This window comes from Triturus cristatus, chromosome 11, assembly GCF_964204655.1.
Source record: "Triturus cristatus chromosome 11, aTriCri1.1, whole genome shotgun sequence".
Lineage (NCBI taxonomy): Eukaryota > Metazoa > Chordata > Amphibia > Caudata > Salamandridae > Triturus > Triturus cristatus.
Window position 1 is genome coordinate 853,882,187 of NC_140594.1, and position 1,153,433 is coordinate 855,035,619.

A 1,153,433-nucleotide genomic window follows, 5' to 3' on the forward strand; every position below is an offset into this window, starting at 1 on the left:
ACAAAACGAAATTTCATTTGCAATTTGAAAGCACACTTACTACTGTGGTAGAGCAAGTGATAATTACTCTAACAGTCTGACACATTTTCATTATATTTTTCAGAAACAGAAAACAGCACATGCCCAAACTGCTTTTTCAGACCATGAACATGTGCAACCTGAATGACATACTACACTCTAGCAAAGGAAATGAGCCTTGGTGATGTTCAATGTATTAGCGTTACTCAGTGCTATTTGAAACACCACACAGCGCTGAATAGTAAGCTTCACTGTACATGAGAAACAGCTTGCTCTCTGCTAAGAGTGTGCTTCTGCACACTGTCTACTGTCAAGTGCAAAAGAGATGTGCATTGATCCTTGCGCAACTGCATAAACATTGGAGACATGTATGTAACACTACATGTGTGGTAAGGGTTAATTTGACTTCTGAACATGTACAAACTACATGACCCATTGCAGGAGTGTAAGGAAAATCTACCATGTTGATGTCAAATGTGTTTGCATTCCCCTCTCATTTGTGACATATTAATTTGGGCTCAATGCTAGCCATCACAATTCAATAAAACAAGCTGCCCCTTTCCCACGAATGCAATTCTGAAAGAACCAGAGTAACACAAATTGAATCTCTGACAACAATTCCAGTGTGCGCACAGACTCATGGTGTGATTCTAGGCAGAAAACGAAATGTAATTTCCAATTTGAAAGCACACTTACTACTGTGGTAGAGCAAGTGGTAATTACTGTAACAGTCTCACACATTTTCATTTGATTTTTCAGAAACAGAAAATAGCACATGCCCAAACAGCTTTTTTATGCTGAATACAAACCATCACAGTTCCAAAAAACAAGCTACCCCTTGCCTGCGAGTGCAAGGCTAACAGAGCAAGAGCAACACAAATTAAATCTCTGATAACAATTCCTCTGTGCACACACACTCATGGTGTAATTCTAGGCAGAAAACATTATTCCTGGGTGATACCAGTACACCTTAACTTATGGTGAAGACATACTCAATAATATCTGACAAGTTCAAGACAGTTAAATATCTCCCAAAACACAAAATGTGAAAAACAACTTTAAAAGAAGAATCACATTTCTATTATTTATATCAAAATGCTCCACATACATTCCCTCTCAAATTCATAACTCACCTTTAAAAGTGGTTAGTTCAGAAATAAATGTGGCACTCAAACATCAGATTATAAGAGCCAGAATCTCTGAGCTGTACACCTCTCTCCTCTCACCAGAACCAGTTAATGGCAAGGTTTCCCTCTCTTTTTCCACACATATACATGTTAACTCCAAATCACAGTCCTTCCCACAATTTTTTCAAATGGAAACACACATTTCTATTGGTTGCAAATTTCATCCCTTTCCAAATGATCCCTTCCCCCAACATGACTTCTGACTGCTACCATAGCAACAGATCATGGAACACAGGTGTGAGCAGAGAGGTCAGAAGTTCAGCACACAATGTTTCTAATCCAAAGAGCAAGAGTGCTTGACTTTTCAAACCTAACAGCAAATCCAAAGTAATGTTCTGTGTGAACACATTTTTCTGAACCAATACAAAACATGCTTTTAAAAATCTAAACATACAGCCTAGTTTTAACTGTAAAATGGTTTGAATCAGCCAATCAGTTATTTTTAAAGAAAAAAAAAAGTATGTTACCCTCCATTTTACATCTATCCTTCTTTTCATATTGCCATTCTACTGAAAGACACCTTCTGAGTGCATCCAGATCTCCTTGAAAGATGTTCACAGTGTGGATTATAGGTCACAGCTATGTCTTCTGGAGTGAAAAGTTTGCAGAAAAAAGAGGTATTGTGAAAGACCTTGCTTTGCCAAATGTAGACATTAAATGGATTGGTCAGAGAGGGTTAAAGTGGCACCATTTAATGCCTTTGGTGAAAACCTTTCTACATCTCCCACAGCCTAACCGTATTATTGTGCACTGTGGTGGAAATTACCTAGGCACTTTAACTGGGGTAGGTCTGGAAATGCTTATTAAGGACACCTTTGTGCAATTGATGTCACTCTTTCCACAAACTGCCTTTGTATATTCTAATATATGCCAAAGGCAAAAGTGGAACTGGTCCAACCAATTTTGTCCGCAGATTGACAAAGCAAGAAAGCACGTCAATAAGTCTGTTTCTGCTTTCCTCAGAGACTATGGTATGGGTTCTATATACCACAACAACTTGCGTTACAACATGCAAGATATTTATAGAGGAGACGGTGTACATTTCAATGATGAAGGGAACAGAGTCTTCCTCTTGAACTTTAGACTCTGCATCGGTACTTACTTATAGGTACAAAAAACACTCCATGAACACAACGGCTCTTTTTAGAGCCAACCAACATCCGAACATTTCATTTTGATTTTTAATTCTATTTTTTTTTTCGCCGTACGCTTACCGTACGCACACGTTACGCGTACCCCGCGATTTAAAAAAAAAAAAAAAAGGTATTTTTCACCCTTCGGGGTCCTTCAGGGACCCCCTGACAAAGGCTAGGGGGTCTGCAACTCTCTACCTTGCCCCCTTTTCACGTTCTCCACCTTTGTTTTTTAGTGTGAGACACACAAAATGGCGGCCGACACTTCCTGATTTCGACCGACTGGAATGTTTACTGTCATGTAACCACCAATCAGAATTACGCTCGCGCACGGCAGCGTGCGCGTACGGTATGCTTACAGTACGCGCACGGTGCGCGCTTATAGATATACATGTACTTTTAACTGAAATATTCTCATGAACTACAGAACAGATTTACTTCAGATATTCAAAAGGCACATCCCTGACCTGAGGACTACCTCTCTGCCAAATTTCAAATAATTCTGTTCAGCCGTTCGGGCTGTACCTTGGACTAAATGTCCCTATGGAAAAATGCATGGGGGAAACATGTTTTGGGACCCCCCTTTTTTCTCAGCCCCCGCTTGACTAATCACCCCGAGACTTTCAGGGTAGGAGCGGAGCGGAACGCCCCACCTATTTTGAAAAATTCGCGAGGATTCGTCAACCGGTGCCAAAGTTATTCAAAATAGAATTTTCAGATTTCCTATGGAAACACGGTCCTAACTATAACTATCTACTGGCGACTGCCAGTAGATAATATATATATTTATATATATATATATATATATATATATATATATCTCTTTATAGGTAGTTCCTGTCCAGTTTTATCTGTGGCCCAAAGTGTGCCCTCATTCGAGTTCAATTTTTAGACACAAATGCCTATTCTTCTGTCAGCATCGAGCGAGTCTTAAACATGTTCAGAACTCTCAAAGGGGAAAAGAACTCTTAGTTACATGTCGTTCCCACACCAACATTTGGACCTGCAGGTTAGTGGTGACTTGAGTCTGATATGAAAGTTCTACCCGGGTCCTGTCTCCAGGTATATTTGTGCACCACAGTGACTTAACTCTTGTGGCTGTACGTTCTGGCAACAACCTTGTATGGACTGACGCTCCAGCACCATCCATTTTCAAGGCTGTTTTTTTAAAGTTTTATATAGGCAAATTAGGCCCAAAGGTATTGGAGCACTTTTTAGCACCAGTTGCGTTACATTCGGACACATTCATTTTTTGTTAGGGACAGGGAGATTGAGTGATTTGCCCAGAATCACAGGGTGTTGAGAGTCCCTGCCAAGATTCGAACCTGGTTTACCAGCTCTGAGGTCATCTGCCCCAGCTGTTAGGCCACATCCTCTCCCCAAGCTAGCTGATTCTAGCTTTGCCCTGCCTGGGCATAGGTCCTCATCTTTTGGATGCATCATACACACTCCTGCTCCACTTATCTGACAGAGTGGGCAAAATGTGGCAAAATGTGCCGGTGGTGCCCCCACTGTGAGACTGCAGGAGGATTTCACCTCAGAAAACACACACCAGCCAACTTCTTCAATGCACCACGTGATTTTACTCATCCCTCCAACTTGTGCACATTAGACTTGTTAGTCTGTGTTTCAAGATAGATCAGGTGGACAACTGACATCTCTGCAGACCCCTGGCACACTGTGTGGACTTTTCAGCCTCACATTGTGATGTAGTCTTGGCACAGTACATCTTAGTAGACAGTGCACCCAGAGCAGGAGGCTCTGTCCCTGCCCCAACAGCTCCCAGAAGGTGGGGTGGTTGCTGCAGAAGGACATGGAGGCAATCTCCCTCAGCGATGTTGACAAGAAGAAACCTCTCCAGGGGGCTCAAGGGTTCCACCTGCCACCCTGAAGCCTTCCCAGTGGAACTAGAACCAGTGGCTCACAGCAAGAAAGGAATGGTGCCCTATGGTGCATGGATGTGCCCAGGCAGCAGTTTAAAAAAGGGGATCTGCCCTTTCTGTTTAACTGACCTTTCCATTGTGTTGAATCTTCTGGGTTAACTGCACGGACCCCGCTGTCCTATCCTTATTCACACAATAACAGAAAAAGACAGAGAGCCAAGTATGTGTACTACACTTATTTTCTGTTAATTAGATTTCCTTTTCAATCTTTCTTCTTCTAGGGGAGCTTGTCTTCACCCGTGTTGTCCATCATCTACTGTCCAAAGGAATTCCCTTGTTCCCCTTGCTTCCTTTCTTCCAGTTTCTATTACAATACTCCTGAACTTCTGAACCTAATTTTCACCAAATTATATTGTAAATCCTCGCAGTAGTAGTATTTTGAAACATAATAATTTGCTCATGAGTTTACTTTTAAATTCAGTTGCAAACATATTGTGTCCCTTAACCTCCAGTCTCTGTGTAAATGCACCTACTAAGGGCTTGCTAATCAATGTATGTTCAGTAGTAAACTGTGTTTGTATTTGGGACACAATCCTTGAATACAATCCTGACATTGTATTTCTCAGTGAGGCCTGTTTGAAAGATAACTGTGCCCCAATTCCATGTGACTTACTCTCTGACAATTATATCTGTTTCATGTCCAGTCGTACAAACAAATGGGCAGAGGCTTAGCATTGCTTCTTAACAATGCCCTTTGTGGTCACTCTAATGATTCTACTCAATCTGATGCTCTCCCAAGCCAAGACGTGAAATATCTTGCTTATCTTCCGCCCACCTTCGACTCTAAATGCTTCATTAGTTCCAGTAAGGAATCTTTCACCATCTTAAACAAACTCCTCAAAATCCCGGACCCGAGACCGAGAGACCCCCCAGACCCCAAAGGTGATGAGGAAAAGTGCTACAAGTTAGCGAATTTCTTCAAGGAGAAAATCCAAGAAATCCTCGACTCTATTCCATCCACAAGCTTGAGCGAGGAAAAAGAAGCTAACAACTCTCCTACCCCCCCATGTCTCACTTCCTGGGGACAAGTGACGGCAGAAGAGGTTGAAGATACGCTGAATATCATTAAAAGCGGGTCTCTCAGGGATCCTGCTCCCTTACGTATTCTCAAAAAGGTAGCACCCACGATCGTTCCCCCCCTCACCCACCTTATTAACGCCTCCCTTTAACAGGGAGTCGTCCCCCCTCGCTGGAAGGCGGCAGTCGTCAAGGCACTTTTAAAAAAACCCTCCCTTGACCCTGCCGACCTAGCAAACTATAGACCAATTTCCCTTCTCCCGGGAACTAGCAAGATCGCGGAAAAGCTCGTGAACAGAAAACTCTCACAATTTCTGGAGAATAACAACCGTCTAAAAAGTTCGCAGACGGGATTCCGCCCCGGGCAGGGCACCGACATTGCCCTCCTCATGGCGGTGGAGGAGGCCAGAGCACTCTTAGACGAAGGAGGATCAGTGGCAGTGATCCTCCTCGACCTGAGTGCGGCCTTCGACACCGTCAATCACCAGCTCCTTATCCAACGACTCAGGAGTGTCGGTGTTGAAGGAACTGCTCTGTCCTGGCTATCGTCCTTTCTGAGTCAACGCTCCTTTCAAATCTGGGAGAATAACACCCGCTCCTCCGATACTCCCCTCCAATGTGGCGTGCCTCAGGGCTCCTCCCTTAGCCCCACATTATTTAACATCTACATGTCCCCATTGGAGGAGGTTGTTACTCCGTTCGGAGTGAGCATCGTCAGTTATGCTGACGATACACAGTTAGTGGTGTCCCTCTCACATCCCAGACAACAACCTGCGGACCTTTACAACTGTCTGACACAGATACAAGGATGGATGAACAGATCGTCTCTGAAACTTAACGGTTCAAAGACTGACATTCTCCTCCTTGGTCAGAAGGGACCTTCTCCACTACAAAACATCTGGCCACCCTGTCTAGGCCCGCTCCCAGACCCCAAACCAGAGGTAAAAAGCCTGGGTGTTTGGCTTGATAAGGACCTCTCATTCGTAACACAAGCAAAAAAGGTAGCCGGGACGTGCTTTGGGCTGCTCAGGTCAATTCGAAAGATTCTGCCCCTGCTCCCCCACAAGTCCCAGAAACTGTTGATTCAAGGCCTGATACTCTCCAGGCTCGACTTTAGTAATTCCATCTACTTAGGGGCCCCAGAGACAACCCTGAACAAATTACAAAGGGTCCAAAATGCAGCTGCCCGGATCCTCACTAACACCCCTGCCAGAGCTTCAGCCAAACCAGCTCTGAAGCGTCTCCATTGGCTTCCGGTGAGAGAACGGGTGATGTTCAAGGCCCTCTGCCTGGCACATAGACTGCTTCAAAACAATGGCCCCCCAAGCCTGGAAAAATTTATCAAACCTTACAAAGCCGCTAGATCCCTCCGCTCCGACCAGGAACATCTTATCGTCACTCCCAGAGTAAAGAAGGCCCGAACAGGAGGAAGACGCTTCTCGGTCCACACCGCACGCCTCTGGAACGCCCTACCTCATCTCCTGAGAACTGAACCCAACCACCTACGGTTCAGGAAGCAATTGAAAACCCACCTCTTCCCCTAACCAGTCTCCCTCCCTGCCTCCGCTGACCCCCCAGTTGTACTGATTTTAGCGCTTTGATACTTACGGGTGACTACGCGCTCTATAAAAATAAATAATAATAATTTAAATTACTTTGAAATGTTCTTTCCAGTATCATAGATGAGATTTCTCCCACTCTTCTGGCTGGCAGCTTTAATGTGCATTTTGATCTACGCTCATCTCTACAAACCCCATTGTAACTAGGGCTGTCTACAGTTTTCATTCAGGCCTTGGATAAAAGTGTACTTTTCAACACTATAGGCCAAATTCTATATATTACTTGCTTGCCTGTTTTGTATGACATGGTGAAACTGACAGTAGGTACCATTGGATACACTAATTTCTGCCACTACCTTTCTAATTTGGAGAAAGCAACGTTGCTCCTATCCCACTATAATCACACCATTACTGAAATCTTTACATTGAGCAGCTTCTTTTGTTCAGGTTCGGAAGAAGAAACAAAGACATAATCAACCTTGGTGCTACTGAACTTCAGAAAATAAAGAAAGAACTGCAGGTCATAGTAGTAGTGGTGATGATTTCTATGATCGCGATCTTAAAATCTATCGGCTCTAGTATAGCCAAACTTATAATTATGCCATTAAGAGCTGCAGCGACTCTTACTACACTGAGAAAATATTCAAAGCTATTAGCAAATCTGCTACGATTTTTGCTATTAAAGAAATTAGTGATACTCACTGGCACTCTGAGCACCAAGACCACGTGAAAAACGTGAACAACCTGCACATTATTTTACTATAAAGAATGATGTTATCCAAATCATTAAACACCAGCGAATCAGCTACTTCTTTATAGAGGAGAACCCCTGTGGGGGAAACGACCCTAACAACGCGGGCATCACATTGCGATGCCATTACAACGCGGTTGTTACAACGACCGCGTTGTATCCACGCAATGCCATTACTATGCAACTCGTTACATCGACTTGCGGTAGATGGCGTGCTAACATTAGAAATAGTATAGTTTACTATTACAACACCTTCCCTACTGTTATGTAGGCTGGAGTTGGAATAGTAAATTATACATTTCTAATGTTAGCACGCCATCTACCGCAAGTCGATGTAACGACTTGCGTAGTAATGGCTTTGTGTGGTAACAACGTGGTCGTTGTAACAACCGCGTTGCAACAGCATGCCTAGTAATGGCTCGCGATGTAATGAGTCCTATTCCCCTGTAGTGAATCTTAAGCGGTTGCTGTAATGTTGTCTTTCCAGTGCTCAACAAAAAAAGAGTTTGTCCATCTAGTGTCAAGTTGTCCCCCTCTATGTGTAGACATTCTTCTTACCCATAGTCTTAAGAATGTTTTTAGGTAAAGGTTGTGCTGTGATGATGACTAGTAACTCTTACTTAAATACTGGCTTCATTCCAGCTGAATGGAAGTCTACAATTGTTGCCCTTATATTTAAGAAATCAGTGTTTACCATCCAATCTTGCAACTTCCGTATTAGTCAAACCTCGAAAAAGCTGTTTACAACCAGCTTCTGAGTTGTGTTTAGACTAATAATATATTGCATACTATTAAAGCGGATTTTTGTTCTGAAAACTGTGGCATTAGCTGTATTTGAACTGAAGACGTACCGCTCATATGGCCCGACCAGCTGTCATTTTCCTGTTGGCAGTGTTTGATAAAGTAAAAAATCATTAAATCCTTTTGGCCAAATGGTCTTATGTACATGGCACAGCACTTCTGTAGTTTTGGGACAACCAAACCCAAAATGTAGGTCATTCCTCACTCATAGCTATAGAATTGGAGCTTAGATAGGGAGCACCTTAACGATCTACTCTCTGTCTCTGCTATTTTTGAATGTATATGTCCTTCCTTTGGGTAACTTACTTCAGCATTTGGTCATACTTTCTTTTTGTATGCAGAAGACACTTGAGACAGTTTAAGGATCTCCGACTTGAGTTATAATCAATTAAAACTGAAAGGAGATACAACAGATATTACGTACATTTTATAGGAAATTTGCCTTTTCTGTGTGGTCACCCCGGATTTTTCACTTTTTGCTGGACACTATATTTTTGCAGGCTTTAGACGTCAGTACACTTTACCCCAGTTAACAAGTAGTAAAGTCCTAATTGGCATATTTAACTTGCCTATAAGTCCATAGTATGTGATACAAATTGTACCCAGGGCCTGAAAGTTAAATTCCTCTAATGGGCTACAGTACCTATTGTGCCATCCATAACAGTGACAGTGCAAACATGGTTACAGGCCTGCAACAGTAATCTAACTTCAGCAGTATAAAACGGTGGTTTGAATCGTCAGAATAAAGCCATTTGACAGGTAAAAACCTACCTTTCAAATATTAATAAGTCACCCTTATGTAGGCTTTGTAGCCCACAAGGCAGCATGCATCATATTTAAAAGTAGGACATGTAGAAATGTAATTTTAACATATCCTTACTGTGATTAGTACCCAAAAGCTATTTCACTCTGACAGGTTTAACTGTCCTATGTAGAAAACCAAAAATATAGAATAAAATACTAATACTGTATATCAGGTAAGGGAACAGCTAAAGAAATAATGAAAACTATTTTATTATTAAAAATCTATTCAATAAAGAAGTTTGATTTTTGATTAAATATTAAGGAAAAGTAACTTTTAAAAAGTTACTGTTTACCTTCCTGAGCTGTCAAATGGTTACTTAGCATAATCCTCTGCCAGCTTCCATCCAGTCATAAGCCTTTGAATAGGTGTGAACAGGTGTGTTATTCTTCCCAGGAGCAAACAACAGGCTGACCTGTATGGCCAGAGACGAATCCTTAGAATCTCACAGAATATGCAGAGTAGGGGCTGTGGGCCTTCATTTGATGTCACTGTCAACTCCTGTTGAACTCCGGTTAAGTTATGAGTTTGATTGGCTGGCACATAGGTCGGTTCTGCTGGCACATTTTGGTGAAATTCCCTAGCCTTTTTTCACCCCAGACTTCTTGAGGCCCTCGCAGTAGAAGGGAAAACATTTCCAGAACCGGATGTGGGGAATGGTCATGGTGTTCCTCCACTTCAAAGACTGGCACCAGGTATAAATATTGGACCCTCAGAACACCTCCTCAGTATACTCCTGGACCTGTGGAAGACTTCAGAAGGACTGCCTGGTACCACAGAGGACTACATTGCTGCTACCAGAAGACTGCTATGCTGCTTGTTGCATGCTTTGCTGCTTAAGGGAGAACGGGACCATCTCCTTGAATCCAGGACCACCAGAAGTGACTCCAAGGACTAGTTGGCTGCCTTCCTGTGTGAGATACATGGGAATAACAAGCTCCAGAGACCTTGTGCCCTGCACCTGGCCTTGCAGTTGTGAAAAACAAATTTAGTTATCCTTCACTACCAAGACATGTAAAACTTAAAAATACATGTCCTACTTTTTAAATACAATCCACCCTGAACTATGGGGATTTAAGGTGTACTTATATGTAGTAAAAAGGAAGGTTTAGGCCTAGCAAAAGGTATATTTAGCCAGGTCAAATAGGCAATTTAAATCTGCACTACAGGTTGCAATGGCAGACCTGAGACAGTTTTTAAAGGACTGCTTTTGTGGGTGGCACAATGAGTGCTGCAAGTCCACTAGTAGCATTTAATTTATAGGCCTTGGGTACAAGTGGTACCAAATACCAGGATCTTATAAGTAAATTAAATGTGCCAATCAAGTGTAGGCCAATGTTACCATGTTGTAGGGAGAGAGCACAAGCACATTAGCACTGGTTAGCATTGGTAAAGTGCATAGAGTCCTAATGCCAAAAAAGACAGGAGGGGTGAAGGAAAAACGTTTAGGGTAAGACCACACCAAGGATGTCAGGTCTAACAACTATAACTTCGACATGCCATAGAACTTCAAGCGGGAAGTGACGCACTCGCAGGAGCAGCCCCAGGAAAAAGACCAGGCCTGCAACTTAGAGCAGATTGTACGCAAAGGCTATGTCTTCTTCTTGAGTTCAGCAACTTACAACTTCGCCTTCTGATCTCAAAGGCACGAGGGCACACTTGCCATACAATTTCAAGTTCTGAGTCCATGCACCAAAGGCACACCTTGTGCTGGGCCATGACTGACATATGCTTTTTGCAGTCACAGCCCAGCTTGAATCTTTTGGTTTTCAATGGGGACCTCATTCCCTAGCACACAGTAAAAAAAGTTTGAACCAACAAGTCAGGACCGGGTTTCCAGATCCATGTTGAAAGTTGCAGAAAGAAAGGATGATGCCAGTGCACAGGGGTGGCGCTTACATGCAGCTCTGCGCTGACACTTCCAGGGTGGTGTGAGTGACACCACCTAGCCACTCAAAGGAGCACTTCTATGAAAAATATCCAGATCTAGGATAGCGCCTGGGGGATATTCTAAGGTGGGGTATCTGTGTTAGAAATATCCATCAAAAGAGATATATATTTTCAGAGGACGTGTACAGCTGTGGTATGATGTAATGCATATAGTTTAAGATTGAAATATCCAGTGCTTTAAATGGGGGCAAAATAGTGCAGGCACTCATTTAAATGTGGCGAGTGGGCGGAGCTTGGGGGCGGGGCTTAGGGCAAGACATGCTGATACTTATTGACTTCGATACTACTTGCAGCACATACCAAAACACATGGGAAATGTCTTTCAATGAACAAAGCAGGTTTGTTTACTTATAACAAAAAACACGAAACCCAAAGGCGGCGATATTTCCACTTTTTGTTGCTTTGTAAAATGTGCAACATACATTTTTGCTGTTCTCTAGTGACACAGAAAGAAACAAGCAGACATGCACCGACAAACATTCCACACATTTCCGCTAATATAACTTCCAAGAGTGTCTCTATTGTCTCCCCCCCTCCCCCCTTTTCTCTCATTTTTCTCAACAATCTCAGGCAAGCAAACATAAGCAGACACTTAACAAAAGAATCGGTACGCTTTACAGCCATTTGAACCTGGTTACCTCCCATGGCTTTCTTAATTACGCTATCACTGGGCTGCCTCGATGTCTGTGAACACCGATATGGTATGCAAATGAGCCCACGCTGAATTGTTCAGCTGGGCTCGGCGCAGGTCTATATAAGTGCCTTAATAATAAAAAAAAGGCCGCCAGCGTTTCATGAGTACCGGTACTCTTCTCGGCAGTAGAGAAGTGCCGGTACTCCGAGTGATAAATCTAAGAAGTGCTGGTACTCAGTACCGGTGACTACCGGCCCATTTAAAGCACTGGAAATATCTAATTTTGCTGGTAGACACTGCTCAGTTGAGATGAAAGCCCTCTCTGCTTCTTTAAAAGACTTGTGCATATACAGAAAACATGTTCAGTCAGAAAAATTCGTGCATATTTATTTATTAATAGAAAATGTGTGTACATAAGAACATTTGTTGTCAATTATTGCTGAGAGAAACACTTAAGATTAAGCGTGCTACCATGAATATGGAAGCAAAATTATTTTCCTTAGTTCATGTAATTCAATTGCTCTGAATCACCAGGCACTTGTGAAAATGTTTTCTTTAATTGGCAAGCTTCAGGGAGTTTTGAGGCAAAGTTTTCCTACCTCCTCTCAGCATTTAGTGGGTGCATCTAACCCACAACACCTTTGACTATGTCCATTAGAGGTTTGAAGGCATACAAAACACCTGCTGTCACTCTTCGGAAACTGACTTCCCATAGCTCAGTCTGTTCAGATGCTGTGGGGAAAGCTGCCCCATAACATGCATGATTTTCCTTGACAGTGTGCGTCTTTTATTCTGGTTCAGTAGATGGCGTCCCTTGCCCTGTCTTAAAGGTGCTTCACTATAGAAGAGTTCTTACCTTTAGATTTTTAAATAACTGATTGATACAAGTTCTTAAATCCATCCCTGACAATGGAGAGAGTTTCCACGATGGACTGCCATAGACGGCGGTGGGATATTTACTGCTTTAGATTCATCTGTTTTCCCAAGTGAAGAACACCTCCTACACACTTTTTTAAAAAACATTTTATGACACTCAAGAAAGCCTCTTCAGCTGCTAGTTCTATTTTTCAGTCATCAACAGTTATCCTGATTGTGCCAGAGATATTTTCCAGCGATAGACATCAAACCATTGGATGCTGTCTGGGTCACTTCACTCTGTTGACAGACTGAACACAACATGGCTTTGTAGCGACAAATGAATTTTAAGTTCAACAGTCCTCGTTGGTCACCATAGTTGTGGCATTCTTCTCAGTCACATTCTGAAGTGCAGCTGGTCACCCAAAGTTCCAGATGACAATACTGGAATGGATGCAGGCTTACAGAGAAGGCTCTCGCATAAGGGTCAGGGTTGGCACCACCGTTAGAGAGAGAATCAAATGATCAGGCGAGCAGCTCCGAATTCCTCTGCTTCCTCACAGCATCCAAGAGCCGACTAACATAAGAAGTTATCAGGTCATCCATCTTATAGCCCTGCAATTAAACAAAAATACAAATGATATTCCATATATTCTCTTAGGTGATTAGTGTTGTAAAACATTTGTGCCTGTGCATCACATTTTAGTCTGGATAGAGCATGTTCTGGACCAGAGGCGGCTGCTGCCAAAACAAACTGGAGGGGCAGTGTGGGGGGGGGGGGGGGGCAAATAGTAATTTAAAAAAACACTTGCCTCATGCTGAGTTGGAGAAACCAAAGTGTGAAGGATGGTTTGGTCAGCCAAGGCTGCCGGCAAAACCGTCATGCGCACTTCCAATGCCCAACAACTCCTCCTACCCCAGCTGACTGTCACTCAGGATGCCTGGCTTGCTCCGCCCTTGACTCAGCAACCTCAGTAGTCAGAAAAAAATAATTATTTTATCATCGTTTTATTTTTCTTCTGCAGTGAGTGGGGCGACGCTCCTCTGCCATTGCGGAGGAACCGCGGCTGTTCTGGATTACATACGCCAATCCATTGCTGTGTGTCCTAGTATGAACATTATATTATGGACCTCTTTCTTAAAGATGGCTGGCTGCTTCTGTGACACAACACAATTTAGTACTGCAGAAGCGGGCCTTTAAAATGGTACGTAAACAGCCGCTATCTCTTGCATCATTATGAGTTGGGCGAGCGCCTAAGCAAAGCCTTAGTGAAGGACGACCTATGTCTCTTTTCAGACGCACCAAAATGCTAAAGCCGCACAAATGGCTCCTGTTTTCCTCCACTATTTGACCAGTCTCACTGAATAAACACTGATAAAAGAATGAGAATACCCGCATGATCATATTAAAAATATTTCCCTTTGAAAAACTAATCTATATTAACTTTAGCCGTGCCATTTGCCTACAGAGTTTTAAATGGAGTACAAATGTAAATCCTCCCCAGTTGTTATAAAACAGCTAAGAAGCAACAGACCTCTTGATTTTTCTTCTGTGCTGGATATTTCTACTCTTTCATGTGCAAAGGTCCCATGTATCTTTTTCTTTAAATAGTCCTTGGTTGTTAATATCTTTGTTTAAATGTATTTTACATTTTTATTTTACAATAAATTAATTTGATTTTAAACATAGTAATAATAAGCTTTACTACATCTCCATATAGTTTTCTATAGTGAGATCTTTGTGGAGATCTCCGCCACTAGGGCAAACAGGTGGAAAGTTATTAACATTAACTTTACACTTATGAATTCAGTCGTAGCAGTCTCCACCACCTCCTCATTTGAGTGGATAAATCTATATGTCAGAAATGGTGAATTGCAAAAAAAGTGAGGAAGATTTAAACCTAGGTGTTAGAGAAGATCTACACGTGAGTAGATTGATAGATACAAACTTGCCCTGGTAAATCCATCCCAAAATGTCAAGTCTCAGGATCTAGAATCGAAAGGTGACCAGGCAATTAAGGCTTAAGCAACACATATTGTTGTCTACTAAGCACCACGGACCCTTCCCAGAAACAGAACGATTCTAGAACCCTGCACATATGACACACGTTTTTTCCCTTTGTGATGTAATGGTCTAAATTCATATGTTCCAATTCCCCAACCCAGGAGATAAATCTCAATGTTGGTGCATGGTAATCACAAGGTTGGGTCCAAAAAAATAGCACAACTGAACAAGCCAGGCTACCAGAGAACGGAACATGTATTTATGTACACTTTCAACAAATGAAACTTCACACTAGACTTAGATGCCACAAGAGTAAAACTGGTATCTAGAAAAAAAAGGCACATCGACAAACACTGAAAGGCACAATGTTGATGGTACATTTGTCTGACAAACAGGTCCGGCATTAGGGTAGTGCAGCCGGAGCAGTCGCACCTGGTGCTGACCTTGGGAGTGGGTAGCGCTGTGTGTATAAATAACTTTTGCGTTTAAAAGCACTTGCTGCAGAGTTCCTTGTGTGTCCAGCAGTTTTCAGGCAACAGTAAAAATGTCAGGATAACTCCGGTTATTCATATACCCCACCTAAAGTGTACTCAGGGTCACAGTTGCCCCAGCCTTCTTTATGCACTTCGTCCATTTGTTTTTGTTTTGTTTTTAACACTCTTTTTTTGGCATTTTTCAAATGGTAGCAGTAACAATTCACATTTGAATTATAGTCTTCAAAAATGATCTATTGTGACAGGAATTGTAACAATATTGCAATATTGACAATATCATTTTCTTACAAACTTAATTCCCCCTTCCCACCTGCTCTTCGTGTCTAAGTGTCCAATAACTGTGTTCACGTCTACAATTCCCTAACCATCTATCCGTAGTGCTGCACTATGTTCCACTTATCCCATTTCCAGTTTCGGGGTTTGTTGTGAATCCCTCACCTCCTCTACCTAATCCTTTATGGGTTCCGGAGTAGCGTGCTACTCACCAAAAAAAGCACTTCAACACCCCATCAGGAGTAACAATCGCTAAAAAAATGCAAACCTTTTTCCCTCTTCTATCCCTCCGCTATTCTTCTGAATCCAAAATAACTGAGTAACCTATCCACCACTCAAATTACTTTCATACGTCACTATACTAATCCAACACTAATCCTTCTTGGGTTCCGGAGTAGCGTTTCGACACCTCGTCAGAGGTAGTAAGCGCTATATAAATGCAATTACAATACAATATTCCTACTGAAGAGATTAGAGTTTTGTCTAAAGGCTCATCATAAGGTAGCACAGTGTTAATATGTCTGCTGAAAAGCACGTGTACCATGCAGATCCCAGAACTGTATTTTATCTGGATAGCACAGTGGGTTACTGCGTTTGCCACAGACATCCTTTTGTTACTTGCAGTTCATAAATTCCAGTACTATGGTACAGTGACCTATGAACTGCCAATAAAGAGCTGCATGCAAACTGCATGGTATAGGTTAGAACATTGTTTTTCTCCACAGTCTTACATTGCCCTAATGCTGCTAAAAAGAGTTTGTTATGGTCAAATGCATTCTTAACAGTAAAACCAACCCCAACCTCTGTAATATGTTTCAAATCCTGAGTTTTTGCTCCTCAAGACCAAACATTCTTAAAATACACTGCCAACTAGTCTGGATGACGTGATTCCGACACCTTGTAACCCTCATTTTCTAAGGTAACATTTTCTATAGATTGATTTACGCATGTACGATTCTTTGTCTCCGTATGTTTGTGTGATGTAAAGTGCTCCAACACCCTACCTTGGTATGAGCAGCACTATAAAACAAATGAAATGTGGACGGTTGTAGTGAGGGAATCCATGCAGAGTGTGGTCCTCGAGGGGCCCCAGCGCTAAAGCGGCTCTGCTGACAAACAAGTCATTCTAGTATGCTTCATACATCAACCGGTTTTTCTACTGATAGGAGTTCAAAATGGCTTTCATCAGGACATGCAGCACTGTGCACAAGAAGTAAGCAGAGGCAGGATTATGTAAATCGATTTGTGGCTGGATTCTTTCTCCTCACAGAAACTTGATACTGGAAGAGGTGCTGCTCTCAAGTTACCTTGGATTTTTGCAGTGAGTTGCTATCTAGAACTTAGGCAAAAATATTAGTATGTACAAGAATGATTTTACTAAAGTGACAGTCCATTTGCATCTTTCTACGCAAAGAGTAGTGACTTTTAAATCAGAGAGTGAGTCTGTCAAGGGGGGGCTTCAGTACAGAGTAAGACATTTGCTCTTGCAACCTTCATATCTAGTGTGAACTTTATTTGCTGAAACCTAGGAGAACCACTTGTATTTTTCTACTGTAATGAATGATTCAATGAAGCGAGGTGTATTTTCTCATCCTGTTGTCGTACTCCACAGGTACTAACCAATGACACTTCTGCTGTGTTTTTTGTCTTTGTTATCATTTACCTAGCATAGTACTAGGTAAGTTCCTGTTATTAGAGTTTTCTTGGATTTCTACACGTGTTCTGCTGGGCAGCAGGAGGAGTGGTATTCTCACCAGTGAAGTCTCGCAGAGAAGCCTGTTGCCCCGGACTAGATTGCCCATCGTCATGTGAAAGTAGGTGTTGCCGCTGTTCCAGCTGGAAATCTTGGTGAATGGGTGGGTAACCAGGAGCTCCTGCATCAGGAGAGGAAAGACAAGCCATGAGCACAGACCATGGTACATCATCTCTTCACAGATTACAATTGATGATCCCCAGGCAGAAAAAGGGACTTCCGGGAACAGAATTTATTCTCCTACATTTCTCTTTCTCTTCACTATTGATGCTTTAAAATAGTTTACCATCTCCACCTTTCTTCAAATCATGCCTTATGCGTTTACCACACTTTTTGAGAATATTTTATTCAGTCTTCCCAGTGACGGCTGCTGCAAATCTAAAGTCGGGTGGGGGAGCGGGGGAGGATCAGGGAAATACATTTGTTTTTTTTAACTTACCTGTCCTGCCCCCTACGCTGCCGGCCACCTCGGTGCTGCCGACCACCTCGGTGCTTCTCTCCTCTCGGCAGTCACTTGGGCACAAAGCACAGGATACCACCCAATCCAGACACTGCTCTCATGCTATACCAAGCATGAGAACAGCATGGGGATTGCACAGGGAGCCTGCAGCTTTTATCCAACCCGGCTGTCAACACAGTCTGTTTGGCCAGCCAAACCAAAATGTACACTTTATAATGCCCATCACTCCTCCGGCCTGCTGAAGACGCTCTGGCTGTGTCAGTCAGCGGGAAATAAATGATAATATTGTTTTATTATCATTTTATTTTTCACTGACTGACTCTGACCAGTGGGGCGACGCTCTATCGCCATTACGGAGGAGATGGCCCTGAGTCTTTCCTGTTGAACACCTGCTCTCCATTCAGTTCTTAATTTCGGTTTGTTTGTGAAAAAAATAAAAAAATAAACGTTCCTTCTTCCCCACCACCGTACGTCTTTCCTCTGTCCTCACTCTGCTGCACAGCACAAGCACCCAGGTCCTGGACTCTCCCAGCCAATATCGACGCTGCATGAGCAGCGTCGTGATTGGTCTGAGCAGCCTGTTTGGCCACTCAGGCTGTACCTGGGCATGTTCTACATTGGGCTGTGCAACACAGCCCGGTGGAGAACATGCTAAGTGTGCATGACTGTTTGGCCGACCCCAGAGGGCCGGCTGGCCAAGCCGTCATGCACACTTAGAAAGTTCAAACCACTCATGCTCCCTCTGAGGGTCGGGAGCCCTGCCCTGCACCCAACATGGGTTTGACTGGCATAGAGAAATAAAATGATAATAACTTCTTGTTATTGTCATTTTATTTTTCTTTTGCACTGCTTAATGAGCAGTGGGGTGGCGCTCCTCCACCTTAGCGGAGGAGCCGCCACTGACGGGCAGTGCACATGAAAGGACCGCAACTTTTACAACACCTGATATGTCCCTACTCTCCTAGAAGACCACTACGATCCAGGAATGTAGGACTACTAGCAGTACCTCAGAGAAAGAGAGCCGGGAGCAGAGGGCCCTCGTTCGCCTACCTATCACCCAAATAATGGAATACTCTACTTGATGTACTTAGGAAGAACAGGGACAAACTCAATTCCAGGAAACAGCTTCGGACATACCTTTTCACCTACAACACACCTTTCAGCACTGGGAGGCCCGTCGGGTAGCCGAGTTCTCTAGAAGTGCCCAGAATAGAATCCATGCGCTTGTTATTTGAATCATGAAAGGTCTTGCTTACTGTGACTCAAAGGCTCGTTCTCATTGAGGTCAGGCACAATGTGTCCCAGTGGTCTGTTGTTTCTAATCCTTTACAGTGAACGGTCCTTGCTTGTGAATTAGTGGTGAAGAAGAAAGGGCTAAGAGGGGTTAGAGGAGTGGCGTGACTTGCAGCGACACAAATCAGCTGTCCTAAATCCCTCAGAAACGATGGTGCACACCCTCGAAATTAAAAGAATCTGGCTTCATCTCCAATGTTATATTGGATGAAATGACTCAAGAAAACTCTGACCTTCTTTGTTCTGTGTTTGATTTTTCTGTTGCCAAAAAAGCGGACTACCCCAGAGCTCAAAGTGCAGAGAACAGATCCACATTCATGTCCTGGGATATAAAGGGTGCAACAAGTCCTCCTTGATCTGACATGAATGGTGTCCTGGGACCAAGGAAGTCGGCAGCACTGCCTTAAGGCATGATTGTTTCCCATAGGTGGTGGCACTGTAAGGAGAAAATGCACTTGAATACATAACCTGCTTCGTATAAAGCAAAGGTATGTTCAATTTACATTTTTACACAGCCTGTAAGTTCTCTCTCGGTGCAGTGAATGGTGTGTAACCAGGAATTCACAGGTTTAAATCATGGGAGACTGGGCAATAGTAACACTGTTATTAATCTTCAAGTGTTGTAGCAAGACCTATATCATTACCCTACATCAGTGGTTCTTAACCTTTTCACTTTTGAGGAACCCTACTAAATCATTACCGAAAGCCAGGGACCCCCAAGCTTTCTTCTCCGCACATCATTCTGAAAACCTCCGTTTCCATGTTTCACACATGATTGCTTTCTTCTCTGCACCCTTTTTCCTCTCTCTCCTCCATGCACTTCCTTGCATCTCACTCTATCCTCTCTTTGATTCAACAACAAAATCGGAGAAAAAAGCGATGCAAACCGCAACCTTAACCACACAGGGGGATGAGCAAATGGTAGCACAGCCCCATCTAGACCTGAACCACCCAGGGCCCTGCAAACAGTCCGCTGAATCCAGCCAAACTTCAACAATGGCGAGAACACAGGAGAAACCTCGAGAACTACCACAGGCATCAAATATCATCTCTAAGACGTCTATGACAGCCCAAACGGTGGTCCCAGAGGACCTCATTGCATCATCTTCAACGACTGGGGTCTCAAATCATAATCTGGCAAATAGAAACAGTATAGGAAAACAGTTACTTACTACGAGAACAGGAAATAACACTTCAACACAGATAAATAGTATAACTCAAATTGATAAATTCCTATCTACAAATCTATCTGTGGGCTCAGTTTTGACATCTTCTATCAGCATCCAACCTAATGCACTTCCCGGTGGCCCTGAGGAAATTATTGTGTCACTACGACCTCTCAAGAAGGCACCCTAAATTCCCTAGTACACGACACAGCTAGATCTAATCTAGAAAACCTCCAGATCACTGCAGAGGGTGACCTGGACAACACCCCGGTTCTAATCCTGATCCCAGAGTATGCCTCCAGAAGTAGACACGATGTTCAAAACTGGGGAAACATCCTTAGACTACTGGCAGCCACGCCACGACTGAGCGGCCTAACATCAAAAGATCTTGTGGTAATACAGTTTGAAAGTTCAGATGTAGAGCCTTGGAGGGGAAGTAACTAAGACCACGTGGTTCACAACTGACATTACAAAAATAATTCTTTGAGAAGGTCCAGTTCTCAAAAAATGGGGAATAAAGGTTATCTATCCCTTGTCAAACGACTGGATACACCTTGCTCCTTCTACCCCAAGGACAAAAAGTGAGATCAGACATACAGCAAGAGGAAAACACCTCGTTGCCTAAGGGTGCTAAAGGCTCCACAATTGTTTTGACCTGTTATATAAATCTCATGGGGAGACAGAGCAAGCCGTCTGGGAAAAATCACAAGGATGCACACGAGACGTAGTCAGAACAGTAAGGTTTTCTCAAACGCCACCATGACCATACAAAGCTCAGAACAATCAAGCTGAACCTAATCCCAGACCACTTCGCATGTGCTCTAGGAATATAAACGGCCTGAACACAAAACTAACCGATCCAGAGCAGTATAACTACCTGCTGTCCTTTGATATTATTTTTCTCCAGGAAACCTGGCTGGTTGAGCCTGTCTATATCCAAGGCAATATTAGCTTTTTTACTCCAGCAGTAAAACAGGCAAAACACGGGCATACTCAGGAGAGCTGACAAATTATATTTCAATAGCCAGCGTAGCCTCGGCTACAGCCCTAGACATTAAGGCCATTAAAGGCGTCGCTACTGATGTAATTTTTATTAATATCTATATTCATCCTAACGACAAATTCAATGACAGTGAAAAGGTAGAGCAAGAATTAACGAGATTGCTGGAGGAGGAAAATTCGACCCACTTTGTTATATCCAGGCACTTTAATCTATATTTAATCAGAACTTCGGCAGGTGACTTAACAATATCCCAAACAGCACTTTGGGAAATACCCGACCAGGGCAGCAGTACATCTGGGCATCAAAGGAACATTTTGGGTCGATTACTGTACGACCGCAAACACTTGAGCCTTAGAGCCCTGAACGGCAAGTTTCAAACAGATAATCTGCCGAATGCCACATTTCACTCCAACAAAACCAGTACTTGCTTGGACTACACCTTTGTATCCCTGTCCACATTTCAATCCGTTTGCTCATTTTAAATCATAGACAGATCCAGCAGTGACCATCTTCCGCAAGAAGTCACATTTTTACCATACATCACTACCCAAATCATGCAAGAAAGACAACTGAGAAAATCGACCTCACAAATTGCAGACGCATTAAGAGCACACCAGTCGGTCTTACTCAACTGCATGTAACCGTAAGGGACACATTTCAAGACATCTTAGGTAATGCAACTACGGCGGTAAATACATGGGAAACTCTCTTTGGAACACTACAGGAAAAACATACCAGAGCAAACAAACTCAAACGTGATAATAAAGTATATAAAGAGGTCACCAGTGCAACACATGACTCTAGATTCATGGAATAAAAAACTAATAAAGAAGTTAAGATGGAAAATACAAAGAGACATGGACAAAGAATGATGGGCTAAATTACATACTGATATGAAATATAACAGCAGCACAAGATTATGGACTACAGATGATCAAATTCTTTAACCAGAAAAATAGAGGTATGAATTCATATATTAAAATCATATATTACTGAGGTTTCATGGGTTCACTATTTAAAAAAACACTTCAATGACGAATTTACAGATTACCTCCAGACAGGAATCTGGGATCCTCTAACAAATATACAACATGAGGGACTGCCAGAGGTGAATGCAGATAGCATTAAAAAACAAATAATGAAAGGGCGAAAAGAAGGAGTCCCAGGCCCAAACAGCATACCTCCAGCGGTATTTATATATGACCCAGATCTCTGAGTAGGAATCATAGCCCCAGTATTTTCGGAGGTAAGAAGCACACAAATTGTCCCTATGTCTTGGATTAAATCTCCCATTTTTAAAGGAGGGGACAGATCTGTTCCAGCAAACTATCGTCTTATAACTCTGATGGAAGTTGAGGCTAAATACTTTTGCCGGAATTGTGCTTGATGAGCTAACATCATGGTCTTCTAGCAACACAATCATACCATATAATGAGGCCGTTTTTTTAAAGTCATCTGGCACGATCACAAACATCTTAGCAATCTCTTCACTTATGGATGTTGCCTGTGCCTGCAAAACACCAGTATACTTGAGTTATATTGATTTTAAAGCAGTATTCAACTGTGTGGATCAAGGGAAGTTATGGCGGAAGTTTGCAAACTGGATTATACCACAATACCTTTTAAAGAACAAGTTACTTACAATAGAATACATACATATACATTTATAAATCACATCAGCTACCTCAAACAGAGGTGTCCCGGTGCTAGCACAGTCAAGCAAGTCATGAGAGGGTGGGGGTTGAATATGGCAGAGGACAAGGCAAGGTACTTTCCTGACTAGCCTAGGCTAAAGAGCCATGTCTTTAAAACTTTCCTGAACTCCCCTTCAAACGGAACTAGTGAAAGTCTATCAGGAAGGGAGTTCCATAATCTGGTTGATACAACTGAAAAGGCCCTGCCCCTCATGTGAGATTTTGGAAATTGAGGAATGCACAGCAGATTCTGTGAATTAGATCTTAAAGAGCGCGTTTGCTGATATGGGCGGATGCGTTTTTTAATATAGTTGGGGCAGCTGCCTCTCTGGGCCCTGAACGCAACTATCAAGGCCTTGAATGCTGTCCTGTTCACAACCGGCAACCAATGGAGCTGTTTGATATACGGAGAGATATTTTGTCTAAAAGGCGCTCTTCTGATCAACCTCGCAGCCGCATTCTGCACCATATGCAGTCTCTATCAGATATGCCGGAAGACCAAGATACAGACTATTAGCATAGTCTAGCCTTGAGGTCAAGGTAGCATGAACAACTGATTTTCGACAGTTCTCGGGGAGTTAATACAAGAATTTTCTCAGCCCTTTCAGAATGCCAAAGCAGGAAGATGTAATAGACCGTATTTGGGTTGCAAAGGTGAGGTCAGTATCCCATTTTACGCCCAGATTTTCCACCTTAGAAGATGGGCAGGATGGGGAGCCCATTTCCTCCGGCCACAACAGACCAGGCAATGTTGGAGAGTTCTTGCCAAAGAACAAGACCTCGGTTTTCTCTGCGTTCAATTTTAGCTTATTATTATTCATCCAGCTGGAGACGTCACACAGGCAGCCCCTAAACCTCGCAAAGGAGTTTGACGACTGGTCCTTAAAAGAAAACACAGCTGTGTGTCATCTGCATAGGAGATGGTTTTGATTCCCCATTTCGAAATCAACGCACATAGTGGAGCCAGATAGATATTAAAAAGTAGGGGGCTCTGTGCCGAGCCCTGCGGTTTCCCACACCATAGGGGTTTAGCTTCTGATTTAAAAGGGTGCAAAATGACTCTTTGCGTGCATTCGCTGAGATAGGACTTTATCCAGGCGAGTGCTGTCCCCTTCACTCCCGCCCACTTCAGTCTAGCGAGCAATATTGGGTGATCCACCGTATCAAAAGCGGCGGACAAGTCCAACAGTACTAGCATAGCTAAGGCTCCTCCATCCACCTCCATTCTTATAGATTCAACCACCTCCAGCGAAGCAGTCTCAGTGCTAAAGCCCGCCCGGAAGCCAGACTGTGTTTCATGCAGAAAATCACTGCTGGCGATAAAGTTACTAAGTTGATGTTGGACCAGTTATTCCAACATCTTCGCCAGTGCCGGGAGAAGAGAAATTGGGCGATAACTGTTTAAATCCACCTGGTCAGCATTAGTCTTTTTTAGAAGGAGCATAGCATGTTTCCATGACTCTGGGAAGATACCGGTGGTAAGTGAATTGTTCCATATATACTTGAGGGAAGGATTGAGAGTACAGGCAAGAACTTCCCACAACTTGGGGGGGGGGGGAGGCATGGGTCTTCTGGGGACCCTGACTTACATTTCAGAATTCCACCCAAGGATTCCTGAAGTGAAATGGGAAGAAATACAGACAAGGATGCTTCCCCAGCATGGCTATCCTCAACTACAGACTCAATGGTATCCCGCTTAGACGAGAAGGCATTGTATACCTTATGTATTTTATCCTCGAAGAAATCAGAAAATTTTGCACATAGTGAAGGTGATGAAGGTATCTCACTTTCTAGCACTGTGGGTTTTGTGAAGGATTCGACTATCTTAAATATTTCTTTGCTAGAATTATCTGCCATATTGATACGCTTCACAAAGTGGTCCCTTTCCCGCGACTTTCATGGCCTTGTGAAGGTCTTTTAAGGCTTCCCTATAGGTTATTTTGGCCATTGGACAGTAAGTTTTCCTCCAAAGACTCCCTTTACATTTACAGTTGCTCTTGACCATTTTCAGCTCCTCCGTGAACCATGGCGCCGATGGGGTGCTTCTGGGAGAGCTGACTGGTCTAGCTGGAGCTAGGTTGTCCAAAGCCCTAGAGATCCACGCACCCAAAGCCATAGCATCCTTATTAGGGTCGTTGGACCATTGGGGTTGGCTGTCCAGCAATACCGGGCCTAAGGAGACCGGAGTCAGTTTCTTCCAGTTTCTTTAGAGTGTTTTTAGAGTTTTTTCTTTACATTGAGGTATTGCTCTGCTACATGAAAATGGGATCAGGAAGTGATCTGTCCAGATCTGTTGTTGTGGGGGCTCGACAACCGAGAAAGAAATGTTGGAAAATACCAGGTCAAGTGTATTACCAGCGCAATTGGTGGGGGACCTTACGTGCTGCGTAAGATTGTCTACCTCCAGTGACATCGATAACTGTGATGCTTGAATACACTTCGAATCAGAAATGTGGAGATTAAAATCTCCTAAGGCCAAGTAGTTTGTGTATTGTAACGACTTCTGTGCAATAAAGTTGCAAAGGTCTGATGTGAGACGGGCGGGCAGCTAAGGGGTCTGTAGATAAGTAGTCTGGCAGGAGATGACATAGGACCAGTTTTAATACAAAAATGTAGTCCTTCGATCTCGCCAAGGTTAAAAAGCTCAGTGGTTGTAATCTCACAGGAGTCTCTCACGATAATAGCAACCCGCCGCCCCTTTTAGCGCCTTGCCTATTTGCACAACAAATTTTGAAGCCTGGCGGGATGGCTAGTGGTAGAACAGGTTAGACTCCTCCTTTAACCAGGTTTTGGTAAGGAACATCATGTCCCAGCCATTATTAGACAGGGACAGCCATACGTCCTCGGAGTGTTCAGTGAGAGACCTACAGTTAATAAGGCAGGCTCTCAGCCTGTCTTCTGAATGCTTTAGCTCTAAATGAGTAGGCATGGCTCGTGTATTAACAAGAGTTCCCTCAGAAGGCCCAATAGCAAAGTCACAGTGAGCGCAATCAGATGGCAAAGCTGCATTCGCTAAATAAGTAGCCAGACAGTCAGGATGTATCACATTCCTCAGATTCATTAGGAATTCCTGAGTCAGTTAAGAAGGCTTACTATTTATATAACAGGCAGCATGGCTAGCGCTGGCAGCGATCCAGACGCGGACGGGCGCAGACGGGCTTGCCTTTGGCGTGCCCGCTGCGCGCGTCCGCTGCGCGCGTCCGCTGAGCGTCCCTGCAGTGTGTTTATCGCCGGAAATTAGTTGGAAAAGAAAGCCCACTGGGCGGAGCCACGTCCTTCCGATCAAACGACTACACAGTTGCGTTCGGAATGGGGAACGGGGACCGGCTAAGTGCTCAAGGTAGGTAATACAGTACAAGTAAAAACGATGATGACAAGTTTTAAAATTATAGTATACTAATCCTCAGTCCTACGCATAAAAAAAGTTCTTTTAAAATGCCCACCACGCACGCTGCTAACAACCGCTGCGCGTCCGTGCAGTCATTGCTTTAATGTGTTTATCGCCTGGAATGAGCCGGACGAGAAAGCCCACTGGGTGGAGCCACGTCCCTCCAATCAAACGACTCCACAGTTGCGTCGGAACGGGGACCGGCAAAGTGCTAAGTGCTCAAGGTAGGTAATACAGTACAAGTAAAAACAATGGTGACAACTTTTAAAATTAAAGTATACTAAGCCTCAGATCTATGCATAAAATAGTTCTTTTAAAATGCCCACCACGCACGCTGCTAACAACCGCTGCGCGTCCGTGCAGTCATTGCTTAAATTTGTTTATCGCCGGAAATGAGCCGGAAGAGAAAGCCCACTTGGCGGAGAAACATCCCTCTGATCAAACGACTACACAGTCGCGTCAGAATGGGGACCGGCAAAGTGCTAAGTGCTCAAGGTAGGTAATAAAGTACAAGTAAAAACAATGGTGACAAGTTTTAAAATTAAAGTATACTAAGCCTCAGTCCTACACACGAAAGGTTACCCTTGTAGAGACGCCACACAATGGTAAGTAACTCCATAGCTTTATTCCTGGTTGCAGGCACATTGCTCATTTTCCCCTAGCGCTGCCATATGCATTTCGGGCTTCCTGCCCTTGATCACTGGCGTTTTTCACAACATTCACAGCAGCCGCGTGGACTATACACCATAAGCCCCGCCCCTCTGAGACTTCGTTTCATTCATTGGTTTCTAGGTATGGAAGTCCATTTATACATCATAGTGATTGCTGCTCGCTATGAGTGAAACATTAAAACTGTACTCCCCAAGTGGGTTACGGGGAGAATTGTTCCAAATACCTGCTATTTTTCACCAGAAATGCCAGATTTACCACTCCCTTTGCAAGCACCCAGAATTCCGAGTGCCGAGGTCCGCTTTGTTCCAGCAGTGGGGCGTCTCCGTGACGAGGCGCGCCGCAATTTAGTTCCACACACAAAAGGTTACCCTTGTAGAGACCCCACACAATGGTAAGTAACTCCATAGCTTTATTCCTGGTTGCAGGCACATTGCTCATTTTCCCCTAGCGCTGCCATATGCATTGCGGGCTTCCTGCCCTTGATCACTGGCATTTTTCACAACATTCACAGCAGCCGCGTGGACTATACACCATAAGCCCCGCCCCTCTGGGACTTCGTTTCATTCAGTGGTTTCTGGGTATGGAAGTCCATTTATTCATCATAGTGATTGCTGCTCGGTGAGAGTGAAAAATTAAAACTGTACTCCCCAGATGGGTTACGGGGAGAATTGTCCCAAATACCTGCTATTTTTCACCATAAATGCCGGATTTACCACTCCCTTTGCAAGCGCCCAGAATGCCGAGTGCCGAGGTCCACTTTGTTCCAGCAGGGGGGCGCCTCCGCAACGAGGCGCGCCGCAATTTAGTTCCACACACAAAAGGTTACCCTTGTAGAGACGCCACACAATGGTAAGTAACTCCATCCGTAGCTTTATTCCTGGTTGCAGGCACATTGCTCATTTTCCCCTAGCGCTGCCATAATCATTTCGGGCTTCCTGCCCTTGATCACTGGCATTTTTCACAACGTTCACAGCAGCCGCGTGGACTATACACCATAAGCCCCGCCCTCTGGGACTTCGCTTCATTCATTGGTTTCTAGGTATGGAAGTCCATTTATTCATCATAGTGATTGCTGCTCGGTATGAGTGAAAAATTAAAACTGTACTCCCCAAGTGGGTTACAGGGAGAATTGTCCCAAATACCTGCTATTTTTCACCAGAAATGCCGGATTTACCACTCCCTTTGCAAGAACCCAGAATGCCGAGTGCCGAGGTCCACTTTTGTTCCAGCAGGGGGGCGCCTCCGCGACGAGGCACTCCGCAATTTAGTTCCACACACGAAAGGTTACCCTTGTAGAGACGCCACACAATGGTAAGTAACTCCATAGCTTTATTCCTGGTTGCAGGCACATTGCTCATTTTCCCCTAGCGCTGCCATATGCATTTCGGCTTCCTGCCCTTGATCACTGGCGTTTTTCACAACGTTCACAGCAGCCGCATGGACTATACACCATAAGCCCCGCCCCTCTGGGACTTCGCTTCATTCATTGGTTTCTAGGTATGGAAGTCCATTTATTCATCATAGTGATTGCAGCTCGGTATGAGTGAAAAATTAAAACTGTACTCCCCAAGTGGGTTACAGGGAGAATTGTCCCAATTTCCTGCTATTTTTCACCAGAAATGCCAGATTTACCACTCCCTTTGCAAGCAGCCACAATTCCGAGTGCCGAGGTCCGCTTTGTTCCAGCAGTGGGTCGTCTCCGTGACGAGGCGCACCGCAATTTAGTTCCACACACAAAAGGTTACCCTTGTAGAGACGCCACACAATGGTAAGTTAGTCCATAGCTTTATTCCTGTTTGCAGGCACATTGCTCATTTTCCCCTAGCGCTGCCATATGCATTTCGGGCTTCCTGCCCTTGATCACTGGCGTTTTTCACAACATTCACAGCAGCCGCGTGGACTAGACACCATAAGCCCCGCCCCTCTGGGACTTCGTTTCATTCATTGGTTTCTAGGTATGGAAGTCCATTTATTCATCATAGTGATTGCTGCTCGGTATGAGTGAAAAATTAAAACTGTACTCCCCAAGTGGGTTACGGGGAGAATTGTCCAAAATACCTGCTATTTTTCACCAGAAATGCCGGATTTACCACTCCCTTTGCAAGCACCCAGAATGCAGAGTGCCGAGGTCCACTTTTGTTCCAGCAGGGGGGCGCCTCCGCGACGAGGCATGCCGCAATTTAGTTCCACACACAAAAGGTTACCCTTGTAGAGACGCCACACAATGGTAAGTAACTCCATAGCTTTATTCCTGGTTGCAGGCACATTGCTAATTTTCCCCTAGCGCTGCCATATGCATTTCGGGCTTCCTGCCCTTGATCACTGGCGTTTTTCACAACGTTCACAGCAGCCGCGTGGACTATACACCATAAGCCCCGCCCCTCTGGGACTTCGCTTCATTCATTGGTTTCTAGGTATGGAAGTCCATTTATTCATCATAGTGATTGCTGCTCGGTATGAGTGAAAAATTAAAACTGTACTCCCCAAGTGGGTTACAGGGAGAATTGTCCCAAATACCTGCTATTTTTTTACCAGAAATGCCGGATTTACCACTCCCTTTGCAAGCACCCAGAATGCAGAGTGCCGAGGTCCGCTTTGTTCCAGCAGTGGGGCGTCTCCGTGAAGTGGCGCACCACAATTTAGTTCCACACACGAAAGGTTACCCTTGTAGAGACGCCACACAATGGTAAGTAACTCCATAGCTTTATTCCTGGTTGCTGGCACATTGCTCATTTTCCCCTGGCGCCGCCATATACATTTTGGGCTTCCTGCCCTTGATCACTAAGCCTCAGTCCTACGCATAAAAATGTTCTTTTAAAATGCCCACCATGCACACTGCTAACAAACACTTACCTTCAGTAACGATATATCTGTAAGAAACATAGCTTATTTATAGATTCCTTACCTTAGAATTACCCCCAGGCATCAGACTGCATCTGAAAAGTTTTTCGTCATCAGTACCCCAGCGCGTCTGAAGGTGGCGTCGGTCAACTCCACGTTCGTCGTGGGCGTTGTAGTCACCGGGATGACGTCGCGGTAGCTACATAGACGCCACCCTTGCACGCTGACGTCAGTTCTGTACACGACTTTCCACGCCAGAAGCAAAGAACCATGCAAGACACTGACCACTGGTGCACAAAACTAAGGCCCTGAAAGGAAGACCTTAACCCTAGAAGTCAATTCGCAGAAGGGGGAGGATGGGTGAGGCGGTCAGGAATCTATAACTAACCTATGTTTCTTATAGGTATATATCGTTACTGAAAGTAAGTAACTTGTTCATCTAAAAGAAACAGTTTTTTATAGATTCCTTACCGTAGAATAGATACCCCAGCAATACCAACCCCAGAGGTGGGTCTGTGAACTAAGTTCACACCAGAAAGTCCTTGAGAACAGAACGGCCAAAGAAGCTGTCTCTCTGGACTTGGCTGTCCAGGCAGTAGGGTTTGGTGAACGTGTGCAGCGATGCCCATGTAGCTGCCTGACGGATGTCATTAAGGGGGACTCCCCGTTCCAAAGCAGTGGTGGCTGCCGTTGTCCTGGTGGAATGGGTGCGCAGTCCCACTGAAGGCTCCTTCTTTGCCAAAGAATAGCAAGTTTTGATGCACAGAACAACCCACCTGGAGATGGTCTGTTTGTGCATGGCCTGACCTTTCTTAGCACCCAAGTAACCAAAAAAAAGCTGGTTGTCTCCCCGGAATTGTTTGGTGCGATCCAAGTAGAAGGAAAGCGCATGTTTTGGATCCAGATGGTGGAGCCTCTCTTCCTCTTTTGAAGGATGCGGAGGCGGAAAGCAAGTGGGCAAAGTAATGGTTTTACCAATGTGGAAAGAAGTAACCACCTTGGGAAGAAAGGAAGGTCTAGTTCTAAGGATGACCTTGTCTGGATGGACTGCCAGAAAAGGAGGCTTGGAAGAAAGAGCTTGTAGCTCACTCACCCTGCGTGCAGAGGTGATGGCCACCAGAAAGGCAGTTTTCAAAGTGAGAAGTCTGAGAGGACAGTTATGTAGCAGCTCAAAGGGAGCGCACATGAGGTAGGTGAGAACCAAGTTCAAGTCCCACTGAGGCATTACGAAGAGAACAGGAGGAAAATGATGAGTAATGCCCTTAGGGAATCTATTTACAACTTGGGACTTGAACAGAGAAGGCTGATCAGGAAGGGTGAAATTGTCGAGTGGTAGTCCTTTATAGTGCCCAGAGAAGAGCCCTGCTGGGCCAAAGAAAGGAGGAACAAGAGAACCTTAGAAAGAGGGGCGGAACGGGGATCCACAGTCTTTGCTGTGCACCATGCAAAAATGTGTTTTATCTGCAGACGTATACCGTCTTAGTGGAGGGACACGGCTGCCAAGATAACGTCACAGTCTTCGGGTGGCAGGTCAAACGACGTCAACTGCCACCACTCAATCTCCACGCAAGGAGGTGGAGGCTGGACAGGTTCGGGTGGAGGACCATCCCCTGCTGCTGTGACAGAAGATCCTCCCGAAGAGGCAGTCTGATCGGAGGATCGATGGCCATGTTGAGTAGCTCGGAATACCAGACTCTTCGTGCCCAATCTGGAGCCACAAGAATGACTTGGGCCCGGTTGCTCTTGATCTTCTTCAGCACTCTGTGCAGAAGTGGTATAGGCGGAAAGGCATATAGAAGACCGTAACTCTACTCGCGCCGAAAAGCGTCGCCTAGTGAGTGCCGCCTTGGAAATTCCAATGCGCAGAACTGCTGACATTATGTGTTCTCTTCGGTGGCGAATAGATCTAACCAAGGCTCTCCCCACTGCTGAAAGAGACCTTGCACTACCTCTGAGTGAAGACGACATTCGTGATCCATCAAGCACCTGCGGCTGAGTTTGTCTGCCATGGCGTTCAGGGAACCTGCCAGGTAATGAACTACCAGGGATATGCCCTGATGTTCCAGCCATGTCCAGAAGCGGAGGGTCTCCTGAGATAGGGCCCACGACCCCACCTCACCTTGTTTGTTGCAGTACAACATGGCAGCGGTGCTGTCCGTGAACACCTGCACCACTCTTCCCCGGACTGAGGGAAGGAATGTTTTGAGTGCAAGACAAATCGCCCGAAGCTCCAGAAGGTTAATGTGGAGGCCGGACTCCGCCGGAGACCAGAGGCATCTGATCTCCGCCTAACCCATGTGGCCGCCCTATCCCAGAAGTGATGCATCGGTCACCACTGTGAACTCTGGTTGGGGAAGGGAGAGGGATCTGCCGCTGACCCAATCCTGGTTCGTGAGCCACCAGTGCGATTGGTGTGCAGTGCCCTCTGAGATCTGGACGCAATCGGACAGATTCCCCTGATGTTGTGCCCACTGGAACTTCAGGTCCCACTGCAGAGCCCGCATATGCTATCTGGCATGGTCCCCCAGCAGGATGCAGGAGGCCATTAGACCCAGCAGCCGGAGGGTCATCCTGACCGGAACCCGGGATAGAGGCTGAAAGATAGAAATCATAGCCTGAATATCCCGGACTCGCTGTTCGGGAGGATAAACCCGAAACTGCGTTGTGTCCAGAACCGCTCTGATGAAGAGGAGCTTCGGAGAGGGGGTCAGGTGTGACTTCGGCACATTGATGGAGAACCTCAGCGAATGCAGGAGGTCGGCCATAGTCTGGAGGTGGGAGACGACAGCCTGGGGCGAGCCTGCCTTCAACAGCCTGTTGTAGAGATAGGGGAAGACTGGAACCCTGAGCTGCGCAGATGAGCTGCGACCACCACCATCACTTTCGTGAACACCCGAGGGGCACTGGTAAGGCCAAAGGGGAGCACGGTAAACTGAAAGTGCTTGTGGCCTACCGTGAACCGCAGGTAACGCCGGTGGGCCGGCAGGACAGGGATGTGAAAATAAGCATCTTGCAAGTCCAACACTACCATATAGTCTCCATAGTCGAGGGCAGACAAGACCTGAGCGAGCGTCAACATTTTGAACTTCTCCTTCTGGAGGAAGAGGTGACGTTCCTGAGTTTCAAGATAGGACGCAGGTCTTTGTCTTTCTTGGGCACCAGAAAGTAGTAGGAATAGCAACCATGACCTACTTCTGGGACAGGAACACGCTCGATGGCTCCCTTGGCCAAGAGTGCCGAAACTTCCTGACTATTTGCAAAACCCACCTGTCTGATGTGATGGTGCGCCAGTGGGGGAGGGGATGGTGAATCCTACCATCCACTGGCGTTTGGTGACCCTGAAAGGTCGGACTAGGAGGGTTTGGAGGCTGCTGCAGAGGGGGCTGTGGTGGACTGGCCCACCTGCTGGCCCCCAAAAACACAGCACTGGTTCCCACGTCCCCAAGGCTGAACAGCTTGCGCCGACCTGTGGCTCTGGGCGGGACATTGCGGGCACCCTTTCCGTAACCACGAAAGGGGCGAAAGGTAGACTGCGCAGGTCGGGTGGTGAATCGGCCCAAGGACCTGGCCATAGCCCGAGAGTCCTTAAAGTGCTCCAGCACGTTGTCTGCTGTGTTGCCGAAAAGGCGACGGCCATCAAAGGACATGTCCATAAGAGTGGATTGAACATCCCCGGAAAAAACAGTCGACCACAACCAGGCGTAGCGTCGAAGGGCTACTGACGTGGAAATCGTACTGCCTAGTGAGTCAGCGGTATCCAGCCCATAGTGGATGGTAAACTTCGCTGCGTCTCTCCCCTCGGCAACTGCATGGGAGAGCACGGCCTGGGCCTCCTCCGGGCACTGGGGCAGCACCTGCGCTACCGTATCCCACACAGAGTGGGTTTAATGGCCCAACAGACATACGGTGTTTACCAACTGTAGTCCTAAGCTGGAGGAAGAAAACATTTTCTTCCCATGGTGGTCCAGCTTTTTGGATTCCCTATCGGGGGTTGCGTTAGGGAATGTGCCTTTGGAGGTGGAGGCTTGGACCACCAAGCTCTCAGGGGTGGGGTGTTGGGAGAGGAAAGTAGGGTTGCCCGAGGCCGGGTAGCGGCATCAGGCAATCATCCAGTCCACAGGAGCCCCTGTGTTGGGCCTGGACCAGGTGCCCAAAAGGATGTCCGTTTGGGCTTCATTAAACAGCAGCAAAGGCTCCGAAGAGCTCGCTGCCAGTTGAAGCACCTCTGTCAGGAGGTTAGTTCTGACTGCAACTGTAGGTAGCTCGAGGTGGAGAGCCTCGGCTGCCGTACGCAACACTACTGCGTATGACCCTCCTTCCTCCATAACCACAGTAGGAGGAGACAACCTGCGAAGGTCTGGTGAGGTATCCAGGCCACTGGCTTCCCGCAGTTCCTCTCTCCAGTCCTGTTCATAAACCAACTGGTTGGTTAAAGGGTTCCCAGACCCCTCCCAGTCCTCCTCACCTTCGTCTGGCTGCCAATCTGGTCTCAAAGTGCCAGAGTAGAACAGGGGCGCAAAAGTAACCGTCGACGCCGGATCCGGCATTGGTCCACGCCGGTCCGACTCCCTGTACACCTTGAGGTGGAGGCTGGGATCGACATCGGCTGGGGACCCAGCCGAAGCCGGTTGTGGATGTGGTGCTGGTGGAATCGGCGCCGGCGGAGGCGTAACAAGGTCAACTGGTGCTGGTCTGGATCCAGGCCTGAATCCAAGGGGACCCTGCGGCGCCTAGGCCGAAGCCGCCGGTGCCAAAGGCCCAGGGCCCCGAGGCCATGGGGCCCGAAGGCATGCCGGTGGAGTCGGGCTGCCCATAGATGGTGTGCATCGCTTCGTAAAACTGACGAAGCTGTGCAGGGGTCGCTCCCGGTCCCGGGAAGTGGGGGAAACCCGGAGCTGACCCTATGAGCTCCGCACGCGGAGCTGTGGGAAGGGCACCACCCGCATCCCTCGTCGCATCGGATGGGGAGAAGTCGAAGAGCGACGATGCTTCTTTGACTGCTTCTTGTGCTTCGACTTACCTGACCCGAGTGCGAAGATGTAGATGAAGAATGGCGTTGGCTCCGCGACCGGTCCCTTTACCTCCTACGCGACTGGGACCTCAAGCGACGCGGTGCCGACTGCCGGGCCTCAAGTAGCTTTCGGGACCACTCCCGCAAAGACTTCAGGGCCATGGTCTGGCAGTCGGAGCACGACTTGGGGTTGTGGTCGCCCTCCAGGCAGTAGAGGCACATGCGATGCGAATCAGTCGGTTACAGGAACTGCAAGCCGTGAAGCTGGGCATCCCTCATGCACCAGGAGTCGTTGGACTCAAAAAACGAAGTCGACAAAAGTAGAGAAAAAGTCAGTCAAAAATTGACTGGCGGTACCGCTCTCTCCGGATCTGCGCTTGCTGGCGCGAAAAAAGAAAGAACTTACGTCAGCGCATGTGGGCGGCATCTATGTAGCTACCATGACTTCATCCCACGACCACGATGCCGACGACAAACGCGGAGTTGACCTACACCACCTTCCGACGCACAGGGCTACTGCTGACGAAAAACTTTCTGGATCCAGTCTGACACCTGGGGGTAATTCTAAGGTAAGGAATCTATAACTGTTTCTTTCAGATTATGTTGATAAAACAAGGATGCGTTCTGGCACCAACTTTATTCAAACTCTTTCTGGCTGATTTGACGGAACCACTACAATCATGTAATCCTCACATTCCTAAACTAGTCGGAAAAACAATATCATGTTTTTTATACGCTGATGATGTGGTACTGGTTAGCCGCACTCGAGTGGGACTTCAACGACTGCTCAACACAACGATGGTGTACTCACTAGCTAACGGCCTGTCGATCAACTTAAGCAAAACGAAAACCATGAGTTATAGCATCAAAAGCGCCCGAACGCAGGCCTGGTTTTTGGGTGAAACGCGGCTGGAATGCGTGGATGAGTACTAGTATCTTGGGGTTACTATTGATAACAAAGGTAGCTTTTTAACACAGAAGGCTGTGATACAAAAGAAAGGCCTTGTTCTGGCCATAGCATTTAAAAACTTGAAGCAAAAGCTTGCTGGTCCCTCTCTGAAGCCAATCCTGGAAGTCGTAAGAGCAAAGCTTCTTCCAACAATCTCAAATGGAAGTGAAGCATTAAGAGGGCAGGATGCCAGCACCCTAGACTCCGCAATCACTTGTGGTAACAGAACTATATACTCCTTACCAAGTTATACCTCACCCACGCAGATAAGATTAGAATTCGGGTTGCTAACACAGTCACTAGCCAGACGTAGTGCATACATAATATGCTGGAACAAGATTAGGAAAGCCAAACCCAACACACTGAATCATATGTTATAGGACGAGCTACAACACCGCAACACATCACCGGCAACAGTGTACCTGCAAGAGTCACTCATCCTTACAGGCCTCGCACAACTTTGGGAAACGCCAAGCAATGTACAGACCTTCAAGCGTCTGGTCAAGAAGTCACTTAAAACTCAATCTGTTATAGAGGATAAAGCCACACTAGCAAAAAGAGCACATGGGTGGATGGCAATAAATAACTATAAGTCTACTGCCCTTCAAGATTACTTTTTGCCACTGGTTACCCAGCTTTTATCAAGCTGCAGTTTCTAAAATACCGGCTGGGGTAGTAACAGTTAAAGAACATATGGCACCCTGGCTGCGTGGAAATCTCCCTGTTACCTGCTGACTCTGTGGGACCAATAACGAAGACCTGTTGCACTTAGTTTGTTCATGCAACATTGTTCAGACAGAAAGGAAACAACTATTAATGAGGGCATTTAACCAAAGGGGAATTAGAACAAGAAGGCAGGCAATTCTAGTCTGCTTAGATCTAGGGGACCCCCAGTTAAACTGAAGCTTTGTCATAATTTTTTTTAAAGTGGAGCAAAAATTACAGCAAACGTCATTTGTTCAGTGCTGCGGACATAAACTGCTGCCTAAACTGTTATATCGCTCTTAAGGAACAATATGACCCTCTACCAAGGCAATACTGGGGCTGTCTTGTTTTATTCTTGAACCAAATCTCCTGCATAACAATCCAAGCTCTGTAAATACGCCTGAAACTAAATTATTAAAAAGTATAAACAGTTTTCCCTTTTACGTGACATTGACCTATGTGATAATATCTAATCTGCTAAAATAACATTTCCTGTTTACTAAAGCACTGATTTCCACCTTCTTTCTCACTACTTGATAATTTTAAATTCGAATGTAATAATTTAATTTAAGAATAACTAATTTTATGCACATCATGTATTCGTGTATTTACATCATGTATAACTTTATTGTAATGGTTTTAAGTAACTTAGCAATAATTTAAATAAACTAAAACTAAAAAACTAAAACATAGGTGGCCCTGTAAGGAGAAAATGAACTTGAATACATAACCTGCTAAGTATAAAGCAAAGGTAAGTTCAATTTACATTTTTACAAAGCCTGTAAGTTCTCTCTCGGTGCAGTGAATGGTATATAACTAGGAATTCACAGGTTTAAATTATGTTAGGCTGGGCAATAGTAACACTGTTATTAATCTTCAAGTCTTGTAGCAAGACCTATATCATTACCCTAGATCAGTGGTTCTTAACCGTTTTACCTATGAGGACCCCTACTAAATCACTACTGGAAGCAAATGACCCCCATGCCCTTCTTCTACGCACATCATTATGAAACCCTCAGGGCCTAATTTATGAGGTTTTGCCGTAGGGCAGCGCAGCACTCCTTCCTGTTGCGCTGCCCTATGGCAAAAGAAAAGGGCAGGAATGCGCTGTATCTATAAGATACGGCACATTCCTGTCCTTTTCCCCTGCGCTGGCGCACAATGGGCTGCCAAGCGCTAATGCAGGCACCTTTGCACAATGGTGCAAGGGTGCCTGCGTTGCAGGATGATTATTTTTATACAGGAACGGAAACCTTTCTGTACAAAAATAATCACAAGATGTTTTTTCCTCTTTCTAGAAGAAGGAAAAACGAGGAGAAAAGATATTTCTCCTTGTTGTGCCTCCCCTACACCTCCCCTGGGGAGGCGTAAGCTTTTCGCACTGCCTCAGAATTTCGATTTCTCGTAAATAAATCTGGGGCAGTGTCAAAGGGCCAGGGATGTTGCTGGGAACGCCCCCAGCAACACCTATTGCAAGTCCCTTTAACGCAGAACATTGTGTTAAAGGGACTGTTATTTATCAGGCAGCATTAAGCCAAAAAAAGTGGCTTAGTGCTGCCTGATAAATATCACGCAGGCTTCTGCGCCACAGAACGTCTGGTGGGAGTGTGGAAGGAGAGACGGTGGTTGAGGTATGCAGGTCCGGCATTGTGGAGGGCTTTGTAGGCGTGTGTGAGGAGATTGAAGGTAATTCTTTTTTTGAAAGGTAGTCAAGGTCTCTCAGGTGGCTAGTGATGTGGCTGTGGCTGTGGCGTGGGACGTTCAGGATGAGTCTGACGGAGGCGTTCTGGATGTTCTGCAGTTTCTTTTGGAGTTTCTGTGTGGTGCCGGCATAGAGTGCGCTGCAGTTGTCAACTCTGCTGCTGACGAGCGTACGGGTGACCATTATCCTGGACTTGGTGGGGATCCACTTGAAGATCTTCCAAGGCAGGTGGAGCGTGTGGAAGCAGAAGGACAAAACAGCGTTTATTTGATGGTACATTGACAGCAAGGAGTCCAGGATGATGCTGAGGTTTCATGCGTGGTCCGTGGGGTGGGGGCGTTCTGAGCACTGTGGGCCACCAGGAGTCATACTAGGCAGATGAGGTGGAGCCCAGGATGAGGACTTTGGTCTTGTCTGAGTTGAGCTTAAGGCAACTGTCCTTCATCCAGGTGGCGACTGCCTTCATCCCGTTTTGGAATTTGTTCTTGGCGGCTGCAGGTTTGTCTGTGAGGGAGAGGATCAATTGGGTGTTGTCGGCATAGGAAACAATGTTTAGTTTGTGTCTTCTGATGGTGGCTGCAAGCGGGCCATGTAAATGTTGAAGAGGGTGGGGCTCAGGGAGGATCCATGAGGCACTCCGCAGCTGATTTCTGTGGGTTCGGAGTTGAACTGTGGAAGTCTGATTCTCTGTGTTCAATTGGTGAGGAAGGAGCAGACCCATTCTAGGACCTTGTCGTGAACGCCAGCATCGTGGAGTCTTGGGCAGAGTGTGTGGTGGGAGATGTTGTCAAAGGTGGCTGAGAGATCCAGGAGGATGAGGGCAGCAGTTTCGCCCTGGTCAAGGTGGGTGCAGATGTCACCTGTAGCGGGGAAGAGAGAGGTCTAAGTGCTGTGGTTGCTTCTGAAGCCCGATTGGCAGAGGTCCAGAATGTGGTTCATTTCGATGAACTTGGAGAGATGTGCATTGATGGATTTCTCAATGATTTTGGCCGGAAAGGGGAGTAGAGAGATGAGTCTGTAGTTCTTGAGGTTCTTTTGGTCGGCAGAGGGTTTCTTCAGCAGGGGGTTGATCTCTGCGTGCTTCCAGTCTTCCGGGAAGGTGGTGGACTTGATGGAGCAGTTGATGGTGTGGCAGAGTTTGGGTACGATGGAAGTGACAGCTCTGTTGAAGATGTGGTGAGGGCAGGGGTCCGAGGGGGCTCGGGAGGGGATGCTCTTCACGATTTAGAGGGTGTCGTCAGAGGGGAGGGTGGCACATCATTGATTTTCTCGGCTGCTCCCCCACACGTGTACATTCTGTGCTTAAAAGTATTAATTCACCAACAACGTGAGCAAGCCACAATCATATGCTACTGCCTAAGTTTAAAACTTATAACTCAAAGTTTTCCATTTATGTTTTTCAAAAATATAGAATCATTCTGATCAATTATTTGACGTTTGGTATATCATTCTCTGTGATTAATTTGTGAAGCATTTTCCACACGTAGATAACTGAGGATCATCTCACTATAGTCTGTTATCTTTCTCCTTATTAACTTGCCCAATGTCCCAGATCATTTCAATTCCATTCTGTATTTTTCAATGTCATAGACTTCCTTTCAACACCTCCATACTTTTCAGAGTTTTAGGGGCCGCCTCTAGTGTCATCTGTCAGATTTCTTATTGTTAGATATATGTCCACTGGCTTCAACCACATTCCTTTTGTTTTTTAGCACGGGGTCCATCTATGTTGTAGCTAAGTCTAGTTTTGCTATCACCAAAGCTAGAGTATTACATTTTTACCCATGTCAGCAAAAGCAATTTAGGCAAAATGCCTACATCTGTGCAACGTAGTTAACCATATCTGGCAGGCCAGATTCCACAGGGTTGGTGGGGCCTCCGTCGCACCACAGCTTGCTGGCTGGCCTGCCAGGGGATAAATTAGCCTAATGTTTGCACAGATGGTATAGTGAGTGCCTCTCTCATCTCTCTCATCTACTTCCACAGATCCGCTAACTACTTCTCTGTCACAATCCCATAAATATGTGTTGGCGTTCCCAAGCAACCACCCGTGGATTTTGGGGCAATCCCAGATTTAAAAAGACTTTACACCAAAACGCTATGCCTTCCTAAGTGAGGTGTAACAAGGAGAAATATCTTTATTTCTCCTCATTATTTCCTCTTTCCATGGGGCTGCTTTCTGCAGCACACAGAAGGAGGAAAATGCCTCTAAGGATTGTTTTTGTGCAGGAAGGTGTACCTTGTTGCACAAAAACAATCCGGTGAGTAACACATGCACCCTTGCACTATAGTGCAGGGGTGTCTGCCTTGACACTAGGATGTACACAGTGAGCCAGCACAAGGAGAGAGCAAAAAATGCCAATATCTTTGTAAATATGGAGCATTTCTGCTCTCGCCTTTTCACGTAACACTGCGCAGCAACTTTGCTTGCTGCCCTGCGTTACATGAAAGTTTAGTAAATGTACCCCCTTGTGTATACCAAATGCTAAATGCATGACCACTGAGTGAGATTGTGACAGTCTTCTTCTTACTAATCTTATGTTTCTGAGGTCCCTAGTTACTGTTCCTCTTAAATGTTTAGTTTCTTTTTATTCAGCAAATATCACACATTGATTTTTTGGGCTGAAGGCATCAGAACAATCTCTGAATCTATTTTATTTTATGGCTACATCACCCAAAACTGTTGGACATATAACTACATTTTAGAGTTGTGTTTAAAATTTTATGAGTGTAAATGAACTTGAATAATATTAACTCATCGGATTTATAAGGCATGAGAACCTTTCTATGTGACTTATGTTTTAGTACTTCCTTCTCTGTTTATTGTATATCGTTGTAAAGAAAACTTAAAAATAAAATTTGCTTACTTAGTTTTTTCTCTTCTGGTGAAACCCTCACTAGGCCCATCTTCTCCTTAAGCAAAGAGCATTCCTATTTTGTCTTACATTCTTCTCCACAAAGCTCTCGCTCTCACATGTTCCTTCCTTTATTCTTACCCTTTCCTGCCAGAATGCTCCAAACCTTCCCCTTGGCTGCTTTCTGTAGATTTATCATTTCTCTAATTTCAGGAACCCCTCTAGGCTCCAGCCTGATTATTTCCTTGACTGTTGTTCCCTTATTTGTTGCCTTGCAGTGGACCATTTTACAGAGGCGGCACCTCCATTGGAGCAAAGGAGCGTCGCCCCACTTAAATGCCCCCGAGATGAAAAATAAAATTGTAATTCATTGCCATTTTATTTTTCAATAACCCTGTCCTGAGCCGAGCGTCAGGACGGGGCAGGGCCTGCTGGGTAGCACCAGCAGCAGGGAGGAGGGTGAGCTGCCTTTGCACTGTTTAAAGGGCGCATGTCTATTTGGCCGGCCAATATGCGACGGCCAGCCAGACATGGTCATTTTAAACCTCTCAACCCAGCTGTCTTAAGACAGCTGGGTTGAGAGTAAGTGCAGGCCTCCAGAGCGCTGTGGAGCACCGAGACAGGCCGCTTCCTCAAATCAGGGTGCTGCTCTTATGCTGTGGACGGAGCCATTATTGGTCAAGGGAGTTTGCTGGGGTCCTGCTTTGCAGTCATGATGAGGCCAGGAGCGAGGAGGTCCTGTCGTTTGGTAAGTGTTATTTTTATACGTTTTTTATTTTAGTTTCATGCGCTCCCGCACCCTTCCTCCCTCCACTTTCCCCGTAGATGCCAGTCACCACTGTAATTTTAGTACTCACCTTTGTTTTGGGGTGGGACAGCGATACACCATGCTTGTTTATTACTATTACCACAATCTCTGGAAAGCTTGCATCTGAGGTTTGCTAGAAACAAAAAAAGTTGCATTACGTGAGTTAGCATTCTTGACTAACATAAAATAATATCCAATAAGATAGAGTGTAACTGCAATGAAAAGCCAATCAACTTGAAACCCATTACATTAATTGTCAACACTCAACGTGTAGCATCAAAGCAACACAGCAAAGGGTAAGCAGTTAGCCAAACACAAGATACAACAGAGATGCTCAGCACAACATGTTGAGTCAACACAACCAACTTAAAGTATGTAATGAGGAGTGGTACACAGGGGGTAAACAAATAGGCAGAATTCAAGTATGATATACCTTCACTTCGAAGAAGGCGGAGCCAAAGGTTGGCCAACGGTTAATGATTTTCAGAAAGTCCACCTTCGCTGTGTCCACAGATTTGTCTGCATGCTTAGCATATGCTGCAATTATAACCTAGGAACAAAGAAAAGATGGTTTTTGAGCTGGGCATTTTGAAAGGTCTAAGCTTGGGAAAGTAGAACCAGCATGATCTTCATGAACATTATTAAATGTGGAATGGATCGATATACCAGAATAAAATCAATCCCAACATCAATAAAGGATAGAACAGCAAACAGTGGAAAACACAATCAGCACTTCTCTCTAAATCAGCATTAGAGGAGATGGGGAGTAGTTACCTCAAGAAATGACAATATGCCAAATGAAAAACAACTTCCCATTGAAAAACTGTGGTAGAACTGAATCCATGCCTTGGAGTCAGGCATGAGTAATGCAAGCATTACGTTTTTGAGGTAGTGGCTCATTCAGGACATCGATCTTCTTGTCACAGTTCACAAGTCAACTTGCATAGGGCTTAGCTTTGTGGCTAGCAAGCATGGACTACCAGACAGGGCAAATTTAGAGATTTTCGAAAACCTCCTCTTATGAAACATTCGCCTGACAGGGACAGAGCTAGTCATATCGTTCAGTAGCACAGTCTATAGCCTATACATACATGGCAAGCAAACAAGCATCTCTTTCACCGGTTCACTGAGAAATGGAAACCACTTATTGAGACTTAGAAGGTGTTTCTTAGCCCCAATCCCACAATCTCAAAATTACCCTCATGTGCTAGGTACACAACTTCTTTCAGTAACAATTTGAGGACATACTAGGCTCCTGCCTCTTAGTCCTTTCTTGTGACAGATCAGTTCATCCAAGGCTTTAAGTTGTTTAAATGGCAAGCTCAATAAGTCTTCTTGGATGTGCTCAAATCGATTGCATCTATAATCGTGCCAGACGTCCTCAACCAAATTGAAAAATATATTTCTGTAAAATCTCTTGATGTATGTCTTGTTTGTTGAGAACATTCACATGTTAGTGTGTGTGAAAATCTTGGCACAAAAAATTGTATCACAGTGGATGATAAAAAATGCTAATGGCGTACATGCGACACTTGACAATGTAGAGGAACCAGAAAGAAAGTAACGTATCTGGTTCTACACAGAATCTACCTATATGTCAATAATGCCACTTTCTTGCAATTCAGCTTTTTACAGGATGAAACACAAGAGGTATTGTCTTCACAACTCCTTGGGTTTTAAGTATAAACCACACACTGTTTTTTGCATGCCATAGTGCGCATGCAATTTCTCTGATTTTGGTCCTGACGAAAGCCACCCTGACCCTGAGAGGCAAAAAAAGATGGCTGAAACATGTAGACCACACCTAGGATAAGTGGGACCAACTAATATCCCACACCGATCCCCCATTGCTTTTAACATTGACCGAGACTTCCGCTAATAAATTCACGAATTGTGATAGAAAATCTCGAGCCAATTTTAAACATCACCCTTCACAGACACACAGTCGCATATCATTCCTCAAAAAAACCTGCTCTGCTCTAATTAGGCCTTGCAGCACACCCTGGAAGCATTCGGCAACCAGGGTGGGAACCCAATGATGAAGCATGTCACCTACCATGTAAGTGAGTGAGGGTTCTTTTAAAACACCCTGTGGGTTCCAAGGCACTGCAACCTTAAAGACTATGAGAAAGTTGTAGTTAGAACAATAGGTAAATAGGTAGGACACTCGTTCTGATTTTGTTAATGTATTGATTGGTTGAGAAGGTGAACAGGTTACACTCACGCTTCTCTCTCTCTCTTACTTTGGTAATATTTACATAGATTATGTGCATTAAGGTATGCGTCCTAGATGTATCCTTGTGAACATACATGGTAAAAAGACGTCAATTCAGACTACAATATTTGGATATATGTCTGTATGTGTTCTTAATTATCCTTGACATGTTAGAAAGTAGACATTTGGCCCAGACAAACGTTGCATTGATGGTCGTATCTGTCATTTATCGAATGGCTTGACGCTTTCATAGTTCTTAGACAGATCAGATCAGGCAATACCTGCACTGAATGGCAGACTTGACAATATTCTGCATAAATCGGAAAAGATGGCAACTCCCATAGTGTTAGAGAGGGAAGATGGCGATCTCCTCTAATCAAGATGGAGTCAGGCCTACATAAGATGGAGTCGGACCTTAGGGACTTTACATCATTCTCATGCGACTATATCTGTCCCCCCATCCCTTCCACCGCTTCATGGCTCTCTGGTTCCTCACCCAGCATAGACTTTTCTTGTCTGGTGCCGTAGTAAAGCGTCCCTTGTGTACGCAGATCTCATGCTGATTTCCTCCATCTCCCCTAACAGTCTTGAATTACCTCCTGGGATTGCTATGAGTGCATCAAGATAAACTCTCACTTTTTTTTAGACATGCCGCCCACCACTGCCCGCCTTCCCTGTAACAATTTGTTGTGTGTGAGGGAATCCTGCTTTGCTACTCTATTGGCTCTTGCATCATGTGTGAGAAGCTTAAACTTCTGTTGTCTGATCTATATCTGTTCTATATGTACAGGAATAGGGGACAGCTTGCACTGCTGCTGTTTTGTTAGAAAGAGAGAGGGCCTTATTTACAAGATATTGCCAAAGGGCAGCGCCGCAGGCCTTCCTGCTGCGATCCCCTGCATCAATGGCAAAAGTGCAGGAATGCACTATATCTATCAGATACCGCACATTCGTGCCCTTTTCCCGTGCGCTGGTGCACAATGAGCTCCCATGCGCCAATGGAGGCACCTTTGCGCCAAGGTGCAAGGGTGCCTGCGTTGCAGGGATGAATGTTTATGAGTAGGAAGGGAAACCTTCCTGCACAAAAGAAATCACGGGAGGCTTTTTCCTCTTTCTATGTGTGCTGCACTCTGTAGCACACATAGCATTTTTTTTAAAAGGAGGAGAAATAAAGATATTTCTCCTCGTTGCACTTCCCTTACGCCTTCACTGGGGAAGTGTAAGTTTTCGGCACTGCCTCAGTGTTACAATTTCTCCTAAATTTGGGGCAGTGTCAAAAAGCCAAGGGTGTTGCTAGGAACGCCCACTGCAAGACCCATTGCAAGCCCCTTCAACGCAGAAAACCGAGTTAAAGAGAACAATATTTACAAGGCCGCATTAAGCCATGCAAAGTGGCTTAGTGCTGCCTGGTAAATATGAAGCCGACCCCCGTGGCACCTGAGCGTCGCAAAAAGTGACGCTTTGGTCGTGCAGCCTCTAAATGAGGCCCAAAGTGTGTTTGTTTAATACACAGAGGACCAGACCATTCGTCACAGTGTTGAAACACAGTGATAAAACTAGACAAACACCCTCTCTGCAGGACCACCATGCTACGGGGACAGAACCTCCATAGTCTCTCAAGTACCATTGAGCGAGTGCATCAAAATACTATGGGCATATTATCAAAGGTTTCATGCAATGTACTGCAGCAAGTTAAGTTGCTGTGTTGTGTGAATGGGAGAGTGCAGAACTGTGCCAAATCTTCAAATAAATAGCGCAGTTATGCTTTCTCAATGTGCTGGCACACTTATGGATGCCTAGCGCTAATGCAGGCACCCTTGCACCATTGTGAAATGGTGCCTCTGTTAAGGTCAGGACAGTTTTTGTGGAGGACAGAGTGTACCTTCCTGCCAAAAAGTGTCCTTTAAGGCTATTTCCGCTTTACAAGTGCTCTGAAGAACATAGCACACATGCAAACGAAATAACAAGGAGAAACAAATATTTCTTCCCGTTACACAAGCCTCAGGCATGTACACCATTTTGGCATAAACCCATGTCCACTAGTCTTTGTAGATCTTTGTGGGATTGAGTCAAAATCCATGGGTGGATGCATGAGAATGTTCATGGAACACCTACCTGACACAAAGCAACACAAGGCAGTGCAATATACTGCGTTGAGGTACTTTCTTTTTTTGTTTTTAACAAAGCAATGCAAATGCTTATTTAAATCCCACAAAGGAGTTTGAGCCGGGTCTGCATCAGAAATGAGACACGACCAGACACTAAATCTGAAAATATGACCCTAAAAGTGCAGTTATATTTGCTTAGTTCACTATACGACCCACCCTTGAATCAAAGTGTGTGTAGAGTTAGAATAGAAAATACACACTCCATTAGGATCAATGATCTGTCCCGGTGTGTATATATAGGCATGTCATTGTGTGTGTCTGTGTGGACCCAACTGTGTCAGATGTTATTGCCCACCCCTATGTTGCACCTGTTCTCCCTGTGCAAAGGGATTATCGTACACTACTGATGCCAGCATTAAAGTTGTACTCTTTGTCTTGCTGAAGCGTGAGAAAATATTTTCACTCCAGGATACCCAATACTATTGGTGCTGCCAGTGCTTTTCCTTTACTAACCCATGCTTGTTAAGTTTGTTCGTTTACGTCCATTTTCAGATTTACAAAGATGCCTATGCCTTGTAGTTGATTGATCTGGCCCCATCCAATGACCCCATAACAAACTTGTGCTGCGGCCCATGAGTCTGAAAATTCCTGCATTAGAGGATATTGAAGTGACAAGTGTGAAACAAGTATTTGCAAGCCAGTAAATCTGGGTTTAATATGCTAATACATGCAGCATTAGCACTTAAGAGAAAAATACACAGGAGGGGGCTAGCAGGAGGGGACAGAAAGGGCTATAGGTGGAAAGCAACTCTTCATGCAATTCAGTGCATGCACTCAAGTAGAGGATACACTCAATCAGCCAGTAGCATGAGCCAATAGATTAATACTCCACTTGTGTCAAGTGTATGGATGAAAGAGGCTGATTAAGACCATTGTTTTAAAGGAGCAGACCCACAGCCCACACTATCTATATTGTTAGCACCACATCGGCCTGACAGCTGCATTGTTAAAACCTGGACCTGTAAAGGGCGCCGCAAAAGGAAACTGTACCAATAAGTCGCTCAAGTGAGTATCAGTGAGTATGGATCTCACCCATACGACTGTACTCTGCGTTCAGGAAATGTGACCCAGAAATCTGGTAGTAAAACAGATTTTATTAACTGCCCTTCGATTTGCAGTCACATGTGTCTTAAAACAATGTTCTTTCATGATTTTATTTTTCATTTGCCAGCTTAGCTAGAACATCGTTTTATTTTTCACCTGCTGGCCCTGAGCCAGTGGGGCAATGCTCCTCTGCCATTGCAGAGGAGCCGCCCCTGCATCGGTCACCAGCCAATTAAGAAATTTGCTGGACTTATCTCTAGCACTGTAGGGAGGGGCGGACAGGGCCATGGGAGGGGGAAAAATGAGTGCTATGTGCCCTTCTAAGGGTGCATGTGTGTTTGGTCTGCTGTCTCAGGCCGGCCAAACACACATGCGCACTTAAGTTTCTCCAACCTGGCTGTATTGAACAGCCAGGCTGGAGAAAAAGCACAGACTCCCTGTCCTGAGCAGATCGTCTTTTCAGCCTGCTCAGGCCGATCCCTATGTTGCTCTCAGTGTCTGTTGGGAGGAAGAACGTGGAGGCGCGACGCAGGAGATGGCCGGCAGCGTGAGGTAAGTTCCTTTAAAAATATATATATATATATATATTAACCACCTGTGCTACAACCCCCATGCTCCCACTCCCACCCCACTACCCTTTGTTTGTGATGGCCGCCCCTGCATCCATGGTGTCTCCACCAGGATAGTGCCGGCCATACGAGACACCTCTGGAACCCACTGTGAGGTTTTGTCTGCTATTACACAGGTCTTTTCGGCCCTCTACCAAAATCTATATGCAGCGTTTCACGTGCCTCCTCAAGAGGAAAAATCTCAACTAATTTGGGATTGTCCATTGACTTTAATTCCCAATTCTTTGGCTCTGGAACTTGGCCAGCTTTTAACAGCAGAAGAGATAGACATGGCTCTCTCTGGCCTCCAGCCAGCCAAGACCTCTGGCCCTGACGGGTTCCCCATCGAGTTCTTCAAGGGCTATCATACTCATCTGATACCCCACCTGTTAGCCCTCTATTTCGAAGTGTCAGAATGCAGGTGCTTGCCCCCTGATTTGGATAATGCCACCACCGCAGTTATTCTGAAAGCGGACCAACCTATGGACTGCTCTGCTTCATACAGACAGATTTCCCTCATCAATGTTGGCATAAAGATTTTAGCGAAGGCCTTTGTGACTAGGCTGGGTTGGGTTCTAAGTTATCTAATCCACCCGGACCAATGTTAGTTCATGTCTGGCAGAAGCACCCGGCACTGCATATGAAGGGTGCAGCTGGCCCTCTCACAATCGAACCATTTCAAGAGCTAGTTGGCCCTTTTCCTTATTGACTTTCCAAAGGTGTTCAACACGGTTTTGTGGACATTTCTGGAGGCTGTACTGCAACGGGCTGGCTTTGGGTTCTCCTCCTGTAGGTTTGTGGGTCTCCTTACAGTGTTCCTGCCACCCAGGTTCATGAAAATGGAGTCCTCTCCCGGCCTTTTCTGATTTTCAGGGGTACTTGTCAGAGGTGCCCTCTGTCCCCCTTGTTATTTGCCTTTGCCATCGAGTCCCTGGCGTGCCTGATTAGATGTGATGCTTGGGTTCGGGGATGGCAGTGGGAGGAAGGTGTTGAGGATAGCATCACCCTCTAAGCAGAGGATGTTCTGCTCTCTTCCTCAGTGAACCTCAGTCATCGGGCCCCAGGTTCCTTGAGTTCTTTCGTCTATATGAGGAAACATCCGGTTTGTGGATTAATCTATCCAAATCGCTTCTGGTGCAAGTTGCGGTAGATACTGGTGCCCAAACCTGGTGCCCTATGATATCGGTGCGGCAACATTACTTTAAATATCTTGGAATTTACATGTCTTATCTCCCAGACCTCACCTGGTCTCTCAATTTTTGGCCCCTTACATCGGCCTTGGACAGGGATTTGTGGAAGAGGTGCTGCCTACCACAAATATGATGGGGCACATTGCCCTATTTAAAATTATGTGAATCCCACACTATCTATACGCTGTGGTGAATACCCCCCATTTGATCCCTCAGAAGAGGTTTCAATCCCTTACCTCAAGGATGACGGCCTTCTTTTGTGCGGGGGATAACACAGAGTTGTCTTCTCCTCTGTGAGAAAGTCCCCATATTATAGGGCAGTTTAAGGTATTACCTTGCTGCTCATCTGGTCCCGATTAATTAATGACTCTCAGGGGGTTGGAATGACCCAGCATACCATCTTGAACTACATCTCATGGGTTTAGATGGTCTGCTTGGTCTGCTCTATGGCCGCCCGATATCTCCTGCTAGTCCTTCCTGTACCCGGGTAACACTGCTTTGCTGGAGAGCAGCCTTGCATTACATCTACTGGGATCGTTGTTTTACTGGGATGATGCCACTGTGGCAGGGTACTTGGCTCCGGCAGGTGTCAAGTCTTCGTGGGCCCACCCGGTGGGACAGGATAGGGATTACCTGCCTGGAGGATGATCGCTCAGTGGGGACACTGATGTCATTTCAGGAACTGCAGGGCCAGTATTGCCTCTCCCACAGGCAATTTTTTCGCTACCTTCAGCTCCATCATGACCTGCTTGTCTACATCTCAGGGTATACCCAGATCCCCGAATATAATCCTCTGGAGGCTAAAATGCTGATGGAGGGGCAGGGGAGCAATTTCCATGCTTTACCGCTCCCTTATGATTAATGCACTGATAACTTCCTCCCTCTCAGACACAGGTGGGAGAGCTGAGTGGGTGAGTTGGATGTTGATGATTGGAGGAAGGTGTGCTTAGCCCCAAGAGAACTGCTGATTTCATCCCACATTCGGATGGTTCAAATCAACTATCTTCATGCGACGTATCTGACTGCCCAGTGGCTGCTACAAATAGGCTTTGTTCCAGAGGCCACCTGCGTGTGATGCACCCTCCCCACCGCTGACTTTTTCCATATGGTCTGGTCTTGCCCGGCTTTGTCCAATGTCTGGAGAGCGGTGGAGTGGAGGATCTCAGGGTGCTGGGCCGCCATATTGCCCTGGGTCCTCAGATAACCATACTGGGTCTCCTAAAGGAAGCTGGGGGACCGAGATCTGAAAGGACATTTAGAGGCAAGGCCTCCTTGGTGGCCAAACGGGATATCACCAGTGCCTAAAGGCTGCAAGAACCTCCTTCGGGGGAAAGGGAGTAGACTGGTGATGGATCACCAATGTAATGCTGCTGTTGTTTAGAGCTGTTGATACTTTTCCATGATCCAACATGGCTGTGATATTGGTAAATGATTGCTGGTGCATGCTGCAACTACCTATAAAAACTAATACAATTTGATTATTAAAAGAAATGTGTGATCATCAGGTTAGCCTACAATGTTACCATTATCACAGAGTTGTGAAAGTGGAGGTATTTATCTGGAACTGTACACTCTTTCAGACCCTGTTTATTGTCAGCAAATGACTAGGAATAAATGAGCGTTGATAGGCTATTTCTTTTTCCACCAGGGGATTTAAACTAGTGGTGACAGCATGGGGTAACTAAATAACTGCTGCTGGTGTTTTCCACTAGATTTTGTGCCTAGCTCTAAGAAGGACTCTTATTTATTCCATGTGAATATGCTGAAGCAGCATTCCTTGCATATTTCCAACACAATAGATAAAGATATGCCTAAGCCCCACTACTCTTAACTTTACTTTTAAATATTTCCACATCTTTAGCCACCCTTCTGTAAGAAGGAGCAGAAGAGAGATGACTTGTTTCAAAATCAGATAAAAAATTACAACATAGGGATACGTTGGATATGCCAGATACATTGCTGTAGAGTGTTCAGGTGAGCCGTTCTTGTGTCTGCCCACAGCTTGCCACAATGGACCTCGCAATGTTCAGCGTCTGCAGTATGCCTTCAACACTCCTGAATCAGAAGACATCTGCCAGGATTGATTATACCTGGTTGGACTGCCCAGCCTAAGACAGGGTATTTATTTACAAATCTACTGCCTACCAACTCAAAACCAGTGGAGTCGCTGGAGACAATGGAGGCTAGAGAGAAAGACAAGAAAAGGTCTAAAAATAATATGGAGTGCTGGGGGATTGGTATAGGAAAATAAAATGGTATAGAATATTAGCACTCTGTTGGCACAAGGAAACAGCCCCAGCTTAAATCTGGAGAAGCCAGTTATAAAGAAAAAGCACAACCTACCATTCTGTACTGGAATACAACCCAGTGAGGAAAGGCTATAATTAAAGAATTTGAACTGAATAAAAAACTGTGAACACACCCTAAGATCCCTAAAACATGGGCAGCTACCACTGAGTCCCCTCAATACTGGGGAGCCAGGAGAAGCAGGATGTGAGGCAGGGTGCACGGTGGTCACCCTGGACCCTTGGGGAGGAACAGGGAGTGAATTATGTACATTATTGCAATAAGAGTTGTCTAAGATGATCTATAACCACGCATGATTACAAGATGTGCTACATACACATCGAGCTGGAGTCAGTAACTAAGCTGACAGAAAGTCTAAACTACATCCTTGGTGGTAAACCCAGCTAATGAACACAACAACAAACTGCTATTCCTAAAGCAGAATCAGTAGAAATTAGATGAGTTTGTGGATTAAGCTAGAATGAGTCGCACCTCTCAGCATTTAGCGGTATCGCCTATTAGAGACATTTTGAAGCTCTGAAATTCAAGTGACTTTGAGAAACGCTGTGGGTGGAGAAGGTGGCAGATAACTTTGGCAGACATTAGTGAGTGCCAGCAAGGTTGAGTTAAGTGCTAATAGGAAGTCTTGTTGTTTATTTAGAACCTATTAAGATAAGTAAGTTCAAGCAAGACATAAGGTCAGATGCTGTGACTATACCAGTCAATCTTGTGTTTCTGTTGAATGCCTAGGTACGGAGTAAAATCAGCATCTAATAGATAAAAAACCTACAAGTATCCTAAATCTCAGAAGCCAGATTCACCGAAGTTATGGAGGAGAGGTGGGCAGAGAGATCTGCAGTCACTGCCACAAGGAACACAAAAGTTACAACAGATTAGTTTATTAAATTAAAAAGTCAGAACTCAAAGTGATAACAAAATATGCTCTACCAAGAGCAATAGAGCAACCACTAGATCTAAAAAGAATGCATCATTGATATCGCATTCATCGTCTCCGGTAAAATCAATAAAAGACTTTGTGGGAAAACACTTTAAGCGTAAAAGGAGCCAGTCATAAAACAAAGCATCTCCAACGAATGGAAACAACATAAGTGAAGACTAAGACAGGATCCATATACCTTCTATACTAAGATTAAATATGGCACAATCGCCACACGATGCAATAGATATGGCATTTTTTTAGGCAGTTATCCGAGAACCTAGACTCTCCTCATCACCAAGATTAATGACCACCCAAATACTTGATTTTGTAAGAGGAGGAGAGTTAAGTGAGTTACAAGAGAAAATATGTGTTATAAACAAGAATGCACAACAATCTATTAACTGCCAATTTTCAAACAATGATGTCTCTATGTATTCTATCCCGTTGATGGACAAGTATGTTTCAGAAGCTGAAAATCTCCATTCGTGCCTAAACCTGGAGACATCAGATTCTCTATCATCTTCCATGTTGAATATTATCCTACTAATGAAACAAGGGATGTTTTAAGTGATAGTGTTGAATAATCTGATCCACTGAAATAGCAAAAAGCTCACTTGATGGCAACTGCATCAGAACTAAAACCAATAAATACTTGCATGCCTCCCCTGGTAAGACCAATAGAAAGAAACAGTGAAAGTATAGCACAGGAAGGAGATGTTATGAAGGCAGGGCGTTCCTTAGCATGGGAGATAAGGACTCAACAGTATACGTCTTAAAAAGGCCTATGCAGATTAAAAAATGGGGGTCTTGTCAGTATTTTGAAAGTTAGATCCTACGTGGAAAGAGAGTCTGTAAGAGAGTGGTCCAGGGACAGAAGAAGCATAACAGATGTAAGGGAATTGCACATACAGAGGAACACCAAGATATAAATAATCTCAACTTAAAAACAAAAAAGAAAATCGTAATAAAAACATCACCACAAGTACAATTGGAATCCCCAAACAGTAGATTGAATATTCCACCCAGTGGCTTCCTGAGAAGAACTCAGTGTTACGGGAAATGAAGCCTGCTTTAAAAAACACTCCTTTAAAAATGAGGAATATATGTAGGGCAGTAAGGTTACAATATCCAAACCAGTATGACCTATGTACCAATGAAAAGTGGGAGTGTAGCAGGGTTCAAAGGACAAATTCTCTTAATCCTTAATTTAAAAAAAAAAAATGATCTCAAGACCCGCACTTGTACCCAACTCTAACCCTAGGTGGTTTAACAACACTTGCTCGTGGGCAAACAGAGAGCTTAGAGCTGCCCTCTCAGCTGCCCCAAGGGATTCTAACCTCATTAGATCACTGAGGGATGAATACAAAAGAGTTACTAAGCTGAGGAAAGACGAGATCCTAAAAGAATATTGGAACATCTTGGCTTGTGCTGCAAGATTTAACAACTCAAATGGCTTTTGGACAGCGGTCAAGTCACTAAGATCATTGGGCAATACACTCACCCCTCTAAGTTGCAATATAACGAGTGAAGCCTGGGTTGCCCACTTTTCCAATATATATGCTGCTACGCCCCAGTGCGAGGATACTGTTGATAATCTCGCTGCCTCCCGAATTCAAATATCATTGTGCGAGGATGCTATTGACCAAAGTCTGGGTAATAAGGCCCCTGGCCCAGACAGCCTTCCTATTTACCTCATAAAATTTAGGTCAGAGTTTTGGGCCCCTCTTTTACTTAACGTTTTTAATAATTTGACAATACCTAAAATTCCCAATACATGGTCTACATCTGTTATTGTTCCAATTTTTAAAAAGGGTGACAGATCCAACACGATTTGTTATAGACCAATTTCTTTAATCGACCATACACTTAAGATTTTGGGGAGGGTATTATTTAACAAAATCAGAACCTGTGCTGAGGAGGAAAATATTTTAAACAGATGTCAGCTAGGTTTCAGAAGCAATCTTGGAACGGTGGAGCAGTGTCTTAACCTTAATTTGATCATAGGTAAATATAACATAGCTCGACACGGCCCCATCTACCTAGCATTCATGGACCTCACCTCGGCCTTTGATTTTGTTAATAGACCACGGCTCTAGACATGACTTTTAAACTACGGGTTGGATGAGGACACAGTGCACTTTTTAGCATATTTACACAGGGACCTAAGGGAACGGGTGAGAATTAGCATGGATGGGGAAGTTTCAGGGAACATAGTGGTTGGAAGAGGGGTAAGACAAGGGTGCGTCTTAGCACCACTTTTGTTTATTTTATATATTAATGAGTTACATAATGTGTTGTCTGACCTTACCACAGATGTCCCAATGATTAATGGTAATAAACTGCCCGCCCTTTTATATGCGGACAACGCGGTTTTAATGGGCTGTACACCTAATGTACTGCGTATATTATTTAGGGGTTTTGTTGATTTTATGAATGGCCTAAACCTCTGTATGAATTTTAAGAAATCTTTTTTAATGTGTTGTGGTCCGAAAAAATGTCTTATTAATGCTATTACTTCTGGTTCTGAAACTTTGCTACACACGCACTTTCCCATATTTGGCCTACAATTTTCAGACAATAGATCCTGGGCACCCCACTTGGCATACGGGCGAAGTAAATTTTTAAAGGCAGTTAATTCGATCTTAAATCTCCCCCAACCGAAAAGAATTGAGGTAGTGTTGCCCCTACTCAAAATCTATAGAACACAGCGTGTACCCACTATAACATACGGGGCCGAAATCTGGGGCTTTATAAAGTCTAAAAGCATCCAGGTCAAAGAAAATAGATTTTGTAGGAGAATTTTGGGGATACCTATCTCCTCTTCATCCTTTGTCTGTCATAACGAGTTAAAATTATCTTATGTAGAAGATTATATTAGGTCCCGCCCTGCCCTGCCCTGTTTTGGTTGAAGATTTGGCAAAATCCGGCAGCCTTGCTAACCAGGGAAATTATAGTCGACTGTTTAAAATGTGACAAAGGCGGAGCTATACCGTGGTTTGCAGAAGTAAGGGCAAGGTTAACTAGAGTAAATCTTGGTCACATTTTTCATAACACAGACCAGTTAGAGGGTATTAACAAAAAGACTATCCGAGAAGCTATATATAAATACTATGGGGACATAAAACTCGCACAAGAGCTCTCCAAAGTATCCGTCGCACATTATATATCAATGGTGGACGACGGAGGCTCCCCTCCTATTTACCAGTTAGTTATCTTTTAAGAGATATTACCCGCTGGGATCGAAGCCTGCTCTCTCGCCTTAGATTGGGCACATTAAAATATTTGTTGTGCTTCCCCTTAGGCTTCCAGACCAATATTGAGGAATTGCCTTGCGGCAACTTAGGTAAGCAATCTATGTTCCATTTCCTGTTCTTCTGTAATTTCTATCAAAGGTACAGCAAACAAGTTTTGATTCCCTTCTTTAGGGCCAGTGGAATAGAAGACTTCAAGGTTGCTTACGGGACTATCCTTCAGCTTAATGGGGAAAACGTAACATTCCGTGTCTGTACCTTTTTGAAAATGGCTATTCGTTCACGTGCCTCTATGAACCCCTGATAAGTGGATTTGATTGTATCATATGCACCTCTTGGTTTTACGCTGATAAAGAATATTTTTTTTATTTCTTGACCTATGTCCAACATTTCATTTAAGCGAAAAAAGAAGGGTTTGGGGCAAAGCACAATTGCACCTATCCCTAGTGGAGTTTTATATAAACAAGGTGCTAGTGACCGGAGATCCAAAACCCCTAAATCTCCTGAAGCTAAATGCTTCAAATAACCATAAACACAATCCAATGGTCCAGCACCCAAAATGCAATTCAAGTATTAAACATTGTTATGACACAAGTAAATGTCAACGGATTATCTTCCATAAGAAAACATGGACTTTCAGCAGAGTTGTTTTTTTCTTCGATTAGATGCTTCCTATTCTTGATTTTCACAATTCGTTAGATTATTCAGTATCAGCCATCCCTCAATCAGTAGTCATTTGTCAATTTCAATTTGCCGGCATGGTCGCGTGGCATCTAATCGCCATAACTCCCCCTCAGATATCGTAAGAGTACACAAAAAGACCATAAAGAAAGAATTCTGCAATTTTAATCGGTAGAGCACAGACCACAGAAAAATAAAGTCACTAACTAATGCCCTGAAGAAGTCCGCGAGGATGAAACGCGTTGGCTATGGTCTGTTTTAACATGTTTGAAAGAAATTTCTGAATAAAGGATCGAAGAAAAAAACAACTCTGCTGAAAGTCCATGTTTTCTTATGGAAGATAATCCGTTGACATTTACTTGTGTCATAACAATGTTTAATACTTGAATTGCATTTTGGGTGCTGGACCATTGGATTGTGTCTATGTCCAACATTTGTGGAGTTTTATGTATGGGGTTTAATAGCTTATTTTCCCCTGCTGCTACTCCCCCCCTCAAAACCATTTGCACTTTGCACTTTGTACTTTATTATATGACGCTGCTATATAACCTGATACATTTTTTGGCCTCTGTGTCAACTTTATGACGATTCATCGCCCTGTTCTTATATATGTTATAAACTTAGATGATGTTTTTATGTATATGTTCAAGTGATTAACTTTGTGAGAATTGTTTGTGCTTTTATGGACATTTTTTATCCGAATAAAGATTGTTGAATATTGAATTGAATAATCCTTAATTAGCATTATTAGCCCAAAAAAATATAGATTTCTTTGGATCCTATAAAAAGTGGGAAAAGAACGAGCCAACTAAACAGTCTCAATGATTGTATACCCTCATAAAATGCACAACCTTGAAAACTCTCTCCACAAGAGATAAAACAAATGTAGGATTTGCCCAAAGTAGATCCAGGCTGAGATGTTAATAGTTGTTTTTACGGTTTTCTATATAGTAAGGGACACCCTTTTTAAATGGAAAAGGAAGAGATACAAGAACAAGGTATCACATTAATACCTGAGAATGAAATTGTTAATTTAAATCCGAGGAGTAACAATTTTCTGCAAAATCAGACAGGGTTAGGTACCAACCAAAAGCAAATATTTATTTATGGCTTTGAAAAACTATTGGGAATAGAACAATTTAACTCTATTACATGGAAGTATGAAAAGGGTATCTTCCAATAGACTTGGCTGCATGAAGAGATTCTATTGATAGATGGGTTCCTACATGGAAATCATTAGGCCTCACCTATTATTTGAGGTCGATCATCAGGGAGTATGATGATACTGATTTAAATTAAGGTCGCGGGCCAGGTAACCAAGTTGTATTCCACCTGTAAATGGATCGCGGCGTGATTGTTACACTTTTTCAAAAATGCAGCTAATATTGATTTTCTTATTGTGATAAATGTTTATAAATATATGTAGTACATGTGAATATAAAGTCCAACAGTCTCTCTTCTATGAAGACCGCATAAGGATTTGGTCAACTATCCATTGAGTATTGTGATATTGCTAGGAGATTTCAATCATTGATCAGATCTGCAATGGAGTGACCCCACCTATAAGGATATATTAACCACTTAAAATATCAAACAGGCACATTCTTCAGATAGTGTATTCTCAACCCGGGACATTGACCTGCTACATTTTTTATCGTCTAGTGGAATGTTTTCTGTCAATGGTTGAATCTTGTCAGATTGCCTAGCCAAACAAACATTTATCAACAGAAACCAACACTGTTATTACGCATACACAGTGAAATTTGAAACATTTCAAATGGGAGAAAATGATCATTGTCCATTACATTTATCAATAAAACTAAGAATTTCATATGCAAAAGAAAAGGTGCTTCCCATAAACATAGAATTCCCAAAATGACTGTCTACAAGGATTAAAGAAAAGAAACTTACTACTGATGTCAAATTTCCAGTAAACCCACATTTAATGCATGAAAATAAAGTAACAAATAATGTTGTATGCTGGTATGATTAGGCAGGTAGTACAATGTTTAGAAGTATAGCTCAAGATAGAATGCATAGCCTCAGAACAATGTAATGAGTGACAAAGTAAGTAAGAGGAGAACTTGGTTCGATGGAGAATGCAGGTGCCTAAAAAGCCCAATAAGGAAACAATTAAGACTAACCAATAAAGAATGATAAAGGCATAAACCCTCCTTAAAACCCCAAAAATAGAATTTAAAAAGATATTAAATAAAAAGAAGAAATTATACTATTATCATTGCAAGAAAAACATGATTGAAGTGATAGAAACATAAAATGTAAAAGAAATGGTGGAAGCTAGTGCATTAAGGCAACGGTATCGGATTATGAATGATGCAGTGTATGGTAAAGAAAGAAACAACTAACATATCTCAAGGAGTTCTAATTATATGAATATTCTGATACTGTGCAGAAAAAAATTTAGTAATCGACAAGGGGATAGTATGCCAGTTCTTAATGACAACCATAAAGGAAACTATTATGGCGCTGAAAAGTACAAGAGTGGTCAGTCCACATAATATGCCAGCAATTATAATTAAGACTAATAAGGACTGATGGGCCAGTTTGTATTTTTTGTAGTTTCAAAGAATTCGAAATACTGATATATATCCAGAAAGTTGGAAATGGGTGATTATAAAGCCCATATTTAAAAAAGATGATGTGTCTGCCCCTCAGAATTATAGATTGATAAATCTGTTAGATGTGGAAGGAAAATATTTTGGCAAAATAATTCTGGCTTCACTAAAGGAGTGGACAGAGTCCAGGGACATAATCCGGGTTGAATGGGGAAGATTTAAAAAGAGGGGAACTTTACCCTAGATCATTGCTTTAGTTTGTGATTATAAGCATGCAAGTCCATTGAGCAAAGGGGAACTTATTCTGCAGCTTTTTTGGCTTTCATGCAGCATTTGATCTCATGGACCGAGACCTAACATGCAAAATGTTAATAAAACTAGAAATCCCAAAACGTTTACTATTTATTCTCCAAGAGTTACACTGAGGGAAATGGGTGCAAATAGAAATAGGTATGGGTATGGAGGAGGGAGGCGGAGCTTGCCGGGTTTAGAGATGACTGCTTAAAGGGTGGCTCTTCCGGCAGCATGCATAACTCTTTAGAAATTGCGGCATAGGGCAACTCAGCTTGGGGGTAAATTAAGTTGGATGAGATGGTGTAACAGCACACAGCAGAACACCACGAGCCCAGCGCCCAAACACATTGATAACCTGTTAAAAGAGGCCAGTAGGCACATACAATGGCAGCAGGTAGAGGCTTGTCACAAAGCATGCACCCAACTTTGTGCACTGCTGTAGACATCCAGCGCAGGGGCTGAATGATATTGAAGCTCTGTGCAACCATACCAGTATATAGCGTGTAGCGGGCCTCTCCTGCTGCTGGTGTATAGCGGGGCTGCAGTGCTGCAGTGCAGGATGCAGAGACCCAGGACCCCAGCAGCTGCAACTGAGAAGGGTATTCACTGGGAGCCAAAAATGCTATTGTTACTTAGGAGAATGCTGTTTACTGCGGCGTTGTGAGTGCTGACCGCCCAATGGACATAAAAGGCCTGAATTGGAGTGAAGGTGAGTGCCCTGAATTTCATCTCATTCGATTGATCCCCTATATAACAAGACACCACACAGCGAGCCGCAATTAGATTTCAAGAGGTAACTGTAAAAACAAGTGGGCAACTGAGCATACCATAAACCACCTCATTAATGTGGGTTTAAGCACATTTACTGGTTAATTAATCAAACAGTGCAGGTACAGAGTCTGGATGGACATGCTAAAACCGGAAATCTGCAATAGCCTGCAGTAGTTTGTGTGGAGACACAAAATTTCTATCCCCTGTGGCAACAGGCCTTACAATAGTTCTCCTACGATTCATTTACAAACATCAGGTGCTGACTGTTGCAATTCGAAGAAGTTGGATGGCTCACCAGATACAACTGAAGGTTTGGGATGGACAGGATGTCGAAGAGGCTGCAAAAACACTAGACCACACTTGATATGGCAGAGCGCAGAAGCTCAGAAGCAGAAGATATGACTGCAGCAGTGAAGACATGTCAGACTATAATAGAAGAAATGCTGGCTGCAGTCCAGGCAAAGAACTTAAACCTTGAGACAGGCTCATGGTTCAACAAAGTTCAAATTATAGGTATCCCTGAAACAACAAATATAGGAAACATGGAGCAATTTGCAGAAAAACTGCTACTTGAACTGCTAGGCTGACACCTTCTCTAGTGTCTTCATAGTGGAAAGTATCCATTGGTCACTGGCACTAAGGCCAGTTCTAGTAGCAAGCCCATACTCTCCAATAGCTAGTATATTGAATTACAAAGAATGTGATGCAGCACTGAGGAAAATAAGAGAACTGAATTCTTTGCAATATGCATGCGCAAAGATATCATGGATTTCAAACTATAAGTACCGGAGACGCGGGGAGCTTTATTACCAGCTAAAAGGAAACTGCAGGACAAGAATATTGAATAGAACATGTTGTATCCTGCTCATCTTAGACTAATTCTTGATGGCAAACCCCGTATTTATACTGACCCACAGGAGGTGCTTAAAGAACGTAAAAATTGACACGTGACTCGGGATAAAACTGCCGTCTCGAGGAAAATGACTAGTTTGTATAAAAAAATATTTACGCATTTGGGGAGACTTGCTAGCATGTCAATGTAAAACAAATTGGATTACTAAGTCTACCTACGAACATGTCAGATGTTTGCATAACCCAGTATATATCATGGTAAGAGTCTGTAACATAAAACACAATGCATGGAATTCACCAACAATCTCAGAGCCACTCACATTCAGTTCCCTTACAAATAAAATACAAACTGTTAGCCCTAAAAGTACCATCTCTTGGCTGTACCCACTTATCAGGTGCACCAGATACCCCAAGCTTCGCAAAGTCGATGGGAGTGGACAGCAGACCTGGAGCAGGAAATCAGAGACGAGTAATGGCTCTACTGCTGCTCGTCGATCAAACGTATTTTATTAAACAACAGAATGATTCATTTCAAATATGTGCAGGTATATTATTTTACTCCTGCTAGGCTATATAAGTATGGTCTCAGGGAGAACTCTGACTGTATAACTGCCAAACTGGTGGTTCAGACGGTATGCACGTAGCTTGGGAATACTTAGGGGTTAAGGCGTATTGGAAACTTTATTTGCTGAATATAAGTACGATAATCGAAATAAAAATGACACCTGGCCTATTAATTTCTTCGCTGGTATATGTTCGGGGATATACCAGCCTCAGTTACATAGTTTGTTGCACTTGTGTTGCTATTTGCTTTGAGACAGACAGCAATGAGATGGGGCAGAGGTCCACTGCTAGAATGGCACAGGGGTTTAGCTTATTATAATGACACAACAGAGAATTATGCCTGCGGATACCACCACAATGTACACTGCTAAATATCTGGGGGCCCTATTAGACATACCTGCTCTGCGATCCACACAAGCGACCAACAGTGTGGAAACAACAAATAATATATAAGGTGGAACCTAGGATCTTGTGACTTGGGCCTTTCAAGCTATTTTGAGCCAGATTTTAGAAAAGGCTTTAGACATGGACTGGTTAAAGACCTAACAGTTCTTGACAGTTGAATTTCCACGAAGACCAAAAATATACATGTTACCAAAGGTCCATAAACACTCTACAGACCCTCTGTTGAGAATCATAGAGTAAGCCTATGGTTCTTCACATGAACCTTTGGGTCAATATCTGGACACTTTTTTTACAACCTACTGTGCAAGAATGGAAATCGTATACTCAAGACACAACTAATTTTCTCAGTAGGTTGTCCCTGGTATCTGCAGACCAAATTCGCAATTGGTGGCTTTGTACAATTGACGTCACATGCTGAAGGAATAGAGGCTGTGGAATGGGCTTTATTACAGAAGGATGAAATTTGAGCTGACACATTTGTTGGGATGGAATTGCTACATTTTGCTTTGCATCATAGTTATTTTCAATGAAAGTACAGATTCTTCTTACACGTCTATGGGTTTTTCTGAAACCCCAAGCTATGCTAATATTTTCATGTAAAAATGTTGAATTCAGTTCACCTTGGAAAACATAACATAGAAAGTCCATTTGCTGATTTATCTCAGATTGTATTGATGACATTTTTCTAATTTGTAATGGGCCTAGAGAAGCATTGGAGAGTAACATCACTTTTCTAAATACTAGGAATCCGAACATTCAGTTAATTCATCAAAAGATAAAGTGGAGATGTCACTTTTTGATGTTTCAGAGATTCTATCATCTTTAAGATTTAAAACCAGGGTATACAGAAAACAAACTGATAGAAATAACTGTTTACACTTCCAGAGTTTGCACCCTGAATCGATTAAGCATCTCTTGCCTTTTTCCCAGTTCATGTGTTTACAACATATTACTCCAGACTCAGAAGATCTGGCTAGTATTTTAGAGGTATACAAGGGAAGATTTCAGATTAGAGGATCTCCTGAATCTGTTTTGGTAAATTTCATTCAGCAAGTCAGCTGAATGGATAGAAAAACGTTGTTGCAAAAGTTTCAAAAAGAAAAAACGGCTAGGATGATTTTTGTTTCAAACTTTGTCACCAAGTCCCTGCTATTAAAAAATCATTAACAAAGGTTGGGAACTGCTACAGACTGAATCTGCTTTCCATGGATTATTAACTGAGAAGCAATTATTTGCTTATAATCATTCCAAGAATATCAAGAAGAATCTCACACTCAATAAGAATGAGCCTCTTGAGAAATATTCAGGTACTAAGAAGTGTCATATCTGCATTCCATGCAATAATGTTATATTGGGAAACACAGTTACTCATCATCAGAAAGGATACAAGATTCCTCTTCGACATTCTGGAGATTCCAACACAAAAAAAATTCATTTACAAACTGAAGTGCCTGTGTGGCATTTTATATGTTGAGAAAACAGAAAGGAAAATTAAAACCAGATTCACGGAACACAAAAGTAATATTCGAAACCAAAATAAAAAAAAACCTAGTGGCTACACACTGGATGGAACAAGGCCATAACATTAGTCAAGTTTGATTTCAAATTTTAGAAATTGTCAAACATCAGTTGGATACAGACAATAACAAAAAACTTCTACAAAGAGAGATATCCTTGATAAAGTGGTTGGGCACCTTACAACCTAATGGCATGAATGAGAAAATTGAATTGTCCTGTTTTCTTTAAAACATGGCGATCTGCCTTTTGTTCTGAGATGTATCATGAACTTTATTATTGATTTTATCAAATATGCTTTGGGTCAGCTTTAACTTATTGTTTTCTGTGTTTGTTTTCATTTTGGTTGGATGTTATCTGTTGCAATGTTCATTTGAGATAAACTTTATGTATTTACCTCTACTTATTTTTTCATCTCTAGGATCGCATCTTTCAAGAGAGCACCTGTTTTGTTTTAAAGCTTCCTCTTTTTATCTGTCTCTTTTTAATATTTTTGGATACAACGATTAGGGTTGGGTATTCTATTTGTATTTATGTGTCCTGTTATTAGAATTTCTTTACACTCACAATAACCACCTTTGATTGTTTTGGGGTATTTCATTATTGCCTGCTTCAGGGTGTACGGCAGGCGTGTCACTTCCAGATACAGAGTACATGCGCACTTATAACATCTACAACGCACGTGCGTCAGGCACTCACATGGAGTTCCACTTGGCTTATAGACATAAGGATTCCAGGTAACTCTTACTACCTTCCTAGAAGCACTGTCTCATATTCGATGTATGTGGCAATTGATAATTACTCATTGAGGTAGGATGACTGACACTTAGTGATGTTGACTATTCATGACATTTCATATGGAGACATATCATGTGACACAATCAATATATTGCCACACACATTGCCAGTTCTTTGATGTCTGAATTATTCTCTTGTGACTCGCAGTATTTCGAGTGGAGGCTTGTCAACATGTGATAATGGTTGATAATATCAGCAGTTAGCTCACGCAGTACAGCAATGACACCATGACATGCGTCAAGGGGTTCTATGATTTAAATTAGAGCATGCAGCAAGATACTCTGCTAGAGAATGTTGCCACACAGTGGCGTAGCTAGACCTGTTGCTGCCCGTGACGGTCCCCGCGTTTGCCACCCACGGCAGCCGCATATAACAGCAGGGTGTGCCGGCGATTTCTGCGGGTGGCTGCCACCCCCAATACTTGTGCTGCCCAGCGTGGACCTCCCCCCCCTTGCTATGCCACTGTTGCCACAGGGTTGGTTAGCTTGCTACTTTTACACAGGTTTCAAGAACTGCAATGCACAGTTTCCCATTGCTGTGCATTGCTTTGCGGGTAAAGTTTCATTTTTTGTCCCTTATCTCCTCTGATAAAGGACCACTCGGACCAGAAATGTTTTGAGATTTGGATCTTGGAACAGTGTGATATATCTGAGTCACGGATGTATTGAAGGACACATGTTCCACAATGAATTATGTTTTGTTAGGAAGAGATTATATCGCATAATGGCAATTTATTCATCAAGTGTTAAAGAATTTATGTTTGGAATTTGGCAGTTATGTTTTGGCAGTTATCATGTTTAATTGGGATTAAATTGATCCAGTGTTCGAGCTCATCTGATACTGTTTGTCCTGGGACTGGTCAGCAGATTTCTGCTACTTGTATCATTTCAGTACAATTGGATGCTCATATGGACAGAGAACACAACAAGACAGTATGTTTTATTTTGTGTACATTTTTAACGATATTTGAATCATCACATTGAGTGCATTCATTGGACTTCTTTTTGATGTTGGGTCAGACTATGGTCAGACTTGTCTGACTAGGCACTCAGTTTACTATCTCACCATGATAATAATTAATTAGACTGTGGATACTATACAAGTAGTGCAGTGGACTAATCTCTTGCACGCATCTTTACTATTACATGTGATTGTGAATTACCTAATGCTATGTTACATAAAATGGCCTGATTCACAAACAGCCTCCGCAGTCATGGCGGAGGCTCTGCAGTTGTGGCAGAGTCTCCACACTCACGGTGGGATCTCTGCAATGAGAAACTGCAGTGCAGAGATTCTGCCACGAGTGTGGAGCCTTCGTCACGACTATGGAGGCTGTTGGTGAATCGGGTCATAAATGTAAAATAACAACAATGCACCTGTATCTCACACATGCTGTTCCAGGATTATTTGATATTTTAGTTAGATTAAAAAATAACTAAAAGTTAAATAAAGAAATGGATATGGAGGGTACACTCTTTTGTAAAAATACCAATTAAAAACAGTCTAAGACAGAGATGTGTGTTGGCCCTGTTATTGTTCTCAATATTTTTATCAGGCCTTCCCTCATAGCTAACAGTAGTGATGAGTTATAGTCCAAAAATGGGTGACTTGCATACCCTGTGTCTCCTCTACGCAGACAATCTTGTCAGCATGGATCTCACAGAAACAGGTCTGCGGAGGAAATTAGTAGATTTCCATAACTATTGTACTAGGAAACAATTAATAGTAAATATGGATAAAACTAAAGTTATGGTATTTGGGAAGGGAAGGACAAACTACACATAGCGCCCAGAGAAACAAATAGAAGTAGTTACCAGTTATAAATATCTAGGGATGTGATTTTGTAAGAATCTTCAGTGGAATGACCACCTAGAATATTTAAAAGCAAGCGCACTTACTTCTGTGTGTGGGCTCAAAACGTTTGGTTTTATCGGGTTACTCAACTATGATACATCCACAATTTCAATACGGAGCTGAGTTCTTATGCTTGAGCAGTAAATATGAATGGGATTATTTGGAAGGAAAGTGCTTAAGGAAATTGATGGCCCTATCACAATACTCAATGATTCAAGCTTTAAGAATGGAAACTGATCTAACTGCATGGTCTTACTCTAACGTGATCAATTTTTGATCAAGGATGGTAAACTTTGCAAATCAAAAAATTGTCACTTTCTATAAACAAGAAATTGTAAATAGAGAGTTAAAATGGGTTCAAGAAGTGAGAAAAATATTATATGGTATATGTAGGACGCCGTTTACAAAGTCTATTTATACAAATCTGCAATTGATGAAATCAAAATCTGAGCTGAGATTATTAACTAACACTTGCTCTGGGGAAAACGATATGGAGTATCCAAGTATCAAAAATCCCATCCCGCTTTATGAGCGATTCTAGGCAGAATAGCAAAGCATATTCCCATGAAGATGTTTTACCCAATGCAGCATTGAGGCAAGCAGTGCTAAAATTTAGAATAGGGTGGAATCCATTCTGCTTGTGCTCTAAGGTAAAACAATGGTAATTGTACTTGTGGCTTTTATCTATGATAAAAAGAATTACATATCTTGTTAAACAGCACTTGGATACTGTATGAGGAGAAAACATGTTTTAAGCCCTGTTTAAAGAAGTACAGTGTACTAGATTGGAGACATGGCGTTAACATTTTATAGATAGGAACTATCTTGATGTCACTAGCGCAAAAGGACAGTTTTTATTAACACTTTCATAATGACATTTTAAGTGTGTATTTATGTGTTTTAGGGTATTTTAATAACATTATTCCTAAAAATTCTGCTGTTTGAAAGATGACAGTCTAATTTAACATATTTTTGGGACTGACTGAGTAGCAATATGTAAGGATATATGTATATTATCATTCATTAAAGGAGGAGAGCTGGTTCGGGGTACAAACTGAGCAATACTCCATCAATTTCATGCTTCTTGCATACTATTCGTGAGTTGATTATTCATCCAAACATGACAAGGAAATCAAAAGTAAAGCAAGAGCCAGTTAAACTTATATGATAACTGCAAGGGAGAAGGCATATTGTTGGAAACAAATCGAGATGTATTGTATTGTATTGTACTGTATTGTATCAATAGAATAGTGCTTTATACCCTGCACGTGCCTTATGAGAAGCAGTTCAGAGAGAAAAAGAAAGAAATGCCTCCAAGATCATATCAAACCTATTTTGTTTACTGAAAGAAGAGAATTTCCTCCCTGAAAAAGAAAATATTGGTTTAGATCTATCACACATTTAGAGGTGTGGGTCCTTCAGTCTACCATGATTGAGCAACTATTAGCCTTGCTGCAGCACCTAGTAGGTGCAAACATAACCCATCAGTGACTTCAGGAGAACGTTTGCTCTACATCCATATCAGACAGTGGTCTCATACAACAGCACAGTGTTATTCTAAAATGAATAAGGGAGATTAATCTTTCCAAACAATTTGGATAGTTCTCAGTGCCATTATGTAAAACATAGTACTCAATTGGCCACAGTTCTTCCAGCATAATTTATGATCCTGGGGTACGTGCTTGATAAGTGATGTAGATTATATTACCTCCCATAAAAAACATTATAGCAGAACATCCAGTGAGGAATTCTATAACCAATGTAAACAAATGAAGCATCTAATAAATCTCTGTATATATTTTTCTTACTATCTCAAGCACCTGAACCCAATCTTTCAAAGATCTGTAAAGCAGGGAGACTATACAGAGTAATAAGCCCTGTGATAACAGTAACTTAATTAATGATAGTAGCCTACTACCTGATTTGTTAATGACTGTGCAAGTTATCCTAAAATTGACCAACCAACAGTGGATCAATTTTATATTGCTCAAGAGGAATGCTTCCCTATGTTACAGATTTATACTTTCAATCCAGGGGTTGTGTGTTATGACCTTTCCCCTTTGTCTATAGTGGAATGACATAATATGGGTTTTATTGAATCATTTCTTATATTGTCAAAACATATAGGTTTCTGGTATTTTTACTATGCTTGATTAGTTGTTATGTTTGGTTATTGATGCTTTGTTTAGCAATACTGTGTATAAGCCATCAGGGAAACTGAATTCTTATTGTTAGTACTGTGCCTCAGACATCTACAGTTCCCACACTTTACTCACATGAACACCATAGGAAGTAGGGTTTGTCTGTTCATGAGTTTATGACTTTTACTGGTTGTTCACACATTTTTGATCCAGTGTAACACTGTAAAAGATTGCATTTTAGTTTGTCTCGAGAGAGGAGAATCCTTATGCTGCTTGACATACTGAAGGACGAGCACTAGACAGGATTCCTCTTTTAAGTCACTCGCAACTAAGTACATTTTCATGTTTCTGCTATCCTGATTTTATAAGATGGTAAGTGTTGTTTCTGAATCCTCTTCTTTATTATTCCGCTCTGCTAATGCTGTAAATATCATTTCAATAAGTAAATGTCTTTTTTGATACCTAGAGTAGTCAGTATTAAAGATTTGCAGATACACTATCATTGTGCTCCCTGACTTCTCACAAATGAATGAGGTGGGAGGTCCACCCAATATTACCCTGTTATGGTCTTTGATAGATCTGTGCAATCTCTATACTGAAGTGATTCTGTCCTATCAAAAAAGTGTAAAAAAGTGATACTAAATAGTTAATTAATTACTTGATTTTATATATTTTTTGATTTTTACAATAATTAGTACAGTGAAATTGAAGTGATCCGTGGAGTGCCACGGAAAGCACTAAGTGTTTTTAAAATACCCCTCACACACTATGAGTCCCATAGTGTCATGCTTCATCATGGGGGTCTTCCCGTCCCTCTACGGGGCGGGGCGTGCTACTACCAACGGCTACGCGGGAGCACTGTTGTTGTGATAGTAAGGCTTATGTGTAGTGCAAGGGATGTGAGTGATTAGGGATACGTGAAAATAAAAGTAAAATTAAAAAGACCCTGGCTAGTAGAAAAAACAATTTTATTCTGTTCTCTAGCTGGGACCATTAAAAATGGGGAAAAGGAGTAGGAAATCTCAATTTAGTGGTTACCTACTGGGTCGACATGTTTCGTGAGCAGTCCCCACTGCTATACTCATCAGGACCAGAAAATAATAATCCCTTAAACACCAGAGAAAATTTCTAGAGTCATATGCCTATTCGTCTCTATTGGCAGACTTAAATGAAAGCTGCGCCCTAGGGTACACTGACCCCAATCGTAAAATAGGACCAAATTGGTATCTGAAAAAAAGGAAAGAGGATGAAGAGAACACCAGAAATACATGGCTTTTTCATCATTGTCGGGTATGAACACATCACCGTACTTATAGTATATCTTGCTGCAAATACAGTTGATATTGATCTGTGATATATTTTTCTAGATATATATATTTTTCATTCTATATCTAAGCGGGTATGGTAAATTACACTCAGTACCCGATTTTTAGAAAGGCTAGAAGAGAAAGTTGGACATAGAAAACAGACTATACGAAACGTTACTACACAAAGGCACACAATGGTATATATATATATACTGAATACATAAAATAGACATGATGGTACACAGTCATACACTACATACAAAAAGACGTAATGTACATACTTTGGTTAGTTGTACTGTTCAGGCTTCATGAGCACGCACTGGAGGGGAGGACGCCTGGTAATAGTCACTACAGAATAGTAAGTATCGTAGTAGTTAGTGAAACGGTAGCTGTTGGTGATAGGCGAGCTTACCAAACTCCTGACCTGTTTTTAAGGACCTGGCCCGGTCACAACTTACAGTTTTCAGGATCATGCCTCGCTTCCGTATGCCTCCGTGCCGCTCCGTGGATGTAAACACTGAAGTGCACAGCAGTGTTTTTATTGGCCGGGAGCACGTAGGAAGCAAGCGCGCTACTAGAGCGTGAAAGGATTAAAATGGCCGCCCAGCATGGACTTTGTGAAACACCAAACCCTCACTTCCTGGTTGCTGTAATAGAGTAGCGACTTTATGCAGGACCTAGGAAGCAAGCGCGCTACTAGTGCGTGAAAAGCTTAAGATGGCCGCCCCACATGGACTTTTGTGAAACACCAATCCCTCACTTCCTGATTGCGGCAATAGAGTGGCGACTTTCTGCAGGACACCAAATTAAGTCACCAACCGATCGCGTAGTTCATTGATGAATCGTTAGTTTAATGAAACATCTATTAATTGTCTGTGTTCATCAGATGTCTCCCCGTCATTATTGTGGAATAAAAAACGAAAGACACAAAAAGCACACTGTTCCTGGGCGCGAGCTCATAGAAAGGAAAAAGAATGGTCGTTTCATTCATTATTCCTCATAGGTGGCGCTGCGTGCTGTAAAGATGAATTAACAGGACCATCTACTACAGTATATTTAACCAAATGGGAAGCGCTCCTCAAGATATGTCGATAGTTTCACAGTGTGCCAGAAGGTGGATCAGATAGATTGAATGCAGCAGGTGTTTGAGGAGTAAAGTTATGTTCATAAAGGAATTACTCTTAGTGGAATTATAACTGACTCCAAGGAATATCATCGTTAAGACCTTTGATGTTGGTCTTAATGCGATGTACCCATCTTTGTTCTTTTTCAAACAGGTTTTTGTCATTAGGTACATGTTCTATGACTGTCCATGATATTTCTTCTGGTGAGTGTGCGAAGTCTATGAAATGTGCTGCCATTTTCGTAGCTCCTTTTTTGCACTTGATGTTGCTTTTGTGCTCGCCGATTCTCACTTTTACGCATCTCGTGGTCATCCCTATATATTCCAATTGGCAGGGGCATCTGATCAAGTACACAACGTTGTGGCTGTTGCAGGTGGTGAATCTTCTCTGTTCCCATTCAGTGCCATCAGAAAAAGTGATACTTGTAGTTTTTTTGGTTAGACTGCAGACTTTGCATCTTCCACATGGATGGTGTCCTTGGATTTTGGCCATGGCGGTTGATAAACCTGTGGGATCCTTGTTGCTGGGTCTAGTATGGACCAACATATCACGTATGCTTTTGCCTCTTCTGTGTGCGAAGATGGGTTTTGGGAGGTTGAGTCCACCACTGTTCAAAATGCGCCAATGTTTATTTACGATTTTCGTAATTTTATTGGAGTTGGTGTTATAAGTGGTAATGCAAAAAGGACGTTCTTCCTTTGCTTTTGGTGTGGTTGGTTCAAGAAGGCTTTCTCTGCAATTGTTGCGTGCTCTTTTGTATGCTTTCTCAATAATACGTTTAGGGTATTGTCTTTTTGCTAATTTCACTTTTAGTTCTTCTGATTGGTTTTGGAAATCTTCAACCTCAGTACAATTGCGTCGTAGGCGCAAAAATTGTCCATAGGGAAGGTTATCCCGTAAGTGTTTTGGGTGGAAACTTTGATACAATAAAAGGCAATTTTTCGCTGTGGTTTTGAAGTGAGTGGTAGTCACAAGTCTTCCATCTTTAGGTGATATGTTTAAGTCAAGAAAGGTCAGCTCCTTATTGGATATTGTGCTGGTGAACTTCAGAAACTCATCTTGATAGTTTAGCCAGGTCATAAAGTGATTGGCAGTGGTTTCATCGCCATTCCATATGATCAAAATGTCATCAATGTATCTTTTCCAGATACCAATATGGCCCTGGAAAGGATTATTCGGATGTAATATCCTCGTAGTCTCTAGATGGTGCACGTAGAGACCAGCTACACTAGGAGCGAAGGTGCTCCCCATGCTGGTCCCGTGCTTCTGAAGGTAGATGGTATCTTCGTATTTAAAGAAATTTTCCCTCAATGCTAAGCTGCAGCATTCCATGATGACGTTTCTGGGGGTTTGGTACACCCAGTCAATGTTGAATAGAACCTCCTCAATTATGTTGAGAGTCTCTGTATGTGGTAAGCTGGTATAAAGGCTCTCAACATCACAGCTAATGAGCAGTTGATGTCTAGGGTCGAAAGGAAGGTCTTCTAGTAGTACGAGGACATCTTTGGTGTCTCGCAAGTACGTAGATGTTTTTTGAACCATGGGTTTTAAAAAGGCGTCTGCAAATTTAGAGATTGGTTCTAAAATCGAGCCTATGCCAGACACAATAGGGCGACCTGGAGGATCTTTTAGTTTTTTATGTATTTTAGGGAGTGTGTATAGATACGGTGTTCTCGGTGAGTCTTGGATAAGAAAGTCTCCTTCTTTCTTTGTTATCCATCCATGTGTGAGGGCCTCTTCCACCATGCTCATAATCTTGATCATTACCCTTTCAGTTGGGTCATTCTCCAGAATTTCGTAGTTTCTAGGGTCTTGGAGTAGGCGCTTACATTCCTTGTCATACTGTTCTTTCGATTGTATGACTATGGCCCCTCCTTTATCGGCTGGTTTTATTACCAAGTTTTGATTGCTATTCAGTTCTTGTATTGCTTGTTTTTCGCTTCTCGTTAGATTTTGAAAGACATGGTTAGTAGTAGGATGGAGATTCTCCAGATCCTTCATCACAGCCTTCTCAAAGGTAAGTAGCTCTATGGGAAGGGTGATATCAGATGGAATAAAAGTGGATTTGGGTTTCAGACCGGAGTCTCCCTCTTGTATTTCTCCAGGTTCTTTGTCTCTAAAAAAGACTTGCAGCTTCAGTCTCCTCATGAAGTCTTGAATTTCTTTGCATAACAGGAAACTACTTACCTTTGAGAAGGCTGTGATGAAGGATTTGGAGAATCTCCATCCTACTACTAACCATGTCTTTCAAAATCTAACGAGAAGCGAAAAACAAGCAATACAAGAACTGAATAGCAATCAAAACTTGGTAATAAAACCAGCCGATAAAGGAGGGGCCATAGTCATACAATCGAAAGAACAGTATGACAAGGAATGTAAGCGCCTACTCCAAGACCCTAGAAACTACGAAATTCTGGAGAATGACCCAACTGAAAGGGTAATGATCAAGATTATGAGCATGGTGGAAGAGGCCCTCACACATGGATGGATAACAAAGAAAGAAGGAGACTTTCTTATCCAAGACTCACCGAGAACACCGTATCTATACACACTCCCTAAAATACATAAAAAACTAAAAGATCCTCCAGGTCGCCCTATTGTGTCTGGCATAGGCTCGATTTTAGAACCAATCTCTAAATTTGCAGACGCCTTTTTAAAACCCATGGTTCAAAAAACATCTACGTACTTGCGAGACACCAAAGATGTCCTCGTACTACTAGAAGACCTTCCTTTCGACCCTAGACATCAACTGCTCATTAGCTGTGATGTTGAGAGCCTTTATACCAGCTTACCACATACAGAGACTCTCAACATAATTGAGGAGGTTCTATTCAACATTGACTGGGTGTACCAAACCCCCAGAAACGTCATCATGGAATGCTGCAGCTTAGCATTGAGGGAAAATTTCTTTAAATACGAAGATACCATCTACCTTCAGAAGCACGGGACCAGCATGGGGAGCACCTTCGCTCCTAGTGTAGCTGGTCTCTACGTGCACCATCTAGAGACTACGAGGATATTACATCCGAATAATCCTTTCCAGGGCCATATTGGTATCTGGAAAAGATACATTGATGACATTTTGATCATATGGAATGGCGATGAAACCACTGCCAATCACTTTATGACCTGGCTAAACTATCAAGATGAGTTTCTGAAGTTCACCAGCACAATATCCAATAAGGAGCTGACCTTTCTTGACTTAAACATATCACCTAAAGATGGAAGACTTGTGACTACCACTCACTTCAAAACCACAGCGAAAAATTGCCTTTTATTGTATCAAAGTTTCCACCCAAAACACTTACGGGATAACCTTCCCTATGGACAATTTTTGCGCCTACGACGCAATTGTACTGAGGTTGAAGATTTCAAAAACCAATCAGAAGAACTAAAAGTGAAATTAGCAAAAAGACAATACCCTAAACGTATTATTGAGAAAGCATACAAAAGAGCACGCAACAATTGCAGAGAAAGCCTTCTTGAACCAACCACACCAAAAGCAAAGGAAGAACGTCCTTTTTGCATTACCACTTATAACACCAACTCCAATAAAATTACGAAAATCGTAAATAAACATTGGCGCATTTTGAACAGTGGTGGACTCAACCTCCCAAAACCCATCTTCGCACACAGAAGAGGCAAAAGCATACGTGATATGTTGGTCCATACTAGACCCAGCAACAAGGATCCCACAGGTTTATCAACCGCCATGGCCAAAATCCAAGGACACCATCCATGTGGAAGATGCAAAGTCTGCAGTCTAACCAAAAAAAAACTACAAGTATCACTTTTTCTGATGGCACTGAATGGGAACAGAGAAGATTCACCACCTGCAACAGCCACAACGTTGTGTACTTGATCAGATGCCCCTGCCAATTGGAATATATAGGGATGACCACGAGATGCGTAAAAGTGAGAATCGGCGAGCACAAAAGCAACATCAAGTGCAAAAAAGGAGCTACGAAAATGGCAGCACATTTCATAGACTTCGCACACTCACCAGAAGAAATATCATGGACAGTCATAGAACATGTACCTAATGACAAAAACCTGTTTGAAAAAGAACAAAGATGGGTACATCGCATTAAGACCAACATCAAAGGTCTTAACGATGATATTCCTTGGAGTCAGTTATAATTCCACTAAGAGTAATTCCTTTATGAACATAACTTTACTCCTCAAACACCTGCTGCATTCAATCTATCTGATCCACCTTCTGGCACACTGTGAAACTATCGACATATCTTGAGGAGCGCTTCCCATTTGGTTAAATATACTGTAGTAGATGGTCCTGTTAATTCATCTTTACAGCACGCAGCGCCACCTATGAGGAATAATGAATGAAACGACCATTCTTTTTCCTTTCTATGAGCTCGCGCCCAGGAACAGTGTGCTTTTTGTGTCTTTCGTTTTTTATTCCACAATAATGACGGGGAGACATCTGATGAACACAGACAATTAATAGATGTTTAATTAAACTAACGATTCATCAATGAACTACGCGATCGGTTGGTGACTTAATTTGGTGTCCTGCAGAAAGTCGCCACTCTATTGCCGCAATCAGGAAGTGAGGGATTGGTGTTTCACAAAAGTCCATGTGGGGCGGCCATCTTAAGCTTTTCACGCACTAGTAGCGCGCTTGCTTCCTAGGTCCTGCATAAAGTCGCTACTCTATTACAGCAACCAGGAAGTGAGGGTTTGGTGTTTCACAAAGTCCATGCTGGGCGGCCATTTTAATCCTTTCACGCTCTAGTAGCGCGCTTGCTTCCTACGTGCTCCCGGCCAATAAAAACACTGCTGTGCACTTCAGTGTTTACATCCACGGAGCGGCACGGAGGCATACGGAAGCGAGGCATGATCCTGAAAACTGTAAGTTGTGACCGGGCCAGGTCCTTAAAAACAGGTCAGGAGTTTGGTAAGCTCGCCTATCACCAACAGCTACCGTTTCACTAACTACTACGATACTTACTATTCTGTAGTGACTATTACCAGGCGTCCTCCCCTCCAGTGCGTGCTCATGAAGCCTGAACAGTACAACTAACCAAAGTATGTACATTACGTCTTTTTGTATGTAGTGTATGACTGTGTACCATCATGTCTATTTTATGTATTCAGTATATATATATACCATTGTGTGCCTTTGTGTAGTAACGTTTCGTATAGTCTGTTTTCTATGTCCAACTTTCTCTTCTAGCCTTTCTAAAAATCGGGTACTGAGTGTAATTTACCATACCCGCTTAGATATAGAATGAAAAATATATATATCTAGAAAAATATATCACAGATCAATATCAACTGTATTTGCAGCAAGATATACTATAAGTACGGTGATGTGTTCATACCCGACAATGATGAAAAAGCCATGTATTTCTGGTGTTCTCTTCATCCTCTTTCCTTTTTTTCAGATACCAATTTGGTCCTATTTTACGATTGGGGTCAGTGTACCCTAGGGCGCAGCTTTCATTTAAGTCTGCCAATAGAGACGAATAGGCATATGACTCTAGAAATTTTCTCTGGTGTTTAAGGGATTATTATTTTCTGGTCCTGATGAGTATAGCAGTGGGGACTGCTCACGAAACATGTCGACCCAGTAGGTAACCACTAAATTGAGATTTCCTACTCCTTTTCCCCATTTTTAATGGTCCCAGCTAGAGAACAGAATAAAATTGTTTTTTCTACTAGCCAAGGTCTTTTTAATTTTACTTTTATTTTCACGTATCCCTAATCACTCACATCCCTTGCACTACACATAAGCCTTACTATCACAACAACAGTGCTCCCGCGCAGCCGTTGGTAGTAGCACGCCCCGCCCCGTAGAGGGACGGGAAGACCCCCATGATGAAGCATGACACTATGGGACTCATAGTGTGTGAGGGGTATTTTAAAAACACTTAGTGCTTTCCGTGGCACTCCACGGATCACTTCAATTTCACTGTACTAATTATTGTAAAAATCAAAAAATATATAAAATCAAGTAATTAATTAACTATTTAGTATCACTTTTTTACACTTTTTTGATAGGACAGAATCACTTTTGTTTATTAAATATCAGATAGGAGGTAGGTTCTATCCTTATACCTCTTCACTCCCTCTCTTTGATTATCTCTTTCAATCTCTATACTGGCCCGTCATGTGTCATAGCCCATAGGTCGATTAGTGACAACCATGGCTCACCTCTTCTCTCCACAGACTCACAGGCTATTTCTAGGAGTCTAGGGCCAAAAGAGATCTACTGGGAGGGCTGGATCGCTGGCACACATCCCCTGCAGCTTGACAATCCCTTTGTCAGAGCTATCTTTAGGCATAGGTGACATATATAATTGTCTGTGGCTCTAATTAAATGGGTGTCAGTCCAGCACATAGTATAGGAGACTGATTATGTATCCTATTGTGCATCACGGTGAACAGACAGTGCAAATCGATACTGCTGTGGCCCACAGCCTCCCCAGGCAGCAACATCAGTAACATGAGATGAAGAGTCTATTCAGCAAATAATATTAAGAACCAGTCGGTCCCGGGCTGCCAAACTCCAGTGATTATCGCCACCTCATTCAAGAAGAGGTGGCGTAAGAGACAATCTTAGAGGCAGGGGCTGCTGCCTACACTGGTTTAGTGTGCTAGAGAGTGACATGAATTGAGAAATGTCCCTTGTCATTGGATTCCTCACTTCCAGCCAGCCCAGTCTGCCCAACCCTGCGGTTCCATGCAGAGGGTTAGGCAACCATGGTTCTACAACATGAAACAAGCTGATGTAGAGAGGTCAAAGAGGTGTGTTGTGATTTGAGACTGGATGCATAGCATAATTTCAGAAATCCAGAGTTATTTGGTCACTGTAGTCTGTAGTTCTTTAATTCTATCTCAGCAGTGTGTCTGTAATGGTAAAGAGATCAGACTTGCATGCCTATACTTCATATTTATATTAAAAAATAGTTGAATATCACTTTCAGTAACCGGGATGTATCTTATGCTTCCCTTCTCTTTCCAAGATAGCTCTGTAGGTTTGCTATTCCTCCCACTAGTTTTTCATCAAGGGTTCCTGAGATTTGAATATGTATTTTATGTTTTCTATCTTCACAGTTCCGTTCCCTTCACTTCAATTCTTGAGAGGCCTTATTTAAGGAAAGTTGCAGCAGGCAGGCACATCACTGTTTCAGAAATCAATACACATATGGACATGATATTGCACCAGGCAATAGACAGTGTCTTTGCAACAACCAATCTCAAGGTCTGTGTCACTTTATGTTCACTGTGAAGTAAATATGCACAGCCCCCACAGGCCTTATGAAATGGGATCATAGAAAGCACTACACCTCTTAAAGCCTAATAAATTGACAAAGTAATCACAAGCAGATAGATTGGTGCTGTGAGTCAGTGGACCATGTAATCCTAATATTAAGCTTTCAACACAACCCCAGTTTACTGCGAGGGCTCCACCATCAGAAGCAGTGCACACTTTAGAGCCTCTGGTCCTGCAATAAGTACACTGTAGATATGTGGCCTTCTAATGAAGCATCAGCACCTAATGAAAAAGTTGGCGGTTCAACCAATCCTGGGGGAAAAGAATTGGTCATCCCTCATGTAGTCGCCTTGGTATATTTTATCTTGGAGAGTTTGCTGTCCAATAAATTTAAGAACAACAGGCACATCTAGCTGTAGCATAAGTTAATTACATCTTGCACTCACAGACATGTATATTTTAGCTCTATTCAGCCAGTCTCTGTGCCATGTCAACTACTGGGTAGAATTAATTCCTCAATAATTTTCTGGAAATTACATCTCTTAACAATGCCGCCATGATTTTCCTCACAACGTGGCAAAAGCTTGCTGGGTGTTCAGGGAAGAGGCTGCTTTTGGGCTGATGCCTACAGGCAGCATTTGCTGTCTCACCGGTCTGATGTAAACAAAAACATTTATAAATAAATATAAATAGATGCATATATATGAGAATATTTAAGGACTTTGATCTAGTCCCCTTTATCCACTTACCTGTTCATTTGTCATTGAATGTTTCTTCCGCCCCTTGCAGTTCATACCATGTTCAATCGGTCAGACCACTTCAGACATTGGTTGTCTTGCACTGTCACTGATTGCATTTTTTCCCAGATCACATGTGAACATCCACATATAAACAAGTGCACTTCATTGGCATGGGTGATGGCTAATGCTTTCATCTGGAAAAGGCTTTTATTTTTCATTCTTTACCCATTTTAGGTATTGTCCACAAGACAATGCAAGTTCTCTGGTTGTAAAAGACCTGTTGTGAAAAGTGGGATTACAGCCCGCCCATTGCTTACAATTTGTTGGCTTTAATGTCACTCTCATTTGCTTTCTTCTTACTTGCTGGTTTGCCTTTCTCTTTACATTTGTCCCTCATCTGGAGAATAGCATCTTTAGCATCTTTTTGATTGGCTGAATTGTATCCTTCCACTGCTCACTTTAGGAAAACTATTTTCCCGTTTTGAAGAAGTACTCCACGAGAGAGTATTTGTTTTCCAGCTCTCTCCCTTGTGTGCCTCTCCACCCACCAAATACCAGTTCCTCCACCCATGCTGCTGTCTATGTTGTGTGCTGCCCACTCACTCTCTTGGGTGCTTCTCCTCCCAAACTCTCCCAAGCTCCATGTTGCTCTCTCTCTCAGAAGCTTCCCCTGCCTTCTTTTGATACTCCTTTGTGTGCTGCTCACTCTCTCTCTCGTATCTGCTTCCCTAACCATGTGTCTCCATCATATGCTTCTCCATTCGAACCTGTATTGCTCTCTCCCTCGTGTGTTGCTTTTTCCCTCCTTCCCACTCCCTTTTGCCCCACACCCTGCAGTCCATTTTATTTTTGTTTTGCCATTTCTCGCTAAATACATGTATTTTGGTTTTAATATACTGATCCAAGTGGCTTCTGCAATCTTGGATCTGTAAATTAAAAAAAAGAAATTGCATCAGCACCATTCTTTAGGTGCACGCATGGTGATGCATGCACTGGGCTACAGAATGATACAAACAGCAACAGAGGTACTGTCAAGGGCCCTTTTTTCCTTCTTTTTTTGCACAGTATCGGCACGGCAACCTCTGTACTCAAAACACGGTAGCATTGGCTTTTCTACAATTGCCATATTTCATTTACTTCTAAGTACCTAGCAAAGGGCTGTAATTAAAATGCTACTTAGTGGTGGACCTGCAGCACTGATTGTGCCACCCACTTCAGTTGCTCTTTAAACATGTTTCAGGCAGGCCACTTCGGAGCTTGAGTGTGCAGTTTTAAACTGCCATTTCAACCTACTTGCCAGGCCCAAACCTTCCCTTTATTACATATAAGCCACCCCTAAGGTAGGCCCCAGTCATGCCTATGGGCAGGGTACAGTGCATTTCAAAGGTAGGACATGTACTTTTGAGTTTTACATGTCCTGGTAGTGAAAAACTGCTAAATTCGGTTTTCATACTGCTAGGCCTATCTCTCCCATAGCTTAAAATTGGGATTGCCTTAAAACATCTTTTAACTGTAATTTCCAATTGGGAAAAGATAGAAATTTGGAGTTTGGCGTCTCTGGACTCACAATTTAAAATCACAACTTATGGTGAAGTTCGATTTTAAATTGTAAGTCTGAAAATGGCACTTTTAGAAAGTTGCCATTTTCTTACTTTAACCATTCTGTGCTTCTACCTGTCCCTGAATACACGTCTGTGTTGGGGGACAGCTGGCCTTTGCACATTTCCTCTAGACAGTCACACAAAGGGGGCAAGGGCATGACATTTGCATCCTGGAGGGAGGGGCTGGCACTTGCACCTAAATAGGGCTGTGCCTGTCCCCACACAAAGAGCTGCATACCCCCCTGTAGTGAGACTGGAGCCCGGACAGCAAAGGCAGAGACCTTGTAATCTTCAAAGGCCTCTTTGAAGTCCCCCCCCACCTCAAAGGCACAACTGGGTATAAGTACTGGACCCTGACTCCATCAAATCAATATTTTGCTAGAACCAAGGACATTCTGCCTGGAAGAAGAGCTGCTCGATGACAACGCGGATCCCGACTGCGAGGTTCGACGCCGAGGCATCGACCTAAATGTATGAATCAGGACCGGCGCATCGAGTCTGCTACGCCGATGCTTACTCACTCCAAGGTACTTTTTAAGTGGGCCCTGCGTGGGTCCTGTAGCTGGTCTGCCATCCATTGTTGTTGGCCTGAAACTTTGGATTTTCCCCAGTCTAGTGCAAGCTCAAGTAACCTTTTAGCGCTCTTGACTTTTAAGTACTATATTGCAGTTTATTATTTAGAAATTTATATCTCAAGTTTTACTATTTGGATTTTTGTTGTTTTGGTCTTGCTTTACTCACATAAATATTCTCTATTTTTCTAAACTGGTGTAGCGTCTTTTTATGGTGTTTTCACTGTGTTACTATAATTTAACCCCTTTGCCGCGGCGCGAATTCCGCCGCGGCGCTGGGGGTTTTTTCGGTGAGCGCGGCGCCGCCATGCTCATGACGGAACCACGCCGTCATGAGTCACGGGCGAGCTGTGCTCATGACGGAGTGGTTCCGTCACGGCGCCGCCCACTTACGTTACACGCCCGCACAGGCGGGGAAAAGGCGCCGCGTGGGCGGAGCGGCAGCCAACGGCCGCGGCATGACGGAACCACTCCGTCATGAGCACAGCGCGACCGTGGCTCATGACGGAGTGGTTCCGTCATGAGCAGGGAAGGGGTTAAGAGTTGCACAAATACTTTACACATTGCCTCTTAAGTTAAGCCGACTGCTCAGTGTCAAGCTTGCAGAGGGTGAGCACAGGTTAATTTAGGTTGTGTATCTGGCTTACCCTGACTAGGATTGTGGTCCCTACTTGGACAGGGTGCAAACCTCTGCCATCTAGTGACTCAATTTCTAACATGCCTCTTCTTCGAGCTAACAAGGATTTCTTGAGATGTACATTAAAACTAAAATTGGTTTTGATACATGTTCTAAGCATACTTGCCTTTGAGAAAGCACCCATACTGTTCTATTACAGTTATATGTGATGGTTCATTTTTTTAAATGTAAAATTGCTATTGCACGCATATGGCAGGACATATAGGTTGAAGCATGATTTTTTTATTTTTTTTGTGGCGTAAGCTTGCATTAGAAAAGTAACCTTCACACTAGTTTGTAATGGCCAGACCAATTGACTTTGCCAATGCATGTTTAATCAGAGATGTTTGAAGCCTGTAAGTACGACCCCTTTTACAAGAGTCCATTTATACTTAAGTAATATAATTCAAGGTAAGTTTAAAGCAGGCATTTTGTACAGATGGTGCATATCAGGATCAAACACGAACAAATGTGAGCTGGTTTTAACAATATTGCCTTAAACTCTGTGAATGTTTAGAAAGAGTTCTAAATAAAAATTAAATAATCACTTGGAGCTCTGATCAATAGTTGTACTTACCCTCCGCCACTCCTCAGGAGACATGAGTTTTAGCATGTTCTCTGGAATGAGATCTTTAAGGAACTTAGGGATAAGCACCAGTTGTGATCTGTCATTGTCATGTTTGATCTTATAGATGAGGCCAGCCAGAGTCCCCGCATCCTCAGGTGAACACTTGTGATACCCTTTCAGGTATTTGGGAAGTTCCTGCAAGATAAACCTTTATCATGAAGTACTGGCCACACAGCGGAACCTCATCACTAGTCAAAATAATCACTCATTTACTTCCCTTCTGTCTTTCAAGAAACATCAGCTACCCTACTCTAGATGTCTAACATGTAAGCTTCAAAATAGCACCGTCCCATAGTTTCATGCAACTCCAGCAGCGTGCGACCGGCTCCCTCTACAAGTGCCCTCTCAGTGCCCTAGGACTCGAGGTAAGTGAGATTTCGTCAGTGTTGTGGGACAATGACAGTTTAAACTGTGTTTCAGTAAGGTCCTGTCCTTGCTGTAAGACAAGGGTAGTGTTAATTCTCATCTCGCGGTACCTATCAGTACATTGTAAATAGGGCTCCCTGTTTTCCGTTTTTACTGAATTTTACAGATAAATACAGACAGAAAACTATTTATTGTCCTGTCTGTATTTACTTTTAAATACATAAAAATACGGAAAATAGCTCTTCTTTGGATGATTTTTTCTATAGTCTATTATGAGTGACAGGTCAGTAGGCGTACAGATTGAGGGGTAGGGGAGATGAAAAAAGACTATTGATTTCCTAATTAAGTGCAGATCTACAGTTATTGATGCTATTTTACAATGCAAGTGTTTTCAAATAACACTATTGCACTGCATACTGCTGAAACCTTTTGGACATTCAATTGCGAGTATACGTTTATCAGTCAAATAAATGTGGAAAAATACCCATTGCTGCTTCATTTATATAGAAAACATAAAATAAAAATGGATAAATACAGAAAAAATGAGCAAAAAATAAATATGGATAAATACAGACGGAAATGCCCAAAAAAATAAATACCATAAAACCGGGAGCCCTAATTGTAAACCATCAAAGTAGGCTTCCTCCTTCAATGCCATGCTTCTCATTTAAGAACTGAGAATTGTGCCACTTCCTGTCAGATCTTCCCTCTCATTGAAATACAACGTCAGCTCCCACCAGAAGTCAACTGGCCCTTGTGAAGGCCGGCTGCAAGATGGTGCTTCCTCATGCAGTGCGATATCAGGATTATAGGATGGAAACAATATGATAGTCATTCAGCACTGACAGGGCACCTGAAGTGTGAGCTTCCACAGAAGGTGCCAGTAGAATGATTATCGTTGTGATATATCGTCAATAATATCTCATTAACACCATAAAACTTTCTTCTTCCTTTGAGCAGTTATGCGCATGTAAGTAGTTCTTACTAACCTGATGATAGTGAAAGATGGAGTCAGCCATTCGATCTTTCCCAGGAATAACATTCAACCAGAGCTTCCTCATGAAGATCAACTGGTAGTCTGCAACCTTCAACATTCCTGTAACAACAATTCGATTATCAAACTACTCAGGTTTTATAAAGACTTTTGTATTAAACATATTTTTGTTATGTATGACCTTTATAGAGAACCTCTACATTTTATATATTACTTTGTGAATCTGATAACACACTGCTGTAAGCAGCAACAGTGGATAACAAACTCGTTACCTATTGTTGTTATATCATAAAGGCCTTCCAGGCCAGGCTAACATTGCTCTTTGCTTTCCTGGAAGTAAAAAGCACAGCTGCAGGAGGCAGAAGGAAGGCCGACAAGGTGGTAGGGGCTGGTTAAGGATGTCAGGTAAGGTATTTATTTTTCACATTTGAGCCAGGGAGGGGAGGCAATGTTATGCATGGCTCATGCAGTACTCCTCAGCCCCTTTACAGCAGCTGCCAATCTTTTGTCTTTGTCGGTGCTTATTTTGTTTTGTCATGGTTTTAACAAAACGTTTTTTAGAGCTACTGCACTAATAAAATAACATTCACATATCTATTGCTACAGTGCAAAGGTGAAATTCTTTTTAAAACTTTTATTTTCAAATTTTTGAACATTACAGGTAACAAACAAATCAGTACCAGGGCACATTTTCAGCTGTAAATATGTAATCAATGGAACCAGGTACACAGCATTGTGTACCACAATCCAAGAGTGGTATGGCAGATCCTAAACATCAGAAATACCTACACAGTGCTATATCGAGATGGAGAGAGAGAACAAAAGCACAGATCCATTACAATAATTAGTTATCCTGAGATGTTATTGTTTATCAGTTCTTGCCAGGTAGGTACGCACGGGGGCACAAATGTCTCTAGGTCGTGATTTCGCCGGCAGCAGACTTCCAAGAGTGTCAGCATTGATGATGCAAGTTGTCAAAACACGTAACCAATTAGCTAGTGGCGGCTTCTCCGGTATGGCGGAGGAGCATCGCCCCCCCGCTGGTAGTAACCAAAAACATTAAAAATAAAACGATAATAAACGCTTGTTTATTATCGTTTTATATTGGCTGTCAGAGCCGAGGTGAAAGGCTGGTGGAGGACTGTATTGCACTGTTATCAAGGCGCATGATGGTTTGGCCGGCCATCTCAGGACAGCCAAACTGTCATGCGCACTGAAGCTCTCTCCAACCCCAGCTGCGTTGCTGGGTTGGAAAGAGCAGGCAAAGGTTCCTACTTTACCTGGGAGAGCAAATACACCTCGCTCAGGCCAATCATAATGCTGCTTTCATGCAGAGCCACAAGTGTCCGCAAGGGATTCTGGGAGCCTGTGCCTGCAGTGCACAGATCCAAATCGATGCTTCGGAGCCAGATCGGAAAGTGGATGCAGGTAAGATATTTTTGTATTGTTATTTTTATTTTGCAGTCCTTCACTGGTTCCTCCCTCCCCTCCACTTTGCCCAGATACCGGACGCTACTGCAATCAGCAGAACTCGAGGGGGAGAGCTAGCTTGGCCACTCTACGTTTGGCTAATGACAATGCTACAGAAACTATTTTACGATAGGACTTAGGAACTTTCTTACCATATCCTAATATTGCAATCAAGGGGGTGACATCCATGGCCAGCATGGTAATTTATAATACATCTTTTAGAATCTCCTGACAGAACTCATATATCGTCAAACAGGATCACGCCATAGGTAGGAAGTCTACGTCTGGAGCAGCGCACCTCCAACCGGTGGAGCTGGTGGACATGCCAAAGTGCAACATGGTAGTGGGGGAATAGTATGGCGACAACAAAACAGCGATTGCACGTCTATGATGTCATGATGCAAGCTGCACTTTCACTTGTCCCTCACAGTCAACCCATCAGCATTCCTAGTATATATGACACAATTATACATTCATGTGACTAGCTTATGTGGGCTGGGCTCACTATAACCATAGTAAGTGCGACCCATTTGGGAGGCTCATCAGGTATTGTGGGGCAGAGCTCTTTCACAGAATGTTGTGTTCATACAATTATAGGATTAGGGGCTGATTAACTCTGGAATTCCTCTTGCAACAAGAAGTGATTTTCAGTATATAGGCCTCCCAGTGTGAACAAACGTAGGTTGCACAGCAGTCTGATTACAGCACCTTCAGAGGTCAATTCGAGGCATGGGTTTTCAAGAAATAACAGGTAAGGTGAGTACAACTCTGTCAACCTAGTCATCACAGCCAGCCTAGACCAAGTCCATCCACTACACTTTATCATATAGACCTCACAATTGAGTTGTCCTAGTTGCAACAAAGTGCCAGTGCATGGTGGTGTAGGGCCAGTCAATCCGGCTTCAAGGTCCCTGGGGGGGCAGTCTCCTATTGTAAAGACAGTGATCGTTGGGTGAATGCAGCTTCTGCCAGGCTATTCTTGCATGGCCACTGGCACAAACCAATCTAATCAGCAGTGAATTAATTTTCGCAAACAATGCTTTGGTGAGTGGTATTGGAATATTTTGGAAACAATACAATAGCTTAGAGAGTGCTACCATTTTGTGAGGGCTATTCTACCTGCATCTATAAAAGGTAGCCATGCAATTTCCATAATTTTCCCTCATACGCCTATCTCTAAGCATTACCAGATGCCTAGGTTAAGGGTAGGTTCCAATTGCCATGTAAAGGGATACTGGAGCACTGTGGGGGGAGATGGGAGCGAGTTTCATAATAAGAGGTATCATCACTGAGTTTGACTGGTTAATGTTGAGCCCAGATTTGCCACCATCTGCCACAATTTCATCAATAATAGGAGTTGGATTATGGGTAGGATCTTTAATCAAGAGCAGTATGTCACCTGCATACTTTGAAAGTATTATTTTCCTCTAGTTAAATGTAATATCCAGTTGGTGGTGGTATTCCCTGAGGATACTGGCGAGGGGTTTGACCGCCAACATTAGAAGCATTGGCAAACCAATCAGTCTGGCCCGGGCCACCAACCTTCTGGCAAATCTAGTTTTGTTTTTTCATGTTTTTGCAAAACGCTATTGTTTGGGAATATGCTTGGCCCTCATCTGTCTAAAAAAAATCTTTTACTACAGGCAAAAAATTCTTGGGGGGTCTAAAAAAAAACAACAAATTATCATAGTACTCCCTGGCACCTATTTTCTGTGTGGATGTTCATGCTGTAATGGATAGTGAATTTGGTCAATGGCTGAAATAGGCTGGTACATTGCCCCTTAATGCAGGCTGGAGTTGGTGAAAGAAAAATGTGAAGGACACAACCACAGACTATTGGATATCGTCTCGCTGAAACACCTATAAGTAACTATGTCACATACATAGTTTTAGCAAAAATCAAAAGGTCTTGGTTAATACAGACCAAAAATAGTTAATAAGTCTGGCATTGGATGCAAGCCTCTTGTCTTTTTGGGAAAGAAACAAACAAACAAAGAAAAGAAAAAAGAAGGAAAGCAAAAAGGAAAGAAAGCAGGCAAGAAAGAAGGAAAGAGAAAAATGTAGAAACAAGGAAAGCAAAAGACAAAAAGGAAAAGAAAGAAGCTGAGAAACAAGGAAGAATGAATGGAGGAAAGGAGGAAGCGTTCAATTCACTGGCTTGGAATTACCTGTTTTAAGTTCTCACACAGATGGGTATAGGTGAACGCCTTCTGGCCTATACATGACTGCTATATACAAAGCCTCTATCACGGGTCTGGCTGGGTCGTTATATCTCCGCCACTTTCTCGGTCGAGCATGGCACCCAGCAGGGGTGCCCTCTCATACCCCTTTATTCACTATGGCAATGGAGCCAGTTGCCATCTGGCTCGAATTAGATGGTCACTACTGGGGCATTCCCCTTGCTGATTGTACACACGCTGTGTTGCTATAGGCCAATGATCTCTTATTGTATATCCATGATGCTCGTGCAGATCTCACCCCTATCCAAGATGCATTCCAGATGTTCATCAGACACACAGGCCTAGCGGTCAACAGGGACAAAAGCTCTGTTTACCTGCTTCATACTGAACTGGCCCTGCAGGAGATCTATCTCGGTAGATCTGGCGTACTTCTGCGGTTCAAGGTTTAGGGAATTGCCTGTCCCATTCTCCAATTGACCTTCTCAATTGCAATTTGCGATACGCACTAACAGCATTGAAGTACCTTGTACTCTTCTGGCAGAAATTACCCCTTGCTACGACAGGGAAGGATGCTTTATTGCAGATGGTGAATTTACTTCACCTTCTGTATTATTTTACCAATCTCCCTGTGGTACCCCCATGTGGTTTCTTTTGGGAACTTGATTCACAGTTAACAGAACTTATATGGGGTTATGGCTGCCATCGGATAGCCCTGAAAAAATTAAATTGCCCTCCAGAGAGGGCAGTTTAGGTGCCCTATCATTTGAAGTCAACTTCCTGGCAGAACAATTGTAATTGGTTGCTAGGTAGTAGGCAAACCACAATCTATAGGAAACATGTCATGGCTCGCAGCCCCTCACTGCTTGTCACCATTCATGGCTTTCTTCTCCCGTGACTTACAACAGACACCACTGCTCCTTACAAGTGCACCTTGCCAACAAATGCATCACCAGAATGCATTGTCTTAAACACCATGTCTATCCTTATGCTCCGGGGTTCCCACTACAAGGATTTCCACATTACCCAGGCACATATTCAGCTGCAGACCGGCATAGCTGGCATGATAGGTCCCTGACCACAGCCAGAGACCTTTTCTCGGATGGCCATCTCCTTTCCTTTGTGCAGCCCCAGACAGATCATAACCTTCTACCTGGACAATTTCTTACCTCCCATCAGCTACACACCATTTACCAAATCTTATGGTCCACAAGGGACGAGGAGCCTTCTGCACATGCTGTCGTTCAAGCACATCTTAACCCTAAAAAGGGTGGTCATTTGATCACATGGCTCTACAAAGCAATTCGTGGCCATACACGAACCTCCTTGGAGCCCCTATGCAGTAAGTGGGAAGAAGATATGGGGAGGGCACTGAACAACGCTGAGTGGATCCTGACCTTTCCTCACAGTGTCTCAAAAAATGCCAGGTTCAAAAGCATCAAGTTCCTTATCCTTCACTGTGGATACTTGACTCCCACTCAACTCCACAGCTATTTTCCCACTGCAGATTTACTATGCCCCCATTGTAACTCCAGGGAAGCGGATCTCCATCATATGTTATGGTCCTGCTTGCCCTCCTCACTTACTGGCAAGGGATACACACTACGTTCTGTGAGGTCACCTAACTCACAAACATATCCACTTGGGAAGCCTGTGCCTTTGGTATTCTTAAATGTAAGAAGAAGCACTTCATACCCACATGTTTTACTGGGATGGCACTTTTACTGGCCAAAAGAACACTTGCACCACAATGGAGAGCTACCACCACTCCACCACTATCTGTGTGGCAGGGTGCAGTACGTAAATGGGGGGCAGCAGTAGCCACATACACACCTTATCCCAAGAATGGGACACACTTTTAACACAATTCCTACACCTCATGTCACAGAATTATATTCCTCCATAAACTTGACGACACAACACACAAACTTTGGGAGCCCCTTATGAGCAACCTTACCACGGTTCACTGTCACTCATATCCACCACTCGGCCCTTCATCTCCCTTCCCCTTAAAGGTTCACGTTGCGTGGACACATGGCGAGCCAATCTCACTGCTTTGCCTTCACTGTTATTCTTATCTTATTCAAGCCTCCTCTCTCTCCCTTTCTTTTTCCTTTCTTTTTTTCACAGCCTTCTGATACACCATGAATCTAGTCTGCCTCCATGCTCACCCTATCCCAAAACCTAGTTATGCAATTTCCACTGCAGTTGCAATGTTTTCATTAGTTGTTTATTGTTTACAAGGTAACACACTGTAGTACACTGTGTATACACCACATTATGGAGTTGCACACTTTATGCCTCCTTGTGTAATTCCCTACTTTGGTGTTTACTCTGCATTACAGTGTATCTGTACATTGAAATGAAGAAATAAATAAAGAAAGCAAGAAAGAAAGAAAGAAAGGGGGGCGTGGCCAAGCAGGGACTGGAGATGGCCGCGTAGCGCGCAAGCTCCGTAGCCCAACTCAGCCCCTAACTATCCTGATTGCATATCCGAAACACCTGGAAACGATCCCGTGTGTCGGATCGCTGGCGGAGCCTCCCTGCTGTGACCCGGTGTGTGGAGGAGTGACGGCGAGGCGGTGGAGGCTTCCGCGAGACCGCGGCCCGCTCGTGCCCTGGAAGCTGGGTCCTGTGGTTGCGGCTGTGGTCGCTGCGGGGACCCGTACTAGCCCTCCCTCCCTGCCGCTGGAGCCGCGGCCTGTGCAGAGACGCGGGGGCTCTCTCCCCCTCCCCCAACGACTACGGACGGTGCCACTGAGTCCTGAGTCGACCCGGAGGGACTGTGGTGCCCCCGATCCTGCAGGGAGCCTGGGAGAACTGGGAACACTTCCCGACGCGGACAGCAAAAACGGTCCAAACGAATAAGCTCGACAAATACACGGTCTCTCGGGACCCGCAGCGAGGACACCAGCAGGAGGACGGCAAGCGGGTTGGACCTGGACCGGAGGAACAGGAACTCTCTCTTAAAGACGTCATGGAGGCAATAACGGGGGTTAAGACCTCTTTGGACTCGGTGGCTGTTGACGTCAACCTTATCAGGGCCGACCTGGGTAAACTTAATGAGAAGGTGAAGCAGGTAGAGGTCACGACCGCGGGCCTGGTGAGTGACGTAGCCCAACGGCAGAGGGATGTTCGAGACCTGCAAGATTCCCGGAATGTCGCAGACCTTAAACTGGACGATTACGAGGGCCGTCTTCGTCGCAATAACCTCCGCATCATAGGTTTCCCAGAGAAGGCGGAGGGACAGGCCCCTGACCTATTTATCGAGGACCTCATCCTCAAGCACCTGCGACCCAAGGGACTCAGTAAATTCTTTGTGATTGAGCGGGCCCACAGGATCCCGGGCGGCCGACCCAAGCCGCACGCTCCCCCGTGGCCCATGTTGGCCCGCGTCCTAAACTATCGAGACCGCGATGTGATTCTCCAAAATTCCAGGGCCGGCGCCCCCCTCCGTTATGAAAACGCAGACATTTCTTTCTTCCTGGACTTCACGCAAAGAGTACAGAAACAGCTAAGACTTTTCATCTCTATCAAGCGAGTCCTCAGAGAGAAAGGCCTAAAGTACTCGATGCTGTTCCCGGCCCGCCTCCGTGTCGAGGTGGAAGGGCGAACTTGGTTTTTTGATCGGCCTGAGGACATGGCTGACTGGATCGAGCATCGGGACTCCAAGAACTCTGGGACGGGGAGAGCTGGCGGCCCTGATGACAACGCGTCGACCTGAGGGAGTGCTTCGATGAGGACAGGTTACTTTGCGGCTTTGGGGGGTGGGGGGGGGTGGGGGGGATGGGATCCATGGTTTCCAACCTAAAACGGGACTATTGACATAATGTTGGACATACGTTAAAGTAACACTTATGGTGTGATATAGATGTAGACTAAGGGCGTGGGCACGGAGCTCCCTGCTTCCCCCCCCTAGATTGTTTTTTCCTTCTTTCTTTGAACTTTCTAGGGCGACAGGCACTCTGCAAGTTGTTAATGGGCAGTTTTGAAGCCGAAGGGCAGGGGAGCAGGGTGGGGGGTTGTTGGGCAGGGGTTTTTTTGTTTGTTCGGTTTCTGTTTGTTGAATTTGTTGCAATGACGATGGTACAGTTCTTTTTCCTAAAGGGTCTCAATCCTACTCTCCGCAAAAGCATAGATGGGGATACGGCGTAACAAGGAAGTCAGAATCCTAAGCTGGAATGTGAATGGGTTGGGGGACAAAATTAAACGTAGTATAGTATTGCAACAGATTCGGAGGTTGTCGCCGGATATTGTTCTACTCCAGGAAACCCACCTCATCGGTCACACGTGTAAAGCCATGCACAGATGGGGCTATTCCATGCATACCCATTCGGGGTTTGCGTCTAATTCTAGAGGGGTGGGCATCATGCAAAAGAAATCATTCCCCTTTTTGCCTGCTTCCACTCATATTGACGACCGAGGTAGATACGTGGGTGTCACGGGCACATGGGAGGGAACAACCATCACCTTCATGTCGGTCTATGCCCCCCCCCGGACTGCAGGCCACCACATACTCCGACCTCAGCGCTGTGCTGTTGACGTTGCCAGAGGGACATCTAGTGATCGGGGGAGACTTCAACTCAGTGATATCAGGTACACTGGACAGACACCCCCCACGTACGTTGCCGCCCAGCGCTCACTCTTTCTCTAGTTTTCTGGAGGCGATGGGACTTGAGGACTGCTGGAGGGCTTACCACCCTGACAAGATCCAACACACCTTCCACTCAGGTGCCCATAACAGCCTTTCGCGGCTAGACTATATCATTGTCCCCGCCCCGCAGGTGACGAACATACATGAGATACGGTACTTGGCTAGAGGCATATCCGACCACTCTCCTCTTTGGGCCCAAATTGTCCTTGACGACTCCCCGGTGGGGCGTATCGCCCCAATCAATCCCTGGCACCTTAAGTGCCCTAAAATACGGGCCGGTCTTATTAAATCCATTGATAACTATTTCCTGGACAATGAGCATTCGGTTGACTCCCCGCAGACATTATGGGAAGCCTTCAAAGTAGTGGTACGGTGCGAAGCCCTCTCCTTAATAGCGGGGTTCAAAAAAGACAGGCTAGCGGCGGTCTCCGATATAGAACAAGACATTTATCGCCTGGAAAATTATCTTGGCCCCGACCCCTCGCCGGAGGCCCTCCATGCTCTGCAACTCCGGCAGGAGGAATACCGAGCTCTGGTGACCGACCGCGCTAAGATCTTAGGACAGTGCAAACTGGGACGGGTGTATGATTGGGGTGACAAATCCGGGAAATTAATTGCCTGGCTAGACAAAAAGGAGCAAGCTAGCCGACTGGTCCCTGAGCTGGGGAATCCCGCAGGGTCCGCCATAGTGGATCTCCAAGAAATAGTTGACCGCTTCGCCGCCCACTATCGTGCAGTCTACCGCTCTGCAGCGCCACACGCAGAAGCGGAATCCTCTGAACTTCTACGAGACATCTCTTTACCGATACTGTCTGACAGTGACCGCACATTCACATTATAGCGGACGAGATTGCAACCGCAATCAGAACACTCCACCCGGGCAAGGCCCTTGGCCCCAATGGCATCCCGATCGACCTCTACAAACTCCGCCCGGACAGACTTGCCCCACATCTGAAAGCAATGTTTGAAACTAGTCTCGAGCAGGGATTGCTTCCCCTGGACCAGCGAATCGTGACTATCGTCACGATCCATAAAGAAGGGAAACCCAAAACTGATTGTGCCTCTTATAGACCTATTTCATTGTTGAATGCTGAGCCCAAAATATTGGCTAAGGTGCTCGCCAATAGACTGATCAAAGTAATAGGGGGCCTGGTGCACCCTGACCAATCGGGGTTTATGCCACAGCGAAATACTGCCCTTAACCTTCGCAGACTGCATGGGGTCTTGGGCAGGGCGTCGACTTTGCATTGTGGTCTCCTTAGACGCCACGATGGCCTTTGACACGCTTGAATGGCCCTATCTCTTCGCAGTGCTCACAAAATTAGGATTTGGACCGGGCTTTAGTCAATGGGTACGATTGCTATACAGCGCCCCAATGGCTCAGGTAGTTGTAAGCAATAGGAAATCCGGCCCCTTTCTACTTAGCCGAGGGACCCGCCAGGGATGCCCCCTATCTCCAATATTATTTGCCCTAGCCCTCGAGTCCCTCGCGGCCTGGATCCGCAGGGATGTAATGATTTGTGGGTTGCGGTGGTCGACCGATTGGGAAGACCGAATATCTCTGTACGCAGACGATATTCTGTTATACCTCGCATCCCCTAAAAGATCTCTTATTGCGTTATTTGACATCCTTTCCGTTTTTGGTAGATATTCCGAATTTGGCATTAATAGGCAGAAATCTCTCCTTTACGTCTTAAGCGGGAAGGCCCCCCCCAATACCCCGAAATTGTCCCATACCAATAGTCTCAGATGGTTTCAAATATCTGTGCATTTTTATTTCACTAGACAAATTCCTTCGTTTCGCCCGAAATCTGGCTCCCCCGATACAACGCCTAAAGCAGGACATCGCAAACTGGAAATCGTTTCCCCTTTCCTTACTAGGCAAAGCGGCCCTCTTTAAAATGATGTCTCTACCCCGCTTCCTCTATGTCCTACAAAATTCAGCAGACCCAGTACCAAATTCTTACTTCCAACAAATAGAGGGCCTTCAACGAGACCTCCTTTGGAATGGGAAACCCTGTATCACTCTAAAAAAACTCACCCTCAGCTGGTTCGATGGGGGGACTGGACTACCCGACATAAAGAAATATTATTGGGCCTCACACCTAACGGCAATAAACCACGTCACGTATGGGAGGCCTGATGATCCTGGGTTTGGTAAGGACAAACTGCTCCTTCCCAACGGTTCCTTTGCCAGGGCCCTTTACTCTAAGCCAAATAGATACCCCCTCACTGGCCACACCAAGCACTCCATCCATATTTGGCACACGGCGACTGCCTCGCTGGGTTGGACCAACAAATTGACCCTGTCCGCGCCTCTGTGGGACTCCCAGAGACTCGGAGACTTGGGCGATTCACGGGGTTTTGACAAGTGGGACCTAATTGGTATCTCACACATTAGAGATTTATGGGACAAAAATGGTATCAAGTCTTTTGACTCTCTCCAACTTCAATATTCCATGGCGGAATCAGAGCGTTTTCGCTACTTGCAAATCCGTCATGCATTGCAGGCAGCACTGCCTCGTGACACCTCCCCACCTGACTACTCACCACTGGAGGACAGACTGCTTGACGGGTATCTGCCCGAGAGAGCCATCTCCCTAACATACAGGAAACTCATCAATAATATGGATGACCTACTGGCGCTTCTGCGAGAGAAATGGGTGAGGGACGGTATTGAACTGGACGACGAAAATTGGCAGACTGCAGTCTCCTCCCCCAAAACTGTCGCCATCCCGGCACGCCTCCGACTCGTGCAACTAAAAATATTACACAGAATCTACATCACGGGCCCCAATTGATACACATGGGTGGCTCAACCGATGGGTACTGTAGAAGGGGGTGCACCCAGATGGGTACGTTTATCCACATAATATGGAACTGCGACCTAATACAGCCTTACTGGCAAGACATCCATAACATTATGAGCCAGGCACTGGAGCTCACTATAAGACCTGAAGCTTCCAGATGCCTCCTTAATATCTGGGAACCCACTGACCTGAACACACACGCCATACAATGGGTTACACTGGGCTGCATGATTGCCAAAAGGAACATCGCTCAACACTGGGGGGGAACGCAGCCCCCGAGGGTCGTGGATTGGGAGACGGACCTCGACTGGTGCATGCTGAGGGAGAAGACAGTTTATGCAGGAGATGGGATCTGATAAAGATGGAATTTGCCCTGTGTTCACATCAGACGTGCCCTGTTATCACAAAGGCTACTCTAAAGTAATTATAAAGTAAAAACAAAAACACTGCCACTGAAGCGAACTAGCGTGTGTGCGGATATGCTCTTTCTGAAAGACCAAAATGCAGTCACTTAAAGTTAACCAGTGGCTTAAGTAGGCTGACCCACTGCCCCATGCTATAAGTTGTAGCGGGTGGAAGCAAAATTTTAATGACACAACAACAAACCAATGGATGAAAAGAGGTGGCTGGAAGCACCTGTATGTAGGCATATTATACATATTTTAGTAAAATAAAATTTTTAAAAAAGGTGTTGGCAATCGCCAGACCAAACAATTGTCAGTGATAATGGACAGACCTGTCTTGTGCCCCTACTGATCTTAACTGGGTGGGGCCAGCAAGTTGTTTCCTCAAATATTGATAATAGGTTTAGTATTAAGGAAGTTTTAGGAAAACCTAATTGTTGTGGAAGCTGCTGGTATGTAAAATACATAATTGGCTAAAAGCAGAAATCTTTTTTGGTCTCAAAAAGTATACATTGCCATTGTAGTCCTTAGCCCTAAAGGAAATTACTTTGTGTGTGGTTGTGCTCCATGTATAAGGGCAGATTGTCATCACTCATAGAGAAGTTAGCCAATTGATGAAGTGGGGTTGATTCACTGCCTCATGCTGTATGGTGCAGTAGGCAAATGAAAATGTGAATGACCAATGGATGTAGGGGGCTGGCTGAAAGCCTCTTTAAGTATACCATACATTTAATTTTAGTAAAATCAAAAGGTATTGGCTAACGTCAGACCTAAAAAGAGTGCACACCGTCACTCACACTAATTGACATGCTTAATCATAGACTCGCTCTTCAATAAAGACATCAGTCCTAGAAGGAGCTGTTTTAGGCTCTTTCTCTATTTCCCTAACTAGGTTTGTTTGAGTAGTTTTTTAATCGCTCTTTTGTATGTACAGGTATCTTTTTGAAAATTAAAAATGTGCAGTGGTTGGACTTAATTTGTCCCACTCTAAAGCAATATTAATCCTATTTGTTCCGTTTTAAAAAAAATCTTAACATCTCTCTAGAGGCTTGAGGCACCCACTGTCCTTGGTTCTGGTGCTATGGAGTAGTGTATTCACCTATGGCACAAAACTGTGTGCAGTTAAAATCCAACAACTTGCAAGTCCACCCTGGTCTCTTCCCTTCTCCTGAATATGACACATTTTAATTCATTTTTAATGGGGGGGGGGAGTGTGATAATACTATATTTTAAGCTTCTCGTTAAACAGCCCACATCACTAGTTAATGAAGTAAAATTGCTATTGAGAGTAAAGAGTCCTGTTATGCTACAAGAGCAACCTACAAACTCATTAGACCTGAGTATCACTCTATTATCATAAAACAGCGGCTCTTGTCACTGGGGACACTGTGCACTGTATTACACCTTTAGAATGGGATTAACAGAAGTGATAAAAAAATTCAAATGCACTATAAATAAGTGTGGTGGCATGCATGTTATGACTGAAGCAGGTTTTTAACTATGGTATTAAATGTGCAAGACTTTTCTGCCTTTTGAATTTGTATCTTCATAAAAAATACCAATGAGTATCATTGTTTTATGATGATTGGTTGAGAGTGAACGGACCATGATGATGACCCATGAGTATGTGAACTCCAGCCCCTCGTCGGACTTCTCACTGGCAGTTTACCTTGTTTCCACAGTAAATTGTGAAGTTGGAGGTGCCTAGTGGTAGTGTAGGTGTTTTTCCTGTCTCTCGAGTCTGTAGCTCAATAGAAGTGAGTACTAAGCGCAATGGAGCGTGGTTCAGGGTATCCCTTCTCTGACTCAAAACTAAACATGAAAACATTTTTGAGATGGACACCGCAACAACCTATGCTTAGCTGAAAATGTTGGGCCAGATTCTCGGCTTCTATGTGCTCTCTGAGTGAAATCTCAGCAGTGGCTGGAAGAGTCCCTTGAAGGGATCACAGCACTGGAAAATTTGCAGAGGTGAGGTCCAGTAGAGGGAGGCAACTCAGACAAAGGGGGGGAGCTGAATTGGGATGTAGTGTTGCACCAAGGAATTTACCTTGAGGAGCATCGAGCTGACAAGAGAAGTGAAAAGATAAGGACGATGCTGAGACACTGGACCAGTCTGAGCTTCACTGGGCATGTGTGCAGTTGATATTGAGTGCTGTGTGGCCTATAATTAGTTAGTTAACAAAATGCCTACAGGCTGCTTAGACCTAGTGAGAAGGTGACTTATGTGAACTCTGCTAACTCGCCAATTGGAAAGTGTTTTTAAAGAACTCAAGAAAGACAAGACAACAAATGATACAATTGACACCTACCAAAAACAACTGCCTGCTCTCACACTTCTATCAAACAACATGACTCTAAGAACTGGACCTTACACCCCAACAAGTGAAAATGCAAGGTAATTAACAAGACAGTACAACAGTGGTGGGGGCCCACCTGTGTGATGAGTTGGAAGCAAGAGTGGAGGAACTAGAACTTTAGCACCATGAACTATTCAACAAAATCGATGATGGTGAAAATCGATCGAGATGCGAGACATTCACTTTTTGGCAGATTTCCTCCACCTGACAAACTCTAAATAAGGCTCTTTCTTTGACAGCTTGGTATGAGTATGGGGCAAAAACCACCAGTCTATATGACAGGATTTCTCTGCAGACAGGATCGGGGTCCCACACTAGTAGAGACCAAGTAAGATATTTGAGCTCCAAGGTTGGGGTCACTGACTGTCAACTTCCCTTGGTCAGGTCGAGGAACAGGAAGCTGAAAATTCTGCATCCTATCAGGAAAGCTGCCTTGAACAACCTTGAAGAAAGGAGCCCTCTGACTGCTGCAAGGGGAAACGGGAGTTGTCGCCACACAAAGGAAAGGCTATCAGAAAGAGTTAGAACTTGAGGGGCGCTGCAGGAGGCACTGGCCTGTTGTCAAGCAAGGAAGTATCTGCATGAAGGTACTGCTGTGTGCCCAGGAAAAAATCAACTCGCTCCCTGAATCTATAGTTGCGTGAGGGCACTCACTCCAGCCTGATCTACCCACAGAGGGCAAACAAAGGTGTTCAGAGTGTGAGGGAAGTGACGATGAAGGCTTCACACTAGACAAATTTGCAACTGCGATTGGCAGTTTTCATCATTAAAAGTAGAGCTCATAATGACTTGACACTGAAACAGATCACACTCAAGCTCAGAATATTTGCCTCAACCAAGAATACCACTGTGACAATGGTTGAGGTTTTTCATTAGTATAGGTGGCATGATGGAGCTTACAAACAAGGAAGACTCAGCGAAGGAGACTTCCACTCTTCCAACTAACATGTTTGAGTGAGATTACTTTCCAATCGGAGTCTTACCACCTTAATGCTAGGGAGTCACTGCAGGATTTGGAGAGGCTGTAAATGCATCATGCGATGCTCTTCTTTGCAAAGTGAGTGCAAATGTGTCCTTCTGCAGAAGCCAAGTCCCATTCCAAGCGGCTGAACATCGCTAAGAAAATGCAGTGACTTAACTTTTAAAGGGACAGTGTGTGACTAAGGTTGCAGGATTGAAAACAACAGTAACAAACAACAGGGCAGACCAAACAATAACTCTTGGACAAACCAGCTATTGCCATTCATATATTGTTGTTTTGATAGCTCTGGCGGTGAAGTGAAAGAAACTGCCTCGCCATATTTTGAGGACAGTTGGATGCCTTTTACCCTTTGAAGTTTTTGTGTTCCATGTAAGATCCCGGGGTACTACATGATTGTACCAACTTCCCTTTTTCCTTGTGATTATTCTTTCTGCTCTCTAAATTTCATGTGTACTATTTAGTAGTGACCTGTGATTAAAGTCGTTTTTATCCTTGACATTGACATTGATTTATTGGCTGTTGTTCTATGTCACATTGATTTCTGTGTTTCTGTTCCACAGCATCCAGCATCCCTGACACGGTCGATCAGGAGATTGTGATCGACCGTGTCAAAAGCGGCGGAAAGATCCGGAAGGATGAGGGCCTGAGAGAAGTTATTGTTTTTTTAGGATGGGGACGACCTCGGAAGCTTTAAAGGAGTCAGGAACTAGGCCTAATTTCAGGGAGTTTTTGAAGAGTGCTAAAGGGGGATCCGGGCATGTACAGAAAGCTTCTTGGAGAAAGTGAGGAGGGCATGGATCGGTAGGGGAACCCGAGCCAACCTTCTTTACAAGTATGAGAAATTCCTCTTTCGCGATCAGAGGTATCTGATCCAATACTTGTAAGTTCTTAAACGAGGTCACAGAGGTTGTAGAAGTTACTGGCGGAGGGATGCTACTCTTGATGGTGATGATTTTCTGCAAAAAATAATCATTGAGCGCATCGCATAACAGTTGAGTTGGAAGAGGTTTAACAGTTACTCTGTCAGGCAGAGATAGTTCGTCCACGATAGCAAATATATCTTTAGTTTTTGATGCACAGTTGGTAATTTTTAGAGAGAAGTACGTGGATTTAGCCTGAATTATAGATATTTTAAAGTCATTTAGGAGCCCGATAAATGTAGCTTTCTTTTCCAAAGAGTAATTGCGTCTCCAACAACGTTCCGCCTGTCTGAGCGCTAGTTTCTCTGATTTTCTTTCATCACTTAAGACCTGATTTATAGTTTAGCGGAGAGAGTACTTTGTCACAACAGTGAGGGTACGCTTTCCACCAAACTGAAGGTCCACGACGGAGACTACTCTGTTTCCATCTTCCAATATAACCGTCCAACGGCTCGACACAGTAAGGGCCATATGACGTTTGGCCGTGTATCCGCCCACTCGATTTAAAATAGGAGAACACGTGGCCAGTTTTCACTGTCCATCACTGCCAGGTAAAACCTGGCTGTAAGGGGTAGTGAAAACGGCAAACTACCCCCTCTCCATGGGAGACTACTCCCATGGCGAGAGGGGCACTGCTTTTTTATTTTCCTAATCATAATACTACATTGGGTTTTTGTTTTGGAAAATAAAAAAAAATTGCAGGTCTGCCATGCAGTTCCATCATGTTGACAGAGCCGTCAGTCAAACTTTACAATGCACTGAAAAGGACCGCTGTGATGGCGGTTCCTGCCAATGCTACAGATGTCGCTGGGCCGGCAGACATCTAAAAGTTTTGCAGGCAGGGACTCTGTCATGGCGACAGAGTACTTTATTCCATTGCGCTGACAGAGCAAAACCCCGTCAGCCAAAATCAAAATAGGGCCCTACTGCAGAAGGTTTATCTCCCCCACAAAAAGGACCATATTTTGCAGACCAAGGGGCAGACTCCTTATGATATCCTGAAGGCGCACACATATCATTTTATATCATTATATAAAATATGTTTTTGGACAAATATCTGCATTTGGCTGCTTAACCACACAATTCCTACCCACTGCACCATAGGTCTTTTTTGGATGAAACTCTGACACCTAGGTGGGCTTAGTCTCCCGACATTCTTTTCTCTCACTATAAACAGACTTCTCCAATTTCTGCCCTGACTTGTAATTGTACTGTAGTTCCAGTTAATATACCACTTAATGTTGTCGAATCAAACTATGCATAGATTTAAAAAGAGCAGACCTGCTACATCTATGTAGGCTTTATGTCATTAAAATATTTTCTTGGCTTCATCCAAATTATGTTGCTCAATCCAGCGTCAATACTCTTTCTCAGTAGCTGCAAGATGCATCCTATTAAGCTACTCAGGTGACGGTCAAAGTGTTAATCTCAATCCCATACATTCCAGCAAAAAGCTTCATAAAGTTGCTGCAGATAATCCAATATATGAGTGGCCTAGGAATAGATGTATGGATGATTGACCTTGCTCCCATCTCACAGTGCAACATAGTTAACGCAGTAGCTTCACAGAAGTCGACAAAATTCCTATAAAATTGTTGTATATTATTCCTTGATTTACACAGTTAGCTGCCTCAACTCTCTGATGTATCTGGTGGACATACTCTGAAGAACAGGTTACTTACCTTTGGTAACGCCTTATCTGGTAGAGACTCTATCTAGATGCACATTCCTTACCTTATAATTTTCCCCAGGCATCAGACTGGATCCAGAGATTTTTCGTGAGCAGTACCCCTGCTCGCCGGTAGGTGGGGTCATTCGGCTCCCCATTATGTTGTCTATGCCTGAAGTGACATGCGCAGTGCCTCTATAGGCACCACCCCAGTGCTCTGATGTAAGTTTCTTTTTGCAACTTCTCACGCCAGGAACGCAAAACCACGAAGAACACTGACCACTGGTGTGGAAGACTAGGGCCCTCAAAGGGGAACAGCCTTGCCATAGAAATCCGTTAACAAAGCGGGGAAGATGGGTGGGTAGGTAAGGAATATGAGGTTAAATAGAGTGTCCACCAGATATGGAGTTACAAAAGGTAAGCAACTTGTTCATCTGATAGAGACTTCTAGCTGCAGATTCCTTTCCTTAGAATAGATACCCAAGCAATACTTCCCTGAAGGTGGGCCTAAGGAACAAACTCACATTAGAAGGCCCTGTAGGACCGAACAGACAAAGTGCCCATCCCACCATCCCGACAGACCTGACTGTCCAGGCAGTACTGCTTGGTGAACGTGTGCAGAGAAGCCCATGTTGCTACCTGATCAATGTCCGGGAGCAGGACTTCAGGTGCTAACGCAGAGGTTGCAGCCTTTGCTCTGGTGGAATGAGCATGCAAAACCCTCAGATGGTTGCCTGTTGGCCAGTGCATAGCAAATTTTAATGCAGAGGACGATCTGTTGAGAGATGGCCCATTTCTGCACAGCCTGCCCTTTCTTGGCTTTGACATACCCCACAAAGAGTTGGTCATCCACCAGAAACTCTTTCATGTGATCAAGGTAGAACGACAGTGCTCTTTTTGGGTCAAGTCAATGGAGTCGCTCCTCTTCCTTAGAGGGATGTGGCGAAGTATAAAAGGTAGGCAGAGTAATGGACTGGACTATATGAAAGGGAGTGACAACTTTCAGCAGAAAGGAAGCTCTAGTGCAGAGAAACAGCTTGTCTGGAAAAATGATTAGGGATGGAGGATTAGATGACAAAGGCTGAAGCTCACTGACCCTCTTGGCAGATGTTCTCACCACTCTAGGAAGGGCATCTCGATGGTAAAGAGCCTAAGAGGACAGGTATGTAGCAGTTTAAAGGAAGCACACATCAGAAATGTAAGTACGAGATTGAGGCATGATAAAGGGTGGAGGTGGAAACATATATTGGAGACCTTTCAAAAATGTATTTACAACAAGGGATTGAACATGGATGGCTGATCTGGCAACAGCAGAAAGGCTGAGACGGCAGAAAGATAGCCCTTTAAGTTGCCCAAAGCAAAGTCCTGCTGGGCAAGAGAAAGAATAAACAGAAGGACCTGAGGAAGGTGAGCAGAAAGAGGGTCAATGTGCTTTTCTGCACACCATGCCACAAACTTACCCCAGAGGCAGGCGTATACCGTCTTTGTGGAGGGAGGCCTGGCTCCCAAGATAACATTGCAGACTTCAGACGGAAGGTCAAAAGCTGTCAACTGTCACTGCTCAATCTCCATGCATGAAGGCGGATCATTGACAGGTTTGAGTGGCGAACACTGCCCTGCTGCTGCAACAGAGGATCCTTCAAAGAGACAGCCTGATCGAAGGACCATTAGCCTTGCTCAACAGCTCAGGATACCAAACTCTTCGAGCCCAGTCCAGAGCCACAAGGATAACTTGGGCCCGGTCATTCCTAATCTTCTTGAGAACTCTGGTGAGGAGTAGTATGGGCAGAACAGTGTACAGGAGGTCTGAGCTACACTCAAGACAAAAGGTTTCTGCGAGCGAGAGCCACATTGGAAACTACAGCTTGCAGAAGTTCTGACATTCCACATTCTCGGCGGTGACAAACAGATCTAACCAAGGTTTTCCCCGCTGCTGAAAGAGACCTTGCACCACCTCCAGATGGAGATGCCATTCTTGATCCACTAGGCATTTTCGACTGAGTTTGTCCGCCCTGACGTTCAGACAGCCTGACAGGTGTTGAACCACCAGGGATATGTCCTGATATTCCAGCCGTGTCCAGAGACGCAGGGTCTCTTGACAAAGAGTCCACAACCCCACCCTGCCCTGTTTGTTGCAGAACTACATGGCGGTGGTGTTGTTCATGAACACCTACACTAGCCTTCCTTTGATGGAGGGTAGAAAGGCTTTCAATGCCCTCCAGATCACCCGAAGCTCCAGTAGGTTGATGCGGAGTCCAGATTCTGCCAGAGACCAGAGGCCTCTGATCTCCACCTCTACCAGATAGCTGCCCCATCCCAGGAGTGATGCCTCTGTCACCACTGTGAGATCTGGTTGAAGAAGGAAGAGGGGCCTGCCGCTGACCCCATTGCAATTGGTTAACCACCACTTCAGATCTTTTGCAGTTCCCTCTGATATCTGGACCATGTCGCAGAGATTCCCCTGATGCTGCGCCCACTAGAACTTCTGGTCCCACTGCAGAGCCCACATATGCTAGCGGGACGTATCACAAGCAGGATGCAGGAGGCCATGAGTCCCAGCAGCCTCAGAGTCAGTCTCACCGAAAACCAAGATAGAGGTTGAAACATTGCTACCATACCCTGAATATCCTGGACTCGCTGTTTAGGAGGATAAACTTGATACTGCACTGTGTCCAGAACAGCTCAGATGAAAGGGAGTATCTGAGAGGGAGTCAGATGTGAGTTTGCCATGTTTATAGTGAATCCCAGTGAGTACAGGAGGTCTGCTGTAGTCTGGAAGTGGGAGACGACCACCTCGGGGGAGCCCGCCTTCAAAAGCTAGTCATCTTGATAGACTGATATCCTTGATCTCCGCAGATGAACTGCAACCACCACCATCACCTTGGTGAACACCTGATGGGTACTGGTAAGGCCAAAAGGGGGTACGGAGAACTGAAAATGCTTGTGGCCCACCGTAAATCGCAGGCAACATCTGTGTGCAGGCAGGACGAAGATGTGGAAATATGCGTCCTGCAAGTCCAGTGCTACCATCCAGACTCCCAGGTCCGGTCAGACAAGACGTGAGCAAGCATGAACATTTTGAATTTCTCCTTTTTGAGGAAGAAATTGAGAGGGTGCGGGTCTAAGTTAGGACAAAGGCCTCTATCCTTCTTAGGCACCAGAAAGTAGCGGGAATAACTACCACAACCTACGTTTCGTGTCGGCACCATCTCTATGGCTTCCTTGGCCAAGAGAGCTGCCACTTCCTGGCAGAGTAAGGAGAGATGGTTCCCCATGAGCCTGTTGCATGTGGGTGGCATGGGTGGAGGGGTAGTCACGAAGGAGAAGGAGTAGCCCCGCCGGCAATCTGGAGGACCCAGCGTTCTGAAGTTATTGACCTCCAGTGGTGCAGGTGATGGTGTATCTGGCCTCCTACTGGTTTCCCATGAAAGTTAAAGGGGGAACTAAAGAAGTTTGGAGGCTGCCACGGGGTGGTGAACTGGCCTGAGCCATGGGGTCTATGGGTACCGCATCCTAGCCCGCACAGAGGCTGGGAAGCTTGCGTACCGTGGTGCCTGAGCAGGTAAAGATATGGCTGGAAACCCTTACCATGGCCAAGAAAGGAACAAAAGGCAGACTGCAGTTGGCAGCGGGGCATGGAATGGCCCAAGGACCTGTTGGTAGATCTGCTATCCTTGAAGCACTCCAGCACTGAGTCTGACTTGCCTCCAAAGAGCCGGGAGCCATCACAGGCCCTGTCCATAAGCGAGGCTAGGGACATCCTTCGAAAAGCCAGTCATTCTCAGCCAGGTGTGGTGCCGTAAGGCCACCGATGATAAAACCGCTGTACATAGCATGTTGGTCATGTCCAGTCCACATCTGATCAGGAACTGGCTGTGTCTCTCACAGCTGCCACAACCTGGGAGGATATAGCCCAGGCCTCCTCCAGGACCATGGGCCACACCTGCACAACCAAATCCCGCAGTTCAGGGGAGTAATGGCCCAAAAGACACACTGTGTTTATCGACCACAGTGTCCAGGCTGTTAGAAGAAAACATTTTCTCGCCTAATGAGTCCAGCCTCTTGAATTCCCTATCCAGTGGGATGGTAGTGAATGCACTAGGGTTTACACATGAAGTGGAGGGTTGGACTATGAAGCTCTCTGGGGTAGGGTTTTGTGTGGGGAAATTGGGGTCCCCTGGGGCGGGAGATGGCAGCAGGAAATTGACCTGTTCGCAGGAGCCCCTGTGCAGGGCTTGAACCAGGTCCCAAACAGGACGTTTGTAAGGGCTTTATTAAATGGGATAAGTAGTTCTGAGGGGGCCACTCCCGACTGAAGCAGCTATGTCAAGACATTAGTCTGGACTGCCACTGAGGTATGGCAAAGGTCCAGGGCCTCGCCTGCCCTTCTCACCACCATGGCAAAAGAAGCTCCATCCTCCATAGCTACAGTAGGAGGAGAGACCAGCCAGTATCGCGGGAGGTGTCCAGTTCACTGGCGTCTGCCAAGTCCTCACCCCAGTCCATGTTGAGGTCTAGGGGCTGGTTTGCCTCAGGGTCCACTTGTCCCTCCCAATCCTACCCAGGTCCCAGCCCATAGAATTTGGGCACAGGCTGTGACCTGGAGAGCAAGGCTCCACTTGGCACTGTATCAGATTTGAGGATGGGAATGGGGATGGCGGCTGGAGCTTTGACAACGGGGCCAGCGTCGGGGAAGGTGGAGGTTTGTACGACATCAAATGTTAAAAGATGAGTTGGGCAGAGTAGCAAAACCAAAGACTCTGTAACAGCTTATGGACATAGCTTCACAAACTGAGAATCATTTAGAAGGAGGAAGAGCTGGGAAGAAAAAAGGATAGTCTTTATGACTTTCGGTAGTAAGGCCTCTGTTTCCTTATGACTTCTGAAGCCATTACTGAATCTACAGAAGAGCCAATGCAACCAGGAGTTATACCAGTTCCTTAGCGTTGCTTATTTCCAAGACTTTGGCCTTAAACAATAATATACTAGCAGTATCACAAGAACATGCTGATATTGTCTGTGTGTTGATGGATTTTTTTTGAGGCAGCAGGATACCCTCCTGGGTGATATGCGTTGCATACAAATATGCATAACATGGAGCTCTTAAGTTTAGGGCTTCTTAATGAAATACCAGATTCGCTGCAAGTATCTATTGAAAGACATGTTGAAATTTGTTCTTTTTACCTAATTGCTTCACCTCATTATCCAGTGATCTGTGGTTGTGCAGCCACAATCAGTATAGCAACTGTAGCACAAAAGCCTTAGTTTTGTCTTAAGAATTCTATGCTTTGCACTGTGTGCGATTTATATAATTTAATATAATTCATACAATGTCTAAGCTTGTACCTCATAGGCACTCATTCCTATCAGATATCACTAGCTTTTTGATTTTTTTTAAAACCTGTTGTATGCTCTTTACCTTCCCCTCCTGAGTATGATTATGATATTGACATTATTCCTGAAAAGAAAGTATATTTTGGAAGGCTATACTCATTGTCTGAACCTGAAAAAAGGTTTTGAAAGAATATCTTGGAGAGAATTAGCAAAATCTTCTCATCACTAGGTGTCTCTCCCCAGCCCAAAAAAAGACTTCAGAGCTAAGAGCTCATATTAATTACTGAGGATGAGATGGCATCACAATCAAGAATTGTTATGCTTTACCCTTAAGTAGGTATATTTTGCAGTCAGTACAAAGAGCTAAAATCTTTACGAAACTTCATGGGACCTATCAATTATTAAGAATAAGAAATGGGGAGGGTTGGATGACTGCTTTCTGTACACCTTATGGACATTATGAATATAGAAATGCCCTTTGCAATGCCCATCTATTATTCATAAGTTTATGGTTGCAGTTTTTTTCTGATATGCTTAATCAGTCAATCACTGTCTATTGATGACATCTCAAAGTTATTGTCAACCTTAGATCACCGTATTCAACATGTTACCAGGGGGCATATGTATCAACATCACCATTTGCGATTCTCAAATAGCAATTTTTAAAGAATCGCTATTTGAGAATTGCAAAACGGGATGTATTTAAAAAATTGCAAACTTTTTGCGATTTCTTAAAATTCCTTAATTGAGATTAGCAAATTGCGAAATCGCAATTAAGGAATACCTGCCCATTCATTTCTATGTGCCAGGAGACCCATAGGAATGAATGGGAAGTAATTCTCAAATACCGAATCGCAATTTGCTAATCGCAATTTGAGAATAATTTCAAAGGTGCAAGGGTGTCGTGATGACACCCTGATGCATCCCTGAAATGAGCATGTGTGTGCATATGGCGCACATACATGCTCTAAGGGCATGTATGAGCGCCACGTGGCACTTTGTAAAATTCAAAAAAGTGCATTTTGAAAGGAAATCGCAAATTACCACCAACTGGAAGTTGGTGGTAATTTGCGATTTCTTAAGGATAATTCGCACAACTTGGGTGCTTTTTACATATCATTTAAGAAATCGCAATTTGCGATTTCTTAAATGCTTACGCAAAATTAAGAAATCGCTAAATTAGCAATTCCTTAATTTTGCGATGGGATTTGGCTCATACATCCCGATTACCGATTTTTTAATCGCAAATGCTGTTATTTTGCGAATCGCAGCGTTTGCGATTAAAAAATCGTTTGATACATATGCCCCCAAGGTCTTAGAAAGATTAAGAACCCACAAGCCTGCAGGTAAGCCAGAGCAATGTGTCTGAGGTAACTAAGGGTGGATATTGTGGTTACATTCTTTCTGAGGAAGGTCTTTCATTGGATCTGTGTAAGTTTTCAGCTGTAACAAATTGGCTTGTTCTCATTAGTTTTAAGAAAGTCCAATGTTTTTTTTGGTTTTGCCAAATCAGGCCTTGAAAAATCTACTCGCCCACTTGCTACGGCAAATCAGATTTCATAAACTGGAAAGGAACAGGTGTTCTGTTCATTCAGAAAATGAATGAACAATAAAGACACCTTTAAATCTTGTTTTTATCTTGACACATTTGCTGTCTGTTCAAGGACAGAGGACACTTGTTAGTTTGTCTTTTTACTAATTGCTGCTTATCTTATCCTGGAAAATAGCGTTTTACTTTTTCTTTCTCTTATTGCAGTTAGAGGCTTTTATCAAGTGAACTGTCTGATAGTCAACATTCAAACAGCTTGTAAATGAACAGTATAAAGATTTCAAAAATATCTTGAATTATTAAAGCAAATGTTTTTGGTAATTCAGAAGTATGATGCAAATAAACATTTAAATATGAGCAAAACAAATCAGAACACTTTACTTGGTGATGTGCAAATGACAAATATTTCCAAATAAGCAATTTCTAAACATTGTTTGAACACTGTTTAGTTTGTTTTGTCAGTAGGTAGTATGTCAGTGGGAATTTCTGTGGCCATTTCAATGGAAAATCTGCTGATTGCAAATGAGTGTGCTACCACTTCATGCTTTAGGTATGTATCTATTAAAAGTGATAGTTTAAAAAAATGATTTGTGAAATATTCCTCCCCCGTCCTGATGCCAATGCTGGTAATGAATTAAGTCAATGGTCATGAGGATCCTATATATGGATACATTTGTATTATATATTGAGCAAAGGTTTAGTCTATTAAATCAAACAAAGGTGTTTTTTGTATAGCAGACATGCTGAACTTGCTTATTTGAAGGTGCTCTCATATGTGATAAAGAAAATGGCGGCCCAGTGAATTAAAACACTTGCCTAGGATCACATAATTTGAAACCAGTTTAAGGATCAAGAGCATTATAATTAGATTATTTAAGTCACTAGACCTGCAGATCTAGTAACATTTTTATAATTTTTCGAGGCCTGCTATTTTTCGAGGCAAATTATTAAGAATGTTTCACTGTGTACTGTGTCTATTAATATATTGTTAAAGAAGGGGAATGTATTTCATTGGAATTCAAATTCCAATGAAGCTTTCTGTAGGCTAAAGGAAGCTTTTGTTACAACCCAGTTTTGCATTCAAGTGTAAATTAATATTCTGCCTGGTGTTAATAATGCATGTTCTTAATTAACGAGGACAATCATCAGTAGGTTTTCTGAGAGCTTTAAAAGCTCTTCAAAACCTTGGTCAGGTTTTTCCACTGATTTTATTGTGTATCTTCCAGGTTCTGGAGGCCATTTAGTCATTATAGTAAAAATTGACCCTTATTGTATGACGGATCATTTCAGTCCATTCCTAAGTTTCCTTCTGTCTCTGAAATGGCTCATGTATTTAGACAACGTATTTTTGTCTCAATGGGTTACGCTAGAGTTTCGGATTGAGGATCCTAGTATATCTCCTTATTTTAGTGAACTCTATGTAGAGGGTTAGGAATCTAACAAGCAATGTCATGAGGATAGGCTAGTCTGTCCCACAGACTAGGGGATAGAGAGCTTACAGAGCATGTTTTGAAGCACTATCTGCAATATTTTTCCAATATCATTCAAGATAACTCAAAATGTTTACTCCCATCTTCAGAGTTTGCTAATAATGATGCTGTGCATTCTGCCAGAGGATTTTTCCTCCTCTTTGCTATGTATGGTATACATTTTTGGGTCTTGCCCTTGAAATTAAGGCTGACAAGCACAGTTCCTGCATCTTCTGCACCCTTTGATATTTTCCAAATGGACATGTCGAACAGATGAGAGTTCAAGTCTTTGGTTTAGCTATGAGGACATTTAGTGGTTGGAGGTCTGTATGCCAAGGAATATCTTACTAGAGGAAGTAACATTTATTTGCATGGGGTATGCCAATACAAGAAGATGTAATGGGTTTACAGGCAATGCATGGATTTGTCAGCACTAGTTACTATGTAAAGGGATGTTTTGAATGCTTCAATAGGATTCGGCCTTCATCTTGCCTTATGCCCTTGCATTCCAGCCCCTTATTTCTTCTTTTCAAGGTACATTGGTCTTGTGTTTGTGCTTCTTTTTTCCTTGTTTTGAATTGTTTATTTGCTCTTGTATTGTTTGCTATTGTTCACAGGTTTTAATTCCTTGTCCTTTTTTACTCCCTTAGGTACGGCCTTCACATCTTGGCTCCTTTTCTTTGGAGTTTCTATTGAGTACCATTGCCTAGTACCTCTTTACTGTCCTTTAGTCAATCTCAAGGACAGTGTTGAGGTTGTTGCAGAAGGTTGTCCCTATTATTTTTGCTCCAGAATGTAGAAAAGGGTAAGAGTGTTCCAAAATGCCATTAACATATACAAAATACACTTCTCTTGTCTCTAAGGTCAAGCATTAACCTCTTAACTGCTGTGCTTCTCACTACACAGTTCTGAGCCGTTTTTTGGCTATTTGGGGTAGTTTGTGCTTGGGGCTCTATACATTGTTTGCCCACATAAGGTATCCCCGCCGAATTTGTGGCCTTTTTTCAGATTTCCTGGGGATTCTGAAAGTAACCAGGGTTTGTGGATTCCCCTGGAGGGAACCGAGAAAATAGCCAAAATAGAGCAAAATGTTGAGTTTTGGTGGAAAAGTAGAAATAAAAGTGCAGGTTTTTTCCCTAAAAACGGCACCAACAAACGGTTTGCTGTGCTAAAGTCAGCATCTTTCTAGTTTTCAGGAACTTGTAAAGCTGAATCAAAAATCCACATTGTTTACCACAGTTTTGGTATTTTTAAAAGAGTTAGCCCATTTTTCCTATTTTTTGTGCTTTTAACCTACTTCCAGTTTGTGATGGAAGTGTCGTGAGGGACCCTGTGTCTTCTCCTCGGGATGACGCTGATGCTATAGAGGGGCCCCCCTCCCATCCGTCCCCTGCCCGGATTCGTATAAAGACCCTCGGGTGCAGGAGACAGGTGGGCGAGGGAAGGAAAGGACGGAGGCAGCCGGGAGGGATACCTGAAACGAGACAAGGAGAGAGGGGTTAGAGGCGACGTTAGTCTTTCCCTCTCTGTGATGAGAGCATTCTCCGTATGCACCCTGCTGTACCTGTCTCTTTCGTTGTCCCTTGATGGGTTGATCAGAGGTCGGTATTCATATGGTGAGTCGGGTCCAGTTAACTGCACTGGCCCTAGGCCTCACGTTTAGAAGCGGGGTTCTGCGACGGTCTCCGGGTTTGGTTCTAGGATTCAATGGTTCTGTGACAGGATTAGCTCAAGGCTCTTGAGCTTCGCAGGAGCCACCTGTTGCGCTACTACTTCCAGCCCAGGTATCCTTGGGGCCGAGGAGCGCTGTGCAAGATGGTTCCGCTAGGAAGTATGGGTGTTTGGTGAAACTCTTACACCGTCGAGGGCGCTGCTACTTCCAGCCCAGGTATCCGTGGGGCCGAGGAGCGCTGTGCATGATGGTTCCTCTAGGAAGTATGGGTGTTTGGTGTATCACCTACACCATCAAGGGCGCTACTACTCTTAAGCCCAGGTATCCGTGGGGCTGAGGAGCGCCGTGACCGTAGGTTCCGTAGAGACGACTAAAGAAACACACCAAGCTGAAATAACGGGAGGTACTTGGGAACCTTCCTGCGGAGCCTCCCAATGTTCAGAGGACCCGGTAGGAATTCTGCTTGCGATTCACGCGGCGACTCTTCCGAAACTCGGAGGAAGAGCGGAGGAGTGCACAGTCAAGCTGGAGAGATAGCGCGAGGACTTCTTGCTCGCAGCTGAGAAGAACGCGCACCCTGGAGGCGTTGTCTCGGACAATCCAGGGGCGTTACGGGGTCGTTGGCAGGAGGGGGAGTCTCTCACCTCTTTCTCGGTAGATCGTAGCGTTGGCAGACAGAAGGCTTCAGGATACGAGAGTTTCTGGAGCGAACTGCAGACTGACGGCGTCCTTCGCTTCGGCAGGAGCGGACGATGCTGGATAACGAGCCGTTGATAGGGATCAGGTCGAGCGGGAATCATTGGCACCGCCCCCTTGCATCGAGTCGGCTTTATGGGCGGCCATGCTTGCGGTCAGGTGGAGCGCATGGCTGCGGTGACTCTTGGGGGTTGTAGTTCCGCGGTGATTCCTACCTCCGGCGTGAGCATGACAGCACATCCCCCTTCAAACTGCCTCCAGTGGCGAGAGAGGGACCAGGTTTTGCCGGGTTGCTGCGGTGGAAGGCTGCCACCAGGCGATCCGCATGGACCGCAGAGGCAGGTTCCCAGGAGTTCTCTTCCGGGCCGTAACCCTTCCACGCAAGAAGGTACCACAACTTCCCTCTCATCAGCTTGGAATCCAGCACCCGTCTCACCACGTATTCCTGCTCGTGGTGTACCCAGACCGGATCCGGGACTTTGCGGACGGGACAGAAGGAGGGCTTCAGTAGGGAGACATGGAACACGGGATGGATGCGCAGATGCTGGGGTAGTCGCAGCTGCACCGCCACAGGGTTCACGTGGCGCACCACAGGATATGGTCCGATGAATTTCGGATTGAACGCGCTAGGTTTTCTGAATCGGATGTGTTTTGTGGACAACCACACTCTGTCTCCCTTGCGATACTTCGGAGGGGCTCGCCGATGTTTATCGGCTTGAGCCTTATAGCGTGTTTTGGCTAAGTGCAGTTTCTCTCTGGCGTGTTTGAGTGCTGTGTGAATGGCTTTGATTCTGTTCTGTACCTCGGGAAGTTTGCTGTGGGCGCCAGGGAGGAGAAACGGGAGGAAACGAGGGTGATGACCAGATGCAAGGAAGAAGGGAGAGAACTGCGTGGAGGAGTGCCTGGAGTTATTATAGGCTATTTCTGCTACCCAGAGCCATTCCACCCAGGAGTCTGCAGCGTGGTCCACATAACAGCGCAGATACTGTTTGAGGGTCTGGTTCAGTCTTTCGGTCTGGCCGTCCGTTTGGGGATGGAAGCTGGTAGATAGGGAGGATTGAATGCCAAGTTCTTCACACCAGACTTTCCAAAAACGTGCTGTAAATTGCGAGCCCCTGTCTGATACAATCCCCAGTGGAAGGCCGTGAAGTCGTACGATGTGTATTAACAGGAGTTTAGCCAACGCCCCTGCCGTGGGCACCTGTTTGCACGCGATAAAGTGTCCCATTTTGGTAAGGAAGTCAATGACGACAATTATTGCTGTGCAGCCTTGGTCTTTGGACAGACCGACGATGAAGTCGACGGAGATCCTTTCCCAAGGATGCAGAGGGGTTGGGAGCGGCATCAGGAGACCTTGGCTTTTCAGCCGATCAGTTTTCATTTGGGCGCAGACGGAACAGTTCTTAACCCAGCGTAGGACGTCTGGCCTAACAGAAGGCCACCAGCATTGTCTCAGCACTAGCTCCAGGGTCTTTGTTCCTCCCATATGACCTGCGCACGGTACGTCGTGATACCATGAGAAAACGAGCCTGCGAAGCTGGAGGGTAGGTATCAGCACTCGAGAACCGCACATGGGAAGGCCGCTGTGCAGTCGCCATTCCTTATGTCGCTTCAACCATGCCACCCAGGTGAATGTCTGTATCCCGTTCTTCACTTTCTGTAAAAAGGACTCCGTCCGTAGACTGCCCACCACTTGCTCTGATGATAGGATGGGTTGGTCGGGGGTTTCCGCCGGGCGGCATGGCAGACCTTGTCTGGATAATGCGTCTGCTTTCTTGTTTTGTGTGCCTGGCCGGAAGGTAACGAGAAAGTTGTACTCCGCAAAAAAGAGCATCCATCTTTTTTGGCGGGGGAGAGGTGTCGTGCTGAGCGGAGGAACTGAAGGTTGCGGTGGTCGGTGAACACCATCCCCTGGTGTTGTGCGCCCATCAACCAGTGCCGCCACTCCAGGAATGCTTCTCGTATGGCGAGCAGCTCTTTCTCCAAGATAGTGTAGTTCAGTTCGGCCTGGCTTAGCTTTCGGGACATGAAGGCAACCGGATGGAGCTGTCCAGTATCAGGTTGACGTTGCGAGAGGATTGCTCCGACCGCCACTTCAGAGGCATCCGCCTCCACGACGAAAGGAAGGTCAGGTTTAGCGTGGCGTAGGACGGGAGCGGATGTAAACGCCGTCTTGAGTTGGTTGAAAGCTGTTTGGACGTCAGGAGGCCAGACGAACGGAACCCCTTTCCGAGTCAATCTGGTGAGGGGGGTCACCAACTGGGAGAAATGGTGGATGAACCTCCTATAAAAGTTCACGAAGCCAAGAAAGCTCTGAACCTCTTTCATGGTCCGGGGTTGGGGCCACTCGACGACTGCTTGTACCTTGCGATCGGTCATGACTTGCCCTGCGGGGGTCAACAGGACTCCAAGGAATTCCACCGTCGTTACGTGGAACTCACATTTCGTGAGTTTGCAAAACAGACGATGATCTTTCAGGGCTTGTAGCACTGTCTTCACGTGGTGTATATGGTCTTGTAGATTAGACGAAAAGATCAGAATATCGTCTATATACACCACGACGTACTTGTCCAAGAAGTCCCTCAACACTTCGTTGAGGAAGAATTGGAAGGCTGCCGGGACATTACAGAGACCGAAGGGCATGACCAGATACTCAAACAGGCCGAATCTGGCCTTGAAGGCAGTCTTCCATTCGTCCCCGCTTCGGATGCGTACCAAGTGGTATGCCCCTCGGAGATCTAGTTTGGTATATATGTTGGCTTCCCTCACTTGTTCCAGGAGCACCGGAATCAGGGGCAGTGGATACTGGTTTTTGATGGTCAGTGCATTTAGAGCGCGGTAGTCTATACAGCAGCGGAGAATGAAGAAAAGGGGTGACGCTGCTGGAGACCTAGAAGGGTGGATGAAGCCCAATTTCAAGAATTCGTCCAGGTACTCACGGAGGTGCTGGGTTTCGGGACCCGTGAGGGAGTATATTCACTACACGGTACTGTAGCGCCAGGCATTAAGTCTATGCGGCAGTCGTATTGCCGGTGCGGGGGTAGCTCCTCGGCTTTTCGTTTGTCGAAGACTTCTCTGTAGGGGGTATACCAGTTTGGGAGTGTGACGTCCTTCTCAGCCGCTGTGGCAACTTACTGGTTGGATGTGTTTCCCACATCAGGAGGACGTCTCGGCATCTTGCACTGATGTTGACAGAAGCTGGAGTTAAATGTTATTGAGTTGGTTGCCCATGTGATGTGCGGCTCGTGCACTCTCAGCCATGGTAACCCCAAGATGAGATTGCAGCGTGGAGCCTGGATGATGTTAAAGGTGAGCCACTCGCCGTGGTCTTCCCCTATGGTAACCCACAGGGACGGGGTTTGAAAGATGATAGGGCCAGAGTCCAGCTCCTTGCCGTCTACCGCAAAGACAAGTTCTGGATGGTCTTTGTGCAGTAGAGGGATTCCAAGCCGTTCAGCTTCAGCCTTATCTAAAAAGCACCCGGTGGCTCCGGAGTCTATCATGGCTCGAACCTGTCGGGGACAGTGGTCCACTACCACTTGTAACGAGACAAAAAAGTGGTTGGGTTCCTTGGTCATATCGGCTTCCGTAGAAGGGATGGAATGGTAGCTTGAGGGAGTCCCTTCCTGAACCTTCAAGCTCTCGGGTTTCCCGCCGATTTGTCTTGGCTGATGGCTGCTGCTAGGCTACTGCGGTTGCGGCCGGTCTTGGGACGCACCAGGCATTCTCGCAGGAAGTGTCCTTTCTTGCCACAATATAGGCAGAGACCCTGCTTCCGACGATGGTCTCGTTCGCTGAGGGTTAGAGACGCTCTCACTGTCCCTATTTCCATAGGGTCGGTGCGATTTGGCCCGTGTTCCGAAGAACGGAGGTGTTCGTAGGACACTAGAGGTTTTTCTTTGCGTTTATGGTCTCCTTTTCTCTCCCTCAGACAATATTCTAGGCGAGAAGCTAGTTCGATCATAGCAGCACAAGTGCGGGGTTGCGGGTCTATTTGTGCAATCACGTCTTTCAAGTCTTCCGTTAGCCCTCTGTAGAAGATCGCTGCTTGCTTAGACTCGGGCCAGTCGGTTTCGGCCACCAACCGCCGAAAACTGTTGATGTAACCAAGGAAATCGTTGGTGCTCTGACGAAGGTCAAGGAGGTCGCGGTCGGCGGAGAAGGTGTCTGCCCGCCGATCAAAGGTCTTTTCAAATTCCAACTTAAATGTGTCCCAATCATATAAGAGGGCATCGTCTCTTCGGACTATCGGGACGGCCCATTGTGCTGCGTCTCTCGCCAGGTAGGAGATGAGGAACGCTACCCTGGCTTGATTGGTCTGAAAAAGCTTAGGCTTGCAATGAAAGTGCAACAATATTTGGGTCAGGAACACTTGCACCTTATGAATCTCCCCGTGGTATCTTTCCGGAGGAGCTAGTGGTACGTGCGCAGGCATCTCCACTACCACTTGGGGAGTGGGTGTAGGGAACATGGTTCCTGCATCAAAGGGATTCCTCTGGAGACGGTCTAAGCAGGTATGTAATGCGGCTGTTTCCGCTCTGGACGTGGCCAGGTCTACCTGTACCTGCGCCAACGCGGCTAATACGTCGTCTAACGTGGCCATCTTTATATCAGCGTGATCAAGAGGAGGGGAATTCGTGGGCCAATGATTCTGTCGTGAGGGACCCTGTGTCTTCTCCTCGGGATGACGCTGATGCTATAGAGGGGTCCCCCTCCCATCCGTCCCCTGCCCGGATTCGTATAAAGACCCTCGGGTGCAGGAGACAGGTGGGCGAGGGAAGGAAAGGACGGAGGCAGCCGGGAGGGATACCTGAAACGAGACAAGGAGAGAGGGGTTAGAGGCGACGTTAGTCTTTCCCTCTCTGTGATGAGAGCATTCTCCGTATGCACCCTGCTGTACCTGTCTCTTTCGTTGTCCCTTGATGGGTTGATCAGAGGTCGGTATTCATATGGTGAGTCGGGTCCAGTTAACTGCACTGGCTCTAGGCCTCACATTTAGAAGCGGGGTTCTGCGACGGTCTCCGGGTTTGGTTCTAGGATTCAATGGTTCTGTGACAGGATTAGCTCAAGGCTCTTGAGCTTCGCAGGAGCCACCTGTTGCGCTACTACTTCCAGCCCAGGTATCCTTGGGGCCGAGGAGCGCTGTGCAAGATGGTTCCGCTAGGAAGAATGGGTGTTTGGTGAAACTCTTACACCGTCGAGGGCGCTGCTACTTCCAGCCCAGGTATCCGTGGGGCCGAGGAGCGCTGTGCATGATGGTTCCGCTAGGAAGTATGGGTGTTTGGTGTATCACCTACACCATCAAGGGCGCTACTACTCTTAAGCCCAGGTATCCGAGGAGCGCCGTGACCGTAGGTTCCGTAGAGACGACTAAGGGAACACACCAAGCGGAAATAACGGGAGGTACTTGGGAACCTTCCCGCGGAGCCTCCCAATGTTTAGAGGACCCGGTAGGAATTCTGCTTGCGGTTCACGCGGCGACTCTTCCGAAACTCGGAGGAAGAGCAGAGGAGTGCACAGTCAAGCTGGAGAGATAGCGCAAGGACTTCTTGCTCGCAGCTGAGAAGAACGCGCACCCTGGAGGCGTTGTCTCGGACAATCCAGGGGTGTTACGGGGTCGTTGGCAGGAGGGGGAGTCTCACACCTCTTTCTCGGTAGATCGTAGCGTTGGCAGACAGAAGGCTTCAGGATACGAGAGTTTCTGGAGCGAACCGCAGACTGACGGCGTCCTTCGCTTCGGCAGGAGCGGACGATGCTGGATAACGGGCCGTTGATAGGGATCAGGTCGAGCGGGAATCATTGGCACCGCCCCCTTGCGTCGAGTCGGCTTTATGGGCGGCCGTGCTTGCGGTCAGGTGGAGCGCGTGGCTGCAGTGACTCTTGGGGGTTGTAGTTCCGCGGTGATTCCTACCTCCGGCGTGAGCATGACAGCAAGCCAGTATAAAACCCATGGGTGAATCAGGAAAGCTATATATTTGCAAATTCAGCAAGGGGTCATATGTGTAGCTCCCTCAAGGTTTTCTCAAAAAAACTAACTGTTGAAGTTAAAGAAATAATGAAAATGAATGGGGGAAAAACAGCCATTTGTGCCAATGTTTTCATTTGTAACTTTTTGTCATGATGGCCAATTTACAAAAAACAATGTACCATTACATTCAGTAGACCCTTTTGGTTGCAGGGATATGAAGAGTTTGTAGGTTCTCCAAGAACCCGAGGCACCCGGAGCCAACAACTGAGCAGTACCGTACAATGGTTTTTCATTGTGCACTGAGTATAGACCAACTCATATGGTTAAATAAGCAGAGTGAAAAATTGTTAACAAGTAAACCTATGTGTTTCTGAAATGGGTCCAAGATATGGAGTTTAGGCACAGTGGTTGTTTGTACATCTCTGAATTTGTGGGTACCCGTAAGAGCATATGATTCAGAGGGTAATTTTCAAAATATCTTCTTTCCTACAACCTAGATAACATTTGAAAAGCACAAATGCAGCAAAACTCAACTGGTAGTTAGTCTATGCTCCCACATGTCTTCCAATAAAAATATCTCCTAACTTGTGTGGGTAGGCCTAGTGCCTGTGACAGGAAGTGGCACAAAACGCAACATGGACTCATCACATTTCTCCTCTGAAATATGGCCCTTTTTTGCAAAGTGGGTAGCTGTGGATTTTGGGCCCTAGCTCAGCGCATCACCTAGGAAAAGCTAGCATACCTGTAAAAACAAATTAAACTAGACACCTGTGGGAATCCAGGGTGGGTGATTTGTGTAGCTCTCATCAGGTTGTTCTACTCAGAATCCCTTGCAAACCACAAACTTTGACGAACAAAACACATTTTCCTCACATTTCTGTGATGGAAAGTTCTGGGATCTGTGGGGAACCGCAAACTTACTTACAACCCTGCATTCCTGCAATTCTTCTGATAAAAATGGTACTTCACATGTGTGGGTAGGCCTAGAGCCCACAACAGGAAACGGCCCAAAACGCAATATGGATACATCACATTTTTCCACTCAGAACTGACCTGTTTTTGCAAAGTGGGTAGCTGTGGAGTTTGGACCCTACCTTAAGCGGCACCTAGGGAAACCTAGCAAACCTGCACATTTTTTAAAACTAGACACCTGGGGGAAATCCAAGGTGGGGTGACTTGTTGGCTCTAACCAGGTTGTTTTAGCCAGAATACCTTGCAAACCTCAAACTTTTACTAAAAACACACATTTTCCTCACATTTCTGTGATAGGTAGTTCTGGGACTGACGGAGCCACAAACTTCCTTCCACCCAGCAATCCCTTAAATCTTCTGACAAAAGTGGTACCTCACTTGTGTGGGTAGACCTAGTGCCAGCGACAGGGAATTGCCCAAAAGGCACTATGGATACATCACATTTCTTGACTCAAAGTTGACCCTTTACTTCCAATGTGGGTGGCTGTACATTTTGGACCATAGCTAAGGTGGCACCTAGGAAAACCTAGCAAACCTGCACATTTTGAAAACTAGACAACTAGGGGAGACAAGGGTGGTGTGCCTTACATTGATCACATGAGGTTTTCTTACCCACAATGCCCTGTAATCCTCAAAGTTTGCCTGAAATCACGCATTTTCCTTACATTGCTGTGAAGGAAACTTCCAGAATCCCAGGGAATCCACAAAATTCCTAGCACCCAGCGTTAGACCAGTTGTGTCAATAAATATGCTGCACCACTAGTGTGGCTGGGCCAAGTGCCCGTGACAGGAACGGATCAAACCAAGATCAATGGGAGGGGACTCCCATTGACTCGTTTTGATCTGATTCAGTGAAAGTAAAACAAGCCCATTGGCTTGCTTTACTTTCACTTTTAATGCAATGATGTCAGCGCGCCGATCAGCCCCACAGTAAATTGAAAATAAAAACAATAAGGCTGCTCAGGAAGCTGTTCTGGAGCAGCCTGATAAAAAAAGGACTCCCTCTGGTGCAGAGCACCATGTGGGCCTTTATTACCCTCCCCACTGGGAGGCAGTGCGGCCTGCGGCCATTGCCTGATGGCGCACTTAAGAGGGTATAACAATTAACACATTTGGTTTGCTGTAGATTCTTTGTTAGACACTCATTGTAAATACATAAGCATCGTCTTTGGGATGTTTCTCTTGGCTATGCCCAGGTTCACTGGGTGTTGCTTTCTATTTCATAAAAAACTCAAAGCAACATACTCCAGAAAATCAAGGCTACAAACATGAAAAGATATCAATACCTGAAAGTGATCTTTGACCATGACAACAGTTTTCAGCAAAACGGGGGAAGACACACCATTACGAAGAACAGTCCTTCGCTGTGTCCTATCTATAGCCACCTTCATGGGCAAAACTGAGAAAGACATGTTCATATGTTTAAGATGAACACTCACCATCTTTTCCTGGTTTACTCTTTCTGATGAAATCATTCAAATATCTCAAGGAATCGAAAAAGTAATCTGCTTCATTCTGACCTAAAATCTAGAAAGAGGAAGACAAAATTACTTTTGAGATCTACACAAAGTTCATCAAATAAAATGATCCTTCTTAAAGGCGAAATTCTGAATAGGAGCATTAAGTAGGCGAGCAAAAGACTACTGTAAGGACTAGAAAGGTGCAAAACTGCATTTATGTAAACATTTTGAAAGCTGATTTATGATTAACTATGTGGCATGTAAATTCCACACAGGTATATATATTGAATCACCTCAAACGCTACAGCTCTTAGATTTAACAGTTTATCACCAATTGGTAACAAAAGTTAGCCTACCAACTTACCCAATGGCACTGGCAGGGAAACCTCTAAACAAATCCAGAAATCTTTTTTATAGTCATCCCCCCAAATTACAGACTTTCCTAAAACCCTAGTTCTCCAAATCCTCAAAGAGTCTTTGTGTCTGGCAAGGGGAGAGAGAGGGAGCATAAGGGCCCTGTGGACTACAGAAAGAACCTCCAAGGGCAAATTTACAACTCAGGAATGCATAAGCTGTCCCCCTTTAGCTACCACTAAGGATGAACAAACAACTAACAAAAATATAAATGTTAACATTTGTACTATAGCATAGAACAGAGACAGTTCATAGGATCCTCACTCACTTTAGTATTTTTCTGGCTGCATGATCCCAGGTAATTGTGAGCTGCATCAATCTCAGAACAAGTACAAACTATCTCCTCATGATTCACTGTGCTTATTACAGGGAATCATGTTTATGCTTCATAACCTTAGAAAATGGACGCCTTTTTAAAGATTGTAGAGCTATCTCCTTTACAGAGTTGCTTTACTAAAATCTGGGAAAACATGTGGAAGCTTGATTTATAAGCAGTAGATCTGGCTAAGGTCCTCTTTGTTTGGTATCTGCCAGTTCTGTGACAACTCTACCAGCACCTGAACGTTTACCAGTTGGGCTGTTTGAGGAGAGCTTGATAGCAGCTTCGACTGTGGCTCAACAGAGTGACTCTTCTTAAAAGTGTCTAGACCACCTCTGGAAGCACTTTGCCTTCTGCTACAGGGGGTGCCTCTAGTATTATGAGGAAACTACCTCTCTGTGTTGGGAAACAACCATTGCAACGCAGTCATTACAATGCATTACCTTTACAACACAGTCATTACAACGCAACATCCTTTACCTCGCTTGCCAATACAACGCATGTCACTACAACTCATGTCACTAGAATGCATGCCACTACAATGCATGCCACTACAACGCATGCCATTACAACGCATTATAAGTTAAGTAATGGGAAATAGCAATTTTTACCCCAACGCTATCCAACACTTACCCTACTTTTGCACTCACTGGAGTGGGAATAGTAATTTTTACCCCTACACTATCCAACACTTACCCTACTGTTTCCCTCGCTGGAGTGGGAATAGTAATTTTTACCCCTACACTATCCAACACTTACACTACTGTTGCCCTAAAAGTATTATGCGTTGTAAGTGTTGGAATGCGTTGTAAGTGTAGTTTCTAAAAATGCATTGTGATGGCATGTGTTGTAAAATCATGCATTGTAATGGATGTTGCGATGTAAAAACTGCATTGTAAAGGCATGCGCTGTAAAAGTTTGCGTCGGAACATGTCCTATTCCTCTGCGTTTTCCAGTAACGCAAAGGAAAGAACACAGAACACTGTTCAAATAGTCGCAAAATACATCTCTCTCACTCATTTCCATTATAACGCATTCACCCCACGAAAGGGCGGTTATTTGTCCACCGGTGTTCTGGTAGGGTTACTGCTCATGGTTCAAAGAAGTCTCATTTCTTCAGCAAAACTATTTATTTAGAGTAGCATCTTACTTGTGCAAGCAAAGTTTTCCCCGTCGAAAAGATATGCATTTAACTACGGGCAGGATCAAGGTCTCAGTGTCTCTATAGGCGACCTTTCTATGTGTAGTGTCTTGTGAGTTAGAAAAGATGGAATCCTTTTGGCTCCTAAGGGACTAGAACTGTGATGGAAGTGTTAGACCAGAATGCATTGAAGGCTGGTTTAAAATGTTGAGTTCGCAATTACACACAGACGAATAAAGACGTGAAAAACTAAGCTCTGTGTGTGGCACAGTCATTGGCAGGCAGGCAGGCTGCCTGGGGAGGAAGCTACAATTGGTGACGAATTAGGGAATAAGTAACCCGAAGATTGACAGTGGTCTCCCAGAGTTTGTCATGCTCCAACCCAACTGCTTGTGCATGCCACATGTTTTGCAGTCGAAGTACAGAATCAACGCTAAACCCATGTGGAATCAAAGTGCAAATTCAGTTGCTATAAAGAAGTTGAAAACAATTAAAGACGTGCAAAGAAATCTACATATCAGTGACCGAGAACCTGCTGGTCAGACCGTACATCAAGGTACTGTGCTGCTACACAATATATAGTCATACATAATCCGGAGCATTAATGGTAAAGAGAGTTACAACCAGGTTTTCGATGGCCAGCTATGAATAATCACAAGCTGCAAGATAACGTTACAATTTGAAGGTGGTAAAGACAAAGTGCACTCAAAGAGATGTCAAAGAATAAAACAGTTATTTACCCACCAGACCCTGAGTAAAGTGAGACGGGTCTTCAGCGGCAGATGCCACAACCCAGGTAGCACAGGGTTTGTGCTTACAAAGCTGGTTACAATCTGAAATGGCCGAAGATAGCTTTGGCGCTGTGGAAGGCTGAGAGAATGGAGGCAAAGACTGATGCTGTCATTTAAAAAATCATCAAGGATGATCCAGAGGCCAGCACATCTAACGGCCTTAGAGGTGGCTCACACAAATTGATTCAAGATGAGCCACCTAGGGAGCTGGAGAGACTCCACCCTCAATGTCAGCCACTCACAGAAATGCTTATAACGCTGCCGCTTTCCTGAAACCAGCACCACCATTTGATACCAACAAAAAGCTAAATATTGGCGACAGATGGACTGCTTAGATAGAGACATTTGTTGATTTCATCAATGCACTTGAAGAGACTGATAACAAATAGATTATCAAATTTCTTAAAAATCTTGCTGGTGGTGGTGTAAAAAAAAGCAAAAACCAAAGGAAATGATGGACGGAGTGTTGAACATTGCAAGCACTCACCCCCAGTCAACGGATCTGGGTTTAATCCATCACCGTTCTTTAGCCCACTCTGCCACCCCAGTTCAGACATGGCCATATGCAAATCAGTCTGACCCTGTGCCTCATGGGAACAGTCCAGCCCGAACTGCCAAGCCATGTCTTCCCTGGACCGGAAACAAGCTTCCTAGGACCGGTTTCTGGCATTTCAGCCGTCTTCAGCCAGGCTTGCTTGAATCCAGTGGCAAAGTGAGCAAGGGACTCACGTCTGAGCATACCCTGCCAACTTATGGCGAACAAAGCAAAAACCAAAGGAAATGATGGACGGAGTGTTGAACATTGCAAGCACTCACCCCCAGTCAACTGATCTGGGTTTAATCCATCACCGCTCTTTAGCCCACTCTGCCACCCCAGTTCAGACATGGCCATATGCAAATCAGTCTGACCCTGTGCCTCATGGGAACAGTCCAGCCCGAACTGCCAAGCCATGTCTTCCCTGGACCGGAAACAAGCTTCCTAGGAAGGGTTTCTGGCATTTCAGCCGTCTTCAGCCAGGCTTGCTTGAATCCAGTGGCAAAGTGAGCAAGGGACTCACGTCTGAGCATACCCTGCCAACTTATGGCGAACAAAGCAAAAACCAAAGGAAATGATGGATGGAGTGTTGAACATTGCAAGCACTCACCCCCAGTCAACTGATCTGGGTTTAATCCATCACCGTTCTTTAGCCCACTCTGCCACTCCAGTTCAGACATGGCCATATGCAAATCAGTCTGACCCTGTGCCTCATGGGAACAGTCCAGCCTGAACTGCCGAGCCATGTCTTCCCTGGACCGGAAACAAGCTTCCTAGGACCGGTTTCTGGCATTTCAGCCGTCTTCAGCCATGCTTGCTTGAATCCAGTGGCAAAGTGAGCAAGGGACTCACGTCTGAGCATACCCTGCCAACTTATGGCGAACAAAGCAAAAACCAAAGGAAATGATGGACGGAGTGTTGAACATTGCAAGCACTCACCCCCAGTCAACTGATCTGGGTTTAATCCATCACCGTTCTTTAGCCCACTCTGCCACCCCAGTTCAGACATGGCCATATGCAAATCAATCTGACCCTGTGCCTCATGGTAACAGTCCAGCCCGAACTGCCAAGCCATGTCTTCCCTGGACCAGGATGGTGTAAAAGAAGTCATTAAGAAAATGCCACGAATGGATGAAGATGTCACATATCGTCAATTTAAAGGACTGTTTAATCTCAAATGTAATCCAATGCCAAATTTTCAATGGATTTAATGATGAAGAAGCTCTCCATCTGATAGATCTTGACGGATGCTAGTCAGATTAATTCAGATGACGAATACTGAGAGAAACTCTTAGTCTGGAGTGAGTGTTAATGGCTGCCAGAGCTGAAGGTGCCCCAAATGAATCCGTCATGAGTGCAAAAAGTAAACCAAAACAATATACTGAAGGACACAAAGTTATGTCTAAAAGTAAAAAGAAGTTGTGTTTTAGATGTGAATTTTCATTTCCACGCGAAGGTAAAAGTCCCATCTCTGGGACAGATTTGCAAAGGCTGTAGGAAGGGAAACCATTCTGCGATGATTTGCAAAGTGAAGGAAAAGGTATGTGCGTCATGGCGCAAAGACAAAATGGCCACCAGAACAGTCCAGAAGCCACATTCCAAGCACATCCACAAGGCCAAGCGGCGACATCAGTAGATACAAATCAACACTGAACGAAGTTGATCGCCATCTAAATCATCGTCAAACAGTTCTTCTGTATCAGTATTAGGTGAAAGTGATGAAAATGATTGCGCCATGTCGATGTTTACCTCAGAAAAGCATGCGCATGTTGGTTTGGCTGCTTGTGAAGAGAAATGTCAGTCAAGAAAAGTTTGACATGCTAAAACACCAAAGTCATTCAAACATTGGCCGATTAGTACTCTGAAAGTAAATGGTTGTTCAATACCTTTTATCATCAACAGTGGTGCATCAATGAACATTTTTAGCCTGAGGGAAAATACAATAAACTATCTCCATTGCTGCAACTTACACCATCGAAAACAAAAGTATACACTTGGGCTGCATCTACGCCCTAAAAAAAGTCAAGGTTCATTTGTAGCAACAATGAAACACAAGAAAATGAAGGAGCAAGCACTCATCCATATGCTTCAGGGCATCACCACTGATATGGGAGAGATTTCCATGAATTTCGCAATGAACGCTCAACACGAAATAGTAAGTCAGTTATTTCATGGTTTGGGAAAACTTAAGACTATGAAAATAAAGTTCCATATTAATGAGGACATTCGTCCTGTTGCTCAGAGAAATAGACAAATTGCTTTTCATTTGCAAGAAGCTGTTGAAAAAGAACTTTAAGCTTTACTTAAGCATGACAATATTGAGTGTTCAATTAGTCCAACCCCACAAGTTTCTCCAATAGTCTTAAGTGCCTAAAGAGGACAGTGAAGGAGCTGTACGCATATCTATTGACATGCTTCAGGAAAACAAGGCAATTGAACTTGAATGACATCCAGGTCCACATATTGCTGACATAATAACGCAATTAAATGGTGCAAAGGTCTTTTCTCGCCTTGATTTAAATAAAGGTTATTATCAGTTAGAACTTGAAGAAGTTGGCAGGTACGTTACAACCTTTTCCACACATGTTGGTCGGTTTAAATACAAAAGAGTTAGGGTCTGATTTAGATCTCGACGGACAGGTTACTCCGTCACAATGGTAACGGATATCCCGTCTGCCGAAATTAAAATCCCTTAGTATATAATGGAATTTATATTTCTGCGGACAGGATATCTGTCACTTTTGTGATGGAGTAACCTGACTTCTGAGAGCTAAATCAGGCCCTAAGTTCTGGTTTATCATCCACAGCTGAACTGTTTCAAGACGTAATTCAATGTATCATACAGCTAGTCATGAATGTGTTCAATTACAGCAATGACATATTGGTTTTCGGAGCTACACAAAAAAAGCATGATAAAGATCTTACACAAGTATGTTGTTTGCTTTCTGAAGCAGGTTTGACTTTGAATGCAGACAAGTGAATGTTCCAAAAGAAAAAGTAAAAATTCTTTGGCCATATCTTTTCTGATGGGGGTATGACACCAGATCCTGTTAAAGTACAAGCGCTGTCAAATGTTGATCCCCCACAAGATGTTTTTATGGTGCGTCCATTTCTTGGCATGGTCAGTTACTGTTCCAGATACCTACAAGAAGTGCTCCGTTGAGAGAATGGACGAAAAAGAAGGATTCATTTCATTGGTCACATGAATGTGAGGAAAGTTTTAAAAGACTTAAACAAACCATTGCTAATGCTTACTTCAATCTGAAGCTTCATACAGAGGTTGTTGTTAATGCTAGCCCCGTCTATTTAGGTGCTATCCTTGCTCAGTAGACACTTGAATGCTCAAAGGCATATTGTGGCATAAGCAAGTAGTAGTTTATCTCAAACATAATGTGCTGACTTAGAACTTGAAAAAGAAAGCTTAGCTGTGGTATGGGCTTGTGAACATTACCATGTTTTCCTGTATGGAAAGCCTTGTATGTTAGTAACAGATCTACAAGCTTTACTTACTATATCTTGGCAATCCAAAGGCCAAAATGCCTCCTCGTATTGAACGATGGGGACTACGGTTACAAGAGCATAATTAAACCAGTGTGAATCATCCAGGGAAAGATCAGAACTCTGCTGTCTACTTTTCCAGCCTCTATTTCATAAACCGTCATGCGCCCTGATAGTGACATGTTAAAGCTGAAGGATATAATTACACATCAGTTGTGGAACCAACACTCTTGACCGCTCACCAGTGATTGTGAATATCAAAAATGCAAATATTTCAAGGATGAGCTGTCTATAAATCAATAAGGAGTTATTCTACAAGGATCGAGAATCCTGATTCCGGAGAGTCTGAGACAGTGGCCCGTGAAGGACATCGTGGAATTGTTGCCACAAAATGAGCTCTTCGAGACCGTGTCTGGTTTCCTTATCTTGATGACCCGGGTTGAAAAGGATTACAGGCCTGTCATCTATGCAACTGCCTTTCTATAAAAACTACTCATCACACCTTGAGCATGTCAGAACTCCCAAAGCATGCTTGGGAGATAACAGCCATTGACTTTTAGGGTCCACTCGACAATGGATATTACCTACTGGTGATGATGAATGTGTATTCACAATTTCCATTAACTGAAGATGTTTCCTCTACTACACAAGAATGAGCCATTGAAAGACTAGATGGCATCTTTGCGACATGGGATGTTCCAGCCACAGTGAATTCTGACAATAGCCCGCCTTTCAATAGTCAAGAGTTTAAAGATTTCTTATAGCATTTGAATATAAAGCATTGGAAGAGCATACCTTTGTGACTGCAGGCCAACAAACTTGTTGAGCGGTTTGAGTACACTAAAGAATGTAGTGCAGCATGCTAATTTGAGAAGCTCGATTTGAGAACTGTGTTAAATTCTATCTTGAGAGCTCATCGTTCAACACCCCGCTCAACCACAGGGGAGAGTCCTGCAACATTGATGTCCGGGAGAGCAATGAACACCAAGTTGCCTCAATGGACCAATCAAAGAGAGATGAGAAAGCAAGTCATGAGAAAGTCTTGGTGAACAAACAAAAGATGAAAACATATGCTGACCAAAGATGACATGCAAGGAACATTATCTATAGGAAAGGAGATTGAGTGCTCGCACAATAGATGCGGAAAAGAAAATTAAATGGTCCGTTCGATTCAGAAACTTTTTTAATTGTGTCAACCAAGGGACACATGGGAACTGCCCAGTGCCCTGGGAAGTCTATTACCACAGACTATTCTCACTTTAGGCCTTTAAATAATCATTCATCAGATGTAACAGTTGACGGAGACGCTGGGTCTGAGCCATCAGTGACTGATGTATATATCAATCTATATAATTTTCTAAAAATGTTTACATTTTGTATTTAACAGTGGGAGGGATGTAGTGTCTTGCGAGTTAGAAATGATCAAACCCTGTGAGCTCCTGAGGGACTCCGTAGAGCTGTGATGTAAGTGTTACAGCAGTATGCATTGAATGCTTGTTTAAAATGTTGAATTTGCAGTTACACGCAGATGAATAAAGAAGAATAAGATGAATAAAGATGTGCAAAACTAAGCTCTGTGTGTGGCATAGTTATTTGCGGGTGCCCGGGCTGTGGAAAACACAACACAATGCATATTGCAAAGTTAGGTCTTCCATCATTCTGCTGGGGACATCGTGCTACTGTGCTTCAATATTTCCTCCCACTCCCCACCCAATAGTCACCACTCCAGCCCTTAGTGCTGCCACACCAAGCAGGTTGCATGAGAAATCCTCTCAATGCTGGATTTCTGGGCTCCACTGTATGACAGGTAACAGGGTTTACCATTCACACTCAAGCTAGTGCTATTTTGTGAGTCCTGAGTGTTGCAGGAAAAGAGATGCTGCACGCTGGTCTATCAGTGATAGTACTGCAATCCAACCTCCAGGAACTGATTAGCTTATGAACCACACCTCTGCTGCTTGCAACCCCAGATCGCCAAGCACTCAAGGGATCCAGATGCCTCATGACACCACAGGAAGGAAACAGTGGTGGTACTACTGAACGCATTGGCAGTCTGGGTACATTATTGCCTCCTCTCCTCAGTCCTACATTTTGAAATCCTCCTGGCACAAGTCCTTTCTTTATGACACTCTGAGTCCATTAGCTCCACACACAAGTCTTCACTTCGCTTACTGCTGCATTTAAGCCTAACATTTGGTTTAAAATAGACTTCAATACATGGTGTGAGCTAGTTTCCCTACCAAGCCCAATTCTCATATTGTTACTATACCATCATGAATGGTCCTTCCAGAATCCCATCCAGTTCATTTAATCTGCCCCTTGTAGTCAGGACTACTGCAAACAATTTCATCTTCTCAATAAACAAACCACACACTCCATCCTAAGTGATCTTTCCAAGGCAGATGACAATTCTGAACTTATACTATTTCCAGAGTTGTCTGAATACTGTTGGCTGCAAGATGTTCTCATTCAATATTAACTTCAACATGGGAAGTGGTGTGATCTCTATGTCCAGGAGCTCCACTTCATAAGTGAATACATAATTCCATCACTATCTGCCGAACTAAAATTGTGAAAATATATAGTATACTTAGTATACTTCATAGTCTGGAAGATTGAGCCAGTCCTTCTCATATTTGTGTTTCAGCATAGAGGCCAACATCCTAACTCTTTAAATATTTCAGACAAGTCTAGCCTTTATCTTGACCACTTTACAGAATCTGGGGTCTATTCAGTTTATACATATGGATTTTGACGATTACACAGGCCCTACCAGCTGACATAGTAACAAGTTAAAGCACCCTGCTGCATCATTATTGATACGAGTACCTCAGACCTATTTTAATCTCATGTTGTAAATAGAAACATGAAAGGGGATATTATAGGCAACACAGTTTGCCGACTCACATGAAAAATAAACCTTATTGAGATGATGTTACTACCACATAACTCACATCTGGGATTCCTATAGAACTGAAAGCACAAATATCAGAATTCAACATTTTCTAGTTTTGTGCATTAACAAGGAATTTTTTCACATCCCTATTATATGTTTTCATGGATTATGGCTGGTCAGCTTCATTATTTCTGTAAAAAACAATACAGACTTAGCCCCCTCTACAATTAACCCCATAGATCTTTCAGCTACTGACACAAACTTTGACTTAAAAAAAGTTCCATGTTTTCATCAGTCTGTGGATGGCAAGTTTTCCTCAGATATCATAACTACGCTGGTTGATGGTGAAAGGCCATTTCCAATAGAGATCTTAGCTACCCCAGAGCTATGTTTGCTATCTTCTTTACCTGGAAAATACTCAACTAAAGTGAAATGCATTATGTAGGTATATATGTAAATGTATGTCTATCATAGACATATATTTACATATATACTACATAATGCTAAAGCAGATGACTATAAACAATTTAAAATAAGTTGCAAAGTAAAATACTGATAGCATACCTGCTATGTAAAGACTCCTTTGTACTTACCTGTGATGTAACAACTCATATAATTTGTGAAGAACTGGTGCACACCATACTATACATGTTTGTCCACTGGTACCTATTATTGATTTGTAGGGATAATGGGCTTCTTGTCGTCTTGGGAGGCACATTCGATTCTCAAAGTATATCTGAGCTATTAGTGACTTTCCTACCAAACCCAATAAGCAAGTACGTTCTGTCTTATATACATATATTACCTATTGGCTGTCACCAGTAGGTAGTTCTAGTTAGGACCTTGTTTCTATTCAAAAAGTGTTTTTCTTTTGCCAATATCTTTGGGGAAGTTTGACGAATCTTCGCGAAAGTTTCAAAACTAATGGGGCGCTCCGTTAAGCACCTGTCTTGAAAGTTGCAGGGTGATTCGTCAAGTGGGGGCCAAGAAAAAAGGGGGGGTCCCAAAACATGTTTTCTCCATGTTAATTTCCATAGGAAAAGTTTGTCGCGGCTACAGCCTGAACTGCTGAACGGGAATACACCAAATTTGGCAGAAAAGTAGCTCTTGGTCCAGAGTGCACTCTTTGCTTTAAATGGTGCAAATCTGTTCAGTAGTTTTTTAAATATTTAAGGAAAAAGAAATGCATATATCTGGGCGGAGCCTAACCATACATCTCATCGTGAGATCTGATTGGCTATTAGCACTTCATCCAAGAAGTGTTAGCAAGCAACCTTGGGACCAATATACATGATAGCACCCCATTAAAAGGCATTGTAGTGAATGGAAGGTTTTGAGGGTCACCAAAAGGAGAACGTATAAAGGGTGATAACAGACTTTAATTACATTATAAATCATTTGTTGATGCTACCATACTAATTTTAGGAATTGTGGTGTGTTCCAAGGTGATTCTACCCTGTGAAAAAGCCTTCTGCTGGGATATCATGAATCATGTTTGAGAGAAAACTATTTCTCATGCATTTCCCATGGAAGGTGCTCCAGAAGCTAAAATGAGAGCATATTTTCTGTAAATTCACATTATCTTTCTCATTCATGTGAGAATGAAGTCTGACATTCTCAGTAGAAAAGGTACATCAAACAAGGGCACAGACTGTCCGTTGATTCCTTTGTGTTTCACTGCAGCTTCCCAGCATGTTCTAAAGAACAACTAGAGCGCTAACAGTTTTACTTATGACAAAAGTATGTCACACCTGAAGCCATCTTGTTTGGAATAAACTGGTAACACTTAAAATATTTAATTTAAAAAGAAACAAAATGAGGGGTTCATTTTGCCATACAAATTATGATTAGTGCTGCAAAAAGAAAAAGTAGAGCACATTTTGAGTGACTTCTCAAATCCTCTTCTATTTCATTAAGAATTTCTGACATTCAGAAGGAAACATGCACTTTCAATACCAACAGCAGACTTCCAGTTAACTCCGTGGTGAGCAGTAGCTTTACTACAGTGATCTAGTGAGCAACTAGAGTGCTAACATTCTGAATTTATGGCAAATGTGTGACACATCTGAATGTCTTCTTGATGGAATAAAAGTAAAAAACTGAAAGCATTTCCTACTGAGGAGACTGCAGTAAATGAGTAAATTAGGAAACTTCATAACAAATAAGTCTCCCAAGATGGCCACCAGAGAAAAAAGAGCCCAAATGTAGCACAAATATCACCCAGATGTAGCCCACATATAGCCCAATGACAGAAGTGTGCAAAACACTTTTTATTTTAGTTTTTTTTGCAGTTTTTTATAGTGTAGACTGGTCATGTATTGGAGCGTTGCATCTTACTTGGACCCCTTATTGCGTATTTTGCACGAAGTACTTGAGATTGATCTTGCGAAACATTGAACTTTACTACTCTGTTAAACTGAAGTTGCTCTGAGCCGGGCTTCGTAACACCCCTTTTAACCTACTGGTTTTAATTAATTCTCATTGTATTGTATTAAGAAAAAGGATTTACTGTTTTTATGTACACTTTTATGATCTATGTTTCTAAATCAGATCGAATCAAGTTTATTGAATTGAATTGAAGTCTCCCAAGTTAGCCAAAAGAGAAGAAGGAGCCTAAATGTATAACAAATATCACCCAGATGTAGCTCACGTATAGCCCATTGACAGAAGTGTGGAAAACACTTTTTATTTTTTGTTTTTTTTCAGTTTTATATAGTGCAGACTGATCAGGTATTGGAGTACTTTACATGAGCATTGGTTACATCACACGGGGACAAATTCATTTTGGTTCTGGCATGGGGAGATTAAGTGATTTGAACAGAATGTCAAGCTGAAGCAGAACCTCCAAACCGGTTCCCCAGTTGCAAAGTCTGCAGCTCTGGGAATAACACCACATCCTCTCCCCTAAGTGCAACATTTAATCAAGTCGGCCGCTGGATAAAGAAACATAAAGATAACAAATAATTTAAAAGTGCTTTGTTGCTATTTGAGAACTCAGAAAATATGTCCTCATTTTAGTTTTTTAGAGCCCTACCATAATTTCGATGCAAATAAGACCCTCTCATTTCTATAATTTCTAAAGAAAATACGCTAGGTATTACAGTTTTGATTACATCAATATGACCTCAGGTGTGCCACACGTTTGTAATAAATATAGAATGTTAGCAATCTAGTTGTTCATTAGGATACTGTTGAAAGGCAGAGGTTAGGGGCACGGACTCAAAAACTTTAAGGCAGGTAGGAGGGTGCAGAGGCAACAATTTGACCACACTGGGCAGGCAGGAAGGGCAGTGGAAGCACAACAGACTATGGAGAGCAGTGGAAAGGGGAGCAGGGGCAACAAACCAACAATGCAGGACAAGCAAAAGAGGCTCTGGCAATATAATAGACCATTGGGGGCAGAAGGAAGAGGCAGTGGCAGTCCAACCATACATGCCAACAGACTCGATTCAGCCAGGAAACGCCCAATGTTTTTAAGCCCAAATGGGCTTTATTGTATCTGTCTCCTGTCTACAATCTCCTCTTTTTCAATGTAAGTCAATGGGGAAAATCAATTCCCCAGTTTTTTTTTCAAAATCTCCCTCTTACCAAGTTAAAAAATATTAGCAAGTATGGTACATTGGATCATGGAAGGCAGGATGAATTGGGGTAGGGACATGGACTTGGATAACAGAAGATAGGAGGGACATGGACAAGTGCACCAAACTGACCTTCCAGAGCAGGCGTCAGGGTTTGCAGCAGGACAATACACCACACAGGGCATGTGGGATGGCAGTGCAGCACAACAATCCATGGAAAGCAATAGGGAGGGGACAGGACTATGCACACGGACAATAGAGAACAGAGGGGAAAGAGACAATGGCAGCAAGCTGACCATAATGGACAGACAGGAGAGAAAGCTGCAGCATAACGGACCATAAAGGGCAGGGGAAATACAATGAAACAGATAAGCCAGGAGGGAGGCAATAGGGGTCTGCACATGGAAAACAGAGGACAGGGGACAATGGGGCAGGGCAGGAGCAGCAAGCTGATCATGGAGGACAGGCAGGGTGGGCACTAGAAGCACAACACACCATGGAGGGCAACAGTGAGACTATAATGGCATACACACAGACCATGGAGGGAAGGTGGGAGAAGGTCAGGAGCAGCTAGCTGACCACACAGGGAAGGTGGGAGGGGCCGTGGCAGGACAGAAGACCATGCATGGCAAGTGGGAGGGTATTTGGCAGCACAATGGCCGTGATGGGCAAGAAGGAGGGGACAGGGGCATGCACAAAGGACCATGGAGGATAAAAGGGAGGGGTAGGAGCTGGGCACAGACAGGGAGTTCAGGGGAAGGGGCCTCACAACAGACCACGCGGGGCAGGCAGGAGGAGCAGTTGCAGTACAACAGACCAGCGAGGGCAGAAGGGTGTGGCAGTAAAATGGACCATGGAGGACAGGAGAGAGGGTATAGGGGCATGGAACGTGGACAGGCAGGGAGGAGGTGGCAGGGACAGGTATACAGTCATCTGATAATGCTAGGCAGGTGGGAGGGGAGTAGCAGCTCAACAGAACACTCAGAGTTGATAGGAGGGGGAAGGTCCGTGGAACATGGTGAGCAAAAAGGATGGAGCAGGGCATGCACACAGGCCTCAGAGGGCAGGGGCAAGGAGAGTAGGGGCAGCAAGCTAAGCACTGAGGCTAAGCAGAAGGTCACTGATGGGGCATAGAATTAGGCAATGGAGGGCAGGAGGAGTGGACTGGGACATCTTGCTAAATGGAGGGTAGTGGCAGCACATCAGACAATGCATGGCAGGAGGGAGGAGGCTAGTGCATGGATTCAGACAAAAGAGGATAGGGAGGAAGTGAATGGGGCAGCAAGCTAACTGTTCAGGGAAGGCAGGATGGCCAGTGGCAGAACAACGGCCACACAGGGCTGTAGTGAGGGAGCAGGGGCATGGACTTGGATAATGAATGGCAAGGAGGAGGGGAGGCAGGAGCAGCAAGCTTGGGTGGGGGCAGCATAATGCCAGGCCCTGCTTCCAACCCCCCACCTTCCATTGTGATAGGCATCTTACTTAATGTTAAAAAAAACTAGAAATTCGCAGAAAAAAACAAAGATTACAGAGACGTTATAGTTAGGCTCAGATTTAATTTGAACAAAACAAGTGAAATTCAGCAGTTATAGTTACCAGAGCTATCTATAACGTACGCCCCCGCAATGCACTGCTTATGACTTCAGACATTACATCATTCATGACATGGTCAGTGACATCACTCATGACATCACTCATGACATTTCAAATGAGCTATAAATGGAATGGAACTATAATCGCTAGAACTTTATTTAGGGATAGTGTGTGTGTATTAACACCCCTTTTTTTTCTTTTCTGTCGTGTAAGAACCATTATAATACACAAAGTGTCCAGTTCAATATGGCCGCAAGGGGCAGCTTGTTTTCTTGAACTGTGATGGTTAGCATTCAGCACAAATCACTATCTCACAGATGAGAGGCAAATGCTAACACATTTGAAAACAACAGGGTAGATTTTCCTTCCACTCCTGCAATGGGTGAGGTAGATCCTACATGTTCAAAACTCCAATTAACCCTTACCACAGGTGATCTTACATACATCTCTGCAGTCTTCATGCAGTTGTGCAAGCGTTCATGCAGATCTCTCTTGCACCTGACAATACACAGTCTCCAGAAACACACTGTTAGCACACAGGCAGCTGTTTCTCCTGCACTCCCATGCTTACTATTCAGCACTGTGTGGTATTTCAGATAGCAGTGTGTAACGCTAACACATTCAACATCACCAAGGCTCATTTCCTTTGCTCTAGTCTAATCACTCACCCAGGTTCCACATGCTCATGGTCTCAAGTAGCTGTTAGGACATGTGCTCTTTTCTGCCTCTCTAAACTATAAGGAAAATGTGTCAGGCTGTTACATTAATTATCACTTGCTCTACCACAGTAGTAAATGTGCTTTGAAATTGCCAATCAAATATCGTTTTCTGCCTAGAATCACACCATGAGTCTGTGTGCACACAGGAATTGTTGTCAGAGATTTAATTTGTGTTGCTCTTGTTCTGTAAGACTTGCACTCGTAGGAAAGGGGCAGCTCATATGATAGGATTTGAAAAGCTCAAAAAAATATAGTAATAAATTTAAATTACATAAAGGTATTTTTTTTTTTAGTTTCCTTTAGGTGTTGCTGAACAACACTGAAATAAATTAAACATGCCTATAAAATCAAGAAAGAGAAAAGAACAGCAAAAACATCTATATTTGAAGAGAACTGGACAACAGAAATTAGTTGAAGAACCTCATGTTGGAAAAAAGAAAAAGTCTTCTGGTAAGCAGACTAAGGATTTTTTTTTAAATATCCTCAAACATAGAAAAAATTTACAAAGTATATCCACTGCAAATAGTGTTTCAAGAAGAAAACAACAAGACAATAGAAAGAAATTACTAAATGCTAATGTACAATCAGTAGCAAGAAAGAATGACTTAAAAAGAAAAACAGAATTTCAAAACATTCGAAAAAAATGCTTCAGAGAAGAGTGGTGTTCAATTTGCTAAAGGATGTGAAAGAATATAGGGAGAAAGCAATATTTTATAAGAAAAAGAAACATATTGAATCAATTGTTGCAAAGGCTTTGGAATTAAAAAGAAAACTATTCATTTTAATTTTGAACAGGATCGGTACATTAGATACAATAGTCAATGTAATGAAGTCAAAAAGCAAAAGGAGAAGAGTAGTGAAAAAAAATAACTTTTGTAATGTGTTCTTAGGAGAATGGAAGTATAGTTCAAGTACTGAACCATTTTTTAATGAAGAGTTATCTTCAAAGTAATAGTTTGCTGCATGCAGTTGACACAAGTGGTTGAAGTTATGAAGTTAAAGATGGTTGTGTAATGGAAAAGGAGAAAATGGTTCCAAGAAATGAGGAAGAAGTGTTAGCTGATGAGGTTATGGGGAAACGTCCTAAAGCCCCAGTGTACACTTGGAATTGTAGTAGTATTTGTACTGTACGACAAGAATCTATTGATAAATTACGTGACTTTCTAAGAGACTATAGTAAAAAAAAGTGTTAAACAGAAGATTAAGGTGCTTCAAAGACTAGATCCATGCAGAGTGAGAAAGAATACTGGTTTGCAAGGATATTCTCTGGCTTGTCTTTCTAGGAAAGTTTGTCAAAGTGTTTTTCACCATTTTAGGATCCTGGCAGTACATCATACTGAAATGAGAAAGTTTGTGAGAAGATTGTATTTTGCTAAAAGTCCAGCACTAAAGTTAAATGAGTTGAATAGTGCTCTGTTGCGTGGATCTGTATCAGATGTAGAGAAGGTTACTGATTATATTCAGTTTTGTTATTTTGGTCCAGAACAAGAAAGTGCAGGAAATGACACAGTTATTGAAGAAAATGTGGAAGAGAATGTAGAACCCACTGTTAGTAAAAATGATGAAGATCAAATGACAAAATTTACTATCATCTCTAATGAAAGACCAAATATTCCTTGTATTTGTTGCCAGAGAAGCCATTATAAAACTCAAACAAGGAATGTTGATCTCTATAAACAAAAGTGAAAAAGAAAATAATTATGAGTGGAAGGATTTTGCTACATATTTGTTTCTGGAAAATTGTATTGATTTGGGTGAAGATCAGCGTATTTGTAAATACTGTTATAACAAGTTAGAAGAAAATAAAATGCCAGCTAGAGCTGTACATAATAATTTAGAATTGGTTGATATTCCTGCAGAACTTAGTGTTTTAAATACGTATGAGTCTATACTCATCCAATGTGTCCATCCGTTTCAGACTATAGTTCGTATGGAGCCCAAAACAGGTAAATTACCTCCTTCAGATTTACAAAGAGGTTTAAAAGGAAGAGTTGTCAATTTGCCATTAGATTTGAAAAACAATATTGAAACAATTGATGCAGATAGTTTGGAAACTGAACCATTAGTTATTCTGGTTAATGGTGTACCTACAAAGAATAAGAAAATTTGGCAGGAACTAGTAGATGTACGAAAAGTACAAAGAGCAAATTTATATTTGAAAAGAAATAATAAGTATTATGAATCAATTTATATGGATGAAGATGAAGAAGTTTTACTAGCAGACACAGGAATACCAACTGGGCAAATTGAGAGAGTGGATAAGTCAAAAGAAGAAGAAATTTATGAACATTTCAGCATACATTCTCTACATTCTAAAGAAGTTATGGGAAACACTATTGATCTGTTTTAGATGAAAAAAGCAAAAGGAACTCCCGTGAGTGTATGGGAGGAGAGCTTGGAAGCTCGTTGTTTTTCCCAGCTGTTTCCTACAGGAAAAGGTGGACGATATGATGAACGTCCAGTACAGATTCCTGTTTCTGAGTATCGGACTACAAGATTATATGCAGAAGATCCAAGATTTCGTCAAAGTATTCCTTATTTGTTCCATCTTTTATTTGAAAGTGACTTGTCTGCACTATCTTATGCAGTAAATCACATTTTAAAAACTTGAGTACATCTACATAATGTGTCTGCAAAGGATTTTATGAACAAAGTGCAACAGCGAGATGATCATTTGGAATCTCAATTGAATAATCTGATGGCTTGTCAGCGTGGAACTAATGAATATTGGTACCGACGCCATGGAGAATTGAAATGTATGTTACGGAATTTAGGAACTCCTACATGGTTCCTTACCCTAAGCTGTGCTGAGTACGCTTGGGATGATTTACTGGATTTTCTTCGAGAGGCAAATTCAAATATTGAAACATCCAATACAAGACAGCAGGAGAATTGTGCTCATTGGATCCGGTTAATGTTTGCAGATATTTCAATCATAGATTTGAGGCTATGATGTCCTTCATCTGCAATAAAAAAATCCACCTCTTGGAGAAGTTGTGGATTTCTTTTGGAGAAAAGAGTACCAAGCAAGAGGTGCTCCTCATATTCATATGCTGTTGTGGATCAAGGATGCCCCAAAATTTGGAACAGATTCTGATGATGCAGTTTTATCTTTCATTGAAGAATATGCAACATGTGCTATACCTAAAAGCACAGAAGAAAAAAACTTAAAAGAGCAAGTTTTACGTTTCCAAAGCCATCGGTGTGGAAAATACTGTCGACGAAAGTACAAGAGTAAAGATAAATTCTACACAAAATGTCGATTTGGATTTCCACGACCTGTTCTTTCAAAAGGAAGAGTAAACAGTTTTATGTCAGCTGTGCGACATACCATTACAAGAAAATCTCCGAAAAATACCTACAACCTAAGAAGAAAAGAAGAGTCAAAATATATAAATGACTACAACCCAGTCATTTTATCCATGTGGAATGCTAACATGGATATTCAGTATGTAGCTGACAATTCTATTGCTGTTGCTCGGTATGTCACATCTTACATCACTAAATCTGAGAAAACGGAATTGAAAGAAATGTGGGAAGAGATTTCTCACGAGAAGACTGTCAGTAAAAAGCTATACAGTTTCAGTTTAAAGATGTTATCGCATCGAGAAATTGGGTCATACGAATGCTCAGATAGGTTATCATCTGCAAGTCTGTACTCCAAATCCAGAAGAATAATTTGGGTAAGTTTAGGCCTTGCAGGAATGCGAAATCGGGTACTGAAATCTATTCGAGAAATTAAATATTTAGCAGAGAACAAACCAGAAAGTACAGTACAGACATTTTGAAAACAAATATGTTGGACACATATTACCCAAACAAAAGTCATCATCTTGAGAACATGTGTCTCTATGAAGTGCTGCAGAACTACATTTTTACACGGAATGCCACAGAAGACATCAACAATGGAAAATATAAAGTCATTGGTGAGGAAGGATGTTTGGTGAAACAAACAAAAGGAAGTTTGATTAATCACAGGATGCTGAGTTGCGACACTACTGACAAAAAGGAATTTTACTACTTAGCACCTTTACAGCTGTTTAAACCATGGCGTTCAGAGGATGAATTACTTGGAGATTTTCAGAGCTATGAAGATTCCTTTAATGCATGTAAAGATAGCATAGAATGCAGTACTTTCACAAATTATGTACAAATGTTAAATGAAAAAATTGAACAAGAAGCTACAATTGCAGCTGAAGTAGCTAGAGACAGTTCTCAAGACAGTCAAAGTTCTGGTACGCTCAGTCAAGATCCCCTAGGACAACCAATCGTAGAAAATGAAGCTGCAATAGCCATGACTGAAGTGGAAACAGCTATGAATCAAGCTCAGGAAGATTTAATAGACTTACCAAATTTGGAACAACAACTGAATGATGAACAACAACAAATTTATGAAGAAGTCACAAAACAAATTGATCATGGATTACTACATGAAAATAAAGAGTGCTCATGCACATCATTTGAACCAATCAGAATGTATGTGAGTGGACAAGCTGGAACTGGAAAAAGTTTCTTAATTAAAGTAATTAGAAGCTACCTACAGAAAAAAACTGATTCAACTTTGTCTTGTGTTGTTACTGCTCCAACTGGGTTAGCAGCATATAACATAAAAGGAATTACCTTACATCGTTTGCTAATGTTACCAGTAGAGCATGAGAACAAAATAGAATACCACAAGCTAACAGGAGAAGCATGTTTTGAAGTTTCAAGAGTGTTGAAGAAAATGAAAGTTCTCATTATTGATGAGGTAAGCATGGTATCAAACTTAATGCTTGCCTTTGTGCATTTAAGAATGCAGCAAATTCTAAAGACAGACTATGACGTGTTATTTGGAGGAAAACATGTTATAGTTTTTGGGGATCTACTGCAGCTCACTCCAGTTAAAGGACAACCAGTATTTAATACTCTTGCACATGAAGACACGAAAAAGTCATTAGGAAGTATAGGTAATGTGAATATTTGGTCATACTTTGAGTACAAAGAACTCATTACCAATATGCAGCAAGCAAATGATGATGATTATGCAAGTATTCTCAAAGATATCAAAATTGGACTACTCACAGAACATGGCAGAAAAGCTTTACAGAGTCGATTGTTATGTAATTTGTTTCCAACAGAACAAATAGTTCCAGAGAAAATATACAAGAAAATTGCAGAAAAAAATACTGTAATCTGCTTAATGCCAACACTACATGAATGCTCTATATTCAATGAAGAACTTTTGAAATTGGAAAATGAAGAGATTATGAAAATGGAAGCCGTGGATAAAATATAGCATGAAGGAATAACTATTATATTGACAGGCAAATTGAAAACTAAATTGGATTCTCTAGAGAAAAACATATCGAAAACAGCTGGTTTAGAAAAGAATCTTTATGTATGTTTGAACTGTCGAGTAATTTTAAGACGTAATTTGAATGTAGAAAAAGGTTTAGTGAATGGAGCTATGGGTAAAGTTGTGGGTTTTGTTAATTACCAGAAAAAAGATGGAATTGAATTTTTAAAAATAAAATGTGATCAGATTGAAGAGGTTAAAGACATTAGTCGTTGTTCAGTTCGTTTTTTGCTTGTGAAAGACTTATATGTACGTAGGAAGCAGTTTCCGTTTTCTCTAGCATATGCTGTAACTATTCAGAAATTTCAAGGATTAACTGTAGATAGTGCTTTTGTAAACATTGGATCTAGTGTGTTTAAAGAAGGTATGGCATATGTTGCTTTGTCACGAGTGAAAAAATGATCTGGTTTATTCATGCTAGACTTTGATGACTCAAAAGTTAGTGCTGATGCAAATTGTGTAAAGGAGTATAATAGATTAAGAAGAAGCTATGCTCCTCATTTAGGTCAGTATCCTGTGTTTGAAAAATGTGTTGTTTGTCGGAAAAGGAGAAGCGAGAATATCTGTAATGAGGATGTACAGAAGAGAAAACGAAAGGAGAGTGATGTGATTGCAAGCAAAAAGAAAAAGGACAATGTTGAAGAGGTTGTTGGTTGTCATTTTGAAAATAGCTCTGGTGTCAACTGCTACGCTAATGTAGTGCTGAATGTTGTATTTTATCTTGAAAGTTTGCAAGAGCAGATAATACTAAATCATGAAAAAAGATTTTGTTCTCTGCTGAGTTTCCTTTATGAGAAGTTGAGTAATGATAAAACTAAAATAGAAAGTGCTTCTGATGTTAGAAATCTTGTAGATGTATGTTCTGGATGTACACAGTTTACACAAAATGTCCAGCAAGATGCACAGGAATTCTTAATGTATATGCTTATGGTACTGGAAGATGAAGGGGTAGAAATAGAAAATATGTTTGGTCTCTCTTATAAATGGGAACATTGTTGTGAAAACTGTATGAACACATGCAGCACTAATGTTGATTCTGAAAGGCTCATACATTTAACATTACCAGAGAGTAAATCAGTGACTTTTAGTAAATTAGTTAAAGATGCAAATCACAACATGGAATGTTCTCAATGTAAATCAGAAATGTTATCAACGTTATTTTTAAAGAAATATGGACAGTATATAATTTTAATGATGCAACGTTGTAGAGCTGATGGAACAAAATTGGACACTTTAATAAAGAAGTTTGTAGGAAATCAATTATCAATATCAGGAAAGACTTTTGTTGCAGTTGCAATAATTTTCCATGATGGACCTTCTATAACTTCTGGTCATTACACAGTTTATCTAAAATGTGAAAAAGGCTGGACACTGTGTAATGATTCTCAATTGATTTTCAAGCAACGTTTGCCTGCAGAATTACCAAATTCCTACTTAATTTTTCTTAAACCAAAATTTTAGATACAAATTGCAGCATCTGAAGAAACCATTATTTTGATTTTATAGGATTACCATTGGATATTTCACCTAAAAAGGATTTAAAAATTACATTTGGCCTCATGGAAAGGTAAATGTTTCTATTGTGGACTTCTTTGACAGATATTATTTTGGTGTATGTGCTTAAGCAACAAGATTTACAGACGTTATTTATTGCAAATAGTTATTGTTCTTAGAAGATATTTTTAATATATATGTTACATTTCTATCAAGGTATGTTTTACTGAGGATAGATTCAGGGCTTTTTTAAACAATCTTTCAGATTGTTTATTTTTTTGCCCGCTGTTAAGTGATGAATACAATTGATATCACTATTTTCAGTGAAATTCAATATATTCTGAAAACAGTAAAAAAAGGGCAAAAAATTACTTTGTTAAATATGAAAATATGTGTACTGTATTCTAAAATGTATTGCTAAATATTACTACTTTTTTTCTTTTTTTTCAGATCTAGAAAGAAAATTTAGGAAATTGAATCAATTTTTCTTGTAATTAAAAAAACCCATTTATTTCTAATTAAGTTATTTTGTTGGTCAGATAAGTTTAAAATATCTGTATTTCTCACACCTTCACTTTCATGCTCCCTTTTCTTCACTTCTCCTCCCTCTGCTTTTCTCATTCCCCTTCCCTCTCTCTTCTTCCTTTACTGCTCTTTCGTAACTCCCTCACTCCTTCTCTACTACTCCCCTAGGTTTACTGCCTCCATCACTATTTTTTTCAACCATGTTTCTCTCCCTGTCTCCATATGTCCCAGTCATTCTAACTGCCTTACTCTCTGTCTCTGTCTCTGTTTCTGTCTCTCTCCCTTTGTCTGTCTTACCCTTAATTTCCTTAACATCTCTGTTTCTACCACTCCTCCTCTCTCCATCACTCATTTTCCATCTATGTTAATTTTTTAACCTTCTCCATCATTCTCCTTCCCTCACCTTCCCTAACTGTCACTATCCTTTACTCATAGTCACTCCTATTCTCCTACTTCACTTCCTCCTGTCTGTATATCACACCCCTTCATCTTTTCGCATTCTTTCCTTCACTCTCCCTCACTCTCCTTTGCTCATTGAAATCCTGACTCCCTTTCTCTCACTCCAGTTTCCTAAATCCCTCCATCCCCTCACTCCCCATCTCCCACTTTCCCTTATCCCCTTTTCTAATCCTCATACCCCTTATCTCACCATCACTCCACTTCTCTTACTTTCAATCCCTTTACCCTGCTGTACTTCATCCGCTTCATCTGTTACTCCCTTTTCCTATCTCCGTCCCTTACTCCCCTTTTCTCACTCGCCCTCCATCACTCTCCATTACTCACTGCCATTCCCTTACTCATTCACTCTTCTTACCTGTATCCTCTACCCTTAGTCCTTTTGTTGCAGTCAGTCTTTCACTTCCCTTTCATGACTGATCATACTTTCTTTTTCTCACTCATTCTGTCTGTCCTTTCCTCCTCTTCGCTCAGTCATTTAAATCATTTCAATCATTCATGTATACACTACACATTTATTCAATAAAATTACAACACAGTATATTAGGAATATAGCTCTTCTTGGAGAAGTGAAGCGAGTTCTGAAAAGAACTGTTTTTTTTTTGTTTTTTTTTAACAATTTTGTATTTTTTAAAAAATTTTTAGAGCACCAAAAAAAACTGGTAATGAAAAATTGTTCATTACCAGTTTTTTTTGGTGCTCTAAAAAAAAAAAAAAAAAAATACAAAATTGTTAAAAAACTAAAATAATGGGGATCTTACGGTATTTTTACGTTGGGGGATTTGCTTTATGAGGGTAAGATGGCCTCTTTCGCATTCTTAAAAGATAAATATGCTTTGGCTTCATATGATTTTTTTAAGTGCCCTTTATCAAACCCTATCAAAAGGACTTCCTGATGATCTTAATGTTCAGAAAGCAAAATTAGAAGGTAAATTTGGCAAGGCAGATATAGACATTACATATACACTGGACTTGTCTAATTCTGTATTGATCAATGGGAGCTTACGCTCACAAAGCTATTATGTTTGATTTATATTTTACCCCAGCCAAAATTTCAAAATGGGGAGGGAGTGGTGCGCAGGGGTGTCCTAGATGCGGGTTGGCGGCAGCCAATGATGTGCATATGTTTTTCACATGTGTTAAATTACATACATTTCTCCATGATATTCAATTGTTTATTAACAATGCACTCAACATCCAGATAGAACTCTCTTCCGAACTAGTAATTATAGGGTGTGTGACGGATCCTTGTTTGGATATACCATTTTTTGAATCAGCTTTTCTTTGTATTGTAATGTCTTTAATTCGATTATGTATAACCTCCGAATGGATTAACCCCTCACCTCTGACTTTTTTGAATTGGAGGGTAAGAATTCTCGCCCTTTATAATTTGGAATCAGCTGTGTTCTTAAAAAGCGGGAAAAGGAGGCGGGAGAAGGGTTTAAGGATCTGGGCGCCTCTTCTGGCTTGGTATAATAAGTAATATCTTTTGGGCTTTGTGTCACCGTTGTTGAGACTATTCGTATGTTTTCCTCTCTTTTTTCTTTTTTTCTTCTTTAATTTGCATCTTTATATTATGTCCTGATTGCCAAGATTGTCGATGTTATGTGTTTATTTTGAGGTTTTTCTTATGTCAAGCAGAAATAAAAAAAAAAATTAAAAAAAAAAGAAAAATTGTTCAACAGGAACAAAAACAATACATGAAAAAAATTATGGGCTGGAGCATGTGTGCTGCTGTATTTTGTTTTCAATCAAGTTAATACTGCTCTCACCGTAGCAAAGAACAGCATTGCACACATTACAATGTATGTGCACCTTCTGGAAAAGTGGGCGGATGTCCAGTGGCCTGGTGCACGGAGAATCTGCGGCCGCAGATGATGTGCTCGGCTGAGCAGGTGGAGGGTTGTCCCTTTGTTTCGTAATCACATGACTTGCCGTGTGCGCACGGTGCTCGCACGAATGCGCGCACTGTGCACGCACGGATCAGAAATGAATTACTTTTAACCCGATTTCTAAAACATGAAAAGGAGGCAGGGAAGACACTCCCTGACCCCCTAGACCTTCTCAGGGGGTCCCTAAAGGACCTCGCAAATAAAAAAAAACCATTTCCTTTAATTAAAAAAAATTGCCGGTGCAAACTGTTTATAAGTTTAAAGAAGATATTAACTATGCTGTTCAACTTTATCCAAATTCAGAAAAAAAGAGCTGAGCCATTCCATATTACAGGATACAATCAATCTTTAACTATATACATAGGTAGTTTATTGTAAAATAAATATATAAAAAATATAATAATACATAGATAAATTAGCATTTAAAAAACCTTACAAATTCACTAAAAAAACCATAGGTTTCACACACGTTATAGTTGGAAATTAGCATTTAAAAAACTTTGCAAATTCAATTAAAAAACCATAGGTTTCACACACGTTATAGTTAGGAATTAGCATTTAAAAAATCTTGCAAATTCACTGAAAAAACCATAGGTTTCACACACGTTAAAGTTAGGAATTAGCATTTAAAAAACCGTGCAAATTCACTGAAAAAACCATAGGTTTCACACACGTTATAGTTAGGAATTAGCATTTAAAAAACCTTGCAAATTCACTGAAAAAACCATAAGTTTCACACATGTTATAGTTAGCTGGACATTTCACTCGTACAAAACCATTGAAATTCCCCCGTTATAGTTAGTTCAGGTAACTATAACACGCGCGACTGCAATCCACTGCTGATGACGTCACATATTACATCACTCATGACATGGTCAGTGACATCACTCATGACATCACTGATGACATCTCAAATGACATCACTGATGACATCACTGATGACATCATCCAGTGAATGTGTGTCTTTCTGAAAAATAAATATTTTTTATATATATATATCTAAAGGTTAATGGAAGAATAAATGGGTAAATAAGTGTCTAAATGGATGTGGTTTTTTTTGGTAAAATTAATTGTATAACTGACTTATTAACAGTATCTTAGTGAATACAAGTATTAGTGAGTAATGTTTAAATATTTAAATATCTGTATCAGTGTCTCACTTTGTGTATAAGTGGCTGCATGGGTTGGTGAGTAGCTACATTAGTGTGTATATGGGTTATTAGTTCGTTTTTAGAGTATCAGTATGAGTGTCTGTATGGTTCAGTGGGGGATGTTACTTAGCGTATAGATGCATGAATGAGTGACTCACTGTTTGTATGTGTTTTGAAGACAGTATGTGAGTATGGGTGGATGAGTGTGTGTATGGGTGAGTAAGAGAGTGAATGACTGTCTCAATAGTGTCTTTATGAGTAAGTCCATATGTTTTAAACTAGTATATGTGAGTATTGATGTATATAAGTGAGGATATATGAGAGTGAGAGATTGGAAGCGTTCCTGTATAAATAAGTATGTGTTTCTATAAGTGATTGTTTAAGAGAGTAAGTATGTGTACGTTTCTGTAGAAGTAAGTGTAGTGGTGTGTGTATAGCTGTATATGCAAGTAAATGGATGTTTATTTGCATGTGTGAGTATTCGTGTGAGTAACTCTATGTATGAGTGTAGGTGTGCAACAGGATGTATAGGTGTATGAGTACATATGATGACTGAGTACATGTATGAGTGACTATATAGAAGTGTTGATGAATGAGTGGATGTGTATGTAGATTTTGGAATTACTGAATAAGTTGTTCTAACTGGTATTGGTATCTCTATAGTTTTCAAAACTTTAGTTTGTATTTTTCAATGTGTGTATCAAAGTTTATATTAGGATAAGAGGAGGTCTGCCACTCTTACACAAGGATGATGTCATAAGTGATGTCATCAGTGATGTCATTTGAGATGTCATGAGTGATGTCATGAGTGATGTCACTGACCATGTCATGAGTGATGTAATATGTGACGTCATCAGCAGTGGATTGTGGTCGCGCGAGTTATAGTTAGCTGAACTAACTATAACGGGGGAATTTCAATGGTTTTGTACGAGTGAAATGTCCAGCTAACTATAACATGTGTGAAACCTATGGTTTTTTCAGTGAATATATATATATGTATATAATATACTATATATTGCTGTGTCGCATGATTAAATAGGGGAGAAAAAGACCACAATGCAGCCAGTGTCTCATTATGCAGGTGCATGCATCAGGCATGCGCATCCATACAAAAAGACACAGGTGCTTTTTTTCCCCATGTATTTACTAATCCAATTTGGATCAATAAATTAAAAAAAGTTGCATAAAATCTTTTTTTTAAGCGGGTAGGTGGAAGCAACACAACGAAGGAAGGTTCACTTAAGGGAGACTAGTCGGAGGGCAGCGGAGCAAAGCAACTCAGGGTGTGGGTGGCGTAAGCAACACAGATTGTGATGAGTGGAAGCAACAGCGAGGGCACGGTTGGGTAGAAGCAACCTGGAGGGAGAGGTAGAAGCAAAATGGAGAAGGGGTGTCAGAAGCAACATGCAGGGGGTGGGTGGGGAAGCAATGCAGAGAGTGCTGGTAGGGGGAAACATGACGGTGGATGGGGGTGGAGACAACAAATTGGACAGAGGAGAAGTCACCATATGGTTGAGAGAGAGCTGGGTGGGGAAGAAGCTCACAGGCAGAAAAGAAAAGCAGGAGGAGAAGCATACCAGGGAGTAGCACACAGGTGAGAGAGAGCAAAACAGAGTACAGAGGGCAGAAGAGAAGGACATGAGGGAGATAGGTGGAAAACACAAGCACTTGCATGGAGTGCCTTACCAAAAAGAAAAATGTAGAGAATGAAAACTAAGCAGTGGCAAGACACAAGTAATGAGGTCATGCTAAGGGGAGGACAAAAGACAAGAAGAGGAAAAAAAGCTTGCATAAGCTAACAAATATAAAGTAAGCAAATGCGAGTGACAATAAAGCTAACCAGTGGTAGCAATGAATGGGCTCTAAGCCACTGGAGGCTGATCATAGATTTTCCCAAACAGACAGCTTGCTCTGTATGATATGCAAGACCTAAAAACATGTAACACAAAAGCAGTGACAAAGAAAAGTGACTCTGAATATGTTTCAACATGTATAAGATAAATGTATTTAATTTAATTAAATTGAAGTAATGCATTTAAAATATATATTCAACTGAAAAAAATGACAGTAATAGCAGTATTAATTCACATTATTACAAACATAAATATAAGGTAATAAAAAATGGAAATATAAAAATGGAGCAAGAATGCATACTAATATTTTAAACATGTTTAATTTGATATATAGGTATGCTTTTTTTTTAATTAAATGTTTCTTATTTTAAGATTTGGGTTTTAATGGCGGCAAGAGGATTTTAAGGTTTATGTTTGGGTAATTTTTAGGGCAGATAAGGAGTTTTTAGGGTTAAGGGATGGGTGGTGTTTAGGGTTAGTAAGGAGATTTTACGGTTCAGGGATTGATAGTGCTCAGGTTTAGTAAGTGGTTTTAAGGGTTCAGTGATGAATAATGTTTAGGGGTGGTAAGGTTTTCTAGGGTTCAGGGACAGGTAGCGTTTAGGGGTAGTTTAGACTGTTTTGGGCCCTGGGACGTGTCGAGCTTAGGGGTAGTTAGGGTTTTTTAGGATTCACAGGTGAATAGTTTTTAGGGGTAGTAAGGGATTTTGAAGGTGCTAGGGTGGGTAATATGAAATCTAATTAAATTATATATATATAATACAAGCCATTTGGCATATAAGGGGTAAATATGTGTATTCGGATTCTTAAGCCTGGCATACATTAATTTCAGACATATGTCATGTGGCCGAGCAATCAGCATTTACAGATACCAGTGCAAATTATAACTTATATCAGCACAAGCTTGTAAATACAAAGCAGTTATGTACATGCATTGTGATAGAAATCTGGATGCGATGAAATAGGGTTTGTGATATTCATCTGCGGTTTTAATAAGGTTTTATAGACAATAAAATAATCCAATGGTGATTATCACTGATGATACACTATTTATATATGATCCAGGTTTACAAAAAAGCAACACCATGTGAAGAAGTAGTCTTTTTTCCATGGTTTTTTAAGTGGATCTCACATGGGGGTGTTTGGGATTGTTTAAAATGAAGTAATGTGACGCAGTGCAGTCATGTGATCAAGACCATGTTTCTGCGGTCGAAACCCATCATGGACGAAAGGCATTAGCCTGATATATTGGAGCTGAATCAAATTGGAATAAAGCACTAATTTTTTGCACTTGAAGTGGTGTCCGTTCCCTGCTTTGGATGTCGAAGTTAACCTACAAGCAAGGACTTATATATATATAATTATTTACTAATCACCTGAGAAGCACCACTGATATAAAAACCAGCAGTGTAAATGCGCTCCTGCTGTACTGACAGTCATGTAATGACTTCTGATAAAGTGACCAGCGAATTAACGACCCATATCGTTCAGTCCACATATCTGTCAGTTCTGGGATAAGAATAACATCCTCCAGTGCTTAACTAATCTAATATGCTTACATCTTTCTCCTTTGTTTCAGTTTCTGATCAACCAGCTACCACCCATTAACAAGGATATTACACCATGAGTACAGTGGGCCAAAATCCGATGGTTTCAATTCTGGAGGCAGCTATACCCAGATGCATCAAGGTAGCCAATATTAGTCACTTAAACAGCATGATGGGATCCTTGACAGACAACAGAAGCTAGCAAGAACTCTTGATGCTGTCAAATCCCTGTATGAGAGAATGCAGAAAACAACACAGTGCCAGGTTAAGAGAATAGGCTAGGGGCAAGGCTGAACTACAAAAAGTCTTAGATTGCCTAGATAAAAGCTAAAATGCCCTTTGTAGAGGAAACACCTCCCAAAAAAGCCAGTCCAGAGCCATATGGTAGACACTCAGATTTAGGATGTAAGAGAGAGAAGCATGGATAGCTTTGAAGTTAATTATCTTGGATCCAGTAACTTTCCAGTTTCCGGAAGCTGATTTTCTGGCAAACTCGTCAAAAGGGAAAGGACAAAACTACTTATGTAATCAAAGCAAACTTGGGGAAAAACAGGCTGATGAACTATGACTGTCAATAACCTTTCCTGGATAAAATTTAACTTGACAGTAGCAACTTGATAAAAATATCAAGAAGATGTTAATTTTTTTTTTTTAAACAAACAAAAAACTGGTCTCAGTACTAAATACCTCTTCGAGCTGATAAGACAAAGGTATAAAAAAAAAAGTCACAAGCGTAATGAATCCCTAAATCAATAGAAAATGTGAAAACCAATACAAAAAATTAAAGGAAAGAATGAGAACTGGCCCTGTTGAATAAAGAACATTACAGGTCCTGGCAGTCTTTCTTGTACCTCTATCAGTTTGATGAGCATTGGCTAAAAAGAACAGGAGGAGGACATAGGGGAAAAAAGTAAGGAGCAGAGGCATCGGGAAAGGCTAGGGGGCAACAGAGGGAAGGCTAAAAAACAATTAGAGAAAATATTTTTCAAAATAAATCAGCACCGCAGAAGGAAAAATAGGAGAAAAAGAGAGAGGAAAGAAGGATAACGCATAGAAGAGGGAATCTAAAGGGAAGAAAAATGGGAAAGCCAATAACAACTAAAACGCAACAAGTCCTAAGATTGAGATAGAGGCAGTGTGGAAGATGATAATATATTGAATTAGATGAGAGAAAAGCAAAAATACAAAAAAGGAAGGGCGATTCACAGGTTGGCCCAGTAAAAAAGTAAGGGGGCATTGTTAAAGAAATGTAATGCTAGGAAAATCAACAATAAGAAAATCATGTTCAACATTCTCCATATTAGTTTTGTTACCCTAGTAGCTAGTGACACTTTGTCAACCTAATGAATCACAATGAAATTCAACAGTGATTATTCCATTAGCGTGTGACTTTTAGAAGAAGGTTTAAGAACAAGCAGTCAAACATATTTATCTAAAACACAAGACACCACAAACAAACACAGGACGCATATGTAATAAGTGAAGCAAAAGTAAATGTTCAAAGTTAGCAGTAAATATAACAAAGAAGCCCACCCATAAACATAAAAGGGTCACTGTGTTACCTTATCAGCAATTTTCACAAAGAGGCTAAACCCTTCCCATGAGTTGATCTGCAGTTTGGATGCTATGTTCTGGCACAGGTCACGCACCTTTGTGTTGGTTCCTACCTCAAATACCTGAAATGAGAAATAAACAGGAAGTGAACATGAAGAGTCCTAGAGTCACACTGCTTAGATGTGGAACTCTCTTATGATCACATATAATATGCCAAGCCTTCCTGTGATACCAAAGGCACACTGCATGAGCTATGCCTCTATGCTCACTTTCAATAGAGACATATTTTTTCTTGAATTACAAGGTGGGGATCACAGGGCATATATGAGATCGGTCATTTGATGAGGGCAACCAAATGTTGACACTAGGTAGACCAAGGACTGTAGGTTTGAACACTATATTGATTTGATGGCAGCACGTATACACAGTTGTTCTCTATATTTTTCAAAAATGTACATGATTATCGTGATACTAGTTTTACTGATAATAATCAACTGCTTTTCAGCCTTCCATCTATTTGTGGCTGATCCAGGCAACACTGGTAATACATATTTTCTGTCAACAAGAACCATCTTAGTGGCATGTGGGGCTGATGAGACGGTTCACAAATAGTGGTTGCAACTTGCACACTGACTATCTGCGACCCAGCTCTGATTTTGCAATGCAACCTATGTACGGTCATGTCACAAAATTTCCAGTCGCTGGCACACAGCATGATTTCCATAATAAATATTTATTAGGCAAGCCACTATTGCAGAACCCTGTTACTGGATATAAACACAGGGATGGTGGTCTGCATGGAACACAACAGACAGCCATCCCTTTATTTGCATTGCCAAACAGGAAAACTTTATTTTAAGCCACTTCTGTGTTCCTTAAAGGAACTCTTGCTGCTTAAAAAAAAAAATGCTGTTTTATAAAAACATTTAGGGGAGTAAGCAGAGGTTCTCTGAACTGCTGTCTTCTCCTGCGAGGCTGCTGAAACAATTCACAAATGAAAAGGTATCCCAAGGAAAGACCTTACCTTTGGTGAATCAGTTACCAGCTCAGTTTAGGGTTAGTAACTCATCAATGGTTTGAGACCACAAATGCGATTACAAATCATTGATACATTCCTCTCCGAATCAAATATAGGAGGGGGCACCATTTTCAAACACCTCCTATTTGCAATTTTTTATCACAGGGCTTATGACCTCAAAAGGATTATTAACATCAGGCCCTAAATTCCCAAAATGCATATCACTGCATCCGATCCTGTTGTCTTAGAGATGTCCTTCGCTAACTAGCAACAATAAACTAATTAGTGGTAAAATGGTCAGAGGAAGTTGTCCAAAGTGTGTAATAAGAATACCTAATACACAAAATAAATGACAAAGAATAGACAATCAAACCAATATGGGCCACACATACAAAGAGTGGAGAAGGGACCATTGGGCATATGTATGAAGCCTTCTCAGAATCAGCCCGTTTGCGAACGGGAAAAAGCCTTTTGGGATGTATCATCCCAAAAGGCCCTTGCACAATAGGGAATCGCATAATTTGTGATTCCCTATTCTGCGAATGCATTTAAGGAATTGCAAACTGCAATTCCTTAAATGCAATTCTGGAAGTGCGATTTTGCCTTCAGAAATTGCAAATTACCACCAACTTCAAGTTGGTGGTAATTTGCGATTTCTTTGAAAAATGCACTTTTTTGCATTTTTCAAAGTGCCATGTGGCGCACCTACATGCCCTTAGGGCATGTATTAGCGCCACATGTGCACACATGCTTATTTCAGGGGTGCAACAGGGTGTTCTTTTGACACTCTTGCACCCTTGAAATTGCATTTGCAATTTGCGAGTACCTAATGGGTACTCACAAATTGCAAAATTCTTCCCATTCATTCCTATGGGCCTTTAGGCCCATAGGAATGAGTGGAAAGCTATTCCTTAATTGCGAATCACAATTTGCAATTCGCAATTAAGGACTACGTAGGAATCGCAATTAATATTGCAAATCACACATACACTGCCTTTTGCGAGTCCTTAATAGCGAATCGCTAAAATTCGCTATTAAGGACTTTCAAAACGCTTTCCTGATACATATGCCCCTATATGAGCAAGAAGAGGTAGAGGAGAGACAGCAGGGATAAGCCACTGTCATGAATTAAGACAAAGGACCAGCATATAGTAGACAAGGAAGAACTACTGAGGACTCAAGTAAAAAAGGGGAAGAGGGTTGTATAGCAGCACGCAACCTCTAAATATGTGACAAAGTGCCAAGGCAATAAATCCAACTACCTTACAATATCATATTGGGATGACAAGTATATGTGTGAATGAAAAGTAAGATGCGACTGAGTAATATAAAGAAGAAAAAGACACATATAACACAAACGAAGGAAAAGTGTAAGAAAAAAGTCTAAGAACTTGAACAAGGGAGACTTGCAATGAAGTTTAACTTAAACAAATGTTAATTTATCTGTCATACTGTGAATAATCCTTTGTTTTGTGCACTGTTAGAAAATCAATACAAAATATAATTCCAGACAGAAGCCAGTGGGAACCAACATATTCTGGAATAAAGTAAACAAGCTAAAGGAAAGCATGAAAAATCTTGGAATTATGAGTAGAGCCTAGAACAGAATACTGGTTAAAATGAACAGAGAAGAGACCTGTGGAAAGTGAGAAGAACCAGAGAAAGATGAGCCAAGCCTAGGAAAGAAGAGAAAGGAATCTTAAGTAGAAGAAGCTGAGGGTACGTAAGAAGAATTTGCGGGAAAAAAACTACTTTGAGTAAGCAAGAAGAATCTCGGAAGGGGTAAGAACAATCAGGAGGGAGATGTGACAAACAAAGGGTAAATTAGGAGAAAGTGAGGATAGATGTCAATGGCATGTGTAAAGTTAAAGCAGACTAAGTGGGTAAGAAAAACATGATGAAAGTAGAGAAGCCCCTGATTCATTTGCAAAAGTAAAGGATGGAAAAAGAGCACTTACCTCATCAGTGTTGTTAGGGAAGCTGACTTTGTGGAATATCTTGGTACTCATCTGTTGAATTGCCTCCACTTCTACATAATGGGGTGGCTCCTTCCGGGGACCTCTCCTACAGACAGATGAGTCAGCAATTTTAATAAGACATTCAGCTTTGCCTTTGAAACCCTCAATTGATTCAACTCAAAACATCCTGGAGCCGGAAATGCACTCTGATTTTCAGTCAGTAAAATGTATTTAATTTTTGTTTTGACATATCATCACTATCTGATAGAATAGCCTGTGTTTGCAAAGAAATAAAAACTCTTAGCGTATTTATGAGATGCTTGTTGCAACCAAGGCAAACAATGGAAAATAAGCTCAAAGTCTAACCTCCTAAACATGCCTTTGTAAGATCTGACCCACTTCCATCCCATGCAACAATAAGACTTAAAGATACACTCAAGTTGAATTGGAAACTGACACCAATGATCAAATCACTTCATACACTCAAACAAAAGTCCTGACTAGTACTAAAGCCTGTTTTGTAATTCCTATTATCAAGAAGAAGAATCAAAAGTGTTTTTGATAGATCAGGAGCAGAGTGAACCCAAGCACTTTCTGATTATCCCTGCCTCCATAACTAACTGGTTAACTTCAATCTCAATGACATGCTACACAATTCCATAAAGCGAAACACACACAATTGATAGCAAATTTGATATGTTCTAATAATCTAGGCATAATGTTCCCAACAGAAAACTCGCTAAAAGACCCCCTGCATCTTGCTGTTGACCTCCTGAAATCCTCCATCTATGCTATCATCAGCCCAGACCGGGTCGCACTACTAGGTGGAGAACTCCTTATCATTTATTGATTGTCAAATACATGCAAAACCTGAAAAATAACACATTTTCCTCCTTCCAATATCTGTCATTCAAAATAAAAACATCAAATGCCAAACCCAGTACTTTCCACATTTTCTATCATCCACTGCAAGAATATGTTCTATTTGTAGAACAGATCATTGAATACACATCTTAGAAAACATTTAAATCACTATCAATATCATCCAAGGCAACTCTACCTTGCCCTGTTGGACTGAAGCAGCAAATCAGCTACACTGTTGGCCCTCTTTCTACAGAACACTGACCTAGAGCAACTTTGCACCTCAACCACACATAAAAAGGGAGCTACTCTAGACCTCATAATGTTGAGAAAGGGCTGTGTGGAGAAGTAATCTCCTATACAAGTAGACTGTGGGACCACTAGCTTATAGCATTCAATATCCAGTGTACCAAAATATCATCTTTAGTCAAATCAATAAAACAAAGATCTGGGTAAGAGACTTTAGGAACATCAACCAGGCTGTCCTGGAAACACAGAAGTATTCCTAGCACAGGAGCCTTCGAGCTATGTCTGATGCAAATTCCATCCTAGAAAATAACAACTCAGTCATGTCAAAGGTCACTGATGGGCCCTGTTAAAACTCAACGGACTCAACAACAAATCATCTCAGTGGTTTTCTAATGAGATACTTCAGGACAGAAAACACTCAGAGTGCCCGAAAGAATCTGGTACCAAAATCTCTTTTGGAAGAACTTGGAAAATCTTTATGCGAGACCTACAAATAAACATAACATGAATGCCAAAGCATCCTTTTTCACTACAGAAATTAACTGGTCAAAAAAGTGCCCAAAAAGCTCTTTGATGTTGTGAAAAAATCCTCATCTTCTCCTTTGATGCTAACTATATCAGAGACTCACCCGAGAACTGTGGAAAGTTCTTAAATTTCTTCAACGTAAAAGTAAAAAAGATTGAACTATTATTTACCATCACGGATATGAGCTCACTCAAGATCTCCTAACCTGCAACCCCAATACTAAATGGTCCTCTTTGAAAGAGGTTACACAGACTGAACCGTAAAACACAATACCGGAGATCAATTCCCCATCTCACTCCACAGGCCCTTTTACAGCACAAATAGTGAATAATATAACTGCATAGTTTGCTAAATTAGCACCTTACCATACTATTGCTATAAGTTTTTAGATCCCAAGGGTGAGTACTAGTTTAAAAGTCGGCCAGATCACAAACAAACATTTACACTAACAATATTAAGATTTCCCGCACAATACTGAATCTCTTCATAGCAAAAGTTATGGAAAGCTGCTTAGCAAGACAGATAAAAACACAAGGAAGAAGCTGTGCTTCTCCAAAATCTACAATTGGGTTTCAGATTAGGGTACAGCATTGAAATGGTGATGCTTTAGATGGTGGAAGATGCCCCTGAATACTGGACAACAGAGTTCATGCTTCCTCATTCATCTGCACCTACCAGCAGCACTCGCCACGGTTGATCATACTACCCTCCATTAGGATCTGTGTCACAGTTCTGAATAGGTTTGAATCCTACCTGGGCAATCAATTTCAACGAATAAAAGAGTCAAACTTCCTCTTTTGCTCCAAACTGCTTCCACAAGGAGCTCTACAAGGGTTACAGCCTCTCCCCAACTGTCTTCAATCCGTACATGGAACCCCTAAACTCTTTCCTAAGACAACATAAAATATAATTTCATCTAAAAACACTCGGATGTACTTGAAAGTATCCTCCTCAGAGGATATTGAGAGGCTAGCTATTGCTCTTGACCTGAAATTCTGACTGAATCAACTTCTCCTCAAACTCAACACCCAGAAAACAAAGTTTCTCCCAATTTCTCCTCTCAGAAACACTTCAGTTCACACCTGAATAAATGCTATAAAACTACTGCATTGCAAGATCTTTATTGTGGAGATCTCAAAATCTTTAAGGTTCTTCGGAAACAAATATGTGCATATGAAAGCCACATTAATGATTTAACAAAGGTAGACTTCACCCATTCAGACTCCTACGCGGAATCAAGTCCTTCGTCCCTTTGGAAGATTTAAAAACTGTAGTCCAATAAACAGTGCTTTTGTGCCTAGGTTATGGCATCTTATTTCTGACTGGCATTCCCAAAATCCTCCTGGCCTGCTAAGAGGTGTGCCCAATACAGCCACTAGTATAGTCTCGGACACCAATAGATGAGGGCCAATAACTCCAATATTGATCACTGTTAATAGGCTCCCTGTAGTGGCTAGATGTCTGTTGGGATCAACCTGCGTAATTCATAAAGTCATTCACAGAAAGGCAGCAAAAAGTCTTCTAAAGAAACTAACCATATGAGGCAGTTCCAGAATACTCTGAAGCACAGATTCCCTCTGCCTGGAAAACGCTCTCTTCGATAAAGCCACCACCCTAAATCAAGCCATCTCAGGAAATGCACCAAAAATCTAAAATTACATCCACCCATAAGAAAGCCTCAACCTCTCATACAACATTTTAGGGAAGAAGTGAAAATATTACTGTTTGAATTACATTTCCAAATATAATTGAATACTGAAAGTCCATCAAAACTGATAATGAAACTTTGTATTCAGGAAAAACACAAGAACTGATAACAGCGTAAAACCAGTAGTTAGCACATATTCTAAACCAGTTGGAAACGGTAATCTGCAAAGTCCTCTACTATGTTATGCAATTATGCTACTATGTAAAATGCCTTGATACACTGCAGGTCCTGTTTGTGCTATGCAAAACGGCAAATAAATAAATAAAAGTATATTTATTCCAGCCTTCTAACCTTTAAGTGAACTGATTGTACAAAAAGCACAAAGAAAATGTAAAGAGTATGGCTCGAGTAAAGTCTTGAGGGAAGATAAAAAACACAATTACTCATACCGAATGACATTCTTTATCCTCTTTAGACAGTCCTGGGCCAGGGGCTCTTTCCGGCGACTCTCAATAAATTTCTGTGCATGGTTTAACAGTGACTTACTAGGAGGGAAAAGACCAGTGCATAGCCAGAGTAACTGCCATCCACTGCTCACACTGTACCTGAAAAAGAGAATGAGAGGAACAGCAATCAGCTTCTATACTGAATCACACACTGACATAGAGCGTGCACTCATGCTGCACCACACAAACACTACTGAGCATGTGCTGACCTTGACTCACAATGCGCTTACTTCAGAGATGGAGTAGCTGCCACAGATCTAGTGTAAACAGCCTCCCATTAACACACTTAATATCCAGATTGGTGTAGGTGCCGTACAGTTATCACACACTGCTCTTAACAAAGCAAAGTTTGAACTGGCCCAGCTGGAAATTGCACGCTCAAAACTGAGAGACAGCAGAATGTTTCTGCCTCTTAATAGCTCCTGCAGCAGCATACTTATGTACATCAAAAGACAACTTCTTTGACAGTGTCTAGCCTCTGAGAATCCTGTCCCTTTGTATGTCTAAATTTATTTTAGTGAGTGGATTTATTTAGCACTTTATGCCACAGTGGTTCTGTCAATACTTTTCAAAATGGGAAACAGTAGGTAATCATCAGAGGTACATGAGAAGACCATGATGGGTATCAGCGAGAGCCATAGTATGAGTATCTGTGAGGAGGGTATGGGTTTCTGAGGATACCCAGCATACTGTTTGTTTGGGAGCAGTGGAAGTTCTGAGATTGAGGATATTCGTTAAGAGGGAGTAGGTGGTTCTGGCTTTATTGATAACGTTTACTAATTGTGTTATTTTGTGTGGGACTGGGTTGTGTGGGGCAGTAGGAAAATGAACAGACCTGGAAGGTTTGGCCTATGTGGGAGATGTAGTTGAAGGTGTGCCTCTGATCGAAAGACACACACACGCTTTCTCTCTTTCGCTGCGTCTGTAATAAGAGTCTACTCATCCCATTGTGTCACAATTGCTCCTGACTGGGCCTACAGCGTACCATTCCCGGAGCCCCATCATGGCAGCAGTCTCCCTCCCAGGCATTCAGCATCATAGTTACATGGAATCAATTCTCCAGAGAAGGCACTAGTAGAAATGTTCCTTGGCAGCAACTCTCTTCTCCTTTTTGTACACCTACATATTGGCGCCATCTTGGCATCATCTCTCCTGCTTGAGTCTATGTTGAGGTTGGGTTATTTCTCATACTCGCCAGCTCACCTGCGACTGGCCCCCTGCTCAGGTAGTACCTGCTTTCATATTTGACTATTTGCCACTTACCTATTGCTATTTTCCGTCAATTGCTTCATGATCTGACAGTAGATTTCATCCTGCAGGGTCTCTTCTTGGATTGCACCCATGAAAATCTGGTCTGTGAGCTCCACCGGGGATCTTGCCTGCTTGGCTGGATAGTCACCCATGTATCTCATAATGGGTGGAAGCAGAGTTAAGGACATGTGAACTGCTCACCTTGTGATCACACTTCATTTGAAACTAATCTCAGTCAACCTCTAAAGATTATCACACTGCCCTATATAGATGCAGCACTCCATGATAGTGTGGGTGGCGCATGGGAGTGATGGCTTCTAAACTACAAGTGGCCTCTCTATTTCACTTAATGTAGTTTGCCATATCACATTAAAAACACAGTCATCATTTGCAAGGCCTCACAAAGTACTATTCATAGCCAACTCAAGAAATAGATTGAACTAAATTATGCTAAAAACACACTGGGGTACTGATCATTACCTAAATCTTAATGTTTTAGGGGATTATGGTGGTTCCACACTAAGGTGTGTCACCCAGGTTGTATGGGACTCTGCACTGCAAGGACAGGTTTTTCTCTTAAAAGGAATGGCTGCAGAATCATTATGAGACAATGCCGAAAAGGACACTCTGGTCTCACACTAAGGTATTTCACCATCTTTAAGAGGACATTCTTGGGAGGCACAAACTTAGCACACACTACACTGGCTGCACCAGTATGGATCATGCCGGGGAGGGATCATGCTAGTCACATGCAAAAGTATGTCACTGTATTTATATGGCAGCATACCTCAGAACAGACCAGTAGTTCACACTGTAGTGTGGGTCACTATATAAGTAATGCAAAGAGTATGGCCGGGGTACACTGGGGTAATACTGCACTTAAGTAGGTCAAGAAGGAGAAATCTGGATTGAATAGTAAGCCCATTATTTTACTTTATGGACATTATGCATTTTTTGTCTGCTTTAACAAAACTCCCTCTATTTCATTTCCTTTATGCAGAGGTAGTTTTCTTAAATGAGGTCATAGATGTGAGCAAGACATTCAGTAGCAACAGACTGAACTGCAGGTCTACTCTCTATGTGGCAAAAAGCAAACACAAGGAGATGATGGACGGAGCGCTGAAACTTTTCAGACACTCACCCCCAGCCACAGATCTGGGTTGAATCCATCATCATTCTGTAGCTCACTTCCCCACCTCAGTTCAGACCCAGCTATATGCAAATCAGTCTTGACCCTGAGGCACAGGAAGCTTATTTGGGTGTCCTCCATGGACATCGGAGAATGTTTGATCAATCACATATGTAATAGGGCTTTCCTAAGAATGGAATCATAAGGGTAAGAAAAGATCCACCTGGTAATCTCTAAAGGTTTCACAGATGTTTCTTCGCAATGTTGTAGTGTAAAGAGCACTCACTGAGGAGGCCTGTAGGCACAGTTTCTTCATCTGGGCCCTGACATCATTTTCTGGCAACATATACTGTGGCTTATGCCTATAAGATGAGGATGCAGAGGATCTATCTTAAATCAGCCATGCATCTTAAAGGTCCATGCATCTTACCCATATTTACACCTTAAATGAGATACTTCTGTTTCTGTGAAACATGATACAGTACAAAAGATCTGCATTTAACATGGTGAGGGTAGCGCAGACTTAAAAGTACCATGAATCCTCCTTGCAAACGAAAGAAAAACAATTTCGGCACTACGCTTTAATGGATTTTTACATTACACTATAGGCCTCATTATGAGTGCCCTCGATTTTTGGTCAGTATTTCCCCTTCAAAATTATGTATAAATTCAGAGGGAGGAATACTGTAGGTGTACATGATATATCTTGAGGGAAATGAGAAATTACCAAGGAAAATTGAATTTTCTAACTAGGGATTTTGCCTGTTTTCAGCAGTTGATGTACGTGGGTGAAACTCTCTGGTTCCACAAAAAAATCTGTGGTTCTGATTATCCCATTATCAGGCCTTAAAAATGTTGAGGATTGCTGGAAGCAGGAAGATTTAATATGCTGTGTTCAAATGGGAACCTGAGTTGCTCTGAGACTGCTCTGATCAGCCTTTTTCCACGAATTCCACTACTAATCCAGTCATGAACTTCTCATGGGGGCAGATGTAGTCTTGTGTACCCATCTAAAAGCAGGAATGTTCTTCCCAATGCTACTCAAAAGAGAAACATCTTCATAATTTCATAAGAAACATGTGCTTTCTGAATTTCTTACCTTGCAGCATCTCAGCTTACATGTGTCTGGATGCCCCAGTGACTTAGGGCTACATGAATCCACCATGCTCAGGACACTGCTTTGACTGACAATATGTCGATTTTGCCTTTTTGGTATTCAAACTACACATTTGACAACTGACCAAGAGGCCATGAGTCACTCCTATCTCTTACTGATATCACACAGATGAGAGGAAAATGTTCTACCCTCATTTAACAGGACACACTGCAGTCAAATATTAGGAGTAAGGAGAACCTTTATTAAAGAGACAGCAGTTCATGTGAACAATGTACAAGATATTTAATATTGTTGGTGAACAATGGCAGTTACCCTTGGTATATGGATGTCGGAGAAGAAGACCAATCACACAGAATGCAATACACAGGCCAATAATGTTAGAGCGAGTAGTATATTTGAATTGTAGTACTGTAGAAACAAAAGTGTTCGGTGGCCCAAGTGAACTAGAACCTATATAACCAGAGTGACAATTTATAACATATATTGAGGTTTCACAATCAACAAAAAGGACCATTTGTTCACTATATAGTCATTGTTCCTAGCCTTCTACCACATTTGTGAGGGCTGTCAATTGGTTCATTCAAATATGTGTCTATGGCGTTTCGACCCCACCTCCAGTAAGGGGTCTCATCAGGACTTAACAATAAGATACACCTGAAATTATGTGAATAATAAATTGTCAGAAAATTGTGCACACCAGGCATGTGAGTGAAAACAAATGAGGTGGTTACTCACATGAGGCTCAGCCAGGCGCCCAGTGAGGGGAAGCCTCACAATTTCTATGGCGTGTTGTACAATAGTACACTGCCAAAAAGTTGATAATTGTAAGAGCACTAATGAAGGCTCCTCTTCACGTCACGACAGATTGAATCAATAACGAGTCATCTTTGGAATCCAAGGAAAAGAGATGCAATTAGTCAGCTACTTGCCGTGGGAGTATGAGTCATCTACTATCCACGTTGCCGACAGGGCCTCAGACGTCAGCCTCTTACATCTGGCTGTCGAACCTTTAGCATGATATTACATAAAAAAGCAGGGCCGGAATTGCGATGGTTCACTTCCTTCCTCCATAATCGATCACAAAAAGTCAAGATAAAGCAATCCCTATCCCAGCCCTCCTCAGCCTCGATGGGGGTTCCACAGGGGCCGGCACTATCACTGTTACTCTTCAATTTATTTCTAGAGCCCTTGGCAAATGCTCTGAATGCCGCAAACATCCTCTTCCATATGCATGCGGATGACACTCAACTCTATCTGAAAATCACCTCCCCTGAAGACTTTGTCTTACTCAACTCTACCCTTTTGGATACTCAAAACTGGCTAATTGACAACCACCTCATGCTCAACACCTCCAAAATGGAATTCCTCATCATTGCACCGCCTAATCACACCCCAAAGATCGACCACTGACTGAAACATCTTATGGCCTTCAACTGCGCTCCCCACATTATCGACTGTGCGAAATCCCTCAGAATCACACTGGATAAGCACCTTAGTATGCAGATTCATAGTGGCAATTTAAGCATGGGGGCTAAACACCCTAAGGAATCTAAAACCTTTCCTTCCACAAGAGGACTTCAAGATGGCGGTGCAAGCTCTGGTGCTGCCTAGGCTAGACTATGGTAGTTCCACGCTTTGTGGACTCCCCAAATACAATTTTGCACCACTAAAAGCATTCATCAATGCAGCAGCTAGACTACTAACTGGTTCAAAAACAAACAAGCACATCTCTCCAGCCCTCAAATCCCTAAACTGCCATATAAGGCCAGAATACAGCCAAAGATAGCCGGCATGACGCACAAAGCCCTACATCTCAAGACTCCCATGTATCTGGCTCAAAAACTAGAACTGTCTGGAGGTTGCAGACAGTCAAGAAGTGCAAGTTCATGGCTCTTAAAACCACAGATCTTTCACAAAATGAGAACGAATCACAGAGCCTTCTCAGGCGCAGCCCCAAAGATCTGGAACTCTCTTCCTCTGGAAGTGCGACGAATTTCCTCCATAACTACCTTCAAAAAGGAAGTAAAAAAAACTAACGGCCAAGTTCCTACCATAAACAGCTCTGGCCCACTGTTCATTGATTACCCACCTGATTTACAATGAGATTGCTGGACACCTTTGAATCCCAGTACTAGCCTGCCTTGCTCATTTTTTCTTTTTTTTTTTAGCAAAGCCTATCGAATTTTCTTCTCCATGGTCTGTATCCCATATACCTTAACTTTGTTGCACAACTATTTTGTTGTGTGATGTATACTCTTGTAATACCCACCCAAAATTGTAAAGCGCTCTGATACCCACCTGGGTCAAGTCTGCGCTATATACAACTTTCAAATAAACAAATAAATAAACAAAGATTTGGTTAAGTGTTTTTTTTTTGTACTATGTACTTATATAAAATAAATAATATGTATTCAGTGGCTCAGGTGGTTGAGAACATGAATTACAGGAAAATATGGATAAGACAAGACAAGGCACATGGCAAGCTATTGAAGACAGGAGGGCAGCAAAAATGGAGGCCAAATCTGAGAGGATGCAGGAGAGCTGCAACTACCAGTACACAGTAAATAGAAGCAAACAGAGCAGCCAATAAAATGACAAGAGAAGACAAGCTGGCATACATCGATAACCCTGCCAGCCAAGCTGCAGAGGCAGTGGAGATTTGGAGAAGATCTTCAAGATCATGAGGTTAATCAGTGGTAAATCTCATGCAACATACAAGATCCTTACTAAGGACAAGCAGGGTAGACTCGTCACAACAGAGGAAGGGCGGGAAATACACTTGGCCAAGCACTGCAAAGAATAAACAAGTACCAACAAGTGAAGTGGACACGAAAGAAGCAGAGACAGGGTCATATGTGAACAGCACCCCACCACAGAAAGAAGAAATTGTCAAGGTCATCCGTTCTCTCAAGAACACAAAAGCTCCTGTCCAAGAAAAAATCAGTGCAGAAATGTTCAAGGCAGACCACGAAACATCCAACAAGATCCTTCAACCACTATTTAAATCAATTTGGGACAGAAAGAAATTCCCATGTGACTAGAACCAATGCATCATCGTCAAGATTTCAAAGAAAGGAGCATTAACAAAATGTAACAACTGGTCAACCCTGAGTAAAATCTTGACACAAATCATATAGGGCATCTCTGATGCCATGGACAAGCAGCTGATAAAAGAAAAGGCTGGGTTCTTTAAGGGTGGAGGATGTGTTGATCTGAACAGAAATGAGGACCGTGAACCACAGCTGGGGCACCATACTAAGACTTGCCCAATACAACCAGAAACAACAACGGGCAGAAGTAGTAGTAGCAGCAATAGTAGTCATGGTGGCAGCAGTAGTACAGTTCTTAAGGCTGAAGAACAAAACTCTGTATCATAAGTCATTTCATTTTTCTGCTTCAAATCTGGATTGGACATGGTGCACCTTGAGCACCACTTACATCTATGTTACAACATGTTTTGTTACAAAAACCTTCATAGACCAGCTACCTAGTGAAATTGCATGGTGTTCCCCTTTGCTCTGGAAAGGGCACATTTTATGTGCTATACCTACAAAATTCTTTCTTACAGCTTAAAGTTTCATGCATGTAATTGCTCAAAAGACCCTTGGTTTCATTTCATACAATGATGTGAGAGGTGCTGCGATTGGTTCAAAACAAGTTGCACTCGTCTCTATGATCATGTGTTGCACCAGCTGACGAACAAATAATGCCTGGAGTTTGATACACATTTAGGTCAATGTAACCTAGAGCTAGCATTCAGCTGGGAGTGGGACTGGAGCTGAAAGCTGAAATAAGGATATCGATAAATGCCTGACAGGCATGATCCCTTAGGTCGGCATCTGCACACACTCTCTTGAGCAGCGGCTGTTTCAGGGGTTCTTTGGAGACAGACCACAAGTGCCCCTTTTCCCGAGGCCTCTGCAACACTGCCCTGGTCACTGACCCTGCTTCGGGAGGCCTGCAAAAAAATGAAAGGCTTACCATTTGTGCTGAAATACATTCAATAGAATCATCGTGGAATCTTTATCTCTGATTAGATGCATAGGATCATCAGATCTATGCACACTAGGAAAGAGTGGCTGAGAGGAATAGCAAATACATATTTACACATGTTTACGTACAGGACCATAAACTAGATGGTTTAAGACGGTATGACACACGCTGCAAAATTATTCTCTACTGTTGTTTGATTGGCCTATTTTCTACATTGGTAAGAAGCCATCTGCTTCCAGAATGCACAATTTTATGACTGTTGCATAGATACAAAGGTCCAGGTTTTGAAAGGTTTAGTGTCGGGTTAGCATTACTTTTTTTAACGCCAATCCGACGCTAAACCCGTTTTGGGATACACTAACCAATGCAAATAAATATTTGCGGTGGTTTGTACAGAAGCGAAATGAAAAGCAGCGTGAAACACTGCTCTGCATTACTTTGCGTTAAGGGGGTGTTACATGGGGGTTCCCATGCAACCACCCATGCTTTGAGACGCTAAATCCGATTCACTAACATTAGTAGAAAGGGTTTAGTGCCAAAAATTAACACTGATGAAAAGCATGCGTTAAACAGAGAAATGTTTACATTTCTCCATGCCTTTTTGACTTTGCATGCATGTTGCACTGTGCAGCACACATACAAAGTAGGAAATGCTTTTGGACCTGTCTAGGCATAGGATTTTGTAAATGAAGGGTACCCTTCCTGTACAAAAGAAATCTGTGTTGCGTGACAGTGTTCAGAATCTGGGCCATAGGCTTGAAATTCGAGCAGTAGACTTGACCTCGGCTAATCAATATCTGTTTGATTTTTAATACTCAATGATATGACTGTTTGTGATTAGCGGAAGCTTGCTGTTGTCGGAATGCAATGACCTGAATAAATCAAAAGTGAAAGAAATGGCATCTGGAAGGGCACTCTGTGTGGTCTGTTTTTAGCATGTACCACTTCTGGCACCAGCAGAAACTGAAGAACTTCTTGTTCCAATATTGTCTTCTAAGATGTCAATAATCTGATTAAAAAGGCCCTACACAGAGTCTAGCATTAGAAAATACTGGCTTGGAGTCCATATGAGAAGAGATTGGTCTGAAAGCAGGATGTGAGGTTTTCTGGACTTGTTCCAACACTGGGACCATGGCTGCTCCTAAGTACTGAATGATTTTTAGCGGTGTTAGTGTAATTGTTTGACTTTACTGCACCTAAGCCAGGATGAGTATCTATCATACATTTTAAATTTCATTACAAGGCTGCCATTATGCATTATTCCTTAAATGCAAACTCCACACAGCCACTTTGAAGTATTACATCACAAACAAAATTGTTCTAGAACAGAATACAGCTAGACATTAACAGGCAAGCCCACAGTACACTCTGCCTCTTTTAAATGTGGCTCCACACAGATAAGTGTCATCCAATGTTGTGTCAGTAATATCTATATATTGTTGTCTTTCTTTCAGTTATTGTATACAGGTTTCCAATTTACAGAAACCTTCTCCCTTATTCATGGCCATAGTGTCCTTAATTTCCTATTATTCATTATAAAAGCTTAGCGCTAGGTTATTTTAATATTGGACAAAGCTTACACGGTTTTTATCCCTGTCAAGGGGCTAATTAATCCTTTAGACTTTTTTTCTGGTTTGCTTAAGTGCTTTTACCCCAAAAATATATATATATATTTTCTGCTATTGTTTAGCTTAAAAGAACCAGTACATTATCTCTGATTCTGAAACTGATGGCCCTAATATTAATGAAGAATTACTTAAAACAATTATAAAACAGGAGATGCGCACTTGTGTGCGCAAAGCCTTGCAACAAGTCATGTCCAATAAGAGGTTCATAATCTTTGATGAGGCTTGTGACTTGGAAACTGCCTCAGGGGGAGGGTTCGATTGCGGTAAGAAAGGAGGCAAAAGCCCCCAAAAAAGTTAATAACATTGGAGAGGCAAATTTCATGAGCATATTCAGAGGTCCAAGCACCTCAATTCATACTGGAGGTCTAAGCACCTCAACGCATAATGGAGAACTAAACACCTCAATTCAAACTGGGAGATCCAAGCACCTCAACTCATACTGGAGGTTTAAACACCTCAAACAGATCAGGTCAAAGCACCTCGAAAGTCTCAAGTGTCCTACGCGGCAAAACTCATAAAGGTATCAAAGCGGCACACATATCTTGAGGGCTCAGAGTACAGCAGAAGATGCTGTCATGGAAGATCAAGGCCATCAGAGTGAAGAATTACTTGATGAATACATGCCTGACCTGGATCAGGATGATATGGACATTGAAGGGCTCTTCACAGAGGAGGAATGTCCGTCATCCTCTAAGGGGATAATAATGAATCCCCTTGGTCAGGAGATGTTTTCCCCACATAACATCAGGCATCCTAGAAGTGCCTAATGGTGGCCTCAAGATCATGTGGGGAAATTTATTAGAAGGTGGATTATCCCCTAGAAAAATAGGCATGTAACATCTTGAGAGCCGAGAGCTCTGGACCAGTGATCCAAGAGAAAGTTTGCCTAACATCTAACCTGGATCCTGAACTTACCTTTTTATTCAAGCTGGGGAGAGACTTCAGAAAAGGCATGGAAAGATCCCTTAAGGCCTGTCAAGATTGCCTTCTCGACATCATAGGCCCACTAGCTAGAATAATCGGCATGGCAGAGGAGAAGTATATAATTGAGACCCCAGTAGATCTGCTTAGGAGCTGGAGCCAGAGAGCTTTGATCCTCCTAGGAAAAGCCAATGCAGGACTGAAGGCTGAATGGAGACATGGCAAATAAAGAATCCTCCGTAAACCCCAAAGACCTCCTGTGCGGAGAGGATATGATTAAAACAATAGGAAAATATGTGGCTATGTCCACAGTCTTGGACAAAGCATAGACAAATATGAGAAGCGTTTTAACCCTAGTGTTTTTGGACAAGCTGGGTAAAGGGGCCTTTCTACCAGCCGAGGTAGTCAAACGCCCAACTTCAGACAAAGAGGTTTCGGTAGAGGTTATCAGCCAGGTACCTCACAGTCCTTCTACCCCCCCAATGAGGATGAACCACTTGTACCGGAGGCTTCAGATCCTGTGGACAAGGATCCAATTTTCAGAGTGGGTACAAACACTCCATATATTTATTTTTCCCCGGTAAAAGTGCGGGGTCGACAAGTTCTTTTCCATGCTTGAAAATGAATTACACAAGACCTTTGGGTTCGCAGAGGTCCCTGTCCAACCCTCTCTTCCAAGAGTATTGAAGCTTATCTTAGAGACACAAAAGGTGGTAGAAGAAGAGATGGTCTCTATGATACAAAAAGGTGCAATTGTAGAGGTTCCTTTGGAATGCCAAGTTTTTGTAAGTACACTCTTCCTTGTTGAGAAAAAAGACAAAGGATGGAGACCAGTTATAAACTTCTGGGACCTGAACAGATTTCTAGTCAACAGACATTTCAAGATGGAAGGAATCCATCTCTTGAGAGACATTCTACTAGAAAAAAACTCAGGAAGTTGGACCCGAAGGATGATTACTTCACCATTTCCATGGCCATGGAGTCTCAAGGTTACCTCCAGTTCATATGGAATCACTGTCTTTTTCTATTTCAGGCATTTCCGTTCAGGTTATCCTCGGCTCCTTTGTGTTTCACAAAGGTAGTGTCCCAATATCATTCTCAGATTTTAAAGGATCTGGATTTGGTGGTAAATTTTCTAGAGAGTTTGGGTTTCATAATAAACAAGGAGAAGTCCATTCTGGTACCTTCCAGATCCCTAGAATGTTGGAGTTTTACGACAGACACAATAAAGGCCCTTCTTCTGTTGCCAGAGAAAAAAATTACCAAAATTCAAAAGGAAATAAAATTTGCATTGAGACAGGACTCTATAACCTTGAGAGAGCTAGCCAGGCACCTAGGTCTCCTTTCCTCTTCTATTCAAGCCATATTTCCGGGACCATTACATGTTTGAGATCTACAGAGGGTGAAAGCGAGAGCTCTAAGAGAAGGATCATGGTATGGGGGCATGGTGATCCTAGATCAAGGTGACAGATTAGAATTGGACTGGTGGTTGGAGAACATGGACGCCTGGAATGGCAGGGCAATCTTTGCGAGTTCCCCGGAATATATACTAGAATCGGATGCAAGCTTTTATGGCTGGGGTGTATGCCTGGGAAACCAGAACACAGGAGGTTTATGGTCTTATATGGAGAGGTCCCACCACATAAATTGTCTGGAGTTGACAGCAGGTCTCTATGCTCTAATGAGCTTCCAACACTCTCTGCAGTGCAGAACTGTCATGTTAAAAATTGACAATGTGTCTGCAGTGGCATACATAAATTGGTTAGGGAGTACAAAATCCTCAGTCTTGTCGGATTTGGTCAAAATAATTTGGATGTTCTGTCTAGAAAACAAGATCAGCTGGAGAACAGAATATTTACCAGGGAAAAACGTTGTGCAGCACGCATAGAAACAGCAAAATGCCATAGATTGTTGATGTGCAGGAAAGGACACCTTCCTGAACATAAACAATCATTAAAAAAAAGATGTTTAGCAACTTCTATGTGAGCTGCACGAAGCACCATAAATAGAAGTTACAAAACGCCATTTGAGATTGTTTATGTGCAGGAAGGAACACCTTCCTGAACATAAACAATCATTCCACACAATGCAGGCAACCTTTCACTTTGGTGCAAGGGTGCCTGCGTTGGTGCTAGGTGGCTAAATTTAGCACCAGCGCAGGGGGAAACACAGGGCTGAACCATATTGTTGTAAATACAGTGTAGCTCTGAATTTCAGAAGTGGTGGAGCTCTGCATTAAGCCAAGAAGGCTAGCGCCACACTTTGTCACTTCTATGGTAAATATGCCCCTGAGTGCCTTCTTTCCTTTGTTCTGCAATGCAAGTTCTTCATTGTGTGAGGAGTTTCTTCATTTCCTGTTGTTCCATTTCGTTTTTGGACTTTTTGTATTAGATGTTGGAGAATTTTGGACTGCATTTCAAATAGACAGATTGTACTGTGGGCATGCCAATTAGGGTCTAGCTGTATTCTGTTCTAGAACAATTTAGTTTGTGATGTAATACTTCCAAGTGGCTGTGTGGAGTTTGCATTACAGGAATAATGCATAATGTTAGCCTCCATGTCTTTAATAAAATCCAGATTCTCTTGGCATTTAATTAGGAGAATTGCTATTCATCACCACCTTTTGATGTACGTAGGCCTTGACCAACCAGCTTTGCAAGTATCGCTAGACAATGATACCTTAACAGTACAGCCTGCCACTGCCAACATGCACTATCCAAAAGTTTGACTTGTATTAGGTCGAAGAAGAGGACTGTACTGGTAATGCTGCCTACAGATGTAAATGTGTAGAAGCGCTCCTAATTTCTTGACAATATGTGTATGAAAGTATGTGTTCTGTAACTATAATGCATAGTGAATACTTCAAGTTTAAATAGGGGTAAGTATGGTGCAGCAAAAACATTTTTGTAATCTAATCAAATTGTTTGTGGCTCTCAAATCTTGCATGGACTGGAACATCGATCCCTTATTTCTGATCACAAAATGCATGGAGTAAATCACTTGTTTCTCTGATGTTTCAGATTTTTCTCAAACATCTTCTTTGGCATAAAGGTTTGCACCTCCTACACCAGCAGGTTCAGTAAGAAAGATCTTGGTGCCCTTGATATAATACTGATCTTGTAGCCATTATAAACTATATATATCACCAATGTATCTCCTGTTAAAATCAGCTTTGACGTAAACTAGTTGAAAATGCTTCCTTCTGCCAGGGCATTGAGAGGTAAGGACAGAGCATAATGCTTTGTCTGGTGGCAGGAAGGGCTTTGATAAGCACTACTGATAGATGCTGATTTTCATTCCCACTGGTGGCCAGCTTCAGTTTCTGGCACAAGGGTTACTCTGTAGCTGCTTCTGACAACACTGATGCTCCTGCCTTTAATCATCTACTGGTGCTATACTCTACCATAGGATTTGAGCTGAGGATTCATGAACCTATTTGTTTTTAGGTCAAATGATTTAGGAGTTTCAGCCACTGTCTTCACATTCTGTATCTCCTGGTTTGCCTGGGATCTGAAAAGCTAGGTACTAATAAAAGAAAATTAATATTTTTATTACTAGGCATTAAAGGGAATTAAGCATGAGCCACAACAAATAACTAGTGGCCACTATGCAAAAGAAGCCATGTATTGAAAGCACTGATGGATTTTTGGCTGAGCTGTTCTGAGATGTGAAAATACTATCTTTGAGGATGTTCTCGACGTCTTCTCAGGGTTCACATGGCATGAAATACGACAGATCAAATTACAGCAGTCCTATGAGCTGAGAAGGACTGTAGAACTTGTTGCAAGAAAGATGATGCTGACTTTGGCATACTTTTTTGCTCACTGGGTTTGGACGTCTCTCGTGCTCTCCTCTTGTTCTCCCATAACAATTATAGGTCTTGATCCAGTGTTTTCCATTTCTTGTTTGGCCTCTATTTGATAGCCTTTGTAAAGACCACTACATGGAAAGATTCCATTGAGGCCTCCCAGAAGGCGAGGAATACACAAAGTGTTGAATGAGCCATTATTTCAAAAGAGTGGATTTGGACTCATGCTTGTACTGGTGACATTTACGTGTCAATATTTAACTTCCTAGTTACTCTATTGGTAACCTCATGGAAATGGAGTATGCCATATACTAGAGGGACTCTCGATGGGACGACTGACACTGGTGTTTGTGGGGATTATGTTATCCATTTAGAGATGTAGGTGTGTGAAATTTGGGTGCGATGTCTACTGCCTCTCCTTTAAATCAATCTAGTGCATGATTTTGCCAGTGGGTAGATTTTGTCGTAGAGTGACAGCAAAGCCTTAGATGTTTGTGTTGCAGCCGGTGCTGTGGCACTGGGCCAGAGGCTTGAGAGGCCCCAATGAGAATTGCACTGGCTACAGGATACCCAACAGACCTCTTTAGTTTCTTATCTAGGAGTGCTCACCTGGGTTGCCTAGGACCTGGGTTTCTGTTTACCTTTTTCCAAGGAGTTTAAGGGTGTGATGCCCACTCTACCCTCCACTAAGTGGGAGGCCCTTGATTAACTCCTGACCATGGAGGAACTTGATGAGGCCCTCTCGGAGCTCTGCCAGGGTAGAACTCCTGGCCCGATGCCTTTCCCACACAATACTACTTCAAATTGAGATATTTGCTCCTGCCTCCTATCCTGAGAATGCTCCTTGAGGCGACTGACCGAGGCCATTTCCCACCAGAGATAGATCTGATCACCATAGTGGTACTGTTGAAGCCTAACAAGCCTCCTGAACAATGCGCCTCATATCAGCCCATCTCACTCATTAACATCAAGGTCAAACTCTACACTAAATTACTGGCTCTGCACCTGCTTCACATCCTTGACTGCCTGGTCCACCCTGACCAGTGTGGCTTTATACACTACTGTTGTACCAGACACTGCATCAGCAGAGTCCGCTTGGCCCTGGCCCGTTTTAAAGAGTAACAATGCGCTACTGCATTGATGCTTCTCAACTTTGGGAAGGCTTTTGATTCCCCAGAAAGGAATTTCCTATGGGGGGTGTTGATCAAACTGAGCTTGGGGCATAAGGACTGTGCCTATGCTCAAGCACTATATGCAGAGTCTCAGGCGCAGGTACAGGTGAACGGTGTGGAATGCCCCAGATTTCCCATTTGTTGGGACACCAGGTAGGGATGTCCCCTCTCCCCTTTCCTTTTGCCCTGGCTGTGGAACTGCTGGTATCATGGATACACTGTGATGCCCAGGTGTGGGAGTTCGCCTGGGGATATTTAGGAGTGATAATAAGATCTGTTTTCGTTTTTTAAATAACCTTAGAAATCCACTGAAAAAGCCAAAGGTTAAATTGATGTTATAGTTAGGAGAATTTCTGAGTGACTACATTAAAGTTTCAAACTCCCAAAAATGTAGAAATTCACCAATTATAGCTAACAGAGCTAACTAGATCTTGCACCCCCACCATGTACTGCTTATGACCTTACATATCACATCACTGATGTGTTCTGAAATTATTTATGACATCTCAAATGACATCATTGATGACATCATCCAAGCTTCTTTTTCACACATTGCTCTATAAACATGCATGGCATTAGAGGTTTGAAAGGAAGCACGATATAGATCATAACAATATGGAGCATCATTAATGCCAACATATATACACAACACCCCTTGGTAAACCAAGCTTGAGTTATGTGCATCATTAACCCTAACCTACACACTTCGTGGGTAGCTGAGTTCATGTTGACTATCAACCACAGATAGAAGGGTAACTCCTACTGCACATGGTGTTCAATCTGTATGCAACTGTTCAGAGAAATACATGCTTCACCAGATACTCAACTTCTGTTAGATAACTAATGCCCTACTATGGATAGCATTTATCTGTTTCAAACCCCTCATAGTCACCAAACTTTCATTGAGAAATGAAGTAGATATGACTAGAAAAGTGGGTAGTGTAAACAGTGTTTACTCTATGGAGAGAGTTTTCTCTGTACCACACTGTATGCAGACAGTGAAACTCTCATGAGAAATACTCCACAGATTATTAAAAAGTATCTACTAAGAACAGTGTGCACTTAATGCAAAATGTGTCCAAAGAGAGACTATTCACTTAAAATAACCAAGGTCTTAATGTGCTCAAGATCTTACTACCTTCATACCATGGTGAAAACTTTACAGATAGCCCATCTTCCGAAGCAAATCAAGCACATGTACCTAGATTAGTACCAGGAGCACACAGTCTTCTATGGTATTTATAAATTGTCATGCAGAGACGATTCTTTCTAATAACTCTAGGCTGTTTACAATTCTCAACATGCAACACATAGACTCTTTGCCCTGTTAGGAACCTTTTCTGCAGAGCCGCTGTGAGTGGTTGTATGAGTGAGTGAGTGGCTGTGTGAGTGGGTGGCTGTGCCAGTACCTGTATGGAAGAGTGAGTGGATGTGTAAGTAGCTGTATGAGTGTGTGAGTGCTTGTATGGGTGAGTGACTGGATGTGTTAATGACTGTATCAGTGAGTGAGCTAGTGAGTCAGTGACTATTGGTGAGTGAGAGAATATGAGTGGATGTATGCATAAGTGAGTGGCTGTGTCAGTGACTGTATGAGAGAGTGAATGGATGTGTGATTATCTGTATCAGTGAGTGAGTGGGTGTGTGAGTGGCTGCATGGGTGAGTGTATGAGTATGTGAGTGGCTGTATGCATAAGTGAGTGTCTGTATCAGTGACTGTATGGGTGAGTGAGTGGTTGTATGGGTGTGTGAGTGGCAGCATGTATGGCTGCCTGGGTGAGTGAGTAGGTGTGTCAGTAGTTGCATAAGTGTCTGAGTTATTTGTCAGTGACAGTATGGTTGAGTGAGTGTCTGACTGTATGGCTGAGTGGGCGGGTGTGTGAGTGGTTGCATGAGTGAGTGTATGTATGAGTGGCTGTATTTCTGAGTGAGTGACTGACTATGCCACTGACTGGTTGGGTGTGTCAGTGACTATATGGGTGAGTGAGCAGGAGTGTGAGTGGTTGTATGGATCTGTGAGTGGATGTATGGGTCTGTGAATGGGTATGTGAGTGGCTGCATGGGTTTGCAAATAGCTACATGAGTGTCTATAGATTAGTTGCCTGAGTATCTGTATGGGTACCTGAGTGTTTGTGTGGGTGGTGTGTGTGTGACTGTGCATAGATGTGTGACTGGGTGATTCACTGGGTGCATGGTTTCAAGAGTGCATCTGTGATGGACTGTATGGGTGGGTGAGTGTGTGTATGGTTGTGTTAGTGAGTGAATGTATATTTCAATGGTACATGTGTGAGTAGCTACATATGTGAAAGGCAGTATATATGTGTGTTGGAGTACATAAATGGCTATAAGTGAGAGTGTGTGATTGTGAGAGTGTCTGTATGGATGAGTGTGTGCTTGTATCATTGATTGTATAAGAGCTTAAGAATGTGCTAGTATTTGTATGAGTAATTGAGCTGGTGTGTGTATAACTGTACAGGTGAGTAAATGGCAGTGTGATTAATTATTTGCATGACTGAGTAGGTGTGTGAGTACCTCTGTGGATGAGTGACAGTGTGTGAGTGTCTATATAGATGTATGAGTGCATATGATAGTCCTGTACTGAGTGACCATAAGTATGAGTGACTGTACGGGTGAGTGAGTGGATGGGTGTGTAGACCTAAGAATCAGTAAGTGGGTATGTAGTTATTGGTGTTGGAGTGTGTATGGTTTTGAGAATGGCAGTCTGTAATTTAGAGTGGGTGTATCAAAGGTTATATTAGGGTGTGAGAAGATGCATCAAATTATCACATGGATGATGTCATCAGTGATGTCATTTGAGATGTCATTAGTGATATCATCAGTGATGTCACTGACCATGTCATGAGTGATGTAATATGTGACGTCATCAGCAGTGCATTGCGGGCTCGCGAGTTATAGTTAGCTGAACTAACTATAACGGGGGAATTTCAATGGTTTTGGACGAGTGAAAAGTCCAGCTAACTATAACGCCCCTGAAACCTATGGTTTTTTCATTGAATTTCTAAGGTTTTTTAAATGCTAATTCCTAACTATAACGTGCCTGAAACCTATGGTTTTTTCAGTGAATTTCAAAGATTTTTTAAATGCTAATTTCTAACTATGCCTACAGAGATAGGACATGTGAAGAAAGAAGAAAAAACGCAAAGAAAGAAAAAAAAGAAATGCAGAAAGAAGAAACAGAAGTCCTCAAAGACGACGAAAAGTGCAGGAAGAAGGATAATGTGCAGAAAGAACAAACAGAAGAGCAGAAAGAAGCCTTGTTGCCAAATCATCTTATACCCTCTACTTTTTCAGATTGGTACTGATGGTAACTGACTCTGACTAACCAGTCCTAGACCAGTCTTTAGTGCTATGCTAAAAGACACTTAGAATACAGTTAAAACACCTACATACACTAGGGAACACTATGCGTTGGGGTACCCCTGTTATTAGCATGACCTCCTCTGTAAGCCCCTAGTATATAATAGGGCAGGGGGATTAAAAGTACCTCTTAAAACGCGCCACAGGGCGCGCTTGCACACTGGTGAAGGGAGGGGGGGGCTGAGCTGACGTGTGCAAACACGCCCTATGGCTGTTTTAATTTGGGGGATAAGGTCCCCTTGAATCCTGAGTGTCCCTTGGGTACAACTAGCTCATCAGGTATCTCTAGTTAGCACCACCGAGCTGTCTTGCAGAGAAAATGGGCACGGCCTGGACCACCTCTCTGCAACACAGCACAGTGCTGCTTACTGGAAGCACCTGGTGGACTAGTTGGCCCCCATGGGCCCTCAGGATTGAAGGGGAATTATTTCCCCAACTTAAAATGCGCCACAAGGCGTGTTTACACACGTTACCTCAGGCCCCGTCCCCTCCCTTCACCATTGTGTAAACCCGCCCTGTGGCCGTTCTAAGTTGAGAGATTAAGTCCCCTTGAATCCTAAGTGTCCCTAGGGTCAAACTACCCCACTAGGTACCTCCAGTAAGCGCCACAGACCTGCGTTCCAGAGAGGTGTAAAAAGGGGCGTGGCCCTGACCACCTGTCTGCAACGCAGCTCCCTGGCACACACTGGAGATACCTGTTGGGCTAGTTGGCCCTTAGGGACCCTCAGTATTAAAAGAGAGTTAATCCCCAACTTAAAACGCGCCACGGGGCGCGTTTGCACAGTGGTGAAGGAAGGAGGCGTGCCCTGCAGTGACATGTCTGCAAACACACCCTGTAGCGTGGTTTAAGTTGGGGAATTAATTCCGCCTCAATCCTGAGGGTCCCTGGGGGCCAACTAGCCCACCAGGTACCTCCAGTATGCACCAGAGAGCTGCCTTGCAGAGAGGTGTTCAGAGGCCACGCCCCTTTTTACAACACTCTGCAACGCAGCTCCGTGGCGCTTACTGGAGGTACCTGATGGGCTAGTTGGCCCCTAGGGACCCTCCGGATTGAAGAGGAATTAATTCCTGAACTTAAAACGAGCCACAAGGTGTGTTTGCACACATATCACCTCGGGCCCCGCCCCCTCCCTTCACCACTGTGCAAACGCGCCCCGTGGAGTGTTTTAAGTTGGGGGTTACCCCCTTGATTCCTGAGGGTCCCTGGGGTGCAACTACCCCACCAGCTACCTCCATTAAGCGCCACAGAGCTGCGTTGCAGAGAGGTGTAAAAAGAGGCGTGGCCTCAGAACACCTCTCTGCAACGCAGCCCCCTGGCGCATACTGAAGGTTCCTGTTGGGCTATTTGGCCCCCAGGGACCTCCAGTATTCAAGGGGAATTCGTTTCCCATCCGCAAACGCGCCAGGGGGCACGTTTGCAGAGTGCTGAAAAGAGGGGGCGTGGCTTCCGGCACGATGCCGGTATTTCTTTTTTTTTTTTTTAAGGGGGGCTGCATAGACCCCCTTCTTTTTCTTATTTTTTGGCCCTGGGGACCCCATCCCCCAGGGCCTGCCTCCTAATTTTTTTTTTTTAATTAAATTTTGGGAAGGGGGCCGCGTGGCCCCCCTCCCGAGGACCCCATCCCCTGGGACATGGCCAGAGGAGGGGGCTACATTGCCCCCCTCCTCTGGCCACTAAAGGCCCCGGGATCCCATCCCCCGGGGCACACCTTTTTAATTAATTTATTTTTTTGAAATTTTGGGGGGGGGAGGGGGCTACGTGGCCCCCCTCCGAGGCCACTAATAGCCCCGGGGACCCCATCCCCCAGGTCTGGCCCTCTCCATTGGGGGTCGTGGGGGTATCCCCAATCCCGCCGGCTCCCCGCCTCCTGCGGGAGCCAGCATTGCTTTTCCACATGGGGAGCTGCTAGCAGCTCCCCGTGTGGAAAAGCAAATTGGTTTGAATTTAAAATTCAAACCAAGTTTGCTATGGCAGGGCGGGAGCCGCGAGGCTCCCGCCCTGCCATAGCAAACTACAGTGTCCCGGGGGTGGGCACCCCGGGACACTGCAGGAGCCGGCACTGGGGGGTGGCGGTCCCCAGGGTCATCATTGGCTCTGGGGGGGCGGGCGGCCCCCCTCCCACCAATTTTGAAAGCCCTGGGGGGTAGTGGTCCCCGGGGCTGGGGGGTCCATCACGGACCCCCCAATTCACATATTTAGAGCCCTGGGGAGGTGGCAGTCCCCTGGGTGTGTGGGGGGCTTGAGCCCCCCCACACAGGGTATTTATTTATTAGAAAAATACACAAGCCCCGGGGGTGGCAGTCCCCAGGGCTGCGGGGGGCTGTGAGCCGCCCCGCAAATATTTTCACAAAGCCCCAGGGGTGGCGGTCCCCAGGGCTTGGGGGGTCCTTTGGCCCCCCCAGCCATTAATTTTTGAAGCCCCGGGGGGTGGTGGTCCCCGGGGCTGGGGAGGCAGAGAGCCCCCCACATATTTACATAAAGCCCCGGGGAGTGGTGGTCCCCGGGGATGGGGGGCCCTTTGGGCCCCCCAACCCAATACATACATAGCCCCTGGGATTTGACCCCCGGGGGCAAATTAGCAACGAAGCGCAGGAGCCCGCGCTTCGTTTTTGTTTTGGCCCTGGGGGTCCTTGTGGCACCCTCTGAGCAGGCCTAGGGGGTCAGGGTGTTTCTACCCTGCCCCCTTTTTGCATTCTGCGTGTTTTTTTCGTAGGTTTCTTGTGCCTCGGTTCTACAGAGGCACGAGATGACTGCCAATACTTCCTGGTTTGGAGTGTTGACAGCCAATTAGCATACAGCTCGTGGTCGGCAGGGTGCGCAGATCCACCGCGCCCATAGATATATCTATGATTTTACTTTTTACTTTTGATTTTCTCAGGAACTACTGAACGGATTTACACCATTTAAGCAAAAGGCTCGAGTGTGAACCAAGGTCTACATTTCTGCCAAATCTGGTGTAATTCTGTTCAGCAGTTCGGGCTGTAGCTGCGACTAACGGTCCCTATGGAAAATTGCATGGGGAAAACACGTTTTGGGACCCCCCTTTTTTCTCGGTCCATGCTTGACGAATCACCCCGAGACTTTCAGGATAGGAGTGGACTGAAGCGGGCCACGAGTTTTGAAAATTTCGCGAAGATTCGTCAACCGGCGCCAAAGTTATTCCAAATAGAATGTTGCGGATTTCCTATGGATAATAGGTCCTAACTATAACTACCTTCTGGCGACCGCCAGTAGGTAATATATATATATACATTCACTGAAAAAACCATAGGTTTCACACATGTTATAGTTAGCGGAAATTTTACTGATAAAAAACCAATGAAATTGCCCCGTTATAGTTAGTGCTGGCAACTATAACTCACGCGACCGCAATCCTCTGCTGATGCTAATACTGTATTTAGACACTTATTTGCCCATGTCTTCTTCCATACATTTTTAGCTATACATATATTACAAATATTTTTTTTTATAAAGACACATATGTCATCAGCAGAAGATTGCGGTCGCGTGAGTTATAGTTGCCAGCACTAACTATAACGGGGCAATTTCATTGGTTTTTTATCAGTAAAATTTCCGCTAACTATAACATGTGTGAAACCTATGGTTTTTTCAGTGAATTTGCAAGGTTTTTTAAATGCTAATTCCTAACTATAACGTGTGTGAAACCTATGGTTTTTTCAGTGAATTTGTACGGTTTTTTAAATGCTAAGTTACTTTACGCCATTCGAGGCGTGCGCGCCCACTTAACGCAGTGCGTTCCGTGCACGGTTTTTATCAACTTTAATAAGCCCTGTACATTTGGTGGCCTTCGGCCACCAAAAGCACAGGGGGTGGGGTCAATGTGGATAGTGTTTTTTTTATTTCGATTTTATAATTTCATGTTGCCAAAATATAGTTCTTTTACTGATTTCATAAGCCCTGTACATTTGGTGGCCTACGGCCACCAAAAGCACAGGGGGTGGGGTAAGTGTGGATAGTGTTTTTTTTATTTCTATTTTTTACCGTACGCTTACCGTAAGCGTACGGTAAGCGTACTCGGCGAAATTGCCGAAAAAAAAATAAAACCGTTTTTGCTCTTGGGGGATGTTTGGGGACTCCCTCAACATGACTATGTGGGAGGGAGTTGTCAAAACAGCCCCGTAACATGTTTTTTGGCATCATGTTTGATAAATAACACTCAGTGCGAGAGACAAAATGGCGGACGCCGCTTCCTGGTTTCGGCCGATTCGAATGTTTACTAAGATCTAAGAGCCAATCAGATTCACGCTCGCGCACGCCACCGTACGCGTACCGTAGGCTTACCGTAAGCGTACGGTAAGCGTACCGTAAGCGGGCTCAGATATATATATTGATTTAAAGGCTATTTTCTCAGAATCTACTGAACAGATTTACACCAAACCTACAAAAGGCACTTCCTTGACATAGGGACTACCTCTCTGCCAAATTTCTAGTAATTCTGTTCAGCCGTTCGGGCTGTAGCTCGTTCTAAAGGTCCTATGGAAAAATGCATGGGAAAAACGCGTTTTGGGACCCCCTTTTATCTCAGCCCCCGCTTGACGTATCCCCCCGAGACTTTCAGGGTAGGAGCGGAGCGTAGCGCCCCACCTATTTTGAGAAATTCGCGAGGATTCGTCGACCGGCGCCAAAGTTATTCAAAATAGAATGTTGCGGATTTCCTATGGAAAAGGGGTCCTAACTATAACTACCTACTGGCGACCGCCAGTAGGTAATATATATATGTTACCTACTGGCGGTCGCCAGTAGGTAGTTATAGTTAGGACCCCTTTTCCATAGGAAAACCTCAACATTCTATTTTGAATAACTTTGGCGCCGGTCGATGAATCCTCGCGAATTTCTCAAAATAGGTGGGGCGCTACGCTCCGCTCCTACCCTGAAAGTCTCGGGGGGATCCGTCAAGCGGGGGCTGGGATAAAAGGGGGGTCCCAAAACGCGTTTTCCCCATGCATTTTTCCATAGGACCTTTAGAACGAGCTACAGCCCGAACGGCTGAACAGAATTACTCGAAATTTGGCAGAGAGGTAGTCCCTAGGTCAAGGAAGTGCCTTTTGTAGGTTTGGTGTAAATCTGTTCAGTAGATTCTGAGAAAATAGCCTTTAAATCAATATATATATCTGAGCCCGCTTACCGTACGCTTACCGTACGCTTACCGTAAGCGTACGGTGGCGTGCGCGAGCGCGATTCTGATTGGCTCTTAGATCTTAGTAAACATTCGAATCGGCCGAAACCAGGAAGCGGCGGCTGCCATTTTGTGTATTTCACTCAGAAAAAAAAGAGTGAAAACAAGAAAAGGGGGCAATGAGGAGAGTTACAGACCCCCTTACATTTGTGAGGGGGTCAAAGAAGGACTGTAAAGTACAAAGAAAACATTTATTGATTTTAAAAAAAATCACGGGGTACGCGTACGGTAAGCTTACGGTAAGCGTACGGTAGAAAAAAAAAAAAAAAAAAAAAGTGGTACCTACAAGTAAGTACCGATGCAGAGTCTAAGGTTCAAGAGGAAGACTCTGTTCCCTTCATCATCGAAGTGCACACCATCTCCTCTATAAATGTCTTGCATGTCATAACGCAAGTTGTTGTGGTAAATGGCACCCATACCATAGTCACGGAGGAAAGCAGAAACAGATTTGTTGACGTGCTTTCTTGCTTTGTCATCACACCGCGTGCCCACCGTGCGTGCACGGCACTAACTGCGTAAAGTGGGCGCGCGGTGCGCGAAGCGCACCGCGTGCTCACCGTGCGCGCACGGAACGAACTGCGTTAAGTGGGCGCGCACGCCACGAATGGCGTAAAGTAACTTAGCATTTAAAAAACCGTACAAATTCACTGAAAAAACCATAGGTTTCACACACGTTATAGTTAGGAATTAGCATTTAAAAAACCTTGCAAATTCACTGAAAAAACCATAGGTTTCACACATGTTATAGTTAGCGGAAATTTTACTGATAAAAAACCAATGAAATTCCCCCGTTATAGTTAGTGCAGGCAACTATAACTCACGCGACCGCAATCTTCTGCTGATGACATATGTGTCTTTATGAAAAAAAAATATTTGTAATATATGTATAGCTAAAAATGTATGGAAGAAGACATGGGCAAATAAGTGTCTAAATACAGTATTAGCATCAGCAGAGGATTGCGGTCGCGTGAGTTATAGTTGCCTGCACTAACTATAACGGGGGAATTTCATTGGTTTTTTATCAGTAAAATTTCCGCTAACTATAACATGTGTGAAACCTATGGTTTTTTCAGTGAATATATATATATATATATATATATATATATATATATATATATATATATATATATATATATATATATATATATATATATATATATATATATATATATATATATATTACCTACTGGCGGTCGCCAGTAGGTAGTTATAGTTAGGACCACGTTTCCATAGGAAATCCGCAACATTCTATTTTGAATAACTTTGGCGCCGGTCGACGAATCCTCGCGAATTTTTCAAAATAGGTGGGGCGCTACGCTCCGCTCCTACCCTGAAAGTCTCGGGGGGATTCGTCAAGCGGGGGCTGAGATAAAAGGGGGGTCCCAAAACGCGTTTTTCCCATGCATTTTTCCATAGGACCTTTAGACACAGCTACAGCCCGAACGGCTGAACAGAATTACTTGAAATTTGGCAGAGAGGTAGTCCTCAGGTCAAGGAAGTGCCTTTTGTAGGTTTGGTGTAAATCTGTTCAGTAGATTCTGAGAAAATAGCCTTTAAATCAATATATATATCTGAGCCAGCTTACGGTGCGCTTACGGTGCGCTTACCGTACGCGTACGGTGGCGTGCGCGAGCGCGATTCTGATTGGCTCTTAGATCTTAGTAAACATTCGAATCGGTCGAAACCAGGAAGCGGCGGCCGCCATTTCGTGTGTTTCACTCAGAAAAAAAAGGGTGATATCTTGAAAAGGGGGCAAGGGAGAGAGTTACAGACCCCCTAACATTTGTAAGGGGGTCAAAGAAGGACAGAAAAGTACAAAGAAAACATTTATTGATTTTAAAAAAAATCACGGGGTACGCGTACGGTAAGCTCAACGTACGCGTACGGTAGAAAAAAAAGAAAAAAAAAGAAATGAAATGCAGATTTAAGAGTTTAGATATTAGGGGGCTCTAAAAAGAGCCGTTGTGTTTATGAAGTGATTTTTTAGTGGTACCTACAAGTAAGTACCGATGCAGAGTCTAAGGTTCAAGAGGAAGACTCTGTTCCCTTCATCATTGAAGTGCACACCATCTCCTCTATAAATGTCTTGCATGTCGTAACGCAAGTTGTTGTGGTAAATGGAACCCATACCATAGTCACGGAGGAAAGCAGAAACAGATTTGTTGACGTGCTTTCTTGCTTTGTCAATCTGCGGACAGAAATGATTGGACCAGTTCCATTTTTGCCTTTGGCATATGTTAGAAAACACAAAGGCAGTTTTAGGGAAAAGTGAAAACAGTTGTGCAAAGGTGTCCTTCATAAGCATTTCCAGACCTACCCCAGTCAAAGTGCCTAGGTCATTGCCACCACAGTGCACTATTCTGAGGTCAGGGTGTTGGATTTGCATGAAGGATTTCACCAATGGCATCAATTGGTGCCACTTTAACCCTCTCTGACCAATCCATTTAATGTCTACATTTGGCAAAGCAAGGTCTCTCACCATATCTGTTTTCTCTGCATACTTTTCACTCCAGAAGACATAGCTGTGCCCTACAATCCACACTGTGAACATCTTCAAAGGAGAACTGGATGCACTCAGGAGGTGTAATTCAGTAGAATGGTAAAAAGAAATGAAAGACAGTTTGGAAATGGAGGCATACATATTTTTTTTATAAAAAAAAGAACTGATTGGCTGTTTCATACCATTCTAGAATAAAAACTAGGCTGTATGTGTAAATTAATAGAAGCATGTTTTGTATTGGTACAGAAAAATGTGTTACCAAAGAACAGTACTATGGATTTGCTGTTAGGTTTGAAAAGTCAAGCACTCTTGCTCTGTGGAATTGAAACATTGTTTGGTGAACTTCTGACCTAACTCCACACAGCAGTGTTCCATGAGCTGTTGCTATGGTAGCAGGCAGAAGTCAAGTTGGGGGAAGGGTACTAGGCAGAAGTCAAGTTGGGGGAAGGGTACTTTTGGAAAAGGGTTGGTTTTCAACCAATAGAAATGTGTGATTACATTTGAAAAAAAGGGGGAAGCACTGAGATTTGAAATTAACATGTATATGTGTGGAAAAAGAGAGGGAAAGTTTGCCATTATCTGGTTCTGCTGAGAGGAGAGAGGTGTAAAGAACAGAGATCCTGGCTCTGATAATCTGCTGTTTGAGTGCCACATTTCTTTCACAACTAACTAATTTTAAAGGTGAGTTTAGAGTTTGAGAGGGGATGTATATGGTAAATTAAGAAATGAATAATAGAAATGGAATTCCTTTTGTTGAAGTTGTGTTTATCATTTTCTGTTTTGGGAGAAATTTAAATGTGAGGAACATGTAAAATAATATGGACTATGTTTTCACGATAAATTAAGGTGTACTGGTAAAAATAAGGAATACTTTAAGGGTTTGAGGTTGCACTCAGTAATGCAAATACATACAGCATCAGTAAGGCTGGTTGCCCTTGCTGGAGTGTAGGCAGTCACCCAGGTTACAAATGGTGCTGGTCTCAAAAAGCTGTTTGGACATGTGCTGTTTTCAGAATCTGAAAAGTGGATTCAAGATGTGTCAGTCTGTAAAAGAGTTTATCACTTGCCAAAAAAAAGAAAAGTAAGTGTGCTTTCAAATTGGCAAAGAAATTTTGTTTTGTGACTAATGTGAAAACATGACTCTGTGTGCAAATAGGAATTACAGGCAGAGATTTATTGCGTATTGCTCTGGAGATTTCACATTTGCATTAGATGGAAAGGGGGAGCCATTTTTTTTGTGTAGAAGCAGACTCTTAGCACACACCCAGCTGCTTATCCTGTGGAATCATGCACAGTATTCACAACCGAGTGGGGTTTGAGGTTTCAGTCAGTAATGCAAATACATACAGCATCAGTAAGGCTGGTTGCCCTTGCTGGAGTGTAGGCAGTCACCCAGGTTACAAATGGTGCTGGTCTCAAAAAGCTGTTTGGACATGTGCTGTTTTCAGAATCTGAAAAGTGGATTCAAGATGTGTCAGTCTGTAAAAGAGTTTATCACTTGCCAAAAAAAAGAAAAGTAAGTGTGCTTTCAAATTGGCAAAGAAATTTCGTTTTGTGACTAATATGAAAACATGACTCTGTGTGCAAAGAGGAATTACAGGCAGAGATTTATTGCGTATTGCTCTGGTGATTTCACAGTTGCATTAGATGGAAAGGGGGAGCCATTTTTTTGTGCAGAAGCAGACTCTTAGCACACACCCAGCTGCTTATCCTGTGGAATCATGCACAGTATTCACAACCGAGTGGGGTTTGAAGTTTCAGTCAGTAATGCAAATACATTCAGCATCACTAAGGCTGGTTGCCCTTGCTGGAGTGTAGTCAGTCACCCAGGTTACACATGGTGCTGGTCTGAAAAAGCAGTTTGGACATGTGCTTTTTTAAGAATCTGAAAAGTGGATTCTAAATGTGTCAGTCTGTAAAAGTACTTATCACTTGCCTAAAAAGTAGTAGAAAGTATGCTTTGCAATTGGCAAAGAAATTTCGTTTTCTCCCTAATTTCAAAGCATGACTTTGTGTGCACACAGGAATTATTTTTAGATATTTAATTTGTGAAGGTGTTATTGTGATTTTCATTTATAGGAAAGGGGTTTATAGTATTTTAAGATTTCTAAAGAACATAAAAAATGTAGTAATATATTTAAATAAAATAAAGGAATTTTTTTTTAGTTTTTTTCAGGTATTGCTGAAGAGCAGTGAACAAAATTTAACTTGCCTACAAAATCCAGACTAAAGAAAGACCACAAAAAAAACCTATATTTGAAGACAACTGGAGGACCTAAGTTAGTTGGAGATGCTCATGTTGGGAAAAAGAAAAAATCTTCTGGTAAGCAGACAAAAGATTTTTTAAAGAACATATTCAAAAAAAGGAAAAATGTACAAAATGTCTGTACTGGAAAGAATGTTTTCAATAGAAAAGGACAGGAAAAAATTGAGAATTTAGTTAATGCAAATATACCTTCTGCAACTATAAAGATTAACTTAAACAGAAAAACAGCGTTTAAAGACATACGTAGAAAAATGTTTCAGAGAAGAGTTATGTCCAATTTGATAAAGGATGTGAAGAAATATAAGCAAAAGGCAAAATTTTACAAGAGAAAAAAAGAAATTGAAGCCATTGCAGCAAAGGCATTAGAATTAAAAAGGAAACTATTCATTTTAATTTTGAATAGGATGCGTACATTAGATAAAATGGTTAATGTACTGAAATCACAAAGCAAAAGGAAAAGAGTAGTGAACAGAACAAACTTTTGTAAAGTGTTTTTAGGAAAGTGGATGCATAGTTCAAGTAGTGAACCTTTTTTTAATGAAGAGAGCTATTTTCAAAGTAATAGTTTGCTGCATGCAGTTGACACCAGAGGTCGTGCTTATGAAGTGAAAAATGGTTGCATAATGGAGAAGGAGATAATGGTTCCAAGAGATGAGGTACAAGTGATGGCGGATGAGGCTATGGGGAGACGTCCTAAAGCCCCAGTGTACACTTGGAATTGTAGTAGTATTTGCACTGTGCGTCAGGAATCTATTGATAAATTTCGTGAGTTTCTAAGAGAATATAGTAAAAAAAAGTGTAAAACAGAAGATTAAGGTGCTTCAAAGTCTAGATCCATGCAGAGTGAGAGAGAATACTGGTTTGCAGGGTCATTCTCTGGCTTGTCTATCTAGAAAAGTGTGTAATAGTGTTTTCCATCATTTTAGGATGCTGGCTGTTCATCATACTGAAATGAGAAAGTTTGTGAGACGGTTGTATTTTGCTAAAAGTCCAGCAATAAAGTTAGATGAATTGAATAGGGCTCTGTTCCGTGGATCGGTATCAGATGTAGAGAAGGTTGTTGATGAAATTCAGTTTTGTTACTTTGGTCCTGAACAAAACAGTGCAGAAAAGGACACAGTAAATGAGGAAGAAGTGGAAGAGAATGTAGAACCCTCTGTAAGTAAGACATTTAATGATCACATAACAAAATTTGCAATAATCTCTAATGAAAGACCAAATATTACTTGTATTTGTTGCCGCAGAACTCATTATAGAAAACAAACTAGGAATGTTGATATCTACAGAAAGAGTGAAAATGAAGATAATTATAAGTGGAAGGATTTTGCCACATATATATTTCTTGAAAATTGTTTTGAATTGGGTGAAGATCAGCGTATTTGTAAATACTGTTACAACAAGTTAGAGGAAAATAGAATGCCGACCAGAGCTGTACATAATAATTTAGAATTGGATGCTATTCCTGCTGAACTTTCTGAATTAAATACATATGAGTCTATACTCATTCAATGTGTTCATCCGTTCCAGACCATAGTACGTATGGAGCCCAAAACTGGTAAATTACCTCCTTCAGATTTACTGAGAGGTTTAAAAGGTAGAGTGGTGTATTTGCCCTTGGATTTGAAAAAAAATATGGAAACTATTGATGCGGATACTTTGGAAACTGAACCATTAATTATTCTGGTTAATGGTGTACCTACAAAGAATAAGAAGATTTGGCAGGAGCTGGTAGATGTACGGAAAGTACAAAGAGCAAATTTGTATTTGAAAAGGAATAACAAATGGTATGAATCAATTTATATAGAAGAAGAAGAAGAAGAAGAAGATTTACAAGAAGACACAGAAACACCAACTGGACAAATTGAAAAAGTGGACAAGTCAAAGGAAGAAGAAATTTATGAACATTTTAGCATACATCCTCTTCATTCAAAAGAAGTTATGGGAGACAATATTGATCTGTTTCAGATGAAGAAAGCAAAAGGAACTCCCGTGAGTGCATGGGAGGAGAGCTTGGAAGCTCGATGTTTTCCCCAGCTGTTTCCTAAAGGAAAAGGAGGACGATACGATGAACGTCCAGAACAGATTCCAGCTTCTGAGTATCGGACTACAAGACTATATGCTGAAGATCCCAGATTTCGACAAAGTATTCCTTATTTGTTCCATCTTTTATTTGAAAGCGACTTGTCTGCACTGTCTTATGCAGTAAATCACATTTTAAAAAGTGGAGTACATTTACAAAATGTGTCTGCTAAGGATTTTATGGAGAAAGTGCAGCACCGAGATGATCATTTGGAAACACAACTGATCAATCTGATGGCTTGTCAGCGTGGGACAAATGAATATTGGTACCGACGCCATGGTGAATTAAAATGCATGTTACGGAATTTAGGAACACCAACATGGTTCCTTACCCTAAGCTGTGCTGAGTACGCTTGGGATGATTTACTGGATTTTCTACGAGAGGCAAATTCAAACATTAAAAACTTCGAATACAAGACAGCAGGAGAACTGTGCTCATTGGATCCGGTTAATGTTTGCAGATATTTCAATCATAGATTTGAGGCTATGATGTCCTTCATCTGCAATAAAAAAAATCCACCTCTAGGAGAAGTAGTGGATTTCTTTTGGAGAAAAGAGTACCAGGCAAGAGGTGCTCCTCATATTCATATGCTGTTGTGGATCAAGGATGCCCCAAAGTTTGGAACAGATGCTGATGAAGCAGTGTTATCTTACATTGAAGAATATGCAACATGTGCTATACCAAAAAGCACAGAAGAGAAAAAGTTAAAGGAGCAAGTTTTACGTTTCCAAAGTCATCGGTGTGGAAAATACTGTCGACGGAAATACAAGAGCAAAGATAAATACTACACTAAATGTCGATTTGGATTTCCTAGACCTGTTCTTTCAAATGGAAGAGTAAACAGTTTTATGTCATCTGTGAGACATACTATCACAAGAAAATCACCTAAGAATACCTACAACCTTAAAAGAAAAGAAGAATCAAAAAATATAAATGACTACAACCCAGTCATTTTATCCATGTGGAATGCTAACATGGATATACAGTATGTAGCTGACAATTCCATTGCTGTTGCTCGATATGTAACGTCTTACATTACTAAATCAGAAAAAACTGAATTGAAAGAAATGTGGGAAGAGATTTCTCACGAGAAGACTGTCAGTAAGAAGCTGTACAGTTTCAGTTTAAAGATGTTATCGCATCGAGAAATTGGATCCTACGAATGTTCAGATAGGTTATCTTCTGCAAGTCTCTACTCGAAATCAAGAAGAATAATTTGGCCAAGTTTAGGCCTTGCAGCAATGAGAAATCGGGTACTGAAATCTGTTGGAGAAATTGAATATTTGGCCGAGAATGACCCAGAAAGTACAGATATTTTGAAATCAAACATATTGGACACATATTATCCCAAGAGAAGTCATCATCTGGAGAACATGTGTCTCTATGAAGTGCTGCAGAACTACATTTATTCACGGAAAGCCGCAGAAGACATCAACAATGGAAAATATAAAGTCATTGGTGAGGAAGGATGTTTGGTGAAGCAAACAAAAGGAAGTTTGATAAATCACAGGAAGCTGAGTTGCGACACTACTGACAAAAAGGAATTTTACTACTTGGCTCTTTTACAGCTGTTTAAACCATGGCGTACAGAGGATGAACTACTGGGAGAATTTCAAAGCTATGAAGATTCTTTTAATGCTTGCAAAGACAGCATACAATGCAGTAAATTCTCAACTTATCTGCAAATGTTAAATGAAGAAATTGAACAGGAAACTACAATTGCAGCAGAAGTAGCTAGAGACAGTTCTCAGGACAGCCAAAGTTCAGGAACACTCAGTCAAGATCCCCTAGGACAACCAATCGTTGAAAATGAAGCATCAATAGCCATGAATGAAGTGGAAACGGCTATGAATCAAGCTCAAGAAGAATTTATAGACTTACAAAATTTGGAAAGACAACTGAATGAAGAGCAGCAACAAATTTATGAAGAGATCAGAAGCAAAATTGATCACGGATTTCAACATGAAAAAAAAGAGTGCTCATGCACATCATTTCATCCAATCAGGATGTATGTAAGTGGACAAGCTGGAACTGGAAAAGGTTTCTTAATAAAAATCATCAGAAGCTACCTACAGCAAAAAACGGATTCTACTTTGTCTTGTGTGGTTACTGCTCCAACTGGGTTAGCAGCCTATAACATAAAAGGAATCACCTTACATCGTTTGCTAATGTTACCAGTGGAGCATGAGAACAAAATACAATACAACAAGCTAATTGGAGAAGCATGCTTGGAAGTTTCAAGAGTATTGAAGAAGATGCAAGTTCTCATTATTGATGAGGTGAGCATGGTATCAAACTTAATGCTTGCCTTTGTGCATTTAAGAATGCAGCAAATTCTAAGGACAGACTATGACGTGTTATTTGGTGGAAAACATGTCATAGTTTTTGGGGATCTTCTACAGCTTACTCCAGTTAAAGGACAACCAGTGTTTAATACTGTGACACATGAAGACACAAAGAAGTCATTGGGAAGCATTGGTAATGCAAATATTTGGTCCTTCTTTGAGTACAAGGAACTTACTACTAATATGAGGCAAGCAAACGATGAAGAATATGGAAGTATTCTGAAAGATATCAGGATTGGACTACTCACTGAAGCAGGCACAAAAGCATTACAGAGTCGGTTGCTACATAATTTATTTCTAAAGGAAGAAATAGTTGCAGAGAAGATATACAAGAACATTGCAGAAAAGAAAAGTGTCATCTGCTTAATGCCAACTCTACGTGAATGCTCAATATTCAATGAGGAGCTTTTGAAATTGGAAAAGGAAGATATCAGGAAATTGGAAGCAGTGGACAAAATTGAGGATGGAAGAATTACTATCACATTAACAGGCACACTGAAAAATAAATTGGATTCACTAGAGAAGAACATTTCCAAAACAGCTGGATTAGAAAAAAATCTATATGTTTGCATGAACTGTAGAGTATTTTTAAGGAGAAATTTGGATGTTGAAAAAGGTTTAGTTAATGGAGCTATGGGAAGAGTTGTGGGTTTTATTAATTATCAGAAAAAAGATGGAATTGAATGTTTAAAAATAAAATTTGATCAGATAGAAGAAGTTAAAGACATTTGTCGTTGTTCAGTTCGTTTCATGCTTGTGAAAGACTTATATGTACGTAGGAAGCAGTTTCCGTTTTCTCTAGCATATGCTGTAACTATTCACAAGTCTCAAGGATTGACTGTAGATTGTGCATTTGTGAACATTGGTTCAACTGTGTTCAAAGAAGGTATGGCATATGTTGCTTTGTCACGAGTGAAAACATTATCAGGTTTATTCATGATAGACTTTGATGACTCAAAAGTTAGTGCTGATACAAATTGTGTAAAGGAGTATAATAGATTAAGAAGAAGCTATGCTCCTCATTTAGGTCAGTATCCTGTGTTGGAGAAACGTGTAGTTTCTCGTAAAAGGAGAAATGAGAATATCTGTAATGAAGATGTAGAGAGGAGGAAAAAGAAGAGGAGTGATGTAATTGCAAGCAAAAAGAAAAAGGAAAATGAAGAACAGGTTGTAGGATGTCATTTTGAAAATAGCTCTGGTGTCAACTGCTACGCTAATGTAGTGCTGAATGTTGCATTTTATCTGGAAAGTGTGCAAGAGCAGATAATAGTAAATCAGGGAAAAAGATTCTGTTCTGAGTTGAGTCTCCTTTTTCAAAAGCTGAGTAATGATAAAACTCAAATGGAAAGTGCTACTGAAATTAGAAAACTTTTAAATGTATGTTCAGGACGAACAGTTTTCTCAAAATGTACAGCAAGACGCACAGGAATTCTTGATGTTTTTTCTTCAGGTACTGGAAGAAGAAGGGGTTCCCATTGAAAATTTGTTTGGTCTCTCTTATAAATGGGAACATAGTTGTGAAAACTGTTACAATATATGTGGCTCTAATGTTGATTCTGAAAGGTTTATTTATTTAACATTGCCAGAAAGTAAAACAGTCACTTTTGCTAAATTAGTTAAAGATGCTAATCATAGCATGGAATGCAGTGAGTGTAAATCTGACATGTTTTCAACGTTAATTTTAAAGGAATACGGACAATATGTAATTTTAATGATGCAACGCTGTAAAGCTGATGGTTCAAAATTAGATACTTTAATAAAGAAGTTTACAGGACAGCAATTATCAATTTCAGGAAAAACTTTTGTAACAGTTGCAATAATTTTCCATGAAGGACCTACTGTAACTTCTGGACATTACACAGTTTATCTTAAATGTGAAAAAGGCTGGACTCATTCCCAATTGATTTTTAAGCAACGTTTGCCTTTTGATTTAGCAAATTCCTATCTAATCTTCCTGAAACCTAAATTTTAGAGAGATTTGGCAACATCTGTACAAAACAATTTTACCATTTTATTGGATTAACATTGGAATTTTCAAAAAAAATGATTTTACAAATTATCATTTGGCCTAATGGAAAGGTAACCAATGGTAATGTGGACTTTTTCAATTTTTAATGAAACTTTGGAAAACCAAAAATTTAGACAAAATCGGTAACATCTGCACAATTTAAATTTTGGAATGTTATTGGATTGCCATTGGAAATTTATTCAAAAATGATTTTTAAAATTACTATTTGGCCATGCGGAAAGGTAAACAATTCTATTGTGGACTTATTTAATTATTAATTAATCTTTCGGAAACCAAAATGTTACAGACAATCGGTGAGATCTGTACAATTTAAACTTTAGATTTTTATTGGATTACCATTGGAAATTTAATCAAAAAAGAATTTTAAAATTACTATTTGGCCTAAAGGAAATGGAACCAGATGTATTGTGGAGTTATTTGAGATATATTTTTGTGATTATACTTCTGAAACAAAAATGTCAGACGGTATTTTAAAGAAATAAGTATTGATATTAGATGATATTTTTTAAGAATATTATGCATTTCTATAAAGTTATGTTTATGCAAAAAGAGATTGTGGGCTTTTTTAAAACAATCTTTGAGATTGTTAATTTTTTTTTTGCCCGCTGTTAAATGATGAATGCAATTGCTTTCACAATTTATAGTGAAATGCAATATATTCTGAAAACAGCAAAAAAAAGGCAAATTTTTTTTTGAAAAATATGTAAATATGTGTACTGTATTATAAAATGTTTTATTAAATATTAATACTTTTTTCTTTTTTTTCAGATTGAGATAGAACATTTTCGAAAACTAGAACCATTTTTAAAGCAATTAAAATTAAATTTAAATTAATAAATATTTTTTTGAGTGGGTATGGTAAGTCAAAAATTACATGGTCCCTTTTTTCCACTGCTCCACAATCACATTTTCAGTTTTTCATTGTAGTCTCTCAAGGACCTTGTAATGTGATAATTGATTTTTCGTGTTTTTTAAAAAAAAAAAAAAAAATTACGCGTACGGTAAAAAAAAAATTTAAAAAAGTTTTAAAAAACATATCAAAAAAAGTTAAAAGGTAAGGTTGGCTCTTAAAAGAGCCGTTGTGTTCATGCAGGGACAGAGGAAAGAAAGAGTGGGAATATTAGTCTCTACGACAAATGTGCTGATCTATTAAATTGTTCACTAGGGCAACACTGGTCTCCCTATGAGCAATTAGATCATGACAAGTGGCGCACCGAACTAAATCCCTCGAAAACCGATGGTTGATTTCCAGAGGACGAGAAAAAGGAGATGCTCCTCCCACAGATGAAGGGCTCAGCTGACCTGCCGAAGATGGACTTGGCACTGCAGATGATGGACCAGGCTGAGCTGCTGTGGATGTGCTTGGTTGACTTACTGAAGGGTTACCTTCAGTATGTCGAGCATATGTCCTACCATGTACATCATGAAGGTGTCTCAACATGGTGTGATTCCCGAAGGAATACTTCTTGTTGGGATTCCCTCTTGAAAGTACACGGCCACAAAGCTTACAAGTCACTAAGGGTGCATTTACCTTTTGCTGGCCCTCTGGAAAAGAAAAATACTCCCATATGAAAGAGCTCTTTTGTTTCCTCCTTCTCTGCCTCAAGGTAGTGCTGCTAGCCTCACTCTCAGAAGAGTTCTGCTGTTCTGCCATCGTATCACAAAGACAACTCAGCTCCTTCTCCTAAGGGATCACAAGCAGAAATGAGGGGGATGGGTGTGGTGTAGGAGAGTTCTAGAACTGAAAGTAGTTTCAACCAATCAAAAGTTGTGTTTCATGATCACATGACCCACCGTGCGCGTACGTTACGCTTACGTTACGCTTACGGTGCGCTTACGGTAAAAGTACGCATGCGCGTAAAAAAGACACGCGCTCGCGCGCATGCGCAAAACAGTCACTCCACAACACTTCCGCGTAACGTGCGCGTGCAGCGTACGCGTTACGCGCTGTGCGCGCGTGACGTACGTCTACGCAAATTGCGTAAATGAACGCAAACAGCGTAGAAATCTAACGTAATGAAAGCAAGACGTGCGCTTACCGTACGCGCACGTTAAAAAAAAATAAAAAAAATAAAAAAGGAAAAAAAAACCAATATGTTATGCTAATAAATCTTACCTGTTTATTTTATAAAAATGGTAAAAAAAAACATATTGTAGAATTTTTAAAATGTAACCATAGTCTTTAAAAAAGGATAGAAAATTAAAATAAAAATATGTAAAAAAAAAAGAAAAAAAAAAAAATTAGCATTTAAAAAACATTGCAAATTCACTGAAAAAACCATGGGTTTCACACACGTTATAGTTAGGAATTAGCATTTAAAAAACCTTGCAAATTCACTGAAAAAACCATGGGTTTCACACACGTTATAGTTAGGAATTAGCATTTAAAAAACCTTGCAAATTCAATGAAAAAACCAAAGGTTTCACACATGTTATAGTTAGCTGGACATTTCACTCGTAAAAAACCAATGAAATTTCCCCGTCATAGTTAGTTCAGCTAACTATAACTCGCGCGCCCGCAATGCACTACTGATGACGTCACATATTACATCACTCATGACATGGTCACTGACATCACTCATGACATCACTGATGACATCTCAAATGACATCACTGATGACATCATCCTTGTGATAGAGTGGCAGATCTCCTCTTTCCCTAATATAACCTTTGATACACACATACAAAAATAGAAACTAAAATGTTCAAAACAATGGACATACCAATATCAGTTACAACAACCTATTCAGTAATTCTAAGAACCACATACACATCCACTCATTCACCAACAGTCCTATACAGTCACTCATACATGCACTCACTCATCATATGTACTCATACACCTATACATCCTGTTACACAATGCCACTCATCCATAGAGTTACTCACACATAGTCACTCATGCTAATAAAGAAACAAACATACATTTATTAGCTTATACAGTTATACACACACCACCACACTTACTTCTACGGAAACTTACACATAGTTAGTCTAAAAAACAATCACTTATAGAAACACATACTTATTCATACAGGAACTCTTTCAATCTCTCACTCTCACATATACTCACGTATATACACCAATAGTCACATATACTAGTTTAATAGATATGTAGTTACTCATAAAGACACTATTGAGACAGTCATTCACTCACTAACACACCCATACACACACTCATCCACCCATACAGTCCTGCACACATGTTGTCTTCAACACATACAAAGAGTGAATCACTCATTCATGCACCAATGCACTACATAATACCCCCCACCGAACCATACAGACACTCAGACTGATACTTAAAAAAAGAACTATTAACCTATATAGATACCCATGAAGCTACTCACCAACCCATGCAGCAACTTATACACAAAGTGAGAGACTGATACAGATATTTTCATATTTAAACATTACTCAGTAAGCCATGTATTCACTATGATACACTTAATCAGTCAGTTACACAAAACATTTTTTTTAAAAAAAGCATCCATTTAGACACTTATATACCCATTTATTCTTCCATTGACCTTGAGATATACATAAATATAAAACATATTTAATTTTCAGAAAAACACACATTCACTGGATGATGTCATCAGTGATGTCATCAGTGATGTCATTTGAGATGTCATCAGTGATGTCATGAGTGATGTCAGTGACCATGTCATGAGTGATGTAATATGTGACGTCATCAGTAGTGCATTGCGGGCGCGCGAGTTATAGTTAGCTGAACTAACTATAACGGGGAAATTTCATTGGTTTTTTACGAGTGAAATGTCCAGCTAACTGTAACATGTGTGAAACCTTTGGTTTTTTCATTGAATATATATATATATATATATATATATATGTATATATATATATATATATATATATATATATATATATATATATACATAGGGGATAAAGTACCCCCTGCCGTATATTATAAGTATACTGCAATATCCTGTATGCCAGGGAGTACTTTATTCCATATAGAACACAGTCACAACCTCACCTTTCTCACAAACCACTTAAAACCGTGGTGCGTAGCTCTTTCATATGAAAGAGTGAGCATGTTTGCAAACACAAAGAATAAAAATAAAACTGTTAGAGCAAAATTAAACACATCAAAAACCTGCTAGGTATTTGTTGCACACAGATTTTAGAAACAGTTCAATACAAGTCAGTTTAAAAAAAAAAAACGCTGCAGTAGCTCCGGACGTGTAGAAACGAGAAGAAAGATTCCAGCTTTTCTCTATCTAAGGAGTGCAAAAAATAAACATGTTCTCTATGCTTGTTATTCTAAGCTATTAAAATAAAGCAGAAGAAAGAAAAGACATGTTTCGTTTGTTGCTTTATACAGCTGCTTCAATTATCACAGTGCCATTCTCGTTGAGCTGTAAAGTGACAAAAGCATTTTACCTCTCCACTGAGTGCCACTCTCCACCCTAACTTGGGAACTACCCAGACTTCTCTGCTTCTTTTTTGCATAACTTATGCGGCACTCTAAGCCTGAAAGAGTATTGTTTTGACTTATACTGGGTGTTCCGTTGTGTTTGGACAAAGCTAAACCTCTCTTAAGAGCTAGAATGATAGCCAAACATGTCAAGGGTTGCTTTTATTCATTGCAGGTTGGCTTGGATGGTATTATACTACTCCAAAGAAGATGTAATGCTGTGCCTGAAGTGGTAAATGGCGTTTGTCATGTTAAAGTTAGGCGTGGATGGCACTGTGCTAATCCTATGCTTAAAGACTTTGCTGTAGAAATGGAAAAATACGTTGTCCCTTTGTAGCTCGGTGTAGATGGCACTGTGCTAATCCTATGCTTAAAAACTTTGTTCGAAAAACAGACACTTGAGTTGAGCAGATTCAGAGTGTCGCTGGTGTTGTGGGGTGCTCTATACAGGAGCTGCTCTCCACCTAAACTTTGGAACCATTAGAGTTCTCTGCTTCTTTTTTGCATAATTTATGCAGTACTCCAAGCCTGAAAGGTTATTGTTTTGACATACACACACAAACACACTAATATATATATATCTAATCTCTAAGTGGAAACTAGTTTGTGTATATGTCGTACACCATAGGGGCTTGGTAGTGATGTCTTTATGCCACACAATGCTCAATATGTTCTCTGATTTTTTTGCCTTTGATTTTGCTTTTATTTTAGTTTTTTCTGGAATGGGGTATACAGCTACATTTAAACCGTCTTTAGACAAGTCCGCTGCCTTCACCCATGGGAATCATATATTTTTTCTTTAAGTTTATATTTTGACAACACTATTTTTAATGCACTTCGAGCACTTTATGGTGACTATATATACTCTATAGCCTATGGACTGCGGGATTAGTTTTCAATAGATCAAGCATATGTTATATGATATAGTGTGTTTGGTCCAGTAAGTTGTCAGGGGTCAATTATTTTCAAGTCCTAGTATTTGTACTACCAAGCAAACACCATACGTAAAAGGATCTGTTAAAAGGCATTGAATGTTGATTATAACGCGTAAAGTATTTATGTTTTTCAATTCAAACCATGGGGTAACAGGATGCATTTGTGCATAGGTAGATGACAATGATTGACCTATTTCAAATAGATGACGACAATGTCAAGGTTTGGATGAATAGAGAACTAGGATAATTTTTAAGCTACTTTCGGGGTCCCGTTTTGACCGACAATAATGAATTTCGGAGATTAAATGGTATAGCCCCAGTGCTTGTTTTCCTTCCCCTGCTATTTACCTGTATGGTGTAATTTGTTGTTTGTATATACTTGACCTTTTTGACGGAACTAATGAGATGTTCTTATTATGATGCTAGATTGTATAGTATTTTTTTTATGTCTATATCTATGTCACTAACGAACAACCAATCATGAGGCTGTTTAGTCACCAAATGTATATAAATATGTCACTTTCTTGTGACGAGCTCATGTGAGCAAGGCCACCGGGTTGGCCGAAACGCGTCTTTTCGAATTTTGCACCAGACTGATGATCTAATAAATCGGTACTGCGGCTGGCAGTATCAGCACAAGAAGAAGTTGTCCGTCTCTCCTTTCGGTGCCGTAATGCACCTTTGAGTGGTAATCGGATATATATATATATATATATATTCACTGAAAAAACCATAGGTTTCAGGGGCGTTATAGTTAGCTGGACATTTCCCGCGTACAAAACCCTAGAAATTACCCTGTTATAGTTAGTTCAGCTAACTATAACTCGCGCCCCCGCAATGCACTGCTGATGACGTCACATATTACATCACTCATTACATGGTCAGTGACATCACTGATGACATCACTGATGACATCTCAAATGACATCACTGATGACATCACTGATGACGTCATCCATTGAGTATGTGTTTCTGAACAGTTTTAATACGTTTAATATATATAGGGAAAGGCCTGTTGAAGAATAAGTGGGTGTACAAGTGTGTGAATGGGTGATTTTCTAGGTGCGTAACTAACTCTATAAGTGAGTCATCAAATGTATCTTACTGCAGACTAGTGACTAAACTGTGTGAATGTCTGTATCTGTCTATCTGTTGGTGTATAAACGGCTGCATGGTTTTGTGAATAGCAATATGAGTGTCTCTATGGGTTATTGATTGGTTGTCTGAGTACCTGTATGGGTGCCTGAGTGTATGTGTGGGTGGGGTGTGTGTGACTCTTTGCATAGATGTGTGAGTGGGTGATTCTATGGGTGCATGGTTTTAAGAGTGCAACTGTGATGGACTGTATGGTTGGGTGAGTGTATGTAAGGGTGTGTTAGTGATTGAATGTATATCTCAGTTGTACATGTGACAGTAACTACATATGTGAAACACAGTGTATATGTGTATAAGAGTAAATAACTATCTATATGTGAGAGTGTGTGATTGCGGGACTGGCTGTATGGATGAGTGTGTGCTTGTACTAGTAATTGAATAAGAGTGTCAACATTATTTAGTATTTTTATGAGTAAGTGGACTTGAGTGTGTTTAACTGTATAGGTGAGTCAATTGGACTGTGTTTAATTATTTGCACAACTGACTAGGTGTGTCAGTACCTCAATAGATGATTGGCAGTGTGTGAGTGTCTATATATCTGTATAAATGCATATGATAGTCTTGTACGGAGTGACTGTAAGTATGAGTGACTGTACAGGTGAGTGAGTGGAGGTGCATGTAGACCTAAGAGTCAATGAGTGGGTATGTAGTTATTGGTATTGGAGTATCTATGGTCTTCAAAATGGCTGTCTGAAATTTTGAGTCGGTGTATCAAAAGTTATATTAGGGTGTGAGAAGGTGTACTAATTTATCACATGGATGACGTCATCAGTGATGTCATTTGAGATGTCATCAGTGATGTCATCAGTGATGTTACTGACCATGTCATGAGTGATGTAATATGTGACGTCATCAGCAGTGCATTGCGGGGGCGCGAGTTATAGTTAGCTGAACTAACTATAACAGGGGAATTTCTAGGGTTTTGTATGAGGGAAATGTCCAGCTAACTATAACATGTGTGAAACGCCCCTGAAACCTATGGTTTTTTCAGTGAATTTCAAAGGTTTTTTAAATGCCAATTCCTAACTATAACGTGCATGAAACCTATGGTGTTTTCAGTGAATTTCAAAGGTTTTTTAAATGCTAATTCCTATCTATAACTTATCTCTGAAGATATCATAAAAAGCATTATTTTTTAAAAGTAGGGTGCACATTAGTTTTGTGGAAAAGCATATTTGTGATTGGTTAAGAAAAAGCAGTTTCAACATGGAGTACATATCAAAGGATAACATTTGCTCAGATCAACCACACCTGCTACTTGCATTTGGAAGGCACTGTTCGAACTTAAAACAATCATCAACTTTTAACCTGCATGTGTCGTTAAATATTCAAGAAAATGTTACAAAAAAATATCGTTAAGTTTTAAAAAATTGATGAACTTTTAACCTGCACGTGTTGTAGAATGTTCTAGAAAGTGTGTTGATAGAATATGTTGCACTTCTGACTTCTATGTGTTGTTGAATATTAAAAAAACGGTTCATATGGAAAATTAAAAAGAAACCAATAGAGAAGTTTTGAAACCTAAAAGAATCAAAGAACTATTCAAATTTATTCTTTACATGTATTTATGTGTGCAGCAACAACATTATAGACACAACAGCACTAGGAAGAGGAAGAAGCAGGGAGTGGGGGAGGGGGGAGATGGGCAGAATGGCACACATGCACAATTAAGTACAACACACATATAGACTAACAATGGCCAAAATGAAACACACCAACAAGCAGGACAAGTCACACAACCTGCCAACATCACACCACTGAACGAGCATAGAAGTGAAAACCACGCTGCATTCATACAGGATGTGTACAAAGGCCAGTCGTTGGTGTTGTGGGATGTCTGCGACTGTGGTCATCATGGATGAGATGCCCAGCATGTGGCACATGGTCGAGTTCACTGTGTGTTATGTTGCCAAACGGCTGCACCTCCCTCCCACAAGCCCCCACACTTTTGTACGGTGCGCTGTTGTATCTCGTGCACTCGTACGGCACTCCATTGTAATGCCTATTTGCGCATGTCCTGCTACATTCCAACTACAACATCACAGTGCCGTTTGGAGGTGGTGCATGCCAGTTTAGAACATCAACTGCTGCGGCTCTTGTAGCAGGCCACAACAGAACACAGAGACACACTTACCGCACTTCCTGTACACAGACATGTCCGAGACACCCCGTTCCCCTTGCCAGATAGGCACACCCCTGCATTGACCTGTGAACCCCAGACCAGCACATGCCAGTTGTGCATGCAGGAGGATGCGTGCGTAGCTACACATCCAGGCTCACTGCCAACGCTGAGGTGACAGCACACTGTGATGTTGCAGGGCTCGTGCCTATCATGCTGAGACAATGACCACAGGGACACACTTACTAAGATGTGGGTTTGGGGGGCATTGGCGGTCCTGGAGTTGTTGAGATGAGTCTTCTGGCCCTCATGGGTATCCCTGTATCATGCTCATTGACTCTATGGTACCTGTGGGTGTTCTGGTGTGGCTCTTGGCTGTGTTCCCTTTCATGGTGCAGGTAGTTGTCCTGCTCAACACCAGCAGAAAGCAGGTGTAAAATCCCTGGTGCTAACGTGTCTTATCGCCGGAATTTGTTTCGCATTGCAATTGGTGTGAAAGTTGTGATGTGATTTTTTTCGTGTGCAGAACAATATACGAACTGAGCAGTGTATCTCATCAAGATCCAGCACCAGACGCACTATTCCCAATCAATATAAATACAATGAGATTTCTTAATAGATTTTGTGTGTAAACTGTAAGTGCAGCCAATACCTCAGTGCAATTCAATACAGGATTTTAGTATTTAGAATAAATCGGAAAGGTGCACCTCGTGTCTTTTTGCACAGGAACGACTCCTCTCCATTTCATTATCAGCACTTTAACGGAAGTAAATTTGAGATAAATCTAACACACTATTCAGAAGTTGGTGCAAACTGCAGATATCACCAGTATTCCAGCGATAAGTGCCCCAAAATTTAACACCATGGTGGACTCCATGAAATAACAGTAATAAGAACAAGAAAGAGTCACACAGCAGTAAAGAGAACAACCAAAACCGTTATAATTTTTTTTTTCAAACTTTATTTTTTATAATAATAAATATATAAACGAAAAACTATTTTCAAACTTTATTTTTTTATTAACATATATATGAACAATAAACTAATAAACAAAATGTAACAACAATAATAAAAAACAACAAGGCGGAACACTACTGTGGGGACAATGGATGTCGACGACAGACCTGGAAAATAAGAAAGATTGTTAAAAAAAAACAACATGGTATTCTCAACAAAATACCACAAGAAACAAATCACAGATATATAAAATGCATACAGCTAACAAAATTTTATAAGTTTAACTTACAAAAACTGCAAATGTTGCCGCTTTAAAATATTTACCGAATCTGAAGAAAATGTTTTGCAGAAGGCACCACACCAACAACGTTTTTCTTCAGTGGTGAGGACATTTTTTACTTTTTCCAAGGAGCAAACAAAGACCAATGCCACCTTCGTCACTCGCAAGATTTGCCAAAGAGTTCTGTTACGAGGAGATCCTAACAAAAAATACTCGTGCGGCACAGCAAGTATGATGAAACACCTAAGGACCCTTCATCCAAACAATCTTGCACGAGAAGAGTGCAAACAGATGAGAAACACTCCTGTTCTGTATCTGTAAAAAAGAATCACAAATATATTCCATTACTGTACAAACACATTTTATATAAAAACTGACTATGAAACTATAGCCCTGAACCACAAGTGTGACGATCATTAAAACGCTACATGCATAGTGCATACTACTTTGAAGCAGTTCATGCCCTAAAGCCTACCTCACTAAAAGACTACATGCTAACTGACTAAATGATTACAGTACTATAAGGAGACACACTGGGTGACTCACAGGGTGTTTGCTAGAAGAGTATGAATACTAACAAGGGAATAGAAGGTGTGAAACACAACTGTGTAGGTGATTAGAGGACTGCATCCATACTGCATAGGCATTTAAAGCAGTCCATGTGCTAAGGCCTGGCTCACTGCATGACTACTTGGGTACTGACTGAATGATTATCGTACAGCAAGGAGAGTGCCTTGGTGAATTTATAAGTGCTAGGCTTTTTGCACAGGGAATAGATTAGTACTTGGTACTGAATGGGTCACTAGAGGAGTGCAAAGGCAGTGACAAGTGCTGGACTGTATGGATACTGACTAGGAAATTGAAAGTGTGAAAGACAAGTGTCTAGGTGGTTAGAAGACTGCATGCATAGTGCATAGGGGTTTGAAGCAGTCCATGTGCTAAGGCCTGGCTCGGTGTATGAATACTTAGGCACTGACTGAATGATTAGAGTACTGCAAAGATAGTATATTGGTGAATTTATAAGTGTTTGGGTTTTAGCACAGTGAATGGATTAGTACATGGTGCTGAATGGGTCACTAGAGGACTGCAAAGAGAGTGACAGGGTATTTCCTGGAAGTGTATGGATACTGACTAGGGAATTGAAGGTGTGAAAGACAATTGTGTAGGTGGTTAGAGGACTGCATACATAGAGGATAAGGGTTTGAAGCAGTCCATATACTAAGGCCTTGGTAACTGGATGAGTACTTGGGTACTGACTGAATGATTAGAGTACTGCAAGGAGAGTGCCTGGGTGAATTTATTAGGGTTTGGCGCTGTGAATAGATTAGTACATGATGCTGAATGGGTCACTAGAGGAGTGCAACGGCAGTGACAGGGTGTTTGCTGGAAGTGAACGGATACTGACTGGGGAATTGAAGGTGTGAAAGACAAGTGTGTAGGTGGTTAGAGGACTGCATGCATAGTGGATATGGGTTTTACGTAGTCCATGTGCTAAGACCTGGCTCAGTGCATGAATACTTAGGCAGTGACTGAATCATTAGAGTACTGGAAAGAGAGTGTCTAGGTGAATTTATAAGTGTTTGAGTTTTGGCACAGTCAATGGATTAGTACATGCTGTTGAATGGGTCTCTAGAGGACTGCAAAGGAAGTGACAGGATGTTTCCTGGAAGTGTATGGATACTGACTAGGGAATTGAAGGTGTAAAAGACAAGTGTATAGTATGTCAGAACACTTTTATTTGAAGCAATCTATTTGGTACTTAGAAACTGACTAAATAATCAGACTACTTCTAGGACAGTGCTTAGGTAAAACTGTTAAATTTTCAGTTCTGCCACAGTGAACAGAATAGTACATGGTACTGCACCTTAGTGTCAAACCCGGACTCATTTTATCAATGCATAAGCAAAGACTAGCTTCTAATGCTACTAAAACTTGACAACATGAGAGGTTTTAAATTAGTTATCTGTCAGCAAATACACAATGTTACCAAATGCTTCTCTCACAGTGGTTCTCAAATGCACACAAACTCACAGTGTAATTCTAGACAACAACCACTATACCTAGGAGTTTACCAAAAATCATTCACTACTGTGGAGGTGGTAAGCGAACTGCACACAATCTTCATATTTCAGGACTGCACTTTTGTGTCAAAGCCTGACTCATTTAATCAAAGCATAAGCAAAGACTGGCTTCTAATGCTACTAAAACTTCACAACATGACCGGTTTTAAAACAGGTATATGTCAGCAAATACACGATGTTACCAAATGCTTCTCTCACAATCCTTTCCCAAATGCACACAGACTCACAGTGTGATTTTAGACAAGCAACACTATCCTAGGAGTTTACCAAAACTCATTCACTACTCTGGAAGAGTTAATGGTACTGCACACAATCTACATATTTAAGTACACCACATCAGTGTCAAAGCATGACTCATTTAATCAACGCATAAGCAAAGACTGGATTCTAATCCTACTAAAACTTCACAACATGACAGGTTTTAATACAGTTATCTGTCAGCAAATGCATGATGTTACCAAATGCTTCTCTCACAGTGATCCCAAATACACACTAACTCACAGTGTGATTCTAGACAAGCACCACTATCCCTATGAGTTTACAAAAACTCATTCACTACAGTGTAAGTGGTAAGGGAACTGCACACAATCTACATATTTCACAACTGCAATTTACTGTCAATGCCTGGCTCATATAATGAAAGCATAAGCCATAACTGTCTTCTAATGCTACTAAAACTTGACAACATGACATGTTTTACAACACTTATCTGTCAGCAAATACACGATGTTACCAAACACTTCTCTCACAGTGGTTCCCAAATGCACACAGACTCACACTGTGATTCTAGACAAGCACCAGTATTCCTAGGAGTTTACCAAAACTCATTCACTACACTGGAAGTGATAAGGGAACTGCACACAATCTACATATTTCACGACTGCAATTTACTGTCAATGCCTGACTCATATAATGAAAGCATAAGCCATAACTGTCTTCTAATGCTACTAAAACTTGACAACATGACAGGTTTTAAAACAATTATCTGTCAGCAAATACACGATGTTACCAAATGCTTCTCTCACAATCATTACCCAAATGCACACAGACTCACAGTGTGATTTTAGACAAGCAACACTATCCTAGGAGTTTACCAAAACTCATTCACTAGTCTGGAAGAGTTAATGGTACTGCACACAATCTACATATTTAAGTACAGCACATCAGTGTCAAAGCATGACTCATTTAATCAACATATAAGCAAAGACTGGATTCTAATGCTACTAAAACTTCACAACATGACAGATTTTAAAAGTTATCTGTCAGCAAATACATGATGTTACCAAATGATTCTCTCACACTGATCCCAAATGCACACTAACTCACAGTGTGATTCTAGACAAGCACCACTATCCCTATGAGCTTACCAAAACTCATTCACTACAGTGCAAGTGGTAAGGGAACTGCACACAATCTACATATTTCACGACTGCAATTTACTGTCAATGTCTCACTCATTTAATGAAAGAATAAGCCATAACTGTCTTCTAATGCTACTAAAACTTGACAACTTGACTGGCTTTAAAACAGTTATCTGTCAGCAAATACACGATATTACCAAATGCTTCTCTCACAGTGGTTCCCAAATGCACAAAGACTCACTGTGTGATTCTAGACATACAACACTATCCCTTGCACTATATCAAAACACATCTAGAAGTAGTACTACATTTTAGTATAGAAACAAAACATAACTCATTTAACGAATTCATAAACAATGACTGGTTTCTAATTCTACCAAAATATAAAAACTGCACAGTTATCTGTCTACAAACACATGAAAAACACAAATGCCTATCACAGAATGGTTTCTACATGCACACACATTGTAGAGAAAAAAAGTACTCCCTACACTTTAGCAGGAAAAATACATTAGTCTGATTAAAATCAAAATAGTCTACATGCATCCCCTCACAATTAAATAACTCATCTTTCAAGTTCTTTTGTAGATTAAGGAGTATATAAATCAGTCACCATATTTTCTTTTACAGAATCTCTGCACTGTGCACCTCTCAGCAAAAGCAAAGAATGGAAAAGTTTCCCTTTCATTTTCCACACATTTACATGTAAACATCAAATCACAATCCTTCGCACATAAACTCAAAAGCAAACACACATTTCTATTGGTTAAACATTTCAACCCTTTCCAACTGAAATACATTTCAACCCTTTCCCCAATGTGCCTTCTGCCTGTTACCATAGAAAGAGGTCATGGAACACTGCACTGAGCTCACAGGTCACAAGTTCAGTACAAAATGTTCCTACACAAGACAGGAAGTCTGCTTGACTTTTCAACATATCAGCTTATCATATATAATTTTCCTTACAATCTGTTTTTGTTAACCAATAACAATCATACCTTTAAAAAACAAAAATATACACCCTAGCTTTCAGTGTAGAAAGTTGTTATACAACCAATGATTTCTTGTCGTTTTTCAAAAAACGTTGCCGTGGATCCGCGCACCCACCGCGAGAGCATCCGTGCATCCAACGCGATAGGATGCGCGCACCGTGCGCGCATTTCGCCGCTTTTAAAAAAAAAAAGGGGGGCCACAGGGGGTCCTTCTGGGACCCCCTAAGCAGATCTAGAGGGTCAGAGTATTTCCACTCTGCCCCCTTTATATCTTTTACACACTTAGTCCCCTTCCATCTTCAGCCTCGCTTCTACCGAGGCAGAAAATGGCCGCAAACAGTTCCTGGTTTTGAATGTAGAGAGACGCTCGACAGCCAATTAGCATTCAGCGCGCGATCGGGAGGGTGCGCGCTCCGTTCGGGGAGGGTGCGCTTACGGTGCGGGTACGGTCCGCGGATCCTCCGCGGCCATAGATATTAGTAACTTTTTTCCCTAATTTTCTCAGGAACTACTGAACAGATTCACACCAAATATGCAAAAGGCACGAGTCCGAACTGAGGACTACCTCTTTGCCAAATTTGGTGTCATTCCGTTCAGCGGTTCGGGCTGCAGCTGCGACAACAGATCCTATGGGAAATTGCATGGAGAAAATGCGTTTTGGGACCCCCCTTTTTTCTCGGCCCCTGCTTCACGGATCACCGCAAAACTTTCAGGGTAGGAGCGGAGCGGAGCTGGCCAAAAGTTTGGAGAATTCCGCGAAGATTCGTCAATCGGCGCCAAAGATATTCCCAATAGAATGTTGCGGATTTCCTATGGAAAATAGGTCCTAACTATAACTATCTACTGGCTACCGCCAGTAGATAAAATCTATCTATATATATATATATATATATCTAAGTTCCAACAGCTCCTACTGGACAGCTAGCCCCTTGGAAAGTGGCGTACACGCCAGCGAAGCGACTGGCAATCAAATTTCCAATATACCAAAGTTATGTGCGCTCTCAGGCAAGTAAACGACAGATCCAACAGGTGAAGGTGACCAGGTTTATTTCATAACGCGTTTCGACTGTGTCCGCAGCCTTGCTCACATGAAACCCAGGTTTCATGTGAGCAAGGCTGCGGACGCAGTCGAAACGCGTTATGAAATAAACCTGGTCACCTTCACCTGTTGGATCTGTCATTTACTTGCCTGAGAGCGCACATAACTTTGGTATATTGGAAATATATATATATATATATCTATATACATTATCTACTGGCGGTCGCCAGTAGATAGTTATAGTTAGGACCGTGTTTCCATAGGAAATCTGAAAATTCTATTTTGAATAACTTTGGCACCGGTTGACGGATCCTCGCGAAATTTTCAAAACTAATGGGGCGCTCCGCTCAGCTCCTACCCTGGAAGTCTCGGGGTGATTCGTCAAGCGGGGGCTGAGAAAAAAGGGGGGGCCCAAAACACATTTTCCCCATGCATTTTCCCATAGGACCTTTAGTCGAAGGTACAGGTCGAACGGCTGAACAGAATTACTTGCAATTTGGCAAAGAGGTAGTCCTCAGGTCAGGCATGTGCCTTTTGCATATATGGTGTCAATCTGTTCAGTAGTTCCTGAGAACATTGCAGCTAAAAGTACATCAATATCTATATGCGCGCGCCTTAACGTGCGCGAGTGTAATTGTGATTGGTGGTTACAGTCAACATTCGAATCGGTTGAAATCAGGAAGTGTTGTCCGCCATTTTGTGTGTGACAGTGAAAAAGAAAGGTGGAGAACGTGAAAAGGGGGCAGGGTACAGAGTTCCTGACCCCCTAGCTTTTGTCAGGGGGTCCCTGAAGGACCCTGAAGGGTAAAAAAAACATTTTATTTTTTGTTAAAAAATCGCGGGGTGCGCGCACCATGCGCAAACCGTCGCAAGGTGCGTGCACGGCGGAAAAAAAATCATAAAAAAAATAGAATTAAAAATCAAATTTAAGTGTTTAGATGTTAGGTGGCTCTAAAAAGAGCCGTTGTGTTAATTGCAGAACAGAGGAACAAAAAAATGAATACAATTATAGGGTGCCGCATGTGTGCTGCTGTATCTTGCTCTCTATTAGGGGAATGCTGGTGTCCCCATAAGAGAGAAGTGCATTGCACGCATTGCACCGTATATGCACCCTCTTGAACAGAGGGTGTATATCCAGAGGAACAGAAGCAGGTGAAGCTGCCACCGCAGATGAAGTGCTCGGCTGAGCTGCTGCAGATGTGCTCGGCTGAGCTGCTGGAGGGTTGTCTCTAGCAGCTCGAGCAAAAGCCACAGGATGTACTCCTTTAACGTGCCTGATCATAGTGAAAATACTAAAAGAGTATTTCTTTTTAGGATCTCCTCTTGATAAGACAACACCACAAATAGTGCAGGTGACTTTTGGAGCATTCACCTTCTTCTGCCCCTCTGGAAATCTAAAAAATTGCCAGATAAAAGAGTCTTTCTGTTTCCTCTGTCTCACAAGGGTCTCCTGCTCACTCCCAGAAGATGACTGCTGCTCTGCCATTCTCAAGTACTGGAGTACTGGAAAAGCTGCTCAGCTCCTTCTCCCAGGGAATCAGAAGAAATAATGAGGGGAGTAGGTGTGGTGTTGGAAGTTTCTGGAACTGAAACTACTATAAACCAATGAAAAGTGTTGTTTCTTAATCACATGACCTGAAACTACTATAAACCAATGAAAAGTGTTGTTTCTAAATCACATGACTTGCGCGTACGGAGCACGCGCGCACGCGCATACGGAGCACGCGCGCATGCACGTACGGAGCACGCGCGTACGGAGCACGCATGATGTACGCATGCGCACACGGAGCACGTACGCATGCGCACACGGAGCACATACGCATGCGTGCACAGTGCGCGCACAGTGCGTGCACGGTCAAAAACCCTTAAAAAAAAAAAAAAACAATGTTAAAGTGTTTATAACTTTATAGAAGATATTAACTATGCTGTTCAACTTTACCCAAATTAAAAAAAAAAAAGAGCTGAGCCATTCCATATTACAGGATAAAGTCAATCTATAACTATATACATAGGTAGCTTATTGTAAAATATATATTTTAAAAATATAATAATACATTCATAAATTAGCATTTAAAAAACCTTGCAAATTCACTGAAAAAACCATAGGTTTCACACACGTTATAGTTAGGAATTAGCATTTAAAAAACCTTGCAAATTCACTGAAAAAAACATAGGTTTCACACACGTTATAGTTAGGAAATAGCATTTAAAAAACCTTGCAAATTCACTGAAAAAACCATAGGTTTCACACACGTTATAGTTAGGAATTAGCATTTAAAAAACCTTGCAAATTCACTGAAAAAACCATAGGTTTCACACATGTTATAGTTAGCTGGATATTTCACTCGTACAAAACCAATGAAATTCCCCTGTTATAGTTAGTTCAGCTAACTATAACTCGTGCGCCCGCAATCCACTGCTGATGACGTCACATATTACATCACTCATGACATGGTCAGTGACATCACTCATGACATCACTGATGACATCTCAAATGACATCACTGATGACATCACTGATGACGTCATCCATGTGATAAATTACCACATCTTCTCACACCCTAATATAACCTTTGATACACCGACTCAAAATTTCAGAGTTCCATTCTCAAAACCATACATACTGCAATACCAATAACTACATACCCACTTATTAACTCTTAGGTCTACATACACCTCCACTCATTCACCTGTACAGTCACTCATACTTACAGTCATTCCATACAAGACTATCATATCCATTTATACACCTATATAGACACTCACACACCACCAATCATCCATAGAGGTACTCTCACACCTAGTCAGTCATCATGCAAATAATCACACTCCCATTTACTCACCTATGCGGTTATACACACTCAAGTTCACTTAGTCATAAAAATAGTACCACATTCTTACGCTCTTATAGAATCATTGATACAAGCACACACTCATCCATACAGTCACTCTCACAATCACACACTCTCACATCTACCCACTTATATACTCTTACACGCATATATACTGCCTTTCACATATGTAGTTAGTCACAAATGTACCACTGAGATATACATTCAATCCCTAACACACCCATACATACACTCACTCAACCATACAGTTCATCACAGATGCACTCTTAAAACCATGAACCCATAGAATCACCCACTCACACATCTATGCACAGAGTCACACACACCCCACCCACACATACACTCAGGAACCCATACAGATACTGAGACAAGCAATCAATAACTCATAGACACTCATATAGCTATTCACAAAACCATGCAGCCACTTATACACCAACATACAGACACATACAAACATTTACACAGTTTAGTCACTAGTCTGCAGTAAGATACATTTAATGACTCACTTATAGAGTCAGTTACGCACCACAGAAAATCAGCCATTTACACACTTGTACACCCACTTATTCTTCAACAGGCCTTTCCCTATATATATTAAACATATTAAAATTGTTCAGAAACACATACTCAATGGATGATGTAATCAGTGATGTCATCAGTGATGTCATTTGAGATGTCATCAGTGATATCATGAGTGATGTCACTGACCATGTCATGAGTGATGTAATATGTGACGTCATCAGCAGTGGATTGCGGGCGCACGAGTTATAGTTAGCTGAACTAACTATAACGGGGGAATTTCAATGGTTTTGTACGAGTGAAATGTCCAGCTATAACATGTGTGAAACCTATGTTTTTTTCAGTGAATTTACCATAGGTTTCACACATGTTATAGATAGCTGGACATTTCACTCGTACAAAACCATTGAAATTCCCCCGTTATAGTTAGTTCAGCTAACTATAACTCGCGCGACCGCAATCCACTGCTGATGACGTCACATATTACATCACTCATGACCTGGTCAGTGACATCACTCATGACATCACTGATGACATCTCAAATGACATCACTGATGACATCATCCTTGTGTAAGAGTAGCAGACCTCCTCTTATCCTAATATAAACTTTGATACACACATTGAAAAATACAAACTAAAGTTTTGAAAACTATAGAGATACCAATACCAGTTAGAACAAACTATTCAGTAATTCCAAAATCTACATACGCATCCATTCATTCATCAACACTTCTATATAGTCACTCATACATGTACTCAGTCATCATATGTACTCATACACCTATACATCCTGTTACACACCTACACTCATACATAGAGTTACTCACACACATACTCACACATGCAAATAAACATCCATTTACTTGCATATACAGCTATACACACTTACTTCTACAGAAACGTACACATACTTACTCTCTTAAACAATCACTTATAGAAACACATACTTATTTATACAGGAACTCTTCCAATCTCTCACTCTCATATATCCTCACTAATATACATCAATACTCACATATACTAGTTTAAAACTTATGGACTTACTCATAAAGACACTATTGAGACAGTCATTCACTCTCTTACTCACCTCTACACACACTCATCCACCCATACTGTCCTGCTCACATACTGTCTTCAAAACACATACAAACAGTGAGTCACTCATTCATGCATCTATACGCTAAGTAACATCCCCCACTGAACCATACAGACACTCATACTGATACTCTAAAAACGAACTAATAACCCATATACACACTCATGTAGCTACTCACCAACCCATGCAGCCACTTATACACAAAGTGAGACACTGATACAGATATTTAAATATTTAAAAATTACTCTCTAATACTTGTATTCACTGAGATACTGTTAATAAGTCAGTTATACAATTAATTTTACAAAAAAAACATCCATTTAGACACTTATTTACCCATTTATTCTTCCATTAACCTTTAGATATACATATATAAAAAATATTTATTTTTCAGAAAGACACATATTCACTGGATGATGTCATCAAAGATGTCACGAGTGATGTCATTTGAGATGTCATCAGTGATGTCACTGACCATGTCATGAGTGATGTAATATGTGACGTCATCAGCAGTAGATTGCGGTCACGCGAGTTATAGTTAGCTGAACTAACTATAACGGGGGAATGTCCAGCTAACTATAACATGTGTGAAACCTATGGTTTTTTCAGTGAATTTGCAAGGTTTTTTAAATGCTAATTCCTAACTATAACGTGTGTGAAACCTATGGTTTTTTCAGTGAATTTGCAAGGTTTTTTAAATGCTAATTCCTAACTATAACGTGTGTGAAACCTATGGTTTTTCAGTGAATTTGCAAGGTTTTTTAAATGCTAATTCCTAACTATAACGTGTGTGAAACCTATGGTTTTATCAGTGAATTTGCAAGGTTTTTTAAATGCTACTTCCTGACTATAACGTGTGTGAAACCTATGTTTTTTTTAGTGAATTTGCAAGGTTTTTTAAATGCTAATTTCTAACTATAACGTGTGTGAAACCTATGGTTTTTTTAGTGAATTTGTAAGGTTTTTTAAATGCTAATTTATGTATGTATTATTATATTTTTTATATATTTATTTTACAATAAACTACTTATGTATATAGTTATAGATTGACTGTATCCTGTAATATGGAATGGCTCAGCTCTTTTTTTTTTTATTTGGATAAAGTTGAACAGCATAGTTAATATCTACTATAAACTTATAAACAGTTTAAAATGTTTTTTGTTTTTTAAGGGTTTTTCACGGTGCGCGCACCGTGCGCACACCGCGCAATATTTATACAATTTTTTTTTTGTTTTTTGAGACCTTAGGGGTCTTTCATGGTCCCCCTGAGAAGGCCTAGGGGGTCAGGGACTCTTTACCCTGCCCCCTTTTCACGTTCTCCACTTGTGTTTTTAGCTCTCTTCTGCCTCTAAAACTCAAAATTGCAGCTGGGGGGTGCGCGCACCGTGCGCGCATCCCGCGATTTTTTGAAAAAAAAATAAAATGTTTTTTTCACCCTTCGGGGTCCTTCAGGGACCCCCTGACAAAGGCTAGGGGGTCAGGAACTCTCTACCCTGCCCCCTTTTCACGTTCTCCACCTTTCTTTTTCACTGTCACACACAAAATGGCGTCCGACACTTCCTGATTTCGACCGATTGGAATGTTGATTGACATCTAACCACCAATCAGAATTACGCTCGCGGACATTTGGTGCGCGCCCCGTGCGAGCACCGTGCGCGCACGGTGCGCGCATATAGATATTTATGTACTTTTAACTGCAATTTTCTCAGGAACTACTGAACAGATTGACACCATATATGCAAAAGGCACATGCCTGACCTGAGGACTACCTCTTTGCCAAATTTCAAGTAATTCTGTTCAGCCGTTCGGGCTCTACCTTCGACTAAAGATCCTATGGGAAAATGCATGGGGAAAATGTGTTTTGGGACCCCCCTTTTTGCTCAGCCCCCGCTTGACGAATCACCCCGAGACTTTCAGGGTAGGAGCTGAGTGGAGCGCCCCATTAGTTTTGAAAATTTCACGAAGATAAGTCAACCGGCGCCAAAGTTATTGAAAATAGAATTTTCAGATTTCCTATGGGAACTCGGTCCTAACTATAACTATCTACTGGCGACCGCCAGTAGATAATATATACACACATATATATATATATATATTTTTTTTTTCAAAAGTCTCAGTTGACAGCGATGTCATTCACCAGCGTGCGGGTGCACCACGACTGGAACGGCACCAGTCTACATCTTTTTCAAACAACTCCCACAAGAAGAGCACAGTGGGTACTCCCGGTAAACAGAATTCTTTTATTATTTTTTCACAGCGTGCTGTCTGTCCTGACACATTTTGGCTGATCCCAGCCTTTCTCAAAGTCATGTTGCCATTAAATCATTTCACATTTAAAGGTACAATGCATATAGACATAGAAGAAACAACATCCGTTGTGCCTGTGTCCCCATCATTATGCATGATTAAACTGGTTATAATATTGACATAATTTTTTTAATTTAACAAGAAAATATTTTTTACTCTTTTTTTGTCTTACTTTTTTACAAAGATATCTTTTTTTATAAAAACAAACCAACTCAACGTTGTATCAACCCATAATTCATGATAAAGGCTGTGAAGCAGTTTTGGAGGTAAACTCTTGGGCCAGTGCCCGAACCTAATTGGAAGCACCATGCTTAGTTCTTCAGCTCTGGGCCAATGTCCAAGTCCACTTAAAAAGAACAATTGATGGACAGAATGCAGAACAATGTCATACATGCACCCCAGTACAAAGATCTGGGCCTAAATCCATCGTTTTTTTGCTCACCATGCCTTTCCAGTTTGAACCCAGTCACATGCAAATCAGTCTTGACCCTGTGCCTAATGGGAACAGTTCAGCCCGAACTGCCAGGCCAGGTCCTCCCTGGACTGGAAACAAGAATCCTAGGACCGGTTTTGGGGTTTCACCGCTCATCAGCCAGGATAGCTTGACTTCAGTGGCATGGAGAGCACGGGACCCACGTCTGGGCATATCCGTCCCACTCGGGGTGACAGATGCAAAAAGAACAATTGATGGACAGAATGCAGAACAATGTCATACATTCACCCCAGTACAAAGATCTGGGCCTAAATCCATTGTTTTTTTTGCCCACCATGCCTTTCCAGTTTTAACCCAGCCATATGCAAATCAGTATTGACCCTGTGCCCAATGGGAACAGTCCAGCCCGAACTGCCAGACCAGGTCCTCCCTGGACTGGAACCAAGCATCCTAGTACCAGTTTCGGGGTTTCACCCCTCATCAGCCAGGATAGCTTGACTCCAGTGGCATGGAGAGCACGGGACCCACGTCTGGGCATGCCCGTCCCGGGTATGCCCAGTGACCAAGACCTGGACAGGTCAAAACGCGTCGTTTGTTTGCCGGATTAAATCGTAAATGTTTGCATCTATAATCGGAGTGGCTCGTTTCTTACTGGAAGTCGGTAAGAGTGTTTATATACACACACGCACCCACAGGACACTGTGAGTCTCGCATCATGATTCCACCTTTCAACCTGGCTTTCTCAGTATCAAACTCTGGGTACATCCCATGAGGAATTATAGCCCACTGCCCTGAGGCATCCTGCAAGGAATTATGCCAGGACCATTAAATATGCCTATGTCTGCAAGATGGTATTAACTGAATATACATAAAGACCCTTATGAACATACGAATGTCAGGCAACTGACTGGGTGGTTCTGAATGGAATGGTCACATAATTTGTAAGTAGTCCAGAATTAAATCCCATCTCTCGGACACTTCAGCTTTGAAAATCAAGATCATTTTGGGTAAGCAGTTTGGTTTCACTGTCTTATAGTTTACTGAATTATAATTCATGGTTAACTGTGATATGTACACCATTTTATTACCACTATTTCTCTGTTTCTCTTTCTATTTCTTACCTACTGGCAGTCTCCCTATGAATAACCCTCTCTAAATACCTTCTCCAGTTGTTTCATTCTGCTGCCTGTCTGCATAGCCCTTCTCATAACCAGGAAAGTGGGTATGTACCTGAAATGAACTTGAGCAAATTCTTCCATTGTGTAGAGCTTCACATCCGTCTGCTGCTCTTCTGGCTCATCTGTCTGGGATCTTTGCAAAACTGATCTTCTTTGGTCCGGTGACAATACCAACAAACTCTATAAAATTAAAAAAGAGATCAGATAAGCCTCAAACTATCCAACAGAGTAAAGGGATATAACAAACAAGATACTCTCCCAAGGTACATAGCAGAAGAACCTTTTACTCATGGAGAATGGCAAACCTCACCTTTTGTAACATAGAGAATCACTGAAATACTTTAAACATGTTTCTAGAATCTAGACAAGATTTATTCATAGACAAATCCAAAATGTCACAACCCTCCAGGCTAAAAGTATAGCTAAATACAAAACCATCATGTATGCTTCAAGCAATGACTTTGGGTCTGAGGAGGCTCTCAGGCTTTCTTTTGGTATTAACCTGTTTCAAGGTAACACTTTGTCCCAGTCCCCTTTATTTAAATTGAATGTGTGCTTGTTTCAGATAGAATCTTGTCTATGGTTTCTTACTGTATATTTCCATTTGACTGCACCAACATTAAGAAGTGACACCAAAATAGTTGTGAAATGCATTGTAACCACTAGATGCCTGTACTCTTAAAATGAGTAAGATGCAGCTGATGTGGAGATAGCCCAATTGTGTATGTTTATATACATATATGTGTATATATGCATTACACACACACACACACACATATAGAGGTATTGCATGATTCATAATGCTAGCTCCCAAGCCACTCTGCAAAACTTTAACATTGTTAGGGCTACTTGAGTTATGTTGCACTGAGGACTAAATCATCCAGCAAGGGTATGTAAATAATGTGGCATAAAATGCAAATTATATAGCACATTCTCTGTCTGTACTATTTTTATCAGTTTTAGATAGCAGCACCATTTGGTGAAATCTGAAACTTTAGCAAATTGTGTGGCAAATGCATAAAAACCATAATTATGCAGTAAACACCACTGCCACAGAATTGCCTAACTCTGCCGACCCTCACCATTTACCATTATTTTATTAACAATTTATTCAAGGAAAGTAAACAAAGCCTAAACATTCTAATTCCAATCAGTGTCCATTGTTAGCTCTGTTCTGAACAAAACAGCTTTTTTAAGCTAAATATCCAAAAATAAACATGTAATAAAAAAATACATAACCGGTACCATGTATAATATGGTTCTAAATTGCTATCATGGGCTTCTTTTACCACTTACAAACTATTTGGTCTTCTGTCTTGTTGTTTATAATGTCACCTGAACCCCTTAACATCAATTCTGGACCACATTACGATCTAAAATCCGTAGTGAATCCCGCATTCGATCGACAGAGGACAATGTGTGGAAGACAACATCCTAACTAATTCTTGACTCAAAAACACTATCTATAACGTCGACTGCATTGTAATCTGGGCTACTTTTATCAGTGTTTTCCCTTGATACAGAGGACGTTTGTATGTACAAGGGAACTTCTTTAAGGATCCATTGGCAGTTGGTGATTCCTGACTCCCGTTGGATTTGGGATGTTCACCACGCCGCGACAGATACTTCAATGTTCATGAGGTATTGGGGTGGGAGGGATCTAGCTGTAACCAAAATGTCATGGGTATCAATTTTGAGCTGGTGTACTTTACAGTTTAATGAAGCTCGAATCCAAATAACCAAACCCGCAGTAGCCCAGCCCCTTGGGCTGGGAAATACAGAAACAAAGAAATTAAGATATCCTGGCCTGTGGATAGAGTCCAGAGGCCAGGTTTCTTGGAGGAGACAAATGACATTTTTCCATTAGGTTATTCCACTCTGGAATGGATATTTTGGATCTGAGACCAGCTATATTCCATGAAATAAGACACAATTCAGTTAGATCGGAAGATACATGACCCTGTAAAGGAGATGTAGACTTCAGAGGGACAGGGAGGGCACTACTGGATGCCACAGAAATTTAAGTGATGCCTACATTAGAGATGGAGTCATTAATATGCAAAAGGTCAGAGCCAGAAACACGCAAAAGCGACATCACAGAGGACCCTGGATGGGTTGAATGGTAAGACCCCCTCCAGCCAGTGAAGGGCCTGGTGAGATGGAATTAGTTGGCCGCAAAGGAGATGGATCACAAGATAGAACAGTCACCCCTTTAAGTCAGTCTATAACACTAAGTCTTGTTGTAGAAACATCAGGTGTCATACTGATGGCCTTAGTTGTGTGCTGGTGTAACCGGGGGTATTTGAATTGAATGCATGAGTGACCAGGGAGACTAGTCCTAACTTCTATGGCCACCATGTTGTAAACTAGGGCCTTGGACATAAGAGTTAACTCTAATATATTAGAATTGGAAGAGATGGACCTTTAATCACTAACAATATAATCACGAAAAAAGAGCGAGACCCCCTAATGTGGCGTATCCAGTGGGTCACTTTATTCTTCACTAAATCTTTCCCTTCATACCTCCCTGTCATGGTCAGATTGGGAACATTTGTCATCAAAATACGATGAATATGCCTCGTTGTCCCACAGACTTTTTCCCCGCAGGGAATTACCACGCGGTCGTTACAACGACCGCATTGTAATTCTGCATACCATTACCCTGCAAGTCGGAACAACGACTTGTGGAGGGGGGGGTCTGGATGTTGGAATAGTCTAATTTACTATTCCAACTCCAGTCTGCACGGACATTAGGGAAGGTGTTGGATTTTAAATCCAACACCTTCTCCCCCCTCCGCAAGTCGTTGTTCCGACTTGCGGAGTAATGGTATGCGGAATAAAAATGCGTTGTTGTAACGACCGCGTTGTAATTCCCTACGGGAAAACAAGTTTTGTGGTAAACGTTGTTTACCAAATACGATTGGCACTACAAATACCAATTTGTGAGTCATGTAAGTTGGTGTTAAAAATAGAACCATGATTATCTCTGTTGAGAAGGGGAAGAAAATAACTAGTCAAAGCAGTATGTTTTTCCTAGCCCCCAAAAGACTGGCTTTCCAGATAAGAAGATGTTACCTGGTCTAAGCAAGGAGCTTTACCAGCTGCATGCTTAGAGAAACACTGCTATTGATTAGTGACTACAATTCTACATGGGGATTTGATAGGGTCTTTTTTACCGGTCACAATACCTTAAGACTTGGACTAGACGTAGTGGAAGTAGGCTGCCTGTGTAGCACTTGCTGTTTGCTAAAGGCTATATGCTGACTCAGAGTCCATCAAAAATAAAACCATGGATTTAAGCGCCCCAGCTTCAGCTTTCAGATCGCGAAGAAGAGTAGCATGCTGAGCCTGTTCTGTTTGTGTGCTAGAGGAAACTACCTGTCTTGTGGAAATGCACAGGGAATCATTGATGGTGTTGTGCTGGCCGATACTTATTTCTGCCAAAGAAGCATAACGATTACTACACAATAAAACACCCTCTAGTGAAGACTATGAGTCTTGTGCAGAGTCAAAGGGTACTAAACCACTGGTCGGTAGAGAATGGACTGTAACCTCATTGAGTTGCACCTGGGCTCGCTAACTATAATCCTTAAGCAGACCAGGTATACTCTTTTATTTCAAAGAATGATCTGAGGCTATGGAGGCTGTGGTGCTAACAAAAAGAGGGGACTGAGCATGGGTCATTAGGTCATCAATTCGGTCTAATAAACCATTCTTAGCTGCGTCTTATGTTTTTTTTTTTAGTTTTCTTTTTTACCAGACCCGCCCCCCTTCCATGGCCTTCCTTTTCCCCAGTTAAACAAATGGTGCGCTATTAATGAGTTTCACGAAAAAATAAAATTCAACTGTAAATGCAAAACAAAACACAAAAACCTCCCAGGCGTACAATAAAGAAACTAGTCACATTAAGAAAAAAACAGTCATAGATTGGGCATAAAACAGTAACTTTTGGGGTGGGAAGCAATCTGTTCAAGGGGTGGCGCAGACCAGCCCCCTCTGGGCTCTGAGGGGCGTGGACAGGCCCGGGTTGTGCCCGTGCACGTCCAGCGCAGCGGGGCCGCGATGCAGCTTTATTGTTGATTCCCCTCGTAATCAGAGGGACAGGTTTGTGGATGCAGGGATTCTGGGAGCTGAAGTCCCCTAGCGGCTGCAGTCAGCAGGTGCTCTTCCTGTGATGCCGGTAACTGTGGTAGTTAGTTCTGAAGTGATGTTAGCAGCTACTGTGCTGAGACTCCCTACAGCATGCCCCAAAATCAGGTGAAAAAGAGTAGCTGTCCAGCTTGCAACTTTTTGTGAAGATCCGTGAAGTTGGGTTTTCCCATTGCAGCTCACATAATAAATTTGGTTACCAGGATCACCCTCTCCAAATGACACAACTGGCCTTATAATGAAAGCAGCTTTTACTGCTATTCACCTGGACAAATTTCAGGTGGGATAGTAGAACATTTAACTGATATGTGATTGGAGTTTGGTCCCACCCTTTGGTGGCTCTGAGGCCTCAGTACAATATATTATGTCTTTTTCCTGTGACCCTCTCGGGATTGGTTGCCCACAGTTCCCTGTGAGCACATTGGTCCTGGTTTCATGAGACCCTCTCTGTCATTTAGTGCCACTTCCACATCTCCCAACCCAATTTCTGAAAACAAAGGTTTGGTTTTGCATTGTAGTATTCTGTATTGCTATCACAATTTACTTGAGGGGTAGATGGTGATGTCCTTTTGTAAACACTATATTCTTAACAGTGGGTTTGTGAGAGCAGATAAGCAGTAATTAGAAACTAAAAAGTGAACAACCCTTCAACTCGTCACTAAACAGCAAATCTCCCAAAACAGCTGCATCTAACACTTAAGAAAATGAAATATGTACACTTCATAGAAGCTCTAGAAAAATGTAAAAGAAGTAATTGAATGAAGTCCCGCAATAATCATGATCTGAATGATATTTCAGCACATTGAACATATACTAAAGTCAAATAACAAAAAGCATGGCACTTGTAAATCTTGTCAAAGTAAGCCTGTGCAAACCAAACCCAGAAAGTACATTGTAAACCTACAAATTCCATATTGCATCAGACCTGTACATAAAAATAGTTACTTTATGGAATATGCACATTTCTTGAATGCGTTATTGGATCAGGAACTTCAAGATCACTCCTACTTCCAATTAACTAGAGACATATTCTCATCAGAGAGATGCAAATGTTTTACAGAGAACAGTGTGAGGTGCTCTGGGTAGACCCCTTGTCACACACACATGGCATAATTTCATGGAATTAAGAGCAAATGGTTCTTCATCTGTCATCTTCAAATGCCCTTGTGAACCCATTTTTTTCCATTTCTCCTTTAGTTTCCCCCAAAAGGTCTGCAACACTTCAGACTGGTCGCTTGTTACAGTGTACTTGAGAGACACTCAATGATCAAATGTGTGAGACTTAGGGCCCGATGTAGGTAAATATGAAATACCGATTCCTAAATACCGAATTTTACCGATTCGGTATTTAGGAATCGGTATTTCATATGTAGCTAATAATTCGGTAAAAAATACTGAATCGGTAATATTCGTTATTACCGAATCGGTAATACCGATTCGGTAATAAGGAATCACCTTCCCATTCATTCCTATGGGTCTGGAGGCCCATAGGAATGAATGGGAAGCCATTCACTATTACCGATTAGGTTAATACCGAATCAGCAATAGGGGTTGCATATTCAAGGGTGGCAGGGTGTCACATTGACACCCTGTTGCACCCCTGAATCGTGCATGTGTGCACATGTGGCGCACATACATGCCCTAAGGGCATGTATGTCTGCCACATTGCAACTTGAGAAAAGCAAATTATTGCATTCTTAAAGGTATTCGGTATTTACCATCAACTTGTAGTTGGTGGTAAATAACGAATCCTGAATGCAAAAATGCACTCACTTAAGTGCCTCCTACATAGCTTTTAAGGATTTGGTATTTTACCGATTCCTTAAAATAAGGAATCGGTAAATTACCGAATCCTTAAAACATGCCTCCTACATGAGAAAGGGCTAAATACCAGTCGGTAACGGGAAAATTACAGATTTTCGCCCGTTACCGGCCGGTATTTAGCTACCTACATATGGCCCTTAGTGCGATACTTTCTCGCAATCAAATGGAAAGAGATACATTTCAGAAACTACACCCTTCTGAGCAGTGAGAAGTTTTAAACAAATCTTGAAACTGGTGCAAAACACCTGATATGGAAGGCCACTAACCTACTGCCCCTTTCTAAGATCATTATCACGACCACCATAATAACAAGCTCCAGGGCTGGACTACCCACTTACCAATATCGACTAGCCTCTAAAGTGTTACAGCACTGTTCTGCACTTATCACAATCGCTTGCAGCATCATTTTAAGTGCTTACTACTTCAGAGAAGAGTGAGATGGTGTGTTTGCTTCATGTGGCAAGTCTGCACTTGTGCACTATAAGCCGCCCGTTCCCCACACCTGCTGCACACCGTGTAGCTCCGCCATAGGTACCACGACTCCAGCTGTGCCAGCTTCTACAATTACACTATCCCCCTTAATCTGCCTCCAGGTAACAAACTGACACCGCCTTTCGTCGTGACTTCTGGCACGAAAAGTGGCCAGCAATAAAATTAGTCCCTCCTTCCTTTGTGATTTAACCCTTCCCAATCCCAAATGCAACTCTGCTGGATTCACATGCAGTGACCAGCCAATTGCAGCCTGCCTAAGCCATCTTCAAATTAGGTGTGCAGTGCTACTCTTGGACTTCAACCAGAATGGCCTTGCAGCGCTACAGTGACTGATCTAGTCCAGAAAGGTAAGATCTGCTCTGCCCTACAACTGGCTGTATGTTTGCTTCTGTAAGTTACGCCGCAGGTAAGCAGACAGGCTCTGTGTTTGTCTCTTAGGCTTTCTTCTTATCTCAGGGAGACAGAAATTCCACTGGCAGCTGAACCGACTCCATCGACAGAGGCTGGCTGGTGGAGTAGACCAATTTAGAATCCATCCTTTATAAGTTATCATTTTGCAATTTCACAATTATTTTGACATTATATTTATTGTGTGCCTTTAATAATGTGTGTGAACATTTGCATTTATTAAGGAAATGTAACTATTGAGAAAGTGAAGCTTTATAAACGTGTGTACTAATGTTCAATTTAAACATGAAGATGTATTCTGTATTTGCACTTATACTTTAAGTCACATTTGCATATATTCTGAAATTCATATTTGAAAGTGTATTCATGTATTCTTTTACTCACACTTGCCTGTGTTCTTAAGGTACATGTAGACCAGTATAACCGTGTATTTGAAGTGCATGTTTACATTTTTAGTTAAAATTAGCCTGCCTAAAGGCCTTAATTTTGAAATGTTTTTGCTTGGTTACCGCTTTCTTTCTTTTGCAGACGCGTTCTTATGATTTCATGAGCAAGGGAAAAGGAGCATTGTTGTATGTTTTAGTTTATTGATAGTAAGGCCAGGGAAGAGAAATCTTGTCAAGAAACTTGAAGAAAAGAAGAGCAAATAAAGCCTCCTATTTGTCATGCATGAGGAACAGTACATAATCAAAGTTGCAGTAACTGTCCAAGTTCTGTGGAATGGAAAATCCAAGTGATGTTGCAAATGCATACCACAAGAAGTGAAATGATGGGTTTCTGGTGGGGTCAGAAGAGATCTGATTGTTGTTGAAGTTTATTGGTTTTAATTAGTGTTCAATCCGTTGGAAGTTAGGGCAGATTCCCTCAGACTGGGAGGGATACAGACCTCTCTGCTTCCTTTATTCTTGCAAGTGTGAAGCTTCAGTAAAACATTCATTCCATTTCTGAAAAACATCTACCGGGGTCTTTACTATGCTGACACCTTTCACATTTCTAAATTTCCTTGAGGCCCCATTCTATAATCCATTATAATTCTAGACTTAGAATCTTGATTAGATTACTTTAGAATTTATTCATGTTTAGGAGAGAGAATCCAAGTTTCTTCAAGGAACACTTAACTCTAATTCTTAGTTTCTGTATTGCTTGTGGCTGTGATTATTTTTTATCTTATCCTACTGAGACTTAATTAATTGCAATATTATAGCTTGCCAACTGTAATACTGTATATTTTTTATATTTATTGTAAAGGAGGATGAGTCGCTTTAAGGAGTGAGAAGGAAATCACATTGTGCTGCGCTGAGGTGGACGGTTGACGTAAGCTGCCGCCTAGGCCCGCACAGTTTGAAGCAGTTAATGCTTGGAAGCACACAGCTCATGTTAGGTAAAAGGAAAAATGTCAGGGAAGAGTCCGAAAGGCAGTGCGTAGATATGCCAATGATAGATGGGATGCAGAACAACCGCGGTGGAGAACTGATATAGTAGCGGGAACTAGACTGTACCCTGCATTGACGAGAGAAGAACTTGAGAGAAAGAAAGAAGGGGAAGGGAAGAAGAAGGAGGAAAAGATAGGAAACCCCAGAGAGTACAGGCAAAGACAGTGATAGTGATTCTAGCAATGATTTCCTAGATGAGTTCTTATCAATACATCCACCTCCATATAATGTGGCCAACCTGAGGAAACAAATGGTGCAGTTCCCAGTGGAAACTCTGGAACAGCCACTGCACCAGTAAACATGAGTTAGAACCTTTTGGGAGAGAGCTCAGAGATTAGTACCCCTGTTAACTCTACTGTTCTCACTGCCCCAGTTGCAATCGCTGCTCATTTCACTATTGGTCCTGCAGTTCCTCTGTATAAACCAGAGTCGTCAGGAACCATGACACATACTTTGACAGGCCCTATTGGAGTAGCTATATCAGCTAATGTGGTCCCAGGAATGAGAGGAACGCCGATAGTCCCGACTCAGGAGAATACCCCTTATGTTGCTGCTACAAAATCAACCATGAATAAGGCAGGATTTACTCCGGTAGGAGAGTCCGTTCAAAAATCGTAACATTCTGACATTTCTATTTGGGATTCACCACAGAGTGTTAACCATGGTAGTCCCAGGGAAAGGATAGTGTCTAATACCTCTATAGTACAGAATGGTATTCATTCTCAGAACTAGATGATTTTATGAGATTTTTCAATGGGTCCCCAAGAGAAAGTGAATGTGCAGGATTAGGCAGGGAAATAATTAAGTCCCAGATGAGGGAAAATACAGCGGATGTGGTCCGACTCAAGTTAGAACTAAATGAGAAAATATGAGGAAATCTTGATTTTTCCCAATTAGATACCAACCAAGAGAACAAACTTGTATTCATGTATTAAGACATTACTAAACATGCAGGACACGCTCATGATAAGTTGTCTGAATTGGCCCGAAATTATGAGGTAGATTTAAGCCAAATCAAGTAATTGCAGAAAAGTTATTGTTTATGTTTTGATGAGAAGGACATTTGCAGTTTAAGAACATCAGAAATGAAAATTCAAATGATGGAATTAATTAGTAGCATCCAAAAATGGAGCGAGCTGGATAACTGGAAAGGCAGCCGGGCGAAAAAGAGAGATAAAAATAAAACGAAGGGAGAGCTGCGTCCGTCTTTAATGGATGAAGAGGAAGTGTCAAATTTTCCACAGAGGTAAGTTCCTGGTGGAGGTTATGTCCATGTGCCTTGGAGTAGGGGTGATCTTGCGTCATTCACCAATGATTTCCCAGAGTTGAGAGAAAAGCCAGTGGTTGAGCAATTTGTGAAGATTTCACAGGTCTTGTGGGTGGATTTGAATACCTTCTTCGACACTGTGGTGCTGAGTGAATGGTGCGCAGAATGTAAAGTGGCTGTAGAGCAGCTGGAGAATGAATCTCAGAGAAATCCAATAGCATATGCACCATCACCATTAGTGATGAAAAAGTATCAAAAGGTGATAACCTTTTTGAAAGGGAAGATACCAGCAAAAGGCATCGATTGGGTTAAGATTGAGAGGAAGATCCTAGAGCCGAAAGAGTCAGTGTATGCCTTTTATGAGAGATTGTTGCAGGTTTTTAAAAAGCATAGTGGAATAGAGACTCTTGAAGCTAAAAACATGAGAAACTTTGTGTCCCGATTTGGGAAGGGATTGACACCTGAGATTAGCTGATTAAACATTTGATCTGTTGGCAGAATACATCGGTTGATGCCATTTTAAGATATACAAAATATTGCTAATAGCAGCTTAAAAGAGGAATAAAGGTGAATGCAGGAGGATTATATAGACTATTGTCACTATTTATATGGAATTCTTCTTCTTTATGATGGTTTAAGGTTCTTAAAAGGTGCTGCAGTTAGTGTGGCACTAAAAGAAGATGCATAATGCTAGCCAATGCTTCCTTAATGACATCTTGATTCTCTCTTCATAACAATTGGCGAAACACAATTTTCCTCTTGCCAGAGACATTTTCAAAGTTCATCTTCCACCCATTCGAAGAAGTGGACCGAACTACAAAGAGTATAGTGTGTAAAATACACGAGTTGGGGAAATATGGTCATTTTATATTGTGAAACTCAACCTCTTAGGATCAGGGGAAGGTTCATATTGCAGGAAATATCAGAAGCATCATCTTATGATCACAAGGTATAAATATTTTCTCACTAAATCATCTCCAGATCTGGTGATGTCTACTCTATGTATTTAAATGAACAAACTTTACTTTGAGGTGTATCTGGGAAAGGACAACCTGCAGCAAGAAGATAATAAATGTCCATCCTCTCTTCTCACAGACATACAAATCCTGCATCCCAAGGCCATTTTAATCACACAAATACAAGTCCAATTGACAAAGCAGAAAGCAATAGAGGAAAGGGGTTCTCCTGCGGAGTTTACTGGGTGCCTCTGCTCATTGGGAATACCCTTGAAGGAGGTAGTTTATCTGTACAGCAGCAATTACCCTTTTATATAATAATTTGCACTAGACTGTTTAGTTTTGATGAATCTCCTTTTTTTTGTTTCATACCCTGCAAACTGAGTCACATGTTGTATTCTCAATATGAGAGACAGGCGGATGCTGTTCTCCTGATTATTTATGGGATGGGAGGAGAGGGTTTTTAGGATATGTGTGTTTGTTTGCTTCCAGTATTTTGAGTTATTTAGGGTGCACTATTCTAAACTGCTTCTCATGTCAAAATGTTTATGTTTGAAACAGGTTGTTTTTTACAAAAAAGATACCCTATTTATTTTTACCTCTTTCATTTTCGCCTGATTTAAATCTCTGACCTGGTTACATGAGCGTACCGCTTGAACATATAAGGATTCTTGCAGGCGTACATGAGTGAGGCTGCTAGAGTGCTGTCAGAGTTCTACAATCTTTACAGGAAGTCTTGAGCTCTTGTTACAACTGCAAAAGCTACCCTTTAATTTACCAAAATAAGTTAGCTAATGTGGTTTAATGTAAAAGTTGACCATACAAACAGCTCTTAAATGGGTTATCCTAGAATGGTTATCCTCAGATGCTGCATTTTTCTCACTGATTAAGAAATAGACTTAAGGTTCCTTTTTCTGTGTATATAAATAAAGCACAGTACCCACAAACATACTAGCACTCAAGAATAAGAATGCCATTTCTATTCCCTCTATGTCTTGAGAATTGCAAGACTCTGGAAATGCAAACAATCAGTGTCCAACTTGGAACAAAAAGCAGCCCAGGAAAAAATGTTTAAACCTGCCCTGTCCCGCTCCCTTCCTCCTCTCGGATTTCTCTTTCTTTTCTTCACTCCCTTTCCTCTCTCCTTCTCTTGTGCCTGCTGAATTATGTGGGGGAGTTGGGGAAAGTTACAAACGCACCAGCAGAGGTCCTCTGCGTCCAAAGATTGCCCTCCGATGGCTCCATCGCAACAGGGAAATGCCCGATGGAATAAATAGGAAACATTCATTACAACGCAGGCATTACAATGCAATGCCTTTACAATGTAGTCAATACAAGGCAAGTCCCATTGCAACACATGACATTACAACACATGTCATTACAACGCATATCCCTCACTGACCAGCCTCTTCCCTGAGGTAAGCACCCAACGGTGTTAGAATAGTCATTTTTGTTGTAATGGAACATGCGTTGTAATGGATTGCATTGTAATGGCATGTGGTGTAATGGAAGATGTGTTGTAAAAACCGCGTTGTAAAAGTATGCATTGTAATAGTTTGCATTGTAACATCATACATCCGGAATAAATGGTCACTCCGGCCCTGAAAGCTACTCATATACCATTTAGTCCTCTGAACAGACTGAGAGTTGAGGAGAAGAAACCCATATATTTCTGAGTGTAGAGGAGGGGAGAAGGGCTGCACTGAACACTCCAAATATCCCGAGATGAAAAAGCACAAGAGAATTTCAATATTCAACCCGAGAAAGTATGGTGGGTGGGAGTGCAGCGGATTGGAGTGTGTACCTTTACTCAAATTTTTCTAGAGCATGGTTTAAGGAAAGCAAAATCCTTGGGAAAATTATTTCAGGACCATATCATCAGGCAGATGTTTAATTCTGCTGCCAGTTTAATTAGGTTATGTTAGACCTGGCATCCTTGGCGTGGGTTTCTCCTAACTTTTTTGCCTTCAACAGTCCTTTGCTGACTTGATTTTTTGCTGGCTTTAAGACTCTGCGCATTTTAACACTGCCACCAGTGCTAAAGTGCTTGTGCTTCCTCCTTTCAACATGATAGAATTAGCTTATACCCAATTAGCATTTCGAATTTTCTTGTAGGTCCCTAGTAAAGTGGCACGATCTGTGCCTAGGGCCTCTAAATTAAATGCTACTAGTGGGCCTGCAGCACTGATTGTGCCACCTACTTAAGTAGTACTTTAAACAAGTCTCGGGTAACCTCCATTTTTAAACTGCCATGTCGACCTAGCAAAATAAACCTTTTGCCAGGCCCAAACCTTCCTTTTAATACATGTAAGCTGCCCCTAGGGAAGGCCCGGGATAGCCCAGAGGGCAGGGTGCCGAGTATTTGAAAAGCGTGACATGCACTTTTTAATTTTACATGTCCAGGTAGTGGAAAACTCTTAAATTCGTTTTTCACTACTGCAAGGCCTGCCTCTCCCATAGGACAACATTGGAGTTACTTTACAGCATTTAAAAAGTGATAATTTCGAAATAGGAGAAGGAAACCAGTTCATGTTTGGTGTCTTTGGAATTGTAATGAAAAATCTTCTTGCATGCTGGTCAGGTTTTAAATTACAATTCTGAAAATACCACTTTCAGAAAGTGAAATTTTTCTGCCTTAGCCGTTTAGTTCCTTGCAGACTGTCTCTGGGTCGCATGACTGGGTGTAGCTGACAGTTGTGCTTTGTGTTGTTTTCCTAGACAGCCATATGCAATAGAGAGCTTAGGTGTGCCTGAACCGACCATCACTGGCAGGATGGGAGAGTGGGGCTGGGCCAGCTCTACTTACAGTTGACTAGGCTGTGTCCTGCCTACACACAAGGGGCTTCTTACCCCCTGTAGTTAATCTGAAGCCAAGACAGGGAAGGCAGGGTGCCTGGGACCTCTAAAAAGGAAACCTCTAGACGTTTCTCCCACTTCAAAGGAAGGCCCAGGTATAAATATTGGACCTCAGACACCAGCTCCTCAGTACACTTCTGGACCTGTGAATACTCTGCCAGGGAGAAGGACTGTTGTGCTGCTGAGAGGACTGCCACTCTGTTGGACTGCTGCTCTGTATGAACTGCTGCCCTGCTGTACTAACCCGGTGCCTGCTGCCCTTTTGCCTGGATGAGAAGAACTGGATCAGCATCTGTTGAAACCTAGGACCCAAAAGTGACTCAAGGAGCTAGTTGACCGACTTCCTGACTGGAGCCTCAGGGACCGAAGGCTCCAAAATCTGTGAACCAAGCACCTGGACTCTGTCATCTTTGAGTCCTACTCTGCCAAGCGGTGCAACCCCAGTCCTGAATTCTCTGAAGTGGGTCTGAAGGTGCTCAGCCAGCCCATCTGTTGAACCAGCAGTACCAACGCATCCCCGCTGCTGAGAGGTGCAATCCTGAGCAGAGCCTACTCATTGCCGTTGCTGCATAGGTTCACCCCATGTAAGGACTCTGCATTGACCCCAGAAACCTCATCATAACCGCCGTCGGTGCAAATCTTTCCCTGACGCAGGCCCTCATATAGCAGCCTCACAGCTCCTTGGAACCAACGCAGGTTTGCCTTGACTGCGTGGGGTATCCTCAATGCCGCACTTTACATAGCAAGCCCTCATCATCGTGATCCTCGCCGACGACACAGGACCTCGCATCACAGCTTCGCAGCACTTTGGAACCGACGTATCTCCTCGGCTGTGCAACGCATCCTTGGAGTGGGACCTTGAAACGCTGCGCAACCAGGATTTGAGGTACTTTTGTTCAGCGGGCCGTAATGGGTCCCTGTAGCTGTTCTGCCGTCCATCATGGTAGGCCTGAACTTGTGACTTCGTCTAGGTCCAGCATGACCAAATATCTACAGCTTAGGACTTTGTGCTTTTTGGCGCTATATTTCCTGAAATCTTCAAACCTGCATATCTCCAGTTTTACAGATTGGATTTTTGTTGTGATGGTTTGGTTTATTTAGTAAAATTTACACTATTTTTCTAAATTGGTGTGTGAATGATTCTTGTGTTTTCACTTTATTATTGTTTGAAGTGCAGCATCGACACCTTACACATTGCCTCTATGTTAAGCCTGACTGCTCTGTGCCAAGCTAGCAGAGGGTTGAGCACAACGTAATCTGGTGTTTTCTTATGCATCACCCTGACATGGACTGTGGTTGCTGCTTGAGCAGGTTTCACCCCCCCCCCCCCAACCAGTAACCCAATTTCCCATAGTTAAAGAAAAACAATCTTTCTTTTTATATCTAAGTTTTTATTAAGCAGTTCAACATCGCTGAAGGCTACAAAGAAATACAGTGCCCATCAAACGGACAAACCTTTTCAAAGTGCACAAATGAATGTACGAATGATATAGAAAATACACAATCTCGAAATACCCTAGTGGTCAATTACCTTACATTAAAATAAAAACCATACAAAGCATGGTTTTAAAAAAAAAGAACTAATGCATAAGAAAGGCACTTGACCTGTATAAAAAGCATATAGAAAATCCAACATTTAATTGAATATTGTTGCAAGTAATGAATCCCACATTCATGACAGTCCAATTGAAAGAGAACTATGTACCTTTTAAACATATGAATTTCTTAGATTAGATAAACACATAATGGAAGTCAACAGTTATATATATTCTCTCCCAAAAATAGTTAAGACAAGGAAGTCCAATGTTAGCACATCGTACCCTTTTAGTCGCACCTCTATTGAGCTCTCAAAAAATATACAATACGAGGTTTGCAACATCAGAGTACTTCCCGTTGTGGCATCAGCCACATTGGAAGGGAAGTTAGTGATAGGAAGATTTTTTTAAACTCATGTGTTCTAGTGTGCCTATTTAATGGTATTTCTATGAACTTTTAACCTAGGGCAGTTGTAGGTACAAACATCTACCACGTGGGGTGGAAATGTTGAACCACCTTGCCTGTTAAGTTTTCTGAACTGCTTAATGTTTTCAAACCAGGGGAGTTGACAATCTAAGATCCCTGTGGAGGTGTTCCACCTTTGTGTATGGTGGCTGAAAAGCTAAGGATAGCTCTCCTGAAAGGTGGATCACCCAAAGTGTACCTCCAACTACTGTTAGGATGACTACTGCCACCTTATATTAGCCTATGATGTGATTGCGGTGTTTGCAAAATACCATTCAGGGATACAGAACTATGAGTAAAGTTTTGATGGGAAATATAATCTCTTCACAAGCACTTGATTGTAAATCTGTACAGCTATAATATCTGCTGAGAAATTAAATGTTCAAATTCTTCAGTAACATGGTGATGCAAATGATAGATTTATTTATGTTACGTTTAAAATTCAGAAAAGATCTATTTTATTTTGGAACTTTTCAGTCAGTTCAGTCCATCAAACAAGCAGCTAGAAATGTATTCAAAGTCATATCCCAACCTCTTTTAGTATTATGTGTATCTCAAAGTTTTAATGGTTGTATTTTACCTAGCAATAAAGTGCAAATATTGAATGCTCCTTACTCTGAAATTCTGTATTTGGATTTCTAACCCATACCACATTCTTGGGTAGGAGTTTCGATTTCAATCCCTGGAGAGTTTAGCACTCAAGGGGAATAACCTCGATATCTATGTGGAATGTAATAATAATCAATGCTCTGGAATACCAATGGTACACAAAAGTACTCACTGAGAAAACTGCTGTGTAACCTTTGATTGCCATAGAACACCAAGAAAAGATATCACAAGATCTCAACAAGAGGACCCCTTACAGCAGGGACAGGCACGTTTTCCAGCTGGACATCTCCAGCAAAAACACTTTGGAATGTGAACATGTATGTGTAAGAAAGTACATTTAGACCCACACAGGTAACGAAACAAGGATAAATCTTAAATATAGCTTTAGTGGCTAGCTATCATTTGAAAAGCTTTATAAAATCTGGACTACGATAGAAGAGTAAGCAAATCTATGAATAGTGGAGTCCCATTCATCATCAGAGAATCTCCTATTTTTCCCCAGTCCTATTAAGACTAGGCAAAGAAAAGGAAAGCAATGATCCAAACTGCTGCAAACTCCTGACCTTAACCTGTCTAATCAACAAAGCTATGCTCCCCAAGATCCGACTTCTTAATGTGGTGTTTATTGACTTTACAAATGCCTTTGATAATATCCCAGCAGGCTGGCTCTGGGCAAAGTTAAGGAAGTGGGAGATACCACCAGGCCTCTTGAAAGCCATAGAATCACTATACAGTAACACGTGGGTGCAGGGCCGGCTTTAGCATCAATGGAGCCCGATGCGACAATCATTTTTTGCGACCCCCCATGACCCCCTGCTCGGATTTTCTCACTACCACCAGGCAAAAGTGTCCCTCATCTCTCCAATCTTAAGTTATTGGTAAATACCATGAACTCCCTGAAGGTCAGTGCCCCCTCCACAGGGGCAGAGCCCAGTGCGGCAGAACTGGTCGCAATGCCCTTACGCTGGCCTTGCGTGGGAGAAAGTTAAACTATCAACTAACTGGGCAACCTCAGGGAAACTCTATACAAACAAAGGATTGAAACAGAACTGCATCCTTGCCCCCTTAATTTTTAATTTGTATATGACAGACATGGAAAGTCATCTAGCAGTCCCAAGGATCTGCCAACTCCATTTTATGAAGCACAAAATACAAATCTTACAATATGCAAATGTCATGATGGTACCTGATAACGCTCAAATTGGCCTGCAGAGGTCGCTTGAAGCACTTGAACTATACTACACAGTAAATTATGTCACCATCAATCTAAAGATGCCGAAAACAGTTATTCTTTGGGTGAAACCTGATAAAAAAAGGTGCTTGGCTCATTGGAGGTTTAAGATTAGAAAGAGTACTAGCTTTATCTTGGCGTTATGCTCAATGAAAGTGGGGGCAGAGAAGCTCAGATAGGCTCCTCGAAATCGATGGCAACACATCTTATATGCAGGATGAGCCAACTCAAGAGAGGTCTTACATGCCAAAACACCAATGCACTACTGACAATAGTGGCAACTAAGCTGATGCCAGAAAACCGTATGGTGCAATAGTGTTTAAGATCAACTCTATGAGTGGCTAGATAAACAACAATGTACCTGCTATAGCCATCTATTTGCACTTTCAGCCTGCACCAGCAAACCTCAAATAAGACTGGAATTTAAATGAACAAAGCAGGATCTGGTGATGCAGCCCAAATTTGTCTCACACTGTCAAAATTTGAAAATGGACCCAACTGGCTCAATGAAATACCTTCTCTGGGAGAAATTCCCAGAGCCCGGCTCTATATTGGGTCAACTCTTGGCAACCTCTATTAAGGCCCTGAGTGCAGATGATCTAATAAATAACACCTTACCGTGGAGAACGGCAGCAAAGCTATTGAAATCAGCAAAGATAATTTCATGGGATCAGGACCTCAGGAATCAAACAGTTACATTTCAAAGCAGCTGAACTGTGAAATGCTACACCCCAGACACCTTACCTGAATATCTGAATCTTCCCCCCCAAAACCATGTAAAATATACACTTATGAGAATGCATTTTGACCTTATTCCTTTAAGGTGCTATTGGTATGGTTGCAAGGATAGTGAAGATGATATGCGATGCAGAGTCTATAATGATCTACATCTGTGAAGCTCAATAACCTCTGAGGTGCATTGGCTTCCGCCAATATTTCAAACTCTAAATGTGAGGAAAGGTTGGGCAGCTTGCTTAAAAGGAGAATTATGCCAGCTTTCCAGGTGCTTTCTAAAATGTATGAAAGCTGCAATTGGTTATTTAAAATGTTTATGATTGCTTTTACATTGGTAGCCTTTCCTGAAGGAGCACTTTGACCTCTTGAGCTACAATTGATAATTTTAAAATGGTTATGATTGTTTTTTTGCTGGTCGCCATTTATTTCCACAGATCACTTTGATTCTTGGCACAGAGCACTTTTAATCAGTGTAGGCCATACTGAAGAATTTGAATAAGGATAATGCCCAGGAGGAGGACTGGCCATGATGGGCCCTGTTAGCCCGTGGAGTAAAGGTTGAAAGAGGCCACGGTTGGCCGACACCATCTGCCCCTACAGGAATGATGGAATACAGTAGCAGCTGGTAGGGAATGGTGGTTGCTGCGGGAGGGGTGAGCGGGGTGGCTTGGGGAAAAAAAGAAAGATACAAGAGAAGAAAACGTACCTGGTGGTTGGTGTCGCCAGCCACTGCCTCTCCTCCAGCAGGAGCGGGAAGCATACAGCCTCTCGGAATCCCCTGACCAATCACAATGCTGCCTTACAGCAGAGCTGTGATTGGTCTGTGCGCTGTGGTTCGGTGCTCAGAGAGGGTCTGGAAGGCTGAGCAGGTTCTCCACCTAGGCTGTACAATACAGCCTGTGGAGAACATGCAAAGTGCACATGACGGTTTGGCCGGCCCGAGACGGACGACCAAACCATCATGCGCACTTAAGGTGCAGCCACTACTCCTCCACCCTCGACGTCGGGTATCGCGGCCCACCCCAATAACCTGACTGCAGTGCAACTACAATACTCAAAATAAAATGACAATAACTTTCCGTTATTATCATTTTATTACTCCTTTGCACAGCTTTAAAGCAGTGGGGCGACGCTCCTCTGCCTTAGCTGAGGAGCCGCCCCTGATGAAATAGGAAGTGCTTTTAGCATGGTCATTTTAGAATAGGGGGCGGCCCCAGGAATCCATGACTAATGTTCTGCGTGAGGAGTATGTAAAAGGGTCACAATGGACAATGGGGTATAGGACGTTTGAGGCTCCAAAAGGAGACTGCAAACAATGCTTTTTCCCTTTTTAAACACTGCTTTAATTATGTTTTATACTATGTGTTTAGATCTGATGATTTTACTTAATTGAACATCAATAAACATTCATTCATGCTGAAAATTATAAAAAAGGTTGTCCAGAGCTGATCATTTTTATCTCAGGTGCATATCACTCATTTTTATTGTTAATAATTCTAAAATATAAATGTTCCTAGTGGGAGACTTTTAAAATAAAAGTTTATAAAACTTTATAGGTGAACTAATTTTGTGGTGTCTGCCTCTCTGATCCAACCTGCCAATCAGCCAGTATGGGTTAAATTTTCAATTCTGTGTTATAAGGGAACTGCTTGTTATTCAATTGTTACAGTCATGATTTTCATAAAGATTACTTGAGGGAAAAGAATAAGGGCCTGATTTACAGTTTGCAGTATGGGTTACTCTGTCACATTAGAAGTGATAACGGATGTAATGCACTTATAACAAGGACAGGATATCCATCATCTTTGCTGATTGAGTAACCTAGGGTTGGTAATTATAATTGCAGTTTTCTACTGTGGTATCTTCATCAATTCTGCGTTGGCTGGATCTCTGGTATCTCTATTCGAGCTTCAAACAGAACTAAAAAACTGAGTTGGAACAGGACACTGCGGGTGCTGAAGGCTTAGTGGGCAGCTCAGCTACTGTGCAGCCTCTGGCTATATGCTTTTGTTAAAAGAAATATTGAGACATGTTTTTTTAGCACATTTAATTATTCAATACTATATCAAGTGTTCCCGGATGCTACTTTGACCCAAAGGCAAGGCACTTCGTGTTAACATTTGTGCTATTTCTAACTTCTGTAAATAATGAGTTTCACAATTACCCATTTTCAAGGTACTCAATTTTCTAACCTCAGCAGGATGAAAGGCTGTCCTGAACTGAAACTCGTGATCTGCAAGTGTCACCAGAGGGGCTGGGAGAGAGCCTAAACTTACTGAGCCATCTTAACAACCTAAAGGTTGTAACTGACCTAGAAACTTATTAAGGAGAATAATAAAAATACAGTGACCGGTATGCCTTGTACAACTACAGTCTGCTTTTGGAACCACTTCTCATTCTCCTACAGGTTGACCCTTTTATTGGTGTCTATGAGGCACTGAATTATCTTCCTCATTATCAGTCAGCAGCTCAGTGGCATCAAGGAGCAATGGTTACTAAGGCTTCGTATGGAACTTCAAGTAGTTATAGTGGGTTCCTGTGATAGGGCAGTGTGTGTTATAATTTCCAGTGCTTCATGGGCCAAAGTATTACTTTGATTTAAAATTCATTACATACTGTCAGGACGAAGAGCCATCTTTGCCGCTTCTTGACACTGACAGTATCGTATGCAGGCATTCAAGCACAGATTCAAGGGTACTGATGGACTCAGTATATATTTCTCATTGCATTGGGACTTAGAAAATAATTTATTTCCCTCTAAACCTCAAATGTACAACTTTCCACAACACCAGAATTTAATGTATATTCTACTGTAGCATGTGTCTGTCTTGATGTTCACTTTATATTAACTTGCACTGTATGTAAATACACGTTTTCATACAAAGTTTCACCTAGCATGCTAGCTCCATCCCATTGTTCAAGTCAATGGTATTGTAAGTCTTTTAGCAGCTTCAAACAGTTAAAAATGGTAGCACGCTATAGTTAAAGGCCATGAAGACAATTAATGCATTGGTTATGTTGTTTGTTTCTTACCAGTAGTTGACTTGTTGGCTTGACCAATGTGGGGATGATGTAGATGGCTTGAAGAGAAACCAAGCCTTTTTTACCACTTTTTTCATTCTCAGCTTGTATCCAGCCATGGTCGCTCTTCAGCTCCTCGTCCTGGGTTATGATCAGAAGGTCACCCTTTGAGAAGGTCAAGATGGCTGGGTCGTCTAACATAGGGCAAAACAAAGCAGGGATTACTCTGCTGGCACCACTTCTGCAATTGATCTGCAAATCTAATAGTTCACACAATGGTTTCATATACTGAAAATCTGGGATAATTCCAGTGTGTTGCATCTTAGTGTATTAGTACTTATACTTTGTGTGTAGACTTTCCCACCTTAATGGTATCAGCACTGTGCAATACCAACCGACATAATACAGCAAAACGAGCTAGAGATGAGGGAAAAAATGAATGCAGATATGGAAAAATAGGGAATCAAATGCTTCAGCAGATTCCATTTTTTATTTTACAATTTCAAAACAAATTTGTGATTTTACGAATGCTGTTGATTTACTTGAACTGTGCACAAGCTTCCAGACGGAGAAACTGAATGAGAGAGAAGCGCAGAGTTAAAACATCACAGGTCTGTTCACTAGGATTTTACGCCGTGTTTGCATCACAAAAGTGACACAAAACGATACTAAATAAGTTTTACTTATTTACTTTCTACCGTAAAACCTGTTTTACGCTGGAAAATCACTTGAAAGTAAAGCAAAGCAGCACATAGCGCTGCTTTGCATTACTTAGGGCCAAGGGAGCGTACTATGGGTGGTGCATGGGCGTTTCCATGCAACCACCCATGGTTTCTGACGCTAAGCCTTATTTACTTAAAAAAGTAGACGAGATCTAGCATCAGAAAATAGCACCAATTTCAGAAAGGCGCTATGAAGGATACATGCTTTTATTTCTCCTTTCTTTTCTGACTTAGCAACATACAAAGTGGGAAAAGGTTTAAAGTTAGTCTAAGCATAGTTTTTTGTACTGGAAGGGTGTCCTTCCAGTACAAAACCTATGCTAGACTCACTGAGACACCCTTGAACTATGGTGCATAGGTGTGTTCGTGGGGCACAGCCACACATTTCTGCGCTGGAGTTAGAGAGAGGGAGGAAGAGTGCCATATTTCTTTAAATATGACGCTCGCAGGGTTCTCTCCTTCTCACGCAGCACAGCATTTGCGACTGCTGCACTGCACTGTGTGACAAACTACTAAATCTTGCCCCACATTTACAGAAGCCTGCAATTTGACTTACTGCAGTGCAGCGTACCCCAAATCAGTCTTGGTCCTGCCCCAATAGGAACAGTCCACACTGAATGCCGGACCATTGGTGCAGTGGACAAATAAAATGATGGACAGGAATGTGGCCCCAAGTGATTGCAGTGGCTAAAACTTTGCTTGGAATGCACTCTAAATTCTGTCCCATTTCATCAGTTCCCAAATTGCTTGTTCAAAGATGTCAGTAGGGGCAGGGATAGCACACTTGTCAATTTATTTATAAGCAATGGATGACTATTAAAAACTTCAATGACCACATTTTTATCTGGTATTTTAATAATTCGTGTAGCGATTTATGTCACACTAAAGTTATCTCAAAGTCCTTAGGGGGACAGCACATATAGAATAGAAACAGAGGAAAAGAGAGTGAAATAAAAAAAAAAAGTAGATGGAATAATAGTAATAACCTTTTTTTAAGCAATACGTCTGGAAAGCACTTAGTGTTTGGAACGGTCATACTCAAGTTGGAAAACTAGTGTGAAATATTTTCCATCCAATAAAAGAGTATACACCTCCCTGCCTCCACACCTGGAAGGAGCAGCCTCAAAACCCCTGAAGGCGTAGGTATTGATGGACATTTAAAATTGTGTGGCGGTGAAAGCACAAGCCTGTTTAACCACTTTATATAGCTCAAATCCTTTCAATAGCTTAATTGTTCATCAATTCTGACCCTAGCAAAGGTTTTGGGAAGGGGAATGTATAAAATATCTTTTCAATTCAACATTAAGGTTAGCATCTACTAATCACATGAATAACTTTGCCTTGTTCATTTGTTCAGAAGCTGACTTTGGTTTTAAAAATACAGGAGACAATGAACATTTCAGCGGTATGGTGTCAATAAACAGAGGTCCAGTCCCTCCGGGGAGTTGCTATCACTCTCTACATCCTGCCTGCCACTTGTTAGAAAGTTGATATTTCTAGGGATACCTCAATTATTCCTTGATCAAGCTAGCAAAAATGATTCCAACCGTGAAATACACCAGAACGTTTGTAGCGGGGATTTACCTTGATTCTAGTGAATTGGACCAACCACCGACCCCACTGAAGATGAGGAACCTGTGTGGTAGATAGAAATGTGCTGGCCAGTCCTGCGATACATGGCGCCCCAGTGTTTTTTCCAAATTCAGTTTACTGATGACCTACACTACTGGTCCAATGTGATTTATAATTCATCTGTAAACTCGTTGAAATCCACAACCAAACACCATACAAACACCCACTGAAACCTCCATACCTATGCACAACCCCAAGCAGTGAAAGACAACACTTTCACTTTTAACTGAAAAATGCCAGACCTATTGTCTTTGTCCATGCTCATTTCCATGTGCTTTCATTAGAAATGCAAACTGTCTCCCACCAAATATTTGGCTGTGGGTTTCATGTGAATGACAGGCCACCGTTCAACTACAGCACCGCCCTATTTCCCCAACTAATGTAATCTAATAAGGTAAAAACAAGCAGCATTCTCTTAAATAATGAATACCTACAGGAAGGCAGGCACCTGCTGGCACCTGCAGGTATCTTCAGGTAGCAGGAATGTTATTCTCCTTCTACACAAATTTAAATTTCAAATAAATGCAGAAAGAGAAAGTAATTATGTGTCTACTGGCTGCAGCCAGCTGACAAGGGCATGTAAACGTAGAAGCAGAATCCATCTTTATGTGACCTTGTGTAAGCTAACTGTCGTTGTAATCTACTTTCTGGCCCCTTTTGATGTGTAGAACGTTTTCTGAAATAGTCTTGCTTGTTTAGGCAAGATAGGCACTGGCTTACCTGGTGCCTGCTTTCCTTAGGTTTCACATTGTTCAGAGGAGAGCAGCAAATATGTATTTATTATCCCATGTTCTTAGGTAGTTTGTTGAATATTAACTTTGCACATAATCATTCAGTTTTGTGTTTTCCATAAAACCTGAGACAGGAGGAGATGCCACCAGTGGCTCCCCTGCGGACTGCTGGACCTGGAAACCTAGGCTCAAAGCCCAACTTCTATATTTGGCTCAGTCGTGTGATTCTGGACAAACCACTTTGCCTGACTCTGTCTCATTTTGCTTAGATGTAAAATTTGAAAGACATTAGAAGTAAATCAGTTCTGAGTGTGTGTTAGGGGGAAAAAGCAATGCATTCATGGTTGAATAAACTAAAATGTTGGTTTATATATAATATTGTCCACCAATCATAAGGTCAACAGCATCACACTCCCTCAAGGCATTCTTTCCTCAATATTTTTATTGGTATATTACAAATTTGTGAATTGTAGGAAATGTCTCTCAAAGCAATAATGTAATTTAATGTGCTAATGATTCAAATGTCAAAAATAGTGAATTATTTATTAATCTGAAACAGTATTTTTTTTTTTACATATTATATTTCACCAATTCATGTGACAGTTCTGTCAATGGCTCGACTTGTAGTCTGACTCTTAAAACCAAGACAAAACTATGACCCGGCTCTGGAATGGTTCTCCTTATCATTTTTGCCCACCTTGTGTTTGCCTGCTCTCTCAGTTTATCCAACCTTTCCCTTTATTACATACCTTTCCTCATAATATTTCATGTTACATCACTATATCTTCAGTAGTTACCTTGCTTTCCGCTGTCCTGCATCGCAACAGCGTACTGTGACCTCTGCTTGAGTCCAGTCAGAAACAAGAGCAGCAGCTCGGAGATGTCCACACTGTGTGGAGATGTCAGCACATACTCCTCTCCCTGCAGGGTGGTGAGTGTGAAGGTCTGCCCGAATGCCTTTGCAGCCCTAGCAAGCAGAAACAACATGAGTATGAGGCCACGTGCACCTACTTACTTTCTCTTTTAGAAGGCCCTTGGAGCCATGAAAAACGTAACGTGCCCCCAGCGGTGCTATTTAGCACTCCATTGAGTGGACAAGCATTGGCAATGTCTATTGGTCTGGCTTTAAAGGAATGTTGCATGGTACTATGACTCATTACAAGTAAGCAGAATGGGAATAGGTGTGTATTTGTGTGGAAGCAAAGAACTGTAGAATAATATTAGTGTAGGTTAAAAGGTCCAGTGTCAGTTGCACTGTCAAACCAGACCTAAAAATCAATGAGTGTCCTCCTCCCATCTGTGCCGCTGTCAAAGAAAAACAACATAAATTATCTACGATACTTTCAAGCAATCCAGTGTCAAGTGTGTGACCCTGAAAGCCCAAGCATAGGCAGCTGGATAAATAAACAAACTGATCACAGTGTCTGGAGGGCAAACGCTTTTTTTGTGGAAGCACACAACTTCTGCTCAATCAAAACATGTACTCCTGGCTCCCAACATGTAGGAGGAGCCAAAGCCCTTCTCTAGTGATGATCTCATCATTGTCTGCTGCCTGCTGTGCTGTCATGTCACACCATAACAATGGCTTTGCCACGTACTCCATTTAATTTTGTGTCTGTAGTATTCTTTTTTTTAAAAACTTTATTGCAGTTTTAGTACGACATGACAGTAAGCACAACAATGACTAATGCGAGATGGGACGTGCCTAAATAAGTCACGCTCTCTAGAGCTCCTGTCAAGGCCTCCCGAACAAATTCTGTTGCATCGATATCCCTCTACCATCCACATCATAAGACAGGGTCGTTCCTTAAACCCCCCATGCTGAGATCTCATCCTGCACATGCAATATCAAAGGCACCTGGAAGGAGCATCACTCCCCCTACCCCTATTCCCCCTCTTGGTCCTGCAAACCCGCACATCGTCAGCAGTGTCCGGTTAGGCATGGCCTATAGTCCCATCCGGAGGATCCAGTTCAAAAGTGTCCTACGAGGCCTCGCTGCAAGCCTCCGCAATAGATAACAAGTTAACAATACACCCTCTGTCCACCCCCAGTCCCTCCAACTCCCGCCCCCCACTGTCAGACATGTCGCTCCATCCGCTATCTTTCAGTATTAATGAGCCCCGCTGATTGGACCACTGGTATTGTGTCTGTAGTATTGCTGTGTGATAGGAAAAATCACTGTTCACATTTTGCCCATGTAGGCAAAATATGACTTCTGATTTTTACTGTCTCAAAATAGCAGTCTCCGCTGCTGAAACAAATTGAGTAATTTACACTGAGGTGCTGTGTTTTAGCACCATATTGCACACTGCGCGGCTGTGTTTAGGTTCTGTGCGCTTCCTGCCATGCTCTGGGGACATGGACTTACCTTAAAGCGTACCGATCTTAGGACTAACCTTTTGGTGTGAACTCCCACAATTTCTGGAAAGGACAAATTTAGGAGTTTCTTCTCAGAGTCGTCAAGGAAACTGACACCTTTCCAGTTGATGGCCACAATGAGCTGGTTTTTGGGTAGGCTGGGACCTGCAACGAGAGAAAAAGAGACAGCGGATTCCATTTCTAATTCAGATGCCTGAAACTTTTACTGTACAAACAATCACATTAACCAGACTTTACAGTTAAATAGGAAAAGTGATGATAATACGACTGTGAATGAGTGAAAGAATGGTCTGCCAGGATGCCGCTCTGTGAACCAAAACGTCTCTACGCAGTTAATGGATTCACCTTTAAATCGGTTCTGGCTTGAAGCCGTGGGTGCACAGAACATTTAGAAGTGGCTTCAGGTTCTCTATAGAGGACAGGTTAGCGTGGCTACATATTTGCACAGGGTAGCTTTGCAGTTTTCAAGGCTACTGTCTCAGCTGACACACATATACCTTCTCTAGAGCTGCTAATCAATTTAATGTTTTAATTAAAAAATTGTATTCGATCAGTTAAAAAATGCTCATAAAATTACAGAATAAATACTTGATAAATATTCATAAGCAATAAAAACAATGGATAGTTCATGTTTTATCTAAAAGAAAATCTAAATAAACAGCCCCATTTAAAGTGCAAGCAATTTAGCAAGCGACCAGCCTAAGGGTTCTAGCAGCCCCCCTCTTCCTTTTTCTCATGCAGGCCCATAGAAACTTAGCTACCGAAAAACATACCAAGGGATCAGATGACATTTACAAAAAATAAAGTGCAACTCGGCATTGATTAAAATTCCCTTCCTTTAAAATTGGCTTGAGGTAGAAGTTCCTTTCTTTCTCATAGAGCCTGCAGAATAAAACTAAATGCAGTTCCGTTTGATGTGAGAGGTTGTCACATGGGCACAAGCTTAAATTTGCATGATTATAGGTTTTCCCCGGATATCCTAACATCAATGGAATCAAGTTCATGCAAAACCTCAATAATATAAATCTGTGCTGTGGGCTAGTGACATTTGCTAAAAGTACCCTCTCTCTGTCAGTTGAGGGTTCAGTAGATAGGTAGCAACTGCATATTTCTCTTTGTGGTGTTCCTTTTGTTTATAGTCTGCCATTGACAAAAACATGTTCAAAACCTTTTGCTTCGAAACCCCTCTGCAGGTCAGGGGGTTCTTGAATAGTTCGGGAAGGCCTATTTCCTTTAGGACTGTTTCTACGTAACCAAGCCACCTTGACATTCTGCTATTATCCATGTTCAGACAATTCCTTATTATCATTTGTGTGAGTGGCACTGTGTCCCTCCACCGAATTGAGTGCCACAAAAGAATAGGAGCTAGATGAATTGCATCTGTGATATATGGCAGGCCCAATTCCATATGTAAAATATAATTTGATGAAGAGGAAGGGAGACCTACTAAAGACTTTAAAAAGTTATTTTCAGTGGTTTGGAGTATCTGTGTTGCTACCGAGCCCCATACACCCACCCCATATGTAACTGCCGCCTTGACTTTGGCCTGATAGATGTTTTTTATAGGTATCAGGGGTCTAGCGCCCAGTTTTTGGGTGAAAGATTTTTATGGCAGAGAGGCTTCTCTCCATTACTAACTTTTTTCCTTCCACCAATTTTGACCAGGATAGATCTTTATCAAAAAGAACCCCAAGATATGGGAAAGTATCGACTACCTCAGTTCTCTTGCTATCCACATGTAAATAGGAGGTTTTATCTCTTTTTCTAGCCCCGGCTATGATTGCAAAGGACTTCGTATGATTTACCTTCAGGTCTAGAGAGTCCATGAAGGCTACATAGGTGGTTATTAGGCACTGAAGACCTCGCCTAGTTCGAGCAATCAGTACAGTGTCATTCGCGTATGCCAAGATGGGTAGTAATTGAGAATCAAAAACAGGGACATCAGGGGTAGCCTTGGTAAGTGTGTTTTCAATTTCGTTTGTATAAACAGAAAAGAGAAATGGGGCCAGGAAACATCCCTGCCTTACTCCTCTGGCGATTTTAAATGGTTGTGTACAGTCACCATATTTGGTATAGCGAACCGATGCCGTGACGTTTGAGTACAGCTGTCTTATAAAGTTTATAATAGAAGGGTCAACCCCCATCTCCACCAGTATTTTCCATAGCTGTACATGGACCACGCAGTTGAACGCTGCCGAGAGGTCCATGAAAGCCATGTAGATTTTGCCTTCCTTTAATCTGGTATATTTTTCTGTGATCAGAGCTAAATTCAAGCTCTGGTCCACAGTGCCCCTTCCCTGCTGGGACCCATACTGGGCCTGGATTAAGATGTTATTCTCCTTGGCCCACCCCTCTAACTAAGAGAGGAGCAGCCAGCCATTGAGTTTTGATGTAGTATCCAGCAGAGAAATAGGTCTATAGGTTTTGGGTTTGCCCTGTCCCCTTTTTTGTAAATTGGGACAATGACGCCCGTGGACCATGAAGGGGGGGGTCCTACCATAGCTATGCTGTTCAGGATATTCGTTAATAAGGGAGCCCATAGGTCCGGTATTTCTTGAAAAAAATCAATGGGTACGCCATTCGGTCCTGAGGCCTTCACAGTGCTGTACGCGATCAGACCTTTCTTCACTTCAATAAGTGAGAAAGAGAGGGGTGTATGGGGGCGTGATGCTGTAGCCAAAGATGGTGTTCGTGGAAGTGTACTGGGGCAAAGATGTTTTCAAAATAAGTTACCCATGCGTCCTCATCTATGTTATTATCTAGTGTAGGATCTTTAGGGTTTTTAAAATGTGGTGCATTCACTATCCTCCAAAACTCGCTACTATTACCCATTCTGGCTGCCTGGTCAAGGTCCACCCAGATTTCCTCCTTAATGGTCTTTCTCTCTCTCATCGAGCAAGCTTGTACACAGCCCGCGCTGCCTTTATTTGGTCTGAGTTTCTAGGTCTAATTTTTAGGGTGTGCATCAAAGCCTTTCTTGCTTTGGTGCATGGAGAGTTAAACCACCCCCTACAGGTTTCTGATTTTACCACTTTTGAGCGTGTGAGTGCCAGTTTTACCTTCTCTAGAAGACCACCGAAGGCCGTCACAATTTCCCCTGCATCGGCATCTGGTGCTAAACATAATGATATATTGCTGCTTGTACTAAGTATCACTTTAATTGTATTCCGTTTCTTCTTGCCACGATTGGGGGTGGCGACATTCTGGGTGCAGGGGGAATCCTCTATAGATACCTTCATCTGGAGGGATAGAATGGCGTGGTCGCTCAAAATTGTAAATTTATTTCCCAACCTGGTTGCCCTTGAACTGATTGGGGTGGTATGTGATATATAAGCAATTGTTGACTCTAATCCATTTCTCTGAAAGTTTCCCACCGGATTTCCTGTTGGGGGTTCTGGATCATAAGTCATCACCATATTTCGAGATGATAGTATCCTGTTTAGGGAGTTACCATAATCATTATGGGTAAAATGATATATAAGATTCCCCCCAAATCCTCTAGGCCACATACCGGGGCTACATTATGCTTGCAGGGGTGCAATCAAGAAATACAATCTGAGAGGTTTCCAAAAACCAGCGCCTCCGATTCGAAATAATTAAAAGTAAGTAAACTGGTATTCATTCATTCAGCAATCTTGGTCGTACAATGTTTGAATCTGAATTTAACAGAAGAAAAGTTTCCCTCCTGCCTAATAAGCTGAGTGTCACCTGAGTATGAGAAAGAGGTGAAACCAAAGGGGCAGATGAATTCTGCACGAGATGTAACATATATATTTGGGCTTAAGGATGTGTCTTGAAATGTGTAAGAAACAGATAAGGAGAGCTGTCTAGCTGTAAGATACACATGCTGACAAAGGTGGCTAGGAGACATCCCCTCCCATCTCCACTCTGTCTACCTCCATACCCGAAATGCCCAATCCACTCCTCTACTCTCATGCACTGATTTTGGAAAAATACATACTGGCCCTCTCAGGTTGGGTGACTATATGTTTGCGGAACATGTTTGACCCACCCCACATGACAGATGCTTCTAACAGATCGCATTCATTATATAGGACCATGGGAAGATGACAAAGCTCCATGAAGTCTGTTAAGCTGCTAACTATTTGAACAAAGCGTAGACGTGTGAAGCGCATTGAATGATTGAGGCAGAGACACTTTGATAGTGGTGCATACGTTGGAAGTGCCTTAGCAGGAGCTGACCACCTTTATTTATACTTATGCCCATGTCATGGGCTGAACCATTGGTGCACTGGCAGAGTTGGACTGGCCTACAGGGCAATCAGCAAGTGCCCAATGCCTTGGACTCGCAGGTCAGTGTGTAGGCCAATTTCTTGCCGGCTTGTCAGCCTGTTGTATGGTCTGCTGGACCTTTTTTTTTACTGTCGATTTCCCTGATATTAAAACAAACATTGCCTGTATGTAGCAAGTTCAAATCCATGCAGTATTCCAACCCTGCACATCACTTCTGCAGCGTCTTTACAAGTTCAAATCTGCCTCATTTTGCAAACATGGGCCACTTTTATAGATCTCTAATTCATTATAGGGACATAATCCTATTGGTTTTCGGCTCTTTTTCTGCTCTAGTCTGAATCTGTGCACTGAACAGCAGAGATGTTTTAAGGCATGGGTAGAGTGGGCTCTGGCCCAGGGTCCCAATCATTCAGGGGGCCCCTGATAGAGCCAGCTCTATTCTACAGAGAGTCTTGCCCTGATGACCATGAATAATTCTTAGACAGATTGTTTTAAATACTGTTTTCCTTTCATTTACTTAACATATAAGTGATGTGTGAGACTCCTAAAGACATTTTGCAGAGAAATGGTGTATTTATGTTTCATGCAGCATCCACATAAAAGTTTCTTTTAGATCAAAACAGGACCTCACAAATGAGAAATGGGAGAGTGTCACAGAGATTATTTCCAGTAATATTAGTGAACTACTGCTGTGTTACTGTTACAACATTGAAAACACATCACTTTCCCTGAATATTAGGTGTAAACACATTTAGAATTTGGAGGAGTGTGTCTGTGCGCTTTCAGTAACATGGCCAAAGAAGGCAAGAAAAAACTGAAACTGGATCAAACATTCAAAATTGTCCCGAACAGGGGCCCCAAAACACGTTTGGCCCAGGGCACCCAAAATCCTTAAGAGGTCCCTGCTGAACAGGAGGGCACACATACAGGACAACATTTGAGGATCTGCAAAGGCATAATCATTACATCGAGAGTATAATGGACGGAGGTTATTTACTTTTAACGTTTAAGTGCATTTTGCCTTTAGGCAGAGCACTGAAAAACACCTCTGCAACGTAATGCCCTCTCAAAGTATTTTTTGTCTAGTTTCTTCAAATGTTTACTACCTTCCAATTGCTGAGGTAGTAGTGCCTTATTTGAATATTTTCTGCAACAGTGAACTGAATGTTAGTGTCAAGATTGCCTGGTTTTCGTAGTGGTTTCTCATTGCTTCTTTCCCATGTTCAGGACAAATGGAAAGAAAAATCAGGGGCGGCTCCTCCACTAAGGCGGAGGAGTGTCGCCCGACTGATCCCAGAGCAGTGAAGCAAGAAAAAAATAAAATGATAATAACTTAGTTATTGTCATTTTATTTTTTGTAGCTGCTACTGCAGCTTCCCAGCCCCTGACTGAGCACTGAACCACAGCGCTCAGACCAATCACAATGCTCAATTGTAGCGTTTTGATTGGCTAAGGGTATTCTGGGAGGCTGTGTGCTTCCTCCTTCTGGGACTTGCCAGGAAGAGAAGCGACGGAGGTGAGACGGCGGCCATCAAAAGGTAAGAGTTTTAAAAAATATTTTTCTTTTACCCAACTTCTCCTCCCTCCATACTCTCTTCCCGCCTCGCCACCCCATTCCCTGCCAGCTGCCACTAGATTAACTTGAAGAGCCATGACTTCCTGAACAAGAAGGGTAGACACCGTCATATTACTGGATAAGAGCCAGCAATTCCTAAGTGTGAAGTGCTTTGAGGTACCTCATCTGCAGTGCCAACCACCAACATTTAGCTGCAAATATTTAGTTTAAAACCAACGCACAAAGCCATCTTGCTAACAGAAGAATACCACCCTATGGTTTTACCCTATAAACGCTTCATGGGAGCCTCGACAACAACAGGCCAGGCACCCCATTTTCCATTACAAGGCTTTTATTTCACATATCTCTAGTCTAGTGCAACTGATGTAATTCTGTAAGATGTTTGACAAGCATTGGCAAAGCCAATAGGTTGTGCTAGTTAGGAAACCAATGGAATTCACATTTTCATGCTCTTTAAAAGCTGACATTAGCACTTTTCCAATGGAGGCAGCAGTACATCAAGCCATTGCTGGAGGTCCCCTGAGTTAGACACAAGTGCTCTGTGTAGCAGGCTGAACTACCTCAAGCCTATTCTACAACTCAGATAGGTGTAACCAGCCCCCTTTTCAGGTCAAATATATGCCCTCACAGGGGCGGAAGTAGGTTAAGTAAGGTACGTTAAGTAAGGTAGTATCATAGGTTGGTTGGTTAGGTATGGAAGGTTAAGTTAGGTATGGCAGGTAGTCTAGGCAAGCATTGTAGTTACTGGTATATATACAGATATGATAAGTGAGTTTGGTTGGTATGCTAGGTTAGGTATTTTAGGTAGGTTAGGTCTGATAGTTTAGGTTTAGTAGGTAGGTATGGTAGATATGGAAAAGTTTGTGGGCTAGCTGTGGTAATGTATGCTAGGTTAGGAAAGGGACGGTAAGAATGGAGGTATGGTAGGTTTGTATGGTAAATAGAAATAGTTGGTAGTTTTGATAAGTGTTTGTTGAGTAGGTGAGATACAATAGGTAAGTTAGAAACTATAGGATAGGTATGGTTGGTAGGTATGGTAGGGTAGTTAGAGTGGAATGGTAGATGGGGTACAGTTGGTTAGGGTCCAATAGGTTAGGTATGCATGGTAGGTATGATAGGCTACTTACAGTAGGTATGGTAAATGAAAGCAGGTTAAGTATAGTGGGTAGGTATTGAGGATAAGTAGGGTGGGTTTGATAGATTCAATATAGTAATTAGGAACTGCAGGGTGGTATAGTACTTCAGGAATGGTAGATAGGCAGTCATGTTAGGTAGTATGTTACATATGGTAGGTAGGTATCAAGAGTAGACATACTAGGTTAGGTATGGTAGGTTAGCCTGGTAGATACAGTAGGGAAGTGTGATACATTGGCTATGGTAGGACATATCATTTTAGCTGATATTTAAACGGTTGAACTATTAAAGCACTTTCTTGCTTATAAATACCAGCTGTGTTAATGAGAAGCACAAATACTTACTTTCATTAATAAAGCATACATTTCTGCTTATATATCAGTGATTTGTTACATTTGATGCTGCATTGTTTATGCTTGTTGCTTTCAATTTACAGCATGAAACATAAAAAATGTAGGAAAAGAAAAACAATGGTTTATTAACTCAATCACTTTTCCTCCTGCTCCTACAACTACTACTACCAATAATAATAACAACAATAATTAGAATAATAAAGTTTGAACTTGATGACTTTTAAAATACATTTACTGAATAATACTGCCTATCGCATAGTAGATACATTTGACAAAGGGTCAGTAATTTTGCTGCTCTTTAGAAAGTCTGTTTCCTCGCACTTATTCACAAACAAAAAAGATGCAAATCCAACAATTGTTTTCATGATAGAAAAAAACGACAAATAAATTTCCAAGGATGATTAGTGCATTGTACAGGCCCTATTATTTAATAACAGTCTCGGGCCGACATTAAGCCAGTAAATAAGTGTGGTGCCAGCAAAGTATTCAAACTGGGCCTCAGTTTTAAACTACAGGTCATGCTGTTTCTGCAGTTGAACAGAAGGACAACTTGATGACATCACTTAAACTTAATGGGAACAAAAGTGGAATAACTATTCTTAAAAGGCCATGGTCTTGAGGGACAGCCCATCCAAGCGACGGCAAACCATGAAAAATACATGAAAGCCAATCGCAGAAGTGAGCTGGCTGAAAGTCCACTCTATATTTACTTCCTTATGCTTCTTTTTGATGTATTGATTGCTAGAGCTCTCGCTAAAGAGAGCTAAATCTATCTACAATGTAACCTAAAAAATGCTACGAATAGTATGATTATAATATTTTGCTAGATCATTACAACATGGATTATCAGCCACTTTCATGAAAATGAAAGTCAATTTATATTTTGTTTACGATCAATCAAAAGATGTCCTTGTGAAGAAAGCAGATTAGTTAGATAGTCTAGGGCAAAACAAGACACATATTTTAGATTAAGAGAAAATCCAGGATATTTTGACTATGACCAATAAGTCCTTACCATGGAGTCTGCTGATTGGTAACTACTTACCTGAAAATCTGGAAGCCTCAAAATATCTCGAGAAGAGGACAGGCCACTGATGTCGGGCATAATCCACCAACTCCTCCTTTACTACCTCAGGAGGGATTTTTTGCTGCAGATATGAAGCCTACAAGAACAAGGAAGAGGATCACATACACAATGCACAAAACACTTCAATATGTACACAACCCACAAGACCAACAAAAAAGCTTGAATGTTGAATGCATTAGATAGCCTTACAACAGCAAGTAGAAATCTGCGCAGGCCTAACCTTAAAGGGAGAGTCCACCCTGAACTATTAGCCATCTCAGGGTGGAATGGAATGCTACTCAGAGAAAGGCCATTCATTTAAGCATTCTGTCCTTCACATATTGGGTTATTCTCAACAAGTCACTCTAAGAAACATGGGTATGCATAGATGTGGGTTTGTACCTCGCTATATCATAGGGACGCAAGCTGGTGGGGGAGTGGGAGATGTGTTTTTTCTAATGTTTTATTATTGAGAAATATGACACTTCATTAACAATTCATTTAATCTCTAATTTCCTTGAAGTACGAGGTGTCAAATACCATTTAGTCCAAAGTAACATGATGTAGCAGTTTCAAATCCACTTCAATATCAGCAAATAGTGAACCTAATAAATCAGTATAGTTAATTTAAGAAATCAGGTTATTGGCTGAGGGGGGTGGAAGCCCCACTCAGACAACAATCACAAGCCTGGCTGATGAGGGGGTGATGCCCCGAAACTGGTCCCAGGATATTTGTTTCCGGTCCAGCGAGGACCTGGCTTGGCAGTTCGGGCTGGACTGTTCCCATGAGGAACAGGGTCAAGATTGGTTGAAGAATAAAGATACATTTGCAGATGTCATGAGTCAGCACAATCCTGATATCTGCTTTCTTACGGAGACCTGGGCCAATGAGGGGTCTGACCCAGATATCAAGACTGCAATCCCAGAGGGCTTTAACATCCAAAGGTTGGACAGAACGGGGCAGAGAGGAGGGGGGCCGGCCATTGTATATCGCAACACGCTTGAGGCGAGTTTTACCCCAATGTTCCAGCTTGACTGTGAAGCACTTATGTTTGGTATCAATCTAAACAAATCATACACGTTTCATGAAATGCTAGTATACTGAACCCCAGGCCCAGATACGAGTTTCACTGATAAAATCCAGTTGTTTATGGAATCTTGCGTGATTCATGCCAGCTTTACGCTAGTAGGGGACTTCAACTATCTTCTTGAACTGTCCTCCAACAAGAACTCAGGGCAGTTGGTTGACCTGCTGAACAGCTTCAATTTCCACAAACTAATAGATGCTCCCACTCATACGGCAAGCCATACGCTAGATGGAATCTTCACCAATAATGCAGACCTAGTCATTGACAAGCTTCTGCCACTCCCATGGTTGTATCACAAGGCCATTTTCTTCTCAGTTACAACCGCAGGCAACAAAACAGATAGCACAAGCGTTAATAGAACAATCAAATACAGGCCCTGGAAGTATACTAAAGTGGCAGCACTGTGTGAGGCTCTATCTCAATCAGATTGCGCCACTATTAGCTTCACACACTGGCTTGATGCGGCTTGTTCTAAAGTGGTGCCCGAAAAAATGCTAAAGAGTTATAGGAAAAATCATTCGGCTCCTTGGTTCTCACCAGCACTAAAAGCAGAACATTTTAAATGCAGGCTGCAGGAGCGTACATGGAGGAGAGACTAGGGGTCGGAGGACAAAAACAAATACAAGAAATGTCTCCTGGAGTATAAACAGCTAACTAAAACAAAAAAGATTAAAGACTTCTCAGAAAAGATCAGGCTTGCTGCAAACTCCACCAGGGAACTCTTCAAAACGGTAAAAAACCTGTCTAATTGGAACAATAGCAACGTTATTGTACCGGATGTACCTTTCTGCAACAAACTGGCGGAGTTCTTTCAACATAAGGTCAACACTATCTTTCAAGTGTACTCCTTAAACTCATGTAGATCCGATCTCTCCCCTCATCAGACTGAGGCTATTACCTCAGTGACATCCTTGGTGAAGGAGCTCCTCCGCTTTTTGCGGAGTTCTCTCCTCTCACACGGGAGAGAATTATCAGCCTTACGAGCCCCATCAAATCTGGTGCCCCTTTGGACCCTTGTCCCCCCTGATTTTCAACAAAGTGGCCAGCACGGTGGTTGGACCACTTAAAGCCCAATTGAATGAGGTGTTCAGCTCTGGGCACTACCCAAGCTGTTGGAAAGAAGCTTCTATTCTTCCCCTGGTGAAGAAACCCTCCCTGGACCCAAAGCTTGTGGAAAGCTACAGGCCTATCTCTTGACTTCCCTTCCCGGCTAAACTGCTAGAAAAGGCTATGAACGAAGAAATTCTAGCATTTCTGGACATGCATCAGCTGTTAGATGCGGCCCAATATGGGTTTAGAGCTAACCATTGCACAGAATCAGCTCTGGTGGCTGCAGCAGAGGAGATAAGAATAAGAGTGGACAAATGCGGCAGAGCGGCTCTAATCCTCCTGGACCTCTCTGCCGCCTTTGACACGGTCCATCATGCTTTACTCATAAAGCGCCTGTCTGCTTTGGGTTTCAGGAAATCTGCACTAGCGCTGGTGAGGTCCTTTCTGGCAGATAGAACTCAGTGGGTGGAGATGGGAGATGCAAAATCAAATACTTTCTCACTCCCCTGTGGGGTACCGCAGGGCTCGGCACTTAGTCCCACTCTTTTTAATGTGTATGTGACCCCCCTGGTACAGTTGATCCTCAGTTTAGGTCTGACGGTACTGTCATATGCCGATGATACACAGATAGTGGTATCCATCTCATCTCAGGTTGAGAAAGACGCTGACATTTTTTGCAGCTGTATGATGGCTGTGGCGAGTTGGATGCGGACCAACTGCCTTAAATTAAACTCGGACAAAACGGAGGTACTACTGTTTGGGAGAGAGACCTCCTTCTGGAATGCGTCCTGGTGGCCGGCAGAGTTGGGCAACCTTCCAAAGCCCGTGCAGAAGGCAAAAAACCTGGGAGTCTTCTTTGACACGAAACTGTGTTTTTCTGCTCAAATTAATGCAGTAATGTCGGTAGGTTTTTTCATGCTGCGTGTACTCCAAACAGTCCTCTCGTACATTCCCTCTGACCTGCAAAAAATGGTGGTGATGGCCCTCATCACATCCAAAATAGACTATTGCAACTCCCTTTATCTAGGGGCTTCCAAATATCTGCTAAAAAAATTGCACTCTCTTCAGAATGCTGTAGCAAGGACACTTCTGAAAATTCCTAAAGTCAAACCTGTATTCCATTTATTGCATGATCTACACTGGCTGCTTGTGGAGAAGAGGGTGTCTTTCCAGGAACTGTGCCTTATGCACAAGGCGCTTTACAAGACTGGCCCTTCGTATTTTCAAGAACGGTTCACATGGTACGTGCTCAGCAGGAGACTTAGATCTAGCTCTTCTTTTATGGTTACGGTCCCAAGAGTCAAACGAGCCAACTGGGGTGGCAGAATGCTAGCCTATCAGGGGGGGAAACTATGGAACTCTCTCACCATGGCTCTCCGCGCACAGCCGGTGCTGCAGGTTTTTAGGATGCAGCTGAAGACTTGGCTGTTTCAACAGTAAATCAGGGAGGTCACCTGGTTCTTTCTTCTCCCCCCCCACACCTATGACTCCCTCTTTCCGGCATGAAACTTTTTTGCGCTAAGACACCTCCAGGTAATGCGTGCTTTATAAAATCATCTCATTCATTCATACGGCAGGGTCCAAACTGGGGTGGCGTGGTGAGCAAAGGAATGTTGTATCAAACCCAGATCTTTGTGACTGGGGGTGAATGTTTGCATTGTTCAGCATTCTGTCCATCACTTGTTCGTTTTGCTTTTGCCTCCGTAAGTGGGAAGGGTATGCCCAGACACGGGCCCTGTGCTCACTGCGTCACTGGATCTAAGCTAGCCTGGCTGATGAGGGGTGGTGCCCCGAATCCTATCCCAGGATACTTGTTACTGGTCGAGGGAGGGCCTGGCTTGGCAGTTCGGGCTGGACTGTTCCCACGGGGAACAGGGTCAAGACTGATTTGCATATGGGTGAGTCTAAACTGGGGTGGCGTGGTGAGCAAAGGAACAATGGATTAAACCCAGATATTTGTGACTCTGGGTGAATGTTTGCATTCTTAAGCATTCCGTCCATCAATTGTTCCTTTTGCTTTTGTAGACCTACTAGTAGCATTTCCTTTACAGGGCCCTTGTACATGTAGAACCATATACTAGGGACTTATAAGTTAATTAAATGTGCCAAACAGGTGCAGACCAATTGTACCATGTTCTAGGGAAAGAGCACAAGCCCTTTAGCACTGTTTAGCAGTGGTAAACCGCACAAACTCCTACTAGCAACAAAAACTAATTGAGACGACAGGATGGTGAAGGCAAAACATGTTTGGGGGTGACCCTGAAGAGAGAACCAAGTCTAACAGATAATTATTATCAAATTGCAAAAACCAATATTGAGCAACCCCCTTATAGATTTAAACAGTTGATTACTTGTTTAACCACCTTTAGTTTTGTAGATAGCTTTTTTCCAGTTCATATATTTTCATAAAGGCAAACCATCACTGTTCCATGTTAGTTGGAATGCAATCTATCCAAAGTTTGGCTATACATATACGTACCACAGTGACAGCAATTAAGCAGATGCTCTGTAAATCGTCGGGGAATCGATAACAACACAAAACATAATAGATTTGTAATTTCAACTCTACCGGTAATTTGATTTAATATGTGCCAAAATGTAATTAGCGATTGTCAATTTGAGAACACATTTATATTGTTATTCATTTTCATTCTGCATCTGGGACAGCAAGAAGAATTTCGATGTTTTAAGTGATACAATTTTAGAGGCGTATAATACAATTTTTGTGTTAATTTACAATTGTGGATTCTCTAGTTGGTTGTCTGGAATACTTGGATAGTCCATTTAGCTGCAAATTGTTATAATCCATCTTTGCAAGTTTCAAAAAAGCATTATAAATTGCACTAATAATAACTAGTTTAGGTTATCTTTCTTCTGAGAATATGAAGAACCACATTTTCATTGAGATCAACAACCTGAAGAGCGATAGTCATTAAAAAGACTGAATTTGCAGAAAGTAGAAAAAACATGGCAAACCAAATTCAATCTGTAGAGTTATGATGATTTCAAAGTTTCTTCATTGTATAGTGTTCCAGTGGTACATATCTCCTGACTTACCCAGATTTAATAGGGCTGATCTTGAAATACAACTTAGAAGAGAAGTTTGGTGCTATAAATATGTATTGCGGGGGTGTAAGTTATGGTTAGCTCAGGTAACTATAACTGCTGAATTTCTATGCTTTTGAATGTGTAAAATCTGAAGCTAACTATAACGTCCCCCTAACCTTTGGCTTTTTCAGCTAATTTCTAAGGTTTTTAAATTCTATATCCTAATAATACTGTCCCTGTCACCTTTATTTTTTTCAGTGAACGTCTACGATTTTTTAATGCTATTTCCTAATGATAACGTCCCTGTAACCTTTGTTTTCTTTAATGAATTTCACTGCTTTTTTTAATTTCAATTGTATTACAATTTGACCCATGGGTTCAGTTTACTAATTTACATTTTCACAAGTTTATAAATACATTTTATTCACACATTCATACTTAATATAGGTTTTTAAACTAAAATTAGAAAAATTAAGATAAGGTAACTTATGTAGTCTTTATATTAATGCAATGCACCAAGTCTTTCTTTTTTTTAAAATTCATTTTATGAACTTGCGGATCTTTTCCCAACCAAAAGCACACATTCAATACTAAACACCAACACATTTAATACACACATATCCTAGCACAATTTAAATAGTTATCTTACTGCCTGTGGATGTGAGTGGCTGTGTGGGTCTGTGAGTGACTGTGTTGATCTGTGAGTGAGTGTGTGAGTGGCTGTACAGGTGTGTGAATGTGTGTGTGAGTGGTTGTCTGGATGTGTAAGTGGATGTGTGAGTGGCAGTATGGGTGTGTGAGTGGTTGTGTTGGACTGTAAGTGGGTGTGAGTGTGTGTGTGAGTGGTTTTATGGGTCTGTGAGAGGGTGTGTGAGTGGCTGTATGATGTGTGAGTGGGTGTGTGAGTGGGTCTGTGGGTGGGTGGGTGGGTGTGTGAGTGGCTGTGTGGGTCTGTGAGTGGGTGTGTGAGCAGCTGTATGGGTGTGTAAGCGGTTGTAGGGGTGTGTAAGTTGGGGTGTGATTATGTGTGTGGGTCTGTGAGTGGGCGTATGTGTTTGTTTATTTGGGGTCTGGATCTGTGGACCACCAGGCAGCATACAGGGGGTCCCATAGAGCACCACGGGGGATTTGCAGACCCCCATGCACTCAAAACAAACCATTTTTAGACACTTTCTTGCTTGTCCCTCACAGACCCCTCCATCCGTCCCAGGGGGTCAGGGTTACTCTACTCTGTCCCCTTCTATCACTTTTAAATGGTATTTTTCCCCTGGAAACAGTGTCCCAATGCACAGAACAGCGGCTACAACTTTCCTCTCTGGTTGCGACTAGCCAATCACAGCACTGCTGCTGGCGCTTGGATCTGTAGATCCACCGCTGTGGATTCAAGGTTGATCTGTGTCTCTAGATATACATAATTCTTTTTACTCTAATAACTAGGCCTGGGCGAAAATTTCGTTCTGTTCGCGGAAATTGCGATAATTTGACATTTTCGCGTTCCGCGGAGAGCGCGAAAATGTCAAAAATTCCGGTTTCCGCAGCTTGGCGATAATTTGTTGCTTGCTCGCGCTGTAAAATAATACATTCTCGCGCGCGCGCGATCGCCTTACCTGAATCCCTGCGTTCGCCGACAAGTTTTCTTGATCCGGTCGCGTTCTCCATGAGATGTTGTATTGTTTTTAGCCATTTGCGCTGTCTCGCGACAGTTCGCGCCCGCAGTGACGTCATGCGTCGCGCGATCACGTCTTTCTTCTCGCGATCATGCACCGCGAGAAAACTCAAAACAAGATGGCCGCGCCCGCAAGCAACCACATGGGTAAATTGGCGACCCGCAACCATGCAGAAAATCTCGCGAACATGCCGGAAAAAAACTTCCGCATCTTCGCGATATTTCCGCTTGTTTGCGATAATTTTAAACATTTTCGCGATAATTTGCGAAAGTTAATTTCGCAAATTCCGCCCACCCCTACTAATAACTCCAAAACTACTGAACAGATTTACACCAAATTACAAAAAGCACTCTTTCTGGATCAAGATCAAGTTTTTTTGCCAAATTTTGTGTATTTCCGTTCAGCGGTTCGGGCTATAGTCGTGTATAAAATCCCAATGGGAAATTCCATGGGGAAAATGCATTTTTGGAGTCCCCTTTTTCTCGGCCCCCACTTGACCACCCAAAAACATTACCAGAAAGCAGTTGAAGTGACTGGCAAACTAGTTTTGAAAATGTAGTGAAGATTCTTCAAACTGCCAGTGACCGTCAGTAGGCAATATATTTATATTTTTCAATATTCAGAACTACCATCAATCATAACCTTAGCCCTGAGATTAACTTCAAATGCTTGAATCCATTTTATGAATTGTCCACCAATGCCAATAAAATACCATAGATACTGCCACAAAACCCTATCAAGTGCTTTTTCAGCATCAAGTAAAGTTTTTCCTAAATGTTTATGTTGATTCCTTGTGGCATCGAACAGAGGGCGGTTAAAAGGTTTCTGTACTTGCAGAGGGACTGAAGTGGTCTCTGTATTTTAGGATGCTTCAGAGGTCACATAAATCTTTGAAAAGATGGCCTTTCAAAAAGAAGGAGGAAGCTCAGCAGGGAATTCATAGGATGATGCGGAGTACATTAGATCAGATACTATAACATGAATGCTATTGACACCTTTTCCTTGTCCCATTCAGGGTGTTTGGCTAGGGTGCTTCAGCAAATATCCAACCAACCAAAGGAAAAGCCCATTGTAAGTGAAAACAAAAGAACCTCCACTGACAACCAGTCTACTTACCTTTTATGATTTTCTTTGGGTATTTTAGACTTGGATTAAAATCTTGCCAGTTCATCAGTCTTCCAGAGACTTTCCTGATATCTTATGTGTTTCTATTCCCTTTGTAAGAAACCTTTACTAACCATCTGCATGGACTCTGATAACAAATAAATTGTTATAATGAAGCTACTTATATTTCATTTTTTTTTCTATTACTTCCATGTACACCTATCCTCTGAAGTAGGTTCCATGGGGGGCGTTGCTTGCAGCCGCGGAAGATGGGTGCTTACTGACCGCGCTGCGTTAGTGGTCGGCGTTTAAGCCCATAAATCCGTCATCATCCGTTACCTGGCAGGTCATCCAGAGACACTGGCGTGGACCGGAATGCAGTGGCGACCGAGCGTCATGTGAATTGCCCGTGCTGCAGTGCTGTATGCGGCGCAACGGAGTGGAGAAGTCGGCGGCCACGAGGAGACAAAATGGGGACCGTCCGAGACCTGTGAGTGGAGGCCCTTGATCTCCCCGGAGCCCTTTGCAATCTACAGGCGGAAGCCGGCTGACCCCCGAGAAGGTGCTGGTGCTGCAGCCTAGAGGTTGCGAGCTCCGGTGGTGTGCACTGGAGTGAGTTGGGTCCGGCTGTCGCGCTGCTCCAGAGTCTGTGGCAGTTCGGAGGGGAAGCGGCCGGGAGAGACGGCGTGTCCCTCACCCCCCAGCTGGGATAGCTGCTGGCATAGTTATTGCGATCGGATACGCTCCGAAAGCTGAATCCGGCCAGCATTGGGCCCTCGCAGCCCCTGGGAGCCTACGTGAGATTGAAACTGAGTGAATCTCCCCCCTGCTCAGCTGAGGACAGGACAGGGTGGCAAACGAAGTTTCGGCAGTGCCAGGGGGCCACCTGGGTCATTGGTTCTCTGGCGTCCTACTGAGGTCGGTTGCACAAGCCTCCCTGTGCGTGCGTGGAGCAGCGTGTTATTGACTGAGGGGCTGCAGTGGACTAGTGAGGCTGAGGCCTGTGAGGTTTGGACAGCGTCTCCGGCCCCCTGCTTCCCTGCTGTTTGGCCAACTCAGCGGGGCCACAGAGGAGTGGCCGACCCATTAACCAGCACTACTGGGAGCTTCCGTGGAGCCAGTATGACAAGGCCTGCTTGTGGGAACCCCGCTCCTTCACTGTCCTTGCGTGGGGGCTGGTGCTTGGCACCTCGAACTAGGTGTGAGGGATGGAACGCCATGTCTCACAGTGTGATCTTGTTCCCGTAGCTCCTGGTGTTGGCAGGGGCTTGGAAGTACCCGGGACAGCCGTGCTGAAAGGCTTAACTGCGCTGTGAGTGTCTGGACCGCCTCCGTGGTCTTCTCGGTTACTAGAGTGTAGCCGTAAGAAGATCTGGATGACAGCGGCCCAGACCCCTCACTGAAGGACATTATGAGGGCCATCAGAGACTTTCGGGGCACTCTGGAGCCCAAACTTGACTCTGTCACTGAAGAAGTGAACCTTCTGCGCGCAGACTTCTGGAAAATGTCTGAGAAGGTTTCCACAGCAGAGGCAGGTATTGGGAGCCTACAATCCAAAACCAAACGCTTGGAAGAACAAGTCGCTACCCTCACGAAAAATCAGGCAGACATTTATGCCCGGCTGGAGAACCAGGAAGGAAGATACCAGCGTAACAACATCCGCTTGGTTGGAGTACCTGATGGGATGGAAGGACCATCTATGGACTGCTTCATCGAGGACTTGATTCTCAACCATCTGAAGCCCAAACGCCTATCCAAATTCTTCTCTGTCGAATGGGCTCATAGGGCTCTGGGGGGCAAGCCCAAACCTGATGCTCCCCCCCTACAATCATTGCCTGTATCCTGAACTTTAGAGATGGGGATGCGATCCGGCAGGCGGCACAAACAAATGGTGATCTTCAGATGGACAATGCAACCGTCTGTTTTTTTCCCGACTTTACGCTCCATGTTCAGCGGCAGCGCCGTTCTTTCGATGGAGTGAAGAGGGCCCTCAGAGATCAAGGTATCTAGTACATGATGCTCTTCCCGGCCAGACTCAAGATCTTGGATGACAGGAAGGCCTACTTCTTCGACACGCCAACGGATGCAAGTGATTGGCTGGAGGGATGATGTACCGTCAGTCCTAGTGGAAGACAGCAGCGCCCCAGATCAAGTCAGAACAGTGAGGGGATCGAGCTTGAGGATGGGCGGTCACCTGGCAGCCAGCGGCTACTTAAGTGATTCTGGGACTATACATACATTGTTGAGCTGATGGCCCTCCGGTGAACACCTTTGGGGGTTCTGGCGCTCAGGGTGTGGGACAGGATAAAGTGCCACTTTCCAGCTGGGGGGGCCTGAACCCCTCATCTGACTTGGCCGTAACACAGCTTATACATTTTGGTTGTTATTGAATTTAAATGTGTAGCTGAATTGGCCGTATGGCCTTCCTGTGGGAATGTCATTTAAATGTCCATTGTGTTGGCGTGCAACTTCGTCAGCAGCTATATACTTCTTTGCGCTGGCTGTGAGACCACGGCTCCTCATAAATGTTTTTTCTAGAACTGTTGGGGCGACAGGCACTCTGCACGTTTGGGCGGTGGGAGGTTGGGAACTCACCTACCAGGGCTGCAGGGAGGGGGGTGCTGGGTCTATTGCTTTTTGGGTTTAGGAGGGAGGGGATGTTTGCTCAAGACCTTGTTATCCATCAATTGTTGGAGATTTTCCCTGAAGATCCAGTAGGGGCGAGGGACTCCTTGACGACTTGGGACCTATTTGTGGCAATGGGTGATTCAGCTAGACTACAGGTTTGGACCTGGAATGTGAATGGACTTGGCAATAAAATTAAACGCACACTAGTTTTACAGCATCTAAAGAGGCACTCCCCTGATGTAGTTATGATCCAGGAATCGCACCTATGGGAAAATAAATGTAAGGCCCTAGGTCGCCTTGGTTATAAAATGGTGGCCCATTCGGGGTTCTCATCCGGGGCAGGGGGGTGGGGATCCTGGTGCGCAACACCCTACCCCTGGTCATTACAGGCACATGGTTGGACGATGCAGGTTGTTTCTCAGCAGCAGTAGGCCGCTGGGATGGCCGTTTGTTGGTATTCTGTTCTTGCTATATACCCCCTGGACTCCACTCCATATTCCTTCCGCAGCTAAGTTCCTTCTTGATGGACCTCTCCTCAGGTGTTCTCCTTATTGGTGGAGACAGGAACGCAGTCATGAACCCGGAACTAGACCGGTCCAATTCTCCGGCGGGCCGGCAGGGCGAGCGCGGCCTGGTGGACTTCTTCACTGCCCTGGGTCTGTGTGACCTATGGCGGGCACACAACCCCTCCCTCAGGCACTACACGTTCTATTCGGCACAACATGGGTCCTTCTCTAGGATGGACAATTTCCTTACCCGGGGGATCTCCGACCATTCCCCCATCTGTGTTACTATCAGAGGCCCGGTGGTTAACAGAGCAACATTTCCGAGGATAGATCCTTGGCGCCTCTGAGACCCAGCCATCGGAGACAAGCTTTTGCGAGGGTTCTAGGCTCTATTTCAAAGAAAATCAAGGTTCTGTGGAGTCTCAAATTACAATGTGGGAGACCTACAAGACAGTGTTAAGGGGCCTGGCGCAGGCACTAATTGGTGCGCAGAAAAAAAAGGAATCCCTGCAGATCCCGCAGCTAGAACGTGAGGTTGGCACAGCTCAAGGGGGAGAGTGCAATGGCCTCATCTGTGGATTTACGCCATAGACTGACGCTGAAGCAGAAAGACCTTAGGGCCCTGGCAGAGGACGAGGTGCGGGTGAATGCTTTGGCCATGCAGCACTGTAATTATGATGTGGGCAACAAGGCCTTGAAACTACTGGCATGGCTGGAACGTCGTGACAGAGATCGATCGTGGGTGTCTGAAGTGAGGGACAAATCTGGGTCTCTTCATTTGACTCGAACAGAAATTGCAGAGACCTTCGCGGCACATTTTGAGAGGGTGTACTCTCCAGTGTGCACTAGGACGGAGTCTGATTGCACGGATTTCTTGCTCTACCCATATTATCCTCAGAGGCGTATAAATGGCACGAACTAGATCTCACGGAGGAGGAGCTTGGTGAGGTTCTCGGCTCTCTCCAATCAGGGAAAGCAGCAGGGCCCAATGAACTCCCAATAGAGATTTATCAAAGACAGGCCTCAATTGTAATAGCTCCGCTCCTTCGGATGTTGACCGAGGCACTCAAAACCAGGAGGTTCCCCCCTGACCAGAGGGAGGCAATGATTGTGGTGAATCACAAGGCGGGAAAGCCGCCTAACCAGTGCAGCTCGTACCACCCAATTTCTCTCATCAACGAAGAAGCCAAGGTCCTTGCAAAATTCCTGGCGGATAGACTGGTTTCCGTCATAGCGGAGCTTGTCCACGTTGACAAGTCCGAGTTTATGCTCCGCAGAAGCACCCGTCATAACCTAAGATGAATATATGGTGTGCTATACATGACCGAGGACATTGGGAGCTCGCAGACAGCATTAATGGCGCTGGACGCCTCAACGGCCTTCGACAGCATTGAATGGCCCTATTTGTTTATGGTCCTCCCGAATCTGGGCTTTCATCCGACCTTCTGTAGCTGGGTTCGCTTACTGTATGATCTGCCCTGAGCTTTTCCATTGCGTAGAGGTACCAGACAGGACTGCCCCCTGTCCCTTCTCCTTTTCGCCCTCGCGTTGGAACCGCTGGTACACTGGATTCGGAGAGATCCCATGATCTGGGGCATAGCGGCGACAGGGAGTGGGAGGAGCATATCTCCCTCTACACCAACGATATTGTGCTGTACCTAGCGAGGCCTTACCACTCGATCGCCCGTGTGTTACATATCTTTGAATTGTTCGGGAGCTACTTCGGCTATACTATCAATTGGTCCAAGTCGGTGATTTTTCTACTGTCGGGTCCCGCCCCCAGGGTTCCATCTTCATGTTCGGCTCCGGTGGTGGTCGGCAGCTTTAAATACCTGGGCGTCTACATCACAAGGGACAAGCAGGCGTTTCTGGATAGAAATCTCGTGCCCCAGCTGAATCGTATGGGGGCTGACATGGGTCATTGGTGCACTCTTCCTCTATCCCTCATGGGACGGGCAGCATTATTCAAAATGCGGACTCTGCCGCGGCTCCTGTACATTTTACAAAACACACCATACCCTGTTCCTCTGGGCGTGTTTAAACGCATAGCACAGGCAGTTAGAACCTTGTTGTGGGAGGGCGGGTCTCCAAGAATTGCTCTACACAAGCTGCAAAAGGGTGTACATGATGGTGGTTTGGCATTCCCGGATGTCAAGTTATACTACTGGGCCTCACAGCTTCAGGTGGTGAATGACTGGGTGTACGTAGATACGATGAATCAGCCTACAGGGTAGACGGGATGGTTATGCCGAATGGGAGCTGCAAACCTCTCCTATATGCATGGAAGTCCTGGGTGGAGTGGCCCGACCACACCAAGGTGGTGCTGCAATGCTGTAGGTAGGCTAATAAGCTCCTCGGATGGGCACTGAAACTAACCGGCAGGACCCCATTGTGGTTGGGGGATCAACTGCGAGATGTGGCAGCTTTAACCGGCTTCAAGGGGTGGAAACTGATCGGGATTGATTATTTGGGGGATGTCTGGAAAGGAGATTCCCCCGATCTTTTGAGTATCTACAGAAGGAATATGACCTCCACCAGTCGCAGCAGTACCACTAACTTCGCCTCTTGCATACCCTATGTGCGCATATACATAGTGGCACGTCTATCCCTGAATACTCCCCCCTGGAGGACAGGTTGTTGCTGGACCCCATTATAGAGAAACCAACCTCTACTATCTATTGCAAACTTATCAATAATGTACCTGACCCAATAATCGCTCACAGAGAAGCTTGGGCCAAGGACCTTGGTAGTATAGATGGTGAGGATTGGCTGGATGCGTTGCAGAGCCCTAGGGAAATCGCAATCCATTCCCGATTCAGACTAGTCCAGTTAAAGATCCTACACCGCACCCACTATCCCCGCACACACCTCTATACCTGGGGCAAGGTTCAGTCAGCGCTATGTGTCAGGGGATGCCAACAGGAGGGCACCTTCTTCCACGCCCTATGGGAATGTCCAGAGATCAGTCAGTACTGGAGGAGGGTCACTGATACTATGTCGTAGGTGGTGGGAGAGGCGGTCCCGATGGATCTGAGGTGGCTCCTACTGATGATAAAAGGCGACACTGCTTGGACTATGTATACGGAAATGTGGCTGGTCCTGGCTGTGGGAAATGTGAAATGCAATATTGCTAGGGGATGGTGGACTGGAAGCGAGATCTCGACTGGTGCCAAAGGACCAAAGAAAGTGTGTACAAAAGCAGGGGGTGTGCTAAAAAATGGAAGAAAGTGTGGGTGCCCTGGCAGAAGTACAGAGAATCTGTGGAAGGCGTGTAGAAGCTGGGGGTGGGGGGGGGGGTTCTGATTGTCTATCTTGTTCCCTCATGATTGATTTGCTGCTGATTTATATGATATCTCCAATGATGGCCGTCTGGCATTACTGTGTACTGTATGATCTGATGAGCACTATTAATAAAAAAAGATTTAAAAAAACAAAGAAGTAGGTTCCATGTAACACACCAAATTATGAGAACCATGTCTTATCAGCTCAGTCCACCAACTGAGAAAATCCACTTGTCACTGCAGAGATACTTCTAAGGAGGGAACACTGACATTACATGTGTTCAATGCATTCCACAAAAAGGGTTATGCATCGTTACACAACTGAGAAACAAAGCACCAAGAGCACACTAAGACGCAACACATCACTCTTTCCTCAAAAACTGTGGCCATCAATCAGCCATACATTCAAAACTTAAGACACAACACACCTTTCTACATCAGCAAAATGAACCATGGAATTGAACCTCAAAAAACAATTAATGGTCATTGCCTCAAACGTGTATTTGTTCCGCAGCTTCCTCTCTCCATTTCAGAAGTTTTACTTAGGTTGTTCTCCTTCTCGTATATATATGAGGATGTGATAAAAGAATCATTACTTATTTCATCTTGCTGCATCTGCTTAAAATACCTTTTAGGGGCTTACAGACTCTATTGAGAGTGACAAACTGTATGGTGATGTCGGGTGCTTAATTCATAGAATGTCCTAACTAGAACCGTGCATCAAAACTATCACCATCACTCCTGTGTGTTTTTAAGATACTTTAATTCCTCTGGATTCTTGGTGGGAGAAATTCAACACAACCTTTGATTTAACTAATTTGGGGACATCACAGTAATTAGTGGGTTGTGTCCATGAAGGTTGGTCACACATACTAAAGTAGATTTATATTCAGTCCCGCTATGTGGCAGGTAAACACATCATTGGTTGAACAAAATCAATAGTTTATAGCACTTCAGGCCAATGTGGATGGTGTGGGTGATGATGTTTCTCAAGCCCAGATGGGGTTCATGTTGGTTGGTAACCAGCTTTGAGGCTGTTCTTTGTGTATTGTCTAGCAATATTACATTTGGCAACTATGTCATACGTTGTCAGGGCTGTATTTGCCTCCTGATGACCTATTCTGCACAGTGCATGCTTAGCCAAAATAACATTTTATTTGGCCTCTTGAGCTTTTGGATTGTCACAGATGAGAATATTGCAGAACGTAACCTTTCATCAATAGCCATAAATTCTGCACATGCTTTGTCATGAGAATGTACTGACTTGGTGGAGGAGGGCTGAATCTGAATCTGAATGGTGTAATAAGAAGGGGGTCTAAATTAGTTAGGTTTCAATTGACATGAAGCTACATTCTGCAACTATTTATTTAGCTGTACCGCTATTGAATGTGTTTGCTTTTCAAAACCATAGGGATTGTATTTATTATGATACTTAAGAAATGGATGGTTCTTTTATTTGGGAACTATGGGTGACCTTTATCATTTTGTTAATTATGTAATCTTTATTGATTAAAAAAAACATGTGTGGCAAAATCCTGTCACAAGTATTCAGCACTAATGTAGTCCTTCAATGACAGTGTGGAGAGTGGCAAGACATTCATAGCACTGTAAAAAGGGGCACAACAGAGATATGAGTAGACGAAGAAAGGGAACATCCTTTAGGAAAGAGTCCTCTGTTCAGCTATACCATGAATTGACCTCTCAACACACAAATAAAAACCTTCCCAAAGCTGTAAGAAAAAATCTAAACGTTATTTCAAGAAGCTCCATAATGTCCCTACTTCGGAAACACAAATATACTTATATGTACTCCATGCTAGTTAAGCTTTCCTCTATGACTACACAGGCATACTGTTCATCGTAATCCATTGATCTCATCTCTAATGATGAGTCATCCTCATGAAGCCAATGGCTTCCTACCCTGAGTGACTCCCCCCCGTAACCCCTCAGTCACAGATTTGTTCCACAACTCAAGTAAGACTCAAACATATGGTTATCAACACCACAGGTTTTGTTGTAGCTAGAGACAACATATCAGTTATATCGCTTTTCATTTTAGGCATATTTTTGGATTTCAACATTTTGATGATATTGTTAAAGATTGACTTACCAATTAACTTTTTCCTTACTTAGCAACCCTTGCTCTTCAAATTCAACTGATAAAAGCAAGATGGATATTGTTCTAAACATACCACTATTCAGATTGGCACAATTGATCAAGTGTATACAATCAAACTGCCTAGGGCCAGATAATCTGCCCAAAAATCCACCCCACAACATATACGCTGAGGTAGTGTTCCTGGGTATAGAGCCTGTCACAACAAGTTGGGAATATGTTTGCTCCTAGTTATACATTCTTGCACAATAAGGTGGGGCTCCTGGGTCTAGCTTCTATCACAACAAGATGATAATAGTTGCTCCCGAGTATAGTTGCTCCTCTCACAACAATGTCGAGATAGTCAACCCTAGGGAAAAACCTAATCTCCTTTCCAGTCATGTAGATACTAAACATTTTCACTAACAGACTACAACAGTCGACTCCTTATTTCTATTCATGCCAATTGAAACAAACTTGCATCCACACTCACATTCTACCTTTCTCCCTATCATTCTCCCTACTCTTTTATGCACCCCCACACACCCATATTCATTCTCTTCTCACCCTCTTATCCAAGTTAACTACTCTAATCTCTAATCTTTCTCCCATTTACTCATTACAACGCTGCCACTTACTCCCTCCTTTTCCATTCTACCTCCATTCTTTACCACACCCTAATCGACCTGCTATGCTTTCCCACCCTCTTTCCTCATCAATTTGTTCCCAACTATAGCAAACTAAACAATTTTTTTATTATTAATTTTATTGGATTTTCTCTGGGAGAGTCAGAGCAAGTGTTTACATTAAATCTTCATTGTTGCCATACGTTTAACATCATCGCACAAATAAACCATATAGGATGCGAAAACATATGGTAATCCACAATTATAGTAGATGAATGAGCACAATTAAAAAAAAATAGCATTTTTTAGTTGGAAATTGAGTTAGGTCTGTAAACTTCCAGTTATAATAACGACAGGCCATGATAACCCCCTAAAGCAAATGTAAATGAGACAAGATCCTTTCCGCCTTTTTAACTGACCAGGATCCCCTGGCCTTAGCGACTACCATTTCGCCTTCATAAATTTGACAAAGCAGGGCCCAAACTTCCAGGGTCAATCCATGCCCGGATGATACATAAGCGTGCACAAACCATTATGATTGAAAACAGAAGGCTGAGGCTGAAGTCCAACCCTGTCTTATGACCCAATAATATTTATTTACTATTCAAGCATATTTCGAACCCAAGCTGTGCCAATACAAGTCGGAGCATGCTGTCCCAGAATTCTTTAAGCTCGGGCCCTCAACGAACATATGGACTAAATCTGCCGCCAAAAGGCGGCACTCAGGGCAATATGACCACTCCGAGATTCCAGGCAGTGCCCATTTAGAAATGCACCCCGGCGTATAACAAAGCATACAGACTGTCCTAAACTGCTGTAGCTTAAGGCTGACAGAGATTGATGACTGATATAATGTTGCGAGAGCGTCCTGTATTTCAGTAGCCATGACTACCGTTGCGAGACGCTGGCTCCACCTTAATGCCAGCTGCGCACTATCATCTGGGGCATAACACATAAGCCCATGGTACATGGTGCTCATCTTTGTGTAGCCTGTCTCCCTTGATGGTTGATAAAAATATGTAAGAATCTCAGGTATTTCATGATCGTAATTGTATTCACATCTATGTAAGAGATAATCCCTAATCGACAGGTACTTGAAAAAGTAATTCTGCGGAAGCCCATATGTCTCCTGGAGGGAAGCGAAATTCTGAACCCCCTGTGTGCCATACAGTTGCCCTAAATTATGTACACCCAATTGTTTCTAGGACTGCTCTATGCTATCATGAAATATGCCTGGGAGTGATGGGTTGCCCCTTAACGGAGTATAGAAGTAAACTGGTGGTATAGAGTATTTGGTACACATTTCACGCCATATCCGTCTCTGATTACCTGAAATCTAACCCTCTTGAAATAGTTTGGGTCCAATATTTTATGTATCGAGAACCTAATATCAAAGCTGAGTGCAAGTTGATAGCTAAATGCAATCAGTACGGGCTTATTCCTAATCAATAAGCTTTGAATCCTCCCAGTGAACTCACCCTAAAAGTATAGCTTAAAATCAGGTAGCTTGAATCCTCCCTGTGTGTAAGGCAGTTTCATAAAGAAAGCTCGTCTAGCCTTCTTATAGACCCATATGAAACTACTGATAGCCTCTTCAAGCCGTTTGAAAAAATAGTCAGGGACCTGAAGTGGTATGGATCGAAATAAGTAAAGAAACTTTGGTAATATGTTCATTTTAATAATGTTACATAGTCCCAAGATGCTTAGTGGGAGCCGATGCTATTGCCACAGTTTAGCTATAACTGTTTTTAAGAGGGGCTCATAATTAAGCCTAATTATCTTTTCCACGTGACTGCTCAACCGTATGCCAAGGTGTGGAGCCGTGTCAGTAACTCCTTTTGTCGGGGTAAGTGAATTAAAATTAAGGATTATCGGAGTTTTTGATGAATTCAATTTATAGCCAGAAATTACATCGAATCACACGGCCTCCTTAGATATAAAATTAACAGAATCACTCGGGTTAGAAACGAAGACTGCAATATCGTTTGCATATGCTGTTATTTTAAGTTCAATGCTGCCCTGACGTGTACCCCTATAGATTGAAAGTGGAGCGGAGAACTTACCCCGTCAGAACTTTTGCCATCGCATTTTTATATAGTACCTGCACCATTGCTATAAATCTGTCCTTTATCCCAAACACATTCATAGCTAGCCATAATGATTCCCCAGTGACCCTATGGAAGGCCTTCTCCGCGTCCAGCATTATCATACTGATCCAAACATTTGTTTTCTTAGCGATATCAAATGTTGCAATTGTAGTTTTGTTATGGGCCATAGTATCGCTGCCGGGGACAAAGCCATGCTGTTGCTCTGAGACCAAGTTGTGCATGAGAGGGGCAAGACATAGCTATTTTTTTGGAAAAAAACTTAGCGTCTGCACTTATCAGGGATATAGGTCGGCAAGAGCCCCTCTCCTCCGGTGGCTTATCATTCTTAAGACAGACCACTACATTGGTGCCCCCCCATGAAGCTGGGACGTCTCCTCCCTTACTAATATATGTCATCAAGTCTTTAAATTCTGGTGCTAAGATTCCCATAAACACTTTATAAAATTCCAGGGGGATTGTATCCTCTCAAGCAGCTTTCCCAGATGGTAGAGCACTAATAGCTGCTTCGATCTCTCCCAACCCAATACTCCCTTGCAGTCCAAGACTCTGTTGGGGGTCAAGTCAAGGCATCCCAATGTCCCGGAGGTAAACAGCGAATGACTGTCGATCAATGTTGTCCGGCTTGTTATATACCCTTTGATAAAAGGAGGCAAATTGCTCAGCTATCTGTTGCGGGTGAGTGTATTCACCCCCATCATCCCCCAAAACACGCTTTATAGCACCGCTGGCCCTCTTATTGGATATCTGGTGTGCAAGAAGGAGGCCAACTCCTTAGCCATACTCATACTGAAATGCTTTGTGTTTCTGATAGCTGGCAGCCACCTTCTCGGTTACCCCCCTATTGAGCAATTGCCGCGTCTCATTTAACCTCAGGTGTATGGACTGTTCCAGATAATCTCCAGAAAGAATAGCCTGCACATGCTGCACTTCTAAATTCATACAGTCCTGCCGATATTTAAACAATTTGAGTTGCCTATGTTTGCTTTATTTAAGGATAAATTGGAGTGTCACCCCCCCATACTGTATGCCTTCATGCAGTCCCAGACAATGGCAGCAGTAGAGGTGCCCTTATTAATTTGTAAGAATTCTATCAATAAACTTTTTAAGTACCCCAGGTATTCCATATGCAAGAGAAGGTGGCGAGGAAATGTAAACGGGCACTACCTCACCCCCCCCCCCCCCTCCCCTTCTTACAAAGTCTGTATAGTTAGGATGATAGCATTATGGCCAGAGGTAAACTTAGGATATATCTTCATTTTAGCCCCTTCTAGCATCTGCCTTTTTACAAATATCATATCAATTCGCGAATACTGCCTATGGGGACAGGAATAATAAGTGTACCCTGGTGTTACAGATAAGTGTTTTCCATGCATCCACTCGCCCATGCAGCCTCATTAGTTCCATAATTGAAGCTCGAGTTCTAACGTACCGAGTAGTTGCCCGGTGATTAGTAGAGTCGAAATTATACTCCATTACACAGTTAAAATCACCCATGACAATCAGGTCTCCGGGCCAGTCCAGCAATTTCATACTTAAGTAATCAAAGACCACCGGGTCGCCAAGATTAGGGCAGTAAACCACACAAATAGTATATTTCTGACCGTTTATTTCTAACTGGGCTATAGCCCACCTTCCCCTGCTATATGTCTTAATGTTTTTAACTACCAAGCTTCTGGCCTTCATTATAGCCACCCCAGTATGGAGATTGTTTGTGATTAACAAACAATGCTATCATACCCTATCTGTTTTAAGTCTAGCCTATCCTTATATGCCAGATGGGTTTCAGTTATTCCCAATATGAGTGGTTTATAAACAATGAGCTACTCCCGCAGTAGACGTCGCTCTCTAACTTGGTTTAACCCAGCAACATTCCAATACATAATTCTCAAGCTAACCATTGTGCTATTCTAAAATTAAAAGCCCCTTTACCTTCAATATCAAAATGTTTCCCTTGCTCTAAAATTGGTGCTATATGCTGCAATCCGTTTCCACCCGTTCTGACTCTTATGGCCCCCCCAAACCCAGCCCCACATAAAATGTAGCAGTCCAACCTGCAAAACTTTGAACCCTCCCCATACCTAGAAAAGGAATCACCCAGCTCCTTCGCTGTCAGCTCATTTAACAGCACTATAGGAGCACACTGCACGACTGCCTACACCCTGTCACCCACCTCACTGTAAATTATTAAACAGTCCCACACATTCTGCCATGCAGGAACCTTAGGGATTAATGTCCAAAATATTTTCCAACCCAATGTCCATCTTTGACAGAAGCTAAATGACAACGATCATTATCTGAAGCTATACCCGGAGGGTGAAGCGGACAGGGTCACTGTCGCCACTGATTCAGGGCTTGGGAAGCCTTCACCTCAGAGTGAAATACTTGTGGCCGTCCATCCTTGATGACCTTGATTTGTGCCGGTTCTTGAAGAAACACCTGGGCCCGACTGCCTTTAGCAGATCTATTAGCTGGCGCAACTTCCAGCGTTTGTCCATTGTAGCCTTGCATAAGTCTGATCGCACAGAGATGGACATAGAATCTGCTGTTAAAGGTGCTGCAGGATGGGCTTTTAGATAGATGGCTTGCCTTAGCAAATCATTACCCACAAAGATAAGAATTGGACGATGGTGCTGGTATTTTGCCTGAGCTGGTTTCTTTGTAACTGTAGGTAGTCTATGGGCCCGCTGAATCTTGGAGTCCATGTCCCAGTCTGATAGCTCTGGAAATAGTTTCTGAAACAGGTTAACCACAAAAGCTCTAGGGTCACTTCCTTCTTTCCCCTCTGGTATGCCAAAGAGCCTTAGGTTGTTTTGCCGCTGTCTATTCTCCAAGTCTTCGATTTTACTATGGACAAAGGCCAGACAGCTCTCCTGCTCCTTGATTGTTTTAACCGTTGCTAACCCAACTTCTTCTGTCCCTGCCAGTCATTGCTGGAGCTCAGCGACCTCGGATGTTAGTGTGGCAACCTTGCTAGTAACTACCGTTAGGTCTTTTTCATTATAGCAGCACACATTATTAATACAGTGCAGACAACATTGGCAATAGTTCTATAAATTATCTGTAATAAGCTATGTCCATCCCTTATATTGTTAATATGTTGTTATGAAGCATTAACTGCAAAGATGTCCTGGTATGTTCTTCAGATCTTTGTCGGCAAGGGGCCTGAGAGGGCGGAGTACAAAGTCCACCCCTGTATGTAAACTTCTGTTAGGTCTTGATGCATAGCTTGATTGTCGGCCTTGACTTGCACATAATGATCCAGTGCCTCTGTCCGTTGGATGTGCAGGAACTGAAGGATTGTAGAGTGTGAGGGCTCTTTAGCGCCTGATACATCGGCATGATGAATCTGGTTCGGGCCTTAGTATCAGCTATAGCATCTGGGGTCACCCAGGAAGAGAAATTGTTGGGTGAAGCCATGTCTCCGCCCGAGCCATTACCTGGCTATGAGCTCAAGAAAGCATTCTCATTAGGGCTGCCTCCGTTTAAGAGATAAGTATCCTCCCCTGTAGCTGAAGAGTGGGATTGCAAGGCAGGGCCTCTATTTGATAGCTGTAAGACCAGAGCCTTGACCTCTCCCTTGGAAGTGACCAACTTACGCAGAGGGCTATCCTTAGGCTCTCTCTTGGGATGTATTGGAGCCGTGATATTCAAATGGTCGCTGGGATAGCAGCTGTGAGCTTTTTTAGATCAACCGCATCCCTTTGTAGTTTTAGATTGTTTCTCCACCGGAGCATCCCCTTTCCTGGTAGCACTATCTACAAGACACAAAATAGCCAGAGGTATCCCATTTATTAGCCCTTGTTCTGTTGCCAATGTGCAGTTGGGTGCGAAATCAAAACCTCCAGGATGAGTCTGCATTATATCTACTCCTTCATCCGGGGAGGTAAGTAAGATAGTATCCCCCAGCTCTTCTGTGCTTCCTTTCTCCCGCTAAATTGGTTCTGTTCCACTTGGACCCTTTTGTTCAGAGTTTTCACCTTTTTCCAGCGGGCCATATCCTGGGCTGAGAATAGAGGCCCCCCGGTTGGGGGTGTTACAGGGATTTGTCAGGTGAGGTGACTGTCCCTGGGAACATACTGGGACATTATCAAGAAGCCCTGTGTTAGTTATTATTTTTAATAAGTCAAACTGGTTATGACAGTTGCCTTTTGCGTGGTCCAGACCCTCTGCGGGGTGCATTGCCGTAGATGATTCTGGGCCTAGGGCTCCACTAGCAATTTGCACCGCACTCAGCAGGACATCAACCATTGTAGAATCAGCTATGTCCTCACTACAGGCGTGTATCAGCCAAGTTGAATTGCCAGATTTTAGACGCTCGAGTATGGGTTGTCCAAACCAACAGTAAGTTGTTTTCTCTTTAATGGGCTGGCAGCCATCAGCTCCTGCAACATTCACCCACGGTGGTGCCATTCCTGACTTTCGATGCTGCCGGTAGACGAGCGATCGGCTCTGCCACAGAACCGCTTGTGCTAGCAGTGTGCAATCACATAGAGACCTGCAGGGCAGCCGCTGCATCGGGGGCACGAGTAGCGGAAAGCCTGACCTCCTGGAGGCTCCGTCATCAATACAGCACATCCCCATTAGGAACATGAGCGAGGCTGTGCCAGTTTCATGCTGCACGAGTAGTAAGTGAGCCGCTGAGGCAGGAGGAGTCGTGAGTGTGTCCTGACTGCGGCAGGATCAACCCGTCATCTTCCTTTTTCCAACAAGCTAAAGCTATATCCAAAATATTACCCTCCCTTCAAAACCTTCTTATCTACCATCATCTACCACAATGTATGATGTCAGTTCATAACACTTCTAAATTCACCCCACATACTATGGAATATTATCTCACCTCCTTGTAATCTTTCACCCCTCAATCATGTAACTTCTCACTTTCTTACATACTCTCCACATATTATCAGTCACTTACAATCTCCTTCCTTTATCTAACACTGTAACCATTCAGCACACCATAAAAGATCACAAACCCTCTCATCCACACCTCTTACAATCTCTTTCATCTAACAACGTAACATTTCAACACACCGCAACAGATAACAAACTCTCTCAACCATTGATCTATTCAACTGCTGCATTTAAGGTGCTAAACTTAGACCCTTACTGTCCTCCAAGAGCACTTACTCACATCTCATCCACTTTCAACACCACTCCTACAATTCTGCATCACCCTAGCTACAACGTAAAAGCATTGAACTTAATTTCATAACAACAAAACACAGTTGTATACTAACACCAATTTTACAAACACATCTTTAGCCATATTCACCCTCTCACACTGACCCACCACATCTCTAATAAACTTGTTGGAGCAGTGCACTGATTCTGAGGAAAGCAACAATGCTAACACCATCAGTTCATCCACTCTATCTAGTTCCCCACTTTCTCATACACATAATGAATGGGTACAACACTAGGGACAGATCAACAAAGAGCTCCATGGATGACACCAACAGCAATCCGAACATTAGCTCTTCCTTTCACATCACAAGAGCAAGTTACTCTACCTAACTCTTTTGCTGGTGAATGCTCATTCAAAGAGTAAAACAAATACAATATATTTGATCTAGAGAAAGAATAAGACATATTCATCACAGAAATGTGGTTGGCTAAAGATGTTGCTCTAGTACTTCATGAAGCTATCCCATCTACTTATAAAGCCATTACTAACAACCGGGAAGGAAAGAAAGGAAGTGGGCTGGCTACTGTCTTTAAGGATACCATAACAGTCACCAAGATGGAAGATGTTACAATACAAGATTTTGAAACCCTTCAAACTAAATGCTATCCAAGCCCCACAGGCATCTGCATGTTTATTTTACTCTACAGACCCCGAACCAACAATGGAGCATTTATTGAAGCATTACTTGACGACCTAAACGTTTGATTCTACAAACCAAATATGACTTAGCCAAAAGCTATTTAAAGGGCTGAAAACACACAACTCACAACAGATTGTCTTTGGACCAACCCACATAGAAAGTCATAGTTTGAATCTTATTTTTTCCAACCAGGCAAGCGCTATTCAACGAAATTCACTAGTCACTTGAGCCAATCACTACATCATCACCTTCTCACTCGAGATCGAGATCATGAATAAAATATAAATAGACTTCAACTATAGACCAATCTCCAGTGAATCTTTCCTTGGCAAACATATGGAAATAGCATGGAATTGAAGACGGCAATCTTCACTCAGACTGCTGAAGAGAATTCTGCCAAGGAAAAGGGACTGAATCAACCCAAATCATGATTTGGGATGCCCTAAAAAACATAGTCGATAAAAATGGTGTAGCTGCATTACTACTTCTGGAACTCTTAGCAGCTTATGACAAAAAACACTACTATATCCTAAGTCTTACACTCATAGAATTGGTATAGACATCATCAGTCTTGCATTGCCTCTTACATGCACAACATAACTTACCTAATTCATATACACTCTTTTTCATCAAATCCATACAACATGAAAACAGGAGTTCCACAAGGAACTATTATCTCACCTCAACTTTTCAACATATACATGAAATCGCTACCAGAACTAATCAACAATTTCAAACTTACCTGCTACAACAATGCAGATAACACACAGATAGTTTCCTAAGTCAAAAATCAAATGCTAACACAAAGCCATAAATTGATGGATAACATGGAACCACCTAATATTAAATGCATCAAAAAATGAAAATACTGACCTGAATGAATTATTTTATTTGCACAATTACTTAAAATCATTGCAAAGTTGCAGTACGATATCAAAGTTATTGTATAAATACGTATCTCACACCATTATAATACATATATCAAATCGTATATAAACATAAAAAATACCATTTGAACACCGGTCTCATCGCATTTGTAAAAAGTGTCTTTTACCCTAAAATACATTGGTTTAAAATTACATTCAGAAAGGTCCCTGCTCCTTATATGTTCTTGAAAAAAAGTCGCTTAATGAGTTGCGGGTCTTGTGGGGACCATGCAATACTTTTCCGGAGGGGATCCTCACAGTTCGTTTCCTTCTGTTACTACAGGAGTCTCAACAATTGCAACCGCACAATTTTCTTCTGTGCTGTTTTCAAATAAGATCCTTCGTGTCAAATTCATGAATATGCCAAATTTGGCCAGATCCAAGTGCTCTGTGCAGGACTCGAGCAGGGCCACTGCGTCATTGCATTTTCTGAGCCCCTGCCTTAAAAACATTGGTTTTAACAATTTGCGTCAGTGTTGCAGGGCAGCAACATATTAGGTGTACCAATGATTCTGCACTATAGTTACACAACCTGCATCTGGTTTATATTGCTCAGTGATTTCCAGCCTGGGTTCAGTTCCTTTATTGGCAAGGGGACTAGGCACGCCCATTGAATTTCTTTCAAGCACTTCCTTCCTAGGGGATTGTTCCTATATGGCTGAATTTTATGCGACTTATATGTTTAGTTAGGCCGACCAACCCTCTGATGTCCTTGAGTCTAGCTATATCTTCATTCCTTGATATCTGGGCGGTTTGAATATTTAGCGCCCTCTTTGGATCAGGACGCTGTGGTTAAGCCCAACTAAGCCACTATCTTCAGACAGTACTTCTGCCATGGGTTCGGTGCCCCCTCAAATATGGTTCTTAATACCTCCTTAAGGGATCCATTCTGGCCTTTTACTGTCTTAAACCAGAATTTTACCAATGTGCTCCTGCATTCATATTTTTGTTATACCAGGCCAAACTCAAGCCGAATCAGGGCATTTTGTGTGTGCTTAGGGAGCCTGAAAAGCCTTTTATAACACCGGCACTGGGTTTTTTCCATCATCTTTTCCATCTTTCCTGGGAATGCATGAGATGCGTACCCAGCAACAGTGAGCAGTTGTCACGAACCGAGACCCGGTGAAGCGCTGCTCGCAGTATCACAAACTCCCGTTGCGCGATACGAACGCAACACGAACTACACTCCCCAGAAGGCTCCGCGGAGCCTGTCTCACGTGATCCAGGTTACGCAAGGCAAAGCGGATATAACCCAGCGCGCGCAGAGAGTGTTGCCGATGATTCCTGGAAGTTCGTCTATCTTGGCTCCCCGGTCCTGTCTTCGACCCGCCTTGCAAGAAGTAGCTGTTGCCGCCTTGGCAAGCCCGTTTCTGGTGTACCGACCTCAGAATCACGGCACTAGAGAATCTCCACCAACAAACGCTCGAGCTCCTGGAAACCGCTCAAGCGCTCCTCTGCCCACGGAGTTCCGGGTACAGAGTAGCAGCGCGAGCGGTGCGCTCCTCTGCCCACGGAGTTCCGGGTTCAGAGTGGCAGCGCGAACGGAGCGCTCCTCTGCCCACGGATTTCCGGGTACAGAGTGGAAGCGCTCTGCACCGTTTGTCTCATTCTCAACCGTTAGTACTGATCAGACCAGCTACTGCTCCGTGTGTTCGGGAAAACACCTCCTTTTTGTTTCCTATTGTTAACCTTGAGATACAGTGCGCTCTGGAGTATTAAGCACTGTCTCTAAGTGCTGCCCTTTACTCCTAGAGGAACTGTGTACGCCTGCCTGCGAGATCCCCAGCGGGCCCCGTTCCAGACTATCACCCGTTGGCCAGTGACTCCCTTTAACCGGATAGCGGGTAGAGCCCTGGGTCTCGCGCCTTCCTTCCGAGTGGTTAGAGGAGGTGCAGGTAAGAGGAGGGTGAGAGGGGATTGAGTAGCAAAACAAATACGGGGATAAAGATACAGTCGTGCTCATTGTGTGTTTGTGTCTTTTCAGGTTCCTTTCCCTGCTGTTCCTCCCTTTCCTTCCCTCGCTCACCTGTCTTCAGAGTCCGTGTGTATAACACGTAGTCCGGACTGGGGACAGATGAGAGGTGGACCCCTATAGAGCATCAGCGCCATCCTGAGGAGAGGACCCCCGGCCACCGTGATAGAATCATCGGCCCACGGATTATCACTCCTCCTGATTGCACTGACATAGGGGATGGCCACTTTAGAAGACGTAGTGGCGGCCTAAACCCAGGAACAGGTAGAGCTAGCCGCGTCTCGACAGGAAACGGCCGCATTACACTCCCGGATAGATCGCTTACAACGTAATCCCTTCGATGCAGGGAGCATAGGTCCTCCTCCTCCACCCCAGGTCATGGTTGAGATACCCATGCACGTCCCCTTGGCCCCTCCAGAAAGTTTTCACGGGGACATGCAGAAAGTACAGGTGTTCATGACACAGATTATGTTACACTTCCATTGTAAACCTAAACTGTTTGCCACCAATCAATCACGGGTGGCATTCCTCATCTCTTACCTCACCGGAGAAGCGGCTCAATGGGCGGTCCCACTTGTCCGAAAAGACGACGCTCTGCTTTATGATAAGGACGCATTTCGGGCAGAGTTCGAGAGAACCTTCGATCGACGCGCCGATACATTCTCCGCGGACCGTGATCTTCTAGACCTCAAACAAAGTAGCAACGACTTTATCGGATACCTCAACAGTTTCCGCAGACTGGTAGCAGAAACGGATTGGCCAGAATCGAAACAGTCCGCCATCTTCTACCGAGGGTTGACGGAGGAGCTGAAAGACGTTATAGCCCAGATTGACCCGCAACCCCGTACTTGTGCAGCGATGGTGGAAGACCCCTTCTTCGTATGAGCAGACACGTGCTCCAGATCCTGGGTCAACCAAACCCGAACCTTACTGCCGAAAAAAGGGGCACTATCTCCGAGAATGCCCCGTACGACCTAAGTATGGACGGACTCGTGCTGGTCAAGCCGCCGCAGTGACAGGTGACGGAGGGGCGGGAAACTCTCGGGCTTGAAGGAACAGGAAGGGAAGCCTTCAAGCTATCACTCTATCCCTTCTATGGAGTCCGACACCGCCAAAGAACCTGACCATTTCTTCCTCACGCTCGAGATAGTCATCAACAATACAACTCAGAGGATTCGGGCCATGATCGACTCCGGGGCAACTGGCTGCTTTCTGGATAAAGCCGAAGCCCAGAGACTGGGAGTGCAACTCTTGCCTAAACAAACACCCAAACTCGTCTACGCTGTGGACGGGAAGGAGTTGGAATCCGGACCCATACGGTACGTCACACCTGCCCTCTGGGTGACTATAGGGAGGACTCATGGGGAATGGCTGGCCCTGAACATCATCCAAGCTCCCCGGTGTAAGCTCATCTTGGGGTTACCATGGTTACGACAACATGAGCCTACCATAGAGTGGTCTATGAACACGATATCCTTTTGTTCCGCAGAGTACCAACAACACTGCACAGTTCCTGCTTCCTCTCCGGCCATGCTCCTGGCGTCTCCTCAATACATCGCCACGGCGGAAGAAAAAGAAGTGGTACTACCTGAAAGGTACTACTCCTACCAAGACGTATTTGAAAAAAAAAAGCAGAGGTACTCCCTCCACATAGGGACTACGATTGTCGTATCGACCTGGAATCCAATGCCGTCATACCGTGTTGTAGAATCTACGCGCTCACGGGTCCTGAAACCCGCCATCTCCGTGAGTACTTAGACACATACCTCGCATTGGGATTCATACGTCCCTCCCGGTCACCCGCAGCGTCCCCGCTCTTTTTCATCCCAAAGGCCAATGGCGAATTACGCTGCTGCATAGACTATAGCGCTCTCAATTCCGTGACGATAAAGAATCAATATCCATTGCCATTGATACCGGTGTGGCTAGACCAGGTGCGGGGGGCCGCACTATATACCAAACTGGATCTCCGTGGGGCGTACCACTTAGTAAGGATGAGAGAGGGGGATGAATGGAAGACGGCCTTTAAGACGCGGTATGGGTTGTTCGAATATTTGGTGATGCCCTTCGGGCTCTGCAACGCCCCTGCAGCGTTCCAATTCTTCCTTAACGAGGTGTTGCAGGACTTTTTGGATAAGTTCGTTGTCGTATACATCGACGACATCCTGATCTTTTCAGCCAACCCGGAAGAACACGTCGTCCACGTGAGACAAGTCCTACAAGCACTAAGAGAACATCACTTGTACTGCAAGCTCACTAATTGCGAGTTTCACGTGACTACAGTGGAGTTCCTGGGCGTCCTGCTAACTCCCGCTGGACAGATCATGGCGGACCGCAAGATACAAGCCGTTACCAACTGGCCGCCGCCACAAACCGTCAAAGACGTGCAAAGTTTTCTGGGCTTCTCAAACTTCTACAGGCGCTTTATCCACCATTTCTCGCAGTTAGTAGCTCCGCTCACAAGACTGACACGTAAGGGAGTACCGTTTTCCTGGCACCCTGAGGCGCAGACGGCGTTCGAACAGCTCAAAACGGCCTTCACCTCTGCTCCCGTCTTGATGCACGCCGAACCCGAACTTCCTTTTATTGTGGAGGCAGACGCTTCTGACATCGCCGTGGGTGCTGTCCTGTCTCAGAGACATCCCGAGACCGTGCAACTCCATCCCGTGGCATACCTTTCCAGGAAACTGAACCCTGCAGAAAGAAATTACACGATCGCCGAGAAGGAGTTGCTAGCCATCCGAGAAGCCTTCCTGGAATGGAGACACTGGCTGATGGGCGCTCAACATCAGGTGACGGTCTACACAGACCATCGCAACCGCCAGTTCCTGCGGTTGGCACGACATCTCACTCCCCGTCAACAGCGGTGGATGCTCTTCTTCGCGGAATACCGCTTCCTCGTTACCTTTCGACCAGGGACACTGAATAGGAAGGCCGACGCCTTATCTCGCCAGGACACGTCCTGTCTCCCTTCGGTGGATCCCGAACAACCCATCATATCCCCCGATAAGGTGGTGGGTAGAGCGGAAACGGAGTCATTCATACACGGAGTGAAACAAGGTATACAGACATTTGCCTGGACATCCTGGCTTCGGAGTTACAAGGAATGGCGAATGCATCAGGGCATCCCCATGCGTGGCTCAAGGGTGTTGGTCCCAACTCTTCGTCTCCGGAAAATCGTGTTCTGCTGGTGTCACGAAGTCCCAAGTGCAGGTCACATGGGGGGAACCAAAACCCTTGAAAAGGTTCTGAGGCAGTTCTGGTGGCCGTCGGTTCGACCGGATGTTCTGCAATGGGTGAAAACCTGCGCCATATGTGCCCAAATGAAGGCCGACCATGGCAAAAAACAAGGTCTCCTACTTCCGCTGTCGACCCCTATGAATCCATGGGAGAAAACATCGGTCGATTTCATTGTGGGTCTGCCGAAGGATCAAAACTGTACTGCAATAGTGGTGGTCATCGACTACCTCAAAAAGATGGGGCATTTCATCGCCTGCAAACAGGTGCCCACCGCGGGTACATTGGCAAAACTCCTGCTAAAGAACATAGTGCGTCTACATGGACTTCCCCTTGAAATCATGTCCGACCGAGGTTCCCAATTCACCGCCCGTTTTTGGAAAGTCTGGTGTACGGAGCTGGGCATTCAATCTTCCCTCTCCACGAGTTTCCACCCCCAATCCGACGGACAAACCGAGCGCCTCAACCAGACCCTGAAACAGTACCTCCGCTGCTACGTGGACAAAGCAACCGAAGCATGGGTGGACTGGTTGTGGGTGGCCGAAATCGCTTATAATAGCACGACACACGCATCCACACAACCCACACCCTTCTTCCTTTCCTCAGGGTTTCGTCCTCGTTTCACCCCTTTTTTGCTCCCTCGAAAACGCCTCGCTCTTCTCTATCTACAACGCAGGCTCACACAGATACACACAACCCTCACCGCAGCCCGCGCAAACCTACGCTTAGCAAAGGAGAGATATAAGACGCAGGCCGATAGACACCGCAGGCCCAATCCCATGTACCACAAGGGGGATAGGGTGTGGTTATCCACGAAGAACATCACATTCAAGAAACCCAGTATGTTCAATCCGAAGTACATAGGCCCCTACCCGGTGGTGCGGCACGTCAACCCCGTGGCCGTACAACTACGACTCCCGACGCACATGCGCATTCATCCCGTGTTCCACGTATCGTTGCTCAAACCCTCGCTTTGTCCCATCAGGAAGGTCCCTCCTCCCGTGTGGGTGCAACATGAACGCGAGTACGTGGTGCAAAGAGTGCTTGATTCCAAACTGAGGAAAATTCTTGGGGAGCCTGCGGCGGCAATTCACGCTTCACGCCTGGTGGCTGCTTTTCACCGCCGTTGTCCGGGTAAACCCGGGGCTGCTCCCAGCGCCTGAGAGGGGGATGTACTGTCACGAACCGAGACCCGGTGAAGTGCTGCTCGCAGTATCACAAACTCCCGTTGCGCGATACGAACGCAACACGAACTACACTCCCCAGAAGGCTCCGCGGAGCCTGTCTCACGTGATCCAGGTTACGCAAGGCAAAGCGGATATAACCCAGCGCGCGCAGAGAGCGTTGCCGATGATTCCTGGAAGTTCGTCTATCTTGGCTCCCCGGTCCTGTCTTCGACCCGCCTTGCAAGAAGTAGCTGTTCCCGCCTTGGCAAGCCCGTTTCTGGTGTACCGACCTCAGAATCACGGCACTAGAGAATCTCTGCCCACAAACGCTCAAGCTCCTGGAAACCGCTCCAGCGCTCCTCTGCCCACGGAGTTCCGGGTACAGAGTAGCAGCGCGAGCGGAGCGCTCCTCTGCCCACGGAGTTCCAGGTTCAGAGTGGCAGCGCGAACGGAGCGCTCCTCTGCCCATGGATTTCCGGGTACAGAGTGGAAGCGCTCTGCACCGTTTGTCTCATTCTCAACCGTGAGTACTGATCAGACCAGCTACCGTTCCGTGTGTTCGGAAAAACACCTCCTTTTTGTTTCCTATTGTTAACCTTGAGATACAGTGCGCTCTGGAGTATTAAGCACTGTCTCTAAGTGCTGCCCTTTACTCCTAGAGGAACTGTGTACGCCTGCCTGCGAGATCCCCAGCGGGCCCCGTTCCAGACTATCACCCGTTGGCCAGTGACTCCCTTTAACCGGATAGCGGGTAGAGCCCTGGGTCTCGCGCCTTCCTTCCGAGTGGTTAGAGGAGGTGCAGGTAAGAGGAGGATGAGAGGGGATTGAGTAGCAAAACAAATACGGGGATAAAGATACAGTCGTGCTCATTGTGTGTTTGTGTCTTTTCAGGTTCCTTTCCCTAATGTTCCTCCCATTCCTTCCCTCGCTCACCTGTCTTCCGAGTCCGTGTGTATAACACGTAGTCCGGACTGGGGAAGGATTGAGGGGTGGACCCCTATAGAGCATCAGCGCCATCCTGAGGCGAGGACCCTCGGCCACCGTGACAGCAGTTTAGATTTTGTTACTCTCATAATAGGTTTCGTGGTAGGGCTGTGCAATTTACCTTGTAGTTTTGCACAGTGCGTAGATGGTGGCTTGTATTTTGGCTTGTGTCTTAGCCTGGTGCAAGGTTGCCTTGCCTTTATCGTTCAACCACACTCCTAGGTAGTGGTATGCTCTTTCCGTGGCTATGTTGTTACTGCCCAGTCTACACTTTAAGCATGTTTTCCTCAAATATTTACCAAACGCCACAACTTTTGTTTTCCCGGGGATAGTCACAGGCTTGTTTTCCTGGTTGTAGATGTTTAATACATTCAAAACTCTTTGCAAACCAACTCTGGTGTGATCGAGAATCACCAGATCATTGGCATACTGGAGCACGTGTAGTCGTTGCTGTCCGATTTTCAGGTTTGCCAAGCTTGCTCCTTGGAGGGCTTTCCCCAAGTCTGCCGTGTAAAGGTTGAAGAGTGTTGGTGCTAAATACTGACCTGCTGTGAATGGAAAAATCACGATCCACTATCCTTCTGCCGGATGAATTGGAACCACCACCAAAATAGCCACAGAAGTACTAAATCTTGAAGTTATTATGGACCATGCACTTTTCAAAAATACTCAAGTAGACAAGCTGTTTAAATCAACTTTCTACACAATGAAAATGCTTTGACACATTTATCCACATCTTGGATTTCGCCAAAAAATACATAGAAGGAATAACATCACTCATCCTTTACAGGGGGAAAACATCAAATAACCGGAATTCGTACAATCAAAAATCACCAAATACTTCCAACTTAGGAACCTATGTTCCATGAGGCACCATGTTTAATAACTCCAGCTTACAGAAATAAAATCATTGGTGGCACCTCTTTCTCTATTCAAGCTGTATAATTATGGATTTCCCTACATGCAAAGTTTAGAGCGACTGAGAATCTCTTGGAGTTCAGGAGAATGATTAAGAGTTAGTAGTACCCAATGTGATCCATCAGAGAATATCAGTGTGATCTTGTTCATATTACTGTCAAACAAATTCTGGCTTCTCTATTTACTGACAGATGCCCCTGCACTACAGTCTAATGATGAAGGAAGAATCAGATCAACCCTAATCCCTTACAAACATGTTACCTAAGCCTCTGTTAATATAATGGAATGATCTGCACAAATTGCAAAAATGGTCTACTCCTCTAAATCTTACTTGTCAAAATCCAAGGGCCAGCTGATCGGACATTCCACATACCATGGTATTTCACATTAGAAAGAAGAAGAGTGTGAAGTCAAGAAGAATGCATGTAATATAATCTCTTAAGTATTGGAGAACGGTCAACACCATCGCCAATCCAAACAAACTATCAAAGGTGCTCACAAGCTGTATAGGCACTCCAATAAACAAGGAGAGGTACCCTTCTCTGCCAAAAGGGACAGGGTAAGTATACTACTAAAAACACAAATATTTTCCCTTTTGTGTTATAACTTTACTAAGGTGTCAAGCTGTTAGTTACCAAAGCTCAGAGAATGCACTAAAGACATATTACATAGTGAAGACCTCACAGGATGCATCCACCAAAGAGCGAGGTGTGCTTGAGTGCACAGGTAGCATAGTTCAAAGTTTGAAGCGGCCAAGTTGCCCGATTCAAAGGGCAATGTGAGAACATCTCAGTGGATTTGGGGCTGTTTAACAGCCCACACAAGAAAAATCAAATATGAGAGCAGGGTAAAAAATAATCGATTGGTTAACCTCACTGGAACGCCGTCAAACAAATGAAGCAGCTGGGGTAGAATTACCATTTCCATCAGGGCGATCCACCCCATGAGAAAGAGGGGCAGGTGGCGCCTGCTTTTCACCTGGTCTACAATTTTGGCCATGGTGAACCCATAATTATCGGATAGTACTGTGTTGAGATCTCTGCTGACCCAAACACCCTGATATTTCATTGATGATGAGCACCACCGAATGGGATACTGTAGTGTGGCCACAGGAGTTCTGGTAGTAAGGGGCAATATTGTTGACATGTTCCAGTTAATGGCACTGCCCGAGAGTGCTCTATATGGTGAGAATTCTCTTGTTACCGGGCCAAGACTACAAACAAACTTGCATAAGTATAAGGTCATGTCATCCACATAAAACAAGATCAGAAGTTTGCAAGATATAAAATTCAGCACATGCTGTGCATGCAGCGACTGTACTGCGCAGGCGAGGGGCTCAGATTCAATGGCGTAGAGCAATGGCAAGAGAGGGCATTCTTGCCTACTGCCCCTACCAAGCAGTATGGGGTCTGAAATCAGCCCATCCAGCCTCACCCTAGTGGTCAGGCCTGTGGCCTGTGTATAGTAGCTTGATCCATGTAATAAAACTGGTGGGGAATCCCATCCTCTCAAAGACAGCAAAAATGAAAGACCATTCCAGAGAGTCAAATGCTTTGTTGGCACCTAGATAGACAGTCACTGCATTCAATTGTGGATTCCGTTGGTTAATAAGAGCGAAAAGAGTGCAGAGGTTATGAGAGGTAGACCGGCCAGGTACAAAGCCTGCCTGGTCCAGAAGAACAAGGTCCAGCAGCAGAAGAAGTAATCTATTATCCAAGACCGTGGCAAGGATTTTCACATTCCCTTTTATGAGGGATAGAGGGCGTCACGAGTCGCAGTGCTCAGCCGTTTTGTCCACCTTTAGGAGTGTCATGAGCATGGCCTCTCAGAAAGAGGGGGGAAGCGTGCCTCTCTCCAGCGATTCGTTATAGACTCTCAGTAAAAGGGGCACAAGCTGTGGACAGTAGGCCTTTCAGAACTCTGCGGTAAAGCTTGAAAAACTCTGCCCGCAGCCCTACAAGTAAAAAGGTCGGATATCAATGTTGTGATTTTGTCAAGAGTTAGAGGTGCAGTCAGAAACTAGTCTATCTGATGTCTGTCCAAGTGGGCAAGGACTTGTTGCTTCCTCCTGTGGTTGTTAAGCCCCCAGACATTCCAGTTGAAAAACCAGAAGTGTGTAGAAGTGTTGCTAGTCATCGCTGCCTTACTCTAAGGGCTGTCGGAGTGATCTGAACTGCTTGGTGGGGATGCGTAAAAACAGCCTGAGCCGAATTAGGGGGCATATTTATGAGCAGAGTTGCATTGCTCTTGCACAATGCAGGGTGATGCAAGACTGAAACAAGTCCTAAATGAGATGTATGAAGTCACACAAGGCCACTTTGTGGGGCCCTGAGTGGCCCCATAAATCTGGAGTAAAGCAACGCAGTACAAATTGCTGCATTGCCTTACTCTGCACAAGGGAGGTGTTCCATGGGCATTGCATGGGTGTTCCTATGAAACTCTCATGGTTGTTGATGCATACCCAGATTTACCAGAACTGGTAAACCTGGGAATGTGGCAAAAAGATGTGCCTTCCCAGGAGAGGCGTAACAAGGAGAAATATCTTTATTTCTCCTTGTTACGTCCTCTTTCTATGTGTCCTGCATTCTGCCACACACAGAGACATTTGCCTCTAAGGATTGTTTTTGTGCAGGGAGGTGCCCCTTCGTGCACAAAAACAATCTTGCTTGCAATGCAGGCACCGTTGCACCATAATTCAAATGTGCCTGCATTGGCGCTAGGCTTCCGAAAGGGCGCCAGTACTGAGGAAAAGGCAGGAATGTGCCATATTGCATTAAATAGGTGCATTCCTGTCCTTTCCCCGTCACACACTCCAGCATAGCAAGGTGACTTGCTGCGCTACATTATGTGACAAATTCATAAAGCTACCCCTAGGTGTCTGTGTTGATATCTTTATTGATCTGGCTAAAACCTACAAGTGCCTGCATGTTGCTATGATGAATCCAGATTTACCCTCACCCACACCAGCTCCCTCAACCAGCTGGTGGACCACATCCCTCCCCACCTCCCTTTGTGCACCAGACAGAAGCAGACAACCCTTTGCATTGTAGAACCATTGGAACCAACATGCATGGGGTTTACCCCTGGGAGTGTCAGAGTGCTGGCCAACCACCGCCCTGTCATCAGGACACTTGCCGAGGGGTACCTAATGGAGGTAGTAGTGCATCAGGCAGTCCTGAACGCAGTTGGGACCCATGCTATGTCCATCTCTGGGCTCTTCATAGTCACGTTTAATGTGGAAGACTAGTCCACCAGCATTGTCATAGCAACTGGGATGCACACCTGATACCACAGAGATAAGCATAGAATAACTGTACAGTGTTTCTCTGGGGGCCCTATTCTTCTCCAGTCGGGCGTCATCCATTTTTAATGTATTCTGATGGGCATCAATTCCTGGTGCAGTCCTCGAGGCATCTGCACCAGCCTCCGATATTCAGCGCTTCACAAAGGGGGAACCGCTGCTTGGGTCCTGAAATATGTGTGGTTTGTTACGGTGCATGATCTTCAGCTGCGTAAGAAATGTCGGCTCCCTGGAGTTTACGCTTCAACAGGTTTTACTCTTGTCTTGCCATCTGGACCGCCTGGGTGGAGTCAGGAAAGATGGACAGGGCATTGACCTCATGTACAAGGCTGTGCCATTCCCTTCAATCAATCAATCATAGTACTTATAGAGCGCACTACTTACCCATGAGGGTCTCAAGGCGTTGGAGGGGAGGGGGGTGCCGCTACTGCTCAAAGAGCCAGGTCTTGAGGAGTCTTCTGAAGGTGAGCAGGTCTTGGGTCTGCCGTAGGTGGGTAGGGAGGGTGTTCCAGGTCTTGGCGGCGAGGAATGAGAATGATCTTCCGCCGGTGGTCTTTCGTTGGATGCGGGGGACAGCGGCGAGGGTGCGGCTGGCGGAGCGGAGCTGTCGGGTGGGGGTGTAGAAGCTGAGTCTGCTGTTGAGGTAGGCCGGTCCGGTGTTGTGGAGTGCTTTGTGTGCGTGGGTGAGTAGCTTGCAGGTGATCCTCTTGTCGACGGGGAGCCAGTGGAGGTCTCTCAGATGGGGGGTGATGTGGCTGCGGCGGGGGACGTTAAGGATCAGTCGGGCGGAAGCGTTTTGGATGCGTTGCAGTCGTCGTAGGTGTTTGGCTGGGATACCTGCGTAGAGTGCGTTGCCGTAGTCCAGCCTACTGCTGACGAGGGCCTGTGTCACCGTCCGTCTAGTTTCGATGGGGATCCACTTGTAGATTCTGCGAAGCATGCGGAGGGTGTTGTAGCAGGAGGAGGAGACGGTGTTGACCTGTTTCGACATGGAGAGGAAGGAGTCAAGGATGAGTCCTAGGTTGCATGAGTGGTCGGTGGGTGTCGGCGCTCTTCCCAGCGTGGTCGGCCACCAGGAATCGTCCCAGGCCGAGGGGGTGGGTCCGAGGATGAGGACCTCCGTCTTGGCCGCTTCAGTCGGCTGTTCTTCATCCAATCTGCGATGGCCGTCATTCTCTCGTGGAGGTTGGTTTTGGCTGTGTGCGGGTCCTTGGTGAGGGAGAGGATGAGCTGGGTGTCGTCAGCGTAGGAGATGATGTTGAGGTCGTGCTGGCGGGCAACTTGAGCGAGGGGGGCCATGTAGATATTGAACATCGCCGGGCTGAGGGAAGATCCCTGGGGTACGCCGCAGATGATGTCGGTTGCTTCGGAGCGGAAAGGAGGGAGGCGGACGCTCTGAGTTCTGCTGGAGAGGAAGGATGTGGTCCAGTCCAGGGCCTTTTCTTGGATTCCGACTTCTTGGAGGTGTGTCATTAGCGTGCGGTGGCAGACCGTATCGAAGACGGCTGACAGATCCAGGAGGATGAGGGCCGATGTTTCACCGTTGTCAAGTTGGGCCCTTATGTCGTCTGTGGCGGCGATGAGGGCTGTCTCAGTGCTGTGGTTTCTTCGGAATCCGGACTGGGACGGGTCCAGGATGTTGTTGTCCTCGAGGTAGTGGGTCAATTGCGTGTTGACGATTTTCTCGATGACCTTCGCCGGGAACGGGAGCAGAGAGATGGGCCAGAAGTTCTTGAGTTCTTTGGGGTCTGCCTTGAGTTTCTTGAGCAGGGCGTTGATCTCGCCGTGTTTCCAGCTTTCCGGGAAAGTGGCTGTCTCGAAGGAGGCTTAGTTTAACAAAACAGTGGTCTGGTGAGGTCAAGGATCCTCAGGTAGCGAGGCTACAATTTTTAAGTTGAGAATAATTCAATTGAGTTCATTGATATATTGAACCAAAGGCGGATCCAGTTCAGAATTATATGCAAGGACACAGAAATTTAGAGGAAGGCATCACATTTTATTTGACATCATAAAATGGAGTAGCTTCAGTTTCTGTCATTTTTGCAATTCAAGAGTATACAATATATACAGTGCTCACACATACATAAGTGAGGGTGCGTGAAGTGAAGTGTTTAGTGACAATAAAAAACTTTACATCGCATTGAAAAACAGATCAAAAGAACCCAAGTAGTTTAGACAGTTTAAGGGAACTTTGAAATTGTAGTCGACGGCGTTTCGATCTTAGTAATTCAAGATCATCATCAGGACAGTGTAAAGTGCGAGCACGTAGGATCTAAAATAATGGAAAGTAGTCAATTAATAAAGTTCTGTGTCCTAAGTAGGGGTGGGCGGAATTTGCGAAATTAACTTTCGCAAATTATCGCGAAAATGTTTAAAATTATCGCAAACAAGCGGAAATATCGCGAAGATGCGGAACTTTTTTTCCGGCATGTTCGCTAGATTTTCTGCATGGTTGCGGGTCGCCAACTTACCCATGTGGTTGATTGCGGGCGCGGCCATCTTGTTTTGAGTTTTCTCGCGGTGCATGATCGCGAGAAGAAAGACGTGATCGCGCGACGCATGACGTCACTGCGGGCGCGAACTGTCGCGAGACAGCGCAAATGGCTAAAAACAATACAACATCTCATGGAGAACGCGACCGGATCAAGAAAACTTGTCGGCGAACGCTGGGATTCAGGTAAGGCGATCGCGCGCGCGCGAGAATGTATTATTTTACAGCGCGAGCAAGCAACAAATTATCGCCAAGCTGCGGAAACCGGAATTTTTGACATTTTCGCGCTCTCCGCGGAACGCGAAAATGTCAAATTATCGCAAATTCCGCGAACGGAACGAAATTTTCGCCCAGGCCTAGTCCTAAGAGTATGACTTGATAAACACTGGCGTTGCGGTGAATTAGTAGTTTGTTGTAATAGTAGCGCGGTAGTGTTAATCCTAAAGGTCAAAGGAAAGCGAAGCATCGAAGCACTTAATGTGATGCTAGGGCAAGTGGAATAGAATTCAAGGCAGAGCATTCCTATCAATGCGGCGCTGGTGAAGGTGGAGGTCGTCAGTTAAGGTGCCTTGTATACGCTGTACTGTACGGAAGTCTAGTAACGGGCGGATAGGACTTAGTGTGTTTATGAGTTACACCTGGTATTAAGGAAAGGCGTGCAAGTTGAGACGTTGCGCCATGCGTGAAATTTAAAGCGTTATTCCTAAAAGCCAAAGGAACGAAGCATAGAAGCAGTTAATGTGATGGTACGGCGATTGGAAAAATTAAATTTCAGGCGGAACATTACTATCAATACGGTGCCGGTGAAGGTGAAGATCGTCAGTTAAGGTGCTTTGTATAAGTTGAGTAGCGGGAGGATAGGTGTGGTTAAGAGGTGCACCTGGTTTACAGTTGAGGCGTGCAAGGTGAGATGTCGCGCCATGCATGAAGATTAATTAAGGCGGCAATCCGTGGTAAGGACAAGGGGACTCACTATGTGAATACTACCAAGGGTAAGGTCCGGAGAATCAGGCTTAATTGGCCGAGGGATCCTAAATGGGAGGCAAGAGCCCGTGTTGAGGAAAAGACACGTAGGTAGAGTCAAGAGTCCCGGTATTGCTAAGGGCGAAAAAAAGGAAAATTGAGAGGGTGAAGGAACCGCAGCACGGGCGGCGTGTCCGCAGGAGCCTAACTTACTTGGAGGAATGATTTATCCGGAGTGAGCAAATCCCAGAGTGAGACGCGCTGGCAATAGTCCGTAGCGTGTGACGTGTGTAAACGTGGAGCGTGCTAACGAAGCCTAGGGAGTGGATTTGCGCATGCGTGGCCCATAAGCGTGGTGCATCAACCTTGTAGCCTGAGCAGGGGCAGCCATGTTGGTTGAGGGATGCAAAAACGAATGATGCAGCATTGAGAATATACGGAATAGCTGCAATTATGTAGGGCTGACATGAGAAGGAAAAATCCTATCTGAATTAAACAAAATGCAGGGTTGACCAGTCATAGCAATATGGATACACATATAGCCACTTGTATACAACACGTTGATGTAATGTTAATTCAAGAAATTTATAAAAGGTTAAATAATTAACGCAAAATTGCATGAACGTCATAGTAGATGGTATTGATAGTAATGTTCCGCCTTGAATTTTAATTTTTCCTATCGCCGTAACATCACATTAACTGCTTCTATGCTTCTATGCTTCTATGCTTCGTTCCTTTGGCTTTTAGGAATAACGCTTTAAATTTCACGCATGGCGCAACGTCTCAACTTGCACGCCTTTCCTTAATACCAGGTGTAACTCATAAACACACTAAGTCCTATCCGCCCGTTACTAGACTTCCGTACAGTACAGCGTATACAAGGCACCTTAACTGACGACCTCCACCTTCACCAGCCCCGCATTGATAGGAACGCTCTGCCTTGAATTCTATTCCACTTGCCCTAGCATCACATTAAGTGCTTCGATGCTTCGTTTTCCTTTAACCTTTAGGATTAACACTACCGCGCTACTATTACAACAAACTACTAATTCGCCGCAACGCCAGTGTTTATCAAGTCATACTCTTAGGACACAGAACTTTATTAATTGACTACTTTCCATTATTCTAGATCCTACGTGCTCGCACTTTACACTGTCCTGATGATGATCTTGAATTACTAAGATCGAAACGCCGTCGACTACAATTTCAAAGTTCCCTTAAACTGTCTAAACTGCTTGGGTTCTTTTGATGCGATGTAAAGTTTTTTATTGTCACTAAACACTTCACTTCACGCACCCTCACTTATGTATGTGTGAGCACTGTATATATTGTATACTCTTGAATTGCAAAAATGACAGAAACGGAAGCTACTCCATTTTATGATGTCAAATAAAATGTGATGCCTTCCTCTAAATTTCTGTGTCCTTGCATATAATTCTGAACTGGATCCGCCTTTGGTTCAATATATCAATGAACTCAATTGAATTATTCTCAACTTAACAATTGTAGCCTCGCTACCTGAGGATCCTTGACCTCACCAGAACACTCTTTTGTTAAACTACCTACTTACCCCAGGTCACAAACGTGCAGGGTCCCCTTGTTTTTGAAACGCATCGAGTCGGCTTTGTTGAATATGTGGTGAGGGCAGGGGTCGGATGGTGATCCTGAGTGTATGGAGTTCATGATCTTGCGGGTTTCATCGTCGTTGACGTTCCCTTGCCAGTCAGAAAACAGTACCACGATCCCTGAAGTTCAGAAGTCTTACTATTATGGGTCTCAGCGGTGTTCCCGGAGGGGGCCTCGGGCCTAGGGAGTGGTGCACTCTTTCTACAGTAAATAATGGCAAAAACTGGTCCACACCAAAAAGAGTCCAGAGGAGAGACTCAAACATATTCCACCATGTTTCCCTTGATAGTAGACTCAGGCAGACCAACAAGTCAGAGGGTATTTCGCCAAGACCTGGCCTCCAGGTCTTCGTTCATGGCCTGTATGACTTTCAGGATTTTCGCCATGTCCAGGAGCTTAGCGGCAAATCCCTATGAGTCATCCTCCAGGGCTGAGATCTGGGCCTTTGCACCAGAACTGCATTGTTCATGTTTGTCACGTTTCACAGAGATCTCATCCACTCAAGCTGTGAGTGTTTCAATCTGAATATCAATTGAGGTGAGGCTCTTCTGCCTGTGCGGCAGGAGCGTTTTAATGTCCAGGCGCTTCACCCAGCCTTCTCCGCTCTTGGCACCACCGAGTAAGCTGCTGCTGAACTCTTTGTGCACTTAGCGTCAACGTGCAACTTGGTCTGTTTGTGGTGGCTTTTGCCGATTGTCAACGTCTGAATTCCAATGCTTACTGTCGCATTAGCCATTTGCTCCACTCAGCCACAGCAGACAGCTAGCCCAGTGATGCAGAACCCACCAGCACCACAGTAAGGAGAGTGCCAACCACTGTAGGGGGTAGGCTCAATACTCTGTCCGGGCATTCCTTTAAAGTGTGAGGTGCCTCAAGTCACCACCAGGCGTGGCTCAATCTCCATTAAGGGCCGAGCCGTCCTGCATCCACCATCAGGCATTGTCCCAAAGCAATGCCTGGCCCCAGTAATTCAGTGCATGTGTTGCGTCTACCACACGTAAGCACCCTCTAGAATCTTGTGGCACACAGTCTGCAGCACACTCTTAGGTGGACTCCTCTCAATGCACACACCCTCAGGTACTCAGGCCACCCGCAGCCGAAGAATGGTGCTGTCACAGCCCGCTTGAGTCCAGTTTCGCATTGACAGTCTCAGCTCCTACACCGATGCTGTCTGCACCAATGTCAGGCCTGCCAGCAGCACACAGCCCTCAGTTCGCTCACAAGGCCGCTCTGTTTCGATCCTCACATATCTGGGACCACCCGGTCCCGTCAGTGTTTTCCACCGAGGCTGCACAGTTTGCCAGCAGTATTCACCCTGGGTTGGCCGCCATTTTGCCTTACAAGCCCAGCAACAATTGTAAGCATTGAGTTGGCTGAAATTCGGTTCACAGATTCCCACGGCCATTAAGGCGAGTCCCAGTAGCAGTCAGAGGAGTTCCAAAAGCATTTCTCCCTACATTTTTGATTTGGTCCAGCCAGGATAAAGCAGGATCATTCCCCTCAGCCCAAGGACGCTCACAAGGGAGCGGCCATCTTGGGACCAGGCTCTCTAGCGCCCTCCATGGAAATACAGATGTTGAAGATTTTTTTCTCAGGTGCTGTTGGAATACGCTAAAGCTGGTATGATCTGATAAAAGTAAAGTACTCAGAGTGTGATAGCAAAATGTGCCCCCTAACCATGAGTGGATAAAGGTTCACTTGAGATGACAGCTGTTTAAAATTTACAGGAATTTGAAGAAAATAAGTACTATACGTATAAAACTGACCAATAGCATCTGTCAAATGGATTACAAAGTTTAAATTGTGCAAGGACATTTCATTCCTCCCCTTAAATGTGATAAGGAGAATAATTTCCTGTATTAGCTAATGTATCCTCGCATATTGCACTTATTGTTAGCTTTTAAAACTGGTGCATTTGACAAACTAGAACTTTTTTAATGTGTACATCATCAAAAAGAATTGCAGTTCATCATACATGTTGTGCATATATGTGTTTTTCGACAACAAATTTTCTGATAGAAACTGTTACAATAATGCACATTTTTGGGGTTTACATTGATTGATAAACATAATAGCTGCAGTTTGGCCAATGCTGCTATACTTAAATAGTATGGAATGTGATGTCACAATTAATACTACAAAAAGATTATGTGCCGCGCTGATTATAGTGGAAAAGGGGGCAAAATTCACCCCAGCACACGTTAGCTTGTTTTAAAAATCAAAGACCTTAACCTTTTTAACAAGGTTTAACGAATGCTAAGCACTAAAACAAATGCCACAAATTTCTGTAACATTTATGAAGTGTAACGTATTAACAAACAACCCAATGTTTTATAAAAACAAATAGTTATCATTTAACATCATTAGTTTTTAACTTTAACAATTTCAAATCATTTAGAACTACTAAAGAACTTTGATAATTTGGCCACAATCAGTTTTTGAACTCTAGAAGAACATATGCCTGTTTAACAAACACAAACAAAGCACGTTTTTTAACTCTTGGGGTGGGGGTGATAGTGGTCAAAAGTGGTGCATCTACCAAACCGGTGGTTGCTCCATTTGCCCTTTTGGAAATCTCTTGTCTTCAGGCCACCTGCAACGGGACCACCAATGTGCTAGAAGGTGAGGCTCTTGCAGTGCTGTTTTTTTCTCTGCTTGGGACTGCCATGTAAGGCATGGCTCCCCACCATAAGACGCGTAAATGGTTGTGTAGGTTAACTGGCTGGTATGGCTGGTCTGCGTACCACCTCTGAGCCTTTCCTAGATGTAGTTGTGATAGGCTGCCAAGCAGAATTGCAGGAGCAGAGAATGCGGGTCCAATGCAGACGGGGATTCAGTGATGTTGAGCATTTTGAAGCATGCTTATGGAAAAGGCCAAAGTGTCTACTCCTCTGGCCAGCCAAACGGTGGAGAGAGCAAGCCCTCTTCTCAGGGCCTGTTGAAAACTCTGGTCACAACATCTGAGTGGAAGCAGCCCAGTCAACCCCTGTGTTCCCTCCCCAAGGTGTGGGAGTTTCCACTTTGAGGAATTTCCAGCAAACTCCATGATGATATAAGAATCTACCTGCCAGTGAAACCCGGTAGTTCGCCTACCTATGTCCATGTCACCCTACATTGCCAGGAGTTTTGGTAACACTGCTGTCATCCCAGGAGTTGCTGCTGCTAAATCGGGGTCTAGATCGCGGACAGAATCCAGAGCCGCCACCGGGTGGCATTTCTCAGTGTTAGCAGCGTAAGCAAATCCCCAAAATCCTGTCAGCCCTGCCTAGACCTGGACAGTCTAGAACTCCTTGTTCACTCAGGGGCAGTAGCCACCTATCTGCAGCAGCCTGTCCGATGCTGGGGAAAATACATCAGTTCCAAGCAATGCAAGTAAGGCAGTCCTAAAAGGTGCAAACGAGAGCTTTAAGAAGGTGGTAAAAGGAAGAGGGTCCTCCTCTTACACAAGAATATATATATAAATATATATATATGTGTGCGTGTGTGTAGAAAACAACGTATTGTGTAGGTGTGTGTCCTATTAAGATATGCAGTACTGCCATGAGTGTACAGCATCTGTGAGCCTTACCTTGGAAAGGGCAGAGGCTATCAGACTTGCCAACTGGTCTTCTGCTTTTGTTACCACCATCTTTGCTGGTATGCATTCCTGGATAACCTGTTGCATATGTTTAGGCAGCTTAGAATTCTGGAACTGAATATAGTGATGCTTTGCAGCCAACTGCACCAAATCGTCTTCCTGCAATAAATGATTTTGTAACAGAACAGGATGCAATAAACAATTTAGTAACAAAATACAAAGATCTAAGGAAATTCTTTCTCACGGAATACTTTCATGATAGTCCCTGTAAGAGATTGGAAACTATTTCTTGTAATGTTAACACCTTCCCTTAAAGTAAACAAGACATTGCTCCACACTTAAACCAATATTCCTGGCTGTGCTTATGACAAATCCTGCCCTTAACATCTAAGAAGTGCCTTAGCATATTTGTGTGAGTGTGCACAGCCAATTTCCCTGTCACTGGGTAACACAGAGGTCAGATCGCTTTAAAGCTAGGAGCAATGGCCATGACTCCCTTTCTCATAAGATTTAGACAAATATGCAAATAGCCTTTTCCTATTTTATATGCACCTTCTCATAAGTCCAGTTTACTTCAGAATCCAAAGTCCTTGAAAGAAAAGGGTCTCCTACCTTTTCGCAGACATACTCTCCAAAGCAAATTCCACGTATAATTTGATGATATATTAGATTGGTACTCTTTGCATCTTCCTTGGAGTTGTGCCACGGTGTGAAGATCTCTTTACGAAAGTAGAGACGCCAGGGGGCATGGCGTTCTTGTTCTCCTTGTGCTTTTACCAGCTGTTCACACTGGGAGACGGCATCCATCAGATGAGCCCGCCCACTGCCTAGAGACCAGACCTAACAAACAAGTTGTCATGCATATGAGGAAAGCACCATTTCAAACATTGATAAAGGACAGTACCATTTTGCTAGAGCAAAACTTAATGATCTTATAAATATTGTAACCTCACCAAATACATTTTCTTGCTACGAATCATGCCATGTCTCCACTTTTTCTGATAGAATACCTCTGAAACAGGGCGTTTGTGTGTGTATGCATGTGTGTGTGTGTGCGTGTGTGTGTGTGTGTGATTGTGTGTGGCTGCATCCTCTGAAAAAATTCTACTTCTTAAATGCTGCCAATTTCAAGAGTCTAAAAACATGTTTCTAGAGAGCCAAACCATGCATGTTATTTACACATGATTTGCTGTGAGTGATGGTTGTCAGGGAACTGATTTGCTCATCCAACAGCCCGTATGCAGTTCTGTGGGAGAGGAAGGGAACTAAATTAGCTTGAGTGAGTCTACAGTAAGGCTTCTGAGGCAAATTGAAACCATTAGTTTGGGAGTCCGGGTAGTGTTATGAGGATTGCCTACAATGTGGCAAAATGAAGTCACTTACTCTTTTATCAAAAATCTTGGGTCACTCTTTTAAGTGGAGCCCTTCCAATCAGGTCCACCACTGCTAATCCTGTCCATGACCACCATTTAAAACCCAGCAGTCCTAAACTGAAAAAGTTGTTAAATATCTTCTAGCCACTGGGAGACGACTCCCAATATATAGTGACATTGGTTACTATGTCTTTAACAAACAAAAATTGGGGGAGTCTGTGTTCAGAACTGACAGAAGAGGCAACAGGTCCACATCACCATCATCCATAGCAGACCTGTATCAGTGTTTTATCTCTAAACTACCTGCTGCCAATGAGGTAGCCAAGCTAGTGGTAATATATGATATGATATGATTACTCTAACCTTGTCACTAAACAACAGGCTTAGATCTAACATTTCCTCTACAGTTAATTCCCTGGTAGCAATAGCTGACTGAAGAAGACCGCACAATTTAAGTCAACCCACAGAGGTTGAATCACATTTGATAAAGACTAAAGAGGAAAACCATGAATCAACACTATAGTATGTCATAGTCCCACTGTTTGTTGAACGTTCTAAAAAAACATTGATATCAGACCAGCCTGCACTCAGAGAGGCTTATTGATTTTCTTAAGGATAGGACTATCTAAAAACAAAACAAAATGTGTGCCTATCCAATCAGATCCTTGTGTACAAAATTGTCTTTTAATATCACAAATGTATTCATACGAATTTTACTTGCATCACGTTGCTGTTGCTTTTCATGACACTTTAACACACACTCACACACACACACACACATATATATATATACATATATCAGATTTAAAATTGTTAATTGTGAAAAAAAGGAGTGACACGTTCATGGTCGGATGCCTTGAATTGTATTGAAAAAAGGATAGCCAGTTACCACTTGAATAAAGTCCAAGTGATACCTTGACGTTGACATGGTTTTGCATTCATGAGCAAGCAAAAGATTTTTTACAATGAAAACTGCGTTACAGGCCCTTCCTTCTCCAGTCCTTAAAGGGCCCTACCTTTAAAGGGCCCTACCTTTAAATCTATAGTGCATGCTGAATATCATATAGCATGCATAATGTATTACACATTATTGATAACGATAAGTAATTCATCTTCAGAGTAGACTTTGTACAGATTAACATTATTTAAGTGTATCATACAGCAACACAGCACAACAGGTTAGGTGGAAAGTGAGGTGTACCTTATTGGAACATGTTCTTGAACACAGCTTCTCCTACTCTTATCTATTCAGTTGACATTTAGTAGTATAATATGCCCAATATACAGACGGTGTAATCACCAGGTATCTGCATTGCTAATGTCTTGCAGGTGCACTCAAGTATGAAAAGTAGCAGTGGTTACTTTTTCCCGCGATGAGTGAAAGGTGTCTGTTTGCAATGGTAAGGGGTAATCCATCATTTATTCCCCTGTTTATCTCTAGCTTCCTCCCAACACATCAAACATTTGACCTGGTTTCTCAAAGTATTTTGCCTCTTCTATGTAGTAACTAGGCATGGGCGGAGTTTGCGGATTTCTGCGGAACTCTGCGAAGTGATTAAAAAACTCTGCCAAGCGACGTGGAGTTCTGCGAGCAGCAGAGTGCATTACCTCATACTATTCACGCTGATTTTTAGAGCCGGGTGTTTGTCCCGAGCTGTAAAATCAGCATAAACAGCATCACATGCTGTGCAAGAGGATGCTGCTTCTTTCTGCCACTCTAGTAGAAGTTCTACTCGAGCGGCAGCTTCCTCGATGTGAACGGAAGGTTTCTCAGCATGAGCAGTAGCGACCATCCGCGAACGCCCACATTGAGAAATCTCACTGGGAAGCGGTCTCGCGTTGGATTTTCTCGCTTGTGCTTGCCAACTTACCATTGGCAAGAGGACAAAACTCCAATCCGCTATGCGGAGAACAGTTTTTTTGTAACTCCGCAGGCTCCACGGAGTGCAAAGTGCAAAAATATCCCCAAACTCCGCAAACGAAGGGGAGTTCACCGCCCAGGCCTAGTAGTAACCTATGGTCCACTTCACATGCCTGGCTGCCCTAAGCTCTATTTGGAGGCATAAAATGGTCTTGGGAGAAAAAGGGTGAATAGACAGTTTTAGTTGCATCATACTCTGATGGTAGCCTTAGTATGAATTTGAGATGCATCTTAATTATCATCTTATCTTTTAAAAAAGCTTATAAATGATTCATGGATGGGGAAACGTTTCAGCTGAGCCACGCATTTAGTAGACAGAACTTAAGGCTGCAATAAATGCTGTCTTCCTGGGCAGGGATTCTGCACTGGCCTTGTGCACTGGAACAAAGGGTTGCCAATTAAACTTGACAGGGCTGTATTTAACTCCTAAAATGGTGTAAGCTTATTGATTTTAGTATATGATATATTAACTGAACAAATACCTCAGACATCACTTTTAGTGGACCCTTTCTAGATACTGTAGATAAGCTGACACATAAAAATTAATATTGTTGATCACATTTTGCTAGAACCAACAGGTGTGTCAAGATCTGTTGTGAGGAGCCATAATGGACCAAAGGTATTTTCCTGACATTATATGCTGACGTATTTCAATTTCTTTGCTTATATCCATCTTGTAAAATTGTTCCCGGCGTCACTCACCTACTTTAAAGTTCTTCATAGTCATGTGCCATTCGAGGGGGCCTACATTCTAATATTCCAGGAGCTGTGAAGTCAGGGTCTGATAAGCCAGGCTGTGGAAGAGAATTTGGCTTTCTTCCCACATGAGGAATCAAGAATGTTGAGAGTGTTACCATTTCTACAAAACAGATGTACTAGTCATGTCACACGCAAGCTGCCGCCAGCAGAATCAACCTGCAGCTGTCCGAGTTCATTCTGCTGAACAAAATATTTATCATCAATATCAGGTAGAAAACATAAACAAGTCTTCCTGACCAAGTAAAATCTTTCCCTTGTGAGCATGGTTTCCAGTACCTGTTGTCAAAGTCTTGGCATTTTCTATTTTCAGTAGTGGAAAACATGTTTATACCTAGTATTCCTGAACAACTAAAGATCTTGCTGTCAATTGCTTTGTCTCACTTCTCCTTTGTGACAGGGTTGTGTTTTGCTAGATAGTGCTTATGCAAGAGATGCTTTGTATAGCAAATGTTCCACACTGAATGTGCATTGGTTTGCAAGTGCTTATGTCTGTAAAATATGGGCTTCCTTAATCACGAGGCAGGACCTTGCACATCCTAGTTTTCTAATTTAAAACATGGAAGCATAGAGGTTGTCTCATCAATGAGGATCAATTTCAGATATCATATGGCAGCTGAAAGAGCTGGTAACCCTATTTTAATTGCTTTCAATTCCAGCATGTTTATTACGAGATACAATTCATTCCCGTTCCAGTGCAGTTAATTACCTATTGGGAAGGGGTCCTGAAGTTCTGAAATAGTGATCTCGATGTGTGATGTCTGCTACTCAGCCAGCACTGAAGTGCTCGCCTGAAACTTGGAGTAAGCGTCAGTCTTGTCTACCCATTTTTCCCTTGCCTGTGACATTTACGTGTCCATGTTTTCCTTTATAAGCCTCCCCTGTGCATTACAGAGGTGTAATAGAGCTAAATATCATCACTAATAGACTGGTAGGTGCAGTCCTTGCAGCTTCACTGTTATCTCTAGTCATAGTGAACATTTCTGGTGAAACGATGAGGGCCTCATAAGCACTGATGAGTAACTGACTTCTGCTCTGTGGAAGAGGAAGTACTCTCTCTGAGCGTGCCAGGCATGAGCTTTCTGTGTTCACTGACAGCCCTAGAGCCTTAGAGGTGTCTATACACTACGGCTCTTTAGAGAGTTGTCTATGCCTAATGCCTCCACTATGCTCTGCTGTCCCTGTAGGGCAGTACCTGAGTCCTTCTCTTCAAGTGAAGCTGCCGCTGGGGCTTAGCACTCTGTGGAGATCTTTTGGGCTGATCTGGTATTGAGGAGTGCTGACTCCTCCTCTCAGGCTTTGAACACAATATTGAAACTTCAACTTTCTCTGTTCACTCCCTTTTTACCCAACTATATGGTGTTTCATCGCTCGCAGGTAGGACTGCCTACCAAACGGCACCTACATAGGAACCTCTATTAGTCCCTGAATAGGTTTGCCTTGAGTTTTGAAAGCAGAGAGACATTAATTTAGGGTTACCCAACCCATCTCATAGGACATACCTTCATCAGTTTAGACTGCAGAGTCAACGGTTTCTTGCAAAAAATGAATTTTCATTGCAACGTATGTCTACCACTCTGCCCTACACATCTCTTCAAAAGTAGTTCATTTCAGCCAGGCTTCACTTTTCTGAAATGTCAGAATGCAATTTTAACAGCATAACTGGATGCTAATTCCCAATTTTTGAGGATGGTTTTTACGTCCGCTCTCCTGTGCTTTCCGACGTATTTCTGAAAAGAATCATTCCTGCCTCAGATGGAAAAGGGTGCCTTACTGAAGGGTGTACAAGTATTCTAAGTATGATCCAGAACAGGCTGGGTTCTTAGGGCTTTCTTTGGCTTTACCAGAAGGTCAAACGGGAACCATTGAGGTTCATCTATGTGCCATTTAATTTTGAATAGCTTCATGGTTTTATCCATCAGCCTATGGGATAAGATTATATCATAAAGTGAGGAATGTTGTAAATGGAAAATAGTTTGCAGTGTCCTTAGTGCCATTCATTTGCCAAGGTGATTGTGATACTTTCCATCATACTCATCATTTTGCTCTTTATCTTCTATTCCCTATTCTTTGGCTCTATCCAAAGTGTGTAAAACCTGCGACCACAGGTCAGAGCATCAGTGGCCTTGGAGCAGAGAATAAGGGACCCAAATTCAAAAATTCTAGTTTATGTTTAGGGGCAGGTTTTAGATATGTAGGAGTTGAAAACCCTGCATCATATGCTTGTGTTATTCTACTGAGTGAATCTACTTCTCAATGGGTGGAACAAAGTGTCATCTCCTTACCTTCCTTAGGAAAGTGCCCCACTTTCCACTTGCCTCCCTGTCTGCTGCAAGTATAACATGACTTAAAGAAAGGTACTCCCTGGAAAGTAGTACCTAAAATAAAGCCACCTGAGAAACAAATCCTTTGTGTTCAAGTCTACTTCACCATACCAGTTTTTAAAATAGCAACTAGGCTGTAGTTGTACAGTTGGAAGTGGATCTTCCGACTTATCACAGTTCGACTGGTCTGGAAAGAAGAAGCGTACCCTTTATTATGAGTTGCCCGTTAAATTCTGATATGTGTGGGAACTGCTGTTAGCACATATATCAGAATTATGAGTGTTGCTATAAAAATCACATCCCAAGAAAAATTTCAGCAAATCACACCTGTCAGTATGAATTGGGGAAAAATGCATGCAGATTATGCAGTGGTAAGCATCAAAATCTGCATGTTATTCCCTATTATTGGGGAAAAACGAATACTAAATTCGAATTTTGGGGTGTGATACATATTGCACCAATTTTTAGCCCACTCATAATGAGGGATACATTTTCAGACGTGCTTGTAACAGGGAGATGCAACAAGGTAGAAGCTTGCTAGTGAGAGAAAGTCAGGTCTGGACATGAGTAGGGAGTATGGACTGGAATGCAGCATTGAATCCTAGAGGGAAGGGGGAGTAAATCTTAATAGTTGTGATTCAATAAACCTCAACACCTAACTGGTTTACATTATCTCAGTAAATAATTTCCCTGAAATGAAGAAGTGGGTTACACAAACCCCATGATAGGTGTTTTGGTCTTTCTCCTTTTGAAGAACTGCACTGATAGCGATGACTATTTTGGAAACATCAAATGGTTTCTCGAAAGATGTCTTACCGTAAACTGCAGAACTCAAACAGCTCCACCAAGTCTTAGGAATCCAAGTGTGGCAGCTGGAATGCCTGCTTACCAGCCACCATGAAGAAAAAGGCCCAAAACGCAGCACCAAAAGTATATTTTAGTAAATAAGTACTCTTTCTGCATGGGTAGCCCGAGGATATGTCTGGGTTTGAAGTCTCCAAAGATTGATGCTCATTGACTATATGTGAGTTGGAAAGTCAGAATCATGGTGTGTCTAAAATAAAAAATTACAGGGGTGCTCAAAATACCTATAAATGTGAAACTAACGTGACCTTTAGTAAGGTCATGCCCCCCCCCCGGGTGAGTAAGACTGGAGGTGAACCCTCCAAGGAGGCAGTAAGACTGCCTGGGGTTGGGGGCAACCCCTGTGGTGTGGGTAGATTGAAAGTAAACACCAATTCTGCCCAACTTGGGGGGGGTGGGGCAGGGGCAGAACAACCACAAGATGACCAGGGAAAATATGAAAAAGGGATGGGGTGGGGTGCTAGCCCCACCTAGCAGCAAGTATCACCCCAAATGGAAAGACTGAGAAAAGAAATGGGGTAGGAGAGTGCTAGTCTTAGCACTAGGTACAACCTCCCACTCATGAACACCAGAGAGTCTTTGTGCCGCCTTCCTGGGGCAGAATAGAGGGTTCCCCTCTAATGGCCCTTCCCCAGCGGGAAGAGGGGCAGAAAGTCCACTAGACACCAGAGATTGGTGCTCAAAAAAGAAATGGTGTGGAGATCTGTCATGTATTGGCCCCACATTCACGAACCAGACAGACTTTTTGCCCCACCAGCAGGCAGAAGGGCAGTTTACATCCGTTCTGTCTGCCCTTATGTCAAAATTACACCCAAACAAATTCCACCTTCCTCTCAGTTACCATAGGGGTTGGCTGCACTATTCAGGCTCTGGATCGACCAACACCCGGGAACCCTACCAACCCTAGGCATTTCTGAAAACTTAAGACACAGGAGGATCCAGGGTGGTGAGGACTGTGTGGATACAAGAACATTTTCCTACGCAGAATGCGTTGCAAAAGTTGTGGTTTTGTTCACAAGCTCATCCCATTACGCACCTTCTCATAAACAGCGATGTAGACCGAAAAGCCAAATGTCTGTTTCATATGGAGCTTATCTGCTATGGTGCCACAGAGTTCCTTTGCCGTGGTTGCAGAGTCAGCAGAAATGGTGATATTCTCTCCATTCATCAGGGTAACGGAACAAAAGATTGGCGTTCTCATTTTTGAGCCCTGAAACACACATCAGCAGAGGTTCAGAATGATAGAGTCTAAAAAAGAAACTGAAACTGAGCGGACAAAAAGGGAAAAGACAGAAAGAGAAACGGAAAGGCAGTCAGGAAAGAAAGTGAAACCGATGGAATGGCATAGGAGGTCAACAGAGGAAGTAAGACATACGACTGAAGCGAGACTACAAAGAACATTAGAGCATTTAAAGGAAAAGAGTTAAAGAAAGAAGGAGGTAGAGGTTTAGGAGAAAATAGTAGAGCAAAAACAGAAGGAAATAACTTGAAAATAGCCAGCGTGCACATATAAATATATAACATGTTTGGTTATGATAGTTTCACAAACGATAGAGGCTCCATAAGCTGTGATTTATGGGACTGATGTCATACTTGTGGATTACTTGGATTGTTCCTGGGAATTGCAGATTTAGAATACTGGGAAGCCTATAAAACAACTATCTCCATCTAGGTTTGTTCTCAGTACAAACAAAAAGTGGTGGCAGTGGTATACAGATCTATTTGCACATCCAAAATATTGGGTAAGTAAATGCTATACACTGTATTGTGAGCTCAAAATGGGCAAAGGAACAATATGCCACCTAGCTAGTGTAAAACATGCATAAAAAGAGAAACTCTTTCATATAATTCTGATACATTCAAGGTGTAGCAGTAACAGCACTGTTCATACAATCAACAGGCAGCCGACACATGTTTCGTCATGGGCGACTTTCCGGATAATATAGCTAGCCAAAATAGCCCAGATCAAGCCACGTGGCACAAAGAAATTGTTTGATCCATGGAGCCCCAAGGATAGCTGCACAATTGGCATGTGATATGCTGAACAGTCCAGGAATCTATGTCGCACAGTGCTGAACAAAAAGTGTAAGAAAAAATTAGGGTATTGATGGACCGGCAGTTGCACTGGGGCTAAAGTGAGCTCGTATTTGAACGTTTATACATTACAGTCAACAAGTGAAATCAGTCAAAGATCTTGTACTTGCATCCCAGATAGAATGTTGCTTCTAACTAAAAGAAAAGAATCCCTCAAAATCCCAATGCTGCTGTGCATTTTCCGTGTCCTTCATAGAGTTGTAAGGCAGGTTATGCTGTCTAAAAGATAATGGAACGTTTTAACACAATCCCATTTCTAAAGCAACAGCAATTGACAAAATCTAACACTTAAAGGGCAAAATGCAGCCTCCACACAGCAGCGAGGAATGAGTTGTCTCAGGTACAGTTTTACATTTTCTACAAATACTGTGTACTTAATGCCCAATTTTAAATGCACGCTATATTTGTTATTCTTAAAATATTGCTGCTGAAGAGTTTTTCTTATATTTTGCATGGATTCCCTCATGCGTGTGGTGACATGTTTTGTATATTAAAATGTTTGCATTAATATGAAATTAACAAAAAAACACAGAAACGTTGTTTGGAGAGAAAGTATGTGCATTCACAATTAGATTGACCATAACTATCATAGGCCTGCATTTTAAAATGGCAAACATTGTTTGCCATCTTGCTTTGTGACACGTGAACAATTTTATTTCTTGGTGAAGCTGGTGTCCTAATTATGGAACACTGTTCTATTGCTTCCTTTCCAATAATATTATTTGTTTTGTTTTCCATGTGATAACCATGGAATGTTATAATCAGTGGTGCATTCAAGAGACACCTGCAGGGTACAGGCTGGTTCCTCTATCTTATCTTGCTACTGATAATGTAAGTTTGAAGGACGCAGAGAGAAGCAGTATTGTGGAGACTCTGTGAACCTAACAAGCACATAATTGTGCCATCTCGTTTTAACCTGATTTGGCCATCTCATGAGTACTGTATGTAAGTGTAATGTTAAAATTGAGTGATTTAAGTTACGTGCAGAGAGGATTACAGTTCAGACTGCTTTTCTGGGTCAGACTTAGCGCAGAACAGTATAGGATATCTAGAGTACTCCTTTAATGAGAAATAGTGGTGTAGAGAGAGAGGGTAAGGGTGCAGTCCGCCCCAGGCGGCACATGTTTTGGGGGCAGCGGCATCCTCCCTCTCTCACCTGCCATACCAGGACCCCCACTCTACTTTGTGGCCAAAGGGCCAGCTACGCCACTGATGAGAAAACTTCCTCTGTCATTTCCGTTGAAGCTACTTCACCCTCTTACTTATATGACTTTGATTTGAACTCCATATTAATTTACTGCATTTATATTTTGACTAGTAATTGATATTAACTTCATGATTTGTGCTTTTGGTAACCTATTATCTTCATGGTTTGAAACTTAATCATTCTCTGCCTTTTTTGTGGAGCCTAATGTGCTTCACAATTATTGAATGTAAAATAGGACCAAAACAAAAACTCAATAAGGGGCTTGGAGATTTGAGTTTTTAAATATAGTGAAAAGTGGCAAGAAAAATAAACACCCAATGTAAGTCAACGGTCGCATTTGACAGGGACCGAGGTGCAATTTCAGGCAGACCACAATGGAGACCAGGTTGGATACACAAAGCGAATTGGTCCCGTGAAAGTTTGGAATTGAAAAAGATTGAAAGGGGCGTGGACTTACTGGCTGAGCTCTTGTCGCTTAATGGGCCCCGGTGTCAGCTTTCCCGAATACCTCCACATCACCAGCCACGTATCGAGGGGTGAACACCCCTGGTATTAGGCGAGAGCAGCAGTTTGGCTTTCCTGGTGGCGGATGCGCCCTAACACTGTGAATACGTTACTGCGGCCATGATTGAGAGGAGCAGCCAAAATGGCGGCTGGCATGCTGCAAGTTCATTGAGAGGACAGGGGCTTTTTGAGGGGCGCCACAGCCATGTGGTGGAGTCTACTGTTGTGTAGCGGCGGGGACAGCCGCACAGCCTCCCCCATCCACTCCCCCTTCTAAGCACCATTATTCATGATACCGGGGTCTGAATCGCCCGCACTGTGCAGAATACCCAAGATGGCAGCAAGTGAGTAGCAACGGCACTTGGAGGGCCAGCAGTCTCTGTGGGGGGTGCTGAGGGCCCCAGTGCTCTGGCGGTGTGGACTGAGCATGTGGGAACCCAGTACTGCGCCTGGTTCTGGGCTGAAGAGGAGACACAGTGGGTGAGTTGTGGCCATTTGAGCCTAACTTTTGTTGGAGTTGGTGATATCCCCCCAATGCCAGCTGCGGTTCCTACAGGGCATGCTGGAGGAACGTTGGGAAAGCAACGAAATGCGAAGGAGGGAGCTCCAGACTCTCATATGTCCTGAGCGTGGTGAGCAAACCATGATGGGACAAGGGAACGCTTCTCTAGTGGCACACACGTGACCATCTTGGAGGCTATAAGGGACACAAACGTGCCATTGGAAACACACATTGCCGCAGTCGGGAATGAAGTGGGCCTTCTACGTAAGGATCATAAAAGGCTGGTGGATCGAGTTAAGAAAATGGACAACCAATTGAGTACCGATATGTTGAATGCCAAAGAACTCACATTGAGGTACTCTGCAATGGAAAAGGAAGGTAAGACACTAGCTAGCTGACTAGAAGATGCATAGAGTTGACCCCGTCGCCAAAATGTGAGACTTGTAGGAGTTTGTTTGTGGGGGAATGTGGATAAAATGTTCTGCAGGGGCACCCATCCCAGTTCTACTCAGTGGAAAAAGCGCTGCTTGGGGCAGGCGTGCATCTAATCATAGCCTGACTGGTGAACTTCAGGGATAGAGATGTTATCCTGCAGGTGCCATAGAAACATGGTCCTTGGCTCATATTAGTACATAAGGTCAACTAATACCCAGACTATCAAAGTTTAAGGTCCATCAATTGTAACTGATACAGACATGCTTTTAGTCTATGGATCCTCTACAATGAAAGATTAAACCGTCTATGTGGCACTAGCAGAGCCGTTTCCTTTAAATGTACCCAGTTGTCTTGAGCCGTGTTCGGCCATTAAAGATACGTTCATGCGGTTGCAGTGTCTGACTGGATTTGCCAAATCACATTTAAAGGAAATGCTCCTGCTAATACGGCATAGAGGGTTTAATCTTTATTGCATGTCTGCATAAATTGATGGCCAATTTTCCTTTTTCAAGAATTGAAGACAAATACATGATTGTCTAGAGGCCCTGTAGAAGCCCATAACTGGGCAAAACTCTTTGGCTGCACGGAAATTATTTTCCTCAACCAGAAGATGTCTGAATAAAGAATTGCAAAAACTAAGAAAATTACCTCTCGATTCATCTGTTCATGATCTAATAGCAATTTGCTATTACTCAAGTTTTTATTTGAAGTTGCCTCTCTAGTGCGTTCCAAAAAACGTGTACTATTTATGGCTTAAATTGGTGGTTAGCCATGTCAAACGGGTCCCCTAACCATCATTACATGTTCAGATACTGGTTGGCGGTCACCACCTTCTCGGCGAAGGAATAATAAGCGTTCTGCTGCATTGCCGACTAAGGAACAAATGAAGGCAGCACAGGTGAAAACAGTGCTCTAACTCAAAAACTGTAGTGATGTTCTCAGGAACAACAGATGAAGGGGGTTAGTTTCTGAGAGCGACGGAACTGGATCACAGTGGACTGAGACAGAGACAGACACAGAAGAGGAGCGGGTCCCAAAGATCACACCAATGACTGCTGAGAGCCTAGGGTAGGGAAAACATGTAGCCTCTGATTGTTGCTCGAAGCTACCTACGAGATGTGGGTGGTTGCAATGTAGTTTGGGGCCCTAGCAGCGTCAGGGAAGGCCGGAGTTCATAAAGAAAGAACACTGAGATTGTTTGGAGAGAGGCATAGAACTTTGGACTGCTATACACATATGGCATCAGGTTTGCGCCGCGGCAATGGAAGTTAGGACTGTTATGTTTCTGATGTTACTTTGGGTCCAAACACCCTGTGAATTGGGGGAAGTTCAGTTTCAGGATCACTACATAAAAAGGTAGGGTGGGGGTAGTTACTGCAATAGTTTGTACTACATCAGGGCACAGAGTCACAGGGGGAAACACTGAGCACATACATTATTGAGTGGGGAGTAAGGGAAGGGGAGAGGACACCCAACCACCATGACAAGACAGTAGCTATTGACATTGTTAACATGGAACGTCAATGGAATAGGGAATAAGGTTAAAAGGGGTTCTGGTCACGAAGGCCCTCAGTAGATATAAAACTGACATTGTTTTTAACAGGAGACACACCTCACAGGCACTCAACACTGCAGCCTAGGGAGGGGTATATGTAAACTGCCCATGTTGCGCACTGCACATTACACCTCGGAATCAAGGGGATGTGTGTTGATTTTTCTCAGGAGCACATTGCCGTTTCATGTGTCCTGCACATGGGTGGATGCTTATGGGAGTGACAAGGCAATATTGTTGGACTATGAGGGCAAGACCATGTTATTGATGAATGTGTAGGCACCACCGGGACTCCAATCAGTAACTCTTCACAGGATAGGGGCTATTCTGATCGGTGCTCATGATTATTGATGGAGAATTTAATTTAGTGATGGACATGCAGTTTGATAGCCTGAGCATGCAGGGTGAAGGAGAGGTGACCAGAGGAAAGCTATAGGGATTTGTTCAGGCACTGGGGATGGGCGATGTTTGGAGGGCTCTTCATGGGCAGGAGAAGGGATACTCTTATTACACAGGTGCGGATGACAGGCAATCAAGGCTAGATTACTTCTTCACCCTGAATTGCACTCTGCATAGATTTGCTGAGACAGGGTATCTGGCTTCTGGGTTCAGTGATCACTTGCCTCTGCGTGTGACCATGACCACCGGAAAACAGCAGTCATATGGGGCATGGCGGATGGAGACCTGGCATCTGACGAACAAACAGGAGGTCAAAAAACTAGAACAGGCAACTGATCTTTACTTTGAAGAAAATAAGGGTGCAGTCCACAGTCCAATCTCATTTTCGGGAAGCAGATAAAGCAACAATCTAGTGAGTGCTTATTTAGGGGGGAGATAAGGGATAGGAGGGAAAGGCACAGCAGAATAACCACACTCGAGAGGGAATTGGCACAGTTAGGGATGGATTACGTGGCATCCCCCATGCCTCGCTTGAAAGCAGATATAGATGAGTAATGGGCCAAATACCAGTTGGTGGCAAAGCAGGAGATTAAAACAGCAAGACAGAAGTGCAATTATGAAGCTAGATATTTAATTCAATAATCTTTATTCGGATACAAATATCCATAAAAGCACAGTTCAAACACCACCAACAATAATACAATTCTTGTTTAAAAGCACGGTGCATAAAAGCTTTGGTTAAAAGGAACTTTTGATTAAAAAAAAAGACTACAATTGTGTACAACATTAAAAAAGGCATGATATACGACAACAATATCATAGTTAAAATTTTCAAATTGATAAGCAGATAGCGGCGTTAAAATGTTAGCACATTTAAAGGGTTGGACAGACATGTAGCAGCAACATCATGTTAAAATAAAGTGCAATTGGTTGTTAACAATATTAGCAGCATAGTATGGGTGCGGGCGGTTACATTTTAAGCTTTTATGATTTTCCGGCCTACAAATAGCGCTTTAATTGGTGTACAACTAAGAAAATAGAAGTAACTGCGTGCGAAAGAACAATATTATGTGTTCGAGTGCCCTTAACACATTAAAAATTGCTCATAGAGATACGTGAGCAGACTGCCGCTCCAGAAACGAGCTGACACGAAAAATCAAATCGGCACTTTCAAGTCGAAGAATCTCAAGGTGCGCTGTTCTATAATCAATATTAGAAAATGCCTTAAAATACGGAATCAAGTATTGTTTTGTGTACTTCCCATAAAAGTTGCTGCCGGTGCCACACGGGCAGGGCAATTGCTCAAGATTAATGTTAAATGCCAGGGGGAAGCAAAGTGAGTATTTTAAAATGCCATTCCTAAGGCGAAAAAGCAGGCTCCTCCCCCAACGTCCAATGCTCTTCAGAATGTATTTAGATGGCATATGCGTTTGAGGGCTATTTAACTCCAGTAGGGACATGTACCTAGCGACTGAAGGTTTTAGACGCTCTGTGGCGTGTCTTTCATTGTTATAAGATTCATACAATGCACCCATGAGGACTCTTTTATTCATACCCTCTAGTGCTAATGGGTTTAAGAAGATATGTTCAAGGTTCACGCTGGTTAGGCTTTTTCTAACAGCGAAAAGCCAGGGTATGGATCCTCCCTTGTCGCAGTTAAGGCAGTCTACAATGATCTCCCTTGTTAAGGTTGCTGCTGGGTTTAGCCAGCTTTTTAGCCAAAATATAGCTGGGCGTGACCTGATAAAATCTACTATATAATACAAATTGAGTTCCTTATGACATACATAGTTCGGGGAGGAAATTTGGGCCCCTAGAAGTTTCCTGCAAAATCTATTTTCCTCTCTTTGGATCCCACTGCAATTTATAAAACCCCAGACTTCGGCGCCATATGTGGCGGTGGGGATACACTGCGATTTATAGATCTTCATTAAGGGTAAAACTACCTCTGCCTGTTTTGGTTGAGGAAGACTCAAAATAGAGTTGGTTGCTTTTAAAAACGTACTTCTACTATGGGCAGCAGGGGCTGCCCAAGATCCAGTGTCAGAAAATACTAAACCCAAATAGGGAAAAGTGCCGGTGCGTAGTAGGCGTTCATGACCTGAGGTTATTGAATTGATACAGTATTTCTTTGGGCCACAATTCATTATAAAGGATTTCTTAAAATTGGTACAGAGGTCTAGGTCTGCCATAAAGGATACGAAACCCCCAACTAAAGCGCATAGTGCGTTTGGAGTGCGGCCCATAAGGACCGCATCATCCGCATATAAGAGCGCGGGAAGTACATTTCCATTAATTTTTGGTACGTCATTAGTGAGTTCTGACAGGGCATTATGTCATTCGTTTATGTAAAGACTAAATAGGAGAGGGACCAGTACACATCCCTGTCTGACCCCTCTACCAATAACGATGTCCCCTGAGACCTCCCCATCATTACTGATCCTTACCCGCGCCTTCAAGTCCCTGTGCAAGTGTGCCAAAAAGTGAACCAAAGCCTCGTCCAACTTGTAGTTTAAAAGGACCGACCACAAGCGTGTCCTGTTGACAAAATCGAACGCTGAGGTGAGGTCCATAAATAGGTGACTTCTGTGCTATCGTATACTTGCCAATAATAAGATTTAAATTAAGACACTGTTCGATTGTTCCCAGTTTGCTTCTAAAACCCAGCTGGCACCGATTTACAATTTGTCCCTTTTCGGCCCACGTCCTAATTTTGTTAAACACGACCCTCCCTAGGATTTTTAGGGTATCATCAACCAGAGAGATCGGTCTATAGCAGCTAGGATTAGTTCGATCTCCTTTCTTAAAAGTGGGCACGATAATGCTGGTAGACCACCAGGTGCTTGGAATAGTGGTGTTTGTTAAGTTGTTAAAAACATTACATAAAAGGGGTGCCCAGAAATCTGGTTCGTGTTTAATAAGATCGATAGAAAGCCCGTCCGGCCCTGGGGCTTTGATGCCTACGCTTTGGTGTATGGCATCCTCAACTTCTGACACCGATATAAAGACACTAGTGACAGAAGGGCTAATTGACATGTTCACAGTCTCGGGCGGGGCTGTGTAAATCCTAGCAAAATGTGCTTCTCATGATTTACTGGTTATGTTACAGCTTAGGGGAGTAAGGGTGAGGCCCAAGGATCTCATAGTTTTGACTGCTGCCCAAAAATCATTTCCGTCATTAAGTGTAGCGGCACAGGCAAGATTAACCCAATGTTCTTTTAAACGCTCGTCTTTTCGTAGCCTGGCTGCTTCTTTATAACGAGATCATAATGATCTAACAAGAGTTACATCCCTGGGTGTAGCCACTAATGCTCGCAAGCAAGTACTATTGAACCATCTAGGTTTCTCACTGGTGTTTAATGCTGGTCTAGAAAACATTTGTTTGATACCAGCGCATAAGCTACTAAATGCGTCAATAATCTCTAAGTTAGGATCACTAATTGTCAAACAAGTTTCGATGAGCAGTGGGTGTAATTTTATCATATTGGCAAATAGAGCTTTATTATCAATGCCCTTCCAAATTACTCTTAGTTTGTTGGTTGAGACCACTAAATTATTTGCCTCGGGCACTTTAACGTGACTGGGTCTGGGAGAGAATCTGATGGTTGTTAAAATTGGATTATGGTCGCCCTGCGTGGTACACAAAACCTCTGCCTTTACTAAAAGGTCCTCCAACGAGGCTGATATGAAAACGTAATCAATTGTAGGAAAACAGTCACTGGTGAAGATTGCATTAATCTCTTAGCATGAGCTGAAAGCCATTTTGTACTTGGCAGCCATTTTAGTTAGCTATGTGCTGAACATTTGCTGTTTCCCTCTCCCAGAGTCCTGCACATGCGCAGATGTGCTTAGCTAGTAGAGTGCACCTGTTCCTAGTATAGAACTGTCAGGCTGTTCTAACCGATGTCAGCAACTTATTACTCCACCTACTTGTTGATTGTGCAGTTTCTGTATGACCATCTATGTGCATAACTCTTCTCATGTGTACTTGTACCGCCTTTTTCAGCCCCTGTGTGGGTATAAAAGGACCATGCTTCTTCTGTTCAGTGTGCTACTTCACTCAACACTGAAGGGTGCTGTGTGAATGTAGTTCCACCTCATGAGGTTTATTAAACTTTGTATTTTCTATTCCAGTTTCTGTGCCAACTTCTTCCTATTGGTCTGAGGACTCTGTGCAGAGAAGGGCGAACCCCTTGAACTGGTAGGCCTAGCTGAGGTCACCATCAACAAATTGGCGCCCAACTACTGGGGCTCATCGGTGACTCGGATGCCCAAAGGATTGGTCGCGACGAAGGATTGGAATCTCGCTCTGGACGCGATCGCTGCCCGATGAGACCCGAGTCTTGGCAACCACGGCGTTTTTCCTTTCTTTCTGATCTGACCATCCAGGTGGTGCCGGTCCTCGACTGAGATCTCTTCTGTTGATTCGCCGCGCAGTGACCATTTGGTCGATTTTAGAACTTGGCAGTTGGAACCTGGACACCAAGTAATTGGTAAGTGTCCTTCTGTGGCGCTTGCTGTTGGTTTTGATGCCTGGGGTTGGTAAGGTAGTTTAGTAACACTTACTGTGGCTTTTGGATTTTGGAATTGGTGTTGGCCAACTTGGTTTGTTATGAGATTTATATATGGATTGAAATCTATATAGGCAGGTAATGAGGAGAATTTTCTCTATTTGAATTGATTTGAACGGCACATCATACTAAAGGTACCTTAAGTGCTACTTTGATTATAATACTGCATATTCTGCACTATTTTTGGCATGCCTGTTTTTAGCACACTTCATAGGATGTTTTGCTTTTGTAGTGGTACCAATTTGAGACTAGATGAAGCACAACTGGCCCCCCGGAGGGGACGCCTAATAGGGATATGTATATTAAGTATGGTCTTTCTTCTTTAATGTACAGCGCATTGTGGAATAAATACACTCGTAAGGATCCTGAGTTGCGTTGGCCTATGTATGGGTCATTTGATTTACGAAAGATTGAGTATGTGGAACAATGTATGTTTAAGCGAAAGACTAGGCAAGAGATGTTTGATTGTGTACGAATGTGGGAGAAAAAAGTGAGTGAACGAATGAAGTGTGAGCAAGCCTTGATTGAAAAAGAACAACGAAAGAACATTTATGTGAAAGCATTAGAGCTGAAGAACAAAGCAGTTAATTGTAAGCAAATGCGTGATGGTCTTTTTCTTTTCCCCCAGGTGAATTTATGAATGTGTTGCTTTCTTGGATGTACCATTTTTAAACTTGTATATAATTAGCCGGCTCCCCTAGAGGGGATACTTAACTAGGTTTAGGTATAAAAAAGTATTTCTTCTTTGGTGACAAGTACCCCGAGGAACTAAATATGTACATAGAAAGGATCCTGGTCTATGCACTTAGTAACATTCATAAGTGGTGATATGCAGAGCGTTTTTTTTCTTGGTGTTCTGCCAGCCAAATCTAGTGAATATGACTTACAACTAGTATTTGCAAATGGTTTGGTTTAAGTACAGTCTGTGTGCTGTCTTTTGTTTCTGTCCTAAGTGTTGATCTGTGGGTTAAATGTGTGTTTAAATGTCTGTGGTTTGTTATTAGTGGTACTTGTAAGTAGCGATTGCGCTCTTGGTGCAAGAATGGCTAGCCTTAAGTGCCCTGTATTATGTGTATGACACCGTTTTAAAAATGTCTGGAATGAGCTCAATGTTTTTTTTGTCATCATTCTGTTATGCCAAATGTCATTAAAATAAAATACATTTTAAAAGAATCCAGCAATGAATTATATAATATATGCTAAATAGCTGCACGCTATCATTAAATTGACAGAGTAAGACACTATACATGTGTGCAAATTGCCACAATGTTAAAGATAAAATTAGAATCCACATTCAATAGGAATAAAAAAAGCTTCAAAAAACGAAATTATGTGTTTTGCAATAGATAAAATTAAAGATACAAAATGTCACAGCATTTATCCTTCTGTATTAGGTATCAAAAGGCATTCACATTATCTGAGTGAGTTGGTTGTTGCAGACCTGAATAAATTACAGAACGACAGATTTGTGGAAGGGCTGACTTGAAAGGCGTGTGAATTCGACGCCTTTACGTGTCAAGCAGCTGTGTCAGCACGTGGGTATTTCTGACTCCGGCCACAGAGTGTCAGGTTTCACGGCTCTCTTGCCTGCAGTTCCCTCTGCTTGCCAGCTATGTACGAGTGCATGCGGACGACATCCTCACTTCCGGCTTGGTCTGTAGCGGTCTAGTCATTCCCAAATGCACCAGAGCGTCACCAGCGCTTCCGGGGAAACCGCTTATCAGCAGCGGCTTTTCTCCCGGCCAGCGCTTCGGATTAATGAACCTGCCCCCCGTCGCCTCTGCGATCCTGTTTCCTGCTGTGTCTGGATCCCCGGAGAATTACCTGTGCCGTTCCTGCTGTGCCCAGATCCCCGGAGGATTCCCTGTGCCGTTCGGTCTTCACGGCGAGTACCACACTGGTCCCGCAACGCTGAGGCGCAAGTAGAACTCCGTTGCCGCTGCGCTGCAGCACCTTTACGTTGCTCACCGTGCTGCAAGCGCACTGGGAACACTGCCGCTGCGCTGAAGCGCCTTTACCTTGCTCACCGCGCTACAAGCGCACTGGGAACACTGCCGCAGCGCTGAAGCGCCTTTACCTTGCTCACCGCGCTACAAGCGCATGCTGCGCTGAAGCGCCTTCACCTTTGCTCACCGTGCTACAAGCGCACTGGGAACACTGCTGCTGCGCTGAAGCGCCTTGACCTTTGCTCACTGCGCTAAAAGCGCATTGGTAACCTTGTTGTCGCGCAGACTCGCGTTTTCCCTGCTCACCGTGCTAACGCGTTTGTTGGAACACTGCTATATGCTGAAACGCAATCAGACTTGATCCCTGCGCCTGAAGCGCATTCAACGTGCTCACTGCGCTGGAGTGCACCCAACCCTACTTACCGTGCTGAAGCACCTACAGATAACACACCCAGGGCTGCCAACCCACGGCGCAAGCACTTTCTGCCCCAGCATGAGCTGTCTGGTAGCGAACCTTCTGGAGGAGCCACGGAGGTGAGTGTCGTTCCACATGAGTGCATGGGTTGAGTGAAACCGGTCTGCTATGCGGGAGTAACCATTTGCTTGTCTTCCTATACAGTTGGGGGTTCCCTGTCCACCCACACAGAGGGAAATTCACCATTCCACGTGACCCGTGTCTACCTCATTGGCTACCATCCCGGCTCCCATCCTTGTCCTAGTTTTTAGCACATCCAGAGTGGGATAGGGTGGGAGTAGGGGCGTTAGCTCCTGCCGTCTCTGCGAGATTTCTCCACTTGTAACAGGTAACTTGTGGGGAACCTGATACAGAGAACAGCTGAAGTCAAACACGGTCTAAAATCCTGCATTTCAGACTGCTGTTTTAAAAGTTAGAAATATAGTTTCATTATTTTTGATAAACAGAGGACAGATTGACAGTAGGGATTTATTTTCTTAATGCCTTTTTGAAATAAGGATAAGAGTGGTTTTTGATGTTAAATAATAATGACTGTCCTTCATTTAAAAGTGGCGCAGACTTTCAAGTTTGGTTTCTGTTCTTAGGGCTATGAATGAATGCGTTTAAATATGATAGGCAAGGGATGCAGCTTGCTTTTCATATGTGGACTCATCAAAATGATTGGATTTATTAAAAAAAACAATATTTTGATTATATAAAAAATGTTATTTAAAATAGGTGCATTAAATTCGTTTTTTAATATTTATAATGCCTAATAATGATGCTTTGACCTCCTAGCATCCAAATTGAATTTAAGCCATGCTATACAGCAATAGGGGGTCACTTACATGTGAAATGTCACTTTACCCAGGCGTACAAAACTCATTTTTATAAGGGTATACATTATACATTTCTGATGCCACATCTCTGGGATATGTAGGGGACATTCTGGGGATGACTATTATGCAAAAACATTGTAGGATATTCATTTTTAAGTGCCCCAAACATCAAAGTCGAAATTGAGTAAAATTCACTATTTAAATGAGGTTATTCCAATCAGAGCAGCTTTTAAACTGCCTCAGTTTTTGCAAAAGCAAGTTTTTGTTCACTCATATGAACAGATTGAATAATAATGATATATGTCAGCTTTTTTTAAGACAATGGCTCTGTCATATGTATAGCACTAATGCTTTCAGGGCTGAATTAAGGAAGCAATGGGATTTAGTTTGAATTCATGTGCCCTCGTGTCACACTTGTACATTTGCTAAAGGAATATGTTCTTTAGCTAGCTCAATGTGCTATTTAGCTCCTCAGAGCTTGTTTATGCCCAGTTGCTACAAATTGGGGTTGATAGTGTTGACAGAATGAAACCTGTTACAGGTTTCCTACTGTCAAAAATGGGGGGAGAAGGCTAGCTCCTCTACAAATTAAGGGTAGGCAAATTTATGTTTTCTCTCTCTTTTTCCTAATTTCTTTTGAGCCTGTCTAAACTGTCTGTGAAATAGCCATGAGACATTTAATTGGCTATTCAGTAACACTGTTTTAAACATTATTAGCATTAATGAAATGAATAAATAAATTTGCTATGTTACTGCCCATCCTGTCTGATGAAATTATGAAAGGATGAGTAGTCTAGATTGTGGTTTCCTTATTTGATCTTTAAGGGGAACTAGCTGTGGGTAGTTTTTGTTCTAAAATTCTCAGGTGATAACACCACTATTGTTTGTTATTCTCATGCTATATACAGTTTTGCAAGGGCATTGCTAGTTTTTATTAGCTAGTCTGTGTAAATAAACTGATAGTCCTTACTAGAGCTGATGTTGCATAGTTTGGATTGTGAAAAATAGAATGCAGAGAAGATGCCCATGTGATCCTTAGCAAACATTTTTGAGGAAAATATTGTTTTATAGGAGTCTGTTTGTCACAAGATGTTCTGCTGGAGAAAATGTACTCATTATGTTGAAGTTTTTAGTTCTTTATGTAATAGGAATCCCTGTTAAAGTAGCAGTTTTAGATTTTCCTGTTGCTCCTATAACATGAGAGCATGGTCCTAAGCATACAATGTAGGTGCTTTTATTAAGAGAAATAATTTTAGAAGTGTCTGCAGTCCTGTACAAGTAATGAAAAGTCTATGAGTAAAAGTGTAGAACATTTCCTTTTTATCTTGAGGGTCTTTAGATGATTAAGATAGGAATATACAGATGTAAGGATTTGGAGTATGTCTGTATTGTTTTTCTCTTTTCCTCAGAATTTAGTAAATGAACACAGACTTTCTTGGCTGCTTGGGATTGGGTGACGTATTACTCTTGTCAGTTCACCAAAGAGTTCCTTTTATACTTGCCAATAGGTCCAGGCTGTTGTTTCTTTTACTCTCACATAGATGAAAGTGGTTCTTGGGTGCCTTGCTAATATATGGGGCATCCCTAGACTAGGAAGTATTCTGAGACTATCCTCTCTGTTGATAGATTATTTCTGTGCCTTGTCTAAAGACCTTTTGTTCTGTCCACCAATAGATATTTGCTGCCTTACAACCATTGCCAGAGGGGTGCGGACATCAGTTCCAGCTTGGAGAGTCAGCACCAGTCCAGCTTGAAGTCAAAGTGAAGGTAACCAGCACAGGCATTGCTGGCAACCAGGACCTCAGTGAAGGTAGAAGGCCGGAAGCACTGGGATGTGAAGTGTGTACCCCTGCCACTGTCTTGGGCGAAAGACGGGGTCACAAATCAGAAAAGAGAAATCGTGGATCAAGCTTTTGATGCCCAGCCGAGAGTCACAGACCGACCAGGAAGGCGAGAAAGTTTTTGCTTGAGGTAACCCCCTTTGAAACAAGGGTTGCTTCAGAGATCCTAGCATCAGGCCTCTGAATCCTGGTCCCAAAGTGGCTGTAAAGTTTTCACCTTTGTTGGTCAAGAGATACCTGGGCACACTGAATGCAATCTATGGCCCCAACGAAAGAGCAGTGTGGCAGCAGAGCAATACAGGAGTTCGGGAAGGACTTGAGTTCAGGGTACAGGTGCTGTGTCTCTGGTACCTGTTAGATTGAAGTGAAGAAAACTGGTGCACTGCCTGAGACACTGGACAGGATCGCTGAGGGCTCAAACGGACACAGGAGGAAGACTCCCCTCTGGTTGGTTGTACAGCGGCTTTAATTTCCCAAGGGCTTCTTTTTCTTTTTTGTTGAAAATGTACCCCATTGGTCGTCCCATTTTTGAGGAGGAGCAACCCTTTGCAGCTCTTCGTCCTAATTCTCATGGTCCTGTGTGGTCCTCCTGGTCCTCTGGATCCAGGATCATTTTTGTAATAATATGTCTGACTGCTTTCATAATTGTATGAGGAATAATGTTTATTCTGCAAGTGAAAAGTTCATGTGGCCAATTGACAAATCTTACTTTACCCTTTCCTTGATGGATACTCTAGCCCTCATAAAGGAAACACTGGAAAAGTCTAGTGAAAATGTTTTTATTAGATATGTGCTGTTGGCTATTTTGAAGTTGAAATTGATGGTCACTGAAATGCATAGGAGTCTTGAAAATTGTTTTACTGGATGGTTCTAGGATTTGCTTAGGACTAGAAAGCTAATAGTTCTGTTTCTGATAATAGTAATTACTCTCTCCTGCTATCTGTATGACCCAATGCTCTGTTCCCTTTGTACTCCTGCTTATACCTTATACATACCAGCTTAACAATATTTAGAATGAGAAATGCCCACCAAGCAATGAATTAGGATATCGATACATTTATGAAAAAAATTAATATGCATATTTCCTACTGGATTATGGGAATGTCTTTAGCTCATGCTAAAAGGACCATCTGTTGAAGATTGCATTAATCTCTTAGCATGAGCTGAAAGCCATTTTGTACTTGGCAGCCATTTTAGTTAGCTATGTGCACAAGAGACTTTATGCTCCCACCTGCTGAGATATTGATCCAGGTTGAGAGTGCACCTGATGGACGGCCTGCTTTAGGGCTAGGTACAATACTATTAAGACATACAAAGCCTTCTGAGAATAGTTCCTGTGTACACCATGTTACTTGGAGCATTAGGATGTCGTATTTTTGGACTATGTTGACCCAGTCTGTGGAGTGTAGCTTAGAAGCTAGCCCTGCAACATTCCAACTAAGCACGTGTAGATTTGAATCGTCTAGTTCAGGGGTAACAACAACGAGAGGGTCTGGGGAGAGCCCATTGATAGCAGATGCAGCAGGTGATGAACAGGAAGACAGTCAATCCAGGCTTTCTAAGCTAGATAGAACAGAGAACCTGTTATGCATGGTGTGTGGGGGATAACAAAATTGTGTGGGTCCGGAGTTGATTCGTAGAAAAAACCTAAGGGCAACGACCAAATGAGGGTTGGGAAATTGTTATTGAATTCCTGTGCTGACAGTAACAATTTTACCAGTGGGGCTCGTCTAAAGTTAATAACAATGCAGTCCCCTTTGATGTTCTTTTGTGAGGGTCCAACCCAGCCCACCCTGCACACCATTAATATCTCACTGACATTAGCCACCCTTAGGCCTTTATGTTTAACTAGCCAGTTGGCACTTTCATTCCGGAGTTGGTCCCAAGTCTCGGTTTGGTTTTTCCTTAAGGGGGGAACGCCTGCTAAGACTAGGACATAGGGGCATGCTGCAGGTGGTAAGTTGAGAACATCACTCCTAGTCTCTAAGGACGGCCCCGTATCATGGTTGTCTGAGATAAATGCGGCACTCGGGGTGTTAGGTTGCAAGGGGGCCAGAGATGTGAGGTTGTTGGTGACAAAAGAGTTAACTGAAGAGGTGTTGCAATGCAAACTATTGCTGTTATTAGTGCGCACTGTGCGTGTTAAGGGATTCTCACTGGCGATAGGTTTGGTGAGTAAACTATCTTTTTGTGTGCACACATTACACTAGCATTATTAGAAAGAGAGGGTATGGGATTCGCAGTTTGCTGTTGCATATTTGTGTTCGTTGCGCTAGAGGGCTTTGTATTCTGAACCCCCCCCGGTTTTGCTTGTGACTTTGGGTATACTTATATGTGTGTTTGATTTATTTATCAAGGCCTCCAAGCGATCTAAGCATTTCAAAAGGGCATTAACATTTTTATCTACCATGTTTTTCATACGTTCATAAACTGAGTCCACTATGGTATCAATTGAAATGTCACCGGGTCTAATGCGAGTCATCGGGGCTATTGTATACTCAGTTTGTGTATGAATAGAGTGGGTTACGGCTTCTGATGAAGTCAGATCGACTGTGGTATCAATTGTAGTGTTGGTGGGCTCGTGTTTACCGTGATTGCCGGGGCAGCAGTGCCTTGTATCCATGAGATCAGGGCTGTGCGTTGTGGTTTTGAGCAAGGTGGTTGTTTCCTCTTAGTACAGATAGGTTTCGCCAAAGTTCTTTTTCTTTTAGCCCCTGTGGTTCTGGGGTCTGGGGAGACATCTTTATTTGGGACAATGACTTTTGCGTGCGTCGAAGGTTGACTATCCATAAGGCCTACATTGACCTCGTTACCCTCATTGTTTGCCAACTCGTAACCGCCTTTCTGGGTTGGTGAGTGTCTGGTGGTGTTAACGATTACATTTGGTGTCAGAGGAGGGCCAGTGCGAACCTCCTGCTCCTCTCCTTCCATCAAGGAAGGTGGGGTGCCAACAGTCCCAAAGATAGTCTCCTTTCTGTTAACTCAATCTCTGTTGAGACAATGCTGACTGCTCTTTCTAACATGCTGTCTATGGTGGTGGTAGTGGTGGGACGGGAACCTGGTGTGGTGGTGCGTTTCCCCATGTCACAGTATCTGATTAGCACTCACCTCACTCCAGCAACACAGCAAATGCGGCAGCACCTCTCAGGGGGGTGGGCCGGACTGGCCTCTTCCGGCCTCTGACGGGAACAGATGGGCCCGCCCTTGGTCCGGGCTTCACCTGGGCGCGGCTCGGGCACGCCTGCACGCGTCCCACGCTGCGGGAGGCGTGCCCCCCTTTTATACGCCTCCTGGTGCTTTCTCCTGGCGTGTGCGGCATGTGTGCCGTCAAGGGTGCTGGGAGTTGTGGTCTCGGGTCGTCTTTTACTGAGACCGGCTCCACTCCCCAAATGACTCCGGCAGCGGTGTCGGCGTGGACAGGCAGCAACTGGTGGCAGGTAAGTTCAAATCCCGTGCTGCGGGAGGCCTGTCCCCCTTTTATACGCCTCCCGGTGCTTTCTCCTGGCGTGTGCGGCATGTGCGCCGCCATGGGTGCTGGGAGTTGTAGTCTCGGGTCGTCTTTTACTGAGACCGGTTCCACTCCCCAAATGACTCCGGCAGCGGCGTGGACAGGCAGCAACTGGTGGCAGGTAAGTTCAAATATCGCGCTGCTGGAGGCCTGTCCCCCTTTTATACGCCGCCCGGCGCTTTCTCCTGGCGTGTGTGGTGTGTGCGCCGCCAAGGGTGCTGGGAGTTGTAGTCTCGGGTCGTCTTTTACCGAGACCAGCTCCACTCCCCAGATGACTCCGGCGGCGGTGGCGGCGTGGACAGGCAGCAACTGGTGGCAGGTAAGTTCAAATATCGCGCTGCGGGAGGCGTGTCCCCCTTTATACGCCTCCTGGCGCTTTCTCCTTGCGTGTGCGGCGTGTGCGCTGCCAAGGGTGCTGGGAGTTGTAGTCTCGGTCATCTGTTACCGAGACCGGCTCCACTCCCGAGATGACTCCGGCGGCGGCGGCGGTGGCGGCGTGGACAGGCAGCAACTGGTGGCAGGTAAGTTCAAATCCCTAGATATAGATCATGTACATTATTTGTGTGGATTGGTAGTAAGGAAAGTGAAGGGATGTTCTTTAGGGAGCTTCTGTCTGCATTGGGGGAAGTGGTGGGAGAGAGTAAGCACATAGTGGAGGAGTTCATGAGGTATATGGAAACCTTTAATAGCGCGCAGCTACAAGTCCTGGAGGCGGAGATGCTGGCTTTCATAAACAACCGTCCGGTGCCGTGTCTGACTACCACACAAGGGAGAGAGTTGGAGGCGGGCGTTTCAATGGAAGAGGTGGTTCTGGCAATGGAACAGATGCAGGCAGGGAAGGCTCTGGGCCCGTATGGGTTCCCTGTCAAGTTGTTTTGTAGGCTACCTAGAGATATGGAAGCCCCTCTTCATGTGGTGTTTGTGGAAGCATTTAAAACATGAGAGCTGCTTGAAGATATAAGAATGGCGACCATCATTTTCATTCTGAAAGCAGGGAAACCTTGTGAGGGATGGGAATCCCATCACCCTATTTCTCTGCTCAATGCTGACATGAAAATCCTGGGTATTCGAGAAACAATGGTTCACTGAGGACAGTGAGTCCTGTATACTTGATTATTAGAACGTCTATATTTTGTAAAATTGCATTTAGGGCCCAAATGAAACAATTTAGTTAGAAAGGAAAGTATGGCACAGGACAAAATATAATCATTTTGATGCAGTTGTTTTATTCCACATATCAACATGTTTTTTTTCGGTAAGTTATAACGATTCAGTGTCACCAAAAAGGTGATATAAAAGTGCTCTAGTGGGTGAAAAAGCATTAAGACATGCATCTTTTAAAAGAACAAAATACTAAACTCATTATGTTAATTTTAAATAATCAAATGAGCAGTTAGGTAGTGTGACATAAAATTAGCAAAAGGTGTTTAGTAGTTGTCCTTTTAAAAGATGCATGTTTTAATGTTTGAGGCAGGCATGGAATGTTGTAAGCTGGTGCAAAATAGAGGTCTACAGAGGTAGGGGCTGTCAGCAAAAATTTGAGAAAATTAGGGAAGATGGGGGCTACTTCATGAATTTGATGAGGGCACGACTGTTGGAGCATTTATCTGTGGGACACAGGGGTGAGTATGAGAAACAAAGTAAGTCCAGCTTCATCTTAGGGAATGTGCGTGTGGGCAATTGGTTGGTTTAATACCAACCAGGTGTCGGTAGCACTGTGCTTATTGTTTAACATTTGTCTATTTAGTGAGAGAGGTTGGTGGGTTCGATGGGTGCTTGGGAGGCACTGCAATATGATGTTTGTATGTGTTTGTTTTGCATAAATAATATACAAATTGTAGGAAAAAAAGATTGAAAACGCTTCTATATCCTACTTCTGAAAGGGACTTTGTCTCCTTGTTGAATAAAAATGTTGAAACTTCTTCTAAATCCGAAAGCAGAAGTGGACTTTTTGAGAAGAAAATGTCACTTTTTGAGAAAATCCTCTCTGTGCGGAATGCCGCTGAAACTGTAGTGGACGTAGTTGAACTGAAGACCTGATACATGAAGCAGGTTGGTCCCTCTGGCACTCTGGAGCTTTTGAGGTTTGTTGTTGAAAAATGTTTAAGTCCCAACTCAGAATGAGACTTAGTTGTTTTTCAGAAGTGCGGAAATCTCAGCAAGGAGGAAGCTAAAAACTGACGCTGTGGAACAACCAGTCAGATACTTTTTCCTGTGGGTACTGCTGAAGCTCTGGAGGAAAATCTTTCCAAAGTTTCTAAACTTTTTTCTGGTGCAAAAGCAACCACATGTTTTCACTTCAAAGGGCTCCAGTACCTCAGGAGATAGCATTTATGGACTCTCAGGGTGTTAGGTAGAGGCCAACACAAAAGTCCAGTGCCAGTCCAGTTGTCACTTGCACACTGGGATTCTTCAGCGGAATGTCTTCTCCAGCTTTTTTAGGTTCCTGGGGCCACCCAGGAGATCAGCCTTATGATCCTTGGAGTTCTTCCTGTTCTTGTATTTCAAGTGTAAGGGGGTCCACTCTACTCAGGTCCTTTTCACAGGTCACAGATGCCAAGTACAGTCTACCTGGTATCCTTTCACAAACCCAGCCGTGCTTTGAAGAGGGCTGGGAGAGGGTCCAGCAATGTAGGGTTCACCAGCTGTGGGTGGGAGATAATCTAACGCACTCCTAATCACTCTCTGGCCAATGGAGTCATTTTTCCCAGACCCTGGCCTATCTACATTTGCTGTAGCTCCTGTTTGCCTAACTCAAAACATCCACAAAATGCAATATGGCAGGTCAAATTCAAGATGGCCGAAGCCTTCAGTCACCCTAAATTTGTACTCTGAGAGCTGAGGGGATGTAGGGGGGTTTATTATGAAAATTACTACTGTCCTCCCACATCTAACACTAAAATCCAGTTTGAAGCAGGCCCTGGATCCACGAAATTAAACAAGACAGAAGTCTAGTAAGACAAAGCAGAGCCCTTCAGTAACCAAACAGGGCATACACAAGAATTGTGAACTGGGCCTTTTAAAAGTGCAAAGTTTTACATGTGCCCCAGGCAGGACTTTCATGCAGGATTTAAAAGTGTTGTGCCCACAAGAGTGGCAGCAGCTCTCACCCTGAATATACTGCTGAAATGATTCTTTCTACTCGTTCGGGTCAGCCTCTCAATCAAAGTGGTCTGTTGTATTGCTACTGGAAGAGATTTCACACATCATTATAGGTAGGGCAGCAACTGCAGTCTACGGCTAATTAGCCCCTAGTGGCTCAGGCAAGTACATATATCTTTTTTGGAGGTTATATTTCCCAACTATTTGGAAACAAATCTGACTTCACCAATTAACTGAATTTTTAAAAACAGGAAAACTTCTTGAACTTTTGCTGTAGCTATTTTGTATTGGTCAAAGCAAAAATATTGAGTTAATCTGCTTTACCAGTATTTCCTACGGGAAAAGTGAAAACTAAAACAGCGAAAATGGCTTTTGGTGATTTATTCACTGTTGGTACATGCTAGCAATAATTTCAGCATGTACCTCTTCGAGGTAAAAGCACTGAAGATGAGCTGTTCAAACAAACATATGACCCTTTTGGATGACCCCTCCTATTTTGGGACAGAGCTTGCACCTTGTACATAGTCCCCCAAGGCTAGGAGGCTTGAATGTTGTTTACAAGTTACTTTCCTTTGCCAGCTTAAATCGGGATGATTGACTATGTATTCAAACTCATACCACTTTGTGCTGCGATGTGGCCTTGGCAACAAGTTAGCAAGTACAAATGAAATAAATAAAACAATTATTACAGATGTGCCTGAACATATGATGGTTGTGGTTTAGCATGTGAAGTTTTGCCTTATCATTTTCTGGTAGAATTAGGCATTCAAAGCTGTTCCAGGCATTTAAAACACACATGCAATATCTAATAGGTGCACCTTGGCCTATACCGGTTTTACTGATGTCCTAGAACTAAATAGCGTCTCATTTGGCATCGCCACATAATAGTTTATTTAGGTGAGTAACTACTTCAATAGAATCACATCATGTGTCTTAATTTGAGTCAATGGTCTTGCATCACAACCTTCTGCAAATATATTTTGGAGAGGGTGGGAGATTGTCAAAGGCTGTCTGTTTGGTGAACTGAGGGGCCTACAGAAACTAATAGAAGTGTCAATATGCACCATGCATATCAATTTAAACCAAGATGTCAGTGTGTTCCATCTCAAATGTGCAGAATTATTCTGCATGACCTTATGTGACTGTGAACAAGATCAACAGTTCATTAAACATAAATATGAAAAAAATAAATCTTACACAGAGATATTCAGAAAATGTAAAGATGTAAAGGCATGTGCAAAATAGCAAGATTTGGCAGCTTAAATGAAAGCAAATCTAGGAATAATCTGTGAATGCTACAGATCACCAAAAGAGCAAGCATTGCTGGCCTGGCATAACAAATATCAGAGAAGCACAGTAACTATGGATGTAGGAATGGGTTACTTTCAGAAAACAAGAAACTGAATAATGAGAGCATAAATTTAGTGACATTATGAAGAGACTTCTGCATGACTTAAGATAAATCAAGAGCTAGCCCGATCAAAGGAAGAAAGAAGGAAGCAAGGATCATTATTACTTTGTGATCTTAATCTTATGGTACCTGAAGTTCTATCCAAGCAGGGGGTTCTGCACGAACTCCATTTGCCAAGGTGCGCCTTAGTCGGTCTGCACAAAATGTTGGGTATCCAGCTGGTGCCCCTCGGATGAAGTTCAACAAGTACTGAGCAGAAAAATTCAAAAAACAGTTAAATGCAAGAATGTGTGGTGCCTGTCTAGAGAGTATATAGAGGTGTATGCCCTTGTGTCCTGTTCGTAGGTACATGTCTGGGAGTGTCAATGAGCGATAGTTAGCTCACTGGCCTGTTTGTCCTTTGGCCTCTGTAGATGTGGATAGAAGTGCTTTTGGGGGTGATATGTGTGTGTGGGGGAGTGTGTGTGTGGCTGTGTGTTTCTGTTAGTGAATGTTTGTGTAAGCATAACTGTCAGAAATGCGATATTGAGTGTGAGTTGAAAAATGTCTGTGTGGCTTCATTTTCCTTTTTTTAATCTCCAACCAACCCAAGGCCTTACATATTCATTGGTTGCAGCGGTTGTTCCACCTCTTAATGTAGTGCTGCAGACTTAACTATTTACGAAAAGGTGGGGCACAATTATTCATGTTCTTAAGTTAGACTTTTAGGAACTGACATGGCAGATAATCCTCAACTCATCCTTAACTTCTTAGAAGAATTATTGAGGTGTGGTCAAGATGGTGGCATAGCTGCATGCTCCCTGCAGGAGCTCCCCATCCAGCTGAGAATATACCAGCTTCTTTTCTGCTGTGCCCTTGGACGGTGGAGCTGAAGTTCTACCTGTGGAGAGAAGTAGCGGGACCAGGACTATGTGTCGCGCCAGAGATCCAGGCTACTGACCTTGATCGGTGTGGCTGGGCAGGCAGCAGCCTCTGAGGGAGCTACCGTGAAAGGGGTAGCCCGAGCGCACACTGGGCAGCCCATGAGGGTCCTAGGTTGTGGGGCTAGTTGCATGGGTTGCCTTCTATGTGATCGTAGAGAAAGCGTCTATCCATGGCAGTACAAGACACTGCTGGGATTAACTTTCGTGCCCCCCACGCCTCCCCCTGGTTTCTGAGATGGCACCCGATGTAAGAGAGAAGCGGAGATGCTGGAGAGGAGGCCGAAGTACAGGTGAGGGGCAAAATATGAGCAGATCACTTGACTTGCTCATATTGTCACCACGCAGGTACGCCAGGGCCTAGCATCAGTGGAGCAGCCTAAAGACTCGTATGGTGTATGGTTGGAGATAACGCATGTGGTTACACAGCCCCACTTCAGCCCTGCATTTGAGTTTTAGTGCCATAGAGGGACCTACTCAACAGACCGGACTAAGCATTTAACCAAGGTGTGGCCTGGTCTGGAATATTGGAGTATGTCCTACAAATCTGCTTAAACAAACGCTGCCTTTGTTGAATGATGCTCTGTGTCACTGAATAATAAATAGCACTTCTTTTCATGACTTCAGCATCAGGGGAGGTTAGGTTGCCTTGCCCAAAGACCGAAAGAAGAAATCCAGCTATGGCGGCAGCCTGGCATATTTGGACAAACCCCAGTCCAGAATGGTGGTCATGAGCAAAGATGTAAATACTGTAGTACACCCACCACACACGACCATGGCACTCATGAATTCAAACCTATTTGAGAGACCCCGTGCCCTTGAAACCAAGCTGTGAGTAGACCTTCGCCAGAATTGTGAAAATACTGTAGACGGTCAGACTTGGGGTCTAAAATTCGGGAGCTGAGAACAGACATTGATTCTGTCACCCAAAGGATGTTGGATACAGAGGCTAAGGTGGAGGGTACTGAAGCTTGAAAGCGGGATGCTTCTTCCCAGAAATCCAACCTGGAATAACAACTGAGAGGGGCCTTGGATAAATCAGAAGACTTAAAAACCCATTTGCGAAGGAAGAATCTGAGACTCCACAGCCTGAGAGAGGATATACTTGAAAATGAATGTTATGGAAGGCGAACTGTCAACGCCGCCGGGGGATGTACACACAGAGGACCGTCTCGACAGGATTTATCTGGTATGTTTGAGAAGGCCCTCAACACAAAATGACCTTGGGATTGACCTGCTTAAATATCTACTCATGACCTAATGAACCGAGGTCAGCTCCAGTCACTGGAGATGGACAGGGCAGCCTACTGCTTGGGAAAGCTTGACAGCAGGTACTACCAATGGGGGGACAGCTTGGACAAACTTCTGGAAAATTTATTGCGAGACAAAAAAATGCACAACACCATTTCTTAAACTCGAGTCCCAGATGGGATACTCCAGACATTAGATCAGGACAAGGCGGAATGCTGTAGAGCCAAAACCAAGGACCTAAACACATGCCATATGACTGACCCCCAGCACAGAGAGCATACCTCGATGGGGTGGAGCGCCCCACGCATCCGTGCAGCGATAGAGACATGCTAGAGAAACCTCTAGTGAAAGAGGAGAACCTGGAGGCAATAGCGAAACATAAGAGTGCAAAAGCACCCGGTCAGATGGCTTCATATCCTTTTTCTATAAATGCTTTGCGCCCGCGCTCCTGCCACTCCTACATAAAGTGTACCTGGAAATGATACAGACGGGATGGGTCACCCCGTCCACAAAGGAATCGACGATATTTCTGATCTTAAAGCCGGGCAAGGACCCCAGTCAGTGCAGCTCCTAATGCCTGATATCCCTCTTGAATATAGATGGGAAAATGTTCACTAATACCGCCTTCCTATGACTACAGTCATTGATGGAGGACATTATTCACCCACATCAAGTAGTTTATCCAGGGGTGCCAAGCTAGCTATAACACTAAAACAGTGCTATATTTGATTGAAATAGCTAAGACAGGGGCCAAACAGTTTATCTTAATCTCCCTGGATGTGGAGAAAGCCTTTGACCGGGTGGACTGGGATATTTTGGGCGACGTCATCCACGGCTTGGGCTTCTGGAACTCCTTTAGCATATTACTATTAGTGAGATATGGATGCTCCAGTGTGCAAATTAGACTGAATGGGGTTCTGTCAGGATGGCTCTCAAACACTCACGGCATATGGCAGGGCTGCCACTATCCCGCTTCTCTTTGCGGCATGCTGGAGCCTCTGGCCCAGAAGATCACTAACTTACATCATGTGGTACTGCCCAAAGCTTATGCCATTCTGGGGGGCAGTCTTGTCGAAGGTCCATCAGATTACAGGTTCTGAGGTAACACAATGGCCGGAGGTTCTACTGTTGGGCCGACCTGCTGGGAGGCAGGAGTGGGCACCTCATAACCCTTCTGTTACTGGCTAGCAAGCAAATGATACTGGCCCTGTGGGGTCAAGACGCTATACCCTCAGAGACTAATGGATAGAACGCTTGTGGTGGCTAGTGGGAATGGAAAAATTAGCTAAAGGGGCAAGGGGGGGAATGGAAGGTCTTTAGAAAACAATGCAGGCCCCTGCTGAACTAATTTCAATCAGACTGTAGAGAACTTACGTGCCCAAAACAATTGTGGGCATTATGCATTCTTGATCACTAGAAACCTGATGACCACTATGAGTCCTTGCGAGTACCGAAGGACCCCAATCGCCCGCCAGATTCGCGAGACATTGGGAACTAACTTCATCCTGGTGGCTGTCGATATATCTTGGACATTGGGGAGCAGAGGTCGGAGGAGGGTGGTGGAGGGAGGGGCAGAGTGTTGGGGGACCAAACAAGAAGGAGTAGGGGTGGGTGGGGGGAGTCTCGGGGAGTCTCGGGGTTGGCTTATGACCATAGGTTTGAAAAACAATAAAAACTTATTCAACCTAAATCATTACTTGGAAAAGGAGGGAGTTCTTCAGAGTACAAAGGAACTTCGCACAGCTTCTTTCAAAACTGATCATGCACTGTATATCAGGACATTGCCCAAAGGCACTCTTCAAAGTTGCACTGCAATGAGATCTATCACCCAAAAGCTCTAGGATCACATATAGATGGACCCTCCACTTTGGCCTTTCTTTTGAACTTGATGGTAAACAACATGTGGCATCCAATGCATAGGGGACCTTCTGGCTGTTGGGCTTGTGACACATGGTAGTGCAGCGGTGCTAAAACCAACAGGATCTTAGTAATGATTAAAATGGCTGGAACCATCGGGGAGCCATGCTTCTCCCCAGCACGAATGAGTGGACATGGAATGGGGAGTGACCAATCTCATGGTAATCAATACATGGCTGCAGTGTCCAGAGCCACCAGGGAGCTACACCTCAGTCTGCAATGGCCTAGGGGAACAAGAATGGCTCAGCTAGAGACAGGCAAGCTTTGTAGATCAATGGTAGACAGCTTCCCCTTGAGACGTCTGAATAATTCTTACGGAAGATCTAACTCTCGGTGTTGCCTTTTGCCATATGTGTTCCTGCGCCTATTGGCAGGTGCTCATTGGAAAATATGCCATTTTTAATGGCAATGCAGACTAACTTCTTTGGCTTGGACACTAAGCAGGACAGGTTTCTTTTTGCTGCTGACTGGATTGAGGATGGGAGGGAACCCACCCATGTGACCTCTTCTGTTCTTGGGATGGGACCCAGAGTTGGCAGCCACACACTATCCAGCAGAAGTGGTCGTGGAGAGAGGGTTTTTGCCCTATCCTAGGCTGTATTGGGGACATCGATTGCTGCTGGTCTGGGGACAATAATATCCCCTCTTCTATGTTTTTTGTTTTGCCGGTTTCTGTTTATTGATTTGGTTTTGGTATTCCAGGAGAGGGCTTTGACTACGAGACACCCTACAGCTGATGCTCAAACCCACACCACACAGGCATTGCTCTCTTCTATACTTTTTAGTACTTAGTTGCCCTTAATGCCAAAAACCCCACACAAAAGGGGGATTATTTCGAAAAAACTGAGGAAGGCCTCCCCAGACTTGAGATGTGTGCAGGAAACACACTTGCTGAATAAGGGCCCGGAGAAACTGTGACCGCAACTACCCTACAATGTAACACTATTCCACACCCACTAAACGACATGGAGTAAAGATACTCATTAAGGCGAATCATCCGTTCAGAATCACAGAAGTTAAGACAGACTAAGAGGGCAAATACCTCATCCTAGTTTCAGGGATGGACCCTCAACCTGGCCAACGTATATGCCCCCAATGCAGTGCAAGGCAGTTTCTTATACATTTCCTGAGATTCCTGGAGGAGACGGCCCAGAAGGAGTTTGTGCTTACCGTAAATTTTAATGTAGCGTCGGCTCAACAAAGGGATAGAGAGAACACGCTGGAGGGACATGTTGGTGCATTTACCAAACACTTACAGAGATTTCTGCAGGAGATACGTCTATGAGATGCATGAAGGATTCTTCATCCCACAGACAGGGAATACACATTTTATTCACATGTGCACCGGACTCACTTCAGTTTCGAATATGCTCTGGTCAGTGATACAATCATGGCAGGGATGCAATAGCCAGGCACTGTTGATATTTCTGTCTCGGATCATGTGCCATTGTCTCTGAGCCTGGAACTAGGACCTGTGGAGTGTTTCAGAGGTTGGAGCATCTACCCATCCCTTTTGCAAGACCCAATTCTATGCGAAGAAATATGTTGCCATATAGATGAATATTTCTTCCTCTATGAGATGGAGAGGTCTCAGTCAGCTGAGATTTAAGCAGAGTTTTAAGAGGGTCATTAGAGGCAAGTTTATGGCAGTGGCGGCAGAGCATCACCGTCAGCATAAAGTACAAATCCAGAGACTAGTAGAGGATATACAGGACATGGAAAGAGAAAGGACAATGGCTCCAACCTTACATCTTACTTGCAAACTGATAGCAACCAGAGGCCATCTCACATACATTCATCTTAAGAAGCAGATGTATGTGAAGGGCAATAATTTGGGAACACAATTGGCTCGCATGTTCTTTGGCAAGATGAAGAGGGAATATGTTCAAGTCCTTTCTAATTCAAATGTAGAACTGGTGTTAGTTGATGTGATAAAGCTGCAGAATTTTGCCCATTCTATGCTAGGAAATTGTACTCACTGACAAGACAACAGAAGTTCCTTAAAAGGGTATGAATCCACATACTCAACACCCTACAGAGGGATGAGTTGGAGCATCATGTCCATCTAAAGGAGGCCAGGCAGGCCATTAAATCTCTAAAGCCCAAAAAGGCCACCTGACCAGATCGATAAACTACACAATTTTATAAAACATTTGCTACTAAATTTGCCCCCAAACTCACGTTCCTGTTCAAATCTTGTGCTAGCAACTGAGACATGTCAGCTTCAATGGTCAAAGTGATTATTTCCGTCTTTCTCAAGCCAGGAAAGGGTCTGCAACTATCCACTTCATCTCAACCAATATCCTTGCTGAACATTGATGCAAAACTTCATATTAAGATTTTGGCCACTCAACTCAATTTGATCCCGCCCTGATCTACCCGGATCAGAGTGGATACAATCATGTGTGCGAGGCGCATGATAATAAGAGCTCTATTATCGACCTAGCCGAAAAGACAACACTTGAGAAGGTCCCCGCAGTGCTTTTCTCATTAGGAGCAGCATTTGACTGGGTGGACTGGGCCTTTCTGTGTCTCATCCTCCCGACGAGGGGAAAGGGTTTCCACTTCTTGAATATGGTCATGCTTAATTATGCCCATCTGTCTGCCAAGGTGGCTCTTAACGGTTGCACCTCTCAGGAAATTGAGTTCGGCTCGGGCAACAGGCAAAGAGGCCCGTTATCACCCTTAGTTTTTGCTCTCTTTATCGAACCATTGGTAAGCCTTGTTAGACAGTCAGATTCGGTGAATGGGATTAATTTTAGTGTCAATGAGTATAAGATTAATATATACGCAGATGATGTTTGGCCCAAGTTACCCCTGATCTTCCCTACCCGCTGTAATGAATATGAACAATTGTTACTTACCTGTAAACAGGTGGTTCTCCAGTGTTGGTGTCTTTCATAGATTCACATGCTTGAATATTCCCCGTCGTCGGAGTGGGAGTCCCACGGTAAATAAAATAGCAATATATATATATATATAGAAAAATATATACATAAGTAATCATATAATTAGCGTATATAGGTGTAAAACACACATAGTGTACCTATAAGAGGAAAACTCCATAGGAATACAATGGAGAGAGACAAAAGACCTTTGTAGTCTATCTCTGTCATTATGTAAGTCCGAACTCCAGCCAATCAGGCGTCAGCCCCTCTCTAGAACCTTCTCCTCAGAGCTTCTCACCTCAGATTTTCGTAGCACAAGAGTGACTGTAAAGTGCATGAGGAGAAGAGAGCCTCTGAAGGGAGGAGGGAGGGTCGCATGTGAATCTATGAAAGACACCAACACTGGAGAACCACCTGTTTACAGGTAAGTAACAATTGTTCTTCTCCAGTATTAGGGTGTCTTTCATAGATTCACATGCTTGAATATAGAATAGCTAGCAGTAACAAACACCATTGTTTCCATGTCAAAATAGATTCAAGATATATATATATAAGATAATCAATCTTCTTATGCATAAAAACAGTATCGAACAACTGTAACATTGTAAATGCATAATATATATAAATGGAAACAATATGGAGGTGGGAGGAAGAGGCTCACCTTACTTAAAAAGATTGCGCAGCACTGCCTGTCCCACTGCAGCATCCTCCTCGCTTAAAGTTGCCAAGCAGTAGTGCTTAGTAAACGTGTGTCTGGTCGACCACGTAGCTGCTCTGCAGATGTGTTGCAAAGATACTCCAGCAAATAAGGCAGTAGATGATGATACTGCCCTAGTGGAGTGTGCCCTCACTGGAGACTGCAGAGGCTTATTTGCCCTTTGGTGACAGAAGACAATAGCTGCCGAGATCCAGCGTGCAATCGTTGGTTTAGTAACCTGACGTCCTTTATGACAGCGTCCATATGCTATAAAAAGTTGATCGGATTTCCTGAAAGAAGCTGTCTTACTGATGTAGAACTTTAGACACCGCTTGACGTCCAAAGAATGTAATCGTTGTTCTGCAGGTGTCTGAGGATTGGCAAAAAAGGTCTTTAATATTACTGGCTCATTAATATGAAAGTCAGTAGGCACCTTGGGTAGAAATGATGGATTGGTGCGTAACACTGCAGCATCCGGTTTGAACTGCAGGAACGGAGGTTTGATGGTAAAAGCATGGATGTCACTGACACGACGAGAAGACGTTAGTGCCAGAAGTAGGGCTACTTTCCAAGTGAGATATTTTAGGTCGGCCTTGTGAATGGGCTCGAACGGAGGTCTCATCAATTGTGCTAACACAACGTTGAGGTGCCACAACGGAGGAGGACGCCGAACTGGCGGAAATTTTCGGAATAAGCCTTTAAAGAATTGGCGGATTATTCTTGAGGAACAAAGGGAACTTGATCCATCTTGCCGGAACCGGGAAATGGCTGCTAGAAAAACCCTTAGGGTTGCATGCGACAGTCCAGAACTGGCTAGGTGCAGGAAGAATGGTAGCAATTGCTCTGCCGTGGAATGTATCGGATGGACTCCGTTAGTAGCACACCAATGGCAGAAACGTTTCCATTTGAACTTGTACGTCCTGATTGTAGAGGGTGCTCTTGCCTGGGCCAAAATATCCCTACAATCCTGCGGGATGTCTAGGTGGGCGAACTCATGGTGTTCAGGTTCCAGGCCGATAAGCTCAGTGAGGAGGGATTTGGATGACAAATTCTCCCTTCGCTCATTGTGAGCAGATCCGTCCGATGTTGCAGGAGGATTGGTTGGCATTGGGACAGGAGGAGCAGTTCTGAGAACCACGCTTGCCGTGGCCAGCGCGGGGCTATTAGGATCAGGTGGCAAGGTTGTCTCCTCATCTTCCAAAGAACCCGAGGTATGAGGGGTATTGGAGGAAAGGCGTACGCAAATAGATTGCACCAGTTTATCAAAAGGGCATTCCCTTGTGATTCCTTGTGGGGATGCCAGCTTGCGTCTTTCCGGTTCTCCGGCGTAGCAAAGAGATCGAGTTGCGGACGGCCCCATAGTTGGAATATCCTCTCTAGAGTGGGTTGGTGTAACTCCCACTCGTGGGTCGACGAGGAGGACCTCCTCAGGGAATCCGCTAGGACATTGGATACTCCTGGCAGGTGTACTGCCGTAAGCATGATCTGATGACTGAGAGACCAGTCCCAAATTCTTTGAGCTAACCTGGAGAGACTTGGGGATCTTGTTCCGCCCTGTTTGTTGACATAGTGCATACAGGTTGTGTTGTCTGTCTGTATTAGCACTGACTCTCCTTGGAGCAAAGGTAGAAATGATTTTAGAGCCAGAAAAATCGCCATGAGCTCCAACTTGTTGATGTGCCAAGATCTTTGATGTGTTGACCATCTTCCCTTCACAGAGAGATCCTCCAAATGTGTGCCCCATCCTTCCAATGAGGCGTCTGTTGTGAGTGTCCTGTCCGGTGGCAGCGACAGAAAGGACATGCCTTCCGTCAAGTTGGCTGGAATTGTCCACCATGCGAGTGCTGTCTTCATTTGATCTGTGACACATATCATGTCGTGGAAAGATCCCGTTACCTGACGCCACTGAGCATCCAGAGCTTCCTGGATAGGACGTGTCCTCAGCCGGCAATGAGGGATCAAGGCAATGGATGATGATGCCATCCCCAGAAATGATTTTAATAGTCTCACAGAAACTGACTCTTTTGATCTGATCAGAGCCACCAGTCGCAGCATCTTTTCTAGACGCTCCTGGGAGAGGAATGCTTTTGCTGACACAGTTTCCAGAGTTGCACCCAGAAAATCTCTTTGTTGGTACGGATGAAGTTGGGATTTTTCCGCATTTACGGACAGGCCTAAAGAGCGAAACGTTCTGGCACAGAAGAGTGTGTTGTCGCAGGTGAGTGCTTGACTGAGATTTCAGGAGAAAATCGTCCAGGTATGGAAATATTTGCACTCCCTGGAGGCGCAAAAACGCTATTACTGGAGCTAGTACCTTCGTGAACACTCGAGGGGCCGAGCGCAGGCCAAATGGTAACACTTTGAATTGGTAATCGTGTTGACCCACTGGAAAACGCAGGAACTTTCGATGCCGCTGTAAAATAGGGATATGAAAATAGGCATCCTGGAGATCTATCGTCGCCAGAAAATCTTCCTGCAAGAGTAAGCGCAAGATGTCTACTAGCGTCATCATACGGAAGGATTGGCTCTTTATATATTTGTTTAGTGCCCTTAGATCGAGGATGGGCCTCCACTCTCCGTTTTTCTTTGTGATCAAAAAGAACCGGGAATAAAAACCTTTTCCCTTCTGAGACACTGGTACCAGTTCTATAGCTCCTATTAGCCTTAAAAGTCGAACTTGATGCAACAGTTCTTTCATGTGAGCTGGTGGCGGTCCGGAGGGTGGAGTGGGAGGAGGGAATTTGGTGAATTCTAAGGCGTGTCCCTTTTTCACAATGTCCAAAACCCAACGGTCCTTTGAGATGGAGGACCATTGGGAAAAGAACAGAGAGATTCGACCTCCAACCTTGTCCGTCTGGTAAGAGTCACTGTCTCTTTGATGCGGTTCCTCTGTATGAGGATTTTCCTCTATATGACTTGGAGGTTTGCTGTCGTGATGTTTGCTGTTGCTGGCCATAAGAGTAACGGTTGGACCCTTGATTGTAAGGTTTGTATTGTTTATTGTCTCTTCGAAAACTTGAGGAGGTGCCGCGTCCGCGTGCACCACGAAAATTACTCCTCTGAAATTGAAGGTTTCCTAACGATCTAGCTGTTTCAGTATCCTTCTTTATGGACTGTAGAGCTTCATCGACGTGGCTCCCAAATAATGACTCGCCGTCATATGCCATGTTAAGGATCATGGACTGAACCTCCTGACGAAAGGATGTTGATTTTAACCATCCTTGCCTATGCAGAACAGCCGCTCCGGCAAGCTGACGGAATCCCATGCAGGCGATGTCTACTGCACAATCGATTATTTCCGCCGATGCCGCTTCTCCCTCTTGGAGCAACTTCATTGCCTCCACCTTAGATGGCTCTGGCAACTCCTGAACCACATCCGAAATATCAGCCCATACTTGTCTGTCATATCGTCCCAGGATGGCCAAGGCATTAGCTGCTCTAACCACAGTAGAGGCCATAGAAGAGAATTTACGCCCTATGGCATCCATCCGACGTCCGTCACGATCCGGAGGTGAGGTGATAGAAGATGCCGGATTTTTCGCCTTACGTTGCGCTGCCTGCGTAACAACAGACTCAGGTTTAGCCTGACCCGTGAGGCATGCTGGGGTTCCTATTGGTGCCTATATTTCTTTTCTAATCGAGGCACCTGTGCTGGCAAGGTATTCGGTGTCTGCATTAATTTCTTGCCTTCTTCCCAAATAAACTCAACTATGGGAATAGCATGAGTCTGTTTGTAAGGTTGATTCTTGAAATCATAAAGGAAGCAATCTTCCTCCCTGCGCTCCGTTGTTAACTTAAAACGGTGTGATGCCCTTTCCATCAGTTGGTGAAAATTGGCTATGTCCACTGGAGGTGAATCCCCTGTTACTATCTGTGAGGGGAATGGTGTTTGTGCCTGGTAATTGTCCCACTCCGCCATATCATCATCATTGTCATCTACATCCCCATCATCATCTGGGATTTCACCCTCTTCTGTGTCCTGAGGGCCTTCCTCTACAGGCTCATAATGAGGCAACAACCTTTCCGGAACCTGTCTTGGAGGTACAGGCGGCATCTGAGGAGCAGGATTTACAATAGGCACCGGTGGAATAATTGCTGGAATCACCGGGGTTGACGGAACCTCTGAACGTTGAGGGGATAGAGGGAACCGTTGGTTGTAGTCGTCCAACATGCGTTGGAGATTAGTAATGAGCGACAAAGGAAGAGTCGCCGTTTTATGCTTCGGAGGGGCCTGGTGTATGTAAACCGGATCTTCATCTTCACTACTGACATCCTGGCACTTAATAACTAAGTCGGACGGACTTTGTGCCGTTCCAAAAGACTCCGGTAACCCCTCAGACTCCTGATCAGAATCCGTAGCGAATAATGGTGAGGGAGGCTGTGCATCTCCCACAGGAATATTGTGTTCCTGGCTATCCGGGCCCACAGTAGGAGGTAATGGTGTCCAAGAAACTCCAGCTAAAGATGAAACCGACGCTGAAGCTAGCTGAGGTAGTTGTTCCCTTCTTGTTTTCTGGGTAGACGCAACACTGCTTATTCGTACCCTTACGAATGTCTGTGGAGATGTACTCATCGATGGAGCCGTCGTCGACGGAATGATGGTCGACGGAATTATCGTCGACGAAGCCTGTGGCAACAAAATCGCCGTCGTCGGATTCGCCGTCGACGAAGCCGCCGTCGACGGGGCCACCGTCGACGGAGCCACCGTCGACGGGACCGCTGCCGACGGAGCCGTCGTCGAGGTCTTCGTCGACAAGGCTTTCGTCGACGGAACCACCGTCGACAGTGTCGTCGACGGGATCTTCTTTTTTTCGTCGACGGAGTGGGCGTCGACGAGCTCCACGACGTCTTCGTCGACGACACAGTCTTCGTCGACGGAACCTTTACCTTCTTCGTCGACGTCGAAGTAATGGGCACAACAGAAGTCACCGCCCTTGAAGAACTGATGGTAATCGTCGACGAGGATAACGTCGACATAACGCTCGTCGACGACGAAGCAGCTGACGTCGTCGTCGGGGTCACCGTCGACGAGGTAGAAACAGCAGATCTCGTCGTCGGGAGCATCGTCGACGAGGCTGACAATTTTTTCCCAGAGGAATGGGAAGTAGACGCCTCAGCAGCCTGAGAACAGAGTCCCTTAGGCGACAAAGCAGTAGATGAGACCACAGAAGTGGCAGTTGTCAGAGGCAAAGCTAGCTTCTTTTTCTTCAGGAAAGGAGATGGTAACTCCTGCACACTACTGCGCTTAGAGGCTGGTTGAGAACGACCAGAAAAGAGACTTTCCACATCAGAGAGTGGGTTATCTTTGTCCTTCAGTCTCTGTAGCCATAATAGCAGGCGGCCTTCTCTGTCCTTTAGAGTTTTTGTAGAAAAAGTTCTACAAAATTTACATTTTGCCACCTCATGGTCTGGGTATAGACAGTAAATACACTTACTGTGTGGGTCCTCAGAGAACAAACGCAGCTTTCCACATGAAGAACATGGTCTAAACAAAGATTTCTTACTAGAAGACATCCTTACTGACAAAAACTGAGCAGAGCTCAGGGAGACTCCCTGTCACACGACGTGCGGTAGAAAATCTGAGGTGAGAAGCTCTGAGGAGAAGGTTCTAGAGAGGGGCTGACGCCTGATTGGCTGGAGTTCGGACTTACATAATGACAGAGATAGACTACAAAGGTCTTTTGTCTCTCTCCATTGTATTCCTATGGAGTTTTCCTCTTATAGGTACACTATGTGTGTTTTACACCTATATACGCTAATTATATGATTACTTATGTATATATTTTTCTATATATATATATATATTGCTATTTTATTTACCGTGGGACTCCCACTCCGACGACGGGGAATATTCAAGCATGTGAATCTATGAAAGACACCCTAATACTGGAGAACCTTTGATGCTTCAAATTAGTTTTTATTCACGAAGTCAGAGGCCCCGAACTTGACTCTTGGGGTGGATGAATAATAAGGGCATGAGCAGAGATTTCCCATTTTGCTGGACTAGGAGGTCCATTAACCACTTAGGAGTGAATGCCCCCAGGAATTTGGGGGAAATCAATTATGTCAATTATCTCCCACCTCTGCCATCCGATAGTATCAATAAAACAGGACTTGGAACAGTGGAATTACCTTTTCATTTCATGGATATGCAGGATTTATTCAGTTAAAATTAATGCCCTCCTGCATCTTGTATACTTGTTCCAGGCTCTTCCTATTCAGCTGGATGCTCGATACCGAAATCAAATCCAACGGCGTATGATGTGTTTCTTGTGGAGTGGCAAATCACCTAGACTCTCTTGTAGCTTACTAACTCATCTCAGAGAGGCAGGGTAGATGGCGAAGGCTAGCATTTCCAACTACTATACTGCTGCAGAAGCTGCAGACTGTAGTGAAATGATCCATGCTGGAATTAGGAAAGAACTGGAGGCAGATGGATCACGCCATAGTCTGCTGAACACAATGAGACTTAATTTGGTTGGAGAAATAATATAGAGAGCCCAGTGCACATCTGAGTACCCCAAATGGGTACGACTTTGAGGATCTATGACACCTTTGTGATGTTGGTAATGTATTATAAAACTTCATACACCAATTCAATATAACAATGACTTCACCCCAGCAGAAGACAGGTTTTCCTTTGGGGCTTGGAGGGAGGGAGGGAGGTTGCTGGATAATCGATATATGTTCCCAAATCGTTTTTTGCAATGCACAGCAGAGTTTCAAAGATATGAGAAAGAACTCCTACACTGCACTCAGATCCGTTATTGGGTTATGAACCCTGAGGCCCAACAAGCAGTCCCAAGAGATAACACCCCATTTGAAACTCTCTTGCCTAAGCTCATTGGCAGTAGAGGCACTATTTCTAATTTGTACCGACTCTTATTGTCCCAGGAGAGCCACAGGACTAGAAACATATTAAAACATGGAAGCGATTAATGGAAGTACAGATTACTCTGAAGCAATGGGAGAGACTGGGGCAGGACTTATATTCTTCCTCCACATTTACCCAAGGTAGATTCACTACAATGTATGCTTTGATGGCATTGCACCCCATCACGCTCACACCACGTGTTCCAGTGCAAGTCCCAATTGGTGGATGGGGTGTGGATCAATCAGAGATGCACTGCTCATTTAATAGCTCTTGCGGCTATGTTGAAAAGGATTCTTGGGTTCCCACCTTTCACCAGAGGTGCTAGTCATAGGAGTGAAGAACTTTAGACTTGAGCTGATGTGAAAAGGCAAAAGGCAATTGGCGTTGCACCGCCTGGATGCAGCCAAATCTACTATAGCAGATACTCTCCCACTAACTCTGCGGTTTCACAGACTTTGGTCTCTCATGGCAATGGAACAGCTTTACAGTAACATGAATGGAACCTATCTGCCCTTTGAGGCCAAGTGGAGGCTAATGTGTACTAGCCTACCCAGTACTGTTTTTCCGATCAGATGGTGCTCCTTGTGCTTGTTTGACTGAAACTAATCTACTTCTTTTGTTGAATCTAGAAGTTCATCGAATTAATCATTTGTGGGTTGAGAGACATGTTTTCCATGGTCTGGGGATTAGGGTGGAATGGTGGAGTTGGGGGTGAATTTAGTTCTTAGAAGTTACATTTCCTTCTAGTTTGAGCTACCTAGCTCGGGAACTAGTTGGTTAATAGTTAAATCGCGGAAATGTTTCTCATGAAGCTGTACACTGCTCCTCAACTGTAGATGAAAAAATAATTATTCATCACATTTGGACAGATCAGTCTTATACGAGAGGTTATAGACCTGTGGCTCTTACGCTTAATGGCTGGGAGGTGGGGGATTTCTTTATTTTTTATTAGTGGGATTTGTCTTAGTAGTACTTGTCATTTTGGTTCTTTGCCTCTGTTGTAAGGCCCACCATGATGATGTGCACTCCAAAAACCTTCAATGAAACACAGTGAAACCTAAAAGTGTCATTGTAGGTATACGTTTGTCTGTATGGCGTGGGCAGATCTGGGATATAGGAAGAGGTCTTAAAGTTGAGTACTTTCTCAAAGTGTTAGGCTTGTTGACAAGTAATGCGCTTGTTAGGGTGTTAGCAAAGCAGAAAGTGCATAAAGGGCAGAGATTGTAGATGTTTATCACTCTTCAGGCTGAGATTACCTTCAAGAATCTGTCTGTGGGTGGGAAACATCCGAGGCAGAGTGACATAAGGATCCACCCTCGACCTTGACTGTTTACCCTAGGGTTTTGTGATAGCTGCTTGCAGATCTGGCAATACACCTCATCCCTGAAAAAATGGAAATAATCAAAATTTGAATGAGGCTGATGCACTAAAGCATTTGCTTGTAACAGAATCTATCCCTAAAGGTCCACTGCTTTGGACACAATACCAACATTTCTGTTAATACAGCACAGCACCACGTAGATTATTATGTTGATGATGCGGACTGTAGTGGTGTCATATCCAAACGATCAAAGAGGTTGCCGCAGAGCCCTGTCAATACATACACTATTTTTTTCTCTAAGCCACTGTTGAAAGAGATAGTAATTCACTCTTCTCCTGTCCTTTTACTATCACATAATATTTTTATAAAGTCTAGCACATTTCCTCAGCACTGCAGACGGACCTTAAAATACTCTGGCTACATGCTAAAATGTGCATATATTTGTTGGTGGTAGATGACCAGAAAATAACTAAGCCTATGGACAGAAAATTACGTGAAGTAAGCCCAGATTCTGGAACACAATCCCTGATCAAATCCAGGAAGTTAATTCACTTCTCTAATTCCCAAAATCAATCCCAGCTCTATGAGCATTGCCTCATTGTTTTTAACCTCTCACTGTTGCTTTCTCTGAAACATCTCTGAAACCCCTCTCTCGCGGACCCATTGTTCTCACATGGCCTTCCTCTTCCACGCAGAAATTCTAATCCAACTCTTATCTGTCATCTTTCTAAGTCACATCCTATCTACTAGTGAGCATCATGTTATCACTAAGCCATCTGGTTTGATCAACGCACTATTACTATTTAAGTACTTTGGTAAAATTGCTATATGAATATTTGGAAAAGCACATACCATAGAAGAAAGGGGTACCTTCAGTGGTAACCTCTGTGGTGTACATACCTTATTTCAGGCCGTAGGAGCGCATTCCCAATAATGAAGTGCACCTTTTCGAGGTTGGTCATGGGCTTGTCAGTGATTGGACTCTCCTTTTGCAGCAACTCTTCCCCGTCAAGGAGCTGACTTGCAACCTGCAAGCAGTAAAAGACACAATCAGCAAAAAATGACCTATCATTGAAAGTGCAAACACTCCAGGTTTTAATATCTTTTGTCGGACTAGTCCTATGGGCCCAGGGAAACCCAGTGTCAATTAGCAAGTCTCTGCAACATGTAGTACCATTTGTCCATCAGATCTCTAATTCTAATTTCTAATTTCTAATTTCTAATTCAGATCTCAGGAATCAGATACTTGCACTATGAAATGCAGGGAACCTCCTCTCTAGGCTTTGACTCTCAGATGGTAGAGAGAGTGAGCATTCATGGTTCAGAGGGTGTGATGTAGGTGTAGAGACTCGGAGGGTCATTTATTGTTTGGTGAGAGGGGAGAACCACTCCGTTCTCTTGTCCTGCCAAACGTAGGATTTCCCAGCCTCTTTTAGAGGTGAGGGAACCCCTAGGTTTCTGACAGCAGTGTCCTTTGTGGCTCCACCATCACAGACCCTACACCTGGCAGTCAGTCCAGTTGTTTCATGCCCAGAACTTCCCTGAAAAGCACGGCAACTCTAGCAAGATAAAATGCAAAATATCCCTGCCATGCAGATGGAAAACTCAGAGACATTACTGTCCTTATTCCTCAAAAAGCAAAAACAAAACCTCAAGCATGCCACTTAGAATGCAGTTACGCTGAAAGTGCATTCACCACACCACTGGATGCACTTTTGACACAGAGATGTCTGCTGGACACTCAGGGATCTCTAGAATTGGCAAGCAGTCCGCCAAAGAAGAAGCAGAAACCAGGACATCCACTTATGTTGGCGGATGCCTTATGGGCTCTAAATAAGTCCCTGAATTGCAAGTCACAAATCGTTGCATGATCTGGTAATGTTATAACCTTATAACAATAAGAATTGTTTCGATTTAAGGTTTAAAAGCATAATAACATAAGTATAGCCAGTGTGAACAATGTGGCTCTTCTGGGGTTACAGGCAGGCAATTTACGCTCAACAAGTATAAAAGGAGCAGGGTGTGAAGTTCATCCAATAAATACAGACCCGCTTGGTTGGCGAGGCTTCAGGTTTATTATGTGCAGAATCAGCAGATACCTCATCCACATTCAAGACCCAGCAACTGACTGACCTTGAAACACAACACATTCCACCCTAGAAACAATGTACATTCTAGATTCCTCCATCACCCCTTAGGTACAGAACACCACACAGGGGTGTGCCTGGACACATAGGGGCATATGCATCAACATTGGCATTTGCGATTCCTTATTAGCGAAAAATAAGGATTCGCTAATAAGGAATAGCAAAAGGCTATGCATGTAGGAATCGCTATTCAAATAGCGATTCCTTAACTTTCCTTAATTGCTACTAGCAAATTGCGAGTAGCAATTAAGGAATGCCATCCCAATCATTCCTATGGGCCTCCAGGCCCATAGGAATGAATCGGAGATTGCATGAGCAAATAGCGAGTACCAGTAGGTTCTCGCAAATTGCTCATGCAATTTCAAGGGTGCAAGGGTGTCAAAATGACACCCTATTGCACCCCTGAAATTGATATGTGCACATATGTTGCACACACACATGCTCTAAGGGCATGTGTGTGCGCAACATGAAACTTTGAAAAATGCACAAAAGTGCATTTTTCAAAGTTTTAGCAAATTACCATGCAGTTCATCTTCATGGTAATTTGCTCCCCCTATTAGCGAAATCGCTAATTTTTTAACTTTGATGCATTGCATTTAAGGAATCTCACTTTGGGATTCCTTAAATGCAATCGCTATTTAAGGAATCGCTATTTAAGGAATCCCTATTTAAGGAATCGCTATTTAAGGAATCGCTATTTAAGGAATCCCTATTTAAGGAATCGCTATTTAAGGATTCCTTAAATAGCGATTTTTGCTTTTGGGTTGATGCATTGGAATTGGGTTTTTTTAACTCAATACCGGGAGCTATTAGCGATTCGGTATTTTACCGACTGGATTTTGGCTTGATGCATGAGGCTGAATGTCTGTTTAGTGTTGGTGAGTCAGAACATTTTGCATGATATTAAAGACTTGCGCTCTCACTGTTTCGGATGCGTGCAGCAACACGGTAGAGTTCACAGAACAGCTGTGCTGTTCTCCGGGCCCATCAGACGGAGGCTGGGTCAGATGGCGTAAAGTACTGGAATCTGCGACGGCCTCTCAAATTTCCTCTTCATTTCCTGAATAAAGGGGGACTCCTTCCAGTAGCCACAGTGCTATCCTGCACTTAATATACACCTGAAAGGTGTCAAGTGTGCCTCTTAAAGAGCCCCAGTTAGGAAGAAAACACACAATGGCAATAAACCTCCCTGGCAACCTGATGATTATTGATTTTAACTGAGACAAGGCAAGGGTAGACAAGCAAGGCACCAAAACTACCCAAAGCCAGATTTGAAAGAGCAAGACATAAGGGGCCTCATGTAGGTAGCCAAATACCGGTCGGTAACGGCCGATTTTCGGTAAATATGCCGTTACCGACCGGTATTCAGACAAGTGAGATGTAGGAGTCCCAAAACCAATTTTCGGTAAATATGAGGCGGTAAATACCGATTCATATTTACCGAATTCCAAAATACCGATTCAGAGTTACCGAATACATAATTAACGAATCGGTAAATATGAAGTGGTAAATATGAAGTGGTAAAAATGAAAATGACATGTAGGAGCACTCGGTAATTAAGAAATCCAAGAAAATCGGTAAATTAGAGTCGGTAATTAACACGGATTGAAAGCAGGTGGTAACCATCAACAATGCATATGAGCAATCCCAAAATGCTACAGCGTGGACAACATGGCCGCTATGTACGTCATTGCAAGGCGCCTACGTCTACAGGCAGCAGGACTGAGGGTGTGGCGACGGGAGGAACAAATCTACAGACAGCGCATCACACTATTCCAGCTGACTGATGCAGAGATACATGAGAGGTACAGGCTAGACCCCGAAACCATCATGGACTTAATCAGGGACCTACAGCCACTCCTGGACCATCCAATAAGAAGGGCGCACGCCATACCCCCACATGTGCAGGTGCTCTGCAGCCTACATCTGCTGGCATCCGGCAGTTATCAGGTGGTGATAGCTGCGGTGGGTGGGGTATCCCAGAGTTGCCTGTCACGTTTCTTCAGGAAGTTCCTGGATGCCATGATGCAGAGAATGCACCACTACATAAGCTTCCCAAACACACAGGCTGCACTGCAGAAAACAAAAACAGACTTTTATCACATGGCACAGTTCCCCCATGTCATCGGCTGTATTAATGGTACACACATCCCAATCTGTCCACCAGCTGATACAGAGCACATCTACAGGAACAGGAAGTCCACCCACTCCATCAATGTGCAGGTGATCTGTGATGCAGGGAACATCATCACAGATATTGTTGCAAAGTTTCCTGGGAGCACCCACGACTCTTACATCTTCCAGAATAGTGGGATCTACACACGACTGAGTGCCGGAGAATTCGGAGAGGGATACCTGCTAGGTAAGTAACAGTGACGCCCCTTGAAACCTGCAAATCATAGTGCATAGAGGCATGTAACTGATGGTTCCCTTTTACTCATCCAGGCGACAGTGCATATGCATGCCGGTCATTCATCCTCACTCCCTACCTACACCCAGCAACCCAGAGTGAGAGACGATACAACGTGGCACACAAAACAACACGCAATGTGGTGGAGCGCACGTTTGGACTACTGAAGAGCAGGTTCCGCTGCCTGCACAAGAGCGGAGGCGCACGCCAGTACAAACCCATCACCTGCTGCAAGATTATTGCCACTTGTGCAATGCTGCACAACCTTGCCACGAAAAAAGGTACAGATGTGGAACTGACATATTTTGAGGACAACGAGGATGAGTCAGGCCAGCCAGAGGGCAACGCAGCTAGAGTGCCAACTGCAATCGATGGGAGAGAGAGACGGGCAGATATCACATGCAACTATTTCTGAGTAAGTAAGGGGACACAGCGAGTTGTGAGAAGTCCTGACGTAGTTTTAATGTGGCACCACGCCATGAACACATGAACAGGCCAATCTGGCAATATACCATCTATACAAGGAGTATGTCCAGGGTTACGTCGCCCAATGGGAAGTGGCTAAGCAGGGCTACATCAATGTTTGCGCATACGCGCTGCAGTGGTGGATTGCACGGCCTGTGCATCCTCACTGGAGCCAACCCCAAGCCGCCTGCTGCTCCTGCGTGCTTCTGGGACGGGGGGGTGTGATGCTGCTGCTGGTGTCGATGCTCTCCGCAGCATCCCCTGCAGCAGTTGTCGACGCCTGACTAGTCAATAGCACCCCTAGTGCACTTGTCACCTGCACCATCCCCGAGACAGGTCGCTGCAGCACTGTGTTAGGCCCTCCTGCATCGTCACAGAGCGCCGGCACAGTAGAGAAGTCGCAGTTGCCAGACGGTTGAGTGCCCTGCTGGTAGTGTCCCTTCTCTGGCGTTCCCGGCGCCGTGCTTCGATGTCAGCATCTAATTTGCTGCACAACTGCTGGATTGACTGGGACATGTCCCGAATGCCCGCAGCCATGCCGCTAATGTTGGTGTCCATGTTGACTAATGTTGTCTTCATCACCCGCATGTGCCTCTGGACTGACATGACTGCCTTTGATTGCAGGCGCTGTTGCTTCAACATTTGGCCCTCGAGCCCCAAGAAGACACCATGGCCGTCAGTGGGTGCTGGTGGACTCTGGACACGCGACCTGCGGCGCCCTCTTGCTTCCGTCTGTGCTGCCTGTGAGGTGTGGGGCACAGTGGCATGGCTCCCTTCCTGGGGCCCGGTGCGGTCTTCTGGGCCCATGCTGTCGTCTGACGAGGTGTCTAAGGCTCGTAGCCTGGCTGCTGGACGCCTCCTCATTCTCACACCTGCAAGCGGAGATGTGGCCGGTGATTCGAACATGAGTGGCGATGCTGGCTCTGGTGGTGGTGATGCTGGCTCTCGGTGAGGTGATGCTGGCTCTGTGTGCGGCGAGGCTGGCTGTGTTGGTGGTGCGGCTGCCAGTGGGCCTGCTCCCTGGTCTGAACTGGTGCTGGCTAGAGGTGATTTATGTGGCCGGTGTGCCGTCTCTCCTGCAGCATGCCCTGTCCTGCATGATGTCACATCTGTGGACAGAAATACAACATTGGCTCAGTGTCCCCGAAGGGCTGCATTGCAAGCGTCACAATAAATCATTTCACATTCCAATATGTCCCCTGTCTCCTTGTGCCTCGAGTGCGTGACATGCCTTGTTGCCCTGTAACATTTACGTCATGGTTAGTGTTGCCCTGACTACATCTCCCGGAATGCATTGCCTGTCTGCACTGACACGTGTGGACTGCAGTGTGATTCTCGTTTCACAATGGGGGATGTGGGATAGGGGTAGGGGGGGCTACATTGCTGTGCTTTCGTCTTACCTTGGTGTGTTGCGGCTTTGGCAGAGCTGTCGGCGTCCCCAAGACCCACGACGCTCTCTTGCTCGATTGTGGCCGCCACCAGCTCCTCCAGTTCGGTGAGGGCAGGTGCCCTGTTGGTTCCACCTCCGGTCTGGCTGGCCTCCTTCTGGATGTCGCCCATCTTCCTCTTGGTTACAATCCGGAGGTCATACCAGCGCTTTTTGAGGACCTCAATGTCCCTGTGGGTCACTCCCACAGCATTGACCTGCGCCTGGATGGCCAGCCATATGTTGCGCTTTTCAGCCTCAGGCACTTGCAGGGATTGCCTTCCAAACAGCTTCTGGTGCTGCTTCACCACCTCCTCCACCAGCACCTGGAGTTCCTTGGGGCTAAATTTCAGCTTCCTCCTCCTTTCCCCTCCGTCTTTCTGTGTTCTCTGGCTGGACATGCTGTTCGTTTACCCGCTCGCACATGCAACGGCTCCCTGCCTCTCCTCTGCACTCCAAGCTTCTCCAGGGTCGGCTAATTATGTACACCTGCCTGGGTGGGGCCACTTCGGCTAATTATGTACACCTGCCTGGGTGTGGGCACTTCCTGGTTGGGTGGGCTGTCGTTGCACTGGATTAGCTGTTTCGTCAAGTCATGTGATTTGATTTACCGAATCCGTACATACCGATTCGGTATTTTCCGATTCGGTAAATACCACCTCGGTATTTACCGATTCGGTAAATAACACCTCGGTATTTACCGAATCGGTAAATACCACCTCGGTATTTACCGATTCGGTGAATTCCGATTCGTGATTACCGAATGTTACCGAATCGGTAACTGTTACCGAATTTTTACCTACATATAACTTACCGATTCTAATTTACCGATTCGGTACGGCTCGGTATTTAAGAACCGGTAAAATTTATTTACCTACATGAGGCCCAAGATCTTCCTAAATAAATCCTCCAATAAGGAATCTAACTGTATAATAGAGAAAAACATCAAGAACAAAAGTGTTTCAAAGTGGGTGTGGAGTGTAAGGATAAATTTGAAAGCAAATGTGCTGCGATGCATCCATCTCAAGGCAAAGCCTTCTTATATTTGGCCCAGACAGGAAATTACATCGCAGGAAAAAGGGTTAGCACCATCTTGGATTCAGAACGTGACATAATAAACACTGGAAAGGAACCATCTTTGTTAAGGAGAATGACTACTACCAGGAAAGAAAAGTAGGATCCTTCTTTCCTCTTCCCACACTACTGCACTTTGCCCTCTGTCTTCTCAGAAATAGCCCTACAGCCAACCGTGGGCTCAGGGACACCAACACCAACAGAGCAGAGTGGAAGAAGTAGTCACACAATGCACTGAGCATAAGGATCAGACAGGAGCTGACTCATCCATGAATGTGGATCAACGCAAACACGCTGCTATCTCTGGTGAGTCTCCTGTGCAGAGGAAATAGATGGCGGCTGCTGTAGGGCAAAAGAAAAGTGGCTGGCTCAAGTGTGTCTCTGGTTGCTCCTACTGATGATGTTGTGGTTCTGATTCACTAGGAATGGCATACCACAGTCAGGACTTACAGGGTGGTGGGATGTGGGTTCTCAAGAACTGAGCATGAGCATGCTGAAAATGCAGGTTCACAGGTCACAAGAAGGGGGTAAACACAGGAGAAGGATGAGCACCTATGGGAACATGAGCTCTGGAATCTGTTATTCATACTGCTCTGCACTTGCAATTGGCAATTTACTCACAACGCAAGATACTTCTCTCTCAAGCATACATGCAGAGAATGGACATAGCCCTGCTCTGATCATTCTCTAGTCTCAGGCAACTCCTCTTCTATGCACCAATGTTTATGGCAACATTCAAAGCAACTGGGCTGCACAGTTCTTGAGTATATTAATACATGTTCTAATCATGCATGTCAATCTACCTCCTTCTTGGTACAGTAACTGCAACAACAGGTTTTTGTACGCAAGTCGAGAATTTAGTCCTATCTCTATGGGACAATCCAACTTGCTTGCTTATAGTTCAGTAATTTCTCTGGGCTGATGCACAGAGTTTCTGCTTTCAGTCAAAGGTGAACATGAATATGAGGTTAACAAGGTCAGCTTTTATTTCAAAACATGGGTGGTTCATGTCAGGTTAACCAGCCACTCTTAAGTTGTGCAGTACTTAACCGTTTTGAGCGATAAAATCAAGTAGAAGATCAATTTCCTTCAAATGCATTTCAGAAAGGTGAAGTGTAACAAACAGCCCATGAAGTCTCAGGTTCCATGGTGACAGCTGACAATTGGGAGTGTTGGAATGTGTGGAATCCGAAACAAAAGAGAGACGTCTTCAGTTAACCTTGGCAGTAGTGGCAAATTAGTCGTCCTTTGTACCTTCCTCTGAGCCACCTTTTATCCAAAATAGCAAAGTGTAAGCTACTACCTCTCCCACCTGCCCCAACAACCACAATTCATGGACATGGTCCGGCTGCAGCCTGACCCTTAGGTGTATCTCCTTTTTAAATTACAATATCTGTCCCATTTAGCACCCACATAATGCATCCTACTCTGTTGCCTGTAATCTTTTCTGGCACATCTTAGTTACTCTGGAGGGCTGCAGGCTCTGATAATCTTCTGCTCCAGGATGTCCTACCTGGTGAGGAGAAGAGAAGGAGTTTTTTTTTTTTACTGTTTCACTGAAAGTGTTGTTGATGCAAACCAGAAACAAAACATCCTGGCTACAGTGGCCCACGTGTGGAGGTGTTCAATGTTCAAAGTTTTTTACAACTCCCGGCCCCATTTTTGTGTGAATAACAGCCTCTCGGCAAAGGAACATATTCTTCTGGAGCACCACCACAAACCCCTATGAAGCCAGAATAGAAAATCTAAAAACAAACAGAACAAGTGTGTGTTCAATGAAACCAACAAATCACTTTACATGAGAGCATCCAAGGGTGAATTAATGATACACCTGTGGGGTATTCCCCTGTGCAGAAGAGGCTGTTACTGAACAGATCTCGTGCAGTGTGCTATTTTACCTTCTATCAGAGTGAAATGCATATCAGGAGTTGCACTAAACTCTGTTGATATACATACTACTACAATGACCATAAAACAATAGCATGGCTACTTAGTTAAAGACTGGCTAAACATTTATATTGAAGATGAACTGTATTATACTGGAATACAAGGTCCAGGAATAGGGTAAGCTCATGATACGAATCCACTAGTGCTTGGGGTTTTAGTGTCTGGAGTCTTTTTCATCATTCTCTTCTAGAGAGTGATGCTAATTCTACTGAGCGAAGTACTAGTGTCAGGGATACAACAGGCTTCTGAATCCAATCGGGTTTAAGTTAAACAATCTACAAACGCGATCTAAGGCCTTTTTTTCTCTTAGGGGCAATGGATGATTGTGGAGATGGGAACCTGCTAGTGAGGAGGTCACTAGGTGAGATCCCTATTTTCACTGCATTTTTTCTTTAATGCACATGGGCAAAGAGCATAAGCATAACCTCAACTCTCCTGTGGCATGCTCACTTTCGGACTATCAGCTTGAAATCCATCTTCAGTCCATAAATACAACTGTCAGTTTGCCTAACTGAAGCTGAAGAGCTACCACACTACCCAGGAAATAAAAGAGTCTGAGTGAGGAGGTAGATTTTTATGAGTGAAACAGGTGTTAGCATGTTCCCCATACATGTTAACTAGACAGTCAAGAGAAATGCCCTCAAATTAATCTTTATGAATGACTTTACCCAGCAGTGCCATCAATCACTGGGTCATACTATAACATCAAACTTCAGGGGACATCCTTCTACCAAATGTAATTTCTGTTCCCCTCTTTTGACAATATATTTTTATTAAATAATCCCCAGCTCCCCCTTTCCTCAGGTAACCCTTAGTGAATATGCAGTTGAGAGTCTTTCCCAGCAGTGTCAAACTATGTGGACTTCTGGAACCTACTGATCTGTTAGCCACACATGCTCACCAGAAAGCAGGAGTGGGTATATAGACACGCATTATACTGAGAGGTCTGGGAACTCTGCAAGCCAGAAAATAATATCAATTAACCAAAAACAAAATCAAATTTTTCAGTCAGAGTCTAAGTCAGTCAATCAGACTGAATGGGAAACACTCACGAATGACCCTGTAACTGGAAGTGTAATGTGTGTGCTGGTAAGCCCTTGAGGAGAAATGTCATATGATAGCGGTAGACTGCTTAAAACGTACTGGAGACAGACCTTACCTTATGAATGGGGGAAGACTGTCTGTGATGATATACACGGGGTGTGTATTAGGATATTTGATCGGTGTGGAAAATTTGTACTTGGTAACAAATGGTGAGATGCGCTAAGACAAAAGTAGGGCAGTTTGTGCTTACAAGGATGGAACTACTCCATACAATATGATAAACTTGGGCCTGGGGTGCTTGGTGAATACTAGAAGAGTGAGACATTCTACAACATTGGTTGGTCTGATTGTGCTATAGGCTGTCGCTAAGATAGTTACTGGGTTGTTTGTGCTTAGTAAGAATTGGGGGGACAGAACGCAGTTTGTGATAGAAGATAGACTGTATATAAGTGCTTGAGACCAACAAATGATGTGAAGAATTCTATTCCATTCGATTCTATTAGTGATTTATAAAGTGCATAGCTCCCCGTAGGTATCCCACAGTTGAAAAGTTGAAGTGTGCATAATGGCCACTTAGTATAGGCATTATGATGCATGTCAAAAGAGGACAGATTGTGCAACACATTGCAGTCTATGACAGTGATACCCATTATCAGGCAGTAACCCATTACTGCCACTAATCCTATAGTGAACCTTTGTTGGCTACAAGTCACTCAACCCATCTGTGTATTCCACTTTGAAGTCAGATTTAAATGTAATTGGCAGTGTTGTTTTACGTGGAGGTATCTTTGGATATAATAGCACAACACATGTGAGGTGGAAAAATATAATGAGCCAGAGTGTGGAAGAGAGGACTAGAATATCACCAAAGAGCAGGCCTTATGGGAAATGTACATAACTCAAAGACTCACCTTGCCGGACAATTTGGAATATCTTTTCAGCTTCATGGAGGAGATCTTTCTTGAGCCTTTCCATTTCTTATTCGAATTCTAGGAGACACAAGGAGAGTTGAGACAACACTGGCTGTGCCATATCTCTAAAATAAGAAACCAAATGAGGCTGTGTCTCAAGACTCTGCGTGCAGTGGAATGTTCCAATAGAATCCAGTTTGTGCTCTACCTCCAAGTACTGCATGTAGCTGCTCATCTTCATAGAATGGAAGCTGCACCATACCCCCAGACACTGTATGCTATGTTACATCTTCAAAGAATGTAAGATGCGCTCCACCGCCAAACATTGCTCAAGATGCTGCATCTTCATGGACTACAGATGTTGCACTACCTCAGTACCATGCACATTGTGCAACTTCATAGAATGTAGGCGGTGCTCTGCCTACAGACGCTGCTTCATACTGTGGTACATTTTCACTGAATGAAGTTGCATGCTAGGTTACATCCTCATGGACTGATGGTTTTGCCCTCATCTGTTCTTTTTGCTTTTGTTGCCTTAAGTGGGAAGAGTATGCTCAGACGTGGATCCCACGCTCACTGTGCCACTGGATTCAAGCTAGCCTGGCAGATGAGGAGTAATACCCCGAATCTGGTACCAGGATGCTAGTTTTCAGTCCAGGGAGGACCTGGCCTGCAATTCAGGATGGAATTTTCCATGGGAAGCAGGGTTAAGCCTATTTTGCATATGGCGGGGCCCGATGTGGGGCAGTGTGGTGAGCAAAGAACAATGGATTAAGATCTGTGACTGGGGGTAAATGTTGGACTTGTTCAGCATTCTGTCCATCGTCTGCTCTTTTTCCTTTTGTCGCCCTAAGTGACAAGGGTATGCCCAGATGTGGGCCTTGTGCTCACTATGCCAATGGATTTAAGCTAGCCTGGCTGATTAAGTGATACCCGAAACTGGTTACAGGATGCTTGTTTACAGTCTAAGGAGGACCTGGCCTTGCAGTTCGCGCTTGACTGTTCTCATGGGGAGCAGGGTCAAGACTGATTTACATATGGCTGGGTCCAAACTGAAGTGGCATAGTGAGCAGAGAAATGATGGAATAAACCAAGATCTGTGAGTGGGGGTGAATGTTTGATTTGTTCGAACACAACAGTTGATGGACAGAATGCAGAACAATGTCATACATTCACCCCAGTACAGAGATCTGGGCCTAAATCCATCGTTTTTTTGCTCCCCATGCCATTCCAGTTTCAACCAAGCCATATGCAAATCAGTCTTGACCCTGTGCCTCATGGGAACAGTCCAGCCCGAACTGCCAACCCAGGTCCTCCCTGGACTGGAACCAAGCATCCTAGGACCGGTTTCGGGGTTTCACCCCTCTTCAGCCAAGATAGCTTGATTCCAGGGGCATGGAGAGCACGGGACTCACGTCTGAGCATACCCGCCCCACTCGGGGTGACAAATGCAAAAACGACAGTTGATGGACAGAATGCAGAACAATGTCATACATTCACCCCAGTACAGAGATCTGGGCCTAAATCCATCGTTTTTTTGCACCCCATGCCATTCCAGTTTCAACCCAGCCATAAGCAAATCAGTCTTGACCCTGTGCCTCATGGGAACAGTCCATCCCAAACTGTCAAGCCAGGTCCTCCATGGACTGGAACCAAGCATCCTAGGACCGGTTTCGGGGTTTCACCCCTCTTCAGCCAAGATAGCTTGATTCCAGTGGCATGGAGAGCACAGGACTCACGTCTGAGCATACCCGTCCCACTCGGGGTGACAAATGCAAAAACAACAGTTGATGGACAGAATGCAGAACAATGTCATACATTCACTTCAGTACAGAGATCTGGGCCTAAATCCATCGTTTTTTTGCTCCCCATGCCATTACAGTTTCAACCCAGCCATATGCAAATCAGTCTTGACCCTGTGCCTCATGGGAACAGTCCAGCCCGAACTGCCAAGCCAGGTACTCCCTGGACTGGAACCAAGCATCCTATGACCGGTTTTGGGGTTTCACCCCTCTTCAGCCAAGATAGCTTGATTCCAGTGGCATGGAGAGCACTGGACTCACGTCTGAGCATACCTGTCCCACTCGGGGTGACAAATGCAAAAACAACAGTTGATGGACAGAATGCAGAACAATGTCATACATTCACCCCAGTACAGAGATCTGGGCCTAAATCCATCCTTTTTATGCTCCCCATGCCATTCCAGTTTCAACCCAGCCATATGCAAATCAGTCTTGACCCCGTGCCTCATGGGAAGAATACAGCCCGATTTGCCAAGCCAGATCCTCCCTGGACTAGAACCAAGCATCCTAGGACCGTTTTCGGGGTTTCACCCCTCTCCAGCCAAAATAGCTTGATTCCAGTGGCATGGAGAGCAGGGGACTCACGTCTGAGATCTCTTGACTGGGGGTGAATGTTTTGATTTGTTCTGCATTCCGTCCATCAATTGTGCGTCTTTTGCTTTCTCGCCCTAAGTGCACCAGGTATGCCCAGACGTGGGTCCTGGGCTCACTGTGCCACTGGAATCAAGCTATCCTGGCTGAAGAGGGGTGAAACCCCGAAACCGGTCCTAGGATGCTTGTTTCCGGCCCAGGGAGGACCTGGCTTGGCAGTTCGGGCTGGACTGTTCCCATGAAGCACAGGGTCAAGACTGATTTGCATATGGCCAGGTCTAAACTGGGGTGGCATGGTGAGCAAAAGAATGATGGATTTAACCCAGATCTCTTGACTGGGGGTGAATGTTTTGATTTGTTCTGCATTCCATCCATCAAGTGTGTGTCTTTTGCTTTCTCGCCCTAAGTGCCCCAGGTATGCCCAGACGTGGGTCCTGGGCTCACTGTGCCACTGGAATCAAGCTATCCTGGCTGAAGAGGGGTGAAACCCCGAAACTGGTCCTAGGATGCTTGTTTCCGGTCCAGGGAGGACCTGGCTTGGCAGTTCGGGCTGGACTGTTCCCATGAGGCACAGGGTCAAGACTGATTTGCATATGGCCAGGTCTAAACTGGGGTGGCATGGTGAGCAAAAGAATGATGGATTTTACCCAGATCTCTTGACTGGGGGTGAATGTTTTGATTTGTTCAGCATTCTGTCCATCATCTGTTCTTTTTGCTTATGAAGATTTTACCTGTCTATTAGATGGTGCATGCTATGCTGCATATTAGAATGCAGACCGTGCTCTACGTGCAGACATTACATGCTATGCTGTGTCTTCATAGAATGGATGCTGTGCTCCATCTCTACACAGCATGTGATGCTACATCTTCATAAAATGCAGCCTGTTTTCTTCCTCCCAAAATACTGCATGCTGTGCTACACCTTTATATAATGAAGGGTGTTCTCTACTTTCACACATTGCATGCTCTCCTACATCTTAGAATGCAGACTTTATCATATTGCCAGACACTGCTTGATGTGATACATTTTAATTAAATGCAGGCTTTGCTCTATGTTGAGCTGCCAGCTGGTGATCTAAAATGGCTGTGGGATTATTTTACCATGTTCCTTAAATACTAGGCTTGCTATATTCAGGTGAGAGCCAAAAACGTGCCTCAAAGCAGCAAATCACATTCACCCTGGTTATTTGCATTCTTTTTTAGGTCTCACCTGACCCAGCGCATGCGCTGGTCTGGCGAGACTTTTTGTGAGGGCTCAAAAAAATGCTACCATGGCCAGCCTAGAGCTACAGTGCATATGCGCGGGCGCACGCCTAGGAGCAGAGGCTGGCAAACCTCGTCATGCTCATTAAGCACCCGCGATCACTTTCACTTTCACCCGCGATCTCTTTTGCGGCGCCCCTTTGATGTTCTCGTTCAAAGAACATCAAACATCAAAGAACATGTTGTTGTGTTAATGCTTTGCTGCGCCCGTTTGGGTTACAATGTGCTTTCTCTTTCCACAAACTCGATGTTTGTGTTCCTTTATTTTGAGATGGTTTTAGTATTACTGTTTTGTGACTTAAAGAACATTAAGGAAATGTTAATTAGTGTTTATTTCTGATCGCAGCGGCTGCTTCATGTCCGTTGCACCATTCAGGGAGTCCTTTTGTTGGTGCTTTCATGAGGACATGATGAGGAAGCTGGAAACTTTTGCCACATTCTCTTTAAAAGCACAGCATGTTGGCGACTGGTTAATCAATTAGACTTATGTAGCGCATTAGATCTCAAAGCGCTATGGAGATTGCACCAGTTACAACTCATGAAATATGGGGTGCAACTCACAAGGAGGGGGCAGGTTCTCTTAAGATGATGGGCTGTGTGTATCCATTATCAGCACTCAGTCTTCGCTAAGTGATCTTGTTTGTTTTGTTGTTGTGTTAATGCTTTGCTGCGCCCGTTTGACTTGCGTGCTTTCTTTCTCCACAAACTCGATGTTTGTGTTTCTTTATTTTGAGATGCTTTTAGTATTACTGTCACACACACAACCACACACACAACCACAACCACACACACACACAACCACACACACACAACCACACATACAACCACACACACACACAACCACCCACACACACACACAACCACACCCACACACAACCACACACACAACCCCTACACACAACCCCTACACACAACCACACACATACACAACCACACACACAACCACATGCACCACCACACAACCACACCCACAACCGCACACACAACACACACAACAACACACACAACAACACACACAACAACACACACAACCACACACACAACCACACACACAACCACACCCAAACACACACACAAACACACACAACCACACACACACAAACACACACAACCACACACACACACACAACCACAACCACACACACACAACCACACACACAACCACACACAGCCACACATAACCACACCCACAACCACACAACCACACACAACCACACACACAACCACACCCAAACACACACACAAACACACACAACCACACACACACAACCACAACCACACACACACAACCACACACAGCCACACATAACCACACCCACAACCACACACACACAACCACACACACACACAACCACACACACAACCACACACACACACAACCACACACACAACCACAACCACACACAACCACACACACAAACACAACCACACACACAACCACACACACACAACCACACACACAACACACAACCACACACACACACAACCACACACACAATCACAAACACACATCCACACACACCCAACCACACACACACAACCACACACAACCACACACACAACCACACACAACCACACACAACCACACCCACACAACCACACCCACAACCACACACAAACATAACCACAACCACACCCACAACCACACCCAACCACACACACAACCACAACCACACACACACAATCACAACTACACACACAACCACAACCACACACACAACCACACACACAACCACAACCACACACACACACAACCCCACACACACAACCCTATACACACAACCACATACACATAACCACAACCCCTCACACACAACCACACACAACCACACCCAACCACACATCCACACATACCCCCACAACCACACCCACAACCGCACCCACACACAAGTACACACTCAACCACACACACAACCACACACACAACCACAACCACACACACAACCACACAACCACACAACCACACACAACCACAACCACACACACAACCACACACACACAAACACAACCGCACACACACAACCACAACCACACACACAACACACACAACCACATACACACAACCACAACCACACACAACCACACACACAACCACACACACACACAACCACAGACACACACACAACCACACACAACCACACGCAACCACACACAACCACAACCACACATACAACCACACACACAACCACACACACAACCACACACACACAACTACACGCACAACCACACAGACAACCACACACACTCACAACCACACACACACAACCACACACACAACCACACACACACAACCACACACACATGCATACAACCACACACACATGCACACCACCACACACACAACCACCTACACAACCACACACACAACCACACACACAACCACACACACACACAACCACACACACAACCACACACACACAACCCTACACACACAACCACATACATACACAACCACAACCACACACACAACCACACCCAACCACACATCCACACCCACACCCACAACCACACCTGCACCCACAACTGCACCCACACACAACCACAACCACACACACAACCACACACACAACCACACACACAACTGCACACACAAGCACACAACCACACACACAACCACAAACACAATCACACACACCACTACCACACACAACCACACACACAACCGCACACACACAAAACCACAACCACACACACACAACACACACAACCACACACACACAATCACAACCACACACCACACACACAACCACACACACACACAACCACACACAACCACAGACACACACACACAACCACACACAACCACACGCACAACCACACACACAACCACACATACACTGACAACCACACACACACACACACAACCACACACACACAACCACACACACAACCACACACACAACCACACACACAACCACACACACAACCATACACACAACCACCCACACAACCACACACACAACCATACACACAACCACCCACACAACCACACATACACAAACACAACCACACACACAACCACACATCCACACACACACCCACACCCGGACCCACAACCGCACCCACAACCACACACACAACCCCACACACAACCACACACAACCACACAACCACACACACACAACCACACACACACAAACACACACACAACCACACCAAGCATTGGCATAGCCAATAGGTCTCGCCTTTGGGACCTTATAAGTGTTTAGCCACGCAACAGTTGATGTGGTTGCACCAAGGATATTGTGCTGCATATCTGAATACTTAGAAGGTCCCAAAAGCGAGACCTATTGGCTATGCCAATGCTTGTTTTATTTGGGGAGTGGAAAAAGACAGAGTTTGATGATACATACACTGTCAAGTTGAATTCTGAAGCAACCAGATTAAATTACGGGTTCAATATGCATTCTACCATAGACTTTTTGCTGCAGTAAATGACTATTGGTTGCTACAATAGACCATGTAATATAATGTGAGAAACTGGGGTGTTGGTTGACTGGGGTGTGAGCCCTGGTCAGGCAACAGCCACAGTTCCTTGCAGGGTGAAGCACAGAAAGTCACTAGATAAACCTGTGCTTAACCCTGGGTAACTTGGCACAAAAAGCAGTCAGGCTTAATTTAGAGGCAATGTGTAAAGTGTTTATGCAGCACACAGACGGTAATAAAGTGAAAACACAACACAAGAAAGATCCCAACCCAATTTAGAAAAATAGAGTACATTTTAATCAATTATTTGACATAAAAATTACATTATTCTAATCAGTAGAACCGGAGCTATGATTTTGTAAAAAGTTTTAGGAGAAATATAGTGCCTAAAAGCACCAACCGCAGCAATCTAGTCACGCTGGACCGGGTCAAATAAAAAATTTCAGGCCAACCGCCAAGGAATGAGGGTCAAATACAGTCCCAGGTTAGTCCGCCTGAAGTTTTACCTTCTCAGGTTTTGAGCCAAGAGTCCGTTCACGTTGAAGAGAATCGCCAGGAGCATGGAGAGCGTCGAGGGTGGCAGGCGGCATGGTATGAAGAACAGACTAGGCATCGTGGACGGCTGGATGGAGCTTCACGTTGGCAGTCCCCATTGGCTGTCGATGCTGCTGTGCGAAGAGACGGGCTGGCACCACATCCCACTGGATTTCGGTGCAAATGTTGCGGCTCTGGGCTTTACACAGTCATGAAGAACACAAAAGCTGGATTTCAAGAGCCACACCAAGGGGTCAGGACCTAAGAGGCAGCACTTGGGGGTCAGGAATTCACTTAAGACGGGTCCATGAGCTATGAGGGAGCCTTTTATGTCCTGGAGGATCAGATCATGAGGCCAGCAGTCTAGCCCTTTAAATCACTCTGGAATCCCGGGGTCACGATGGAGTTGCTGGTCCAGTTCTTCTACCCCAGGAAAGAGGGCAGCAGGGCAGCACAGCAGGGCAGCAGTTCTTCCAGAGAAGCAGTCCAACAGAACAACAGTAATTTGAGCAGCACAATAGTAGTCCTTCTTCCTGCCAAAGTATCCTCAGGTCCAGAAGTGTACAGAAGAGTTGGTGACTGAAAAGTCGGAATAAGCTTCTAGACAGTGTCTTTGAAGTGCAATGAATTCCCTGTCTCCCCTGCCCTAGCTCCAAGGTGGCTGAAGTGACAATGAAGGGTTGGTAAGCCTTTTGTGTGGAGACAGAACACAGCCTATTCAGATGTAAGTGAGGCTGGGCTCAGCTCTTCCCTCTCCTCCTGCTAGTGATGGCCCATCCCGTCACACCTAAGCTCCCATTGTGTGTGGCTGTCTAGGAGGAATGCGCAAAGCCCACCCGCCAACTACACCCAGTCATTTGACCAGGCTAGGTTGCAGGGAAACTTTGTAAAAGTGGGATTTTCAAAATTGTAATGAAAAATCCGACTTTACCTTAAACAAGGGTTTGTCTTTACAATTTCATGGATACTAAACATGACACATCTACTTGCTCCCATTTAGGAATTACAACTTATTAAATGTAAATAGGAATCTCCAATGTTATCCGATGAGACGTGTAGGCTTAACAGTAGCGAAAAACAAATTTAGGAGTTTTTCACTACCAGAGCATGTAGAATTTCAATGTGCATGTCCAAACTTTAATTACACAGCACCCTGCCCTATTGGCTACCAAGGACCTACCTTAGGGGTGACTTATATGTTAAAAAAGGGGAGTTTAAATCTTGGCAAGGGAGTTTAAATGCCAAGGCGCATGGCGGTTTTTTCACTGCATTCAGGCTGCGATGGCAGGCCTGGGACATGTTTTGGAGGGCTACTTAAGTGGGTGACACAGTGAGTGCTGCAGGCCCGCTGGTAGCATTTAATTTACAGGGCCTGGTATATGGTAGATCACTCTATAAGTAAAGTATACGTAAATTAAATATGCCAATTAGGTATATGCCAATCAAACCATGTTTAGGGGAGTGAGCACAAGCACGTCAGCACTGGTCAGCAGTGTCAACCAAAAGCAGAAATCCAGCAAACTTGGAGGTAAGTAGGCAAAAAGTTTGGGGGAAGACCACCCTAGGGCTGACAGGTCTAACAAGTGACCCCCCAGCTGAAAGTGGGGAGAACTTTAAAATCTCCTGGGAGTTCTCATCTCTAAGGCAGAAGAACCTGGAGAGACCATCAGCACTTGAGTGGTCTGACCTAGATCTATGTTCCACTGCAAAGTCCATTCCCTGTAGGGAGATGGACTACTTCAGCAATTTTGGATACTCACCCCTCATTCGCATTACCCACCTGAGGGGGTCTGTTGGATATGTGAACCCGGAAGTAAGAGCCAAACAAGTATGGTCTCAGCTTTTTCATTGCCCAGATCACAGCAAAGGCTCTTTCAATATCACTCCACCTCAGTTCCCTGGGAAGTAACCTACTAGAAGTGAAAGCTATAGGTTGGTCTAGGCCCTCATCAATGAGCTATGAAAAGACTGCCCCTGTGCCATGCTCCGAGGCATCAGTTCAAACTGAGTTTTTTGGAAAAGTCTAGGACCTCAAGATCAAAGGGACTATGCACATGGCCTGTTTGAGGGATTCCAAGGCTTTCTGGCAAGCCTCTGTCCAGATCACCTTCCTTGGCTGCATCTTGGCAGTCAGCTCAGTAAAGGGGGCAATAATGGTGCCATATCCCCTGGCAAACCACCTGTAATATCCCATGAGGCCTGGAAAGGCCCTCACTTCAGTTTGCGTTTTTGTAGGCTTCCACACCAGAATGGTTTCTATTTTGGCCTGGAGGGGCTGCACCTTACTCCCGCCCACCAGGTGCCCCAAATATACCACAGACCCCTGCCCTAATGGCACTAACTGCCCTTGATAGTCAGGCCTGCCTTCCACATGGCCTGAAGCACTTCCTGCAGGTGAAAGAAGTGTTCCTTCCAACTGCAACTGAAGACAGCTATTACATCCAAGTAAGCAGCAATAAAGGCCTCCATACGAGCCAGGACCTGAATCACCAGCCTCTGCAAGGTGGCAGGGGCATTTGACAGTCCAAATGACATTACTTTAAACTGAAAGTGGCCCTCTGGAGTGGAAAGGCTAACCTCTCCTTAGCCCCTTCACTTAGGGCAATCTGCCAGTACCCTGAAGTTAAAGGTATTCAGGAACTGGGCAGCCCCTAACCTATCAATGAGCTCATCTGCTCGGGGGATGGAGTAAACATCAGTCTTAGTGACTGAGCTGAGCCCCCGGTAGTCCACGCAGAACTAGAGTTATGGAGCAGAACCCAGTGGGGTAGTTTCTAGTACCAACACCACTGGGCTATACCAGGAACAACTGGAGTGCTCAATCACCCCTAACTCTAACATGTTAGATACTTCCTCCTTGATGCAGGCACTCACTTTATAAGACAGCCTATATATTTTATCTTTGACAGGGGGGATGTCTCCTGTAACAATATCATGGGTACAAAGATGAGTAAGCACAGGTGTGAGGGAAAACAGAGAGGCAAACTGTCCAAGTAACTGGCGACAGTCCCTTTGCTGCTCTGGGGTCAGGGTAGGGGAGAGGCTGACCCCCTCCACTGACCCCTCTTTCTCTTTTGATGACAGGAGTTCATGGAGAGGTTCACTCTCCTTCTCCTCCCCCATCATCTGTTGATTTGATTAGAAAAACTTTACTCTGCACAGTTAAAATCAGCCATAAAAGTGCAATACAGTATATCATCAACAAATATAATAGAAAAAATGCACTGATAAGAATAAAAATATGGAATTAAAAAACAGCCAGGTCTTCCCTTATATTAACATTTAGCATACAATACTTTTCCTGAGGTGTATTGCCCCCCCTTATAAAAAGTGCAACAATAAAACATACAGAGGGATCTTCAACCGCAAACAGCTTACTGCAATTTTGTGGCCTCTAATATTCTCTGCAAGAAGAATTGGTTTAAGATAATATTTTCTTAGCTTCTTTTAAATATCCCAAATTAATATAAAGTGCTGTATGCTTTGCTTAGACAGATCATTGCAGGGACAAGCAATCATATCCAGTAGTCGTACCTTTATTTCAGGAAAGACAACTAGGTGATCTACTGTTGCCAAGCGCAACCTAGTCAACCAAGACAATTAATATTGACATTCGCTTTGTAAATCAATCAACATGTAAAAGGCAACAGTAGACTTTCTGAGTTCATCACACATTCTACATCCCTGCCTATACTTAAAAAAGGCTGCCTTGATTGTAATCCTATCAAGGGATAAAAACCTGTGTGGATCTTGCAAAACAGACATATTAAATAGTGTTGTAAAAGATTCATTCACATAAGAAAGCCAAGGGGTATTAAAAACATGATCCAAAGCAAGACAATCTAAAGTAACCCATTTGTCAAAACTTGTTTCAGCTTTTGTTCAGATAGAAAACCAAAGTAACAAGGGCTTAATTAAAAGCAGATTTTCCAAAAATTGCGGCCCAACCTCCTTAGGAACAATCAGGATGACACGGAGGCTGGAAAACAAAGCAAACACTTTAAAAAGGAATTCTCCTCTACCTGAAGGGAGTTACTAGGGGTGTAGCCCACAGCCCTCCCCAAAATGTAGCAGTAGACAACCCTCTTGTCTTTTAAATATATATCAATCATCTACCTGAACGGTCAGTTGCCCAATTTATGAGAAAACCTAAATATCCCCTCACAATTTCTTCTCATCTTGGATCTAACATTTACCTGTTGGGACCATGTGCCGTTGCTTAAGAAAAGGATCCCTTGGTAACAAAACGAGTTTACTCTTGCTATTGGTGGATATCCAATAAAAAAGGAGTTACACATCTGTACCTTCTTCCCACGGACCATTGTATAAGTTTTTGATGTATTAACTACCATTTTCCTAGAATTCATAAATATCCCAAATGCCTTCATTAGTTTTTTTTCAGGCCAATGGGAGTCCTAGATAGTAGGAAAGCGTTGTTGTCAAATAGCAACACAAGAACGGGCCGGCCGGTGATGCTGGGCACATTGGCCTGCACAGCCTGGAGGGTACCATCAGCCTCATCAATAAAGCGAGAAAACAAAAACGATGCCAATACACAGCCCTGTCTAATTTCTCTCCTTACTCTGAATGGGGGGAACATTGCCCATTTGGATTTAACCGGACCTTGGATGGCAAGTTTTCGTACAACCATGCAAGAAAGCAAATAACCTCCTCAGGGGTACCAAGGGAGACCAAGGTTGACCACAGATTTGGGTGGTCATCTAAGTTAAATGCGCTGCTTAAATCAGCAAAACAAAGATAAAGGCATCCTACTTTGTTCCTGGTATACTTTCCAATCAGCAACGTGAGATTCACACTTGCCCGACTGTCCCCAAGCCCCTACTAAATCCTACCTGTACCTCTGATAGATTAGTTATCCAGTGCCCATTCCTCCAGTCTCATTAGAAGTATCTTGCTCATTAGTTTTGCTGATGAATCTAGGAGGGAAATGGGGCAGTAACATTTGGGTTCTGATTTGTCTCCCTCCTTAAAGATGGGAACTATAATTGAGACTGCCCAGGTGGAAGGGATCGTGTACTCGGCAGCAGCAGTGAACACCCTTGTCACGATGGGGCCTGATGAATTTGTGTTCGATGTCCATAGTGGGGCCGGACCCATGGCCACGGCCGTCCCAAAAAGAACGTAAGGAGTCTCCAGGTGCAGAGACGGGGTCAACCAGCGGCGGTGAGGGACGAGCGCGACCAATGCTGGAGCAGCGAGATCTGAGGGCAGAGGCGAGTGTGAAGAGTGAGAACCGAACTGGAGACGAGGAAACACGGAGCGGGGCAGCGGTACCGCCTATCCCAGGGGAAGGCCCACCAGACGAGGCAGCCGTGGCTCCGTTATCGAACCACAGCCACGGGCAAGTGACCTGAACGACCGGTCGTTATATAGGTGGGTGGTTTCTCACCCACACATACCTCACTGGGTTATAAGGGACGCTTTTGGGGTCTTAAAGGCAGGGTTTGGTTTATCTTTTGATTTGGGAGGGTTGTTCCCATCTATTTATTCATTTTATTTCTACCTGGCTTGAGTGTGTAGCCCGTGAGGTGAAGATAACCCGGGGCTGAAGAAAATAAGAAGATTTGGGAGCCCAAGGAGGGGAAAGCCACCCATCTCGGTATTCGACTGCTTTGCACTGTCTTGCTATACCCTGTCTCTCATTTTCCCTTACAGGTTAACTAGTAGACCGAGGGGATTTCTATCCGTCCCATGGCCCTACTTCCTGGGGGTATAGGTGAAGAAACCAGTACGTATTAGGAGTGATCAGAGAACTAATTGCCTGACGTTTCTATTTTTCCTGAGGGTGGATTGGCACCAAGGCAGACCGATGGAGGATCGATGATATCGACCAAAAAGACGAAGAGAGCACCGAAGGGAGGAAAAGACACAACCGAGTACCAGAGACTCACCTAAAGGTGGCACTTGTTGAATGATTAATAAATCTTGCTTTGTTCAAGCAACTACTGCATATTCTCGTGATTTGTCCTGTAACACTGACATTTTCTGAAACATCCTATTAAATGTGATATACAGGACCTCAGAGAGATACTGTTGTTTCAGATTGTAGAGAAAAACGTAAACCGTAGAACAGGACTCTTAGGGAAAAAAGAATGAATGGAGGCAATTACTCAGCTTCCAGGTACATAGTTGTCATATTACCTGCCAAGTAATAAGAGAGCTTTTTAAATGAGTGTCACAAGCACATCCTCTGGATGCTCAATAAGGCTAAAAGACGGACACTATAAGCAAAGCATTTTCTATGCAATTAAGGTTAGCTGGGACAGAGAATGGCTGGGCTCTTACATGATTATCATGTAAGAACCCACATATTGTATGCATTTCAACACCCTATACTCATCTCATTGTATGGTGGGTGTAGGAAGCTGGCTATTTATGTGGTGCACCAATATACATTGTTGCACCACATAAATAGCCTGCTTCCTATTTACATGGGTACACCATACACATAGTCCAGAGGACCCTTATTGATTTACTGGGTTTAAACTAATAATCCCAAGTGCTCCATTTGTGGTGGTGTGGTCGACCAGCTTAGGCTTGTCAGAGGGTAGTGTTAAGCTTTTGTTGTACACACAGAAACAATAATGAGACACACACTCAAGAAGAAACTAGAGACCAATTTAGAAAAATAACACCGATTTTTATATTAATTTAGACACCAATCTCATCGGAATAAGGTAAGTAGTTTCTGAGTTAGTGTTTTTACAGAAAACCAGTAAAATGCAGAAATAATGGTTTTGAGGTATGCACCTCGAATGCGGTAAAGTTATCTTATCAGAGAAACACACACTGCATAGGTATACTTGCAAATGGCAGTTAGAGTTGATCTCTTGAGTTTAAGGTACTTATGGGCCAAGGTCCATAGAACCACCAGCAGTCCTGCTTTGCCTGCCCTGGTGTGTCTGGGTGCAAAGGTGCTGGTTGTGATGGCAGCCTCGAGCGTTACACGGTAAAGACAATGGAGAAAAGGCTGCAAGTGCGGACTTGGGGACAAATCCTGCAGAACCCAAATGGGGGCTCGGCTCTTGAGGCTCTCTGGAGCACAGGGACACAGTGGGTTTCTGTGAACCCAGGCTGGGGGGCTCGGGTGTAGAGGTGTTTTGGCTAGCAGCTCGTAGTGAATAGAGGCACTCAATTGGCTTTGGTGACCTGGAGAGGGAAAGAAAACAGGACAGGAGGAACAATCTCAGTGTTGGCCTCAGTGATACTGAAGTCCCTCATCTGCAGTTCCGCTTCGGTATCAATGGCTTCCGGACAGGACACACAACAAGCTTTGATTGCCGCAAATGCTCCAGTACACAGGGTATTGGTGCTGGGTAACTCCTGGAGGGCCTGCATCTCCAAACTCAACAGGGAGATGGATCTGACCTCCTGGAGCAGCAAAGACTTCTTCCTAGCGAGATGCTCCTTCAGTGGACCCAATGTTCGGCAAGTCGAGGTACAGGGCAAGTGAGGACAATGCCTACAGCTGAAGGGGGATGGCTCCTCCACCTCAAGGAAGATGCTGCTTGGACAGTCCTTTATTGGCATGGTAGGATGCACAGCTTTTGGATGAGGTTGGTCAGTGCAATCGCGGAGGTACCAGCAGCAAGACAGGGTTTGGCGCCAAGCTCAGCTCCCACGGTGATTGCGCTATTCTGTCCTTCTTCAGTTCCCAGGTAGCCAAATCTGGGTTCCTGGTGTCAGGGGGCCACATAAATGCTGAATTTAGGAGCATTAAAGGGAGTATAAGGTAATAGCGAATGGGCTACCTAACCCCAGGGTGTCTACACACCCCCATATGACCACTTCCTGTAGAGAGTAGACATTAGCCTGACCCAGAGTTCCTAATTTCCCCAAAAACAAAATGGTGAAACCCTTCTTTGAGTGTTCACTTCAGGTGGCCCACCTTAGGGGTCTGCCTAGCCCGATAGGGTGACGTGCCAATTGACTAGCTAATTTTCCCACCTCCTCTGGTGCCAAATGGGCCTCAGGGCAGGGGGCGGAATACTCTAGGTCTGGAGGAAGCCGAGGTCGCATATCATAGGCGGCAGAGTCTTGGAAGCCTCTGGCATTGGTATGCTAATTCACTGATCATCCTGCTGGAGGAGGTGTGATCACCTTCCTCCCAGGCAGGCATTGTTCCTAACCTCTGAGAGCATTGGCTCTCCCAAACAAGGGATCAGAAACTCGTCTGTGATGGCAAACTGGAACAGTCTAGTCATCCAGCAGACTTGAAGTCTGGTAGGTTTCAGGGGGTAACTCTAAGGCACCCTCTGGGTCAATGTAATTTTAAATCCAACACTGGCATCAGTGTGGATTTATTAAGATGAGGTGTTTGATACCAAACATCATTATTTTCAGTGCAGCTATTCTGTAGCTGGGTAACTCGTAATAACCAGTGCCCATTTCATGTGCTTAAGATGGCATCCTGATCACTTGCAATGTCGTGGGAAAGGAACCAGACATCACAGGGTCGTATTTGCTCATGCAAATATGTCCTCTCATATAATATAATGCACCCTGCCCTAGGGCTCTAAGGTCTGCTGTAGGAACTATGACTTCCATATAGTATATGCAGTGTGCATGGGCATGGCGCACAGGGAGTGTGCCATGTTGTGTTTTCAAAATTGTTTGCACCATTTCCCTCTTCCTGCAATGGCAGGCTGCATGTCGTTTTTGTATGGGTCCCTTTGGGTGACACAATACATGCTGCAGCCCATGCTAACATCCATGCCCTGAGTACCAGAGGTACCATTTACAAGGGTCTTGCAGGGGTGCTAAAGTCCTTGCCAATTGTATTGCAATTAAGTATTTCATTTTAGGAGAAATAACAATGGCACTGGAGATTGGTTAGCAGGTTTCAGTGCACTGTCAGAGTTGAAAAACAGCATCTAGCAGTTCAAATGGGGACAAAAAGTGGACAGACTTCTGTAAAGAGAAGTCCAGCTTCCTACAGTGGCGATGCAAACTAATCACATTCCGCAATGTAAACTACCAGGGACTTTCTCCACATTGTCTCCAGTTTTCCTTTGGGGTGAAGTGAAACAACATCCATTTTCTCTTTTGAAAAAACCCTACAGAGGGCCAAGATGTATGCTGCCCAGACTGTAGGTGGGTTACCACACTTTTATCAGTAGGTAGTAGGAAGACTGACTCAACCATTGAAGAGGATGGATGTGGCTCCTATGTGGTTGTCTGCTGGACCCTGATATATGATGTGGGTGATGGGCACCTCATTGTTCTTTTATTCCTATTCTTGTGAAATGAATAGAATATGCAACAGATTATGGGTGTGTTTGATCGGGAAAGAAATATAAATCCTTGCATAAGCCCTGTGGGCTTAGTACAAATAGAGGATTAACCCGTATTTCTGGTTAACACTGCTTCCATGATGCGTGCTTCAATGATTAATTTGCAAAGTAACACCACTTGTGAAAGCTCTTAGTAGTCATATTTTGCTGCATTAATTGTTGATTTAACTGGCTTCTTTTCAAAATAAAAAAACAAACTTTGGGCAGTTTAATTCGGTTGCCATGACACTTTTTTTTATATGTTTAAAGCACACTGTTCTACTGAAAAGTTTAGTTTTTTTATACACGTATATGTACTTGAAGCAAAACAGCAAAACAACAAAAATTGTAACTGAAAATCCAGTGGCTCAGATCCAAGAAGAATTTTAGGTCAGGTTTATGTAATGAAAAGCAATTGAACCCTTGAGTGAGGAGGAAGTACAATATCTAATTGTTGAAAATCCAGCAATGCCAACAATATATTTTTTCCTAAAGTGCGTAAAAAGTACAACCAATACATCGGGACATCCCATTGTGTTTTCTATGGGTCCCCTTTAGGAAGAATATCTAAATTTTTAGACAGCGTTTTGATTTTTTAAAAATGAAGGAACTTACCTTTGAGACACAACTTGCTTATATGTCATCCACAAAACATCCCTTGGAGACAATTCTGTGTTTATAACAATGGGTGTAACTTCATTGTAGACATATGAAACTCATGAAGTTGGACTAAAAGCCTGCAAATATATCCTACAAAAAGACTGCTCCTTGGCCAATGCATAGCAGATCAAAATGCAGAGGACTATCCACCTTGACAAAATCCTTCTCTGCATTGCTAACCTTCCTTTTTCCCCAAGAACCCCACAAAAGGTTGACTGTCCTCCCAGTGATCTTATGTGCAATCGATAAAAAAGATTAGGGCTCTTTTGGGGTTCAGCCTATGGAGTATTCCCTCCTTTTTCGGCGGGTGAGGAAGAGCAAATAACTTTGAGAGGGTAATTGTTGTCCCAATGTGAAAAGGAGTTACAACCTTTGGAAAAAAAAGGGGGCCCTGGTCCTCAACATCAGTTTGCCGGAAAAAAGAGGGTGAGATTCATAAGATAGAATGAGCAACTGTGAATTTGCTCAAAGGGGGTTCGCATAAGGAACCTCAAGACCAAATTAAAATCCTACTGTGACATCACAAACAGTTTGCAAGGGAACATATATGTCAAAACTTTAATAAACGCACCAAAGCAGGTGATTTAAACAAGGACGATTAGACCGGCAAATGCAAAAAGGATGAAAGTGGAGACAAATAATCTTTAATATTACTCACTGCAACAATAAATAACAACATGCCCGATGCTCTGGGCAAATTGAGGGAGACGTGGGAGGGGGACCTGGGGGAAATGGAAGACATAGACTGGGAGGCGGCCCTGATGCACCCTAGAGAAGTCGGGATTAAGGCCAGGCTGCATCTCATCCAATTCAAAATCCTCCACCGAGCCAACTATGATAGAGAAAAACTACATAAAATGGGCTGCGCTGAGTCTGCCCAGTGTCTGCGCTGTTGGCGGCTTTGAGAAATTTCCTCCACATGGTTTGGGTTTGTCCACATATAGGGGCATACTGGCAGGTGATAACCAAAGAACTGTATGCCATCCTGGGAATATACCTTTCACAAGACCCTAAATTCATCCTTTTGGAAATCCCATGAGACACTGATGTCCCTCGACCCCAGCTACTTTTTAGTTCACTGGGCCTAGTTGTGGTCAAGCTGGACATTGCACGTCACTGCGGCACGCAAGAAACTCCAACACAAGAATGGAAAAGGGGTATGGATATGGCAGCGGAAAAGGTGACATATAAAAGTAGAGAGTGCCCCAAAAAATTTACGAAAATCTGGGGCACTTGGTTGAGATATTACGACCTAACCCAAGGCACTGGAGACACACAAACCGCTACAAGAAGGGCGGAGCTTGCCGGCGCCGAAAATGGCTGCCTAACTGACGAGCTCCGCACTACCAACTGACTATCCCGCAATAATCCGGCATTAGCTCCTACCACTTACCCCGTAAAGCCGTGCACCGTATAGCGGAGGTGGCCCGCTCCAAGTGGAGATAACTCCGACGCCTGGGAGCTCGAGCTACACGGAGCAACTGACGGAGCAGTGAGGCGTGCTGTCAGGGCCGCAAATCCCCGGACCCTCGCATATCGCAGGCCCGCCGGAAGTTAGACCTGGCTGGGTGGCTGGGCCTGCGTGACCCGGCCACGGTTCCGGAGCGCCGCAAACCAGCCTTTGTGGCTGACATTGATGTCGCAGGGAGCAGTGTTGTTGGCAACTCCTGGCTCTGCATCGCGGTGTGATAAGACGGAGCGCTCACCCGAGACGGAGCTGAGGACTGTGTGTGCTCTGCGACTGTAGATCTCCCACATCGGCAGTTTGGCGGAGTGTGGAGTGAGGTGTGGTGGGACCTCGCTTGCATTTCATCATCATCCCAGGGACTCTGCTTTATGGCCTGCTCAGCTGAAAAGGGCCGCTACAGCCTACACGAGGCGCAGGGAATGAAGTAAGGTCAGTTGCCCATTGCGCCCCAGGCTGTGCCGAAGACATCTCAAATGCTGCTGCTCAGTTGGGCTTGGAGTGTTCATGGTTCTGCCCCGGGTCTCGGCGGTGCTTCGCTACAGGAGTCGGCCACCTCCATGTTCCAAACATTGCTGGGGGGTACATTTGTCCCGGGGACTTTATCACCACATTCTACACTAGCTCCCCTGGTTCCCATTGCTTGATGCCTACTGATTCATAGTTGCTGGGAGCACGTTTGCGGTCTCAGGGGGTGTGTGGTCCAGCTCGTTGTCTAAAGTGGTGAGAGTGGGGGCGTACTCGGCTGCTACAGATTATACCCCAGTAAAACTGAAGACATTGGTGTGGCTGGTTTTGCCGTGCAGCTGTCCCCGAGTGGATCACTGCGGGCCGGGTTTGTTCAATGCTCTTCATATCGGCCTGTCCCGTGGTGCCCTGAGATACTACTGGAAGTGTGCTCATGGGAACTCTCAGATCTGGTGTGCCTTCTATAGCTGGCAAATATGGGCAGAACGGACAAAACACTGCGAAAATCGTCCTTTGAACAGCGCAAACCTACTGAGCGTGTACCATCTGTAGACGAGGGAGATGACGGCGGCTACCAAGCACGGGAGACCCACAATGGGGATATAAAGTCTATGCTAACCTCTATGGAAAAGGGCCTACAAACCTCATTATATGTCCAGGGCACGAAGATTGACTCCCTTTCCTATCGTATTGGACAGGATGTCCGAAAGGCTAGATAAGCATGCGGAAGGCATTGATATGACCGAACGCCGTATCGCAGAGGTGGAAGAGGCGCAGACGGAAATGGACACTGGCCACAAACGATTGGATAAGGCGCTCCAGGTACTGCAGGATAAGGCTAAAGACTTAGAAGCGAGGTCCCGGAGGAGTAACCTAAGAATTACTGGCCTGCCCGAAACGACGCCCACCGGCACCATGGAGCAATTTGTTGAGAAATTATTGGTCACGCTCTTAGGTAATGACACCTTCTCGCCCATGTTTGTGGTTGAGAGAACACATCGTTCCTTGGGACCTCGCCCGCCGCCGGGAGCCTGACCGCGGCCGATAATTGCAAAGTTACTAAACTACCGCGACAGGGAAGCGGCCTTGAGAGTAGCCAGGGAGAAACAGTTGTTGCACTACGAAGGCTCTACCCTTTGTTTGTTTCCAGACTTTACTATGAAGGTCCAGGAGGCTCGGTGCCAGTTTGCGCCACTAAAGAGACGGTTAAAAGAGCAAAACATAGACTATGCGATGCAGTATCTGGCTCAACTCCGTGTCAATCGCCAGGGCCAGTCCCGGATTTTTACAGACCCCAAGATGCTACAGAAAGCTATGAAAGACTGGGTAAAGGAAAAGCGCAGCGGCCCGGATGGTGATGCCGAGATTGGAGCAGTTGGAGGATCCTTGGATGAGCAGGACTGAACTCTAATATGCCGTGACACAAATAAGATTCATGCATTTAAGGGGAATGGAGCGTGCTACTGTTACATTTGAGATATTCCTGACCTCGGGGGTACTGGAGGGGAGCGGGGGCCCTGGGGGCGGCATAGCCAAACTGTCACGTTTTATTCATCCCCTATAGTTTGTTTAGCAGCATTCAGCTTAGGTGTGGACCTAGACAATGGCTGAGTTGTGCTGGTGCATCGAGGGTAGGATGTGTATTCCACTCTGCTAATGTGTAATATTTGCTTGTTGGTGTGCGGAGGGGTTCGACAACTAATACTTAGCAGGTCGACAGTACTCTGTTGGAAACCTCCGCCTATGAGTGAAACACACACCTGGGGTACTGTTCTTGTTGATTTTTGGTTGGAGGGATGTATGCTGTTTGTTATGAACAGTATAATGTATGTTTTGTTCAGGGGGGTTTGGGGATATTTTTCATCGAGTCCTGGTTGGGGGGGCCCTGATGTGGGTGGGGGGGAGTTAATGGGACTAAGAAGACATACTAGACATGACGACATGCACTCCTACATTCTACAGGGTAATAACGTAACACGCACATTTGGGACATGACGACATTGGGTAATCTCAAGACGAATGTGACTGAGGATGGTCAAGAACTCAGGATGGACTCACTTAGAGCACTTATATGGAATGTTAGAGGACTGAACGATTATAGAAAGGTCCGTAAGGTCCTTTCATATTTAACGAGGCAAGCTATAGATGTGGCACTACTGCAAGAAACGCACCTCCCTCTTAGTTCCCCCATGTTGCGCTGTAGAGGCCTGCATGGCAATATCCATGCTGAGGGTTTCACCACGCATGCACGAGGTGTGCTCACGTGGGTCAACCCTAAGTCAGCACTCACTATTAATCCGTTGGCCACCGACGCCGAAGGTAGATATGCTATCTCTAGGTGCAGTGGGAAGGGCATGGGTTTACTCATTGTCAATATATATTGCCCAAACTTTGATAATCTGGTGTTCTTTTCCAAATTATCAGACAGAATGAGGGTCTTCAGTGGGGGCTTCCAGCTGTGTGGGGGGTGATTTTAACCTGGTTCGGAACCCTGGTTTGGACAGATCGGGGGGCCCTGAGAGACACATTACCGCTGCTGCTAGGGAAGTAGAAAGTGCGATGGTCAGGTTTGACTTGAGTGATGTGTGGCGCCTGAAACACCCGCACAAAGGTGACTTTACTCATTACTCTGCATACCATAACTAGCTCACTTAATAACAGGGTCCGCTTATGCCAGGTGTTATCGCGTACTCTTTCCGATCATTCGCCGAGCCTATTGGTGCTGAACACCCCGCGACAGTTTATACCCCCATTTACTTGGCGATTTCCACCCTACTCCGTGCTAGATGCGGTCTTTAAAAATGAAATAGCTGAGGCAATTGAGACCTTTTTTGATAACAATGTAGGCTCGGCTGATGACTATCAAATCGTCTGGGAAGCATTCAAAGTTTACATTAGGGGGGTCACTATATCAAAACACTCGGGGTCCTTCGATCTATAAGAAAGCGCCTAACGGACCTAGAGGGGAGAATTAAGTTGCTAGAGCGTCGCTTATTGACGGATACAGGAGATATTGTCAAGAAGGAACTCAGAGACATGTTGGACGCATATCATGAGGCAGTGGACGACAAAATCAAACATCTGGGCAAATACGCCACAGCCAGAGCGTATGGTGAGAGCGGCCAGGGTCTGTATTAGCGAAGTTACTTAAGAGACACAGGGAAACGGTTCAGACGGTGGAAGTCAGGTCGGAGTAGGGCGACATCTTAACTGACATGGCAGAAGTGGCAGATAGATTCCGACAATATTATAACGACTTATATGCCTCTCGAAATGCTCCCTCAGACGACGAGATTTTAGACTACTTAGTGCACATACAGCTTCAGTGGCTTACTAACACACATAGGGAGTTCCTCGTGAGACCCATAGAAAAGGACAAAATTCTCCTGGCGTTGTCTAGCATGAGGGCGGTGAGTGCTCCAGGGTCCGATGGACTTACAGTTTAATTTTATAGGACCTTTGTGGCTCAACTTCTTCCACAGCTGGCTTCTCTGTTTGATGACATGTGTGTTACGGGAACTATGCCACCATCTATGTCCAAAGCAGTAATAGTTGCTCTCCTCAAGCTTAGTAAGACCTGGGAGGAGTGTGCCTCTTATCGCCCGCTGTCATTGCTTAATGTGGGCACGAAGATTTTTGCAAAAATCCTCACAAACTCCCATTACTAGTGGCATCAGAACAAGCGGGGTTTGTCCCCTGTAGAAATCTAACCTATAATTTACGCACTGTATTCGGAGTTCTGCAGCATGTCAGGACAGAAACACCGGCTGTCGCTGTCTTCCTAGACATAGAGAAGGCATTTGATTCTGTAGAATGGTCGTTTATGACCCAAGTGTTGTCCAGGATGGGTGGGGGTCCTGTCTTTCTTCAACTATTAAGCATACTCTATAATAGACCCTCGGCCAGAATAAAAATAGGAGACATAGTGACTGACCCCATATGCATTTCGAGAGGCACACTACAAGGCTGTCCATTATCACCTTTATTATATGCGTTGGTGGCTGAACCTCTTGCCTGTGCACTTAGGGAATATCATCAGAACCGGGGTATATGCTTCCCACGCTATAAAATTATAGTGTCCACATATGCTGATGACACACTCCTATATGTCAGACTTCCGGAATCTAATCTTTCGGCAGTCCTCAGTGAGGTGGTCCGCTTTGGTGGCCTGTCCGGCCTGCATATCAACTCGCAGAAATCCGTTATCTTTCCGCTCACGCCAAGCACGCCCCAGGTTGAACCAGACTACCCTTTGCAATGGACCACAGATGCGGTGAGATATTTGGGTATAAAAATTCACACGGACCCTGAGATAGTGTTCAGGGAAAATTATGGAGCTGCCTTCAGCAAGCTAGAAACCGATTTTGAGAGGTGGATTAGACTCCCGCTGTCTCTCCTTGGTAGAATATCCATCATGAAAATGGTGGTGTTCTTATTTTCCAATATCCCCATGGTCCTCCCGCGCGTCTTCTTCAATCGCCTAACCACATTAATGGTGAAGTTGGCTTGGGCCGGTAAACAGCCGCGTGTTAAATGGCAAATAGTGGTTCTTCCTTATTCTATGGGCAGACTTGGAGCACCAGATTTTGAATTATATTATAGGGCAGCGCAGTGTGCCCATGAACATTATTGGATACATGGCTCCCAAGACATCCCACACCTTCGTATAGAGACTGAGGTGGCATCTCCGCTCCCCCTCCCTGCATCACTATTTCAGGCGGCGGATCGGAGGATGGATTTTTTGGACTCTATTAACGGCACGACGCATGCTTGGCACTACCTGCTACAACAAAAAGCGGGTGTGATCCTGTCCTCGCCGTTTGCCCCACTTGATTGGTGCACTTGGCTACCACCGTGCAGAGATACGGGTGTCACACAAGCACTTAATTCTCTAGGCATACTGACAATGGGTGAGCTGTTCGTAGGTGGGGTATTCAAAACCTGGGACGATCTTAACCACAATGATCCAGCACCTTCCATTTTGACGCAATACCAAATCCACAGAACACGTCATGCATTGCGAGAAATTTTAGGGGAGGAATACCTTGAACCCCCGGAATTATTAGCTTTAACACGCATTATACGAACGGAATTCCCAAAGCAAATTGTAGCTAATATTTATAACACTTCAAAGTCGTACAGAGCTAACCATTACACCAAAGCGCGTTTAGCATGGCAGCGGGACTTCAATATTGAAATAGCTGACTCTATGTGGGCATACTGTTGCACCAGTACCAAACGTATCTCGCTTAAAGGGAGACATAAACTGGTACATTTTAAATACCTTAATAGGGTTTATTACACTCTGGAAAGAATGCATAGATACGGTTTACGTGATGACACTAAGTGCGATCGCTGTAATGCACGACTAGCAGATTTCCTCCATTTGGCCTGGAACTACCCAGGGGTCTCTGCCTTCTGGGTCTCAGTTTTTAAGGAACTAGGTCAAATTACTAAGCTATCCCTTGAACCCGACCCTACTTTGGCATTACTGGGCCACTCCAAATTCATTTCCAAGGAGGTCAGAAGGTTGGTTGATATGGGACTGCTGATGGCCAAACGCAGGGTGGCAATTAACTGGTTTCAGGGTCCACTTCCCACGATCGCTCAGTGGAAGAGCGACATGACATTCTTTAGCACACAAATGGAACTTTACAGTGAATTACTCCCCCCACGTAACAGACCTAAACTAAAAAAAATTGGGAATTATACAACATATACCAATTTGCCTCTGCAGGAGATGTTAGCGAGGTGCCTGACTCATTGCAAGACTAGGCTACTCCGCGATCTGTATTAATTTTTCACCAAACTGTAGATGTGAACTTCCCAACCTGTCGACGGATACCGTTATAACATGTAAACACTGCGGTTGGCTAAGCTTGGGTGGGGTAATGCTACTGGGAATGCACATTGCTTTACTGTGTCCTCTGTATACAATTGATGCCTACGGTCTCATGTCTGTACAGTGAGTGTACAATGCAGTGTTTTCTAGATATGCTGAGTCTCACTGTTGTATGCTCTAAGAAATTCAATAAAATAAATTAATATATAACGCTATAACGCTACAACAGGGATACCGGATTAAAAGTAACTTGCTGAACCCAGGATGTATGGGGAGGGAGTGAGTTGGGGGGGTACAGTGTAATTTCAAACATACACAGGGGTGGTAATCCTGTACCTGTTTTGTACTACGATGGTCAGACCGTCACCGGAGATGAGAAAACCAAGCAAACTTGTATGGTCTAAGTCTAACTTGTTGTTACGGTTATGTAATGTTTCATGTCTTTCAAAGTTATTGGAAAAAAAGAAATATTTTATTTAAAAAAAGTAGTTCTCACTGCAAGACCTTGCTGGGCCAAAGACGAAGCAAACAACAAAATATTCAAATGTTTGGCTTGTTAATGGTCTGTGTTGTGGACTTCACACCAGGCCACACATTTTTCCCAGTGTCTGGCATAAAGTAACTTTGGAGAGGGATGCCTGGTAATGAGGAAGACCTCTAAAAACTCAGGTGGTAGATTGAACGCAGTCAACTGTCGCTGCTCAATCTTCACACATGGAGGTGTAGATTGCGCAGCATCGGGCACAGCGACAGATCATGCTCAGAAGGTCTGGGTACCAGACGCTCCTAACCAATTCAGAGCCACTAGGATGACCTGGGCACAGAGGTGGAAGGGCATATAGGAGCCCAGTGCTCCACTTTAGCCGGAGTGCATCTCCTAGAGAGAGCTTTTTTGGGACATCCAACATGCAGATGTTTTGACACAATGCATGCTCAATGTGGTAAAAAGATCCAGCCAGCATTCTCCTCACTATCAGAAGATGGCCTGTGCTGCCTCAGGGTGCAATTGCAATTTGTGAATTGCCAGGCACTGCCGGCTGAGCTCATCCGCCCCCCTTTTTAAAGATCCCACCAGGTGGTTCAGGATCAGGGTGTTGCCCTAATGAGGCTCCAAATCCAGAGGAACAGCACTTCTTGGCACACAGCCCAGGAACCCCGCCCCCTGCCCTGCTCATATGGAGCCAAGTTTCCACTGGAGACCTAATCCTCTGATCTCCATCTCCCCCAGATGACCTGCTCAACCAAGCAGTGACACATCTATCACCACTGACAGCCTTGGTGGTGGTCGAGCAATCTTTAATTCGCAATTTTAGTTTCCAGAAGGGACGTGGCTAAGTCACACGAGGTGTGGGAAAAGAGAATGAACCACTGCATGGGTATGGAGAGTTCTGTGTATGTGGCCAGGGGAAGTCCACAGAAATCTGACAAAATTGGTCTACCAGGGAATATGTTTGGAGCCAATATGCCCTATGACCGAGACAGTAGAAAAAGAAATCAGGAACATTTTCAAGTATGATACACACTAATGGTTCTGATCCTATTTTTAATGTAAACATAAGGTAAGGTAACCAACTTGAAGATAGCAACACACAGTATCTGCTCAGGCCTCCAGACCTAAAGACAACTGAATGGACTCATAACAATACCTTTTCAGAGAGGGGCAGTTAATCCATTGAACAGTATGAAGGCGACAAACAAATGCTCTTAATTATGCTTGTTCTGTTACCATATTACAATCTTGATTGTTTATCAAGTTCATTAATGTATGTTTGTTATCAAATCAGGACTGCTGTAGGAAAGTTTAGGGTGATGTTCTACGAACTTGGGCCAATTAATTTCTGGTAACACACATGCTGACATTATCTGCTACAGCTCCTCAATGATGCATGGTCCAACAGTCTCTCTCCATAACTTAAAAAGATCTCTGCCCTTATCCTACATAGACCTTCACTAATTGCACATGAGTCACAACATGGCTGTACCTCATATAGTTCTTCACTGATGCCTGGCTGGATGTTGCTTTTCGTGCTCAGACTGTCATAGATCTGTGTCATCATGGAGCTGTTGCTTTTACTGTAGGAGTTTACTGCAAATAGTTTTGGTTCTGGCAGGTCTCCCATGAACCGAAGGATGATGTTCCACACTGCCAGAGATGCCTGTGATGAGTAAAAGAAAAAAAAGAAATGTCACATCAGAAGACACCTGGATTTCAACAAACACCTTTAAATATGTCATGGTACTGATTGTAATACCTTCAGCATTGTTAATTATAAGCTCAGGCTTTCAATTGAATGAGGCATACTGTCAGCCCTATAGCCTGTGCCAGGGCATTGAGCAATAACTTAGGGGCCGATTTCTAGGTTGGAGATATGTATACTCAGTATAAACGGCGATGGAGTATACACAGCTCCTAGTTAAAGGTCTGCAATGTCGATTTAATTGCAGATGGACCACAGGTTTGGCTAATACTCCATCACTGCCATAGCCAAACCTCTCTGACGGAGTAAGGATCGACAGAGAAATGCCTACATGTCTACCCACCCAATCAGGATGGTCAGACGTAGCCATTTGTTTACTGTCCCTCACTGCCAGGCACACCCTGGCGGTGAGGGACAGTAAAATGTAAATAACCCCCACCCCTAGAAGATGATTTCCATAGCAAGGGAGGCATTATGGTGTTTATTTTGAAAAAGGAAAATCCCGTTTTGGGATTTTCTTTTTTTTAAAACAGAAAAAACTGTTTGGTGCAGCATGCCACAACCCTGAACCAAAAACCATTATGCATTGATAAGAACTGCTGTGGCAGTTCCTGACAATGCTTTATAAATGACTGCCAGCTTGGATGTCAAATACAAATTTGGCGGGTAGTCTCTTCAGCTGAGGGATGGAGTAAATTACTCCGTCACCCTGGTGGAACATTGGGCCATTATCCAACATATAAATCGGTACCTTAGTTTCTTCTGTGCTAACATGCTGTAACTACACACCCGCTGGACCACATTTTCTCAGGTCCTTCAGCTCTGTTGAATAAAATAACATAAAGCTATTTCATGTGGAACAGAAGGGATTTAGGGTGTGTCACTGTGTAGGAAGCGGGACTTAGGACAAACAGTGGTCCTCTTATTTTGGGGAACAACTTTTCTTAACGTACTATTTATCATGCACTCTTGTCCAACTTAAGTAAAGTTCACTAAGCACGAAAAATATGGAGGCATGACAAGAACAATTATAGCTAAATATCTCCTTTTGGTCAGTCAAACAGAACTTCGGCTTTGAAGGTAACATTCACAGCATAGTGTTTCCACAATGAGGAATAAGCAAAGTGGCAGTCTTATAAATATCATGAACAGCGATGTTTTAGAAAAACATAATGGGAGCTGTGTCAGTACCAACTACATGGCCCTCCTGTAAGTAGCTCCTCTACGTCAAGTAGGAATTATTGTCATCCCTCCTGCTGTTATTACTGTTCAAAACCACCCTCGTAAAAACAATCACCTGGCAGAACTCCAGATGCTGTTGAGTGCCTTAATATGTATCAGTGTAGCCAGCTTCTTAGGTGGAGCCCTTAGAATCAGAAAGATGCAATTTGCACTGGCTCCGGGTCTCGTTGATGTCAAATAACTGTGAACCAGTTTTATTCCTGTAGATAAAATGGCTGGATTCTCTAATTTTAGCTTCTTTTTATATCTTCCCCAGAAGAGAAACACCACCTGCTCCGCAACATCACCATACAAAGCAGACACTTGTCTCTCCCCTGCAAACAAGATAATGGTCTACCAGTTTAATGTCTTTAACACCCACATTGGGAGAAATGCAGAAGTACTGAAACAACCGAAAGACAATGACATATCACATCTATCCCTATAGTGTCCCAAACCCATCTTCATTATAAAAATATATATTTTCTTAAAACTAATCAAACCTAACACCTCTAAAGCATCTCCTTTTTGCTAAATCATGCAGTCCTTTATGACCCTGCTAATGAAAGTGAAAAAAACTATGGTGACAAGTGGATCTTGACCTACAAAGAATGTAATGAATCTGGCATTAAAAATCCAGTTAACCAAAATGGAAAATCTAAATCAAACATTCTTCTGACTAAAACCCAGCCTTTAGAACTTGTACACTCATGACATTAAGGGAATTCAAAACCTCTACTTTTTTAAAAACCTTCTGACAAACCACCTCTGACACAACTCTACCTGCACATCACCAATGAGAAAACCAACAAAGAGCCTTAGAATTATGTCTGCCACTCATTGAAGCACGGTTGTCAAAACGTTTCACGAAATTCAAAGGAATTACAACTGAACATGTATAATTCAACACCAACGCACCACATGCTTGCTCTTCATCTCCATTCGTAGTCAGTTTTTCACACACAGCACCCAGGTCTAAGGACTAGTAGCCACCAGACTCAAACATGACCCAACACCAAGATCAGCTGCAAGGTCTGTATATCCACCACAACTATGCCTTCTTTCCCCACTACTGACGATTGCCCAGTAGTTGTGGACAGATGGCAGAAGAGTACTACAATGTGCTCTGCTTCAGCCTGTCTAAGCACCAACCCTCTCTTTTTTAATGGTCAGAGTGCATAGAGCAGGTTTCGGGGCTCAGATCAATATCTAGGACCTCATATTCCCAACTTGAGATCACTACACTGGTTCCGTGACTATGGTGAAATTACCTTACAGAACATCCTCTCACCCAGGAATCCCTCCATAAAATAAAAGGGCTTTGAATACCTTAGAAACAATGTAAACTTTATCTCCTGAGTACTGGTTCATGCTTCTGACAAAATACCTACTCCACATTCCCATGAATGGTGCAGCATGAAAGGAGGCAGATGTTTCCCTGTACAGAGACCCAACCTGTAGAGAACATTCGTGATGATCGCTCGTGTCACCTACGTAAAAACAATCAAACTAATTTGTTCTTTATCCCTTGTATATTCAACCCTTTTATTCATTTAGACACTTTAGTGTAGAGCTATATAAATGTATTAATTTGCTCATTAATACAAAAGATTCAAGTGAATGGGCAATAGACATTATGGGGACTAGCGCCTTTATGGGTAACAAAGTCTAAATCGGAATTCTGAATTTCAGACTACCTTTAATTAGAATAAGGGCAGGAAAATTGAATACAAATTCATGTAGAAAACTTCCAGTGGAGGAGCATCAGTGTAGGCTCATGTCAGTATATTTTACGCTTTAGCCATAAACATGGCTAAATGTGCTTTGGATCCTAAGCCCATGAGCATAGAATACTTTGGTTATTATTAAAGTATATATCAAAGCAATTTCAACCTTTCAAAGAAAACTAGTAAGCCAGCATTGTTTAAGTTAAATCCACTTCTGCAACTACAGGTTTTAATACTGCTCTGTAAGTACCTAAGCAAATGGCCCAGTGGGTGTTTAAAACTGCAGACTTGGATAGGATAACACCTAAATTGTATAAGCATCATGAATATGAAATTTCTCAATATTTGCTAGGAATGTTTAAATTCACAATATAGGTTGGAGCATTATCACTAACAACTGTTTAGTTCAATATTATTAGATTACTGGAGCGTTGAATTCTTAAATTAAGGCAACGGAGTGGCTCATGGCAAATACTGCCCTTTATAGGCCTTCTGCTGCAAGAACCAAGGTATGTATTTCTGTTTCTCTCTTTTTAATGTAGAGGATTCTGCTCTCAGTGGCTGGAATGTTTAAATGCCCTTACAGAGTTGTAGCCCATCTACCTCAGTCTATACCAGTTGTTAGAGGCTCTCTCGTTCTTTATAGGCCTTCGCCTATGGTTCGTCTATAATTTGAGTCCAGGACCTGTAACAACTGCTTTAGCCCCCAGAGGTGGACTATAATGCTATATTCTAATTCCAAATGTAGTGAATACTATAACTTGTTTAGTGATGTAGGGATTGCTATCGTACAACATTCATATTTATACACACAAACACTCACATATATATATATATGAAAAAAAAGAAGCAGAGAACTCTGGGTAGTTTTCAAGTTTAGGTGGAAAGCAGCTCCTGTTAGGGCACTCTCAACACCAGCGACACTCTAGATCTGCTCACCTGAAATGTCTGCTTTTCTATCAAAGTCTTTAAGCATAGGATTAGCCCAGTGCCATTCATGTCGAGATAGAAAAGGACAAAGTCTTTTGCCATTTCTACAGCAAAGTCTTTCCGCATAGGACTAGCACAGTGCTGGCCATGCCGAGCTGTAAAATGACAAAAGCCATTTACCACTCCAGGCACAATATTACAGCTTTGAATTGGAATGCAGTGAATATATATATATTCACTGAAAAAAATAAAAGTTAAAGTAACTTTATAGTTAGGTGAATATGTCAGTGAAAACATTAACTTTTTAAGCTAAAAAAAACAGAAATTCACCACTTATATTTAGCGGAGCTAACTATAACTTGTGCCCCTGCCATGCACTGCGTATAACCCCCTCATAACATGTTCTATGACATCACTCGTGACATCTCAAGTGACATAATTGATGACATCACTGACAACATCATCCAATGAGTGTGTTAAATTGTTTTATAGTTCACATAGCGTCAGGAACCTACCATATTACTTTTATACCTAATATTGTAAAGCCTGTGTCCAGCTAACCTGTATACATGTTGAACATGATATAAATCTTTGAAATGAAGAGTAACTCTGTGTGCAGGTGACAGTTGAGGATTGTGTTCATTATGCTCCACCTAACTTTTTTGGTACTGCAGGAAAAGTTTCTAGCAGGGCAAAGATTCTACGTACTACATACTAAGTATTGTAAGCAGCCTTGAGTTATAAGACACAATTAATTAATGCGGTTCCGGCCACCATTTAAAAAAATATATTTTGATCCTTAGGTTTTCCCACGGGATCACTGCAATTTATGCCTATTTTATATTTGATTTTGGCCCCAGGTGGGAGTCCCTCTGGATCCATCCAATAGGGACTAGGTGGGCAGGGTATCCCTTCCTTGTCCCTTTATATCTTTTCTTTTCACAAGTTCAGACTAAGTCTACAAGTCCCGCAATGGCTGCCAACAACATTTTTCTGCTGTTGCAGGCAATCCACAAGAGCGCTCGCTCCCACGCCGGCAAAGGCAGGGAAACATGTGTTTGCTCCCATTTGGAGAGAGCATTTTTGAATCTCCCGCCAAACAGGAGCAAACATTAAATATACTCCCAGCCGGCAGGAGCTTGGATAATGCTCCCGCAGGCTCAGAGAAGACTTGTGTTCTGTTTCCCTGCCCGCAACAGAACAACATGTTGCATTCACATGGCGGGAGGAGCATAAATAGCTGCTCCCTCCGGTCGAGAACTTACCATGTCATGAGTGATATAATATGTGACGTCATCAGCAGTGCATTGCGGGGGCGTGAGTTAGAGTTAGTTGAACTAACTATACCGGGGGAATTTCACGGGTTTTGTACGAATGCAATGTCCAACTAACTATAACTTTCCCTAAAACCTATGGTTTTTCAGTGAATTTCTAAGGTTTTTTAAATGCTAATTTCTAACTATAACGTGCCTGAAACCTATGGTTTTTTCAGTGAATTTCAAAGGTTTTTTAAATGCTAATTTCTAACTATAACGTGCCTGAAACCTACGTTTTTTTTAGTGAATTTCAAAGGTTTTTTAAATGCTAATTTCTAACTATGCCTACAAAGGTAGGACATGTGAAGAAAGAGGAATTAAAGCGCAGAAAGAAGAAAGACAAATTCAGAAAGAGGTAACAGAAGTCCAAAAACACGAAGAAAAGTGCAGGAAGAAGCAAGAGATGTGCAGAAAGAACCAACAGAGGAGCAGAAAGTCCTCCTGTGCCCCCAACTTTTTGCTGATGAATACTGGTGAAAACTGACTCTGACTAACCAGGCCTAGAGCCAGTGCTATGCTAAAAGACACTTAGAATACAGTGAAAACACCTACATACACTAGGGAACACTATGCATTGGGCTACCCCTGTGTTTAGCATGACCTCCTCTGTATTTGCCATGAGTTGGTGCCTGGGCCATTGCATAAGTACATGGGTACTGACTGGATGATTAGAGTACTGCAAGGGGGCACCACCTGACAGGGAGCCCTCACTGCAACAGTGAAGTATTGTTACATATAAGTCATCTTGAGTACGTCACACAATTACTAAAAAAGTGACAAAAACGAGGCAAAGATGGAGTAAGCAATTTGGTATTACATAGTTGTAGGTGACTGCCTTTGTGCATAATGTCACAAATAGTTCTGAGCGTGTGTAAGTACCTCGTACCCAGTAACCAGTTTCATAAATTGGAGTCCACTACATGTAAACACAGGTTGCCCAGCATGTCTCACAGCCTGCAGCCTTTCTCTGGATTTAATCTTTAAAATGCTTGGTACGCGTTATCTTTACTTTTAATTAGGGAGAGAACCAACTTCATTAAAGTCATTTGGAGTGGATTATTTTTCCCTATTTTAATTTCACACTACACTTTCACTTCACCTACACCAAGACCCTTACTCGCACTTCACCTGCCGGCTTCGGAATAAAGATCGCCGTTAAGTAGGCCCCATCACGGGCGCCTGATCGGGCATTGCAGCGCCGGCCCGAGTAGGAGCAGACCCAATGATGAAGCAAGACACCTTCTTGTCAGGTGTGTGAGGGTCTTTTTCCAACAAGGAGATCACTCTCCTGCATTGTACTGGTGGTTACCATACAGTTAGGATCTGTCTTTTGTCTTTCGCTTTCTATTAGGAACTGCATACCTTTTGTATATACATAGTCTCTGGGGTACGTATGCTGGACCTTATTATAAAAAAAACCCTCATTTTTTTTTTTTCCCCCTCGACTTGGTCTCCACTATAATATCATGCTCATTATTTTCCATATTTCACATAGTTCTTGAAGATAATTTCACCCCTGTGATTTTAACCAATAGGAAGCCTAGAAGTCAGTAACAAACACAGCAATATACTCCTGTATTCTGTGGTACTGCTTCACACGCCAAATTCCCCGTTTGAAAAACCATGTAGTATAAAAATGCATTACGGGTAACATTACAGTACAATCGTGCCATCTTGGGGCCCTGGCCATATTTACAAACCCCTCAACCGTTGGCCTTACAGTTGATTGTCACCAGAACCACTTAATGGCATTAGATGACGTTCACTGATTCATTTTTATTACACGTGTTTCTATCATGTGGCGCGAGGCTTGTCTGTAAAGTGTATCTGTTTAAAATACAAGCCACATAGTTGGAAGTAACGTAGTGCAATTGCCACGACGCGATTCAAATAATTATAGAGCGCTTTAGAAAAATAGTCCCCTCTTTTCGCCACGGGTTCTGACAGGAAAGCTGCTTAATTTCCTTAAGGGCTTATCGGGCAGAAAGAGTATTTGACATTTGAAAACAAGGCTTTTCTCTCATCTGCTGAACAGTTTCCAGTCACGCTGTGGCCAACACAAATGAACAAACTATAGTGTCTGGCTGAAAAAGCAACCCCTTAAGGCGGAAAAGACACACTTTGCAGATCTCCTATTGAGATCTCGTTAATTACCATAGAAAATTAAAACTCTTCTGGTCCAGGTCTTCTTTTCTTTTCTGCCATGAATCAATTCCAGCTGCATTAGCCCGCAGATACTCACACCACCCGCCTGACTGCTAAGGGGGATGCTTTTTAAGGGAAGTCATTTACCACAATCCAAGATGTAGCCTGGCAGAAATTCAATAACTGTTTGAGATATGCTCATTCAGGCTCCGTGCTCTGTGGTTTCTAGCCTGTCATACAAAGCATTTTGCCTGCATTCATCCTTTTAAAAAAACCTGCATACGGTTACCAAACAGAATCCAGGTGAATAATTTCACATCGCCCTGGAAAAGACGCAGGAAATCGGATCCTCCCAAATCCCCATCCTTTGATGTGTTTACAAACTGGTAAATGCGCCCACAATAGACCCGTGGACATGCAAATTCATCTAAGAGAATATCGTGGCTCGGCTAGCTCGGTACACTCCAGAATAAAAGCATGCAACGTAAGCTGATGGACCTGGAAATGCCTGCATCGGAAACACACGGTGAAATAAGAACTTAGCTACGAAAAGGGGTGCGTAGAGCGGTTTGGACGACAGGAGCAGCTTAAAGTTTGAAGTTTGCGCTGCCTGCTAAACTGCAAGATATTCATTTACATGCGGAGCAGGTATTCCAACTATTTGGCTGAGCATATTACACTTCCTTCAGAAATAATAGAACACTCCCCCTCTCCCCTCCAGCCAGCCCCTCCGCCGCTCCTTTCATGGCTGCAGCATCTTAGCATGAGTAGACCGCTGAGCAGGCAGCAGCATATCAGTGTGACAGCTGATCAGATGAACAATGCACCAATGACCAGCAGAACCACCGCAATGACACAACGAATCCTGAAAGCCGCCAGACTTGCGTCCGCCCGCACTGGATTGCGAGCTCAACAGCTGAGAAGGAACTCACCGGGAAACGCGAGGGATCGGAGAGGAGGCAGCGCGCAGCGCCCCTCGGGCTGCAGGATTTGTGTGTTCAAGCTGGGCTCAAGTCGCATGCACGCCGTGGTTACACGCGCCCTGCTTGGTTACAGGGGTTCAGGGGATTACCAGTGCTGTTTAGCTGCAAGTTATATAGTACTCACAGATGCATTTTAAAAAACATTAATTGGGCAATGCCCCCGGGCCTTATTTAAATGAAGGGCGGGAGCGAATTTGGCTGATTTAAAAAAAAAAAAAAGTTTTTTTCTGTTTTCTTGTGCCTCGGTTATTCCGAGGCACAAGATGGCTGCCAACACTTCCTGGTTTGAAGTGTTGACAGCCAATTAGCATGAAGCTCGTGCTCGGGAGGATCCGCGGCCCTAGATATATATGTGATTTTACTTTTGATTTTCTCAGCAACTACTGAACGGATTTACACCATTTAACCAAAAGGTATGACTCTGAACCAAGGGCTACCTTTTTGCCAAATTTGGTGTAATTCCGTTCAGCAGTTCGGGCTGTGGCTGCGACTAAAGGTTCCTGTGGAAAATTGCATGGGGAAAACACGTTTTGGGACCCCCCTTTTTTCTCGGCCCCTGCTTGACGAATCACCCTGTGACTTTCAGGATAGGAACAGACCGGAGCGGGTCAAAAGTTTTGAAATTTTCACGAAGATTCGTCAACCGGCACCAAAGTTATTGGGAATAGAATGTTGCCGATTTCCTATGGAAAATAGGTCCTAACTATAACTACCTACTGGTGACCACCAGTAGGTTATATATATATATATATATATATATATATATATATATATATATATATATATATATATATATTCCGACAACGCTGTAATTCCTCCTTTCCTGAATCCCCAGCAACCACGGACACCAATTGAGCTTCAATCCGGTCTTTTTAATGAGAGCAAATAGGCAAACAATACTCTACGCGTTTCGGGATCACACTCCCTTGATCACGAGTAAGGCAAAGTAAACCAGGAAGTGCAATAAATAGTCATGTGATTCTTTTGATAAACAAAGAAAACAGACTCTTAGGCTACTCGTTACTTCACGAGGCCATTTTTTTCTTGAAAGCAACTTTAACAAAGTTCCGACAAAATTGCATTTCGTGGGACTGAGTAACACGTTTGATGTGATCTGAACATTCATTGCATTATATACTAATCAGTGACTATTCCCGTTCATTTAAATCATGAATATATGCATTTCATCAAATTCCGATTCACTCGTAATTATTTCAAAACCATTGTCCATTCCAGCCCAAGTGGGCATTGTATACAATGTCCAAATTAATTATTTGAACGAAAATTATTTTTACTTGACATTTAAATCGCATGTATGCATCTTCAGTCAACACTTCTTGCCCCAGTGGGCTTATCAGAGATACTCAATCTTCCATATGTCACCAGAATAGATCAAATTTTGCATCTACAAGAAAAAACAAATAAATCAATCAACAATTAATCAAAACAAATGAAGTAAGACTATACTTCCTGAAACTTTGCAATTTAAAATTCATAAAAACATTTTTTGCAATAGCATTTATACACGAGTTGCTGACTCTCGTTTCAAAAATGCTGGCCTGTGAAGATTCAACATAAACATGTTCAAATTCATCCTAAGTGCACCGCTAACTCTTCGTCACAGTTATGACCTATCGGGGCCAAAGTACCATACTGGATTATTAGTTTTGACTCCAATCGTCTGAGGTCCTGTACTCTATTTCCTCCTCTCTCATTCATCTTTATTGTGTCAAGGACACAAAAACTCAGTAAATCACTGTTTTGATTATGATGACTCAGGAAGTGTCGTGCAACAGGGTATTGTTTATCGCCATGCTTGATGGCGCGAAGGTGTTCTAAAATTCTAATTTTAGCCTTATGTATGGTGCTGCCGATATAGGCTTTTTTACAAGGACAAAACAGGGCATAGACGGCATAATCTGTGTTGCATGATGTATGTTTTAAAATCTTGTGGGGCTTTTTGTTTGGAGAAAGGATGCATTCCTTGCAGTTTTTGCTATGTTTGCACGCCTTACACTTTCTGCATGTGTAAAAGCCTTGTACTCCTAGGATGTTGGTTTGTGTAGGTTCAATAGTTCTGCACAGTGTGTCCTTTAATGATTTCGCCTTTCTATATGTGACTTGTGGAAACAATTCCACACTTTTTGAAAGGTCACTGTCAGTGTGTAACACTGGCCAAAAAGTGTTGAGGCTCTTGCGCAAATCACTGGCTTGATTATTAAAGGAGGTAATGAACCTTATTTTCTCTGTCCCATCATCTTTTATTTCTTTTTCAGTTAATAATGATTCCCTTGATCTTTTAGCTACTTCTATCTTTGCTCTGTTCACAACAGTCTTTGAGTAACCTCTTTCCAGAAATCTCAGAGTCATCACTCCTTCTTCCTTTTCGTAATCCTCCGGGGAGCTGCAATTGCGCTTGGCTCGCAAGAGTTCTCCCAAAGGGATACTGTCTAGCAGAGGTTTTGGGTGACAGCTGCGTGCGTGCAAAAGGCTGTTTCCAGCAGTTTTTTTCCTAAAAAGGCAGCTTTTTAATTTGTCATTTTGGATAGTAAGGGAAAGATCAAGAAACTCAATGGTACTCTGTGACCATTGGCTTGTGAACTGAAGATTGTAGATGTTGTCATTAAGGCTTTCTACAAACAGATTTGCTTCGGTCTCACTGCCATTCCAGATACACAGGATGTCGTCGATGTACCTCACCCACTTAACTATCTTATTTTTAAAAACATCATGTTCTTTAACAACCTTTTCCTCCCAGTACCCCAAATAGAGACAAGCAAAGCAAGGAGCAAAGCAAGTCCCCATTGAAGTACCGAGAGATTGTTTGTAAATTTTGCCATCGAAAGTGAAGAAGTTTTGTGTTAGACAGGAAGTCATCATTTCAATAAGCATCTGAGTGTGCCTGAGGTATGAGATGGATCTCTCACTAAGATAATGTTTACATGCTGCAAGTCCCAACTCATGTGGTATACAAGTGTAGAGACTTGCAACATCTAAAGATAGGAGCGAAAATTCTCTCTTCCACTCCAAATTCTCTATTACTTTCAGAAAATGACCTGAGTCCTTTATGTACGATGGAAGCTTAGTGACAAAGGGTTGCAAAAAAAAGTCGACATATTTGGAAGTGTTTTCCATACAGCTACCTCTGGAAGAAACAATCGGTCTACCTGGGGGGTCTGTTGGGTTCTTATGGATCTTTGGTAAAAGGTATAGAGCTGGTAATTTGGGATATCTGCATGTCAAAAAATCATACTCATTTTTCTCTAGTACCCCATCTTTCTTCCATTTGTCTAAGCTTGTTTGAAACAGTCTTATGGAATGTTCGTACTCCATCCTATTACTCCTTTGATATTTCTCACTGTCAGCTAGTTGTTGCATGCCCTCATTAATATATTTCCTTCGTGATTGAACAACCACGTTGCCCCCTTTGTCTGATTTTTTGATAACTATAGAGTTATCATTTTTCAAATTATTGATAGCCTCTCTTTGTGCTGATGTAACATTCATCCATCCATGCCACTTTCTCTTTGAAAGTTTCATTAACTCCTGAGTTACTCCTTTCTCAAATACTTCAATTGCATCGTTCTTAATTTGTGGAAAAAAGATGGACTTAGGTTTAAATGGATTTTTTGCATTTAAATTAAGGATGACATTTTCATTCTCAAAATCAATAAAAGGATTATCGTTGTTTGTTGCTAAGCCTGCCAATACATTGGCTGTATGAAGTAACTCGGCATCATTAATACTTACAGCGCTTGGTTCAACATTCATGCTTTCTACTTGAGTTTCCACCTTAGTTGCAAACCATTTTTTAATGCGTAATTTCCTAGTGAAATGGAAAAGGTCTATTCGGCTTTGCGTGTAATTAAAGTCATTTGATGGACAAAAAGTAAGTCCAAGGGCAAGTAGTTCTATCTCAAAATCACTAAGCACTCTGTCAGATAAATTGATTACCGTTTTCTTATCCATTACTTCATCTTGCTTTGGCCCCTTGTACGACTTCCCACTGGGCTCATATTGTCTTTGCGTGTTGACTTGTTTCCTCTTCTTGCGCCTCTGCCTCCTCTTCCACGACCTCGTGTACTTCCTTGTTTGTTGTTGGTTTGTCTCCCCTTGGCCATCATGTTGAATTCTGTTAAAATGCTTGTTTTTACCCCATCGAAGTTAGAGATGTTCGAAACTTCACTGCTGCTGGCGATACTTCCGTCAGTCTGGGGTTCAGTGTCTGTAAGTTCTTCTTGTGGAATAGTATCTCTGGTAGTATTGTCCGTTGTTGGCATTTCAACAGGGGGATTTTTTCGAAGTTGGTCGTATTTTTTTGCAAAGGTTAGGATTTGCCCTTTTTGATAATCCACCAAATCTCTTTGAAACTTTCTCTGTTTTTTCACTTTGATGTCACTCTCAATTCTTTCTAGATTTCTTTCCATTTTGTCCATTTCTTTCTTGAATTCTTCTTGCTCACAGAGCGCTTTGATCTGTTCCGTTAAGTTATCAATGACGTCTCCCAGTCTCTCACAATCCTTCTTGGCATATTTCACCAATAATGTTAACATGTTTGTTGAGCAGTTGTGGTTATTAATTGCCCAGTCATTCACTAGTTCAGGGTCCGGATCACTGAAAGTAGGTGTGATAAAGATCCGTAACCCTCTGGGTACTCTACCTACATCAATATATTTTTGTAGGGTGGTGGCTTCCCACCATTTATTCTGCTCCGTTTTTAATGCCTTCCACAGTTGGTCCCATAATTGTCGTTTATTGGATATTGGTCTGTCTTTGTTAGTTGATGATCCATTTTCAGCTGTCTCCACAGTTACAGCATTCTCGAACATCCTGTCCGCAGCTTCTGCGCGTTTATTGTTCCTTATTGTTGCCATTGCTTGCTCTTCCAATTCGAACGCTAATCAGCGTGACCGTTTATCGCTCCAAAAGTCTGTTGGCTTTCACCTTGACTTTTTGACCCATCGGCGCATTAGTGACAACACCGCTCCGGTATGACAAAGACTAGAAGGGAACCATCCTGAACTGTGATTAAACGTTCAATCCCGCTTCTGCTTAAATCATCCTCAGTGAAAGAAAATGCGCGGGTAGGGGGTTTAATAATATCACATGACTGAAGATGCATACATGCGATTTAAATGTCAAGTAAAAATAATTTTCGTTCAAATAATTAATTTGGACATTGTATACAATGCCCACTTGGGCTGGAATGGACAATGGTTTTGAAATAATTACGAGTGAATCGGAATTTGATGAAATGCATATATTCATGATTTAAATGAACGGGAATAGTCACTGATTAGTATATAATGCAATGAATGTTCAGATCACATCAAACGTGTTACTCAGTCCCACGAAATGCAATTTTGTCGGAACTTTGTTAAAGTTGCTTTCAAGAAAAAAATGGCCTCGTGAAGTAACGAGTAGCCTAAGAGTCTGTTTTCTTTGTTTATCAAAAGAATCACATGACTATTTATTGCACTTCCTGGTTTACTTTGCCTTACTCGTGATCAAGGGAGTGTGATCCCGAAACGCGTAGAGTATTGTTTGCCTATTTGCTCTCATTAAAAAGACCGGATTGAAGCTCAATTGGTGTCCGTGGTTGCTGGGGATTCAGGAAAGGAGGAATTACAGCGTTGTCGGAATACGTAGAGGTTTGCCACCTCGCTGCGGACCACCATCACAAGTGAGTAGGGGGAGGGCTAACGGTAGCGGTTTGCTACCATTGCGGTTTGTGATATTATTAAACCCCCTACCCGCGCATTTTCTTTCACTGAGGATGATTTAAGCAGAAGCGGGATTGAACGTTTAATCACAGTTCAGGATGGTTCCCTTCTAGTCTTTGTCATACCGGAGCGGTGTTGTCACTAATGCGCCGATGGGTCAAAAAGTCAAGGTGAAAGCCAACAGACTTTTGGAGCGATAAACGGTCACGCTGATTAGCGTTCGAATTGGAAGAGCAAGCAATGGCAACAATAAGGAACAATAAACGCGCAGAAGCTGCGGACAGGATGTTCGAGAATGCTGTAACTGTGGAGACAGCTGAAAATGGATCATCAACTAACAAAGACAGACCAATATCCAATAAACGACAATTATGGGACCAACTGTGGAAGGCATTAAAAACGGAGCAGAATAAATGGTGGGAAGCCACCACCCTACAAAAATATATTGATGTAGGTAGAGTACCCAGAGGGTTACGGATCTTTATCACACCTACTTTCAGTGATCCGGACCCTGAACTAGTGAATGACTGGGCAATTAATAACCACAACTGCTCAACAAACATGTTAACATTATTGGTGAAATATGCCAAGAAGGATTGTGAGAGACTGGGAGACGTCATTGATAACTTAACGGAACAGATCAAAGCGCTCTGTGAGCAAGAAGAATTCAAGAAAGAAATGGACAAAATGGAAAGAAATCTAGAAAGAATTGAGAGTGACATCAAAGTGAAAAAACAGAGAAAGTTTCAAAGAGATTTGGTGGATTATCAAAAAGGGCAAATCCTAACCTTTGCAAAAAAATACGACCAACTTCGAAAAAATCCCCCTGTTGAAATGCCAACAACGGACAATACTACCAGAGATACTATTCCACAAGAAGAACTTACAGACACTGAACCCCAGACTGACGGAAGTATCGCCAGCAGCAGTGAAGTTTCGAACATCTCTAACTTCGATGGGGTAAAAACAAGCATTTTAACAGAATTCAACATGATGGCCAAGGGGAGACAAACCAACAACAAACAAGGAAGTACACGAGGTCGTGGAAGAGGAGGCAGAGGCGCAAGAAGAGGAAACAAGTCAACACGCAAAGACAATATGAGCCCAGTGGGAAGTCGTACAAGGGGCCAAAGCAAGATGAAGTAATGGATAAGAAAACGGTAATCAATTTATCTGACAGAGTGCTTAGTGATTTTGAGATAGAACTACTTGCCCTTGGACTTACTTTTTGTCCATCAAATGACTTTAATTACACGCAAAGCCGAATAGACCTTTTCCATTTCACTAGGAAATTACGCATTAAAAAATGGTTTGCAACTAAGGTGGAAACTCAAGTAGAAAGCATGAATGTTGAACCAAGCGCTGTAAGTATTAATGATGCCGAGTTACTTCATACAGCCAATGTATTGGCAGGCTTAGCAACAAACAACGATAATCCTTTTATTGATTTTGAGAATGAAAATGTCATCCTTAATTTAAATGCAAAAAATCCATTTAAACCTAAGTCCATCTTTTTTCCACAAATTAAGAACGATGCAATTGAAGTATTTGAGAAAGGAGTAACTCAGGAGTTAATGAAACTTTCAAAGAGAAAGTGGCATGGATGGATGAATGTTACATCAGCACAAAGAGAGGCTATCAATAATTTGAAAAATGATAACTCTATAGTTATCAAAAAATCAGACAAAGGGGGCAACGTGGTTGTTCAATCACGAAGGAAATATATTAATGAGGGCATGCAACAACTAGCTGACAGTGAGAAATATCAAAGGAGTAATAGGATGGAGTACGAACATTCCATAAGACTGTTTCAAACAAGCTTAGACAAATGGAAGAAAGATGGGGTACTAGAGAAAAATGAGTATGATTTTTTGACATGCAGATATCCCAAATTACCAGCTCTATACCTTTTACCAAAGATCCATAAGAACCCAACAGACCCCCCAGGTAGACCGATTGTTTCTTCCAGAGGTAGCTGTATGGAAAACACTTCCAAATATGTCGACTTTTTTTTGCAACCCTTTGTCACTAAGCTTCCATCGTACATAAAGGACTCAGGTCATTTTCTGAAAGTAATAGAGAATTTGGAGTGGAAGAGAGAATTTTCGCTCCTATCTTTAGATGTTGCAAGTCTCTACACTTGTATACCACATGAGTTGGGACTTGCAGCATGTAAACATTATCTTAGTGAGAGATCCATCTCATACCTCAGGCACACTCAGATGCTTATTGAAATGATGACTTCCTGTCTAACACAAAACTTCTTCACTTTCGATGGCAAAATTTACAAACAATCTCTCGGTACTTCAATGGGGACTTGCTTTGCTCCTTGCTTTGCTTGTCTCTATTTGGGGTACTGGGAGGAAAAGGTTGTTAAAGAACATGATGTTTTTAAAAATAAGATAGTTAAGTGGGTGAGGTACATCGACGACATCCTGTGTATCTGGAATGGCAGTGAGACCGAAGCAAATCTGTTTGTAGAAAGCCTTAATGACAACATCTACAATCTTCAGTTCACAAGCCAATGGTCACAGAGTACCATTGAGTTTCTTGATCTTTCCCTTACTATCCAAAATGACAAATTAAAAAGCTGCCTTTTTAGGAAAAAAACTGCTGGAAACAGCCTTTTGCACGCACGCAGCTGTCACCCAAAACCTCTGCTAGACAGTATCCCTTTGGGAGAACTCTTGCGAGCCAAGCGCAATTGCAGCTCCCCGGAGGATTACGAAAAGGAAGAAGGAGTGATGACTCTGAGATTTCTGGAAAGAGGTTACTCAAAGACTGTTGTGAACAGAGCAAAGATAGAAGTAGCTAAAAGATCAAGGGAATCATTATTAACTGAAAAAGAAATAAAAGATGATGGGACAGAGAAAATAAGGTTCATTACCTCCTTTAATAATCAAGCCAGTGATTTGCGCAAGAGCCTCAACACTTTTTGGCCAGTGTTACACACTGACAGTGACCTTTCAAAAAGTGTGGAATTGTTTCCACAAGTCACATATAGAAAGGCGAAATCATTAAAGGACACACTGTGCAGAACTATTGAACCTACACAAACCAACATCCTAGGAGTACAAGGCTTTTACACATGCAGAAAGTGTAAGGCGTGCAAACATAGCAAAAACTGCAAGGAATGCATCCTTTCTCCAAACAACAAGCCCCACAAGATTTTAAAACATACATCATGCAACACAGATTATGCCGTCTATGCCCTGTTTTGTCCTTGTAAAAAAGCCTATATCGGCAGCACCATACATAAGGCTAAAATTAGAATTTTAGAACACCTTCGCGCCATCAAGCATGGCGATAAACAATACCCTGTTGCACGACACTTCCTGAGTCATCATAATCAAAACAGTGATTTACTGAGTTTTTGTGTCCTTGACACAATAAAGATGAATGAGAGAGGAGGAAATAGAGTACAGGACCTCAGACGATTGGAGTCAAAACTAATAATCCAGTATGGTACTTTGGCCCCGATAGGTCATAACTGTGACGAAGAGTTAGCGGTGCACTTAGGATGAATTTGAACATGTTTATGTTGAATCTTCACAGGCCAGCATTTTTGAAACGAGAGTCAGCAACTCGTGTATAAATGCTATTGCAAAAAATGTTTTTATGAATTTTAAATTGCAAAGTTTCAGGAAGTATAGTCTTACTTCATTTGTTTTGATTAATTGTTGATTGATTTATTTGTTTTTTCTTGTAGATGCAAAATTTGATCTATTCTGGTGACATATGGAAGATTGAGTATCTCTGATAAGCCCACTGGGGCAAGAAGTGTTGACTGAAGATGCATACATGCGATTTAAATGTCAAGTAAAAATAATTTTCGTTCAAATAATTAATTTGGACATTGTATACAATGCCCACTTGGGCTGGAATGGACAATGGTTTTGAAATAATTACGAGTGAATCGGAATTTGATGAAATGCATATATTCATGATTTAAATGAACGGGAATAGTCACTGATTAGTATATAATGCAATGAATGTTCAGATCACATCAAACGTGTTACTCAGTCCCACGAAATGCAATTTTGTCGGAACTTTGTTAAAGTTACTTTCAAGAAAAAAATGGCCTCGTGAAGTAACGAGTAGCCTAAGAGTCTTTTTTCTTTGTTTATCAAAAGAATCACATGACTATTTATTGCACTTCCTGGTTTACTTTGCCTTACTCGTGATCAAGGGAGTGTGATCCCGAACATCAAACATCACCAAGTTGCCTGCTGTGGAAGACACCGCACCACAGGTAAGTATTTGCCAAAATCTGTTTATTGATGGAAGCAGCAGCGTGAATCACAACTTAGTCCACCAAATTCAAAAGTCCATTCCCGACGCGTTTCGTGTATCACTTCCTCAGGGGCATAGGGCTTGAAGGCAACAGCAAGGCATTTTTGGCGGCATCTTTTTGAATTCCAAACACCCCGCCTCAGTGGGCGTGGCCCTCGCAGTGGCCTGCTGGTACTTGTAGTGCCCACCTTCTTCCTCTAGTGAGTTGCTTGCTGTTGGCAATCAGAATCAATGACATCACAGTGGATCGTGGCACCAGATTGTAGTTCACTGCCAACGCTTGTATTCCCCTCAAAAATGGCACCCGTGCCATTAGCAAATCCGCCGGTTGACGGGTTCGCAGGAATGCTGTAAACAGCATCGGGTCGTCTTCCGCGGCTCAGGCTAGCCGCTAAACATCAAACATCACCAAGTTGCCTGCTGTGGAAGACGCCGCACCACAGGTAAGTATTTGCCAAAATCTGTTTATTGATGGAAGCAGCAGCGTGAATCACAACTTAGTCCACCAAATTCAAAAGTCCATTCCCGACGCGTTTCGTGTATCACTTCCTCAGGGGCATAGGGCTTGAAGGCAACAGCAAGGCATTTTTGGCGGCATCTTTTTGAATTCCAAACACCCCGCCTCAGTGGGCGTGGCCCTCGAAGTGGCCTGCTGGTACTTGTAGTGCCCACCTTCTTCCTCTAGTGAGTTGCTTGCTGTTGGCAATCAGAATCAATGACATCACAGTGGATCGTGGCACCAGATTGTAGTTCACTGCCAACGCTTGTATTCCCCTCAAAAACGGCACCCGTGCCATTAGCAAATCCGCCGGTTGACGGGTTCGCAGGAATGCTGTAAACAGCATCGGGTCGTCTTCCGCGGCTCAGGCTAGCCGCTAAACATCAAACATCACCAAGTTGCCTGCTGTGGAAGACGCCGCACCACAGGTAAGTATTTGCCAAAATCTGTTTATTGATGGAAGCAGCAGCGTGAATCACAACTTAGTCCACCAAATTCAAAAGTCCATTCCCGACGCGTTTCGTGTATCACTTCCTCAGGGGCATAGGGCTTGAAGGCAACAGCAAGGCATTTTTGGCGGCATCTTTTTGAATTCCAAACACCCCGCCTCAGTGGGCGTGGCCCTCGAAGTGGCCTGCTGGTACTTGTAGTGCCCACCTTCTTCCTCTAGTGAGTTGCTTGCTGTTGGCAATCAGAATCAATGACATCACAGTGGATCGTGGCACCAGATTGTAGTTCACTGCCAACGCTTGTATTCCCCTCAAAAACGGCACCCGTGCCATTAGCAAATCCGCCGGTTGACGGGTTCGCAGGAATGCTGTAAACAGCATCGGGTCGTCTTCCGCGGCTCAGGCTAGCCGCTAAACATCAAACATCACCAAGTTGCCTGCTGTGGAAGACGCCGCACCACAGGTAAGTATTTGCCAAAATCTGTTTATTGATGGAAGCAGCAGCGTGAATCACAACTTAGTCCACCAAATTCAAAAGTCCATTCCCGACGCGTTTCGTGTATCACTTCCTCAGGGGCATAGGGCTTGAAGGCAACAGCAAGGCATTTTTGGCGGCATCTTTTTGAATTCCAAACACCCCGCCTCAGTGGGCGTGGCCCTCGAAGTGGCCTGCTGGTACTTGTAGTGCCCACCTTCTTCCTCTAGTGAGTTGCTTGCTGTTGGCAATCAGAATCAATGACATCACAGTGGATCGTGGCACCAGATTGTAGTTCACTGCCAACGCTTGTATTCCCCTCAAAAACGGCACCCGTGCCATTAGCAAATCCGCCGGTTGACAGGTTCGCAGGAATTAGGCAGTTCAAACAAATGGGCAGATTCAGAAAAGAACCAGAAATTGTAACATCGGAATCAGGATCTGATATGTATTCAGATTTGGATGAGGCACCTGCGACTGCAGTTGATGAATCAGCACCCACTTTCAAACCCTTTGAAGAATATCGTTTTTTACAAACAAACATGACATTGAGATCCCGACCCCCAGAGTCAGTACGAGGAAAAGGGAGAGGAAGAGGCGGAACCGCAAAAGGAAGAAAACAAGGAGAGGTGGAAGGAAGCGCCAAGGAAACAATGCCACATGGGAGACAAACACGGCAATCCAAGCAGAAGTAATGGGTGAGAAAAACTTGACAGTTTTGAACTTATCTTCCCATGTCTTAACCAAGGCAGAGGAGTCTCTGCTTGAACTCGGTTTGACTTTTTGTCCAATGGCAAATTTTGATTATGCTAGAACTCGAATTGATGTGTTTCTCTTTGTTCGCAAGTTGAAATTGCTCAAGATGTTCATGCAGAAAATGAATAGGCGTACGGTTGAATTTGATACCAGTGAAACTGATACAAGTGTCCTGATTTCTAAGAATCTATGTCTGGGAGATATTGATGGTATTGCATCTGTAATGGAGCTTTGTGGTGAATCAACTGTTGATGAACGGGTTCTATTGGAACAGATGGGGTTGGAATTAACAGGGAAAGTTTCCACGAAATTTAAGTCTAAGTCGACCTTCAACCCTAAAACCCCGCATGATTCCCTCGACACTTTTCACGAGGTAGTGGTGAGGGATCTGATGCGTATCTGGGATACGACCAAAAACAGACACGCTCACAACTTATCACCCGAACAAAGACAGATATTGGGTACCTTGAATAATGATCCAGGGTTTATAATAAAGCCTTCGGATAAAGGGGGCAATGTTGTCCTATGGGACATCAACTTGTATAAACAAGAGGCTCATTTACAACTGATCCTTTCTGGTAATTATGTCAAATCGAGCAGGGAAGACTACACCCGGGCAATGAATACTTACTATAACAAATTGGGGGAATGGAGGAAGAAAGGCCTTTTAGAAGAGAGTGAATATAAATTTCTCTTTGTGAAGCATCCGGTGGCATCCTGTTTTTATATGTTACCAAAGGTCCACAAGAACCCAGTTGTTCCCCCAGGCAGACCAATAGTCTCGGCCAAAGGCAGTCTTCTCGAAAATACTTCAACTTTCCTTGATGCTTTTCTTTCCCCCTACGTACTGACCCTCCCCTCATACTGTAGGGACAGCACAGATTTCATTAATCAAATTGAGGGTATATTGTGGCAAGAGAATTTTTGGCTTGCAACGGTGGATGTGGTATCGTTGTATACCTGCATTAAGCATACTGATGGAGTACAGGCGTGCAAACATTTTTTCAGGGACAGGTCTATTTTTTTATATGATCAAACTAATATGCTTCTTGATATGCTGGTATTCTGTTTGAATAATAACTTTTTCCTGTTTGAAGATCAATGGTTTAAGCAAGAGGTTGGCACGGCGATGGGAAGCTGCTTCGCGCCGAGCTATGCCTGCATGATGATGGGGTGGTGGGAGGAGCAACTTGTGTGGACGGATGCTAATGAATACTTGACAAAAGATATTGTTTTCTACACCAGATTCATTGATGATATCTTTCTAATCTGGGGGGGATCAAGAGCAAACTTTGATATGCTACTCCAGGTGTTCAACAGTAATAATGTTAATCTTCGTTTCACACATAAAGTTGCGCAGGATGAGATGGATTTTTTGGATGTACGAGTTAGGATTGAGGATGGGGCTTTAACTACTAGCCTATACAGGAAGTCCTCAGCTGGCAACAGCATCCTACATGCCAGGAGCCACCATCCCCCAAAACTTAAGTGGAGTATCCCCTATGGGGAACTACTAAGGGCTAGACGAAATTGCAGCTCGATGAGTAGTTTCGAAAAAGAACAGGAGATCATGTTACAAAGATTTCGAGAGAGGGGATACCCGGAGGATGTTCTTTTGAGTGCTAAGGAAAACGTATCTAAACAGAGTAGAGCTACACTACTGATCAAAAGACCTCTGCCTGACAAAGGGGTAAATAACATCAGGATGATTACTACTTTTAATGTGGCAGCAAAGGCTGTAAGTGACACGCTGAATAAACACTGGCATTTGGTCAAAGGTGACCCAATTGTGGGTACAAGTGTCAATGCGTATCCTCAGATAACTTATCGCAAAGCACGTTCTTTAAGGGACATGCTTGTGAAAAGTTACTTAGGAACAAGTAAGAAGTTGACATGGATACAACAGCAGAATGGTTTTTTCAAGTGTGGGAAATGTAAGGCGTGTAGTACCAGCAAGAATGTGAAATCCTACCCCTTACCAACAGGGAAAACTGGTATGATCAAGAAATTTATGAATTGCAATTCTGATTTTTGCGTGTATGCCATCAAATGTCCATGTGCTAAATTGTATGTGGGGAGTACAATTTTCCCCGTAAAAAAGCGAATTCTTGAACACCTTAGAGCGATTAAGAATGTAGATTTGAACTACTCAACTGCTAGACACTGGTTGAAGCATCATAACAAGGATGTTAATTGTTTTTCATTCTTTGGAATTGACAGGGTGCCAGCAAACCCCAGAGGGGGAGATCGTGAGAAATGTTTGAGAATTCTGGAGTCACAATATATCATTTTGCTCGAGTCCAAGAACCCTTTTGGCCTCAATGAGGATGAGGAGCTTTTTGTTCATATATGATGTTTTATAATGTAGCTGGAACATCATCACCATTATTATTATATTTTGTGTGTCGATATGAAACTTTCTGTATCTGCTACTTGATTTTCCCTACCTCCTGTTAAACTGTGTTCATAACTCTGTACAAATATTCAATTTAATTTGTTTTTTCACTCTGATGTTTTCAATAGGACAGTTGTAAAAGGCCACTTGACCTGATCTTTGAGAGTAAATGAACTGGTATCTGTTAATGCCACTGGGCAATAATACTCTCTTAAAATTATTATTTAAAAAAATATATTTTCTTTAAATTGTGCACTTGCAATTGATGTAATTCTCACTGTGAGGGGTTTGTAAAGTTTACTTTCTATTGCCATGCTCGGGTGACGAGCAACATTCAGTCCTCTTTTTATGTTTATTACACACGATAAATAGTGGTAGAGTGATTTACAATGGTGGCCAGTGAAGAAGAGCGTCTGCTCGAAACGCGTTGCCAATAAATCTATCTTTGAATGACCGAGCCAATAAATCTATCTTTGAATGACCGAGCCTTGGAGTGCGAGTATTCTTTTTGGACACAGCCTTGAGGAGTTTTCACTAATATATATTTTTAAATTGATGAGTTTGTTTAAATGATGAGACTTTTTTCAGGAGTGTACAGTGATTACTTTTGCATAGATGCTCTTCCCCTCTCCCTTTCTCCCCCTTTTTTCTTTCCCTCCCCTTTGCCTTTTTATTCCCTTGATTCACTTTTCATCTGCATAAACAAAAAGTTTCAGATGGTTAAACCAAGGTTTTTACTGAATTATTACTTAGATTTTGCACAAATGATAAACTGCACAGGTTTGCACAAATTTGCACTCATTTGCCGTATTTGCACAGTTGGATTTAACCATGCTGCTAGAGATCTCTTTAAAACTTTCCTACAAAATGGTTTTTAACATGATTTTATACATTTACCTGATTTTAAATGTGCAATTTATTTATTGATGTATTTATACAAAAGCATTTGCACTTGAAAATATGTGAGCCACCATTTGGACTTATATAGAATCAGTAGCTATGTAGCCAATTATCATGTTATGTATTCAAACAGTTATAACAAACCATTTTGTTGATATTAGAAGACTTTGCGCACAAAAAAAGCGCTTGAAACCATGGTTATATGTTTTCTATGTCTATGGCAATTAACAATGCACTGTCACTTTAAAAATGGGAGAAAAAATGAAGCACGTCATGTGATCAAGGGCTGTTCAAGCCCGAAACGCGTCATGGCGGCATAGCACACGAATAAAATAAAACGAATTGGGAACAATTAAGTGGAGTCCGTCCCCTTCTTGATCGACGGTAAAGACGATCGCGTGTAAGAATGGTTTGCTGCGATATATATATATATATATATATATATATATATATGAAATATGTTTCCCAATCTGATATGATTAAGAATCAGGCACTCGTCGTCGTGGGGGTTCTCCCATTTATTGTCTTGGTTCCACTGGATACATAAACAACAGAGGGACGCGTTTCGGCAGTCTTGCTGCCTTTCTCGACCTAAGAATGCGCCATATTGGTGCTTCTTTTAAAGCTGACCCTTCAACAATAAAAATAGATGATGCACTTTATAAAATAAACGTTGGGTCTACATCAGCATGTGGGAGAATCGATACTAATCATAGCATTTCATAACTCGATATTTCTCGAGAAAAACATACTAGTGTAAATCTTTAAAAGTACTTTTAAGCTTATTCACCAGTTGCACTATTAAAGTTATGCTTTTAAATTCATTACGTTCTTACATTTCCCATCATGCTATGCTGTATTTCATGTAAAACCCGGACTGGATCATTTACGAGTCCTTAATTTTATCAAAAACAAAGGCATCACAATAACACCTTTCATTTAAAACCAACAGTCACGCATTTCTGCCAGACCAGACAAGAATCCTTGGAGTGCAGCCGCCCACCGCATTCTCACGTAAGTCTCTTCCTAGAACATGTGTTTGCACCGGTAGACCTTTCCCTTGCTCGGAAACAGTCTTTGCTTTAAAAATGTTAATATCCCAGTACGAAGGAGAGAAACTCACGGTGGCGACTGTATACAGATCAGGATTCCTGTTCATGTGTCCAGTGCAAGCCTTTGGCAATCCGTGAAAGGGACCCACGAAACCACGCCATTTCGGCCAGTGCCATTGCGGTGCCCAGCTCCATTACAGGGAGGGTTATACCAGGGTGAAGATATGCTCTCCGCAGAGGAGTTTCAGTCCCCGCCAAGGGAGCTTCAGCTCCCAGCGTTTGAACTTCCCCCTCCACACACGCATTCTCCTCATCTCCATCGCCGCATTCCTTGCATGGGGGCACGCCTGTCTTAGTATTCAAACAAGCAGTTGCGGTTTTACTGGCGTGCTGCCAGATCGCTGGTGGTGCAAATAACATAGCGCTACCGCTAGCGCTAAAAATGTAAGAAATATGTTTCCCAATCTGATATGATTAAGAATCAGGCACTCGTCGTCGTGGGGGTTCTCCCATTTATTGTCTTGGTTCCACTGGATACATAAACAACAGAGGGACGCGTTTCGGCAGTCTTGCTGCCTTTCTCGACCTAAGAATGCGCCATATTGGTGCTTCTTTTAAAGCTGACCCTTCAACAATAAAAATAGATGATGCACTTTATAAAATAAACGTTGGGTCTACATCAGCATGTGGGAGAATCGATACTAATCATAGCATTTCATAACTCTATATTTCTCGAGAAAAACATACTAGTGTAAATCTTTAAAAGTACTTTTAAGCTTATTCACCAGTTGCACTATTAAAGTTATGCTTTTAAATCCATTACGTTCTTACATTTCCCATCATGCTATGCTGTATTTCATGTAAAACCCGGACTGGATCATTTACGAGTCCTTAATTTTATCAAAAACAAAGGCATCACAATAACACCTTTCATTTAAAACCAACAGTCACGCATTTCTGCCAGACAAGAATCCTTGGAGTGCAGCCGCCCACCGCATTCTCACGTAAGTCTCTTCCTAGAACATGTGTTTGCACCGGTAGACCTTTCCCTTGCTCGGAAACAGTCTTTGCTTTAAAAATGTTAATATCCCAGTACGAAGGAGAGAAACTCACGGTGGCGACTGTATACAGATCAGGATTCCTGTTCATGTGTCCAGTGCAAGCCTTTGGCAATCCGTGAAAGGGACCCACGAAACCACCGCCATTTCGGCCAGTGCCATTGCGGTGCCCAGCTCCATTACAGGGAGGGTTATACCAGGGTGAAGATATGCTCTCCGCAGAGGAGTTTCAGTCCCCGCCAAGGGAGCTTCAGCTCCCAGCGTTTGAACTTCCCCCTCCAAAAGTATTCTTTTTGGACACAGCCTTGAGGAGTTTTCACTAATATATATTTTTAAATTGATGAGTTTGTTTAAATGATGAGACTTTTTTCAGGAGTGTACAGTGATTACTTTTGCATAGATGCTCTTCCCCTCTCCCTTTCTCCCCCTTTTTTCTTTCCCTCCCCTTTGCCTTTTTATTCCCTTGATTCACTTTTCATCTGCATAAACAAAAAGTTTCAGATGGTTAAACCAAGGTTTTTACTGAATTATTACTTAGATTTTGCACAAATGATAAACTGCACAGGTTTGCACAAATTTGCACTCATTTGCCGTATTTGCACAGTTGGATTTAACCATGCTGCTAGAGATCTCTTTAAAACTTTCCTACAAAATGGTTTTTAACATGATTTTATACATTTACCTGATTTTAAATGTGCAATTTATTTATTGATGTATTTATACAAAAGCATTTGCACTTGAAAATATGTGAGCCACCATTTGGACTTATATAGAATCAGTAGCTATGTAGCCAATTATCATGTTATGTATTCAAACAGTTATAACAAACCATTTTGTTGATATTAGAAGAATTTGCTCACAAAAAAAAGCGCTTGAAACCATGGTTATATGTTTTCTATGTCTATGGCAATTAACAATGCACTGTCACTTTAAAAATGGGAGAAAAAATGAAGCACGTCATGTGATCAAGGGCTGTTCAAGCCCGAAACGCATCATGGCGGCATAGCACACGAATAAAATAAAACGAATTGGGAACAATTAAGTGGAGTCCGTCCCCTTCTTGATCGACGGTAAAGACGATCGCGTGTAAGAATGGTTTGCTGCGATATATATATATATATATATATATATATATATATATATATATATATAAATATATATCGAAACTCCAAATCCTGGCCTGGCAGTTGCTCCAGGAAACCACAGGCACGGACCTCAGCGTACTCAGCAAAGAATCACGAAAACATCAAATTGATGCAGAAAGCAGTGAAAATTTATTGACCGGTAATCACCACCAGATGATCAGGCATAGTGCCTGCCATGACGCGTTTCGCTCGCATCACGCAAGCTTGATCACATGACGTGTCTCGTGATCTGAAAGCAGATTAAATAGCAGAACAAGGCAGGGAAAGTGCTCAACTGCCTGCCAACACAAGTAAACACCGTGTAAGAAAATGAAAAACAGACTATATATCGGCAGCATTTCTAATAATTGGGAAATGGCTAAAATAACTTAAGAAATCATGCAATATTATAAACAATGCAAAATACGTCATTGCAGCAAAACTAATATTTGCCAATGCAAAGGAAATTGCATTAGGCCTGGGCTAAATTTCCATTACACTCGCAGAAATTGCGATAATTTGACATTTTCGCGTTCCGCGGTGAGCGCGAAAATGTCAAAATTTCCGCATTCCGCAGCTTAGCGATAATTTGGTTCTTGCTCGCGCTGTAAAATAATACATTCTCGCACGCGATCGCCTTACCTGAATCCTCGCGTTCGCCAACAAGTTTTCCCGATCCAGTCGCGTTCTCCACGAGATGTTGGATTGTTGGTAGCCATTTGCGCTGTCTCGCAACAGTTCGCGCCTGCAGTAACGTCATGCGTCGCGCGATCTCGTCTTTCTTCTCGCGATCATGCACCGCGAGAAGAGTGAAAACAAGATGGCCGCGCCCGCAAGCAACCGCATGGGTAAGTTGGCGAGCCGCGAACACACAGAAAATACCGCGAACGGGCGGGAAAAAAACTTCCGCATCTTCGCGATATTTCTGCGTGTTTGCAGAGATTTTTAACATTTTCACGATAATTTGCGAAAGTCGCTTTCGCAAATTCCGCCCACCCCTAAATTGCATACAATCCCATGAGCATTAGATGAAAATATCAATGTAAAAATGTAAACATGGTGCCAGTGCATTAACCATTCTTGAAGTTATAGACCCACTATTGTAACTAGAATAATACAATGCAAGTGCATGAATATTCAATAGAAGAACTACTGCAAAATTGTATTGGGGCATATAGTAGCGAACAGCAATAAAATCACATATAGATATAAATATATAAATATAAATAAGAAGTGCAAATGCACTTAACTACTCGCCAATCGATGAATTAATACCTTGCAAGTGCATAAATATACAATGTTCAAATGTGGGACATATGATATTACAACACAGGATCTGAGACTGAATAACAACCTAATATATAAGTACATTAAAAAAACGCTCAGCATATAAAGGAATTGATATGATTCATTAGCAACATTAAAAGCATGTCATAAAGAGATAAACTCAAAATCAAGGCTTTATGTTCTATTAAAAGCAAAAAAATGCCAAATTATTAAAAAGTGTGACAAAAAATGTGCAAAAGGTGCAAAGGTGTGCAAATATATAATGTGCAAAATAGTAGAATTCAATAGCAGCAGCTGATCCCCTAAAAACTAAATAAGTCAGCATCACACAATTCGAAAAGATCTAACATTCGAAATGTCTTTAAGGGTCAGAATTCAAAATTATCAAATAGATTGATGAATAATGATTAAAAAAGACTGATATTTAAAGACACATTCATATTTAGATATGCATAAAGGATAGGAAAAGAAAACTGGCAAAGTTTATAAAAAGTTATGCATATCTTCATTGGTATTTAATCCATTAGGCATTCTAGTATCAAGGACTAAGATAAAATATATATATAAATTCACATGAATCCTTCGGCGAAGTCCAAGCCACTTTATGTCGGTGGGCACACGGTGGGGTAGCCAGCCCCTAAAATTCAAACAATTTTCTGGCGAACATCCTCATAAGCCAAGAAAGGACCAGTGCTGCGGCCTCAATTTTGCTCAAGTGTGTTTTATTTCGGCAACAAAAACACCCGACGCGTTTCCGAGTTAACTCACTCCTTTCTCACGGGTAAGGTTACAATGTATCCCTTCACTTTTTAAAGGTACATACGAAATCATAACGTGCACGTGATTATAGACAGACAACATGTTGCTACTTCGTTGCTGTATCTATTTCAATAAAGTTTTTCAGGAGATCTGAGCATACATATATAAAAAAAACGCTTGTTTGAAATAAACGTTATTGCTGAGTTTTACATGAATGTTTTTGTATATCTACACTCGTTAATAACTAGTAAATAAACTTAAAATTGCAAAACACTGTAAAATGCAGTCGATAATGCCCCACATAGAATCATGAAACATGTAATTTGCAATACTGAATACGCTGTATATGCCTTAAAATGCCCATGCGATAAGTTCTACATAGGCAGCACAATTCATAAGGTTAAAAAAAGAGTACTAGAGCACCTGAGAGCCATAAAAAACCATGATCGACAATATCCTATTGCTCGCCATTTTAATGCAGTATGCAATCAGAATGCCAATCTTTTAAAATTCTATGTCCTTGATTACATACCAATGAGAGAAAGGGGAGGAAATAGAATTTTTGACATGAGAAGATTAGAATACAAAATGATTATAAAATACAATACCATGCACCCAGAAGGCCTTAACCTGGACGAAGAATTATCAGTACACTTATAAGTCGGGGCTAGAGCCTGATAAGTTTAGCTGCCTCTCTTCCAAAAGAATATCAGTTTTTAATGGTTTTAAAGATTATTGTATATAGCACTGTTTGTCAAATGTGAAAATTAAATGTTGCATTCTTTGTTTGCTGTTTTTGATGAGAAGATTGGAAGGTAGAAGAGCACAAATATCTGACTTCGAGTTACATTAGAGCAGTCAACTGTTTTCAGCAACAACTGTTGTTTCTGGCAACATGCAATATTTGATTTCGCCCACTAGGGCTGAATTGAAATTTATGTACGCACTGAAAAATGAACGGATTGCAAAGAGGTACATTTTTTTAAAAGAGTAATTTTCTTACATTCGTGTATTTTACTTTCTCCACGAGGTGTAATTGGAATCAAATGTGCTAGCCCACTGGGGCAGAACTGTTAAACTCAAATGCTTTATAAGCTTTGATAATCCTAAAAGAACTAACAGGCACATGCATCCAAGGAAAAACCAGTCGCAAACGGGCAGATTCTCAGAATCTGCCCCTTTGCGACCAGTATTTTTGCATTTGGGATGCATCATCCCAAATGCAAAAATCGCAATTTAAGGAATCTCTAAATTGTGATTGCTTAAATTGCGATTGCATTTAAGGAATCCCAAATTGAGATTCCTTAAATGCAATGCTTTTAAGTAAAAAAATTAGCAATTTCGCTAATAGGGGGAGCAAATTACCATGAAGTTGAACTTCATGGTAATTTGCAACAACTTTGAAAAATGCACTTTTGTGCATTTTTCAAAGCTTCATGTTGTGCACACACATGCCCTGAAGGCATGTGTGTGTGCAACATATGTGCACAGATCAATTTCAGGGGGTGCGATATGGTGTCATTTTGACACCCTTGCACCCTTGAAATTGCATGAGCAATTTGCGAGTACCTACTGGTACTCGCAAATTGCTCATGCAATCTCCAATTCATTCCTATGGGACTGGAGGCCCATAGGAATGAATGGGACGGCATTCCTTAATTGCGACTTGCAATTTGCGAGTCGCAATTAAGGAATGTGTAGGAATTGCTATTTTTTTAGCGATTCCTACATGCATAGGCTTTTGCAATTCCTTAATTGCGATTCCTTAATAATCGCAATTAAGGAATCGCAAAAGCCTACGTTGATGCATGTGCCAGTAAGTCATTAGAGATTTAAAGATCTCTTTGACAAACGAGAATGCACGTTTATTTACTAGTTATTAACAAGTGTAGATATACAAAACATTCATGTAAAACTCAGCAACAACGTTTATTTCAAACAAGCACTTTTTTATATATGTATGCTCAGATCCCTTGAAAAACTTTATTGAAATAGATACAGCAACGAAGTAGCAACATGTTGTCTATGTCTATGATCACGTGCACGTTATGATTTCGTATGTACCTTTAAAAAGTGAAGGGATACATTGTAACCTTACCCGTGAGAAAGGAGTGAGTGAACTCCGAAACGCGCCGGGTGTTTTTGTTGCCGAAATAAAACACACTTGAGCAAAATTGAGGCAGCAGCACTGTGTTCTTTCTCGGCTTATGAGGATGTTTGCCAGAAAATTGTTTGAATATATATATATATATATATATATATATATATATATATTCACTGAAAAAACCATAGGTTTCACACATGTTATAGTTAGCGGAAATTTTACTGATAAAAAACCAATGAAATTCCCCCGTTATAGTTAGTGCAGGCAACTATAACTCACGCGACCGCAATCTTCTGCTGATGCTAATACTGTATTTAGACACTTATTTGCCCATGTCTTCTTCCATACATTTTTAGCTATACATATATTACAAATATTTTTTTTTCATAAAGACACATATGTCATCAGCAGAAGATTGCGGTCGCGTGAGTTATAGTTGCCTGCACTAACTATAACGGGGGAATTTCATTGGTTTTTTATCAGTAAAATTTCCGCTAACTATAACATGTGTGAAACCTATGGTTTTTTCAGTGAATTTGCAAGGTTTTTTAAATGCTAATTCCTAACTATAACGTGTGTGAAACCTATGGTTTTTTCAGTGAATTTGTACGGTTTTTTAAATGCTAAGTTACTTTACGCCATTCGTGGCGTGCGCGCCCACTTAACGCAGTTCGTTCCGTGCGCGCACGGAGCGCTTCGCGCACCGTGCGCGCACAGTGAGCACGCGGTGCGCTTCGCGCACCGCGCGCCCACTTTACGCAGTTAGTGCCGTGCACGCACAGTGGGCACGCGGTGCGATGACAAAGCAAGAAAGCACGTCAACAAATCTGTTTCTGCTTTCCTCCGTGACTATGGTATGGGTGCCATTTACCACAACAACTTGCGTTATGACATGCAAGACATTTATAGAGGAGATGGTGTGCACTTCAATGATGAAGGGAACAGAGTCTTCCTCTTGAACCTTAGACTCTGCATCGGTACTTACTTGTAGGTACCACTAAAAAATCATTTCATAAACACAACGGCTCTTTTTAGAGCCCCCTAATATCTAAACACTTAAATCTGATTTTCTTTTTTTTTTTTTTTTTTTTTCTACCGTACGCTTACCGTAAGCTTACCGTACGCGTACCCCGTGATTTTTTTTAAAATCAATAAATGTTTTCTTTGTACTTTACAGTCCTTCTTTGACCCCCTCACAAATGTAAGGGGGTCTGTAACTCTCCTCATTGCCCCCTTTTCTTGTTTTCACTCTTTTTTTTCTGAGTGAAATACACAAAATGGCGGCCGCCGCTTCCTGGTTTCGGCCGATTCGAATGTTTACTAAGATCTAAGAGCCAATCAGAATCGCGCTCGCGCACGCCACCGTACGCTTACGGTAAGCGTACGGTAAGCGTACCGTAAGCGGGCTCAGATATATATATTGATTTAAAGGCTATTTTCTCAGAATCTACTGAACAGATTTACACCAAACCTACAAAAGGCACTTCCTTGACCTAGGGACTACCTCTCTGCCAAATTTCGAGTAATTCTGTTCAGCCGTTCGGGCTGTAGCTCGTTCTAAAGGTCCTAGGGAAAAATGCATGGGGAAAACGCGTTTTGGGACCCCCCTTTTATCTCAGCCCCCGCTTGACGGATCCCCCCGAGACTTTCAGGGTAGGAGCGGAGCGTAGCGCCCCACCTATTTTGAGAAATTCGCGAGGATTCATCGACCGGCGCCAAAGTTATTCAAAATAGAATGTTGAGGTTTTCCTATGGAAAAGGGGTCCTAACTATAACTACCTACTGGCGACCGCCAGTAGGTAATATATATATATACACAGACACATATATATGTGTACACACACACATATATACACACATATATCTATATATGCACACACACACACACACACACATATATACACACACACACACAACCATACACACACACAAACACACACACATATATATATATATATACATACCAAACACTCTTCCCCAAAAGAAGACATGCACTTCAGTGCAATAAAGTTCACAGGCAGTAAATAATCTTGCAAGTCATTTAATCCAGTGGGTCTCCAAACAGAGACAATCCAACGTGTTTTGGAGCATTACATACCTCGGTCACGGGTTGACTGTGAAAGTAGTTTACTTTTTAGAGAAACGTACAACAGCAACAGGAGAGAATCAAAATTCTTAAGGACCCTTGAGTCAAGTTATATTCTAGACCTACAAACCAAGTATCCAGAAGGCCTTAATGCTAATGAAGAGATGGCATTCCATAGTGAATAAACTAACCAGTAATACATTGCTAATAGGAGATAGAGAAAACCTCCACTCCTGTACCTTCCCATTGTAAACAGGGTATGGAACATTTAGATGGAGAAGTATCATGGAAGGGGTTTATACCATATTTTCCCATTGAATAAAGAATGTTTAAAAGAGAGTAGTAAATTAATACTTATATTCTATACAATAATAGATATGATGGAGTGTAATTGACTTTGATAAATAATTGGGTATAAAATGAACTATGGAAGATTAATGAACCCACATGTGATAATACTCCTCCATATTTTAGATGTTATGGATAAACATTCATCACTGCAGGACCAATAGACATATGAAACTGTGGTACATAAATCTTTGTATTGTTTGAATATTACATTAAAATTTTGATTCGAGTGGTTTTCACGCTGTTTTTCACTCTTTTTGTGCCTTTTTATATTAATTTCACACATTTCTATTGTCAATGTTAGCCCACTTGGGCAAGGTACATGGAGCAGTTCAGAAGAGCTAAGAAACCAGTTGGTTTCGGCAGATCTTGGTATGGATATACATACAATTTAATGAAAAGTTTTAAATGATCTAAAATGATGCACGATGAATTGTGATGGTAATACATCTTAATTTTTAAGCTAATGATTTAGGTCAATATCATCTAGGGTTGTTTTCATAACTATGGGAAATGGTATACATGAGTTCAGTATTTTGTCCATTGCCATGAAAGGATGAAATGTAGTACTGTTGTTATCTTTACGTAGCAGAAAGCACGTCAGCACTTTCAAAATAGTGATTAACATTTGCACGATAACAACATGTTTACAACCGCTCCTGAACATGTGGTGGCTTGAACTGGATTAAAACTCTAGTATCGAGCACCTTTGGAGTGCGCGTTCCCAAATATTTTGTGGAGAGTGTTATACATATATATATTCACTGAAAAAACCATAGGTTTCACACATGTTATAGTTAGCTGGACATTTTACTCATAAAAAACAAATGAAATTCCCCCGTTATAGTTAGTTCAGCTAACTATATAACTCGCGCGCCCGCAATCCACTGCTGATGACGTCACATATTATATCACTCATGACATGGTCAGTGACATCACTCATGACATCACTGATGACATCTCAAATGACATCACTGATGACGTCATCCATTGAGTATGTGTTTCTGAACAATTTTAATATGTTTAATATATATAGGGAAAGGCCTGTTGAAGAATGAGTGGCTGTACAAGTGTGTAAATGGATTATTTTCTGTGGTGCGTAACATGATTCTATAAGTGAGTCATTAAATGTATCTTACTGCAGACTAGTAACTAAACTGTGTAAATGTCTGTATGTGTCTGTATGTTGGTGTATAAGTGGCTGCATGGTTTTGTGAATAGCTATATGAGTGTCTATATGAGTTATTGATTTCTTGTCTCAGTATCTGTATGGGTTCCTGAGTGTTTGTGTGGGTAGGGTGTGTGTGACTCTATGCATAAATGTGTGAGTGGGTGATTCTATGGGTGCATGGTTTTAAGAGTGCATCTGTGATGGACTGTATGGTTGAGTGAGTGTATGTATGGGTGTGTTAAGGATTGAATGTATATCTCAGTGGTACATTTGTGACTAACTACATATGTGAAAGGCAGTATATATGCGTGTAAGAGTATATAAGTGGGTAGATGTGAGAGTGTGTGATTGTGAGAGTGACTGTATGGATGAGTGTGTGCTTGTATCAATGATTCTATAAGAGCGTAAGAATGTGGTACTATTTTTATGACTAAGTGAACTTGAGTGTGTATAACCGCATAGGTGAGTAAATGGGAGTGTGATTATTTGCATGACTGACTAGGTGTGAGAGTACCTCTATGGATGATTGGTGGTGTGTGAGTGTCTATATAGGTGTATAAATGCATATGATAGTTTTGTATGGAGTGACTGTAAGTATGAGTGACTGTACAGGTGAATGAGTGGAGGTGTATGTAGACCTAAGAGTTAATAAGTGGGTATGTAGTTATTGGTATTGCAGTATGTATGGTTTTGAGAATGGAACTCTTAAATTTTGAGTTGGTGTATCAAATGTTATATTAGGGTGTGAGAAGATGCGCTAATTTATCACATGGATGACATCATCAGTGATGTCATCAGTGATGTCATTTGAGATGTCATCAGTGATGTCATGAGTGATATCACTGACCATGTCATGAGTGATGTAATATGTGACGTCATCAGCAGTGGATTGCGGGTGCGCGAGTTATAGTTAGCTGAACTAACTATAATGGGGGAATTTCATTGGTTTTTTACGAGTAAAATGTCCAGCTAACTATAACATATGTGAAACCTATGGTTTTTTCAGTGAATTTGCAAGGTTCTTTAAATGCTATTTCCTAACTATAACGTGTGTGAAACCTATGGTTTTTTCAGTGAATATGCAAGGTTTTTTAAATGCTAATTCCTAACTATAACGTGTGTGAAACCTATGGTTCTTTCAGTGAATTTCAAAGGTTTTTTAAATGCTAATTTTAGAATTTTTTAATATATTTTTTATATATTTCTTTTACAAAAATTTCCCTATGTATACATTTATAAATTATCTGTATCCTTTAATTTGGTGTGGCTCATTTTTTTTTTACTTTGAATTTGGATAAAGTTGAACAGCATTGTTAATATGTTCTATTAACATATGTCCACTTTATTTCTTTTTTTTTCTATAAGTTTTTAGGGTGCGCGCACTGAGCGCGCACCTAGTACGCATGCGTACGTTTTTTATGTACGCCTGCGTACGTTATCTACGTACGCATACGTATGTTTTAGTGCGCGCTCGCAGCGCGCACCTAGTACGCATGCGTACGTTTTTTGTGTACGCATGCGTACGTTATATATGTACGCATACGTACGTTTTAGTACGCGCTTGCAGCGCGCACCCAGTACTCATGCGTACGTACGCTTGCGTGCGTCGTACGTGCTCCGCGTGCTACACTCGCGCATACGCGTGAAGTTCGCGCGCTGAGGTTCGCGCATGCGCGCGTGCTGCGTATGCGCATTACGTACGCACATAATACTTATGCGCATGCGCGCGTACGCGTTTGCGCATGCGTAATTGCACCGTGCGCGCTCTGAGCTTGCTCCGTGCGCGCACCTCGGGTTATGTGATTAATAAAACAACACTTTTAATTTGTTTTCATTACTTTCAGTTTCAGATTGTTTCAACACCACACCCAATCCCCTCATGGCAAGTCATGTGATCAAGAAACATCACTTTTCATTGGTTCAAAGTACTTTCAGTTCCAGATTCTTCCAAAATCACACCCACTCCCCTCATTGTTAGTTCTGATTCCCTTGGAGAAGGAGCTACTCTGTTTTTGTGAGACAATGGCAGAGCACCAGCCACCTTCTGAGAGTGAACAGGACACTCTTGAGAGACAGAGGCAGAGGAAGCAGAAAGACTCCTTTATATGGCAGTTTTTCACTTTTCATGAGGGACAAAAGAAGGTGAATGCACCAAAGGTCACCTGCATACTTTGTCAGCGCACCTTATCACATGGGAATGCTAATAAGAAGTACTCTTTTAGTATTCACACAATGTTGAGGCACGTTGAGAAAATGCATCCTGTGACTTTTCGTCAAGCTTCTGGAGCAAACCCTCCACCTGCTCAGCCGACGACATCTGCAGCAGCTCAGCCGAGCACATCTTTGGCAGCTCAGCCGAGCACTTCTTCTGCGATGGTGCCTTCACCTTCTTACACACCTCTGGATATTCGTCCTTGTTTTGGGAGGATGAGTACACGCTGCATGGATTGTGGTACTCTTATTACTATGGCTGAGAGCAGTGTTGATCTCATTCAGAGAAAATTTGAGGAGCACTCTTGCAGTGAGCCATAGTTTTGTTATTTTTTTTTCCGTTTTTCTCTTCCTCTGTCCCTACATTAACTCAAGGGCTCTTTTTAGAGCCACCTAAAATCTAAACACAAAAACTTGTTTTTTGAATCTATTTGTCAATTTTTTTTTGGGGGTGCGCGCACCCTGCGCGCACCCAATGATGTTTTTTTAAAAAAATTATCATTTTTTTCACCTTTAGTAAACCGTCAGGGACTCCCTGACAAAGAGAGGGGAGTGGCAAAGTAATTAAAAAAGAGATGGTGTACATTTCACAGATGAAGGGAAGAGAGTCTTCCTATTAAACTTTAAACTCTGCATCAGTACTTACGTATAGGTACCCTAAACCTATCAAAAAAGATAATAGCTCATTTTAGTGCTGCTTTTGAATTGGCTGTATTTTCAAGGAGAGGAAAAGACACACAGAGTGGCTTATCCTCTCCTTGTAAATATGGAAAAGCACCCTGCGCCACTAGTACTTCAAGAAAAGTGACGTAGTGGTGGCGCAGGTGGCTTGTAAATCTGCCCCAGAGATGTTAAGGAAATTAAGGGTAAAACAGACAAACAGAGAGTGACAGATACAGAGACAGAGAGCAAACAACTGAGAAGGAGGAAGGCAGTTAAAAAGACTAAGACATATGGATACAGAGAAAGAAACATGGATGAAAAGTTAGTGATGGAGGTAGTAAAGGTAGGGGAGTAGTAGAGAAGGAGTGAGGGAGTTACAAAAGAGTAGTAAAGCAGGAAGAGAGAGTGAGAAGAGAAATTAGAAAAGCAGAGTAAGGAGAGGTGAAGAAAAGGAAGCATGAAACGAAAGCAGTGACACATACAGATATTTTAAACTTACCTGACCATCAAAGTAACTTATTTAGAAATAAATGTTTTTATTTAATTGCAAGGAAACTGAATTACATTTTCTAAATTTTCTTTCTAGTTCTGAAAAAAAGAAAAAAAGTATTAATATTCAACAATACATTTTATTAAACAGTACATGTTTTTTCATATTTAGCAAAGTAATTTTTTGCTGTTTTCAGAATGTTTTGATTTTCACTGAAAATAGTGAAATCAATTGTATTCATCATTTAACAGCGGGCAAAAAAAAAAACCAATCTAAAAGATTGTTTAAAAAAAAACAAATGTATCCTCACTAAAACATACCTTAATAGAAATGTCAAAAATACCTTTTAAGTACAATAACAATTTTCAAGAAATAACGTCTGTAAACCTTGTTGCAAAAGAACATTTTCCAAAATAATATCTGTCAAAGAAGTCCACAATTGTTTGTTTTACCTTTCCTTGAGGCCAAATGGTAAGTTTAAAATCCTTTTTGAGTGAAATATTCAATTTTAATCCTTTAAAATTTAAATAATGCTTTCTTCAGATGCTGAATTTAGTATTTAAAATTTGGGTTTCAGAAAAATTAAGTAACAATTGGGTAAATCATAAGGCAAACGTTGCTTGAAAATCAATTGAGAATCATTACACAGTGTCCATCCTTTTTCACATTTAAGATAAACTGTGTAATGACCAGAAGTTATAGAAGGACCGTCATGAAAAATTATTGCAACTGCTACAAAAGTTTTTCCAGATATAGATAATTGATTACCAACAAACTTCTTTAGTAAAGTTTCCAATGTTGTTCCATCAGCTCTACAACGTTGTACCATTAAAATTACATACTGTCCATATTTCTTTAAAAATAACGTTGACAACATTTCAGATCTACATTCAGAACATTCCATGTTGTGATTAGCATCTTTAACTAATTTACTAAAAGTCACTGTTTTACTTTCTGGTAATGGTAAATATATGAACCTTTCAGAATCAACATTAGTACTGCTTGTGTTCATACAGTTATCACAACAATGTTCCCATTTATAAGAGACACCAAATACATTTTCTACTTCTACCCCTTCATCTTCCAGTACCATCAGGATATACATCAAGACTGTGTACATCCAGAACATACATCTAAAAGATTTCTAACATCAGAAGCACTTTCTATTTTATTTTTATCATTACTCAGCTTCTCATAAAGGAGACTCAGCAAAGAACAGAATCTTTTTTCATGATTTAGTATTATCTGCTCTTGCAAACTTTCAAGATAAAATACAACATTCAGCACTACATTTGCGTAGCAGTTGACACCAGAGCTATTTTCAAAATGTCAACCAACAACCTCTTCCACACTGTCCTTTTTCTTTTTGCTTGCAGTCACATCACTGTCTTTTTGTTTTCTCTTCTGTACATCCTCATTACAGATATTCTCAAATCTCCTTTTCCGACAAACAACATGTTTTTCAAACACAGGATACTGACCTAAATGAGGAGCATAGCTTCTTCTTAATCTATTATACTCCTTTACACAGTTTGCATCAGCACTTACTTTTGAGTCATCAAAGTCTATCATGAATAAACCAGATAATTTTTTCACGCGTGACAAAGCAACATATGCCATACCTTCTTTAAACACAGTAGATCCAATGTTTACAAAAGCACTATCAACAGTTAATCCTTGAGACTTGTGAATAGTTACAGCATATGCTAGAGAAATCGGAAACTGCTTCCTACGTACATATAAGTCTTTCACTAGCAAAAAACAAACTGAACAACGACTAATGACTTTAACCTCTTCAATCTGATCAAATTTTATTTTTAAGAATTCAATTCCATCTTTTTTCTGGTACTTTACAAAACCCACAACTTTACCCATAGCTCCATTCACTAAACCTTTTTCTACATCCAAATTACGTCTTAAAATTACTCTACAGTTCATACACACATAAAGATTCTTTTCCAAACCAGCTGTTTTTGAAATGTTTTTCTCCAGTGAATCCAATTTACCTGTCAATATAATAGTTATTCATTCATGTTGAATTTTATCCACAGCTTCCAGTTTTATGATCTCTTCATTTTCCAATTTCAAAAGTTCTTGATTGAATACAGAGCATTCATGTAGTGTTGGCATTAAGCAGATTACAGTATTTTTTTCAGCAATTTTCTTGTATATTTTCTCTGGAACTATTTCTTCTGTTGTAAACAAATTACTCAGCAATCGACTCTGTAATACTTTTCTGCCATGTTCTGTGAGTAGTCCAATTCTTATATCTTTCAGAATACTTGCATAGTCCTCATCATTGGCTTGCCTCATATTGGTAATGAGTTCCTTATACTCAAAATATGTCCAAATATTTACATTGCCTATACTTCCTAACGACTTTTTCGTGTCTTCATGTGTAAGTGTATGGAATACCGGTTGTCCTTTAACTGGAGTAAGTTGCAAAAGATCCCCAAAAACTATGACGTCTTTTCCTCCAAATAACACGTCATTGTCTGTCTTCAGAATTTGCTGCATTCTTAAATGCACAAAGGCAAGCATTAAGTTTGATACCATGCTTACCTCATCAATAATGAGTACTTTCATTTTCTTCAATACTCTTGAAACTTCCAAGCATGCTTCTCCTGCTAGTTTGTGGTACTGTATTTTGTTCTCATGCTCTACTGGTAACATTAGCAAACGATGTAAGGTAACTCCTTTTATGTAATACGCTGCTAACCCAGTTGGAGCAGTAACAACACAAGACAAAATGGAATCTGTTTTCTTCTGTAGGTAGCTTCTAATTACATTAATTAAGAAACTTTTTCCAGTTCCTGCTTGTCCACTTACATACATTCTCATTGGTTCAAAAGATGTGCATGAGCACTCTTTATTTTCATGTAGTAATCCGTGATCAATTTTTTTCCTGACTTCTTCATAAATTTGTTTTTGTTCTTCATTCAGTTGATGCTCCAAATATGTTAAGTCTACTAAATCTTCCTGAGCTTGATTCATAGCTGTTTCCACTTCATTCATGGCTATTGCTGCTTCATTTTCTACGATTGGTTGTCCTAGAGGATCTTGACTGAATGTCCCAGAACTTTGACTGTCTTCAGAACTGTCTCTAGCTACTTCAGCTGCAATTGTTGCTTCTTGTTCAATTTCTTCATTTAACATTTGAACATAAGTTGTGAAAGTACTGCATTCTATGCTGTCTTTGCTAGCATTGAAGGAATCTTCATAACTCTGGAATTCTCCAAGTAGTTCGTCCTCTGAACGCCATGGTTTAAACAGCTGCAAAAGTGCCAAGTAATAAAATTCCTTTTTGTCAGGAGTGTCGCAACTCAGCTTCCGGTGATTTATAAAACTTCCTTTTGTTTGCTTCACCAAACATCCTTCCTCACCACTGACTTTATATTTTTCATTGTTGATATCTTCTGTGGCATTCCGTTTAAAAATGAAGTTCTGCAGCACTTCATAGAGACACATGTTCTCAAGGTGATGACTTCTTTGTGGGTAATATGTGTCCAACATGTTTGTTCTTAAAATGTCTGTACTTTCTGGTTCGAACTCTGCTAAATATTTAATTTCTCGAATAGATTTCAGTACCCGATTTCGCATTCCTGCAAGGCCTAAACTTACCCAAATTATTCTTCTGGATTTCGAGTACAGACTTGCAGATGATAACCTATCTGAGCATTCATAGGATCCAATTTCTCGATGCGATAACATCTTTAAACTGAAACTGTATAGCTTCTTACTGACAGTCTTCTCGTGAGAAATCTCTTCCCACATTTTCTTCAATTCCGTTTTCTCAGATTTAGTGATGTAAGATGTGACATACCGAGCAACAGCAATAGAATTGTCAGCCACATACTGTATATCCATGTTAGCATTCCACATGGATAAAATGACTGGGTTGTAGTCATTTATATATTTTGACTCTTCTTTTCTTCTTAGGTTGTAGGTATTCTTAGGCGATTTTCTTGTAATAGTATGTCGCACAGCTGACATAAAACTGTTTACTCTTCCTTTTGAAAGAACAGGTCGTGGAAATCCAAATCGACATTTTGTGTAGAATTTATCTTTACTCTTGTACTTTCGTCGACAGTATTTTCCACACCGATGACTTTGGAAACTTAAAACTTTCTCTTTTAAGTTTTTCTCTTCTGTGCTTTTAGGTATAGCACATGTTGCATATCCTTCAATGAAAGATAAAACTGCTTCATCAGCATCTGTTCCAAATTTTGGGGCATCCTTGATCCACAACAGCATATGAATGTGAGGAGCACCTCTTGCTTGGTACTCTTTTCTCCAAAAGAAATCCACAACTTCTCCAAGAGGTGGATTTTTTTTATTGCAGATGAAGGACATCATAGCCTCAAATCTATGATTAAAATATCTGCAAACATTAACCAGATCCAATGAGCACAATTCTCCTGCTGTCTTGTATTGTATGTTTTTAATGTTTGAATTTGCCTCTCGAAGAAAATCTAGAAGATCATCCCAAGCGTACTCAGCACAGCTTAGGGTAAGGAACCATGTAGGAGTTCCTAAATTCCGTAACATACACTTCAATTCTCCATGGCGTCGGTACCAATATTCATTAGTCCCACGCTGACAAGCCATCAAATTGATCAATTGAGATTCCAAATGATCATCTCGCTGTTGCACTTTGTTGATAAAGTCCTTTGCTGACACATTATGTAGATGTACTCCAGTTTTCAAAATGTGATTTACTGCATAAGATAGTGCAGACAAGTCACTTTCAAATAAAAGATGGAACAAATAAGGAATACTTTGACGAAATCTGGGATCTTCTGCATATAATCTTGTAGTCCGATACTCCGAAGCAGGAATCTGTACTGGATGTTCATCATATCGTCCACCTTCTCCTGTAGGAAACAGTTGGGGAAAACAACGAGCTTCCAAGCTCTCCTCCCATACACTCACAGGAGTTCCTTTTGCTTTCTTCATCTGAAACAGATCAATAGCGTTTCCCATAACTTCTTTAGAATGAAGAGGATGTATGCTGAAATGTTCATAAATTTCTTCTTCTTTTGACTTATCCACTTTTTCAATTTGCCCAGTTGGTATTCCTGTGTCTTCTAGTATTTCTTCTTCATCTTCATCCATATAAATGGCATCATACCATTTATTATTTTTTTTCAAATACAAATTTGCTCTTTGTACTTTTTGTACATCCACCAGCTCCTGCCAAATTTTCTTATTCTTTGTAGGTACACCATTAACCAGAATAACTAATGGTTCAGTTTCCAAAGTATCTGCATCAATTGTTTCCATATTTTTTTTCAAATCCAATGGCAAATAGACAACTCTTCCTTTTAAACCTCTTTGTAAATCCGAAGGAGGTAATTTACCTGTTTTTGGCTCCATACGCACTATGGTCTGAAACGGATGGACACATTGAATGAGAATAGACTCATACATATTTAAATCAGAAAGTTCTGGAGGAATATCAACCAATTCTAATTTATTATGTACAGCTCTTGCTGGCATTCTATTTTCTTCTAACTTGTTATAACAGTATTTACAAATACGCTGATCTTCACCCAATTCAAAACAATTTTCCAGAAATATATATGTTGCAAAATCTTTCCACTTATAATTATCTTCATTTTCACTTTTTTTATACAGATCAACATTCCTTGTTTGAATTTTATAATGGCTTCTCCGGCAACAAATACAAGTAATATTGGTCTTTCATTAGAGATGATAGTAAATTTTGTCATTTCATCTTCAAAATTTTTACTAACAGTAAGTTCTACATTCTCTTTCACATTTTCATCAATAACTGTGTCATTTTCTGCACTTTCTTGTTCTGGACCAAAGTAACAAAACTGAATCTCATCAGTAACCTTCACTACATCTGATACAGATCCACGGAACAGAGCATTATTCAACTCATTTAACTTTAGTGCTGGACTTTTAGCAAAATACAATGTTCTCACAAACTTTCTCATTTCAGTATGATGAACAGCCAGCATCCTAAAATGGTGAAAAACACTTTGACACACTTTCCTAGATAGACAAGCCAGAGAATGTCCTTGCAAACCAGTATTCTCTCTCACTCTGCATGGATCTAGTCTTTGAAGCACCTTAATCTTCTGTTTAACACTCTGTTTACTATATTCTCTTAGAAAGTCACGTAATTTATCAATAGATTCCTGACGCACAGTACAAATACTACTACAATTCCAAGTGTACATTGGTGCTTTAGGACGTCTCCCCATAACCTCATCAGCCATCACTTCTTCCTCATTTCTTGGAACCATTTTCTCCTTTTCCATTACACAACCATCCTTAACTTCATATGCTCTACCATTGGTGTCAACTGCATGCAACAAACTCTTACTTTGAAGATAACTCTCTTCATTAAAAAATGGTTCATTACTTGAACTATGCTTCCATTTTCCTAAGAACACTTTACAAAAGGTATTTTTTTTCACTTCTCTTTTCCTTTTGCTTTGTGACTTCATTGCATTGACTAATTTATCTAATCTACGCATCCTGTTTAAAATTAAAATGAATATTATTTTTTTTATTTCTAAAGCCTTCGTAACAATACTTTCAATAAATTTCTTTTTCTTATAAAATTTGGTTTTCTTCTTATATTTTTTCACATCCTTTAGCAAATTTAACATCACTCTTCTCTGAAACATTTTTCGACTAATGTTTTTAAAATCTATTTTTCGTGTTAAGTCACTCTTTCTTACTTCTGAGTCTACATTAGCATTTTGTTTTTGCTGTCGACTCTGTTGTTGTTTTGTACTTGAAACACTGTTTGAATTTATCTTTCGATCATTTTTTTTTTTGAAGATATTTTTTAAAAATTCTTTAGTCTGCTTACCAGAAGACTTTTTCTGTTTTCCAACACGAGCTTCTCCTCCTATTTTTTTTTTTACCAGTTGTCTTCAAATATAGTTGTTGTTGCTTTTCTTTTCTCTTTCTTGACTTTATAGGCATCTTTAAATTTTTTCACTGTTGCTCAGCAATACCTGCAAGAAACTAAAAAAAAATACCTTTATGTAATTTTAATTCATTACAATTTTTTTTTGAGCTTTTCAAATCCTATCACATGAGCTGACCCTTTCCTACGAGTCCAAGTCTTACAAAACAAGAGAAACATTAATTAAATCTCTGACACCAATTCCTGTGTGCACACAGACTCATGGTGTGATTCTAGGCAGAAAACGATATTTGATTGGCAATTTGAAAGCACATTTACTACTGTGGAGGAGCAAGTGATAATTACTGTGACAGCCTGACACATTTTTCTTATATTTTAGAGAAGCAGAAAAGAGCACATGTCCTTACAGCTATTTGAGACCATGATCATGTGTTACAGGGTTAGTGATTAGACTAGAGCAAAGGAAATGAGCCTTGGTGACGTTGAATGTGTTTGTGTTACACACTGCTATCTGAAACACCACACAGAGCTGAGTAGTACGCACAGGAGTGTAGGAGAAGCTGCTGCGTGTGTGCAAAAAGTGTGTTTCTGAAGACTGTGTATTGTCAGTTGCAAGAGAGATCTGCATGGAAACTTGCACAACTGCATGAAGAGTGCAGACATGTGTATAAGAGTAGATGTGTGGTAAGGGTTAATTGGACTTTTGAACATGTAGGAACAACCTCAGCCATTTCAAGATTTGATGGAAAATCTACCTTGTTGATTTGAAATGTGTTAGCATTTGCCTCTCATTTTTGAGATAGTGATTTCTGCTGAGTGCTAACCAACACATTTGAAGAAAACAAGCTGGCCCTTTCCTGAAAATGCAAGTTTTACAGAACAACAGCAACACAAATTAAATCTCTGACAACAATTCCTGTGTGCACACAGACTCATGGTGTGATTCTAGGCAGAAAGCGATATTTCCTTTAGCAATTTGAAAGCACATTTAGTACTGTGGAGGAGCAAGTGATAATTACTGTGACAGTCTGACACATTTTCCTTATATTTTAGACAAGCCAAAAAGAGCACATGTCCTAACAGCTCCTTGAGACCATGAGCATGTGTTACAGGGTGAGTGATTAGACTTCAGCAAAGGAAATGAGCCTTGATGACGTTGAATGTGTTTGCATTATACACTGCTATCTGAAACACAACACAGAGCTGAGTATTATGCATGGGAGTGTAGGAGAAGCTGCTGCATATGTGCAAAGAGTGTGTTTCTGGAGACTGTGTATTGTCAGTTGCAAGAGAGATCTGCATGGAGACTTTTACAACTGCATGAAGACTGCAGATATGTGTGTAAGAGTACATGTTTGGTAAAGGTTAATTGGAGTTTTGTACATGTAGGAACTACCTCACCCATTACAAGATTGGAAGGAAAATCTACCCTGTTGATTTCAAATGTGTTAGCATTTGCCTCTCATTTGTGAGATCATGATTTCTGCTGAGTGCTAGCCATCACACTTTAAGAAAACAAGCTGCCCTTTTCCTGCGAGTGCAAGTTTTACAGAACAACAGCAACACAAATTAAATCTCTGACAACAATTCCTGTGTGCACACTGTCTCATGGTGTGATTCTAGGCACAAAACAGTATTCCTGGGTGATACCAGGCCCTTTCCTGAAAGTGCAAGTTTTACAGAACAACAGCAACACAAATTAAATCTCTAACAACAAATCCTGTGTGCAGACAGACTCATGATGTGATTCTAGGCACAAAACAGTATTCCTCAGTGATACCAGTACACCTTAACTTACAGTGAAGACATACTCCATAATATCTCACAAGTTCAAGACAGTTAAATATCTCCTAAAACACAAAATGTAAAACACAACTTTAAAAGAAGAATAACAATTCTAATATTTATATCAAAAATCACCACATACATCCCCTCTCAAACTCATAACTCACCTTTAAAATTAGTTAGTTGAGAAAGAAATGTGGCACTCAAACAGCAGATTATCAGAGCCAGAATCTCAGAGCTGTACACCTCTCTCCTCTCACCACAACCAGTAAATGGCAATGTTTCCCTCTCTTTTTTCACACATATACATGTTAATGTAAAATCACAGTCCTTCCCACATTTTTTCAAATGGAATCACACATTTCTATTGGTTGCAACTTTCAACCCCTTTCCAAATCATCCCTTCCCCCAACATGACTTCTGCCTGCTACCATAGCAACAGGTCATGGAACACTGGTGTGAGCAGAGAGATCAGAAGTTCAGCACACGATGTTTCAAATCCAAAGACCAAGAGTGCTTGACTTTTCAAACCTAACAGCAAATCCAAAGTAATGTTCAGTGGGAACACATTTTTCTGTACCAATCCAAAACATGCTTTTAAAAATGTAAACATACAGCCTAGTTTTCACTGTAAAATGGTTTGAATCAGCCAATGAGTTCTTTTTATTTTAAAAAACTATGTATGCCTCCATTTTTCAACTGTCTTTCTTTTCATATTGCCATTCTACTGAAAGACACCTCCTGAGTGCATCCTGTTCTCCTTGAAAGATGTTCACAGTGTGGATTGTAGGTCATAGCTATGTCTTCTGGAGTGAAAAATTTGCAGAAAAAAGAGGTATTGTAAAAGACCTTGCTTTGCCAAATGTAGACATTAAATGGATTGGTCAGAGAGGGTTAAAGTGGCAACAATTAATGCCTTTGGTGAAAACCTTTCTACATCTCCCACAGCCTAACCTTATTATTGTGCACTGTGGTGGAAATGACCTAGGCACTTTAACTGGGGTAGGTCTGGAAATGCTTATTAAGGACACCTTTGTGCAATTGATGTCACTTTTTCCACAAACTGCCTTTGTATATTCTAATATATGCCAAAGGCAAAAGTGGAACTGGTCCAACCAATTTTGTCCGCAGATTGACAAAGCAAGAAAGCACATCAATAAGTCTGTTTCTGCTTTCCTCAGAGACTATGGTATGGGTTCTATATACCACAACAACTTGCGTTACAACATGCAAGACATTTATAGAGGAGACGTGTACATTTCAATGATGAAGGGAACAGAGTCTTCCTCTTGAACTTTAGACTCTGCATCGGTACTTACTTGTAGGTACCGAAAAACACTCAATAAACATAAGGGCTCTTTTTAGAGCCACCTAATATCTAAACACTTAAACTTGCTTTTTATTTCTATTTTTTTTAATGTTTTTTTTCGGGTGTGTGCAGAGTGCACGCACCTCGCGATGTTTTTTAAAAAAATTAAAATCTTTTTTTTTGCCCTTCGTGGTCCTACTGTGACCCCCTGACAATGGCTAGGGGGTCAAGAACTCCCTACTCTGCCCCCTATTCACGTTCTCCACCTTTCCTTTTCAGTGCGACAGACAAAATGGCGGCCGACACTTCCTGATTTCGACCGATTCGAATGTTTACTGACATCTAACAACCAATTAGAATTACGCTCGCGCACGGCAGGGTGCGCGCACAGGGCTTGCACAGTGCGCGCAACCTGCGCGCGTATAGATATTGATATGCTTTTAAATGCTATTTTCTCAGGAAATACTCAACAGATTTACACCAGACCTGCAAAAGGCACTTCCTTGACCTTATTGCTACCTCTCTGCCAAATTTCAAGTAATTCTGTTCAGCCGTTCGGGCTGTAGCTGCAACTAAAGGTCCTATGGAAAAATGCATGGGAAAACGCGTTTTGGGACCCCCCCTTTTTCTCGGCCCCCGCTTGACGAATCACCCCGAGACTTTCAGGGTAGGAGCTGAGCGGAGCGCCCCATTAGTTTTAAAAATTTCGCGAGGATTCGTCAACCGGCGCCAAAGTTATTCAAAATAGAATTTTGAGATTTCCTATGGAAACTCGGTCCTAACTATAACTATCTACTGGCAAGCATGGAACACACATAATGGCCACTGAATGTATATTGCACCTTACCATTCTAACATAAATTATATATAGAACCAATTATATGTGTGTTTGGATCTGTATGATTATTATGGAAGCGGATAAAGTGGAATCCACAAACTACATATTTTAAACGATGTATTCCTTATTGTGTATTAAGCACTTTATGTTATACATGTTACTCAAACCCAATTGAAAATCTTGCTCTTAAAAAGACTATGTATACCCTTATTATGAATCTTGCACTTTATGTTATATATGCTGCTCAAACCCGATTGGAAATCTTGTTCTTAAATTTTTATATATGTTTTTTAACCTGTATGCACTTTTATGGATGTACTACTTCCGAATAAAGATCATTTGACTTTGACTTGACTATAACTATCTACTGGCGACCGCCAGTAGATAATATATATATATATATATAAAAAACGGTGTTGAAGGCTCCGGCCGAAACACGTTGGTCTCTGTTATGCACCAATAGTTGTCACATTTTTATTGATTAAATAAAACTCACCGTGTTGCTGATACCTGGCAGTGCTGATTTTTTCTTTTTCCCCTTGGATTGTGGGGATTCTTGTGGAAACTTGTTTGGACATATGTATATGTATATATGCATTGATTGAAAAAACAAAGGTTCAAGTGAGGTCATATTGTCTTTGTTGCAATGCCTTTATATAAGTTTATAAACAACATTGCAATCCTCTTAAAAACACACTTAGAGTCCAGTCATGGTTTTAAGTGAAAACCACTGAAATGTGCAAAGTATGGTTAGACTACAATCCAAAAGCCGCACAACAACCATGCAAATCATAACTTGCACAGCAAATGCAATGTTCATGACCTCACCCTTATGAAACAGATGTAATTACAAATGTTGTAAATCATCTTACAGACTACCCATACCTCCTTGTAAGAGACAGCTAAAAATGTGGTTTAATCAATTGATCTGATCATGTGCTGTTCCTTAATTACATATTGCTTTTAAGCGTTTTTAATCATTAATATAAATAATATGCACTCATAAGCATTGCATAATTGGGTGGCTATAGTTAGGACTACATTTCCATAGGAAAAAAATTTTTGGTTTGCTAATAACTTTGGTGCAGTTTTTGAAAAAATAATTCTCACAAACTTTGTATATTTCACACAACAAACAATGCACGGGTCAGCAGATCTCAAGATGAGATCTCATTAGCTGCCAGCACATCAATAGAGACATAATTGTAATTGCATTTATATATAGCTTACTTCCCTTGATGAGGTGTCCAATTGTTTTTCGGCGAGTTGCACCCTTCTCAGGAACCTTCCCTCTTCTACCCCTCCACTATCCATTTCAATCCACCTAACAGACTCTCATGTCCACCGTTCAAATTCATTTCATAAGTCCCTATACTAATTCACCACTAATCCTGTTTGGATTCCAGAGTAGTGTGCTACTCACCAAAAAGCACTTTGACGCCTCATCAGAGGTAGCAAGCAGTATATATATGCCAACCCTTCTCTCTTCTATACCTCCACTATCCTTTTTGAATCCAAATAACAGACTCACATGTCTACCGCTCAAATTAATTTCATATTTCCCTATACTAATTCACCAGTTATCCTTTTTGGGTTCCTGAGTAGGGTGCTACTCGCCCTTCTATCGTTTTGGCAGCCTCTCGAGTATTCTGGTGAACTGGGCAAAATCCATACTTTTTCCTCTGACAGAAGCAACTACCTCTTTCGCTCTGGACTACCCACTACAGTGGGCTGAAGGTCCAGTCAAATATTTAGGTAAACTGGTAAGCAAGAACATTGAAGAGATATGGCAGTGCAATTTTGGAAAGGTCATGAATTGGTTGGAGGAGCGCATCCCAGTCTGACCTAAACTTCCTCTGTCTTTGGCAGGACGTATTGCCATTGCAAAAATGGTAGTTACCCAAATTCCTTTATTTATTTGTAAACATTTGAATCCCGCTCACCATCCGTTTTTTTAAGCGACTCCGCTCCAACTTAATTATGTTGATATGGGCTGGCAGGCAGCCACGGACAAATACGAACTATTAACATTACCACAGTCGCAGGGTGGACTGGGCGCCCTGGATTTTCACCTATACGCATTATGCACACAAGCACACTTCTTACATTACTGGACCCACTCCACACCCTTCCAACCACACGTCGCAATTGAGACGGAAAAGGCCTCCCCTTGACCCCTAATCACAGCATTGTTTCTCCCATATAATTTGTCCGCCCCAGACATTGACACTAAACAATGCATGCGTTGGGCATGGGAGGTGTGCAGGCATTACACAGCTCAATGCCCCGTCGGTCCCCGTGGCTAATCACCCCTCCCTAACTCCTCTTCAGGACAAAGGTGCAATCAGCTGCGCAAAAAGATTAAACATGCATACATTTGCAGACCTGCATCCAGGCGATCGATTTCTTTACTTTACAGGGACGCCACTGGCACAGTTAGATGCTCTCCTCTACTTCCAAATACGAGCAACATGTTGTGCACTGCACAACACCTTCCCACACCCCTCGAGGGCGCTGCAAGCCCTGGAATACATATACACTACTTCCTCACAACGCAAGATGATAACGTCTCTTTATCAACACAAGCAACGGACCGCACCTGTGACTACTCCACAGATACACGAGGCCTGGAATGCAGACCTAGCACTCACTTTGTCTGACGCTCAATGATCATTTTGCTGCAGTCAACTAAAGATGCTGTCTCCTAATTACAGATTGTGCTTGATTCATTTTAAATTTCTATACAGGCTATACTGCACACCAGTGCAATTATTCAGGATGGGGCTGATACCCGACTCACGTTGCCACACGCTGCAATCGGACTTTACGCACCTAGCATGGCGCTGTCCTGCCATTATAGCCTACTGGGGCAAGGTCTTTCACACACTAGAAAAAATCACAGGGCTGCCCATCGCGTTTTCACCATTATAGCGGCTATTGGGATATGTTGGTGACGTCGCCCTGGAGTTTCATAAATTGGTTGCGGTATTGCTCCTTTTCTCAAAATGCCAGGTGGCTATGCATTGGGGGAGATCGCAATCTCCTAGATCCCAAGATTGGATTACAGATATTGCATACTGCTATGAACAATTGACTGTATACTGGGACCTGCTGTCACTGGGTGGCCCGCCCTCAGGATATACGGGAGCCGTTTATTACCTACCTCCGGCACCGTGACGCCATATCTTCTGCAAAAACTGTAGACAACCCAATCTCAGGCGGTGATACAACATAGTGCACAAAGCCTTAACTTGGCAATTCTTAATGCACATGGCAATGGGCCGAATGCTGGTTACAGAGAAAGCAATTCCCGGGATAAGGTGGGTGTTTAGGTGTTGGGAGCTATACAGAATCCAGCAGAAGGCTGTGCCCCTCGAGATTGCTAAAAAATATAAAATTTCAATGCAAGGAGTATGTCAGCAATGTATTGATACCGGTCGTTCATGATTGTGATACTAAGATGTAAATGGCCAAGTTTTGTTCAGCAAAATAAATTAATAAAATTATAATTTAAAAAAAAAAAAGATGATCCGTAGTAAAGGCTATTGGCGCAATTGAGTTTAGACAGATCAAAAGATAGTAGCCTGACCCTTGTTTGGAAATCCCAGGTGAGGGAAGATGCATCGCTGTATTTTTAAAGTAATGAAACTGAATCTTGCTAGTTTGTCCACTTAGGCATTCATTAATAGCTTGGAGTCCATGGTAATGCCGAAATTTCTTACTTCATTAGATAATTTAGGCGGTGTTCCCAGATCGTCGGGCAAGGCGGCGAGCTGATCCTAATTTTTCCAATTGCCACTTTGGTGTATTTCAGTTTTGGAAGCATTCAATGTGAGATGGCTCCATGTCATCCGCTGATCAATGGCTCTGAGGCAACTGAAAATTTGTGAGTTTCCAATGTCTTTGGGGGTTTCCAGTTTAAGGAGTATTTGTGTGGCATCTGCATAGTTATAGCATGTGAGATTAAATTGATTGATCAGTGCTGGTAATGACTTCATGTAGATGTTGAAAAGCATGGGTGAGATGATAGAGCTTTGAGAGACCCCTCCTTTTAGGAAGTACGGCTTGGATGAGAATGGGGGGTATGGATGACATTTGTTCTGTTTTCTTAGCTTTTTTGATTGCTGACTTGTATAATCTGTTAAGTTTTTGTAGGTGAGGATTGTCTTGATTGGTGTTTGCTTTGAGCCAGGTGGGTTGCAGCTTTTTAATTTGGTGTTTAATTGCTTTTAGCTCTGTATTTCTCCAAGGTGTCTGTTTTCTTTGATTCTGTTGTGTTGTTCTTAGTGGAATTAGGATAGCAAAAGCTTCCTGTAGCCACTCAGTTATAGAACAGAATTTATTGTGCCTAGATCTGTATTGGATGTTAGTCGTGTTTCTAAGTGTTTAAAATTAGGTTTGTTCCACGGTCCATAGGTGGATGCATGTAAGGCTGTTTTAGGTGTGTTGCTTTGTGTCGTTTTATGTTGGAAAGCAAGCAAACGGTGGTCCAACCATGTGACTGGAGTAATTGTTTGAAAGGTGATTTGTTTTGGATTTGCAAAAATAACATCTAGGATGTGGCCAGCGATAGGTGTTGGTTTGTGGTCGATCTGATAAAGGTTCAATCCGTCTAGGTAAGTGATGATAGTTTTTGGACTGGGCATATTGGGTTTGTCAAACCTAATGTTTAGGTCACCAAGAATGCATAGGTTGGAGTGTAGTATTATCAGGTTTGAACTGTCTACAAGTGCCTCTGGGAATTTTGCATTGCTCAGTGGAGGTCTGAAAAGGAGTAGGAAGATGCAGGAAGAAAATGGTGTAGGGCTGCATCTGGCGAAGAGGGCTTGGTATGGAGACGTCGTCAGCTTTAGTGATATTTAATGATTGCTTGAACACAACAGCTGGGCCACCTCCTCTTTTGCCTATACGGTTTTGTGTGATAGTTAGATAGCCTAGAAGAATGACTTCAAGCAACACTGGCGCCATGTCATCCCCCAACCATGATTTAGTTATGAAGAGTAAGTCAGGTTGTGCGTCAGTGAGAACGTCGTAGATGTAATGCTTGTTTTTTGTGAGTGATCAAGCATTTATTAGTAGGCAGTTTAGAGAATGTGTTGTGGTGATGGTGTGACTTTGTTATGTATAAGAGTGAGCAGTGTTTTGTGGACCTGTACCAGGTGGGTCCTTAGTGCTGGTATTAGCTGTATGAGGATAGTAATAGTGTAGCTGTTCTGTATCGCATTCCACATCCAGCAGGCTAAGAAGGTATTTTGATGGGTCTGTGTGTGTAGGTGGTGGTTTAGAGTGAATTGGTGAGCTGTGGTGTTTTTGCAGAGTAGTCTTGTTGTGCAGTAGACCTGGAGATGCAACGTTGTGAAGACTGGCATGTTGTTTATTTTGTTTACATCCGTTTAGGGTGGAAGGTATATGGGTTCTGGGTGGTGGTGCAGCATGTGGGTCATGTTGTATGGTTCTAAATTATACAATGGATGAGAGGCAGTTAAAAGAGTTGCTGTGACGCTGTATACAGGTTAGGTGTGGGGGAAGAGAGAAACTTAGCAGTAGAGTTGGTTTAGGGTGTGTATTATTTGTGTAGTAATTGTGTCAAAAGGGTGGGAGTGGGTGTATGTTTCTAGTTTGGGACTGAAGGTATTATGAGGCACTTTGTGTGTGCTTTTGTTGTGCTGGTGTGTGTTATGCTTTGTTTTTGAGGAGCAGTGAGAGGAGATGATGAAGTATTTGTTTTTCTGAGAAGTATTTGTATGTAAAGTATTGTTGGCGAGTGGAAGCTGCAAGGTAAAGGAGTGGTGATGTGTTTTGGAAAAGAGTGTATGTGTATATGGTGTGTCAGAAGGGATGGATAAGGGTTAAGAGTGTTTATGCTAGATTTGATTGCTGGAAGAGTTAATATGTATGGTAGAGTGCAGTTTAGGGTTGAGTGGTTGTGTTTTTTTGGTAAAAAGAGGAGGAGAGTGAATGTGGAAGGAAGGCGGAGTATAGGTGTGGTGGTGGCAGAAAGGGATGTGTTAGGAGTAATTAGAGGGTAGAGTTGGTGCCTTTTATGAGCAGCGAGTGTGTCTGGATGGGATATTGTTGCCTTTGGGGTGGAATTGTGTTGTGTTGGTGGTGAACGGATTGGTTAGTGGTATGGGATAAAGTTGTGTTTCGTGTGTGAGTTAAGGTGCCATTTATGTGGTTGTTGGGGTAAAAGGGTGTTAAGGGGTGGTTTGTGGGGTTTTGTAGTGGGTGTTAAGACATTGAAATGTGTGTAGGGTTTGTTTGTAGTAAATGAGTAGAGTACATTTGCTGGGAGTGTGTTAATATGTTTGAGGATGGGTGAAGGTGAGTGTTTCTGCATGGAAAAAAGGGAAGCATTTCTGGCCCTAGTCTCGAGCTGGCCTAAAAAGGCAAGTGCCCTTGTCCTTTCCGCCCTTAGACTTGATGTCCAGCCTGAGATGCGCTAAACTCTAGGCTTAAATAGCCCTAGTGGTTAGGTGACACCTTCAGCCAATGGGAATCCTAGCCAGCCCTACCCTAACCAATCACAACACTAGCCTTGAGCCCAATGACAAATAGGAGACCAAGCTCTTGCAACAAATCCTAGCAACCAATCAGAAACCTAACCCTAAGAACTATGTCCAATAGAAACACTAGCCCCATGGACCAATCAGAACACAACACTTATCTGCCAATAAGAAACCTAAACCTAAGCCTTAGGCCCAATAGACACACCGGATACAGGAGCCAATCAGAGCACAGATGTAATGACCAATTGCACACTTATATAAAGGAGAGTGTGACCTCAAGCACAGGTGGATGGCCGAGGGGCAGTGAGCTGCTCCTGAAGATCAGAATATCTTTGGATAAAGAAAGGTTCAATCCACACTTTGCTGGTCCTGGTTCACCATGCAGGTAGGCCCAAATCTGAGCCACAGGACTACTGCTTTTCGCGCATTTCAACAAATCCCTTTTTCTAGCAAAATAACAAGGGTTACATGCACTTTTCAAACACAGTTTAAAACCTTAAAGCAGATTCAGCTGTCTCTTATACACACTCTGCTTAGCCTCTGGGGTGTAGTTTGCATTTTTAACTTTTACAAGACTTAAAAGGATGGGGGATGCCCCTACTTGTCTAAGCACAGTCAGGGGGAAACTAGAACATATTTTCAAACAGTCATGGGTAGAAAACAGTTTTAAACAGTATCAAAATGGTCCCATCATGCATTTCTATGTTGCTTGCAAAACCCGGACTAGATTATTTCAAGTTCTTCAACTAAAAACGGCATTGTGATAATAGTTCTTTTTTAAAAGTCCAATAAGTCACATTTTCTGTCACTTTAAACCAAATTCTTTCCAGCGCAGTTACCCCGCAATAGTCATCAACTCCTTCCATGCATTTCTGTTTTCAAGGACGTTTTCGCCGTACCACTCAGAAACACCTCACTTGCACTTAATGTCCAAAATTCAGGGAAGAAAACTTCCGGTGGCGACTTTATGCTGCTGAAATATTGATCTGCGTGTTCAATGTAGCCAGTTCAAATAAGCAGTAGTAATAGGATCCTATGACACCACCGCTGCTTCGGCCAGTGCCTTTAGCGGTGCCCAGATCCATTGAAAGGGTGGTTATACTAGGATGAGCATGTGCACTTTAAAAAAGAACTATTATCACAATGCCGTTTTTAATTGAAGAACTTGAAATAATATAGTCCGGGTTTTGCAAGCAACATAGAAATGCATGATGGGACCATTTTTTTAAAAACAAACTTAAGGGCTTAATTCCTAGTAGAACAGCTAGAAAAACCTTGAAAGCAATGGTATTTGCAGGCTCTACTCTGGTGTGACTTCAATGAGGAATTTGAGTTGTGCAGCAAGTTTTGAATATAAATGTCATTCCCCCACATACGAGTGAAAACCTAGTGAATGTGGAACATAGGGCATCTTCTATTTGTATTATTTTGGTAACACTTTAAAGGAAGCACCAATGTGGCGCAAAACAGGTGGAAGAAGGCAGTGAGACTGCCGAAACGCGTCCCTGTGGTTTTTTGTGTTTAATGTAACCATGCAATAAATGGAAGAATACCTGTGATCACGAGTGCCGGGTCTTCAATCACAGAAGATTGGGGAATTGTTTGTTCCATATATATATCTTTTTCCCGAAGGTTTATATAGCGCAAACTTGACCCAAAGGTATCAGGTATCAGAGCGCTGTACATGAGCACCAGTTGCGTTACACAAGGACATATTCATTTTTATGTTAGGCACAGGGAGGTTAAGTGATTTGCCCAGAATCACAGGATGTTGAGCGTCGTTGCCGAGACTTGAACCCAGTTCCCCAGATTTGAGGTTGACTGGTCTAGCCATTAGGCCACATCCTCGCCCCAAATATATACTGGGTTATGGTTTGAGGAGGGTGAAAACCTACTCAAGCAGCAACCACAATTTTTGTTATAGTGAGGCACAAGTAAACCCCAAACAAACTCTCATCACCCAACTACTCACATACCCATTCACAGACCCATACCAGTCCTCACACACCCACTCACTGCTCCATAGAGGCACTCACATACCCACTCACTCACCTGTACAGCCACTCACACAACCATTCACTCACTCATAGAACTCATACAACCAATCACTCACATGTGCGCCACTCACATAGCCATACACTCACCCATACAGCTACTCACACAACCACTTATTTACCAACTGTCACTCACATTACACTCACTCACCCATACAGCCTCTCATCACAGCCACTCACTCACCCATACAAGGACTCACCCAATCACTCACACATCCACACAACCACTTACATACCCATTCACACATCCATACAAGCACTCACACATCCAGTCACTTACTAATACAGCCATTCACACACCATCTCACTTAACCAAACACCCACTCAAGCAGCCACTCGCTCACTCATACAGCTACTTACACACAGAGTCACTTACTCACCCATATAGGCACTAAACACCCACCCATAGAACCACTCACACTGCCACCCAATCACCCATACAGCCACTTACACACCCATACACACAAGGATACATACAGTCACACAGCTACTCACTTAATATATCTTAGAAGTAGTATCACTGAGTAGTAGTGAACCTAGTATACTAATTTAATTGTTGCAGTAGGTTAGTATGTGTTTAAGACCCATAAACTCTTAAAAACAATTACAGTCACTTAATGAAGTAATCTGTGATGCCATCAGTGATGTCACTGACCATGTAATGAGTGATGTTATATGTGAGGTCATAAGCAGTGCATTGGGGGCGTAATTTATAGTTATAGCTCAGATAACTACAACTGCTGAATTTCACTGGTTTTGTACAAGTGAAATCTGAGCCTAACTATAATGTTCCTGTAACCTTTGGTTTTTTCAATGAATATGTATATTTGTGAGAAATTAAGTTATGGTTTGCGGAGGGTGAAACGCTACTCTAGGAGTAACCACAATTCTTGTTAGAATGAGGCACAAGTAAACCCCAAACTGACCTGTGCTCAAACTTCTGGTAGCTTGGCACAGAGCAGTCAGGCTTAAGTTAGAGTCAATGTGTAAATTATTTATGCTATCCTTCAAACAGTAATAAAGTGAAAACACAACACAGTAAAAATCCTGCAATAATTTAGAAGGATAGAGCACAATTTGTTAAATAAATCAAGACCAAAATGTCAAAAAGCCAATCAGTGGAACCGGAGATATGCAATTTTAAGATTTAAGTGAAAATAGCACCAAAAACCCAGAAGGCCCACTCGTGGCTATCTGGTTGTGCGAGCCGGGAGAAAGTCACAAGTTCAGGCTGACCACAATGGAACACGGGTTGGATACACTGACCAGGTAAGTCCAGCTGAAAAGTTTCCTTCTCAGTCCAGCAAGAAGAGACCGTTCGCAGTGGAGGGGGCCACAAGGAGCAGGAAGCATCAGGGATGGTTGTTGATGTAGTGGGAAGAGCAGGCCTGGCATCGCAGATGCTCATCGGTGTGGGGTGAAGATCCTGTTGTAATTGCGAGTGATCAGCCCAGAGCTTCGCAGTGGCACTCCTCGCAAGCGGACACAGCTGTAGTGCGAAGGGTCAGGTTGACGGAACTTTGCATTGGTGGGCTCTGCGAGCGACAAAGTTTTGGCACCAATGGACCTGTTTGCAGTTACCAAGAGCCCAAAAACTTAAATTCAGCTACACTGGGGTCACACCAGTGGAGGGCTGTGCCTACTTGGGACAACTGGCATCCCCCTTGTACTGCCTAACCAGTTGGCACTCATAACAGTTAGGGGAGCCTTCCCTGGGGATGTATTATCAGGAAACTATTTATTTTGTGATCAGGTGAGGATTGGGAGTCCTGACCCTTAAAACTAGTTTGGGGACCTTTAGAGAACTCCTTGAGTTTATGTTTGTCTCACCCCTCCTTCTTCTGGTGGGGACCCTGACCACCCTTGTGGTGATCCCCCACAGAGACCATCTTGTGGACCCTGGTGCTGAGCCAGTGGTCTGCATCCTTAGCAAGGTCACTGGGGTCAGTGAGCTTACCATCAACCAGGTGTTGGCGCAGAACAAAGACTGAACATGTGCTCTCTTACAACCACCTTATACAGCCCTTGGTAATTCTTCACACCGCTGTCCTTCACAAAATCATCCCGTGCCTAACAAAAGGAATTCACACAAACCCCACAGCAATGATGGGCCAGTTTTTAGCTGTCCCTTTAATTCAGCCTGAACTTTTCAAGGGTGAGGCCATATTTCCTGACAAGGCTTTCCTTTATGGGGATACCTCATTCTGTCCCTCTTTTCTAGGGCCAGTAGGGTGGCCCTCCCCTCACTAGGGATAGGCTTCTGAGGCTAGGCCCCCAATCCTCCTCAGGGATCATATGCATCTGTAAACCTACCTCATAAGCTTCAAACAATTTGTCAATATCATCCCCCACAAAGCCAGGCACCAGACCATTAGCAATGTGAACCATCCTGTCCCCAGAGGGCACTGTAGGTATGCTGCTACTAACATTGCTCGACTTTAAAGCTGATTTTTGAGTGATAAATCATTTGGTGTTGGAGAAACTTATTACAAAAATTTTGGCTGTCCAGTTTTAGGTTTAAACCTATAATAACTGATAAAACCTCACCGAAAGGGAAATAGCCCTCACCAGTGTAAACATATAAACACTGAAAAAAGACCTGCACAACCACAAACTAAATGCCATTCAAAGAAAGGAAAAGGAGAGTGAAGGAGTCATTTTGTTTCTTCCTGAAGGGGCCAATACAATGTAACTTTGTTATACAAGCTAGCAGCAAGAAAGACTGGGCTAACATTATTCTGCTTGAGTTTTGTTGTTTAGGGATGTCACTAAAATATTGTTTCTTCTTCCTTTTCGTTTTTTCAGTTCTGTGGTCTTTGATCTAAAGATGCAGGGTTTAGAAGCATGTTTTAGGTTGTGTTTAATTATTTTATAAACTTTAGAGAATCGGGAAATATCAAAATTATATTTGATATTTTGGCTGCATTTGATTCTTTCACTGATAGGTAAAATGGCTGGTTTCAAAAGAATGTTTCCCAATATGTGCCATCACATTTACCCACAGAGAAAGGCAAAAATAACTTGATATATCAGCCCCCAGTTTCTAGTGAGTCAGTATTGATAGTAGGTGAATTGCCAACACCTCAGGCTTTAAACATTCAATGCAAGGTATAGTGATAAGTATATGTGAAAAGAGTGCTATCACAAAGCATCTGGGATAGTGGTGAAAACATGACACCAGACTCTTGAAAAACATGGAACGCATTGTCACTTGGAATGCTGCTGCAAAAAGGTTATTTCCAAGTTCAACCAAGATTGGAGTGATATTGTTTGTATTTGCAGTGATTCAGCTATGTATATGTGGAGTAGTGTGGCTCACTGGTTAGAGGCAGCAGACCTGGAAGCAGAGGACGGCCCGGGACCAGGGTTCAATTCCCGACGCGTAAGGGTCTTGGACCAGGGCCAGCGGACTCGATAATTCTCGCCTCGGTGCCTACTCTAACCAGGGATCACACTCGGCAACTCTGGACATTAGCTTGCCTCATCTCCACAACGGCCCCCCACATTCGCCGGGGATGCCTGGTTTCACCTTGGAGATACCCATGAGGGACCATCTCACAGGGATAGCCAGGACGTGTTCCCCAGCGGTCTACAGCGCCACGACGCCTCGGCAGCAGTGTGCTTTACAAAAAACACATACATACATATATGAAAAAGTTGTGTGATGGCCTGTCAAAATAGATACATGGCCGAAGTGCTTCCCTGTAAGAGATCTTTGCCACTTGTTAGATTGTATGCTAAAAGCATCTTTATAATCTTCAGAGTTAATGAAGAATGCTATTGACTTTTTAATCCATTCTGGTACCATGTGTTGTTATGCGCTGGAACTAAAACACAAATATTTCTCATTGTGTGCTTTGTGTGGCATCAAAGAAAGGGTAATCCCAACTGTGTCACTTAGCTGATGGTCCAAGGGGCTGTGAATACTATATTATCCATGTGACAACTGTTTACAGAATTTTTGCTGAGTAATGATGCCAAGGGCAAGATATGTTAGGATATTTGGTCGCATATTGATAGTAATGTAAAAAAAGGTACACTCTACCTCATTCTTAGATTTTTACAAGAAAACATAACTGCTGTAGTGGACATAATACAAAAACTACAGTCTGCCAATACCCTTGTCTGCCAAGTGTTTTGCATAATTGGTGAAGATGTGAAACATCTCCTTGAGAGTAGGCTGGGCGACACCTTTAGTGAATTTGGCACTGCAACATGTTCCATGTTAGAAGGCTTGCCACTTGGTAAGCAAAGCAATGTTGAAGAGCAATTCAGGAACTTTTATTTTACAATGTATGAGAAATAGCTTGCAATGATGCAGAGAAATGTCCCTTCACCAACCATGGCATTTGATGTCAATGAAACCTCACTGTGGTACTCTGTACAAGTTCCAGATCCCTTCCGCAAATGGGAATTTTCTCCATAGTTTCAAAAGTGCTGATTCATTTTTGACCGCTTTAATAACGCTGAGGGTATAAGCGCCCAGTTCAATGCAAATGTTGCAGAACCTGCCCAGAGAATCGCAACCTTCAAGCGTGCCAGCATTGGCATGGAAAGCTATGTCAGTAGCCAGAGTAAGCAAATTGTGTACTGGTTGTTTTGGCGTTGCCCAACTCAAATGCCAATGTCGAGAGGGCCTTTTTACACAAAAAAAGTTTACATGGAAAGGATAAAGCAAGTGCACATGACCAAAGACTCATTGAAGAAGTATTGTATGGATTCAAGAGAAGGAGGAACCCTGAGATACCAAAATGGGGATATGTGAATAGACTGAAATTACTTGCTCAAGAAGCCCCAGGGGGCTGCGACGTGGTGTTGTATGATGTATGGCCTACATATGTATGTCACTGCATGACTGTAACCAATTTTGTTGTGGTTTCTTTTTTTTCTTTTGTCTGGCAAAATATTAATTAAAAATTATTTTTTTTTAAAGAATTGTATGGTGTACTACAATAAGTTTGATCTGCAAAAATGTGTAGGGACCTCATATACACTGTACGTACACTGTCAATAATAAATGAAAAACGTTCCATAAACACCGGAAATACACTGTTTCTGTTGTTTTTAATGGCGCGAAAATGTGTAACCACTGATAACCACTGTTTCTTTAAGGTATTAAAATGACTTGAAAACACTGAAAAAACCCACCAGAATTTACCAAAAATAGAAACTAAAAACAGGAATGCCTACTATTATAATATTAATAATAATATTAATAATAACACTAATATTATTACCTGGGTGCCAGGGGTGTTGCAGTTATGACTGTTATGTCTTACCCATGTAATGGCATTCAAAATTGAAAAAATCCTTTTTTTATGTTAATGCTGGTAACTCTGCCTGATGCACTTAGGTGATCACTGGCAATAATCTTGCATAGGGTGGCCACTAATATAATCTTGTCTGATGTGTTGACTATTACAACACACAATGTTGGTAGCTCTGGATGATATGCATTGAACATAAGTAGCTCTTCCAAAACAAAAGGTTGGAGACCCCTGGTGTAAAGTATTTATGCAGCACTTCAAGTAGTAATAAAGTGAAAACAGAAGAAAAATCCTATACCAATTTAGAAAAATAGATCCAAATTCAACAAATAAATTAAGCACAAAATGCCAATAATCCAATCAGTAGAATCGGATATATTCAACTTGAAAGATTTAAATAAAAAAAGGGCCTAAAAGCCCAAAGTGCCACTCACAGCTATCTGGTAATGCAAGACCAGGAGATAGTCACAAGTACAGGCTGACTACGATGGATCCCAGGTCGGATACAGGGACCAGGTTAGCCCCACTGAAAATGAAAATCCAGCACAAAGAGTCCTGTTTGCGGTGGAGGGGGCTGCAAGGAGCAGGAATGCATCTTAGACAGTCATCAATGTAGCGTGAAGGGGAGGCCTGGCGTTGCAGATGGTCGTCTCTGTAGCGTGAAGATGCTGTTGTCATCTGAAACGGGCGGGCTGGAGCTCCTCAGTGTCACTCACTGTGAGCGGTTAATTCTGTAGCGTGAAGGGTCGGGTTGATGGAACAGTGCAAGCGGCAAGGGTTTGGCACCAACTGGCATGTTGAGGTTAAGAAGAGCTCAAATACTTCAATTCAGCTCCACTGAGGTCACGTCAAGGGTCAAGGGTCCAGGCCATGAGGGGCACAACTTGGGTGTCAGGGGCTTGCTCCATCTGGGTCTGGGTGCTGGTTCAGGTGGGTGGGAGCCTGGTATGTCCCTGTTGCTCTGAACAGGAGGCCAGCAGACAGGCCGTTGGAGTCACTCTGGGAATCCTGGATTCAGGTGCAGATCCATTCCCTCTGACTCAGGCCGGAGGGCAGCACGGCAGCAGTCTAGTAAAACAGTAGTACAGCAGGGCAGCAGTACAGTAGAGTGGCAGCCCTTTCAGCAGCAGCACAGTCCTTCTTCCTGGAAGAGTCCTCAAGGGTCCAGATGTTTACTGAAGAGTTGGTGTCGAAGGTAAACATTTTTACCTGGTGCCTCCTTTCAAGTGGGAGAAACTTCTAGAGGTTTCCCTTTAAAGTGCACAGATTTTCTGGTTCCCCTGCCCTGACTCCAGATAGAGGGTATTCAGCCCTGTGTGGGAGACAGGACACAGCCTATTCAAGTTTAAGTAGGGCTGTGCCCAGCTCCACCCTCACATCCTGCTAGTGAATGCTAACCCAGGTACACATAAGCTTTCTATTTGTGTGGCTGTCTAGGAGGAATACACAAAGCCCAATTGTCAGCTACACTCAGTCATGTGACCCAGAAACAGGCTGCATTCAGTAATGGCTAAGGCAGGAAAATGCCAAATTTCTAAATGTGGCAATTTCAAAATTGTAATTTAAAATCTGACCTTACCACAAGAGAGGATTTTTCATTGCTATTCCAAAGACACCAAACATGAACTGATTACCCGTTCCCATTTAGAAGTTACAGCCTAATAAATGTAATATGGTAACTCCAATGTTTTTCATTGGGAGAGGGTGCGCCTTGCAGTGGTGAAAAATGAATTTAAGAGCTTTTCACTGCCAGGACATGTAAAACTTAAACATACATGTTCAACTTTTTAAATACATTGCTCCCTACCCCCTGGGCTGTCCAAGGCGTGCCCTAGGAGTGACTTGTATGTATTTAAAAAGGTTTGGGTTTGCCAAAAATGTTTCTTCAGCCAGGTCTAAAATTGCAGTATAAAACTGCACAAACAGGCTGTAATGACAGCCCTGAGACATGTTTAAAGGGCTTCTTAAGTGGTTAGCACAATCGATGCTGCAGGGCCACTAGTAGCATTTAATTTACAGGCCCTGGGTACACATAGTGCCACATTACTAGGGACTTACTAGTAAATTAAATATGCCAATTGAGTATATGCCAATTGTATCATGTTTTAAGGAAAGAGCACAAGGACTTTAGCACTGGTTAGCAGTGGTAAAGTGCACAGAGAACTAAAGACAGCAAAAACGATGTCAGCAAAACAGGAGGGTTGAAGGCAAAAAGATAAGGGAAAAACTATGCCAATGATGCCTGGTCTAACAATATTAATATTGAAATATTGACTACTGAAGTGAAAAGCAGATCGTGAACAGGAATTTGCCTGTGGAATTTCTGGAAGGCATTGGAAACATATTTCACTTTAAAATAAAAGTATCATTTTGTAAAGCGCTTGATATGTATTACTATACCTGATAGGATACTCCGAATATTTAAATCACAGTACAAAATGTATTTTAATATAGGTTTTGTAGCACAATGCAGTAGCTAAACTCAATACTGTGCTGACATATTGTACACTTTGCAGAGCTCCTACTTTGGGTAAAGCTGATCAATGCCCCTTTTCTCTGTCCCGTCTCCAATCCTGATACCTCTCCCATTCCTCCAACAAGTGGGTGCCTGTACCATTTCACTCTTTCCCGATCCCGATAGACCCTGTTATATAATGCTGTCATTTGCTGTTAAAAGTGTATTTCGTGTCTCAATCAGCAAATATATTATGACCTTTCACAAACGTCTTTGAATGAATCTGGTGTTATGCTGGTACGTATAATAGTGGCACTGAGACTGAATTACAGTAATTACACTTTTTGTTCATGAGCATGGTTTTAGAGAACAACGCACCGATTCTTACCAGTATAAGAAACTATATCACAAATTGAAACCTTTAAATACTGAACGCAGATGAAAATCAAGGCCACTTTTCTGGTTTGCCTGGGGTTTAGCCAGCTAATGGGACTATTCACAAACTGCTTTTTGTAGCACGTTTATTAGCACTATAGCAGTACTATTCACATACTACAAAATGGAATTCACAGACCGTCACCCCTCCTCTCCTATCTTTTCTATGCGGAGATCTCCACCACAAGTGCAAAGTTCTCAGCATAATTTAGCCTACATTTTAGTAGAAAATTAGGAGGAACAGTGGAGGGGCTAGAAAAAGAGGACTATTTACAACTTAGTGACAGGGTTCAAGGAGGTGTACGGAGGAGTAGAGGAAGGGACATGCAAAAAAAAAAAACACAACTCACACAAGTAAAACCATTGCTATTTACAAACTGTCCTTCCTTCTAAAGTTAGTTCTGCTACAAGGGTCCCAAAACAGTTGTAACTGTACTCCAACCCAGCTTTGGAGCATGTTCAGTACCACACATGGCCACTCATAGGTAATGCAATATACTCTCATAGAAAATAAAGAAGGTGGGGACTTTAAATAATACTCTATAGCAAATAATGTTTAAAGAAATAAAATAATTTCAAATTTTAAAATTCGTATATAAATTGTAGTAATCATGTACTATTGGGGTGTCCTTAGTTAGGAGATTTGGCACCTATGGAGTTAGCGTCAGTATGAAGTGGTCATATATTCCAGCGGGGCTAGAGGTGAGGGAAAACACCCAATACCCTCAAATGATTTAACCTAAAGGTTAGTCCAGAACAATTCCTTTCCTCTGCACACGCACAAATCAAATGTGAAACTTTTGACAAGTATAAAAAAATCAAGAGAGTGCTTCATATATTTTTTCTTTTTGCTTTAATCCACAACACCCAGCCAACATGTGTTTCGCCAATAGGGGTGGAGCCCACGTCTTCTTTAGGGCTGTCGGGCTCTTGTGATCCCAAAATTTCACAGTCCTCTCTGCCGGTTCTACTTCCGACCCAGCTGGTCATGAAGTATCAAGATTATAATGTCCAAAGATTCACCCAAAATTATTTGAAGCAAACCCTTGCAGTAAGAAAATGGTATTATCCCAAATAAGGGTCAGTTTCCAGTGCGAGTAGGTTGGTGCACAAAACCAATTCCAGACACCTGGTGATACCGGTGTTTAGCCAATTACGGTAAAAACATCCAATACAATGCCAATTCCAGAACACGAGAGCGAGTACGCTTCTGATACAAATTCCGCATTCCGAGTTCGCGTTTAAGTAAATTTGAAAAATATTTATATAATTGATAACTATATTATTAAACATGTCAATAACAAAAATTATTTCAATACTAAAATGGATAATACACTTCAAAATGTTTGGTAAATAATTATTAGTACTTAAACACTAAACGTAACTTTTAATAATTTTAATACATAATACAAATTTTTTAAATGTTGACATCTTTTTAAAATGTATTCTTTATCTTTAGGGATATTATTTTTAAATAAATATGTTTAAAATAATTATGTAATACACAATTAAGTTAATGTGCTGCAACAGTTTATTGTATTAATTATATGTTTAAAAGAAATATATAAAACTGGCATGTTAATATTTTATAATAAAACAACTGTATTTTTTTAAGTTTATTAAACTTGAATACATTATCCTATAATTTACCATAGGGAGATCACCTCCCATGGTAGCGGAGACATCTGCCTACATGTGGAAAATTATGAGTAGTAACTTTACACTCATAAATCCTGTTCCAGGAGGCTCCACCAGGGCATGGCGATAAGTAAGTCTTCACCTACGATTAACTTTACACCCAGGAATGCTGAACAAAAAGTGTAAAGTCATTCTGAGTTGCAGTAGTATTGTACAAGTGAGCAAATTTACATGAGTAAATTTCCCTTTGTGAATAGGGCCCGTAGTCAGCCATGGCCTGTGCATGTATGAGCGATGGGGTGGTGGGGCCCGGTGGGGAGGATTTTGATGGACGGTGATGAGGGAAAAGTAAATAAATAATTAATTTTTTCCACATCGTCGTCCTCGAAATCCCCCCACCAGGCCCACCGCCACAACGCTCTTACCTGCATGAGCCGCGGCTGCCCATAGTGTGTATTTTGTAAGAGTGTATGTGAGTGTTAGAGCTGTCAGCCTTAGGGTGATCTTCCCCAAAACTTTTTGCCTGCTTACCTCCTCTTTTTGCTATGTCTTTTGTTAGCCTGTGGACTCTGAGCACTTTATCACTGCTGAAGAATGCTAAAGTGCATGTGCTTCTCCCCTAAATATGTTTACATTTGGTATATCCACAGTTGTGATATTTAATTTCTCTGTACGTCCCTAGTAGAGTGCACCACCTGTGCTCAAGGCCTGTAATTAAATGCTACTTGTGGTCCTCCAGCACTGATTGTGCGGCCCATACAAGTAGCCCTTTAAACCGGTCTCAGGCCTGCCACTGCATAGCCGGTGTGTGCAGTTTGACTGCCACTACGATTTGGCATTTAAAAGCCTTAAACTCCCTTGTTATTACGCATAAGTCAATCTTAAGGTATGCCCTAGGTAGCGCACAGGGCAGAGTGCTGTGTAGCTAAAAGGTGGGACATGTACTTGTATGTTTTGCATGTCCTAGTAGAGAAAAACACTTAAATTCATTGTTCACTACTGTGAGGCCTACTCCTCTCACATGTTAACATTGGGAAAGCTTGAAATTGTACATTCCCTATAGACAGCCATACGCAGAAGAAGGTTAGTTGTGTCTGAGTGCCCATCTGCATCCTGATGGCTCATTCTGGGCAGGATGGGATGAAGGAGCTGACACTTACACCTGAATAGGCAATGTCCTGTCCCCACACAAACGGTTGATTACCCCCTGTAGTGAGTCCAAAGCTAGGGCTGGAAAGGAAGGGCTTCTGTACACTTCAAAGACCCTTCTCTGAAGTCACCCCCTCTTCAAAGACACAACTGGCTACAAGTACTGGGTCTTATACCCCACCAAACCCGACACTTCGGGAACGGTAAAGACTCTGTCACAATTACTGCTGCACTGCTACAAGGACTGTCACTCTGCTGGACTGCTGCTCTGGCAGAACTGCTTTTCTACTATGCTGCCCTGCTGCCTGTTGCGCTCTGACCCTGATGAGGGAGAGCTGAAATCTGCCTTGAACCCAGAGTGGTCTGCAGGGCTGGTTGGCTTGCCTCCTGTTGCTTGAGTCTCAGGGATACTAAAGTTTCATCACCTGCTCCTGTGCCTGGCCAATTGGAAGTGGACCAAGGAACTTGCTCCGGTGAAAATAATGCATCTCCAATATGCGTGCAGCAGAACTGGAGCATGGACCCTGTTATGGAAGAACAATCGGTGCATCGCACTCGGAACCAGCGAAACGCCTTAAAGAACTGACGCATCGGATCCGCTGCATCGCCGCCACTGAATGAAGAAAATCAATGCATCACCTCAACTGCGGTCTCATCACCGATGCATCACTCAGCTGCGCCTTGTATCTCGCTTTTGTGACGAGGATCAAGGTACTTTGATCAGTGGGCCTGTGCGACTCCTGTATCTGGCCGGCGCGCCATAGCAGTCAGCGTGAACTCTTCACTTTGCCTCAGTCCAGAGCGACGAGATAACCCCCATAGGCGCTGATTGCTTTTAAGTGCTATTTAATCTTTAAAAATTAATATCCTGACTTCTACTTAATGGATTTTTGTCATTTGGGTCTTGTTTTATTTATAAACATCATATCTATTTTTCTAACCAGATGTGGAGTTTTTTTGTGGTGTTTTCATTGTGTTTCTATGTGTTGCACAAATACTTTACTGACTGCTCTGTGCCATGCTACAAGAGGGTGGACACAGGTTAACTTTTAGTGTGTATCTTACTCACCCTAACTAGGATTGTGGTTCCTACTTGGACAGGGTGCATTCCACTGCAAACCAGAAACCCAATTTCTAACAGTGAGAGTTGGTTGTGACATGTACAGTTAGATCAAACATGATAGAAAGGCAAGGAGATGTAACTTTTTTGTTGATGCACCAGTGTATCAATTACATCTGGCATATCCGCTCACAAGTGGCTGCCTTACCAAGTATTAAAACTTTTGTCACAGGGTGTGTTTTGTGAGAATTATATAAGACCAAAATGCAAGCCTGAGTAATAATTAATTTTCCAAGTTAACAATATAATCTACATCTGAATATGGTTGCTAATCAGGCCTTGTACACATGGACGTCTGTGGAGTAATATTGGACAGAAATAGGTTTTTTAAGCTTGATATGATTTAAAGGTAGTTTCCTTCATTAAAATTGTTGAAATATTGGTTCAATTTGTGCCCGCTTCTTGGTAAATGTCATGTAATGTACTGCATTTGTTCAATAATAAAAATCACAATGTTTGCACGGCTTAACGTAGGCCCAATTGTGTGCAAACAAGGGCTGTCAGAGCACTAGATGCATTCAATAAGTATTAGTTTCTGTACTATAAAAGAGCAACAAACAAAAAATTCATACCAGAAAGTCACTCTGCTCATCATGGTACAGCAGTGGCTTGCGTAGGTGGCTTTGAATGTGCATATGAGTGGCGGATCCCTGGAAATATGTAGCTGCAAACTTTGGAAATGTGCACTCTGCTAGGTCATCTACATCCTCTTCCGGTTCAAGTGTCATTGGCACAGAATCGAGGTCAATCTCATTCAGACGCTGAGGCGCCATCTCCAAATCCTAAACAGAAAGAAAGTCTCAGAGGTGTTTGCACATAAAAAATCATGTTACACTCTGCGTTACGTTACACTCACTGATTGCAATCATAATACTATCAACAAAAATCTCACATTCTGACTTCATAAACTTAACTCTGCAGAAGTCACTCCTCTTCCAAACATCAATTCCATCATTTTCTTCAATCACAAAATGGCCATGCGCAAAAATCACTTTTCAGAGACATCTCAATCGAACTTCTCTCACCTACCCATCGCACTCCACAAGACGTGGTACTCTCTCTAGATATCTATTAAACTTCCCACGACCTATGTTGTACCTCTAGTTGACATCCATTTCACTGCTTGAAGTGAAATGCGACTCCTCTTTTAGCACAGATCACATACACACATCAAGCTTTTTAAAGATATGATCACACGCCTCACACACCACAATCTTATCTGACCTCTAAAAGACATTGACTAGAGATATTTATCACAGCCCTAACATACAACCATCACACTGTTACGGATATCCAACACACTCCTCACAAAGGTTCATCACACTGCCTGCATTTATTACGCTCTATTTTGGTTCACCTTGAACGCGGCTGGTGCGTGCCCCTCCTGGCCGCCAATGACAGCCGGTAAAAACCCAAAGGCTTTTTCCACCAGGTCCAAATCATCATTTTCCTGTTGCCTTAAAACTGCTTCTTTCTTTCTCCTCTCCCTCTCCGCTGATTCTCTCTCCAGCAATGCCAGGCGTTCCTGGGAATTGAAAATATATATATATATCTTTTAATTGTCCTTCAGGAAACACTAAAATCTAACCCTGTAAGAATTTTTTTGAAATACCAACAGGCATGGTGCCACTTTTGCATATGTTATTTTGGATGAGTTGACGTACATAATACAATGTGTGAACGTAACCATAAGACATTGCCACCTCTTTGGGTGTTTTAATAAACTCTGTATTGGTTTTTGCAGGCCTCCTCCAGGATGTAAGCTGCAATGGGTCATTATTTTAGACTCATTCCCAACTATACACTGTTTTTAATACGACCTATGTGATACTGCTTCAGGAACCATTTATATGAAGACTCTAAAACAGCACCTGTGCGTTTGCTTTGCGTCAAAGGGGCCTATTGGATGCTGGTGGTACTGATAGGAGCCCATTGTCAATACTTCTTGCACTTCATAATCTTACTTGGTCTCAGACTAATGAGGAATTGAATCTCTCTTCCACAAGATAATTTGTCTGATTCTAATGGGTTCGAGTTGGATCAGTGGTCATTCTCATACTGTGTGGGTTTAATACATGGCCTCATTCACACAGGTAACTAAACTTCTGAGTAAGTTTACACTTTTCAGTACATTTACTAAACAAACTGCACTTTTGTAATAACTTACACTTTTGTAGTAAGGCTAGCACTAAACATGGCCAATCACTGGTACTGCAGCACCCTCCCATAGCAAATAATGCACGTAGGGACATACTCCAAAAGTGTAGTTTATTACAAAATTGCAGTTTGTGACTACCAGAAAGTAGTAAACTTACTCAAAGTGTTAGTTACTACAAAAGTGCAGTTTGTGAAGACCTCTTTACTGTTAGGGTGTAACAGGAACGACAATCATGTACTCTCCATCAGTCTGGAGTAATATTTCTTTCAGTGCATTTCTTTTAATAAATCACTCTGTACATGTCATTATTTTCAGAGCGAGGAGCGTTGCTCAGACCTCCAACCTATTTACATGCAATATCTTTTCAACCAGGGGCCGAAATGCTTGGACCATCACTGTTTCTACAGTTCAACGATGCCAAATTCTCTCAATTCCTGCACTTGACTCCCTTCATTGGACTGGTCATTTTGTGCCACCAGTTTATATGTTGCTTTATTTTATGAGTAATGCCAACTTCCCCCCCCCCCCGGCTCCTTGTTGCCTAACACCCAGGGTCAAAGCACTCTTGCGAGGGTCTCACAATAACTTGGCACAAAGGATGAAGAAGGTGCAAGACCCAATACTGTCCACCATGGAGCGGGCTGTCTTCACCCTCACAGCATAATCTTTGATGAACAGACAAAGTATCTACTGAAGGCATAATAAATAATGTTGTTCCCAAATCCCATAGAGATTGTTCAGAAATGGTTGTACAACCTTACAATGCATGCCTTTACCAAGCATGCCTTTACCATGTGGTTCTTTTACAAATCATGCCTTTACTATCTCTCTCTATGTATATATATTCCCCTACCTACCCCTAAACCCTAAAAATACCCTTACCACCCTATACCCCTACCGACCCTAAACCCTAAAACACCCTTGCAACCCAATACCCTTACCCACTCCTAAACTCTAAAAATACCCTCACCACCCTATACCCCTACCCACCCTAAAAACACCCTGGCAACCTACTACCTTTGCCCACTCCTAAACCCAAAAAATTACCTTACCACCCAATAACCCAACCCACCCCTGAACCCTAAAAAATATCTTACTACCTCATGCCCCTACCCACCCCTAAACTATAAAATACCCTTACTGCCCTACACTCCTACCCACCTTAAAAACACCCTATCCATCTAATACCCTTGTCAACCCCTAATCCCTAAAAATATTCTTACCACCCTATAACCCTACTCACACCAAACCATATAAATTCTCTCACCAGCCTATGCCCTTACCCACCTGTTAACCCTAAAAATAAACTTACCACCCTACACTCCTACCCACCCTAACCCTAAAAATAGGCATGGCTGGCACAGGCTGCGTGGTAAAGGCACTGCGTGGCAAAAACATAGTAGTAGATGATGTTTCCCTTCAGAAATCAGTGAGATGCGTAGCGAAGGAAGCAGAGAGTTGTTTGCAAGAGTGTTTTTTTCTGAATGGATACTCTTTACTTTAAATCAGCTTTATTCGGTTTTCATTTGACACATTAAAAACCATAGAAGCACAATTTATAACAGCCTTTAAAACGTATTCGATAGTCATAGAACAGTTGATTTTAAGCACCAATATAATTGATTATTCTAATTCATCGCAATTATAGACTAAAATTGATAAAACAATTTACAAGATTAAAACAAAGTTGTTACATCCCAAAAAAATGTTATTATGAATAGGCCTAAGAATACACTCTTATATAGGACATTATTCAAAGATGCTTTCTATGTCTAATAGAGCTTTTAAAAAATTGTGCAATATTTCTCATAACACAATCTGAGTTCATATACTGCAAAGCAAGGTAAACTGGGCGGCATGGTCTCAACCCCCATAATTTCAAAATAGGTAAAATCCACTTTTTCCTATGTTCTTTGTAGAATTTACCGAACAATAAAACATGCATAGATGTTTGGGGTGAAACTGCATCGCAAGGCCAACTGGGAAGCATGTTTGCCCAGTCATTCATTGTCGGAAAGCTTACCAGGCGATGGAATATGTCCAATCTAAGGCGGGTTAGTACAAATCTATTGTACCCACTTGATGTGTAAGTTAAGTATGATTGGAGACTGAACGTTGACCGCATCATTTTATTTCTTTGCACCGTGGGCTTTTGTGCCTCGGAGGCTAATCTAATCTCCTCCATATGGGTCATGCATAGCTTTTTAAAAGTTTTTCTTGGGATTGACCCAATCGATGTGGGGTTTTTATAGAACTCAGGTAGGCTAATATCCGTCAGAAAATCTTTTATATATTTAAGCCACCCAATCTTTAGTACTTTTTCTAGCTTGAGGCTGTCACTTAATAAGATTTGATTAAAAATTGTTTTTGGGGACGTCCAAATCCGGTGCCATAGTAGTACCGGTTGGATTTTTATTATATCAGCAATGCAAGGTATCCCTAGCTCATTGTGGCATATGTACGTTGAGGTGCCTTGTGGAACTGCCAGTAAATATCTTAAGAAGGCATTTTCCACTTTCTGAATGTCATCTACATTGCAGTATCCCCATACCCCTGCCCCATAGGTCGCTGTACTGACACAGTTATCTTGGTAGATTTGAAGCCTCTCTACTGGGGGTCGTTTACCTAATTTGTGTGAAAAATTCACTAGGGCCACTGTTGTTCTCATAAAGAGCAATTTCCTTGCTTTGATCGCTTGATGCCATGGTTTCTTATTGTCAATTAAAATGCCTAGATAAGGATAGGTGGTTGTGAACTCCACTTTTTTTATTCTCTATGAAGGTCCTTCTGCTTTGTTATACCAGCCCCACAGCCCATTATGAAAGTTTTAGAAATGTTTATTCTTAGACCTAGATCCTTCATAAACTCATTGTAGCTGTCTATTGAACGCTGTAAGCCCAGTGGTGTCTGCGCCATGATTACAGAGTCATCCACGTAGAGTAGGGCGGATATTGGGTGTTTCTGCATTTGTGGTAAGTCCCGGTACCCTTTCAACATGGCTTGTTCCAACCCATTTGTATACAATGTAAATAGAAAGGGTGCCAGGACACAGCCCTGCCTAACCTCCCTCTCCACTAAGAACGACTCTGTACACTTTGACGGTGTCGAACCCGGGCTTTTGTGTTTTTATAGAGTTCTCTTAAAGAATGGATACTCTGGATTTGTATTCTCACGTGCAAGCCACCAAGTAATTGAAACACAGGAAACATATTATTTCCTCAGATGCCCTGCTACTACAGCCATGCACTTTAAAACATCTTGCAGACCAACTTTAATATAACTGGAAACTCTTCAAATGGCGGAGAAAGAGCAGAATTTAAACTCCGGGAACCTCACGGAGCCAGTAATAGGATGTGGGAACAGAAATCACAGAAAAAGACATCATTTGGGTTTAAGCTTTTTTGAGCCAGTTCCGAGACAGTTTTTAGTATGCAATATGAGGTTCACTTGTAACCAGCACAGACTCCCTGATAGGTTTATAGAAAAAAGAAACATCTGTGCAAAATTAAAATTAGAGTATGATTAACAACTGCACCTCCTACACTCTGAGTAACTAAGGGACAATCTTAGTCTCTCCCTTACAATCACTGAAGCCTCAGCAGAATCTTACGCCCACACTGCGACTACAGGATTTACCCAGCTTGCGCTTACACTGTGCCTTTTTAGTGACTTAGGAGTGAACCCAGGCCATCTCACACACTTTCAGTGACCGTGAAGTAGAGTCTGTGAGGGGTAGAACCGAGAGTAAGAGGAAATGTGCGCATGTGTTGGGAAACCAGGTTTACAAGAAGTGCACAAAACAGTAAATAACATCCAAATAGTACGTGGGATAACTGTCTCATCCATCCCTCTCTATTTTTTCCCTGTGTTTTGTAAGGCATGAATATTTCTCATTAGCACAGTTCTGCGTCCCTGTTTTACCACATACACTGCACCTGTTGATACACGGCACAAGGAAAGCACACTACACAGGTCATACGTACGTTTCTCATCATCTTCCTGTACATCTTCCGAGCTAGCATGCCCCTGGCGTAGGCCTGGAGGACACAGATGGCCTTCCTCTGCTGCGCCACCCTCTGGCGAGCTAAGTGCCCTCGGCACAGGGCCTGGAACTGGATGACGCGGGCTCGGGTGTCCTCGTACTGCCTCGCCGTGGGACGGCTCCGCACCAGGGCCTGCAGGCGCTCAAAGCCACGTCTGATCTGCAACAAAATCAAACAGTAAAGGCAAGGGAGTTGTGACATTTGCACATAGTAAATGAACGCAAAGATGACTAAAATAGATTACATGGAAAGAGAAAGGCGCAATAAAACGGATCCACAGCAAATGCAGCTTACACAGTTCACATCGCTTCTCACTCTGGTAGGTCTCTGTCATGTCAAAAACTGCTCAGAGCACTCTAGTATCAAAGATCATGGTAGAGTGTATAGCAGTCTCTGATATACTGCCGTTTGGGGTCTAACAGTCTATAATAACAAAGCATAGGGACGGTGAATGGATTTGCAAATGTGAATATCAGGTAATACGTCTGTCAGTGCCAGCCCCTGGAGCCCTTCTCTTTCAGGTCTCACGCTCTAGCTGCCTCTGAGACTATCAGGCGCCTAGATGCCAGTGGGCAGTCAGGCAGGCTCTCAGCCTCCTGTCAACATTCGGCTCATCTCCCACACTCGGACAAACGGTTCCTTAGAATCTGGAAGGCGTGCAAACTGCAACCAACTCTTTCACACTAGCATGGGCTCAAGAGGGTGCTAGAGACCGGAGCTGAGTGCAGCACTTTCACTGTGGTGGAGAATCTACTGATGTCTCACACAATAAAGAAGGCTCGGCAGTCTCTGGGACACTTGAAGTGGGCCTGGCACTTTCTTAAACCTTGCCGTCGGATACAGCACTTTATCATTCAGTGGCGCGCGGCCGAGCAGTATTTCAGACAAAGGTTGTGCACAGAACTCTCTTCCAAAGTGCAGCGGCAGCCCGGCCAGCATGGGGACATGGACAGTAGGGTGAGAAGTCTTGAAGTGGAAAAGAGCCTCAGATCCTCGTGCACAGTCGAGCTGCCTCACTGAGGGCGGTGGGGTAACACTGGACAGAGGATGGAAAGTTAGATTCATACTTGACATTCTAGAATATGAAGGGCTGGAGCGGGGGGGGGGGGGGGGCAGGCGAGAAACATTAATGGCCCTACTCGCCAAAATAATTTCGAAAGATGATATTACAAGGGCGTGTCACTTCACTGAATCTCTACAGGTTCGCTTCTTATACACTTTCGGGTACTTTGCTGCTCAAATTCTTGGTTTCTTGTCTCCGCATGCCTCCAAAAAGTTGCAGAAAAGGCTGTGCTGTCATGGAGCTGGAACACTCCCTCATAAAGGCTGGGCTGTCATGGAGCTGGAACACTCCCTCATAAAGGCTGGGCTGTCATGGACCTGGAACACTCCCTCATAAAGGCTGGGCTGCCATGGAGCTGGAACACTCCCTCATAAAGGCTGGGCTGTCATGGAGCTGGAACACTCCCTCATAAAGGCTGGGCTGCCATGGAGCTGGAACACTCCCTCATAAAGGCTGGGCTGTCATGGAGCTGGAACACTCCCTCATAAAGGCTGTGCTGTCATGGAGCTGGAACACTCCCTCATAAAGGCTGGGCTGTCATGGAGCTGGAACACTCCCTCATAAAGGTTGTGCTGTCATGGATCTGGAACACACACTAATAAAGGCTGGGCTGTCATGGAGCTGGAACACTCCCTCATAAACGCTGGGCTGTCAAGGAGCTGGAACACTCACTCATAAAGGCTGGGCTGTCATGGAGCTGGAACACTCACTCATAAAGGCTGGGCTGTCATGGAGCTGGAACACTCACTCATAAAGGCTGGGCAGTCAAGGAGCTGGAACACTCACTCATAAAGGCTGGGCTGTCATGGAGCTGGAACACTCCCTCATAAACGCTGGGCTGTCAAGGAGCTGGAACACTCACTCATAAAGACTGGGCTGTCATGGAGCTGGAACACTCACTCATAAAGACTGGGCTGTCATGGAGCTGGAACACTCACTCATAAAGGCTGGGCTGTCATGGAGCTGGAACACTCACACATAAAGGCTGGGCTGTCATGGAGCTGGAACACTCACTCATGAAGGCTGGGCTGTCAAGAAACTGGAACACTAACTCATATAGGCTGTACTGTCATGGTGCTGGAACACTCACTCATAATGGCTGAGCTGTCATTGAGCTGGAATACTCACTCAAAAAGGCTGAGCTGTCATGGAGCTGGAACACTCCCTAATAAAGGCTGAGCTGTCATGGAACTGGAACACTCCCTCTCATGGAGCTGGAACACTCCCTCAGAAAGGCTGAGCTGTCATGGAGCTGGAACACTCACTCATAAAGGCTAGGCTGTCAAGGAGCTGGAACACTCACTCATAAAGGCTGTGCTGTCATGGAGCTGGAACACTCCCTCTCCTGGAGCTGGAACACTCCCTAATAAAGGCTGAGATGTCATGGAGCTGGAACACTTCCTCAGAAAGGCTGCGCTGTCATGGAGCTGGAACACTCCCTCTCATGGAGCTGGAACACTCCCTCAGAAAGGCTGAGCTGTCATGGAGCTGGAACACTCCCTCATAAAGGCTAGGCTGTCAAGGAGCTGGAACACTCACTCATAAAGGCTGTGATGTTATGGAGCTGGAACACTCCCTCTGATGGAGCTGGAACACTCCCTCAGAAAGGCTGAGCTGTCATGGAGCTGGAACACTCCCTCAGAAAGGCTGTGCTGTCATGGAGCTGGAACACTCCCTAATAAAGGCTGAGATGTCATGGAGCTGGAACACTCCCTCAGAAAGGCTGAGCTGTCATGGAGCTGGAACACTCCCTCTCATGGAGCTGGAACACGCTCTCAGAAAGGCTGACCTAGGCTGGAACACTCCCTCATAATGGCTGGGCTGTCATGGACCTGGAACACTCCCTCATAAAGGCTGGGCTGTCATGGAGCTGGAACACTCCCTCATAAAGGCTGGGCTGTCATGGAGCTGGAACACACCCTCATAAAGGCTGGGCTGTCATGGAGCTGGAACACTCCCTCATAAAGGCTGGCTGTCATGGAGCTGGAACACTCCCTCATAAAGGCTGTGCTGTCATGGAGCTGGAACACTCACTCATAAAGGCTGGGCTGTCATGGAGCTGGAACACTCACTCATAAACGCTGGGCTGTCAAGGAGCTGGAACACTCACTCATAAAGGCTGGGCTGTCATGGAGCTGGAACACTCACTCATAAAGGCTGGGCTGTCAAGGAACTGGAACACTCACTCATAAAGGCTGTACTATCATGGTGCTGGAACACTCACTCATAATGGCTGAGCTGTCATTGAGCTGGAATACTCACTCAAAAAGGCTGAGCTGTCATGGAGCTGGAACATTCCCTAATAAAGGCTGAGCTGTCATGGAACTGGAACACTCCCTCTCATGGAGCTGGAACACTCCCTCAGAAAGGCTGAGCTGTCATGGAGCTGGAACACTCACTCATAAAGGCTAGACTGTCAAGGAGCTGAAACACTCACTCATAAAGGCTGTGCTGTCATGGAGCTGGAACACTCCCTCTCATGGAGCTGGAAGACTCCCTAATAAAGGCTGAGATGTCATGGAGCTGGAACACTTCCTCAGAAAGGCTGTGCTGTCATGGAGCTGGAACACTCCCTCTCATGGAGCTGGAACACTCCCTAATAAAGGCTGAGATGTCATGGAGCTGGAACACTCCCTTAGAAAGGCTGAGCTGTCATGGAGCTGGAACACTCACTCATAAAGGCTAGGCTGTCAAGGAGCTGGAACACTCACTCATAAAGGCTGTGCTGTCATGGAACTGGAACACTCCCTCTCATGGAGCTGGAACACTCCCTCAGAAAGGCTGTGCTGTCATGGAGCTGGAACACTCCCTCTCATGGAGCTGGAACACTCCCTAATAAAGGCTGAGATGTCATGGAGCTGGAACACTCCCTCAGAAAGGCTGAGCTGTCATGGAGCTGGAACACTCCCTCTCATGGAGCTGGAACACTCCCTCATAAAGGCTGGGCTGTCATGGACCTGGAACACTCCCTCAAAGGCTGGGCTGTCATGGAGCTGGAACACTCCCTCATAAAGGCTGTGCTGTCATGGAGCTGGAACACACCCTCATAAAGGCTGGGCTGTCATGGAGCTGGAACACTCCCTCATAAAGGCTGGCTGTCATGGAGCTGGAACACTCCCTCATAAAGGCTGTGCTGTCATGGAGCTGGAACACTCACTCATAAAGGCTGGGCTGTCATGGAGCTGGAACACTCACTCATAAACGCTGGGCTGTCAAGGAGCTGGAACACTCACTCATAAAGGCTGGGCTGTCATGGAGCTGGAACACTCACTCATAAAGGCTGGGCTGTCAAGGAACTGGAACACTCACTCATAAAGGCTGTACTGTCATGGTGCTGGAACACTCACTCATAATGGCTGAGCTGTCATTGAGCTGGAATACTCACTCAAAAAGGCTGAGCTGTCATGGAGCTGGAACATTCCCTAATAAATGCTGAGCTGTCATGGAACTGGAACACTCCCTCTCATGGAGCTGGAACACTCCCTCAGAAAGGCTGAGCTGTCATGGAGCTGGAACACTCACTCATAAAGGCTAGGCTGTCAAGGAGCTGGAACACTCACTCATAAAGGCTGTGCTGTCATGGAGCTGGAACACTCCCTCTCATGGAGCTGGAAGACTCCCTAATAAAGGCTGAGATGTCATGGAGCTGGAACACTTCCTCAGAAAGGCTTTGCTGTCATGGAGCTGGAACACTCCCTCTCATGGAGCTGGAACACTCCCTAATAAAGGCTGAGATGTCATGGAGCTGGAACACTCCCTTAGAAAGGCTGAGCTGTCATGGAGCTGGAACACTCACTCATAAAGGCTAGGCTGTCAAGGAGCTGGAACACTCACTCATAAAGGCTGTCCTGTCATGGAACTGGAACACTCCCGCTCATGGAGCTGGAACACTCCCTCAGAAAGGCTGAGATGTCATGGAGCTGGAACACTCCCTCAGAAAGGCTGAGCTGTCATGGAGCTGGAACACTCCCTCTCATGGAGCTGGAACACGCTCTCAGAAAGGCTGAGCTGTCATGGAGCTGGAACACTCCCTCAGAAACAAGCTCATCGAGACACAGCACCAGCTAAGACGTCAGCACGGATTCAGGACAAGCATCAAAGCATAGCCATTCCATTTGTAAACTTTATTTCGATCAGAAGATCATAAAAGTTGCATAAAATACATTTAAGAAACACATTTAGACACTGATAGAAACATTAAAAAATTGATTTTAAAATAGACCGGGGCAAAATATACATAGCAGCGTAAGATTATTTAAAACTAAGACGCTTAATCCACATTGCATGTAAAAAACGTGAAACAGCAAACACTACAACAGTACTTGTATCACTGGCTAAAATGCGATAGGCTTCAGTACATCTTGTAAATCCTAAACTCCTACATAGAGGGATGAGCCAATATTTCCTGGAGGCTCTATATGCAACGCAGAGGAACAATACGTGGATTAATGTCTCAGTCGACCTTCCACAGGCTGGGCAAATTGTTTCTACTCGTTTGGACCAGTTCTTAGTAAAGTCCCTAAGTGGTAAAGTGCCCAACCTAAATTGAATGTATAGTTTCCTTGCCAGAGGTGGGTGCAATTCATTCAGGAACGGCTCAAAGGTATACTGATCTTTATTTGATAAAAACTGTCTTGAAAGACTGCCAAGAGTTTCATTTCGTTGTAATATACTTAGCCTATACTGCCTATATGCCTGGACCAGTTTTGCACGAGGAAGCATCAAAGAAAATGCCCCAGGATTAGTCCAAAGTTCAGGCAAACCAATCCTGAAGCACGTTTCCTTGATGTAATCAAGCCAGGGAAACTTCTTAGAAGTGCTAAGTGCAATTATTGAGCTAAGGTCACGACAGTAAGATCCTAGCTCATCTGTAAGCCAAACTCTTCGCCAATATGTTAAGGGACGTAGGCCCGCTTCTTCATCTATTGGTCGAATTGCCAGATCAAGACGTAGTGGTATTAAAGGGGTGCTTTGTGGTAGGCCCAATAAAAGTCTAATAAACTTATTCTCCGAAAGACTTTTCAGCTGGGAATGGCCCCACAACTCTGCCCCATATAGAGCTGCATTTCTTACTTGCACTTTATAAATTTCTGCCACAGGGCCAGGGGCCCTATGTGTGGTGTGTTTAGAAATTCTTAGTATCGCACCAGATAATTGGGCAAGCCGCATAGCTGCTTTGTCTAGTTGGGGAGCCCAGGAAAAAGACTCTGAGAGTGTAATTCCTAGGTATTCAAATAATGAGACCTTTTCTAGAGTTATTCCATTGAGTGTGGGATTAGGTCGGGTAGTATTAGCTGGATTAAAAACCATGTATTTAGTTTTCGAAATGTTTATTTCGAGCCCGTGGTCAATACAAAATACTAAAAAACTATCTAAAACACGTTGAACGCCCATCGGGGATTTAGATAGCAGAAGGGTGTCATCTGCAAAAAGCATGACTGGAACCTTTCTACCATTGAGTCTAGGGGAGTCACCACGGTCCGTCTTGTTAATATGGGTTACCAGAGCATTAACATAAAGACAGAACAGGGTAGGGGCTAGTACGCATCCCTGCCTCACTCCTCTGTCGACTGGGAAGCGCGCAGTTAGTTGGCCTGCCTTACCATATCTGACCTGCGCATAATTGCCAGTATGCAGTCTAATGATCATGGCTAATAGGTCCAAGGGGACTCCCATCTCATGTAATACTGCCCAGAGTTTAGCCCTTGGAACCATATCAAATGCTGCTTTCAGGTCGACAAATATCAGATAGAGGCTGCCACCCTCCACTGATACTGTCTTCCAGAATAGTAATTGCAGCCTTAGAAGTTGATCAACAGTTGACACCCTTTTCCTAAATCCTGCCTGTAAATCACTCAGGATATTCATCTCTTCCATCCATAAATGCAGACGATTGAGTAGTATTCTGGCAAACAACTTTTGTGCAACATCTATTAGGCTAATTGGCCTATAATTTACAGGAAGCAATGGTGATCCTTTTTTAAATATGGGAAATATTTCGGCTCCTAGCCATGTGTCTGGGATACTCATACCTTTCATGATGGCATTAAATAGGGTCCATAAATATGGGACCCGTATTGAGGGTTCTTCTTTATATAGGTCCCCAGGGATTTTATCAAGGCCAGGTGCTTTGGAGGTGGAAAGAGTTTTGATAGCACCCTCCACTTCTGAAGCCGTTATTTCGTTAATAGATTCAAATTGGACTAACGGAAGGGGGCCCTCCACAGCAATCAAGTCATCTCCAGTAGAGTACAGAGACTTAAAATGAGCTTCCCAAGCAGATGCTGCAATGTTCGGGAGAATCGGGGATCGTTCGTCCTTGTTACCTGTATTGGAGATAATTTTCCAAAATCCCCTCATATCCTTATTGGAAAGAGCAGTTTTAAGGGCCTCCCATTTTTCAAATTCCCATTTTTTTTTTGCCTTTTTAATGGTCTCATTATAGAGCTTCCTAGAGGACTTCAATATAGCCTTGTTTTTTGTTTTAATTGCATTAATGAGAACAGTTTTAGTTTGCCTACATGCTTTGGTATACCACGAATTAGAAAAATGTTTTGGCCTGGATTTACTTGTGGAAGGATTAAAAAAGGTTTTGAGAGCCAAAGTAAGGTGCAAGTAAGTAGATTCTACCGCTTGTAGGTCCCAAACGCTTGGAAGCGGGGTGAATAACCTTTCAGTTTCAAGAAGCGCTGGGAGGATCAGCCCATAAAGTTCTAGCATTTTATCCGGAGTGCATTTAACTGAATCCCATCTAATTCTTCTTTTATTGTTGTCCAGAAGAAGGTTCTGGTCAGCCGTAGGGCCAGTAGTAGAAGATACTTGAGGGACAGGGATTAATAACTCAAGCAACAACGCATCGTGGTCGCTGTCAAATCGAGAGATGACAGAAAAATCAACAATGCTGTTCCAAAAAGATACCTCCACCAAAATATAATCTATTAGGGAAGAATAATTATCCCTTTTAAAGTTAGGTTTCCCTGGCTGGTCTGATTTTAAACGGCCATTACAGGCCCTCAATGAATGCATAAAGACAAATGCATTAATTTGCATAACTAATGGAGTCCATTCCTTTACCTTCTGGATTTGGGGATCCGGTATAAGATTACAGTTATCTTCCTCGTTATCTAATATATATGGGAGATCAACAAGCGGTTCGTATTGACAATTAAAATCACCCGCAATTATTAATCGGTCATGTTTAGGTAAATCTAGTATACAAGTAGATAGTAAATCAAAAATCGGAGAATCTTGAGATAGGCTTGTTGGACGTGAGTAAAAGTTTATAAAAATTAATTTAAAATTAGGTTTAAAAGAAAGGACCAGACCTTGAAGATCCAATGAGAAGAAATCCAATTCAGAAATAGTGCAATCTAGATAAGTCGCGACCCATATGGAGAGCCCACCGTAAGCTCTACCCCTTTTCCCCTTAGTTGCTACTACATTATAAACCGAGAACCCTGGGAACAATGTAGGCACAAGCGACCAGGTCTCCTGGAATAATACAACATCATGTTCTGATATAAACTTGGACCACTCTGGAATGTCTATCTTTGAATTTATACCAGCAATATTCCAAGATAAAATCCTGATTTTAAGGTCTGAGCAGGGGGCTATGGTGATTTGAGATTCAGTATGAGGCGTCTCCACATTGGCTGCGTTTATGGTTTCCTCCCTTAAGTCTGGTTCATTAAAATTAGGCAATGCACAATAAGTTGACAAATGGGTTGAACTAAATAAGTTAAAACAAGATCCACTGGCATTAGCATTTTCTTTCATGTGTTTGATTGGGATTTGTGTTAAGGGTAAAAGATTATTCCCTAGTCAGTCGCACTCTTCTAGATTGGAAAGTGCTTCTAATCTATTGGAAAGTGGTAACGTATTAGCACAAGATGAGTTGGCAGTGGTTGGGACACTAGACTGTACTATGGAACCGTTTACCCTGGCTAAGCTTGTGTTTTTAAATTGACGTTTATTATATAAATAATCAGATGTTAAAGGCACTATTTCATATGATCTCCTTTGTGGGGGAAAAAAGTTTCTAAGGAGAACAGGCAAAACATTAGTGTTCGAAAAGTGTACAATGACACAGTCCCCTTTTAACTTCTTCTCCTGGGTGCCCACCTGTTAGACCTGTCCGCCCTATGGTGATCTTCCCTGTTTTTTTTTTCGCCCTTGCCTCATTTTTTTCCACCCTCTTTTTGGTTGGCTCTAGGTCTTCGGGCACCTTACCATTGCTGGTCAATGCTAAGGTGCAGGTGCTCTCTACCACTAAGATGGCTGCCACAGACCCCTGCTACTGCGGAGCGGTCTTTCAAGTAGCGCCCTAGTTGCCAGGAGCTGTCTAGAACCCTTAGGTATTGTGACATCACTAGCCTGGTTCCCCTGACTATCCCTAGAATGTAGAAGCCCCTGGAACCTTCCAGAATAGAGAGAGGTCACCTGACCTGGGAGTATAAATAGAAAGGGCGGGAAACTTTCTAGTCAGTTGATGAGGTACCACTGACCTGGGGGGACCCTGTGCTGGAGTTTTAGGCAGAAGGGGGAGGGGGCACCTATACCACTAGGGGTGACTAGGTCTAGGCCTTGCCCTTTAAGTTGTGTGAGGAATCCTGACCAAACCCACTGACCTGGCCCAGTGTGAGGGAATCCCCAGGGGACCATCCAGTAAGGCCTAACTGGCAGCAGCCTCCAACTCCACACCCCCCCCCCCCTCCTGAAGCGCTATATAAGAAACCTCCTGAAGCGCTATGCCAGAAACCTCCTGAAGCGCGATATAAGAAACCTCCTGAAGCGCTATGCCAGAAACCTCCTGAAGCGCTATGCCAGAAACCTCCTGAAGCGCGATATAAGAAACCTCCTGAAGCGCTATGCCAGAAGCCTCCTGAAGCGCTATACCTGTGGAGCGCCGTTATCCCCCTGAGGCGCTGACACTTGAAGCGCTAACTCTGAAGAGCGCCGTCACCTCCCTGAGGCGCTGAGCCCTGACGAACTAACTCTTTGGAGCACCGACATCCCCTTAAAGCATTGTGGCTGTGAAGCGCTAAGTGCCCCGATACACCGCCGCTGCCCGAGTCCTGCAGCACGAGAGCCAAGACGTAATACTGTGCCCCAGACTCACCGCTGCTGCCCTAGGTGACTGCCACTGTCAGGAGGGCCGGCCGCCCTGCTCGAGGGCCCCGCGTCAGCTGAGGAGAATCATCGGTGTTATCCCCTGACGATCGCAGCCGTTCCCAGGAGACTCCCCCTCTATCACGTGACGAGAGGGCCGGCCGCGTCTCAGGCCTCGCCCCCGCCCACGTCCAGCCTCCACAGGGCGCCGTAAGCACTCCCCGCGAGCGGCACTGCTCCGGCGGGGGTGAAGCGGCTCTGGGACTTCCCTGTCATCGTAGAGACCTGCGCAAGGGCCCCGGAGGGCCGAAGAGAACAGGTAACATCCCCGGGGAGGGGGGCGGAGATCCCAACAGCGAGGAAGGGCTGCCGTGAAGTCTCGAGTCTCACCGGAGGCAGCCCCTCATCCGCCCCTCCCCGGGAAAGACTAAGACTGGGCCGAGGGTGCCGAGGAGACGCCGGGAGAAGTGGGACATCCCTGGCCTTATCACATCGAGCGTATGAGGTGGGGAAAGAACCCTTAAGACAGCGCCAATGTGCCATAAGGAACCCCCCTTTCCCCTGTGGTGACTGAAAGCCATACCAGATCGCTCCTGTTACAAGGGGATAAGAACCCCAGTTATCGTGTCACTAGTAGAACGGGTTGAAGTGCTAGTGGATTAATGAATTCCTGTTGATTTACTGCATAAGTTGTTCACAGATATTAATGATTTCATGCTGATTTCCTCTATATGAGTGACCTAGTGGATTGATGAATTCATGTTGATTTATTGCATATGTTATTCACGGATAGTAATGAGTTTATGCTAATTTATTGCATATGTTATTCGCAGATAGTAATGACTCCATGTTAATTTTCTGAATATGAGTTATTTATAGACACAAATGAATGTATGCTAAATTACTTCCTGCTACAACAGACTACATAAAAGGTTTTGTTTTTAAACCCAAGTGGTGTGGTGTGTTATCATTGCGTGCGTGACTCTGCTTGGTTGGATGTGCGTGCTGTACAACTACGTTACACCAAAGGCCTTCGGGAGCCTTCCTGCCACGAGCCAGGCTACCTTTGTGAATTGGCAACCCCAGTTCCAACATAATTTGGTGCTCAGCGGTGGGATGAGATCCTGTAGTTGTGCAGCACCCTTCAGTGAAGCAGAGTACGCCGCAATTGGACACCTAGTCTTTAAGCAAGCATAGCCAGGTGGCCCCTACTGTCTAACGGTGTGCCCAGAGGATTGCCCTAGTTGTTACCTACGTCCTGATATTCACTCATATTGTCTGGGTCCCCACCTGTCAGAATGGAGTTCCAGCTAGCCAACATAGAGGAATACTCGGTGGTTCAGCTGAGGAGTTTCTGTCAGGGGATGGGGGTGGCAGTTGGGAAGAGAGCCAAAGGAGAAGAGCTCCGTAAAGCCTTACAAGCATGGGTATTAGCCCACCCAGAGAGGAAAGGGGACGAGGAGCCAGAGGAGCCAGAGGAGCAAGGGGCACTAGGGGAGGCGGGCACGTCAGGAGAACTAGACCTGCTGCACATTGATGTCAGTGAACACCTGTCGTCAGGGAGACGTTCTGGGGCAGGCAGTAGTGTATCTAGAAGGAGTGCCTCGCCGGAGGAGTATGAGGACAGGAGAGAGGAGAGGTTACTAAGGTGGGAGCTTGCAAAGTTGGAAAAAGAAAAGGAAGATAAGAGGCTAGCAATGGAAGAAAGGAAGCTTGCGCATGAGCTCCAGCTCAAAGAATTGGAGTTGAGAGCATTACAGATCAGTGCGCAAGGGAATGTAAATGGTGGCAGCGTACCAGAGGTTCCACGGGAGCCTAAATTCTACCTCCCAAAAGATGTGATTGCTAGTTACGGGGTGGGGGATGACATCAACCGGTGGTTGGAGGCATACGAAGTATCCCTGAAGGTCCATGGGGTGCCCACAAGCTACTGGGGGGGTGGCCTGTACAGATATATACCTCCTGTAGTGAGGGACACCCTCCTGTATTTAGAGAAGGTAGACCAAACCAACTATCCGGTGATGAAGGAGGCCCTACTTAAAAAGTTTGGCCTCACCCCTGAGAGATACCGTCAGAGATTCCGTAGCAGTCACAAGCTAACCACGCAGAACTGGGTGGATTTCTATGATTATGCCCGGAAGGCCTTAGATGGATGGGTGCGTGGCAGCGAGGTGCAGGATTTTGAGGGTCTGTACAACTTATTTCTGAGAGAGCACCTCTTGGATAAGTGTTTTCCGGAGCTGCGCCAACACTTGGTGGACCGCAAGTTGACCGACCTCCGGACACTTGCGGAAGAGGCGGACACTTGGGTTAGTACCCGAGTGACCTTTAAGGGTTCCGGGGCAGATGGCCCGAAGGGTGGACAGAGCACCCCCCAGAGGAAAGAGGGGGGAGATAAAAAGAAGGAGCTCTCCCGAGGCCCACCAAACAGGCAGTTTGGGAAAGGTGTAGGGAGCCCCTCTCAGTCCAGTTTCCCAAAGTCCACTCACCCTGACAAGGGTCAACCACCCAGAATAGTCAAGTGCTATGAATGTGGGGAGGTGGGACACTATAAGGGGGATGTCCAGTGTCGCAAAAGAACTCCCGCCCCCACAGGAGGAAAGCCCCCTGGGGTGGCTAGTATAGCGCTTGGGGTGGAGTTGCCCCTAGATAGGGAGGGGGAGTGGACAGGCCTGACCCTTGTCTCACTGGGGGATAGGGAAGAGGTTCCAGTGATTTCCTTACCATCGAATACTGCCAAATACCGGCAGAGGGTGCAGGTGAACGGACAGGAGGTGGAGGCTTTGAGGGACACAGGTGCCAGCATGACCACCGTAGTAAGGCGGCTGGTGTCCCCGGAGCAGTTGATCCCTGACATGTTCCATCCGGCCGTATTGGCCGATGGCAGCCTGAGTCATTACCCGGTGGCTCAGGTTTCATTTGAGTGGGAAGGAGTCAAAGGCCCCTTAAAAGTTGCCGTGAGCCCTGCCCTGCCAGTGGACTGTCTGCTCGGGAACGACTTGGAGACCAATATCTGGAAGGAAGTGGAGCTACGAGCCCACACAGAAATGCTGGGGTTACCAGGATGGGCCTGTGTGGTCACAAGGTCCATAGCTGCCCGGCAGAGAGCTCACACCGAGTTGGAGCCGGAAAGAACAGCCCAACCCAAAGTTGGACCAGTAGAGGAGATGGCTACCCCCCGTGGGATGGAAGGGGAGCCGGTGGTTGTGGCTCCAGAGTCCGCGGAGGTGGATGTTATTCCTGTGGGGGACCTGCCTATCCCGGCCGGTTGGTGCGTGGAAGGAGGGCCTACCCGGGAGGAATTTCGCCAGGGCCAGAGAGAGTGCCCCACGCTTGAAGGCATGCGGCGACAGGCCACAGCTCAAGCGACTAATAAGGAATCCGGTAATTACCACGTTTACTGGGAGGATGGCCTCCTGTATAGCGAGCCGAAGGTTCCGGTGCATGGATCTTCAAGGGCCTTAGTCGTGCCCCAATGCTACCGGACCTTTTTGCTGGAGTTAGCCCATGAGATACCTCTAGCCGGACACCTGGGCCAGGACAAGACTTTCGCGCGGTTAGTCCCGCATTTTTATTGGCCCAGGATGAGAGTTGCCTCTGACACCTATTGCAAGACCTGCAAGACATGCCAGGCAAGTGGCAAGACAGGAACCAAGGTGAAGGTCCCCTTGGAACCGCTTCCGGTGGTCGGGACCCCTTTTGAGCGGGTCGGGATCGACATTGTGGGACCATTGGACCCTCCGACCTCTTCGGGACACCGGTTCATCCTGGTGTTAGTGGACCACGCCACCCGGTACCCGGAGGCCATTCCTCTGAGGACCATCACTGCACCCGTGGTGGCGCGGGCCCTAATGGGGATTTTTACCCGAGTGGGATTCCCCAAGGTCGTGGTGTCGGATAGGGGCACAAATTTCATGTCAGCCTATATGAAGGCCATGTGGAAGGAGTGCGGGGTGACCTATCGGTTCTCCACTCCTTATCACCCCCAGACTAACGGACTAGTAGAGCGTTTTAACAAGACCTTAAAGGGGATGATCCGGAGCCTGCCAGAGGACTTGAGGCGGAAATGGGACATCCTCCTCCCTTGCTTGCTATTTTCGTACCGCGAGGTGCCGCAGAAGGGAGTCGGGTTCAGCCCCTTTGAGCTGCTCTACGGCCATCCCATTAGGGGGCCCCTCAGCCTTGTCAAAGAGGGATGGGAGAAGACTTCGATGAAGCTTCCCCGGGATGTTGTCAGCTATATGCTGGCATTCCGCAGCCAGATGGCCAAGCTGTGGAAGGAGGCCTCAACCAATCTAGAGGCCAGTCAAGCCGTCATGAAGGAGTGGTATGACCGCAACGCTCGGACGGTGGAGTTGGATGCTGGACAGAAGGTGTGGGTCATGGAGCCTGGGGAGCTTAGCGCCCTCCAGGACCGATGGACTGGTCCGTTCGAGATTGTGGAGCGACGAGGCCAGACCACCTATGTAGTAGACTTGAAGACCCCCCGGCAACCCCATCGGGTGTTCCACGCCAACCGCCTGAAGCCGCACCATGAGAGATCGGAGATGACCCTCCTCATGGTGACGGATGGAAGCGAGGAGGAAGAGAGCGAACCTCTTCCTGACCTTCTGGCGGCCCACGAAAAGGATGGTACGGTAGAGGGAGTGGTCCTCTCCCCATCCTTGACCCCGGAGCAACGGAGGGACTGCCGCCAGGTACTGGAGCAGTACGCCTCGTTGTTCTCCCTCACGCCTGGAATCACACATCTGTGTACCCATGATGTGGACACAGGGGACAGCCCACCGGTTAAAGCCAAGTCTTATCGGCTGTCCGACAAAGTGAAGAATAGTATCCAGGGTGAGGTGACCAAGATGCTGGAGCTAGGAGTTATTGAGCCCTCCAGCAGCCCTTGGGCAAGTCCGGTAGTGTTGGTGCCGAAAGCGGCCCCACCGGGCACCACACCAGAACTTCGGTTCTGTGTGGATTATCGGGGTTTGAATTCCGTCACCAAGACAGACGCTCATCCGATCCCTCGGGCGGATGAGCTGATTGACCGGCTGGGAGCAGCCCGGTACCTTAGTACCATTGACTTGACGTCAGGGTACTGGCAGATTGCCATGGCGGACGGAGCACGGGAGAAAACGGCGTTCTCCACCCCCGAGGGCCACTTTCAATTTAAAGTGATGCCCTTTGGGCTCAAGAATGCTCCGGCCACGTTCCAGCGGTTGGTGAACCAGGTGCTATCTGGCATGGAGTCCTTCTCAGCGGCCTACCTGGACGACATAGCTGTCTTCAGTAGCGGCTGGGAGGACCATCTGCAGCATCTCCAGGAGGTGTTGCGGGCTCTGCAGCGAGCTGGTCTAACCATCAAGGCCAGCAAGTGCCAGATTGGACAGGGATCTGTCGTTTACCTGGGACACCTGGTGGGCGGGGGTAAGGTGCAGCCCCTCCAGGCCAAGATTGAGGCCATATTGGCCTGGGAGCCCCCCAAGACCCAGACTGAGGTCCGAGCCTTTCTCGGACTCACTGGATATTACCGCCGGTTTGTCAGGGGGTATGGAACCATCGTTGCCCCCCTGACTGAATTGACATCTAAAAAGCAACCACGGAAAGTCAACTGGACAGCTGCTTGCCAGGAGGCATTTGACACCTTGAAGCATGCGATGTGCACCGCTCCGGTGCTTAGGACTCCTGACTATACCAAGGAATTCATCGTGCAGACAGACGCCTCTGAGCATGGTATAGGCGCTGTGCTCTCGCAACTGAACCAGGATGGCCAAGACCAACCGGTGGCTTTTATATCCAGAAGGCTCCTTCCCAGGGAACAACGGTGGAGCACCATTGAACGTGAAGCCTTTGCGGTGGTCTGGGCGTTGAAGAAGTTGAGACCATACCTTTTTGGTTCTCACTTCCTCATACAGACCGACCACCACCCCCTTCGCTGGCTCATGCAAATGAGAGGCGAGAACCCAAAGTTGCTAAGGTGGTCCATTTCCCTACAGGGGATGGACTTTCGGGTGGAACATCGGCCCGGAGTTGACCACGCCAATGCGGACGGTCTCTCCCGGTTTTTCCGCCTTAGCGAGGAGAGCTCCCTAGAGGTTGGGTAGGTCTCCCCACTTTCGGCTGGGGGGGACGCCTGTTAGACCTGTCCGCCCTATGGTGATCTTCCCTGTTTTTTTTTTCGCCCTTGCCTCATTTTTTTCCACCCTCTTTTTGGTTGGCTCTAGGTCTTCGGGCACCTTACCATTGCTGGTCAATGCTAAGGTGCAGGTGCTCTCTACCACTAAGATGGCTGCCACAGACCCCTGCTACTGCGGAGCGGTCTTTCAAGTAGCGCCCTAGTTGCCAGGAGCTGTCTAGAACCCTTAGGTATTGTGACATCACTAGCCTGGTTCCCCTGACTATCCCTAGAATGTAGAAGCCCCTGGAACCTTCCAGAATAGAGAGAGGTCACCTGACCTGGGAGTATAAATAGAAAGGGCGGGAAACTTTCTAGTCAGTTGATGAGGTACCACTGACCTGGGGGGACCCTGTGCTGGAGTTTTAGGCAGAAGGGGGAGGGGGCACCTATACCACTAGGGGTGACTAGGTCTAGGCCTTGCCCTTTAAGTTGTGTGAGGAATCCTGACCAAACCCACTGACCTGGCCCAGTGTGAGGGAATCCCCAGGGGACCATCCAGTAAGGCCTAACTGGCAGCAGCCTCCAACTCCACACCCCCCCCCTCCTGAAGCGCTATATAAGAAACCTCCTGAAGCGCTATGCCAGAAACCTCCTGAAGCGCGATATAAGAAACCTCCTGAAGCGCTATGCCAGAAACCTCCTGAAGCGCTATGCCAGAAACCTCCTGAAGCGCGATATAAGAAACCTCCTGAAGCGCTATGCCAGAAGCCTCCTGAAGCGCTATACCTGTGGAGCGCCGTTATCCCCCTGAGGCGCTGACACTTGAAGCGCTAACTCTGAAGAGCGCCGTCACCTCCCTGAGGCGCTGAGCCCTGACGAACTAACTCTTTGGAGCACCGACATCCCCTTAAAGCATTGTGGCTGTGAAGCGCTAAGTGCCCCGATACACCGCCGCTGCCCGAGTCCTGCAGCACGAGAGCCAAGACGTAATACTGTGCCCCAGATTCACCGCTGCTGCCCTAGGTGACTGCCACTGTCAGGAGGGCCGGCCGCCCTGCTCGAGGGCCCCGCGTCAGCTGAGGAGAATCATCGGTGTTATCCCCTGACGATCGCAGCCGTTCCCAGGAGACTCCCCCTCTATCACGTGACGAGAGCGCCGGCCGCGTCTCAGGCCTCGCCCCCGCTCCCGCCCACGTCCAGCCTCCACAGGGCGCCGTAAGCACTCCCCGCGAGCGGCACTGCTCCGGCGGGGGTGAAGCGGCTCTGGGACTTCCCTGTCATCGTAGAGACCTGCGCAAGGGCCCCGGAGGGCCGAAGAGAACAGGTAACATCCCCGGGGAGGGGGGCGGAGATCCCAACAGCGAGGAAGGGCTGCCGTGAAGTCTCGAGTCTCACCGGAGGCAGCCCCTCATCCGCCCCTCCCCGGGAAAGACTAAGACTGGGCCGAGGGTGCCGAGGAGACGCCGGGAGAAGTGGGACATCCCTGGCCTTATCACATCGAGCGTATGAGGTGGGGAAAGAACCCTTAAGACAGCGCCAATGTGCCATAAGGAACCCCCCTTTCCCCTGTGGTGACTGAAAGCCATACCAGATCGCTCCTGTTACAAGGGGATAAGAACCCCAGTTATCGTGTCACTAGTAGAACGGGTTGAAGTGCTAGTGGATTAATGAATTCCTGTTGATTTACTGCATAAGTTGTTCACAGATATTAATGATTTCATGCTGATTTCCTCTATATGAGTGACCTAGTGGATTGATGAATTCATGTTGATTTATTGCATATGTTATTCACGGATAGTAATGAGTTTATGCTAATTTATTGCATATGTTATTCGCAGATAGTAATGACTCCATGTTAATTTTCTGAATATGAGTTATTTATAGACACAAATGAATGTATGCTAAATTACTTCCTGCTACAACAGACTACATAAAAGGTTTTGTTTTTAAACCCAAGTGGTGTGGTGTGTTATCATTGCGTGCGTGACTCTGCTTGGTTGGATGTGCGTGCTGTACAACTACGTTACACCAAAGGCCTTCGGGAGCCTTCCTGCCACGAGCCAGGCTACCTTTGTGAATTGGCAACCCCAGTTCCAACACCACCCAATGAACTTTTCTCGCCATAATGATCTTACTTACAAGTGATTGGCATACCCAGTCAGGGGCATTAAGTTTTGACGAAATCCAATATGCACATTTGTCCATTAAGTGAATGGTAGACTCTCTTTGGTTAACTGCTAGCGGGGGTACCTGTGCCAGAACCAACGCCAAAGGAGCTGCTAGAGGAGATTGATGGAACGTTGGTTGCACTTGTGATGTGTTCGTCGTTGTGAATATAGCTTTAGGTGTTTTCGGCTGAGCTAATGCACAGGGCCCTTCAGCTGTATATTGGGGAGCATTAGGATGTTGTGGGCTCCTCGTGGTTTCTGTATGCACTACGGGTAGAGCTGTTGTGGTCGAGGGTTGAGCAGCCTGTATCCCTGGCATGGGAGAATTTCCTGTTAAGATTGGCTGAGGACCATATGAGAGACCATCGGAAATATCATTATCCCGAGCTTTTGCAGAAAAGTTGTCGAATTGGGACTCCAACTTGGAGATCCTTGCTTCGATACTAACCAATTTATCAATTATCGGATCAATAATAGAGTCCAATTTCTTAAGTAAGTCATCCCAAATTGAGGCCTGGTTGATGACATGAGGGACAGCTAGGTTGGATGTTAGAAGACTTGCTTTAGGCTGGGGAAGCTTTTTGGTGGTTTTTTTTAAAGAAACTTTGTTTTTCGCAACGCAAGCCGTTTTGGGGGCCATAGGATTAAGGACGGCCAACGTGTTCCTGGTTCTGGTCTCTCTCAACTTGGGGGGTGATGTTAAGGCCTCTATAGAGGTTTATAGACTTGAATGGATGCCAGTTGTTGGATTAAAGTCTCCAATGCTTGGGGTCAGATGTGTAGTAGATCCTTCGGTACCAAGTAGGTCACGTGGAATGCCTGGGGAGGCTTGATTTCTAGTTTGAGAGGTTTGAAGGGCAGGCGAACCCTGGCATCTCAATGGTGCACATCCGGGTTCCAAGGACAATCTCCTTTCAGTTAATTCAATTTCATGTGCAAGTAGATTCGTTGCCCTAATCAAAAATGAATCAAGTGTGGCACCAGCACCAACAGGTGTTTTCGATTTGGAGCTTTTCCCTTTCACCATGATGCACACCAATTGTACACTTTCACACAGATTACCTTCTATGAGGATGGATGTCAGAGGGGGTGCCCAGCCCGGCCTCTTCTGGCCCCTGACAGCCTAAGACGGCCCCGCCCTTGTCCCGGGCTTCTCCCGGCGCCGCCCGCGCGCGTCCCGCGACGCGGAGGGAGCCTCGCTGTTTTCAGCGCCTTCGGGCGCGACGGTGGGCAGAAGTGCCCCAGTAGCGCCTGGGAGGCTGGGAGGTGTAGTCCTGTGCTGCCGCCGTGAATGGCAATCGGCGGCAGCTAAACGAGCAGCGTGGGTGTTCTCGCCACAGCGGGAAGATTGAAAGCCCAGGTACGTGTGTGCTCCTTACTGCCTCCACTCCTGCAAGGATCGTTGTGCCCCGCTCCACCGAGGGAGCCTCGCTGTTTTTAGCGCCTCCGGGCGCGACGGTGGGCGGAAGTGCCCCAGTAGCGCCTGGGAGGCTGGGAGGTGTAGTCCTGTGCTGCCGCCGTGAATGGCAATCGGCGGCAGCTAAACGAGCAGCGTGGGTGTTCTCGCCACAGCGGGAAGATTGAAAGCCCAGGTACGTGTGTGCTCCTTACTGCCTCCACTCCTGCAAGGATCGTTGTGCCCCGCTCCACCGAGGGAGCCTCGCTGTTTTCAGCGCCTCCGGGCGCAACGGTGGGCGGAAGTGCCCCAGTAGCGCCTGGGAGGCTGGGAGGTGTAGTCCTGTGCTGCCGCCGTGAATGGCAATCGGCGGCAGCTAAACGAGCAGCGTGGGTGTTCTCGCCACAGCGGGAAGATTGAAAGCCCAGGTACGTGTGTGCTCCTTACTGCCTCCACTCCTGCAAGGATCGTTGTGCCCCGCTCCACCGAGGGAGCCTCGCTGTTTTCAGCGCCTCCGGGCGCGACGGTGGGCGGAAGTGCCCCAGTAGCGCCTGGGAGGCTGGGAGGTGTAGTCCTGTGCTGCCGCCGTGAATGGCAATCGGCGGCAGCTAAACGAGCAGCGTGGGTGTTCTCGCCACAGCGGGAAGATTGAAAGCCCAGGTACGTGTGTGCTCCTTACTGCCTCCACTCCTGCAAGGATCGTTGTGCCCCGCTCCACCGAGGGAGCCTCGCTGTTTTCAGCGCCTCCGGGCGCGACGGTGGGCGGAAGTGCCCCAGTAGCGCCTGGGAGGCTGGGAGGTGTAGTCCTGTGCTGCCGCCGTCAATGGCAATCGGCGGCAGCTAAACGAGCAGCGTGGGTGTTCTCGCCACAGCGGGAAGATTGAAAGCCCAGGTACGTGTGTGCTCCTTACTGCCTCCACTCCTGCAAGGATCGTTGTGCCCCGCTCCACCGAGGGAGCCTCGCTGTTTTCAGCGCCTCCGGGCGCGACGGTGGGCGGAAGTGCCCCAGTAGCGCCTGGGAGGCTGGGAGGTGTAGTCCTGTGCTGCCGCCGTGAATGGCAATCGGCGGCAGCTACACGAGCAGCGTGGGTGTTCTCGCCACAGCGGGAAGATTGAAAGCCCAGGTACGTGTGTGCTCCTTACTGCCTCCACTCCTGCAAGGATCGTTGTGCCCCGCTCCACCGAGGGAGCCTCGCTGTTTTCAGCGCCTCCGGGCGCGACGGTGGGCGGAAGTGCCCCAGTAGCGCCTGGGAGGCTGGGAGGTGTAGTCCTGTGCTGCCGCCGTGAATGGCAATCGGCGGCAGCTAAACGAGCAGCGTGGGTGTTCTCGCCACAGCGGGAAGATTGAAAGCCCAGGTACGTTTGTGTGCTCCTTACTGCCTCCACTCCTGCAAGGATCGTTGTGCATAGCTCTTTGCCCAGTAATCCCCAATCATCAGCAGAATGCCATGAACAACATCGCAGGCAGACTGAAGAACTCTGGTGACATACAAGTACCATGCGTCTAATCATAAATTGAAGAACATTTAATGGTACAGAGTCAACGCTTATTCTCAGTGCTGTTATGTGGACAGTGGAGCATATTTCTACAGGTCTGCTATGTAGGACAACATGAGGTCTTCACAGAGGGTCAGAAATACTTTCAATGGAGCAACACCTCCATGCCTCAACCTGAATACCACTCTTGGGTGAGGCAGTGCCAGTAGTTCTTATAACACCTATACATACATCCAGGGAACAGTTCAATCCTTTTCTAACTGGGATATTAGAATGTTTAGATGATTGTCAAGTAGTACTCATATATTTAATGGGAAACTGTTAGCACCACTGTTATATTATTAGTTACACATTACTAGAGCTTAACTGCAGTGCTCCTAATCGTTTAAAGGGTTTGTACTGGCATGTTTAAGAATTTGCGCACCTGTCAGAAATACTGACTCAGAAGATACTTTTGGGCATCGATTCAACTTCTGTGAGCTTAATTAAAAGTGTTTAGATTTAATTTTGATTCTGATCTTTCCTTACCCCTCGGTTTTCAAGTGTCTGACTAGCTTGTTTCTACCACTTAAACTTCTGTTTATGTTTAGCATCGAGATTTTCTCTATCCACACAATTGGGGGTTTTATGGCCGGACAAGAGTGCAAAATATCTTGGGTTGCCCACATTTCTCTTGTCCCAACTTTAAGCCATTTAGGATGTGAGGGAAAAAATGTTTACTTTTGCGCACAGGTTTTGCCATGATCATGTCTGTCCTCTACTTGTAGCCGTGCAATTTCTTCCTGTCTTAGGCAGAATCCAATCCAGCCTCTATGCTCCTTTCTATATATGGTGCATCAACTCTGTTTCTGAAGGACACACTGCTCCTGTAGACTGCTTCATGAAATGAAATGAAAAATTATATTTATATAGCGCGTAACTACCCGGAGGCCTCGCAGCGCTTCAACTGATTACTCTGGCGAGCTGCAGGGTAAATTAACACATTTTTGTGAACAGATGAGTTTTCAAGGCTTTCCTGAATGCCAGCCGATTCTTATTTTCTCTGAGGACTAAGGGAAGAGAGTTCCACAGTCTGGCGGCAGTGTGGGAAAAGGAACGGCCGCCCCATCGGGCTTTGGTGATTTTTGTTGTGGTTGCTAGATGCAGTGAACCGGAGCGAAGGGCTCTAGACGGGGCGTAAGGCACGACTAAGGGGAACAGGATGGCAGGGCCTGTTCGATGGAAAGATTTGTGCACAATGCACATAGCTTTAAACTGTGCTCTAGCAGCCACTGGGAGCCAGTGTAGTTCTTTTAGAGCATTCTTGGCTGACTGCCAACGAGGAATGTTGAACAATAATCGGGCGGCACAGTTTTGCGTGACTTGGAGCCTGTTGGTCACTGCTGCCGGGGCACCTAGGTATAAAGCATTTCCATAATCCAGGTGGGAGAGTATCAGGGCCTGAACCATGATTCTCCTCACCTGGAAAGGAAGCAGAGGAAGGACTTTACGGAGCATTTTCATTAGCCCAACACACGTGGAGGCAGTTTTGGTAGCCTGGACCGAGAAGTCCAGCGCTTTATCGAGCCAATTTCCAAGGCTCTTTATCTGAGGTTTAAGGGGGGGAGGAGCGCCGAGACATGTGGGCCAAATGGAGGCCAGAGTGGTCGGTGGAGAGTTGCCCAATAACATAATCTCCGTCTTCTCCCTGTTAAGTTTTAGACAGGAGGATTGCATCCACTTAGCAACGGCCTCTAGATACGAGCCCAAGGTGTTGGACGACCCCTCAGTGTGGTCCAGCGAGACCACCAGTTGGGTGTCGTCCGCGTAGGTGACAATACGCACACCGAAGGGCTGGACTATCTCAGCTAGAGGTCGCATATAGACGTTAAAAAGTGTGGGGCTCAGGGACGAGCCCTGAGGAACCCCACAGCTAAGTGGTTGCTTAGAGGAAACTGCCTCGCCCTCAAACACCTGAAAAAAACGCTCATCCAGGAAGGAAGTCAGCCATTCCAGGGCCGCGCCCGACACGCCCATGCCATTCAGACGGTGTAATAGGGTGGCATGGTTAACAGTGTCGAACGCAGCACTGAGGTCGAGTAATATAATGGCTGCTTTTCCTCCCTGGTCCAGCACGGCTCTAGTTTCTTCAGTGACTGCTATGAGAGCAGTTTCAGTTCCGTGTTGAGGGTGGAACCCCGTCTGAGAGGCACATAGCAGGTTATTTGATTCTAAATAATCTACTAAGATGTTATTGATGTGCCTCTCAAGCAGTTTGCTCATCCAGGGAAGTAGGGAGATAGGGCGAAAATTGGCCAAGTTGTTCTGATCTAAGGTGGGCTTTTTCAAGAGGGCCCTAACCATCGCACACTTCCAAGTAGCTGGGACAGAGTTGGAGGTGATGGAGGCATTAAGGACATCCAGGATGACTGGGCAGATGGCATCAATGACCTTGATGAGGGTCTGCGGAGGTGCTGGGTCGTTGGGAGATCCCGAGGTGACTTTAGGGATCATTCTGTCTAATGTGATGAAGTCTAGGAGGGGGAATTTGACCAACGAGCTGGGGACCGAGAGGTCAGACTCTGTTGTGATGGTAAGCTCCGTGTCACCACTACCAGTGGAGAATGAAGAATAGATGGCCTGAATCTTCTAGGAAAAGAAGGTGGCTAAATTGTTACAACGAGTTTGCGCGCCGTCGGGTGACAGACGCTCGGGGGGGGGGGGAGATCAGAGATTTGGCTATTTTAAGGATTTCTTTAGGGGAATTTACAGCTAGGTTAATTTGGGATTCATAAAATTGGGCTTGTACAGATTTTATTTCATTTTTATAGAGCTTTATTGCGGCTCTATACTCGGATTTCTTCAGTTGAGAGTGTTCTTGTCTCCAGGCTCTCTCTAATTTACGACAAGATTGTTTCATAGTTCTGAGGGCAGGGGAGTACCAGGGAGCGACTTTGGAACTGTTTGTAGAGTGCAAGGATTCCTTCGGAAGGACTAGATCAAGGGTACTGGAAATCCAGTTGTCAAAATTGACAGTGGCTGTATTAGGGTTGGTCACCTTCGGAGGAGGATGTTCGGTGAGAGCCAGTTTCCACTTAGGGAGTGGGAGCGAGGCCCATTTTCTTCCCCAGTGCTTATTGTGGTTTTGTAAGGTGGGGAGGCTGCATGTGGACCATGTAAAGGGTACTAAAAAGTGATCGGTCCAGGGTAGTGGTACAGGTGTTTCGACGGTTAGGCTATCTAAATTACTATAAATGTGATCTAGAAGATGCCCCTTGATGTGCGTTGATTGAAAACCTTTCTGGAGCAGGTCGATGGCCTGAAGGTTTGATCGAAGACTGTTGGCTGCAGAGTCAAGCGGATCATCCAGATACAAATTCAGGTCGCCCAGCAAGGTGAAATTTGCCGATGTAAGCATTAGGTTGGCAACTATATCCGTCATATTAGTGACGAAGTTGCTAAGGGTACCAGGTGGTCGATAGACTAGCATACCAGAGAAAGTGGTGGAGGGGGAGAGTTCAAGAGTGAAATGTAGGTTCTCACAGGATGGCGTAGTAGAGGGAGTGACGCGGCATCTAAAGTTGTCTCTATAGATAATGGCCAACCCTCCGCCTCTGCCTGTCTTACGGTCCAGTCGTTTAAAAGTATAGCCATGGGGAGTGGCCCATACTATTGCAGGGTCGGTTTCTAGCTGAAGCCATGTCTCTGTCAGAAAGAGGGCTTCAGGATTGAGCTCCTCTATCAACATGGCCAGTTCAGTGTAGTGTTTTGGCAGGGATCGGCAATTGAGGAGGAACATCCTCCATTTATGCATGGGGGGATATTTCCCTGGGTTTGGGGTGGGTATACACCAGTCACAGGTTTTACAGCGGGCCTTCGAATTTATGGGGAGGACCGAATGTAGGCATATTGGTTTGACGGTAGGTCGTAATGCGTGCAGAGAGGAAGCACTGTATGAACGGCGGTTTCCTACCATGATGACGGCTGGGGCCAGGGGCTGGAAGCGTCTGGACGCGGACTGGCGCAGACTGGCTTCTCTTTGGTGCGTCTACGGCGCTACCGCTGCGCGTGCCGCTGCGCGGTGCTATGAATGTTTATATAGATTGGGCTCGAGTAAGACTGGAGCGTCAACCCACTAAGATGGCCGCCAAGTAATGGCACCACCAGGAAGTAAGAGCGTTCTGTTCTCCCTCCACAACAATCAGCCTAAATCGCTGCGGTGGACCGGGGAGTCAGTGCACAATTATCATTAGCAACAGCAGTATTTCAAAGCATAAAAACGATTTTCCTTTTCTTTTTAAAAAACACATACAGCAGTACACAAAACGGTGCTGTCACCTAGAGCGCCAGCGCTGGAGTGATCAATTCATGCTCAATTCATGCTCAGTGTAAACTTTCTCTGCCTGTCTTCTCCAAAATAAATTGCTTTCAATTGAATACCTGCCAATGTCTATCTAACTACTAATCATCTTTACTTTTGAATGCACTGTCCAACTTGGCTTTTTGCTACTGACTAAACCTTACATCATTTATGTGTATTCAATCTCTTCTGAAAGTGTCCAAAACCCCAAGGGATAAACAAGCTCTATAAATGTTACAGACAGACACACATGCATTTCTGCTCCCTGTTTGATTCATTTTATAGCAGGCTGTCCAGAGTTACACTGCATTTGTGCTTCCTCTGCTGTCCTGTTTTATAGAGTATTCGAGTACCTGACCGCTTGGGCAGTAAAGAGAAGAGGTAACCGAGCAGGTTAAAGTTTATTCAACCAACAACTGGGTTTGGCTGTCTTTCCTGAGTGTCAAAAGTGTGGTGATTTTCTTCATTGCCCTGACTGCCGCAGTTAGTCTGCTCGGGAGGCAGAGCTTTAAAGGCTCCCCTGCTTTCCTCACTGAACATACTGACAACAATATTTCCTTGGTGAAGGGTAGCATCCTCTTATGGACCCATGATATCAGTTAATTTAGAAGAAAATTTGGTCTTGTATGATATAATATTTTATGAAGAATGCATAACACTTTAAGCTGAATCCCATGTTCAAATTGACAGAGTAGTTGATGATGGGTAACTTGATCACATTTCCTCAGCCCATTAAATATAGGAATTGCTTCATTTGGGGCTGTTCTTTGGGAAGCCCCAATATAGGGTTTCGGCAAAGTCCCATCACAAGGCTATGAATGTGCTACCAAGGCTCATCTGTTTCGAGTGCAGAAAAAATGACAGCATCTTTTGGAAGAGAACTGGGTCCCAAGCTGCAGGAGGATATCTGGCATCACCACTCTTTGCAAATCTCTCCCGCCCTTCAATCAAAAAGACAAGAATAAAAGACAACTTATGTCAAGTTTTCAACAGCTTTTTTCAACTGGACGACCTACTACTCGTGGTGTTTCTATCCTACACTGTTCTCTACATTAAGAATTCCATTATAGAATGTAGTTTATGTGATCAGAATATTGGGGTTTGACTGTACAGCAGTTACAAATAAGCTGTTGATGGCTCGGGTATTCACAATCAAATGTGGTGACAGGCACACCTTTTGGCAGTGAATCGTTTAAAGCAGTAACAGGCGCACATTATATCTGTACACGATGAACGGTGCTACATTTAAAAGACATTTCTGGGAGTTGTTTTGACTTATTCAGCAAAGTGTTATAGCAACTTAGTGCTGCTTCATAAAATGTTTATTTAAATTTAGGAAGCATCTGTAGAAACTACATCGGATTTGGAATATGCAGACGGTAACACATCCACTGTATTTTTAAGCAGTCCTGGTGAACCCCTTATCTAATGGAAAATTAGTTAAAAATTAAGTAGCCACTAAGCCAGAATATTGGAACAAACCTGCGTGCAGAATACAAATATACCTTTATAGCCCACCAGCGAGCTATACCGACCATTAAAGGCCCGCTCCGATGTTAAAGGCCCTCTTTCATAATAAGAATTGTTTTCTACCCAAATGAACCCGTTTCACAAGATTAGGATAATGAAAGACTGGGCAAAAAACATATAGCTCTAACATATACCTTGCAGTTTGCAGCAGCTCTAGGGTAACAGTTAATAGCTCAATTTTCTATATCAGGATTTTGACTTAGAAACAAAAAGTAACAAAAGGATCTCTCTTACAGAAGCAGTAACCTACTGACATATTTACATTATATGCACTTCGTTATCTTCATGGTACACGTTCTTAGCAGCAGGCATTTCAACCCTCTGCCCTACTTTAGGATAAGTCAAAATTTCCGCTAGACAAACCTCCGGTCTCTTTCCAGGAAGACGATTAATCACAGGACTTCTCTTGACATTTTAATTGATGTCTGAAAGTTGTTGGAGGCCAGCAACGAGACAGCAGGTGCTTTTAAAATGATGATACACATTTTCAAAAATGACGCCCCACCCCAAGTCCATGCCCGGTGCGGTCGCACCGATCGCACCGCCATTGAGCCGGCCCTGCCCCTCTCTCCTTCTGAAGCCCTAGTGACACTGAGCTACAGGAGGAAGGAAGGATGAAGGCTATGTGTCCTCCTGCACAGGCTCTCCCTTTTGCTTTCTGCTGCTTAACTAATATATTTCGAGAGGCAGGGGAAGAGAAAGGCAGAGACTGTGTATTCAGGCATTGAGATGTTGACAGCAGAGGCCCTAATACCAGTTCATACAGGCGCTGCTGCTCCATTGTTTTCAATGGAGCTCTCAACATTCCAATGTTCTAATCTCTTTTATTGAACTGCTTAGGAGGCGCAGGTCAAGAACTTTCAGAAATACTCCCTGAATTAACTGTTGAAGAACAGAGCACACTGAATGGGTATGAGGTGTGTCTGGCCATACCCAACCAACATTATCTTCCACATGTCAACACTACTAAGGAGCTGAATCATTTTGGTTTAAGGGACCAAGGAAAAGAAGAGACTGTTGAGGACGATATTACTAGTCTCAGTCTACTTGAAAGTTTGAAGCAGCAGTAGAAGAAATCATAAGGGAGCAGTTTGTTTTGAAATGCAGAAGTGATCAAATTTGAGAGGAACTGTGGTTAAAAGACCAACCTCCAATTGAGGAAGGGACTTTGATAGCAAAAAGAGCTGAGCATATGATCGTGTGTCAACTGATTGGTGATAAGAACAAACCAACACCTCAATTAACGACAGTAGATGAATTTATCTGCAAAATAAAACACAAACTTGATACAAATGATAGCAAGAACAAATTTTGTGGTAATTGTTTTCATTAGTGGTTATAAAGCAAATGCCCAAGAGTGTACTGCTTTGAGTGTGCAATAAAATGGCTGTTGTAAGTAAGGACATGTTTTCAAATGCTGGAAAATGAAAGTAAAGAAAGAGCAATGGAAGGAAGTGAAAGAAGTTAAGCATGATTTTATGTTTCAAGCCAAGAGTCCAGGAACAGAACATCTGAGTAATATAGTGAGGATTGACAGTACTGAGGTGCTCATTAGATATGACTTATGCTCAACTATGACAATAACTTTTTAAGTCTACCTATGAACAATTCTTTAAACATAGAAAGAAATTGAGCACAATGGATGTTCGTCCTGGTGGGTATGGTTGCACCCTTAAAGTTATGTAACCGATATGTAGTCAGAAAGGTCTATGTGTCAAAAAATGGTGACAACATTAATTGGGTGGTCACACTAGAGATTGTTAGGCGTTACTTTGAACCCCAATGCTAATCCACAAGTACAGATTCCAGCAGTTGATCAAAATGTGGCTGCTTTTTCTGACATAGTTTCAACACTTATTTTGTGAAGAACTGGGGTGTCTCAAATGCCACAAACATAGGGTAAGACTGAAGAAAGGAGCAGGACTTGTTGCTACAAAAGTGAGGCATGTACCTGTTAGTATACAAGATTGTGGGTGTAAAGAATTGCAGAAACTCAATGACATTGGCATAATAGAACCTGAAAAAGCAACCAAGTGGTTCTCTCAACTGGGTACTGGTGAAATTTGTGTATGAATAGACCTGAGAACACTTAATCAGGAGGTTATTGTAGATAGAATTCTAATTCCCGATATTAATAAAATTTTTACAACATTAGCTGGGGCAAAGTATTTCACAGCGCTTTGTCCTACATCACCTACCATGAAGTTGAGTTGGACATGAATTCTGAAGACCTAACTGCCTTTATCACACCAAAGGGGCGTACACATGTAAAAGAATGCCTTTTGACCTTGGCTCTGCTGCCTGTGTATTCCAGCATGTCATGTCTAAAGTTCTCAATGGATTACAAGGGGGAGAGTGTTTTAAGATAGCCTGTTGATTTTGGGAAATACAATGGATGAACGTTACATAAATGTTTGTCAGGTTTTAAACAAGTTGATGGAAACAGGATTAACGGTAAAAAAAAGAGAAGTATAGGTTTGGAGTATGGAAGATACACTATTTGGGTCATCATGTTTCCAGGGTGTCTCACTTAAAAAGGACTTTATGGATTCTATTGTTGATAGGAAAGAACCATGCTCAAAAGAGGAGTTGGTGTCATTTTTCTGCATGGTAAATTACTATAATAAATCCATAATGAGTTATGCAGGCAAATCAGTTAGTTTAAGACCTTTATTGGGCAAATAGGTAGAGTTTCAATGGAGTGATGAATGTTAAAAGAATTTGATACATTAAAGGAATAGCTGAAGAATGCACTGAGTTTACAGGCATTTGTACCAAATGATGAAACTATAATTGTCACTGTTGCTAGTTCTAAAAGCCTAGGTGCAATTTTATTGCAAAAAAGACAAGGAATAGAACATATGATAGCATGTGCTTACCGATGTTTGAAGGAATCAGAGCTAAATTACTCTATAATTGAGAGGGCGGTCCCGGGTATTTTCTGGGCATTAAGGAAGTTCAAGAATTTAGTGTGGGGTACTACCTTTGAAGTTTGTATGAACATAAACCATTGAAGGTGATATTCATGAAGAAGGGACTGTACTTTATTTCATCAAGAAAAAGCGATGGGAAGTAGCTCTTCAAGAGTTTGAATACTGTGTGGAATACATACCTGGAGTTAAAAATGGGTCAGCAGATTGCTCGTCATTTTTGGTAGCAGAGTCTGATAAAAATGAGTTACAAGATTAATTTCAAGAAGAGGAAATATGTTTGTGTGAAGTTGCCATGGGTGCTGTAACTGAGGGGGATTAGAAAACCGAGATGGAAAAAAATACAATTTGATTGAAAGTGTTAATTGCAGTACAATCTGGTACAAATGATCTGTTAGACAAATCCTGGTTCATGGTGAAAAATGAAATGTTTGTTGAAAGAGGCATCATATTAAGAGGATCAAGACTAGTGCTTCAAGAGGGTCAGAGAAGTATACGGGTGGCATTAGGTTATGAATGTCATATGGGTATAGTAAAGACAAAGTAAAGTTGTGAACTAGTTTTTGGTGGCCCAAGGTAGACGTGGAGGTTGAACAAGCTATCAGGGAGTACTTGGAATGTAATAATAGTAGCTGAATCTTAGTTACTAGGCAGATTCCCATAGTATGTAGGAAATTGTCTAGTCATCTTAGCAATAAGGTTTCTATTGATATTGTTGGAACTTTGGAAGAGGAATATCAAACACCTTGTTTAATTATATTAACGGATCTTTGTACCAAATGGGTAGAAGTAGCAAGTGCACATATTTCTTCTACAGGTGTGATAACAATTTCAGACAAAATATTTAAAAGGGAGATTTTTCTCAAATCTATTTTACCAGTCAATGGACTACAGTTCTGTTCTTCTGAAATTGAAGAAGGCATTAGACTTTGTGGTATACAGCACAAAATGTGTTCCATTTATCACTCTGAAACTAATGGGGTTGTGGAAAAATTTAATAAAACTTTGAAAGAGAGTACTGAATTAGCCAGAGCAATTAATTTGGTTTGGAAAAAAGGTTCACTGCAAAGAATCCCTGCATATCATATGTCCTTGCATTCCTCCACAGGAAATACACCCTTTGAACTTTTTAGAGGTATATTTCAGGTGAGTGGAGAGAGAAAGAAATGGATTTACAGTTTAAAAGAAAGCTATATTTTGACAAAACGAAAGGGTAAAAGATCATATGTCAAAATAGGTGATTGGGTTAAGATAAGAGCACCAGTGGGATGTGGATGGTGGACTAAATTTACAAGCGCTCTGAAAGTGTGTAAGACATTTATACATGCCGTCAAAACAGCTGATGGCAGAATCTGAAACAAAAGTTTCATTGTAGTACTCGATTCCAATAACTCTGGAGCTGTAACAAATAGAAAGGTAGATTGTGACAAGTGTGTACAGAATGTTTGTATAAGTAGTGCAGCTAATGGTAAAGTAATAGATAGGAAAAGTTCCAGATCATGCAAACGTCCTGTGTATCTTGAGGACTAAGACTAAGTTCAAATTCCGTCTCAGTCACTTGAAAGTTGATTGCTTTCTTACTTTCACATTATACAGATTCCTTAGTTGTATATTTTATTTTTTATCTCTCCTGCACTGTTCTCTAAATTGAGAATTGATTTATAGAACGCAGTTATGTCATCATAATGTTGGGGATTGACTGTATGGCAGTTAAAGATAAGCTCTTGATGGCTAGGGTGTTCTATATAGGTAATAAATATCTCCTACTTTCAAAGTGATATTGGACGCACACTTTTTTTGGTGTCACTCTGTTACACAAATATTTCAGCAAATCCATTTAAGCACTGGACACCATGGAACTCAACTAGGGAAGCCATGGATATAAGTTCTTCTCCTTCCAACACAATTCATCAAGACACTGTCAGCCTTTCACACAGAGAGCTCAGCTCTTACCACACGGTAGTTCTTCCAGCAGTGATAGCCTCGCCATGTTGCCTGGATTTTAACTGCTGCCTGTTTTTGCCTCAGAAATCGCCTCCTGAAAGTGGCAGTGATGTTAGTTATTAATAAGTATGTAGTTTAGCAGAAAGATAACTTATGATAAAACAAAACATGACAAACGGAATAATCGAAAAACAAATTATGGGAAAACCTAATTTGAAAATGCAAAAAATGAGAAAATTGCTGTGAGGAGAAAATAATTAACAAAAGATTCCCAACATTCCCAAAACAGAAGGAACAAGAAGGTTCTGCAAACATTTTGTCAATAAAATGTATGTTTATAAACAATAAGTATGGAGAAAGTTCATGGTCATGGTAGACTCTCTACTTTGTCTATTGTGATCCTAAACAGGAATGCAGCAGTAATGAAGGAGCATTGAGGGAGAACAGCAGCACTGACAAAGTGAAGTGAGTTGGAATGGGTGGGGCTGCAGTGTAAGGGAAAATGCAATGCAATTTGAATAGCCTATGCAACTCCCGATACCGGAACAAGAGAGGAGATGGGTGAATGGAGGAGCAAAGAGAAAGAAAAGAATGGAGGGTGGGGAGAGGCGATGAGGGACAAAGGAGAATGGGCTGCAGTTAATTAGCTCATTGGGGGTTCAGAGGGAACCCCAGATAAACCAAGCTTTGGCAAAGATAATAAGCTTGATATTTGTGTGGCATGTGGATGTTGTACAAACAGTAAACGTATTGGTTTTGCCAATACTTGTTTGCCCAGCAGCACTGTGGAATAAGCACAGACAAAAATGTTTTTGCTCCTCAGTGGCAATGGACAACTTGCTGACTGTTTTCAGATGTAAAATAGTCCATCATGGATTACAATTGAGGGGAAAGGGCACACCCAAACAGGGAAACGGACAAACGGTGAAACTAATAGCCTGCTGTAGGTCAACCCAAGGTATGAATGACAATGTTGCAAGCCATTAGCTGAAAGTTCTCAAAAGAAGGCAGTGACTGAATGAAAGCTCAAGCAAAGCCCCTTAAAGTAAGTACAGTATATAAAAGGTGTGCCATGATTGGCACAGGTGTCATACATGTCAAATCAATAAGGATAAAAAAGAAGCACATAGGAGGTCAGGGCAGGGAGAAGAAAGCAAACTGATATGGGGTTTGGGTGGGAAAGTGCAGGAAAATTTGAAAAATAAAAATCAGAGAGTAGAAAGGAAAATGGAGGGGGAGCAAGAAACAATGGGTATGGAGCATAGGCTACCTAGAAGCAGAAATGAAATAGAAAAAACTTTCGCCTTGATTAGCTGTGGGGAAAAACAGGAAAAAGTGGAGGCTGTAAGGTAGGGTAAAATTAAAGTGAGTCTAATGAAAGTGATCAGTGAGAAAAAACATTTCATAGATTCAAGGAAAATGGTATTGATTACATAGACTTTGACAATTTGCTAAACCCCATTTAGCTTGGACATTTCAAATAACATTTAAATTTAAATACTTTATTTCGGCATACATGCCATAAAAATCCAACTTCAAAAGTAACCATGCAAAATTGATCATTATATTACAATAACTTATTTTGCAGTTCAAACCTAGAATACAAATTAGTCTAAACAGTTTAAAATCAGAGAAAAAGCCCTATAAGACAGATGGAAAAATTAGGAAAGGAGATTAGCTATCTAGAAAGTTTTGAGAGCATTCAAGTACAGTTACTAAAAGAATATATGGGTTTAATAAGTTACCGAGTGGGCACATGTGCCTCAGCCTTATTCAAATATCCAGTGGATGCAAGATTATGATTAAAAATGTAACATTAAATAAACTTTCTCTCGCCCTCTGAGCACTTTTCCTGATGTCCCACATATAGCCAAGGAATTTGGCAACCGCACATGTGAACAATGGTCTGGTGTCTGATCTTAGTATTCGCAGAGCTTCTGAGTCATTGCCAGTTCCCATCTGTTTACAAATGGGGCATAACCAGTTAGTTTTTGGGATTGCATAAATTGGGCAAGCAATTATTACATGGGCGATGGATTCTGAGGGGGCTTTGCAGCCAGGACAGCACTGTGATAGCAATGGGTTGCTGTTCCATCCACATATAAAGTCATTCAGGGGAAGAGTGCCAAACCTAAACTGCATGTACAGTTTCCTGTCCCTTGGTGTTTGTATAAAGTCCAAATAGGCCTCCAAGGATCCATCCAGTTTGTTGGCCATCAATTCTAAAGTTAACTTCCTCCTAGACGCATTGCATAAATCAGATTGTACTACTCAGTCCCAGTGCTTTGCTTTGAATTGGCTCTTTCGGGGGAGCAAAGAGAGGTCATTTTCTTCCCAGCTGTCTCCTAGCCCAATATCAAATAAAAGTCTCCTCACATTGGATAAATTTAATAAAGCCAGTCGGTTAGGCAATCGGCTGACTTCAGCCAGTGCATTTGCATATGGGAGTAATTTGGCTGTGGACCTGATCCTCAACCAGAACAGCAGAGGGCAGAGCTTAGCTTTGTCAGCAATAAAATGCCTTCCCATGTCCAACACTAGGAGATGAGGAGATGAAGAGGGGTGCTTTGGAGCCACATCACTAGACTTCTTAGAAATTTGTGCTCAGATCTAGTGAGCTCTTCCAGTCTGTCAAATCCCCACAGTTCGAACCCATATAGGGCAGACCTCACTGCTTTAAGATCGTAAACTACAAAGCAGCAGCTACCGGTTTGAGGATCATTGTTCTTTCCCCAGGGCCCGACTAACTGCTTGTGCTTCAAAGCCATCTTAGGCATGTGGGGTTAACATGACATATTCTCAGATAATTTTAGGCCTAGATAGTCAAAGGTGCTGACCCTCTCAAGCGGTACTCCTCCAAGGGTGGGCCTACCCCTATAGGTCTTGTGCGGGTTCAATGCCAAGAATTTCATTTTTGACATATTTATCACTATGCACCTCGTGTCACAGAAGTCTTTGACTTGATTAAAGAGTAACTCGAGCTCCCCTGGAGTTTTTGACACCAATAAGATGTCATCTGCAAAAAGGAGGGTCACTACTTTCTCCCCTCCTAGAGATTGAGCATCCGCTGGTTCCAAAGATAGAAACTGGACAACGTTATTCATATAAAGAGAGAAAAGCATGGGTGCCAATACGCACTCGTGATGTACTCCACTGCTAACATGTATTGGGTTGGTGAGTTGCTCCTGGGTGCCCAACCGTACCCTGGCATAGTTGTCTTCATGGAGACAAAGGACTGGGATTAGAATTTCATTTGGCAGACCAATATCTTTGAGTGTTTGCCACAGTTTCTTTCTAGGGACAAGATCAAATGCTGTCTTTAGATCACTAAAAGCGACATATAGACTACCCTGGCCAATGATCATGGTCTATCAAATCAATAAAAAAAGGCAAAATACCAGGTCAATTGTCCCAGTTTTTTCTCTAAAACCCGCATGGTAGGGGGTTCAAATTTCATTATCATTGACCCACACCTGGATCTTATGCAAAAGCTAAACACCTTTTGAATTGACATAGTCATCCTGTAGATCCAAGGAAATGAGGAATTACTCTTCATGTAGAAACAGAAGTACTTCTTGCAGAGTGACCATCTGAAATGACTGCTTGTTCAGAAACTTATTGAGTTCCTTAAGGTCAAAGATATGTCTTCAAACACAAATTGCCACTTTTGCACTTGCTCCTTTAAGAACAAGTAGAATTTCCTACTCAAGTTCTCGTAGTAGCAGATGGTATACCTTCCTGGATGTGAGACTGTGCGGTCTTTCCAAGTGCCCTGACTCCATTATCTGTGGTACTCAGCAATAGGTGGTAATCATGCCTCATCTGGAGTGAAGAAGGAGATTCTCCCCCTATGTCCTGTATTTGGGTTTTCGGAGAGGGGGTTTATGGACAGGTCAGGCTTGTTTAGTCCTATCATGGGAGGAGCAATTGTGAAGAGCCCTCTTCTTCCCTGATGACCAGTGGTAAATGTAATGAACTTTGATTTTGCCTGTGGAATAGCTTTGGTCATAGCTGGACTGCTTGAAGGGCAGTATTTGCATCCTTGTCTGCTGTTATGACTGTAGGCCCAAATTTAGACCTACGAACATTTGGAACCAAAAAAGACATGGCAAGAGGACTTCTATAGGGCTCCTAGCAAGAGAGCTATAGCAGTCTCTGCATTTATGCTGTGCAGCATATTTTTCATGGTTGTCAAAAAGTGAATGTCTGTCAAAGAGCATGACAGGTTTCTGCACACATACTTTCAGGCAGAATAAAGTGGACCAGAGTGAGCCTTGCTTTCTGAGCACTGCAGTGGAAGAAAGCTACCCAAGTCATACAAAATGAACTGCTGTTCCACAAAAGATGTTGGGAGGTCCACCGTCATAGCCGCTCTTCCTAGCAGTGCATGGAACAGGGCAATGTCATTTGGTGGAGAGTCTGGATGATGGGGTGTTTGCTTTCCTCTTTTGGGAGGATGAAGCCCCTCCATTCTTCCTCATCTTGTTGATCATTATCTTTCTGCTCTTGATCTACAAACTCATCTTCAGACTTGTCCTGGTATGTTGTTGTTGTTGTTATATTTTTATTTGGCATATCTAGCCATAAAAAGTAGCACATTACAACAATTAAAATATGATTTGTCCTAACAGTTTGACCATAAAACAATAAAATAGACAGTAAAAACCTAATTAAGGATACAATGGGAAACCCACCTAAACAAAACTCTTAATTCATCACCAAAGCAGCAAGGGGTCGCTTATACATTAGCTATACATTTATACAGAATCAAGAATAATCCACAGATCATGGGTAAGATCAAATTTCTACCACGTGTTCATTTCAAACTATATTACCATTTCCTTCAATGACTCCTGTATTGCAATTAAAAATCTTCCTATTGCACATGCCACCTTTAAAAATCTCATATTTATCAATATGCTAAGTGCTCGGTCCCTACTGAAAGTTTTATAAACAATTAAAATAGGTTTTAAATTTTTTCCGTTCTTCTAAAAACCACAAACAATCCATCAAGATATGTTGACTACTACATTTTACTTGTAGGCCACAGGAGCATAGACCTTGGTCATTCGACATGAAGGATTTTATCTTCCAATTGATGTTACATGGGTGCAGGCCAACTCTAAATTTCAATATTACATTTCTGAGCTTTGGGTTTGGCATAGCTTCTATATAGTGGAAGATATGATCGTTGGCCCACCCATTTATCAGAAACCGGGCAGACAATTTGCTCTCCAAGTAATATAAATCTTCTTCTCGTGCCTTCATATTAATAATGGCCCGTGACTCCTGCTTAGGGATCTGCTGCCCTGATTTCCATTGGTCTCGCTCTAGAGTAAGTTTAGCGCATAACTTGTCAAGTTTATTCCTTGCTTGGACCGCCCAGTTAAGATCACTAGTCTCTATTTCTTTCTTACAAAGGTATGCTATTTTGGGAGGGCCTTCTCCATTCACTCTTTTCCGAAACTTAAATGTCGCTTGCATTCCCCGATAGTTCCAGGCTGTAAGGTGACATTCTGCTCGCACAGCCTATAACATAGTTGTCGAAGGGAGAGCAAGAAGCTGCTTCACCCATTTCCCCTCCTCTAAGTTCCAATCCAATTTGCCCCCCATGAATAAAACCTCCACACCATACTGAAATTGTGGTTGCACCAATGCATTAAAAGCTGATAGTATTGGTCGTAGCGAGGGGCCTCCATACTTCTGTTTAAATAGTATAAGGCCCCATACTGCAGAAAGGGCCGTCACTTTTAATGACTGTATGTGGTCCTTCCAATTTAACTTCCTATCGAACCACATGCCCAAATATTTATACTTATCCACTTCTTCAATTCTAACATCCCCCAGTTTCCATTAGAAGGAACTCTTTCTTTTCTCCAGTACCATTATTTTGGTCTTTTCTAAATTAACCGTGAGGCTTTTCTTTTTACAATATTTGTAAAAGGTATCCAGCTTTTTTTGTAAGCCTAACTCTGTCATGTCTGTTATCACTAAATCATCTGCATATAGCAGACATGATATATGGGTTCCCCCCATTTTAGGGCTTAGACTTTCTGCTTTGCTCAGTGTAATTGGCAGGTCGGATAAAAACAGAGAAAATAACAAAGGGGTTAAAACACAGCCCTGCCTCAAGCCATTCATTATTTGAATTCTCTTAGATAATGTTCCAAGATTGTCCAAGATGACCCAAGATTACCCTAGCCCAATTCTTTGAATGCATTTCCTGAACTAGTGAAAGAACTGATTTGTTGATTCCGAGCTTTGCCAGCATACTCCACAGTGTACTACGATCTACCAAATTAAATGCGGCTCGGAAATGAACAAAACAGCAAAACAGGCTGCCGCGCACTTCTATTGCCTTTTTTGCCAATGCCCATAAACTAAGGCAGTGATCAATAGTCGAGTGCCCCTCTTTGAACCCCCTCCCCTTGTTCTATTGGTATCAGGTTATGCTGTTCTGCCCAGGACTTCACTACCCCTAACAATATTTTAGAAAAGACCTTCTCCCCCACATCTAGTAAGCTTATGAGGCGATAATTCTGGGGCAACGTAGCATCTTCCTTTTTATAAATTGGCCTAACAATGGCCCCCTTCCAACTATCTGGGAAAATCTTGCCCACCAATCAGTACTATTTTTTAAATAATTGCAGGTAGATTGCCTGGTCCTGCAGCTTTAGTTAGCTTTAAAGATTGAATCTTTTTTTTATATTTTGAAAGTGCAGCTTTAATTGTTCTAACTCCTCGGGTCTTAATTTCAGGGTCTTCTTCAAATCTTTGCCCTTATATAAATTACTCAAATGAATAACCAAATCATCTTCGCCCATGAGGCACCGCAATTCCCCTTGTACATTTCCCTCTTTTACCAATTGCCAGAAGGACCTTATATTATTTGTGTTTATCACTTCTAACATTATTTGCCAATTTTTGGACTTATATTCTAATTTCCTTTCTCTCGTTTTATTTTTGTATTCCAGTTTCGCCACTCGGAGGCTCTCCATTGTCCCCTTGTCTGTTTTTTTCCTTAGCTGTCTTTCCCATTTCCATACCTTAAGTTTCAGATTACTGCACTGGTTGTTAAACCAATCATTTATACTTTCTTTTACCTTACGGGTGGGCCCTACTTTTATTTTTATTTTTAGGCAATTAACCACCTGCCTGATCGTCTGCTCAAAACATGTTAAAAAGTTTTCTTTTTACTGTAAATTACCAACAATCTGTTGGAGGGAAGATTTATTAAGGGTCAAGAGGGCAGGGGGCTGAGCACAGAGCTCTTGGAGCCTTCATGGAGCGATCGAGGGAGCGAGTTTGGGACAAAAGGGGCACCTTAATTTGAGCCGGGGTGTCTGGGAATGCTCGCTCTAAAAATGAAGGAAACAGATATATGAGCCATGGAAACTGAGGCTGAAAGATTTGGCAGTTTTATTAAGAAGGTGCAACTTCAAAAACTGCAAGACAAAGGCATAAAAATACAAAATACAAATATAGTGACCACGCATGAATCAGAAGGCATTGATCTTGTTTGGAGAGAGACACTTCAGACAACCTCAAAGACACATTTATAAATGCATTATGAAAAACATAAGTTACATCAAGGAAAATGTTCCCAGAATGCAAAACACACTTGATCTAAAATACTGAGAATACTCACGTACCTACCTAAAACCTAAAAGAAAGCAACTTTACAAATGTAATATAAGTATGAAATGCTCAATAAGAAAACACCAGTTTAAATAGCAAAATAGCATAGCAAAATAACATACATAGCATATACAGCAAATATATTGGCAAGTTAAATTGTATCTTAAAAACAAAAAACAAGAGCTCTTGGGAACCACCCACACCCGCCTGCCATCTACTAACAGACGGGTGGGGTTGTCCAAAGATGTCTCTGTGGTCTCCCTTCTTATACTCTTTAAGGCGGTTAGAAGTGCCTATGGTATCGTCATCTCACGCCACGTCTACCTCGTCACTTATGGTATGGTTCTAATATTTTACCGTACATGGTGACGCCTTTTCCAGTAACTGGGGTACGTGAGCTAGATGAAAGTTCATATCTCAGGCCAGGCGCTAGTCGTAAATTGGATGGGCAAGCAGAAAAATGTGTATTGTAAAGGGATTCTGCTTCAGCTTGACACATCTGCGGTGGCAACTTCCCTAAAAGTATGTTCCAGCCCAGGATGCAGCCTGCTGTATGTCGAAAGAACAGGGGGATGTTGAACTTTGAGACAGTGAACTTCGCACAGGAGTAGGGTGGGGGCTCTTAGTTTGGAGCAGGAGGCTTCACAGAGAGAGGAGCTGGATATGATTTGGATCAGACAAGCCTAGGGCCTGCTGTTCAGTAAAAATGGGTGCAGAACTCTGGTCAACTTAACAAAAGGTCTACAGATCAGGCTGGCAGGGCCTACGTAGGGGTTCATGCTTTGCTGAGTGACAAGGATGGCTCAGGGTGTTTCTTATATAATAACACAGGACACTCTGGTCAATTTAACACGGCCTACAAATTAGGCTGGCAGGGCAAGGACAAAGGTCTCATACCTCAGGTGTGGACAGAACGGGCCTGGGGCACGCTATGATATATAAAAATAGACCCTCTCTCAAACCGTATAATCAATAAACAAGTTATTAACTAATTGCAGGTTTTCCTCGGTTATACGGGTGGTTATACGTCTAGGATATTCAATCTGTATGGGGATCACCCTTTCTCTTTCCGATTCCTGTTCCATCTTAATTAACAATTTTAAAGGCCAATGGTCACTGCCTTCACTGCCATGCATTTATAAAAGCATATTCAATTGGGCAATTCTGATTCCCTATACAAAAGATCTTCTTTGCTGGACAGCCAGAATTTGTCCGCCCATTGGCACAGAATAATCCTATGGATCCAAGGAACTCTACTAAATATTTGTCTCGTGCGGCGCTACCTACTCAAAAAAAATTTGCTTGAGGAATCTGTGAAATGGCTAAAAGCTTCTTAAACAGTTTATCACTAAGGGACGGATCTAGTTTATGGTTAAAGTCTCCTAAGATCATTATCAAATATGCTGCTTTTGTTATACAAATAGATTCCAAATCTTTCTCTAACAAGTACAGTTGTACTTAATAATCTACTATTACTCCTGGCTGAATATATACGTTGATCACAATAATTTGTCTTTTTGCCCAGATCCCACTGTAGACTTCTACCTGACAAGCTAGTAACCACCTACATTTCACATTTAACTTGGTTATTTTATGAGCTCTTTTTACTGATACCTGTGTAATTAAGCCCCCCGAAGGTCGGCCTAAGTTCATTCGTACTGCCTCGTTGGTTACCATAACAAAACCATCTATTGGATCGGGTACCTCACACAACCAAGACTCCTGCAGACACAAGATGTCATAATTACCCAGCATTTCTCTAAAAGTGGCTTGTGCTAGCTGTCTCTTATAGCCCCCAATATTACAAGACAGTGTCCGTAGGCTGTGCGAGTACCCTAAGTCCTTGTCCAATTCACTAAACACATCGGTCATATTGTCCTCCCAACTATTTGAGCATTCGGCTAGGAGGTCAAATCGATTACTCAACATTGGCTCATATGCGGTATTTGCTATTATTCCTTTAGGCCTCCTTGATATTTATCTGTGCAAATTCTTCTATATTGGGCACCTAATGCATCATTGTCCGGGTATGTGTTTTGATCACTGTCCGGCAAGTTATTGTCACCCATATGTATAGCTGTCCGAGAGGATGGTTGTGATGCCAGATGTGGAATTGGTAAGTCATGTGAAGATGGCCTCTGATGTATGGGTAGCTGTGGCTAGGTAGCGCCAGAAGATGCTGCTGAGGTGGACATGATGGTGGCACAGTGAAGAGTAATGATGTTGCAGATGTGGAACTAGCCTTTGAAAGGCCTCCATTATATGCTTTATGGTGTTCATGAATATGACTGGAACCTGCATCACTCATGTTATTTTTAATGATGCCTGGGCTTGTAAGGACATACATAATCCCTTCTGCAACCTTTATATGGTGGGCTCTGAAGAGAGTACTCTTTGTATCCTTCCACATGCTCCACATGCTTCCTTGTTTGTTCTCACTTTGTGGAAGTCCTTGAAAGAGCACTTTGAATGAAATTATACACAGAAGAGGGGGCATCGCCTTTAGAAGGGGACATTTTCTTCTTCTCATGAAGATATAAGGTCAGCCTCCTTTGCCTGTTCTTTAGAGCTTTTGAATGAAATGTCTTGCAGATTACACAGCAAGAAGGTCTGAAGGATGGATAATGACAATAAATGCTCTGAGTGTGTGAATCGTCAATATAATTTTCTTATATCCACAGTCTGGGCAGGAATTGAACAGAGATCACGTCGCTTTCTCTACCATAGTGGTAGCGGGTGAAGTCCTCCCGAGCCAGAGGATGCTGGTGAATTCAACTCTAGAAACAACTGATGGTTGGAATAGAAGCTAAGTCTGGTTGAATTGCAGAGAAGACCAAGTAGAAGTTACAAGCAGTAAAAGTAAGGCTTGGGATAGTAAAGCGCAGAGCTCTTTGCAGGGACTGTTTCACAAAGGATACAGAGTAGAAATCTACTATGGTGGCATCTAGAGGTAGTGGACAGCTTAGAAGTTACACCTCAGTGGCTGAAGTTTGAGCCATTTCAACTGAAATTGATGTGCTCCTATATAAACAATGTTGTTTTGCCCGTGGCTATTGCGATTTTAAAAGTACTGGGGATTCCCAGCATGACTATTGGAATAATTCTAGCATTTGAATCTATGAAAGATACAATGAACCTGGGCCTAATGAATTGAATGAAATTCTGTGGCAAAAGCAGCTTTGACTACTTCCGCAGTGTTCTATAGTCTGGCAGTGAAAAGCTGAGATAAGTAGTAAACCTGCATTTAGTTGCACACATCCTTAATAATCAAGCACTTTGTGGATTTCGAAAAACCCGTGAACAATGAAGAGATTTTTAGTAACCCTTTGCACACATCTATACCTAAAATGAGTTTCATTACCAACTTCATCCCTCTAGTTATGCACTTCCATCGTTTTTAGGAATTAAGCTCTAGGGTGTTGCTTTCTCTATTTACTTTTATTATTAACTAAAATTGCTAAAATCAAATTCCTCATAAATAACTCACCTGTCCTTGTAACCACGTATCACCTTCTGCAGGAGGATGGCCTTTGAGGTAATAACTTCCTCACGCGTTACCTCCAGTTTTGTATCATGCATATCCTTAAAGAAGAGATGAAGAGACTGTCATATAAAATCAATTCCCTGGTCACACATTTCAGCTCTTCCTTCCAAAAATTGCACACAGTCCTGAAAAACAAAGAGGTCTAACTCAGCTCTCAACATACAAATCATATCTCTTTTAAAATACCTAGCACTTGACTTTACCCATACTTGACATATTTCTACCACACTCAAATCTCACAATTCCAAACATCCTCTTTCTACATCATCTTCTCAATAAGAGCATCAGAGAGAACTCTAAGTGGGCCAGGGCCTGCCATGATGGAGTCCTCACAAAATAAAAAACAGACTTTGAACCAGGGCTTTTCAAGCTGTCTACTTCTGTTGTTTGTCAACTGAAGAAAAGGATCCTGTACCTGCCCGCCTGTCACCTGACATAGTTTCAAGGTAACCTCACTGGAAGCCTCCTTTGTGATATGGGACGAAGCAATATGGTGGATACTTTCAGTTGCCACTGGTTACCACTGGTGCCCCAGGTCCCTAGATGCTATTTAATTGCAATCAAATAACTAAGTTACCGGTGCATACTATTAAATGTACCTAATATAATCGGTTATGGGAACTGTAAACTAAATGTCTTGTTGCCTGCTTATTTTGGCTATTTATTAATTTGTCAAGCAGATGTACAAGTATTAGGCTGTGCCCTTAGTTACATAGACCACCGTTCTCGTGGATTTTTTTTAGATACACTTCTTAGCACACACCCCACTTCTTTATTATTCCACTTATAACTCTGCGCATATATGACATCTTTCAAACTGAGACTTCTAAAAACCACTGCTCACTAAATAACCAAAACGTAACGCTCATAGAAAATCTTACACACTCTAACTTATCTCTCCCTTAAAGTCTACAGACTTCTAACTCATCTCTCCCAGAAACTTCTGATGTCACAAATTCGTCACTCACTGAGACTCTGTCACCTCAAAAATGCCTGTTACCGACAACTCAGACTTCAAAAATTAATTTGTTGATAAAACTCCTAAAATCCCAAGGTTTACTCACACAAATATTACATTTTAACTCTACCCCCTCACAAGTTCAGGACATCCAATGTCCCAAACTCAATAAAATGAAACCTTTTTTGGCTCAACCTTCCTAATAGTGCTAACTGAACAGTATTTTGCCAGAGGGCACTAGTCATTCCTGTCAAATCATTCACTATTTGGAGAACCCGGGAGAACTTCAACTATTTTATAATGCTTCCAGGGGATGTAAGCTTCAAAGGTGTAGGGATACTGGACACGAGGAAGAGTTACACCAATTAGGGCTGTCTTATTATATAACTGTTGTGGGAGAAACCCATCTTTCTAGATCGCATTAACATGCGCATAAGATGACGGCGCACACATGTGAGGCAGGCACCTGCAACTGATTTGTTTATTTTTTAGATTCCCATTCAAAGATGGCTATCACAGACGAGCGTGTATACACAGTAACCAACTTTTCTTTGAATGGGATTAAATCAAATAAACCAAAATGCATTCAAAGATAACCACCTGGAGTGTGCATATCTACAAAGGCCACCTCCGACCAGCATTTGTAATCTGCTAAAAAAACTATTCCAAGATGCCCCCTTGTATACACACACACTGTGGCTATCGAAGGCAAAAGAGGATTCTCAAAGCCTATAAGTTTCACTGCCAGGGCCTGCTGGCTTTGCCAATGCTTGTTATGGCCTTTGCTTCATAATCTACTTCGTCTGTTTTTCTGGTATAACGGTTCAAAAGATTCAATTCAGTGACTGGTCAGATGGTAGGATGACGAGGAAGGGAATTAGGGAGAAGAGCCGAGTGAGTGCTCTTTACGGAATGAGTGAGACTATAAGTGATGCAGAGAGGGGTGAGCAGTCCAGACTTTGTAGGGGTAACAGGGAAGCGGATGATGAGAGAGAAAAAAATGGTTGAAAAAAGACCACTGATGTGGAAAATGGATACATTGCCAGTGGACAGCAATAAGGGAGGTGGCCTTCGGAATACGGTGGGGGTGATCAGCTGAAAAATGAGGCAAATCGCAAAGCTGAACAAGGAGTGGTGAGGACAGAAAGCACTGTCAGGAAGACCAAAGAGACGAGAAGCAGTCATCGAGACGGGATACTTCGAAAGGACAGGAAGAAAGACTAAACAAAATAGAGCAACAGTAATCAGGGTAAACACATTTAAAAGGGGTGCAACAGCTTGAAAGGTAAGAAGGAAAAATATTTTACATTTGAATTAAATAGCCTAAATCTACAAATATTTACAGTTTTGCTAATGTGGGTGCACAAAGATGACAGGGGCAAAAATCATTGCAGGAAGTGAGAAGTACGGAAAAGGGAGAAAAGGAATATTAGAAGGAAAGCCAACATGAAAAAGAGCTTAAAGGAAACACATTGCAGTTACTTTGGACTAAATATGAGGGAAGTGAGTTGTCATCCAACATTCATACGATGCCAGGGCAGGATGCGATGGAATGGTGAAGGAGTGACATTTAGGGGAAGAAGGTAAAAAAGATCTCCGACTCTTAAGTGTAGAAGTGGCAAGAAAGAATGAGGGTGAAAATAAATAGAGGCCATGAATACTCATAGAGTAAAAGAGATTGAATCACAGCGCAGAAGGAAAAAGGATTGTACTAACCAGGTCACCCTGCAGGCTAAGGTAAAGGAGTTCAGTGGAGGACTGGGCAGAACTCAATTGCCCCAGTAAGGAGAGAGTAGAGGATACAAAGGAATGATCAGTTAAACAATCGCTGCCAGCAGACTGAGTAAATTAAGACGTGAGGAAAGCTTAATTTAATTTCCTAGTGATCCACCCTCCCGACATTTTTTATTTTGCTCTGTTTGCCAAGTAACACTTCTGTTCACTGACTCCGACCATCACACGATTCCTGAATACATAGTTTACTTGCACACTCAATTGCACACAATATCTAAATGTTACTTCTCATTGCATTGCTCGAAATACCAGATCATAGTATTCAGTAGGAAATTCCCCCCGAAACATGGCAGTTTTCAGCTGCCCATTCCATCCTTTTCCGTTTGGCACCCAACCAACAATCTCCCTTTTTTCTGACATACCTTTAAGAAAATCTTAGTTCTTCCTATTTTCCAGTCTTCATTCTTTCCAAGCACTTTCTCAGCAATGCTGATGCAGCACTGACGTGGGTCGCCCTACAGAGCCAGGAGACATCATTACAGCAAATTAAAAGCAAAATGGCTCCGGCAACCTGTTGCACCACGAATAACCGCTGAACTTCATAATGATGATGATGATTCTGAATTTGTTCCCCCACATGTGGTCTTGGCATTAGGGAAGAAATTCGATATGCATAATATTCAGTGGAACAAAATGAGCATACTGAGCAGGCAGGTTAGCAAAACTGAAAAATCTTCCATGATTATGTATGTGCCGAATGAATCCAGGACAATTCAAATGCTCAAACACTTCCACTACTACAGGCCTCGTTCTTCTGATGAAATCCCTGTTCATTCTATTTTAAAGTGCCTGAGCCCTCAGAGGGCAATGAGCTGGGAGTGAAAAATATTCGTGAGTGCTGAGAGGCCTATGAGCTGGGAGTGCAGAGTGCAGTTGCTGGTAATACATGTGCTCGGGGAGATTCACTGTATGGGGAACTTGAGTGCCCGGGACATGGAGATGCTCAGGAACCGGGAATACAGAAAATTAAAGTGTTTGAGATCAAAGGGGCTTTGGGATTCAGCGTGCATAGAAATAGGAAGCCTCAGCTCCTAGAGATCCTGGGAAAGGTGGTCCAGAGGTTGAAAGTATATGGGAACTGACAGGCCCAACCACCGAGGTTAGAAGTGCTTGAGCTCTGACAGGCCTTGGGATTGAATGCTCTGGTAATGGAACAACACGATCTCCATGAGAGACTGAGATAAAGATTCCAGAGAGTGTCATGTCTGCGCACAGTGAGGTCAGCGAATGACAAGATAATTGAAGTTTCTCAGCTGTAAGCAACCTCTAGATTGAGATTGCAGACATTGAAAACACGCAAACTCTAAAATATCCCGGGATAATCTCAGATTGCAAAACTGGACTAAATTGAACTCTGAATTTTGGATAATTTTAGTTGCAGAATATAAAAAAAGTTTAATATCCAGCCTAAAAGAAATTGTAGCCTGTTGGAGTTTGGGGGTGAAGGTCTCAAAGAAACAAAGTTGAAGTGTTTGAGCTCTGAGAGGTCCTGAGATTAGGGCTCTATTTACGAGTTGTACAGAATTGGTAGGGTGCAAACTCTGCTTCCATATCTTATGTACTATACCCATCAATACCGTGCAATTACCTTTTAAACCCCATAGAATGGGGTTTTACTGGCCATAAAACAGCAGGAGTAGGGGCTACTGTCTGGCGTGGGGTGTGGGAAGGGGGATAAGGAGGGTAGTGGAAGAAGTGCCCTGGAAGAGGAGAGCGTTGAAAGCTCCCGTCGTTCCAGACACAGAGGTCGGGAGGGGCTGGTGTGTGTGTGTGTGTGGGGGGGGGGGGGGGGGGTAAGGAAACCTGACTGTTTTTGCAGCCAAAGCTTTAAGTGATATTACAACCTATTTTATAAGTCAGTAAAATCAGATCTGGTGTTGCGGCACTGGGGAAAACCATGTGCGAAAACCCCATGTCACTTTGGATCGCACAGAGTGGAATTGCATAAAGAAATGAATGAGGACCTTAGTGTGCGGAGATGAGAAGTGTTGTGTGGCTGTTGCCTTGAGGTTGATAGTAATTAAGATTGCTTCCTGGGTAATTTCTCCTGTGACTAGGCCAGTAAAAAGATTAGTCTTTTTATAATACCATATACCTTGTCTTGCGTAGATGCTCGTGTCAGAAGTACTTGGTAGCGCTGAAAGAACTCCAAAAACGTGTGTCGGATAGGGTAGCCAGATTTCCTAATGCGGATCGTCTCCATCATCCCGGAATACCGCAACTGTCGAATGCACAACGCTCGATCGAAGAGCTGGAGAAGAAAATACTTAATCATTTACAATAGTATCAGAGCATGAGAACAGGAATCCTCGACCTAAGCGTGTTGTGTGACACCCCTCCAGCGTCACACTGGCATTGAGCAGACCACTTCCACAAGGCATAAGCTGGTCAACCATGTCACACAACAGGGAAGTAGGGCACTTTGGGGGAGTGGTACAGTGATGCACTGCACTGCATCAGCTCATCCCCCTTTACAGTGTAAATGTAAATGTAAATGTGCTTGTACTTATATAGCGCACAGCTACCCCGGTTCGGGGTTTCCTGGCGCTGTACTCATACCGCTAGGGAACCCTTCCTGGCTTTTTCCCTGTGAAATGTCCACTCCTGGGCATCCCCAGGGTGAAGCCAGGCATCCCAGCACTGTGGGGCCGTTGTGGAGATTAAGCAAGCTATTGCCCAGAGTTGCAGCATGGGACCCTTGATTAGAATAGGCACTAGGCGAGAATATCCGGTCCGCGGAATTTATTGTCCGAGACCCTGCCGCGACGGGAATCGAACCCTGGTCCCGGACCAGTGCTCTGCATCGAGGTCTGCCGCTCTAACCATTGAGCCACACTTCTCCACACCCCTCATTGCCTCATCGGCCACCCTCCTTTCTCACCATCCTGTCCCTCCCTCTTTTTCGTGTGCAATCTTTGTTCCTCTTGGCAGCCACCCCTTTCCAGTGGCTTCTCATAATTGCTGGCAGCAATTACTTTTTTGTTTGTTTCATAGACGTTAACGTTTGGCTACATTGAAGACTGCATTGTCTATCCTCTTTTTGTTTCTATGTCAAAAAATAGTCTGGTGGCAAGGAAGCCCTTGGCATAGTTTATCTTTTCATTCTATGTCATAGAAACTAGAAAAAAGACTATAATGAAGGCTCCTCTACTATCTGACCTTTATTTAAAATGGAAGCAACAACAGGACTGCACCAAAAGGAGAGTGGCCTTCAATACAGCCAGTCTTTCGTTCCTTTTCTTATTTCAATGTGCTTATGATGAAGTGATAGCATATTAAACATACATTTTTTGGCTTTGCCAATGTTTCTTTGCTTAGACTCAGCCCGAAAATCAAGACACTGCATTTAAAAGGGGGACCACCATCTCGACATTTTAACATCTTGACTGATAATTTTGCAGCTAACCGCTGGAGGAAATTCCAGAGCTATTGAGAAATTCCTGGTAACATTGGATTCGAAAACTGTCTCTTTAAAGGTGAAGTGCCCTCAGGGCACGGTGATAGCGCCAAGATTCGTAGCAACTATCCTTGGAATATGACTGACCATTTTCCCTGCTCTGGTGTGCTCAGACCCTACCTGGGATTTGGGTGAATTTACACTCTCCACTGTGGCCCCGTGTTATGTACCGGAAGAAGGATCAAGAATTGCCAAAGTTGGTGTACAGAACTCGTAATCAATATGTTACTCTTGGCCAATCAGATTGCAGAGGATCGAGAACCTCTTTCTGTGAATTTCAAACCCCACAGCTGAGGAACAGATTTTTTTGTATCTTAGTTGATGATTTTTTATTTTGTAACCACATTTTAGTCCTCTAGCTGATTTCAGAATCAGTTCAGAATAAAGCTGTCTATTTTGAAATCTGTGATTTGAAATTTTACTATACATATTTACACCATAAACATAATACAACATACTGAGGGGGATATTAATTAATTCATTGAAGCCCCTGGCCTCGTACTAGTATTACAGATGTAGTCCTGACCTCACGCTAAGTAATTGTTATAGATCTAGCCCAGGACCTTTACCAGTATAGGGTTACATCTTACCAGAGGAGTGTTACATTTGCACATATACTCCTTACACATGACCTGTTGAGGTGACTTACTTCTAAAATTGTTCCAAGTACAGAAGTGTTACAGGTCTACACCTTACAATCTCAGCGGAGTCATACTTCTGAACTAATGCCAGTAAAGTATCTCAAATCTTTTTCTTACCACTAATGTTTATGATTCAGATCACCCACTAACATTGTACCACAGAAGTGTAGAGGTTTGCGCCTGATGTTAGCAGAGACATGTTATAGATCTACTCCTATTGTTGTACCCATGTTACAGACTCAGGGCCTGATTTTGAAATTGGCGGACAGGTTACTCCATCACAACAGTGAGGGATATCCAGTCCACCGAAAAATAAATCCCGTAGGATATAATGGGATTTATATTTCATCAGTCATAGGTGCGCTACAAATCAAATTCTAATATATTACTAGAGTACTGTTATAAATCTATTCTCATTATTATCTCCATGTTGATAAACATATTATAATTGCATTCCCTAATTTTATAAGAGCTACAGATATACTTTTGACATGTAACCAATTAGTGTTACAGATTTAAGCACTGATTTAGAGTTTAGCGGAGAGGGAACGTCAGCCTGCCCTGATTTGCAGGTGGGCTGATCTTCAGTATGTCACTGACAGACTACTTTATCTCAGTCACTGACATATTCTTTTTGACGGCCCACCGGAGTAAAGGCTTCAGACGTTTGGCCATTCGACTGCCCTCCTGATTTAGAGTGGGAGGCCAAATAGCTGGGTTTTACTCTCCCGAATTCTTAATGAAAAACGTGGTGTTATGGGACAGTAAAAATGTTTAAGTGACCCTCACACCATGGGAGAAAACTCCAATGATGAAGGGGTCATTAGTTTTGTTTTTTTCAAAAACGAAATCCAGATTTGTGATTTTGTTCATGAGAAAAACAAAGACATGTTCAAAGTTTGTTGAATTGTGCCTTCATTTTGATGCTAGTGACTGTCAAAGCTTTAGTACGTGGACAGGAACCAACGTGACAGAGATTCCTGAGAATGTTTAGAGTTGTCCGCAGGGCTGTCAGACAACACTAAATATGGCGGGTGGAGGACCCTCTGTTAAGTGGATGTAAATACTCACCAAACGCTAAATCAGTCCCGTAATACTGACAACTAGTCAACAAAATGTTGAAGATCTGCTCTTAGCTTTCTATTACATTAATATTACTCATCTGCTCCTAAGCAGTGTCACAGATTAATACAAATCCTCTCATGACCATCCCTACCCTTAGTTTGAGGGTTTCATAGATATTTTCATTATTCATATTACTGTAGCAACACATTTTATACATCCACTTATCTCACTTCGCCAGTAATAGTGCGACCCTGACATCTTACCAATGGTTTCTTGAAATCATTCGGCTTGATGCAACGCACAAAGTAGGGCTGGCAGCTCTCCAGGATTTTCATAAGCTTCTCCAGCGATTGCTTAAACTGACTTCCAAGCGTTGAAAGATGTCTTTCTGTGTCTGAGATCTGTAGAGGATTAGAATGAGAGGTATCATATCAGCAAAGACTTAGCAACACCAATGCGGCTCAAGCATCCAAGCAAGCTCTCGAATGCAAGACCCACTTACATTGTAGAAAAATGCAACTGTTGCAGCATGGATTCATGCAGTTCACCTACCAGTGATTCTATATTTGTTTTTCTCTCCAGGCGTATAGAAACAAAATGCATTTGCCAACAATAAACTAGCTTGTTCCCAACAGACACCATACCAAACAGAGACACTGGGGGGAAGGAGGGGAATCTTAGTATTTGCCCACTCTAAACCACACGAGGCATTTTTTCACACCATTTCTCTTTATAAAGCGCATTGCTTCCCAAATCGGGTTTCCTAGCGTTATGTGGACCAGAATAATTAACTTAGTTAATCAGTGTGTATGTTAACCTGACTGGTCCTTCTTTTGGAAATCATGTGTAGGTGCAGCAACATTAGAATTGTATGATTTAAGCCAATGCAATGTAGTAGAGATACAGATTTCCCTTTTCCTTACTTAGCGCAGCAGCGAATGGGGCGGGGAGGGCTGAAAAAAAAAATCCCACTTGCCTCCAGGTCGCCGCCTCTCCTCCATCTGTCCAACGCAGGAACAACAGGAAGCACCCAGGCTCCCAGACTCCTCTAGCCAATCAGGACGCTGCTGTCATCAGCAAAACAGCAGCATCGTGATTGGTCTGAGCGCTGTGGTTCACCTCTCAGACAGAGAGTGAGAGGCTGTGCATGTTCTCCACCCAGTCTGTGCAATACAGCCGGATGGAGAACATGCTACGTGCGCATAAATGTTTGGCTGGCCAAAGACGGCCAGCCAAACCCTCATGCACACTTAGAAAATGCCCACCACTCCTCCCCCTGCTCTGTGGCAGCCCACCCTGCACCTAGAGACCCAGTACGGAGAAATAAAATGATAAAAATATGGTGCAAATATCATATTATATTTCCTGTGGGGCCTTAGAGGAGCTGCTGCTGACTTAGACAGATACCTTTAGAGCACTTGCCCTTTCATTTGCCTTAATGACAGATCTCTCTTTCCTGCCAGCCTGCAAAGAAAGGTAGATAATCCTGAACGACTTACTTTGTTTAAACAATTTAGTAATATTATGTTACAAGAAACGTGGGCTACATCTACTCCATTTATAGATGGTTACTCTATTTATTCTACTTCAGCTACTCCTTCACGCTTAGGTTAGGCTAAAGGTGTTCTTACTATTTTACTGGCTGTAACCTTTAATTTGCATGGTTAAAACATTGCTAACCAACTCACCAAACGACCAGGAGTATTGGTTAATTTTAGAACTGCTAAGAACATTTTTGTGGTTAACTTTTACGACATCTTTGATCAACACAATTGTGGCAATATTAAAATAAAATCACAATTTCGTAGTCTGTTAGGGATTCAAACGATCACATGCACTATTTTGTTCTTGCATATGTTTTCTAGGGTTAATTTATGTTCTCAGGATCTTGTTGCTTCTTTTTAGTGCAAGCGCGACCCTACAAGATGAAGCTTTGAATGACTTCATTTAAATGTTCTGTTAAAGAAACGTGACTTGTAGGAGAAGCTTTGAATGATCTGATTTAATTGCCACATTAAAGAACCGTGACTTGTAGGAAGAATCCGATTAATATAGTCAAGAAGTTCGATAAAGCCAGTACGAAGGCACATTGAAACCTTGTAAGGGCTTTAAAGAAAAAAACTCACAATTTTCTTGAAGTAACCGCTTCACCTTAAGGGTAGAAGCTTGGGATAATCCGCACAAGACATATGTCACTAAAGACAATGCCACCTTCCGGAAGATTATTAATTGCCCTTCGCTTTGGAATAACTCCAACTCTGGCACAAAGGCAAATACACCGATGTTTGGGTATCTTGCTTTCAAAATATCAATTTTGTATCTCTGGCCAAACAGCAATTTCTTTAGTACCTATTTCTTTATTTGTTTTAATCCTACTGTCTTTGATGTCCAGGTATGTAAAGTTTCTATTATTTCTAGTCCAAACGGCATGGCCCTGGCTCCTGACCGGGTACCTATGGACCTTTATGAGCACAATGTGGATTTATGGGCCCTTTAGAAGTCCTGTTGTTCCAAACTCAAGGAGTCTTGGTCCAACTCAATCATTATACCTGATAAGAAGAGTGTTAAAGATAACCATAATCAGCAGCTGCAGATACTTGACATCTGCTTCACAGACAATCAAAAAAAGCTAACATGGCCATCAACAGAACACCTGTCCTCTCCTTCACCTTCATAGTCAAGACCTCTGGTTCTGTTTGCTGGAAATGGGGAACATATTTCCACAATAGTCTCCTCCCTCCTCATGACAGTGGTTAAGCACTCAAAGTACAAGAGACTGCGCTACATATGCAGCATAAGTGCCTGCTAGCAATGACAAGTTGTTTCCAGTATATGATTTCTTCAACAGACTCTATATTGTTATCCACAGGATCAGAAAGTGTGGCATCTTCCAGACTGACCAATGTACACCCAAACAAGGTAGCCAGAATTGAATACATTTTGACTGAATGCATAAGAACCTCGTCAGCATTGTTCAAAATCTACATCCTTGGGATGTTAAGGTGCTCCAAGTCTCTTTATTCTTTGAACATTATGTTCTTCTTTTTGACATGCAAGGGGAGAGACTAATTTGAAGGTCTGTTGCATTGTAAAAAAGCTCTTGTGAATCATTCAAATGTGCCACATCTGGAAAACCCAACATGCCGCTGACACAATCTAGTACGAGGCTAGCCGCCCGTCTCCTTCTCCCTATGTACTTGCCTGAAATGGGAATACTTTTACCAGGGTCTGAAGCAGCAGAGGAGGACCCATCATCATCATGCCTTCAAGAACACCGTGACATCGCCTCTTATACTTCTATCTAGGTAGCTAGGGTATCAGCAACAGCCTCCTGAATTAACTTCTCATTGTCTTTTGATGACAAAATTTAAGGAGGATTAAGGCCATGAAACCTTCGGGAATTCCATTTAATGCTCCTACTACCCCTTCCTACAGCTTAATTTGAAGAAGGTGTAGGAGACAGATGTCACGCTTCGTTGTTCGTTTTACCTCCATGATCCCAAACAGAAGGATGAACTCTGCCTGCTTACAAAATGAAAAAACAAGGTGATGGATGGAATACTTGAATTAATTTCTTCACGAGGAACAGGGACAAGACAGATTTGCATATTTTCTGGGTCCAAACTGAGGTGGCATGGTGGGCAATAAACAATGGATTAGGATGCGGCCCAAGCGATTGCCAGTGGCAGAGATTAATTCTAGGATTCCATCCATCACCTTGTGTTTTTTGCATTTGATGCTTTAAGTGTGCCAGGTATACCCAGACGTGGGTCCCAGGCTCACTATGCCACTGGAACCAAGCTATACTGTCTGAAGAGCCCATAACAAGGGCAAAACCTGTCCTGGGTTGCTTGAGTTCTGGTATAGGGAGGACCAGGCCTGGAAGTTCGGGCTGGACTGTTCCCATGAGGATCAGGATCAATACTGATTTGAATATAGATGGGACCAAACTTAGGTGGCATGGTGGGTGAAAAGCGATGTATAGGGATGCAGCCCTGAGCGATTGCTAATGGCTGAGATTAATTCAAGCATTCCATTAATCAGTTTGTTGTTTGTGCCCACAAACATATTCTAAAGGCTAGGCTAGTAGATAATGAGAAGATGGACAGAAATTAACCAATAACCCCAAAGGCTACCATTAGACTTCTCTGCTATTACTTGTTCCTTTCATAAGCATATACATGAACATGGAAATAAAGAGGGAATTGGACTCCTAATACTCATTCACTACTTTCATAAGCCATAAACAGCTACCTTTAAATGCTGAACAAGTATGCTGTCAGACATAGCCTGAGACATACACTTTGTTTCAAATGTGCAAAACGTCACTATACTGATATAGCTTCTATATGTGATGAACCTTTAAATCTTCTGAAAGTAAGGCTGTCACTATTAAATTCAGGTGTGTGCCCATACCTTCTGTGTCAGATCCCTGGCTGTATTGGGACCCCATCTGTTCCCTCAAAAAAGGAAACAACACCACTGCCACTAAGGTAAGCTCCCAGCACCATGCCTTTTTCATGAAAGCCTCTCAATTGTGGCCCAAGTGTAGCAAAAGCAGAGAAGGAATTTCATGTGTTTCCGATGCTCCCCCACACTTGGCTGGGCATGCCATACTTCCAGGAGACAAAACCAAGCACTGTATAAATATGGGGGAAGGCAGGTTTACACCCTCATGGTACAAAGGTGGGGTTTGTTAATAGCGTGTTTCAATTGGGAATTCAGCTTGTCAAAGTTTGTCTAACAGGCAGCTTTAATGCCTAATGTTGTAATGAGCAGAACAGGAAAGGGGCCTGACACAGGACTGCTTAAAAACTGTAAATCTACTTTTGGAAAGTGGCTCATCAGTGAAAACATAAATAATTTATCATCTTTAAAAGTCAGATTAAGACATAATTTCTGGTCCGCAAAGGACAGGTAGGTAAAGTGGTGGATGGAGCCAAGATTTGAAGCACACCTCCACTCCACCCTGCTGTTCATGTCCTTTACTGCTCTATCCACAAGTACCAAGATGCAGCTAAGCAACAGAAGAAGCCTGCTTATCTTTTGTGGTAGTTACCAGGGAGACATCAAGAAGAAAACAAAAAAAGCATTTTCCCATTCTAGTGTTATTCTCTCCCAAGATTACATTGGTATTATACTGTAACAGCTGAGTAGCTGCAGCATAATAATTTTTTTTACCATTAATGACAAGAAAATGTGCCTCGTTGTAAAAAAGAAACAGAAGTTGAAGATGCAGTATTCTCAAAATGCTTCAAAGAGGCCTCCATCATTCAAGACAGCACTGGGGGAGACAGGAAGTACATCAACTCTTCCCTGTCAGAGACCTCTCCATAATGGTGATCAGTTTGTCACCACTGACGAGTGAGTTTTGCCAAATGTCAGTGCCTACCTTCAGGACACCTGGTTTTAGGGGCTTTGAGTGAAGAACAGGATCCATTTATCCCTGTGGATGATAAGGTCTCTTTCTTAGGATCATCAAAACGATTTAATCATAATGTGAAATAACTTGGGGGGGGGGGGGCATTAAGTCCTTGGCAGAGAGTATGCTGGTCTGTCAGGGGAGGTCGAAATCATGGCCTCCACCACCCTGGGGTAGAACTGCACCCATATGTAGAGTTTCCCACCTGACTGGGGTGGATCTCTGTGGTGTAAAGGGAGACACTGGGTGACTGCTTCAGGCCACTGCAGGTGTGCCAAGGAGGTGCCATGTTGAAGCACCCACAGGGCAAACATGTTTGTTGAGTGAAAGCAAACTGTCAAAACAAGAGTTTGTTGTATCTATAGAAATTACAAATGACCACAAAACATTGTCAAATACTATTCCGCTTCCAAACAAATGAGCATTAAACATTACTCACACACAACACAAGTATGCCCTGGTGATCGTAGCACATTCTGTAGGATGGTCACCGCGGCAATTGCCTAGTAGGTTTTGAAGGTGTGTAGTAATAACAAGGCAGCAAAGCAGCAGGTTGGAGGCTTCTCATAAAGTTTGTTAGGAGGAAAGTAATGAAACTGCCTAACCATAGATTCCCCGCCACATAAAGGGCCCTGATCAAAATATTCACTCACTAATAGTAACAAACCGAACATACCATAGGGCATGGGAATAAGCAATTAGTTCCACCGCGCTATCCACAGACCGTGAGTGAGGAATGTTTCAAAGAACGTAGGATCCTTTTTAGAGTTTGCTAGATACAGTACAGCTGCCAACAATTTGCAGATGTTTCATCTGTCCTATTAAGAGTGCATTGATGTCAGACTCACTCTAAATACGGACCACATGGAATTGATTGTACAGTGTAACCTGACTTAGAAGGAGAGTGTAGGGAACAGATTTTGGAATGTTACATAACTGCCATAATCACAAGTACTGAGGGAAAGAAAAAGAGTCCCTCAATGTGTCCCGGCATGTCTGGGGCAAGCAGATAGGGTGGATTTATATTTGCCAGGAACAAATATACAAAACAAGTAGCCCCAATATGTGGCAAATGAATACTAGACTGATCATCCAAGCAATTCAAATATTCACTTGGGTTTTTGTGAATATTAGGAATGCTCATTTGGTGGGCATCAAAGTATGAAAGTAAAAACAATTTTAGGATATTTCTAGAGCGCTCTGTCACACATTTTTAGAGTATCCTGCGGCTGTCTCTTACAAAATAAAGGAAGCAGGGAGGATAGGAGAGGGTTTTTTTTTTAATTTTGTTTTAATATAGACATTTCAGAAGATCAGTTATAAGAAAACAAGACTGTAAAATTAAACATGCCACGTGCCTACTTAAAACCACAGAGAGATTAAAAATAGACACCCTTCATGGCCAGAAAACTAAGGCCCTCATTTATATCTCAGCAGTCAATTACTCCACTGCCCTGGAGGAGGTCCCGGCAGCCGAATTCATAAATGACTGCATAGCTGGCGGTCAATAATAAAGCATTGGCAGGAACCGTCATCACTGCGGTCCCCGACAATGCAATCCACTGTTTTGCACAGGGCTGCGTCGGCAACCCTGCACCAAAGAGTATTCTTTTTTATTTAAAAAATAAAAAATACCAAAACAGGATTTTATTTTTGAAAATACTTTTTTTTATACCCCCCTCGCCATGGAGGGAGCAGTATTTGTTTTTTTGCACCGCCAGGGATTGTCTGGTTGTGACAGCAACAAATGGCTGCATGTACGTCCATCCTGACATGTCTCTGATAGCCCTTACTCTGTCAGGCCGTTGGTGAGGTTTGGCGCCATAGCCAAACCGAAGGTCTGCCCACATGTAAATCGGGCATGCAGACCTTCATGTTGGCGGTATATGTACTCCGTCGATGTTGCGACAGAGTAGACATACTGCTAACATGTAAATTGGGCACTAAGTAACTAATGTAATCAAATAGTTTCATCTTCCTGTTAGAAATGTATAAATTTTCTATTTCAATGGTTATCTTTTTAAAATGAAGAGAAGTGCTGTAATTCAGTAACTGGTAAGGACAATACAGCAGCATGCAGCGCCTCTCTGTGCAATGTGATACTGTGAATATGACCTACAAACATCTGAGATTCCAAGAACATTGGTTTTTGGCAATGGGTATTGTTGATATTCTAAGTAACTGCAAGAAATATTTTTTACAAGCTCTGCCGAAGCCATAGAAAGTGTGGTGCCCTCGCTCTAGTTTACCAATGGAAGAAAGGCGCATAGCATTTCATGCACTAGTCTATCAAAAGGACATTGCAAAACACCCACTAATCTAGCCAACAGAGGCTAAATGTTCACATTCATTATTATTCACCAGTGTGCACCACCAGTTGAACAGGGACTGCATGACATGTTTCTGCAGCATCCATACAGTTTTTCTGAACCATGTCTGCTGAGCTTGTATATCCACTTGTTTAGAAGGTCTAATAAGTACTCCTCCAAGTGTTGAACCTTGTCTCCAGAGTCCAAGTGCACCCCAAATGAGTGACTGACAGTATGCAAGAGGAGCCCCCCCCAGCTTCCACAGGTTAGCTGTATTGCCTATGTAGTGAAATGCTAAAGTGTGCCTGGAAATAGGTAGAAATGTTAGTACTCTTCACCTGGTACGTTTTATGTGAAGTGAACCCCTTCATGATTCAGAGGTCTCTGTTTGCGAGCTTCTGCACAAGAGCTCCCTATCCCAATCGTGACACACCGCTGACTCCATTCCAGGGTCAATGGCGCAAAGCAATGAATTCATTGTTGTAGACGCTTGGCCACGTTCTTCCAGACTGCTGTTACAGGCTCACTGTGATTAATGAATAATCGATACAGGGAGAGGCTAGCAGTTTTTTTTTAATTTCAATTGGGCAGCCATCCATTCCCTGAATTTGGTTGAACATGGTCTGTGGTGATTCCATTATGAATGGTAAAACACAAAACTGTTGGGGTTCTGCTCCTTTCTCGAACCGGGGGAACCTGCAGGGCCTTTTCTGCATTAAATATGAAAATATGCATCTTTCAGAAATACAAGATATTTCTGTTCACAATACCCTCAATCAATGATTGATATGTTAAAACCTTAAACTACTGCTTCTTTTAAAACGTGTTTGCTGCCTTGCGCCAATATCCAGATGTTTGTGTTGTTCCTTTGATTTTACAATAAACTGGAGCTGCCTGTTTTTCTCTGGCCGACTTCTGAACCAGCGGAATAATGCTTGAACTGTTTCTAAAGCTAAAAATGTACGTGTGTGGGGATGGACTTTCAAGAGATATCACCAAATTTGGATACATCTTTAAAGCCTTCAACCACCAAGTGTCTAGAGGTGGCAGCTCTTCACAAGCAGTGGAAAGCCGCACACATCACCCAATAGGAGCATTGTTCTCTGGGTAAGTCTGCAATGAGTCACTGAGCTTGGGCTTGGCTGCCTGCCTCAAGACTCTTGCTGGGTAAAAACCCTTGCACTGACCTCTGTTTGCTGAGCTGTAGCACAATGTTGAGGTCATTGCCAGAGTTCCACCCTCTTCACTGAAAGGTATTCTCTAAGGACCTTAAAAATAGACCCTGAATCCCTCCCTCTGTTCTAAGTAGACAGACTTGGCAGTGGAGTTAAACTCTATTTACATTTTCCTGGCTTTTATCAAAATAGGAACCAATGAGAGAGGTGCCTAAGAAAAGTCAGTGACGCTCTCTCTCCAAATTAGCACATAAATGTCGCAGTCTCGGGCAAGACGTTACTCATATGTGCTATTTCTTTACCTGCTCAGTTGGAAATAACCACCATAGACATGCTCAGACAGTTAGACAATTGCGTTTCCTTATGTGCCATATATAGTGTTGCTGATAGGTACTATTTAGGAAAAAAAGAGACACATTTGCTAGCAGTCCAGCGTGAACTTGTTGTAACAAGTATTCGGACCCTTGGAATTAGCTATTTCAAAATTGGAACACTAGTGGGTCAAACATTTTCCCCCACAGCATCAAATGACTTTTACAACAAATGTTGGGAACGATCTACACACAGAAAGGAATATAAAATGGAATGTATCTATTTCGCGTGGAGAGAGGAATCTACCAGAATATTTTAACAAAAATAAGAACTTGCAAAAAAATAAAATGTAACTCTTAAAATTATACCGGAATTTGGTACCCTGTTGCCCCTTCCATGATTTTACACTAATAAAATACACCTCACCCACTGGTCCAGTGCAGAACAATCGCTTAAAAAGTGAAATATGGCAAACTGCACAAAGAATTTCTTGCCTACAAAACAACACATTGTTTATCTTATCATAGACAAATGCCATTGCCTGAGTGAACTGGAAGTTTTACATATTACTGTCACGCTAATTGTCCTATCCCCTTTTAACCTATATCTTAATCCATCTAGTAGATTATCATATTCTGTGAATATTTTTCCCTTTCCGTGATTTGCACTACTAGTCAATCTTACTGTCTATGAAACTTGGAAATATGTCTTAATCTGACAATACCATAATTCTATTTTCTTTTAATATGTTTAGAAATAGGGTCCTTAGTTGGCAGTGGTTTGCACCCTGTTCAAGTACGGGCCCTCACTCTAGTCAGGCTAAGGGGTTTACACAGCTAAAATAACTCCTGCTCACCCCCTTGGTTGCTTGGCACGAGCAGTCAGGCCGATCTCAGAGGCAATGCGTAAAGCATTTGTACATTTTTTTTATTTTTTATTTTACAGAGTTTTTTATAACGCGAACGTGACCCGAATCAGGTATCAGAGCGCTTTATATAGCACCCGTTGCATTACATAAGGACTCATTTTTTATTTCTTTGTTAGGCACGGGGAGATTAAGTGATTTGCCCAGAATCACAGGATGTTCAGCGTCATTGCCGAGACTCGAACCCAGTTCCCCAGATTCAAGGTCCACCCCCCTAGCCCTTAGGCCAACTCCTCTCCCCACACACATACACACACAGGGAAAACCCTACAATAGGACACCACACTACTTTAGAAAAATATCCGATATTAATGGGATTAAAACAAAACTAAAATGAAAACTAAAATGATAAACATCCAACATACACAAGTAAAGATATACATTTTGCAAGAATAACTCAAAAATACAATTCCTAGACCTTCCGAGTGGCCTGCTGGTGGTTGGAGGGGACTTTAATGCGGTAGCCTCTGGGTCTATGGATCGCCATCCCCCTAGGGACCTCCCCCGGGCACAGGCGTGGCTGCCCGGCCTTCTGGACACGCTGGGCCTGGTGGATTGCTGGCGATTAAAGCATCCCGCATTGCGACAGTACACCTTCCACTCGGGTGCCCATGGTAGCCTCTCGCGGCTTGATTACATCCTTGTCCCGGCGGCCCATGCAGGGAGGGTGGGGGAGGTGCGCCATTTGGCGCGGGGTATCTCAGACCACTCCCCACTGTTGTTGCATTTCGATGTCTTCCCGAGGGGGGATGGCAGGGTGGCCCCAATCAATGCATGGTATTTGCGCGACCCCACCATTCGTGCCGATTTGATCAAATCCTTACAGCGCTATTTCGACGAGAATGTGGGGTCGGTCTCTTCGGCCATCTCCCTGTGGGAGGCTTTCAAGGTAGTCCTTAGAGGGGAGGCCCTCTCCTTTATCTCCCATGCCCGGCGGCGCGAGCGGGAAGAGGTGACCCGGGTAGAGGCCGAGATTGCAGAACTGGAGGGTGACCTGGGGAGCGGGGTAACAGACGCCAAGTTGCATGTTCTACACCTAAAGCAGGCGGCCTATCGGGCCCTCGTCACGGAGGCGGCCAGGGGCCTCAGTAGAGAGCAGCAGGGGCGATTGTATGATGTGGGTGATAAGGCTGGCAAATTGATTGCGTGGTTGGATAAGAGGGAGAGAGCGAGCCGCGTGGTGCCTTTGATTGAGAGTGTTGATGGTGCGTGTGTCACTGAGCCGGAAGCCATTGTCTCCTGCTTCGCGGATTATTTCCGCGAAGTCTACTCCCCGGTTTCCCCCTGCTCGGAGGAAGATTCCCATGCCCTGCTTCGGGACATCGCACTGCCCTCCCTAACGGTGGAGGACAGGGATTCGCTGGACGCCCCTCCCACCTCGGACGAAATTGCCTTGGCTATTCGCTCGGTTGCATCCGGCAAGGCCATGGGCCCCAATGGTATTCCCATCGAGCTCTACAAGCTACGCCCGGATGTGTTGGCGCCCCACCTGCGCGCGATGTTCCTGGCGGCCCACTCGCAGGGTTCCCTCCCGCCGGACCAGCGTCTGGCCACAATTGTGGTGATCCACAAGGAGGGGAAGCCCCGTGAACGGGTCACATCCTATAGGCCGATTTCGCTTTTGAACGCGGAGCCCAAAATCCTCGCCAAGGTGTTGGCCAACCGGTTGGTTGGCGTGGTGGGCGATTTGGTCCACCAAGACCAATCTGGCTTTATACCGCACCGCAACACGGCGCTCAATCTGCGGCGCTTGCACGGGGTGCTCGCGCGTGTCCCATTTGTGCGGGAGCCGGCCATCTTGGCGTCCTTGGACGCCACCATGGCGTTTGATACGCTTGAATGGCCATACATCTGGGCGATGCTGGCGAAATTCGGGTTTGGCCCGGGTTTCATTAGCTGGGTCAAATTGCTATATTCGGGCCCATTGGCGCAGGTGGTAGTGAATGGGCGAGTCTCGGCCCCATTCGCGCTGGGGAGGGGTACGCGACAGGGTTGCCCCCTGTCGCCTCTCCTGTTTGCCCTGGCCCTGGAGCCCCTGGCGGAGTGGCTGCGGTGGCACCCTTCTATCCGTGGTCTCCGCTGGACTCCCGAGCATGAGGACCGTGTGTCCCTCTATGCTGACGATATCCTTCTGTATCTCGCCTCCCCGCGTAAATCACTGATCGTCCTGGTTGATGTTTTGCGCTCATTCGGTCGCAACTCAGGCCTGGTCATCAACTGGGCGAAATCCTGTGTCTATGTGCTTTCCGGGGAGGCTCCGGCCCTACCACGGGACTGTCCGATCCAGATTGCCTCCCAAGGTTTTCGGTACCTGGGTATTTATATCACACTTGACCCGGAGGCCCGCTATGAGCGGAACTTGCTGCCCCCCCTCCAGCGCTTGAAGGAGGACGTGGTGCGCTGGCGGCGTCTGCCGCTCTCGCCGCTCGGCCGAGCGGCCTTGTTTAAAATGATGTCTCTGCCGCGCTTCCTCTACGCCCTCCAGAATACTATGGACTTGGTCCCGGCACGCTATTTCCGTGAGGTGGAGGGCCTCCAGCGGCGCTTGTTCTGGGACGGGAGGCCGCGCATTGCTCTGGCTAAATTGACGCTCCCGTGGTACGATGGGGGGGTCGCCCTCCCGGACATTAAACGGTATTACTGGGCCTCCCAACTAGCTGCAATTAATCATGGCCTTTATGGGCCCGCCTTGAACCCGGCATTTGAGATGGATAAGATGCTCCTACCCGGTGGCGATTACAATCGCGCGCTCTATTCTGGCACGCCCGACTCCCGTTTGACGGGACCGACGCGTGTCATGGTGCGTGTCTGGCACGCGGCTAATGCAGCTATGGGGTGGAAGGACCGTTTGACCCGGGCGTCACCGCTGTATGCGTCTGAGAGGTTGGGCTCCCTGTGGACGTCGAAGGGCTTCGAGAAGTGGGACACGATCGGAATCAGCACGGTGGGAGATCTCTGGACGAGGGGGGGATTCAAGACTTTTGAGATGCTGCAGGCGGAGTTTCAGCTGCAGGGCAGTGAGTACTTTCGGTACCTACAAGTCCGCCATGCGCTGGGCTCCGTCTTCCCGGACGTCGCATCCATTCCGGAGTCTTCCCCCCTGGAGGACAGAGTGCTGGATGGCCATGTACCGGACAGCACGATCTCCCTCATATACAAAAAACTGATCAACGATAGATCGTGCCTGCTGACTAGTCTCCGCGAGGCCTGGGTTGCCGACGGGTTGGAGCTGGACGACGAGGATTGGATTTCCGCGGTGGCCTCTCCGAAAGAGGTGGCCATCCCGGCTCGCCTTCGTTTCGTCCAGCTCAAGATCCTTCACCGGGTTTACGTGACGGGGCCACGGCTTCTGCGTATGGGTTTTGCTGGTGACGGACTGTGTAAGCGTGGCTGTGGTGCGTTGGCGACTTTCATGCATATACTGTGGGAGTGCCCGAGGGTGGAGCGATTCTGGCGTGGTGTGCATGAGGTCCTGCGTGTGGTTACGCGTGTTGCGCTGCTGCCTGAAGCGAGGAGATGCTTGCTGAATGTATGGGAACCGAATGACTATTCGGTCCCGCAGACGCGGTGGGTGACTCTGGGATACATGATAGCTAAGCGGGACATTGCTCAATTGTGGGGATCCCAGAGGCCCCCTGCGGTGTCGGCTTGGAAAGAGCATATGGATTGGTGTATGTTTCGTGAAAAGGTGGTGTATGTGGCGCGGGGTAAGCCTGGGGCGTGGGTGAAACTCTGGGGCCCCTGGAACGCCTACCGCGGGGGTATTTGTGAGCCACCATTGCTACCGGCTGCCTCGCCTGCTCCGTCTCCCTAGACGGCCCCCCTCCCTCGGACGCGCGGTCCCCCAGTCCCTGATCTACTCCCATTCCCCTCCTCAGAGTTCTGCTGCTGGTTCGGATCCCCCACTTCTGGAGCACGTGCTGTCACTTTGGATCGCGGGTTGCCTTGCGGGTGTGGTTTTTTGGTGTTGTTTTGTTTCAAGAAAAGGGAACCGTACTGTGGGCTTGGAGCTGTGTGGCCTGCACCATTGATTACTCCTGTTTCACTGCTCTGCACTGCCGAGAGACTTTTACTGTATGTATGCAATATGCTTTTGTCATTCTAGCGGCCGGCCGGGTGGTTGTAGGCCCATACCTGTAACTTTTACAAACTGCAATAAACGGTTTCAAAAAAAAAAAAAAAAAAAAAAAAATACAATTCCTTCAAGTCGATAGCCCCAACCAGGCTATCAGGGCATCGTGACCACACAAATCCAAAAGTTCAGTCCAACCGCGATGGAGAGCTGGTCAGATACAGCATCGGGAAGACCCGCAAAACAGTACCTTTGGAAATGGAGAGGCCTTGGGGACCTTTCTATGAAATACGAAGATGAGGCATCGGCGGCGGGCGGTGGTTCCGAAGATCGGGCAGAAGTCACGTAGGCTTGGGAGTCACATGCCCTGTGGATCTAACTCTGTGATGTCGAGTTCAGGAGTGCTGGAGTCGGCGAAGCCGGGGCTGCAATGTCGTCTCAGTCAAGAGCGCTGACCACGGCTTCGGTGCAAGCAGTGGCACGGCATTGGTGCTGAGCGTGGTCGTTGCAGACTCAAGGCTGTGATGTGAGACAGGGAGATGCATTGTGCTCTTCACAAGCGGTGCCCTCAGCCACATTGCAGGCAGCGGCATTGTTGGGTGAAGTCGGAGTCGACGGTGCTGTCATCGGCAAACCAGGGGATGCGATGTCTTTGCGGTCAATGCGTTGTGTTCTTCACGAGATGTGACCACGACTTCGGTGAATGCAGTGGCATCGAGACAGTGTTGGGATTGCTTTTCTGGGGATTACAGCACAACCACTCAACTCCAAGGGCCCAGGACTGGTTTTGGCACCACTTAGCAATGTAGGATTCACAGCAGAAGAGTCCAAGTGCTGGTCACGAGATGTGGATGAAGTCTTTGATGTCCCTGAGACTTCTGCAACAGGAAGCAAGCTCAACGCAATCCCTTGGAGAACCTTGGAAAGCAAGATACAGAAAGCAAAGTCCAGTCGTTTCACTCCCAGGACAGAAACAGCAAGCAGCAGGCCAGCACAACAAAGCACCAAACAGAGTGCAGTCCCTCCTAGAGCATCCATCTCTTCTTCCTGGCAGAATATTTTTAGTCCAGTAGTGTTCTGCAGTAATGGAGTCACAGCTCCAGTACTTATACCAGTTTCTGCCTTTGAAGTAGGCAAACTTCAAAGGAAAGTCTTTGTGGTGCACAAGACCCTGTCTTTCCCTGACCTAGATCCAGACACACAACAGGGGTGGTGGAGACAGCTTTGTGTGAGGACAGGCACAGCTCTAGTCAGGTGTCAGTGATAACTCCTCCCACCACTCTAGCTCAGGAAGGCCCATCAGCCTGGTGCTAGGCCATCATGATATGCAGGGCACACCTCAACTCCCTTTATGCGGCTGTTTAGAGTGTATGCTCAAGAGCCCAACTGCCTACCAACCAAGATGTGGATTCCACAGACAGGCAGAGGCAAAGAATAGTTAAGCAAGAAAATGCCCACTTTCCAAAAGTTTTTAGACAAAAGGGGGCAACCAATATTCCCTTGAGAGCTTGGGTTAATGTAATTTAACAGGTAAGAATGTCAAACAAGGGAGTTATTCAAACACCAATATGTACGTTTCTGAACTTTTCAATATGTCAAAGATTGACATTACAATTTAATTGAAGGTTATTTTCAACTAACATAAAAAGTAACAACATTTCAAAAAGCAGGTGTATTATTCAAACACATTTCTTTATATTGAAAAAGATAAATCTTCATATATACAATAACAGGGGTTCACAAAAATAAATCCTATGACACTTTGACATTGGTCATTACTTAATCATTTCTAACTTCATATGCCATATGGCAATGTATCAAACAACCATCTCCTATATACATAGATTAAGCCTGTCAAAAAATATACTAGGCTTTAAATAGCATATTTAACAATGACCACAAAGGAAGTTGGAATGTACGTCAACGTTTTGGTGCCGGTAGTTAACAAATCTATCTTCAGGACTGTAGATATTCCAAGATGATAAGGGACCCCTTTCTGTGGTCCAATCGGTGAGTGCGTGTTAGAGATGACATCATGCAATTATGGGCCACAAAAATACGCAATTTAAGTAGTATTTAGGATGCTCACTGTACTCCTTTATTTTCACAGATTTCACAGCAAAAAACGTGGTGAAATAATCACAGCACTCGTATCAAGCAACTGTATCTTGCTCCGGATACACAGTCCGTGTGTTTGGGTTTTCAACGTTAAATTCCCAGACACACAGTATTTTTAAATCGTGAGTTCAGAGACTCCAATCTCCAATTCTCTATTTTCTCTCAATGGGATATTACACTTAAAAGATATTTTAGTGAAATACGGATTTAGCAGCATTTCACTATTAGGACATGTATAACACACCAGAACATGTCCTATATTTTAAATACACTACACCCTGCCCATGGGACTATCTTGGGCCTACCTCAGGAGTAACTTACATGTAGTAAAAGGGAAGATCTGGGCCTTGCAAGTGGGTGCACTTTCCAGGTCGAAATGGCACTTTAAACCTGCACACACAGACACTGCAGTGGCAAGTCTGAGACAGATTTGCAGTGCTACTCATATGTGTTGCACAACCAGTGCTGCAGGCCCACTAGTAGCATTTGATTTACAGGCCCTGGGCACACCTGGTGAACTTTACTAGGGACTTAACTAGTAAATCAAATATGCCAATCATGAATAAAACAATCACCAATACAATTTACACAGGGAGCCCTTGCACTTTAGCTCCAGTCAGCAATGGTGAAGTGCCTGGAGTCCTTAAACCAGCAAAACCGAAGTCAGAAAAATACAGGAGGAAGGCAAAATGTTTGGGAATAACCCTGCAAAAAGGGCCTGGTCCAACACAATCCCTGCTTCAACATGCCTGTGAGCATACAATTTTGTTCTTAAAATAATACTTCTCTACTCGGAACCTTGATCCTTTGACCCCAAATTAAATTTTTACTCATGGGCCCCACCAAATGTATTTATTGAATGTTCTGTGTTGTTTTTATATACAATACCTTCATTCCAAGTGGGCTCGTAATTGTTCATGAAGCTTACGGAACCCAAGATACCAATTGTGGCTGGTGTCTCTACTCCCAGTTAATAGATATTCTCATTAATCATTCTGGAATGGGCACACGCTTGCTGGTCCTGGAATTACCAGGTCTAATTTTGTATTTTTTCCACAATTCCGGGCCCATTTTCACACATATGTTTCTCCTAGGTGAATCCCTGCATCGAGCAAAACTTGGAAATGAGTGGAGTTGTATCCCCTCTGGGGAACTGTTCTTCCCTTCATGGGCTCCTGAATGTTTTCTCCTGTTCCCAGTATGTTTCTGTTGCACATAGACCTTACGCCAAGTGTGTTACATGAAAATGTAACCAATAGTCCCAAAACAGTGTTGGGGAGTTATGAACTAAATATCGCATTTAGGTGCATTATTTCAGATGCTATATGTGTGCAGCATCTGCAACGCGGCACAGGGATCCTGTGTTCCAAAGGATTTACTGATCCATCCCAGTGCAGAAATGTCATTTACAAAGATCTGCAGAATTAACGAGGCAGGATTCCCTTTCAAATCCAAATGAATGCCTGTGAATGCAGCGATGGAGGCCTAAGAGATACAGCATACATTCACTCCTGCATTCACATTTGCACAGTGTGTACAATGCAGTCCCGTCTTCTAAAGGGACAAGTGCTTCAAATGAGAAATATTTGGCAGGATGGGAGGAGACATTGGAGAGAGCATGCATGATTGCTGTCGGATCTTCCCCTCATAATCACAGCTGTCATTTACAAAGTTATATGTGGTCCTCACTGACAGCTTCCATTTTGCAAATAGATACCACCTCCTTTAGGGTATTGGTATCCAGTCAGTAGTTTGCGATTGAAATATTGTTTGCAAATAAAGGGTTGCCTCTTTCGATACCCTTCCTCACAAGGGGAAAAAATGCCATGTGAACTTTGCAATGTGGAAATCTATTTGCAACTTCTAATGTCTACATAGTACATTGTGACTACGGTTTATGAACTTGGAAAACCTGCATTTTAGCGCAGTGTAGTCCATAGAAGGAGAAAACTGTCAGCACATTGGAAACCAATCAACGAAAAGTAATGTTATGTAAAGGGAATATTTTAAAGAAAGAAGTTCTATCGCAGGACTTTTTAACCAGGATGTGTGGAGAACTCGTAATCCGGAACAGGGGGGTTTCACACACTACTCGGCATACCACAGCTTGCACACGCGGATATATTATTGGCTAGTGTCATCGTCTCTCCTTTCACAGGTGCGAGATTGCACGGTGCTCCCGCGCACACTCTCTGACCACTCTCCGGTGTTGATGTCCTTGGCTGCGCCCAGAAAGATGCCCCCGCCATTTCTTTGGCGATTCCCCCCATACTCGCTGCTAGACCCCCTCTTTAAAGAGGAGCTGGCGGAGGCGATTGAACAATTCTTCGACACCAATCTAGGCTCCGTGGACAACTTCCAGACTATCTGGGAGACCTTTAAGGTCTATATCCAAGGAGTGGCGATGGCCAAACACTCGGGGGTGCTGCGTGACATTAGGCTGCGGCTTACGACGCTGGAGCGCAAACTAGAGGCCCTGGAGACTAGACAGCGCGAAACAACTGGAGAGGGCATTCCTGAGGAGATGAAGTCACTACTGGCGGAATTTCACGAGACCGCTGATGCAGAGGTGCTGCATTTGGGGAAGTACGCTACTGCCAGGGTGTACGGGGAGGGTGACAGACCGGGATCGATATTAGCAAATCTGCTCAAAGCCCGTAGACGCCGAGTCGTCGTCACCCAGGTCAGATCAGAGCGAGGTTTGCTATTAACGGAAGAGGAAGACATAGTTGCGCGCTTTCAGTCATATTACACCAAGCTGTATGCTTCTCAGCAGACTGGTATGGAGGAGGGCATAGGGGACTACCTGGACTATATTAAGCTGCCGTTTCTTACGAACGAGCACAGGGAATTTCTAGCCCTGCCGGTTGAGAGGGATGAAATTCTAGAAGCCCTAGCAGGCATGAAAGCGCAAAGCGCCCCGGGAGCGGACGGCCTCACTGTTGCGTTCTACCGAGCCTTTATTGATCAGCTCCTCCCACACATATCGACGTTGTTCGATGACATGTGCGTTAAAAGGCACATGCTGCCATCTATGCGGGAGGCGCTCCTAGTTGCGATTCCAAAACCGGGTAAGCCGCCGGAGGAATGTAGTACCTATAGGCCGTTATCGCTGCTGAACGTAGACGCTAAATTATCCGCTAAAGTTTTGGCCACGCGCCTGGCCCTGCTCACCCAGGAACTTGTCGCCCCTGAACAGGCGGGGTTCGTGCCGGGCAGGAACCTCACGTACAATTTGCGGACGGTGTTCGGGGTCATGCAGCATGTGCGCCCCGATACGCGCGCATTAGCTGTATTTCTTGACATGGAAAATGCTTTCGACTCGGTAGAGTGGCCGTTCATGCAGCAGGTCCTGACAAGAATGGGGCTGGGCCCGGTTTTTCTGCAACTGATTGGGGTGCTGTATAGCGGCCCCACCGCGAGACTACGGCTGGGAGATCGAGTCACGGATGCGATTCCCATCTTGAGAGGGACGAGACAGGGCTGCCCCCTGTCGCCTCTCTTGTATGCCTTAGTGGCGGAGCCATTGGTGTGTGCTCTGCGTGAATACCATAGTTTAAGGGGAATTAATTTTCCAACTTATAAGATAATGGTCTCCACATACGCGGAGGATACTCTGCTATACGTCAGGGACCCAGAAAATAACTTGGCCCCTGTGTTGCGGGAGGTGGTCCAATTTAGGGCACTCTCGGGGCTGAAGGTTAACTGGAACAAGTCTATAGTGTTCCCGCTGACGCCGGTCACGGCCCCCTTTGACATGGAATATCCGCTGCAGTGGTCGGACGACGCGGTCCGCTACCTGGGGATCCAGCTTCATATGGACTCGGAGATAGTGCTGTCTGAAAATTACGGCAGGGCGATCAGTAAACTCGAAGATGATGTGGAGACTTGGATCAAGCTGCCTCTCTCGCTTCTGGGACGCATATCCATCATGAAGATGGTGGTGCTCCCTAGGTTTCTGTTCTTGTTTGTAAACATCCCCATGGTGCTGTCGCGCGCCTTCTTTGCGCGGCTGAAGGCGTCGTTGCTGAGGTTGGCATGGGCGGGCAGGCAGGCGCGAATCAGCTGGAGGGTCCTGACGCTGCCCTATCATTTGGGTGGCCTGGGAGCGCCGGATATGGAACTGTACTACAGAGTGGCGCAGGGGGCTCAGGCGCACAGCTGGATGCACGGAGACGGGGCCGTACCGTACCTCAAATTGGAGACTCTGTTCGCAGCACCGCTCCCGCTCCCCGCTGTCATTTTTGAGCCTCCGGACCGCCGAACGGTGTTCTTAGACTCCTTGAACTCAACCAGACATGCTTGGAACAGTATACTACAACGCACGTCGGGGGCGCAGCTTTACTCGCCGGCAATGCCAATTGCCTGGGCGGTGTGGCTGTCCCCCTGCACGGAAGAGGGAGTGGTGCGGTCGCTTAGGGCGTTGGGTGTGCACACCATGGGAGACATGTTCGTGAACGGCGTGGTCAAGACGTGGGAGGAAGTGGCAGCATCGGAAGGGGGCGGCACGCAGTTGCAACGCTTCCAATACCATAGAGTCAGACATGCCTGGAGACAGTTGCTAGGGGACGACATGGCGGAACCAGCGGAGGTTCCGGAGTTGTCCTTCATAATTAAGAATGAAAGTCCCCATCAATTGATCTCTAAATTATATCGCACGGCGCAGTCGCAAAGGTCGCAGGAGTTTGCTAAGGCCAGACTGGCTTGGCAGAGAGATTTGGAAATTACAATAGACGACGCCATGTGGGCATACTGCTGCACGGGGATACGACGCATTTCCCTGCACGGCAGACATCGGCTGGTCCATTTCAAATTCCTAAACAGGTTTTATTATACTCCGGAGCGACTGCATCGATATGGCCAGCGAGAAGAGCCAGCATGTGAAAGATGCAAGCACCCAACGGCAGACTTCATGCACTTGGCGTGGCGCTGCCCGGGTATATACGGCTACTGGGAGGCGGTCTACCGGCAGATAGCGGAAGTGGCAGAGGTAGAGTTGACTCCAGATCCGGCGGTGGCACTGTTGGGACACTCCAGGGTGGTGCCAAGGGCGGCGCGGCCTTTGGTAGATATGGGGATGCTGGTGGCGAAACGGCGAGTTGCGATGTGCTGGATGCGGGGCCCATTACCCACAGTGGCGCAGTGGAAACGTGATGTACTCTATTGTTGTACTCAGTCAGAGAGGTTCAGTGAGCTGCTGCCGCCGCGCAGCCGGCCCAAAAACTTTTGGGGATTGTACGCAGACTATATTGGCAGACGGGATAAGGAAGCGGAAAGCCCCCCGGGGTGTTCTGGCTCGGAGGCAGCTGAGAGAGAGGCCCCTGGGGAGGGTGCTAGCGGGGTGGAGGCATAATAACCGCACTGAAGGGACCAGATTAGAGGCGGTGAAGAGTTTCAGGGACGCTGCAATGTGCCGGGATGCGGGTGGGCAAAGAGTGCAAATTGCTGAGACGGTGGCGGCCGACAGGTGACCTCAACTGTTTAAACTTGGTGGGTGGGATGGGAGGGTAGGGTGGGATCTCAGGGTGGGGTGAGGGGATTTAGAGTTTATTGCCAAAGGTACGGAACTGTGAACAACAAGACCCGGGTAAAACATGCTCAGACCTTGCTACGAACAGGGGGTCGCTCCAAAGACAAGGCTTCCAAGGGACAGTGACTTTGAATACAGTAGGAGCTGTGCCAGCGGCCTACGGCGATGCCCGACCTCCGGGATGTGGGATAGCCGGTACTATTGGATTAACAGTTGTGACACGGTAGCCGGCCCCAGGGTTGTAGGCGCAGAGCTCTGTCTGTGAATGTCCCTTTTTGCAGTTAATAAAAACATTTAAATAAAAAAAAAACTCTAGAAGCGCAGGTAATCAAGCGTCTTCCAGAGGGGTGCAAGAACCAACACTGTCACCTCCTCTGAAAGCAGCCAAGGAGGGAAGGCTAGAGACAGAGGCTTTTGTCAACGGTAAGATCAGTGAGAGTATTAAAACGCTGGCTGGGTTAGCGCCAGGGTCTGCACCAGGATCTGCGGTTATCTGTGGTGTTCTGAGCGATAAGGCGGCCGTGCAGGTTGTTGGTGAGGCTGCCACTGCTCAGAGCTCCGAGGCATCGGCTAGGAGGAAATCTTCTTCCTATTTAAATACAGAAGTGAAGGCTAGAGGAAGTAAACACAAGCCTAAGTCTAAAACCAAAGTGAAGGGTCCTAAGGCAGTATTATCTTCAGGTTCTAAGATCACCCCTTCACTTCGATCTTATTTTAAAGCAGTTCCTCAGATTCTCAACCTTGCGGAAGATCACAATATGGCAGGTGTCTTGTATGTCCCGGACGCCCCCCTTTCTCCTTCCGCAAGTGTGTTATCAGTATCCTCCTGTACACCAGTTGGGGTCGAAGCTGTAGCAGGGGGGGAGGGTTTACCCCAGGTCACACCACATCTGAAAGGTTCAGTGGCAGCCAGACTAGTTCAAGGAGTAGAGTTGGGGGCGCATGTCACAGGAGGCTTGTCCACCATCGAACAGAGTCTCTCACTAAGCCTGTTAACAGCGGAAGGGCCAACTTCTGACAATCATTTGGCAGCAACATCGGAAATGGAGGGTGCAGTCGGTGGAGAATGGCGGGATGAAGAGATTATTAACGCTCTGCATCAGAATGGTGAGGCTGCTGGAACTGGTACAGCCATCCTTGAGGGTGAGTCCACTATTTCAGCTGCCTCATTGCTGGGGATGTTCTCTGCGCTCACAATGGAGATAAGGAAAGGGTTTTCTGAGTCCTCTGCAAATCAATTGGAGATAAGGAACTATTGTGAAGCATTGGATAAAAAGATTGATGGTTTGTCCATTAGAACAGGAGTTCTGGAAGAGACCTCAGCAGCACTCTCAACTAATTTGGAGCAAGCTAAGGATGATATAAAGAAGCTTACTAGAGAGGAGCAAAACCTAAGCGAGAGGATGGAGATGTTAGAAAATAACGCCAGGCGGGGGAATTTACGGATCCTCAATGTTCCGGAAGGAACTGAGGGTTCCGACATCAAACATTTCATCACTGTTCTGTTAAAGGAGTCCCTGGGCCTAGAGCACTCACTTGAGGAGTTAGCCATGGACATACAGCGAGTCCATAGGGACCCCTTTCGGCGGAATCCCCAAAGATCGAAACCGCGTAAAATTCTGGTCAACTTTCACACTTATGTGTTGAAAGAGCAGATTCTTAACCTGGCATTAAAACATAAGTCTCACACAGGGATAGGTTTTACTTTCCTAGTTAGGTCTGACCGCTCCAGAATCACATTGGAGAAACAGTGGGAGTTTGGGAGACGTCTGGATGCGTTTAAAAAGGTAGGAGCAACAGCTCAGCTCATGTTCCCGGCAGCCATCAAAGTTATGCATAACAATCGGATGTATAACGTTAGGTCAGTACAGGCAGCCGATGAGCTTTTGATGACATTAGGGAAAGAGCACAAATAGATTACGCATATTGTGAGATAGCGTTGGTGAATCCTTTTAGATAAGCCTAACAGTTAATGTGTTATTATTAACACAGAGCTGTACGCTTAGGTCATATCTACTTATTCATTTTGACTAAAGGTCCTCTTTTTTCTACGTCTAGCTAATTGCCTTAAATAGCCTTGATAACCTCTTTCTTATAGCATGATGGGTGGGGGTTTCACTTTTTATGTCTGATACTTTTTCGTTTTGTATTCTTTTTCTTCTGGGGTGGGAAGGGTTCTTCTCGATGGGAGATTGTCAAAGGGGTGCTATCTACCGGACCATTTGCCGGCTAGATAACACAAGGGTTTTCCATGGGGGGGGAGGTGGGTTTGAGGGGGGGCACGGGGTTAGGAGGTGGGGTGGGAGATGGCAAAAATATAAAATGGTCCTCATTGTTCGAAAGAGTGTTATAAAGGATGGAAGTAGGCAGATGTTGAGCAGAGAATTAATGCAACAAATGGTAATCTTGGCTTTTTCTTCTTTTAAGTATGGGTAGTGTCAAATATATCTCCTGGAATGTAAATGGCCTCCGCACCAAGCCCAGAGCCAATAGAATTATGCAATATTTGCGGGACTTTGATGCGCAGGTCATTGTGCTCCAGGAGACACACCTAACTCACACTGAAATGCTTGCCCTTACGAAGAAAAATAGGTGGATAGACTTTGCAGTTTCAACTACCCAAACAACCAATACAAGAGGGGTCTCAGTTGTATTCAAAAAAGGAGCTAAAGCTAGGCTGATTTCACAGGCGGTCGACCCAGGTGGCAGATGGGCCATAGCGTCAGTTGTTATTTTCCGATATGCAAAGTACAATCTTGGGATACTATGGTCCGAATCAGGACGACCCCTCTATTTTGGAGTCTTTATTCTCACACCTGCTTTCCTTCCCTGAACCCATTATCTTGGCAGGTGATTTTAATGTCGTACTGGACCCCTTGTTGGATAAATCGGCTAATAATCGATCCCTTGTTTTTTCTAAGACTAGGGCCTTGCTGCAAAGTGTTATGAAGCAATATGGTTATGTGGATATTTGGAGAGAGAGGTCGGGGCAACAACAAGGGGTTTCTTTCCGGAACTACAAATACCACCACCAGTCCAGAATCGATTTCATCTTAATAAGTCTGAGGCTGGTAGATTCCGTCAAGGCCATTAACTATCTCCCAATACATCTTTCAGATCATGCGGCTGTTGTAATGGAACTTGTTAGACCGATTAAGAGGTCTTCCATCACATGGTCTTTCGACCGCTCTCTTTTGTCTTCCCTTGAGGATATCACTTTTCTTAAATCTGAAACCCATAATTTTTTGGATTCCAACAGGGGCTCAGCTACGACCAGAGTGATCTGGGATTCATTTAAAGCTTTTTTGAGAGGGGTTATTTTGGGCAAAGTCTCACATCGTAGGAAGCTACATAGAGAGGAAGTAATTTCTATTGAAGCTCAGATACGTCAAACGCAACAAGATATAGACTCCAATCATGTGGCTTCCGGATTAGATCTGCCCACTCTTCGCAATCAATTAGTGGCTCTGAAGGGTAGTTTGAGCTCGATATTAAATCTTCGGCTTCAACAAAGATGGGAAGCTAGTAAGCTGGCCCATTTTGAATACAGTGAGGGCGCCGGGAAACTACTGGCCTGGAAGACTAAAACAGATCTGGTTCACAATAACATTGCCGCAATAACGGTAGATAATCATACTCTTTCTTCAGATCAGGATATCAGGGGTGCCTTTAGAGAATACTTTCAGGTGATTTACGAGGAGGATAAGGAGATCTCGTTAGATTCTATTGAAGGTTGGCTGAGGGATATCAATCTCCCTTCGTTATCTACCGAGCAGTCTCAGTTCTTAGATAACACCATTACGGAGGATGAGGTAAGATCTGCCATTAAAAGAAGTAAGAAGGGGAAGGCGGCCGGACCTGACGGCTTGCCGGCAGAAATCTATAGAGCCCTTGAAACAGAATTAGTCCCATTCCTTACTGTTCTATTCAATCAAATTTTAGTGGAAGGTCAGTTCCCGCCTGTCTCTTGGGATAATGCCTCAATCACCCTTATTTTGAAACCAGGGAAACCAAAGACCGCTTGTGGATCCTATAGGCCGATTTCGATTCTTAATGTGGATTATAAGATCTTCACCACAATTTTGGCATCGAGGTTGGCCGAGATTGCGACGGCGGTCCTCCACCCTGACCAAAAGGGCTTTGTCAAGGAACGACAACTATTTGAGCTAACATATGACTTAATAGGTGCTATAGATATATCATCTGCACAGACCCTCCCTCTGGGGGCCCTCACGTTGGATGCGACCAAGGCTTTCAACAGGGTTAATTGGGTTTACCTGTCGGGGGCTTTGGCTAAGTTTGGCGTGGGGGCAGGGTTCCGTAGGGCAATTGGTTTGCTATATCATAGCCCAGTTGCACGCCTTTTGGTTAATGGAGAACTATCGGACCCGGTTACTATCACTAGGGGGACACGGCAGGACGGCCCACTTTCCCCCCTATTGTTTGATTTTTACATCGAACCCTTTGCGCAACAATTGAGGGGGGAGGCCACTATCAAGCCTTTTTCTTATAAAGGGTGGGAAAGGAAAGTAGCCCTATACGCCGATGACATGCTTATTCTTACTTCAGATGTTGGTACTGCACTCCCCATAATTCTAAAGATTGCCCACTCCTTTGGCCAAGTATCCGGTTACGAAATTAATGATTCCAAAACCGAGATGCTTGTCTGGAATGATGATGGGCGAGCTAAGGATTTACAAGCAGGTTCCACGATGAGGTATTTGGGTCTACATATTGGGAAGGACATAGAAAAAATTGCTCAAATGAATCTTTCAGCAGTAGCCAAAGAATTCCGTAGGTTATTGCATTCATGCTCTCACATTCCACTATCTTTAATTGGGAGGGTCAATTTAATTAAAATGTCGATTTTCCCTAAAATTTCTTTCCTGTTTTGCACCATCCCCTTGCACTTTGATTACTCTTGTTTAGCTAAATTACAGTCAGACATAACATCTTTTATTTGGAACAACAAACAGGCAAGGATTTCATGGAAAAAGCTTAGGAGGCGATGGGACAAGGGGGGCTTGGCTGCCCCGGATTCGAAATTGTACGCTTGGGCTTTTCAGTTGACTCACTCCCGTATGTTGTTAAAAATGCCTTCAGACTACGGGGTGGGCCTGATGTTCTCAGCTATGTTAGAAGGGGAAGATGTTAGTCAATCGGCCTTTCTCTTCAAATTTGGCAACCCCAAGTACTTAAAAAAAATCAAACTGAAGGTGTTACAGGGATTGGCAAAACTATGGGCCGAAGTCACAAGATCTATAAAACAAGGATACTTTTGTGATAGAACTCCGCTATGGGGACTACATGAAAACCCCGCCTGGCTTGGAGATATCTTAGCGGCGCCTATAAGAGACGCAGGCCTTCTTTTTTGAAGGGGAGTTGCTTTCATGGGATCAGCTCCAGGCTAAGATCGGCCCCAATCTATCAAGGTTCAAATACGTCCAAATGTCTAGTTGGACTCAGGCCTATAAGACTCAATCCCTTGAAAGAAACAAATTTCCACTTGGAGGATATAGCCTACTTATTGATAATTTGGTCAACAACCCACCCGGTAAAAAGGAGACCTCACAATGGTATAGACTCCTACTCGAGGAAACGGACGGAGTTTTCAACCTGCCTGACTTGTTGTGGAGTCCTTCAATTTCTGGTCCAAATCTACAAAATCTTTGGTCATCTTCTTTCGGCCTTTTGTGCAGTATAGTGAAGCCTTCATGGCTACGCAGAAACCATCTTTTTACACTGCATAGGGCATACTATTCTCCCCTCAGATTATCTAAATTTTCTGAGGGCAACCCAATGGCATGTTCAAGGTGCGGCCTTCTGGCAGCATCAGACACCCACATGTTTTTTGACTGCCCTAGCCTAGAGTCATACTGGGCAGCTATCAGTAATACTCTAACCATATCACTGGGTGTTCAGGTTAACATTGACTTGCCTCTCGTGATCTTTGGGATTCGGGAAGGAGTTCAAAGTGCGGCCAAGAATTTGGTGTTCTACGCGGTGTTGTTGGCAAGAAGGGAGATCTGCAGGAAGTGGAAGGACTCGTCCCCTCCCAACGTTAGCGATTGGCAGGCTTCTATTTTGTATACATCACGTATGGACCTTGCTAGATCTGGTAATCAGAGCGAAAGGGCTTTCTGGTATTTGTTATCATGGGTACACTGAAATAGCCGGGTTTTTTTTTTTTTTTTCTTTTTCCCCCGGGTCCGATGATTACCCTGCTATGGTGCCCCCCTTGCCTTTCGCACCATGAGATTAGCCGGTACCTGGTCCTAGCCCGGGCTGACTTGGCTGCTACCTATACCAAGGTTGCCTATAAGAAGGAAACCGCCTGGTTCTTTGCCTTCCAAGAATGTGACTGCAATACCTTGTTTGCCTGGACTTCGCCGTGGGCTGTTCCCTGCATCTGTGGTGTTTTTCTTCTGCCGCAGCTCCTTGCCGGACCCGCTCCGCGGGTCCCGCTTCGCGGTGTGGAGAGAGGCGCCTTGAGCATAGAGGGGCTCTGATCTTGGACACCGGACTCTGGGCTTTGGCAGGCAAGTACAGGGCTGCGAGCGGACCCGCAGGGACTCCAACTCCCAGGAGCCCCTGCGTGAGGTCAACCCACAACACCTGGGTCGCTCTCCCTGACTGCCACGCCCCCGCCCTAGCACTTGAAAGCAGCCCCCTTCCTGATCGACGTGGGATACCTTGTTTGCCTGGACTTCGCCGTGGGCTGTTCCCTGCATCTGTGGTGTTTTTCTTCTGCCGCAGCTCCTTGCCGGACCCGCTCCGCGGGTCCCGCTTCGCGGTGTGGAGAGAGGCGCCTTGAGCATAGAGGGGCTCTGATCTTGGACACCGGACTCTGGGCTTTGGCAGGCAAGTACAGGGCTGCGAGCGGACCCGCAGGGACTCCAACTCCCAGGAGCCCCTGCGTGAGGTCAACCCACAACACCTGGGTCGCTCTCCCTGACTGCCACGCCCCCGCCCTAGCACTTGAAAGCAGCCCCCTTCCTGATCGACGTGGGATACCTTGTTTGCCTGGACTTCGCCGTGGGCTGTTCCCTGCATCTGTGGTGTTTTTCTTCTGCCGCAGCTCCTTGCCGGACCCGCTCCGCGGGTCCCGCTTCGCGGTGTGGAGAGAGGCGCCTTGAGCATAGAGGGGCTCTGATCTTGGACACCGGACTCTGGGCTTTGGCAGGCAAGTACAGGGCTGCGAGCGGACCCGCAGGGACTCCAACTCCCAGGAGCCCCTGCGTGAGGTCAACCCACAACACCTGGGTCGCTCTCCCTGACTGCCACGCCCCCGCCCTAGCACTTGAAAGCAGCCCCCTTCCTGATCGACGTGGGATACCTTGTTTGCCTGGACTTCGCCGTGGGCTGTTCCCTGCATCTGTGGTGTTTTTCTTCTGCCGCAGCTCCTTGCCGGACCCGCTCCGCGGGTCCCGCTTCGCGGTGTGGAGAGAGGCGCCTTGAGCATAGAGGGGCTCTGATCTTGGACACCGGACTCTGGGCTTTGGCAGGCAAGTACAGGGCTGCGAGCGGACCCGCAGGGACTCCAACTCCCAGGAGCCCCTGCGTGAGGTCAACCCACAACACCTGGGTCGCTCTCCCTGACTGCCACGCCCCCGCCCTAGCACTTGAAAGCAGCCCCCTTCCTGATCGACGTGGGATACCTTGTTTGCCTGGACTTCGCCGTGGGCTGTTCCCTGCATCTGTGGTGTTTTTCTTCTGCCGCAGCTCCTTGCCGGACCCGCTCCGCGGGTCCCGCTTCGCGGTGTGGAGAGAGGCGCCTTGAGCATAGAGGGGCTCTGATCTTGGACACCGGACTCTGGGCTTTGGCAGGCAAGTACAGGGCTGCGAGCGGACCCGCAGGGACTCCAACTCCCAGGAGCCCCTGCGTGAGGTCAACCCACAACACCTGGGTCGCTCTCCCTGACTGCCACGCCCCCCGCCCCACCTCCTTCTCTTTTATTTTTGCACTGGGATCCCGCTGCGCGGGAGCGCGCGGGAGGGCGCCGGGAGAAGCCCGGGACAAGGGCGGGGCCGTCTGTGGCCGTCATAGGCCGGAGTAGGCCGGGCTGGGCCTACCCTCTTGGTTCTGCCGTTTGCCATCAAGTCCCTAGCACAACAAGCTGATAAATTGCCCCATAGCTATCATCACACTCTAAGATACCATGCCGTCCTCGGTAAAGGAAAGTACCCCCATAAGGCAGGCAGGAACAAAAAATATGACCTTAGAGAATTACTTTCCTCGGGCGGGGGGAGATGGGGACAAGGAGAACACTTTAAGCCGGCTCAGAGCTGAGCGGAGACGCTCTATAGATAATTTGAAAGGTAGACCTCTAGGAGACTATCCTCCCACACCTAGCGAAGACTTGACACTAAATGAAGATGTTCCGATCCTGTTTAGGGATGTTACAAAAACGCCCCCAGTGGTACTTATGAGCTCAACCCCAGTGAGTAGCACAAGCCCAAGTAGGGGGACGATTGACTTAATTTCTCAACCGCCCCCAGCATCAAAGTCTAGGAAAGCCAAACCTAAAATAGCTGTAGCACAAGGGGTTTTTGGGCCCCCACCAAACAAACGTAGGAGGAAGTCGAGGGGTGCCCAGGCTAAAAACAAACCAAAGATCCCTTATTCTGATTTTGGGAAGTCACCCAAACCCTCCATATCAACTGTGACAACGGTGGCTGACTTACATTCTAAACCCGCTGCACAGGATGGTGTGGCTCCCGTCCTGACTAAAGAGACGGCTAGCAACATTGTTAATGCCCCCCTCTCTGTTGCTCCGCTGGGTAATTTGGAATTCCTGCTTCGGTCACTTTTGTTACCAATTAGTGAAAGCATCAAAAAAGTGGAAATCAGACTAACCATTCTTGAGGCTACACTAAGCAGTATGAAAAATCCGGCCAATTCTCATGAGAGGGCTCCCAAACCTATTGCCACCCCAACAGCTCCAAAAAGTGTTATGCATCTTGCTCCCTCACAGGTTGCAACTGCGGCCGCCCCACCACAAACCCAGAGGAATAACCCTGCCCCAAATAAGCCACCTAACCCCATAGGACCTATACCCCCTGCAAATGCTGTTCCCCTGGTACAGCCCCCAGATAGTGTTGCACCGACTCCACTAATGAAGCTTCCCCCCAGGCCACGTAGACCCAATTTACCACCAGAGGCGAATGACTTTACAGTAGTCATGGCGGGCGTCCCACCACTAGAGGCAGGTGAAGCCGAGGATTTCTGTGCTCTGAAAAGTAGGGTGATTAAGTGGCTAAATTTGAATAGACCCTTACCCGTAGACTTAAGCAATGAGATCATAATGGTCAGAAGGGTGCCTTGGATAGGGAGAACACGCAAATCCATCATAGGGGATTGCATATTGGTGAGCTTCAGGGATGCTGGAACAGTTGCTCACATATGCCAGGGAAAGAATAGATCACAGGTAACAACAATTCAAACACTTCATGTGTCTTTCTTCTTTCCCCCTACCCCAGCCCCTGTACACGTGACCCGTTCATATGACAACTGGGAAAGGGTGGGTCGAAGGGGTGTTCATCACGAGTTCAATCCCAGGCCATTATTTAGCCGCCCAGAGCTACCCTTCCATACATTCAATCGGTTCCACTGCCTGGATGGTCTTGAGGGGGTAGATTGACAAAGAGATAATGGTATATGGGGTATAGGGGGTAGAGGGGTTCCAAATGCTGAGTGGGAGAAGCACAGCCCCGAGGCAAAACAAAAGTCATCAAGTTGCGCCCGGAGTTATGTGCTGGATGAACCTAGGGTTGTAGATATTGCATGTATAGGTGACGCACAGGGACCGGAATTGGGAAAACAAGTGCGAGAATCACCTGGTGGGTCACAGGGAGGAGGGGTCCAGGGGGGTGAGGCACTAAAAATCATCTCATGGAATATAGCTGGCCTGGCTGGGAAATTTAATAACAAAGAGTGGCTTGACTATATCAGAAAATTCCATGTAATTTGTCTGCAGGAGACCTGGGCCCAGGAGAATAATTTCCACCTGCAAGGGTATAAGTGTTTTTTTGTTCCTGCTCAAAAATCAAGATCAGGGAGAGCCATGGGAGGTTTAGCTATTTATATAGATCTGAGCCTTCCGGGAAGTTACACTTGCCTTGATTGGAATTCCCACAGGATTCAGGCAGTCAGGTTCACTGGGAAAGGTCTTAGATTTGTTGCAGTAAATCTTTATAACAACGAGATAGCGGGATCTAACATCTCTCTTGTTACTGAATTAGATAATAGGTTGGGCCAGGTCATAACAGGCCAAAAAAATGGGCAGCCACATGGGTTGGTGGTTATGGGTGATTATAATTGCCACTTGTGCCCGGTACTGGTCCAAATAAGCACAGATTGGTCCCGATGCCCTATGGAGAAGGGACCGCATTTCTCTCATACGCCGTTGGGCTCAGCTTTCAGAATGTTACGGTTTAAATATGACCTTGAACACACCATTAATATGGTAGGGATGCAGGAGGATGGCACACTCCCCCCCACATTTAAGGGTAGAGGATGCTCTTCCTTCATAGATTACATTCTGGTTTCAAGGTCCTTAATTAATAAGACAACTAGTGTAGGGATCGAATGGAGTGGCTTTAGTGACCATAACCCTCTTGTTTTGGAGCTGCACTATATGGTGGGTCTAAAATGGCAGGAGACTAAAATGGGCTAAAATAGACGGGGAAAAGTTCTACAAGGGCCTGGTGGACGCAGGCATACTTGCTATTAATGATTGTTTGGACACAGAAGTCCGCGGACCGAGGATAATGGAAGCTTTCGACCAGATCGCTAATCTGGTCGATGGTTTGCTAAAGACTAGTGTCCCATTTAAGAACCACGGGAATCCCCGATGGTTCGACAAAGACTGCTCTAAAGCTTTGAGGGAGCTGAAAAGCTGCCTTAAAACTAAACCAAGGGTCCCCCACAAAGTTAAGGTGTGCAGAGAAATTTATAAAAAGGAAATTAAGAGGAGGAAACTTGCCTTGCAGGCGGAAGCATGGGCAGATTTACGAGAAGCGGGGGAAAGAAAGGACCTAGCAGGCTTTTGGAAAATAATTAATAACCCAACTTTCCAGGAAAAAGATACCCCGGATATAGGGGCCAATATTCTCCCAGAGCAGTGGGTCAACCACTATAGGGGCCTGTACAATCATGAGCCTGGTTCTACTGTAGACCTACCGGCCATTCCAACTGAGGCTCCACTGGTAGAATTCTCCATTAAGGAGATCATTGCAGGGATTGAGGGCCTGACCAAAAATAAAGCTCCGGGGCCTGATGGAATCCCCCCTGATCTGTTTTTGAGTAACATCGAACTCTGGGCTCCCCTAATGACAAGGGTTATTAATACTGCTATCATCTGTGGCCTGCCCCCGTCTTAGTCCACGGCAGTAATTGTGCCGATTTTCAAAAAGGGCAACAGGGATGACCCAAAGTGCTACCGCCCGATCTCCCTGATTGATGTGTCAGCAAAACTTTTGGGGAGGGCAATTCTTAATAGACTGTCCGAGTGGACCGAGGAAAAAAACATCTTCTCGGACACTCAATACGGATTTAGGGCAGGGAGGTCCACTAGTGACCAGTGCCTGAACCTTTATTTGCTGACTGCCAAGTATACCATGGCTAGTGATGAATCCATTTACATGGGTTTCATGGATCTGGCAGCAGCATTCGATCACGTCAATAGGGTAAAATTGTGGGGCATGATGCTTAGTATGGGGATAGAGAGTGGTCTAATTAATATATTGAGGGAACTGCACAGTGACACCACCGCCAAAGTTTGCTTTAATAGGGAGGGGGGGCTGACTAGTTCTTTTCCCTGTAAGAGTGGAGTCCGACAAGGCTGCATTCTTGCTCCCTTTTTGTTTTCCCTTTATATTAATAATTTGGAGCAGTTTCTGTTGGGTCTGAAGGCAGATTGCCCAAGGGTTGGGTCGCGTCATATTCCTGTTCTGCTTTATGCAGATGACGCGGTACTGATCGCACGGACACCAAGGAGCCTACAAATCCTGATTGATGGTTTTGTTAGGTTCATGAGTGCCTTGGACCTTTCTGTAAATCTGAGTAAATCCTATGTGCTCCTGGCGGGGAAAAAAACCACCTCTAAATTTACATACAAAATAGGGAGTCACATTGTGGAAGAGGTCAAAACGTTTCCATACCTTGGTGTAACATTCAATGGTGCCCTGCGGTTTGATACCCTGGTGGAGGAACGTTGTGGTAAAATGATTGCATCTAACGGGGCAATTGCTAGCTATGGCAGGAGGCTAGGAAGATGGTCCCCGGAACAGGTGATAAATCTGTACAGCTCAGTATCATGCTCCAAGGTAATTTACGGGGCAGAAGTATGGGGCTTTGTCAATACCACTAGTATCCAACGTGAAGAAAATAAATATCTGAAATCACTCTTGAGGGTACCACAAAGTACTGCTGGTTTGATTGCCCATAGGGAGCTAGGGAGACCATATATAGAAGATTTGATAAAATTGAGGCCTATTATCGCTTGGTTAAAAATCTGGTACAATCCTGATGCGACACTTAGTAGAGAAATCTTATTGGACTGCCTAAAAAGGGACAAGTGTATGCGCATCCCCTGGCTCCTTTATGTGAAGAATACCCTGGAGGAGCTATGTTTTGGGAACCTCTTTACTCATCCTGTAACCATTGTAGCCCAGAATAAACTGCATGTAGGGAGAATTTTTCTTGAGCGGAAAAACCTACGCAGAGATGAGGCTGAAGGGTGTAAAAAGACAGTGAGGGCCCATCACCTAGTGAAGAGCGTGGAAGGTATGGAGCCATACTTGTTCCTCATGTACAATGCACAGGATAGGTTCCTGATGTGCCGTTTCAGATTGAACCTTCTCCCATTTATGTTGGCATCACCAGCGGGGTTTGCTACATCAATAGAACAGAAGGGGCCCTGCGGCTGTGACAACAGGTCTCCGCAAGACTCCCTTCATTTTGTTCTACTCTGCCCCTTTTACTCAATGCCCAGACGCAGATACCTTGTAAATATTTTGAAAAATGCTAATTTGGTCCACGCTAGGGAGGCACTTGTATTCTTACAGAAAGCTGAGGAACCCCAAACACTGTGTAGTATTATGAACTTTATCAAGGTAGCACTTCGTTTAAGGCTTACTAGAGGAGAAGACTGAAATGTTTTTACTTTAACTTTTAAGTGTTAAATATGGCTATATTGTTGTATTTATGTTTTGTTAATTCACTGTACAAATAACCCTGAAATGTTTAATGACTTTTTAACATGTAAATATGAGTGTGCTTTTATGGTGTTTTTTAATCACCGAATAAAGATTCTTTGACTTGACTTGACTTGACTGCAATAGCTGAGGGATATTGTGTACCCACTATCTCGCTTATATAACCCTGCCAGTTTTGTTATGAACTGAGACAGCTGCATGCAGGTTAATCTGGTCTGGCATTAAAACCATGGTAGCAATGAGGACAAAAAAGAAAAGAAAAAAAAAGAAATATAATAAGACTAAAATTGAGGAAAAACAAATGTTCGGGTGGAATACAAAATAAGATCTAAACTATGTGAAAAGATCTGCTGTAAAAAAAACAATCTAAACATTCTTTGGACTCTCCTACATAGGAGACTGTGGGGTGTAAGTAACGGGTGTGTAAAATTGCATTCACATGAGTGACGTTTTATGTAAATACTGATTATTGTGCAATCCATAGGTCACAGTTTTCCCTCTTCCTCATCTAGTGCCTGACATACTTTTCTGCGTACCACTAGTTGCCACTGGAAATGGAGGCACCTCCTTCTCGTGCATTAGCTTGTAAAACATTTTTCATGTGACTTTGAATTTGGATGGTTGTTTTCAATATTTTTATCACACAACTTCAAAAGTCTATATGTGAAGAACTTCATGACCTGCGGCAATAATCATTGAATTTGCAAGACTAATAGGAAGCTTGTGAGAGAAAAAGTTTGAAAGTTTGCAAAGCCACGGTAGGCATTTGGCACTGTTTATTGACCTAAGAATGCTGTGAAACACAACAAAAGCACTGAATACAATATTTTTGCTTCTTCCCAGTCCCTCACAGTCTCTAGGAAAAGATTCTAAATGATATGAATCTAGAGAGGTTACTCATCCTCTGCTGGACTGACAAAACGTGCGAGGAGGACCATAATAGTGTAATCATTCTTTCTCTTATCAACACAACGCAAATCGTAGCTGAGAATTCAGGAAGTTTCACCCGTGGCGGGTGATGTTTGGTCCTATGGATGGTAGACACACAGTTACCTGAAACTTCAAAGACCTGCAGACTAGGAAAGCCTGTTGTTAAATTAAGTGGTCGGATGAGTAGTCATAGACTACCGTTACAAAATGCAAAATGAATCACAGGTTTGTATACCAGGCTTTGGGGCTTATCTACGCCTATTGTATCAAGTGAAGAAGCTTGAGGTCTGACCTTGTGAGGCATTGTGTTAGAATTCAGATGTCGAATACTCCCAGGACCCAAAGAAACGTGGCTGCTCCGGGCCTGGAAAAGGTCCTTCAGGAACTTATTGGTGGACGAGTGAATTTGCAGCACAAGGTCCGAGCTCAACAAGTCACGGTTCTTCGCAAGAAAGCCTGTGGGTAGAAGAAAAAGAGATGAAAAACAATTATACAAGACACCGTCCTGATAGACTAATTGATGATACCACTTATATATTCACAATCCACATGCTTTCTGAGTTCTATCACATACTACAGCCATACAACAACACACTCTGAGTGTTGTAGAGTATCTGAGCTTGTTGCCTATGGTACTCCTGCAGCTCACCTTCAGACTCATAATACACGACCCCTGCAAAGTGGTTTATGGCAAATTTGGTGTCGTGGACACTTTTTGGAGGGAGGTAGATACTGCTCTGACTGTGATGAGAATTCAGTTTGTTTATCATGGTGGCATCGGTACCCTGGAACAGATCAAACAGAATAAAAACAACGGTTATACCACAAAATCCCAAAAGAAATTGCTCAATTTTTTTAATACGGATTATGTAGCCATTTTATCAAAGCAAGTGTGATGTAAATCAGAAAAAGCTACTTTAAAATAATACCAATACAACAGTGAATCAAAAAAGACATTTAGGTTTCCTGAAAAATTCGAAATACTTGACATTTCACCCAAAAAACAAACAGCCCAAACATCCAGTAAACAGAATCAGGAATTAGTTTAGAGAAATGGACAGAGCCATGCCATATACATCGAAAGTGTATTCGAAGTGAAGATAAAGGTAAAAATGTCCTGACACCAAAAACTCTTTTTCCGTTTCATAATGAAAAAATAACAAAATGTCTTATCAACATAACGGTGTTTGGGGTGGTGCCCCATAGCAGCATTTCAGCACTCCAGGCAAAACACTTTGATAAAGGATACCGTTACTTTGCTCAAACTGACTATTTACTTGACTAACCACTCCTTCAATATGGCTCTATTGCCTAAATAGGATAGGACTATAGAGTGGTATATTTTACCCAGTCAAAGTATCCATCAGTCCACTTTCTACAAAATTAATGAAAATTGAAAATCAAAATACTGGCAAACAATTTGGAAGTCAGGGCCTTGGGGGTAAAGTCCATTCTAGTGTAGCAGAATTTGTACAGAGATCACAGGTGAAACTTTTTTAAGGTGAGTTTCACAAGTTGGAAAGCAATTTCAGTCAGAGGCTATGAGTGTCCCGCTGGCTTTGAAACATACTCCCACGGGCTGCAGTTGATTCTCACATCTTGGAGTATATGTTCACACAGTGGGTCCGCGTTATGCACTTTGGGGTACAGTTTTGCTCCCTATAATTAAAACTGATCCGTTGCAAAGTCTTAGTCTTGGCTTGCCATTGGTCTCCACATGCAATTCACCAAAGAACCACCACTGTTAGAAATATTCCCTTTTTTGTTAAATACTATTACATTTTGGTCCAAAACCATAAAATATAATGTCTGTGGCTCACTGAACATTGAGTTCCTTGGGAGTGGTTTGTCGTTTCTGTGACACCTCATTAACTTCCTCATTCACTTCTTTACAAGAGGTTATATAATTCCATCTCTAATCTGCTCATGTTCTCTTTTATGGAGATGTCCAAAAAGTCAAATCAATGTCTACTCTGATGTTATGAGAATGAACAAAAGTTACTTACCTGTAAACTGTGGTTCTCCAGTATTGGTGTCTTTCATAGATTCACATTGCTTGAATATTCCCCGTCGTCGAAGTGGGAGTCCCACGGTACATAACATAGCAATGTAGCAATAACACAACCATAGATAGGTAAGAAAAACCATAGAGTAGCTTTGAATCACTTTTATAACATATTACAGTCATTGTGAATAGTCCAAACTCCAGCCAATCAGGCGTTAGCACCCTCCAGAATGTTCTCCTCAGACGCTCAGGCCCTCAGATTTTCATAGCACAAGAGTAACAAAGAGTCAAGGAGAAGAGGAGAGCCTCTGAGGGGAGGAGGGTGGGTTGCATGTGAATCTATGAAAGACACCAATACTGGAGAACCACAGTTTACAGGTAAGTAACTTTTGTTCTTCTCCAGTATTGGGGTGTCTTTCATAGATTCACATGCTTGAATAAGAATAGTAAGCAGTGATGCCAAGATAATGCAAGGTACATATAAAATCATCATAATACACAGTACAAAGAGATACTGAAGCATAAAGACAAAAAAATGGTACCCTGTATACAGGAGGAGGGAAGCAACAGAGGCTCACCTTACTTAAAGAGATTACATAGGACCGCTTGCCCCACGGCTGAATCAGCATTGTCAGCAGCTTCCAGACAGTAATGTTTGGTAAAGGTGTGCCTGCTGGACCATGTTGCAGCCCTGCAGATGTGTTGAAGAGGCACACCAGCAAATAGCGCAGTAGAAGAGGAAACTTGTCTGGTAGAATGCGCTCGAACATTTGCAGTAAGTGGCTTCCCAGTTTGCTGATGGCAAAAGCCAATTGTAGTAGATATCCAGCGTGCAATAGTCTGTTTGGTGACTGGATGTCCCTTTCGCATCCATCCGTAGGCCACAAAAAGCTGATCAGACTTACGGATACTAGCTGTCCTTTGCACATAAAACTTCAGACATCTCTTGATATCTAAAGAATGGAGAGTCCTCTCTGCTGACGTTTGAGGATTAGAATTTTTTTTTTTTAAATGACTGGCTCTTTAAGATGGAAATCCGAAGGCACTTTGGGGATAAAGGCTGGATTTGTGCGGAGCAATACAGAGGCCTTGGTGAATTGAAGAAAAGGCGGTTTAGTAGTGAACGCCTGTATGTCACTGACTCGACGTGAAGAAGTGAGAGCCAACAGCAGTGAAGTCTTCCACATAATGAATTTTAGATCAACCTTATGGATGGGCTCAAATGGTGGCTTCATGAGTTGTGCCAATGCAATGTTTAAATGCCAAGGAGGAGGCGGTCGACAAATTTGAGGAAACATCCTAAAAAGACCCTTGAAAAACTGCTGAATGACTCTGGAAGCGTAAAGAGAGGTGGAACCATCCTGTCGAAATCTTGAGATTGCAGCCAGAAAAACTTTAAGAGTAGAATGCGAGAGGCCAGATTTTGCTAGATGTAAAAAGAAAGGCAAAAATTGGTCTGGTGTGGAATGAACAGGATGTACCTGAGCAGCGTCGCACCATAGATAGAAACGTTTCCATTTGAGCTTGTATGTTTTCACAGTGGAGGCTGCTCTAGCCTTAGCAAGAACTTCCCTGCCGTCGGAAGGAATGTTTAAATTGGCAAACTCATAGTACTCAGGTTCCATGCCGCTAAGCAAAGAGAGGCTGGGTCGGGATGACAAACCTGTCCCTGATCCATGGTCAGAAGGTCCGGAAGTGGGCGGAGCAGAATCGGGTCACACTGCGATAGGAGCAGGAGTTCCATAAACCAGACTTGTCAAGGCCACCTGGGAGCTATTAGAAGAATGCGGCAAGGTTTTTTCTTCATTTTCCGAAGAACCCTGGGGACCAGAGGAATCGGCGGAAAAGCATAGATATATATTTTTGACCAGTTCATCAAAAAGGCATTCCCGCACGACTCTGGTTGGGGAAGCCAACTTGCGTAAAATGGGCATTTTGGGTTCAGATGGGTTGCGAACAAATCTAGATTCGGGAGCCCCATAACCGAAAGATGCGATCCAGTGTGGGTTGATGCAACTCCCACTCGTGAGTGGACGAGGTTGACCTGCTTAGAGAGTCTGCTAGAATGTTGGACGCTGCCGGAACATGCACTGCCATCAGAGTGATTTGATGCTGGATTGCCCAATCCCAGATTTATTGAGCTTGAAGAGATAGCAAGATGGATTGTGTGCCCCCCTGTTTGTTTATATAGTGCATGCATGTTGTGTTGTCCGTCCGGATGAACACCGAAGCTCCATGGATGATGGCGTGAAAAGCCTTTAGCGCCAGAAAAATGGCAAGTAACTCTAGAAGATTAATGTGCCAGGTCCTTTGGTGGGCATCCAACCGTCCTATTACTGTAAGGTCCTGAAGGTGTGCTCCTCACCCTTCGAGAGATGCGTCCGTTGTGAGAGTGAAACTTGGAGTGTCCACAAGAAATGGATGACGGAAGAGACGTTTGTTTCGAGAGTCCACCAGAACAGAGCCGTTTGCATCCGAGATGTGACCTTGATCATATCGTTGAAGGATGCTGAGTCTTGAGCCCATTGCTTGTCAAGTTCCTCCTGGATGGGTCTCATTTTCAGGCGGCAGTGAAAGACTAGGGGAATGCAAAAGGACAACATCCCTAGAAAGGACTTCAACTGCCGAACAGAAACAGACATTTTTAACCGGAGGGAGACCGCTAGGTTGCAAAGTCGTTGACGTCTTTCGTGTGACACAAAGGCCTTTGCCAGTTTGGTGTCCAGGATGGCCCCCAAAAACGTCCTGAGTTGAGTGGGGACAAATTGAGACTTGTCCATGTTGAACGTAATGCCCAGAGACTGGAAGAGGGACCTGCAAAGCAGAGTGTGTCGGGATGCCAGTTCGAACGACCGTGCCTTTAGAAGGCAGTTGTCGAGATAAGGAAAAATGTGTACACCTTGTAGACGAAGATAAGCTGCCACCGGTGCGAGGACTTTGGTAAACACTCGGGGTGCAGAACGAAGGCCGAATGAAAGGACTTTGAATTGGAAATCTCTCCGGGCCTCTCTGAATCTGAGGAATTTTCTGTGTCTGGGCAGAATAGGAACATGAAAATAAGCGTCTTGAAGGTCCAGTGTGGTCATGTACTCTCCTTGGGACAGTAAAGGAAGGACCTCCTGAAGAGACAACATGCGGAATGTTTGCATCTTGATGCATTTGTTTAGGGCGCGTGGGTCCAGAATAGGGCGCCATTCTCCCGACTTTTTCTGTATAAGGAAGAACCTCAAATAGAATCCTCTGCCCCTTTGTAAGTTCGGAACCACTTCGATCGCGCCTTTTCTCAATAAGATTTTTATTTGACCTAAAAGTTCCTTCACATGGGCAGGAGGAGGACCTCTGGGTGGAGAATTGGGAGGGATCTTTACAAACTCTAGAACGTGCCCCCTGCGCACAATATCTAGAACCCATTGATCGGTATTAATCAGTGACCATTTGGAGTAGAAGCAAGAGATTCGACCTCAAACCTTTGCGAGGGTGGGAGGCATCAAGGATGGCAGATGGAAAAAGTAATTGTTTCCTGGAGGAATCCCTTCCTCTATAATAGGATTTACCTCTGTACTGTCTGTAAGATGCGGCTGGCGGTTGTCTGTACGACTGTTGATTCTGGGAGGAGTAACGTTGTTGGCCTTGAAAAGAATTGTATTGCTGAAATTGATTGGAACCTCCCCGAAAGGAAGAGGAGGAGCCACAACCTCTCGCACCCCGAAAGGGCTGTTTTTTAAATTGAAGTGTGCCGAGAGCACGAGCAGTGTCGGTGTCCTTCTTGATCGTCTGAAGGGCATCATCGATGTGTTGGCCAAACAATGATTCACCGTCATAAGGCGTGTCCAATATTTTCGTCTGCACCTCTTGACGGAAAGAAGTGGCTTTTAACCAGCCCTGCCGCCGGAGGACAGCAGCACCCGCCAGTTGCCAGAAACCAGTAGAAGACACGTCAACAGCACAATCAATAATCTCCGAGGAAATCCTTTCCCCTTCTTGAAGAATCTTCAGCGCTTCTGCTTTATAAGGTTTTGGTAGTAAATCTACAAGGGGAGCAATGTCTGACCACATTTGTCGGTCATAACGGCCGAGGATAGCTAGAGAATTGGCCGCTCGGACCATAATTGCCGCCATAGTGGAGAATTTTTTACCAATGGCGTCAGGGCGCCTCCCCTCACGATCCGGAGGAGCCGATACTGGAGACAAGGGATTCCTGGCACGACGTTGTGCTGCCTGAGTAATAATGGAATCAGGTTTCGGCTGTGCAATAAGATAAGCAGACGAATTTTCTGGGGCCTTGTATTTTTTATCTAGCCGTGGCAGGACAGCAGGAATGGAATTAGTGTGTTGCATGAGCTTGAGACCCTCTTGCCAAATAAAATCGATGATGGGCTAGGCACGCACTTGTTTCTGTGGCTGATCCTTGAAGTCATACAAGAAACACTCCTCCTCTCTAGTGACCATCGGGAGCTGAAATCTCTTTGCTGCCCTTTCCATGAGGACATGAAATCTACCTATGTCCACCGGTGGAGAATCAAGAGGATGTGGAGCGGTGGGGGAAGGTATTTGAAACTGATAATTGTCCCATTCCTTGAACAGGGATCTATCATCCAGCTCACCCTCCTCTCTGTCATCAACATCAGCATCATCATCATCCTCCTCAATGAAATGAGGAGCGTCTTGGTGTGGTAACCTGGACGCCGAAGTAGAAGGCGTAGAAAACGGTTCTGTAGGAAGCGGAGGTGGAAGAGGAGCTTGTGGTGCTGGAGAAGCCTGGACCAAGTTTGGAAAAGGTCTGTAATAGTCATCCAGCATGAATTGAAGGTTGGAAATAAGGGACATAGGCATCTGCGCCATAGGAAGATCTGGTGCAGGCTGGTTGGCACGACCTGAAAAGTCCTCATACCCCTGGTCGTCATCCTAATCCTGACATTTAATTAGAAGCTCAGAGGGACTGCCAGCAGCCCTAAATGTGTCATCCTCCTCCGATTCACCGTCGCAGTTGAAGCAAAGAACCTGAAGACTTCAAAGGAACCAGATCCATGGATGCAGTCATCGACGCTGTCGCCGTCGACGAGAGAAGTTGCCGTCGCTGTTGAGCCACCGTCGACGAAGCCGCCGCCGACGAAGCAACCGTCGACGAAGCCACCGCCAACGAAGCCACCGCCGACAAAGCCACCGCCGACAAAGCCACCGCCGATGAAGCCACCGTCGACGAAGCCACCGTCGACAAAGCCACCGTCGACAACGAAGCCATCGCCGTCAACGCCATCGTCGATGAAGCTGACCCTTTCGTCGACGAAGAAGTGCGTGTCGAAGAATGCTTCTTCTGCTTGTTAGACGCCGTCAACGATGTCAAAGGCACCGTAGACGACAGAAGCCTCCCATTCACTGACACCAACGTCGACGGTGATGTCGCTGACGACAGAATCATAGCCGGCATCATAGACGAAGAAGTTAAAGTCGTCATCGTAGAAGCGACGACAGCAGTCCTCGTCGACGGAGGAAGCGACGACAAACTCGTTGACGAGATAACCAGTTTTTTAGGCAAAAACTGCTCAGATAGAGTCTTGGACGCCTGAGAGTCAGATCTCGGGGGCGTAGATGTTGTAGATAGACTCTGAGGGGCAGGAGACACCCCTTTTGAAGTTGAAGGCCGGTCAGTGGACTCAACAACATGATGTTTCTTCGCCACCTTAGTCTTAGGAGAAAACTTCTCCGACTCACTGGCTCTCTTCAAAGATGAAGTAGTCCGGACTGAGGAAGCACTCTCCACATCTGATAAGGGGTTAACCATAGTCTTCAACTTCTGTAGCCACAGAAGGAGACACCCATCCCTGTCCTTAAGGGTCCTTTGAGAGAAAGTCCTGCAGATTTTACAATCCTTTACCTGGTGTTCAGGGTAGAGGCAATAATGCACTTCTTATGAGGGTCCTCAGAATGAAGTCGCTGTTTTCCACATGTCCCACAAGGTCTGAAGAGGGACTTCTTGGTTGTAGACATGACAAAAAGTTGTTCTTTGAGAAGAAAATTGAGAAAAAACTGAGCAGAGCTCAGGGAGACTCCCTTCACATGACGTGCGGTAGAAAATCTGAGGGCCTGAGCCTCTGAGGAGAACATTCTGGAGGGTGCTAACGCCTGATTGGCTGCAGTTTGGACTATTCACAATGACTGTAATATGTTATAAAAGTGACACGTTTTTTCTATCTAAAAGCTCTATGATTCAATGCTACTCTATGGTTTTTCTTACCTATCTATGGCTGTGTTATTGCTACATTGCTATGTTAAGTACCGTGGGACACCCACTTTGACGACGGGGAATATTCAAGCAGGTGAATCTATGAACGACACCCCAATACTGGAGAATTATATTTTTTATCTCCCAGGGTGAGACAAATTAAGAACTCTTCTAGAATATATATACTATACTAAAGCAACTGACAAAAAAAAATCTCCCTACTCCATTATTCAAGCTTTCACCTCACGTCACAAAGAGACAATGGGGCACATGCATCAACATCTGAATTTGCGATTACCAAATAGCTTACGGAGAAACTGTTCCACATTGGATGATTTTTATAAACATGCAGATGTTCTAATACAGGAATATTGGGATAGAGGTTACCCCAAGAAACGTATTACACATTCATTCAAACGTGTCAGATTTTATAACAGAGATGCGATGCTTGATAGAACTAATGAAAAGAAAGCGATCACTAAAATAGTATTCGTAAGTCAGTTCTCGGAAATCAGTAACCGAATAAAAAATGTCATCAATAGAAATTGGGGAATTCTGAATGACAAAGATAATGTTCAGTTGGAGAAGCCATTGTTTGCTTTTAAACGCAATAAGAATCTTACAAACCATTTGGTTCAAACGTATAGGGATGACAAACCTAGCCATCAGTCTACTCTAGATAATAAAAAAGCAATTGTAATATCTGTGAACAATGCCCAATCTGTGAAGGAATAGAACATAATGGAGTGAGAATAAAAACTAGTACTCTTAATAATTGTAAGAGTAAGAATGTGGTATAATTTCTTATATGCCCCTGTGGATTAGGGTGAGTAGGAGAAACAAGCAGAGAACTGAAAATGAGAGCACAAGAGCATAAATCTGCCATTAGAACTTTAAATCTAAACACCCCACTGGTTGATCCTTTTTCTAAAAAAGAACACAGACACCTGGACTTTAAATGGTTCATACTAGAGAAGATAACTGTAAACAGAAGAGGAGACAGTGTAAATGAGAAACTTAAATTGAGAGAAGAATGGTATATTTCCAGACTCAATACAATACGGAAAGAACTGTATCTGAGGGAGGAATGGGAGAAACTTATTAGATAGAGTGAGTATGAACAGATAGCAATGCGAGCCTAAATCCCTGAATAGGGTAGTCGACTACTTTATTTTATTAGATCTTATATTGTAGAAAAGGCGATAGTTGAGGCACTCCTGACCACCTCACATGACAAGATGTATACATCCCATTTTAAATTGGGAAAATCAATGATAAAAGATTAAATAGTTGACTGAATGAATAGTCTTTAGAATATATGGTTGCATGCATGTGCACATATAGAAACAGGCATAGGGATGAATGTGTACATGGCATGGACACATGAGTGAATGAGCTTTAAAACCATCCAGATTAATGTAGAAGGATATTCATATACCCCTAATGTTTTAAGAGAAAAAGTAAAAAAGAGTAATAGAGAATTAGCAAAAGAAAAAAAACTATGTATTCAGAGATATCCCTGGGACTGGTGTTTTTAATTAGTTCCTCAAATAGGTATTAAACAAATGTAGAGTTTTTAGGAGACTTATATATAAAATACACATACAAAATTGACACAAACAAGAACAAGAAGGTTAATATATATATATATATATATATATATATATATATATATATATATATATATATATATATATATTTATGTGTATTTACCGTGGGGAAGCAAACAAGCCCAAGATGGTGACGCCGGTAACTAAATGAAACCAGGCTTGTATCTGTAACCTTTGCCCCGGGAAATTCAAGTATTTATCATTGGGATGCCATGGCGGTCTTTGATCCCAAAGATGAGGCCAGGAAGAGGATGACAGACACGTCCCGATAAATTGAAAGGTAAGAACAGTAACAAAAAGGTCTTTGTGAAGCGGTTGCAGATAAAAAAAACTGTTTAAATCAGTTATCTACAAGGGGATAATAGTCAGAGAGGTAACATATGTCTTCTTTATGCCATTAGGTTTTTTTTAAATTGAGATAAGTAGGAAGAGGAGGCCTACAGTTGCAACCGAGCACTAACTGGTACAAACATGAAAATGGGTGTCTCTGAAATAGTTTTGAGAAATAGGGAAATATCTCTTAATATACTTTCCTACAACCGATAGATACATGTACATATAACCGAAAAGCCTAGTTTCTATGATAAAGTTACGGAAGCAAAGGAGATAAAAAGGATCAATACTACTTGAACTGAAACTGTTGATGAAGAACCTGGTTTTGTTTCTACATTACGGATAATTAAAAGGCATGAAACCAATGGGGAAATATATGCATAATCGAAGAAATATAATATATAACATATAATGAAAATGATTTATCCCAAATCTTCCTCTATTTTAGACATCCGTTTGGATCCCATTGTTGTGGGGACAACATGTGAATACAAGAAAGCATGACAAGATTGCATGTGTAGCTCAACAATTTATAAGTGAGTGCTTCTTGATGAGATTATAACTTATATTGAAATTTGAGGTGTAAAAACCATTGGTAGACTTTATTAGCTCCATTATATCTCTGACAATGTTTTGCCGCTATCACTACCCTCATTTTTCAATTAAGAAACGTATGATTGGTGAATCGAATGCAAGTATAAAGTTAGGAATAAATGGTTGTGGATATAGATGTTGAAATATATGGTAACCCCGAGACATGAAGTTTGGACATTAGGGCGGAGTAGAAAAAACAGAAGTAAAAATGAAATGTGTAGCAAAGAAATGCCTTCCTTTAAAAAACAATAGTAATGCATTCTTGGTTGGAGGAATATATTAGGTTCATTTGTTTTATATATATTATTATATATAGGTAAATCAGTTTTAAATTAGAACTATGGGAGAAAATTACTTGTCGTAAAGAAGGTGGCCTTGAACACGGGATAACCACTGAAACGCATTGATGCACAATTAACACCAAATCTAGAAGACATTGAAGGACACAGTAGATATTAATGAACTTGTGATACTCTGTGACATAAACAATGATCCAGAAAGATTGGTAACTGTAAAGACATATGTGACTGTCTACTGTATTCTCCTTGTCTATGTCTAAATGTTTGTATAATTATTTATCTTGTCTCTTAGAATATAGTACCCTCCTCTCTGTCAGAAAGGAGTACACAATGATGAATTTTTAAATGTTTTATGTAGATTAACTATTGTGACTTTGGCATTGCACTATTGGATTCTTATTATAATATACACATATTTTTTTATTTATTGGCCCTCAGATGAGATTGGATATATGAATAAAGGAACACTTCTCTTTTTACATGAAAAATACATAGGTGTGGTGTTGAACCTTAATGTGATCAGGGGTGAATGTATAATATGGAATGAGGTTGAAATTGAAGAGTGAAGTATGCTTGAGTCGTGATACACAAATCCAACTGGAATTTTAAACTTGACTAAGTGTCTAAGGTGGTGCCCTGTCCCTTTGGGTAAGTGGAGCCCCTCTCTGCTTTTCGTGTACCACTCAACTCTTTGCCAGTTCACAGTACCCCATTCTACTATGCACCACTGCACTCTTCAGCACTGCACTCTACACCACTCCACTCTAGGTCACTCTGCACCACTCAACTCTACGCCACTCCACTCTGCAGCACTGCAATGTACACCAATGCACTCTATGCCACTACTCTATACCACTCCACTCTACCCTGCACCTCTCCACTCTACCTTGCACCTCTTTACTCTACGCCCCTGCAACCAACACAGCACCACTCTGCTCTACACCACTCTACTCTATGCCACTGCGCTCTACCCTGCACCACTATACTCTAGCCTGCACCACTGCACTCTATGCCACTGCACTCTACGCCTCTGCAGTCGAAACTATGCCACTGTTCTCTAAACCACTACACTCTACGCCAATGCACTCTTCTATACCACTTTACTCAAAACGAATATACCCTGAGCCACTGGACCTATACCAACTCCTGTGTACAACTGCACTTTACGTCACTATACTCTACAACATTCTACTCACTGCACTCTACGCCTCTGCACACTACATCACTCTACACCATTGTACTCTAGGTCACTGCTCTCTACACAACTGCACTGTACACTGCTCTATTCTATTCTGTACCACTGTACTCTATGTCCCTGCTCTCTGTACCACTCTACTCTGCATCACTCTATGACCCTGCACTCTGACACTCTACTCAGCATGACTGCACTCTATGCGATTGAACTCTATACCACTGCACTCTACTCTACACCACTCTACTCTACTGCAATCTATGCCACATAACTGTACGCCACTCCACTCTATGCCACTGCACTCTATGTCACTCCATTCTACACCTCTGCATTCTACCCTGCACTACTCCACTCTACCCTGCTCCACTCGACTCTATGCCACTTCACTTTACTCCACTTCAATATACGCCACTCTACTTCACTTTGCGCCACTCCTCTCTATGCCACTGCAATTTACTCTGCACTACTTTATGCCACTGCACTCTACGCTATTCTGTTACTGAACTCTATGCCAATGCACTCTACACGGCTTTACTCAATACCAGTGCACTCTACGCCACTGCACTCAACGCCAGTATACTCTGAACCACTGTACCTTACACCACTTCAGTCTAAGCCACTCTACTCTACAACACTATGAAACTCCACGATATGCCACTCTATGATGCTCTACTCCATTAAACTCTGATCCACTGAAACTCTACTCCACTCTATGCCACTCCACTCTATGACATTCTACGACACTACTCCACTCTATGATGCTCTACGCAACTCCCTCTATGCCGGTCCATGGCACTTGACTCCACTCTATTCTATGACACACTACTCCACTCCCCTCTGTGCCACTCCACTCTATGACAATCTACTCCGCTCTACACCACTCTACTTTACAACAATCTACTCCACTCTACGCAACCCCCTTCTGTGCTACTCCACTCTGCTCAACACCATTCCATGACATTCTATGACACTCCACTCTATGACACTCTATTAAACTTTGACACTGTACTCCCCTCAACACCACTCAGTTCTACACCCTTTCACTCTACAACATTCTACTCCATCCACGACACTCCACAACACTGTATGCTACTCCATGACATTCCACCTCACTCCTCTCCACGCCGTTCAACTCTAATGTACACCACTCCATGCCACTCCATAACACTCCACTCTACTTCACTTTACAACACTACACTACACGCCACTCTCCTTTACCCCACACATTTTTAGACATGCTGAACAGCAGCCACTCAGGTGTACAACATTGCTAGAACATATTGGCAAAAACCAATAGCTCTTGCATAGGCGAGACCTATTGGCTTTGCCAATACTTGTTTGACTTGTGAATCATTCAAGTGCCAAGTCTGGGCTTCTTGATCTTTTTGCCCACAACCCTGATTTTAGTTTTGGGCAGGTTAATAGTTAGCCCATTTTATTGCAACATTTGTATGCCTCTTGTTTAAAAGTCGTTGAAGCCCGATCCTGGTCCTGGATATTAGAAGGGCATCGTCCGAGTAGAGAAGGTATGTGATCGGGAGACCGTCAAGCTTAGGTGGATATGCATTAACCTTCTCCAAATCCGATGATAAGATTGCTGTAAAGGTGAAGAATAATAATCGCACCAATACACAGCCTTCATTTAATCCTGACCTGGTATAGATTTTATGCATGACTGTTGTTCCGTCCCTAAATTTATCATACAGCTAAGGGCTGGTGCATAATAACATAATACTCCTAAGCAGAGTGGGTGTATAATACTCCTAAGCAGAGTGGGTGGCATGTTCCTTTAAACTAGTTTTTGCCATACATTGCTCCTTGGTACTGAATCAAAAGCTGCTTTGAGGTCCACAAAGCCGAAATATAGCAAATATTTGGCTGTGTTTTTTCTGTTCATATGGATTGAAAATGCCAGGTGGTTTGTTGACGTTCCGATCCCTTCTCTTAACCTGTCTGGTATGGTGGTACTATCTGCTGCTCATTTAGCCATGACTCCAAGTCCTTCAATAAGAACCCCGCAAAGTATTTTGCCTCTTCTTCGTTAAGATAAATTGGCTGGTAACTGGCTGGGTTAGAATTGTTTTCCCCTTTGTAAATGGTTTGATTTATTGCCCTATGTCACATATCTTGTTCTGTTATTTCTTTACAGATTGGGTTTAAAACGGCTGCTCAGAATTCAGGATTAGATTTAAATGTGTCTGGGGTAAGACGTTGGGCTGGGAGCACCACCACTGCGGTCCGTCTTAATAATGTTAGTACTTACAACATAAAAATATTTTACAAACTCTTTCCAAGTTTAATAACATTTATTACTTTTCCTTATGCTTTATCATGGAGAGATTGCCACCACTGGGGTTGATATCTTCCTACGATAACGTTTAGGGAACCTTTCCTTATACTTTACCATACGGGGATAATGGGAAAGGTAACAAAAGTTTATTAAACTTGGAAAAAGTTGCTAAAATATTTTTATGTAAAATATTAATGTACATTTATTTTAATTGTTTATTGGTTCACTGTACAGCACAATTTACTTCATTCTGAAATAAATCTTTTATTATGTAAATATAGTAAATTAAAATTCTTCTTCTCAAGTTTAAATTAAAATATAAATTCCCACCAAATGTAAAAAGAAATATTTTTATTATCCATTAATAATTATTAAAAGTAATGTGTAGAATTAATGGAAAGCCATTTAATCATATATAATAAAATGTGTTGTTCCATTAATGATGAAACGCAGATTACAATATTTTACAATTAAATAAAAAATTTACTATTTTCTTTATTTTACATTAAATTATATTTATTTATATTTTTAACTATTTCAAATAATTGAATTTCATTTACCTTTATTTCCTATGGGGTTTTATTTTAAGTCCCTAATTACACTGATTTCTAAGGAAGGGTTTTGCAGAACAAATGGTTGACCATGTGTGGTGCTAGACTTACTTCAGCTCTGAGCTAGAGTAATTTACTACCCTTTTGGACCCCTTTCTTTCTATAGTAACTTTAGAAGGGCAGTTTGTCAATGGGTCTGCACGTCTGTGGGTGGGAACATACCCTTTCCTAAAGCCCTACTTATCCTTCCCTTAACTCCTCCTCACTCCTGCCTATTCCCTTCACCTTTAGTAGAAAGCATTCCCCATTTTCCATCCTCGTCCCCCATGCCTCCCACATTTACTACTAAAATGTATACGTATGTGTGTGGAGACTCCGGAGTCGGGGCAGAGCCCTCTGTATAGAAAAAGATAAGAGTGGCGGAGGAGTAAACTCTGCTCGAGGTTTGTGAATACCATTTTGTAGTTCATTTAGAGTATTAATGTAGTATGAAAAATGTACAACAAAATGCAGTTTGTGAATAAGCCCCCCAGTCTCTTACACGTCCTTCAATCATTGACTCCATTTCCATATAGGGCCACAAAAAGTCCGCCCACCACTGATTTCGATCAGTGCTTGTCCCAAATGTCCCACATGTCCTAGCACTACAATCTACTTTTTCAGTCATTATGGAAGAATTAATTTATCACCCCTGAAAAGCACTGATTCACCGTCAAAACAACAGCTCATGAGCAACCTTTACAGAACTCTGGATTTTTACAGAAAAAAAGCCTCTCCTTAGGCCATTCCTGAGATACATACCTACAATCTGACTGGGAGTCTCCATCCTCTGCCACAGCTTCTACCCATTCTTTTCCAGATACACCACTCAATACGGAACCATCAACCACTGTGACACAGCATGCTTCATCTTTGTTTGATCCAGAACAATCATTACCCTCACCTTTCATGGAAGCCCTGGATAAGTAGTCAGCTCTGATGTTATTGCGCCAGGGATACACATTACCTCAAACTGATAGTGTAATAACTTGGAAGTTAATCTATCAATCCTTGTTGCGTGGTTGTTAAAGTATTGACCACTCAAAATGCACACAGACAATTTATGGCCAGTCATCAAAATAACCTTTCTACACTAAACAAATAATTTTAAATTTTCAATAGCCCTAGCAGCATACTAACAATTATTTTTAAATGATGGAATATAATTACTCAGTTGGATTCAAGGTCCGGGATAAAAAAACCTTCAGTGTAATCATCTTCAATTTTTGGGGAGAACACCACACACAAACAATAACCACTCAGAATCACTGTGATATAGGAAACCTCACTGGGGTCCAAAGCCTTAAGCACTTTGCCTTAACCTATTTCCCGTTTTGACCCAGTTAATTTCTAAACAAACAATTCACTCTAGTTAAACGTTTTCCCCTTCCTTTACAGTTCTTTCAATTTATACATTTTAAACGCAAATCTGTGAGGAGTTTTGAATAAGATGTGCACAACACCAAAAACAAACCTCATTGCTCTATTGGTCTCCAGGCCTGGATTGGTGGAAGCCATTTTGAAGGCCCTATCTCGATCTGACATAGATCCTACAAAAGTATCACTGTCAGTGTTCTGATATCTCTTTCAGTGTTCCAGTGCCTGTGGTCCAGTACCTTAGTGTCAGTGCCATAGAGTCAGTGCCCCTCTCTCAGTCATCGGTTTAGCAATAATAAGTCATATTGTTTGCTCATCTACCGCAAATACCACTTCAATGTGCTGGAAAAAACTAAAAGGGGCTAGGGTAAATGTACAGAAATGGAAGGGCCCTGGGAAGGGAGGATACTAGAATCTGATGGGCCCAGGGAAAAACATTTAAGATTGAGCAATACACTTAGGAGATTTAAGTAGAAAATGTTTTGAAATAAAACGTGTTGTTTGAATAGGAGGGACACTGTAAAAAGAGAAAGTTTTTTACGTTCCATGTGCCAATTCCTTATCTCACCTTCAGTTTGGTAGATAACCATTCAGGAGTAGTTTTACTGGTCCTTTAGTCACGCTCAAAGAAATTTAAAAAGTGTGCTCCTTTGCAAATTCTAGTTTCATAGCGCAGAGCAGCTCAATCAAGCATGCTGAACCTATTCTAAAGCAACCACTGTTTACAACGTGGGCTAAACATTTTATTTAAAAGTTTAGCCTCTTGAAGTAGCTGCCCTGCCTGTCGCAGTGTGAATTTAGAAGGGCCAAACATCAAAGTGGACGAGCCAGGCCAGCTACCCCTGTAGTTACAGAGGCCATTTGGGATTGGATAGTTTAGCAATTTTGCAATTGGCCTGAGAGGATGAGGACTGGCTTAGTGGGTAAGGAAGGGCTGACAATATGAAGAATTAATGGCCTGCCCAGCTTCCATAGGGCCCGATTTCTTAGCGCCTTGTGACCCTCTTGGGTATGTAGCGCGCTTTACAAATGCAGTGATTGATTGCTTGATTGATTGATTCACACCCTGGAGGAATGTACATACCTGAACTTTCCATGCAATGAATAGTGGGTTCTTACTAATGGGCACTTAGCAAAGCCCAGCTTTCCACCAAAGACTTACATAGGTGATAGTAAATCTAATTCCTGAATACGATGATTCTCAAATTCCAATATTCAGTGAATTCTGAGGTATTCAAAACATGCAGAAAATAGTGGAGTGTAAGCATACTCCTTGAAGAGTTGTCCAAATAATAGGTCTCCTCAGGACATTGTCCATACACACAGAACATGAGGCTGAGTGCATGCACCAGGAAAATAGGTATTCAAGTAACTGATTTGATTTTGAGGGTTATTTTCACTGGACACCGTATAAAATGAACATCTGACCTACCTATGGGATAATATTCAGAGTTAAGAAGTAATAAAGTCTGATACATTAGTTTGGGACATTTTCTTGTGTCGTGCTCATTATTTAGATTGTCATCCACGTCCATGGTAAGTAAAATAAAGGAATGGGTGATGACAGATCCTGGGTATATCAGCATACATTCATTTTCAGCTGGTAATTTTAATCTACAGACTTCCTAATTGGTGATTGCAATACCCATTGTGATGAAGATTTCCAAGAGGCTGTACACATGAGAGCGGGTGGTTTCAGGTCTCACCTTTGGAAACTTGCTTTCTTCATCAATAAGGGAGATGAGGTTCATAGGTCTCAAAGCTATCACCTCCAAAGCACGCTGATTATCTACAAAGTCAATGTGCTTCCAGGAGATGTCCTCAGCCTTATATTCTTCCTGCTCCAGCCTGAAGACATGTCGGACAAAGAACTGTTGAAGGTGCTCATTCGCCAAGTTAATGCAAAGCTGCTCAAAGCTGTAACAAAGATGACAAAACAAATTAGACAAATGCATATCTAAGCCATCAGCTAATACACAGGTTGTGCCACCTGAAGCAATTTTTAGACTCATCTTCACTCTAATTTCAAAGTTGTGCTACTGAAGTCAGAAAGCCCTTGTAAATATCTAGGTGGCCATGCTATTCAGTGCTCCCCTTGGTCCACTTGGAGATGAATTGCATAGTTAAGGCCACTCTACATACCTACATAACTCCAATGAAGGAGAAACTCCAAAAGCAGAAATTAAGGCTAGGAGAGGCAAGGCAAGACTTTAGTAGGATTTGCAGTAAACCAGTGGAAGATTCCATTATGGAGGAGCATCCAGCATTTCAAAAGCCAACCAGATGCTCCTAATCATACCGATCTTCCTCTTTGGCCCTCCTCCCAGAAGGGTTGTAGCTTTGTTGGGGCTGTGCATTTCTTCACATTTAGCAGGAATTCAATAATACACTGAAGGATTTGCTTTCTTTTAAAGGATGCATCTAACATCCATGACATCAGATAATTCTGGCAAAGCTAAGAGTAAGCAGGTTATCTCAAGAATACAGACATAGGCCCTTGTTTAGAAAAAAACAGGACCCAGGGTCAGCAGAGCACTATGCATTGGAGTGAAAAACAAAAGTCTGTACTAAATAGGAATCCTAAATCGTAATAAAAAATATAAAGTGAATAAGTAACTCCAAAATGAACGGAGAGTGGCTTACAAAAACCATTCAGCCACACTTTGTAGTGTAATGGGACCCAATAAAGATGGCGTCAAAAAGAAGAGGGGGGTGGGAGTGGAGAAAAAGTGGATGGGAAATGATATGTGAGAGTGCCGGGTCGTTGGAAGTTACAGGAAGTGAAATACCAGGTGTAATGACATGATACCACAGAGATAGACTGAGAGATGCTAACTAAATTCATTGACAGTTTCTTTTTTAACTCAAAATCTGTTTTAGTGAGTTCTCCAAAAAGAATTACAATAAGATGAAAACTACTTTCAAGGATTCACATTGCAGTCAACGCAGATCAAACAGAAAACCCAAAGCAAGAATAGCTGCACAAAGAAATATTCAGCATAAGAATCAACAGCATTATACTGAAGCAACAATAGGGGTCTTTGAAGCAAAATGCATATTGTGTGTGGATTTGCATTGCCTGAGAGACTAAGAAGAGGTTAGTGAGATGTTGTCCTCTGAAGAGAATTTCCCTCTCAAGGGCAGCAATGGGGATGTCTCTGAAGCCGTCTCGTGCTTATGAGGAAAGCAAGTGAACCCAAGGGGAAGAGGGTACTGGAGTGAGGGGGTTGGAGGGGACAACGAGCCTCCACTTCTAGGGGGAAATTAATCGGACATTGTAGTCTATAGGAGAGGCAAAGGACAGGAAGGAGAATTGGAGGAGCAAGTCATGGAATAAGGGTGCAGGAGAGGCAGCACTGTGGGGAAGGGAAAGGGTGGGGGTCTTAAATATAGGGGTCTATCCCAAAGGCGGAAGCGTCCCCTATGGCCCAAAACCGATGAAGAAGTCTATAGAGTACGGCCTCATTCCTTACATCCACTTAATCAAATAAGTGGAGAGCTCAGAGTCGGGGTGGTTGGAAGCACAGTTGTTCAAGCCTAGAAATGTAATCAATAAGCGGCTGCTAAAGGTGTGTAAATGTCTTGTCAGTGTTAGCTAGTTTGTGAGTCAGCTGTTCCAGTGCTAAGGTGTGGCAAAGCGTCATGTCCCAGGACACTATTGGAGTTGTGTTGGGGGACTTCCAGGCAAGCACAATCAGTTGTTTGGCTGCGCCCCTCATATGTTGAGTCAGGGACCAGTCTGAGTGGGTCATTGCTTTAAGTGCTGGGGGACAAAGCCCTAGGATAACAGCACTATAGTTGGCCAGGATTGGATAGCCCAAAGTGTTTTTGATGTGACTTAGGATTTCCTACCAGAAAAGCACAATGGGCGGGCATGTCCACCATATGTGTTGAAAGTCTCCCTTCTGACACCCACAGCTCCAGAAGGTTGGTGACCCGTTCGGATAAATAGTTTAAGCGGGCTGGCGAATAGCACCACTGGACCATGACCTTGTAGGCCGTTTCTTGCAGGGGAATACTTCTATAAATCTTAGGGATATAGCGCCATAAGTTTTCCCACAGTTTACTTGCAATGTTTTGGGCACAGCCTGATTCCCAAGTCTGTTGGTAGAAATAGCTAGGCAAGAGGCAGGATTGCTGTAGTACTGCATATGTCTTAGACACTAATCCACGTGTGCCCTCGAAGTTGCAGACAAGGGATTCAAAAGGTGTGAGGGGGCGTACAGCGGCTGAAGAGTTGGAAGGGTGTAGGACCCAGTTGCGTACCTGGAAGTATTGATGTCTGGCGGTGTCCAGGAGATGGAACTCGGTCTTGCATTGCTTAAAAGATTTTATGGATTCGCCTTGGAAGAGGTCTTGCAGTATTCTGTATTCACACTTGACCTACGATGGAAAGGGATCTCGGAGGAGCGCGGCCGTAAAATCCTGATTGCGAGAGATGGGGGTATTTGGCGAGGGAAAAGTGGCGAGATTCCTTCAAAGCGCAGGTCTGTACCACACCTGCAAAACAGTTTGCATCAGGGTAGTGATGTATACGCTCCGTGGACACAGATATTTTGGGAGCCAGGCCAAGTACCATAGTGGTGTACACGCCACTGATCTGTCCATATGTACCCACTGATTTCTGCTCTCCCTCACTACCCATTCCAAAATAAAGTGGCGGTGGGCAGCTCAGTAATAGTCCTGGACATTGGGGCAGGCCAGGCTGTCCCGGTGCCTAGGAAGTATAAGAAGGGCACTGGAGATGCAAGGCCATTTTCCTTTACAAATAAAGGTGCACAAGTCCCCTTGTAGCATCTTGAGATCATCTGTTGGGATGGATGTGGGTAGAGATTAAAATAAATATAAGAGCCGAGGAAGAATATTTATCTTAACCACGTTAAGGTGACCCAACCAGGAAATGTGGAGACGGCACATCCGTCGAATGTCTTTGAGAATTGCTCTGCGGCAATGAGGCTAGTTGGCCTTCATCCACGTACTTAGGGCCAGATGTACGACCCTTACAATTTGCGACTTGCAAATTGCGTGGCTTTGCGACTTGAAAAATGCAATGTACAACAGTGTCACAGACACTGTTACCGATTCTCAAAGGGGCTGCAAATTGCATGCCTCATCAATATTTATGAGGCAAGCTCAATTTGGGACCCCATTGGGAATGGCTAGATCTCCCAGGCCACCATGTCTGGGACTGCTTTTTAAATAAAGAAGTTTTCTTTCAAATGAAAATGGGATGCACTTAAAAAGAAAAATGAAACTTTTCAATTTCATTTTTTGCTCTTAAAAATTATTTTCACACACTCTCACGTTTGCGAGTGGTGTACCACCTACTTGAAGTAGGTGGTTAACTGCGAGGGTTTTGCGGCCGCAAATGCGGTCGCAAAACAATAGTACATGGCAGTGATTCTCATTATTAAGAAGGGACGCCCCTTCCTAATAGCGAGAGTCGCAAACTCTATGTTGTGAGTCAGTGACTCGCAAAATAGCATTTGTACATGCCATTACCCTTTTTGTGGTTTCAAACAGGCCGCTCTCCCGTTTGCAAGTGCAAAAAAGGGTCGTACATCTGGCCCTAATTGTAGTAATAGTAAGGCCTAGGTATTGGATGGAGTGTGTGGCCCGTTGGAATGGGGCGAGGGTCTGGAGGTGTGGGAGACGGTCCCGCCGGACAGTGAGAATGAGTGACTGGGATTTGGACATGTTGATTTGACAGTTTCTTTTAAAGGGGAGTAAACAAAAGAGGGGCACATCAGGACAACAACTGAATATCAGGGATTATGTTACTTTTAGTTGAAAGGCAACAGAGAGCGGCACACAAAGTTAAGGACTAAGCTGAAGTCATTTCTGGTTTCTTTTGAATGGGGAAAAGGCCTTAACAACAACGCCTTAAGCACGCGTGCCATTTTCCCTCAAGCTGAAAATCGCTTGCCTTAACCACGCATATGCCTTAACCATACATGCATATGCATGGTTAAGGCAGTCAGCGTTCTAGCTGTCTGGGCAGATGGGCGGGAAGAGGAACCGGAAGGCATGCAGCACGAAGGACCGGGACGGGGCTGAGTACGTTGGGCTGGGGTCGGGGGAGGCGGCAGTAGGTTTTAAGGGTGGAGGCTCATTTTAGGGCTCAGGGAGGGGGGGGCATGGGCAGATTTTAGGGCTAGGAGGCACTATTTAGGGTTCCGGGCAGGCGGGAAAGGGGCAGTTTTCAAGGCTAGGGGGCAGTTTTTAGGACTTTAGTTTATTTTTATAGATAGCAAAGGAACAAATGATGGACGCAATGCTGAACAATGCAAACATTCACCCCCAGTCACACAGATCTGGGTTTAATCGATGTTCTTTAGCTCACTTCACCACCCAAGTTTGGACCCACCCATATGCAAATCAGTCTTGACCCTGTTCCTCGTATGAACAGTCCAGCCCGAACTGCCAAGCCAGGTCCTCCCTGGACCGGAAACGAGCATCCTGGGACCGGTTTTGGGGCATCACCCCTCATCAGCCAGACTAGCTTGAATCCAGTGGCACAGTGAGAATGGGTCCACGTCTGGGCATACCCTTCCCACTTAGGCCGACAAAAGCAAAAGGAACAAATATTGGGCGGAATGTTGAACAATGCAACTTGGGAACTTGTAATGGAGGTCTACATATCAACAACCCAGAAGAAAGTATGTAACTCTCTTTCAAAGGGGTCAGGGAAAGGTACGTACAACGGATCAAAAACGGTGAGGCACTATCACATCCAAATAGGACGATAATTTCAAAAGCTGTCTACCATTGTAAACAACGTATAATATGCGCCTTCCACTGCTGTGTTCATCATTATTCTTGCCTAAATTGTTCTATTTTGGCTGAAGGGTTGGGATTAATAATATAGTCAAAATTCTCATATGCTCAGAGATATAACAATGCTCCATGCACACGCGGCCTGCTGTAGGGATGAATATGCTCCTTGCTGTGCTAAACATAGGCTACAATGCTTAGATTACTTACCAGTAATATTCATTACTCCGATTCTTCCTCATTTGTCCCATTCCTTACTGATGGAGTGGGTGTGCCCATTCACTCCCTAGTACTCACTACTATGAATCTGTTTCCCTTTCTATGAAAGGGTCAAATGATGGATCCATAATACCCCTCCCCTTCCTTCAACTCTTCTTGTTTATAATAAAGTCCAAAAGCGGGGCTGATGAAAGAACAGGGATGGAAGAGAGGGACGTACAGAATGGGGCAGATAAGGAAGTATCAGAGTAATGAAGATTACTGGTAAGTAATACAAGCATTATCTCTTCTTTTTCCATTCCTCGTCCAATTCCCTACTGATGGATGTATGCCAAAGGAAAAACCTCTTTTAGCAGCCCCAGAAAGAAAGCACAGGAACACAAAGTAGAAGGAAAGAATGTATTGATATTCAATCCTTCATAATCATGACCCAGCAAAAGAAACCCCAGAGTGAAGTTCCCAACACAAAACAGCTAAGGGAACTCAGAAAACTCTCAACAAAGAACAGGGATCATACAAAAGAAATGGACTATGAAGCAGACATAGAAGCCGTTATGATCAGTAAACTAAAACATAGTTCTGACCCCTGCGCAATATTCATTATATAATGGGATATGAAAGTGGGAGGAGAAGACCACATAGCAGCTCAGCAGATGTCTCTAAGAGAACCCCAGATCACTCAGCCCACAATGCCGCTAAACCTCTGGTAGAGGGATCCTTTATGCTGCCTGGAATTACCATACCTTGTGCTAAATAAGAAGTGAATATACATTTTTCCACCCATCTGCCCAAGGTAGATGAAGACCGCTTTTCATTCTTCTTCACAGGACCAAAATTGAGAAAAAAGCTATCTGATTGGCTAAAAGCAAAAGATCTTGACAAGTAAATTTTGAGAGCCCTTACCACATCTAATAGGTTTACAAATGGGTCAGAGGATCCCTCTTGTAAGACAGGCAGTACAATCTCTTGGTCACGGTGAAATGCAGAATTTACTTTGGGCAAGAACTTGGGATCAAGAGATAGAACCACTCTGTTGTCAAATATTCTTAAATATGGGTGATGACATACAAAATAATTAGTTCTCCTAAGCATCTTACAGTGGTGATAGCCACCAAAAAGAAAATCTTCAAGGTGAGAATTTGGACAGAAACATCTTCTAAAGGTTCATATGGAAGCTTCTGTAGGTGAGAAAGATCCAAGGGAAGATCTCATGAAGAAAAATAAGTGTGGACCCTGTGTCTTAAAATGTGTAAAACTTTAAGGAGCTTAGAAACCATCTGTTCAAATGAAGACAGATTTTCCCAAGGAATTTGAAATGTTTTAATGGAGAAGCACTGAAACGTAAGGGGTGCAAATGAGACCCCCTTGTCAAACTCTTCCTGAAGAAACTAAAACATTTCAGTAGTAGAAGCAGACAAAAGAGACTAAGACTTCCCTTTGCAACACCTATCAAAAGAACCCCAATGGTGTTCATAAGCCTTATTCGTGGAACACCTCCTAGAGGATTTTAGAGAACGGGAAACGGATAAAGAGAGACTCTTATTTAAATAGCCCTCCCTCTCAATCTCCAAACCAAACGTTTTAACTTGACTAACGTCTGTAATGAAAGAACAGGGTTGGACAGGGGAGACACAGTAAACGGAAGGAGCCTTTCCTGTTTCAGAGGAAGGAGCTTGAGAAGAGAGAACTGAGATCTCTTGAACCACAATTGCTCCTACTGAGAATTCAACACCCCATGGATGTTATTGGCTCTCAGATCCAGAAGACTGGACTCCGCCCAGGAGCAGATGAAGTGAGCTAATCTGTTGAAGGATGATGAACCTGTGCCGAACTGGTGATTTATGTATGACATAACCACATGCTGTTGATATGGACTATTACATTGTGATCCTTCAATGGCCTGAGACAAATTGCAGAGCGTTTAAGAGTGCTCTCAACTCTCTCCATTTCAATGAGTGTTTACTCTCAGCCAGAGTCCAGAGACCTTGAGCTGTGTGGCCCTCTAAAACTGTACCCCAACCCAGGTTGCTGGCATTGATCGCTACAATCTTGGGATTGGGAAAGAGAAGAGGAGTTCATCTCTCCATCAAAGGAAGAATCAACCACCAGGAGAGTTCCTGACGAATTAACGCTGATACTGGAATCACCACATCATAATCCTCCTGGGCTGGACTCCAGTGGAGTAAGAGATGATGAACCACGTGACTCAGGTGAAGATGAGACCAGGATATGATGTCCAAAGTCAGTGCCTAAAAAAGAAAGGACAGAAATAGAGAACTAAAATACTGTACACCTCTAACAGGACCCCAGAAACAAAGGAAATGGTAAAGTATCCAGGTAACCATATTCCCCAGAGCTGTAACCATTTTCTTCCTGAAGGCTCTTGAGATTGTAGTAAGTTCAGGGCTAGTTTTCTCAACTTGGTGAGTCTGGTATTGGTGCGGGTGACTATTATCTGCACAGTGTTGAAGACCGGACTTATATATTCCACTCTCTGTGGAGGCACCAGAAAGAACTTTGATAAGTCTATAAATAAACCAAAATCCTCCAGAGCTTCAGCTGTATCATCTGGGGCCCTCTGCTGAAAGGGGGCTTGAAATAGCAGATAGTCCAGATAAGGATGTGATACCCCAAGAGTGCAGGAGACCTATCACAGGATCAAGAAGATTCATGAAGACCCGAGGGGAGGTCTTGAGTCCAAACGGTAGCACCCAGAACTGTCAGTGCTGGTGTTGTGTAGCTCCCACTAATCCATAGGATCTGTGCGTTTGTGGACAACATAAACTTTGGGTAAGGTGCCTAGACTGATTCCACGCACCCCGTAGTATATGTTGGCCTAGAGACCAGCTAGCTCACAGTGCCACCACAAGCCCCCCCCCAACCCAAATAGGTAGCAAATGGTTTCTGGCAACCACTGAACAAGACAACCCTGACCCCTCACGGATTGTGTAACAGATCTAGAAACCCTTTTGCTTAGTCCTTTGTGCACTCTTGTTCTCAGAGAAGTATACAGAGAATACACACTGGGACGTTTTCAATATATTTATTTAGCCAACGTTAACCTCGTATAGAATACATGTGTTGCGATAATCAGTAGACAGAAGCATACGAAAGTGATTACAAGCACAAAAACGATAAATAGCAGATACAGTTCCACCATGGTGCTCAGAACAATGTTTATGTATGGGCATATAAAACAAGGTAATAATCAGGAGTACTCCTACTATGCAATCCCTACCTTATGTGTTTCTAGAGTATGTGTAGGTGTGTATATTTAGAGCCAATAATCCCCCCATGCGATGATCCAACCGCATTATCTAGCAGGACAGAATGCAGGACCCTGTCTTGGTCATGAACTGGGCACAGAGATATTAGGCAGCTGCTTGGCGAAGCCTCAGTATGCAGGGACCTATTGATTTCAGATGAAGTGTCTCCTCTGCTGACCCGAGGAAATGCTTATTTATAATAAAAAGCATCCTTGCGATGTATGTGCAGATTTGTGTTGTTATGGGTATGCAGATAGCCCTGTCGCCCCATGGATGAAGATAAAACGGCATTTGTACAGCATGTGTAAAAGCCTTGTACTCCGTGTCTGAGGAACCATGATAATGTTTCACAAAGCCAGTTGTGTAAGCCAAAGTAGTTTCAGAGAAACTAATCCAATATTGTCACACACGCAAATATGTGCAAAAGGTCACAGTAAAATGTTATTGTGCAAAAAGAGGACAATGTAAGACATAGGTGCAGTGGTGCTACATGGGCCTAACCCGGGCACACAACACTGGATCCCCACTGAAAATCTGAGAAACTGATGCGTGACTTGAGCCACTGGAACATGGAGATATGCATATACTCACGATCTTCATGAGAAAATCTCCAGACAAAACCTAAGGAGTTATTTCAAGATATTCGTTTTGCAATGAACCATCGGAATGAAGCTCTACAGGGACCGAAAGTCTACAATCATTTGACAGATGCGGGAGACTTTTCTGACCAGGAATACACGGGAATAACAACCGCGACCTCTCTCCCAAGATAGGACTTTGGTTATGGCACGTCTGTGTACCAGCGAGGAAATGCTAGCTTCTAAGACCACTATTTTGATTGTCTCCCTTGGCCATTGGGTCTGCACAAAGGGAGGCTCTTAAAATTCTGACAGTAGGCGCCCACTGCATGAGAAGTCTTGTGCTGAAATCTAGAACTGCTCTGTTGAAAATCAGTTCTCCTCCACTTGTACTGACCAGCTCTCCTTTTACTGCTTTTTTAAGACTTCTGCCTGTGACGGAATGGCTGAACATGTATTTGGCTCTTGAAGGATTTTTTAAGAACGTTTAACTTGTCACCAAAAAGCTTGCTGCACCAAAAAGGCCTTATTGACAAACAATTCATTTGTGCCTCCTCCACTTTCCAACCCTGTGAGTGCAAATGTTGTTTCACTGCTACAGAACTGCAGATGCATGAAGATTATCAAAGGCAATGTCCAAGGGGAATTTATCCTGCACCTCCATACAACCCAATAACTCAGAAAAATCTTTACCCAGTTGAATAGCAGACGATAGTGACTGGAAATCTTTGACCAAGGAACAGGAAGTATATACTCCATAAATCTCTGATGTTAAGGAATGGCTGAGACAAGCATGAGCTCTTTTTGAGGGAGCCTTCACCTTCCTATCCAGCGGGTAACTCAATGTCACATCCTCAATCAGAAGAGAAGGTTTACCAGTGAGGTTGGTAATCAGTGGATCAGGAGTGAGGACTTGCGACAACTCAGCCTCTCCTTTAGATAAAGAGTACAGCATCTCCATAAACCGAGGTTCCCGAAACTCTCTCTGGGTCTCCCCACACCCATTATAAAAGTCCTTGAATAGAAAAGTATAATGTGTAATTTAGGTACAGATGGCCTCTGGAATTGCCTGAACCACTCGCCACTAGTACTGGGCTGATCTTTCTCCAGAGGAAGCTGAAGGTTGTAAGAAAAATAAAACAACTGGATCTAATTTCAATATATATTTTCCTCTAGATGAAGCATCATAGGAAAAAAACACCTCCTTCTCATCAAAGTCCAGAGGTGCCCAGGAGGATATGGATGAAGGTGAAGAAATAGACCAATACGAACCGGCTGAAGATGCAGAAGAGATCGGGGAAGAACTCCTGCCATGATGTTTATTATATGCCTCCGAACCCTTTTTGACCGTCTCTTAGATAGAAGGAGAACAGTTATGTTATGTTAAAGTGGATTTATAGAGCACACGGCTACTCAGAAGAGTGTCCCGGCGCTAAGACAGAAAAGCACACAAGAGGAACCAAGAGGAGGGGAAAAGAAGAAAGAAAAATACGAAAAGATGATTTAAGATGTTTTTTGGAACAGCCAGGTTTTCAGTTGTTTCCTGAAAGCAAGCAAGTTGGAAGCTTGCCTAAGTGGGATGGGAAGCTTATTCCAAAATCCAGACACTAGCACTAGAAAAGAGCGACCGCCTCTGCGGGCTCTAAGGTACTTGGGAGTGACCATAAGATGTAAATGAGCAGATCTGAGAGATCTGCTGGGAACATAGAAGGAAACTCTTCTGCTTATGTACTTTGCTCCCACACCATGCAGGGCCTTAAAGGCCAACACCAGGGCTTTGAAACAAATTCTGCTGCGGACAGGTAGCCAATGCAGATTATTAAAATGGTGCGAAATCCGCTCTCTAATCCCGAGACTCAGGACTGCCCTGGCTGCCGCGTTCTGCACCACTTGCAATCTGTTGAGTAAGGACTCCGGGAGGCCAAGATAGAGGGCATTGACATAGTCCAATCTAGAGATGATAAGGGCCTGAATGACTATTTTTCTGTGCGGGGTCTGTAATAGAAATAGAAACCTCCGAAGCATCTTCAGGAGACCAAAGCAGGTCCCGGTTACTGACTGCACCTGGACTGCCATAGAAAGAGTGTCATCCATTTTTACTCCCAAATTCTTCACAGTCCTAACAGCAGCCTGCGGAGGAGACAGATCTTGTGGCCACCATTGTTTCCAAGCATCCAGCGGGGGGCAGCCAAAGAAAATGATCTCGGACTTATCTGAGTAAGATTTCAGATGGTTAAAGTTAAACCAAGCAAACATTTTCTTAAGGCAGTTCTTAATCTTTTCCCCATTGAACTCTTCACCCTTCCTACAGGTGAACAGCAGTTGAGTGTCATCAGCATACAATGTTATTGCGACCTCATTCTCTTCAGCCAACATAGCCAAAGGGGCCAAGTACAGATTGAAAAGTAAGGGGCTCAGAATAGAGCCCTGTGGTACACCCACACTCAAAGATGGTATACTGGCCGAGAAAGGGGGTGACCATACCTCCTGATTTCTAGCCTCTAAAAAGGAAGCAAACCACTTCAACACTGTGCCCGTGGGGCACGGTGTCAAAAGCTGCAGAGAGATCTAAGAGAACCAGGACCGCCCTGCCACCAGCATCCAAGGTCTCTTTGATAGATTCAGATACTTCCAGCAGTGCCGTCTCTGTACTGTGATTCTGCCTGAAACCAGATTGACTAGAATGAAACAGATTATTGGCCTCTGCAAAATTGCTGATCACTGTATGAACATATTTCTCAACTGTTTTAGCAAAGAAAGGGAGAAGAGAAATGGGTCTATAATTAGCGAAGACCATGGGGTCAGCCATAGGTTTTTTTAATAGAGGAATAATTTTCGTGCTCTTCCAGCATCTTGGTACCTGGCCATTAAGAAGGGATGTGTTTGCCACACAGTTGACAATAGGATTCAAAATCTCTGCCATGGATGCCAAGAATTTTGCCGGGAATGGATCTACTGGCGAGCCAGATTTCAAGCCCTTCATTATTGCTAGTGAGGTCTCTAAGGGCATAGGCGAGAAGATGGAGAAGCAAGCCCTCTCTTCCTGGTACTGAGTAACAGTCTGAATAGTGCCAGACCCATCATTCACACTAGGGCTGTCAAACGAGGATTGTATAGACACAATCTTTGTGTAGAAGAAGTTCGCTAAATTACCAATCCACTCGTTGGAAGGAGGAGCTAACCTGGACATCGCCCTAGATGAGGAAAAACATTTGACGATGTCAAAGATTTCTCTACTTTTATTTCCTGCTGATTCAATTTTGAAAACAAAGAAGTTCTTCTTAGCTACCTGTATCTGTTTGTGGTAATCTTTTAGGGCCTCTTTGTAGTTCCTTTTATTTTCAGCCTTAAAATCCTTCCTCCAAACTCTTTCCTGGCGTTTACAGTCCTTTCTGCTCTTACATAAGGTGTCGTTGAACCAAAAGGCTGAACGTCTAATTGTTCTAAGTGGGCCTGAGGTAGGAGGGGCAAGGGTTAATGTACCCTATGCAATCCACTTAACCAAAGCCTCTGCATCCAACTCTATGTCACCAGTGAGTAAAGGAGGGTGTAAATCTAATTCATGTTTAAGAGCATCCGGAGTAACCTTATGAAAAGGTCTGGAGGTGGAAGATGGCTGCTTAACCAGAGACGATGGGTGCTTTGGCAATTCAGGTAGCCTGAAACCGATCAGATAATGATCAGACCAGAGAAGGGGTAGAGGAGGCTCTGTCTGAATTAAGCAATTTGCAAATACTTGATCAAGGATATGACCTTTCTCATGCGTAGAGGCAAATATACATGGACTGATAGTGAGCACACCCAGTGATTCTATCAAGGAAATCGTCTCCAAGGCGTCCTGTTGATCCATGTGTATGTTAAAATCCCCTAAGACAAGGAAATGTTTAAATCTAGAAGCCACAGGCGAAATGACATCGCCAATGGACTTCAAGAAAGCCCCTGCCGGCCCTGGGAGTCTGTACAGGAGGACTCCTGCCAGGCACTGATGGGGGGACAGGGTAACCTGAAAACATAGACATTCTGCCCCTTCAATTTCCTCCAGGGGAATGCAAGTAACGGTAATATCCATTTTGCTAATAATAGCAATTCCACCTCCCTTGCTTCCAACCCGATCTTTCCTTATAATAGAGTAGCCAGGTGGAATGGCTGAAGCTATGGTTGGATTGGACGAATCCGAAAGCCAAGCTTCAGTCAGAAACAAAAAATCAGGTTTGGTTTCAGATAGTATATCAAAAATGTGCAAAGCATGTTTATTAAGTGATCTACAATTTAACAGTAGGGCTTCGATATGTTGTTGTTCCTTATCCATAGCAACCCGCTCCTCCTGTCTATATGGATTGTACTTGGGCAAAGTAGTTAGGGTGTCATTAGTGTCGCCCCAACTACAATATTTACACTCTATTACAGAAGCGCTGGTCTCAATATCAATAATCTTATAGCATTGGCAGGAGGATCGCAACCCAATGAGGGTCTCCCTGTCATATGTATAAACTTTATTAGTTGCTTGGATTGCACCGGCAGGAAATTCGACCCCGGCCACCTCCAGGACGCGGACGGGCGCGGACGGGCGCAGACGGGCTTGCCTTTGGCGCCGCCGGCGCGACCGCTGCGCGCCTCTGCTGTGCGGCCGGGCATCCATCTTGTTTAAATGCCGAGCCATTGGCGGAAATGACGGAGGCAGGGGGAGGAGCCGCGTCCCTCCACAACAATCGGTCACTAGGAGACCGTGGTGGACTGGGGACCGGCTTTGTACTACAAAAGATCACCAGTTAAAAATTAAAATGCAGATTGACAATAAAATTCCCCCCAACAATAATTCCCCAGTTCCAAGAGTTTTTTTCAAGTTAAAAGTGCAAACGCGGCCAAGAGAAACAGAGAAGCACGCGCTGTAGTCACTACGAAAAGCTTACTTTAATACCCCTTTACAAACACCCTGAAGGAGGCAGTTAGGGGATGCATGACGCAAATTATGATGTCCTTTCCCAAAGTCTGACAGCAGTACATGCATACCGAGAACACTGGGGAAACAGAGCATATATAGCGAAATGGCCTTTACAGGGAAAATCCCGTACAACCTGACCCAAAACAAGGAAAAAGGAAGGACCTGCAGGCAGAGACATGTCCCCTTCAGGAAAATAGAAAAGTAAGGAGGGGCAGAGCCTCTGTAATCCCAGCAATTCACCCTAAAAAAAGGTTATGCAGTTTATGTCCCACACACTATTTCAAAAAAGATTAGAAGGACTTCCCCACCCTTCACAACTGCAGAGTACCCATAGGCAGAGGGAGATACCTAAAAACCTGGAACCACAGCAATAGCAATCAGGTTGGGGAAGAAACATATGGGCTAACACACCAAATACAGTGCAGGAGAGGACACCCGCAAAAGACAAGAAATGACATCTCAGGGCCTTAGCAACCTCCATAAAATAAAACAATACGGCACCCGAGCAGCCGCAACAAAAAAAGGGGGGAAATTACCCTTGAAGATAATTACATGGCATCCAAGCACCCACTTCAGAGAAGAACGCAGTATCTGATCAGTCGTACTGAGAGACAATGTAATGCCCGAGCAGCCAATCTGAATAAAAGACTGTGGAGCCTGAGCAGCCACTAGAAAGAGGAAATGCTGTGCACGAGCAGCTGCTACTGAGAAAGAATCAAATTAAATAAGACTTGTAAAGCACAGCTAATCACCTGAGAGGGTATCCAGGTGCCGAGTGTTCTTGCTGCGTAGGTTCATTTGATGGCTTGAGTCCTTTCCTGTATTCCAGCAGAGAGGGTGAAGTCCAGAGGTGGAGAGGGAGGTCATTCCAGGACCTAGCCATAAGGTAGGAGAAGGAACAACCCCTGCTGTAACTTCAACATATGCGAGGGGTATGAGCCAGGTGAAGGTAGGTGGAGCGCAGGTGTCTGGAGGGTTGGTGGAAGTTCAGGCGGTGGTTGATTTATGCTGGTGGTTGGTTGTGCAGGGCCTTGTTAAGTGTTGATCAGTATCTGGAAATGCCATCTCTTCTGAATGGGGAGCCATTGTAGCTTCCTGAAGTGTGGGGTGTTCTGGGTCTGCTTTGGGAGGTAGAGGATGAGTCTGACCGCAGAATTCTGTATGACCTGTAGTCTCTTCAGGAGGTGCGAGGTGATCCCTGCATTGGTTACCTTGCCGTAGTCCAGCCGACTGGTGACTAGGGCCCAGGTGACAGTTCGTCTGGTGTTGACCGTAAGCCATTTGAACATCCTGCAGAGCATGCAAAGAGTGGAGAAACAGGTGGAGGAGACTGCACTGATTTGGTTTTTCATGGTGAGTTTGCTGTCCAGGATGATGCAGAGGTTGTGGGCATGGTCTGTCGGTGTGGGTGAGGGTCCTTTTTTGGAAGGTCATCAGGAGTCGTTCCACAGGGAGGTGTTTTCCCAAAGATCAGTACTTTTGTTTTGTCTGTGTTGAGTTTCAGGCAGTTGTCTTTCATCCAGTTGGCGATACTCGTTATGCACCTGTGGATGTTGGCCCTCATGCTGGAGGGCTCTTAAAACAGCAAGAGAATGAGCTGGGTGTCGTCGGGTTAAAATATGATGTTTAGTCAATGAGTTCTGATGATACTAGCCAAGGGGTTCCTGTAGGTGTTGAACAGGGTGGTGCTGAGGGATGAGCCCTGAGGGACACCACAGACTATGCTCTTGTGTTAGGAGGTGAAGAGAGGAAGGCGGATTCTCTGAGTTCTAGTGAGGAAGGAGGCGATCCAATTTAGGGCATCTCCTTGAATTCCAATGTGGTGCAGCCTCCTAATAAGGTTGTGGTGGTATAAGGTGCTGAATGCTGCTGAGAGGTTGAGAAGGATCAGGGCCACCGTTTCTTCTCGTCAAGGAGGCTCTGATGTTGTTGGTGGCAGCATTGAGGGCGGTCTCGGTGCAGTGGTTGGTGCAGAATACAGACTGGGAGATGTCCAGAAGATTGCTGTTCTCCAGGTGTTCCGTGAGATGGCGGTTGATGGCTTTTTCGAGGACCTTGGAGAGAGATGGGACGGAAGTTCTTGAGTTCACTGGGGTCGGAAGATGGTTCATTGAGAAGGGGTTTGACTTCAGCAAGTTTCTATTCATCGGGGAAGGTGGTCGTGGTGATGGATGCATTGAAGATGGTAATGAGGTTGTTACTGATAGACTTGCTCCCAAGGTTGAAGATGTGGTGGGGACAGGGGTCCGTAGGTGCTCCTGAGTGGACGGAGTTCATGAAGACAGTGGTGTTTTGAGTGGTGAGCTGGTCCCAGGTGGTTATCAGGGGTTCGGGGTTTGCATCTGTGTAAGTGATGAGGCTGAGGAAGTTGGTGGCGGTGTGTTGGGACTTGTAGGAATGAAGCTCTCTAGCAACTGCATTCTAACCAGGGAACGCGGCACTCGAGCAGCCGTTATGAAGAAAGATGCATCACCCTAAGTAAACTGGGACACGCAGGAGAAAAAGGCAACACCCAAGCAGCCGCGTTCCTACGAAGCACTAATAAATTATAAGAAATTAAAACTGCACATACCTGGGAATCCAAGAGTGTGCCCAAACCCCCCCCCCCCCCCCCCTGCAGACCTACAGAAGAGAGGGCAAACATAATAAAAAAATAAACAGAGGAGCAGGAGGGGTTTTATGGATCTATCCTTTGACCCTTTCATTGAAAAGGAAAACATCTGTACCACGGTTACTCATAGTACGGCCCGCGGGCCGCTAGTGGCCCGGCAAGCCTTCCCTGGCGGCCCCCGGACCTTGCAGACATCCTACCTGTGTTTTAAAAAATAAAAAAAAGTGGTGTTAGAAAACACTGCCGGGTGCAGCAGCCCGGACTCTGAGACTCTGCTCTGTGGGGGCCGGGGGATTCTAGTGATTGTCAAAGTGGTGATGCAGGGGCCTAAGAGGTGAAATACAACAAAGCTTTATTAACATGTAAATGGTCTTTTAAAGACCTGTGAAGTACTGGGGTGCGGCTGTGTGTTCACGCTGGGAAGCTGTCTCGGTGCGGCTGTGTGTGCTTGCTGGGAAGCTGTCTCAGCCCGAGCTGAGGGCTGACACACACGGGGTGAGATGACAGAGGGTGACGGAGGGAGAGGGAGACAGAAGGTGACAGAGGCGAAGTCTGGGGGAGACAGAGGGAGGGAGACAGAGGGAGGGAGGCAGAGGGAGGGAGAGGAAGTGAGACAAGAGAGAGACAGAGAGAGGGAGGCATAGAGGGAGACAGAGGGAGGGAGACGGAGGGAGGGAGACGGAGGGTGACAGAGGGAGAGGGAGACAGAGGGAGGGAGACAGAGGGAGGGAGACAGAGGGAGGGAGAGAGACAGGGAGAGAGACAGGGAGAGATAGAGGGAGGGAGACAGAGAGAGAGAGAGACGGAGGGAGGGAGAGGGAGGGAGGGAGATGGAGAGAGTTGGAGGGAGACAGAGGGAGACGAAGGGAGAGGGAGGGAGACGGAGGGAGAGAGACAGAGGGAGACGGAGGTTGATAGAGGGAGGGAGGAAGGGAGGCAGAGGGAGGGAGAGAGACGGGGGAGACGGAGGAAGAGGGAGGGAGACGGAGGAAGAGAGACAGAGGGAGAGGGAGGGAGACGGAGGGAGACGGAGGGTGACAGGGAGGGAGGGAGACAGAGGGAGGGAGAGGGAGACAAAGGGAGGGAGACAGAGGGAGAGAGACAGAGGGAGAGGGAGGGAGAGAGACAGGAAGAGATAGAGGGAGGGAGACGGAGGGAGACAGAGGGAGGGAGGGAGACGGAGAGAGACGGAGGGAGACAGAGGGAGATGGATGGAGAGGGAGGGAGATTGAGGGAGAGAGACAGAGGGAGAGGGAGGGAGACTGGGAGGGAGATGGAGGGTGACAGAGGGAAGGAGGAAGGGAGGGAGAGGGAGGGAGGGAGAGGGAGACAGGGAGGGAGACAGAGGGACAGAGGGAGGGAGTGAGACAGGGAGAGAGACTGGGAGAGACAGAGGGAGGGAGACAGAGAGAGAGAGACGGAGGGAGACAGAGGGAGGGAGACGGAGGGAGACAGAGGGAGGGAGGGATAGGGAGGGAGGGTGACGGAGGGAGACAGGGAGGGAGGGAGACGGAGGGAGACAGGGAGGGAGGGAGACAGAGGGAGATGGAGGGAGACAGAGGGAGATGGAGGGAGACAGAGGGAGGGAGATGGAGGGAGACGGAGGGAGGGAGGGAGACAGAGGGAGAGGGAGGAAGAGGGAGACAGAGGGAGAGAGACAGAGGGAGGGAGACGGAGGGAGAGAGACAGGGAGGGAGAGAGATGGAGGGAGACAGAGGGAGGAAGACAGAGGGAGGAAGACAGAGGGAGGAGGGCAACAGAGGGAGGGCGACAGAGGGTGGGCGAAAGAGGGGGAGACAGAGAGAGGAAGGAGACAGAGGGAGGAGGGAGACAGAGGGAGGAGGGCGACGGGGAGGGAGACAGGGAGAGAGACAGGGGGAGAGAGACAGGGAGAGAGAGACAGGGAGAGAGAGACAGGGGGAGAGAGAGAGGGGGAGAGAGAGAGGGAGGGAGAGAGAAAGGGAGGGAGAGAGAAAGGGAGGGAGAGGGAGGGAGGGGGAGGGGGAGAGAGGGAGGGGAGGGGGAGGGAGGGAGAGGGAGGGAGGGGGAGGGGGAGGGAGAGGGAGAGAGATGTGTGTATGGCGGGTCTGGTGGCTCAGTGGATGAAGGCGTCTGCGGCAGGGACCTGTGTTCAACCTCATGGTCACAATTTGTTTTGCTTTAGCCCCGCCCCTCCCCCTCTGACCCCACCCCCACTGGTGCGGCCCTCGGCCACAAACCACACTGTAAATTTGGCCCCCGAGAGAAAGTTTGTGAGTACCCATGATCTGTACAGTAGTGAGTCCATCAGTAAGGAACGGGACAATAAACGGAAGAAGAGGAGGTAATATGAAATGCTTACTAACGCCAGCATGACTGAGGGGTGAGGCCTTGGGCTCTGCCTGCTCTGTGAATGGAGGGTCGTGAAGTGTAGTTTTACTGGCTGATTAGACAGGAATTTATTCTCAAACATGTATTTTATTTATGTATCGATTTTATACATAGGAAATTGAATAATTCATATGTAATTTGAACAGTTTTAATGTGATAGTGAGAGACTCTGTGTACTCTGAGTATGGACAAAAGCAAGGCTTCCTTTCTAGACCCCTGACTGAAACGTCCATTAAGGATGACAGCATCCTCTAATCCTGAGAGGAGGCTCCGTCCTTAATAAAAGATAGTCAAAACTACCTTTACCCAGGAACAACGGATTATTTGATGAAGTGATAAGGGCACAAGTTAGTAATCTTCCTTGGCATTTAACCAGGAGGATTTAATTCAAAACCCTTCCTGTCTTCGGCAAGAGTACTGAATTCAAAATGCCTCGTCAGCCTGCTTCAGATTTGGACCATCGAAGCTCCCGTAGATAGCAAAGCTCAGGTGCAAGTGAGGCATCAGAGACTCTGATGCTGCCTCGAGGGCAGGGTTGAGTCCCTGCGTCCTCGTTCTTCCTGTACATAATTGAACAGGTCCATTTTAGACTGAGACAGAAATGCAACGGAATCAATGGAAATCTATGTTAAAGTCTACAGCACGCAGAATGTGAAAGTGCGCCAATGCACTTTTCTTTGCATTAAGAGCACTACTCACTTGCTGAAAAATCTCCCTGAGGCGATGAGCGATTTGCAGGATTCGGGGAAACAAAAAGGTCCTCTTTTTTTGTCTGTACATTACATCATTTCTTCGTTCTTTTGTGCAGAGGAATGCATTTTTCTGCAACTTCTGAATAGTCTGATTAATTGAATTGTGATAGTTAAGTTATTAGTGAAGCTGGAAGCAACGCTTGTAAAAATCCCAGGAATGCATTATATTAGACCAGAAAACAGAGGCCTCTTTTCTGGCTACAAAAATATATTTTATTACACTATGTTAATAAACCCCTCTCAAGGTTGCATGCCTTCTCCAGGCAGAGCAAATGTGCGCATTCTGTTAGCTCCCTGGCATTTAAACAACTCTGCATAGTATTTAAAGTGTTATCCACTTACATGTATTTTTATCCGCATATTGATTATGTTTTACAGCACTTAATAAATAAAATAATCTCACATTTCGTTATGCTGTGATCCAGGACTCTGTACATAAACGCTATGTAGAAGGCCACAACGAATGTTGTTTTACCTAATGAGATTTCTTGGGTTAGGGTTTTATTTTAGATGCTTTATAAGAGTGTATGTATGTGAAAGACAAAGTCTGCCAGGCATAGAGGCGTGCACACTGACAGCCAGATGTGTTGGGATGCACTGGTAGGTTCACAGTCACAGAAACATAAATGAAAATATGGACAATTAGGTGTCAAATACATATAGAGCCCACAAGGAAGAAAAGAGTTACACAGATAGTGACACACAAAGGCACGTACAAATGACCTACAGCTCAGCTACTCCTAAGAGTGCCCCGGCGCGCAGCTTCAGGTCTGACATAAGATCTAAAAAAAAAATACAAATTTTTCATGAACAGCCCGGTTTTTAAGCCCTTTTCAAAAAAAAGATTGCAGTATTGGTTAGAACTCCAAGCTCCAGGGGTACTGTATTCCATGCAACGGCTCCTTTAAACACAAGAGATTTTTCTCCTGCTCTAGCTCGCTGAATTTTCGGAACTGCCGCTAAGAGTTTATTGGCGTTACATAAAGGGTAGACCCAAAGGTACTGGGGCCTGGGTAAAGTACAGTACAATAAGAAATGGTCCCAGTAAGCACTATTTGACATATAATTACTACAGAGAAAGAACTAACAACACATCAAAAAACAATACAGACGAAAATTAAGCTGAGAAGTGTTATTTAATCACACCCTCATTTACCACAAATGTTATTGAAAAATACATTAATAATGGTTAGCGATGTGCCCAGGAGGAGAGAAACAGGGGTAAGGGGAATGAAAAGTGAATTGTGTGGGAATAAAGTGTTGTAGGGGGACAAAAGAATTGGTGCAATACAAAGATTTATATACAATATACACAACAGGGTATTTATTAACCCCTTCGACGCGCATGACGGAACGGTTCCGTCATGCACGTTGGTTGCGCTGTGCGCATGACGGAACCGTCCGTCATGGCCCCGCCCGTGCACGGAATCTTCAGCGTGGCGCGGAAATCCGCGCCGCGCTGAAGAGGTTAAGCCACTCTAACATGGAAAATTACATATTTAACACAAAGCCATGCTGTTTGATAAAACACAGTACAAAAATATCAGTTGTTTGAGGCTGGCGTAGGGTAAAATGTCGACGTTTCGACCCCAAGGATATGTAGGTAAATGTCCACCTTACAGGGGGGTCTTCCTCAGGACTGTGTGGGGGGATTAGGGCACCTAAGGTACAATTAGAGAATGGCAAGCAAAGCATGGCTTTGTGTTAACTATGTAATTTTCCATGTTAGAGTGGCTTAATAAATAGCCTGTTGTGTATATTGTATATAAATCTTTGTATTGCACCAATTCTTTTGTCCCCCTACAACACTTTATTCCCACACAATTCACTTCTCATTTCCCTTACCCCTGTTTCTCTCCTCCTGGGCACATCGCTAACTATTATTACTGTATTTTTCGATAACATTTATGGCAAATGAGGGTGTGATTAAATAACACTTCTCAGCTTAATTTTCGTCTGTATTGTTTTTTGATGTGTTGTTAGTTCTTTCTCTGTAGTAATTATATGTCAAATAGTGCTTACTGGGACCATTTCCTATTGTGCTAAGAGTTTATTAGCTGAACGCAAATTTTTCTGTGGGTTATAAAGCAGAACCTAGCTCTGAGATGGACGGCCCTTGTCTGACGCATGGCCCCATATACCAGCACAAGTGCTTTAAAGAAGATTATTTTCTTGATAGGGAGACAATGAAAATCTCGCAGATGGGGAGAACTCTGGGTTCTAATCTGCAGGTTCAGAAGTAAACGAGCTGCTGCATTTTGGACAACTTGAAGTTTGCCAAGCAACTGATCGGGTGATCCCAAGTATAAGGCATTACTGTAGTCTAACCTGGAGGAGATCAAAGCCTGAATCAACAGCTTCTTTGCTGAGAAGGACAAAAAGAATAAATATTTCCACAAGGAAAGTAGCACCCCAAAGCAAGTACCAACTACTGATCTAATTTGGGGTTTCAAAAACACATTCTCATCAAATGTTATCCAGGTTTTAATCTGGGCTCCGGGCAACTCTTCTTCCTGTCACATAAGAACAGCAGCTGTGTGTCTTCTGCGTATGATATGGTTTTGGCCCAAGCGCTGCAGCAATTTGGGCCAGAGGAGTTAGATATAAATTAAATAAGGCGAGAGCTAATGCCGAGGCTTGGGGAACACCTACTGTCAGTTCACATGGATTTGAGGAAAAAGAAGGAATCCAGATGTGGTGGCTTTTACCTACCAGGAAGGAAGCAAGACGGTCTAAGGCTAGTCCTGTTACACCAACAGCCTGGAGGCGCGTTAGAAGTTTCTTGACAAAGGCAGATTAAAAGAAACAGTGAAAGAAACCCTGACAGAAGCAGACAAGAACGCACACGCACATACACTTATACAAACAGCACGTGCACGCCTCTGCACCATGATGTAACGGCTGTGCAGCATATAATGTACAACTGTAGATCCAGTGCGTAACCCCCTTAATGGCTGGTCTGCTTATTGAGACGGATAGCTTCCACCCGAGGTTAGCATGTGTTTTGCTCATAATACAAAACGCATGAGTACGTATGATATCTGGCTCAAAATCCTAAACGTAGGTTCAGATGGATATCAGATGGATATATGTTACTTCAGGTGCATTTAAGCTGCAGCAGCCTGATCCTTTTATACAGTCAAGCGTGAGTTCTGGGTTCACCAGGAACATACATTATTAATTAGTCTTGATCTAACAAAGTAGTGTTCCAGTCCCCTGCAACTTCACAAGTTACCTTCCGCTCTCACTAGATTTGAGCTGAGCTCACAAGCAGCTGCCAGCTCATCCGTATGTGGCCACGTAAGTGGGCGACCAAAATCCTTGCTCCAGCCGTTCTTCTAATATAGTTGTTGTCCATCATCTTTTCCCATTTGGAAGTGGCTCTTCCACTGATAGAGCTGTCCCTTTTTTAATCAATATAGCAACTCTGAAGAACTGAAGTTTGTGAGACAAAATCTCCTCAAACAAGCTTTCTCCAGGCATACGAAGGTGTGTCTCCTGAAATGGAATAACCCCCGGGACAAGCCTCACTCAGAACAATTACATGTTTAAAGTCCTGGGGCAGGGCCAGTCCATGAATGGGAGTGGTAAGCAATGGAACTTCCAGGTTGGGAAGCGAATGGAATAGTCCGCAGTGGCGTAACCAAACCACAGGTAATAAAAGAGGCACAAGACCGCCAGTTAGAGTTAGTGCTGAGTTAGTAGACTACCGTGTCTGTGTTTTATTGTGTGTACTCCTGTCCGCAGCACAACAAATGGTGACAAAGGATGTGATAACTGTGGGATAGGCCTCCATATTGCGGCCAGTCTACCTCGCCTTCACACAAATGCCTGAGACAGCACCCCAAATGCCTGAGACAGCATCCCGAATGCCTGAGACAGCATCCCAAATGCCTGAGACAGCATCCCGAATTCAGCAGCACCTGGCGGGGAGAATTAACCACTCTCAAGTGCAGCAAAACAGGAACCGCTGTCAGCCTCCTATCTCTGGATTGCGCATGGGAGGAATGCAGGGAAGGAGGCGTGTTCAATTGCCAGTGGGTACCACTACGAAAAGGGGAATGTGCAGCAAAGACATCCAGCTGCTAGTGGGTGCTAAAAGCAGTGAAGCTGCCTGGTAGCCACACAGCAAGGCAGCAACTAGGACAGATGGGCAGCAGTTAAAGAGGACTAACAAGGTGAGATCTGGTTCACCTCCAGCCAAGCTCAAAACAACAGTGAGGAAAATTAACACCACACAGACTCAAAGACTGCATGCATTACCAAAGAGAGGCACACAGCTCTGCCCAAGTATGACACCAGTGCCTACCTTCACACCATCCACTGCAGGGCACAACACACCTTGATAAAGAAACCACCGAAGCAGATACAGCTAGAGGGAGAATGTAATAGTGTTGTGTTATCTGGTGATTCTGCGTGACCGAAGAAGGTGTGTGGACATAAAACACTACCTAAACAAAGAAGAAGTCAATCCATGGCAAACATTCCTGCTATTGAGCTGCTTATCATATCAGGCCACCCACCCGCACAAACACCCACATGGAAACTTTTGGGTGGAAAGATTAGAATTTGATTTTGCCGCTACAGAGATAGAAAAAGTGAGGAATCAATACCACTTGCTTCACCTGGTAGGGAAAGACATATACAAGCTGGCACACTCTTTGCCAAAAGTGGGCCTGGCTCACACTTATGCCACCATGTGAACCCATGGCCAATCCGGATTATGAACAATTGATGCTTATTACACAACGCTCATAAAAATAGCAGGCACCTGCACATTTTGAGATGAAGCGGCGGAAATCAGGGCACTTCTTCAAAACTCAAGGAAGAAATACTCATTGAGCCAGGAAAACCTTTGCCTGACATTCTGACACTAGGGCAGTCTAAAGAACTATTGAAGGCCAGAACGCTGCATATGGAGTCAGTTCTGCTACAACCGAAAAAGAGTGAACTGGTTAACTTGATCTCCCATCATAACCTGTGGAAAAAGGAAAGCATTGACCGAGCACCCCGCAACCTTGCAAATTCCGCAGTGGTCCCTCCCACAGGCCAAGTGAATGTCCAGCGATGGGGAGGAAGTGTGTATCCTGCGGCAAGATAAATTATCTTGCCGCGTTTTTTGATCCAGCTAGAAGCCGAAAAAAGCCCTGGCCACCAGTTAATGAGATCACAGAGTCCTAACAAGACTGGGACAAAAACTATATAGATGATGATGAAGAAAAGGGCACTTGTCCACATGATATTCACAGTGGGTCAAGCAAGATCCGAGAAGAGATCCCCTCCAAAATGCCAAGTCCTGGCTGGGAATAAACGAACCATAGCAACCATTGATACATGAACCTTGATTAACATATTGGCCCAATACATTTATCAAACCCTCAAAGTTAAAGAAACCTTGAGACAGGCGAAAGTCAGGATTTTCCCATATGGCACAAACACCGCTCCTGGTGGGTATGTTTGTGATAGACATCACGCATGATCATGTTACAGAACGAGCCAAGGTGTACATGACAAGGAGTGGCCAGCATACTACTGAGTTGTCAGACATCTAAGATACTCTGACTAGTCCAATTTTCATTTAAGGTACATGCAACTGACATAGAAGATCTAGTAGCAGAGTTTCAGGACATTTTACCAGGTATAGCCTGCCTAAAAGGACAACTCATCAAATTGCATATTGACCTTACTGAGCAGCCCACAACACTGAGTCACTGCTGTGTGGCATCATCCTAAGGCCCAAGGCCAAAGCTGAACCGAGGAAGCTGAAGGAAACAGTTACATTATAGAGAAAGTAGAAGGACCCAAACCATGGGCATCTCTGATAGTCATAGCATGCAAGCCATAACAACTAGGTGAGATGTGACTTCATGTGGCTATGCGCCTTCCCAATATGGCAATTAATAGGGAGAGGCACATTACTGCTACAGTTGACGACATTGTTGGTGAGTTTAGTGGCGCAGGGTGGTTTTCCAAGCTGGACTGTCGATCTAAATTACATCAGCTGATACTTGATCATCCGTCTCGCTACATCACCACTTTTTCGATGCACCTAACCCTTTGCCGCTACAAGTGTCTGAACTTCAGTATAGCCAGTGCAGCATAGGTGTTTCAGATTGTCATACAAAAGATGCTCTCTGGCTTAAGGGGTGTGATCAACATGAGCAATAACATTCCGGTGTAGGTGCCATTGTTGAAGGAGCTTCACATATAATACTCAGGAAATTGTTCCAAGGAATCCGAGACTGTGGACTTATCCTACAGAGGGAGAAGTGTGAGTTTTACAGTTAAAGATCAGTTTTTTTAACTATTGCTTCTTTGCAGAGGGCCTCGGCAAAGTGTCAGACATTTGGTTGGCTCCCCCCTCATCGATCAAAGAGATAAGAAGTTTTTTAGGGATGGTCAATTACTATGGCAGTTTCATGAAAACCCTAACCTCCTCCCAAGTTCAGAGTACTCCCTCGACATCAGATGAAACACAGGAAATTGCATTTCAGAAAGCCAAGGAGGCATTGTCAATTGTCATTATCTTGATTTATACTTTATTCAGTGAAGGCTTCAGAGCCTCAGGATGATCTAGGTAGATGGGACTCGGGCAGTCCTGTGTAAAGGAAAGAGTATGCAGTTCCTCAAAAAGAAAGGGGGGGGTGCAAAAGAAAAGAAGAGACCGTAAGGCAGAGGAATACCTCTATTCGGAACTAGGGTCCTCACACACCCAGCAAGCTAGGTGTCATGCTTCATCATATGGACCTGCTCCTCGTCGGGCCGGCGCTGCAATGCCCGACGGGCACCCTAAAAGGGGCTCTTTGGCGGAGATCTTCAGTTCCTGGCCGTATGATGCAGTGTGTGTGAGAGGGACCTAGTGGTGTAGATGTGAGTGCAGGTAAGTGAATTAAAACAAGTTAGAGAGTACAAAAATAATTTTATTGGGGATGGCTCTCTACCTGAATAAAAAGTGGGAGCAGAATGGCAGCTAGCTGATGTTAAGATTCAGTTTGGCTAAGCTCATCTGCGCTGGTCGACATGTTTCTTGCCTGATGGTCCTAGTGATCCGTGGCAATTCCTCAGGACCTAAATAAGCTGTCAATAATCTACACAAGGCGGTAAGTACAGCTGTTACCTACTACCTGTTGTTAGGAAACGGTCTCGCCATATGCCTAGGGAAACCTAATATGGTTTAGTACCATACTCCTATCCGTGGCCGTGGCGCCACCTGGACACCAAGACTCTGGTGTCTTTGAGGTTGTTGCCGGAAAGGGCTATCAACCTACCCTCGCGCCACTCGACCCGGGAATACTCAGGGCAGTCCTGTCACAGCAAGAAAGGTATGGAGAATCCCTGATAGTTTTTGCCAGCAGGGCGCTCACACCCACAGAACAAAAGTACTCACAGATTTAGCGAATGCCCGTAGCAATAAACTGCGGGTGCCACTACTTTCATTTATGTCTATATGGACAGTTACTTGTAGTACACACACATCATAAACCCCAAATCCCTCTGTTCCAGGGGTCATCGTCCATACCAACCCTGAGTATCAAAAAAAGGGTACTTCAATTGCAAGAATACTTGTTCAGTGGAGAATACAAACCTGGTGTACAACACCTGGCATTATTTGTGATGACACCTGAGATCAGCAATGCCAGAGGAGGAAGTTGCTGCACAGGAAATAGAAGAATATGTAATGTATGTGGTGGGAAGATCGCAACTACTGCCTATCTCACTAGACAGAGTTGTGCAAGCTACTACCAGTGATGAATGCTTAGAAATGCCCTGCAGGTGGTCCAGACAGGAAACCGGTCAGTTTTGAAGGCTCTCAGTCCCGCTGCACCCTTAAAGCACTAAAGGTTTTGGACTTGCTATACAATGTGAGGCACAAAGTGACTGGCATGGCAGAAGAGTGCCTTCTTAGAGACCACAGGCTGGCCATTCCCAAAGACCTTACTATACTACTGGTTCAATTGGCTCGTAAAGAACAACAAAGTGCGGTGAACACCAAGAGTAGGCTTCGAAAAATGTATGTTTTCCACAGTTGAATGAACTGGTGGAAACTGTAGTGAGGACTTGCCCCATGTGCCAAGCAGCAGAGAATCCGAACCTCCCATTCCAGTGATATCTGAGGACAACCATTGTTGGCTTTGTGTGCATGCTAGAGCAGATTTAAGCAGCCTTCCATGTAGCTGCCACCTATTTGTGGTGGTGTATGACTAATCCAAGTATCCAGAGATGGCTATAGAGACCACAACAGCCACCAGTGATGTGATCCCAAAACTTGAGAACATTATGTCTACTTGGGGGTTATTGAGAGAGTTGCAAACTGACAATGGGCCCCTATTTCAGGGACAAAAGTAGTCTGTCTATCTGAAGTTTTAAAACATTTCTAATCTCAAGATAACTCCCTGATGGCCCCTGCCTAATAATGATGTGGAACGTTTAATGCGCACCATTACTAAGATTGTCAGAATCACGTTTGCCAATCACCAGTTGTTGGAACGAGCAGTTAACTAATTTGTTAGGGACTATTGATAGACTCCTCAATGGCTGGGAGGTCGCCAACAACAATTGTTACGGTGGCAGTGGGTTCAGAACACAGCAGCTAGTCGGTGGAGACAAGCTAGAGTCTGTTCTAAAGTTAGATGATCTGAAGCTTGTTCGAGACAGGTACCCCGAAAGCAAGTTCAGGCTGCCGTCTGAGCCTAGTTCATAGCGAGTGGTTAGGCGTCAAGGGACGATGGTGACAATACAGAATGGGTTTGAAGAAGTCATAAGAAATGTATTGTTTTTCAAAATATTCTGTGACCAGAGACCTGAGGTTATAGCTCAGGAGACTTAGGTGAAAAGTCCTCTGATCACGTCTCTAGAGACCACCCTCTCCAGAGTGCCTGCAAGGACCTGAGGCTTGCCTCAATCCTGAGGGGACCAAGTGGGACTTGTACCTCAGTTGAACAATCAGGTAGAGCCAGGAATTTCTCAAGCAGAAGATTCATCTGGTGAGCTTGCAAAAAGGGGTGATCACACCAGTTACAATCTAGATATTAATGTTTAAATTCAGGAGCAGCCCTTTGTTACACAACGGGACACAGGGCAGCTAACAGGGTAGGTTTGTAAATGTTCTCATTAGAACCTTCCGAGATGTATCTTTTTGCAATAAGCTGTAGCCGCATTCAAATAACCATATGTCGACTGGACATTTACCGTGAGAACCAAGAGAGAGAAGACGACTGACCATCAGGATATCCTTTCCTATGGCTGTACATGATCTAACATTCAGAGTTTGCAACATGTTTTGGCTTCTCTATATAGCACGCTTCCAACACATGTGTTCCTAGTTAGAGAGTGTAGGAGAGTAGGGTCTGCTATCCTATGGTCACCCCAAATTTTTGCTTTTTTGCTTCACTGGTTTTTGACATAGTGAGGCTGTGGGCCTGCTAATCAGACCCCCAGCCTGCTGTTCTCTCTACTAAATTGACACTATGCACTCTAAGTGCATAACCAATTGGAACTAGATCACCCTGTGAGCCCCCGGTATCAGTGTACACTAGGTACCCAGGGCATTGGTGTATCTAAGGCCTACCAGGGGCTGAAGCATGTATTATGCCACCCCTGGCCTGGCCTAGCAATTTGACACAACTGGCTGATCACTCTGCTGGGGTAAGTTGGTGTAACCACCTCTTACTTAGGTGTAGTATACCTACACCTAACCTTAAATGGGACACATGTTAACCTATAAGTCACTCCTATGGCAGGCCTTAACAATCCTGAAGGCAGAGTGCTTGGTTCCATGTGAGATGGTGCTCTGGCATGAGCTGAGCCCGTCTGCAGTGGTCGGAACAACTTCCTTCTACCGTTTCCAGGTATCGTCATACCATATACTCTTAAGTGCATTATGAACCTCGCGGTTAAATGCTATCTTTGGTTTGGCTTTACCAAAACATGTCGAGTAAGGTGTCATACGAATTGGAATACTAACCCCTCGCCAATTCTGGCGACAGGGTTAGCATTCCACCCTTCTAGAGGGACACGACATGTACAGTACCTGAAACCCGGGTAAAATCAGACATAGCCTCAGCTCCACAAAATGGATGCTGCCACCACAGACACAAGTCTGCCCTCCTGCTGCTGGGAGTCCTTCCAGCTTGGGAGACGTGGACAAAGGGTTTCCTACCAGGGGAGGTGCGAGCACCACCCCAGACAGGATTTTGTGTATTGGTCAGGTAGGGCTTGAATGGAATCAGACATGCCTGAGGCTCACAAGGAGCCTCGGTGCATATGCCAGTTCAAACCGGTCCTGGGTCACACCAGCCCCGGACCTGGGGCGAGCTGGACAAAGGATTGGGGGTGTAACCACCCCCCTTCCTGGTCCCACCCTTAGGGAGGGACCTAGCAGGTAGTCCGGCCCCTAGAATCCGCTTAAAGGTAGGAGCTGTGTCCTAAGACTTCAGACATCCTGGAATCAACTTATCTACAAGAAGAAGACGGGAACTTCGACGCTCTGCTGCACAGAGGACAGAAGGAAATCTCCCCTATGGTCAGGGAGCGACCATCTTGCTAACGCAAGCACCAACCAGCTACTCGACGTCTGCTTTGCCGCCACCTCCTGCCGGAGCCCGAGCCCAGAGCCCAACAAGACCTGGACCTCCAGACCTCTCACCGCCTGATCCACAGTCCCTGAAAAGAAGGAGACACGTGGAGCCAGCCATCTTGAAAGACCCACGACAAGCTGCAAGCGTGACAACAGAGGCTCCCTCCAACTTGTGCTTTGGGTCCTGAGAAGCCCAACATCCGAGCAGCATCTGCACCGAAGGTGAGCCCTCCAGCATCTCCACGATCTGCGTGGGGCCCCTCTGCATTTTGCATCTCGACGCGCCTGCCCGGTCCCTGGCCCGTTGGCTAGTGGCCATTTTGGTGACGAACCTTGAACTCTACGATGCTGGTCTGGTTGCTCCAGACTGGCCCCAGCTGCTCTCCAAAAGAGCAGCCCCTCTGACCTTGCTGGTCAGAACAATCAGCTTTCTCCATTCTTCACGACTTCTGCCTTTGCCAAGGCTTGTTTGCTTCTTTCGAATCGCCGACACCGCCGACAGCGAGAGCCTGCGTGGGACAGCTCATGAACCGACTCCTGGACGTCGTCGACCTTCAGGGACCACGTGGCTGCGGAGACAAACTACACCTCATCACCTGTTTGCACCCGACATCGCCTGGTACCTACCTGGTGCCACGCCGGTCACTGGCTAGTGACCGTGAACACTGTCCCCTCTTCTTTCAGGTCTTCTACAACTCCGATCCACCCTTGGATCCACCGCATCTCTTCTGGACCGGCCGCCTGCAGCATCTTTGTCATCAGGCTCCATTGAACAGATAGACGAAACCCGACGCACTTCGAGACCTATGCACCCGCTTCCTGTGGGTGAGGTAAAGCTGGCACTCCGGTGCCCAAGTGTAGAGAAACATCTCTAGTGTCTGTGTTTTAAGTCTTAAGTTCGTAGTCCATCCAGAAGACCCATCTAGCAGTAACTTTTGAACTTTTACGCACCCATTGAAAACCTATGGGAGCCCGCGTGTAACTTTCCTCACTGCACACGCGACCCGTGAACCTCCTGGTCACTAACTGAAGTTAGCTCCTTGTAGGCCCAGCGATTCTAGAGGCCCTAGGCCTTTTCCCTTTCCTGTACGTGGTACTTATACCACTATTTTAGTATATGGTTTGATCGGCCACCAGGGCCTATCCATATAAAGTGCAACTTCTGTATATTGTAATACTTTCTTATTTAACGATTTGTGCTCCTGTGCTCATAAAGAGTCTAGGGGATACTTTGAGTAATAAATACATATATATTTTGAATCTATATCTGTGTGGTGTCCTTTCATTGGTATAAAGGGGGGTTACATATGGTAAAACAGCCTGCTTAACACGCTTTAACGAGTTTAGCCTCAAAGACTGCTTAGCCTACGCTACCACTAGGGCAGCTAGTCCGAAAAGGTTGACTTACAACCACACCATAAGGGTTGCTTGGCATGGTACAAGGTGGTCACTTTAACTAGTGAACATCATATACCAGGCCAACTTCTCACAGAGAGTTATTGCATTCTAGGTATAGTGCCATGCAGTCTATGCCCTTTAGCACTTGACCGTGCCATTCTTGCCTGAATTGCTGTAAGCTACTGCGAGCAGTGATTTTCAGTTTTCCTGATACATTTTAGGTGACTTGCTCCCTGCTGATCATAGCTACTGCTGTGATTATTTCCTTCTAACTGTTTTAACGGTTGCTACTGCTGTTGCTAGGGAACTCAGCTGAATTTCCAAAACTACTCTTTATGGGTTCTTGCTAGGATAGGTTAGGTCCTTTAGATTAAGATGGGGAATAATTCTTTATAAGACACACTATTTGGTATGCTCATTCTAACCAAAACTTTTTTCGATATTTCTGTAAACAGATTTGTCTGACTAACCTAAATAAAAAGACAAAAATACAGACTAATCTCTTAATGAGACAATAAACCTTTTAAAACTTCACCAAACCTCTCATCGTTGAGTGAAAATTATAACTCTGCAAGTTGATGATTGATTTAAAAATGTAATTGGGTTATGCTCCATTCTCACACAGTGGCAAAGATTCATCGAACCCAGGAAGAAATTAGCGTGGGAATAGGAGCACATCTTAGCACATTTCAAAGTGGAGCTGTGTATAACATTTTAATGAGATTTCCATGCTCACAAGAGCAGCTCTGACTCATAGCAATATAGTGAAAATAATTGCCTTATTCAGTAATAATATTGCACTGAGCCCCAGAGTGAGATGGTATTTCCAGTTCCCTAATATGGACTAATGTTAAAAGGAATGGCAGAGGATTTGCATCCAGTGTACATATCTACTTGCTGGATATGTACAGCCTTGCATTAATGGAAAGGGTTATTAATGTTTCATTGTATGAAAGAAAGACCAAATGATGAAGAGAGGTTATATTGGTTGATTTCAATTCTAGTCTATCCTGGTAAAGTATCTGTGAGGTTTATGGCCAGAACTTTAGATGCCTGAACTACGCATAAAAATTACTGCCAGGAGCTTCCACAGTCCTCCTTTCATTCCAATGTCATTGAGTGCTAATCAAATTCACATTTCAACTAAGGCAGCATGGAATAGAAAAGGCTTCCATTGGTTCATGTATAAACAAATGAGAAGGTGAAATATCAGAGCTGACCTAAAGCTAAGGATACCATTTTTTGGACTGTGGGAGGTGTAAGATTCAGGTGGAATGGGATAAAGAAAAAGAGAGCTGCTACTATGCAGTTTCCTTGCGCTCATCCAGGTTTCAGCCCATCTCATCTCTTTTAACGTTGCCCAAGTCTCTATTATCGTAGCAACATTTATACCTTGAAACTCAGTGAACCATACTGGCAGACATGAACATCAGTATCTACCTTAACGCACATGTCTACCAAGAAGGAGTTTCTTCCCAATGCTAATGTCGGCAAGCAACTCCCGTCACCCAAACTGGAGATGAAATGTAGGAATTTGCATCACAACTCCATAACTGTGCCAAATCACTTGGCTTCCAAATTGTAATCAATCAACTAACACATAACAAAGGCAGCCTTCTACCAACTGAATGTGGTTCTTGGAGTGAAGCTATTTCACCCAAACAAGGAGTTCAGAACTGGCAATTAGTTGCTAGTTTAGTTTCCCCCTGAATGGGACAATGTGTTACTAGCTAACCTTCCAGAAACTCTTCTGAAGAGTGCAGAGGCACACCTTAACAAAGATCTTCAGAAATTTGAGAAGATAACCTCAGTGCTCATAGGGACTCGTGTATTCAATACTCCTCACAAAAAACGTATTGCAATTTGCAACCAGTAAGGAATTTTACAAACTGATCTATGTTCTAATAGGTTGGTTCTTAAAATTTCAATTTGCAGTGGGTCTCAGTTCAATCTAGCTCCTGAATATTAATGAGGTAGGCCACAGACTGCAACTCCCTCTGACTGGTGAGCATCCAGTGGCGGTACTCCCTTATGGGCTCCAGGGATATGCCCCACCTTGTTTTTATTGTTTGTTTTTATTATACCAAGAGTGAATATTGTTATTATTCACTATTGGTATAATAAGCAAAAATTCTGACCTTCTTCGGGTCCAGCCTGAAAAAGCTAGCGAAACTGTCTGATGGCTGGCGCAGGCGCATGAAGGTGCTTGCTCCAGCCATCAGAGAGATAGTCTAGGTTTGGCAAAATCTCAGCCCTCGCCTCGAGGCCCTGATACACCTCTGTGCCCCCCCCATCTGTGATGTAATAAAGCGTCACAGCTAAAGATAGCCACACGCTGCAGGCTGACGCACTGCAGTGCCCGTGGCTACACACCAATCAGTCTGTCTGCTCAGCACTTACCCCACCCTTTTCCAACTAGTCACAGAGTAGGGAAAGGGAGGGGTGAAAGAGCAGAGACTAAAATCTGCTATCTGCGACTGCGTAGGTTCATAGTTTCAGTTTCATGCTTCAGTGCTATTTGACAAAGGAAGGAGCAGAAGTCCAAACAAGACCTAAGCAGGCAACAAAGTTATGTTAATTTTTTTTTAAATGTGGTGAGCTCATGTATGAGAGTAGGCGTCTCTAAGGGAGAGCTTGATTATGTATGAGCATGTGTGTGTGTGTGTGTGTGTGTGTGTGTGAGCGTGTGTGTGTGTGTAATGAGTCAGCGGGAGTGAGACTGTGTGACAAGAAGAATGAGTATGAGTGAGATTGAAGGTGAGTGACTAAGGGAGAAATGACAGTGAGTGTAACTGAGTAATACTGTGTGTGTTACTTAGTGAGTCAGGGTGAGACTAAGTCAAAGTCTGCATGACTCTAAGTGAGTCACACTGAATTAGAGTGAGAATCCATAAAACTGAATGAATCAAAGTGAGTCAGAGTGAATGCGAATGAGTGAGACTAGTGGGAATGAGTTAGGGTGAGTAAGACCAGGTGAGACCGGCTGAGATTGAGTCAGAATGAGTGGGACTGAGCAAATATGAGTGAAAATAAAAGGGACTGAGTAAGAATGAGTCAGACTAGGTGAGTCAAAGTGATTGAATGAGTAAGTGAGAATGACTAGTAATGACTTAGAATGAGCGAGATTGACTTAGACTGAGTGAGACTCAGAGAGATAGAGGGAGACAGGGTGAGACTGAGTGAGTAAGAATGAGTGGGAATGCATGGGGGCTGAGTGAGAATTTGTGAGACTGAACTAAATCAGAATGAGTGATAATTAGTTAGACTGATTGAGTCAAATGGAGTAGGAGTGATTCATAGTGAGTGAGACTGAGTCAGGCTAGGGGAGTCAAAGTGAGAACTGAGTGAGAATAAGTGGGAATGAATGAAAATGAGTAAGACTAGGTGGGTCAGAGTGATTGAGAATGAGTGAGAATGAGGGAGATTGACTGAGATTGTGATACAGAGTGAGTCAGTGAAAGGGAGACTGGGTGAGTCAGAATGAGACTTAGTGAGAAAGAGTGGACTGAGTGCGAATGAGTGAGAATGAATGAGACTGATTGAGTCAGAGTGAGAATGAGTAAATGGGAATGAGTGGGACTAAGTGAGACTGTGTGCAGCTAAGTGAATCAGAGCATCATTACGTGAGTCAAAGTGAGCCTCAGTGAGTCAGATTGAGAATGAGTGAGACTGGTTGAGTCAGAGTGAGATTGAGTGAATCATGATGAATGGGACTGAGTGAGAATGAGTGAGTCTGAATGGGTCAGAGTGAGAATGAGCGAGACTGTGTGAGTCATGGAGACCGAATGAGGCTGAATGAGTCAAAGTGAGTAAAAGTTCAAGTTCGAATAAGGGAATGGGAGTGAATGAGATGGAGAGAATATGTGAGAGAGTAAAACAGAGTGCAAGCCAGCGTGAGAAAAACGTCTGACCCCAATGAGAAAAAGTCAGGTTCGCTCATTGGAATTCAAGCCAAGGTTTACACCTCTCCACTTTTAAAGGTCATCAGCCGCCACTATAGGCATCACAGGGATGCAGGCCTGCTAAGGTCAGCACAACACTATGTCCTTGATTGCCTTTAAATAAAGTAAATGTTTTGTTTATGGCAGTGCTGTGTTTAAAAAGAAACATTTGTTATTTAAAAAAAGAAAAGTTTCATATTTAAAAAAAAGTTTGTGTTGGAATTGATAGTGGTCCCTGGACTATTGCCTACACCCCAACCTGATAAAAATTGCCTTTAAATGCACGGCACCAGGAGGGACCGAATTTGAGGCGGCACACCACCCTTGCCGACTGTGTGACTACAGGGGGTTGCCCTCTTCTCTTGTACCAGCTTCAGAGAATGATACAGTAAACTCGATCTCAAATAAGAGTATGTGTACTGGACCACACCACATAATACAGGTGCAGTAACCTTTGGTACATCGATATACTAGGGACAGGAAAGGAATTTTAGCATAGGGATCGGACAGTCCTGATGAAAGCCGGTAGGGATACGGATTCTGGCAGAAGCATGTCGACCTTCTTACAGAACGGAGGGGTGTAGGGTGCATAAAACACTCACTTCACCACCATCCTATGGTATGAATTACCTTTTTATCCCTGACAAGGGAATCCAGGAATAAAATTGTTATTAGGATATCCCTTAGTTTGTTTTAAGATTCACAATCTGCACTTTTCACTTTTTCTCTTCCTTTTTTACTTGTTTGTATTGTCTCCCCCACCCTATTTCTCCTCCTCGAGCGTTGGTCTGCGCTGAGGCGTCGCAGCAGCCCTATGATGAAGCATGCCACAATGCGTTGTGGGTGAGGGCAGTTTTTACAAAGTAATTGTGCTTTTGCTACACTTTATTGTATATTGATACCAGTAAAAATTGCGATCTCATGAATCCTTACTTCTTTTCTGTGTGAGTATACTAAGTATGAGGAGGCTGGAGTAAGGCGTTATCCTACTTCCCCTTTTCTGTGTAGATTGTGTAAGCATCACCAGCTACAGAAGATGCTAACCCAGTTTTCTTCATATGTGCAAGAGTTGCCTTTGCATAGTGACTTTGCTTTGGAATGCAACTCTCTCAAAACCTGGGGTATGAGTTGGGATCACACAAAACTTACATGAGAAATGTAAACATAAACCACAAATATGATTCCCTACTTAGTTTGCAGGAAATCATTTAAAAAGCGTAGGCTCGCCAGTAGCAGGTAACAGTAGCCAGAGTTCTTGGAGATGTGCCCAAACCAGATTCTAAAGTCTTGAATCTTGGCTAATGTTTGGTCAAGACATTAATTACCACCTGAAGTGCTTATTACCCCTGCTGTCGCTCCCTAAGATATCTGACAGGAAAAGGTTGGCTTAGGTGAATGTGAAATCGAGCCTTGCGTCTTATAGTCGAGTTTATTTGGGCTCCCTAGGAAATGACACAGTGTAATGCAAGCGAGCAGTAGAAGGTGAAATGCTAAATATTCAGACGTGTTCATGAAGTGGCGGGGATAACAGTGGCCCATGGATTAGGTCTGTACAGCAGTGTTGTGAGGAAAGTTTTCACTTCACACTTGAGCAAATATACGCATTACCCTTTGCTTACGCAAAAAATGAGCATGTACAGCTGCTAACGTGTTTCTGTTCTTTTCAGTGGGAAATATTTTTCCTTGTGATCACAACTCATACCCCAGGTATACCTCCTTCAACTACACTTCCTGCAATTTTGTTGTCTTCCCTCCCTATTCAAATCCTTGAAAGAGAATTTCTCCTTCCCTTGACAGGTGTAAATCTCCGGCCCTTTCTATATATTAGGATTCTCGGGGATCCTAATATGTAGACCTCCTTGTCCATGTCCTGGGTACGCGGAAGCTTTACCAGATATAGCGGCTGGTCATGCCACTGAAAAAAATTGTTTTACTTTGCTAGGAGACTTAAATATTCACTAACATCCCCCTGGTGTCAAATATTTTACTGGATCTAGATTGTATGCTTCTCACAAAATGGGTAGAAGGGCCTACTCATGTCAAACAGTGGCGTAACAAAGGCCACCGCATCCCCCACAGTGCGTGGAGGCCAGAGATCCACGGGGCACCCTCAGCGCAGTATCCTTGCCTGAAAGTTCCCAAGTAAATCGTAAGGGTGACCCCTCCAGGTACTTTGCAGGGGGCCTTCTCAAGTTTTGTTTTGCCATTAATGTCAAAGGCCATCTCTAGACCCAGTCGTCAGCAATGAGCCTAACCTCAAAATGATGAGTCTTCATCCAATGGTCTGGACCGATCATGCCCTTATCTCAATCATACTGGAGGTTCCCGTTGCAATGGCTGATGCCAAGGACCCTATGAGCCAGGGCCATGGGTGGTCAAAACTCAGGAAAGAAACATGGATATCCACACTTGATAATACCAGGCCAGTGTTAGGAAATTACCCGTGGGCAGCAAATGCCACGGTGAATGAGTGGATTAATAATGCCCTTGATTACATAATTTCCTTCTCAATTTTAAAAAGGGGACACAAAGAAAAATCCACACCTTGGCTCAATGACCATTTAGTCTCCTTAAAAAGGGTGTGAAAAATTGGAGTCAAAGTGGAGACATAAATATGATCATAATGCAAAACTTATCTAATACGGGCAGCCACCAGGCATCATCATCAAGAGATAAAAAGGGTACAAGCTGCATTCCATAAAGACCTACTGGGCAAGGAAACTTTCTTGTATTGTAAAAACCCTTACTACTCCTAAAATATAAAAATCACTGCCTAGTCCTTCAGAAGGACCCTGCAATGAATTAGCAGCCTACTTTCAAAATAAAGTGTGTGATATCTACAGTGAATTAAAAAAGAGTAGGAAAGCTTTATCTACTGGTCCAGAGACACTGCCTTGGGCTGAAGAGACAGACTGTCTCCATGATTTTCTCCTAATCACTGAAGAAGCACTTCCAGTCCCGTTTGAGCAAGTGAAATCGGGCTCTCCCTCAGACTGGGCCCCTCCCCACATTCTCTCTCATGGAAGCCAAGACATTTTTCCCTTTATCCGGGAATTACTAAATCTTTCAATTTCCACAGGCCTAGTCCCCCAACAATGGAAACGTGCTGTGATCAAGCCTCTGTTAAAAAAGCAGATTCTTGACTGTGCCTGCCCGGGGAACTATAGACCTATATCTCAGCTTCCGGTTCTAGAGAAGCACATCAATCAGCACCTGTGTGGGCATCTAGAGGACAACTTGCTTCTTGATGATAACCAGAATAGCTTCCCTCCGAAACACAGTATGGAATCTGCGCTATTGGTGGTAACGGAGGAGGTAAAATGAATCCTTGATAAAGCAGCGGCAGCTATTTTTCTCCTCGACCGGAGTGCAGCATTTGACATGGTTGACTATGAGACCTTGGTACTCAAGTTGAGGGAAATTGGGGTTAGGAGTGATGCTCTCAAATGGCTCTAGTCTTTTTTAAAAGAAAGATCTTTCCAGATAATGGAATCCCCTTGTTATTCAAAGGTGGTCACATTAAAGTGCGGGGTCCCGCAGGGATCTGCACTCAGCCCCATCCTCTTTAATATTTATGTTCGACCATTGGCCTCCATTGTTAAGGAATTTGGAGTGTCTATTGTCTCCTATGCTGACAATACACAGCTTGTCGTATCCCTGCCTCGAGAAAGTGGCTCACTCGATGGCACACTGCTCACTTAAACTAAACTGAGCCAAAGCGAACTGATGATACTGGGGAACATTCTATCCCCAGTGACACAGTTGGCTGGCCGAATACTATGGGGACCCCATCTTCACCGTCCCCTCCTATAAAAAGCCTAGGTATGTGGCTTGATAGCTCCCTCTCAATGGAAGCACAAGCCAAAAATGTACTGGCTCCTGCTTTGTTATGTTGAGAAGCCTGCGGAAAATTCTGGCCTTATTACCCACCCTTTCAGAAGAGTTGTGGTCCAGGCACTCATTTTGTCACAACTGGACTATGGGAACTCCTTCTATTTGGGCTCGTCCAAATCGGTTAAAAAAGATTTCAAATTGTGCAAAATGCCATGACCAGAACCATCTTTAACCCGTTCCGTGCTCATGACGGAACCACTCCGTCATGAGCCACGGGTGCGCTGTGCTCATGACGGAGTGGTTCAGTCATGCTGCGGCCGTTGGCGGCCGCTCCGCCCACGCGGCGCTAATTCCCCGCCTGTGCGGGCGATTAGCACAGTGGGCGGAGTCGTGACGAACCACTCCGTCATGAGCACAGCTCGCCCGTGACTCATGACGGAGTGGTTCCGTCACGAGCACGGCGGCACTGCAACTGCCCCCAAACCCCCCCAGCGCCGCGGCGGAATTCCTGCCGCGGCGAAGGGGTTAAGATACCCAAATGCTCTTCAGCCAAGAATGCCTTGGTCTCCTTGCACTGGCTCCCAGTAGAGAACAGAATAAATTCAAGGCACTATGTCTAGCTCACAAGGCAATAAATCACAAGGGACCTCATAAGATTAGAGCTCTTTTGACATCCTATATCCCGGTCAGGACTCTAAGATCTTCTAATACGGGTCTCTTAATGGTTCCACGTATTCAGAGGGCCAGATAGGGTGGAGGATCCTTCTCCTACCTGTCCCCCAAATGTTAGAATTCAATGCCAATTGGATGGAGAACGGAGCCTGATGAAGCCACATTTAGACAGCACCTCAAAACGTGGCTCTACTCGAACTAATCTTTTTTTGGCTCAACTGAATCTACAGACCTTAAGGTGCACGTTTTGACTCACATAGCGCTGTGAGGCCTCAGGGTAGCTACGCGCTCTGTAAATCCACATAAGATAAGAGAGTAGTTTGTGAATGCCAACAATTGTACGTTTATAGCTGTTTGCAAACATACAATCCATTCCAACTCTGCAGCACCCAATCACCGACCCTGATAGTGTGACATTTGAAAATTGGCTTTTGCAACTTGTAAAACAGACTATCTCCATATGTAAGTAAATTTACATGTGCAAATTGCTTTGTAAATCCGTCCCTATGTTTTAAGACACGTTTGAAGAAATTGCTGCTTTATCTGTTATCTTCCACTACTGGAAAGTGGACTCTGCGCCCTGTATGTACAACAGCTATGCTATAGTGCGAACATGACCCAGGTGGGTATCAGAGCGCTTCACAATTATGGTAGGTAGGATACAATATTGTGAAAAGAACATAGTCATATATTGTTTTTCTTCGTAAACTGCCCTCCCCAGTTCATCTATAAGGAGTCCGCGCTCTCCGTGCCAGAACGCTGGGCCGCAGGCTTCCTGCGCCATCGCAAAGCAGACACTTCTCACCGCCATGTTGTATCTGCAGCTCAGCAGCTGTGTCTGTGGGGCAGCACCGCCACACCAGCCCTACAAACTAAGCAGCGGGGTTGTTGGCCAGTTTACGCCCTTAACGTGCGTGATGGCGCCAGTATGGAATGAAAGCCCAGTACACGCACATCCGGCTGGAGCTGTTTAATAAGAGGAGCCCTTGTCGTGAACCGTGGCGCTGTCCTCCTGGTAGTCCTTGTGTGCCGAAGATGAGCACTCGAGCAGACCCCATCCGGGCATTTAACAGTGGGATCTCTCTATGATGGGCGCTCGGCGTGAAGACCCCGCGTTTATGATGCTCCGCGAAGTCTTCTGTTCCAATATGCCCCGGGCACGAAGCCATAAACCAAAATTAGCCCCAACAAGGATTTGTTCTGACTGTCGGGCAAGTTATAAGATCTGAGAATTGATGCTCAAAAGACAGATTAGCCAGAGGGCGCTACTTCAAGTGGAAAATTCTGGGCGCTGCAGTGGAAATGTTCGCCATTCATTTAAACTTTATGGATGTGCTTAAACTGCCAGGCCACAAACACTGGCACGATTATCTTATACTGCCCCAGACCGGTGGCATCCCTGGCAGAAACATGAGAGGCTGCGCACTGCGCCTTTGAACAATCTCGACTAAACATTTTAAACGTTAACACAAATGACGCAACACAGAAAGAAGGCTGTCTCTTTATTTGAGAGTAAAGCCTGTCACCATAAGACATTTTACCATCATAGCATAGCCCTATCTATTACAATTAAGCTTAAGATTTAAATTTACATTATTACAATTTAATTTAACAGAATGAACTAGAATTACAACACGAACTTGTAAAAGTCTCAAAAACATTGAGCAAACGAACGGCGAAAGTTCATAGTTACTGAAGTAGATTTTGCTCAGTGTTCTGTGCAAAACAAAAGAAAGAATTGTGTCCGCCTGCAATGCAACTGGTGCTCATGTAAAGCGCCATATAGAACTCGGAGGAAACAAATCACCCTAAAGAACATGTCTTCATAAGACATTCATTTCACTTGAAGCAGTAAGACTGCCACATGGAGTATGGAATATTTATCATGCATACATGTCAACAACATTTACAGCACAATAACCTTTGCCAGACCAAGACCCTATCTTTTGTTCTGTATCCCAACACCCAGTAATGGCGAGGGCCACCTGTGCCACGTGCTTCTTTGGACCCAGTGATCACTGGTGCAAGAATATCAGAGAAGAATCTGATTAGCCATGACTACCAGTGTGGGTGCCTAGTGGTCATTGGTGAGGGTGCCAACCACTCTCAGGGAAACCAGAGGCCATCAGCATAGATACCCGCATTTACCAGAGTCAATATTGTCCATCAATATTATGGGTCATACTCTCCATCAGCGTCAAAGTATCAGTGCCTATTCTTACGATGGCAATGCTAGTCACCCCAACACTGGAAATTGGGGGCTCTGGCACCTGCTCTATAGAGTGTGAGGCAGAAGAAAACCTCTGCTGTCGAGAAAAGGACCAAAAAACATAGGCAAAGGTTTGATGGAGGGGCAGGTTAGACGCAGAATCAGGACCTTGATATAGTGTCTCACTAAGATCCCGGCGACTTTGCCTGCTGCTTACAACATGGTGTCCAGGTGAGCTATATTCATAGATGCGAGAAATGTAATTGCTCTCCACTGGTTCCTCTAGGTTATTTATTATATTTCCTTTGTTTCTTCGAGCTTCCTCATTTAAGTGTCCTTCTTGCCTCATTCCTCAAGTGCTTCTTTCCCTGCACTCCAAGAGAGTGGGCCCCTTATATGGTGGTTGTAGGACTAGGCACTGCACATTTCCGTGATTACAGTGTGTTTCAAGGATGCCCCTGTGGATCCTTTGGTCCGCTAGGATTCTAAGTCCTGACAGGTTGGGGAGACAAGTCATACTGTCATGGGTCAAGGGCAGTGTGATCTCCTAAAATATATAGCCTGGACCACTGGTAACATACAATTAGAGGACACTGCTGTTTTGTCTATGAATATCACTGTCCGCCAAGATAAAGTAGGTAGATCTGTGTGTACAAAATCAGGCCAGCTTAACCCTAGGGTTCTGCAGCGGTCCTTCTTTTTTACCTTCTCACTGCACGGTCTTAGCTCCCTGCTCTTTGGCAGCTCCTGCTGCTCAATGCCGGGTCCTGGAGCCCTGATCCATCCATGCCTGTGTATGACTGAATGAGGCACATTGCCCCTTCACTCAGAAACAGTCAACAGCTCTTTTCTCTCAGACAAATCTAAAATATCCTTCATCTGATGAATACAGCGTGGAAAGCTTTGGTTCAAACCACCCATGAGATAGAAACTGGTCATGGTTCATATGCGTAAATCTCAGCAAACACAGCCACATCAAGCCTGCCCTTAAAGCTTCCCGCTCGTTCCCTGAAGAAACCAGAATCAAATCCAAAGTCCTCTGCACAGCCATAAATCCACTGGGACAAAGGCTAACAATTCCTGTACAAAAAACCCCCGCACATGGTAATGTGCCCCGTAGCGCTCCTGTGGGGCAGGAGGGCTCCCACACTTCAGGTGGCCCAATTAAGTCTTAAACCTATGGATAGTGGTGAGAGGTGGAAGTCTCTGGGGACCCTCATCCCCTTCTGAATGTGTAACCCATCATTTTGCTTATACCCAACAGCCTACTTGATATCATTCAAGAGGATGAAGCAAAGAGGCAGATCTATGGGACAATGCCTAAGGTTGAGGAACGACCTCAACTCTTCTCTGAGATGTAAACCAAGATACAAATAATGGAGGAAACTGCTGAAAACCAAACTATTTAGGTGCTAATTCTACCTGAAACCCCTATAGAAAAGAGACGAATACAGGAATATCAGCTAACGGTACTCAACCTATGCGATATGACTCAACAAACCATCCCTCCCTCTTTCACCTAGCTGGAGAATATTGTACTCCATCAGCAAACAAAAGTTGACAGCCAATGCCTCCTTAACTCCCTGCATACGTGTGGATGAGCACCCAAGACTTAACTCAAAGAAGGCAGCGCACTATTCAGTCTGCCTATATCACTACACAATTATCACAGTTGTAATAAAGATAAGTACATTCAGCATGGCTGGAGAGTTTTTAAAAAGACACAGTACTGAGTGATAGCTCACAATATGTGAAGCATACATGAAAGTTAAATAATAAAAATGGCACTAATTATACTGCAAAATTACCAGTAATGCCATAACAATATGGTGATATATCTGGGGATGTAAACACTATATGCCATTTGCGATAACTACATGACCAAAGACCACAGCAAACTCAAGAAAGCTTGAAACACAACACAGTAGGTAGTGTAAAAATAGTTAAATGGTGCATAGAATGCGTGCAAAGTTGTAATATTTGCCAAACAGTGTGCATTAAAAGGGAGGATTGCATTCTTGAAATACAAATTGTGGTTCTTGTCCTATGGGTTCACAAATCTTACTATTCACGATCCTGATAGCAAACACCTGGATTGGCTAAATCAAAGAAAATACTGGGGCAAACGATACCTTAACATGTGAATGTTTTGAAGCCTTGTGCCCTAATGACTCTGGCTCATCCAATTTACACTCAGTGGGGCCAACCTTGATGGTGAAGGGAGCAGATGACAATCTGACACACAAGGACAATGGCGAATGAGCCTCACAGTGCACCGCCCACACCTTTCTGCATCTGGTTAGCATGCAGGACTTATCTACAAAAAATATGTTTATAACATGCACACCTTGTTTTTCCTACTTACTCTAAGCAGCAGTATAATCAAAGTGATCACAATAATCTGTGGTGCAACCTCGTAATCCCGACCAGCCCCTGTCCGGTAAAGTAAATTCAAATGAATGTAGGACTACCATGGGCTAGACCTCAGCGCATGAAGTAGGTTCAGGGGACCAGGTAAAACAATAACAGCTGTGACTGAGAGGGACTACTTTCACCATTCAGATTCATCAACCAGCTTTCCTGTTTTTGTATTAGTTGCTTTTTAAGGCAGCCCTTCATCAATATCTTGCGAGGGGAAGAGAGGTTTTTTATGCCAAGTGCTATAATCTCTAGACTCCTTGAGCTTGTTGGGGGCTTCTAAAGAGGAAATCTTAGAAGCAGGGCAGACCACACCAACCTCAGCAGTAGCTTCATACTTGCTGCCAGCCAAGAGGACATGCTGTATGTCAGGAGCAGACCTTATGCCAGTATAACCTGGGCATTCAGTATATACTCTAGACAATGGTTCACCTGTTATTCATTCACACGAGCTTGGTAGACAAGCAAATAAATATATTCTAAGCAAACAATTAATGTGTTGAAACCACTAATACACTCTAGCCTTATGGGGGTTTTAATTAAACGGGAAAAGAATAGTGTCTACACATATAGTGTCGTAATTTGTAGACCACATAGAAATTGTGCAAATCTCATTTAAAAGCACCAAGAAGTCTGCAATGTATTAGTGGTTTTACTACATTAATTGTATGCTTAGAACATATTTCTTTGATTATCTACTAAGTTCTTATGAATTAATTCCAGGTGAACTATTGTTTTGAGTATAAGCCAAGAGGAAACGAGCAGCTGCCGGTCCCACATTCTGGAAGCGTCACAACAACTTCCAATCAGGCCTGAGTCGAAGAAAGTTTTTTCCAACCAATATTCTGCAGTGCCACCTAAACATTTTGAACCACAACCCAATTTTTAGAACGACAATCTTTCGCAACCCATCTAGCTTTAATGGACATGAGGCGGGCGAATTTTAATGTAACTATAGCATCATGTGGGAGTGTACCGTCATTTACAGGCAGCATATTTTACATTGAAATAACCACTAAATTTGCACAGACATACCTTTTTACTGATAAAACTATGTTGCACATAAATGATAATGTGTGGAAATTGGATTTTAGTGAAATTTATCATTTGTGTTTCATCAAGTAAAGTGTCTTGATTTGTTTTGATCCTATTAAAATCTTTGGGTCTGATTTATATGTTGGCAGAGAGGGAACTCGTTGCAACAGAGTTCCCTCCCTGCCAACACAGTGGTCCGCCCACGTGACTTAGAAGAGGACGAACCTTAAGTTTGCCTATGGCGGTGACTACTCTTTGTTCGCCGCCGTCAACTTTTCTTTATGTCTGTCCACCCAATTAGGATGGGCGAACACATTGTCGTTTTTTACTGGCCATCACTGCCAGGCAAACCCTGATGTTAAGGGACAGTTAAAAGAAATAATACCCCCTCGCCATGGGGGATGCTCCCATGGCGAGGAGGAAATTATCTTTTTCATTTCAAAAAAGAAAATCTGGCTTTGAGAATTTCTTTTTGGAAATAAAAATGAAACAGTTTGGTGCAAGACTCCGTCATGTTGAAGGACCCCCTGCACCAACTGTTAAAAGGAATCACCGTGATGGGCCACTGATTTAGAAATGACTACTAGCTTGGCAGTCATTTCTAAATCTGATGGAACAACAGTTCCTCCGCTAGTATATAAATCAGGCCCTTTGTTTCCATCACACTTCAGAATTACACAAAAATGTGCTTCACTTTTTGCTTTCCTACCTGCTGAATTTGTACCGTTTTTTTTTTCATTTTACTAAGGGCGATACGGCCGGCCATAGATAGTGGCAATTGTATCCACCTATCTATTTGCGAGGATAGCTTGTCAATAGCTGGTCCATAGTTCAACTGTATAACTTGTCCCTTTTCCCGGTGCAAGTGTACCCCCAAATACTTGGTAGTCTCGCGGTCCACTCGCAGAGGGTATTCTGTTTCGTCCGTCACGGTCGCGTCAGTTATGGGAAACAATACCGACTTTCCACAATTGATTTTTGAACCCGAAACGCAACCGAAACGCTCTATTTCGTCGATCAGAGGCTGGAGATTGCTTTGTGGGTGTCACACAAACAACAAGATGTCGTCCGCGTACAGGGACATCAACAGTGGACCGGCGGGGGATTGTAGGCCACGGAACAAGTGTTTTTCTTGAAGGTGTCGGACCAGCGAGTCCATCGCGATAATGAACAGGAGCGGGGATAAGGGGCAACCCTGCCAGGTACCACGGTAATGGGAATGGAAGGAGAGAGGGACCCATTAACCCTCAGGCGTGCTGTAGGAGAAGAGTATAGCAGAGCGATGATGGCTATAAAGTTGGAGGGATGGCCAAGTTTACGAAGCGATGCCATAAGGAAAGGCCACTCAAGGGAATCGAAGGCCTTTTCCGCGTCTAGCAGCGTGACTGCAGCGGGCGTGGTAGGCTCAATACTGTTGAGGACAGAAAATACCGTGCAGATATTGAGGGTGGTAGAGCGATGTGGTATAAACCCTGATTGCACCGGGGAGAGAATTTGGTCCATCAATAACGACAGTCTCGAGGAGAGCGTTTTGGCCAAAACCTTATTATCGAAATTTATGAGGGTTATCGGGCGATAGGACGAGCAATGTGTGGGATCCTTGCCAGGTTTAAGTATCAAGGAGATGGCCGCCTCGCGCATGGTAAGAGGGAGTGTGCCCGATTCCAACGCTTCAGCCAACACCTCCAGGAGCTGGGGCGCCAGACTCTCTTTAAACGCTTTATAGAATATTCCAGTAAGGCCATCAAGGCCCGGGGCTTTGGAGCCCGAGAGTTCATCTATAGCCAATTACATTTCATCAACTGTGGAGGGGTGCACCAGAAATTCAGCTTGGCCCTTGGTCAGCCTGACCATTGCCACCTCCTCCAGATATGCAAGGTGCTGTGAGAAACCCTCAGGCAGTGTGGTGGAGTAAAGAGAACGATAATAGGCCATTCGTTCAGCTACAATATCCGAGTCAGACGTGGCAACGGTCCCATCTTCACGGACTATAGATGTAATATGCCCTTCCCCCTTAGGGGGGTTCACCAGACGAGCCCGGGTGCTCACCCTCGCCGTAGCGTCGCACCAAGCAGTTTTTGCCAAGTAGATTCGCTTCCCTGTCCGCATGGTCATTGAAATCTAGCAACAGCGCATTGCGCTTGGCCTGCACCGTCGGATCGGGGGAAGACTCGCCTAGGAGGGCCAGTTCAGCTTCCACCCCTGCTAGGCTGCCACGGATCGATCGCAGCACCCTACCCTGCTTGGAAATAATGATCCCAGAATGAACGCCTTGAAAGCGTCCCAGAGGGTGGAGTAGTGCGGCACCGATTCAGTGTTTAGGGCGAAGTACTCCGTAATGGCCTCCTGGACCTCAACACGAAACACCTCGTCCAGGAGAGCCAATACGGGAAAGGACCACCGATGCTCCCACCCCGCTGAATGGGGACTCAATAGGCGTAGAAGTATGGGAGATGAATTTGTACAGTTAATTTACAGGTATTTACATTTTGTTGTGTGTTACAAAAATTACATTTTACGGCCTTTTCTTTCACACACCCTGTGCCCAGCAAAACCGCAAATAATTCACTTTACTATTCTTTTTCTTACTGCAAAGAGAGAGGAGTTGGTACACACCAATCCCCATGTTAACCCTTTGGGTGTTCATGACGGAATGGTTCCGTCATGAGCACCAGTGCTCCTGTGCTCATAACAGAACCATTCTGTCATGAGTACAGGCACACAAAATCCCTCTGCTGCAGACAGCAGAAGGATTTCCCATTTTTTAGGTCTCGCGTGGCGTTGCAGGGCAGAGCCCTGCTCCGCCTCCGCGAGAGATTTTGTAAGACAAGACTTTCAGAAGAGGGCTTTAAGTCTCGCCCCTCATTTCCCTTGGCTGGCGTCACCGTTTATGCTAAACAGTGGCCTGCCATTGGAAATGAGGTTTTTATGTGGACATCCTTTCGCCTCCGAGCCGACTCGGTGGCCTGCTTTGCGTCCGTCGCAAAGCACTGTAGTGGAGACGGAGTTTTGGATACACAAATTGCTATATTAGCATAAGCGTCTTAGAAGTTAGAAACGCCATCTTGCCACTTTTGCTGCTTTTGCACACGACACTGCAGAGTGATGCTGTTATATGAAAACTGCTTGTCTGCCTTTTCTTCACATGAGAAAGGTCTGTTGTTCACATCCCTAGACGTGCACCGCGACCTTGGTCTGAACATTGTGTGCAGAACCAGTCAGGGCCAACAAACAATGTATGCTTTTGAATTCAGGTTGATCGGCCCACGCTGTAGCCATTACACGCACACAGCTGCAAATATTTGAAACTCAAGCGCCTTTAATATTGCAGTTTGCATGCATTAGACACACATTCTGGAAAAGAACCTTTCCAGGCACAGAGCACAGCTGATCCTGTGATGTGATCCACCTCAGCTGATATTTACGGTATGGGGTTCCCCATTCAAACCTAGAGACCGTCTATTAGTGTAATAATACTAGCTTACTAGCGAAGGGAGGGTGGTTGTATTCCACTATCATTTGTAATAGGATTTCTCCCTTCATTTTCTATGGTATTGTAGCAATGCTGATGGTTTTGTTTTTAATCATCTGTCTGCTTATGTTAGCCAAAGTACTGCATCTTAGGACACGTAGTTTATAAAATAAACGTTTTAAACTTTTCTGTGTCTCTGATTACTCTTGTTGTGGACTGATAGGAGAATAATAACGAACAGGTATTTCTGATTCCCACCATTCCTGAGAGTACTCTAATTAGCATGTTCTGGGATGTCTAATCATTGGTAGCTTCGAGATGATATGAAGAGCGAATGAGACACTGATGCTAGTCGGATAGGGGTTCTGGGTACTGAGGCAAGTTTTTGGTACACCGCAATTCACTGAGGTCCTGGTTTCCTGCGCATAGTTCTGTGCATGAGCAGAATCCCTGCCACAGCACTTTCTTATCTTTATGGAGCCATGTGTTTCTAACACATGGCCCCATAAAGACAAAAATCGAGGCTTGTTTCCTCTTTGCCTTTGGTTCCCAGTGCCATTTCTGGACGAAGCCCCCTCCCCCAGCTTTGCAGGGATCTGCAGCCGCAGCAAAGCAGCCCTCGACTGCTGATAGTGAGCAGAGAATCCAGACGGAGTCCTGTTAATATTCTAAGAAGCTCCCGATGAAACCCGGCAGTGGTTTCACGCAACCTTTGCTGTGACAACATGCTCGAAACTGAATTCCTTTCACCACGCTCTCCTGGCATGACAAAGCTTAAAAGACATACATACGTAAGACCTTCACCCACCCCCATCGCATGGGCACAGGCATCCCCAGCAAACGTGTCATTTCGCCCAGTCCGCTAAGGCTAATTGTCCAACAGGGGGACTTCAAATGCCATCTTAGAATCTCTGCCTGTCAGCAGGAGGACGAGGCTAATGGAGCATCTCGCGGACAGACCACAAAGCCGCTTTTCCTAAGCCGCGTAGGGCACTGCCCTTTTTACGATGCTGGATATTTAAAACAATAGCAAAACTATCGCTGTGTATTTTCGCTCTGCAGTCACATAGGATCCACACCTTAAAGGGAAAAAGTGAATACAGTTGCTGCCGAGAAATTGCCTCCATGCCAGGTGTTTACACTATCCTCAAAACAGAAGTGTGGTAAACAATAGTAATAGCTGCAAACTGCCTGCCCAAGATTCCCAGCAGAACATGCTTATGTGAAATGCAGTAACTTTGATGGGATCTGAGACTGCAAAGGAAGCCTTATGCAACTCAAAATATATCCCTGCTGCTCACACATTTCTCACAGACAGCAGCACAAAGTCTCCACATTTCACCTTATACCGCCCTGTACAACTCGCACTGTACATGCGCAGTTCGCCGTGTGCGGATTGTAATGTGTCACAGACCTGCGGATTTGCAGACAATTCATCTGGGCTTGTTAAGCAAACTTACACCACTAGGAAAACAAATGTTGCTGCTGTGCGACTCCAGTCACCAAAACAGTTTACACTGAGAGGAACTGATACCCAAAGTTACTCAGTCATGGTTCCCATTTACCAGGCCGTGTGGACTCGCTGCAACCTGTGGGCCGCACTGTGCGCATGGATGCGCAGGTGTTGGTGCGCAGCAACGAGGGGCCGCACGCTCAGGGGCAGGGGTTAACCCATAGCTCTGAACAGAAGTGGGTCATCGCCACTTAAGGCGTGTATCAGCCCCTGCTCCGAGCACAGACTGTGCTCGGAGCAGGGGCTGATAAACACGGAGCAGGGGCTGCTAAACACCTCAAGTGGCGATGAACCCTCCTTTGTTCAGAGCTATGGATTAACCCTGTGGCGAAACGTGGGTGCCAGAGGCACTGACGTAAGCACAGAAGATGGGAGTCGTACTAGTTTCCGGTAAATAAAAAAAACTATAATTAGGGTGCAGTGGGCTCATTAGATCTCAAGGCCCCGGTGCCACTACACCTGCTGCACTCTTCATAGCTAGACTCCTGGGGTTATTATCCATCCTCCTGATCATCTGCACTCAGAGTAGCGAGGCTGCCAGCGCACCTGCGGTAGCCCCCCTGTGCTTAGAGCACTGGGGTAATACCAGAGTAAGGTGACCTCACCTGTCCTTGGGGACGTTGGGCTCTTGGACTAAGCGGGTGCTCGGTGCCACCTTCCGTGTGCAGACACTCTGAGTGCACAGTTTCTGGGCGGTAGCTTGAAGGGGCTAGAGGGGCTACAGGGGCCCTGGTGGCTGCTTCCCTTTGCATAGTGTGGCGTTGTTTGGGACTTTGGTAGCCTCCCCCTCATGTTCATGGCTGCGTTGTTCAGGAATTTAGTGACACCCGGTCCTCACAGTGATGCCTTTCAGGACTAGGAAGACAGCTCCTCCGTGCCCTGTGTTCCTTGGGGAGTCGGCATGGATCTGGTGCACGGTCTGTGGGAGGCATGGATCCGGTGCACGGTCTGTGGCGAGGCATGGATGCGGTGCATGGTCTGTGGGGAGGCATGGATGCAGTTCACGGTCTGTGGGGAGGCATGGATCCGGTGCACGGTCTGTGGGGAGGCATGGATGCGGTGCACGGTCTGTGAGGAGGCATGGATGCGGTGCACGGTCTGTGGGGAGTCATGGATCCGGTCCACGGTCTGTGGGGAGGCATGGATGCAGTGTGCGATCTGTGGGGTGGCATGGATCCGGTGCACGGTCTGTGGGATGCATGGATCCGGTGCATGGTCTGTGGGAGGCATGGATCCAGTGCATGGTCTGTGGGAGGCATGGATCCGGTGCACGGTCTGTGGGAAGGCATGGATCCGGTGCACGATCTGTGTTATTTTGGGAGTGCGTCTTAATGGGCATGGTGCTTAAAATAAGCCCAAAATATGAAAGTTTTAGGAACTCCCCCAACAGGGTGCACTTTATCTTCAGAGAGCCACAAGTTTCACTCATGTATATCATCCACAGATGTAATTTAGTGGGTACATTTTCAGAATTGCTAAGAGACCTGCATTTTATTGTAGGTTTCTTCTTCTTGCCGAAATCGGTGACCCTTTGGCAAATTCTGGCCTCCATTGCCCCAAGTCCATTAACTTCCAAAAATTGCGAAAACTTACAAAAAGACTAAGGGCCATATGTAGGTACCTAAATACCGGTTGGTAACGGCCGAAAATCGGTAAATATCCCGTTACCGACCGGTATTTAGGCAATTGAGATGTAGGTGGCTGGATTTCAGGATTCGGTAATTTACCGAATCGGAATTTTAAGAAATCGGTAAAATACCGATTCGGTAAATTACCGAATCCTGAAATCCTATGTAGGGGGCACTCAAGTGAGTGCATTTTTGGTTTCTGGATTCGTTATTTACCACCAACTACAAGTTGATGGTAAATAACGAATACCTTTTAAAAAGCAATTTTGTGCTTTTTGAAAAGTGCCATGTGGCAGACATACATGCCCTTAGGGCATGTATGTGCGCCACATGTGCACACATGCACGATTCAGGGGTGCAACAGGGTGTCAATGTGACACCCTGCCACCCATGAATATGCTCCCCCTATTACCGATTCGGTATTTACTGAATCGGTAATAGCGAATGGCTTCCCATTCATACCTATGGGCCTCCAGGCCCATAGGAATGAATTGGAAGGGATGCATTATTACCGATTCGGTAAATACCGAATCAGTAATACCGAATATTACCGATTCGGTAATAATTACCGAATGTTTACCTAAATTCTATTTACCGATTCATAAATACCGAATCGGTAAAATTCGGTATTTATGAATCGGTAAATAGAAATTATCTACATATGGCCCTTAAAGTAGTAAAAACTTCTGGACTCTCACACTTCGTCTTTATAGGCAACTCACTATCTCCTTCTGTCCTCAAACCCAAAACTAAGTGACATATGAAGAAACTGACCAAGACTGGCAACATGCTCAACATGTCACCAGAGCTGAACATTTTAGTTTCGCTGTCCACACCCTGACATCTCAGATGTCTTTTAGTGAATGATTTGTGAATTTTAGAAGAGGGATGCCTACATTTTAATCCCAGATAATTCACTCCAACAACCCTTGCTGTCCTAGGCAAATCCATTTTTGTCCTTGGGCTAATTTGTACTTAGCTACGTGAATTGGCAGCTGTTGTGGAATAGGATATATGCTCGTAGTAATCTTTATAAAACATAGACCCTCAGTTCATTGTGCATAATCCCAGAGAAGACAGCCTCAACACTGACCATGTATCCCAACTAAGAAGTGATCTAATAGGCTATGTGTCAGCCTTGAAATGAGTCGATGCAAATTCTGATCCAGACTTCTGTACTTGAACAGAACGCATCCCTTTGGGCAAATCACTTCTTCGACAAATCTCAGTTCTGTTCTCTACTATCATTCAGAGTGCTTTGAAACATATTAACTATAGGTAGTAATGAATAAGGTGGATAGAATTCCATCACTTTGGACATATTCACCAAGGTGAGTACTCCCATTGCTTCACTGCCTACTCTAACCACACCTCCAAATATCACCTCATGAGTCACTTGTTGAAAGTGGCACCCGAAGAACAGTGTTTGACTTTGTGCATCCTCACTTGACCAAATTATCCATAAAAACAGACCAACCCTTGTGCTAAGTCAACTTAAAAAAACTGTCAGGACAGGTGGTTGCTATGCCACAACAAGCATTGAAAATGCAATAGGTCCCGCCTATGATTAAGTTAAAGCCATTTGCTTTGCTAATGGTATTGTATAGCAAAGCATATGGCTTTAACTTAATCAATGGCGAGACCTATTGCGATTTCAATGCTTGTTTTTTTGCCTTGGGAGGTGGGGAAGAGCTTCCCCAACTTCCCGAGGCCTGTTAAGGGTTTTCCTTGTAATGGCGCATGGCGAGCTGTCATCATTACAACGAAAACAAAACTTAAACTTAGTTTCAGTTTCACAGTTTTGGTGCCTGTGGGGCTATGTCAGCCCCCCGAGCACCGAAACACATGGGAGAGGTATTGTTGGAAAGGGGAGACTCTCCCCTTTCCAATGGTGTCCTTCCCAAGTGGATCCCTGCTTTGGGATCACCCCAGGAGGGCGATCCCCAAGCTGGTATCCACCCACTAGCACCAGGGAGGGGGGAGCAGCCCCTTGGGCAAGGGCCTTTGCTCCCCCATAGATTTTTCCAGAGACAGTCTTTCTGCCCCCCCCTGGGGGAGGCAGAAAGCACCCTAGACACCAGGAATGATTGTTTTATAGGCCAGGGGTAGGGCCAGCCCAGAATGGGCATACCAATGCCCCCACCCTTCTCCCCAAAGAAGTCAAAAGACATTTGAGATGTCATCAGTGATGTCATCAGTGATGTCCCTGACCATGTCATGAATGATGCAATATGTGACATCATCAGCTGTGCATTGCGGGCACGCGAGGTATAGTTAGCAGAACTAACTATAACAGAGGAATTTCTATTGTCTTGTACGAGTGAAATGGCCAGCTAACTATAACACCCCTGAAACCTATGGTTTTTTTCTGTGAATTTCTAAGGCTTTTTAAATGCTAATTTCCACCTATATCGTCTCTGAAACCTATGGTTTTTTCAGTGAATTTCAAAGCTTTTTTACAGGCTACTTTCTAACTATAACTTCTCTGAAACCTATGTTTTTTTCAGAGAATTTCAAAGGTTTTTTAAATGCTAATTTTTAAGTGTGATATTAGTTATACCTATTTTTTTGTACTGATTTTCTACAGTTTTTTTATCTGTTTATTTATAAATACTTTATTCATTAAATAACATTATATATTTCTCTGAAAATTGCGAAAAAAAAAAAAAATTTTTACTTAACCTGAAATATTGATTAATTTTCTTGCTTTCATATTTTATTTTAATATATTTATATTATTTTCTTTTTTTTTTAAATTCCAATTTTTTCGAAGTCGTGCACTCAAAACGTACACATCACGGTTTGGCGCGCATTCTAGCCGCCATTTTAGAAAAGTCATGAAGGATCCGCGTATGGTGTGCGACGGCTGCGTGTTTTTCAGTTACATCATATACATTTAATATCACGTGATATGCGCGATTGGTATGCGACCAGTCCGCGACTCCTGTTCCCGCACATTCGCAACACATGCGCATTACGGTACAAGATGTTTGCGCGGTTGTGGGTCCCGCGTGACGTCATATACATGCTGGGGCACGCTGGGTGCGCAACTCCCGCAAAAACAATTTATGTTCCAAAATTATATGTATGTTTTTTTAATATCCATATTAGGGCAAGAGATTATGTAAGATATTCATAAAAATAATATATTTGTACTTATAATAAACTTATATTATTTTTAAATATATTTTCGCGAAGTCGGGTGCTTGCATCGTGAGTGCAGAAAACCAGGTCAGCAGAGCTGCTGTAGAGCCAGAGAACCAGGTCAGCAGAACTGCTATAGAGCCTAAGAACCAGGTCAGCAGAGCTGCTCTAGAGCCAGAGAACCAGGTCAGCAGAGCTGCTGTAGAGCCAGAGAAACCAGGTCAGTAGAGCTGCTTTAGAGGGAGAGAACCACATCAGCAGAGCTGCTCTAGAGGGGGAGAGAACCAGGTCAGCAGAGCTGCTCTAGAGCCAGAGATCCATGTCAGCAGAACTGCTTTAGAGCCATAGAACCGGGTCAGCAGAGCTGCTTTAGAGCCAGAGAACCAGGTCAGCAGAGCTGCTTTAGAACCAGAGAACCAGGTCAGCAGAGCTGCTCTAGAGCCTAAGAACTAGGTCAGCAGAGCTGCTGTAGAGCCAGAGAAACCAGATCAGCAGAGCGGCTTTAGAGGGAGAGAACCACCAGGTCAGCAGAGCTGCTTTAGAGCCAGAGAACCAGGCCAGCAGAGCTGCTTTAGAGCCAGAGAACCAGGTCAGCAGAGCTTCTCTAGAGCCAGAGAACCAAGTCAGCAGAGCTGCTTCAGAGCCATAGAACCAGGTCAGCAGAGCTGCTTTAGAGCAGAGAACCAGGTCAGCAGAGCTGCTCTAGAGCCTAAGAACCAGGTCAGCAGAGCTGCTCTAGAGCCAGAGAACCAGGTTAGCAGAGCTGCTGTGGAGCCAGAGGAACCAGGTCAGTAGAGCTGCTTTAGAGGGAGAGAACCAGGTCAGCAGAGCTGCTCTAGAGGGAGAGAACTAGGTCAGCAGAGCTGCTCTAGAGCCAGAGAACCATATCAGCAGAACTGCTTTAGAGCCATAGAACCGGGTCAGCTGAGCTGCTTTAGAGCCAGAGAACCAGGTCAGCAGAGATGTTGTAGAGCCAGAGAACCAGATCAGCAGAGCTGCTCTGTAGCCTAAGAACTAGGTCAGCAGAGCTGCTCTAGAGCCAGAGAACTAGGTCAGCAGACCTGCTGTAGACCCAGAGAAACCAGGTCAGCAGAGCTGCTTTAGAGAGAGAGAACCAGGTCAGCAGAGCTGCTTTAGAGCCAGAGAACCAGGTCAGCAGAGCTGCTCTAGCTGACACTGACTGGCTGACACTGACTGACTGACACTGACTGATTGACACTGACTGACACTGATTGACTAACTGACACTGACTGACTGACTGACACTGACTGACATTGATTGACTGACACTGACTGACTCTGACTGACACTGATTGACTGACACTGACTACTCTCTATTACTCTACTATTCACTCTACTACTCTCTCTCTCTACTTGCTCTCTACTACTCACTCTCTACTACTCTCTTCTACTCACGCTCTACTATACTACTCTCTACTACTCACTCTCTACTACTCACTCTCTACTACTCTCTCTCTACTACTCTCTACTACTCACTCTCTACTACTCACTCTTTACTACTCTCTACTACTCACTCTACTACTCTCTACTACTCTCTACCACTCACTCTCTACTACTCTCTCTACTACTCTCTACTACTCTCTCTCTACTACTCACTCTCAACTACTCTCTACTACTCACTCTCTACTACTCACTCGCTACTACTCACTCTCTACTACTCTCTACTACTCACTCTCTACTACTGCTCTCTCTACTACTCACTCTCTACTACTCACTCTCTACTACTCACTCTCTACTACTCACTCTACTACTCTCTACTGCTCACTCTACTACTCTCTACTACTCTCTACCACCTGGGTGTGCGACTCCCGCAAAAACAATTTATGTTCCAAAATTATATGTATGTGTCTTTAATATACATATTAGGGCAAGAGATTATGTAAGATATTCATAAAAATAATATATTTGTACTTATCATAAACTTATATTATTTTTAAATATATTTTCGCGAAGTCGGGTGCGTGCATCGTGAGTGCAGAAAACCAGGTCAGCAGAGCTGCTGTAGAGCCAGAGAACCAGGTCAGCAGAGCTGCTCTAGAGCCTAAGAACTAGGTCAGCAGAGCTTCTCTAGTGCCAGAGAACCAGGTCAGCAGAGCTGCTGTAGAGCCAGAGAAACCAGGTCAGCAGAGCTGCTTTAGAGGGAGAGAACCAGGTCAGCATAGCTGCTTTAGAGCCAGAGAACCAGGCCAGAAGAGCTGCTTTAGAGCCAGAGAAACCAGGTCAGTAGAGCTGCTTTAGAGGGAGTGAACCATGTCAGCAGAGCTGCTCTAGAGCCTAAGAACTAGGTCAGCAGAGCTGCTGTAGAGCCAGAGAAACCAGGTCAGCAGAGCTGCTTTAGAGGGAGAGAACCACCAGGTCAGCAGAGCTGCTTTAGAGCCAGAGAACCAGGCCAGCAGAGCTGCTTTAGAGCCAGAGAACCAGGTCAGCAGAGCTTCTCTAGAGCCAGAGAACCAAGTCAGCAGAGCTGCTTTAGAGCCATAGAACCAGGTCAGCAGAGCTGCTCTAGAGCCAAAGAACCAGGTTAGCAGAGCTGCTGTGGAGCCAGAGAAACCAGGTCAGTAGAGCTGCTTTAGAAGGAGAGAACCAGGTCAGCAGAGCTGATCTAGCGGGAGAGAACTAGGTCAGCAGAGCTGCTCTAGAGCCAGAGAACCATATCAGCAGAACGGCTTTAGAGCCATAGAACCGGGTCAGCAGAGCTGCTTTAGAGCCAGAGAACCAGGTCAGCAGAGATGTTGTAGAGCCAGAGAACCAGATCAGCAGAGCTGCTCTGTAGCCTAAGAACTAGGTCAGCAGAGCTGCTCTAGAGCCAGAGAACTAGGTCAGCAGACCTGCTGTAGAGCCAGAGAAACCAGGTCAGCAGAGCTGCTTTAGAGAGAGAGAACCAGGTCAGCAGAGCTGCTTTAGAGCCAGAGAACCAGGTCAGCAGAGCTGCTCTAGCTGACACTGACTGGCTGACACTGACTGACTGATACTGACTGATTGACACTGACTGACACTGATTGACTGACACTGACTGACTGACACTGACTGACTGACTGACACTGACTGACATTGATTGACTGACACTGACTGACTCTGACTGACACTGATTGACTGACACTGACTGACACTGATTGACTGACATTAACTGACTATGACTGACACTGACTGACTACTCTCTATTACTCTACTACTCACTCTACTACTCTCCACTACTCTCTCTCTACTATTACTCTCTACTACTCACTCTCTACTACTCACTCTCTACTACTCTCTTCTACTCACGCTCTACTATACTACTCTCTACTACTCACTCTCTACTACTCACTCTCTACTACTCTCTACTACTCACTCTCTACTACTCACTCGCTACTACTCTCTACTACTCACTCTTTACTACTCTCTACTACTCACTCTCTACTACTACTCTCTCTACTACTCACTCCCTACTACTCACTCTCTACGACTCACTCTACTACTCTCTACTACTCTCTACCACTCACTCTCTACTACTCTCTACTACTCTCTCTCTACTACTCTCTACTCTCTCTCTACTCTCTACTACTCACTCAACTCCTCTCTACTACTCACTCTCTACTACTCACTCACTACTACTCTCTACTACTCACTCGCTACTACTCTCTACTACTCACTCTCTACTACTCTCTACTACTCACTCTCTACTACTGCTCTCTCTACTACTACTCTCTCTACTACTCACTCTCTACTACTCACTCTCTACTACTCTCTACTACTCACTGTACTACTCTCTACTGCTCACTCTACTACTCTCTACTACACTCTACCACCTGGGTGCGCGACTCCCGCAAAAACAATTTATGTTCCAAAATGATATGTATGTGTCTTTAATATACATATTAGGGCAAGAGATTATGTAAGATATTCATAAAAATAATATATTTGTACTTATAATAAACTTATATTATTTTTAAATATATTTTCGCGAAGTCGGGTGCGTGCATCGCGAGTGCAGAAAACCAGGTCAGCAGAGCTGCTGTAGAGCCAGAGAACCAGGTCAGCAGAGCTGCTCTAGAGCCTAAGAACTAGGTCAGCAGAGCTTCTCTAGTGCCAGAGAACCAGGTCAGCAGAGCTGCTCTAGAGCCAGAGAAACCAGGTCAGCAGAGCTGCTTTAGAGGGAGAGAACCAGGTCAGCATAGCTGCTTTAGAGCCAGAGAACCAGGCCAGCAGAGCTGCTTTAAAGCCAGAGAACCAGGTCTGCAGAGCTGCTTTAGAGCCAGAGAACCAGGTCAGCAAAGCTTCTCTAGAGCCAGAGAACCAAGTCAGCAGAGCAGCTTTAGAGCCATAGAACCAGGTCAGAGAGCTGCTTTAGAGCCAGAGAACTAGGTCAGCAGAGCTGCTCTAGAGCCTAAGAACCAGGCCAGCAGAGCTGCTCTGGAGCTAGAGAACCAGGTCAGCAGAGCTGCTGTAGAGCCAGAAGACCAGGTCAGTAGAGCTGCTTTAGAGGGAGAGAACCACGTCAGCAGAGCTTCTCTAGAGGGGGAGAGAACCAGGTCAGCAGATCTGCTCTAGAGCCAGAGATCCATGTCAGCAGAACTGCTTTAGAGCCTTAGAACGGGGTCAGGAGAGCTGCTTTAGAGCCAGAGAACCAGGTCAGCAGAGCTGCTTTAGAACCAGAGAACCAGGTCAGCAGAGCTGCTCTAGAGCCTAAGAACTAGGTCAGCTGAGCTTCTCTAGTGCCAGAGAACCAGGTCAGCAGAGCTGCTCTAGAGCCAGAGAAACCAGGTCAGCAGAGCTGCTTTAGAGGGAGAGAACCAGGTCAGCATAGCTGCTTTAGAGCCAGAGAACCAGGCCAGCAGAGCTGCTTTAAAGCCAGAGAACCAGGTCAGCAGAGCTGCTTTAGAGCCAGAGAACCAGGTCAGCAGAGCTTCTCTAGAGCCAGAGAACCAAGTCAGCAGAGCTGCTTTAGAGCCATAGAACCAGGTCAGAGAGCTGCTTTAGAGCCAGAGAACTAGGTCAGCAGAGCTGCTCTAGAGCCTAAGAATCAGGTCAGCAGAGCTGCTCTGGAGCCAGAGAACCAGGTCAGCAGAGCTGCTGTAGAGCCAGACAAACCAGGTCAGTAGAGCTGCTTTAGAGGGAGAGAACCACGTCAGCAGAGCTTCTCTAGAGGGGGAGAGAACCAAGTCAGCAGATCTGCTCTAGAGCCAGAGATCCATGTCAGCAGAACTGCTTTAGAGCCTTAGAACGGGGTCAGGAGAGCTGCTTTAGAGCCAGAGAACCAGGTCAGCAGAGCTGCTTTAGAACCAGAGAACCAGGTCAGCAGAGCTGCTCTAGAGCCTAAGAACTAGGTCAGCTGAGCTGCTGTAGAGCCAGAGAAACCAGGTCAGCAGAGCTGCTTTAGAGGGAGAGAACCACCAGGTCAGCAGAGCTGCTTTAGAGCCAGAGAACCAGGCAAGCAGAGCTGCTTTAGAGCCAGAGAACCAGGTCAGCAGAGCTTCTCTAGAGCCAGAGAACCAAGTCAGCAGAGCTGCTTTAGAGCCATAGAACCAGGTCAGCAGAGCTGCTTTAGAGCAGAGAACCAGGTCAGCAGAGCTGCTCTAGAGCCTAAGAACTAGGTCAGCAGAGCTGCTCTAGAGCCAGAGAACCAGGTCAGCAGAGCTGCTGTGGAGCCAGAGAAACCAGGTCAGTAGAGCTGCTTTAGAGGGGGAGAATCAGGTCAGCAGAGCTGCTCTAGAGGGAGAGAACTAGGTCAGCAGAGCTGCTCTAGAGCCAGAGAACCATATCAGCAGAACTGCTTTAGTGCCATAGAACCGGGTCAGCAGAGCTGCTTTAGAGCCAGAGAACCAGGTCAGCAGAGATGTTGTAGAGCCAGAGAACCAGATCAGCAGAGCTGCTCTGTAGCCTAAGAACAAGGTCAGCAGAGGTGCTCTAGAGCGAGAGAACTAGGTCAGCAGACCTGCTGTAGAGCCAGCGAAACCAGGTCAGCAGAGCTGCTTTAGAGAGAGAGAACCAGGTCAGCAGAGCTGCTTTAGAGCCAGAGAACCAGGTCAGCAAAGCTGCTCTAGCTGACACTGACTGACTGACACTGACTGACTGACACTGACTGATTGACACTGACTGACAGTGATTGGCTGACACTGACACTGACTGACACTGGTTGACTGACACTGACTGACTGACTGACACTGACTGACATTGATTGACTGACACTGACTGACTCTGACTGACACTCATTGACTGACACTGACTGACACTGCTTGACTGACACTAACTGACTATCACTGACACTGACTGACACTGACTACTCAAAACTACTCTACTACTCACTCTACTACTCTCTACTACTCTCTCTCTACTACTTACTCTCTACTACCCACTCTCTACTACTCACGCTCTACTATACTACTCTCTACTACTCACTCTCTACTACTCACTCTCTACTACTCACTCTCTACTACTCACTCGCTACTACTCTCTACTACTCACTCTCTACTATTCACTCTTTACTACTCACTCTCTACTACTACTCTCTCTACTACTCACTCCCTACTACTCACTCTCTACTACTCACTCTACTACTCTCTACTACTCTCTACCACTCACTCTCTACTACTCTCTACTACTCACTCGCTACTACTCTCTACTACTCACTCTCTACTACTCTCTACTACTCACTCTCTACTACTACTCTCTATACTACTCACTCTCTACTACTCACTCTCTAAGACTCTCTACTACTCACTCTACTACTCTCTACTGCTCACTCTCTACTACTCTCTCTACTACTCTCTCTCTACTACTCACTCTCTACTACTCACTCTCTACTACTCACTCTCTACTACTCTCTACTACTCACTCTACTACTCTCTAGTACACTCTACTACTCACTCTCTAATACTCTCTACTACTCTATCTCTACTACTCACTCTCTACTACTCACTCGCTACTACTCTCTACTACTCACTCTCTACTACTCACTCTCTACTACTTACTCTCTACTACTCTCTACTATTCACTCTCTACTACTCTCTACTACTCACTCTACTACTCTCTACTACTCTCTACCACTCACTCTCTACTACTCTACTACTCACTCTCTACTACTCTCCACTACTCACTCTCTACTACTCTCTCTACTACTCACTCTCTACTATTCACTCTCTACTACTCCCTCTACTACTCCCTCTCTACTACTCGCTCTCTACTACTCGCTCTCTACTACTCACTCGCTACTACTCACTCGCTACTACTCACTCTACTACTCACTCTCTACTACTCACTCTCTACTACTCACTCTCTACTACTCTCTATTACACTCTACTACTCACACTCTAATACTCTCTACTACTCTATCTCTACTACTCACTCTCTACTACTCTCTACTACTCACTCGCTACTACTCTCTACTAGTCACTCTCTACTACTCACTCTCTACTACTACTCTCTACTATTCACTCTCTACTACTCACTCTCTACTACTCTCTACTACTCACTCTACTACTCTCTACTACTCTCTACTACTCTCTACTACTCTACTACTCTACTACTCACTCTCTACTACTCTCCACTACTCACTCTCTACTACTCTCTCTACTACTCACTCTCTACTATTCACTCTCTACTACTCACTCTACTACTCGCTCTCTACTACTCGCTCTCTACTACTCGCTCTCTACTACTCGCTCTCTACTACTCTCTACTACTCACTGTAGTACTCTCTACTACTCACTAATCATAATTTCTATGGCAAAATGAACCCCCTCATTGTGTTCCTTTTAAATTAAACTACTCACTCTCTACTACTCACTCGCTACTACTCTCTACTACTCACTCTGTACTACTTACTCTCTACTACTCTCTACTACTAACTCTAGTACTCACTCTCTACTATTCTACTACTCTCTCTACTACTCACTCTGTAACACTCTCTGTACTACTCACTCTCCACTACTCTCTACTTCTCACTCTCTACTACACACTCTCTACTACTCTACTACTCTCTACTACTCTCTCTACATCTCACTCTCCACTACTCTCTCTACTACTCACTCTCTACTACTCTCTACTACTCACTCTCTACTACACACTCTCTACTACTTCCTCTCTACTACTCACTCTACTACTCACTCTACTAGTCTCTACTACTCACGCTACTACTCTCTACTACTCTCTCTCTACTACTACCTCTCTACTACTCACTCTCTTCTACTCGCTCTCTACTACTCTCTACTACTCACTCTCTACTACTCACTCTCTTCTACTCTCTACTACTCACTCTCTACTACTCTGTTTCTCTCTACTACTCACTCTCAACTACTCACTCTCAACTACTCACTCTCAACTACTCACTCTCAACTACTCACTCTCAACTACTCTCTACTACTCTCTCTACTACTCGCTCTCTACTACTCTCTACTACTCACTCTACTACTCTCTACTACTCTCTCTACTACTCTCTACTACTCTCTACCACTCACTGTCTACTACTCTACTACTCACTCTCTACTACTCTCTACTAATCTCTCTCTACTACTCACTCTACTACTCTCTACTACTCACTCTCTACTACTCACTCTCCACTACTCACTCTCCACTACTCACTCTCTACTAACTCTCCACTACTCACTCTCTACTACTCTCTACTACTCACTCTCCACCACTCACTCTCTACTACTCTCTACTACTAACTCTAGTACTCACTCTCTACTATTCTACTACTCTCTCTACTACTCACTCTGTACTACTCTCTCTACTACTCACTCTCCACTACTCTCTACTTCTCACTCTCTACCACACACTCTCTACTACTCTACTACTCTCTACTACTCTCTCTACTTCTCACTCTCTACTACTCTCTCTACTACTCACTCTCTACTACTCACTACTACTCACTCTCTACTACACACTCTCTACTACTTGCTCTCTACTACTCACTCTACTTCTCACTCTACTACTCACCCTCTACTACTCCCTACTACTCACTCTACTACTCACTCTCTACTACTCTCTACTACTCACTCTCTACTACTCCACTTCTCTCTACTACTCTCTCTACTACTGACTTTCTACTACTCTACTACTCCCTACTACTCTCTCTCTACTACTCACTCTCTACTACTCACTCTCTACTACTCTCTCTCTACTACTCTCTCTACTACTCACTCTCTAATACTCTCTACTACTCTCTCTCTACTAATCTCTCTACTACTCTCTCTACTACTCACTCTCTACTACTCACTCTCTACTACTCACTCTCTACTACTCTCTACTACTCTCTCTCTACTACTCTCTCTCTACTACTCTCTACTACTCTCTACTAATCTCTACTACTCACTCTCTACTACTCTCTACTACTCACTCTACTACTCATTCTCTACTACTTTCTACTACTCTCGCTCTGCTACTCACTCTCCACTACTCACTCTCTACTACTCTCTACTACTCACTCTCTACTACTCACTCTCTACTACTCTACTACTACTCACTCTCTACTACTCTCTACTACTCACTCTACTACTCACTCTCTACTACTCTCTACTACTCACTCTCTACTGCTCTCTACTACTCACTCTCTACTGCTCTCTACTACTCACTCTACTACTCTCTACTACTCACTCTCTACTCTCCATTACTCATCCTCTACTCTCTACCTCTCTACCTTTCTCTACCTCTCTCTCTACTACGCTCTACCTCTCTACCTCTACCTCTCTACCTCTACCACTCTACCTCTACCTACCTCTCTCTACACGCACACATATGCACATATATATGCATATGCATTTATCTATATGTATGTGTATATATATATATACATACATATATAAACATATATATAATCTGCATATCTATATAAATACAAAAATAAATGCATTCATACATATACATATACACATGTGCATGTTATGTACATGAAAGTTTGAAAAACACTAATAAAAGCAAAGCTAAAAAGCCACCTAATTACAAACAGAATTGCTTTAAGTTAAACGAGGGCGAGACCTATTGCATTTTCAATGCTTGTTTCCTTTGGATCCATCAAGAAGGCATTCAGATGTGTCACACATTTGCCATAAATTCGGAATGGTAGCACTCTAGTTCCTCATCTGTTTGTTCCTTTGCAAATTAAATTTTTTAAGTGTTACAACTTTATTCCAATCAAGATGGCTTCAGGTGTGATATACTTTTGTTATAAGTAAGACTGTTAGCGCTCTAGTTGCTCTTTAAAACACTCTGGGACATTCTGTCATTGGGATATACTTGGGCTACATCTGGGTGATATTTGTGCTACATTTGGGCTCTTTTGTCTCTGGTGGCCATCTTGGGAGACTTATTTGTTATGAAGTTTCCTAATTTCCTCATTTACTACAGTCTCCTCAGTAGGAATACTTTCAGATCTTTACTATGATTCCATCAAGAAGGCATTCAGGTGAGTCACACATTTGCCATAAATTCAGAATGGTAGCACTCTAGTTGCTCATTAGATCACTGTAGTAAAGCTACTGCTCACCAGGGAAGTCTGCTGCAGGTATTGAAAGTGCATGTTTCAGTCTGCATGTCAGAATTTTTTAATGAAATAGAAGAGGATTTGAGAAGTCACTCAAAATGTGCCCTACTTTTTCTTTCTGCAGCACTAATCATACTTTCTATGGCAAAATGAACCCCCTCATTTTGTTCCTTTTTAAATTAAATGTTTTAAGAGTTACCACTTCATTCCAATCAAGATGGCTTCAGGTGTGCCATACGTTTATCATAAGTAGGACTGTTAGCGCTCTAGTTGTTCTTTGGAACACCCTGGGAAGATGCAGTAGAACACAAAGGAATTAACTGACAGTCTCTGCCCTTGTTGGATGTACATGTTTTACTGAGAATGTCAGACTTCATTCTCACATGGCTGCAAAAGATAATGTGAATTTACAGAAAATATGCTCTCAGTTTAGCTTATAGATCACCTTCCAAACCTCTGTGGGAAAAGCATGAGAAAATAGTTTTCTCTCAAACATGATTCGTAATATCCCAGCAGAAGGCTTTTTCACATGGTAAATTCACCTTAGAACATACCACAATTCCTAAAATGAGTATGGTACTATCAACAAATGATTCATAATGTAACTAAAGTCTTAAAACCTTCTATTAACTGCAATGCTTTTTAATGGGTGCTATCATGAATATTGGTCCCAAGATGGCTGCCACCACTTCTTGGATGAAGTGCTGACAGCCAATCAGATCTCACGATGAGATGTGTGGTTAGGCTCCGCCCAGATATATATGTGATTTTACTTTTGATTTTTTCAGGAACTACTGAACGGATTTACACCATTTAAGCAAAAGGCTCTGAACCAAGGTCTACCTTTCTGCCAAATTTGGTGTAATTCCGTTCAGCAGTTCGGGCTGTAGCTGCGGCTAAAGGTCCTATGGGAAATTGCATGGGGAAACACGTTTTGGGACCCCCCTTTTTTCTCAGCCCCCACTACACCAATCATCCCGAGACTTTCAGGATAGGAGCCAAAAGTTTTGAAAATTTCGCGAAGATTCGTCAACCCCCCTTTTGTACCGCTTTGTTCGCCATAAGTTGGCAGGGTATGCTCAGACGTGAGTCCCTTGCTCACTTTGCCACTGGATTCAAGCAAGCCTGGCTGAAAACGGCTGAAATGCCAGAAACCGGTCCTAGGAAGCTTGTTTCCGGTCCAGGGAAGACATGGCTTGGCAGTTCGGGCTGCACTGTTCCCATGAGGCACAGGGTCAGACTGATTTGCATATGGCCATGTCTGAACTGGGGTGGCAGAGTGGGCTAAAGAACGGTGATGGATCAAACCCAGATCTGTTGACTGGGTGTGAGTGTTTGATTTGTTCTGATGCTCCGTCCATCACCACCCCCTTTTGTACCACTTTGTTCGCCATAAGTTGGCAGGGTATGCTCAGACGTGAGTCCCTTGCTCACTTTGCCACTGGATTCAAGCAAGCCTGGCTGAAGACGGCTGGAATGCCAGAAACCGGTCCTAGGAAGCTTGTTTCCGTTCCAGGGAAGACATGGCTTGGCAGTTCGGGCTGCACTGTTCCCATGAGGCACAGGGTCAGACTGATTTGCATATGTCCATGTCTGAACTGGGGTGGCAGAGTGGGCTAAAGAACGGTGATGGATCAAACCCAGATCTGTTGACTGGGTGTGAGTGTTTGATTTGTTCTGATGCTCCGTCCATCACCACCCCCTTTTGTACCGCTTTGTTCGCCATAAGTTGGCAGGGTATGCTCAGACGTGAGTCCCTTGCTCACTTTGCCACTGGATTCAAGCAAGCCTGGCTGAAGACGGCTGAAATGCCAGAAACCGGTCCTAGGAAGCTTGTTTCCGGTCCAGGGAAGACATGGCTTGGCAGTTCGGGCTGCACTGTTCCCATGAGGCACAGGGTCAGACTGATTTGCATATGGCCATGTCTGAACTGGGATGGCAGAGTGGGCTAAAGAACGGTGATGGATCAAACCCAGATCTGTTGACTGGGTGTGAGTGTTTGATTTGTTCTGATGCTCCGTCCATCACCACCCCCTTTTGTACCGCTTTGTTCGCCATAAGTTGGCAGGGTATGCTCAGACGTGAGCCCCTTGCTCCCTTTGCCACTGGATTCAAGCAAGCCTGGCTGAAGACGGCTGAAATGCCAGAAACCGGTCCTAGGAAGCTTGTTTCCGGTCCAAGGAAGACATGGCTTGGCAGTTCGGACTGCACTGTTCCCATGAGGCACAGGGTCAGACTGATTTGCATATGGCCATGTCTGAACGGGGGTGGCAGAGTGGGCTAAAGAACGGTGATGGATCAAACCCAGATCTGTTGACTGGATGTGAGTGTTTGATTTATTCTGATGCTCCGTCCATCACCACCCCCTTTTGTACCGCTTTGTTCGCCATAAGTTGGCAGGGTATGCTCAGACGTGAGTCCCTTGCTCACTTTGCCACTGGATTCAAGCAAGCCTGGCTGAAAACGGCTGAAATGCCAGAAACCGGTCCTAGGAAGCTTGTTTCCGGTCCAGGGAAGACATGGCTTGGCAGTTCGGGCTGCACTGTTCCCATGAGGCACAGGGTCAGACTGATTTGCATATGGCCATGTCTGAACTGGGGTGGCAGAGTGGGCTAAAGAACGGTGATGGATCAAACCCAGATCTGTTGACTGGGTGTGAGTGTTTGATTTGTTCTGATGCTCCGTCCATCACCACCCCCTTTTGTACCACTTTGTTCGCCATAAGTTGGCAGGGTATGCTCAGACGTGAGTCCCTTGCTCACTTTGCCACTGGATTCAAGCAAGCCTGGCTGAAGACGGCTGGAATGCCAGAAACCGGTCCTAGGAAGCTTGTTTCCGTTCCAGGGAAGACATGGCTTGGCAGTTCGGGCTGCACTGTTCCCATGAGGCACAGGGTCAGACTGATTTGCATATGTCCATGTCTGAACTGGGGTGGCAGAGTGGGCTAAAGAACGGTGATGGATCAAACCCAGATCTGTTGACTGGGTGTGAGTGTTTGATTTGTTCTGATGCTCCGTCCATCACCACCCCCTTTTGTACCGCTTTGTTCGCCATAAGTTGGCAGGGTATGCTCAGACGTGAGTCCCTTGCTCACTTTGCCACTGGATTCAAGCAAGCCTGGCTGAAGACGGCTGAAATGCCAGAAACCGGTCCTAGGAAGCTTGTTTCCGGTCCAGGGAAGACATGGCTTGGCAGTTCGGGCTGCACTGTTCCCATGAGGCACAGGGTCAGACTGATTTGCATATGGCCATGTCTGAACTGGGGTGGCAGAGTGGGCTAAAGAACGGTGATGGATCAAACCCAGATCTGTTGACTGGGTGTGAGTGTTTGATTTGTTCTGATGCTCCGTCCATCACCACCCCCTTTTGTACCGCTTTGTTCGCCATAAGTTGGCAGGGTATGCTCAGACGTGAGCCCCTTGCTCCCTTTGCCACTGGATTCAAGCAAGCCTGGCTGAAGACGGCTGAAATGCCAGAAACCGGTCCTAGGAAGCTTGTTTCCGGTCCAAGGAAGACATGGCTTGGCAGTTCGGACTGCACTGTTCCCATGAGGCACAGGGTCAGACTGATTTGCATATGGCCATGTCTGAACGGGGGTGGCAGAGTGGGCTAAAGAACGGTGATGGATCAAACCCAGATCTGTTGACTGGATGTGAGTGTTTGATTTATTCTGATGCTCCGTCCATCACCACCCCCTTTTGTACCGCTTTGTTCGCCATAAGTTGGCAGGGTATGCTCAGACGTGAGTCCCTTGCTCACTTTGCCACTGGATTCAAGCAAGCCTGGCTGAAGACGGCTGAAATGCCAGAAACCGGTCCTAGGAAGCTTGTTTCCGGTCCAGGGAATACATGGCTTGGCAGTTCGGGCTGCACTGTTCCCATGAGGCACAGGGTCAGACTGATTTGCATATGGCCATGTCTGAACTGGGGTGGCAGAGTGGGCTAAAGAACGGTGATGGATCAAACCCAGATCTGTTGACTGGATGTGAGTGTTTGATTTATTCTGATGCTCTGTCCATCACCACCCCCTTTTGTACCGCTTTGTTCGCCATAAGTTGGCAGGGTATGCGCAGACGTGAGTCCCTTGCTCACTTTGCCACTGGATTCAAGCAAGCCTGGCTGAAGACGGCTGAAATGCCAGAAACCGGTCCTAGGAAGCTTGTTTCCAGTCCAGGGAAGACATGGCTTGGCAGTTCGGGCTGCACTGTTCCCATGAGGCACAGGGTCAGACTGATTTGCATATGGCCATGTCTGAACTGGGGTGGCAGAGTGGGCTAAAGAACGGTGATGGATCAAACCCAGATCTGTTGACTGGGTGTGAGTGTTTGATTTGTTCTGATGCTACGTCCATCACCACCCCCTTTTGTACCACTTTCAATACCAGCAGCAGACTTCCCTGGTGAGCAGTAGCTTTACTACAGTGATCTAATAAGGAACTAGAGTGCTAACATTCCGAATTTATGGCAAATGTGTGACACATCTGAATGCCTTCTTGATGGAATGAAAGTAAAAAACCTGAAAGTATTTCCTACTGAGGAGACTGTTGTAAATGAGGAAATTAGGAAACTTTAAAACAAATAAGTCTCCCAAGATGGCCACCAGAGACAAAAGAGTCCAAATGCAGCACAAATATCACCGAGATGTAGCCCAAGTATAGCCCAATGACAGAATGTCCCAGAGTGTTTTAAAGAACAACTAGAGCGCTAACAGTCTTACTTATGATAAAAGTATGGCACACCTGATGCCATCTTGATTGGAATAAAGTGGTAACACTTAAAACATTTAATTTGCAAAGGAACAAAATGAGGGGGTTAATTTTGCCATATAAATTATGATTAGTGCTGCAGAAAGAAAGATTAGGGCACATTTTGACTTCTCAAATCCTCTTCCATTTCATTAAAAAATTCTGACATGCAGACTGAAACATGCACTTTGAATACCAGCAGCAGATTTCCCTGGTGAGCAGTAGCTTTACTACAGTGATCTAATGAGAAACTAGAGTGCTACCATTCAGAATTGATGGGAAATGTGTGACACATCTGAATGCCTTCTTGATGGAATCAAAGTAAACAAGCATTGAAAATGCAATAGGTCTTGCCCTCGTTTAAGTTAAAGCAATTCTGTTTGTAATTAGGTGGCTTTTTAGCTTTGCTTGTATTAGAGTTTTTCAAACTTTCATGTACATACCATGCATATGTATGCATATATGTATATGTATATGTTTGCATGCATTTATATTTATATAGATATACAGATAATTTGTATATGTTTATATATGTATATATATATATATATATAGACACATACATATAAATGCATATGCATATATATGCATATATATATGTGCATATGTGTGCATGTACAGAGAGGTAGAGGTGTATAGGTAGAGGTGTAGAGGTAGAGAGGTAGAGGTAGAAAGGTAGAGAGTAGGAGAGAGAGAGGTAGAGAGAGGTAGAGAGCGAGAAATAGAGAGTAGAGAGTGAGTAGTAGAGAGTAGTAGAGAAAGTATCAGAGAGTGAGTATTAGAGAGTAGTAGAGTGAGTAGTAGAGAGTGAGTAGTAGAGAGTGAGTATTAGAGAGTGAGTAGTAGAGAGTAGTAGAGAGTGAGTAGTAGAGTGAGTAGTAGAGAGTAGTAGAGGGTAGTAGAGAGTAGTAGAGAGTGAGTAGTAGAGAGTGAGTAGTAGAGAGTAGTAGAGAGTGAGTAGCAGAGAGAGAGTATTAGAGAGTAGTAGAGAGTGAGTAGCAGAGTGAGTAGAAGAGAGTAGTAGAGAGAGAGTAGTAGAGAGTAGTAGAGAGTGAGTAGTAGAGAGTAGTAGAGAGAGAGTTGTAGAGAGTGAGTAGTAGAGCATAGTAGAGAGTGAGTAGTAGAGAGAGAGTAGTAGAGAGTGAATAGTAGAGAGTGAGTAGTAGAGAGTAGTGGAGTAGTAGAGAGTGAGTAGTAGAGAGTGAGTAGTAGAGTGAGTACTAGAGAGTAGTAGAGAGCGAGTAGCAGAGAGCAAGTAGTAGAGAGTGTGTAGTAGAGTGAGTAGTAGAGAGTGAGTAGTAGAGAGAGAGTAGTAGAGAGTGAGAAGTAGAGAGAGTAGTAGAGTAGTAGAGAGTGAATAGTAGAGTGAGTAGTAGAGAGTAGTTGAGAGCGAGTAGTAGAGAAGGAGTAGTGGAGAGTGAGCAGTAGAGAGTAGTAGAGAGTGAGTAGTACAGAGTGAGTAGTACAGAGTGAGTAGTAGAGAGTAGTAGAGAGTGAGTAGTAGAGAGTAGTAGAGAGTGAGTAGTAGAAAGAGAGTAGTAGAGAGTGAGTAATAGAGTAGTAGAGAGTGAGTGGTAGAGAGTAGGAGAGAGTAGTAGAGTGAGTAGTAGAGAATAGTAGAGAGTGAGTAGTAGAGCGAGTAGAAGAGAGTAGTAGAGAGTGAGTAGTAGAGAGTGAGTAGCAGAGAGAGTAGTAGAGAGTAGTAGAGAGTGAGTAGTAGAGAGTGAGTAGTAGAGAGCGAGTAGTAGAGAGCGAGTAGTAGAGAGTGAGTAGTGGAGAGTGAGTAGTAGAGAGCGAGTAGTAGAGAGTGAGTAGTAGAGAGTGAATAGTAGAGAGTGAGTAGTAGAGATAGAGTAGTAGAGAGTGAGCAGTAGAGAGTAGTAGAGTAATTAGTAGAGAGTGAGTAGTAGAGAGTAGTAGAGAGAGGGTAGTAGAGAGTGAGTAGTAGAGAGAGAGTAGTAGAGTAGTAGAGAGTGAGTGGTAGAGAGCAGCAGAGAGTAGTAGAGGCAGTAGTAGAGAGTAGTAGAGAGTGAGTAGTAGAGAGTGAATAGTAGAGAGTAGTAGTAGAGAGTAGTAGAGAGTAGTAGAGAGTGTAGTAGAGAGTGAGTAGTAGAGTAGTAGCGAGTGAGTAGTAAAGAGTAGTAGAGAGTGAGTAATAGAGTAGTAGAGAATGAGTGGTAGAGAGTAGTAGAAAGTAGTAGAGTGAGTAGTAGAGCGTGAGTAGTAGAGAGTGAATAGTAGAGAGTAGTAGAGAGTGAGTAGTAGAGAGTAGTAGTAGACAGTGAGTAGTAGAGAGTAGCAGAGTGTCAGTAGTAGAGATTGAGTAGTAGAGAGTGAGTAGTAGAGTAGTAGAGAGTGAGTAGTTGAGAGTGAGTAGTAGAGAGTGAGTAGTAGAGAGTAGTGGAGTAGTAGAGAGTGAGTAGTAGAGAATAGTAGAGAGTGAGTAGTAGAGAGTGAGTAGTAGAGAGAGAGTAGTAGAGAGTCAGTAGTAGAGTAGTAGAGAGTAGTCAGTCAGTGTCAGTCAGTGTCAGTCAATCAGTGTCAGTCAGTCAGTGTCAGTCAGTCAGTGTCAGTCAGTGTCAATCAGTGTCAGTCAGTGTCAGTCAGTCAGTGTCAGTCAGTGTCAGTCAATCAGTGTCAGTCAGTTAGTGTCAATCAGTGTCAGTCAGTGTCAATCAGTGTCAGTCAGTCAGTCAGTGTCAGTCAGTCAGTGTCAGTCAATCAGTGTCAGTCAATCAGTGTCAGTCATTCTGTGTCATTCAGTGTCAATCAGTCAGTGCCAGTCAGTCAGTGCCAGTCAGTCAGTGTCAGCTAGAGCAGCTCTGCTGACCTGGTTCTCTGGCTCTAAAGCAGCTCTGCTGACCTGGTTCTCTCTTAAGCAGCTCTGCTGACCTGGTTTCTCTGGCTCTACAGCAGGTCTGCTGACCTGGTTCTCTGGCTCTAGAGCAGCTCTGCTGACCTAGTTCGTATGCTACAGAGCAGCTCTGCTTATCTAGTTCTCTGGCTCTACAACAGCTCTGCTGACCTGGTTCTCTGGCTCTAAAGCAGCTCCGCTGACCCAGTTCTATGGATCTGAAGCAGTTCTGCTGACATGGTTCTCTGGCTCTAGAGCAGCTCTGCTGACCTGGTTTTCTCCCTCTAAAGCAGCTCTACTGACCTGGTTTCTCTGGCTCTGCAGCAGCTCTGCAGACCTGGTTCTCTGGCTCTAGAGCAGCTCTGTTGACCTGGTTCTTAGGCTCTAGAGCAGCTCTACTGACCTAGTTCTCTGGCTCTAAAGCAGCTCTGCTGACCTGGTTCTATGGCTCTAAAGCAGCTCTGCTGATTTGGTTCTCTGGCTCTAGAGCAGCTCTGCTGACCTGGTTCTCTGGCTCTAAAGCAGCTCTGCTAACCTGGTTCTCTGGTTCTAAAGCAGCTCTGCTGGCCTGGTTCTCTGGCTCTAAAGCAGCTCTGCTGACCTGGTTCTCTCCCTCTAAAGCAGCTCTGCTGACGTGGTTTCTCTGGCTCTACAGCAGCTCTGCTGACCTGGTTCTCTGGCTCTAGAGCAGGTCTGCTGACCTAGTTCTTAGGCTCTAGAGCAGTTCTGCTGACCTGGTTCTCTGGCTCTACAGCAGCTCTGCTGACCTGGTTTTCTGCACTCACGATGCACGCACCCAACTTTGCGAAAATATATTTCAAAATAATATAAGTTTATTATAAGTACAAATGTATTATTTTGATGAATATCTTACATAATCTCTTGCCTTAATGTGTATATTAAAGACACATACATATCATTTTGGAACATACATTTTTTTTGCGGGAGTCGGGCACCCAGCACGCCCCAGCACGTATATGATGTCACGCGGGACCCGCAACCGCGCAAACATCTCGTACCGTAATGCGCATGTGTCGTGAATGCGCAGGAGCAGGAGTCGCAGACTGGTCGCATACCAATCGTGCATATCACGTGATATTAAATGTATATGATGTAACTGAAAAACACGCAGCCGTCGCACACCATACGCGGATCCTTCATGACTTTTCAAAAATGGCGGCTAGAATGCGCGCACCCACCATGATGTGTACACTTTGAGTGCGCGACGCCGAAAAAAATTGGAATTAATTTTTTTAAAGAAAATAATATAAATATATTAAAATAAAAAATGAAAACAAGAAAACTAATCAATATTTCAGTTTTAATAATTGTTTTTTTTTTGCAATTTTCAGAAAAATATATAATGTTATTTAATGAATAAAATATTTATAAATAAACAGTTAAAAAACTGTAGAAAATCAGTACAAGAAAATAGATATAACTACTATCACACTTAAAAGTTAGCATTTAAAAAACCTTTGAAATTCACTGAAAAAAAACATAGGTCTCAGAGACGTTATAGTTAGAAATTAGCATTTAAAAAACCTTAGAAATTCACAGAAAAAAACATAGGTTTCAGGGGTGTTATAGTTAGCTGCTTATTTCACTCATACAAAACCATAGAAATTCCTCCGTTATAGTTAGTTCTGCTAACTATAACTCACGCGCCCGCAATGCACTGCTGATGATGTCACATATTGCATCATTCATGACATGGTCAGTGACATCACTGATGACATCACTGATGACATCTCAAATGACATCACTGATGACATCATCCACTTGACAATCTGATACACCTCATCATACACTAGTATAACCTTTCATCACTCACTGTAAAATACAGAGTACCATATTTGAAACCATTGACACACCAATACCAGTTACTACATACCCACTCACTGATTCCTAAGTCTACACACACAACTACCCATTCAACAACAGAATCATCTATACATGCAGTCATTAATTAATAGAACACTATCAAATGCACCTATACACATATATAGACATTGACACATCAGCAGTCATCTTAGTCGGTTATGCAGTCATCCTACTCACTCATGAAAAATATGTATCGCACTTAAATTTACTCACTTACACAATTATCCAACAACACCTCATTTATTCAAACACATAGTAACTCATCGTTAATATGTTAAAAAAACACCATTACAATTATACACTCATTCATATAGTTACTCTCACTATCACTGACTCTTACACATACTTATTTATATACACCAACTCTCACATACAATGCCTTTTATTTTTTTACTTTGTTGAAGATGTACAACTAAAACATATATTCGCTCACCAACACACAAATAAATACACTCAGTCACCCAAACAACTGTTTCCACATGCACTCTTAAACCCATACACCTAGTCAATCAACCATTCACATATCTATGCATAGAGTTACACACACCCCATCCAACCACACACAAACTCAGTGTTCCATACACATACTCACCCAACTAATCAATAACTAATATACACCAGTGGCGGTCCGCCCATTGGGGGCGTTGGGGCGTTGCCCCCCCGCCCGCGCCTCCGCGCCTCGCGCCCGCAGCTTCCTCGGTGAGGGAGAACGGAGAAGAACTGTCAGTCAGTATGACTTGGACCGCCCACCCCCTTCAGAGTCTGAAGGGGGTGGGCGGTCTGGCGTCATGTTGACTGACAGGCAGCCAGCAGCACACAAGTGCGCATGAGTGGGGACAGAGGGCGATTTTTGCACCGTGCCCAGTCATGCGCACTAGTGTTTCCCGAATCTGGCGCATGCCCATTAGGAGAGTGAGGGTGGAGCCAAGGCTCAAACCTCGGTCTCGTAATGGGTAGGTGGGCGGAGCGTAAGCCTGCTCGAAGCCAATCCTGGTGCTGCTCCAGCACCAGGATTGGCTGAGAGGGGTCAGATGGGCTGCGCCTGTTCCAGTGAGTGAGTGTGTAGGCGGCGGCGCCGCCAGAAGTAACGGACCTGAGGCGAGGCAGCGCGGACCCGGACCTGCTCAGGACAGGTAGGATTTTTTTTTTTTAAAAACACTCCCGCGCAACACCCACCCCCCCCACACGACACGAGCCACGACTGCCTAGGAGAGGGGAGAGGAGCCAGGGCTCGCGGCTCAGTTGTTGTAACCTGTCTTTCCCCAGCAAGGAGGCGAAGAGCACCACCTGGCTGCACCCAGGCCAGTCACCGGAGAAGCGGTGGTGACCGGACACCGGGCGAGCTCAGGTACGGCACCAGGGTTTGGGGGAGCTCGCCGAACCCACGTATGCGAGCATACATACACTCAGCACTGAACACAACGATCAGTCCCCTAAACCCCTTACAGAGAAATTAGCAGCGCCGCAGAGCACTCACTGATGCCTCTGCACAACACCGCTAACACGCAAAGGGCACTTGTAAACTACACACCATGTGCACGCTGAACGCACCCAGCAGTCACCGTGGGTGCACACGGAGTACCTTACGTATACATTGTCCACTCGCCTGTTCTGCCTTGTACGTACACTGAACACACTAATCACCCCTGCCCCATAGGCTGCACACTCTGAGCACCTGTTCTGCATAGATCGAGCTGACATCTTCCACACTCCTGTATTGCCCCCGCCCTGTACTGGAAGCATCGAGCACCACCCCCAAGAGTGGATACACCGGCTGTGATTAGGGTAATTAAAGGGAATCAAGAGAGGGTCCCAGATGGCATAGGGAATAGAAGCGTGGGGGCATACTGGATTATGGATACTTGCCTTTAACGTGCACCTGTTAGAATTAGGAAAGCTAAAAGGCACACGCACTTGGATTAAGGAAGATAAAGGTAGATGTATACTTATACCAGCGGGCATAATGTTGATTATGGACTCGCTGCAATAGTTAGGAATGCTTTTGATACTTTATCAAATATTATACATTTTCACAGAATGCTGGAGACATGCAATAATTGGAGATTGTGGTATGTATGCTGCCGCAGTTAAGTAGTCTTGGGTCCGCACGTACTGCAATAGTTAATTATGCTGACATGGCATGCTAGAATAGTTGAGGGTTCTTGGGACTTTTCTGTGATGAAATGGCTAATGATACTGAGGCACGTGCAAGAGATGGGGATGCTGGAGGACAAGTTGCAGGAGTTGGATTGTTGCAGGCCCATTTTGCAGTGGTTCGGGGGTGTTGCAGGGACTTGTTTTGTGATTAGGGGTTTTGTATGCTCGGACAGCAACAGTGATACCGTAGTATATAAGTTGCAGTAGTTAGGGGTGCTGTGAGCGCATGCTACAATAGTTCTAGGTCCTGAGGGCGTATGCTGCAATAGATTCAGATGTTCTTTAATTCTGCAATACTTTGCAGCAGTATCTGGCGATCCTGTAAGGCACATGCTGCGTTTGTTCCGGATATTGAGATAATTGCTGCACTTGATGGGGATGATGGAAATGCATGCTTTGATAGCTGGCGTATCTCTAAGCACATGCTGAAGTCGATGGAGATACTACAGTAGTTAGGGATGTTGGAGTTCAATATTGGAATGGAGATGCTGAGGGTGCAGTCTTAAGGAGCCAGAGGTTGCAGTAGTTCGGTGTGTTGGAACGTGCTATATAAGTACCGGATGCTGGCAAGAAGTTGCAGTATGGTTGTTGGAGGCAGATGCCCCAATAGTTATGTGGAATAGGCGGTCCAAAAGTTACTGATGTGGGAGTAGGTGGTGCAGTAGTTGGGGGAGCTGGAGCAGGCAATGCAGTCACATGGGAAGGCAAGCTGGAGGTAGCCACTTTATTAGTTGGTCAAGCTGGGGACAGGTGCTGCAGTGGCAAGAGATACCTGGTTGCACTTGCTGCTTTGTTTCGATTGCCAAGAGCGCAAACACCATTAGGGAGCTATTGGGGCAAAATATAAAATATTGAGGTATGCTGAAATGTGCACAATGAATAGTTGTGCATGATCTTTGAAAAGGTTGGGATGCTTAAGGTATAATCTGCTTCAGTTAGTGATTCTAGTGGCACATGGTGTACATGCTGCAACAGGTACGAATTCTTAGCACACACTGCCACAGGTAAGAATGAGCCGTAGGCATCTATGGTATATTCTGCAACAATGGAATATCGGGTGTAGACCCTTGAAAGTTGGCGTTGCTAGGGAGGAGAATATGCTGCAATATTAAGGAATGTGTTGGGTGTGTGCTGCAATAGTTAGGGATGTTGTGTATACATGCTATAATGGTTTGCAATGTTGAAAGTACCAGCTACAAACGTTTTGAGTAATGCAGTGTCGTAAAATAATGCAGGTATGCGTTGCAGTTATTTGTCATTCTGCAAATTTTTGTTGCAGTAGTTGAGTCTGCAGCAGTTGCCATGATAAGCAGGGACACTTTGAGCACATGCTGTCATAGTTCAGGATCCAAGAGGACACAAGCTCCAATTGCAGATATTGGGCACATGCTATAATTGAGGTTCTAAAGCCACATGCTGCAGTTCATACAGGATGTGTGAGAACACGTGACAGTAGATGGATGCTGAAGAAACATGCTGCAATAGTTAGAGTTGAGGGCATATCATTCATTAGTTTATGCGAGGGGCAGGTGCTGCAATAGTTGGGAACGATGGGGACAGGTGCTGCAATAGTTGGGGATGTTGAGGGCACAAGTAGTAATTTGAGATGTTGTGATGCACATGTTCCATTAGTTAGGGGTGCTGCAAGGATCCTTCTGCAAAAGTAAACTCTGCTGGCGACTCAAGCTGCTATTCTTTCGGATGCTGAGATGAGGCAGAAAAGTGGAACTCTGGGAGGCTCAGCCTGCAAAATCTAGGAATGCAAACAGAAATAGGGAGGTTCATACTGCTTTAGCTAGTGGTCCTGGGGGACATATGCTGTTAGGGATGTTGCAGGGCACATGCTACAAAAGCGGGTCCTACTGGAAATGCTGGGAGAACGTGGGTGCCGCATGCATTAGGTTTGGAAGCCAAGACACACACTCCTGTATTAGGGGGTGCTGGGGTATATGTTGCAAGGGCTGAGGATTATGAGGCACTTTTTGTTATTATTGAAGAAGCTAAGAAAAGGGATTTTGCAGTAAGCATGCTGTTGGCCCAAGCTTCAATAATTGGGGCCTAGAGGGCAGATGCTACATTAGTGATAAAAGCTGGGTAAGTGAGACATGCTACAATTATGGAGGCTGATGCTCAAATGATGGCATCTAGAGGTGCTGGGGGCATTTAGACTCTAGTTGTGGGTTATGAAATGTGGGACCCTCCAGTAATGCTGGCTGAAACAGAAGCTTGATCCCTTCACCCTACCCCCCACCACGGAGAGACCGTTCAAATCTCTGGGAGAAATACTCCAATGTTAAATCCGATAAAGACTGTTCTGTCGCTATACCCTCTATTTCTGGCTTTGCACCTCCCCCGTCCTTTGGCTGGAGACATAGCACCAGTACCAAACTTTAACCTAGGTGTATTTTCTTGCTCTGCTGTCTTAAGAGGTGGTGTCCCACGCCCTAGAGCCTGCATATTCCCCACTTGGAGAGAATGCCGTTTGTAAAACTGTGCAGCAGGGCGTACAGAATTCTCAGCAGGACTGCCCTCCTGCAGCCTCACAGCCTAGGTACCGTTTTAGGGTTAGACCGAGGGTTTCATTGATGTGGGAAGGTGGGTGGGGAGGAGGCAACCATAGATGCAGAGTAAGATTGAAAACAACAAATGTATGCTTTCTTCTGAAATCTACTAAAAGCATACAATTCTGTATATTTGGTATTTCCTCCCTTTGTGTGTTTTACAAAACTGAGAAAATAAGTTGAGAAAAGTTCACCTAGAAATGCAATCCTGAATTAAGCAAATGATTAACATTTTTAACACACTAATATGCTACAGTGCCTTAGATATGTGTTAATTGCCTCTTCCGTAGGTTTCTGCAGTGGCCCTTACGTGTATTGAATTGAATGTTTACAGGTCGATAACAGAACAGGGAAGCACTCGGACATGAGAGTGGCTGCTCTGATGGAATCATGATGTATTTATCCGTATTCAATGTTTGCCATCTTATCTGTATTTATTCATATTTATTTTGTGTTTGGAAAACACACGAAGTCATTTATTTAACATGCATTCATACTTTGATGCCTGTCTTGTTTGAGCAAAGAATGGGTGTGTTACTTGGAGGATTAGTGCTTGGGTGTGTGCTTGGGACATTAGTGCACACGTGTGTTCCAAGAGCATTAATGCATAGGGTGTGGCTGGACCATTAGTGCACAGGTGTATGCGCTAGTGCACAGGTGTGTGCGTGGAGCATTATTGCACAGGTGTGTTCTAGGAGCATTGGTGCATGGGTGCATTAGTGCATGGGTGTGTGCCTAGGGCATTAGTACACTCCGAAGGGTATGAATGTTCCTAATTTTGTCTGAAAATGTAATGAAGAAACAGGATGGGGAACTCATTTTCGGGGGATGACTCTCTTTGTTAAGTGGGGAAACTGAGATTATAATGTTAATGCATTTTAGTTTCAGCAGGACTTCACCTAAGAACATACCCTCTGCAGTGTGCTCTATGTGTGTTTGTAGCTCTAGTCTCTGTGCTTCTCAAATTTGCTTGAAAATGCACCCTTTACCCACTTTACCCTCTAAGGTGGTCGAGCTCGCTCGCTGCGCTCGCTGCGCTCGCTCGCCACGGTGCACTCCCACAGAAAAGTTTACGCCCCACCACTTTCAAATGTCACCATCTGCCACTGATATACACACTCATGTAGTTAGTGACCAACTGATGCAGCATGTTATACAACAACAGAGACAGTGCTGCACACATTTACATAATTTAGTTACTAATCCATGTATTAAGTGAGACACTTTTAATTACTCGCTTAAAAAGACAGTCAGACAGCTACTAAATCCTCTATCCACTCAATCTTCAATACAGATTGGTATATATATAATACATATTTAAATTTCAAAGTAAACCACATTCAGTGGATGATGTAATCAGTGATGTCATCAGTGATGTCATTTGAGATGTCATCAGTGATGTCATCAGTGATGTCACTGACCATGTCATGAATGATGCAATATGTGACATCATCAGCAGTGCATTGCGGGCGCGTGAGTTATAGTTAGCAGAACTAACTATAACGGAGGAATTTCTATGGTTTTGTATGAGTGAAATGGGCAGCTAACTATAACACCCCTGAAACCTATGTTTTTTTCTGTGAATATATATATATATATATATATATATATATATATATATATATAAAATACGCTGATATCGATAGGGCGCGGTTACTCAAGGAGATTGAGGAAATCAATGAGGATCTTGATAAGATTAATAATACTGAGGAAAAAACTAAATTGAACAATGATATGATTGCCAGGTTGAAAAAAGAGGAGACAAAAATCATGGAAAGAAAGACCTTTAAATTCCAACGGGACCGCAATGATTATCAGCTGGGTCAGATCTTTACATTTGCGAAGAAATATGACTCTTTACGTGTTTCTAAGGCAAAGGCAATTCCACCTATCAGAGGCACAAGCAAAGTTGTCTGCACTAATGACATCTCACAGTCGGACCTTAGTTCCTTGGGTGGAAGCGACTCAGAATCGGAACTGCGGGGCAATCTGGCAGCGGGCTCGATCACCAAACCCACTCCCGCTGAAGAAATGAATTTTTTATGCGTAGAGAGAAGGCAGACACTACGCCCGAGACCAGCAGCTACAGACTACGACGCAAACGAGCAAATTACAAATCAAGGCAGAGGCAGAGGGCGAGGAAGAGGAGCAACAAATCCAAACAGGAGAAGAGGAAGAGGTTACTGGACGAAGAACCAGTAATTCTTGAAGATATAAATACTATTATCAACTTGACGCCCCTGAAACTTTCTGATGATGACAAAAAAATCCTCTCCTTGGGCCTGTCATATGCACCTAAGAATGACTTTAACTATGCAGCCACTCGCCTTGACTTATACAAAGCAGTCCGCAAACTGAAACTAAAGAAATCTTTTGCTCTTCAGAATACCCGACACAGTATCTATGACAACACACAGGATATGTCCCTCCAGGATGCCATCCAAAATCTCTGGGACACGGAGGGAACTGGCGGGAGCAACGAGGCTAATCATCAGACAAGCCATAATCCACAGGGACCCATTACCCCGTTCAGACCCAAGTCTACATTCAACCCTATCCTGCCACGGGATGTTATAGATGTGTTCAATGAAAATGTTATTGCAGGGATGAAGACACTGCATATGGAAACACGTAACAAACGACGTCAATATAATCGACAAACACAGGCTTATCATCAACTTATCTCGAAACTTAAAGGCGACAAGACGATTGTGGTCCGTCAAAGTGACAAAGGAGGTAATATTGTTTTACTAACAAAGGAACATTATGATCAAGAAGCCTTTAAACAGCTTAATGACAGAGACTGTTACATCCGCACAACTACAGCTGAAATCCATAAATCTAGCAATGACTTTAAGAACAAGTTGGCCTGGTGGAAGAGACATAAACTTTTATCGGATAAGGAATATGATTTTTTGAGAAATGACAATCCTGTCATTCCTACTTTGTATTTTATCCCTAAAGTACACAAGGATTCAAGTAAACCCCCGGGCAGACCTATCATCTCAGCCAGGAATGGCATGTATGAGAAAACATCGCAATACATTGATTTTTTCTTACAGGACTTTGTAAAATCGTTGGATTCATTTGTGCAGGATACAGGTGACTTTTTGCGTAAAATTAACAAGATTGAATGGAAGGATGATTATCTTATGCTGGCACTGGATGTAACGTCACTATACACGAGCATCAGTCATAGCGATGGCATACATGCCATCAAATATTTTCTATCACGCAAACCAGCCTCCTTTGCAAGTCACAATGATATGTTAATTGAAATGCTTGAATTTTGTTTGCTTAACAATAACTTTATGTTCAACAGCCTACTATATCGGCAACTTAGGGGCGTAGCTATGGGGGCTAATTTTTCCCCTAGCTATGCCTGCCTCCACATGGGATACTGGGAGGAAATGTTTTTGCATAAGGAACATGCTGCATATCTCAATGAGAAAGTAGTTGTTTGGCTGCGTTTCATAGATGACCTCTTTGTCATATGGAACGGATCGTTGGAGGAGGCACATGATTTTATTAAGATTTTAAATGTCAACACCCTGAATCTCAACTTCACCGCAACTTGCAGCCAAATCAGTGTCACATTTCTTGACACTGAAGTTTACATACAGGCAGGCAAACTCGAAACTAGGTTATTCCGTAAATTGACTGCTGGCAACTCGACACTGCATGCATCTAGCTCTCATCCACCTCACCTCATTAGAAGTATACCCTATGGGGAGATGCTGCGTTTAAAACGTATATGCAGCAATGAAAAGGAGCTAGAAACAGCACAATTATTGAGTAAGCAGAGATTCAGGGAAAGAGGATACTCCATAAATGTAATTGACAGTGCCATTGCGAGATCCAACTCACTTAACCGAGATGATCTGCTTAAAATCACTAGCAATGCTATCAGTACTACCTCGGTTGTGATTAGTCAAGGGATAAAGGCCATTGGTTCTGCTGACTCTTTCAGATTTATCATGGGGTTTAGCAACCAACAAACAGAAATACGCAAAATCATCAACAAAAATTGGCCCACTATACGGAGTGATCCAATCATTGGCCCACTACTCCCACAAAGGGCCCTTGTCACATACAGTAGGGCACCTACCATGAGAGAAGCATTGGTGGACACTAACCCTGAGACTATCAGCAAAACATCTTGGCTACAACTTAACAGTGGGTTCTACAGGTGTAAAACCTGTAAAGCCTGTGTTCATGGCACCAATACCAAAGACTACACAGATCCTTTCAATAACAAGCAATATAAGATCAACAAGGTACTAACATGTAAGACGGAATATGCAATTTATGTTCTAACCTGCCCGTGCAACCTCTGTTATATAGGCAGTACTAAGCTTGCAGCACATAAGCGTGTCTTACAACATTTGCGAGCTATCTCAAACCAAGACAACACCTACCCCGTGGCTAGACATTTCAAGGAATTCCACAAAAGTGACATTAAAGGGTTGAGCTACTTTGTTATTGATTCCATTGATCCTAGCAGAAGGGGTGGGGATCGTGAGGCCAAGCTACGTAGACTTGAAACACGCTACATTCTACAACTCAACACCAAGACACCTTCTGGCTTAAATATTACTGAGGATCTGCATACATGTTTAGGCTAATATGACCAGGATTAGGGAGTACCTTGACAATCAGCTTAATTGCTAAGTACCAACATTGCCATCCTCTTAATAATGATGTTATAGGCCATATTCATGCTTAGTGTTATTATCCTGTGTATTTTATGTATTAACTTTATGGATTTTGATACAGATGTTCATTTGGCAAATTTTAGCTTCTTTTAGTCATTTGTCTTAAATTATTTAATTGTTTTATCTTACAATTATTTATTTAGTATTTTTACTATTTATTATGACAAGTAGTACTTTATTAGTGATATTTTGCGTATTTGCTCATCTGTATTTCTATATTTTCCATTCAACACTTTGCTTGTGATAATAGCCATACCCTATAGTTGGGGTTTACCTTTGTCATCCATACCTCCCCATATTAACACGATCCAATTCAGCCATTCAACCTATGTTGTTCATACTGCAGTGCAACCACCATTCTGTTTGCAAGTAATGGATGGCACACAATTGATTCAGCAATAATTATTACCTGTTCTTTTCCTGAAGTACTGGACACAATTGTGTCTTTTAACTGTTTTCTTCTCTTGATATTCTAACTTTTTAAACACTCTCACACCGCACTTTAGTAATGCACTTTTTTATTCTTATCTTCATTTTTTACTCCTTTAATGGGGACATCATTTTCATACTTGGTTTTATCATCAAGGACTCATAGTTATTATGACGATTTTACCTAATATTTTGTATGAAATATGAGCGGCAGGCTGTTTTATTAGTCTTATTGGTGAAGTTTTATTTAAATCTTTATTAATAATTTTGCCTCAATGAGCCCATGCATTTACGCCGATATTTTCTGTTATGTTACATTTTACCATGGTTTTATGTACAACGTTAACATATTTTTTCTAGCTCAGGCATTTACGCCGCTACCACCTGCATGTTTCAACTACATTTCATTATGGTTTTATATCTTCTATATTTTCTATTGATTTTACCAAGTGGTTGAGAATGTACTTTTAAAAGCTTTGTACTTTACTTGCCTTTTATGTCTATGATGAGTCCAACCCATGTGACTACCCCATGTGATGTTACACGTGCACAGCACTAGCACTTTAAATTTGTAGCTCTGTGAGCTTAACGCTGTCATGTGATCAAGGCTCTTGGAGAGCCGAAACGTTATGGCCGACGCTCTGGGCAAATAAAGAAAATTGCACCTTATACTGGTTCGTGTACCAACTTCTTGAAGCGTCAACACGTGTTTCGAGTCTGGTGGAGCTGGTAGATCTGATATATATATATATATATATATACATTCCTCTGCAGGATCCCAGGGGTACCACCATCCAAAGAAAGGCGCAACACCAGGAAACAGACTCCAAAGGTAAAGTTGAGACTTAAATGATGATTTATTCAAGCATCAAGTGTCCAAATGACGCGTTTCGACCGCCAGACATGCGGCCTTGATCACATAGTGCTGTACTGGTGAATGAGTGGTATTTATATATATGTGTGAGTGGCAGTGTTTTTACTATGTTCATTGCAATGACTGAGTAGTTTTGCAGCGTGTGACTGTGGGCAAGACGCAGTAAAGCACATGTGTAACACCAGTGTAAACAGAATATAAAACTGTCAACTAACTGCTGAAGCCGGTGATTGCCTCAGTCCGCTCGCACATGCATCGTGGAAGCTGGTACAAGAGCATATGGCGTTCCCAGATGCAGCCAATCGATCGTGTAAGTACACATTAAAACGGAAAGCATGTCCCTCGTAAGCAATCATGTTAGTGTTACCGATTGCTCACAAATAGAAACGCGAGACCTAGCACAACAGTGTGTGTGTCCGTGACTCCCTGCTCTCGGTGCGTCTCATGAAGCACAAAGTGAAAGCGCTGCATGTGAGAAAAGGCTAGTGATAAGATGTGTGCGTCTAGCCCCGGTACAGTAAAAATGCAAACAAACTAAATAACTGCATAAATGCAAAACAAAGCTGCCACTTAATACAACAAAAGTTGAAAGTGTGAGTGAGGGTGAAATGTGCACATAGGTGTGTATATACATGTTGAGGAAGGCGTAAGTGCGCATATAGGCCAAAATATATAAGTGTGGTGTTTGTACCTCCTCAAGAGCATTTGAGTGACATAAAAATGCATAGAATGTACTAATAAAAAATGTGTGAAAGCGCAGGAAATATTCTAGAGTCTGCCAGTGCTTGCTCAATGTATCCCTTGCAATGAAGCAATGGGTGTATAGCATAGCGTATTGTGAAAAAGTGACATTCTAATTCATAATCATACGCAAACATGGTCTAAATACATGTGTTGCCATTCCTGCCGCAGCATTGGTTACAAGCCTGTAGTGCCTATGTTTAAAGACCAACTATAGACAACCAAAATGACAGTGTGAATACTGGGTATTCTCTTCGTGGTTGCACATAGCCTGATGACAGGAAACCCAACTCTATGTGAATATTGAGAGTGCACAGGTAAAGCCTGATATAAACAGTGAAATATATACAAGTGATAACATTAATATACAGTTACAATACAATGGTATGATCACTAAGGGTGTGAATGCAATGCTATGTTACAGGAAATGGTGCAGATCCTCCGTGGTGTTGAGACCATCGGGCGCCTTGGTGTTAAATTGCAGGATATATCTACTCTCCAATTGCCTCAAAAGCTTCTCCCTGTTGCCACCCCATCTCAGTGGTGGGACGCAATCAATGACTGAATAACGGAGGTGCTCTAGATTGTTATTATGCATCTCCTTAAAATGCCTGGCTACGGGGTAGGCTGGGTCATTGTTGACGATCGCTCTGAGGTGCTGGAGAATTCGCAGGTGCAATTGCAATTTAGTGCTCCCGATGTAACGCCGCCTACAGTTCCATTCGAGCATGTACACCGCAAATTCCGTTCTGCACGTGAGTCTATGTCTGATGGTAAGTGGCGCATGTCTAAAGGCTGAGTCTACCTTCGTGATGTTCTTACCAAACCTGCCTGCCCTGCAACTCTGGCATTTAACAAAACCCTTTTTGTCTGCTAGCCAATTCTGTGACGTGGCGATCTCCAGACTGTTTCTGACTAGTGCATCCCTCATGGAAAAAGCTCTTCTGTATGTGATGTCAGGTTTGTGGGCTACTACAAGTCCTAGTGCGGGGTCTGATTTAATGATACCCCAATGCTTGTTGATTACTGCTCTGATAGCTCTTTCCTCAGTGTTGTGCGTTATAATCAATCTCGGGGTGACTAGGCTATTTGGCTCATTTAGTATGTTGGTCGCACTGGTGACCTCAGGGGTGGATGAGACCACTAACAATTCCTCCCTAGGGATGGCATTGGCTCTGACAATGGCTTTACGTATGACAGCTGCTGAGTAACCGCATGCCTTGAATCTTTTGGCTGCTTCCCCCTGGCACTCAAGGAGATCTTCATGGGTACTGCAAATTCTGGCCAATCATAACATCTCCCCATAGGGAATGCTGGTTATGAGGTGCCTAGTGTGAAAGCTGGAGGCGTGCAGTATGGAGTTTCCTGGGGTAAGCTTACGGTGAAGCTTGGAATGCAAAGCGCCATTGGCGATGTACAGATTGACGTCCAAGAATTCTGTAGAGGTGGCACTAATGTTGGCATTGATTTCCAAATTAAGATCATTGTCATTGATCTCACTAATGAAAATTCTAGCACTGTTAACATCACCTCGCCAAATCAAAAAGACGTCGTCTATGTAACGCAGCCAAGACACAATGTTGTTATTGAAAGCTGTCTGGTGCTTGACCATGAGAACCCACTCCTCCCACCAGCCAACATGTAAACATGCGTAGCTGGGCGAGAAGCAGGCTCCCATGGCCACGCCCCTGAGTTGCTGGTATACCTTCCTATTGAACATGAAAAAATTACATGTGAGACACCAGTCAATTAGAAACAAAATGAGTTTGTTGTGTTTGTGACAATTGATGGGTCTATTACCCAAGAAGTATTTGCATGCAGCTAGACCATCATGGTGACGTATGCTGGTATAGGGTGATGTAATGTCCATGGAAATTAGAAAATAGTCCTCGTGCCAGGGAATGTCTTTTACTTTGAGCAAGAAATCACTGGTGTCTCTGAGGTAGGTTGTCTGGCTGGATACAAGATCTTGGAGAAAAAAATCCACATACTTGGAAATATTTTCGCAGATGCTTTTTCTGGCCGAGATGATGGGTAGACCAGGAATGGGGGTCACGTTTTTGTGCACTTTCGGTAGAAAGTAAAGGATAGGGAGGACTGGAGTCTCAATGTTAAGGAATGCACATTCTTCTTTGCTCAACTGGCCATGAGATCTGAACTCATTGAGGTGTTTCCTAAGTTCCTTATTACTGCTAGCCATTTCATTGTGGTTAGAGAGCCTGTAGCAAAGGTTATCGCTCAGATGTCTGTTATCTTCTTCCAGATACAAATTGCATGGCCACAGCACAATGTTCCCTCCTTTATCCGCCTTGTTGATGATGACTTCATTATTGCTTTGTAGTTTTTTCATAAGTTCATTGTATTTGAGACTCTGCATGCGTTTTCCGGTAGCACGCCTCCTGGTTTTGAGGTGTAGCGCCTTGAGCTCATCAATGATGACATCACTATATATGTCAATCGCATCCCTCTGCATCATTGGGGTAAAGGTGGAGTGCGGCTTGAAAGGGCTAGGGATTCGGCATGAACTTTCAATACCCTCATCATGTAGAAGTTGTTGAGTAGGCCTCGGTGTACAAGGCACTGCTAGTTCACTCAAGATGCGCAATGTCGGGATGTCCGCCCCCGTGAGTGGTTGCTCAACTGTTTTACCAGCGGGAACCATGTCGATAGTGGTGGCATTGCTTTGTTTGAGTCTGAAAATTTTTATCAATTTTAATTTTCTAATGAATTTGAAGACGTCAATCCGGGTGTTGCTGTAATCAAAGGAGCTTTCAGGGCAAAAGGTGAGGCCCAACGTGAGGAGCTGTTTTTCCGCTTCAGTGAGATCCATTGTGCTCAAGTTTATAATAGTCTTGGTATCATTCTTCATTTCTTTCTCAAATTGCCTCTTCTTTTGTTCATTTGCTTTGGTTTTTCTGAGTTTCCGCCTTTCCCGCCTCCTTCGGTGGCGTCGGTGTTTGTTTTCCTTGGCGGCCTGGGCCTGAGGGTCTGGCGCCGGTCGTAGACTAAAAAATCCATCTCTTCTCCTGGGCTGGGGTTTACTCTGCCGGGCATGTTACTTGTTCTCCGTCTGCCGCCGTCATCTGAATCCGCTCCACTCTCTGACAAGGAACTCAAATCAGACAGGGATGCAGAATCAACGCCCTCAGTATTGCCTGCTGGTGGCTTAGGCTGCCCCTGTTGATTTTGTTTATTCATACGCTGTGTTCTGATGGAGTCGTATTTTCTGGCGAATGTAAAACTTTGCCGGCATTCATAGTCTGTTTTGTCCCGGGCAAATTTGAACACCTTGCACGCTTTGATAGTGTCCTCATGCTTCCTGAGGCGTATCTTGATCTCATCCTTGCCCTTAGAGATGGCATCCTTTTGGTTCATGGCATCCAACTCATCATTCAGAACATCAATCTCTCTTTGTAAGTTGGCCCTGTCAATTTCTGCATACTTGATTAGTATGATGACTAAACGCATTGAGGCCTCTAGATTGCTTGTGGCCCATTCCTTTAGCATGTCAGGGTTAGGTTGCTCAAAGCTGGGTGCCAGCATTATTCTCAGTCCTCGTGGGACCCGATCTGCCTCTCTGTATTTTTGCAAAGATTTTGCCTCCCACCACTTGGTGATTTCTGTGCGCATAAGTTTTTCAAGTGTTTTGAGTTTTGCCTTGTAACTGTCATCAGTGGTACCTGTATTAGCTTCTGCGCATCTGGCAAGACTCGGTACATTTGGTAAATTATCAAAAAGTGCTTCAGCGGCTGCTTCCCTCTCTCGCAGCGCTTCGTTGGACAAGATAATATAAATAGTATATATGTATCAATCCCCTAGATATAACAAACGTGTCCTTAGTATATCTGGGGGCTATAACTTGCTCCTCTTCTCACCATCGGGTGTGTGGAGACACCTGGCCGGGTCCTCCGACTCGTCCTTTACCTCCTACTCGATGGGCATTCAAGGCATGCAGGTATATAGCTGTCAGGGGGCCGTGGTTAGTTGCTTCTCCTCCCGGAGCTCATGTCGAATTCGGCTTATGAAAACCACGCTGGCCCAGTAGTTCTTTGCGAAGAGGGGGTCTGTGAAGCAGAGACAGCCGTACTCTGCAAAATATTCCACAGCAGGATCCCAGGGGTACCACCATCCAAAGAAAGGCGCAACACCAGGAAACAGACTCCAAAGGCAAAGTTGAGAGTTAAATGATGATTTATTCAAGCATCATGTGTCCAAATGACGCGTTTCGGCCGCCAGACATGCGGCCTTGATCACATAGCGCTTTACTGGTGAATGAGTGGTATTTATATATATGTGTGAGTGGCAGTGTTTTTACTATGTTCATATATAGGGGTGGGGCTGCCAGAATGGGCATGCTGATGCCCCCCCCAAAAAAACAATTGCCCCAGTCTTTCTGCCCCCCCCCTGGAAGGCAGAAAGGGGCTAAAGTCCCTTATCTGCCTCTGGGGTGGGGGGGGGTCGGAAAGCCCAATAGGCACCAGGGAATATGTTTGTTTTTAATTCAGGGGTGTGGGCTGCCCAGAATGGGTATGCCAATGCCCCCGCCACCCCCCAAAAATGCCACAGTATTTCATCCCCCCCAGGAGACAGATGTGGGCAGGAGCCCCTGATATGCCCCCCTTCCCAGGGAGCGGCAGAGAGCCCACTAGGCACTAGCGATTATGCTGGCTTTTTTTAGGCGTGGGGGTGGGGGCTGCCCAGAATCGGCATACCAATGCCCCCACCCCCCAAAAGAATTGCCCCAGTCTTTCTGCCCTCCATGGGGGCCTATCATGGCAAACCGCACCACCCGATTCCCCCCTAGGGCGGCAGAAAGCCTACTAGGCACTGACTTGTTTTTAGTAATGTGCCTACCTTTGGATTTTGGGCCGTAGCGCAGGCGGCACATAGGGAAACCTAGCAAACCTGTATATTTTTTAAAACTAGACCCGAAGGGGAATCCAGGATGGGGTGACCTGTGTGCCTCTCACCAGGTTCTGTTACCCAGAATCCTTTGCAAACCTCAAAACTCAGTTAAATAAAACAAAGTTTTCCTCACATTTCTGTGATGGAAAGTTCTGGGATTTGCGGGGATTCACAAAATTCCAGCCACCACCCATTCCCCAAAGTCTTCTGATAAAAATGGTACCTCCCTTGTGTGGGTAGGCCTTGTGCCCGTGACAGGAAACGGCCCAAAACGCAACATGGACACACCACATTTTTACAGTGAAAACGGACCCTTTTTTTGCAAAGTGCCTTGCTGTAGATTTTGAACCCTAGCTCTGCCGGCACGTAGGGAAACCTAGCAAACCTAACCATTTTTGAAAACCAGACAACCAGGGTAATCCAGGATGGGATGACTTGTCTGGCTCTCACCAGGTTCTTTTACCCAGAATACCTTGCAAACCGCGAACTGTGTAAAAAAAAAAACATTTTCCTCACATTTCTGTGATGTAAAGTTCTGGAATCTGCGTGGATCCACAAAATTCCACCCACCCCGCATTCCCCAAAGTCTTCTGATAAAAATGGTACCTCACTTGCGTCAGTAGGCCTAGTGCCCGCGACAGGAAACGGACCAAAACGCAACGTGGACACGCCACATTTTTCCAGTGAAAACTAACCTTTTTTTTTGCAAATTGCCTAGCTGTAGATTTTGAACCCTAGCTCTGCTGGCACCTAGGGAAACCTAGCAAACCTATACATTTTTGAAAACTAGACACCCAGGGGAATCCACAATGGGGTGACTTGTCTGGCTTCTCAAATTTGTGTGTGGGAAAGTTGTAGGATCGCCGGGCTGACACAAATTTCCTACCACCCAGCATTCCCCCAGGTCTCCCGATAAAAATGGCACCTCATTCGTGTGGGTGGGTCAGGTACCCGCAACAGGCAAGGGCCCAAAACATATTGTGGAGACATCAAAATTACCTATCACAAAACGATCTGCTTTTGCAAGGAGGGTCACATGAGATTTTGGTCCCAGGCTTGGCGGCCAACTAGGGAAACCTACCAAACCCACACATTTCAGAAAACTCAAGACCCGAGCGAGTCCAGGGAGGTATGGTTTGTGTGGATCCCCCAATGTTTCCCTACCCAGAATCCCCTGCAAACCACAAATTTTTATGAAAATATTGAATCTTTCTCAAATTTCTGTGTGGGAAAGTTGTAGGATCACTAGGTTGACACAAATTTCCTATCACCCAGCGTTCCCCCAGGTCTCCCGATAAAAATTGTACCTCATTCGCGTGGGTGGGTCAAGTACTTGCGACGGGCAAGGGCCCAAAACGTATTGAAAAGACATCAAAATTACCTATCACAAAACAACCTGGTTTTGCAAGGGGGATCACCTGGGTTTTTGGCCCCGAGCTTGGTGACCATCTTGGGAAACTACCAAACCCACACATTTCTGAAAACTAGACACCGGGGGGAGTCCAGCGAAGTATGGCTTGCATGAATCCACCAACGTTTTCCTACCCAGAATCCCCTGCAAACCTCAAGTTTAGCTGAAAAACCCACATTTTCCACATTTCTTTTGTGGAATCCCCGTGCCGGCACAAATGTCCTAGCCCAAAGCGTTCCACTCAGTCTCCCAAGTAAAATGATACCTCACTTGTTTCCTGTTGCGGGCACTAGGCCTACCCACACAAGTGAGGTACCATTGTTCTCGGTAGACTATGGGAAATGTGGGCGGGGTGGAATTTTGTGGATACACAAAGATTCCAGAACATATTTTCAATACAATTAGAAATTTGAGGTTTGCAAGGGATTCTGGGTAACAGAACCTGGTGAGAGCCAGACAAGTCACCCCATCCTGTATTCCCCTGGGTGTCTAGTTTTCAAAAATGTATAGATTCGCTAGGTTTCCCTAGGTGCCGGCAGAGCTGGGGTTCAAAATCTACACCTAGGCATTTTGCAAAAAAAGGGACAGTTTTCAGTGTAAAAATGAAGTGTGTCCACGATGCGATTTGAGCCGTTTCCTGTCGTGAGCACAAGGCCTACCCACACAAGTGAGGTACCGTTTTTATCGGGAGGCTTAGGGTAACACAGAATCGTAGAGCAACTATTTTTACCCATTGACTTTCGATGCATATCTGCCTTCCAAATGAAAGACAATGTGTAAAAAAGAAGTCACTTTGAAAAATGTCCTATAATTCTCATGCTAGTACGGGTACTTACAATTTCGGAAATGTGCAAATCGCTACTGGCTCTAAAGTCTACATTTTGTTCCAATTTCAGAAATACATAGGTGTCTTTCATCCAGATTTTTCACTTAATGTATTTTCCCAAATGAATTGCTATATACCCGGTACATTGCAAGACGCTGCTCAGTTATTGGGCATAGTGGGCGTAGCGGGGCTACACTGAGGGCCACAGAGTTGATAAACTCGGTGGAACTCTGTGGAGCTCCGCTACGCTGCCTGTCCAACTACTATTGACTCCTGATTGGTGGCCCAAAGAACTGGGAACCGCTCCGTCTCCCCAAAAAACGGCAAAGAACTTAGGGGTACATCTCGAACAGTCTCCAGGTATGAAAGAGCACGTAACCCATACTGTTGGCTCATGCTTTCACGCACTGGGCCTGCTGAGAAGAGTGTTTCCCTATCTCCCCGATCCCTTGCGAAAGACCCTGATCCAAACCCTGGTGCTCAGCAAATTAGATTATTGCAACGCCTTACTGGTCGCAGCCAACGAGTCCTCCCTCTATCGCCTTCAGATGGTACAAAATACCTCAGCACGCTTAGTCTTAAACGCCCCTCACAGATCACCTTCGCTCCCTCTTCTGCACCAACTTCACTGGTTGCCAGTAAGGAAATGGGTGACATTTAGAATCTGTTGCCTGACACACAAGGCAATATGGGGTAATGGACCGTCCTACTTGGCAGAGAGGTTTCATCAGTACATTCCCCAAAGGAACCTACGATCTGGCTCGAAATCTCTGCTTAAATCCCCAGAATCAAAAAAGCACGAACAGGAGGCAAGGCCTTTTCATGTCAGGCACCACTGATATGGAACCAACTTCCAACTGCCTTAAGACAATGCCCAGACCACCAGAAATTTAGCAAGACCTTGAAAACCGCCCTCTTTTAGACCAGCCCACCCACATCTTCTTCTGCAATTCCGCAAGCAGCGAGATACCCTTTAGGGGGTTGATTCATGCGCTATATAAACCCATAAACTAAACTAAACTAAACTAAACTTTTAGGCTTGTTAGTCCCTCCTCCTGACGGCCATGTCGTCATTTGACCCTTACATGGTTACTGGCCCCTTTACTTTCACCACAATTTTGTTCCCCTGGCTCCCCCCCTCCCCTCCCGCAGTCCATCACTTCTCAGCCCACAATCACCCCCCCGCACTACCGTTCCTGCCTTTTGGCCCGCAGGCACTCCAGTTTCCAATGCAATAGGTCTTGCGTAAATGAGTCCTATAGCATTGCAAAGGCTTTTTTAAAGTAGTTTGTGCTTGTACTGAGGAGGAGTAGAAAGCTGGCACAGGATGGTAGAGTGTCTGTGCAGAAGCATGTCAGACGTCGGCTCACGGGTTGAGACTGGCATTGCGTTAATCAACCCTAGACCTTTTTGCGGCCCCAATTATCCGGTCCGAATCTCCATTTGTGCCCACCGGACTGAGGAAATGGATGGGCTGGGCAGACTCGGGCCACTGCCGGCATTCTTCTTTGTTCCCCGGGGACGCAACCACGCGGCCGGGTAGACAATGGCGGGGTGGGGCGTAGCTTGCCTCTCTTCACCGCGCTCCCGTAAGCTGCCCTGCCCTCTGGAAGCAGCGAAGGTCATTGCTGGCCTGGCCGCTCTCCTGTGATCCTGCGCTGCAGCCCCCGATGGACACCCAATACCAGGTGAGAGTCAGCTGTGCTCCAAGGGACGGCTGGACGGGAAGGCTGAACGCGAGGCTGTCCTTCCGGCAGCTCCGTCCTTCGACGTCCTCTCTTCTTCTTCCGAGGAGCCGCATGTCTGTCGGTCACCATGCCCGTTGCACTGCGCGTGGAGCCGGGGAGCCCAGAGGCCTTTGTGGGCAGAAGTAAGTGTGTTGCTCTTACTTTCTCACGCTTAAATCAGCAGCTGTGTTTTTTTCAGTATGCATTTGCTTGAAGCAATGTCAGGGTGCAAGTAGGCTCAAGCTGGTCAAAATCTCATTTGAATGCCTGAAAAATAACATGTTTTTGGATATCTCATCATGCGAATCCTTAGCTCTACTTCTTGCATTTTTGAAGGGAGAGTACCTGCCCTTCTCATCAGATGTCCAATACTTTTAATATGGGAATTCTGGCATTTCTAGTTTTTCAGTATGTAGCTATCAGTTTAAACCATTCTGAGTAAAGCTTGATATGAGCTACACCTGAGCTGTGCTTGTCCCTGTGTTGTCTACAGCGCTCACCTGACATGTAAGGTGACATGGGGACTGTCAGCTCAGTATTGGCAGCCGCCATCATACCTGATCTGGAATTACTACTGGTGCCAAGATTTTGAGGAAGTCGGAGCTTCCTAGGAGGATTTCACACTTGGTGCTCACTTGCATGAAGACTGCATCACATGCTTTGACACAACAGAGATAGGAGCGAGAGAGTGTGATGCACTGCTTGAATCTTCTCTTCCACCCATGCACGAATCTGTGACTGGTCAGGAGGGAGACAATTACAGAGATCAGATGCCAGCTCAGTGCGGTATCTCTGGTAATTTGTTTCTTGATCTAGATACTTGTTGCTCTGTTTTTTATTCCCCATGTTCTTAAGTTTCTGATTAGGTCCCTGCTGGTTATTGTTTGCTGCAATTTGCTGATTCTTGAAAGTTTGCTCCATTCTTTATGGAATAACCTTGCTCAGATTTGCTAAACATTTATGTTGTTTGGACCTTAGCCGATAGGAACTAGTTTTTCCATTGAACCTTTATGGGCTTTGATGCTGCCTAAGTCTGAAGACATGATTTTTTCACTTTCACTTCTACTCATCATCAGATGCTCGGCTGCACTTGCATCAGGTGGGTTAGTTACACGATTGGGTGGAGCTGGTCCCTACTGTGCCAACCCCCTACTTTACATGTCTTTGATCATCCAGCTATAAGCTTTCCTGGGTGTCCATACAGATCTTGATCTTTCTTGATAGAAAACGACAAGCAGAGGTCAGTAAAATACCAGAATCACTTTAGCATTCTCTAGATTCCAGTCAATAGAAAGTGTCTTCCACGAGCACCCGTAAACAATAATATTTTTTTCAAATTTTATATTTTCAGTGATATGACCACCAAAGGCCCTTATTTTATAATAAAAACAGAGCATTGGACTATACCATTTCCCACTGAACGACAATATTTCTCTCCATGTGTTCCCATACCTGGTGTGTCACGCAGTTTGATGCTTAGTTTCTCTCCATGTTAGAGAACAGTAGATGTTTCAGCACCCAGGCTAATTAATGTGCTGCATAGCTAAATACATATAAGGTCCAAAGGCGAGACCGATTGCATTGCAAATGCTTGTTACATCTCACGTACACACAGACTTAGTCATATGTTGTTGAAGACCTATTTATTCCAACAGATTAAAATATATGCAAGTTGGTCTAGAGAAAGAAGTGGTCCCGCAAACAGTTCCTGCTGTTGGGTGCTCCAAAAAAGAAATGAAAAATAGAACAGGACAAGGAAGGGCGAGGGTCCAACAGAGGAGTGAGTGGGGTTAAAAAAGTAAATGCTGCCAGCAGGAGCAGTGGGAGGGAGAAAGAGCAACAGAGGATCAGGCCTAGGGTTACATTTTGTTTTTTTAAATCACTGTAGGAACAATAAAAAAAGTTGCGGAGGGGGCAGGAAGGAGCATTATGGAGTAGGGAGATTTTAGAGGGGAAGCAGCTTATAAGGGAGAGAGCAAGAAAACACTTGCACTCCTGTGGAATACTAGAATCAAGAGAAATAAATAAAAAAGTATTTCCTGGAATGCAAGCAGGAGAAGGACATGTCACCCTAATCAAATACTTAGAGGTGTGACCAACAAATCATAGGGAGGAAAACCATTGAAAACGAGGCAGAGAAATTAGATGAACAAGAATACCATAAAAGCACCACGGGCTGATCTAAATCCCACCATATGCATCATGTTTTAATGTACTGGAGACAATAGATGTTTGACAGCAGATGGTTAGGTGGGACCCAACAAGAGCCTCTATTCAACATGCCATTTACAAGCTGCTGCTCAGCACACCCTGAATAGGAGCAGACACCACTACAGCATTTGCCATAATGGGGCTACAATACATTATGGTAGTATGCAGTCATTTTTAATGATCGCATTCACATCTGAAATGTCATGTTGTTGTGAAATCATCAGAAATATTGATGGCATAATAGTTTCAAATCTTACAATGGTCTGTTTCAAATGCACATCAATTTGGGACATCACTCATTTATGTAATACTAATCAATGTCAACACCACCTTGAATGTGTCATTTCTTTGTAGCTCCAAAATACTTTATATTTCAATCGGATTTAATTTTATCCTAGCAAGATCTCCTAATGTGACTTTGGATAAACTGGGAAATGTGTAAGGGTGTTTGGTTTGTTAGTCAAACAGCACTGCTTCTGGACCCTCACAGGCATCTACAACTTTGATATCAGCCAAACAAGTAGACCTCAAATAGTGAAGCACAGTATGAATGCTGTACAAAAAGTCGATACTTTCATGACAATCTTGAAGAAATAGAGTGCTAAGAAACGAGTGCAGGGCAGTTCTACACAATTGCTCTACCTGTTGGTTGAGAAGTTTTCAAATCCAAATATATCAAGTAAACCGATGGACCTTCGTGGTGTCTTTGCGTCACTAGGACTCGGGGTGAAAATTGCAGCATTTATCTTATTCACTATCCAGACAAAAAGACGTCCGTATATTCCCTGCCAGAAAGAAGAGACAACAAAAAGATTTAGCAACTATCTGTCTGCTCTGTGCCCTGTAAATGTCTACCACAGAGAACTCAACGCACCCAAAATGCTCTAATTAGAGACGCTCCTTCCTGCTCACCCTACAGAAATATATATCAAACTTTTCTCAACATGTACTTGTATATCAGCACATATTTTACCCACCAGTAGAGACATCCATTAACCTAAGCATATTCACTACAGAAGAGTTCAGCACTTTATTATTTCCTTTCTCCCGAAAATGTAAATTTAATATCAAGATAGATGGATAATCATGACGGTTGGACTAATGGGATGGGTTCAAGATATGTCAGGCTATGCATGGGAAGTCACTGATGACTTCTCAGATATGGGGCTGTAGGATGAAAAGACCACTGTGGGAACTATCACGTGAGGAAGACATTTTAAGGAGCAAAGACAATCCAGTGGCAACATGCTGACATATGTTTGTAGTCAAACTTAAACTGGTGCAAAATTTGGTTACAGGTGCATATGCCAGTGGTACACATGTAAGATCCATAACATTAAGTAGGTTGTTACTAATTGAGAGCTTCTATGGACTTTATGTTGTTAAATGGTTATGTAGAGCAGTGACAGCCAAGCCTCAAAGAGACACTTCAATATGTAAAACTGTTATCAAAAGCACATGTTAACAGAACAAAGGAAATGAATGCTTGCATTAAATCTGATTGGTCGATAGAATTTGTGCAGGTGCTGTAAACGTGGAGAATGACCAGTCTGGATGTGAAATGCTAGGCCACCAATGGTGTATCCAGGATTTCTTGACACAACGAGTCAAAAGCTTATGTACTGAGGTGGGGTGCAAGGTTTTCCCTACTAGCCAAAGAAGTTAAAAGATGTTAATCAATATCTACAAAGATAACTTTGTATTGATTGCAAATTGGTTAAGTTTTAAACATGTATGGACCAATGTTTGTGTCATAAATTATTTATATTTACTACATAGAGAGGGCCAGCTCCTTCTCCCTTTAAACAATATAAAACAATTTTTTACTAATAATATGCTGGTTTGTAGAACATTTCCTGGTCAGTTTTCAACAAGATACATTTAAAAAAAGAAATTCTAAAAATGAAGCATGTGGGATGATTACCAAAATATTTTTTGTTAAAAAAAAATCTGAGAATACCTTACAACACAACTGAAACATGTGTATTGTTCACATGCAACGAATATGAATGAAACAATAGCAAAGGAGAATGGAAGTATTAAGTTATCTTCTGCAAAACGTAAACAAACAAAGAGCCAGCAGACAACTTTCCTGCACATTGGTCCCACCTATTGTGTATCTATAAATAAATAAGTCATTAATTCACCATATGCACAAGGGAATTCCAAGCATGAATTGCATAAAGGCAATCAGTCCGGCTAGAAATCTATACATGAAAAGAGGGTTGTACCAACAGTAGAGGAACAAATCTCAGCAATGACTGTATCCTTCATTCTTTGACATCTAGAGTGGGTCAGGTGAAGTGGAGTAGTACTTTGGAGATTTATGGGAGCAGAGGAGACAACAAACTGAACTACTGCGGGTGGGGTTCCGGTTGATCTAGGGGTGGAAGTATGAACTTGAGCATGTCTTCAAAGCCTGGTGAATGGAAGGACAGTCAGGTGTGGGGCAGATTTTATGTAGAAGTTCAAAATGAAGGAGAATTGCCAGAGTAGGAACTGTTTAAGCTTTTGGTTTTATGCTTGACCTGGTATCTAAACTTGCTTCATGAAGAGCAAATGTTTCCAGAGATGTTACGTTTCCCCAAAACATTGTTTATTGAATTGGACTGTTTTTTGTTGTTGAGTTTTATACAGCGCAAACTAGACCCGAAGGTATCAGAGCGCTTTACATGAGCACCATTTGTATTACAGACGGACACGTACATTTTTTGTTAGGCACAGGGAGATTAAGTGATTTGGCCAGAATCACAGGATTTTGAGCGTCCCTGCCCAAATTCGAACCTGGTTTCCCAGCTTCGAGGTCCACCACTCTAGCTGCTAGGCCACATCATAACAGAGGTAGTTTAAATGAGTGTCTAAAGGCATCCTGAGAACAGTGATGCAGCTGAGGGCAATATGAATGAAGCATTGTATAGACAGAGGCTTAACATCCATCCTTCAGTGGAGAAAATACAAACCTTTAGATGATGGATGCAAGGAGAAGTAAACATTTTTAGACAACCTCTGTCATCGGTTGATCATGTAGGTATGCTCACAGCTGACACTGGCATAATGAATGTGACCTGGTTGAGATGTTCCTTCCTGGTTGTTACAAAACGTCTACATTTCTAAATCGTAATATCTATCTATGGCAGGATGCCACCTAACCCTCTTTTTTGGAACATTATGACTGTGGGTGTTTCTGTTTCATTAAGATACGAAATGTGCGTTCACATTAGAAATAGCGCGATAACGTGAGACATAAGCAAAAATGAGCCAACTTACCTTTAGTAAGGCATCTCGCCCATCTGAGGCCTGGGCGGAGTTCAGAGGCATGGACACACTCTCACCACGGATGAGCATAGAGTGTTTGGTCAGGCTTTTCTGGAATTCCGCAGAGTTCACCTATCATCAAAAAATGAAATGTAACTTGTGTAATCAGAGGCTAAAAATAATTTTTCAGGGAAATACAACAAAGAGTAATATGGTTGTTTCTTTCTAAATAACAGGAAAAGGTTAAGTTCAGTTGGCAGGCAAATTGCTCTGGAGTTAGTACAAAGCTATGCCTACCTGAGACCAATATTCACCCAATATTTCTCTAGGACTGCCCAAACTAATCATCTAATTAGAAAAAAAGTTGAACAAGAAGTAGGCCTGTAGAGAGCTTATTATGTTTTGAGGAAACTACAACTGCTCAGAGTTTATGAAGCAAAGTTTCCAGCTACTTTACTTTATGGATTCAAGAGTTTCCTAGCCCACATTTCCACATTTGGATCCTTCAGAAAGAAAAGTCCTAAAATCGATTTCAGTGCAGAAGTCAATAGTGACCGAAGCTGCTATGGTTGGAATTTGACTTAGCAAGCACCTATTCAAAGACCTTTTGGGTCTATTATAAGATGGGTATTTTGTATTTTTTGGCTGTTTGAGAGGGTGTTTGGTTAACTGAGTTGGTGTGTGAGTGGCTGGATTGAAGAGTAAGTGTCTGTGTGAATTGCTGTATGGGTGAGTGAGCGGATGTGTGAGTGCTTGTATGGATGTGTGAATGGGTATGTAAGTGGTTGTTTGGGTGTGTGACTGAGTGTGCAAGAGGCTGTATTGAGAGGCTGTATGGGTGAGTGAGTGGGTGTGTGTGTGACTGTGTAGGTAAATAAGTGAGTATGTGAGTAGCTGTATGGTGAGTGTGTGCCTATGCGAGTGGCTGTAGGGGTGAGTGAATGGTTGTGTGAGTTGCTGTATGAATGAATGAGTGGGTGGGTGTGTAAGTGTCTCTATGGAGGTCTCAGTGGGTATGTGAGTAATGCTATGGGTCTGTGAATGGGTATGTTAATGGTTGTGTGGGAGTGTGAGTGGGCGTATAAGAGGTTGTATTGGGATGTAAGTGGGTGTGTGAGTGGGTCTGTGGATGATGTCATCAGTGATGTAATTTGAGATGTCATAATGTCATCATTGATGTCACTGACCCTGTCACAGGTGATGTAATATGTGAGGCAATAAATAGTGCATTGCGGGGGCGTAGGTTATATTTAGCGAAGATAACTATAACTGCTAAATTTCACTGGTTTTGTACGAGTGAAATCTGCGACTAACTATAACGTCCTTGTAACCTTGTTTTTTTCAGTGAATTGCTAAGGTTTTTTAAAATTCTATTTCCTAACTATAATGTCCCTGTAACCTTTGTTTTTTTAAGTGAATTTCTAAGGTTTGTCAAATTCTATTTCCAAACTATAATGTCCATGTAACCTTTGTGTTTTTAGGGGAATTTCTATGGCTTTTTAACTAGTAGTCGCATTTGAAGAGTGGTGGAGAAAGGGGGCAGGGCCTCTGACCAGCTCTCAGGAATCCCGCTGAAAGGGACTTACTGATGGTAGCAGGAGGGATTCTTGGCCCCCAAGGTCCCTCAGCATCCAAGAGGACATCATCCCCCAACCAGGAGTGTGCCAAGAGGCGCATATGCAGAGTGGTGGAGAAAGGGGGCGGGGTCTCCGATCACCTCTTAGCAGTCTCCCTGTGTGGGACTCACTGGAGTTAATAGGAGGGTTTGTTGGCCCCGAAGGACCCTCTACAGCCAAGGGAACTTCATTCCACAACCAGATGTGCACCAGGAGGCAAGTTTGCAGAGTGGTGGTAAAAGGGGGCAGGGACTCCGGCGACTTGCCGGTCTGGGTTCTTAAAAAATATATGTTTGTTTATTTTGGCCCCGGGGACCCCATCCACTGGGACCCAGCCTTTTCATTTAAAAAAAAAAAATTCTTGGAGGGAGGTCAAGCAGCCCCGATCCTGGGACGATTTCTGCCCCAGAGACCCCACCCCGGCCTTTTTTGTTTGTTTTTCTTTACTTTTTTAATTAGGGCTGATTAAGACAGGACCACATCCCCCGTGGCCCAGCATCTATTCTGGGTGCCTTGGTCCCACCCAGGGCACCCAGTCACTTTCATTGGGGACCGCGGGGAGGCACGAAGGCCCCCAAGATCCCTGCTGGCTTCCCGCCTCCTGCGGGAGCTAGCATTGATTTTACACATAGGGAGCTGCTGGAAAGGCAGCTCCCTGTGTCTAAAAGCAATTCTGCTCGCTTCCAGCAAGCGAGAGCATATTTAATGCTGTCGCTTGCTGGCAGCAGAGTATTTGCTGTGGCTTGGCGGGAGCTGTAAAGCTCCTTTCAAGCCACAGCAAACAACTAAGTTGTGTGGGTTGGCAACCCAGGACATAGCGGAAGCCGGCCATCGGGGTGGCGGTCCCCAGGTCTCCTTGGCACGGGTGGCCCAAGATGCCCTCCCAGATTTCTTACTGGCATGTGGCCCCCCGGCGGTGGTGGTCCCTAGGGCTTGGGGGGTCTGAGAGGCCCGCCCATTTATAAATGAATAAACCCCAGGGAGGTGGTGGTCCCCGGGGCATTAATAATCCCCAGGAGGGTGAGCCTGTGCATCACCCCTACCTTATCAATATGCCCCCGGGACCTAGCCCACTTGGGGGCCGAAAACGAAATGCAGTAGCCAGTATTTTGATTTTTTTTTTTTCAGCGGGATTCATGGATCCCACCAATTTCTTTACAAAAAAAAGCATTTTTATTTTATTTATATATATAACCTAGGCAAAAGCGGTTGGTTGTGCATCAGATAAAAGTACTTGTAGGAGTATTACGGGCTTTCAGTGTATGAAGGAATCCATAGTATTTACAAAATCCCAACCATATATGGCTATGCTTATCAAAATTGCCTTCAAGATGCTCTATCGGAACATTCCCATTCCACTTGAGAAACGCCACCAATCTTCTAGCTTTTAGGAAGGGGCTGAAGATCTGGCTTTTTGGCAAATAATCCTCCTTTTCCTAGCTCTGCGGTACGAGAAGTAACCAGCGCCAGGACACCTCCGGGTAATCGTGCGCTTTAGAAATCTCCATAACATAACATAACATAACATGGAAGGGACTTCAGCAGAAAAAGCATATATGTACTATATGTGTTGTAGGAGCGCAGGATTTGAAGCACCTTTTGTTTATCTTTCTTGCTCTTAGAGCTTACCAGAGTGGAGTTTTTCAGCAATGTGTTTACAGAGTTAGGACTGTAATTAAGTTCTTCACTTTGTCCTTTCTCTCCTCATAATTTCCTGAGTGGTGTGCTACTGACTGAAAAAGCGCTTCAACACCCCATCAATGGTAGCAAGCGTTATATAAATGCAAACCTTTTCCCTCTTCTATCCCTCCACTATCCTTCTGAATCCAAATAACTAATTAACATATTCACCACTCAAATTACTTTCATATTTTACTATACTAATTCACCACTAATCCTTTATGGGTTCCGGAGTAGCAGGCAACTCACCGAAAAAGCACTTCGCTGCCTTATCAGGGGGTAGTAAGCGCTATATAAATGCAATTACAATACAATACAAAAATTATGGATTGTTACCATATTTTCAAGTTTGTTTAACCAGTTTTTGGAGTTATATTTAAATGGATATTGTATTAATACAGCATTTTATATTGTGTTTAATATGAGCATTATGTGTTTTGTTGCCCTACTTGGGAGAACAGTTTCAAAAACTAATACAAAAATTTGCTATCTTGATGATTGAGTTCAATGTACGTTTTCGAGCAGATAATGCTTGTTGAATCACTTGAGGCATTTTCAGATTGATAGGAGACTCTTGCTATTGGGCTTCAATATATTCAAAGCCTGTCTCATCAGTTTAGCTCTCACACTCTTCTATTGGCAACAAACTATGATCGAGATAAAGGATTACCATTGTGACAAATGCAATCAATGGAAAGAGGCTTCTGTTGCACTGTGTAATAGGATGTACATGGACCACTGTAGTATACAACGGCAACACTCTTCCATCACGAAAATAATTAAGACCCACCTACCGATTAATCTGCTAAATATTATATTTATGTGGTATTGCTTTATAATTAGAATTACAACAAATACATTTTTAGGGCCTGGCTTAGAAGGCGGGCGGCAAAAAAGCCATCACCTGTTGTGGAGACTTTACTGCATCAGCATGGGTGGTATTGATGTTACTGCCACATTGCAAGTTCTCCACAAGTGAGGCAAAGGTTTCTCCTCTTTGTGAATACTCTAGTAGAAATGTTTCAAATGCTTGTCTTAAAAGGTGGGATTTTTGTAAACAACTCTGGGCACTAGAAATCTATAAGCAGAATGTTAGGGGCACCGCATTTATCTTTTACAGAATGTCTACCACTCTTTCTATTACAGTCTTTCACAAAGGTAACTTTGCCATAAATGGAGGTATGTCAACCTCTCAAGATTGGAGAAGTACCGGCAAACCATGTTAAACTCGATGGCCGGACAGGAGGAGTCTCTGCTTGTGAGTTGTCCATCATCTAGGGAGCTCTAGATGAAGTGGAAATACACCGTAAGGTGCAGATGGGAAAATATAACCTTTTTAGTTTATTTCTTGTTACTGCATTCCTCTATTTCAGTCCATTATTCTCCGCGAGATCCCGGTCATGGTATGGTGTGGGACGGCATAAATAGGAGTATTGGCAGGTATGTTAGATGCATATTACCTGGAGAAGCTTGGCTGCGGTTAAGAAGTGTTTGGAGTCTACCACATCGCTGCAATCCAGGTTATCATACACCACACCTGCAAATAGGAACAAGAAATCAATTTCATAAGGCAATTTGAAGATGTAATAAGTGCTACTATAAACAAATAGGGCAAGCATATTAGGGGACTACATGTTAAATTCTGCTGTATGCACACAAGAAAGATTTCCTGAAAAACAAGTCGGACAATGTTGCAACTGTGGGCTTAAACATTCAGATTTATCTTATCGGGTAGTTTGTGGGAGTAGGTGCAAGTTGTTTTCTTCTAGCCATTTAGGACCTCATTACAAGTTGAAATTATTTGCTGTGGTGATACAAGGGGGCTTGAATCTCTGTTTTCAATCATCTTCCATTTATCACCCAATAGAGGCCTGTAAGAAATTGGGTTGTTGGTTGACTGGGGTGTAAGCCCTGGTCAAGCAATAACCACAATCCTTGTCAGGCTAAGGCACAAGAAACTCCAAATTTACCCGTGCTCACCTCCTTGGTAGCTTGGCACAAAGCAGTCAAGCTTAACTTAGAGGCAATGTCTAAAGTATTTGTGCAACACTGCCAACAGTAAAACAGGGAAATCACACCACAAAAGAAGCCCATGAAAGATTTAGAAACATGGACTAATTTTTATTAAATAAAATAAGACAAAACCGACAAAAATCCAATAAATAGAACCAAAAATATTAAACTTTAAAAGGTTTTAGTCAAATAAGCCAAAAAGCACAAATCACCAACTGGAATATCTGGTTGCTCCGTACTAGGACAAAGTCGCAAGTTCAGGCTAACCGCGATGGAGTGTGGGCCGGTTACAGGGCCCGCTGAACAGAGTACCTTAGATGCTGGTCAAGGAACGTTGCTTAGATTCACTTTGAAGATGTGCTGCGCAGCCAAAGCGATACGCTGGTTCTGAGATGTGGTTAGGCTGTGGTATGAGCTCCTGTTGCGTCATCATCAAGGATCTCATTGACGGGGCTTGCGATGCGAAGTCCGGCGTTGAGGATGTGGCGAGCAGTGGGCGATGTGCAATGAGGAGTCCATCGTTGTCATCGAGGCTGCCGTCAACAAGAGATGAAAGGACCTGGGCTGTGGATGCGCCGAGCCGTCGTGGCGATGTGTCAGTTCCAAGGACTGCAGAGGCGATTTGGGTGTTTGCGACGGGTCCAATCCACACAGCAGCAGTGATGCGTCAGTTCTGCTCGGGGATGCGTCACTCAGCAGAGAAGATGTATCGGTTCTGCTGGCAAGCACCTTGGGCCCACTTTCAAAGGTCCAGGACTGGGGTGGTACCACTTGGCAGGGTAGACTCACAAATGGCAGAGTCCATGTACATCGGTTGGAAGCCTGGTATGTCCCTGAATCTTTAGATCAGGAGGTTAGCCAACTAGGCCTTGGAGTCACTCTGGATTCTGGGTTCAAGTGATGCAGGTCCACTCCTTCTCACCCAGGTAAGAGGGTAACAGGCAGCAGGTCAGTACAGCAAAGCAGGAGTCCAAGTGAGCAGTCTAGAAGAGTAGCAGTACTTTAGCAGCACAGCAGTCCTTCCTGGAAGGCAGAGTATCCACAGGTCCATAAATGGACTGAAGAATTGGCCCTGCATTGAATTTCCAACCTTCCCTGGTTCCAAGCTGGCTGAGGTTGCAATGCAGGGTTGCTAAGCCCTTTGTGTGGAGACAAAACACAGCCTGGGTCCAGCTCCTCCCTCCCATCCAGATAGTGATGGCCCAGCCAGTCACGCCTAAGCTCCCATTGTGTGTGACTGTCTAGGAGGAATACACAAAGCCCAGCTACCAACTACCCCAGAGACAGGTTGCAGGCACCAAATGGCTAAGGCAAGAAAACACCAACTTTCTAAAATCTGCATTTTCAGAATTGCAATTTGTAATCCGACGCCATCATAAGTTTTAAATTGTGATTCCAGAGACACCAAACTTGAAGGGGCCTCTCTTTTAATTTGGAAATTACACTTATAAAATCCAATAAGGCAACTCCAATGTTATCCTATAGCATATAAAAGCCTTGCAGTAGTGAAAAACAAATTTAAGAGTGTTTCACTACCAGAACATGTAAAACTTAAAAGTCGATGTCCTGTGTTTTAAATACATTGCACCCTGGCCTCTGGACTGTTCAGAGCTTACCCTAGGGGTGACATATATGTAAAAAAGGAAGGTTTGGGTCTGGCAGAAGATTTATTTTGTCAGGTCGAAATGGCAGTTTACACTGCTCACAAAGACTCTGCAATGGCAGGCATGTCTGCTTACTCTGAACAAGTGAAGTAAATTGACTGGCTGCCAAATCCTAAACCCAGCAAGGACATGGGAAACCAACTTTTGACCTACGAGAAGGAAGGAGAAGCAACATTGTAAAATAAACTTATCGATCCACATATGAAATGCTTGTGGGAATAAAGCTTGTGGGTATTAAAATTAAGGGGTGGGGAACTAGACAATAGACCAAAGAAAATTATTGCACTTAGTATGGTGTGATATCCTCACCCCACTGCTTGGCCCAATCAAATTGCGGGTGAACATGGAATTGAAACATTTGGGGATGGATCATACATTTGAATTGGTATAACAGAGGTAAGTTCTAGATAGTTAGACACACGTGATGCTGAGATGCTGATGCTATGCTGAGATGCTACCCAATTTTGCTGCAATCTGACTGTAGAATCCAACACTAGGGAAATTTGCAGAACAACCGAGGAGGCACATCTAGAAAGGGGTCCGGACGAGCCCGAGCCGGAGAGAGTAGAACCAGAGAGGGGTGTAACGCTGGCGTTACACTGGAAGAGGTCACCTTTCCCTGTCCTGAACATGTCCTGAATCCTTGACTCTCTGATGTCGGGGTCCTCACACCATTCTAGGTAAATATAACTGTAGGGTTAATGCTCCGTACTTGCTCTCTGTTCTTTCTCTCCTCAGGTGCTGTCATTGCAAGAATTTATTAATGCAAACTGATTAAAAGCTAACTGTACTATTTTTCCTGATGGCGACTTCTGGCATATCCATGTGTATGTTGATTTGACTCAACAAAATTATTTTATTAATTCAGATAAACTTTTAAAACTTCTTCTGAGTCGGTGGTTCTTTAAATAAAAGTTAAAGGCATTGTTGTATTTCCTCCCTATTCTAATCTACTACTAGATCTATCGAATTGTTCATTTACTTAGGAGACAGTAATGGTAAGAATACTGGTGTAAAGGTTTCCTAGGGTAAAATAAAATTGATGACCAGTGGATATTTGCCAGCTCATTGCGTGTACGAATGTATATGGGCCCAAATGAATGTTGTGTGTATGAATGTGTAGAGCTGGTAAACTCCGCTGCATCAGTTTTTCTTGGTAGCAGAGGCATGGTTAGTATAGTTAGTTAGGTGAGGATTGTATTTGAAATTTGAATTATTGATTTATGTTTTAACCAAAACCCGTTATGTATTGTTTTATGTTGTCTGGAAATTCCCTGGAATATTGAGTAGCGGGAGGCAAGTGGAAGCCACACTGCAGTGAGGGTATTGGTCTGGATCGAGAAAGTGCTGAAAGTTATGCAGGGATGGAAGCACTAAATTAGGGAAATTTTATTGTATGTTTGTGAGAATAATTGGTAGCGAGGAGTTCGCTGGTGAAATGTTGGTATTATATCACCTAGAAAGGGTAATTCTGAAGGAGTAACAGGTTCTTTGATGCTTGTGTGAAGAGTAAGCGGAAAGGTTTTACTCGTAGTGTGTGAAGAGTAAGCGGAAGGGTTTTACTCGCAGTGAAAGAAATCTTACTATTCTTTGGATTAGTGGGTCAGACACAATAGCGAATGTTATACGTTGTTAATTAATTAAATTTGTGTGAAAATATGTGCGAAAATAATATTTCACATTACCTTGCGAAGGAGGGGTCAGTTGCGGGTGCTGCACTCACGTCACTGAGAGCCCCACTGGGATTGGTTGAAACAGCGGGCGTGTAGTTGATGCTAAATTGTAAAGTAGGGGTCAGTTGTAACAAGTGATACTGACGTCACAGAAAAGCCGCGCAAGCATTGGTCGAGCGAGTGAGCAGAGCATAACTTGATTGGTTCTCAGAATAGAAAATGCACAGGTATTGGAGACTTTTTAGAAATTAAAGCAAGCATCTGATTGGTTAACAAAATAGAAATCCCAAGAATAATAATAGATAGTGGAGTTTGTATGTACCATCCAACTTTAACAGGGACTTGACCGGATAGAGGATTTAAAGGGTTTGCTTACGAGCAGTACCTTAATAAGCACAAGCACGCAATGTACGGAGAAAAGAGAAAAATGACATTTATGCAAAAGGTTAAGAACTATTTCAAAAAGGACAAACCCATTAAGAGTAGAGAGGGAATTCTCATTCCTCCTCCAAATACGCCTGCATCATACATGATGATGGAGAGAGGCTATCATACCTGTGTATGGTTAGAAAATTGGGTAGAATACACAAAGGATGATGGTATATTAGCATTTCCTGAGTACGGAAGTTTTAATGGAAGAATATTATACAATTTAAGAACATGAATGAATGAGTTAGAACCCAGACCTAGATTGACTCAATATGAGACTTTAGAAGAATGGGAAATGGAAGCCTTTGAACGTGACAGACTCCGAAGCAACAGGACCTTAAGAAAATATTATCCAAAATTTCCCCGAGAGACTAGAGATAATCAAATGAAGCAATGGAGACAGGCCATGGCGGCAGAAGGTTTATATCCTGTGTTAACATCAGAAGAGCAGACAGGAGGTAAATGTACAGAGAAAACCAAGCACTTAACCATGTTAGGTAGCGGAGAAACAGAAGAGGGATACCTGGAAGACATATTGATGAAAAGTTCTCCACCTTATAATGATGGATTCAATAGAATGACCCCTAGTGCCCCAATGATAGGAACACCTTTGGTTCCCCAGATAGTACACAACACCACAGATAGGGTACTTCAAGAAAAAGAAAAGGAAGCAATAAATAAAAATAGAGACAAATTGATTCAGAGAATAGCTCAGATAAACACATATCCTGAAGCATTGACAATACCAGTGACAATAGGTCCGGTAGTTCCATTGTATGGTGAAAAATCTGATTGTTCTAAAGTTCATGTGATGCCTACTCCAAGTATAGAACCTAGAAAAGAAAAGGTAATAATAGATGATCAAGCAAGTCAATGTGAATCAGTAATATCACTGATGGATTTGCCCATACAGGAGCCAATGATGGAAACCCCGAAAATACATTTGCCCAATTGTTCGAAGGAAGTTAGACTAGAAACCTCAACAGGAACTAGAAGTGCCACCATAGTAACCTCAGAAGATATTGAGAGATGGTCACAAGAAATAGAAAAGCCAAAGTCTCAGCCAAAATTATTAGACATTTTTAAATTGAGAGTAGAATTGGAAGAAATGGTTGCTGGAAATGTGGGTCTGGACAGGCTAAACACATACAGTGAAGAAGGGAATTGACTTAGGGAAATCAAAGGTGTTGCAGAAACCATATAGAGCAGAATTCTCTGATAAGGATTTGGAAAACATAAATTTGTCTGGAAGAAAGTTGCAGATCAGGGAATTGTTATTTCTGTTACAAAAGTAGGGAGATCTTGAAAGATGGAAAGGTAGATGGGCAAAGAAAAAGGAAGAAGCACAGGTAAATCGAACAACATCTGAATATGTTGTGAGGGAAACAGAAAAAGCGGAAAGGGTGTATCCAATGAGAGAAGTACCCGGAGGGGGGTACGTACATGTGCTCTGGAATAGACAGGATATTTTGTCTTTTACAAATGATTTCCCAAAATTGAGAGAGAAACCAGTGGGGTGGTACAGTCACGTTGAGAGGTTTATGAAAGTTGCAAAAGTTTTATTGAAGGATCTGGATGGTCTGTTTGACATGGCAGTACCTGCAGACTTGTGGACAGAATGTAAGATTACTGTGGATTGGCCTAGTGAGGAATATCCAAGAGACTCAAAAACAGGAGCCCCGTCAGAGGATGTAATGAAAAAATATCAGCAGGTAATCACCTTTCTAAAGAGTAAAATTCCTACGAAAGAAACCGATTGGGTAAAGATAGACAGAACAACTGAAGAAAAAGATGAATCTGTACATGCCTATTACGAACGTCTTTTACAGGTGTTCAAACAGTATAGTGGGTTTGAAAGTTTAGAAAATAAAGACATGATCCATTTTGTGTATCGATTTGTGTCTTGGCTGAGATTGGATATATCTCAAATGATTAAGCAGCACATGCTGTACTGGCAGTCAAAGCCCATTGACAAAATGTTTAAATATGCAAAATATTGTGGGGACGAAATTGATAACAAGCGAAAGGCGTTAGAAGAAAAAGTAATGTGGGCTCAAGTAAAATTAGCTGAACAGCAAGAGCTCCAATTAAATAAACAGTCAGAAAATCAAGGAAGAGCACAAGGTCAAAGTGACAATAATGGGGAAAAGCCACGGGGAAGATTAAATCAGGAAGAGGCAAAGAAAAAATTCCCCTGTCAAGGGTGCGGGAAGTTGGGACATTGAAAGAACGAGTGTAAAGCTATACAAATTAATAATGTCCCGAATCAAAATTTAAATCCACAGACGTAGAATGAAGTGTTAATGAGTCATCAGCAACAGGGTATAGATCTTCAGAGTCAATTGCCACCTGCCCCTAAATCAAATTTTGTGAGTCAAGCCTAGTACAGTGTGGACGCCGGATTTCCAGAAGGAAGTGGTAAGAACATCTTTGTAATGTCACAGTTTTTTTTGCAGGACCCACTGATTGATTATGATCAGGAATGACGGTGCCCGAGGGGGGAGGAGGGGGAGTGCGTGATTGGCGCATCCCTACCGGTAGATCAGTCAGGTCCTTACATAGAGGGTAAAGTAAGGGAAATGATAGTACCTTCTTGTTGGATACTGGTGCCACCAGGTCTACTGTGAGAACAGAAGACATTCCTAACCTGCCCCTCTCTGGAGAGAATATACAAGTTGTAGGTGTTTCAAACAAACGGATTAGCACTCCAATCACAGAGCCCATGGAGGTGTGAATTGGTAATTTTAAGGAAATGCATAAGTTTGTGGTCTGTGACTCAAGCCCTGTAAACTTGCTTGGGAAAGACCTGTTGTGCAAAATGGATTGCACTATATTTTGCACCCCGGATGATGCTGCAACACAGACCCCCAGATGAAGATGGAGTTTACAAGTTCATGTTAGCTAAACGAGGAACAGAAGTAAATGAATTATATTTGATGATGACACAAAATGAATTACCTGTAGAAGTCAAACTGACTGTAAATGCAGAAATATGGGATTTTACTGGAAAAGAAATAGGATTAATGGCAAATGTAGATCCTGTAAAAGTGACTATGAAAGAAGGTGCTGTTTACCCGAACACCCGACAATACAAAATGAGTCCATAAGTAAAAGCAGGTGTCGCAGCAGAGATAGAGCGATTGGTCGAACAAGGTATCCTGAAAGAAATAATGAGTAGCCCTTGTAATTCACCCATAATTGGCATTAAGAAACCTAACGGGAAATATAGGGTGGTCCAAGACCTCAGGAAAATTAACAAGATTGTTGTACCATGCTGCCCAGTAGTGCCTAATCCAGCTGTGATTCTTTATCATATACCATGGAAAGCAGGATGGTTCACCGTAATTGATTTATGTCATGCATTCTTTTCTATTCCATTGCATCCAGATAGCAAGTTTTTATTTTCGTTCAAATTTGAAGAGCATGTTTCTGTCTGGAATCGTGTGCCTCAAAGGTACACAGATAGCCCTTTAATCTTTAATCAGATTCTCAAAAGAAGCCTTGAATCTCATGTAATGCCCAGAAAGTCAGTCCTGGTGCAGTATATTGACAACCTATTGGTGGCGTCAAACACACGAGAGGACTGTGTTACTGATTCAATTGCATTGTTAAATCATTTGGCAAAGGGTGGACATAAAGTGTCCCCTGAGAAACTTCAGTTTTGTAAAAATTCAGTTAAATACCTGGGATATCAAATACAAAGAGGAGTTAGAAGGGTGACCTCTGAAAGAATCAGAATAATAAGACAAATGCAGTTGCCACAAACCCAAAAAGAAATAAGAATGTTCCTTGGAGTTGAAGGGTATTGTAGACAGTGGATTGTAGGTTTTGCTTTACTAGCCAAACCTTTGATACAAATGACCAGAAAGAGAGCAAATGATCCTATAGAATGGGGTGAAGAAAGTATAGGATCTTTTAGAAAATTGCGCGAGTATTTGTGTAAAGCACCCGCTTTAGGCATGCCCGACTATTCTAAAGAATTTGCATTATTCTGCTATGAGCGGTGTAATTGTGCACTTTCAGTACTAACACAAAGACACGGATTGATGAGAAGGCTGGTGGCATATTTATCTGCTACCTTGGATCCTGTGGCCTGCGCATTACCAGGTTGCCTGAAAGCTGTGGCTGCAACTTGTGTAAGCATAGAACAGAGTGAGTCAATTGTGATGGGACACCCTGTCAAGATGTATGTTCCTCATGCAGTGGGGATTTTACTTACCAGGACCCGAACACAGTACCTTACTCCCAGTAGACTGACAAAATATGAGGGAATAATATTGGGAGCAGAAAATGTGACAATAGTGAGCTGTACCGTTCTTAATCCAGCCACCTTACTACCTGATCCTTACGAAGAAGAAGTGAGAGATGAGGTTGAGCATGAATGTCTTGATGTGACTGAACTTAGCACCAAACCACGTCCTGACATACAAAACGAACCTTTGAAAAATGCATAACATGAGCTGTTTGTAGATGGCTCATGCATGAGACACGAGGAGGGAGGATTAAGTGCTGCTTACTCTGTATGTACCTTAACTGGAATAGTCAAAGCATCCTATTTACCAGAAGTCAAATCTGCACAAGTCGCTGAATTGATCGCCTTAATTAAGGCATGCAAAATTGGGAAAAATTGGAGAGTAATCATATTTACTGACAGTCAATATGGTTATGGGGTTGTGCATGATTTTGGCTAACTGTGGATGCAGAGGGATTTCTTGGCTTCTTCAGGGACTCCTATTAAAAATGGAATTTTTGTGAAAGAATTACTGGAGGCAATTCAATTACCAAAAGAGATGGCCATGGTTAAGTGTGCTGCTCAAAAAATCAGGAAATGACTATGTGACAGCCGGTATGCTGACCAGGTTGCCCAACATTGTGCAAGGCATAAGATTGCCTTAAACAAGAAAATCGAAACTTGTGGAATCAGCTGCCAACTTATGCTACTTGCAGGAGTGGGAACCTGGGAGGAGGTGAAAGATCTGCAGGATGCAGTAGACATGAGAGAAAAGGAAGAGTGGGTAAAAATAGGATGTCAAAGAAGGGCAGAAGATATTGTGTGGGTTTGTTATGATGGCAGACCAGTCATGCCAGACCGTATGCTTGCGCCAATGGCTAGAATGTACCATGGAGACATGTGGGCAGGGATGCTATGATTCGACTTTTCAGACAAGATTGGTTTAACGCAAAGTTCAGGAATGTAGCAGAGAGCCTTTGCCAGAGATGTTTAATATGACAACATATGAACCCTGGCAGAAAACCGTGGTCTGCATGGGAAAGACTGTAAAGGCAGAAGGTCCTTTTGTGAGACTCCAACTAGATTTCATTCAACTGCCTGCTTGTCGAGGGTTGAAATATGTGCTTGTCATAGTTTGTTTATTTTCAAAGTGGGTGGGAGCATACCCGACCCGAAGAAATGACAGCTTGACATTGGCCAAACTTTTATTAAGAGAACTCATTCCTAGATTTGGTTTTCCAGGAACGATTGAATCAGATACAGGGTCTCATTTTAATAATTAAATAATTTGACTAATCTGTGAAGTGTTTAAAGTCGAACAAAAATTGCACTGCGCTTACCGTCCAGAGGCTTCTGGAGTGGTAGACCAATTGAATGGCACAATCAAGTCAAGACTCGGAAAGGTGTGTGCATCCACCCCACTGGAATGGCCTGATGCTTTGGCTCTTGTTCTGATGGGACTCAGAAGTATTCCAGACAGAAAAACTGGATTGAGTCCCCATGAAATACTCATGAGAAGAGCAATGAGACAAGCATGTGTACCAGGACACAAGCTGTTGAATAGAACTGATGACTTGGTTTTGGAGCATTGCAAAGAGTTGGCTGACAGAGTGCGTTCTATCTCTCATCAGGTTAGGAAGATGCTTTCAACAGACAGCTGAGCCACTCGCATGATCTGAATCCTGGTGACTGGGTAGTTGTGAAGAATCACACTCTGTAATCGTGCCTGGCACCAAGGTGGGATAAACCGCATCAGGTTATATAGACTACCTCAACCGCTGTAAAGTGTGCAGGGTTGCCTAATTGGATTCATGCAAGCCATACCAAAAGGGTACCAGCTCCTGAAGAAGAAGAGTTACAATTGAAACCAGAAATTGATGATGCTGAAGGTTGTGCAGGTGAAGAACTTCCTATAGAAGATCCTGAAGTAGCTGCCCAAGATCAACCGAGTACTTATCAGGATGACTGGATCCCAGTGGTGGACATACCTGAAGTACTTATAAAAACTAGAAGTCAAACACAGTTAGATAAACAGGAGAAGAGTGAGGACCAGACAGGTATAGAAGAACTCGCTCAGGAAAGTAGGGAAATGACTGTTAGGGACCCTGAGCAGGAACAGCTAAGGAGAGAACAATATACTCAGACAGAAGAAACTCAAAGCCTCATCCCGGAGTCTGAGGAGGGACAGTTAGGACTTAGAGAAAATGTTCAGGCAGAAGTAGGTGATAAGGTACAAAGACCTGAACAGGACCAGATAGGCATAGAAACGCAAGTTCAGGATACAGAAGAAAAACCAGACATCACTAATCCTGAACAGGGTCAGATTAAGGTAGATGAACCCATCCAGGCAGAACAAGCCTAAATAGTAAGCCCTGGACAAGGTCAGATAGAGAGGAAATCTGAAGACGAAGCTGATCAAGTTGTGCCGAAGTCTAAAGAAAATAAGAGGAGCCTTGAAGAACCTGGCAGTGCAGTAAAGTTTAAGAAAAGTCGAAAAGGTGATAATTGGCCAAGAATTATCAAGAGACTGAGATATCGACTTAAGACAGTCAATGAAGAACCTGATCAAGTAAATGAAGTAACTAGTCAATCTGGACCTTCCAAGGTAATACCAAAACAAAGGAGTCAAAGATTGAGGACATTGAATAACAAGTTCAAGGGTCCTGAATGGACGTATGTTATACTTGAAGACTTTGAAAATCTTGATTTAAATGAAGAAAGTGATGAAGAACTGAGAGTTGAACAAATTAAAGAAGTGATACTGACCTGAAAGAGAAAGGCGCCTAAGGTGTTATCTCATACAAGGTTCTGAAAGTTAAGAAGAGATAATCTTCTTGCCCAAGATGTCTGGTAATAATGTTGCTGGAAAACCAAAACAAAGCTGTATAAAAAAAGTGTTGTAGGATCTGTATATGTAGTTTAATATTAGTCCTCATAATATGGGTGATATTAGCAATAGCTATCCCCTATCTGATGGTTACTGACAAACAAAATAGTACTACCACACATACAGAAGTTGCAAACATTACAGGAGATAAAGTAGACTTAGAAACACCAGATGAGCTAGATTTACACCACACTGTAGATAAGAATGAAACGGATTTAAATGTATTTGCAAATCTCTTAGTACATTATGCAGAAACTATGGAAGTTAGTGATTGTTACATTTGCATGAAATTGCCAAGCTCAGTAGCTGAAGGGGTAACTTATCATCATTTACCCTTGACATATGGAATTTCATGTAGTGTACTAGCTAGTTTATTCTATAGAACTGGAAAACTGCAGTATTATTATTCAAATGTAGATGTAATAATTTAGAAGTTCCCATGTGAAAGAGCATGAACCCTGTCCTTAGTACTAGAGACTCACAATTCATGGGTGAATATTTCTTAGAAGAAAAGATATTTTTGAATTTAGTAGAAAACAGGAGACAGGATTTCCAAAGAAGAGCCTCTGAACCGAAACCTCAGATTTCTAAATGGGCTGAAAGGGAAGACCTTTTAGTAACTGGCAAAACTCATGCTGCTATGTCTCTGGACTTTGAAAAGACTTTGAATAGACTTAAAACAGAATATAACAACGTATTTATTGGTTCCAGTGAATGTGAACATAACATCTTAGTAATTGGGGGTTTGGGACTAAAGGGAGGAACTGATCCAGTATTCCCTGGAATTTATTATATTTGTGGGAACAAAGCCTATTTTAGGTTGCCTGAACACTGGTACGAGAGTTGCTATTTCGGATTAGTATTCCCTAAAGTTTATCATGCTAAAAGAATCACTGGAAGCAATAATGACAGTAGTGGACTAACAAGATATAAAGGAGCTAGTTTTTCTGAAATAGTAGGTGATATATTTGGTGCATTGATACCTTCAGTGGGGGTACTGCTAAATTCCCGAAAAACTTGTCAATTGTCAACAGTAGTTGATCAGTTATCTACTAACACTGCTGGAGGATTTCTACTGATCAATACAGAATTAGTTGCTGTTAGATCTATGGTTTTGCAAATTCGACTTGCCCTTGATATCTTATTGGCAAAAGAGGGTGGAGTCCATAAAATGCTGAAAGCACAGCATTGTTGCACGTATATACCTGACAAAAGCGTAGAAATTGGAAGATATAATAAAAATATTACACATCTGGAAGAGGAGCTGAAACCACTGGAGGTTGTCAGTTTATGGAAGAAAATATCAAATAGTTTTTCCACCATCAGTAGTTGGTTTTCTAATATAGGTAAAGGTATCTTAGGTCAAATATTATTGCCAATCATGGGCATAACTTTGCTAGTTCTGATGGTAATGTGTTGTCACAAATGTAGTGGAAAAAGAAAAAGGTACGAAGTGAATGAAAAGGGTAGAAAAAGAAAATTAGAAGAAATACGACTTGAAGAATTGAAGGGAAATATCTACAAAAGAATGAAAGGATCACAATTTAAGAAAGATAAGGGAAGGGATAAAAGATTTGAAGACACTGAAATGGTAGAATGCTTAAGTTGGCATCTGATTTAATAGAATTTAGTGATGGCATAAAATGCCATCAGAGAGGGGATTGATGGAGCAAGGTTTCGCACAAAAAGAAACTTGCTCGTATGCAATCCTCTCGAATAACCTGTAACACTATAATCAATCTGTTCATGAGTACGAACAGTGCACCACATTCAACATATTGTATCTAGGGCACGCTTTCCTATGTGTCTTACTAATGAATAGTAATTTTGAAATATATGTAAAAAAGGAAGGTTTGGGTCCGGCAGAAGATTTATTTTGTCAGGTCGAAATGGCAGATTAAACTGCTCACACAGGCTCTGCAATGGGAGGCATGAGACATGTTTAAAGGGCTCCTTAAGTCAGTGGCACAATCAGCACTGCAAGCCCAACAGTTGCATTTAGTTTACAGTCCTATCTGAGTCTTTCATATGTCTCAACATTTGTACTTTCCCCTTCTCTGTCTCTTGCTCCATCTCTTGTCTTTTCTCACTCTTTCACTGCCTCTCTCTCTCTTCCTCTCTCACACTCTATGCACACATCAAGTTGGGCACCTGTGGGTCACCTGCTGAGAGAGCGACTTCTCCTTGCTCAGCCTTCAGGGTGACAATGTGATGGAGCAAGGATTCGCACAAGAAGAAACTTGGTCGTATGCAATCCTCTCGAATAACCTGTAACACTATAATCAATCTGTTTGTGAGTACTAACAGTGCACCACATTCAAAATATTGTATCTAGGGGAAGCTTTCCTATGTGCCTTACTAATGAATAACCCGAGTGTCCTAAAATGGCCGCCGAAAACGCGGGAACTCTTCTGCGCATGCGTCTACTACATCTACGTAGTATGACGTTTTCTGTCGCTCGGGGGGAAAACTTTGCAGCTGCACAATAGCTTCTAAAATGGCCGCTTTAAAGTAACGCATTAATGCACATGTTGTGCTGAAACTAACCTATGCAAGTTCTACTAAGTTATTAATGCAAAAGATTTATTAAGTAAATGGGGTTAGAGTAGAAGTAAGTGGTATACAGTGAATTCATTCTATTTTGTATTCTAACATGTTCTTCTCTGACTTTATTGATAGTTCACATTTGGGCCTTGGAGGGTGACCGCGTCTGTTTCCTTGTGGCTTCTATGCATGCGCAAATGTCTACTTATACTGAGCAAGTGAAGTAAATTGACTGGTTGCCAAACCCTAAACCCAGCAAGGACATGGGAAACCAACTTTTGACCCTACGAGAAGGAAGGAGAATCAACATTGTAAAATAAACTTATCGATCCGCATATGAAATGCTTGTGGGAATAAAGCTTGTGGGTATTAAAATTAAGGGGCGGGGAACTAGACAATAGACCACAGATAATTATTGCACTTAGTATGGTGTGATGTTCTCACCCCACTGCTTGGCCCAATCAAATTGCAGATGAACATGGAATTGAAACATTTGGGGGTGATCATACATTTGAATTGGTATAACAGGGGTAAGTTATAGATAGTTAGACACACTTGATGCTGAGATGCTGATGCTATGCTGAGATGCTGCCCGATTTTGCTGAAATCTGACTGAAGAATCCACCACTAGGGAAATTCGTGGACCAACCGAGGAGGCACATCTAGGAAGGGGTCCGGATGAGCCCGAGCGAGTAGCACCAGAGAGGGGTGTAACGCTGGTGTTACACTAGAAGAGGTCACCTTTCCCTGTCCTAAACTTGTCCTGAATCCTTGACTCTCTGATGTCGGGGTCCTCACACCATTGTAGGTAAATATAACTGTAGGGTTAATGCTCCGTACTTGCTCTCTGTTCTTTCTCACCTCAGGTGCTGTCATTGCAAGAATGTATTAATGCAAACTGATTATAAGCTGACTGTACTATTTTTCCTGATGGAGACTTCTGGTATATCCATGTGTATGTTGATTTGACTCACAAAAGTTACTTACCTATAAACTGTGGTTCTCCAGTATTGGTGTCTTTCATAGATTCACATGCTTGAATATTCCCCGTCGTCGAAGTGGGAGTCCCATGGTACATAACATAGCAATGTAGCAATAACACAACCATACATAAGCAAGAAAAAACCATAGAGTAGCATTGAATCATAGAGCTTTAGATAGAAAAAAAAACTTGTCACTTTTATAACATATTACAGTCATTGTGAATAGTCCAAACTCCAGCCAATCAGGCATTAGCACCCTCCAGAATGTTCTCCTCAGAGGCTCAGGCCCTCAGATTTTTTATAGCACAAGAGTAACAAAGAGTCAAGGAGAAGAGGAGAGCCTCTGAGGGGAGGAGGGTGGGTCGCATGTGAATCTATGAAAGACACCAATACTGGAGAACCACAGTTTGCAGGTAAGTAACTTTTGTTCTTCTCCAGTATTTGGGTGTCTTTCATAGATTCACATTCTTGAATAGGAATAGTAAGCAGTGATGCCAAGATAATGCAAGGTACATATAAAAACATCATAATACACAGTACAACGAGATACTGAAGCATAAAGACAGAAAATGGTACCTTGTATACAGGAGGAGGGAAGCAACAGAGGCTCACCTTACTTAAAGAGATTTCATAGGACCGCTTGTCCCACGGCTGAATAAGCGTCGTCAGCAGCTTCCAGACAGTAATGTTTGGTAAAGGTGTGCCTGCTGGACCATGTTGCAGCCCTGCAGATGTGTTGAAGAGGCACACAAGCAAATAGCGCAGTAGAAGAGGAAACCTGTCTGGTAGAATGCGCTCGAACATTTGCAGTAAGTGGCCTCCCAGCTTGCTGATGGCAAAAGGCAATAGTAGTAGATATCCAGCGTGCAATAGTCTGTTTGGTGACTGGATGTCCCTTTTGCATCCGTCCGTAGGCCACAAAAAGCTGATCAGACTTATAGATACTAGCTGCCCTTTGCAGATAAAACTTTAGACATCTCTTGATATCTAAAGAATGGAGTGACCTCTCTGCTGACATTTGAGGATTAGGAAAAAACGTTTTTAAAATGACTGGCTCATTAAGATGGAAACCCGATGGCACTTTGGGGATAAAGGCCGGATTAGTGCGAGTCCTTGGTGAATTGAAGAAAAGGTGGTTTAGTAGTAAACGCCTGTATGTCACTGACTCGATGTGAAGAAGTGAGAGCTAACAGCAGCTCAGTCTTCCACGTAATGAATTTTAGATTGACTTTATGAATGGGCTCAAACGGTGGCTTCATAAGTTGAGCCAAGACAATGTTCAAATGCCAAGGGGGAGGCACTCAAGGAACTGGAGGAAACATCCTAAAAAGTCCCTAGAAGAACTGCTGAATGACTCTGGAAGAGTAAAGAGAGGTGGAACCATCCTGTCGAAATCTGGAGATTGCAGCCAGAAAAACTTTAAGAGTAGAATGCGAGAGGCCAGATTTTGCTAGATGTAAAAAGAAAGGCAAAAGTTGATCTGGTGTGGAATGGACAGGATGCACCTGAGCAGCGTCGAACCACAGACAGAAAAGTTTCCATTTGAGCTTGTATGTTTTCACAGTGGAGGCTGCTCTAACGTTAGCAAGAACTTCCCTGCAGTCGGAAGGAATATTTAAATAGGCAAACTCATAGTGCTCAGGTTCAATGCCGCTGAGCAAAGAGAAGCTGGGTCGGGATGACAAACCTGTCCCTGATCCATGGTCAGAAGGTCCGGAAGGGGACGGAGCAGAATCAGGTCGCACTGCGATAGGAGCAGGAGTTCCATAAACCAGACTTGCCGAGGCCACCTGGGAGCTATTAGAAGAATGCGGCAAGGTTTTTTCTTCATTTTCCGAAGAACCCTGGGGACCAGAGGAACCGGTGGAAAAGTATAGGCATATATTTTTGACCAGTTCATCAAAAAGGCATTCCCGCACGACTCTGGATGGGGAAGCCAACTTGCGTAAAATGGGCATTTTCGGTTCAGATGGGTTGCAAACAGATCCAGATTCGGGTGCCCCATAACCATAAGATCGGATCCAGCATGGGTTGATGCAACTCCCACTCGTGATTGGACGAGGCTGACCTGCTTAGAGAGTCCGCCAGAATGTTGGACGCTCCCGGAACATGCACTGCCATCAGATCGACTTGATGCTGGATTGCCCAATCCCAGATTTGTTGAGCTTGAAGAGATAGCAAGATGGACCTTGTGCCCCCCTGTTTGTTTATATAGTGCATGCATGTTGTGTTGTCCGTCGGGATCAACATCGAAGCTCCCTGGATGATGGCGCGAAAAGCTTTTAGCGCCAGAAAAATGGCAAGCAACTCCAGAAGGTTGATGTGCCAGGTCTTTTGGTGGGTATCCCACCGTCCTTTTACTGTGAGGTCCTGAAGGTGTGCACCCCACCCTTCGAGAGATGCGTCCGTTGTGAGAGTGAAACTCGGAGTGTCCACCAGAAATGGAAGTCCGGAAGAGACGTTGGTTTCGAGAGTCCACCAGAGCAGAGCAGTTTGCATCCGAGATGTGACTTTGATCAGATCGTTGAAGGACCCTGAGACTTGAGCCTATTGCTAGTCGAGTTCCTCCTGGATGGGTCTCATTTTCAAGCGGCAGTGAGGGACTAGTGGAATGCAAGAGGACAACATCCCTAGGAAGGACTTCAACTGCCGAACAGAAATGGACTTTTTTAACCGGAGGGAGACCACTAGGTTGCATAGTCGTTGACACCTTTCGTGTGACACAAAGGCCTTTGCCAGGTTGGTGTCCAGGATGGCCCCCAAAAATGTCCTGAGTTCAGCGGGAACAAATTGAGACTTGTCCATGTTGAACGTAAGGCCCAGAGACTGGAAGAGGGACCTGCAAAGTAGAGTGTGTCGGGATGCCAGTTCGAACGACCGTGCCGTTAGAAGGCAGTCATCGAGATAAGGGAAAATGTGTACGCCTTGTAGACGAAGGTAAGCTGCCACCGGTGCGAGGACTTTGGTAAACACTCGGGGTGCAGAACGAAGGCCGAATGGAAGGACTTTGAATTGGAAATCTCTCCCAGCCACTCTGAATCTGAGGAATTTTCTGTGCCTGGGCAGAATAGGAACATGAAAATAGGCATCTTGAAGGTCCAGTGTGGTCAGGTACTCTCCTTGGGACAGTAAAGGAAGGACCTCCTGAAGCGACAACATGCAGAATGTTTGTTTCTTGATGCATTTGTTTAGGGCGCGTAGATCCAGAACAGGGCGACATTCTCCCGACTTTTTCTGAATTAGGAAGAATCTGGAATAGAATCCTCTGCCTCTTTGTAAGTTCGGAACCACTTTGATCGCGCCTTTTCTCAATAAGATGTTTAGTTGACTTAAAAGTTCCTTCAGATGGGCAGGAGTACCACCTCTGGGTGGAGAATTGGGAGGGATCTTGACAAACTCTAGAACGTGCCCCTGCGCACAATATCCAGAACCCATTGATCGGTAGTAATCAGAGACCATTTGGAGTAGAAGCGGGAGATTCGACCTCCAACCTTTGCGAGGGTGGGAGGCCGCAAGGATGGTAGATGGAAAAAGTCATTGTTTCTTGGAGGAATCCCTTCATCTATAAGAGGACTTACCTCTGTACTGTCGGTAAGACGCGGCTGGGGGTTGTCTGTACGACTGTTGATTCTTGGAGGAGTAACGTTGTTGGCCTTGAGAAGAATGGTATTGTCGGTATTGATTGGAACCTCCCCGAAAGGAAGAGGAGGAGCCACGACCCCTCACGCCCCGAAAGAGCGGTTTTTCAAATTGAAGTGTACCGAGAGCACGAGCAGTGTCGGTGTCCTTTTTGATCGTCTCAAGAGCATCATCGATGTGTTGGCCAAACAACGATTCACCATCATAGGGCATGTCCAATATTTTCGTTTGCACCTCTTGACAGAAAGAAGTGGCTTTCAACCAGCCCTGCCGTCTGAGAACAGCAGCACCTGCTAGCTACCGGAAACCAGTAGAAGACACGTCAACAGCACAATCAATAATTTCCGGGGAAATCCTTTCCCCTTCTTGAAGAATCTTCAGTGCCTCTGCTTTAGAAGGTTCTGGTAGCAAATCTAGGAGGGGAGCAATGTCTGACCACATTTGTCGGTCATAGCGGCCGAGAATAGCTAGAGAATTGGCCGCTCTAACCGTAGTTGCCGCCATAGTGGAGAATTTTTTACCAATGGCGTCAAGGCGTCTCCCCTCACGATCCGGAGGAGCCGATACTGGAGACGAGGGACTCCTGGCACGACGTTGTGCTGCCCAAGTAATAATGGAATCGGATTTTAACTGTTCAATAAGACAAGCAGGTGAATTTTCCGGGGCCTTGTATTTTTTATCTAGCCGTGGCAGGACAGCAGGAATGGAATTAGGATGTTGCATGAGCTGGAGACCCTCTTGCCAAATAAAATCGATGATGGGGATAGCACGCACTTGTTTCTGTGGCTGATCCTTGAAGTCATACAAGAAACAATCCTCCTCTCTAATGACCATCGGGAGGTGAAATCTCTTTGCCGCCCCTTCCATGAGGACATGAAAACCACCTATGTCCACAGGCGGAGAATCAAGAGTAGCTGGAGTGGTGGGGGAAGGCGTTTGGATCTGATAATTGTCCCATTCCGTGAACAGGGATCTATCATCGAGCTCACCCTCCTCTCTGTCATCAACATCAGCATCATCATCATCATCCTCCTCAATGACATGAGGAGCGTATTCGTGTGACAGCCTGGACGCCGAAGTAGAAGGCGTAGAAAATGGTTCTGTAGGAAGCGGAGGTGGTAGAGGCGCTTGTGGTGCTGGAGAAGCCTGGACCGAGTTAGGAAAACGTCTGTAATAGTCATCCAGCATGAATTGAAGGTTGGAAATAAGGGACATAGGCATCTGCGCCATAGGAAGATCCGGTGCAGGCTGGTTGGCACGGTCTGAAAAGTCCTCATACTCCTGGTCGTCCTCAAAATCCTGACATTTAATCAGAAGCTCAGAGGGACTGCGAGCAGCCCTAAATGCGTCATCCTCCTCCGATTCATCGTCACCAGCATCAGAAGAGAACAGTTCTGCTGGAGGATGCAAAGCAGTTTGGATTGGCGTCAAAGTATCCAAAGAAGACCGTCGCCGTTGAAGCAGTCAACCTGAAGATTTCAAAGGAACCAGATCCATGGATGCAGCCGTCGATGCTGTCGCCGTCGACGAGAGATGTTGCCATCGTTGTTGAGCCACCGTCGACGAAGCCACAGTCGACGACAAAGCCACCGTCGACGAAGCTGACCCCTACGTCGACGAGGAAGTGCGCGTCGACGAATGTTTCTTCTGCTTGTGAGTAGCCGTCGACGAAGTCAAAGGCACCGTAGACGACAGAGGCCTTACCGTCCCTGACACCAACATCGACAGAGATGTCGCCGACGACAGGATCATAGCCGGCATCATAGATGAAGAAGTCAAAGTCATCGTCGTAGAAGCGACAACAGCAGTTCTCGTCGACGGAGGAAGTGACGACGAGCTGGTCGACGAGAGAACCAGTTTTTTAGGCAACAACTGTTCAGATAGAGTCTTGGAGGCCTGAGAGTCAGATCTCGGGGGCGTAGAGAGTGTAGACAGACTCAGAGAGGCAGGAGACACCCCTTTTGAAGTGGAAGGCCAGTCAGTGGACTTGACAACATGATGTTTCTTCGCCACCTTAGTTTTAGAAGAAACCTTCTCAGACTCACAGGCTCTCTTCAAAGATGAAGTAGTCCGAACTGAGGAAACACTCTCCACATCTGACAAAGGGTTGTCCATAGTCTTCAATTTCTGCAGCCACAGAAGGAGACGCCCCTCCCTGTCTTTAAGGGTCTTCTGAGAGAAAGTCCTGCAGATTTTACAATCCTTTACCTGGTGGTCAGGGTGAGCCAAGAAATGCACTTCTGATGTGGGTCCTCAGAATGAAGTCGCTGTTTCCCACATGTCCCACAAGGTCTGAAGAGGGACTTCTTGGTTGTAGACATGACAAAAAGCTTTTCTTGGAGAAAAAAAAGAGAAAAACTGAGCAGAGCTCAGGGAGACTCCCTTCACACGACGTGCGGTAGAAAATCTGAGGGCCTGAGCCTCTGAGGAGAACATTCTGGAGGGTGCTAACGCCTGATTGGCTGAAGTTTGGACTATTCACAATGACTGTAATATGTTATAAATGTAACAAGGTTTTTTTTCTATCTAAAGCTCTATGATTCAATGCAACTCTATGGTTTTTTCTTGCCTATGTATGGTTGTGTTATTGCTAAATTGCTATTTTATGTACCCTGGGACTCCCACTTCGACGACGGGGAATATTTAAGCATGTGAATCTATGAAAGACACCCAAATACTGGAGAATTATTAATTCAGATAAACTTTTAAAATCTCTTCTGAGTCTGTGGTTCTTTAAATAAAAGTTAAAGGCATTGTTGTATTTCCTCCCTATTCTAATCTACTACTAGATCTATCGAATTGTTCATTTACTCAGTAGACAGGAATGGTAAGAATACTGGTATAAGGGTTTCCTAGGGTAAAATAAAATTGATGACCAGTGGATATTTGCCAGCTCATTGCGTGTACGAATATATATGGGCCCAAATGAGTGTTGTGTGTATGAATGTGTAGAGCTGGTAAACTCCGCTGCATCAAATGGCAGTGGGGCTCTTTCAACAGGAGACACAAGGAGGACAGGTTATCACTCACAAGTCGAAATTAAACATTGGAAATACAAACATAGTTAATGCTTTTAACATTCAGACAGAATAAACGTACATCTAAACAAGCATGATGCACATTTCCAGCAAATAGACTCGTGTTGTGAGGAGTGTTTCCAGATTGGAGACATCTTCTGCTGGTTGTTTGTGGCAGGCCAGAAGTATGAACAATATTTATTTTTCTAATTTTCATACAATGAAACATACAATAATTTCTCTAAAACATTTTTTACAGTACGCAATTGATGATGGAGAACATTTCCATTGCCTGTATTGTTTCGTATCCTGTGCTTTTTGGTGACTAAGAGGCCCTTGCGAAGGCACCTGTGGATAAATCCATTGAGTCCTTCATTTGTGATGTGGCTGATAATATATTTCCCCTTAGTGAAGGTGGCGATGATTATATGCATGGCGACCACCTGCTATCTGTTCCTTTTCTTAAGGATATATAGCAGAAAATAGCTGACCTCACATCTTTTGTTATCCAGCAATCTTTTGTGTTTTCATCATCTCTCTAACATGTCTACTAAGTGACTTGTGCAGAGTTAAATTTATGTTTCCAGTGTGGGTCAGGCATTTGTCTATATAATTTTAAAAACCTCGATATAGCATGCTATCCACGTGGATGGGAGCTCGGGTGCCCCACATAAGGGAAGTAGGTGCTATACAAATGCTGCAGTACAATATGCCATCTCACATGTAAATAATGTCTCTTTCTACAGTTTGATATACTCAGAATGCACATCGTCTCAAAAAACACCCTCCTAAACACCCTGCATGAAAACTTGACCATGACTTCAACCTGGTGAGTATTCTCTCCCCTTCCTTTCTATCGGATGTCTCTCCTTGTTCCCATCCTCTGCATGCCTTACCCTCTCTGAGCATAGCCTACTTTAAGGCGTTTGGCTGTCTGCCACCTTAGGTCTCTTATTTTATTTCTGAAAATTGCCCCCACCTCTTTTTCATGATTACAGCCGCTCCTCCTTTGAAAACAGATCCCTGCAGCCTAACAACAGCTAATCTCCTCCAGGCTATTCCATTCACTCCACCAGCCACTGGCTTGGGCTTGTACCCCTCCTCTAATTATCACTGCTACCTCCTAATATTTTGATCTACCATAAAAAAACTGACATAAATGCTTGGAATGGTTCCTTAAGTGCACAAGACTAATCCCAATAACAAATAATAGACAATAACTAATATAACCATTAACCACTCGATTAAATACTAACTTTGTGTACTGGAGCAGCGTGCTCCCCACCACAAAGGGCCTTGAAGGCCCATCAGTGGTAGTTAGTAATATAATAATGCAATTGCAATGCAATATAATAAAATTAGTGACGTGGAAATATCAGAGACAAGATAGTAAAAAGATAGAAAGTACATTTGCCTTTACCTTGAAACTCCACATTCCCTAGGTGCAGGATGGATGCCAGCAGTTGGCTTATCTCCCATTGATCAGATTCGGAAAACAAAAGGATCTTCATAGCTGAGCGAATATGAATATAATCCTTGGCATCATTACGACCTTCACATGAAGTGCAGCCACCCTGCAGCCAAGGAGACATAAGTATTGTTAACACAAGACCCAAGCATGAACAAGTACAGACATTCTAGCGACCTCCACTCATATGACAAACACTAAGACAGGCAAGCATTTCATACATGCCGCAAATAAACACAGATACATGCAACATTAAGATATTTGTCCTAGCTACTTGGCATGATGTGTACTGACATTTGCTACTATGTCCTAGGGTCTTGGGTACTCATGCTCTCCAGCTACTCAAGATTCTCACTTTACACACTGGGCTCTCCTGCTTCTAGCTAAATCCAGAGGTCAAGGCCTACTCGAAGAGGTCATAGTGGGCTCAGACGTTAGATACATAATACCACACTAATTGCACAGAATAAACTCAATGTCCAATGAGAACTATTGTTTTTAAAAGGAATAGAGCTTAACATACAAATGAAAAAATACAAAAGAAAAAACTGAAGTTATAGCCACCTTCTGGAGCCGAGTCACGACCCTCAAATAGTCTTATATTCCTTACACTGTAAGGGCTATATATGGGATTAAGAAGGCCCTTGTGTTCTGTAGGGCCACCGAGGAGTTCCTGTATGAAGTCATAGAACTCTAAAGCAACTTGAAATATCATTCTAAGACTACGTTTTGCTTTTCATTCTTTTGCAGACTCTGTAACGGATGTATCCTCAAGGGCTACTCCACGACCTGTGTACGTTAGACCAAATTGTCTGTCTCATCTTTGGTAGGGGTTTGCAAGAGAAGAGCATTCTATAGACCTGAGAATGTATTGGAAATATTCTATGGAAATGTGGGTGTTTCATGAACCAGGCATGTTCCTGAATCACACAAAACAGTCTGCCTCCCTCGCACCACCTCGGCCGCTTTAATCGGGTCACCGCACAAGAGCTGGGTTCGACAGTCTGTCCTCCTACCTGCTAGAAGTTACTGCCAGACAAGAAGCACAGGACCATCTGAGTCAATGAGACTGGGTAGATTGTGAGTCTGAGATTCAGCAACAATTACCTTGATGTCGATAGGGTTATTGGCAGGGCAGAGAGTTGAAAGAGTCTCAGAGGCGCCAGTAGGAGAAAGGACTTTATTATGAAAAGTAAACAAAATTCTTGAACACCTCCAAATCTATTGAAAGTATTTTAATCTCTGCATATTTTTTAAAAAGAGCTTCAGAAAAGCCAACAATGGATGGTGATGAGAGAGACAAAGAGAAAATAAATTTAAAGGTTTTATGTTCGGTATAGACGGAATGAAAATCTACCTCCAACAGTGGTACACTTTTATGTCAAAAGGACCATCATAAACTTAAGGGTCCACTCATAAATCACTGCTGCATATGTTTCTACAATCCAAAAAATACTGTGTCAAAATTAAAACATAACTCTTAGATGGAGACAGTCATTTAAATATGGACATACAAGTCTAGCTGCATTTGTAAAAGTTTACAAGGGCAGGTGTGTTTTATGGTAAGTCTGTCATTTGCTAGCTCCTATGTGGTCACATGTTCAAATGATGACTGTTCAAATTAGAAGAGCTCAAATGATGGTTTCAGGATGACAAACGAACCTGGTTGCACAATTCCAGAGTTTCTATTGTCCAATTTCTCATGGCCATAGCAAATTTGGTGGTTAGTGGCAGGAGCAATATGACCAAATCGGGGCCAAAGCAGTTATATCTACAACTCATCACAAAAGTTAACTTTTCAAGAGTAAACCTACTAGTCTGTGAATGGATTGAGCAACATTAGTAGACTGCCCAGAGGCACAGACGCGTAAGAGCTCATATCTCTATGATTAAAGTTGGATTTTCACAAATAGGAGAATTCTAGTTTAGAGCTGTGGACCAAGCATACACTTAATGTACAATATTCCTGGAACTGTATACGATAGACAGATGGCTCTAGTGGTCTTGAATCAGGGTAACCAGCCACTTCTAATAGGAGGCACCACAAGACCAAAGATAAAAGGGAAAACCTCTATAGCTTAGAGAAGGGTGACCCTGGCCTAGGGGCAGTGCAGGGTCACAACCAGACGGAGTTCTCAAATGTTCCAAACACTCCCTGACCCTGCATTGATGTAGATGTTGTTAGGTAGGGTCGTAACCAGCTTGCTACAGACTCTCATGGCTCCAAGGCATATGCACACGATTGCATACATAAAATATGCATCTTAATTCCAGGAGCATAAACACTATCTTATTTCGTTGATCACAGGGTCTACCTCTGGGTCTACCACATGTGCAATCATCAGTCTCCTACCCTGTTTATGCATCCATCACAATTCCAATCATGCCATTTTTTAAAACTTTATCCACACCCTATGCACAAGCTACAAACACAAACCCTACAGATCTCCCTTCCCCCACAACCTCATGTATATCTCCATTGCGTATCTCGATGCAAAAAGGTACATTGAAATGAATTTCTTTGTTTGTCCAAAATGGTCCATAAATAAACCCATGCCTGCTTTTGATTCATCAACAATTGAGATTTTTAAATTGTTCTTATACACTTCAAAGTCCACTGGCATCATCAAAACATTAAAACTCTCCTGCTACAACTATAATGATGAGTCACAGATCATCCCGAAGAACTACTCGCTCAGATACCTGCAGGAAGGGTCCTTGAGGACAGCTAAATGTCCCGTAAGAAAATGTTACTTTACCTTCTGTAACAATGTGTTTGTGATTATTACACCTTCCTGCAGGTTCCTCGCCTCCAGGTGCCAGACTGGATCTGGAAACATTTCATACCGTCACTGTTATAACCTCCCTTACAACAGCAGGGTTTAGAAGATGCTGACTGGAATGCTGGCATCATTTCCGGGTACTTTTCCACTTTTCATCTAGGTGTACAGAGAGGAGCCTAGAGCTTTAACAAGAGTGACAAACAAAGCACATGATGCGTTTGCATACCTTGGGATCTTGTTACCCATGAGACTAACTCATTAGGGAAGGAAGGAAGGAAGGTGGTGTAGAGTCTGCTGGAAGTTGTAGTAGCCACTAGAAATAGCATTAGTGAACGTAAGTATCTTTTACCTCTGAAGGATACCTGCGTGAATGGTGGGTTTGAATAATGCTGGTTAACCAAGGTAGTCAAGCAACATAGCCCTGGCAAGGTATCCGTTAGTGTGTGGGCTGAAAAATAATAATATTTTGCACAGGTTTGCATGGATGACTACGTGGCTGCTCTGCAGATGTCAAATATTCGGAACGCCTCTGGTAAGAGCAGTGGAAGCAGCCACAGCTCGTGTGGAATGGGCACAAATAACAGCTGGACGGAAACGAGGGGGGGCGACAGGAAACGGAGGATACCCAAAGACGGGAAGTGCAAACTAGTAATAATCAGTAAGACACCAAAAGTACATAACATAATATTGAACGGAGGACGCTGGTAATGGGGGGAGGGTGGAGTTGGGTGTTTGAATTCAAGGTCACTACAGTTGTAGAATACAGCGTGAAGAGTGGATTTAATTGTGCAGCAAAAATATAGTCAAGCTGTAACTGAAGAGGCAATGCATTGAATATCCTGTATCTGATTGTAGCAAACTGTTTATTTACTGAAAACAATAAAGACATTTAAAAATAAATAAATAAATAACAACTGGACGGTCTTTGAAGTCCAACGTGTAAGATATCTTTAGGAAAAGAGTAACTAAAAGCAAATTAATGGGCTTGGTTAACACTATTGCCTTTTTTTTAGGCCAGCAAAGCCCTCAAAGTACTGGTCATCATTTTTTTTTCCACAGAGTTTTATATAACACGAACTTGACCCGAAGGTATTGGGTATCAGAGTGCTTTACATGAGAACCAGTTTCGGAACAGACAAAATGTTGTCCTGATGTAGTTAATGTAATAAGAAGCGCCATGCCTGGAATCCAATCTATGAAGTTGATGCTTATTGGGATGCAGGGAAGGAAGAAGAGTGATAAACGGGCCCAAGTCAAAGGCAGACACAACCTTTAGGAGGCAGAAAGATTAGTTTTGGAGAACCAGTTTGTTAGGTAGAATACTGTGAAGGAAGGCCAGACTAAGAGGGCTTGCAGTTTGCTGACTATGAGTGCTAAAGTTAGTGTCACAAGAAAAGCCTTTTAAGAGTTAAAAACCAAACTGGGCAACTGTGCATCAGCTTGAATGGGGATAGTATCAGGTAAGTCATCACAAGATTTAACTCCCACTGTTAAATAACACAGGGAACAAGTAACCTTTCAGTATATACACTTGCAGTAGTGACTTAAACAAGGAGGGCTTGTCAGGGATATAGATAAAGGGAGACAAGTAGCCAACTAATCCTTAACAGAAGTTACTGCCAGGCCCTGTTAGGCCAGTGCAAAGTAGAGAATGTTGGAAAGGCAAGACTGAAAGGGTTCCAGGTCTTTCAACTTGAACCACTGAACAGATCTATTCTGGCGGTCTGTCTAAATGAATTGCTGTGACAGATATGCTGGTGACAAGATAACATCTGCAACATCTGGCGGCAAACAGAAAGACTCTAGCTGTCATCCTTCACTCTCTACACATGCAGCCATATCTTCAGAGGACTGATATTGGAAGAGTCAAGAATCCTCCTGTGAAAGTAGACAAAATCAATGTGGAAGTCAAAGAGGGACCTGAGTGCTCTGTTGCAACATCCTGGAATACCAAATCCTCCTCGCCCAGTCTGGTGAGTTGAGGAACAACTGTGTTTAATTCACTTGCACCTTTTGTAGGGCTTTTGGCAGATGTGGGATGGACTGAACATAAAGGCAACATCAGAAAACCTTACTGAGGAAAGTGTATGGCACAAAACAGAGGCCACTTCCTGTTATGGGCCATGTTAAAGAGATACTGCATAGAAATCCTGATATGGAGAAGATTATGTATATCACTTCAGGATGTAGTTCCCACTTAAAGATGGCTTAAAGCATCAGCTCTCATGCTGAGGGAGACCGCAAGATGGGCCACTCCAGGGAATTTGCCTCATCGTTTGACCCACCTTCACAGCCATATTGCCTCCCCCCACACAGTCCAAGACGCCACATCACCCTGTCCGTGAATATAATGGATGATGGTGGTTGTGTCTGACAAACCCTGAATGGCACTTTTTGAGATGTAAGGGAAAAGGGCCTTCAAGGCAAGATGGACCACTGCAGCTCCAACACATTTATGTGTGGATGCTTCTCAAACTTGGACAAAGGCCTATACTGTGATATTGCCCAGTTGGGCACCCCACCCTAATGTGGAGGCATCTGCAACCACAGTAGCCTGCAACTGCAGTGGACTGAAGAGACAACCAACCAGCAGTATAAGAGGTACATTCACAAGAGAAGACCCAAGATGACGGAAACATAGCTCTGCACCAGAGGCAAGAGGCTACCCTGGTGCACAAGCCATTTCCTTGGGCACCACTGATGGGACCTAATTTGCCCTCAAGTGTGTGTCACCAATTGGATGCATGATACGATACCATGAGACCTAAGAGTAAGACTTACAGGGATGAAATCTGAGTCAGTAGCAAGATGCATCAAAATCAATTACAAAATATCTGCACATCCTTTGAGAAGGAGGAAAAATCTTCATACTAGTCGCGTCTAGCATCACATCACATCTTTGAAGGTCTGCATGTGGACTTAATGGGACTACTGGCTGTTGATCATGAAGTAGAAGCTGTAAATCAGGGTCATGGTGCACTGAAGATGTTCCATGACCAGCAAGGAAGACTTGGTTTTCACATACCAATTGTCGAGGAACAGAAATACAGGAACACCTGGCCTCCAGAGTGATGCCTCTACCACAGTCAGCACCATGGTAAAAACCCACAGGGCAGTCGTCAGTCCAAACAGCAAACCCATAACTGTTGGTACTGAGACCCTGTGTTAAAGCTCAGGTAATACCTGTAAGCAGGAAGGATTGGCAAATGAAAGCAACTATCCTGGAGATCTAGGAACCCTTAATCTCAAGCATTGAGTCATAAAGCATGTCTCAGTCACAGCATATTGAACCTGTTCTGCCAAATACATAAATTGAAGATGTGAAGGTCCCTGGTACTTCTTGAGGCCCAAGAAGTAAAATGAGGACAATCCAGAGGGAGGGGCCATAGGGGAGAGGCCTAGCCATTCTAGATGAGCTGGATCACCCAGCTATTTGCCATGCTCACCTGCAAATTGCTAGATAAATGGGAGACCCTCCACTCAAAGAAGCTAGTGGTGTGGGATGGGGGAATTCAGGAAGGATTTGAGGCAGCAGAGCCAGCAGGCCCAGCAGAAAATGGTGGGGACTGGAGCAGCTAATGATGCTGACTACATCCCTTAGATGCACCCCTGCCTCAAAAGAAGTAGTACAGATGATGCAGTATCTGGGTTAACTGCAAAGGTTGCCACTTATAGGGCAGTTGTGCCTTGGAGCAGATGCTAAGGGTGTTCTCTTGTTGGAACTGCTTTGCTAGATAGGACAGTCCCAATGAGCGTGCCATGGGTCTTCTTGAAGTGCTATAGGGAGGAGTCAGCCTTCTTTCTAAATAGTCACTCATTGTCAAAAGTCATGTCCAGAATCATTGCCTAGACATCTCTCAAGACGCCAGTGGAAGGGATAAAATAGTTGTGATGCAAAGTGACAGCCATGGACATAGGTAGAGCCACAGTGTCCCTGGAGTCAATGTCACACTCCACAATTTAAATGGAGGTGTCAATATCATCATTGACCAGAACAAAGAAGGGCTTTTTCATGAAGTCAGGAAGGCTGAAATTGGGATGGGTATGTTCCCTGTATGGCTTTGCAAGCCTGTCTACTGCCCTGATTTATGGATCTGTGGATTTCCAAAATACTGATTTTTTTTTAACTGAGTGCGCAAGACAATCATACAAGCACACTGAGGCTTGACACAAATAAAGGTAATGAGATCCAGAGCGGAGAGGGCATGCTAGCACACCCTCCTTACTACAAGGGACTACTATTCATGTGCCCACTTGTAGATGCTTGGCAGTGGTGGCAACATAGTGTTTCTGAATCAATAGAGCAGGCAGGATGTTTTTCCCTGCCCGTGGTAACAAGGAAGTAGCCTTCTGGCCTCGCGCTGTAATGGTTTGTTGAAGCCCTATAACCTGGACTTCGCCATAACATCCTGTGTGAGTAGAAAGTTGACTCTTATTAGAACTGAAAGGCAGATAATTGAATGTTTAAGACCAGTGGGATTTATTTTCAATTGCCTTTGTTAAAGATGGAGACTGGGTCACAGCTTCCAGATTAGCAAAGCATACTGTTGCAGACACGACTGTCTTTAGAGACTGAAGAGTGACCTTTAAGCAATGGTCTGTCTGATTATTCCTTCCCAAGCTCTCGCATTACATTAGATATAGAATATGGGGAAGTGTGGAATTTGAGACAGCGGTCTCCTTTGCAGAGCTGAGGGAACTATTCTGTCAAGACCTACCCTTTGTTACCTCCTAGTTGTGCTCTTCTTTGGGTGTACAACTTCAAGACACCCCACATCATCCTCAGCTGTATAGTTTGGCAGGGACCATTTGTATAAGGTACCAATCATTCAATGACAACAGGTATAGATTAGTGGGATAAAACTATGTGGAGATACCAATCACTCATTGACGTATGTGCATTCTCAACATGTTAGATACATTTTGTAGAAGTTTGCTTTCTTTGAAAGCCATAATTTTGGTCAAAAGTAGGTATAAGGAAACTTTAAATTTTGCTTATGAAGTTGGGCAAAGTCAAGAAACTTTACCCTTTCTTTCACTTAGATACATATCCTGGTGCTACCTCAAATCAATGAGGTAAAGTTAAACTTTTTGCCCTGCATCCAGATGTCTCTCCAAACTAGGCTGAATGGAATGTCATCCCAGGTTTCCGCACTATTACCCAGTGCTACAATTAACTATGAGAGGCAGTGTGGCAATGATTCAGGATTTTCAATTACTTCTCCACTGGTAAAGCCACAGAGGATCTAATGCAGAATTGGAATGAAATGGCCAAGTGTTCAGTGGTGGGAAGATAAATGTGAGCGATGCTTTGGGGCAAAGGTGCGGATATGGCAGACCTAAACAATTGCTTGAACGTGGTCTGCACTGTCAGACATTGTTCCCTTTTATATACTTTTGTCAGAAAAAAAACTTCAAAGACTTCACAATTTGTAAAACTGGCAAGTTTTTTTAAGTACCGTTCATTTTACGAAGCATTGTGCTTTGCAATTTTACACACCCATTATCAAAAGCTTCTTCAAATCAAAATTTCTTCTATAGGTACTACTCAATGCTTTGCACATTTCAGAAAAATCCATCAGTACATGGCATGTCATTCATAGCACAAGTTTAGTCCATGACATAATGCCAAGAAATGATTTGCTATTTCGAGGAAAGTGTTAGTTACAGAGCAATGCCTTACTTTAGAGTAAACAACTCACCAAGAGTGGTGACTGTGTGTTTTTTACGTGTCCTGCAATGTCTTACCATAGTGAGGCAGTTGTAATCTGCAGGAGTTCCCAGATTTAATTTCTCCTTCTGGTCTTGACTCATCCCAAGTAGCAGACAGTAAAATATGTGATAATTTCTTTCCTCTAGGGACTGGTGGGAGGTAAACAGAATATGAAAAAAAGTCATATTTATTATTTTTGTTTACACAGCCAATCATTGAAATATCCAGAGGGGCTTTTAGCTTAAGTAACCTGTTAAATTCCTTCTTTGAAAAGAAAAAATAGCATATATATAGCTCAGCCACATGAAAAGGATAAAGAATATGGCACTTTAAGTGAGCTGTGCTCAGTGGCAGCCAGCACTGATCAGGGTGGCGGGGCGGGGAGGTGGGGGAGGAGGGGGGTAATTAAAAAATTAGGAACTTACCTCCTGCCCGCATCCTGCGTCGTCCTCCTTGCGTCTCTCCACTCCTTCCTCCAGCTGGAACCGGAAGGACAACTGAAACACCCAAGCTCCCCTGAGCCAATAACAATGCTGCAATGCAATGATTGGTCTGAGCGCCGTGGTTCGGCGCATAGACAGGGAATGGGGGCCTGGGCATGTTTTCCACCCAGGCTGTAATGCAGCCTGGGTGGAGAGCATGCTATGTGTGCATGAATGTTTGGCCGGCCGAGATGGCTGGCCAAACATTTATGCGCATTTAGGGAGTGAAAACCACTCCTCCACAGCAGAGCAGCCACGCCCGCTTCCCAAAGCTGCCGCACCCACAACAAGAAAAAATAAAATGATAACATTGAGTTATTATCATTTTATTTCTTCTTACACTGCTGAATAGCCTTAGCAGAGGAGCCGCCATTGGCTGTGCTGACCCTCTGTCCTAGCCTGCAGCTGCTGAAGAACAAGTTACTTACCTTCGGTAACGCTTTTTCTGGTGGATACAGTATCTGCCTGTGGATTCCTCACCTTGTGACTATCTCCTGCGCCAGCAACATTCGGAAACTTTTGTAGCTCTCCACGCCGACGAGGACGATGTCACAGAAGCGCGGCTCCGCTTACATCACTGGATCCATAAGAGGACCTCGTCGGCGTGATGACGTCAGTTCCGCTCTTTTTTCCGTGCCTTCGAGGCACACGGACGGACTGACAGCAACATATATACAGTATACAGAGTACATATTACACAAAACAACACACACAGTGTGAAGATAATACAGGAAGGCAAAAGAAATAATACGCTTCCTTTGACAATAATAAATACATTTTGAAACATCATCACTATTGTAGGTATGCAAGAGTGGACAACGGGGAGGCGGATGGGTCAGTGAGGAATCCACAGGCAGATACTATATCCACCAGAAAAAGCTTTACCGAAGGTAAGTAACTTATTCTTCTGATGGATACATTTGCCAGTGGATTCCTCACCTTGTGAAAAGATTCCCACAGCAGTCCCACTCCCGGAGGAGGGTACACACCCTTTTATACCAAAAAGTCCTGAAGGACGAAACGAGCAAAGTGTCCGTCCCTCCTCACCTCGGAATCCAAGCAGTAATGCTTCGCGAAAGTATGGAGGGAGGCCCAAGTTGCCGCTCTACAAATGTCCTCCACAGGGACACCTCTAGACAAGGCAGATGTAGAAGACTTTCCCCCGTTGAGTGAGCCCTTATACCCTCTGGAGGTTCCTTACCGGCCAAAGAGTAACAGATCTTGATGCACAAGATAATCCATCTGGAAAGGGTGCGCTTGTGCACCGCTCTGCCTTTCCTGCAGCCAACAAAGCCCACGAAGAGTTGGTCATCCACTCGAAAGTCCTTAGGCCTATCGAGGAAAAAAAGCTCACCGCCCACTTAGGGTCCAAGCGGTGAAGCCGCTCCTCCTCCTTGGAAGGGTGAGGGGGAGGATAGAAGGCAGGAAGGGTAATGGACTGCCCCAGATGGAAAGGAGTTACCACCTTTGGCAGAAAAGCAGCCCTGGTCCTGAGTACCATTCTTTCAGCATGAATGGTCAAGAACGGGGGTTTTGAACTCAGAGCTTGAAGCTCACTTACCCTCCTTGCCGAGGTAATAGCAATGAGAAAAACAGTTTTGAAGGACAGCAGTCTTAAGGGACACTTGTGCAAGGGCTCGAAAGGAGAACCCATCAGGTAAGTTAAGACAAGATTTAAGTCCCATTGAGGTGCAATAAAAGGAGTAGGCGGAAACTTATTGGTAAGGCCCTTAAGGAATCGTAATACAATAGGTGACTTAAACAAAGACGGCTGATCCGGCTAACAAAGGAAAGCCGACAAAGCCGATAAATATCCCTTTACAGTAGCTACAGCAAAGCCTTGCTGAGCAAGAGAAAGAGCAAACTGAAGGATGTTGGATAAACGAGCCCTCAAAGGGTCAATAGACTTCTTTCCGCACCAAAGAACAAATTTAGACCACCTATAAGAATAGATAGATTTAGTGGAATGACGTCTGGCAGACAATATTACATCTACCACATCAGGCGGGAGAGAAAAAGAATTCAGGTTGCCCCGTTCAATCTCCAGGCATGAAGGTGTAAGCTCTGGAGGTGGGGGTGTAGAACCTGCCCCTCTGACTGCGAGAGGAGGTCTGCCCTGAGAGGGAGACGGAGCGGAGGGCACGAGGAGAGGTGGAGAAGATCTGTATACCACACCTTTCTTGGCCAATCCGGGGCAATCAATATGACTTGGGCCCGGTCTTGGCGAATCTTCCTCAGAACCCGAGGAATCAAGGGTATGGGAGGAAACGCGTAAAGGAGATGTGAGTCCCATCTCAACAGAAACGCGTCCCCAAAGCTCCCTGCATCGGATACTAGAGACTGCAGAATGACGGGCAGTGAGCGTTCTCGTGAGTGGCAAACAGGTCCACCCGAGGATTTCCCCATGTCCGAAAGACGTGACGAACCACCTCCGGATGGAGCCTCCACTCGTAGTCGGCAGAGAACTGCCGACTGAGACTGTCTGCATGCACGCTCAGAACTCCGGCCAGATGATTTGCCATCAGACAAATCTGATGATCCTGAACCCAGGACCAGAGACGTAGAGCCTCTCTGCAGAGACAATGCGACTCCACTCCTCCCTGTTTGTTGACATACCACATCGCGGTAGTGTTGTCTGTCAGGACTTGAACCGACTGACCGTGAAGGGAAGGGAGGAAGGCCTTGAGTGCCAAACGTATCGCCCGCAACTCCAAAAGGTTGATGTGAAGCAACCTTTCCTCTGGAGACCAAAGACCCTTGATCTCCAGATCCCCCAGATGCGCACCCCACCCTAAACTGAATGTATCCATTATCACTGTGGCCACAGAGGGAGCAAGATGGAAGGGCTTTCCTTTAGACAGATTGCCCTCCACTCTCCACCAAGACAGATCCGCTGCAGCTTCTCTGGAGATCCTCACAGACTCCCTGAGATCTCCGTTGTGCTGATACCACTGCCTGCGGAGGCACCACTGGAGTGCCCTCATGTGCCAGCGTGCATGGTTGACCAACAGAATGCAGGAAGCAAACAGACCGAGCAGACGAAGGACCTTCAGGACTGGAACGACCGCTCCATTGTAAAACAAGGGAATCATTTCCTGTATGTCGAGAATCCTTTGTGGAGGTGGGAATGCTCGACACACAGTAGTGTCCAGTACCGCCCCTATGAACAGGTTGCACTGAGAGGGCACCAGGTGAGATTTGGGCACGTTTATCGAAAAACCCAATTTGTACAACAGCTGGGTTGTAACCTGCAGATGATGAAGCACCTTCTCTGGCGACTCCGCTTTGATCAGCCAGTCGTCCAGATAGGGAAAAACTGGAATCCCCGATCTTCTGAGATGGGCTGCCACCACTGCCATCACCTTGGTGAAGACTCGAGGTGCAGTAGTAAGAACAAACGGAAGGACCGCAAACTGATAATGTTGCGACCCTACCATAAAATGGAGATACTTCCTGTGCGACTTCAGGATGGGGATGTAGAAATATGCATCCTGCAAGTCGATCGACACCATCCAGTCCTCCTGTTGCAGCGCTTGAAGAACCTGCGCAAGGGTGAGCATCTTGAACTTCTCTTGCATCAGAAAAAGGTTCAAGATCCTGAGGTCCAGAATTGGACGTAGCCTGCCATCCTTTTTCAGAATCAGGAAATACCGGGAGTAGCATCCCTGACCCCTCTCCTGCTCTGGAACCACCTCTATCGCACCTTTTTTTAGTAACGTACGTAATGACTTCCTCCTGCACGAGAAGAAGGTGGTCCTCCGAGCAAGCACCTTGACAAGGAGGGTAATTCGGAGGGAATTCCCGAAAGGGACGGGCTTACCCATTTTCTACAAGATCTAGAACCCAAAGGTCTGTAGTGACCGATTCCCAATCTTGTAGAAAATGGGTAAGCCGACCCTCCACAGGACCAACATGATCCAGAATGGTTGATCGAGGGCTGCTTTGCAGTGGTGGGAGGGAGAAAGGAAGAGGAGGAGGAGCAGGAGAGCTGTCGACCTCGAGCACGACCTCTGATCCTGCCCCTATAGCTCTTATACAGGGTGTTCTGTTGTTGCTGTTGTTGCTGCTGCTGCTGGGGCTGCCTGTAGGTCCGAAAGGACGACCTCCCAAAGCCTCTGTATCTCCTAAAAGAACCCCTAGGCTGTGTCTGTAGACCCAGGGATTTGGCCGTGGCTTTGCTTTCCTTAAATCTCTTTAATGCCGCATCAGCCTTTTTACCATAAAGCCCAGAACCGTCAAAAGGAAGGTCCAGAAGCGTTGCCTGCACATCAGGGGAGAACTCAGATGATTTCAGCCATGCACTCCTCCTTGTGGTGACCAAGGAGCCCATAATTCTAGCGCCAGAGTCCGCAGTGTCCAGGCCACTCTGGATAACCTGACGTGCAGCCGCCTGAGTGTCTGACAGCACTTCCTTAAAGTTCTGTCTGTCCTCCTCAGATAACTTAGGAGTCAGCTGTTTAGCAGAATCCATGAGAGCGTGGATATAACGGCCCAAGAGACAGGTGGCATTTGTTGACTTTAAGGCCATACTAGCCGAGGAGAAAACTTTCTTGGCCGATTGGTCGAGCTATTTAGCGTCCCTGTCACTAGGGACCTGTGGAAAGGCACCGGAAGACCTCTTAGAGCAAGCAGCCTGAACCACCAGACTTTCCGGAGAAGGATGGGAAGTAAGAAAGTCTGGATCACCGGGAGCCGCCCTGTACCTTCTAGCCACAGTTTTAGAAACGGCAGGAGCTGAAAAGGGCTTTTGCCATACCTCCATGACTGGTTCGGTGATGGCCTCACTAAATGGTAGTAAAGGCTATGTCACGGTGGAGGGAGAATTTAAAACCTCAGTAAGTATGTTAGGTTTGAATTCAGCAGTTGGCAGCTGTAAATCCAAAAGCTCCGCTGCTTTCCTAATGACCGTGTGGTAGGGAGCCACATCTTTAGAGGGAGTATCGGCTGGAGGAGTAATCTCCCACTCTGGAGACAAATCCAGGCCACTAGCCTCCTTCATGAGCTCACCCTCTTCCATCTCTTCAACCTGGTACCTTTGCTCCTCCAAGACTCTTTGAGCTTCTCGCCTGGACCTAATCCGACGGTGCCGTAGCCGGTGTCGAACGCGGATCCGGAGGAGCAGCCGGAGTCGAACGAGGTTGAGCTGGAGCCAGTGAAGATGGAAGTGGCGTCGATGTCCTCGGCGCCGGGAAATGCCAAGATGGCGTCGCCGGGAAAAAAGGCATAAATGGAGCCTGAGCGTTGGTTTGAGGAACCCCCAGATTAAAAGCCATTGGACCCATGGGACCCGAAGGTGCTCCAGAGGGGTACATCGCTCTCGTGAAGACTCCATACATTGCATTCAAATAATGCGATGGGTCTTGTCCCGTGCCTGGAAAGGGGGGATATGGCTCAGATTGAGGCATAACCGGACTCGGGCCAATCGGCGCCGACGGTGGAGCCAGCGGAGTCGAACACTCATCAGGAGCCGGAGCTTCTTCAACTGGAGCCGGAGAATGTGTTGGCGTCAGAGATGGACCCGGAGCTGGAGAGTGCTCCGGTGAAGCCGCAGGCGAGGTCAGGCAAACAGGAGAAGCAGGATTTGAGACAGGGGAAGGAGAAATATAGTCCTTATGACGTCGAGTAGGCGAAGTCGATCTCAGAGCCACTTCCTTATCCGAACGGTGTCGAGAACCATGCCTCTTCTTTTTATGCTTCTTGGACTTAGAAGCATGTACCGACATCGACTTTGACGCCAACCTCGACCTTGACCTCGATCTGGAGCGTCTTCGACCTCTCTTCTCTTTTTTCATCCTTGATATAAACAACTTAGCTTCTCCAGACACCAGACACAGTCCTCGATCGGATCCGTGATGGACATGTGCTTACCGCACTCTCTACACGGCTTGAATCCGGACTTCTTAGTCGACATCTTTGAACCAGAAGCAAGAAGGAAGAGAAACACCAGCAGAAACACAAAGTAACTAGCCAAAGCTACAGTGAGTCCCAGAAAACCGTTAGCGTCGACGGCGCGGAGAAAAGGGAATTAGCGTCATCACGCTGACGAGGTCCTCTTATGGATCCAGTGATGTCAGCGGAGCTGTGAGCGGAGCCGTGCTTCTGTGACGTCGTCCTCCTCGGTGTGGAGAGCTACAAAAGTTTCCGAATGTTGCTGGCGCAGGGGATATTCACAAGGTGAGGAATCCACTGGCAGATGTATCCATCAGAAAGTAAGTTTATATAGAACGTGCAAAATGATGATTTGCCCAGACTAACTTAAAATACCTCTTGTTTGTTCAGTGTGTGCCCCGAGGCAGGCGAGGCTGTGAAACTTTCTTTGAGCATTTCACTCGCAGTAATCTGGTATATATAATTCCATACAATTTCCTGTTAGGTGTTTCGATTTTGTTAAATCTCATCATGGCAACCCAACATTAGGGTCATTTACATGACAAGAGCAGCCCATTGTCAAGGTACCAAAGGATGGCAAACAAGCTTTTTATATCTTCCACACAGTTCCTTTTGAAGATAACAATAAAGGTATGGAAGTGTGTAAGCTGATGTCCAGGTAGCTGCTCAGCAAATCTCACTAATGGAGACTTTTTAAAGCCTAGCAATAGTAGCTGCCTTTTTCTCTTCATAATAGGCCCTATATTTCTCTGCAAAGGGTGTGTTGAATTTGTGGTAACAAGTTACTATAAAAAAACACAATTCAGTGGGGCATGAACTTTCTAAACCTTCACAGGTGGAGCCATAATTAACAAATAACTGCTAAGGCAACTTAATTTCCAAGGTTTGGGATATGTAATAATAAGGTTTGCAAAGTTTCCATTTTCATAGTTAATTGTCTCTCCTTCAAGCAATACACATTGGCTCCGTTTCTATCTCTTGCCTTTGCCAGATAGTGAATCATCTACATTGGGCACGATGCAGATTTACTGAAAGTGATGTGAAGTCTGAGATTATGAAGGATGTTTCATGTCACATGAACATCTTCAAGTACTTTCTGATTGCAACTGCTCTTTAGTAGCCATTTTCCTAAATGCGGGCAAACTAAAAATATTCTTGTACAATGCCCCAAATGCCTTCCTCTTGGCAAATGACCTTGCTGCAGAGTTCGGGTCTAACCGAAGAACCTCTAACTTGTAATGGAGATTGTTCAAAATGAGCATTAGAGATGTTTTGTCATTCTGGACAATCTGCCATTGGAAATACACTTCTTGCAGATTTACACAAGAAATTGAGTCTCTTTTAAGCAGATATTGTAGCATGGCCATCCTGAAAGTTTCATTCATATCTGTGCCAGTCTGGGGCTAGGGCACTGTTTATTTTGTAAAAGACAAACCTCCAGTGAGAAAAAAACTTCACAATGTTCAATAGACATTTGACTTTGAAGTGAGGAAGGTGTAGCTTGGCTTCAGTCTAGACTTTCCCACAGACCCTGATGGCTGTTTTCTTCATAATTCCTGTTTGATCTCTTCTGATGGTGGTAAGATTATGTTACAGAGCTAAAGACATCTTCAGCCACAGTAACTTCTTTTGCCACTAGAATTCCTTCATTAATTACCTTCTCAAAATCTTATGACTTATCCTTACAGAGAGGAGTATTATTTAAATTCCCCACTAAAGGGATTTGTCTGGCACCAAATATACAGAAGCTTGAGTTGTTATATGATGAGAGACAAAGTCTGTGATGCTGCCATCAGCGTTTTAGCTGTGGCAGTGGATGTATTTAATGTGGGATGAAGGAAAGCATTGTAGTTCCCGCCCAAGGTCAGTAGGAACTGAATAGTCCTTATACAGGTAAAAGATAATTTCCTTCAAGAAGCCAAGTCTAACCATGCTTTGGCCAGAGGTGTTGATAAATGGTCATCTAAGACTCTTAGGCCTTGTACTAGAAGGCATCGTCCACCATTATCCACAATTAGTCAGGTATGTTGGTACAGATGCCCCTTCTGAATTACTAAGGCCACCCATGAGTATGTATTACATGACAAAAAGTATTGATGTGTTGCCGACCCCTTGATGAAGGTTCCTTCTAATCTGAGAAATAGATGTGTCTCCTGGAGAAACACCATAGAGATTTTGTTAAAATATGCAACAATGCATCTGGCCTCAAAGCTGTAATGTTCCAAGACGTCACACGTATTAAGGAGGACTGTCATATTTAATTTGTATTGATCGTCAAGTCATGCAAACCTCTATATTTATGCTGAAATATGAAATAGGAACCCTGCAGTGTAGCATACACAATATCTGTATGCTTGGCTCATGAACAACAGCTTCAAACAACTTCGACCACAAGATTATCCAGGTGAGCGCTTTTCTGTATTCTATAATTTAAAGTTAAAGTATTTGAGATTCAGGCTTTCTCCCGACTTTGGATTTTATATTGCAATGGGAGCCAAAACTGAGCTCAGATGAATGCAGATTATACAACTACAAAATGAGTCTCTGCTACACATAGTTTGTACCTGTCCGGTGCAACTTAACGAACTAAGATTATGGCTCCTCCTCTTGCATAATATCCATACTTGTCGACATGCGGCCATCTTCTTCATCTACAGCTAGTGACAAGGCTCATCAAATACATGTCATGTGTGGAACGGCTCGTTATCTCCTCTAAGCAGTTAACAATTTATCTCTTATATCAAAATATATCACATTCCCAAAGGGAACAGGACAGTTCAGAAAAATTATACTTCTAGACAATAGCCTGAAGCACGGCGCCGAATGACTGGCAACAATCCTTGGAATGGCAGCTTTACCTCCCAAATGTCGATTATAGTGGTGGCAACACAAACTAGCCACCCTGGGTCAAAGTTATGAAAGTGGATTGCAGGGGAGTCCCTTTTATAGGACGAATTCCCACACCCACCCGCAGGTGGCATGCTTCATCGCACTGCGAACCTAGCCGCAGTGTGGGCTACAACCCCCTCACTGTGAGGGAGGAGCTCAGGGATGTTTTGTTGATGATTGTAGGAAGGTATACTAAAACTTTCAGATGAGCCGGGTGTGGAGGGAGGATGTAAAATGAGTGACAGTGAAAGATAAAACTGGCTACCAGGTATGCTAAAAGTTACTTTTAATGAACCATCCAGGGGTCAGGATTAAAAAATGTATGTGGGCCATGGCAGTTCAGGCTGCACTGTTCCCATGACGCACAGGGTCAAGACTGATTTGCATATGGCTGGGTTCAAACTGGAATGGCATGGTGAGCAAAAAAACGATGGATTTAGACCCAGATCTCTGTACTGGGGTGAATGTATGACATTGTTCTGCATTCTGTCCATCAACTGTCGTTTTTGCATTTGTCACCCCGAGTGGGACGGGTATGCCCAGACGTGGGTCCCATGCTCTCCATGCCACTGGAATCAAGCTATCCTGGCTGAAGAGGCGTGAAACCCCGAAACCGGTCCTAGGATGATTGTTTCCAGTCCAGGGAGGACCTGGCTTGGCAGTTCGGGCTGGACTGTTCCCATGAGGCACAGGGTCAAGACTGATTTGCATATGGCTGGGTTCAAACTGGAATGGCATGGTGAGCAAAAAAATGGATTTAGGCCCAGATCTCTGTACTGGGGTGAATGTATGACATTGTTCTGCATTCTGTCCATCAACTGTTGTTTTTGCATTTGTCACCCCGAGTGGGACGGGTATGCCCAGATGTGGGTCCCGTGCTCTCCATGCCACTGGAATCAAGCTATCCTGGCTGAAGAGGGGTGATACCCCGAAACCGGTCCTAGGATGTTTGTTTCCAGTCCAGGAAGGACCTGGCTTGGCAGTTCGGGCTGGACTGTTCCCATGAGGCACAGGGTCAAGACTGATTTTCATATGGCTTGGTTCAAACTGGAATGGCATGGTGAGCAAAAAAAACGATGGATTTAGGCCCAGATCTCTGTACTGGGGTGAATGTATGAAATTGTTCTGCATTCTGTCCATCAACTGTTGTTTTTGCATTTGTCACCCCAAGTGGGACGGGTATGCTCAGACGTGAGTCCCATGCTCTCCATGCCACTGGAATCAAGCTATATTGGCTGAAGAGGGGTGATACCCCGAAACCGGTCCTAGGATGCTTGTTTCCAGTCCAGGGAGGACCTGGCTTGGCAGTTCGGGCTGGACTGTTCCCATGAGGCACAGGGTCAAGACTGATTTGCATATGGCTGGGTTCGAACTGGAATGGCATGGTAGGCAAAAAAATGATAGATTTAGGCCCAGATCTCTGTACTGGGGTGAATGTATGACATTGTTCTGCATTCTGTCCATCAACTGTTAATTTTGCAGGAAAATTCAACCTAGCATGGTCTCGACGTGGATAATTGGTCGACATGTTTCAGCCTAAATGCCCTCCGTGGAGGTGATTGGGCTTTCTTCAGGATCAGGTAAAAATGCGGACAGTGTAGGTGTGTGTATCTTACCACCATCCCAGATCTGGACGGTGGGAATAAGGACACAGTCAACTAATAGGTTGATGCATCAATTGAAAAAGTCTGCTGGTCAGCGTCGTCCCCGTCTTGTCTGGGCCCCTAATGGCCACTCATCCTCGGTGCACACACTTATGGAGGCTTCCAGAACCTAGGAATGAGATCCTCGTAGCTGGATTGTGCGATTATAGTGGTGGGTCATATAGTTGAGTTTTACCGAAATGCAGAACTTCAATCCAAATCTGTATTTTTGGGTGAAAGACCGCTTATACAAGCATTTTTGCACCGAACCTAATTATAGAATTTGCAGTATTTACACAGTGCCTGCCTGGCGTTTACATACTTGTGTCTTGAATTTTTAAAGATGCTGTATTTATGATCTTAACTAATACTGTTAACTGAACAAAGCACATTTACTTTACAAAAAAAATATCTGTTGACAGCATTGCTTTTCACATTTACCTCATGGTGCCACTTTTCTCTCTCACACTGAAATACCCAATTTTACGTGAGTTTTTCTCACCCCAAACGTTTTCAGTAAAATGAAGTAGCTAATCATATAACCAGAGAAACTCGGTTTAGGGTAAGGTTACATTTGGCGCAAATATTCTAGGGCCCATCAATGAGCCAGTGGACTGTACCTCGAGATTCTGCTGAAGGTGCGGCTTGATATTGTGTAAAGCATTATGAAGAGCTCAATTATATATTTTCTAAAAGCCTTATACTCTATACAAACTATCAACGGCCTTTATCTCCGCCATTTTGGGTTGTAACCAATGACCATCTGTGACAATGATCGTAGATCAATCAATGAGTATTCCCTGCAATATTGACTGATCAGACTGTAGCATATTATTACATTTATAAGCTTCTGACGTATACCTTCCCCTAACCCCCACCATCCAGGTCATAGAGATAAATAAACAATAGTTGTTATAACCAGAATGTTTGAGCCATAGACAACAGATGGTTAAGTCGTACAGTGGAGTGCCGTAGAGTGTACTGGTGCACAGTGCGGTGGTGTAGTGTGGAATAGCGTAGAGTGGAGTGGTGTAGAGTGAAGTGGCATACAGTCGAATGGCATAGAGTGGAGTGGCATATAGTTGAGTGTTGTAGATTGGAATGTGGTACAGTGGAGTGCCATAAAGAGGAGGGGCGAATAGTGGAATAGCATAGGGTGGAGTGCCATAAAAATATCGTAGAGTGTCGTAAAGTGGCTTAGAGTCGAATAGCGTAGAATGGAATAGTGTAGAGTGGAGTAGCATTCAGTGGAGTGGCTTACAGTGGAGTGATGTAGCTTAGAATAAAACGTAGAGTGCAGTAGACTGAAGTGGTGTAGAGTGGAACCGCATAGAGTGGAGTGGCATACAGTGGATTAGTGTACAGTGGAGTGGCGTAGAGCAGAGTGGCACAGAGTGCAATAGCGTAGAGTGGAGTGGGGTAAATTTGAGTAGCGTTGAGTGGAGTGGCGTAGAATGAAGTGACATAGACTGGAATGGTGTAGAGTGGAGTGGCATACAGCGGAGTGGAATAGAGTGCAATATCATATGGGGTGTGGTATACAGTGGCATAGAGTGGAGCAGCGTAGAGTGGGCTAGCCTAGAGTGGAGTGGCATAGAATGGAGTTGGATAGCATTGAATGGCATAGAGTTTGAATGGTGCACAGAAAAGTGACAAACTGGAGTGGTGTATAGTACAATAGCGTACAGTGGAGTGGCATAGAGTGGATTGTCATTTAGTGGAGTTGCATATAGTGGAGAGGCGTAGAGTGCAGTGGCATACAGTGTAATAGCTTAGAGTGGAGTGATGTAGAGTGTAGTGGCATAGAGTGTAGCAGAATAGAGTAGAATGGTGTAGAGTGGTGTGGCGTAGACTGAAGTGGTGTAGAGTGGAATAGTTTAGACATGGAGTGACATAGAGTGGAGTCGTGTAGAGTGTAATTGCATAGAGTGGATTAGCATAGAGTGGAGTGACATATGGGAAGTATTACAGAGTTGAGTTGCATACAGTGGAGTGGCATAGAGATATGTTATGTTATATACATTTAGTATCGCACAACAAACCACACCATAGGTGTATCTAGGCACTCAGCCTCCACAGTGAAACTCACCTAATAATTTAAAGCAGCCCGAGTTTTTAGACATTTTGTTAATTGAGCGAAATCTGAGCTACCTCGAAGGTGGCTTGGAAGCTGAATCCATGTTGTTGGAGCAGTGCAAGAAAAGGCTCTGCCCCATAATCTGAGGTTCGGATGCTGGGAATAGACAACAATGCCTTATCGTTGGATCTTAGTATGCGGGATGGACAGTGGTAACGTAGTTTGTCTTTAAGATACAGAGGGGACTTGCCAAATAAGGCTTTATGGGCAAGACAACATATCTCATAGACAATACGCTTCCTGACTGGAAACCAGTGAAGAGAACGGAGCATGGGGGAAGAAGGAAAGACTGTAGAGAGATCACAGACCATCCAGGCAGCCATATTTTGCACCACCTGCAATTAAGTCAGGAGGGTTTCGTTGGCTGCCATCAACAGAGCATTACTGTAGTCTAAATGGCTGATGATCAAAGCCTGTATCAAGCTTTTCTGGCTGAAGAAGGTAGCTAGGGGAAGACTTTCTTCGGGAGCTGCAAGGTAGCAAAACAGGACTCTCTTATGGTGTTTACTTAACTTTTCATGGATAATGCATGATCCAATTTGATACCCAGATTTTTTGCTGATTTACTTGGACAGGGGACCAGTTCCAATTAGGAAGGCCACCAGTCTGGGGACCAAAGATGTTGAGCTTTGCCAAATAGCAGAACCTCTGTCTTCTCACTGTTCTGCTGAAGGCAGCTTTTGGACATCCAGGCTGAAACATTCCTCATGCAGGCTTGTAAACAACACCTGGCATCGACAATGTCCCATCCCAAAGAAATGATTAGCTGAGTATCATCAGCGTAAGAAATTACTTCAAAACCTGATGCTTTGACAATCTGGGCAGGGCAGCAAAATAGACATTGAATAACGTCGGACTCAAAGATGAGCCCTGCAGCATTTCTTTGGTGATGGAAACTGTCTGGCATTTGAAGGGACCCAGAGTAATAATTTGAGACCGATCTTCTATGAAATCGGCCAGCCATTGCAGGACTGCACCTCTGACACCAATCTCATGCAGTCTGCTAATCATTATTGTGTGAGAAACGGTGTTGAAAGCCGCAGAGAGATCCAGCAGCACAAGCATAGCAGGCGTACCTGCGTGCGGAGAAAGACGGATGGAATCTGGAACAGCAACCAATGTAGTTTCAGTACTGTCCGCCCCTCTTAAACCTGATTGGGAGGAGTCTATGATCGCAGGCTACTCGAGGAATAACATAAGCTGCTTGTTTATATAGCTTTCAAGCAATTTCCCTAGCAACTGGAGTAGGGAAATGATCGAAATAGAGTAGAATAGCATGGAAGCATAGAGTGAACTGATGTAGAGTAGTGTGGCTTAGAGTGAAATAGCATAGAGTGGAGAGGTGCAGAGTGGTGTACAGTTGAGTGGCACAAAGTGTAATAGAGTAAAGAATGGTGGCAAAGAGTGGAGTGGCGAAGTGTGGAGTAGCGTACAGTGAAGGGGCGTACAGTGGCGTAGAGTCAAGTGGCGTAGAGTGGAATAGTGTAAAGTGGGGTGACGTAGAATGGCGTACAGTCGATTGGTGTAGTATGGAATAGCGTAGACTGCAGTGGCGTAGAGTGGAGTGGAGACCAGTAGGGTGGCATAAAGAGGAGTGACATACAGTAGAATAGTGTAGAAAGGAGTGGCATACAGTCAAGAGGCGTAGAGTGAAACAGCATAGATTGGAGTAGTGTAGAGAGAACTGGTACACAGTTGAGTAGTGAATAGTGGAGTGGTGTAGAGCGGAGCGATGTAGAGCGGAGTGGCGTAGAGTGGAGTGGCGTACAGTGGGATACAGTACAGTGGTGTGTCATACAGTGGAGGGGAGTTGAGTGCCGTAAAGTGGAACAGCCTAGAGTGGAGTGGCTCTGAATGGAGTTAGGTTTTGTGGAGTGGCATAGAGTTGACTGGCAAACAGAAGAGTGGCATACACTGGAGTGGTGTGTAGTACAATAGCTTAGGGTGGAGGGGTGTATAGTGGAGTGTCGTGTCGTGGAGTGGAAAGATGCAAAATAGAGGTCAGAAATGAGCAGCAAGAGGCAGAATAAAGGTCAGAAATGAGCAGAAAAAGGCCGAATAAGGTCAGCAACAAGCAGAAAAAGGCAAACCAGCAGAGCAGAAAGAGGCAGAATAAAGGCCAGAAATGAGCCAAAAGAGGCAAAATAGAGATCAGAAACGAGTAGCAAGAGGCGGAATAAAGGTCAGCAACAAGCAGAAAGAAGGAAGATAAAGGTGAGAAATGAGCAGAAAGAGGCAGAATAAAGATCCAAAACTAGCAGAAAGAGGCAGGATTAAGGTCAGCAACAAGCAGAAAGAGGCAAAATAAAAGTGAGAATCAAGCAGAAACAGGCAGAATAGAGGTCAGAAACGAGAAGAAAGAGGCAAAACAGAGACCAGAAATGAGCAGCAAGAGGCAGAAGAAAGGTGAGAAACGAGCAGAAAGAGGCAGAATAAAGGTCATCAATGAGCAGAGAGAGGCGTAAAAAAGGTAAGAAACGAACAAAGAGGCAGAATAAACATCAGAAACGAGATGTATGAGGCAGAATAATGGCCATCAATGAGCAGAAAGAAGCAGAATAAAGGTCAGAAATGAGCAGAAAGAGGCAAAATAAAGGTCAGAAGGGAGCAGAAAGACTAAAAATAAAGGTGAGAAACGAGCAGAAAGAGGCAAAATAGAGGTTAGCAACAAGCAGAAAAAGACAAACTAGAGGGGAGAAGCGAGCAGAAAGAGGCAGAATAAAGGTCAGAAGGGAGCAGAGAGAAGCAGAATGAAGGTTAGAAGGGATCAGAAAGAGGCAAAATAAAGGTCAGAAACGAGCAGGAAGTGGAAAAAAAGAAAGGTCAGCAATGAGCAGAAAGAAACAAAATAAAGGTGAGAAATGAGCAGAAAGAGGTAGAATAAAGGTCAGAAGGGAGCAAGAAAGAGGCAGAATAAAGGTCAGTAAGGTACAGAGAGAGGCAAAATAAAGGTCAGACGCAAGCTGAAAGAGGCAAAATAATGGGTAGAATGAGCAGAAAAGACAAAATTGAGGTGAGAAAAGAGCAGCCAGAGGCAAAATAAAGGTCAGGAGCGAGCAGAAAGAGGCATAATAATGGGCAGAACAAACAGAAAGAGGCAACATAGAGGGCAGGAGTGAGCAGAGAGGAGGCAGAAAAATTAGGAGAAAATGAGCAGAGGAGGCACAGAACCGAAGGCAATAGAGAGTAGCAGACTGCAGGCAAACTGGACAGGAGGACCGTCACAGGGGAAGCTGGCACAAGGACCTGCTCCTGTGTGCCCCCCTACTTTTTTTACTGCACACCCACTGACAGACCCACTCATACACTCATGCACCCACTCACAGACCCACTCAGAGATTCATGCGGCCACTGACAGACACACTCAGAAACTCATGCACCCACTCACAGATCCATTCAAGCACTCATTTACCCACTCACAGACCCATTAAGAGACTCAAACGCACACTCACAAACCCACTCAGAGACTCACACACCCACTCACAGACTCATGCACCTACTCACAGACCCACACAGAGACTCAAACACCCACTCAAAGACCCACTCAGAGACTCTTGCACAATCTCACAGACTCATTTACAACCTCTCATACACCAACTCACACACTTTCTCACATACCCATTCACAGACCCATACAACTACTGACACACATACTCACTCACTCATACAGCCACTCACAAAACAACTCACTCACACATACAGCCACTCACAGACCCATACAGCTACTCACGCACCCACTAAACCACTCCCGCTCCCAGACCCACACACACACACTCACTCACACACCCATACAACCACTCACACACCCACACAGCCACTAACCCACCCATACAGTCATCCACACAGCCACTCACTCAGCCATATAACTAGTAACATAACTACTCACTCACCCATACAGCCACTCACACATCCATTCACTCATCCACAAAACCACTTACATACTCATTCACACATCAATACAATCACTCATGTGCCCACTCACTCATTTATGCAGCCACTCACACAAATACCTATTGTTTAAAACAACCACTCACACACCCACTCCCTTGCCCATACCCCCAGTCCTACACCTACTCACTTACACATATATCCACTTATATACCCAGTCACTCATCCATAGAGCCACTCACACAGCTACTCAGTCACCCATACATCCACTCACACGCACACTCAATCACCCATAGAGTCAATCACAGTGCCACTACTTTCACCGATACAGCCTGGCATCCATCCATACAGCCACTCACACAGTCATTCACTCACCCATACAGCTACTCGCACACCCACTTATTCACCCATACAGCCACTCACACACTCAAACAGCTACTCCAATACTCACTCCTACACTGATACAGACAGTCACAGTGCTACTCAGATGACATATATTACAAACAGTATCACTCATTAGAAGTACAAAAAGAATAGTAATTTTATGCATAAGCTTAGTATATATATTTAGCTCTCAGAAACATTTATGAAACACTTACACTCTCTGGATGATGTCATCAGTGATATCATTTGAGATTTCACCAATGATGTCATCAGTGATGTCACTGACCATGGCATGAGTGATGTAATATGTGAGGTCATAAGCAGTGCATTGCAGGGGCAGAAGTTACCTATAACTGCTCAATTTCTATTGTTTTGTACGAGTGGAATCTGAGTCTAACTATAATGTCCCTGTAACCTTTGTTTTTTTCAGTGAATATAAAGACATACATCACCTTACTGTTAATGATGTGCAATTTTCAGTACAGTCTATGGTTGCCAGAAATAATTATCGTTCATTGTCACTCAGGACAGAGGAAGCCTCTGCAGCAGCTCACTTGGGGCGTTTCGCAATCGCTACCTGGGTCTACAGAAATTTCATGGCTGCCTGCGGGTCTGCCAACACATGAGTCTGCTGCTCACTCTACAGGACCTGTGGGAATCTGGTCTTCCCTATAAAAGCTTCAAGGTCTTGGTAAATAAATCTGTAAAGATTGTATTCTTTGAAAAAGACAAAACAGACCTAAGTAGAAGGGCTCACAGCTGGTTTGTAATCCAGAGTTACTCGAGGTGTACGCAACAACCATACCTAGACAAAAGCTTCTCGAGAATCATGAAGGAAAGTTTCTTGGCTCTGAGGCTGGGAATCTTACCCGCAAAGCCGCATTTACCACCATGGAAACGCACACATGCAACAAACCATTGCAGGCTGTGTGGTGAGATTAAAGAGGATGTTTTACACTTACTGTGCGTCTGCAAGAGTTTAGATCTGGAACGAGGACAGTTTTTAAAGCCGCGCCTGAATGAAAACCAGTTACGAACATGTAAACAGGTGGTGAAGGCTTACTGTGAGGGTAAAGATGACCGGTTGGCTTGCAGCTTTGTTCGCTTCATGAACACAGTAAAAACAAAACTAATTACGGTAGACCCCTAATAAATTCGTCACCAATTCATTCTCATTGACTGTTACCTATTTACAGGACGCTGGTCGTAATTTATTCATATCCTCTTGGATGACCAATTGTAATTCTTATACTAGCTTGGCCAAGATTTTACAAACAATTTACAGACACCTGCACTGGGCCTGGGATTTTTTAGGAGGTCGGTTTTCAAAGCTGACATTTTCTGTTTTCTAAGATACATAAAGAATTTTAGTCGCCAATAATACATGTTAGTTTTACATTCTCTTTATACTATAGGAAATTACTGTCATTTTACAGAAATGTATGGTTTTACTCATTTTATATATGTATTTTTACCATGTTATTGATTGCAAAGGTTTTTACAAATAACGCAATAAAGTTTACATTTACATGTCCATGAGTCTGTCTTCCCTTCATGAATAAAATTGATTTTGGCCGGGTATAGCATTGCCTAGCACATGTGTAGCTGCTGCGCTCATCTTGGTTGCTGGCTCTTTGGTGCCACATGGATTTTACATTCTAAATTGACCATCTTTTAACTGCCATTGCACTGCATTCTGTGATAAAGGGTAAATTTGGCCAGCCTAAATTGACAATACAGATTTTTATCACAATAACCACATTCTTTTATGGTTCCTTTCCAACATGGGGAGTCTGTGGCCCCCTAGATTTTGTCTTCTTACCATTTAATGTAGAAAGAAAAGGCTATGTGCCTTTAGATGGACATGTATACCAAAAACGAAATAGTCTCTTTGCATAGTGATATTGTATCCCACACTTATGAGGAGTTATTTAATGTTTATGACTATCAATGATGATCCCACAATGGAGAACAGGCCTTTTACTCCTAAAGCTCTCAGATCAACTAAAAAACTGTTCCTACCTCTGCAAACAGTCTAAGTGCTTATCTATCCATCATGAATGTCTCCCAAGTAGGGACACTACAAGTCATACTCCGAATACACTGGAGCTTACCTGTCGACAAACACGGGACTTCTCCAAGAGAAACTGCTCAATTCGAGCTCCCTCAATCACTTGGTTGCTGTTGAAGTGGATTTCGATGTACTTCCCAAAACGGCTGGAGTTGTCATTGCGGATGGTCTTGGCATTGCCAAAGGCTGGAATGCAAGTGGTAAAAAAATTAACAATTATATAGATAATTGTATGGGCCAACAGGCTTGAAATAAATATAAAGCTCTGCATGGTCTGTGGGACTGTGTATTAATCTATGGAAATACAGGTCTTGAGTTACCATCTCTCAAAAGGTATGTGGTGCAGAGTGTACAACTCTGGTGTAGTGCGTGGGCATCATTTGGTTGTGTGAGAATGAATTGAAAAGTGTACTAATATCTATGACACTCTGTAGATCCAGGACCTGCTGCAGTTCTAATGGTATATATTCAGACACTTTTAGTGTTTCACTATCTGATCATGTGTGTGCTGATCCCCATGACTCTACATGGATTTATATGTACATAGGTCTCAAGGATGTGCTTTTAGATCTCTGGTTTATGGGGAAAGCTTTGAATTGACTTGCAGAACTGCAGGTTGAGGTCCGTGTGCTCTTCATTGATCTCTCTAGATGGCATAGAATTACTACAAGTGAAAAAGAAAACTAGGGCATCATTGAGTATGACCTCTCAGCTTCATAAAGATCAGGGCTCCCATGAGTGAAGGGGACAAAGGTTTCTGTTTTTAATGTGGCCTCAAGTGATATTCACTAAGTTCCTGCCCTACACACCAATCTAAAACACAGATGTTTTTGAAAAACAGGCATTGGCAAAGCCAATAGGTCTCGGCAATTCAAAAGCTGTTGGCAATGTCAATGTCTTTTAGCCATGTGTTATGGAGTGGGATGGATGTATATGGTGTGGACTGTAATTATGTGGGTTGGATTGGAATTGCTTGTTGTGGAATTGTGTGACATGGAGTTGTGTGGAGATGAGTGGAGTTATGTGTAGTGGAATTATGTGGCATGGTGTGCAGTTCAATTATGTGGTATTGAGTGTACTGAAATTATGTGGAGAGGGATTGTGTGTCAATCAGTATAATTATGTGGAGTGGCATTGTGTGCCCTTGAGAGGCATGTGGTGGAAAGGAATCATGTGGTATGGTGTTGAATTGTGCGGCAAAATGTGGAATTCTTTGTTGTGGATTGAATATATATGATGTTTGTGGAGTGGACTAATGTGGGTTGGTGTGGAATTATGTGAAGTGGCATGGAACTGTGTGGTACTGAGTGAAATTATGTTGAGTGAAATTATGTGGCATGGTGTGAAGTGTATTAATGTGGATTGTTATGTGACAGAGTGGATTTAAGTGGGGTGTAATTATGTGGTATTGAGCAGCGTGTGGAGCTGAATCATATGGTGTTGAGTGGTATTATGTGGAGTGTAAATATGTTGCGTGGCACAAACCTCTACCTGTTTATCTGTACTTTAGAGTTTCCATATCTGGACACATTTCAAATTGGTTTAAATTTCTGATGTTGGCTAGCTTTTTCCAGAATGTCTTCAAAGGAGTGTAACTGTTGCAAGTTTATTCTTGGTCTTGCGTGTGTGTACTGGTTGGCTACCTTCATGTCAGTCTTCATGCTTACATCTTGCTGTTCTCTCTTATAGAAAAGACTACAGCTGTTACCTGCTAGTATGCTTCGTTACTCCAAGTCCTACTTTTACTGGTCATTAATGGACGCGGCTTTCAGTAATGTAGCAGGTGTAGTGGCACCAGGATCCAAGGTGTGAGAGGCCCAATGGACCCTAGTGATAGCTGTTATTTATACTAGCAAAACAGGGGAGGAGCATTTTAGTTTCTTGAATTTCGGCCTATGGAACCCTTGCTACGCTACAGATATCAATCCTGACTCTCTGATTCCCTCCTCCGCCCCTGCTCCTTTCACGGCTTTGACCTAATGAGGTACTGGCTGGTCTGATGGCACAGGTAGAAGGTAGAGAGGGTCTACTTTGGATAAATTCAAGTATTTAAAATAAAAGGAATTTGCGCTGGGGGTAGGGCGCAGAACAGTTATCTGGCTGCCTGACGTGGGCTTTAATCGTTTTTTATAAGAAGTCTAAAAGGCTTCCCACCCTGCAGGGGTTAATAAAAGGTCTGAACCTTTACTCGCAGAGAAAAGGTGAATAAAGGATTGAAATTCATATCCTAGCAAGGCAAGAATTGGGGTGGAAAATCATTAAATTGACATCTCAAAATTACATCAGGCTTCTGGTATCATAGGAAAGACTGACGTCACTCCAAAAAAACTAGACATCAGGCTATGATGTCACCCCAGCAACCAAGAATGTAATTGGATTGTAGCATCTCTTTGTGAACTGGGTATGAGAGCTGCTGGCAAAGCTCAAGGAGCAGGCTTTATACTGTAACACCATTGAGGTACCCATACGACAGACTATATATGACTGCGGCATCACAGGGAATAACAGATGTTATTTTGGGGGAAATGGTGTGCTTCACAAAAACAAAAGATAATTATTAAAAGCGTTAAAATAAACTGAAAAGGGAAAGCCACAGAACGAACAATCTTTGAATAAATTTTAAAAAACGTGTATTCTTGGAAGGGTAATCTGGCATAATATGGAGCACTTTTGTACACATCTCAAAGCAATGTCCTAACAGAGGTCAAAATTTGGTAATAATACGTAAAGGGGTTCTGAAGGATGTGCAGTAAGGTTTGCTTCAACAAAAAGGTCTTACACGACCGCACATGTAAACACTCTGCAACATGCATATTAACCCGCTGAACCATCACTCCAATGTGTCAAACTGATCTAATTACTGGCTGACACCGACGGCCAGATCAGCACCAGCATGAGGCCAAATTAAACCATACGGACTGAACTAACTGGTGTGCTAGGATGCAAGACCGATAAAACCAGGAGTAGATCCCACAACTGGGTGGCTTTTCATTCCCAGACACAGTACCTTTAAAACAAACTTTTTTTAAAGAGTTCTGCAAACAAAAAACACAGACAAACTGACTGCTCCGAAAGCCTATCCTTTCCACGTTGTTCAACATTTTGGGCACATGAGCAGCCAGTGGATATAGGTGTGACCTGGTAAAAGGGACACGTCTCCTCTGCCCCCCAACAAAAGGAGGGCGAAACTCCAGCCTGTCAATCCTCACAGATAGGGGCAGGCTTGGGAAGTTTTCAATTTTCATTTCAAGTGTAGGTAGGTGGAAAGTTGCTATACTAAGCTCAAAACTAGAGGGAGTCTGAGAGAAGGCACAAAGGATGGAGATGTAGGTTATAAGATCTAGGAAACACGATCGTTGTGTGGAGACGCAAGGGTGTAGGGTTCCTATTACCCTCAAAGATTTCCTGAGGATTGCATCATCTGCTCCTGATCACCACTGGACCCATGGGGGTGGCCGGCTGTGAGGATGAGGAGCTGGCTTTCAGCTTATCTTCAGGGAAGAGAACAGAGAGGCGTTCCCCCAGGAGACAAGTACTAGAAGAACAAGAGTTTCATCCCTGTTTACTGCGGTGCACGGAACGACTGAAAACACAATCGCTTGTGTGAAGTGCTCCAAATTAAAGAAAATAGTAGTTCCAAAACCAATTGCTAAATGGGGAGCAGTGAATGGATAGTAGTAATTGGTCCATGCTTTCGAGGAGATCTGAAGACAGAAAGAGGCATGACGCATGCATGCCATGGACAAATGGGGAGAAAGAATATGAGAGCAACGATGGAACCATCAAATGGGAAGCCTATGGGCAGGCTGAAGCCCACAAAGCATATAGAACATGACTCGAAGAGACAGCGCAAGCGATGTCTAGCCAAGACCTAGCTAGTGGACTTGGATGTGTAGGGAAGAGATACATAATACCCTGCACAAATGCCCCAACACATACTGGCACATGCATCAAGCTAGGATTTTGCGAGGCCTTAATTGCGAATATTAAGGATTCGCAATTAAGGACTCGCAAAATCCTATGCATGTAGGAAATCGCTATAATAATAGCGATTCCTACACATTCCTTATTTGTGACTCGCAAATAGCGAGTCGCAAATAAGAAATAGCTTCCCATTCATTCCTATGGACCTACAGGCCCATAGGAATGAATGGGAAATTGCAAGCGCAATTTGCAAGTACCAATTGGTACTCGAAAATTGCTCATGCAATTTCAAGGGTGCAAGGGTGTCAAAAGGACACCCTCTTGCACCCCTGAAATTGACCTGTGCACAAATGTTGCGCACACACATGTCCCAAGGACGTGTGTGTGTAACCTACAACTTTGAAAATGCACTTTAGTGCATTTTTCAAAGTTTTTGCACATTACCACGAAGTTCAACTTCATGGTAATTTGTGCCCCCTAGTGGTGAAATCGCTACTTCAAAGTGGTTCTTGCATTGCATTTAAGGAATCACAAAATGCGATTCCTTAAATGCAATCGCAATTTGAGAACTCGCAATTAATTGCAATTTCTCAAATTGTGAGGGCCTTGACCCTTGATGCATCGCAAAAGCTTATTTTGCGATCGCAAACGGCCGATTTTTGTGAATCGCACCATTTGCGATCGCAAAAAGCTTTGATGCATGTGCCAGTTAGATGTTTATTTTACTTTATGGGGAATCATTTTGTTTGTAATTATGTGGTTTCAGTTTTGATTGACTGTGGCGACTAATGTCTATATAAATATTTTCTGGGCTTGGGGAAATATTATTCTCCTATATCTGTTGAAGATGTGAATGGGACATTTGTAGGATTAGGATTCGAAACCAAGCAGCATAGCTCCCCAATCTAAGTTCATACATTTTGACTTGATTTCAAGTCTCCAATACCCAGTGGGTAATAGCCTGATTAAATAAACACAAGCCATTCATAAAATGGTCAGCTAGAACTTTACTTCTAGGTTCTGAATATTGCAAATGAGCAGTGTCATCCTCAACAATCTCACAAGACAGAAGTTCCACAGAAGTCAAAACCATCTGACATAAAGAAAAGATTATAGCCACAATCTTAATGATTGCAGAAAAATACCACAAATTTGCAGATATTTTTTCTGATCCAAAGGAAAGAGAATCACAACAATTGGACTGTACCACTGAATTAACTATTACCTTCTAAAGCATTACTTAAGGAAAAGGGACCCATAAGGAGTACCTTTAGAACAATTTAAAGAATGGAATAATACACCTATCTAAGTCTCCTGCGGGTGCTTAACTCTCTTTTGTACCCAAGAAAAATGTATCCTTAGTTTAGCTAGTGAGCAGAAAAGAATGCTAGCTTTACCCTTAATAGGGGATATTTTGGAAGCTGTACAAGGAGTCAAGATCTTCATTAAATTTGATCTTAAAGGGCTGTATCATTGGCCACGAATAAGGACCAGTGATGAAGGAAACACCATATTTAGATCCTTTTGGGCTTTTAGGAATACTGGGTTATGCCCTTGAGTCTCTGTAATGCACCCTCTGTCTTCCAAAGGTTCATGGACTCCATCTTTTCAGACCATCTTTCACAGAGCATGGTGAGTTACATGTATGATATACTGGTGTTCTCCAATGAGCAACTCAAACACAAACTATGTAAAAGAAGTTCTTTCTCATCTTAGACAGCACAAACTATTAGCCAAACTAGAGAAATGTATTTTAGACAAAAGATCTGTGGAATATCTTATATTATGTCCTGTTTGCTGATGGATTTGCTATGGATTGTTGAAGGGCCAAATAGTTATTTTCTTGAGTGGCCAGTCCCTACCACAGTATAAGAAGTTCAAAGTATCCTTGGGTTAGTTTAACTATTATAGGAAGTTTGTTCAGAATTATTCTATGATTGTTACTCCCATCACTGATCTATTAAAGAAAGATTGAAAGTTTTATTGAAATCAATCTGCTAATCTGGCCTTTATTAGATGAAAGAGAAGTTTGTAAATGACCCTATTTTACTGGAACCCGATGCAGCAAAACCTTTCATTCTGAAAACTGATGCTTCTGACAGAGCGATTGGAGGAGTGCTGATTCAAGATGGTTCCAAATGGATTGTGTGTTCTGTGGCTTAATACTCTTGGAAATTCTCTCTAGCCGAGTTATTTTAACCTGTACTTAAAAAGGAACTATAAGCAATAAAAGATGTCCTCATTGAATGGTGCCATTTTCCACTTGGAGAGCATTTCAGAGTCACTGTTTGTACAGATTTCAGTAAAGGAAGTGTGTTACAACATGCAGAGGGCAAGAATAGCAGAAAAGCAAGATGGGCCTTCTTTTTCAAGCAATATGATTTTCTTATTGTCAACATTTGTGGTTATCAGAAAATGGTTGCAGACTGTCTGTCTCAGCAATTATCAGAAATACATTTCTCTGAATCTAAAGAAAGAATACTTCCTTTCAAGGTTTTCATTACAGCTTTGACAACTCCCTGGTTAGTTCAAGTTCAACAGGAAATTAAGAAAGTGGTATATATCAGTTTAATCAACTTGTTCACTTATCAGATTGAAAATATGTAATGGGAAAATTATCAAGGCAAATTGTTATACCCACTAAGAAACTTTGACAAAACGTCATTTAGCTGTTTCATGATAATCTAATAGCTGGTCATAAAGGTAGTAGAGTTAATGGAGATATTGTAAGGAGGGAGTTTCGATGCCTTCCTTGCTTAAGGATGTTATAGAGTACATTATGTTATGTGAGACCTGTGCATAACATATAAGCGACATTCCCAAAGTAGTCCGGGCGTCTTTTAAACCCTGGAATACCACCAAGACCTTAGGAAATAATCTCTACAGATTTTATCGTTGATATTTCTCTATCCAGCTATCCATAATATTGACAATCAGCCTGAGCTTCAAATACAAGAATTCTGTGACTCAGCGTCATAAAAGGGGAAAGTTACAATGTCTTACTGATTGGAAGGGTTGTCATACTTCTTGGGAAACTGTTGAGGCAGTCCATGAACCATTTCTCCTCAAGCTATTTTTCTGAAATTTGTTTCAGAAACAATACTCTAAAACTGGGAGCTCTGGGAAAAAAAATAGTGTAAACTTTTAAAATATGTTACGCGCTCCTCTCGAACGAGTCACAGATTACTCCCTACTGCTGTTGCTGGGCAAGGCTGATGGCTCCCTTGTGTTTCTGCCTTGAAGCCAGGCCAGAGAGAAAACCTTTGTTCAGTGGTCGCATCTTGACTGCAAATGACTGTGGGCTGCACACCCGGCTCACTTTAATTTTGGGTGTGCACAGTGTCTGTAACGCTGTATACACCTATATAATCTCTTTGGAGTCTCTGCACCGTTATAGAATTTAAGATTATGCATTGTCTTGGTTTTTTTGGGTTTATTTTCATTTTCTTTCTTTTTTAATTTTTTTCATGATGCTAAGGACAATATTATTTAATACATTTGTTCTAGCCCAAAGAAACATGGATGAATTCTACTTGCTAATTTATAGTGACTTACTTCCTATTTTTTACAGTGTATTTAGGAATCACAATTGGAGTTCGATGCATCGCAAATTTGCTTGTTCACTCATTGCTCCCTCACAGCTTAACTGTTATTCTCCTCTATCCTGCTAGAATTCTCCTGCTGGATCCTCCTCCTGGATTTAACCACCTTGTCCTCGCTCTTTGCCCAGAGTTCCAGGAAGGTTTTTTTCTGTACAACAGTTTTTTAGGTCGAGCATTCGAGACCTGTTGTAACTTCTCTTGTAGGCTTAAAGCCTTCCCCTGCTTTTGATTTGTTTGTTTCAATGTCCTTTAAAAATCCTTGCTTGCTAGTGGTCAGTCCTGCCTCTTTGTCGCTCCTTTTTCTCTTCCGTTCCTCCCACGCAGCAAGGACTAAGTACTGTCTTGTTAAGCTATAGTTCTTTATCTGTTCTTTGGGCAACTCTTTTTTTCTTGGTTTCCTGCCCTGTTACTGTTCGCCTGTGTTCAGCTTCGGTGCCATAGCTACTTACATTTGCATATAGCATTCCTCCCTCCCACCTCCTCCTATTGTCACAGTTGTGTTAGTGCTGCCTCCTGTGCCTCCGCTCACTTGCTCGTTTTCTTATTATTTTAGTCTTTTTGCAAACTCTCGAAGTCCACCGTCAGTTGGGCTCTTTTGGTAAGAATTTAGGTTTTGTGCTTCCTTTTAAGTGGGATCGGGCTTGTTTTTTTAACTGGAGGGCCAGACATGCTCCCATTATGCTCTGCTTTGCGGTCATTGGAACTGCAGCACAGAGACACCAGCATGGCAGCACAAGTGTATTTTTAAACAAGCCATTAGATCTAGCTTAATTGTGCTATGATTCGCAAACACAGCCATGAACATATGTTTTGCCTGCACAGTGCTTGCACTGTGCTTGTTTATCTAATCTCTCCTCACAACGCAGTAACATAATCATTCTACCCCACAGCGTGTTTACCTACTCATTGTACCGGTTGCTGCATGTATTTTAAGCATGAATTTCGTTCCGTTATTTTTCTTTCTTTCATATATTATTACAAGATGCTTGGAACACATTGCACTCCAAGCCTTGCTTTCAGCCGAGTCCACAAAACCTCCAAATCATTTCCTGTGTAGGTTTTACGGTAAACATGGGACATGCACAGAAAGCGCCTGGGGGCTAGAAGCACTTCAATTCTATTATCTTACAAAAAGCGACTTGGCGATAAAGTGCTAGTTTTTAGCATGCTAAAAAACTTGATGTACAGGGCAAAATACTTCGGTGTGTAATCCGCTACATTTAAACTAAGACAAATGTGCAGCTATAGCGTGATATTTTTGTGGGGGCGTGGAAAAGCAATACCCAGTGCATAGTAAAATAAACATAATGCTCTTGCACATGAAATGGATTTAAAAACATATGAGAAAATGAACTGGACGAACTGCATGAAAGCTGTGTCGATGTTTCTGTTGGTAGGTGGCTTTGCATGCACAGATTCTGGCCATGTTATCTGGCAGAGGGGGCAATGAACATCTCATAAACTGCCTATTTGGTCGGTGCAGCTTCGACGCTCACCAGTGCAATGCTCAAAACTTTAAGTTTTCTACTGCTTTTCTGCTGTTCTCACACACTGATTTTCAAGCTTAGCTTTAGTGCCAGAGTTTGACAGAAGGTTAGCAGGACACAAACGGACACTCAACCAATTGCTAATCTGATCATTGGTATTTCAGTACAGGCATTTCACTGCTGCAAGAACAGCTCAGATAACATTTGCAACAAGCATTTGCAATGCAATAGGTCTTGGATTTGCAGGAGTATGAGCTATTGGCATTGTAAATGACAATGCCTTTTATTTGTGTGTTTTGAAAATCTGCAAGCAGTGCGTAAACACGCAGTTTGTACTTATAGTCCTTGCTTACGAGAAGGCAGTAAAAGAGGCGCAGTTACTGCCAGCCTTGCTTCTCGTAAGCAACGACTATAAGTACAAAGTGTGTGTTAATGACCCGCTTGCAGATTTTGAAAACATATATATAGAAGTAATTGTTGTTTACAATGCCAATAGCTCGAACTCTCGCAAATGTTTGTTTTTCTTCCAGCGTTATTCTGCTGCTTTGGCAGTACCAGGCGCCCTGTGCAATATGGAGTCAGGAACTGCTTCTGAGAGCAGTAGGCTTTATCTTTATTCAAGAAAGATTGCCCAGCCATCACCTCGAAGTCCTGCCCTTGACAGTATCTTTCCACACTCTTAATTTTGCTTTGCAGTGCAACCAGTTTTAAGAGAGTAGTTTTATGTGTGGGCACGGGCAGAGCACAGAATCACTTCTGGGTGTGCAAAATATAACTTCACTGTCTGAAAGAAGCTTTAGCTCACACTAAATTTGTGTGCAAATTACAATGATGCTCTTTCATCATGGTAACATTAATCATCTCAAACAACCAACAACCCTCTAAATAAATCAACCCACCCCTTTAAGCTCTATTACTAATCCCATTTCCCTACCATCATCTACAAGTTCTTTTAACGTTTACAGGCGCAACCAGTATGGTTACCACCTTACAGTTTTTGTACCAGCATGCCAGTATTTTTATGTCCCGCCACTCCAGAAATAAGCAAAATCACCTATAGTCGGTAATTTTTAGCGTTTCTCTGCGTATACTTCAAACAGCAAATATAAATAGAAAACACTTTTAAAGGTGTTCTAGAGCTGCGTTAATGACCCATGACTAATAATCAAAGTACACAGACAGACAAATTAATACAATATTTCAAGCTAAAGACCCCCTTTCACCTGCCAACATTTTTCTTGGTAGCCTTTTCACCAGTTGGAATACAAAGTATGCACAAACATAAATCATTGACTTGATGGCAGCCGCTTTTCAACAGATAACGAAAAACTGGAAGGACACATCCAAACTATCATACTTAGCTTGGTGGTACTTTGTTTGTCATAACCATAGACTTGACACAACCTCTGTATTTCCTATGTCTCTTCCCAAGAAACGTCTACAATTATGGTCTCCCATTACGCAATTTTTAGACGATAGCGCTAAAAAAACCTTTTGCTCCCATTCCCTATATACAAGAAGTTGCCCAGCCTCCTTGCATTTTGTTATATTGTGACTATCATTATTTTCCATATTTTCCTTAGCTATACTTGTTCTAGCTTTATAACTACTGATCCTTTAAGTCTCGCCTCTTTCTTTTTATTTCCTGCTATAAGTATGATTTTTTTTAACTCATCCCTTATGTTATTATTGATATTCTTCTCAATGTAATTATTGATGTTGATATACAGGATGTAGTGATGTTTATCCATTTGCACTTAATAAACTTATCTTTTTGAAACTTAAAAAGTAAACAGACAGAAAAGTGGAGGGGATGCCCGACCTCTGTTTTAACTGCTGGGAGACTGCCTGGGACTCCAAATACCAGGAAGCTTTGCTGTGCCCAGGGGGAGGGCTACGTCATTCACAAAAGCCCGCGAAATCATCTGCAGCGTGGGACGCCTGACCTCTGTTGATGCTGCTGAGGGACTGCCTGGGACTCCTAATCCAGGAAGCTTTGCTGTGCCCAGGAGGAGGGCCACGCCATGCCAGTAAGAAGCAGGGCAGGGCACCCCCCTAACTCTCTTCATCCGAGGTACTTGTTCGGCATTAATTGCACGGAAAATCAGTGGGGTTGAAATCACTTGTGATATTGACTAATGGGGGGGCAGGGGCTGTGATTACCCCAAGATTTGTTTATGTTATCCCGAAGGACAATTTAACCTGAGTGTAGCCCGTTTTTGGTCCCTTGCCATTGCCTATTAATTGTGTTATATCCGATAGTGGCCAACTATAGGCCCAATACAAGGAAACTGCTAAGGTTGATTTTTCTTCTAAGCAAATATGGGTAAAAGGCAGGCAGAGGAGGGCGCAAGTGAACTTGGGAAAACTAAGAAATCAAAAAGTGAGTCACAAAAAGTGGGTGGAAACTGTGTCATTGATCGGATTGATGGCCGACTGGGCGAGTGTGAAGAATTGCCAAAACCTGGTAATGCACAGCCCTCAACTACTGTATCTATGAGGAAATCCCCTAAACAGGCAGGTTCAAACCAGAATCCCAAACATGTTTACGAAGTCCAAAACTCGACTTGAGGCTAAACAGCCAAATGCCGTTTTGAATAAAAACTCTGACTCTGCACCGAATGCCCCAGTAATTACACCTTCTGGTGTTGATGCTCTTCTGTGTAGAAACCGTTTTTTACCATTACTTGAACTAACAGGTGAATTGTTTTCGCATAGTAAGAGTATTAGCTGTTCTCCCAATATTATAGCTGTTGCACCTACCCCTTCTAATATTTATTGTATTCCCTTGATAATGGAACTTAAGGCGGAGGTGAGAGAGTTAAAAACCATTATCCACCAGTTGATAACAACTGTTAAGCAACTCCAGCTGACTAAAAGTGTAAATACAAGGGGGCCTACTGTGAAGGCTGTTGGGAGGTCACCCCTACTGCCACCACCTCCACCTCCAGTTGATATGTCTGTGGTCCAACAATACAAATTTCATCCTAATACCATCCATTCTGGCCGTAAAATCCCTGTGAATGGTTTTAGCTCTCTGACCGGTGCTGGGGTGTGACCAAACTAAATACCACTCATCAAAATTGTGTTGGGCCATCAAATTATTCATCTGAAAGCGTGACCTGGAGATCAGAGGGGGGTTATAGGGGGCAAAGCGTAAGGTCAACTATACACCAAAACAGGAGGTATAATGTGAGGTATAATCCTGTTGTGAACAGAATCTCAATGGTTAAAGTCCTAAAATTCCATTCCTTACTTGGTAGGCATGAGTCGGGGGATTCCCTTATTAATAAGGTAACGCACTGGATCAGGCATGACAGGGGCTGTCGCTCTGTGATCTGTGAAGATATTCTTAGTGAACAGAGGTGTCCAAATACGAATACATTATACAACATGAGCGAGCTGACACTGAGAGATGGAAGGCTGGGGAAAAATCTGGTTGCACTTGATGCTAGGTGTAACCCACCCAATAACTCATGAATACAGTTTAAATACGTCTTTAAAAACCCTCATTCACAGTTGGTACTGTAGCGGTATATCTTGATTTTCCACTTATTTAACTATGTGAAAAGCATCATCATTGGGTCTTTCTTTATGCTTTCGTTCTCCTAGAGGGAGACCTACTGGTGTTTACAGAGGTGACCAGTGATAGTGAAGGTGTGATTAAAGTGAACTTAAAATTACCTCCATCTCTCAATAATGCCTTTTATTCTGTTGGAGATGGGGCAAGGATAAAAACTCAAGGTGGTGCTTGTCTAGATGGACTACTGTTCTATAGTACCTATTTTAAACAAGCATTTGCAATGCAATAGGTCTCGCATTCACGCGAGTTTGAGCTATTGGCATTGTAATTGACAATGACTTTTATTTATGTTTTGGATTTTAAAACATAAATAAAAGGCCTTGTCATTTACAATGCCAATAGCTCTAAATCTCGCAATTGCGAGACCTATTGCATTGCAAATGCGGGTCACAAAATGTGACGTTTACTGCACACATTTTAAACATTCTGCCTCCACCAAATGACGCTGCAGGACGCCCGGGATATAACGTATGCTGTCTGCAGAGACAAAGACATGTGGTTTGTGTGATATGCAACCAACCCAAGCCTAGCTGAATACAGTGTGGTTTATCAGAGCCATATATTTTAGCGTGCGCGGTTCTGCTGCAGTCCGTAATTTGAAGCGGAGGGATGTGCCACTCAAAAATGAACGCAGATGGAAACAAACGTATACACTGCCGAAGAGCGACACAGACAAAATCGCAAACACTCTGGTACTATGTAAAGCTGAAACCAAAGGCATGCGCCTCGCCACAAAGAGAATGCCCATATGCCGTTCACGGCAAAACTACAAAGAATGCAGAACCCCAGGCTCGACAAGCGGCTCACATCTCCTCGCCTATGCAAAAAAAAAAAATTGCAAATAAAAACCACAGAAAGAAGAGCAAGTTGGGCGCGAAGAGACTTACTCAAGTTCGGCAGAAAGGATCGGTGATAAGTTTGATGATGTCTCAAAATTAAAAGACTGCATGTCATGGCTCAATACGTGTTTTTGTTTTTTAAAATCTTAATTTATACTTGTTTTCCATCCAGTATAAATATGCCAACGCTGGTTTAAGATAGTGAGTCGATATCATAGGCTTCAATTTAAGAAACAAATATTTTATTAAAGTGATGACACCCTACTATACATAGATACTAGTAGCCACTGGGGAATACAAGTCCCTGCAGTTGTTTAGCAAAGGGGGATTTCTTTTTCAGCGGCTGTGTTGTGAAAAGCTAAATGCAGTCTCTCAAATTGAAGGTATCCAATGGCTGGAGCTGGACGACCCAATATCTTGTACTGTGTGGAGGGAGCATCATTATTGTTTGGGAAAAGCAAAGACCAGCAAGACAGCTAAAGCTATCTTTAGGCCAGATATAAAAAAGCAATCATAAGAGTGAACAGTTATTTTCTCTTTTAGCCTGCAATTGTACTTTCGTTGATGACATTTCTAGAAAAAAAACACTCACTTCATTGCACAGTGTGTTTTGCCATTCTATGAGAAACAAAATACAGTTTTGGATTTTTTCTCAGACAGCCATCATATAAGAAATATTCTGTATTTTTAAAAGAGCAACAATTTGGTCCCAGGGTGACAGGTGTGGTAAGATGAAGGCAAACTCTTTAAGCTTTCTCTGAGTTTTAAGTAGATTTCGTATTTTACAACTAACTCAAGCCACATCTAGGAGTGTTTTTGGGCTAAAAGATGCTGATGGATTTACCCCCTCATCCCTAACAGAAGACATCCTGGTGAGTCTAAAACCCGGATCAGCTCGTCTGTAAGCAGATATTGCTTCTAGGTGAATTAGTCCAACCATATATCCTCATTTTCCAAAGTAGTTTTTTATTGTAGCGTATCACTCTTGCTTTATCTTTCTAAAACAGGAGAGGAGTTGGCCTAACGGCTAGGGCGGTCGACCTCGAATCGGGGAACCGAGTTCGAGTCTCGGCAATGACGCTGAACATCCTGTGATTTTGGGCAAATCACTTAATCTCTCTGTGCCTAACAAAAATGAATGTGTCCTCATGTAACGCAACTGGTGCTATGTAAAGCGCTCTGATACCAGATACCGGGTGAAATTCACACTATATATAAGTACTAAAAAGTTATCTTTTCAAGAGTTTGCAAGATGTTGTGCTGTTGTGTTTACATCTATGCCAACGTTGTTTTGCAGAGTTAAACATTGTTCGTTACTAAGTTATATGTTGTCTTTGGGGCTAAATATGAAAGTGATATTGAGTGGCGAAGAGGCTTGCAGGGCCTTGCTGATGCTCCGATACTTTCTGATATCGAAAATATCCTGGTGAGGATGCAACATGCAACAAGGCGCTATCTATCTCGAAGGCAACCTGGAATCTGTATTTTAGTCGCTTGTTCTCTTCCCTGGAAAGGCTGGCTCCCCTTTGACCCTGGTGACCTATCGCATCCTTAGTGTCTGTAGGGGCTTATCTGATCCCCTACCCCCTTGTACAGATGGAGGGAGGGGGGCCGGTAGAGCAGGGGGTGCGAGGAAAGCGGAAACACACAATGGAGAAGAGGGGGCTAAATAAGGCGGAGAGAGAGAGGTGGACAGCGAGACAGAGACAGCACATAGAAAAAAGAACAATATACACAGAAGAAGAAATATGTGCAGACAGACAGCTGGGGAGGAAATGGAAAGAATGAGTAAAAGAAAAAAAGAAGTAGAATTAATAGACAGTGGTTGGGAGAAACAGAGAGATGGAGACAGAAAGATTGAGAGAGAAAGAAATGGAGGGAAATATGAAAAAAAAGCTGCGAGAGATAGAGAGGCTAGAGAACGAGGCAGGGGAGAGCGAATGGTACAAACAAACAGAAAGTGGAATGAGAGGAAGAAGAGGGCAATGCATGTAATGGAATACGTGGCAGGAGGGAGAGAATGGGAGAATGGGAGAGGATGTGGTCCGTCGGCTGCGCTGCCGCCTCCTGAATGTGTAATGTAAATATGGTGCTATGTAAAGCGCTCCAATACCTTCGGGTCGAGTTGGCTCTATATAAATATGCAACAAAAAAAACAAGACAAGCCCGGCGGAGCGTGGCGCGCGCGCTTGGCGGGGGCGGGGGAGCGCATTCCAGGCGGGGGAGCGGACCCTTTGAAGTTAGATTGCCAAACGGATTGCATGGCGGCACGATGCACGTGATTGTGCGCGTGCTCGCCATGCAATCCACTTTTGGGAGCACTTTTGGGAGCCCCTTACTAGAGTCTCGCTGAGCGATCGCTTACGCGATAGCCAGCGAGACCTAAAAAGGGTGAGTGGTCAACATGTTTCAGCCCCTTCGGTGCCCAAGAGGGTCGGGGGGCCTTCTTCAGGACCGGTGTCTTGCACACTACCAAGTTGATGGCGCGCGAATGTAAGTCATTGCACTTACCCTTCTTCTCTGGTGTTATGAGTCTATAGTACCTATAACTGAAAAGAGAAAACAGTAAAAAGACCATAACGACAAGATATCATGTTTTTGTACATGAAACTGGATCTATTGTGATCAAGGATTGTCTAAGAGGATGCTAAAAACAATAGTTATTCACCACTGATGAACAAAGTATTCGGGAAGAGATGGGGGAACACGCAGCGGTTACTGCGCACGTTCTAGGGGCCTTCTGAATATGTGCAAGCCTTCTTTTAGACAATAATAGGTTGGACGTGGTCATTTCTAAAGTTGCTTATTGCCAAAGGCTGTATAATCGGCCAGAATGTGTATGTCAGAGTATAATAACATTTGCAGATATACACACGCGGTGGTTCAAGTGCGCGGTATTCTTATCACAACCCTATGATAAGAAACCCATTGAGGGGAACAAATGCCCCTGGTACAACCATGAGTGTAAACAGGCAACATTTATTTTAAGATTGGTTATTAAGGAGGTTGATCGCCCAGCTGTGGCTCAAGCATGTAACAAGTATAAAACAGCTCTAGCAAAGGCCAAGTGTGACTGGTTTGACAGGAGCTGGCAGGATCTACTGCCACTGCCAGGTGTAATGACAACCATTTATTTTGGTATAATATAGCACATGGAAGCTTGGACGGTGTCACTACACTTGATTATTTCATCCAACCCGAGAAGTGGGTTGACCATTTTACCATGCTCTATGATAAGCGAGAAGCTACTCTCCCTGCGGTTGGCATAGATAGTATGATCAACTGTGAACCTAACGAGGCAACATTCGGTGAAGGCAGTGGTAGATTGAAAACTGCGAAAGTTCCAGGGCCTGATAAGATACCTGGCGACTTGTATAAGTAAGAGCAGCTAGTTTGGGCCCCCTTTATAAATCTTATATCTAACGCTGTTGCAGATGGGGGAGAAATACCTGAAACCTGAAGAGGGGCTGAAATATTAACTATACACAAGAAAGGAGATGCCTCTGTTCCATCGAATTATAGACCAATTAGTCTATTAGATAACCTGCATAAAATCTTTTCCAGACAGGTTTTGGACAAATTGCTAACATGGATAGAGGATAACGAGATCTTATCACCTTACCAAGCCGGATTTCGTACCAAAATCAGCACGTGACCAGGTGTTCAGGTTTACTTTCCTCACCTGGAAATATGTAGTATTAAATAAGCACAAATTGTACATCGCTTTTGTTGATCTCCAAGCTGCATTTGATCTCGTGCCCCGAGAAATGCTATGGCAAGTTCTATTGGGGATGGTAGCCCCGGCAAACCTGGTAAATCTGCTTGTGAGGCTGAACAAGGGTAATTATGCGGAGCTTAGGTGGGGGAGATCTGGTGAACTGACTACCAAGATCCCTATTCGGCGCGGGGTACACCAAGGTTGTGTCCTCACACCTCATCATAATTTTACTCGCACCTACATTGTTCTCCCTTTATATGAATGAGGTAGTTAACGAACTACGTGAATGTAAAAATAATTCCTCACTCTTAAACAGTTCACTGACGATTTGTTACTTATTTCCATGACCCTAATGGGCCTTCAGAAGCGAATTGACACATTTTTCATATTCTGCAAAACAAGGGGCCTGGATTTAAATGTGGAGAAAACCAAGTTCAAGGTTAAGATCAAGGGTAAAACGAGACAGGTGAAGATAGCAGGAAAACCCCTTGACTGCGTGACCAAGTTTGACTATCTTGGAGTAAGGCTAATCGATACCCTGGGTTGGGATCTCTAACTTGAGAAATGTTACCTAACATTATGTCATAAATCCAAATCTATATTCTAATTTTATAAACAGGTGCTTTCCCGGTCGATTGCCCCTGCTTTAGAGGTCTATCGGATGAAAGCTCAAAATGCAGCACTTTATGGTACAGAGCTTTGGGGTCATGCTGACATGCACATACTAGTGGTGTGTGAGAATATATTTACCAGATCTCTTGTCTCCGTCCCAACCAGAATTCCGCTGACTTCGTTGTTTTTTGACCTAGGGTTGAAGAGAATCGGAGATCTGGCCGCAATAAAACCACTGATTTACTGGTTGCATTTGTGGACCACCACAGACTTGGGGGAATACTGTGAATCTCTGAAAGAAGTTCTGAATCTAAGTGGCGCCAAACGGATTTCATGGCTACTCCATGTTAAATCTTGGTGTAGATTACTGGGGCTGATCCACCTTTGGGATTGCCCGGAGTGTATTGCAAAAAAAGATATAGCTATTGAGAAAACTAAGTACTGGGTTTTTGTGGAGGAACGGTATGTCACGAGCAGAACTGTGGGGCGTCTAACCACTGAGTTTTTTCAAGCTTTAAGTCTTTTCCTAAATTCGAGCCCTTTTATGATCTGATTACACCACCTGTGTCAAAAAGTCTCTACGTGAGATTTAGACTTGTTGTTTTTACCTCTAAGGTTGTTTAACACATGAGCCTCCGACTCAAACTTAACTGGAAGTCCAGCCTGTGGTTATGCCCTGGAAACTGTTGAACATATCTTATTTTTCTGTACTGAATACCCATTCCTCTGCAGAAAGTGGATTCGTCCTGTGTGTCGTAATTTGGGAACCAGACGCTATCTGGTTGCATGAGGATATTAAAATCTGATCCTAAAACACCCATTGTTTTTGCTGTAAGCAGGTTCTTGAAAAACGTCTGGTTCAGGTGACAGAAGTTTATGTCCCATGTTATTCCAGAGGTTCCTGTTCCAACTGAGTTGTAATTATGGTTAGGCTAAAGTGAATGTTATTGCAGGATTTTTTTATCCAGGATTGTTTGACCTTTTGAGGAACTCAGCACTTTATGGTTTTGACAGTATGTTACTGACATGGTTTTTATTTATGGGAGTTTTATCGTCTTGTCTAGGATGTACAATTCGGGCTATTTTTAATCATTGTTATTTATTTATTGTGCATGGTTTGAATCAATTGAAATTTGAATGATGTTGATATAGTCATGAATTTTATAATTATGATATACACAGATTATGTGGTCGTGGCACCTGGAGGTCCAAGTCGTTTTGAGTTCATTTACCCAACTGAGACCAATGTATATGATCAACTGGTTATCTTACTAAATCTAGGATTGTGTATTTATTATGGCTGCTATATTTTTCTGTATCATGTGCATCTTTTGCTATGCACTTTTATGGTCGCATGACCGAAATAAAGTTATACAACACACATGACAGAAAAGTGATGTTACAGGAGAACACGTGCAATTTTGTTTAAATTCCTGTTTAGTATCACGTCTGGGCCTTTGCAGACTCTTAAAACAACAACAAATGGCTGGCATTCTTCTCTTGGACAGGTGGCAACCCTAGCACCAGACCCTTTCCTTTCTGCATCACAGTATAAACATGTTTTGATGTACCAGTTTCTCAGACAGCCTGCTCGTTACAGGCCAATGGCTGCCAGACTCAACTGCTCCTTCACTGTATTTTTCTCACTTATTTCCTCTGTCACCAGATAAACCCTCCCATGAGGTGGTCTTAGTGTCCCGCTCAAGCACGGATTTCTTCCAAGAGAACTACTCCTCCACAGTACATTCAATGCACCCTCTCCTGACTAAACAAAGGGGCAGCTTCTACACAATGCCCCCCTGCAGCAGTCAGCTAATCCCCTGTACTTTGCTGAAACTAGTACCTACTCCATTTACTTACTGCCTTGCATGATTAATCACTACCAGCTATTTTACCCCTTCCCGACTCTTCTCAGCAGCACTGAGCGCACCTCATGGCTCCTTCCTCCTGTCCTCAAATCCCTCTGCTATTTCAGATTCATTTTAAACTGGCCAACTGCACTTGGTCATTGTCCCCTGGATGTATGGTAATTGAGTCCAACACGTTTATCTCAAAAATCCCATGATATCTGTAGCAGTTGAGCCAACAGTGGCCTGACAAACTAATTTGGATAGCAATTTATTTTCTTGCACCACCAAAGTCTCTTCCACATCCTTACTCAGCCACCCCACTGACTGTCCTGTGAGGTGCTAATAATAAGGGGCGTAGCTTCAGAGGGGGTGTTTGAGATGAGGCGCAGCCCAAATAACTTTTGGCTTGGCAGTTGGGTCTAGAGACCCTGAGTAGGGTCTGCTTTGTCTGAGTTGTTTTTCTCTCATGGTTCTGACTTCACTAAGAGATTTTAACTTGTTCATTTTTTGAATCAGGGACTTAACATTATATAGTGACCAGTTTACCAAAAAGGTAGTAAATCTGTGCCCATATAAGTATTACTTGAATGGGTGCAAATGCACTACTTTTTAGAATTCACAAACATTGCCAGTAGTAGGCTTAGAAAGCTGTGCCAGCCTCGGAGTTCCAGGCACACTAATGGCAATAAATCTCCCAAATGGTGATGGGACAAATGCTCGCAAATTGTCAAACCACTGGCAATCACAAGGGGTAGCATTCCAAATCATAGCTTTTTGCTCACTGTGCTATCCTGGACCGAGGACCCGATTTAGGGTTTGATGGATGCAGTAAAGACAGACAGGGTGGTAGAGGACTTTACATCAGCTCCACTTGCACTTACTCCACTGACAAAATTCAGTGATGTCCTGTTGCTGCACGGACATCTCTATACATTGGCAGGAACTATCATCGGGTGCAGACATAACGCTGTTGCCATCCTTCTAGTTGGCTGATTAGTCCAGATGGGCTCTGTAATACTGTTCTTCCACATTAGTACAACTGCTGAAGGGACAATAGCGTAGTGACCATTTACCCTAAAGATGCTAACATCTTGGAAGTGTACCAGAAGTATTCATTGTTGTTTCGGCTTCCTTCTTCCTATTTTCTATCCATCCCTGGTGCTGCTAGGTTTATGCAACTCGACAAGAGGTTCTAGAAAGCTAGGGGTTTTCTTCGGTCAACCCTATTTCACACACCTGAGCTGCACCTGGAGACACTGCTGAAGTTATGTCCTGCAGGACCACACTGTTACTTGAATCCCTCATGTGCCACCATCTGCTGAACCCACAGCCACTGGAATGCCCTATGATAAACCCCATCTCTTCACCTGCCTACTTCACCTTGGGCAAGGGATGCATGACAATGTGGCACCTGGAATCCCTATGTATCCTTTAAGGTGCTGTGGGTCTGCCGTCTGTTAACACTCGCATGCTTCCGTCAACCTTCAGCACTCGAAGGGCCTCCCAATGTCTGTTTCTAGGAGCTCCCATTAAGCTTGGCTGCTCTACTCTTGCAGCATGAGAGAATGGAAGATTAGTCATGCATGAATAGTAATGAGCATTCACCATGACAAGACAGCCAGAGGACCATCATGTACTCTAAGCATGTCACTGATTTACCCATATCTCATATTCCCAGGCCAGATAGTTCAACCTTATTGAAATATTACAAAACATGGCATAATCCAGGGGTATTTGCAGCCATCTATAAGCCAGACTGGCATATTTGAGAAGTACTTTGGCATGTGGCAGCAGAACCTCTGGCAGGCTTGCACATTGAACATCATTGTTTTAGTACCAATGTGGAGGATTTGGACAGTACCTTAATATAATAACCAAAATCCTTAAGTATTTGAGCAACAGTCCGATACATTCTGGAAAAAGCTTGGCATATGATGTCTGCACCCGAACATATAATACCATCAATTTTGATCGGCTTGTTTTTTCTAGCACAGACTAATAGCTCACAAAGGAACTGTGGTGATCACTATCTACTGGAACACTGTCTTAATTTAAGATTATTTCACCTGGGGGAGGACTTGCAGTAGATATTTTTAGAGGAGGTACACCATATTCTCTTGAACAAACATTTGCTGATGTGCATTCAATGACTCATGATAAACACATTTATGTTGTATGTACATATATGATTTTCAGAAATATTGCTAGTGAGTATTATGTGGAATTGTGCAATAGGGTAATTCATGAGCTCCTCTTCAGATCTGTTTTTTGGTTCGTTGTCTTTTTAACCCATTCAATTTGGAAAAGTGTGACTGAAAGACCTCCTTTTTGGTCCGTGTTTCAGAATTTCCCAGGACAGAATCTCCCAAAACACCCTAGAGTGGATCTGGCTTGCTCTCTTCACTCCCTCACCCAGAGCAATGTGGGGCTCACAGTGTTCTGGATCTTCTTTGCAGTGTTTCAATGTTTGGTAGTTTTAGAGAGGTAGTACCTGCAGTGATCTCAGCTTGCCTGACGGATGCATGAGTGTGGGACAGGGGTTGAGCAGATTCTGTCCATAAACAGAAGGGTGGAAAGGATCGTAGTGAGCTGAATGTCTGTGAAGAAGCAGTGTCGGCCAAAATTGTTGCTTGTGTCTGGTGGCCTTGAGCTCTCTCTGAAGACTGAAGGGGCCTGTTTCACATTGTATTCTGTAAAATCACATCTTGATAGTCTTTGAGTGAGGTGATTTGGAGCTCCTCTCATAGTGAGTCTATGCATCTGTACATATACCTGTTATTGAAATTAGTATACAGTCTTCTTTTATAGTGCACTTGTATGTATTCAGTCTTTAGTGAGTCACTCAAATATTTGAAAAACTGCAAACGATAAACATTATGGTAGATTTGATACTACATTTGTATTTAAGCAAGGGACATGTCTATTCTGCTACTGTCTGACAATGAAGTCCCTCGAGGCAGCACATGGTGGAGTGCCCCATAAGCAGAGGTTAGGGCTATCTCTGGTGGGAGACTGTGGAGGCGACTGTCTCCAGTGATAAAACGCGGGATGTGTTCTTTGGGGGCAGTGTCTGAAGCACTTTTACAAGGGGTAGAGTGTCAGTGCCTGTGGTACAAGGGGTTTCTTTCTATGGTACTTCTTCAGAGTAGAGCTGGTGTTGGGTATTTCCTGGGAGAGTAGAAGTGAAAGTCTTTTAGCTGGATAGTGGGTTGTAGTCATGAGATATGTATTGTCTGGGGGCAGAATTTGGGTTGTGGGACACCAGGGCATGTATTTCTGGGCAAGTACATAGGTGTGGGGCTCAGGTCTCTGGATGCGGCAAGTATGAGCCACAGGGAATTATGCTGTCTACAGGGCAATAAGTGAGAGTCTCCGGGGTAGTAGGGAAGGTCTCTGCAAGCATTGAGTGTATGTCCTAAGAGGCAGAAGACACTAGTCTCGAAGGGAAGACAGCGTGGGTCTCTGGAGCACTGCACATGGACCTCCAAGGCACGAAGGGTAAGAATGCAAGGTTATCTGGGGATAGAAGACTCAGATCCCTAGGTGTGGCTATCAAGGAGCGTCAAGCAGCACATCCAGTCTCCACAGGCAAACGGCATTGGTATGTAGAGGGCAGCAGGTATCAGTCTCCAAGGGCAACAAGAGTGGCCATTTAGGAGCTGGTCGCCTAGGTTTGGAGGAGCAATAAGTGTATGCTTCCCGGACCAGGTTGTGGGCTTCTCCGGGGTAATTGTGCAGGTTTCTGGAAGAGTGTGTGGTGTATGATGCAGGGGCAGGGGTGGCTCTCTGGTGCAGAGAGTCTCTGACCAGTTATTCGATTTCAGGGATGTGTATGTTAATCCTCAGGTTCTGTGTATGGGTCCTAGGGCTGTGTCCGCAAACTTCTGCCCAGTGTTATTTTTGTTATCAGGGTTTGGTTCAGGATCTGGATATTTATGTGCAAATCACAGGACTAAGTGTTTGTTTTGCATTTCTGAATCTGTGGTTTGAATAAAAGGTTGTGTTGAGATCTGGGTGTTCCTTACAGGCTCCCTCGCCCTTGTTCTTACCTTCTAGAATGGGGTTAGCCTCCAGAATCTGTTGCTCAATCCAGGAATGCTGTCCACTGACTGATGCTATGAACTGCAATATGAGTTTGGTGCTTTCCGTCTTTCCAGCACCAGACTCACCGCTATACAAGTAAAGGAAAAAACAGAAAAAAAGGACATTCTGACTAGTGACTCTGCAATGCACTGAAATACTGAATAACTGAGTCAAAAATATAACAGTATTTAGGCGACACAATCAAGCAAGTCAATTACGCTGTCCTCAAAAGCCAAGGTACTCTCATGCCTCACTTTTACTTGTACACTAACACCTCTGTAATTCCACATGACTCCCAGACAAGACTCCTCCCAAACTGCTCCAAAATGGGATTCTCATCAGAACTCCATCTGTTACATTTGTTAAAAAATTATGTGAACACTTGGACCTACCTTACAAGTTGGCAATATTTTCACAGTGATGCAACATTATTTTCTGATATCCTATTAAAAAACTCTCTCCTGGATGGAGCATTTCTTCATTACACCGGTGGAGAACAGGGTTTAAATATTAATTGATCACCAAATGGTGTCTGTTCGTCTCTGTCCACAACCTTGAAATCAAACTGGATTCTTTTACTTAAGGACTCCAATATATGTGGCTTAAAATGTTACAATCTTAAGTTGATGGTATTTGTAAGAAAAAGTTGTGGATTGAGTATGAATCCTTTGGTCTGGAGATCAAGTATGATTGTTACACACAAGGGAATTATCACCCGTTGCCACCATTAGGTTTCAGTCCACAGGAATTGTTTATTCCAGTATTAATAAGCCATTTTATCATCTCATTGTATCATATCTTTCTCTGAGTGCATCAAAAATCATAGAATCCAAATGATAAGACTTTCCAGATCCTTCAATGACTCCTCACAGCTGCAGATGTACCTTCTGCGAACCAAATGAAATCTTTTCCTAAATTGAAAACAGAGTTGCTCCACGTCCAATGACACACTCAAAACATCAAACACATATCATTAGTTGATATTCAATTGGAGAAATACCCTGAAAGGCATCACAACTTCTATCTGATCACTTCCAGGCCTGAGTTACAGATATGTATACACCTACCAAGGGGATCCGCCTCAAGTACTCTCAGAGCTGGCTAACCCAAACTTTCTTCAAATAAAACACTGCCACTCTTTGGACAAACACATAGTCCCCAAGTCAGCCCTTTGAAAACGCATGGGTCTTGAAGCAAATAAGTCCTCAGCCGTTATTGGAGCTCTACCCCATTTAAATAACCTGAAGTGTAAATGATCATGTTATCATCTGAGCCATCATTGCTGACAGATTCTGCAATGCTGAGATCTTTAACCTCTGCCTACCTGTCTTAGCTCCTCTCATCAAGGCCTCTGTTTTCACCTGCAAAGACCCACATCACCTCAAACTTACAATCATCACTCCACTGTTAAAAAATAATGCTGACGTAATAATATTAGTTAACCTTGCATTGGCAACGCTCTGAAAGTGGTGGTTATCGCCCATATTGAGGATATAAATCGGCTATTATGTAATCAACGTGAAATTCACGAACAAGGCCAAGTATTAACATGCATCCTACTTGATATCTCCACAGCGACTACTGACAATAACCACCAAGTTCTACTACACCCCATGAAGCAGCCTCTCATTCACATCCTTTAGGTCAACCACACCCATCAGATATAACTTTTGTGGTTCCTGCCTATAACAACCAACATCACCAACAGAGCACTATAACGATTACGAATCTGTAAGATTCTTCTATACGCATACATAACCCTTATGGACAGGCTTCCACTGCATTAAAAACAACATCACAGAAGACATAAGCACAGCATCAATAATTAATTGCATCGTCCAGGATGACACCAACCAAGTCACACCTATGGTAATCTTTCCATGCATTTAAGTGCATTCTTTGGAGGGGAAGCACTGAGTGGCAAGACTTATCTTCCTCTTGTACATGGTAACCTATTCACATCTATAAGATCAGTAAGATAAAGCACACCAGTGCTCCTGTCTCTATACTAGTATGGCATGTCAGAAATATTCTGTGGTAAATCAGCAATATAAAGCTCAGTCTATTAGGATAGTAGAAGGACCTATAGCAAAATCCACTAATTTGGTGGTTCAGTAAATCTACCAGTAGATCCATGTACATTGTTCAAGAGTTAATTCTTCCTTTTCCATGAGGCTACACCAAAGAACCCAAAAGTCCACATCCTGTGCATAAAGCTTACCATGCTGAAGAGGATAATAGGGTTCTATGTATGTGTGCAGGGGGCTTTGTTTTGCACAAGTTTTACTGGAAAACAGTGAGTGCTGCACAGTAGGCTAGAGCCCAAGAATAAGATTCAGATCAATTGTATGAGGCATGTAGCAGATATCACTGTGTGTGAGGGGTGGGGGGTAATGCTATTTGAAGAGATGTTTCTTCAGTTTCATTCTCAATAGGACAAGGTCATAGTAGTGGAAATGTAGTTCCAGATCCTAGAAATTTAGCTGAAGGTCTGATTTCTATATTTTTCCACTCTTGCATATTTTCATCTCCAGTCTTGTAATATCATCACACTGCATGTTTAATTGTCCACCAAAAGTGGATAGTCTAGGCCAGGTAGAAGCAGATGTTTTCAATGGCCGTATAGCTGATGCAGCTGGTTTTCCAGATGTTTCTGGCCTGGAAGGGAAGATATTCTAACCTCTGAAATAATCCTCCGGAGATACTGTGAGAATCAACGCCTTTCTAAAATTTCAAGATATTACCCAATAAACACAGTACTCTTGAGAACGGAGTATGATAAATTTCTCAGGTAAGAAACCCACTGAGAGGCTGCTATCAGCTGGATAAGGGGATGCTGTTTACTTTGTTTTCTAAATTACTTTCGGGTTATGGCTATGGCCTTTTCATTATATTTATTTGTTTTTGAATCTATACGGATGGATTGTGGGTATTTGTATGTCTAAACTTTGCCTTGAAGCTGATCATATGAGCGACAATGCCACTGTACTAAGTAACAAAATCAAACACTGGATTGTATGCTCTTTCATGTCTCTTACAGCTGACTATATCCGTCTCATACATGTCCAACCCATCCACTCCAACATTACGAGCAACCACAGAACATCTCTAGTAGTACCATTTACCATTATCATTGCTTCCATTTAGGATTTCTCCCACTGCCTTATGTTTTTCCTCATGAGCACAAAGGTATGCCAAGTGTTACTTGCCTGATTTATTGGTGGGCTTCACTAAGCTCCCAATGCACTTTTCCGTCTTTAGGGCGAGGTGCAAACTAGTATATTATGTGGGGTAAAGTGCAGTTGCTTATTGCATTAATTCTTTGAAAAGTCATCAAGCTGCTGAAGAATAAGAACCATTTGTCAACATATTGCTGTACATTTCTAATCATAGACACTGAGTCTTTTTCATGGTGATCTGCAGTGCAAGTCTTCTTGGTGCTCTCCTCACCTGATCACGCAGCACTGGTCCCTGTTCTTCCTCTTCATGTTAAAGAAGCAGTTATCTGCAATAGCAAACACGTGTGGTGGGAGTTCTCCAATGCGCTTGTTCATGTAGAGTCGCATTTGCTCCATGGTGTAAAGTGGAAGCTCCTCATAAGGATTTACAGCCACCAGGATGGACCCAGTATATGTCTGTAAGTAAGCAGATATGCATCCGTCTTAAAATACAGCAGAGATACAGAAAGACTACCGAGAGTTAGTGTGGGTACAGTAGCATGCAATGAGCAATAGGAAGGGAAGGAAAACATTACTTATCTGTAACAATCAGGTTGAAGACTGATGTGCTGTGGCTGCTATGCACACTACTGCCATCTAGCACTGTGCTCAGAACATTACAAGTTGGCCTTTCGAAGTAATTCATGATACCTCCATTATCTGTACAGTGCTCTGTTTGCACCCACTCTTCATTACATTATTGTTGACTATGGGGATATGGCCCAACATCACTTACCTGTTTGCCATCATACTGAACTGCAAATTTCTAGAAAGTTTGAGAATTTGCCTTTTTGAAATTGTTAGCATATTTTCTAGTACCAATAGAAGATATGCTGTGTTGTGTAAAGCGCTCTGATGCTCTTGGGCCTTGTAAGTGCTGTATAAAAAATAAGTAAATAAATAAAATAAGATACCTCCCCTAAGCACACAAATCACCAGAATACAGACTATAACTCAGACTGTGTTTTCCTCCAAGGCTAGGTGTATGCGTGTAGATGTAAAGCTGGGATAATGCCTTTCTACTAGGGAGCAAACACACAAATACATTAATGAATATAAATCACGACCGTGTTCATATGTGTCATGCCTGTATTCTCTTCTGGGGTGGTGGGTAGTCCCAGGCCAAACTGCAGCAGAGGCACTAAACCAAATGTTACAAGTAGACCTGAATAGCAGTACCCACATTACTGATTACTAATGCAGTGGCTTGAGAGTAGAGGCAGAATACATGTGGAACAATGTTTTAAGCAAAGTCTGTCTGACTTGTGCTTCTTGCCTGGCGTGCAATGTGCACGCAATAATACTTAGAAAATGTGTGAGTCAGAGTTCATGTAGCAGTCTTACAAAAATCTGCTAGTGGGATACTACCAAAAAAAGTCATTATTGCTATATTTTTAGTTAGTGGAATGTGCTCTGGGTATTTTTCTCAGTGGGTGTTTTACTTTAGCATAACATAGCTCAGTGCACCTAAGAATTCACCTTGCCAGCCCTACCTCTGAGATGGGATACCAGGGTGTGGCTGCACAAGGGGAATAAAAAGTTCTTGGATTTCCTAATGGAACAAGTACTGTAGATATAGTACATTATGGTCTTCCATAGATCTAATGAGTGCAGTGCTTTATTTTCTAACAGCATTTGTCTCTCTGTGAAAAAGGAGACTAATGGTATGGACTGCTTGATATGAAATGGCAATACGACTTATGGAAAAAAAACAGTGCTAGGCAAGCAGATCAACTCTGTTATGTGTACTTGCATAAAGGGTTCCTTGAATAACAAAGAGAAGTGATGTGATAGCCACAAGAAAATTTTCCTTCCAAGCGAGGAATTGGTGTGAACATGGTTGGAGTGGCTTGAACGGGGCTGCCATAGGTTGACTAGGGACAATGTTATGGTTCCAAGAAGGAAAATAGGGAAGCCTAGGAGCATTCACTTTTCTAAGACCTTCCATGAAGTTCTTAATGACAGTGATTACAAAACTTGGCTGATGTTCTCTGTTTTGTAGCTGTGCAGCTATTGCTGCTAAGTTTACTCATATAGAAGTATCGGGCAGCTCTGATGTTTTGAAAACAGATAATGTGTTTGACGTTCGCCGTTAAGAGCTGAATGTGCTGCTTGGAAAAGTAAGTGACAAAGCATTTCCATTTGGCCTCATAGCATGCATTAGTACCAGGTCCTCTAGCCTCTTTTATGATTTGCATGCATTCTTCTGATAACTGTAAACACTCACATTCTAAGACCTCAGGTGCCAAATTACACGAATGAGAGACTTGAGATTGGGATACAGTTCAGGTCATTGATGCGAATAGAGCAGATCCTGATGGAATTGTAGCTTTTCATGTGGATGCATGGACATCTCAGAAATTAAGAAGAAATTAAGAGGAGCCTATGTTGGTGCATTTAACATTAGTGTCAATGGTGCCTGCTACATTTATGTATCATAAGAAATCAGAGGCAGCATTGCAAAAGCTTAAACAAATGCCTTTGACTAGCTCATCCACAGGGCACTGCCAAAGAACTGTGGGTGTGAGTAACTGGAGGTGAAGTTTTGCCGTTTCACATTTTTGTTAATAGGAAACAGGTCCACGTTTGAGAATGATGTAAGTAGTGAGCTCCCAAATGTGTCCGGCTGAGGAGAGAGGCAAAATAACTGTCCACTCTTCACCGCTGAGAGGTGCTGCACCAAAAACTGTGCATCTGATGATGTATTACCCAATGACAAATCACCTTGGACCAGCTTGGATAATTGTAGAGGATGCATGCCCCTTTGTTTCTGTATGGAATACATGGAGGTGCTGCAGTTTGTTGGGATCAATGCTGCCTTGTTTCAGTCTTGTTTGGAAAGTTCAAAGAGCAAAGCTTCTACCACCATAACCCCCATCTCACTGATGTGGAGAATTTGTTCTTGTGGAGACAACGGTTCCTGAATAGTAAACTCAATCATGTGACCCCCCCCAACCTGTGAGGGATACATCTGTGGTGAAGGTCAACTGCGACTGTATACCAAAAAATGATCAGTCCAGAAAGAAGTTATTCTTGCTCCATCAACTGCAATTTGCACTAAATACTGGGCTCCACTAACCATAGATGCTCACAACCCCCAATCACTTGTAAAAATTGTCTGGAAAGAATTTCTGAAAAGGATGGTTATTTAATCGTACATTCAGGACTACATCAATACATAACATCATCATTCATAGCAGTTTTGTTATAATTTTGCAACACCTGGTAAAGGGTAAACATCATCTTATGTCATCACTCTCTTGTTGCTGGGCAAAGCCACCCTGCCACTGAATTGAAAACCCTATGTTTGCTGTGGACACAGGTGAGATTTATTGGCATTGGTTGAGATCCTTAGTCAGTGGAGATATTGTATAACTTGTTGAGTGGAGTGAGACATTGCGCATGACTTGACCCTTTCCCAGCCAATTGTCCAGTATGGAAATACATGAATTTGACTGTACGTTAAGGGTGCTGCAACATCTGCTAAACATTTGGTGATGAGCTTTGTGCATGGTGGCTGAGGAGCCTCTACCTGTGGCTCAGGGGTGCCTTGGCCGTTGCTATGAAATGTTCCCCAGGTGTACTGTTCCTGTCTATTTGGCTTTTCTCCTGAAAAGTGTACTGATCCTGGTAGGATTGACTTGAGGAGGTGGGCGCTGCCTTTGGAGCTGACTGCATCTGTGGACTGCAAACTCCAGCCTTTTGTGGGTATGTAGGGGGACTCCCATAGCTTTTGTTGTTGGACCTTGGTGTCTGGAAGCTTCATCTGCAGTGTCCAAGGATCATCTAATATTGGCATTTTTCTCAGCATTCCCTTACTCAATTATGTTCTTTTCCTTTTTTTGTATGTTTATGGGAGATATCACGTTATTTAGCCAATTTCTTCCCACTGGTGACTATCATATCTAGCAATAAGGCCAATTTGGGATGTGCAACTGCATAGCGGCCCCCTAATGGTGTGTTTTCCATAAGCATCAATCCCCTTGCTTTCTTTCCTGCATCAGTGCTTGTTTTTGTGCAGTGTGTACTACCAGGGAGTCAGGTGGGACATTGGTGCAGATGCATATGGAGCAGACTTGAATTTTTTCTCCATTCTCGCTGTAGCAATCCCTATTTTGACTGGGATTTTGAAGTTTTCTTCAGGGGATTTCAGCATCATTATCTGCATGGAAAAAACTGTGCTCCTCTTTGTTTTTGGACTGCATTTCTGTGAGGGAACCAGCTTCCTTCACATGCATCTGGGCTTTATGCGAGCTTCTTCATTTGCTTTGACCGCATGGTATATCAATGCATCAAAAGGCAAGGATGTCTTTATTGGGTACGGCTCTAAAGAAAACTCATCCTGCACATCCACTGTGTAATAATAATGCCACAAAACGTCTTGCTGCTCTAGAAGCCTCAGTTTGTCATATGAGGGCATTGGAACTGCTGTGAAGTTTCTTCTCTGAATCCGAATGGATAGAATGAGGTGGGGAAAGCTTTGGTGGTGTGGGAAGATGAGATGGCATCAGTTTCCCATTTCGTATTAGCTGGAAATGCTCTGATTTCCTCTTAAATTACCTCTTAAGCAAGCCTATGCTTTTTATGAAGTGGCTAAGAAGTCCAAGGAAGATATGCAAAGATATAACATGTGTCTGGGTCAATGTGCATCTTTCTCTGTTTTGCATCTGGCTGTGGTGATGTCAACAGCTGACTGGGCTCCTGGTGTGGCTTTTGTGAGCTCTGGGTTAAAGTGTTTTCGGATTGAAAACCGGCTTTGGTGCTGGAGGCACTTCTGTGTCACATTGGCCCTGTAATTGTCCTTCTCAACCTCAAGGATCCTTAAGTGTTGAACACTCTTGACCAAAGTGTGCGGTATAGCCTTTTTCGGACAAGGTTTTGGTCAAGGCACACACAGGGGCATTCCTTGCCACAGAGAAGAGGCTACTTTTAAGGGTGAGCACTGATGGGACTATCCTATGTATATGTCATGTGCGCTGGTCTCGAGCGCGCTTATTCAATCAGACGCTATGATGCCGGATTCCATCTCTGTCCGCGGCGCTAAGAATGCGGAAGCGCAGCCGCAAACTACGGTTCCCAGGGAGCTCTGCAACCTGACGCATGACGCAGCGCGGAACCGCCCATATAGGAAGTGGCGGCACCCACGAGAGCGTCCGAAATTCTTCGTCCTTGCTGTTTCAGCGTTTCCAGGAATCGTAGCGGTATGGTAAGGGTGCTGTGCACCAACTGCTCTTCGTTCAGTGCTGGTACCCTCGTACTGGATTTTGTTGCGCCGTACTCTGTTTGGGAGTCTCTCCTGGCTCATTCAGAGCGTGGACTCTCGGTGGTTTGACTAATTCAAACCTGCTTTCCCCGCAGGCGCAATACCTGCATTCTGCACCTTAGCGGTGGTTTCCTTATAGTCACGCAGGGATTCAAGGCTCTGGCACAGGACTCTACACGCTTGGCTCAATGATTCTTCCTTTTGCTCCAAGCGCTACCGATTAAGTATTCTCTTTATGTTTATCTGAACTTGGAAATGTTGGTGACGTAATCTTCCCTTGGCTGAATCCAAGAACTGTTTGATAAACCTGACACATTTATATGAATATCAGTACGTGTTGCTGAAGTAAGACTTTATTTTCTACTTGTCTTTTCTGGCTCTATTTAACAGGGGTACACTGAGTGGTATGGGACTACGCTCTATCCCTGTGAATTATAGAGGCGTCTAAGAAAGGGTAGGTTCAGGATACATACCTCTTTGTGCATAGTAAAGAGGCGGTTGCTTTTGTGTACTTGTGTCATGGGTACAATGATTGGTTTTCTCTGTTTCCCTCACTACAGCCTTAATGGAGCAACTGGTACCAATACCGCTCAGCACATACTAGATAGAAGGTTCTCAAATCAAACATGTCCTTTTTATTTGTTACAGGTATTTGGAATATGTATGGGTTTCATCTGCTCTATACTGGTTATGTTAGGTAGAGAACACGAGACGTTATTTACTATTGTTGTTGTCGTTTCAAATCTCCCTCCCGTTCCCATCCTTTCCTTCCCTCACTTGATCCTCCCTTTGACCTTGGCCATTACGGCTATCAAGGCTAGGGTATATCAAGGGGTGGACCCTTCTGAGCATCAAACCGATCCTGAGGACAGACAAATCTGACAGTATATGATTGGAGTCTGTCCGTATGAGGGCCAAGAGAGGCGGGACCAGTCCTTAATGTCTGAACATTGAATCCTAGCTATGGTCTTTGTCCTGGATTCAGATTTCACTGGGCTGCAAGACATATTTTATCTCCTGAGTCAGAGTCATTGGGCAACACAGACATTGCATTCCACTCCTCATGGACCTCAACTGTAATGGAGAGTCCTCCAAATCTGTATTGGGGTCAAAGACCTCAAAGTCTTCAGTTAGCGTTCCTCAAGGTGACTTGCTAAATTTCTAGCACTGCATCTTCACAGAAAACCCCCACCTTTAGTCCTATTGGTGCTGTCAAGTGTTCTTGCAATGAAATACACTACATTCTGAAGAGGTGCTTATGTCGTAGTCTCTGGGAGAGCCTAGTTTACAAACCCAATGCTGGTCTGGCCACAGGAACTTGCTCAGGGTCGGACTGGGACACAATATAGGCCCATGCACCAAAATAAAAGTAGCCTCATTAGTGAATTAGATACTTAAGAAAGTGACCCAGGTTTGTAAATTGGAGCACTTTTAATCTTGTAAAGTCAGTGAGTGTTTTGCAAAGAATGGGAAACTGCATGGATTTGAGCATGCTGCAGGCAATGTTTGTTTCAATGTCAGGGAAATCAACAGTAAATACCAGCCCAGCAGACCATAAACGGTCCCACAAACAGGCAAAATATGGCCCACACACAGACCTGTCAGACAAGCCCATCAGGCACTGACTTATAAGTCAGTCCGACCCTCAATTTACTATTGTAATAAAAGTGGAGTTTAAATGTATTTTTCATACTCACTCGACAAACAATTCATTCTCATTCGGCCTGGCCCTAGGCACTACAGAGTACAGTTTAAACTCCACTAAATCTTGAAGCGTTTAAAGATATTTTTGTGATGATGATGCAGTCTTGCAAGTCCTCAGTATCCTGGCCCTCCAGTGCCACAGTTATTGATGCATACTTGATAAAAGAGCAGTCGAATCTTGTCCGAACCAAAAGGCGGATGAAAAAATAATTTAAGGTGGGGTCTGTGGTAGATTGTGGGTTACAGGGGAGGTAGCGCACATCACCTCGAACCCAATACTCCTTCTTGTCACTTTCCGAGCCCAGCACTAGAAGGCAGGAATGCACAGCATATGATCTACAGTCACACATGCTGCAGACAATCATCAGGTAGAGCAAGTGTATGCCCTTCAGCTAATCAAGAAAGAATGAGTTTTGTAGGCAGTTAGGGGTATGTAACAATCTAAATTAGAAAGATGAAGTGGAGCGGTGCAGAGGAGAGGTAAAGATCCATTAACCAAAGGAGGAGGCTCTGTGATCACCCACATCATAGCAAGTTATTGGTTCTAGATATAGAAACCACCCATCACAAGTGTCATGTTTAGAATGCCCTTTGAGGCAACACCGTCAATGAAAGGCAGATGTAGACTTGATTTCCTGCTTTATTTTTGTTTTTCCCATTAGATCACTGCCGACACTGCCACTCAAGCCGGATAAGGCTCCCGTATGCCTACAGGGGTACAATGGGTTAGGTCTGTTTATGACTAGAGAATGTATGATAATATGTCATGATGTAAGGACGTTCTGGGGTTGACATCTGATGCTCAATAGCTACATCAAATCATATCCACAATAGAAAGCTCAAGGTGTGCACACCAGAGGTAGCTCCATTTCAACCGCACTGATCCTGAAATAGGCTGGGTTGCACTCAACCAGTGATCGCATGGTATTGATGTAGCTATATTGCAGGAAACAAATCTTGCCTACATGTGTCATGTGAGAGGGGATTACTATACGGCAGGCTTTAATACACAGGCGGGGGTGATGAACTAGGGACAAAAGAGATCTGGTATTAAATTGTGAGACGTGTGTGCTGACCCAGGCCACGGGTATTTGGTGGCACGCTGCTTTAAAGATTTGGCTGCTTTGCTTGTGGAGGTGAACGGCATTAATTATGATGATGACCCGCAGTTTTATCATAATCTACGAGCCCAGCTTGCTCAGGACGGAGACATGCCACAAATATGGGGCAGAGATTTTAATTGTGTTCCATGCACTGAAATGGATTGGTCCAGGGGCCAGGCGAGGCGGCCCTTAGCTGTGGCTTACACTCTTTAATCACTAAGCATTGTGGACGGCTAGACGTCTGTTGACACAGGTCCCCCACAGCAGTGGGATACGCACATTACTCCACAGTGCATGACATTCACACGCACATAGATTATTGGTTATGTCTCGTAGTTAGGTGCCACATGTACGGAGGTGCCAGTGTTTATCGCGCATGTGCTTGGATCACTCATTGGTGCTGATGGAACTGACGATGGACAGCCCCACACCCCCTGACTTCGCTTGGAGAGTTCCACCCTGCTCTCTCCTGGATGCAGTGTTCCTGAAGGAGGATCTGGCGCAGGTGATAGACGACTCCTTCAAGAATAACGTAGGCTCGGTTTAGAAATTCTAGACTGTCTGGGAGACTTTCAAAGTTTATATCCGGGGGGGAGAGGTCACGAATTCCAAACAGGCCGGCATACTCAGATCACGGCAGGCAGGCTGGAGTCCAACATAGCTGGCTCAGAACAGGTGCACAGAGAGACAGCAGAGCAGAGGGTGCTGGGTGAAATTAAGGTCAAGTTAAAGGAGTTTTATGAAGTGGCGCATAGCAAAATCACTCACCTAGGGAAATATGTGACTGTGAGGGTTTATGGCGCGCATCCCAGTGCAACATTGGCAGTGCTCCTGAGACCTCGGGCAGAGGATGACATGATTTTAGTGGTCCAAGACGAGTTGGTATGCGCTTACTCACGTCAGAACAGGTGACGGAATGGTTCTGCCATTATTATGCAGATTTATATGCGTTGCGTCTTCCCTCATGACAAAGAAGCCACAGCACACTATCTACCTCACTTTGCGATGAAGTGACTGATGGGAGCACAGAGAGTATCTCATGGCCCCACACCGCCCGTGGAGCTTACGCCAGCACTTAAAGGTATGCGAGTGAGAAGGCGCCGGGCACTGATAGGCTAACGGTGGCCTTCTATAAGGCCAACCAGGTGAAACTGGTGTCTCTCCTTTTCACCCTTTACAAGCAAATGGTTAAGGAGGGCTGCATGCCTCCCATGATGTGCGAGGCTCTTCTGGGAAACCCGCCTTCTGTTGCTTGTCTTGCAGACCTTTGTCACTATTAAATACTGATATAAAACGTTTTGTGAAGGTGCTAGTCAACAGGTTGGCACCACTACTCCCATGTATTGTTGTGTTGGAGCAAGCCAAGTTCGTAACTGGTCAATCACTAATTTATAATCTAAGAACCCTCTTTGGTGCTATTTTTTTTTTTATTGGCCTGGAAGTGCGCGCTACTGCAGTATTTTTGGACGCTGAAAAAGCATTTGACTTTGTTGAGTGGGGGCTTCATGCTTGCGGTGTTGCTAGGAATTGGGTGGGAGATGTCTTTTTACAACTCATTACATCATTAAAGTGTTCTACACGAGTCCAAGGCCTACGGCCAAGTCCGGGTTAATGGCATAGTCATGGATGTCACAGATATCACGATGGGCACCAGGCAGAGTTTTTCCTTATCGCTGTTACTGTATGCCATGGTGACAGAGGCACTGGGCTGCGCATTGCACAAATACCACGCATATCGGGAGATTCGTTTCCCGCAATATAACCTGATTATATCCGCATATACAGATGATAAACTCCTCTAGGTGCGGAATTCAGAGCATAATTTATCACCCATTCTCTGTGAGGTCATGCTGTTTGGCGGGCATTTCAGCTTGCGTATTAATTGGGACAAATCCCAAATATTCCCACTGACTGCGGCAACTGCGCCAGTACAGTGCAGTGGACAATGAACTCAGTGCGCTACTTAGGTATTCAAATTCACACTGACCCATCAGTGGTGCTGCTGGATAACTGTGGCAGGGCCATTCAGTGGCTTACGGAGGCTGTTGACGGATGGATCAGACTACCTCTGCTGCATAGCGAGCACATTAGTATAATCAAGATAGTGGTGTTGCCCAGTTTCTTGTTCCTTTTTGTGAATGTTCAGATTCTTCTCTTCCAAGCAGTTTTCTGCAACTTGAAGACACTTTTGTTGCACCTGGCCTGGACTGGTAAACAGCCCTGGGTGAGTTGGGACACGTTAACTCTCCCCTATGCGGCTGCCCGAGGTGCCCGCAGGGCGCCCTAAGGAGGGCGGGCCTTTAGTTCCAGCAAGGCACCAGCCCACCCTCCTCTTCTCGGTGTGGGGACCCCTCGGGGAGGAGTCCCCCTACTCTGGCAGCCAGGGTGCTGCCGCACGCAGGGCGCGTCATTTCCGGGGCGCGAGGAACGGGGGGGGGGTTTGGGGAGTATATAGGCCTCCCCCATCCACTGGCCTTCCTCTTTTGTGCCCTGGACACGCCGTCTGTGAAGGAACTTCGGGTTGTGTCGAGTCCAACAGCGTTGTCTCCTCATTCGGGTCCCTAGTTGTTTCAAGGTTAGTCGGGACCTCTTCCCTCACGCCCCGGGGCATGTTGAAAAGCCCCATCCCCCGCAAGCACCCCCCACCGCTTCCCGTTCAGGGATGGCCTGTGGCTCGTTGACGAACTTTAGGCCGGGATGTGTGAGTTCGCCAGCCCTTGTGCTCCCCCCCCCTCTTGGGCTCCCTCTGAAACACACAGCGCTACGGCCTGCATGTACTCTCCCAGGTGGCTGCTAGCCCGTGACAAATGGTGATGCGAGTTGCGGCGAGCAGCTTTGAAGGGCAGAACAAAGAGCGTGGCGAACAAAGGGGCACAAATGGCTGGTTCGCAGCTCATGGAGTGGCCGCGGCAGGCCTTCTGGGGCGCAGCGGGGGGCCGCTGTTGCAGGCGAGGCGGTTACAGCAACTATCCCTAGGCCGCCTGTTCGGTTGACCGGGGGGCAATTATATTTTGACATGCAGCGTTTATTTACGTCTATCTACTTTAACTTTGCTCTGATGTGCTAATGGACTGAGATGTTTATGTTGTTTTATGTATGTGGGAATACTACGTGTTCCCGTATGCTTAGGGCTATCGCATCAGAGTTATTGTTTCGTCTCATGTACGACATCTGTGCCCTCTTTTGCGCCCTGGACATGCCATCTGGTCGTGCGTTGGTCGGCGTAGTTGCGGTCTTCTTTGCCCCCGCTGGACACGCGGTGTCTGCAGCGCGCCTCGGGTGTTGTGTACCCGGGACCAAGTGGTGGTCATCACGCGCGGTGAGTTTGGGGAGCAGAGTGTACCTTTGGAGTCTTCCTTCGCACCAGAGCATTTTGGCCAGGGGTGAGTCGTGGTTGCTCGCCGTGGCACTCGCTTTGAAGTTGCTGCCTGCTTTGTTTCCACCTCCTTTTGAGTTGAAAACTGGGTTGGTGGTCGCATCCCATGGTACTGAGATGCGGTTGGCGTCGGGTTAGCTGCGGTAAGTGCGGGCTATTATTCCCCCTGTTGTGTACACCATGGCTCCGATCCAGTGGTTGCCTGTGGGGAGGGTCGTTGGGTTGTCCTGTGTGCCCTGGGGCCCCTGACTGTGATGCGACGAGGGTTATATCTTCAGGCCGAGTGGGCGGCTTGGGCCACCCCATAGTGGACTGTTTTGTCCGGTGGCAGAGGCAAAAAGAGCAACGCATGAGGAAGGCCCGCGGCATGATGAGCCCAGGCCCAAAGGGAGGAGACCGATGAATAAATCCAACTATGCTACGGGCTGTAATGAGGGCGCTGGTGATTTATAATGGTACGGCATTGCAGTATGCATGCGGGTTTTCTTTTCTGTTCGGGCACTTACTTAGGTTCTAGCGAGTATGTAAGTTGTCCTGTGCTTGCATTAGGGGGGCGCAGGTTGTCCCTTTCCTGGTTTCCTCACCCATCAACGCATTCCCGGTGTGGGGCGGCACTGGGGGATGTTGACCGGTGGGTAGGAGGAGGCAGTGGTTGGCCGGGAGGGGGCGGGCAGTCTGCTGTCAACCCTTAGTACTGCACAGTATTGCTAGTAATCTTGCCCAGGGGGGCCATCAATGTAACCATGTTTGATGTGGTCCTTATTATAGCATTAATAAGGTAGTGGCTCGGGACAAGCTTCATTAGGCACAAGTAGCTCTCGTGATTGAAATGGTTGAGATCCCATTGAAAACGTGTGTGTTAATACTGTACCCTAACTTGATGTGATTCACCACCCTGTGGGATATGCGTGTTATTAGGATACTTTCTGGCATGTTATCGCGGTAGCCTTACTTGTAAAGGCAGTCTATTGCGTCGATTGATTACCCAGAGCATGATCAGTGTTGTGATCACCTAGGCATGTGCACATTTTCGACTCTCCTCGACTCTTTTGTGCATTAGTCCGCAGTGTAGTGTTTAAGCTCTGACTACATGTTAGTGTTGCTGGGCCATTTTGTTCCACTGCGTGCAGTTTCTACACACGTTGTGTAATTGGTTCATCTCTAGATGTGATGTCCACATTACACGCCACTGGATGCACCATGAGCTCTGCATGTTACAGATCACAGGACTCTGCACCTCATTGTCTCCCTGCATTGTTCCCTTGGGAAGAGATAGTTCTAATGCTGCTTCACGTCGATCTCATGCTCAGGTGTATGAAATCAATCCAACAGGGGTTGAGATACCACTTTTGATAGGTGTTCAAAGGAGACTTTTTGTTCTTGTGGCTCTTGTATACCTTAAACACACGTGCCCTTCCTATTCTCTAGATTCCCCTGCTTTGCAGCGCTCGATGGAAGCATGGCGCGTAGTTGGGGGTACAGAGCAGCGGAGCCTGGTGGTGCGCAGTTTGACGACAGGAAGAATGGAGTGCCCTGTCTGGGAGGAGGTGCCACTGAGCATGCGGCAGCCTGCAGAGGCGGTGGTCACTGTTCGCCGGCTGGCGCTGGCCACAAGTGCTAAGGCTTGCTGCGGTGTCCCTGTGCACTTTCTAAATGTTTTGCCAATTTTAGAAATGTGTGTGATGTTCTTGTTGTGTTGCAGGGACTTTGTAGTGCGAAGTTGGACAGGGGGCCATGACGGTGCCACGGGGGCAGGTAATTAAGTGTATGGTCACGCTCCAAGTTGGCAGTCGCCGCGCACGGGGGCCGCATGTGACCGGTCAAGGGCCAACATAGTGCCGGGAGCACAGGGCCAGCTGGTTTGTACAGCTTAAAGTCCATGGGGATGTCGACATTGTCGCAGAAGGGCCAAGGGGACCGAATGTTTTTGGGGCAGGAAAGAGGCCGGGTCCTCCGGGGGCCATCCTTCGTGAATGGTTGAATGGTTTTTGCTCAAGGACACGCTGGGCAAGGGCTATTGTTGGCGGTGGATCGTCAAGCCTGTCCAAGTCTCAGGTGTGTTAAGTTGAACTGAGAACAAACACGTAAAGCATAAAACGCTCAGTTGATTCAGTAGTTAGGGGGGCATCTGTGCCTCAATTCCAACACAAGTTCATTTATGACTGCGGACTAGTGCAATGCAAATGCTGCAGTGCAGGGCTTTCACAGCGCTACTATTGAAAACGCATGTTCAATTTCATAAAGTTTATGCAATCTGCTTGCGAATTTTGCGTTTCTTGGTGCTCTTTCGCGGTGCCTCCCGCCACGCGGTGCACGTTGCGGGGGCACCCCACTAGGAGCATACGGGCGCATTGCCCTTCGGGCATCCTTGTGTCCCTGGGCGGGCCAGTCGAGGTGAAGCCACACTGGGGTGGGTGCGCGCCCCTGCGATTTGCCCTCCATGCTTCCAGGGGGAGCGGGCCTAGTGCTCTGCACTATGAGCTCAATAGTGCTTCCCAAGCCTAAGCATCAGCTCATACTCCCCTGATCTCTTGTGTAGGGGGTGCCGGCATCTCTGTAACTGCCTAAGCCCGGACAGCTGCATCTATGCTTAGCGGTCGTCCCTGATGGGCCAGTGTACTATCTGCAATATAGGCATAAAATAAAGAGTGCTTCTGGGCGTGATTAACACACCACGTGATAAAGACCCCCACTTCTTTAAACTATTCTCTGGAAGTGCATCCTCTGGAAACAATGTAATGGCATGTGCAAATGTGGTACATACGTTTGGTATAAGATGTGTTTGCTTGACTGGAGAGTGCTCGGATACTAGTTAGGCAGCATCTGGGTTTTACTCGTGGGGAGTCGGGACCCGTTGGGTGTTTGTTCACTCTCCTGACGCTGCTCTAAAACACTCCGGGTCGGGATGAAGGCAGCAGTCCAGCACAGACATAAAAAAAACAAAATAACCTTCATTTGTCCCTTAAAGGTAGATGCATGGGAAATATGGGCGCTGAACACAGGCCCTAGCCTTTCTGGGGTCCACATGATGGAGCCTGCTCTAATATGCAGAGTCCTGCCCAGATGACCGTGAATATTTCTTAAAGGAATAGTTGTAAATATCATTGTCCTTTACGTTAATTTCGTGTCATTGGTGTGTAAAGAGTCTGTGGCAGTCAAAGGTTGTGTTTGTGTTTCATGCAACAGCCATAAAAACATGTTTCTTGTAGATCAAAACAGGACCTCACTTATAAGAAATGGGGTAGTGTCAGATTATTCGCAGTAATACTAATGAGCCGCTGCTTTGCTACAATGTTTAAAGCACATCAATGCCTGATGAATTTTAGATGTAAACACATGTCAGAGACTATTGGCAGTAATATTAGTGAGCTGCTGCTGTGTCAAATTGCGGAAAGCAAGATAGTTTATCCTGCAGCTCGAGTGCTGTGGAACATTTAGAAATGTTCATGGGTATCCATCAAATATCCGGTAAAAAAATCAAGGTATCGCTCCATAACACAAGCTTTAATGGCTCCGGAAAGTTCAGATTAAAAAGTCAAGAAACCCTCCTGGTGGGAGGCCGCGAGTTCTTACCTCTCCGAAGCGAGGCCCTCACAGTGAGGTAGCTCCCAGCTCAGTTACGGCAAGGTCCTACTGGGCTTCAGCCAGATGACCACTGGCGCAAGTTGGTCCATTGTAGTTTGAAAAGGGGAATAAGTGGGTGTGATGGGTCAGGTTCTGCCAGAAGAGATCGAAGGTCTGCCTAGGGGAACTGTTGACCAGGACATTGGCATGTCACAGCAATTTCCCAGTCGCACCCTGGCACTGGTATCAAGCAGCTACCCTATTACGATAATGGAAAGCCAGATTAACATTGTGTCATATGGGTCAACCTAGAAAGCCATTAGCTGCAAATTCCAAGGTATTGCTCCTATATGCTTTCATAATTTAGTGGCTGGTGCCCTGACGGTCCCAGTTGATGCGTCGTACACCTGCAGAGCAGAGAAGTCATCCACATCTGGTCCATGGGCCCCGTCCAAATCAAGGGTTCAGAGGGCTTTAACAGAGTAGGACATGCAGCGGAATTTGTGGCAGACAGCCGACAAGAGTTGGGTCTTTCTATACAGCTATACCTGGTGGAGTATCCAGGCTAAGGGGTGGCTGAGTGACACTCTGGTGTGGAAAGTGGTCAGCCGGCTGGCAGGCCGTCTAGATGAAGGTTTCTAGCTCGGGCCTGTACAAGTAAGGGTTCATGTGCCAGAAGCCGGCACTTGGACACAATTTCAGAGGTCTGTGGAGCGGCAGAACTGAAGGGGGCTTGTGTTTGACCTTCTGGTCACAGGTTCAGAGCCTGGTAGGTCCACTTAGCATTTCATCCTTCAGAAGTCGATAAAACAAGTACCAGTGAGTGGTAACAATAACCATGTTAGTCAGCGCCAGATACCATGGGGTGAAGGTATTCACAATTAGTCAGAAATGGAAAGTTGCAAGGTTTTGTTCTCACCATCCCAGGAGCTTTATGAAAGGGTGCTGTCTTTCAGCAGTCTGGGAAGATGTGGTTGGAGCATAATTGCGAGAATTACCAGTACAGTTGGCATTTCTATTTCTGAAGGGGCAGGTATAGTTGTTTATGTTTTACTCCCTGTCCTCAGATCCAAATACATTGGCTAACCCTTTGGCACGCTGGGATACCGTAGCTAAAGTTGTTATGGGATACATATGCTGGGTGAGGGACGCCAGCATGGTGACACAGCAACTTCGTGCAGATGACGGAGGGGGTTTGCAGACAATAAGGACATGGTGATCCAACCATGTCTTGTTTAGGTGAGGTGGGCACCGAGCGGCCTTGTAGGGCATGAGACAGCGCAAATGGGGGCGAATACCACTCCATGTCTACATGTTTGACTGGCACAGCACTGGGTCATGTGTCTGTACCCCCGTACTGGGGATCATCCAGGTAAGGGGGCACAATAGGGTTTGGTCACCACAAAATGATATGAACAAACTGGCACAGGGTGCTTAGGGTTTGTATCACACAGAACTGGGAGTGTCTCATTGGGCACACTCACCGCCTGTGCATTGTGCTTTGGCCGGTTTGTTTCATCCTTTCATAGGGAAGAAGAGATGTGGGGTACCTAATTGCTCACAGCATGGCACATTAAGGTAGGCGCAAACCGGGTTGTTACCCACTTAATGTTTGATAATAAATGCTTTGGTTCACCTGCAACAGTGAGGGATGCTTCCGGATTGCCTAGGAATTGAGGGTCAGGAGCACCCCCCTCCCCTAGGCCCACATGGCTTTCAGCAGAATGGCCACAGGCACGAGCAGGTCCAAGGGGGATTTATGCGCAGAGCAACAGGCGGGTGGTGGTAGTTGTCAGCTAACAAGTGTGCTGTGGCGCAGTAAAGTTTGGTTAACACTGCGTTAGTGCCAAAGGGCGACAGGGTATCATAGACCTTTTGGCGTCCCAATATTAAGGAAAGGGCAGGTTTTTGCACATTCCCCCCCCCCCTGGTTCCCACAGACTTGTCCGCTCCCTAGTTATCCTTCTAGGGGCTAGAACCTGAGACTAGAAGGGGCATCTTCTGCGACCGGTTTCCCAAATATGTTGATAGTCATTGCTGGGGTAGATGTACCTTGAAGGGCATGATTACTTCTTGGCCTGGCCCAAGTTTTGGGGTCAAACTGGGTTGGAGTATTAAGTCCACAGTCCTTAGGATTCATCCAGATTTCCGTCTATCCAAATAAGGGCAGTTAGCGATACATCAGCGAGTGGGTAACATACCCGGTTATCAGTGACTTCATGCCCCGGGGGCACGCGCGCTTCACATAAACACAGAGCTACAACCAGTAGGGTACCAAGTGGCAGAATCCAGTAAATAGGTTGAATATTGTGTCTCTCTGGCCTACAGCTGTGTGGAGCCGGTCTCATTGAGGGGTACGCCCAGGTGGTAATTGTGTGCTTCTTAAGGTTCTTATTACCAATACGGTTTGTGGCAGCACACCACGCGGATCGTTTTAAGGATCATTCTGGCACACATTTACTCAGCCAGTAGGAGTGTTACATCTGGGTGGAGCCAGTCCCATTTAGTGGTACGCCCACGGAAAAATGGTGCTCCTTAAGGTTCCCATGACCTACGCAGTGTGTAGCATCTCCCACATCAAGTGTTAGGCACTGGATTACAGACAGTGCGCCCTTTATCGAATCAGACAGATTCTCTGAGTGGGTATGCCTAGGGGGCTTCACCAGAGGGAGCTGAGCATTCAAAATTTCCATAAGGAATAAGGGATGCAGTGGAAGTGCTGGAGGGCAGCCGTGCTCATTGTCTCATACGCCTGTTATGGACATTACTGTGCGCATGGATTTAGCAAGTAAAGGGACCGTGCCAGGGTTAAGCATAATCCCCCTCGCCCGTATAGCCTAAGCCGCCAAGCGGGGGTAGGAACGATCTTCTAACATGTGAGCTGCTGTCCCAGAGATGGGAGACACATGTGTCCAGTCACACACGGTGCTAGATGGGCGGCTGCCAGTGTGATCAGCAAATAGGTGGGGCATCGTGTGCCAGGGTGTCTGAAAATGTCCCGCCCAGAGTGGGACGGGGCTGAGTCATGTGACGCAGTGGAACTTTGCAGCGTGAGGTGAATAGTGCTTGGCACAACTTCACAGGCATAAAGGGCGTTTTGTTTCATCAGACACTAGCTGATCCAAGCTAACGTCTAGGGCTATTGGGATATAGATGGGGCATCGATAACCAGTAGGGATGTTCTCTTTTATCTAGATTTGCAGGAGGCTCTAAACAGTTAGGGGGCAAGACTATAGCTGTTTTGGTGGGGGGCTCTGGCGGCGACGGTGGCCGCCTCCAGAGCTGTGGCGGAGTTACAGGGCGATCTGGAAGTAAATGGGTACCGAAGGGTACCTCTGCGCGGCACCATAGGGGGTGCCAGAGCCCAGGAGCCTCATGGGAGGTTCCTGGAAAACCATGTCGGCGCCCCGTTAGTCCTTCGGGCGGTTGTGGGCCTGAACAACCGGGGGCTTGCCTTGCTACGCTCCGCCCGGAAAGGGGCGTGAGTAATAAGGGACCGTGATCCGGGAAGAGGATCACCAAAGGGGCAGCACAGATGGGGTTCGCCCCAGTGCTGCTTGGCACATCAGGCGGGTAGGCGGCCCAGATGGTTGCCTGCCCTTGGATCGCCTGTAAGATAACCCGCCATATTACATAATGGTGTATGTAATAAACCTGCAGCAGTTTTTACCCAAAGAAAAATTGTGTGGTGTGTTTTATTTATGCGTAGAACATGCATGCTGTTGTGGTGGGGTGGGGAGTGTTGCCTACTGCTGGTGCTATACGGCTGCCCGCCCCCCCTCTTCTCGATGTGGGGACCCCTCGGGGAGGAGTCCCCCTACTCTGGCAGCCAGGGTGCTGCGGCACGCAGGGCGCGTCATTTCCCAGTTTTTACCCAAAGGAAAAATTGTGTGGTGTGTTTTATTTATGCGTAGAACATGCATGCTATTGTGGTGGGGTGGGGAGTGTTGCCTACTGCTGGTGCTATGATATGGGAGGCTGAATGTCCTGGATCTGGAGGCTTATTACAGAGGCTCGCAGTGTATCTTTGCCCATTACTGGTTGCATGGGCCTGGCGACCTTCCTCATTTGTGGCTTGAAAGGGATGCCTCCTTCCCGATTTCGCTTCCTACAAAGTTGTTTGATAGACCAATGTGACACTACAAAACATTTGTCTTGCTCAGTACCACAGTGTACTCTTGGAGGAGGCTGGCTGAGCTACAGTCTGGCCCTCTCTTTTAATCACTATAGTTGCTGATGGAGTGATGTATGTGGTTTCCCCTGGGGCAGGAGAGGGGGCGGCAGGAGTACTGCAAGGGTTCCATCTAAGGCACATGGGCAACTTCTTTCAGGATACAGTATTGCGCAGGTTGGAACAGGTGCGTGTGCAGGAGGACACTCACACGTTGATAGACATGTTTCAGTACTATAAGGGCACGACACATGATGCGTGAGCTATCGGGTAAAGGATTGCAGGAACCTCTAGAGTTGCCAGCCCTGACATTTGTGCTGCAGATGGTGACTCCCCAGTGCCTCATTGCGAAACTGTACGCATGCTCCCAAGATGCGCGGCAGCCGGGAGTCACTAAAGATAGGCTGGACTGGCAAGAAGAGTTAGGAAAAATTATCAATGATAAGCAGAGGATCTATTGCTGTTTTATTGTCAAAACAAGATCCCTGAACAGCCGACACCAGTTAATACATTTTAAACATCTTAACAGAGTGTTTTACACTCTGGCCTGCCTATTCCACTATGGGTTATGGGACAGTTTGTGCTGCCTTAGATATGGAGAACAACGGGCAGTATTTGCTAACTTGGCTTGCTTCTGCCCGGGGATACGGCGCTATTGGGATGTGATAATGGGTATGGTGGAGATAATGGGCAAACACGTTTGAGCTGTCTCCACTGATCGTGCATCTGGGCTACGACAGGGACATCCTGAAGTTGGTACAATGTCTGGTGGTGTTGGGACTATTGCTGGTGAAGGTAACAAGGTGCTGGGCAAAATGAACACTCCTGATGCTGCTGGAGTGGCATGTGAACATGGCATATTGTAACACTCCGATGCACTCCATGACCTGATGCCAGAGCAAAGCCATCTGAATGACATCTGAGGACCCTATCAGGCATACCTGACTCGGACACAGAATACCGAGATTGAGAGGGCAGGGAAGGATGAACTGGCAATAAGTGCAGCAGATTCGGAGACCACTCCTCAGTCCAAAAAGAACATTGATCAGAATCAGAGAGAGAACACTGCACCGAGGCAGATAAAGAGTAATTAACCAGGACCAGTTGGCGAGTTGTTAATTTATGCCAAGACGAAAGCCACACGGAGAATCACTGTTTGGAGCGACAGACTAACAGGTCATATGGATAAAGTGGAGAACGAACAACAGCCTCAATAAAAGCAAATCATCTTCTAGTGACAATGTTATATGGTTCACTAGAAGCCACACAAATAACCATCAGTCGTGGTCAACAACAAAGTATCACCAACCACAGACAGGAAATGAGATAAAAGAGAAGCATTTGGTACAACCATAGGATTTCTATGATAGGAGTGGCCAAAGACCAATGCCTGGAAGAGCATCTTTGATGAATGTCAGTGGGAAAGTCTCTAAAAGACTGGGAGAAAAGTATTTAGCGTAAGACTATGGAGAGAAAAGACAACCAGGCAATAGATTATTACAGTTCAAGTCTATGGAATTACCTCCCCTCACCGGAATCTTCTACCTTGCCAGCCTTCAGGCCTTGAGAAAATGTCTCCATCTACCTAACACCTGTGTTCCACCTCTTCCCACCATACCCTATTGTAAAAAACTCTTTTCCATGTTTTAGGCACCTTCGTGTTATCTCTGCATAGCGCTGTGCATCCTGCTACATGTGCTGCACCCCTCTTACCAGATCTACACTATAAATCCCCTAATGAAACAATAAAATACAGAGTTGAATGAATACACAATTGAAACAAGCGTTTGCAATGCAATAGGTCTCGCATTAGTAAAAGTTTGAGCAATTAGTGTTGCTGATAATAATGCAACGCCAATAACTCAAACATTTAGTAATGCGAGAAGATAGGAAGTTGGGCGAGCCCTGGTGGTGGAATGCATGGCCGAATAAGCGACCTCTAGGTGATGCACACATGAAGGATGAGCAGGAGCTCCCTTGTCATGCGCCACCACCGCTCCTCTGAATTGCATCACACCGTGCCTCCAGATACACATGATCCTATTCTTTCTTGCTGCACCAGGTTATATGTATTACTACTGGAGTCAGTGTACTGAACTGTGTGAAATCGATGTCTGTAGGTGTGTGGCTCTGTGTGCCTCTTGTATGTGTGGCTTCGTACTTGTATGTTGTGAATGTAATATACAAATGGCAAACATTACTGACTGTCAATGCCCGTTTCCCTGACGCTTTGTACTATTTCTTATCCTGTTTCTAGTGTGCCCACTTTGACAGATATGTGTACTGATCACGCAGAGAAGAAACACGATGCTCAGTGGAATAAAGTGTGGTCAAACTGGAGTGTCAGGTTTAGAACATTAGCAGTTTAGACAAATCCTCTCCCTTCTGGCCCAATTGTAATGGCTGTCCCAATTGTAATGACTGTCCCTATAAAAACATCACATTTGACAACCAGTGCTGGGACAGACTGCGAACCAGCAAGGACCAGAATTGCCCCAGCGCCTGACACCACCATACTACTGGGGTTCCTTCACATTCAGTTCACTTTGATGTTCAAAACTGCATCCTGAAGGTAGGCGCTGTCCTTCGCACGACAATAATGAACTTTTTCTGTTCAAGTTGTCCGCCCGCTGGGAGCAGCTGGGCGTCAAATAGAGCAGCGGAGGTGGAACCTTCCTCTCAGATTCAGCAACAGACAAAGGTACACTTGAATGTCACTTCACAAGTTTCCAAGATATATACACACAATACAAAATGAATGTTTGTGACCATAATATGTACTACCATCATTACCATCCAAGCCCAGTTTATCAAATCAAAAATCAAACTTGCATTACAAAAATTAAGTTAAAAACCCACAAGGATTAAAAATTATGCTATGCAGGATACATGAAGATATTTGCAGTAGGCACATCAACCCTCTGAGCCATTTAATCATTCAAAGCGATAAACAGTGTTCTAACCACTGAGTTACCAATATCAAACGAGTAACCTCACCTCCCTAAACTATCTTAACATTCAGTTTGTTGCTAGAGTAAATTCTTAACATTCAGTTTGTTGCTAGAGTAAATTCTTCCACCATTGGTGAGTGACATCCCTACCAGGCCACCCTATTCAACAGGCCTGGTGGCAGACACACTGACCATCTCAATTTGGCGTTTCCGCTGTGCTGCTTGTATGCCACATTCGCCGAGTATGCCTGTGTGTGACCATTGTCACAGACGCTGATTTAAAGTGAGCAATCTGGAAAGTTTCCCTTTTTGCTGTCATGTGTTCGTAAACTTTTATAGTGGAAAAGCACACACAGAAATACCACAATGCAAAGGGATGAACGTACGAACCGCACCGGGCACATTGCTACTCATTGACATCTTTCATTTGCACTTATTTTCTGGTGCTTTTTTTGCAGCTTGCCTTCCAAGATCATCCTGCACGTGTCCCGAAATAACTTAAACTATCCATACCAGATGCCTGCTGTTGCCAGCCCCAAACTACTTCACGGGGTAAGAATGGTCACTGCGAAATCCACGCCGGTGTTGGTTCGCTGCAGCCAGGTAAAGCAACCATGCTCAGAGCCCTCTGCTGTTCCACTCGGTGTCAGAGTCAGACCCGTTCTTTCTCCCGGCTTATTTCCTGTTCTGTGGGAAGACCCACAATGCCTTCCTCGCCGATGTCACTTCCTGCTGTGGTTGGCAAATTTCAACCTTGACTTCACATTTGCCACCCTGTTGTGTGGTTTAAATGTCTCCCTCCGGGTCTTAATCTCAGAACGAACAAGGGAAAGTGAAAATGCGCCATGCGCGCGTTGTAGGCACGCCGTGAGCGTGCACATCGGCGTGGCCTACGGCTCGTGCCCAGTGGCGGCGCCTGCGGACTTCGCCGTACTTGAATAAGTGCTGCACGGCTCGTGCGGCCCGGGGAGGGGGCCGCCAAAGCACCCAAAGCAAAAAAAAAAACAGTAGAGGAAGTCCGGCGGGAGCCCACCCCGCCTTCGTGAATGCCGCATGGTGCGGCCAAAGCAGGATTTCAGGCGGGGCTCCTGTGAGCAAGATGGAGCCCCGCGTGTTGCTGCAGTGATCGGCTGAAGACGTAGACCAGCCGAGGGGCAGCGCACAGTCCCCACAAGAGCCGGTAAGTAGGGTGAGGCATGCTGTACGTGTAAAGCGCGCCGCACTTGGAGCTCGCGTGCGCATTGAAAACAAGTGCTATTATTTAGAATGTTGCATGTATATTTGCTGTGTTTGTTAATTGAGAAAGCACACGCGAAACTAAATACATAACCTACTGCATGCATAGATAATTGTTCGTTGCTTAAGCATAATGCAAAAGGCGTGTTAAATAAATATAGTAGTGTATGCATATATTTATATTCTGTGCTGCACCGAGCAAGGAAGCCAAAAGCGTATTCACATGGCGCCACTAATTTGCGGGCATAATGTCTAACAGTTTTTTAATGCACGTGCCACAAGTGGTACGCACGCACAAGTGCTATTATTTATACCGTTACAAAGAGCCAGTAGCTAAGAATACATCAATTAAACCGGAAAAACAATATTTGAAAGCGCAACCCCAAAAAAAAAACATTGTTTTAATGCACACGCCACAACTGGTATGCATGCACAAGCGCTATTATTCATACGGTCACAATGAACTAGCAGCAAAGAATAAATGCATATCTCCTGTGTTTGTTTTTGGAGAAAGCACACGCAATGATAAAACTAATAAGCTAGCGTATGCATATATTAATGTTTGCCGATTAAGCACAATGCAAAACGCATGTAAAACAAATGCAAAAGGCATGGTAAACAAATAAGTTAGCATGTGCACATATGAATGTTCTGGAAACACTGAGCAACGGAACGAAAACCGTATTCACACGGTGCCACTAATGCTGTCTTTAAAAACGCGTGCACATATTACAGCAAGGAAGCACAAGAGGCGTGTTAACGCGGGAAGCAGGAGGCGTGTTAACGCGGCATTAATAATACGCGTGCACATGTCCTGTCCTACCACTTCAACTAACGCCGCCATAAGCGTTCACAGCTGATGTCTTTGGAACGTGCACATATTACAGCAAGGAAGCAAGAGGCGTGTTAACGCGCCAAGCAGCAGGCATGTTAACGCGGCATCAATAATACGCGTGCACATGTCCTGTCCTGCAACTTCAGCTAACGCCGCTGTATGCGTTCACAGCTGATGTCTTTGAAGCGCATGCACCTATCCTAAGCAACAATAGATCTCGACCTACGCGAGCAGCGCATAGCGCTGCATCGCTGGGGAAAACCTAAAAAGGACATAGAAGGAGATTGTCTAGGGTGAAAGAGAGAAACTAAATCAGATAAGAGAAAAGTAGAGAACAGAAAAGCAAGAGAGCAGACAGAAAAAGGATAAGAAACTATAATATAGAGAAAGTAGATACACTAGTATTCTGAGATAGAGATAATGAGTAGGAAGACAAAATGCAGAAGCAGAAAACTTTAGAACTGAACACCAAATATAAATAAAAACAAAGGGAATGCCAGAGATTGAGACAGAGGGAGAGAGAATTGGCTATAAAGTCTGAACACTCACATAGATTTTGCGTTCTTGGTGGCGGATGAGAAGGTTGCGGACAATCCCTGCTTCATTCAGGTCTCCGAGGGTGATCATGTCTTCAACTCCATTGACAGAGCTGGGGTGCATCGAATGTACCATATTCGTATTGTGAGCTCGTATCCAATGTTCCTGAAACAGAAAAAGTTATGGGTGCACTCAATCAACTCCAAAATTGTCTTATATACTCAGAGCACTAGAATGTTTCCAAAGGGATGGATGCCAATTGCCCAAGATGTCAGTTAGTAGAGGTGACATCACGTACAAGTTGAACTGCAATCAGTTCTCAAAATTAACCCACTGGCCTTCACCAGTTCTCACAACTGTCTCCAATATACTGCTGAGGGTAAGGGGAGAACACAATCTGGAACTTAAGGAATGTAAATAGGGCTATAAGATCCCAGTTGCCTTTCTGTTCCTCACACTGCCTGTTTTACCCCTGAGAACTGGGTTAGCAAGATCAGTGTCATCGGTACCACGGGACAAGGCAAAAATGGGAAACCATCAGTGGTTAGAGCAGAGATGGTGGTCTTGGCAGTACTACTTAGATGGAATTCAGTAATTTGGCCATGACCATGTTGCTGAGGGACCTAATTTGTTGAGGGATTAAAAGAAGTTTCTTACATGGGAGAGGTTGATTATTTTCTCCTGGTCACTTGCCTTGGGGCACTAAGACTTAGGACAAGATTGCTGGTGCTAGTATAATTTTGTTGAGGTCAGATGATGTGAAAAGTTTCTGATCAGGTGCCTCCTTGCACAGCTAAAACATGAACATATAGTGCTCACGGTGGCATTCTGGAGCACTGAGGTATACCAATTGAACTCCTGCTATAGGTGTAGTCTGTAGGTGGCAGTGAAGGTGTTGGAAATGGCTTGTCGGGGTGATACTGCCAGACGGTACATGTTTTTCCCACTCTTTTGCCTCTTTGTCCGTTTAGGAGCTAATGCTTTGTACTTCTCTGAAGCTGCCATTAACACCACTTACTGAGTTAAAGGGCTCACTGGGACAACACTGAGCTATCCTTGGGTGCACAATATGAATTTTTCAGGGACTTTAAGCTTTCTAAATTGGGAGTGTGGCTTTCTGAAGCTCTCCTGAGGCTGTTTGCGTAGCTACTGGTCAATGGCTAAGGCAAGTTTTTGTGGGGGAACTGAAGGTGCCATAAAAGCACGGATGCCATCACCTTTCAGCGGAGTGCTGTAGTTTCAATGGACATTGCTGCTAAAGTCTTGGCTATGACCGAGTGATGGGTATAATCTGCATGGTCTTTGTCCAGTCCAGATTGGCTCTGCAGGCAAGTATCCTGGATGAAGGATCTATAATGACATTGCCCTTCCCTGAAAGCCCACTAGAGAGGTCAGTAGCGAGCACAAGGAAAACAGCAGAGGAAAGTACTGGTAATGCTGGTTAAGACCGGGGGCCGAAGAGTGGAGCTGGCTTTTGGATACCGGAGACTGTGCTGGGGTCACCAGGAGCTATACCACAGGAACTGGAAACTGTGGTGGAGGGTTCCTTGTCTATCAGCATTCAGGTCATCCAAAAAAGAAAACTAGAGGTATGACAGCAAGGATCACAGCATGGACGAAAAGCCTGCCTGTGTGTCTAAAAGTAGTGGTAAGGGTTGTGCATTTCCTGGTCCAATTGCTCCTTGTCTGATGGTACAGATGAGTCTATCCTGACCACCATAGAGTCCAATGTGCAAAGGAGTGGAACAGTCATGGGAGAATCCAAAAGAAAATGAGCCTTGAAGAGAGAGATTGCTTCTTCCGATGGAGCCTTCTGAGAGTCTTGAACCTGTGGCCAAGGAAACCTGTCCCAAATTCTGCTATTCCAACATCTGGCTAGGCAAAAAGAGTGGTAATCACATATTCCTGGTTCTGGTGCATATTCAGAGCTGGGACAACTCTACAATAAGAATCCTTTTAGGTAGAGGCTGCAGTGGGTGTCTCCAATTGGTGTTTCTGCTTCTTGTGTCTCCTGTGCTTTGATGGGCACTCATGATGTGCCCGAACAATGAGGCACACTCAATGTCTTCACTTCAGCTTGTGGAGAAGGTATTTGCTTACTGGCAGGGTAATGCCTTCCTACTTAACCACTGTATGCATCATGCAGAAACTGGGTTCAATAATGGGGTGAAGAATGAATCAGGAGATGGACCTGGTGCGTTAGGATAGGACTGCAAGAGACTCCAAGTTTTCGAAGCCAAAAGAGTTGCCTGTACCCATGAAGAGAGATTTGCTCGATCATGATGCAATACGCAAATCTCACTATGCTCTAAAGGAGAGACTGGTTCAGTCCGATGCTGAGTTGGCGACTTGGGCGCTACATGTCTGGATAAAGAACTGAAGCTGGACCAGATGGCTTATTGGAGTCTTTAAGCTGATGAGGGCTTGGCTCTCTTCAAAATCATGGATTCTTACCACTAGACACCCCTTTTTTTTAGCCATTGACACCCTAGGCTGACTAAAGCAGATTGCTCAGAACTAGGGTAAAAAATGGCCTTATGACTCAGTACTCTTTCCTTTCCTGGAGTAACTTTCACCCATTGCATTGGGCTCGTAGGGTAAGCTCCACATGGGAGTGGGAGAATCTTACAATAATGAAAAATGAAATGAAACATTAATTTATAAAGCGCATTAAACCTGAACTGCTAAGCCCCCCAAAAAAGAGAGTTCCTAAGCACAGAAAAGCCAGAGAGCCTATGATGAAAAAAGCCATGTTCTTGGATGAGGCGAAGGTGTCAAGTCAACGGATGTGGACGGGTAGAGAATTCCATAACTTGGCAGCAGCCCTGTAGATGGACGGACTGCCCCATCTGACTTCGGAATCTGGGCATGGAGACTTTCCTAGCTGAAGAGGATCTGAGTGACCTGCCTGGAGTGTACCAGCTGAAAAGGGAGGAGAGATGTTTGGACCATCTGTGATGGAGCGTGAGGAGGACTAGGCAAATAGCCTTTCAAACAATGCATTTCCTCACAGGAAGCCAATGCAGCACTCTAATGCCATCTCTGGCAGACACTCATTTGGGAGTTTTAAGAATAAGGCATGCAGCCACATTTTGCACTACTTGAAGCTTGTTAAGTGAGGAGACATTAATATTCAGATAGACCATATTGCAGTACTCAAGTCTGGAGGAGACTAAAGCAATGGCCACCGAGTGATGCAATTCAACGGGAATAAAAGGAACGACCTTCCTAAGAGTCCTGATTATGTGATAGCAGGTGCTCGTGATACGATTGACATGTGAGTCAAAGTTCAGGGAAGTGTTAAAGATTGCTCCAAGATTTCAGGCTACTTTAACAGGCGTAAGTAAAGGGCCACATTCCTCAGGCCACCAACAGCAGGACAAGAAGGGTTCTTGTGCATCAAACACCAGCACCTCAGTTTTTTCCGTGTTCAGTTTAAGAAAATGTTCTTTCATCCAGATGTCAATCTTGGTCATGCAGAGATTAACCGTGTAAACTACTGAGGGCAATAGGGTAACTTTCTAAATCCTTCTAAAACCTTTATAAAACATTGGCAGGAAGTGTGCTTCGGACCACCTCAGTAGGGCAAAGTGAGTTACACAACTTATGATTCACGTGCACGATTAAATCCAAACTCTTCTACAGGACTGGTATGCCCTCTCGCTGCATACAAACCAGTCACTACCTGAAGACCTTGGGCCTAAGGTAGAACAAAGAGCACATATGATCATATAACTGTTCACCAGAAAGAGATTCAGTTGTTATTTGGGCCAGTTTGTGCCTAAAGTCTGTGATACGATGACCTTGGATTAATATCACACTGTTGTGGAATAACGTAGTCCAAGGCGAGAGCAAACAGCAAAAAGAATAATGGAACTGGAAAAAGTACTGGGCTGAGGTCTTACACAAACATTTACTGAGTACAAGAGAAGCAGGTCCTGATCCTCACCATTCAGTGGAAAAAAAGGTGATCTGCAAGCAAACATATATGAAAATGGAAAAGGGATTGCCGGATATGATGTACAAAGGTCTGGGCTGTAACACATTGCAAAGCTCAGTTTTAACGGGTTCGGAAGCAGTTTCTGGTTACACCAGTAGGAACCACAGCTAATTACACACTGATTGCAGGTATGAGCCAGTCCGAGGGTTTACTATACATAAAATAGATTCCACAGGTTGGAACAGACATAAGTAGCCATACCACAACATCATTCATAAACAGTAACAGAAATAGACAGAATAGAATACAGAGAAATTACAAGCATGGAGGAACAAGTAGAAGTAAACAAAGACACAATCACGACCAGTAATGTACACAGGGCTATGGCGGGGGAGAGTCACCCCACTGCGGAAAGGCAAAAAATGAAAAATAATATGATAATAAAACACTTATCACTTTATTTTTCATTGACTTGGCCAAGTTTGCAGAGTCCGTCGAATCAGGGCGGGCCAGGTCACAGTGTCACCAGCAGTTGGAGGAGTAGTGGGCACTAAAAGTGCACATGTCAGTTTGGACGGGCGTAGAACAGACATGCGCACTTGAATATCTCCAGGCTATTCCTTGGTGATATCTGCAGGGCTCAGGATCCCAGTCCCTGCTGGAGCGTGAAACTGGCCCGCTCCGCCCAATCCCAGTACTTCTCTCATGCTGGGAGTAATTGCATGAGAGAGGCGCTGAGATTGGGTGCTGAGCCGGGAGCCTGTGTGCTCATGGTAACTGCAGTGCTGGGAGCAGCAAGGCCCAACACGGAAGCAGAAAGTAAGTGTATATTTCTTTATTTTTTATTTATTCTTATCCCGCGCTGCCCCCACACTGCCCCACCACGTGGAATGGGCAGCAGCCACGACTGGATGTACACATACAGGAATAGACAGAATAACAATTGCAAGAAGACAGCCAACAGCCGACAGAAGTATGATATTCAATAGAAGGACAGACAGATTCTAAACGGACACAGGGAGTGCTTAATTTGAGCTAGTAGTTGGCGGTGACCAGCACTCATTTTTGGGCACTTATTTTTTCTCATGATGTATTTACTGACAGCAGGGGAAGGAAAAATACAAATGGGAAAAAGGAGAAAGAGAAAGACAGAAACACTGTCACCAAGGGAGAAAGCAGTAGAACTGAAAAAGTGAGATAAAGAGCATGGACGTCAATTCACCAAAATGCCAGTGGTAGCGAAAGTGACTTCACATGCCCCTCGACCTTCACTTTCACTCACACATACACATGCTCACACATATATATGCATTCACACATGCACACACTCATACATACACACTCTCTACCTACACATACATTCACACATACACACACACTCTTACCTAAGCATACTCTAAAACTGCAAGCACGCACTCAACGCCCCTGCATTTAAAAACATTTTTTCTACTTACCTCAGCTGCCTGGGAAAGTCATTTTCCAGCTATTTATTTTATAAAACTAATAGCAAATAATTTAATATTATTCACAATTAGTATAATACAAATTTGACAAAGATAGTGAAGCCCCCACCAACGTCCATACAAGCTGCTTATGTTCATGGCACTGATTTTGCTACTGCTGACGCTAGGGGTCGCAAAGGCTGTGGCAGGGGTCACCCTAAATGACATTAATGATAAAGAAGCGAGGAGTGTCTGCAGAGGAATAGAGAGATTCAGGACTACATAGCCTTGGTATTCGGCGCACAGACATTTAATATTGCCGGGCACGGCTTCTGAGCATCTCTGTGGGCACCGGCACTCATTCTTTTACAAACTAAACACTGGACACAGGTAAGAATAAACACAACATACAGCGAGAGGAACTTGCGAGATCGGGAGTTACTACAAGTACAAGGAGAGACTGTCAATTGCAAACGCAGGTGTGCATTCAAACAATATCATGCAAGAGCATGAAAGTATAGACACAATCTCATAGGTGTCTATGGGATGTAATAGAAACAATAAACAAAAGCAGGCACATGCAGGAACACAAAATTACATGCAGGAACAAGCAGGAATGGACATACAATCATGCATGGATGATCTTATTATGCACATCGAAGCATAGTCTAACAATTTTAACAGTCAGAATTGCTATGTGTCCAATGTATTTCTTGCATGTGTAGCACAGTTCTGTGATCAGTGCTGTCTCTGTTCAGATAGTTGAGTGCCACCATTGGCTGTGAGGATGAAATTAACAAACACTTAAAAGCTGGACTAAGTTAGTATGTTGATACCAACTCTGCATCAATTCTGGACTTAGAATTTTGGACAAAGTGTGAGGTGTGTGATTGATAATGGAGAATGTTTCATGTTTATTACAACAATGAATACAGGATGAGAGAGTAACCTCTTTCCTGGCACTCACCTTTCCCTCATCGTCCACCAGTAGTATCTGCCCAGTCTCAGAATCTTTGACCACGGCCCCAATGGGAACCTTGTAGTCACTGGAGGATGAGACATCCAGCCACACATGATCACCCTGTGCAGGAAGTGAGGAGAGTTAGTAAATGGAAATTCAGTATTCACACATCTGTTTCATCATCTACGCTGTATTTGAGTGTTTGCTCTCTCATTATACTCAATCATGCATCTCTTATCTCTCCCTTGTACTAAACCCTGTATCAGATTCACCTTCGCTTCACACGCTGTGCCAACTCCCAATACTTTCACCTTCTGATGAATTGCATCCTTCCTCTCACCTTTCTCACTCTGGGACCCATATACAAAGCTATACATGAGTAAATCTACACATGTAAGTTTACTCTTACATTTGTGAGCCAATGTACTACTTTGGGCTATTCACCATTTACCAGTGAAAAGTTACTCAAATGTGTAGACTTGCATGTCTCCAACCCATGAAACTGGATGTGGAGTGACATACACGAGTGTAATTTACTACTGCTACAAAGGGTAATTTTTTTCAAGTTTAGTTAACTTTTTAACTGTTTTCCATCCTTTATCATAGAAAGATATTTGCCCTGTTGGCAGAAATCTCTCTATTGTAAAGCATTGGAAAAAGTAAAAAAGTTAATTAAACATAGTAAAAATAATTTTATGTTAAAAAATATTAATGTGCATTAATTCTATATATATATTTTGAAGGTAGAACACAATATAAAAAGTTACACCATTAATAGCATAATTTAAATTTAAAAGTTAAATATTTAGTATATAAGAAATTAAACTTATTTTTCTCAAGTTTAAAAATATTATGTATTAATAGCTATTCAAAGTGATATACAGAATTAATTAAAAATATAAATATATTTTAATGAAAATGAGTAATTTTTAAATTAAAAAACAGTTACTAAAATAGGTTCAAATAAAAAATATGATTTATTTTTAAATAATTTAACATTAATATATTGTGTTTATATTTGAACTGTTTTAAATTGTTCATTTGAATTTAACAATATTTTACATGGCTCTTTATTTTAGGATCCTACCTGCATCATTTTCTACTACAGGGTGTTGCAGTTCAAGTGGTTGGCCATGTGTGGAGCAAGACTTTCTCCAGCTCTGAGCTGGAGTACATTTACGACTGTTTTTGGTTCTTTTTGGCTGTAGAAACTTTAGAAGTGATGTTTGTGAATAGGCTTACTCTTTTGTGGGGCCCTCCCTAAAATTATCCTTAGCCCTCAGTAAACCCCTTCTTACTCATCCCTCAATCCTCCCCTTTAGTAGCAAGTACTCCCCATTATTCAGCCCATCCTCTCTGTCTGCCACAATATATTACCAAAAAGTATACTTACGTGTGCGGAGACTGGTTCCGGAGACTCCACAGTCGGGCGGTGATCTCTGCACAGACAAAGCTATAAGAGGTGGAGGTGGAACCTCTGCATGTAAGCTCGTCAATAGCATTTTGTAGAACATTAGTAGTACTATTGTAGCACTACTAAACATACTACAAAATGAAGCTTATGAATATTCCCCTGAGTATACAAGTCTTGCACTATCTACTTACTCTACAGACTGTCACCTAACACACTGATTGTGATTCCCTCAGTCACCATACAACTGTATTTGATTCTAACCACTCTCCAGCTCATCGCAACTTTGTACCGATCACACAAATATGTAAACTACCTCATTCCCATATGTCCCAAAAAATAGAAATACTTCCATATTAAAACAGTTACCCCCCCTCCCCTAATTTACTTATTTGGCTTCAAATCTCCATAATGATGTGTGCTCTCCAGTGGCTACTTCGTCACTAGAAACAAGACTTCCTCCATCTTTTTTGCAATTGGGGTGAATGAATTTGAGGTGAGAAGATGCAACTTAGGAGCAAACTGGACCTACTCCTATCGCAGGAAGCCGTAACATGCCCAGTGGCCCTGATATAGCAGTAGGGGTGAAAGTGTGTGTGGGGATGAAGATGGAGAATGTTGAACTCAAGTGGCTTGCATACAACGGCAAAGTGTGCGAAGTGACAAAGGTAGAGCAAGTAGAAAATAAAGATCAATGTAGGAGCCTAGGATACATGTGGCTGGGATATGGAAGAGGAGATCCAGCCAATACTCTACCTTGCTCAGCATGCATGAAGGGATGCAGGAGAAGTCAACCCAGGCAGCTGGGATGATGGCTATTGAAAATTGAAATTGAAATTGAAAAATGAGGTTGGCAGTTGATGGGTGTGTGAGCCCTTCTCAAGCAACACTCACAATCCTTGTCAGGGTAAACCACAAAAGTCACTAAATTAACCTGTGCTTAAAATTCTGGTTGTTTGCCACAAAAGCAGTCAGGCTTAAATTAGAGGCAAATTGTAAAGTATTTATGCAGTAACCAAACAGCAATAAAGAGTAAAATTTAATAAATTATTTGATGCAACAACAGCAACAAAAACCCAATTAGTAGAAATGGAGACCATGGAAGCCGGTCCTACCTGGCAGTTACTGGCTTTGATAGTCAGGCCTGCCGTCTGAAGGACCTGAAGCACTGCCCAGAGATGGTTCATGTGGTCCTTCCAGCTAGGGCTAAAGACCACATTGTTGTCCAAGTGGTACTCCAGCCCAGGTAGGACCCGGTTCACCAACCTCTGGAAGGTGGTAGGAGCATTCCTTAACCCAAAAGGCATCACCCTGAACTAGAAGTGGCCCTCTGCCGTGGACCATGCAGACCTCTCCTTAGCCCCCCAGTTAAGGCAATCTGCCAGTACCCCAATGTCAAATCGAAGGTACTCAGGAACGTGACCGCTGACTACTGATTATTGAGCTGATCAGCTCGGGGAATGGGGTGTGCATAGGTTTTGGTGACTGAATTGAGTCCTCTAAAACCCACATAGAGCCAGAGTTCTGTGATGGAGCCCGGTGGGGCAGTTTTGGGTACTAGTAGAACTGGGATTCACCCAGGGCTGTTGGAGTGTTCAATCACCCTAGCTGCAGCATCCTGGACACTTGATGCTGGCCATCACTTTGTCAGAAGATCTTACTCTTCACAGGCATACCGTTCCCTGTGTCAATGTCATGGGTACACCAATGGGTGAGTCCAGGGATAAGTGAGAACAGGAAAGAGACTTGCTCCAATAGCTGGCGGAAGTCTCTCTCCAATTGGAGGTTCCAAGAAACTGAGCTTCATTTCCCCTACTGATCCATCATGCTCTTTTGAGAAGATGAGATCCGGGAGAGGTTCACTCTCTACCTAATCACCTCCATCTGTCACCAAGAACATAGTGACCTTGGACCTCTCAAAGTGTGCCGTAAGGCAGTTAATATGCAGGACATTTAAAGGGTTCCTGGAAGTCGGGAGATCCACCAGGTAGATGACCTTCCCCTTGCTCTCTTTTAGCTAATATGGCCCAGTCTATTGGTCCTGCAAGATTTGGGGCTCCACTGGCTCAATCATCCACACCTCAACCAGAGTGGCCTTCTGGTGATACCAGAGTTTCTTGACTTTCTGGCTGGTGGCTAAGTTCTCAGTGGCAGTCTTCTAGAACTGCTTCATCTGGGATCTTAGAGCCATCATGTAGCTGACTACATCCTAAGGGGTTTCTTGGGAACTTGCTCCCACCCTTCCTTTACAAGGCTGAGAGGCCCGTTGACATGCTGGTATACAGAAGCTCGAAGGGGCTGAAACTTGCAACAGGACGTCCCACTTCCAGCTCAAGGGCTCTACTAGGCCCATTATTATGCACTTGAGGGTCTTGCTGACCCTTTCAACAAGTCCATTGGTTTACGGTTGATAGGGTGTGGAGAACGTGTAGGTTACTCTACACTCATCCCACATGGACTTCATGTGCACAGACATGAAGTTGATGCCTTGGTCAGACACCACCTCCTTGAGGAAACTCACACCAGTAAATATCTCCATCAGTGCCCTGTCCACAGTGAACACAGTCCCTATTCTCAGAGGGATGGCTTCCGGGTACTTGGTAGAATGGTTCACCAAGACAGAATGAACCTGTTGCTCAAGATTGTCTTGGGACCCAGATGCCCCACAATATCAATGTCCACCCTTTCAAGGGGGGTGTCCACAACAGGAAGGAGAACCAGGGGAGCCTTTTCCTTTCCTCCTGTCTTCCCACTGGCCTGATAGTTTGGACAAGACCTACAGAACGCATCTAAAGTCATTATCACCCATGGCCAATAAAAGTGGTTGACCAGTCTTTCAAAAGTCTGGGTCTGCCCAGATATCCTGCCAGGGGAACATCATGAACCAGTTCCAGTATCAAGGCCCTGTATCACTGGTTGACCACCAACATATGGGTTGCCCCAGGCTCAGGAACCTTAGGCTAACTGGACAGGAGATCATTTTCTCAATAGATGAGGTGATCACCAGAGGTGTCTACATTTGCCTGGGCTTCAGCCTGGTGCTGAACGACCTCAAGAGTGGGGCACTCATTCCGCGCTTGACAGAATTCTGCCTGGGAAGGGTCTCCTTCAGCTTGCAATCCGCCCAGTTCAAGTAGGTTTCCAATGGCAGCAATGCCTTCCCCAGTAGGTTGTGGAGCATCCCCCCTCACGTTCTGCTTCCTCCAGGACAGTGGGAATTTCTGGGGCAGATTTCCTACACACCCTGCCCCTCATCTTCTTGGCAGGTGCCTGGGCCATTGTTCCAAGCTCCAGGACCTTGTGTGAACAGAGCTCCACCTAATTCCAGAAGGTGTGCTCCACATTATTACCCAACACGCAATCCACTGGCATGGCTGGACTCACACCTACCTTCAAAGAACCTAAGATCCCCCCATTCAAAGGGAACCAGGGAACCAGAGCCACTGGGTAATGACTCTCGTGGTTGTCAGCAGTAACCCCCTGATGCACTGGATTGGGAAGTACCTGCTCTGACAACACCAGATGACACTTGCCAGTACTCATACTTGCTTCTGTGTCTCTCAAAGACTCAATCCTCTGTTAATTGATGGTGACCCACTACCTGTACTTCTTGGTTTTACTAGGCATGTCAGTCTTGGGTACCATTGCTTCTACCAGGGACCCTAAGGTGATCTCTGCACTTCCCTCTGTATTAACCGGGACAACCTTTTCTCCGAGCCCTACATTAGCCATTACCGGAATCTGCCCACCAGTGGGGGGCTGCTGCCTGTTTGGGAAGTTGGGGGTCTCTCTTTGAGTGCCTACACCTGTAACACTCAAAGTACTTGTGAAGTGACCAGATTTCTTCTTCATATGGAACCCTCCCTTCTTCTGGTCAGGATTGGGATGGGAATACTTTCCCAGGAAACTCTTTTGGGGCCTTTTCAGAACTCAGTTGTTTTACTTGTGTCTCCCCCTCTTTCTTCTGGTGAGGAGCCTGCACCCCCCCAGATACCTTCTTGTGGACCCTGGTGCTGAGCCAGTGATCCGCCTCCTTAAAAAGTTCTTGAGGGCTAGTTAGCTTGTTGTCTATCACTTTTTGGTAAAGCTCTGAAAAACAATGACTGTACAAGTGCTCTTTGGAAAGCAGATTGTACAGCTCCTTATAAGTGTTTGCTTCACTTCTCTGGCTGTCCTTGAACTTCAGCCTACACTTTTCAGGGGTGAGTCCATTCTTTTGGATAAGGGTTGCCTTCAAGGGGTGAAGGGGATATTTCATCCTGTGATCTTTACCCAAGGCCAACAAAGAATCCATCCTCTCTGTAGGGATGTGCCACTGCAGAATGGTGCCCCAGTCTCCCTCAGGGACGTGTACATTTCAAAGGCTACCTCGTAGACCTCAAACTACTTATTTATGTTGTCCCCCACTATGAAGCTAGGCACATGAAAGAATTGGTTTGTTACGCTGCCGCTGCCGCTTTAGAACTATTGCTGCAGTTTTAAACATTGTTGGAGCACTTTGCTCCTTTTAAATTGTGATTTGTTGTGCTGCTAAATTTGCTATTTCCACAAATCGGATTTAGGTGATAACCTTATCTTTTAACTTTAATCCTCCTCACTCCCCCCATGCTCGCATTGCCTGCACATTAAATTGAAGTTACACTACTCACCATTTGGGTGAAAATCGCGCCGCCTCACTCCCGACCGCCATCTTGGGTGTGGGCTCAGAGACGCTCCCAAGACGCCTCTGGGGGTAGCGCTTTAGTCTTTTCGAGTGCTCTTTGGTAAATACTACTTAAGGGACTAGTTGGCTGTGCGTAGGACAAAGAATTGGTTTGTTACACTGCCGCTGCCGCTTTAGAACTATTGCTGCATTTTTAAACATTGTTGGAGCACTTTGCTCCTTTTAAATTGTGATTTGTTGTGCTGCTAAATTTGCTATTTCCACAAATCGGATTTAGGTGATAACCTTATCTTTTAACTTTAATCCTCCTCACTCCTCCCATGCTCGCATTGCCTGCACATTAAATTGAAATTACACTACTCACCATTTGGGGGAAAATCGCGCCGCCTCACTCCCGACCGCCATCTTGGGTGTGGGCTCAGAGACGCACCCAAGACGCCTCTGGGGGTAGCGCTCTTGTCTTTTCGAGTGCTCTTTGCCATATACTGCTTAAGGGACTAGCATGCAAGCACGCAGCGCACGCGCGCAGCGGAGCGCCGGAGGAGCGCCAGAGGAAAGCCCGTCTGCGCCCGTCCGTGCCAGTACGGGCCCAGGGGCCAGAACCCATCGTCCACCTCACATATACTCCCTGGATACCCTTCGGGCTCTACGGACAGGTAATTTGGGGCTAGACACCATAACACTAGCTAAGCTGCGGAAAGAAGCTTTGCTACAGGGAGAAGGCGAACCTAAACGAGCCAAGTGTCCGTCACACCCCTTTAGGTCCCGAGGGTTCAAAATCGCGACGCTGAACACGCGCTCCTTGCAAAAGCACCATTTGGAGGTTTTTTCACTCCTTGATGCTGGCGAGATTGATATCCTTGCCCTTACAGAGACATGGCTAGGTACCTTCTCTACGCCGGACATACTGGCGGCTTTGCCTCCGGATTTTGACGCATTATGGTATAATCGCCCTAATGACTGTAGAGGAGGGGGAGTTGCCTTCTTATTTAAAAAAAGTCTTAAGGTGACACAAGTCGTAGCTGAAAACTGTGACTGTGCGGAGCTCCTGGGGATAAAAATTTCACTCAAATCCTCCTGTATCATGTTGCTGGTTGTGTACCGCCCACCATAGAGCTCGCCAGATTTTAATGATGCCTTCCTGGAGCTCTTGGTGGATTTGGCCTCCAGATATAAATCCCTTATGGTGGTAGGGGACTTCAACTACCACTGGGATAAGGTACCTAGAGACCCCACAGAGGTAGAATTCGAGAACAATCTTACCTCTCTTAACCTACAGCAATTAGTAGTGGGACCTACACATGAGAAGGGCCATACACTAGACTTAATCTGGTCCTCCATATCCCAGACAGAAATAACTGAGGTCAGTCCTTGTATATGGACAGACCATTTCTTGATTAAGTGCTGGGTTCCAGGAGACCCTTCACCTGCAGTGTCTAGTCTTTTGTGGAGGAAGGTCAGGTCCTGGAAGAAGATAGAAGCAGATTCTTTACTCTCCACGCTGCTTTCCACTTCACCTTCTAAGATGAGGGAGTCGAACCTAGACTCCGATACTACAGCCCTTATGGCCTGGATCCGTGCCGCCCTGGACAAATTGGCTCCTGAGCGGCTGGAGAAGACTAGAGCAAAAGGAAAGGGAGCACTGTGGTTTGACGCCTCACTTAGAGAAAAAAACAAGCTCTCCGCAAGGCGGAAAGAAGGTGGAGAATTAGCTATAGCCCTGCGGAATCAGAAACCTATAAAAGGCTTCTCTCAAAATATAAAGCCGATATCCCGGTAAGGAAGTCAGCCTTCTATGAGAATAGGATTAGAGGGGCCACGAATAAACAAAGGGAGACCTTTGCAATCCTAAGGGAATTAATGCAGCTGAATGGGATGATTCCCGCTAGTGACCAACCCGACTGCGACACCTTTCAAAGGTTCTTTCTTCAGAAAGTACAGAACATTATTAGGGACATCACAGAGATCCCAGTTGAACCTCTGGTGTCATCTTGCCCTGCTAGTCAAGAGCCGGTAGGGATGCTGAACAGCTTCCCATGTATTGACGAGGAGAGCTTGGCTGAGCTTGTCGGCCAAGTCAAGTCAGGCTCTAGTACGGATCCATGCCCACCGAGAATCTTTCAAATGGCCCTATCTGGTATTCAAACTCAGCTGTTGAGCCTACTGAACGATTCATTAGAGGTGGGCTATCTCCCAGTCCAGCTGAAGGAAGCTAGGGTCTCTCCCCTCTTAAAGAAAGCAGGAGCAGACACCAAGGCTTTAATGAACTATAGGCCTATCTCGCAGCTGCCATTCCTGGGCAAAATCCTGGAAAAACACGTTCTGAACACACTGGCTGGCTACCTGGAGGAACATGGTTTACTCCATGCCAGGCAGGCGGGTTTTCGGCCCCAACATAGCACAGAGCTAGTGATGGCCACTGTCACCGATGAGCTGAGAATCAGGGCGGATAATAAACAGCCTTGTGCCCTGATTCTGTTGGACTTATCAGCGGCATTCGATACGGTCAGCCATACCATCTTGCTGGCCCGTATCGCAAAGCTGGGAATAACAGGACAAGTGCTCAAGTGGCTTGAATCTTTTCTGACGGGTCGCACCCAGAGGGTGCAGCTGAGAGATCAGCTATCCGAGGCAAGTGACGTGATCTGGGGTGTTCCCCAGGGGTCCGCTTTGTCCCCCCTGCTTTTTAATATTTACCTACAACCCTTGGTGGAGGAGTTAATGCATAGGAATTGTCAAATTTTTAACTATGCTGATGATACTCAGCTATTGGTCCGGCTGGAAGACACAAGGGAAGCACAGGAATCGGTAAGGAACTTGCTCCGATTCACTGTAAATTGGATGACCAACAACCTTCTGAAAGTGAACGCAGAAAAAACAGAGGTGTTGGTCATCACAAACCGAGTCAACCCTTGGTGCGACCTATTCTGGCATCCAGAACTAGGTACAACACTCATTTCTGGTAGGGTGGTTAAAAGCTTGGGGCTCAAGATTGATGTAGACCTTTCCATGGCCCCTCAAGTCTCGGCGGTGGTGGGGTCTTGCACGGGGGTGTTGAGGCAACTGCGTAAGTTAGCACCTATGCTATCAGCCCCCACTCTGCAGTCCATTGTGTCCGCCACTGTCATCTCGAGGCTGGACTATGGCAATGCCTTATATCTTGGCCTGCCCCAGAAGTTGTTGAGTAAACTGCAGGTGGTGCAGAACGATGCGGCCAGGCTGATCTATTCCCTACCTAGGAACTTGCACGCAACTCCACTTCTCCCGAAGCTACATTGGCTGCCTGTTAGGCTTAGAGTGCAGTTTAAGTGTCTCTGCATGGCTCACAAGGCAATTTTCGGCAAAGCCCCAGAATACATTAAACAGCGCCTGAGGAAGTACATTCCAGGCAGAACCTTGCGTTCGGGTAAGGCCTCCAACTTGATTCAATCGAGAATTAAGTTAAAATCTAAAGGGGGCAGGGCTCTATCTGTACTTCTTCCGCAATTGTGGAATGAGCTACCGGCTAGCCTGAAGGTAGACTCGCAGCTATTGTCTTTCAGGAAGAACTTGAAGACTTATTTGTTTAAAAAGATAACATCCTCGCCCTAATTAGGGTGGACGGCGGAGTGACCTAGGAGACAGCAGGTTATGTTCCTTTTCTGTGTGAGCGCTTAGAGACCGGTGGTGATAGGCGCTATACAAAAACACTATAACATAACATGGTCTTTAGATATGTGGACTCTCCTTTCCTCATGGAACACATTGGTTTCACTGCCACCATTGTTGCTGGACCCTGTGCTTTGTTTGGCCTCCATGTCCAGCTCCCTAATACTCTCTTCTGTACCTACAAGATGTTTTTTCTTCCAAGGCTCTCTCGCTCTCTGCCTCAGCCTTTGTTTCCTCTAGAGCCTTCTCCTTGGAAGCCTCCCTGTTTGCAGAGACCCCCATTCTGCGTTTGGCCATCTGCAGCCTAAACTCCCTTTCTGCATATCTGTCCGCCAGTTCCTCTGAGAAGCCGCTGAGAAGCTGCTGTCATTGGCCCTGAATCTGGCAATGGCCTATCTCTCCTTTAGGGTCACAGACAAGGTGTTGTCATCACTCCTTTCCATCACCCTCTCCTACTCCTCTTCAATGTCAACCTCTTGAGGGTCAGGAACTCACTCCAACAGAGGCCAGCAGGGCTCAGGCAAGTCCAGTTGCAGGTCCAGACATGTCCAGTGAAGCAGGCAGGGAGACCTCTGGAGTTTATTGTGTCCCTCTAGCTCAGAACAGGAGGCCCGCTAACTTGACCTTGAAGACACTAGTCCTCAAATGAAGAGTGCAGATCCAGTTTTGCTTTTCAGACAGCAGGGCAGGCCTCAGGCAGCAGGGCAGTCCTTCTTCTGTAGTATCCACAGAGGGCCGGAGGGTCCCATTTTCATACCTGGCGCCCACTTTAAAGTGGGAACAACTTATGGAGACTTCTCCCTAGAGAGGTGCCTGGAATTTCATGCCTCCCTGCCCTGGTCCCAGTCTTTTTGCATGCACAATAGGCTAGTGTGAATTCCTTTGTGTGCGAGCTGAGGCAGTGCATTTGAAGTGCTAGTGTGACAAGTGACAGCTCCGCCCCCTCATCAAGTCAGGATGACCCATCTGGCCAACACCCAGCCCTCTACTGTGATACTGTCAGAGAGGAATACATAAAAGCCAACAGTCAACTACACCTAGCCATGTGACCACGAATACAGGCTGCAGGCACCAAATGGTTAGGACAAGAAAATACGCACTTTCTAAAAGTGGCATTTTCAGAATTGTGACTTAAATCGAACTTTACTATTAAAGAGGGCTTTCAATTATAATTCCTCAGACACCAAACATAGCATTTCTACCTGCTCCCAAACACAAGCTATCACTTATTAAATGTAATCCTATGGGAACGCTATCCTATGGGAAAGGTAGGCCTTGCAATAGTGAAAAATTAATTTAATAATTTTATACTACCAGGTCATGTAAAACTTAAATGTACATGTCCAAGTGGCTAAATAATGCACCCTGCCCCATGGGCTGTTTAGGGCTGACCCTATGGGTGATTTATATATATTAAAAAGGAAGTATTAGGCCTGTCTAAAGGTTTATTTTACCTGGTCGAAATGGCAGTTTTAAACTGCACACACAGGCTGCAATGGAAGGCCTAAGACATGTTTCAGGGGCTACTTAAGTGGGCGGCACAATATGTGCAAAAGGAACAAATGATGGATGGAATGCTGAACAATGCAAACATTCACCCCCAGTCACATAGATCTGGATTTAATCCATCATTCTTTTGCTAACCACTCCACCCCAGTTTGGAACCAGCCATTTGCAAATCAGTATTGACCCTGTGCCTCATGGGAACAGTCCACCCCAAGCTGCCAAGCCAGGTCCCCCTGAACCAGAAACAAGTATCCTGGGACCGGTTTAAAGGAGAGAGAACAAGCTTTTTAGCACTTGTTGAAGTGGTGGTAGTGGTAGTACAATGTGCAGGGTCCTACACCCATCAAAAGGGAATTCAGCAAAACAGGACAAGTGAACACAAAACCCTAGGATGTCAGGTCTAACAGCCATTGTCTAGGTAACCATCTCTCTTAAATTGGTGTGGCATGAACAAAGTGTGCAGGTATAACAAGAAGGGCAAGAGACAAGAAACGCATCGCTGTCCATTGAGCAGAAAGAAGGCATGTGGCATAGTGCGTCCAGCTGGCGGTGTGAAGAAGGAAGGGAATGAAAATATTTGCTGTACCATAGTGAAATGTCAACTGGCTAGCTGAACGGAGCAAAGGAAAATTGTTTGTTGTCCGCCAAAGTACAAGAACATACAAACTGGGATCTTCATGATGCAGATCAGGCAAAGCCCAGGTGTATGGTGAAACTGTTGAGGTGGACACACTAAAGGGAATGGGTTAAAAACTCTGTGCAGGCACAAGGCTAAGTACTGGCCACAAAAATGCTACTGATGGTCTGGATGGGTCTGGTTTGGGCATAGGGAGATACCAAGGGAAATAGGAAGGGGTCGCAACCCCAGAGCCTGACAGTGACATGGAAGGGGTTGATGTGAGGAAAGGTTCCCTGCTAAAGAACGGAAGTGGCACAGAGGGAGATGCATCTGCAAGGTAAGCTCAAGGCAGTGAGTGTGAGGTGAGAGACAGCAGGAAAGGGGCAAGACAAGAACAAGAGACAGTGGTCTACATATGGCAATGACTGCTGGAAAGTGGCAAGAGACAAGTGGTTGAAACCTGCGAGGAGTTGTCTGGAGATGGGAAAATTGGTGGTTGGCAAGGGACAGGGATCCTGGGGTACAATAGGGGAGAAAGATGAGGTAAGAGTGGGCAAACTGCAGCCTGAAAAAAAGGATAGCCCTGCAGGGGAAGGCAAAAATGCCAGCCAGATGATCAGTTTGTGAAGTATTAAAAATGAAAAAGCACGTTGGAATCCTCTTAACACATATCTGAAACACAGGGGGGATAGCTTCAGAGGTCAAGTGAAGGAGGGTTGGTGAGAGTGAGTCAGGAGGGGTTCTAAAAGTAGCCACCTTAAGGGAAGGTGAGAGTCGGGTTACCTGCAAGAAGGGCGATGATCTCACTCTACAGGCTGAGAAGGAACTAGGCAGTGAAGCAGATAGGTGAGGGAGAAAATGGAAAAATGTTGATAGATCAAAAGGTGAAGAACAGACAAAACTTGCTTTGTGGAACTGCTGTGGATCACTAACTGAAGAGTCCAAGATAAAGGATTTGGGTGGGGCAAGATTATAAACGTTTTAAGCAGCTGCACAGGGAAAGGATTTGCAGAGAAGGGTCTGAATAAAATAAATTGCAATTGTCTAGCCAGCCAATACTTCCATTTTACATAGAAACGTGGATTTCAGGTTTTCAAATTGATACCATTGTAAATTGTGAAATGTTCCCACAGCACATCACTATACATGGATGGGGTAAGAACGGCACTGGGTAGCTTTAAATGTATAGAACGGCTGTGGTATGATAATGATTTTTGTAAGAATAGGTGAGGATCAGCTGGCAGTGTGCAAGATGTTGGACACTCAGCTTGCGGGTGGGTAGAGCCATCTGCACCAGTTTACTCGGACAGTGGTTTATCAGCACAGGTGCATGTCGACCCCATTCAGCCCATGGCCAATATTCATCTGTGACATCTCGGAGACTCAGGGGGGCCCTCATCACATTTTGCGGGGGGAGTGGAATAATTTTGCGTTACACCACTGTTTGGGGTTCAGCTGCTCCCAGAAAGGTGAATGAAGGGGAAAGGAGAAACTCCATCTTCTGGCAAAATATTGTCAAAGGAGAACAACAAAGGGATCATGAAATTTACAGCTGATGAGAAATTGTAGAAGGAATAGAGAGATAGCCAGCCTTGGACCAGTGGCAAGTAAAACTGGACAGGAGACTGGCAGGTATGGATTATAGATTACATAGGTCAAATTGAAGACTGGGGACTAATCAGGTTTGTTAAGAGGGTGAGGGACTGAGTTATAGTTTTTTTCATGTGTTAGTTTGATGGTAGAGACGTATTAGCGTGTATGGCAAATGGGTCTGATAACGCATATAGAGAGTTTTTTCTGCCTCCACAATAAAGCAACCTTTTTATAGCATGTCTTTATGTCCTTAAGCCAGTGCCCAATGGGAGCTGAGAGGATTAACCCCTACATTCGGGGACATTGGTGTGGGGCAGAAAAGCTTGTGGTTTGACAGTGGCAGGCCTGCCCTCAACTGCAGCTTTCCCTAAGGGAATCATTAATTCCCGTGTGTGATGCTACACGCCCACTTCAAGCTGATAAAACTTGTCCCGGTTGGTGTGTGTTCTAGGCAGGATAGGGCGACGAGAAATGTAATGTAAACTTGTTTCATAATTGACAGATGTAACAGAAAAATAGAACAGAAGAATATAAGTGGGAGTCATATCTGCAGTCCATTTGATGAGGAGGAGTGGAGAGGATAGGAGTTGGCCTAACGGCTAGGGCTGTTGACTCCGAATTGACCTCGAATCTGGGGAACTGGGTTCGAGTCTCGGCAATGATGCTGAACATACTGTGATTCTGAACAAATCACTTAATCTCCCCGCGCCTAACAAAAATGTATGTGTCCTCAAGTAATGCAACTGATGCTATGTAAAGCGCTCTGATACCGGATTCTGGTCAAGTTTGTGCTATATAAAACTCTGTAAAATAAAAAAATTATGGAGTAAAAGGGATATAGGATATGTAAGAGCCAAATATCTCGTGCTCCGATAGGGGCTAGTAGGGTTTTACAGGGCAAGTTGGCATGGTAAAGTAATGGTAGCCCTTAGAAAAGATAAAAGTTCAGGTGAGGAAAGCTGGGGAACTGGGAGTGGGACTGACAGCGAACAAGGAGTGGGTTTATTTGTTTATAGGATGGCGAGACGTACTTGCTTCATGTCTTAGCTTGTAGGCAGGGACTTATGCATATTGTAAGCTCTATCCTGCCTCAACAAAGCAACTTTTCTAGCAACCTTATGTCAGTGTCTGCGGGTCCTCCAACCGGTCTCTGATCAATGCCACCATATTATGGGGATTTGTTTAATTCAACTAGTACAATAGCCCATTTTTAGCACGAGTCTGGCACCAATACCCAATATGTCTATGTTCAAAATAAATACAGACATTTTAATGAAGAAAAAGTGAAGCAATAAATGTAAGTAATAACCCTTCCATACCTTCCTGAGAATGACCATCTTGACTCATGCCCCTTTTGGGAACCTGTGTAGGGTGAGAGAAGAATAAAACGTCAGACAACACAGTAGACAAAAGTAACTCAGCAGCATTAATGAAAGGAGAAACATGCGGCTTCGCGCAATCTAGAAGAAAGATTAGTATAGAGAACAGAAGCAATGCAATCAGGCAACTCACCATCCTGAGAGGAATGCGGTGCACTATAGGGTGTGACTGCATTGAGAGGTAACCCGTGGGTTTCCTGGGTGAAATGTACTTCAGGAACTTCAGTCTGTGCACTTGTAAGAAGTACTAGTATTTATGCCCATGACTAACACATTTATTGGGGAATGCTAGGCTAGCCCTTTTGGGCATAGATGTTATGATCCTAATGTGGCCACACAGGCACTTCTCAGCATGCCTGCTATACATTCGGACAGTACGGTAAGTTCTAATCAGGGGCGCGTTACTTTAATGCAAGTGCAAAGGCACTTAGCAGGGGCGTGTTTTATTTTGCACTTCCTGCAAATCTTACCAGAGCGGTTATTGTTTTAACAAACGTTATTTGCTTCTTTTGGCAGAATTGCTTTTCCTTTAATCTACTACCAAACACTCAGCATGGTTGTTATGCCTTAAATGGACAACATTCATTTTTCGGAGCAGGGCTGATATACTGATATACTCTCAATGAAAAGTGTTTGCACTTCCTGCAGAGCTTCTAGACTTCCATGCACCAGTAGAGCAATTTCTTAGCAGGCTCCTATTCTTTTAATTAGACTTTCAAGATTATATAAATGTCTTTATCCCTTTTTATAACAAATGAATCACGAACACTTATTAAAACATTTCAAATAGTATGTCACAACTCAATGTACGAGACCTGTCATAACCAACATGACTAAAGTGTTTATCAGCAAATTGCATCTGTTCATCCTTAATACTTCTTCCTTGAAACCCTGGCTTATCAAACCGAAGGGCTGCCTCACAACTAACCCTTGCAGCTTTGGTCCTGAGGATAAATGGACAGATATATCAAGGGAATTTAATGGACTCAGACTCTAAAAGTAACAATAATTGCTCGGCGGCCGTGCTATAGATGGAGGGACTGCAGTCCATAAGCAGAGGACTAGATGGGCTTTTGCCCTCTAAAGGGACTTTCAGAAGTTGGAGTTATAGTGAAGATGCTGTGGGACAGAATTCAACAACTTAGCTACTGCACAAACAGTGACCATGCACCAAACCGAAACTTCTGGTGATGAGATTATCATATGGGAGGTTGATAAGGAGCCCTCGGGAAGTCTGAATGAAGGTCTCCGCTGGAAACCACATACTTAGGCTATCTGGTTTTAGGTTTAAATCTATAATAACTGATAAAGCCCTACCGAAAGGAAAACAGCCATCACCGGTGTAAACATATAAACACTGAAAAAACACCTTTACAACCACAAACTAAGTGCCATTCAAAGAAAGGAAAGGATGAGTGAAAGATACATTTTTCATTCTTCCTGAAGGGGCCAATAAAATGCAACTTCGTTATACAAGGTAGCATCAAGAAAGACTGGGCTAACATTATTCTGCTGGAGTTTTGTTGTTTAGGGATGTCACTAAAACATTGTCTCGTCTTCCTTCTGCTTTTTTCAGTTTTGTGGTCTTTGGTCTAAAGATGCAGTGTTTAGAAGCATGTTTTAGGTCTTATTTAGTTATTTTATACACTGTAGAGAATCGGGAAATATCAAAATCATATTTGATATTTTGGCTATATTTGATTTCACCGATAGGTAAAATGACTGGTTTCATAAGAATCTTTCCTAATATGTACCATCACATTTACCCATAGACAGAGAATGGGTGAAATACTTTGATTCATCAGCCCCCTTTTCTAGTGAGTCAGAATTGATTGTAAGTGAATTGCCAAACACCCCAAGCTTTAAACATTCAATGTAAGATGTAGTGGCAGGTATATGTGAAAAGAATGTTGCCACCAAGCATCTGAGATAGTGGTGAAAACATGACACCAGACGTTTGGTAAACATGGAAAGCAGTGTCACTTAAAATGCTGCTGAAAAAAGTCCCTACCAAGTTCAATAAAGATTGGAGTGATATTGTTTGTATTTGCAGCAATTCAGCTATGTATGTGAAAAAGTTGTATGATGGTCTGTCAAAATTGATACCTGAGCTGAAGTGCTTCCCTGTAAGAGATTCTTGTCACTTGCTAGATGGTATGCTGAAAGTATCTTTACAAGCTTCAGAGTTAATGAAGAATGCTATTGACTTTGTAGTCCATTCTGGTGCAGTAAAAATGTATTTGGACCGCATATACCCTGTGCACACGCTATCTATACAGATGCACTATCAGTGCAGAAAGCAAGCAATAATTAAAATTAAATTAAAACTCCATAAACACCATACAAACACTGTTTCCGTTGTTTTTAATGGCGCGGAAATGTGTAACCACTGATAACCACTGTTTTTTCAAGGTATTGAAAAAACTGGAAAAAAACTCACCAGAATTTACCAAAAATAGAAACTGAAAACAGGAAAGCCTACACATACCTTATTTTGGGTTCTAGTCTTAAGGTTCTTGAGTCAGGTTTATATTTGATAGGGAGCTAATGCAAAGTTATTTAGGGCTGGTGTGCTGTGATCAGATTACTTCAAAGTAAGTTCGAGAAGGCAGCAAAGTTCTTGGCTGCAGAATCATAAGTAGAACAAAAGGTCATGGCAGTTCACTAGGGCACTCTTGGTTGATCAGGGACCAAGTGGTCACTCTCTGGGGTAGGGCTGGAGGAAGGAAGAGATCACAAAAGGGGAAACAGGGGGAATGGATATACGACGTGGTGAAGAGTTGACACACTGTGCTGATGGCTCGTAAAATAATCCACATTACCCCGTGTGTAGCTCTTTCACTGGCTTCCCCTCAAGACATCTACCAGTGAAGTCACCAAAGAAAGAGCTCCTTGGATATTGTGCAATTGGGAACTCAACCCCAGTCACCTGCGGTCACACAATACAATAGCCCTCCTGCAGTGAAGCACATCTGAACTTCAAATCATCCGGTTGTGGCCACAGGCAAAAGGGATGGTGGAGCGATTACCATTTGCCACACTGAAAATAACCATTTGTAGCATCCTACCAGCCCCGGTATTCACCAATAACTACACCATACAGAGAGTAGTTGCACATGTGTCTATTCTGTAAGTCAGAACTCAACAAAATAAGCCAGTCTTCAACTCATCCATCCAACGCTCATGTTACAGGCCTACGGTGTACAGTGTGCACCAAAAGAGTTCCAGGATTCCTTTATTTACAGGACACTACACCGTTCAACAAGCCGAATACGACAGACGTGAAGTACAGTTGGCACTAAATGAGGTATTGAGGGCATACTGGAACATGCCTCATGGCACTACTGGGAAGGCCCCAGCAACCATCATGCTAGGGAGGGAGGTATGCACTAGGATCCCCAACTGGAAGAAATCAGCCATGACATCAAGTTGAGTAAAAGAACGAGATGAACTTCATGACAAAGATAAGCAGCAAAAGGACAAGATGAAGAGATATGTTGATGCACGTCGGACGGCTCAAAAATCAGACTTAAAAGAAGGAGACAGTTTTCTTGTCAAATAAGAGCAGAAAAAGAAAACAGACACCTGATATGCCAACAAACGCCTACAAGTAACGGCCAGGATGGGAACCATGGTCACAGTCAAAGCAGATGACAGGAGAGTGACTCCCAACATATCACACTTCAAAAGGTACACCCCAGCAAAAACAGTGTCAGGTTCACCTCTGAGGAAGGTACCGAGAGTGACAGACCCCGCACAGAAATATCCGTCAATGACCACGTCCCACTCAGACAATCACGGCACATTCCAAGGAAACCAGTAGGACTCACTGAAGACCTGTAAGGCACTGGTCAGAATGACTAAGGGGACACGGGAGGATCGGGAGCCATTATTCAAGTGGGGAAGATGTAGCATTGGAGGTAGAACAAAAGGTCATGGCAGGTCACTAGGACCCTGTTGGAGGACCAGGGACCAAGTGGTCACTCCCTGTGGGTGGGGCTGGAGGAAGTAGCAAAAGGGGAAACAGGGGATATGGATATACGACGTGGTGAAGAGTGGACACGCTATGCTGATGGCTCATAAATAGATTAACTCATGTGTGGCTCCTTCAGCCACTTCCCCACACAACATTGGCTTTCTGATGTTTGTGCATGATGTTATTAGAGAGTCTAAGGTAAATACCACTGCAACAGCCAACAACTAAAAACTCTTCACTATTGCACAAGCTGTTGAAAGTATAATGGCCTATCGCAATTAACTATACATATCGGTCGTACCAAACTTAGGGAACCACAGCCCGCTTCTTATCAAACATCACTCCTATCCACACGGCTTATCAAACATCACTCTTAGCATCTGTTAATTGTCTCATTGTGCTTAGCCCTTATGAATATGTTTACTATTATTTTAAGTTGGCAGCTACCAATCCAAACCAACATTATTTGTCACAAACGTATTGCTTTAAACGACGAGTCTCTTTCACGTCCCCCATTCCCTTATTCCTGCACGCACGCGATGTTGAGCAAACAAAACATAATGACACATATGATTTCTTTTTCTCTAATTCCAATTTTTTAAACAATTAATGACTTATGAAATATGATGTTTTTATGTATATTTATAATGTGCTTTTATGGCTATTTCATAGCTGAATAAAGTAAGAATTGAATTGACACATTTCATATTGTATAACTCCAACCCCCATGTACACATATGACAAGAATTTATAAATTGAACAAATCTAAACTAAGGTGTTTACCAGCCATATATACTTCACTAGTAAATATTTCATTTTACAAAACCCTACAAACAAAGCATACTGGGGAAGTTAACAAACTCTGCATAACTTCCTGTAGTTGAATAACACAGTGTGCAGTGTTTACTGACTTAGCTAAACAGCACCTCAGGTCAGACAGTTGTTTTCCGCATGCAATTCGGGGTGTTCCGTAGGCAATCAGGGACTGGATGGTGCAACGCACAACCATATTTTTACTGACTTAGCAGATGGGGCAAGTAGGACTGGGATAAAGTAATTTAGTAGCATGTCTTTGCGAAATTTCCCTCTAAGCCAGTCCAGGTCTGTTATACAAAATATTTGTATGTCAAAGTGTCTAATAAATACCAATATAAGGTGCAAAGCATTACATAAAATTATTAAAACTAAACTTACCAAGAAGTGGAAAGTCACTCGTTCTCGGGGAAGAACGGGTTACCAATTCAAAAAAAGTACTGATTCGTAACATCTTACATTTGTATTCAAATTGCAAAATGGACAACATTTGAATGTTTTTTTCCATTTTCACAAATAATCAGAGTAATAACGGATGGTGCATTAGACAAAGTGGTAGGAATGAAGTGTGTGTGACAATGGATGAGGGTTTAAGAGTGGATACAGAGAAGAGTGAGTGGATGGGGGTATTTTGCCAGTGTGTGGAAGTGTGTTGACAGGAAATGACGGAGTGGACGGGACCAGAGGGTGGAATGCTAACTCAACAGGGGCGGCCTCACACGTGGACTGGGCACAGGGCTTGGCTGGAGCAGGGTTTGATGGCGGCCTGCAGCGGATGGGGGCAGGGCCCGGCTGAAAGGACAAGCCCTGCGGCCAACCCCCAGGGAGTATCGCGGGCATTGACGGCCTACGTAAGGTCAAAGTTGGTAGAGTATACAGTTGAAACCCCCCAGAAATTCACTGAAAAGGACACAGATAAAATGATGGTTAGAATTGATTACAACACATTACAATACGTTTGAAACATTTTACATGTTTATAACGCCTTAACATACTTCTCAAAACCAGTTTAGGTACAATTATGGGTAGAAAGAAAAATAAAAAAACAATGAAAATACTCAGTTATGGTCACCTCCACAATCCATAACTTGCAAAACAGCGAGGCAAACCATAGCCCCAACAACTACAAAACCAATGACATATTCACAAATCATCTTATTGAGTATTAATGGTAATGGGATATGTCACCTGGCTTGTGAGATCCTTCGTGACGTATGTGATTGTGTCTGCTGCATCATGGGGGAGATCATGAGCATTGCATTTGGATCTGGTGATATGGCGCGCGAGGTATGGATTTAGTGTGCAAGTTCAGGATAGTGCCATAAGTGGCAAATGTCTGTGGTTTTTCACTTTAATGTGTAACCATAACAGTGTTTTTAAACATATGTATAAACTGATATCTATATTTCATATATAAAACCCAAAAGTGTATGATTTGTGAGGAGAAGAAATGCAGTGCACTTCATAAGGCAATATTTAACGTGGCTGAAAACAAATACGTTTTTGATCAATAAATAAGAAGTGTAAGGGGAATGGCATTATATTTATAACACTGTAAGAAGAAAAGATGATAGAGTCAAAATCCCTTTAATTTTCACCATATATATAAGGTAAAGCTGTGTGGTCATTTATAAGACTTTTTTTAACACACAGCTTTAGCATACATATATGGTGAAAAATAAAGGCTTTTAACATTTAAGGTTAAATACTTTAAATCAAAAACGCGTACTCTATCATCTTTTCTTCTAACATTTTTATAAATAATATGCCCTTTCCCTAATGCTCCCTATTGGTTGATCAAAAAATTTATATATTTTCAGCCACGTTAAATATTTCCTTGTGAAGAGCACTGCATGTCTTCTCCCCAAAAATTGAATACCCTCATTGAGGAAGCTGAATCAATTATCAACGATGGTCAGACCCAGAAGGGGCCAGTGGCCACATCCAAGGTAACCTATTTTTTCATTCAACCCGAAAAACGTGTATCACCTACTGCGACCGGTCACTCTACTCAGACCACTGCCCCTGTTCCTTTAATTGTCCATCAGGGTACCTCTCATACCAAAGGCCTTAATGCCCACGTGGAAAAAGAACCACTCAAACAACTTTCAACTGTAGTAACAGGTTTGCAGCGCTCAAAATTCACATGGAGCAACAGAGAGCCAACTCGCCCATACCTATGGACTCTAATAACAATGTACAATGTATCCTTTTATTAAAAAAAACATTCTTCATCTTACGAGCAAACTCACAGACGAGATAGAGCAGTTAAAAGCTGAAGTAACACAACTATCTCAGAAAGTGCATGACCTCCTAACAAGTGGTCTGTGCACGGGGGGCCCATGGTGCCCCAAGACCACTTGTCGAACAGTCTACTATGACTGATGCCACACAAGTGACTTTAATTAGCAATCCTATAAATCCAGTAATGCCACCCAGTGAACCTTGAGTGTCCACCAACCAGTTTACTCACAGGCCGATGAGGACAGAATCAATCAACACTCGTCCTGGAGCACCTATTAGTAATAGTTCTAGACCTCGAGATTGGCCACCGTGTAGGTCCCCTTTGATTCCTTTCTCTGTTGCTCCGCTTTTCTATCATGAGCCTAATTTTGGGAGCCAGTCTGCATCCAGATATTCTCCCTCAACTGAGGGCGTACACAGGACGCGAAATTCTTGCCATCTCACTGCTCTCCGTCGCAACTCCACCCCGACCAAAAGGGAGAGCTGCACTGTATCTACTATATACATGGTGAATGTCCCCAAATTGAGGGAAAAGGTGAGAGGGAATACAGATTCTTTGATCTACAAGGTCACACTCTGGATTAGGAGACAGAGACGATGTCTATTTCTTATCCATTCTGATATTCTCTTCGGCCAACGTATAACGACAAGGACTAATTTCTCTGATGATCTCAAATTAGAACTGGCTAACTACAACCTGGCCGAGGGTTTAGTGAACTTGGATGCAAGATTTCTCTCTCCCTCTGGTTCCAAAATCCAGTTCAAGTAGAATGTTCCTCAACACATTTCTTCTGATCCTCTCCAGGCTTCTAGTTTCTTTCCTGTGTCAGGACACTCAGGTGTGCAGTTAAGAGCTTCTTATTTTGAGCCACACCCCATCCTTTTACCTGATTGTCAACAATAATATATTACTCGATCTGTAGAGGGTCCTTCAGCGTTGTCAAATATCCCTCCAAGCCCCCTGCTCCTTTCTACTAGCCCTTCAAAAGACATTGGCTACAACTCCATGGAATCCCTGGTATTACTAAAGAACCCCTTTCCAGCGATCCACCAACAAGTACACTAATCCTCTCCCCTAATCATCTGTCTCATCTGATTTATTAACACCCCAATCCGAATGCTGGCCTTACTTCTGACCCTAACATCGGTATTCTCCGTGCAATACTGACGGTGTGCGCCTCAAGGCTGTTAACCCTCTCTATGGATACTTTCCACATTGTCTTAGTCCAGGAATATTGGGCCATGTCCCCAGTCTATTCAGTAGGCTGTGCCTCCTTTTGCATCAATGCCATAATGGTAGGCCTTGTAAAAGGCTTATAATTTGTGTAATGATCTCCTTGCACTGCACAGTCGCATTAACTACTGTATCTTGGATATTTGGCTATCGGGAGAGCTTCAAGATTTTAAGGTGGTCCCTAGATGGGATAGCGATCACAATGCCTTGGAACTCTCATTATCTACTGATATGTTTCAATACCAGTCTGCTGAGGGAAGGGGCACTCAAACTCTACCAATCCCAAGCAATAACAGAAGAGCCATACAATGGCCTAGCTTTGCAGGTTACTGTGCTTTTTTGGCCAAACTCTACAATGCGTTTTCATCTATTCTGGACCCTCTTGGAGATCCATTTAATAAGCACCTTTTGATGCCGGACATGCACATGAAAATATTTTCTTTCAGAAAAGATCTTAGTACATGGTCTACTAAATAAATTACTAATAAAAGCCATAAACTACTCCATGGCTCGACTCAGAGTGCCATTGAATCAAATCCAACCTCATTAAGGCCATCAAATCCCATAATCCAGCAGCTGTCAGAGACTCTAGGTCATGTTATAAAAACATGTTGAGCACACAAAAAATGAGCTGGGATGAAGCCAATAGATAAGGATAATGTGGTGTTCTAGCAAATTATAGCCCATGGTTATTTAGGCACTACCATTCAGACCAATCATTACGTGTCACCGCATACTTAGGTGAAGCACTTTTCAGAGCTATGGTACTGAAAAAGATTTAGCCTCTATCCATTTTGCGGACAATAATTTGAATGCTTCGGTCATGATACATTAAGGCGACCACCTAGCTTTCTCCTTGGCCTAAACAAGAAAGGCTACATAGGATCTCTCCGCTCAGGGGATCTTCGTAAATCTGAAATTTATATATGGACCACCTACATTAACCACTTATCAGATGACATACTGAATGGAGCTGAACTACCCATTACTGGGGCTGGAGCCTATATCATCCCTATTTACAAGAAAGGTGACAGGAACAATCCAAGGAACTACAGACCCATTAATCTTCTTGACAACCTTCAAAAAGACTTTTGCTCCCAATTACTTGACAAGTTACAGAACTTGATTGAGGACTTTAATATTTTTCGCCATGCCAAGCTGGATTCCAGCAAAACATCAGTACCATTGATCAAATCTTTAGATTCTCTTCGATCACTTGGAAATACATCACCTTACAAAAAGATCACCTGTATGTGGCTGTTATAGATCTAAGAGCAGCTTTCCATTTTCCACCCAGAAGCATCTTATGGGAGGTTCTTAGATCAATGGGAGTTCCTTCCCACCTTTTAAATATTATCGTTAGGCTTCATCAATCCACCTGAGCCCCTAGTCAGATGTGGCAGATCAGGAGAACTGACCGATCCAATACCGAGACGCAAAAGAGTTCAGCAAGGATGTGTTCTGGTCACTACCTTATTCTCATTATACATCAACAGGGTTACAGAACATCTTAACAGTGGTAATATTGATGCTCTGAAACTGAATGGCCCTAAGATTCCAGCAATTCTTTTTGAGGATGACACGCTACTCCTGTCCAAGACCTCCTCTGGCCTTCATTATCTTTTGAATACGTTTGACAAATTTTGCAGCAATAGAGAGCTGTAAATTAACATACAAAAGACCAAGTATATGGTTACACACCAAATAAAAACAGATTGAGTAAAGTCTGTTTGGGAGCTGAATATCTCGAAACAGTCAAAACCCTAGATTACCTAAATTTAAGGTTTACTAACTCTCTTACTTGATCTCAACAGATATTAATAAGGTCCCTATTAATCCAACAAAGATTTGCTGCTATTTTAAAAATGCACAGATCCTCAAAGTCTAAAAGTGTTTCCCTGGCCTAACAGGTGTACAGGGCTAAAGTGCAATCAACTGCCTTGTATGGGGCTGAACTATGGGGCATTGCATGTTCGCACCTTGGTGGTAAAGGCGATTAGATTTCTTAAATCATTAATTAAGCTTCCTTCTAGCACACCCCATAGTTTTTGATATCGGTTTGAAAGGCATTAACCATTTAGCCACCCTCAAGCTCCTTCTGGGTAAGACTCTTGTCCCACCATGAATTAGGGCCTTATCATGAGTTTGGTGGTGCGAGAGCAGGATCGCCCCACTCCCGCAAAAGCAAACTAATGTAGAGATAGGAGATTTCTTTTTTCCTGGCGTTCAGTTCTTTGGCATTCTGAGGGTGGTGCTAATGAAATACGCACCACATTGGGAACGCCATAGGCAGTACGTGCACGGCCTGGACTACTGCACTCCATGCTGTGCAGGTACTGGTGTGCATGAACACAGGGGGCACATGTTGTGCCCCCCTGTGTGCACCTACATGGCGTAAGGCACCAGGGGGCCCTATAGGGCCCCATTTGTTTCCTCACCGCCACACTTTTCATGGCAGTCGCACAACCATGAAAAGTGTGGCATTGAGGAAACTCGTAATATGTTTGGCAGGGCTGCAGCAGCCCCACAAAGCATATTACTCCCTCAGGAGCACCGCCAGTGAATGGCAGCTCCCTGGTGGCTGAGACAGTTGCGGTGGTCCCAGAGCGGCCCACCCGCCCTAGGCGTAATAGGGCGGTCAGAAGACTGCCACCGTGAGTCTGGCAGTCCGTGGACCGCCAGGCTCATAATAAGGGCCTTAGACTCTTATAGGTCTGAATTACTCAAAGTTAGAAAGCTAGATACCAACACTAGAACCAAATCAAATTTTATTTTTCTGCCTGACCTATTTTAAACGTAGACGTAAATCGATTCACCAATTATGTCAGAATCTTGGCCTAACAAACTATCCAACAACTCTCAGGGTATTCAAATCTGATACTACTAGAAGAGTTGTGTTTGCTCTCAGCACATATCTGCTCTCGGCCTGGATTGCTAGAAATAGATCTTCTTTGATCTTTTTCTGCATTTTCACCTTCAGCATGTTAACTAATATTAACCTTATTTTATCATTTGTGGACAATATTGCTGAAACTAGATTATATTTGTATTGTATTTCTACCTTGACAAGTATGGCCCTATTCTTCCAAATTTCACATGTAATAGATGTATTGCTCTTTTGTACGTATATGAACGAACTTGATGGAACCTTTATGCAAACAGTGGTTAACATTCTTAACAGGTAAATTTCAGTGTTTTTTTTTTTTAGATTAAAACATTACGTTGTCACTGAAATTTTCACCTAACTATAAAATTATATATATACATAATATATATTATATACATGTATTCATTGAAAGAACCAAAGGTTATGATTAACTTTGTTTTATTGACTTTCAAGCATATGAAAAAATATATGGCATACATCGGGCATTCCCGTCTCTCGTTTTCAAAACATCCCCCTCCCTCCACTCTGGCCAAGCCAATGTAAGCGGGTAGGAGCACCGGAATGTCCCTGTGGAGCGATCGAGGGGGCAGTCGCGGATACAGGGCATGCCCCATCGAGTGGTACAAAAAGTCTAACTCCCCCCAAACTCCCCCCCTCCCCCACCCTCCCCTGAACCGGTGTGCTAGGAATATGCCCCATGAGGGCCCTATTAAATGAGTCATCGTTGGACAGCAGATCAGGTAGCCTCAGTCGTTGACTGTGTCTCCGTAAGCCGGAGAAGGCAAAGGTATTTCGGACAGGTCACTTCGTTCATTTCCATTGCCATTAGGAACACTAGGGGACGCCAGATAACCCCAAATGAGTCTGCTGAGTTCGTGAGAGAAGCTTGAATTTGTTCCATGCCTAAGATATACCATAATTCATGCAACCAACCCATGTGTATCGGTCGGGTCCGTGTGCCCCAGAGGGAGAGGATGTGTTGGACAGCTGCTCTTAGCGCTAGACCCAAGAACCAAAGGTTAAAGTAAACTTATAGTTAGGAGAGAATTTCAGTGACAATGTAACGTTTCAAACTAACAAAACCACTTAATGTCACCAGTTATAGTTAGCTCAAGTAAAAATAACGTGTGCTCTAAGGTAATGCACCTACCGATCCCTAAATCCTAAACAAAACCCAACAACCCTTTACATTTACCAACCCTTAAACCCATAAAAATACCGTCAACACCCTATACCACTACCAACCCCAAACCCTAAATACTTGAAAAGCAATACAACAAAAACAGCAATTACACCCGAAATCATGCATTTAGTGATTTGGTGTAGATCTGTTAAATCATTTTAAAAGAAATTAAGGTTAAAAATGTGTGTATATATAGCGACGCACTATTTCTACGGAGGATCGACGGATCCCCATGGATCCGCGAAGCCAAAGCAGGCAGCTTCACTGGCCAGCTGCAACCTGAGAAAACTGTTACGCCTGCCATCTTGGGACTTGGGGACTAGAGTTAATTGGGAAAACATGTAAGGGGGCAGGATAGGTGTACCCTGACCCCCTGGGCCATGTGAGGGGGTCCCAAGGGAACCCCCTTCCCCCAGGGACCTCCCTGAGACTAAAGTAAAAAATATTTTTGTAGGTCTCTTGAAGATCTCCAAAATGGACCCCATGCGGATCCGTGGATCCCGGGCACCACAAATAAAAATACAAGTGTGTTCGCTGGCCACGGATGGGGGGGGTGGTTAGGCGACCAGGACCTCTTTGAACCCCATGCCTTCAGCTGCGTGCGGCAGGGTGTTGGGTGCCTGCAGAGCATTGAGCACAGGGACTGGCTGTAGTCAGACAAAAAACTGTGCCCAGCACCACACTGCATATGGCTGAAGGTGGGGGGGTTGGCACACGTGGAGGTTGGGCACAGGGTCTGGCTGCAAGTGAGGTTGGCATAGTAAGATATGGTAATAAAATAGTACTTTATGTTTAAAAAACCAAAATCCACTGAAAAAACAAAGGTTAAAGTGGCGGTATACCTAGGTATGACAATATATTACATTACCCCACTGCTAAAATAAAAATATATGCTTTCTTTTCCGCCTTTTGAGTATCCATGGATCCTCCACGGACTCCAATGCAGCTATATTCAATAGATAAACAGATACGGAGTTTGAAACCCTGAAAAATGGACCATTTCCTTTTCCATGCAAGAATGTGTTGTCTACCTCTTTGTTTAGAGTTTTCTAGCTTTCCCGAACTACAGCTTCTTCAAGACATTTATTTTTACTGAGACATCTGTTCTAATTCCCAGATAACAGTTCTGTACATCCTTCAGACCGGCATTGCTTGTTGACCTTCTCCTAACTTGTCATAATCTTCAAATGGATTGATCAAGTCTAGTCACTCTGACAATGTAATCGGACATTCAAAGTTGCCAGAGAGATATTGACCAAGATGGTCACATTGAAAACAAGCTCCATGCAGTTCGGGACAATTCAACAATCCAATCGTATTTCTCTGAAAAACATCTCATCATGATTGTCTCTCTTGAACCCACAACCAACTGAGGTCCCTTGAGGAAATTTCAAGCAAACGCACTGAGAGGTCCATCCATCGCTCTGGCTGAGTTGCTGTGACTTTGACCATGTGCATCATTATTCTGAAGTGAGCCAGATACCAAATGTCTAGACCTGTGTGGGACCTGGCTTGTTTCCGGCAAAGTTACTGTACTTGTCAACTTTATTGCTTGGATTGATGATCCAGGTTTCAAGGCATCATGTGACTGTGTAAGTGCATGCCTCGCCCCTGCTCTTCATCAATTAGTAGCATGACCTACCCAGAAAGCGGTTCACATCCTGGATCTAATCTTTGGCCAAGCCACTCTAGCTCTCTTTCAGACTACCATTCTACTTATCTGGTCAGAACACACTTTCTGGATTCACCCCTGGATACTTCACTCCACCTAATACCTAAGCACCCTTGGTACAAGCTCATTTGGGATGCCTTTTCTTCTCTGCTCACTTTAAATACTTCCTCTTCTAATTCAGAAGCATCCTGTACTGTACCCCCTATTACAAGTGGAATACACTGATGCTTGATTCCATTATTTCCATGAATTGTAAGGACGTTTCAATCCAAATCCCACTGCAATATTTCTTCAACCTCCTGATTCACTCCTGACAGAGTCAGCCAAAGACACTCTAAATATTTTGAGCCCTGTTGGCACTCTAAATCCTCAGAGGAAAATAAGAAATGAAGATCTACAAACATAAACTTCACATTTACAAAAGGCTGCTTGGGCGTGGGAGGCCTGATAGCTGCTTCCAACCCCACTAAAGAAGTATTTTCCATAGTCCCGCCAATCCAAATGCTATCCTATCCACTCTGGATAATGGCAACAACCTGCTCCATTGACTTGCAGACTTCACACTGGCACCCCTTAAGTGCATCCTACATACTGCAGCATGTCCCATCCAGGACCTGAAGAAATATGATCACATTACCCCATCCTGATGAAACTCTATTGGCTACCATTTCTGAACCACACCATCTTCAAAACTAGCTGCATCATTTGCAAATATGTCACGACCAGTAACCCGGCTTGTCTTGCAGACAAGCTCACCATCTCTGGCAGTTCTTGACACACATGCAGACTAAGGAGCATGAAAAAGAAAAAACAAGGCAGCAGGACTTTTCCATCTACGTATCCAGGATCTGGAACAGCATCTTTTATCCACAGGACTACCCAAATGCTGTTCCTATTTTGGAAAGATTAAAAGAGTCACCTCTTTAAGAATACTACTTAACAATGCATTACCTGTCCACAAACCAGCTACCTCTCTTACCACTTGTTGACTTAATGATTGCCTTTGATCCTGTACACTGCTAAGCTGCCTTATGGCTAGGTTTGCACTATTTAAATACCACATATATACATACATACCTACTATTGTACCATCACACCAACTCTATGATGACTTATCTATTTTTTTAAATCAAAGATCAATACTACTGTAGGAAGCCAGCTCTGTATATACTATACCAAAAAGAGGTAGAGTCCACTGAGTCCCCAAAGGTATGGCAGAAGTTAAAGTAGATAATACCTTACTCTCAATTTAGTGGTAGCTGGGCTGAGCAGTTAGGCTTATCAGCGGTTAGTGTGAATGCATTTGGTGTGCATACTCATACAAGGCAGAAACACACACTCAATGACTGACTCCAGGCCAATGTTTGTAGAAAAATATTACTTTTAGTTACTTTTATTTCTAGGAACCAAGTTTGTCTGTTACAAGTAAGTACTTTTCAATTGCAATGCTTTCAAAATGTAGTGGTAATGATTTTGGGATTGTCAATCAGAAACAGGAAAAATGCAATGTAACCCTAAGGAAGGAAAACCAGGGTTATGCATCAGCAGGTAAGTACACAACTTACTTTTCCAGTCTCCAGGGGTTTCGATCGGCACTTGGCAAGGGTCAGTTTTAGGGAAGTTCTGCACCCACCAGTGGCACTGGGGCAACCGGGTGCAGGGTTTGTCAAGCCCAGGGCTAATCAATAGGGACCGGGGGCACCTGAAGAGGTGCGGGGTTCAGTATCTACACTGCGGTGGTCGATACCGGCAATGATGGTTGATCTTGTGGTGGACGGAGAGCAATGGCCGTGAGTGGAATTCATTAGACCGCCAACTCTGGTACTGTCGCACAGTAAGGGCCCGTGGAGGGAGTGCTACGGGGCGGCGGGGCGGGGCAGGGGAGGAGCAGGGTGGGGGGTAGTAAACTACGGATTATGGCTGAACGGAGGTAAGTAAACAAATAAAGAATATATTTCAGTCACCCCCTCAACATACTAGTCTTTTCATTATTCTGGCTTTATTAACACTTATTCTCTCCATTATCAGGAGAACCTCCTCAAGATGCCCTTCCCATCTACGTCCGATGCACATAGCTACATTTCTTCTCCTTCATTTGCCCCTGCTCTCACTGCTATCTGCAGTGCTTCCTTAAAATCTTAGTCAGTTCCTCATAAATGGAAAAAAAGCTTATTGGAAACTACCAACGAATCTCCTAGTTCCAATTGTCTCTATAACCATCGAATATTTTGTCAATCAACAACTCACACACTTTGCAGAATCCAGAAACCTTTACTCAACCCAGCGATCAGTATTTTGTTCCCCTTTTAGCAACTAAACGGTCCTACTGTCAGCCACTCACTATTCACAAACTTTAGGTACTATTAGTAATGCATCGCTAATTTTACTTAACCTCTTGCTGGCATTCACCACAGTATATCATCCTTTTCTTCTCAACATCTTAGCAGACATAGGGGTATATTCACAAGGAAAGTGATGGAGCATGGAGTTAGCCTTCTTGGCTTTACGCTGCCACTCTGGAAACGCAGGGCTGCACCGTATTTACAACAATATGGTGCAGCCCTGCATTTACCCCTGCGCTGGCGCCAATTACAGCCTCCTAGCACCAACGCAGGCACCCTTGTACCATAATGCAAAGGTGCCTGTATTTTGGGAATGATTGTTTATGTGCAGGACGGTGTCCCTCCTGCCCATAAACAATCTTAAATGGTGATTTGTAACTTCTATGAGTGCTACTGTGTGCAACACACATAGAAGTTGCAAGTCGTCATTTTTAAAATGACTGTTTATGTGCAGGAAGGGACATCTTCCTGCACATAAACAATCGTGCATGACGTTTTGCTGTTTCTATGTGTGCTGCAATGCAGCACACATGGAAACCGCAAAAACAAAGAGATAAAGCATTTCTCCTAGTTCCGCCAGGTTAAGACCAGGTTTTTTTGGGTCTGAATTTTGTTGCTGCCCCATATTTACGCCACCCTTGTAAATATAGAGCAATATCAAAATCAATGGGTGTTGCGGCAGAACGCCCACCGCAACACCTATTGCCCTCCCCTTCATGCTAAGTACAGTGTGAAAGGCCCCTTTCACTCTAAGTATAGGGTGAAAGGTTGCCTTATTTACAAGGCAGCGTTAAGCAACGTGAAGCGGCTTAACACTGCCTTGTAAATAAGGCGAAGCCCTTATCGCCACAGGAACATCAAAAAAAGTGGTGTTCCTGTGGCGATAGGGGCTTGTAAATATGCCCCATAGATCTCAAAGTTGTACCCTCATATGGATAACTTCCTTCTTATCTGGCAGATCCCAGACTGTTAGACTGCTCCCCTTTTAACCATCTTTCAGGCCTGTCAAATGTGGCATTCCCCGAGGCTGGTCCTCGAGTCCTGCACCCTTCATCATCCACTTAGCCTCTTTAGCAGACCTAATTCACACCTATCAGCTACCTTTCTATTCCCACACTGATGATGCACAACTCATCCTGTCTGAGGGCCCCAGCACCACTTCCAATCTCAATTCAAGAGTGCATGAGTGCACTGGGTTCCTGGATAAATCTTAACACACTGCACCTTAAAAGAGACAAAACCAATTCTTAGTCTTTGGGAACAATTAAGCCTGGTCGGAGGTCTGGTGGCCAGAAATACTTGGGCTAGCACCATCTCCATCCAACTCGACCTGTAGCCTTGGATCATCGTTGACACCCAATTATCTTTTCCTCTGCTCAACAATAATCTTTCTAAAACCTGTTTTTTCTTTAAGACTTCTTGGAACCTCCTGCCTTTTATTTCCACTCACCACCTCAGGTTAATTGTCCAAATGCTCATCCTTTCTCACCAACATTATCGCTATCCACTTTTTTTGGCTTACCAGCCTATTCATCAGCAAAATGTCAGTGCTTTCAGAATGCTGTGTTCATTGATCCTTGGCCTCAACTGCTGGTGTAGGATCTCCCATCATCTGAAATCACCCCACTGTTTGCCCCTCAGCAAGAGATGTACCTGCAGGGCCCTCTGATTATTCCATAAAGTGATATACATTGCATCACCCACTTATATGTCCTTTCTCTTCACCCGGTATGCCCCACTCCCCCCAGATATCTGCCATCAAGTAGTGCCAATCTTCTCCTCGTCTCCAGATTTAAGAAATCTTGTATCAGAGGACAGAGATCCCCCAGTACTTATTTGCAAGGCTTTGAACAACCTGTCCGCCATTCACTGCTCTACCACCTGTTCGACTACCTGTCGAAAGCATCTTAAAATGTTTCCTGGTTAACCTTTCTGCTGTCTTTCGGCCCCAGGACACCCTATTTCTGGGAAACCACGAGCTCTTCAAATTGCAAATCATATTGTATCCTTCATAAGGACAGTATAGCAGAGGAAAATCAGACAGTCAATCCTCCTTCAGCTTCAGCATTTTTATCCAAATCTCAGAGAATTTTCCAGTACCAGTGTACTGTTCCATTACCACTGTACTCGCTACAAGATAAAGACACACACTGCAATGACTTTCAGCACCAACGGCCCAGTGTAGATTGTCATACATTTCAATACCTCACATGTTCACCCAAAAGGTCTCTTGCCATAACTGACAGATAGCAGATGGTTATTGCTATCTAGTCAATGCTACTCATTTTATCGACCTGGGAAGCATGACATGCTGACTGGCCTTTGTTGGATTAAAACCTTTGAACATGGGATACATTATCAGTCCACTGAACCATCAGCCATGGCAAGGGGCGTTGGGAGTGGAACATGCCATCTGGAAACGAGGGGGCGAGATCTGAACCGCTGACGAAAAAATGCAAGATGCAGGCATGCTTTCCTCTGCTTTACTCTACTCCCTGCAGTGCTAGTCACTGCCTGTACTACAGTTCACAGGTAAAACGTGCTTCCATATGTGTCAAAGGGAAAGAATATTTCTTAAAGTGTTCTTAAAGCAACAGGCATCAGGTGGGATCAACTGTATGAACCCTAAAAATGGCTCAAGTGCTAAAGACGCAAAATTAGCTCAAATGCTAAAGCTGGACATACAATTAAAAACACACAAAATGAACGAGACTTTCTGTCTGATGGAAACTGCATACCTGCGTCCTGGAGATCAACAGATTAATGCAGTGGTACTGTCCGAGCTGCGCTAAAAAAGTTAATTAGTCTAAAACCACAAGCCTCTGCGGTTTTCTAGAGGCATATCGAAGACTCCTGCTGGGCTGACCGTCTTTGTATATCTGTACGCAGCTCAGGAAATGAGTGGGTCCAGCCAGGTCCCAGATCCAGCAGCTGTTATTGAGCAGGAACCATGATCCTGTTCCTGGAGTCTCATTCTATCTGGAGGCTACCACCTATATGTCAATGCAATGGATAGAGGGCACTTAGCTTGTTGTCACTTCTGACAGCCTCCATATGACCTGTATTTATTGTAACTCAAGATCAATGCCTAAACATTGCCTTGAGATTTGGGATGTCCTAGCAGACCTAAAACCAGACATAGCATTCATCACAAGACCTGGCTAAATGATAATAACACCCCTAACGTTGCCACAGCTCTACCAGCAGGCTACAAACTATTGAAACGAGATAGAAAGGGCAGGAAGGGAGGGGGCACAGCTGTCCTATTCCAAGAGCACCTTACTTGCATTCCCGAGGCAGTGGCCCAGATAGGGAATCATGAGACTCTAGCATTTTCAGTGTCTAAAGGCGAACACAAACTACTCGGAGGGACTGTCATCTACAACCCTACCGGCTGTCAGCTAGATTTCAGCACAAATCTGCTGTCTCAACTTCTCCTTCTCAGCCTAAAACAGAAACACTTCATAGTCATTGGTGACTTCAACATTCACTATGAAAACTCAATGAACCAAGGGGTCAAACATCTGGAAAATGACATGATGATAATGCAACTAGACCAGTGGATCAAAGGGCCAACTCACACGGCCGGACATACATTAGATCTACTATTTTCGAACATCAAGACCACCAACGCCTCTGAGATCAAACCGTTGCAATGGACAGACCACTCCCTAATCTCCTTCTCTTTCAATCTGCCAAGTAAACCACCCCATGTAACCACAGTGCCCACATCGGGAAAAAGACATGTTTAAAGGACTACTTAAGAGAATGGCACAATCAGTGCTGCAGACCCACAAGTAGCATTTAATTTACTGGCCCTGAGCACATGCAGTTCCATTTTACAAGGTACTCACAAGTAAATTAAATATACCAAGTAGGTATATGCCAATTACCATGTGTTAGGGAAGGGCCACAAGCACTTTAGCACTGGTTAGCAGTGGTACTTTGGCCAGTCCTAAAAACAAAGTAGGCAAAAACAGGAGGTTTGAGGGCAAAAGGTTATGGGGCAACCATGCCAAGGTTGCAAGGTCTAACAGGAGTAATGTCCAGTGCCGGCACTCAGTGCTGGCACACATGGCTAGTTTTCCCCACAGTGGAAATTGTGCATATTGGGGTTTCCATCTATTTGAAACATGTAAGGAAAAAAGAGTTAATTTAAAAAGTAAACAAAAAATTAAACTTATGAGGATGCCATTTTGATTTTATTAGGTCAAGCCTGATTAGCGCATGGGCTGCTACGCGAGGCATGCTGTGTATTGAGGTATAGCCTAGAAGCTTCGCCCATTTCCCATCCATCTTTTCAATTGGCTCCTGTTACTGTTCTTTCAAAATCATTGATTTTCATTCCTGAATAGGCTTAGTAGTTCCTTCTTGGTACCACCTTGTCTGCATTTGTAATCTCCCATAACAACTGGACTTTTTACTTGTGTTCTTACACGGTCTGTTTTATCTAGTCGGTGAGCACTATTTTCTTTAATGATCTTCCCTATTCCACCCACAACGTCTCAGCATGCCACCCGCTTTTATATTGTTATCAGTCATGTATTTATTTAATTTTCAGCATGGTCCACTTCAACTATAGCGGCTGCACTTATTTAATTATTTAATTTACGGCGCGGTCCGCTTTCACTTTAGCGGCTGCACTTATTTATTTATTTCATGTACAACGTGGCCCGCTTACACTTAAGCAACGTCCTTATTTATTTCTTAAATTTACAGCGCGTCCGCTTTCACTATAGCGGCCGCGCTACAAAAGCTTTGTTTTTAAATTATATTTACACTTTGAGTAAAAGTGCACCATACGCGCTTTCACTTTAATGTTGGCCAAGCCCCTTTCTTTAGATGCTGCTCACTGTAAGCTGAATACGGTGAGCAGCATCTAAAGAAGGGGGGGGCGGCCACCAAGTGCAGGACTATGAGCTAATAGCATTAGAAATGACAATGCCTTTTATATAGGAGTAGATTTAAAAAACATATAAATAAAAGGCATTATCATTTACAAGGCCAACAGCTCAAAATCTCGCAATTGTGAGACCTATTGCATTGAAAATGCTTGTTTTTATTTTCTATATAAGCAATACTAAAAAAGAAGGCATTTTAAACAGTTGCAGTTCTATGCAGTACAAAGAGGTCCTGTACACTAAAAACGAAACCTTCCACTGACAGCCAAGTAAATATTGACCGCATTTGAAGCTGTACGTTTACCCTGGTGCTGTATCAGAGGGCTCCTGAGTAATGAAGAACAGTGACTCGTCGTTCAGGTGGGAACGAATCATGGTCTGCTCAGCCACTTGCCTACAAACTGTCTTCCTTCAATAATTTCACGACTTGCACATTTACTATAAGTGTCTCAAAGAGAGGCAGCAGAGCGATTATGTGCAGATTATGGCATTTCTTTATCCCTCACACTTGTATTTTTACAGACTGACCCCTTTTTGAGCTATGATGGAGGCCTTTCTTACCTGACATTTCACAAGCATGAGGCTCCTGACTGGCTGACTCCTCCGTATCCAGGGGTATCAGTGATTGGTCTCCTGAGATGAGGTCATGGGAGTCCTCCATCCGGTTGTCTCTTGAAGTTTTAGTGCCTCTCACAAGGCATGAACCAGTTTCTTGCACACGAAAGGACCTTTTATGTTTTGGTTGCTATGGCCCAGAGACATGAGTTGTGACATCACCCTGGTGATGACATCACAATGCCTGTCATCCCAGAGTCTAGGCCACTTTGTACATCTGAAGCATCACACAGACAAACTGATAAGCGATTAAGTTTGATCAGGATTTTGGATACAATATTGCTAGGGATTATGTAACTAATAATGTTTTTGGAAATATTATGTACAGCATTGTGTAAAAAGTTATCCCTCAATCAAACCTGGTCAGATCAATTTCTACCAACTCCAACTTTTTTTTACAGTTATACAAATGGGAGATTTTTTACAACTGTAGAAAAGGGTAGTACAGATTTTTTCCAAGCACAATAAGTGAAACACACCTGGAAGCATTGATATTTTAAGAGGTTATGTTTTTGTTAAATTATTGCTAAAATTATTCCCAATGAAAAATGGTGGCATTCTGCCCGTTACCAATAAATAACAACAGACATTAAATGCCTGATTCAAAGGGGCATCGTGCAACTAAGCTGCAACTAGGTAGGCAAACATGTTCATTAAATGGTATTTGTTTACACACAATATTACATAGTATGTTAACATTTTACGTATGAGTTGATCTGCCTCTGGGGTGGTTTATGGCAGACCTAGTCTGGGAATGCCTTCCTAAATAGACGAACCCCAAAAAACTTTCATGGGATTGGTAGGCATTTTGCAGGTACATTGCCGCCTTGGATAAGGTGGACATTTATCCCTGTGAAGGAGTAAGTCCCTTGCCTGTGTTGGAATTGGGAAGGAAAATTTGAAAATCGGTGGGGGTATAGAAGGAGTATTTTGTGCAGAACAAAAGTTACAAATGCAGCCTTGGTTTATATTAACCCAAGAATAAATATATATGCTACATTTGCACACTAGGGTATTCCTGGAAAACTACAATAGTCACAGCGTCCCTGCAATACTTGTGGAATTCTCAGTGAAATCTAAAAAAAAGTCAAAAACATTACTTCAAGAATAGATATAAGCCAGTTGGAGTAAATATTTGTCGGCTAGCAGGGTCCACTTCACAGTTTTTTTGCCTACTCAGACTTATTTAGTAATACAGTACATGCGTCATGTCATCCACAAAGCCACTACATATATACATAATTTCAAAACACTTTCATGTGCCGGTGTAAATCATGCATACATTGCAGACATGTGATCTGTGACGATTTTTTCAGCTTTGCCCAAGGTCAGGAGGGAGTGGCCATGAAAATGCTTTGTGAATTAGACTCTCACACATGAAAAAGTAACTTTTGGGACATCCATGAACATGCCGTCCATGCACTTCCTGCCCTTATCTCAGCATCCATCTGGGACCCAGATGGATCCGGTGTAAGTAGTGCAGAAAGTCTGCAAAAGACCACAAGCGCGCTAGGTTTACAGAATATTTAAACGGTTAATGTTAAAAAAAAAAATCGGAAATCAATACTGGTAAAAACTGGAAACGATACTAACCTATTCCTCCTAACTGTTAGCACGTAGAATGAATGCACTGCTTTTATTATACACCTGTAAAACTATATACTAAAATATATAGAATGTAAGATTAGGGAAATAAGCAGACGCTATTAATGTACAAGAAAGCTGCACATATATTCATATATATTATGGGAAATATAGGCCCCATGACTCTGATTTTTCAAAGGAGTGGCCAGACCATTTATGCTCATTGTGAACAAATTGTGCATGACAGTTCTCCAAAGGTGTTTGTCCTCAAAAACGAAGTTTATACCCCTCAAACAGACATCTAAATGCACAACCTGTTTCATAATCCAGACTCGTCACTCACTGCATTGCAGAAGGGCCAGCACGTTTCCAGCTCCACACTAATAACAAGGACTGTATTATCTAGTAGAGTTTCAGCATTCGGAAGCTGTGCCCTGCTGAACCTCATCCTCAAATTCCCGACTAACATAATAAAATAAAATCACAGCATTAAATGTGCTAAGGCATCCTTTAGGTATCAGGTAAACTCCACCTAGGAATCTGCCAGCTGCATGCTATAGATATGCTTGTGCTGTTTCAAATTCCAATGAAATTCTGGGATGTAAAATTATGATGATAAATAATACGAGTACCAGGGCCAGATTGGCCGTAGCGGGCATTGGGTGTTTTACCAGGAGTCTGGAAAGGTCGGGCGTTTTTAGGTCTCGCCTGGGGCTGCGCACATGCGCAGTCTCGCTGGCGAGATTTAACGTTTTGTGGTATTTTCTGTAAAGGGCTTTAAGCCCCGCCCCTCTTTTCCATTGGATGGCGTCACCGTTTATGCTAAACGGTGGCCAGCCATTGGAAAAGAGCTGTTCATTACATTTTCGTTTGGCTTTTTGAGCCGTCCCATTTGGACAGGCTCATCTGCCTTCCGTGCATCACGAAAGGTTTCTTATCTTTATGGGGCCTAACACATGGCCCCATAAAGATAAGAAACCTTTTAGCAGGCGAGGCTGTCCAAGTAGGACGGCAGAAAAAGAGAAAAGTATACGTCAAGGCGAGCGCTTGTAACAGATTTTTGGCAGGGCGCTGAAGCGTTTCTTGTCGCTGTCAGTACCTCCAGCGTCCAGGGCCCGTGCTCTCTCTTAAGGTGTTTTAGAGAGATGGATCATTGGAATAAGTGTGGGCTTCTGCTATTATTTTCGCTTGTGAGGCGCACGTGTTTTCGTGTAGTCTTTAAATGCTACCTTTGGGTTGTGTGTGGAAATGTCACTGTGAGCTCCTCGCTCAAACACCCGTGTTTGTCCGTCTCATGGCCCGGCTTGTGAGGTACTTTACCCTGTCCACACGGCCTGAATTAATCCGTCCAAGTGCTTCGCTTTTCTTGGTCTTTCTCTTCCGCTACATGAACAGCACGTTTTTGGGTAGTGCATACATGGTCACATTTCGTATATGCTAGTAAAAGGATGCGTGTAAATATTTTCCCCAAGCATTTCGAAGATGCTGAGACCAATCGGGCACTAAAAACCAGATGGAAATAGGAGCAAACAAGGTTATAAATGTAATTGGTTCGGGCCTCAAGTTTGGTTGGAGGTCTCACATCGGTGCCTCTTGGACTGCAGCGGAGGCGGTCTATAACGGAGGCCTCTGATGTGCAAGCGCCTTGAAGGCCAGCTGAGAGCTGGGCTGGTTTGGGAACACAACCTTTTATGTTTTTGTGAGGGAGGTTACTCCATGCTTACAAAGGATTATTTTAGGGAGATAATAGGGTGGGAAGGTGGTTTACAGCGTCTGAATTCAATCCACCTGGGGCGGGATTTTGTTTGCTGGGCAGTGGGGATTTCATAATTTCCCCGTTCTAAAGGAGCCGGTTAACCCATTGAGCGCTCGGCTGGGAGCATTTGGACTTGAAAGAATTGTCTGCACTGGCGCAACACAGGCCCCCGCAGTGCGGGTGGGCCCATAGCTCCAGGGGCCCCCCTCAGCACAGTACCTTACAGTGCCACCCGACACCTACCTGATAAACGAGCACAGGGATCAGACAGTATGAGGAGCGGAGCAGCTGTCTGTGGTTCGTGTGCTGGAGCCCTCGGGAGTCTACAATCTGTGTTTGTTCTGTTTGTTGAACGCAGCCCTTCACTAGTGGAAACGGCCCGTTAACAAATTGCTTTCCGTCCTGACAAAATAGTTAATGTGCTCAATATAACAACTCCGAAATTTGCTGACTGTAGTATTCCAGAATACTGGATTCCTAACAAGAAAAACAAGCATTGGCATAGCCAATAGGTCTCGCCGCTGGGACCTTATAAGTGTTTAGCCATGCAACAGTTGATGTTGTTGCACCAAGGATATTGTGCTGGATAATTAAACACTTACAGGTCCCAAAGGCGAGACCTATTGGCTATGCCAATGCTTGTTTTGTTACTGGGGGACGGTTTTGCAGCGTTACTGCAATATGGGCCCCCAAGTACCAAAAGCAGCAGTGCTTCACGCTTGCATCTCCATCCGCTCATCCTCTCCTGTGGAGGGGGGGGCAGGTCGTACAAAATTGCCAGGGCTGCTTTAGGTTCCCTGTCCGGCCGTGATGAATGCCCAAAATGTGTAGGTGGCACCAATATAGCTGTCCGCCCTTCATGACAATGCCAAGCTCACTTGTGACAGTCTGCCTTGTCCCCAGGCTTGTTCCTGATCTGCTCATTCCAGTGTATCTCAAGTTATTGCACGATTGGTTTGGATCAACAAATGTTAAAATGGAGCAGAGAGAAAAGTTTGTGTTTGCCCCTCCAGTTTGAGAAAATCTAGCAGGTCAGCCGCAGACCGAGGCCACAGGAACAGGCTAAGCTTTCACCAAAGGCAGCTCCTCTGCTGAGGCGGAGGAGCATCTTCCCACTGCTGCTGTGCAGCAGTAAAAGAAAGGAAAAATAAAATGATAATAACCCAATGTTATTATCATTTTATTCTTCCCTGCTGCTGCAGCATGAGGGCTGGGCTGCTCTGCTGACACCAAAGGGCGCATGATGCTTTGACCAGCCCTCTCGGGCCAGGCAAACAGACATGCGCACTTTGACATTTTCTCTATGAAGGCTCCATTACAGCCTGAATGAAGAAGATGCACAGTCCCAGTCTGAGCGCCGAACCACGTTACTCAGACCAATCACAGCGCTGCATTGCAGCGTTGTGATTGGCTAAGGGGAGCGTCCGAAGCACTACTTGCCAAACCCACCATTCTGTGTTCAGCTCAGAAACATTACTTGCAGCCCAGCAAGAACTTCTGATTATTGAGCATTGCCTTGAGTAATTCACAACAACTCTATGGGATGTTTCCAACCATCATGGCTTTTGAAGCATTGCAACTATTATCATTATTGTGCTGTCACAGACCCTCTACCAGCCCAAACCCACAGTTACCCCTTGGAAATTCTCTGCTACCCTAATAGTCCTGAAGGCAGTATTTTTACACCCTAAATAGGCCTGAGAGGACCCCAGCAGACCACAAGAAATCCCAAACTGGGCCTAATCGAGATTTCAAAAAGCCCATGCTCTCTCTTGGCTGGCTCTTTGAAATCTCAATCAGTCCTCAGCTATCATCAGATAGTGCATAGATACACTTAAAGGTTGTCAGGGCTCCCGGGGCTCGAGGGTGGATTGGGCATTCTTGGGTACGGCCCTCATGGTGACTAAACGAAACATCGCTACTCGCTGGAAAAACCCTGCTGCTCCCACCCTCTAGCAATGGATGCAGGTGGGTGGACAGCAAGAGGAACCGGTCTACAAGGCCCAGGGTTGTCCCTTGAAGCATGATTGAGTATGGGGGAACAGGCTGGGACAATCAGCTTAGGGTCTCGCTCATCGCTAACTGTGCTGGTGTCGCCTTTTAACGATGATATCATCCAACCTCATAGCCTGTACCGTGGTTAAATGCTGTATCACTTTCTGCTGCATGAAGTGTATGTATTGTTGTATCCTCTGTGCAAAATTCAATAAAGTCTATAGAAAAAGCTTGTCAACACCATCGCTGTGTCTCAGGGGACCATAAAAAGGAACTTTGACACACTAAGCTACCATCAGCTGCCATCAGCTGCCATCAGTTCCCCTTACTCCCTCCTCTTCTCCTCTTTTCTACCCCCTCCTCCCCTCACTATGTTCCCCGATTTCTCCACAAACCCATTGCATCCCTCTCCTTCCCCCCACTCCTCCAGTAATGCTGTGTTACCCCCTTTCCCCCCTTGGAAACCCTTTCCCTCCCTCGGGCCTAGCAGAACAACTTCCTTTCTTCAACTTCCCTATCTCCCAACCCCCCTCACTCTGCCAGATGCCCATTCCCTCACAGCCACCCTCTTTTCCTCCCAAACCTCCTTCATCCCTATGACTCCACACATTCCTCCCCTCTCCCTCCGCCCCTCCGCCTCGCTCCTCTCCTATCTCCCCCTAAGTACGTCCTTAATTCCTATCCTTCTTGCAACATCAACAAAGACAACTCTCCTTTCACCTCTGGTGCGACAAAGCCTGCTCTCAACCACCACCTTTCACCGCCTCTGAACCCTGTACCCCAACTCCCCTCCAGTTCCCCCACCTCTCCCTGCCTTCCACAGCCAAGTGCACCCCCTCCTGTTTCCATCGAGCCACCCAACATGCCGTGCTCTGCCCTACTCTCTCTGGAAAATAAGCTAGGCTCTCTTATCACCTCCATCTCCCAACTTGAAGCTACCATTTCACTTTTAAGCTCCAAGATTTTCACTTTTCCATACACCTCAATTCCTTTGGAAAACACTCACCTTCCCATGAGATGCACCTCGCCCCCACACCCCATAATAGCCAAGCATAACCTGTCGTCTTCAAACATCGCAAACTCACACAAGCCCTCGAACGCCACCCTTCGTCCACTTTCATCTCCAAGTAACCCTACTATCTACACTATTCCGACCATCTCCTCTGTCAGAACCACTCATCCACCTAAACTCTCTCGAGCACCCTCGTATAAGTACAATATCCCCATCACCCCTCATAGCCCAAGTGCCCCGTCATCAAAACAGTCTTAACAGAGCTGCGCTGTCTGCTCCGCAACTGCAGCTCTGCAATAAAACACAAACTTAAAATCTCCAATACCATCATCCTTCACAATATTGACATGCTCTTCCTCACAGAGACCTGGTTCAACGATACCTCTCACTCTATGTTTGATCTCCTATTACCCACAGGCTATTCTATATTTAGAAATGACAGAATTGACAAAGTTGGGGGAGGTGTTGCAGTCATCTTTAGAAACTCCCTTCAACTTAAGGCTTTTCCTAACAGCTCCTTCCGCACTTTTGAATGCCTATCTCTTGAGCTTCAATTGCACCACCGCTCACCCCTCAAATTCCATGCCATTTACCGCCCGCCTGGTAGCGGCCCTTCGTTTATGGAGGAACTCACTGACTTCATCAGCGACCAATACTCGCAAAGTGACAATCAGATCTTCGTGGGTGACTTCAATGTCCACTGGGGCTCGCCTCAAGACTCTTCTGCGAATTTGCTGGCCACCTTCCTCTCTGCAAACGATCTTATCCAACACTGCACAGAAACAACACACTCTAAGGGCTCAATCCTGGACCTTGTTATTTCTAAAGCAGCTTGCTGAGTATCGCTACCCCTATTCATGTTGACTGGTCTGACCACCTCCTCATCCCATTCTCTCTTCACCTATCACACTCTATAACTCTCGGCCAACCTAAGAGGGCTACTTCCTGGTTCCGTGACACTAAAAATATTGACCTCTGTACTCTCTGTGATTCAGCTTTGCTATCACTTCCAAGGCTAGACCCAAACCTAGATGTTAACGAACTCACCTCCTCACAGTCCTTGCAGTCGAAATCAACAATGTCGCTCCTCTCCAAAGCAAAAAGAAAAGGCCTACTCCCTCAGCACATTGGTTCCACAAATCCCTCTATGAAGAAAGGAAGTACCTAAGAGTCCTTGAGAAACAATGGCGACAAGCGCCCTCCACCGATAATTTGGCCACGCTTCGTTCAACAAGATCCAAGTACCACAAGCACATCTTCCTTGGAAAAGCGTTGCACTTCATATCCCTCCTCGACTCAGCCAAAAATAGACCCAAAAAACTATTCGATCTCATCAAGAACCCAAACTGCTCTCCCCCAACCTCCAAGTTGGAGGATTCTACAAAGAAAACAGCGGAATTCACTATATTCTTTGACGAAAAAGTGAAATCACTTGTGGATCAGGTCATTCATCCTACCCCTACAGAGGAGTGCAAATCCTTAACCATTTGGCAGAACTTTGACCCCATCTTTGAAGATGCCCTCCTCAAATGCATCCTCGAAACAAAGCCCTCCAACCATTCTCTTGACCCCATCCCTAGTGCCATTGACTTTTATATCCATTCTCTTTCCTATTGGACTACTCTGGTCAACCTCTCCCTCTGTCAAGGCTCCCTTCCTGTTTCCTTCAAAACTGGACAGGTCACCCCTCTGCTTAAAAAACCCACCGCTGATGCGAACGACCTCAATAACTTCCGCCCCATCACTAACCTACATTTTCTTGCAAAAATCACAGAAAGATGTGTAGCGAAACAACTCTCTCGTCATATCAAGGACAATGATCTTCTTGACAATTTCCAGTCATTCAAAACTGCAGCACTGAAACAGCCCTGCTGCAAGTGATTGATGACCCGCTGCGGATACTCGATTTGGGGGAGTCTTGTCTTCTAATTCGCCTTGACCTTTCTGCAGCCTTTGACACTGTCAATCACAACACTCTCCTTAACACTCTTCAACAGAGAATGGGCATGGAGGGCACTGTGCTTAAATGGTTTGCCTCCTTCCTCGCTGATAGATCCCAAATTATCAAAATAGCGAACAGTCTTTCATCACCTTTGGCAGTCGGTCAAGGTGTTCCTCAAGGCTCTATACTTGCACCCACATTGTTCAATCTCTATTTAGAACCATTGGGAAATCTCCTTAGTAAATCCGGGATCTACTATCATCTCTATGTACTCTCCCACATCAATTCCATTGCAAAGTCTGCTCGATACCAACTGCGCCTTCTTTGGGGGATTCGTCACTTCTTCCTGGAGCGAGACCTTAAAACCCTGGTCCAATCGCTGGTTCTCTCCAGTTTGGACTACTGCAATTCTCTTCTTACTGGCCTCCCCAAATCCCACCTGTCCCCCCTTAAGTCTGTTCTCCTTTCAGCAGCTTGTTTCATATATGGGGCCAAAAGATGCGACCACATCACACCCATTTTATCCACCCTCGGTTGGCTTCCCATCTAGGCAAAATCTATCTACAGGACTGCATGTATCACCCACAAAGCCCAGCACTCCTCCTCCCCTCGCTACCTGGCGAATAAACTGAAACTCTCTGGAGGCTCTAGACCATCACGCAATGCAGAAAATGTATTGCTTGAACCTCCCACTTTCAAGAAGGAAAGATCGATGGCCCAATCCTTTTCAGGCAACGCGGTGAGAATATGGAACTCACTTCCACCTCAGCTCCGGACCACCACCTCTTCCCAGGCCTTCAAAACTGACCTCAAAATTCTCCTCCTTCAAAGACACTTCCGAATTTAATTCACGCCCTCTCTATTATCTGAAGGAAGTCCTTCCATTATAGGAAATTCTCTTCTCCATGCCTATAGAAGTGCCTCTCCAGTGTGTTCTTGTGTTTTGAGTGTCTGCCATTTAGTGCAGTATTATACCTCTACTTGTACTTTGTATGCTTTTGTAACATGCACACGTCACTTTTTCCTTTTGTAACGCATCGTTTGCTACCTCTTGTATTTTGTTTGCTTTTGATACATGCACAACTGCCATCATTGCCTCATGTAACGTTTGTTTTTGTGTTTTGAGTGTCTGCCATTTATTGCAGTATTATACCTCTACTTGTACTTTGTATGCTTTTGTAGCATGCACACATGACACTTTTTCCTTTTGTAACGTATCGTTTGCTACCTCTTGTATTTTGTTTGCTCCTGATACTTGCACAATTGTCACTATTGCCTCATGTAACGTAACGTTTTCTTTTGTAACATGCTCACTTGTAATTTTCTCCTCATGTATCAGCACTGTTCCTATTGTGAAGCGCTCTGACACCTTCGGGTAAAGTCTGCGCTATATAAAAACGCATAAAATAAATAAATAAAAAATAAATAAAAATCAGAGTTCCATATCTGGTCCTCACCCTAATAGACAACGAGTCTCACCCTAGTAGGTCTCAGACACGCTAATAGCCCTTCGGAACCCCTCAAACCTCCTTCCCTGGATTTTAGAGATAGACTACTGCAATTCTATTTCCTTTATACATTAGGGACCGGATTAACAAAGAATATTAAACGTGTTGCTATGCACACGTGGACATTCAGGGTTTAAGGCTATTCTCAAAACATATCAGCAGTTTGTCAAATCACCATTTCAAAATTGTTAACAAACAGCACAATTTCAGGTTGTGGAAAGGCTTTTTCTTTTAATTCCTCTGTGGGGAAAACCTTTTCCCAGTGCAACAACTAATTTCCTACACTGTTATGAAGCTTTGGGCGTTGTGTAGTTACCCCTTTTACTGGAAAGGGATTTATTCCAGTTTGTCACAGGTGTCATAAAGAAGTTTAAGAGGCTACCGAATCTACGTGCTTTGGCTAAAAACTTTCAAGTACAATCACACATTTAAGTGCCCACTTGCCACTTTTTGTATGGGATTTACTCCATGTAACATTACCTCGGAATGAATTAGTTGAACTAATTGAGGCATGCAAGGTCATGTTTTACACATACCTTGCCGAGGTAGATCACATCTTTTTGCAAAAATGTATTTGGGAAATCAGGCCCTTGAAGCTTAATTTTTATATATTTTTATTGTCTGCACAATTAATGTTCCTATAGTTAATATAATTATTTTTGCATATATATCTGTAATTTGTCATTTAAATAATTTCGATGTTAGGAAAAATAAAATATCACTTGAAAAGTGAAAATACTTCGGCCTATACTTACCAACAGTTCCTGCGGTGGTGAAGCAATGTTTTATGTTGCTCCTGCTGGTCTTTTTAATGGTAAGTAAATTAAAGTAATGCTTTGTGCTACTTTGCGCCATGCAAGCGTCCACACAAAATCTTAGTAAATAACCCCCTTCGTGCTTTATGTTGTTAATGATTTATTATGGTATAATGGCAGAATTATTACTGTGACTGCAGCTCCCCTGAAGACATGGAAATCTCTGCTAGGCAGGTGGATATCTCTAAATGCTGGAAGCGGTAGACCCACAGGGCAGCAGAGTACAACCCTCATTGCAGCGTTTAATTTGTGAAAGAAAAAGTGCCGCTGCCCAAAGCTCTGCTCAGATGCCCACGGATGGTGCACTTAAACGTTGGTGCACTGAATGCCAAGGCAGATAGTCTTAAATCCATTTAATCCCTCCTAAATACATTACTTGACACTCCTTCATCCTTTATCTAACCCTTTCAGGTTCCAGCATCCTCCCTTTGTGACGTTTTTTTCATCTTTATTTTTCTCTGTCCTTCAGATTTGTGTTTTTTTCTCTCTCATGTGCTCAGCAGGTGTCTGATGGGAAAAAAGGTGCTGGTTCCAAAACAAGTGCTGGTGCCACCCACAAGTAACCACTGGCTCAAATTAAGCACTGCCTCATTGCTTTGCCTTGCATTACTTTGCATCAGAGAGGTGTTCCATGCGTGATGTATGGACATTCCCATGCATCCATCCATGGATTTTGATGCAAACCCATATTTACAAGAGCTGTTGATATGGATTTGCGCCTAATGGTGCACCTGCCTGAGGCTGGCGTAATGAAGAGAAGTATCTTTATTTTTCCTCGTTATTTCCTCTTTGCATGTGTTCTGTATTATTCAGTACACATACAAAAAGGAAAATACTCTAAGAATTCTTTTTGAGCCAGAAGCTACTCCTTCCTGCACAAAATCCACCCTAGCGCAAGGGTGCCTGTGTTGGCGCTAGGCAGGCCAAAGTGTTCTAGCGGTGGCAAAGAGCAAAGAGCCTTTGAAAATATGACACAGTTCTGCTCTCTCCCTTTTATGCAAATCAGTGTAGCAAATTCACTTGCTGCTCTTCTTTATGTGACATGTTTGTAAATCCAGACCCCGATGTGTGAGAGTGTGCAATGGTGACTCTGATCTATTTTCTCTTCAGCTCACTGCTTCCTTTGTATCATCTAACTCTTCTTTTCTTCCTGCTATATCTCCTTCTCTTCCATCTCTTGCTCTTTTCCTTATCTCTTTCTTTCCATGGACAGAAACTTAACCTTACATGTATTTGCCTTTTTTTGTTCTTCCAGTCTAATGTAGTGGGTGAGGTAAGGTCCAACTCTAACAAATGAATTCCTACCACAGGCGTACTCCATTTTTGGGATGTGCCAGCAAAAGACTGGGCCACCGGAAGTGAAATCATATGTGTCTAATTGTTACTATGTCATCATTTCACTCTCATACATGACATTTTGAAGTAAGGCATGGATGTAGGTTTGGATACTCTAGTCATTGTGAGGGAGACAGTGCACACTGTAAAGCAAACTGAGGCATAGGCACCTTTGGTCATCCTTGAAAGATTCACAAAACAATCATAAAAATAAAGTATCTGCTTATTTTGTAAATGGCAAGCTATTTTATGTTAAAATTCAAGCTCTGTAAAATACAAGTCTTCCAGAATGACAGCTTCTCTATGGTAGGGGTGTGAAAAATTCATGCCATATGCTTTCATACAATTACGTGAAATTTCAGTAAATTTACACGAAATTGCACATAATTACACAAAATGTACATTTGGCATTAAGAATTATATTTTAGTGCACAATGTGTCCTCGTATCCACTGTGGATGCAAGTATGCATTTCATGTTACATAAAATGAAAAGCACCACAACCAGTCATAGCGCAAATGACAGCTTCTCGCATTCCGGACATATGAATTGCTCCCACGCTGTATCGTCTTTCCCAGCCCTGGAGCATGATATTAGATTATGCAGTACACAGGAGCTGTGGTTGAGCATATCTTTATTCTCCAACATCCATTCACACACTGCACGTTACATCATACTTCTGAGAACCACACCCTAACACCTACCCCATAAATCACATAGTTCCTGTTCAGCGCCGCCCAGAACCACAAGGGTCCTTGTGTTCCTTGTGCATATAGCATCAATGTGCCTAGTCTCCCTCTTTGTTAAATAAAAAGGTGTCAGACATCATTTTAAATCACATCTCCTCAATCAGTCTGCGAGGAGCTCACACTTGTCTGCCGGCTCCAGTGATTCAAGGTGATCGAGGTCCACCCTTATCAAGCAATAGCAGCCCAGGCTCAGGAGACTAACCTGTGGGTGTTTTCCCCTCCAACATAGTTTCAGGAGCTGGTAAGTGTTGAGGTAGGTGTTTAAAGTGTGATATGTCCTCAGTGATGGCTTCCCAGGATGATGTGCTGTCACCATGTGTCCCTTGAACACCGCCACCTGTAAAGGAAGGCTTCACAGGTTTACCTATAAAGTGGCAAAAGGGGTGTCTGTTTTTCATTTCAGTCTCTGCTTTACCAGTACCCAGTTTTCTTTGTTAAAGACTGTTTCCTAGGCATGGCGGCACTGATCAGCATGCACTTTCATTTTGCTCTTATGAGTAGTTTCGGTGTCACAAATTTTCTCAGCATTCACTGATCAATCTGATGTCCATTAAGGTAGTTTTGTTCTGATGGCTGTCCCAAACAACAAGGTAGCTGGCCTCTCACCTGTTGTGGAGTGAGGAGTTGATCGATAGGCCCAGAGGGCGTGGCACATAGCTTGGCTCAAGTTGATTCCTTCCAGGGATGCCTGTTGAATTACCCTCTTGATGGTGCCCATAAATCCTTCAACTACACCACTGGATTGGATTAAGAGGGGTGTACTCTTTTGGTGTTTGACATTGAATTGTGCAAGAAACTCTTTGAACCCTTTGCTGTTGAAGGGTGGGCCATTATCAGATTTGAGGACCTCGGGGATACCCCCAGTTGCATAGATGTTGGCAATCCTTTCTATGACTTTATCATCACTTGCTGAGGACAGTGCTTCCGCCCTAAGAAAACGTGAATATTCGTATATGACTACTAAGAGATGCTCTTTATCGCCTAATGGTCCCTAGAAGCCAACTGCAACTCTTTTCCAGGTTTGGGCAAGAAGGTCAGACATAGTCACTGGGTGCTGCGTCACCTTGGGGGACAGGAAACTGCAGATGAGGCATGATTTCAATTACTTTTCTACTTGCTCATCTAGTCAAGAGACCACACTCTGTCTCTCAATGCTGTTTTGGTGGCTACAATGCCACAATCTCCTTCATAAGCCCACTCAATGACCCATTGCCATAGGCTCTCAGGTATGACGATTCTCAAGCCTCTCAATAAATGCTTTCTTTTGTGACTGCTAACTCATCCTGTACATTTTCGAACATTTGGAATTCAGTATCATTAGCCAAATGCTGTGCACGTCATCACCATGATTGTGTCTCAATGAGTTCTTTGACAATAGTCATGTCTTGGTCTGAGTTGGTGACAGCAATGACTTGATCCACAGACAGAGTCGCTGGTGCACTGGACCTCACAATAAAATTGAGATATTCTTCAGCCGTCCAGGCTGTCGAACTAGGACAATGCATCAGCATTCTTGAAAAATAATCTGCTGGGTTCTGAAGCTTCCCAGGTTTGAGTACAATCTCTGTCATATTCTCGCAGCCTCATACCCCACCTTTCGATGCAAAGGGGCATCTTAGCCTTCGTATTTCTAAAAATAGCTACCAACGCCTGGTGCTTCATGATGACAGTAAACTGTTTCCCATAGTGTAATACATGAAAATGTTTGCAAGCTCACAACACAGCCAGACTCTCCTTTTCCGGCTGAAAATTTGGCGCGTTGTAATTCAGGCAGGCTTCGATTGGAATAGGCTACAATGTGTATCTGAGCACTCGGATGGCCGCTGTATTGAGCAATGACTGCCACCAGTCCCACCGGGCTCGCATCTAATGTGGAAGAGGTGTGGCGCAGTGGCCAGGGCGACTGCCTCCGGATCTTGGGGTTCACAGTTCAATCCCCGGTGCTGGCAGTAGATCAGCCCAGCACCATGTGACTCTGGGCAATAGCTAGCTTAATCTTCCCAACGGCCCCCAGCGCCGGGACACCTCTCCGGAGGTAGCTGTGTGCTTTACAAATACTGGACATTTACATTTATTTACATTTACTGTGGCCTTGGTATATAGCTTGGGGTCAAAGTAGGCCATTTCAATTACATTTTCAATTGCATGTTTTATTTCTTTAAAACTCCGATTATATTCAGAAGACCACTGGAAAGCAACATTCCAATTTGTCGAGTCTCACAATGAGGCACTCAATGTGGCAAAATTGTGAATGTATCTTGAGCAGTAATTGGCCATGCCTAGAAAGAATCGCAGCATGGTAAAATCTTGGGGCTGGGGAGGGGGGGCACGTGAAGGCAAGTGATTGCAACTTGTCTGGATCTAGAGTAATTCCCCCATCAGAGAATATGTGCCTAAAAAATGCAAGTTTCCCTTTGTGAAATTCACATTTTGCTGCAGTCAAAGTGAGACCTGCATCAGCAAGTAACTGGCACACTTGAGGGAGGGCTTTGTCATATTCATTCTGGGTTCTCCCAAAGACCAGTATGTTGTCACTATAATTTAAAGCATGTGCAACAGGTTGGATTACTCTGCAGATAACATCCTGAAATATCTCAGCATCCAAAGATACTACAAACTCAGTATCTTGTATCTGAGCAAACCAGCATGAGTGGAAAAGTGGTAATTTATCTGCAGTTCTCTTCTAACTCACATTAGTGGGACACTTTGTTTAGGTCAAGGCAGGAAAATACTTTAGCTCCATTCAGTTGCATGATCATGATCACTATATGGGAACCAGGGTGTGTCTCTCTCTCAATGGCTCGGTTTAGCTGGTGCATATCAACGCAAATGCACACTGCTCCACTACTGTTCTTTTTTGGCACAACTACTATGAGCGAAATCCACGGGGTAGGGCCTGTGGAACGTTCAATGATGTCATGTTTCAAAAGTGTTGCCAACTCTTTCTCTACAGCTTCTTGCAGATAAAAAAGCAACCCTACGGTGATAATGGGGAACAGGACAAACATCTTCATTGGTATGAAGCTGTACTTACTTTTTCTTGAGCTTTCCCTAACCATGAAACAACAATGGAAATTGGCTCCTAATCTCAGACTGAGGTTGTAGTTGAAAGATATTTACCCCATATCAGCCACTGTGGAAAACATGAACAAACGTGTGCTAGATGAAGTTCCTTGTAGAATATGAATGGTAGGCTCATATTGACGTTGTTTTGTGCTGCATTGCCGCTGTGAACAACCCTTGACTTGACAGTGGTTTGGAAGTTGGCCAGGTGTATGTATACCTTAGTGTCTGAAGGAGGTAGGTGTGGCACAGACAAGAGACTGTTAAACTTTTCCACTGGCATGATATTAATCAGCGCCCAACTGTCCATGATTAAGGATATGGGATGACCATCAATGTAATTCTGGGACAGTGTCCAAAAGAATTTTGGCACTTTGTTTGGTGAGTTGCTTTTGAACTTCGGTCTTCTTCACAGGCAGATAACACCATAGGTGCACGCCATCTTTTGGTGGACATCATCAGCACACACCCCTCTATTTTGCTGGTATCAAAAGCGACATTGAAGAACCTTTGTAGGACGAACTTGACTTTTGCTTTGTCTCTACTTGTCATAGCTGATGTTGCTTTTTGATTTTGTGGGCATGGCAAGAGTGCTTCTGGTATGTTTTTGCATCCATCTTTTCTTTCTGTCAGTACACACTTGATTTTTCCTTAGCTCGACACACAGTCATGAAGTGGTTCTCTTTAAACCTTGATAGGAAGCACTTAAAACCTCCCAAGATAATACCCTTGCACTGCTGACAGTCCCCCCAGGTATTTATCCCAGCCTTCCTTAGTGGAATGTTCAACCCATTCCTCACTCACTCTGGGGTACCCGGGGAATCCCAGATGGGCGCAAAATCGGAATAGTAACCAATATCCAAGAGCCTTCTGACTATAAGCCATAGGTTTAGTGTGGCCCTTAACCAAACATTTTTTTTAAATTTCAGAGCACTGAACTTATATAAGAACCCAGTGGATCCTATCTCCCTAATCTTCTTTGCCAGTAGTACCCCCCAAGTTGAGCTATCTGGCTTGCCCAAGAGCATCCTACAGTTTTTTTTACTGAAAAGCCATACAATACAAATTCAAATCCGGCAGAGTTAGGCCACCCTTTTCAAGCCTAAACCTCAATTTTTTCCACGCTAGCCCAGCCCCACCAGAGGCCCATATAAAACTTCCCCTGGATTTTGTCGATAACCGATTTTGGAAATGTAAGAGGGATACAGTTAAAAAGATATGTCAATTTGGGGAGAATCATCATCTTAATCAATTTGCCCTGCCCATAAATTGTCAAAGGTGAGTTCTTCCATCTAGCGAGTAAAGTATTCTTCACCACCCTCCCTAGATTATGCTGCGGTATTTCCTCCAGAGGATTGACAATGATGATGCCCAGATACTTAATCTTCCCCTGTGCCTCCCCCTTCCAATCAGCTACATTCCAACCAATCACCTCTGACTTGAAATTATTCACTAGATATCTCAGTAAGTCCCCAAATTCCTCTGCCAAGCTTTCCACCCTAGGTTTAGTCTGGTAGGGATCTAATGTGTAGATGATAAGGTCATTCACATATAGTGTGAGGTTTAAATTCCTGCAGCTGTCTTCTCGGCTTGTAAGTGCTACTCAGGAGATGGGAAGTGCCAGGAAAATTGAGTCAGCACTACAGGATGTGAGACCTAAAAGTAGGGAGGTTGCCATTTGGTACTGGAAGTTTATGGTAGCAGTGGATCGTAAAACGAAGGCGCCATACTCCGTTTGGGAAGGAACCATCCAGGAGACCGAACTCCAACCTATATGGCAAACCTCACTGAAGTTATTGTACTCTGTAGTCAAACCAGCCGACTGCAAGCAAAATCATTTCTTTACCATTAATAAACTATATTGGACGCCTCAAAAGATTTCAAAGTTTGCATAAGAGCCGAACTCCAGATGTAGAACATGTGGCCTTTTAAGAGCTAATGTCCAACAGGTTTTTTCACCTGTTCTGGGATCAAGGGGTTTTGGCAGGACGCTGAAAAAAAAAAAATCAGGATATCTTGGGTGTCAATACCACATTATGGGGCCGATCCCAATGTCGCTTGGAAGGGTGCCGAACGCGATCCAGACGGAAAAAGTACGAGCTGTAAGCGTGTTTTCCGCCCGACTCGTACAGCTGTACAAGCGAGCAAGTACGGTGCGAGCAACGTGAAATTCACCGACCGAGTTGTTTCCGGGTCCGAACCGCTCCGTACATCTCGTCCGTAAGTGAACCGTGCCATACAATGGATGCGATTTACGACCGAGCCAGTACGATGCACGCGTCGGACAGCCAGTGCGAGCCGAAGTTTCCGGCTCACAAAACGTCTGGGAAGTTGCCTTTGGGGGTCCGCGTCGGACCTCCTGTCACCCGCAGCCTTACGACTCGGATACAGGGGGAGACCCAAGGGTCTCCCCAACACAGGCATGTACGGTGCGGATGGCACCAACGCGTACCCACTGTAGTGGGCGCCCTTGTGCGAGACGCACCAAATTCAGTCAATGGGAGCCCATGTACGTGTCGTACGACCAGCTCCCATTGACTTTCATGGGAGTCCGACCGAACCGAGTCCGGCAGCATGCGGCCGCATCGTATTCGTTCGGTCGGACTGCAGGACTCCAGCTCGGTTGGAAACCACTCCGGATCCAGCTCGGTCAGAGAGCTTTCCGACCCAGATCAGAATCGGCCCCTCAGTCTCATGTTGATCTTAATGGAGTGGATATGACCCACGTATTCGGTTGAGCAGAGGGGCCTTTTGTTCTATCTCGTAGTCCTATCTAGGAGGGAGATCTGTAGGCATTGGACTGATCCATCTCCCCCCAGAGCGACAGACTGGCTTAAAGCAGTATATTGGAATAGCCGTATGGATACTGAGGGTAAACCTGATGGGGCGAATGCGAATAAGCTATGGGCTGATTTTTTCAGGTGGAGGGGTATGATGGTTTCGGAATCAATAAAACTAGAGGTCCTATGATTACACTGAGTTGCCGCTCGGGGGACAGGCCTGTAGGCTCAGCTGGTGCGTTGAGGGCCAGTGTAAAAGCAGCAGGCTGAGGACCGGATAGTTATCGTCAAAAGGCCTTAGTTTGCAGAAGCCATGGTGATACGAGTACAAAAATTAAAAGAAAAAAAGGAAGTGGTTCTCTTTTTCACAATAATAATAATAATAGCATTTATTAAGCGCATCAGCTACCTCAAGCTACCCTTACAGATTTGTCCAAGGGCTGGGCATTTGCCTTCATGGGAAAACAAAATTCCACATCGGAAGCATAGTTTTGTCCTTCCATGCTGTTACCTGTTGTGACACCACGTCGGCATTTCATGGGAGAGGGAAGAAAGTAGATTTTGACACCTGGATGGCACTATCTTCTACCACTTCCACATTTAGATTTCTGTCAGATCGCCCAAGTTCTGTTGATCCTGTTCACTTGGTAAATGTTAAGAGATTCGGGGGCATATGTATCAAATTCTCTATTTGCGATTCTCAAATAGCGATTTTTTGAGAATCGCTATTTGGGAATTGCAAACGAGATGCAAGTAAAAATTCGCAAATTGTTAGTGATTCCTTGGCATTCCTTAAATTGCGATTAGCAAATTGCAAATCGCAATTAAGGAATACCTTCCCATTCCTTCCTATGGGCCAGGAGGCCCATAGGAATGAATGGGAAGACATTCTCAATTAGCGATTCGCAATTAGAGAATCGCAAATTGAGAATAATTTCAAGGGTACAAGGGTGTCATAAAGACACCCTGATATACCCCTGAAATGAGCATGTGTGCACATGTGGCGCACATACATGCCCTAAGGGCATGTATGTGCGCCACATGGCACTTTGAAAAATGCCAAAAAGTGCATCTTTCAAAGAAATCGCAAATTACCACCAACAGGAAGTTGGTGGTAATTTGCGATTTCTTAAGGAGAAATCGCACAACTTGGGTGCTTGTTACATCGCATTTAAGGAATCGCAATTTGCAATTCCTTAAATGCAATCGCAAAATAGAGAATCACAAATTTGCGATTCTCTAATTTGCAATGCCCTTTTGGGATGATACATCCCAAAAGGCCTGTTCTCGTTCGCAAACGGGCCGATTCTGAGAATCGTCCCGTTTGCGAACGGGAAAAGGGCTTGATACATATGCCCCTCGGTGTATTAATGTATAGCCGCACTTGTTCATTGCAAAAGAATAAACTGTGCTTGCCAATTCATGCTTGAAAGTGAACTATTTTAAACACCCCACCTACACAAGATGCTCTTCTTTTAACATGTTAAACACTTTGAGTAACAAGAGGGCTAGGTTTAGGGTCAGACTTAAGTGCGCATGCAAGAATTGCCAAATTTAAATGTTTGGGGCTGGGAGCAGATTGATGGAATAATGGTACCACATTGGACAACTATTCTGGAGACTTCTAAAGCTTGTAAAAAACATTTGTTGTGGGGGCAAAAAGTTGTGCCGAAATCAATGCAAATGCTCAAAGGCATGCCTCTTGTGCACCAACCTCTACTTTTGCAGGGGAAACTGTCATCAGGATTAAGGCAATATACAAACTCGAATCATCATTGTTTTATACTATAGAAATGTTATCAGGGTTTAATATACTTTTGTATTGTTTAATTACAATAGAAACATTATCCACATGTTCATAGTATGTGCTGTAAAGATACAAATTATGCAAATTATAAGTTTACTTTCAATACAGTGTGTGTTACTTATTCCTGGCGTCCTTATTGGTAGCCATTTTAATTTTATATTTATGACGTCACAGTTTAGCTCCAATGTGGGCATGCACATGATATACTCTGATATATACACATGATCTTTTGTGCCAAATCTGATGCAAATCGGAAGATTTAAAATGCTTTTTATATTTGTCAGCCATTTTGGATTTTGATTAGACTATATGACATCATAGGCAAGATTCACTTGGGGCCTTGCTCTTATATGATTACTATTACAATGACGAAAGTGTGTACCAACTTTCAGCTACCTATCACAAATTGAACGATTTTTCAGTCTAACAGCTAGAGTATTTTAAGTGTACCCCACTGAGTTTTGATGGGTGTGCCCATAATTTTGTTTTACACCACACTGAGCAAAGGTTTTGAAATTCTAGAAATAACTGCAACTACTTCTAAAAGTCTACTGACTAGCGGAACAGAAAGAAGGTCTCTGGGAATTTAATGCCAGAGTTAGTGTGGGTTCAGTGCTGTGCTGACACCTAGTGGCAAGTTACAACATCTCCTTTCAGTATGACAAATGAAAACCAGCAAACCTCCAGTTGATGACTGTCTGCAGCAGTACATAATCTTAATATTGATTAGATGACATTGATTATTTTTTTTAAATATCGTGGTGCCATATGCACAATTGAAAAACAAGTCTATTCAACGGCATTACCAATGCTTTGCCTAAACCGGTATTTTTAAACATCCTATGTTATCAAGGGAATCATTAGAAATGTTTCACCTACCGACATACAAAATGTAGGGTTCTTGGTGGGTATCTTCAATGCCCATCTCCCCCTGGTACTCATGCCAGCCACTTCAAATGCTGGAGAGCAAGCATGAACTATCAGTGGGGCAGCAGATCCAAGAGAAAAGTGGGCAACAGCATGTATTTCAGAAGGTATATACAGTATAATATCTTGCAGCGCTTCATTTGTAAAATAATAAATGCAACAGCAACCACCAACCTGAAAATAAGCACTGATATCTTGGAAGAGGAACCGGAGCCAAGGGGCCCTCTGTCTAAGGTTTCAGAATTGGTTTGGGACGGTTTTCTTTCAAATCCTATTTTCAAGCTGCCCCTCAGACACATCCTTTGTACAACGACATGGCTCTCACAGCATGCCGCAATCCGGCTGGCTCCAAGCAAGAGCATCCAAAACATGAGCATTATGAAGTGTGAGATCTCTGCACCTGCACCTGGCTGCATCAGTCTTTCAAGGCCCTCGCTGAATTTCTAATGGTAGTCCTGTGCCCATCCTCTCTTGCTTCAGTGTCTCGATCTCCGCCCTCCAGCCACAGGAATGCAGGAAAATAAGACCACTGTCTGAGGAAGCTGTCCTCATCCTCCATTTTTGTGCCATGCTAATCCAGGAACACCCAAAATAGATCCCACTGGACCCAGTCCTCAGATTTATAAAACACACAGTGTCCCACTACCGTACATGTGCTACACACTCACTCACTCACCTATATGAATTCAGCATGCACATGGGATGTCATAAGCATAAGGTTCTGGGTTTCACATAACAGCAGAACTTTGCATGGCAGGATGCAGTAGGTTCAATTCTCCTTAACACAGAGAAAATAGTCTTGGCACACTACTGATTTACAAAACACTGTACGCTGCAACCACCACTTTATGTGATACCCCCAGGGCATGGCGGTCGTCCAATGCCCACTACGAGGGCATGCTTTGTGCACCCCTTTAGGTCACACAACTGGTTCAGGACCTTTCCTTATCATGTGTAGGCCTAGTCAGCATACCAGTTTCATATACAGAGGTACACTCAGTGCGGGGGTAGATGTTCATTTATCATGCAGGGAGAATTTCATGCTAACACTCTTACTCTCACTCAGTCTCACATACTCTCTCGCTCACTCTCACACATTTGCACTCAATCTGTCTGTCATTCACAATCAGTTACTTTCATTCAGAAATGCTCACATACAGAGCTGTCCTCTCTCTGACCCAAATATTCTTACCGGCACATACGCACACACCATTCATTTGACAGCATTATTTTTTACTTACCTCAGCTGCTTATGTATGTCCCATTCCAGCCCCTGGTGCTCCATTTACTCTGGGGGTATACACACATATGAAGTAAAAAACAGAAAGCTTGAGCCTACACATTACATGATCCAGCTTGCATCTACTTGTTTTCTCCCCCCACTCTTTTCTAAAAATCTGTGACCAGTTGGGAAGAGTGGGATGACAGCCTGATTGGCGTATCACCTTAGGCACTGCAGGGCTTAAGCCTAGAGTGTCTGGGACTACCTTAAACAGTGACTCTGATACACATCACAAATGGGGAGGTACTGCGGTGTAGAAGGCCTTAGACTAGAGCTGAGGCTTTGCTAGTACTAGACAATCTTTCTGTTGGCTAGTGTGGACAACTTCATGCACGTGCGCCAGCCATCAGACACATGTCACTGCCTGCGTCAGGCTGATTGACCCTCGCTTGCAGGAGAGCCCAGATTTTTTTTATTATACTAATAGGGAATAATGGCCTATTATTCACTAGTAGAAAAAAAAAAAATAGGGCCAGAAATAACACCCATAAGGGCGGACTGTCACTGCCTTCAGATTGTACGTGTATATAGGAGGTTGCCATATGAAAGTGTAGGGTGGTGGATCAGGACCTGACAAGAACCTGCATGATGTAGATGTGCTTCCCTTGCTTTCTCTGCTCCTTGCATCATATTCACTTTCTACACTGAAATTCACTTTTGAGATATGGTGTACAAGTAGTTCGTGCATGATCATCAGTGGTTACTAGGATTATGCACTGGCAACTAGCAGTCTCTTATATCTACATGTGATACCCTTAGCTGATTTTCACTCATCCTCGAACAATGATTTCCTGTAAGGGTGATGAAATGAAAGACAAGTCAAAAATAGTACCTGAATCCGAGAGCAGCAGTGCTGCAGGAGCCTAATACCTTCACCAAAACCCAAGAGCACAGTGGTGATGGAGTACCCATCTGCATAACTCTAAATCAGTCTCAGAGATCGGAAAGAAAGATACAGGAAAGAAAGAGGCAAGAAGGAAGCGGGTGCTGGTTTGAACTTTTTAGAGGGGATGGTTTGAACATTTTTGCTGTGGCTGATTTTAGCTCCAAGTCTGACACTTATAGCGTCTCTTACCTTAAAAGTGCCACAACTGGGGATGTAGAGGCACATTTAATTAAAAGAAACATCCTGACTGAAGATGATGGCATAACCTAGCGTGTGAAACTAAATCTGAAAAATGTGTAAGTACTGCACTCCAAATGTTAGAACAACAACATAAAAGCTATTTTTACAAAATTAGTTCTCAAATTGTGCTACTCAATGTGTGCTACACGGTATCTATGGGCTGCCTGTCCCTTATAAAACATTAGTATACAAAGAAACAAGCTGAATGGCTTGCAATAACCGTATGCACTACTAACAGAACATATTGTTCAATCCTTATCAAATTCAAAGCTACAAAATACCACAGTATTACACAGTGTGAATACAACAAAACACTGTAGTCAAGGAAAGTGTATTCACGAAAATCTTGATTGTTTTTTAAGACAAACTCATATTAACAAATTGAGTGGTGACAAACCATTATATAGCAGTTTTAAACACAGTACATACATAAAACATCATATACAAGATGTATGACAGAATAACAAAATCTTCATGAACATTCCACTTGGTAATGTGATGCCCTATGCATTTCGGGACCTGGGTGTCCCTTCTTCAGGGGTCACTATAACAAAAACTAAAATAACATATGATTGCTACTGCATTGAGAAATCATGTTTATGCGCCACCTTAAAACCCGAAACCGGAAGGTCAGAAAAAGCTGGATAAAAGTGTTTAAACTTGTGAAGACGTAAGGCTGGTGAAAAGGATCAAATGCATGAAAGAAGTGCAAGGACTGCCCATTGCAGAGAAATAGTGCCGCATGCTCGAACACCAAATGGTGAGTGATGGACGAAGAAAAGAAGAAAGTGACTGCAGATGTCATTTAGTAGAGATACCACAGATTCGAAACAGCTGGTGAAAAATAACGACAAACGCGTACACATGCTCTGCGTTTAACCACATGATGGAAGGACTGACACTTACTGCCAAGCGGAAAGACAGGAGCTGCTTAATCAATAGGACCACATACACAGCAGGATCTACCCAAAAAATCGTGCATCAGAAATGAAGCACTACACTAACGAATGAAACTTTGTTTCCCAAAACCACAAAGACAAGCAGGGTACCTGTAAAGCTGATCAAAAGTGCTTGTCCGCAACCTGTAGGTTAATGTCAAAAACGTGACTGTCAAAAATGTGCAAATGGAATGAAACATCACAATATCTTAAAAACAGGCTAACTCGTACCTGCAACAGAGGGACGAAAATGTACAACACTGATCCGGAGCCACAAAAGGGGAAAACTCTAGATGCGGAAGCAGTTCTATTTGAATGGTCGAGAGCGCGCCAAGCCAGCGACTGATCACGTGGGTAGAAGGCGACCCGGATATGAGAATACTGCAAATGCTGCATGTGTAAAATGCGGCCATCTTGAAATGGAATAGAGAATGGCAACAAGGTCGAAAGGCATGTACAGAAACAAGTCCCGAGTGAAATAGCAAACTGGTGATACAAAAATACATGCCGATATTTGACAGAATGAATCTCAAGTCAACACACAAAATGGTACGTTAAAAGAATACATAAATGGTTAAAAACACCATAAAAAGAAAAGAACGAAGACTGGTGTCACTAAAAAACGGAGGACGGAAGTGACTAGGTTAAAACGTGAGTCCTCAAAGAGCAGCAATCAGACGCTGAAAGCGCCTGTGTGTGCCTAAAGCAACTGTATGGATGAAAAAATAACGAAATGCCATAATGGGCAGTAGAAACTTAGTCAGCGTTAAATGCCAGTATAAACAGCAATATGCGTCCAAGTAAAAGGTAGCATGTATATATAGTCACGTCACATTTTGTTAAACACGAAGTTGAGCATGAATGCAAACACATGAAACGTAAAGATGGATTTCAAGTCACATAACGTTTTGTTATACACCAAATTGAACAGAAATACTAACACATGATACAAAAAGGTGATGCTGAAAACATATACGGACGATAACAAAAATTGTGCAAAACACAGAAATGGCATGTACTTTAATGTGCTAACCTATGCTATGTCTTATGGTAAGATGTTTAAAAAAACAGCTTAAATCTGATTTGTCATTAAAACATGGGATTAGCATGTGTTTTACTGTGCTGACCTGTGCTCAGTCTTGTGAAAAGATGTTTATAGAAAACAGCTCAAGTCTAATTTGTCATTTAGACCGAGTGGCATCATGGTATTCAATTTTTTTTATCCAAAACACTTCTTTCTGAGATAAGATTTCACTGGAATCAGCGCCCTCCCTGGGTTGTACCTTTTCCAAAACTAACAAGTATTTGCAATGCAATAGGTCTCACATTTACAAGAGTTTGAGCTATTGGCATTGTAAATAACAATGCCTTTTATTTGTGTTCTGAAAACAGATAAATAAAAGGCATTGCCATTTACAATGCGAATAGCTTAAACTCTTCAAATGCGATACCTATTGCTACCTATTGCATTGCAAATGCGTTCGTGCTATACATTTTTTTGAAAAAGCATTAGGAGAGAGCACGCCATGTTTAATGTTTAAGTGTGTTTTTTTATGGTTGGGACAGAGAGTGAATGTAAGACCAAATCGGTTAATGGATGGATGAATCGAAGCATGAGTGCAAAGATGTGTAGGGGAGTGCATGTATGATGATTTATTGAGACCCCAAATCCATCAATGATGCAAAAAGCACTTTGATTCCTAAGCCAGACCTATAGACATTGCCAACGCTTGTTGGTTATTTAACTTAAATGGCTGCATTTCATCCGTGTCTCCTTGTGTGTAGCCTGAAGATGAATTTATTTTCAAAGACCGAGCATGGAGCAAACATCTAGTGATGTATTGTCGTTTCATCTACGATATTTTTTTTAATTTGGTCACATTTCATAGAAACCTTGGAACAGAATATCGCGTCATTAAACACCAAAAACAATCGAATACAATTTACTCATAAAATCAGTAACATTCAATTACCGTACCTGGATGTATTGGTTGAAAAACATGAAGGAGGGCTCAACACGAGTGTATTTGTCAAACCAACAGACTGTAACAATAATTTGCTGTTCCACAGCTTTCACTCACCTAAACTGATTCAGAACTTACCCTATTCTCAAATGTTGCGTATCAAAAGGATCTCCTCTACACAAGAGAAATGTGATCATGATATCATCCGTATTAAAAAATGATTTTTACAACGAGGTTACCCCAAAGAGACCATCGACAAAGCTGAAGAACGTATGGAAACTATCACCCGCAGTGAATTACTAACTACTCAACTGAAACCCATAACAATCCGTATGGTCTTTGTGTCGAGATTCTCTACGAGATCCAGAAGTATCAAAAAAGCGATTATTAAAAGGTGGGAACTGTTACAACATGAAAATGACTTTTGTAATTGGCTCCAAGAGTGGCCACTATTTGCATTTACCAGAAGCAAAAATCTCAAGGAATTACTTGCTGCGAAAAAGAACAATAGCTCCATCAAATATGAAGGCATGAAAAAATGCAGTAACTGCACACACTGCAATACCGTTCTGCAACAGAATTTCAAAACACACCCCAGGACTGGAGAGAAAATAACCCTCAAACACACGTCTGATTGCAACACTATCAATGTGATCTACTGTATCAAGTGTCCCTGTGGACTCCTGTACATTGGGAAAACTGAAAGAAAAAGAAAAATCAGGATTGGAGAACACAAAACCATGATACGTACCGAGAACTTCAACTCCAACCTTGTGGTACACTGGCTTGAACATAGCCATAATATATCGCAAGAGCGCTTTTTAGTTTTGGAAAAAGTACAGCCCAGGGAGGGCGCTGATTCCAGTGAAATCTTAACTCAGAAAGAAGTGTTTTGGATAAAAAAATTCAATACCATGATGCCACTGGGTCTAAACCACAAATGAGACTTGAGCTGTTTTCTGTAAACATCTTTTCACAAGACTGAGCCCAGGTCAGCACATTAAACACATGCCATTCCCTTGTTTTAATGACAAATCAGATTTGAGCTGTTTCTTGTAAACATCTTCCCACAATACATAGCATATGTTAGCACAATAAAGTGCATGCCATTTCTGTGTTTTGTACAATTTTTGTTATCTTCTGTATATGTTTTCAGCATCACCTTTTTGTATCATGTGTTAGTATTTATGTTCAATTTGGTGTCCAACAAAATGTTATGTGACTTGATATCCATCTTTACGTTTCATGTGTTAGCATTTATGCTCAACTTCATGTTTAACAAAATGTGACGTGACTATGTATACATGCTACCTTTCACTTGGACGCATATTACTGTTTATACTGGCATTTAACGCTGACTAAGTTTCTACTGCCCATTATGGTATTTCATTATTTTTTCATCCATACAGTTGCTTTAGGCACACACAGGCGCTTTCAGCATCTGATTGCTGCTCATTGAGGACTCGTGCTTTTGCTAGTCACTTCCGTCCTCTGTTTTTTAGTGACACCAATCTTCGTTCTTTTCTGTTTATGGTGTTTTTAACCATTTATGTATTCTTTTAACGTACCATTTGTGTGTTGACTTGAGATTCATTTTCTCAGATATCAGCATGTATTTTTGTATGACCGGTTTGCTATTTCACCCCGGACTTGTTTCTGTACGTGCCTTTCGACCTTGTTGCCATTCTCAATTCCATTTCAAGATGGCCGTATTTTACACATGCAGCATATTCAGTATTCTCATATCCGGGTCACCTTCTACCCACGTGATCAGTCGCCGGCTCTGCACACTCTCGGTCATTCAAATAGAACTGCTTCCGCAACTAGAGTTTTCCCCTTTCGTGGCTCCGGATCGGCGTTGTACATTTTCGTCCCTCTGTTGCAGGTACGAGTTAGCCTGTTTTTAAGATATTGTGATGTTTCATTCCATTTGCACATTTTTGACAGTCACGTTTTTGACATTAACCTACAGGTTGCGGACAAGCACTTTTGATCTGCTTTACAGGTACCCTGCTTGTCTTTGTGGTTTTGGGAAACGATATTTCATTCGTTAGGGTAGAGCTTCATCTCTGATGCACGATTTTTGGGGTAGATCCTGCTGTGTACGTGGTCCTATTGATTAAGCAGCTCCTGTCTTTCCGCTTGGCAGTAAGTGTCAGTCCTTCCATTATGTGGTTAAACGCAGAGCATGTGTACGCGTTTGTTGTTATTTTTCACCAGCTGTTTCGAGTCTGTGGTACCTCTACTAAGTGACATCTGCATGGTCACTTTCTTCTTTTCTTAGACCACCACTCACCTTTGGTTGTTCGAGCATGCAGCACTATTTCTCTGCAGTGGGCAGTCCTTGCACTTCTTTCATGCATTTGATCCTTTTCACCAGCCTTACATCTTCACAAGTTTAAACACTTTTATCCAGCTATTTCTGACCTTCCGGTGTTGGGTTTTAGGGTGGGTCATAAGCATGATTTCTCAATGCAGTAGCAATCATATGTTATTTTTGTTTTTGTTTTAGTGGCCCCTAAAGAAGAGACACCCAGGTCCCGAAATGCATAGGGCATCACATTACCAAGTGGAATGTCCATGGAGATTTGGTTATTCTGTCATACATCTTGTATATGATGTTGTATGTATATACTGTGTTTAAAACCGCTATATAATGTTTTTTTACCACTCAATTTGTTAATATGAGTTTGTCTTAAAAAAAAATGAAGATTGTCATGAAAACACTTCCCTGGACTACAGTGTTTTGTTGTATTCACACTGTGTAATACTGTGGTATTTTGTTGCTTTGAATTTGATATGGATTGAACAATATGTTCTGTTGGTAGTGCATACGGTTATTGCCAGCTATTCAGCTTGTTTCTTTGTATACTAATGTTTTATATGGGACAGGCAGCCCATAGATACCGTGTAGCACACATTGAGTAGCACAATTTGAGAACTACTTTTGTAAATATAGCTGTATGTTGTTGTTCTAACATTTGGAGTGCAGTACCTACACATTTTTCAGATTTAGTTTCACAAGCTAGGTTATGCCATCATCTTCAGTCAGGATGTTGCTTTTAATTAAATGTGCCTCTACATCCCCAGTTGTGGCACTTTTAAGGTAAGAGATGCTATAAGTGTCAGACTTGGAGCCCCAATCAGCCACAGCAAAAATGTTCAAACCGCCCCCTTTAAAAAGTTCAAACCAGCACCCGCTTCCTTCTTGCCTCTTTCTTTCCTGTATCTTTCTTTCCGATCTCTGAGACTGATTTAAAGTTATGCACCTGGGTACTCCATCACCACATCTTTTATATGATGTTGTATGTATATGCTGTGTTTAAAACCACTATATAATGGTTTGTCACCACTCAATTTTGTTAATATGAGTTTGTCTTAAAAAACTATGAAGATTGTCGTGAATAGATTTCCCTTGACTACAGTATTTTGTTGTATTCACACTGTGTAATACTGTGGTATGTTATTGCATTGAATTTGATAAGGATTGAACAATATGTTCTGTTAGGAGTGCATACGGTTATTACAAGCCATTCAGCTTGTTCCTTTGTATAATAACCTAGCTTTTGCCAGTCATTCAAATACAGACTACCTGTCTTCTGTAAATCCACTGACCTTCAGCTAGATTCTGGAATGCTCAGATGTCACGCTGGTCTGGACATTCTAAAGAAGTCATATGGAGCAGAGCTGTTTGGGACTCTTGTCAAATAAAGGACTACTTGTTCTTGATCGTCCCATTGTTGCCCTTTGATGCTTCAGTACTAAAAATGTTATGACAAATTTCAAATTTACAAAATCATCCAAAGATACAGAACAGCACCGTGCAAACGTAAAGAATTATGCTTATGGCTCACACACCGCATTACACTGCAAAGGATAATGTTGCACCACTTTCTCTCTCAATGCTCATCATGGCAACTTTGACTTCAATGTCGTACATGCTACTGCTGACAATGAATGCCCGATCAGGGATTAAATTGGATGTTTTGTGGGACCTCTGTTGATGCATTCCAACAACGGAGGTATCTTCAAAGACTGACTTTGATAAAATAGTCAAGAAGTTGTTCCAAGGACAGGTAAAATGTAAAGCAATAAACAAAGCTGTACATTATTAACTTTAAGAGACCAGTAACTCAACACTTCAGAGGCATGTCTTTCTTTATTTAGAAACAGGCAGAAACTGAAAAATGTTATCTGTTGCAACAACTTATCATTGAACCTTTGGAACGGCCAACCTACTGGGTTTCCGTGATTTTGCCAGTGCCTAGGAGACAATCAGTAGGAAAAATTAGCATCTTTATAGACACGAGGCAGTCCAGCTGTACGAATGCAGAGAGAAAAACATCTTGCATTGCACGTTCACAAAAAGATACACCAACTGAATGAGGCAAAAGTTATCTCAGAATTTAACCTCAGCCAGGGCTGTCTTTGATTTGATTTGTAAGAGTCATCACAATCCATCACTTATTTTGCAACCCACAGACCTGTTCAGGAATAAGTGACTTAAGTTTGGAATCATGTCAACAAAAGAGATTTTTCTGAAGAAATATGACAGGTGATCCAAGATGTTTAGAACTGCCTCATCTATAATGATAACATTCTTGCTTTTGGTAAACGTTATGATGACACATTAATGAAAGTATGTGTTGTGCCAAGGCTAATTTCACAACCGACAATGTGAAGTGTGACTTCTTCCAATAAATGTTGAAATAAATCATATGGCCATATATTCAGGCAGGAAGACATAAAACCCAAACCAGAAGAGATCAAACTCTCATATCTACACTCACAACTTTGAAAGTCTCCTAACTTCACTCATTTGTAGGAGTAACTGGCTACTGTGCCAGGCACACTTCAAGACTATGCATCCATCAGTCTCTCACTGAGATATCTCAAAAGAAATGTCAGCCATTTGAGTATGCACAGAACTATAATTCAATATTTAAAGCCATTACAGGACACATCACTGGAGCCAATAGCATGGCTTACTTTGACCATTTCTTTCACACAGATACTGTAATGATACCAAGCCTGTTAGTTAAAGTGCCATCCTCACCCAACACATACCACCTTCTGAAGTGCCAAGATACATTATTCCATATGTCAGTAGGGGGGTTGACCTAACTAGTAAAAGCACACACTGTTTGAGAATAAAAGCCTGGTAGTAGTTTGGGCATGGAATCATTTTGACTTGTGCCTCTATGGAAAGGAGTTTCTTTAACGTGACAAACCATCAGATCCTTGTCACTGCTTTGGAAGTAGGGATGGGATAAATTGCGAAAAAACTAGTTGATTTGAAACAATTTTATGCTTTGTTTGGTTTTTGTTGTTTTCTCTAAGGCAGTCCAGTAAGAAAAATATGAACAGTCTTCACTGCTTGAGCCATGCAAACTGCTTACAAACAGGGCATTCTGCGGTTTGTGGGCAGTCAATTTACTGACTCCCGCCTTTCTTTCATCCATGGCAGGCGGAAGCATATAAAAAAAGTTTGTAGATTCTGTTTTGATTTACCGCTGTATGAAGTGCAAGATGCTACCCTACTTTGAATGGAGGAGTACATTTTGGAAAGAATGGGGAATACACTGACAAACTTCAGGTAGCAGTCAGGGATGTGTCCTTGCACCACTTTTGTTTTCACTGTATATAAATGGGGTGGATGGCCTTCTGCAGAGTGTAAAAGTCAATGCGCCTAGGTGGACACCCATGTTTTCCTGATCCTACTATACGCAGATGATGAGGTTCTTCTATCCAAGACGGAAAATGGTCTCCAGCAACTGATAAATAATTCTGTAGTTTTTATGGAGGGCAGAGACTTAAAATAAAACTTAACCAAAACTTATACCATGGTCTGTGGGAGAAAAATAAAGAAGGGGAAGCCTCTATGTCCAGGCCCAAAAGTTAGAAGAAGTAAAGACTTTGAGCTATTTAGGAATGCTGTTTTCACAGAAAAGAGACTGGACATCACATCTGAAAACTGGTAAATTGAAATTTTTTAGGGCCACTGATGTCGTGTTTAGTTTTGCCAATAAAATAGACAGCAAACTCATAATAGAAATCATGCAATTATATAAAAGTAAATGCCTTCCAATTGCATTATATGAATCCCTAGTATAAATTGCAACCCGTTACAGATACAAGAGGGTATCCTCTTAAGTAGACTTCTGGCAGTGTCAAGCTCGACCCCTGCCTATATTGTACATAAAGAACTTGACATCATGTATATGAAATATGCCATCAAACTTAACACACTGACAAGGTGGCACAGTATCTGGACCAAAGAAGGCACCAAGTTCACTAGGGATATTAAAAAGAATTTCCTGGACCTCGATTATCACAAAATAATATCATGGCTCCAGTACATGAATAATTTATTACAAGAAACAGAGGAAAGCCTTACCAATTTAGACCGACATAGTATTATAAAATTTAGTAAAAAGGAAAGATCTGTTTTTGTGGGGTAAGGGAGGCCATCAGAGGGTTCAAGGAAAGAATTAAGACCAGAGTGGACATATACTGCAAGGGTTCATTTCAACAGGGGATTCAAGGATACCTGATAAATGTGAATAACATTCAAGACAGATTCCTGCTAACTAGATAATGCCTAGAGCTGCTCATCATCTATTGGCATTCCTCAAATCAGACGTGTGGCTTTGGAATCTGCCAAGGTGTCCATCTGATGGAAAGGCAAGACAAACAACAATTTATTTTTTGTTATTTTGTAAATTTTATAAAGATATTAGATCCAGTATACTACATCCCATTTTTCTGACACAGGGCCTTATGTACCATCATCAAGAGGCCTTTAACTTCTTAAGAAATGTGTCAAACTCCCAAATATCTTGTACCATTCTTACTTGCATAAAGAAGGCCATTTGAAGGCGTATCTCACTGACATAACTAGAATGCCTACGTTATGAAGAAAGTTGTACTAGAGATTGAAATGCATCAACGCTTGACTTTGAACTGTATTAATGATAGCACTTTATAGACCAAAAATAATGAAATGTATACTCAGAATTTTAGGAACGTATATGCACCTAAGATCTTGTGATTTCCCCCTTACTGAAGAGCTCCAAATATATGCTGAGTGCCTTCCCTTTAAATTTTATGTACTTTTAACCCCTTCGCTGCGGCAGGAATTCCGCCGCGGCGCTGGGGGGGGTTTGGGGGCAGCGCGGTGGCGCTGTGCTTGTGACGGAACCGCTCCGTCACGAGCCACAGTTGAGCTGTGCTCATGACGGAGTGGTTCCGTCACGTCTCCGCCCACTGCGCTAATCGCCCGCACAGGCGGGGAATTAGCGCCGCGTGGGCGGAGCGGCGGCCAACGGCCGCAGCATGACGGAACCACTCCGTCATGAGCACAGCGCAACCGTGGCTCATGACGGAGTGGTTCCGTCATGAGCAGGGAAGGGGTTAATATGAGGAGATTATTTACTTGGTGCAAAGGAAAAAACTGTGATTATATTGCAATACTTACATTGTACCTTTGTACTTTGCACTGAATGGCTTGGACCTTTCTTTTTAACCATTTTATGTGGATACCTGCACTGTAATCCTGTGCACTGAATATATTGGTTTTATTTAAATTATTGTATGTGGATAGATTATAAGATTTGTAGCTGTTTTCTTTTGCTTCTATGGATTTCTATATATATCAGACTAAAGATTTTGAATCAAATGGAGGGGTCTCAGATGGCAAAGCTATAATTTCTGTATTTTGAAAAGGCCAGGAAAGGATCACAATCCATTTGACGTCTTTTTGAGATTCTCGTTCTTGCATATGAAATTCTATTTCTCCATTGCGGAAAATATCTACAGCAGGTTCTCAAGCACCCCCAGTCATTGCCAATCAGCAGGGTTGCATTCATAAAAGTCACACAAAGGATCCAACGTTACCAGCAGTGTCTCCAGGGAAACTCAATGCTGGAGGACCTTGAAGAAATTATTAAGGCACATTAACACTTCCACTTTAAATAAATTAGGGCATCTTAACACATTCAAACATAACTTTAACTGAAAGAGTCTGATTCTCAGAGGAATTCCACTGGTTATTTCAAAGGTCTTGAGAAATCAAGTTTTCCACCTAGCAAATACTAGTCCAGCCAGCAAAAGAGTGCTGAGACCGGTGTGGTTTCCCATTTTCTAAGAACTCATTGAGAACATGTACAGCACGTTCCAGATATGTAATGAAGACAGCTATTTTGAGCCATTGCTGTTGTCTCCACTTCTGGAAGGTGCATGGTAGGAAGTTGCCACAAAAGTTTTTGGCCCATTCCAACTGCAGCACGTTTCCCCTAGGTCATGACTGTTTCCAACACATATGCAAATGGACAGCCAAACACTTCCTAAAAACTTCACAATGATAAACATACTCATGACTAGTACCATCAGGTAGTGGATTATAGTTTCATAGAGAAGACTTCAGAAATTTCAGATTTCATAGGTGGTTTCGCGATCACAAAATCTCACCACTGTGCTGCAGGTAAATGCCATTGTGGAATGTTTCATAGCAAACGTAAAAAAATATATGTAAGCTAACCAACACATTCAATGTCTATACTCTGGGTCCCCACATAGAAACATTTCTGTGACACTCATCATAGCAACATGGCAAACTCTCTCTTTGAAGGGAAATTGAAGGGTTGGGCTCTTAGGACAACAATGGAGACTGAACAACATGATAAGGGAGTATGACAGCAAGCTGTTCATATAAAAAGGATGATAAAGTATGGGGGAAAAAGAAGAGCCCAGCCTGCACAACTATGTCAATGCGATATACTACTGGTCAAAGCAAAAGGATCCCTCAATAAGCATGTGCTGATCCAAGGATGCACATCACCCCTAGCATCACAGACTCAACGCTTATAATCTTGAGAGATGGACAAACCATGACAGGAAGCATCTCATATTTTCTGTATACTAACACCCTTATTCCTGTGACACTGAACCACAGATCTCTTGCCCACTTCGTGCGATTAGACCTCTTCAGGGCTAAATACAGGTATAGACTAATAAGTCTAAATTGTTCTATGCATAAATGGGGATGTCTCAAACACACACACGTGTTCCCCCAATTTGTGAATGCCAACACCTTCAGGTAGATATGTTTACAGTAAAACCCCTTATGGAAGGAAGTAAGCAGGATAGGCCAGACATGAAGAGGCACAGCAAGATGCGGACATGCTTTACTATGCTCCTCTGCTCCCTGCAGCCTACTTGCTGCGTGCTCTCTTTCTTTAACTCACCTACTTCTCACTCTATCATTTCTGTCTGTTTCTAACACCTCTCATTACTTCTGTCAAACTCCCTCTAACTTACACTCACCTCCTCCTAACTTGAAATACTATCTACCATTCCCCTCTCGACCACACCATTCTCTACTTAACTTGGGTCTCTCTCGGCCTCTTTTTGAAACTCATCTCTCCCTATCTCACTAACCATTAAACACTCTATTCTGCCTCACTTCTCTGTTTCCCCTTTTTTCTTACTACCCTTATATCAGCTCTCTCAAGCTCTCTATAACCTCTCACTGCTCACATATGTTTGTTTCATATCTCTCTTCATACTTCACCCTTCCTCTTCTTTGTTGACTTTTAGCTCTAACCCTCTCTCTACATCTCTCAATGCACCTATCCCCTCCCCTCTCTACCTCACCTGTACACATCACTTCTCTTTCAATACATATCTCTATATGCCACCACTCTTTCTATTCTTCTCGCATGTCCTCACCTTTTTCCCTACAACTCTTTGTGCCTATTTTAATCTCTCTTCCCTGTTCTTGCTACCTCACCTCTCTCTCCTCGACTCCTCTATCTATTTGAATGTAGCCCCCTCCCATTTGCCCTACATAGATCCAGGGGTCACTAAATAGCACAAGGCAGGGGAACAGATTTAAGGAGAAATTATTCCAAAACAATAGAGGAAATCCGGTGAGCAAAGTTTTGATTTTCCTGGTTGCTGTGGGGAATGGCAGCTACAAAAGGGGATTTATTTGTGATAAGAAATACAAGGCAATTAAAAATGCAATTCAAAATGCTATGTGTTATGTATTTTTTTAATATTATGTACGATTCTACTAAACATCCATCAAGTCACCATAAGTGTGCCTTTCCTACAATATCAGGCTGGCTAGACTTAGAATTCACATGGATTTTGTTGCAGGAAAAAAAAATACTGATGAGAGCAAAAAAACGGCTATGAGCAATGCTAGTTCAAGATTTCTTTTGGCATTTTTTCACTGGCAGACTGCCACACAGCCTAAGCTCTCTGGTCTTTTAATATGTACAAACCAGATTTTATGATATCGTAAATTATTACAGACTCCAAATACGAGTTTATGACTCCGTAAATAATTGCTATTTGGAAGGGGCATGTTGTAGGAGTCCCTTCAAAATATGAACTCTTTAGGAGATGCACCAATGTTTTGCTACGAAATTAGGTCACAAAAAAATGAACATTTTGCGACTCTCAAGTTTGGGTGGTAAGCCATTTCCAAAGGGGGTGTGGAGCCCAATTGAGCTCCTACCACTTTGTGAATTAAAAAATAAGTTTGTTGAGGAATAGGAAGAGATGCAGGGGACCACTGCCAACTCTCAAACTTTTTTCAAAAAAGTAAACTTTTTTTCCCAAACGTAATCCTGTTTCATTTAAAGAAAAAAGGACTGCATTTGTTTTAAAAAATGTACTTACTTTAAAAGCGACCACAGACATGTTGGTCTGCTGACCCCAGCAGGCCCCCATCCCAGTGATATCATCCAAATGAAATATGTCTCTATTTGTGATCTCCCTAGTTAATATTCATGGTTAGTTGGATTGTGACCCCCTGCAAACTGACCGATTAATAATTAGGTTGGTTTGAAAAATTCAATACTAAGCCCAGATGTACTAAACACTGGTAGCAAAATACTGGTTGCAATTTGCGACTCGCATTTTTGCAGCCAGTGTGGCATTTTGCAAATGATCTATGTAGTAACAGGTATGTGGGCTGCAAAACAACTTACCTCATGAATATTAAATACCCACTAGTATTTGAAGCTGTTGCTTTACGCTAACTGCCATAAAGCTGTATAGTTTGAACTGCAAAATGGTTTGCTTACTGCCGCTGAAGGGCGCACTCAGATTGTTGAGTAGGAGTGTGCAGAGCATGGCAGATCTCATAGCCAGTAAATGTGCACTGTAGCGCAACATGCAGCGGATGCGTGCAGTGGATGTGCCGGTGGCACGCCGAAGGCAAGCCCGTATGCACCCAGACCACGGCCAGTGCCAGCCCCCCTGCCATTGTTACCCTTGGTGTCTTCTCTTTCACCAGATTACCTTAAATCCTATAAACATTTCACACCTCTCTGTAGACATATTTTAGCCCATCCCGTATCAAGGGCACACTTTCTTGAAAAATGTGTAAAACCGAGTTCAGCGTCCTGGTTTAGCAGCCATTTGCTACTACTCAAGCCCATAGTTTCTATAAGAAATCACTAACTGGTGGGCTTATTAATACACACTCCCTCAGCAAGCATGCACAAGACGTCCATAAATTGATCATGGATCTCCATTTAGACTCTTTTTTTTCATCCCAGAATCCTGGCTTAAAGAATGGCGTAACCCGGATATTGCCATAGTTCTTTCATCCTTATCCAAGACAGAGATGGAACGAAGTGGAGGGGGCCTCGCAATCATTGTCTGGGACACATTCCAATGCAGCACCTTCAACCTCAATTCGCTGAAGGGAGAAGAAAGTTAAGGATTCTGTTTCAAGATTAGTCCTATGCAAACTTTTGCAGGCTGTTTAATCTATCGTCCTCCGCCCACGGAGCTACTTTCTTAGCCTGTCTGGGAGAAGTGTTGGCCCCTCTCCTACTTCGATTTGCCAACTTGTCTATTCTTGGAGATTTTAACTGCCATTTCAAGATTATCAATAACCCGGCCATATCTAACCTTACTGACACTCTGAATATTCTTTTTATTTTTAATTTTTTTATTTATTAATGTTTTTATTGGCATTTAAATAAGTGCAAACATACACAGAACAAAACAGCAGTACCATGTAGAGGACCTCCTATTCATCAATGTATAGGTGTCGTCCTCCTTCATACAATATCAATACAGCGCGTACATCATACATTACATAGTGTGAAGAAAGCAATTGTCTCTTGTAGTCACATAAGGGCTCCGCATCGCAGCCAGTATTACAGCGTCCCCGCACTGCTTCAGTTTTCAGCTAATGTCTCTGCCCATCATACTAGTTATGGATCGTCCTCAACTATAGTGCTTAGCCAAGTTATGAGAGGTTCCCAGATATCTCGGGGACGGACTCTAACTGGCATCTGCTCCCAATATCCCTCCAGTTACGCCTTGCCGTGAGTTACACTCAGTAGCCAACCCCTCACTGTTGATGGGGATGATGCCCCTCATTGCAGAGCCACCTGCCGCTTAGCCATAAGCAAGAGCAGGGCACAAGTTTGTGCCGTTTTGGTGGGATCGTATTTACAATCCCTAGCAGACCAACCAGCGGCGTACTGGGGAGCTCCTGTCCGATTATGGTACTAATGTGTTTGAGGGTATGTTTCCAGACGTCAGCTATTGGGCGGCACTGCCATGCTATATGAAGGAATGTCGCCTGAGCCGCTGTGCACCTCCAGCATCGATCATCCTGCCTCAGCCCCATGCGGTGTAGTTGTACCAGAGTCGGGTATAGCCTGTGCATGTACTTGAAGTGAATCAGTCTAAGGCGATAATTGGGAGACAACATTTCCAGCTGCCCGCATGCCAGGCGCCACTGTTCCTCTGTAATTTCTATCCCTATGTCCGCTTCCCATGCCTCGCGTGCTCTCGGGATAATAATCGGGGAGTCACGCTGCGTGATGTTGTAGATTCGAGTAATTAATTTGCGCTCAGAATCTACCGCTATTATTTTTTCAAGTGGCGATAATGCAGGAGGGGGACTCGGAAATGTACTAAATTTGTTTTTGCATGAGGCACGCAATTGGTAATACAGCAACATGTCCACCGAAGAGGGCTCCGCGGGCTCGCACATTTGTTGCAGCGTTAGTGTCCCCCGGGAAAAGATCTCTGCCCATCCGTAAGCCGTGTGTCTGCACTCACTGTTGGGGGGGTATTGTGAGATTGTTGTCCAGCGGCATGGAAGGCGCGTAAAGCCTCTCTATCTTCGCCCGTTTACAAATGCCGGTCCATGCAAAGCGTAGTGTTTCAACAGTTTCGACTTCATTTCGTGGCCTTTTATAGGGATGATAAACTGCAGCATCTAATGGGAGCGGTGTCGCCCTATCCAATTCTATGGCCACATGGGGTTGAAAGGGAGTTGGGTGCGACCAGTGAGGAAAGAACTGTGCCTGCAAGCTGTATGCGTAAAGGGCAAAGTCAGGGGCAGCCAGCCCACCCTGCGCCTGTGGTAGTGTAAGAGTCTCCCAAGGCACCCTGGGTTGCCGCCCTGTCCAAACCAGTTCTACCATGAGGGACCTCAGTGTTTGAAAGAAGGTCGCAGTAAGCGGGATGGGGACGTTTACAAAGAGGTATAAAAGCTTGGGTAGGATTATCATTTTAGCCACCGCAATTCACCCTATCAATGAGAGGGAGTGTCTTCCAACAGCGCACTCTTTGCTCGATCCAGTCTACCACCCTCCCATAGTTTTCCATCCAGACCTCCTGTACGTCGTTACTGATCCAAATCCCCAAGTAGCGTGTTGGCCCCATCGCCCACTCAATGGGGTATTCAGATTCACAGGGCTGGGTCCCGGGTGTAAGGCGAATGATGACTGATTTGTTCCAGTTTATACGTACACCAGACAGCTCTCCATATCGCACCAGCTCTCTCATCATAGGTGCTAGATTATCTTTGGTATCAACCATGTAGAGCGTTATATATCGTCCGCGTATAAGGACACATTTAGGCCTCTAGTTGTAAAACCTATGTTGCGCTGCGTGTGGTGTTGGCGAATTAGGGCTGCGAGTGGTTCAGTAGAGATGGCGAATAATAGGGGCGACAGCCGGCACCCCTGTCTGGTGCCTCTTGTGATGGTGATGGGGGTTGAGATCAAGCCGTTTACCCTCAGTCGTGCCGTGGGCTTAGCATACAACAGTTTAATCTGTTGGATGAAAATAGGGCTGAAGCCCATCCTTTGGAGGAGCGGGAATAGGAATCCCTATTCCAGCGAATTGAATGCTTTGGTTGCGTCCAAGAGTGCCGCAATGGCCGATACGTGTGGGGCAAGGTAGTGCATCAAGGCAAACAGTGTCTGGAGATTGTGAGAGGTAGATCGACCCGGTATGAAACCGGACTGATCCGGGCGCGCGATCAAGGGCAGTAACGGTTGGAGGCGGACAGCCAGTAATTTAGCAAAAATGTTTGTGTCTAAATTGATCAAGGAAAGTGTCTGGTACAAGTCGCACCGTGAGGGATCCTTGTCAGGTTTCAGAATAGTTATGATAATAGTCTTGCGCATTGAGGCAGGCAGTTCGCCAGTTTCCATGGCCTCCTGACAAACGCCCAGGAGCCGCAGTGCCTATAATTCTAAGTATTCTTTGTAAAATTTGGTCACTAAGCCGTCCGCTCCAGGGGCCTTATCTGCAGCAAGCCGCTAATAGCCTGCAGAATGTCCTTCTCCGTGACCAGGATCTCTAGGTACTCACGGTGCATTCTGCTCAGCCATATGAGCTCAATTGAGTAAAAGTAATCTCGCAACACCGATTCAGGGGGGCATGAACTAGAAGTGTATAGTTGCGTGTAGAACTCCTGCATGGTGTCTAAAATGTCTGGCAATGTACGCGCTGTCGTCCCATCCGCGGCGATCAGTTCAGTTATGAATGGGGACCCTCTGGGCGCCCTCAGTAGGTTGGCGAGTGTTTTTCCCGGCCTATCTCCCTCCCCATATCACCTTGCCATCCCATGTTTATGTAAAAACTTAGTTTCCCGCTCTGCCTCCTCCTGGAAGGCCATCAGTTTGGTGCGCATGTCAGCTAGCAACGAGGAAGACGGTGCTGCGCAGTAGCGTGTCTCTAACTTTCTACGCTCGGCCTCCAACTTGCTCAGACTGCCACAGATATCGCGAAGGACTCCCGCCTGGCCCGTGATACGGTGCACCCTTATCACCACTTTGAACACTTTCCATAGTGCGCTCGCGGTAGCCACCGAGCCGGTGTTGTGTTCAAAGTATTCACTCATGTGTGTTCGAATAGTTTCACAGAGGGCCATGTCTAGGAGTGCGTTCGGCGGCAGACGCCATGTAAACGGTTGTTGAAAGGGCTTCGGGACTTGGAGGGATAATGCAACTTGGGTGTGGTCAGACAGTGTCCGTGCATAATGTATAACCCTGTGACCCAAACGTGTACGTCCCTTGTTAGTAACCTAAAGTCCAGTCTGAACCAGGCTTGATGGTGGGGAGTGATGCACGCACTCATGCGTTCCATGGGGTGAAACGCGAGCCAGTAGTCGACTAAGCAGTGATCTGATATAATGCTGTTTAATGTTGTAGCCGCCTGTGGGTGGTGTGCTCGGGGCGTCCCCTCCCTGTCGTCGGTCATTGTTAGCACAATATTAAAATCCCCACTCCAGAGTATTCCTGCGTTCCCCAGTGACTGAATCTTGTGCCAGAGCTATAGGAAAATGTGGGATCATCCACGTTCGGCCCGTAGATGTTACCCACTATAATCGGCTGATGAAATAGGCTTCATCTTAAAATAATGTGCCACCCTTCTGGGTCACATATCACCTGTTGTATTTGCCAAGGCACCCCTCTGCGTATGAGTATCGCCACCCCACAGGAGGAGTTGGAATAACTGGCCGTGTGTACCTCACTCCACCTGCTTGTGGTTAGCCAGGCTAGTGCGGTCTCCCGAAGGTGGGTCTCCTGCAGGAGGCAGATGTCCACCCCCTGTCTTAGCAAATAAGATTGCACCAATCGCGCCTTTCGGTGGTCGTTAAGGCCTATCACAATACAGGTGAGACATACCAGTGTGGGCATCTAAAGCCTCTATGTATGACTATGGAGCAGGCGTGCGGTGTTTCCAGTATGACGTCTCCCCGACCCCTCGTCAAGTGCCATCATGTTCAGTGTATCTGTGTCCCAATGTATGAGGCGTGGTGGTGGACTATGTGTCTCAATGTTCGTTGTGTGGTCTAGCTGTCCAAAACATAACCGGTACTGCGTAACAGAACAAATAACTTCCTGTCCATCCCACCCTCCACCCACACCAACCCCCCCAACCAGTTTGTGCATCCCATATGAAACATCCCTCTTTGCATAAAGGCCCCCAAACCTCAGGGCAACAGGGAATCATCCCAAAGGGGCGCGGGTTCGCCTGCATACAACCCCCGTCAACAAATAACAGGGTGGCAGAACAGTTGTAGTTGTCACTGGAAAAAAAGAACCCATGTTAGCTATGTAGACATTGAAACTCAGAATCTTAAAGGCAAAGAGAAGGTGACCCCCCCCCCCCCAATGTTAAGTATACACCAAACCCGGGAGTGGCCCACTTAAAACAATCAGGTAGTCTCGGATTCCTGGGGCTGTTAATCATTGTCACTTAGCTGGCTACCAGAAGGAGACAAGTTCGACCCTTCCCTGCGTTGTGTCTTCTTTGCGTTCTGCTTGGCATATTTCAGGGCGGCACTCGCCTCGGTGAAGATCAGCGGTCTGCCGCCAGTGTGGACCTGGAGCTTGGCGGGATACAACATTGCATACTTCGTGCTCGATTGCAGTAGTATCTTCTTAGCGGGGATAAATTCTCTGGGTGAATCCTGCACTACCTGCGTAAAGTCGGAGTAAAACGCTAATCTATTGCCTTCATAACTTATTTGCCCTTTCTCTGTGGCCATTTGTAAGACAGTATCTCTGTCCCGGTAGTTCAATAATCTAGCCAGTATCGGGCGCGGTAGAGCACCCGGAGGGGGTTTAGGGCCCTGAGTACGGTGGGCACACTCTACTAGGAACATAGGGGAGAGTTCCGAGTCAAATTGTCCTTTCAGCAACCCCTCCCAAATTGTTCCGTGTTGTTTATGTTAGAAGACTCTGGCACACCCGTAATGCGTATGTTGTTTCTTCTCTACCTCGCGTCAAGGTCTTCGTTGCAGACTTTAATAACCTCCAGCACTTTGTCCATCTGCAGCAGGCGCCCCTGTGTCTCCTCCTGTCTGTCCTCCGAGTCCACCACCCGTGTCTCCAGCGTGTCTATTCGAACTTCATGCTTGTCCACCCTCTGGGACACGTGGTCCATTCTTGTCGCCAATGAGTCAAGTTTTTAATCAATCGCCCGCAGGATGCTCTTAACCTCTCGCAGCAGTGCTCTGATGTCGTCATCAGGTTCTGGGTCCATCTGCGATTCAGGCACTATAGTCACTAGGGTGGATTCATGGTCTCTAAGCCGCACCTCGCGCTTCTCAAAAGAGATCTTTGATTGTCTATTATCCACTTTACCCATTGTAGTTGTCCAGTGGCGCTTCTTCACCCCCACTTGCAAGGACAGGGAGGCCAGCCTCCTGAGGCCAGTCTCTAAAGGCGTGGGGTTAGATGCCAAGATGGTGCGTGCTACAGGAGCCAATGCTGCTCATTTCAGTTTCACCCCCAATATGTGGCAGGTCGATCACTCGCCACTGCAGCAAAGGCCACAACTCAGGTGGTGTGTTGGGTCTGCTCCAGCCCACCTAGATCCTGAGGTCACCAGCCACATAGTCTCCACCGATCGCCTCCCAGAGCCTGCAGTCTGTTAAGGATAGGGCTAGAATGTACTCAGCCAGCCAGGACTGTCATTAGAGGTCACTACCCCCAGCGAATCTCATTGAGCTGGGGTCGCCGTACCTCCACAGTGCTTTACGTCGCTCCCTATGCACCACGTCTCTGGGCGATATCGGGTTGAGGCTCTTCCGCTTAGTGCCAGCCCATGCAGCTCCCCCTGCGCCACACAGGGTTCACGCCGCGGTCCTACGCACCCCTGGTAGCGTTATTTCCAAGCCACAGTGTTGTCGGGCTGCTTCTGTCCCAGCGTGATGCTCGCACCACCCACCACAGCACCTCTGAGTCCACGCCGGGCGAGACATCAGTGATCAGCAAAGCGCGTCTCCAGACACAGCCCGGACTGCGCACCAGGCCCGATCAACGCTCTCACCAGCGTGAGGCCGACTGCGTTGGCCTTTGGAGCACATTAGTTCTTGTCAGGGCTCCCACCGCCGCGGCTCTCTGCACCGAGCACTTTACTCACTGATAGCGTGCCGTGGGTGGTCCGGCACTCAACGCGGTGTTTTCCAGCAGTCCGCGCCACTTAACTCCGCCTCTCCCAGGCCGCCTCACTTCTCCCAGATATCGTCCACTGGGCCTCCACCTGCCACCGGATCGCTGCTTGCAGTAGAAATCTCCGTCCTCAGGAGGTCTTCCACGATCGTCGGGCGAAGGAGTGGAGTGTGTCGCAGCGGCCGCTCTGACTCAGACCACAGGCCGCATCTTTGTCCTGCCGTTTCCTTCGCCCACGTCGTAGATTTTCAGCCCAGGCTCCGGCAGAGTGTACAGTCACCACCAGAGCGGGTATGTGCAGTATGTGTGTCCCTGGATCACCGCCCAGTTCACGGATAAATGTAGGATAATGTGTTCGGCCGGCAGAGCCTCGCCACTAAGCGGCCATCTTGCTGCTTGGCTCGGCCATGCCTCTCGACACTCTGAATATTCTTGGCCTTAATCAGCTAATAACTTCTACTACACATATCGCAGGGCACACCTTAGATGGGGTCTGCTCTGATAACCACAACCTGGTAGTAGAAACTCCAGTTCAACAGTCCTGGTCAGATCACTAGTAATGAAAAGAATTTGCTCTGCCTGTCTAGATATTAAGAACGCTAATAAGTCGTAATACCCAAAAGTCACTCAGGCTAGACCATATGAGAAGCATAAAAAGATAAACCAACAGTTTATATTAACAACATTTATTTTTTGTCTTTGTTGATATATACAAAAGAACTATAATTAATTATCAAAGGTCGTTGGTATGATCTAATGAAACATGTACAAAAACAAAAACAAAAATGACCCCATCAGGATGATCATTTAAATGGACAACTTATCATATCTCATTCATACAACTCACACATACGATAAACCCATTCACAACCTAATTCTAAACAGTACATTCATTACCAAAAATACAATCTGTATCAAAAGAATATATATATATGTGTCGTCCCATTCGAAGGTTGGTATATGTTGTTAAGATCGATCTGAAAGACTGAAAAACAAAAGGACACGCCAACGCGCGTTTCGGTGCTATCACCCTTGAATGCGGGTGCCACCTTCTTCAGGGCGTAAAGAATATATATATATATGTTTCAGGAGTCCAAGGGGCCTAGACGAAATCAAGATTTTAAACCGATGAAAATATGCTGAATAACATATGAATAATGATGTATAAGTCCAAAGTATCTCAAATGGAGTAATTTAACAGATAAACTGGAGAATTGCACGTGTTCATAAAAAAACACTACCTGATCCCCCTCGAAATCCTGATTAACCCAGACAACTCTCTTTCGTCCACTACTACCATTAGCACTCATACTCTACGCAAATGGGGCAAGATGATGCGAAGCCCCAACCGATCCTCCGGTCTTTCCACCTCTGCTCTGACTCCCACAGGTAGTTTAACAGCAGATCTCACTGGTTTTAAAAATGGGATTACCAACATTGCCAGAACATTATCCCCCATAACCTTGGTTAAGAAACATAAATCCCACCCCACTGCCCCGTGGTTTTCTCCAATTGTTGCAGAGCAACACTGGCTCTGTAAACAAGCAGAACACAAATTGAGGCAAGAATATATTCACAAGATCTGCTTAAATTTAAGTTGGCACAAAAAACTTATCATGCTCAGAATAAGGCGGCTAAAAAAGTATTGTTAACGACCCAGATTGAAGAGGTCCGGTCCGATTCCAAAACCATATTTAATATTTTTAAATCTTTTTTACAACCAAATTCACTGGCTAGGGACATCTCCCTTTTCAAATGGTATGTGATCAAATGTCTTATTTTTCTGAAGAAAAAACACAGGCCATTCAATTGGGCATCTCCCTAAATTACACCTCTCCTTGAGGAGGATGCCTTCGACCCCAGCCCCCACACAGAAGTAGCCCCCTCAACCCTGGCATCCTTTCAGGAGATTACACTGTCGCCATCTTGACAGAACATCCTTGCCTGCATATTGGGCTCCGCCAATAATTCATGTCCCCTAGCCATAATTCATAAGGTTGTTGACATTGTAAATCCTTATATCAATAAAATCCTAACTCCTTATTATCCATGGCTGAGGTCCCCTCAGAATGGAAATTAGCAGTTGTGAAACCTTTGCATTAAACATCCTTCTACATTTGTCCAACACTGCCCCATCGCATTGCTTCCTGCTTTAAGCAAAATGCTTGAAAAATGTGTTAATGCACAATTAGCTTACTTTTTGGAAAATTCTGATGCACTGCACCCCTGCCAATTTGGCTTCCGTCCCAAACATTCCACTGAGTCAGCCCTACTGGAAATATCAGATAACATTAAATTTACCCTGGATACGGGAAAGAACGCAGTGCTAATTTTATTAGATCTCTCGCCTGCGTTTGACATCATCTCACATGCCATTCTTCTGCAGCGAATCAAGGACTGAGGCGTCTCCCATAAAGCCCAAGCATGGATCAAATCTTTCCTAACTGGTCAGAGACAAACAGTTACACTCTAACCCTTTTCCTCTAAAGAAAGGTCAGTGGCATCAGGAGTTCCACAGAGCTCATCACTTAGCCCTGCACAATTTAATATATATATATGGCCCCTCTAATCTCCTTGATTGTTCCCTTTGTAATTGCCATTACATCATTCCTGGATAGCAAGCAGTTGATTCTTTCCCTGGACAAAGGTCCCTTTGGATCAGAGCTTAACTTAAAAAATGGTTCAGTGATAGAATATCGATGACATAAATATCGATGTTCAAAATATCGGACACAAAATATAGACTACAAAAATATCGACTCCCATACCTAAACAGGTAAGTACAAAAATATTGAATCAAAAATATCGATTTAAATATATATAAAATAAAATGATGTATATTAAATATTTTAAATAATAATGTTATTTTACAAAATAAATTAAATTCAATATAAATTTTATTGAAATATTACTAATAAAATTAATTTAAAAAAGATAAACACACAAACAGAATAATTTTTACATATATTTACTTAAAAATAATTAATAAACTATTATCTTTAATTTATTTTAAAACTTAAAAATTATATATATATATATATATATATATATATATATATATATATATATATATATATAGATAGATATAAATGATTTAAAATATAAGCAAATTATATAATAAATTAAAACATTGAACTATTAAAAAATTATTTAAACCTAAATTTCCCAATACGATCAGAGCAACAGTAGGGATAGTGTTGGATGGCAAAATAATTACATTAACTATTACAACTGCAGTTAACGCAACAGTAGAGAAAGTGCTGGATAGCAGAGGGATAAAAATGACCATTCCTACTCAAGTGAGAGCAACAGTAGGGAATGTGTTGGATAGCCGAGGGGTAAAATTCACTATTCCCACTCCACTGAATGCAACAGAAGAATAACTGTTGGATAGCTGAGGGGTAAAACATTTTATTCCCACTCCAGTGAATGCAACAGTAGGGAAAGTGTTGGATAGTGGAGAGGTAAAAATTACTATTCCCACTCCAGTGAGTGCCTCAATAGAGAAAGTGTTGGATAGTGGAGGGGTAAAAATGACTATTCCCACTCCAATGAGTGCAACAGTAGAGAAAGTGTTGGATAGCGGAGGTATGAAAATTACTATTCCAACTCCAGTGAGTGAAACAGAATGGAAAGTATTGGATAGCGCAGGGGTAAAAATTACTATTCCAACTCCACTGAATGCAACAGAAGAATAACTGTTGGATAGTGGAGGGGTAAAAATATTAACAACTAACAATAAAGTAATAAAAATGTTTTTAATACCCCCTTTACCCCTTTAAAAGTAAAACAGACAAAAAAATAAACAAATACCCAAAATACATATCAAATAATTAACATTAATTAACAAATATATAATAATTAACTAAATACAAATTACATCCCATCCTTTACTCCTATAAACACCAAAACACACACCTAAAATGAATTACACAATTACCATAATTACCAATTCATTAATTAAAAATAATTAACATCCAATTAATTCATCAATTAAAAATAAATTACTTCCCACCCTTAACACCTATAAACACTACAACACACACCTAAAATTAATTACACAATTACCATAATTAATTAACAATTAATTAATTTAAATTAATTAACAACCAATTAATAATTAATTACTAATAAATTACTTTACACGTGTAACACTATAACATCTCAATTAAACAAATATTAATAAATAGAAAATAATCAATAAATTTAATATAATTAAATTACTTCCCACCCTATTCCCCTATAAGCCCACAACCTGCTACATAATTAAAAACGCAAAATTCAAATACATTTCATTTTTAGAACTACTAAAAATGTAACACATATATTAAAAATAGAAACAATTCTTATACAAAAAAAATACAACACATATATATAAAATATATTCTAAAATACATACCATTAACAAAAACTATATTTTTAACAACGATATTTTTTTGAACGATATTAAACACTTTGATATTTTTAAAATTGATATTACTTACCTTTAGTCGATATTATTGACCACAATATTCTTGCTGTCTATTTCTGACCCAACATATCTGCAACTCGATATTTGTGCAACTCAATATTTGTGATTCGATATTGTGTCTCTGCACTGCTGGTATTTGACAAATCTAATTATTTTTCCTCTACTCATCAACACCACTTTATTTGGTTAATAAAAACCATATAAGTACAATACATATATTGACGTACACTACATCATAAAAACATCTAAAATACAAATCATCGAACAATATGGGCGACCTAGTGGAAAACAAATATTACAAGGACAAATTTCATTACATCAGATAAAACCCTAGTATCTAATAGTTCATATGTAGCAGTAAAATCACCCCTAAATAAAAGCACAAATCACAGATAAAAATGCCAGCATAAAAGCTATAAAAATGATAAACATGTAAGCACAGTGGATCCTCATTAAATATTTCTCTTGGGTGGGCGATTTTTCCTAAGTCTAACCGCTGCGACTAAGAAACTTGCAATAATAAAAATCTCCCATGGTTCATTCAGCAACTGAAAATATAGCAAGGCGGGTTTTACCTGTATGAAGCCTTTTCCCCTTAAAATAGGAAGTAAAAACCTCCTGAATATATCATTGTAGTGTTCACAGAACATTATAAAGTGCATAGTGTCTTGATTCGAGAAATTGTCACAAGTGCAGGGACCTAAGTCACACATCCTACTCCAGCCTTGTTGATTACCTAAAAAAAAGTGAATTAAATTAAAATGAAACCTAGTTAAAAGCAGGCGGTGGAAGGGCTTTGTGACTATTCTCAGATAAGGTTCAAAATGAGGTGAGGTTTTCAACAAAAAATAGGCTTATACTGAGGGTTTTATTAACTCAGTCTCCTCTCTCTCCGCCATCACAAGGTTCAGAAATTGTGTTTTTACCCAGATCAAATCCTATTTTTTATTTGTTCAGGAAATCATATAGATCTGGCCGCCCTAGTTTATTTAGAATATGCTTGATATAATATAACCACGGGATACGACTGGCTCGCTCCAGGGCTACAAAATCCCTAACAATCTTGTGATTCAGGGTTAACTCTGGGATAAGCCATGTCTTAAGCCAACATACCACCGGGGCCAACCTCAACAGGTCTGATACATATCTAACACTGGTTTCTTGATGTATCAGAAAAGTTGAGGTAGCTTAAAGGGACTGACAGGAGGGTGAATAAAAACTTATTTTCCACTGTCTGTACACCCTCTGATGGTTTGTAACCTCAAATGGACAATCCATACAAGGCAATGACTATACATTTAGCCCTATAAATGTTGAGCATGGTTTCGATTGGCCTAGCCCCTAAACGCTGTGCAAAACCATGTACTGCAGCCGTAGACCTAGCCATTGCATTTATTTTTACTCTTTGTTGGGGAACCCATGAGCCCCTCTCATCAAACAGTACCTCTAGATAGGTAAAGGAGGTCACCCTGGTCAGCTCTACTCCCTCACAGTAAAAAGATTAGGATCATTTGTGTTTCTGGTCCTTAGTCATAGTATGTGATTTAGCTAGGTTGACCACTAGGTCCAATGATTTCATATAGGGCCCAAAGGAATCCAAAAGCCTCTGGAGCCCTACAGCTGTACGGGTTAATAAAACAGCGTCATCCGTGTATAGGAGCACAGGGAAAGCCCTGTCCCCTACACACGGTATGTCTAAGCTGGGCGAGTCTAAAACCTTTCCTAAATTATTTATATACAAAGTAAAAAGCAGTGGGGCTAAAATAGATCCTTGACGTACACCTCTACCATATTTAAAGTGCCGTGTGCAATTACCTTCTTCGTTGACCCTCACTCTTGCGGAGAGATTCCTATGTAAGTCAGTCAAGAAGTAAACTAAACTTGAGTCTATGTCCATGTCAAGTAAAATAAGCCAGAGTTTAGATCTATTTACCAGGTCGAATGCAGAGGAGAGGTCCATAAAAGCCAGCTGTAATGTCCCTGCTTTCGCTAAGGTATATTTTCCAGCTATTAAAAGTAAATTTAGGAACCGGTCCAGAGTGCCCCTCCCACGTCTGAACCCATATTGGAGGTCCTTTAAAACATCATTTTCATTCAGCCAGTCCATTAATTTGGTTAAAATCACTCTCCCTAAGACTTTTACTGCCGAATCGATTAACGATATCGGCTTGTAGCATCGTGGGTCTTCTCTCTGCCCCTTTTTAAAAACTGGGATAATAGTGGATAACGACCATGATGACGGGAAGCCCTGCTCACTGGACACATTATATACATTTGTCAGAATTTTGGCCCAGAAGGTTACATTTTGTTTTTATAAATCGGCCGAGACACCATCAGGACCTGGGGCCTTATTACTGGACATTTGGGGGCAGATTTACGACTTCTGGTGCATCTCTGCTAATCAGCAGAGATGCGCCAGAAGAGTTGCGATGCATCTGCCCACCCGTGCGCCACCACTGATGCGCCGCATTTACAATGCGGCGCACCGTGGCGCTCGGATGGGCAGATGCGTGACGCATCCCCCGTCGGAAAGGCGGCGCATTGCTGGAGTTGCGTCGCAAGCGCGATGCAGCTCCAGAAAGGCTCGGGGGTGCCCTATCCCTAACATGCTGCGTCAATCCTTACGCCTGCTTCAAGCAGGCGCAGGGTTTTGACACAGCATGGCCTTGAAAGTGGCTGAGTGAAATCTTGTAGATTTCACTCAGCCACTTTTAGGAGGCGGTCCTGCGCCGGAACGCCTGCCCCTGCGCCAGAACGCCTACATGTGGCGCAGGGCTTTACAACGTGACGCATCTCCCAGATGCGTCACGTTGTAAATACCCCGCAGCATGGCACTGGCTTTACGCCGCCGCTGCGTCACAAAAGTGACACAACGGCAGCGTAAAAGAGGTGCAAGGGGCTTGTAAATCTGCCCCACGTTTATAGCTAATTCTACTTCATCCTCATTAAAAACAATATTAGGCGATTCCCTTCTATATTCTGGACTCACCAGTGCATCCAAGGTGGCAGTGGCCTCGTATATGGCTTCAAAATGAGAAATTCATTGATCTTCTGTGATGTTACTTTCTAGGGGAACATTCTCTGTTCCAGAGAAAAAAGGTTTATTCACAATAGCCCAGAATCTAGAACTATCTTTTAGGACCTCCACCACTAATAATTCATTCCATGCGTCCTCCTTTATTTCCTTTTTCCGCATGGTTAAGGTGAGTTTATACTGTTTTCTCAATGCTGCTATCTGAGCCTTTTGCCGTGGGACCTGTTTCAGAGCTGCTATCAAATTTCGGTGAGCTTTTGACCAATTACTATCTAACCAGCTCTCCCCGTTATTATGCCTAGGTATGGAAGGTAGGGAGAGGTCAGATGCTACTTGTGCACAGATACCTTGAAATGCAATAATTACATGTTCCCCCTTTATGGAGTTATCTAGGCAACTTACAATATTGTCATCAACCTTCACAAAGAGGTCCTCGAGGAAAAGATCCGGGATTACTTTGGACCATTTCAACCTCCGTCCCTGGTCGGAGGTTTTCAAGCCTGTGTCACCACCTAACTTTTCTGCTTTTTCTTTTAGGCCACAACCCTTGTCCAACACTAGGATTACTGGATTGTGATCGCTGAAATGATACCAACTGGCATTATAAAAAATTACTAGAGATTGTAAAATAGGGGAAATAAATATATAATCTATAATAGTCTCACGCCCTTGTGCTTTAAAGGTAGGAATCCTCTCATCTGGAGCGATGAAACTTGGCTCAAAAAGGTCAACTGTGGCCAAGAGCTCCTCCAGACATTCCCCCTGCTGAGTATGCTCAAAATGGGGTTTGGAGGAGTTATCTGGCCCTAAAGAATCATTATCTGGCCCTAAAAAAATCATCAACCTGGCGGTTCAACTCACAGACATGTATTTTTAAATTGCCCATAATGATAATTGAATAAAATGTGGTTTGCACCGTACTGTACTCCTCTAAAACGTATTTCAATTTACATAAATGTTCATTTAAAAAGCTGCTCTCTCCTGAGTTATAAAAATTAACAAACAATAAATTGCTTCAGTTAGGAGTGGTAAATTCAATTGCCAGACAATTGTGGGATCCCACATCCACCCTTCTATGTGTGCCTGACAATTTGAGTGAAAATAATATAAGGAGGCCCCCTCTTGCGCTACCTGACTGAGGGTCAAGCGGGTACACTGTATGATTTAAAACCATTCACCCAGAAGTTGTTTTCCATGTCCCAGGTCTCCTGTAAGGAAATGATGTCAAAACTTTTTAGGAGGTTAATCCATCTTGAATCATCTTTCTTACTTCTCAAGCCCGCAATAATCCAACTAATGATCTTACAATTTTATTTTTGTATTTTATTTTACAGAGTTTTATATAGCGTGAACTTGACCCGAGGGTATCGGGTATCAGAGCGCTTTACACGAGCACCAGTTGCATTACATGACGACACATTCATCTTTTGTTAGGCATGGGGAGATTAAGTGATTTGCCCAGAATCACAGGATGTTGAGCGTCCTTGCCGAGACTCGAACCCGGTCCCCCAGCTTCGAGGTCGACCGCCCTCCTCTCCCTCCCCCTAAATCGTATTCAATAGGTTTTTCACCAATAAATATTGATTTGGTCTCGCATGGAAGCACAGGAACAACATTTTATTAAGATAGCCTTATAAGTTCCAGTGTAAAATAGCTTGTGCAACACATACAATATTGCATTAGGCAGAAACCAAGTCTACATGGAAACACTTCATGTAATAACAGATGTGCCTCCTTCATTCAAGGTGTCTCGGGAATGTTCCAGAACCAGTCTTCTGCAGAATTCTACTCTGTCTACAGACTGTAGAAGCACTTACTGCTACTACAGAACAACCTGAAAAACAACATTTTGCATGGATTATAGATGTGTATAGCTTTGAAGCACTGTAACAAGCAATGCACTTGAGATATTTCTGTGTGCTTTCTTGAGATGACTGCCGTGTTTAGCACAGTGTGCGTTTTGGGTCATGAATTCGCCTAAATAATGAAGCAAAAACTGTTAATTAAAGAGAAGAAATTATTTACACCACGTTTGAATCATATTTAAGCATACCACGGTTTATCAGAAAGCTCTTTAATGTGTTGTTACAACCTAAGACCTCAATTCGGGCTCTACATCGACTTACTCGAGTTGCTATACACTGCTGGCAGGTGGCACTGGAGAAAAATAAGTCACGCGCCCATGCCCCTATAATTCCGCTTAAGGAGCTTTCCAAAAAAGACAAAACAGTAGGTTACTTGTTCGGCTAAAGATCTAGCCCAAGAGGGTGACGCTGGTAAATTTACAGTATGGGATCTGTTCAATAAGGGTCTACTATTGTCCTTCACCGCTCTTGTAGATGATTTCAGACTACACGTGTCGCAGTTCTTGACTTAAAAAGAGTTCATGAAGACAATATTATACTTCTCGCGGATACAAGAATATGGACCCCAACCGTAGAAAATATAGAGCTATGGCATAGGATGAGCAGTGGCAGACACTTAATTACATGGATAAATACAATTATGGATTTTATTCTCTTCTATCCCCTGCCCTCTGGTAGATTCGCTGAACTGAAACGGCTTGGTGAGCAAAAAAACGATGGATTTAGACCCAGATCTCTGTACTGGGGTGAATGTATGACATTGTTCTGCATTCTGTCCATCAATTGTTCTTTTTGCATTTGTCACCCCGAGTGGGACAGGTATGCCCAGACGTGGGTCCCGTGCTCTCCATGCCACTGGAATCAAGCTATCCTGGCTGATGAGGGGTGAAACCCCGAAACCGGTCCTAGGATGCTTGTTTCCAGTCCAGGGAGGACCTGGCCTGGCAGTTCGGGCTGGACTGTTCCCATTGGGCACAGGGTCAAGACTGATTTGCATATGGCTGGGTTCAAACTGGAACGGCATGGTGAGCAAACAAACGATGGATTTAGGTCCAGATCTCTGTACTGGGGTGAATGTATGACATTGTTCTGCATCCTGTCCATCAACTGTTGTTTTTGCATTTGTTGACAGCAGGGCTGCTCCAGTCAGTCATTTTCATCTAGTAAGGACAGGGAAAGGAATCTATGTTGACATGCTATGCTATCTCCATCTTCTACTTACCCAGTAGACTGGATTGGTACTTTCGGGGCACATGCTGAATTCCCATTAGAAATGTCGAAGCAGTTCTCTTCCGTGGGGTTTGGACGGAGAGTAGAGCTACCCTGCCTAACCACCAAGGGCCTAAAACCTCTAAAGGGACAGAACAATGGCTGACCCCCCCTTGGTGGTGGTGGATAGAAAAAGCCCAATGGCAGGGCCCTGATGCCCCCCTGATCCTCCTTAATAACTGCCCGCTATGTTTGCTCTGTCAAAATTAACGACGATGCAGTCTCTAAATCTGTTTGGGTCTGTAACCAACCCACCCAACTCATCTTGCCATTATAATATGTGGGGAGACCTTGGGCATGCTAACGGTATGTTGATCACACCAGTGTTTTGTTTTACGTAGCAGCTCCATAGTGGTTTCTGAGCAATGCTCTCTAAGTGGGGAAACCCCTGTAAGAATGGCGACTAAAGGAGTAGCCTCTGGGGGCAGGTTGAGTCTACAGCCATTTATCACTTTGTTAGTTACTATATTATCACAGGGCCTACTCTGGTTCAGACGCTCGTTGTTGAACATCGGGCTTGGGGCTGTCTCAGTATGGCAATATATGATGCCCTCTGCCTGTTTCCCTGAGGTAGCATCTACAAATGGAAATAGGACTTAATCCTAACCTGTACTTTTGTGGCATTTGAGTAACAGACCCTCCCTCCCTACATTTAACAGTTGGCAACGTTTGGGCCTGAGGGATGACGCTATTATTATCGTTCTCGCTGGCGTTATTATGGCCCCTCACATAGGCCTCTAGAAGCTCTAATTTTGTCATAATCCCTTTTACAGAGGAGTTCAACGAGTCAATAATATCTTTAACAATGTTTGAAAGAACAAACTCCAGTCGTGAATTAAGAATTTCCAGCATCGCTTTCCGAACAGCTGATTGGACGCAAGAATCCAAGTCTCCAACCTGATTGCCGGTCATCTCAGTAGATAACTGTCCAGATTTGCTTGGTCTCTTTCCCCCACTTTTTCCCAGGGTGGGTTGGATATGCCTTCTGCAGGGGTACCTCCTCTCTGAGGGTGTCTTCTCTTGTATCTCCCACTGCCCCTCTTAGCAGTCCATCACTATGTGGGGGGTCTTCCCCTACTATTCCTTGTTTAGTTATCAGTACTTTTTGGCTCAACGGGGACAGGATTTTGGGGGGCAATTGCTAGTAAGGTAGAACTCTTGGAGTTATCAGAGCTAAGGCCCAATTCAACCTCCGCAATTTCAATTTCCTTGTTCAACACTCCCACAGCAGAGGTCAGATAAGATATAATAGAGGTAGAGTTCCTGGTTACCTTCACTCTAGCACTCCCCTGATCCTGCCCACAAGGATATTTCCGCTTACCCATTCTTGCACAAGGATGTGTCGATGTTAAGGGGGTGGCCCAGCCCAGCCTCCGCCGGGCTCTGATGGGCGCAGGTGGGCACGCCCTTGGCCCGGCCTTTGCCGGGGCACGACCCGCGCTGCGGGAGCTCGCTGCTGCTCTTAACACGCCTCCGGGTGTGGGATGTGGGTGTCGGTGGTGGCGTCAGCCACAAGGGTGCCTGGGACTTGGAGTCCTACATGTTGGCCGTTCCCCTCACGGCGCAAAGTTACGGGCTTCCTCTACTCAATAGTGGACTAACTTCGTGCACCCCACCCCCTGCCAGGATTGAAGTGGCAAGGAACCATGGAGTAAAATTCAACACATCTCTGTCCTTTCGACATCAAGCCCTTGCAGTGGCAGGAATGTGCTTCAACTTAATTAAATCTCTTAGAAAGTTATTTGACCTTCCTCCACTAGCTGCGAGGAAAAATTTTGCCTTCACTCTCTTCACTTTAAGACTCGACTTCTGTAATAGTCTCTTTGCAGGTGTGTTGAAACATACAACACGCAGCAGCCAGACTCATACTAAACCTACCCAGATGGCCTGGCTACCAGTACACAAAAGGATCCTTTTTGAGATCCTTATACTGATCTTTAGACCATTCGCAGTCTCTGGACCAAAATAGCGGACGGCCAGAGTCACACATTATACAATTACAAGAACTCTGAGATCCACACATGCGAATCTCCTTAAGCCTCCTTCTTTTAGATTGAAAACCCAAGGCACTAAATCTTTCTCGGTTTCAGTATCCAAGGCATGGAACCAACTACCCAGCGCATAGCGTTTCAATGAATCATAAGCTCTATTCAGAAAACACTTGAAGACCTGGATCTCCTCGACTCCAGACGCACTCTGCCACTCCCTTCTCTAGCCAGCCATCCTTTATTCCTTCTTTCTCAGCTGAGCACTCAGGTTCATTCTCCAGCGCCAGGATGCTCCATTGCAAGTGACAGTGCTCTTTATAAGTAACAATTCATTCATTCATTCACTTTGGGATCATCGGAATGGTAGCCTGCTTGGTTCATCAGACCATGTCTGCTATTGCTTTTAAATATAGCAAAACTTTTTTTAAACACAGCTTTAAATGAAAACAAGATACCTAAAAAAACAAAAATGAAAAACATTTAACTGCCTGCTGCTAAAAAATAATGTTTTTCTCAACATCCTAAAAAGGGTAAGGAGTCGCTTGTGGTCCCCCTTTATCTTTGTAAATGGTTTTCAACTACATTTCAGTGGCATGTACAATAATAATGTTTTGCAACTGGTTATGTATTACTGAATCACAATTTGGGTTTTGTAGATACAAAAAGGCCATTTTGCAGTCGTAATTGGTGAGTTTTTACTACTCAGACCCTTTGCCACCACAAAAAGCAGTAGAACATGTGGCCCCAGGCTCTTAATACTGTCTGGCACCATGAGGGTTTGAGTGAGATGAAAATGGGTAATAAATATAAAATTATTCATAACAGGGAGCCCCACAATTTGCCTTGCCTGTGCCAAAAACAATGTAAGGATGGCCCTGGTTTACGAGGCAACTTAATACCCATAATACATTTACATATTCCACTTGGAATTCAACGAAGCCTGCAAACATAAACAGGAGCCGAAAATCACTAATGTCTCAAAGTATTCTGATTGGCATCAGAATATAAAAGCAAGCCAAAATACGAATATAGCACTGTCCCCAGGTGTTGCACAATCCTTACCACTGAGCACTGCCAGATCAAGACCATTTTAAATAAAGCCCACTGTTTGTGAGGACCTCCACAAGCCCTGACGAGAGTGGGCTGGTTGTAGTTATCTGAATCAAAGACATAAAAAATAATGTGCAAAACTATAAAAAAAAAAAAAAGAAGTGTCAGCAAAAGCAAAATTCGGGATTAGGAGGTGGAAAACTTGCAGGTCGCGTTGAATATATTTAACATGAGATTGGCAGACGAAGACTGCATTAAGTAGCAGGAGATTACCCAGCTCAGTATAATACACTACCAACACATTGGAGGGAATAGTGAAACATGCCAACTAAGTACTAAGAATGAGAATCGAGGACCCACAGAGGCAACACACAGAATCAAGCTCAAATGAGAATTCAGTACAATTTATACCCAGACCTTCTCCCAGAAATTCTTGATTTCCTTACACCCTGGGCCATTAAGGTACCGATTTCGTTCAATGTTTAGTGCTATCAATTATCTTATTTTCTTGTTCAACAGTCTAGCATCTGAAGTATAATTGTATTTATGAACCTATTTTAAAGTTTCCAGTTAAGTGCTTTGTAGGGAGTTGCACTTTGGTCCATAGTTGAGAAGTGCTCGCCTATCAACCTTTAGAAATAGTGCAAATGTGTCAGAGGAGTTGTGCAGTTGGATTTATGGACGTAAAAGCAAAGTGCGTAACTGCTGTTTACATATTTATGGGCTGACAGATAATGAGGACTGTGAACTTTGCTGAGAATATTTTTTTCTAAATGTAGCTGCTGCTGTAAAGGCAAGGTTCAGGAAACGTTTTTCTGTACAGAGGATTAGTTTGGCAGGTCAGGTAACAGAAAAAAACCTCCTCTGCTCAAGGTAAATCCATTGGCAAACATGGCCAGTGGAAACATTTGCAGAAAAAGGAAGCCAAAAGGTTCAAAACAATCTTTGGAACTGCTTGTTCGACTCAGTCCTGGTAAACTATAATGTTTTATTTGGTGTACAGTCCGATTATACATATGTGCAAATTAAAAATGGATTTTGAGACTGTATCCAGTAAAAGATAAGTGGCACGTCCACTACCAAATGCTCAGGTAACTGATAATAAAGAGACGGCATGACCTACGCAAGACCCTGCGCGAAGATTATAGCAAGGCAAAGCAGCACGCTAAAGGAACAAGTGGTGGGCGTTTCATAGAACATTTACCAGTGTTGAATTGATAGTGTCGGAGACTATGGACCCTGCTATTCTGGAAGGATTAGATGGAATTGATACCACCTTGGAAAGTGCAAAAAAAAACAGCCATTAAGCTTTTGCCCTTCTCCTTTTGTTAAAATACCTTTATGATCTGGTGAATTTTTCAATACTAGAGCTTAATCTTGGTACATTTCGCATTTGGCAAAATTCCCAAAATTACTCAATTGCTCCATATGGAGTAATTAAGCACCATAAGCTGCAAACATTTAGAGCAACACATGGAACAACTTGAAGAACCATACCACAAGTGGCTGCTGTATACGGCAATTATGTTTTTGGACTATTTTTTAGCGCAAAATGCATTCTCTCATTCAAACTGGACACAAGACCGCATATTGTAACTAAAATATTTATCGGCAAATGCCAGATTTGCATTTTGCGTAATTATGCATAGTATCATGGAATTTTATTTAGAAATGTTGCATTGCGCACATTTGGTACAGTCCTACATAACTTCAAACTCTTTAAAATCTTTTACTTCTTGAACTTTATTCTTAATTGAATTTTACATATTTTTTGCAGTGCAGGATGTACAAAGTTGTTCCACAAAGCTGCTGCTATTGGTGCATGAATATGCTACCATACAATTTAAAAATAGCAAATATATAACTATATTTCCCAGCTTACATGACTACAATCTTTGTCAGTGAAGTAAAATAAAGTTGCTAACTCCAACCTGTGCCTGGAGGAAAAAACCTCCAAAAATAGCAAAAGAAAACTAGCGGTAACAATGATAAAAATTAGATTCATAGCTACTCATTCGGGGTAAAAACTGACAGCATTGGTAACCATGAGAGGATCTCCAAATTTTGAGCTGGAAACTGCCAGGAGAGGAGATGTAATTATTTACAATAATTTTGGAGTAATGGCCAGTCTAAAGACAGTTTCTTTAACGACCAAAATAGCAAGCAAATACCGATCGTGGAGAAAATACTTCAGCCTCCAAAAATGGATTTTACAGCAAATTATCATACACTAAAAATAGAAGTGTTGTTGAACAATGCGTCATTCCGAGAATCCCAATAAGAAGAATCTTTCCAAATCTGGGCTTTCCTCAACGGATTCAGGTGGGTATAGTGTTAGTGTAGTCAAAGGTGTATTTTGCAGATAGAGCCTTTCTGAGGCCCCTAATACCACAGTTATGGGTGGGAAACGTATCCCTTTAGGATCCAACTGAAAGCAGCCTGTCTAATTTATAAAGCCACAGTGGCAAAACTAGAGTTGCGGAGATGTCAGGCATCCTTCTCATTGCGTCCCTTTCTTTCTCCATGCACATCTATGCCCACTTCCTGAGTACTGGGCTGGAATGAGCTAGAGTGTGCCCACACGATGCCTGGCAGTGTTTCTGACACACCAGACAGCCAATGGAAGACCCCCTGCACGTACTCAGTGTGATTGACAGTGCAGCACAGCCCATAACCAAGTGGGTACAGCTGCAGGGTGAAGGTTCATTTTAAGGGATTCACAATGTTGATCGCAGTGTCTTTGTATGTGCACATGTGCATGCCCATGTGTGTGTATCAGTATGTATATGAATACATGTGCCTGCTTGAGCGGCACCCAGAGACATGTGTGAGTGCCTTGTGTGCTGTCTGTATGGCCTGGCAACATTCCTTCCTGACAGTCACAATTATCTGACCTCTGGCATCTTCACCCATGATATTATGTGGTCACCCAACCTACACGGCTATCTCTGGTGACTGGAGGTGCTACTTTAGCGGGTGGCACAATGAGTGCTGCAGGTTCTCTAGTAGCATTTAATTTACAGGCCCTGGGTATATGTAGTGCCATATACTAGGAACTTATAAGTAAAATAAATATGGCAATCAGGTGTAGGCCGATTTTACCATGTTTTAGGGAAAGAGTACAAGTGTGAGCTTTAGCACTGGGTAGCAGTGGCAATGTGCTCACAATCCTAATGCCAACAAAAACGAATTCAGAAAACAGGAGGGATGAAGACAAAAGGTTTGGGGGGAAGACCACACCAAGGATGTCAGGTCTAACATCAGACATTACTGAAAGGGAGGCGATCAGCAGGGAGGAGGCACGGCGGGGTTCGGAAGGTGCCAGTTCTCCCTGCATGGGATCCCATCTTGTCAGCCTCTCCATGACTAGATTGTGGGGGCTGGGTGCTTGTGGATGGCTCCCCTTCTGGCAGCTCTTCGTCGGCCTTGTGCGTTGGTGCATTGAGTCCAGCCTCGGCTGGCTACCTCCTAGTGGCCTACATCTCCTTCTGCTTCTTCGCTCTGTTTATTCAACCTTGGTGTGAGTGGGGTATCATGGGAGTTGTGCATGGTGAGTGCCTCGGGTGGGAGTGGTCTTGCTCGTCTATTTTTGTATGTTATATATTTTATTTCTGTGGGCTTTTCTGCCCCTTTTGAGAGAAGAGCTTCTACATTTACATTGATTGTTCATGACTGTGCCATCACTGTAATATTTGACTACTGCTGTCTTGTCTCTGAGGTAAGCCAGCCGGGATATATGTTCTTCTACACATTGGTTTGTTCTGATGTGTACTAAAACTTTATAAAAATATACTTTTTTAAGTCTGATGTTGGCATCGGGGTGCAGACGGTGTTGGAGTTTGATTGGAGGACTTTTATAAGAAGGGTTTATGGAAGGATTTCCAGTTTTTTTAGAATAGGACTTGGTTCATTCGCAGCAAAACGAAGAAAGATGGCTGCAGGCTATGGATGTTCTCATTTGTTGGGAATGTTTAAAGTTCTGATTCTATTTTAATGTTCTAACTTGGTTGCTGTTGTGTGTGTGGCAATAAAGAGATTATGCATATTAGCCTCAGTGTTTTAATAAAATCATGATTTTCTAACCACCCCTGCTGTGCAGAATCTGAATTTTTGAAGGAAGGAGTTATATGTTTTGAGAGTCATAAACCATAGTGATAATGGAATACAAAGAATAGATGTATTCTTTGCCTTTAAAGGTTGAGTACACATCTTCAGCTCCTAAATTCCACTAATCGCATTTGAAATCATTGTATTCATCCATAACTTTGGGCAAGTGCTACTTTCAATAAAAGAGGAATCATTCTTATGCATGGCATCCAGCAGTGAAGCAGCTGTGCTCTTAACTATGGAGAGCCAGCAAAGCAATAGTGTGCTCCGCTAGGATTTATCTAGGACTTGTTTGTTGGGAAACAGTCCACAGCAGAATAATGCATATTGCAGATTCTCTAGGACAAACACACCTCAAATGTAATCAATTTTTCCAAATTCTGCGTTGATACCTAAATCTTGCACCAATAGGTCAGACAAAATAACAGCTTTGTGGGATGGAAATCAATGAGTTCTTCTCCTGGAGCAAGGGACTATTTGCCCTCCAATCTTTTTTTCTGGAAGAGGTCTGTTTAGGAGGTTAGAACAACTCTGGGTCATAAGTAGGTCAGTCTCTGTGCATACATAATTCAGTTCAACATAGCCTGATAAAAATACATACATTCTTGAATTTACGTGAAGCCACCAGACATTTCTTAGTGATTCTGTTCTTGAAGGCCATTACTAGCATTCCATACTCTTCTTTAGCTCCGAAGTGTGCCAGAGAGGGAGACTGCAAAGATCAGAGCACCTTTCTTGGGATGCTGCATGACAGCATTGTCCCCATCCATCCCTACCTTGATATTTAATTTGTTCTTTGTGGAACAAGTGGTAAAAGATATGGCGTTTGTTGTCTCGGTTGCAGTGGCCAGCATTACTGTTAAACAGAGAGAAAACAAGAAATCCCCCTTGGCCCTATTAGATAAAGCTAACAATGGCTATGACTGAAGACTGATACACTTTCTTACAAAGTTGTAAGTGTCTGGACATTAAAGACCATCTTCGAGTTACAGAAAACCTTTGGACTGCCCAATTAGGTTTGGCGAATTCTCTTAATTCTGATATACTCACTGGATCTAATAAAAGGAAGTAGTGCACATAGACATATCAAATTATAATTTGGAGCACTACAGATTTGCACAACCCCTGATCTATTTATGAAGGCTTACAATTCTGCGTATGGTGTTATTTGTCTATGAAGGTGGTTTCGCTTGATGTTGATCTGCCACAACTTGTGTCAGCATTGGTCAAACTGGTTTTCACCACTATGTATCCAAATCTTGAAAAGACTGATTAATCACTGCTGTTATATGGTTCCTATGAATTAAGTAAGACTCTGTATCTGGACAACATAAACTCAGAATATGGGAACTTAGGTCACACATACCATCAGGGAATGTTGGCCTAGTTCCTAGATCACTCACAGTGTCCCGTTTGAACCCCTAACCTTACCAAGGTACCATATAGTATCAGCACCCTCAAACATGACCACTCTTTTATTCACCAAGGAAAACGTGGAAACAGATCTACCCTTTCATTGTTTACTTTTGCACGTCCAAGGTAAGCACAAGAAAGATACAAATTGGCATTTCAAAAATGTATTGAAACAATCATATTCTTGTATGGAAAGAGTGTGCTGCAATTATTAGGCAGAAGAAAAAAAGCATTGTAACCAGCATTCCAAGAATGGTGAAAAAGATAAACAGTTTAACCATTATAACATTATATGATTATACTCCTACCTAATACCACCTATACTATAGAGAGCATAGTGGGAGTATCCTCTGCCAGATCCCTTGGGATCAATAGCCTAACCCCTCATACCTGAGCATGATGTATCAGGAAGCGGGCCTGTGCAGATCAGGCTATCGTCCTTTGCAGGATAGCGGCTAGAGTCAGCAGGACTGCATCTCAGCCACAGTGCATCATGTTCCAGGACAATCACAGCAAAAGTGCTCCTCTGCCGAACGTAATGCAGAGGCTGTTTATATAATAAAAGCACTGTTCCAACCACACTGTGTCAAAGGTGCAGAGCTGATGAGATAGTTAGTCTGGAGCCGTAAAGTGGTCTCCAACTGGACAACCAAATACAAGGTATTACATTCTATGAGCCAAGCTCTGGACAGAGTTTAAGAATACCATGATAATAATGCTTGCTAAGAAATAAACTGCATGTATTAACATTTCTCAGTACATTATCATGTAAGCGCAAAGCATGTAAAATGTCACCATTGGAAAATAATTTCAAGCTAAAATGTGAAATTAAAATGGAGGCTTAGAGCGGGCCCTGTTGCGCCCCACAACACTGATTAGAATCTTTCTGTGACCAGGGACCACATTGTTTTTTTGTGAGAGTGTGTGTGAATATTGTTTGGTCGAAGATTCATATGGAGTTAGTATCAATTCAAACTGTATTTGTGAATGATTTATACATGACTGAATGCTGTTTTGTAATGTTTTTGTAAAATAAATGTTGTACACTTGTGGATAAAAGATGACATGTTTATAATTATGATGTCAATTTGTGGATATCTCAAAATCACAATAATTAACTCTATGTAATTAATGTGATGACAGACCACATAAGAACAAGTGAATTTATACATGGATACAAGGTAAGCAGGATACTGCTGTAGTTTTTAGGTTTGCATCTTAATTTCAGGCGGATAGGTAGTCTCAATTACCAGTGTCGGGGGATCCCTTGTCGGTATGCTCTGCAAATGATAGACTACTCACTTTTTCGGAAATACTTTCTAGACACAATCCAAATGTGAGATAGAGTTTTCTTCAGCAGATAGTGGTGAGTTGACAGGGAATTTCAATCATTTGACTGAGAATGATGGATGAAGCTTTATGTTTTTTGATTGTTTCCTTTATGATCATGACTGCAACCGCATAAAGATTAATTGATTGATTGATAGAGGCAAAGGTTTTGCGGTAGCAAGCACCTTTGACACAGACATTCTCATTTGTACTTAGATTTTTATGCACAAAACACACGGAGAATATCAGGAAAAATACAGTTTGAATTGTAGAGAGCCACCCGGGCTCACCCATACATTGTCTCAAGTATGCACTCCTCGGGCGGGCTCGACCAGAGGAGATAAATAAATGGCGTGAGACTGCTCTGGGTCTTCCCGCCAACTGATAACTAACTGTGTGGACCTTCACTGATTTAAGCGCTGCGTAGGCCTTACCTCCTTGGCCCCGCCATGCTACACTGGTGACGAGGCCTATCTGAACCCCGGTGCTCGGTTTCCACCTCTGGCGGTGATTGTGAAGGGGCCCGTGCCGCCCTTGTCCCTGAGGGGCATCGCCTCCGCCCTCGACTTCTGCTGCCCTGAGTCGTATGCCCGGAGGGGGTGGCTGCACCGTCGTGCTTCCCAGCAGCAGGAGTCTGTGCGCGGCCGTCGCAGCCACGAAAGAATTGCAGCCCACTGGAAGTCCACCCCTGCACAGGCCCCATGTCCGGGAGTGGAGGTCTGCACGTGGCTGTCACCACAACGCGAGTGCTACTGCCCGCAGGGTGCCTACCCATGCACAGGTGTCGCACCCCAGGCTGCCGAAGAGGCATCTTGCTGACTGCATCCGGCACGCCCCGGCGTTTGAAGGAGGAACGCACTGTGGTGAAGAGCGCATGCACGGCAGCAGCTGGAGCTGCGTGCCCCATCGTGGACTGCCAGCGGGTGAGTACCAAATTTCCCCAGGGGGCTGCTCACCTCATGCACTGCAATGCGCGCATCTTCTGCCACTCTGCCCAGCCAGAACACACCCTCAGAGGGGATCACAAGGGTTTTGATGGCCCAACAAGGCCTGGAGTACAACAGACAAGGCACAGATTGCACAACTGGGAACGTTTAGCATGTGGCAGTGAACAACAGGGGAGAACACTTGTGGCAGTGTAGCACAGAGCTGCCCAATCTGGAGTTCCCCCCTACCTGCGTGGGACAACTGCACACCTGCGAAACCTGCGATTAGCCTGCAGGCCACAGCCGGACAGCAACGTGCGGCAATGCTCGCCCACCAGTAGGTGATGCTCAATCCAAAAAAAGGAAAGGAGGAAACAGAAAGGGACTGGTTTGCCATGCCTGTGCGCTTACACACCACCAACATCAGCACACAGCCGCAAGCAGGTGCCGCAGGCCCTCCGCCCGATGCTGGCGATCAGCAAAGGGGCACCCACGACCCGCCCCCAAGCCATGGCCATGCGGTTGTGGTTCTGCTACAGCCCTTCAGCGAAACTGCCAACCCAGCCACAGCGGCCCCACGGTGGAAAGCGTGGATTGGATGACTGAACCACTATTTCAGGGGTACCAGAGAGACGGACGGCGCAGTAAAAAGGTTGCTGCTCATATACTATGGCGGCACAGAAATCTATGATCTTTTCAAGACACTGTCCAACACAGGGGAAGACGACGACTATGAGGCGGATGTCGCCGCGCTCGATAGGCATTTTGACCCGCAACTGAACCCCGATTTCGAACGTTTCAAATTCAGGCAAGAGTCACAGTCCGACACTGAATCTGTGGACATGTTCTACGTGCGGTTGAGAAGGCTGGCAAGCTTGTGCATGTTCGCAGACCAGAGAGAAGAAATACGTGGCCAGGTCATCCAAGGGTGTCGCTCGGCGCTGCTGCGGAAACTGATCCTTCAGCAACCGGGGATCTCCCTGGACGAGATTCTCATCCTCACCAGGTCTCACAAACTCTCAGATGCCCGGGCGGGTGAAATGGAAGCTGCCCTGCAGAGAACCACCACTGTGTCAGTCCCACTGAAGTACACGACCATCAAGGAAGAGAAGGTCAAGGCCATACAACGGCACCCAAATACAGCCCACCCTGCACCGCGGCCATCTACAAGCTGAGCGTGCGGCAACTGCGGAGTAGAACACCCGTCAACAGCGGTGTGCGGAGCAAAGGGGAAGACGTGCTCCTACTGCGGAAAGGTAAACCACTTTGTCAAAGTGAGTAGAAAAAGCCGGTCTCGACATACCTTCCCCAGGCCTGGAGGAATACCACAATGCCTACGCCAGGTATCGCGGCGATACACAGTCACAAGATAATGGAGCGACACGTGGGCGCTGCCTCGGACTTGAGGAAGATGACAACGAGGTGTTTGTCATATCTTTCGTCAGCAGGTCAGACAAAAACCCAAGGCCACCACCGATGTGCTCTGTCCTGGTCGGAGGGTCGGCAGTTCAGGCGCTCATCAATACGGGCGCATCGGTCAACATCATAGACTCGGAGCAGTAGGAACAGCTGTCGCCACAACCCCCTCTCGCACCAACCAAGGCCAGGATCTACACCTATGGAAGGATACAGCCTCTACCCCTCAGAGGGGTCATCGAGGCTGAAGTCACTAGTGATGGACACGTCACGAAGTTCCGCTTCCACATCACGAAAGGGAGGAAAGGCACCCTTCTCAGTTGCCACAATGCAGAAGACCTCGGCCTGGTTTTCTTTGCTCGTCAGGTCCATGACTCTCACGCTGATGCCATCTTGCACGATTTCCCAGCGCTGTTCACAGGGCTGGGCAATCTGAAAGGGAAGCAGTTCAAGCTCCATATTGACCTCACCGTGAGACCGACGGCCCTAAGACACCGGAGGGTGCCGTTCAACCTCCGCCCGCAAGTAGAGGCGGAATTAAAGAAACTCAAAGACCTCGACATCGTCGAAAAGGTATCCAGCCCCACCCCGTGGGTATCCCCATTGGTCGTAGCCCCCAAACCGAAACAGCCAGGTGCCATTCGGCTGTGCATGGACTTGAGGTTCCCAAATGTGGCGGTCAAGAGGGAACTTCATCTCACACCCACCATGGATGACATCGTGGCGGGCATGAACGGTTCTCTAAGCTGGACCTGAATGCAGGGTACCATCAGCTGAAACTGGAGCCTGAGAGCAGGTACATCACCACGTTCTCAACCCACGTCGGCCTTTGGAGATACAAAAGACTGAGTTTCGGGGTGTTGTCTGCAGCCAAGGTCTTCCAGAATGCCATCCAGGAAGCACTGTCCAGTCTGCAAGGCAATCTTAAACCTGAGTGACGACATCCTGGTGTTCTCGAACACCCTGGAAGAACATCACACCTACCTCCGTGCCACCCTCCAGCGGCTACAAGACTGTGGACTGACCCTCCACAAGGCCAAGTGTTCCTTTTACCAAGAGTCGGTCGACTTCTTTGGTTACATCTTCACCAGAGAAGGTCTAAGAGTGGACCCCAAGAAGGCGATGGCCATCCAAGCGTCGAGCACCCTGAAATCCCCCACAGAGGTCTGCAGCTTCCTCGGCAAGGCCACCTACTGTGGCAGGTTCATTCCAAACCTGGCCTCCTTGCCAGAGCTACTCTGCACTCTCACTCGCAGCGACCGCCAATGGGAGTGGAACGTGGCTGCAAACACATCGTTCAATACCATCAAGGCAGCCCTCATGGACAAGACGGTTGTGGCCTACTTTCACCCAGGTCGATGTACCGAGTTGGTGGTGGACGCAAGCCCAATGGGACTAGGAGCTGTCCTCCTACAGGAGCATGACCGGGAGTCCTGGAGGCCAGTCGCATACGCCAGCCGGGCGCTTTGTGACACTGAGACCCGTTACGCCCAGATCGAGAGGGAGGCCCTGGCCATAAAGAGGGTGTGGAAGCATTTTCACATCTATCTGTATGGACAGGAATTCAGGTAGTGATGGATCACAAGCCACTGCTCCCACTCTTCTCAGGATCCTCAAGGCTGGCGCCTCCCCGGATCAAAAGATGGGCCGTCCAGCTGCAGGCATACACCTTCAAGATTGTGTTCTGTCCTGGAGCGCATAACCCAGCAGACTACCTCACGCGGCACCCCGAGCCACCGGTCGCTCGAGCCCTACCTATGGATGTGGCAAACTCGGAAGCATTTGTGAACATGGTCTCGTACGAGGCATGTCCAAAAGTGATGACATTGGAGGAGATCGGCCAAGCCATGGCCGCGGACGAGTTGCTTGCCAGGGTGAAGGATGCTGTAATGAACAATGGGTGGACCCATTTCCTGGACAGAACCCAATCACTTCGGGTGGACAAGAGACACGCTCGGCAACAGCTCTGGCAGATCGGACATGAAATGAGCGATGGGGAGCAGGGCATCATCCTGAGAGGGCACGTCATTGTGATTCCCAGGGCACTGCAGGATCGCATCATCCAGTTAGCACATGTGGGGCATCAAGGGATGGTGAAAACCAAAGCCCGGCTTCGAAACAAAGTCTGGTTCCCTGCGATGGATACCCGAGTGGAGGACATGGTGCATCATTGTCACTCGTGTACCATCATGGGCGGGGATCCGGCACCTGCCCCAGTCATCACAGAAGAGCCATGCAAACTCCCGTGGTCTAAAGTCAGCATCGACTTTGGGAGTTTTCCTGATATGTGCCACACATTAGTGATCGTCGACTCATTCTCCAAGTGCCCAGAGGTGGAGGTGGTGGCCTCCACAGCGTTTCCCCATGTCAAGAAAATCCTGGACAAGACATTCGCCCTCCTAGGCCTGCCGGATGAGATCCGGTCAGACAATGGACCCCCGTTCCAAGGCCATGAGTTCCAAGAGTACTTGGAAAATAAGGCGATCCGCCACAGGAAAATCACCCCTCTGTGGCCTCAAGCAAACAGAGAACTGGAACGGTTTATGCGGACCCTTAACCGAGCTCTACGAATAGCAGTGGATCAGGGGAAGGACGTTGAATCAGCACTTAACCAGTTTCTTGATGCCTACCGGCAAACGCCACATAGCACCACCAAATGTGCTCCTGCTCATCTGCTTTTCAAAAGACCCCGGAAGGACAGCATCCCAGCAGATCCAGCGTGGAAACCTTCCAACAGAGAAGACGCTGCCTCACCGGCAAGGAGGACTGTCACCAATCAGAAGGCGAATAAGGCTCGAGGAGCGAAAGAACCACAGCTGAAGGTGGGTGACAGCGTCGTGGTTAAAGACAGGTATCCGGGCTGGAAATTCAGAACGCCGTACGAACCGGAACAATGAACCATTGTCATGGTGCAAGGGACCATGGTCACGGCAAAAAGAGGACAACACGTGGTCACCCGGAATGTCTCATGTTTTAAAAGAGCTCACGGACCAGACACCGGCTCAGAGGAGACAGAAGATCTGGATGGAGATCAGTATCAACCGCCCGCCGGCTCACCAGAACCTGTGACCTCGCCACCAAGACACCCACAGGCAGAAAGAGGAGAAGTGGCAGCTGCCGCATAAAGGCACAGCCAAGATATCATTGTTCAAAATTCCCCGCACACCCAGATGGATGCAGTGGCCAGTTCCAACTCCCAGAGCCATAATTATGGTCTCCGGTCGAACCCTGCGCCTAGTCAGAAGTGGAAGGACTTTGTGTGCACATAGCATGCAGACTATGGTGGACGATCACTAAAGAAAAGGAGGGATGTAGAGAGCCACCCGGGCTCTCCCATACATTGTCTCAAGCATGCACTCCTCGGGGCGGGCTCGACCCGAGGAGATAAATAAACGGCGTAAGACTGCTCGGGGTCTTTCTGCCAACTGATAACCAACTGTGTGGACCTTCACTGATTGAAGCGCTGCGTAGGCCTTACCTCCTTGGCCCCGCCGCGCTACGTGAATCACAATTTTTCCACATATTCATACCCTATCCACTATTACCCAAACAGTGGGGTCTTTTTGAGTTAAAAATTAGGAAAATGGGGATAATGTGCAGTGAAAGATCAGATCTTCTCAACGCAGTTCGCCCACACATTATCTCCTTACAGCTTATTTACAGAAGGTGGAATATCGTCCAAGTGTGCCAGAGACTGCTTTCATAAGAGACTGCATTCACAAGAGACTGCATTTATAAAGCGCCTTCTTGTAGCTGACAATTTATAAAGAAAAACTGCTGTGGTGTGCTTTAAACATAATGATCTATCCCTGCTGCATCCCAAAAGTGTTTACTTTCAACAGTTATCTACGCAGTGATGTAATGTAATTCCCAAAACAAAATCACTCGTCATTTGTTGACCGCTGGGAGCTGAACCCTTGAGCGGCGACCAGTACCTTATAAACCCCAGGTCGTTCAGCACTTTGAGCTCTGCCTGCACCTTGTTCCTGGTATCTGACTTGCACCATGCTAACACAGTGACTCCTTCACATTTTTAATTAGTGGCATACAAGGTTATAAAAACGAATTACTCTTTTTTTAAAAAGTTTGTCAGTTTTAATTTGATATGACGCTTTCCGTATGATCTGAAGATGGTCTGTGCGTCCCTCAAGGGTGGGGAAGCAAAGCCCCACCTCCTCCTTCCGCGCATGCAAATCACAGCACGCAGGAGGCGCGCGGGCAGCACGCTCCCCCGGTCAGGGCCAGATGCAGGATCGATGTGTCAACAGAAGGCATCAGGGTGCAGCTGCCTCTCGCGCCACAGAACCACGTCTTTACCTACAGAGGTGGATTTTTATAAATGCTCAGCACAGGCATTATCTGCTCAAACGGAAAGACTGCATGACTGGACAATGTGCTAAGAGAGGTAGACCAACTATAAATGAGGCCTTAAAAGAAAACTGAAAGAACCCAAAGATAAACCAAACCAGAACAGTCAATGACTTTCCTGAACTGGCTCAAAGAAACACTTAAAAGCCATGAAAAATCTCAAGCCCCCAAAAAGAAATTGAGATACGGAAATAGTCACATGAGGAATAAGACGCGAGCTTGCTTCCCCCCTGCACCGTCCACCCCCGTCCATATCTCATTTCCAAAATTATGGACAAGTTTCAGCAAGCCAGAGAGGAGGATCTCATGGATATTTCAAGTTTTCACATCCTGGCTGTTGGAGGAGGCACACCGATGGTAGCACCTGCAGACACTACCGCACCAGCCGATGGGATTCAAGCCAGGGCAGAGCAGGTAGTAACAAACCAAACGGGTGCAGCAGGGGCAGCACAAGCACTGGGCATGACTGGTGGTAGTGACACGGAACGTGCGCTTGACCCACCAGGGATGATGTCTGTGATGATTCCATCTTCAGCTGGACAGTCTCCTGCCCTTAAGACAGTATCCAGATGCGGGGGATGGCGTCAGGTCAACGTACAGCTCCCTGGTCTCCATCTGACTATCTGAAAATCCCTGGACAATTACCCAAAATGTGAGAGAATCTCAAGAAGTTTAGAGAAGAACTGAAAACGGTGTCTTAATGTTATAACCCCAATCGGGATGATGCAAACCGATAGTTGTGTGATATTGTCCCTGGAGAACTCGGAGACCAGTTGATGACTAAGGCCAAGATGAACAGACCCACTCGAAAAACATTAATTTACCTGGTAGTATCTGCATAAACCACAAAAGGTACCCACAAGGATCATACGTCCTGAAGGAGAGCACACAAAGTAGAGGATTCCTAAGCAGGTGTGGAAAAAAAAACTGACCACAAAATGAGAAGCACATTTGATTAGAGACTCAGAATCCAGTGGCCAGATATCTTTTTGCACTTTATCAATAATAACACACTCCAGATCACACTACCCTCAGTCGAAAGTAAAGAACATAAGACAGTAGGACTATGTAATGTTTAAAACGGCTTCTCTATTCATTAGATCCAAGTGTGATGTAAATCGGTTTGATTTTAAAAAGAAATAATCACTAATGCCACTCTGTGGTGGTTTTTAGAGCACTTACAACATTTTAAAAATGTGTTGATCATCAAGAGAAATAGTGGAAATAATCTGATTTGCTATAAAAAAAAAAGAGCCAGTCACCACTCGCATTATGTTCAAGAGGTAATATAAAATAGAGAAATGAGGAAGTGACGGTTGAGTGATGGATTCTATTGCAATTATTTTTTTATTTTTCTTGCGCCTTATTCACTATTCCTGCGAAAGGCCAAAACCAAATACCTTGTGATACACTTGCATTCTCACATTATTCCTGAATGTGTTAACACAATTTGTGTCCCTTTAGAGGACTTGTGTCCCTGACCAATCAGGAAATTATACCTTGTTATATTATTCTAACCTCAGCTGCCCAAGGACTGGTTTATGATGAAGGGAAGAGAAGCATTTTCATAGGCGACAGTGAATGTAGTATTACTATACCCAAACTCATAGACATGATTCCCTTTTCGATCTTCACGCAAGTCAATATTCAAAGAGCTACTTTTCCTTCTGGTATACTCATTACCCGAAGTGGTCTCTATACCCAAAGTGGGACTTACTATGTGTGTGCCAACCGAGTTTATAAGTAGCTAGCAAAAGACTTGTCCAGTTCATGCTATCAGAGTTGCCTAGTGCCAGCCATCAGACATTCAGCCACACCCTTGCTGCTCTACTTGGAAGAAATAAAAGAGGCATTCCAGAGAATGGCTGATTCTTTGCCTCCTGAATCCCAAGCTATTGAAGGGGGCTATCCGTTAAGGAGATGCAGCGAGTTGCCAGAGTATGTTATGAAATGACTGATTCGACTGCAAATGCGCTTGAGCTCCAAACTACTCAATTAGTGGCACACAAGACTGCTATTTCAAGCATAGCATGACTCTCTACTCCATTCTAGCAGCTAGAGGTAGCATCTCTGCCATTACAGGTGCCAAATGCCGTGTTCCTCCTCGTAACACCCCATAGAGATTTACGAACACATTAACAATATATGTTACAGTGTGAAAGACGCATACTCTTTTGACAACGAAGTTAAGTGGTGGGATTACTGTTCCGGATTTCAAAGTGTATTTGGCTACTGGGGTGAAAATCCTGAGGTTGTCTTGATCATTGCAGTAGTTCTGTTGATTTACATTGTGATCCAAGTGTGTACCGCCTGCTCTATAAAAGTTCTTACAGGAGGGAAGTGAACTTCCCCAAGCCCGACCTTTGTATGCAAAGTTGAGAAGAGGAGAAGCGGTGGCAATTAAGAAGAGGAAAATATGAAACTACTAACCATAGTGCAATAAATATAAAGAACATATTATACTGCAGAGGAATATTTGACTTTTTCTTTGGCAGAGGAATGATTAGGTGTGAATGAATGAGTATGACTGGTCAGTATAGGTTTTACAATTGTGGAAAAAAATTAATTTTCGATTTTTATTGTGATTTAATAAGTCTTAAAAGTTTGTAAAATGTAGTAAAACTTGTAATTGTTAGGTATAATTAAAGAAGACCTGCTTAGATAAATTGACGTTGATTTTTTTATAACATTGAATACATTAAAAGATGTACAGATAAAAGTCATTCTTGCTCGGTTTTCTTCTTTTAGATGGAAGCAGACAGTGGCGGTGCGTCCATTGGGGGCGTTGGGGCGTCGCCCCCCCCCCCCCGTAGCTCCCGCCCGTAGCTCCCGCGGCGTTTCTAAACTTAAGTAAACACTTAAGTTCAAAGACGCAGAGGGAGAACCAACTGACAATCATGTCAGTCAGCATGACGTTGGACCACCCACCCCCTTCAGAGTCTGAAGGGGGTGGGCGGTCCGGCGCTGCCTGTTGCCCCCCTTGTCAGACCAGGGGGGCAACAGGCAGCGCAGCAGCACAAGTGCGCATGAGTGGGGATGGTGAGCGAATTTTCACCCGTGCCCAGTCATGCGCACTTGTGTTTGCACTGGCTTGCGCATGCCCATTTGGAGCCCCTCGGTCTCCTAATGGGCAGGCAGCGGGCGTAGCGTAAGCTGTGCCGTCAGCCAATCCTGGCGCTGCTGGCAGCGCCAGGATTGGCTGAGAGGGGTTGGCAGGCCCCTCCAGTGCCGTTCGTGAAAGGCGCGCAGCCCAGGGGAGCAGAGGTCTGAGAGGTGGCGTGCCGTGGACCCGGGACCGGCTGTGAGGTAGGTTTTTCGTTTAATATTTCATATCCCCCCCCCCCGTGCGCGACTCCCCCCCCCCCCCGCGAGCCGCGACTGGAGCTAGATTATCTGTTGTGATTTGCTGTACACGTCTTGTTCAGCGTGGCAGTGCTTTTTTTTTTTTTAGCTCGTTTGCATGTGTTTAAATTGTGTTTCAGAGTTATGGGGGAGAGGGGGTGCCTGCGTCATCCCAACACCCGCTACAATGCGGCGTGATTACCACTGTCTGCTTGACGGCCCAAGAATGAATGGCATTTGTAAGGGCCTTTATTACTATGCTAGTACGTTAACAGTACGAAGAGGTGTAAAGTACGACGGGCTCTAACACATAATGGTATGCTAGTACGTTAACAGTAGGAAGGTGTAAAGTACGACGGGCTCTTAACACATAACATGGCATGCTAGTACGTTAACAGAGTACGAAGGTGTAAGTACGACGGGCTCTACCACATAACATGGCATGCTAGTATGTTACAGTAGGCAGGTGAAAAGTAGCAAGGGAACTCGCACATAACTGCATCGATCGCATGCTAGCACGTTATAGTATGCAGGCGTAAGGTACTACAAGCTCTAGCAAATAACAGCATGGTGTAAAGTACGTACCATGGGCTCTAACATATAATATGTCTTGCTAGTATGTTACAGTATACAGGTGTAAAGTAGCAAGGAAACTCGCACATAACTGCATGCTAGTACGTTACTATATATACACAAGTGTAAAGTACCATCATGGGCTCTAGCACAAAAAAGCATGGCAGGCTAGTATGTTTCAGTATGCAAGTGTAAAGTACCACGCGCTCTAGAACATAATTGCATTGCATGCTAGTACATTACAGTATGCAGGCTTAAAGTACCACGAGAACTAGCATGATTGCATGGCATGCTAAGATGCCTGCGTGCCCGGTCTGTAAGGATGGGGGTCCCACTCAAAGCACACAGTCCTGTTGAGAAATACTGTTACTATCCTCAGAGGTAAATTTCCAATCTGTTTTGAAATGGTTAGTGGAGTCGCAGGTGCGACGTGAAAAGGTGAAGTGGCTGTCTATTCGGACTGCAAGCAACATGTGCAGATCTCGGTATGTCAGAGCCACACCAGTTTCAGGGGTTGCACTTTTCAAGCTGCCCGTGACTATGAAAAACCTCATGTTGCCGAATTTGTGTCTTACATGCATATATCAGAAACTGCATGCACACAGTTGGGTTGAGGTAGTTCAGACAGTGGTCACATGCAGCCCCTGACTTGATTATTCTGGAAACTCACTGATTTATTGTATTTTATACACATTGCGTGAAAGCTGCATCTTGACTCAATTAAAGATGAGATTGAAAATGGTGAATATGGGAAATAATGTAAGCAGACACTTAGTACATGCCAGTGCTCATGTGTAAGGGATGGTTGCTGTCCCCTTGATCTAACATAATGCAAAGTTCGGCTTTCGCCATGTTTCTTAGTGCAGTCACTTCGCTTTAAAAAATGAAGCCTATCTCGGTCTCACTGTCACCATTTCAGAAATTAAACATAGCTTCTTGGAGTAGTAATATGGCACTTTTTTGTAGCTTTAATTTAAATACAATCAGGTTTACCCATCTATATGCAATGCTGAAGGGTTATGTCCTTTGTAATTAAATTAGCAGACTTCTGCTGTGTGCTGTATTTTTGCTCTGCATAATGAATAGTACCAGCTCTGAGAGTTTGGCACTGTGCATTGTCCTTACCTTGATATGTAGCGCATTGAATTAGCTTATTGAAGTCTTGCACAGAGATCCACTACTAACCTGTCTGAGCTATAGGTCTTTAGTCAAAGTTCTAACAAAAACAGTTGAGACTTGCTTTGGACAATGAAACTTGTTCTCTCTCTCTGTTTCATGTTATGGTAAATGGCAGTGTTAACCAGAGGAGACGTAAGCCATGCAAGCCATGTCTGAGTTTTGTTTTATGTAATGAGCGGTCACAAATGACGTGGATTTTCCCGTAACAGGCCATTGAACATCTCTGAGCCTCATTGACCAAACTTATCACACCATGTAAATCATGCAAAATTAAGAAGGGCTGCTTTTCCCTGTAGCATTATATGTGCGCATATTGTCAGGTAAAGACTATATCTGTAGACGCAGTTTTAGAAGGGTTTGTGTTATTGTTTGTGTTTAAGGTTTTTAATGTATTCCGACTACAGTGAGATGTTCTGTTAGTAAGATGCCTAGGGTCTGACAGTGGGAAGCATTACCTGAGTGTCGAGGCTGAGACCTCAGGATGCAGGCAATAAGAAAGGCTTGAGAGCGGCCTGTGCTGTGTGCCACACATTATATTTTCGCTGGTGCAATGCTCATTGGTTTGTTGTGTGGAGTGCTGTTTGTGTGTTGTGATGCACAATGTTGTCTCCCAATAACAGTTTGCTATGTTTGCCAAACAAAGCAGTGTAATGTCCAAAAGACTATCAAACCCTGCCCAACTCAAACCATGCGCAGCCTTTTGTTTCGTTTATTCAATTAGGGTACAACATTTTTCGCGCCGCACCACTTTCAAAATCCATCAGCCGCCACTGGAAGCAGATTACCTCAAATGTTGAAATATAGCAGCGAGAGAATCAATTTGACCACGATATGTATTTGAGATCCATGTTACTCCTCTGAAACAAAGAGTGACCCTTTTGTAAATTGGTTGGCACTATATGGGCCTACTCAGCCAGCAGGGCTACCTAGTGACAAATCGAGGCGTGTTCAGGTGGCATAGGCTATAATGCACTTGTAATACAGCAGTGGGACATCTACCACATTAGTGATAGTCCATTAAACTGTAAATTAGGCCCCAATTATTCAGGAATACTCGGGCAACATTCACATAATTGAGCAATAACTTTATGTGTGTGTGTGTGTGTGTGTATGCGTGTGTGTGTGTTTGTGTTTGTGTGTGCACGCGCGTGTGTGTGCATGCGTGCGGGTGGGTGTGTTTGTGTGTGCATGCACAAACACAAGCGCTAAGTTGCAATGGTTACCTATCAGCGGTCACTAAATTCCGTTCATTGACTCTACTGCCCAGCTCTAGGTTTTTAAAGTCACTGACCCTCCTATTAGCTGAGGTTGTAACTTGGCTGTAAGCTTTTAAGAAACTACCATAATATTCGATGCTGACATTACAGCTCCTACTCGTACTGACGTGAAACATCTGTCCTTCAGTTGTTCCCCTTTAAAGTAACCACAACTTAGCCTTGCGATGCCAGAAAACATGACCACGAGCAAAACACGGTCTTAGTTTGAAAAGTTAAGGCAAGAGCCAAACCAGTAACAGTAAACACAAACAAGAAGTCCGGTAGTAAACTTAGCATACGAGAGGTATCATCGTGGGCCAATCATTACAAAAACCCGTCTTAGTTCCAGCTCTCCATAAACCAGGAACACAGTCCCTCACAGTCCCTCACCACCTTCCGAAGGCTACATGAACTCACAGATAGGAAACCTTTGCCTGCCTCAGATCGACAGCATCGTCCTCTCAATCCACGAGCTTTCACAGAGAAAGGACTTTGTCCAAGTGCAATCGTCTATGGTCATTTGTCACACAGCTGATAAGCCTCGATGGCATATGCAAATTATTTTCTTATGAATAGCAGTCACTGCAAAAGGTTGGGGACAAGACAGGGGAAATCCATAGGACTTTTTATGGGCATAATACAAAGGGAAACGAATAGGGCCCAGAAAGTCATAGTTTAGAATTACATCTACAAGAGGCTAAATTGTGGCCATTAGTGGAAAATCTGAATCACTCTCACTTACACCCTAGAGAAGATGATATAATAAATCAGACTTACATAATTAAAAACTATGTTATTGTGTATTATACCTTAACAGTTGTGCAACTTAAAGTAATCAAACCCACATTGCATAACACATATGATACTCAATGCTGTACAAGGTACACAATACTGTAAACAGTGCAAAATTACATATTACAAGCTGTAGTGCAAAATACAACAAGTGGCATGCAAAACTACAAACGTACACAATAATGCAAGTGGCGCATAACTGTACATTGGTGTCCAGCGGTACTCGTAATGTGCAATTTTGCACACATAATCCACATGGACACTACGCAACATGTGGTGCAAATTAACACACACTGTGTACAATACTACATGTGGAGCCCAATACATCCCAATACTTCCTTGGTCCACAATACTACAAGCGCAATTCAAATAGGCACAATACAACAGATGGTGCAGATTACTGCACAGTTTATACAGTACTATATATAGGGTCCCACGCTAAATGTGGGTCACAAAACTTCACGTAAGAACCACACTGCATGTATACCACTATTTGAAAAATGAGTGTATTAGGTGTTGTTGGGACGGAAAAGTGCCTTGCATGGTGACGTATGTGCTCCCCTGTCCGAGTGCCCTGGCTACAAAGATATTTCAATCCCTGGTGCTGATTCTTTTAGTCATGGTCGAACACGGATCATGCATGTGCACTATGACATGAGCCTGTTTCACAGAGTGAGGTCTTGTTGAACTGGGAAGAGCGCTCAAAAGCGCTACACTCATGGTGGTAAAAGACTATTGCCTTCACAAGGAGTTAAGTAGCACGGTGGTGGCAGCATACCATGTAGTGATCAGCAGGAGTGAAGCCTACAGGTCCACTCACATAAAGTTCCACTGCTGTGTGCTTTCTCATCCTTAGCCTACATCAAGCTAGTATGTAACACTGTACCACTTGAGCATTATTGCATGCTTGTGCTGGGTGTATATGTACCTGTGTGTGGTACAATACTTGGAAGACTCTGCGTTCCATTTTGGGAGACCGACAGGTGACTGGAACCCATGGGGAGGTAGAGCATTCTGCACAGAGAAATTAATTTGTGAATGGCTGCATTCCTGAGAGCTGGGTGGGACACACACTAGAGGAAGGAAGAGCCATGCTCTTCAGTATACCTCAAAGGGAGCTCTTGAATTCTGATAGAGGTCACTGGAAAGGAGACTGGGCACATCTTAGGAAGAAGATGATGCTGATAAGACAATCAAAAGCAGTAGAGCTTGAGCCCTTTGAAAACTCTTATGCACATATCTCTGTAGCTGACATTCACCTGTGAACCTCTAGTCAATCCCATGGCCTGTGCTGTGGGGCTATCAGATGTGTTGCTCCCTCCTGCTGTGACAGACTGCTATCTGGTGGAAGGAAAGGACAGAGGAATTTATACTTCAAAAGGAAACAGATGCCAGCACAAATGTCAAAGACTCAGGCACTAAATCACATTGTATGCCTGGAAATGGACCATAAGACAGGGAGGTTTAGGCACCCCAATTTTTCAAATGCCAATCAGCCAGTCAGGCTGTGTATTGAGGAGGAGACGTTCTGGAAGACTTTTATATGTGACCAGCACTGGGGGTTAGGGTCTGCCAGTCTCCCAGCTGGGTGAGGGGACATCACTCAGGAAAATCCAAGAACACCTACCTTGGAGCCTGGATCACCAGTGCCTGCTTGCCAAGGCTAGTGTGTCCTGTGAAGAAAAGGAAAGTGCTTGGAGGGAGCAAGGGCCATTGGGGGATCTTGGCGAGGAGAATCCCGTAGCAAGGGGTAAGAAAAGGGCTGCTGCACAGATTGGGCTGTCGCCTGTGTGCACACTCAAGATGGCAACTCCAGATGCCAGAGGAGGGGTTGCCATGAAGTTAACCATTGCTGCACCGATCAGGCTGTTGACCCTGTGTGTCGAAGTTAATGTCAGTGACCTTGTATGCCAGAGAGGGCTGCCATGAAGATTGCATTACAACCGTGCTGATCGGGCCATAGCCCAAGTGTGGAGTATAGTGGCGACTCCGTAAGCCAGAGTGGGGCCGCTGTGAACAGTGCATTTCTGCCATGCTGATCAGGCTGTAACAAGTGTGCAGAATAAAGTTGGTGACCCCGTATGCCACCGGGGGAGTGCAGTGAAGGGTGTACCTCCATGCCGACTGGGCCATAGCTCGTGTGAGGAGTAAGGCTGGCAAACCCTTATGCCAGAGGGGGAATCTGTGAAGAGGGCATTACTGTTGTGCCGATCGGGCTGTAACTCACATGTGGAATAAGTTGGCGGCCCTCGATGGCGGGGGAGAGGGCCACTGTGAAGAGGAAGGCCTTTACAAAAAATTGGGTAACCCAATACCAGTTCTTGGACCTGGGTGAAATACGATATAGAAAACAGTGGTCCTCAAACCTATCTTTTACTGAGTATAAATAAATTATAATAATCAAAACTTTTGAGCTCATGAATTCTTGTCGCTCATAGAATTAATAATTCTAACCAAAAATAACGAGAAAACAAATGTGCAACAGCCAAGCAAAATGAGGAATAGTATCAATTTATTCTGTCATTTTAAAACATGTCAATGAAAACAAATTGTATATAGCAATTAATACAGTTTCAAAAACAGGTTGCGCTGAAGGAAGGCGTGCAAAAGAATAAGTGCTTAAAGGTGGTGGGTGGGAAGATTCCCAAGTGCAGGATGTGGGAAATATTGAAAAAAGTGTTAAAACGTAGGATTGATAGGAGGAATATCAATCAGAGTAACCTGGCCCAGAATAATTTTACATGGCCTATTTACAATATTTAGCAATCACAGATTGTATCTTGTGTGGGCACGGAACGTAGGGGTCTGTAGGATCCAGGTTCGGGGGTAGAATTGTCGACGTTTCGACCCGACTCGTGGCACAAAGGAGGGTAGAAGCCTTGACCTGGAGGTCTTCCTCAGGACTGGGATGGGCAACCCGGGGAGATGGATCCAAGGTGAGAATAATGGCGTCATGAGGATGCACAACTGTAAAAACTCCTATAATTGATTGGTGTATATAGGAGCTTAACCGCAATACATTAAGCGGAGGAAACCAGTGTAGCAATCCTGGTGTCAATGAACCGTCGTTCACTTGAATATTTGTACTCGTAGACCGCTCAGAGGTCGGTTCAGGGATTCATGGGAGTCCGGTGACTGAAGTTAAATTTAAAGGGGTAAGGGGAGACCGCATGCGTTAATGTTACGTATAAGTGATGGCCCATGAATGAGGCTTACCCGTATCTACATACAAGGGCACCAAGGTCAATAACCTAATGCCAAAGCGGGAGACAGTAGTTCACCGCCGAATGGAATTGCTAATCCATATCCAATTTAAAACCGCACAAGGGTCAGTGTCAATGGCAATTAATGCCTGGGAACTGTGAAATAGAATACAAAGGGAAGGGGTTAAGCCAGAGAGATATTCGCTAATCAACTGCTGATTCTGGAGTATCAATGGTAGATGCCCAGAGGGACCCGGGAGTAGCGCGCGGCGCAAACCGCATTACCTGACCTTCCTTGTTTCATACACAAACTCCGGTAATGAGGGACTGGGGTGATGATCTCACGTTTATCTAGTGTTCATGAGTAGCGAGGACGTTCACTAACTCGCATCCACTGAGGAGGCGTGATACTCACGCTAGCCGCGTCAGCGGAGCGTAGTAAAAAGAGACAACAGACTAATCTGTGTATGTTTGTAAATTCCCTAAAACCAAAATGATGGCGCATATGAGTATACAATTCAAATACCAACTTACTGGCCACAATGGATATAACGTCGTGATACACGAACATCCCACAAGGACCAGCTTTAGAGTGCATTAGATAAACGCCCTAGGCCACATCTAGTACTGACTGAATTCATCATCGAACTCCTCAAAATTGAGATGACAACATTTTTTTTTAGCTTCCAGGGCACGTTCTATTTGCAAACTAAAGGCGTTGCCATGGGGGCAAGCTTTGCCCCTAATCTAGCCATCATATTCATGGATGATTTTGAACACTCACATATTCTGAACATCAATAACCCATATAGCGAGTGTATAGAACTATGGCGTCGATACATAGATAACGTGTTGCTTATATGGAAAGGTGATGAGGAGCATTTGAAATCTTTCTACAATTGGCTCAATACACGGTCTAGTGACATTCAGTTTACTTTGGAATCTAGCAGTTCATCCATACATTTTTTGGACATTACTATAACTGTAGAACAAGAAAGATTATACACTAGCTTGTATAGAAAAGAGAGTGAGCGTAACACGTTACTTAGGTACTCCAGCCACCACCCCCGTAATCTCAGGGACAATCTACCCTTCGGGCAGTTTCTGAGAATACGGAGGAATTGCTTCAAAAAAGAGGATTACTTCTTGGAATCCACTGATCTGCTTACACGCCTCAAAGACAGGGGCTATCCCATCAGACTCCTGAAAAAGGCACTTAAACGTGCGTGGTTTAACCACAGAGAATTCCTTTTGACCCCGAGGATAAAACCACCTGAAGATAAGGAACGCATAGTCTGCATCACAACGTTCTCCACTAAGAGTAATGCCATCAAACAGATTATCAACCAACACTGGCATCTGGTGTCTGATGAGATTGGAGGTAGACCTGCCCCTTTACATGCATTCAGAAAAGGCAAAAATGTGAGAGAACATCTAGCTAACTCCTTACTACCACTAACCGACAGACTACAAACAGCTACTCTATGGGGAACCACACCAGTGAAAGGGCAGTATAAATGTGGCCATTGTAAGGCCCGTTACATGACCAATGAGATTAAATAATTCACCCACAATAATCACACCAACACATTGCAGGAATACAGCAATTGCAATACGTCAGGAGTTATATATGCCATCATATGCCCATGAAACTTCATGTACATCGGTCAAACAACCCAAAAAGTAAAGAACCGCATTTTACAACACTGCAGCCGCATTCGCTGTAAGGTCCAGGGAGCCCCATTGGTTGAGCATTTCACGGCCTTTGCGCACACTCCTGAGAGCCTCAAATGGTGGGTTATTGAAAGAGTAAAACCGAACCCCAGAGGGGGTGATTTCTCGAACATCTTAAATGTTCGGGAATGCAAATGGATTCATTCCCTTGACACAGTAGCCAGGGGATTGAACGAGTTTGAGGAAATAGGCAGACAAGTAGCAATACTTAACAATGTCTGATATCGTACCTCATCACCTACATCTGATTAATGACTGTACCCCTTATTACAATTTTGATCCAGTTTTACTACTGTATTCACTGTCAGAATGATGTAACCATTGTACTGTACTGTTTTAATTCACTTATGTACTTTATTTATTTTTTCCTTTCTAATTATTGTCTTTGGGATCCAGCTATATTGAGCGTCTGGTATACTGTTAATATGCTCATTGATATCATGGTACCTGTATAATTACTTCTTACTGTCAGTGTGCACTTCCACTTCGAGTTCTCTTCCTACGATAGGCATATACAAATATTATGATCACTATCGGTATAGCTGGTACAGCAATATCTATTGTTTAGACCACTGACTACAATCACAGCAGTACCCACGCACCATTATGCCGAGCTCTGTTATGTATTGTCTTTATTCTCATACGCGCCATCATTATGGTTTTAGGGAATTTACAATCATACACGGATTAGTCTGTCGTCTCTTTTTACTACGCTCCGCAGATGCGGCTAGCGTGAGTCTCACACCTCCTCAGTGGATGCGCGTTGGTGAACGTCCTAGCTACTCGTTAACACTAGATAAATGTGAGATCATCACCCCAGTTCCTCATTACCGGAGTTCGTGTATGAAACAAGGAAGGTCAGGTAATGCGGTTTGCGCCGCGCGCTGCCCCCGGGTACTTATGAGCATCTACCATTGATACTCCAGAATCAGCAGTTGATTAGCGAATATCTCTCTGGCTTAACCCCTTCCCTTTGTATTGTATTGTATTGTAAATAAATTTATAGGGCGCACAGCTACCCACAATGGGGTCTCCCGGTGCCAAAGATGGAAAAGGTCAGACTGAGATAGCTGGTTATTGAGAGAAGAGCCAAGTTTTCAGGTCCCTATGGAATTGTGTAAAAGTAGGTTGCAATTTTAAAGAAACAGGGAGAGAGTTCCAAAGCTTAGGAGCAAGGTGAGAGAAGGAGCGACCGCCCATTCTAACCAGTCTAAATCTAGGGATCACGTAATTGCTCTGGAAAGCTGATCTAAGGGACCGGGAAGGGGCATAGGGATAAACAAGTGAACGCAGGTACAGAGGAGCCGGGCCTTGTTTGATTTTGAACATGAAGCAGAGAGCCTTGAATTTAATACGGCTCTCTATACACAGCCAATGTAAGTCCCGCAGACAGGGAGAGATGGAAGATCTTCTAGGGACCTTACAAAGGAGCCGGGCGGCAGAATTTTGTACCAACTGGAGCTTCTTTCGTACCTCCGGGAGGTAACAAGTGCTTGGACCACAGTACGTCTGGTTGAAACAGGAAGCAGCCAGAGAATTTTTCGAAGCCACCTTAAGATGGTGAAACAGGTGGCTGAAATACTGACCGCTTGCTGACGCATAGATAGAGAGTCATCCAGCAAGAAGCTCAGATTGCGTACATGCGTAGCCGGTTGGGGTAGCGGGCCCATGACCAGAGGCCAGTGATTCGGGCCCCATAAAGGTTTATCTTTGCCCAGTATAACTACCTCAGTTTTATCGCCGTTGAGTTTTAATAGATTCACCTGCATCCATTCTGCCACACGACCAAGTCCCACCTGTAGTGTTGACAAGGAGCACTCTTTGTTTGAAGATAGAGAAAAAATAATCTGCGTGTCGTCCGCATAAGAATAGAGAGATAGTCCTGCATCCTCCACAATCGAGGCCAGGGGTCGCACGTAGATGTTAAAAAGCATAGGGCTCAACGTGGACCCCTGGGGAACCCCATAAGCGGATACACGGATAGAGGAGGAGCCGCTTGGTGAGTAGACCTGAAATGAGCGCTGACACAAAAATGAGGCTAGCCAGGACAAAGCGGACCCAGCCACCCCTGCATTTTTTAGAGCGGTGAGAAGAATGGAATGAGACACCGTATCAAAGGCGGCGCTCAAGTCAAGCAGGATCAGCGCCATGGTTTCGCTTTGATCTGAACGAGCACGCAGAGTTTCTGTAACCCCCAATAGGGCAGTTTCCGTAGAGAAGTGAGTGCGGAAGCCAGACTGAGAGGAATGGAGATAACCTGTTGCCTCCACATGGGCAGTCAGATGAGTGTTGACATGCTTTTCCAAGATCTTTGAAAACATGGGCAACAAGGAAATAGGCCGAAAGTTTGCAAACATTTTAGGATCCGCCCCAGGTTTTTTCAGGAGAGGGATCACCATAGCCCTCTTCCATTCTACGGGCACTACGGACTCCCGAATGGAAAAAGACTCACTTCTAGGCGGGGGCGGACCAGCTGCCAAGGAATTGTGGATGGTCTCAACTTTGGCGGTAAAGAAATCAGCAATATCGTTGCATTGTGATTCCCCAAGTGTCGGAGGGGCAGGGGAGGTGTCAGCCCCTGCCAACTTCTTTATCATAGAGAAAAGGGCCTTGGGGCGATTGCTGTCCTTAGAAATGGAGTCAGAGATGAAAATCCCTTTCGTTTTCCTACAGGCTAGATGGTAGTGTTTTAGAGCTAACCTATAAGCTAATTTGCTCTCTGCTGAATAGGTTTTCCTCCAACACCTTTCCAGGTCTTTACACTCAACCTTCATCATTTTAAGGTCCTGCGTGAACCAAGGGGCCGGGGGCCGGTGCACATGAGGACGCTTAGTGCATAAAGGAAGATGGTGCTCGATCGTAGATGTCAACCACCGTGACACCTCCAAATTAAACAAGGACACAGGAAGAGAGGTGTCAGGGCATGTGGATGTCAACTCAGCATTGAACTTATCCAAATTCAGTTTAGACCATGGTCTAAACCTAGCAGCATTATGAAGCAAAGCTGGTATGACAGCACTGTCTGACGTAAAACTGAATTGAACGGCAAAGTGATCCGACCAAATAAGGGGAAGGGGCGGGATACTACAGTCGAGCAAAATATTGGATAGGACAGGGTCAAGTAGATGTCCGGCCTGATGGGTAGGTCCTCGATTACGTAAAACTAGGTTGATTGCTTCACAATCAGCAAGGAACTTTTTACTCAAGTTGTTATGAATATCTTCTAAATGAAGATTGAGATCTCCTATGATAGTGAAATTAGCAGCCTTTAAAACATAGGCTCTGTAAATGAGGAGAGCCAATGGGTGGATTTGTCTGGGGGACGATAAAGAAGAAGACCCGATAAAGTCAGGTGGGGTGAGAGTGCTAATTTAAATAGCCCGGCTTCACAGTCGGGAAATGGCAAAGCTTCTAACCGGCATGTGTAGCTGTCTTTAAATATAATTGCGATCCCACCACCCTTCCCAGAGCTGCGGTCTCTTCTCAATATTACATAGCCAGGTGGAAGAGCACTGGCCACATCCACACAGGAACTAGACTGTAGCCAAGTTTCTGTGAGAAATAGCGCATCCGGGTGAATAGTGCTTAAAAGGTCAAATATATGTTCCTTATTCTTAGGGAGGGACCTGCAGTTGATACTCCAGAATTTAAAAGTGGAGCTTACAAACCCCGATAAGGTTTTTGTATTACAGGATTCAGAATGAGTCTTGCCTCTAATACAGCTGAATGTAAATTCGCAGCCTGTACATTTAGTCAAAGATTTAATAGACAGGTCAAGAGGTGTACAAATGCATTCCTTACCCCGTAGCTGGTACAGATCGCTAGATAGCAACGTAAACTGCTGTCCCACTCCTCAGGGACATTATTACTGGCCGCTGGACGCTCCAGGGCGCGGACGGGCGCAGACGGGCTTGCCTCTGGTGCGCCTCCGGCGCGCCATTGGCGCGCCCGCTGCGCGCGCGCGCTGCGCACTAGCATCCGGCAGTTTAAATAGCGGCCGGTCGAGTTGAGGGTGCGTGGCCAAAAGCGGAAGAGACCCTCCTACCTCACTCGTGAGTTAGGGGCGAGTGTTAGGGGGCGTCATGGCAACCTACGCAGAGAGAAAGCAGAGCTCCTCAACGTCAGTCCCCACAGCACACACAGCAAAACACTCTGGCCAGGGATTAAAAAGAGGAACAAAGGTTCCAGTGCATAAAAGTTTTATGTGCAAGTATGCGGGCCTCTCTGGCTTAACCCCTTCCCTTTGTATTCTCTTTCACAGTTCCCAGGCATTAATTGCCATTGACACTGACCCTTGTGCGGTTTTAAATTGGATATGGATTAGCAATTCCGTTCGGCGGTGAACTACTGTCTCCCGCTTTGGCATTAGGTTATCGACCTTGGTGCCCTTGTATGTAGATACGGGTAAGCCTCATTCATGGGCCATCACTGATATGTGACATTAACGCATGCGGTCTCCCCTTACCCCTTTCAATTTAATTTCAGTCTCCGGACTCCCATGAATCCCTGAACCGACCTCTGAGCGGTCTACGAGTACAAATATTCAAGTGAACGACGGTTCCCTGACACCAGGATTGCTACACTGGTTTCCTCCACTTAATGTATTGCGGGTAAGCTCCTATATACACCAATCAATTATAGTAGTTTTTACAATTGTGCATCCTCATGACAGCCATTATTCTCACCTTAGATCCATCCCCCCGGGTTGCCCATCCCAGTCCTGAGGAAGACCCGCAGGCCAAGGCTTCTACCCTTCTTTGTGCCACGAGTCGGGTCGAAACATCGACAATTCTACCCCCGAACCTGGATCCTACAGACCCCCACGTTCCGTGCCCACACAAGATACAATCTGTGATTGCTAAATATTGTAAATAGGCCATGTAAAATTATTCTGGGCCAGGTTACTCTGATTGATATTCCTCTATCAATCCTACGTTTTAACACTTTTTTCAATATTTCCCACATCCTGCACTTGGGAATCTTCCCACCCACCACCTTTGAGCACTTATTCCTTTGCACGCCTTCCTTTGGCGCAACCTGTTTTTGAAACTGTATTAATTGCTATATACAATTTGTTTTCATTTAAATGTTTTAAAATGACGGAATACATTGATACTATTCCGCAATTTGCTTGGCTGTTGCACATTTGTTTTCTCGTTCTTTTTTGTTAGAATTATTAATTCTATGAGCGACAAAAATTCATGAGCTCAAAAGTTTTGATTATTATAATTTATTTATACTCAGTAAAAGATAGGTTTGAGGACCACTGTTTTATATATCGTGAAGAGGAAGGGTCATCACCTGTTTCACTGATGCCAAAAGAGAAGGCTGCCATGTTGATCTGCATGTGCCCATGTCACAACTGAAACATCGGAACCTGAACGATATGTCTTCTACATGTGAGAGAGATCAGAGGAACTTAGTGCGTCATCAGATGGAGCGTCAAAGATGAACAGCTGCTGCCCCTGCAAAGCTGAGAGTGCTACTCACTTCTGTGACATCCAAGCATGGAACAATTCGGAGGACACCTGTAGAGCAATCCTAGCGGGAGTGGGTTAGACTGATCATGGGGCAGAAGGGCCCAAGGCAACTTGTTCTGCCTCATAGCGCCTACGGGACTGGAACACTTAACTTTAGAAGATTCAGAGTGGTACTCCTAAGCCTCACACTTACAGTGGGGCCTAACCTGAATGTCGGGTATCATGAATAGGGAATAACCACTACCATTAGGAGAGGGAAATGGGATTCAGGGCACTGCCTATCTAACCGTAGAGTACTTACCTCAGGAGGACCCTGTGTATTATTCATGTATGCTGTTTTTTTACTTTGTGTTCATATATAAATACTCTTTGTTTCATAAATTAAAGTAGTTGACTGGAAAATCATTTATTGCTGCTATTGAACATATTTTGAGCTGTGAACCTGTTTTCATCCCCTGCATCTACCACCCCTACCTCCTTAGGAACCTTGGACTGCTCGGCCCACGCTACTAATAAGGGACAAGTGCAGAAGGGGTACTTGGCCCAGTTGCTCAGAACCAAAAGTAGGTCAGGTCCAAGACATCAGAAGTAAAAGGCCTTAACCCCCACGGTCAGGCCCAGAAGCTCTGCTTGCCCCGTGGCCCACTGAAAGGGGTTCTGATAGGTGGAGACTGCCATTTATCCATAGAGTCAGTCTCTGGGGTGATGGTATGAACAGAAGTCAGTAAAGTGAAAACCTTTGCTAGATTCCTCAACTTCACACATGTGATAAAATGGAAATATCTTCACAAATTGATCCTGCAGGAGAAAAGACCAGCACATTTCCTTTTTGTGGACTTATCTTTGTAACAAAATAAGTGAAATATCCTTTGACATTTTGTCACTTATTTTAATATTGTTTTTAATAAAACATCTTCTTAAAGGAGAATTTATCAGCAAATGGGGGATTTTTCAGGCAAACCTTTGCCAGAGACATAGCTGAAAATAAGTGGTTATGATTATGTACATTTATGAAGGCTCATAAATAAATGCCATCACTCAATACCCATCCCAAATACAGTAGTCTGAGAATTTATCAATAATGAAACGTAATTGCGGTGGCACTTTTTTGTATAAGCACTCCATTGGCATGGTATATTAGTCTTGAATAAGGATATGTTTTAGCAGACTGTGCAGGATCATATTTATCCCTCCCTAGCCCTTTGGGAGCATGTTCATGTTGGCGTAGTCTTTTGTAAAATGTTTGATTTAATCTCTTTAATACCCAAGTTCCGTGAAGAGTGAAAAAATATAAGTACGTGGATTTGTAGACGTGCATCGGTAAGCAAGTGTCTTTTTTCACCATGGTGTTCAAGACCACAATTTCTCTTTTTTCCATGCTTTATGTTGTAAAACGTCTCTAAACGGGCCGCACCTTTTTGTTTTCGGCACAGACAGGTCACTTTTGCTTTTCCAAAGCACAGTGATAGCAGGGTAAACTTAGGAAATAGCAGGAGTAAAAATTAGTCTATTGTTTACACTCACTTTGAATTATATGAAGAATTATTATTGTCTGTATCTGGCATCCTGCAGCCCCCACCTCCTCTTCCCTTTCCTTCCCCTCCCAGGGCTTGCAGCCTATGCTCTAGATAGGAATCAATGAAAGCACAATGCTCAATAGTGACTCAGCCACAAGTGAGGGCAGAAGGAGAGACTCACTGACTCCCTTTGTCTACTAAACCGAGAGAGGAAGGACCACTGGAAGCACCCCTCTGTCACCAACCATTCCCCAATTTCTGGATCTTCAGAGATCCCAGGGCAGTGAAGGGAGGTGGCAGAGATGGCTTTTTAAAAGGTCACTGGAAGCGTTGAGTGCCTCCCTTCCATGACTTCCATGGGATTTCTGTAGACCTAGAAAATAGGGCCAGCGCTGCACACTCGTCGTAGGTTGGGCAACCCACGTAGCGACAAGCGCACTTTCCTTTGCATCTGCAGCCGAACTGAGGGGAATTTCTAGTGCTCATGAATTTCGGATGCAGTTATTTATGTCCTACATTTTTGCTTTAAGTGAAAGTTTTTCTCATTTTTGGACTCAACACTGCCTTAATTAAGGCAATATAAGGCAGCAATTTCTGGATAAAAGAGCAAATTGATGACTTCAATTGTCTCCTCAGAACTTGAAATTCAGCGTGAACTCAAGCATTTGGAAGCAGTCTGGTGGATCCCCCGGCATCATTCGCTCAAGATTGTAGTAGTAATCGTGAGCAGGATGGTAGGTGTGGGCTGCTACTCCACCCCCTCTGGTGCTTGGAGGAAGAACAGTGATACCAGTCCTGGGTCGGACATGTTTTGGACAAGGAGTTCTGGAGGAGCCAGGGCCCAGTCAGAAGAAGGTGGTTGACTGGACCCAGCTGGTCCTGGTGCGAGTTGGGGCAGAGGTAAGAATTCAGTAGCATCACACAGTAAATCTGGTGCGAGACCACCAGCGGGTGCTTCCGTTGGGGCTGTGGTGCCTGGGGAGCTTAGCTAGTTGGGTGCACCAGTGAGATGGTTCCAATAGAAGTCCAGGTCGGCATGGTACCACTCCCTGGTGGACTAGAGAGGTGCTGCTAGTACCATGCCCAGAGGGCTAGTAAACCCCAATGGCCAGTGTTTTGGCGGAGGGTGAAGAGGGGATGCTGCAGACGTCATAGCGCTACTTTTTCAGGAGAATCGTCGGCAAACAGGAGACTGCAGGAGCTGCCAGCAGCTACGCAGGACAACAACAGGACGGGGCCCCCGAAGGAGCTTGGGAGGCACACCACAGGCCCTTCCATAGCAATGAGTTCTTTGGTGTGTGCTAGGAGCTCTGTTGCAGGCTCACTCCCCAGGAGGGGTGGTCTTGGTTTCTTGAACAAAAATTTGGAATTCAAACATCGTCTGAGGCAGCAGGAGGAGGCAGGGGGGTCTATAAGTGGTGTAGGGGGTCCTGGAAGGTCTGCAAGTGAGGAACAGGGTGCAAATAAGTCTGTACAGTTGGTGGAGAACAGGGCTGCTCCCAGGTCGGTGGTGGTAATGGTCATGAGTCCAGCAGTGCCTAATGAGAGGCATGCCGGGGGGAGGCAAAGAGGATGGGGTGGCTACGAATGGGCATCTGTCTGGTGGGGACAACAGTGATAGCTGGGGGTAGGGGAGCTCCTATTGCTCAGGACAATGGTGGCCACAGTCTAGAAGGGTAATAGTGGAAGGTGAGTCTTATGACAGTGGGGAGGGTAGCCAAGGCAGGAGAGGTGGACATCAGGGCAAGAGGCACACATGAGAATGGCGTGCATGGGATTGGCATTAAGAAAGTAGCAAGTGACCAAGGAGAGAAGACAGATAGCACCCTTGGGAACAGGGGCCACGATGTGAGTATGACAATGACTGGGCAGACTCATGGGGCAGGAGGTCGGTCAAGTAAAAAGAAGGGGCCAGGGATCTCAGGAATCTGGGTTTTTTGGTGGTGCAGGGGGTTTTGAGAGGTTGCAGAAAGTATGGTGGGAATCATGGGAACGTTTTTTGGTGGCAATGCAGAAATGGGAAGAGGGAAGCCAAGTCACAGGTGTGGGCCGCATCGGTAATGGGGTGCAGTGCTCAACAGTGGGGTAAAGTGTGGGAAAGACTGCAGCAGTTGGTTTAGCAGGGGGCAGGCTCTGCTGCGAAACCGGTGGGGCAGATAGAGAATAGCGAGGCAGAGGACTCTCCTGGGGCTGCAACAGTGGTGAAGGGGAGTGATGTGGTACAGCTAAATATGGACATAGGTGACAACTTGGGGGGGATTATTTGATGCAAACGACCAAGCATAAGATTTCAGCAAATGAGTATGTTGATTTGATTGAATTGCTGCATGGGGAGATGGTGAGCAAGGAAGGTTCGAAAGCTGAGGAAAGAGTGCTAGCTTAGAGGCCGAAGGTGCCCACTAACATTGATACCTGGACATGAGTGTTGAATATTTTCACCTGCATCTTATTTGAAAAGACCCCAGAGCAGAGTGTGGTGTTATGAATTTACATGGCTGTCATTAGGACAGCTACAATCAGTTTTGGTGGCTTGACATGGTTAAAATATGACAAGCAGCTCAAGGCACAGAAGAGCACCACACTGGTGAAATCATGGAGGCAAACTGACCAGGACCTTTGGCTACCGAATATGGCACGTACGCACAAAGGGCACCTACTGCCTATTCCCTACCAGCACTTTCCGAGTCGCCCTACCCAGAGCAGGGTGGGGGAGACAGGTAAACTTTGAGGACTGCTAGAATGTTAACAAGGGAGCCTGGGTACCCTTGCAAGTTTTGCCTTGTCTGTTCTAGGTGCAGTGGCAGGCGCTTCTTGCTGTAGTGCACGGCAGGGTCAATGAGGGTGGCGAGCCATTGTTGGCAAAGGGAAGATATTTTGGATAAGCCAGAGGCAGAACTATGGTGGTTGAACAGATGCACTGATGTTGCAACTGTGTCTTTCTTGTGGAGGGATTTTGTTTCGGTTTTCGCATACCTTGCACGGGGGGTCGGCAAGCAGGTTGATAAGTGGAGAATCTGAAATCCTGCAAAGTCCTGGAGAAACTAGTGTGGAAGAAGCTGTGGAAAGCTGCAGGGTAGGGTGGCAGGGCCATTTCTGATTTCTCTGTTGTGAAACTTGATGGTGTATCCTCTCGGGGTGGTGCCACAGAACACACCGGGGGAGTTCAGGCTGATACACCATCTATCATGGCCTGAAGGGGGTTCTGTAAATGATTTCATTGACCAGGCAGAGGGCTCAGTGTCAAATGCCAGCATAGACACAGACATTCAGTTAGTGCAGACATTCAGGCCAGTGTGGAAATGGGCCAGGCAGATATTAAATCGGCATTTCGCCTTCTGCTAGTGCACCAAATAATTTGTACTTTTTGTGAATATAGTTTCATGACATGTTGACCACTGCATGCCTAGCAGATGTTCCGTTGCGTGTGCAGTGTGAGGAAAATGTAGCACCTTCCTGAAATAAGTGGTTCTCACAGTAGCTGCATTAGAGCAGGTTCTTCATTACTTGACAATATTTTTTCTAGTAGAGTTAATAGGGGTCCTGGGAAAGTGTGCGACACTGATTAAGATGTTGGCAGTGGTCACAGCCCATTTTAGCATGCCACTGGTAGCCGAAAAGACAGAGGGACTGGCAACTGCTCTGACATGTTTGGGGATTGTGTTGGTCTCTGTGGTGATGGTATTGTGGATTACGAGTGACAAGTTAGAGGTGCTAAATGGTTTGACTGATTAACTATTGCAGAGAGGCAAGTGTGAGCTGCAACTGGTGCGAAAGGTGTTGGGTCATTTGAATTTTGCATGTAGACTGGTGGACCCGGGTGTGCTTTTAGCTGAATAATTGCCTCTGAGATGCTGGGGCCTGTAAAGCCACATCATAAGATAAGTTTGCCTACACAAGTGAAGGATGACTTGTGGGTTTGGAAACATTTTTTGTTGGGTTATAAAAAGGTGACCATGTGGCTGCAAAATAACCCAATGACGTGGAGGGTGGAGATTTTTCAGATGCCTTGGGAGCAGGAGGTTTTGGGGTGTTCTGGGAGGGGCAATGGATCGCAGAGAGCTGTCCCCAATTTTGTAAGGTCAAGATCCACAGTATTGCCTTCGGCAATTTATTCCATTGCTGTTGGCATTGCAGATGTGGGGTGTTTAGCAGAGGAACAGGAGAGAGGCGTTTGTGCCTGACAATCTAGCAGTGGGAGAAGTTTAGTGGTTTGGCCTCAAGTTTGGCAAAGGAAGGTATGTGTGTTCCAGGCGACCCATGGGACATCGGGATGTGAAAGTAGTGGAATATTCGCTGGTGGATTCCACAAGGAAGATGTATCGACAGGGGTGGAGAGAGTTTATAGCACTGGGTGCCAGTAGAGGAGTTCCTTTTAAATCACAAATTTAGTTATCAGACTTCACTTACAAGTATGATTGGGAGGACCACAACAAACTGAGCAAAAATTCCATAGAAGCATCTAAAACTATAGAAAACTCTGGACAAGACAAGAAAGCATCCAGGGATTATAAAGCCGCATACCGGAAATCGTCACATATAATTTACTGTCATTATACATTGCCCACCTCAATGGTCAGCTGCTCATGACCAAACATAACCTTGGAAAACGTCTAGTTACTCAAATTCTTGCCATCTCCCTAAAAAAAGACAACCTTCAAGCTGATACATAGTGGTATGAAAGAATCCTGAATATGCTACTATCAATTTCCTTTCATCTAAGTCTATAAAACAATGAAGATCTTGAAGAAATGGGTGCAAAGGCTTCTCTGAAAAGCCTGGATGAACTCATGATAAATGTCACCAAATAAATATGCTGGAAGCAGCATGTATTCACCAAATACTGACTGACTGACTGACTGACTGAATATTTATAAGGCGCACTATTGCCGAGGCGTCTTGGCTCTGAGGTGTATGAAAACCAGGCAACGCTGACAGATCTAAAGCTTGGCAAAGAGTCATGTTTTTATCTTTTTTCTGAAAAGAGTCCTGCTGGACTGTAGTCGTCCTGCACCCACAAGCTAAATAAGAATCAGGTCTGTGAAGAGACCTCTCTGGTTCTACACTGAGTTCAGATAAGTGAAATCCATGTCCATCAATACACATGCAAATCCCAGTCAAAAAGTCCATGACAGATTTTGCGAGGACAGGTATTTGATCCCCTTAAACATGACAAAAAAGTGCCATCAAATTTGGCTACTTCAAAAAGACCAGAAAATACATCATTTTCTACTCCTAAGGGTCTTTTTTAAGTATTATGTTAATCCTGTTGGTTCCCCTGAGGCTTCTACAAGCTTCCAATTACTGACAGATCATTTACTACAAAAAAGGTAAAAACTATGAGAAAAATTATATAGCCGACATAATAATTTGTTACGGTTGACTTCTTCACTTACAATACCTAACAGCTGTCTGTGGCTCTTTACAAAATAGCAGACCATCACTAACTGGAATGCAGTGTATGTACTTAAGAACTTCATCCCCAAGACACTACATTTTCAAGCCATAAAACAAATGAACAATACCTGTGAAAAAAACATGAAGAATAAACATAGAATACAACAGACCCATCATGACTCATTTATTAAGGCCACTGCCCATGCAGCACTTCCACAGAAAAAGGTAACCACTAAAAGTAGAGGAGAATGATCAAGCCTTCCCGCATTTCCAACAGCCTAAGGCAACAGACCTTTTTTAATGGCACCCATCTATGACGCCTTTTATCCTACTACAGTTGCAGTTGAGAAAGGATTAAGAGTGGTGTTGTCTGAAAAGTTCCAAGGGCAGAAAATGCCTACATGTCAGAACCCCATGCAGAGGGCCATGGGGCAAGCAGGGGTTACTTGGCCCTACCATGGGTGTTGAGACCTTTTACTACTGATGTCCGGGGAAGTGACCTACTTTGGATTCTGAGCAAATGGGCCAGGTACCTCTTCAGTACTTTACTCTGTGACAATTACAATTGCCTTTTTCTGTGTATGGGTGTAGTACAAAAGGACAGGAGAGCAGCCAACGGTTCAAGTTCATTTATTCATAGAAGATCCCATCCATCCATGAGCACCTCTCCCTCCAACTGTCACAGCTCTTCCTTGGAGTCACATTCCATTCCCATTGCAACCCACAGCATGTGACATCATATAACACCCACACATGAGCTTAGGTAAGGCACAGCTGTGATACCAAAGCAGCAGGCCACAGAAGAGCACACCACACACCTCCCTCCTCTGAATATTAAGAATGAAACAACAACAACCAAGAAATAAATATACATGGTAAGGATAAAACAAGAAAACAAGTTGCACATTGAATACCACAAAGCATTGTGAAACATAATACTCAACACAAAGATCAAACAAATTCTTGCAAGTGATTGGGTTTCATTCGCATCCTGACAGACCTTCTTGTCACCAAACCACCATCTAACTTGAATGGAATTTCGTTGTTACCACACAATCCTTTGTACAGGACAACCCTGTTAAGATTCCATATGCGATGGCCCTGGGTTCGTACAGCATTGTTAAAGGTCCTAACAACCAGAGTGGGTTTGGAAAACTTCACCACACCTCCTAACCCAGGACGTTTAATCCTGACGAGGTCGCCAACTTGTACCTTCAGCATCTTCACAGAATGTTTACATCAAAATATTTTTCCCTCTGTACCACTTACCTTTCTTCTCTCGTGCGCAAATTTCCATCATCACACCTCTTGCCTGCTTCACATTCGTAGTTGTTAACCCAGGAAGGCCCTACCAAAGTGTTGGGTAACCCACCTCTGAAAAGCAGAAAAGGAGTTTCCCCAGTGCTGCAATGAGGAGTGAGCCTATACATTTCAACATGTTCCATTACCTCATCTTACCAATTAAGGGAGTTGGATTTGGCCAAGCAATAGTCTCCTTCTGGACCCTGTTTAACCATTCCACTATACCATTAGTTTCAGGATGCTAGAGTGAGCACCTCTTGTGTTCAATTGCCCTGTCTAACAGAAATGTCATAATCTTCTTTGAGGTTAATTGCACACCATTGTCAGTGAGAAGAGTGTGTGGAAAACCTTAGGTGCAAAAAGGACTTCCAAGAATTTTATCAAATCTTTGCTCTAAATCATGTTAGAGATAGAAATTTCCCGCCACCTGGAGATCATATTAATCATGACAATGATAAACTTTTGCACACCATCTACATGAATTGGTCCTCGAATATCCAGTGCTCTTTCACACCACGGACCATCTGGTAACGTTATAATCCCCATTGGCTGAATCCTTGTTTGCTTCGTCTTATCACTAAGACCGCACAATGAGCACTCCCTTTCCAACCTCTCAACCATCTTATCTTTTCCTGTCCACCAGTAGGAACTACGTAGTCTCTTCTTACATTTTGACATTCCCTGGTGTGAATCATGAGCAAGTTCAACAAGCTCTTCCCTAAGTTTCACCGGAAAAATCAATTTTATTCTCCTAAATAGTCAATTATTGTTGGTACTCAATTCATCCTTAACTGTCCAAAATACCTCACATCCAGCGATACGTCCCTTCTTATCACTCCAACCACTCTATAAGAGCATAACCTCCTTAAGAACACAATCCTTGGTCAACTCATCTCGCCACCTCTCCTCAGAAATAGCTTTGCAATCAACCAAACACGAAAAGCTAGCCTCTTCATCAGGCCACTCAACTGCCTCAGATGCAAACTCCTCTCCTAATGGAACGAACCTCGAGAGGGTGTCTGCCACCGTGTTCCTTACAACTGGAACATATTCCATGTTTAAATCTTACTCTTGTTATGCAACCAGTGGCGGCTCCTTGAGGGAGTGCCGCGGGGAGGCGGGGGAGGGGCAGTGTGGGGGGGTAGTAAACTCCGGAATTGGGCCGAACTGAGTTGAGTAAATAAATAAATTAATAAAACAAATTACATTGTGCGCTGCATCGCCAATTTGGAACAGCTCCAAGAACTTTCAGACTTGCATCCGTGGTTACAATAGATCGTTTGTTTGGATCAAAGCCCTTGAGTTTGGGTGCATCATTCAGGAATTTATTCAAGTTCGCAAACTCATCCTTACATGCTTCATCCAATGTAAACGCAACACCTTTTATCAGACGACACCTCATATTAACACTCAAAAAAGCAAAGGTCCTGAGAAACTTCCCATAAAATTCCACCATCCCCAGAAATGTCATTAATTCTTCCCGCGAGGTGGGTGAACTCATTCTAGAAATGGTGCCAACTAGCTCTGCTTTGGGAAACACCCCCTCACCTGATATTGTATGACCAAGGTACACAACCATCTTAGTGCTAAACTTGCATTCTTCTGCCTTAATAGTGAGGTTTGCTACAGTCAACCTACTCAAAACTTCTCTCAGACACCTCTCATGATCTGCCACGTCCTTACCAAAAACCAAGATGTCATCCTGGTACACCACTGATCCCTTTGAGGGCTTTTTCCATCACCCTTTGAAAAATAGATGCAGCCGAGACTAGGCCAAAAGGAAGACTGACGAGCCTGAATGTGCCAAAAGGAGTCACAAATGCCGTCAAATTTCTTGACGACTCTTTCAATCGGATCTGGTGGTATGCCGAGGTGAGATCAATGGTACTGAAAATCTAGCAGTAACACCAGTTCAGTTATATTAGGCAATGGATACCTGTCAACAATAAAACACTTGCTGAGATGCCTCAAATCAACACACAGGCGCAGGCTTCCATCAGCCTTCCTAGCAGCTACTACAGCAGCAAGCCATTCAATGACCTCAACTTCCTTTATGATGCCCCCTTGAGTGTCTCAATTTCTACACACATTTCATCACGCACCGCAATTGACACACTTCTTGCCTTGCAGCACACTGGTTGAGCATGTGCTACCAAGCGTATCTCATGTTCATATTCGACCAGACATCCCAGCTCCTTCTTGAATACCTGAGGAAATTCCCCTCGTAATTGCTCAACCAAGTCGATTCCCTCCATCAAACCAACTATACACAACATGTCCTTTACTTTCAAAAGAATAGGAGATGGCCCACTAGGGTCTAAGAGAACCCCCAAATCTCCTTGATGAGACCAACGTATAATACTATCACCTTTCTGTTAGACATACATCTTCCCTGATGTTAACCTCCGTTTATATCCAATCACACCTTCAAAGAAGCCATGAAATTTGATGGGCTCACCACCATATGTACACGGCCTGATATCAGGTTTGCTTAAAGGAACTTTGTCATGAAGGTTATTCTGATAAAACCTGTTTGAGACAATAGTTATCTTGGCGCCAGAATCAAACAAAACACTTGTAGCTTCTCCATGCACAACAATGGTATCCCCAGGTGAGCATTTCACCCTTCCATCACCTGGCACCTGTAACACAATTTGACCACATACAAAGTCTGAATTCTCATCCTCTTGCACCGATTCAACTTCTACACCCATTTCTTTCGCTTTAGGTTTCTCAATCTTAGTCTTACATTTAACAGCAAAGTGTCCTTTCTTCCTACACTTCGTGCACACCGCTTTGAGAGCAGGGCAATTTTTATCAATGGCTAAGTGTCCAACATTATCACATCTGAACACCTCCTTGCACCCATCTTGCATTTAATGTTGTCTTCATCATACTTTCTCATAACGCCTTTGGACCTTTCCTTGACCACATGTACACCTAGATCTTTCTCTTTTTTCTTTTTTTATGACTCCCACACATTCCATAGAAAGTCCCACCCTTTATGCTATGATTAATACTTCTTCTAAAGCGGGATCATCTTTAAGCCAAAGTTCATCACATACCTTTCCAATAACACAACCAACCATAAACAGATCACGGATGAGTTCATCAACCATGCCACCAAATTTACAAGATGATGCCAGCCTGTGAAGGTCTGTGATATATGTCTCAATGGACTCTCCCTTGCTCTGATACCTTCTAGCAAAGTGGTAACGCTCAAGGATAGTGCTTATCTTTGGAAGAAAATGTTTGTCAAGCTTCACAATACACAACTCATACTCATTTAAATCTTCCATGTCCGTCTGTGAAGGCTCCGGTAGGTGATCAAAGACATCTTGACCCTCTGAGCCTAAGCAGTGCATTAAAAGAGCACCTTTGAGTTCCACACTTAATGTTGCACTACACACCTTGGCGTACCTCTCGAAAACCTTCTTCCATTTTTGCCACTTAATAGGGGGTGTGCCTGGGGTAGCCTGAAAGAAGGGTGGAGCTGGAATATTCTGCACAATTAAACGTGACCGTTTAAATTCAACACTTTCAGGAAAGCAAACACCTTAAACTCACAAAGCTAATACCACACCATAAATGCCGTCAAAACTATGTATGCGTGGTAAAGCGTAACATTTCCCAAAACACTTTTGCTGCATGAAAAGACAGTGTAACACAAATAAAGTTCAGTTCTTGCAAGACCACAAATGACCAGTAGGGGTCAGCACCACACCACAGAGACAGTTTCAAGGGATAGAATGCCACAGAGAAGCTTCATTTAACTTCTGGAAAAGGAGACAGGCAGGCAGCAAAGAAGCGCACTGTGCCTACAGCATTATGCCTGAACCGTACTCTGACATGCTGAAGAGGGGATGAAAGCAGTAACCACCAGATAGTAAGCTGTGCGTATCAGCGTGAACGCACCAGCAACGAGGTACTCTGATCCTTAACTGTCCAAACGTGTGCTACACATACACTCAATCCCAAATGTGCAGCTTTAACTTAAAATTCATAGCACGGGTACGCTGGCAGAGTGAAAAAAAAAATAATTAACACACGGTGTTCTCGTGAGTAAAAGCGCACAGAACAACGTTAAGCTGTGCCCGTCAGCAAAAACGTTCGGGCTCCACAAGTCACGCTGAGTCTGTGAGAGGAAGCGCACCGGTTCAGCAAGGAATAACATTAAGCTGTGCCTATCAGCGAAAACGCTCGGGCTCCACCAAGAAAGACGTCAGCGCTCAGACTGTGTGACGAACGTTCAACGGCAAACACTAGGGCTTTAATGGACACCGAAACAGCATACGCAGTTTGACTCCCCTCCACAAAGCCACAAGCAGGACCATGTAAAGGACGTCACGCCGTACCCATGGATGGGAGCTCTTAGGCTCAGCGTTGCGGGATACACCTCACACGAAAACAATGCCACATGACACAACTCCAGCTGTGCCTGTCAGCGAAAGCACTCAGGCTGGGAACTGCACAACAACGATCAGAACAGCCGCGATGCATACACTCTGGGGTGTTACACAAAGCCGAAAGCAGAGATCTCAAACAAACCTACCAGCTGTGCCTGTCAGCGTACTCGCTCAAGCTCAGCGTTTAACAGTTATTGTTGCCCAGAATGCAAGTTTAAAGAATTTGGAGCTCGTTGAAATTAGTAGAGAAGAGTAGACAAGAGACCACAAGATCTTTCTCTTGCTCTTAAAATAGCAGTGAATGCAGAAATTCAAAGTCAGTGGTCACAACGGAGCTGTTAGTTGAGCAGGAGAAGAAATAATGGAATCATCTCACCCAAGGTTGTTTCTTGGTGTTGGGATCTTCTTGACTGCCGACTACGCCAGTGTGACAATTCCAATTGCGTTTTTCTGTGTATGGGTGTAGTACAAAAGGACAGTGGAGCACCCAACGGTTCAAGTTCATTTAGTCATAGAAGATCCCATCCATCCATGAGCAGCTCTCCCTCCAACCGTCACAACTCTTCCTTGGAGTCACATTCCAAGTTCATTTATTCATAGAAGAACCCATCCATCCATGAGCAGCTCTCCCTCCAGCTATCACAACTCTTCCTTGGAGTCACATTCCATCCCTATGGGAACCCACAGCATGTGACATCATAGTGACACCCATAGCTGTGCCTAGGTAAGGCACAGCTATGAAACCAAAGCAGCAGGGCAGAGAAGAGCATACCACACCTCAGTAGTAGCAGCAGTCCAGCTGTAGAAGGGCTTTTCGGAGGGAAGGTAGAAACAGGGGGGGTGAACATCAGTTCACAACTCAGAATACACGCATCAATAAATAATTGTTCAGTCGAATACTTTTGTGACACAAAGTGAAATACAACATTCATAAACATTACACACAGTCCACTGAGGTCAGGGCTCAAGTGCGTCATAGGCGGATCCCTGAGTCCTACTCTTCTCAAGTTAGCGATAGTGGCTACTCCCCATTCACTATGGACGACATTCAGGTTAAGCCCCACTAGCAGTCAGCGTCTCACAAGTCCCACTCTGACTCTGTATTAAAGTCAAAAGTGTTCCAGTGCCAAATCGCTATATGGTAAGCAAGTTTCCCCGGGACTGAATGGCCCTAAATCAGGATTGCAGGATTGGAGCAACTAAAGGTTCCTAGCGTGCCCTCTGTGAGGTTGCTGGGGCTGAAGCACCTGTCTCCGGTAAGTCTTTCACACGTGGCGCAGGCAGGCTGCAATCAGCTGTCTTTGAGTTTCTAACACACGGTCTTGTAGTGGCCAGAGGGTTCTCGATGCTCCGCAAAGCTAGGTAAGTTATTCGGCTCTTCCCACAGGTAGTGGGGGATGGGTGGGAAGATCCTGACACTGGCCCCCAGTCATGGCTCAGGCTCACTAGGGTCACTACGTTGGCCTCGGTGTTAGAACTGGGGGTCTCTAGTTGGCAGAGGTAGGTACCTTTGACCAAATAGGGACCCTTGCTTCTAAGTCAGGGAAAGGGGATTACACTACTGGATAACCCCTGCTCACCCCCTTGGTAGCTTGACACGAGCAGACAGGCTTATCTCAGAGGCAGTGTGTTAAGCATTTGTGAACACATACAGTAATACAGTGAAAACACTACAGATGAACCACATCAGTTTTATAAAAATAAGTATTTTTTATATGGACTTAACACAAGACCACATACGACAAAAATCCACAATACTGTACTCAAAATTGACTTAAAGATGGTAGAATTAACTTAGTTCAGGTTGATGGTAAATGTGACACAGTTCTCACAAAAGTACCTGGATGCGTAACGCAAAATAAAAGGCTTGCAGCGTTGGAGATGCGTCGGTTCCTTGCTTCGGGGGAGACGATGCGTCGTGCCTCAATGCTTGAGCAGAGTAGGGGATGCGTCTTGATCCTTACTGGAGAGGAGGTGATGCGTAGATTCTCGTGCTGCAGCCCGGTTGCGATGCGGCAAGATGGCGCCTCGATGCGATGTGACAATCCGGTGCGAAGCAATAAGATGGCGCCCATGATGCGACGATGTTGAAACGATGTGGGCACACCCTGGCAGCCTTGAGGCAACTCTGTAATTTGGAGCCGCGACAGGCCCTGCGACACGCTTCTCCGGTGATGCGACGACAACCCTCACGGTTGCGCCGCGCTTCTCCGGTGATGCGACAGCAGACAGCTGCAACGAAGACACACTTCTGGGAGATGCGGCGGCGGCACACTTCTCCGGCGATGCGACGACTACAGCTGCGGTGGCGACATGCTTCTTCTTGTTGCGTCGCGCTTCCAGCTCCCAGCCACACGCAGGCTTCTGCAGATAGAATTCCCAGCAAGGAAATTCAGACGAGAGCTGGTGGTGAAGTCTTTTGGCCTTGAGACTTAAGCAGGAGGCAAGCACAAGTTCAAGCCCTTGGAGAAATATTCTGCAAGAGTATGAAGTACACACAAAAGTTCCTTCTCCTCTCCTTGGCACTGAAGACACCACTGTAGGCCAACCCAGCAACACAGCACACTGGCAGGGGGCAGTCCACTCCTACAGCTTCCTTTGGTTCTTCTCCTTGGCAGAGGTTCGTCTTGTTGTTCTAGAAGTGATCTTTGGGTCTGGGTCCCCATATTTCTACTACTTTTTTCTTTGTTCTCTGAAGACAGAGAGGCTTTTGCCTAGTCCAAACCAATTCTGGTCAGTCCTGGAGCACTTTGTTTACATGACTCCTTCTTTCCTTTCACAGTGCAGGGCAGGGACATCAGACACACCACAGGAGGTGGAGCCAGCATTGTGGAGGGAAGGCACAGCCCTATTCAGGTCCCAGGTGCAACTCTTCCCACCCATCTACGTGCAGATCTTTATATTCAGCTCTGTGCTGACTCACCCTCTCCCCTGGAATCCCCCAGCCCCTGTCACTCACAGAACCAGACACACAATACACAACCTAGCAGAGGCAGGCTTGGACAGTTAAGCAAGAAAATACCTACTTTCTAAAAGTGGTATTTTCAAACACAGAATGTAAAAACCAACTTCACTAAAATATGTATTTTATCATTCTGAGTTCAGGCATACTAAACTCGAATTTCTTCCTAGTTCCCTGAGTCAGTTAGGATTATAAGATGTAATAATCAAACTGCACATTCTGGCCTATGGGGAACATGTAGCCTTGCAATAGTGAAAAACGAAAATGACTGTAATTCACTATTAGGACATGCCGCACACACCAGGGCATGTCCTACCTTATACTTACAATGCACCCTGCCCTTGGGCCTACCATAGGGGTGTCTAATATGAAGAAAAGGGAAGGTTTAGGGACTGGTAAGTGGGTGCACTTGGTCAGTCAACATGGCAGTCAGAGACTGCACACAGGCTCTGCAATGGCAGGCCTGAGACACACTTTACAAGCTGCTTCTGTGGGTGGCACAACCAGTGCAGCAAGCCCACCAGCAGCATTTGATTTACAAGCCCTGGGCACCCCTGGTGCACTGTACTAGGGCCTGACAAGTAAATCAAAATACCCTATCATGAAGTCACTAATCAATACATCAATTTAAAATAGGAAGCACTTGCACTGTGGCACTGAATAGCAGTGGCACAGTGCCCGAAACATCTAAACCAGCAAAACATATCAAAAACAGAGGAGGCAATCATAAAAAATGGAAGGGAGACTCATGCCAATGGTACCAGGTCTAACACGTGTCCCCTCCAGCTGAAATATGAGGAGAACTACCCTTCCCCTTGGGAGTTTTCATCACTAAGGCGGAAGAATCTGAACAGACCATCAGCATTGGCGTGTTCTGTACCAGGGCGATGTTCCACCATAAAGTCCATCCCCTGTAGGGAAATGGACCACCTCAACAACTTTGGGTTCTCGCCCCTCATCTGCAGCAACCATCTGAGGGGCCTGTGGTCTGTCAGAACCCGGAAGTGAGTCCCAAACAGGTATGGTCTCAACTTCTTCAGTGCCCAGACCACAGCAAATGCCTCACGCTCAATTGCATTCCACCTCTCTACCCGTGGAAGTAACCTCCTACTGATGAAGGCTACAGGTTAGTCTAGGCCCTCTTCATTAATCTGTGATAGAACAGCCCCAACACCATGCTCTGAAACGTCTGTTTGAACAATTAATTATTTTAAGTTGGGCGCCTGAAGCACGGGTGCTGTGCACATGGCAGTCTTCAGGGTGTCAAAAGCCTTCTGACAGGTGTCAGTCCAGTTCACTTTCTTGGGCTGCTTCCTGGAAGTCAGCTCAGTCAAGGGTGCAACAATGTTGCCATACCCCTTGACAAACCTCCTGTAGTACCCCGTGAGTCCTAAAAAGGCTCTCACCTGTATCTGAGTCTATGGAGGTTCCCATGCCAGGATGGTATCAATCTTGGGTTGCAGGGGCGCCACCTGGCCGCTCCCCACCTGGTGCCCCAAGTACACCACAGAACCCTGCCCGATCTGGCACTTACTTGCCTTGATCGTGAGGCCTGCCTTGCGCAGTGCCATCAACACTACCTAGTGGTGGCGCAGATGTTCTTCCCAACTGGCGCTAAACACTGCAAGGTGAAACTAATCGGGTGGAGGTTAGAACTTATATCAAAATGTACTTGCAAATGAATGGGTTGCCAGAGGGTATGGGTCCTTTGGTATAAATACCTTAATGGGAAAAAAGGACTTGTTTACATCAATAGCTCTGTACTGTGGGAGATGAGTGGGTCAAGGCTTTCAGACAGTTTTTTGAGGACCATTGCTTTCCCAATAGCAGAGGCACCTAGTGAGCCATGATAAATCAGGATGAAGTGTGTACAGTGATCAAGAGCCTGAAAGTGAAGAAGGCACAGGACTGCGATGAGTTTTTAAACTAATTGTGCAAGTCACTTAACTCTGTTCTCATGTAATTTGAGTCTGTTCTCACTCTTTTGATTTCTAACGATTTCAGCTCTGTAAGATTAGTGGGACTCACCAATCCTTGATGTTAAAGATGGTCTTTATATTAATGGAATCAGAGTATCTTCAGCAGGGTGGATTGGAATATTTTGGGTCACACACTCTCCAAATTTGGACTTGGGGATCACTTTTGTATGATGGTTATATTAGGTGACACAGGTTAATAAGGTCTTTTCAAGCTATTATTTTTCTCTGAGTAGGAGCAAGAGACAGGGATATTGCAGTTCTCGTTTGCCTTAGCTAAGAATCTGTTGGCTGCTCAGTTAAGACAACATGAAATAATTATAAGAGCAAATTTGAGGACAGTGTGCAGAATTTCTTTGTTTACGGATGACAAAATACTTTCCCTCACTGATGTGAGAACATCTCTCCTTTCCCTAACGTTATTGCTTCAGTTGTATGGCTAGGACTTGGGTTTCCTCACTGATGGTGACAAGACCGAACTCCTCCCAATTAATCTTGGGCAGCAGGGTTTTGATATGGAAACTCCCTTTACAATGACGGTAAAATATCTGTGAGTTTATGTGACTGCGAGGGATAAGGGTCTTTATGGTGCCCACATACTTAACATTTTGAGGGATCTAAGGAGGGACCTGTTTATGTAGCGTAATTTGTTCTTATTGTAGGGTTAAAGTATATCACTGAAACATTAAAATGAACATTGTTTACCACCTTCTTTCTGTGTTCCAGGTCATTCTTGCTCAGACTGATAAAGGAGTTCTTGAAGGGTTGAAGAAGGACCAACTGAGGATAACATGGCAAGGGAAAAATATATAGTTAACTGTTTTTCTAGTGAAAGCTCCCAGAAACAAGGAGGGGGGGCTGGTTTTCTAGGTATATATTAGCCCAAGAGGATGGCACCCACGCATATCTTAGGTAAGAGAACTCAAAGGGCATCATAATATGAAATTTCATTTGGATACCAAGGAAGACCACGTCACTAGCAAAATGTTGGAGCTCAGGATATGATTGTGGTTACATGATTGTTTACAATTTTCATGTTCCCGCTATGTCCAGTTTACTGTAAACTGAAGATTCAGCAAGAAAGTAAAGGACAGGTTTACCTTAGGTGGAGAAAGGGGGAAGTGCAGAATCACTATTGTTTAAGGCGTCTGTAATAAGATATTTTGAAGGTTGCAAGAATACAGTTTGGCATAAGGAGAATAAGCAATTTAAAAATCAACAGCTGTGACACTTGGTGAGGCATCTGCCATTACACCAGGCAGCTAGAGAAAAGACTTCATGTGTGGAAGCGAAAGGCCCAGTGTTGATTTTATACAAGTTTCTAATCCCCCCAGGGACTGATCCAAAATGGACATACATGCTGAGATGGAAAAAGCCCTGGGCAGAGTGTCTCAAATAAATGAATCGAGGTGGCTGTGGAAGAAAATCAAGAAAAAGAGCTCAGATGACCTGTGTTGGTAATACTGTGTGGAAGGCGACCCGCCATGCACATACAGTGGTGGCAGTGCTCACAAATTCTCATTTTTGGAAGGAGATTCTAGAAGGTATAGGGAGCATAATAAGGTATGTAATCTCCAATTACCCATGTCTGTGGTACTGAGGCTCAGTACCACAGGTGAAGAAGGGTGGACATAGCTGGAAACTTACACACAATTACTGATTTTTGCAAATTGGTGAGAGCCAAACCCTTAAAGAGGGAGAAAGCTACACATGGGCTCTTGATTTCTAAGGGTGTGGGAAGTTATGGCTATTGAACAACTCTCAAACAGTTTCTCTGATGTGAATGATAAATTCCTTCCAATATAATTGCTGCTGATTTGTTTAATGGCTTGAGACCCTAAAGAGATCACATGTTCACTGAGATTTATCCCTTGGCTCTCTTTGATTGATCTGTGACATCTTCTCTGTAAGTGTACTGTTACTTGTCATGCTGTAACGGGAAATGGGAGCACAGCAATGGGATCTGAAGAATCGTGACTCGGCCGGGTAAATGTACTATTTGGTCCTTGTCCCCTCGCCTCCATTCCATCCCTGGGCTCATTTTCCCTTCATCTTCTTCCCTGCTCTGATCCCTCCTTACACCACAATATCCATCTCTTTCCCACTGTATGCGTTTTCTTAATGCTACCTTTGGGGAATCATCGTGTATCTCTTTTTTCTTTCTTGGCACTTGTGTCTCTGCTGCTTGGCATACTACTTGTGTCTCACAGTGTAGCATTCATGACTATTGTTAGCAGGTTTAGGAGTGGGATGGGTTAAGGTGGAGGGGACTCTGTTGTTAAAACCGGAAACTGATCTATTTCATTTGAGGGTTGATCTACCTCTCTCCATGGTGTATAATTGACATTCTCATTTTCTGATGATCCTTTTACTTAACAGAGCTAGGCTAAAAAAAACGCATGCCTTGTGTATCTGAAATTCTCCACATACTACCTTATTCCCATACAACGTTTTCTGAAAATGATTCTAGGGGGCGATGAAAGTTGAGCAGCGTAATTTTGACTCCACCCTTACACGTCACAAATACGCAACATATACGTGCACTTAGCACTGTATACTCAGTGTGTCCTAACGTTAATAATGGAAAGTATTGTCCTTATGTTAATAATATAAAGTGTTGCACTTGAACTCAATACTTGAGTGAATTCACTGTAGAACTATAGATTCATATTCACTGCGTGCCTCAACTTATTAAAATGAAATGTTCTTTTTAGGAACTTGATAAAACCATCCTCGCGCTCTTAAAATGTATTTACTTCAGAAAACAATAAGAGTTATGTAACGTATGCGCTAATGTTTTCACATTTATTTATAATGTAGTTCTCAGTTACATTTATAGTTGTGTATTTTCGAGTTATGTTGCATTTGCTCAAAGTGCAATAGGAATCTAACTCTGAATTTATGAACTGACATTTTAGTTGTTTGTAGCTGTATGTGCTGTATGTGCACCTGTACACATACTAGATGTGCACCATTGAATTCATGCATTTAAAGTTGACATGAGTAGGCCTGTATTCTTTCTGCATATAATACTGTTTTCCATTTCTGCTTGTGCGTCCTTTCCTTGCAGGTACATTCACATGTTTATTAGTTTGAGAATAGATGAAACACAGTATTAGCGATAGAGAGCCCGAGAAGAGGACCTTGACAAAAAACATGGAGAGCAAGAGCATTTACTGACAGTCTCTATTCAGTAATGTATCGAGGAGTTGCAGGTGCACAAGGATGGTATCGCTCTCAAGTTTGGTCTGGGAGAATCTTCCTATGTTGCAGCTTCTAACGTGAGAATGGAAAGGACAATGGAGCCCCCGATGATGCAAACATGGGTGTTACTCAAAAAGATTTGTGTGGTATGAACTGGTGTTCTCACAGGTTCGAAGTCAGATACTGTTCCTTTGGACTTTAAGAGGTACAGACCTCTAGGTTTACTCCCTTTGACTCTCTGCTTAGTATGGCTTAGGTTAGCACCCATACTATTAACCCTAGAAGACTCTTTACTGAGCTTCTGAAATGCTGACACCTTCCTGCATATCCCTGCAATGCCCTATTTTTTCTGCATTTCCCCAACTTTTTGAGACCCTTTTAGATTTAACCGCCCCTATCGGTTTAGACTCCAAATTTGATGACTTTAGATATTGCTCATGTTTAGGCGAGACGACCAAAGGCTTTTCTTTGAGTACCAAGTCCTACTGTTGCTTTTCTATATTGCTGTGACTGAGCTCATCGTTGGTCTCATGCTGATGCACCTGAACTTCTTCTACCCTGCTGTCATTCTGTATTCTTGCAGCCTGATTTTGAGATTAATTTACCTTAACCTGACTGCTAATTTGTAAGAAAACCTTTATTGACTTTAATCACCGAATCCTGATCCTCATTGTGCAGCCAAATGGGTTACACTGTTAATTAATTTGTTTGATCAATGCGAACTCCCTTTACCACCCAGTTGACATATAAAAGATCTATTGGATAACCAATGGTAAGATGTTGGCCCAGCGCTGGATCAATAGCAACTTCAATTAGTCACCAGCTCTCCATTATAATAAATGTGAATCTTGAAGTACATACATAACATAATAGAATAGTGCGCTGCATAAGGAAGAGGAAGTGTGCTTTTGGAAATGTGTCAATTTTTAACAACATGTGACCTTTGAAATTGAATCACCCTTATTGCAGTTCAGACAACCGTGCTGTAAATTGATGCAACTCAGGTCTACAGGGCATAAGGTATTCTATTCACTGACGACAGGTTATTTGCAATGTTGTTTCTAGGAATCAGTTAGTACGAGTGAGTTCTTAGTGTGAGTCACACAATTTATCAGTCCATGATGAGCTTTAACTGATACAGCAAGAGAGAGCATAAACCATGATATGTGCCTGTTTTATCTGGGGCTGGGAATAGGATATGGGTGTTTTTATACTTTCATGAGTTATGTGTCTCGGATGCTTTGAGTAGTGGAATGGTAGATCCTTTCAAATTGTCTACCTACATTTTTGCCTCCCATTTTAACAGTATATTATTAATATGGTGTTTTTCTTGTATAACGTGTTGTTACAAGCAGCAATTTTGCCTTCTTTTAATCAGGTAAGTAACTAATTAAAACAAAAATATTCAAAGGGGAACTTCCATGTAAAAAGAACACAATTAACTCAGTTTGTTACATGACCAAAAGTGATAAAGTAAGTCGCAAACTACTTTAAACTCTCTGGTAAACATGGCTGCTCTGTTGCCATGCTGGCTAGTAACGAATAGTTCCAGTACCTGCCTGATACTTACCTGGCTTGCATAAGGGACTATGAGACAACAAGAGTCCTCAAGGGTATGTAGGAGAGAGCTCTAACGTTCCTACCCACCGATCTCCAACTGTTTATGATCACCTGGAAGTGTGAGCAAGCTCATATTGGGCCATCATATTTTGGGTTGGCAGATAGCTACACGTCAATAGGATACATTCTTTCCAGTCCCGAGCTTAGATCATGTACAAAGCAGTGTATTCTTGGAGTATCAGTCAATGTGCAGTTAAACTGCATCAATTGAAAAAAGAGTGCAATAAAGACAGGTTTAGATTGGGACACCTGCCACCCACTAAATCATCACGAAATAAGCCACAAACAGGGGAAAGTTGCTGAGGAAATTCTTCCAGATAAAGTACATATTTGGCCTTGGCTGTATCTACTAAATAATGTGTAAAGCCGAATCCAGTCTCTACCAATCAACTAATGAGAAAGTAGTACCACTGTGTGAGCAGTGGACAAGGTGATTTCCAATTTGTGTGCTGACACCTCACAGGAGCAACACAGAGAGGCCACAGATATCACAGATGCTGTGTCCCCAGATTCTCATCATAGGCACCCACTCCACCCTTGGGGAAGGCCTAGGCGCTTCTTTGCAGTCGACCCTCTTGAAAGCCTAACTCTAAGAGATGAAGAAAAGGCCTACCAATAACTAAACTGGCCATAGTAACTGGTGAGAACAAGAAGAGGTGTTATCTGCCTATAAATGTATTAAGGAGATGATGGTCTTTCATTTTCCATCCTCTGTACATATTAAAAACTTTAGAACACGTTAAGACCCTTATGAGGAAAAGATTGACATGTTTTGTTGCCAGTACTGACTCAGCAATTTCATAAGAACATGCGAACATGATGACAAAGGAGGGAGGGAGTCTCCAAGGGAGTAGTTGCAACTAAAAGCGGATAAAAAAAGAAAGGAGTTTCTTATCAAGATACATACTCAGTCAAGACCAGTTAAAAAGAAGGAAAAAAAAGTAATCTGCTGTGCTCCAAGGGTTCTTGATTAAAACCGGTCTAACTGTACATGAAATTGGTGCAATGTAATCTGAACCTCCCAAGCAGACAATTCATACACTTATCCTATGGAAAAAGATGGCATAGTCTCATAGGTTTCTAAGTCATAAACATTTGCTTACCAGGCAAGCAAGAGCGAAAACATCACTAATCGATGCACCCAAATGCTGCAAATTAAAATTATAAACCAAAAAAGTGTGTGCCTCCATTCAAGGTTGCCTAATTGCTAGTATGGATAATGGTAATGTTGAGAAGATGTGACTTATGGCCTTTCATAGGTAAAATGTATGTTTCGTTGAGTAAATAGATATAACCACAATATCAATCATAAAAGAAAGAGTACTCATTGTACCCCAAAACCACGAATGTCCAAAGGCCTGTGGCAGGGTCCTGTGGCATAGGTGCTGCACAAAAGCCGATCAAAGGTAGTTCCATATTCATGTCAGATCAGCTAACGAAGTTGGCCTGCTGCCTGAGGTGCGGCACAAATATGCAGTATCATAGTAGCTCGGACTAAGATCCTGGTCGAACAAAGAGTCCGTTCACCAGGAAAGGAAGCGTGTGTGCAACCCTCAAAGACTGGCTGCACTGGTAGTACCACTGGGAGAGGAAATATATAATGTGATCTGAAATTTAGACCAGAGATTTCAACTTTTGGGAACATTGTCCTCTATAACATTCCTTCGTTAGAATCGAGGCAAAGAATACTTCAGTAGAACACCACAAAGGCCAAAGGATTTTCAGATAAAGAAACTTTTTTTTTTAAACTACGATAGTAATAGATAGTAGCAGATAAAGGTGGTGCTATTGTGAATTGGATACTAATGGTTACCAACAAGCTTCTCAGTGATCGAAACAATCATCAAATTGTTGCTAAGAGATACAACAGAGGAACTTCAAAATACCATTACAAATATGGTGGTACATAAGCAGTCCAAGCAGGTTTGATAAGCCAAAGACAACCTGATCACAAAACAATCACATATTCCTACTATCTATATACTTCCCACGATTCACCCCCAGCCACACGCACTATCATCCCCACGGTCCCCTGTACGAAAAAACCCACAACAGAGACGTCCCCCACAATCTGCAGGCTCATAAACTGCAGATCAGCCACCAAACATTCCCCAGAGCTAGCAGAATCCATCCTCACCCACGACATAGACATAGCATTCATCACCGCGACATGGTTAAATGACTCCTCATTTCCACTCATGGACACTCTTGCCCCCCTGGCTTTGTAATCACCAACAAAGATAGAAAAGGTCAAAGAGGTGGAGGCATAGCAATCATCCAAAAAACAATATTTCCGTGACGGAAATAGACTCCTTTAACTACAACACCTATGAGTGCCTAACTGCCAACATCAACACTAGCAACAACAAAACACTTATCTGCCACCGTATTTACCACCCCCAGGCAACACCACCACATTCACTGAACACCTCTCCGACCTGATTGCCCACTGCTCTCTCCGAGACACGAACAACCTTATTCTGGGCGACCTCAATATACAGTGGAATGAAAAAAACAACCTGCTAATCCAGAACCTGAAGGAGCTGCTTCACAGCAACAACCTTACCCAACACTGCTCAGAGGAAACCCACAACAAAGGAGCAATGCTAGACGCCATTATCGCCCAGCATGACACTATCACGATAGACCGCACCCTGCCCGTGGACTGGTCCGACCACCACTTAATCCTTTTCCACCTCACTCAGCCGATCACACTTATACCCCCCACCCTCCGAAATCGACTAGCAACTTCACTCAGATTAACATGTCTGACCTAGAGGGAAGGGTTCACTCTCTCCTCACTGCCACCACGAATCATCTATCCACAACAGAACTCACCTCCCATTACAACACAAGCATGTCATCCATTATAGATCAAGTAGCCCCCTTGAAACTAAAAAAAAACCAGAAACATCCCATCCAGATCTTGGTTCAACACGGACATTAACAACAAAAGGAGAAAACTAAGGGCTACAGAAAGATATGGAGGAGCAACCCCTCCACAAGCCTACTTGAACAACTCAAAGCGGCCCGAAGGAAATACAAAAAACACATCAGCAGCGAAAAATCCACCTTCTTCTGCGCCACCCAGGACAACGCAAAAAACAGGCCCAACGAACTGTTCAAAATCATCAGGCAACAAACCTCCAAGCCCCCGGAATCCCCCCTCCAGGCCTCCAAGAACCTGTGTGAAAACTTTGCCATCTTCTGCGAAGAAAAAATCACCAAGATTCAGCTCTCACTGGACATCAACATCAACCCCATCTGCAAAAGCCTGTCCCCAATGACAGTAGATAGCACGCTCAAAGACCCCACAAAAACCTGGAAGTCTTTCAACCTCATCCCGGTAACCGAGATCCTCAAACTGATCTCCACCGCCAAACCAGCCTCTCACGTCCTCGACCTGATACCCACCCAACTGACCAAAAAACTGAAACTTTCCATAGCCCCGTTCTGGTGCAAGATCATAAATAGCTCCCTGAGAACTGGCATCATACCAGAATGCCTCAAAGTTGTCCAAGTCATGGCACTACTAAAAAAAACAGGCCTTGACTCCACGGAACTGAATAACTTCAGACCCGTCTCCAATCTCCCCCTCCTATCCAAAATCCTGGAAAAATGCGTCCTCCAACAACTGACTCAGCACATGGATAGCATCAACCTTCTTGACCCCCACCAATCGGGTTTCAGAAAAGGCTATAGCACCGAGACCGCGATCCTTAACCCCTTCCCTGCTCATGACGGAACCGTTCCGTCATGAGCCACGGTTGCCGTGTGCTCATGACGGAACGGTTCCGTCATGGCAATCCTGTCGGCGGCCGCTCCGCCTGCGCGGCGCTGTTTCCCCGCCTGTGCGGGGCGACAACGCAAATGGGCGGAGTCATGACGGAACCGTTCCGTCATGAGCACAGCTCAACTGTGGCTCATGACGGAGCGGCTCCGTCATGAGCACAGGCCCGCCGCGCTGCCCCCCCGCACCCCCCCGCGCCGCGGCGGAATTCCCGCCGCGGCGAAGGGGTTAACATCACAGATGACATCCACAAATCCCTTGATACCAATCAATGTTGCCTCCTCATTCTCCTAGACCTGTCGGCAGCCTTTGACACGGTTGATCACCAACTTCTCATCAAGGCTTTGCAAGAAAGGGTAGGTGCTGATGAGGTGGTCCTACGCTGGTTCTCCTCCTTCTTACACAGCCGCTCACAAAAGATACAAATTAAAAACTTTACCTCCGACCTACACCCCGTCAACAGGGGCGTCCCCCAGGGTTCAGTGCTCTCACCTCAACTGTTCAACATATACATGGAACCCCTCACCACCCTACTCAAAAATGCTAACATCCCTTTCCACCTCTATGCACACGACACCCAGATCTATCTACAAACCTCCTCCATAGATGACACTCACAGACTAAATGTCACTCTAAAGGAAATCCAACACTGGCTGTCGCTTAACCACCTAAAACTTAACCAAGATGAAACCGAAATCCTCATCATCGCCAACAAAGAAGAGAACCCCCACATTTCAGAATGGCTAAAAGCTCTGTATGCTCTTAACGGAAATCACACTCTGACCCACTCCGCAAAATCATTAGGAATCACCCTAGACTCAAAACTCGACATGGCCAAACACATCAAGAACTCCGCAAAGAGTGCTTTCGTCAACCTGAAGCTACTAAACAAAATAAAACCCTTCATCCCAACCAACGACCTCAAACAAGCCACCCAATCACTGGTGCTATCCAGACTCGACTATGGGAATTCCACCCTCGCTGGTACAACAAAATCTCACCTAGCTCCCCTCAAATCTACTCTCAACGCAGCAGCTAGAATGGTCATTGGAATCAGGAAATATGACCACATTTCACCAGCACTAAGAGAATTAAAATGGCTCACAGTCGAATTGCATGCCAGTTTCAGAACTGCCTGCCTCACACACAAAGCCATGCACCCATGAAAACCTGAGTATTTGGCCGCTAAACTCAAGAGGGCTGGTCAGACAAGGAACCTCAGGAGCTCCAGCACCCTATTTCTCATCCTTATGAAAACAAGCAAACAAAAAACTGCAGCACGGTCCTTCGCCGGAAACGCGCCCAAAATCTGGAACGCCATCCCAGTCGGTATCAGGACCATCTCACGCTTCACAAAATTAAAAAAACACCTAAAAGTCCTTTTCCTCAACCGCTCTCTGCTGAATGGATAGCCACCATCTAAACGCAAATTACTGCTCGCTCGTCTCTCCCAGACATTGTAGCTCTAAGACTTACCACCTCCCTGCTATTTGACCCCCAACTGCTGCTCCCCCCCCCCCACCTAAGTGGTTCAACCCCAAGGCAACGTACACTTTATGAGGTTATCTAGGGACTCACGGACTACCTCAATGCTGGTCAGCACAATTGGCCTTCCGAACCTATATATAGAACACTGCTTTTTTGTATTAATCCCAAGACATCGGGCACTCTACGAGGTTATATCAGGACTCATGTACTACCTCAATGTTGCTCAGCACACTTGGACTTCAGAACCTACCTAAGGGGTTCAACCCCAAGACAACGTGCAATCTATGAGGTTTTCTCAGGACTCACGAACTACCTCAACGCTGCTCAGTACACCTGGACTTCCGAACTTCTGAAAGTGGCTCAATCATAAAACAAAGTGCACTCTATGAGGTTATCTCAGCACTCACGTACTACCTCAATACTGCTCAGCACACTCGGACTCCCGAGCCTATATATAGAATACTGCTTTATTGTATGAATCTTGTTCAAAAACTGTTGTGAAGTGCTCCGATACCCTCGGGTCTGGCTAGCGCTATATAAAACTCCTCAAATAAATAAATACAAATACTTTTTCACAAGCACGTTTATAAGGGAGTGAGTTATCTAGCAGCCCTCACATATCAAAGACAAAACTGAGGTCTTTAGCCAGCTTGAAGAACTGTAGTTTGCCCAGTCTTCACTCATTCTTGTCACTATGGACATTGAATCTCTGTATACTAACATCCCACAGGCAGCCACTCCGATAGCAGCAGAAAGACTAACAACGGTTGAGTGGTTCTACGACACTTTCCTGGCCTTCTTCCTTAAATGCATCAAACTGCCCATTACTAGGAATTATTATAAGTTTGAGAATGGTTTTTTTTTGCAAATCTCTGAAACATCAATGACAGCCAGGTTTGCTCCTACTTTGGCATGCATTTTTTTGAGGAAAATATACTTTCTCATGTGGCCAATCAGTGCTGCACTAGTCTAAGAGATTAGTAACAATATATTTACAATGTGTTTTTTATATGGAAGTGAACCCTGGCGGACCTAGCGAAGTTCACATACTGACTTAATAGTGAGGATCCACATCAAACTTTACCTGATCTTTCAGCACCACAGAGGTTTATTTCCTTGATTTAGACATAATGGTGGACCCAGAGTAACTTGTAACTAGTGTCCATCAGAAGCCACTGCTACAAATTCTCTCTTAAACTATAAGTTATTTGAGAGATAATTTATCAATAGAGCAATGATCTGGGTACAGACATAACTGGAGGACTACTCTAGAATTCACTAGCCAAGCTGTCCAACTACAGGAACATATAACTTTTTATTTAACTTATAAAAAGTTTATTCGGTCAATTTGAGCATAAAACAATCCATACATAAAAACAATATGCACATAAAATTCATAGCATATCATAATGTTAAGAATGCATACGACAATACAATAAAACAGCACATAACATATATTCAGTAGCAGCCGGAGAGTGTTATCAGCATTTCATCTGCTATCAGGCACATAATTGCAGCATGTTTTATATACTATAACAAATTCTTCCACATGGGAGGTGATGCAACCGGTAATCTTCCCCATGGGGCTTATGCCAGAACATTTTGCCAGGTTCTTTCACACAATGAAACATGCAGTTTGTTATCTTCCCCTGGCCAATTAGAAGTTCAACATAAAATGCTAGTGCATTTCCTATCTAGTGTACATATAATGCATTCCAAAGAAAAATAAGGGGATTTTAGTAATTTCCCTAAGACAGGAGCATCTACCAGGTTCCAGTAACATTTCACCTTTTAATAGGCACATCTTCATAAATGATTCGAAAACTTGCCAAGTGCAGTAACATAGAAGGTCAAAAGACAGATGATCTTCCCCCTAGCTTACCAACGCAAAAGTGCAGGAATATCCTGCATGTCAGTTTGCAGACCCAAGTATCATACAAAGAGTACACATGTTAGGTATTATTCAATTTAAGATATAAGAGGTACATTTCCTGAGGGAGAGATATTTTGACAGCTTCCCATGGGTTTAATCCTGTGCATGTAGCTCTAGATTTAACTGAGAATCACTGGGCTACATTTGTAATTTGGCATCTGCAACGCCAAGCCTGGAGGAAATACCTTGATACAGAATACACAACCCGCTCAGTATGTTCAAAGGTTAGAATATGCATGGCATCTGAAAGTCTCATTGTGGATAATCGCCGACAGACTGGAATTAACCACTTTCTCCTGGCCTTCATAAAGGTAGAGCAGAAAAACATAAAATGTTCCTCAGTTTCATTACATAACAAACACACAGGGAACATGGCTAAGCTGTTGCTTGCTCGCCACTTGTTTCTGAACTCATTCACTGGCAAGGTTCCATATCTGAATTTTAAAATCAAGGATCTTGCTAGTGGAGGTTCTATTCTATCCTAAAATTGTTCAAAGGCTGGGACACACTTAATATCAGTGAAACAACCTGATAACTTTCCAATTGCAGATTGAGGCATCCATCTATCCAGGATAGTATCCCAGTATCTAGTTTTTAGTTGGGCTGTCATACCCCTGGTCAATATTTCTGGGATGACCCAGATTCCTCATAGATCTAACTCGTACATCCACCATTTTATATGTTTGAGCCAAGGTGTTACTAATTGTTTGTCGAGCTCTCTTTCTTCAGCGACAGTTTGATTCACTGGCATTTGAGATTAACCTGTCCAGATTTTTACCCAGTATACCAGGGATTTAAGGGCTCCAATGTGTGTAACATTCCTTAGCCCAAGGTCAAGTCGGATTGGGGTAAGTGGGGCACTTGTGGGCATAACCAATGATAATTGGAAAAACTTGTTTTCAGCTTTTTCTAGACCCTTTGTATTTTCGAGTCCCCAGAGTTCTGCTCCATAAAGGGCCGCACCAAGTCCCTTAGCTCGATAGATTTCAAGGATTGGTGAGATTAGTCGATAATTGGATTTGTTTAATTTCTTTCTGATAGCAGCATCACCATATTGAAGGGACATTTGGCTGGTTAGTATTTGGGGGGCCCATGACAGATTGCTTGATAGCCTAATCCTAAATAGTCAAAATCTTTGACCTGTTCCAGGTTGCTCAATCAAAGTCTCACTTTCCCTCTAAAGGTCTTATGTGGTCGGAAGGTCTGTCGCAAGCATTCGCTCATTTAGATTTAGATTTTAGATTTAGCAGCATTCATTTCCAGCCCAAATCTGACACATGCATCAGAGAATTGATCTAGAATATTTTTCAGACCCACTGGTGTTCTGGAGATAAGAAATGTGCTATTTGCAAATTTTTTCATTGGCTAGCTTCGGGCAATCACTTCTACAATCAAAGAGTATAAATTAGGTCATTTACGTAGAACGTGAACAGGGTTGGGGCCACAGTACACAACTGTCTCATCCCTCTAGTGGCCTGTTAATTTGCCCCCTTGCCCCATCTAACCTGTGCATAGTTCCCATTGAGCTGTTAGATCAGAAGGGATAGAAGTTCTGGTGGCATCCCCATCTCCCTCAGGGCAGCCGATAGTTTATCTCGAGGAATCAGGTCAAAGGCAGATTTTAGATCCACGAACACTACGTACAGGTGCTCTTTCATGATGTAAGTAGCCTTCCAAAGAATCAATAGGAAGCGGAGCATCTGGTCATTAGTGCTGGAGTATGCCCTGAGCCCTGCTTATAAACTAGATAGGTTTTGATTATCATCCATCCATGTTTGCACTCTAATCAGCAGCTGTTTTCTAAAGATTTTTTTTGCATGATCTATTACGCTGGTGAGTCTATAATTGGCAAGGTCACTCTTATCCCCTTTTTTGTGGATCAGGATTATTTCTGCCATCATTGATGTTTCAGGTATTTCCGTCCCTCCTGTTATGACATTTGAGATTGTATTAAGTATATACCCCCACACAATCGGTTCACCCGCGATCTGGTCCAGTCAAGGTGCTTTGCCCCTTTTCATGGACTTGATGGCCATTATAGTGTCTGCCATGGAGAATGTGATAATGGGAACACTATCCTCTTTCTGTACACCAGGGTTAGGATCTCTGCTGTCAGTGATATCCTCATCTGCCTCCTCAATGATATATAGCTTGGTAAAATGATGTTCCCAGGCTTAGGGTTCAACATGAAAGTCATCTTCACCGACAGCAAAGGGTACCCCTTTGCAAGCAAGTGCCAGAACAATCCGCTATCTTTCCATTAGCCGCTGTAACTAATTCCCTCCAGATGGATTCTTCCCAGCTCTTCTTGACTGATACTTGTGTTTTTTTGCACAACTTCCCCCCTTCCATTATGGCATTTCTGCATCCTCTTTTTGCAGCACACAGTAAGTTTTGTTTGGCAATATTGCATTGGTTATCAAACCATTCTGAGCCCTTTGTTCTTTTACTTTTCACGTTAGTGGTTCTAAAGAAGTATTTTCTGATGGAATCAAGTAGGGAGTTTAAGATATGCAAGACATTCAGGTTCATCTGTTATTGTTGGCCAATTAAGCTTAGGTCAGGGGTGACCTCCGTGTATATGCTGACAAGAGTGTCCTTGTCCAAAAGTAATAGTAGGCTAGTTTACTCTCCTCCCATCGTTAGAGGATATAATCTGTAAATCTGTTACACTAGTTACGGGGTTACAAGACAAGTAAGGGATATCCCTCAGCTCTAATGCTAAAGCCTTATGGTCACTATCAGACCAGACATTAAACTTCATATCCCAGACTGCAGGTCATATGTTCAGATTAAATCATATAATATTAATTTGGCTTTTAGAATTAGCTCTCTTGAAAGTAAATTCAGCCATTCTATCAGAGGTTGTACAGGAACATATATCTGAAAGATCATACCAGAATAAAGTTATTTACAACTATGAAAAACAGGACTTATCTAGTAAGAGTAACAGAACTTTGCTATTACTTTACTTCAAAGGAAGGTTGCAGTTATTTACGGACAGGGAGCAAAGTGACAGACTTATTGTCACAATTATATCCGCTTTCTAAAGGAGCAATTGCTTTGCTCCGTTGACCAGATTCATAGAATTTGCCATGTGCAAGTTTTGACAAGTTATCTAGCATAGCTTCATTATTATTGAAGCAGGATATGTTAGACTCAAGGGGATTATCCATTACACAGCAAGAGTTGCAAATAGCATAACACAAATAACACAACAATTACAAACGGCTTACCCTCCAGCTTTTATTGGAATCTTAGAAACTGCTTTTCATCCTTTAAACACAATAGGACTAGTTTCCCATATAAAGCTGGGGGTAAGAAATTCATTAATGTATTTAAATTTACATTAGGATCAGCTTCAAAGACCCTAGGTTATTTTAACTTCTAGCATTTTCACTAGTGTGGCTCCTATTTGAATAGTGGGTGGAATCTAACTTTTCCTGCTGCTAAAGAGATAAAGTCTCAGTAGACCAAAGTAGGTGGTCAGATTGTCAAACAAGAAGCAAACAAAACATGGGACAAACCCCAAGCACAAAAGAAGCATCCACAAAAGGATACCGGTATTCAGGAAGACTGTTGTGCATCTGAGCATTTCTGGCTTGAGAGTTGACGCTCCACAGACGTTCAACAGGAATGAAACTCATTGCTCCACAAAATTCACTGATGAACAGAATCATGAAGAAGTAATGGTGTGGGGCAGTAAGCAATGCTCTGAATACCCATTGACCTCCTTTATCTGCGCGAGAGCCATATTTGGTGATAGAACATTCACATTTACACCACATTATATTAGCAGCAGGGAAATTACAAAGTGTCTTGTCAAAGTCTTTAGTCTACATACAAGTCAGAGGCAAAAGGTTATCAGTCGTGATCGTCATGGCACAATACTGGGTGCTTGGTGTGGCAGGGCTTTCGTGTGTCAATAGTACATGCTACATGTAAGACAGTCTGACTGTAAATATGGTCACATTTAATATGAGCGAATGCTTGTGACAGACATAGGACACGGAAGAGCGCACTAGCTGTTTGACTGGTAAAGCTAACAAATGTGTACTCAACCCCATTGCTTTCCAGAAACTGCATCTTTTCTAACACTGTTCAAATCAACAGGACTGAGGCGGGAACCTTTCCAGGTCTCTGGTGTGCGTGTGCAACTGCTATCGGAAGGATAGATGGCCTTGTAGAGCCCCATCTTGGAAGGAAAAAGTAGGATTACTGCTATATGCTGCCGCAAAGCGCATTGTTTGCACATTTTGGTATCAAAGCTGAGTGCAAGCGTCACTTCCTTGCTCCATAATACATCATTAATAATAAAGATGCATAAAGCAAGGGGCGGGGTTAGACCCATGGACAGCACGCACGCTGAAGAGAGATGCTGACCTATAAGGTATGTGGGAAAATTAAGCATGTTTTAGCATAACTAAGGCTTACCAAACTAGTACAGCAATATAGTTTAGATGGCTGACCACATTTACACAAATTCAGCAGGGAACGGACTAATACTTTAGAGATGTGTGATGAAATATGATTGGAGTGCAGCTAACATTTGCCTTGATTCGCATATTTTCCTCATAGTAGTTTATAATAATTATAATCATTGTAATACACATAATTTGTAGAAAAATACAGCTAAATCAAAAATATGATAGTAAATTACCAACCGTGTGTGCATACTGCTTTTGGATACAAGGGTGGGGCTCTGTTTATCATCACCTGCAGATAAGAGATTCTCTGACAGGGTCGTCTGACTCCTAACACTCCCTTTCTGACAGACCATAACTCGCTAGAGAGGAAGTGGGCGAGAGCTGTCAGTTCAATTTTTTCTGAAAGGGCACAATTTCACTTAGGGCTAAGAGGATATATAAGGTGTGACCCCCAATAATTCTGTAATATCCCTGATCTGTGTTCACCAACCTTCGTAGGTTTAACCACGAGTCCACCATCAGGGACATCTTAAGGGTTTTGGGGTTCCCGGGCCAAACGTATTTTGGGGGCCCCTGTTCGGATCAGCTTTGACTTTATGATCCATTTTCAGCTCTTTCATGCCCTCTCTGGCCTGGTCATTGACAGTGCACAGGCACACTCCTCCAAATTCTAAATGTGTTTTCATCTAATATTCAGGGGTAGCGATGTTTTCAATATTGTAACACAGCAGCAGCTCACTGGTATCACTGCAATTAATCTCCGTCTCACCCTCCCATTTCGCATATGTGAGGTCCTGTTTTGATCTAAAAGAAACTTTTTTAATGGATGTCGCATGAAACACAAACAGTTTAAGAATTATTCAAGGGCACCAGGGCAAGACTCTCTGCAGAACAGAGGTGGCTCTATAAGGGGGCCCCCTGATAGGCTGGGGCCCTGGGCCACAGCCCACTTTCCCCATGCCTTAAAACGTCTCGTCCACCCCTGACGGCTATTTAATAGCTGGAGCAGTTTAGATTTTAAAGGTTTGGGCAACAATAGATTCTGAGTCCACAATGGAGAGTGAAAGTGCACCTTTTTCACTTTTTCTTAGCACTGCAATATCTATTTGACAATCACTCAATCAAGTGACTTGTAAAGCAGACCACTACTCCCGTAAGGGTCTCAAGGCGCCATATATGTATGTATGCACATACGGAAGAGCATATTTAACGGACAACTAAATATTGTGGTTCTATGGAGGACTGTTTAAAGTTGCAAAGCTTACCACTTCGTGTAATTTGTTTTAAGGTCCCTGCCATACAGAGTGCAAAACTGGCACAGTTAAATAAGAGCAGCATAAAGGGGGCCCGCACAGCTGTGCAACCACTGCATTGCTGTGCAGGGCTAAAAGTATGCTACGAGCTAGCCGAGTTTTAAGGGGTCCTGCAAGCCACACGCCACCCTTCTGTAATGCCAGCAGCAGAGATGGGAAAGTATGTGGCTGGTCGATCAGCGGTCAGTGTGTCCCTTCGCTGTCAGGACTGGCAGCCAGGAGTGAGAGCATTGAAACCCATTCTCTGCAGCCAGGAGCCCGCTGGACCTCCAGCAACAAGGCCCAGAATGGAGTAATGTGAAATTACACACACCAAATGCATCTTGTGCACACTCATGGTTCTATAATGGGCATGTGGAGCTCTTAGAATATAATAATCAACAACGCCAACAGTACACCCTATACGGTGTAGCTTGCTGTCAATGTGGGTAAGTGCTTCAGAGCCTCACATAGGGGTAGTAAGCACTATACAAATGCTATAATACAACATTGTAATTAACACCACAATAGTAACAAACATTGATTTCCACACTTTATGGTTAGCTATGGAACCATAACACTCTCAAATTCACAGCTGAGACACTTACAAAAATGTCCCGTAACCAAAATACTGGCCTGCGGTAACCGCTGGGCAAGGATCTGCCTAGTGGACACTGGGCACGGCCTTCACCCTGCCTGTGCCCACTGTCCTGCTCCCAGGGACCACAGGGCTGTGCCCAGTTCGGATTGCGAACATGGCATGGGCTGCTCCCATGGCTTGTGAAAGTGTGCCTTTGCTCAAAGCACTAGCTGGGCACTGGGCAAAGGGGGTGGCATATGGCTCTATCCATTAGACCCCCCTTTAGTAAAGGAATATTACATTTACTTCTTAGACATGTCAATGTTAAACAGATGCAAGTGTCTAAAATAGTAGAGGTCCCTAAATAGTTTTCTGTTGATTCTTTCCAAGCCCTGCCCTGGCTTCTTCATAGTACCCCATAACCCCGACTCCTGGAGCCCGGCTTGATTGCACGGGAGATGAACTCCTCACGGGGCGAGTACTCTTCCCCCGATGCCCTTGGCAGGGAAGGGCGAGGGTAGTCTTGTACTGAAGTGAGTCCTTCCCCTCTGCCGAGACCCCTCGCATGCTTTTGGTTATCATTCTGTAGGTAGTCGAGTCATGCTCTCAGATGTCGAGAACGAAGCAAACTCATATTTTGTGTTATAAGTTGAGCCACCTGACCTGGGTGGGGAAGTTTTCCAGGTGTGACTACCTAGGCCAGAGGGAACTTTTCGCCTTGTCCCTGAAGCAGCGCGCGCGTCACAGAGAGATAATCTAGTTGTTTAACCGACGCACATACCATGTACTATGAACCTTTTACGTTTTAGACTTTGTGTAATCACGATGGGAAGGTGGCATACACTACTCTCAAAGTTACTTGTGGTTGTTTGCAATCTCACCGCTGTTGAACTTAATTATGCATTTATCGCAGTTATCGCAATACAGCACATGTATTACTCTGCTTGATTTAGGTTTTTTTAATGCACAAACTGCTTTTATTTCAAACTTACAGCCTTACATAGAGTTTGGCGGAGAGAATACTCCATCAAAACGTGGAGGATATCACGTCATCAAAAGTGACATGGGCAATAATGCACTTGTAATACGAGGGACGGACATCCAACACGTTTGTGACAGTGTCCCATCCGCCAAATTCTAAATAAGGCCCTTAGTCCGTTTTTTCTGATCTGAAAAGTATGTAATGTACGTCCACTTTTTCTTTTGAGGTTCGCATAGCAAAAACAGCACCAAACCAATTTGTTCCACTTAATCCAAGTTTCAAACACTTCAGTTTTCAGAAAATCGGATTTGTTCCAACCATTATTAAGAATCTAAAATGTTGCGCAACGGATTGATCCATATTTTGCAACAACGCAAACATTACAATGCAGCCTAGCATGTTTAACTTGGTAGGGCCACGGCCTTGCTCCAGATTACAGATTTAGTTGAGCACAAATGGGCAGTGGCCTCTATATATTTTTTCAGAGAAGACTCCGTGCCCTGGAGATTGAGGCTGAGGAAGAAGCGATGGTGTCTCATCAACGGTGAGCCTACTTGTAATATTCATCACTCTCCAACTCCAGTTCTACTAGTGAATTTCAGGGCAAGTTCTCACCCTAGAGTACTAGTTAAGAAAACAGATTTAAAACTCCAACTTTCCAAAAAAAAAAAATGTATTTTGTTCCCAAAACTAGGAATTTACATTCTCTTGAAATAAATACTTGTCTTTTATTCCATTAACCACATTCTTGTCCCTGGGTATGAACCTTGTCTCCAAAAGACACACATCCTGTATGTACTCATCCACCACAAATGGCGAGAGGGCCATAAGGTCACCCACGCCAAGGGGAACGCGTGTTGAGAGTGATTATAGCAAGATCGTCCTAAGAAGGTTAGTACCAAATTTACACACAGACAACTTGTGCTATGGCATAAAGCTTGAAGAACATCCTGTCTCTGGACCTTAAGCTGCAGATCCCTCGGTGGATCTCACCTACACTTCGCATAGAAGAAATACCCCTGACCGTACATTCTTTGGAAATAGCCTAGTGACGCTTACTGCTGATTGTAGCCATGGTAGGTTTAGTACCCCTACCAGAAGGCCCAACAGCATCAGACAGTCTTACATTTGAAAGGAATCAATTCTTTCCAGATACAGCAAAAGGACACTCCTAGGGACAGTGACTTTCTCCAGGGAACAAACATTGAGAAAAAAAAGCACAGTTATGTTCTGATTTAAACAGAAATAAGATGCCTTCTTGGGGCAAAACTTGGGACATCGCCCTGTTGGGAAAACGTTTGAGGTAGGGATTCCTGAAAAATAAGGTCAAGGCACTTTCAGCATGTGGGCTCATTTAATTGCCACCCGGAATGCAGGTTTTGTGCTATTGGGAACCCATGGTAACTACTAATGGTACTTCCCGAGGGGAAGTGGAGAGTACTTTGACCACTTCAATAACAATGGAAGATCCTGTGGAAGGAATGACAGTTCTTAAAACTGCAAAGAAGTTGAGCCACCCGAGCCTCCACAGAAAAGGCCGCCTGCTCTCTGAATGCTAAGACCGCTGCGGCCTATAGGCCCTGCAGGGTTGAATCAGACTTTCCATTTGTGGAGGAAGACCGTTTCTTGGGCACGGACTAGGAACATGTTTTAGATTTCAAACATACAAAAGTATCCGCCACTACAGATGACACCTGGAGACGTGGATGACTACTGCCTCTTCTTGGAATATATCTTTCCATGCAGCTCTTTCCCATCAACGTCATCAGGTGAAGTCAGCACCCGTCTAATGCCAGAGCTGAAACAGGTTCAGGACCTGTCTTCAACTACAAGAGACTTCATCGGTGGAGGTAGGTTTATTCTCAGAGAAAGGCGCAGTCTCGAAAACAGATAGGAGTATTTCTTTCAATGTGCTTAAGAGGACTAAAAATCAACAATTTTGCCAAAAAGATGCTCTTTTTTTTAAAGAAAGACACGTGTGTGTGTGTGTGTGCGTACGATAACAGCTATGACCCTGTAGTTACAAATAATATACATGCAATCATTATGTATTTATTCACAGAGTTTTATATGCTAACATGCCACCTAACTGCCACTCATAAGCACTATGGGAATGAGAATAGTTCAGAAAACAAACTTTGAAATCCAGGAAAAATATCAGAGCAGGATAAAGCAGGTCAGCAGTGGGAACCAAACGAACAACAGGATTCATTCTACGTGGGGAGTCACAAAGAAGAAAATAACTTACATGATTTTTGAGCCTGCATTGCATACAGATGGAGTGGGAGGGGTTGGTCCTATGAACCTGGAAGTGTGCTGAAAGCACGTGGTTGGCCAATCATGCCCGCAATCTCCTAGTCTTGTTACGTTTGTTATGAGCCTTAACCGAGTAGGTTTGATGATTGTATACCTTTATCTGTTCAAGCAACCCAAGAAGTGCTTCGTTCTCCTGTTGCAACCGGTCTGGATGGGGAAGGGAGGGGTCACCGGAACCTGAAAACTCTAGTTCCGTCAGGAACTTTTTCTGTTGAATGATCTCGCCATGTAATTGGACCCCAACCACAACTGATCTGGCGATACACCGACCCTATATGACTGATTTCAACAACTCCCTTTCGACCAAAGGTGAGGAAACCGCGCCTGCGTTTTCAGTGAAGTAATCACGAACAGCGCCCCTTAGGCCTGAGTGAAAGATCGAGTCGTCTAGAGCAACGGCACTGACCTTCCACCTCGGTTTGGGCGGTCTGGGGACCTCAAGGTGCATGTTAGTAAGAGTGGGTCATGGTGAGAGTGGGTTTTTGCAAGGTACTCAGTCCTGTAGTGCAGAGGGACACAGTAAGGTGTCCAATCAGACAGAGAGCTCATGCATAATCGAGTAGTGGGAGTATACGGCTTGCGTTGTGAACTCTCCAAGAATCAGTAGGAACCCATTTGGCCATCCAGAAGCGAAAAAACTGTGGACAGTTGTGTAACGGGGATGTGGGAAGAGGGGTGTGTGGCCAATCCAAGGTGACCTCCGCCACACAGTAGAAGTCTCTGCCCATCACGAAAGGGTAATGCAAGACGGCAAAAATGTGGAGTGCGAGGGCTGAAAGGAAGGTTGGCTATTCAATATTCGGGGCATATACATTAATGCCCACTGCCATCCAATTTACTATCCAAGACTACATAGCAGTCATCTGAGTCAAGAATATCACACTGAGCTAGGAATGGCATCCCGGGAAGTACCCAAATTAGCGCCCCTCTGGTGAATGAGGAGTAGGAGGTAGCATACATTTTTGTCTGCCACCGTATTTGAACTGCCTGCCTTTCCAATTTCGCTAGCACGGTCCCTTGGAGGATTGCAATCTGGACCTTGCGCCTCTTGAGACAGACTGGAAGCCTGTGGTCCTTGCTCTGGGAACTGAGGCCACAGACATACAGACATTTCAGTGTATCACCCTCCAGGTAGGGCCATTGTTTGCCGTTAGTTTAAAAAAGAAAAATTGGGGCAGGGAGCCCTCGCCCCATCCCCAAATAACCCACCCAGCATAAAAGTGTTGGTGTGCAATAAAAGTATGCCCCAGCGAGAAAAATAAATAAAATTCCATTCAACAAGGAAAACAACAAACCAACACCCCAACATGACCCCCCCAAAGACAGTCGCATCATAGTGCTCAGTCCAAACCAATTACTATCATATCGAAATGTGTCTTCAGTGGGGTCAGAGAAGACTGGCACTCAAGGTCATTAGTGGGGACAGAAGTGCCTAGTGGATTAGGAAAGCCCTCCCGCACCCCAGCACAATACTCTAGTACTTCAAAGGATAAAGAATGCCTGGATCATAGCTGTGAGGGAAGACACCATGACATTGAAAAGCAGACAACTTTGGCAGTATTAAGTATATATTCATCTGCCGTTGCGGCTGTGATCCGGGGATGTAGGACACTGAAGTCAGACTCAGGGCCACTATCAGACCCAGAGCCCGATTCCTCAGTGGAGGAAGCCACAGGCATTCCACCTCCAGAATGGCACCGAGCTAGTGCCACCACCACTAGGGCTTGTACTCTGCAAGCCTGGGCCTGATCTGGGGTTGGGTGGGCTCTTCTGCGCCAGCCCGGGCGTGGGACATTTGCGTCACAGCTTACCAGGGGGGGTCCCACGATAGTTCCAGGTAAGTGGAGCAATCGTAAGTGTTATTGCAGGGGTATCGATAATATAGATCGTACAGCCAGGAGTCTGGCTGGAAAATGTAAGGGACAGACAGCTGACGCAGCCGTTTCTTCACAGTGAGGAAGGATGTTTTAGCATGCTGCATAGCTGTGGTGTAATCCAGGAAGATGGACACCCTGGCATTATCCACCTGAGCAGGGCCCGTGGTGGGTAACTGACAGAACAGATGGTCTCTGTCCAGGATGTATATAAGGCGGGTCACTACCAGACATAGGGGTGCACCAGGTTCCAGAGGGTGAGTTGGTACCCTATGAACTCTTTCTCAAGAGAGTAGGAGATAGAGAGGCCCTCAGGGACGAACATCTCTGGCAGCCAGTTCTCCAGGAAGGTGATCATGGACCCTACCTCAGTGTATTTCAGCAGTCCCACGACTCGTATGTTGCCTTACCTTCTTGATCCTCGATTTTGACCTCCAGGGCTTTGATATGATCATAAAGGACAGTAATTGTAGCAGAAGTATCCTTTGTGGCTGGCTTCATTTCAGCCATTGTGGTTTCTACCCTGCAGATTCGATCAGATATTTTGCAATGGTCATCCCTGAGGAGACCAAGGTCCACCACCAGAAAGTCAATTTTACTTTTGAAGGCATCCCTAGTGCATGCAGCGGCGGCCGGGATGGTGTCCAGCTTGTCCTCTGTGTGTGGGCCCACCCTACTCCGCGCCAAAGAGATCCGAGAACCTTGGAGCACCTTGCCATGGGCAATCCACTTCAGAGGGAGTCGTGCAGCCCATTGTGACCTGTGAATATCACCAAGTCATCCAGGGGAGTGAAGGTTGCTAACTAGGCTGCGCGTCAGATTTAAACAGGTGATGTGGGCAAGGGAACCGCAATGTGGGCCTGGTGAGTCTAGGGCCTCCATGGGGTCACCCCAGATGTCTCAAGGACCGCCCATCCAGGCAGGAGAGACCCTGGAGTCCTAAGAGGAGTGGTGACACAGGTATGGAGGCCGGATCAAGGCGGATGGTGCAGAGATAAGGTGCTTGGCTGGTCCCTCCACCAGACCAGTGCCCTACCGCAATGTACATCCCCAGGTGCGTGAATAAGGTGGTTGTGGACAGAGTCACTAGGGGTGCTATAGGGGCGAGGTGTCAGGCGCAGCAATCTTCTGTGGTCTCTGACAATAAATCCTGCCTCCCCATGGGCATCAGGAGGTGAGATGATCTGCACTTCATGGACATGCAAGAACCAGGCAGAGAATGAGGACGGGAGTGACACTCTAATCCCAGGGAGTGTTCCATCTGTGAACAGGGGACCAACCCCTATCTGGAGTGGGCTCAGAGATAGCCCCCTCAGCGGTCAGGTGGTTTTTAGGCAGTGGGCAGAGGGTGTTGAGGATCCCTAGGCTCCTCCTGCGCTACAAGAGGGCCATAGGGGCCCGTGCTGGGAGGTGCAGGCCGTGGTTCACTGGACTGAGGAGCCCGGCTCGGCACGGCCACCATCTTGCTTTGAGACACACAGCTCCTGCTGCGATATGCTCAGCAGCCCAGAAAATGCAGCAGCAGGATCTTCAGATGTGTCGGAAGGACACCCTGCTCACGCAGTTGATGTTAAGCTCCACAGGAAAGGGAGGTCCAGGCACTTATAGGCCTGAAAGGCTGGTGGGGTGGTGGAGAGCTCAGTTCATGTGCTGCCTACTCCATTGCTGCTGGTGCCGCCCCCTGGGGCCAAAAAGAACCTTATGAATCCTTCTCCATGGTTTAGTCTTCTTGTTTTGTGAAGAGGGAGGTATGATGTATGGGAAGATTTTAGGTTCATCATGGAGCAGTAGGTTATGGTAGAGTTTTATAGATTGAGAGATCCTTTCCTGTGGAATGCCTTGTGCATGACATATAAAAATTTGCTCCTGATTCCTGTTGTCCAGGAAGACAATGAAAGCACTTCAGTACAGGCAAGTTGGGCTCACATTTTCTGAGGGAAATATGTTTTGGAGTTATAGAAACTGAGGCGATATCATTTTACCACCGACATTTTCCGATCTTGAGTACCTGAAATGGTTATACAGTTAATGATATTGCACAGGACAATCATGTCTCTCTTATGTCGAATAAAGATTTGGGTGTGGACATCATATATCTGGAACTGGAAATGCGAGATGTTGATGACACGAGCTAGTGGGTGCATATAAACAATGAATAAGGAACGTCACAATGAAGGTCCCCGTGGAACCTCACACCAAACTGGTTTCCCGATGGATTCAGTAGAGATCCTGACTAGTCGTCTTCTATTTGACTGGAATGAACAGCTATAGCCCCGAGCAGATGGAGGTTCGAGTTAATCAAACAATCATGAATTTGTTTAGTGTCTTCCCTTTCTATTATTTTTCTTATGAACTGAAGATCTAAAATTGTTGCACAGTTAGTTAAAACGGTGGGGTCTGTTGAGGGCTTCTTTAGCAAGGATGTGATAACCATCTATTTCAGATGACCGGAATTATTCTCTGTTGTAGGCAGACTGTGATCAGGACAACAAACACATGGAGCCAATGTGATGAAAAATTATTTGATCCACTTTTCTGTCAAAGGGCAGGTTGGGATCTTTGGTTCTTTGTTATCTGTTGCTGTGACCTGGTTGAGGTTCATAGGCAAAATGTTGCAGAACTTATTTGTAATGGTACAGTGAGCTAAGGAAGGCTGGATTTAGGATTGTGGGCTCTTGATGATATTCTCACAAATTTTAGATAACCTTGAGTTGAAGATCAAGCTAAGCTCAATGCCGTACTGAGGCAATGACAATAGTTTCCTTCTCAAGCACAAACGTGTTCAACAGCTCGGTTTGGGGATGTAAGTATAGACTTAAGATATTTCTTGGCCCGCGTTACGGCTTAACAGTAACCTCTCATGTGCACTTTATTTTTACCCATCTGAGCACTGGATTTTTTCCATGTCCATTCATGGTTGTGTTCAGTCCCTTTCATTTCAGCCATTTCAGCATTAAAAACTTGTTAACCATGTGTCTATGACTTGTAAAATCTCCAATGGAGGGGGCAAGTATGTCAAGCATGGTCAAAATGTTAGCATATAGTGAGTTTAACATTTCATCAGGTGACTCGTTGAAGATACTATTTGGCCACATTTCAGTGAATGTGTGATCAAAGTCAAAGTAAATGATTTTGTTGAATGGTCCGATCAGTATGTTTAAAGTAGTGCTGGGAATTCACTTTGGGACACTGATTAAGAGCGTGTTCTAAGGGGTGAATAGATCATAATAAGAAGGTAATTTCAAGGACATTCAATATCACATTGAAACATATAAATACTGACCAATGTAGAATATTCATACTATACATATCTAAACAGGCCAAGAAACTATTGTCTAGATACAATTAATTACAAACTGAAATAAACATAAACTACTTAAAATAGTAAGGATTAGACTGGTGCATGACCATGGGTGTATGCCAGCGAGGAAACACATTTACAGCAGAAACTAATTATAATAGAAGATTATGAAAAACTACCAATACATAAAATCGGTTCAAAATTCTGCCCTAATTCATTACATTTGAGATCAATAATCCGTTCAGTAGTGGTCAAGAGCATGTATGTTGTGTCATTATTGAAGATAAATGTATAATAATAGGAGAGTGGACCAAAAAGGATATCCCTCAAGTCTGAGTGCATCACAATGAATTTTACTGTGCACAAGACAAATTTCTCTCATTATAAGCAATGTAAAACCTGGCTCAACTCATCTCCTATGTCATATCATTCCCAAGCAGAGCCTCAGAAAATTCTGCCTTTTTTGGGGGGCGACAGTGTTCTGTGAGAAAGTGATTACATAAGTGCAAGCAACACCATGTTATGTGCGACCCCTTCAGCAGTCTTCGCTTTTCAACAAATTCTGCTCTGCATGGGACTTCGAAGCCACAGTTTCTTATGGGAAATATTACATTACAAGTCCCAAAATAGAAAGTGTTCTCAGGTTAAAAGGGTGGATTAGCTGAAGACATCACATATGACATGTGGCTGCTAAGCTACTGCTACACCCGGAGATGCAATGTATGGTATATTCTTGCCAAGACAATATACATCATCCAAAAATATTTTTTACAAATATCAAACAAGCCAATTTCTGATGACCAAAACCTGGAAGTGTTCTGTATCCAGTGTTGTACAAGCATTTTTTTAGGTCCTGCCTGACCCAGCGCATGCGTTGGTCTGGCAAGACTTTTTGAGAGGGCTCCAAAAAGTGCTACCAGGCTAGCCTAGAGCTACAGTGCATGTGCACGGGCGCGTGCGCCGCGCTTGACCGCGATTATTTTCACTGTCGCAGCCGCACGGCTGCTTTGATGTTAGTTCGCGATCGCAACTGTTGCATGGCTAAACACTTATAAGGTCCCAAAGGCGAGACCTATTGGCTATGCCAATGCTTGTTCTGTGTAGAGATTGATCTAAAATGTGCAGGAGGGATCCTTGGAACCACATGCGATAGATTCATAACAGATGTTCAACAGACTTTGAACTGTCACCAATTCACATGACCTTAAACTATGCTTACTATGGAAAGCCACTAAGGGGCAAGACATTGTAACTTCCATGGCACCTCTTCAAATCAGTGCTTCACTTTGTCAAGATTACATTTTCATCTTGGAAAAAACATGGGATTCATACACTAAAGTAGATATAATTTAATATTTAGTTTTCAAATGCACCACAGAACACCATCCACACGCAAATTCAAGGAATTTATTGTCAAAGCAGCTCTCCATTCCCGCACATTAACAAAGATTATCTCTAGAACACAATACCTAATGTCCCCGGGCACATCCATACATTGACACTGTACAATATATCACCTTCCAAATGCCAAAGATGATTTCTATTGCGACCGCCAGAGCGCATAATAATAATTTTAGAGTAACTAATTTGATTCTCTGAGCATATTAATATAACTCTGTGAAAATTACACTTTTTTAAATAGACAACAGAGCTTATGACCTGCTTACTTTAAAATATGAATTTGCGTCATTCTAAGTTATGTTATCCCTTTGAACAGGGGAAATGTAGAGTTCTGTAGGATCTCTGTTCAGCTGTCATGTGTCATGGGGATAAGAGATATGTCTTAAAAGCAAACAAAATGGCCTTTTAATACGTTTAGGAGACTCGTAAACTACACCACAGGAACAACAATTAGGGTCACCAAGGATAGCGCACCCTTTGTTACCTTAATACTGCCCTTGAGACCGCTTGCCCCCAAAACATGTAAAATGGGATTAAAATGTGAATATTCATATACACATATACAAATTGAAAGGACTATATACTCTTTGCACTTTTACTAATAGGAGTTTGGAGTTTTTGGGGCCAATTCACAAAGGCATGTAAGAGTACGTAAAAATCATACTAAAAAAGGACTACTTTATGTACGCCAAAAATGCCTTTGCGACTTGGCTCCACGGAATGTGCAAACACCACTACAATTGCCCTTTCGTATTAAAATAATAAGCTGCATTAATCGTGCAATACTTCTCTATCGTAATAATTAATTGACAAAACTTTCATCATATCAAGCTTCTTGTGACATCAGAAGTGACCTCCAAAAGCTTTTTGACATTATTTCCGATACGGGAATAAACCTGTAATCACTGCTTAATTTGTAAAAAATATAAGTGCCAGGACCCCCGTCATGAGGTCATTGGAGCCTGTACCACTAATTGCCCCTACCAGCACTGCCAATTACAGCACCAATACAACTACAAACCATCAAACCCCTATAATTGCGACAATTCCTACGTTTCTAGGCCCCCAAATGTATAAAAATGGCTTGGGCGGTAGGTATTAGCTATTTGTAATATGTATTGAATTAATAAACAATTGTTGCTGTGCTCATCTCTAAATTAGACTAACAGTGCCACCATGTGGCAGACTGTCACAAGGGCCGGTGTTGACAATTATGTGCTGGTGCCGAGTACCGGAAACTACAGGCTCAAATTAAGCACTGCCAGTAATAACATACTACTTGTAAGTTCGAACGTCAGAATTTCTTCCACCAAAGCTTGTCGGAGATGAAAGAGAACACTGAAGGCAGTCTTTAAAAACAACAGTAACTGCAGTTTAAAATATGATGCAGTGTTTTAAATGAAAACAGTAAGAGCAGGTACTCACCACACTGAGCCATGAGCTCTGGAGTTCGGCATGGAGCTGGAGGTGGGAATACTGGCACTCATTTAATGGGACTGATTCTTTCTAAATGTGCAGGTGTGCCTTATGATACAGAAAAAGGTATTCCACCCGTACAGTATTCATTTTGTCCTTGCACTTAAATGCTTACTACCACTTTGCCTGCAGTGCCAACCAGAGAGCTGGTTCTACCAGCAAGATGATCTCATTCAAATTGCAAAACCCAAATATTATCCTCATGGCGCCACAGACGACTTTCCTGATACTCAGGTAAGAAACTTCACACTGTAACAAGGAAGTGTAAAACATCCGCATGCATAATGGACATTATTAGCTCTGAGTACTCGGTATACAAACTAAACAAGTAGGCCTCCTCAATCATGCTACATTCATTTTGCTACTAGGTAGTGAGTGGTATTGCGATAACTATATAGGGAAATATAGCTTCAATAAAAATAACTGACAGTTTACTCCTTTGTGCATATGTTCAACAGTCTGTGTGTACTAACAGGCACATGCATCAAAGCTTTTTGCGATCGCAAACGGAGCGAATCGCAAAAATCGGCCGTTTGCGATCGCAAAAATAGCTTTTGCGATGCATGATACAACTTGCCACTCGCAATTTAAGAAATCGCTAATTTTTGTGATTTCTTAAATTGCAATTGCATTTAAGGAATCGCAAATTGCGATTCCTTAACTGCAATGCAAGATGCCTTTAAAAATAGCGATTTCGCTATTTGGGCCCGCTATTTACCGTGGAATCATACCACATGGTAAATAGCAAAACCTTTGAAAAATGCACTAAAGTGCATTTTTCAAAGTCGTAGGTTACACACACACATGTCCTTTGGACATGTGTGTGCGCAACATTTGTGCACAGATCGATTTCAGGGGTGCAACGGGGTGTCGTCTTGACACCCTTGCACCCTTGAAAATGCATTCTCAATTTGCGATTCTCTAATTGAGAATCGCAAATTGAGAATGTCTTACCATTGATTCCTATGGGCCTCTTGGCCCATAGGAGGTAATGGGGAGGTATTCCTTAATTGCGACTCGCAATTTGGGAGTCGCAATTACAGAATGTTTAGAAATCGCTATTTTTCCAGCGATTTCTACATGCATTGGCTTTTGCGATTCCTTAATTGCGATTCCTTAAAAATCGCAATTAAGGAATCGCAACAGCCAATATTGATGCATGTGCCTGAAGACTCTACACTATGCATCATTTGCAGCTATAAAGTAAAATAATAGGCTAATGCATTAGTAATCATTTGTAATATGTTGTGGTTAAAAAAATGCATGCTCAAGGAAGCACATAAAGGCCAGTTAGAGACATGCTGTGCCAGTTTGTTTCAGATACACTATTCTTTTTGCCTTTTTCCAATCGAACAATTATGTAGACAGCAACAATAAATAATAGTTTGCATTTTAATTTGTATCTCTTCACATCACAGTTTAATCCCTTAAAATAATACATCCTATTATCCAAATGTCACTCTCCCAACACGGGAAGGGTGATGAAAAGCTAAATGTGCCTTTCCCTGGCATCAGACATCACCTGCAGAGAGTTGATTATTTCAGCACAGTGCTTTCAACTCGCTGTGACATCCAAATAATCACCACGGCTACTGGCCATTAGAATAACTGTAAACCAAATAACTTTCTGTTCAAATTTAAATACAGCCTATTAACAATTACTATTGTTCACGTCATCTAAAATCACCAGTCACTGGGATGTAGTTATGGAAACAGTACTAGAAACATGTGCCTGGACAGAGTCCCGGTTAGTCCACGGGACGTTTTTGCTTGTGGACAAAATGACCACTAAACATTATGGGCACTTTTAAAATAGAATCATGTTGCACACTATATTCGAAAATGCCACAGATTGAAATGCACTCCTGTGGTTTTAATAAAACCATGCACCACATTCACTGCAGCAGCATTGCTTACTTTTTAAACATTATATTAAATAGTTTCATGTTCTACTAATGCACTTTGCTGAAAAATATACTCACACAGCGCCACCATATGGTAGTTTTTAATAAATATGTGGTTGCGTTTACAAATAAGTGCCGGTGAAAAACGCTGGAGGGAAACCTACTTTTATGCATAATTGCTGAGCATGAATTAGAGGGGAAAACCACCTGCCGCGTTTTGAAAAAGTCTACCAGACCTGTAGGCCACTTGACCCAAACTCCCTGGCAGCGGCACCAAGGTTTCGGATATTCTCATTCCTTTGAGCCGCACAGACCGCTGGAATATATGCAGTTTATAGTATAAAACGGTGTGCACAATATATTTCCCTTTACTGTTTTGTGTACATTTTTAAGTACTTTCAGCACTCACTTTGGCCGAGGCTGGCAAGGTCCAGCAGCACACACTAACAGTTCGATTGGCTAAACTGGGGCAATTCAGCCCAGTGCACACAAAGTCACAGTGGCGGCTCCTTCGCTGAAGCTGACGAGCGTCGCCCCACTGCATTTCGCAAGTGAAAACAAAGGAAAAATAAAATGATTACAACAAATCAACATAACTATAATTTTATTTGTTCCTGCTGAGCCGGGTCTGCTCTGCTCTCAGAGTAGGGGGAGGAGGAGTGGTGGGCACTATGTAAATGCGTATGAATGTTTGGCCGGCTCTCTAGGGCCGTCCAAACATTCATTCGCACTTTGCATGTTCTCCGCACAGGCTGCATTACAGCCTGGATGGAGAACATGCCCAGGCTCCCATTTCCTTGCTGAGTGCCAAACCACGACACTCAGACCAAAGAGCCCGGGTTCTTCCTTACTGCAAAACAGAGAGAGAGAGTGAATAGAATAGATATGACCCCGTAGTAAGGCCTGGTTATTTAGGGTGGGCATTTAGGGTGGGCCAAGGGGGGCCAAGCCCTCCCAAGATAGCTCTGTGGTCCACCCAAGGCCCATTCACAAGCAGAAAACCATTTTCTATTCTTTCTCTTACTGCAAAAATCACACAGGCCTGCAGGCTCATAATCAATTCTAATTTGTAACTTTCATCTATAACGCCAATGCCCTGGGCTATCTCAAGTACCTGGGGACAGAGGTGAGGTTGCAGGAGATGACTGCTATTACTGTGCATGTGTAAACAGAAGGGGTACCTGAGACACCCCCACAATAGCTCCTATTAGACAGAAATTAAGGTGTGAAACAGTTCCATTGCAGAAATAGCATGAAGAGTTTTTCCAGTGACAGTAAAGTAAGTGAAAATTAACACACACTCAAGATATATACCTTAGTAGTGGCTTGCTTTATTTTCTTTCTGTGAAAAACTCCTAAATTCGGTTCTTACTACTGTACGGCCTACCACTCCTATAGGATAACATTGGGTTACCTTATTACCTTTAATAATCGCTAACTTTCAATTGGGAGCAGCTGGACATGTCGAATTTAGTGTCTAAAGAATTGTAGTTAAGAGCCCTCTTTAATGGTAAAGTCGTATTTTGTAGTCACAATTCTAAAAATCCCACTTTTAAGAAAGTTGGCATTTTCTTTTCCCAACCATTTGAGGTCTGCTACCTGCATCCTGTGTCACATGACTAGGTGTAGTTGGCAGTTGATCTTTTGAGCATTGCTTGCAGACACTGAGGCAAAGAGAATCTAGGTGTTGGCAGGATGGGCCACTCTGAGTTAACGAGGGGGAGAAGCTGTCACCTACCATACTTGCACATCACAAAGAGTTTTACACTAGTCTCTTTTTACCCCAGACAATCTGGGGCCAGGGCAAGATAGACCATAAAACAGTGGTGGTTCAGAAACTGGCCATCAAATTATAATTCCAGTTGTCAACCACAGAAGATTTACTCTTGGCAAGGTGGCAGGTAGAAGTGGAAACAGGACCACATTTGATGTCTGGTTTGGTTTTGCTGCTCAAGTTGCTACCTTTGATTGCTCCTCCAATTGTTACTGTGCTTATTTAGTTGAAATATGCACAACCCCAGATCTTTGCTGATCGCATGTGTGCTCGTGGGTATGGGCGATGTAGTATAGGCCCTTGTGCTGCCACTGTTTAGAATGTGGGGTGATACCACAGAAGAACAGATCCAAAGACAGAGAAGTGCCAGGCACAATACACACACCCATGAACCAACACAAGCTCATGCTCACCCCTCATTTCTTTGAAAACATAAAATCATTAAACACAGAGGCAGCAGCAGTGAAGTTGAGGCTAACAGAAGAGAGTGAGGTGGAGAGTAAAGGGTGAGGTGGAGCGAGAACAGGGTGGGGTAAAGAGTGGGGGTGGTGAAGCAGAGAGACAGGAGAGTAATAGGAGGAAGCTGTCACAAGAGGGGGGATAGTGAGAAAAAAGGAGGCCTGCCCGTAGTTAGTAATATACCCTACATGAGAACAAATGCTCAGCAAATATTTCCACAAGAGAAAACAACTATCCACATAAATGTGATTAAAAAGCAAAATAGAAGTAACATAAAGTGTGTGTTGCTCAGAGGGCAGTGGGTGCCGGGGAAGCCAGGGAGCAGCCAGTTTGAGTGCTGGGTGGTTAGAGGCAGTTCGTGGCCTAGCCTGGGGGGTGAGGGGGGAGAGAGAAGCTACTCGTGTGTGACAGAAAAGATAGTAGGTGTCTAGCGACTGTCCCGTGGGGTCAGCCAGCCTATATGCGCTCCAGAGGGTCCGTTGTGCTCGAGGGGGAGGGTACGTCTCCAGGGAGGGTGAGGACCGTGATGCGTTCAGAGACCCAAGCTGGAGACGGTGATTCATCGCTTACTACTTTTGTCCCTCGAGCTTGGGAAACAGCCACGGTGCATGGGCGCCGGTAAGGGTTAGCTTCCTGTTCCCTGCCCAACGTGTCCCCTGTACAACGGAAAAGAGCCCGTACCCGCCCATTGAAGCGCACAGGGGCTCGTGCCACAAAAGAGGAATGGAGACTTGAGGCCATGTGTCCGGCGTTACCTGACTGAAAGGCTGCGTCCCCTTCTCCGGCGTTTGAGAGCTCCAAAGAGTAGCTTTTCCGCAACGTTGTATCCAGCACTCGCCTTTCAGAGGAAGAACCGAGCCGACTTTTATGGCAGGACTTTGCCCCCATCCTCTTCGCATCACTGCCCACCTGCGCCTCGAGGCCCACGTGACGCCTCCTCAGCTTTGCCCATGAGCGGCGTGACGCAGCCACGAGGCCGGCCGCTCACCTGCACTGGAGTGCGCCTTGCCAGGCAAGCGCCCGTTTATCTCTTCTGCCCCCTACAGCTCTTTCACCGAATAGACCATAAAGATGTACTGACAGACAGCAGCAAGTGCAGGGTGGGGCAGGGCCGGTTTGTGTAAAGAAAACACTACATTGTAAGCAGATGTTTGTCAAAGGCGACAAATTCGATTTGTATAAACTGAAACTGAACAGTGCCTTGCATCCAGTTTGGAAACGTCTGAGATTAATTACTAAATCCGGCAATCAAAATGAAGATGAATTTAAAAATGTAGGATAAAAAGTTTTGCTTTAAGAGAACATATTTAGTCGGTTTGGACCTTTAGTCAATAAAAAGAACAGCAAGTCGATTCTATTTGGCTTCAGCCGAGCAATAAGCAAGCGGTTCGGCATTTGATCAAATACTAAAATATTATGTCAGATACACCTCTGGACCTTATGGTTTATTGGTAGCTTTTGTGTGCAGAGATACAACCCAGTATATCAGATTTTATATTGCTAGACCCAAGGAAATAAAAATCTCAGCGTTCATTAGTTTAAACACACTTAGTCAGGGAAACTGGAATAATGCAGAAGTGGAGGATAAAATGCGCGGCAACACATGGCGCATTGTTTTTAGTAACGTTTGATCAGTTTGAGCTACATACAATATTTGGGTTAAAATTCTACAGATTATGCAGCAGATGATGGATTATGTGGTGAATGCTGCACACCAATAATTATGTGAAAAATTCTGCAGCCATAATATTGCATAATTCCAGTCGTCTTGTTCTTATTACTCGTTCTGGACGATTGCTTGCAGGAAACATAGAAGCCTGCTGTCACAGGCAGACTGGCACTGCTGTCACCCTGGGCAATGTCTGGGCAGTGCCCATACAAAAGTAGGGACAGTGGCTCCAGGGGACGGAGCTTTTCAGCAGAAGTGCTGCACAGCGGGATTCTATTGTGCGTATAATTCCTTTTTTACAATTCCGTAGATACACAGGTGGGGCACTCGGCGAGAACCTACTCGGAAAATGTTGTACTTCTAGTGTGAAAACCCTACTAGTTCCACTAGCAATAAGAGAATGGAGACTCCCATACTCTGCTGAGAAGTCAGGTTGCCGGGTGAATAAATGAGCCTTGATGTGTGTTTTTAAAGACGGTAGGCTGGCTGGTGCCGGGGAATAGGTGAGTCAGGAGTTATTTTCCAGAGGCCGATAGACTGTGAGGAGTATTCAGTTCTAGAGTTTGTTTCAAGGACAGAAAGCTGGAGAACCGGGGAGTCCTGAATTAGTTTCTAAAGGTTGGTAGGCTGGGTGTTACAGGAACAGGAGAGTGTGGAGTTGTTTTCTGAAGGGCGAATAGTTTGCTTTACAGAATAGTCTAAATTTAGTTCCTAAATGTGTGCGGTGAGGAGTTTGAGGAACATATCTATTTCCAGTTGTTTTTCTCCAGGGCCAGCTCCAGGTAGCTTGCTCATTGTGGGAAAATAAGCATTGTAATGTAGTTATGTGTGATGTGATGGCCGTTCCTACCCCAGGTCAAACCCGTTCAGGAGGTCACGGGGCAAGCAGTGGTTACTGTACCACAACCGTGTGGTTGAGGCCTTTAACTACAGCTGTGTCAGGAATGGCCCTACTGTAGCCCTGCAAACTGGGCCAAGGAAAACCCTTACCGTACTTGACTTTCAGTCGGAGCAAGGCTGAGCAATGACAGGCTTCTCAGGGAGGTGAGCTTAGGGGCTACTCAGGTTCAAGAACCAATATCAGACCCCGCCCCCATCCCCCAGAAGCACAATAAGATCAACGTCCAGCCCAGTGCTTCTTCTGTGGAAAATACTTTATTTCACAAAAAAGAGAATTCAACTACACAATCAATAGTGCACGATTACCCAGTTCAAGGGTGTGGGTTTTTGTGCTCCAGGGGCGCCTGGCACCTTCACCTGTCTCACACACAGGTCCTGCAGACTCTGAGCCCCTTCCCTCAGGTGCAGAGTTTGAGGAAGATCACTGAGTGCAGCTCATACTCCCCCCTCCCCCCGATCTAGCTTTAGCACTCAGTCTCTAGGACCTAGGTCATTCAGTCTATCAACAAGTTCGAAACAGCCACGCAGACCACATTCAGTCCTCTGCCGGCAATGGGGTCTCACTGATAAAGTAAGCCTCCAGGCTTCATAGGAGCCGTGCGGCAGACAGGTGAGCAGTGCATCACTAGGGGGTCACATCAGGAGCAGAGGCTTCTAATGGTGGCCCTCATTGAGGCAGCGGCCTGAAGATCGTGGTTCACTCTGGTTCTCTGGTGGGTACTTGATTCATGCAACAGCTTAGTCCAATACTTCAGTGAGTACTTGGTGCTTTTTTCTTGAGTGTGATGGCCACATGCCTGCTGATGACGATTCTTCGGCATGGCAGACTCTAGGTGCTATATTCGGCATACAGTGCCTAAAGGTGACAACCTCACTTCTTCGAGGGCACCTCTGAGGTCAGGTAATCTTCCTCACTGACTTTGGCAACTTTTTTGCAAAGGGCAACTTTTTTGCAAAGTTCTGATAGATCCAGCTGAGAGCAGCGAGAGGCCATCGGACTTCCGGCTGTGTGTGGAGGAGGAGCCTGTGCTAGCTGTGGAACGGAACGGTTTGCAGAAGCTGCTGCAACCGCTGTAATCGCCGACCCGACCCGCCGACCCGACTCGACCCGCCGACCCGCCTCTGTGCCGCTGGTCCCACAAGGCCGCCTGGTGCCCTGAACCCTGAGTAGACTAAAACGGGTTGAGGCGTGGGGGAGCCCTGAACTCCGTGGCGGGCTGTGGATTGCGGACTTGCAGCGGCCTGCGGCGGGGAACGAGGACGAGGACTCCGTGGAAAATCAGCGACTTCCTGGTGACCTCTTGGCGCTTTGCCTGCCACCGCTCTGCGATCGCTATTAGCAAAACGCAAACGCCACCGGCAATCTCCACTGCTGCCATTTGCTCTGCTGCCATTTGCTCTGCTGCTGTACTGCTGTACTGGGAGGTGAGGCGAAGTGGTCGCTGCCTGACGCTAGGCCCGGAGGCAATTGGCTGTTGAGGGCTGATTGCTGATTGCGTGCATGCGTGTGGTGAGCGCTGCCCCCGTGCCCCCCTTCCCCCACCTGCCCACCCCAGCTTGCTGATCTCCTGCGCTGTTCCTAGCGTTGCTCCTGGCGCTACTCGCTACTTTCCGCACGCTTACCCCGCTGCCCCCCCGCTCTTGTCGCACGGAGGTTGGGGGAGAGCGGGTGGGGCGGGAAGCGGAGGAGACTCAGCGAGGGAGACTCAGTGCTGTGGAGCAGTAGGCAGGGGGGCAGGGTAGGCGGACGGGCGCGCTGGTGCTGGTGACTGCAGCGACTGTGTTGTTCCCAGGGGGGACGACTCCTGGGACATTGTCCACGTGGATCCAGCCGCCCTTTAACTTTTCGACTGGCGAACCCAGTACTTGAGACACTTCCCTTGACCCAGTTTTGCGAGTCTCTGCCAAAGAGGGAGAGCGGACGGCAGAGCAACAAGCCCCAGGTTGCAGGATCCTCTGCCACCAGGCAACTGGGACTTCGGACTTGGGACACCAGGCAACTGGGACTGCATGATGGAACTAAAATCAAACCAAACCAAATTAAGGAAAAAAACAGGGACTTGCAACGTAACGCATTTTGCACCGAACGCAGCAATGAGATCAGGGAAAACAAGACAGCAGGCAACGTCGAACCTCAATAGGAGAACGCGCAGGACAAAGAAGACCCCTGCCATGGAGAATTTAGAGAGCGCAGAAGCTCCCTCAACAGAGGAAAGGGAAACTCTCTTGATCTCCCCATTCTTCAGCAGTCCGCAGGCACCGCCGACAGCGAACACAAACAGTTCAACCGCCGGGATCACCAAACTCAAAAATCACCAGCCAAAAATATACACCAAATTTTCATTCCTAAAAGACGCAGGATCAGTCTTATACCTAGACACCCACAAAGGGAAGAATCTCCCATTGCCCCTTCAACCCATGAAAACATTATACTCCGATGAGCAACAGCAGCAGCTAGATAAAAGCTACGAGGGGTCTCTGTCCAGTAGGGAAGTGCCAGGTGCTACAAGACTGCGCGAAACTAGCTCAGAAGATGAGAGGCACAAGATGTTTGAAGGGAAGAGGAAACAAGGGGACAAGGCACATGAGGAAGCAAAAAACATCCAACTGAATCAACTAGTGCTGACCCCGACGCCAAAACCAAACACCCAGGTAAATACCAAAAAAATCGAAGTAAGTGAAACAGCTGGCCAAAGTTGGAACCACAGCCTTACAAGGGGTATGAAAGAAGGAGAGAACATAAACCACAATATCCACACACTCCTTAGCGGCAACAAAGAAGAAACCCTGACTGACTGGACATCATATAATCAGAGAGAAAAGGGATCAATACACTATGAGTGCGAGGTACAAGATTCAGGTGGCATGGCCAATAGCACTGTTGATACTCACAATAAAATTATTACCGAAAAGGACAACTCAGCTACCCCTGAATCACAACCGCAACAAGAGGAGAAAGCAATGGAAAGGCAAAACGCAGACCTACACACGGCAAAATAAATTTTCCTCCCACCTCTTCCAGGGCCTGGATCCAAGTTTGCAACGACGGGAAATAAAAACCCCGTGCATAGGCCAACTCAACTGGCGGTGGGAGAAATTCAGACCATTCCAAAGGCATTATCGGAAGGTCTCTCTCAACCCACACAGGATTGCCCGCAAGGCAGTGACGACCAACTGACTACAAGATCTGCACAAGACGAATCGACTATACAAAATAATACACAACAGCAACCCTCCTTAATAACTCAGGAAGAAGAACCTGAATGCTCTTATCTGACACCGGAGGAATGGGAGGAATTAGTTGCCTCACACTCTCTCGGCCCCCAAATTGGACTCCAACGAAGAAATTGCTCGCCAAGGAACAATATAAAACATCTAAAAGAACAGGAAAAAGAACAGGAAAAACAGGAGAAACAAGACATCTGGACTACTCTGCTACATACGATGCAAATGTCAGTCAACGCCATGCAATATCACTCAGATAAGATGGATGTTCAATTGTCAGTTCTGAACTCCCTCTCTATTTTTGTGGCGAATATAGATGACAAACTGGCAGATCTTAACAGTTTGATTAGAAGAGCACAGGCAGAGACACGAATAACACAGGTCAGCTGCACCTGTGCAACACTTATAGATAAGCTGGCTACCCTTCCGAAGGCAATGGACAATCTCTTATCTGATATAAAAGACACCGTATCACAGAAGGCAACTCCGAAAGGGCCAGCCATAATAACAAGTACAGCAGAGCATCAACTACTACGACTGACAACTGGGGACGTGAGGCAGGCCACCACAGACCAGAAACCAGACCCTAGCCCCTGTGAAGAGGCCTTCGTCCTAACAAGCACAGAGGAAAACAACCAAACAAGGTCTGGACCTCGGACACCCTCGCCAGGGCCAACAAAGCGCAACAAAACGAACCCCCCATCATCTAGCTCGCTCACCCGTAAGCAGTGAAGGAAGCTGAAGAGAAAGAGGCGAAACCAGAAACTTACTGAGCCTATTGAAATAAACTCCCCTCACAGGGCTATGGCACGAGACTCGGAGAAAAACTTCAGTACAGATCCCCTAGACACTTCAGCCCAGGTGAGCGTGGCGACAGAACGCCACCAGGAACTTCCAGAACACTTGGAAGAGGGGACAGGAGCACAGGGAAGTAACGCCCCTAGAACACCCATCAATGGGGGAGAAACCCAAAAGATCCACCCCCCTGGGAAAAGAGGTCAAGCTATAGAGGGTACAACTGACGGTACGGTTCCACCCACTCCAAGAGAACTTCCTGAACTAGTGGATACATTTAAAATCATCCAAGAACCATCTATAGATCAAATTGCGCAACTGAATCCTACAATAATTATGTTCCACCCGGAATACAAGTCCAGGGGACGAATAGACACACTCAATAGAGAAAACATACTACGTCTAATACACTCGATCAATAGCCTGAAGACCCTAAGATCCGAGGACCTAGAGTCAATAGAATTTGTGGAGTCCTCGGAGCACCCGGGGGTGGAAGCAACTAAAACAGATTGGGTCTCATCCACGGTAGCAGATAAAATCTTAAAAGAACATGCTAAATTTAACACCTGGGGCATCAAGCTTCGGCCTTACTCCAAACCAAGATACCCGGAACCACTAACTAACATCTTGTTAAACCAAACAGGACCCGGGGAGACTCAACTGAGCGATAAATCTTACTCAGTGCTACGCGGAGCCCGCAGCGAAAGCCCAGAGCGTAATGTAATAAGAGACCAGCATCACCCCATACCCAATGCAATAAAAACCACACCCCCACAAGAGTGGACCTGGTTATCGAGGACCATAAACACAAAGAATCAAAACCTGTGAAATTCGAAGCTCTGTGTACCCAATGTTGAAATAAATAACAATACCCTTAAAATCTGCTTGTGGAACATCAATGGGGTTGGAGAGAAGATCTTCGATCGGGAACTGCAACTTTATCTAGAAGGCTTCAATTTAATTTTGCTCCAGGAAACCTGGTGTGAAATTCCACCAGCTCTGAACGGATTCAATTTGTTCTCCTCACCTGCAATAAAAAGTGCCAAATTTGGACACAGCAAGGGAGGGCTTGCAACATACAGCTCCATAAAGAGGATCTACGCCCTGGAGCCAATATCGCATAACTTAACCCTTCCAAATGCTATGCAAGCACTCAGATTAACCCTACAAGGGGAGGAAATAAATGAGTCGGTAATTCTTATAAACCTTTACCTACATCCGCGTGGCAGAACTAAAGGGACCTTGCAGCTGAAGGAGAAGCTAGAAATCATTTTAACGGAACAGCAGACCAATAGGCTGATTATTACCAGGGACTTCAACGCAAACATGTTTAGGAGAACACCTGAAGAAACCGACATGGGGGACGACCCCTTTGCATGGTCCGCAATAATAAAAGATAACAACGCAGGCGGGAGTCACACAAAAACACCGAAAACACCACAGAAGCTTCTAGCAATCCTCGAGCAGCTGGGCTTTAGATCACTAAACAGAAGATTTCCAGGAGACCAACCACAGACTGCAACATTCCACAATACAACAGCAAGAACTACAATAGATTTCACATTTGTTACTCGCTGCATGTTTTAAAAAATAATTGACTATCATATTGGAACCTCTGACTACAGCGACCATCTACCACAGGAAATCACAATATGCTCAACTTTCACACCACATACCTTGCTAGCAAACGTCCACAACTTAGAACTCACAGCTAAGGAAAAGAGAATAAAATGCAAAATAGACAACCCTGAAGGGTTTCTCATCCTCGCAAAACTATTGATGGAAGAGGTACAACTTGCAGACTCTGACAGTCTAAGAATGTTTACAAGGAAACTAGGAAACAAATATGGTGTAAAAAAGGATTCACACAAAAAGAGAAGCCCAGGCCTCGTCCAACCGAAATGCCCATTCCTTCACATTGAAAACAACGTGCAACTTAAAAACCTCAGAACATCGATAAACCGCACACTACGGAGACTAAAGAAAGATCAACTGGACCGCACGGCCCTCGAGGAACTGAGGGCTCTGAAAGCCAAAGGAAGGAAACTATTATGGCGCCTAAAAAAAGATGCTGAAGGGGCCTTCTGGGCAAAACTCCTGTATGATATTAAAAATAACAATAGCGCTCAATTCTGGTTAAAGGTCAACACACTTGTCAATTCTCCAAACCCAGGCATTAACTGACATGTTACCGAAGAGGCTTGGACAACCTTTCTACATACTCACTTCCATAAAGACCTGGAAACCCTACCTCATACCAACGCTCCCTCACCCGGAAGCGAACCCTTAACATCTCAACTATCCATTAATTTAACTTCAGAACAACTTTTCAAAATTACGTGCAAACACATCTGCAAAAGAATTTCAAAAGGCAGGCGCGAGGGAGCCCCTGGTCCAAACGGGATCCCGCCCATATTATATAAACAAGACCCAGAATATTGGGCATCCATATTAAAACCAACCTTTGAATCAATCCGAAATTGTATAAAAATGGTAACCGGGATAACCCCAAAAATTATAGGCTGGTAGCATTGCTTGACAACGAAGCAAAATACTACGCAGGACTGCTCCTACAAGAACTAACAACTTGGGCGGCGGAAACATCTGCAATCCCGTTAAACCAAACAGGCTTTTGTAAGAACATGGGCACTACTACGAACATCATGACCCTTTCATTAGTGATAGATGCCGCACTCGCCAAAAAATAGCCCCTATACCTATGCTTTATTGACTATAGCGCTGCATTTGACCACATAAATAGGAATTTACTGTGGAAAAAACTGGAAAAAATGAACATTCCATTACTACTCCTAAATCAGTTAATCCTTTTGCATAGCAACACCTGGGTCCAAGTCAAACTGGGCAGAGGAGACCATCTATCAAAAAAGATCCCAACAACCATCGGATTAAAGCAAGGCTGCGTACTCGCCCCATTACTTTTCAATCTCTTCATGGCAGAGCTTTCAACCATCCTAAATGGAAACAATTCGCATGCACCAAAAATAGGCGGGCTCCAGTTATCTAATTTACTCTACGCAGATGACTTGGTACTAATAAGTCAGACACCGGTGGGCCTACAGCGCCTGCCTGATTTAACATCTCAGTACTCTGAGGGGAACAAACTCAGAATCAACAGAGAAAAAACAAAAAACACTCTGTGTGAATTGGCGCAAAAAAAAGAAACAACCACAATGGTTCCTGGCGTCACGGAAACTGGAGGCAGTTCAAAGCTACAAGTACCTGGGAATCATGATCGATAACAAAGGGAAGTACACAGTGCAAATTGAGGCCATAAAAAAAAGGGGACTAATGATCGCTGTGACGCTAAGAAATCTTAAGAACAACATCATTGGCCCAAACCTCCTTCCCTTAATTAGAGTGATCCAGGCAAAACTTCTACCGTCGATATCTTACGAAAGCGAAGCCATGAGAGGGAGAGACGCAGGTATACTGGACCACACAATAACAAAAGCAATTCGAATGATCTTTGGGCTTCCAAGGTATACATCCCCCGCACAATTGAGGCTGGAGTTCGGGTTTCAAAGGCAAGAGCTTGCCCGTAGAGGGGCATTCATCAAAAGCTGGTTCAAAATCAAAAGGGGCCCGCCTGACTCACTAAACACGCATCTATGGGAAGAACTGAAGAATAAGGGGACATGCCCAGCCCAAAATTATCTGGATAAATCACTCTGCCAACTGGGATTGCAGGAACTCTGGGAGCTACCAACAACGACTACCAGCTTTAAAAAAATTCTAAACAAAGTGATAAAAAAAGAGTCTCTTATTCAGGACAAAGCTGCCTTGTCAGTCCGCTCCCATGGCTGGTTTACCCTACAGACTTATAACACGGCTTCACCTCAAGCATACCTCCTCACTAGCTTCTCAAGAGCGACTAAAGAGAAATTCCTGAAACTCCGCTTAGGCATACTACCATCTGCATATCATATGCCACCTTGGCTACGCCCCCCGCTGCCTGCAATTCGCCGCCTCTGCGGAGAAGGGGAGGAGGACATAGTGTGCACCTACTGACTATCTGCAAGGCCCTAAAATCGGCCCGACGAACTCTGCTAAGACCCATCTTTAACATGAAAGCCATTCGAACCTGCAGACAAGCAGTAAAAGCATCCCTCTCTGGTGAGGATGTCCAACTAAGCTGTCGGTTGGTAAAATACATATCTGTTGTAGAAATAACCATGAAAAAGGCAGGCCCCCTGGTCACAGATTGAATCACAGCTGAACTGTTTGCGGCTCCTTGAGCCAACCCATAGAGGCTAACGCATGTATTGTTGGCCTAAATAGGAAACATAGTATTATCAGGACTAGCAGACCCCGCGCTCTAAAGGACTGTACAACTGTTGTAGAACTGTTACTTTAGCAAACGTTAAAGATTACCACATTTTGCATCCAAAATTGCAATTATTAGGTCCGCACCCTGTACTTTCTCTTTTTTCACACCCTTAGCCTGACCAATAACGTCCTTTGTATTTCAATGCTACTTTTGGGCTTTACTGAGATTTTCTCATTTTAACGTGTTTTTTTAACAATGATTAATTTTAAGTGTATGGAAATATGTAATGTACGATTGTAAAGGTTTTAATTAACTGCTCAATAAACTAAATCTGAATCTGAATCCTCACTGACTTCAACTGAACAACACACTTGGCGCTGCTGCAGTCGTACAGTCCACTTGTGGGGCACACAGGCCACCAGCAAACATTTATCCCGGGTATAGTCGGCCTACTACAAGGGCCCACCGCTCCAGGAGCCTGGTGGCTACGACGGGTACAAAGGACGTAGGTCGCACTGCGCAATCGGGTAGTACTGAGAGTCCTTAGGCACACTTGCTTGGCTTGTCTCTGTCTAACGGGCCCTACACCAGGGCAGTTACAGCAGTACCTTCCACAATCCGTTCCTCCTTCAGATTTGGCATTTCCTTCACTTACCCAAAGGCAGGATTTCTTGGCACTCAGGACAATCCTGTAATTGCTCCTTCAGATTGGCCTCCAGGTGACGTTGCCTTCCCTCTTGGTAGTTGGCTGTCAGTGCAAAATCAACCCTTGGCTGCATAGTAGTATGTGAGCACTCTGCGGAGTACTCCCTCCTTAGTAGAAGAGATCACAACCACAATGAATCTTGAGTTCCCATGGATAATACTCATTTTGCAGACGGGGTTGTTTATTCTACGTCTGCTACCGTGGAGCTGGTTTGGGTTGGTTTCCCTTTTCATGTGTCCTGGTGAGGCCACCCTTCAGGCCTAGCCTCTGCTGGCCTGGCCCTGTCCAGCAGGACAGGTGGCGTGCTCACCACAGAAGTACAGAGGTGAAAGCAGGCTGCAGCCAGCTATTTATGACCCCTCTTCACAGAGATCAGGAAGAGAGACAAGAATCTGTGCCCCTTCAAACGGCTCCTTTCCTTTGAAACAGATACTGCAGGCCTCACCTCGTACCCTGATGGAAGCTGCAGTCACAGTCATTTACAGCCTACTGCATCAGGAAGGGCCCTGGCACTTCAAAGGAAGCCTGTTTCCTCTTTCCTCACCATAGCCTCTGGTGCTCTTCCCCTCCCATCTAAGAGCTGCCAGCAATACACATATGTACTCTCTGGAGAAAACAACATCCCCCCATTGGTATATTCTGGTCCAGGCACTTGACTTCCATAATGGAACCAGTGGACATGTATCACTCATGCCAGACACACTTTCACAGCTTGTCATGTTCAGAGTTGCTGTTCATTGTGAGCAGCAGAACTTTGTATGAATGGACCTGTGAGCACACATTTATGTATCACAGGTACAGTCTGTCAGTCTAATTCATCAACCATGGTACACTGCCACCACTGTGCTCCACCGATGAAACCTGTGATAGGGACGGTAGTCCCCTGTCACTATGAGGGTACGCTTGGTGTGCCCTTCCCATTTCAGGATTAAGTTCAGAACCTATCATTGTCAAAAGAACGGGCTAGTTCAATGGACACACACGGGATGAGAGTGTGGCACAACCCAAAAAATTAAAAAAACATCACCACAGGTTTCCGGTTTGAGTATGCAGGGCAGCGGACACGACTATACAGCCTGCGGGAGACATACCTGTCCCTACAACTCACTATAAAAGTAATGGCAGTATAGAAGTGTACAAGTAATGCTGTCGCTATGCACTTCTGGATTAGTTGTATGGTAATGAGAACTGGAGTTGCAAGAAAAAAATTACAACGGCACTACAAATTTTATTCTGAAGATTTAAGGGGCTTTGTGGTATAGCAATAGATAATTTTCTCCAGTAAACCCCCACATTCTAAGCGCTCTTTGGTTTGGGGAGCTGTTTCTTTGAATGACCTAGCTAAAGTGCATTGGCAGTGTTCCCCTTCCAGTTACAGAAGCAACACACAATCAACATGCCTAGGGTCAGATGGAAGTAATTTTTGACTGGAATCAACGGAGAATAATGTTTAGGGCACTAAGGCACATTGAGGATCCAGAGACAAGGACTAATCTAAGTAAAAACAAATGTTTTACTTTTGTGTGTGGAAGAAACTGTCTGACCAAATAATTTACTTACTACTCGACTTTAAGCTGTGCCTGTGTAAAAAAGATCATCTTTGTGTTGAGTTGGTTAAGTTGAAGCCAGCTCAACTCTAGTTCTGGCAAACACTAAAATGAATTGCTATATCCATTTGCGAACACATACTTTTGGGTGTCATGTGTGTGTCAGCTGAGTAGGATTGGTAAATTAAGTTACTTCCTTTGATATGTTTTTATAACAGTTTCATGTAGACAATGACAAAACACAATACACGCTACATATAATAACACTTAGATGGCCTCACAAATGACTCAAAATGACAGTTGAAAACAATTGAGACGTTCGCGCTCTGGGTGAATACAAATATGGTAGTTGTTAAACAAGTTAAACACATGTTCTGTGTTCCAGTGCTTCGGTGCTAAGGGCCTAACAAGTGAGAGCTTGCAACTGCAGTCTTATGTGGCCCTCCAACTCCTTCCTGCCCCATGTGGAAAAACTGAAAACTCGATTTCCCCCTTTTTAGGTCTCGCCTAGGCAGCGCGCATACGCTGCTCTAGGGTGGCCTTTAGCCATCGGTCTTCACTTTTGAAGCACTGCACTCGTGCTTGTGGCGGACTCCACCTTGTGGGAGCGAGCAGCGGCACGCCACAAGCAAGAGTGCAGTTCTTGAAAAGTGAAGACTGCTCTCCCAAGCGCACGCACGCATACCACTCGTGGGCTCCATCTGTGTTTTTTTGTGTGCGTTTCTAGATGTGCTCCACATTTGTGCCCCACAAGTGGTGCTTCTTCGGCAAATGGCTCTGATCGCATTGATGACTTTCTCTGGGGAGAGGCTGTTTTGAGTATTTGTGACATGGGGTGTCATTTCCCGGAAGAGGTTTGCCAGAGTGTCTGGTTTTACTGTATGCAGCTGCCTTTGGTGAAAGATTGTGCGTCTCATTTTACTGACAGTTTGCATATGTGGCTAGAGTGATTTCTTTACATGGGATTCGTATTCTTTCACGGGAATGTTTTACTGACAAGTATTCACGCAACTCTAAGCTTTTCTACACCAAGCCTCGTTCATTAATTTCCTCTGACTTGGTGGTTTTGTTTATGTATTTTGTTCTGTTGAGACTGTTGTCTTACGTGGCTATGTTACTGGATAGCTGTGTACATGTTTGGCGAGGAGAGAATATATGTCGTAGATATTTTGTGGGATTGTTTTGAACTGCCGTTTGTCTGCGAGTTAATATTTTCGATGCGGTTTTAATGGGAGGGGTGTTATGTGTCTAGTTTATGAGACATGATTCACTTATTCATGTTTCTTTTGTGTGCAGGCTTGTGCATCCCTTGTGTGGTTCTTTTTTTAACTGTGCTGTGTGCGTGTGTACAGCTTGTGGAGATTACATTCTGGTTTTTCGGTGTATCTTTTGTCGGCGCGTATATTATAAAGAGTTTACTTTCGGTGACAATGTGCATGTGGGGCAGTATTTTGAGGACTTAAGCTCGGGGGCACATTCTTTTGTGTGGCTATGTTTTGACTTTTGAGATGGTCAGTTTTACACAAGTGACTCTGCGTCTCTTCGGGTGGAGGGGGGTGTTCAGGTCCTTCACTTCTTTCTGCCATCAGAGCACCGAACAGAGGCCCTGGCAAGCCCTCAGCAGTGCCTACAGCTCCATGAGATCGTCAGCGTGAGAGTGACTCGCGGGAGCCGCCATGTTGCGCATTTCTCACTTCTGCCGAAAACTGTTCACAGAGCTCTCAGATGGCGATGTATCACCCAGCAAGTTGTTCCTCTCTTGTAGAGAAATCCATATATGATCTTTATACCTCTGGATGGCGGTGGTTATGCAGGATATTTGACGGATTGACGGCGGGATCAACTTGTGCATGTATATTCCAATGTGCACTGCTTACTAAAGGAAGTGCATTTGATATATGTTCTGGGCAGGGAGTCACGTTTGATATATGTTCTGGGCAGATCCACTTATTGTTGACTCTTATGTATTTATATAGTTATACATGTATACATTTCCTTAATTTTGTGTTTGTTTCTACAGCTATGTACCTCTGTGATGCAGTTACATTGTTTCTCCTGTTGCCAAAGAAACCTTGGAATTAAATGACAGCTTATTAACCATTTTAATACTTAACTTCTCTATAACATAGCTTACAAACAATTGCAAAGCCAATAGATCTACCTAAACACTTATAAGGTCTCAAAGGCTAGACCTATTGGCTATGCCAATGCTTGTTTTCTGAAGCCAGGAACTTGGAAATATATGCACCTGGCACAGGCTTGGCTAGTAAACTGTCAGTCATTCTCACCAGTATTGCTGATGTCAGCCTACCAGTCCTGGACGTCATCCAATTCCGCACAGTAAGACCGCAACACTGACTGCGACCACGCTCCCGACAATAAGACATGTAAGTCCTTGCTGGCATCGTCCAGCTCAGGGGATGCAGACCCTAGGGAGAGAAGAAGAGAGGATAGGCATTTCAGCAAGATGATCGAAAGTTTCCCATGCAACAATTCTGCAATGGCCAAGCACAACTGGTACTGTGATCATCCTGCAAAGGTTTGGAAAATCCCAGTCAGAGAAATTTCAATGGAAGAAACATGTTCTTCTTTGAAGACTTATCCAATTAAATATTTTTGACTTGAATCAATTACCCCAAACCAAGCTGTTGAAATGAAGATTGCCATGATGAAAAAAAGAAACTAAAAATGACACACCGAATTACTCTACTTGTAGAAGAAGTTTGATATGGCAACAAAACAAGCTACTTACGTTACACAATCCTTCCACACTTTGGGCAGGTATTAATTGAACAACAAAATCTGTGGGGATAGTGTTCCATGATTGCCAGTAATTTTTTATTGGTAACAACAATCGGAAGGCCTTTTGGACAGGCACCTTTACCTGGGGACGAACTGAGCATGTTGTTTTCATGTGGTTGCTGGATTTGGCTGACACTGAACTCATTGAGCATGCGCCAATGAGCCTGCTTCTGTCTCTACTTGACAATCAAGTGAGTCTTCTCAGTGGCAGCCAAATTTCTCACCCACCCATCGTGTAGACAGCTTGAGCCCAGTGAGGGAGAGGAGTACTGAGCCATAGAGGAAGAAGCAGGAAGCGAATATGGTGCTTGGTATGGAGGGCTGGGATTAATGCACAGACAACATTGTGGTTGCCCTTATTCTTTGCAGATTAATTGTCTTAAATGCCATCCAGATGTATATAGTTGTTTAGGGAAAACAAAAAAATGCTCCTCAGTAATTCACTTTTGTTTCCTTTCTTCCTCCCAGGGAGCATGTGTTTGCTCCTCCTTCCAGATGGCATCCCTCGATGAAACCAAAAGGGTATCAGGTAATATTGAGTGAATGAATACACAAAATAAAGTTAGTTCTCTTTGTTTTCCTTTTTTTCTATATTCAAAAGCTAGTGATGGAGCGGGTAAAATGTTTTCTTTTTATATACCCAATCCATTTATATATGTTTATATTAAAATGATTAATGATTAATTTTAACAATTAATAGTTTGATGTGAAAGAACTAAACCAACCTTATTAACGGAAAGAATACACGTGGGAATGCATTTGCATGGCTAAAATAATAGGTGAACTAAGTTTGTATGCATATTAAAACGATAAATGTTGCTTGAGTAATGTTATTGTGATTTGCTCTTAAATAAACCAGCATTAACGGCTTTGGATGTTGCATAGGACTAGATAAATGCATACACATAAGGGTATTAGCAAGGGAATATCACTGTTTTAATCATTTCCATGTATTAATTACGATTTTTGTGTTTCTTTGCTTAAGTTGACTATTCTGGCCTACCAAAAGATGGCCGCCGACTGAAACCTAACTAAAGTACAATACTTCATCATTTGAACAATGGAGAAAGGCGCCTGCACTGATTTCTTTCGTGTCCCTTGTGTGACCTGTCAGACCATGCCCATGAAGACTACCCTGGGCAAGGTGCCAATGCCCCTGAACTGGAAGAAAATGTTACAATTGGGAATCTGAACTATCGAACCCGACTTGGTTTCAACGAACTGATACATTTAGGACCACGGATCTTTCTTTCCCATACATTTGCTTTGAGACTTTTCCCACATGGGAAAATTTGAAAATGTTTCCTGATGTGCCGAGATGTATTTGAATTTGGCCAATCATATTCCTGTGAAATGAGAAATGTAACATTTGGTATGTAAATTTTAGTATAAATATTAGTAGACTAGAGAGGGAAAAAGAAGCTGCTGACGGAGAACCGATGATCAGAGATCCTTATGCTGACGGAGAGGACGGTGACTTTATATGATAAACAAAAACTCTGACGAATTTACTGAGGACCAGTTCTGACTTAGAAAACGACAATTAGCCAGAATAGGTAAATATGACAAAAGATGATATTGCATTATTAAGATTTAACCTGCATTTAAATTAGATAAAGAAAATCATTATTTGAACTAATGTGTTGGGTGATTATTTCATTGAAATGTTTAGTGATTAGTTTGAGAGTTAAAGTATCATTGAACTAAATAACAACTAAATGATTCGATCGACCTATTGATGGAGGAATCATTAGGGTGATTCAGGAGAAGTGGTTTCCTTTATCAAAGAAAGCAGTTTGGTTCGGAACTGATGTCCCTTTGTAGGCACGGATAGTTTGAGAGAATGAATGTTGGTGTTATGGGCTCCACCAGCGTATGAAGTGTGTATGTGCGTGTGACTGAGAATTCATTCTGTCCGTGGAAGTAGGGGGAAATTGAGTAACCCGAACTGCACCAGTATTTCTGGTAGCTAGAGATGGTTTTTATTGTTTTGGTTTAATGATTTTGCATGTATATAGCTTATTGATTATTGATTGGTATTGATATATGTACTAACACTATATGTTGAAGTCGTATTGAGTTTTATGTTGTCTGGACGGCTTCTGGGATGTAGGAAGTCGGGAATTGGTAACAGTTCCGTAGCAGAGCAGAGGTAAGCGCTGCTCTCGGGAAAGACGGGATTGTGGTTGCCCGTAGGTACACGGGAGAAACGTGTGACAATTGAAGTTGCACGACACATTGTCTGGGTTTGATTCGGTAGCATCGCCGAGTGTTACCATTAGTGATATTTTCTGTGTGAGAGAAGTGTCAATGATAGCAAAGGGTTACCTGTGAAATTTTGGTCTTAGGTACCAGGAAACCAATTGGCATACCGATAACGCTTATCACTGAAAAGGTAGCAGGTGTTCTCTGAGCTTGAGTGAAGGACAAAGTAGAGGTAAGCGCTGCTTTGTTAACACGTGACATAATTCTGTAGTAGGACAGACTGTTCGTTGTTCTCGGAAAAGACAGGATTCTGTGTGAATGAACCACATTTTCTTGTGTGAAAGTGCGTGAATGAAATAGCATTCGGGTTAATTGTGAAACTCTGGTTTTATTTCTCAGGAGCATTGCGTTTCCAACTATGTGTCTTAAAACTGGAGAAACAGTTAATTGATGCTTGGTAGAAGGGTGAAGTAGAGGGATGTGCTACTTTATCAACGGAAGTAATGATTCTGTGGTAGGGCAGAGGTAAGCGCTGATCTCGGGGAAAACAGGATTCTCGTGGGAAAGGTCTATTACTATTCTGTGGCTAGCGAAGCAGACAATGGAGATGTTTATATGTTGTAACTAACAGTATTGTAAAATTGAAACAAAGTCTACCGAGTAGTTTTGTAAAGGAGGGGTAGACTGGAGACAGGAGTCGGGAGCAGAAGCTGCAGCAGCGACTGCTGACGTCAGAAAGACCGCGCTGGGATTGGACAGCTAGTCAGAGGTGTAAAACGCTCTGAATTGGTACGTCAGTGTAAAACCGCGCTAGGATTGGAGAAGTACAGGGTGACGTAGACGCCCCAGGATTGGTGCGTTAGTGTGAGTCACGCAGGGATTGGAGATTGTGACAGTGACGTAGACGTGCCAGGATTGGTGCGTGAATAAGAGTCGCGTTGCTATTGGACGAAAAGATCGTACAGTTGAAGAAAAGACTAAAGGGTTCACGAGAGAAAGGAAGATGTATTATCATTCACCTGAGGAAAAGAAAAGGTCCTTGTTTAGTAAAATAAAAGGATGGTTTGTGAAAGACAAAGAGATTGTGACTAGGGAAGGACAGTTACTTCCTCCGACAAAAACACCCGCATCCTTTATGGTTGCGAAATATGGATAACATACTTGCATTTGGTTAGACAATTGGGCAAAGTATACAAAGGAAGACGGAGTTTTAGCGTTTCCCTAAATTGGTTCATTTAATTTGGCAATTTTAAGAAACTTACGGTAAAGAATGATGGCCTTAGATCCGCGGCCTAGACCAACACAGTTTGAGGCATTGACTGAGTGGGAAGACGAAATGCATGAGCGAGAAAAACAGAGAAATGGCAGTAGATATAGATATATGTTCGGACGGCCAAATGATCGCGAAACTCATTGTGATCGAATGAGAAGGTGGCAAGACGCCAGTATGACTGAAGGACTGTTTCCCGTAAGAACTGCAGGGGAAAATGAAGGAAGGAAATGTATAGAGAAGAGGCATAATGTAGAATCTAGAAGGTATGGAGCAAACGAGATAGAGGATGATGTCCTAGATGATATGTTTTACAAAAGCCCACCTCCGTACAGACAGGAATTAGAAACGCTGACTTCAGGTACTCTCGTGAGGGAAACTCTGCGAATCATCAAGACAGAAGTTATGACACCAGAGGTAAAGAGAAGGAATTCTCTTAGAGAAAGAGATGAAAAATAAGGTTGAGAGTGAAAATTCGAGGGAATTAGCAAAAACCACGTTAGAACTGACAGAGAAAATAAGAGAATTAACTAAAAATCTAGAAGCAGTTACAGTCCCTGTAACCATAGGTCCAGTTATGCCCATTTTTGAGAAGCAAAAGGAAAGTGAGCATGGTCTAACAGTTCCGTATGTGAGCAATAGACAAGTGGAACAACCCCTAGTGAGAGCAAATGAGAATCCTTGGAGACACACCATGAGTGAAGGTGAACTACATGTGTCAAATAACCCATTTTATAATCCTGATACTGTAGAAAGAAACAGAATGGTAGGGAGACCAATATTAGAACCACAGAGAATGACAGAACCAGGGAATGTAGAAAAATCAGTAGGTATAACTACAGACGAATTGAGCGAATGGCTGAAGGGCTTGCAAGGTAAAGAGAAGGAATCCCAAACCATTGATGTGGCAAAATTATGCATGGTGTTAGAAGAATTAATAGTAGGGACTATCCCCACTAAGAAGCTAAAAAATTACCAGGATGAGGAGTTGTTATTCCTATGTAAGAGTGTCACTTGGAGAGCAAAGAATTTACATGACAGGCTAGCAGAAATAGCAAGTGAAATGGGAATTGATATGGACAAGGTAAAAGCTTTACAGAAGCCTTACCGAGTGGATTTCACGGAAAAGGATATTGAAAATCTGAACACTGCAGGACGAATAGGGCAGATTAAGGACATAATCACAGTGTTGAGGAAATGGGGAGATGTGGACAAATGGAAAAGCAGGTGGTATAGGAAACGGTATGATACCTCAGACAGAACTTTTCCAGCATTTCCGATGAGAGAAAAGGAAAAGATAGTGACAGAATTTCCCATGAGAGAGATTCCAGGAGGGGGATATGTGCATGTCCCATGGACAAGACAGGACATTTTGTCATTTACAAATGACTTCCCTCGATTGCGAGAAAAGCCCGTCGAGTGGTACAGACAGGTAGACAGATTTGTTAAGTTGTCAAAAGTACTGTGGATTGATCTAAATAGCTTATTTGATATAATAGTGCCAGCAGATTTATGGGCAGAATGCAAAATAGTCATAGACTGGCCAACTAAAGAATACCCAAGAGCACCAGACCCTGAGGTAATGAAGAAATTATAACAAGTTATGGTATTTTTGAAAAACAAAGTGCCTCCCAAAGAAACAGATTGGGTTAAAATAGATCGAACACATCAGGAAGTGAAAGAATCAGTTCATGCTTACTATGAAAGGCTAATATTAGTTTTCAAACAGTTTAGTGGAGATGACAATCTGGGAGAAAAGGATCTAAGTCATTTTGTGTACAGATTTGTGTATGGTTTGCGTCCCGAAATCGGGGAAATGGTCAAGCAGCACACCGTAGACTGGCAAAGCAAGAAAATAAATGAGATCCTAAGACATGCTAAATACTTTAGTGATGAGATTGAGGCAAAGCAGCGAAAACTAAAAGAAAAGGCAATGTGGGCTCAAATGAAAGTCGCAGAAAGACAGGAAGCTCAGCTGGTCGAACAAGCCAATAACCCAGGAATCAAACCAAGATTTGGCCCAGGAAAGGGAAAGGGTAATATAGAAGAAGCTAAAAAGTTTCCATGCCACAATTGCGGAAGGTTAGGACATTGGAAATCCGAGTGTAAATACCCACCGAGTACTAATAATGAAAATCCATCATTGAATCCACAGGTGCAGTGTGAGGTGAGCGGCCCACCGCAACAACAGCAGAAGGCTGTTAATCCAGAGAATCAGGTGCCAAAACCGCCACTACCGCAAAGCAGGAACACCCAGAAATATAACTAAGAAGTGGGATTCTACAATGAAGAACAGGTAAACAAACCGCAACGCGCGAACGCTGTGTCCCAATATTGGCTGCGAAATGACGAGAGGGAGTCAGAGGAGAATTATTGACGGTGCCGAAGAGAGGAAGAAGAGTGCGTACTTGGCGCAACTCTAGAAATAGATCAGACAGGACCATTTGTGGATGGGAAAGTCAATGATGAAAACATTACTTTTCTAGTAGACACTGGAGCTACGCGATCTACTGTCAGGTCAGCAGATGTGAAAAATCTTCCTTTCTCGGATGAAACAATCCAAGTAGTTGGTGTGTCAAACACCCAGATTAGAACCTACCTTACCGAACCGGTAAAGGTTAAAATAGGGAAATTCACAGACATGCACCGATTTGTGGTGGTGCGATAATAGTCCTGTGAATTTGTTAGGAAGGGATCTTCTGTGCAAGATGAATTGCACTATATTCTGTACTCCAGATGGAATAGCCTTTGAGACACCAGATGAGATGTGCTGTATAAAATGACAATAGCTAACCAATAAAATGGAATTACAGGAATTTATGCAGTATTTAACCCAGATGAATTACCCAAAGAATTGAAGCAGTCAGTGAAGGCAGGAGTCTGGGATTTTACTGGAGAAGATGTAGGCCTTATGAGAAATATAGATCCAGTAAAGATTACACTAAAAGAAGGAGTAGTTTATCCAAACATTCCCCAATATAGACTGACACCTGAAATAATTGAAGGAGTGACACCTTTAAGTGAGAAAATGATCCAACAAGGGGTGTTGAGGGAAATAATGAGTAGTCCATGTAACTCACCTATAATGGGACTGAAAAAGCCCAATGGGGAGTTCAGGATTGTGCAGGACTTGAGAAGGATTAACAAGATTGTTGTGTCATGTTGTCCCATTGTTCCGAATCCATCAGTGATTTTGTATCAGATTCCCCATGATGCAGAATGGTACACAGTAATTGATTTGTGTCATGCTTTCTTTTCCATTCCGTGGCATCATGACAGCCAGCCGATTTTTGCATTTCGGTTTGGAGAGCGTATTTTGGCATGGTGCCAAATCCCACAGGGGTACACAGAGAGCCCCTCCATTTTCAATCAGTTGCTAAAGAAATCTCTGGAAAGTCTAACCATGCCTGAAAATTCAGTTCTGGTCCAGTATATTGATGACCTATTGGTGGTGTCAAAAACACGCGAAGCTTGTGAAACGGACACAATAGCTTTGCTGAATCATTTGGCAGATGGAGGACTAAAGGTATCTCCGACAAAATTGCAATTCTGTAAAAAAGAAGTACAATATTTGGGACATACCATTGAAAAAGGGCTGAGAAAGGTAACCATAGACAGAATCAGAATTATTAGAGGAATGAGAGCCCCAATGACCCAAAGAGAGGTGAGAATGTTCCTAGGGATGATTGGTTACTGTCGTCAGTGGATAAGTAACTTTTCCCTGATTGCCAAACCATTGGTAAAATTGACAAAAAGTGAGGTTAAAGACCCCCTTGAATTAAACAAAGAAGAATTGGCTGCATTCAGACAGTTAAAAAACAGCCTTTGCGAGGCCCCAGCTCTGGGAATGCCAGACGATGAGAAAGAATACAAATTATACTGCAGTGAGAGAAATGGATGTGCACTCTCAGTGTTAATACAGAAACATGGAAGGCAAAGGAGACCAGTTCCATATTTTTCGTCAATGTTAGATCCAGTGGCGGTAGGTCAGCCAGGATGTCTGAAAGCAGTAGCTGCTACATGCCGAAGCCTAGAGCAGAGTGAACGAATCGTGATGGGGTATCCAGTAAGAGTGTTTGTATCTCATAATGTGGCGCTCCTTTTAACAAGGAGCCGAACACAGTTCATGTCACATAGTCGGCTGACTAAGTATGAGAAGGTCATTCTAGGTCAGCGGTACTCAAAGTACGGCCCGCGGGCCAGTTGCGGCCCGCCAGCCCTTTCCATGCGGCCCTCGTGTAAAACAACAGACAGTTGGGAATCAACTGCAATTCCGCCTGTTGTGATTCCTCGGGGGCCGCATTTACTGGGTAAAGGATGAAAGAAGCATGCGCAAAACCAGTGCCTCGCAAGCAGAGGTGCTACTAGAGCCAAATTTCGGCGGGGGGGGGCTGAATCTTTAAGCTATAGGCAGAGTGGAGCTGATTTGGTGGGGGGCTGAATCTTTAAGCAATAGGCAGAGTGGCGCTGCAGGGGCTCTTAGAAGGGGTGAAACAACAGCGAGGCCTCATTAACATGCAAATGGTCTTTTAAAGACCTGTGAAGTGCTCGGGTGCGGCTGTGTGTGGCCCGGGAAGCTGTCTCATCCCGAGCTGCCACACACGGGGGGGCGGCGGGGGTGGAGGCTGAAGCCCTTTGAGTCCAATTGGTGTTGCGCGCCTGCTCGCAAGTTCACCCGCAAAAGGTCATCCTACTGCAGCTTCCATTAAGAAACAAACTTGACATACATCTGTTGGTAGGTATATAATATATCTTATTTTGGGCAAGAGCATGAGAAGGAGAAACTTTCTAACTGCCGCGTTAAAAAGCCCCCTTGATTTGTTTGCTTTGAAGTGGTGGTTAAATGATTGTAAATAGATATTCCTTCTTGCCACATACTGCTCCAAGCAAAGATGTGAATAAACATGAGAAATGAAGCATAGTTATATTTGTCCACTGATGTTGCTGGACTGTGCTTGTTTTCCATTTTACAAAAATAAATGACAGTAAAATATTTTTAAAGTACGTTTGGCCCATATTCAGGGGGCTTGTATTTTTGGGCTGGCAACTGCCAAAGATCACCGATGACGCCAAAAATCAGTACACAGAATCTAATCTTCAACCAGTTACCACTGACAGGTCAGCATGGCCTGTAGAACTTGGCGGGTTTTAGAATGGGTGCATGTTTAATTTTCGTCACAAGGACAATGAGTTCTCAGACAGAGAGCGGCAGAGAGACGGAGAGGGAGACCGAGGGAGAGAGAGGCAGAGAGACGTAGAAGACGGAGGGAGATGGAGAGGGAGGGAGGGAGACAGGGAGCGAGACAGAGGGGGGGAGACAGAGAGAGGGAACAGAGGGAGAGAGAGGGAGGGAGACAGCGAGAGGGAGGGAGACAGAGAGAGAGAGAGACAGAGAGAGAGACCGAGAGAGAGGGAGACAGAGAGGGAGGGAGACAGAGAGGGAGGGAGACAGAGGGGGAGGGAGACAGAGGGGGAGGGAGACAGAGGTAGACAGAGGGACACAGAGGGAGACAGAGGGACACAGAGGGAGACAGAAAGAGGGAGACAGAGAAAGAGGGAGACAGGGAGAGAGAGAGTGAGACAGGGAGAGAGAGAGGGAAACAAAGGGAGGGAGACAGAGGGAGACAAAGGGAGGGAGACAAAGGGAGGGAGACAAAGGGAGGGAGACAGAGGGAGGATCGGGAGGGGGAGACAGAGAGAGGGGGAGACAGAGAGAGGGGGAGACAGAGAGAGGGGGAGACAGAGAGGGAGGGAGGGAGACAGAGAGGGAGGGAGGGAGACAGAGAGGGAGGGAGGGAGACAGAGAGGGAGGGAGGGAGACAGAGAGGGAGGGAGACAAAGGGACACAGACAGAGGGAGACAGAGAGAGACCGGGAGACCGGGAGAGAGAGAGTCCCTGTTTGGCAGTATGTCGTATGCCCAAATGGGCTGCTATATATGAGACAGCACGTTGCGTACGATATACTGCCAAACAAGGACTCGGGGAACTTTCATTCGCATACTACTGACTGTGTGAGCCTCTGAGGAAGAGAGTCATCGAAACGCGTCGGGCTCAGTCAGGTGTGAATAATTACAGGCAAGCGCAACGAACCATACCTAATAAAAGCTTGTGGGGAAAAGCAGCTTGTGTTCAAGTGCGGTTCTTCTGATGGACAAATCCCCAATGAACTGTATACATATGTGTGTGTGTATGCTGGGTCTGGTGTCTCAGTGGACGAATGTGTCCGCTGCAGGGGTCTGTGTTCAACCTCATGGTCAGTTTTTTTTTTTTTGCTCTAGCCCCGCCCCCTCCACCACTGACCCCGCCCCCACCGGTGCGGCCCTCGGCCACAAACCACCCTGTAAATTTGGCCCCCGAGAGAAAGTTTGTGAGTACCCCTGTTCTAGGTGCAACCAATGTGAGTCTGGAAAGATGATGAATGTGAATCGAGCTACACTTTTGCCTGATGCAGAGAGAGTGGAGGTAAGAGATGATGTTGATCATGATTGCTTGGATGTGCTTGACTTTTGCACGAAACCTCGACCAGACGTAAAAGATTTACCATTGCCAGAAAGTGATTATGTGTTGTTTGTGGATGGGTCGTGCTTGAGAACAGACGAAGGATTGTTGAGCGCGGCCTATGTTATATGCACAGTTGCTGCAGTCATAGAAGCATCACACTTGAAAGGAGTTAAATCTGCTCAAGTAGCAGAACTAGTGGCATTGACAAGGGCATGCAAAATTGGGAAGAATGTAAGAGTGACTGTGATAACAGACAGCCAGTATGGCTTTGGAGTTGTCCACGATTTTGGCCAACTTTGGCTGCAGAGAGGTTTCCTGACCTCAAGTGGAACTCCTATAAAGAATGCAGAAGTGGTGGGAAAATTGCTTGAAGCAATACAGTTGCCAAAGGAACTGTCAGTGGTAAAATGTGCTGCTCATAGTCAAGGTAGCGATTATATCACTACTGGGAACCGATATGCCAATGACATGGCTCAGTACTGTGCCCGAAATCAGTATTCAATCAATAGAGCAAAGGAGAAGGAGATGTTTTCTTGCTCCATAATGTCTACTAACGTTGTGGGACCATGGGAAGAAGTGAGGCAGTTGCAAGATGAAGCAGGAGATGAAGAAAGGAAGCAGTGGGTAAAAGCAGGTTGTGCACCAAGGGAGAAAGATCATGTGTGGGTCTATCGGGATGGAAGACCAGTAATGCCTGATAGCATGATGTCAACCATGGCATGGATGTATCATGGCCAAGGACATCTGGGAAGAGATGCCATGATAAGGGCTTTTAAGCAGACCTGGTACAATGCAAAATTCAGGTTGATAGCAGAGAGTCTCTGTCAAAGATGCCTAATATGTCAGCAGTACAATCCTGGAAGGAAAACAGTGGTGAGCCTAGGCACAATAGGCCGATAGGGAAGACCCTTCACCAGAATGCAAATAGATTTCATTGAAATGCCCCCTTATAACAAGTTGAGGTATGTTCTGGTGGTAGGTTGTCTGTTCTCCAGGTGGGTGGAGGCATACCCAACAAGAAGAAATGATGGAATCACAGTGGCCAAGCTCTTGTTGAGGGAATTCATCCCAAGATACGGGTTCCCAGTGACCATAGAATCAGACAGAGGAAGACACTTTTACAATGAGATCATGGCATTGATTTGTGTAGCATTGGGTGTACAACAAAAACTACATTGTGCCTATCGACCAGAGGCTTCTGGTGTGGTTGAACAAATGAATGGTACGATCAAAAACAGAATAGGGAAAATGTGTTTAGCCACAGGAATGAAATGTCCTGATGTCTTGCCTCTAGTCTTGATGACAATCAGATCTACTCCAGACAGAACTACAGGTTTGAGTCCTCACGAAATTATCATGGGACGAGCCATGAGACACGTATTTGTTCCAGTCAACAAATTGATGACAATAACTGATGACATGATTTTGGATTACTGTAAAGGCCTGGCTGACGCAGTCCATTCTGTGTTTCACTAGGTTGGAGCGGACGCCACCACCCTTGAGAGAAAATCAGCCCATGACCTGAACCCAGGTGACTGGGTGAGAATAAAAGTCCACAGAAGAAGGAATTGCTTGGTTCCAAGGTGGGGAAGGCCAAGGCAAGTTATCTTGACCACAACAACTGCTGTGAAGTGTGCTGGACTGAAAAATTGGATACATGCAAGTCACACTTTGAGAGTTCCAAATCCAGCAGATAGCATGGGAAAGGAATATTTCGATGATTCGGAATCAAGTGCTGATTCAGACAATGAGAATACAAAGACAAAAGAAAATCCTGAAAGGGGGGAAAAGGAGCCAAGACTAGTTCCAACTCCAAGAGAAGAAATTCTTAGGAAGAGATTGCAGATATCAGATGGTTCAGATTCTGGAGACGAGCAAAACGCCAGTGGCGAGCACAGAAAGAAGAAGAGAAAAGAAAAGAATGTCTCGTCAGAAGTAACATTTACACCAGATGAAAGAGTAGAAGAAGTTCCACCTGAGAAAATTCTTGAAGGAGAAGAAGGGACTGAAATAGAGAGAGAGGGACAGATTTCTGCGGAAGACCCCCGAGGAGGTGTAGGGACATCCAACACTGAGATAGGTGAAGGGACAATCAGCAAACAGAAAGATTGTGTGTGGGAGACCCGAGGAGGGACAGAAGTAGGGCCAACACAAGAGGTGGAAAAAGTAGCTGGTGGAAAAGAAAAGTCAAATGAGACAGAATCTGAAGACAGTGAACCAGAAGGTTGAGTTCTGAGGAAGAGAAATTGGATCGAAGAGAGAAACAGTAAAGAAGGCAAAACAAGAAGAAATGCTAAAGGAGACCTTTGGCCAAACAAAATAAAGAGACTGAGATATCGATTGACACGAGTCAAATCCTCAAAAGCTGAACAAGTAAACGAAGTAACAAGTCAGCACAGAGAAAAAGAGGGAGAGACAGAAGTGTCTGAAGGAAAGAAATGATCAAGAAAACCAAACCAGAAGTATAAGTCACCTGAATGGACGTACGTGGCGCTGCCTGAACAAGGAGAAGAGGTAGATAGTCAAGGAAATCCAGAGGAGACTTTACTGAAAGTGGTGGAGGAAGAAGAAACAGCGGAAATCCTGAGAGTTATCCTATCCGATATCGGAGAAGAAGCGGAAGATCAGGAAATTCTGTATGTGGATGATGAGAAGGAAGTGAAAAACGATGAGATGCCAAACTGAGTGATTTTAAGAAGGTCCTTGGAGAAAATATAAAATATTGAATAAGAAATTGAAGGATTTGGATAACCTGATAAGGGCCTAGCTCTTGCAGGAAAAGTACAAGAAGCGGAGTAGAAGAGGCTAAGTCAAAAGACACGGTCAATTTAACAAGATGGCTAACATAGATGATAACAAGAGTAGATGTACCTTTATGAGAAGATGGTGCAAGATGTGTTGTTGTTGTACAGGACTATTAATGCTTCTTTGGAGCGTACTCGCTCTATTGATCTCTTTCAAAGTAACTTTAGATACACTAGAAGGGCATACAGAGAATATGACTAATGTAGTGAAGAATTCACAAAAGGTAGTTCCATTTAAAACAAGCACTGAACATATACACAAGGATAGGTCTATAACTGATTTTTCTAGCAATGTATTTTCAAAGTTATTATATGAATATGTAAAGACAATGGATGTAAGGGATTGCTAAGTATGTATGCAGTTACCTGCCTCTGTTTCAGAAGGAGTGACTTATCATCACCTTCCAGCAACTTATGGAATAACATGTAGCGTTTTAACCAGTATATTTTATCAAATAGGGAAATTAGAATATAATCTGTCTAATATAGATAACATTCTTGGACAATTGCCCATGAATAATGAATTGAATCCAGCTAAAACTGCTAATGTATTAGGTGAGATTTTTATAGAGACTAAAGAACTAACCTTAGAATATATTTTTAGAAACAATTTAACTTGCAGTTTGAAGACAGAAGAGAAAACATTTCTAGATATGGTCGAAGAAAGGAGATTGAAAATTCATAAAAATGCAGAAGGACATAAAGTAGGGGAAAACATTTGGGAAATAGATGGGAAAAAGGAGACAAAGGGTGAAGCTAGACCAACAATAGCTATAGATTCACCACAGAAAGGCAAATTATGCATTATGAGGGAAAGATCCCAATATGATTATTATTGTATAGGGACAAGTGAGTGTCATGATACATATTTTATTGCATCTGGATAGGGATTTAGAGGCAGAGAAGATCCAGTTTTTCCTGGACTGTACTATATTTGTGGGAACAAGGCTTATTACAGGTTGCCCGACCATTGGTATGGCACATGTTATGTTGGCCTGGTCTTTCCAAAAATCTTTCACATGGATAGAGTAGAAAATAGTGGACCACATAACCTACTAATGCGTAGTAGAAGAGAAACTTGGTTAGAAATTGTAGTTGATATTTTCGGAGCCTTGATACCAGCAGTGGGAATATCTTTGAATGCAAATAATATTCGGAAATTGTCAACCATAGTGGATCGCTTGTCAACAAGCACCGCTGGAGGATTTCTTTTGGTAAATACTGAAATGGTTGCTATGCGTGCTATGATTATGCAAAATCGACTTCCCCTTGATATCTTATTGGCAAAAGAGGGTGGAGTCTGTGGAATGCTGAAAGTTCAACATTGTTGTACTTACATTCCTTATGAAAGCAAAGATCTAAAGGTATATATTAAAAATATTACAGAATTGCATGATGAAATAGTACCACTGGAGGTTGAAAGTATCTGGACTAAAATTAGTAATAATATGGCTGCTATTAAGACTTTCTTAGGTAAATTAGGTAGTACTATATTAGGGAAAATATTATTTCCATTAACGTGTGTGATTTTCCTATTATTAAGACTTAGATTAGGATGTATGTGTTGCAGACATAGAAGAAATAAAAAGAAAATTAGACGAGAAATTATCAAAAAGAAGGAAAAGAAACAAGAAAGAGATTTGAACGAGATAGAATTGGAAGAATGGAAGGAGTGTATGTATGACAAAACAAAAAGAGAAGATGAAGGAGAAACAGAATTTTAATTGAGCAAGAAAACATTTCGAATTTCCATTAAAAGGGAAAAATAAATTTTTGTGGGTTTTCTTTGTGGTGATAAAATCACCAAAGGGGGGATTGATGGAGCGGGTAAAATGTTTTCTTTTTATATACCCAATCCATTTATATATGCTTATATTAAAATGATTAATGATTAATTTTAATAATTAATAGTTTGATGTGAAAGAACTAAACCAACCTTATTAACGGAAAGAATACACGTGAGAATGCATTTGCATGGCTAAAATAATAGGTGAACTAAGTTTGTATGCATATTAAAACGATAAATGTTGCTGGAGTAATGTTATTGTGATTTGCGCTTAAATAAACCAGCATTAACGGCTTTGGATGTTGCATATGGCTAGATAAACGCATACACATAAGGGTATTAGCAAGGGAATAACACTGTTTTAATAATTTCCATGTATTAATTACGATTTTTGTGTTTCTTTGCTTAAGTTGACTATTCTGGCCTACCAAAATATGGCCGCCGACTGAAACCTAACTAAAGTACAATACTTCATCATTTGAACAATGGAGAAAGGCGCCTGCACTGATTTCGTTCGTGTCCCTTGTGTGACCTGTCAGACCATGCCCATGAAGACTACCCTGGGCGAGGTGCCAATGCCCCTGAACGTGAAAAAAATGTTACAATTGGGAATATGAACTGTCGAACCCGACTTGGTTTCAACGAACTGATACATTTAGGACCATGGATCTTTTTTTCCCATACATTTGCTTTGAGACTTTTACCGCATGGGAAAATTTGAAAATGTTTCCCGATGTGCCGAGATGTATTTGAATTTGGCCAATCATATTCCTGTGAAATGAGAAATGTAACATTTGATATGTAAATTTTAGTATAAATATTAGTAGACTAGAGAGGGAAAAAGAAGCTGCTGACGGAGAACCGATGATCAGAGATCCTTATGCTGACGGAGAGGACGGTGACTTTATAAGATAAACAAAAACTCTGACGAATTTACTGAGGACCAGTTCTGACTTAGAAAATGACAATTAGCCAGAATAGGTAAATATGGCAAAAGATGATATTGCATTATTAAGATTTAACCTGCATTTAAATTAGATAAAGAAAATCATTATTTGAATTAATGTGTCGGGTGATTATTTCATTGAAATGTTTAGTAATTAGTTTGAGAGTTAAAGTATAATTGAACTAAATAACAACTAAATGATTCGATCGACCTATTGATGGAGGAATCATTAGGGTGATTCAGGAGAAGTGGTTTCCTTTATCAAAGAAAGCAGTTTGGTTCAGAACTGATGTCCCTTTGTAGGCTCGGATAGTTTGAGAGAATGAATGTTGGTGTTATGGGCCCCACCAGCGTATGAAGTGTGTATGTGCGTGTGACTGAGAATTCATTCTGTCCGTGGAAGTAGGGGGAAATTGAGTAACCAGAACTGCACCACTAGTTTATAGCTTTCTCTCTCTATTTTCTTCTTCATTCCCACTTTTCCCTTAGTCTTCTTTAACCTGTGTGTTGCCACTGGGCAAACAAAACATATCAGTAGTCCAAGGTTTAATGACGTATTAGGTTTCTATATGACAGTGTGTTAGGGTGCCCTCACCTGGCTAATCTCTTTTGGGAGTAATTCCCAACCCCCTGTTTAGGTGAAAAAAGTTTGTATTACTTCTTTGAGTTGGAGGCATTTGCTAATCCCTAATGTCCTTAGACCCACTCTATTCTCCCGTCCTATCTCCTTTCTTATCCATGACGCCCACCTGGCCAGGCCAAAATCCACCAGGATTGTGGTGGGTCCTTCCTCATTGGCCGTCCCATCACATACTCACCACCTGGGGACCATCTTTATCCTCATCCTGCTGTCTTCCTTTCTCTGGTTGATCCACCTCTTGTCTGCTTCCCATTTTACACTTTTTCTCCTTCTGTGGCTTCTTCCTCTTTTCTCTTCCAGGTACATCTCCTTCACTTCCCTTTGCCACTGATCAAGTGTATTAGGTCCAAAGGTAAATAATATGGTTTAAACCTTCATGTGCTGGTTTCTTTTCACCTCAGGTGACGGATCTTTGTCACCGTATTTTTTATTTGAATAACTATTTCAGCATCACAAGTAAAATTTCAAAGTACAATTGCAAGTTCTATTAATGATGAGAGTTTGGATACGTTTTAAATGCTTTATTCTCCTTAGGGGATTAGTATTTTTTTTAATTCTTTGATTCAAATTAGTCAATCAGTCATTAGTAGGTTTACAAAAATGTCATAAAAAGGTTTGGTTAGAACAAATATTCAAATAATGCACTAAGTGCACCCCATAAAGGAATAAAACCCTATTCTTAAGAACAGGACCGAAATTTCAAGTTAAGTAGAACTCATGAAGAGTTCAAGTTCAAAAGAAAAGAGTGAGATCAGAAGAGCATAAAGCTCAAAGCTAAATTAAAGTAGCAAAACTTCCCATAAAGAGTAGCTCACGAAACTCAGCCAAGTCTCAGAAATATGAGCAAATGAACATACAGTTGCAGTAGCAGTCTGTAAATATATAGCATTAAAAGAAAGTGAGAAATGAACAGAAGCATCAATAGCCACAACCACCGTCAGTCTAGGACAAGGGAAATAGGAGAAACAAACACTGGCACCAACTAGCAACACGCGCTAATATAAAAGATATGAATACATATTGCACACATTGTGGCAGGCTTCTTCCTCTCTGGACCAATCGAATGGCCGCCCTCTGTGAGCAGGTTCAGCTCATCCTTTCCCACAAAATAACATACTACTTGCAAAACTTTATCACAAATTAGCTACAGACATTCTTGCATAGTAAAGTCCTGGAAAAATAAGCCTCAGTTCCCATAGGCATCGAACACAAGTTGGCCTTCTAAATATGAAATGTTTCACTGCGTGAATGATGAACTATACTAAATAAGAGAAACATCAACTTGTAAGTCACTGTTAGGTAATACATTTAATTTGACATGATCATAAATTATTGTTTGAAATGTATAACTATTCTATTCAAGCATTATGTGAGACATGAGAAAATAGGAAGTTCTTGTCATTTTCAAATAAAATGTTGTTTATGAAAATTAATTCATTTGTTAAACCAGAACATTCTGTAGTCAAGATGACTATTTCTAAGCACGTCACTTTAAGGTCAAGCTTTCTAAATTGCGTTGTGCATATTTCATCAATATTAGGTTCACTTCTAGTTAAAGGAAACTTGCTTTTTAACATTTCTATGGCCTATACAAATACCTACGATTGCCTATTGAGGTTTGCACATTTTAAATGCATGTCATTCCAGCTTGAAATTTAACGTTAATCATCGCACGTGTAGCTGCTAAACTAAATCATTTGCATTTTAAGTAGTGGACCCTATCACCACTTTTCCCCTCGCTTAGGGAAAGTTCCTCTCATTAGTCTTTCCTTTCTTTCCACTTCTTTTATCTCTTTCATTTCTCATCATCGTTCTTTCTGTCTATCCTATACTGACTGTCTAGCTTTTTTTCCTAGCTCTCCCACCAGACCTGATCCTGAAATCACCATTTGTGGACCCCTGCAACAGGTAAGTCTTTCCCCTTACATCTTTCCAATTTAAATTTTTACGGTTGGGAAGAATTGATGAAAGTGGGTGCTTCAATAGGAAAGGTACATTTCTTTGGTCTTTGCCGTGCCTGTGATGTGTTTGGAATTTATATGGCTGTAAGGCTAGAAACCACATTAATACTCTTGCATTATTTCCTTTGTTCTTTGTCAGGCAAGTCTTTGTCTGTGATCTATATATAATAAAAATTCACTCCCTCCTAGATAATATCTTAATGTTTCGATTGCTTATTTGATGGCCAAGCATTCTGTATCCACTACTGAGTAATTTTTAAGCCATAATTTTCTAATAATTGAAAAGATAGGTTTTTCCACCCATCTGCATCATTTTATGAGGGGACTGCCCCAACCCTACATCTGAAGCATCTGTTTAGAGCACAAAAGTGTTTGACAAATCAGGAGATGGTAAAACGGGCTTTTTTTTACCTCTTTTGATTTCTCAAAGGCTTGCAAAACATTATGCTTGGGATCTCTCAAAAGCTTATTCGTATTATTAGTATTGCTATCAATCCTTAGTAGCTCTGCTAGGGGGTATCCAGTTGAGAAAAACGTGGAATAAATTTGCAGCAGTATATTATAATACCCACAAATGCTCCAAGATATTTTTCTGTTTTTGGAAACGGAACACCTTTCATTGCGGTTTCTTTTCCTTCCTGCTGTTTAATGAGATCTTACCCCAACATATAGCCTGGATATTTAACCTGTCTGACTGTCTTTTTACCTTTTTTTGGTTCATTGTCAATCTGGTCTGATCTAGGGTAGTAAGAACGTAGGCTACATGTTTTACATTTTTGGACCAGGAAGGACTTTAAATAACAATATTGCGAATATATGCAGCTGCATTACCCTGCTGTGCCTCGTGCAAAGAATTCATCACATATTGAAAGGTGGCTGAAGCACCACGGGGCCCTAAAGGCAAAACATTTAACTGATTTAACCGATTGGGGGTCGATAAGTAATTTCTTTCTTTATGCTTGAGGTTTAAGGGAATCTACCTGTATCCCTGGCACATTTATAAAGTTGTAATATACTGGAATCACCCACGTTTTTCAATAATATCCTCAATACGAGGAAGAGGGTATGGATCACATTTAGAAATGTTATTCACTTGCCTAAAGTTAATGAAAACATTTATGGTACCATCAGGCTTTGGTACTAATACAACAGGGGAATTCCAACTACTCCTGGATGTCTCAGTTACTTCGAATTCTAACATTTCTTTACTTCCTCTTCAATGGCTGCACCCATTGCTTCGGGTATCCTGTAAAAACTTTGGGATAAAATTCTCTCACTTTGGTTTTCTTGCCATAATTTAATTTTCAACATAACCCCCCCCCCCCCCCTTCCCCCATAACTGTGGCTGGCATTGGTCGCTTTACCAGGCCTCTCTAGTCTACCTGTAGGATTCGGGTTTTATGGCTCCACAGGCTTGGTATAATCTCTGAAATAAATCATTCCCCATCAGTGCTAGATATTATGATTGTCAAAGAGGGGAAATCGGCTGGGGTCAAAAGGGTATGTGGGTAGTCGAGAACCCTTTTCAATTTAATACGCATCACAGGAAAACATGATTCTTACGGGTGCCAAGAAAATGTCTTATTGGCTTAGAATAACTGAGCCTGATAGTTTAAACACAAATGGATGACTAAAAAAGGGACAAAGAAGGAAAAAAAATCATTAGCAAAGCATATGCCCACCAGTCCTGGCACTGAAATACACATGTGATCATGAAAAATGCTGCCACTCACAGTGCAAAAGAGCCAATGGATGAAGCGAGGGGACACACTTGCTCATACTGCAAGCTGTGTTGGGCAAGTGGGCAGTGTCGGACTGGCTTTTTCGGGGAATCTGGCAGTGCTTGGTGGTCTGCTCTGACAGGCCACTGTGTTTTCCCTTTTTTGGCTGGTTGTGGTCTAATTTATGGTCTACTAGGCCGGTTTTTACTGTTGATTTCGCTGATATTGAAACAAACATTGCCTGCAGCAAGCTCAAATCCGTGCAGTCTTCCATGCATTGCAAACCACTTAAACAGCGTGTCTTTACAGGTTTGGGCCGGTCTCAATTTGCAAACCTGGGCCACTTTTTAGGTCCCTCCAATAAAAGTGTAGCCGCGAATGCCAGACTTCACCTGCTGCCAAAACACTACTAGGTAGTCAGCCAGGATTAGTGCCTGCAGGTGGTAATAATATAAAATGGCCCCGGCCTGCAAAACGTAAGAAACAACATTGAGAGTGATTACATTGCAATGGAATAAATTAGTCACAAATTGACCTTCTTTTGATCATGGCCATTTATATAGCAGACATTTAGTACCAATAGCTCATATGTACAGGGTAGTTGAAGGGAAAGCATATATCGATCAACTGAGGGAGGGTTAGTTTTTGGGTTCCCATGTTCTGGTCAAATTATCTATCTATACTTCTTAAAATGTTATCAACCCTGGTTGAAGATTTAAAAACTAGACATATGTTTGGTGGCAATTTTAATCTGGTGAATACCGAGCCGAATGTAATAACTTTGCTCCCCAGAACAGTGAAAGAGCAGCCTTCTGCTGATGGCACATCTTTAATACCAACACATTATTGATAATAATACAATTTTTGGGGAGTGAATACTGTGGGTTTGTAGACACAACAAACATTAAGATTCACAGAGTTCGATTCATGCCAATAAAGATGCTGATGCTATAAATGTAGTGAAGCGCGAGCAAGTGCAACCTGCAGCCGCATGTATTCAGTCTCATTTAGAAGAAGAAAAGGATACATTTGGAGCCCCATCTTCATGAGTTTTGTCAAAGAAAAATTTAAAGCACTTGAAAAAATGAAATGAGAGCCCAGAGCAGTCCTCCCCAGTGATGGTTGGTAGTAACACATCACATATGGAAAAATATTTATCAATCTTACAACAGCCACAGGTGGAGGCAAAACAATTTACGATTCCTAAAATGACCGCCTCCACAACAATTAGAAGGTGATACTGCTCTGAAATGAATAGTACCGTTCAAGTTCATACAAGGAATAGCACTCGTTACAACGCATGCGTTACAACGCAAGTCGTTACAACGACACGTTGTTACATCGCATGCCATTACAACACAACGACTTGCTGTAGGGGGGGCGCTGGAGTTTGGAATAGCATAATTTACTATTCCAACTCCAGTGTGTGCAACAGTAGGGAAGGTGTTAGATTGAAAATCCAACAAATCCAACACCTTCTGCCCCCTAAAGCAAGTCATTGTAACGACTTGCGTTGTAATGGCATTCGATGTAACAACGCATCGTTGTAACAACTTGTGTTGTAAACGATGTTTAGTAAACCTTGTTTACCTCATACAAACAATAGCCCAACCTGGAGGAGTAAGGAGGCAGGACCCAGTTGTGGAGGAGTACACAAAGAGGGGCGCCCTTAAAAAACGTGTCTGCAATTCAAGATATATTTGAGACAAAGCAAGTTAGTAAAGAGGTAGAACCCAGTAAAGATATTATAAACAAAGAAGGGCGCCAACAAGGCTTTACCTGTACTCATGAACCCCTTTTTTATTGGAATGTTGTAGTATCAAAGCAGATTGATTTGGGGCAAGTATGTTTAAAATGGGAAGTACCAACAAATAAGATAGAAATAACCAATAATAATGTAAGTTCAGATTTAAATGTCCCTGTCCCCTATTTTTAGCCACTCAATACTACTGTAAAGACAATGAGGACATTTTGGCAAAGGGATTAGCATATACAGGTGTCCCGGACATAAAAATACTACTAACACTAACAGGATTATCTTGTTGTGTCTCAAATGAAAATAGTGCTATTAATTAGAGAACAGACAACCCAAGTGAGATCTTCTTTCTCATAGACAAGGCTCATAAATTAGAAACTCTCACAAATCAGTGGTAATAATGCTAATACAGGTGGTCTGAATTGCCAACCATTTCCTTCAAACTTAGCTAAGATGATAGCAGATGACATTTTTATGATACTTATATTAATTCCCATCTCATATCTAATAAGTTGCTGTTCTACTCGTAATATGTCTTGAAAAGTTGTGTTGACATGTTAGACAGAGGGGACAAAGATTGCCTCATAAAGGCACACCAAAAATGATGTCCTCTTTGATGAAAATATATTCATGGTACCACCTGAGACCGCCTACCGTAAAGTACACTAGAGAATCAAAAGAAGGTTCTTGGGTGTCTATAGAAGTACTCAAGTATGCTTTTAATAATTGAGGCATACGCACATCTAAATATCGACATACATAACGTACATTCATCTTATATGGGCATAGAACCGCAAACCGATTAAATCAACTTGTGGGTCATGCAACCTCTATATACAAGCATAATACTTAAAGCTAAAGGCCCTGACCATAAAAATCTTCAGGATATGAAAAAAACTGCAATCACCTAGGTACAGAGAAAAGGGAGAATCAAAAGGTGTTGAATTGCCTCAGATTTTAAAGAAGATTGAAGTTGTGTTCCTAATTGTGGCTACAAATTTTAACCTTACCTTGGAGTGATAAGTGGCCCAAAATAGTTTGCAGACTAGTCAAAGTTTCACAAGATGCAGAATTGTTTATAATTTTAACAAGCTTAGATATATTGTGTTTGCTGGAGACTTAGGCCAGATTTAGATCTTAGCACAATCGGTCCCGCCGTTGCTTTTCCACAGGATTCTCCATCTATATATTATGCTGACTGCCCACTCTTTTTAGATGCTGGCGGGTCGACAGACAAAAAGGCTGTTGGACTGCCGCCGTCTCTGACAGATTTTTTTACTGGATTGATGGCGCCATAAGCAATAGCGGCTGTTAAAGGGAGTCCAGCCAGTTTGTCTACCGGGACAATCAAGATGTGCCTTCCTGCTGATGTAACTTTGGTGGGGAAACCTCCACAATTGAGCTCGTGGTTTGGAAGGGATATAAGGTAGAAACTCACCTTTTTCACCTTTCCCCCTTATGTTTTTGACATGAACCCGATCGTCCAAGTCCTCCCTTTGCTGCTGCTACTTGACCACAAAGTAAATCAACCCTGTTGTCACCAGAATCCAAGGTAAGCCTCTTTTTTGATTTGTTTCCTTTTGAATTGTCTGATCACAATAGTTATGGACTCGTGCATTTTTTAAACTCTCGTACAAGCAATGTTTTAGTAATGTGCAATGCATACGTGTAATGTTAAATGAACAAATGATGGACGGAATGTTGAACAAATCAAACATTCACCCCAGTCACAGATCTGGGTCTATTGTTTTTTTTGGTCACCATGCAACCCCAGTTTGGACCCAGCCATATGCAAAGCAGTCTTGACCCTGCTCCCCATGAGAACAGCACAGCCCGAACTGCGAGGCCAGGTCCTCGCTAGACTGGAAACAAGCACCCTGGTACTGGTTTCAGTGTATCACCCCCTCATCAGCCAGGCTAGCTTGAATCCAATGGAACAGTGAGCACGGGACCCATGTCTGGATATACCCTTTCCACTTAGGGTGACAAAAGCAAAGAGAACAAATGATGGATGGTACGCTGAATGAATCAAACATTCACCCCAGTCATAGATCTGGATTTAATCCATTGTTTTTTTGCTCACCACGCCACCTCAGTATGGATCCAGCCATATGCAAATCAGTCTTGACCCTGCTCCCCATGGGAACAGTCCAGGCCAAACTGCCAGGAGGGGCAGAAAGCCCACTAGACACCAGAATCTTTAAATAAACATAAATATAAGGGTGGGGGCTGCCCACTATGAACGTGGCCATGCTCCGAGCCACGAAACATTTTGGTGACACTCTTTCTGCCCCCTGGAGGGTAAAAGGACGTGACTACCCCCAATCTGTCCCCCCCCCCCCGCCAGTGGGGCAGCAGAAAACCCACTAAACACCAAGAAATTATTTTTTGAAACAAATATAGGGGTGGGGGCCGCCCACCATGGCCATGCCCCAATGCCAACAAGAAGCCAGACAATTGTTCTGCCCCTCCTGGGGTGGATGGGGGCGATTACCCCGATCTGCCCCTCCCAGAAGGCCGAAAGACCACTGGATACCAGGGTCTAATTATTAAAATAAATGTATGCGTGGGGGCTACCTACTATGGGCATGGCCGTGCCCCAAACCTACCCAAAAAACATCTGGTGATAGTCTTTCTACCCTTCTGGAGGGTGGGTGTGGGTGATTATCCCCAATTTGCCCCCTTGGGGTGCAGAAAGACCAGTAGACACCAGGATATGTTTTAAAAAAACCCAAGTATAGAGGTTTGGCTACCCATCATGGGCATGGCCATGCCCCCACCCCCACCCACAGCCAAACAGTCTTTCTGCCTCACCTGTGGGGAGAGGATGGGGATAATTACCCTGATATGCCCCCCGGGTGGGACAGAAAGCCTACTTGACACCAGGGTCTAAACATAAGAATAAATAAAGGGATTGGGACTGGCTACCCCTCTAACAAATTTGGTGACAGTCTTTCTGTCCCCCTGGAGGCCGGATGGGGGTGATTACCCCCAATCTCCTCCTCTGAGGGGCAGAAAGCCCATTAAGCACAAGGCATCTCAAAACAGAGTCTAAACAAACAAAAGGAGGGTGCAGCATACCCTGGCATTGAGCCATAACCCTGCCCCAGATAGGACAGGTATAGGGTTTGTCCCAATGGGGAGGTATCCTCAAATATGCCCCCAGGTGAAGGGCAGAAAGTCCACCTGACATCAGGAAATAGCCTTTGGGGCAAACGAAAGTGGTGCAGGTGTTGCACTCTGGTTTGTCCCTTTTGGGGTGGGGGTTTGGCCAATGCCAGAGTGCAGCACCCGCACCACTTTCTTTTGCCCCAAAGGCAAAATGCCTTGTGTCAGGTGGAATTCCACCCCCCTGGGGCAAGTTTGTTTCAACCTCCCAAATTAGGACAAACCTCCTATCTGTCCCAGTGAGGCAGAAAGACACTATTGCCTTCTCTAGGGCAGGGGTATGACTCAATGCGAGGGTAGACCGCAGCCTCCTTTTTAGGTCTCGCCTAGCATTGCAGCGCGAATGCGCTGCCATCGCTTTGCGAGGCATGCAGTATATACTGTAGTGTGGAAGCTTCGTGGAAACTTCGTCCACTCTCTGCCCATTGGCTTTTGCCTTAAATGCTGCCTTCCGATTAGTTTGAGGCCTATTAGTCACTCCTCATTCATCATTTGTATCCTTCCACGCCTAATGGCCCCTAAACTCATAACACTATTTCTTCCCTGTCTCCGCAACCTACCGCCTCCTTCCTCAATCTGTGACTTCTCACCCTCCCCCCCCCCCCCCCCCACTCCCGTTCATGTTTTCTTGCCTGCCGGCACTTCCGTTTTCATCTTTAATATTGCCAGCTTGAAATATGCGAGTTCAAGATACGTGCTGTACAAAAACTTCTCGTGTTTAATGAACTAGATTTTAATGTTACTCTAAATATAATAAGACTCTAGGCAACATTTGGGGTATGCATGGGAACTGACGCCTCTGAGTTCACAAATGGCATTGTTGTCGGTCGGGAGGAGCGGCAGTGTTTTAACTCATGCTTAAAACGAGCACTTTTATTAACTTCCTCTCAATTCAGTGCTAAAATCTTGTGTACTGATTAACATGCCGATCATTTTTACAGCTCACCCACTGGCTCGTATACGCTTGGCTCGTCTCCGGCTGGCTCTACCTGCTAATTATTATATTGGCTCGTGCACCTCTAACAAAGAGAGATGAATAGATACATGACAGTGAGCCCTGTAGATGGTAGAGAAATAGACTGGTGCAGACAAACAGACAAAGTCAGTCTCTATTGCCTCACGTCAGAATCATCACTTTCAATACCCTGGAAATCTGCCGGCAACTCCTGCATGCCCCAACCTCATCCCCTTCACCTATTCTTAGCAGAAGCGGCAGATTCTGAGCTGTGTCCTGCTGGTGCAGAGGATCACGGCAGAGTCTGTAGAAGCGCTGGGATCCCTAGCCTCTCCGGGCTGGCACCTAAGCCTTCCGGGTGCCTTCACACTCAGGATAAATGAATACATTTTGTTCTGCCCTTTAGTCGCCCCTCTGTGAGCACTGTTTGGTAGATGGAGCTCTGTGTTAATAAACACATTCAGAGAGGTGGTTGTGTACAAACAAACAACAGCCACACTACTGTACGTTTTGAACGTGTAGTTAAATACCTGCTCATCGAATACCTCATTGGCTGATCATTCTATGGCACTACCAAAATTACATTTGGACACATTTGCTCAACTGTAATACACTCCCTTCTATGGGTCATTTAACAACTCGGGGCTTTGGGGTTAGGTATCCTACTTTGGATGCTGGGTAAAAAGAGTAAATACAAAAATTAATGCAATGAAACTAAGCAACCAGTACTGTCTAAAACACTGTGAAAACTGACACGCATTCTGGCATTTTGTTTAGTTAATGTCGATTTTCTCATAGATGCGAGTAAAGTACTCTTAATATCTTAATGAAATCTGCACACTTTTAACTAATAGCACCGGGCGACCTTTGACAACTAGGCAATTAATACATTTTCATGTACCCCCGAAGCCCCCCCTGCCCCGACCCCCTTGGCAAACTTCATTGCCTCCCAGTGTTTCGAGGATAACCAAGATGCAGGATAGTGAGTCAAATAGTCTAGAAAAGAGAGAAGCCGGGATTCGGATTCACATGCTTCGATCCTGATCGCGTTGGTTAGTCTGTAAGCACTACTTTTATTAATGAGTTTCGCATTAGTAAAGCACCACGGTGTGCATGTGTGGCGACACTTCACCCATGAGGTACGTGCCAAGCGATTATTGACACAATCCACACTTTGCGTCTTTTTCAATATATTTATTACGAAGTGCAGGACCTTTCCAAGGTATTTTGCACACTACATACATTCACTCCAAAAATAAAACGTGTAGGTAAAAAACATTGCCATTTACAACGTCAATAGCTTTAACTCACAAATGCGAGACCTATTTGCATTGCAAATGCTTGTATTGGTGCCATTTTGAACAGTTTGGTTTTTAGCGGACTTTCTACCCCCCTCAGGGGTAAATTGAAAGCTGACCTTTGTTTGGTCCTGGGGACAGAAAAGTGGTTTGTCCCATTTGGGGTGGGGTGTGGTCAATACCAGTTTTTTTGCCCCCCCCCCCCCCCCCAAGGGCTAGATGCGGGGTATGCCCTTGCAAGGTAGAAAGTCCACCTGACACTAGGGATTCTGCTATTGGGACAAAAGAAAGTAGTGCAGGTGTTGCACTCTGGCATTGACCACACCCCCTCCCGAAAAGGGACAAACTAGCCATTTTTGGACCCCCCCCCCCTCCCCCGGGCGATAACAGGAGATTTGCCCTGACTCTATGGCAGGAATATATATTTTTTAAATAAAATAATGGGGTGGGTCTGGCCCATCAAAACATCAACCCCACCCTCACCCCTAAAGCCTCAACAGTCTTTTTGCTCCCCTGTGGACTAAGAAATCCCTTCCCATTGGTAAGCAAGAGGACATTCATTTGATTGCTGTGGGTGTTTATTTTACATATGGGCCAGGAGAGTTTGGCTATCTCCAATACTGTCCCAGTTTCAATAGTGAATGGCACTTTTTATGCAAGGGGTAGGCTGCCACCTGGGACAATCAACCAGACTCAGACAGTTCTTAAAACTAGACACCCAAGAGAGCCGAGGGTGATGTGCTTCGCATAGATCCCACAACCTTTTCTTACCCACAATGCTCTGTAAACCGCAAACTTGGACTAAAAACACCCACTTTCCTCCCTTGTTTGTGAGAAAAACTTCTGGAATCAGTGGGGAGCCACAAATTTCCTACCACCCAGCATTCCTCCAAGTCTTCCGATAATGGGATTCGCACTTACCTCGATTTGATCCGTTCTTGTCAGGGGTACCAGTCCCAACCACACAAGTGGTGCAGCGTTTGTATTGACGCAAGTGGGTAACACTTGTGATAGGATTTATGTGTATTCGTGCGGATTACAGGAGTTCCTATCACAGAAATGTAAGGAAAATGTGTGGTTGCAGGCATAGTTTGAGGTTTGCAGGGGTGTTGTGGGTACAAAAACCTTGTGGGATCCAAGTAAGTCACACCACCTTAGAAGGTCCTGGTTGTCTAGTTTGCAAAAATGTCTGTGGTTCGTAGGTTTCCAGGGGTGGCAGTGCTGAATTTGAGCCGGCCGTTTCTGGTGCTTGGCACCAGCACTTAATTGTCGACACTGGCACTTGTGACAATCTACCACATGGTGGTGCTGTTTCTCTATTTAGAGATCAGCACAACCACCATTGATTATTAATTCAATATACATTAAAAATGACTAAGACCTGCCACCCAAGACATTCTTGAGGCGTTGGGGCCTGGAATAATTTAAATTGTCAAACTTGTAGGTGTATGATGGTTAGTAGTTGTGTTCGTCCTGTCACTGGCAGCGCTGGGAGGGACAATGGGTGGTGCAAGTGGCAGTGGTCTCTTGTTGGGGGCCTGGCACTTATTTATTTACAAATTAATCACTGGTGACATGGTAGCACGGCCCTAAATACCACAGCTACTTCTATTGCTTATCTCTCAACATAGCACTTTAGAGCCTTATGTGTCATGATCTCGTCGCTCACCCACACAAGTGGGATTCCGTTCTTATCAGGGGACAAGTGGGAACTCAGGGTGGTAGGAATATGAGACTTCCTGTAAATTCCAGAACTTTCTGTCACAGAAATGTGAGGTATAGGTGTGTTTTTTACCAAAGTTTGACGTTTGCAAGCGATTCTGGGTAAAATTACCTAGTGAGAGCCATGGAAGTAATGCATCCCCTATTCTCCCTTGGTTGTCTAGCGTTCAAAAATTTGCAGGTTGGCTAGGAATCCCTAGGTGCCAGCTTATCTAGGGCCCAAAATCCACAGCTCCCCACATTGAAAAAAAAGTGTCAGTTTTAAGTTGAAAAATGTGATGTATCCATGTTGTGTTTTTCGGCCAACTACTGTTGCGAGCACTAAGCCTACCCACAGAAGTGAGGTACCATTTTTATCTGGAGACTTGGGGAGTGCTGGGTGGAAGGAAGTTTGTGGCTCCCCTTAGATTACAGAACTTTTCATCACAGAAATATGAGAAAAATCTGTTTTGTTTTTGTAGTCAAAATTCAAGGTTTGGAAGGGATTCTGTGTGGAAAATGCTGGTGACAACTACTCATGTCACCCAATCCTAGATTTCCCCAAGTGTCTAATTTTAAAAAATGTGTAGGTTTGCTAGGTCTTCCTAGAAGCTGGCTGAGCTAGGGCCCAAAATCCAGAGCTACCCACATTGGAATTAAAGAGTCAGTTTTGAGTGGAAAAATGTGATGCGTCCATGTTGTGTTTTGGCCCATTTCCTGTAGCGGGCACTTGGCCTACAAACACAAGTGAGGTATCATGTTATCAGAAGACATATGGAAGCATAGCATAGTAGAACATTTGCTATTACCAATTGGATTATGCTGCATTTGTGCCTTCCAAATGTAAGCCAGTGTGTAAGAAAGAAGACATTTTGAAAAATACCCTCTAAATCATATGCTAGCACGGGTAATTACAAATTGAGAGATGTACAAATAAGTACTGATCCTATACTCCATATCTTTTGGCATAATACATAAGTTTCCTTAATACCAAAATACATAGGTTTCCTTAATACAAATTTTTCACTCTACATATCTCACCATGTGAACTGGTCTATACTCAGTAGACAGTGAAAAGCCATTGTACAGTGCAGCTCAGTTGTTGGCTCTGGGTACCTTGGGTTCTTGGAGAACCTACAAACCCTATATATACCCACAACAAGAAGGGTCTAGTGGACGAAATGGCATATTGCTTTTGTAAATCAGTCATCGTGATTAAAAGTTACAGATGAAAATGTTGTCACAAATGGCTGTTTTAACCTACTCATTTTCAATATTTCTACAGATATATTTTTGGGGAAAACCTTGAGGGATCTACACATATGACCACTTCCTGAATTCTAATTTTTGTCTATTTTTCAGAAATCTAAAGCTTTCCTGGATCACTCATGAGTTTCGCACTTGTTTCCACCACAAATTAGAGGTAGGTTGAGAGCACAAAAATAGGAAAAAATGGTCTACCTCATTGAAAAATGCTAAAATTGTGGTAAAAAAAACAAGTTTATTTTTATTCATCTCTGCATGTTTCTGAAAGCTGGGAGGATGGTGACTTTAGCACAGTGAACTGTTTGTTAAAGCCATTTTTAGGGGAAAAAACAGACACTCTTATCCAGAGCACGTTTATCCCCCAAAAAATTTAAAATGTAGTAATATATTGCATATTTTCTTAGTCCCCTCTAGGGGAATTCACAAACACTTGGAACCTTTAGAATCCCCAGGATGTTGGAAGGAAACCAATTTGGCGTGGATAACTTATGTGGAAAAAACCCTAAGTGTAGTGGGGACAGGAGGGGGACGGCAGTTATGGGGTTAAGGCCCACAGAATTGTGATTTTTTGTAGTTGAGTGCAATGGTTTTAAGTACTCATGCAATAGTAAACAACTATAAAAATGGTATTATACTGGTATCGATACAGCACTGAATGCTTGCTAAGCTCAAAGAACTTTCTGGGTGGTCGCGCAAGTACATAATCCATTTATCCATGCATGTGTTTGGTTTGGCCCCTACGGACCTGATGGGTGAGATAAGTGAGGTTTGAACAAGTGGTGTGATATGGTGCAACCCTTCACACACCCAAAACCTTGCTCACAATTAAGAGACCAGGATGAGCCTGCCTAGCACTCACTGGCGCTGGCGTGGGAGCACCCCTATGATGAACCATACCCCCTAGAGCGGGTGAGGGGTTGCGTCCTGTTTTTAGGTCGAGCCTCAACAGCGCTTGCACTGTCTGCAAGACCTGTTGTTTCTTCTTCTATGGGCTCTGGCACACCCACCGCCATTTATTGTTTCATGTTGCATTTAGAAATGCTGGCTTGTTATTGGTGGATTTCTGTAAATGCCCCTCCTTAGTGTATTTAGCTCTCTTTCCAGCGATTTCACTCAGAGAACGTTCTGTTTGACCATCACACGGCACAGTGGGTGATGGCCTCTCCTCCTGTATGGGCATTGCAGCTTTAAGACAGCTTCGTTCCCTCCCACCTCCCTGCTCCCAGCTGCATGGGGCTTGTGAGTACTCCTCGTTATTGATTTGTTGGCCTGCCTTGTTTAGGACATGTGCCCTGTGTCCTTGGATGAATAGAACACTTGTTAGTCTAATACCAACTGCAATTAAACATATATATTAGAATGTTTCTTTCCGGGCGGCCCACATAAAAGCACAGTAAAGATATTTTTTGAATTGCTAAAAGCATCGTATTACACCCCAAAACAGCAAGATATTTTTCTTTTTTTTTTTTTAAACCGACGGAAATGCAAGAGTGACATCAAGTGGTCTTCTGTGAGAACACATGCTATTGTTACATCTAATGAAACCAACCATCTATGATTAAAATAAACACATGCCCGGTCTTAGATCAGAGCAGGAGGCCGGGCACAGTCATCTGGTTTTATTTTTCGGTTTGACCATCCCCTACGATAAATAATCACTGCTCACGGTCACTCTATTTCACTCCTTAAGTCTCCCAAGGATGAGTAAACCACACCCCCTGCCCCCAATCTTCCCCCAGTATAATAAACGCGTTCAGAGGAGGGAGCTCTACATGATCCTTCCACATTGAATGTCCCTGGTTCCCAACTCCTGTCTGCGTGCACGTGCTTGGCACCGACTGCTCCGCCAACCCCTCGCTTCAGGATGTTCCATGTTTTGCACAGGTGCCTTGGCCACTCACCACAGCCACTGCATCGGTTGCAAGCAGTCACGGCCCAGCCACTAATGTGACCTCCCTGTCGTTATTATTATATAGTGCTCATGCCACCTCACAACCACTTTGCGTTGCTTTTCCTGGACACGCGACTAGCGGTTACTGTCGAGAGGAACACAAAACATCACTGCGATGGACGGGTAGCTGATGTTCTGGAGCTACTGTCCACAAGCAGGGGGCAGTATAAATATATTGTTCTTTATATCACCCATTATGACACGTGTCTCGCCCTATGCACAAATGTCCACCATAGCTGCAGATGTTTCGTTCTATCCACAAAAATCTAAACCCATACAATGGTCTCTCTCCCTCTGAACAGGTGTCCAGGAGCAAATGTTTCTACCTATACACAGGTATCTTGTCCCATGCACAGGTGTCCACCCTAGGAACAGATGTTTCTACCTATACACAGGTATCTTGTCCCATGCACAGGTGTCCACCCTAGGAACAGATGTTTCTACCTATACACAGGTATCTTGTCCCATGCACAGGTGTCCACCCTAGGCGCAGATGTTTCTCCCGATACAAAAAGCATCTCACTCTGCAAGACAATAGCATGATGGAGCATAGGGGTGTCAAAGGGGAATACACACTGATCAAGAGGATAGGTGATAAAGGGGACAAGCATTTGCAATGCAATAGGTCTCGCATTACTGAAAGTTTGAGCTATTGGCGTTGCTAATAATAATGCAATACCAATAGCTTAAACTTTCAGTAATGCGAGAACCATTGCATTGCAAATGCTTGTTTATGAGTACTTTCGAGCGACCAATGTGTGTACCACAAAAGCCTTGCAAGAGGAACATAACTGACCTAATAAATATATATATATATATGCTTCTTTTTTTTACGAAAGCCATGCAATCTATTTTGTGTATATATATATATATATATATATAGGTTGCGTTGAATGTCGCTGCGAATAAGAGAAGCACGTGTTGCTGAAATTTATATAACAGTCACGTTTACAGAGGCATCTGCCTATTTTTTGTTACAGTTTTATATAGAGCGAACTCGACCCGTGAGCATTGGAGCACTTTACGTGAGCGCCTGTCACATTAAACAAGGCCAGATCCATTTGTATTTTCAGGCAGGGGGAGGTGAAGTGATTTGCGCAAAATCACAGGCTGTTGATGCGACGCCGGGACCCGGGCCTGGTTTCCCAGTGCCAAAGCTCCAGCCTTAACGATTCTCGCGAGAGAGGCAGAGTTCGTTCAGAGGTTCCTCCTGCGAACAATACAATGATGAATATAAGAGCGCAGCCGTCTGGCCTAGGGATTACCCCGTGCTGTGAGAATTACAATCACTGCAGCTCTACGGAGAAGGTGACTTCACGCTAATGGGCGATGACGTTAATCTTTTATGCAGCGCAGGCACCATTGAGAATATGAATACCTAACCTCAGGCCGCGACATTTTGCTCACAAATCTTTGCTGTAGGAGTGGCAATGGTTTCGTTGTGGTCCTTCCCCTTTGTTTCAGGGTTTGCCCGCGGCGTTTCCTGGGGCAAACAAGCACCGTAATGGAAGAAGACACACGCGCCTGGTAAATAAAGAAGAGACTAAGAAGGAAAACTGCATTTTATATTGAAAAGGAAGCTTTCATGGCACAGAGGGAGTTTTCTGTTAGAATTAACAAAGCCGGCATCTCCACTTAGGATATTTTCACATCCCCCGGATGTACAGACAGAAGAAATGAAAAGTCGTCCTTTGTCAGGTGTTTACAGGTGATGCAAGCGTGTTTGGGTCATGCTAGCCTTTGAGACATCTTTAGCTGTATATACACTGTTGTTGTTCCAAACAATTAGGTCCGGACTTTGAAAGAGCATTAACTGCTTCGCCAGACTAGTGTTTTTCCTAAAAAAAAAAATAATCATACTTAATATAATTACGGAAGGAGGTTTTGGTCGGAGAGTTTCAACCATTGGTCTTTTAAATTGTCAATCGCAGTTTGCTTCTACCAACCATAGCATAGGGAAGTGGTTCACCCCACTTGACCCATTGGCTGCTTTCACGTGGAGTGGCTGCACAAAGCCTGTATAGATTGTTCACTTATTACTTCAACATTGTTTGTTTCTCTTCATTGACAAAGCTAGTTTAAAGGATGTTTTTTTTAAATTTAATTTATTTTGTATATTAACTCTAAATATCAACTATCTATTTTGCCTGCACTTTGGGTGTCCAGTTAGATGATGACTTATTTTTGGTCTCCTTTTTAAAATGATACAGTTTTTAAGTGCCATTGTAGCTGTCTGTGAATCCAGTGCTTAGTTGGTTATGTGGTGATTTACTCTTGTATCCTTCACAAATAGCAATAATAATAATAAAATGCATGGAACCACTGAAAGGATTTTTATTTAAAAAACACTACTAACATAGCCACATCAGTGAATGTTTAAAAAAAAAAAAAAAAAATGTTAATACGCACACATGGCAGCCAAGTTCAGGTTTTGTTTTTTCCCTTTTCTTTATGTGGCATATGTTTGCAATGAAAAAATCGCAGGGCTATGGTCAGACCTATTGGGTTTGCTAATGCATGTTTTCATTGTAGTTTTGTCTTTTCCTACCACTTTATGACTTCTCCACAACTGGATGAACTACCCACACCTCACAGGGAAAAAGGGCCAACATTTTTTCAAGAACCAATCAACAACATTTCAGTGGCATCAAAAATACACCATTATGTCAATCAAAAAATGCTTAGGTAAGAAACATGCGGACAGCAAAACACTAATTTGATATCTTCCAACTTACTCCCTCACCTCAGGTTCAATGTTCAAACAGAAATAGCGTAGCTATGCTCTCCAGCAGTGAATATTGTCACAGGCAGGATTCAGTCACATCCGAGGAATGTTGGAAAATACTGCATATTTTAATCAACCTTTCTGATGTTCCCAAATAAACGAGCACTGGCCAGTTTGTCAGTCTGTTTATAAACATAACTCTGCTCGCTTGTCCATTCAGAGAAGACTCCCAATTTACATTATTAGTTATTGTCTTGGGGCTATGCTGACTTGCATACAGTTGGTCCCTGCCTGTTGTCACTCCGGCTAGTTGACTTACATGAATAAGCCTAGGGCGAACGCCAACATCCACAGGAGCAAAGATCAGAATCACAACTCTCCCCTAGGGTATAGTCATCATCAATAGTGACCATAAACTGAGTAATGAGTTATACCCAGGGGAAGACCCGGGACCAAGGATGGATCTCAGGGTAGCCCACCAGGGAGGCTGAAGGGTTTCAGATGTGAGGAGCCAGGTAGGGACACAGAAGACTGCAGCACAGGAAAAATAATAAACAAGGAAAAAGAAAGGGAAGAATTAATGGCAATAATACCATAAGCTAGACCACACTTCTTCCCCCCCTCACTGTGTAAGGCGTTATGTGTTTTAAGAGAGGTGTGTACCTTCGCAATCTGTTGCTGTTCTCAATGACTCTGCTCAGTACCATACGTACGTTCCACCCAGTGAGCTAGGAGTGAAGTATGAGGGAGAACTTGACTCTCCTGAATGAAGCAGCTTCCAAGCAACTTTAAAGGCAGGGCGAATTGTGTCAATAAAGTTTTGCTTAAAAAAAAAACAAAAAACGGAGCACTACAATCCTCTAGTGAGTCTTTGAGAATGCACAAGAGGCTATATAGTAGTTTGGCAGAGTCTCGAGTGTTTGTCGCCCTGAATACGTAACCACCAAGTTCAGCCTGGATTAGAATAGTAACGGTAGCAAGTGTCCTGAGAAGAGTTAAATCAATAACAGCTGCACGCGCGCTGCGCGTGTGACGTACCAGAAGGCCGGGAACCGAATCGGGTGAAGGAGCGGAGAGAGACTCTGATAACTGTGGATGAAGTCTCCTGTCGCTGGTGCAATGAGGTAGTCGGAAGAATTGAAGAGAATCCTCCGGCAGCGCGGGTAAGAGGAAATGCACTTGGGTACGCTTCCAACACTTGTAGCGGAGGGCTCCGGGGTTCTTCACACGGGAAGCGGAGACAATATTGCAGGAACAATCCTCGGCTCATGGGTTGTCGGTGACAACAAGTAGCGCAGGGAAGTACCCACCATGAATCATGGGAGGGAACTTCAGTACAGCTTAGATCCGTTATACAGGTAATCTAGATTCACAGAAAGGCAAGGGTTCCAACGAGATTCGCCAGAGCTTTGAGAAGCCAAGCAATGAACTCAAGGCGGAGCTTAGTTTTAATTCATCCAGGACCAATGAGCTCGTGTAATGAGGGACGGACCAATGAGCTCGTGCAATGAGGGACGGACCAATGAGCTCGTGCAATGAGGGATTGGGACGGTACACAACTCTAACCCTGAAGTGATGCATTATGGGTGTTGTAGTGAGAAAGCGGGATGCTTGTTTACTGCACAAGTGGATGAGTGGGTAACAGTTCTCCCCCCCAAAGGCCTATTTACAGGTCGAGGCTTGTCAGGATACAAAGCATGAAATCGTCTTACTAGACGGGGGCATGAACATGTTCTGCAGGTTCCCATGACCTATCTTCTGGCGCGTACCCCACCCAATCCACCAGATATTGGAGTCGACCTCTTTGTCTCCAAGAATCGACAATTCGTCTCACTTCATACTCGAGTTGCCCTTCAACAGTAATGGGAGGAGGAGGAGGTTCCGGACAAGAAGGGGGTTCGTATTTCTTCAGTAAAGAAACATGAAAAACAGGATGTATTTGATACTCAGGGGGCAAGTCAAGTTTAAGGGCTACAGAGTTGATGATGCGAGAGACAGTAAAAGGGCCTATATAACGAGGTTGGAGTTTCCTGGGACCAGTTAATCTTAGATTCTTAGTAGCCAACCGTACTTGTTCTCCAACTATATAAGTGGGAGCAGGACGTCTATGTTTATCTGCTTGCTCTTTCATATGTTGTTTGGCTTCTTGTAGTCTTTGTTTAGCCATGTCCCAGATAGAGGAAAGATGTGCATGGTGTTCATCTACCGCAGGTATGTCTGACAATGAGGGAGGGAATCGTACAGGTAGACAAAGGGGATGGTAACCCGTTAAAAAATAAAAAAGGAGAAACTTGAGTGGCTGTATGACAGGCGTTGTTGTATGCAAACTCCGCTAAAGGAAGTGCTTGTACCCAATCACTGGTAACGGTTCCCAACAAACATCGTAAATACTGTTCTAAGGAGGTTCTTTTAAGCACCAAAACTTGTCCGGAAGGAACCGACTAACACAGCTGCAAATCCAAAGCAGCTTAATTGTGCGCGGGGAAAGCTAAGAGTCACTCACCATATTTCCTCAGCACCGAGACAAGCCCCCTGGGGCAGCTGCTGGCGTCACTGCTTTCGTTCTGACGCAGTGAGTTGAGCAGATATTACGCTGCATTCTGGGACGTGTAGTTTTGCCATGTAAAGTTGCTAGGATAGTCCATTGAGGTGATTGCTCGCGGAGGAAATGTGAGGCGATGTACAGGTTATGACTGAATTTGAGTCCCTGCAACGATGACGAAGTCTTTCATCCTTCTGGTGGCTGTTTATTGCGATACTATCAAGCGCTGACTGATGCCTGGAGAACGCTGTTGCTGCAGGAGGGGACTACCAGTCCCAGACACCTTTGCTGTGTGAGGGCGGAGCTACTGCTGCACGAGCGCTACATAAGCGCCAGGGAGACACCGCAGCGCGGGACGCGCTGACTGACGCCTGGAGAACGCTGTTGCTGCAGGAGGGGACTACCAGTCCCAGACACCTTTGCTGTGTGAGGGCGGAGCTACTGCTGCACGAGCGCTACATAAGCGCCAGGGAGACACCGCAGCGCGGGACGCGCTGACTGACGCCTGGAGAACGCTGTTGCTGCAGGAGGGGACTACCAGTCCCAGACACCTTTGCTGTGTGAGGGCGGAGCTACTGCTGCACGAGCGCTACATAAGCGCCAGGGAGACACCGCAGCGCGGGACGCGCGCGGGCGGCGCCCGGGCCAAGGGCGGGCCCGTCCTTGCCCGTCATCGCCCGAAGGAGACTGGACTGGGCCACCCCTCTTTTATCTTGGCTATTCCTGGGATCAAAATGAGATGAGCGAAAGACATTGACTTAGTACACCATACCTGTGTAGCTGTTAACCAAGCTCCAACAGCCCAAATAATGGGGAAACGAATTACTCCACCCGTTATGAAATCTGCCACAACAAGCATCGAGAATATGCTGGAAAGAGCTGTTAGTATTGCAAGCAACGAGATTGAACTTACAGAGAGACGTTTATCCCTTGGTTTAGGGCAATCCTTGCTATCCTCTGCGCTGATTACTGACGCCACTGATACTACTGCGCGCAATGCTAAAGCTAATGCCCCTGTTATGGTTAGTGAAGAGGCAAGCGATACCATTATATCAGACTCGCCGGAACCAAATCCTGTAACACCCAATGTTCCAACTTCAGGGGCAAAACGCAAGAGGAAAATTGGGAAGCCTATTTGCGCGAAAAGAAAACAACCAACTCGCCCATGCTCCACTCGCACTACCCTAAATTCATGGATTCGTTCATCCGTGAACCAAACATCCGTAGAGGCCCTAGTGCATGCTCCATTGTCCACGCATGCTCCGTTGACTAAAATATGCTTACACTCAACTGGAACCCAGACTGAGACTGATTTTTTGTTCCCAATTGTCACGGACAGTGAAAACCACCTTAGAGCTATTGATATGAACAACTTGCTTGGATTGATAACTGATTGTATCAAACCCCTATTCAATAACTTCTTATCCATGGTGAAAGATTGTATTTCTGATGCTCAGTTCATTTCAAATCCTCGGCCGATAGCCCAGATCTCTGATGCTGTTCCCTCAGTCGCCCCTAACCCACCTACCCTGACAAATGCTATAGAGCTGGTTCAAAATGAAGCCACCATCAACATCCCTACGAATTGTCAAAACATTGTTGCCCCTCTATTTCAAATATGAAAACTAGTGATTGTATGACATGTAATAAAATCCGCTCATGTCTAGACAAGAAGGGAATTACGGAGGTAAAAAATTCTGTTAACCAACCAAACAACTCGCAAATTCCCTCTAAGGTGTTTATCCCCTCATATATCAGTGATGGTGTAGCTAATACTCAAGACAATATTGAGCATAATGCTGTCACGGATTCAATTCCCAAGATTCTTACCGAGGGAAATGATGTGCTACTTGACCTACCCCCGCAGGCCTGCCCATATGTCGTTGTTTTAGCTGGTGTTCCCTTTTTAAGGAAGGACCAGAAAGAATCCTGGGAGCAACTACGATGCAAATGCGTCGATTGGCTTTCCAAGCATAAGCGATTTAGACCATCCTTGATTGAAAATATCATTATGGTACGACGTGTGGGCTGGCTCGGAACATCTCCTAAATCTATTAAAGGGGACTGTATAGTCATTAATTTTCGTAGACAGTCAGTGGCGAAAGCCTTTCTAACACCGCAGAGGGAAGTGGTTAACCACGGTACTAGTATATGGGCATTACCTTTAGGTTATTTCTACAAACCAACATTTGAAACTACCTCTCCTAACCCCCATAATACTATCCCAACCCATAATAGATTTACTCTGCTGTCGAGTTTGGATTGTCAAGACTGACTGTCACCCCCATTAACAAGTGAAACATTGAGGGATGTACCAGCTCAAGGACTGACTGATATATGCACTCAGGATAGTAGACAGGATGCTCCGGCCACAACGAAAGCTGAATCGACACTTAAAATCCTAAGCTGGAATGTGGCCGGTCTGGCATCTAAGTTAAATATATTAGATTGGAGGGAGTTAATAAGCGGCCATGATATTGTAATGCTCCAGGAGACCTGGGCAACCCAGGAACTGTCTATGGAGGGTTTTGAATGCTTTAACACTCTGTCCCCAATCCCCACTTCAGGTAGGCCCGTTGGTGGTCTTTCCACTTGAGTAAACATCAAGGCAGGCGGCCGCACCAGGACTGTGCCCACAAACAGCGATGTATTTCAAGCGTCCCTTTACACTCGGGGGGCTTCACTATATATAATTAATTTTTATAATAAAGATTTTAAAAATATTCCCAATGTGAACTTTTTAAAGTTGTTTGATTTCATTTCAAAACTGGAAAAAGAATATGGTGCCCTAAATAAAGGTATATGCCTAGGTGGTGATTTTAATGTTAGACTCCCCAGAGCCATTAATCACGATACTCGACCAAATTTTACCGGCCCGTTATGCAAGAGAGGTGAGCAGCTAACGAACCATTTAAACTCGCAACATTTTTTAGACATCATGGAAATTGCAGCCACTGATGGACACACTATCCCTACCTACAGAAGTCGGGGCTCAAATTCCATTATTGATTATATTTTTGTGACTGCTCCCCTTACAAATTACGTGATAAAGGCGGAAGTAATTCCAACAATATATGGCGACCACAATCCCATTAGTACTACCTTAAGTTTCACATGCCGCCCAACGTACAAACGTACACCGGGAGCTAGTGACCTAATGGCGTCAACTGATAACCTTCGACTTGTGTGGCGAGGTATTGACAACATTGAATTATTCCAAACCATGATCAAATCGTATCAGAATCTGATCAACGTCTGCCTGACATACAGAGACCGTGATACAGAGGTAGTTGGTGCCTTTTCCGAACTCTGTTTTGGCATAAAAAAAATACTGTCCAAGCCAATTAAGAATATAAACCCAGATCCAAGGTGGTTTGACGCAGATTGTTCTGCGGCCAACAGAGCACTAAGAAAGGCACTTATAACTAAACCAAGAGATAGCCTGCTTGTGCCAATATTGAGAAACAATTACAAGAAGGCTATCACACGCAGGAAGGAGGCAATCACTAATGATCACTGGACTAAACTGTTGCGTGCAAATGAATTAAAAAATGGCAAGAACTTCTGGAAAGCAGTCAAAGATATTAAACTTGTGGGAAACATATCTACACCGATTAGCTGTAACATCTCTAGCGAGTCATGGGAGGCTCATTTCAGTAAAATTGATGCTGCCCCCAATATTCGGGATCCTAGGGAGTTTACATATAATGCAAATATTTTATTTGATTTATCTGAAGTCGAAGAAGCCATTAGCCAAAGTCTGGGAGGTAAAGCCCCCGGCCCAGACGGCCTTCCGATCGATCTTATTAAAAGCCACCCTGAATTTTGGGCACCATTACTCACAAATGTTTTTAATAATCTGACTAATTCATCCATCCCTGAAACTTGGTCCTGTAGCACCATTGTCCCAATCTTCAAGAAGGGCGATCGTTCCAACCCGAGTTGCTACAGGCCAATATCGTTGATCGACAACACCCTTAAAACTCTGGGAAGGGTGCTGTTCAACAAGATCAGTTCTTGGGCCGAGGATTCCAAAGTATTACATCCTTGTCAGTTGGGATTTAGGAGTAAGGTTGGCACTGTGGAACAGTGCCTCAACCTTAACCTAATTATTGCTAAATATACCATAGCCAAAAAAGCCCCCATGTACCTGGCATTTATGGATCTTACGTCGGCCTTTGATTTTGTAAACAGATCACGATTGTGGCAAATTTTGTTGGATCTTGGGCTGGACGATTCCTTAGTTTCTTTTCTGGCCTATTTGCACAGAGACCTAAAAGCTAGGGTGCGCATCAGCATGAATGGTGAGATCTCTAAAGCTATTGAAGTAGGTAGAGGGGTCAGACAAGGTTGTGTACTGGCCCCTCTCCTATTTATTTTATATATCAATGATCTAACCAAATCTCTGCTGATCTCAAACGTAGACGTCCCATTGATTGGTGGCCATAAGATCCCTGCATTGTTATATGCTGACGATGCAGTTTTAATGGGGCGTACTCCTAAAGCTTTACGCACCCTGGTCCATGATTTTGTAAAGTTTATGGCAAGTTTGGATCTGTGCACTAATTTAAAAAAATCTTTTTTAATGTCATGTGGGTCTAAGAAATACTCCAACTTTACAATAGCAATAAACTCTAACCAGTTATTGAGCACATGCACCTTCCCGTATCTTGGCTTGCTTTTTGCATCAAACGGATTATGGAATAATCACATTGCATATTGTAAACGAAAATTTATCAACTCTATTAATACCATACTTAGGTTACCGAAGCCAAAGAATATAGAGGTTGTGCCTTCCATCATTAAAATGTATAGATTGCAATGCACACCAACCGTAACATATGGGGCGGAGGTCTGGGGGCATACAATCAGCACGCCTATACAGCGTGAAGAGAATAGATTCTGCCGCAAGATTTTAGGCGCACTTTTCTTTTCCCCAACGTTTGCTACTCATAGAGAACTTCATTTACCATACGTTGAGGACTTTATTAAGGCTCGCCCCGTCTTGTTCTGGCTAAGAATCTGGAGAAACCCAGCTGCACATTTGACAAGGGAAATAATCAGTGACTGCCTAAAATGTGACAAAGGGATGGCTATACCGTGGTTAGCAGGGGTCCGGAAAAGTTGAAATAGCCTGAATATGGAACATCTCTTTTTAAACCCATTGCAGCATGATTCTGTTAACATTAAAAAATTGGAAAAGACTCTGTATAGTCTTTATAATGAAGCACGAGCATTAACTGAGTGCCGCAAAACCTCAGTTGCCAGATATATGCAAATAGAAATGTCCCCTGCGATGCCGAGATATCTTGTTAACCCCATTAATTGCTGGGAAAGAGGTCTATTTTTCAGGCTAAGGACAGACACCATGAAATATCTGCTGTCATTCCCCATCGGGTTCATACATAATTTTAATTCAGTATTGTGCCCCTGTGATAACATTCAAAAGCAATCAATGTTACATTTCTTGTTCTTTTGCAGTTACTACTCAGCCCCTACTAAAAAACTCTTGATCCCATATTTCAAATCTCGTCATATTACGGACTATAAGGTGGCTTACGAGAAGGTGCTAGCTATTGCTGATGATGAATTATGTTTTAGAGTTGGATTATTTTTAAAAACAGTGATGCGTATACGTAACTCTATGCACCCTGATTAATTGACCTTTTAACTGCGTAACAGTTTTTATGTTTTTAGTAACTTTTGTACATTCTCTTATGCTGTACTTTTATGGATATGTTGTTTTTATCCGAATAAAGTTCATATTGATTGATTGATTGATTGATTGTTCTAAGGTTTGATTTGTCCTTTCTGTCTGCCCATCTGTTTGGGGATGATAGGCTGAGGACAGTCGGTGATCGATATGGAGAGCCTTACATAAACCTTGCCAAAATTTAGAAATAAACTGGGGGCCTCTGTCTGAGACAATCATAGAGGGCAATCCATGCAGCCGCACGATATGTTGGATGAATATGTAAGTAAGTTCTTTAGCTGATGGTATTTTGGTGAGAGGCATAAAATGAGCCATATTTGACAACATATCCACTACCACGAGGATAGTATGGTACCCTCTGCTAACCGGTAAATCTGTAATGAAATCCATGCTAATGGAAGACCATGGAGTGTGGGGAATAGGCATGGGTTGTAAAAGCCCGGCAGGTGCACAATGCAGGGCTTTTTGTCTTGCACAAGTGGGACAAGCCTTTACATACTCGTGTATGTCCTGTGTCATTCCTTTCCACCAAAACCATCGTTGACAGGCTTTCGTTGTTTTATCGCCCCCGGGATGTCCTGCCAAAGGGGATGAATGACACCAATCCAAAATCTGATCTTTTAACTCCTGAGAGGGAACAAATAAACGTCCTTTATGATAAAATAAGCCGTTGAGGATAGAATTCTCAGGAGTCACTAACCAGTCTTCTGGTTTCAATGAGGAATACTCAGAGGCAAGTCTTGTCATAAAGGCACATTCAATTTCTGTCTCTCCTAGGGCCACAATCTTATGTTCAGGGATGATAAGTGGGGGCATTTCTTCAGTGTGTTTGTTCTCTTTCCCTAGTTGCGATAGAGCATCGGCCTTGCCATGTTTGGCCCCAGGTTGGAAATGGATTACAAAGACGTATTCACTGAAAAAGGACACCCACCTCATTTGTCTTGGAGTAAGGGCTTTGGCAGATTTGAAAAACTGTAAATTGCGATGGTCTGAGTATATGGTAATAACATGTGGTGACCCTAAGAGATAATGCCTCCATTCTTGAAATGCCAATTTAATGGCCAATAATTCCCTCTTGCCTATGGTGTAATTTTGTTCGGCATTAGAGAGGGTTTTGGAGAAATAGGCCACAGGATGTAAGGTCCCCTTTTGAGGGTATCTTTGTGAAAGGACTCCCCCTACCGCATATTGGGAAGCGTCCGCTTCCAAATAAAAAGGTTGTGAAGTATCAGGATGTCGGATAACAGGGGCTGTTATGAACTTATTCTTGAGAGCTTGGAAGGCTTGTTCAGCCTTGTCATCCCACTGAAAAGCCACTCCTTTCTTAAGAAGTCTGGTGATGGGTTTAATGAGATCCAAAAAGTGTTCTATAAATCGCCTGTAAAAATTGGCGAATCCTAAAAAAGACTGCATCTCTTTCACAGAACTGGGACTTGACCAGTTGATTATGGCCGTCACTTTTGAAGCATCCATGTGTATACCATCAGGAGATATGACGAAGCCAAGAAAATCCACCTTGGTGGTATGAAAAAGACATTTGTCGAGTTTGGCAAAGAGATGGTTCTCTTGCAGTTTGTGCAAAACCATCCGGACATGTTGCACATGTTCTTCTTTGGTTTGTGAGAATACCAGGATGTCGTCAATATAGACAATCACAAACACATCTAAATACTCTCTCAATATTTCAGTAATGAAAAACTGAAAAGCCGTGGGTGCATTGCATAAGCCAAACGGCATTACACAATATTCAAAGAGTCCGAACTTTGTGCGGAAGGCCGTTTTCCACTCATTTCCATGCCTGACACGAATTAAATGATAGGCCCCCCGCAGGTCTAATTTTGTGAAGATCTTTGCATTCCGAACCTGATCGAGAAGAGTGGAGATGAGGGGAAGAGGGTATTTGTTTTTCACAGTAACTTTATTGAGAGCTCTATAATCCAGACAGGCTCTCAAACCTCCTTCCCTCTTGGGAATAAAAAAAATGGGAGAAGAGACCGGTGAGGTAGAATGCCGGATAAAACCCTTTTTTAGCATGTCCTGTAAATAATCATACAGATACTTGTTTTCTGGCTCAGTGAGAGCGTATATTCTGCTTACAGGCAAAATTGCCCCCGGAATCAAATCAATACGGCAATCATATGCCCGATGCAGGGGCAACGCTACAGCTTTTTCATCATCAAACACGTCTTTGTATGCCGCATATTCAGAGCGTAATTCGGTGGTCACAGCTGATTCCGTTGCACAACATAAAGACGTGTGCCATGTGGGGGACTCCTGATAACAATGCATTAGACAATAATGAGACCTCAGAGTGACCATACGGGCTACCCAATCTATATGGGGGTTATGTACCTGTAACCAGGGCACCCCTAAGATTGCACCAAAGTTGGGTGTATCTATTAAATCGAACTGGATTGTTTCGGAGTGCCCATTATCGCATACCATAGTCAGTCGGGGTGTCTGAAAAGCAAGGAGCCCGGAGGACAAAGCAGTCCCATCCACTGCGCTAATTTTCTCAGGATGAGTTTTAGGCACGGATTTTATTCCTAAGGACTTGGCCAGGGAAATATCGAAGAAGTTCCCCGTTGCTCCACAATCAAGAAGTATAGGCATGTTTTTTCGATATTGAGATGGTAAAATCAACACTACCATTAAGTTGAAATGCTTGGGTACTAGAGGAATTGAATTAGCCAATACATGAGAGGTCTGTCTTACAGAAAGACTTGAAGGACTGACCCCTAGGTCCCCCAAGTCCATTGTTTTCCGAAGCAGTAGCAAGGCTAGTCTGAACAAGAGAAGGTTTAGCTAGGTTCATTCTCTAGCATAGTGACCTCCTTTCCCACAATATAAACATAAATTGAGTCTTCTTCTTTTCTCCCGCTCAGTGCTAGATAACGGGCCGCGGATGCCTCCTATTTGCATAGGTTCCCCTAGATCTTTATTTTCCTTCTTCTCGGTCTTCCCTAAGAGGAAGCGAGGATAATCGGGTTTGGTCTTTTCGCCTCTTCATTCGCTAAGACGATGATCTAATTTCACTACCAGGTCGATAAAGGTGGAACAGTCCTCAGGGGGATCTACAATCTGGGAAAGGATGTCTTTCAATTAATCTTTAAGGCCTCTATAAAACAGGGAGGTTCTCTTTTCTTCAGGCCACTGCGTTTCCATAACCAATCTATTGAAAGTGGTAATATAAGTTAAGAGATCTTTGGAGCCCTGTTTCAATCCCAGTAATTCATTGTCACTGGCTTGCATGTAGGAATGACGAGCGAAGAGATTTTTCATCTTTTCTTTAAAGAGGTTTAAATCATATCAGATGGGGTCGTCATTTTCCACTAGGGGCACCACCCATAAGGCGGCATTACCTGAGAAATAGGATATAATGAATGCCACCTTTGCTGCATCGTCAGGAAAGGAGGAGGCTCGACAAAGGAACTATAGATGACACTGATTTATGAATACCCCATACTTGCTACTGTCTCCATTAAATCGTTCTGGCATGGCTAATGGAGTTGGAGATGGGGTTACTACCGTGACGTTTACAGGGGGATTCTCACTGTCCCTGGCCGGGGAATCTGAAAACGTTGGGGGACGTGAAGTATCAAAGAAGGTAGCAGGACGGATATAAGATTTCTTGGGCCTGGTCGCGATCTCGTCTACACCAGCCCCCACCCTTCCTTGGTTTTTAAAGTGGTCTAATTCTGCAACTAGTCTATGGTTCTCTGTACGTAATAGACTGAGTTCAGTCTGGAGATTGACTACAACAGAGGCTAATTCCTGCATGGTCGTTTCCTGGGTGTCACTGGACTGGGTAACGTCCAGGAGGACACGATCCATCTTCGCTCGGGGATGTACTATTATCGTGGGCTTGGCTTTCTGTCACTCCGGCTAGTTGACTTACTTGAATAAGCCTAAGGCGAACGCCAACATCCACAGGAGCAAAGATCAGAATCACAACTCTCCCCTAGGGTATAGTCATCATCAATAGTGACCATAAACTGAGTAATGAGTTATACCCAGGGGAAGACCCGGGACCAAGGATGGATCTCAGGGTAGCCCACCAGGGAGGCTGAAGGGTTTCAGATGTGAGGAGCCAGGTAGGGACACAGAAGACTGCAGCACAGGAAAAATAATAAACAAGGAAAAAGAAAGGGAAGAATTAATGGCAATAATACCATAAGCTAGACCACACTTCTTCCCCCCCTCACTGTGTAAGGCGTTATGTGTTTTAAGAGAGGTGTGTACCTTCGCAATCTGTTGCTGTTCTCAATGACTCTGCTCAGTACCATACGTACGTTCCACCCAGTGAGCTAGGAGTGAAGTATGAGGGAGAACTTGACTCTCCTGAATGAAGCAGCTTCCAAGCAACTTTAAAGGCAGGGCGAATTGTGTCAATAAAGTTTTGCTTAAAAAAAAAACAAAAAACGGAGCACTACAATCCTCTAGTGAGTCTTTGAGAATGCACAAGAGGCTATATAGTAGTTTGGCAGAGTCTCGAGTGTTTGTCGCCCTGAATACGTAACCACCAAGTTCAGCCTGGATTAGAATAGTAACGGTAGCAAGTGTCCTGAGAAGAGTTAAATCAATAACAGCTGCACGCGCGCTGCGCGTGTGACGTACCAGAAGGCCGGGAACCGAATCGGGTGAAGGAGCGGAGAGAGACTTTGATAACTGTGGATGAAGTCTCCTGTCGCTGGTGCAATGAGGTAGTCGGAAGAATTGAAGAGAATCCTCCGGCAGCGCGGGTAAGAGGAAATGCACTTGGGTACGCTTCCAACACTTGTAGCGGAGGGCTCCGGGGTTCTTCACACGGGAAGCGGAGACAATATTGCAGGAACAATCCTCGGCTCATGGGTTGTCGGTGACAACAAGTAGCGCAGGGAAGTTCCCACCATGAATCATGGGAGGGAACTTCAGTACAGCTTAGATCCGTTGTCCAGGGAATACAGGTAATCTAGATTCACAGAAAGGCAAGGGTTCCAACGAGATTCGCCAGAGCTTTGAGAAGCCAAGCAATGAACTCAAGGCGGAGCTTAGTTTTAATTCATCCAGGACCAATGAGCTCGTGTAATGAGGGACGGACCAATGAGCTCGTGCAATGAGGGACGGACCAATGAGCTCGTGCAATGAGGGATTGGGATGGTACACAACTCTAACCCTGAAGTGATGCATTATGGGTGTTGTAGTGAGAAAGCGGGATGCTTGCTTACTGCACAAGTGGATGAGTGGGTAACACCTGTAATGGCAGATAGTAGCTCAAAACTATGGAATGGAGTCTGCCCAGAAAAATTACATGTTTCAGGTTGGGTCCAGTACGTCCTTAGCAGTAGGGGGTTACGAGAGTTGAATTAGGTGTTGTGAGTATGTCAAGACTTGGTTGCGAGCTTTATGTTTCACAGGGGCTCCAGATGCATGTCATTGATGAAAAACACAGAGACCAAACATGTATGTAGTAGTTCTTGGTTCCATTCAGAGGAAATGAGGCCTAGCAATTCTGTTGGACAATCCTCCTAAAAACCATTGAATGAATTCAGGTGAATTACTAGTGGCACAGACTGATACATTAATTTCCACCCATCACTTATATGCTCTCAAATGTAACGTGCCCCTGTCGAATAAAAAAATAAATGTAAGTCTGTTCAGGGCCTGCGTCTCAGAAAACCCTCTCACAAAGTGGTTCCCCAGCTGTTTCAAAGCACTTTACTTTCTGGATGAGTAGCACAGACTTTCAACCAAAGTAAACACCTCTATTTGTTTCCTCTAAACGTACAAAAAAAAAATCACATTTTCAGCAGTAGTGGGCTTCTGGATTTCCTGAAGCTCTCGTTACATTTCTATTCCTATGGTTAACCTTGTCTGCTGATCCATTCAACGGTGGTGGGCAGAACTTATAATTATGCCTGATACTGGTCTGAATACTTTTCCTCTGCCCACGTAGAACAAGTGTTGCAACGCGGACCGTGATTCGTCCCTCGGGGCTGCCCGCTTCTCCCCCCAGGGCCGCGATGCAGCCCTCAGCGCCTCCCTCTTTTCTTCGGGTGCATCTCGGTACTTTACTGCACAGCGCCCGCTGTAGCTTTTTTGGCATCGTGGGTTCGTCCCGCGGCGCCTGCTCTCTTTTTGTGTCGGGCACGGCCCCCATCTACACGGCGGCCCGTTATCTAACAATTTGCATGACAGGAATACCGCAGCTCTGGTTTTGGAGCTGCGGCTTCTTATTTTCACATGTTGGAGCACGATATTCTTACCTTCCTTTCACTGGATATATATTTCTTTCTTCATGTCTTCTTGGGGCCATCTTGCCTTCCCATGATTCCATAGTCTTCTTCCCAGAAGGCCTTGGGAAGTATCTGCTCTACCAATTCAAGATGGCGACCTTCTTATTTCGTCCACTATCCTTATCCAAGATGGTGGTCACTTACTTCCTGTTTGGTCACTTCCTGTTCCTGTTTGGTCACTTCCTATTCATGGGTATTTAAAGGGCTGGATCCTTCATTTCCTTGCGTTGCAACACTCTTCGCTCCTGCTGGTGTGGCCTCGCTCCTGTTGGTATCCTGTGCTCTTGCATGGTGTATCTGTGATACCTGTGGTTTACCTTGTTCCTGATTTGGCCTTCTATTCTGGTTTGGATTCCTGGCCTTCTTTTTCTGGAGGCTTCTTTCCTTCCTCTTAATTCCTGGAGTTCCCACTTCCACTAGAGGTTTTCCCTATGGGGTTTTTTCCTCTTGGGGCTCCTTTTGGAGGACACGGTCTGCTTTGGCTATTTTATTGTCAGCGGCACCAAGGCTACCAGAAGGGGTCGTCCTTACCTCAGGCAACTCAGAACCCTCAAGAACCGAAGTCGAGAAACTCTCCAACACGCCAGAGCCAGTAAAAACATCAACAAGTTCTTTATAGAGGGTGATTCAGTTGCATATTAAAAAAGGCAGAACCCACTGCTAACTGTGTTTAAGGGACACTGACATGTCAGGGGCTCATGGGTAGACAGAGGCCATAGGTCGGGAGGGACACCACATGCTGAAGGGTCAAGTTGTTTGGTTCACTTCCATTAGTTGCTCATTAGAACCGTCCAAGGTTACATGCAGGGCATTATACAAGAGCATCTTACTTTTATCAGCTATTCAATATCAATGTTAAACATGAACAGAACCTCCTTGTAAAGTTGAGGAGTTGGCTTTGCACTTATGGCCAACTGTTTTCCACTGTCAATGTGGATCATATTTCATAAAGATACCCAGTAGATAAAACTCCTGAAACGACTGATAGTTGGAAATGCATGCTGGTTGGTGCCCAAACCCATGACTAACCCTGGGCGTAGGTTGCGAAGTAGCACTACGCGAAGCTACGCAAAGTGCACTTCGCACTACGCGAGCTACGCGTAGCACTTCGCGAACTGCGTAGTACCCTGTTCGCACTGTGCAAGATTCGGTTTTCAATGACTGCACAGTGCGGACAATCATCCAGCACTGTGCAATCATTGAAAACTGCATCTTGCACAGTGCGAGCTGTAGTTTTCTGCCGCTCGAGTAGATTTTTACTCGAGTGGCAGCTTTCTCAACGCGGACTGGTAGTTTCTCATCGCGAGCGGTCGCGAGCATACGCGACCACTCGCAATGAGAAACCGGACCTCCTCGCATTGAGAATCTCGCCGGGATGTTTATTTCCCACGCTCGCGATTGGCAACTTGATGTTGCTGATCGCGAACAAGGAAAAAGTCTCGCCGGGATGTCATTTTGCTTGCTCGCGGTCGCCAACTTGATGTTGAGGACCGCGAGCAAGCAAAAAATGACCGCTGCACTACGCAATGCTACACTACGCATGTTTGCACAGTGCTACGTGCAATTTGCGTAGTGCGAAGTAGCGCAAACTTCGCAAACTACGCGAGCGTAGCATAGTGCTTTGCCCAGGCTTACCTATGACCAGTGGACCACATCTTCTCTCATTTTGAAACCTCATCTAATATTTCCCGTTCAATTTCCCGTTCAAGACTTTATTTTTCGATTAATTAAAATCCTTACAATACTAAACACTCTGACAATAAAAATGTATAAGAAAGAGTTTTGTTAATTACAAGATTTAAAATATTTAACGATGGATGATTACATAAAACCATGACGGCACCCATTAGGGTTGTCATAAATTTTCTAATAGCGTGCAATTTCCATAAGAACTGAGTGCCAAAAGGGTCAGAGAGTTAATTTGTTACGAAAAAAAAAACCTTTAGGTTAGGCCACAGTAAAAATACAGTAATATAGTTTCCTTCTGAAAAGAAAAAGACAAAGCTCTAGTAAAAAAAAACATCCTACTGTCATTGCCACTTACTTTGGGGCGCTGTTTAAAAGAAGAAAAACTCTAAAGTCACAGGAGAACTCAGAGTCTTGGGGATGAGTGGCCAGTGTGCCACACCGGGCTGCAAACGATTAATCCAGAGAAGCGGTGACAATTAACTACTTGTTGAATGAAGAGCAGCCAGGTGCAGTATGGTGATAATTGGGTTACTGGCACTCCCACTGCATGAGCCTTTTAGCCGCTCTTATGACAAACTTGGTAACCAGATGTTAAGCATTGGGTTCTCTGGGTTCATGAATGCTAAGATGGCTTGACGGCAGGAGTGAACACCAAGTTTCTTCCATTCGCCCCGTAGCAGCATCCTTCGGTCATTAAGAATGGCAGGGCAAACACACACCACTTGTTCGATCGACTCCAGATTGCACCCACACCCATGCACGTTGTATTTTCATTAAAATGATGCCAGCCAGGTAGGTGGTGCAAAAAAGGGCATTCCCCATCCTAAGGGCCAAAAATCTTTTTTTCCATACTTCTGCACAGGAGCACGATAGGTAGGGCACCACTGTCCATGGCTTAAACCCCAATATGACCGTCCAGGCGTGTTTACGTTTTGCCAATTGTGCCCTGTCAGAATGAAAAGACAAAGACTGGACACTTTTTTGAGATACATTTTAAGGACCTGCTGGGATGGATTAGTGCCCCAGATTTCGTTTGCTTCCAGCGTTGCCATCTAGAATGTTCTAGTTGGCAACAATGTTTTCATCCCAGCAGACTAGTTGATATTTCTTGCCACAGCATAGTCTCCAAACCTCCATCGCTTTAGGTTCACCGCTTGTTACACAGCTTGATAAAAGCACCGGCACAACCCCACTGTGATCTAAAAGGCCGAACTCAAGTCTTGTCTGAGCTGGGGAATCGGTTTTTGATAAGCTCCATACTTGCATGAAGATTCTAGTTGTTATCTTGTTCACCAGTCAGGAGTCTTTCCCCAGCATAATCTCCTGGCCATGGGATATATAGTTGGAGGTTTTAGCTTTCATTACGGTTAGTAAAGAGGTCAAAATTGGGCCGGATAACTACCTTGCAACCTTCATTAATGCAACCTGGATTGTCAGAGCTTTCGCCCCGACCACGTCCTTCTGTTTAGCAAAGGTGACCTTCGAGTCCATATAAACTCCCAAATATTTGTAAGTAGCCGTGCTTTCAATGTTTTTACCATTGAAGTGCCACCCTCTGACTTGGAGCTTTCTTGTCCCAAAGGTGATTGTCCTTGTTTTGATAGATTTAATTCCAACTCGCTACAGGATGTATAGGGGAGCAGCTGGTCGAGTAGCCTCTGCAGGCCGACCCTTGTATGGCTAAGCAGTAAGAGAACATCTGCGTATAGCAAGTTACTGACACAGGTTCCACCGAGTTTTGGAGGGTGAGAATTGATGTCATCAAGTGACTGAGGTAGATATGAGATGAAAAGATTAAAAAGGAGGGGCAGCACTACGTACACTTGTTTTACACCACAGGATGTATGTATTTTCCTTGAGATATGGGATCCATCTCTCAATTTTATACTGATCCAGGTGTTAGTATTCATCTGAATTATAGCCTTTAAGAGCGTAGGTGGAATCCCCCATTTCAGGAATTGACATAATATGCGAGGTGTTACAGGGACCGCCAGCTGCAGAAGCGAGCAAGAAGAATATTGCGTCTACCAGTCAAGACACAAACACTTGACTTATTTGGCCTGTCGTGTGCTGGGAAAAAATTCGACCTTTTGGAAAGTAAACAGAAAATTGGAACTCCATATCAAAATTTACATTCTTTTGAGCATGCATGGCTTTCAAATGCTTGTAGTAGTTCAAACTAAACCTACAGACATATTAGAGCTATAGTCTTATGTGTCAATTTCCACTTTTTTACCTCTTTTGAAAAACAAATTAGAACAATTTTCTAAAAACGTTTTAAACATTGTTTTCATACCAGTATCTAGTTAGTATAGTAGTATGTTTAGAATTTAACTATGTGATCGATTCGGAAGAGGAGTGGGTGTTATATTCCATATAGGTATCATAACAGGCCCCAGTAATCTCATTACCCGCCACCTATATTCTCTCCCTACATTACACTTGCCACAGTTTACAGGGACTGACCTTTTACCTAGATATTACACTGCATTCAGAACGTGGGTTTTCCCTAGGTCGAAATCTCATACATTATGCATGAGGGTGCTTGGAAGCACAGCAGGACTGCCATCTCCTCTATAAAATCTATGTACAAAGTTCATGCCCGACGTCATCCTTAGTCCAACACAGCAATACAGCAAGTTAGGACCCCTGGGGAGAACTATGGGTATATATACATCACATCTTGCTAAGATAGACAGAGGAGACAGAGACTTCCCAGCCGACACACTGACCAGAGAAGCTGAGGTTCCTGCACGCAGACACTCCAGCTCGCAGTGGTCCCTTTGCGGGTGTCCAGCTCGAGACCAGGACGAGGTCCCACAGTCTCTCACTTCAGGTAATGGGTTGACTAAATCCTAGACGGATTCTTGGCTTAACATCTATATACATGCTAGGTACACTTAGGTACATATAGTTAGGGAGGCATTGGAGGAGTACACATCTTTTATCATGTGTTTTATATATTTATATGTATACATGACTGTAGTAAGATGGTAGAGTTATACCATCCACTTACCTTTATCGTACTGCTAATCATTTATATCTTATACTGCCTAACGGTTGTTGCAGCTCCTCTATTCTACACCAGAATAACAACTGTTCAATAAATTCTTATTGAAAACGCCCAGCCTGTTTATTCTGTGTATTTCACTGAGACAGACTCAGTAAGCATGAGTGACTGAGCGAAAGGTAGTATATTGTTTACACGGTATGGAGGGATCAGGGTTGTCAAGTTCAATGGTTGCCAGGAACTATTCTTTCCTTGGTAAGAGGAGATTCTAGTGGCACTGTGAGCTAGTTGGTACAAGAAGGCCAGCATACCTGGTGGGGGTGATCAGAGGTGTCTGACACCAGTCCTACAGTGTATGTTGTCTAAACACGCAGATCCTGAATATTTTTTATAGGAACTACATGACAATAGTTGACCCCTGGGCACGCGTTCAAACACCACCTTAAAATTGTCAAAGCAACAATGAAGTGGCATTCTTAAAGCTGATGCTTTCTCCATCAGTACCGATAATGCAAGCAAGTTTGTTGTGGTTCCCAATTTTGCCACGAAGCCTGTCTGATTAAAAGGTAAAAGGTGATTTTCTGTAGCCCAAGATGACAGGTCTGTGAGCAGCAAGCTGGCATAATATTTAGATTCGACGTCCAAAAGTGCTGTAATTCTGTAATTTTTGGGGTCGGATCTCATGCCCCCTTTAAAGATTGGATGGATGTTGGCTTAACGCCAGGACTCTGGGATGTGCTGGCTAGACCAACAGTCAAAGAATAAAGGTGCCAGATGTTTGGCCCAGAACTCAATGTCCACCTTATACGGGTCCTGAGGAAGACCGTTTAGCCCCGGGCCCGTCCGACCGGCCGTTGGTTATAATTTGTACCGTTCGGGTCATCAGTACTTCAGGTGCCTCTAATGCCTGATACAGAGGCTCTTCTTGCTGGAGAGGGGTTCTGTACTGGTTGTTACTAGTGTCTGGGCAGCCATGACTGTTAGTTGCTCAGGTTTCCCGGAGCACGTTGTGCCTAAGAGGGCTGCAGTTGACTTGAAGTGGTCAGGAGGGCGAATGGAGAAAGTTTAGCAAATAGAACCTCTTCCTTTTTGGGCACTTTGAAATGAACCATTAAAAATGATACCCATTCGTCTTTGCAGATGTTGGCGCTGCTTTGCCCTCTTGGGACTTGTGTTCTCGAGTTCACAAGGGACCAGAAAGCCTTCGGGTTAGGATTGTTACTTGTGTGGACTAATTTTGTCCAAAACTGGTCATAGCTTTTTTGTCTTTTCTCAGAATATTGCTTGCCTGAATGCTTTTTGAGCTTGCTTATAGTTATTGTATAACTGTTTGTCCCTGGGCACTTTCAGGCTTGTCTTATTGTCAAATTGAGTGGAAGTTGTATTGTTTTGGTCTCTGCAGAAGCAATTGTTAGGTTCCCGTTTGTGGTTTTTCGTGGAATGAACAGAAATTTGTTGGGAATTTGGCTTAAAAAAAGTCTCCCATACTGTGGTGGGTAGAATATCGTCAGAACACCTTGCACCTAGCAGGACTCTACACATTGTGACTATTGTCGGTGTGGAGTGGCCTGTCTATTTGAAACTTTTAAGGTTTCCTGTGAAAATTCCACTTGTTGTCAGACTTGTTGTGGCATGCCGGGCCGCGCTGGGAGACAGAGTGATTACTTGAGGATGATGATCGCTGTCTCCTCATGCCACAACAGTATAATTTTCTATCAAAGACAACATTTTGTTGTTACATATGGTGTAATCTAAAAAAGAGTGAGTGTATCCATTTGTTCCTGTCCATTTTGGAGGTTTGTCCTGGGAAAAACGTCCATTCACGGTTGTATATCCCAGACTACTAAATTGTAATACCATGTATTCGCCTAGTTTGCTGCATCTATTGTCAGTGGGCTTTATTTGTTCTGTGATGTATTGATAGCCCCATGGGTGTATTTAATTGAGCTCGTCGGGGGATCTTGGAGAAAAAGGTTTGTGTTGAAGTCACCTGAGATTAGACAGGGTTTTCTTCCATATTCACTTAGATTGCACGTGATCCAGGTCAAGTGATCCAATGTGGCCCTTTTCTTCCTAGCATTTAGTGAAATGTATACATTTGTTTGATGGAGTTGGAGTTTCGGATCCTAATACCGGAGATCCAGTCTTCTTCAAATGAAAGCTGGTTGATGTTTACGTTTATCTTACCAGCAGCAAATATCGAGAGGCCGCCCCTAGGTCTACCAAACTTGTGCAAACGTAGGGAGGGGGACTGGTATTCCAAGTACCCTTCTATTGGAAGACTTGCCCCAGACCATGTTTCCTGGAGGAGTATGACCTCATAGTTTCTTAGAAATGCTAACACATCCGGTGATTCGGATTTTGTGGTAAGGCCGTTGATGTTCCAAGAAGACACTGTGAGGCCATGTTGAATGCTGTTTCAATCGTGGATACCCCCAGAAAGTGCCACTGGCAGCCAGGCCCAGTCGTCCGTCTTGGTGACTGACTTCTCTGTTCCTTATTGATGGTTTTCTGCGTGAACTCCACCCTGAGCAGATTTTAGTATTGAGAAGAGTGGATTACTGGAGTTATAAAGGAGAGGCGCGGGTATTGCAAGTACCGACGGGTACTGTGTTCCAATTGGGGGAGTTATTTTAATATCCCAGCTGTTGAATTGGTCAGACCTTGATAATACCCGCTCCTTTTTTAGGTCTCGCCTGGCGAACGTGGCGCGAAGCACTGCTGTCGCCAGCGAGATCTATTATTGCTGACTTGCCTCGGAAGTGGGACAGGAGATGGGCATGCGTAGGCTTTTGGCGGATTGGAGCCTGTGTACGCGCTTACAGCCACGCGGCGTGCACATCTCCTGTCCCCCTTCCCTCGCAAGCCAGCATGCAGTTTCACTTTTTTTTAAACTCGCCCTTTCGTTGGAGCGGTCCGCAATGGCGGGTCCGCTCAGGAAACAAACATTGACACTGTGCCTTCATCGGCACAACCACTGGACAAATGGAGAATCCCCAACTCACCCGGTCTGCGGGGGGAATCCTCCTGAACGGAGGCTGGCTGCGGCGCTTCCGGAGCACTCCAGCTCCACTACTGCCAGCACGACACGGGGCTCTCTCCTTAGGCATGGGAGCCTCGCACAGCTATCTGCCGCTCTTCACCCGGGCCCCCTCCTGGGACCCAGGACTTCAGCTCCCACACTTCCTCTCTGGCGCCGGGGCTCCCTCTTCACCACGGGAGCCCCAGAAGGGGACAGGCGGTGTCTGCACCGGCCACACGCACCGCCACTCGGCACGCAAAAGTGACAGGTACCGCGCATGCACGGGGCCGCTCCTCCCAGAGCTTTGAGATTGCTACACGCTCTGCGAGTGTTTATGCCACCGGTGTTAAAAGGCTGCTTCAATTCCAATGTACTCTCTTCCCTGGTTAGAGGTTCGTGTCTTGTTTCCAGGGAGAAGTTTTCGGGTGTGGAGTAAAAAATTTTTTTTCCTGCACTAGTTGGAAGTGCAAAAGCAGGACCAGCAGGAAAAGAGGTGTGCCGCAGTCTGCTAGAGGCCAGTACACAGACGCAAGTAAAACAACGCCAGCGGCTCGTGTGAGCTTGGGCGATCCATTGAAATGCTTCTCTGCATCCATCTGCTGCTACGGCCTTAACAATGTCTTTGCTGGACTTGGGTTTAGCCCACATGTTATTGGCTCCGGCGCCAAGGTGGGTGGTTTTCAATGGCGCATTATCTGAAGGTATATTCACATGCCCATGTTGCCATGGTGCCCTCTCTGAGTCAGCCCTTATGCTCTGTTCTGCACCTTGCAAAGTTGGCGAATGCTTGGTATGCGCAAGATTGCTTTGCACATTCAAATCAACAGAAACATTATTTGTTTACTTACATTTCCTTGATGATAATACTTTCTAATGCGTGCATCTGTTTATTGCTGCAAATCGGGTGTAACTTGGGCAAGCTTTTAAAAAGTTGTCCGACAATAGCGACTTTTCGCCAGCATGACAGGATGTTTGTCCCTTTTTTCATATTTACCTTTGCAAAAACGTGCACAGAGTGCAGTCGATGTCAGGAGTGAGTCAAAAGAAGAAAGCTTGGGAGAGGATGTAATCTGACGGCTATCGCTGCCAACTTTGGTGCTGGAAACCAAGGTTCGAACCTCGAGGTCGACTCCACATCCTGTGATTCTGGGCAAATCACCTAATCTCCCTGTGCCTACCAAAAAATATAAAAAATTGTGTCCATTAGAGCCACCCAACCGTCCTTAGACCCACTCCACCGTCCTTAGACCCACTTCACCATCCTTAGAAACACTCTACCATCTTTAAATGGAACTGTCTGCAAAAGTATGTTTTGGCAGCCGAGGGGTTAGGGGCTGGGGGGGGTCATAATAGAGTCATCACGTTGCACCCAATGGACAGGTATGGAGAGGATCCAGTTTGACCATCAAGAGTTCAAATATAATATTAGGTAATGGGTCATGGGGAGGGCTACTGGAATTATGCGATACTGTGTTTGCTGCTTCTGCTTTATTTTGCATAATTATCCCTCATCTGGCGCATAATCTGTAGATAAATTGTTTCCAACTCAGAAGGATCAAAGGTTACTGAAAATTTGGTGATATATCTTCACACGCTTTGGAAGACCCTTCACAGACGTTAGCTGGTCATCTTTCAGTTGCTTATTTATATATTCGGTTGTTAGACTGGTACTAATAAGGTGACATTTTTCCCCAGACAGTATTACCATGTGTAACAAGCATTTGCAATGCAATAGGTCTTGCATTTGGGACAGTTTAACCTATTGGCATTGTAAATGACAATGCCTTTTATTTATGTTTTGAAATCCAACACATAAATAAAAGGCATTGCCATTTACAATGCCAATAGCTCAAACTCTAACAACTGTGAGACCTATTGCATTGCAAATGCTTGTTGCCTCTGATTCCAATGTGATTAGTGTTAATTCGGTGATTTGTTTGTCTTTAATGGGTATAAATTCGATAGATGTTATATCGTTGGATTCCAAATTGCACAGTTCTGGAATGAATTTGAATAGTTTGAGAATATTCCCTCTATTCAAGATGTCGTGCGGACCTTGGGTGGAGTACTCCGGAATGAATAACAATTTAGATGATTGATTTGTTGTGACTGGATCTCATCCTGGGGTCATACAGGAACTCATATCCTTTTTCTGTAATTGATCAATTCTCCGTTGATCAGTAATTGCTTGTTGCTGAAATCTTCAGGTTCGCCATGAAGGTGGAGGCCTGCCTTGTTGGGAACAATTTTGCACATGTTTGCAATATCCAGATTTTTTGCGAATGTTATCCGAAGGCTCTCCTTACCACCTGACTTTAGTTCGTTGTTGGGTTGCTCTGTGACAAACATTCTTTGTTTTGGCTTAATCTTGCTTGCAGGGTTCAAGGGGATTGTTGGAACTTCAAATCCAGTCGCTAAGGGGTTCAGTGCAGAAACTTGCTCGGAATCCTTTTTTAGCTCAGCCGATATCTGAGATTGTAATTCCTTCAATAGGACTTCCCATCTACACCCAGAGATTTGCATGAGCTCATTATGATGGCATAATACAGATGTCACGTTGCATGTCAGCACGACTGAGAGTTTTGGGGATAATTGTTGTAACAGAGATGAACTGCTATCGGTACTTGCTGTGCTTGTCGATACAGATCGTTGATTGCTTTTATGACTTGGAAAATGATTGCTAATTGTATTTTGTATCGCAGCACTGCGCTTATTACTCTTTTTTCGTAATCTTTTTTTTTCCCCTTTTACTTAAGTGTTGTTTTTGTAATGAATTGTTCATTGTACCGTTACCTGGGTTAATTGACCCTAGGTCCCCATTGCATTTTGAGGGCATTGGCTTTGATGTGGTCTGCGGATCTGACCTCAATACTATTGAGTCTCTATTATCTAATTTATCTTGATGGTGTTTTGTGCTTTTAGTTATTACAGCTTGATTTTCGGGGGACAAGTCAGCCGCTGAAGCATCTTTCGGCAGAATGAGGGTGCTCACGCCTAAATTCATTTTTCCTGTATTGGTTCTCCATTTCACGCTATGCTCTTCAGAGGCTGTCTGTACAGTTGGAGGCACTGAATGAAAATACTGGTACTGGGGTGGTTCCTGAAGGGATGCTGGTGATTTCCTAATTTCTGTTAAGACTGTAACAAGGAACAGAAGGAGGGAGGACAGATTGTCAATCATTGGGGAGCAACAACATACGGACAGTACCATTTTGGCATTGGATAGTGATTTTGTGATCAGTTTGTTGAGCTCTTCCAGTTTGTGGTCGATCCACGCAGTATATACTATTAGGGTGTTTAAAAGGTCGACTTGGAGGTCAAGTTTATCCGAATAATAATTTAATGCAATTACTGTAGATTGAAGAGTTTGCAAAAGTTGGTACCAGGGTTCCTTGAGCTTGATGACAGCCGGCTTACGTCCTGCATTTGGATCCGGGAGCCTGTTGAAATCTGCCTGAAAGAAGGATAGATCCAGGAAGAAAAGGGTGTTGGGCTCACCTTGCTTTATTTCGGGGTGGTCGTGACTAGCAGGGTCTGGTGGCGTTATTGGAGTCAGCAGTTTGATATTGCTTGGCAAAGACCTGGTCCATTGCACTGCTTGGGGGTTGAAAGTGTTCTTACTCCCAACTAATTCAATGGTATTGGTGTGTAGGCTAAATTCATGGAGCGGGGATATTTTCAAGTTAGAGGGAGAGTCCTCACTTGAAATAGTGATTGGGGGAGAAGTTTGTACATTGTGGTTTTGTAGAATTGGTGGCTCATGATTAGTTTCATCACTTAACTGAGGAGTTAGTCTCGATTTAAGATTTTTTGAGGTGGAATGTTTTTCTGTTTTTAAGAGACCATCTAGGTGTAGGCCGAGGACCAGAGACGTTTTAAGGCATGGGCAAAGTGGGCTCTGGCCCAGGGCCCCAACCTTTCAGGGGCCCCCTGATAGAGCCAGCTTTGTTCTGCATAGAGTCTTGCCCTGATGACCTTGAATAATTTTGAAACAGATTGTTGTAAATTGTGTTATTCTTTCATTTATTTTTAATGTGTGAGAGTCTATTAAAGACATTTTGCAGACAAAATGTGTTTATTTCATGTAACATCCATATAAAAAAAGTTTCTTTTGGGGTGTGTCCACCATGGCGGTGGAGTTGACCCCAGCCATTATAGCTCCACCGTTTGTGCAGGCCAAGAAGCCAGGGAGGCGTCAGAGGCCCATCTGCCTGAAGGTCCAAGGTGAACCCCCACCATAAGTTTGGCCGCCTCTGGCGATTGGTTGGATTCGTGGACCCCCAGGCTGCCTGAAGCCCTGGTGGGCTGCCTGCCAGGCGGCCACATGTGGCGCCGCAGCATCTGCCCCTAAACCTGGTGGTCGGGCCAGCCCCCCATGAATGCTGTGACGACCGGAGACCAAAACCGGGACTCCTAGAGTCTCCCATTGCTAAGGGAGAGGCCTGCAGGGGACAAGGGCACTCTACTGCGAGCCTTCTGCTGTCCGGAGGGAGCGGGCTGTCCTGTCCCTGTGAAGCTACACGTGGGCCCTACCACTGACTGGGTTGTCCTGCGAGAGTTGTGGAGAATGCGGGCAAACGCCAGGTCTATCACAGGATGACTGGAGGGGTGACCCCCTCAATTTCTGAAGCCCGGATCAGCACCCTGTTGTTCTCTGGGCCTGTTGATGAGCCAGTGGAGGCCCCTGAGTTAGTGGCGGTGGCAACAGAAGTGATTGCTGGGGTGCTGAGCTACGGCTGCTGCAGGTGGAGTGCCTTGTAGGGGACGACAGCTTGCGACAGCAGCCTTCTGTGGTCTGGGGAGAAGAACACTGTCCTGTCCCTGAGAGTCGTGTTTGCTGTCCCTGGCTCTGGGTGTGACCTTAGGGATCTCCCATCAAACTTGAGGTGAGAGAGCACGGTTTCTAAAGAGAATGTGCCACATGGCTGCGCTGTAAGGTAGCAGTGGAAGGGACCAGTGCTGTAGCGACCAACGGCCATGAGAGATTATGTCGACCCATCGGACCACTATGAAGGACATGTCGGTAAAGGATATGTTCACCAAGACCTCTACAAAAAGATCCAGCTGGCAGACTTGGAGAACAGATCTCGGCGCCCCAACAAGCCGTCACGGGTAACCTAGAGGAGATGTGTTCCGCCTCTTCAAGCAGGTTGCTCCATCGCTGCCGGGCCAGGATATCATCTTTGACCGTACTCATCACGCGGGATGGCCGACTTCTGGACCGGGCCAGCCACAAGACATACTCACTTGCCTCCACTATTACCGACAGAAAAAGGCCATAATGATGGCTGCATAAGATTTGAAAGATATTGAATTCGAGGGCCTCCGGATTTGGCTGTTTCAGGATCTATCCCCAATTACTCTCCAGAGACACAGATCCCTCAAACCCATCACAGTCTTCTGCAGCTTCATGTACAAATGGGGTCACCCTTTCCTCCTCCAATTCGTCTGGCGATACGAAGTCCGATTGATCCGGACTCTGGACGAGGTCAGCAACCTGCAACCTGCTGGACATCCCGAAGCTGGGCGATGCGCGACCGTCTAGATCGCCAAGTGCGAGCTTTGGAGAGGGAAAAGCTGGGCTCTCATCGCTCAACTAGAAGTGTGAAGAAGATCATGGGCAAACCTACGGAAGCAGACAGCAGAGAGGAACGCTTGAGGTTACTCCACTATCTTCAGCAGAAAGAAAGGTGATGTGTTTCTCTCCAGGGGTTCAGTGGTTGAGGCTCCTGTTTGTCTGGTATGTAGGCCTCCCTTGCCGGGCAAGGAGCGTTGTGTCCAGGGGAGCTCCAACCTGCTGGACGTTCGTTGGTGACTGCGTTCGCCTTTGACATGGACCCATCTCATTATGACTCTTCAAGTACCCCCCGGTGGGGGAAGTTCATTTAGTTGATATTGTTGTTTCTTCTTCTCTATATCTCACTTTCCTTACCCCATCTTCTCGTCACAGGAGGTTTTTCCTTAGCCTTAATCTTTGTAGGGGCGTGGTTCGACATATGCAGGTAGCTGCAGATGGAGCACAAGCTTCCTCAAAGAGTGGGCCTGCTGCTTAACTCTCCAATAGGGAAATAGCTGTGGGGGGGGGGACTTCAACATAGCAATGGACTCCCACCTGGATAGATCTGCCTCAAGAACAGGATAGAATGGGGGTCTGACAAAGGGTACCCGACAGTGGTTGGGTGAGGCAGGCTTCACAGATACCTGGAGACACATGCATCCTAGGGCAATAGATTGCACCTTCTTTTCTGCATCACATCATATGTATGCGCGCATAGATTACTTTCTCACTACATCACGGATCACTCAGGACACAATATTGGTGGAAATTGGGACAGACGCACTCTCGGATCACTCTCCTTTAACTCTGCAATTTAAATATGGGGGTCAGACGCCCGCCCCCCTCCGTTGGTGACTAAACACTAAACTTTTGACTTATGACAAAATAAGAGCTGATACACAAATGGTACTCCAATCCTTCTTGGAAACTAATGCTCTCCCCGAGACGCTAATACATATCCTTTGGGAAACTCTGAAGGTGGTATTGCGAGGGCACTTTCTAGGTATATCGGCAGGTTTCAATAGAGAACATAGGGAGAAGAGAGAAGCCTGGGAGCACAGATCAAAGACATGGAGTCGGCCCATGTTACGATCAGTGACAATCAGTCGGCAGTTGAACATGATAAGAAAACAACTGCAGGCACTAGATATGAGACGTGTTGAGTATGACCTTCTTAGAATTCGTCGGACATATTATGCAGGGAGGAACAAGGCAGGGGTCATGTTAGCCCACCGCCTTCGAGCGCAGGCATCGGATCGGCAGGTCCCCGAGGTGCGGACTACGGACGGCTCCATTTGTTCTTCGGACTTAGAGGTGGCTAATGCCTTCTGATATTTTTATTAGAAGCTTTATCAGGCCAAGCAGCTCCACGACATAGACATTGCAGCGTACCTTGCTCCGGTGCCTCCACCAGTGGCGACTGGGTTGACCTTTGAAGCGCTGGAATAGGACATAAGTACATAGGAGGTCCTCCTAGCAATTCAGAAACTAAAGTCTAACAAGGCCCCAGGCCCGATGGGTATGGGGCAGAGTTATATAAACTCTTTGGGGTACAGATAGCTCCCATCTTGGCATGGGTGTACAATTCATTGAAGGAGGGGGAGACACTGCGGGAATCAATACTCTAAGCCACTATCAGAGTGATCCTGAAACCAGAAAAAGATCCTAGGGACTGTGCTTCTTATCGCCCAATTTCACTATTGAACATTGATCCAAAAATCTTCACCAGCATCCTGGCGCACAGGCTGGCCCCTTATGTGCAGGGGTTGGTGGATTCTGACCAGGCCAGTTTTGTCTAGGAAAGAGGCTGTAGCGACAACATTAAAAGATTGTGCGATCTACTGGACAAAATTCAATGTACACAGGCCCCAGCCCTAGCATTGACCATAGATGCTTGCTAAGAAAGCATTCGACCTTGTGCACTGGCCTTACCTACACCGAGTGTTGGAGAGATTTGGATTTGGGCCCAGGCTTCGTGGCTGGATCCACTCCTGCTACTCTGCTCCCCAATTGAATGTACAAGTCAACGGTATTAAATCATCTGCCTTCCCCATTCAGAGAGGGACCAGACAGGGCTTCCCTCAGTCGCCACTACTTTTTGCGCTCTACATGGAGCCATTTGCTGAAAGAATAAGGCTTTCTCGACTCCTCTCCGGGGTCGGAATGGGAGGCAGGGAACACAAGATAATGTTATATGCTGATGACGTGCTTCTCACGCTCACAGACCCTCGCTAGATGTGGTTCTGTTGAGACGGAGGAGTTCTGAGCGGCCTCCGGTTTTAAAATCAACCCTCAGAAGTCCCTGCTCCTAGGCCTAACCGTCCCTGACATTGAACGCTCTCGGCTACAGGGCAAATACCCATACCAATGGCCAGACAACAGCATCTAGTACCTCGGTCTATGCATGCACTCCACAACTACAGCCACTGCTGCTTATAATTATGGGGCCCTCCTAGTACTTACGAGGCACGATCTCGCCAAATGGAAGACGCATAAGCTTTCATGGATGGGACACCTTGCAGCAATTAAGATGACACTCCTGCCTAAGCTCCTTTACACCATGCAAACACTGCCCCTCCAGCCCCCTCCAAGGGTCTTGGATATGATACAATCCCTCCTGTGGGAGTTTATTTGGGAAGGCAAGCAAGCACGTATATCGAAGGCCTGTGCCTACCTCCCCTTGGCTGCTGGCGGCTTGGGCATTCCGAACCTGCGGTGTTATTATCTGGTGGCGCAGCTCGGCTACATGGTGGAATGGTCCTGTCCATTCACTGAAAAGCATTGGTGCTTCATTGAGCAGGCCATCTCAGCCACCCATATTTGGAAGATACCTTGGTTGCTGAAAGCACACAGACCCTTGGGCGTGTATGTCTCCCCAGTCATGCGGGCCACAGTGAGGGTGTGGGATAAGGTACAGCAACAACATGGGCTCTCCCCTCCAATATCGCCATAAACTCCTGTGATTGGTAACCCAGACTTTCCACCGGCACTCACAGGGGCAGCGTTTAAGACCTGGCAGGAAGCCAACTGTAAGTGTAGAGGCGACATGTTTGACACTGATGGCCTTATGGATTTCCGCACTTTGCAAACCCACTACAATCCACCAAAATCAACACAGTGGCAATATCTAATGTTGGCGCACTGGGGCTCTCAGCCCTGGGTCCCCCCACATGCCAGTTGACCTCTGATGGCATTCGAGAAGTGGATCCTCACTAGAACCTCGGATACCAAGCTACTCTCAGACATTTACGCCTTCTCAGTAAAACCGATCCGCCCCTTAGCCTCGCAGGCCTGCGCCTGCTGGTAGAGAGAATGCGAGTGTACTTTGACGGATAAGGAATGGAATGAAATACTCCACAGAGCGCGTACTCCTCAGCACTGAACACCACTAGTAAAGAGATGGTCCTCAAGATCGTTTATTACTGGTATCACATGCCTGACAGAGTTGCGGCGTGGAACCAGTCCGGTGATGGGAGATGTTGGCGCCATTGTGAACATCAGGGCACCCTCATGCACATACTCTGGCACTGTCCCAAGTTGGAACCCTTCTGGTCCAAGGTCTTGGACTCAGTCAACAGTATATTCCAAACTGACATTCCCAAATTCCCAAGCTACATACTCTTAGGCCTTCCCAATCCCCTTACACCTGCTGCGCTCGTACGGAGGTAGAGTGATCACCTTGCTGCTGGGTGCAGCGAAACAACTCCTACTTGCGAAGTGGGGAAGGGACACAGTGTCGACACACCTGGATTGATTACATACGGTCTGGGGCATACTGGTCATGGAAAAGCTGACAGCTATAGCCATACAGCAATTTGCTCGCTTTGTTAAAATGTGGCACCCCTGCATACAATATTTGTCGGATGAATTTCGAGAATTGCCCTATGCTCAATATTTGAAAATCCTATGCTTAATGACACAAACACCAGAGGTGGATACATGATGCACCAGAGTCAAAGAGAAGCCATAATGTAGACTCCATTCCAGCGACTGCCTTCCCTCCACCCCTCCTCCCATCTTGTGCCTGACCTTTTACTCCTTTAGTTCTATTATTGTTATTAAATGACATTCACTGTATGCAAGAAGTTCCATCGCCTCCGGCCTGTGGATGTAGGTGGCTCGTAATGTGATGTAATGTGCTAAAATATAAAGAGATGTTAATCCTAAAAATTTTCTTTTAAATCAATACAGGAGAAATGGGAGTGTGTGACAGAGATTATTTGCAGTAATATTGGTGAGCTGCTGCTGTGTTAAGATACTGAAAACACACATCACTAGCCCTAAATATTAGATGTACAGACATTCAGGATTTGACCAAAGAGGGCATGAAAAGTGAAACCGGATCATAAAAACAAAGTTGCTCTGAATAGGGGCCCCCAAAATACATTTGGCCCAGGGCCCCCAAAATCCTTAAAACGCCCCTGCCGAGGACCTGCCCATTGGGCTTCTCATGGATCCTGGCCTGTACTTTTATTTGTGCCAGGTCTGCTTTATGGCATGATTGTGTGGGGTGTGTGGGTGATGCAGTCGTTGCGCTGGGGCCATTTAGTGCGGATGGTTTTATGCCGCTTTTCTTAAAATAATCTCTCACTGTCCTGTTTTGTGCATTGACTGCTGTTGTTCCGCGGCACTTGTCTTGGGTATTTAGTTCATCGGGTAGTATTAAAGTTTCTGCTGCTGTTATACAGCCAGGAGTATGTGGGTCCTGTTCTGGAAGCTGAGGTAAGAAGGCTGGGTGCCAGAGAGTCGGGTATATTGTACAAAGGTTGAGGATGTTGGAACCAACCCTGTATCCGTGGGCTCTGTGATGGATTCTGAACTTTGCTTCTTACGATGTTTTGCTGATTCTTTCTTTAGTCTTCCGGACCTCATTGTGCAGTAATTCTGACTTAAACGGACTACTCCGACTTGCTCTTACTGGTACTCTCCGTTGTAGGTAACAGGGGAGGGGCGCTGCACAGACTATCCTCCTTACCCCTTGACGCTGCCCTTTGCCTTCCTAATGTGATAGATCTTCCACCTTCCCACTCTTTGACAATTTAGCCTTCAACTGCAGTGTGGGTAAACAGGAAGGAGTCTAATAGGGCTGGGGCATGTCTAGAGTGTCTAGAGTAATTAAGGGTCTCCTAATTGGAGTTGTACACTGGTGCAGCACTACATGAACTTTATAATTTGTAATGATTTGTAATCAGTAGACCTGTTTCTCTTAACTGTGAAGGGCCTGATTGACCCAACTGAGCCTACCTTCTGTCCTTTAATACTCCTCCTATGGTCTTTCTGTGGGCCCAAACATTTGAGGCGCTGGTACAGATTATGGAAAGGTGAATGGGGGGGGGGGGTCTGTCTGGCTCGGCTGCACCCCCTTTGGCTCCTCATTGCAACTCTGGGCTCACTCCCACCCCGGACTGCGAGTGGAATAGACTGGAGTGGTGTTGCATATAGTGGAGTAAAGTGCTACACAGTGGAGTGGCGTGCTATGTCCTATAATGGAGTGGAGTATCGTAGAGGGAAGTGGTGTGGCGCATTGTAAAGTGCAGTGACATGTTGTACAGTACAGTTGAGTGCCGTATAGTGGAGAGTCGTCGACTGCAGTGTCTGGAGTGGGGTGGAGTGCCTTCGAGTATACTGTTGTACAGTTACATAGAGAGGTGAAGAGTGTTGTAAACTTTAGTGCCATAGAGTGGAGTACAGTTCAGTGAAGCGTTGCATAGTTTAGTGTTGTGGAGTGGAGTGTTGTCCAGAAGAGTGGCGGAGAGTATCTTAGAGTGGTGTGTCATGCAGTGGGCAATGTTACAGTGTTGTACAGTGTAGAAGAGTGTTGTGAAGTGGATTGCCATATCATATAGTGGAGTGGCATGTAAGAGAGGAGTGGAGTGGCATGTGCTAGAGTGTCATACAGTGTAGTGCAGTGGCATAGAGTGGATGGGTATAGAGTGGAGTAAAGTGGCATATAGTGGCATAGAGTGCAGTATAGCCTTGTAGAGTGGAGTTACAGAGAGTACAGTAGGGAGTCATAATGTGGAACAGCGTAGAGTGGTGTTTTGAACAGGGGTGTACAGTGGACTAAAGTATTGTACAGTGCAGTAGAGTGGAGTGGAGTTCAGTGGAGTAATTAAGGACAGAGTAAAGTAAACTGTAATACAGTTGAGGGTCATGTTGTACACAGTGGTGGCTCCAACTGAACGGGGGTGTTGGGGCAGGGCAGGGGTGGCGAGGTTGGGGGAAGGATACTGCCTATCCTCATCTCTTCTGATTCCTGGTCTGAAGCAGGAAGCACACAGGCTCCCCTAAGCCAATTACGACGCTGCTGTCACCATGATAGCAGGGTCGTGATTAGTCTGAGCACCGTTGTTTGGCATTCAGATGGGGACTATAAGCCTGTGCATGTTCTCCACCCAGCCTGTGCATTACAACCCGGTGGAGAACATGCAAAGTGCGCATGACTGTTTGGCTGGCCCAAGGCGGCCAGCCAAACCATCATGCCCACTTAGAAAGTGCTCGATACTCCTCCCCCTGCCCTGCACAGCCCAACACAGCCCCCCACACCTAGAACTGAGCAAGTACGGAAAAATAAAAGGCTTATAACATTGAGTTATTTTCATTTTATTTTCATTTTTTAACTGCTCAGAGAGCAGGGGGCGACCCTCCTCCATCTTAGCGGAGGAGCCACCACTGGTTGTACAATAGCGTGGTGTGGAGTGCAGTACCGTGGCCTTGAGTATCATACATTGTAATAAAGTGTCATAGAGTGGAGGGCTGTGTGGTACAGTGGAGTCCTGTGGCATGTCATAAAGTGTTGGGAAGCGTTGTAGAGTAGAGTATAGTGGAGTGGCATAGAGTGGAGTAGAGTGTTGTAGAGTGGAGTGGTGTACAGTACAGTGTCTTAAAGTGTGTTAGCGTGTAGTGATATAGTATCATAGAGTCAAGTGGCATAGAGTCACATAGAGAGGAGTGGCCTACAGTTGAGTAGTGGACTACAGTGGAGTAGTGTGTCATGGAGTACGGTGGAGAAAAGTGGGGTGAGTGGCATAGAGGTAATTGTGTAGGTGTCTATAATGGATTAGAGTGTCATATAGGGGAGAAGAGTGCTGTACAGTGGAGCGTAAGTGCATACAGTGTAGTATTGTATCGCACAGTGGCATAGAGAGTAGTAGAATATTACAGAGTGCAGTTTTATAGTGTAGAGAACAGTTTTGTAGAGTGCAAAGGCATACATAGGAGTGCTGTACAGTGGAATAGAGTGGGTAAACTGGCATACAGTGGAGTTGAGTGGAGTGGCGTGGCATACGGTGGACTAAAGTGTCATACAGTGGAGCGACGTCTCGTATAGTACAGTGCTGTGGAGTGGAGTATAGTGAAGTGGCGTAACATAGAGTGGAGCATAGTGTTATAGAATGGAGTGGCATGTCGTACAGCGGGGTGGTATGCTGTGTCATAGACTGTGGGAAACTATCGGACAGTGAAGCATAGTGGAGTGGCATAGATGGAGCATTGTGGTATATAGTGGAATAAATTCTGGTGGTATGGCATAGAGGGACTTGCATAGAGTTTTGTAGAGTGGAGTACAAATTGGTAGAGTTTCATAGAGTCTACTACAGTGTTTTATAGTGACAGACTGGAGTAGTGTTGTACAGGGAAGTAGTATAGAGTGGAGTGGAGTTTGGTAGAGTGGAGGGATGTGGAGTGTGACACAGTGGTGTAGAGGTTCTTAGAATGAAGCAGACTAGAGTGGCATAGAGTGCAATGTCATACAGTGTTGTTTCATAGAGTGTCATATTGTAGAGTATCATGGAGTACAGTGTCATGGCGGAGAGTGTTGTGGCGTACAGTAGAGTGGTGTAGAGTGGTGTAGAGTGGAGTTGCCTAGAGTGGATGGAGTGTCGTACACTAGAATAGCCTATGATGGAGTGGCGTATACTTGAGTCGTGTACCATGGAATGGCATACCGTGGAATAGAAAAGAGTAGAGTGGAGTGTCATAGAGTGGAATGGCGTCCAATGGAATAGCGTACAGTGGAGTGGCATAGAGTGGAGTACCGTATAGAGGAGTTGCATATAGTGGAATAGCGTAGAGTGGAGTGGTGTACCTTGGAGTAGCATAGAGTGGAATAGCATACAGTCAAGTAGCATAAAATGGAGTGTCCTAGACTGGAGTGGTGTACAGTGGAGTGGGGTAGAGTGGAATAGAACATAGCGGAGTGGAGCACATTGGTCTAGTTTATACTGGAATGCCATACAGTGGAATAGCATAGAGTGAAAAGGTGAAGAGTGGATTGGCATACAGTGGAATCGCATAGATTGGAGTGGCACACAGTGCAGTAGCATAGAGTGTAGTCGCCGCCAATGGAATAGCACACAGTGGAGTGGAGTGGAGTAGAGTTGAGTGACGTACACTGGAAAGGCATAGAGTGGGGTACCATATAGTGAAGTTGCATATAGTGGAACAGCGTAGAGTGGAGTGGTGTAAAGTGGACAGGAATATAGTGAAATAGCATAGAATGGAGTGGCCTACATTTGAGTAGCATATACTTGAGTGGATTACGGTTTAGTAGAGATGCATATAGTGGAATAGTGTGGCGTAGAGTGGAGTGGTATATGGTGGAATAGCATAGAGTGGAGTAGCATACATTGGAGTGGCGTATAGTGGAGGGTCCTAGACTGGAGTGGCATACAGTGGCACGGGGTAGAGTTTAATATCACACAGTGGAGTGGGGTACAGTGAACTAGCATATAGTGGAGTGCCATACAATGGAATAGCGTAGAGTGGATGTAGTGCCAGAGGCACTCCAATGTATTGGGACGATGTTATGACCTTTGACTACCATTGTTTTAATTAATTTTATGTGTTTTAATCCACTTTGCACTTGCATTTCATGACTCCTTGTAGCTTCAGAGTTCAGAGTGGGAGTGTTTGCTTTTTACAGCCTTGCCAGGAACAGAATGTGTGGGATGTGTGTTTGAAAGCATGAGAGAGATAAAGTTGTGGAATGTATTTCTCTGTCTCGGAGTGTAGTGTTAGAGGCAGCCCAAATGTGCATTATGTTGTACATTGGGAAATGCAGTGTGTGGTGCTATAGGTAGTGGTGCACAAATGTGCATTATGCTGTACATTGGGACGTTCTATGAAGTTTTTACTATTGGCTTTGACATGCCCTTATGCCATTTTGAATTCTGACTCTGTCTAGTTTGAGCTTTGCACACACAAGCAGGACCCCAGGTTACTCACATTGTTTAGGTTATTCACATTCAAGATTGTTTTCTGTACTTTTGGAGATGTTTTCTACTTTCTGAAGCTTCACTAAGATAAGGGGTTGTAACATGTGGGAGAACAAAAGAATACGTGAGAACTCTTTTGCCTTTGGAATGCTTGTGGGAAATCGGCCAACTCCAGTACGTTTCCTTGGCACAGAGGAGGTCTTCTCGGAAACTTGTAGTGCATTGAGATTATACACCTGGGGTCTGTTGACTTGGAAAGCGGGATTTTGTTTTGACCTGAAGGGACGGACGCGTCTTATTCAGTGTGGCATTCCAGGCTTGGTGCGTCTCTTGACCCGGCTGTGAATCCCCCAGTCTGGTGTGGGCTAAGATGAAGCTATTGCAGCGGTTGATGTATTTTCTCTAATTATTGGCATTGTGATGTGTGTGTGTGTCTGTTTGCACATTCAAAGTCTCCAGTGATCATAATCATCTGATGTATTCTGTGTATATATATTTATATCTTTTCATGCTTCCCTTTGATTCCTTGGGTCTAATTACTTGCATTTAACAGTGCTTATTTCTTGCAGTGGATGTCCAGTATTATTATCATTATCATCTGCTTGCATTTTATCCAATGCATTTAACAGACGCATTTGCTTACTTGTAAGTGTATTGTTATTGCTTGCACATATATATAGATCTATATACATTTGCGCAGTGGTTCATTTGACATCTGGGAAAGCCTTTCTGTGAGAGAGTGTTGCACAAATAACACCCCATGCTTTATTCTGAAAACTGTCTTTTGATGTGCCTCATTTTATGAGAGTGAACCCCCTTTTTAGGTGTTTTCTTCCTTCACATTGTTTGTGCCTCTGTGTGGGAGTGCTGTTTTGGGAGTGCGAAGCAGGACAGTGAAGTGGCATAGAGTGGAGTGGCATATGGTGGAACAGCATAGATTGGAGTGGCGTAGAGTGCAATGCTGTAGAGTGAATTGTCAATGAGTGGAATACCATACAATAGAGTGAAGTAAAATGTAGTGGCATACACTGGAGTGGTGTACAGTAGAGTAGGGTAGAGTGCAATAGTATAGAGTGGAGCAGCGTAAAGTGGAGTTGTATACAGTGGAATAGCAAAGAGTAGAGTGGAGTAGTGTACAGTGGAGTGGTGTAGAGTGAAGTGGCATACAGTGGAATAGCACAGAGTGGAGTGGTGTAGAGTGGAGTGGCCTAGAGTGGAGAACCATAGGGTGAAGTGGCATACAATGGCATAGGGTCGGTCGAAGTGTTGTGCAGTGGAGTGGCGTAGAGTAGAATAGCGTAGGGTGGAAGCATAGAGTGCAGTGGAAGAAAGTTGAGTGGTATATACTGGAGTGTTGTACAGTGGAGTTGGGTACAATGGAATATCATATAGTGGAGTGGCATAGAGTGTAGTTGCATACAGTGGAATAGCATACATTGGAGAGGGGTATAGAGGAGTGGTGTACAGTGGAGTGGTGTACAGTCGATTGGGGCAGAGTGGAATGATGCAGAGTAGCATAGCATACAGTGGAGTGGTGTAAAGTGGAGTGGTGTAGACTTGAATAGCATGCAGTGGAGTGACACACTGTGGAATAGTGTAAAGTGGAGTAGCATACAGTGTAGCGGCATATAGTAGAATAGGGTAGAGTGGTGTGGCATTCAGTGGAATGGCATAGAGAAGAATAGCCTGCCACAGCCACTTCACACTTGGGTTTACTGCTGCCACGCTTACCGACGTCCAATTTGGCATCCTTCACCATTAAAATACAGTCATCCACCCAGACTGATCTTCTTCCAAAGTAGACTCCCTCTGAAAGTCCTACACATGCTATACCTTTTCTCTTCTGTCCCTTTTTCTGCATGAACATGCGAAATGCCCTATTAAACCACAAATCGAGCACTTCTGATCTCTCGCCCTATATTTCTTACTATTAACCAAATGCTCACAACTTCCGCATCTGTAGCATCTCAATCCATTTTGACCCTCAACCTGACTAAAGCATTTAGCTGGCAACACAATATTTTTGGGATGTTTCTTCTCTGGAATTTTCCCACTATTTGAACTCTTTTTAAAACCTTTACAACTTTTTGTTCCACTCAGAACACACATCTGTTTCTTCTGTACTCCTTTTCTAGAGCAGCCTTCACACATCTGTTGGAAGTTTCTGTCTTTCTCATTATTACCAAAACCTCCTTTAAAGTCGCATCATCATTTGCCCATAGTCTATCCTGGACCCTTTTTTATTTGTATGCATAATGAACTTTTTAAGCCCTGACACCGAATTATAAATTGACTCTTTTTGTTCCTGTTTATGGTGGTAAAACTTCTATCTGTGAATAGCAATACAGATAGAAGGCACATATTATTTTTCTAAGTCGTCTAATGCATATACATACACATCCGTTTCATTCTCATTCCTAGGGTTTTTCTCCATCTGATTATATTGTCCTATATATTGTGACCCCAAGGAATGTAATAATATACCTTTTAAAAAAAAATATCTGCGGTTAAGGTTTCATTATTAATTGTGTCCATGTAATTACAAATATACTCCTTCCATTCCTGCCACTTTATACGTGGTTTACGAGACACCGGCATAAATGGAATAGGTGGAGTCAATGTAAATGTTTGTGCTGCACAGATGACTTCAATATCTCAATTCTTTTAATAAACCTAACAATTACTAACAACACTTTTTTTCAATTTATTTTATAATATCTCACACTTACAGCCAATATACTCTTGCACTTAACTCATAATGCCTCCACCATAACTCACTTACTCACTAATAAACTTTGTAAAGTTTATAAATATACCATAAGTCTCTATATGTTTCTGTAATTGGTGTGTGTATAACCATTTAAATATGGCAAATCGGTGACAATTTGTACAAAATCCTAACAGGTGTCTGTATCACCGATGCTATATTTAATTAAATAAACACAAAATATACTGGTGTGCATATCACCGATAGTGAACGCACACTGTAGACAATTCTTATTCATGGGTGTGTGAATCACTATAATACTTGCTGGGCACTCACTTACTCCTTCTCCTACAATGCGCTCAATGACCATGAGCCCTTCCGTATCAGGAAGGAATCAGCCCTTTCCAAAAGTACAATGAAATGGGAAATACAGTGTCATGCAGTGGAGTTGGGTAGAGTGGAATGGCATAAAGTGAGAGTGTTTTAGAGTGAAGTAGCATACAGTGGAGTGTCATACAGCCGGATAGCATAGAGTGGACTGGCATACAGTGGAATAGTGCACAGTGGAGTACTGTAGAGTGGAACGGCATACAGTGGAATAGCAGAAAGCGGAGTGGCGTACAGTGGAGTGGCGTGCACTGGAGTGGCATACACTGGAGTGGCGTACAGTGGAGTGGGGTAGAGTGGAATGGGGTAGAGTGGAATAGCATAACCTTTAGTGGCATAGAGTAGAGTTGCACACAGAGGAATAGCATAGAAGGGATTGGCTTACAGTGTATTACAGTTCAGTGGAGTTGCGTACAGAGTAGTGAGATACAGTGGAATAGCGTACAGTGGAATAGCGTACAAGAGAGTGATGTAGGGTAGAATGGAGTGGAGTGGCATACAATGGAGTGGTGTGGAGTGGAGTGTAGTTGTGTACAGTGGAGTGACATACAGTGGAATAGCATACAGTGGAGTGGCATAGAGTGGGGTACAGTGTAGTTGCATACAGTAGAATAGCATAGAGTGGAGTAGCGTAGAGTGGAGTGGCATGGAGTGAAGTGGTGTACAATGGAATAGCATAGAGTGGAGTGGCGTAGAGTAGAGTGGTGTACAGTGGAATAGCCGGTAGCGGCTCGTGGAGGGAGTGCTGAAGGGCGGTGGGGCGGGGCAGGGGAGGGGCAGGGTAGTAAACTACGGCATACGGCCGAATAGAGTTACGTAACTAAATAAATATATAGAACTAATTATATTGTGCGCGCTGCATCGAAAATTCTTCCCTAACTATGATCACTTTAATTAAGTGGAAATAGGTAGGGGAAATTTATAAAACCTAATGCTTACTTATATCTAACCCCCTAATACACAACACTGGGAAAGTGCCCTTAAAACAACATGGCTGCCTTTAACTTTTGCAATGTCAATCATCAACTAATCACATAGGGGCTGATAAGGATGGTGGGCGGACATAACTGGATCGCCCAACAGTCTGTCGGCAGTCCCGACAAAGGCATTAAGATGCAACCACCACCACAGTGGCTATCTTTTGCATTGCGGCGGGTGCGGCTGGCTGCAGCCTCTGCCCAGCAATGCAAAATGGAGACACCTGACATATCCCTGCACTACGTGGCAGGCACCATGCGGTGCCTGCCACATGGTGCCGGGATATGTGCCCCCCAAAACCCACAGCTCGGGGCTAGGAGGAAAGGGGAGCCCTCTACGGGCCCCCAAAGTCCCTTTCTGCCTGCCTTTTCATGGAGGATTAACCGCCATGAAAAGGGGGGCAGAAAGGGACATCATAATCCCACCATTGTATGTATATGATTCCCCTCCGACACACGGGCGGGCTCAAGGAGCCCGTTGGATGCATGCCGGTCAGTATTTCCGACCGCCACCTATCCGCCCACCATGGTAATATGGTGGGCGGGTATCATGGTTCAGATGGCGGTGGGATCGCCACCGACAGGTCCCACCATCATCATAATAGCCCCTATAATTCCGCGGTACTTTCGCAAAATACTATAAAATTACCGTGAGAACAGATATTACTAAGTTAAAATACCATATGTACTCTACATACCTGTACTACCCAAAATGATAATACATTTTTTTGAAAGAAATTTACTTTTTTTTAAATTGGTATTAAGTTGCACTGTAATATATATGTATTTCTGCTGCACTATGTACACTTTGTGAAATATAGTGTATTACAGTGTTTGTAAAAAGGTTTTACATATATTATTTTTCTTTATTTTTTTGAGTACTGTGGTACCTCCATGGAACTACTGCAGTACTCCATGATTTTTATTTTTACATTTATAAAAACTATATATATTTTTTCCTTGCCTATTACCACTTTAACTAAGAAGTAATAGGTAGGGGAAAATTATAAAACCTAATATTTACCTATAACTTAGCCCCTAACCCACAACATAAGGAAAGTGTCCTTTAAACAACATGTCTGCGTTTAACTTTTGTAAAGGTCATCACTAGGTACAGTGGTAATTTTGTGAAATGCCGCTATATTACTGGGACCACAGATATCACCAAGTTAAAATACCTTACAAGTTAAAAAATACTTACCTTACATACCTGTACCACCCAAAAGGATTATCTCTACACCATCACCTATATTCCTTCCAAATTTCTTTCAAATTCTTTCAGCCGTTTTCGAGCTACACAAGTACAAAGTCTATGAAAATGCATTGGTGCCAAAACACGTTTTGGGCCCACCCTTTTGTCTTTGCAAGACCGTGACGAATCTCCGCAAAACGTTGCATCATCCACCAATGTAGACAAGCATTGGCATAGCCAATAGGTCTCGCTTTTGGAACCTTATAAGTATTTAGTTATGCAGCACAATATCCTTGGTGCAAGAACATCAACTGTTGCATGGCTGAACACTTATAAGGTCCCAAAGGCGAGACCTATTGGCTAAGCCAATACTTGTTCTCAGTAGGCGCTGTGGTGATCCCACAATAAAACAGCGCATCCTGTGACGTGTCAGTGAAGAAGTCACATCAGTGAATCTAATTCCCGAATTCATTAACGTCTCTCTCGGGCTCTCATTATTGCCAGATATGGAAACTGCGACATAAGGTAACAACAGTGCTGTAACCAAGATCACAACGTTTTCAGAGAGAGCTAGGATTAAAACTCAGGTTAAAAATCACATTTCTTCCTTTTCCAAGTATTAAGGGCAAATGTAGAAAGTAACAAAACTAGCCAAAAACACGTAAAACAACAAAAATGCCGGCCAATATAAATGGGAAGTTCACTGAAAAAGAAGAATGCAAATGAAGACGTAACACCTGTTATGTGGGTACAGCCTGTTTGTGTGCACATACACGTATACACACAAACAGACTCCTGAAAACGAGAAATCCTACGTTGATCACGATAATTCACTTCAACCGATGTTCCTTGGTTACCGGCCGGTATCGACTCATGGAATTGCTCCTATGACGAGTTAAATCCCTCGGAATGGTGAATAGCTGTGCGGACATGGAATTACCGGTGTTTAAGGTACATATTTGCTGCCTGATCTGAGCAGGCGGTGAATATGCGGGGTGCGGCAGGGAAGAAAAGAGAAAGGTAGTTTTTGTTGGGGGGAGTGGGGGGCATGCGTTGGAAAGAAAAGATACTTTTTTCTCTCAAGCCTGAACGCTCAATGTAGGACAGGCGGCGCAGGAGATCAATAGCCCGCATTCCCCTACTAAACACGGCGGTTTTGCATTAAGAGGACTCCTGGGAAAGAGTCCGTTCTTAAACGATGAAGTTGCTGGCTCTGCCTGATTTGATTAACATGACCACACGCACACCCAAAGTCTGATGGGTAAGCCCGCTCACTCCAATGGCTGAAAATGTGAAACGCTGCCATGGTGAGCAGGGCGGAAGTGGGCGGGTGCGGCCAGGGACGCCTACATATAGAATGCATGTCGGACAACAATTGCAAAAAGGAAATTTAAAAAAAAACACGCGAGTGGTGCGCGAGAGCGGCAAAAGTGAAAGTGATCGCGCTCCAGATGGCGCCTCGGGTGCTACAAGCTGGCGGCTGCGCGCGTAACCGCAAGCGCTAGGCCAGCAAAAGCGTGTAAATAAATGTAAATGTAGTGCATTTATATAGCGCTCCGCACACCCCCGAAAGGGTCTCTCAGGCGCTGTGCACATACCGCTGTGGAACCCTTCCTGGCCTTTCCCTGTGAAGTGCCCACTCCTGGGCACCCCCAAGGTGAAAGCCAGGCATCCTAGCGCTTTTGGGGCCGTTGTGGAGATTAAGCAAGCTATTGCCCAGAGTTGCAGAGTGAGACCCATGATTAGAATAGGCACCGAGGCGAGAATTATCGGGTCCGGGGAAATTGAGCCCAAGACCCACCGAGGCGGGAATTGAACCCTGGTCAGGGCCAGACCTCTGCATCAGGGTCTGCCGCTCTAACCATTGAGCCACACTTTGTGGTAGCACTTTGAATACCCCACTCCCCTGAACTGAGGGTGTGGACCAATGGTATATTCAAAACAAGCATTGGCATAGCCAATAGGTCTCGCCTTTGGGACCTTATAAGTGTTTAGCCATGCAACAGTTGCGTAACTAAATACTTATAAGGTCCCAAAAGCGAGGCCTATTGGCTATGCAAAGCGGCCGTGGGGCCGCGAAAGTGATCGCGATCCGATCGCGATCAAACATCAAAGCGGCCGAAAGTGAAAGTAATCGCGGTAAAACGAGGCGCGAGCCCGCGCACATGCACTGTAGCTCTAGGCTGGCCTGGTAGCACTTTTTGGAGCCCTCTCAATAAGTCTCGCCAGACCAGCGCATGCGCTGGGTCAGGCGAGACCTACAAATTGCCACCAGGGACCTGGTACTAACAACAGGAGCTTAAGTACCAGTAGGTAAGCCTTTCCTACTCATCACTCCTTCAGTAGCCCTTACACAACTCTATAGAAACCTCACTAACACCGTATCCTACTTTAAGTCCCCTGAATTCTCCGTCCTGAAGAGACCCCCATATCTATAGTGGGGTTGAAACATCAATGGCAATCAATAAGTATAGTCTTGAAAGCACTAGAAAAAAACTCTTGTCCTTGTCCTTGATCTGAAACATTGAATCAGAATCACAAAGACATCCTTCCTATTCCAATAACCTGTTTTTTAATACAATCACTCTTTTTTTATTATATGTTGGTTATGGTCACTTCACAGGGGTCACCCAAGTCACCTTTTCTCTAATTTTTCTATAGTTGTGCAAGCATTATCAATATATGTTGTGTTATGTGAGCAGTTGTTTTTATTAAGTATCCTTTGCATTTCCCAATAAAACGACACTCACTTCGGCTGAAGCGTGTATTAACTAATCCATTTTCTGGGCTACTTCATTAACAAGCATTAGGTAGACACTACAATGTGGGAATTAATTTAAACTTCTAGATTGTATTTGGTTCTCCTTTAGGCTCACAAGAGAGTCATTGCAAAAACTCATGTTTGCAACAAGTCAAAAAAAATATTTTTCTTTAAAATGAGTTCCTTGTGAACAATTGTTTCTAGTTGACTAGATATTACCCAGTTCACATGGACATATGGGTTGCTCTTGTGTTTTTGATGTACCAAAAGTCATTAAGGCAGACCCCAAAGCCATCACGCCACAAGGTGCTAGAGAAGCTCTACGTGATCGAGTTCCACAAGACGAGCCTGAGAGACCACTGCTGTCCACCAATATATATACGGCTGCTGCATTCATAAAACTGCCAACTACATTTGATACTGTGAAAAACGCAAAATATTGGCAATAGATGGATTGCATGGATAAATACTTTTGAAGATTTCATAAATGCAATAGATTAAAAAGATTATAAAGTATCTGAGGAATATGTATGGTGAAGGAGTGAAAGAAGCCATGAATAAGACACCGCAAGAAGGTGAAGTGATGTATGATCAAATCAAAACAGCCTTGAATGTCATGTTTAATCCAGTGCCAAATGTGGATTATAAATGCTATATCTTCAGTCAAGAACGCCAAAGACCAGGTGACACCATCGATGAGTCTGTTGAGAGACTGGATATTCTAGTGAAGCACTGTAAATTCAATGAATTTAATTACGATAAAGCTACCCGCCTCAGAGTAATCAATGGATCTCTGTCAGATTCCTTCTGATGGGGAATGCTGAAGGAAACTCTGAGTTTAGGATAAGTCCTCAAGGCTGCTCTATCTGAAGGGCATGCTGCTGGTTAATAAACTGATATGAAAGTTAGAAGCGCCCAAAGTGTGTCAGTCATGAGCATGAAAAGTAAGCCAAGCTACAAGGCCGAGGGACACAAGGCGATGTCTCCACAGAAAAATAAAATGTGGTACAAATGTGGACTGTCATTTCCACCATTGAACAGATATGCATCGGCTGTGGTAAAGAGTTCGACTAGACAAATGTGAGGAAAAATCCAAAGTGAAGAAAAATCGACACGAAAAAGCACCAAAATCATTCAAACCTTGTCCGAAGATCACAGATAAATGGGTGTTGGATCCTATTAATCATTTACAGAGGTGCTTCAATAAATAGCATGCCTGAGAAGAAGTATCGAGAATTGTCTCCATTACCACAACATACAAAGTCAGAAACTAAAGTATACACATGTACTGCATTGACGCCCTTGAAGAGTCAAAGGTCCTTAGTAGCTACAATGAAGCATAAGAAAACTGTGGTACTTCAAGAAACAGCTTCAAGTGCCTGTTTGCGGAGTTTTAACACTGCTGCTGATATGGGACTGATATCAGTGAATTACAATATGAATGCTCATTATGAAACTGGAGTTCAATTTCCTTCATTATTTCACGGGTTTGGAAAACTTAAAACATTGAAGGTAAAGTTACATATAAATGAGAATGTTCATTCTGTTGCTCAAAGACACAGATTAATTGCATTTAACTTGCAAGAAGCTGTTGAAAATGAACTTAATTTGTTGTTTAAATATGACATCATTGAATGCTCCACTGTGTAGTAAGGACTCCCTTAATACGTACATACATTGTTAAGTTAGCATAACCACGTTAGAGGTTAGAAAGCCATCTTGCTGCTTTTGCACACGACACTGCGTTCACATGTTATTGCTTAAACAAACTGTTGACTCGAGTTTTGCCTCACACAAGAGCAATCTGTTGTTACCATCCCGAGCTCTGCGCAGCGACCTTGGTCTGCACACGATGTGACAAACAGTCTGAGTTGTTAGACAATGCATGTTTTCCACTCTAGGTTGATCGACCCACTATTTAGTCATAACACACGAGCAGCTGCAAATACCTGAAAGTTGGTGCTTTTAATATCACAGACATCATGTTTATTATTCAGACCGAAGACGAGCCTTCCTGCGAGAAGACTCCTGATGCTCCTGTGATGTGATTTCACTAAGCTGATCTTTGAGGTATGGGGTCCCCTATTCAAGCCTAAGAGACCTTCTGTTAGTCTAATAATAATATTAGCTTCTTAGTAAAGGGAAGGTGGTAGTATCCACTGTCATTATAACATGATCACCCCTTTTATATTCTATGGAATTGTAACGATGTTGATGGTTTTGATTTTAATCATTTGTCTGCTTGTATTAGCCAAAGTACTGCATCTTAGGACACGTGGTCTATAAAAATAAACTCTTTTTATTTTCACCGTGTCTCTGTTGATTATTGTTGTGGACTGATGTGAGAATAATATACGAACAGGTATTTCCGATTCCCACCATTACTGAGAGTATACTGAGTCGCTTGTTCTGGGTTGTCTTTTCATTGGGACCGCCGAGCTAAATCTCGGATAACGAATGGGACACTTATGATAGCCGGATACTGGGTTCTGGGTTCTGAGGTGAGTTTCTGGTACACCACAATTCACTGAGGTCCTGGGGTTCTACGCATAGTTCTGTGTATAAGCAGAATCCCTGCAACAACTGGTTTCTCTTATTGTAGTAGTGTCTAAAAGAGACGGTGAATGAGCTGTACACATTTGCATTAAAACGTGTCAGGCCAACAAGGCAATTGAGCGAGAGCTATATCACGGTCCGCACATTGCTGATATGATAACTCAATTGAATGGTGCGAAGTTCTTCTCTCAACTCAACTTAATTTAAGGACATCACCAATTGGAACTTGAAGAAAAATCCACATATATGACAACCTTTTCTACACATATTGGTCTGTTCTGCTATAAGTGATTGAGTTTTGGTGTATCCTCTGCTGCAGACCTTTTCCAAAACGTAATTCGACGTTTCATACAGCCTGTAGTAAATGCATTTAACTACAGTGATGACATATTGGTTTTCAGAGTCACACAGAAAGAGCATAACAAAGCTCTCATGCAAGTATGTTGCTTGCTGAATGATTCAGGCTTAACTCCAGCGGTGGTTCCTCCACTAAGGCGGAGGAGCGTCGTCCCACTGCTTTAAGAGTAATACAGAGGAAAAATAAAATGATAACAACGGAACGTTATTGTCATTTTATTTTTCCGTTCCCTGGTGAGAGCAGGGGCGGGGTTGGCCAGAGCAGGGTCCACGGAGAGGAGTGGTGAGCACACTCAAAGTGCCCAGGGCTGTATAGACGGCCCTTCTTGGGCTGGCCAAACAGTCTGCGCACTTTGCATGTTCCCCACCAGGCTGCATTACACAACCTGTTGAGGAACATGCACAGGCTCCCTGTTCCCATCTGAGCGCCGAACCACAGCGCTCAGAACATTCACAACGCTGCATTGCAGAATTGCGATTGGCTTAGGGGAACCAGTCACAATGCTGCCTTGCAGCGTTGTCATTGGCTTAGGGAGCCTAGGAGACTGGGTGCTTCCTGCAATGGAGGAGAGGCGGCGGAGAGCGACCGCTGGCAACGCGACCAGCAGGTAAGTTTTCTTTCTTTCTTTCCCCGCCACATTTCCCAACCAGCCACCACTTCTTAACTCTGAAGACTGACAAATGTGAATTCCACATAAAAAGCTTGAAAATCTTTGGTCATGTATTTTCTGATGGGAGCATGAAACCTGATCTAGCTAGAGTTCATGCATTGTCTGCTGCAAATCCCCCACAAGACATTTCTATGTTACGATCATTTCTTGGAATGAACAGTTACTGTTCTAGATATATACGAGGCTTTGCTTCAGTCATTACACCCTTACAAGAACTATCAAAACAGAATGTGTCTTTTTATTGGTCCCATGAATGTGAGAAGAGCTTCCAAGCAAGCTATTAAGAGTGTCACTGAAATGGCCCACTTTGATCCCAAGCTTCGTACAGAGATTGTAGTTGACATTAGCCCTGTTGGATAAAGCGCAATCCTTGCACAGCACAACGGACAGCCAAATGCCTGGAGACATATTGTGGCAGTAAAAGCCTGTCACAAACGGAACATGATTACTCGCAACCTGAGAAAGAAAGTTTGGCAGTGGTTTGGGCTTGTGAATACTTCCATGTATTCTTGTACCGAAAGCCTTTCAAGCGCGGTTGACAATATTTGGCAATCCCAAAACCAAAATGCCTCCTCGAATTTAACATTGGGGTTTAAAAGTTACAACAATACAACCATACAATGCTTCATCATCCAGGGAAAGTATTTTTCAAGAGTGCCATTACAGGGCCCTGAACCCAATCTAAGACAGCGGAGGCCAACATCAATTTTTTTTTTTTAATTGAGCACACCAACTTCCACTAGCCATGAAAGTGACATGTTAAAATTAAAGGATATTATTGCTAATCAATCGAGGAACCAGCACTCTAGACCTCTCACTAATGCCAGTGAATATTTGAAGTTAAAAAGTGTAAGAGATGAACTTCCAGTGACTCTAAAAGGTCTCATTCTGTGAGGTACACCAATTGTTATTCCTTAGAGTTTACGACAACAAGTGATCAACGTCGCCCATGAGGGACATCGAGAAATAGAATAGTTGCACCAAGAGAGCTCTCCGTGAGTCTGGTTTCCTTACATCGACAAAAGGGTAAAAAAATAAAATAAAGACTTGTCATATATGCAACTGTCTTTCATCTCAAGTTATTCAGCACCCTTTGAACATGTCTGAATTGGGAAACAGCCATTACAACGCGGCTGTTTCCCCGCATACCATTACAATGCAAGCGTTACCAAGCATGCATTGTAACAGTGTTTTAGGGTAGGGAGAGGACTGGGGGTCGGGGACGGTCGTGCAAGGTAGTGTTTCAGGGTAGGGAGAGGACTGGGGGATCAGGGTGGGTCATGTAGAGGTAGTGTTGTAGGGTTTAGGGTAGGGTCAGGGGGTCGTGCAGGGTAGTGTTTTAGGGTAGGGAGAGGAGGGGGTCGGGGTGGGTCATGCAGGGTAGTGTTTTAGGGTTTAAGGTAGGTTCAGTGGGGTCATGCAGGGTAGTGTTTTAGTGTAAGGAGAGGACTGGGGGTCAGGGGGAGGGTCGTGCAGGGGAGTGATTTAGGGTAGGGAGAGGAATGAGGCTCAGGGTTGTCATGCAGGGTAGTGTTTTAGGGTTTAGGGTAGGGTCAGGGGGGTCGTGCAGGGTAGTGTTTTAGGGTAGGAAGAGGACTGGGGGTTGGGGAGAGGGTCATGCAGGGGTGATGTTTTATGTTAGGAAAATAATTGGGGGTTGGGGGGTCATGCAGGGGTAGTGATTTAAGGTTTAGGATAGGGTAAGGATAGGGGCTCGGGGGGGTCGTGCAGGGGTACTTAATTAGGGTTTAGGGTAGGGCAGGGTAGTGTAACTTACCTAAGATACGTTTACCAAGAGTTTACCTTCACCACGCATGCCTTTGTATTGTAATGGCATGCGTGCTAAAGGCATATTCGTGGTAAAAGTATGCTTTGTAATGGTAGGTCATGGTGAATGACTATGAGTAGTAATACCCACGTTGTATTGACACGCGTGGTATTCGTACGCGTTGTACTGTGTCACCTGTGTCAGAATTGCCACATCATGTTTGGGAGAGAATTGCTATTGATTTCTTTGGTCCGCTTGAGAATGGGCATCATCTTCTAGTCATTGTTCATGAATACTCCCGTTTTGCATTGGTAGAAAACCTTTCATCCACTACACATGAAAAGGTTATTCCAAAATTAGATGGCATCTTTGCCACATGGGGTGCACCTACAATCTTAAAATCTGACAATGGCCCAGCTTTTAATAGTTGAGAATTCAAAGACTTTCTAAATCACCTCAATATAAAACATCAATAAATCATTCCTCTTTGGCCCCAGGCCAGTGGTCTGGTAGAACGGTTCATGAGTACTCTAAAGAATGCTGTTCAGCATGCTGCAGTGGAGAAGCTCAAACTCAAAGTTTTGAAAACTACCCTTCGAGCTTACCTTCCGACACCTCACGCAATGACAGGGGATAGCCCTGCAACTCTAATGTTTGGAAGAACCATGACGACCAAGCTGCCCCAATGTACCAACCTCAGATTCAAGAATGAGGAAGACATTCATACTACGGACTTTAGGTGCAAACAGAAGATGAAAATATATTATGACAGACCAAGTCATGTAAAAGATGTCACCTTCACAAGAGGAGATCCAGTGCTTGTCAGACACAGAAAAAGAAAGTCTGGTGCTCCTTTTGAGTCTGAGGCATCCTTTACCATCACTAACACCAAAAGACATATGGTGACTGCCCAGCGTGCTGGGAAGTCCCTTACGAGAGATTTTCATCATGTGACCCATCCCTCACCAAACATCGATGCCAATGTAAAGACTTGGTCCAGACAGACTGTTGATGATCTGTGTCTGCTGATGATTCCACCTCACTTGTGCAGTTCACTGACACTTCGACTGCCAGATCCAGGTGTCCAGTGACCCGATCAGGACGTGTGATACAGACGCCATGACACTTATTTAAAGAATTATAATTGCCTGTATCTCTATGTATTGATTCATGTATTTATTTGTATATTTATTTATATATCTATTACTTTTTTTAAGTTGCAACTTTTCATTTAACAAAGCGGGAGATGTAGTGTCTTGTTATTAAAAGAATGTTGGAACTCTTTAGATTCCCACTGTACACCATAGGCCTGTGATGTTAGCGTTGGAGAGAGGAGTTGAAGGCAGGCGTAGAATGTTGAGTTCGGACTTACACGCAGTGAAATAAAGATGTGCAAAATTACCCTCTATGTGTGCAATGGTTATTGGCAAGTTCCTGGGCTGGCAGGACGCTACACCATCAACCTTTGCAAAGGGTCTTCCATGGAGCAGCAACACACGTCGATACGTTTTTAGTAACTTTTGATCTATTTGAGCTAGAAAATGTTTTTTTTGTTAACATCTTCAGACTATGCAGCAGATGCTGGACATTAATTTGCAAACAAGAGCAACCCAAATGTTCATGTAATCTTGGGTAGTTAATTGAAGCAATCATACAGTGTTTCACATAGAACTTATTCCAAGCAAATTATGGGCACCAAACACCAAAGATTACTGTAGTACATAACTATTATGCAGAAAAACTGAACAATGAAGAAAACAGCAAGTACTAGTTTGTTGACATTGATTTATTAGTAACATAAATCTTTGATCTGTATGGTGTATTAAACACAGTTGTGCAAAGTGACCCCATGTGTAGCAACCAAAACTAGAAGGTACATTGGAGAGCAAAAAAGTCTAAAGATTCAGTCCTTTAAAACAGGGCTAAGGTCACCTGTCTAAGTGTAAATCATGAAATGGCGAAGTTTGTTTGTGACGTGTCAGAACTCTGACATCCAGATAGTGACGGTCATTGAGACCGCACTCCTTTACCTTGAGTCCCACCCGTAGATCTGACCTTATTCTTGGTCCCTCCATCAGCCGCGGTCTGTGCAGGTAACAGCGGTGGGGCCAGGTAAGGGGGGGATTTTAAGGGACGATGCAGAGGGAAAATTATTTATTTATTTAATTTTCCCTCTGCATCGTCCCTTGAAATCCCCCTTTACTCCGCCCCAGCGCTGTTACCTGCATGGACCGCGGCTACCCTCTATACCATACACAGTCCTTCCTCCACTGAGACCGCACTCTTTTACCTTAATTCCCACCCATAGATGTGACCTTGTCAGGGCACAAGTTGGGGTTACATGCAGGTTGATGATGCCCACCCACTATTTTCACAGGGAGGACACCGTCCACTCTGCCAAGAAGTTGGGCCCCACTAACATATGCTGAATTTGTCCCAGTGTAGGCTTCAGACACTGCAACACTTTCAGCAGCGCCTGTACATGGTCTGCTTTTCTTGCAAGCAGCAACGTAGAGGCGGGGGGGGGCTTTCTTATTTTAAATTTCAGATTGACCAAAACAAAAGTGTCGGACTTGGCATCTTATGGCGTGTTTCCCCTGAGTTTTTGCTTTCTGTGCTCCCGCTTTTGACTCTGTTTTTGCTGACTTAGTGTCTCTGCGCACTTTCCTCACTGCTGATCAGTGGTAAAGTGCAAGTGCTCCTATGGTAAGATGTGTTATGGATTGGTGTTTCCATGATTGGCCTATTTTATTTATGTGTCAGTCCCTAGTAAAGTGCACTGAGTGTGCCAGGGCTTGAAAATCAAATGCTGTTAGGGGGCTGCATCGCTGGATTGTGCCACCCACACGAACAGCCCGTAAATGTAACTCTGGCCTGCCATTGCAGAGCCTATGTGCAGTCTGGTACTGCTAGGTCGACTTGGCAAGTGCACCCACTTGCCAGGCCCTAACCTTCCCTCTTCTTACATGTCAGTCACCCCTAAGGTAGGCCCAAGGTACCTCTGTGGGCAGGGTGCAGTGTTTGTGAAAGGTAGGACACGCCCTGGTATGTGTGGCATGTCCCGATAGTGAATTACTGCCAATTTCATTTTTCACTATTGCAAGGCTACCTGTTCCCCATAGGACAGAATGGGGAGTTTGTTTATAACATCTTATAAACATAACCGGCCCTAGGAACTAGGTAGGAAAATAAAGTTTAGTATGCCTGAATTCAGAATCTAAAGATGCATCTTTGAGTGAAGGTGATTTTTACATTCTGGATTAAAAAATACCACTTTTAGAAAGTAGGTATTTTTTTGCTCAGCCATCCAGCAGGCCTCTGCTGGGTTTGTGAATTGACTGCCTGGGTTTTGGATGACAGGGGCTGGTGAGCAGCAGTGGCTCTGGATAGTCTAGGTGGGTCGGAAAGGGCTGAATAGACCTGGGCTGCATTTTGAGTAGGTGGAGGAGATTTCCTTGCACCTGAATGGGCCTGGTCTGCCTCTGACAATGCCGTCTACAACTCCTGCCAGGAAGCCACACCAGAGAGGGCAGAACTAGTTCTGGCTGGGCACAGACACTCTCTGCCTGAGAGGACAAAGGACTTTGGGTTATGAAAAGTGGGACCCAAACCCCTGAACTTTAGAACTCCTTTTGACCAAGAAGACTGCCAAGAAGAAGAGCTGGAGAAGCTGTGAGGAGGAACTACCATGTTGCTGAGGGCTTTTCTGTGTTGGCATGCAGTGGCTGCTTCTGTCTTGGGCAGTGAAAGGACTGGACTGAACTTCCTGCAATCTACTTTTGTGAGTTTCTCCAAGGTCTTGAGGTAGGGCTTGCCCTCTGTTCAAGAAGTCTCAGGAACAGCAAAGACTTCAAGTCCTTCTCCCCTCAGCACTGGAAACTGTGTGTTTTGTGCTGCAACAGAACAAAAAGCAGCCTGACTCCGTCTACGACGCTGCTGCCGACTCCGTGTCCTGAAGGCACTGCAGGGGGCACCGCTGCACAGCAACTCTGGTCTCACCGACGACACCTTTCTGATGCTGCCACCGAGCCGCTGCTCGCACCACAACCTGTGGGTACCATACTCTGCATCGCCTCGCTTCACGATGCCGCTTTGGTATACCCGACAACGCCGCAATCAACGCCACTGCTTGCATTGTGGTTCTAGGGCACCACTGGTAAAGTTACATGACGCACCTCCCTCATCCCTCACCGCAGCCTTGGCCTACCGATGCCGGCACCATCCACTCCAGTTCGTTAGCCGACGACAGTGCTTCAGCAATGACGACGCCGCTGCTTGCACCGTGACCTGCCAGCAAGCGTCGAGCATCGCATCACTTCGCACCGCAACCCTGGTCTCACCGACTATGCCATCTGACGCCACCACCAAGCCGCTGCTTGCACCGCGACCTGAGGGCATCGCATGCCGCACCGCTGCACTTCGCACCGCAGCACCCAATGCCTGCCGACGCCAGGTCTCCTGACTTTAGCGCGAGGAGTTAGATCTGCAATGCGTGTGACTTTAAGGGCCCGACGACTCCTGCACCGACCTCCGGAACCGACACCTGTGGACGTCGTGCTTTTGGAAGCTCAACGAGAGGTCGCTGACGCCCTGCATTTCTAAAGGTACTGTTTTGCGGGTCTTCCCGACACTGTAGCTGGCCAGCGACGCTGCGGTCAGCCAGAACTGGTTGGATTTGTTTGTTCACGATGCCGTGATAGCCCCAGAGGGAGCTATCAACTTCAAGGAACTGATTTTTAAGGTTATTTTGATAACTAAAGATTTCTAAGTACTGTATTGTGGATTTTTATCGTTTTTGGTCTTGTCTTAAGTATATAAAAATATTGGATATTTTTCTAAACTGTTGTGGTGTACTTTTGTAGTGCTTACACTGTATTACTGTTGGTTATGTGCAAATGCCTTACACACTGCCTCTAAGATAAGCCTGACTGCTCGTGCCAAGCTACCCAGGGGGTAAGCAGGGGTTATTTTAGGAGTGTAACTCCCATATCTGGACTAGAAGGAAGGGTCCCTACTTGGACAAAGGTGCAACCCCTTGCCAACTAGAGACCCCCATTTCTAACATTGGTTGTCAGCGGTGAGGCTAGGACTTGTGTTTGCACTTGACTTACAGTGATTAGTATGCACTACGACCATATCGCAGACCATTACGTGCCACATACTGGTTTTTCTTTTTGGACGATTTTTTATCTTGCCAGTTTGAACTTGCTACTTCATCATGCCTGAATCAACAGCATCTTCTGTTGCATCCCTGGAAGTTGCCTTTGAAGAGGATAGGTTGGAATCCTACAATGTGAAAGAATTGAAAGTGATTTGCAAAAACCTAAAAGTCCAAGTCAGAGGCCTCACTAGGAAGGAGGAGCTACAACCGGTGCTGATGGCCTGGGTAGCAGCCAGACATGCCAGTGGGCAATCTGGAGATCTCAGTGGAGAGTCGAAGGAGCCTACTCCAAGAGTAGATGTGCTTTTAGGAGGGGAGAAACCCTCCAGGCCAGGCAGCAGTAGCCTGTCCCCAGAGGAGCTGGAGGACAGGTGGGGAGCAAGGAAGTTCGAATTGGAGAAACTCAGGATGGAGAGGGAAGAGAAAATAATATCCATGGAAGAAAGGAAGGTGATCTTAGATCATGAGAGAAGTCTTAAGGAGCTGGAACTAAGGAGTAGGCCCAGCTCAGATGGTGGCAGCAATTCATCAGTGCAGGCAGATAGAATTGTGCACATCTCCAAGAATGTAGGCAAAGAGTACAAGAATGGTGATGACATTCAGAGGTGGTTCCAAGGGTACAAGTCGTCCAGTCACATGAATGGCGTCCCTGAAAGGAATTGGTGGGCATGGTTACGGTCACTCTTTCCAGAGAAAGCAAGGGATACCCTGATAGCTTTGGGTAAGGAGCAGAACCTCACCTATGCTGACATGAAGGACGCTCTCCTCACTAGGTATGGTCTCACTCCTGAAAAGTACATGGATCAGTTTAGGTCCAGTAAGAAGACTGATACCAACACTTGGTTGGAATGTGTAGACTTGTTTTGCAGGTCACTGGATGGCTGGGTGAAGGGCAGTAATGTGACAGATTATATGGGGCTCTACAATATGATTGCATGGGAGCACTTGTCTAGTCTATGTTTTGCAGATCTGCGCCAGCACTTGGTTGATAGTAAGCTAAATGACCCCAGGAAGCTTGCTATGGAGGCAGACCACTGGGTGAGTACCCGGGTCCACAAGATAGTGTTTGAGGGAGACTCAGCCAAAGGTGGGCAGGGTCCCCAGCAGAAAAGTGGGGGGGACAAGGGTAAAGCACGGGAGTTCTCTAAAGGGCTCCAAACTAACACCCAGGGTAAAGGTTCCCATCCCTGAGGAGATAAGAAAGCAGTGGTCTCTTCAAGAAAGCCTGCTGAGACCGGCCCCCGCAAGCGTTTTTCATGTGACCAGGTGGGTCACTTGAAGGGGGACCCCAAGTGTCCCAAGAGGGCACAGCCACCCACCGGTGGGCAGTCCAAGGTCTTGGCTAGTGTAGTGCTTGGGGAGGAGGGGTGCCCACAGGAGGGTAGGAATCCCGCAGAAATGATCCTCGTCTCACTTGGGGACAGTGAGATGGTCTCGGGAAACTATGTGTCCCCTAACACAAAGAATTACAGCACCTGGGTGACGATCAATGGGAAATAGTAGAGGCTCCCAGAGATACTGGAGCCAGTGTAACCTCAGTCCGGTGTCACCTGGTCTCTGAAGAGCAGGTAGTCCCAGGGGCATTCCATCAAGTAGTTGCTGTGGACAACTCAGAGTGCCAGTGTATGATGGCGTAGGTTCCCTTTGAATGGGGGAGCCTCAGGTCCCTTGAGGGTGGTTGTGAGCCCTACCAGGCCCGTAGATTGTCTACTAGGTAACAACCTGGAGCTGTCCTTATGGAAGGATGTTGAGCTCCGGTCTCACTTGGAGATGCTTGGGTTGCCAGAATGGGCATGCGTGTCCACTTGGTCAATGGCAGCCAGAAAGGGTGATCAGAAGGACTTGGAGCCTGAAACAGTGGCCCAGGTCCCTGCCAAGAGAAAGGGCAGGGGGCGTGGGAAACCGGCCCCTGAAGTTCCCACAGACTGGGAGGAGGCTGACCTTGAGGGGGACGCCCCGGTGCCTACAGGGAAACAAGTAGCTGAACTGGGGGACATCTCTGAGCTGACCCATTGGCAGCAAGAAGGGGGTCCCACCAGGGAGGAATTCTGCAGGGAGCACAAAGAGTGCCCTTCTCTGGAGGGTCTGCGGCCGCGAGGAGTTCGATCTGCAACGCTTGTGACTTCGAGGGCCCGACGACTCCTGCACCGACCACCGGAACCAATGCCTGCAGACGCCGTGCTTACGGAAGCTCAACAAGAGGTCACCGACGCCCTGCATTTCTAAAGGTACTTCCCGACACCATAGCTGGCCCGTGATGCCGTGGTCAGCCAGAACTGGTTGGATTTGTTTGTTCACAACGGCGTGATAGCCCCAGAGGGAGCTGTCGACTTCAAGAAACAGTTTATCAAGGTTATTGTGATAACTGAAGATTTCTAAGTACTGTATTGTGGATTTGTATAGTTTTTGATCTTGTCTTAAGTATATAAAAATATTGCATATTTTTCTAAACTGGTGTGGTGTCCTTTTGTAGTGCTTACACTGTATTACTGTTGGATATGTGCAAATGCCTTACACACTACCTCTAAGAAAAGCCTGACTTCTCTTGCCAAGCTACAAAGGGGGTGAGCAGGGGTTATTTTAGGATTGTAACTCCCTTATCTTGAATAGAGGAAAAGGTCTCTACTTGGATAAAGGTGAACCCCCTTGCTAATTAGAGACCCCATTTCTAACAAAAAGCCAAAGTTAAGGGGCCAACAGGTCTCCTTTTGTTCGAGTATGCTGACTGGAAGCTATCTAGAGCCTGACACCTAAATGCAAAGGGGCACAACTTGTTATCACTTCACAGGTACTTAAGAGAGGCATGCTTTTGACTTTGTTCAGTCCCTGCATATAAGCAATATGCATACATTGTAAGAATGTCAGATGCATTGATCTGTCCCACTATTTACATAAATTACAATTTAAATGCCACTATCTTGTTTTACTTCTTTTATAGCACTACTCATTACAATGCGGGGTGTTTGAGCGCTTTACATCACAAGTAAACATTATACATTGACAATAAATCCTATGTGTGTAAATCAATCTAAAGGATGTTATACATAAGACAGTGAGAGCAAAACTGATTTAACAGATTTAATGCCATGTTTCTTCTAGCTGCCTATAGCTTTTTGGCACAGTTTTTAAAAATAAATGTATAAATTGAGGCCCAGATTTTGTATAAATCGATGTCCAGATTTTGTGCTGTGGTTGTGTCATTTTTTTGGCACAACCCCAAAGCAAAATCTCACTTGTTGAATCTTGTAATGCCCCCATATTTACTCATGATAAAACTGCTAAACATATGTCTGAGATGTTAATATCTTATAGCACTTCTTGTGATGTCACTTCCTGTGATGCCACGTGTGATGTCATGCACAATGATGTCACTTGCATACTGCCTAACTTGGTCAGTCCCCCAATTTATTTTTATAGGACTTGGGCACTGGACCTTATCCACTCAAATTACTTTCATATTTCACTACACTAATTCACCACTAATCCTTTATGGGTTCCGGAGTAGCGTGCTACTCGCCGAAAAAGCGCTTTGACGCCTCGTCAGGGGTAGTATGCGCTATATAAATGCAATTACAATGCAATATAATACAATGCATAGTCATAGTGCTTTTTGTCACAGGTTGGGACCTTATAGCACACATATGCCACAATCCCAGTGCACCAAGCTGGAGTCAATTCAGTGATCCTCCGGTTACACGCACAGACTTCTGAAGTCATATCATTAACCTTGCATTATCCCAGCAGAACAATGCATTTCCCCCAGAGTGCAGATACATTTATTTTCATTTAAGCTGTGTGCATTACATTTTATATTCAGTTACCTGTAGATGAAAGGTCAACAAAATAATTACAATTAAATATGTCTGCCCTCGCGTCAATTCTCACTGACCTCCGCCACCACTGTACTACGGATCACAGGTGCCAGACTTATTCTATGCACCTCTAGGGAGGAAGGTAATTCCTCATGGAAATATAAGGAAACGGAGGCTGCACCTTTTATGGGGATACAGGGAAAGGGAGGCAGGTAGTCTGGAAAGGGAAAAGTGAGGAGGCGAAATTAGAAACTACAAGGAATACGGGCATAAGAAGGTAGTTTGTGTGCATGATCTACAGGGGAATAAAGGTAGGTAAAACTGTACCTGGAACACAGAGGGTGCAAGACAGAAAAACCGTGGACATCGGCAGAGGAAGACATTTCGAATAGCTGGAATGCAGTGGAAATGTAAAGAAGCTGCTGTACCTGCAGAAAGTCTCAGCGAGGAATCTTAGTCCATGGAATCATCCTGACAGAGAAGGAGTTTCATTTTCCCTCCGAGCATCGCACTGTGACCCCTGGAGCACCTGCTCTTTATTTTGCTCAGCTGAGCTCGCGGAGCAGCACGCTGCAGGTGGAGATATGTATAGGTCACACCTCTCCCCCGCTGAGCAATCCCATTATCAGCTGAGAGCTCGCGCCTGCTGGGAGGCTGCCGGCAGGGCATCGAGAGCGCATGCGCTAAGGGAGAGAATGCGAACAACACAGGCTCATCCGGGACAGAATCAACAGATACCCTCTGTCCGCACTGCAGGATGAAATGCTGCCAGAGGCGCAACTAGAGCCAAATTTCGGGGGGGGCTGAGCAAAAATTTCGGGGGGGCTGAACTTTAAGCAATAGGCAGAGTGGACCTGCAGGGGCTCTTAGAAGGGGTGAAACAACAGCAAGGCCTCATTAGCATGCAAATGGTCTATTAAAGACCTGTGAAGTGCTCGGGTGCGGCTGCTTTTTTGCCCGGGAAGGCGTCTCATCCCGGGCTGCCACACACGACGGGGGGGGGGGGGGGGGGCTGAAGCCCTGTGAGTCCAATGGGTGTTGCGCGCCTGAATGCTGCCTATCAGGCCAACAAAGGAAGATGTTCTCCATCATGAATGCATGACCAGGCACAATGAAAGTAATTTATTGTTAAACTTTTTTCTCCTGTGGACCCCCATTGTCTTATTACTGGAAAGCGAGGAGCACCAAACTAAGCACATTTTATGATTTAAAGCTCAAAACAATAAACAAAAACACAGAAACACGTGCATAACAAACAAATGCGCAAAATATTAAGTCACACAAAAAATATTTAAATATTTAAATTTTAATCAGAAGTTTGGAGTTTTTCAAAATGTAGATTAATTTTTAAAAGGCAGAGCGATATGCTGTTTGCTAGCATATCACGGTGACTTTTTTCTCCAATACATGCTTTCTTTTTATGGGTGTATGCTAGTGCTTCATTTGAGGTCACCAGCTGCCCTTACTAAATTTATTTTGCTGTACATCTGGCGCTCTGACGAATCAAAATAAGGATAGCTTAATGTTTAGCATCCATTTTCAAAATCCTTCACATTTACATAGCAATGTAGTATTTTCAATTTTCAGTTTTGCTTTTTTTATGTATGTATACTTTATTAGAAATTTGGAATGTTGAGCGCTCCATTGAAAACAATGGAGTGTTCCGGGCTTCTAATGGCTGGTAGAAGCCCGGAGCTCCAAAATTTCAATGTTTGTTCACAGCTGTTCCCGTGAACAAAAAACCTCACAGAGCCCGAGGGGATTTCAACTCCCTCGGCTCCGTAAGGCCTTTGCTTTACAAATTAAAACATTCTCCCCTCTAGAGATGGAATGTTCTAATAGCCATAGAGTTCTCCAAAGTGGGTTCTACCGCAGGGCTTAAATTGAGCCGGTGGTTTCCAGTGCTCGGCACCAGCACTTAATTGTCAGCACAGGCTCTAGTGAAAGTCCACCACATTGTGGCACTGTTTGAGATTAGCACAACAGCTGTGTTTATTAAGTCAAATGGCATTGAAAATTAATAATACTAGCTCTCTCTAAATTGTTCTTGCTTTCTGTGGCCTGAAATAGTCTGAATTGTCACACTTGTAGGAGTGTGATCGTTAGGTGTTATGTTTGTACTGTTATTGGCAGCACTGACTGGGGCATTGCGTGGTGCAGGCTGCAGTGGCCTTCCGAAAAGGGCCCTGGCACTTAATATTTTTACAAATTAAGCACTGCTAATGGTACATAAAGGCCTGCCTTGTAAAAGTTCCTCGTCTTCACCTCGGGCGTTTAGCTCTGAAGCGGGCCGTAATTGGCCGGTAGAGCTCATTCCATCAGGCTCTAAGGCTATATGAATCTGCTTTTATTAAATTTTCAAGACATCCACGGACCCCCTGAGTGGTTGTTGCGGACACCACAGGTTAACAATCACTGTATTAGGGTGTACATGGCCAGTTCTGTATCCGCATAAACTCTCTAGCAGGGCAAGGTGGCTAGATGCACTCTGCCAGGACAGCAAGGTTTAAATGTTATTTTACTATTTTACCTTTAACACTTTTTTGTTCAACACTTTTTTTTTGATTTTCCAGGAAATTAACTAAAGAAAGTCAGCATTACGGAATGTCTCAAATCTAATGATCACATACAATTACAAAATATATATAAGATTCATCTACTCATGAGACCTGCATAAGGAATACAGCAAGACTTGGCAAAGCCAATGAGTCTCATCTTGGGGACCTTTCAGCTTTGCTAATTGCTTTTGGGGAGCTCTACAGCATCTGGCTTTATTCTGATGCTCTACAGCATTATCAGAAAAAAGGTTTGATGACGTGACCAGTGTTGACAGTGGCTTCCTTCCCTTAGTACATGCGTGCATGATGGCTTGTGCGTGCATGCATCAGAACGCATGTGTATCACTTGAATAATACTGGAGTAATTTGCTTTAATTTTGTATTTGCCTATCCGAGATGACAGATGCCACTTGAATAGGTAAATAAAAAAATCTTTTAGCACACAAAAAAGTTTCAAATATTCATTTTATACCTCGCACTAATAAAATGAAATGTTATGTATCATTAACTTAAATGTATATTAAAACAATAATTAATTAAAATGTATATATTTCATTTTTAAATAGTTCTAAAAGAACAATAAAAAAATTAAAAGCACATTGCTTATTTAATATGAAGTTATGGTTTTTAAGAGTTATATGTAGACTTACTTTCAATTTAAAACAATTTTAAACAAACGTTTAAAAATGTATTTTTAATATTAAAATAAGTGTATTGTTTCTAATAATGTAATAAGCATATACATATTTTTTAACTTCAAATTCTCTCTTTCTCTCTCAGAGTTTTGTGGAGCATAATTAACTGGGGTTGCCTCAGCTCTGCCTCTTTGCATGATGAGTTTATAAGTGTGATTCATGATGAGGCATCTCTGGGCAAAGCGTATCCACTAGAAGACTGTTAATTACCTTCTGTAGCGTCGGTTCAGGTTTCTCATAAACCTCATGCCTCGCCTCTTGCTAGGGAATATTAATTCTGATACAACATTTGTAATCTTTATTGTTGAATTTTTATTCTTTTTTGTCTCCATCATGGCCCCTGTGGAGCACAGAAAAGCAGGGTGAACTAATGTCATTGACACAGTTTGACAATTTTTTAGACTTTCTTCACTTCTACATGTGACATCACACAGGTCAGACGCTAAGGTTGCATCCCTTGGAGGAGTATGCCTTTATTCTACAAATCACATGATGTAAGGTGAATAACGTCATACCATTGACCTCAATGCAACATAGGAGGAATACCAATAACAAAAGTGAAGGATTTTGTGAATTTCTTGTAAATTCTTCAAAAAAGTTGGATTTCAAAACAAATAGTGAACAACCTAATTACCTCAATCTATTAGGTGTTAATAGATGGGGGAGAGGAGTTGGCCTAACGGTTATGGCGCTCGACCTCGGACCTGGGGGAACTGGGTTCGAGTCTCGGTAATGACGCTGAACATCCTGTGATTCTGGGCAAATCACTTAATTTCCCCGTGCCTAACAAAAAAATTAATGTGTGTCCTCATGTAACGTAACTGGTGCTATGTAAAGTGCTCTGATACCTGATTGGATTCGGGTCAAGTTCGCACTATATAAAACTCTGCAAAAAAAATATATATTGGAAACTACTATATTAATGCACGTCATGATATATGTATGCATAATAACGAACTCACATCACCGTTGTTGAATTCATCCAAAATGACCTCCCCCTCGACCCAGAGTCAGAAGTGTGTGGTCAGGCAGGACCTGCCACCTAGGGCCTGAAGAAACTGATGGACAGATCACAGGTGGTGTGATACATAACCCTTAAACAAATGTATGAACAGGATAACGCAGATCAATCACACAGATAGGCAGCAACACCACACATTTTCTTAGGAGATTGGCCCCAATAAAACACATTTGGCCAGAGGGGCGTGCGTTCCAAAAACACCATAAAGTCAGATGCCACACTAAGTTATTAACACTCAGCCAATCAGAACACAGCATGCACACTACATGCAGTGAGTATGTGCTTCCCATGCCAGACATATGGACCCATACCCACTGGCACCACATTGTGTCCATGCAAGGTCGAGATCCACCTGCGCTTCTTATTAAATGACCAGATTTATGGCCCCTGACTAGGCTCAGATTTCTGTCTCCAAATGAATGTACAAACTACTTTATGATGCTTCATGTAATGTATAAAATGACTGCCAAAATCAATGAGTTTGGAGACAGACTTTATATTTTGGACCGGGGCTCTGTCGCCTGCTCTCCCGGTTGCTGTGTTTAATTAAACCAACTATTCATATTTTACCAAACGCTTCTTGTCTTTTATTTTTTTCAAGGTAAATTCACATTCTAGCAACACAAGTATCACACATTCTTTATATTTGGTGAGTAACCAACTGTACACATTTACCTTTCAGGTAGCAGATATGAGATTTTGTGTTTTACACTAAGGGGTAGAAAGCCTGCCTTGTGTCTCAGCCCTAATAGTTATGACCCAGTGGAGTGGGTCGAGAAGCCAGCCTGCTTCGCAGAATTGTAGGTATGATTGGTGTGGCTGGTGCTGTGGAACCAGGTCCCAGTGGTATGAGGGGCCAGCTAAACCCCATGTCTGTTTTACTATTATTCCAAATTTGCATTAGGGCCCAGAGGCCACTAGCTCTGGCAGTATTGATTTGTGCTTCTGAGTAATGGTCTAGGAGTGAGGAAAATTGTAGCAGAGGAGACACCTTAATTTAGGCATCAGAGGGATGACATTGACTGGGATGGGGCAACATGGGAGCTCATGCTTTTAACAAAGGGCAGAGGACACATCCCACTTGGTGAGACAATAGCTATCATCGGTGAAGCAGGTGAAGCAGCACTGGGGTTCAGGGGTATGAGGGGCACACTGTATTACAATTATGTCTTTCTTAAAAAAACATGTATGGGGGCTCATTTTCGTTGCTAGCATTAGGGCTGAGGGCACCTTTGCTGCAAAAAGCTGGGGCAACACATGGGAGCTCATTTTTTTCTGAAAGGGAGGAAACGTAGCCTAATGGTGAGAGCTGATGAATTTGGACCTGGGGAAATAGATTCAAGTCACAGGGTTCACTCTGCATCCTATGATTCTTGGCAATTAACTTAATTTTCCTGAACCTTAAAAACATCTCACCTAGTGTAATATAGTTGGAGGAGATTTCCTTCTACTCAGGGTAACAGTTATCATTACTGTAGCAGGTGTAGTTGCATTGGGGCCGAGGAGGGTGACAGGCTCACAACACCCCAATTATGGGGAGAAGAGTTGTTGGGTTAATTTATGTTTTAGTTTGATGAATTTGCTCTTTTATAAGTCTCACATTTATTGTTGTTTATACAGCACAGAAAACATCTCCCTAAAATAATTGCCTATGTCCTGCCCCCTGTACTCAGCCCTGCCTCTACCCAATCCTTGTTATAAAGGTTTGGAGGGGGACTCTGACTTCAAAACATTTTATATAGGAGGGCTTAGAACAAAAAAGTTTGAAGACCTCTGCTCTAAACTAACTTTCTCAAAACTGTAAAATACAGAATGTGTCTTTCAGTTTTTACAGAGTCTTTACAACAGTTCTTTTTCTAATAGTTTCTGGAAGATCTACATCTTCCAATTGGTTTCCGCAATGGTTTGGATTATAATCTTTTTCCATGTATGATTCTAGATTTATTCAGTTCCTCAGTCCAACCATTTTCACATGTACCCTCTTCCCATTGTGCATCATCCATAGATGCAAAAAAGCTAAAAGTAAAAAAAGATAAGTGTAAAGGAATGGATAAAATTGCAGCGAGAGAGATAAATGCAAACATGAGATATGCAGGTGTACATCCAAACATTAATATTACAGTAAGGATTTGCTGGGAAACTATCAGCACCACATTTTTCTATTGTTTGGAGCCTGCTCATTTCTCCAAAGGGTGCTCCTGTGTTTAATATTGATAAAACATTTTCATAAATACATTACATTATTTCAGCATGTAACTTATATATGTATGTGTATATATATATATATATATATATCATTTGTTTTAGTGTTAAAAAGTTAGATTACTTACAAATTTAATATTTTTGAATTTGAAAAAATGAATTTAACTTTTCCATTCTTAATAAAAATGTATCGATTTCGGTAGAGTTCGATGGAAGTGAATTTATTAATTGTGATAAAACATTGAAAACTAAGAGACGTAGCTAATACACGGCTTCATAATAATTTTTCATAAAATGTATGTCTTTTAATTAAATGTTTATGCATAGTAGCACGATGAAATGCATTATACGGCAATGTTAGATTTTGGAGTATTTACTCTTAACTCGCATGCTGCCGAGTATGACGATGCTATACAAGCAATATTATGCCAAGATGGCGACTCTGTTTCAACAATGTGGTTGTCTGTTTTCAATGTCAATGAAATCACATGGTTAATTTAAAAATGCCCATTTCCGGCAGGACCGGCAACATCGAAAAAGGCGTAAGGCAAAACGCGTCTGTTGGTTATGCTGTGATTATAAATTGCTGCAACAGCCCCCGCGAGTGCTGTTTTCCTTATGAAAGAAGGAGAAAAAAGCTCTCATTGATTTAGTGGGTAAACCCCCACGCTGTAAAGCACTCGCCCACAAGTGCTCTGATAAAGGTGTCTGGAGCTGCAATTACATTTTGGAGGCACGATCGCTGGAGGAAACGGCATCAGAAGTCGACAACCAGCGGGTCGGAGGACGCGCAGGAGTGCCGACATAATCTTGCCGGTAAGTGGTGCCTTGATTCACTGCAGGGAGAAACTACAGTAAGCGATAGGACGAGGGGTGGCAACATAGCAACCACGAACATTTGACATTTCTAAGGAACAGTGGGTTTAGCGAGTCGGTACGCCGAGAAGAGGCATCGGATATTTTCAAAAGTAAATCAGTGACAGAACAATCACAAAATGCCTAAGATTCCACAAATGTTACAAATTGAACATCGAGATTCACAATGCTAGAGAGACTTTACAAACGTGAAATGAGGAAATGGTGGGACGCAACCTCCCTTCAAAGTTATATTGACGTCAATCGAGTGCCGAGAGGGCTACGCATATATACCATACCAGCGTATGAGAACCCTGACCCGCTCTTATTGGAAGAATGGGCACAACACACAGCTGAATCCAGCAAAGGCATGCTAATAATATTGGTTAAGTTTGCCTGGAGTGACTGGGATAAAGCTTTAAAAGAGATACAAGAAGTGGAGTGTGAAATTGCAAAGGATGAGGACAACTCAAAACAGGAAGAGTTGAAGGAACAGATGAGGAAAAGATTAATAAAATATAAGCTTAAAATTAAGCAAAGGAAAGAAGAGAAATTTGAGCGGGATGAAAGAGATTACGAGCAAGGAAGGGTGCTAACCTTTGCCAAAAAATTTGACATCCTCAGGAAGGAGTTAACAGCAAAAAGGGTGGCACCTAGAATTGAGCGTGTTGAGACATCAGAATCAGAGGTGACAGCAAACGACTCCTCAGAAGAGGAAAACCGCAGTACATCAGGGGAACACTATAGAAAGACCCCTTTTCAGGAGGAATTTTGTCTAATCTGCCAGAAGTGGCTGAGAGGAGGCAAAAGCAAACCACCAGAAGGAGCCGACGCAAAATCAGAAGGGGGGCTGGTATCAGAAGAGGCAATATGTCCCCACGAGTAACACGCAGCAAGAGGGGGAACAAATGGAAAAAGAAATGAAGAATTTAACTATTATCAATCTTACACCAAAAAGACTAACGGCTGTAGAGGAGTAGGTGTTAAGATTGGGACTAACATTTTGCCCATGCGATGAGCTGGAATACACCGAAACTCGCATTGATCTATTCAAATTTACAAGAAAATTGAAGTTGCATAAATACTTTAAAATAAAAACAACAATCACAAAACCGAAAAGATTACCAACAATATCGATCGCAAATGATGCCTTATCAGTAGAGGATCTAGGGGCTTTAGAAGCCATGGAGTCATTATGCACTGAGAAAGAGAATGACACAGTCACCTTTTCCGACATTGCACAGAGAACAATGAGCTAAGGGACTGAACAAGAAAATGATACAAGTCCATTTAAACCAACATCACAGTTCCTACCTCAAATGCCGATTGATGCCATAGACATTTTTTTGGAAGCATTGAACAAAGATCTACTGCATTTAAGAACTAAGAGAAAGAAACAAAAAAATTACAATATAAGCAAAGAGCAACAAGAAGCTCTGGAAAATCTGCAACAAGACACATTAATAGTGTGTAAACCCTCGGGCAAGGGGGGAAACATTGTTTTACAAACAAGGGAACAGTACTGTGCTGAAGCTCTGAGGCAACTGTCTGACAAAAAATGCTACATGAAAACAATGAAGATAGGTTATAATGAAAGCATAACGATGTATCATTCTCTAATAAGAAAGTGGTTTGACAAAGCGATGCTGGAGACAGATGAATGCCTTTTCCATCGTTGTCTAAATCCAACAACACCCACCTTTTACCACATACCGAATATCCACAAGGATCAGAAACATCCCCTGGGCAGACCTGTCGAGTCGTCTCAGGGAAGTTTAACTGAACATCTTTCGACATTCATCGATTATTTTCTGTTCCAATTTGTAACGGAGTTAACATCCTATCTTAAAGATACAATGGACTTTTTATGCCCCTTAGAAGAAACAATCTGAGAATCAGCATATAAACTAATAGCATTAGAAATTGCAATTTTATATACATGTATAGACCACCAGGATGGTTTAAATGCAGTGAAATCCTTTTTGAATAAGCAACCCCTAAAATTTGCTGAACACAATCTCATGCTTTTGCAGTTTGCATAACCAATAATATCTTTTTATTCCAAGAGGATTACTACATTCAAATCTCTAGTACGGCCATGGGCACCTGCTTCGCCCCCAGCTACGCGAATTTATTTGAGGGCTGGTGGGAGAAGCAGGTGGCACGGTCGCCGGAGAACGCTGCATGGATGAAAAAGGTGATATCTTGGCATAGGTACATTGATGATTTGCTTATAATTTGAGATGGGTCTGTAGACTCAGCTAAGGATTTTATTAAACATCTTAATAACAACAAAGTGAATTTACAGTTTACAGGTGACGTAAGCTCCACTGCGGTAAATTTCTGGGCCCTAAAAGTTATTGTATTAGAAGTTAAATTAAGCACATCTCTGTACAGAAAGCCGACAGCGGGGAATTCCATGCTGCACGCCACAAGCAGTCACCCATCCCAATTAATCCAAAGCATACCGTACGGAGAGTTTCTTAGGTTAAAAAGAAACAGTACCAGGGATTGAGATTTTAAGATGGCAGCATAGAAAAGCTCGACTAGATTCGTTGCATGGGTTTATGATAGACAATTGCTAAATACGACTCTGAAAAAAGTAGACATCATTACAAGAGAGCATTTACTGATAGAGAAAGCCGCAGTAGATAAGAACAAAGGTAAAGGAAAATGTAGGAGGGTCACAACCTTATCCGATGAGGCCAATAGGGTAAGGAATATATTACGTAGGTATTGGCATATTTTGAAAACCGATGTAATCAAAGGCTCAGAGATACCAAATATTCCCCTGGTCACCTTCAAGAAAACAAGGTCATTAGGAGATAGACTAGTGTATAGCCATTTGGAGAAAGCGGTACAGAAAACGGGTACCCTTAAAGAAGTGAAGATTTTTTCCCATGTAGCAAATGTAAGGCCTGTGCCAATAGTAAAAAGACACTAGTTTATGAAACACCAGGAAGTAAATAACGCAAAATAATAACAACATTTCTTACATGTAACACTGCCTACTCAGTATACTGCCTTATCTGTCCATGAAGACTGAAATATATAGGGAGCACGATCCATCCCATAAAGATCCACATTTTGGAAAACATGAGAGCAATAGACATATCCAGTGGCCAGACATTTTGAGAGTAAACACCAGAGCTCTAGGGCTTTGTTACAATATTATGGAATTGATCATGTACCAGTTGACATCAGGAGAGGTGATCGTATCACAAAACTTTGTAGATTAGAGTCAACATATATTATTGACCTACAAACGAAGGGCCCTAATGGAATGAACAGCAGGGAAGAATCAGCGGTTCATCTGGGGGACTAATGGTGAATTTTGTGGATTTTTATCATGTAATGAATCTTTAGCTTCAAATGAATTAAAAATACCATGACTGAAGCCGATATACAGCCAGATATTGATCAATTTCAGTTGATTCCGATGGAAGTGAATTTATTGATTGTGATAAACATTGAAAACTAAGAGACATAGCCGATACACGGCTTCATAATAATTTTTCATAAAAGTATAAACTGTATCTTTTAATAAAATGTTTATGCATAGTAGCATGATGAAATGCATTATACGGCAATGTTAGATTTCGGAGCATTTACTGATAAATCGAATGCAGAGTATGACAATGCTATCCAAGCAATATTATGCAATATTATGCCAAGATGGCGCCTCTGTTTCAACAATGTGGTTGTCTGTTTTCAATGTCAATGAAATCACATGATTAATTTAAAAATACCCGTTTACGGCAGGACTGGCAACATCGTAAAAGGTGTAAGCCGAAATGCGTCTGTTGGTTATGCAGTGATTAAAAATTGCTGCAACAGCCCCGCGAGTGCTGTTTTCCTTCTGAAAGAAGGAGAAAGGAGCTCTCATTGATTTTGTGGGTACACCCCCACGCTGTAAAGCACCCATCCATGAGTGGTCCGATAAAGGTGTCTGGAGAGATGCACCACCTGGAAATTTGGGGCCACGGAGCTCCGAATCACGGAGTATCAATGTGGAGCCATCCATGGAGGATTGACAAGCCAGATGTGCGAGTGAAGGCCCATTGGTGGGTTTGTAATGTCTCAGACAGCGGCACATAACTGAGGCACACACCACAAGACCCACAAACCAACGCGGACTCATTCGAGTCGCCCATTGGAGGGCTCATATTTTTAAGTGGGAGGTGTGGCCTCTATGCCAAAATGACTATTGCGCCTCTGAAGAGTGCAATGAGCACGAAACGCGTCAGGCATGAATCGACAGGCATGCTGTAAACTGGATCCACCCGCCGATCCGGCTATTACCTCATGAAGGTTGCTGCACTGGATGTCAGAGTGCGTCTCCACCGGTGGTAACCTTGGAGCTTTGATATATATGTATCACTGAAGGCAACGTAAATTAAGCAGGCACTATTTGATTTTGGGGGCCTAATGGAGGGCTTGAAACAGCACCCTAAACATTTCGTACAGAAACGGGCCCACTGGGGTGAAAAATAACATAAATGACTACAAATACCAGCGTGCATTGTGGAATAATTGGACTGCCAAAGACACACCGGATTTCAATTAAGAACTTTTAAAAGCACGCAGAGGCATTTGATAGGAAGCTGGAAGTTTGACCGTGTCTGCAACGAAGGCCTCTGAGGAAAGAGAGTGAATCTCTGAAACGCGTCAGGCCAGGGGAGAAATACCGGAATCGAAGGCTGCCTGTTATGTTGAAATAAAGGATGTTCCTTTTGCCTACAGTGAGTTGCGGCCTCAAGCTTTCGGAGCAAAATTTTGGGTAATGTTTTGTGGCGGCTCCAGTCACAGAGGGAACGCGCTATCCCGAGCATGAAAGGGAACCACACAGATGAACTCTCATTTGTAATTGGCACTGAAGGCAACGTAAATTAAGCAGGCACAATTTGATTTTGGGGGCCTAATGGAGGGCTTGAAACAGCACCCTAAACATTTCGTACAGAAACGGGCCCACTGGGGTGAAAAATAACATAAATGACTACAAATACCAGCGTGCATTGTGGAATAATTGGACTGCCAAAGACACCGGATTTCAATTAAGAACTTTTAAAAGCACGCAGAGGCATTTGATAGGAAGCTGGAAGTTTGACCGTGTCTGCAACGAAGGCCTCTGAGGAAAGAGAGTGAATCTCTGAAACGCGTCAGGCCAGGGGAGAAATACCGGAATCGAAGGCTGCCTGTTATGTTGAAATAAAGGATGTTCCTTTTGCCTACAGTGAGTTGCGGCCTCAAGCTTTCGGAGCAAAATTTTGGGTAATGTTTTGTGGCGGCTCCAGTCACAGAGGGAACGCGCTATCCCGAGCATGAAAGGGAACCACACAGATGAACTCTCATTTGTAATTGGCACTGAAGGCAACGTAAATTAAGCAGGCACAATTTGATTTTGGGGGCCTAATGGAGGGCTTGAAACAGCACCCTAAACATTTCGTACAGAAACGGGCCCCCTGGGGTGAAAAATAACATAAATGACTACAAATACCAGCGTGCATTGTGGAATAATTGGACTGCCAAAGACACACCGGATTTCAATTAAGAACTTTTAAAAGCACGCAGAGGCATTTGATAGGAAGCTGGAAGTTTGACCGTGTCTGCAACGAAGGCCTCTGAGGAAAGAGAGTGAATCTCTGAAACGCGTCAGGCCAGGGGAGAAATACCGGAATCGAAGGCTGCCTGTTATGTTGAAATAAAGGATGTTCCTTTTGCCTACAGTGAGTTGCGGCCTCAAGCTTTCGGAGCAAAATTTTGGGTAATGTTTTGTGGCGGCTCCAGTCACAGAGGGAACGCGCTATCCCGAGCATGAAAGGGAACCACACAGATGAACTCTCATTTGTAATTGGCACTGAAGGCAACGTAAATTAAGCAGGCACAATTTGATTTTGGGGGCCTAATGGAGGGCTTGAAACAGCACCCTAAACATTTCGTACAGAAACGGGCCCACTGGGGTGAAAAATAACATAAATGACTACAAATACCAGCGTGCATTGTGGAATAATTGGACTGCCAAAGACACCGGATTTCAATTAAGAACTTTTAAAAGCACGCAGAGGCATTTGATAGGAAGCTGGAAGTTTGACCGTGTCTGCAACGAAGGCCTCTGAGGAAAGAGAGTGAATCTCTGAAACGCGTCAGGCCAGGGGAGAAATACCGGAATCGAAGGCTGCCTGTTATGTTGAAATAAAGGATGTTCCTTTTGCCTACAGTGAGTTGCGGCCTCAAGCTTTCGGAGCAAAATTTTGGGTAATGTTTTGTGGCGGCTCCAGTCACAGAGGGAACGCGCTATCCCGAGCATGAAAGGGAACCACACAGATGAACTCTCATTTGTAATTGGCACTGAAGGCAACGTAAATTAAGCAGGCACAATTTGATTTTGGGGGCCTAATGGAGGGCTTGAAACAGCACCCTAAACATTTCGTACAGAAACGGGCCCCCTGGGGTGAAAAATAACATAAATGACTACAAATACCAGCGTGCATTGTGGAATAATTGGACTGCCAAAGACACACCGGATTTCAATTAAGAACTTTTAAAAGCACGCAGAGGCATTTGATAGGAAGCTGGAAGTTTGACCGTGTCTGCAACGAAGGCCTCTGAGGAAAGAGAGTGAATCTCTGAAACGCGTCAGGCCAGGGGAGAAATACCGGAATCGAAGGCTGCCTGTTATGTTGAAATAAAGGATGTTCCTTTTGCCTACAGTGAGTTGCGGCCTCAAGCTTTCGGAGCAAAATTTTGGGTAATGTTTTGTGGCGGCTCCAGTCACAGAGGGAACGCGCTATCCCGAGCATGAAAGGGAACCACACAGATGAACTCTCATTTGTAATTGGCACTGAAGGCAACGTAAATTAAGCAGGCACAATTTGATTTTGGGGGCCTAATGGAGGGCTTGAAACAGCACCCTAAACATTTCGTACAGAAACGGGCCCACTGGGGTGAAAAATAACATAAATGACTACAAATACCAGCGTGCACTGTGGAATAATTGGACTGCCAAAGACACCATTTCAATTAAGAACCTTTAAAAGCACGCAGAGGCATTTGATAGGAAGCTGGAAGTTTGACCGTGACTGCAACGAAGGCCTCTGAGGAAAGAGAGTGAATCTCTGAAACGCATCAGGCCAAGGGGAGAAAGACCGGAATCGAAGGCTGCCTGTTATGTTTAAATAAAGGATGTTCCTTTTGCCTACAGTGAGTTGCGGCCTCAAGCTTTCGGAGCAAAATTTTGGGTAATATATATATATATATATATATATATATATATATATATAGAGAGAGAGAGAGAGAGAGAGATATATATATATCATTGTTTTTAGTGTTAAAAAGTTAGTTTACATTAAAAAAGTTATATTTTTTAATTTTAACAATTAGCTTATTTGAACAAACTAATTTAACTTTTCCATTCTTAATAAAATGTATCAAGGTAATTTAATTAAAAACACATAACTTGAAACTCAATATATGAAATATAACTTTTTTTTTATAAATGGTAAAAAATAATGTTTATAAATTATTATATTTTCTTCTTTAATTATGTATTACACATTTCATTTGATGAGGTAAAGTGCTGTAACATTTATTTTGCGATTCCTAATTAATAATATTTACTCTAAATGAATTTATATTTTTATTTTACATTCAAAAATTGTATTTTTGTTATCATTTATTTTATAATATATTATTATTTGTCCCTATACCTTACCCTATAGAGATGTCTGCCCCTGTGGCGCAGAGCTCAGCCTGCATGTGGAAGGTTACTAGTAGTAACTTTACACTTATAAATTAAGTCTTAGATGTCACCACCCATTGAACTGATGGGTTGAGACCTTTAAGTCTACAGTCCGGTGTAAATCTACACTTGGAAATGGTGAATAGCAAAAAAGTGCAGACTTGCACCTAGGTGTAACAGTAAATCTACACATGTGTATTTACCTTTGTGAATCAGACCCTCTCTGTTTAAAACGCATACTCTTCTTTTTCGCAATATAATTCGTTTTGTGCCAGAACCATTAAGAATTGTGTTTCCCTGAAAACGTAGGTAAAGATTTCTATTTTTTTAAAGTGCCTTCCTTATTGTTATCTGTAGCATCCGCGTCTTTCTGCTGTTCTTCATTCCCATCCTCTCCTAATTGCGAGGTAGTGGTACCCTAGAGTGGGTTGGTACATTGTGGAACGTGCAAAACATGATTTTGATGCCTCAAACCTATTTTGATTTGTATATACTGTCACTTCTAGATATGCTCAGACAATCTAAACTGCTTTTTAACCACCCAAATGCGCTCTCCTTGGTGTCGCATCGTGTATGTTATTTACACATGCCTGGTGTTTCAATCATTTTGAGCAATACGTACTGGAGTTAACAGTCATGGCTGAAAGAGGTGAGAACTGCTATTTACTTGGTAAACAAATCTATAATTATTAAACATACAGCATAAACATATCTCAAGAGAGAGAACAGTAAGTCACACAAAATAGGCAGTCCCCGAACAACCAATGCCAGCTGACATAACGAGTGCTCAATAGCAGATGAAGAGTATGTTATTTTCTTTGGTTGCTAAAATATTGTCAGAACTACTCTAAAATGAGCACATTGCACAACATTAGCAACCGAAGTACCCCAATAAAAGCCTGTATTAACTACATTTAGTTCAGCATTGCAGCATTGTAGCTTGAGAGATGCCGGCCACCATTGTAACAGTCTCTTGAAAATGCAGAACCGAAAGAAATGTAATTGTAACAATTTGTGGAATTGTTGCCCTTATGTGCTTGAAGGGCTTCAACATTGTTTCAGTGCGAGAAAGCATGTCAAGGATACATTGTTCATCCAGTCAATAAACTGATGCTGAATACATCAACAAGGGTAAACGCAAAAAGAACAATTGATGGACAGAATGCAGAACAATGTCCTACATTCACCCCAGTACAGAGATCTGGGCCTAAGTCCATCGTTTTTTTTGCTCACCATGCCACTCCAGTTTGAAACCAGCCATATGCAAATCAGTCTTGACCCTGTGCCTAATGGGAACAGTCCAGCCCGAAGTGCCAGGCCAGGTTCTCCCTGGACTGGAAACAAGCATCCTAGGACCAGTTTCAGGGTTTCACCCCTCATCAGCCAGGATTGACTCCAGTGGCATGGAGAGCACAGGACCCACGTATGGGCATACCCGTCCCACTCAGGGTGACAAACGCAAAAAGAACAATTGATGGATTTCATTAACAAGGGGGCCATTAACTGCTCCTTTTTCGCAGGCAACCGTTAATGTCTTTTCTCATAAGTAGCACCAACTGGAATATTCCAGTTTTACTTTCTCGGGATCAAATCAGTAGCGAATTCAGTTATGATGGATTTTCCACATAACAAACATTAGGAAAGTTGTATCATATTTTTTCAGCATCAAGAAATCTTGTAAAAATACATCTAAATATCCCTGTAAACTGAAATTATACAACCTCTGCTATGGTACTTATAGAAATGGTCAAAGTTTGCATCAAAATATGTTGTAAAATAACTGAAAATGTCAAACGTGACAGACAAATGGAAAATATTGATGAATCTTGACTTTTATTAACAACCTAAATGTAATTAAATTTTATTATCAAAAATCGATTTTTGGAAAACATCACAATATGCCAAAAATGATAATGAGGAACCCCTACTACAGGCTTCACAAACACTACCACCATATGTACAAGTATGGCTCTTTCGTGCACACCCAGCAGTCATAGCATCCTGAATTCTAGACCTGTGTTTGCCCCTCCCATCCGACACTTAGACTATGCTAGCTGTTGTTGTTGATCGTGACCCAGACTTTCCACCAGCCCTCTCCAGTTCATTATGTTGTTTCTACCCTCCAGTTCCCCTGAAAAGCACCCTATAAACCTTCCCCTGCCATCCTGCGTGGGTGTACTTTCTCTATACATGTCTCTGCTGACGACATCGTAGTAATGGACCATATTAAACCCGCGATTCAGCTAGCCCTGAGCAGACTCCAGGCATATAATGAAGTAAACGTTCTTATAATCAACCAAGAAAATGCCAAAGTCTTGATTTTTGGCCGCCACCAAAAGAAGAAATATTTAACATGGCGTATGGAGGGGCGCGGTCATCAAAACAACCAAGAAGTACAACTATTTGGGGCTATGGTTCAGTGAGACCTCTAAACCCACGGCTCGTATAGCCGCCTTGTAAAAGAAAGTCGGCACCATCATATTGGGTCTCACTCACCTCAACAAGAAGCTAACCCGTGCCTCCGCTGCACCCATTTTGATGCCCATAAAGGCATCTTCTCTGAATAACTCCTATTTATCAGGGAAACCACAATCACACTTCTCAGAGGTCATTAACAATCAGGCGTGCAGAGACATCTTACATATACACCTGTTAGGCCTCCCCGTGGTTGATCTGAACTTTTGGGCCCACCCGGGTAAGGAGGGGCCTTGCAGACTTTGCAACTATAAGCACTTATCCTGGCTGCATCTGTTTTGCTGTTGTCCTATGCTTGACGCTATTAGGAGGTCCCTCCGCAAACCAATTTAATTAGCGTTGGTGGTTTGTACCTGCCTGGAGGCCTCAGCATTATGTTTCTCTCACACTAATGTCAGATCTCTAGTGAGGTGCGGAAAATTTGCTAAGGAGCACGGAGCTTTACTTTGCCCCGGAACTGCTTCCTTTCAGCCCGTCACTCTTATTAAAAAAACAATCATGGACTACTTCAGGAAGTGCACCTGAAACAGAAACTGGGGCAAGAGCTCTGTTGGTCACATCCTGCACTAACCACTCACGCCCGGCACCTCCTCTCAAGAGCTAACCTATGGAGACAAAGTACAGACTGGTGCGGCACAGGGCTTTCAACCCAACCTTCAACAAACTTTAAGTAGTTGCCCCGAAAAGTGACTGTGGTGAGAAAAGGGCGATCAATCCCCGAACCATATGATGTTTCCCATCCCGTTACTGGGAGTGTAAAGGGGACTTGTAAATCTTCTTTTTCTTATTGTTTTTAACTCTCTGCTCTCCCATGCCCCACACAAAAGTCCTTTTTTAATTCTTCAAAGTTCACTCAAGCACCCTGGGGAGATTAACCTCGCAAAATGCACTTTATTTATCTAATTACTGGGCTTTTATCACCTCCCCTACCTTATTCGGACAAGTTTGCTGGATTTTAGCAGGCAAAGATGTCTTTTTAAAAAAAATCTCTGTAAGCTTTGTACTTGGGAACCAGCCACCATTTATCTATTGCTTGACTGTAAATTGCAATGGTTTTTAGTAACTAACACAATACATTTTAATCTATTGATGTCTCATGGATCAGTGCACAAGGCTAGTGAATTCATGTTCAAAAGTCTTTTAAATCTTGGTACATGCATTGCCAGGTTGATTACACCTCATGCTACGTATTCCGCCTGAAATGCAGAGTAGTTTAGCTTGTATCCCCTAACAAATGTCAACCCCCCCCATAACCTCTCCCCAAATACAACCACAGCCCATCTTGAGCCAAGACCACTAAGACCGCAATGGAACTTCCACCCGGCTGGCTTAGGTAAATAACTAGAGCTCAAAGACTCAAAGAGACGCTAGTCAGGTGACGCCATGTTAGAAGGGAGCAATAGCGTGTCCTCTGTATGAGACATGAACAAACCAACTTTTCTCTTCCATGGCAGAATGAATTTCCCCTTTCTGGCTCAACAGAGTGTGCACCCCTTTCTTAAGTTCCCTTTTGTATATCTGTGTGGCTTTTGTAGCCATTTTTCTGCAGCAGTGCACATGAGAACCATGAGTCTTCGCTGAAGACCTGCAATTTGATTTGAAACCTGTCTTGCCTCGAACTGACATACCAGGTACACCGGGTCTCTCTTGAGGGACTCAGGAATACTGGTGGTGGTGACAGCAACTAATTCAAGTAGTGAATAAACAACTTTTTCCTATTGCCTACACAGGGAGAGTGGCCTACTGGTCTCTCCTGCTAAAAGAAGGTTCTGCCATCCATTCTTCCAAGTCCTTTGCTCCATCCATATGTGGCCTGGAGGCTGCATAAACGTGTCAGAGCTCTCTCTCTCTCTCTCTCTCTCTCTCTCTCTTACCTGCTGCCGCAGTGCATTTCAGCTCCCGATACACAGGCTCTCAGACTCCCCTGCGCCAATCCAGATGCTGCTTTCTTGCTGGTATTACCCAGCATGAGAGAAGCACCAGGATTGGGCGGAGCTGGCATGTTTTATGCTCCAGCAATGACTGGGAGCCTGTGCCTGCTGCTCTCCATGCAACAGCATGAAGATAGCTAAGTGCGCATGATGGTTGGCCGTCCTTAGTCAGCCGGCCAAACCATCATGTGCACTTGCAGTGCCCTATGCCCACCACTACTCTGCTGCAGTCAGGCCCCGCCCTCAAGACTCAGCTCTGGCCCCGAATTGTAAAATAAAAAAAGAAAACAGTTTTATTAATTGCTCTATTACCATTTTATTTTACATGTTTATCTGCTGGCTACAGCAGTGGGGCAACGCTCCTCCGCCATAACGGAGGAGGTGCCGCTGGCTATAGTTTGATGCTGGGATACTAAATAATTACAGCTGCAGAGCTGGCCAAATTTAGGGAGTTTCATACTTCACAAAGAATTCATGGACTTGCCCAAGACGGCATACTTAAAAGGCACCTGGATGTCCCAGCAAATATGGATGGGGCTTCAGACTTACCACCTTACTGGCAGTAGAGAAACACAATGGCAGCCACCCAGACGTAACATCTCCTTCCTCTGATCCCTTAAGCCTCTCCCTGGGAATCGAGAAGGTGCATGTTGAGACCGTTGTGAGCTGCCGATCTCCGACTGTGTTTCAGCGGGAGAGGTCTGGCCCAGCAGCACTGCAGGGCTTTTTTTTAAATTTAATACCTCAGTCTAACACGAAGCATACCTGGCAAGTTTTCTTTTTTTGTTTTGAATGTCCAAAGTTGGAAACGGTCAGGCTTCACAAATTTGCACATCCGTGGGCACAAGGCATGCTCAGATAGCAGCAAATACATAATTTTATAGCAAAATATGCTATGGGCTGGCATTGGGATTTTGGTGAAATTGCAGAAGAGCTCTGAACCCATGGCATAAGTTTGTGTTTTCTGAGCATTATTGCCAAAGCCACGGTAACTCGTGGATACCCTGGAATATGGAAGAGGAGGAACTGTTCAGGGGTCCCAGGTATGTAACCGGTCAACATCCTGACAACTCCTAGGGATAGAGGACTCACTTGGCTTCACAAAGCACTATGATGTATTTAAGGTCTTCTGGGCACACAAAACATGTAAGGCTCCTTTCCTGGTGGTGACCTGAGGATTCAAGAATGAACACATGGGGCTTTCAGCTGTGTATGAAGTGGCCAGTGGTCAGTGGCGGTTGACCTGAAAATTTGCAAAAATTGTAAATGCAGTTACTGTACCGAAGATTTGATGCCACCCAGTGCTTAATTTGAACCGGTGCTTTCCGGTGCTCAGCACCGGCACTCAATTGGTTTCCAGTGCTCGGCACCGGCACCTAATTGTCAACACCATACTTAGAACTGTCCACCACATGGTGGCACTGCTCATCTAATTTGGAGATGAGCAGAACAACGGTAGTTTAGGACTACAATATACATTACAATTGCTAATACCTGCCTCCCCAGCCATTCCTTTAGCTTTGGGGACCTGGAATAATCTGAACTGTCGCATTTACATGCGAGAGAGATGGTTAGTAGTTGCTTTGGCAGCGACGTCAAGGGCGATGGGTGGTGCATGCTACAGTGGCCTCCAGGTCAGATCCCTGGCAATTAATATTTTACGAATCAAGCACTGACCACCGGGTGTCATATCATTGAGTCTCACCTTCAAACCTGGCAAACATACCTCAACAGCTACAAGAACTACTTCCAAACTCCCAACTTGGAATCAGCACTAGTTCTAAAAGTTCTTCTTCACAAACACCATTTTAACTAGGCTTACTTTAAGAAGTGAGAAGACAGACATTATTTTGCTGCACTACACAGGCCTTCAGGCAGCGGACATCAGCCAGAGACAACATTAAGATAAACAAACCCCTGTGTGCATCGATGACCTAAAGAGGATGGAATGACACACTGTGTCAAAACAGCATTATTCGAAACTCTCTTATGGAACAGCATAAGACACTTATCATAAGGTGCTCTCTGTTGATGTGACATAGCAAAGCACTCTATGAAGACAACATTCTTTTCCTGGATACTTTGGACATCACCTGACATGGGCAGCTCTGGGTGAGCTCAGGAGCCTGGAAGTGGCTAGGAACATAAAACCTCAGACTCTCTTGGCCTGGGAGGAGTAGTGGGTAAAATCTGGGCCTATACAGAGATGTGCCATTTCTACTCAGGTTGCACATTTTGAGTTCTCTCCCAATTATTATCTCCCTTAAGTAATATGAATGGACAGTAGTAGATACCTCATGTAATAATCTGCATGGTTTCTGCTTGTGCCACCAACTTTGTTCTTCCTCCAAATCCTACTTGTCTCATTTGGCGTCATTTCACTGCTTTAAATGGAAATATGGAAGAGTTGGTACTCACTAAACACAGTACCCTTTGCTTCCGAGAAGTGCTGCTACTCTCCCAATAAACGTGTTGCAGCAGGGCTGACTAGTGTAGGCACTCTCCTTTTCAAAATAAAGAAATGCAGGTAAACAGTACCGGACAGTACTTGCTAATGTAAAGCACATATTTCACTCATATGGCCTTCCTGGTTAGGCAGGTTATCACCTCAATGACTGAACAGTCTGTGACTCTGTTTGATTGGTGCAAATAAACATAGTTATATACATATGCCTAGCTGTTCTCCCTCCCTCCTCCATAGGACAAACACAAATCCACCATGTCTTAGTGGGCAGAAGTTCCAAACTTCTAGTTCTCGCTGTAAAATCGTGGGCTCGAGGCCCACATACTTTGTAATTAAGTGCGACACAGACATAGTAGAATAGTGCTTTGAACTGGCCCGAGCACATACGTCAAGACTCTTTTATTGGCAGGGACACCTGACCAGTGATGCCTTGTTGAATGGGTGTGTATGGGTGTAAGGACCAGTCCTTGTGGGAGTGGCTGGTAAAAGACTAGACTGTGTCCAGCAGGACACAGCATTCCTCTCAAATTGTATTAAAAACAAAGTCCAACCTGTGGGAAGGAATTAAAAACAACTAAAACAACTTAAGTCTCACAGCTCTGAGATGTAGTCCACAGGACAGTGGTGTACAGTTGCAGCTGTGAGCACCTGGGCACCTCGGGACGCATCTATAATTTAACCAGGCATCTCTGGACACGAACACGGTGCTGATGAAGTCTGGATCCCTCGCCATCACGTCATTTGGGTTACAGTCCACCTATGTGATGTTGATCAGTCCAGCTTGCTCTCGCTGTGATGCAGTTGGTGATTTACAGATCCAACTTGGTGCATCAAGAGCGTTGGTGGAGTACATTGTGAACACGTGACAATGGTGATGCTTGATCCACTGAAGACAGTCTTGGCATACTGTGACCTGTTGAAGTGTCTTTTACACGGCCTGGCTACCTCCTGGAATCCATTGGTGGGGCAAAGTCAAGTCCATCTCTCAGGCTTGGGGCGGTCCCTTGGTTGAGTTGCCAAAGGACTGACTGTGGGCTGCACTGAGGCTGCATATGTGCATGCATCTGGGCAGTCACAAGACCACCTCGAAGCCACTACCTAGTCACTTGTGCAATGTCGGGTGGATGTGTCCTGGTCAGAACAGGCTCTCACTACGGGGATCAGGATGCAAACCAGTTGAGCAGGTGGCCTCTGGTATATCAGATCGTCACTGGGGTTTCTTGCCAATTTGCATTAAAAGGTGCAGGAATCCAGTCTTGTTACTTGATGCTCCAGGTTTGTGGTGATGCACATGGCAATTATGGGGTGGAGTGGTGTCGACAAGTGGCGATGACTTGCATGGAGTAAGGGTAACTGGAGGGACTTTGCAGCCACGTAGTTCACTGCATAATTGGTGTAGCTCTTCTTCTTTGGCATGTGCGTTTGCAAGTAGGGATGCCCTTTGCTTTAAGCAGCTGGTGACAGGTGGCTGGACGGTCACACTGTGAAGCAGAAACACAGTTCGCGCATACAGGCGGCTTACGTTCGGTACTCCCACTGAGTTGTCTTCTGTGATGTCACGCACCCCAGTGGCTGGCTTGTGTTAGTAGGTGCACTCAGGTAGTGGTACGAATCCTCGTTCTTGGTCTTGTCCCCATGTTAATTTCTCCTGCACACCTTTAGTCATCTGTTCTTCAGTGTGACAGGATTGTCACACTTCTTTCTCTCCTCTTCATTTCTTCTTCGCAATGTGGTAACATGCCACGCTTTCTTCTTCCTCGTTTCTTGCTTACTGTGTAATATGGCATCCAGCTACATGTCTTCTCTGCACATGCTGCGAAAGTGGCAACAGGCCATGTGTTGCATGTATTCTCTGCACATGCTGCGAAAATGGCGACAGGACACATGTTGCATATCTTCTCTGCACATGCTGCGAAGTGGCAACAGGCCAGGTATTGCACGTCTTCTCTGCACATGCTGCAAAGTGGAGACAGATGGCATGGTGCCAGTTCTATTTGCATGGACCTCTCCCCAGTCCTATCCTGTCTGTAGGACTAGGTGTCTTCTTGAGTTACGGTGGTGGCAGCTTGCCACTAGGGGACGTGCGACTCTCCTCTTCCCTGTAATGGGCCAATGTGCAACACAGTCTTAAAGCAGTGTTGGGGCCCTCCCCTGAATAGTCTTTGGCCCTCTGCGGGGCAGCGCTTTTGCAGTTGAGATGTAGATGCTCTCTTTCCTGCATTCAGGCAATGCTAGGCTGGGGGCGCTGGGCATGGACAGCGTCTCTTTTGCAGATGTTTGGCAGGCAACCAGCCTCTCTGTAAGTGACATTGTTTCTTGAAGGGTGCTCTCAGCTGGCTCCCTGTATGCCTGCTTCTTCTCTCTGGCAGTGGTGGCCCTTGCACCAGGGGTGTGCATGCTCTCCTCCCCTTTTCATGAGAAAGACAGTCAGTTTTTTCTTTTCTGCCAAGGCAGCTTGCTGTTGTGATCATTCCTCACCAGGGGGCATGCTATGCACTCTCAGCAAGTCTCTTGCACAGCCGGACGGGGAGTTGTGTCGGTCACTGCCTACCTCTGGTGAGTCTGTGTAGGGGGAGAGAGTGGCCACAGTTCAGGTTTGCTGCTAAAGCATTAAACATTCTTTACTGAGCAGGTAGTTTACTGGGCCTTGGACCCTTTTGGGTCAGCTGCTCTGGGCAGAGGCGTGAGCCTGGAGCCTCCTGTTGAGATAATTCTTCCCCACTGATGCTACAGTTGCGGGTGGTGTGATAGTGCAGCAGGCCCTCTCACACGACCTGTATTTGCTGCCTGGGGTGAGTTTGTAGGGGCACTGCAGGCTAGTTGCGGGGGTGCCCTGCGCTCCAGAGGCCCCCTCCGCGACGGCGCAGCCGCGCAGCCAGTGGCGTGGGTGAGATCGGTCACGTTAAAAAAGAACCAGTGGGAAGAGCACCACGCTCCAGGGGCTCCCTCCGTGGCAGCGCGGCTGCGCGTCTGATTTGCTTGTGCTTCTCCTCAGGGCCGGCTCTAGGGCTGAGCGAACGGTGCCTTCACACCGGGTGATGACTGCGGGTGGGGGCGCCGTGACTTGTGGTTTGGTTTTAAAAGCACCTGTTTCTTTGCTGTTTGCCTCGAGCAATTTTCAGCTGACAATAAAAATGTCAGAGTTACTCCAGTGATTAATGTTCTTTCACTCATCCTAAGGAAACACAGAGGATTAATATGCCTGATGCAAAGAACTTGTACCATGCAGATCACAACGTGCATGTAATGTAAATAGGTCAGTGGGTTACTGCTTTTGTCAGAGAGATCCGTTTGTTACTTGCAGTTTATAAGTTAGAATCCAAATCTAGTACAGTGAGCTATTAACTGTCATCAAAGAACTGCAAGGAAACTTCAAGATAATGGCTGGAGCGTTATGATTTTTCCCCAGTCTTTCATTATCCTAATGTTGCAAAGTGGGTTCATCAGGGTAAAAATCAATTCTTATTATTAAAGACAACCTCCAACCATGTTTTTTAAAATTTTAGTTCTAAGGGCCTCATTTATGAAAAGTGTTGCATCGTCGTTGCATGAGAGCAGCAATGCAGCACTTCTCAGTGCGCCCTACTTGCGACACCAATGATGCGTCATGTTTACGGTAAGACGCATCATGTCGCAAGGAATGACAGATACGTCAGTATTTCTGTCGTATCTGTCGGCCCAAAATTGACGCATTGCTGGGGTGAGTCTGAAAACAGACGCAACTCCAGCAATGTGTCCCTGCATCAGTCTAATGCCTACTGTGAGGCAGGCGTAAGATATTGATGCAATGGCGTCCTAGAAGTGGCGCATTGAAATCACATAGATTTCACTGCGCCACAACTATGAGGCTTTTTGCAGGGGAACGCCCACCCTGCATACATTATACCTGGTACAGGTATAATGTGGCGCAGGGTTTTGCAAAGTGACGCATCTGCCTAGATGCGTCACTTTGTAAATAGAGTGCAACATGGCGCATTTTTTACGCTGCTGGTGATTCACAAAAAGTAACGCACGGGTAAGTGACGCAAGGGCTCATAAAAAAGCCCCTTAGTTTGTGCTTATCCAGACCAAGCACTCTCAAACTAACATGTCTACCAGTATGGATGACGTGACTCCACCTTGTAGTCCTCTGTCTTACGCGACATTTCATGTACACTGATTTACACACCTATGATTGATTGTCTTTGTGCAGTTAGTGTGTGTGCGATGTAAAGTGCTCTGATACCCTACAAAAGTATGAGTGGCGCTATATAATTAATTAAAGGCATCTGAGAGAGAGTGGTTATGGAAACTTCAGGGGTACTGTGAAAGGATGGTAGTGAGGGAATCTGTGGCGGAGGTGGTCATTGGCGGGGGGCCACCAAACATTTCGCACAGGGCATCACCAGTGCTAAAGCCGGCCCTGCTTCTCCTTTCCCACAGATCTGTGCTTGGGGACAGCGTGGGAAGCGAAACAAAGTGGGGACTGTAGGACGGTCTGTGTGCAGATAAACAGACCATTCCTTGGGGTGACGTACGGTTTACTGAGCTCAGTGACGTCTGCAACCAACTGACCACATTTTTGTCTGATACCTCTAGTAGCCCTGGGTTTATAGCCAACAGCACTCTGCATTTTCTGATTAGCAGTTTAACGTTGGCTTTGTAGCAGGTGACTGCAAGCCCTAGACCTTTTGGATAAAAGAAAAAAAAATATGAGACCTGGCTGCAGGTGTCGTACTGGACATGAGGCCACGTGGCAGCTCTGATTTTCACAATTATGCAGCACCTCTGGCTGGTAGCTACCTTTGCTCACAACATAGCTACGTCGACCATCAACAAGCTGTCAGAGTGGAGATGGGGTGAATAATGCTGGCAAGGATGGGAAACCGAAAGGAACATGCGGTAGGGAAGTGTGACGTCTCAGAGAGGGAGGGGAAGGTATCCATGCTATGTGTGATTGGGTGTTCTTGTGGCCCCAGGGTCCCAGAGTTACTTGAGCAAGAGGTGGTGTTGTGTTTGCAATGGGAGGATATGCACTGGCAGGTGGTGATTAGTTTTAAAAAATCGAAGGTGGAGTCAGACTGGACAAGGTAAGGAAATGGTGAGGAGGATTTCGTCTGCCCATGTATGCCTTTTAGGAAGTATGTGTGGCTGGGGCCTGGAATTTTTATGTTAGGAGTTGAAACTTTGCCTCGAAAATTGTATTTTCTATTGTGCAATCAAACAACTGGGATTCAATGTTGTCATTTGCCTACTATTGCTGAGCGGCTTAAGTATTTCACCTTAGAAATACACAATTTGGCTCAGTGACTCGGAATGGTGTTGCTTTAACAAGTGAAAAAGGATTTGAGAGAAATGAAGGTGATGGGTCCTGTGGATCAGTGGACACATGCATCTACTGTGTTTGACATACTCTATTAGTCTGTGTTTGTTCTCATTTTTTATTTATTTATTTATGTGTTTTATAGAGCGCGAACTTGACCCGTTAGGGTATCAGAGCACTTTACAGGAGAGCAAAGCAATATATAGACAGACTTAGAATCAACCAGTAACAGCTCGAGTAGTAAGGGGGAGGGGTGCCGGATACATAAGGGAAAGAGGAGCACGTATGTACAGTTTACATAACCCATTGCTCAAGACGAGATACCATATTTACCGATTACGTTTACAATTATTCAAGACAGGCCCCAAGTTTCTGATGGGGTGACAAGGACAAGGTAGTCCGAAGGGAGGTAGTGGACAGCCATAGATCGGGTCATAGTGGTGGTTGAGGCAATATTTAGCCGAGAAATTTGCCAATAAGAAAGGTTTTGGCATCTTACTGAAGCGAGTCAGAGAGGGGATTCTTCTGATGTCGGGTGGGAGAGAGTTCCACATTCTTGGAGCAGCCCTTGAGAAGACCCGATTGTAAGTTTCTTTTTTCCGACAGCGTGCAGGTTGGAGCAAGAGGTCTCTGGCAGATCAGGAGTTTCTGGTTCCTCCAGAGATCACAAGTTTCTGTGTCAGATATGCAAGGGAGTTAGAGTATAAAGCTTTGTGTGTGATGCATGCTAGTTTGAGCTCATGGTCACACGTTTAAACTTCAGTGAGTCCACTCAGCCTTCATCCTTCTGAGGTTGATAAAATAAATACTGCTGAGCTGCATAACAATAAATGTCTGGGCACAGATTTGCTATTCTTTGAGACAAGGAAACGGTGCATCAAAGTTGTTTCACTGTCTTGTTTCAAAGTGAGAGAGAAAGAATGTGCTGTACCTACTAAGATATGGTGCATTTTTTCTCTCTACCAGTGCTGGTGCACCTTAGGAAAGCAGCCCAGCTTCCATTGGTGCTGCAGGTACAGTGGCATGGGCCCACTGAGGTCTGAGGGGCCACTGAACCTTGATTTTTGTTGTATTTTATCATTCGAACAGTAGCCAGAGGGCCATTTCCTTCCTTGCACCAAGGCCCATGACACACTGGCTCTGCTACTGCTTATAGCAGCCATTTGCCAACGCACACACCCTTATGCCATAGTGCAAGGGTGTGTGCGTTCGCTGAAACATAGGTTTTGTACTGGAAGGAGAGCCTTCCAATACAAAAACTATGCTTTTAGGCTTGTTCTTCTATGTATGTGTGCTGTACAATGCAGCTCACATGTAAAATGGGACAAACGAGGAGAATTTAAAAACCTTTCTCCTCGTTACACCTGCCTTGAGGAGGTGTAAGATTTTGGCACAAACCCCTCTCTACCAATGATTTAGATAGGGATTTGCATCAAAGCCCATCAGTGGTCACATGGGAACGCCCATTCACCAAACACAGAATGCCCCGTAGACGGAAAGCAACGCAAAGCAGCGCATAGCGCAACTTTGAGTTACTTTGGGATAGTATCCAATGACAATCATCGATAGTAAATCACACCCTAACACTTTGTGAGACGTTTGTGTCACAAAAGTGTCACAAACCCTATACGTAGCATTAGTAAATGTGGGCCCCTGTGGGTGGTGAACAATTAACTTTAAAAACATGTTATATTTAATACAAGGACCATTGTGCAAGGACATATTTGGTATTGACTAAACTGGCTCCTAAGGGAGTTTGGATGGGAGCTCTCAGGCATGCGGCTTGCAGCAAGGCCAAGAAGGCTCCCAATTACAAAATGAGTGTATTTTATGAGTTGGAAAGGACTCACAGAATTTATATGGAGATTGAATTTGAGGACTATGTGTTATTTATTGACAATGATGCCTGCATGTATTTTTTGGGGAATGTGTACTACTTGCTGTGGTTTTTAGTATGAATTATAATTATTTTTTCCTGGACTCACATGCCAGTTTGGCGAGGGGTGGGCATAAAAATTGATAAGCCCACGTCAAAAGGTAATTAAGGAGTTAACTGGAGATCAGATGGGAATGGGGTGACAGATAGGTACAGAGGGGTAAGCTGAGGACAAAGGAGGCATAGGTGGAGAGGACATTTTATGGAGGCGGACGGATAGGCTTGAAAAGACAAGGGTGGCTGTAGGTCCAAGTGGGTGGGTCTGCTCTATTAGTGAGGCAATGAGATTAGGCTGAAGGCAATATGTGTGGTGTGCAATTCCGTGAGTGTGCACCTGCCAAAGCGTTATTTTGCACATCAGACCCACCATTTCGAGTTACTCAGAACTCGCAGTTTCGGCAGCAACAAAACATGATCGTCTGACTAAGGAATTTGTTCTAATGGGGTAATCGCGCCTTTGGTGGTTCTGGGGACGCATTCACCAGATCAAACAGGGTGAAATATGTCTCCAGAAAAAGGCCCGAAGTTGGGGAATTAGTGATGGAAACAGGTGTGGCAGCCCCAGTTTTTATGTTAACTCTTCATTCCTTAGGGGCTATCTCGAAATCCATAGGTGATTTGGTAGCACAAAATTACAAATACTCATGCTTCCTGTACTTTCACTATCAAAATTATCACATCAGGATTTCCAATATACTTGGAATTAGGGCCTAAGGAGAAAGTCTGTTGTGACTGCGGCATCTCCCCCAAAGGCACAATAGACCTCATTTACAATATTTTGACACACGGCAGCGCAGCAAGCCTTCCTGCTTCTCTGTCGTGCATCAAAATAAAAAAGGCAGGAATGCTCCGTATCTACAAGATATGGCCGTTTCCTGTCCTTCTCCCCTGCGCCAGCGCACAAACAGCAGCCATGCATCAGAACAGACACCCTTACCTCATTTTGCAAGGGTGCCAGTGCTGAGGAGACACCTTCCTGCACAAAAACAATCATTAAAGGCATTTTCCTCTTTCTATGCGTGCTGCAGAATGCAGCACACATAGAAAGAGGAAAAATAAATATTTTTCTCCTCGTTGTGCCTCCTTACGCCTCTCCTGGGGAGGCATAGGATTCTGACGCATTCCCAGCTTTACAAAAAGTTGTAATTCTATGAATGCGTCAAGTTCCATGGATGTTGAGTGGCAACACCCACAGCAACACCCATGGGATGCCCCTTTCACGCAGATTTATGCGTGAAAGGGTGAACATATTTACAAAACCATGAAAGTCATGCAGGATGACTTTACATGGCCTTGTAAATATGGGGAAGCCCATTACGCTGCCGGTGCATCAATAAACGTGACGCACCAGTGGCGCAATGGGCTTCTAAATAAGCCCCAGTATTTGCACGCATAATGCAGGGAAATGTGCCTGAAGGAAAATGAGAGGGGACTGATTTTATAAGCGCCCTCTTCTCCAAGAGGACACTCTACCAAGGCTGAACTTACCATTTATTCCATTGGGCATTTCCCCATGGGGGTTGGAGCCATAGGATGCCAGTTTTTTAGGGCATAGGGCCACTTCTGGCACCCCTGCCATTTCCTCCAGCTCCCGCAGGCAATTACAGCAGGCGCATCAGGCACTTTAGAAGAGAGACAGTAAAGAGGAGACAAGGGCAGCTGGATGAGAGAGTAGGGGGCTTAGCTATTGTTGGTGCAGCAGTTGCAGTGGCCCCGGAGCACAAAGCTCGAGGGGGCTCATTGAACTCTGAAAATTGCTGTATGTTACTATTCCAACAGCAGTCAAAAAGGACATTTTCCTTACTCTTACTGGACCCATTGTATCCTTGCTACACCACAGTTGAATTACCCTTTTCCCTCTATTTTGTTTGGATTAACATATAACCATTGGGTTTTGTGCAGCGTCTTGCAGTGCTTCATTTGTAAAAGAATAAGTGCCAGGGCCCTTCTCGGAAGGCCAGTGCAGCCTGCACCATGCATTGCCCCTGTCAGCGCTGTCAAGGACAGTACCAACATAACACCTAGCTATCGCACTCCTACAAGTATGACAATGCAGACTGTTTCAGGCCACACAAAGCTATTATATTTGCGTGAGAGGCTGGTATCATTCATCCTCAATGCGATTTGACTTAATAAACATGGGTGTTGTATACTCATCTCAAAATTAAACAGACAACACCACCATGCAGTAGACAGTCACTAGAGCCAGTGCTACCACCTAAGTGCTGGTACCGAGCACCAGAAAGCACTGGGTCAAATTAAGCATTTGTGTCTTGCATATTATATGTTGTAAATATGATCACTATGTGAGCACAGTGTCATCTGCACATTATTCTGTTGTATGACTGTGTATTATATTGCACTGCACATGGATTGAGTTAATACTGATGTCAGAAACTCAGATGTGCTTCCTAATGCAATTCAGTTGGAACAGAACTGCATTTTTTTATTTGTTTGGGATTCCACTAATGTCCAGATGCGATTTCCCCATGCAAACGAGAATACACTTTGACCCCTTGCCTCATGTCATATAGGGGCGTCCTTGTTGAGTATATATAGGAACTGTTAGAGTGGGCAGAGTTAATATGTTAAATTACAAAACAAGAAGACCTAAAATAAAAGGAAATATTACCAGGTTGTCTCAGTGTCCTAACAATAGCCTTGAAGCTCCCGTGGTGCGGGGTACCTGCAAGCTTCAGGGGCCCCCGTTCTGGCACAGGTGGGTCTGAGAGCTCCTGACAGGGTACGGAGTGTGGGGGGCGCCCTTCATGTACTTTGCAGGGGGGCCCCCGCAAGTTTCGTTATGCCACTAGCTATTTGCTCATGCCTGGCAGCATGTTCCTTTTAAAGCTTAGCTTCGTGTACAGTTGCTGTTGCCAGGAATGTTGTGGCAAAACAGCCGCTAGGTGGCGCCAACAGCCACTACTCCTCTCAGGTCGTGGCAGTCATTCTCGGCTTCGCTCCAGTAGACTCAGTCCACTAGGGATGACTCGGGCCTCTTCATTTCGGATTAATTCTCGCCTGGTGGGTGCAGTGTAAAAAGTAGCTGCTAGGTGGTGCTATAATAGTTAGGCGGTCACGGCACCTTCCGTAGTCTCCCCGATGCTGCGGGTGCTGTGTGACTCCCATGGACGCAGTCAGTCTACAGGTGCGAGTTTTACATAATGCACTGGCATAAGCGCTCAAGTATGGGCCCATTGAGTTGCCACCCGTGATCCCTGCTTAGGTGCAGTATTGCAACTACCGGCTCCGTGACACTGTTTTCACTGCTAGAGGCCACAGCAGCTTTCTTTGTGCTGCGGGACTTCAGCATGTGTAACCCCAGAATAATTACCGCGGGAGCCAGGCCAGTCCCATGGCAAGCAGATTTCCGCACCCACCGAACTCCCAGTAATGCTGTCGCACTTGCACAGCGACCATCAGTGTGCTTCACTGTTCAGAGCTCGGCCACGAGGGCGTTTGGCAAAAGTGCGGCCTCTGGACGTTCCGTGCAGGCTCATTCCTATTGCGGCAGGAGTGCAGCGCCAACAGCCAGCAGCTTCACATCAGGCAGATGATCAAATAGAGGTGCTATCTGAGGTTTTACAGGCTTTGTTCAGCTGGGTGGCAGGGCTAGAATGGTTAACTTTGCGGGGGCTGCCTTACTTGCTGTGCAGCCCCCTCACATTGGCGGCAGCAGCCTTGCCAACGGTGTGTGCCGTGCTCATCGCATTTGCAGGTGGGCATTTCACCAGTGGCGGACGGTGACATTTGAAAATGGTGAGGCGTAAAATGATTGTCATACTTCACCGTAGTGAGCGAGCGTAGCGAGCGAGCCCGAACAACCTAATGGGTGTTCGGGTTGTTCTCCCCCCGTGAAAATTTTGAAAAAAGAGTCGGAAAATGGTGCATTTTCAAGCAAATTTGAGAAAGCAGGAAGGTTAATAAAGCAACTGTGAAAGTGCAGTTATTACATTAATAAAGAGATGTCATATAACATAGGTAGCTGCTTATAGTTAAACATAAGTTTCACAAAGGGGTATTTCTACTGCATTTACATTCACACACTGCCTTGGAACACGCCGTGTGAGCTGGGCACTTCTATGCTGGTAGTTGTGAAGGTGCAGGAAGAGCTTCACCGGCAGCTGTCTGTGGCTTTGGTAGCCCGAGAGACAGATGGCACCTTCAAAACATGGGATATCACCTTTAAGCTTTGGAAAAATAATGAAGATTTTGAATGACACAAGCCCGCCCCTCTCCCTTCACCTCCCTCTACCCTCCACCTGAATGACCATCAGAATCCTTGCTGATCAAAATCCAGAGACAGAACTAGAAAAATACATTGACCCGAGCGATCAACTCAAGCAGAAACCTGCAGATACAGGCGAGATATGAATTCTGTTTTGTTTCTAATGTTAATTACAGTGTGGGGAGGAGGACCCTGAAAGGTAAAACAAGGAAGGGTGTCACATGGTTCTTAATGAAGATGAGTGCACATGGATCTTAAGGCAACCTAGGAAAGACAAAACACAACTACACTAATACTCTTTTTCTTAAATTTGCATTGTCCAGCCATGCCCAGTAATGAATTAGCATGTCTGCTGCATGCTTCCATGTACTGCTGAAGTTTCAGGAGCCACTGGTCTTGACACTAGCATTGAAGGGACGATGGGGTGAGCTCCATTAGAAGCTAAATTGCACATTCAGTCAGCTCATGCTATTTAACTGACTGAACTTTTCAAGTTAAGATTTTAAACACCTATATATCATTACAAAAATTAAACGACAGGTCCCAGAATGCAAAATGATGTAACGTCCCGCTGTCTCGTCGTCGTCATAGAATTGTCTCGTTCATTGAATGTGTCGTGCCAGCGTCTGTCTGCCTTTTAGATTGGAGCCCAGTATGCTGTCTGTTTAACTTCAGAGGAACCCTAAAACTAACAGCACTGGGCGATACAGATTATCATTGCCATTTTGGAACACTCACTGTATTTTGTCTGCTGTCAGCTCAGCATTTATTTTCTGTCTGTTGTGTCTGGCAGATCGTGAAATTGTGCGTTTTGGCGGCAGCTGCTTTTCGCTCTTGTGCATATTTGTTGCCAGCGATTCAAATTTATGCAGTCGCAAACAGCGAGACTATAGTGACAATTAACAGAAAATTAAAGGCAAATATTTTGCAATTGGAATAATGTGGTTAATGCAGAATTACAGGCTGCGAAATTAGCGCACTTTGTCGTGTGATGAGGTCTGTAGAAATGAGAATGAACACTTATTGGGAAATTCTTAAATTGAGATTCACGAGGTCACCTGTGCCCAAACCCATTTTCTAGAAGCTGAAAAGTATGACGTACATAATCTTTTTAACTGATCTTTTTCAAGCTAAATGAATATGGATTTTCTGCTTCTAGCTGATCACATGTGAGAGTTGTTTTAAGAGTTGTGACTGAACAAATTGCGTTTGTGTTAAATTGTTTGCTGCTGTTGAAATTATCAGCCACAGAGCTTTAATTGAATGTCCACCTACCCTCAACATTTAAAAAAAAGTTAACATAGTCGTCTGCTCACACACTTTAGGGGCATTGTAGTGATTCCTGCTGGGAGATGTGCGAGACAGCTCCAGACTTGTTACACAGTGTAGTAAGATGGTGAATAGCTTGGCACCATCAAAAAATTTCACAGCCAGAAAAACAGTCACCGAGGCAGCAGACAGCGACACATTATCTAAGACACCTCGTAGCTAATTAGATATGGGTCCCACACAGCCTTTCAAGTCAAGAAGCACACTTAATGTCCATGGAGGGGCCTGACTTCTACTGAGATGGAGGGAGCAGTTATTCCATACTAAATAGTCACGGTATTCCAGGGAGGTACTAATGTGGGTGAGACCTGACCTAGAGTCGCTTTTATTGCAGAATCAGTTTCAGAAGATCAGGAAAGTAGATATGTCCTGGTTAAGGGCAAACCTCATGGCACCCCCCGTTGATATGAACTAATTGTCCTTGTTATTTGTGCGTGTTTTTACAGCTTTATCCCCTGAATGAAAGCACTACATAATCTAGGTTGAAACACAGGACTGGACTTAGTTGCTGCACTTGACATTCGGCCACTTACCAGTTATACCAGTGTTCTGTTCTGAGAGAAGGCCTTGGGGGAACAGAGCTTGAAGATTGTGAAGTAGACAACTAGACACACCGGCAGCATGAGGTCTACCGTCTGTGAGGTACGAAGACGACTCGTGACTCTGACTCCGTGACTCGTGTGGCAGCACTGGCGCTGTGACGTGCCGGCAGCCTAGAGGAAATGGCCAATCCCTACTGCATGGCTTCACATAAGCCACAGTGTGATTGGCCATACAAGTGCGGCACTGGGAAGTTGCCACCACCCACGCGCGGCACCATACTGCAGGCTGCGGTGTCTCAGCCAATCCTTGCACTGCATTAGCAGCGCCACTGCGCCAGGATTGGCTAAGAGCAGGATTACTCCCTGCCCATAATGAGACCCGGGGGCTGCGGTATGAAGAAGCACCCTCGGGTCCCTCGCCACTGTCTGAGTCGCTAGGGGAGGAGGGAAGATACTACTGTGTGTGCGTGTGCGCATGTTTGGGCCAGTCATAAAAATGACTAGCCCAAAAATTGACATGCACACACTGCTGCTGCGCTATTTCCGTGCTCAGTCACTCACTGCCTCAGCCCCCCCCCCCCCGCATCCTTCAGCGCCGTCCAGATTGAGTCGGGCTTGTCCCGGTAGAGCTGTAGAGCGTTGAACAGAGTGCGAGTGCGCTTAGTGCGCCGCTGGGAGATTTGTTTTTCTAAATTGAATGTTAGCTTGACGGTCGTCCATGTGCTTAGTGAGGCAATGCCCCAACGCCCCCAATGGACGCACTGCCACTGCGTTTCACTTGCCGGTTCCTTGGCAGAGCCATGGTCTCTCTCGCCACTCGGTATGAGGATTGTGTGGGCACTCCTTACTTGTAGTAATGGCTGCCTGGGCCTCAACATGGCAACGGGCTCATGCTGGTGACAGTCTTAGCACCGGAGCAGTGCCAGCAGGGAGGAATCTGAGGGATGCGCTCTTCTGATGCTGCAGCTTCCCCCTCCTGCTGTCACGACGGATGCAGCCGGCTCGGGCAGCTTACGGTCGTACCTGGAGGGGTCAGGGTGGTGGTTGATAGCGCTATCCAACAGATTATAGCTATTTTGGCAAGGAGATAGAGGCAAATTAGTCTCTTTCCTTTCCTTCTGCCATAGCAGGGAGAGGGTTCCTGTTATCTAGAGGTGACATGACCCCTTCCTCGCCTCGGAGTAGGCGATATTGGCGGTACAATAAGAGAGCTACCTTTCCCTCTCACAGTTGGCCGCGGGCAGCACGGCATGGGGGTTCTGAATCACTCATTGCCAATGTAAAGTCATGGGCTCTAGGCCCACATACTTTGTGAATAAGTGTGACACAGTAGTATAGTGCTTAGAACTGGCCATGAGCATGTGCACTTGCGCTTTTTTTGTGGCAGTGTCACCTGACCGGTGAAGCTTGTGTTGGATCGGTGTGGGGTGGGTGTAAAGACCAGGCCTCCTGAGATTATGAGTTTACAACAGCACCTCACTAAACAACAACACACAAATGTTCAACACAACACATTAGACAGTATGAAAGATAGCCCAGATATTCCATATAGCTGCTTATCAATGAGCTCACAACAACAAACGGAGCAACAAACAACGCATAAAAATAGAACCCTGAACGTGCCTGCACATGTGAGTGCAGCGCAGGCCATATGTGACCAGCGTTTGCACGTAGCGGTATACCCAACTTTCCACTTAAGCAAAAAAGCAACATGCAACATAACACACTGGAGAGAACCCTGAGCACATGCACCACACAGGTCAGATATTCCATAAAGTAGGTATCACTGAGCTCACAACAGGATTAACCAAAATAACCAACAATCACAACCACCCAACAGAACACATTCACCACAACACCATACATAAGACACAGCTTAGAAGCACTTCATAGCTGGACCTCACTGACCCCACAAAACAGCATCCCACTCTTCACAAACAACATACTTCTCCATACCAATATAAAACACATTATAATAACATTTACCCAAAAGCCCACAGCTAGACTGATTAAAGGTATATTGTGGACCCTAACAAGACACACTACTCTCAAATATTCAGACACATTTTTCAAGTCCAGCAATTCACTTACCAGCATTTTAAAATGGTATGTACCCGAACTGGTAAAGCCCTCAAGCTACAGAGCACTACTAACCAGTATATCACACATATGATTAAACATACACAAACACATGAAGGCAGAATTGTATGCATACCACAGTGCTGAGGATACAATTCAAACAATCAGAAATTAGTTTCCAGTCTCTAGTTTGTGACAGAATTCTTGACACCATGGTGTGGATGCACTGCTACGTCATGCTAAGGCAGAAGATGCATGCTACACAAATCTCTAACATGTAACCTTACTTATTATAGCTCACATTCAATATAGGATAACTGATTGCTCAGCTTCCCCTAAAAGCATGTGTGAAAACTACCCTAACATACCTGCCAACCTGAAGAACAATCTCATTGTATGAGAAGGGGGCGGGGCTTGAAGGGGCGGGGTCTCATGCAGAGAAGTACCCACAAGGCACTTTTGAATCCCACCCCACCCCCAAGCCCCCTCCCCGCCTCCAAAAAAGGATGCTGAGTCTGTTATTGATGTCCTGGGGTGTTTCACAGCCCTTAATGGGCGTCGGCAGTTCAAAGCCTCAGAAAACGAGTTGGAAAATCACTATTTACAGGGGTTTTCAGCTTGTTTTCCTAGCCATAGTGTGATATTGGCTCCTCACCAGGAGACCATGTGATGGGAGACGATATTGTGTGTTACATGGTGGCAGCGTGTGAGTTGGCAGGTATGCCCTAAAGTGGAAAGCATCCTGTTTCCTAGCGTACTTAAATTAGGGGTCAAAGTATGGAATGTTTATGCAATGGAAAAACATACAGCCACTGTCAAGAACAGAATGGGGAAATTTGAGAAAATATGTACACTTTTTTGGAGACTGCCACAAAACCCAGTGCCTGGCAGAGGGGCTGCTGCTACCTTCCCGCAACGCCATGTTATTTAGCACTCTGCTCACTCCCGTGGCACGTGACGCTTTTCTGGAGACTGTGGCCACACGGGCACTTGAAGTCCCACAAAACTTAGTACCTGGAGGAGGGGCCACCTGCTACCTTCTTGGGCCACCGTGTTATTTAGCGCTCTACTCACTCCCGTGGCGCAGGATGCACCTGGGCACAGCCCTGGCCAAGAGTGGGCCCGTCCTGCACCATCAGCGACAGGAAGAGCCAGGACAGGGCCACTCCCTTGGCTCCATGACTGGGTGTTATCTAGTTTCCCGATAAGATCGACAGGCCTCATATTATCCAGGCACTATATACATTTTCGGTAGCCCCGGTATCCTGCTCTGTGCTCGCACTGATTCTCTGTATGTGTACACACTTGCTGGTGTGCGATTTCATTCCCAAGCATTGACTCTTTGCATGTTTCTACATTTGTTGGGGCAGGTTGTCATCCCCTAGCATGAACCAAGCCTGATCCTTGCCCGTCTCTTCGTGTTTGCACACCTACTGAGGTGGGACTTCGTCCCCCAGCACTGACTTCTTGCATGTTTGCACATTTGCTGGGGCAGGTGTTTGTCCCCCAGCCGACACCGAGTCTGCTCCTTGCCTGCATTGATTCTCTGTGTGTTTTCATACTTGTTGGGGTGGGACACAGTTTTTCTACCATTGGGGGTCTAACTGCCCCAGCAGTCTTCGCACTTGGAGGTGCCACCAAACCCACAGCACCTCAGCAATGTGGAGCATTGTGGCTCATTATGCCATTGTTAGCCCAGAGGAGGCTGGGCTGGACCATCCCTTTTTGGATTTCGCCTGGAGATTCTCCTTCCTTTTACATTGACATTGAACGGTGTTAGTTGTGTATAGCGGAGCTGGGTCCGGGCACTCAGTGAATCCCTGTTGCCAGAAAAAAGGCCATATGATATATCTACTTGTGCCTTCATCAGCCCCATTAAATTGAAGATCCATGCATGCTTGGGTTGTCTCTTCTGCAAACGACCAAAGCATGAACTGTTCACTGATATTGTTACTCTCCATAGTGTTATTCTGGCTCACTCTGATCCCGGGGTCCTTTAGCCATGAGTATTGTTGGTCCTGCTTAACTTTAGTGGTTCTCGCTATCTGGTATAATGGGGAAGAGAAAAGTGGAGGTACCAAACGTGGTCGACAAGCAACCCAGAACGAGTAATACAATTCTGGCCTTTTTAAATAATGTGGTGGGTACACTCACTGCAGAGATCTCTAGTGTAGAAGGACAACTTACGCAGACATGGCAAGAGACAGATTCAACTTCGGTAGCAAAGGATACTTTCCCTTACGGGTCCTGTAACCACCTTGAGTGATAACCCACAGGAATATTCGCATACCCAGTTCCAACCAGATCTACAGATTGTGGAAGTTATAAAAATGTTCCCTCTAATTATTTCCTCTGTGTGCAGCAATAAAGGATCTCTGTACACTGCAGCCAAACCTGTGTGCGCTGAAGTGATGCAACAACTCACTATGCAAGTGAGTGCAACAGGCAAGCTACCAAAATAATTTCTGTTTGTCACTCCACATAAGGTCAGTGAGGAATGGTCACTGGCAGTGCCACTAATTACATCATAGATTCTTTGTATGCATGCAAATATAAAACTGGTAAGATGCTTCAAATAATATTCAACAGCTATCACAGGTGGCAGGGTACACTGCTTTGGTATGTCCAAGACCATTCCCAGAGAGTCCGCCTCTGCCATCTACTGTGCAGGAAACACCAGAAGACTGACTTGTACACCCAGTCCTTTAACACCTGTGCATCCCAAGTGACCATGTATACCCTTTAACTCCTTTTTGAAATATGCACCCCCCTCTTCCCTCATAGTTTGCTTAGACTCTTGCTTCTTCATCATTACCATTATTGTACTCACTACCCCTCCCTCCCCCCTTTATTCCCTGTTTTGTAGTTTATGTCTTTCTCCCTTCTTTTTCTCTGTCCTTCTTCCCTTCCTCTCTTTACTTTCTTCCTTCCATAGCTTATTCTCTCACCCCTCTCTTACCTTTTCTATCCCTCTTAAATATTATATATAAGTATTGTTTGCTATTGGTGCATGTACCATAATCAACGTTTATATCTTTATATGGGTATAAGCTGGACTTGCACGTCACTGTATTTGCTGTTATTTCTCAATTCTTAATGTTACCAATAAAATAATTGAGACAGAACACATAAGGTTCTGGCATGCCAAGGCACACACTGCCAAGCACTTTCAACACTTTTCATGTGACACCAGGCACATCGTGCCAGTTCTATGACCATTTAAAGCTTCACACACTGATATGTAGATCAAAACAACTCCTTTCTGTTCTAAACACATTTTAAATGGACATAAGGGGACATACTTGCCAGAGGTGGCAATCATGTGCATTTCTCCTATGTGCTACTTTCAGTACCTCCGTGCAAAATAAATACATTTGTCACCCGCCCTAGCCCACCGCAGGGGGTGGAGGGATGATTGAAACAAATGCAGATACCACTGTTGTTTTTAAAAAAAAAAACTTTTGCCACAGAATGAATTAGCAGCAAAATAAAAAAACCTTTTTGACCCCAGGCGGGATCCCTCTGGGACTTCACTACCATGCCTACGGGGTCAGGGTATCCATACTTTGACACTATGGTTGTGTTTTGTGTTACATTTATTTAGAACTCAGAACTGAGACCCAAGTGATAAGATTGCTGCTACCACTTCCTGGTTGATGTGGTGGCAGACAATCAGATCTCAGCAGGGGATCTGTCTGATCACTTGCCCACTAGCACAGCCCCCACATGCTCCCACCGTTTTTTGCCTGAGGTTCCAGCCCCCACAGTTTTTTTTGCCCCAAGCCCTCCCACCTCCCGGCCAGCCCCTCCCACCTCCCAGGACTACTTAGGCAGGCCACTGGGCAGCTGTGCTGCTGGCGAGTAAGCCTGTCAGGGCCCGTCCGCGCTTGAACCGCGCCCAGTACCAGGAATCCTGGCCCTCGGCACTCCCCCAGATACTCTGCCGCAGACCGCAGCAACAACTGCTGCCTCACATCACCTCGCTCCACAGCAGGACCTTTCACCTGCATCAGCTGCTGGTTCACATCCACCCCAGGACCAACCAACATCTTAGCAACCAGCACGACAACAGCCTCGTCGGCCAAGACCTCCCCAGAACAACCTAGCTGTCTCCCGATCAACGACAGATTGCTGTGCAAACATGCCACTGAAGTCTGGGACACCATCTCCATCCTCGCCCCCGATGTGACCTTCATTACAGAGACCTGGCTCACTCTCACATCGGCCCCTGACATTGGCACGGCAAAACCTATCGGCTACAAGATGAAACACCGCAACTGCACCAACAGACATGGAGGCGGTATTGCCATTGTACACAAATAATTGATCACCTTCACCACCAAAGATGACGAATCCATGCCTATTATAGAACACACAAACCTCCAGCTCCTCACTGATGAAAAAAACTACCATCAAAGGCACCCTCACCTACAGACCGTCAGGACCCCAAACTGCTCAGCGATGCCATCACTGACTTCATCATCCCGCTCTCCTTTGAACCTGAACACTACGTCTTCCTGGGAGACCTCAGCTTCCACCTGGATGACCCCACTGACATTAACTCTACCAACCTCCTGGAAAGATTGGACAACATTGGCCTCAAGTAGCTGATCTCAGACCCCACGCACAAAGCATGATATCTGTTGGACCTCATCTTCATGTCCAGCAACAAAATCAGATACAGCCAAACCATGGAACTAACCTAGCCAGACAACTTCATTGTACACTTCACCCTCCCCGGACTACCCCGCACCACCTCCAACCACCACAACACCCCCTTCCACAGCTGGACCAAGGTCCCTCAGCACAAAAGGACAGGCGCCCTCAGCGTCACACAGACCACTGTCACCACCAACCTGAACCAGGCAATAGATAACTTCAATGCTTGGATCACCAGCAAACTAGACATAACGCACAGATCCACCAAATGAGCCAGCTGGTACACCCCGGAACTCAGCATGTCGAAGCGCAGAGGTAAACAACTGGAAAGAACACGGCACACCAGCAGAAACAACACTGACCGAGCCACCTTCAAGTCAGCCCTCAACAACTACCACTGACAGCTCAAAGCCACAAAATGGAGGCCCTGACACACTGGATCGAGACCAGCTCCAACCAATCCAAGGAACCCTTCACCATCGTCAGAGTTCACCTGCCCATCAGACACCAAAAACTCAATCCCCTCCTCACAAGAACTCTGCGACACCCTCGCCGACTACTTCCACAACAAGATAGTAAACATCTACAGAAACTTCGATCCCAAACCCACTGACTGTTAGGTTCCACTGCGACTCCTTAAGATCCGAGCGATGTGCAAAGGGTTCCACCTCCAGATGTCCCCGACTCTGGATTAAACCAACACAGAGTACTAGGGCAATCAGGTGAGGGAAAGGAATTAGGGAGGGGACAGCGGGGAGGAGGACACCTGCAACGAAAAAATGCAATAATAGAAACAGTACAACAAGAACTGCTACTCTCATTAGGTCTCACTATAATCGCCTAATACATGTGTGTCTCTCTTAGCACTCCACTGTGCATACAATAAGTCCACATAGAGATGCGTCCCCCCATGAAAGGCACAACGTACCCTGCACATAAAGCAATATCAGACTATCCATTCATTGCCCCTCCCATCTGGCCCAGAGTAAACACACACACACACATGCCTATCCGATAGCTCCCTTCATTCTTAACAAAAAGGTTGCCAGAAAGCCAACATTCCTAGTCAGTCCTGGAACGGCAACCAACTCAAGACTTGAATCCTTAAGGAGTCACAAAACGGAAGTTGTTATCCTTCCCCCCCAAAGTCGCAAACAAAACTAAGGATTAGTTCATGGGCATCCGGAAGCCCTGCCCTCTTATGGGTGAAGAAAGAAAGAGTCTCGAACTAAGCAGCTCACCCAGTACCTGCCTGGCAGTTCGCCTGCGAGGGTTGTCGTCTTTTCCGTAGCACAGCTCGAGCCCGAGCAGCGCTGAAGAGTAACATCTGCAAGGAGCAAGGATCAACTTCTCTCGTAACCGCGAATCTCTGTAAACACAGGTGGCGCTTCCTTTATTGCCTTCCCGACACCGGAGGCCGCCGCTGTGCGAGTCTTCAGCCGCTTCTAGGTGGCGAAATGGATTTCTCTTTGTTCTTGCAGCCGCGCAGAACAAACCAAAGCCAAACGCGGCAGCGCTTCTGTCAACGCCCCGAAGCGGTCTCCCCAGTCGCGGGAACCGCAAAAGTTCACACAGGAAGTCGAGCATCCTCACGGCTTCCCACTTCCTTCAACAGTATAACGCGCACCTGCGAGGTCGCGTCACCGGGATTTAAGGCGTTGGCCATGCCTTCCAGCAGTCGGGTGTTCTGGGGACTGTAGTTTTGGGTCCTTCCAGAGTCCCGGTAGGCGCCCATGCTCAGCGCCTGACACTGACCTCCTCAGCATCCCATCAACCACTACTGCCGACCACCCACTCACCGCATGGCAACAACTCAGCACACCGAACACAATTACTCTAATGACCTTCATCCAATCGGGAGCACCCACCGACCCATGCCCCCACTGACTTTTTAACCTTGGAAGATACGAGATCAGCCACCAGCTTACCAACATCCTCAATGCCTCCATCACCACGGCCACCTTTTCTGACGCATGGAAACATACAGAGGTGAGACCCGCCTGAAGAAACCCTCTGCAGACCTCAGCGAGCTCCAGAACTACCGTCCCATCTCACTGCTCGAGTTTCCCACCAAAATCCTGGAGAAGGAAACTCCATCTCACCAAACACCTGGAGAGAAACAACCTGCTGGACCCTTCCCAATCAGGTTTCAGAGCAAATCACATCACCCAGACAGCTTGATCGCTGCAAAAGACGACATTCCCACACTTCTCAACAGAGGAGAATCAGCCACCCTGATCCTGCTCAACCTGTCCACAGCTTTCGATACCATTTCCCACCCCACACTCATCGATCCACTGCACCAGATTGGAATCACAGACAATGCACTCAGATGGATGGCATCCTTTCTCACGGGGCGCACCCAGATAATCTATCTCCCTCCCTTCACCTCACAACCGTGGCACACCATCTGCGGTGTCCCTCAAGGCTCATCCCTCAGTACAACCCTCTTCAACATCTAAATGACACCACTCGCAGACATCGTCAGAACCCATGACATCAACATCATTTCTTACGCCTACAATACCCAGCTTATCCTCTCACTCTCAGCAGACCCCACCTCAATGAAGACCATCTCCCACGATTGTATGAAGAAGGTCTCAGCCTGGATGAAGAACAACTGCCTGAAGTTCAACATGGACAGAACTAAAGTACTGATCTTCGGCAGACACACATCCCTCTGGAATGACTCCTGATAACCATCAGAATTCGGTCCCACCCCTACTCCTAAAGACTACGCTTGCAACCTTCACATCATCTTGGACAGCGAACTATCCATGATACGTCGGGTCAACGTTGTCTCCTCAGCCTGCTTCCACACTCTCTGCATGCTCCACAAGGTCTTCAAGTGACTACCCATCAGCACCAGGAAATAATTCCATAAGTACCAGGAGGAGAATTCTATGAGTTTTAGACTGGAACTTAGCCTGTTGGACGAGGTATACAATATAGAAAAGCTGCACTGTTGCTATCCTCGCAATGCAGCGTTGTGATTGGCTCCCCTAAGCCAATCATAATGCTGCAGTGCAATGTTGTGATTGGTATGAGCGCCATGGATCAGTGCTCAGATGGGGCCTAGGGGCCTAGGCATGTTCCCCAACAGGCTGTGTAATGCAGCCTGGTGGGGAACATGCAAAGTGACAAGAGATACTCAGTCTATTGAAACTACACAGATACCTGCTGAGACTAGTGAAAAAGAAACTAAAGATAGAAACCTAAGAGATCAGATAGTTTGTTCACACATTGGTAAGATTGTAGAGTCCATCAGCCCACCCTTGATGGCGGAGCCTCGTCATCTGGACCTATAGGAGAACAGGATTCCGGCTGTAGTATTGAGCCACCAGGCCCAACTGGGAACCTGACCCTGGTACTCCTGTAGAAACTCTTAACCAGATGTATATCCCAACTATGTGAACTCCAAAAAATATATATAAGTGTATGTGCAGTGCTCTAGTGCAAGTGCTGGTTAAAAATGACTACTGGGGCAAAAAACTATGTTTATTGTCAGTGTGTCCAAGTGTCATGTCTAAAATCACCTAATAGTCTTAAAATATATAGACTAATTCCTAACTAGATACATTTGTGGTCTATATTTTTGGGAGTTTTATGTTTCCTGCTCAAAGAGCGTGGGGCGACGCTCCTCCGCCTTAGCGGAGGAGACACCCCTGGTTGCATGAGGCCATTCCTCTAGGCAAAATATCACACAAAAATTGCATAGGCAAAAGAGGTGGTGGCCTAGCTGTCATATTCAGGCAAACATTAAATATCACTAAAGCTGACAACGTCTCAATACAAGGTCGTGAGGCCCACTTAACCGAATGCAACCCTACACCATCTTCCTACTGTAACTTCCTACTCCTATAGAGACCTCCACCTAGCATTGCAACATTCCCAGACACACTTCTAGACACATTTTCCAACCTGATAACACTACATTCCAACCTATGCATTCTTGGTGACTTAAACATTTGGTTTGACAAACCCAATATGCCCCATCTGAAAACAATCATCACTGGCCTAGATGCACTGAACCTACATCAGATCATCCACAAACCCACACATATCGATGGACAACTCCTAGATGCCATTTTGCAAATACAGAACTAGTTACCTTTCAAACGATGACTACAGTCACATGGTCAGACCACCATTTTCTTACTTTCCAAAACAAGGCAACACACATAAAACCACCTTACATGCATCCAACTATCGACCATGGAGCAAACTCAGTTTTGAACAACATCCAATACAGATCTAGGCACAATAAATTCAGTACAAAAACTATATGAGTGGCTTCAGGAAGCTTTTGATATCCCAATACCACTAAGGACAACAAAACAGGACAAAAGAAAACAGGCACCTTGGAGAAATACAGAGCTAAAAGGGATAAAACAGCAAATTAGAAAGCTGCAACACACCTGACTCAAAACAAACACCAATCAAGACAAACTTCACCTAAAGAAACGTTACAGATTATGAAAGTAAGCTATACAGAATTCAAAATTTGCAAATAAAGAATTCTATAAAATTCTCACCAAATTTCGTAAACCAAATTGCCTAGAAAAACTTGTTCCATTATTCAAGAATTCACAGAACAACTGGCAAACCATTACCCAACCAAAGCAGACAAGATGGACTCCTATTTAAAACAAAAGAAAACCACCAGCACCTACCATTTTCCAAAAAAAACCTCCAAGAGGAGGGTAACCCAGCCTCAGCATTCCTTCCAACAAATATAATACAATGAATTCATGGATATGGTCAAAACAAGCAAGCCTGTCGGCAGCCCTTCTGACCTATGTCCACCACAAACCTTAAAGAAAACTCTTCCAACTGCCTCTGCTGCCACACCAGTAAGAAGAATCATCAACAATTCATTAACTACAGTAATATTTCCAGAACACCTACAAAAAAAGGCATTCATACGCCCATTACTAAAGAAAACAAACATGGACCCGCTTAACCCTGACAACTACAGACCGATTACAAATGGACCTTTCGTGAGCTAACTGATAGAAAGAGCAGCAGTCGCTTGGATGTCACAATTAATTGAACATAATTGCACACTTTCAGACTTCCAAACAGGAATCCGTCCAGGAAGAGGCACAGAATCTGCCCTCATTGCCATCTGGGATGACATTAAGAACACAGTTGACTATGATCCAGCGAAAAGGGGCACATTTACATATCCTCCCTGCGTCAACAGATCCGTCACCACACACAAGTTCATTCACGCACGCATTTATTGGTGGGGCCCATATCACCAACACTCACACGTTCTCACTCTGAATCCGCACGCAGGAGGACGATGTATCCGCTGGACATGTGGTGGGGGGGTACCTTATTACCTATAGGGAAGAAAATTTGTTACAGAATATACATATTTACATCAATACCTTTAGGATCCTAACCTTAACATCAAGGCACTCCACCACTTGGTCAATGGACCAATTAGTTGGACTGGTTGGTAGTGATTTAGAACTAGCTAAAACACATTAAAGCTTTGGAATCCTTTTAATAACCTATTTGAAGAACCACAAACTCATTTTTTCTGTTAATCAATATTTAATTTATCTAATTTCTTGCTTGCAATTATATAATTAGCATTTTCGGTCAATCAAATTGAATTTCAATCAATCAACACAAATTGCATGACATTTTATATTTAGCTATTCTTGCTATCGGGGGTCTTTCTAAATCAATTGGCTCTGCATAACCCAAATCCTTCTGCTTAATTGTCCCAATCGAAAGCAGGCCAAGACTTGATAAGTCCGAAATGTTCCTTTGCTCAACACGGTACGGTCCCAAAGATATCCAAAGGACCAAGAAATCGTGCAAGCAAGTCGATCACGCAAATTCGGGACACCCCTCTGGAACGCACTCTCCTCGGGACGCACACTGTAACTCCTCCCTATTCTACTACCCTTTTTATAAAAAATTCTGGGTAACATGAAACATTTATTGAATTGAAAAGAAATATGATTGGTCCATCTTACGAAAATTGATATATGGTCAAGTGTTCACACTGTCTTGGGTGCTCAGAGAATTTGCCTGGTCACGTCCTTAGTTTATGTCATACTCATGCAACAATGTTGATTCTTGATCATAGGTGACTATTGTTTTCTCCGGGTAATTTTTACTGACTGAAATCTGGCAGTCCTCCATGTTCCTATCCTTGACCAGGAACACTGTGCCTGAATTGAGGATGCATGGAGATCTTCGGAGCCATCCGTGTCTGCGCAGAAGACATCGCGCTCACAAGACGGTGGCCACTTCCGAACTCCATTTTGAATGTCATGGCTTGGTAGGCCCGAATGCCAACTTAAGCAAAACAAACACAAAAGAATAATTGTTATACTGAAATGAAGATTCTATTGTTAAACCCACACTAATCCCTTTATATATTAGTATTTTCCTAGTTTATAGCGACATTTAAAGCAATAATACTCACCATTCGGCCCTAGCAGGAGCGCAAACGTCACCAAAGCAACATAAATCATGCACTTTTCTATCACCACACCTTCTATTGTTAATAAGCGTACCACAATTAGTTATTAGAATTATTCTGCCATGCAAATAGCAATGAGTCCCACGTGTAATTTGTGTTTACCAAAAATGTGCGCTGTTGGGGAATATTTCACAGCACACAGTAAATTTAAATTAATATATAAATTGATTACGTCATTAGCATTTTCATGCAAAATAGAGAAGGTATACAAAATTTTGCTCTACCTGCTCCATCAATCCCCCCTTTGGTGATTTTTAATATCACCACAAATTCCCTTAAATTGTTTTATAAAATTTTTATGGAAATGAATTCAGTTCTCTTAAGTTTTGTTATGTCACATGATTGTTTCCCCTGTTTCATCCTCTCTTGTTTTCTTATTTACATTCTCTTTCCATTCTTCTAGTTCTATATCTTCCATTTCTCTTTCCTGTCTTTCGTTCTCTCTTTTCTTAGCAGCTTCTCTTTTTATATGATTTTGTAATTTTCTTCTTTTGCTACATAAACATCCTAGTCTCAGAATTAATACTAAAAATATCACACTGGTTACTGGAATTAGAATCTTACCAAAAAATGTACTACCTAATTTTATTTAAAAGTTTTTTTTTTTTGATTTCAAAAGAATTTTATTATTTTAAAAGCGCAAATATGAAGCATAAGATACAAGCCAAAGTGATACAATTGATATCGGACAATAAGGTGATAGATACATTAATGTAGAATTAATAAATAGGAGAGCAAATCATTGTCATACATTAGTTTACAGACATCCGATAAATAAATTACTTAAGAAGGGAAGACCCAAAATGATAACTGGCAAAGATATATATCAAAAGTATCACCCACAGATGGCAAATTAGGGAGAAGAGGAAAGAGAAAAAAGGAAAAAAGAAAAGACGGAAAGAATAAGAAAGAGAGGAGGAAAGAAAAAGAGAGACAGAGAGAAGAAAAGAAAGAGGAGAGGATTTCCAGAGGAATCACCCAACACACAGGACAACACTAACCAGACAAATCAAAGGGATATTGCTCCACCAACCCTTCAGATGCCAACTCCATGTACGAGTCTAAGGCTTTCCAAACACCAGAGGAAATAGAAGGAGAGAGATGAGCATGGTCCACTGACGTATGAGCACTTCGTAGAAAGGAAACCCAAGCCCACCACGTATGGTAAGAGACGGACGAAAAAGATTTCCACTCCATGAGAATTACTTTGACTGCAATAGTTAACAAGAGGTCCAACAACTGTAACTCCATGGGATCTAAGGGCAAAGGGACTGGGGCCGCCAACGGACCCAAAAGAACTAATGGAAAAGACAGGTGGAATTTGATGTTAAAGATGAGCATGAGGTGTTTGTGAACTAAATCCCAGAAGGGGTGGAGAAGGGAACAATCAAGGAACATATGTTGAAAATCGCCTGGTAGAAGCCCACAGCTCCAGCACAAGTTGTCTTCTTTGAGATTGAGTGAATATAGACGAATGGGAGTCCAATGAAGAAGATTAATAGAGAAAAATTTAGACTGTGTTAGAGAAGGGGCAATTTTGTTATGAAGAGACAATTTACCAATATCCTGCCAGGTATCAGAAGAGATATGAGCAGTAACACTATGATCAAAATGATGTATCCATTTTTGTTGTGTGACAGTTTGAGAAGGGAGTGTAGAGGACGATAAAAATTTGAAATCCGCGACGCAACATGACCAGATCTGATCCAAAGCTGAAAGAGCGTAATCATAGGGGAAGAAGGATGAAGGTGGACTTTAGCAAGTGCAACCTTAATCTTAAGAAAAGTATAAAAATCCAAATTAGATAGAGAGAATTGTTGAGCAAGGGATGAGAAAGGGGAAGGATCATTGTTGGAATCATAGAGATGCTTAACAAGTGAGACACCTTTCCCAGCCCAGTAAGACATCAACTCAGAGTTAATATTAATTTTGATTTTAGAGTTACGCCAAATAGACGACCACCTAGTTTTATGTAATGGAATCGCTACTCTCTTATCCACCTTACGAACCGCAGCAATAGTGTCTAAAATAATAGAGCGAGAGAATGGAATAGAAAGGGTGTTTGTAGTTAAAAAAGATGCAGTCGGCAGTGGGGAGGCCAATTCCTGTTCTATTGTCAACCATGCTGGAACATGAATACCTGGAGAAGAAAACCAAAGGGCACCCTGGGACGCAAGAAAAGCAGTTTGATACTTCCCCCAATCAGGAAAATTACAGCCTCCCATATCATAAGATTTCCGTAAAAATTTATAAGCCATCCTAGCCCTTCTATCATTCCATAAAAATTTAGAAGTAAGCAAATCAAGATCATGAAAGAAGGAATCAGAAAGCCTTACTGGAAGCATAGAGGAAACAAAATTAATAATAGGAGTGATCATCATTTTAAGAGTCTGCATACGGCCCCACCAAGAAATATGTTTCGGAGACCAATTTTCTAAGAGACGTCTCACCTTAAGAATAGTTTGGGCTTCGTTATAAGTAGCCGTTGCATATAGGGTGGAACAAAAGAAGATGCCCAGATATTTTAGCTGTTTAGATTGCCATTTAAAGCCAACCGAACCCATATGAGAGGAGAAGCAGTAAGCATTTAAAGGAAACATCTCCGTCTTATCTTTGTTCAGAGTATAACCTGAAACTTTTGAAAAACGAGCAATCGTATCCGAAATAGCAGGGATGGCCAGTTCAATATCATCAGAAAAAATGAGAACATCATCTGCATATGCAGCTGTTTTTAACTGATGAGACCCAAAAGAGAAACCCTTAATATCTGGATGCGAGTCAATCATTCTAAGGAGAGGATCAATGGACAACAAAAATAAGAGAGGGGACAAAGGACACCCTTGTCTAGTGCCCTGACAAAGGTTAAAAAAAGAAGACGTAGCTCCATTCACCCGTATATTAGCCCTAGGTCGGGAATAAAGAGACATAACCATACGAATAAAGGAATCCCCAAGATTATGTGCACATAGAACAGCTCTTAGAAAAGGCCAAGATACCTTATCAAAGGCCTTTTCAGCGTCAAGGGCCAAGGCAGCCGCCGGAAGATTAGATCGCTTAGCGGCCCCAAGAATATGACAAAAAGTACGAATATTATCCCGTGCAAGTCGTCCTTTTACGAAACCTGTTTGGGAGGGATGAACCAATTGAGGAATAAAGGACTCTAAGCGTTTAGCTAAAATTTTAGCAAAGATCTTGGCTTCCATGTTAAGAAGGGAAATGGGACGGAAATTTTTGGGATCTGCGTGATCCTTCCCTTCTTTGGGGATAACTACAATAGTGGCATCAGCCGCGGAACCAGACACAGAACCATCCATAATAAAAGCATCAAAAACGGATTGGAGTTTCGGGACAAGCACAGGAATAAAGGTTTTATAAAACGCAATAGGATAGCCATCAGGACCAGGAGCTTTACCAGACCGAGTAGCTTTAATCGCGGAAATGATTTCATCAGAAGTAATCGGGCAATTTAATGATTGATTATCTTCCTCCGAAACGACTTTCAAAGGAACCGACTTCAAGAACTCCTGACATTGTTCAAAAGAAGCTTGGGCCGAAGGGGTATATAAATTGTTATAGAAATCACGGAAAACCTCAAGGATTTCTGCAGTTTGAAATTTTTTCATACCAGACTGGTCCGTAATAGAAGAAATTTGGAAGGTATTACAAGAAGATTCCTGGAACTTTAAAGTGGCTGCAAGAATCTTGCCCGCACGATTTTTTAACAGCAATCTCTTAGATTTCTGAGCCTGCAGGCCAATATGAGCTCTCTTAGTGACTATAGTATTGTATGAATACTTTAAGTTCTTAATAGACTGGAGGCAGGTCTTGTCCTGAGAGTGACGAAAAAGGGATTCCTGCCGTTTGATCTCATCTGCTAGGTCCGTGAGTTCCTTCTTAATGGCTGCATTCCTCCCTGACATACACTTAATGACCTGACCCCGGAAAGTACACTTAAAAGAGTCCCAGAGAACAACAGGGGAACTGACTGACCCAACATTCTCAGTAAAAAAAGTCTCAATGTCATTGGAAAACTCTCGCATCAAGGACTCATCATGTAAAATTTCTGTGTTGAGTCTCCACGAACGAGCTCGTGCCCTAGGGACAAAGGACGTAAGAGTAAATGTCACTGCGGCGTGATCAGAAACTAAAATGGGGTGAATAAGCGGGGAGGAAGAAAATTGAACCAAAGAAGAGTGAACCAAAAGATAATCAATGCGTGAAAAGGACGAATGAGGGGAAGAAAAAAAGGAAAAGTCACTACCAGTGGGATTATGAAGACGCCAAACATCCTGAAGATGGGTAAGAGAGCACATATTAGTCATTTGTTTATGGGCTTTAGGGGGACGAAAGTTAAAGGCAGAATGCCTATCCAGGATGAGGTCCATTGGCAAGTTAAAATCACCACCTACAATAAGATTGCCAGAGTGAGGGGTATCTTCGAGCTTTTTGGCGATCGCAATCCAAAAGGACGGGTCATCCTTGTTGGGGGCATAAATATTCATGACAAATAAGACAGCATTACCATTGGACACCTTAGATAGTAACCAACGTCCCTCTGTATCCTGTTCAGAGGAAACGATAGATAACCCAGAGTGTTTAGAAACTAAGGTAATTACCCCATTCCTTTTACCACAAGCATCCGAACAAGCAACATCAGAAACCCACTCTTTCTTCAGAAACAACGCCTCCTTGGCAGAGAGCTTTGTTTCCTGAAAAAGGACGAGATCCGAAGAAAGAGGTTTACAATAGTCCAAAATCTTTGACCTTTTGACTGGATGATTTAACCCTTTAACATTAAGGGAGAGTATATTCATTCCAGACATAGAAACATTATCAGGAAAAAAAGATATTCCCTATGTGACAAATGGAGCTCAACAACCAGGAGAGCTAAGCAGCAGACCTCAACAGCCAACACAAAACAGGGTGAGACCAAAGAGGAAATCCGAAAAGAAAAAAGGAAAGAGGAGGAAAAAGAAAGCAAAAGAAAACAGAAAAAGAGAGAGAGAAGGGCCAATCCGGCAGGTCTGAAAAAGACCAAATTCATACAAGGGGGGACATGGGAAAAAGAGCGAGGGGCCAACAGGAGAAATAACAACAACAGCATAAAAAGCCCCAGAACAGTGCATAGTTGATTATACATTTTAAAAGAAAAACTATCTAAAAACTAAGAGCTGGAATCAATTATAACTTAGAAAATAAGCGAAATGAGAGACTATAAAGGCAACATGTTTGACCAAATTAATATATATATAACAATTAAAATGAATCATAGAGAGCGGTAAAAGCAGCAGAGAGAGAAAAAGGAAGCACGTTCAGGCAATAAGAGCTGATGGAAAGTGAACTAAAAGATAACATTACTATTAGGTAGAACCAGCCCAAAACGGACTCCATCAAGAGAAAGAGGACCATAATGCAGAGAAAAGAAGAAATACAATCTAAAGCATACTATATGATACAATATGAAACAATAGGTGAAACATACTAAAAACGGTATATAACATCCTGTCAATATAGAAGTCCGTGAATCCCTATGGCAGCTAAATAAGAGAACTAATACTACATATAAATATGTAAAATCTATATATAAAATTATAGACAACTGGCCATGAGTAAATAAAGCCATATACACCAAAACTGTCAAAATAAATATACTTGCCTAAGTAGGTGGACATGTAGGCAAGAGAGGCATAGATCTATCAATTTACAAAGCATCTATAAAAAACTAGCCTACTCAAAAAAGACAATTAATAACACAATGTACTAAAATCACTCAATGAAAAAATCAATAAAGAAGGTATAACTAACAACTATATGAATGACCCATATTAACTCTAAATATAGTCATAAATAAATACCTAGTAAACAGATATAATTAAAACACCTAGACAAACCATACAGCAACACGTTAATAACGCAAATAAAAAGACAATGACCAACTCCAAAAAATACGAAATAACAGAAAACAACCATGAAGCAAAAAGACCGACCACAAAAGGATAGGATAACCAAAATTCACCACAAAAGTCGACGCACATACCAAAGACAAACAACGGGAAAGGAAAAGGACCAAGACCTAATACGTCGAGAAACAAACTGGGGAGGCAAGGATTAACAGGACGACACGCGACCAGGAGTGAAGGCAAGCCAACATGAGATGTTACGACAAAAAATTAAGGGGTTTATACAATAAAACTAACAACACTAAAGACCAAAACACCATAACGATAATAGGGGAGCACCAAGAGGCGACAGAAATACGTCAAGACCAATGGACAAAAAGACCACCACGCAGATCTAAAAGCAGCTAGACTAATAGATCTGACAAAGACAAAAAACAATGGATTATGTATAGCCGCATCAGGTGCCAGAAGAACCAGGAACATGTGAAGCCCCCGTTTGAAGCTCCATCTGCAACTCCATTTGATTATCCAAAAACGAGGCCAAGTCCGCAGGTTCGTCGAAAATTCTGACACGACCTCTGAAAGTAATGCGGAATTTTGAGGGACCAGCAAAGGAGAAGGGGATATTCATCTCAGACAAACGCTTCCGAAGATTAAGGAAGCCCTTCCTCCTTATCACCGTGTCCCTGGCAAAGTCTTGAGAAATTGAGATACGATGACCATTCCAAGAGACAGCTCTAACCTTCCGCATATGAGCCAAAATCTGCTCTGTATGTTGATGACGCAGCGGTTTAAAAATTATCGCTCTTGGTTGCGTAGCAGACTTGGGACGAAAGGAGGGGACACGGTGTGCCCGTTCCAGTTCAAAATCTTTATGAAAAGAAATTTGTAGTGTAGATGGAATCCATTGATAAAGAAACTCAATCATGGAAGATGCCTCTTTCTCAACATCCTCTGGAAGACCAAAAATTCGCAGATTAGATCTACGATTACGATCCTCTTGTTCAGTGAGGTCTTTCCTCAATGCTGCCATGGAACGCTCTATCTGCGTGAGAGATCTAGAATGCTTTTGCATGGTATCCTCTGCGCCACTAATCCGTGCTTCTGTACCTGAAACACGAAGGGAAAGGGCCTTGAAATCATTCCTGATAGCTAACACCTCCACCTGCAATAAATCTGTATTAGTCTTAGTAGACTGCGCAATTTCATAGACCTCATTAAGGCGCGTCAGGATGGACTCAAGAGTCGAATTAGTGTCTTTAGAAGCAGGCTCAGGTGTTGGGGAAACCTGTTTGGACCTCTTAAGAGATGCTTTAGATTCCTTAACGTCCTTAGCATTCGGTGAAGGGGCCATGTTCTCAGCCATAGGGCAAGCCACCTCAATAGGAACAAAATACCCCTCCTCAGCTACAGTGATAGCAAGAAATGCCAGGGGCTGCAAAACACTCAATGTGCAAGATGAAAAATGGACAGGAAGAGATAATGTACCTGCATCAAAAAACGCCGAACAGAGAATATGGCAGGCGAACCCAGTCAGAAAAACCACCTCACAAAAAATATCATGTGCTGCAGGCGAAAGTAGGCCCTCACCGACTACGAAAATAGCCAGAATAAAGCTCAGAGCAAAAAAGCCTCACACAAGGAAGTGGCAGTGCGTCTGACGAACAACATGGTAGCAAAAACCTCAACAAGTTCACACCAGGGGCAGCACTGCGGCAGGAAAAAACAAAATAAACTCAATAAAGGTGAAAAAAAAACGTCACCAGCTCCTGTATGCCTCCACTCCTGATAGGATAATCCAGTAGCGTCGTCGTGTAGAAGCGCAAGTAGAACTCCCTCACAGAAGAAACAAAATGGCGGCCGCTCGTGAAAACATGAAGCGCAACCTTAGAATGCCAAAAAGTGAACTCTGGCCACTTTCCACCTCTAGAAAACTCCCTCGTAGGATACACGGCAGTTTCCCATGTAATATTCCATCTTCGGCGCTGAGCGGGGCAATCCTCAGCGTCGGCAAAGTCTCCGTGAGCCCTCGCTCTTCACAGAGCTCAAGCGCGAACCGCCATCTCGCCGCGGCGCGCAAGCCACGCCCCCTTTATTTAAAAGTTTTTAATAGTAGAAAACCCTTTTACGATCTTCTCCCAAACACTTTCAACCTCCAATGGAACAATCTCCTCATGCAAATCAGTTATATTCTTAATATATGTTTTTAAATCTTGACTTTGGTCAGGAATATAAGTACAACAATGTTGCACCTTCAGCATTCCACATACTCCTCCCTCTTTGGCCAAAATAATATCAAGGGCAAGTCGATTCTGCATAACCATGGCTCTCATGGCAACCATTTCGGTATTTACCAGTAAGAACCCTCCAGCAATGCTTGTCGATAAGCGATCCACTACTGTAGACAATTTTCTAATTTTGTGTGCATTCAGAGATATTCCAACGGCTGGTGTCAGTGCTCCAAAAATATCCCCTACAATTTCTGACCAACTTTCCCTCACATGAAATATCTTTGGGAAGACCAGGCCTAGGTAACATGTGCCATACCAATGGTCCGGTAATCGATAATAAGCTTTGTTCCCACAGATAAAATATAATCCAGGGAATACCGGATCATTTCCTCCTTTAAATCCCCATCCTCCCATGATTCTATAAGTATCATGGCAGTCACTCGCACCTATGAAATAGTTATCATACACAGTTTGCTTTCTTCTAATACACAACTTCCCTTTCTGAGGCCAATCTAAAGCCATAGCTGGACTAGTTTCTCCTTTCAAATGTTTTTCTCTTTCAACATCCCAGATTGTCTTTTCTTCCTTTCCCTCAGGTATCTTTCTTCGCATCTTTGTCCTCCTTTCTTCTACCATATTTAAAAAGTATTTTCTTCCCTCTTTAAACTACAAGTGAGATTATTCCTAAATACTGATTTTAAAGTTAATTATCTAGTTTTCAGGAAAAATTCACCTAAAACTTTACCAGGTGTTACAGGCGCTGGCTCGAGCACGCTGAATCCGTGAGAGGGTCAAAAGCGCAGCAAGTCGCGATGCGCCCACTACAAACTACACTTCCCAGAATCCCAGCGCGCACATCACGCTGCCGCGTCTCCCATAAAGGAGGAAGCTCAACTATGCAGCGCGTCGGAAATTCTAATCGGCTGCCACTGTATTGTTCCTTGGATTATCCACGCCTTCTTGTTCCCTGGAGTGTTCCTTGGATAATCCACACCTCGTTGTTCCCTGGAGTGTTCCTTGGATCGTCCATGCCTGGTTTTTCCCTGGAGTGTTGGTGCTTCGTATATTCCCTGAAGGTCTGGTAAGGGTGCAGTGCACCAATCCCTCCAGCTGCTCCCGCTTTCTTCTTCCGTCCCATCCTCAGTTGGTGAGCACTTCTCTTGCTCGAGCGGAGGAAGGGAGGCTTGCCGACTTTTGCATCTCACATATTGTTTCACTGGCTGATTCCCGTTTGCTGCTGCATTCCTGCTTGGTTGGTCTCCGCTGTTATAACAGTTGGTGGTATCACAGGAGCACTTTGCATAGCTCCGTTACGCTGATTCCACAATGACACTACTCTATGATGGGCAACAACTGTTAATGTGTTCCTAATATTGACCCGTGTACTTCCCAGCCTAAGGGAGACTGGAACCAGGATATTTGTTACTTTGGCATACGCAACGTTCTTTTAGTCCTATGTGTATATATCTATACATTTGAGCACCCATTGGGATCCAAGGTGCCTTAACCTGGATATATAAAGATACTGAGGCTCATGCCTTGATGAAGCTCTACCGTTCGTTTGATCTGCATTCATTTCTGTTGTGGTGCTTATGACTCTATTTTAACAGGGGTAAGTCGAGTGGTAGCGGACTATGCTCTATCCCTGTGAGGCAGAGTGGAGTCTATTAAGGGTAGGTCCTGGGGAGAACGTCTGCTTTCCATGCGGAATGTATTAGCGAGACCACTGTGCAGGTTCTGATTCCTATGTGATATTACCCTATCATTGCTTTTCTTGTTTATTATATATATCCCACCTTGCAGCCAAAAACACTGAAACGAATACCTTAACGTCTTCGATAAGAGGTAGATGTGACTTGATATACGGGTGCCGTTCTTTTCCTTTACAGGTATAGCACTAGACCCAGTTTTAATTGTCCCTGTAGCGTGGAGGTTAGTGAAAGCGGAAGAGTACTTATATTGTTCTTTGTGTTTTGCAGATCTCCCTCCCTGCTGTCCCCTTCCTTTCCTTCCCTCGCTTGATCCTCCCACTGACCTGTGCCATTACGGCTATCTAGGCTTGGGTAGATCAAGAGGTGGACCACGATAAGCAACAAACCGATCCCGAGGACTGAACCAACGTGACAGAATTTCTGACCCACGAATTGAGTCCTCCAGGTCGGTAAGTGAGAGATGGCCACACTCGACGATGTATTGACGGTTCTTGCCAATGTACAGGCAGGACTGGCCGCGTCACGTCAGGAAACAGCAGACCTTAAGGCCAGGGTAGAGGGAATGCAGCAAAACTCCTTTAACGTAGGGGGTACAGCAGCGGTTCCCATCAATGCTTTGGTTGTGGAATTACTGGTATCTATACCGTTAGCCACACCAGAGAGGTTTCATGGAGAGCCAAGCAAGGTCCAGGTGTTTTTAACACAAGTTCTGCTCCACTTCTCATGTAAACAGAAATCGTTCCCCACTAATCAGGCAAGAGTTGTCTTCCTTATTTCTTACTTGGCAGGCGATGCTACACAGTGGGCAGTACTGTTGGTCACTCGAGATGATCCCCTTCTATATGATTGGGATGAATTCAAGACTGAATTTCTAAAGGTCTTCAACAGGAGGGCTGAGTCATATACTGCAGATAGGGAACTGTTGGAACTGAGGCAGGGCAATAGGGATCTGGTAACATACTTGAACGCCTTTAGGAGATTAGTAGCAGAAACAAACTGGCCCGAGGCAAAGCAAGCTGCCATATTCCATCAAGGGTTGAGGGAGAAGTTTAAGGACATCATCGCACAAATTGACCCCCAAGCGGTTACTTGCGAAGACCTGATTAGTCTAGTACTACGCCTAGACCATCGCTTAAGTGAGCGCAAAGGCGACCATAAGAGAAAAGAAAGAAATGGGCCCCAGTTTGACCGACAAAGATACACCGGTGCCCGTGGTGCTCCCTCTGTAGAGCCGATGGACATAGGCTCCATACGTGCAGCATTAACACAGACAGAAAAAGATGCAAGACATAAGCAGGGCCTGTGCTTGTATTGCGGAAAAAAAGGGCACTACGTGAAAGAATGCCCTGTAAAGCCTAAGAACAATCGATTCAGAAACAGATCTGCAATGGCGGTTGGGGATACGGCCCCGGAAAACTAGTGAACTCAAGAAAAGATGAAGGGGTTTCTTGGGGAAAAACTTATATCCCTTCTTTGAGCAGCCGCAACTCTTCGGAGCAGGGCCATTTGTTTATCCCCTTGTTGCTTTTAGTTAAGACTGGATGGATCCGTGTTGAAGCCATGATTGACTCTGGGGCAATGGGCGTCTTTATGGACATGGGGGAAGCCAGGCGAAGAGAGATTCCTCTGGTGCCTAAAGCCAGCCCTGAGCATATCTACGCAGTAGATTGTAGAAAATTGCACATAGGACCCATTGGATACAACGCTGAAGAAGTCCAGGTACAATATGGAGCCTCTCACCGAGAAGGATTATCGTTTAACGTAATCCAAGCCCCCAGTATGGGATCATTATGGGGTTACCGTGGTTGATCCAGCACAACCCCGAAACCGATTGGAAAACCCGAACCGTGCTAATGAACTCGCCTTATTGTGAGGAACACTGCCATGCCAAACCAGAAGGACCAGCAGCCGCACTGGCATCAGGGTTGTCCATAGCCACTGCGGCTGAAAAAGACGTTGAACTGCCCGCTGTGTATCAGGAGTACACGGAGGTGTTTAACGATGTCCAGGCGGAAGAACTTCCGCCCCAAAGACAATATGACTGCCAAATAGACCTTGTTCCTGGAGCAGTAGTGCCTAGTGGGAGGATCTACGCATTAACCGAACCCGAGAATCTCCATCTCAGGAAGTACTTGGATAAGTATTTGGGATTGGGGTTCATCCGTCCTTCCAAGTCCCCAGCGGCTTCTCCGCTTTTTTTATACCTAAGGACAATGGTGACCTTCCCGCCTGTATCGACTTCAGGGCATTGAATGTGGTTACGGTGAAGAACCGATACCCGCTACCACTCATCCCAGTGTTGCTGGAACAGGTGAAGAAGGCCAAGATTTACACCAAGCTGGACCTCAAGGGCGCCTATCATCTGGTGCGGATGAGGGATGGTGATGAATGGAAGACAGCGTTCAAGACCCGCTACCGACTGTACGAATACTTGGTGATGCCGTCCGGGTTGTGCAACACCCCAGCGGCGTTTCAATACTTCCTGAACGATGTTTTACGCGAGATACTGGATCACTATGTGGTGGTGTACATTGACGATATCCTCATTTATTCAGAAGATGAAGACACGCGCGTCGAACGCGTGAAAAAGGTACTGCAGATCCTACGCAAACACCACTTGTTCTGCAAACTAACCATGTGTGAGTTCCACGTGAGTACGGTGGAATTCCTGGGTGTCATGCTAACCCCACATGGACAGGAAATGGGCGAAAGAAAAATTGCAGCAGTAAAAGAGTGGCCTGCTCCTTTGAATGTGCGGGATGTGCAGTGTTTTATCTGATTCGTGAACTTCTACCGTTGCTTCATCAATCAGTTTCCGCACTGGTAGCACCCATAACGCAATTATTGAGAAAAACACAGAAGTTCCAGTAGTCGAAAGAGGCTCAAGACGCTTTTGTGGCCCTGAAAACCGCTTTCGTCACCGTTCCTGTTCTGTCCCACCCTGATCCAGAGAAACTTTATATAGTAGAAGCAGATGCATCCGACGTGGAGTTAGGGGCAGTGTTATCCCAAAGGCACTGCACCACGGGACCACTTCATCCGGTGGCTTTCATGTCAAAGAAACTGAACGATGCAGAAAGGAATTACAATATCTCAGAAAAAGAACTGTTGGTCATAAAGACCGCGTTTATGGAGTGGAGACACTTTCTTATGGGGGCTCGGCACGTTGTTACGGTGTATAACGACCACAGAAACCTACAGTACATGGCTGCTGCTCGTCATCTCACCCTTCGCCAGCTCCGGTGGATGCTGTTTTTCTTCCAATACAACTTTGTCATAACCTATAGACCAGGATCAGAGAACAGAAAAGCTGACGCGCTCACCAGACAATCGTCTTCCCTGGAAGAAGACACAGAACAGGAGCATTCCATCATTAACCCAGCAAAGGTGTTATGTGTGATACAACTGGATGTCTTCCTCAGAGGCGTTCTAAAGGGAGTGAAAACATGTGTCTGGAGAACATGGCTGAAAGGCCACAGGGAATGGCAAACCAAAGACGGTTTCCCAATGAACCAAGGCCGCCTGTTGATACCCACCGAGCGACTCAGAAAACAAGCCTTCTTTTGGTGTCATGAATCACCCAGTGCTGGACACCATGGAACAGAAAAGACCCTAGGTCTTCTCAGTAGACAATTTTGGTGGCCGTCAATTAGGGTAGATGTGAGAATGTGGATCAAGGGATGTGAAACATGTGCAAAAATGAAGCCCGACCATCAACGCCCTCAAGGGCTACTACAACCCCTTCCGACTCCACGTCATCCTTGGGAGAATGTATCCGTGGATTTTGTTGTGGGGCTGCCGGCTGATAACAGATACACCGTCATCATGGTTGTGGTGGACTACTTAACAAAGATGGGACACTTTGTGGCATGCAAATCTATCCCTACCGCGGGGCAACTAGCCAATCTGATAATGAAACACGTGGTACGGTTGCATGGACTGCCCAAAACTATTGTCTCTGACAGGGGCTCTCAGTTCACTGCTCAGTTTTGGAGAAAATTGTGCTCTGTGCTCCATATAAACATGGCCCTGTCTACGAGATACCACCCACAAACCGATGGGCAAACAGAACGCCTTAACCAAACGCTCAAGCAATACTTGCGTTGCTATGTGGACAAGGGCACCGAGGAGTGGGTGGACTATCTGTGGCTAGCAGAAATAGCCTACAACGATGCCACACATAGCTCCACGCAGGTCTCCCCGTTTTATTGCACCTATGGACAACATCCCCGATTCCTCCCGTTTATCCACCCAAACGACAATACCTGTTTACCAGAGGTGTCAAGGAGAGTGGCTCATATCCGGGAGACACTGGTCAAGACTCAAAGGTATCTAAGGGCTGCGAAATGCAAATATAAAGCCTCGGCGGACAAACACAGAAGACCCGGTCCGTTATACCAGAGAGGAGACAAGGTCTGGCTATCAACCCGCAATATACGCTTCAAGAAACACAGCGTGTTTAGTCCCAAGTATATTGGCCTCTACAAGATTGATAAGTGTATCAGCCCGGTGGCAATGAAGCTGAAACTGCTTTCTCATGCACGTATCCACCTAGTTTTTCATGTATCCCTACTGAAACCTGCCTATTCTCCTCTTACCAAGCATCCTCCACCTATCTTGGTCGGTGACATTCCAGAGTACGAGGTGAAAGGGATCAGGGACTCCAAGGTCCACGGACGCAGACTATGGTACTTAGTGGCCTGGAAAGGGTACGGATCGGAGGAAGACTCATGGGAACCTGCGTCCAATGTACACACGGCCCAGTTGATAGCCCTATTCCACAAGAAACACCCGCAAAAAACAGGTCCCCTTGCGCGCTCTCTTTAAGGGGAGGGATGTACTGTTACAGGCGCTGGCTCAAGCGTGCTGAATCCGTGAGAGGGTCAAAAGCGCCGCACTACAAACTACACTTCCCAGAATCCCAGCGCGCACGTCATGCTGCCACGTCTCCCATAAAGGCGGAAGCTCAACTATGCAGTGCGTCGGAAATTCTAATCGGCTGCCGCTGTATTGTTCGCGCTTCGTTGTTCCTTGGATTATCCACGCCTCGTTGTTCCCTGGAGTGTTCCTTGGATTATCCACGCCTCGTTGTTCCCTGGAGTGTTCCTTGGATCATCCACGCCTCGTTTTTCCCTGGAGTGTTGGTGCTTCGTATATTCACTGAAGGTCTGGTAAGGGTGCAGTGCACCAATCCCTCCAGCTGCTCCCGCTTTCTTCTTCCGTCCCATCCTCTGTTGGTGAGCACTTCTTTTGCTTGTGCGGAGGAAGGGAGGCTTGCCGACTTTTGCATCTCACGTATTGTTTCACGGGTTGATTCCCGTTTGCTGCCACATTCCTGCTTGGTTGGTCTCCGCTGTTATAACAGTTGGTGGTATCACAGGAGCACTTTGCATAGCTCCGTTACGCTGATTCCACAATGGCACTAATCTAAGATGGGCAATAACTGTTAATGTGTTCCTAATATTGACCCGTGTATTTCCCAGCCTAAGGGAGACTGGAACCAGGATATTTGTTACTTTGGCATACGCAACGTTCTTTTAGTCCTATGTGTATATATCTATACATTTGAGCACCCATTGGGATCCAAGGTGCCTTAACCTTGATATATAAAGATACTGAGGCTTATGCCTTGATGAAGCTCTACCGTTCGTTTGATCTGCATTCATTTCTGTTGTTGTGCTTATGACTCTATTTTAACAGGGGTAAGCCGAGTGGTAGCGGACTACGCTCTATCCCTGTGAGAAAGAGTGGAGTCTATTAAGGGTAGGTCCTGGGGAGAACGTCTGCTTTCCATGCGGAATGTATTAGCTAGACCACTGTGCAGGCTCTGATTCCTATGTGATGTTACCCTATGATTGCTTTTCTTGTTTATTATATGTATCCCACCTTGCAGCCAAAAACACTGAAACGAATACCTTAACGTCTTCGATAAGAGGTAGATGTGACTTGATATACGGGTGCCGTTCTTTTCCTTTACAGGTATAGCACTAGACCCAGTTTTCATTGTCCCTGTAGCGCAGAGGTTAGTGAAAGCGGAAGGTACTTATATTGTTCTTTGTGTTTTGCAGATCTCCCTCCCTGCTGTCCCCTTCCTTTCCTTCCCTCGCTTGATCCTCCCACTGACCTGTGCCATTATGGCTATCTAGGCTTGGGTAGATCAAGAGGTGGACCACGATAAGCAACCAACCGATCCCGAGGACTGAACCAACGTGACACCAGGTTTTACCCTATTTTATTCAGGAACTACGGGTACTTATGAAAAAATGTTATCTACATCAGAAAAATAATATTCTAGTTTCCCTGTTTTATAAAACAAACTCGCCAATACACTACATGTTATTCCATATGTCACTGGAAGGTGGTGGTATGTGACTCCCTCAGACACTGATGCAGGTAAGTGCATGCAGACGTAGCAGTCTCTCACATCCATAGTTTTTACATATTCATACAACAATTTTGAGAAGACATTGTTAGAAAAATCAGTTATGGACCTATCCTTATGTAAGTAAGTTATATCTATTTCTCTAGTTGAATGAATATCATGAATTTTTTCTACATTAGACTTATTCTCACTATGACCTTCTATTGTTTCAAATGTTACTTTAAATGAAACTATTAACGCTAATACACTCTACAGAAGCATTAATAATCCTGTACAACAGCAACACACCTTGCACCATCTTCGAAGGAACACGCATGTAGATTTTTTACTTTCTGTGTTTGCCATTTTGGAAAATGATCAGTGTCTTTTGACTTAGCCTCGTCTACTGACAACTAGTCTTGTCTAAACCCAAGGCTCTAGGCGCCTACTTGGTTCCTTTTGGATATGTTTCTTAATTCAGTATTTTCAGAGTTCTCTTCTGGAACACCTTGGTTTCCTCCGTTTGGCATTTGATCGTCTTTCACTTTATTCTCATAGTCTTGGTTCAGAATTTCCTGAACATCCGTCTCTTCTCCGATGTCGGACAAGACAACTCTCAGGATTTCTGAATCTTCGTCTTCCTCAACCACTTCCGGCATAGTCACCCCTAAATCCCCTTGGCTGTCTGCTTCCTCTTGTACTTCAGGAAGTGCCACGTATGTCCATTCTGGTGACTTATATTTCTGGTTGGGTTTCTTAGTCCGTTTTCCCTTCTCCAAGGGTGTCTGATCAATGTCTTTTAAACTCTCTTGGCTAGACACATCATTCACTTGTTCAGCTCTAGATGACTTTACTCTTGTCAATCGATATCTTAATCTCTTTACCTTGTTTGGCCAAACTTCCTCCTTTGCTGGCCTTTTCAACTTAGTTCCCGTTTCACTTCTCTCAGTTTTCCATGCTCTTTTCCTCAGGATTCGGCCTTCTTGCACTTCTTCGTCACTGTCCTCAGATTCAGTTCCACCTTGACTCTTACCTTCGGTAGTTTTTCTTTCCATAACTTCCTTTTCCTTATCTAATTCTGTCCCTCCTCGTGTTTCTACCACGCAATCTTCCTGCTGACTAACTGTCCCTTCTTCTACCTGGATGTGTGGTTTCCCTACACCTCCTCGGGGTTTTTCCACAACAATCTTTCCCTCTCTCTCTGTATCTAGTACCTCACCATCTACCTCTGTGACTTCAAGTGGATTGTCTCTCGTTTTTACATGTGGAGCTTCTTTATCGAAAATTTCTTTGACGGTCTCTTCACTGTTTTCTTTGACCCTTTCAGGTACTTGTACTTGTTCAGTTTCTGACTCTGAGCTAGTGTCAGAAATCTCCAATCTCCTTCTTAATGGTAGATTCTCTGGTGCTATAACTGTACTTAATTCTAACTCCGCCCTTTCAGGAGTAGGTCTTGTTCTCGTTTCTTCTGAGTCTGACTCGGAACTGGTATCAGATTCTTCAAAGTATTCTTCTTCACTGTTATTCGCTGGATTAGGAATTCGCAAGGTATGACTAGCATGAATCCAATTCTTTACTCCGGCACATCTCACAGCTGTTGTCGTGGTCAAGATTACCTGACGTGGTTTACCCCACGGTGGGACTAGACAATTTCTTCTTCTATGCACTTTAACTCTCACCCAGTCTCCTGGACTTGGATCATGAGCTGGCTTCTTTTTAAGAGTGGTTGCATCCGATCCAACCTGATGAAACACAGAATGAACGGAATCAGCCAACCCCTTGCAATAATCCAACACCAAGTCATCAGATATAGGCAATAGTTTGTTGACAGGAATGAAAACATGTCTCATTGCCCTCCCCATTACTAATTCATGGGGACTCAATCCAGTATTCCTATCAGGGATAGATCTAATAGTCATGAGCACTAGAGGCAAGACATCAGGCCATTTCAATCCTGTGGCTAAACACATTTTTCCCAATCTATTTTTAATGGTGCCATTCACTTGTTCCACCACACCAGAAGCCTCTGGGCGATAAGCACAATGCAGTTTCTGCTGTACATTCAATGCTTCACAAATCAGTTTCATGATTTCATTATGAAAATGCTTTCCTCTATCTGATTCGATCGTGACTGGAAAACCAAATCTGGGAATTAATTCTCTCAATAGTAGTTTACCTACAGTAATTCCATCACTTCTTCTAGTTGGGTATGCTTCCACCCATCGTGAAAATAGGCAAACTACTACTAGAACATACCTCAGTCTATTGCAGGGGGGCATGTCAATGAAGTCAATCTGCATGCTGGTGAAAGGCCCTCCTTCTCGTCCTATCATTCCTAGGCTCACCACTGTTTTTCTTCCAGGATTGTATTGCTGACATATAAGGCATCTCTGACACAGGCTCTCAGCTACGAGTCTAAACTTGGCATTATACCATGTCTGTTTAAAAAGCCTAATCATAGCATCCCTTCCTACATGTGCTTGTCCATGATACATCCGTGCCATGGCAGAGACCATGCTATCAGGCATAACTGGTCTTCCATCCCGATAAACCCAAACGTGATCTGTCTCTCAGGGTGCACATCCTGATTTTATCCACTGTTTCCTTTCCTCATCTCCTGCTTCTTCTTGTAACTGCCTCACCTCCTCCCATGTATTCACAGTGTTAGTAAAAAGTAAGGGACATGAATTCATTTCCTTTTCCCTGCCTCGATTCACCGAATTCTGGTTGCGTGCACAATATTGTGCCATGTCATTGGCAAACTCATTTCCCGCTGATATATAATCAGCGGGCTTTGAGTGTGCAGCACATTTTACTACAGCCAATTGCTTAGGCAGCTGTATCGCCTCAAGCAACTTTCCAACCACTTCAGCATTCCTTATAGGAGTTCCACTCGATGTCAAAAATCCTCTTTGGGACCAAATCTGCCCAAAGTCATGCACCACACCAAAGCCGTACTGACTATCGGTAATCACAGTGATTCTCAGATTCTTTCCCAACTTGCATGCTCTTGTTAATGCAAATAGTTCAGCAACCTGGGCTGATTCCACCCCTTTCAGACAAGATGCTTCCAGTACAGCTGCTACAGTACATACTGTGTACGCTGCACTCAAAATCCCCTCGTCTGTTCTCAAGCATGACCCATCCACAAACATCACATAGTCACTTTCTTTCAGCGGTACATCTTTTATATCAGGGCGTGGCTTAGTACAAAAATCAAGCACTTCCAGACAATCATGATCCACATCATCCCTAACTTCCACATTCTCAGCATCAGGTAACAATGTTGAAGGATTCACATTAAGACACCTCACAAGGCTCACATTTGTTGCACCTAAAATGACCTTCTCATATTTAGTTAGACGACTGTGCGTCATAAACTGAGTGCGGCTCCTAGTTAAAAGGATCGCCACGTCATGAGGCACAAACACTCTCACAGGATATCCCATCACAATTCCTTCACTCTGTTCCAGGCTCTTACAAGTAGCAGCTACAGCTTTCAAACAACCATGTAATGCCACAGCTACAGGATCTAGTATAGCCGAAAAATATGCAATTGGTCGTCTCAATTTTCCATGTTTCTGTACTAGTACAGAAAGCGCACATCCATTTCTTTCACTGCCATAGAGCTCAAACTCTTTTTCATAGTCAGGCATGCCAAGAACTGGGGATTCACACAAACCATCTCTCAATTGTCTAAAAGCCTTCCACTCCTCCTTATTCAATTCAATGGGGTCTTTTACATCACTCTTTGTCAAACGTACCAGAGGTTTTGCAATCAGTGAGAAATTGCTGATGGCCTAAATACTGTACTTCCTTTTGACAAAATTGTAACTTTGATTTGTTACAAGAGAACGTAATCCTCACAAGAATCATGTTCATGAACAATGCATAAACAGTGGCAAGTGATTGAATTGTATTATGAAATGTTTTTTAAATTCAGCCAAACATATGCAACGAACATAAAAGACTCCGTTGATGTATACATAGCCTGCAACAGCAGGAGAGGGATTTCGGGTAGTGATGGGAAATGTAGTGCAATTACTGTACCAAGAGTGGAGGCTGAGGCATTTGGTATAGCTAGTCCGTCTGCGGTTTCTGGTGGACTCGTTCTGTGGTTCAGAAGTGATTAGGCACCTGCGCGCAATTAGGAGGTGAGATTTAAACTGCACGAGAGGCCAGCATTTTTTGACTCGGCAGCAAAATGAAGAACAGCGACGCAGTGGCGCATCGTTGAAGCATGCGGAGGAGCTTTATCAGCCTGAATGGGGTCACTGCATTTTAAACATTAATCCATCCAAGTGCCACGGTAAGCGTTGGTGCACGCGCAACAGCGTAAGGCTAGCTGCAGTTAAGGGATAATCGCGGGAGGTTGAGGATCAAAATATGGCGGATATTCTTTTTGTGTTACAGAGGCATTACCCAGAGTCACGATGATGTTAGATATATATATGTGAAGGGGCGCGTAAACAGGCATCTCTATAATGTACTGATAATAATGTCTTGATGTACAATTGTGTTTCGTTGTATTACGGAGGATAGATAATGGAAACAGTCACTCATACATGTAATTTTGCATTTTAGATACCCCTGACGAAGGGATCTTATTCCCGAAATGCATTGGGTGTTTTTAATAAAGTGGCATTTGGATATCAGAACGCCTCCTATGTTCCTTTGGCAATGAATAAAATGGATTGAATGGAAAAGCGAAGAAATAAAAGGATACGGAGAAAATTAAGATTATGAGTTTAAAAGAATTAGAGCATTTGATCGATTGGATTCATTCCAGTATACGGCTGTGCATCTTGAAGTAGCACCGGACGAGGTGTTAAAAGTGTTCTGTTAAGTTGCGTCGCGCAACCGGACGGAGCGCGAATCAAGTTTGCACGCCAAACCTATTTACAAGAGTACACGATTTCAAGTTTCTGAGTACGCTGGTGTGCATCTCGCTACTTTATTCATGTTTACTTATACCGTCCGTTTGTGAGTCTGCACCCTGAGTTTATTAGCACGAGTACAAGGACAATGAAAAGAGTATTTCAGACATGGAAAAATCAGACATTGAACGCAGGAGGGTGTTTTTTGGCCACTATGATTTGTTACAAGAGAACGTAATCCTCACAAGAATCATGTTCATGAACAATGCATAAACAGTGGCAAGTGATTGAATTGTATTATGAAATGTTTTTTAAATTCAGCCAAACATATGCAACGAACATAAAAGACTCCGTTGATGTATACATAGCCTGCAACAGCAGGAGAGGGATTTCGGGTAGTGATGGGAAATGTAGTGCAATTACTGTACCAAGAGTGGAGGCTGAGGCATTTGGTATAGCTAGTCCGTCTGCGGTTTCTGGTGGACTCGTTCTGTGGTTCAGAAGTGATTAGGCACCTGCGCGCAATTAGGAGGTGAGATTTAAACTGCACGAGAGGCCAGCATTTTTTGACTCGGCAGCAAAATGAAGAACAGCGACGCAGTGGCGCATCGTTGAAGCATGCGGAGGAGCTTTATCAGCCTGAATGGGGTCACTGCATTTTAAACATTAATCCATCCAAGTGCCACGGTAAGCGTTGGTGCACGCGCAACAGCGTAAGGCTAGCTGCAGTTAAGGGATAATCGCGGGAGGTTGAGGATCAAAATATGGCGGATATTCTTTTTGTGTTACAGAGGCATTACCCAGAGTCACGATGATGTTAGATATATATATGTGAAGGGGCGCATAAACAGGCATCTCTATAATGTACTGATAATAATGTCTTGATGTACAATTGTGTTTCGTTGTATTACGGAGGATAGATAATGGAAACAGTCACTCATACATGTAATTTTGCATTTTAGATACCCCTGACGAAGGGATCTTATTCCCGAAATGCATTGGGTGTTTTTAATAAAGTGGCATTTGGATATCAGAACGCCTCCTATGTTCCTTTGGCAATGAATAAAATGGATTGAATGGAAAAGCGAAGAAATAAAAGGATACGGAGAAAATTAAGATTATGAGTTTAAAAGAATTAGAGCATTTGATTGATTGGATTCATTCCAGTATACGGCTGTGCATCTTGAAGTAGCACCGGACGAGGTGTTAAAAGTGTTCTGATACTTTAAGTCCTCCATCTGCTAAATGATTCAGCAATGCAACAGTATCCACTACACAGGCTTTTCAAGTTCTCGATGCAACCAAAAGGTCATCGATATATTGGACTAGTACAGAACTTTCAGGCATTTTTAAATCTTCTAGGGACTTCTTCAGAATCTGATTAAATATCGATGGACTTTCTGTATACCCCTGTGGGATTCGGCACCATGCCAAAGTACGTTCTCCAAACCGGAACGCAAAAATCTGTTGGCTGTCAGGGTGCAATGGAATGGAAAAGAAAGCATGACAGAGGTCAATGACTGTGTACCATTCTGCATCATGAGTCATCTGGTATAGAATCACAGAAGGGTTTGGCACGATGGGACAACATGATACAACGATTTTATTCACCTTTCTCAGGTCTTGCACAATCCTGAAAGTTCTGTTAGGCTTTTTCAAACCCATAATTGGCGAATTACATGGACTACTCATTATTTCTCTCAAAATACCTTGTTCAATCATTCTGTCTATTATAGGAGTAACTCCTGCAATTATCTCAGGTGTCAATTTATACTGTGGAATATTTGGGTAACTTACTCCTTCCTTTACAGTAATTTTTATAGGGTCTACATTTCTCATTAGTCCCACACCTTCCCCTGTGAAATCCCATACTTCCGTTTTCACTGTTCTCTTTAATTCCTGAGGCAATTCCACTGGGTCAAATACAGCAAATGCCTCAGTAACCTCAGGTTCCATATTAGCTATGGTCATTTTGTACAGTACATCCTCGTCAGAGGTCTCAAAGGCTATGCCATCAGGAGTACAGAAAATCGTGCAGTTCATCTTACACAGCAAATCCCACCCTAAAACATTTACAGGGCTGGTATCGCACACGACAAAATGGTGCATCTCGGAAAATTTCCCTATTTTAATCTTAACTGGTTCAGTAAGATACATTTTTATCTGTCTGTTTGAGACTCCGACGACTTGGATTGTGTCATCCGAGAGAGGAAGATTTTTAACATCAGCTGATCTAACAGTTGAACGAGTAGCACCAGTATCTACTAGGAAAGTAATGTTTTCGTCACTTATCTTTCCATCCACAAAAGGGCCTGTCTGGTCTACTTCCAGAGTTGCGCCAAGTACGCACTCTTCTTCCTCTCCTTGGCACCGTCAATAACTCTCTTCTGACTCACTCTCATCGCATTGTAGCCAATACTGCGAAACAGCACTAGCACGCGGTAGCTTAGTTACCTGTTCTTCGGTGTAGAATCCTGTCTTATTACTGTATCTTTGAGGGTTTACGCTCTGTGGAAAAGGCGGTTTTGGCACCTGACACTGTTGGACAACAACCTGCTGCTGTCACTGTGGTTGACAACTCACCTCATTCTGCACCTGTGGATTTAATGATGCATTATCGCCATCAGCACTTGGGGGTAATTTACACTCGGATTTCCAATGCCCTATCTTTCCGCAGTTATGACATGGCCACTTCTTTTTGGCTTCTTCTATACTAATCTGTCCTTTTCCCTTTCCAATATTGGGTTTTTGTTTCATATGGCTCATGCCATTTGCCGGTTCAATCAGTTGGGCTTCCTGTCTTTCTGCCACTTTAACCTGAGCCCACATGGCCTTTTCTTTTAACTTACGTTGCTTGGCTTCAATCTCATCGCTAAAATACTTTGCATGCCTCAATACTTCATCTATCTTTTTATTTTGCCAATCCACAGTATGCTGTTTAATCATTTCACTTACTTCAGGTCGCAACACAAATCGATATACAAAATTACTCAAATCTTATTCACTCAAATTTTCATCTCCACTGTATTGTTTAAAAGCCAATAATAATCTCTCATAATAGGCATGTACAGATTCTTTTACTTCTTGGTGAGTTCTATCAATCTTTACCCAATCAGTTTCTTTTGGAGGTAATTTATTTTTCAAAAAGGTAACTACCTGTTCGTATTTTCTCATTATCTCTGGATCAGGGGCACCTGTTTTAGGATCTCTAGGGTATTCCTGAGTAGGCCAACCTATTGTAATGTTACATTCTGCCCATAGATTTGCTGGCAAAATTATGTCAAATAGACTATTCAAATCTATCCACAGTACTTTTGATAATTTGAAAAACCTGTCTGCCTGCCTATACCATTCCACCGGCTTCTAGCGAAGACGGGGGAAGTCATTTGTAAATGATGAAATGTCCTGTCTAGTCCAGGGAACATGCACATAGCCTCCTCCTGGGATCTACCTCATGGGACACTCAGTCACCACTTTCTCTTTTTCCCTTACTGGGAAAGCTGCAAACGTTTTGTCTGTTGCATCGTCTCGTTTCCGAAACCACCTGCTCTTCCATTTATCTACATCGCCCCATTTTCTTAGTAAAACAATTAACTCTTTGATTTGAGTTAATCTTCCTGCGCTATTTAAGTTCTTAATGTCTTTTTCAGAAAAGTCTACTCTGTATGGTTTCTGTAATGATTTTATTTTCTCAAAATCGATACCCATTTCACTCACCACTTCTTCCAATTTCTCATGCAAATTTCTTGCCCTCCATGTTATACTTTTACATAGAAACATTAGTTCCTCATCCTGATATGCTTTTAACTTTTCTGTTGGAATAGTTCCTACTATTAATTCTTCCAAAGTTATTTTTAATTTTGCCACATCTAAAGGTCGAGGTTTGGCATCCTTTTGCTGTAAACTCCTTAACCATTCGCTTAGTTCATCGAAAGTGGGACCTACAGGAATTATTTCATTCCTCACTCGTTCTGAACTCTTTGGTGCTCCTGGTACTGATTCTGTTGTCATTAGTGTTTTATTTGTTGGACTCTGATTCACTGTCAAATTTTTAGGAGTACTTAATCCAGAAGTTTCTATCAATTGTCCCCATGGATTTTCTCCTGAATTCCTTTTTTCCATTTCAGCTTGTTTATTACTGTTGTAAGGGATTCTTAGACAATGCTCACTATCCTTTTGCTTATCAAAGACAGGCATTACTGGTCCTATTGTTACAGGAACAGTTACAGCTTCCATATTTTTGGTCAATTTCCTAATCTTTTCATTTAACTCCAAGGTAGTTCTGGCTAATTCAGCTGAGTTTTCATTTGTCACTCTACTGGGTTGTATATTTTCTGATTCTCTAAAGGGATTATTTTTCCCTACCTCAGGTGCCGTTGGCTCAAATTTAATATTTTGTGGTGTCTCTTTTACTGGCGCACTTGGTGTCAACAACGTGGAAATTGGTTGGTACGGGGGAGGATTTTTATAAAACATGTCCTCGAGTACATCATCCTCCGACTCATTCACACCATACTTGATGCCTTCTGATCCTGTATTGTTTCTCTTCTCTGTACACTTTCCACTACGAGTCTGTTCAGCATTTCTCATAGGGAACATCCCATCAGCCATATTTGCACTTCGCCATCTCTTCATTCTGTCATCATGATTCTCCTGTCCGCACGGTCTACCAAACATGTATTTATACCTTCAGCCACTCCGCTGTCGCTCCCTTTCATACATCTCATCTTCCCATTCTGTTAATGCTTTAAACTGAGTAGGTCTAGATCTCGGTTCTAATCTCATCATCCTTTCTCTTAAGTTCCTTAATACCACTAAATTAAATAAACCATGTTCTGGAAACGCTAAAACTCCATCATCTTTTGTATACTTTGCCCAATTATCCAGCCAAATACATGTATGATACCCATATTTTGCAACCATGAAGGATGCGGGCGATTTCGGTGGAGGAAGCAACTGTCCCTCTCTAGTCACAATCGGCTTATCCTTTTTGAATAAATTCTTGATCTTCCCAAAGCATGACTTTTTCTCTTTTTCTGGTGGATCGTAATACATAATTTTCCCTATTCTATATCGCAAGATTTCTTCTACGACTATTCTGTGGTCTTATCCAATCGTAGCGCGACTCACACTAACGCACCAATCAGGAGCATCTATGTCACTTCTGTAATTCTCCAATCCCAGCGCGACTTACACTAACGCATCAATCCTGAGCGTTTACGTCACCCAATTGCTTCTCCACTCCTAGCGCGACGTACACTAACACACCAATCCGGAGCGTTTACATCTCTTAATTGCTGGCCAATCCCAGCGTGGTCTTTGCTATTCCTGCTTCTGCTGACCCCTCCTTTACAAAATTTATCGGCAAACTTTTTCTTACGTTCTCTTTTACTCAAAATCTGTTAGTAACGACATAAAAACACCACCATTGTCCGCTTCGCTAAACCAAAGAAATAGTTTTGACCTTTTATACAAGAATTCCGTATTTATCGAGAACAGCGCTTTCCTCTGCCCTACCACGGAATTATTCCATTTGCCGATAAAGTAGCACTTCCCTCTACCTTACCCTTCTAGCAAGCATTAGCTAACCGTTTCTCTGGAGATAAAACACATGTGGAGACTGCACTGCTCCTGAGAATTAAGGCCAGAGTTTCACGATAAAACTGAATGCTATTTCACTTACACAAATTCATACGGAAAAATGTAGTCCATTTACACAAGAATCCTGTATTTCCCAAGAACAGCGCATACCTCTGTCCTTCCACAGAATTATTTCATTCGTTGATAAAGTAGCACTTCCCTCTACTTTACCCTTCTTACAAGCTTAGGGGAGACCTATTACCTTTCCCGTGATAAGCGTAATCAGAGCTCACAATTGACTCCTGTTCTTAAGACCGAAATTTTCACAGGTGGCCTTCGCTATCCATACACCACTTTCACACAGAAATGTTACCAATTCGAACCCAGACAATGCGTCGTGCGACTCCAATCGTCACACGTTTTCCCCGTGTACCTACAGGGAAAAAAGACAATACACCGTGCGATTTCACTTGCCACACGTTTTCCCCGTGTACCTACAGGGCATCCAACTTCCTACATCCCAGAAGTCTTCAGAAACAACATAGAACGCGACGCGACTCAACATAAAATGTTAGAACATAAATCAATACTTATCCAAACATCCGTAATCAATAATCAAAAAGTCAATAAGCAATAATCACCAAACCAATGCAATAAAACCATCAATCTGCTTCCAGAAAACTGATCCAGCGAAAAGGGGCAAATTTACATATCCTCCCTGCGTCAACAGATCCATCACCACACACAAGTTCATTCACGCACGCATTCATTGGTGGGGCCCATATCACCAACACTCACTTTCTCACTCTGAATCCGCACGCAGGAGGACGATGTATCCGCTGGACATGTGGGGGGGGGTACCTTATTACCTATAGGGAAGAACATTTGTTACAGAATGTACATATTTACATCAATACCTATAGGATCCTAACCTTAACATCAAGGCACTCCACCACTTGGTCGATGGACCAATTAGTTGGACTGGTTGATGGTGATTTAGAACCAGCTAAAACACATTAACCCCTTTGCCGCGGCGCGAATTCCGCCTCGGTGCTGGGGGGGTTGCGGGGTGAGCGCAAATCCTTCTGCTTAATTGTCCCAATTGAATCAGGCCAAGACTCGATAAGTCCGAAATGTTCCTTTGCTCAACACGGTACGGTCCCAAAGATATCCAAAGGACCAAGAAATCGTGCAAGCAAGTCGATCACACAAATTCGGGACACCCCTCTGGAACGCACTCTCCTCGGGACGCACACTGTAACTCCTCCCTATTTTACTACCCTTTTTATAATAAATTCTTGGTAACATGAAACATTTATTGAATTGAAAAGACATATGATTGGCCCATCTTGCGAAAATTGATATATGGTCAAGTTTTCACACTGTCTTGGGTTCTCAGAGAATTTGCCTGGTCACGTCCTTAGTTTATGTCATACTCATGCAACAATGTTGATTCTTGATCAAAGGTGACTATTGTTTTCTCCGGGTAATTTTTACTGACTGAAATCTGGCAGTCCTCCATGTTCCTATCCTTGACCAGGAACACTGTGCTCTGAATTGAGGATGGCTGGAGATCTTCGGAGCCATCCGAGTCTGCGCAGAAGACATCGCGCCTACAAGACAGTGGCCACTTCTGAATTCCATTTTGAATGTCATGGCAGGCCCGAATGCCAACTTAAGCAAAACAAACACAAAAGAATAATGAATATACTGAAATGAAGATTTTAATGTTAAACCCACACTAATCCCTTTACATATTAGTATTGTCCTAGCTTATAGCGACATTAAAAACAGTAATACTCACCATTCGGCCCTAGCATGAACGCAAATGTCACCAAAGCAACATAAATCATGCACTTTTCTATCACCACACCTTCTATTGTTAATAAGCGTACCACAATTAGTTATTAGAATTATTCTGCCATGCAAATAGCAATGAGTCCCGCATGTAATTTGTGTTTACCAAAAATGCGCGGTATTGGTTAATATTTCACAGCACACAGTTAATTTAAATTAATATATAAATTGATTAAGTCATTAGTATTTTCATGCAAAATAGAGAAGGTATACAAAATGTTGCTCTACCTTCTCCATCAACTGCAAAGGGGTTGCTGCACTACTTTTCTTGGACCTCTCAGTTGCCTTTGACAAAGTTGACCATGACACTCTAATGCAAAGACTCTATGAAGCTTGCTCTCGACTGGATCACATCCTTCTTTCAAAACAGAACAAATGTCATCCAAACCGTAATTCACAAAAGAAGGGGTCCCTCAAGGAGCTATCATCTTACCCTTGCTATTCAACATCTACATGAAGTCATTACTGGCATTGACCATTTAGCTTTCCAGTGCCTTAGCAGCGGCTCTACGTCATCCCGCAACCATGGAGGGACACGTACGTGTTGTTCCTCGCGCTGACAGAGAATTTAGCGTTCTAGTGCCTCAGCAGCGGCTTTACGTCACCTCGTCAACGCGCCCATGAACACTCCCAGCCAGTACCGGTTTACTACCTATATGATACCTCTCCCGGGGGAGGCTCGTCAATATCCGAGTCCTCGGGAGAGTTTAGACGAGGTACCGGGCGGGCGGCAGACTTTGACGAAGTAAGTGCCTTCTCCTTTCACTCCTACAATCTTAGTGGCTATGATTACCTCGCCCTAATGATTTTCTATTTTCTTTTCTCATTTATATATTCAGTGTGTGACTACAAGTCTCGCCCCCCACCAGGACTCATGATGTGAGGTTTACTATTACTTCACGTAAGCCCCGAAGTAGCGTTTCTCTGCCAAAATGCGTGTCTAACATATGATAAGCCTTGCCTTTTTCCTTGTTTTTACGCCAAGTCTGCCTTCACTTTTTAACTCAGTCTATTTTACTGAGTTCTTGCTGACGGCATTTGTCAATCGTTTTATTACAAATTCTGAATTGATCCTATTACGATTGCTTTTGAGTTGTCATTTCAACACTTTCCTTCCGCATATACTTAGGAGAGTATGATGCTGACACATTTCTACTCAGTGACACTGTGGATCACTGTACGCCAGCACAATTGTACCACTGTTATTTTGAGAGCACAATATATGGTATGCATGCGACCTTTTGGAATACACACCAACTATCGAGACATGCACTTTGACCATTATTTGTGTTGTGAATTATTATGTTCGACTATTTCTTTTTCTTTGTTTCAACAGAATTTAAAGCTTTCAGAAGTCCTGATTGCCATTTAGAACCGTAAGTCCAAACGGTCTTAGACTCCACAGGTTAGGGTACGCCTTAGCGTGCGTACACCGCCGTGGTAGTCCACCCAGGTCCTGACGAATGCTTCGTTCACTCCTATAGAAGCAGAAACATGTTGACCTCCTTTCACTTAAATCAGGATGCAACTGGTCTATTATAACTAGTTTTGACGCATCCGACACTTTCTTTTAACTGTGTCCGGTTTACCATGATTAAAATAGTCTTTTGGGATAAAATTGGGACACCTTTTTAAATTTCACTTCTCACATTACCATCACTTCTTGCACTGTCTCCCCAAACAAAACCAGCTCCGCTGTAGTTCAGGCGTTGTAGCACACCGGAGAGGCACTCGGCCTTTCCGGTGGGAACCCAATGATGAAGCATGTCACCAACTAGGTTGGTGAGTGAGGGTTCTTTTAAAACATAGTGAGCACTTTTCTTAAGCTAGTTCATTCTGAATCCAGGATTCACTCTTTTGTTGTTTTGATTCATATAATGCAGGGGGACTAAGAGTGGCTCCAGTAGCTTCCCTCCCTCTCTTGTTGTTGATCTACTCTTTACCCCCAAGCATAAGATCCACGGATAACTATTTTATCTTCAGAAGACTTCTCAAGAGTTGGCTCTTCCGCACATAACCACCATACTCAAACATAAATGTACAGCAAATCCCTGTGTATATAAGCATTTATTTGGATTATATGTATGTATCTAGATATGTCTATTCCTTTGTATAAATTTGTATAATAATTATGTTTATAAATATATAGATATCCTTTAGGTCTGCTTTACAAATATACATATTACTTTTGGTTATATTACTCTATGTTTAACATGCATATAGGTCACTGCCTAAGTAATTAATTTGTATCATAACTATTTATCTACAATTGCTTCGCTATTGAATTATTAAAAAGAAACCAAAAAAAAAAAAACTAAATTAGCTTAAAGTGCAGCAACACATGAAAGTCTGAGTTTCTTAAATACAACTTGACTCTAGATATATTATCTTCCTTATACATACATATCTTTCATGTACTTATGTATCTTTATATTTATTATTATACACCTAATTCAGCATCTACAATGCACTACTCTATATCTCACCCTTTACCTCTCCTAACATAGCCTCTCCCTGCACTCTTTGACTCATCCCAAACCTCATTCCACTATGCTCTCCAATGCACTACTCTCTTTCTCACCCTACACCTCTCTCAATATATTCTCTACCTCTGCTCTCTGACTTATCCCAAAGCCCATTCTTCTACTATGATCTCCAAAATAACTCTTTCTAGACTCTTCCCTACTCTAAAGCTCCTTGCATCATCTCAAACCTTGTTTACTATTCAGATCTCCGAAATAAGCCTTACTAAACCCTTCTGTCATGTATCCCTCCTAGACTCATCCGATACCTCATCTCTCTCCCTAATTCTCTTCTAGACACTCTTCCCTCCTCCATCTCTCCTTTACTTATCCCAAACCTCCTCTGACTGCTATGATCTCCAAACAAACACATTCTAGACCCTACCCTTTTCTATCCTTTTCAATTCAACTAACAAACTCACATGCCCACCGCTCAAATGTATTTCATATTTCCCTATACTAACTCCACTAATACTTTTTGGGTACCGTAGTAGCATGCTACTCACTGAAAAGTGCTTCAACGCCTCGTCAGGGGTTGTAAGCGCTATATAAATGCAATTACAATTACAATATTCAGCACTGCTAGTGGATGTAGGTGGTCTACTCCACCCCACCTTGGTAGGGTTAGTCAGTATTCAGTTAGTTTGTCTACTTTACCAGTCAATGTTTGTGTAAGCATAGTGATAGCCTTTTTAAACCCTACTATCTCAGCCTTCAGGTGGGTCAGCTGTGCCTCATCCTCCTTGCCGACTGGCTATTAATTAGAAGAAGTTGTTACAGGGCCACTTTGTGCTGGCTCGGCTAAGGTCACGGCACCCTCTCCTGTTCCCAGGACTAAGAATCTATTCTTGCACTCTATATTGACCACAAAAGGTGTTGTTTGATTATCGCCCTCCTCCCTTCTATCAGCTTCGGTGGACGGAGGTTCACTTCTTAAAACCCTGGTGCCATCTTTGTGCACAGAAGAGCCTCCCAGCGTAACCTCACCAGTTCTTTTATGTGATTTAGTTAAGTAAGACTTAATATCCCTATGTTTACTTTTATTCTCAGCCGCCTTACTCCCCTTCCCCTTTGCGCTCAACATGCCCTCCACTTCCTCGATTGGAACCTCTATCTCGTCTAGAGTGCAGTTTTCTGCTGCATGTTTGGCTTGTTTCTTAGCCTTCCCTGGCTTGACAGAGTAATCAATGGATTTACGTTTCCCCATTTTAATTATTTGGAGGCCCCTCAGACAACTATACGGCACAAAGAACATGATCGCAAGTCAGGGGATTAGTTGCCAGAATTTAAGGGGAGATATAAGCCCTGCCAATCAGTTACTTCCTCATTTGTCAGTAGGTATGCACCTTGCTACTGAGCGCAGGGTTATTGTGGCTCAGCAGAGAGGTGGGAGGGTCAAATCACTCAAATGGGTGAGTTGATGGACCTTTGAGACTGGTTTCAGCCTTTGTATGTAATGCTTCGGTCTAACTGCAATGCCAACATAATTTCTATACTCTTATCAGAGCAGCAACCAAGTTTCAAATAAAGTAAAATTCAATTAAAATAAATAAATAAAATGAAATAAACAAATCAATCAGGGATCATAGAAAGACCCTAGCATTAAACAAACTCAATTGAATCAAGATGGCCCAGCTTCCACAACCCTACGAGTTCTCTCAAGTCAGTCAATGAGGCTGGCCAATTACAGAAAGCACTAGAAGCCAAAAATGGCAAAATCGCTTGCAAATCGATTTGCGCATGCAAAATCGTCGTACGCAATGTACGACAGTCACTCTCAAAACCAATTTTTCCGATGCGACTGAATACCGACTCGCAGAAATAGCAGGCGGTAATAGCGGGTGCCAAATAGCGACTCGCAATTTGCAAGTCAATAATCAGAATGTACAGACCAGTCGCAATTTGCAATCATGCGCCAATTCGCTCATTTGTGCATGCAATTTAACATTAATTCAAAACAAGTGGTAACATGGCCCAACCTAGAAAAACAGACCCAAAATGCATCAGAAACCTTTCAATCATGGCTGCCCTGTACGTGATAGCGACGAGGATGGGAGTCAGGATAAACTTGTTTGAGAAGACAGAGGAAGAGATATATGAGCAGTACAGGCTGAGTAGCACTGTGATTCTACATCTAATAGACACCTTGAAGCCACAACTAGGAAGCAGAGCCTAGTGCAGCAATGCAATCCCCACACATGTCCAGGTGTTGTGCTCCCTCCACCTATTGGCCACTGGTTACCAAGATGTCGTTACAGAGGCTGGAGGTGTGTCGCAGACTGCACTTTTGCATTTCTTCCACAATTTCTTAGATGCCATGCTCCACCACATACACCAACACATCTATCTGTCTAGGGATGATGTTGAACTAGAAAATACCAAACTGCAAGTCTACAGAATAGCAAGGTTTCCACAGGTCATTGGGTGCATAGATGGTACCCATGTGCCCATTTGTCCCCTATCTCGCATCGAATACATAATCCGTAATAAAAAAAACACACATTCCTTCAACATCCAAGTTGTCTGCAATGCATACAACATCATCAAAGACCTTGTGGCAAAATATCCAGGGAGCACCCATGACTCATACATGTTTAGGCACAGTGGCGTTCACCAGAAATTAGAAAGACACTTTGATGAAGGATACCTACTAGGTACTGAAATTTCATGTCCATAGTGAGATGTAGTGGCACTTTAATGTATGTCTACATGTTGTTTCACCATCATAAATCTCTCACCAGGTATCAGTGTGTATGTCCTGTGGACATGGATACTCACACCGTACCTGTCTCCCATCAACCCACATGAAAGGCGGTACAACATGGCACATAGGAGCACCAGGTCCGTGACTGAGCGCACATTTGGCAACCTAAAGATGGAGAATTACCTTCACAAATTTGACACGTGTTTGTATGTTATATATTCAGACACAGAGGGGCATATTCACAAGAAACTATCGCAGAATCAACAGCACTTTATCGCAGCCAAAGTTGCGACAAAAATACCTCCCCATTCACAAGCCGGTGTAAACAGCCCACAGCACCAGTTTACTCGCGATAGCAGCCGCAAAAAACATCGCCACAGAGGACCCGCGCAACAATCGCTAATGAGATGTAGAGTGTGCGTTCCCATACCAAAATCCGTGACAACATCATACCTCAACATTCTCAACGACCAGACAGAACTGCGATAAAAACACAAAACAGGCGATAAGGTGCGTTAGCACCAGGAAATCTACACCTGCTCTGACCTGGTGTAAAGCCGGACGGCAGCCTGCACCACACAAGGGAGGAGCCACCCATCATGCGGCCCGTACATCCAAGAGGGCCACAACACCCACCGACACCACCCCAGGACCACAACCCACAACTTGAACCCCACCCCCAGACCACCACAGACGCAGCGTAGACAAAGACAGCAGACCCCCAGGAAGCGTACCAGCTGCACAGACCCAACATCTGACAATGTCATCGTCCACCATAGGCTGAAAGGGACAACCAACCAATGCATCCCGACCATCATTGCCCAACAGGCCTACGGCACCAACACATCCGACAACCAACATCCCACCCCACACCAAGCTGCTGGCTTGGCTGCATCTGTTGGCCCCTGGCACCCCCAACCAACACCCGCCAGAGTCAGAGGAGTCTCACTGCCAGCCACATCCAAGTCCCTCACACCTGTCCTGGACATCACCATCACCCTGGTACCCCAGTTCCCATACGTCCAACACAATGCGCAGGTCACGCTGGAGACCAAGCAAGGATCATACGCCATAGAAGGATGCACGCACGAGTTGGGGGCAATCCACAGCACACATGTACCACCTGTGTCCCCTGGTGACACAGCACACAATCACCGCAACAGAAAGCACACGTCCCACCCCAATGTGCAGGCAACGACAGAACACTGTGGAACATCTAACAATGTCGCCTTCAAATACACAGCCAGTGTGCATGATTCCTCCATCCTCTGACAGTCCATCAGCAACCAGCGTTCCCAGGATGGCACCAAGGGAAATACACATCCCCTTGGCAAGTTCCAAATGAACACCCCACTCACCTCAACTCCACAACCATGCAAATCACAGCTTTGGCAATGCACACGTCACAAAATCATAACCAACATGCACAATAACATGCCCACCCACCAGACACGACAGAAGAACTCACAATGGTTACCTGGGCAAGCCATGAACATGAGCCATCAACGGCATGGCACCTCAGCCACACAACAACCGAATATGGGGAGAGGTGGCAAACAGACATGTGTGAAGGATGCAGTAGTACCATGATTGAGAAAGTACACAATGCCAAGAGTGGCGGAGATGTGCTGGACAGACCTCAGTATGCAGCACACACCCATATCCATGGCGACATACACCTCTGGTGTATGGAGTGTAGTGGACAGTGGATGCAACCATGTCACCACAGCCAGTGGGGGACCTCGTGAAAATCTTGCCTGTTCCGCCCCCCCAAGCGTGACCAGAGTGGGATGGCCCGGCATACGCCACGCCATAGTAGGGGTGTGAATAAGTAGCACGTAGTCCTGGGCGTGGTCCTCTTCCGGAAAGCCAAACGTCTCTGCCAGGGTGGCGCCTCTCACCCCGCCACGAGGCCGACGCCGTCCTCTAGAGCAGAGTTGCCTGCGATGTTGTGCGCCTGCCGGACCACAAACCCATCAGGCCCGCCCCTGCGCAGCCAGGCCTCACTGATCACCTGCCGACACTGGCGTGTGTCAAGGAGGGCCCACCACGTTCCGGCTCAAGCTCCAGGCCGGAGTACCGCAACCTTGGCAGCCTCCTCAGACCATCACGGCCTCCACGACACAGGCCCAATTTAGTCCTTTTTCGTTGACGTACTCTACTGACACCTCAGGCCTACTACTCGGCCTAGTAGGTCCCATGTGTAAAACTTTGTCCTGAGTCATGAATTCAGTGACCCCAAATCCAGGCCACCGACAACAGCACCAGACTCTCTTCGATCAGTGAGGTATAGCTCCATATGGGCTTCTTGCGACATGTGGTGCCATTAACCCTGTTCAACTCCACCTGGCGACACATGGTGCCACTAACCTTGTTCAACGACAGCCGGCGAAACGTGGTGCCACTAACCCTGTTCAACGCCAGCCGGCGACTCGTGGATGAGGGACCAGGACTACCCTGCTGACCAGTTGGTCCCACATCCAGCACCTAGGCGCAAATCACAAATGGCAGAGTCCACACCAGTGGTCACACGGAGAGGAGTAAGAGGAAGATGCGGCTCAGTCCGGACAAACCCGGGTCACATACACAGAGGTTTCCCAACACGTGGTGCCACTAAACCTGAACTTTGCAGGCTGGTCGGGCCATCCAACCTATGCCGGCGACACTCGGTGAATGGGCCGTGCTGACCGCTGCCTCAGGCCTACACCATGGTCAGGTAGGTCACAAATTTGGAACTGAGTCTTGATTACACCATGGCAGTGAACACCTTTTAAGGCATAGGACAAGTCACTATACTCACTTCGATGTGGTGCCAACAAGTCTGTGTATGGCATCACAACCACACGTGTCTGTGGCCCTACACGGACAACTGCCCTCGGCCTACGCTGCGCATGAGTGAGTCACAGATTTGGAACTGAACATTGGTTATTCAAAAGGCAGGATACATGTCATCGCACGCACGGAGAGGCGTAAGAGGATAACGTGTTGCAGTCCGGAGGGAACAAGATCATTGTTAGGGAGGTGATCGATCACTACAGGCAACTGCTCTTGTGTCACTAACTCTGTGCCTCGCCAGCCAACGACACATGGCTGTGGGCCTGTGCTGACCACTGCCTCTGGCCTACACTGCGGTCCAGTAGGTCACAGAGTCTTTATTTTGCAATGAATGAGTTCAAATCAACGTACCGGCATTATCGCAGACAGCATCCCCTCTCAGCCCCGGTGCCACTAAGTCTGTTCCCCGACAATCATGGACACTCTCTGCTCGAACTTTGGTGGCGTCTGAGTCTATGGACTAAGGGGCAGTTTTCATCCTCATGTAGCTGATACCTAATTGGTGGTGGCAACGAGGCTGTCGCATTCCACTCTCCATTTGCTTCTTCCGGATAAAATCA

General features: G+C 43.9%; 1 protein-coding gene across 2 annotated transcripts; it reads right to left on the reverse strand.

Annotated features, from left to right (window-relative positions):
* Positions 1-12,170: 12,170 nt before the first annotated feature.
* LOC146785536 (unconventional myosin-VIIb-like) lies at positions 12,171-973,328 on the reverse strand. Of its 2 annotated transcripts, none has more exons than XM_085634664.1 (48): positions 973,232-973,328; positions 794,896-794,938; positions 780,143-780,256; positions 773,806-773,958; positions 749,286-749,470; positions 745,802-745,923; positions 722,181-722,323; positions 702,790-702,903; positions 694,211-694,364; positions 671,171-671,247; positions 666,427-666,546; positions 663,802-663,944; positions 564,998-565,208; positions 547,428-547,563; positions 547,071-547,234; positions 511,031-511,168; positions 507,700-507,855; positions 505,967-506,059; positions 502,796-502,890; positions 491,680-491,764; positions 459,530-459,748; positions 454,746-454,913; positions 453,961-454,170; positions 383,539-383,712; positions 356,213-356,290; positions 345,689-345,816; positions 344,724-344,850; positions 329,050-329,169; positions 305,592-305,765; positions 297,930-298,157; positions 297,309-297,476; positions 251,110-251,227; positions 242,765-242,891; positions 241,165-241,334; positions 237,295-237,476; positions 216,353-216,480; positions 165,043-165,200; positions 159,009-159,162; positions 157,689-157,844; positions 153,956-154,061; positions 150,988-151,101; positions 119,668-119,755; positions 83,119-83,225; positions 81,713-81,898; positions 42,156-42,272; positions 41,772-41,855; positions 17,177-17,296; positions 12,171-13,265 (listed from the first exon to the last, which is right to left on the reverse strand). In XM_085634664.1, exons 2-48 carry the CDS (start codon positions 794,911-794,913, stop codon positions 13,176-13,178), a joined length of 6,420 nt encoding a protein of 2,139 aa, XP_085490790.1. In that variant the 5' UTR covers positions 794,914-794,938; positions 973,232-973,328; the 3' UTR covers positions 12,171-13,175. The 2 variants fall into 2 exon arrangements, with proteins under 2 accessions (XP_085490790.1, XP_085490789.1); XM_085634663.1 differs by lacking the exon at positions 973,232-973,328 and adding an exon at positions 958,569-958,815.
* Between the last annotated feature and the right edge of the window lie 180,105 nt (positions 973,329-1,153,433).

What these genes read in the sequence shown, in the direction of transcription:
- LOC146785536 (XM_085634664.1), bottom strand. An exon ending in GACCAGTGCTGCGTGATCAG is followed by an intron (nt 745,924 to 749,285) that starts GTGAGGAGAGCA and finishes TTACTTGTATAG; the next exon opens with CGGTGAGTCTGGTGCTGGAA. An exon ending in GGCTAACCCCATTCTAGAAG is followed by an intron (nt 722,324 to 745,801) that starts GTAAGAACAAGG and finishes CTTGCATTCCAG; the next exon opens with CCTTTGGCAATGCCAAGACC.